The 1,153,433-nt window shown below is 44.0% G+C and overlaps 2 protein-coding genes across 2 annotated transcripts; one reads left to right on the forward strand and one right to left on the reverse strand.

The window, feature by feature from the left end:
- Positions 1 to 48,295: 48,295 nt before the first annotated feature.
- Positions 48,296 to 819,023, reverse strand: C6 (complement C6). Its single transcript, XM_085631171.1, has 18 exons — positions 818,847 to 819,023; positions 747,645 to 747,804; positions 712,591 to 712,747; positions 673,682 to 673,826; positions 615,865 to 616,006; positions 595,789 to 595,927; positions 488,612 to 488,812; positions 457,060 to 457,300; positions 384,380 to 384,502; positions 383,032 to 383,198; positions 360,914 to 361,139; positions 346,965 to 347,136; positions 281,147 to 281,258; positions 165,732 to 165,864; positions 152,477 to 152,668; positions 105,470 to 105,560; positions 103,677 to 103,912; positions 48,296 to 48,966 (listed from the first exon to the last, which is right to left on the reverse strand). The coding sequence occupies exons 2-18, from the start codon at positions 747,785 to 747,787 to the stop codon at positions 48,788 to 48,790; spliced, it is 2,799 nt and encodes a 932-aa protein (XP_085487297.1). The 5' UTR covers positions 747,788 to 747,804; positions 818,847 to 819,023; the 3' UTR covers positions 48,296 to 48,787.
- LOC146864130 (uncharacterized) lies at positions 318,830 to 324,229 on the forward strand. The gene is made up of 2 exons (XM_085640714.1): positions 318,830 to 322,009; positions 323,761 to 324,229. Exon 1 carries the CDS (start codon positions 319,050 to 319,052, stop codon positions 321,453 to 321,455), a length of 2,406 nt encoding a protein of 801 aa, XP_085496840.1. The 5' UTR covers positions 318,830 to 319,049; the 3' UTR covers positions 321,456 to 322,009; positions 323,761 to 324,229.
- Positions 819,024 to 1,153,433: the final 334,410 nt, after the last annotated feature.

Consider the following 1,153,433-nt stretch of genomic DNA (forward strand, 5'->3'; position numbering starts at 1 on the left):
CCGTACTTTCCGGTGCTTTCGCAGCGTCTGGCTCCCTCAGTCACGGACAGGAATAACAGAGGGCGCTGTTGTCTGCCTTTGCTTTACTGCTTCCTTACTTCCTTACTACACCGTCAAGCTGTTAGACCAGACACGCTCCGTGTTTATTTATTTATTTTTTCCGCTATGCTGGCTCAGCTCAAGCCCGGGTGCGGGTAAGGGTACGGGTATTGAGCTCACAATTAGTGCTTCGTCTTTCTCTGCTTCCTAGGCTGCTCCGATGTCAACGATTCACAGCCTCTGAATTTTACACGCCCTCCACTCGGGCACGCTCACACCGTTTAGGCTCAGCAGCTCACCGGCTCAGCCCAGCTCAACCTGGCACTCAGTGCAGGGCAGGGCAGGGCAGGGCAGGGAGCAAGCAGGCAAAGAGAGTCACCAGAGCCGGGAGCCGGGAGCCACGGCCGGACCGGGGCTAGGACCGCAAGTACTGCAGGATCTGCCGGGTTCGCCGAAGCAGGGAGCAATGAGCAATGCACACGGAGCGTACAGAGAGCGGGGAGCAGGAGGGCAGAAATTAGACGACTGCCACTCCGCTCCAACCCGCTCAACCTGGCTCGACTTGTCTCCACTCACCGCTCACCGCTCGCGCCTCTCGCCGGATCAAACCCAGATCAAGCCCGCCGATGATTCTGCAATTCTATGTCGACTCAGTGCAGGGCAGGGCAGGGCAGGGAGCAAGCAGGCAAAGAGAGTCACCAGAGCCGGGAGCCGGGAGCCACGGCTGGACCGGGGCTAGGACCGCAAGTACTGCAGGATCTGCTGGGTTTGCCGAAGCAGGGAGCAATGAGCAATGCGCAAGGAGCGTATGGGGAGCGGGGAGCAGGAGGGCAGAAATTAGACGACTGCCACTCCGCTCCAACCCGCTCAACCCGGCTCCACTTGTCTCCACTCACCGCTCACCGCTGGCGCCTCTCGCCGGATCAAACCCAGATCAAACTCGCCGATGATTCTGCAATTCTACGTCGACTCTGCTCCGCTCCTCTCCGACGGTGGCTCTGCGCGGGAAACAGTGAGACAGTGAAACAGGGTAGCTCCTCCTCCTGGTTTAACAGTACTCAAAACAGTTAATCAGTCTAAAACACAACACAATAAAAATCAAACTCCAATTTTAAAAGATGTATTATTATGAATAAACAAATAGACACCAAAACAAAAAAAACTATCATATCAGGGAAACCTGAAACATGAGTTTGAGAGTTTTTTACTGCTAAAAAGCACAAAGCACCAACTATGAGTATCTGATCGCAGTCAAAAGTTGCAGCCAACTGCAATAGAATACAGGTTGGATACAGAGACCAGGTTAGGCCTGGTGAAATGTTTACCTTCTGACTTAGGGCCTGATAATGAGTTTGGCGTAGGAGGGCCTGATAACGAGTTTGGCGTTCTTGGAGTGGGCCGCCACGCCAATGCCCTGCTCCAAAACTGCCAAACCCGTAGTCAGTCCACCCGCCGTATTCAGATTGGAATACAGGTCAGGAAGGTCATGCAGTTGCTGTTCCATGGCGGTGCCTTACAAAGGCTCATATCGGAGCCTTAGAAAGGCACCGCAATGGGAGCGCCACAGCACGTTCCTGCACTGCATGGACTAGTAAGTCCATGCTGTGCAGGAACTGGGGGCGCATGCATATAAGGGGGCTCACCATGTGCCCCCCTGCATGCATTCCTTGGCCCTGAGGCAACAGGGGGCAGTTTCCTGATCTCCACACTTTTCATGGTTCCATGAAAACTGTGGCATTGAGGAAACTCGTAATATGCTTGATGGTGTCGCAGAGGCACGGTCAGCATATTTCGGGATTCAGACCACTGCAAGACCACCAGAAATCATGAATTCCTGGCGGTAGCAGCGGTCCCAGGGCAGTCTGATTGCTCAACTTTAAATACGGCAGTCGGACTGGTAGTGCAGCAGGCTTGGCCTTCCATTTGACCCTCGAACTCTTAATCAGTCCTTTAGTCTTTTTTCAGAAGTAATTTTCTTATCGGCGGGGTGTACTACTGGCTGAATCCAGCAGAGGGCTCAACAACAGCAGGGTGCTGCTCTTCGTTGGGGTCCCACTGAAATCCTCCACGTTGGGAATAGATGTCAAGCTGCTTTCAGCGGGGCAAGCCCTCATGCTGCATCTTACCAGTGATTCTAGGTTGACGGCTGAGGTTTCGGCGGCGGTGCTATTATAGCCTCTGGTTCTTTTATGAAAAAGTTCAGCCCTGCCAAGTACCAGGCATCAATTGCTAGACTAACGTATTTCTGTTTGGTGATCCGCATCACTGCACAAAAATGCAAAGTCACGCATTCATAGAGCCTCCTGAAGTTGCTGCCAATTTTAATAGGAGATGGGAGCGCCGCTTTGGGCACTTATCTGGCAGCCGCAGTGTATATGACAGAGTGCACTGCTCCGCAGTGGCAGTCACGTAACATGGCATCATGTGATTACAACATTGTGTCAATTAATTACCAAGAGACAGGAGGACTGAAGTCCCTAGTAGTGGGCGAGCCGCCCACGGCGAGACTAGCGGGCGGCAGTTATTCTTATAAGTTTAGTTTGGCACGCTGCCTGTACCTTTCATCATGTACCTTTCATCATGCAGATGCTTCCCCATGACCAGATGGCTGTTGGAGACTCGTCGGCGCTTGCCTCTAGTCACTGACACTCAGGTCTGTAATATCCGACCTTAAAAATATTGGATTTTAGAGCGTCAACCTGAGCAGTTCTCCGCTCAGCTGACACATCCTGATGCAACTTTAACCACTTTCCGCAGGATGGCCCTGAGCGTCTACCACGAGGAGCAGGCTGAGAATAGAGCATTCATCTGTTTGCTCATCTTACCACGGGCCCAGGCCGCCGAGGGTCCATGACATTGCAGTCATTTAAGTTATCAGCAGTGGGAGGGGCACTGAGGGCACTGGGCTGAGGTTATTTCTCAAGCAGGGTAAGACATGAGACTGCAGCCAATTGCTGTTGCATGTTCTACCCTGAATGAAGCTCCTCTGACTGCTCTCTGAGATGCAGTTGCGTTTAGCTGGACCTTAATGACAAGCACATAATAAAAGTCCAGTTGTAACTTAAATTAGCAGCATGATTTATCACTGCTCTTCTCTGTGCAGTGCTCTGCTCAGCTGACACTTGCACTGACTACTGAAGACTCGTTGCTGCCATGGCACACATTTTATCAGGTCTTTTTCATAATATATTTAATTTAAAGCTGAGCGTGCATCAGCCTGTTAACATGAAAGTATTATTCCTTTCTCTGAGTGCATGTTAAAAATGTTTTAATAATTTTAACTAGTGAAACTTTGGCTCAGGCTGGGGTATTTGTGAAAGGAGAAAGCCACACAAACCCTGAGGTTTCCCAACACACATAAATTAAAGCGTGCTTTACTTTACAAACCAAACCTCATAGCTCATATATGGAATACTGATTACTTTTACTGCTTAATAAGATGATTTTTGGGAGCACAGCTAAAGTCCGGCTTAAGATGGCAGCTAAACTAAGTTAGCCTCCTTCTATTTTGCTGCTTTGCAGCGCTTTAAATACCTTCTTAGAGTTTCTTGTTGTTCAAATGGGTATAATTTCTGATACTTATATGGTTTCCTTGTCTTCATTTTGCTCGCAAGAAATTGTCACTCATAGTCATTGAAATGTCACCTCATAATTACACTGAAATTATCAAAATGTCACACATAGCAATCTGAATTTTTGGCAGCTATGAAAGTTCAAAACAAGTTTCTAAGTGTCCACTTTTGGAATCTTGAGGGAGAGAGAGAATGCTTTGAAACCAGCCAGGGGTCCTAGACCTTCTGGACGCCACCTCAGACTCAGTCTTCCAGAAGCCAACTTCAGGGTCCAGGTCAAATCCAGTTAGAACTGTTCAGCTGGGTTCTTCTTTGTTGCAGGCATCTTTCAGCTTTGGTGATCCCGGAGCTTCACAAGAGGCTAGTCAAATAGCTCTTGGAGTAAACTCTGCTGTCTTGGGTTCAAGTGGGAGCAGGTCCAGCTCTTGAGGTTTCTCTCCACAGGTAAACCAGCAGGTTCAGCCCTTCCTTTGAGTTACAGTCCTCTAGTTCAGCAGGTGCAGTCCTTGTTTTCCACAGATCCAGCAGTGTTCTAAGGAAGGTAGTCAGTGGTGCCACGTTAAAGAGTCACCTCTACCCACTAGCTTGTGGGTAGAGGTGAATCTTTACCCATAGGGAAAATGTTCCTATGGGCACTTTACCCACTTGACATCACTTCCTGTGGTTTGGATTTAAACAATCCCATAGTTCCTTGTTCTGCAAACAAACAACATGACAGGATCATTCTTCTCATGGTCAGGCTTTAGGCACACTCCAAAGTGTGTCCAGGGAAAGGAGGAACTCTCCCCGCAAAACCAATGCTAGAAGAGGTGTCCACCCACCCTCCTCCCAGTAATTGGTGCCACTCTGGCCACTTAGACAATGGCATGGACTGACCTAGATGTGACTTACATCTGCTTTTCCCCAGGCGCTGCCCCTTTGAAGCTTATCCAGTTGGTTGTTCCATCCCTCAGGCCATCCTGTCAGGTCAAGGTCACACCTCCTCCCTATCAAGACCCTTTTGCTCCCTTTCCTGAGAGCAATTCACACTTCCCAGCAGGGTGCCATGATATTATCTCGTAAAGGGCTACTAGAGGCTTTAGGCAGGAAAATGACAACTTTCTAAAAGTGTCATTTTCAAAATAGTAATTTAAAATTAGGCCTGGCCTAATTTATTAATTCATTCATTACAGTACCAGCAGTTTTCCGTGACCGTGCAGCATGGATGAAAAACAAGTATGAGGTCTCACTCCCATTGCATTTGCCAACCAACACCATATGTCTTTCATTGACCATTATTCCAGCCCTGGCTTGTCTAACTTTGTGAACCAATCAGATGCTCAGAGAGATATTTTTGTTAAAAGATACTGCAGTGCCAACTGAACTGCAGTGATGTATAGCAGTTGTATTTGGGTTGGCATATCTGGCATCTAAAATATGTATAGTGTAACAAGGTGTGTTTCCCTTTGTCCACTCAGTCACCTCTTAGTGCTTCACTCCATTATTTTTTTCTAAGTTTTTCTGTCCCAGCCTACCAAATTGGAAAATCCATTCTTGGCATATGCCACATTTGATTTTATAATCATGTGAAGTGGTTCCAGAATACATGTCATGGTTACCCATAACAGATTTATTTTGCACCTGTTCAGATTTTTCCCTTTCGACTTCCGTTGACTAGTACAATGACTAAATAAGCCAAAGAGGACAAATTGATGTTCAGTGTAGTGGCCCCTCTATTTTATATTGAAAAAAGCTCTGCGCTACCCACCTAATCCCTCTACCCTAGCCTGCAGAGGAGTAAGTCAAGTTTACTTTCCTTTCTTAATGCCAGCGAATGAATTTGTTGGAAATAATATGTGGTGGTGGGTGAGACCACTGAGTAAAGTAGGAGTTTGTGCATGATTTGATGTCAAGTTTGGCATATGGGATACACTGTGACAAATATGCCGAATACAATCTATATAGCCCATTTCTTTTTCTTTAATGCAGTCCATCATTTCCCCCAACGTCTACCTATGGCAGACAAGATAAACTATCCACATTTCATGCATGAGTTGTGCAATGTAGTAACTTATTTATTATTCATTTGCCTTTTTGGAGTCAGGGTAGAAAGAGAAATGCATTTGGAGAAGAGCAGGGCCACTGGAATTAAAAATAGAGAATTGTCAACTACAGCTGCCCTAGCTGCAGACAGTATCAAAATACTCAACACGCTGACTAGCAATGAGCATGGCTCCATTGTTTTAGCACAATTTGTACTCCATACTACAAAATGGTGTACTCATTATTGATAGGCCATTTTTTATTCCACTGTCTATTTATAGTTACTTGAAAAGCCTCTAGAAGAAACAAAATCGAATCACTGTTTTTTAATCCAGTGTTTATCTGCCTTAATACTTTCCGCCACACGGTTAGTGCTTTTTATGCAAGGCATGTGTGGGTAAAACAAAATTCACCTTGTGACTCTCCTAATCATAATCACATCACAATCCAATGGCCCTAGGGGACCAGCAATGTACTGCTACTGTGCAACAATTATAAATGTGACTGTATGCTTCTGAGAATTCAGCCAGAAGGGGGTATTATATTTTTCCAGTTGCGTTTTTTTAGTTGCTTAGGGTTTGACTGTCCTCTCGGATAGAGAGGTCTCATGGGTATATCATTTGGGGAAGCTACAATACCCCCTTCTGGATAAATTATCAGAATCATATCTTCACATTTTTAATTTTGTAACAACAAATCCTATTTGAATAAGGAAAAGGAACACTCTTTGTTCTCGGTTTGCACACCTCGTTCCTTTTCTGTAATAGGGCCCAACAGGCAGGCGATAGCGGTCCATTTGTGGCAGCAGTGACTGGAGTGTATCCATCAAGAATACCGGCGGCTGTTATCCTGAAGAGGAGAGGAAACACATGCCTCTCAGCCGGGCCCCAGTGCAGCAGGTGCCCCTCAGCCTTCAGTCTCCCGCTCATCCCATCACAGCCGCCAGCTAAGATCATTAACTGCTGCCACCCCCTCCCACACTGACAACAGGCCATTGCTACGCTGCATCCTGCAGCAGCTTGACACAATCGAGTGCTGACTCACCACGATGGAGTGGAGCCTAGACCAGCTCTGGATCAACATCCACAATGCTCTCTTCTAGGCCTTTTTTACATTTTCTGTTTTGATGGGAGGGGCCTGTTTGTTTTGGCAGGGTCAAGAAGGGAAATGGGACAGGGCTTGTCTTTGAACATTTTGAATTTTGGGACATTGAGGTTTGGTTCAGTTTAGTTTAGGGAGAGGGGTGGTCATGTTGTGTGGGTGGAGAGAGTAAAAAAATAAAAGGGTAAATATTTTATTTGATCAAAATGTATGCCTGAAGTAGTTTCTTTTACTTTGAACTGCTGCCTTCAGCTTTTATACAAGCTGTGCATGTGCTTGTAAGAGAGAGTGTAGCACTTAGTTATAGAGTTATACCTCTCTAACTATCTTGACCATTAGGGGGGATGATGCCATGACCTATATTGTCTACAACAACCAAGATAAACTATAGTAGCAGTTACCTTACTTACTAAGGTAACTAGTTCACTTCACTCCCTAATTGTATTATCTGAATATAAATAATGCAATAATAACAGGGAAGGCATCACAATTTCACAAGCAAGATCACACTTCCAGTTCCACGCATGTGAGCTCCAAACGTAGGATTAATCAGAATTTTTGATTATCCAGTGTAGGCTACTAAATGGAAATAAAAAGACTGAGCTAGTAGGTTATATCAAAGCTTTACAAAAGAATTGATACTAGAGTACTACATGATGACACAAGTAGACTTTCTGATAGTGATATAATACAAAAAATAGCAGCAGTATAGTATTAATTCTTGGCTAATGAGTAGCTAGTAGTAACTTACGAAATCCTCGATCCCACAAACAATGGACTTAAAGTCTGGAGTGGACAAGCCTAGGTTAGGTATTTACGATTACGCAACACAAGGCCTCAATGATGATGCTGATGATGGATGTTATTCGTTCTATAGCTAAAACATTGATCACTTTTCATGCACGGGTGGGTAAATGGGACAGTGTAGGCTATTGCTTAGAAGATCCTGCAGTACCAACACATCCACCCCACCAAGTGTGTGATCCATTGATGGTGTAAATGAAGCCAAACCTTAATAAATCACACAACCCGGAGGAAAAGGGTTAGTGGTTTGATGAATGGATGGGAAAGGGGATTTGTGGAAAGGTTTGACAAAGATAAACACTACACAAGAACAACATTCATCTGGGCAATGTTCAGCACATCATTTGTCATCAATCTGTTGTGGAAGGAAACAAAGGAATGAGTATGACAGAGTACAGTTAAAGGCATTGCAAACTGTCCAGCCGGAGACCCAAGTTATCAGATATCTAAATGTTCGGTCTTCTAGGTAAGGAGTGAAGCCACCCTCCCAGTTCTCCAAATATGATTGCTAAAATAAAAATGATACTGTATTTCAAAATTAGGGGGTGTATCTCCTCGGGAATGTCCATCACTCTCGGGTGCTTGTCTGGACTGGTCCAGTAGGTAAGCAGGAGAGTTGAGATCATCTTTGACCAGAAGGCCTGCAGATTGTAAAACAGAAATTGTATTTTAGAGTCAAGGAAAAGAACAGAAGGAAGGTAAGCTTCATTTGGAGACTCAAAGGCAGAACAAAAACAACAGGAGGGGGACTCACACACAGACAGCAGCATTTAACAAATAAACACAGCTCTCTCCTTCCACATAGCTGAGTACTACGCCTCAGATTCTTGGTTTACCTTTGAATTGAAGTCGATAACTTCTTGCTTTTGATGAGGTAGTCACGCAGCACCCGCCCTGAGTTCTTCCATCCTCCTCAGGGTAACTCCGTCCCTGGCCAGTCATCAAGACCCGTGCAAGATACATGTGTAGTGCAATGCTGTTGAGGAACAAGTAGAGAAACCGAATTGCAGTATTTTGCATAGGTTTTTATTTGTTAGCTAAAGTGACTGTTCTGTCTCTGAAGAACCCGAAAAAAGTAGAGGTCCCTGCAAGTAAATCTGGCTAAGTGTGAAAGGGCCAATCACCTCCAGCAAAAAACATTATCGCCCATCACTCAGTCTCCAAACATTACAAATCAATAATCTCAAGAAAGTTCACACATTAGTATTCAACAACACACCCTCCCTCACTGTCAGCCTCCACATGAATCATCAATCATCACTCAAAATCACTCGATAATCAGATCATCCATTGGTGCAATGGTTACCTGTTTCAATCCAAGCACAGTGCTAGGTACACTATCTCCCCTTTGAGGCAAGCAACAGATTGGAATTTGGCAGTCTTGAAAATCAAATGATTGTCTGGATCAGCAATCCTAGATGGCCAAAAAAACGGAGCGATCATAGGAGTGGGCCACACATGTTAATCTCCAGGAACAAAATGATCGCCCATCACTCAGGCCCCAAACATTGCAAATCAATCATCTCAAACTAGTTCCAGCATTACAGTTCAACAACACACCCTCTTACACTGGTATCCACCACATGATGATGATTCATCAATCATCATCACTTACGCAGTCACTCACTCACAGTTGCAATAGTTGTAGCTACCTCTTCCAATCCAAGAACGGGTATTAGGTATTCATCTTTCATGCAGACCACACATTGGAATTTGTTATTGTCACTCTTGTGAATCATTGATCTTCTGGGGCAGATCTGCTAGTTCTAAGTGATGCAAAAAGGCTTAGGCAATACGTATGCGAAGGGGGCAGCCATTGTCTCCAATGTCATGAAGGAATTGTGGAGGCTCCAACTGCAATCCAGCAATATATGTGACTAAATAATGGTGGGGCAGCATAAATCTGACACAAAAATAATAATGTCCCACTAGCTACTTTTTCGTTGAAAGGATAAAACTTCAACAGGAAATAATTTTAAAAGTTCTATGGGGGCACTGGCATACTTAGTCCGGGAAGTAGAGTTTGTCCTCAAACTCAGATGGTTATCCTAGAAGTTAGTCAGCTAAGCCAACAGACTTGTTTCTGACCAATCATCATCCTCCTCCTGCTGTGCTATTTCAGGAACAGTGTAATTATGCTGTATAAAATGTTGGTTCCTTTTGATCATAGCCAATCTCTTCATGTTTTGAGGAGAGAGACCAGCCCTTCTCACTGTAACAATTGCACTAGCTGCACTGAACCCATGCTCAGCAGACACTCTGGCTACAGTGGAGATCTGTGAGCCAATGATTCTAAAAGAGGAGGTTCTTGCTCGGAAGGAAGTTCAACCTCCTGTTCTGCTCCAAAGTAAGAAAATGTACTATTGCTGGCTGCAACTGCTGTCCACTTTGTTCGGTTTCCTGAAATGATTGTGTACTACTTTGCAAAAGGGACAACTCCAAATCAATGTCACTACTTGTCTGCATCAACATGATTATAGTGGCTGCCTCATTGACAGACTTGGTCCTCGGCTTAGGTTGGGGTGGTGCTGTTGATGCAGGAGAGCTGATGTCAGCTTGCTCCCCAGAGGCTGGTGCAGCAGGCAAAAGTTTGCCAAAAAAGGTAATGGCTGGCACGCCAGTGGTGAAAAGTTGCTTCTCACTGGCCATTTTCTTGGCAGCATCTTTCTTTGGGGCCATCTTCTTAAAGCTCTTAGGTGGCAGTTGCACCATGATGAAGGGCAAGTGATTAGAGTACTGACATGTGACTGCACAGGTCTTCTGTTTGGCAGTACTGTGGGTGAAGTCTCTACTCTTGTGCACCTAAAATCAAACAAGCAAGACAAACATTTAGTGTGAAACGTGGCATTGTTTGCAGTTTGAACTAGTACAGACAAAGGCAATATGAGTGTGTTTGTTTTGTTAACTTAGGTAACCACTTTAAGGTCAAACCACACCACCATACCATAATTCCTCATCAGAAGATAACACACACCATACAGAATAATAGAGCTCTTTCCTTTATGTTCAATATATTCTAAAGGAGACACCTGTGGCACTCAGGAAACTAAAAGGGTAAATGGAATACTAATCTTTTCAAAAATTAATGGTGCTGGAGTCTAAAGTGCATTGCAGCCAGGGTGTCTCTTAACCTTTGGATTCACCTTTCCAATGCCAGTGGCACTGCCTCTTACATGCTCTGAGTGATAGTAGAGAAGGATGGACTTATACAAGGAGCCTGGAGGAAAGGTTAAGTACAGGGTGCTCTGGCAAGGATCCGGTCGTCTTCAGGGTTCTGTGAAATCCATATGCTCTCTCCCTGCTCTTCCTGTGCAGAAGTTTTCAAGTGGCGGTGAAATGTTCCAGAAGGTAGGCAGTTCAATCCTAGGATGAAACATCATCACTCCATTCCTCTCCCAACCCTCCTCCACAGCGTCTTGGAGCATTCTAAAATGCTGACATTAGGTTGCCTATAAAAAGACCACTCAGAAATCCTGAAACCACACCTTAACAGCTACAGCTGCTTGGTCTCTTCCCTCCAAAACCTCAAAGTAACAAAGGCCACAAAGGTCGCAAAGGTCCGGCCCCATCTTATGTAGGCCCAGACTCCATCTTGTCTAATGAGGTCACCATTTTTCCTCTCTAAAACAATGGAAGCCCCCATCTTTCCCAAATTATGCAGAATCATTGTCATATCTGCCATTAGACGCAGATGCTACCTGACCTTATCTTTCTAAAAACAGTGAAAGCATCAAGCCGTGAGGTTGATGAGATTGATACAAAACTTGATGCAACATTTGTCTGGGTCAGATGTCTACTTTTCCCCATGTCACGATTAAGTAAGAATTCATACAGCCATATATCCAAAATAGTGTAGTCTGAATTGATGTCCTTTTACCTTATGTGTCCATAAGGAACTTCTGGGATGCACACACTGATGCGCATAATCTATGGCAGACATTTCTAAATTTATGTCAGAAATTCCAATTTCTGGTAAGATTTAGCATATAAGACTACCACTTGACCACCTTTCAGGAGAGGTTCTTCACCCAGATTATCAACCGAGATTGTGCCAGAGCCAGTCTCACCTACTGCCAGCACACTTTGCACTTTGCAGATGCTATATCTCACCTGAAACTTGAAGTTGAAAAATTCAAGTCCCAGAGTAAGTCTGACCGACTGCTACTGCACCGTGTGTTTACTCTTCATGAGGAACATTCTCTTCACGCCACCGCTGATAAAGTCAGCCTTAAATAAATATTTAATATGAGTCTGGAGTTGATTTCAAATGCATAAATTGTGCTTTTAAATATTTACATGTTAATGTATCTGGAACAAATAGATTTCTGTCCTGAAAGGTATCATGCAATGAAAGCACTTTACTGAGACTTTTAACATGTCAAAAAGATTTTTATGATTTTCACGAATGGTATGTTATTATGTTAATTTACAATTGTGGATGTTTTCTAATATTATTTGATTCCATGCTTTTATCACCATCAGAGAAAAGGTGACTGCAGTGTCTCTTTCATGTTTATTGTTGATGCTGAACACGTTGTGTATTCATTATATCCCAAAATGGCATTTCACTGGTTTGAGAAATGCTGGTGAACAAGCCAAAATGTGTTATATATGGTCATGCTGATTAAAGATTCTTGAAATTAAAATCCTGTGGAGTGTAGGAGCCTGTCTATGACATATATATATATATATATATATATATATATATATATATATATATATATATATATATATATATATATATATATATATTACCTACTGGCGGTCGCCAGTAGGTAGTTATAGTTAGGACCACGTTTCCATAGGAAAACCTCAACATTCTATTTTGAATAACTTTGGCGCCGGTCGACGAATCCTCGCGAATTTCTCAAAATAGGTGGGGCGCTATGCTCCGCTCCTACCCTGAAAGTCTCGGGGGGATTCATCAAGCGGGGGCTGAGATAAAAGGGGGGTCCCAAAACGCGTTTTTCCCATGCATTTTTCCATAGGACCTTTAGAACGAGCTACAGCCCGAATGGCTGAACAGAATTACTCAAAATTTGGCAGAGAGGTAGTCCCTAGGTCAAGGAAGTGCCTTTTGTAGGTTTGGTGTAAATCTGTTCAGTAGATTCTGAGAAAATAGCCTTTAAATCAATATATATATCTGAGCCCGCTTACGGTACGCTTACCGTACGCTTACGGTAAGCGTACGGTGGCGTGCGCGAGCGCGATTCTGATTGGCCCATAGATCTTAGTAAACATTCGAATCGGCCGAAACCAGGAAGCGGCAGCCGCCATTTTGTGTATTTCACTCTGAAAAAAAAGAGTGAAAACAAGGAAAGGGGGCAATGAGGAGAGTTACAGACCCCCTAACATTTGTAAGGGGGTCAAAGAAGGACAGAAAAGTACAATAAAAACATTTATTGATTTTAAAAAAAATCACGGGGTACGCGTACGGTAAGCTTACGGTAAGCGTACGGTAAAAAAAATAAAAATAAATAAATGAAAAGCAGATTTAAGAGTTTAGAAATTAGGGAGCGCTAAAAAGAGCTGTTGTGTTTATGAAGTCATTTTTTTAGTGGTACCTACAAGTAAGTACCGATGCAGAGTCTAAGGTTCAAGAGGAAGACTCTGTTCCCTTCATCATTGAAGTGCACACCATCTCCTCTATAAATGTCTTGCATGTCATAACGCAAGTTGTTGTGGTAAATGGCACCCATACCATAGTCACGGAGGAAAGCAGAAACAGATTTGTTGACGTGCTTTCTTGCTTTGTCAATCTGCGGACAGAAATGATTGGACCAGTTCCATTTTTGCCTTTGGCATATGTTGGAAAACACAAAGGCAGTTTTAGGGAAAAGTGTAAACAGTTGTGCAAAGGTGTCCTTCATAAGCATTTCCAGACCTACCCCAGTCAAAGTGCCTAGGTCATTGCCACCACAGTGCACTATTATGAGGTCAGGGTGTTGGATTTGAATGAAGGATTTTACCAATGGCATCAATTGGTGCCACTTTAACCCTCTCTGACCAATCCATTTAATGTCTACATTTGGCAAAGCAAGGTCTCTCACCATATCTGTTTTCTCTGCATACTTTTCACTCCAGAAGACATAGCTGTGCCCTACAATCCACACTGTGAACATCTTCAAAGGAGAACTGGATGCACTCAGGAGGTGTCTTTCAGTAGAATGGCAATAAGAAAAGAAAGACAGTTTGGAAATGGAGGCATACATATTTTTTATTAATTAAAAAGAACTGATTGGCTGTTTCAAACCATTCCAGAATAAAAACTAGGCTGTATGTGAAAATTAATAGAAGCATGTTTTGTATTGGTACAAAAAAATGTGTAACCAAAGAACAGTACTATGGATTTGCTGTTAGGTTTGAAAAGTCAAGCACTCTTGCTCTGTGGAATTGAAACATTGTGTGTCGAACTTCTGACCTAACTGCACACAGCAGTGTTCCATGAGCTGTTGCTATGGTAGCAGGCAGAAGTCAAGTTGGGGGAAGGGTACTAGGCAGAAGTCAAGTTGGGGGCAGGGTACTTTTGGAAAAGGGTTGGTTTTCAACCAATAGAAATGTGTGATTACATTTAAAAAAAAGGGGGAAGCACTGAGATTTGAAACTTACATGTATATGTGTGGAAAAATAGAGGGAAAGTTTGCCATTATCTGGTTCTGCTGAGAGGAGACAGGTGAACACAACAGAGATCCTGGCTCTGATAATCTGCTGTTTGAGTGTCACATTTCTTTCAGAACTAACTAATTTTAAAGGTGAGTTTACAGTTTGAGAGGGTATGTATGTGGTAACTTAAGAAATGAATAATAGAAATGGGAATTGTTTTTGTTGTAGTTACACATGGTGGTTTCATAATGTGTCAGTGTGTAAAAGTGATTTACATTTGCCCCTGAAAAAATAAAAGAGCAGTAAGTGTGCTTTGAAATTGGCAAAGAAATTTCGTTTTGGCACTAATGTGAAAACATGACTCTGTGTGCATAGAAGAATTATAGACAGAGATTTATTGCGTCTTGCTCTGGTGATTTCACAGTTGCATTAGATGGAAAGGGGGAGCGAATTTTTGGGGGAAGAAGCAGAGGCTTAGCACACACCCATGTCCTTGCCGTGTATAGTCATGCACAGTATGTACAAGCCAGTGGGGTTTTCAGGTTTAAGTCTGTAATGCAAATACATTCAGCATCACTAAGGCTGGTTGCCCTTGGTGGAGTGTAGGCAGTCACAGAGAATGCACATGGTGGTGGTCTGAAAAAAAAACAGCTTGGACATGTGCAATTAAATAAAGCAAAAATAGTGGTTTCATAATGTGTCAGTCTGTAAAAGTGATTTCAAATTGTAAAAAGAGATTTTCACTTGCCCCTGAAAAAATAAAAGAGCAGTAAGTGTGCTTTGAAATTGGCAAAGAAATTTCGTTTTGGCACTAATGTGAAAACATGACTCTGTGTGCATAGAAGAATTATAGACAGAGATTTATTGCGTCTTGCTCTGGTGATTTCACAGTTGCATTAGATGGAAAGGGGGAGCGAATTTTTGGGGGAAGAAGCAGAGGCTTAGCACACACCCATGTCCTTGCCGTGTATAGTCATGCACAGTATGTACAAGCCAGTGGGGTTTTCAGGTTTAAGTCTGTAATGCAAATACATTCAGCATCACTAAGGCTGGTTGCCCTTGGTGGAGTGTAGGCAGTCACAGAGAATGCACATGGTGGTGGTCTGAAAAAAAAACAGCTTGGACACGTGCAATTAAATAAAGCAAAAATAGTGGTTTCATAATGTGTCAGTCTGTAAAAGTGATTTCAAATTGTAAAAAGAGATTTTCACTTGCCCCTGAAAAAATAAAAGAGCAGTAAGTGTGCTTTGAAATTGGCAAAGAAATTTCGTTTTGGCACTAATGTGAAAACATGACTCTGTGTGCATAGAAGAATTATAGACAGAGATTTATTGCGTCTTGCTCTGGTGATTTCACAGTTGCATTAGATGGAAAGGGGGAGCGAATTTTTGGGGGAAGAAGCAGAGGCTTAGCACACACCCATGTCCTTGCCGTGTATAGTCATGCACAGTATGTACAAGCCAGTGGGGTTTTCAGGTTTAAGTCTGTAATGCAAATACATTCAGCATCACTAAGGCTGGTTGCCCTTGGTGGAGTGTAGGCAGTCACAGAGAATGCACATGGTGGTGGTCTGAAAAAAAAACAGCTTGGACACGTGCAATTAAATAAAGCAAAAATAGTGGTTTCATAATGTGTCAGTCTGTAAAAGTGATTTCAAATTGTAAAAAGAGATTTTCACTTGCCCCTGAAAAAATAAAAGAGCAGTAAGTGTGCTTTGAAATTGGCAAAGAAATTTCGTTTTGGCACTAATGTGAAAACATGACTCTGTGTGCATAGAAGAATTATAGACAGAGATTTATTGCGTCTTGCTCTGGTGATTTCACAGTTGCATTAGATGGAAAGGGGGAGCGAATTTTTGGGGGAAGAAGCAGAGGCTTAGCACACACCCATGTCCTTGCCGTGTATAGTCATGCACAGTATGTACAAGCCAGTGGGGTTTTCAGGTTTAAGTCTGTACTGCAAATACATTCAGCATCACTAAGGCTGGTTGCCCTTGGTGGAGTGTAGGCAGTCACAGAGAATGCACATGGTGGTGGTCTGAAAAAAAAACAGCTTGGACACGTGCAATTAAATAAAGCAAAAATAGTGGTTTCATAATGTGTCAGTCTGTAAAAGTGATTTCAAATTGTAAAAAGAGATTTTCACTTGCCCCTGAAAAAATAAAAGAGCAGTAAGTGTGCTTTGAAATTGGCAAAGAAATTTCGTTTTGGCACTAATGTGAAAACATGACTCTGTGTGCATAGAAGAATTATAGACAGAGATTTATTGCGTCTTGCTCTGGTGATTATACAGTTGCATTAGATGGAAAGGGGGAGCGAATTTTTGGGGGAAGAAGCAGAGGCTTAGCACACACCCATGTCCTTGCCGTGTATAGTCATGCACAGTATGTACAAGCCAGTGGGGTTTTCAGGTTTAAGTCTGTAATGCAAATACATTCAGCATCACTAAGGCTGGTTGCCCTTGGTGGAGTGTAGGCAGTCACAGAGAATGCACATGGTGGTGGTCTGAAAAAAAAACAGCTTGGACACGTGCAATTAAATAAAGCAAAAATAGTGGTTTCATAATGTGTCAGTCTGTAAAAGTGATTTCAAATTGTAAAAAGAGATTTTCACTTGCCCCTGAAAAAATAAAAGAGCAGTAAGTGTGCTTTGAAATTGGCAAAGAAATTTCGTTTTGGCACTAATGTGAAAACATGACTCTGTGTGCATAGAAGAATTATAGACAGAGATTTATTGCGTCTTGCTCTGGTGATTTCACAGTTGCATTAGATGGAAAGGGGGAGCGAATTTTTGGGGGAAGAAGCAGAGGCTTAGCACACACCCATGTCCTTGCCGTGTATAGTCATGCACAGTATGTACAAGCCAGTGGGGTTTTCAGGTTTAAGTCTGTAATGCAAATACATTCAGCATCACTAAGGCTGGTTGCCCTTGGTGGAGTGTAGGCAGTCACAGAGAATGCACATGGTGGTGGTCTGAAAAAAAAACAGCTTGGACACGTGCAATTAAATAAAGCAAAAATAGTGGTTTCATAATGTGTCAGTCTGTAAAAGTGATTTCAAATTGTAAAAAGAGATTTTCACTTGCCCCTGAAAAAATAAAAGAGCAGTAAGTGTGCTTTGAAATTGGCAAAGAAATTTCGTTTTGGCACTAATGTGAAAACATGACTCTGTGTGCATAGAAGAATTATAGACAGAGATTTATTGCGTCTTGCTCTGGTGATTTCACAGTTGCATTAGATGGAAAGGGGGAGCGAATTTTTGGGGGAAGAAGAAGAGGCTTAGCACACACCCATGTCCTTGCCGTGTATAGTCATGCACAGTATGTACAAGCCAGTGGGGTTTTCAGGTTTAAGTCTGTAATGCAAATACATTCAGCATCACTAAGGCTGGTTGCCCTTGGTGGAGTGTAGGCAGTCACAGAGAATGCACATGGTGGTGGTCTGAAAAAAAAACAGCTTGGACACGTGCAATTAAATAAAGCAAAAATAGTGGATTCATAATGTGTCAGTCTGTAAAAGTGATTTCAAATTGTAAAAAGAGATTTTCACTTGCCCCTGAAAAAATAAAAGAGCAGTAAGTGTGCTTTGAAATTGGCAAAGAAATTTCGTTTTGGCACTAATGTGAAAACATGACTCTGTGTGCATAGAAGAATTATAGACAGAGATTTATTGCGTCTTGCTCTGGTGATTTCACAGTTGCATTAGATGGAAAGGGGGAGCGAATTTTTGGGGGAAGAAGCAGAGGCTTAGCACACACCCATGTCCTTGCCGTGTATAGTCATGCACAGTATGTACAAGCCAGTGGGGTTTTCAGGTTTAAGTCTGTAATGCAAATACATTCAGCATCACTAAGGCTGGTTGCCCTTGGTGGAGTGTAGGCAGTCACAGAGAATGCACAAGGTGGTGGTCTGAAAAAAAAACAGCTTGGACACGTGCAATTAAATAAAGCAAAAATAGTGGATTCATAATGTGTCAGTCTGTAAAAGTGATTTCAAATTGTAAAAAGAGATTTTCACTTGCCCCTGAAAAAATAAAAGAGCAGTAAGTGTGCTTTGAAATTGGCAAAGAAATTTCGTTTTGGCACTAATGTGAAAACATGACTCTGTGTGCATAGAAGAATTATAGACAGAGATTTATTGCGTCTTGCTCTGGTGATTTCACAGTTGCATTAGATGGAAAGGGGGAGCGAATTTTTTGGGGAAGAAGCAGAGGCTTAGCACACACCCATGTCCTTGCCGTGTATAGTCATGCACAGTATGTACAAGCCAGTGGGGTTTTCAGGTTTAAGTCTGTAATGCAAATACATTCAGCATCACTAAGGCTGGTTGCCCTTGGTGGAGTGTAGCACTGTGGACATGGGCTTTTTAAAAAATCTGAAAAGTGGTTTCATAATGTGACAGTTTGTAAAAGAGATTTTCACTTGCCCAAAAAAAAGAGCAGTTTGTGTGAATTCAAATTGGCAAAGAAATTTCGTTTTGTGACTATTGTGAAAAGAAATTTAGTAATATATTTAAATACAATAACGGATTTTTTTTTTAGTTTTTTTCAGGTATTGCTGAAGAACAGTGAACAAAATTTAAGATGCCTACAAAATCTCGAGTTCAAAAAACGCTAAAAAAAAAACTATATTTGAAGACAACTGGAGGACCAAAGTTAGTAGAAGATGCTGATGTTGGGAAAAAGAAAAAATCTTCTGGTAAGCAAAAAAAACAATTTCTAAACAAAATATTCAAAACAAAGAAAAATGTACAAAATGTCTGTTCTCGGAAAAATGTAACAAAAAATAGAGAACAGCAAAAAATTGAGAATTTAGTTAATGCAAATATACCTTCTGCAATTGAAAAGTTTAACATAAACAGAAAAACAGCATTTAAAGAGATACGTAGAAAAATGTTTCAGAGAAGAGTTATGTCCAATTTGATAAAGGATATAAAGAAATATAAGCAAAAGGCAAAATATTACAAGAGAAAAAAAGAAATTGAAGCCATTGCAGCAAAGGCATTAGAATTAAAAAGGAAACTATTCATTTTAATTTTGAATAGGATGCGTACATTAGATAAAATGGTTAATGTACTGAAATCACAAAGCAAAAGCAAAAGAGTAGTGAACAGAACAAACTTTTGTAAAGTTTTTTTAGGAAAGTGGATGCATAGTTCAAGTAGTGAACCTTTTTTTAATGAAGAGAGCTATTTTCAAAGTAATAGTTTGCTGCATGCAGTTGACACCAGAGGTCGTTCATACGAAGTAAAAAATGGTTGCATAATGGAGAAGGAGATAATGGTTCCAAGAGATGAGGTACAAGTGATGGCAGATGAGGCAATGGGGAGACGTCCTAAAGCCCCAGTGTACACTTGGAATTGTAGTAGTATTTGCACTGTGCGTCAGGAATCTATTGACAGATTTCGAGAGTTTCTAAGAGAATATAGTAAAAAAAGTGTAAAACAAAAGATTAAGGTGCTTCAAAGTCTGGATCCATGCAGAGTGAGAGAGAATACTGGTTTGCAGGGTCATTCTCTTGCTTGTCTATCTAGAAAAGTGTGCAATAGTGTTTTCCATCATTTTAGGATGCTGGCTGTTCATCATACTGAAATGAGAAAGTTTGTGAGACGGTTGTATTTTGCCAAAAGTCCAGCAATAAAGTTAAATGAATTGAATAGGGCTCTGTTCCGAGGAACGGTATCAGATGTAGAGAAGGTTGTTGATGAAATTCAGTTTTGTTACTTTGGTCCTGAACAAAACAGTGCAGAGAAGGACACAGTAAATGAGGCAGAAGTGGAAGAGAATGTAGAACCTTGTGTAAGTAAGACATTTAATGATCACATAACAAAATTTGCAATAATCTCTAATGAAAGACCAAATGTTACTTGTATTTGTTGCCGCAGAACTCATTATAGAAAACAAACTAGGAATGTTGATCTCTACAGAAAGAGTGAAAATGAAGATAATTATAAGTGGATGGATTTTGCCACATATATATTTCTTGAAAATTGTTTTGAATTGGGTGAAGATCAGCGTATTTGTAAATACTGCTACAACAAGTTAGAGGAAAATAGAATGCCGACCAGAGCTGTACATAATAATTTAGAATTGGATGCTATTCCTGCTGAACTTTCTGAATTAAATACATATGAGTCTATACTCATTCAATGTGTTCATCCGTTCCAGACCATAGTACGTATGGAGCCCAAAACTGGTAAATTACCTCCTTCAGATTTACTGAGAGGTTTAAAAGGTAGAGTGGTGTATTTGCCCTTGGATTTGAAAAAAAATATGGAAACTATTGATGCGGATACTTTGGAAACTGAACCATTAATTATTCTGGTTAATGGTGTACCTACAAAGAATAAGAAGATTTGGCAGGAGCTGGTAGATGTGCGGAAAGTACAAAGAGCAAATTTGTATTTGAAAAAAAATAACAAATGGTATGAATCAATTTATATAGAAGAAGAAGAAGAAGAAGAAGAAGATTTACAAGGAGACACAGAAACACCAACTGGACAAATTGAAAAAGTGGACAAGTCAAAGGAAGAAGAAATTTATGAACATTTTAGCATACATCCTCTCCATTCGAAAGAAGTTATGGGAGACAATATTGATCTCTTTCAGATGAAGAAAGCAAAAGGAAATCCCGTGAGTGTATGGGAGGAGAGCTTGGAAGCTCGATGTTTTCCCCAGCTGTTTCCTAAAGGAAAAGGAGGACGATACGATGAACGTCCAGAACAGATTCCAGCTTCAGAGTATCGAACTACAAGACTATATGCTGAAGATCCCAGATTTCGACAAAGTATTCCTTATTTGTTCCATCTTTTATTTGAAAGCGACTTGTCTGCACTGTCTTATGCAGTAAATCACATTTTAAAAAGTGGAGTACATTTACAAAATGTGTCTGCTAAGGATTTTATGGAGAAAGTGCAGCACCGAGATGATCATTTGGAAACACAACTGATCAATCTGATGGCTTGTCAGCGTGCGACAAATGAATATTGGTACCGACGCCATGGTGAACTAAAATGCATGTTACGCAATTTAGGAACACCAACATGGTTCCTTACCCTAAGCTGTGCCGAGTACGCTTGGGATGATTTACTGGATTTTCTACGAGAGGCCAATTCAAACATTAAAAACATCGAATACAAGACAGCAGGAGAACTGTGCTCATTGGATCCGGTTAATGTTTGCAGATATTTCAATCATAGATTTGAGGCTATGATGTCCTTCATCTGCAATAAAAAAAATCCACCCCTTGGAGAAGTAGTGGATTTCTTTTGGAGAAAAGAGTACCAGGCAAGAGGTGCTCCTCATATTCATATGCTGCTGTGGATCAAGGATGCCCCAAAGTTTGGAACAGATACTGATGAAGCAGTGTTATCTTACATTGAAGAATATGCAACATGTGCTATACCTAAAAGCACAGAAGAGAACAAGTTAAAGAAGCAAGTTCTACGTTTCCAAAGTCATCGGTGTGGAAAATACTGTCGACGGAAATACAAGAGCAAAGAAAAATACTACACTAAATGTCGATTTGGATTTCCTAGACCTGTTCTTACAAATGGAAGAGTCAACAGTTTTATGTCAGCTGTGAGACATACTATCACAAGAAAATCACCTAAGAATACCTACAACCTTAAAAGAAAAGAAGAATCAAAAAATATAAATGACTACAACCCAGTCATTTTATCCATGTGGAACGCTAACATGGATATACAGTATGTTGCTGACAATTCCATTGCTGTTGCTCGATATGTAACGTCTTACATTACGAAATCAGAAAAAACAGAATTGAAGGAAATGTGGGAAGAGATTTCTCACGAGAAGACTGTCAGTAAGAAGCTGTACAGTTTCAGTTTGAAGATGTTATCGCATCGAGAAATTGGATCCTACGAATGTTCAGATAGGTTATCTTCTGCAAGTCTCTACTCGAAGTCAAGAAGAATAATTTGGGCAAGTTTAGGCCTTGCAGCAATGAGAAATCGGGTACTGAAATCTGTTGGAGAAATTGAATATTTGGCTGAGAATGACCCAGAAAGTACAGACATATTGAAAACAAACATGTTGGACACATATTATCCCAAGAGAAGTCATCATCTGGAGAACATGTGTCTCTATGAAGTGTTACAGAACTACATTTATTCACGGAAAGCTGCAGAAGACATCAACAGTGGAAAATATAAAGTTGTTGGTGAAGAAGGATGTTTGGTGAAGCAAACCAAAGGAAGTTTGATAAATCACCGGAAGCTGAGTTGCGACACTACCGACAAGAAAGAATTTTACTACTTGGCTCTTTTACAGTTGTTTAAACCATGGCGTACAGAGGATGAACTACTGGGAGAATTCCAGAGCTATGAAGATTCTTTTAATGCTTGCAAAGACAGCATACAATGCAGTACATTCTCAACTTATCTGCAAATGTTAAATGAAGAAATTGAACAGGAAACTACAATTGCAGCAGAAATAGCTAGAGACAGTTCTCAGGACAGCCAAAGTTCAGGAACACACAGTCAAGATCCCCTAGGACAACCAATCGTTGAAAATGAAGCATCAATAGCCATGAATGAAGTGGAAACGGCTATGAATCAAGCTCAAGAAGAATTTATAGACTTAGAAAATTTGGAAAGACAACTGAATCAAGAGCAGCAACAAATTTATGAAGAGATCAAAAACAAAATTGATCACGGATTTCTACATATCAAAAAAGAGTGCTCATGCACATCATTTCATCCAATCAGGATGTATGTAAGCGGACAAGCTGGCACTGGAAAAAGTTTCCTAATTAAAGTCATCAGAAGCTACCTAAAGCAAAAAACGGATTCTACTTTGTCTTGTGTGGTTACTGCTCCAACTGGGTTAGCAGCATATAACATAAAAGGAATCACCTTACATCGTTTGCTAATGTTACCAGTGGAGCATGAGAACAAAATACAATTCAACAAGCTAACTGGAGAAGCATCCTTGGAAGTTTCACGAGTATTGAAGAAGATGCAAGTTCTCATTATTGATGAGGTGAGCATGGTATCAAACTTAATGCTTGCCTTTGTGCATTTAAGAATGCAGCAAATTTTGAAGACAGACTATGACGTGTTATTTGGTGGAAAACACGTCATAGTTTTTGGGGATCTTTTGCAACTTACTCCAGTTAAAGGACAACCAGTGTTTAATACTCTGACACATGAAGACACAAAGAAGTCATTGGGAAGCATTGGAAATACAAATATTTGGTCCTTCTTTGAGTACAAGGAACTTACAACTAATATGAGGCAAGCAAACGATGAAGAATATGGAAGTATTCTGAAAGATATCAGGATTGGACTACTCACAGATGTTGGGAAAAAAGCATTACAGAGTCGGCTGCTACATAATTTATTTCCAAAGGAAGAAATAGTTGCAGAGAAAATATACAAGAATATTGCAGAAAACAAAAGTGTCATCTGCTTAATGCCAACTCTACGTGAATGCTCAATATTTAATGAGGAGCTTTTGAAATTGGAAAAGGAAGACATCAGGAAATTGGAAGCAGTGGACAAAATTGAGGATGGAAGAATTACAGTCACAGTAACAGGCAAACTGAAAAATAAATTGGACTCACTAGAGAAGAACATCTCCAAAACAGCAGGATTAGAAAAAAATCTTTATGTTTGCATGAACTGTAGAGTGTTTTTAAGGAGAAATTTGGATGTTGAGAAAGGCTTAGTGAATGGAGCGATGGGAAGAGTTGTGGGTTTTATTAATTATCAGAAAAAAGAAGGAATTGAATGTTTACAGATAAAATTTGATCAGATAGAGGAAGTTAAAGACATTTGTCGTTGTTCAGTTCGTTTCATGCTTGTGAAAGACTTATATGTACGTAGGAAGCAGTTTCCGTTTTCACTAGCATATGCTGTAACTATCCACAAGTCTCAAGGATTGACTGTAGATTGTGCATTTGTGAACATTGGTTCAACTGTGTTCAAAGAAGGTATGGCATATGTAGCTTTGTCACGAGTCAAAACATTATCAGGTTTATTCATGATAGACTTTGATGACTCAAAAGTTAGTGCTGATACAAACTGTGTAAAGGAGTATAATAGATTAAGAAGAAGCTATGCTCCTCATTTAGGTCAGTATCCTGTGTTGGAGAAACGTGTAGTTTCTCGTAAAAGGAGAAATGAGAATATCTGTAATGAAGATGTAGAGAAGAGGAAAAAAAAGAGGAGTGATGTAATTGCAAGCAAAAAGAATAAGGAAAATGAAGAACAGGTTGTAGGATGTCATTTTGAAAATAGCTCTGGTGTCAACTGCTACGCTAATGTAGTGCTGAATGTTGCATTTTATCTGGAAAGTTTGCAAGAGCAGATAATAGTAAATCAGGGAAAAAGATTCTGTTCAGAGCTCAGTCTCCTTTTTCAAAAGCTGAGTAAAGATAAAACTCAAATAGAAAGTGCTACTGAAATTAGAAAACTTTTAGATGTATGTTCAGGACGAACACAGTTTTCTCAAAATGAACAGCAAGATGCACACGAATTTTTGATGTATTTTCTTCAGGTAGTGGAAGAAGAAGGAGTTCCCATTGACATTTTTTTTGGTCTCTCTTATAAATGGGAACATAGTTGTGATAATTGTTATAATATATGTGGCTCTATTGTTGATAATGAAAGGTTTATTTATTTGACATTGCCAGAGAGTAAAACAGTCACTTTTGCAAAATTAGTTAAAGATGCTAATCATAGCATGAAATGTGGTGAGTGTAATTCTGACATGTTTTCAACATTAATTTTAAGGGAATACGGACAGTATGTAATTTTAATGATGCAACGATGTAGAGCTGATGGATCAAAATTGGATACTTTAATAAAGAAGTTTACAGGACAGCAATTATCAATTTCAGGAAAAACTTTTGTAACTGTTGCAATAATTTTCCATGATGGACCTACTGTTACTTCTGGACATTACACAGTTTATCTAAAATGTGAAAAAGGCTGGACACTGTGTAATGATTCCCAATTGATTTTCAAACAACGTTTGTCTTTTGATTTAGCAAATTCCTATCTAATCTTCCTGAAACCTAAATTTTAGAGAGATTTGGCAAGATCTGGACAAAATAATTTTACCATTTTACTGGATTACCATTGCAATTTTGTAGAAAAAAGATTTTTAAAATTATCATTTGGCCTAAAGGAAAGATAACCAATTGTAATGTGGACTTTTTTAAATTTTAATGCAATTTTCAAAAACCAATAATTTAGAGATAATCGGTAACTTCTGCACATTTTAAATTATGGAATGCTATTGGACTGCCATTGGAAATTTTTTCAAAAATGATTTAAAAAATTACTATTTGGCCATGTGGAAAAGTAAGCAATTCTATTGTGGACTAAATAAATTATTCAAAAAATTTTCGTGAACCAAAATGTTACAGAGAATTGGTGAGATCTGGACAGATTAAACTTTAGAATTTTAATGGTTTTCCCTTGGAAATTTATTCCAGGAAAAAAAAAAAAATACTATTTGGCCTAAAGGAAATAAAATCAGATGTATTTTGGAGTTATTTGAGATATAATATTGTGATTATACTTCTGAAACAAACATATCAGACGGTATTTTAAAGAAAAAAGTATTGTTTTTAGATGATATTTTTTTAGAATAATATGCATTTCTGTAATGATAAGTTTAAGTGAGAAGACATTCTGGGCTTTTTTAATACAATCTTTGTGATTGTTAATTTTTTTTGCCCGCTGTAAAATGATGAATGCAATTGCTTTCACAATTAATAGTGAAATGCAATATATTCTGAAAACAGCAAAAATAAGGCAAAAATATTTTTTTGTAAAAAATGTAAATATGTGTATTGTATTATAAAATGGATAAAAAATATTAATACTTTTTTCTTTATTTTCAGATCGATATAGAAAATTTTCGGAAACTACAACCATTTTAAAAACTATTTTTTAAAAAAACAAATGAATAAATATTTTTTTGAGTGAGTATGGTAAGTTAAAAATAAAAATTGTAGTCTCTCAAGGACTTTGTAATGAGATAAATGATTTTTAGTGTTTTTTTTTAAAAAATAAAAAAAAGGTACGCTTACCGTACGCGTACGGTAAAAAAAAAAAAAAAGTTTTTAAAAAAAAAGAAAAAAAAAGATGAAAGATAAGGTTGGCTCTTAAAAGAACCGTTGTGTTCATGCAGGGACAGAGGAAAGAAAGATTGGGAATATTAGACGGTACGACAAGTGTGCTGATCTATTTTACTGTTCACCAGGGAAACACTGGTCTCCCTATAAGTAATTAGATCGTGACAAGTGGCGCACCGTACTTCAACCCTCGCAAACCGAGGGTTAATTTCCAGAGGGCCAGCAAAAGGAGATTCTCCCCCCACAGATGAAGGGCTCACCTGACCTGCAGAAGAAGGAGTCTGCCCTGCAGATGATGGTCCAGGCTGAGCTGCTGTGGATGTACTGGCTCGTCTTTCTGAAGAGTTACCTCCAAAAAGATGACCATGTGTCCTTCTGTGTACTTCCTGGAGGTGTCTCTTCATGGTGTGATTCCCAAAGGAATACTTCCTGTTAGGATTACCTCTAGAAAGTACACGCTTACACAGCTTGCAAGTAACTAAGGGTGCATTCACCTTTTGCTGGCCTTCTGGAAAAGTAAAATACTCCCAAACGTAAGAAGGCTTTACTTTCCTCGCTCTCTGCCTCAAGACAGTGCTGCTGGTGCTAGCCTCACTCTCAGAAGAGCTCTGCTGTTCTGCCATCGTATCCCAAAGACAAACCAGCTCCTTCTCCCAAGGGATCACAAGCAGAAATGAGGGGAATGGGTGTGGTGTAGGAGAGTTCTAGAACTGAAAGTAGTTTCAACCAATCAAAAGTTGTGTTTCAAGATCACATGACCTACCGTACGCTTACGGTACGCTTACGGTACGCTTACGGCAAAAAGTACGCGTGCGCGTAAAAAAGACACGCGCTTGCGCGCATGCGCATAACAGTCACTCCCCGGCACTTCCGCGTAACGTGCGCGTGTTGCGTAAGCGCGCACGCGTCCCACGCGCAGTACGCGCGGCTACGCAAAGTACGGAACTATACGCAAGCAGCGTAGATAGATTACGGGCGTTGCGTAAACCGTACGCTTACCGTGAGCTTACGGTACGCGTACTATAAAAAAAAATAAAAAAAAAAAAAAAAAAAACTGGAAATAAATTTTACATGTTTATTTTAAAAAATATATATAAAAAAATATTTAAGGATTTTAAAAATTTAAGCATAGTCTTTATAAAAGATAAGAAAATTAAATTAAAAATATGTTTGAAAAAAATGAAGAATAAAAAAAAAAATAGCATTTAAAAAACCTTGCAAATTCACTGAAAAAACCATGGGTTTCACACACGTTATATTTAGGAATTAGCATTTAAAAAACCTTTCAAATTCACTGAAAAAACCATGGGTTTCACACACGTTATAGTTAGGAATTAGCATTTAAAAAACCTTAGAAATTCACTGAAAAAACCATAGGTTTCACACACGTTATAGTTAGGAATTAGCATTTAAAAAACCTTAGAAATTCAGTGAAAAAACCATAGGTTTCACACATGTTATAGTTAGCTGGACATTTTACTCGTAACAAACCAATGAAATTGCCCCGTTATAGTTAGTTCAGCTAACTATAACTCGCGCGCCCGCAATGCACTGCTGATGACGTCACATATTACATCACTCATGACATGGTCAGTGACATCACTCATGACATCACTGATGACATCTCAAATGACATCACTGATGACATCACTGATGACATCATCCAGTGAATGTGTGTTTTTCTGAAAATTAAATATGTTTTATATATGTGTATCTCAAGGTCGATGGAAGAATAAATGGGTATATAAGTGTCTAAATGGATGATTTGTTTTTGAAAAATTGATTGTGTTACTGACTGATTAAGTGTATCTCTCACTTTGTGTATAAGTGGCTGCATGGGTTGGTGAGTAGCTACATGGGTGTCTATATAGGTTATTAGTTGTTTTTTTGAGTATCAGTCTGAGTGTCTGTATGGTACGGTGGGGGGTATTACGTAGTGCATAGATGCATGAATGAGTGACTCACTGTTTGTATGTGTTGAAGACAGCATGTGTGCAGGACTGTATGTGTGGATGAGTGTGTGTATGGGTGTGTTATTGAGTGAATGACTGTCTCAATAGTGTCTTCAGGAGTAACTACATATGTTTTTAACTAGTATATGTGACTATTGGTGTATATATGTGAGTATATGTGAGAGGGAGAGATTGAAAGAGTTCCTGTATGAATAAGTATGTGTTTCTATAAGTGATTGTTTAAAAGACTAAGTATGTGTAAGTTTCCGTAGAAGTAAGTATGGTGGTGTGTGTATTACTGTATATGCAAGTAAATGTATGTTTTATTCTTTATTAGCATGAGTGACTATGTGTGTGAGTAACTCTATGGATGAGTGGCATTGTGTAACAGGATGTATAGATGTATGAGTACATATGATGAGTGAGTACATGTATGAGTGACTGTATAGGACTGTTGGTGAATGAGTGGATGTGTATGTGGATCTTAGAATTACTGAAGAGGTTGTTGTAACTGGTATTGGTATGTCCATTGTTTTGAAATTTTTAGTCTCTATTTTTGAATGTGTGTATCAAAGCTTATATTAAGGTGAGAGGAGGTCTGCCACTCTATCACAAGGATGATGTCATCAGTGATGTCATCAGTGATGTCATTTGAGATGTCATCAGTGATGTCATGAGTGATGTCACTGACCATGTCATGAGTGATGTAATATGTGACGTCATCAGCAGTGCATTGCGGGCGCGCGAGTTATAGTTAGCTGAACTAACTATAACGGGGCAATTTCATTGGTTTGTTACGAGTAAAATGTCCAGCTAACTATAACATGTGTGAAACCTATGGTTTTTTCACTGAATTTCTAAGGTTTTTTAAATGCTAATTCCTAACTATAACGTGTGTGAAACCTATGGTTTTTTCAGTGAATATATATATATATTCACTTAAAAAACCATAGGTTACACACAGGTTATAGTTAGGTGGACATTTCACTCGTAAAAAACCAATCAAATTCCCCCGTAATAGTTAGTTCAGATAACTATAACTCGCGCGCACGCAATCCACTGCTCATGACGTCACATATTACATCACTCATGACATGGTCAGTGGCATCACTCATGACATCACTGATGACATCATCCTTGTGATAGAGTGGCGGTCGCGCGAGTTATAGTTATCTGAACTAACTATAACGGGGGAATTTCATTGGTTTTTTACGAGTGAAATGTCCACCTAACTATAACCTGTGTGAAACCTATGGTTTTTTAAGTGAATTTGCAAGGTTTTTTAAATGCTAATTCCTAACTATAACGTGTGTGAAACCTATGGTTTTTTAAGTGAATTTGTACGGTTTTTTAAATGCTAAGTTTTTTATTTATTAATATATATATTTTTTTAAGGTTTTTCACCGTGCGCGCATATATGTGTGTTTTCCACTGGGGTGGAGTGGAGGCAATTGCGTCCGTTAAAATGCACATGTCAGAAAAAACATGTATGAGCGGACCCCCTTTGGGACTATATATTATTTTTGAAAGGCGTGTTTTCCCCTGGGGTGCAGTCGTGCCCTCCATGGAAAACACACATTTAAAAAAAACGGAAAAGTTTATTATAGATGTAGACTGGGCAGACCCCTGTTATGGCCATGTGATTCCCTGGAACATTGCCTGCATCAAGCATAAATGAATGCATGCATGCAGTTTTCCATGCAGTGCCAAACACTTATACAGTGTATTTTTTAGCTATACAGTGTGTCTTTTAAAGTTTGTTTTTCCAAATTAAAAACTGCCCTTGTGTATAAATGTGGGCTACTTTCTTGGTCTGGTATTAGGTATTAGCAATGCCCTTTTGATTTTACTGAACTATATGTAGCTATTTTACTCATAGGGGTTTGTAGACAGCTCTCTTCATCCAACGGTCTGTTGTGAAATTCACAGTATTCTTCCACCAGTACAGTATTGGTAGGCTAGCTGGGTTTAGGTTTAAACCTATAATAACTGATAAAACCCCACCAACAGGAAAATAGCCATCACCGGTGTAAACACTGAAAAAACACCTTTACATCCACAAACTAAGTGCCATTTAAAGAAAGGAGAAGATAAGGGAAAGAGTCATTTTTATTTATTCCTAAAGGGGCCAATACAATGTAGCTTTTTTATACAAGGTAGTATCAAGAAAGACAGAGCTAACATTATTTTGCTTGAGTTTTGTTGTTTAGGGATGTCACTAAATCATTGTCTCTTCTTCCTTCTGCTTTTTTTAGTTTTGTTATCTTTGGTCTAAAGATGCAGTGTTCAGCAGCATGTTTTAGGTCTTATTTAGCCATTTTATAAACTATAGAGAATCAGGAAATATCAAAATCATATTTGAAATTTTGGCTACATTTGAATTCACTGATAGGTAAAATGGCTGGTTTCTTAAGAATCTTTCCTAATATGTAGCATCACATTTACCCACAGACAGAGAATGGGAAATCCTTTGATACATCAGCCCCTTTTTCTAGTGAGTCAATGTTGATTGTAAGGGAATTGCCAAACACCCCAGTCTTTAAACAGTCAATGTAAGATGTAGGGACAGGTATATGTGAAAAGAATGTTGTCACCAAGCATCTGAGATAGTGGTGAAAACATGACACCAGGCATTTGGTAAACAAAGAACACAGTGTCACTTGGAATGCTGCTAAAAAAAGTTCCTACCAAGTTCAATAAAGATTAGTGTGATATTGTTAGTATTTGCAGTAATTCAGCTACGTATATGAAAAAGGTATATGATGGCCTGTCAAAATCGATACCTGAGCTGAAGTGCTTCCCTGTAAGAGATCCTTGTCACTTGCTAGATGGTATGCTGAAAGCATCTTTACAATCTTCAGAGTTAATGAAGAATGCTATTTACTTGGTAGTCCATTCTGGTGCAATAAAAATGTATTTGGTCCTCATATGCCATGTTCACACGCTACCTATACACATGCACTAATAGTACTGAAAACAAATATTAATTAAAATTAAATTAAAATTCCATAAACACCGGAAAAACACTGTTTTGGTTGTTTTTAATGGCGGAAAAATGTGTAACCACTGATAACCACTGTTTTTTTAAGGTATTGAAAAAACTGAAAAAAAACCACCAGAATTTACCAAAAACAGAAGCTGAAAACAGGAAAGCCTAAGTATTGGGCAATGGGTCAGGCCAACCTCATACATTGTCTAACATCCCTGTGAGTGATGGCATTCTGAATTTTAACAAAGAGCACCAGTGAAGAGGATGTGGTGTAATGGCGAGAGTTGACAACCTTGCAAACATCCTGTGATTCTGGGCAAATCACTTAGGGCCAGATTATGATGTCAGGTGGAGTTACCTTTGACCGACATTGCTGCGGTCCTGAAACCAATCGACCTTGGGTCGGCGGTAAGAAACAGCAATTACAATGTGACTGCACATGGTGCGGTTGCAGGCTCCCATTTTCCTATGGGAGCTTGTGCCGCAGTCGGAACCGGCGCAGCAGAAGCTCCCATAGAAAAATGCGAGTTACTGTAAATCCGTGCACCATGTGGCAGGCCTCATGGTGCCTGCCACACGGTGCAGGGATTTACAGGGGGGCTCCCTAGGTGCCCCCCGGACCCCAACTGAAGGCCGCAGAGGAAAGTGGGCCCCTTACAAAGTCGCTTTCTGACAGGCTTTCCATGTCAGAAAGCCCGACATGGAAAGCCTTTTGGAAACTGACATCATAATCCGGACAGCGGCAACACCGTCTGTAAGGGATTATGTGGTGGTTCTGACTGGCCGATGGGTTCCTTGAACCCATCGGAAGCCAGTTAGATTGACCAGACAGTTTCAAATCCAACCGCCATCATTGTAATATGGCAGTCAGAGGTGAAACCTTAGATGTCATTCGGAGGCTTTCTGACTGACATCCAAATGAGGTCCTTAATCCCTCCGTTCCTACAAAAAATGAAAGCTTCCTTGTGTAATGCAACTGGTGCTCATGTAAAGCGCTCCAATACCTTCGGGCTGAGTTTGTGCTATATAAAATTGCACAAAAATTAAATATGTATAACCTGAATGTTACAGGTTTGAATCTTTTGTTAAGTAGGTTTCTTTGAATTTACGGTGCTAAAAGCCTATTGAACACAAGTGAAAGGACCAGTGGAGGCTCCTCTGCTAAGGCTGAGGAAGGTGGCCCCATTGCTTGCAGTGAAGTTAAGCGTTATCATTTTATTTTGTCCTGATGTGCAGCAGCTTTGTGGGGTGGGGTTGCTCTCATGACAGGAGCAGGGGGAGTGGTGAGCCCACTGTAAGCGTGCATGAATGTTTGGCCTGCTGGTTCGGGCTGGCCAAACATTCATGCGCACTTTGCATGTTCTCCACGCAGGCCGCATTACAGCCTGCGTGGAGAACATGCCAAGGCACTCAGTCAGAGTATGAGCGCTGAACCACGATGCTCAGACCAATCACAAGGCTGCATTGCAGAGTTGTGATTGGCTGACTGGGAGCCTGGGTGTGCTTCCTGTTCTGGCCGGAGTGAGGGACTACGGAGGAGAGACGTGGCGAGGAAGAGGCAAGAAGGTATTTTCTTTTTTTTTTTGCACCCATTTCCCCAATGTCCCCCCCTCTTGCCCCATCTCCCCACCCCGATCCCTGCCAGCCGCCACTGGAAAGGACTTCCCAGCTGGCATACATCATACAGCTGCAAGGTCAGGCAGCGGCTCGGCAGAATTTTCAAATGAATCTTGAATGTGGGATTAGGCTCCACTACTAATTACCACATTTATACTCAAATTTATTTTAGGAAATTTTAAAATTTCTCAAAATCTTTTAAGGACAAGAGTTAGAAAGGTTCAACGCCCTTTTCCGATGTAACGGGGTGCTTGCTGGATGCAAGGCTTTTTTGCTTGGCGTTTTGGGCCAGATCACAAAACATTTTTGAATAGCACTACTAAGATGGTGCTTGATCTAAACACCTTTTACCAATGCATTATGAAAACAAGATTTTGAAGGTTGTAATGTTTTAAAAAACTTTAGTGCACATTTGTTGTGTGGCATTATATGGTGCTGATGATGTGTTCTTTTGTTTTTAGTACTGCTGTCTTTTTTTACTGCATTAGTGCCATGTGATTTTGTTTTGTTGTTCTGCAGTTTTTTTGTGCTTCTGTTTTGCTATTTAGTTGTGATGTGCCATGTTGTGTTTCAAATTAGACGTTATGCTACTTTATGTAAGTTATTGTGTTATGCTTAGTTGTTTACATATGATGTTTCCAGCTAATGACTTGAAAGTTCCTGTGGCTAGCAACCATTTACCACTTCCAAAGCGGTAAAATAGCACGGCACTAGTTTTCAACTACTGAAGACAACAGTCAGTGCAAAACTGTGGCTGCCACGAGTGCCCACTTTATGCGATATGGCCAATGCTTAATTTGAGCCAGTGTTTGCAGTTGTGGGGCACCTGCACTTATTTTTGGGGAACAGCACATATATGGCCAGGTATCGTTGATGTCTCCAGGGCTTTGACCCTTACATCCCCCCTAAACACTCCTGGCTGTCCCTCGACCAAAGTCACTTATAAGACACAACAATTTTTCTTTTTGGGTTAGGGGTCATAAACCCCGTCCATATTTATACGCACAAATTTCAAAAGCACATTTCAAATATTAATGCACAGTAACCCATTGCGTTTACAGTTGTATTTACAAGGATTACATGCCTAACTTTAACAGAGAAGCTAATAAACTAATTCACCTATCCTAATGGCCCCATAGAAGGCAAGAGCAAATGCCACCATAAATGGCCGGACCTCATCCGGCGACCTGCAAATGCTCCTATGGGTGGACATGATTGCTGTTAGCTTCCCCGCATCGATGGGGCACCTGTAAAAAGGCGTTGCCCCCTTCATACGCTTCCAATCCATCAATGCCCTCAGCACTGGGAAAGTTTTTGTCTCATCTATGTACCCCAGCATCATTGCAAAAAAGGGTATCGCAGCAAAGTGGCATCTGGCGCATGCCATTAATCGTCACTTAGAGACCCCAGAAATGCAGTCACTGATGCAGGGGCGAACCAATCCCCAACCCCTTCAGCCCCAGGAATTTGAAATATGCACAAAATGCCCCATCATAGGCATTCCTCGTCTTGGGTGTGAGACTGGCTGCCATGCGATCTCGTGAGCTTGGGCACTAAGCTGCCACAGTTGGTCTGGGAAAGAATTAGGGAACTCCACTGTTCCTGGGTATTGGTACCTGGAAGCGTGCATCTTAAAACAAGATAAAGCATCAGCTGCATTGTTCAGTATACCCGTGACATGCTTGGCTTTAAACAGTACAATAAGTTTCAGACATAGCAACACAATCTCCTTCAAAAGCCTAAGGGTTATTTTACACTTTGCTGCCTGCTGGTTGATGCAATCTACCACTGTCATATTGTCACACCAGAATACTACTGACTGGTTGCGGAACTGCTCTGGCCAGATAGAGAGGGAAACTTGAATGGGGAAAAGCTCAAGAAAACAAATGTTAGCGACTAGGCCAGACTGCACCAATCCCTGGACCACCACTGACCACATAATGCAGGAATAGCACCAACACCGTTGCTGTTTGCCGCATCAGTGAACAGACCTATCTCTTTGTTGATCCAGGGTGGGCTTGGTCACACAACTGTCCTCGCAAGAATGCCTCCCAGATCCACATAACCTGGAGAACCTCCCTTGACAACCTGGTATTGTGTTTTTTCTCCATCAAACCAGACATGGCCTGCACAATAGATCGTGAAAAGAGGCGACCCATGTAATTGATGCGCAGGGCAAAATTCAGCTGCCCAACCACCACTTGTAACTGGTGCAAGGTAACCTTCCTAGACCCCAGACATGCTTTCAAGGCGTGGTAAAAAGCATGAACCTTTTCCAAGGGGACCCTCAGGATCCTGAGAAATTCAAAATTAGTCACAGGCTCAAATGTCTTATACTGAGCCAGGGGTTCCTGGAAAGACAGCAAAGCCTCAGCACACTCCTATTTCCAAGGGGGGCCCAAAAACAAGAAAACATCCAAGTAGTGCAATACCCGCTGATGGCACGACTTCTGCCTAAAGACCCACTCAAGAAAAGTGTTGAATTTCTCAAAACAGGAGCATGAGACTGTGCAGCCCACAGGCTCGCACAGATAGAATGAGTCCTCAAATAAAAACCCAGAAGGTGGAAGTCCTCCATATGCACAGGGAGCAAGTGAAAAGCTGACTCTCTGTCGTACTTCGCTAAAAGAGTTCCTGGCCCCAGCTCCTGCAGTATCTGAATCACCTTGTCCAAAGAAGCATATTTGACTGATAGGTTGTGCATCCTTCTGTATTCCCCAGGCTCTTCTTTTTTATGAAATGCCACTAGGGGAGGGCAGACAAAGTTGTAGAGTGGGACTGAGTTAAATGGGCCTTCTGCTCTCCCCAGACTTGTCCCCTTGAGGATATTAGCCCTAGCCACTCCATGTTTGGACCTGAGTCAATGCTGATTTCTGCAGTAGGATACGCCAACACACCCCTCTGCTGGGATTCCAAAGCCGTCTTTGAAACCTTTATCCAATTGCTGAGCTGCAGTGGTATTAATGGACACATTGAGCCATGGGACCATTGCCAAACAATTGACCGGGGAGGGGTCTTGTTTCTTGGCACTTCTGTCCTTGGACTTTCTGAAGCACTTGGACTCCGGGCAAGCCACAGAATGAGCAACAATGCTTGAACTTGCAAGTCCCCAGAGACTGGGTATAGGATCATTGGTTAAAGTCCCAAAATGATCCTTTCCCCTTCCCCCACTCCCGGGCTACCTGTCCAACCCAAGCTCACCGAAAGGGCTGGTTGGGAGTAGCATCAACTCTTTGAGGCTTCATGAGACACAGCCAAGTGTCTATATCAATCTGACTCCAAGCTAGCATGGGCCTAATGGCCTTAATCCTCCTGAACTCATCACATTCCTCCCAAGTCGTGCCACCAAACTAATCATGCATGCACACTATTCTATTCTGATAGCATGAGAGTTGGGGACCTAAATTAGGAAAGCGTTCTACAATAATAGCCTGGAAAGTCGAAAAGCCTTTACCCAACTTACCAATGTTTTTTCCACCCTATTTTTGTAAGGCCAATGGCCACAGTCCGTAGAGTGAGAATACTCTCTGCACCGCTTTGCCTCTTCTCTTTACGTGCCTATCCACAATCAACTCAAACATGTCCACGTAACTCCCCTTCCCAATTTTTTCGTTTACTTCCATTGTGACATGCCTGCCCAGATGGTCATGCTTAGAACACACATGTCCCAAACCAATAGCCATCAATGGTGTCATACCTGTTGCAGTGGATTCCTTCCACCGCTGGGCCAGCAGGAGGCACGCTGCTAGTCAGCAGAGTGACCGGAGCTAAAGTTCGCTGCACCAACAACTTCACCACAGATGGACTTCCCACTAATCTGGCAGGAGGAACCTATTAAATATCTAGGCATTTGGATACACCGGAATTGCGAACTCGTACTGCAAAGGAACTATGGCACTGCGATTGACAAAATAGAAACACAGATTGACCGGTGGATAACATTGTCATTATCTCTAGTGGACAGAATCTCACTGGTTAAAATGGTAATCCTGCCCAAGTTGCTTTATCTCTTTACTAACATTCCCATACCCCCACCAACACCTATATTTAACCGCCTGCGCACCAACGTGACTAAACTCATATGGGCTGGAAAGCAAGCTAGAATAAGTCTCCGCACATTGACACTACCTTACGCAGCCGGGGATTCACGGTCCCTGATTTCTACCTGTATTATCTATGTGCGCAAGCACAATATGCACACTACTGGTTTCACCCTGTACGTTACATGCCACATCTCACGTTGGAGGACGGGGATGCTCACCCCATCAAGGGGCATATTCACAAGGTACTATCGCCGAATTAACGGCACTTTATCGCAGCTAAAGTTGCGATAAATCTATCGCCCCATTCACAAGCTGGTGTTAACAGCTTGTGTGCACCAGTTTACCTGCGATAACAGCCCCAACTATCGCTAATGAGATGCAGAGTAGGCGTTCCCGTGCCAAAAGCCGCGTCAATACCACTTCACAACATTCACAACGACCAGCCAGAACTGCGATAAGAGCACGAAACAGGCGATAAGGCACGTTAGCAGCAGGAAAATAACACCTGCTCTGACCTGGTGTCGGACCACAGCCTGCACCACAAAAGGGAGCACAGCCCACAGCCACGCCTGAAGAACAACAGATGCACCCATGCAATTGAACATGCAGCCCGGAGGGCCAAAAGGGAAACAACACCCGCCGCAACAACCCCCAGGACCCCCCGTCCCCGGCCCCCCGACCAAAGACATGTCACATCAGCTACACCCAATCACGTACAAAATTATCCGCATGATGTCGCAGAATCACAACAGGTGACATGCATGTGTCATCACAAAAATGAGCATCACACATTCATTTACAAAGCAACAAATCAAACTTTATTAAAATGAACACAGAAATGAAATGAAGACACATTGCGGCTCCCCTCGGGCCAATCCGTAGGTCACAGCCTGCAAGACAAAAATCATGTTGAGAAGGTGTGTCCTGTGCACATCAAAGGACAGAGAGAGAGTGAAGGAGAGAGAGAGAGAGGAAGAGAGGGAGACAGAGAGAGAAGAAGAAGAGAGTAGGAGAGAGAGAGGAAGAGGGGGAGAGAGAGAGAAGAAGAAGAGAGTGGGAGAGAGAGAGAGGAAGAGGGAGGAGAGAGAGAGAAGAAGAAGAAAGGGGGGAGAGAGAGAGGAAGAGAGTGGGAGAGAGAGAGAGAGGAAGAGAGTGAGAGAGAGAGAGAGAGGAAGAGAGTGGGTGAGAGAGAGAGAGATAAAGAGGGGAGAGAGAGAGAGAGAAGAAGAAGAAGAAGAGAGTGGGAGAGAGAGAGAGAGAGGAAGAGGGGGAGAGAGAGAGAGAGAAGAAGAAGAGAGGGAGAGAGAGAGAGAGGAAGAGAGCACTGCCCCTGCGCACCCAGACCACACTGCTCACTTGCTGCGACTAGTGTCTTTCCAACCACTTGCCGGCATGTAGTGCAGTCCATTAGGTCACACATCTGTGACAGAACCGTCATCTGAAACAGAGTCCAGATACATGTTTGGCACAGTACACACAATCGCACAAGACAACATCGCCTGCCCGCCCATGCACACCCAGACAGGGGCACCCCAGCCCCTCCCGCTGCCCATTGGAGCATGCTCTCCCATGCACACCCAGGCCACACTGCTCACCTTCCCCCACCGGCATGCAGACAGGAGGTCCAACCACATGCCGCTGCAGGCCACAAGCCCGGGCCCGTGGACAATGCACACTCCATACCATGCCGCCCCGCTCCGCAGGCCACCAGGTCTCACGTTTAGTGCTGGGTCTTGATTACTCCATGGCAGAGGACATACCAGGGCACCCTGCCTCATCGCAGGCTGCACACCCACTCAGCCCAATAGGTGCGACCAACTCTGTGATCCCGGAAGCGACGCCACGTGGTGGTAGGCCCGCGCTGCCTGCTGGCTCTGGCCTACACTGCGGTCCAGCAGGGCACACAAAACCTGAGCTGTCAGGACCGCCGAGACAGGGCATCAACGCAGGCTGCACACCCGCTCAGCAGCTTAAGGTGCCACTGACTCAGTGCACTCAAAGTCACCGTCCCGTGGTGGGCTGTCTGTGCCGGCTGCAATGCTCCAGGTGCCACTAACCCTGTGCAAGTCGAGTCAGCGCCCAGTGGTGGCAGGCCCGTGACGGACGCAAGGCCTTGGGTGCCACTAACCCTGTGCAAGCCCAGTCAGCACCACGTGGTGGCAGGCCTGTGACGGACGCAAGGACTCGGGTGCCACTAACCCTGTGCAAGCCCAGTCAGCGCCACGTGGTAGCAGGCCCGTGACGGACGCAAGGCCTCGGGTGCCACTAACCCTGTGCAAGCCCAGTCAGCACCACGTGGTGGCAGGCCCGTGACGGACGCAAGGCCTCGGGTGCCACTAGCTCTGTGCGCAACAACTCATGGGCCCTTTATGATTGAGAAGCGTGGAGCGTCTGTCATCCAGTCACCACCTGCAGAGGGGAATGTGACGTTGTCGGCCCCTTATGTTGGCGGAGTCACTTAGCCTGTGACGCCTGTGCCGGATGGGTGTGGTTTGCATGCAAACCTGCCCTCAGGGAGTGGCTGTGACATGCTGAAAACTAGACCAGTGACCGGCACACCACTAGCGAATATGCCTGCGACGGGTAGCAATGAGGGCCCCCCCTCGGAGCGTAAGAGGAGTGGTCTGGCCTGCTGTACGCTGGACCAGCGCAGGGCTTGCAACAATGACACGTGGGATCTGGGCGTAGTTAAGTCCATGTCTGGACAGGGAAGTGACTGATGCGTGTGTCCTTGTTGTAGTGTTCACGGGACCCGGTACACAATATGCTATGTAGCACCCTCTGAATGGCATCCCACAGGATGAGCATCATTGACACAAGGGACTCACTGTCCCTACATTCACCCACACATTCACACATGGATGATGAACGGCATAACACAGCAGTGCGTCACTGGATGTTTATTGCACATCCAGTGCAGTCCTGCAGCTGGGGCGGTACAGGGCAATGCCGAGCACACTACACAATATGGGCCCGTGGAGGGCCAGCCAGAGTCCATCCGGGGATGACATGTCCTGCGGAAGAGGTAGGGTACAGTCCGCAGTGTGGTTGCCGTGTCATTGGTCATCAAACAGGATATGGCAGTCCATGTCGCTGTCCAAGGTGAGTGCATCGGGGGTCAGTGGTAGGTCATGGGGCCATGTGCGGCACCAAGCAGGAACAGGCCAGGTGGCAGAAATGAATGCTAGTGCCTCCTGATCACAAACCCATCCACGTCCTCGTCCCCGGATGTGTGCTCTGCCCCACCTGTGGGTGTTACAGTACCGGCTGGGGCACTGTGTGCCACTGACACATCAGGGGCCGGAGGAGGGTTGTCGGCCGCAATTTGTGGCAGTGACACATCAGGTGTCGGAGTGGATACGCCTGCCGCACTGTGGGGCACTGACACACCAGGGGGCGGAGATGTGGATGGTGTGGTGTCAGCAGCATTCATCAGCGCCACGCCTTGTGGCAGCAATGCTATGATGATGTTGCAGGGATTCTGCTCATGCACAGAACTATGCGCAGTAAACCAGGACCTCAGTGGATTGTGGTATACCAAAAAACTCACCTCAGTACCCAGAACCCCTATCCGACTAGCAACAGTGTCTCATTCGTTCTCCATACTTCAGCAAAGCTAACCAATGATTAGACAACCCAGAACAATCGACTTAGGTTACTCTCAGGAATGGTGGGAATCAAGAACACTCTTTCATTTTTATTCTCATATCAGTCCACAACATGAGTAATCAGAGACACGGAAAAGTTTAAAATGTTTATTTTTAACTACGTGCTCTAAGATGCAGTATTTTGGCTAACTTAAGCAGGCAAATGATTAGAAATAAAACAATCAGCATTGTTACAATTCCATAAAACACAAAGGGAGAAATCATATTATATTGATAGTGGAAACAGGTCCTACAGCACCTTGTGTACCACCCTCCCCTGGCTAGAAACTAGTGTTATAATAATAGAAAGTCTCTAGGTTTGAACGGGGAACCCCATACCTCCAAGATCAGCTTAGGTGAATCACATCACAGGATCAGCAACGCTGTCTGTAGATGGAAAGGTTTTCTCCAAGTGGCAGTATCATGCATGCAATGCAATATGAGAGGCACCCGAGTTTCAGATATTTGCAGTTGTGTGCTTGTTGTGTCTAGAGCGTGGGCCGATCAACCTGAATTCAACAGCATACATTGTTATTTGACCTTGAAGGCTTCTCCACACAGTGTTCAGACTAAGGTCGCGGTGTAAGTCTAGGGATGTGAAAAACAGACCGTTCTCATGTGAAGAAAAAGCAAGCAAACAGTTTTACTTATAATAACAGTTATGTGTAGTGTCGTGTGCAAAAGCAGCAAAGTGGCAAGATGGCGTTTAACTTCTAAAATGCTTATGCTAACATAGCAATGTGTGCAGGCAACACCCTGTCTTCACTACAATAATGGTCTGCAGGGCATGGTAGATCCCAGCTACATTTCGCTGATGTACAGCGGTGGATGCCATCCTTTCCACCTCCATCTGCACCATGTCCTCCATGAGCCTCCGCATGTGTGCCAGCTCACAGCTGCTATCGCTGGAGCCCCTCTGAGCGGACAGGTGTTCTTCTCTCCACATCAGGACTCCAGCGATGTCAGTCAGGGCTCGTTGGAGGCCATGGAGCGGGCCTAGACACCCAACGAAGGCGTCCAGTTTGGTAGCCATGAGGTCGAACCCCAACCCCACCTGCTCAGCCGTCTCCCTCTGGGCCTCCAGCACACTGCGTTGGAAGGCCATGTGTTGTTCCTGGGGATCTTGGAAGACAGGAGGGGCCGTGGGTGCCTAATGCTGGGTGGTTTGGGTGGTAGGTGGTTTCTCCTCGATGCAGCTGGTCAGCCCTGATCCTGGAGGTGAGTCGCGGATGATGTCAATGATGTCTAGGAGGACTTGGGTGTCAAAGTTGGGGTTGTCCTCCTCGTCATCAGTGAAGAGTGACTGGGACTGCTCTGCAGGGGGTGTTGACGGTGGCCCTGCAATGTGAAGGGGAGATGGTGTATTGCAATGAGTCCACATGTATGTAGCCGCATGGTACATGTTGACATTCAGACAGCATGGCATTGTACATTGTGACAGTCTGTGGATCTGGGCGATGACCCAGTCATTGAGGGTGTGCACTGTGCTGTGCTTGATTGTGCATGTGTACCATCGTGGCCATCGCCACCTGTCCTCCCAGTACCTGGTGGTCACTCACCCTGTTGTGGTTGTATTATGTTGTGTCGAGCAGTGTCCGGTCCCCTGACTCTGGCCACAGTATCCACACTGATGATTGTTGACACCAGCTCCTCCATGTCATCCATCTTGAGCTGTGGCGCTGGGCCCCCACCTCCAGTCTGCATTGCTGCCTTCTGGTTAGCTGCAAGTTTCTTCTTGGTCTTCCGCTTGATGTCATTCCATCGCCTCTTGACCTCGACCATTGTCCTCTTGTGCTCTCTGATGGCATTCACCTTGTCCACGATGTCCCGCCATATTCCTGTTTTGGTGCCCAATGACACGTTGGAGGTGATGAACAGTTATTGATGGTGTTCCATCACCACCGTGACTATGATCCTCTTCGCCTGCGGACTGAACTTCGTCTTCCTCTTCTTCTTGTCCTTGCCCTTCCCTGTCCCCGAGGTCCTGGGCTGGTCGTCAGAGGTGCTTGTGGGGTTGTGCTCGTCCTCTGCGCCTGCTCCGGCTGCCTCCATGGTGCTTGGGTGTTGGTCAGCTTGTGTTTGGGTGTTTTTTTCTACTTTTATGGAGATTTTTCCCGCCGGCCAGGTATGTGTTGCAGGCCTGGCGCTGCTTATCGCTGATTTCCTCATCACGCTTTGGCCCATCGCAGGTTTTTTGATGTTGTGGTTTGTGTTTTCATCTCCATTGAGGTGGTTGTGTCACGGACATTGTCCGCGGTTTCGGCAGACTATCGCATGATACTGCCTTGTTGTGAATTCCACATTGACACAGGGTTATTTTCCCGCGATGTTGAGAGTTGCGTTAAGCTACTCTTGCAGTAGTTATCACACGTTCTTGTAAATATATACCCCTAAATTGGCAAATATCCTACCACATCAGAGACCCCACCTATCCAAATGCGAAATTAACACCGTGCGGACCACATCCCTAGCGTGGAAGCGCATTGCTAACCTCGCAGACAAAGATCCACTATATGCTCCGAGTCTACCACTGGCACAACACCCAGCCCTGTCGGTTACACAAGAGAAAGGAAGTATGGAATTACTGACCCAGGTTGGCATCACAGTGATGGGCGACATGTACCCTAATGGGAAATTCATAACACCGAATGATTTGTCATTTGTGAGTAATCAAACACTTCTGTTCAAGTTTGCTTATCATAGATTACGTGCAGCTGTGCAGGAACACTACACATCATACCCAAATGAACCCCCTACGCTAGAAACACTACAACTATTGATAACTGCTCCAGACAATACACATATCGTAACAAAACTGTATAGAGCCCTACAGAGGGAAATTGTCGCCAACGCACGGAAAGCACAGGACAGATGGAATAAAATTCTTGACAAAGTCCTAGAGTTAGACGAGTGGCAATCGTGCTGTGCACTCACTGAACTACTCACTCCAAATGGCAATTTGCACATCATCCACTATAAATATCTACACCAGACGTACCACAAGCCAGTTAAATTGCACAAACACGGATTGCGAACAGATGCGAAATGTAAAAGATGTAAATTAGAACGAGCAGATTTTGGACATTTGGCATGGTATAGCAGCAAAGTGCAGCTTTATTGGGAACAGGTGATCCAGTTATTAAATGACATCCTGCAATGTCAACTAGAGTGTACACCACAGGTATGCCTCTTGGGACATGTGACATGCTTGAAATCTGCGAGAAAGAAGCTAGCGGCCATAATGTTGCTACTAGCGAAACGGAGAGTAGCCATGCACTGGGACAGCTCGAAAACACCAACTGTAAAATGCTGGATGTTGGACTCTATATTTTGCAAGGATAATTTTTTGCTCTACGCAGAAGAGCTACCAACAGCCGCTAAGCCACCTAATTTTTGGGAACCTCTTTCCGACTATCTATGTACAAACCCTGACCTGCTCCAAAATAATGCCTGATTTTTCTCTTTGTTCTCATTTTGGGGAAATGATAAGGTGGATAATGAATAGCTTACTTATTGCATGGTGTTGTGCTGAGTACAATTGGCAACTATATATTGTGTAAAGTACAATTGAGTTGATGATGTATGTAAACATGCTTAATTATGACTACTGGGAAATTTATAAATAAAAATATATACATATTTTTTTTTAAAGTTTGCTGCACCACTGGGTTAAATTGTGGAGCACCACTGACCCCTGCCACAGGCGCAACACCCACCTGCACTCCTTGACATCCTGATGGAGCTTTAGCCCATTGCACTACCGAGTTAAGTTGAGGCACACCACTGACTCCTGTTACAGGTCTGCTACCCACTTGCATTCCATGACAAACCGTACCGTCAAGGTGGACCACCAACCTCCTGGCCCTCTCCACATTATCGCTGTCTGCCACGCTGGCCAGTGCAACCCCCAAAAAAGGAGTGGAAACATTCCCACGTTGGTAGGCCAATGCAACACACTGGCTTTGTTAGCTACCAAATCCGGCTGTCCAGGGCCTACCGCCAGAGTCACCCCAACCGCCATACAACTGTTACCGTTCTGAACAATACTACCACTCGCAGCTGGCAACACAACATCAGAGACCCTACCCAGGGATACTACCTCACCAGAGTTACCGGCCAACCAGATCTGTGGGCTGCTCACAGCAACCACTGCCAACCCCTTCTGGGTTCCCTGACCCCTGCTTCTCTTCTGAACTGGTGGAAATGCCACCCTATGTGCAACCCCTGATTTCCTAGGCTTATCTGCCGGTGCCAAAGGTTTGCTAGGCTGCCTTTCATGCGCCTGCGGCTAAAACAGGGCCAAGGTTCAGCCATTGTGTCCATCACATGAATTAAAGCCTCAATAGCCACCTCAGTCAGTGGGTGCTTGGAACCCCTCTCTGCACTACTAGGCATCCTCAGTCAAAGATTTACCACCAAACACAAAACTCTTCCTAACACCCAATGAAGGACAGTCAAACAACCTTAGGCCTTGAGGTAGCACTACCCAAATGCAACAATTAGGAGTTCCTCATAAACTGAGCAAGCCTGGGCAGTAAATCGAAGGTGTGCAAATCAAAAAACAGTGCCCCAAGGCCTAGACTAATGCCTATCGAATACATCCCACAGGTAAATATCAACAAAAACCACCACAACCCTCCTGAACACTTTGGCACTGATAGGGGTACTAGCACATTTGATATTAAGGATACCACCCCCAAAAATACAATGCACAAATCTTTGCCCCTAAAAACAGGAACAAATGTCCACAAATTAAAGATTGCATCAAATACAATTGCACCCACTTAACCCCTCTCAACCACAGACAGGACAGGAGGGAATAAATGCAGAGAGCAAAATTGTGGCAAACACAAAGAAAAAAGTGCCCAAAATCAAGGTTGCACCAATATCACTGTCCACAAAATAAAGATTGCACCAAATACAATTTTCCCAACTGAGACCCTCTCAACCACAGACTGGAGAGGAGAGAAGAAATGCCCAGAACAAAATTGTGGCAAACACAAAGAAAACTGGGCCCAAAATGTTGCTTGCACCAATATACCTGCCCCTGCTAGGCCCCACTTGAGCCCTTCACACCAACAGCAACAGCCCACCCCCACTGGAGCTACCATAAGTGCAATAACACCTGTGTAAGGCGAGAACATTCTTGAGTTCGTGTGGCTCCCAGCAGGCGATCAACTGGGGTATATTAACAAGCGGCAGCGATAATTATCGCTGGCCGCGCCTAGCACGAGTTTCGCTATTGCTGGAATTCATTGCCAAGCTAGCGCTGTATTTACAACGCTTAGCCCATTGGCAATGAAAATTCCAGCGATAGCAGGGAACTGTCCCAACATCGCTGGAAAACCAGCAATGTTCCCTGCAAAACAGCGATGACCTTGCTGATCCGAACCTGTGGTCGTAACCCCACATTCCACCTCCCATGCAAAGTATGCCTAACACTGGATTTTAGAAGACGTTAAAATCCAGCGTTAATGGCCGGTTAGCCTGATTTTGTTTATCGCTACGCCGGCCTGGACATTGTTGTAAATATCACGAAGATGCCTTTGCAATTTTTTCCCATGTAGTCTATTGAGGCAGGCCTACTTTGCATCTCATTAAGGATGCGATGCAAAGCGGGTGCTAAATCACGGAAACGCGCTAGAGTGTGCTTGCTAATAATGCGATATAATTATCGCCGCTTTTCAGTCAAAAATGAACGCTAATGCAGCCATCATTTCATCTCCCCCTCTTGTTAATATGCCCCAACTGTGTTTTTCCTGCAGAGCTGTGCGGCGAGCGGAGGGTGCCGAAGATGTGCCTGCAGAGGACAACAACAAAGAAGAGAAAAGAATCCGGTGCCGCGGTACTGTGCGGATCCCTGGAGGAGTGTCTTCCGTCCTGTCCGTAACGGTGAGCGGGAACAAGAGACCCTCTCGCTGTGGGGCCTGAGAGGGAACGACTTCGGAAGCACTGCAAGTGCTTCCAGTGCTGTGCCCCCCGGCCTGGCCAATCGCATTCCAGCCTTCTGTGGAAGGGTGCAGCTCACCACGCCGCAACCCCCAGTTCTGGCCCAGGCCATAGCGATTGCTCCACCGATCTGTGGGAGCCTTTGTTATTTTTCCCCTATCGGAGTTCACGAGAGAGAAAAACACGCAGATCCTAAAGATGGCAAACATTAATATCATGGCCCCTGTCTTTTGGGCGGAGCTTTGAGCACCAGCACTCTTTCTTTCACATATTAAGCCAATGGTGTTCCCTGAGGATTACTTGGTTAGAGAGTAAAAGGACGAGCTGCTTAGCAATACTTTTAAATGTTAGGAATGACGAGTGTTTATGCACATCGGAAAATAGAGAACCCTTTGCGCATTCCTAGCAATAGTAAATGTTTTTGTCAATGTCAAAACATTTCCCTTTTGTCCCATTGCCATAAAAATGCACATAGTTGGTAAAGCGTTTTCCTTAAATTTCCTTTTGTGCTCTTCCTCTAATTAGCCATACTCTACTAGTGCTAAAAGTGACAAATAAAACAGTTGCACAGTTTTCAAAAGATGCAGTGTTATAGTGTTTTTATGAGTGGTCTTGTTCTAGAGTTATGAAACCGACACCTTCACTTGACCCTCTGCTAGTTTGGGGCCAAAAAAATGATACAGCTCTAAGCTTGATCCTGATACCATGTAAAGTTTTGCTACAATATTCAAGGAGGAAGTGCAAATAACATACCTTTGAATGCGTCTGCTGTGAGGGTATGTTGGCTGAAAGTTGAATTTTTAGTGGGCCTTTGGCAGAAAGATATTTTGTGAGTAAATGAGGATTATTCATGTTATCTGTTTGCCTTTATACATGCCTGTGTTTTCTGTGTTAGCACATTCAAGCAATTGGCTTGGACTCCATCACCCCCAAAAATAATACAAAAAAATCCATATGTAAAATACAGGGGCTTTTAACCAGCCTTCTTCATCCATTTGTCTTTTGTAGAGTGTACTTTACTAAAAGCCATTCAAAGAAACACGTACTGGCACAGCTGACAACTAGAACGCCAAAGCCATACCTATTGGCTTTACCAGTGTTTATCAGGAATGATTCCCTTTTGTTTTCCTGATGCACTGAAGTTCACAGTGGCTGAAACCCATTAAATATGCTTTAAACTGTGGGATAGAAGCGCTGGTCACTACTTATTAGCAGACCCCATTTAGACAGCAGGGGCTCCTCCGCAATGGCGGAGGCCTAGCACCCCACTGGCTCAGAGTCAGCAGCTAAAAAAGTAAAACAATATTTTATCATTGTGTTATTTTTCAGCTTCTGGCTGAGCCAACGTGACCAGGGAGGGATGGGGCCGAAGCAAGGGAGGGGGTAGGAGGAGTGGTATGTGCACTTTTAAGTGCGCATGTCAGTTTGGCTGCTCATCTCAGGCTGGCCAAACTGACATGTGCACTTAGGTTTCTCCAACCTGGCTGTATTCCACAGCCGGGTTGGAGAAATAGCACAGACTCCCTGTGCCTGAGCGAGTGTTAATCCAGCCCTCTCAGGCCAATGCCAATGCTGCTCTCATGCTTGAGAGCAATGCAGGGATTGGATGGGGAGTCCATGATGCTGTCCCAGGGACTGCTGGTACCAGGAACAGAGGAGCCCGAGGTGGCCGGCAGTAGCAGGTAAGTATTTTAGTTTTCTTATTTATTTTTAATGCCCCAACACCACCGGGCGCTCCGCCCATCCTGTGCATGCTCCCCCTGGCCAACCTCCACCCGCCCACCACTCCTTATCTGTGTTGGCTGCCTCTGCATTTAGACAGAGAAAGGAGTCAAAATAAGTACACAATATAACTAGAAAGGACATTATTTTAATAATTTGAATAAAAGTCAATATTTTGAACATCTTGCAAAGCTTTCATTGAGGAAAAAATATAGTTATTTAAAAATAAAATTCACGAGGACACAGAGTTTATTATGGAATACGATGAAAACCGAGTAATGTTAATAAACTTTAATAGACACGTTTTAGAATGGAAAGAGGCACCCTGCGTTTCTTCAAGGTCTGCACATTGAATGAACTTAGTTGTAAGAGAACAATACTAATAATTAATTCACGAGTTGATTTAAACACTTAAGTAACAATACCAAATGATGCGTGACTCTCTAGTTCTGGTTAGTCGGTGTTCGCGTTGTATGTTTAGGGAATAAAGATGCATACGACATGCAGGACAGCCTTCCTATGGAAGCGCGTCCCATGTACAGCTGACTAGCTATGCAAACAGGCACTGCTACTTCAACAGACTATTTGTATGTGTGCACGGCATGACGTTTCTTCTCCATAACGTCAATCTACACACTGTCCGCTGTGCAGTATTTCCGCCCTTATTTTCGAACACTTAATTGCTCCTAACGTGCAGAAATTGACTGTCATTTTCCGGCCACTCGATCCCATTTTGATACAGGAAAGTTGGTTCTGATCCTTAGGACACTGATACGGAACCAGGCAGAAACATTGTGTCCCCCCTGTAAATATAAAGGCATTGCGATTATTTTCAATGTACACACTTTAATTCTACACAGACGATTCTTAGAAGCCATTCAAGAAGAACTTGCATTCAATAATCTGTGGGTGGCATAACATGTACCAGGGAATTGATGCTTTTCTTTGTGCAAAATTTCGACATTAAATTAAGATAAAATGACTCTGATACATAGGGAGATTAACCCCTGCAGATAATACTGAAATGAAGCACATATCACTGATGACAATGACATTGCAAATATAATTACTTCGAATTAAAAGTTTTACAAATCATTAAAAAATAATTGAAAGAGAGTGGGCACTGGACTTCTGCCAAAAAAGGAGGATGCCCCATTCACCTTCTTTTCTGTATCATAGTCCTTGAATAAAGAGAAATGGTAGGTGGTGTTCCCAATGGCAGAGACAACATGGTCTCCATCCTCAGAAATACCCATTTACGACACAAAACAGATAGGTAGAAGGCATCGGAGCATCTGTTCAATTTAGGACAGCCTCTTACACTCCCTTTCTGAAGATATCTCTGTTGTCTGGGCCCGCCCTTTAAACCACAGTGGACACACACAAGAACAATTTGAAAAAAATCCCACCATGGACTGTGAGAAACTCAAAGTGCATCTCAGACATTTATTATGTGGGACTTAAAAATGGTCTGACACCATTAACTCTTGCAGTTGTTAAATGATGAATTCGAATTCTCTTGCCATTCCATTGTGTGTTTTTTAAATAAAGCTCCTAAAATCAGGAAAGGGATAGAGCAGAAATAATATGTATCCGTGATTGGTTGCCATTTGGTTATGTACTGCCTTCTTATGTAGTATGTTTTGTATTTCAGGTAGCTTGTGTGTTGACCTATGTGCATTGTAAACAGATTTATTTTGTGTTACACTGGAAGTATTAGGGGGCGTCCCCCTTTATAGCTTTGGGTTTGACGTTAGCTGATTTTAACATCTGTATAAGCTTATGGTGGAGCCTTGTTTTAATTGCCGTTTTTCTATTTTTTCAGAAAATGAATTGCCACTTGAATAATGTTTGTCTTAAGTTTATATCTTTATGCTGTTTTATGTTTTTATCTTTATACTGTATTCTTTTATGGATCCTTTGGGGTCCAAAATAAATAATTATGATGATGATGATCAATCAATCAGGGAATTGTAAGCGCACTACTCACCTGTGAGTGTCTCAAGGTGCTGGGGGGGAGGGGGGGTTGGGTGTGAGCAGCTCCGTTCAGTCGAAGAGTCAGGTCTTGAGCGTCATCCTGAAGATGTTCATAGAGGGGTGATGATGATGATGGTCTGACATTAGTACCTCAAGCACTCACATATCACGCGGTTCTGTGAACAGTCGTAGCACAGTAGCCCTGCTGTCATGTTCCTCAAAAATGGCCCAAACCAGAGACAGAAGAGCTATGTCAGGGGAATAATGACCGTCGCGAAGGCCAACAACTTAATAATGCTTGGCAGCTCGGCTACACCGCTGTGGTGGAAGACACCCAATTCAAAATCGTCCTTTGAAAGGGATGAAGACTTTAATTTTTTTACTTTGGGAGCATACTTTCTGTGGTGTTAATGTTATCGAATTTAGAGTTCAGAAAACATGTGATCTAAATACAAATGGAGAACCAATTTACATTACAGAGAGGCAGGTTATACATTTATAAACCATTTTTAATAAAATTGTATTTATTTTTCAAAGTAAAAGAAAGCAGAAGGAAATAATGATACACTTGTTGCAGGACAGTGCAAAACATAACACAGAAAATCATATTGTTAATTAGATGCATTTATCTGTATTTATGATCCTTGAATACCCACAAATGACTCAGAGCTTGGAGGCCAATATTTAACAAGCATTTGCAATGCAATAGGTCTCGCATTTGCGAACGTTTACGCTATTGGCATTGTAAATGACAATGCCTTTTATTTATCTGTTTTGCTAATTAACACATAAATAAAAGGCATTGTCACTTACAATGCCAATAGCTCAAACTCTTGTAAATGCGAGACCTATTCCATTGTCCCGGCTGCTTTGAAAGTGAAAGCGCACATGGCGCGCTGAATGTTGCAGGAAAGCATGTTGTGCCTGCAGTAGGAGAAGCTCATTAAAGAAAATAGTGCTTACAGACAAAAAACAGATGTACCGTGTAACAACTGAAGTAAAAGAGCCAGTCCTCATGGGAGGTTACAAATGAAGACAAGTCGGTACTAAGGAGGGACTAACAAGCCTTTTAATAAATCATAAGCCAGCATTTACGAAGAGCAATGACACAAGCCAATTACAAATATGGGCGGAGAGTGGGCAGGGCTTCTATTCCATACTCCAATACAGCATGCCTCACGGAACAGCGCATGTGCTGCCCAGGCTCGATCTAAAAATGACACCTGCCGTGCCTGATTCTGAACATCTAAGCAGTTTCTGAGTGTCACTGGCCTTTCAGTGTATGGTATGTGAAGGCAAACAAAATAAGAACTTTGGTACCAAAGATGGAATATGGGACAGACTGCTGTATTTTTTTCCTAGTGTATTCTGCCAGCAATGAGGCCAACATAACCCATAAAGAGGTTCTGTGTATAGTTTTAGTGTGAAATCACCATTGTCACTCGGACAGTGCACAACGGGTGCATGACTATAGTGTCAATCAATCAATCAATCTGGGGTTTGTAATGCGCACTACTCACGCGTGAGGGTCTCAAGGCACTGGGGAGGGAGGGTGGTAGCAGCTCCGGGTCAGTCAAAGAGCCAGGTCTTGAGGTCCTTCCTGAATGTGTGCAGGGTCAGGGAGCATCTGATGTTCACCAGGAGCTCGTTCCAGGTTTTGGCTGCGATGTAGGAGAAGGCCCTCCTGTTCTGTTTCTGTGGATGCGGAGGACCACAGCCAGGGCGAGGTCAGCAGAGTGGAGGTTCCTCTTGGGTACGTGGAATGATATTCTCTCATTGAGGTATTTGGGTTCGATGTTGTTGAGGGATTTGTAGGCGTGGGTGAGGAGTTTGAAGGTGACCCTCTTTTCGATGGGGAGCCAGTGGAGGTCTCGTAGGTGACGGGTCATGTGTTCATGACGTGGTGTACCGATCTGTGTTATCTGTAAAACTTGCAATTGAAACATGGAGGCATAGCATCTGTTAATCCGTGCCAAGGTGCCTCACTGAGAGCTTTACAAATACACTTCTGTTATGTTAAAGCACCCACATGTAATACTAAGGAAATGGTAATGTCTAAGGTGAATATAATGACAGGGAAATCATGTCACTAATTAATGAGATTCGACAAATTTTCTGGCCAACAGCCTACCCACATGCATGCAGACAGAGGGAAACCAGGCTACGGAAAGGATGTCACAGAAACAGTCAGAAGCGAGCTGCCAGCAGCTGTATGCACCTGGTGGGCCCTCGCAAAAATAAATAAATAAAATAATAAGTAAAGTGAGGATCGTGCGTCAGACGGGAGATCTAGTGCACAGTTGGGAAGGAGATAGAAAGAGCTGAGGTAGGGAGGCAGAGAGGAGGTTTGACAGAGAAGAAAGCAATGCATTCCGATGGAGTGCTGAAAGAGAAGTTCCCTCACATCAACAGTGAAAGGAGACAACTCATCCAATCAGATACAATGTGAAGAAGAAACCCTCCATCAAGTAGCAGGGAACTGAGATACACAAGAAATCATCTAATAATGAACAACAGGCACACCCAAAGGCAACTATGTGCTGCCCGTAGGTGAATCATGAAAGGAGGCACACATACAGGGGCCATTTGGGGTCAAGATGATGAAACAAAAAAACCTTTCTTATGTGATGATAACAAGCTGCTAATGTTGGAAGGCTTTATCAATAAAAAAAAAGTATTTTTTGAAACATCAGGTGATAAGTTCTAAAATACCATAGAGAAAAAACCTTATGGCAAAAGAATGAATGAATGGTTGAATGAATGAATGAATGAAACCGGACTTATAGAGAGCTCGACTATTTCAATCACTGGGTCAGAAGTGGCAGAAAGTTTCGGTATCAAATAGAACATCTGGTGATTCATCACAGAGGAGATTGTATATAGGGCCAGTGTGTTTCTGTATAGAAGCCATGCATTTAGTGGAATGCGGAGAAAGAAGAAGGTCATTTGCTAATGACTTGTTTTAGGTACATTGCTATCCCTGGAGCTGCCCGTTATCATGAGTTTCAGTATTTGTTTCTAGATAGATGAAAATGGGCAGCATTCAACAGCAGTTTCTGGACCCATGAACAGCAACAGAGTCCACGAAGGCGCGGAGTTCAAAGATGTTGAACATGCTGGAGGAGCGATCCAGGTTAAACATCCAAGATCAGGCGGTGGGCTGGTGACCCACTGCCACTCTCAGACAGTTAATCCTCCAGATTTAACAGTTTTCAGCCACACGGGAAGATACTTTTTGCAATAGTCACTGCCAACTTGCGCAAAATAGGTACTTATCGCAGGAGGCTGCTCAGGGGGAAATTTGTGTATTCATTCCAGGAAAGTGAATCAGGAAATAAATAACAGTGGGTAACCCTAATGACAGACACACCTATAGCATCCATAAAACATTCACCATGCACACGAGGTGCATTGCTCGCAATTAGTGTTGCAAAAACGTATGCAGCAAAATGTTCAGAAATATATCAAACACAAAAACATTATTCAACATAGGTGGGACCCCAACCGCCTTTAGACTCTGAACTTCAGTTTGCATGGACAGGCCTGCCTCTCCTGGGGCAGCGACTGCACTCCAAAAACTAAGACCATTCTGCCGCCAGCCACATCTTTTGCAGTGTGTCTAAGCAGCTACCCCCCCTCCCGAAAATACAGAATGGGGAGACCAGTTGAAGGTGTCCCCATTCAGCATGGCCTACAAGGGTGTCCAGAAGAGCATCACATTTCGAGTCTAAAGGGTAGCTGTGTATCAGGGGCCCTACCTACCATTCGCAAGCATTCAAAAAGATAGACAGGAATGGCCCAGCTGCAAAGGTAGTTGGGGAATGTTGACCTCACAGTAGCAAAGAGATTGGATGATATTTTATATCTTAACAAAAGAGCCATGACAGGATCTTGTTTCTGGGATGAATTTGATCTCTCTCTCCTGGGTCTTAATGAACACCTTGGTTCTTGTTAAAATTATTACGCATTTACGTTTTATTACCAAAGCCTGGTAAGGATCCCTTACAATGTGGGTCCTATAGGCCACTTTCTCTGCTAAATTTTGATGACAAAATACAGGCGAAAACGATCTCAGTGTGCCTTGCATTATTAATGGATACAATAATTTCCCCTGCCCAATCTGGATTCATACTCCATAGATCCACCTCTCCTAAACCTGCACACACTTTTTGCGGTATTGCAGAGGATTAATCCTGATACTCCGGCTGCAGCCATCATGCTTGACGCTGAGAAGGCTTTCGATTCTCTGGAGTGGCCATTCTTGTGGACAATTATGCGCAGAATGGGCATGCCCTTGGATTCATCAGGCTTACGGCATTCCTATATTCGGTTCCTACTGCCAGGCTGCGCTTAAACGGAATGCTCTCCCGCTCCTTCTCGTTATCCAGGGGTACACGGCAGGGATGCCCCCTGTCCCCCTTACTCTTCATCCTTGCCATGGATCCGCTAGTTCGCCATTTCCGAGAACGACACCTGCACAGAGGGCTCCAATTTAATAAAGGGCGTCTGCTGGTATCACTATACGCTGACGATATCCTGTTATATGTTCGGCACCCCCGAGACAACTTAGACCCACTTATCAGGGAGATCATCCGATTTGGCGGATTTTCAGGCCTTGGCATAAATTGGCATAAATCGATGATCTTCCCCATTACTCCGAGTACGCCCAGATGGGAGTGAGAGTTTCCATTGACCTGGTGTTCAGAGTCAGTCAAATATTTAGGTATCACTATACACTTAGACACCACTGAAATCAAGCGATCTAACTACGGAACAGCAATCCACGCTTTGGAGCAGTAGGTGGATAAATGGCTTCGACTTCCTCTCTCGCTTGCTGGTCGTGTAGCTCTGATAAAAATGATTGTTTTGCCCAAATTTCTCTATTTCTTTCAAAATATCCCTCTCCCGCTGCTGAATCGCTTCTTTCGCACCTTAAACTCCCAGCTTATCCGGCTGGCATGGGGGGGCAAGCGCCCGAGGGTCCGTTGGGAAATCATGAATCTCCCTTATCATAGGGGTGGCTTTGGAGTCCCCAATTTCCAGATCTACTATTTGGTAGCTCAGTGCGGATCCGTTCATGCCTGGTTTCACCCAGTTGCTAGGATCCCCTATTTAGGACCTGAGGCTGACTTGGTTCTGCCGGACGCACTCAACACAATGTTACCATTGGGCTTCCCCCGAGACCCTTGGAACATTCAGACGGTCTCAACTACAAGTTGGGCCTGGCTAAAATTGGTCCGAAATTCGGGATCACTAATTCTATACTCCCCAAGTCTGCCGTTACCGAATTCACAATCGCTTCCCATAACTGGGGAGAAGCTTGTGCAGCGCACCCTTTCTCGGTTTGGCATGGCCACCATTGGAGAATTATACACTGAGGGCCAGGCTTTTTCGGTCTCCGATGACGGGAAATTTCCTGACACTACTTTTGTGGATCGGTTTGTGCTCACCCGGCTTCGCTCCACATTGCGTGCCAAGATCCCCGGATTCCCCCTCGAACCCAGCCCATTCACTCCACGGTCCATTGTAATAGATAGTGATGCGGGAACACATTTGCTTTCCAAAATGTACTGATCTTGCTCTGAGTTGATTCCAGTCAACAACGCGACCATACGCGTGGCCTGGGAGGCTGATATTAGCCACCCAATCACTGACGGTCAATGGGAGGTGTGCTGCCACCAGTTTAAGAGGTCTCCCTCAATAGTCGTCACGAAAGTTTCCACTTTAAATTCCTTTGGCGGACATACATAACGCCTGAAAAGGCACACAGAATAGACCCGGACAGACCACATACCTGCCTGGAATGCAACTCCCACCATGCAGACTTTGCACCCTTAACCTGGACCTGCAGCACAATCAGTCATTACTGGACTGAAATACACCACACACTGGGGGAAATGATAGGGCTAGCACTTGTCCCTACCCCGGAGATTGCACTGATTGGGTACGTGACCAACATCCCAAAGAAAGTCAGGAAATTTATGGCACTAGGCCTGTTACTTGCCAAAAGGGAAATAGCACTAAAATGGGATGCAGGGCTGCGCCGGGGCATAGAGACTGGCTTACTAGTCTGGCTCACTGCAATCGTAATCATGACCTGTATGCTTCCACTTTGCCTAGCAAGTCCCGCCCCCGTGACTTTTGGGCCCTCTTAAACACTACAACACGACGGCGCAAACACAACCTACTGATCAACCGGACAACGGGCTAGTACCGACCGGCATAGGCTGAAAGGTGGGCGTGTACGCGATGGGTATACGACTGGGCCCTGTCAATAGCAACAGGGAACTCCTCCAGTATCACGGACATTTGGCCCGCAAGATAAAGCACTGTACTCTGATCGTCATGAGAATGTTACTCATGTAACTGTTTATGCTAAGACAGCCGGTTTCTTCTACAACAGCGAAGCCAGATGTCCTGTATTGTCTACACAATGCAATGTACCTGATCGGCCCAGATTGTCATGTAATTGAGCTGGTATGTTCTCTTGTACTATATCCATAAAATGGTAAATAAAAATATAAAAATAAAAAATTATTACGCATTTTCTGTGAAAATAAAACAACAAATCAACAAAAACCACTACAACAAAATTATCACAACATAATAGAGAGGGTGTGGGGGGAGAGGGTGTGGCTTAACGGCTAGGGTGGCTGATCTCGAAGCTGGGGAGCCAGGTTCCAGTCTGCCAAAGGGAGACTCAAACATCCTGTAACTCTGGGCAAATCACTTAATTTCCCTGTGCCTAAAATAAGATGAATGTGTCCTTCTGTATTGCAACAGTCCCATTGCCATCGTAATGAGACCCTTAGTGTATTATTTGTCATGTTGTGTTACTGTATTGTGATTGTTGGCAGGTCAGCTTCACAATGCTGCATTGTTATGGTGGTGTGTTGTGCTAGTGAATTATGCTGTATTGTGTTGTTACATTGTCATTGTACTGTACTCTTATTTTATGTCTTGTATTATGTTGTCTTGCTGCGTTTTTTGTGTGATTTTATTGTTGCATTGCTGTGTTCTATTACAGGTATGTATGCGTAGTTTATTGTAATGTGGTGTTGTGTAGTTAAGTCACATCTCAACTGTAGTCTGTCAGCTCGTCACATATTAACATTGCCTGAAAGATGCTTTCATGATACACTTTAAAAGGCGTTTGCACTAAGGGATGCGCTTCTTACTACCAAAGCTATGTAATAATAGCACCCAAAAAAGTTTTTATCCCGCAGCAGTTTTTTGCTCATTAAATTGTTAACATTACTTTGTTTTGGGCATAAATGTGCTCGGAATTATTTTATTTGAGTTAATATCTATATTATTAATTCTCCCACTATTTGATGTCTGATCATAATGTTGTTGTTTCTTTTTTAAATGAAGAATAGCCTAGTGCCAAATGTTTAGTGTTTAGGTGAGTGACAGATATTTTTTTTAATCTGTTTTTGAGTTGCAGGGCTGGAAGGAGCTTTAACATAGCATCAATATATTCCCTAGCTGCAAGTGGAACAGGTACATGATTATGTATAATGCAGTGACGTAGACTTTGTCCGAACAGAATAAATTAACCTTAATAGTAAATTACTCTCCATGGGGCATATTATCAAGGACGGCGTTAAAACTTATCGCCGGTTTAGCGGCAGAAAATTGCCGCTAAAGCGGCGATAATGGGCTTGATAATATGCCGCAGAGAATTCCAATAGAAGTCCATGTTCTGGTGTGAACATGGGCTTCCATTGGAATTCTCCAGGGCATATTATCAAGCCCATTATCGCCGCTTTAGCGGCAGTTTTCTGCCGCTAAACCGGCGATAATTTTAACGCCGTCCTTGATAATATGCCACCATATACTTTTAGGAGAGAAGGAATCTCTTAATTTCTCTGATGAAGAAAAATTGCATTTTCAACTAAACCTTTTATTTCACCAACTAGACGCTAGATATCACTCTCACTTTTTGCATGAACTTATTTTTCCTAATGGTAAGGGACTTACCTCAACGTCATTGATTTAGGTCTGGCTTGACAGCACAACTGTCAGCAGATCGTATGTGATCAACAGAAAATGAGCACTCAGCACTGCTACTGAGAAAGGGGCCTTGGCTGCACACAATGCTGAGTGCGGCATTTGATTGCCAATAGTTGTCTGCTTCCACTGTAAAGAGTGCTTGTATTGCACTTTTTGCTTTGTCGGAAAGCTGATGTTCAATACAGCAGGACTCAGTTGGTTATGATGTCAGTTCAAAGATCAATGCTATACGCTTGATCAATTTAATGTTTAAAGGTGCAAAAAAGGCAGATAGTGATTGCAAAAAGCATATGTCAAAGCCAAAGTGTATTTAAGACTGAATTATTAGTTTGTGTTAAAACCTATAGATTTCCACAGCATAATAGTGTAATAGGCAAGGGTTTTTTGTCTACCCCCGCCCTGACAAACCGTGGGGTAGAAGATTTGCTCTGTGATAATCTTTATAAGGGCCTCTTAGGAGCACTCTATGTTTTGCTGACTGCAATTTTGTATATATTTATATTTCAGCACTTTGTGCTGAATTTTGACTTGTGGGAAAATATATGTTCAATACAGTAGGTCTGAAATGGTGACCAACCAATGATAAAGATTATAGGCCTGTTCCATGGTAAAAGCTATGCCCAGAGCTATGGTCTGATCTGTGTATTATGACAAGTTATGACAAAGTTAGCAAGGCAGACTTATTTATTGTGAAAAACATATGTTAAACCAGGGGGGATGACACCTGTAAGAGGAGTTATTTTCATGGAATTCCACAGATAACTTTGATAGAGCGCCATGTTATTCTGACATTTGTAGGGGTGCATCATAATCACTGTTAGTCCGCACCCATATATTTAGTGGATTTGTATTAACGTGTGACATAGAATTGTAATACTAAAGACGCATATATTAGAACGAATTAGAAATGTAATCATGTCATTTATGAAGTTCAATGTACTGGTTAATCGAAGATGTATTTTAGACAACGCATAATGATTGGTTCCCGTATAATGTGATGCATTAGGTTTAAACGTGCACCATATTAAAGTCTGCACGTGTAGTTTGCTTACTCATACATGTAGAGTAATGAAATCAATGCTTATAGTGTGATTCTAGAAATGTGTGTTTAAATTGTGTAAAGGCCTGATTGCATATACGTTTAAGAGAAGGCCTGTTCGTTTCTTATGTTAGCTAAATATTGTAGGCCGAAAATGGTTTCCCATGGTAAGGCTTTGGGTTTCAGAGATGTTAGAAAATCTCAGAGAAGTGGAAAGTTTCTTGTTACCATGTTTCTGTTGCAGGTTCAAGGACACCTAGCTCGTTAGTGAAGACTAACCCTTTGTTTCAGGAGTTAGGATGGCATGAGAAGCCAACATGGGAGTATACTGGAATGCAGGGATGATACTTTCGGCGGAGAAGGTACCTAGGTCCCAAGGACGAGTAAACCGTTGTTGGAAGGGAGACAAGTTTCAGTGGAAAAATACTGGGAGAAGACCTGGCTGAAGAAGTGTGCCGGAGGGCGTGTTCTAAGTTTTTGGGATTTTGAATTAGGTATAGTGCCCCGTGGGTTGAGCCGTTGAGGTCTAGATGGGAAGCTAGAAGGAGCATCTTAGAACGAGCTCTGACAAAGTGAGTGTACGTCTGAGGAAGTCTTCACTTCTGACACCTTTTATCGTCTTGCCTGGGAAAATGCTAAGTAGGGATGTCACCTTAGAGATGGAGTAGGGATAGACTAACTGATTTTCTTTTAGGTTAATGACTTCTAATATAGAGATTGGAGATGTTATTGCCTGCCTGATGCTTTTAGAACTGACTATTCTTCTTATTCTGAGTCGGATAAGACTCCTGCGTAGACTCTTTTTTGTATTAGTGCCCATTTATTTCCTTAACCTCGTGCTGAGGTGCTTGCATGTGCAATTATTTTTGGCTTTGTAATAAAACCCTAAAATTTGAGATTCGGAGTCAGTGGTCCTTTAGAGGTAAATTTCGATTCGATTGATTATGTGTTGAAATTTGATTTCCTCCCCTCTACACTATTTAGCAGATAAAAAGATCCTGGCGACCTGAGAGGATTCTTGGTGATGATAAGACAGATAAGAATCCGGCTTTATCAACTTTAATAGGCAAGTGTTTCGATATTGGTTAAACACTCTGACAAACCCTTAGGGTAGCAGAGTTGTACTTTGATCATATTTATTTGGCACTATATGGAGGTTTGTATTTTCTGCTGCTGTCACTAATTTTGTATATATTTGTACTTTTATGACTATGCCTTATGATTGCATTCTGGAAAATCTTATGCTCAATACAGTGGGCCTGAGTTAGTTATGGTGACAAGCCATTGGGAAAAGTTAAGTCTCATGCCCTAGATCAGTTCTGTTTATTAGGAATAGTTATGTCAAAGACCTGGAGCCTGGTTTATTTAGTGTGAGAAATATTTGTTAAAACCAATAGGCCTTTAAGGGTGGATAGCGATCAAACTGTGTTAAAGGGCTATAGACAGGTATATTCTCATACATAGAATCTTGCAGACTACTGTACATAGTATGCAAGTGTTTTGGTGTTAGTAATCCCAACTGACATACCCAGTGGTAGACAATGTTCACTGTGATAATCCTTTTTCGCCCTTTTAGAAGGGATTCTTTTTCGTTTTGCTAATTTTAATTGTGCATATATTGTTAATCGCATCTATGTAGGTCTGATGATTTCCATGTAGGTAAGCTTTTGCTCAATACAGAAGGCCTGAGTTGTTTATAATGACATGCCATTCTTAACAGCTATAGGCTTGACTCTTTTTAATTGGAACAGTTGTATTTGGCGTCATAGGTTTGATCTTTTTATTATGAAAAGTGACAAGAATGACAGTAAACCTGACCTATGTATTATGAAAAGCATAAATTTAGACAATATGCGTTTATGGGTGGATTGTTTATCACATGTATTAAAGGCTGTAGACCAGTGGTTTCCAAACAGTGTAGAACCATGACCCAAGTTTTAAAAGAACACACATGTGTGCCCCTCCTAACTCTATTGAACATGAGGTGGGAGACTTTTTAATGTAACTAAAGCTTTGTGAGGTAGTGTACTGTCATTTATAGACAGCACATTTTTCCAAGAAATGGCCACTGCATATTTACAGACATAATTTTTTTTTTTTTTGCGGAGTTTTATATTTGGCAGTTGCGTTACATGAGGACACATTCATTTTTTTTTTGTTAGACACGGTTTTACTGTTTTACTGTTAAAACTATTTTGCACACAAAAGATAATGTGTGGAAATCAGGTTTCAGTGAATATTACCATTTGTGCATCGCCCTGTAAAGTGTCTTAATTTGTCTTGATCCTATTAAAATCTTTCTTCGTATCACCTTTCAGAATTAAAAAAAATTGCTTCATTTTTGCTTTCCTGACTGCTGCATGTGGACAGTTCATTAATATGTATTTACATTTTGTTGCGTGTTACAAAAAATTGACATCTTGCAGCTTTTCCTTTCACACTCCCTGTACCACAGCAAGATTGTCACATACTTCACTTTACTATACTTTCTCTGACTGCAAAGTGAGAGGATTTTGTAAACACCAATCTCCATGACACAAAACATGAGCAACAATTTGTCAAAAGACATTTCCTGACATTTGACCGCTGTCTTTGAAGTGTAGAAAATGTGACAAGGTCAATACAGGATTTAAAGGAATCTTTATTTATTGCTTGGACTTTCATTACGCAACACAACTCAGCTCATCATCCACAAGTGCATCATGGCACACAGTTTGGGAAACACTGCGATAGTCAGATATTTTGGCAATTGGCATCTCACATATTACAATACTAATCAAGGGTTTTGGTGTCAATTATTCAGTTTGATAAAGCCTGGGGGTGTATGATTGGCACTGTGATAACAATTGCTGGATCCTATTAGGAAGTCCTGCAATATTTAGTTGTCTGCCGTGCAATTTTAATCAAAACAAATCAATAAAATATCTGCATTCATTTAAGTACATACATATACATAGCTAGAAAGGATTTGGATCAGCCCTCTTCTTCCATTGGTCTGCCTGAGTATCCTTTTCACTTTGATTTTATCATGATTGAAGTTGCATTTATATAGCTCTTATTATGGACGATGAGGCATTGAAACACTCTACACCGGGCAGAACACTGCTCAGGAGCCCAAGGTTAGGAGTAATTCAGTGGTTTTTTTATTGGTTATTGTTGTTATCACACACATAAGGGTCAAGAGGATTTTAAAGGAACAGTCAGTACAACCTCCTAATATGACGAACAAACACACCAGAACAGACTGCCTATTGTAAGGGGAAGAGGAAGACACAGTGAGTCCAAGTGTCTCTCTGTTTCAGAAAGGTCATTACCCACCTAACAGCTGGCATGCTTCATCCTCGGGCTCTCCCTGACACTGATCAAAAAGATGCAAGGTTCTACCCTTTTTGTTATTGGGGAGCTTTTTCGGGGGTGGTTATGAGTAGAGCGGTATGAACTACTGCCATTTGCTACCTGTTTGGGTGAGGGTGTAGTACAGAGGGGACAAGAATGGTATAGGTTAAAACTATCTCATGGGTGAGCTTGTTGAATGTAATTGTGTCCCTCAAGTGATAGAGTAAAAAGGAGAGATGGAGATAATTCAGCCCACTTATAGAGATTGACATGCTTCTGTCAAAAATCAATCCTACTATATGGTGTTAGTGGCATTCATCAGCATGCAGTCACCCTCTCTGCTTCGAATAAAAGTGACAAGGATAAATAATTAGTTACAACCCACAAATGCAGTAAAAGTAGATGTTGGGTGTAGTCGTCAATGGGTGTCTAGGCTTCTTCTAGGAAATTGAAAGTAATGTTGACAACCATTACTTGGTTATAAGATATTTTCAGGTCAACTGTTTGTTTTATGCTGTGAAGGAAAACTATGAAAGCATATACCCATGTCAAAACATCAGTGAATTGCTAAAACAAGAACATGTTAATTCAAGCTGAGTGCTATATGTTGGATGCAGGCATGCTGCCTCCCGGTAAATAGAATACATTTAGCTATAATATAGAGGCTGGATCAGGGCTCTGATTAAATATGAGTAAACAAGTATTAGACAATGTATATGGTATCATTTGTCTCCTATTGTAATTTTTGGTCATATATAATGTATCTTGAAAGAAACCGGTGTACAGTCATTGGATATCATGCAATTATTACACTTTTACATGGGGGAGAGAATCTAATTTGTTCAGTCAACATATCCTTATCGGTAACGTCCCTAACAAGGGGGTAAAGTGTGTGTTCACTTGAAGACGTAACTATTGAGTACCAGCTTGTGGTAATGGCCTTGCATATTCTTTAAAACATTGTAACAGTTATTACAGGTTAGTGGTGCCATTTTCTTACCAATCTTGATTGCAAGTTTTTATTTCCATAGTCAGAGTTCTTTACTGGGCCATGGAGTCACATGGTTGGATGGATCAACTCCATTAAATTCAACTTCAAGTCCCCACACTGAAAAGGTGGTGTTGAAACACTCTACATCAGGCAACAAACTGCCCATAAACCCAAGATTAGTTATTAGTCCAGTGGTCTGTATTGGTTATTGGGATTAGTAATGTTCTCCGAAGTAGACCATTTTAAGCATTTACTCCAGTGTCTTTGTGATGGATTAAATTAGTAGGACCCAAGTGTGATCATTAGTGGGGAGGTATATGAGTTCGTGAAGATGGTTGATTGGGATTAGCAGATGAACTAGAGGAGTTTAGATATTGCTAGGGTGCAGGGTTTGATCATAGGAGGACAGGCTATGATCTTTAAGATGAGGTCTGAGCAATTTGCAGATATGCAATATAAATGAATGCAAACATGCAAATGACTTAGAGTAAGGAGGCATGCAGAGGATGGAAAGCAAAGAAAAAAAGAGAAGGAACACTCAGACGTTTTAAGTCAAGTTCAAGATCTTTATGCTGGATTTTAGGAACATAGTGTAGCCTTCTGATATAGAATGCACTCCGAGGATGTAAAACTGTAGAAAGGAACACAATTATTTACATTTGAGATAGTATTAAATTATGTACTTTTTTATTGGCCCTAAAATCAGGCAGTCTGTCCAGTGCCACAGGATGTGCGTGACAATAGGTTCCCAGACAGTGGAAGTATATTACTTGCATTCTTGAGCTAGAGGGAAGAGGTGAATATAAATAGACCAGTCTACCTTGAAAAATTCCAAGAGACCTTCTAAATAACAGGAGGTGGAGAATAGTGCTCTTGAGCATTGTCATTTGGTGGATGGCAGGGGTGAAGTGTGAGATTACAGATAGTAAACAGCATTGTTGTGTGTCTCTTTAGATACCCGTACATAGGTCTATTGAATCATGTCCTCATATAGGCACAATTCGACTTGTCCTTATTTAGGCATAATATTCCAGTCCTTATTTAGACATTAGCCATGCAGATCCAAACATAGGCATGGTCACCTACATCCGTCCATCCCACATCCCAACGAGTTCTTAGAAACCAGACCCTTAAGCCGTTGGGATTTTCCCTGCTTGGATTATTGATTTCTCCAAGAACTCATCTTTTATGCATGAACTACTGTTCCTTAGGGGTTCATTCATGACGTCTTCCTCTGCCCGACTTTACGTCAATGCTAGCATTCCTAGACACCTTCCAGGTATCAATATACCTTCACTTGCCCTGGCAAATCATGGCAAGGCACAGCTCGGCTATACGGCTCGCCGGCTCACCACGGCAAGTCCTGAAGGAGTTTGAGTACCGGCCTGATGCACTGAACAGACGCTGTCTTCCCTGCACGCAGAGATTCCAGCTTCCAGTGTTCCAACTCCCCTTGCGGAGTGTTAGAGTTTGAGATCTGGAAAGAGATGCCCACCTCTTTCATTCTAAGGTGTGGAGTTGACTAGAACCTAAGGAATTTCTTGGCATCTCATATAATATACTAACTAAAGCTCACACCAACTATAGCTTAAATCAGCACCTACTTAGTACCTCGCACTACACTCAAGTTAGGTACACTGGGGTAGAATTATTTAGAAGCACCAGATGAGTATCCACTTTTAGCCTGTGTATTTATGTGTATGTATATAGATATAGGTCATAGCTAAAAGACAATGCTGTTGCAGTTATACTTCTTCTTACTGCTGATGCTGTGCATCTTATATCTTGCTTACTGTCTAATGATCGTGACAGCTCATATCTCTTACACGAGAACTAAGACTGTTCAATAAATCCTTTTTTATTGAAAACGCCCGTCTTCCTATTTTCTGTGTAACTCTGAAGAAACTAAGCATGCACGATTGACTGAGTGAAACTGTTATCTATTGTTTCCACGATTCTGAGACACGTTCCGATTCTGAAAGGAAAGAAAGTTGTCATGTTTATGCGATTGTCAGAAACGAATCCCTTCTTGTTCATTCGAGAAGTTTCTAGTGACCTCTGAGTTAGCTGGCACACAAGTAATTAAGTTTAATATACTCGATAGGAGCATACTGACCTCAGTCCTATGCACAGAACTATAGTGTATATTATTCCAATGTGCAGAGCCTATAAGGGAAATAGGAACTACACTACAGCATGATGCAATGGGTCAGCCCAAGTCAGCCATTAGCTTCATTGCTCTATGAGGGATGCCAATTGCCTTTTTACATGTTCACCTCTGCTTGAAATGGGTATGAGTCCGTGCCACAGCTCATGGACCTGTTCTCCTTTTTATAGGTCCCCGTTAATTATTTCCTATTCCTTTTAGTTATATTACTTCAGTTGTATTTTTTTAGTATATTGCAGCCAGACAATAATGAGTGCCTCGATGGCTATTCATTTTTTCAGCAATGCGAAGCATTCAGCATGGTCACTTCTTCTAAACCTGGCAACCAACTTGAAATGATATTGACCATAGTGTATCATTGTTTAACAGTCTAAGATTACAAACACATTGCTTCTAAACATATCAACATTGCGGAAATTGCAAAACAACAATACACTATTTAAGTATCATTACAAGACACCTACATGCAGCTATGTTTCATTTTATTTTTTATTGAAAACATACCTTTTAGGTGTAGGAGGCTCCATTGCTCCTCTGCCGGCTGGCCATGCTATACCCGTTGGCAGCGGACACGTGCAGCGTGCGCGCCACCGGTGTGCCAAAGGCAAGCCCATCTGCGCCCGTCCGCGCCAAGTCCACGCCAGGTGCCAGGGATGCTGGCTCTTCTCTGTCAGGCTTGAAGGCAGGTCTAAGGTATTCTAGAGAGGAATTGCTGGAACTTTGCAAGGTTAATGCTCACTGCAAACATACTATAGATCCAGATACCCTTTCCAGGAAAGGATTCTCTCCTTGTGCGTTCAGTGATTTTGGAACTAGAGGGAGAGGAGAGCTTGGTTATTACCATGGGAGACAGTCATTCCCTCCACTACTGAGAAGCTAGTTCAGGGCTTCCTTATTAATGTTAGATCCCTGATCAAAAACAATGTGACTTTTAAAGATTTTGTTTTACAAAGAAATCCGGACTGGGTGTTCATAACTGAAACGTGGGCTAATGATTGCTCAGGTCCCAACCATGTAGAGGCTATCCCTTTGGGATACAACCTTACTAGACTGGACAGAGTAGGATGACGAGGGGGGGGATTCTTTTTAGGGATATTTAGGGATCTTTTTACCTGTCACTCTGAACCACTCACCTCAACTCTCGACCAGTATCAGGCTCTATATTTCTCTATAAACACGCATCCCACAGAAAGCTTTTCTGGGGTGCTTTGTTATCGTCAACCTAGACCCAGGTCATCATTCAGTCAGGACATTTGTAATCTCCTGGAGCCCTACCTAGACAGAACAAATTTTACACTTCTTGGTGAATTGAATTTTCATCTAGAGAATAGCGTTAGTCATGATACACAAACCCTTCTGGAAAGTATGAATGGCTGTGGCTTTTCACAACTTGTTCACATCCACCTCTCATGAGGCGGGCCACACCCTAGATGGGATTTTTTCTAATGATCACCGTATTAGGGTGGGAGAACCCCTTCCACTAGCTTGGTCAGACCACTTTGCCATTCCGTTTAGTTTAAGAGTCTTGGCATCTGGTAATATGCGATCTGAAAATAAGAAAGTGGCTGACAAATGGAATTTTAATTTGATTAGTAATGAGGCCGTTGCTAACGCTGTGACAAATTTCCAACTTTCAGGTCACCTAAGCGCTAACCTAGCTGCAGACGAGCTATCTAAAAAGTTATTAGCAGTTATGGACATCTTAGCTCCCATAAAAAGGCATTACTCAGCAAGGAAAAGGCCCTCTGCACCTTGGTTTTGTGAAAGATTGCGTAAGCTTAGACAGGAGTGTAGGAGGCCGGAAAGATTATGGCGCATTGACCTAACATCCTCAGGCAGAGAACTGCATAAACAATGCCTGAAAGCATATAAAGTTGCTAATTTGGAGGAAAAGGGTAAGTTCTATGTAAAAATCTCTGAGTCGATTAAATCCTCTAAAGAGCTCTTTAACACTGTTAATTCCCTTATCTCTCCCTCGACTACTGATCCGGTGGAGTCTTCACAGGAGCTCTGTGATAGGCTTTCAGCCTCCTTTTGTACTAAGATTTCAGACATTTATGCCCAGCTGGAAACCCTAAACTTAAATTAGGATCTAGATGCCCAGTCGGTAGTCTATCCAATGAATAGATACTGCAATAAGGCGACCTCTAGTTTACTTTTGTTTCCGAGTTTGTCTCTAGAGACTACAGACCACCTTCTAGAATGAATTAAGTCTGGATCTCCCATGGATTCCTGCCCCCTGAAGGTCCTAAAAAGTGCCAAAGGGGCTATTTTGTCGCATCTCACCACCATCCTAAATTTAGCCATCTCGGAGGGACAATATCCCCTGGCCTGGAAGGCAGCAGTAGTTAGGCCCCTTCTAAAAAAAAACTCTCTGGACCCGATGGAACTGAAAAATTATCGTACCATTTCCCTTTTGCCGGTCCCAGCAAAGATTTTAGAATCTTATCTGAATTCTCATCTGAGTGCCTACCTGAGGGACCATCAAATCCTTGATGGTTCTCAACATGGTTTCAGAAGCTGTCATAGCACAGAAACTGCGCTCACTGCGGTGTTTGATAACATCCGCACACAGGTGGATGCAGGTCATACCACCTTACTAATTTTACTTGATCTCACCACAGCTTTTGATACCCTATGTCCACTGAGATTGGTGGAGCGTCTCAGGGAGATAGGTATTGGGGGCTCGGCCTTAGGGCTTATCGCCTCTTTTCTCAGTGACCGCACCCAAACAGTGAAACTGGGAAATTTCTATTCGGATCCAACTCCTCTTTTATGCGGTGTGCCTCAGGGCTCCTCCCTGAGCCCTACGTTGTTTAATATCTATGTTGCCCCGCTGGCAAAGGTGGTAAAATCTTTCGGTCTGGATGTGTTGTCATATGCGGATGACGCGTAGATCATGGTGTCCATCACTCATAACATCAGGGACGCTGCGTGCAATTTTAAAAACTGCATGCAAGCAGTCTCGTCTTGGATGGTGCAAAATTATCTGAAATTGAATGGCGAGTAGACGGAGTTTCTCATCTTCGGGGACAAGGTTGACATTTGGTCCGGGGAGTGGTGGCCTGACTCTCTGGGCACCTGCCCAAGTCCTGTCTCCCATGGAAAGAATTTGGGAGTCCTGGTGGACAATTTCTTGTCCTTGAATCTGCAGATTAGCAGGACGGTGGTCACCTGTTTCGGGCTAATAAGGCTGATAAGGAAGATCTTGCAGTTTCTTTCGCTTGAGTCATGCAAACAAGTTGTCGTTGCTCTAATATTGTCCAGATTGGATTATTGTAATGCCCTTTATCTGGGCATTAATGGGACAACTGCGGCGCTTGCAGCTGGTGCAGAATGCTGCTGCTAGGCTGGTGATGGACTTGCCCAAACACCATTCAGTCTCAGCTTCTATTCTTTCTCTGCACTGGCTCCCGATTGACCGTAGGATTATGTTCAAAACCCTCTGCCTCACTCATAATGCCTACTATGGCCAGGGCCCTGATGGCATTAAAGCCTTATTTCATCATTATGTTCCCACTAGGAATCTCAGGTCAGAAAGCAAACATGTTCTTACTGTTCCCAGGTTTAAAAAGATGAGAAGGGGTGGGAGATCATTTTCAATGGCTGCTGCCAAATTGTGGAACTCTCGCCCTGAGGAAATTTCGGGACAACGATCACACACTCTTTTTCGAAAGATGTCAAAGACCTGGTTGTTCCCTTAGATGTCTGTCCGAGTGTGTCTTTTCTTCCTTGCATATCGCTCTGCTGTCAGCGCCTTGATGCCCTTGGGCTAAGTTAGCGCTCTACAAATCTCATATTCATTCATTCATTCATTTTAGGCGACAGCATGTTTTTTTTTCTTTCTCCTAATTTAAATTGATATGCTTTTCGATATTTTGCTTGTATTTTATTGTAGATGGGTATGTGGGCAAATACAAGAATTAGTCAGTCAGCACAGGTTATAGCACAAACAGAGAAAATCTCAGAACCCATAGCGATAGTGTCACTAAACACTACTAAGCTAATAAAGTCCTTAATTCAATTAAATAGCCCTGTATAGTCCTGGTGCGGCAAAATGAGACTGAGTCTACAGGTAATATCTTGGATTGAATTATTGTATATTTTCCCAATAGCTAAAGAGAATGGTACCCAGTCTAGAACATCCCAATTGCACAGCACAACCAGAGGGGAATGCCCCCTGCCACCAATATTTTTTGGAATCACAGAAGAACCATGAATAGATTTGCATAGATACTCAACTATGAAAGGGGAAGCACAGTGGTGCATGGGAGGAACAAATAGTAAGTAAGTATACATTGCAGACCTGCAAGAGTCAATGATGAAACCTAAAACAAGAAGCCCAGACACAGGGAATATTGTGCTCCTGAACATCAAAATACCCCAAATCCCCACTGCTGGTGTAACAGGATGAACTTTCACCCTAGAAGAACAAGCGGTCACAAATAAAAGACATGTAATGGGGAGAAAGGCTATCTATATATGCTATATACTGTGGCAGAATACAGAACAACACCCCACCTGCAACAGAAGTACCTATAAGAATATCGCTGTCTCTGGAAACGTCCTACTTGAATATAAGCTAATGGAAAACCAGACTGCAAAAGAAAGAGATTTTTCAATATAACACGCAATAATTAACAACACACAGAAGGAACTAACCAAATCTAAATACTCTTGGGGGAAAGACCTCAGGGAAGTAGAGGAGCAATATTGGGCAGAGGCACTGATGTACCCAAGAGACATGTCAAAGCAGCCTGCTTGGTTCAACTAAAAATTCTAGATAGTATATATATCATGCGAGGATTGTGGTGTATTATATGGTATGGTTGTGTGACTTTTGTATGTAATACATATGTAAAACTGCCTTTGGTCCAGTCATGCTCATTTACTAAATTATTTGCTCAGCCCTGGGTAGCTGTGGCTTTGTGCAGCAAGGCTTGAACAAAGGAACTAGTGTAAAGCACCAAAAAACGTAATGAGAAAGTCATGCACCACGAAAGAAATCCGACACCAATTTATAAAAATATATATATGTGAATGAATTTTTAGACCCTAAGATGAGCAAAATCCACCGGAGGGTTTGGAGATATCGATTTTTAAGAAAAACATACATCTCAGCCTTTTAGCCCAAATCACAAAAAAGCATTGGTAACTGTAAAGTTTAGAAACTTTTTAACAGTTTGGAAGAGTTGTGTTCGGCTACTCAGGCCCGAGTGGGGTGGCCAATTCTGACAGGGAGATGTTCAGGGGGGCCAATAAGAAGTATCTGGAAAATTACCTGGTCACCAAAGCAGTTCCAAGTCCAGTTCCACACTTTACATCAAGACCGCCATAGACTTAAATTGAGTGGTCCTGATGATCCTGATTCCTGATTGGGTGTAGTATGCAGAAACAAGCTCTGGGTTCTGTGCGGTCGACGGTGGTGTCCTTGTGGTTATTCCTCAGTCCACAGGTAAGGTGGAGCGACTTTGGCCACAGGGGTCATTGTCCCTCGAAGTCCTCTTTGAGCCAGTAGAAGGCCAGCTGTTTGGTCTCCGTACACAGCAGGCCCAGTGGGATTCTTTGGTGAAGGCTGATGTTTCTCTTTGGTGACAAATCTGGACTTAGATGACATTACCAGATTCAAATGCAACTTTTGCCCATTGAAGATCAGCCTCTTGAAGTGGTCAGAGGCGTTTTGAAGAATGTGGCTACTGACTTGCTAGAGTGGGCTTCTTCTGCTTTTATGGCCTTGATGCTGGTTCCAGGGGCCCAGCTGATGGGCCCTCGGAGTAACTTCTTTGTTCCATTGCTTCAGAGTGACTTTTGCATGAGGCAGGAGCCACAGGCACAGTCGTCTCTTTGCTAGCCCAAAGTGCAACAGGCGCAGTCCAGCAGTCGTTGCAGCCTCTCTTGCCAGATCCAGGGGTTAGCAGGGCAGTTCTTCTTTGTTCCTTTCTCTAGTTCCATCTTGATCTGGGGTTCAAGGTGCCAGGGCTGCCATATTTAAGCCAAAAATGTGCCCTGGAAAAATGCTGCTGTCATTAGCCAATGGGCCACCAGGATCCCTACTACTGGCTATGTGTGGCATCTAGCAATCCCAGAGTGCACTATTCTGCCCACTTTCAAGATGTCTGAGGGGTCAGCTGGTAACTGTATTAGCATATGGGGCAGCTAACTTTTCCACAGCATAAACTACAATTTGGAAGTTTTGTTCCTAGGACATATTAAATGTATATGTTCTATTCAATCATATACGGCTCCCTGCCTTAGGGCTCCATAGGCCTTCCTTAGAGAAGACTTATATATATATTTATAAGGGCAGTGGAAACTGCAATTGGTTTCAATGGCAGAGTTGATTAGCAGTTTAAAAGTGCTGCGCCCGGCTGCAGTGGCAGGCTGGGAGCACTTTTGTACTTTGTCACACACAGGGCGCCTTACAAGCCATGGGTACCCTTGATACCATATACTACGGAAGTAAGTCGGCCTATGCCAATTGGGGGTAGCCAATTCAACATACATTTTGAAATGAGTTAGAACACTGGCAGTGAGGTCGTGTCAGTGCACCCTCAGAGTCAAAATACCAGAAGCATCTGCCAAAACTTTGCGTGTGACCATGCAAAAAAGAGGCATTCCCTTACATATCACAAGGATGCAACCATATGTATTTTAAATACTGTCAATCAGACACGCCTGTGAGGCTGTGGACCGAAAGTAACCCTCATGCTCACAGTATAGTAAAGCATACAACTGAATACGTGCTGGATGCAAGTCAAAAAAGTAATCTGTGAAGCAGCAAAACAACTTAGAATGTTTAGTACACCTACAGTAATATGTAACAAATCATAAATCAATATAAACAACTATATATAAACGTAGGCCTCATAGTAGCCAAATGTAACATCATCCAACAGTGGGGATATCCCTAATCACCAACATATAATGAAGGGGTATGCAGCTACATTGGTGAATGATGGCTGAAAGGCCAGTGTACAAAGGGAGGGCGGGTCCAAAAAAGTGGAAAAGATATGGGGAAGATGGTAAAGGCAAAAGGCCTGGTATGACCTAAAATTACAAGAGGGAAGATGAAGGCCACACTAGAATTCAATACGGATGCACCGACCAGGTAGAAGTGGCATGGAAGACCAATGCATTGACAAATAGGACTGTACCTTAAAAACCACGTGTACATCAAAGTTACAAAACAAATTCCAAGAAAATATGCTATAAAAATGAATGAATCAGTGGGTAGATAAATAAATGCACAAACACAAGTTTGAGGGTTATTGTGCATGTCTGATGATATTTTGAATCCCTAAGCCAATAGTCTACACACGTTTATATAATGAGAGCTACTTGTGATCAATGAACATAGTCCCATCCCACTGATTATCTGACCTGTCATCCTTAGGGTGGTCTTCCCCAAACTTTGTGCCCGCTTACCTCCATTTTTTCCTTTCTTTTTGTTGCCCTTAGGACTCTGAGCACTGCTAACCAGTGCTAAAGTACATGTGCTTCTCCCCTAAACATGGTGAAATTGGTGTATACATGATTGGTATATTTAGTTTACTTATACGTCCCTTGCAAAGTGGTAAGTGGTAAACCATATACAAAGGGCCTGTAATCTAATTCTACTAGTGGGCCTGCAGCACTGGTTGTGCCACCCACACAAGTAGCCTTTCAAACCTGTCTCAAACCTGCCATTGCAAGGCCATTGCAAGGCCTGTGTGTGCAGTTTACTGTCACTTGACTTGGCATTTAGAACCACTTCCCAAGCCTTGAACTCCCCTTTTATTACACATACGGTACCCCTAAGGTAGGCCCTAGGTAGCGCTATGGGCAGGGTGCTGCATATCTTAAAGGTAGGACATGTACTTTTAAGTTCTGCATGTACTGGTAATGAGAGCTACATTCATTTTGTCACTACTGTGAGGCCTTCTCTCCTTATAGGCTAGCATTTAGAATTCCTTAAAACACTTTTCAGTTGCAGTTCCTGATTAGAAAGGAGTAGCTAAATCATGTTTCATATCTATGTAATGGTAATGATAAATCCTTTTTACTGGTAAAGCTGGATTTAACATTACTGTTTTAGAAATACCACTTTTAGAAAGTGGACATTTCTCTACTCTTACTGCTCTGTGTGCCTTGGAGCCTGTATCCAATACACATCTGTGATGGGTGACAGCTCCACTTTGTGCATTCCCTCTAGACAGCCACAAGCAGAGGAATAGTGGGTTTGACAGATCATCTGCATTCATTTACATTCTGATAGCTCTTCCTGGTCTGGGAGTGGGAGGGGAGCTTATACTTAGACATGAATAGGCAATGTTCTATGTCCTGCAAAAGGGGCTGATTATCCTCCACAGATATCCTGACAGACAGGGCTGGGATGAAAAGAGACCTGTGCACTTCTAGGGTCTGCTTTGAAGTCACCCCTACTTAAATACACATTTGAATATACGTACTGGGGCTCTGACCCTACCAAGACACAACACCACGGGACCTGTGAAGAACTCTTCCAGGAGTAAGGACTGCTGTGCCACAAGAATTGTAACTTTGCCTGACTGCTGCTCTGAAGGAACTGCTATCTGCTTTGCTGAGCTATTCTGCTGCCTGCTGATCTCTGCCGTGCTGAGGACAAGGACTGGACCCATCTCATATGAACCCAGAGTGACTCCACGGGCTTGCTGGCTTGCACCCTGTCTGAAGTCTCAGGGCCATCATTGTCTTCCTTCAACTCTACAACAGCACCTGGACTCAGCCATCTGTGAGCCCTGCCCTGCCAATGAGTGCTAATCCAGTCCTGGGCCGTTGGATGGTGATTTCTGATGTTCAGAATCATCAAATTCAACACAGTGGTGACTCTGCGCCGATTGGAACTGATGCATTGCCCTTCGACACCGACACAGGAGCCTATCTATCACATTGCATCGTTAATCTGCGTGACTCGATGACTACAGACCGCGTGGCTCAACGATGACACAGTGCCTGTATTGTAAAGGGATTAGACGTCAAAGCCTTCATCCACTGCACGGATCGGCGCAGATGCTTCACCTCCATCCACGGGATCAATGAAAACACGGCGGTCTCCATGCATCGAGTTTTTGATGTGGATGCTTGCTCTATCCGAGGTACTTTCTCAGTGGGACCTGCGTGAGTCCTGTAGCCGGCCTGCCTTCTGCCACAGTCGTCCTGAACCCCTTGATTTGCCCCGGTCCAGCATGACCTCAAGAAACCCCTTAGCGCTATTGACTTGTAAGCACTACTTTTGGATTTATTTTTTTAAAACTCCAGTTCTACTCATTGGATTTTTGTGGTTTGGGCCTTTTTTATTCATAAAACTATTCTCTATTTTTCTAAACCTGTGTGGAGTATTTTTGTGGTGTTTTCGTTGTGATATTGTCTATGTGAGTTGCTCAAATACTTTACACATTGCCTCTTTAGAAAAGCCTGACTGCTCTGTGCCAAGCTATCAGAGGGTGAGCACAGGTTATCTTTTAGGGTGTATCTTGCTTATCCTGAGTAGGATTGCAGTCCTTACTTGGACAGGGTGCATACCTCTCCTAACTACAGACTCAAATTCTAACACTAATAACTTTGACAAATGTTGCAATAGTGACTACATCAACAGTCATAACAGTGACCACAACTTGAAGGAATACTGTAAGTAAGTGGCTTTCTAATCAGGTGGATGTGGGTCCACCAAAAGAAATAAGACTGAAACTTGACACAGTAAAACACAGTTTCAAAAATGTAAACCTGGGCACACAGCAGACTGAGTAAAGGAATAACCAATTACAAAGCAGTTTAAAAAAATCACAACACGGCACTATAAACATTTCACAACAAATTTCTAAATCAATAGAGAAAATGTTAATGAGTACAATGACAAAATCCAATAAGTGGATCCTGAGGTATACATTTTTAAAGATAAAAGGCAAAAAGAGCCGAAAAACAGAAACGCACCAATCAGTAGTCACTGTTTGCAGTAGACTGGGACATAGGTGGGATTTCAGGCCAACTGCAATGGAAGCGTGTCAGTTGCACCAAGATGGTCATCCCAGTCAAAGATTTTACCTTTGGGCCTGATTTAGAGTTTGGTTGATAGGAAACTCTGTGACAAATGTGACAGCTATCTCATCCGCCATTGAATTTAATGCACTTGTAATACAGTGGATGGAATATCCATCATGTTTGCAATGGAGTATCCCATATGCCAAACTGTAAATAAGTCCCTTAGTTTCTAAATTAGAGAAGGTGAAATCTTCCTGTGGAGCAGGGTTGGAGGCAGTATCTGAAGATGTACTCTCAAAGCCAGAAAGCTGAAGCTGTTGGGTTTTGCAGAAAAAGCTTTGGTCAGCGGAAATTCAAATTTCGCAGCCGCCATAGTCCTCTTGTTGGGTGGGTACTTTTTGAACCTTCTCCTGCTCAAGATTGCTACCTTCGTACTTAGTCATTTTTATGGAGCTCAAAATCCTCTACGGGGCAAGCCTGGAGTTATATCAGATGAAGACCTTTCTAAATTGGCCACTGTTGGTGCAAGGTCCTACTTAAGCTCTGGGCAGTTCCAACATTTCAGAGTTTCTTGAGCAGTACTTCTTGGTCACTTCTAAGGCTCCTGTTACCTTAAGGACAGCACTTAGTGTCCAGTACTCACTCCAGTAGATGCCACCATCAGGGTCCAGTCCAGTTGCTTCCAATCAGCTGAGCACTTCAGGAAAATGGCCTTTTGCTTGCAACGTGTTTTCTCCATTTAGCCAAAAAAGAGGTCAGCCAACAGACCCTTGCAGTCCACTTCTTAGTCTTGGATATAAGTGAGAGCAGGTCCAAACCTTCAGGTTTCCACACAGGTCTCATACAGCAAATCTAGTCTTCTTCTGTTCATCCAGAGGGCAAGGGAGCATTCTGATAAGCCGTGGGTGAGGCGCCACATTTGTATCTTTTACTAGTAGGTGGGGGTGACTCCTAGATACTCTGTAACAAATGAGAAGAATGCTCCCAGGGCAAAGCATCCCACTTTTCCAGTGTATCATGTTTACCTTACTACTACAAACTAACCCACAGTGCACTATGCTAATTAATATCCAAGGTGGCACAACCTTTGTGCTCTTAGAGATGGTTAGGGTGCCAGCCAGTAGTGTGTCAAAGGAAACGAGCAGTTCCCCTCCTCGTAGACTACATCAAACTGGTTCTGGGGCCAGCTCCTACTCCTACTGGGCTGATGCCAAGCTGGCTACAGAGAACCCAGGTAACAAAATGCTTTTCTTCGGGGTGTGTAACATTTGTGTGATTAAGTGAAATTACGTGTAATTACACCAAATGTAAATCTATCATATTCACCTATACTGTCGCGAAAAATGTGCCCCTGCGTACATTTTTGGTGCAAGAATGCATTTAAACAAAAACGCCACAAACAAAAGCAACTCACTTTATGTTTTTCCCCTTTGTTTGCAGAAATATTTACCGTGATTGATATGTAATTGTGGAAGTGGCAATATGGCCAGTGAAGGTACCTGCCAACACTAAATTCTTGCCTGCACCACATTTAAATACTAGGCATCCTAGCTTGTGGACTATAAGGTCTACGTAGGGGTAATTTATTTCATAGTTTAAAGTAAGGTTCTTTCCTGTAAAAAAAAAAGAATATTTTGAGAGGTTCACTTGCAGGTTTAGAAGCTGCAAAGTTCAGGCTACACAGGTATGTCTAAACTCAGGTTTTCTTTGTCAGCCTACTGGAGGGCTCAACGTGCTGCAGTCAACAAATGACATTTAATTTTTCGATGCCATTTGTGTATTTGCTGGCACCATAGAATATTGCCTTGCTGGAATGTTAAATATGCCAATTGGGGATTAGCCAATTGTTGTAATTAAAAGATTCCCTCTTGGTAAGCAGGAGTCTGGAAGCCAGTTCATGTAGTATAGCATGGTTACAAGGTTACAAGTTATTTAATAGGGAACCCCACCAGGAGCAGCATCCTCTCTGCTCAGCCAGCTCTCACTAACTGTCCACTCCATCAGTCACTTCCCAACAATCCATGACATCATACACTGGCTGAGCAGTGAAGGGAAACAGACAAGTTGTGCAGAGAATGCATTACAACCAACAGCAGATTATAACACGTCCTTCCCTTAGAAAATAATAAAAATATAACAGGATTAATAAAATACCAAAGAGACTCTGACTTCGATGATAAAAATACAAGCCCTATAAATTATTCACACTGTGGTCGCATATAACACTATCAGTGCAGCCTAGTGGAGGGCACAACGTACTCCAGTCAACAAATGATATTTAACTTTTTAATGCCATTTGTGTATTTTCGGGCACCATATAATGTTGTTTTCCTGGAAAGTTAAATATGCCATTTGGGGATTAGCCAATTTTACCATGTTTCAGCACATACAGTGGGGACTGGACAGCAGTGCACCAGTGGGCAGAGTTTCAGAAAACTAACAGCATCAGTACACATAAAATGTGGGTGGCTGAACAAAACACAACACTTTCTCACAATGAATAATAATGACCACCCAGGTGCATGCCACACTATTGAGCGATGATAAAATGTCATGTAAAGAATATTGACTTTCAATCAATCAATCAATCAGGCTGTACTTGTCAAGTGTGGCTTGTCACCCGAGACGGTATCCAGGCAATTGTTGCAGGTCTCAGTCAAAAAGCGAGGTCTCGGGCCCTTCCTGAAGTGGGCCAGCATGGGTGCGATGAGGAGGTGAAGGGGAGGGAGTTCCAGGCTTTGCCAGTGAGATGAGAGAAGAGAAAGAGCATCCTCTGGCGCGGCAGCGGCATTTGTGAGGTATCTGTGCGAGGGCGAGGTGTGGCGTGCGGAGGTTCATGGAAGGTTGTTGGAAGTGCAGGCGGTGGTTTATGTAGGCAGGTCCTTGGTCATGGAGGGCTGTGTACGCATGGGTTAGGGGCATGAAAAGGCATCTCATCTGGATCGGAAGAAAGTAGAGGTCCTTAAGGTGCTGGGTGATGTGGCATATTTAATTTACTTATAAGTCCCTTGTAGAGTGGTATACCATATGACCAAGGACTGTAAATTAGATGCTACTAGTGGGCCTGAAGCACCTATTGTGCCATCCACTTAGGCAGCTCCTCAAAACATGTCTCAGGTCTGCCATTGAAGCATTTGTGGGCATTTTAAACTGCCATTCTGACCTGGCAAAATAAACCCTTTGCCAGGCCCAAACCATCCTTTTTAATTCATATAAGTCACTCCTAGAGTAGGCTCTAAACAGCACAGAGGGCAGGGTGCAGTGTATTTAAAAAGTTGGGCATGTATTTTTGAATGTTCCATGTCCTGGTAGTGAAAATCTCTTAAATTCATTTACCACTACTGCATGGCTTACCTCTTCCAAAGGATAACATTAGGTTTCCTTACTGCACTTAATTAGTGTTATCTTTCAATTGGGAGCAGGTACACAGCTCACGTTTGGTGTCTAAAGAGTTGCTATTAAATCTCTCTTTAATGGTAAAGTTGAATTTTAAGTCACAGTTCTGAAAATCCCCCCTTTATAAAGTTGGCATTTTCTTTTCCTAACCATTTGGTGCCTGCAGTCCAGTGTTTAATTTGAGCCAGTGGTTTCCGTTGCTCGGCACCATCACTTAAATGTCAACACAAGCACTTATGACAGCTGCCACGTGGTGCCACTGTTTCTGTAATTTGAAAATGAGCTGAACAACCGTTGTTCACTAATTCAATATACATTGTAAACACCTAATACCTACCACCCAAGCCATTCTTATAGCTTTGGGGGCCCAAAACAGTCTGAATTGTAACACTTGTGTAGGTACTGTCATTGGCAGCACTGATATTGACAATGTGTTGTGCAAGCTGCCGTGGCCTCCTGGCGAGGGCCCTGGCACTTACTATTTTTACAAATTAAGCACTGCTGCAGCCTATTACTGAGTCAGATGACTGGGTGTAGCTGGAAGTTGGTTCTTGTGTACTGCTCCCAGACAATGAGACAAACTGAAGATACGTGTTGGCAGGTGGGCCTCTCTGACTTAATTAGGGTGCGGATTTGTCACCTACCACACTTGCACATCACAAAGGCCCTGCTTGTACACTTTCACAGAGAGACTGTCAGTAGTCTTTTGCATTACTAGATAGGCTTGGGGCCAGGGTAAGGAGGATGGGGATGCCTGACACCTCAGAACCTTCTACTTAAAAGTTGGCACCAGGTATAAATAATGGACCCTCAGCCCCAACTCTTCAATATACACTTTGATGTGTGGAAGACTCAAAAGAAGGACTGCTGTGCAGCTTTGCTGCAAGAGGGACTGCCACTCTGCTGTACTGCTGTTCTGCCCTGCTATCCTTCTGCCTGAGTGAGAAGGACTGGACCTTCATCTTAAACTCAGGACTACCTGAGTGACTCCAAGGGCTAATTGCCTACTTCCTGAGCCTCAGAAACAGAACAGGCTCAAACAACCTTGAAGCCCGCACCTAGACACTGCCAGCTTAGTCCTGCCCTCCCAATTGGACCACTCCAGTCCTGGATACTTGGCCATGGGACTGAAGGTGGACTGCCTGCCCAGCTGTGGTCCCAACAGAACCAACCCCTCGCAAAACTCTGAATCCCCAACGCAGGACTTCACATCTCAGTCGTGCAATTCATTGGAACTGCTTCTGTGCGATCCATCTTCGAAGCAGGCTCTGGCATTGCAAGTCCCTCATCAACACCATCATCATCTAGGATACCGTATATGAGGGGCATCGCAAGCCCCACAGCTTCTTCGGAACCTGCCGCAGCACGAAGCCTCTTTGTCTCAGAAGTTTTTTACCGCAAGACCCTCATAGAGGGCAACTTCGATGATGACGCAGCAACTCAAATTGCAGCCTCACAGCTCCCGGGACTGCTGCTGCACGATGCATCTCTACACCAGGACCTGACTTTATCTCTGCTTGGTGATGCATCTTTGATGTGGGACTCCGCATCGCTCCACAACTAGAATTTAAGGTACTTTGTTCAGCAGGCCTAACTGGTGGTTCCTGTAGCACGGCCATGCTCCATCGTGCTCAGCCTGAACTTGAGAATGTTCCTGTCTAGTGTGGCCAGATAACCACTGTTAGCACCAAAAAACACAAAGTGTACTTTTCACTTAAATATTTAAAATTGCATATCTCTGGTTCTATAGATTGGATTGGATTTGTGTTCTTAAAATTTTTATTACAAATTACTCTTTTTTTCAGAGTTGGTGTGGGATTTTTCTTGTGTTGTGTTTCACTGTACTACTCTTTGAATTGCTGCATAGATATTCTCAAATTGCCTCTATGTTAAGCCTGTCTGCTTTGTGCCAAGCTACCAGAGGTATGAGCACAGGTTAATACCGGGTTTGCTTTTGACTTCACCATTAAAAGGATTGTGGTTGCTGCTTGAGTAGGGTTTCAACCCCTCCACTCCAACCAGTAACCCAGTTTCTGACACCTTGCAAGGAAGAGTTTGAAAAGGGACTGGAATTATTAGTTGCGTGATAGTTATTACACCCTTGATGTTCTGCCCTGATAAATTCCTACAAGTCAAACCTGCTGAAATTTATCAAGGAGAAATACCATGAATAAAAGCAAAACTGTGAATTTGGTGTGTTTAAGGCAGGTTTTTGCATGTTATGCCCTATTTCTATGTTGAAAACGTAGAAAAGGAAATATGTACCACATGCGGTAAATACCTCACACTGTAGTAATCGTATTCAACATATTTTTAAATGCCCCACCCTACTCTCGCCAATTTGTCATAAGGATCTATGTTACTGTTTTACAGTAAAGTGCTATTGTAAGTAAAAACTATTCAATAATCAATATAGCACCATTAAAAAGTGTTCAGTCAATTTTCGGTGTCATGATACTGAATGTTTAATAGAACAATTCAAGTATTATCATTCTTACAGTCAATACCTATACAAAATAAGCTGAAAATGAAGAATGCTGCAGAATGGGTGAGGATTAAAGTGCAGAACAACTACATGGATTTATGGTAAATTGCTTAGCGTGTGTTGCCTACAATGCTACCACACAACTGTCTTGCTACTCTAACCATTACTAGGCCAATTAGGTATGAATTAACATAGAAATGGGAAATCAACTCTCCACCGTGTCCCTTGGGAGCTCTACATCTTGCATGTAATGGGAGGCAGACATGGGGCCCAACCACAGCCTTAACACTGTTGGAAGTGGATCCTTCTCAACTTCCTCCTAAAAGTCTGAAATGGCATTTTCTCACAGGACATACTGACTCTTTCCCCGCTACTAGTCCAAAGGTTCCCAAGCTGTCATCTCACCTGGAGTCATCTGTTTTAGCACATCAAATATCACAAGGGACAACTCACTGTGCCACTGGATTCGAACTATCCTGGCTGAAGAGGGGTGAAACCCCGAAACCGGTCATAGGATGCTTGTTTCCGGTCCAGGGAAGACCTGGCTTGGCAGTTCGGGCTGGACTGTTCCCATGAGGCACAGTGTCGAGACTGATTTGTATATGGCTAGGTCTAAAGTGGGGTGGCATGGTGAGCAAAAGAATGATGGATTTAACCCAGATCTCTTGACTGGGGGAGAATGTATTGATTTGTTCTGCATTCCGTCCATCAATTGTATGTCTTTTGCTTTCTCGCCCTAAGTGCGCCCGGTATGCCTAGACGTAGGTCCCAGGCTCATTGTGCCACTGGATTCAAGCTATCCTGGCTGAAGAGGGGTGAAACCCTGAAACCGGTCCTAGGATGCTTGTGTCCGGTCCAGGGAGGACCTGGCTTGGCAGTTCGGGCTGGACTGTTCCCATGAGGCACAGGGTCAAGACTGATTTACATATGGCCAGGTCTAAACTGGAGAGACATGGTGAGCAAAAGAATGATGGATTTAACCCAGATTTCTTGACTGGGGGAGAATCTTTTGATTTGTTCTGCATTCCGTCCAGCAATTGTGTGTCTTTTGCTTTCTCGCCCTAAGTGCGCCGGGTATCCCTAGACGCAGGTCCCGGGCTCACTGTGCCACTGGATTCAAGCTATCCTGGCTGAATAGGGGTGAAACTCCGAAACCGGTCCTAGGATGCTTGTGTTCGGTCCAGGGAGGACCTGGCTTGGCAGTTCGTGCTGGACTGTTCCCATGAGGCACAGGGTCAAGACTGATTTGCATATGGCCAGGTCTAAACTGAGGTGGCATGGTGAGCAAAAGAATGATGGATTTAACCCAGATCTCTTGACTGGGGGAGAATGTTTTGATTTGTTCTGCATTCCATCCATCAATTGTGTGTCTTTTGCTTTCTTGCCCTAAGTGCGCCGGGTATGCCTAGACGTAGGTCCCGGGCTCACTGTGCCACTGTATTCAAGCTATCCTGGCTGAAGAGGGGTGAAACCCCGAAACCGGTCCTAGGATGCTTGTGTCCGGTCCAGGGAGGACCTGGCTTGGCAGTTCGGGCTGGACTGTTCCCATGATGCACAGGGTCAAGACTGATTTGCATATGGCCAGGTCTAAACTGGGGTGGCATGGTGAGCAAAAGAATAATGGATTTAACCCAGATCTCTTGACTCGGGGAGAATATTTTGATTTGTTCTGCATTCCGTCCATCAATTGTGTGTCTTTTGCTTTCTCACCCACAACTCTTATGCCCAAATGATTATCACATTTCTATATCTATGACAAGAATAAGGAGATAAAGGCCTTTGACGTTCTCACCTCTGCAAGAAGGTCACTAGCACAGTAAGTATATGAGACAGAGGAAAGGCTCACTGTGCTGTTCCCAGATATTAATAGACAGAATGTCCCACCACTTCCAAATGGAACTCTTGGTTCACTATTCAACAGCACCTGCAAGCTCAGGGTTAAATTCTGAAGTACATAATGGTGATGCCCAAAAAGAATGTACACAATTTAAAGATAAACACGATTCAAACTCATTTTAGGAATGAAGAACACGTAAGAGGGAAAAACTGTAATAATTAATAACATATTCGAAACCACCTAGGCTCAAAACGTTTTCATAATACCTCAGCTGAAATAGGGTGTCTATGAAGTCAGAATTAGAGTTAAACTCTTTACTCAGGAAGTGCATTCAAACTTATTGCAGTAGGAACTTGTTCACTGATGGAATTGTTCAGTGTAGTGAGGTTTAGGAATTGTGCTGAGCTTGATGGAGTAGGAGTGGTACCAATGTAAGGGTAAGGAACTTTGGGGGGACAGATGGTGGCCTTCAGAACTAGGGCCATCTCCAACTCCGGTTTCTGTATTGAGAAACCTAGGAGTATGGTTGGACTCTACTTTGAGTTTTATTGGGCACACCAAGAAAACCGCAGCTTGCTGCTTTGGGGTCCTTCGGGGCTTAAGATCTGTCCTGAAGTTTTTTGACCCTCCCACCAGGCAGCTGGTGGTTCAGGCAACAGTAATATCCCGTCTGGACTATGCCAGCTCGCTCCTGATAGGGGCTAATCAGGCAGAAATCATCCGCCTTCAACGTGTCCAAAATGCCGCAGCCAGAGCCATAGTTGGCTTGCCTAGGTCCTGCTCGGTCTCAAGTACTTTACGATCCTTACACTGGTTACCGATCAAGTCGAGAATTCATTTCAAAGTCCTATGCTTGGCTTTTAAGATCATGAAAGGAGTAGCTCCCCAGATCCTTTCGAATCTCTTATCTAGCTATGTTCCGACTCGCCCCTTAAGATCACTGGGCCAGGCACTCACTGTGGTGCCGAGGTTTAAACTCAGCCGAATAGGTGGTCGGTCTTTTCGGGTAAAAGCAGCAGCACTTTGGAACTCGCTTCCGTTTGAGATTCGTGCGATGGACGATCTTTTTCTTTTTCGCAAAGCCATAAAAACCCTTCTGTTTTAATTTTCCCCCTATCTAGATGTTCCCCCTCTTGGAATTCCATTTCAGTGTTAGTTGTGCTTTTACCGGTCATGCGCCAGGACGCCCCTTAGCTGGGGCAGCTGTGCGCAATATAAATACCTATAACATAACATAACATAACATAACAATGTGTGGTGCTGGTCGCAGATGAAATCTCACATAAGCGTTATGCTTGCGAGCAATGAACATGTTTAAGGGGCACTGACAATCTAGGGAAGAATATAGTATTTGCATAGGGACAGCAGTTGCTATCAGTTAGCTCTTTCAGAAGTGCTAAAAATCATCTAGGTAGTAGCTAATGGAGAAGGTGTTAGAAGTGGAAAATTCATTCCCCTCTTGACTTCATCATACAGCCTCGATCAGCACTGACAGCCACGAGATGATTATAGTTCACCAAAGGACACAGGAAGAAGTGAAATAGCATAGAAGACAAGGCTGTTTATTGTCAGAGATCATCAGGAAGGTAAAGGATTGGATTAATAAAATCCATAGCTCACTAATATTCTAGGGGTTCACAGAAGTGACACCCAGGGCCAGACTGGTTGTGCCAGGCATCGGGCATTTCCCTGGGAGGTTGGAAGCGTGTTTTGCACCGTTGGGGGGCCGGTTTTGTTACCAGGGGCTGGTTTCACAGCAGTGCTGCAGTATAGGCCACCATAACAAAAACAGCAAGCAACAGTTTCCAGCCTCCTCGGCCAGGCAGTGGTCCACCAGGGGCTGGTTCGAGAACATTTCCAGGGGTATTTTGGGTTCCCAGTCCAGCCCTGGTGACATCAGGTGCCGTTATACCCCAGTGATGTCACAGGTTTGCCCCATCCCTAGCTGCTCCACAGCCTCATAATTACTTTTAAGGGGTTGTGAAAACCAGGAATGGAGAACACAGATAATTAACATGACTCGATGAGCCCTGTTTACTTCGTATTACTGCCACTGCCCTTTTACCCTTTGTCACCAGGAGTAGCTGCAGTAGTGCTGCGGGTAGCAAAGGATAGGAAAGTAGTTACAGCGCCTGCTCCCTCTGGTTTACCCTAATTGATGTCTGGAGATCAGATGCTTTCGGGAGGGCAGTAAACTCACAGCCATGAGGCTGCCGGGCATGTATCCATGGATGAAAAAATTTGATTAACCGCAATACATGACCAAAGCTTCCATGAAACTCATAAACTACAAAGGCTGGTTTAACCCCTTCCACGCTCATGATGGAATGCTTCCGTAATGAGCACGAGTTCTAATGTGCTCATGACGGAACCATTCCGTCATGAGCACATGCTCAGGAAATCCCTCTGCTGCAGACAGCGGAGGGATTTCCCATTTTTAATTTTTTTTTGCCTGGGGAGGTGGGGAAGAGCTTCCCCAACCTCCCCAGGCCTAATTTTGTATTTCATTGTTATGATGATTGCGCGCATGGCGCGCTATCGTCATTATAACAAAATCGAAACTGAAACTTAGTTTCAGTTTCTCAGTTTCAGTGCTTGTGGTGCTATCTCAGCCCCCTGAGCACCGAAAAAGATGGGAGGGGTATCGTTGGAAAGGAGAGAATCTCCCCTTTCCAATGGTAACCTTCCCTAGTGGATCTCTGCTTGGGGATCGCCCCAGGAGGGCGATCCCCAAGCAGGGATCCGCCCACAAGCACCAGGGAGGGGGTAATGGCCCCTTGGGCAAGGGCCTTTGCTTCCCCCATTTTCTTTTGGGTACAACAGTCTATCTGCCACCCCTAGGGGCCAGATGGAGGCAGTAGCCCCAATCTGCCCTCCGGGGGGCAGAAAGCCCACTAGACACCATTTTTTTTTAAATTGACATTGGGGTGGGGGCTGCCCAATAAGTGCTTGACTATGCCCCCCTCAGGAATGTCAGTCTTTCTGCCCCCCCCGGGGGGCAGAAAGCCCACTAAAAACCAGGGATTTTGTTTTTTTTATTGACGTTGGAGTGGGGGCTGACCAAAAAGGGGATGCCAATGCCCCCACCCAGAGAAATGTCAGTCTTTCAGCCCCCCAGAGGTCAGATGGGGGCAGTAGCCCCCAATCTGGCCCACCGGGGGGAAGAAAGCCCACTAAAAACCAGGGATTTTTTTGACGTTGGGGTGGGGTCTGCCCAAAAAGGGCATGGCAATGCCCCGCCAACCTCCCCCCAAGAAATGTCAGTCTTTCTTCCCCCCGGGGGGGGGGGGGCAGAAAGGCCACTAAAAACCAGGGATTTTTTTTATTGACGGAGTGGGGGCTGTTGCCCAAACAGGGCATGCCAATGCCCCCAACCCCCCCTCCCCCGAGAAATGTCAGTCTTTCTGCTTCCCCAAGGGTCAGACGGGGGCAGTAGCCCCCAATCTTTCCTCCCCAGGGGGCAGAAAGCCCACTAGACACCAGGGATTTTTTTTTACTGACGTTGCCCTCCCCCAGAAATGTCAGTCTGTCTGCCTTCCCGGGGGGCAGATGGGGCAGTAGCCTCCAATATGCTCCCGGGGGGCAGAAAGCCCACTAAAAAACAGGGATTTTTTTTTTAATTGACATTGGGGTGGGGGCTGTCCAAAAAGGGCATGACAACGCCCCCACCCCCCTCCAGAGAAATGTGAGTCTTTCTGCCCCCCAGAGGCAGAAAGCCCACTAGAAACCAGGGATTTTTTTATTTATAATGTAGGGGTGGGGGCTGCCCAGAATGGGCATGATAATGCCCCACCCCAAAAACAATTACCACAGTCTTTCTGCCTCTCCCCGGAGGCATATTGTGGCAATAACCCCTTATCTGCCCCCCCCGGGGGGAAGAATGCCCACTAGGCCACAGGATTTTTTTTTATTCAGGGTTGAGGTCAGCCCAGAATGGGCGTGCCAATGGCCATATCTCCCCCCAAAAATGCCACAGTATTTCTGCCTCCCCGGGGGCGGATGGGGGCAGTGGCCCTTGATCTGTCCTCAGGGGGGGCAGAAAACCCAATAAGCGCCAGCGATTACGCTGGCTTTTTTATGCGTGGGGGCTGCCCAGAATGGGCATCCCAATGCCCCCACCGCCAAAAAATAGCCACAGTCTTTCTGCCCCCCTTGGTGGCATATCGGGGCAACATTCTTCCCCTCCCCCCGATTTCCCCCCAGTGCGGCAGAAAGTCCACTAGGCACAGACTTGTTTTTAGCAATGTGCCTACCTGTGGATTTTTGGCCCTAGCACAGCCGGCACATAGGGAAGCCTAACAAACCTGAACATTTTTAGAAAGTAGACACTAAGGGGAATCCAGGATGGGGTGACCTGTGTTCCTCTCACCAGGTTCTGTTACCCAGAATCCCTTGCAAACCTCAAACTGAGTTAAAAAAACACTTTTTCCTCAAAATTCTGTGATGGAAAGTTCTGGGATCTGCGTGGATCCACAAAATTCCACCCACCCCGAATTGCCCAAGTCTTCTGAGGAAAATGGCACCTCACTTGTGTGGGTAGGACTAGTGCACGCGTCAGGAAACGGCCCAAAACGCAACGTGGACACACCACAGTTTACAGTGAAAACTGACACTATTTGCAAAGTGCCTAGCTGTAGATTTTGAACCCTAGCTCTGCCGGCAACTAGGGAAACCTAGCAAACTTATACATTTTTGAAAACTAGACACCCAGAGGAATCCAGGATGGGGTGATTTGTCTGGCTCTCACCAGGTTCTGTTACCCAGAATCTCTTGCAAACCTCAAAATGTGTCATAAAAACACACATTTTCCTCACATTTCTGTGGTGGAAAGTTCTCAAATCTGTGTGGATCCGCAAAATTCCACCAAGCCTGTATTCCCCAAAGTCTTCAGAGAAAAATGGTAGCTCACTTGTGTGGGTGGGTCAAGAACCTGTCACAGGCAAGGGCCCAAAACCTATTGAGGCGACTTCAAAATTAACTATCACAAAACAACCTGGTTTTACAAGGGGGGGTCCCATGAGTTTTTGGCACCGGGCTCGACGGCCATTTAGGGAAACCTACCAAACCCACACATTTTTGAAAACTAGATACCCTGGGGAGTCCAGCAAGGTATGGCTTGTGTGGGTCCCCCATCATTTCTTTACAAAGAACCCCCTGTGAACCTCGAATTTAGATTAAAAATTTCCTTCTACACTGCATTCCCCCAGGTCTCCTGATAAAAATGGTACCTCACTCGCATGGGTACGTTAAGTACCCACAACAGGCAAGGGCCCAAAACCTATTGAGGCTACATCAAAATTATCCATCACAAAACAACCTGGTTTTTCAGGGGGGGGGGATCCCATGAGTTTTTATCCCCGGGCTCGGCTGCCACCTAGGGAAACCTACCAAACCCACACATTTCTGAAAACTAGACACCCAGAGGAGCCTAGCAAGGTATGGCTTGCATGGGTCCCCCAACATTTCCCTACCCAGAATCTCCTGCAAACCTCAAATTGTGTTGAAAAAATGCAATTTTTTCTCACATTTCTGTATGGGAAAGTTGTAGGTTCACTGGGCTGACACAAATTTCCTACCACACAGAGTTTCCCCGAATCTACCGATAAAAATTGTACCTCACTTGTGTGGGTAGGCATAATGGCTGCAACAGGAAATGGCCCAAATCGCACTATGGAGACTTCAAAATTACCAATAACAAAACTACCTGTTTTTTGGGGGGGGCACCTGGGGTTTTGGCCCCGGGCTCTCCGCCATCTAGGGAAACGTACCAAACCCACACATTTCTGAAAACTAGATACCCTGGGGAGTCCAATGAGGTATGGCTTGCGTGGATCCCCCAATGTTCTCCTACACAGAATCCCCTGCAAACCTCAAATGTAGCTGAAAAAAACACATTTTCCACACATTTTTGTGTCGAATCACCGTGGCGGCACAAATGTCCTACCCCACAGCCTTCTCCTAAGTGTCCTGAGCAAAATGATACCTCACTTGTGTGGGTGTCAATGCAGAATTGGCTAAAAATGTATTTTTAAAAATTGTTGCGCTTAGAATTCAGGGTGCCATACCCTTATTCCCTATGTTTTGGGCTCTTCCCAGTCACAGGCCGTTGCCCTACCCACACAAGTGAGGTATAATTTTACTCGGGAGACTGGTGAGCACGCTGTGGGGTAGGTCATTTGTGTGGGCATGGTAATTCCACCCAAAAACATGTAGAAAATGTGTTTTTTTTCAGCAAAATTTTAGGTTTGCAGGGCATTTTGGGTAGGAAAACATTGGGGGACCCACGCAAGCCATACCTCGCTGGACTCCCCCGGGTGTCTAGTTTTCAGAAATGTGTGGGTTTGGTAGTTTTCCAACATGGCCACCGAACCCGGGGCCGAAGATACAGGTGACCCCTTTTGAAAAGCCAGGTTGTTTTGTGATAGGCCATTTTGATGTCTCCTCAATACGTTTTGGGCGCTTGCCTGTCGCGGGTACTTGACCCACCCACGCGAGTGAGGTATCATTTTTATTGGGAGATCTGGGGGAAAGGTGGGTGGTAGGAAATGTGTTGATCCACGTGGATTCCAGAACTTTCTCACACAGAAATTTGAGAAAAAATAGATTTGTTCAACAAAATTTGAGGTTTGCAGGGGATTCTGGATAGGAAAATGTTGGAGGCTCCATGCATGCCATACCTTGCTGGACTCCCCCGGGTGTCTAGTTTTCAGAAATGCGTGGGTTTGATAGGTTTCCTGTAGGAGAGTAGGATCTGCTTCACATGGGTAACCCCACTTTTTGCTGGTGTTTCACTGTTTTTCGACCTTAGTCTGGCTGTGGCCCTGCTAATCAGGACCCCAGCAAAGCTGTTTCCTCTCTAAAATGGTGTCCATGTACATTAGGTACATCTCTAATTGGATGCTGAGTACCTTATCAGTCACTAGTATATGGTATACTATGTACCCAGGGCATAGGTACCTCAGAGGTCTACCAGGGGCTGAAGCATGTATTATGCCACCCCTGGGAAGCACTCCAAAATGAAACCACAGGTCTGCTACTGCAGCCTGGGTAAGGTGGTGCATGCACCCCTTACTGCGGTATAGGCTACCTATATCACCACCATTGCACACACATATAAAACCTATAAGTCACTCCTATGGCAGGCCTTAATAATCCTGAAGGCAGAGTGCTTGGTTTTTATGTGAGAGGGTGCTCCTGCATGAGCAGAGCCCCTCTGCAGCGTTCGGAGCACCTCCTCTGATGCTGTTTGTGGTGCAGCCTGACCATATACTCTTAAGTGCATTATAACCTCGTGGTAAATGCTAACTTTGGACTGGCCACACGGAAACATGTCGTGTTTGGTGTCAAACACTTTGGAATACTACCCCCGCCTGTTCTGGCGGCGGGGGTAGCATTCCACCCTTCTAGAGGGAGAGACATGTTCACACTGGTCTACCCGGTAAGGACTGTCTAGAGCCCTGGCATCACAAAATGGATGTCACTGCCACAGACACGGGTCTGGCCTCCTGCTGCTGACCGAAACTCCGGCAGGAGAGGCCTGGACAATAGGTTTCCTGTCCCAGGGAGGTGTAACCACCTCCCCAGACAGGCAGATGTGTAATGGGGCTGGGCGGGAGCACTCTCTGGTGCTTTGAAGACCTGCACTGGGGCACACTTGGTGTCCCTGTGCCTAGTCCAGTTCAAACCAGTTGCAGGGGCTACCTGCTCCTGCTCTGGCATGAAACTGGACAAAGGAAATGGGTGTAACCACCCCTCTTTCCAAACCCTCCCATAGGTGGGTCCCTAGAGTATGTCCAACCCCTAAACTTAGTATAAGTATGGGAACCCAGTACTTGAGACTTTAGATTACCCTGGACGAAACTCTGCAACATATATCCTGGACCTTCAATTTTCTATTTCGATTAGAAGACGGAAGAAATCTCCCTTAGGGTCAAGGTGTGACTCCCCTGCTTGGCAGGCACCAAAGAAGCAACTGCAACTCTGAAGCTCCCGCCGGACGCCGAAGTCTTTGCATCACCAGAGGTGGATTTCCAGACTTCCCCGAAGCTACCCTGAGTCCACAGCAAAGCTGAGGCCCGTGCCTATCGTGGGTGACGTGGAACCGTGACCCCTGGATACCGTGATCTTTTGCCGGTCCATCATCTTCCTGGTCTTCCTCGAAGTTGTGCTTTCGGCTCCCAGTAGATCCATCCTTGGGCACCTACAGCACTAAAGGTCTCTGGCCTCCACTCCACGAGTGACCCGTGGGCCAGTTTCCAGTGCGACTGCTTGAGGCTCCTTTGCAATCGCTAGCCCGGTGGCTAGTGGATCCCCACGAAGGCAACTCCTCTTCTGATTGGGCTTTCCTGGTTGCTCTAGACGTGCCCTGACTTACCCTTGCTGGGTGAGTCCCCCGGACCTTGCTGGTCTGCACCAAAGTCCTTCTTCTATTTCCACTTAACTTGCCGTTGCCAAGACTTGTTGGGTCCATTCTGGTCGTCGACACAGCAGCACTCGACAGACTTTGTGGGACAGCCCGAATCCAGCTCCTGGTCATCGTCAATGCCTCCTGGACCTCGTGGCTGAAGAGTGAAGACACCCGTCAACTCACCTGAAGCACCCGACATCTGTGGGCATTGGACTATCGTGCCCCTGGTCACTGGTAAGTGACCCAGACTCTGTCCCCTCTGCTTTCAGGTTCCTTCCATCCTTGATCCAGGCTTGGATCTCTTTGGACACTTCTCCTCTTCACGGCAGCAGCACTTCTTCAATTGAAAACGATGCCGCGACCCGACACCATTTGACACCTATGCACCGGGCTTCCCTGGGTGAGGTAACTCGAGTACTCCGGTGCTCCGGTGGGTGTTGGCCCCAGAAACCTTTAAGTCCAAAAAGGTTTGCTTGTTGTCGTCCTCTAAGTGTCCTTAACCTCTTCATTTCCAACCGCGACATTCCCCATAGAAGTTACGGGTGTGTTCTCACACTGCATGTGTCCCCCGTGGGTCCCCTGTGTCACTGCCTTGGGTGGTTCCTTGTGGTCCAAGCACTTCTACAGGCTGTAGGCCTTGTGTCTAGTTTAGTCGTGGTTCTTATACCACTTTATTGGTAAATGGTTTGGTACGCCCCTAGGGCCCAGACGTGTATTTTTGCTTTTACTGTTGAATACTGACTTGTAACTTAAGTACTTTGAACTCCAGCCTCATAAAGAGACTAGAGGGGTGTGTTTTATCTTAAATACATATATTTTAAATACATACCTGGTGTGGTTGTCCTTTCATTTGGTCATTCAAGAGATTATAGACTGGTAAAACAAGCTGCTTTACATTCCTTCAAGATAGCCTGAAGGCTGCTCTCCATAGCTACCAGTAGGACAGCTTTCAAGAAAGGTTGTCTTTAACCTATCTCCATAAGGGGTTGTTTGGACTGATACAGGGTGCCCACTATAACTAGTGGACAGCATATATCAGGCCAACTTCTCACATTGGTGTGCAGCATGTGGGATTCCAGCTTGCTATTGTTTTACCAGATAATCTCAATTGAATTGATCAACTGAAAACCACTAAAGGTACCCTAGGTACATATAATATCAAGCTTAGTATACAGTAAGTTCTACTGAACTTAGAGTTGTGTGTCAAGGGCTTAGCACACCCTTTCTACAACTCAAGAGAGTTTAGTAGGCCACACTAGTGTAGGTAGTGCAATACACCACACCACACTAGTAATGTCTAATCAGCCCGGAACCAGTGGGTCCCTGCCAGAAGCCAGTGGGCTTCTCCACTATAATTATGAGGATCTCACCTTTGCTCAGCTTAGGGCCTTATGTTCTATTAGGAAGCTGAAGACAGGCAAAAGCCCAACCACCCAGCATCTCTTGCAGATACTCAGGCTGGATGATATCTCAGGGCCTAGTGGGCCTGAAGGGGTAGGCAGAGTGGGTGGGGCAGCAGTCGTGGGTGGACCTAGGGGTGGAACTTCCCCTGGCCCAACCTCTGCTGCTGACCAGACTGATGACAATGATCATGATCTGAAAAACCCAGCTCCATTGGATGAGGATGATGAGGAAGAGCACAATGCTCCCCTCTTTGTCCTTCCAGGAAGAGTTGAAAGTAGGGTTAGAAGGGATAGATCTCTCTCAAGGGAGTCTGTCCAGTCTACCTCATCTGAAGGGACCTCTATTTCTTCTCACAGAGGGAGGGAAACCTCCCAGGAGAGGAGAGAGAGACTGCTGAAGTATGAGCAAGCTCAGCTTCACCTCAGAAAGCAGCAGATGGCCCTAGATAAGGAAGCCCTAGAGCTCTACAGAGCTAGAAAAAAGGAGCGGCTAGAGTCCCTTGGTGGCAGCAACTCCCCTAGAGATAGGGAGAGGTCTTATGACCATAGAAACCTAAGTAAGACTGTCCCTCCCTACCAGAGTGGGAATGACATCCACAAATGGATAACTGCCTTGGAGAGGGCCTGTAAAGTACAGAGGGTCCTCCAAGGGCAGTGGGAAGCAATCTTATGACTCTCCTTTGCAGACAAAGGTAGAGATACGCTCCTCACTGTAAGAGAAGAGGATGCTGATGATTACCAGGTCTTGAAAAGTGCACTGAGAGATGGGTATGGCCTAACCACTGAACAATACAGGTTAAAGTTCAGGGATATCCAAAAGGCACAACATCAAGACTGGGTGGACTTTGTTGACTGTCCTGCTAAGGCTCTGGAAGGTTGGTTATTGGGCAGTAAGGTGTGTGACTTCACAGGATTGTACAATCTGATAATGAGGGAGCAGATTCTTAATAACTGTCAAAATCAGCTGTTGCACCAGTACCTGGTAGACTCTGATCTGACCTCTCCCCAAGAATTGGGAAAGAAGGCAGACAAATGGGTCAGAACCAGGGTGAGGTAGAAGGTACATAACCAAGGTGGTGACCCTAAGAAGCAAGATTCTAAGAACTCTGACAAGGGTGGGGACAAGGGTAATGACCGGAAGTCGTCACGAGGGCCCCAAAAATCTTCTTCAGGTGGGGATTCACAGTCTAACAAAGGGAAAGGCCAAAAGAAGCCATGGTGCAAAGTCTGTAAGCAAAAGACACACTGGACCAGTGATTGCACCAAGTCCAAAGAGAATGCTTCATCCCCCACCAATGCCCCTAAGGCACCTGCCCCCCCTAGTGCAGTTACAATTGGTGGTGGGAGTACACAAGCCAAGGGTTTAGTAGGGTTGACCCTGGGTACTGAGTTGGGCTCTGGCCTAGTCAGAGAAACCACTCAGGCTGTTCTTGTCTGTGATGGGGGTATGGATATGACTCCCTCTGTGAGTCCCAGTAACTTGGGAAAGTACAGGCAGCAGCCCTTAATCAATGGAGTACAGGCTTTGGCATTCAGGGACATAAGAGAAAGTGTCACTATGGTGACAAAAGATCTTGTGGATACTGGGCAGATTATACTTGGTGAAATGTACCAAGTGACCAATGCTAGCAATGTCAGAACAGACCATTCTCTGGCAGTTGTTAACTTCTCCTAGGGAGGGGGAACTGGCCTTAAGAAGGTTGTGGTGAGTGCAGACCTACCAGTCGAATGCTTGCTTGGCGGTGATCTAGAGACTGCAGCTTGGGCAGAAGTAGAGCTCAGGACTCATGCAGAAATGCTGGGCATCCCTGCAGATGTGTTTGCTGTGACCAGGTCACAGGCCAAAATGTCTGAAACTAAACAGGCCTTGGATTCTGGAAAAATGGACCAAGTGCCATCCAAGAGGAGGAGCAGAAGGGTTAAGGCAGAGCCTTCCCCCCTGGCTGAGAAAGAGGATCAGTCTCTTGAGGGAGATGATCACAGTCCTGAAGAAGGAACTGTCCCAGAGGAGCTTGAGCCTGATCAGGTTCAGTTCTTGGGGACAGTGGGCCCTTCCAGGGCAGATCTGAGCTAGGAGCAGCAGAGCCGCCCCTCTCTTGAACCCCACAGACAGCAGGCTGCTGCTGAGGCTGCTGGAAGTGCTAGTGGTCCCCATAAGGTATATTGGGATGATGGACATCTGTATTCAGAGTGTAGAGACCGCAAGCCTGGTGCCACCAGGAGGTTGGTTATGCCTCTGAAGTTCAGGGGCTTCCTATTGACCCTAGCCCATGATATCCCTTTAGCAGGTCACTTGGGCCAGAACAAGACTTGGGACAGACTTGTCCATCACTTTCACTGGCCCCACATGTCTGAAGACACAAAGGAGTTTTGTCGCTCCTGTGTAACCTGCCAAGCCAGTGGCAAAGCAGGTGGCACTACAAAGGCCCCCCTGATACCACTACCTGTGGTGGGGGTGCCCTTTGAAAGGGTAGGGATTGACATTGTTGGTCCCATGGATCCCCAAACAGCATCTGGGCACAGATTTATCCTGGTGGTAGTGGATCATGCTACCAGGTACCCAGAAGCTATTCCCCTTAGGACCACTACAGCACCTGTGGTGGCAAGAGCCCTCTTGGGAATTTTCTCAAGAGTGGGTTTTCCTAAGGAGGTGGTTTCAGACAGAGGTACCAGCTTCATGTCTGGTTACAGAGCAATGTGGAAGGAGTGTGGAGTGACTTACAAATTCTCCACACCCTATCACCCACAATGCAATGGTTTGGTTGAAAGGTTCAACAAAACCTTAAAGGGCATGATTAAAGGGCTCCCAGAAAAGCTTAGGCGAAGATAGGACATTCTCTTGCCCTGCCTTTTGTTTGCATAGAGGGAAGTGCCACAAAAGGGGGTTGGCTACAGCCCCTATGAACTTTTGTTTGGTCACCCTGTCAGGGGTCTATTGTGTTTGGTGAAGGAAGGATGGGAATTACCTCTCAAGCCCCCTAAGCAAGACATAGTGGACTATGTACTTTGTCTCCGCTCCAGGATGGCAGAGTACATGAAAAAGGCAACTAAAAACCTTGAGGCTAGCCAGGAACTGCAAAACGCCTGGCATGACCAAAAGGCTGTACTGCCTGTTTACCAGCCAGGACAGAAAGTGTGGGTGTTGGAGCCAGTGTCCCCAGCAGCTCTCCAAGACAAATGGAGTGGACCCCACATTATTGTTGAACAGAATGGAGAGGTTACTTACTTAGCAGACCTAGGAACTCCCAGGAGTCCCCACAGGGTTCTCCATGTCAACAGGCTAAAGCCATATGTAGACAGGGCTGACATGGGCTTGCTCATGGCTACTGATGAGGGACAGGAGGAAGAGAGTGGCCCAATCCCTGACCTCCTCTCACAGAACCCTGATGATGGGTCAGTTGATGGTGTGGACTTGGCAGGCAGCTTCACTGCCCCGCAGCAAACTGATTGCAGACAGGTGCTCAATCAGTTCAGAAACATGTTTTCTCTGACTCCAAGTCAGACTACCTGGTGCACTCATGAAGTGGATACTGGGGACAGTCTGCCTATTAAAAATAAGATTTATAAGCAACCTGACTATGTCAGGGACTGTATCAGGATAGAAGTCCAGAAAATGTTGGATTTGAGAGTTATTGAACCCTCAGATAGCCCTTGGGCTAGTCCAGTGGTCCTTGTGCCAAAACCTCACACCAGTGGTGGGAAAAGAGAGATGAGGTTTTGTGTGGACTACAGGGGTCTCAATGCAGTCACTTGGACTGATGCCCATCCAATTCCAAGGGAAGATGAGCGTATAGATACTTTGGCCTCAGCCAAGTACCTTAGCACATTTCACTTGACAGCTGGCTACTGAAAGATCAGACTAGCTGATGATGCAAAGCCAAAAATAGCATTTTTTACCCCAACTGGGCACTACCAATTTGTGGGGATGCCCTTTGGTTTGAAGAATGCACCTGCCACTTTCCAAAGGTTGGTGAATACAGTTCTCACAGGTCTGGAAGCCTACAGTGCAGCTTATCTAGATTATATTGCTGTCTTTAGCTACACCTGGGAGGATCACCTGGTCCACCTAAGGAATGTTTTGGAGGCCCTGAAAAAGGCAGGCCTCACTATCAAGGCCACCAAGTGCCAGATAGGGCAGAGTCAGGTTGTGTACCTAGGCCACCTTGTAGGTGGAGGCCAGGTTCAACCACTGCAGAAGAAAATCCAGACCATCATGGACTGGGTTGCACCAACCACCCAGACTCAGGTGAGAGCCTTCTTAGGCCTGACTGGGTACTATAGGAGATTTGTCAAGGGGTATGGATCAATAGTGACACCCCTGAATGACTTAACTTCTAAGAAAATGCCAAAAAAGGTTCAGTGGACAGCTAGCTGTCAAAAGGCATTTGATGACCTGAAGCAGGCCATGTGCACTGCTCCCATTCTACAGAGTCCTGATTACTCCAAGAAGCTCATTGTCCAAACAGATGCATCTGAAGTGGGGATAGGGGCTGTACTGTCACAACTGAATGCTGAAGGTCAGGATCAGCCAGTAGCTTTCATAAGCAGAAGGTTGACCCCTAGAGAGAACCGTTGGTCAGCCATTGAGAGGGAGGTATTTGCTGTGGTTTGTGCTCTGAAGAAGTTGAGGCCATACTTGTTTGGTACTCACTTCCTTGTTCAAACAGACCATAAGACCCTCTTATGGCTAAAACAAATGAAGGGTGAAAACCCCACACTGCTTAGGTGGTCCATTTCCCTACAGGGGATGGACTTTACAGTGGAACATAGACCTGGGAGTAACCATGCCAATGCAGATGGACTCTCTAGGTACTTCCACTTAGGACATGAAGACTCAACTGGTCAAGGTTAGTTTAATGTCCCTGCGTTTGGGGTGGGGTTGTGTAGGAGTGTAGGATCTGCTTCACATGGGTACCCCCACTTTTTGCTGGTGTTTCACTGTTTTTCGACCTTAGTCTGGCTGTGGCCCTGCTAATCAGGACCCCAGCCTAGCTGTTTCCTCTCTAAAATGGTTTCCATGTACATTAGGTACATCTCTAATTGGGTTCTGGAGAACCTTATCAGTCCCTAGTATATGGTATACTATGTACCCAGGGCATAGGTACCTCAGAGGCCTACCAGGGGCTGAAGCATGCATTATGCCACCCCTGGGAAGCAATCCAAAAGGACACCACAGGTCTGCTACTGCAGCCTGGGTAAGGTGGTGCATACACCCCTTACTGTGGTATAGGCTACCTATATCACTACCATTGCACACACATATAAAACCTATAAGTCACTCCTATGGCAGGCCTTAACAATCCTGAAGGCAGAGTGCTTGGTTTTTATGTGAGAGGGTGCTCCTGCATGAGTAGAGCCCCTCTGCAGCGTTCAGAGCACCTCCTCTGATGCTGTTTGTGGTGCAGCCTGACCATATACTCTTAAGTGCATTATAACCTCGTGGTAAATGCTAACTTTGGACTGGCTGCACGGAAACATGTCGTGTTTGGTGTCAAACACTTTGGAATACTACCCCCCACCAGTTCTGGCGGCGGGGGTAGCATTCCACCCTTCTAGAGGGAGAGACATGTTCACACTGGTCTACCCGGTAAGGACTTTCTAGAGCCCTGGCATCACAAAATGGATGCCACTGCGACAGACACGGGTCTGGCCTCCTGCTGCTGACCGAAACTCCGGCAGGGGAGGCCCGGACAATAGGTTTCCTGTCCCAGGGAGGTGTAACCACCTCCCCAGACAGGCAGATGTGTATTGGGGCTGGGCGGGAGCACTCTCTGGTGCTTTGAAGTCCTGCACTGCGGGCACACTTGGTGTACCTGTGCATAGTTCAGTTCAAACCGGTTGCAGGGGCAACCTGCCCCTGCTCTGGCGCGAAACTGGACAAAGAAAATGGGTGTAACCACCCCTCTTTCCAAACCCTCCCATAGGTGGGCCCCTAAAGAATGTCCAACCCCCAAACTTAGTATAAGTATGGAACCCAGTCCTTGAGACTTTAGATTACCCTGGATGAAACTCTGCAACATATATCCTGGACCTTCGACTTTCTATTTCGACTAGAAGACGGAAGAAATCTCACTTGGGGTCAAGAAGTGACTCCCCTGCTTGGCAGGCACCAAAAAAGCAACTGTCTGGTCTGCAACTCTGAAGCTCCCGCCGGACCCCAAAGTCTTTGCATCACCAGAGGTAGATTTCCAGACTTCCCCGAGGCTACCCTGAGTCCACGCAAAGCTGTGGCCCGTGGCTATCGTGGGTGATGTGGAACCGTGACCCCTGGACACCGTGATCTTTTGCCGGTCCATCATCTTCCTGGTCTTCCTCGAAGTTGTGCTTTGGGCTCCCAGTAGCCCCAGCCTTGCGCACCTACAGCACCGTAGATCTCTGGCCTCCACTCCACGAGTGACCCGTGGGCCAGTTTCCAGTGCGACTGCTCGAGGCTCCTTCGCGATCGCTAGCCCAGTGGCTAGTGGGTCCCCACGAAGGCAACTCCTCTTCTGATTGGGCTTTCCTGGTTGCTCCAGACGTGCCCTGACTTACCCTCACTGGGTGAGTCCCCCAGATCTTGCTGGTCTGCACCGACATCCTTCTTCTATTTCCACTTGACTTGTTGTTGCTGCAGCACTCGACAGACTTTGTGAGACAGCTCGAATCCAGCTCATGGTTGTCGTTGACACCTCCTGGACCTCGTGGCTGAAGAGTCAAGACACCCGTCAACTCACCTGAAGCACCCGACATCTGTGAGCATTGGCCTATCGTGCCCCTGGTCACTGGTAAGTGACCCAGACTCTGTCCTTTCTGCTTTCAGGTTCCTTCCATCCTCGATCCAGGCTTGGATCTCTTCGGACACTTCTCCTCTTCACAGCAGCAGCACTTCTTTGCCAGCTTACATTGAAAACGACGCCGCGACCCGACACCATTTGACACCTATGCACCCAGCTTCCCTGGGTGAGGTAACTAGAGTACTGCAGTGCTCCCGTGGGTGTTGGTCCTAGACACCTCTAACTCCAAAAGAGTTTGCTTGTAGTCATCCTCTAAGTGTCCTTAAACTCTTAATTTCCAACCGCGACTTTCCCCATAGAAGTTAACGGCGATTCGCGGCTGTGCTCTCACACTGCACGCGTCCCCTGTGGGTCCCCTGTGTCACTGCCTTGGGTGGTTCCTTGTGGTCTAAGCACTTCTACATGCTCTAGGCCTTGTGTCTAGTTCAGTCGTGGTTCTTATACCACTTTATTGGTATATGGTTTGGTACGCCCCTAGGGCCTAAACATGTATTTGTGCTTTTACTGTTGAATACTGACTTGCAACTTAAGTACTTCAAACTCCAGCCTCATAAAGAGACTAGAGGGGTGTGTTTTATCTTAAATACAAATATTTTAAATATATACCTGGTGTGGTTGTCCTTTCATTTGGTCATTCAAGAGATTATAGACTGATAAAACAAGCTGCTTTACATTACTTCAAGACTTAGCCTGAGGGCTGCTCTCCATAGCTACCATAGCTACCACTAGGATAGCTTTCAAGAAAGGTTGTCTTTAACCTATCACCATAAGAGGTTGTTTGGACTGATACAGGGTGCCCACTATAACTAGTGGACAGCATATATTAGGCCAACTTCTCACATTTCCCTAGGTGACCACCGAACCCGGGGCCAAAATCTCATGGGACCCCCCTTGCAAAACCAGGTTGTTTTGTGATAGGTAATTTTGAAGTTGCCTCAATAGGTTTTGGGCCCTTGCCTGTCGCGAGTACTTGACCCACCCATGCGAATGAGGTATAATTTTTATCGGGAGACCTGGGGGAATGCTGTGTAGAAGGAAATTTGCGTATGCACGCAGATTCCAGAACTTACACACACAGAAATTTGAGAAAAAAGTGATTTTTTTCATCTAAATTTGAGGTTTGCAGGGGATTCTGGGGAGGGAAATGTTGGGGGCCCATGCCAGCCATACCTTGCTGGACTCCCCCGGGTGTCTAGTTTTCAGAAATGTGTGGGTTTGGTAGGTTTCCCTAGATGGCCGCGGAGCCCGGGGCCAAAAATTTGTGGGTCAGTTTTCACTGTGAAAATGTGGTGTGTCCACTTTGTGTTTTGGGCTGTTTCCGTTCGCGTGCCTGAGGCCTACCCACACAAGTGAGGTACCATTTTTCTCGGAAGACTTTGGGGAACGCGTGGTGGGTGGAATTTTGTGGATCCACGCCGTTTCCAAGACTTTCCACCACAGAAATGTGAGGAAAATTGTTTTTTTTGACAATTTGTTCGGTTTGCAAGGGGTTCTGGGTAACAGAACCTGGTGAGAGCCAGTCAAGTCACCCCATCCTGGATTTCCCAGGGTGTCTAGTTTTCAAAAATGTTTAGCTTTGCTAGGTGTCCCTAGGTGCCGGCAGAGCTAGGGTTAAAAAACTACAGCTGGGCACTTTGCAAAAAAAGGGTCAATGTTCACTGTGAAAATGTGGTGTGTCCACATTGTGCTTTGGGCCGTTTCCTGTCGCGGGCAGTAGGCTTACCCACACAACTGAGGTACCATTTTCTCAGAAGACTTTGGGGGACGCGGGGTGGGTGGAATTTTGTGGATCCACGCAGATTCCAGAACTTTCAACCACAGAAATGTGAAGAATATGTGTTTTTTTAAAACAATTTTTTAGGTTTGCAAGGGATTCTAGGTACCAGAACCTGGTGAGAGACAGTCAAGTCACCCCATCCTGGATTCCCCTGGATATCTAGTTTAAAAAATGTATAGATTTACTAGGTTTCCCTAGGTGCCGGCAGAACTCAAAAACTACAGCTAGGCACTTTGCAAAAAAAGGGTCATTTTTCATTGTGAAAATGTGGTGTGTCCATCTTGCGTTTTGAGCTGTTTCCTGTCGTGGGCACTAGGCCTACCCACACAAGTGAGGTACCATTTTTATTGGGAGACTTAGGGTAACACAGAATTGTAGTGCAACTGTTATTACCTATTGACTTTTGATGCATTTATGCCTTCCAAATGAAAGACAATGTGCAAAAAAGAAGTCATTTTGAAAAATGACCTATAATTCTCATGCTAGTATGGGTACTCCCAATTTTGGAAATGTGCAAATATCTACTGTTTCTAAACTCTATATTTTGTTCCCATAGCAGAAATACATAGGTGTCTTTCATACCGATTTTTCCATGTATACATTTTCCCAAAATAATTGCTATATACCTGGTACATAATAAAAAACCATTGCAAGACGCTGCTCAGTTATTGGCTCTGGGTTCGTCGGGTTCTTGGTGAACCTACAAGTCCTATATATCCCCACAACCAGAAAGTTCCAGCGGATGTAATGGTATATTGCTTTCAAACAGCGTCATAATTAGAAGAAGTTACAGGTGAAAACGTTGACACAAATGACTGTTTTTTTCAACTAATTTTCAATTTTTCCTATATTTAACTGTTAGTTTCCATAAAGAAACCTGAAAGGATCTACACAAATGACCCATTGCTGAATTTAGAATTCTGTCTACTTTTGTAGCATGTATAGCTTTCCAGGATCTATTATTGCTTCTATACCCATTTCTACCATTAACTGGAAGGAGGTTGAAAGCACAAAAAAAAGCAAAAACAGGCTATGTCCCAGAACAATGCCAAAACTGTGTAAAGAATGTTGGGTTTCTGACAAAAGTCTTTTTGTCCCTGAAAGCTGGGAAGATGGTGATTCCAGCACCACAACCCCTTTTTTGATACCATTCGCAGGGGAAAAAACAGACGCTTTCACCTGTAGTCCTTTTTTCCCATTTTTCCCACACAATAAAAACCATTTAGCTGTATTTTGGCTAATTTCTGGGTCCCCTCCATGGGAATCCACAAACCCTGGGTACCTTTAGAATCCCCATGATGTTGGAAAAAGAGGAAGCAAATTTGGCGTGAATACCTTATGTGGTCGAAAAGTTACAGGGGCCTAAGCACGAACTACTCCAAATAGCCAAAAAAAGGCTTAGCACAGGGAGGAAAAGGCCTAGCAGCGAAGGGGTTAAATTGATCTTTGTTGAGGGAGGGTCTATGAATGAGTGGTTCAATGTTTTAACTCATTTGTGTATCTTTATGTTTGTATATTTTGATAATAGATGTTATGTTTGGACTTTTATGGCTATTTTTTAAATTGCTGAATAAAGCAATTAATCGAATCAAATCGAGTGGTTGGGTTAGGGAACGGGAGCTTCTCTATCAAAGACGTAAAACAGCGAGATATGAAAATTATATATCAGGCATGAAACATGCAGTTTTTAATTATGATGATTAGATAATTGTTATAATTCAACCTATTTGTTATAATTAATATATCAAGTAAGAATTAAATTAAAATATAAAAATGTAAAAAACAACTTAGATGAATACGGTCTTAGGAGCCTGGACATTGTCTTTAAGATGTTGTGCCTTCGGACAGGAATCCTTCCCGAGGCTGTGTACTAAATGCTTAATGTGAGTTGTCAAGTTCATTTGAAGACATACCTGAGCATTTTTCCCAGTCAAGACACTCGTCATAGCCGCACGGTTCTTTCTTTATGCTTCGAGCAGACAGGGCTGCTCTGTCAATGGCCCAAGCCACGTTAATGTCTTGGCAGGGGCCGGATTGCAGGAAGTGAATTTTCTTCTCCAAACATTTATCAGCTAAGTACGCACAGCTTGACGTAGTAAAGTAATTTTCCGAGCCGGCATCAAACACACACACTTCTTCGGAATATGAACTGCAAAAAACAAAACAAAACAGATTTGTTTCCACTGAAAATGGTTATCACTGCTACAAGACCCTGCTAAAAGCATTCCACAGCCACAAAGGCTCAAGGTAAAACTGATGCTTTTCAATGGCTGCTATCCATTAATTTTGTTTTCTTCTTTACCCTCCCTGTGATCTTAGACACAGTGTACTCTCCACACATTTCAACAGCTTAAAGTTGTACATTTTATTATGTAGATAAATATTTCGCAAGAAGACACGTTCAGACTAAAAGCTTTGTCACCCGTTGGAACGATCTGAATTTTTGATAGTTTCAGAACAATTACTTAAATGCAAAGGCAACTCAAGACAATCATAGCCTGAGATGTCATTAAGCTGAAATAGGTCTTATTCCATATGTTAAACAACCTTTTTCCAATCCTATGTGGATGAAAGCTCCATTGCTTGCCACTATAGAAATCCAAAACACATAGACATACAGCTTTACACACACACAGGGCCCGATTTACTGAACTAACTTAAGACAAAATCCTAAACTTACTACCATTTTGGTATTCACAGAAGGCACTTACTCATTTTGGTATTCACAGAAGGCACTTACTCATTTTGGTATTCACAGAAGGCACTTACTCATTTCGGTATTCACAGAAGTTAGGAGTCCTAACTTTAGGACTCCTAAATGCCTTCTGTGAATACCGAAAGTCTTAAAATTAGGATTTTTCTCAGTTTAGTAATAGTACAGTTAGGAGTCCTAACTTTAGAACTCCTAAACTGAGAAAAATCCTAATTTTAAGAGTTTCGGTATTCACAGAAGGCATTTAGGAGTCCTAAAGTTAGGACTCCTAACTTCTGTGAATACCGAAGTGAGTAAGTGTCTTCTGTGAATACCAAAATGAGTAAGTGCCTTCTGTGAATACGAAAATGGTAGTAAGTTTAGGATTTTGTCTTAAGTTAGTTCTGTGAATCGGCCCCATTCACTTTACACATATTTTCTCGTTGCTTTATTTGATGTGAGCGAGTAATCGTAAACAATGCGCCACGTTGCGACACATTTACAACATGACACATCTAGGGAGATGCGTCACATTGTAAAGCCCTGCGCCGCATTATGCCTGCGTCACGTTTAATGCATGCAGGGTGGGCGTTTCGATGCAAGAAAGCCTTGTAAAAGTGACGTAGGGAAATCTATAAGATTTCAATGTGCCACTTCTACGACATCACTGTGTCAAAACCTTACGCCTGCTTGAAGCAGGTGTAAGGAGTGACGCAGCACAATAGGTATAGGCCTTCCTGAGCAATGCTGGAGTTGCGTCGTGCTTGTGATACGGCTCCAGCAATGCGTGACCTTTGCGCCAACAGATGCGTGACGCATCTGTCAATCCTTGCGCCTTGGTGCGCTGCATTGTAAATGCGACGCATCCATGGTGGAGCAAGGTTCTTTTTGCGTGACGCAAGTAAACTGATTAATCTCTGCTATAATGCAGAGATGCATCAGTTTCTTGTAAATCTGCCCCTTAAACTCCCCTTGCCTAAAAACAAATATGAAAAACACAGGGGACTACATTACCCGCAATCCTTTTCAGCAGACATACAAACACACTGAGAGCCATCTTTCTTCTGCCCTGGGCTGCAGGTGTCCCCAGTTCCTTTTGGAGAGTCTGCAAAGGAAATAGATACATTCAAGTATACTCTTCAAAGGGAGAAAAATGAAGACGCGTTTCAGGCACATGTCAAAACATTGTTTAATAACTTGGAACGAATGCAAAAGTAACAATAAGCATGTATAGGCGTCTTCAGATCTACCCGAAACATATTAGTGATTTGCTGCAGGCAAGCACAGCATCATGAACTGCAGCAGCATGTGCGTGTTCTCGGTGGGAATAAACACTGCCAGTTCATATATACATAGGCTGGGAGATTTGCAATTCAAACAATAAACGGTCTTGTCTCTTCTAATAGACACATTTGCGCATCAAAGTATCTAAGAAACTAATTTCGTAAGAGGTTTTGTAAAGGTCAGTAAGCGCCTCCAGTTAACAAAGCCATGATTTAATTGAAGGAGAAAATAAGGTTCGTTTATTTGCTTTATGCATATTTTATACTTACAAAACGAAGATATTAGAATATCCATCCGAGTGAAAAACTCACAAAAAAAGGAGACATGCATTAGAAGAAAGCCGCTAGTCTATTAACACATGCACTTACATCAGAGATGGAAAGAAGAAAAGGACACAACGGTACGCATCAGCCGAGTATCATTGGACAACGAGAGGGGTGCTTCGTCAATGTCAAACTCACTTTCTAATCATTAATAACAAACGTTTTCTGCTATTGCCAGTTTTGCTTCGTATATACAGAGTTTAAATGCAGCTATGTTCTTAATAACCTCCTGAAGAATCCCAAATAGCCAACGATTTGAGGAGTACTCCCAGTAGCCTGTGCACATCCCTGAATCCACAATAGTTCCCACCAATGACCTTCTACCCCACTTAAAAAAAAAGTAACTACAGAACTGGATACACTTGTTCCCCTTTCATCACAAGAGATGAGCCTGTGGAATACAAACCAATGGAGTTCACCAATGGACTGCGCTTGCTAAGATGCACGGTCATGAAACTTGAAAGATGTTGACCAAAATCACCATTAACTACTGACTGACTGCCTGTAGAATGCTTTCAAGATGCTACAAATCTGCGTTCAATAGGGCTAAGAAGTACGTCCAAGGCTGCATCTCAGAGGCAGACGACTCCACAAAATAGATTTTCATTCACCAACCAAAAGTCAAGCCCTCTAGAGCCTCCGAAGGATCTTTGTGATAATCTCCCGCCCTTCATTAACCAAATCGATATGCTTTGAGGGCAGTCCCATCTTAAGTACTTTCGGGGCCCCAGGCGAGTACTAATTTTGGGGTTTCCTGTAGAAAACAACTATACATTTTATTATCCATTTCCTGCTAATTCATGCCTGCATGATGCCAAACAGTACTAAATTATATATTGCATTTTAACAGAATCACAAAAAACTGTTATCGTTATTGTCTGAATCTTCAAAAATATTTGGATGACACTGGGTAGAGAGACAAAAGTGAAATATGGAGATAGCTCCCTCTCCCTAGGGGCCCCTTGGAAGGTTGGGGCCAAAGGCAATTGGTAATTTTACCCATGCCTTTAAAACATCTCTGTTCGAGGCACATCACCCCTGCCCTGCAACCTGATGAACCCCTGCTTTCAGCACCTTCCTCCACCACTCTAATGGATCTCATCCCTACCGCCAAGGATGCTAAAAACCTTTTATATTATATACCAGTAAGTGATTATATCGTGCAAATAGTCCAAAGATTTTCCCAGAAGTGTACAGGGCTCAATGTAAACAAAAAGTGCTCTATTTGTGGTAGTGTGATCGAGTAACCTAACACAGAGACATTTGTTATGTGAACAGTGAATAAAAAATGACACACAACTCAAAAAGAAGATCCGCACCAATTAAAAAAAAACTTCTTTCAGGTTTTATCTTAAGACCAAGATTTGTGCAAAAAGGTAAGTACATTTTTCAGGAAAAATACTTTACACTTTAAAAAGTGGACACTGGAAATGTTATGCTTTACAATGTTAACCTATGGTAGGAAAACAAGAATGCAGTTTTGCAGGTAAATTCTCGACTTACAAATTTAGTCTCTGGGTTCTGGGGTCAACACCAGGCAAGGTTCAAATCAGCACCAAGATTGCACCACCAGCGGCACAGGGGCAGCAGGGTGCAGAGGCCAAATTTAGGGTCAAACTCTCAATGTTAATCAATCAAAATGGTGGTTAATCGAAGTTGCGCTTTTCACAGGTGAGTAAAGCGGTGTTAGGGGTCGATCTCCTGGAGTTATGGTAAGTACAGGGGGACCACAAGGCAACACTAAACTTACACCCTCAGCCACACAGGGGCAGCTGGGAGCAGAGTGCCAACACAGCGTCGGGCACCCAATGGGGGAGATTAGTCTTGAAGAAAGGATGCAGGCTCAGGCCAGTAGGCCGGACAAAAAAACCTAAGGCAGCCCAGGTAAGTAGAGATGCTAGAAGACGTAGGGACACGATTGGTCAATGTCCCCAAAGCCCAGGGGCTTCGGGTACAGAAGTATCCTTATGTGTCAGAAAAGTCTTACCGGGCAGGTTGCGGTAAGGGGAAGTCTTCGAGTTGAGGCTGCAGGTGCAGAGGTGGAGACTGGCAGGGGTCAGCACATGGTGGACTCTTGCTCAGAAGTGCTGGGGAACCTTCACAGGACTAGTAGGCCACTTGGACTCGGGCCGTGGGGTCGTGTGGTGAGGTGGGTTAGACTGTGGTTTCATGTTACTTTAGGGCAGGGTCTTTGTTCTTTAAATTTGGTTTCTTCTTGACAGGTCTGCTGTCCACGGGAGATCTTGCACTTTGTCGGGGACAGGCAGTCCTACAAAGGCTTTGGAATACCGAGGGCTGCAGTATGAGTCATCTTTTGACGCAGTATCAATGAGAGCTGCAGACAGGCCGGTAGGGCCGTGGCCAAGTCAGTGGGTGTCTGTACTCTTCTCTGCTGGTGCAACGCTGTAGTGTTCGGCTGTTCTTAGGTCAGGAATCTGATTTCAGGGTCTGGGGATGCCACTTAAATATAAGATCTAGGGGTGTTACAGCAGGGTGATAGGTAGAAACCAATGGGTCTGTAACCTGCGGTGACTACACTCACCATTATGCCAACCTCCTCTGGGAGGGAAGCATAGCCCTAGCCCTGATTGGATAAGTTCTACCATCTTCAAGATAGTAGGCACTGAAAAATGTGCTTCACTTTGCCTCCAGCACCTGAGGAGTGGAGTTGGCGAAGGGGGGCACACCTCCTTTCCTCACTAAGTTTTCCTGCCAGTTCTCCCGACAAAAGTGGGGGTTTGAACCGGGGACTGCCATCTGCTGCTAGCAGCTGAGGCTGGGTTGGCATTACAAAGTGGTAAGGCCTTTGAAGCTCCCTTCTCGAGCACTGTGCTGATTCTGGGGTAGGAGGATGTGTCCCCTCAATCCAGAATGGGCTTTGGTTCTGCCCTAAGAGAGCAAGAGCTCTCAACCCAGGGGTCCAGAAACATGTCTGATGGTTGCAAGCTACCTAACGCCAGTCTGAAACCACACCAGGGTTGGTAAGTTTTCAGGGGGCACCTCTGAGGTTCCCTATGGGTACATGTTTCAATAAATTTCACACTGGCATCAGTGGATTTATTAAGAGGAATTGTTGGATACTAAACACTACTGGGTTAAGTAAAGCCGTCATGGTGCTAAGGAACTCAAGTTGTCAAGTTTTCAGCCCATGTACTATCTTTGACTTCATTGGCAACTACAATATTAAGAATATAGTTAAATATTGTAGGGGCATATCTGCTCATGCAGAAATGCCACACTTGAGATATAGGCAAAAATAACAATTGATGGACAGAATGCTGCACAATGTCAAACATACACCACATGACAGAGATCTGGGCCTAAATCCATCATTTTTTTGCTCCCCATTCCATACCAGTTCAGACCCAACCATATGCAAATCAATCTTGACCGTGTTCCCCATGAGAACAGTCCAGCTCGAACTGCCAGGCCAGGTCTTCCCTGGATTGGAAACAGGCATCATGGGACCGGTTTCGGAGCATCACCCCTCATCAGCCAGGCTAGCTTGACTCCAGTGGAAGGGAGAGCATGGGACCCATGTCTGGGCATACCCGCCCCACTCGGGGTGGCAAATGCATAAAGAACAATTGATGGACAGAATGCTGCACAATGTCAAACATTCAACCCTGTTGTGTTTCGATTTATATGTCTGTATATAGTTTTTCCTAAATCATGTCCTTATATAGGCACAATTCGTATTGCCCTTATTTAGGCATAGAATCCCAGTCCTTATTTAGGCATTAGCCATGCTATCCAAATACAGGCATGGTCACCTACATCCGTCCTTCCCAACGTCACAACAAGTTCTTAGAAACCAGACCCTTAAGCCTTTGGGACTTTCCCTAGCTAGGATTATTGATTTCTCCAAGAACTCATCTATTATGCATGAACTACTATTCCTTAGGGGTTCATTAATGACGTCTTCCTCTGCCCGACTTTACGTCAATGCTAACAATTCTAAGCACCTTCCAGGTATAAATATACCTTCCCTTAACATGGCAAACCACGGCTCGGCTGCACACCTCGATACGGCTCGCCACGGCAAGTTCGGAAGGAATTTGAGTCCCCGCCTGACGCACTGACCGGACGCTATCATCCCTGCTCGCAGAGAATCCAGCTTCCAGTGTTCTGACTCCCCTCGCGGGGTGTTAGAGTTTGAGACCCGGAAAGAGATTCCCACCTCTCTCATTCTAAGGTATGGAGCTGACTAGAACCTAGAGGGACTCTTGGCATATGCAAAACTATAGCATACCATACTATAGAATACAGCACCAACTTCTTACCTTGTACTACACTTAGGTTAGGTACACTGGGGTAGAACTATTTAGAAGCATCAAACGAGTATCCACTTTTTAGTCTATGTTATTTATGTATGTGTATATGAATATATGTCATAGCTAGAAGACAATGCTGTTGCAGTATTATTTCTTCTTACTGCTTATGCTGTACGTATTATATCTCGCATACTGTCTTGCAATTGTAACAGCTCATATCTCTTACACGAGAAACAAGACTGTTCAATAAATCCTTTTTATTGAAACGCCCATCTACCTATTTCTGTGTAACTCTGAAGAAACTAAGCATGCACGATTGACTGAGTGAAACTGTTATCTGTTGTTTCCACGATTCTGAGACATGTTCAGATACTAAGGGAAACAAAGTTGCCATGTTTATGTGGTTGCCAGAAACTACTCCCTTCTTGTTTATTCAAGGAGTTTCTAGTGGCCTCTGAGTTAGCTGGCACACAAAGTAATTAAGTTTAATGTTGGGTGCCATGTAGTGTAGTTCCTATTTCCCTTAAAGGCTCTGCGCATTGGAATAATATACACTATAGTTGTGGCATAGGACTGAGGTCAGTACGCCTCTATTGAGTACATTAAACTTAATTACTTTGTGTGCCTTTCGAACTTGCCGTGGTGAGCCGTATTGAGCTGTGCAGCCGAGCAGTGGTTTGCCATGGTAAGAGAAGTTATATTTATACCTGGAAGGTGCTTAGGAATGTTAGCATTGACGTAAAGTCGGGCAGAGAAAGACGTCATGGATGAACCCCTAAGGAATAGTAGTTCATGCATAATAGATGAGTTCTTGGAGAAATCAATAATCCTAGCTAGGGAAATTCCCAAAGGCTTAAGGGTCTGGTTTCTAAAAACTCGTTGTGACGTTGGGATGGACGGATGTAGGTGAGCATGCCTGTATTTGGATAGCATGGCTACTGCCTAAATAAGGACTGGGATTCTATGCCTAAATAAGGGCAATACGAATTGTGCCTATGTAGAGACATGATTTAGGAAAACCTATATACGGACATCTAATTCGAAACACAACAGCCCAGTACAGTGATCTGGGTCTAAATCCATTGTGTTTTGCTCCCCATGCCATTCCAGTTCAGACCCAACTATATGCAAATCAGTCTTGACCCTGTTCCCTGTGGGAACAGTCCAGACTGAACTGCCAGGCCAGGTCTTCCCTGGACTGGAAACAAGCCCTCTGTGACCGGCTTCGGGGCATCACCCCTCATCTGCCAGGCTAGCATGACTCAAGTGGCATGGAGAGCATGGGACCCACGTCTGGGCATACCCGTCCCACTCAGGGTGGCTAATTCGAAATGAACAATTGTCCTCAAACAAACACTTTGGCAAAAGCTACCTTCCACCATTTGCACCTGCTCAGAAGAATCCTTCATCTCCTTCACCTCACCCATAAAATGATCACCTTACTCCCAGTGGTGATAGCCCACACTGACTATTGAAACAATCTCTTCACTGGCCTCCTTAATAAATCTACGTCTAAGATGCAACAGATTTAGAACTATGCTACTCTTTCCCTGTTTGACCTGAACTGGTACGACCACATCTGTTTTGAACAACTGTCCCTCCAGTGGATCCCTGTGATGGTACAAGTCAATGTCAAATCGGTCAGCTTCATTCACAAAGCATGAAATGGCCAATCACCAGACTATCTGGCTAAGCTGTTCCTCCCACATTTCTCCAATCCAGGAGCTTAAGAAGACTTTAACTTGACATCAGTAGATTCACAAACCTACTACAAACTTGCCTATTCAAAAAATCATATGGAAACTCTTGGTTACTACCTCCTGTTACTGAACTAACTTAGTTGGAAACTGAAAAACAACCTCACAATCTCAATGAGCTGTTTTTTGACATTCCTCTTATGGAGCTTTACCTTCCACTTACAATTGTTAAGAGATCTCAGTTTAGAATTACCATTATCTGTACCTGACTCCCACCCCTGAATCTTGTCTACTAGGGCTACGCCCTAAAGCCAAAGGAGATAAAAACTTGCATAGATTTATTAACCTTGCATATGTGCTCTTCAAGCGACAAATCTCAATACAGTGGAAGCAACCGTAGTCCCAAAGGTGATTAAATGGTTGAACACACTACTGCACTGGGAGCATGCGGAAGCTGGTTTATTGCACTCCCTTCTAGATAAGGGGTGTCAATAATGAGAGATGAAAATTGGGATATGTACCTAGCAAACTCTGAAGCCAAAAGTGACACCCGCCCGCCCTGCGTGAGATGCCAATCATTTTTGGAAAAATAACACAAGTGGTATATGAGATTTGGGTTTACAACCCTTTTGCAGTGAGAAATCAGGATGCGTCGCCATGGTTCTGGGACTGCTATTTATCATAGCTTGTGCTTTTCGGTGCCCTTATAATGCTTTGTGTTCCCTGACCCCCACCACCGCACCTAGTGATGAGTGATCTCCCTCTCCCATTTTCCATCACTACCTACGGCTTCACTGTTAATGTTATTGATGTAAAATAACATATATATATATTACCTACTTGCAGTCACCAGTAGGTACATATAGTTAGGATCTACTTTCCATAGGAAAAGCATTTTTTGACTTCTCTATAATTTTGGCATTGTTTGAGCAATCTTCATGAAATTTCCAAAAATGTGTCAAAGTAGGCTCTGTGTGTTCTGGAAAGTTTGGGGGTGATCCATGCTCTGAGGGCCGAGAATAGGGGTATGAAATAAGGGTGCGTTTGTAATGTTAATTACAATAGGAATGTGTTGTCGAGCCTACAGCACAAACTGCTTGATGGAATTGCACTAAATTTGGTGGAAAGGTAGATGTTGTTACGCAGATTCTGCATTTTGTTATTTAGTGTAAATCCGTTCAGTAGCTTTTCAGAAATGTATTGTAAAAATTATAGTAATATCTCTGCTCGCGAAGCCTTCACGAAAAAAGATGAGCTCATGCAGAGAAATTAACTGCTCTTATTGGCTGCCAATACTTCACCCAGGAAGTATTGGCAGTTATCTTGGGACTTCACTGAGTCCTAAAAAATAAAAGTGAAAATAAAGAAAAGGGGGCAGGGTAGGAATACTCCTCCACAGCGGAATTCCTGAGAGCTAGCCCTGCCCTCGTTCTCCACCACTTTGCAAACGTGGCTACTACTTTAAAAACAATAGAAAATCACTGAAAAAGCCAAAGGTTACAGGGACGTTATAGTTAGGAATCAGCATTTAAAAAACCTTAGACATTCACTAAAAAAAAATAAAAGGTTACAGGTTTCCTATAGTTAATAAATATAATTTTTTTAAACTTAGAAATTCACACAAAAAAAAGGTTTCCGGAGCGTTATAGTTAGTCTGACATTTCACTTGTACAAAAATGGAGAAATTCATCAGTTAGAGTTAGCTGAGCTAACTATAACTCATGCCTGCCACAATGCACTGTTTAGGACATCACACATTACATCGATCATGATTAGGGCTCCCGGTTTTCCGTTTAAACGGATTTTTACATATAAATACAGACGGAAAACAAGTTTTCCTTTATCTGTATTTATATATAAAAACGGGAAAATACTACTATATTTTGTAATTGACATTAATAGAATTACACCCCCAACCATCTGGTGTCTCCCCCTCCTTAGAGGGTTAAGAGGTGTCAGCCCGGGGCTGAGACAGCTTCCAGGAAGCACATAGCCACCGCACCCAAGTACTTCACAGGTCTTTGAAAGACCGTTTACTTCTTAATGAGGCTTTGTTGTTCTTTGACCCCTTAGCCCCTTCCTCTTCACTCTGCCGATTACACCAGCACCCGTCTTTTCCTCGCAGACTGGGTTTTACAAGGGCTCTGTGTTGCAGTGAATAACGCTTGCCGAAAGTCAACTACCAAGTTTAGATCCAGTGGCTGATTAGTCCAGATAACGATCGGGATGCCTACCTACCCAGTGAGGAGATAGATATCCAGTATGTCACGGCCCTGGCCCAGTAACTGCAGAGATAGGGGCTCTAAACAGTGTGCTCTGCAGCTAAAATGGGTAAATAAGGGCGAGCCAACAGACTGAGCACGAGCAAAGCTTGGAAAATGGTTGCAGTGAAAGCAGCGACGAGGGAGGAGTTTGATGGATGGACACCGGGACATTAATTAAAAATAAAACACCCTCTCACAGAATTGGAACTCGGAGCGAAAACACAAGCATTTGTGTGAAGTGAAGTGCTCTTAACCAAATAAACAAGCAGTGATGAGGGAGGGGGTAGAGGGCTAGAGGCATGGAAGAGGCACTCTCTGAAAACAGTGTCTGACATCTGAGCTCGGTCTTTGAATGCCCAGCAAACGTGACGAGATAAGAACTTGATGAATTCTTTCCTTCTGGAGATATTTACCATCCGCGCGCAGCTAAGGTTCTGGCTGGCCTGCCTATTACATGCGTTGATGACAATTTGATACGAGCCTTCTTATTTATGCGTCCAAAGTCCACGGAATTGCGTGATGTGTTCAGTGTCAGACGCAGGGCTGGCACTGATTGCCCAACAACCTTAGCGAGACAAGATGCCAATCCTGTGTATTTATTTTGCACTGGGCGCCACCAGGCCTGTGTGAACAAAACCGTGTGATCCTGGGCAGATACTCTCAGTGTAAAACCACTGCATGACCGCACTGTGCGATCCTGGGCAATTAACATACATCTGAGTACCTTCAAATACTGAGATCAGGATGCACAATGTACAAATCCTTCCGTGCATTAAATCTGCCCAACTAATATGTTGCTGCTTGCATGATAACAAATCCGGGTGCAACACAAGAATTCCCTTTCCCCTCGCATCACAAAAGCGTTCTCTCCAGAGCTGAGACAGGAATGTTTCTCCCTCCTCATTAACCAGTTTCCGATAACGACGCAGGAATCTTGCATTCAGAACTGCGCCTGTTTTCTCAAGAGACGGTAAGGGGGGGAAGATATGGGAGGGCTGTAGAGTGCTGCTGCTGCCCGTTGCCCACCATGCAACAGGAACATTTATTGGCTTACAAACCTATGTTTGGTTTGATATGATATATAGACTATACTGTTGCTCTTTTAAGCATATTTGGGATGTTCTGCAAATGGCAAAGTTTTCAGATGAATGTATAGTGTTGACCAATAACAACCGAGCGCATGTGTGCATTGTCAATTTAAATAAATGTGGAAAAATACTAGCTGAAGCGTCGTCTTTTGCTTGTGAAAAAAATAAATGTGGATAAATACAGAAAAAATGCCCAAAAAATAAATATGGATAAATACAGACGGAAATGGCAAAAAAATAAATACCATAAAACCGGGAGCCCTAATCATGATATGGTCAGTGACATCACTGATGACATCACTGATGACATCATCCAGTGACTCTCAGTGTTTTTAAAAAGTTTATGAGTGTTAAATATATATACCAAGGTGTACTGGTGAATCAGTCGCTGTATAAGTGCCACTATAGATGATTCAGAAGGTGCATGACTGACTGTATAAGTGAGCGATTACTGATTAGGTGTCTCAGTGAATGTGTGGGTGAGTGATATATGTAACTAAACCAACTGTGTTCTGAGGCTGCCTTGATGTCTTACAGCACTTTATAGAAACACCATATAACTAAATAACTAAAAAAAAAAAAAATACATTAGGGTCTTATGATCTTCACCATTTCCCTAAAATAACATAAAATGCTGCCTTTTACTGTCCTTGTCTTATCAGCAAATTATGCACAGGGTCCACAACATCTAGCTCAGGGAACAGACTGGGGGAGTACATTAATATCTAAATGATACATTTTTGGTAAATATCTGGTTGAGTAACATCAACATTACAGAAATCAATATAAACATAATCGTGTTGTCCTTCAGCAATCTATTAAATGAGTGCTCTGCATATAACAGATGCATTCAGTTTGACAACAGATAACCACTCGAAAATTATATGTAAATGCTATTGCTCGCCTTTGTTTAAAATGATCTCTAAATCTCCTTTATGCCTTAAGGAATTGTCATGTCTTTGTCATATTTGATCTAAATGTATGCAATTGATACATATTTTAGAGTTGCTACCCATTCCCCAAAGGCCCTTTGGTTTGTCACCAACATCATTGTCTTGGTAAGCCACTTGGTTTTCTTGGGTGAGTGCCACGGAAGTAGACAAGTTTACACACGGCTCGGTCTCATCATAGAATGAAAGCAACATGACATTGCCTACACCCTAATAGACTTGTATAAGTTGCCCACCCAGGCCTGCATCACATAAGAAAAAACAGGCAGTAACACAAGCTTATTCAACAAATAAGATGAGGACTTAAGCTGGTTAGTGTTGCATAAGGAGTCATGAGATTTCCACCCTTGAAATCGATATATGAATAAAGGAGAAAAATAGATGCCAGACCTCCTTCTTCTATGCATCGTAAACAACATACCTTCTCATAGCTGGCTTGCACCATCAGTCCTGCAAAAATTCACAGGAACCAAAGACTTGCCTCATCAAAAAACCAAAAGGGCATTTTCCATTTCTTCCAGCATATGGTCCATCACGGAAGTTCCCTCCATCCCAATCCATGCAGTTATACATGGTCTTGAATCATCGTCCATGCCTTTGCTGGGTCCTCATGCCTTACTACTATGTTCATCACTCCATATCTTCTGTGCTAGGATCATATTTTATACAGGGGTGCGCTAAATTCATATAATTTGCTTTTGCATATTTATGCTAAATTTCTGCATAATTATGTACAATTCAAATTAAATAAAATACAAATCTGTAAATTTGTGCCATATTTTAGGACAAAATGCAAACTTCCGTAAATTTTTTGAAGCAGGGACACATTTCACTCACAAAAAAGTGCAAAAAGCACCTCAAACAAAAAGCTGTTCATGTATTATTGATCCCAAACATTTGTGGTAAATTTTTACAGCAAAAGATGCATTCACTGCCAATATTTACCAAGATTGCTGTTACCATGCAAAGACGTATAATCACATAATTTAGGGAATGTTGTTTAACAAGCATATTGTGAAATTCCTGGAATGACATGATTTAGAATTTGAACTTCGCCCAGGCCTAAATTTATATGCATAGGATCATACATATACATACACATAGAGGCCGATTACGATGTCAGGCGGAAAGCCTCCTCCCAACAATCAGAATCTCCTCGACCGCATTGGAGCCCTTCTGACCACCCGATTACGGTGTTCGCGGTCGGAATGTAAACTACGTGGTCATTCCGAATGGGTTCCAACCAAATTGCGGAGTATTCATGTCGCTCAGTACCATCGGACACCCCTATGGACAGCGTTTCCGGCGTCGGGATTACAATTTCGATTTCCAACAGCCTTTCCACGTTGGCCTGTCCAACACGGAATGGCTGTCGGAAAGTGACTTTGGGGCCCCTGGCAGGGCCTCCTTGCTTCCACGGCCTACCGTTGATGGCCAAAGAGGTACCTAAGGGACCCCCCTGTAAAACCCTGCACTGTGTGGCTGGCACCATGGGGTGACTGTGATTGTCCCTGTGACAGGGTGCAGGGTTTTCCACAAACACCCTTTTCCCCACATGAGCCTGTGTTACAGCCAGTTGTCGGGCATAACATGAGCTCCCATAGGAAACAATGAGAATGCGACTGAACATCATAATCCGGTGTTGGAACCGCCAACTGCAAGTCGGTCGGTCCCGATTCTAAGTCGGTGTCAGGCGGAGGCTTTCTGCCCAACATTGTAATGAGCCCCATGATATCCAAAACACATATTTTGCATAAATGTAATGTACAAAGGTTAAACAAAAAATTATTTTGGACCCCTAGATTTCAAGCATTCTAGTAGTTCTACACCCTAAATGCATGGCACTGAGAATAATACTGGTGAATGTTCATGTACACAATTAAATGAGCATTGCAGCCGGCATTCATGCATCTAAAGACGTACAGGGACCTCTTCATGTTTCGCAAAAACGTTTATGGTATCACTGATATCATGTATGATGTCTTGTGTAAAGATATGTCTGATGTAATAAGTATAAACACCCGACCTGCCAACTCACACGGTGCCACAGTAACCCAGTGGGGAACCGATATCACACAGTGGCAGCGAAAACAAGCTGAAAACTAGGGGTGGGCGGAATTTGCATAGTCGCGCTATGAAAAGCTCTGCAAAATGGTAAAAAATCTCTGCGAAAATGCAGAAATTCCGCGAACACGCGGAGAAGCTTGTTTGCGATGCTTTTTTCCTGTTCGCGAAAGCTGTTTGTGTGCTCGGGGGGAAATATCTTGCGAACACGCATTTTGAGAACGCGAACAAGCAAAAAATTCTGCGAAGCCGCGGAACGCAGGATTTTGGTCAATTCCACGTTCTCCACGGAAGGCTAAATTACCCAAATTCCGCAAAACCCGCAAGCGGAACGGAATTTACCACCCAGGCCTACTGAAAACCACTGTAAATAGTGGACTTCCAGCTCATTTTTCGAGACTCTGAACTGCCGACTTCCATATAGGGGTTTGAAAATACCCCAAGACATCGTCACCAGCCTCAGCAAGCTATTTTGTTTTGATTTTGGAGGAGGGGACTTGGGGGCAGGGTGGGGGCAAAAATGCCTCATAGGTACTTCTTGGCACGAGGTCCCACTCCCTCCTGGGCCCCTTCCTTCCTCACAGTGAGATTCTTGTTCAAGTTGATAGGTATGAAACACATAAGAGAACTAATTATACAGTTATTGTCTATATGGAACTAGAGAGTTAGGTTATGAGGGACATCGCTGTGTTAGTAAAGTCAGCATATTTCATGCCTTAGAGTCCATTCACTGGGGTGAGTGCCATAGCATCCTGCATGAAGGGCTCAGGCAGCAATCAACATACTTCCATGCATGATTCCAGAGCTCCCCCCTCCCAGAAAATCTCCCACTCTATCAATCATAACAGCGCAGTGGTATTAACGGACCAAATCAATGCCATCTCAGGTGGGTCCTTAAATGTTTGTCAGTGGGCCCTAAGCACCAATCACTGTCACACATCCAGGGGTGCAGCCTGCGTATCCTATAATTCTTGTAGCATGTTTTCACACAAGTCAGCAATTGGAACCCTACGGAGGCCCCTCACTTCCTTCCTACGCAGTGCAGCTGCCTCGGACCTGTCCCATTTGAGTGTCACTGGACAGCAGTGTTGTATTGTGGGGGGTGTGGTGGCCTTCCAGTGCATCGCGATGGCCCAGCGAGCGATTAGCATCACCAAATCTATGAACCGGTTGGTCACCTTTTGCACCTTTTTCCACCTAAATATCCCCAGCAGTGCCCCCCCCAAGGTGTGGAGGTCCTCACAATCCGTTAGTGTGGTAAGTATATCTGTGACTCCAGACAACAGAGTCACAGCATCCAGGTACGATCAGAGCATGTGTATTAAACCCGAGTTAGGTGCGAGACACCTTGGAAAAAGAGAGAAGGACCTAAATATTAAATGTAGGGCGGCTGGAGGGAGGAATGCCCTGTGCAGTATATCTAAATGTACTGGAATTTGGCATTACGAGACACTCTGCGTGGGTAGTGTACAGTTCTTTCCCATTCCTTGGACATTAGAACTTGACCTATGTTTGTTTCCAAGTGTCGGCGGATAGCTAATAAAGGGTCTGTTGTCAGATAAGCTTTTATGAACCAGGTTACAAGTGTCCGACCATGACATGCTGGGAGCGGGTCTGCCGGTGTGGTTCCGGTTCGGTGTCTCTGACACGCCACAGGCGTCCCATCTCCATTAACAGTGCCCCGTGGGCCAGAAAATAACACACCGATAGTTCATATTTTTCCTACAATTCACCAAAGAGTATCAACACATTTCGTCTCTAAACTGGTCACCCACTATGGAAAACCCAGCATCTCTCCAGGCCGCTAACCCTTCCCTACCAATGCTTGTGCAGAACTGCATCAAGCTTACCCACTAAGATGAACTTATGTCTTGGAACATTTCTAGACTCACCCTTCTAACCTGGTACAAGCAGCAAGGCCTTCCTCAGAGAAAATGCATGTAATAAGTATGTAACAACTATTCGAGCAACAATATAATAGGAAAATACGGAACCTGACCGATGCACACCAGTACGTTAAAAAGATGATTATTTTATTAGAAACCATTACAAAAAAGTAAGGTAAGAGAATGTAGGGATCAAAATTTATAAAGAAATCAAAAGACGCTTAATTGGAAAGGACAAGCATAAGGCATTCAATATTATTCTATAAGACATGTAAAAACATGCCTTGGTGTCCTCCACTTAGTTTGCCAGAACCTCAACAACCTCTGTGGCTGAACTTACAGTGTGGCTCACCTGCTCATGAATGCAGTGGAATACAAGTAGCTTGCTGGTCACACTGACATTTTTTACCTTTTAAAAAATGTATGGGGTCAGAATATCCACAGTAAGGCTAACCAAACATCTGTAGGTGGGCTTCTAGAAGTCAGAAACAGTGACTGGGAAGCCCTGCAGTAGTTTCTAACTGAAAAATTGAAAAGTTGATTCCACTATAGCTGCGTTCTTTTCACTAAGAAAAGGAAGGCTGCACTGTGAAATCAAGAGCACGTTTTTGAGAAAGTGTCAAGTTTTTCACAAGTTCTGCTAGTTACCGTACGCATGCTCTTCAGACTTCAGTGTGCTACAACCACTTCTAAGGCGCTTTCCCACAACTCTACTTCTAGGTTCACAGGAAATGTCCATGCCAACTTGTCACTGGAATCCCCAGACAGGAAAATACTTCCTCTGATGCAGGAGCATCTACACCCTCCTACCCTTGGGAGTATGTCCCATAGGAACTTGACCGGGACTGGCACCATTAGTGCTGCAGCAAAATGCTAGAATTGGAAGTTCAGCCAGAGCAGTAGACCACTCTCTCTTCTGCACAGGCGAGAATTCAGTACAGCAGACAGGCATAGCCTCTCCCCTTGTGAGATCCGAGGTCAGGACACATTAGAAGACATACCATCCAGTCAAGGTCAACCTCCAGTTCCAGCTTTGCAGCAAAACTATGCGATGGCTACCATGTCTAAACTGTGCAGAGCTCCCTCTTGTCATCCTCTACACCCTGGTGCTTGTTGTAGCTTAGCCTTTTAAGCTTCAAATGGATTGTTCTGTGGGCCTATTATGGGGAAACTGTGGAGGGGTACACTGCCAAAATGAGGTTGTTTGACTAGAACTGCCATTTTAGCAAGTGTGCTCGAAAGTGTTTTTAAGTAGAAAGGAGTGGATATTGAGAGGAGGAAGAATATAAGCAAGAAAAAGAAAGAAGTTTATATTTGTAGGCATTTTTCCAAGATAAGATTAAAAAGTTGTTGTACTTTAATATTCGGGACCGCGTAGGGGACAGGGCCCTACCCCTGTCTATTTCGGTATTAGCGAACCGCAAATGGTAAATGCGGTATGTACGAGTGCTTTATATATCGTTCTAGCCATGAATGCACTGTGTACACGTTATTCTGCTTCACTACGCGGGTTCCATTTTGGAAGCAGTGGCCATCTTGTCATTGCCCTCACATAGGCTATAATGGAGTAAATACGGGCCTCACGGTACATGGGCTTTCCCTCTGACTTCTCTGTGACCTGGGCAGCTGGCTCTGCTGCCCCGGGTCAAACCGGTCTCACGAGCTCCCCTTCCTCCGTCCACCTGTGATTAACATCAGGGCTTGACCCGTCATAAAGCCCTTTCATTCTACACAATCCCCCGGCTAATCTCTTCCACACCTGCTTGTTCCTGCTTTATGACTTGCTTCCCAAAACAGGAGATGCTCATGTTTATTGGGGGGTCTCTTTACATCAAACGTGGGATCTGAACCTTACTGTATAAATCATTGTGGGCTGGCCAAACTGGAATGTGGGATGGTCATCATGACTCTGCCTTTTCTTTGTAATGTACACTTGTATATTGCCGTATCATAAAACCTAGGAATGTATGCTTGAGGCAAGGAAAAGCGTATTTAAGATGAAGTCCGTTCCTATGATTTTCGGCAGTCTCCTGAGAACATACACGCTGTTGTACTTCTAGGATACCTGTCATTGGTCTGCAGCCAATAAACGATTCTTTGACTTCACCCAGAAGACTCTGTGTTTCTGTAGGTCCAGAACAGGGTGAACCCAGAAGTCATAGGGTGTGTGCCCCTGCACCGCTGGGTCTAAAATACCCAGTACTTCAGTTTGGCGCCCAACTCGGGCCGATTTCAGCGGTACCAGTCCAAGCCAGAGGTTCGTGAGGAGCTTCGTGTGGAAATTCCGGAGGAAGGCCGCCACTTCATCGACCCCTGCATGTCGACGTGGTCCGAAAGTCTTTTCTGCGAGGTTCTCCGCGTCCCGACGGCTACGAAGGACTGCTGCCCTGATTAATCGACCTGTTTTGGACCCTTGACGAGTTTTGAGAGAGCGAAACAATCGAGAGAGTCTTCTGGTGACGCCATCGATCAGCAATATTCAGTTAAGTATAAGTGGAGCGTCTCCCATTTGTTTTGGTATCCTTCGGGATCGTTTGAATTGGTACTTTGGAGTTTGCAAACGCCAAAACCAGAGGAATCGTGTATTCACGAGAATATCGTAATCGATAATCCTTTGACGTTTGGATCTAGACTAGTGAGCGAAGATGCCTGGTTTTGGACTATTTGGTAGATTATTCTGTTTGGGTTGTGGAAAAGATTTCCAGCTAGAGGAATCATGTCCGGTTCCTCCAGTTGGAACTCCAGCTTATGAGCTCTATGTAAAACATGGCGTAGGCCCCATTGCATATAATGAAGTATGGATCCACTACACTAGAAAAGACGGTGTTTTAAAATGGCCCCAAAATGGTAGTTTTGATACTGATATTTTAGATAATTTGGAAATTAAATTGTTTAAGAAGAAAGCCCGGCCGGCGATGTTTGACTCTTTCCGCTTATGGCGAAAGGAAGCCAAACAAAAGGAAATTAAGTTAGCGAAAAAGAACAAGAGAGAGAAAGGTATGTCAGTAATGCAAGCAGCTGTACAATTTAAAGACAATGAAGAGGAGCAAATGAGTGAGCAATTGCACAGACAGCGTAAGTTAGGGATTGACAGATGTTACCTAGCTTTGCCACATTCTAAGCAGAATGAGTCAGAAGAAAAGGAGAAAGATCCCCTGATGTCACATTTGTTGAGTTCACCACCCCCGTATGCTCAAACTACCACGGCGCCTCCCCAGTTTGTAAATATGCCGCCTCCAGTGCATATACTGCAAGCCTTGCCGCAACCGCCAGTTGCTTTGCAGCCAGTTCCTATTCCTGTAGCGCAGCCCTTTCAAGCGCCGCCAGTTGTGCTTCCAACTGCCCCCGCACTTCCTGCGACTTTGCCTAGTCCAGTAACTGCCTCCCCTAACACTCTTCCTTCCACCACTCCAGTACCTGTCTCTACATCCTCTTTTCTTCCCTCTGTTTTTCCCCCTGTTCTCGCCTCAGCTTCTCCTTCGGCGCGACAGCGCTTAGCTAATGTGGTTACTACATTAATGTCTCCTCTCTTTGGGTCATCTGGTGCAACTCCTGGTTTACAGCGTAAGCAGTTGCGCAGCCAATTGCCTAACCCCGATGAGAAAAAGGTAATAGATCACATGGCGCGTAGATGGATCGTTTTCCCTTCACTGTATGATGTGGAATCAGTTGTCAACACTTTCCATCAATGGGATGCCCCTAAACAGAGATATGTGTTTGAGAAAATGTGCGAGATTCTCTGTGAAGAATTGGAGGATAGTGGTAAAAATCCGAGCCCGCAGGAATTGTGTAGAGTGAGGTTCGATTTTGGAACTGGTATAATTGTGGACCACGAAGTAGATAAAGCAGTTGCGGTTGTATTGTCCTTCAGGAATGATGATTGTCAACAGTCATTGTTTGAACAAGATGTCCTTGTGGGGAAGAAGGTAAAAGCGCGACAATACCTCATGAGAGAAGTCCCTCCGGTATGGAAGGAAGCCGTTGCAGCTAATGCCGCCCAGGGTATTGCTGCTGCACCAGCGCATTTCCAGCGTGTTTGGGTGCATGTTCCATGGAAGCGCTCTGAGGTGTTAGCGCTTAAGCAGTCCTTACCTGATCCCCGTAAGAACCCAGCAGGTTATTATAAAGAGTTGTCACAGATGGCAGGGTCATGCATTATGAATCTGGCCGACATAGACATGTTGTTTGGTAATGTTGTTCCACAGCCTCTATGGGGATCAATTCGTAATGTAGATCACAATGCAGAACTAGGGGATACATGGACTAACATTGTTGCTGCTGACGCTAGACAAACTGGTGGAGCGAAACCAGAACCTTTAGTAGCTGAATTGCCTGGTAGAATCATCACGTATATGAAGACAATAATGCCGGCGATGCGCGTAAATTGGGATAAGCTATCTGCATGCAAGCAGAAGAAAGATGAGACAGTGTCAGACTTCTTCACTAGGTTTGAAGAAACGTTTATTGACCACAGTGGGCAGGATATGAGTACTGAGGGTGGCCAACGGCTGTTTGTGGATAAGTTTGTGCAGAATTTACTTCCTGACCTGTGTAAGAAGTTAAAAGATTCAGAAAGTTCTTGGGCTGTTTCTTCTTCAGCGCAAATACTGGCTACTGCACAGTATTATGAAAATAGAGATAAAGACGAGAAAGATAGAACAGAGAAGAAAACGAAGGAATTAAAGACAAAGGTCCTTTTACAGCAGGCCTATCCGCCACGTGGAGGTCAGAATAATTATAGGCAACCCCAAGGTGTCTATCACCAACCCCAACAGTTTCAGAACAACCAGCAAATGAATGGGTATTACCAACCACGTGTCCCTGTAGGTCCCAACCAATGTTCATATTGTAAAGAGGAAGGTCATTATAAATACAGTTGCCCTAAATTAATGCAGCGGAACGGTAATGCGTATGGCGCAAGAGGTAGGGGTGGTCAGCAAGCTCCTAGAGGCAGAGGGCGTGGAAGTGCTCCCCAGAACGCGCGTCCTCTGCCGCCTCAAAGTACCATCAATAGCTTTGATCAGCAAGCTAACGCGACTAGTAATACGGCCCAGTATTATAATAATGATTATTATGCAGAGGACGGTGATGCAGAAAGTAATGATTACTAGGACAGCCATAGACAGAGAGAGGGAGTTGTTTCAGTGCCAGTGGATCAGAGTGGACCGTATGTTGAGGTGACTACAGCAAATGTAACGGAGCCTTTTCTGCTAGACACTGGTGCTGCAAAGAGTTCAATCATGCATTCAAAACTCCCTGGCGCACCTTTGTCTGGCGATATAAATGTTTCAGTAGGTTTTTCTGGCGCCCCAGTAAGGAACCCGATTTCCAGTCCCATGTCACTTTCTGTTGGACCTTGCGAGCTGAAAGCACCCCTGATCCTGACAACGGGTTGTGGTGAGAATTTGCTGGGATTAGATTTGTTGAAAAGATTACACGCTACACTGTATTGTTCTCCTTCAGGAGTACAACTTACATTAGGCAAGAAAGTGATTTCCCTAATGTACTTGTCTAAAAGCACAATGCCACCTGAATTGTCATCCCTTCCGGATGCCCTTTGGGCTACTGGTCCCAATGATGTGGGCCTCTTGGAGATACCGCCATATGTGGTGACTTTAAAGGCTAATGTCAGACTGCCACGTATTCCCCAGTACAAGATCTCTAATGAAGGGCAGAAAGCATTGTTAGACATTGTCAGCGACTTGATTAATAAGGATGTGATTGAGGAGACAAGAGGCAACGTTTGCAATAGCCCGATTTTACCTGTCTTAAAACGAACGGACCCTTCACAGCCACCTGTTTACAGATTTGTGATTGATCTTAGAGAAGTTAATAAGATTGTTGTGCCACAGTTTCCGGTTGTCCCCGATATAACTGCCTTGTTAACGATGATTCCAGCCTCTGCTGTATGGTTTTCAGTGATCGATTTAAAGAATGCTTTCTTTAGTATCCCAATTGCAGAAGAGAGCAGAGACATTTTTGGTTTTAGTCTGGGAGGCCGAAGCTTCCGCTTCAAACGCGCTCCCCAGGGCTACTGTGAGAGTCCATCAATATACAGTCAAGCTTTGAAAGTGCAGCTTGATGCACTTGTTTTACCTAGTGGCGCTATCCTGATTCAGTACGTGGACGATTTACTAATCGCTGCGGATACTGAAAAGATCTGTAAAGAAGCCACATTGTCACTGTTGCGCCATTTATCCGCTTTCCATCACAAAGTCTCTCTCTCTAAGCTGCAATATTGTCGACAAGAAGTGACCTACTTAGGTCATCTCTTATCGAAGGAGGGAAGGAAACTGACCCCAGAAAGAATTCAAGCCATTGCACAGTTGAGTGTGCCAAAGACACAGAGAGAAGTGCGTGCTTTCTTGGGCATCACTTCATACTGTAGGCATTGGATCCCTAGTTTTTCTTTATTGGCAAAACCTTTGTTAGCCTTAACATGCAAAGACACACCGAATCCTATCCCATGGTCTGAAGAGTGCCAGAAAAGTTTCGTGGAATTGCGTAATGCATTATGTTCAGCACCTGTGTTGGGTACTCCCGACTACAGTAAGCCTTTTACATTGTATGTTCACGAGAAAGATGGATGTGCGTTGTCCGTGTTAACACAGCCTTTTGGCGACAGACCGCGCCCATGCGCATATTTTTCATCAACCTTGGACCCTGTAGCGAGGGCATTGCCAAGCTGTCTGAGAGCGACAGCTGCTGCAGCGATGTCTATCCGACAATCTGCTGGTTTGGTAATGGACAACACATTGATTGTTATGGTTCCACACGCTGTAGACACATTATTAAATAGGACCAAGACACAACACTTGACTAGTGCGCGGTTATCAGGTTATGAACTTACACTGTTAGCTAATCACATACACATAAAGAGATGCAATACGCTGAATCCAGCTACATTGTTGCCAATTCCAGCAGACTCAGATGAGATTGAGCAACATGACTGTCTGTTCAGAACAGAAGAAGAGACGAAAGGGAGAGTAGATTTAAAGGATACTCCCCTGACTGAGTGTGATGGCACTTTATGGGTAGATGGTTCATGCTTCAAGCTCCCTAATGGTGACACGACTGCTGCATATGCTATCACGACTTTACACACAGTCGTAGAAACTGCACGAGTGCCACATAATTCGGCTCAAGCAGCAGAATGAATCGCCCTCACGAGAGCATGCGTGTTGTCTGAAGGAATGAGAGTGAATATATACACAGATAGCCAGTACGCCTTTGGCGTGGCTCATAATTTTGGGCGACTGTGGAAAGAGCGTGGGTTCCTAACGTCGCATGGAGCTAAAATTCAGAATGGCAAGTTGGTGAATGATCTCCTTGAGTCACTGACCCTACCGTTGCAAGTTGCGATCATGAAATGCAGTGCGCACAAGAAAGTCACAGATGATGTTGGACGTGGGAATGCGTTTGCTGATGAGACCGCGAGAGAAACAGCACAGAATGTGAAGACTAGAATGTATGTTGCAGGTCCCGCAAGATGGGTTAATGATGTTGGAATGTGTGAGAACACAATAGAGAGTGTGAAGTCGCTTCAGGCTGAGGCCACCGAGGAAGAGTTAAGCAAGTGGAGAGAAAGTATGGGTAAGTTGGATGAGAATGGTTGTTGGATTGATCTGACAGAACATAGGCGATGGTTGTTGCCTGATGCATATGTGCTCCCAGTGGTTACTATGGCACATGGAATGGCACATATCAGTACGAAAGGTATATGCAAGTTGTTGGCTCCAGTATGGCAGAATGCTGGGATTCCCAAGTGTGCAGAGAATGTGGTCAAGAATTGCATAGTATGCTTGAAGTACAACCCTGGTAGGGGAACCCCAACTCCGGCTGGTCACTTTGCACCCCCATCATGTCCATTTGAAGTTTTGCAGCTGGACTTTATTCACATGGAAAGATGCAACAACCTGAAATATGTATTGGTGGTTGTTTGTGCTTTCTCAAAATGGATTGAGGCTTATCCTCTGAAAGATAACACTGCCCTATCCACAGCCAAAGCCCTTGTGAAGGAATTTTTTCCTAGGTTTGGGATGCCAAGAATGGTGTGGTGTGATAACGGAAGTGAGTTTGTGGGTAAAGTGATGAAGAATGTATGTGAAGGGCTAGGGATAAAGCAGAAGTTCCACGCTGCAAATCACCCCCAATCAGCTGGATTAGTAGAACGCTACAATGGAGCCTTAAAGCTCAAGCTGGCCAAAATCCAGGCGAGCACCGGTCTTAAATGGCCTGACGCTCTGCCTCTAGCACTCCTGTCCACCAGAATGACCATACACTCACGAGTGGGGCTTAGCCCCCATGAGGTCGTCTTTGGCCGCCCGGCTAATGTATGGGGCGTGCCAAGACCGGCGAAATTCAGTGAAATAGAACATCCAGTACTGCTCGATTACCTGTATGATTTGACTGTTAAACTGCGTGTTTTGCACCAACAGGTACATGATACTCTTCCCCAAGCTTCTGAACCTCCTGGACACCCTATCAACCCTGGTACGTGGGTGCTAGTCCGAAACTTCCAGCGCAAGAGCAACGACGAGCCCCGCTGGATCGGCCCTCATCTTGTTCTTCTTTCGACAAGATCAGCAGTGCGAGTGAAAGGGAAGAAGCACTGGATTCATGGTACCCACTGCAAAGTAGTCCCCTTGCCTCTGCCATATGACCAGTGGGTCAAGGAGGGTATCGCCGACTCAGAGACAGACATTGTACCTCGTTTTGTACCATTCAGTGACGCACGCATAAAAGACACAGTTTCAGACCAAGAGAGTGACAATATTCTGCAGGAAGCTGTGCCACCATCAAGTCGACTGGACACTACTGAGCCTGAACTTTTGTTTCAAGACCAAACAGCACCTGGCCGTCTCCGCTATAATTTGAGACCTAGGCCCATGGACAAATAAAGATTTCCTCACTATTTTCCCTTTTGACATTTTTTGCTCTCCCATCTGAAGGACTTTCTTGATTTTTGTTTTTCGAACCACCATCCGGGTTCTGCCGCAGGGTCGCGGTGCCAAGACTTTGGGGTACAGGCCGAAGACGCTAGGTCGACGGTTCTGGTTGGTCTAGGGCGTTTCCCTGGACTGACAGGCGTACTCCTTAGCAGAAGAAACTCATCCACCGCGAGCGGCCCGAGTAGAGGATGGAGTTTTTTAAGATGGAGAGACCGACTGAGGAAATGAACTTTAACGCAAGGATGTGTAGAATTGTAAAAAGTAAATGTTTTGTCTTTTTGTGCCTTTTTACACTGTGTAGCATAATAATGTTTATTGTAGGATTTGTGTTTTTCTCCGCTCAAAAGCCCATTGCACCCACTCAACAGCCTATATCTCCTTCTACTGCCTCCTCTCACTCTTTTCAACCTTTGCCTGAGCACGAACAGACCAGACGATCAGAGTTCGTAAATAACTCGTTTATCCAGCTCTTGCACCAGCACCAACTGGTAATGAACACGACCAATTGCTGGGTGTGTGGGTTAATGCCACATACCATTAACAAGGGTATTCCCTACCTGGTGCTACCGTACAGTTACAATGGATCGTCATGGGCATTCCAGACCATGTTTCTCTATGCCCTAGATACATACTCCCCTCGCCAACCGCGTTCCATCAGACCTATCACCAATAGTAAGGCTTTGATGAAAGGAGTTGCCGATATGAGTAGGGATATCGATGCATACTCATCCATTCCCAAAGAAGAGTTGAGACCTTATGTAGGATGGAACGCGACGGGGTATAGTATTAGTCTGGGTGAAAGACAGCGAAAAATCTCATCTCCAATCTGGGTCGTACCCCACATGGGTCGGTTCTGCTTACAGGGTAATGGTCAGAATCCTAGAGCTCAACTGGGAAGAAGTGACTGTACTGAAACGTACACCTTCCCGTCACAGTTTTCCCCTGCGTTTTTGGCTGCTAGGGGCACATATTTCATCTGTCATGACCGAGCATATACATGGCTGCCCCCTGATTTCTCGGGCACATGTTATATTGCGAACTTGCTACCGCCGACATTTACTGCCGCCTTTGACTATCAAAAGCCAGAGTTGTGAGAGGTGTGATTAGTAAAGAAGATACTGCCGGTCAGGAAGCGGGAGACTTCTTCTTGGGTTTCCTGCCGTTTTGGGGACCTATGGTCAATAGTAGGAACCTGAGACAGCTGACTCGTGTGGTTGAATCCACTGTCAATGTAACGGCTGGTGCCCTTGGTAATCTGACGGCTGAGCTCCAAGCGGATCGCCTTATGACTCTGCAGAACCGCATGGTTCTAGACGTTATTCTTGCAGACCGCGGTGGGGTATGCAAGGTCATCCAATCCAGTTGCTGCATTTTCATACCAGATAATGCTCCAACAGTGTATCAAGCCATCTCCAAACTCCATAAAATATCTGAAGCCATACACGTGGATAAGGGAGATTGGTCACTGATGGGGTGGTTCTGGGAATTGATATCTGCCTGGGGTTGGAAAGTTCTGATGGTCATTGGAATGATCTTAGCCATTCTTTTCCTGTTCTGCCTGTGTATACAGTGTGCTCCCGCGATATGTGGTCTCTGTACTACCTTATGTGTAAGGAAACCTGTATAGAGGGACGAACTAAGTAATAGGATGATGCTACAGCAACATCTCCATGACTTCGTGAACATTGACCTAGACTCGGATTAAGATGAGTATAGTGATTGCCTATGTAAGGGCAAAAGGAGGGTCTGTCGTACTTTAATATTCGGGACCGCGTAGGGGACAGGGCCCTACCCCTGTCTATTTCGGTATTAGCGAACCGCAAATGGTAAATGCGGTATGTACGAGTGCTTTATATATCGTTCTAGCCATGAATGCACTGTGTACACGTTATTCTGCTTCACTACGCGGGTTCCATTTTGGAAGCAGTGGCCATCTTGTCATTGCCCTCACATAGGCTATAATGGAGTAAATACGGGCCTCACGGTACATGGGTTTTCCCTCTGACTTCTCTGTGACCTGGGCAGCTGGCTCTGCTGCCCCGGGTCAAACCGGTCTCACAAGCTCCCCTTCCTCCGTCCACCTGTGATTAACATCAGGGCTTGACCCGTCATAAAGCCCTTTCATTCTACACAATCCCCCGGCTAATCTCTTCCACACCTGCTTGTTCCTGCTTTATGACTTGCTTCCCAAAACAGGAGATGCTCATGTTTATTGGGGGGTCTCTTTACATCAAACGTGGGATCTGAACCTTACTGTATAAATCATTGTGGGCTGGCCGAACTGGAATGTGGGATGGTCATCATGACTCTGCCTTTTCTTTGTAATGTACACTTGTATATTGCCGTATCATAAAACCTAGGAATGTATGCTTGAGGCAAGGAAAAGCGTATTTAAGATGAAGTCCGTTCCTATGATTTTCGGCAGTCTCCTGAGAACATACACGCTGTTGTACTTCTAGGATACCTGTCATTGGTCTGCAGCCAATAAACGATTCTTTGACTTCACCCAGAAGACTCTGTGTTTCTGTAGGTCCGGAACAGGGTGAACCCAGAAGTCATAGGGTGTGTGCCCCTGCACCGCTGGGTCTAAAATACCCAGTACTTCAAAGTATGGCAAGTGATGTATACATTTTCTTGCATTTGTATCAATACTGTAATGGAGTCACATGCAGATGCAAGTCAGACGCAACCTGCAACAGCTCTGGTTAGTGAGGCATGTTATTTTTACAAGGGCTCTTTACAAGTTGCATTAAAATGATGGTGGGTTCTTTAGCTGTCAGGCCACTCTGTCGGATTTTGAAGGCAGCTGGAAACAGGAGAGTACACTATTAGGTGCCTTAGCACTCAATAATCCGGTCTGAAAACAGTGGAATGAACTGTGAGGGCCTCTCTGGTCTCTTTTTATATGTGTAACTTCCTCACAGGTAATCCTTTATTGCCTTGTTCAGCAAACTACTGTCTGCCATTGATTAGAGTCTTACATATACGTTCTAGAGGCGTATCCGTGTCTCACTAACCACATTTCTTTCCAGACGTAATGCGTGGCTTTCATCAGTTCCTTAAAAGAGTGGACGGATGTGTAATATTGTGTGTTTGGTATTTCCTATATAGGGAAAATTCAAAGAGGCGGTGACTTTCTCCTATATGTCTAGTTGATGCTAAAACCCTGCACTGCTTGATGCATGAACATCTCCATCCTGGTGCTCTGGAGGTCAGATCTCCAGATCTGCACTGTGGAGTGTTCCACTATTGCTCCTTGGGTGTTCAGACAAAGATTGTTTCAGTAATATCGACTGACACAATTATCGAGTTGGAAATATCGTGACCCAGAAATATCGTGAGCAAGAATATCATGGACAAGAATATCGAATTCATTGGAATTAATATCGATTTTTTAAATATAGAAGTCATTAATAATGTTTGCAAAAATATAGTTGTTTAAAATTTCGATTTTTTTAATTAGTGTTATGTATTTTAGTATATATTTTAAATGTATGTTATGTCTTTTTTTTTATAAGTATTGTGTATGTTTTTAATATATGTGTTAAATGTTTAGTAGTTTGAATTTTATGTAACGTACAAAATGGTCTTTTGTGACTAAGCAGGCTAGTGTATGGGAAGCTATGAAAAACACAAGACTTTAGACAACTCTAGGCCCTAGAGAGTGCAGGCCTACAAATGCCTCAGAAAGAATTTGTTTATCATATCAGTTTAGGTACTTGTCAAGGACACATAGACCAACTATAATGCAAAGCAACTTCACTATGTATCAAACAGACAAGCTCCTCAGTTTCATAACAAAAAAACTAATCAGAGACCGACCACTAGATGTCCCAGAACTTTTAAATACATTGAATACCCCTTTCCCTTTTTCCACTGGTCAAAGGAGTGTGCCCTCAGGAAGTATGAGTGTTGCCTGCAGGTAAGACAACCTCTTTTTCCCAAAGTCTTTTGTTTCTCAACAGTGTTTCTAGGAGGCAGGCAAGATCCGTGGATTCCATAGCTCATGGGAACTGAGTGGGGTCTGCAAAGGTTCAGAACACATGTTCTCATTTTTGATGGGGTCCACAAAGACTCGCAGCTCCTGTTTGGTGATGCATAATAGATGCACACGCTGGTAAAAATGAATGCACAAAAAATTGCTTCCCAAAAAGTCAAAATATCAGGAGACCATTTGGAAGAGAAAGTGTTTACTGAGAGAAAACATGCCTGTGCCATCTAGAATTAGTTCATTTTCCAAGACAGTGTCATCCCAACCTCCCCAACTTATCCATTGGGATGAATACCCAATGAACAAAATGTCCACAGTAATAGAAGGCTCTCATACAAGATGTCTACAGCATGGTGCACAAGCCAGTGATGATTCCTAGGTTGGAGGAAGACAGAAGCCAGAGAATTCACCACATAATTATCTTAGTCCAGAATATGCAGGCAGTTCTGTGCAAAGCTGTGAAGCCTGGCGGCTGACAACAAAACACAACATTTTTCAAATCTTCACCAGATTCACTAATTCTAAAGCGGATATTAAAAACTAAACAAAAAACTAACAAAAATAATAAAGGACCCTGGACTGCGGTCTGGGGGTTACTAATACTGTGGGAGCGGTTGGGTTGGGGGGGGCAAGTGACAACCAATGACTCTGAATTGGGGAGGCTACTCGATGATGAAAATCCCATCTATGAACTTTTTGGGATGCCGGACAGCGAGGAAATGCAATGAAACACAATTAAACTGCTCAGCTGTGTCATCTTCTTTCAAGGATTCGGCTAGTGACACCTTGTTGCTTCTAAGGGAACAGAGAAACGCCACCACCAAAACAAATCCCTAAAGCTTGATGCCCTATCCATGATGGATTTGGGATTGGGCTGCAGACACTGGGCACATTTTAATTACTCTACCTCATGCAAATTGGGGGATCATCATACTTCCAAATGACGTACACGATATTCTGAGGCTTCATTAAAACTTTACCAGGCCATTGTCATGGGTTGCTGATAACCACAGAAGCTGTACAGGTAGGTGAGACCGCTTCAGGGACTTACCTAGCCTGAGTGCAGCTCAAAGATTGCTATTTCAGCATTCCAATTCCCTAGCATCTTCAAAGGTACCTGTGATTAACAATACAGGACACGCGCTGCTGGATTGCAATCCTGTTCTTCAGTTTGAAGACAATGCTGATGTGATTTACTAGGCCTTAGTGAAATTTTCATTACACAGGACTAATTTTGTTAATTTCGTGTTATGCTTGGTATGCAACATTTCTGAAAGTACACCAATAAATCACGCCAGATAAGTTCAGTGCAAGAGCACGGGAACAATGTGAAACACCAGAAAGCCAGTCTTCACAGTACCTGGGTTTTTGTGCTTTTTGCATGAAATGCATCCTCATGTCTACGTCATACATACTAAAATATAGCAGTAAATGTTGGCTTTGCATTTTCCACAACTTCCCATAATTTTTGTTGAATTTCACATATCTAGGGAAAAACAAATTACCCGAATTTCACACACCTCTGGTGTTTACCAAGGTGCTTGCTCCACTGGCATTGCTCCTCCAAAAGGGCGTCCCTGTATCTACACACATGCACCCAATCAATATAGGGTGCCTTTCAACCCTACCAAGGAGTTACACTATTAAGGTCTTTCTCCAAGTCTCAAAAAGGTCTGTTTTCCAATGGCCTAGCACCTCTCATTTGGCGCACATTACAGCTCCATAATGTTTTTCCTGGCACAATTTAGCTAATTACTCATGCATGCACAGCTTACTGTGCCAACACATGCTGCCTCACAGTTTTGAATACATTTCATTTTTATTACAGTCTCCTTGAACATTCCTCCTCCCAGCACCTCTTTCAGTGTTAAGCCTGCCCAGCAGCAGGTTAACAAAAGGACCTGAGAGAGCGTGAGACAACCTTCCCTGTGACTCTCTGGATTTAAGGTACTGAGCAGCCGCAGCCGCTGCAGGTAAGAGCGGTGGTGCCAGGTGAAGGGGGAATTTCGAGAGACGACCACGAGGGAAAAGTAAATAAATAAATAATTTCCCCACTTGGTCGTCTCTCGAAATCCCCCCTCACCTGGCCCACTGCCCCACCGCTTCTACCTGCAGCGGCCGCGGCTGCAACGCTGCAGTGCAGGAATCATCTAGCTCTCTTGTGCTAGTTTCTTCCAGTGGCTTCGCACAGTATTTCACCGGCCCTTATAGCCACAAAGACAACGTGCCGGACTGCAGTCTAAACAGCTGCTGTCAGTGGAGACGATACAGCTAATCCTTCAAGTTAAAAAGAAAAAGATGTGAGGATATGGTAATCCCATAAATAAATGGGGATTACATGTTATCCTCACATTCTAATCTCCCATAATTGGTCTAATGTTAATCCGCTTTTGTTTCACCCGAAACAATCCCTTGGAAAAGAAACTGATAAAATATGTAAGTGCATCATTTTAGGTTCCCTATGGAACTGTGTCTAGCATGCTGTTCTTAGTAATACACATCATGTGTTAATTTCTATGACTTATTTCATATAGAATTTCAAATATCATGCCAATTTCACTCCCTACACAGATCCTTGCATCCATTTTTTTAAAGCAAGCATGCCCCTCATAGATCCTGTAGTCCAGAGTGCCAACAGTTTAGGGATCTCCATACTCAGTTTGTAGCCTGCTTGTCCTTAAGTATAAAATCCAGCTCTGGGGTTGTATTAACAAAACTGTAGACACAAAACAAAGGGCCATGGTGCTGCGTGGCACCAGAACCACAAGTATAGGGAATACAAATACAACGGCCACATTCATTTGGGCGACAAACGAATCGGGCATAAACGAGGAACATGCTGCCCTGAAACATGGCAAGCAGTAGCACATTAAATCCAACCCTATTGGCACTGCCAGTGTCACTGTATTTGAGATCTCTAGATTACGCCCTCACCCAGAAGTGGTATCATCAATCCAGTTTCGGGTTGTTGGAGATTTATATTTAGTGTTTCTTTACAAAAATCAGGGCTAGAGTGTAGGAGCCCTCATTGTGTGAAGGGAGGTGCAGTGTCATAGAATATTGTCCAATACAGAGGATTTGAGGAGGGGCATGTGGGAGCCCCAGCTTTGTCTCAGTGGAGAGTAAACCTGTAAACTGACCACAAGAAGAGGTGAGCTGATCAGTGCAGTAATCAAGGAGCGCCACAAGACTCTCACGACACTTGTGATGATGGTGACTATCTTCTATGCATGGAGTAGACGTTTCTCCATTTTCAAAGTGCTGCTTGTTGGGCAATGGAGATGTTTAGTGGCTGCAGCTAGTTCCCTTGCTGCCAAAGCCTGGAGCCTGAAAACGAACAATAACTTTTTGGCTGCTGGGGAGTATTCTGGCGCCATAGATGAAATAACAAATTTAGACTTCATTATGTTTAGAGTCATCTTTCCAAGTACGTTGAGCTCTTAACTCTGCACTTACTCTTCCACGAGAGGAGCGAGAGGAATTCTCACTTTGATAGACTTTTTTTATATTTTCCTTTGCGTCATGTGTGGTATTGAGGTGTTGATACTGATGTGATAAGTGATGGCTCTGTAGTGGTCTTGTGTACATGCTTAGTTGAGTAGAATGCTCGCACCATGATGTTCTGGCTGTGAGGGTTCCACTTCAGAACTTAGAAGTTTGTGTTTGAATGAAGTTTGACAGTTTCTGCCTGATCAGGTCCTTTGCCGGCTGCTGCGCAGCACCTGTCCACAATAAAACTACATGAAAATCACCTTCGTCTTGTGAGCCCTTACTACATATTTGTTGGCGATGAGGATGGGAGGATTATCTGTAAGTTCCAGGAAAGGTGGAGGAGGAGATACAGATTGCATTGCTAAATAGAAAAAAATATAATAATAATAATGATTTAGCATGCTAAAGATAAAAATACTTGAATACTGAGAGCAAATCTGCTTGAATTGGAAACGCAATCTAGTTGACACATGCGTGTGTGTCACCGGTGAAAATGAAGACTAGTCTCTTAGACACCTTGGTGAGCGTGTTACCGCAGTTCCTGGAACAAATGTTTACATACAAAGAGTTAAAACATTTTTTACATAACCTAGACGTATGGAGTACATGTCATGACGTTGTAAACATGTGTCTTTTCGCGCTTAAATATTACAGCTTCAATCACCGTCAAGGTAGTCTTCAATCTTGTACCTGGATAGAAATGAGTCTTGATGAATGTAAAGTATTATTATTTTTATTACACGCCAGGTGTACGTGTCACCGTTGAAAAAACAACAACGTGAATTGTTTTCTTTTCACGCCAAATGTGCGTGTCACTGCTTGAGCCATATAATCTTTTGTGCACCAGGTGTGCGCATCACCGCAGGATGTAAAACAGCCTTGTATTTTTTTTTAACGCCACTCAGTCCAGAAGTTCTCTCTATCACCCACAAACGAATGGTTTGGTGGAACGCATGAACAGGGTTCTGAACAACTGTGTGCATCGCTAGTTCCCTTTCCTTGCCGATGCTGCCATGTATAAAAAAGATTTACAGTACCTTCTTATCTGCTTACTCAGCGCAGTCGGACTGCTGTACGCTCCAACCTATGTCGTTGCTTCCCCCGGATACAACCTCTGAAAGCTCTTTTCAAAGTCGGTGCATCTCCGGATGTTTTCCACACGTACCGAAGTCAGGCAGAAGATTTCACAACTGTGGGTTCTGCAGACACCTGTCACCTGAAGATCGTCGCCAACAAATATGTAGTAAGGGCTCACAAGACGAAGGTGATTTTCATGTAGTTGTATTGTGGACAGGTGCTGCGCAGCAGCCGGCAAAGGACCTGATTAGGCAGTAACTGTCAAACCTCGTTCAAACACAAACTTCTAAGTTCTGAAGTGGAACCCTCACGGCCAGAACATGATGACGCGAGTATTCCACTCAACTAAGCATGTACACTCAGTGAGTCGGTCTGTCTTTATGTTTTCGGTCTTTGTTGTGAAGGAGGCAAATTCCTCGCAGTTGGGGAGTAAATCTGGGTTAACTTGGGGGGAATGAGAGACACCCTTAGATTGAGATTTGATTATTTTAAATAGCCTTTTGGGACGGTTCTTGGCTTGGTCTAACTGTTTACTGAAAAAGTCCACTTTAGATCGTCTAATCTTTCTGTAATAGGAGTTTCTTGTCCTTCTTAATAATTTGAGGTGGTCAGAGGATGGTGTCGTTCTCCATTGTCATTCAATTGCTCTAAGTGATCTTCTATCTTCATTTAACCTCACATCATACCAAGGTTGTGAATCTTTTGTGGAGACTCTTTTCAATTGTAGGGGAGCTAGCTTGTCTAAAACCAAGTTCATAGAGTGGAAGTACTGATTAGTCAGATCATGTACATTGTTTAATCCATCCGGTGGGGGCAAGAAGATAGGACTAGTGGTTGCGAGTGAGACAGGATCGAGGCTTTTTAGGTTCCTCTTCCAGATTTTCATTCTCATGTGCTGGACAGATAGTAGTTTTACAGCTTCATTGATATGAAACGTGATGATGTGATGGTTAGACCAGTCACAAGGGAGGATCGATTCCAGCTGGGTAACGTCGGCTTTTGAAATTACTAGATCGAGGATTGAGCATTTTTCATGGGTAGGGCTGTTACAGATTTGGGTCCAGTTAAGGTCGGATAGGAAAGCTTTAAGGCTATTGACCTCGGGGTCGTTCGGGTCATTCCAGTGGAGTTTAAAGTCTCCCAGGAATATCTGAATGCTGTGTTGTCTGACATTTGTGGCTATGATATCCATTAGGTGTTCAATAAAGGTAAGGTTGGTTCCTGGTGGATGGTAGAATGAATGTAGTGAGAAAACTGGCTTATTATTGTTAGTGATTTCTAAACATAGGTATTCACAGGAAGAAAGAACCGGGGAGCTGGAGCGGTTTACTGCAAGGTTGTTCAGATGTATACGTGCAATACCACCGCCAGGCTTATCAGTTCTGTCTAGTCTAGTGATGTGATACTTTGGGGGAACTAGTATGTTAGGATGGGCGTGGATGCTTCATTTAACCATGTTTCCGTTAGTATTAAAAGGTCAGGTTCATTAGTTAGAATGAGGTCAGCTATATCGGCAGCATGTCGTGCAGCTGATTTGCAATTTATTAGCATACATTTTAGCCGGGCCTTGGTAGACGTCGAGTTGGGGTTGTCAAGGAGGGGTACTCTCTTGAGGTTGTTTTCAACAATACCTCTGTAAATGTGTCTTGTAGCTCTAGAGGCATTGTAAGGGATGGGTTGGATTAAGGACAATTTCTGAGAGTTATCGATGTGCACAGTATTAGGGGGTGGATTCGGGAGCTGGTAAAAATGGAGTAGGGAAGTTACATCTGACGATGATAGAGTGTTCTTCCTTCTGATCGGGCGGGATGATGCATTGGGGTAGGGTATTGTTCTCTATCTAGGGGGTTTCTGATTCCGGGAGCTGGATTGTGACTTATGAGTGAGTTTTGCGTGTGGCTTGGGTTGTTGCAGGATCAGGTCACGAAGAGTTTGGATGTCATTTTTGACTTGTTGAAGAGAAAGTAGTATCTCATCGAGTCTTGTGTCATGTACCTGAGGTATCATGTTCATGGAGTGGAATGGGATTAAGCTAGGTGGGTTTATTACTTGTGAGTAGTCTTGGGGTGGGACGTGTGCTGGTTCATTGTAGAGCAATTTTTCGGAGAAGTGGTCAAATGAAAGGGGGAGTAGAGGAGGGATGTGAAGGGGTATCGCTGTTTGCTATAGGTGGGGTGGTGAGATTCGAGGAAATGGGGGTGCGGGCGGGAGGGGGCGTGGACTCATCAGGAGTCAGGGTGTAGGGGGAAATTGGCGCAGGATTTGTAATGGAATCGCTGGGAGTGGAGTGGGGGTGGGAAGGGATGTGTTATAGAGGGGGTGAGAGATTATATGGTTGTGGAGACAGGGAATGGTGGTGGTGGGTGAGGGGGCATGTAGGAGGGTTGGGGGCGACGAGATACAAGTGTGAGGTATGGTAGGAATTGTAGATATTATAGTGGAGCTGGGGGAGGGGTAGGGCTTGGGGAGAAGCAGGTCGTTCAATGGGATGTTGATAAAGTCTAGTGTGGGTGTACATGCACGATGGGAAACCGCGGGTAACTCCCTTGATTGGGGGTTAGGTAGTGATTCGGGCACAGGGCTGGGGAAAAATAATTATTTTTGGAATAAGAAGGCATTATGTTTACCAAGCCTACTGACCATAGAATGCATTAAGTAAAAACCCATGGCTGGGAGACATGTGGCATTGTGAATGGTAACCCTGATGTGATTTATTATGTCTACTTTCTTTAATACATGATGGGGCTTTTGCTACTTTTAAGAGAGGTATTTTAAGCTTAAAATATGGATAGGATGCGTTTTTAGCAGGTAACCAGAGCTTGTAGGCAAATGTCAAATTAAAGCTAATATCACAGCCTATAGTCAGGAAACTTAATAAAGTAAAATGAAGGGAGGTAGTGCATCAAATGAAGGTCAAAGTAGACCACTGTTAGAAATGGGGTCTCTAGTTGGCAGAGGTAGGTACCTTTGTCCAAATAGGGACTCTTGCTTCTAGTTAGGGTAAGGGGGATACACTCCTAAAATACCCCCTGCTCAACCCCTTGGTAGCTTGGCACGAGAAGGCAGGCTTATCTCAGAAATTAAAAATGCATTTATAGAGCACATGGCTACCCGAAGGCATCCTGGCGCTGGTAGCAGCAGATAATAAGGAAACCAGCCAGACTAAGGGAATAGCCTGGTCTTTAACAATTTGAGGAAGGCCAAGTGATTAGGTTCCTTTCGTAGGTTGAGTGGAAGGGAATTCCAAAGCCTGGCCTTACTATATGAGAATAGCCGGTCCCCACTTCTGGCTTTCTTAATCCTGGGGACAGTAGCCAAGTTCATGTCATCTAAACGAAGACGTCTGTTAGCCTGATAGGGCTGAATGGTGGTGTGGTTAATGGCAGGGCCCTTTCCGGCTAATGACTTGTGAACGATGCACAGTGCCTTAAGGTTAACTCTCTCCCTAATGGGAAGCTAGTGAAGAGAGTTCAAAGCAGGTTTTGCTGATTGATGTTTAGGTTTACCCAGAAGAAGTCTGGCTGCCCAGTTTTGTATAATCTGGAGTTTGGAGAAAGTAGCAATTGGAGCACCCAAATAAATGGCATTCCCGTAATCCAGCTGTGACAGGATAAGTGCTTGAACCATAATTTTTCTTGCCTGGAATGGGAGAAGAGGGAGGACTTTTCAAAGCATTTTCAGGATGCCATAGCACGTGGACGCTGTATTACGTGCCTGTGTCTTAAAAGTGAAGTCTTGAGCTAGCCAGATGCCCAGACTTTTTAACTGAGTTTTAGGGATAGGGACGGGCCCAAAGTATTCGGCCATATTGTATTTAGGTCAAGGGTAGACCGATTCCCCAGGATCATCTGCTCGCTTTTTTCCCCGTTCAATTTCAGGAAGGAGTCATTCATCCATTTGGCAATTTCTTCCAGGCAAGGGCAAAGGATAGGAGGGGAATTATCAGCTTGATTAAGCCCCACCACAAGTTCCATGTCATCTGCGTAGGACACTATGTGTACACCAAAAGGTAATACGGACTCTGCTAACGAGCTCATATAAGCGTTAAACAAGGTGGGGCTCAAAGATGACCCATGAGGAACTCCACAACATAGGGGCATCTGTTTAGAGGTCACCCCATCGTCAAAGACCTGAAAGGATCTATTACTCAGAAAGGATTGTAGCCATCCTAGAGCGACTCCGGTTACTACCAATTTTCTGTGTCTATGGACCAGGATATGGTGGTTAACCATGTCGAAGGCTGCGCTGATGTCCAAAAGAAGGGCCACAGCGGTGCCTCCGGAGTCCACAATTCTTTTTTACTCTTCAACGACTGATAGCAGGGCCGTTTCTGATCCTTTGTGAGGTCGAAAATCCATCCGAGACAGGTGGAGAAGTTTGTGTGTCTCTAAGAAAGTAGACAACACTGAGTTGATGAGTTTTTCGGCAATTATGTTGATCCCGGCGAGAAGTGATATGGGATGGTAATTTCCCAGGACAGATGGATCAAGGCTAGGTTTTTTAAGAAGTGCCTTCACTATTGCTTCCTTCCATAGAGGAGGGACCACTCCCGAGGAAAACGAAGCGTTTATCAACTCCGAAATGATGGGGAGACAACTCCCGCCACCTGTCTCAATATCTTTAGAGGTGCTGGGCCTTTGGGCGAGCCACTTTTTGCCTGAAACAGGATGCTATCAAGTGCTGGCCTATTCATCAGAGGAATAGTTTCCAGGAGAGGTTGGTTACTTTGAGTATTTAAGTTCTGTGTGCAGCCCTTGGTCAGGGGAAAGGAGGTAAAGATGGATTTAATTTTGTAGGGGAAGAACTCAGCTAAATCGTTACAGCATGAACCTAACGTATCGGGGGTTACTGGGGGAGGGGGAACTCTAAGGAGAGTTTTGGCAATACAGAGGATCTCACGGGAGGAATTAGCCGCTATTAAGATTTTGTCTTCGTAGTAAGCTACCTGGGCTAATTTATTTTCAGGTTTGTATAACTTGATTGCCTCTGTGTATTTCGACTTCTTGTCGCTGGAGAATTCCTTCCTCCAAGATCTCTTGAGCTTCATACAAGTCTGTGTTAAAACCTGAAGTTTTGGTGAGAACCATGCCATTCTATTACTTCCTGTTTTAGTTTGAATACATTTTTCGGGAAGAAGCAAATCTAAGGAATGTTGAATCCATTTATTAAAGTTTTCATTGGCAATGACAGTGTCAGTAGTTGGCACTGGCTTAGTTTACTCTAGCTCTATGGTCCATTGTTCTATCGAAGGTTTGGGCCAGGGAAGTGAGCTTGTACTGACTGGTTTCGTGTGTGACACTATGGGTGATGGGGACCAAAAGAGTGGAATAAGAAAGTGGTCAGACCACGGTACAGGGGTGGGTTTACCTCCCACTAAATCCTCCAAGTTGGAAAAGATGGGGTCTAATAGGTGCCCTTTTCTATGGGTAGGATCTATATCTTTTTGTTGGAACTGATAGGCCGCAAGGTCCTTTGTGATCTTGGTTGCAGCCATCTGTAAAGGATCATCAAAGTGGAGATTAGAATCTCCTACTAAAGTGAAAAACGCCAAGGTACTAGCGAAGTTGGCTGCCAGGTCAGGCAGGGAATTGCAGAATTGCGCTGAGAGACCAGGGGTCCATTATAATAAGATACCCGAAAAGGTGAGCACGGGAGAGAATCCTATTGAGAAGGCAGCGTTCTCGCAATCTGATATTGAGCTCCCTGACATACGACAGGTTAAATGTTTTTTGTAGATAATAGCAATCTCGCCCCCTTTACCTGTGGACCAGTTGAGCCTCTGGATAGAATAGCCGGGAGGAAGCGCCTGAACAAGGTCAGGGTCAGAACAAGTGTTAAGCCAAGTTTCCATCAAGAACAGAACCTCTGGCCCTTCTTCTTCCAAGAGGATGAAGATTTCTGCTGTATGCTTAGGCAGCGACCTGCAGTTTAGCAGGAATATTTTATAATTTTTAGGTTTGGCGCAATTAGTGTCTGGGGAGAAGTGATGCGCTGAACCGGTCTGTAGGGGTACGTGATGCATTGATTCCGAGACGATTCTGGTTCACGGGTCGATGCATCTGGAAAACTTGCCGCACAAGTACGATACGTTGAAGTCTGGGATGCGGCTTCATAGAGCGGCACTGCGTCGGGTTCTTCGATACCTCAATGTGGCGGTTCTTGCAATGGCGATGAATGGAGATTCTTCTCGCACAGTGGTGCTGCATCAGAAAAACAGCCGCAAGAAGAGCGATGCGCCGATTTTCTTGTAGTTGGTTGCTTTTTCCAGCTCCCAACAGCAGGACCAACCTCCAGAGGAACAACACAGTCACAGGCACTTCTTGGCAGGTCAGAACTCCCAGCAAGGAAGACACTCACAAACTTGAAACAGCAAGCCAAACAAGCACACCACTGTGTGATTGTGATGCACGTCCCCACAAAGCAATCTCCTGAAAGAGTCCAAAGTTGTGATTCTTATAGCTCAAACGGTTAATCCGAAATTTCCAGGTGGTATCTGAACACCAACACCTGTTTCAATGATGACTCGATCTTTACTTTTTATAATGGTGTCATCCATGGCATGCAAGTCTAAACCTGCCGACCCTGGGGTCGCTCTGCATGGAGCCAAAGCTCCGGGAGTAATCTCCCAGTACATCACAGTCTCTCTGATCTCATTAGGCTTAGCATCAACATTCGGAGGAAACAAACGCATAAGTGGGGATTCAGCATTTAAAAAAGGACGGTTATTCAAAATCAATAGCGCTTGAGGCAAAAAATCTCGCCAATTCTTATACTTGTCATCTGTTAATTTGCGCAGTTGGTCTTTTAGCAGGCCATTCAACCTCTCCACAAGACCCGAGGCCTGTGGATAATATGGTATATGAAACACCCATTCAATATTGTTTTCCACACAGAATTCCTGTACCAATCTTCCACGAAAATGGGATGCATTATCAGATTGAATTTGGAATGGCACACCATAATACATCATAATCAATTCCAATGTTTTAATAGTATTCAATTGGGTAGCTTGCTTACAGGGAAGGGCCACCAACAGGCCACTGTATGTATCAACAATGGTGCAAACATATTGACAATTCCTACTCATAGGAAGTGGACCAATGTAATCAATCTGCCAAATTTGAGCGGGCAATTTCCCGCGATGTAAATGACCTTTAACAATTTGGGGCACTTTGCGCTGCCTGATATGCTGACAAATGGGACAATGTAGAATAACATTTTTAATTAAATCTAGGGGAATATAAATTCCTCGATCAGCAGCCCACCTGCTAGTGGCTTTTTCTCCAAAGTGTCCTGCTTTCTGGTGGGCCCATTTCGCCAATCCCGCAATATCAGAATCTTGCGTGTCCACCACTGCCTCAGCAATTTTAGATTTCTCATCTGCAATGTTATGAAAGAATTTGTCAAGAGAGTCTATCGGGGTATGAGCATCCACATGGAAGATTGTAACAGTACTCTGTGGGAGCATTTCCCAAATCTCCTGCCATAATTCTTTTCCCTACAATTCTTTGGAATGGATTTTCCAATTATGGGAATGCCAAGTCGGTAACCAAACTGCCAGTCCATTGGCAGTAGACCAAGAATCGGTAAAAATATGACATGTGCCAGGTAACTCCTGTTTCAGAACTTGATAAACAGCATAGAGTTCAGCAAATTGACTGCTCTTACCCTCACCAGTTGTACTCAGCAATTTTTGTGTGATCGGATTATAGGACACTGCCTTCCAATGCCGTTTCGTCCCTATGAACCTTGCTGAACCATCCGTAAACCAGACATGGTTTCTGTCCTCTGCGGACAAATCATCAAAAGGTTTACCCCACTTAACAGGAGACTCCTGTACTAAAGGTACGGAACATTCACTCTCAGTTTCAGTTGATGGCGCCCGTGCCACCTGCTCATGCAAAGATGCAACTCCTTTTTGTCCCACACGTGCCCTGTCTTGTATATACCATTTCCATTTAATCACACTCGCCTCTTGAGCGTGTCCAATCCGGTGAGTTTTCGGCGAACTCATAACCCACTGCATTATAGGAATTTCAGGTCGCAAAACTATATCATGTCCCAAAGTCAATTGCTCGGTATCCACCAGAGCCCAATAACATGCAAGTAACTGTTTCTCAAAAGGTGTATAACGCTCACCAGCATCAGGTAACTTTTTGGTCCAGAAACCTAACGGTACTCTACTCTTGCCTTGTTTCTGCCACAAACTCCAATTCGCATAAAGGCCTTGTACAGACACATTCAAATCCACATCACCATCACATACAGGCCATAAATCCAGAGCATGCTGAATTGCTTCTTTTGCCAGACTGAACGCATCTTGCTGTGGTTTACCCCATTCAAATGCATTCTTTTTACGAGTGACCTGGTACAAAGGGGCCAATATTTGACTCAAATGAGGAATATGCTGGCGCCAGAATCCAAACAAACCAATGAAGCTTTGGGCTTCTTTCCTATTTCTCGGAACTGCAAAATCAAGAATTTTCTGTTTAACCTGAGGGATCACTTCTCGGTGCCCTTCATGCCAATTAATACCCAAAAATTTCACAGCCTGGGACGGACCTTGTAATTTATCCGGGTTGATTTCCCAACCTTTCTCACGCAAGCACTCAATGACTCTATCCAATTGGGTCTGAACTTCCTCTTGTGATTCACCTTGGATCAAAATATCATCAATATAGTGACATATCTGAATTTGTGGATGAACTGGTACCTCAGCCAGATGCTCTGCCACCAACCGGTGACATATCGTAGGACTATGCACATAGCCCTGAGGAAGACTTCTAAACGTCATCTGACGCCCGTTCCACGTAAAACTGAATTGTTCCTGACACTCAGGGGCAATCGGAATCGAAAAGAAAGCATTAGCAATATCAATGGACGCATACCATGTACCTTGATGTTTCTGGATTCTTTCAATTAGGGTAATAACATCCGGTACTGCAACAGTCAAAGAGGGTGTGTGTCTATTCAATTCTCGATAATCAACAGTCATGCGCCAAGAATTATCACTCTTACGTACAGGCCAAACAGGATTATTCCAAGCAGAAGTAACTGGGGTTATAACTCCTGCATCCACCAACTCCTGAATAGTGGTACTAATCTCTTCATGACCACCTGGAATACGATACTGCTTCTGACGAACCACTTTTGTCGCCTGGGGAACTTTTATGGGGGGCATTCTTAAACGACCAACCCATACAGGCCTGGACGATATATAATGTTTAGTTCCAAATTGGTAACATCCATCATCTAAGTGCAAGGTCATTCCTTTCAAAATATCAATTCCAATTATGAATTCTAAGAGTGGCACCACTAATACAGAGTATTCTTTTCTAGGAATTCTACCTATTCTCATTTCAAGTAAGGTTTGAACTGCGGGAGTTTCCTTTCCACCTAATCCGGTAATTGTAAAAGGCTGACCTTTAAACTTCTTTGATTTTCCATGAATAAGAGTGGCCTCCGCTCCTGTATCTACCAATGCTCGGGCCCTTTGGATATTACGATGTCTCCAATAAATATCAATATCTACATAGGGTCTATTATCTCTGTGAGCCCATCTGTGTACTGGAGCTTGACCTATTTCCTAGTCCTTTTTATTGTGTTCTGTGTACCAGGATAAATCAGGATAAAGACTCTCACGGTTCCTAGGTATCGATACCTCCTGTTCATATCCATCTCCATTACGAAATGGATTACTGTTCCCTGCATTGTACTGCGGGTTTCGATCGGCCAATATGTGTCGATCCTCTCTCCTTCTCAACTCAGGGGATTGATCCCTATCATCTCTACGTCTGCTGTTAACATAATCATCTCTCCCCCTCTCTCTTTCCCCCTCTCTCTCCCTGTCTCTCTCACGACGGGGGGACAAATCACGCGCATAACGTCGATCATCACGACGATCAGAGCGCCCACGGCGGTCGTCATCACCGCTACCGTCAGAAAAACCACGATCACACTCAGTTGTCCGAACACGCCGGGCACCCTCCTTTCGATCTAAGCCACGTTTGCGAAACATTTCCCACAAACGAGAAGTAGTCTCACCATCAATGTCCTCCTTTCGCACACCATCAGCCAGAAGAGCAAGAAACATATCACGTCTAGTAAATTTATTTTCACCAGGAGTACGAGTGTCAGGCCGGGACTGCCGTTCAGGTTTAAACCACTCACCCAACTCACCGAGTTGGCGTACCGATTCCAGCACCTCAGATAACATGTTACCAGTCTGATTAATCAATAAAGTCATCATGACCTGCTTATAAGCAACAGGGGAAGAACGAATAATACGATTCCGCACAGAAGATGTCAAGAAAGCATCAAGCAACCGGTCAGCAGTATTCAGAAAAATTGCCGTTTTCATCACCTCCTCTTTGAGACGTTGCGCAGCATCGCGCAAAGTATACCACGGTTTGTCATTCACAGGCCAGTCAGACTCAGTAGGATATTTTTGATTACAACCCTCAGTCGCCAATTGAAGCAAAGAAATTTGACCACCACCATTAAAGTTACGAAAATGATCCTGTACAGTAGAATCCGAACTCAAGGAACAAAACTTCAAACAATCGCCAGCATCCAACATAATGCCAGCAGCGCCCAGTTCATCCATGTGAGCAAGGGCTCACCAACTCGCTGCCGAAATCGCTGCAAAATATCACTAATTTCTTGTTGAGTAAAATCCTCCAAAGAGTCTAAAGCAATACCATTCGGAGCACCGGGAGCCTGCTGCACCTTCCGTCGAAAAACTGGATGCGCCGAGACCGCGGGATGAGCATCACAAGGAGCTCGACCAGTACACGTAGAGGAACAATCAGTGGAAGAAGCATCGACCCCGCTCGAAGGACGAGCGCAATCACGGGGTGCACCATCAGAGGCGCAAGAAGCAGATTTACAAGCACGGCCGGAGCGAGAGGACTCGCGCTTGGCAGACTCCTCACCCGAGGAAGGAGAATCACTCGAGTTCCAGATATTACCATCCCATTCATCAGGATTCCAATCCAGTCCGGCTTTCGCCACGACCAGACGCACCTTCCGCGTCGAAACCCGACCACGCCGATTCTTGTATTTATAACGAGCAATTCGCACAGCCGCCCTCTCGGCAATAGTTTGGTACGTCTCAAGTTTATCAGCAAGCAACTTATTTTGACACCGCAACAAAGTATGAGCATTCTGAATCTCAACAAAGTTCGCTTCCAAATCCTTATGCAAGTTCTGCAACTTCAACAACCTCTCATGGAGAATCCTGTACGCAGACAGAACAATCCAACCTCTGCGCCCTAAAACGGGAAGCTCATCACCCTTAGATACCGGCGCCTTCTGTAAGCAAGTAATCACATTAGCCGGCTCCGCCAGCTCCAAAAAAGAATTCCAATTCTCACTCAAACCAGTAGAATCAGCCCACTCACGGGCTAAGGCTTCATAAGGCGTTGAATCCCAGCCGGGAATATCAACGGGCAACTTAAAAGTAGATTTCGACTTTCTAGAAAACATTTTTGAAAAGAAAGAAAAAGAGAAAAAGAAAAAGAAGAAAGAGAAAAGAAAATTACACGCAGGTAGATACAAATAATATACAAACAAAACCACGCACGCGCCGAAGGCAAACACAATACAACCACAACGCACACAGGTTTCGGAAACGGTTCGTGACGCCAAATGTTCTGCTTGGGTTTTCGGATCAGATAGAACCCGCTCATCAGAGCCTCACTAACCCAGCCAGAACGTTACCCCCTCCCTAGAACCTATTTACAATCCTACAACCACATATATCTATCACCTAAGGACAGGGGATTCCTATTATGCATACCAAGATCTCACAATCGGCGGCCTCGCGATCCCATACGGATCCAGACCTCTCTGCCCATACGACAGTATCACAAGTGGCGGCCTCGCGGTCCCATACGAACCCAGACCTCTCTGCCCATACGACAGTATCACAAGTGGCGGCCTCGCGGTCCCATACGAACCCAGACCTCTCTGCCCATACGACAGTATCAGCACAATCGGCGGCCTCGCGATCCCTTACGAATCCAGACCTCTCTGCCCATACGACAGTATCACAAGTGGCGGCCTCGCGGTCCCATACGAACCCAGACCTCTCTGCCCATACGACAGTATCAGCACAATCGGCGGCCTCGCGATCCCCTACGAATCCAGACCTCTCTGCCCATACGACAGTATCACAAGTGGCGGCCTCGCGGTCCCATACGAACCCAGACCTCTCTGCCCATACGACAGTATCAGCACAATCGGCGGCCTCGCGATCCCCTACGAATCCAGACCTCTCTACCTAGACGGCAGTCTCATACGACAGTTCATCCTATGATCACCATAACATACAAAAAAGGGAATCAGTCTCACTATTCATCAGATCACACAAGGATTGCCAGTTCGGGCATAGCCTGTTCTCAGGTTTGAGGGGCTCCTCTTTCCCTTATTCAGTTACCACTTACCTGATCAGGGTTAACATCTGTTCATGTAGCCGCAGCTGACTAGAAGAATAGGCTACCCTCTTATACAAGAACACGCAGCACATGTTGGTTCACTACAAACTGGATACTTTATTACTCATTGCATACACGATCACATAACATTACAATATGACACATAACCTGCAAAGAAAAGTGAAAGATTAAGTTGTACACTCTAATAAGAAAGGGTCGACATCACCTTAGTAGTATGTAGCCTGCACTCAGTGGTCATCTAGGCTCCCTTCTCGTCTGTGCCTCGGCTCGCCTGGAATCACCCTTCTCCGAGTCACTGGGACCTCTTCCTTATCGGCTACTCTCTCCTCTCTGGTTATTCTGTTAGGAAAGCATCTGTCTCTCAGTTCTTCTCCGCCTTCAAGATGGCGTCTGTCTTCCCTGGAATAAGTAGTAGCTTTACTGCTAACGGCTAGATGCCGCCTACGGACTGAGCATGTAACTGCCTCCGACTTTCACTAATATAGAGGTGCATTTCCTCATGGAAAATTCCGGCCCGTAACCTGCCGCCCACCAAATTCTTGTACCTCCCCGTACCAAGGACACGTTCCCAGCCGGCCGGCCTGATGTAGTGTCTTCGGCATGAAGAAAAATACAATCCTTCGATAAGGGCCGGCCTGAACCGGTTCTCTCCAAGCGAATAACACCTCATAACTAAAACATTACTCTTGACCTAGAAGAATCCCAAGCTGCCGGAGCAGAAAGAAAGATGGAGTCTCTCCCGTTTGAGGCCTACCAGGCCTGAATTCAGCACGGCTCCATGAAAAACCCTCACTACAGGACAGGTTATCCCTAATACTAACGAATCTATCCCCTAGGCTATGTGTGTAAGCCCTGATCTATGGGGAAGAGCACAGAATCATGTCGAAGTGCCTAGTAAATAGGCTCCATTCACTACTCTAACCCTTAGGCTTGAATGGTAAGAGACTGAAGTCACATTCAATCACTTGTTAACACAAGAAGGCCAGGAAAATTGAGCAGAACAGTGGCACAACCAGTGATGCAGGCCCACTAGTGGCATTTGATCTACAGGCCCTGGCACACTTCAGTGAACTTGACTAGGAACTTACCAGTAATTCAAATATGCCAATCAGGCAGAACCAATTTTAACAACAATTTACACAGGGAGCACTTGCACTTTGACACTGATTGCTCGGCAGTGTCCAAGTGCCAGCAAAAGCGAAATCCAGCACAGCATCAAAAATACAGGCGGTGGAGGCAAAAAGTCATGGTAAAACACACCAAAGATGCCAAGTCTAACAGGGATAAGCATTCTTGTAAATTAATCTTCCAATTTTACCTTTCAAAAGGATTTCTGTTGGTGTGAGGACTGTGATCCCTGAATATGTAACTTGTGAAGAGGGGCACCAAGTCCACCAAGGGGCACCAAGTCCCTCTTAAATGGCGTCCTGCTTTGGGATTGCAGGACTCCTAGCCAGCTATTTTAGCTGTCACTGTCTTTGTTGTGTACAAGGTCAGTGGTCTGATGAACTAAAAACAGGCAGATGCTCAGTATACACTACATTTCAATTTTAGAAATGAACGCTAAAACCAAAATGTGCAACCCAGCTCAGTAAAAGTTTGCTACCATCAAAGTACAACGTAATACATGGGTAGAGGTAAAGGTACGCCATCCCACACATCCTCCACAAAAATCAAGGTAAACACATTGAAGTGCAATGGGCAACAGTATCAGCTGGCCAATGCTAGTCCATACAAGACAATTAAGAAATAAGTCCTGAAAAAACAAAGATTGGCACCACGAGGGGATATATCTTGATTCTAGATTGCCAATCAGATTGGATGAGGATTTATGTGGGAAGAAACATGTTACCTTAAGATATGTTTCATTTGTCTGGATCCTGTCTTGTCCAGTTAGTTTTGATCAAAACCTCCCTCTGATTGAGGTTTAGCCCGGCCTTGTAGTACCAACTTACCAGGGTGCGATGAGGTCGTCGGTGATGAAGCATGCCACAACTTCCTTATGCAACCTGACTGGCACTCTAGCATCAAGATAAATCGCCTTATGATCCAAAGTGGGGTTTTTCAGGATTTATTTCTTAATTGTCTTGGTAGGGACCGAAATTGGCCTACTGTTAGCTATAAACCTTCGATGTGCTTACCATCAAAGTACTCACATCATTAACCACATTTAATTAGCATAATTTATGATGTTTTTTGGACATGAACCATTAAAGTTTCACCTTTCTGACAGGTAATCTCTCTGATGATTGGAGGCCGCCATGATAGGTCACTCCCACAGCTGTATGTTCTTTGACCAGTTAGAATAAAACCAGATGGACATGTCAACTGGATGCTTTCACCAATCTTGTAATTAGTTTTATAAGGCGAGATTGACACAGCTTCTGATACTGATGGTTTACTGCATACGGTTACTAAAAGAAAACAAAACCACACACATCAGTCTGAAGTTATTCAATCCTTAATTTATGCACAGTTTTAATACGTTATGGCTTTATGCTAGTTTACAAGCATTTTAGTTGTCACCTAAATTAAGCAAGTGTAGCTAATGTATTAGAAATCATAAACGTTTCTGTATTGAAACATAAACAGAAGATTTACTCCTACCCAGGATTAACTTCTCTATTGTGCTACTCATATAGGAAAAGGGCTAGGAAAAAACACACATTAACATCAATTCTATATCATCTGTTCCTTTCCTACACATGGCTTCTGAAGTATTAATTCCTTTGTGCACTTCACTTTATAATGTGAACTGCAAATTAGCTGTTACCAACACTGGAGCAAAAGCATTTGACATTTTGTGAAGAATATGAAGTCTACTACTTGGTGAGTGTTTTCAAAACTTGCATGGCATGTCCTTGACCAATCCTGTGGCTCTCCCTTTTTTTGTTTACATGCCTTGTACTCCTACCTCCTCACACCTTTTACATTCATGAGTAAGTTCAATAACATTTGAATAAATCAGACTCAGACAACATAGACCTTTTTCTTTACATATGCATAATATGTATGCATCTTGATATATGTATCCCAAGACATCACTATAAATTATAGCTACAGTAAAAGCTCTGGAATTGGAAGAATTTAAATATTTTGCGAGTGAATGGTGACAAGTGTTGCTGGTACACCACCAATGATCCTTTACTGAGTAGCCTGTGGATTTTCCTGTATGGCTCCTTCACTGCTTCCGGGTTGACCCGGTAGAACTGTTATAGAGATGTTTATGGACTTCCTTGGGCTGCGCCTTCAGGACTTCTGGATGAACCTTGGTCACGGACTCTTAGGCAGTAATCTAACTCTCTCCACACCAGTCACATTATGCCACACCACTCACCATTCAAACATAGAGAGCCACAAATAAGTGCTTCAGACAGAGCATCATAATGCCACGATTGTCGCAGCTAGCATGCTATGGAAAAGGGACATAGCATAAATTCATTTTTTGTTAGTGTGAATATTACTTTTGCTTTTGGTAGCTGGTTAAGTCCTCTTAGTGACATGACGAACACAACAGTTAAGGAACATTTGAAGAAGTTCACACATAGGCTATTCTCACACCTGTGCCTAATTTACAAGTTTTGATAATGATATAAACTTTTATTTCTTGCAAGTTTAAGATACAGATGCATAAGTTGCTCACTCAAGTGCTGATCAGGGATTTTCAGACATTTTATCTAACTCATCCCACATTGCTTATAATGCACCAAAATACTCAACCGCCAGTTAAGTGCTTCAAATCGAGTAACATTTACGCGCTATAAAGAGTGGAACAAAACTTGAAGCATGACAGACATTTTTCATGCATGATTGACGTTTTTGCTTTAGGTAAATAACTCCTTCTAAACAATAAACTAAATATAATGAGTACAACGGAGGATATCAGACTGGAAATAGCTCCTGCAGGGAGAACGAGGCAAGATATCGTACAAAAACATCAAGTTTTGATAAACATGGTTTTGGAGGTTGGAAAAAGGTTGGGAAGCTGTAAAGGACCTCTCTGTTTCACAGAGCAGGCAAAGGGAGATTGCAGTGAATACTAAAGTGAGAAGTGAAATCCCTATTGCTCTATAAGAGATGCTGATATTAGGGGAAATGAAGCAGATCAAATTGGCACCACAAAATATAGCAAAACAGATGTCAGACTGCCTAATCAAAGTAGATGAGAAAATCACCCAAGTGTTAGGCAGAGTGGAGGAAATGGAGCAACAAATCTCAAATTGTAAAGATAAACTTTCTGAGACTTCTTGGGTGGTTGACAAATGTGAAAAACAGATAAGAGTTCTGCGAAACAAACAGGAGGAGTTGGATAATCACTCCAGAAGGTCCAATTTATGGATCACAGGAATCCCGCAACATAAAGAAGATAAAGTGGGTGCCATTGTTTATGAGAATGATTTAATAAATAAATAAAAGAATTCTCTTAGAGCATACGCTGGGTTTGACCATTGTCTGGGCACATAGAGTTCCTTCTCATGCCTCCACAAATGCTGAATTTCCTCATAAACTCTTGGTAAACTTTGCAGATTTATGGGTCAGAGAAAAGATACTGAGTAAAGTAATTCAGGAAAAACCTTTTGATATACACAAGGAATTTTCAATCGGAACCTTAAATTGACTCAGACCACCTATGTGTAGGGATTTAAACCTTTATTGTCTCCTTCTCTTTCATTCATAGCCCAAGCACCTATTGTTCAGCCACCAAAGATTAGAGTATTATACAGAGGTCGGTTTAATGTGTTGAGGACAATGGAGGAGGCACAAAGCTTTTTGAATGAAATATTGCTAGGCCCAGAGCGGTCTAAGAAATAAACTACCTTAGAGGTGAGAGGAAGGAGATGTGGGAGGTGAAGTAGCAAGAAAAGTGTGACACAAAAGCATGGCACCGGTTGACCAGTTTAGAGTGGAGATTCTGGGGAGACAGCGGATTGGGCCCTTAAGTGTTGGGTTAAGGGGGTAAAGGGGGCTCCGGTGGGAGAGTGCAATTGTGAAAGCTGCATTTTGGACTACTTGTAATCTAGTGAAAAGATAGTCGGCCTTGCCCATATACAATGCATTACCATAGTCCAGATTACTCACCAGAAGTGCCTGTGTCACAGTTTTCCTACAGTTTAAAGGAATCCATGGGAAAAGTCATCTAAGAAGTTTTAATATGGCAAAACTTTTTCCGCATAGTGATCGTACTTGGTTCTGCATAGACAGAGCATTATCAAAGATGAAGCTCAAATTCTTGGCGGCCTGCCTAGGTTCGGGAGCGGTTCCCAGAACCTGGGGCCACCAACTATTGTCCCAAATTGTCTGAGCTCCTCCAAAAAGTAAAATCTCTGATTTGCCGGCATTGAGTTTTAAGCAATGTCCAGACATCCAGTTTGCTATTTCAGTAAGACAATTGATGAGGTTGTCCTTAGTATCTACTTTTGTCAGCCTATCAGACAAAGGAATTATGAATTGTGTGTCGCCAGCATAGGAGCATATATCAAAGCCCCATTTCCTGCTGATATCTGCCAAAGAGGAGACATATATATTGAAAAGAGTAGGGCTCAGAGTAGCTCCCTGTGGTACTCCATAGTCAATGCTCTTAGCAGTGGAGGAATAAGGTCCCATTTGAATTATCTGGGTTCGGTTCTTAAGAAATTACGCGAACCATGCTAAAGCATTTGAGCATAGTCCTTTTTCATGCAGAATTCGCAGTAGTTTGTTATGGGATACAGTGTCAAAAGCTGCTGTAAGATCCAAAAGGATCAGTGCCACAGCTTTGCCCTGATCGACTAGAGACCTGATGTTATCTGACACAGCTAGTAAAGTAGCCTCGGTACTGTTGTTAGCCCTAAATCCGGTTTGTGAGTAATCAAGTAAGTTATTGGATTCGATAAAAGCCGTAAGTTGTTTATTAACCAATTTCTCTGGGACCTTCGATAAATACGGTAGTTGAGATATTGGTCTATAGTTGGCAGGATCATAGATTTCAAGACCTGGCTTTTTTAAAAGGGGAATAACAACTGTTTTTTTCAAGATATCTGGAAAGCTCTAGTGATTGATTAAGAGCTTTAGTAACATGGGGACAAAGTACTGAGACCAAACGTGAAAAGATGAAATGTGGACATGGGTCCAACGGGGAACCTGCCTTAACTTCTACCATGGCTTTAGCCACTTGTTCTTCATAAAAAGATGTCAGCCTATTTAGGTGGTTGTGAGGAGCTAAATTTTCCCAAACCTTGGAATCTTCAATATTTAGAGAAGTAAAAGTTGTGTAAATTTTTTTACTGGCTGGTTTCCGAGTCAGTTTGGGGGCGCACCGATCGAGTGTTTCTTCCATATCATACTGTAGCTGTGTAGCTAATGTAGTTATAGAATTTTGGTACGAAGGCTTCGAAATACAAGAAAAAAAAATGGCATTGAATGATTCCTCCGTAATTTGACTCCAAGCCCTAGACCTTGGCTGACCCCTCATCTCGGGCTTTGGTGTATGTTTGGGTAAACTAAAGGAAAAGGAGATTAGGAAATGGTCCGTAAGGGTTTAATTTCCTGAATACATAATGATTCTATGTTAGAAAATAATAGATCAAGGGTGTGGCCGGCCACATGAGTTGGTTTAGTGATCCTTTGAAATAGTTGCATTATGGCCATATCATTGTCAAGATGTTTAACTCCTGGGTTTGTAGGCCCTTCGTAGTGAAGATTAAAATCTCCTATGACTAAAACTCATTTTGCTTCAAGCAGAGAGGGAGAAGTTGTGTTAGTAAATTGGAGCTTAAATCAGGCTGATACCCTTGCGAGTTGTAGATGACCGCCCCTCCAAATAGTTTATGGTCACCCACAGACACTGAGAACGCTAGAATCTCATGTGTGCCTGTTTTAGTGACCGAAATGGGGATACAGGTGAAATGGTCTTCATATAAAATTGCCGTCCCCCCTCCTCTCTTACCGCCCTTCCTATTAAGTTGTAAAATGTTATATCCTAGGGGTAGGGCAGTGACAATATCGGGAGTATTATTATCATCGAGCCAAGTCTCAGTAACAAAAGCCAAGTCTGGACTTAAATCGTCCAGTATCTCCCAGATTTCGATACTGTGTTTAGGGAGTGACCTAGAGTTAAAATAAATACAGTTTAAGTCCTGCATATTATGTTTAGGTGTAAGTATTTTCTCTGGGTGAATAGATTGCCACTCTCAGCTACCCCATTTGCAGTATTTGCAAGAAAAAGGGCCTTCAAATTGTTTAGGAGATGCTTTAATACATGCCTTAGCAGGGCTGAAAGTGTCTCTGATGTGTAGATGCGGGCTTAGTTTTTTTGGGTCGAAAATTGAGCAGCATTTATGGCCCCTGGTCCCGCTCGGGCGCGGACGGGCGCAGACGGGCTTGCCGCGTCCGGCCTTGCATTTGCTTTAAGCTTTTCCCCCCAGGAAGTTGCGGGTGACTAGAGAGCCAACCTTCTTCCGCTAAGATGGCGTTCACCCCACGAAGTCAGATAGCAAAACATAAGTGGCAAAGTCTAAACTTTAAAACAATTCAATCAATTACAGGTCGTTCTTTTTCAAATTCATTCAGCAGCAATGGAAATGTGCAAAATTAGCGATTTCAAAATAGGTACAGAGCTAAAAATACTCCTTTTTTAGCGCGTACACTCGATTAGGTTCTGCTGCGCGTCCGGCCCTGCATTTGCTTTAAGCTTTTCCCCCCAAGAAGTTGCGGGCGACTAGAGCGCCAACCTTCTTCCGCTAAGATGGCGTTCACCCCACGAAGTCAGATAGCAAAACATAAGTGGCAAAGTCTAAACTTTAAAACAATTCAATCAATTACAGGTCGTTCTTTTTCAAATTCATTTAGCAGCAATGGAAATGTGCAAAATTAGCGATTTTAAAATAGGTACAGAGTTAAAAACACTCCTTTCAACGCGTACACTCCATTAGGTTCTGCGCCCCCATTATAAATGATCCAGTACCCCTGATAGTATTATTTCAATCACTGATTGCTGTTTCCAGTAAATTGATTCTAGGAGGGGATTTTAACTTTCTCCAGAACCCTGGTTTAGATTCCTTAATATCTGCTTGAAGGCAGAATATGCCCAGAGTATCTAAAATACTAGCAGTATATTCAAAAGTTTTGAATTTAATTGATCTATGGAGAAATAATCCTCCAACCCAGTGAAAATATACTTGCCATTCAGAGAGATATAAATCTGCTGCATGGCTGGACTAATTGTTATCATCTTTCAAACTTAGTCTCCATAAGTATAGTCACATAGTAAATGGCTTTTCAGACTATTTGTTATTTGAGATGCAAGTGGATGTAGATTGGTATTTAATAAATCAAATTAGAAGCTGAGCTTTGGGTATCGGAAATCGAAAATGAAACAACTTGCTATTTTGAGCTGAATGAATTTAATCAAAGTACTGCCAGCCCGTAAGTGGTAAGGGTTGCCTTTAAATTCTTTAAAGCAGCCATACGCGCCCACATAACTTTGAGACATAAAGTAGAGAAAATAGGCTCCAGACAGAAAAGACAGGGTCTAGAACATCAGTTTGCTAAAGATCAATGAAAGATTTCTGAATAGTTAAATGCTCATCAATAAACAGGCACATAAACATGAAAACAACAGTTGCAGAATTATATTTATGAGCTTATCTACCTCTCCAATAATGCTTATCTGCAAAACTTTTATGAGGCAAACTTTTAGCCTTGCAGGTGCACAAAAGAAGAGCGCAGGTTATAACATGGAGATAAATATGTGGATTTTTGTATCCTAAAATGATACAGTCCCTGTTCAGGTAACGCTATTAGAATATATATAGTCCTAAAAACGAGATAGACATTGATCAGTTACGAGGCTTTATGGGTAATATTCCCATTCCCAAAAAAAGACCAGCGATATGATCAAGCGCCAACATTATTTTTTACTTTATTATAAGAAGTGGTAAGCGTTTTATAAAGTGGGGCAGAGTGTGGTGAAGATGGTATTCCTGTCGCAGCTTTTAAAAAGTTTTCACATATTTTAAACCATAACATTTTTAAACTTGCCAATTATATACTGAAAGGAGGAAATATCCCACCTTTGTTTAACGCTGCTGTGGTGGTAAATTTTCTTAAAATAGACAAAATCCTGAAAATATAAATTCAATAGATCAATCAGCATCCAAACATTTAAAATAATAATGAAATTGTTTGCCAACAGAATGAGCAAACTGGTGGTAAGATATATCAAAAAATATCAGTATGGTTTTATAGCAGGCAGACAATTGTCTTCTAATACAATTTTTTTAATAGAAGCCTTGGATGTTCTCAGAGAAAACAAGTCCCTGCCAAGGTCGTTTTATTAGATTAAAAGAAGGCTTTTGAACCTATCAATTGGGAAATTCATTTTTGTATCTTAGATGAATTTGGTTTCTCCCAAAAATTCACAAAAAGCTATTCAAGATATACAAAGGAGCATGAGCATGGGTAATTGTGAATTCAATTGATATTGGGGTAAGCAAGGTTAATCGGGGGACAAGACAGGACTGCCCATTTTCCCCTATCCTGTTTACCATTTTCATTGAACCACTTGCAATTGTCATAAGGGAAAATAGTATATCAAACCATTTGGGTCACCCAAAGTGAACCAATTGATTTGATATATTGTTAGTACCCTGGTTGTTCAGGTTATTGGGTGAACCTCGTTCATTGGTACAATAACAGAAGATATGACTAGTGAGTGGGATGACCAAAATTAAACTGTGTGCAGATGATGTAGCACTTTTTTTTAAAGCTCGCCCTGGTAATTCAACAAACGGTGTTAATTTTTTTCCATCTATTTCAGTTAGTGGGGGAGGGAATAAGTTCAACAGGCTGAAAACAGAAATTTTACTATGTAATTGCACTGCAGACATTTTACTTTTAGAAGTTTCGCCCCTTCTAAACCAGAGACTTAAGAGATACCTTTGATATTCACGATGATAGATGTACATGACCTCTTTGATTAAATCATTTACTATTAATCAGTAAAATTAAATCTCTATTTATGAAGTGGAATTATCCGCCTTTATCAACAATGGGAAAAATAGCCTTGATTTGTATGTCAATTTTACTGCTATTTAACTTTTATATGCTACTTTGCCATGCGCTTACAGATGAAATTGTTTAAAGAAATTGAAGGTCTTCTTTAAGCTTTCACTGGGCAAATAAAGTCCCTAGATTAGCACCAAATATATTATATCAATCAGTTAAGGATGGGTGCCTTGCTTTGCCTAATGTGAAATAATATTATGTTGAAAGCTTTGCACACTCATTCTATTGGTTTTTTAATATACTTGAGGTTGAGAAGATAACGGCTAATTTTTTTTTAGAGCTAATACTAAAAAAACATAACATCTATGACTTTGTACACCTGGCCAAGTCACCCAAAAAAGTTCGATATAAGCTATTGCAATTTATGTTAAAGAAGAAAGAGCAGATTTTTAGATATCATTCTATTCCAGTTTTTAAAGGGTCCAATATATTATAAGATATTTCAATAGGGCATCAGTCACTTTTGGATAAAAAGACTGTGCATAGATGAGGAATTAACAGTGCATAGCATGGCCATTTGCCGCCCGTTCCAGGACTAAACCACTGAGAATTAACGGATACAAATATATTAGAGATTTGTTTAACTCCGGAACATGTAAACAGTGGGCTGATGTTCATCCAGGAATTAGGTTTTCAAAACTATCTATCCAATAGTCATTTATTCAAATCACATATTTTCTAAAAGGCTTAGTGCCACATGTATCATTACTACAAGTAGCGATTACCTAATTGCTATGTTTTTTGAATCGCAATTAGGTAATCGCTAATCCTAAAGTATAAAACTGTTTTAAGTTTCATTCGTGATGCTTAATGGGTTGCAAATAGACCTATCTCATGCATAATAATGAGGTAGGTCGCAATTTGCGAGCCATTAGGAATCTACGCCGTCACAGGGATGGTGGCTTGCTGAGGTCAGCAGACCACCATGTCTGTGATTGCTTTTAAATAAAGCAGTCTTTTTTGTTTTAAATGCAGCCCGTTTTCCTTAAAGGAAAATGGAAAGCATTTAAAAAGAAAAATGAAACTTTGCAGTTTCATTTTTTAAGAGTAAGCAGTGGTCTGTGGTGCCACTGCCTGCTCTTAACAATGCTTTTACAATCATTCACAAAGGGGAAGCGGTCCCTTGGGGACCCCTTCCCTTTTGCGAATAGGTTACCACCTACTTGAAGTGGGTGGTAAAATGCGAATGTTTTGCAACTGCATTCACGGTCACAAAACATTCGTGCATAAGGTTAGGATTCGGTATTTGGAACGCCCTAAACACACCACTCTCGAATACCGAATCACAAACCCATTTTGCGATCTGGTAACAGGTTACCGAATTGCAAATTATGGTTTGTTGCATCTATAAAGCATTTTATGTGGTTGCAAATGGGCCGATTCTACGAATCAGCCCGTTTGCGAAGGCAATAATGCTTGATGCATGTGCCCCTTATATCCCAAAGCTGTAAGGGCTAGCTCAGATCAAGTTGAGGATCTGCTAGAGGCAAGTACATGCAGATTGGAAAAATACTGGAAAATTTGACTTCCAGAATGTAACAAGATAGATGCTATTACCAGAATCAATCAGAAATGGAAATCCTGGGAGAAATTAATTATTACGGAGGAGTCCTGGAGAAAGATAAATCAATATAATTTACCCATTTTGAAAGGAGTGAATCTCTACTGAATGCAATTTTCTAACCAAATTGTTGCTGTATATGAAGCCCACATTCTTGAATAAAATTGATCCCCAAATACCTGCGAAATGTTTCAGAAGCTCAATGGAGGTAGAGGTAATTGTAAACACAAGATTTGGGAATGCCCAATTTTGATGTAATATTTGGCTTCCATATGGAACTATTGCCAGAATATAGCTAATATTGAGTTTCCGGATAGATTTAATCTGACTGGATTTCATCTGTCCTTGGTTCATTTTCTGGTGGCTTTCCCATCAGCAATGTAGTTGGTTCCATGCCCGAGGTCCATGCCTGTTGGACTTGGCCCTTTTTACAGGGTTATCCCCAAACGTTTTGCGCCTTCCTCCTATTTTTTTCCTGACCTGTTGTTGTTGGTTATAGGACTCTGGGCACTTTAAACTGCTAATCAGTGCATATTTGATTTTCTAATAAGTCTCTAGTAAAGTGTACTGAGTGTGCCAGGGCCTTAAAATCGAGTGCTTGGCAGTTCGGGCTGGACTGTTCCCATGGGGCACAGGGTCAAGACTGATTTGCATATGGCTGGGTTAAAACTGGAATGGCATGGTGAGCAAAAAAAACCAATGGATTAGGCCCAGATCTCTGTACTGGGGTGAACGTATGACATTGTTCTGAATTCTGTCCATCAATTGTTCTTTTTGCATTTGTCACCCCGAGTGGGAAGGGTATGCCCGGACGTGGGTCCCGTGTTCTCCATGCCACTGGAGTCAAGCTATCCTGGCTGATGAGGTGTAAAACCCCGAAACCGGTCCTAGGATGCTTGTTTCCAGTCCAGGGAGGACCTGGTTTGGCAGTTTGGGCTGGACTGTTCCTATGGGACACCGGGTCAAGACTGATTTGCATATGGCTGGGTTCAAACTGGAATGGCATGGTGAGCAAAAACACAATGGATTTAGGCCAAAATCTCTGTACTGGGGTGAATATATGACATTGTTCTGCATTCTGCCCATTAACTGTTCTTTTTGCACCAGTGGACCTGCAGCACTGATTGTGCCACCCACATGAGTAGCCCTGAAAAGGTATCTCAGACCTTCCACTGCAGTGTCTTTGTGTAGTTGTTAACTGCCATGTCGACTTGGCAAGTGCATCCACTTGCCAGGCCCTAACCTTCCCTTTTCTTACATGTAAGGCACCCCATGGTAGGCCCAAGTTACCCCCTGGGCAGGGCGCAGTGTATGTGAAAGGTAGGACATGTACTGGTGTGTGACATGTCCTGATAGTGAAATATTTCAATTTCATTTTTCACTATGGAAAGGCGATCTGTCCCATAGGATACAATGGGAGATTATTTATAACATCTTATAAATATAACTTCCCATCGGGACCAAATAGGAAAATAGAGTTTAGTATGTCTGGACTCAGAATATCAAATGTATCTTTTAGTAACAATGATTTTTTATATTGTGTGTTTGAAAATACTACTTTTAGAAAGTGGGTATTTTCTTGCTTAGCCATCCTGTGTGCTTCTGCTGGTTTGTGGATTGACTGTCTGGCTTTGGAGTGACAAGGGCTGGGGATGTGCATTCTCTCAGACAGCCACTGGGGGGGTTGATGTGTGTCCTGCCTTTCCTGAATGAGTCATGGCTGGGCTGAATAGACCTGGGCTGCATTCAGAGTAGTGGGAGGAGTTTTCACTAGCACCTGAATAGGCCTGGTCAGCATTTATAGTGGTGGGAGGAGATTTTCCTTGCACCTGAATAGGGCCTGTCTCCCTTGCACAATGCTGTCTCCATCCCCTGCGTTCATACTACATCAGTGAGGACAGAACTGGTTTGGGTTGGACTCATAGACCCTTGCACAAAGAGAACAAAGACATTTTGGGGTATAAGTATTATACCTAAAACCCCAGAACTTTAGACTACTTTGGGAATCAAGAGGAACCTTTGCCAAGGAGAAGAGCTGGAGAAACTGAGGAGAAGTACTGCCTCTTTGCTGTGCGCTGTCTGGGGTTGGCCTGCAGTAGCTGTTTCTGCAAAGGAAAGGACAAGGACTTTGCTGTGTGCTGTGTCCCCCTGCTTGAGAAAGATCTCAATGGGCTTGAGTAGAGCTTGCCTCCTGTTCTGAAGTCTCATGGACACAAAGACTTCACCACAGCTCCCCTGAACTTCCTTGCTGGGAGTTCAGACTTGCCAAGAGGTGCCTGTGACTGTTTTGGGCCTATGGAGGTTGTTCCTGCTGTTGGGAGCTGGAAAAGCAACACAACTACAAGCAATTCGACGCATCGCCCTTCTTGTGGCTGTTTTTCTGACGAAACCAACACAGCTCCTGTCGTCGCTGCAAGAACCAACGCATTGAGGGATCGCTTCTGAAGAAACCGACGCAGCACCGTTCTATGCCGCCAGATCGGTCACCGACGCATCCCAGATTTCCAGGCATCGTTCCCGTGTAGCAAGTTTTCCCAATGCATCACCTGCAGACCAGAATCGTATGGGAATTGACGCATCACTTCCCCCTACAGACCAGATTCGACGCATCACTTCTCCTGTGAGCAGCAGAACTGTTGCATCGCCTCTCCATGGTCTCAGGAACTGACGCATCTCTTTGGTTTTCTACGCTTCCCATCTCTGCGGCTGTTTGGACTTGTGAATTTTGTCACAACTACAGGCACTTTAAAATAAATCATGCATCCATAGTTTTCTGTGGGCCAAGTTGTTTGAAACCTTTTTAAAGTCATATTATTATTACTTGTATGTTGGATTTTTGTCGTTTTGGTCTTGCTGAGTTTAGATAAAGATACTTTATTTTTCTAAACTGGTGTGGTGTCCATTTGTGGTGTTATCACTGTATTACTGTGTGTTTTGTGTACAAATACTTTACACAGTGCCTTTGGGACAGGCTTGTCTGCTCATGCCAAGCAACCCTGGGGGTGAAGCAGGGGTTATCTAAAGTGTATATCCCCCTTACCCTGACTAGAAGCAAGGGTCCCAATTTGGACAAAGGTAATTATCTCTGCCAACCAGAGACCCCCATTTCTAACAATGCCCATGTGATAATTCCACAGCTCAGAGCACTTTGCCCTTTATTCTCTGTTTTCCTTTGTACAAGTCAGTAAGAGCTAGTCATCTACTCCCAATATTAATGACTCTCCAACCCTGCTCTTATATAGAAAGTTATTGGTTTCTATTCTCCTTGGACTCAATAGCCATCTGCTGTGCAGTTTTAAGCTTTATAAGAGGAGCAATTGTAATAAGAAATAAATATGGTTAAGGAAGGGAGGGTGTATTCTCTATGGGTTGATCCGAAGTGCACTTATCAGGGTGCAGCTTTTTAAAAATTTATTGTGGAGATTTCTGTTGTTTTTTAAATGTCTTTTATGATTAAGTTTTGTATTGTGTGTTCTTATGATAAAATAGGATTAGCGACTCGCTATTAGGAAGGGGCGTTCCAAGGGGCGTCCCTTTCTAATAGAGACTCCTGAAGCTATGAAAGAATGTTTTTTGCGACCACAATTGTGGTCTCAAAACACTCGCAGTTTACCGCCCTTCTCAGAAGGGTGGTAAAGCACTCACAAACGGGAAAGGGTCCTCAGGGGACCCCTTCCCCTTTGTGAATGCATGCACAAATATTTTTTAAGGGCAGGCAGTGGCCCCAGGGCCCTTAAAGAAATGAAACCGAAAGGTTTCATTTTTATTTTTTAAAAGCATCTCGTTTTCCTTTAAGGAACACTGGTCCCTGTTTTAGCTGACATCACCCATTTGGGAATGTTTTCTTATTTCAAAAACACAGATTATCTCACCTTTGCACTCAACATTTTGCTGATACCAACTTCCATCTGGTAGACATCTGAAAAACTGATAGCCCACCAGCTCATATCCGGTATGACAGACAACTTCAACTTCTTCCCCAGTTGAATAAACCTTTTTCTCCACCTGAAAATAACAAATGTGCATTTACGAATGATTCATAAATGGGGTGTTATACATGGGCAGATGCTGCAATACATACATATTTCATAGATATTTAAAAGCAGCGAGAGGCATTAGTAATGGAAAGACACATTGTGCTGATAAAATAGCAGCTTTGGAGGAGAGTTTACAAAAATAATGAATGTACATTAATGTTAAAGGGTTAAAATTGTTGTGATCAGAATTAAGGTTGATTGTGACATTCCTGAATTCATATTTTAAAGCATTCGGGAATCTAGTGCCCTGCTTCTATTTCCAGTCTGTCTCCCTGTTTCCATTTGTCGCTGGATAATTTCAATTTTACAATTTTCTTCCTGTTTAAATTCTCCCCATTTAGAACTTATCTGTGCTTTGATTGGCTGCTATCCCACTTTGCATATTAAAAGGAATACTTAAACGAGCAGAAAGCCTAAAAAACTGCTCATAAATTAATATACATCTAAGTTGTTAATAGGAGCAGACACAGTGTATTGATCAAGGGTATGTGTGGATGTTTATACAAACATGCTGATATTAGATACGGTGCTTTAAATGCATCACCTGACCAAAAAAAGCAACCAACACACGAGAAGAAGGTGAGACCGTTGTGCCCCTTCCTTGACAGGTTGCAGGATTAATGACTGGTAGACTCTAGAGGGAACATGCTCAAGGTATTATTTTGGACTGAGCTCAGAGTTTAGCTCACACTGTTCAACAACTGTCCCAGAAAGTGCGAAAGGTGTGAAATCAGAATTTTGCTTTTTTTGCAGGCTTGTCTCCTGAACTATGGCGATTCCTGTACAAACCACATATGCACCACACTTTGGGTGATCCTAAAAAACTTAAGGATTCGATGACTGCTCATTTTGATTTTTGAGGTGCCAGTTGAAATTAGGTTATTTTATGAACCCTCTACATTACACAGCATCAGCCTAAGCTTCAGAACTTCTAACATTCTCTGTTTTCTGACAACTTTTAAAACAATGTTTCAATGATCATATATTGCATTCTTGGATGAAGAGCTTATTTGTGATATTCAACAAGGTAATTTGGGGTGGAGACAACATGGGAAACAAGAACTAAGATGGAATTATTTCAAAGAGGCTTTAAGAGAGAAATGAATGAGAAATTAGTAAACATGCATTGCCCTAAAACTTTTGCTGAACGACTTGGCATATTTCTACGGGTAGAAAGCCCATATTTAGGTACTTAGCGCTGACAAGAGATGATTCTGGTATCTGTTATAGGTGATATACTTACATTATATGCATCTTTAACAAAATTGGAAATGGAGTAGCATTATAAGTCTCTGCCTTATTGGATTGTGGAAAGAGAACGGATGATGGACAGAGGCTGTACAAATCAAACATCCACCCCAGTCATTTCTCTGAGTTAAATTCATCGTTTTGTGCGCTCGCCACACCATTCTAGTCTGGATCCAGCCATATACAAACCAGTTTGATCCTGCTCCCCATGGAAACAGGCCAGCCCATGCTGCCAGACCAAGTCTTCCCTGGACCAGAAAAAAGCATCCTGGGACTGGTTTTAGGGCATCACCCCTTATCAGCCAGGCTAACTTGAATCCGGTGGCATAGAGAACACAGGACCCACGTCTGGACTTACTGTTCTCTTCCCACTTAGAACGACAAATGCAAAAAGGATATATGATGAACAGAATGCAGAACAAATCAAACGTTCAACCCCAGTCACAGATCTGGGTTAAATCCATCTTTTTTTTTTGGCTCACCACACCTTTCCAGTTTGGATCCAGCCATATGCAAATCAGTCTTGACCCTGCTCTCCATGGGAACAGTCCAGCCCGAACTGCCAGGTCAGGTCCTCATTGGACCAGAAACAAGCATTCTAGGACGGTTTGGGGTATCACCCTTCATCAGCCAGGCTATCTTGAATCCAGTGGCATAGCGAGCATGGGATCCACGTCTGGGCATATCCTTCCTACTTATGGCAACATATGCAAAAAGAACAGATGATGGGCAGAATTCTAAACAAATCAAACATTCACTCATAGTCACAGATATGTGTTAAATCTATCGTTTTTTGCTTGCCACGCCATTCCAGTTTAGACTCAGCCATATGCAAATCAGTCTTGACCCTGCTCCCAATGGGAACAGTCCAGCCTGAACTGCTACGGCAACAAATCCCAAAAAATTGATGATGGATGGAATGTTGAGCAAATCGAACATTCACCCTCAGTCACAGATCTGGGCTAAATCTAAACTGACGTGGCCTGGTGAACAAAAGAACAATGGATTAAACCCTGAACTGTGACTGGGGATGAATGGTTGCTTTGTTCAGCATTATGTCCAACATTTGTTCTTTTTGCTTACTGGATTGTGGAGCATGTGGAATGCACATTGACAAAAATGGGGTATATATAGAACCACATTCTCAGAATGTCAAAAAAGCCTCCAGAACATGTTCAGATGCGAACAGACAAACATTTACTGCTTCCATCCAACCCCCTTAAATAGATGGATATCATGACATCACTCGCTAATTAAGCCTCTTGCCAAGATTCAATTTAAAAAGTAATCGCCAAGCAAATAGCATGTGAACATCCAAAACCTGTAATGACTTCTCCTCGATCTCATGATAATATTCATTTTATTCATGCCCCAGTGAACAAAACAAAATTCATGTTAAGAAGAGCAAGAATAATCTCCTACTATTGATATTTCTAAGGTGTTTCCACATGCCTCGCAGATGAATAATTATTAATGAAACAAAAGAAAAAGAAAGTTGTCTCCTCCAACCACTTGTCCTACAACAGTCTTGAACTCCCTCACCATAGGGGGTCGATTGATTGCATCATTAAAACATAACCTTCATTCTATAAATCTGGCTATCTTCAATAGTAGCATAATCCTTTGAAGAACAATATAAAAGAATGCTCACAAGAGTTAGCAGTGAACTTCAACATGTTTGTGCTATGAAGTCGAAGTTGAGATGGCTCAGCAACAATCATACATTATTTGGATGTTCATTAATGTGTTGATGTTTTCATTTTGATTGGAACATGATCATTATAACCTGCACTATAAATGCACTGTGAATATAGTTTTTTTCATTAATACTAATAATAATAATAATAATAATAATAATAATAATAATAATAATAATAATAATAGTATTCTTTTAATGAAATGATATGGTATTAATACATATGTTAAATTGTCATATTCACTATTATGAGGATAATTGTTAAGCTCTCCATTGGACTGTAACTTTTTTTTAAAATTAGGAACTGGTCTGTTGGTTGGGTTTACAACATCAATGGGTCAGATCTTGTACAGGGCCTGATCCATCTTTAATCTGAAATATTTGTCAGTGTGGCTTCTTAGAACCTACATTTCTGGATCCAATAATCTCTTAGCAGAGGCCCTTTCACAATGATATTTAGAAGTTCTGATCTCTTATGGTCAGACATTGTTTCTCTCTTATCAGATTTGTTAAACCTATTGGGGAATGGTACAAAAGGCTCACAAACAAATAGGTTCAAAAGACCTATAGGACCTCAAGATAAAATTGATTTAATACAAAAATATTTACTTAGAGCAGCAAGCCTTTTATATTCTGAGTAAAGAGGTCTAATTTGAAGTATTGTGAATGCGGCATGATGCGTGATGATGGAAATAGGGGAATTAAGACAACATTCATTTGGTTCTTTGTTTTATTTTGGTGGCCATTAATGTGAAAGGACATCAAACAATATGTAATTAAATCTCGTAGCTGTGCTTAAGGAAAATCCTTATGTTCAACGCTCTTTGGATTTTTTATCCTTCGCTTATACATCTCAAACCTTGCCATGCCATAGCCACAAACATTTTTACAGGATGATCCACTTTGGAAGGGCATCAAGTGCCAATCACTTCACTGTGGATACTTTCTCTAAGAGGACACATTTTTCACAAATGAGAGCCCTGCAATCTGCCACAACCATGGCTAATCATTTATTGACTGGAATTCTCTGACTCTATAGTTTACTTTAAGGCATCATCATGGATAGGCTCAACATAAATCAGGCCTTGACCTCCAGTTACCGTCCCCAATCTAACGCACAGAAAGAATATGTCAACCACATTTTATTACAGTAATTATTCTGTTTTTGCAATGCTACTCAGAGTGACTGTTTTCCAGTTTTCCAACAATTATGCTTTCCACAATTCTACCAAGCTTTATGCAAGGATTCCAGTCAAGAGCCTTCCCATCCAAACTGCTTGTAAAACTCCATGTACTGGCCGCCAAGGAATTCTTAGAACAATTACAGCAATTACAGCAAAAAAGAGCAATATTCATGGAGTTTAGTGCACTCAAATATTAAGATATCCAAAATAGTTTTGGGTTATATTATTATATGATTGTGTTAAAACTTTATTCATAAATATATGTTAAATTATCGTATTTTAATAGAATATATTTTTGATATGTTATATTTTGGGATGTTGGGTGTTGACTTTATTGGGGCATTGGTGGGTAGTGCTTTATTTTAAAGATATTGTAAAATTATTATTTGTTTGATAACATTAAATATGTCAAATTACTATGGTATTCAGTAATTAAGTAATCTTTAAAATATTGAATACATTATAGGGTTCTACTGATCTGTGCATTTGTACTATAAAAACAGGCTGTTCTCCTTTTGGTGATTGAGTAGGTAGTTTATTATTGTTAAAGTGATTATTCCATATAAAGATTTAGGGATCATACATCAAAATAAATTTAAACAGAATACGTTTGTAAACATTTATTTGAACTAGTATATAAAAAATAATTAATTGTGAGTTATGTATTTGTTATCAAATCTGTATATGCATGTATGCACATGTTGGTATTTGTAGCAGAGTAACCTACCTTGAGAGCAACAGAGCACTAAATAGGAGGCATGGATTCACGAAGATGCAAGTATCTTCGCGTATGTACGGTCCGTACATACGTGAGGGTTGGGGTACGCCTGGGGTATGGTGCGGACATACACGGGTGGGGGGGTACGCCTGGGGTACGGTGCGTACATACGTGAGGATTGGGGTACACCTGGGGTACGGTGCGGACATACGCGGGTGGGGGGGTACACCTGGGGTACGGTGCGGACATACACGGGTGGAGGGGTACAGTCTGTACATACGGGAGGGTGGGGGGTACGGTCCATACATATGCAATTTTGGGGTACGCACCATACATGATGACACGTACGATGTGGTTTGATGGCGTGTACGTCGCGTAGCGGGCCCCCTTTTCCTCATGCATCGCAGCGTACTTAGCTTTTCCGGCACTTTTTGGCTCCCGTAAAAATTTTGCTGTGCGGAGTGCTGTAGATACGAATCGTACTTGCTGGTCCGTAAAACGCTGCCTGACCAGGATCAGAATTGTATGTATTTTTTAGCCGTACGGTGTTTTTTACGATTCGGACGGAAATGGTATTTCTGTACGAATCGTACTTGCTGGTTTGTACGGTGGAATTCCCGGGTACGAGTCGTACGGAGAAAACGCTCCGTACGACCATTCGTACCCGGGTTTTACAGGATCGAAATCGGCACCTAAGTGTCTTGTAAAGCTTTTTCCATTTCTTCCCGCAATAGACATTGAGGGCAATGGCAAAAGTATCCAAAATGGGCAGATTGCATCTCAAAACACTCTGATATGCATGTGACTAGAGGAAGCACACCACTTTGCCTTTGTAGGCACAAACATATACCTCTGAGCAGCCAATCCAACTAGCCATTGTTTTAGCACAAATTGCATTATGGGGGGAGTCAAAAACATTGCCAAATCAAACTCGGGAAAACACCTGTACCTGTAGATCAGAACCTTTACCACCACCATTTCATTTAGAAATTGCTTAATGCCCATAATCTTTTTGCTGTAAGGTCATACTTACCATTATTCCATGGAGGCATGGCTTGAAATAATGGCTTTCTTAAAGAGCAAAACAAGAAGCTTAAATAAAATAAATAATAATAAATCTCCCAATAACATCTGTGTGATTTGCATTGAAGTGCTTTTAGATTAGATTAGTTTAATAAGATATAGAGCACCAGGTTACTCCAAAGGAGTGTCCCCATGCTAAGAATTCTTCCTCCTAGTCAGATCCGCCCCGTCCGATAGCCTCAGCACCAATCTGCCTGAGATGACATGAAAAAAATGTTTATATTTCCTACGAAACATCACTTCTGATGGCTACATTCTAATATCCATTGGTAATTAGTTCCAAATTTTGCTGCCAGAAAGTCAAAAGATCTACCTCCCAGCGTGCTCTTTGCACTGTGGGAACAGTCAGCCTAGCAGTGCTGTCAGATCTAAGATTCTTAATAGGTCTGTAAGGGGTAAGTAGAGAGAAAAGATAGCTAGGGCCTTTCTCGTTTAGAATTCTGTGACAAAATCATAAAGCTTTAAAGGGCACTCTGTCCTGCACCGGCAGCCAATCTAATTCCACAAGAGCCGTTCCCACTAGGGCTCGCCTTGAGATATTCAGAAGTACCCGAGCTGTGGCATTCTGTACTCTCTGCAGCATTCTCATTCTGCCTTTGGACAAGGAGTCGGTAGGAATGCGTTCCAAACGACATCTTAATGAGGCCCTAAATTTCCTCTTCATGTGTTATTTAGCAAATAGGGTGTTTGTAACAGCAAATCGCGAATACCAAGAAATGTTCATATTAAACAAGTATTAAATGGAAATGATGATAAATATATAGCTTTATTGAATTTAGGAATCACTGGAAATGCAATCTTCAGCATATGATTAGGGGCCGATTACAATGTCGGTCGGAAATCCTCCGACCAATGTTAGGTCTGAAATTCCCCCTTCTCATAATGCACTTGTTATGCTATATTAGGTTAGCAATGTGTGGCTAAATAGACACCATTTGTATTTAAGTTATGTAACCCACTGAGTTATCCTTGCCGCATGTAAGCTTTAGTTAGCCAGTGCGACTCCATTTTGTATTTCGCAACCACTGGAAGACTGCTTAGGCTGTGTTCATATTAGGCCCTATTTTCTAACTTGCTTGTCTTAGCAGAACACTGTGCTTCATTATTATTTTTTCCCTTGTTCAAGGCTGTAACTCGACTTGCTAATGGACTGTTATTCTGTTTGCACATTCCAATCTCTTCGTGGAGCTCTGCTCCCACGTTAGGTGATCCTGAGACTCGGCACAGAGCCCTTGAGTACTGATAGTGCACCCCTCTGGCAGGTGTTGGCTCATCTTTCTCTACCTCCATTGTTCATACCCGGCTTAACCCAGTAACTGTCCATTAGAGGCGTGGCCGAAGTCCCCAGAAGGGCTTATTATTTATTAGCGTACCCTGGGGCGTCAGTCCCCCTCAGCAGACATCTTAGGGTGAAGGTCTGACTGGTCTCCTCTGCAAAGTACATATCGAATAAAGTAAGTTTATATTCTCTACTGTCTGACCGACTCTTTATTTTGGGAAGGCATAGCAGGTGGTTGTATATAACCCACGTGGTCCTAGAGGGCCCCGTCCTTTAGTTGGTGCCCGAACAGGGACCCCGCAAAGTGTGTCCCCCTCACCCGTAATCGGGTCGCAGGAGCCCCAGTGGTGTCTGGTCGGTCGGGCCGATCGGGGCCCCGCATCCATAAGACCAAGCTTGGTTCTCGCACCTGCCCAGCCCTTCCAATCAGGCAGATCCTCGGCTAGTGGTCACCAGCTGGGGTCCTGAGAAGGAGAAACCTTGGAATTGACCATTTGGTCTGAGGAGTCGGCAGTGGAGAATAATTTGACTCGACCTGTGTGAACCAGGTGAGTGATTTGATTCTTGGAAAAATGGCGCCATTCTTGGTTGGCACGAGCCTTTGGGCTGTGTCCTAATGCAGTCTTCGAACTGTCTTGTCTGCAGTTTCTGAACTGCCTTGTTTGAATGACATGAGTCGACGGGCTGTGTCTTGGTACAGTTTAATACTTGGTGGGTTTGCGGACCCTTGTAAAGGACACCGAGTGTTTGCAAGCAGTCTGACGGACCAATTGGTAATTCGGCTCGCGTTTTGAAAAAGGTCTGGGCTGTGTGCAAACAATCTGCCAGGCCAACTGGAAATTGGAATACATTTGAAAAGTTCTAGGGCTAAAGCCTGTCCTCTTGAACTTGGTATGGTGTTTGGACTGTTCTGCATGTGAGGTAGCCTCTGGGCTGATGTGTGATTCGTTTGCGTGTATGATATTGGTGAAATGCTTGGTTAAGTGAGTAGCGACTGTGTTCTCCGGACAGTTGGTTTTGAGTTGTGAGTGATTTTTTTATTTTTTCCCTTTAGTGCAGTTGTTGGTGTTGTTGTCTGTTAGGGACATTGCTTAAGTAAGTTAGGATGTTTTGGATGTTGATGTTGTTCTACTGATGCTCGGTTGGAAGAGAGCCAGCCCGCACCTCCGGAGGGTACCCCAAATTTTGACATATATGTCTAGCATGGTATTGGCCCTATTATATTATGTTTAGCACAGTGTGGAATAAATATACGAGGGACAATGCTGAGCTGCAATGGCCACTTACTGGCTCGTTTGATGAACAGAAAATAAATTTCCTGCAGGACAAATTGTTTGGTAAGAGGATTAGGCAATCCATGTTTGATTCTTTGAGAGTATGGCTTAAAGAAGCAAAGCAGCAATGCATGCGAGCAGAGAAAGAGGTTCGAAGAAAGCAGACACAAACTATTACACAGAAGGCAATAGCCTATGAAAGGAAGAACACAGACAAAGGCAAAGAGTTCGCAGATAGGAAGTTTTGGCTGCAGACTGACAAAAGTTATGTTGCTGCGGAGTAAGGAGATGAGCTTGTGGAGGAGCTCTTGTACTCTCACCCCCCACCTCCCTATGCCCCATATCCTACGGTCCCCAGCCCCATTTAATTTCTGTGGCCTCAGCCACAGCCCCACTTACCTCCCTCGTATCCCCGCAAGCCACAGGAGCAGACACTACCACTTCCCCTGTCTTGTCTCATTCCTCTACTGCGCCGTCGCTTGGCTATGCCTCGTCCACTACGCTCCCTTTTATGCCTACAACTCTGTCCCCCTACATGATGGTGCCTGTCGGGGCTGCTGCATCAGATGCTTCCGGTACTGCTGCCTTAGCCCCAGCTCCATTTGTTTCTGCGGCCACAGCCCCACATGCCTCCCTCGTATCCACAGGAGCAGACACTACCACTTCCCCTGTCTTGTCTCTTCCCTCTACTACACCATCCCTTGGCTACGCCTCATCCACTACGCTCCCTTTTACACCTACAATTCTATCCCCCTACATGATGGTGCCTGTGTCTACATCTGCCCTTTCCCCTATGAGTGTGATACCACAATCACCATTAAATACTGAGACACCTGCACGTGGAATTCCTGGAGCCAATTGGGCAGTAGCGCGAGACCGCATGGAGATAGTGTTGGTGCGCTCTGCTGTGGGTACTGAGGAGACACAGATGGTGGTGAATCAGGCAGCTCAATGGGCCCGGCACCCAATCTATAATGTGGAGGATGTGTGGAGTGTGATGAAAGATATGAGCCCTTTATACAGCAGCATGCCCTTAAACACATGTCGGCCACACTTATAGAATTTTGGGAACAGTGTTTCCATGGTACTGCACCGCAGATCATCTATGACATACAAGACAGGGTGTATGTTACCGACATGGCCCGAATGAGGTTTTCAGTATTGTGTCTACGTTGGTGGGTTACCGCGGCAGGTTGCTCCAGAAGTTTCCGATGTTAGGAACGCAGCACCCCATGAGGGAAGTCCATCCTATTTATCATCCTCAAATACCAGAATTGCGTGACTCTATGGATACAGTAATCAAACTGCGAGTCGATGCTCGGTTTCAGGAGCAATAGATCTATACTCCTTGGAAAAGGAGTGAGGTCCTTTCCCTAAAAAGCCAGTTACCAGACCCAAGGAAAAACCCCACTGCATATTTTAAAGAATTGACAGAGGCAGCCTCCTCCACAGTGATGACGTTAGCTGACATAGAGTTATTTTTCGGCTTGTTGGTACCGGTAGAGTTATTGGCTTTACCGGGGCGTATTATAACCTACATGAACTCCCTTATCCAACTAAAAAGAGTGGATTGGGATAAGTTGACTGCGTGTCATCAGAAGAAGGACGAGAATGTGTTGGATTTATTTACCAGATTTGAAGAGGTGTTCCTAGATTTTAGTGGCCAAGTTTTGTCGCAGGAGGGTGGTGTCCATTTGTTTGTGAACAGATTAGTCACTAACTGAGGGTGCCACTAGGTTGCAGGCTTCAGAAAGTACTTGGACGACCTCCTGTCCGTCAGTCATATTGAGTATGACACAGTATTATGAGAATAGAGAGAATGAGGGCAAGGAAAAGGTAGAGAAGAAGTCGAAGGATTTGAAGAACAGGTTGTTGATGCAGCAAGTTGCGAGAGGAAGAGCTAGAGGACCAGGTTTGGGTTTGAGCCCACGGCCACCCCGATCTAACAGGGGTGGTGCTTCAGGTGCCCCCGTGGGACCCAACCAATATGTGTACTGTAAAAAGGAGGGACATTGACGGAACAAGTGTCCAGAAGTGTTGCAGAGAGGTGGGGTCCCAAGAGATAAGGGTTTGGGAGGGAGGGGGCGAGGAGGAGGAGGCCGAGGGGGGACACAGTCAGAGGATGCGTCTTACAACAGGCAGAGCGGGAATTACTTTGACGACCCTCGGGGAAGACAGTACTACCACGATGACTATGATATGGATGAAGTGACGGGGTTGTCTCACATTTAGGACAGCCACGGGCAGGTAAAGGGACCAGTCCCGGTGCCTGTAGATCAGCGTGGACCGTACGTGACTGCAGATTTACAAGGTACCTCCGTGAAATTTCTAGTTGATACAGTGGCTATGAATAGCTCTGTTTCCCGTTCACTGGTCCCGAAGGCAGCTCACTCTGCCCAAAATAATGTTTCGGTGGGTTTCTCAGGCATACCGATTGTTAGCCCCATTTCCAAGCCTCTTGCTTTGACTATCGGTACCTTTACAGTTGACTCACCATTTCTACTAACATCCAATTGTGGGGAGAACTTACTAGGACTGTATCTGTTAAAAAGATTACATGCGCCAATTTATTGTTCGCCAGACGGCGTTTACATGACTGTTGGCCTGCGAGTTGCCTATGCCAAACAATGTTTCGCAAAAGATGACCCCCACGCTCCAGAGTTTCGAGATCTGCAATGCACATTATGGGCTACAGGTGATACAGATGTGGGGTTGCTTTAGATCCCGCCAGGCCTAGTTGAGAGGGAAGTATTTTTTCCCCCGGGGCTTGTGATCTCGTTTTCCTGACTGTTGGCATTTTTGTTGGTCCGTTTTCATTGCTGATTTTACATCGCTTTTTTAATTATTTTAATCCTGTTCTTTTAATCTTTTTATTTTCCTGTATTCAGTGTTGGGACAGTTGAGGGTTTTTTACTCTGTGTTAGTTAAAAATTGATTCCGCTTACCCGCACATGCACTGCAGCCCACACTAGTTCGAGGCACTTGTCCTGCTCAGCCGCCATCTTGGGTCAGGCGTGCTTGAGCATCGGCACCTGGGGACATTAGGAATCGCGCTATACAGCATGCGCGCTGCGCGAACACACAGCGGACGCGCGCAGCGGGCGCGCCGCTGGCGCACCGATGGCGCGCTAAGGCAAGCCCGTCTGCGCCCGTCCGCGGCCCGGCCGCGGTTAGGACGCGCGGTGCGGCTCTGGAGCCTGCTATGCGCAGGGTGTGGAATAGTGAAGAATTATGCTCTATTGGTGAGTCCCTGACTAAATGCCATCATGTGTGGTCGGTAATGGATAACATTGATAAGATCTGTACTTGTTGTAAGTTTGGTTTTAGCCTATCCAGGGACTACCTTAAATCTCCCTTGTGTATCCCTCCTCCCCTTGTGACTTCTCATGTGATTAATGCTGCCCTGATTAATACTCGCTCTATGGTTAAGCATGCTTTGGATATTTTTGAGCTTCTGGTGGACAATCGGTTAGATCTTTTATTTATCACTGAAACCTGGCTTAATGAGTTCTCTACACCGTCTATTTCCCTAGCTATCCCTACGGGCTTTAAAATTGCTAGGATAGACCGTAAAATAGGAAGGGGGGGAGGGGTGTCGGTTGTTTATAGGGAATGTTGGGTTTTTACACAGCTGAATTACCAGGAAGTGGTGGAAAGTGAAGCCCTTGATTTTTCTATCTCTATTTCCCCTCATTTTTTGTTGGGAGGCACACTAATTTACCAGCACCCTGGGGCGCCCAGTTCATTTCTTAAGATGTTGGATGAAACGGTGGCACAGAGATCTCTAAAATATTCTCACTATATTTTGCTTGGTGATTTTAATATTCAACTTGAAAGTAAGGTATCTCCGGAGACATTTTCCTTCTTAGATTCATTGGACTTTGCCCATCTCACTCAGTGGATCAATTCTTCTACGCACAGTGGAGGGCATACTATAGATGCGATTTGTTCCAATTTCCCTCTACTTGTGTCTGATCCTCTTCCTGTTTTGTGGACGGATCATTTTTTAATTCCTTTTTCTTGGTGCACTCTTTCGTCCCCTGTTTCTCCAAGTGTACTTGCAGGTAGACCGCCTCCTCGTATTGAACCTGAGATATTTAAGTCTATTTTAGATGACACTCAGTCGGATCTGCCAGGCAACCTCTCTGTAGCTGTAAATGGATTTACACTATGGTTGTCAGCTGCAGTTGAGAAATTTGTCATCCCTTCCGATCGTAAAAGAGCGAGAAATTCTCCCTCTCAACCTTGGTTTTCTAACGAACTTAAACTACAAAAATCTGTCTGTAAAAAGTTCGAACGGTTGTGGAGACAGGCGTACAGTTCCCTAGCTAAATCAGCCCTTAGAAAGGCACAGAAAGTTTTCTACGCCATGGTAAAGACGGCCAAGGGGTATATTACGCGGAGCGTATCGCTCAATCAAAAAACAACTCCAAAGAAATGTTTTCAATCGTGCAGAGTTTCCTGGATCCTAGAGCTGAGCATAGGCCTCTTCTAGGCTCTAATGACTGGTGTGAAAAACTCTCAGTTTATTTTGACAATAAAATTAAATCCATTCAGGATGGCCTGATGACCGCCAGCCAGTCTCTGGAGTTACAATTATCTCCCATGATGGCTACGGAAACTTCGGTTGGTCCTTCCCTGACCACCTTTTCGGCTGTATTCCTCTCTGACACACTGGCGATACTTAAGTCACTGAAGTCGGGTTCCCCCATCAACCCCTGCCGTGCTAGGTTGCTAGCAGCAGTGGCAGAGACAGTGAATCCTGAAATTAACAACATGGTGAATCTATCGCTTCAGACTGCTTCGGTTCCACCAGAGTGGAAGCAAGCTAAGCTCCTTCCATTATTAAAAAAACCCTCCCTGGATCCAGAATGTCCTGCCAGTTACCGCCCCATTTCACTCCTTCCGGCTGTGGCTAAGATCTGTGAGAAAGCTGCCCATAAACAACTCTATGAGTATGTTGAGGCTTCGGGGGCCCTCCACTATGCCCAGTCAGGTTTTAGAGCTGCTCATAGCACCGAGACAGCTCTGGTTGAGGTGACTGAGGCAATCAGAGATTGCCTGGATGCGTGCAGTAAAGCAGCGCTTGTGCTTTTAGATCTTTCGGCTGCATTTGACACCGTGCCACACCAACAACTTTTGGCACGGTTGTCTCAGATTGGTATCTCTGGCCAAGTATGGAAATGGATCGAGTCGTTTCTTGCCAATAGATCACAACAAGTGTGGTTGCCACCTTTTTCTTCGACCCCGCGTTCTCTGGACACGGGGGTCCCGCAGGGCTCCACACTTAGCCCTCTGCTTTTTAATGTTTTTATGACTCCTTTGGTGTATTTAGCTGAGGAGCTGGGTGCGAAAGCTATAGTTTACGCAGATGATACCCAGCTCCTCTTTACTTGGAGTAAAATAGATTTTTCCTCCTTGACTGCCAGGACATGCCTTACGGAGGTTTTTAGGTAGCTAGCCAGGGCCCAATTAAAATGTAATGAGGAGAAATCTGAAGTGCTTCTCTATGGGACCTTTCCTCCCAGTTTTAGGGAGGAGATTTGGCCTACTGGCTTTCCTCTTCCAAATGCCTCTGGCTGTCCAGATAAAAATCTCGGTATCTGGTTTGGCCAGGATCTGGGATTTAATACGCAGATCAGCAAGCTAGCAGGGAGTCATGTTTTGGGATGCTTAAAAAACTTAAGAAGTTTCTGCCATTGCTCCCTAAGGAGGCCAAGGAAATGGTTACACGGGCACTTATCCTGTCTAGGCTGGATTATGCCAATGCTTTATATTTGGGACTTCCGGCCTACCAATTGAAAAAATTGCAGATCGTTCAGAACGCGACAGCTAGAACCTTACTCGGCTTGTCAGTTAGATCCAGTGCTAGCCAGAACCTTCGTACTCTCCATTGGCTTCCGGTTGAACAGCGAGTTCGGTTTAAGGCCTTGGTGTTGGTTCATGGGGCTCTTTATCAGACTGGGCCTTTCTATCTTAGAAGGCGTTTTATGTTCTATGAACCGCTTCGGCAGCTTCGCTCGAAGGGTCAATGCCTCGCGGCGGTCCTTAGGTTCCGCCTGGTGAGGTTAGGCGGCCGCTCTCTTTCAGTGAAAGCAGTTAGAGATTGGAACACCCTTCCCTTTGAGTTACGAAGTTTGAATAACTCTAGGTTATTTAAAAAACAATTAAAAACCTTACTCTTTTGTTAAATACCATTTGGGTGAGATCTTTCGGAGGCTCACAAGCATTCTTTCCTCTTTTGCTAAGTAGGCATTCGTGGCGGGACACTTTTTCTAGTATCTGTGCGCGCTATAAAATGAGGCTAACATAACATAACATAACATTATACAGATAAAGGATAATGCCAGACTGCCCCGGATTCTCCTATACAAGATATCCCAGACGGGAGAAAAGGCCTTATTGCAAATGATACAGGAATTGATTAAGTCCAGGGTGGTTGAAGAGACAGCAGCGAATGTGTGGTACAGCCCTATTCTTCCTATGCTTAAGAAGGCACCCATGAACTGTTCTGACTCCCATCCCGAAGTGTACCATTGTGTTATTGATCTTAGAGAGGTCAATAAAATAGTGGTTCCCCAGTATCCTGTGGTACCTGACATCACCACAATCCTGACCATGATTCCCCCGACCGCTAAATTCTTCTCAGTGATTGATTAGAAGAATGCTTTCTTTAGTATACCAATCCATCCAGATAGCCGCTATCTGTTTGGATTTGCAATAGCCGGTCGAAGCTTCAGATTCTGTTATGCTCCACAAGGCGATACAGAAAGCTCCAGTATTTATAGTCAGGCTTTGAAAACACAATTGGATTCTTTGGAGCTTCCCTCTGGTAATGTGTTGCTGCAATATGTCGACGATCTCCTTGTGGCCTCAGACACTGAAAGAGGTTGTAAAGACGCCACGGTTAAATTACTGCTACATTTGGCACACCATGGACACAAGGTGTCCCTTTCAAAATTTCAATATTGTCGACAGGAGGTTACCTGCTTAGGTCACCTACTGTCGAAGGAGGGTCGCAGACTGACACCTGAACGCAGAGCTGCTATTACTAACATGCCTGTTCCTAAGACCCAACGCAAGGTACGCGCGTTCCTGGGGATAACTTAGTCTTGTCGGCACTGCATCCCGAATTTTTCCTTACTAACGAAACCCCTTCCTTATCTCACCACCAAAGATGCGCATGAGCCTCTGCCTTGGAAACCTGCATGCCAGCAAGCTTTTGAACAATTAAATACTGCGCTTTGCTCTGCTCCTGTGCTCTGTACTCCTGACTCCCAGAAGCCTTTTGTTCTCTATGTATATGAGGCGGACGGTTGCACACTCTCTATACTAACACAGGGTTTTGGTGGTAAGCAGAGACCCTGCGCTTACTTCTCTGCCATTTTGGATAATGTTGCCAGAGCGCTCCCAAGCTGTCTGAGAGCTGCAGCAGCAGTATCTATCAGACAATCGACCGGGCTCGTTCTTGATACTGACCTCACAGTTATGGTACCTCATGCTGTGGACACGCTTTTGCAGACAAAGACGCAGCACCTCACCAGTACGCGTCTCACTGGATATGAGCTAACATTATTTGCTTCACACATTCAATCAATCAATCAGTGACATTTATAGAGCGCACTACATACCCGTAGGGTCTCAAGGCGCTGGGGGTGGGGGGGTGCCGCTACTGCTCGAACAGCCATGTCTTCAGCTTCTTCCTGAAGGAGAGGTGGTCTTGGGTCAGGCGCAGGTCGGTCGGGATGGAGTTCCAGGTCTTGGCGGCCAGGTAGGAGAAGGACCTTCCTCCTGTAGTCGCTCTTCGGATGCGGGGGACGGCGGCGAGGGCGAGGTTGGCTGATCGGAGGTGGCGTTTGGGAGCGTAGAAGTTGACTCGGCTGTTGAGGTAGCTCGGGCCTTGGTCGTGTAGGGCTTTGTGTGCGTGGGTGAGGAGGCGGAAGGTGATTCTTTTGTTGACGGGGAGCCAGTGAAGGTCTCTCAGATGTCCGGAGATGTGGCTGGTTCGTGGGATGTCGAGGATGAGTCTGGCTGAGGCGTTCTGGATCCGCTGGAGTCTCTTCTGGAGCTTGGCGGTGGTACCGGCGTAGAGGGCGTTGCCGTAGTCCAGTCGGCTGGTGACGAGGGCCTGGGTGACGGTCCTCCTGGTCTCGGTGGGGATCCACCAGAAGATCTTCCGTAGCATGCGTAGGATGTTGAAGCACGCCGAGGAGACGGCGTTGACTTGCCTGGTCATGGAGAGGGAGGAGTCCAGGATGAAGCCCAGGTTGCGTGCATGGTCAGTCGGTTTGGGTGCGGTGCCCAGGGCGGGAGGCCACCAGGAGTCGTCCCAGGCGGAGGGTGAGGAGCCCAGGATGAGGACCTCCGTCTTGTCCGAGTTCAGCTTCAGGCGGCTGGTCGTCATCCACTCGGCTACGTCCTTCATCCCTTCGTGTAGGTTGGCTCTGGCGGCGGCGGGGTCGTTGGTCAGGGAGAGGATCAGCTGGGTGTCGTCGGCGTAGGAGATTATGTTGAGGTTGTGTTGCCGTGCGATGGCCGCGAGGGGGCTCATGTAGACGTTGAAGAGGGTGGGGCTCAGCGAGGATCCTTGAGGGACGCCGCAGATGACATCGGTGGCCTCTGACTTGTACGGTGGTAGACGGACTCTCTGTGTTCTTCCGTCGAGGAAGGAGATGATCCATTCCAGCGCCTTGTCCTGGATTCCGACGTTGCTGAGGCGCTGTACTAGGGTGCGGTGGCAGACAGTGTCGAATGCTGCGGAGAGGTCTAGGAGGATGAGGGCCGCTGTTTCTCCGTTGTTCATCAGGGCTCGAATGTCATCGGTGGCGGCGATGAGGGCGGTCTCGGTGCTGTGATTGGCTCGGAAGCCGGACTGTGAGGGGTCGAGGGATCCATTTGTTTCGAGGAAGGCGGCCATCTGCTTGTTGACGGTCTTCTCGATGACTTTGGCTGGAAATGGGAGGAGCGAGATGGGGCGGTAGTTTTTGAGTTCGGTGGGGTCCGCTGTGGGTTTCTTGAGTAGCGCGCTGAGTTCGGCGTGCTTCCAGCTCTCAGGGAAGGTGGCGGTGTCGAAGGATGTGTTGATGATGTCTCGCAGGTGGGGTGCGATGACAGCCGTGATGAGGGCAGGGGTCGGTCGGTGATCCGGAGTGGATGGAGTTCATCGTGCGGATGGTGTCTTCGGTGCTGATCGGAGTCCAGGCGTGGAGGGTGGTGGTGAGGGGTGGTTGTTCGGTCTTGGTGTGCGTTGGTTGGTTGCTGAAGCTGTTGTGTATGTCCGCGATCTTGTTGTGGAAGTATGAGGCGAGGGAGTTGCAGAGGTCTTGCGATGGGGTGATGTCGTTGTTTCCTGCGCTGGGGTTGGAGAGCTCTTTCACGATGTTGAAGAGTTCCTTGCAGTTGTGTGCGTTGTTGTCCAGCCGGTCCTTGAAAGCAGTTTTCTTGGCGGCGCGGATCAGCTGGTGGTGCTTCCGGGTGGCCAGCTTGAAGGTGGTCCTGTTGTCCGGTGTAGGATCCCTGCTCCAGACTTTCTCGAGGGCTCGGCAGTTCTTCTTGGAGCTCTTGAGTTCGTCGGTGAACCACGGGGCTTTCTTGCTGCCGGGTCTGCTGGGCGGGGTCCTCAGCGGGGCGAGTTCGTCCGCACAGTTGCTGATCCACTGTGTGAGGTTGTTGGCGGCCTGGCTGGGGTTCGCTGAGCTGGCAGGGGGGTGCTGGCTCAGGGAGGTGGCGAGCTGGTCTGCTGTGATCTTGTTCCAGCTTCTGCGGGCGGCCTGTTGCTGGTGGTGGTGGGTCGTCGTTCTCTTGAAGGTGAAGTGGACGCAGCTGTGGTCCGTCCATTGAAGCTCTGTGGCGTGGCTGAAGACGATGTCTTTGCAGGATGAGAAGACGGCGTCGAGTGTGTGTCCGGCGAGGTGGGTGGGGGTGGATACCAGCTGCTTGAGTCCAAGATTGGCGAGGTTGTCGAGCAGGGTGCTGGTGTTGCGGTCGTTGTTGTTCTCCAGGTGGAAGTTGAGGTCCCCCAGGAGGATGTAGTCGGCGGAGGGGAGGGCATGCGGGCTGACGAAGTCGGCGATGTTCTCGCTGAATTGTGTGCTACTTTGAACCCAGCCACATTACTACCCCTCCCTTCGGAAGAAAAGGACAATGATGTCCATGATTGTTTATTTCGGACTGAGGAGGAAATGAGCGGATGGGTAGACCTGACTGATGTTCCTTTAACTGACCCCCAAGGGAACTATATGTTGAGGGTCTTGTTTCAAATTGCCGGATGGCACTACCACTGCAGCCTATGCGATCACCACGTTACACACTGTCGTGGAGACATCTCGCATTCCACACCAGTCGGCCCAGGCAACAGATTTAGTTGCCCTCCTGAGGGCCTGTGAGTTGAGTGAGGGACTGGCTGTTAATGTCTATACTGGCAGATAGTATGCCTTCGGGGTGGCCCATGATTGTGGGCACCTCTGGGCAGAGATAGGGTTCCTAACAACTCATGGGCAAAGGATACAGCATGGTCCATTAATACTTAGATTGTTATCAGCATTGACACTTCATGATAAGTTGGCTCTAATAAAATGCAGTGCCCGTAGAGCTATTACAGATACTGTTGGGAGGGGTAATTCCTTTGCAGACCAAACAGCTAATGAGACAGCTAGATCAAAGATGAATAAGATGTTTGTGGCAGGTCCTGCTAGATGAGTTTCAGACAATGGGATGTTTGAGAATATAGTGGAAAGTGTGAGAGGTGACTGTAGATGAACTGGAAGTGTGGGATGAGAGGACAGGACGCTTGGATGAGGATGGGTGTTGGACTGACCTGTCAGGAAAGCAGAGATGGCTGTTGTCTAATGCTTTCGTTCTCCCTGTAGTCACCATGGCCCGGTGCACATTAGTGTCAAAGGAATATGCAAACTACTAGACCCAGTATGGCAGAATGACAATATCCCTTAGTTTGCCACACATTTGGTGAAGCACTGTATTATTTGTCTAAAACACAATCCTGGAAAGGGCACTCCTACACCTGCTGGTAATTTTGCTCCGCCTTCCTTCCCTTTCGAGGTTCTCCAGATGGATTTTATCGAATGGAACAAGTGAATAACTTGAAATATGTACTAGTCGTAGTTTGTGCATTCAGTAAATAGGTGGAGGCTTACTTCACTAAGGAGAATATGGCTGTGGCAATGGTGAAGGCATTTTTAAAGGAGTACTTCCCATGCTACGGATTGCCATGCGTAATCTGGAGTGACAATGGGAGCCATTTCAATGCCAAAGTCATTGATCTGGTTTTCAAGGGCTTACAAATTACGCAGAATTTCATGCAGCGAACCACCCCCAATCAGCAGGCCTTGTTGAGAAGTACAATGGTACTCTCAAGCTGAAGCTAGCAAAAATCCATGAAAGTACAGGATTGCAATAGCCAGATGCATTGCCTTTAGCATTGTTCTCCACAAGAGTGACAGCGCATTCTAGAACAGGGCTGTCACCCTATGAAGTTGTCTTCGGGTGCCCTGCTAATGTCTGGGGCATTTCAAGACCAAAGCGTTTCTCCGAGATAGAGTACACTCTTTTGATAGACTACTTGTACCAACTGTCTAAAGATCTTCGTTTTGTCCACCAACAGAAACACACCACTCTGCAACATGTGCCAGAGGAGCCCGGACATCGGATACAGCCTGGAGATTATGTTATAACTCGCCATTTCCAGCGCAAAACCTGTCTGGAACGAGGTGAAAGGGACCCAAGCTGGTGCTCTTGGCCACCCGTACAGCTGTCAAGCTAGCGGGCCGAAAGAACTGCTGCTCCCCTATGATGCCTGGGTGCAAGACGGGATCGCCGACCAGGAAGGTGAGCTGGTCCCCTGCTTTGTCCCTTTTTCTGACGCCCGGCTGAGAGGGGCGCAGACAGACAAGGAGAGTGACGAGGCCTTATTCGAGATGACCCCCCCTGAGATAAGGGCTGCCCCGGATGCTCCGGCTCCTGAAGTACAACAACCTGAGTCCCGATCCCCAGCTGAATCTGAGTTCTTGCCTCTGTTTGTTAATGAAGAGGAGCATGGGCGTACCAGGTACAATCTGCAGCCCCGACGGAAGGACAGTGCACCAGCAGGGCAATCCAGGAGTTAGGGAAGGACTTGAGCTTAGGGCATAGGCACTGTGTCTCTGGTGCCTGCTTTAGATTAGAGTGAAGAACACTGGTGCACTGCCCTAGATACTGGACAGGATCGCTGAGGGCATTTGCCCTGGAGGGAGGTTGCCCTATCCTGAAAGAAGAAGGATTTGTTCTCATTAAGGGCCGCAATTGTTTTCCAGCAAGGGTTGCGATCATGCAGCTCCTCCGTGGGAGTGCTAAATGAACTATAGGAGCCTGCCTGTGAGGCTCATAATGGACACAGGAAAGGAGAATACCTCTCTGATCAGTTGTATTGTGGTTCCAAGTCCCAAAAACATTTTCTAAAATGTATCCTTTGGTCATCCTATTCCGGATGAGGAGCAGCCCTTTGCGGCTCCGCACCCCGTTCCACATTGTCCTGTTTGGTCATCCTGGTCCCCCAAGACTAAAATAGTGTTTGTGATAATAATTTTGATTTCTCGGATATTTGTATTTGGGGTGCTGTTCTTCCTGGAGGAGAAATATCCCGTGCATGCTTGGATAAGTACTACACCGGCACCTCCTGAGCATTTTAGCACAACAAAATGTTGGGTGTGTGGGTTGTTACCTTCTGTCACGCATCAAAGTGAGAAATTGCTGCCTATGCCTCTGTCCTATTTTAATAGCTGTGAGGTTTGGTTCAGATCTCTGACAAAGAATGTGCATTCTCAGAATAGATCCACACCTGGTGGTTCCCCTGGAGATGGGCGATTTGATAGAGTATTCTTGAGTTCTTGTCTCAGAGCGGCTAATAGAGGTAGGAAGGCAAACAGAACAGGGGTGGATAGAGATTGGTTTTCGCAGTTCAATATATCCAAATATTACCAATCCTTCCAAGCCCGCAATTTCAAGCCCAAATCCCTGGCAGTGGCAGATGTACTGGCTCCCTTTTGTGTTCAAGGGATGGAGGACATAGAGGTGGGGGACAGTAAATGCAACACCACTTCTGTATTGAGAATGCCCAAAAGTCTGCCATTGATCCCATCACCCAACATTTATTTTGTTTGTGGTGGTCGTGGCAATGTGTGGCTCCCTGGGGGATGGTCTGGGCGATGCTGCCTTTCTTACCTACTTCCCCCAGTTTATATAGCTCCTTCCAACTACTACAAAACTCATCGGTTGCAGCATAGGTATGTCCCGGTTCTCTGTGTTAAGAGAGTTGTCGATCCAGAGGATATAGACCAGACCGATACTTCCTTGCAGCAGTTTACAGACATAATGAAGGGCTTTATACCCTTCTGGGGTCCCATGTTCAATAGCCTTAATATTCAACGTTTGACCAGAGTGGTCAAGGGAGTCATTAATACTACTGCAGGTATACTGACCAATATTACAGTCGAGCCCCAGGCCACGAGGTTCATCTCACTTCAAAACAGGATGGTTTTAGATGTTATCTTAACTGAGAGGTGTGGAGCCTGTCGCATCATCGGCAGCAGCTGCTGCATCTATATCCCAGACAGTGCTCCCACCGTCTACAATACAGAAATGACACAGACTTGCCTCAGAAATTCATGAAGACAATGGTTCATGGTCCCTCACAGGATGGCTCTGGGGTCTATTGACATCATGGGGTTGGAAGATACTACTTGTTTTAATAGGTATTGCAGGTGTCATCTTTACCTGTTGCCTCTTTATTCACTGCCTCCCGGTGTGCTGCACTTACTGTGTGAATTAGCTTACCCCTCAGAACATGATCATAAAGCCTCCCCTATGATGATGCAGGAGATTCAGTCAATTATGCAGATAGATGAAGGAATATTTGAATATATGATGCTTGCATTTGCTTTGTTTTCATCTTGAACAATGAATGACTATGCAATTCCTCTCTCCCCCCTTAGAATTGTAAAGACCCTGCTGGATAGCAATAAAGCTTTTTAGCCACACACGCTAAAAGGAGGGTCTGTTAGGACTGAAATTCCCCCTTCCCATAATGCACTCGTTATGCTATATTAGGTTAGCAATGTGTGGCTAAATAGACACCATTTGTATTTACGTTATGTAACCCACTGAGTTATCCTTGCCGCATGTAAGCTTTAGTTAGCCAGTGTGACTCCATTTTGTATTTTGCAACCACTGGAAGACTGCTTAGGCTGTGTTCATATAAGGCCTTATTTTCTAACTTGCCTGCCTCAGCAGAACACTGTGCTTCGTTATTATTTTTTCTCTTGTTCAAGGCTGTAACTCGACTTGCTAATGGACTGTTATTCTGTTTGCACATTCCAATCTCTTCATGTAGATCTGCTCCCACGTTAGGAGACGCTGAGACTCGGCACAGTGGCCTTGAGTACTGATAGTGCACCCCTCTGGCAGGTGCTGGCTCATCTTTCTGTACCTCCATTGTTCATGCCTGGCTTAAACCGGTAACTTTCCATTAGAGGCGTGGCCGAAAACCCCCAAAGGGCTTATTATGTATTAGTGTATCCCGGGGCGTCAGTCCCCCTCGGCAGACATCTTAGGGTGAAGGCCTGACTGGGCTCCTCTGCAGAGTACATATCGAATAAAGTAAGTTTATATTCTCTACCGTCTGACTGACTCTTCATTTTGGGAATGCATAGCAGGTGGTTGTATGTAAAGCGCGTGGCCCAAGAGGGTCCCGTCTTTCACCGACATCTCCAGTTTCAATTCCGACCGCCTATAACAATGTACGTAGTCGTAAATGAAACCAGCTGGTCATTCTGGCTGGATTTCAATGGGCTCAAGGAGCTCATAGGCCAGTTGGAGGCCCCAACGTAATCCTTGAGGATGGCGTTTCTGCCGTCAGGATTACAATGCCACTTTCCAACAGGCTTTCCATGTCGGGCTTTCCGACATGGAAAGCCTGTCAGAAAGTGACTTTAGGGGTCCCTAGCAGGGCCCCCATTCCTCCAAGGCCTCCGGTTGGGGCATGAAATGCACCTGCAAATGACTCAAAAGGAGATGGTGCACCAGCATGGAGCCCACTGACCGAACAACATTCAAAACAGCCCTTAACCAATACCACCAACTCCTGAAAAAGAGGAAAAGAAGCCCCCTGGCCGACTGCATCAAAGCAAGCTCCAACCACAGCAAAGAACTATCCATCATTGTCAGAGAGTTCTCCAGCCCTTCAGCCACAAAAAACGTCTTCACCCCTTCCCAGGAACTCTGCGATTATCTGGCGGACTTCTTCCATGACAAGATCTCCACCATCTACAGAAAATTTAAATCCCAACCCACTGACATCCTCAGCCATCTCAAAATTTAAAGAACAGGGTATTCAGATGTTTAGGAAGTACTGGCGCTCTGCTGGTAAACGTAAGTATCTTGAGTTATAGTATCCGTATGGTGCAAAACAGGGAGGGGAAACCCCTAAACCCCTCAAAATGTAAAGGCCAAAGAATTTTGACCTCAAACTGAGCAAAAGAACAGTCCTGTGCACACATACAATTATACAGTCATTGGTCGATACAGGTCAAAGCAATACAACAAAGAAAACATTCATAAGGATTAGAAATTTCCTTTTTTAATGAGCATAACCAGCCGACACGTGTTTCATCGTGGGGAGTGTGAACCACGAATCTTCAGGGCTGGAAAAGATACAAAACGATTTGTGCTAAGACAAGTGCCAAGAACAAGGCGACACTACACAATAATGGTTATTACAAACATGATATATGAAATCAGTGTGGAAATAACAGAAAGAAAACACCACAACTCCAAAAAGGTGCTGAAGTAGTAATAAGAAAAATATGTCAGAAAATTTGCCTAAACCACCAATCGGTGTGAAGTCAAAAAAGAAAAAGGAAGAAAGGAAAGAGCAAATTAGAAATCACCCTGCACCCGAAAATGTGGAGCGACTCAGAACATAGAGTCCCTTAATCATAAAGGAGTACCAAGCAAAAAACCACAAACAACCATACCTGAAGCTAATGCCAAACTAACAGTGGATGCTGTAAGGTAAAACAATACAAACAGCAAATAAACAAAAGGTCTCAGAATAACTAGACAATGGAAAGCGAGGCGTGAGGCACATAAAAAACGGATATCTTACCCCACTACCGGTGATAATTCCAACCCGGTAGGGTCAATACAGGGTCAGTCGGAATGCACAGAAAAGTATTGTCTCTCTGTAAATAAAAAGTGATAAAGTGCCTAATGTAGACATGAAGTAGAAGCATGGACGAGTAATTACGGGTCAAAAGAACCACTGTTGAAATAGCACATCAACCAAACATACCTTCAAAATAAAACAGCCAAGTACAAAGAGTAACCTCGTACCGCCAGTCGCGTGAAAATCCAAGATGCATGGAAATTATCTTTATGGGGGAGAATCCCGTTATAATCAGTTTTTCAACGTGTACGTCAAGGCAAATAAGTGAAATCCATTATCTACAATATAAAACACAACGGCTGTTTTATTTTGAAGGTATGTTTGGTTGATGTGCTATTTCAACAGTGGTTCTTTTGACCCGTAATTACTCGTCCATGCTTCTACTTCATGTCTACATTAGGCACTTTATCACTTTTTATTTACAGAGAGACAATACTTTTCTGTGCATTCCGACTGACCCTGTATTGACCCTACCGGGTTGGAATTATCACCGGTAGTGGGGTAAGATATCCGTTTTTTATGTGCCTCACGCCTCGCTTTCCATTGTCTAGTTATTCTGAGACCTTTTGTTTATTTGCTGTTTGTATTGTTTTACCTTACAGCATCCACTGTTAGTTTGGCATTAGCTTCAGGTATGGTTGTTTGTGGTTTTTTGCTTGGTACTCCTTTATGATTAAGGGACTCTATGTTCTGAGTCGCTCCACATTTTCGGGTGCAGGGTGATTTCTAATTTGCTCTTTCCTTTCTTCCTTTTTCTTTTTTGACTTCACACCGATTGGTGGTTTAGGCAAATTTTCTGACATATTTTTCTTATTACTACTTCAGCACCTTTTTGGAGTTGTGGTGTTTTCTTTCTGTTATTTCCACACTGATTTCATATATCATGTTTGTAATAACCATTATTGTGTAGTGTCGCCTTGTTCTTGGCACTTGTCTTAGCACAAATCGTTTTGTATCTTTTCCAGCCCTGAAGATTCGTGGTTCACACTCCCCACGATGAAACACGTGTCGGCTGGTTATGCTCATTAAAAAAGGAAATTTCTAATCCTTATGAATGTTTTCTTTGTTGTATTGCTTTGACCTGTATCGACCAATGACTGTATAATTGTATGTGTGCACAGGACTGTTCTTATCCTCAGCCATCTCGCCCCCACGAATGAGAAACTCAGCTCACCATGCAAGACAACACAGCCATCATGAACTCCATCCACTCAGGAACACCCATGGACCCCTGTCCCCACCACATAGTCAACCTCAGGAATAAGACTATCAGCAGCGAGATCACAGCCATCTTCAACGCATTTATCCCCTCCTCAAAAATAGAAACACGCAGAAGTCAAGCCCCTACTCAGGAAACCTTCTGCTGACACCAACGACTCAAGAACTAGTGCCCCATCTCTCTGCTGCCCTTTTCCACCCAAATCTCGAGAAGGCCATCAACCACCAACTCACAGAACACCTAGTAAACAACATTGTTCTGTGCTCTTCTCAATACGGATTCCGCACCAACCTCAGCACCGCAACCACCCGGATTGCTGCCACAGACATCAGATCCCTCCTGGACCAAGGAAAAGTGGTGGCCCTGACCCTCCTTGACCTCTCAGCAGCGTTTGAACAAAGTATCACACCACACCCTGATCAAAAGACTTCACAACATTGGAATCCATGGAGATGGACGCAAGTGGATCACCTCATTCCTCACTGGACTAACTCAGAGAATCTGCCTACCTCTGTTCACCTTGGAATCCAAGAACACCATCTGCGGCATCCCTCAAGGTTCGTCCCTCAGCCCTACCCTGTTCAACACCTACATGACTCCCTTGGCCAACGTCGTCAGATATCATGGACTGATCATCATATGCTATGCTGAGGATACACAAGTCATCCTCTCACTGTCAGAAGACCCCACCACTACGCTGACCAACTTCTGCAGGTGCATGATGAGCATTGTCGACTGTATGAGAGGCAACTGCCTAAAATTCAACACAGACAAGACAGAAGTGCTGATCTTCAGGAACACCTCCCCTTGGAACAACGCCTAGTGGCCTCCTGAGCTAAGACCTTCACCCACTATGACTGACCACGTCTGCAACCATGGCATTATCCTGGACAGTAAGTTGTCAATGAAAAGACAGATCAATGCAGGTTCATCTGTCTGCTTCCACTCCCTCTTAATGCTCTGCAAGATCTTCAGGTGGCTCCCCATCGATACCAGATGGACCATTACACAAACCCTTGTCACCAGCCGACTGGGCTACGGTAACACACTCTGGGCCCGATTCACAGAACTAACTTAAGACAAAATCCTAAACTTACTACCATTTTGGTATTCACAGAAGGCACTTATTCATTTTGGTATTAACAGAAGGCACTTACTCATTTCGGTATTCACAAAAGTTAGGAGTCCTAACTTAAGGACTCCTAAATGCCTTCTGTGAATACCGAAAGCCTTAAAATTAGGATTTTTCTCAGTTTAGTAGTAGTATAGTTAGGACTCCTAACTTTAGGACTCCTAAATGCCTTCTGTGAATACTGAAAGTCTTAAAATTAGGATTTTTCTCAGTTTAGTAGTAGCAAAGTTAGGACTCCTAACTTTAGGACTCCTAAATGCCTTTTGTGAATACCGAAAGTCTTAAAATTAGGATTTTTCTCAGTTTAGTAGTAGTATAGTTAGGACTCCTAACTTTAGGACTCCTAAATGCCTTCTGTGAATACCGAAAGTCTTAAAATAAGGGTTTTTCTCAATTTAGTAGTAGTAAAGTTAGGACCCCTAACTTTAAGACTCCTAAATGCCTTCTGTGAATACCGAAAGACTTAAAATTAGGATTTTTCTCAGTTTAGTAGTAGTAAAGTTAGGAGTCCTAACTTTAGGACTCCTAAACTGAGAAAAATCCTAATTTAAAGACTTTCGGTATTCACAGAAGGCATTTAGGAGTCCTAAAGTTAGGACTCCTAACTTCTGTGAATACCGAAGTGAGTAAGTGTCTTCTGTGAATACCAAAATGAGTAAGTGCCTTCTGTGAATACGAAAATGGTAGTAAGTTTAGGATTTTGTCTTAAGTTAGTTCTGTGAATCGGGCCCTCTATGTAGGAATCACCTTACATCTCCTCAAGAGAGTGCAACCTACACAGAACTTAGTGGCATACTCAATCTAGAACTCCCTAAACTGACCCATATCACCCCCCACCTCAAGAACTCCACTGGCTCCTCATTCAGAAAAGATGCCAGTTCAAGATTTTGATGCACACCTTCAAGGCCCACCACAACCAGGGACCAGCTTACATCAACGACTGACTGAATTTTCACCTTCCCTCCAGAAATCTGGGCTCCGCCTCGCCTGCACACCCCTGCATCCGCTGCAACAGTGGAGGATGCTCCTTCTTCTACCTCACTGTGAAGTCCTGGAACGACCTTCCATTTCACCTCCGGACCTCATCCTCCCTTATGGAATTCAGAAAAGGACTCACGGGTGATTAGCCGTGCTTTACAAATCTAGATTGATTGATTGATTGATTGACCTTGGCATTCAAGATAATAACTTGATGTGGGATTCAGGCAGCAAGAAGCAGGTAACCTGGCATACAAACCATGATCAGGAAACGCTGACCAGTTTTGCAGAAATGGTTAAAGTAGTGAGGTGTAGATTGGGTGCCCATGTTGATAATTTCTAACCAAGGTACTATTCCATGTGCTTCAATGAGGACAATGAGATGGTTTATCATGTACAGTATTAGACTGCCTATGGACTTATGTAGCAACATACAGATTTCTGACTTATGTAATGCCTGACTAATGGTGCTAAGGGAGGGTGCTGTAAAACTGATCCTCACTGGTTAATCCTGGTGCTCGAATTGGTACTCAGGTCAGTGGGAGTTCTAAGTCACTTAGAAACTATTATTATTTGGGCATTGCTGGCACTTCCAAAGTGGTACTTAGGCCATTGATTAAGGACACAGCCCTACAATTTCAGATATGTATAAGTGACTGATGTAAACATTCACATTTGTAAAGCAGGGTATTATGGTAAAGAGCAGTCCGATATATTCCTTTGGAAGTGCCATTTTTTCACTTGCTCTTGTCCATAGGTGCTTGACCTGGTTAACACTTTACTGTAATAATTCTAATGCTAAGATGCATAGCTTGGGCTAAATTTGCAAAGGTAAATACATGCATGCATATTTATTTACCTGTAGATCTATATATACACTTAAGTGCAAGTCTTCACTTTTTTACTAGTCACTATTGCCAATTGAATATTTGCATCTAAGTGTAGACCTACAAGTCTCCAGTGATTCACACCGAAGTGGAAACTTACATGTCTATACCCCCTCTAATGAGGGGTTTGAGCACCTAAAATAGAATTTTCGTATCTAAAGTATCTATTACTAAATTTTAACCTGTTGGTGAAGATCACCACACTTAATGGTGAGCTCCCCATGGGAAAGCATAAGGACATTTAATAAAGATTATTATTTTAAAATATTTGAATGTATGATATAAAGGTAAATAAGTTGAAACAGTTATTAACCTAAACTAATAAAATAAAATGTTACAGCACACTAACTCACTTAAGTGTAGACTTAAACGTTTCCACCCAGTCAATTGAGTGCAAAGTAACTATTAGTAAATTTTCATCTGTTGGTGAAGATTTACACACCAGGGTGGTAATCTCCCAATGGGAAATTATCGGGACATTTAATAAAAGTGTTTTTTTTATATATATATATGATATAAATGTAACTAATATAAGACAGTTGCTATTAACATGGACTGATAAAATAAAATGTTACAGCACATTAACTCACCTAGGTGTAGATTTACATGTTTCTACCCACTCAAATGAAGAGCTTAGCCTGCTACAGTAGAATCTACAAGTGTAAAGTAACTGGTAGTAAATTTTCACCTCTTGGTGAAGACTTCCACACGGGAGTGGTGATCTTCTGATCTTCAGAAAGTGTAGGGAAATTTTCTAATGATTATTATTAAAAAATGCTGTTAATATATTAGATACATGTAAACTAATGTAATATGGTTAATAATAGCCTGAGAGATTAAAATGAACATGCTGTAGTAACTCATCTAATAAAATAGATTCAATAATTACAATTCATAATAAAAAAAACCATAATACTAATAAAAAAGTATTCACTCTTACTAACATTTTTAATTGTATTTATTTCTATGCCTCTTGTTAAAAACGACATATTTGATTTATTTAAATACTTTTTAACCTTTTTTAAAAAAATGGTTAATGCATTTAAAAAAATACATTATCAACTTTTTGAAAAATAAAAATCAATGTAATTGTTTTTATGTGTGTATATAAATGTACACAAGCAAACAACACATATATACTTTTTTATTTAAATTGATGTCTGAATACTTTGATAAGTTCCTGTTGAGTGCATTTTGATTCCCTGCATCCTCCCTTCTATGGGAGTGTGTAGCCGTACCAGTGGATGGCCATGTCTAGTGCGTAATATAATCCAAGGAAGGATAGGTCTACATTTTAGCCTGTTTTAACACTTTTAGGGTGGTAGTAACTTTAGAAGTGTATCTTGTGAATTACAATGGTCTTACTCTTTTGAGGGTGGGTGTTTCACTTTAGTATTTCGCTACCTCCCAAACTTCTCCATAAATATCCATAAACCCCACCAACCTTTGAGTCATTACTACTTTAGCACTACTTTACATAATACAAAATGCAGTTTGTGAACTGGGTCCTGAGTTTCTATAGACCCTGGTAGACTCTTTTACACTGTGTTTGTAATCTTTAATCATATTTACTACACTTGCAGATTAAATTATATTACATGTGCAGTGTGTTATTTACAGGCAATTTTAAATGTTTGCTTTTTCATTGCTGCATGTATTTTTAAGTGATCAGGTGGTTCAACATTTGGCGAGTTAGACAGATGGTTTATTTCTCCATGTGCAGGTGGACTTAGGAGAGGCACCTGTGCATGCATGCTGGTGGTGGACTGAGGAGAAGCAGCTGTGCATGCATGTTTCTGGTGGACTGGGGAGAAGCAGCTGTGCATGCATGCCACTGGTGGACTGGGGAGAAGAAGCTTTGAATGCATACTCCTGGTGGACTGGGGAGAGGCAGATGTGCATGCATGCTGCTTGTGGACTGTGGAGAAGTAGCTGTGCATGGATGCTGGGGGGGACTGAGGAGAAGCAGCTGTGCATGCATGCTTCAGGTGCACCGGGGAGAAGCAGCTGTGCATGCATGCCGCTAATGGACTGGGGAGAAGTAGCTGTGCATTCATGCTCCTGGTGGACTGGGGAGAGGCAGATGTGCATGCATGCTGCATGTGGACTGGGGAGAAGCAGCTGTGCATGCATGCTGCTGGGGGACTGGGGAGAAGCAGATTTGCATGCATACTGCTGGTGGACTGGGGAGAAGCAGCTGGTCATGCACGCTGGAGGTGGAATGAGGAGAAGCAGCTGTGCATGCACGCTGCTGATGGACTGAAAAGAAGCAGCTGTGGATGCACATTGCAGGTGGACTGAGGAGAAGCAGCTGTGCATCCATGCTGCTGCTGCACTGAAGAGAAGCAGCTATTAATGCATGCTGCTGGTGGACTGGGGAGAAGCAGCTGTGCATGCACGCTGCTGGTGGACTGGGGAGAAGCAGCTGTGGACGCACATTGCAGGTGGACTGAGGAGAAGCAGCTGTGCATGCATGCTGCTGCTGCACTGAAGAGAAGCAGCTATGAATGCATGCTGCTGGTGCACCGAAGAGAAGCAGCTGTGCATGCACGCTGCTGGTGGACTGGGGAGAAGCAGCTGTGCATGCATGTTGCATGTGGACTGAGGATACACAGCTGTGCCTGCATGCTGCTGGGGGACTGATTAGAAACAGATGTGCATGCATACTGCTGGCAGAGTGGGGAGAAGCAGCTGGTCATGCATGCTGGAGGTGGAATGAGGAGAAGCAGCTGTGCATGCATGCTGCTGCTGCAAGGAAGAGAAGCAGCTGTGCATGCACGCTGCTGGTGGGCTGGGATGAAGCATCTGTGCATGCATTCTGCTGGTGCACTGAGGAGAAGCAGCTGTGCATGCCTGCTGCTGATGGACTGAGAAGAAGCAGCTGTTCATGCACAATGCAGGTGGACTGAGGAGAAGCAGCTGTGTATTCATGGTGCTGGTGGACTGGGGAGAAGCAGCTGGGATGAAGCATCTGTGCATGCATTCTGCTGGTGCACTGAAGAGAAGCAGCTGTGCATGCATGCTGCTGATGGACTGAGAAGAAGCAGCTGTGCATGCACATTGTAGGTGGACTGAGGAGAAGCAGCTCTAAATACATGCTGCTGCTGCAATGAAGAGAAGCAGCTGTGCATGCACGCTGCTTGTGGGCTGGGATGAAGGATCTGTGCATGCATTCTGCTGGTGCACTGAAGAGAAGCAGCTGTGCATGCATGCTGCTGGTGGACTGGGGAGAAACAGCTGTGCATGCACGCTGCTGGTGGACTGGGGAGAAGCAGCTGTGTATGCATGCTGCTGGTGGACTGAGGAGAAGCAGCTGTGCATGCACGCTGGAGGTGGTCTTAGCAGACACAGCTGTGCAGGCATACTGCTGGTGGACTGAGGAGAAACAGCTGCGCATGCATGCTGCTGGGGGACTGGGGAGAACCAGCTGTGCATGCATGATGCTGGGGGACTGGGGAGAAGCAGCTGTGCATGCAGGCTGGTGGTGGAATGAGGAGAAGCAGCTGTGCATGCATGCTGCTTGCGGACTGAGGAGAAGCAGCTGTGCATGCATGCTGCTGGTGGACTGGGGAGAAGCAGCGGTTTATGCATGCTGTTGGGGGACTGGGGAGAAGCAGCTGTGCATGCATGCTGCTGAGAGACTGGGGAGAAGCAGCTGTGCATGCACGCTCCTGGGGGACTGGGGAAAAGCGGCGTGCTTGCATGCTGCTTGTGGACTGGGGAGAAGCAGCTGTGCATGCACGCTGCTGGTGGACTGGGGCGAAGCAGCGGTTTATGCATGCTGTTGGGGTACTGGGGAGAAGCAGCTGTGCATACATGCTGCTGAGGGACTGGGGAGAAGCAGCTGTGCATGCATGCTCCTGGGGGACTGGGGAAAAGCAGCTGTGCATGCACACTCCTGGGGGACTGGGGAAAAGCAGCTGTGCATGCATGCTGCAGGTGGACTGAGGAGAAGCAGCTGTGCATGCAAGCTGCTGGGAGACTGGGGAGAAGCAGCTGCGCATGCATGCTGGAGGTGGAATGAGGAGAAGAGCTGTGCATGCAAGCTTCTGTTGGACTGGGAAGAAGCAGCTGTGCATGTATGCTGCTGCTGGACTGGGGAGAAGCAGAGGTGCATGCACGCTGTTGGGGGACTGGGGAGAAGCAGCTGTGCATGCAAACTGTTGAGGGACTGGGGAGAAGCAGCTGTGCATCCATGCTGCAGGTGAACTGAGGAGAAGTATCTGTGCATGCACACTGCTGGGGGACTGGGGAGAAGCAGCTGTGCATGTCTACTGGAGGTGGAATGTGGAGAAGCAGCTGTGCATTCACGCTGCTGGTGGACTGGGGAGAAGCTGCTGCGGATGCACGCTGCAGGTGGACTGGGGAGAAGCAGCTGGGCATGTCTGCTGCTGGTGGACTAGGGAGAAGCAGCTGTGCATGCATGCTGCAGGTGGACTGAGGAGAATCATCTATCCATGCATGCTGCAGGTGGACTGAGTAGAAGCAGCTGGTCATGCATGCTGCAGGTGGACTGAGGAGAAGCAGTTGTGCATGCATGCTGCAGGTGGCCTGAAGAGAAGCAGCTGTGCATGCATGCTGCTGGGGGACTGGTGGAGAAGCAGCTGTGCATGTATGCTGCAGATGGACTGAGGAGAAGCAGCTGTGCATTCACACTGCTGGTGGACTGGGGAGAAGCTGCTGCGGATGTACGCTGCAGGTGGTCTGAGGAGAAGCAGCTGTGCATGAATGCTGCTGGGGATTGGGGAGAAGCAGCTGTGCATGCATGTATGTTGCCTTTGCTGCTAACAGTTCCCCACACTTCCTTATGTGAGTACATTCAGCATGAGAGTCGTAGTGCATATATGTGGGGTAATACTCGTCTACACTGGTCTGTTGGTTGGCGGGTTTTATACGCTTCATGCTAAGGGAAGAGGTGTGGTGCCGCGGCCAGGGCGACTGACTCCAGAATCTGGGGATCACGGTTTGATCCCCGGCGCCGGCGGCAGATTATCCCAGTAACATGTGACTCTGGGCAATAGCTTGTTTAATCTTCTCGACGGCCCCCAGAGCCTAGAGACCCTTACGGGTGATTGTTCGTGCTTTACAAATGTGGATTATTAATAAAGCTTTGGTATATGGGACACACAACTCTCAAAGTAAAGGTAACTTTGAATTGCTATGTGCCGAAGAGAGCTGTGAAACACATCAAATCAATATGAAGAGAGCAAAACTCAATGACAATATTTTCTCCATATTAAGATGCTCAAGATAAGAACAACCAAAATCATCAGGCAACCCTAACATACTTCTTTAGGATAACACTGCCACCTCGGGCTGCGAAGGAACAGTGTGTAAAGTACAACAACCTATACGAGAACCAATCTAACAATGCACCTCTACCGCAGGACTTCCATGTAGCAAAGGTGCACTAAAATCAAAGCATACTTCAGCCCTTAAAGACATTCGTATTTTGGCAGAACACTTCAGTACAGTTTCCCACATAGTTCATATATGTATGAACTACCAACATCGACAGAATCATTATGAGTGGCTGGTTGGAGAAGCAACACTTATCGCAAAATACCAAGCTAGGGAATGAAAATTTAAAAGGTGAAATAATCATCACGTATTACAAGTAGTGCCCTTTAAAATGGGGCACTTCATGCAAAGTTTGGTGCTTTGAGCACCATAGTCCACAAGCACTGATGATATTTAGAAAGCATCTTCCCAAGGAGAAAATTCAGCAGATTTCACCCGCAGAAATGTATGTTTCTTTCCTGCAAAATTGTCAAGTCTAAATTAGCTGCAGGAAGTTGGGCTATAGTGGAGCAGACACGGGTGAAGATTGCTCGCAGCCCATGCATTTATGGTAGATTTTAAACAAAAGAGAAGGGCATTTGTGGTGGAAAATGCATAAAGCAATAGGTTTTGTGGCTGTACATTGTGGAAGGGAGAGAATGAGAGAGGGCAGGAGCCGGTATGTCTTGGTTATAGGACAGACTGAATCAGCGCTGCAAAGAAGGGGATACGGATCCCACAGCCATTATTGAGCAAGATCGAGGATCCAGCTGACCCTAGTGAAATATGCTGAATTTGTCCTGGTGTAATTTGCCCAGTGGCAGCCGCGCCAAACAAAGGGTGGTGGGGTGGGTGGACAGAACACAGGAGGGGAGAGCATGGGGGGGGTCGTGCAGGGGGGAGAATATATTTAAATAAATAGAACTCACTTGAAGCCCTGTCCGTCTCCCATGTCGTGTCGCACCTCCTGTCATCTTCCTGCTCCCAGCAGCACCTAGGACAGACTCTCATCCAATCGGGACATACTCTCATCCAATCCCTGTGCTGCAGAGCAGCGCGGTGATAGGCTTGAGCGAGCTGGAAAGACTTTCCACTCAGACCAGGGATTTTGTGGGGTTTCTGCAGGCAGGCTGTTTAATGCAGCCGGGCTGGAGAAACCTAAGTGCGCATGTGTGTTTGGCCAGCCTGAGACAGCCACACAGCACACATTTGCGCACTTAGGGAGTGGACAAAGCACTCCTCCTTCCCTCTCCCATGCCGTGGCCCATCCCTCCTTAAAGCACTGGCACAGAACAGGCAAATGAAAAATAAAACCATGGTAGAACATCGTTTTATTTTTCATTTGCTGGCTGTGAGACCGGCAGTGGGGCGATGCTCCTCCGCAATTGCGCCGCTGAAATGGCAAACACTGGGACAAAATTCAGCAGCACCGGACGCTGTCTGCTTTCGGTTCACCACAGTAGTGTGCAGGCTGAAAGGGAGGTTTCTTATTTTACATTCTAACTGGGCTCAAAACAGAAGCCCAATTTAGAGGGCCATTAGCCCTTCTCTGGAGCCTCGCACCCAGACACCAGTGCAATGGAGGGGAAACATAGGCCACACTATAGTTAGTTTTCATTTGACTAGTACTAGAGAAACTAAATAGGGATGCAAGCTTTTGACTTTGTTCAATCCCTGTATATAAGAGATATGCATGCACTTTAAGAATGTCAGATGTATGGGTCTCTACAAGTATTTACACAAATAACAATGAATGGCACTTACAATTTTTTTTAATGTAATTCTTTTATATCACTACCCATGCCAATAAAGGGAATCAGACGCACACATTACACATTGACAATAATTGATACAAGTGTGCAAATCAATGTACAGGATGGTACATTGGACAATGAGGGTTTCATGGTGTAGGCGTTATATATACATCGTCTTTACTAGTAGGGACGTTAAGAGTGCATGGCTTGGAGAAAAACAAAGTCAGGATTTAAAACGTAACATGTTTTTGTACTAGGTGTTATTGGATGCAATTTACATTCTGAATGTATACAGTTTGAACGTCTTTCAAGAGGTGCAAAGTATACAGCAGCCTGCTTCACTTAATAGCCGATGTGGCAGCCGGGGAGAATTTATTACAGTGAGGTTTAATTACTGTTGTTTTGCAAAAGTGCTCCCATGGTACAAAGCGCTCAAAAGCAGTCTTTCGAGCTGCTTGACAATAAAAAGGCCGTTAGTAAATCTAGGCCCTTACGCACTTATCTTCATGCTTTGAATATGTGCGTGTGCTTCAGAAAACCTCAGAGTCAAAGGTCGCGTCATGCACTTCCATTTGCAGGAGTGCATCGGCGTTTCTGGGATTTACATGCCAAATGCTCAGTGTGTGCACATCCACTCTGTGAAAACACTACTGCCTATTATAATATTCAGAACATTTGTAAAGTAAGGTAGCTTCCCTGATATGTAGTTTGCATATTAAAAATTCTCAAGAATGGACAGCCATACATTTGGTGAGCAGTCAAACTATCGATTTTTTAATATCAACCTAAAATAATATTGAGTTTTTAATATCGTAAGGACAGAATATCGATATCAAGAATATCAATGACTAGAATATCGACCTTAAGGTAAGTAACATTGTTTTCTTTTTATATTGAAGTAAGTAATATCGAAGTTAGTAATATCGAAGTAATATCGTTAGCAAAAATTTTGTTGTTAATAATATCGATATTTATGTTAGTGTTATGTATTTTAGTATGTATTTTATAGATATGTTTAACATTTTTTGTAATGTATTTTTATTATTTTAAAATACATGTATTAAATGTTTAGAAATTAGTAATTTTTTTAAAGTATATTTTGTGTTTTAGTATCAGAGCGGGTTGTGGGTTTATAGGGAAATAGGGTGGGAAGTAATTTAATTATAATTAATTACTTAATATGTTTTTAATTATTGTTATTGATTATTAATTTGTTTTTAATTAACTATTAATTGGTAATTAAGTTTTATTAATTGATTATTGTATCCTTATATTAATTATAGTTAATGTATTATTTATGTATTTATTGTTATTGTTAATTAATCTATTGTTAATTAATTATTAATTGTAATTAATTTTTATTAATTGATTAATTGATAAGTAGATTAATTATGTTCATTTTTATGTGTAGCAGGTTGCGGGTATAGGGGAATAGGGTGGGAAGTAATTTTAATTATGATAAATTAATTAATATTTTTTTATTTATCGTTATTGATAATTTATTGTTAATTAATTAATACATTTTTATTAATTGATTAATATATAATTATATTAATTATAGTTAATGTATTATTTTTTATTTGTTGTGATTGTTAATTTATTGTTAATTTATTATTAATTGGTAATTAATTTTTATTAGTCGACAACTGAATTAATTGTGTTATTTTTTATGTGTAGTGGTTTGTGTGTTTATGGGGGAGTAGGGTGGGAAGTAATTTAATATTATTCAAGTAAAGGTTAGTTACATTTTATTGGTATTTACTCTTAATTTTTTAGTTAATTAATTTTTAATATGTTATTTATTTTACAAAAATTATTTAATTAATAAGTATGTTCATTTAACCCCTACGCTATTTTACATTTTCAACACTCTTACATTCACTGGAGTTGGAATAGTTATTTTAACCCCTATGCTATCCAACACTATCCCTACTGTTGCACTCACTGGAGTGGGAATAGTAATTTTTACCCCTACGCTATCCAACACTTTCCCTACTGTTGTACTCCCCGGAGTGGGAATAGTAATTTTAACCCCTATGCTAACCAACACTTTCCCTACTGTTGCACTCAATGGAGTGGGAATAGTAATTTTTACCCCTACGCTATCCAACACTTTCCCTACTGTTGCACTCCCCGGAGTGGGAATAGTAATTTTAACCCATATGCTAGCCAACACTTTCCCTACTGTTGCACTCACTGGAGTAGGAATAGTCATTTTTACCCCTGTGCTATCCAACACTTTCTATACTGTTGCGCACCTCTGGAGTGAGAATAGTAATTTTAACCCCTACGCTATCCAACACTTTCCCTACTGTTATACTCACTGGAGTGGGAATACTAATTTTTACCCCTACGCTATCCAACACTTTCCCTACTGTTGCACTCCCTGGAGTCGAAATAGTAATTTTAACCCTTACGCTATCCAACACTTTCTCTACTGTTGCACTCACTGGAGTGGGAATAGTAATTTTTACCCCTATGCTATCCAACACTCTCCCTACTGTTGCACTCTCTGCAGTGGGAATAGTAATTTTTTTTTTTTTTTTTTTTTTTGGAAAAACCTTTATTTTAGATCAGTGACACAGCTATTCAGCCGACAACCCGGAGGTACGGCAGCTTTAGAGATTCAACCATTGCTTGCGTCCACATATCACTGACAGGAGAGCCAAAGGTTCTATTTTGCATAAACATAAATACAACCCTAAACACAAGCAAGGCGAAAGGTACTGTAAACACCAATAGAGGTTCCCATCAGGGGGGACGAGCCCCATCACGTCCAACAGGCACAGATCTATAGTAAGGGAAAGGAGGGAAAGGCAGAGACTCTAGAGACAATCACATATCATCGGGAAAGTCAAAGCCGGAAAAAGACTAAGGGGAAAGTTGCTCCTCAGGCGGATCCAGGTCGGGGGGCAGGCATATGTCCCCCCTGTACTGGTTCCATGGCCCCCACACAGCATGCCATTTCCGAGGGCGCCCCCGAGCACAATACACTGTCTTCTCCCTAAACATACTCCAGTCCATGTTTTCCATCCACGCTGTCAATGTGGACGGCCTATTGGAGCCCCACAGCCGAGCGATATCGCGCTTGGCTACCATGTTCCCCAGGGTCACCCACTGAGTCTGTGCCGCGTTGTGGTCAGTAGGACTCCAGACATTCAGGAGACAACATCGCGCCTCAGGCTGCATAACAATTCCTGTCACCTCCCCCATCACCTCGTGGACTCGCCTCCAGAACTCCATAATCGCGCCGCATTCCCAAATAATATGGAGGAAGGTACCCACCATACCACAGCCTCTCTTACATAGGCCCTCCTCAGAGAAACCCATGTGGACCAACCTGGGCCCCGTTACGTAGACCCTATGGAGTATTTTAAGCTGCACCAGCCGCAGGCGCGCGGGGATAGCGACCTCTTTGGGAGAAGAAACTGCGGACTGCCAATCCTCATCATCTAGTTCAAGGCCATCCCTAATCCATTGGGCGCGTAACCCTAGGAGAAGATCCGCCCGAACATTGATAAGCTTCTTATAAATGAGCGAAATCGTGCTCTCTGGCATGTGACCATCCAGGATCCGATCCTCCAACGGAGAGGACTCGGACACCTTCTCCCCCTCCATAAGGACTGACCGCAAGGCGTGGCGCACTTGTGCATATCGGAAGAACTCCGTGCTCCCCAGCTCGTATTCCTTCTGCAGCTCCTCGAACGACTTTATCCTACCCTTAACCAAAAGGTCTCCAACCCTGGATATGCCGATCAAATCCCATTTCTCGAACCCTTTTGTGCGCCAAAGCTTCCCCAGAATCTCGGAGTCAAACAGAGGGGTGGCAAGGGTAAGCTTACCCCTCCAGCCCAGCGAGTCCGTCGCCACCTTCCACACATGGACGGCCACTCTGGTGGGCCCCGTGAGGGTGAGGTCCGACGATTTCGAATACAACGCTCTGTGGTAATTACCCCCACGGAGCAACCAGCAGTTCATGGCGAAGCCAGGGCTAAGCGCCGGACCATAGACACCATGGTTAATCGTGCTCAACTGGGTGGCCCAGTAATAACGTCGAATGTCTGGAAGCGCAATACCACCGTCGTACCACGGAAGCGTCAACTTAGCAACTGCGATACGCGGACGCCCGTCCCATAAGAGCGCGCGCTGGTGGCTTTCGATCTCACGGAAATAGCTGGCCGGGACCAGGTCAAGAGTGTTCTGCAGGGCATAGAGGAAACGGGGAAGGGACATCATTTTAAACAGTGCCGCGCGGCCAAGGAGGGAGAGCGGCAATCGCCGCCAGCCCGCCACATCCCGCCGCAGGCGCGCCAAGGGAGGGAGCAAGTTCTTCTCATAGCGCAAGATGGGGTCGATGGAAATATAGATCCCCAAATACAAAAAGCCCTGCTGGGCTATCTGAATCGAACAGTTACGCGGAACAGGCGGGACATCCCCACACAGGACATACAAGTGTGACTTCCCCCAATTAATGACTAGGCCCGAGTTTCTACCGAAAGATGTCAAGACGTCACAAACCACTATCAGAGATTTCTTAGGCGAGGCAAGATATAACAGAATGTCGTCAGCGTAGAGTGAGATACGGTCTTCATGGTCAGGCGACCAGCGAAGCCCACGTATATCCGGGTGCCACCGTATCCACGCCGCCAACGGCTCAAGAGCAAGGGCAAACAGCAACGGCGACAGGGGGCAACTCTGCCGGGTGCCTCTCCCGAGCTCGAAAGGTGCCGACGCCCGCCCGTTCACCACGACGCTTGCAAGAGGCCCCTCATAGAGCAGCCTCACCCACCCCACGAATCCAGGCCCGAAGCCGAATTTGGCCAGCACCGCCCACAAGTATGCCCACTCTACCGTGTCAAAGGCCATCGTGGCGTCGAGGGACGCCACAATGTCCGGCTCTCGTATCGTACCCGTCCTGGCAATCACTCCGTGGAGGCGTCTAAGGTTTAGTGCAGTGTTACGCTGCGGGATAAAGCCCGACTGATCCGGGTGGATCAAGTCGCCAAGTACCCGGACCAGGCGGTTCGCGAGAATCTTGGCAAGGATTTTCGGCTCGGCGTTAAGAAGCGAGATCGGCCGATAGGAACCACACCTATCCCGGGGCTTTCCGTCTTTATGTATTACCACGATCGTCGCCAGCCGTTGATCGAGCGGAAGAAACCCGTTCCTCCGCGCCTCCACGAACATGGCGGTCAAGTGAGGAGCAAACTTATCCGGACAAAGCTTGTACAGCTCTATCGGCAGACCATTTGGGCCCGAAGCTTTGCCGGAGCGCAACGCACAGATAGCACCTGCCACTTCGTCTACAGTGATATCACCATCGAGGTCCTCCCTATCCATGGCGGAAAGGCAGGGCAGAGCGACGTCACGCAGAAGATCACTCGAGTCCTCAGTCGGTCTATCCGAGACCGAGGCGTATACCGTACGAAAATAGTCTGAGAAACACCGGACTATACCGTCGGGATCAGTGACAACCTCTCCCCCATCCGTCAACAACTCCGGCACCACACGATTAACACGCTCCTTTTTGTCCAGCCATGCCAGCAATTTCCCGGCCTTATCACCAACATCATACAACCGCCCCTGCTGCTCCCTGTGAAGGGTCTTGGCGGCATTTGTCACCAGATCCCTATACTCCAATTGCTTCAGGCTCAAATTGTGCAGCGTGGACGTCTCAACATCCCCCTCCAAGGCCAACTCTAAAGCCGCTATCTCGTCCTCCACTTGTATCACCTCGGCGTCTCTCCGCCGCTTGGCGGCCACTACCAGGGACAAGGCTTCTCCTCTCAGTACAGCCTTAGAAGCTTCCCACAAGGACACCGCGGAGTCAACTGAGCCCTGGTTTTCTCGAAAATAGTGGTCAACTGTCTTCAGCAACGCACTGCGCATCTTGGGGTCCCGAAAGTACCAGGGGTTAACGGGAGCCACCCTGCCCCCCGCCACCCGGCCTATGTCCAGACGTGCCCACACCGGTGAATGATCTGATATGCCCCGTGCCATGTGCCTAACCTCAGTTACCAAAGAGGCGTGTGCCGCCAGAGTGAGCAGATAATCAATCCGGGAGAGACTTCCGTGGGCCCCGGAGTGGAAGGTGTATTGTCGCTGAGTGGGGTGCCGCAGCCTCCAACAATCTACCAGGCCAAAAGTATCAATAAAGTCGGGAAGCCACTTCTGAGCCCCCCCGGTGTCTCTGGGCGGGTACCTATCTAGCATTCCAGAACCAACCGCATTGAAGTCCCCTCCCACCACTAGCATCCCTTCGGGGAGTTCCAACAAGGCCTTGCCCAGATCGGCAAACGTGGAGGCCTGCAAGGCAGGAGGGACATAAACAGAAACCAAAACCAACATTCTGCCCTCCCACCTCCCCGACACGGCCACAAAGCGCCCCCTATCATCAGCAATGGTGGAGTCAACCTCAAATGGTAGGGAAGCTCTGACAAGTATGCCCGCACCCCTGGATCCCGAGGAAAACCCCGAGTGAGCAATGAATTTGTAGCCCTTTCTGTTAAGTGCATAACACATATTCCCTATAAGGTGGGTCTCCTGCAAGAGGACCACATCTGGCAAGGTCCATTTCAAAAATTGCAGGACTATCCCCCATTTTATACGATCCCCTAAGCCATTAACATTCCAGCTGAGTACGTTTAAGCCCCTATCCCCCATCCCTGAACACAAAAAGACCTCCCCCCCCCCCAGAGAACCACAATCGGACAATTCTGACAGTCATTGCTACGCCTTGCAAGAAAAAACAACAACCCCAAACAACAACCCCAACAACCTGAAACCCTCCCCCCACCCTGCACCCCTGCGTCAGCTTACAAGGCCCCCCAACTTGCAGTGTGCCTGTCGCCCTACCAAAAACAAATCTACAAAAAGCACCCCAAGGGAGGAAAGAGCCCCTATCTTCCCCCCGCCGCCCTCCCATTACTGCAATAAGGTGCGAGTCACTGTCCAGGGCTGAATCGAAGCAGGCCAGCACCGAAGGTATCACTTCTGTCCATCCCGGTCGCCTTCCACCCCATCCACGCTGTCCCGGCCGGGCTGTCGCCGAGGGAGTGCATCCAACCAGTCCCCTGCCATGTCCGGCGATTCGAAGAAGAAAGTCCGATCCTCATATACCACACGCAGCTTAGCGGGGAAAAGCATGGCATACTTCAGGTCCATATCCCTAAGCCGCCGCTTCACCCCCAGGAAACTTTGCCTCTGTTTCTGGACCATCTGGGTGAAATCAGGGTAAAAGCTCACAGAGGCATTTTGAAAAGGCACCGGGCCTGTCACCCTCGATGCTTGCAGGATAGCGTCCCGATCTCGAAAGTGGAAGATCCGGGCGACAATCGGCCGCGGGGGGGCTCCCACCTTAGGCCGTCCGCCAGGCACTCGGTGAGCCCGCTCCACCGCGAAAAACTTGCCGAGGCCCTTTGGTGCAAGATGATTCACCACCAGATCCTCGACGAGGAGGTCCACGGAGAGCTCCTCCGAAGCTTCCGGGACCCCAATAATGCGCACATTATTGCGCCGGACCCGACCTTCAAAGTCCTCGAGCCGGCGAGCGGAGAGGTCATTCGCGGTTCGTAGCTTGCGGACCTCAGCCTGGAGTTCCGAGACATCGTCCGCGAGGCCAGTAGTCTTAAGGTCCAGGGACTTGACCCGCTCATTGGTTTTCCCCAGGTCCGCGCAAATCAAGTTGACATCGACCAAAATCATGTCCACCTTGTGCGCCAGGGTCTCGAACTGTCGCCCAATCAAAGATTGCATCCCATCTATCACCCCCTTGATATCCTGCAATGATAACTCCGAGGCTGGGGATGAATCGGCCTTCTGTGCTTCCAGCGACTGTCCCGATCCACCAGGCGACCCCTTCTGCTGGGCATAACGATCCATATTGTTGGATTGGATATAGCCTCCCCGCCTGGTAGTCTTAGACTTCGAGCTGTCTGCCTCCGATTTGGTCGACATCTCGGACAGCAGGACGGTCAGTCGCAAGAGGACGTCCCTCACTCAGGTAGAGGAGACAGGTACGACTAGGGTGCCGATCACAATCCTGTAAAAACCGGGTACGAACCGTCGGACGGAGCATATTCTCCGTTCGACGCGTACCCGGTCGTGTAAATATACAAACAAGGAATTACGATTCGTACGGAAACACCTTTTCCGTACGAATCGTAAAAAAGCCCGACCGAACAAAAAAACAACTACCAATGTGATCCGGGAAAGCGCAGACCTGACGTCTGGACGCACGCAGCCAGCCATTCACGAACCAGGAATCACGATTCGCACCGACGTCACCCCGCACGGTGAAGATTCTGCGGCAGCCAAAAACTGCCGGGAAACAGGACGACGCGAACAAGGACCACCAGTACGCGACGGACAGACGACGACGCGAACAAGGAGGACCAGTACGCGACGGACACAGGACCACGCGACCAAGGAGGACCCGTACCCGACAGGACGACGCCATCAAGGAGGACCCGTACGCGACAGGACGACGCGAGCAAGGAGTACCAGTACGCGACGGACAGACATGGACCCGAACCTACGAGTCATCCCTGCCCTCATAGCAGTCCACCTGCTCTACAGGCACCGACGCAGACGCCGCAGAAGGTAAGAATAACTAAGGGAGGGGGGAAAGTGGGGTGGGGTGGGGGTGGCACGACCAGGGCAGGCCACAAAACAACCACATAAGTCACACATGGCCTGGACATACCTGACTCCCATGCCCTGGTCACCACGAGGGGGTGGGGGCGTGTCCTGATAAGCCAGCTACCGCCACAACGGAAGTCCGTCACCACGCGAACCGACAACACAACCAGACAGGTACGTCCCGTACCCACGCCTGAAGAGCGTGGGTACGAGTCGTACCACGCCCACACACACGTCACCCCAACAATGGCGGGACGGATCGTACCCACGTGGCAAAGGCCTGGGTACGGCCCGCACAAGCATCACATAGCGTGGGGATGGATATGTACGGACCCTACCCCCACCCTATATGCATGGAGCGTACCCCCACCCCAACAGTGTAAGTACGACCCGTACCCCCACCCGCGTATGCAAGGAGCGTACCCCCCATGCCAACAGTGTAAGTACGACCCGTAGCCACACCCTATATGCATGGAGCGTACCCCCACCCCAACAGTGTAAGTACGACCCGTACCCTCACCCGCGTATGCATGGAGCGTACCCCCACCCCAACAGTGTAAGTACGACTCGAACCCTCACCCGCGTATGCAAGGAGCGTACCCCCACCCCAACAGTGTAAGTACGACCCGTACCCTCACCCGCGTATGCATGGAGCGTACCCCCACCCCAACAGTGTAAGTACGACTCGAACCCTCACCCGCGTATGCAAGGAGCGTACCCCCACCCCAACAGTGTAAGTACGACCCGTACCCCCACCCGCGTATGCAAGGAGCGTACCCCCCATGCCAACAGTGTAAGTACGACCCGTAGCCACACCCTATATGCATGGAGCGTACCCCCACCCCAACAGTGTAAGTACGACCCGTACCCCCACCCGCGTATGCAAGGAGCGTACCCCCCCATGCCAACAGTGTAAGTACGACCCGTAGCCACACCCTATATGCATGGAGCGTACCCCCACCCCAACAGTGTAAGTACGACCCGTACCCTCACCCGCGTATGCATGGAGCGTACCCCCACCCCAACAGTGTAAGTACGACTCGAACCCTCACCCGCGTATGCAAGGAGCGTACCCCCACCCCAACAGTGTAAGTACGACCCGTACCCTCACCCGCGTATGCATGGAGCGTACCCCCACCCCAACAGTGTAAGTACGACTCGAACCCTCACCCGCGTATGCAAGGAGCGTACCCCCCATGCCAACAGTGTAAGTACGACCCGTAGCCACACCCTATATGCATGGAGCGTACCCCCCATGCCAACAGTGTAAGTACGACTCGAACCCTCACCCGCGGACGTACGGACCGTACCCCCACCCCCACCAGTGTAAGTACGACTCCTGGACTCACGGACCGTACCACCACCACACCAGTGTAAGTACGACTCGAACCCTCACCTCGAATGCATGGAGCGCACCCACACCGTGTATGTCCCAAGCGTACATGTCCAGAAATTGGAGGTGTGTGTGCAGAGTCCTCCCAGCAGTGTCCAGACCCAGGAGGGGTGGGTGCAGAGACCTCCCAGCAGTGCCCTGAGACAGGAGGGGTGGGTGGTGAGTCCTCCCAGCAGTGCCCAGAGACAGGAGGGGTGTGTGCAGAGTCCTCCCAGCAGTGTCCAGACCCAGGAGGGGTGGGTGCAGAGTCCTCCCAGCAGTGCCCAGAGACAGGAGGGGTGGGTGCAGAGTCCTCCCAGCAGTGTCCAGACCCAGGAGGGGTGTGTGCAGAGTCCTCCCAGCAGTGTCCAGACCCAGGAGGGGTGTGTGCAGAGTCCTCCCAGCAGTGTCCAGACCCAGGAGGGGTGGGTGGTGAGTCCTCCCAGCAGTGCCCTGAGACAGGAGGGGTGGGTGCAGAGACCTCCCAGCAGTGCCCTGAGACAGGAGGGGTGTGTGCAGAGTCCTCCCAGCAGTGTCCAGACCCAGGAGGGGTGTGTGCAGAGTCCTCCCAGCAGTGTCCAGACCCAGGAGGGGTGGGTGGTGAGTCCTCCCAGCAGTGCCCTGAGACAGGAGGGGTGGGTGCAGAGACCTCCCAGCAGTGCCCTGAGACAGGAGGGGTGGGTGGTGAGTCCTCCCAGCAGTGTCCAGACCCAGGAGGGGTGTGTGCAGAGTCCTCCCAGCAGTGTCCAGACCCAGGAGGGGTGGGTGGTGAGTCCTCCCAGCAGTGCCCTGAGACAGGAGGGGTGGGTGCAGAGACCTCCCAGCAGTGCCCTGAGACAGGAGGGGTGGGTGGTGAGTCCTCCCAGCAGTGCCCAGAGACAGGAGGGGTGGGTGGTGAGTCCTCCCAGCAGTGCCCTGAGACAGGAGGGGTGGGTGCAGAGACCTCCCAGCAGTGTCCACACCCAGGAGGGGTGTAACACATGTGTGTGATGCCACAATTACCCACATCCATACTGCCTACAAGGGAACATGTCCCCATGAACTCATGTCAACTGACTCCACACACAAGTACAGTGATCACCAAGGATGCCACGATTGTTGCAGGTGGAGACATGGCCATGCATGCATGGCCAAAGTAGAAGGGCTCCGTCACACACACAGCTCATGTACACACAGCTCTGCGCTAAACATTGGGAACACCCTGCAGGGAAGAAACTGGGTACACAGAGGAAGGAATACACCCTGGGACAATTGAACCATGCAGTAACTGCTGACATGACCTAAGGAAGTTAGCCAACACCTTGTGATGGCACACAGATCCTAGGGTGGCCCCAAAGATCAGAACACTACTACAAATCCCACACACCCAAAGCCTTAAACACCACCCAAAACAATGTAGCAGCCCCACCAACACCAATACCACCATAGCAGGAGTGTGATAATGAAAAAAAAAAAAAGCTTTATTCAGCATGAGCACAATGTCCGTGGATCAAAGGCAGTTCAAAGTCAACAAAGGCCATAGGGCAGTCAATGATTCCCAGCTGCATGGGGGACACAGTGGGATGTGTGTCCCCTACCTTGCCTGCACAGTCAAATGCCATCGTCTTCCATACTGGTGAGGGCATCAGGGGGGGGGGAAGCAACAGGCACCGCAGGGACATCAGGGCAAAGGGGCGGCGTTGTGGGTGCAGGGATGGAGGACTCAACCACAGGGGGTGTGTCATGGCCAAAGGCGGAGGCCAGGATGGCACTACACACCTTAGCAAGGTCCTCCAGGGAGTCCCCTGCACCCGAAGTGACCTCAGGCCCCAAGGAGGGGGGGGGTTCAGAGGGATGGGTTGCAGCGCCACCGGGGGAGGGTGGAGACAGGGGGGGAGACTCAACCACCCTGACCGAGGACTTCCTTGACCGCTTGCGTGGTGGCGTAACTGTGGGGCTCAGGGACAGAGCGGCCATGAAGGAGTCCTTGGGGGAGATGTGGCCAGGAGAGCTGAGGGGAGGGGATTTGGAGGGAGTGGATTGTGTGGAATGCGGACTCCCACTCTGGCTGCGTGTCACACGTTTGCCCCCCGACCCAGTGGGTGTGCCTATCTCACCCTGTGTGTGCGTGTCAGGAGGAGTGCGGTGGACATTCCCTGCTGGTGTGGTGCCTGTGTCTGTTGTGGTGGGTGCATGCCGACGTCTGGGTGTACGTGGGACAGGCATGGAAGTGGGAAGTGTGGATGGGGCAGGGGTAGGTGGGGGGAGGTCGCGCTGCAGGAGACCCACTGCTGCAGTCAGTGTGGAGTCTAGGGACCTCAGCAAGTTGCGTTGGTCAGCCTGCAAAGAATGAATGCCCTCCAAGAATGCCTCGATGTTGGTGAGGGTTTTCCCGTGGGAATGGAGGACATTCAGGATCGCAGCCTGACCAACCTGCATTTGCCGCTGGATGTCCATAGACTCAGCATTGGCGGCAGCAGTGGAGACAGGGGCAGGGGGTGCGGTGCCTGGCAGGAAGGAGACATGCGGTGACCGGGCACGCTGGGAAGGGACACGAGCAAGTGGGAGGCGGTTGGTGGGAACTGAGGGGGCGGTGGCAGGTGTTGTTCCACTGTCAGCTGCTGGTGCAGCCTCCGCCAACTCTGAGACATCCTCCTCGGACCTGTCAGCTTCGTAGTCTGATGTGCCAGTCGACAGGTCCTCGGCCACACTATCCTCCGCCTCTGTCCCACTCGATGTGCCAGCCCCGATGTCACGGCTGCCACTGGTGCTCGGTCCCTCCGCCTGGTCCGTGTCCATGTCTCCCTCTGTGTCCCCCGACGATGCTGTGGGCAGGGTGGAGAGACAGAAATTAATCAGACACCTGTACACATCTGTCACATGAGTCCAATCTACATAGTCAACATTGCATAGCCTGAAGAGGCAGATCCCTAACATCTGCAAAACAAGGTACCGATGTAGGGCATGAAACACAGTTGGTTGAGCCACCATGCCACTGAAATACCATGGAGAGCATGAGACAATAGCTGATGACAGGAAACGGAGTCTGACATAGCACCCAGGCCCTGGGGACAATCCTGCACTGCCTCTGCACCACACAGCGTTTGTGAAAATACCTATGACCAGGGACAATATCCATGAACTTGAGACACATGCTGCATAGGTAATGCTGCAAACATGCCCAACATAACTCGGTCACTGCACCTTGCGTGTGTGTCCAGTAACATCACACACTGTCCAGACCCAGCAATTAGGAATCAGGAATTGACACATAGGCATTGCCCGCCCCAAGCAACCCCCACACGATGCTAATTGCTGAGACACAGGTGGCACCAACATCTCATAGTCTGGGTGATAAACACAGTGCCAGGCAAAAGGCAAGATTGGACGCAAAACAGCAAAGGTGCGCCTGTACAAATAATGAGGTACCAGTGCCCATCCTCAGATGAGTATAACAAGACACACAGGCACTGGCAACTGTGAGTATGAAGAGGGACAATCAGGTCAGGCTGCACAGTGGACACCTGTACATAATAGCACGTCTATATACATGGTGACAGGGGACAATGGCACAGAGCACAACCTACGCTGTAGACAGTGAGAGTGTCCACGTTGATGATGACACAAACAACACTGAGGATAAGGTGCCCCAGGGGACAGTATTGGGCACGCAACTACATGCTACTGAATGGGAATGACTGCTACACACGTCACCATCCCTGCACTATGCGTAGCGCACACTCATGCACATCATGTCACAGGCCACTACATAGGACATGCGCGCTGTAAGGCATGACACATGAGAGACCAACTCCCATGTCTGGAGCCAGCATCAGTGCCAACTGACATGGAACCCACATGCAGTGAACTTGACAGTTCACAGGCAAGGTCCCACAACCTGTTACCCACCACCACCACCCATGATGCTACAGTCATTGTTCTCGTGGACAAAGCGCCAGCCTACATTACCTTGTGAAGGAGTGACTACACACAGACCAGGGAACACATTGCAAGGAGGGGAAGGGTGGCAGGGGCGCAGCGCTACACTGGGGCAAACTGGATGGGCACAGCACCTTTAAACCCTGCCAGTGAATTAATGCCACTGTGCCCTTACAAATGCCGGTGACACACAACAAACGCACATGTACCTACCCCCTTCCGCCTGCTGCATCGCCTGTAAGCGCCTCTCCAGGTCTGGAAAGACCACCGGCAGCACACGCCTGTGGAGGTGGGTCAGACGGCGGCGGCCGCGGTTCTTGTGGCTCTCAGGTGAGTCCCCCAGCAGGAGCCGTGCAATCCTCCGCGTCCAGCACCGGATATCCTGCCAGCGTTTCCTCACCTGGGACAGGCTCCGCCTCCGACCATCCACACGCCTCACGGCACTGACGGCGGTCAGCCAGATCTGCTCCTTGGCAGTGGCGCCTACCTGTGAGGAAGTACAAGTGACACCACATCAATACACCGGCCACATGTCACAGAGAGACATATGTGAACATAATAGCTGGTTACTACATGGCATGTAATGCAGCCAACGCATTGCACCTCTGTCATAGGGACATCATCCTCTGGTGAGGGAAAAGGCAGTACGTGCCATAGTGGGTACTCAGGTGGAATGATGGCAATGTCACAATCAATGATCAAGGCTCACACTGTGCATCACACCCACACCTCCTGTCTCAGGGCACTGCTGGGAGGACTCTGCACACACACCTCCTGTCTCAGGGCACTTCTGGGAGGACTCTGCACACACCCCTCCTGTCTCAGGGCACTGCTGGGAGGACTCTGCACACACCCCTCCTGTCTCAGGGCACTTCTGGGAGGACTCTGCACACACCCCTCCTGTCTCAGGGCACTGCTGGGAGGACTCTGCACACACCCCTCCTGTCTCAGGGCACTGCTGGGAGACATCAGGCACCCCCCCCCTGGTACCCCCCCGACAGTACATGGCATGTGTGTCACACCGGGACACAATGCCTGAAGACACAGTCACAACATAGGGACAGTCTGTGGCAGTGGCCTATGCACTCACCTGATACCCTGGTCGCCCATACAGCATGGGGTACTGTGGGAGGATCACATCCAGCAGAGCCATGTTCTCCTCCAGGGTGAATGGCTGTGTCCTCTCCACAGCCCTTGACATGGTACCAGGGAATCAGTAGCAGCAGCTTGGTCGACAAATGCAAAGATGTGCAGGCAAGTAATCCCTCATGGGACCTGGCTGCCTTATATGTGGCCTTCTGCCCAGTCTCATGCACAGGAGTACAGAGTGATTGGTCACTCACATTTGCATCCTATGTTTCCACCAATCCCTTCAAACCTAGCAGTCTGTGGGTTCTCTATCGGTTTCATTCTCCTGCATGATGTCAGCCCCACAAACACATTGCAACAAAGTAGAAGAATTCCAACTGACTTCTGCTGTGCACCTTCCAGAACAAAATCGAAATTTGAACCTGGTCGCCATGACAACCAGCATGCATGTAGGCCTTAATACTTGTCCCCTATGTAATTAGGAGAATCACACACAGGTACGGTGCGTTTCCGGGCCCTAGGGCACCCCAAATGCATGGCAACGGCCCGTACATGCATGCCTACGTTCAAAATCACTATGGGTCTGCACGCGTATGCGTACACGTAGTGGTACGGACCGTACACACGCATGTACGCTCACTATCACCATGGGTCTGCACGCGTATGCGTACACGTAGTGGTACGGACCGTACAAATGCCTGTACGCTCACTATCACTATGGTTCTGCACGCGTATGCGTACTCGTTGTGGTACGGACCGTACAAATGCCTGTACGCTCACTATCACTATGGGTCTGTGTACCCGTAGTGATAGTGAGCGTAGATGCGAGTGTACGGTCCGTACCACTACGTGTACGCATACGCGTGCAGACCCATAGTGATAGTGAGCGTAGATGCGAGTGTACGGTCCGTACCACTACGTGTACGCATACGCGTGCAGACCCATAGTGATAGTGAGCGTACATGCGAGTGTACGGTCCGTACCACTACGTGTACGCATACGCGTGCAGACCCATAGTGATAGTGAGCGTACATGCGAGTGTACGGTCCGTACCACTACGTGTACGCATACGCGTGCAGACCCATAGTGATAGTGAGCGTAGATGCGAGTGTACGGTCCGTACCACTACGTGTACGCATACGCGTGCAGACCCATAGTGATAGTGAGCGTACATGCGAGTGTACGGCCCTCTCACTATGGTTCTGCACGCGTATGCGTACTCGTTGTGGTACGGACCGTACAAATGCCTGTACGCTCGCCATCACGATGGGTACACATACGGCAGCACTCCCACAGTGATTGGGGAACATACACAGGCCCTCTTAGCAGCAGTACGCCGGTTTGTACACATCACTGTGGTGATAGTCGACACACAGGTAGGAATAGGGCGGACATACTTGTCCATGGATGGACATACTTGTCCAGGAATGGACATCAAGGCATCGTCTGTGCATTACTACATGTGTGGGGCACAGGTGTGACAGGCTGTGATGTGGAACATGCCTCCTGAGTGGAGGAGGCACCAGATGTATGATGAGATGTGTACAGGTGTACTGTGTGAGGGTGCAATGTGTGCCAGGCATGCCCTTGACTCCTTTGACATGTGTGCATGTCGTACTGCGCACTTGGGGTGAGCGTCACTGGCATGGCACGGACACCAACACACGGAAGTGTCCCATGATGCCCGGTACAGGGGTCATGACACCTGACTTGTCACTACCCACAGTGCACAATGTGACTATGTCATTTATGTGTCCGGGATTTACATCAGGTTGATGTTGTAGCACCCTCAAAAGCTGCAGCCGTTGCAGCAACCAACATGTGTCTGTGTGTAGATTGTCATTGCACACTGTTCCGCACACCATGCCACATGTGGTATCGGATGTGAGGTGCACATGTATGCATGGGACACGGAGTAGCGTGACAAGGCCATGTCAGCATCCTCACAAGGAATGTGTGGTGAGTCATGACATGTGCACCTTCATGGCAAGGTGTGTGGGCAGGCCTAGTGTAATGTCATGTGACCTGTGGCTCCGGTGTTCCGCTACCAGTCTCTACAATCGGCATCCTACTTCTGCTGCTGTGTGGGTGTATGTCACTTCTGTCTTGCGTCGGGCTGTTCACTTGCACTGGGACACAGCTATTCCCATGGCGTGGCATGGGGAGGTTCTCAATCTCCGTGTGTAGCTCGGTCTTGGAAGGAGTGTCACCTTGCATCCATACGTGTCCTGGCCATGTAGCACATATGTGACTCCCTATGTAGCATGTGTGTATTGCCAGATTTACATGTGCTCAGTAGACATGAGTTGTTGTCGTAGTGCACTCACTCTTCCTTGTCACTTCCAAATTACTGCAGAGCGCCGCCTGTTGCCCGAATAATTCCAGACTTGGCTGCCATGCAGGAGAATGACAGGATCCGGCTCTACCGCTTCACCCAACCGTTGATTCTGGAGCTGACAGCGAGACTGGCACCACACCTGCAACCGCAGCACAGGTATCCTACGGCACTGACACCCCAGCTGAAGGTAATGGCTGCCCTACATTTTCTAGCCACGGGTACCTTCCAAAATACCATAGCTCATGTTGGTGGCATGTCCCAGAGCATGTTCAGCGGTGTGCTGCATGATTTCTTGGAGGCCATGTTGATTCACCTGGATGACTTCATAAAGTTCCCAACCCCTGAACAGATGACAGAGGTCAAGCGTGGATTCTATGCCCTGGGAGGGATGCCCCATGTCATTGGGTCCATAGATGGGACACATGTAGGTTTGGTACCACCACACGCACGGGAGGTGGCGTACCGGAATCGGAAGCACTACCACTCCATCAATGCCCTTGTGGTGTGTCTGTCCAACATGGTGATTTCACATGTCTGTGCTCGTTTTCCAGGATCAGCACACGATGCCTACATCATGAGGCGTAGCGGGATGCCTGATATGATGATGCAGCTGCGCAACGAACGGGCATGTGTTGTTGGTGGGTACAGTCTGTCTGTCCTGTATTCTGTATAGCCTACCAGCACGACCGCTTCGCCAGTTCTAACGATATCCATGTGCTTTCCATGTAGGGGACGCTGGCTATCCCAACATGCCTTGGCTGCTGACACCTCTCCGCAACCCCATCACGCCGGCCCAGCTCCGCTACAACACCGCCCATGGCCGGACAAGGCGTGTGATAGAGAGGACGTTTGGCATGCTGAAGAGCCGATTCCGGTGCCTCCACAAGACCGGCGGCGCACTCCCATATGCCCCGGCGAAGGTTTGCAAGATCTTCATGGTCTGCTGCATGCTGCACAACATGGCAGTTGAAAGAGCTGTGCCACTCATCCTGAATCAACATGACGAGGACCATCCACCCGTGGAGGACGAAGGGCTTGGCAATGGGGCTAGTGATGTGGAGGATGTGGAGCCGCAAGAGGACATCCGGACTCGGCTCATACGCGACTTCTTTGCTTAGTGGTGAGTACCAGTGTCTTGAGTGTGCACGCCTTGGTCCCCGTGTGGCATGCGTTGTGATGTGTGTCTCCACCTGCATGTATGGCACGTGAGTCAGAGGTGTGTGTGGGTGTGTCACTGGAGTGATGGTGGCAGTGATGTGTATTTCCCCACTCATAATTGTGACCTAGCATGTTGTCATCCTAACATGTGTCGAGTACATGCACATGCAAGTGGCTGTGCTTTTTGTGGCTGACTTCTTGTGTGTCTCTCTTCCCCAGGTACCTGCGCATGCCGTCTTCTGGTTGCATTGTTGTGGCACTGCTATTCCTCATGGACATGGCATCGTGGGCTGACTCAGCGTTACAGGCACGGACACGTTTGGAAGTCTCCATGGGGTAAGGGATGCATCAGGGGTGTATTGGGTGTGGCAGTTGTTCACGATGTGTGCACACTGCCCCGGTCGGGGTTTGGTTCCTCTGCAGACATGGGGCATCCCCATGGGACACGACATGCAGCTGGGTACACCAGAATAGATGTGCTGCCTGGTTGTCAGTCATCAGTGATGGGATAGTGGATTGTGATGATGCCATCAATGTGTGTGACACTGCCCTCGGACACATACGGTTAACAATTGCTTGACATGGCGTGGGACTTCCACATCAGCGGATCTGTGGTGTATGTTAGGCTCTCCGTGTGCAGCTGTGGGTATTTAGCTGTTGGCCGACGCTTGTGTGCCAGTACCATGGCTATCACGCATTTGTGCTGCAGAAGGGGGGTGCCAGTGTTGGACCCACATGTTACTCCACATGAAGTGTTCATGTGTACTTCAAGTTGCCTCTGCAATCCCGAATACATGACTAATAAAGGTGTCCCTATGCCTCCAAGGTGCCTCTTCTCAGTCAATGCTGGTGTGTTGGCACGGTGCATCCAGCATGTCTGGCATGGTATCCCCTGATTGTGGCTATGTGCCAATGTGTCGACTGGCGAGATGCAAGCTGTGTGTGTTGGCTGACACTGTGTATTGGGCATGATGTCCATGACTGCGTGGGTATTGTGACATGTGCCATCCCCATGCATCCAACGTTGGACAGGCCCCCATTCTCTGCATCCACCGGACTCAAGCTTGCAGGACATGGTTCTGCCACCTGTCTACACATACCTGGGTGCCCCCCAGGACACTGGCCAGGATCCCTGACCTCTGCGCATGACTGTTGCTGTACTGAGTGTGTGTGTCAGCACGGTTGTTCGGCCACCCCCTCAGCTGGTTGTGCCCATCACGGGTGTGTATGGTGCTCCATGTCTGTCTTGCCTAATAGACTGTGACCCATGTGTCCTGTGCCAGACTCAGGCCCCAGGGTGTGGATGGTTGAAGAGAACAGATAACTCAGGCATGTTTCGACTTTACAAGACACATGTTAGGTAATAATGCTACCAGCAGGCATCTACTCTTAGTAGTGTGATTTATTATGGGGGTGGGGGGGGACAAAGTGAGGTGCTTTCCGGGATTATGGAATCCAAAGTTCAGTAGGGGAGTTGGTGTCCTTGCCATTGGAAATCCTCAGAGTCCATGCCACAGTCTTTGTCAACATTGGTCAGCCAGTGACCAGCAGGGCCATGTGGCAGAGAATGTCTCTTGATGCTGTGATGCTGTTGCTCCAGTGGGCCAGGTGCCAGGCCAGGTGTCCTGGGAGATGGTGATGTAGCAGCCACCCTCACGGTGCTTTCCGTGGACGACCCGGCCTCCTGCGGGGAACATCACCAGCAGGCCGTGACGACGTCTGGGATGCTCCGTCGGATGTTTCCTCCTCCTCCTGATCCCTCCCTGTGGGTGGTGATGTTCTCCGCCTTCTGGCACAGGGAGGGTCGGCCATGGTGTCGGCCATCCGACGGAGTTCAGCGTGAATCCCCTGGGACGCCGTCACTTGCTCAGCCTGTCTGTCCTCCATCCTCCGTTGGTGTACCAGTAGACAGGCTATTAGGTCCGCATGTTGCTGGGCCTGCTGGGTCTTGATCCCCTCGAGGACGGACACAACCTGGGCCATGCCCGTGGTGTCCTGCCGGTATGAGTCCAGGATGTTACGGACATGGGAATATACCGGATCCCCAGCCAACTGGTCAGGCTCGCGCCTCCGCCATCCTCCACTCCCACCACCCCTGCCCACTTGCGCCTGGCCTGCACTTGTGGGCACATCGGGTCTCCGGGACCCCTGAGGGGTGGCATTTGCGTTGTCGCCTGCCTCCTCCTGGGTGCCCGGGACACCGTGTCCCTCCTGGCGAGCCTGGCTGCATTGTGGTGTTGGGGCAGGGATCCTGGGTGTCTCCTGGGATGTGGCAGGAGTGGGGGTGGTGGTTGGCACGGTTGTACCTGACGCAGGTGCTGCAGGTGGTTGGACACCAGAGGGGCCAGGTCGGTCGAGGTCGTCCGCAGAGTGGTGAGAGTGGTCGCTGCCGGTGGGATCGGTCTCCTGCAGATCCGGGTCCTGTGAGTGTTCCCCCCCAGTGTTGGGGGGTGCAGCACGACGTTGACCTGTGTGTGAGAGAGACAATGTTAATTTTGGTCCATGAAACATCCATGTTTCATCAGTTTCAAAGTTGGCACTTTTCCTCTTGGAATTAGGATCTGTCTTGCATTCCACTCACAGTGCACTTGTGCATGGGTGTGTCCCTTGGGCACCACTTTGGCCCCTTTCACTATGTGTGGCACAGTCTTACTTGCTGCGTCAAGTGTGACTGCAGTCAGCAGTGGAGTGTGCAGGTGTGGCGAGCCATGCATTTGCGCCTTCCTTGTAGCACTGTACATGTGCACATGGAGTGGATCCACACACTTATACGATGCAGGTGGCTATCCTTGTGCTCGTGTACAGGTTGTGACATGGCCCTGCGTTTGGCCCTGATGAAGAGGGGGGGTTCTTGCACTGGCCACCCATGTCTACATGCACGCGGTCCACCTGCTTACGAGCAGACATTCCCACACACCAAAGGACTAATTTGCTCTCCCTGTGTCTCCCTCCTTCTCTGTCCCCCTCTCCCTCCCTCTCTGTCCCCCTCTCCCTCCCTCTGTGTGACAGCCTCCTCCCTCTGTCCGTCTCCCTCCCTCTCTGTCCCCCTCTCCCTCCTTCTCTGTCCCCCTTTCCCTCCCTCTGTGTGTCCCCCTCTGTCACCTCGGCCCAGCTTCCTGGGCACAGACTGTTAGCAGATCTTTGAGTGGCCCTTGGCTTGTTGATGTGAGTTTGTTTCTGCTCTCCAGGCACCCATTTGGTGTGATGTGTGTCTGTGCGCTGCTGCTGTGGTGGTGTGTGCTGCCACTCTTTCACAATGTTGGCTGTTCATTAGCTGCCGTCATGTGCAAACCAGTGCCTTCACCCCCATGTGTTGATGCAAGGCGTCCGCCATTTGCTGGCAAGTCATTCCTGTGTTGGGACACAGTGTTTGTCTGGCTGTGACCTAGGCCATATGGGCAGAGGCCATTGTTGTCTGCTATGGAGTCGCACTATGTGATTGTTGGTGCCCAGCCTCCCGCCATCCGGGTTACCGTGTCATGTGTTGTTGTCTTCTGTGGCCTGTGACTTGACATTGTCCAGCTGGGTGCATGGGGCATGGTGGCAGCAGTGGCATGTGCCTGCTCATGGAGTGTGGTTGAGTCATGCGATGGCTTGTGGTAGTTGCGTGCCTGTTAGTAGTTTTGGTTGTGGTTGCAGTTCCCCCCATGTGAGGTGCGTTGTTTGTGTACTCACCCGGGTCTCGGAGTCCTTCTAATCCTTCGACTGCCTCCACCGGCAGTATGGCCATCACCCTCTCCTCCCAGGGATGGTACTGTACGGGTCTGCGGGAGGGCCCTCCTCCGGTGGCGTTGGCATGGTCGAGTTCCTCCTGCCTCTTGGCTCTGACCCTCCTCCGCAGATCGTACCACCTGTTCTGGCAATCCTGCTTGGTCCTCCTGGTGTCCGCAACGGCATTCACAGCATCGACGATGGTCTGCCACATGGCTGTTTTGGCAGCCTGGCTGGTGTTTCTGACCAATGTTCCAAAGATCTGTGGCTCGACTCTGAGGATTTGATCCACAAGGACCTCCAACTCTCGGTGACTGAACTTTGGATTCTTGGTAGTGGGCATGGTGAGGGGTGTGGGTGGGGATGGTGTGGGTGCGGGTGGTGTGTGGATGTTGGGGGGGGTGTGGATGGTTGTGTGTGTGTGTGAATGTGATGAGAGGGTGTTTGTGAGGGTGGTTGTGTAAAGGTGTGCAAGTGTAAGGTGTGGTGTAGCTTGTAGTGTGGTTCTGTGGTGTCTGGCAGCAGTGAGTCTGTTGCAAAGGCTCATGGTTTGTGTGTGTGGGCCCTTTTTATTGGTCCATGGGTGGGTGTGGCAGTGTTTGAAGTTTGGGTGGGTGTGTTATAAGGAGTGGTGGTGTATTGGGCCTCTGTTTGTTTTTGGCAGTTGCAGGTCAGTGATTGTGTTATTTTAGTGGTTGTTGGCCATGTTTCGTGGCTTTGTGCCTTTCGAATGGTGTATTCTTGTGTAGTTTTGTTTTGTCCTGGTTGTGTACGTGCGTTTTGAGCATGTGTACGGTGTGTACATGGGCCATTTGGTTGTACGGTGCTGTCCTTGTATGTGACTTGGTACGAGTCGTACATGCGGTGGTGATGTTGGGGCCTGGGGTGCGCTCCGTACTTAGGAGGTTGTGTTGGGGGTAGGACCGGAACCTACTGGGGTGTACATAGACGGTGGTACGACACGTACTGGGGTGGGGGGGTGTACATTGACGGTGGTACGACACGTACTGGGGTGGGGGGGCGTACATTGACGGTGGTACGACACGTACTGGGGTGGGGGTACGACTCGAACGTACTGGGGTATCGGTAGACGGGGGGTACGACACGTACTGGGGTGGGGGGGTGTACATTGACGGTGGTACGACACGTACTGGGGTGGGGGTACGACTCGAACGTACTGGGGTATCGGTAGACGGGGGGTACGACACGTACTGGGGTGGGGGGGTGTACATTGACGGTGGTACGACACGTACTGGGGTGGGGGTGTACATTGACGGTGGTACGACACGTACTGGGGTGGGGGGGTGTACATTGACGGTGGTACGACACGTACTGGGGTGGGGGGGTGTACATTGACGGTGGTACGACACGTACTGGGGTGGGGGTACGACTCGAACGTACTGGGGTATCGGTAGACGGGGGGTACGACACGTACTGGGGTGGGGGGGTGTACATTGACGGTGGTACGACACGTACTGGGGTGGGGGGTGTACATTGACGGTGGTACGACACGTACTGGGGTGGGGGGGTGTACATTGACGGTGGTACGACACGTACTGGGGTGGGGGGTGTACATTGACGGTGGTACGACACGTACTGGGGTGGGGGGGTGTACATTGACGGTGGTACGACACGTACTGGGGTGGGGGTACGACTCGAACGTACTGGGGTATCGGTAGACGGGGGGTACGACACGTACTGGGGTGGGGGGGTGTACATTGACGGTGGTACGACACGTACTGGGGTGGGGGTACGACTGGAATGTACTGGGGTGTCGGTAGACGGGGGATTTGACACGTACTGGGGTGGGGGTACGACTGGAACGTACTGGGGTGGGGGTACACGGGGGGTACGACACGTACTGGGGTGGGGGTTGGACTGGAACGTACTGGGGTGTACCTAGACGGGTGGGGGTATACATACACGGGGGGTACGTGTCGGACGTACGGGGGCTGGGGGGGGTGTTGGGCGCGTATGCGGGCACATGTCTCCATGGTTGCTATGGATGTTCGGTGCGGACGGTGTTTTTTTCCATACGGTTGTAGGCTCGGACGCACGGGATGGATCGTGATTCCTCGGTCGGACTTGGCTTTTCACGTTTGTAAGGTAAATCGTCCGAGGACGTGTCGGACACATTTTCCGACCGGAGGACGTGTGGGCAATGATTCCCAGTGCGGTTCGTATGGACTTTTTACCATCCGAATCGTGATTGCGAGTTCGTACGGCACTTGTTCGATTCGTACGGTAAAAAGACCCGATACGAGTCGCACGGGGACATTTTTTGCCGGATCGTGATCGGCACCTAGGTCTTCAACAGCCAGTCAGGACCGGGTGGAGGTCTTCCAGACAACAGAGGATCTGTATGACGCACTCCCAACCCGGAGCAAACAAAGGGCGAGAAAGCGAAAGTGAAAGTGCCACGGCATCTGTCCGACAGTTCACACCTCCCAAGGCCGCTGTTGTTCAATTAGTGGCCGGGCATCCTGCCAACGCAAGCCCCTGGCATCCTTCGGAGGTAGGCCGCAATCTTCCGCCGTGCACAACTTCGGTCCCCGGTGGGCGATCTTGGCCCGGACAACATCAATCGCCCCAGCTGTGACTCATCTGCAGGATTCCGTGCATGAAAATCAGGATTTAGGACAGGATGATTGCCGGAGGGCGCGAGGGTAGCGGGAGCTCAAGGCTCACGCGGCCATCTTGGTCAAGCGCTAAGCTCCTCCTGGGAATAGTAATTTTAACCCCTACGCTATTCAACACTTTCCCTACTGTTGCACACACTGGAGTGGGAATAGTAATTTTTACCCCTGCGCTATCCAACACTTTCTCTACTGTTGCACTCATTGGAGTGGGAATAGTCATTTTTACCCCTATGCTATCCAACATTTTCCCTACTGTTGCACTGTTTGGAGTTGGAATAGTCATTTTATTACCTCTACTATCTAATATTTTGTGTATTACTTTAGTTAATGTAGTATATAATTAATATTAAAAAGATTAAAAATAATTGTAATTTTTTAAATGTGTTATATATATCTATGTAATTTTTATTTATATTATTGTTTTATGTGTATAGATGTATTTTTAATTTATATGATATATTTTTTTATTTTATTAAAATAATTATTAAAAATTATTAGTAAGTATATATATTATATATTATCTGTATATGTTTGATTTATTTTTACATTATATATATATTACTTATAATTTTTAAACATTTCAAAATATTTGTAACTATGTTTATTTTAATAATATGTATTATTTACTTTATTTTACTTTTTTTAACTTAAATAAAAAACGATATTTTTAACAACAATATTTTTGACATCGATATTTTTTTCCGATATTTTTGTACTTACCGTAATGTAGATAGGATGTCGATATTCTTGACTTCGATATTCTTGCGTTGATATTTTTGTAGGTCGATATTTTGAGCTTTGATATTCTGTCAGTAATTCCATACATTTACCTGGTTAAAAAGCACTGCTTCAAATTAGCATAAAATACATTTTTGTCCTATTTTCAGTAACAACTTCATAAAATGTGCACTAACTGATGCAAAATGTTAAATGTGGACTTACACTAATAACAGCAGACAACATGAGCTCAAACTGATGATATTGGGGCGATTCACAAAGGCATATTTCTAAACATTTTTTACAGCAATTTTCTTTTATGTACTTTTACATGCCTTTCTGAATCAGATCTAAAATGCTCGTTGTTAGTAAAGGTGTAAAGCAGGCAGAATCGTTTCTATTTGTACTAATTGTTTATGAATATTTCCTGAATACATCCATTGTATAATTGTAGATGTTTTGAGGCCAATTCACAAAGATATAGGAGTATGTAAAAGACTTCTATACTTTAAGTACTTTGAAATGCCTTTGTGAATAGGCCCCTAAATTAAACAGCACAGAAGAGTGTCTGCGCATGTGCACACCGGAGTGCAAGTATTTTTTAAAAACACAGTTCCTACCGGCATACATTGTTCATAGGGTGGCACCACAAGAAAAGGTGTAACGCGGCAGCATTATTTTATTTCTTTATTTCTATCCGTACCTCTCTTTTGAGTTCTCATTCCTCTAATAATGGTATTTAACGTATAATATCGAGATTGACCTTTCAACATTGTAGAGTTGGCTTTTGGAACACAGTTAGCCAAGGAGGCCTGAAAAAGTTTTGAGAGTTAAAAACATGTTTTTGTATCAATATAAGGTTGATGTGAACTGACTGCGCGCACCTAAATGCCCACAAACCTTTCGAAAGTGTTGCTTTGCAAATCACAGCACTGTTCTAAAGGGCATAAAGCATGTCCTAGCCCGCCTTGATTCTTACAATTCACTGTTTCTTGTTAAATTGCTATAATTTAGCCACTCTAAAAGAGGAAGCATGCACTTATGGAAGAAAATGTTACAAGCCTTAAATTCAAAAACACTATGGAGCTCATATACAAGCCCTGTGCGCCGCTGGAAAGTCACTGTCTTCATGATTGTTTTTATTTGTTTCATCTGTAATAAAGGTTTTGTATTGGTGATACGATGTGGATGTGTGTTTCAATTTTTGTGGCCACCCCTGTCTGTTAGGTGTTGTGGTTGTGCGACTTCAGGCAATATGTTTGGGTCATGGTTTCGTGGGGTTGATGTGCATTCTCCTTGTCAGGAGGGAGGGGGAGTATTGGGGTCCGGGGTGGGGGTGGGGGTGGGGGTATGTGTTGTTGCCCTCTTGGTGCTCCGGGCTGCATGCTCAGTTGCTCGGGGGTATCTGTTATTCTTCATGCTTGGCTATGGGCTGTGCTCCCTTGGCTGCAGCCGGTTGTCGTCCGACTTTGCACCAGGTCAGAGCAGGTGTTAATTTCCTGCTGCTAACGCGCCTTATCGCCTGTTTTGTGTTCTTATCGCAGATCAGGCAAGTCGTTGAGAATGTTGTGGAGTTGTATTGTCACTGCTTTTTGCTCGGGAGCTCCTACTCTGCATCTCCTTAGCGATAGTTGCCGGGGTCATCCGTGGCGATATGTTTTGAGGATGCTATCACGGAAAAACTGGTGGTATCGGCAGTTTGCACTAGCTGGTTTGGGGCGATGGATTTATCGCGACTTTGGCTGCGCTAAAGTGCTGTTAATTCAGCGACAGCTGCTTGAGAATATGCCCCTTTGTCTTTAACATAGAATTCAAAATACTCCACCACAGCATGGCTGAAGGCTATTCTCTTGAAATTTATATAGCCACTGGATGAGGTCTGCTGAAGTGGTGGGAAAAGATCTGAGCTGGAAAATTTAACTTCACAGCCACCATATTCCACTCATTGGGCAGATAGTTTTCAAATCTACGTTTGTTCAAGATTTATCATTTGGAACTCAAAATCTGTTAGAAGAGCAGGCCTGAAGTGGTTCCCGATTAAGCCCTTCTGAAATCAAACACCTATGATATGAGGTCGGACTGAAGCTTTGGAGGTTTTGGAATGTGATTATTTTTATGAGACGCTACTTTTTATACTTTCTGGGGTAGTTCATCTTAGCCCCTTTTAGGGCTCGCAGGGGACATTCAGGATGGCAATTAGAGCCCGGGATACACTTCAGCAAAGGAACTGTAAGGTCCAGTCTAGGTTCAGGAGTAATTAGTCTACTGGGTATTCTAAGAAAAAAAGCCTTTTCCAGCTTGTTATGTCCCTCTACTCACAGAGGAGGTCAGCCAAACCTTGGAGTCCACTTCCTAGTCTACTCCAGGGTACAGGTGGGAGTAGGCTCAATCCTTCAGGAGGCCAGGCCTCTTCTGTTTTGGCACAAGTTTGTATGGAGCTGATTAGTGAGAGGCTACTTTTGTTCAATTTCCTAGCCATTGGGTGGGGGTCTGGAAACTCCCTTTTCCACTTCATGGCTACTTTTCACAACTGCATCTCTTAATGACGGAGCTCTTCGGTATGTTATGGAGGGGTGTCTTGAAGTATTTTCCCTATGACTGGATCTGTTCTGACTATGTGCCAGTTTTTATTTAACAAATTCCTGAGTTTGTAGGTGGTCAAAAATCTAATCTGGGGTTCACCTTTCTCCTCCCTGAGTTCTTTTTGGGGGAATAGAACCATGTCTTGTTTCTTTTTATTTGCTGTTCGACGTGCCTCCTCAATCACTTATGTTTTGTAACCACTTGGTATATTCGATATATATATGTCAATGACGAAGGTCAGGAGGCTGAAATGCGTTTGTCAGTTGATCGGGTTTTGCAAAGAATAAAAATAAATCAATCAGAATAATGGCCGGAGTGCGCAGCGTTTTTTAACTGTGGCTGATATATATATCCAACATTGGATTTCGCGAAGAGACCCAAGCCGCTTAACAATTGCGGGCCGTGGCGGGGTCGCGAGCCCCTACATATCCAAACAGCATTGTCTTCCCGATCAATGAAACAACACACCTTGGCCCAAATATTCTTTCAGCGTGATTTATTTATTCCAATGTCACTCTACACGTTTCGGAGCGACCGCACCTTGCTCATGAGTTAGGTTTAGATTTTACACACACAACAATAGAAATTCAGCACTTATAGTTATCTCAATTGACTATATCTCGTACCCTAAGCAAACAATAGCTTGCACCCCCCCATGCACTGGTTTCTCAGCAATAATTTCATTGCAAATGTTGAAGTGCTATTATCAATGATATAATAGATGATGTCACAGGTGATGTAATATGTGGGGTAATTAGCACTGCATGGCGAGGGCGTGAGTTAAAGTTACCCGAGATACATATTACTGCTGAGTATATATATACATAAATTCACTTAAAAAACCAAAGGTTACTGGGACATTATTGTTAGGGAATAGAATTAAAAAAACTTAGAGATTCATTGGAAAAAAAAGGTTACAGGGACGTTATAGTTAGGCTCTGGTTTCACTTGTACAAAACCTGTGAAATTCAGCAGTTATAGCTAGCTGCGCTAACTATAACTCACACCCCCAAAATGCACTGCTTATGACCTCACATAATACATGACATAGTTAATGACATCACTGATGACATCTCAAATGACATCACTCATACATCTCTGATGACAATATCCAGTGACTGTGACTGTTTTAAAAATGTTTAAAATTGTTAAATATATATGAAACTCACAAAAAATTAGTCTCTCGAGAACAGGAGATTGTGTATAGAAAGGAAAAAGAAAGCAGAAAGTGATCCTTTATAAGGACAAGAACCCTCACTCACCCGAAGGTGACGTGCTTCATCATTGGGCTCCCACCTCACATCGGGCCTGCAAGGTCCCAGATGTGGGCTACAATTCTCCACCAAAGAATGGGGTGGGTGGAGAGGAGCTAGGTGTTTTAGAGTGGGGGATAACCCTATGCAAAGAATGAGGGGCAGAGTACAATGACAAAATCAGTGTTAAGATTAAAACTATCTCAGGGGCCCAATAACTTTATTCGGTGGTACGCTTGGATAGGGTTAAGAAATAAGAGGACTGGGGGTGCCAATACTTCAACCAGGAAGTTCAGCTGAGTCCCACAAACAAAAACAGAAAAAACAGAAAAGAGAGTAGGGTAGGTATTTCCTTGACCCCCAAGCCTTGGTTTGCATGGAATTGCAGGCAAAATCGCTATTTTCATGAATCTGCAGGGAAAACAATAAACAAGTGCAGCCCCAAGAGCCACCATCTCTTTGGGGCATTTAAAACACCCCAGGGACTAAACATATAAAATTAATTGTGGGGAGGTCTGCACCCCCAGCAGATCTGGGGGACCACCACCTACTGCGGTTGAACATAAAATGTATGCGGGGGACTTTCATGGCTACCCCACAGCCATGGGGACTGCTACCTCCCTGGGGCAATTTATTGAAAACAAGCAGGGGCACATGGCCCCTCAGAAGCCCCAGGAACGACCACCTTGCAGGGGCTGAAATAAATTAATGTAGGGGGTCTATTGTGAACCCCTAGCCCCGGGGATCACCACCTAGCCCGGGCTAACTTCTGTGATGGGGTCACGTGACACCACTGGTGGAGTCATGGAGGGACCTGGGGACTGCCACCCCCCAGGGCTGGGTCTGGCAGCCTCCCGAGGTGCCCACAACAAACAAAGATCGTGTTCTAAACTTTTACAAACTAGGAATATGTAACCTTGCCTCCAAGCCCCGCCCCATATACATTAGGGTATGCTTCAACTCTCTTTTGTCATCTTGAACTGGGTTTGGAGCTAGTGGATAACTGAGTGGGTCTTACCCCCTTATTGTTATGGGCCAAAATCTCAAACACACCTGATTCAGATTTTACTAGATCCATTATATTGGATTGCCTCTCACATGCAAATATTCAAATTATTCCATGGTTTAACTGTCTCAAGAGTATGCATCTGAAGCTGGGTTTGAGTAAATTATTTAATAACCACACAAACAAGCCTCATCAAATCAAAGCTATTATAAAAAATGCCTTTGTAACTTGGACAAATTCACTTTAGTTGCAGGCATTGAATCAGTTGAAAGCAGTGAGTCATTTTGATTGAACTACCAGGTCTAATTATCCCCGTTTTTATCTTATTTATTTGATGAATTTTCAACATAGACTTTATTTGACTAGAGTTCATCTTTCCCTGGTACACTTCTTGGTGGCTTTTCGACAGCAATGTACTTGGTCTAGTAATCTATGTCTGGTAGACTTGGCATCTTTTGGCGTGTTTCCCCTGAGCTTTTGCTTTCTGACCTCCCAGTTTTGACTCTGTTTGTGCTGGCTTAGTGTTTCTGCGCACTTTTCTCACTGCCGATCAGTGGTAAAGTGCAAGTGCTTCTTGTAAATTGTGTTATGGATTGGTGTTTCCATGATTGGCATATTTGATTTACGTGTCAGTCCCTAGTAAAGTGCACTGAGTGTGCCAGGGCCTGTAAATCAAATGCTGTTAGTGGGCTGCAGCACTGGATTGTGCCACCCACACAAACAGCCTGTAAATGTAACTCTGCCCTGCCATTAAAGAGCCTGTGTGCGGTCTGGGAATGCCATGTTGACTTGGCAAGCGTCCCCACTTACCATGCCCTAACCTTACTTTTTCCTTCATGTCAGTCACCCCTAAGGTAGGTCCAAGGTACCCTTGTGGGCAGGGTGCAGTGTATGTGAAAGGTAGGACATGCCCTGGTGTGTGTGGCATGTCCTGATAGTGAATTAATACCAATTTCATTTTTCACTATTGCAAGGCTACATAAAATGTAGTATGCCTGAACTCAGAATCTAAAGATGCATCTTTTAGTGGAGGTGATTTTTACATTCTGTGTTTGAAAATACCACTTTTTGAAAGTAGGTATTTTCTTGCTCAGCCATCCAGTAGGCTTCTGCTGGGTTTGTGGATTTACTGTCTGGGTTGTGGATGACAGGGGCTGGGGAGCAGCAGTGGCTCCAGATAGTGTAGGTGGGTCAGGAAAGGGCTGAATAGACCTGGGCTGCATTTAGAGTAGGGGGGGGGAGATTTCCTTTCACCTGATTGGGCCTGGTCTGCCTCTGACAATGCCGTCTCCACCTCCCGCCAGGAAGCCACACCAGAGAGGGCAGAACTGGTTCCGGCTGGGCACAGACACTCTCTGCCTGACAAAGGATTTTGGGCTATAAAAAGTGGAGCCCACCCCCTGAATTTTAGAACTCTTTTGGACCAAGAAGACTTCCAAGAAGAAGAGCTGGAGATGCTGTGAGGAGGAACAACCACTTTGCTGTGTGCTTGGCTGTGTTCGCCTGCAGTGGCTGCTTCTGTCTTGGGCAGTGAAAGGATTGGACGGAACTTTTTGCAATCTACTTTCGTGAGTTTCTCCAAGGGTTTGAGGTAGAGCTTGCCCCCTGTTCAAGAAGTCTCAAGAACAGCAAAGACTTCAAGTTCTTCTGCCCTCAGCACTGGGAACTGTGTGTTTTGTGCTGATACAGAAGAAAAAGCAACCCGACACCGTCTACGACGCCGCTGCCGACTCCGTGTCCTGAAGGCACTGCAGAGGGCACAGCCACAACGCCGCACTGCAACCCTGGTCTCACTGACGACGCCTGCTGATGCCACCACCGAGCCGCTGCTCGCACCGCAACCTGTGGGTACCGTACTCCGAACTGCCTCGCTTCACGATGACGCCTTTGTATCCCCGACAATGAAGCTCCACACCGAAATCGATGATGCACCGCCCTCATCCCGCACAGCAGCCTTGGCCTACTGAAGCCAGTGCCATCGACTTCAGTTTGTCAGCTGACAACAGCGTTTAAACAACGACGATGCCACTGCTTGCACTGTGACCTGCCAGCACCGCGACAAGCACAGCATCACTTTGCACCGTGGCCCTGGTCTCACCGACGACGCCATCTGAGCCGCCTCTGAGCTGCTGCTCACACAGCAATCTGAGGGCATGGCACGCCGCACTGCTGCACTTCGTACCACAGCACCCGACGCCTGCGGACGCCAGCGCTCCTGACTTCAACCATGAGGAGTTTGATCTGCAACGTGTGTGACTTCAAGGGCCCGACGACTCATGCACAAACCTATGGAACCGGCGCCTGCAGACGCAGTTCTTTTGGAAGCTCAACGAGAGGTCGCCGACGCCCTGCATTTCTAAAGGTACTGGTTTGTGGGTCTTGCCGCGGTCAGCTGGAACTGTTTGAATTTGTTTGTTCACAATCACAACACCATGATAGCCCCAGAGGGAGCTATCGACTTCAAGGAACTATTTTTCAAGGTTCTTTTGATAACTGAAGATTTTTAGTACTGTATTGTGGACTTTTATTGTTTTTGGTCTTGTCTTGAGTATATAAAAATATTGAATATTTTTCTAAACTGGTGTGGTGTCCTTTGGTAGTGCTTACACTGTATTACTGTTGGTTATGTGCAAATGCTTTACACACTGCCTCTAAGATAAGCCTGACTGCTCGTGCCAAGCTACCAAGGGGGTGAGCAGGGGTTATTTTAGGAGTGTAACTCCCTTATCCTGACTAGGAAGAAGTGTCCCTATTTGGACAAAGGTACCTACCCCTGCCAACTAGAGACCCCCATTTCTAACAGTGTCCCTGTCCATGTGACAATTTTACATTGCACTGCACCTTGAACTTTACCCTTAAATATTTATTTCCATCATTCAAACCCTTACGAACCTATTCTTTTACTGAAGGTTAAAGGTTTCTACTTTCTTTGGATTTAACAGGCATTTGTTGTGCAGTTTTGAATTTTATAAAAGGGCTGATTGCAATTAGAAAGAAATATGACTAAGGTGAGGTTAGTGCACTATGTATAGCCTGAAATAAAATATTATTGAATGAAAGTGGGGGTTGTTAACCCAATATTTATTATGAAGACTCTTTGTTTTAAATGCTTTTATGATGAAAATTTATATATTGTGCTTTTATGATTTACTTAAATTGAATAAAGCTTGATTGACCGACTGACATTAGGAAATGCAACTTTTTCCAGCCCTTTTCCCAGGATGATGGACAGCTTACTAAAGGAACCCCCGGCAGCGCAGTTCCCGTTCATTTTGGAGACACGTTTCTCATGCCTACGAATACATTTGTATCTCCAACAAACAAAGAAGCACTTACATCTGTAAAGTACAAATCATCCAGGTGTGTTTTCTCTACAGTTCCACCTTAAGTTATCTGTTGAAGAAGCTCAAGGAACATTCACGTCGACAAAGTTATAGACACACAAGGTCACTGGAGACATTTTCTCTGCCCTTTATGTAGTTGTAGTGTAGTAGATGCACTATCCATTTGGCCAACGAGGTAGCACTTACTACAGAGCCAGTAGAAAGTACTCCATTTGGGTAGAGGTGTTGCAGAAAATGCTGGCCTCTTTTTGGATAAATGCGCATGGTAGGATTCCTTGTGGCACGATGCTCATTTAGCCAAAATTAAACCTCAACTGGAAGCACTTACAGATATAAACAAAGCAGGCGCCCAAGTTGAAGTTCCACTTCTGTAAAGTACTAATCATCGTAACTTCGTGGGCATGGCCAAGTCAAAACAAGTGTGTTTTCACTGTGAAAAGTTATCTGTAATCCGTGATGGAGGTGTTTGCATCCTTGCTTTTCACGAGTGCAAAATCTCATATAGTGTCTGTAATGAGGGAGTTCTTTCATGTCATCTGCTGCTAAGACCAGAGATCGTGTTCTAAACTCTTACAAACTAGAAGCATGTAAACTTTCCTCCAAAGCCCGCCCCATATATGTTAGTGGTATGGAACGTCTTCTAGGCCTGTGCGGGGAATTCCGTTCCGCTTGCGGAATTTGGGTAATTTCGTGTTCCGCGAAGAACACGGAATTACCCAAAATTCCACGATCTGCGGCTTCACAGAATTTGTTCCTTGTTCGCGCTTTCAAAATGCGTGTTCGCGAGATATGTTCCCCCGAGCACACTAACAGCGTTCGCGAACAGGAAAAAAGCAGTGCAAACGGGCGGAACAAGCAATTCTGCGCGTTTGCGGAATTTCTGCGTGCTCGCAGAGATTTTTTACCGTTTCGCGGAGCTTTGCGTAGCGCGACTATGCAAATTCCACCCACCCCTAACGTCCTCCCACTCTCTCCCCAGGATGATCAACAGCTTACTAAAATAACCCCCTAGTGCTTTTCATGCCCATTTTGAAGACGGGTTCCTCATGCCTAGGAATACAAGCACGCGCTCCACAAACCAAAGAAGTACTTACTTCTGAAAAGTACAAATCATCCAAGAGTGTTTCTCTGCAAATCCAAAATTGTAAAGCTATCTGGTGAAGAAGCTCAAGGAACAATCTCATCGCAAAGTTACAGACACACAAGGTCACTGGAGCCATTTTCTTGACACCCTTTACGCAGTTGTAGTGTAGGAAATACACTATAAATTTACCAAACAAGGTAGCATTTACTAAATAGCCAGTAGAAAGTTTACCAGTGAGGTGTTGCACAAAACGGTGGCCTCTTCCTGGATAAATACGCAGGGCAGGATTAATTCAGTCAAGATGCCTATTTCACAGAAATTAAACCTCAGGTTTCAGTTAGGAAATAAAATTGTGAAAAATGTTGAAATCCACTGACGAAACCAAATGTTACAGGAATGTTCTAGTTAGAAAAAAGAATTTAAAAACCTTAGAAATTCACTGAAAAAAACAAAGGCTATAGGGACGTTATAGTAAGGCTCACATTACCAGAGAAATTCAGCAGTTATAGTTGGCTGACCTAACTATAACTTACGTCCCCGCAATGCTCTGTTTATGACCTCATACATCACATCACCCATGACATGTTCAGTGACACCACTGACGACATCATTGATGATACCTCAAATGACATCACTCATGACATCTCAAATGCATCACTGATGATATCAGCCACAGAACCACTCAAACACCCACTTCCACCCGCATACATCTCTTACATTCACTCTCACCAACCACTGACATACCCATTCGCAGCCCCATACAAGCAAGCAAACTGCTACTCACTCACTAATCCATAGAGCAACTCACACACCACTCACCGATACAGCTACTAACACAGCCACAAACTCTCATATACAGCCACTCATACACCTGACCAATACAGCCACTCACACATCCAGTCATACAGACACTTACACACCCACTCATACACCCATACAGCCACTCACACAGTGAACCCACACAGTTACTCACACACCTACTTACTCACCCATACAGACACTCACTCACCCATATAGTTATTCACACACCCACTCACTCATACATATACTAACACATGTACTCACTCACCTATACAGTCACTGGGACAAGCACATGCTCTCCCATAGAACCTCTCTCACACTCAGTTACTCACCCATACAGCCACTCACCCACCTACTCACCCACCCATATACCCACTTACACACCCATTCATACATCCCCTCATGTACCCTGTCACTAACCCATACAGAAACATATGTACCTGCTCAGTCACCCATGTCACCCATTCAGCCACTCATGCACCCTTATATTCACCATTTACAACCACTGACACACCCACAGACTCATCTATACAGCTACTCATTCACCATCTCATTCACCATTACAGCTACTTACATACTAGTCACTAATCCATACAGATACTCACACAGCCATTTAACTCATGTATACAGTTTCTCACATACTCACTCACTCTTTTATACACCACTTACACGCCCACTCACTCACCCATACAGGCACTCCCACAGCCACTTTCTTTAGCATATATGTTTAACACTCAGTAACTTTTAGAAAACACTCACAATCACTGGATGATATAATAAGTGACTTCATCAGTGATGTCATTTAAGATGTCACCAGTAATGTCAATTGAGATGTAATCAGTGATGTCACTGACCATAATAATAGTGATGTAATATGTGAGGACATAAGCAGTACATTACGGGGGCCTAGGTTATAGTTAGCTTAACTAAGTATAACTGCTGAATTTCTCTGGTTTTGTACGAGTGAAATGTGAGCCACACAATAACCTTTGTTTTTATTTTCCGTGAACATAAATATATATATATATAAAATACACATATATAAAATATATATATTTATTTATATATATATATATATATATATATATATATATATATATATATATATATATATATATATATATATATATATATATATACACATATATATATATATATTATCTACTGGCGGTCACCAGTAGATAGTTATAGTTAGGACCGTGTTTCCATAGGAAATCCGCAACATTCGATTTGGAATAACTTTGGCGCCGATTGACGGATCCTCGCGAAATTCTCAAAATAGGTGGGGCGCTCCGTTCCGCTCCTTCCCTGAAAGTCTCGGGGGGATTCGTCAAGCGGGGGCTGAGAAAAAGGGGGGTACCCAAAACGCGTTTTCCCCATGCATTTTTCCATAGGACCTTTAGTCCGAGCTACAGCCCGAACGGCTGAACAGAATTACTTAAAATTTGGCAGAGAGGTAGCCCTCAGGTCAGGGATGTAAATCTGTTCAGTATTTCCTGAGAAAATAGCATTTAAATCAATATATATATCTATAGGCGCGCTCCGAGCGCGCACCATAAGCTTACCGTACGCGCACGCCGCCGTGCCCGAGCGCGATTCTGATTGGTTGTTAGATCTCAGTAAACATTCGAATCGGTCGAAACCAGGAAGTGTCGGCCGCCATTTTGTCTCTCGCAGTCTGAGGGGGCGAAAAACAAAGGTGGAGAACGTGAAAAGGGGGCAGGGTGGACAGTTCCTGACCCCCTAGCCTTTGTCAGGGGGTCCCAGAAGGACCCCCAAGGGCAAAAATTAATTTTAATCTTTTTTCGAAAAATCGCTGAATGCGCGTAGCGTTCACGCACGGCGTAAATTCCGTGAGAAAAATTCCGCGAACTTCGCGTAGCTCTTACGCGTACCATGCGCGCACGGCAAAAAAAAATTTCAAAAAGGAAAGCTTAAAAATAAATAAAAAAAATTGTGAGGTAAGGTTGGCTCTTAAAAGAGCCGTTGGGTTAATACAGGGATAGAGGAAAGAAAGAATGGGAATATTATGAGCGTCTACAAACGTGCTGGTCTGTCTTATTGTTAATAAGGGAAACACTGGTCTCCCCAAAAACAATAAGACCACAACACGTTGTACACTTCATTGAAACCCTCCGAAATCGAGGGTTAATGTCCAGAGGAGCAGAAGAAGGTGATGCTCCCACCTCAGAGGAAGGGCTCAGCTGAGCTGCCAATGATGTACTCGGCTGAGCTTCTGAGGTTGGGCTCTGGTGGCTTACTGAAGAGTTTTCTTCAGTATGTCGAGCAAAGGTCCTGGGATGTTTATCCCTAATGTGTCTCATCATAGAGTGATTTCCAAAGGAATACTTCTTCCTTGGATCTCCTCTAGATAAAACACGGTCACAAAGTGTGCAAGTGACCAATGGAGCATTGACCTTTTTCTGCCCCTCTGGAAAAGTAAAATACTCCCACACAAAAGAATCCTTTTGTTTCCTCCTTCTCTGTCTGATGATGGTGCTGCTAGGCTCACTCACAGAAGAGGTCTGCTGCTCTGCCATTGTATCTCAATGTCAATTCAGCTCCTTCTCCTAGGGGATCTCAAGCAGTAATGAGGGGAATGGGTGTGGTGTGGGAAGTTTCTGGAACTGAAAGTAGTTTCAACCAATGAAAAGTGTTCTTTGTGGATCACATGACCTACCGTGCGCGCTCCGTAAGCTTACGGTACGCGCTCGTAAACAAGTACGCATGCGCAAACGTGACGCTTACGGAGCGCGTACGTAAGACGCACTCGCGCATGCGCATTACACGCCCCTGCGTAACCGCAACGTTGCTTCCGCGCAACGCGCATGCGTGTACGCGTACGTCACGTACGTATCACGTAAGCGCACTGTACTTATGACGTACGGAGCGCGTAGCGTCAGCTTCCCGTACGCGCATTGTATCACGTAAGCGCACCGTACTTATGACATACGGAGCGCGTAGCGTCAGCTTACCGTACGCGCACGGCAAAAAATGCATTAAAAAAAAATACAAGTTTCAAGAGTTGTAGAAGATAATAACTGTGATGTACAACTGTATGTAAACATTAATTTAAAAAAAATTAACCATTCCATAATGCAGGATATAGTACATATATTATTTTATACATAGGTTGGATATTATTTTTTACCAAAAATCTCAACAAAAAAATTTGCATTTAAAAAACCATACAAATTCACTGAAAAAACCATAGGTTTCACACACGTTATAGTTAGGAATTAGCATTTAAAAAACCTTGCAAATTCACTGAAAAAACCATAGGTTTCACACATGTTATAGTTAGCAGGACATTTCACTCGTGAAAAACCAATGAAATTCCCCCGTTATAGTTAGTGCAGGCAACTATAACTCACGCGACCGCAATCCTCTGCTGATGATGTCAAATATTACATCACTGATGACATATGTGTCTTTCTGAAAAAAAAATATTTGTAATACATGTATAGCTGAAAATTAATGGAAGAAGACATGGGTAAATAAGTGTCTCAATACAGTGATGTAATATTTGACATCATCAGCAGAGGATTGCGGTCGCGTGAGTTATAGTTGCCTGCACTAACTATAACGGGGGAATTTCATTGGTTTTTCACGAGTGAAATGTCCTGCTAACTATAACATGTGTGAAACCTATGGTTTTTTCAGTGAATTATATATATATATATATATATATATATATATATATATATATATATATATATATATTATCTACTGGCGGTTGCCAGTAGATAGTTATAGTTAGGACCGTGTTTCCATAGGAAATCCGCAACATTCTATGCAGAATAACTTTGGCGCCGATTGACGAATCCTCACGAAATTCTCAAAATAGGTGGGGCGCTCCGTTCCGCTCCTTCACTGGAAGTCTCGGGAGGATTTCGTCAAGCGGGGGCTGAGAAAAAGGGGGGGTCCCAAAACGTGTTTTCCGCAGGCACGAACAACGCATCGTGGGCGCTTGGTGCGCGAAGCGCACCAAGTGCCCACAACGCGCGCACGGTGCACGAAGCACACCGTGCGCGTACGGTACGCGCACGGTGAAAAAACTTTAAAAAAGAAAAAATACATAACTTAGCATTTAAAAAAACTTACAAATTCACTGAAAAAACCATAGGTTTCACACACGTTATAGTTAGGAATTAGCATTTAAAAAACCTTGCAAATTAACTTAAAAAACCATAGGTTTCACACATGTTATAGTTAGCTGGACATTTCACTCGTGAAAAACCATTGAAATTCCCCCGTTATAGTTAGTGCAGGCAACTATAACTCACACGACCGCAATCCTCTGCTGATGATGTCAAATATTACATCACTGATGACATATGTGTCTTTCTGAAAAAAAAATATTTGTAATATATGTATAGCTGAAAATTAATGGAAGAAGACATGGGTAAATAAGTGTCTAAATACAGTGATGTAATATTTGACATCATCAGCAGAGGATTGCGGTCGCGTGAGTTATAGTTGCCTGCACTAACTATAACGGGGGAATTTCATTGGTTTTTCACGAGTGAAATGTCCTGCTAACTATAACATGTGTGAAACCTATGGTTTTTTCAGTGAATTATATATATATATATATATATATATATATATAAATTCACTGAAAAAACCATAGGTTTCACACATGTTATAGTTAGCTGTAGATTTTACTGATAAAAAACCAATGAAATTCCCCCGTTATAGTTACTGTAGGCAACTATAACTCACGCGACCGCAATCCTCTGCTGATGCTAATACTGTATTTAGACACTTATTTGCCCATGTCTTCTTCCATTAAATTTTAGCTATATATATATCACAAATATTTTTTTTTCATAAAGACACATATGTCATCAGCAGAGGATTACGGTCGCGTGAGTTATAGTTGCCTACAATAACTATAACGGGGGAATTTCATTGGTTTTTTATCAGTAAAAGCTACAGCTAACTATAACATGTGTGAAACCTATGTTTTTTTCAGTGAATTTGCAAGGTTTTTTAAATGCTAATTCCTAACTATAACGTGTGTGAAACCTATGGTGTTTTCAGTGAATTTGTACGGTTTTTTAAATGCTAACTTACTTTACGCCATTCGTGGCGTGCGCGCCCAGTTAACGCAGTTCGTTCCGTGCGCGCACGGTGCGCGAAGCAGTGAGCACGCGGTGCGCTTCGCGCACCGCGCGCCCACTTTACGCAGTTAGTGCCATGCATGCACAGTGGTCACGCGGTGCACTGCGCGCATCGCGTGCCCACATTATGCGAGATGGGCCATGTACGCACGATGCGCTTCGCGCACCGTGCGCACATGGGGGACATATTATGCGCATCGTTGTGAAATGTTTTGTTTATTGTTTTCATTTGATTGATAAGCCATGCACAAATGGTGCCCTTCGGGCACCATTTGCACATGGGGTGGGGAGAGTGTGGATACTTTTTTACCGTACGCGTACGGTAGGCGTAATCGGCGATTTTTCGAAAAAAACCAAACTTTTTTTTTTGGCCTTGTGGGTTGTTTGGGGGCCCGTATATCATTGCTGGGTGATTATTATCTCAATATACTGCCCCTTTACACATTTTTGGGCTTCATTTATGCTGCCCCACTCAGAGTGCGAGAGAGAAAATGGCGGCCGCCGCTTCCTGGTTTCGGCCGATTCGAATGTTTACTAAGATCTAAGAGCCAATCAGAATCGCGCTCGCGCACGTCACCGTACGCGTATGGTAAGCGCACCGTAAGCGCACCGTAAGCTGGCTCAGATATATATATTGATTTAAAGGCTATTTTCTCAGAATCTACTGAACAGATTTACACCAAACCTACAAAAGGCACTTCCTTGACCTGAGGACTACCTCTCTGCCAAATTTCAAGTAATTCTGTTCAGCCGTTCGGGCTGTAGCTGTGTCTAAAGTTCCTATGGAAAAATGCATGGGAAAAACACGTTTTGGGACCCCCCTTTTATCTCAGCCCCCGCTTGACGAATCCCCCCGAGACTTTCAGGGTAGGAGCGGAGCGTAGCGCCCCACCTATTTTGAAAAATTCGCAAGGATTCGTCGACCGGCGCAAAAGTTATTCAAAATAGAATGTTGCGGATTTCCTATGGAAACGTGGTCCTAACTATAACTACCTACTGGCGACCGCCAGTAGGTAATATATATATATATATATATATATATATATATATATATATATATATATATATATATATATATATATATAATCTACTGGCCGTCGCCAGTAGATAGTTATAGTTAGGACCGTGTTTCCATAGGAAATCCGCAACATTCTATTTGGAATAACTTTGGCGCTGATTGATGAATCCTCGCGAAATTCTCAAAATAGGTGGGGCGCTCCGTTCCGCTCCTTCCCTGGAAGTCTCGGGGGGGATTCGTCAAGCGGGGGCTGAGAAAAAGGGGGGGTCCCAAAACGTGTTTTCCCCAGGCACGAACAAAGCATCGTGGGCGCTTGGTGCGCGAAGCGTACCAAGTGCCCACAACGCGCGCACGGTGCACGAAGCACACCGTGCGCGTACGGTACGCGCACGGTGAAAAAACTTTAAAAAAAAGAAAATACATAACTTAGCATTTAAAAAACCGTACAAATTCACTGAAAAAACCATAGGTTTCACACACGTTATAGTTAGGAATTAGCATTTAAAAAACCTTGCAAATTCACTTAAAAAACCATAGGTTTCACACATGTTATAGTTAGCTGGACATTTCACTCGTGAAAAACCATTGAAATTCCCCCGTTATAGTTAGTACAGGCTACTATAACTCACGCGACCGCAATCCTCTGCTGATGACGTCAGATATTACATCACTGATGACATATGTGTCTTTCTGAAAAAAAAATATTTGTAATATATGTATAGCTAAAAATTAATGGAAGAAGACATGGGTAAATAAGTGTCTAAATACAGTGATGTAATATCTGACGTCATCAGCAGAGGATTGCGGTCGCGTGAGTTATAGTTGCCTGCACTAACTATAACGGGGGAATTTCAATGGTTTTTCACGAGTGAAATGTCCAGCTAACTATAACATGTGTGAAACCTATGGTTTTTTAAGTGAATATATATATATATATATATATATGGATATAGTTATATAGATATATATATATATATATTCAAGCTCAGGTCCACCAAATGAGCACTTCAGCACTCAGGAGCGGGAGCGGCAGATGCGTGGTGGTGGGTTCACGAAACTATTTCAGCTCACACTCCTTCAAAAAAGGAAGATGTCACGCTCATGGGTGATATCACACAGTTATGTATATCACCTACTGGCGGTCGTCAGTAGGTAATTATAGTTAGGACCTATTTTCCATAGGAAAAGCATTTTTTCTTTTGCCAATATCTTTGGCGCCGTTTGACGAATCTTTGCGAAGTTTTCAAAACTAATGGTTCGCTCAGGTCAGCTCCTGGATTGAAAGTTTTGGGGTGGTTCGTCAAGCGAGGCCCGAGAAAAAAGGAGGGGTCCCCAAATGCATTTCCTCCATGTTAATTTCCATAGGAAACTTTAGACAAAGCTATAGCCCGAACTGCTGAACGGAATTACACCAAATTTGGCAAAAAGGTAGCTCTTGGTTCAGAAAGTGTTCCTTTTTTAAACGGTGTAAATCTGTTCAGTAGTTCCTGAGAAATTTAAACACAAAAAATATCGATATCTGGTGGCCGAGGAGGATTTGCGAACCTTCCCGAGCACGAGCTTCATTCTGATTGGCTGCCAACACTCCAAACCAAGAAGTGTTGGCAGCCATATTGTGACTCAGTAAAACTGAGTCACAAGAAAAAATAGAAAAAACATTAAAAAACAAGAAAGGGGGGAAGGGTAGAAACACCCTGACCCACTAGGCCTGCTCAGGGAAAAGCATTTTTTAAATATTTTCTGTGGGATTCACGTTGGGTGCGCAAATCTGGCGGAACTTTTTCTAAAAATAAAGCATGGGTCCGGCACTTCATTTCTTTAAGCTCCCGGGTGGGCCAGGTCCTGGGGGCAATATTTTATTATGATTTATTAGGCCTCACCTCCGGACTGAAGAGGACTTCATCCTCCGAGCAGCAGTGCACCAGGTGGCACGTTTGCAGAGTGATGTAAAAAGGGGCTTGGCCTCAGATCACCTACAGCAATCCAGCTGTGTGAGGCTTACTGCAGGTAATAGGAGGCTAGTTGGCTCCCATGGGTCCTCAGGAGGCAAGGGGACTTTATCCACCAAGAGTGCACCAGGAGAAGCATTTTCAGAGTGGTGGAAAAAGGGGGCGTGGCCTGTGCCCACCTCTCAGCAATTCCACTGTGTGGGACATACTGGAGGTAACATGTAGGCTAGTTGGCCCCTAACCACCCCCAGCAGTGAAGGGGACTTTAATCCCATCGAAGAGCACGCCAGGGAGCGTGTTTGCCGACTGGTGGGCAAAGGGGGCATCACCTGCTATGAGAACTTACTAAGGCTGCTGTCTGGGACTTCCTGGAGGTAATAAGAGGGGTATTTAGCCCAAAAGGTTGTCCTTGGGGGCCAACTACCCCTCCTGTTACCTCCAGTAAGTCTCACACAGTGGGTTTCCTAAGAGGTCTTTGGAAGCCATGCCTCCCTTTCTCTACCACTCTACAAATGCGCCTCCTGGCACACTACTGGTTGGGGGATGAAGTCCAATTTTCTCCTGAGGGACTTAGGTGGCCAAGAAGCCCTTCTGGTATCCCCTGCAAGTCCTACACAGGGGAATTTCTGAGCGGTGGTCGGAGGCCCAGCCCCTTTCTCCACCTTTCTGCAAGCGTGACTAGTAGTTAAAGATGCATTTGCAATGTACTAGGTTTCAAATTTGCGAGAGTTAGAGCTATTGGCGTTGTAAATGTTTTATTAATGTTTTCGTGGAGTGGATGTAGGTTGTGTGCAGTGGAATTATGTGGTATGTTGTGCAGTGAAATTATGTGGATAGAAAGTATGTGGTATTTAGTGTATAGGAATTATTTAGAGTGGGATCGTGTGGTATGAAGAGTAATTGTGTGGTATGATAGTCTGTGTTATGGAGTGGTAACCTCGGGGTTAGTATTCCTTGTTTCCATTGAAGCTAAAATATAAACTCAATGAGACAAAAAAAGAAGGAACCACTGAGAAGCACTTCTGGACCTAGTCAGAGGTATGAGCAGAGCCACTGGAATTATGAAACTGTTTGGCTGCACCAACTTTTGTACAATTATACCTTTTCCGCATTTGCCACATAATCCATCATCTGCTGCATAATTTGCAGATTTGAACTAAAAAAAACCTTGTTTCTAGCTCAAACGTCTCAAACGTTACCAAAAATGCAGAGCCAAGTCTTACAGTGTGGTGGAAGGCCCTTTGCAAACCTAGAATGGTCATTTGTTACTTATTGCTAAATGTGGGTATTAAATCGGTGCTAATGGTGTGCAAATCACTCTTGCTTCTTACTGCGCCTCTCTTGACTCTTTCTGTATTTCTGTTGCTTCTTTCTGCACCTTTCTTTCTTTTTCTGCACTTCTTTTGCCTTTCTACTCATCTCTTCCACTTTCTGCACCTCTCTTGCCTCTTTCTGCACCACCTCACTTGCTTCTCTATGCACCTCATCTGCTTCTTTCAGTACCCCTCTTGCCTTTTTTCTGCACCCCTCTTCCCTCTTTCTGCACCTCTTGTGCCTCTTGCTGTACCCCTTTTTGCTCCTTTTGTACCTCTCCTACCTGTTTATGCACCCCTCTTGCCTCTTTCTGCACCCCTCTTGCCTATTTCTGCACCCCTTTCCCTCTTTGAGCAACACTCTTGACTCTTTCTACACCTCTCTTCCCTCTTTCTGCAACCCTCTTGCCTCTTTGTGCACCTGTTCCATCTTTCTGCACCCCTCTTGCCTCTTTATGTACCCCTCTTGCCTCTTTCTGCACTTCTGTTGGTTCTTTTACACTGCTCTTACTTCTTTCTGCACCTCTCTTGCAAATTTCTGCACCCCTCTAGCCACTTTCTGAACCCCTCTTCCATATTTCCCCACCTCTCTTGCTTCTTTCTGCACTTCTCTTGCTTCTTTCTGCACCTCTCTTGAAAATGTTTGTATCCCTCTTACCTCTTTCTGCACCCCTGTTACCTCTTTCTGCACCTTTCTTGCCTGTTTCTGCACCTCTCTTGCTTCTTTCTGCACCCCTGTTGCTTCTTTCTGCACTTCTCTTGCTTCTTTCTGCACCCATCTTGCCTCTTTCTCTATCCCTTTTGCCATTTTGTGCACCTCTCCTGCCTCTTTCTGCATCTCACTTGCCTCTTTCTACACCTCTTTTGCTTCTTTCTGTACTTTTCTTGCCTCTTTCTGCACCTCCGTTGCTTATTTCTGCACTGCTCTTGCTTCTTTCTGTGCCTCTGTTGCATATTTCTGCATCCCTCTCGCCTCTTTCTGTATCCCTCTTCCCTCTTTCTGCACCTCCCTTGCTTCTGCCTGCATACCTGTTCCCTCTTTCTGCACCCCTTTTGCCTGTTTCTGCAACTCTCTTGCCTCTTTCTGCAATTCTCTTGCCTCCTTCTGCACCTCTGTTGCTTCTTTCTGCACTTATTTTGCCTTTTTTGCACCTCTCTTGCTTCTTTCTGCACCCCTGTTCTCTTTCTGCACTTGTCTTCCCTCTTTTTGTACCTCTCTTGCTCCTTTCTGTACTTCTCTTGCTTCTTTTTGAACCTCTCTTGCATCTTTATGCACCCTTCTTCCATTTTCTACACCTCTGTTTCTTCTTTCAGCAATTCTCTTGCCTCTTTCTGCACCTCTCTTGCGTCTTTCTGCATCTCTGTTGCCTCTTTCTGCACCTCTCTTGCTTCTTTCTGCACCTCTCTTGCCTCTTTCTGCCCCCTGTTCCCTCTTTCGGCACCTTTCCTGCCTGTTTCTTCACCTCTCTTTCCTCTTTCGGTACCTCTGTTGCTTCTTTCTGTACTTCTCTTGCCTCTTTCTGCATTCTTTGTGCCTCTTTCAGAACTTCAGTTGATTCTTTCTGCACTTCTCTTCCTTCTTTCTGCATCCCTCCTGCCTCTTTCTATACCTCTCTTGCCTCTTTGTGCACCTCTCCTACCCCTTTCTGCACTCCTCTTGCCTTTTTGCACCTCTGTTGGTTCTTTCTGTACAGCTCTTGTATCTTTCTGCACCTCTTTGCAGATTTCTGCATCCCTCTTGCCTCTTTCTGCACCCTCTTCCCTATTTCTCCAACTCTCTTGCTTCTTTCTGCACTTCTCTTGCTTCTTTCTGCACTGCTGTTGCTTCTTTCTGCACCTCTCTTGCAAATGTATGTATCCCTCTTACCTCTTTCTGCACCCCTGTTCTCTCTTTCTGCACCTTCCTTTTTTTCCTGTACCTGTCTTGCCTTTTCTACACCTTTGTTGCCTCTTTTTGCAGTTCTCTTGTTTCTTTCTGCACTGTCTTTCCTCTTTCTGTACCTCTTTTGCTTCCTTTTACACTTCTCTTGCCTCTTTCTGTACCCCTCTTGCCTCTTTCTGCACCTCTCTTGGTTCTTTCTGCACTGCTCTTGCTTTTTTCTGCACCTCTCTTTCTAATTCTGCACCCCTCTTGCTTCTTTCTGCACCCCTGTTCCCTCTTTCTGTACCTCTTTTGTCTGTTTCTGTACCTCCCTTGCCTCTCTGAGCAGTTCTCTTGCCTCCTTCTGCACCTCTGTTGCCTCTTTCTGCACAACTCATGCCTCTTTCTGTACCCCTTTTGCCTCTTTCTGCACCCCTGTTGCTTCATTCTGCATTTCTCTTGCTTCTTTCTGCATCACTGTTGCATCTTTCTGCACTTCTCTTTCTTCTTACTGTACCCCTCTTGCATCTTTCCGTACCTCAGTTGGTTCTTTGTGCACCTCTCTTGCCTCGTTCTGCCCCCTGTTCCCTCTTTCGGCACCTTTCCTGCCTGTTTCTTCACCTCTCTTTCCTCTTTCGGTACCGCGGTTGCTTCTTTCTGTACTTCTCTTGCCTCTTTCTGCATTCTTTGTGCCTCTTTCAGCACTTCAGTTGCTTCTTTCTGCACTTCTCTTCCTTCTTTCTGCACCCCTCCTGCCTCTTTCTATACCTCTCTTGCCACTTTGTGCACCACTCCTACACCTTTCTGCACTCCTCTTGCCTTTTTGCACCTCTGTTGGTTCTTTCTGTAAAGCTCTTGTATCTTTCTGCACCTCTTTGCAGATTTCTGCATCCCTCTTGCCTCTTTCTGCACCCTCTTCCCTATTTCTTCAACTCTTTTGCTTCTTTCTGCACTTCTCTTGCTTCTTTCTGCACTGCTGTTGCTTCTTTCTGCACCTCTCTTGCAAATGTATGTATCCCTCTTACCTCTTTCTGCACCCCTGTTCTCTCTTTCTGCACCTTCCTTTTTTTCCTGTACCTGTGTTGCCTTTTCTACACCTTTGTTGCCTATTTTTGCAGTTCTCTTGTTTCTTTCTGCACTGTCTTTCCTCTTTCTGTACCTCTTTTGTTTCCTTTTACACTTCTCTTGCCTCTTTCTGTACCCCTCTTGCCTTTTTCTGCACCTCTCTTGGTTCTTTCTGCACTGCTCTTGCTTTTTTCTGCACCTCTCTTTCTAATTCTGCACCCCTCTTGCTTCTTTCTGCACCTCACTTGCCTCTTTCTGCAGATCCCCTGTTCCTTCTTTCTGTACCTCTTTTGTCTGTTTCTGTACCTCTCTTGCCTCTTTGAGCAGTTCTCTTGCCTCCTTCTGCACTTCTGTTGCCTCTTTCTGCACAACTCATGCCTCTTTCTGTACCCCTTTTGCCTCTTTCTGCACTCCTGTTGCTTCATTCTGCATTTCTCTTGCTTCTTTCTGCATCACTGTTGCATCTTTCTGCACTTCTCTTTCCTCTTACTGCACCCCTCTTGCATCTTTCCGCACCTCAGTTGGTTCTTTGTGCACTTCTCTTGCTTTTTTATGTATCTCTCTTGCTTTTTTCTGCACCCCTCTTGTCTCTTTCTGTAAATCTGTTGCTTCTTTCTGCACTTTTCTTGCTTCTACCTTTTAGTACACAATTTTGCATGCTTATTGTTATGTAATATGTCACTAGGTAAAAGCAGAGACACATGCATGCATACCTTCAGAAACTTGGTCAGACTTACAACAGTGATATGCTTAGGATTGCTGTTTTATATTTGGTAGGCCTAACATTTTGAGCAGTCGATGAATATTGAACCTTCAAGAGAAAAGTAAGGTTTAAGACATCTTGGGCGACGGATTACTGATTAGGCTACTTTGTATGAGTCTGTTGTAAGGTAGAGTCAAAGTAGGTCTCTTTCTGCACTTCTGTTGGTTCTTTCTGCACATCTCTTGCTTCTTTCTGCACCTTCCTTCCTCTTTCTGGACTTCTGTTGCCTCTATCTGCAATTCTCTTGCTTTTTTCTGCACCTTTCTTCCTCTTTCTGCACATGTCCTACCTATGTATGCATAGTAAACAATTAGCATTTAAAAAACCTTTGAAATTCACTGAAAAAAACATGGGTTTCAAGGACTTTATAGTTAGAAATTTTCATTTAAAAAACCTTTGAAAGTCACAGAAAAAAACATAGGTTTCAGGGACGTTAAAGTTAGAAATTAGCATTTAAAAAACCTTAGAAATTCATTGAAAAAACCACAGGTTTCAGGGATGTTATAGTTAGTTGGACATTTCACTCGTACAAAACCAGAGAAATTCGGCTGAGCTAATTATAACTCACACCCCGCAATGCACTGCTGATGACGTCGCACTCACATATTACATCACTCATGACATGGTCAGTGACATCACTCATGACATCTCAAAACTGGCAAAGTGGGCAACTCTGGCCACAATGCCACATCCTCTCCTCTAGTTGGTAATTAGAACTCTGTGGGGACCCTAAAATGGATTGATAGGGAGTTAACTGTCAGACTCCTTCTTGTGTTGGAAGTAGGTTTCACTCTGCATGTCAGAATGTTTTTACTGAAATTGATGAGGGAGATATTTGAGAACTCAAAGAAACTGTGTCCTCAATCTAGATTTCTGGAGCACTAACTATAATTTAAATTACAAAAAAGAAACCCTTCAGGGTTGTTTATTTACTGCAGTATCCTCTGTAGGAAATTCCTTTCAAAATTGCAGTTTTTATTCCATCAAGCTGGTGTTCAAGTGTACCACACTTTTGGCATAAATTCAGAATGTGAGCACTCTAGTGTTCATTAGAATTCTGTGGTAAAACTGCAGTTTACTAATAGGGAATTATCTAACAGGCTGCTGCTGGTATTGGCAGTACATGTTAATTTCTGCATTTCAGAATGTTTTTCCGACATGGATGAGAAAGACATCTGAGAAGTCATAGAAAATGTGGCCTCATTTTATCTTTATAGAACACTAACCATAAGTTCTACTACAAAAGGAATCCCCTTATTTTGCAAGGAAATACTTTAGGTTTTGCAGCATTGATTACATTAAGATAGAATGTAGGTATAACACACTTTTAGCATCAATACATACAGCGTGGATGCCAAGAAAAAGGCCCAATATATTTATCTGCATACTCCATATCAGAGCAAGATAACGGTTCGATCAATATTAATTCCTGTGGACCTGAGATGTATGCATTGATGATGGATCAAATTAACATATACTGATTATGACAACCTGAGGAAGTTCAAAGAGAACAAAACATGTCAGCTACAACAAGTGAAATGTTTGTTCAGGCTACGATTAATTTGGTTTGAAGATGAATTATGAATAAAGAAGTGATTTTCGTTCTACATTGGATGTTCAACTTGGAGAGACTGATGTCCATGCATATGTTACATACATTTTCTGACAAGGATTTTGAACAGATTTATCACATTTTGAGTCCTGAGGTTCTCTTTAAATTCACTTATGGGACATCTTTAGTTGTCTCTATGGGACATCTTTAGTTGTCTCTATGTAGGCAATGGTAGCGGCAGATACCTGTTTAACTCACGCACCATTGATAGAACTGTGAATTGATGTTTACTGTTGATAAACAAAAGTGAGAAGTCCAGTGTGCTCTAGTATCTCAGCCCCCATCTTGTTACTTGTTGATTTAAAAAGGAAGAGAAGCAATTCAAGGTAGTGTCTGAAACACTAATGCTTGCCATGTGATGGAGTAGGATGTTGAGGGAAAGCATGTCAAAGGCAGCCAAGAGGCCTTAGATAATAAGAGCTGCTTCTCAACCTGCATCCACTTTCAGTTGAACATCATTCATCCCTGATGTCAAACAGCTTCAGTACCAAACCTGGGCATAAGTGCAGATTTACCTGCAGCTAGATCTGTCAGACTAATGAAAATGAAGAAAATCTTACAAGTGTGGTTGTTCCAATATGTTTGTAAAAGTAAGTAGCACAAATCCTTTCTAAGGAGCTTCTCATATTTATAATAAAGTTCTTCTTAAAATGTTGATCGGACAGGGGAATTATAATGGAGCCTCAAGATTCAGTAAGTGTCTTGCTAACTCGTGAGGCAGAAGGAGTTAGGCAATAGGAATCCAATGCCTTCGAATGGATAGAAGCATCCACGGCACGTGGGATCAAACAACTGTTGTATTGAACAGTATTATCGGCACTCAAATTATGTGATGACTAATCCCGAATGTTAGGAAGATGCTGGGCATTGAGTTTAGCCCAGGGTCCACAATCCTGGCCAGTGCTGATTTCTCTGCAGCCATCCCACAGGTGAGAGAGGCTTGATCCTTCCGCTTTCTTACTCAATGCCTAGTACAGGTATCCCTGATATGACACTGGTGATACAAACAAATAATTATATCAGACTTTTGGAATTTCTGTCTTGCCCTGGAGGATTATTGGCTGTGATTAACAAAAATGTTCTTACTACTTCTACCTTCCCATTGGGGGCATATTGAGGAAGCTGAATCCCTTACCCTAAGCATTAAAATTCGGCACAAGAACAATATTAAAATGATTTTCATTTACCGACAATCAGGCTCTTGTTGCTCCTTTATGAAGTCTGTTGTGCGTTAATTGTTGCCATACCTTTTTCCTAGCTCTCTGTCCCTACTGCTCAGCCAGGGTGAGTGCTGGAGTGCTTGGTGATGAGTGAAATGCGGAATGCTTGGTGGTGTCACGGAATGCATGGGTGCCTGGTGATGTACTGAGTGTCAGTTGGAGTGTGCAGGCTGAGCGGTAAGTAGACTGCTCCTGGTGGGGTTATCTGTGATCATCTACTTACTTACCTGGAACTTACCTTGCAAGTAAGTGTAATTAATTCATCTTCTACAAACCTACTCTACGACTACATTGACTTCTTTTAGCCATTACAACAAAGTAATTCTTAATTAGCTGTTTAGAAACAGATAATTTAATTTCCCTTGGAAACTTTCTTCATATTTGCGACTCCTCTGCCCATGACACATTTTACCAACCTGGGCAGGTCTTGCACTGCCCTTAAGATACTGCAAAATGTACAAGGGCCTATGCACTGGGCTGGTTATATGATAGATTAGATTTTCACTAATCACAAGTTAGTTCACGTTCAAGTGCTTCTTTGAAGTAACCGAATCAGATGAGACCAGAAGGCTATACATTTTTCTATCCCAGCTGGATACGGAAGACCATATGAAAAAATACAGCCATCATACTGCACAATCAAACAGTAGCGGCTCGTGGAGAGAGTCCTGCGGGCGGTGGAGTGGGGCGGGGGAGGGGCAGGGTGGGGGGTAGTAAACTATGGCAGATGGCCGAACAGAGTTAAGTAACTAAATAAATAAATAAAAATAATTATATTGCGCGTGCTGCATCGCCATTTGTAATTTGTTTTATTCATTTATTTAGTTACTTAACTCTGTTCGGCCGTATGAAGTAGTTTGCTACCCACCCTGCCCCTCCCCCGCCCCCAGCCGCCGCAGCACTCCCTCCACGAGCCACTACAGGTCATGAAATATTGAAAGACAGGTCCTTTCGATTTAAGGAACACTAGTGTAAGCACGGGCAGGGCCGTGACACCCCCTGCAAGGGATGAAATTGGCAAGAACTTCTGTCACCTATGCTTAGAGACATTCCGGAACTACAGAGGTTTCAATAGAAAGAATGTATTACTGCAGCAATGTACGATTATAACAAATGAAATTCTTAGAACTGAATTCTCAATATTATGTGCAATAATCTTATTTTAATACTTTCCTTCGTGACAGTTTACAAAGTTGTTCAGAGCCCACAGCTACCGCTGAGCGAGTTTCAGGCAAGAAAGTGGGAATACTAAAAACCCTGAATGTGTGATAGCACAGTAAATCCTTATTTGTGACATAACGTAATGCCTTTCGTCCAGTTGCAGGTAGATCCAAGAAGTGTTTCCAGACAATTTCTGTAATCAATTAGCATTGAGGATTTAAGACCAAATAAGAAGACAAATTACCATTTATGCACGTTTATTTTTTTTACTGTGAAGTGCTTTTTTCAAAGCTTCCCTGCGTTCATTGCTGCTTCAGAACGGGCTTTTGACGTCTCATTCCGAAGCAGCCCTGCCTCCCGCTGTCGGCATCACTTAAAATGCATGCATGCTAACTAGAAAGGCTCGGCGCCCCCTCTGGGAGGCAGGGCTATTCCCATATATGGCATTTCTAATTACCCGCAGCAGGACATTAATCTGCGCTACTCTCCCCGTCTCACCGCGAGACATATTTCCAAAGCAGCTCATGCCGCGCGACATATTACAAAACACCCGTCAGAAAGACGTTTAATGAAGGGCAAAACATCGCTAATGCGAGGGAACACGGGGAGAGATGCAACGCAGGTTTTTCCCTCTGACAGATAAGCGACTGAACAAGCGAGTTAGAGGAAAGACTACTCCGTAATTCTGCAGACATGCGCTAAGAAAAGCAAACATCTTTTTAACGCACTGGTATAAAATTCTGCAGGCATGCTCCTACAAAAATAAAAACATACCTTTTACGCACCGGTATAATTCAAAGAGAGGAAAAATCTATCAATTCCCATAGCGTTGATTCCATTCCTCCATTGATTAGAGATCACTATGTTTTTTTAAAATGATTAGTACGCAATATATGAATACTTTTCTTTAGCATGGTCGGTTAATGGCAGAACAGTTGTAAAATGGTAAAAAAACAAATCTCTGCATTACTCTACTGTTATTTTACTTTGCCCTATTTAATTTGATGCAATGTATACAGGAGGCGGGGACCCAGACAATTGTCACACACATGACACAGAGGTTATCACAAACTGACACGTTTTAATTAATGTTGTCTGTGTTATCACGTTTCTGGACATAAAAGGAAGTTCATTTGTATGCTTCCTACTTGCAATTCTAAAAAAAAGTGTTGGATCCCCCACAACAGAACATGCAATGGTAATTGGTTAGTCTGTGAGGTACCTATTTCTCTCATAGCTTTGACATACAAGCTTATTGAAAACAGAAGGTTGATTGTATTGGCAGTAGCGGCTCCTACGGGGCAGCAGTGGTGGGCGATAGAGGAAGTGTAAAAAAAAAAAGAAAAGAAGCGGAACAAAAGATAATTAAAATTAAATTACTGACGGCCGCCTGTTCTCTGTCCTTCTTGCCACGATGCAGTAAACAGAAAATACTCAGGCTCCTAGACTCACCTAGCCAATCACTGCCAACAGCGCCATGATTGGTCTGAGTACCGTGGATCAGTGCTCAGACGGGGACTAGGGGCCTGTGCATGTTCTCCGACCAGGCTGTGCATTACAGCCCGGTGAAGAACATGCTAAGTGCACATGACTGTTTGGCCGGCCTACGACGGCCGGCCAAACAGTCATGCGCACTTAGAGAGTACCTACCACTCCTACAGAGCTGATAGGGAAAAATAAAGTGATACATTTAATTTTTCTTGTTGGGCGACGCTCCTCCGCTTTAGTGGAGGAGCTGCGGCTGTGTACGACGCCTGTTGGAAACGACCATCTTTTTGTGTGAAATTCCCCCAGATTTATTTCCCTCACTCTGCTATTTTTGCTTAAAATGTTTTTGTTGGCTTTAGGACTCTTCAAACCTTACTTCTGGTAACTAGTGATAAAGAATTTGTGCTCTCCCTACCAAACATAGGGGCTCATTACGATGGCAGGCGGACCTGAGTCCGCCGGCCATCGTTGAGGTGTTGGGGGCCGCCCGCCCCCCGCCATGCGGCGGTCCCACCACTGCAATTAGGGTGCACTTGCCATACTGGCAGGCGCATCCAGGTCATTTAACATTGCGGACGGTGCTGCTGGCAGCAGCACCGTACGCAATGTTGAAATGGCATGCACTGCATTTCCCTGCACTACGTGGCAGGCACCACGCGGTGCCTGCCACTTAGTGCATGGATATGCAGGGGGGTACCATGGGTACCCCCCAGTGCCCCACCCTCCAACACAGAGGGGGCCGGCAACGGGCCCCTGAATCCAGCCTCCGCTAGCCTTTCTATGGTGGTTCTACCGCCATGGAAAGGCTGGCTGACGCCAGCATTGTAATCTGGCGGGCGGTGCCTGCTATGCACCACCACCATTCTATGCCCCCTTGGATTTTCCATCCGCTGCGGACAGATTGGGATTCCCACCGACATCCTAATTCGGCGGTGGAAATATCGCTGTGTGATGGCGGAAGGACTGCCACCGCCGGCCCGGCAGTGGAGGTCCTTCCGCTATTCTAATCGACCCCATAGTAAAATCGGGATACACCTAAGTGGTACATTTAATTTACTTATAAGCTCCTAGTATACTGTACTACATTTTTTCAGGGCCTGTAAATTAAATGCTACTGTTGGGCTGAAGCACTCCTTGTGCCACCCTCTAAAGCAGCACTGTAAAACATCTCAGACATGCCATTGCAGCACCTACTGCATTTTTAAACTATTTCAACCTGCCAAATAAACCTTTTGCCAGACCAAAACCTTCCCTTTTAATATCAATACTTCACCCCTAAGGTAAGCTAAGCCTAAAAAGCTCATAGGGCAGGATTCATGGTATTTAAAACGAAGGTCATGTGTACTTACTTACCTTCTATATGTCCTGGGACTGAAACACCCTCTAAGTCGTTTTTCATTTTGTCAAGACTAGCCTCCCATAGAAAAGAAGTGGCTCAATTTATCACATTTAATAACTGATAAATTCAGTATGGAAGCAGCTAGGAAAATACTTGTTCGACTCATTTTAATTGTAATTTAAAATCCTCTTTAATGCTAAGGTTGGATTTAAAATGCTAATAATTAAATAATTGTAAGAGATTTGAAAATGCCATTTTCAGAAAGTTTAGTAACTAAGGGGTTGTGCCCTATTCGTCAGTAAGGCAGGGCCACTAAAAATACTGAAATCACAACAGATAGCCAGTACTGACATATGATGGGTGCATTTTGGAGCCTGCGGGCATGGCCACGGCCCGACTCCTCATTATTGGTGGGATTTTCTCCCACGAAATGAAGCACCGGTTCCTTAGACATTTCTTGATGGTCGGTTTGCATTGAGGTCAGCGGAGGCATTCCCAGGAATCAGTGCATAAGGAGGAAAGATGACTCTGGATTCTGTCCCCTGTTATTCATTGTCCCCACATGATATGCTGAGTTTTATTGATTTCTGAGTCCTGAAAAGAAACCACAAAAAAGAAGTATGGGTTTGAAACGCGCCGGCATTAGCGCAACTAACAAGTATTATTGGACTAAATGCAGCCAGGGTCAAATAGGCAAAGTTTTGATGGACTCTCCTGGTGGCACCAGTAGAAAAGCTTTAGGCTGCAGGGCCCATTGGTTACAGGATAGAAGGAATCTAGATTTAATTTCTGCAAATTATTGTTGATCCTCAGATTTGGCTTGGTTAATTCAGAACTGTTTAATATTTATGTTGATTGTTGTTTTATGTATATGTGATTAGTCTAATTTGAATGTATGTATATGTTTTGTATAAACGGTGGGTGGTACAATGTGTTTTATTGAATTTCATTTTTTATTGTTCCTTCTGTGTTTGTCAATTCAAAAAAATAAAGTTAGATACATTTCATTAGAAAGAAACAAATAGCTGACATTATTGAATTGAGTGGTCTTGCAAATATTTGTATGGCTTGTGATCATACGTCAGTTCTGGCCATTTGTTATGATTTTTGTATTTTTAGAAAGTTGGCATTGTTCTGTCTAAACCAAATGTGCCTATATGCCAATGTTAGGGGTCATATGGCTGTTAATCGCTCATCTGTGGTGTGATGTTTATTCCTTCGAGGCATTGAATTAAATGGCCTTGGGTGTGAGGAAGGGTGTTCTCTCCTGAGCTGGATGGTATGGGGTGTTCCACCGAGTCACTATGTGAGCTGGAAATGGTAGCCAGGGGCCTGTACCGAACCCTTCCTGACTTAAAAAAGATGCCTACCATGTCACTGGCAAATGCCGCTCACACCTAGGCCTGCCTTTCCTTTGTTTCAGTAGAAAGATTGGAAGCTAACCCAGGGGAAATGGAAGAATTGACCAGGACCAGTTTTAGGGTTCCACAAAGGTGTGTCTCCAACCTACAGGCCGGCACGGATGAAGATTCAGAAGTAGGATTGCCTTGCTGTCTGAAGAAGAAACACAGGATCTGCTCAGTAGCGGCTGCTACGGGACAGCAGTGATAAAGCGGGGAGGGGAGAATTTTAAAAAAAGAGGGGAAAAGAAAATTAAACTTACCTTACCAGCAGCTGCCTCTCCTCCGTCATCTTGCCATGATGCAGGAAACATGAAGCACACAGGCTCCTAGATTCCCCTTAGCCAATCAAGACGCTGCTGACTGCAGTTCCGTGATTGGTCAGAGCATCGGGGTTCGGTGCTCAGATAGGCACTGGGAGTCTGTGCATGTTCTCCATCCAGGCTGTGCATTACAGCCTTGTGGAGAACATGCTAAGTGCGCATGACTGTTTGGCCGATCCAGGACGGCTGGCCAAACCGTCATGTGCACTTAGAGAGTGCCTCCCATTCCTCCCCCTGCTCTGTGGGCAGCCCATCCCCACTCGCACCTACAGAGCCAATAGCAAAAAATAAAATGATAATAAAATGATGTTATTATCATTTTATTTTTCCTGTGGGGTGACGCTCCTCTCTCTTAGCGTAGGAGCCGCCGCTGGATCGGATTGCCCTTAATCCAGGACCCAGGAAGTGACTCCAAGTGTCAGCTGGCTGACCTCCTTTTGAGCTACAGGGACACAACAAGCTTCTAGAGGCCTCTTCTGATTTTCATCTGACCACTCCCTAATTTCCCTGACCGGGTCTCCTCTACTGCCTTTGTGGCAGTGAGTCTTGAATGCGCAAGTATCTTCCTCAAGGTCCTGGACCCTTGGTTGGAGTCAAAGTGTAGTACTCCCAGCTGATTTGAAGGTTTCACCAGATCCGACACAGAATGATGCAGGACAACGCAAGGCCTCGGATAAGAGCAATGTGCAGTCCCTGATTGGTGGCTTCACCAGATCCATTCACTGTATCCAGATATAGCAGAGCAATACATAGCATTTCCGCCACAGCATCGAGCAACTCCTGATCAATGGCTTCACCAGATCCAAAGCAGAGCAATGAAGAACTTTGCATGGCAGCAGCACAGCTCAACTGATTGGTGGTTTGATGGAGCTGATGCAGCATGAGGCACAGCCGCCCATTGCAGCCCCGCACCAAGGACAAAAGGTAAAACTCCCAGGAGGGTGCACTTGGCCCAATACTCGACCGGCGCTCCAATGCAGTGGACTTGAACTTTTGACTTTGTCTCTTCTGATTCGACCAGATACCAGCAGTTGGCACTATTTTCACTTTAATCTTTAAAATTCATAACTACGGTTCTACTGAATTAATTTTTGTCATGTTGGTGTCATTCTATTTAAATTAAAATATTCTATATTTTTCTGAAATTGGTTTAGGATTGTTATTTTGTTCTGTTTTTGCTTTATTACCGTTCTAGTTCTAAATAATTACTTTTCACATTGCCTCTAAGTTAAGACTGACCCCTCTGTACCAAGCTACCAGATGGTTAAGCACAGTTTTATTTTGTGACTTTTTGTGGTTCACCCTGAAGAGGATTGTGATTATTACTTGAGTGTGAGTACGGCTCTCAACCCTCTCAACTAATAATCCAATTTCTTATGGCTGGTGTGCATTCTAACCAATGAATAGAAGGAACAAGTGAGACTAACCGATGACACGATCGGTTTTGTATGTATTGATGTTTACTAGTTATATGTATTAACCCAATTAAATGTATTGGTTTCTTTTTTGGATCACATTAATTATCTAGTAAAATAATGCATTCCTATACATATTGTTATTGTCAAACAAATGACAGAATTGCTCCACATAATAATGTTTTTTCATTAGGGACGGGTGACTTCCAATTATAAGTTTTAACAGAGTTCTACATTCTTTGTGAGACTACTCAATAATTCTATTAGGAATTATGTATTTCATATAGAAATTGTAAATTAATGTGTGTGCATGTAACAAATGGGGTTACTGGTTGAGAAGGATGAAACCTTACTCAAGCAGCAAACAATCCTAGTCAGGGTGAAGTCATAAGCAAATCTTAAATTACCTGTGCTCTGGTAGCTTGGCACAAAGCAGTCAGGTTTTACTTAGAGGCAATCTGTAAAGTATTTATGCAGCAAAACAAACAGAAATAAAGTGAAACACAACACAAGAAAAATCCTACACCAATTTAGATAAATAGAGTATTTTTTAGTAAATAATTTAAGATCAAAACTGTCTAAGGCAAGCAGTTCAGGAATTTCTTCTTCAGACAGAAGGCAATCCTACTTCTGAATATTCTAAGTCTAGCAGTATTCTGATTTCAGGTTCTGAGGGTGCAACTATTATATACTCCATGTCAGACTGTAGGAGAGGAACAGCCCTTTGTTTAGAACCAGGGAAAGGCAATTTTGAAGATTTAAGTGAATATAGCACAAAAGGCACAAAGTGTCAACTGTGGTTATGTGGCCACACCGGCGTGGGACAAAGTCACAAGTTCAGGCCGACAATGATGGAGCACAGGCCTATTACAGGGACAAGGTTAGGCCGGCAAAACAAGAGTACCTTAAATCCTGGTTGCTGAGCATTGCTAGAACCTGCGTCGAGGATGTGTCACAAAGTCGAGGCAATGGGAGGCCCGGGTTTAGAGATCCGTCGCACAGTGCTGGTTCCTGCAAGCCGCAACCCTGCAATGTGAGGTACTGGGTCATCATTGAGGGTGCAGTCAGCAAGGGCTTTGTGATGCAAAGTCCTGCATCGAAGATGCATCACACACTGGCGGCTTCCGAAGAAGTTGGGGGACAAGCAAGCATTGACCTGCGTTGAGGATGTGTCACACAGCAGCAGTACTGAGGAGTCTATGGGCTAGGATGCTGAGGCCTGTATCGGGATGCATTATGCAGTGGTTCTGATGCAGAGTTTGGTGAGGCGATGCGTCTCACTGCGGTTCGAGTGAGGAGTTCTGGATGCATCACCCTACATTGGATCTGCTGGGGCTACAGTTGGACTACTAGAGAACCTTAAGGCCCACTTCCAAAGGTCCAGGACTAGTGTGGGACCACTTGAGAGGGCAGGACTCACAGCTGGCAAAGTCCTGGTGTTTGGTACAAGGTTTATGGAGCCTACTCTGTCCCTAAGACTCTGATCAAGCCAACTAGTCCTTGGAGTCACTCTGGTAGTCCTGGGTTCAAGATGCAGGTCCAGTCCTCACTCAGTTAGGAGGGTGTTGTGACTTGGGTCTATGGCAGAACTCAAGTCACAGCACCCTCCTGCCTGAGTGAGAAGGACTTCCAAAGGTTTCCTAAAGGAAAGGAGATGTTGTGATGTGAGTGTTTCCATACACCATTCCCTTAGTTACACCTTCCCTACTGCTCAGCCAAGATGAATGATGGAGTGCTTGGTCATGTAGCGGAATGCTGAATGCTTGGTGATGTCATGGAATGACAGGGTATCTGGTGTGGTGCTATATGTCAGTTGGAGCATGCAGACTGAGCAGCAGGGAGGCTGTTCTTGGTGGGGTTATCTTCTATATCTACTTACCTGAAACTTACCATCTTGGTAAGCTGTAACTACGTCTTAATAAACCATCTTCTACAATCTACTTTATGGCTACAAGGACTTCTTTTACTGTTGCAACAGAGGGAAGCACAGAAAGGCATAAGAGTGGCAGTCTTCCTTACAACAAAGCAGTACAGAAGGACGTCCTCAGAGTCTTCCACAGGTCCAGATGTGTACTGAAGAGTTTAGTTGGAGAGTCCAATATTTATAACTTGTGCCCACTTTGAGGTAGGAAAAGATTCTGGAGGTTCTCCTCTGAAGTGTCAGGTATCCCCTTCCTCCCTGGCCTGGACCTAGCTTGTCTGAGGAAACAAAAGACAGGTGACAAACCCTTTGTGACTGTGTCCAGGCAGAGCCTTTCTGATGTGCAATTGTACCAGGTGACAGTTTCTCCCCCTCACTAAGTCAGAGTGACTCATCCTGACAAAACATAGCCTCTCTTTGTTTCACTGTCATGGATTAATGCTCAAAGACCAAGTGCCATTTACATCGAGACATGGGACCCAAGAACAGGCACAGGTACTGGTTAGGACAAGAAAATGCCAACTTTCTAAAAGTGGCATTTTCAGAATTGTGACTTAAAATCTGACTTTACCACTAAAGATGACTTTTAATTACAATTCTTTAGACACCAATATTGATCTGTCTACCTGCTCCCAATTGAAAGTTACCACTTATTAGATGTAATGAGGGGACCCAATGTTAGCCTAAGGGAGAGTTAGGGCTTGAGGAAGTGAAAAAAAAATGAGTTTTTCAGTACCAGTACATGTAAATCTTAAAAGTATATCCCCAACTTTTCAAGTACACTACACCCTGCCCTAGGGGCTATCTAGAGTCTACCCTAAGGGGAACTTATATGTATTAAAGGGAAGGTTTAGGCTCGGCAAAAACTTTCTTTTGCCAGGTTGAAATGGCAGTTTAAAACTGCACATACAGGCTGCAATGGCAGGCCCGGAACATGTTTTACAGGGCTCCTTAAGTGCGTAGCACCATCATTGCTGCAGGCCCACCTGTGGCATTTAATATACAGGCCCTGGGTCCATGGGATACGACTTTACTAGGGACTTATAAGTAAATTAATTCTGCTAATTGGGTACAAGCCAATTTTATGAGGTTTATGGGAGAGAGCACAAACAATTTTGCAATAGTTAGCAGGGGCAAAGTGCACAGAGTCCTAAAGCCAACAAAAACAAGATCAGCAAAAAAACTAACAGGAAGGGTGAAGCCAAAATATTTGGGGGAAGACCATTCTAAGGCTGACAGGCCTAACAATGCTCATGCACTTATTTGGTTGGCAGAAACTAAAAACGCTTTGTTTAAGGGACTAAGAACAAAAATACGTTTGTAAAGGTCTCCTTTGTTTTCTTTAAATGTGACCCACGCATAGGTGAGCTTTAACTGCAAAACTGACACCTTTAAAAGATGTATGTTTTACATAAAATGATTATGAATGCAGTGACTTTGAATGATTGTAAAGTACTTTTATAAGTGTGAAGGACTATGTTCCTTTCAGACATACAGCACATGATTGTGGATTGGTGCTTGCACCACATATTTTTCATTCATAAAATAAATGGCAGAAAATTCATGCTGTGCAATGTCACCACATGATGCAGAAAAATGTTATATAAGTTGTAGTTGTTAGCACTACCACAAATGCAGTACATGACCTGCAACAACACAGAATACAGTGTTCTCCCTTTACTACAATGCATTGTAGATATATATTTATTTAAAAAATTAATTTTTATTGAAAAGAAGAAAGCGCATAAATAAAGTGACTCATTTGCAACTTACAGTGTTCACACACATCATGGATAATTACAGAGAGATCTCACCTCATATGATACAAATATATGGCATCTCCTCCAGGGCATAGCAGCATTACCAGCCCAAAGTCCACTTCTCACAGCCCACTCCCATCATAACATTAACCTTCACTTGCATTGTATTACATAGCGATTCATTAGACAGAAAATACCTAATTTTTTCTTGTAAAGCATCATCCTATTTGTCTCCCCTGTTTCTTGGCCAACTAAATACTGCTGATATAGGCCCCAGAAGCTCTTAGGGTGGCTCTGAGGTGGTAACAGGTTGTTATACAATTCAGATTGTGTGTTGCAATACACCACATCTTTAGAACAGACAGTAACTGTAGGCGCAGGTCCCCGCGCCCAGCGCATCGCAATCCTGCGTTTGGCAAGCAACAATCCCGTGCCTATTAGTTTTCACATCTCTTTCTACAGCCTCATCTAGGATCGGAGTCAGTTTGGTCTCCAGATCCCTGACATACAACAGCGTGTCATCCACGTAGGCTGACAAAATGAGGTTACATTTGGGAAATCTAATCCCCCTGTGGCCGTGATATTCTCTCAAAGCGCATGCAAGGGGCTCAGCCACTATGGCCTAAAGTAATGGAGACAGCGGGCAACCCTGCCGGGTACCTCTCAAAATTCTAATAGGGGTTGTGACTATGTCACCAACTCCTATTCGAGCAGCGGGAGAGCTGTACAGCACTTCCACCAATCTAAGAAAAATGTCCCCTACTCCCAATACACCATACATAAAATTCCATTCTACGGAATCAAAGGCCTTTTCTGCATCCAGAAAGACTGCAGCCGCTTTAAACTCCGGCTTAATGTGTTGTTTCGCACCAAACACTGTTCTCAGATTGTAAGACAAGTTGCACTGCGGAACAAAACCTACCTGCTCTGGTCCCACCATTAATGGTACCAGAGGGGCAAGGCGATTAGCCAAGATCTTCGCAAAGATTTTACTGTCAACATTCAGGAGCGATAAGGGCCATAAGGACGAACATTCGTCTGGGGGTTTACCTAGTTTTAATAAAGTGACAATAAGTGCTTCTCTCAATGAGGGGGGCTTCATCCCATACTCACCCATCTCCTAAAATAGAGTGATCAGATGTGGGATAAGTAGCTCCTTGAATTCTTTGCAAAACGCTACGGTGAGGCTGTCCAACCCAGGATCGCCCTCCACTCGCATTGCATTGAGTGCAGTAAGCATCTCGTTAGAGTCTAATGGTTTCATTAAATGCTCCCTATGCTCATTAGATAACCATGGCATCTGAATATGCTCTGTCTAGGTTTTCTAAAATTACTACTGCATCTGAGTCCGTTCTAGTGTGGTACAATTCTGACTAATATTGGCTAAATCTTCCTGCTATCTCTGTAGTCAGTCAGCAGTGTCCCATCTGTAGCTCGCAGCACTGACACATTCCCCGCCTCCCTCCTGTCCTAGCAACTGCATACTTCTCCAAGTGTTTTGTCTTGCTGTCTGCGACCTCATGGTACTCTTCAAGAGCTTCTTTCAAGTTATCAGCTGCCATAGTATTGCGATCTTCAAGGACCTCCTTCTCTAATTCTGCCAATCGCTTTTCCAATACCAACCAATCGCTGTCAGATAGATGGAAGGATCCCAGAATGCTTGGACATGGCCAACACCCTGATGAACACTTTAAGCGTTTCCCAAACAGTGGAAAACAGCTGGACAGATCCAATATATGTATCAAAAAAGCTTTCTATGGCTTCAGGTAATTCAGACCTAAAAACACTCTCCATCAGGGAGTATGGAGGAAATGTCCATGTGAAGGGAGCAGGCGTCTTTCTCAGACTCCCAATATCTAGCATTATTGGCGAATGATCAGAGAAAGAGCGGGAGAGTATCATGCAAGCTCGGACCTGCTGAAACAAAGATCTTGAAATGAACCAGTAATCTTTTCTTGTGTATAAGTTATAATGGGTGAATCCCCCACTATGGGTGAATAATGGGTGAATCCCCCCACTCCCGGGGAGAGCTCCCTCTTAACATCTAGTAGATCCAGTTGAACAGCAATGTCACAGATAACTCTGGCCTTAGCCAACGGGCATCACGCCAGGCCACTCAGAGCAGTCTAGCGAGGGCTCCAAAACACAGTTTAAATCACCCCCCCACAGTATCGGTAAATCAACCTTTGCGCGCATATGTTCTAGCAACTGCTGATAAAACTGGACAGTCATAGTTAGGTCCGTATACGTTGACTATACACCAATCAACTCCCTTCCCAGTGCACCTCGAGATCACATACCTACCGCCAGGGTCAGCTTCAAGTGCCACAAGCACAGTCCCTGATTTCGGGTTGACCCAAGCAAGTACCCTCCTGACGTGGGTTGTGCACCCCGCTACATGAAAGTGGCTGTGCAGGAGCCTGCGCGTGAGCATGTTACTGCCTACCGGCAGATGGGAGACTTGCAATTGCGCAACTTCAATCTTGTGCCTCGCTAAGTATGCAGCTACCTTACGCAACTTCCTATAATCATTTAGACCCCTAATATTCCAGGTTAGCACACAAACTCTGCTGTCGCTACATTGTATAATGGCAATGCACCCGTCATTGTTGTAACGTCTGCATAGGTCCTGTGCCTCAGAATCCCTCCCAGGCGATCGCTCAGTTCTTGAATGACAAATACACACTATGCGATTGCATAGTAAAAAAAATTCCCCTCCTCTCACGCCATGCAGACTCCAACTTGGCATGGACGATACAACCCCTCCCTTCCCAAACCCCACTGTACTCTAGTAAAGATTACAGAATCCCAATAGCAATCACAGTCTAATACCATGTGGTGGGCAACACAAAGGGGCGGAAGTTACCGGCAATAAACTTAAGTAAGTGTTGGACTTGGCCCTTTTTGCAGGGTCATCCCTAAACTTTTTGCCTTCCTCCTGTATTTTTTTTGACCTGGTGTTGGCTGTTTTATGACCTTGGGCACCTGACCACTGCTGACCAGTGCTAAGGTGCATATGCTCTCCCTATGGTAAAATGTATTATGTGAATTGACTTCCATGTTTGGCTATTTGGTTTACTATCAGTCCCTAGTAAAGTGCACCAGGAGTGCCAGGGCTTGTCAATACAAATGCTGCTGGTGGGCTTGCAGCACTGGTTGTGCCACCCACAGAAGCGGCCTAGTAAAATGTGTCTAAGGTCTGCCACTGCAGAACCTGCATGCAGTCTGGTACTGTCATGCTGACTGGGCAAGTGTCCCCACTTGCCAGTCCCTAAACCTTCCCTTACCTTCATGTTAGTCACCCCTATGGTAGGCCCTAGAGCAGGGTGCATTGTAAGGATAAGGTAGGACATGCCCTGAGGTGTGTGGCATGTCCTAATAGTGAATTACAGCCATTTTCGTTTTTCACTATTGTAAGGCTACCTGCTCTCCATAGGCCAGAATGGGCTGCTAGATTATAACACTCTATAATCCTAGCAGGCTCAGGAAGCATGGTAGAAATTCATGTTTAGTATGCCTGAACTCAGAATAATAAAATACATCTTTTAGTAAAGGTTATTTTAATATCCTGGGTTTGCAAATGCTACTTTTAGAAAGTTAGCCTTTGCGTGCCTAACCATTTCAGTGTGCCTCTGGAGGGGAGGGCTATCTTCTTTGTGTGTAACTTGAGTGACAGGGCTGGGAAGTTCCAGGAGACAAGCTGGGGCTGCCAGGTGGTGAATAGAGAGATTACACCAGGATGGGTGGGGGGAGTGCACCTTGACTCTGAATAGGGCAGTGCTCTGCCTCCACAATGCTGGCACCAACCCCTGGGGAGCGTCTGATGTCTCTGCCCTGCCTGCTGAAAGAAGAAGACAGAGTCCCAACAACAAAGTGCTCCTCACTGAAAAGAACTGGACTGGGATTATGCTAAGGCCCCCCTGGCCTGTAAAGACAAATGAAACTTGGAATAAATGTAGGAGCCCTGCTCCTAAGAAATCAGATCCTGATTGAACCACGAAGGAACTCTGCCTGACCAGAAGGACCTGGAAGAAGCTGAAGGAGGAGTAACTTTCCCTGACCTGGGGGATTGGCCTGCAGTTGGTGCCTTGCTGAGAAAGGAGAGGAAAAGACTGGAAGAGACTTTGTACTTTGTTTTTCAACTATCTCCAAGGGCTTGGAAGAAGAGCTTGCCCCCTGAACTGAGTCCTAGGACCATTGGACTCATCTGCCTTCTAAAATTGAGTTGCCTGGACGATCTGTGCTTGTTTCCCGCTGGATTTGGCCCCAGTACGCCTCGTACCACATCCGCCATGAAGCCGTGTCTTTGCCGCCCGGCACCGTGCGTCTACGCTGATCCAAAAGCGTTAGTACGCACCGTATCCCTCCCGGCTGCATTGCACCTAACCTTCCCCGCCGATTCGAGACGTACAACCCTGGCTGCCGAACCCTGTACGCCGGACCCAAGCTCCATCGTCCCGCAGGTACAGTCCGTATGCTGCTAACGTACTGCACCGTGCCGTACTCAGAGCCGAGAAGCCGCAGTACGCTGATCCTCCCCGTACGCTGTACGGCGCCGACAAGTGTCGCCGCCGATCCGCACCGAAGGTACGGCCCGAACGCCGATGCCACGGACTCTGCAAGCTGATCCGGATCATCCGCACGTATCCCTGAAGGTTCCGTACCAACGCCGTGTCCCGACGCCGCGACCGGACCAGACCGAATACACTGCCGAACTACGACCCGGACCCATCAACTTGTCCCACACTGTCCGTCGCGGACCCCACGAACTTAAGGTACTTTGTCCTGTTCGCACCGCAGTGTGCACGTCCCGGACCCCGGAGTCCGCACCGATTGTTTGACTCGTACTTTCTTTGTTTTTAATGCGGACGAGTCGTACACCCAGGTACGAACCGTACAAAACCTGAAAAGAAGCAGAATTGAGTAAAAGAAGCCTACTTTTGCATTTTAAGCCTTTTTGCAAGAACATTGAACCGTAAAAGAATTCTGTGGTCATTTTTAATCGTTATTCTGGTCTTGTGCTAAGCCTTATATAAAGAGAACTATTTTTGATGTAACCTTGACTGGTGCCCATTTGTGGTGTGTCATTGTATTACTGTATGTGTTCACAAATGCTTAACCTATGACGCCCTGAGAATAGGCTTGACTGCTTGCGCCACACTACCTAAAGGGTGAGCAGGGGTTATTTAAAAGGGTGATCCCCTTATCCTGACTTAGAATTGAGAGTCCCTGCTTGTCACAAGTGCATACCTGTGCCAACTAGAGACCCCCATTTCTAACAGTAAGTCTTAATAGAGTGAGAAGTCGTAGCCATCTACTTATATTTAGCACTTCCAAGCTGACCAGAATGCTGGGTGCCACTAGGGCAAAGTTAGATTTTCACCCACAGTCATGTAAGTCCCCCAGCAGGGTCGGGATGAGTCTACAGCAATTGACGGCAGAAGTCATGACCCAGTTAGTGTTCCAACACCAATACAAATTACAATATAGAGTCACTGCTGGCGCGTCTATGAAGTACATGGCCTTTGGGCAGCTTCCGCCATCTCTTAGGCATCCCAGTCAGAGTATTATGCGTAACATACCTGCTGTCGGATACATAAGCAGGCCAGCTCACCAGCCCAATCTGACTACTCTTTCAAGTCACCTCCTGTTGCCTCGGGCTGAACCTCTGCATTCCTTAAGGGCCTTATGTAGTGACTTAGGGTCTGTGTAGATTCTTGATTTACCATTCATCATAACCCTAAGTCTGACCGGGAACAGCATAGCATAGTCAAACCCATGTTCCTGCAGCCTCGGTTCAGGGGTGCAAACTGCAGCCTCGCCTCCAGCACTTTCATGGTAAAATCCAGGAATAGTGAGAGGGAGGATCCCTCAAACTGCAATTCACGCAACTACCTAGCGCGTTTCAGTGCAGCATCCCTGTCCCTGTAATTCAGCAGTTTAGCAATTACGGGGCGGGGAGGGGCGTCAGGTGGAGGCCTAAGGCCCAAGGAACGATGGGCACACTCAATTACGAACATATCTGAGAGTATGTCCAGACCCAGGAGGGTCACCAACAGCTGTTCGACGAAGACCTCCATATTGCCCATCATCGTTGTTTCAGGAAGTCCCGTAATTCGGATAATACAGCGCCTTGACCTTGCCTCCAAATCATCTGCCTTGTCCTGAACGGCCGTGAGCAGCTTCCCCATTTGTTGGGCGTCTTCCACTTAAGACGCTCTTCTCTCCGCCATGTACGCTCTGCGTGTTTGTCGATGCAGTTTGACATACGGTCCATCCTGTAGGCCAGAGAGTGTATTTTCTCATCCATGGTGGATAAACTATTCTCTTGATGTCAATATCTGGCGGATATCTCCCTCAGGCTCCTTGGTAGTACTCCGCTGTTCTGCAGCAGCTTTGCCTGCGTAATCTTCTTTATGGCGTGACTTACGCTGCTCAAACTGCAGCTTAGGCTAAGATTTATCTACTTTGCCCATAATTTCCTCTGGCCTGCCAAACTCAGCACTGCCCACCAGCACCTTCAGGACACAATGAGTGGCCCTCGCGTATTCGAAGGAGAGCAAGCCGCACACCACCCTCAGTGTAGCACACTCCAATAGGCAATCCAGTTCTGCTGTCAGCGCGACAGAGGCGCTAAGCTATTCCGCAGCAGGCTGACAGCACCGCCACTGGCCAAAAACTAATTTGCACACCTCACAGGCCCACAGGTAGGCAAATGCACCGTTATTCAGTTCCCCCTAGCGCAGGGCACAGTTTACAGCCACACTTCTCATTGTATTTGGCACTGCTTCCCCCTCTGCTGTCGATGTTGTGCAGCTCCCTCGAGCGGCCTTCTATCTTGTCGGGCTCCGTGCCCCAAAGTGCTGAATCCAATAGGGGCCTAGCTGCCTCATCGCGTCCCTGATATTACAACGCCAGATGCAGGCCTGCCCGCGGGCCTCCCCCGATCCGATCATCACAGTGGGGCAGCCAGCAGGGCCTAGTCCTCCCTCCACGATGGGTCTCTAACTGCAATAGGTCTATCCGGACAGTCTATGGCTCGTTCCAGGCCACAAGGTACCACACCCCGCGGCTCTGGTCGATCCAGTCAACCGCACTAACCATGGTCCTGCAGTGACTTGTAGCAGGTGTCGGGATGTGCTGGCCCCACAACGGGCACCTCAGAATCACCGCAGTAGCAGGCCTCGCTGTGCTCTTTCAGAAGGCCTCTAGTGCGCTTGCTTCGATGCCACACTTTAACTTAATGGTTTGCTGCGATATGGATACCAGCAGGAAGCTCACACTCAGCGCCTCAGGCACCGGCAAGCATCTAGTATTTTATCCACGGAAATGCCAGGATTCTTACAGGATAGTCTGAATGACTCATGGAGCTCGCTCAAGCAGCGGCCATCTTCAAGCCAGGCAAGCTCCACCCCCAGATATAATCTTTTTTATTGCACAATTATTATCTGCCAAGCAGCATTAGTCTTTGAACCAATAGGCATCTCTCAATAGCATTGTAGTAAATGGTATTTTGACTGTGCCATAGATGTCCATGACATAGTAAAAAGATGTTCTCATGCACAGAAGTTCAAAGATAGTACTATGCCATCAAAAAATCTTGCTTGCATTAATATTGATTAGGATTGTGTGTGATTTATAGAATATTGTAATGTCCAGCTATTGGGCTGTGCACATTGGGCTATAAAGATCACACATATTTTGTTTTCCTTACTCTGTGGCTGATCCTCTATTTTTTGCTCACGTGACACCTGGATAAATAGAAATGTATTGCAGGCAAGTTGGAATTAGAGCTGTTCACCTCATGTCTTTAGAAAATGTGTGGACAACACATTGAGCTCTTGTCTTGAATGCATAATGTACGTAAGGGCATAACTTACATAACATTTTCAGCCAGATGACTGCTCACATTAAGTTTATGTAAAACTGTTAATTCTATGTGAAAATTATGTCATGTTTACAAAAGTACTGAGTCTGTTTACGATCGGGTAGATTCTGGACTGGAAGAAATAGAGAGATTGAAACTAGCAGCTCAGATGCCTGTAACAAATTGGTCAGTGTTATAAAGTACACAATAACAAATTTGGAAAGCAGATCACGGTGGCCAAACATTAAAGAATTACAGCCCACTACTGAGAGCGAAAGCGTTTTTTAAATCCCCCAACTAAAGTTCTAGTCGTGAGATGCAGGTGAAGGCCTACAACCAAGCTGAGACAATAGTAGACAGGCGATAAAGCGATTAAAATGTTTCACCCACTGAGGGTAGAATGTTCTAAATGAAAACAGGGAGAAACAGAAAGGCAGGAGTTGGAATATTGGAGCACAAGGTCTGTTACTGACTGAGTTGCTTCACTGTCTTCAGTGGAGCCCCCAAAATTCCAATATTCAAATATAGCGTTATAGCCCAATGTCAATGCTGATAACTTGTGAAATGCCCTCTTACTGAGTTATAGGACCGAGCTGCAGGCAAGGGAATACAAACAGGGGAAACACCTTTAACAACTGTTATATCCTGAGACAGAAGGGCTATAATGGTATAGAACACTCCAGCCCCTTAGGATAAAATATTCTGCATTAAAAGGGGACAAACAAAAAGATAAGAGTTGAGATGTTGGAGCTGAAGGTCTGTATTTATTATTATTGACCCTGAACAACTACTCTGTCTTCACTGGAGCTCCTGACACCCTAATGTTCTAATTAAATTCATGACATCCTTGAGGGTGAAAAATTAACAGAGTGCAAGTGATTTATGGATACATTCTTGGAAGATATATCTGTAATGAAGATGCAAATATTTGCTGTAGGCTGAATATTTTTTTCCAAAGATACAAGAGCTACCATCCCTGGTTTTTGAGAAGGACTGAGTAAAATATAATATTGTTCTACAAACTACATTTTGACATTACTAGGAAAGACAGAGGGCCCTATTCACAAACTGCATTTTATAGTACTTTAGTAGTACCACAATAGTGCTACTAAAGTACTACAAAATAGGTGGAACTTAGGGAGGAGGAAGAATGGGTTAAGGAAGGGATAAGGACGAGGTTTAGGGAGGGTCAGGCACCCACCCACAAAAGACTAAGCCCAGTGCTATTCACAAACTGCACTTTTAAATCTACTACAGATAAAAAGATCCGAAAACAGTAGTAAATATACTCCAGCTAAAAGCTGGAGTAAGTCCAACACCACACAACGCCACATGCAAAAACAATTTGTTAAAGGTGGTTGCAAAGAATTTCAAAATGTGCCCAACTTTCTTGCATTGGCTTCTCTATTATGAATAAGGCTCCCAGTTTTCCATTTTTACTGATTTTTACAGATAAATACAGACAGAAAACATTCATTTTCTTGTCTGTATTTGTTTTTAAATATGGATAAAAACGGAAGTTGGGTTGCTTTTTGAGTAATTCTAAATACTGTCTGCCATGACTTCCAGGCCAATAGATGTGTGGATTGATAGATAAGGGGGTTCAAAAAGAAAGGATTTTTAGTAAAGAGACTTTAACAGCAGTAGATATGCGCAAGGTTGATACTGGAATTTGCATATCTTCATATGAGTGCACTTATTTATGTTCTGCGGGTGTTCACAGCATTGAAACATGGCAGACATTCAAGCATGACTGCATATTTATTGGTTAAATAAATGTGGAAATATAGCAATTTCAGCTTAATTTTTCCACACAATCTTAAATAAATATGGATAAATACAGATAAAAATTAGCAAAAAATAAATATGTATAAATACAGACGGAAATGACAAAAAATTAAATACCATAAAACCAGGAGCCCTAATTATGAAATATATTTTGGCATGTTTTTCACAGCAATAAGGTTTCATGTACGAAATTCTTCACGTTGGCTGAATATGCAAATTGGGACTGAATGCTGAGGTAACAAAGTCATATGACTTACCGTACAATTCCCACTCTTCTTTTGCATAGTTCAAAGAGTCTTTGGGTTGTCACCAAGATAATTGTGAAGGGAGTGAAGCCTGAAGAGGATTGGGGAGTCTGCTGACTAGCCAACATGACCCAAAATATTATATCCTTCCAAAGATTTCCTTTTTGGGTCTCAATTTTTATAGCACTGATTTCACGGCAATTTAGGTGGCCAATAAGCCTGTCAGATTTATTAAGACAGAGGCTTTCATGCTGAGGAGTAATTTGAATTTTTCATAACCTGTGAAATGAACAGTCTTTCTTAGTTTGTTATGATTTTTTTTTAGGAATCTGAGCCAGAGAAATAATGCTGGAATTCAGGATGGTTACATTCTTTCCTAACAGTATGGAATAAATAGTTTCATAGTTTATTTATATTTTATTAATTTATTAAGTGTTTTATAGAGCGCGAACGTGACTCGTTAGGGTATCAGAGTGATTTACAGGGATAACACGTGGTATACAAGTATGAAACAGTCAAACAATAAAAAATACATAAGTAAGGTTAAAAGGAAGTGAAACATTTGGGGAATAACAGGGTGTGTACAATGTTCAGATCATAATGCAGGGAAATCCAGCAATTACACTTGTGGGAGTACAAAGTCAGTACAAGATGGATAGCAGCCAGTCAGTCCACACTCTAGCGGTAACAAAAATAATCAAAGCCACTGAGCGGTGTGTGCAATGCATGATTTATGGGAGAAACTTGCCCATTAGGAAGGTTTTGGCTTCCTTTTTAAATATTGACAGAGAGGGAATTCTTCTGATGAAAGACGGCAGCGAGTTTCAGTTTTTTCCTTTCGGAAGCGGGTGGCTGGAACACAAAGTCTCTGGCAGACCGGGAGTTTCTGGCTCCTCCAGAAACCATGATTTTCTGGGTGAGATATGAAGGAGATTTAATGTGTAGCACTTTGTGGGTCATACATGGCAGTTTGAGTTGGATTCTGACTTCAAGAGGAAGCCAATTAGGCGCCTTCAGATGTGGTGAGATGTGGTCGAATTTGTTTGAGCCTGTTAAGAGTCTGGCAGTAGCGTTGAGGCAAGCTTTTAGGGGGGCCGTGGAGATCTTGGGCAGACCTGAAAGGGTCGAACATCCATATTCTATTTTAGAGATAAGTAATGCCTGGACTGCCATTTTTAGGTCCGAGGCATCAAGGAAAGGTTTTAGTTTCCTTAGGTATCTCAGGTGAAACCTGGCTATTTTATCCATTGAGTTGATGTGGTCTCACATATTCAGGTTGCTGTCTAGGATTATTCCGAGAAATTTGGCAGATTCCACTTTAGTTGGTGTGCAGTTTAGTGCTGTGATCAACTTGGTCCATTACCGGATGTCAGTGTAACCTTTAGTGGGCAAGATTAGAAGGAACTCTTTTTTGTGTGCATTTAGTTTGAGCTGGTTGCAGGCGAGCCATTTAACAGTCAGATTTAGGGCCTCATTCAAAGAGTAGATCTCCTCTAGAAATGAGATTTTGATGTAGATCTGGGTATCATCGGCATACATGTGGAAGGAGCTGTTGGCGGTACTTAGCATTCAGGTAATGGTTCAAGGTAGAGATTGAATAGGGTTGGGGAAAGAGTTGATCATTAGGGGACTCAGATCATTATCGAGGAAGGAACAGATAGATTACTGTTGATTAAGAATCTCTGGGTGCGGATCCAGAGGGAGGATCTAAACCATTCGAGAACGGTTCCCCTTACTCCCATCCTGAATTTTAGGCGTTCAAGTAGTTTCTCGTGGTTGGCTGTGTCGAATGCCGAGGATAAATCTAGTAGAATTAGGAGACATGTTTTGCCTTGGTCAAGGGCTTGAAGAGCATCATCCACAATATGGATAATAATAGTTTCCATGCGTGACCCAGGCCTGAACCCGGATTGGAATTTGTCTAGCAGATTAAAGTTGGCGATATGTTGGCTCAGTTGAAGTTGCACACATTTCTCCAGAGCTTTCGCTAGAAGTGGGATATTGGATATTGGTCTGAATTGTCTGGAGTAGCAGGATTCAAGGTGTTTTTTTCTAAGATGGGGGTGACTTGACCAGCTTTTAGAGAGTCCATTATGGACCCTTGTAGTAGGGAAGCGTTTATTATTGTAGTCCAAACGTGAATGATAAATTGGGAGGTCACGGCCACGCACCTGGAGGGGAGTGGGTCATTAAAGTGTTTATTCGAATTTAAGGAGGATAGAATTTTCAAGGTTGCATGGTCGTCATATAACTTGAAGTTGGACAAGTGCGCTTGGTTCTTGGGTGTTGTCTGGGGAAGAGGTTGGATGTTGGTGACGGAATGAAGTTATTTTCCTAGGGAGGTAATTTTGGCTGTAAAGAAGGAGGAGAACTCCTCACAGGTTATTAGGGATTTTGAGGTTTCTTTGCAAGTTTTAGCTAGTTTGTTAGATTGGTGTTTGACCATTTCAAAGAGCTTACGAGGTCTGTTCTTAGCGTTTTCCAGTTCCGATCTAAAGAACTCATTTTAAGATTTAAGGATGTACCTGTTGTGAGCATTTCTGGTCTGTCGTAGAAGTTTTAGTTGGGAGGCTGAGGGGTGCTGTCTCCAGGTTGTTTCTGCTAGCCAAAGGGTTCTCCATTCATTGTTGAGGGATCCATTGAACTAGGTGTTTTTGTCCTTGACTCTAGATCTTTTTAGCTTTAGCGGGGCAAGATCATCAATTATGTAGACATAGTTGAGTTGTAGTGTTTGTAAGGTCGTTGACCTTTGAGAGATTTGAGGGGAGGAGGTCATTTTCGTAATGTGCAGCCAGCTTCTCAAGATCTAGGTCTTTGTATCTCTGAGCCAGAGTTTCAGTTTCACAGGTTGTGCTGGCCTTGTCTTGTGGCTGCCAGTCAATAGGAAGGTAGTAGCGTGGTGGTCAGACCAGTCGCATGGATCTATTGAATTAAGCCTGACCGCCTTTGCCTTAGCAATGATCCATCCAATCCAGCGTGGCGCCTTTCGTGTCAGTTGCTAATGTGCAGGCTTGAGTAAGTGATTGGTGAACAAGGAAGTCTTTGAGGGCATTAACATGAGGGTCATTGAGGTAATTCTAGTGCAGATGAAAGTCTCCAAGGAAAATGTCAATGGAGTGGGGGGAAAACTTAGCTGCAATGATATCTTGAGGTGGTCGATGAAGGTGTCGTTCTTGCCTGGAGGGTGGTAGAAGTTGTGCGGTTTGCACAACTGGGTAGCATCGTTACATATGGAGAGTGCAAGATATTCGCAGGAGTCTGTGGGGTCAGCGTGAAGTTCCGTAACAAGGATGTCTGAGCGGTAAATGCAAGCAATGCCATCCCTTTTTTTAAAATTGCCTGTCAAGTCTTATGATGCTATAATTTGAAGAGACCAAAAAATCTAGGTGACGATGATTCATTAAGCCATGAACCGGTAAGGATTGGTACGTCAGATTTTTTGCTTAGGATGAGAGCTGGGATGTCAGAGGCATGCTTTGCTGCTGATTGGCAGTTAATTAGGAGGCCAGAGAGAGGAGGGTTGGTGCATGTCTTGTGAGTTAGGGACGATAAGGGTACTTGCGCTAAGTTGTTGCTGTTTACTCCTCTGTTACAGATAGCTCAAATAATAGGAGATATTAATGGGTTTGAAGGGTCTCACCAGACTATTGGTTGTTTTTGGCATTGAACATTCAGAGAAGGAAACGTTTGTATGGCTATATGTAGTACATTAGTTTGTGGACAAATGACTTGTAGGTGGAAATTGTGTATCAAAAAAAGTTTCAGTATTCATTCTTTTCCTCAGATCCAGAGAAGCCCTTGAAAGAGTGTAATGGACCATATCAAGATACCCAGAGCTGCTACTATTCCTGCCCTGTTCCTTTGATGTTTTTGATTTTTTCTTCTTATGGTTGTGGCTCAGGTGAAAAGCTTTTAACAGTTTAAGATGTTCTTATTCAGATTCCATAAGCCTGCTGATAAATTCTCAGTGTGTGAATTCACTAATCAATGCAGGACAAAGGAGAATTCTTTTGGGTCATTGTTTCGTCATTGCCATCTTCTGTTACAAAAGGTGTTTTACATCTTTGAGTTTCTCCTTATCAAACTGTTCTTTAGACTCCATGGCTCTTCTATGTATGAGCTGGTTTGAAAAGACAAGCACCCTTGTATTGACTGTAATGCAAAATTACCCCAAGAACTATGGTGTATGGTAACCTACAGAAAGAGCCATAAATAGAGTGAGCTTTGTCCAAAGGCTTGGCTTCATATTTTTCCATGACCTTCCATAGTTCTATCTCCATGTATACACTGTATGGTACCCTGTGAGAGATAGTACGCAATAAAATTGATCATAACACAGGGATATGTCGCTGATTTGACTTTTGAAGGCGTAATTTGTGCTCACTGTCACAGGAAATTAATAAGCTGTTTGTACCAAACATCTTGATCAGTGATCTGATGGGCTTCTACTAGGCACTGTGGACTGTTTTGATCAAGGTGAACCATTGGAAATGAGGTGGGGTGTAGGGAAAAAGTTCTCTGTTGGCAAGTGGATGTTCTCAGAATTAAGCACTTTACACGGTATTAAAGGGTGGGGGAAGGGAGTGAGTCGGTGAGGGTTTCTTACTGGTCATATAAGCAAAATCAAATAATCCCCCACCATAAAGGGAAAAGATAAAAATATGACAGTCTGTAATTGGAATTATTGCTTGACACCTGTGACCGAGGTGGTAGAAAATATTAAGGGTGTGCTGAATGGCCTCACGTATGGAATGTTCACACCCCCTTGAGTAAAACAGTTGCATAACTAAAGTGGGTACCACTCTATATTTGGAGCATGGAAATGTTGTTTCTTCAATGGTATTAAATAGATGTGCTAACGTTTGGATATTGAGACTCTGGGTGGGGGTAGTGGAGTTGCTTCAGTTAATGTTGAATTTGCTCTTTGATATACTCATTGGGTCCAATGACCTTGGGGTCATTAAGCTAATATGATAGGTGCTTGGAAACTTGCAATATAATCTGCTAAGTGAAATTTTAATCAATAAAGAGCAATTGAAAAAACTAAGGTTTCTGTTGGCAGATCTACAACAAGCTTTAATTGGTGATGGCATCTTTTCTTCATAGGTGAAAGCGATGCTTGAATTCATGGTAGGAAACCCTTCGTAATTACTTGATTACAGCCCATTCATAAGTCTTATCAACTGCTTTCAATTTTGTTTGCCTATAGTTCTGCAGACAGCGTTGATATGACAATTTCAGAAAGGGTTGCAGATAGCTACATTCCAGGATGCCATCGTTTGAGTTTATGGGTGCACCCATCAATGACACACACTAGTAATGTGGAAGAATAATAGGTGTTCTCCAAACTGAGCTTCTCCTTTGAGCAAGACCTTTTTATTTCCCCAGTATGAGTATGTGCTGAGTACAACAGAATTGATGGTTTGGTAGACATTTGGTAGCTTAATAGGTAATGATCCCATTGTTATTTAAGATATTTTGGCTGGGTAGTTGCTCTTTCAAAGGTAGTAAAGAATAGTGCACTATTTCTGGCATTCTGGATTTTAGGTTGGTGTTCTGGGTTGGTTTCATGCTTAAGTAATTGCCTCTCAATATTAACCAGTGACGTTCAATGCACAGCTTGGCTGTATTAACAGGTCTTGTGTACAAGTTTCATTTATGACACCAGTTGTGGTGGTAATGGTACCCTGGTTGACCATCGCCAACAGCAATTAGGAGAGTGAATGGTGTTCAATATAATCTAGCACAAGAAGAGGATCTTACTCAGTAGTGCCCAGGTGGACTAAAGATAGAACTTCAGCCCTCAAGAGGGACGATGTGTACAGCTTTCACAAGGAAAAATAGTGAATGTTCTACCTTTTTCTTAGTCAACCCCTCCTCCCTTGTTGGAAACTTCCTTACCTGTCTTGCTAGCTTGGGAGTCCTTTCGTAGGAGCATTTTGATTAATTAATTTCATAAAGGAGAACAGAACTGTTGTTTGTAGAATCGTGGAGTGATCCCTCAAGGACAGTGATGAGCAAAAGTGTATTTCGTGGAAATTGGTCTATACTTCTTGGACCTGAGCAAAAATAAATCAGAATCAATTGGCCTAGGAAATTGTGCCTGGTAGAAGATGCTGATGGCCATTTAAAATACATCCACATCTTTGTGCTCCAAGCTTTGCCATCAGGAGAGGACGTTTATCATTTAATATCCACAATTAGGTGGGATTGCTTGATTTCTTATAAATATATTATTAAATATATATTTGACAAAAAATATGGGAACACTGCTATCAAAGCGTTTTTCTCAAAGAGAGCATTCTTTCTGGCTCTCTGCAAAGTGCACCGGTGGGTGGTCATTATCTATGTTCTTAGTGTAGGAAGATGACTGCATTAGATGATATTTAACTTTCTGTTTGAGTGTATCCTACAAAAAAAATCAAAAGAGCTCAGAGGATCACTCCTTAAAGAGGATAGGGCAGAGTCTGCTCTAATGTGTACAGAAGGTAACAATATCAATGTAAGAGGACCCACACACTGAACTGGCAAAATTAGGGGCATATTATCAAGGAACGGCGTTAAAATGATCACCGCTTTAGCGGCAGAAACATGTTCTGGTGTGAACATGGGCTTCTATTGGAATTCTCAAGGGCATATTATCAAGCCCATTATCGCTGCTTTAGCGGCAGTTTTCTGCCGCTAAAGCGGCGATAATTTTAACGCCGTTCCTTGATAATATGACCCTCATTGGAGACTTAAAAATTCGAAGCTACTGTACCACAACAGTTATTCTTGAGTAATATATTTTTAGAGCAACAAATATTAGAGCTAGAAGCAAACAAGCATATCTAAAACAAGATTCATGTAATGTTCATACCTTTGGTCCTGGACACATCCTACTAACATTTAGGATATTAAGGGGCTTTTGGTAAAATATTTAACACATTTTGAGACAAGTGAGCCTGGATATGGTTCCTATATATTAAAAGTTAAGAATGATTAATTTTATATTGGTTTGTTTGCAACAACTCACTCTAAAGAATGCATTTTCAGGTGAAACTGGTTTGGCGCATCCATTGATAGGCTCACGATCTAGTTCATCAGTCTCTTTTCTTTCTTCGTCATCACTAATACACAATGCTCCCCTGTAACACACAAGTCAATTGAAAAACCATAAGTAAATAAATATATTTAGTGCGCGATATGATATAATTAGTATTTCATGGTGCTTGGGTAAATATTGATTCTAGAATGTTCACATCTAAATACAATGTGCTCTAGATAAGGCACAAACCTATCCGAATACACAAATCTCACATCAAACATGGTTAACTGCTGTGCCTAGAATGTGCAGCTCTCTTCAGCTGGCTGCAGAGATTCTATTTTGAGTCCTGTTTGATTTGAAATAAACCATGTGTTCATGCATCCTTGACACAGAGCCAGAAAAAAGACTGCAGCTGAAAAACATTTTTCAAATAAGCTGCCACCAACTGACAGCCACCTGATGGCATTGATGAGAAGGGGGTACTCTTGTTACTACTACACAGGCAGATGATTTGAACATCCTTCAAACCAATCAGTGTGTATAGCTCTGCTAGAGAGCACAGTAAGAATGACCTCAAATGTAATAGCACCAGCATTCTTCCATTGGTGCTCCATGCCAAGAAATTCTTCAAGTACGCTAATGCCAATATTGTTCACAGCTGCCCCACATGCCAAGAATTACCTTGAGTGTTCCAGTACCAGTATTTTACCACTGGTGCCTATCATACCAGAAATTACCACCAGTATGTAGGAGCTAGAATATTTACAAGAGTGCCACGAATTACCTCCAATATGCCAGTTTTGACATGGATGCCCCCTCTGACAAGTATTACCTCTAGAATGCCAGAGCCAGTAGTTTGTAACAGGTGACTGTGATTAAATTCTCACTCAGTCCCTCTCGTTCAGTCATGTTCGCTCGTGTACTCATTCTTTCTTACTCACGCTCCTGCACTCACTTTTACTCTAACGGAATTGTTCTTACTTATTCTTACTCTGAGTCACTCATACTTCCTCTCTTACCCAGTAGCGGTCCGTGGAGGGAGTGACGGTGGGGCAGTGAGGCGGGGCAGGGTGGGGAAATGTAAACATCGGAATATGGATGAACGGAGGTAAGTACACATTTAAATAAGTGAAACGAATTTCGATGCAGTGCGTGCAAAGGAATTAGTTTTACTTATTTAAATGTGTACTTACCTCCGTTCATCCATATTCCGGTGTTTACATTTCCCCACCCTGCCCCTCCCCCGCCCCGCCTCACTGCCCCACCGTCACTCCCTCCACGGACCACTACTGCTCTTAACTCTCTTACATTCATTCTGATTCTCACTCCCTCATTCTCACTCCCTTTCACTCACTCTGTGTCACTCTGACTCACTAATTCTCACTGAGTTACACTAACTCACTGCCATTCACTAATGCCCATTTTCTCTCAAATGCTCTGATGCTCCCTCACACTAATTCTTATTCATTCTCACTCACACACTGTCATTCACTAGCACTCACTTGTACTCTCACTCTAACTTACTCATACTCATTGACTGACATTCACTCACTACCTGTTATTAATTGCCAATCACTCATTTTAACTCACATGTATATGCTCATTCAAAGACATGCGCTTACATATACACACACTATCCCTCACACAAAAGCACTTTCACCCACAAGCACATAAACAAAATACATTTAAAACCTTTTTTACTTACCTCAGCTGCCAATGAAGGTCCTGTTCAAGCTCCGGGTGATCAGTTTTTTTATTATACCAACAGTAAATAATATAGTATTATTCACTAAAAGTATACAAAATAGGTACAAACCAGAGGGAAAAGTACCCAATGCCCACCAATAAGGGCAAGCAGACCCTGCGTTCTTCCCACTGATTTTGCCACCTATGAGGACAGGGGTCCCAAAGGTAGTACATGGGGTTGCGAGAGGTGATCCAGGGGTCACAGCTCTGACTCCTGGTGACCCATGAATGACATCCATAGGCATATCATGTCCAATCTAGCACTTATGGTGTGGCAGCCTGGGCATAAGGTTGTTCTCATTGCCTATTGTATGAACCACTCAAAGAGCCACTCACACACCCACTCACACTCCTATGCATCCACTCACACAGCCACTAACACAAACATACAGCCACTCACACACCCACTCACTTTCCAATAGAGCCACTCACACATCCACTGAATCTCCCTTACAACTACTCACATACCCATTACCACATCCATACAGCCACTCACACACCCGTACAGTCACTCAGACATCCACTCACACACTGATACAGACAGTCACACAGCTACTCCGATGATATATGTTAGAAATAGTATCACTAATTACTAGTACAGAACGAATAGTAATTTAACTTATACTGTAGCTTAGTATATATCTTGAAGTCTCAGAAATGTTTACGAAACACTTACACTCACTGGATGATGTCATCAGTGATGTCACTGACCATATTATGAGTTCTGGAATGTGTGAGGTCATAAGAGTACATTATGAGGGAGTAAGTTATTGTTAGCTCAGATAACTATTTCTTCTGAATTTTAATGGTGTTGTATGAGTGAAATGTGAGCCTAATTATGACGTCCCTATACCTTTACTTTTTTCAGTGAACGTCTAAAGTTTAAAAAAAAATTCCTGACTATAACATCCCTATAATATTTATTTTTTTCAGTGAATTTCTAAGGCATTTTACATTTTATTTCCTAATAATAACGTCCACCCACTCAGTCACCCATACAGAAACTCACACAGACAGTCACACACCATACAGGTGTATGAGACTCTGAGTGGTTCTGTGAGTAGGAATGAGTCCCTGAGTGAGTATGTGAGTGGGTGCATGAGAGACAGAGTGGGTCTGTGATTCGGTGTGTGAGTCTCTGAAAGAGCCTTTGAGTGGATGTTTAAATATATAAGTGAACCTATGAGTCGGCCTGTAAGTAGCTGTGTCAGTGTTTGAGTGGGTCTCTTAGTGTGTGTTTTGGTCTCTCATTGGGTGTGTGAGTGGACGCATGAGTCTCAGAGTGAATCTGTGACTCAGTGTGTCAGCATCTGAGTGGATCTGTAACTAGGTGTATAAGTGTATGAGTGAGTCTGTTAGTGGATGCATGAGTTTCTCAGTGCATGTGTGAGCGAGTCTGGGAATGGTTGTGTCAGTGTCTGAGTGAATCTGTGAGTAAGTGCAGGAGTGTCTGAGTGGGTTTCTGAGTGGGGGCATGAGTCTCTGACTATGTGTGTGGGTTGGTGTATGAGTCTCTCAGTGGGTCTCTGAGTGTGTGCATGAGAGGCTGCATGCATGTGTGAGATGGTGAGTGGGTGTGTGTACTAGTGTCTAAGTGGGTCTATGAGTGGGTACATGATTCTCATAGTGAGTCTGTGAGTGGATGCATGAGTCCCTGAGTGGGACTATAAGTGGGTGCATGAGTGGGTCTGTGAGTGAGTTTCAGAGTCTGTGACAAGGTTTGTGACTGCCTCTATAAGTGTGTGAATCAGTCTGTGAGTGTGTGCATGAGTGATTGAGTTGGTCTGTAAGTGGGTGCATGAGTTTCTTAGTGAGTTTGTGACTGGGTGTGTGAATCTGGGAGTGGGTCCCTGAGTAAGTGCATTAGTGTTTGTATGCGTCTGTGAGTGAGTGCAGGAGAATATGAGTGGGACTGTGAGTGAGTGTTGGAGTATTTATGTAAGTATTTATTTATTTATGTATATAGCGCCAGAATCAACTCCCAAGGGAGTATCTCTGCGCTTCGGACAGGCAACATAGGTGTGGCGCTCATGCGGCTAGATCAGAAACAAAAAAGGGTGGTCTTGAGCAGCCTCCTAAATTGTAGGTGTTCATCTTCATCAGTCTCTGAATGGGTCTGTGTGTGGGTGTGCGAGTGTCTCAGTGGCTGTGTGAGTGGGTACATGGATGTCCCAGTGGTGTGTGAGTATCTGAGTGGATGTGTGAGTGGGTATGAGTTTCTGAGTGGGTCTTTCAGTGAGTGCATGAGACTTTCAGTGGGTCTGTGAGTGGGTGCGGGATTGTTTCAGTGGTATGTGACTGGGTGCATGGGTGTCTCAGTGGAGGTGTGAGTGGGTGCATAAGTCTCTGAGTGCTTCTATGAGTGAATGCATTAGAGTGTGAAGGAGTCTGTGAATTTTTAAAATATTTTCCCCCATATTCATGAATTCATCGCAATGTTACACGAGGGGGCCATTGTGATGGCTGCAGCGACTTCACAAATATTGTGTGTCGAAAACAAAATCCATTTTTGAGACATAGCTTGTCCCATTATCACCCTTATATGTCAAACATGGGGTCAGGGTACCTCTACATTGACCCCTTATGCCACTTTTGTGAATTTTTAGCATCAGGACCGGGCCCCGTTTTCTAAAATGGCAGCCACAACTTTCTTCTCAGGTTGCGGCCAGCCCATCACGGCACTCCTGTTGGCGCACACATTTGCCATTAATTGCTAAATCAACGCAAAATAGTTGCGGCCTCAGATATCACTATCTTGAGTCTCTTAAATTTCTCAACAACTACTGAACGGATTAACACCAAATAACTGAAAGCATTATCTGTGTAACCAAATCAATCGTCCTGCCAAATATGGTGTAATTCCATCAAGTGCTTCGGGCTCGACTAAAGGTCCTATGGGAATTAACATGGGAAAACACACTTATTTGACCTCCCGTTTTTACTCAGCCCCTACTTGACAGACCGCCCCATAACTATGCATGCACAATAAGACTCAGCGGAGCGCTTCTTTTTGATTTTTTTTTAAGATTAATGAAACGGAGACAAAGATATAGGCAAGTCAAAAAATGCTGTTGAAACATGGTCCTAACTAAAACTACCTACTGGTGACCGCCAGTGGGTAATATATATGTGTGTATGTGTTTGTGTGTGTGTGTATATGTATGTAATATTTATTAAATCTATAAGTGCACGAGGAAGAGTACTTTGATAACAAATTTAATATAACAGTTGCCGTTCAGCTCTACAGGGAATTTATCCACATGAGGCACTAAAAGGGCACTGTTTTTTTAGTTTATTAACAAAGCCTACACAGTGACTAGGGCACTTGCTTCTCACACAGTGGTTTTGCGTGGGTTTCTTGATACATACATTTAGTGGTGATGTCACTATGATGGGCATCCGTTGTTGTCAAGACTTATTTGGATTATATTAAGAGGATACCCCCCGGCAGTGCTCAATATGTTGCAGAGGATTTGGCTGAGATGGTGCCACTGTTCATGGGGGGGCTCACGCCACTGTTAGAGCAGGATGCCTGCCTGCTGATTGTTTTGTAAGCAATTCTGGAAACTGCCAGCGTTTGCTGAAGTATTCTCTCTTGCATTTTGAGAATGGGGAATCATCATTATTCAGCAATGAGCAGGTACTGACTTTCAAATTTAATCTACAAGTGCACAAGGCTGAGTTCTTTGATAACAAATTTAATATAACTATTGCCATTCAGCTCTACAGGGAATTTATCCACATGAGGCACTAAAAGGGCACTATTTTCAGAGTTTGTAACAATGCATACAAAGAGGACATACTATAAAGAAGACTCAATGATACCTACTCAAAAACGCAAGGCATTGTGGACACTGTAGGCCTGTGAATTTGGGGATAACAAAATCATTGATCTACCAACTCATAAACCAGATACAATAATGCATTAGCAGAATACTGACAGAGTATGGACTATCAAGAAAATCATATGATCCCCCAACAATTTAACAACTGTAAGTTTACTGTCAGTGTATCTTTAAAAACTGTACTTGAGAACTTCTTTGATGTTTGACATTGCAGTGTATTAAAAAGTGCCAAGCATATGCCCCTCAATATTTGCATATGATTAAGGCTCGGCTGGGTCTAAACGCGTTATGCTATGCTGCTGGTTTTCCTGCTAAGAATAAAATAAGGTGTCACAAACCATTCTTGACTGGAGGGCTTGCTTTTCACGCGGTGGAATTGAATGAGTTTCAGGATGCATATGTTTAGCGGTGACGTCGCTTTCAAGGCCTGACCTGCGTGAATGGCCATCCGCTGTCATCAAGACTTATTTGGATTATATTGCCCGCCGACTGTGCTCGATAAGTTGCAGAGGATTTGGCTGAGAAGGCGCCACTGTTCATGGGGGGCTCATGTCACTGTTAGAGTAGGAGGCCTGCCTGCTGATTGTTTTGTAAGCAATTCTGAAAACAGCCAGGGTTTTCTGGAGTATTCACTCTTGCACTTCGAGAATGGAGAATCATCGTAATGCCGCAATGGGCAGGCATTGACTTTCAAATGAAATCTATGAGCGCACAAGTATGAGTGCTTTGTTAGCAAATTTGATATAACTGTTGCCGTTCAGCTCTACAGGGAATTTATCCACATGAGACACTAAAAAGGCACTATTTTCCGAGTTTGTAACAAAGCATACAAAGAGGATATACTATAAGGAAGACTCAGGCGCACAACACCCATTGGACTCAAAGGGCTTCAGCCCCCCCGTCGTGTGTGGCAGCCCGGGATGAGACAGCTTCCCGAGCCGCACCCGAGCACTTCACAGGTCTTTAAAAGACTATTTGCATGTTAATGAGGCCTCGCTGTTGTTTCACCCCTTCTAAGAGCCCCTGCAGCTCCACTCTGCCTATTGCTTAAAGATTCAGCACCCCCCCAAAATCGGCTCCACTCTGCCTATTGCTTAAATATTCAGCCCCCCCCGAAATTTTTTCTTAGCCCCCCCCCGAAATGTGGCTCTAGTTGCGCCTCTGGGAAGACTCAATGATACCTATTCACAAACCAAAAACAAAATCATTGGGTTAACAACTCGTAAATCAGAGACGATAATGCACTAGACGGATACTGACAAAGTATGGACTATCAAGAACGTCATATGATCCTCCAACAATTTAACAACTGTAATTTTACCATGAGTGTATCTTTAAAAACTGTACTTGAGTCCTTCCTTAATGTTTGACATTGCAGTGTATTTAAAACCACTAAGCACATGCCCCTCAATATTTGCATATGATTAAGAACCAACTGGGTCGAAATGTGTTATGCTCTGCTGCCGGTCTGCCTGCTAAGAATAAAATAAGGTGTCACAAACCATTCTTGACTGGAGGGCTTGCTTCTCACGTAGTGGAATTGCGTGAGTTTCTGTATGCATAGATATATATATTTATATAGATATATTATCTACTGGCGGTCGCCAGTAGATAGTTATAGGAAATCTGAAAATTCTATTTTGAATAACTTTGGCGCCGGTTGACGAATCCTCGTGAAATTTTCAAAACTAATGGGGCGCTCTGCTCAGCTCCTACCCTGAAAGTCTCGGGGTGATTCGTTAAGCAGGGGCCGAGAAAAAAGGGTGGTCCCAAAACGCGTTTTCCCCATGCATTTTCCCATAGGACCTTTAGTCGAAGGTACAGCCCGAACGGCTGAACAGAATTACTTGAAATTTGGCAGAGAGGTAGTCCTTAGGTCAGGGAAGTGCCTTTTGCATATATGGAGTCAATCTGTTCAGTAGTTCCTGAGAAAATTGCATTTAAAAGCACATACATATCTATAGCCGCGCACCGTGCGCGCACCCTAACGTGCGCGAGCGTAATTCTGATTGGTGGTTACATGTCAGTCAACGTTCGAATCGGTCGAAATCAGGAAGTGTCGGCCGCCATTTTCTTTGTTGTGGGTGCGAGAGTGAAAAAGAGAGGTGGCGAACGTGAAAAGGGGGCAGGGTAGGGAGTTCCTGACCCCCTAACCTTTGTCAGGGGGTCCCTAAAGGACCCCGAAGATTGAAAAAACATTTTTTTTTTAAATCGCAGGTGCGCGCTGTGAAAAACCATAAAATAAATAAAAAAAAAAAAAAAATTGCATTTAAAAAACCATACAAATTCACTTAAAAAACCATAGGTTTCAGGCACGTTATAGTTAGGAATTAGCATTTAAAAAACCTTGCAAATTCACTTAAAAAACCACAGGTTTCACACATGTTATAGTTAGGTGGACATTTCACTCGTAAAAAACCAATGAAATTCCGCCGTTATAGTTAGTTCAGATAACTATAACTCGCACGACCGCCACTCTATCACAAGAATGATGTCATCAGTGATGTCATGAGTGATGCCACTGACCATGTCAAGAGTGATGAAATATGTGACGTCATGAGCACTGGATTGCGGGCGCGCAAGTTATAGTTATCTGAACTAACTATAACGGTGGAATTTCATTGGTTTTTTACGAGTGAAATGTCCACCTAACTATAACATGTGTGAAACCTATGGTTTTTTAAGTGAATATATATATATATTATTATTATTATCATTTTTTTCACTACGGTGCTTGTCTGTTTACCCGCTCCCGACACAGCGGGTGCCACAGCCGCGAGGACGAAACTCACGTATTCACGCAAAACACAGTTAAAAAATGCTGCGCACTCTGGCCACTATTCCAATTGATTTATTTTGTAAATTTCTGTAAACACAATCAACTGACAAACACGTTTTAGCCTCCTGGCCTTCGTCAATGTCAGTTATTACCTGCATAAACACTCTATTTAACCCTCCGTATTCTCATTGGTTAATGTCAAGGACTAAAAACATGAACATAAAAAAGGGATTTAAGAATTCAGTAATTAATTTGGTAAGGGTGTCGGCCATTTTAACACTATACAGTTGTAAATCAGGGGGGCTCCATTCTTGACTTATTTACATTTTTCCACATTGGATCAATATAACAATTAATCAAAGTCAAGGCAGATTTATCAATACACAATTTAAATGAAACAACGGTTAGTCAGGTTGATAATTCATCAATACCATTTGTAAATAAATAAATGAATTAATGAATTAATACATTTAATACATTTTAAAAGCTTTCATTAATTCATGAACACTTTTTGAAATAACTCAATAAGTAAGTACAAACTGGTTATGTCATTCCAAAAGAATCTACATCAAATGTTAGACAATCTAACTGGCATGTCCTACTCAAGTGGGTATATACTCTAACCAATATTCTTACAACACTTACAGGCTAAAAAACATGTTAAAAGTTAATACAAGTGTTAAAAATGTGCATTAATACATGAACATTTAAAACCTCTGGTCTCATATGCAGGGCAGCTAGACGTCCATTATGATACATATATAAATATATAAGTTTATAGTGTATGGGTGAGTGAAATCTGCAGGTTTAATAGGCAACTCAGTGTTCCTGCACATATAAAAATTAAAAAAAAATATTTCATCATAAATAACTTTAAAATTCACAATACAAGTAATTAACTTTGGTGTGGCGCCGCGGCCAGGGCGACTGACTCCGGAATCTGGGGATCACGGTTCGATCCCTGGCGCTGGTGGCAGATTAGCCCAGCACCATGTGACTCTGGGCAATAGCTTGCTTAATCTTCCCAACGGCCCCCAGCGCCTAGAGACCCTTACGGGTGATTGTTCGCGCTTTACAAATGTGGATTATTATTATTTATTTAATTCTTAGTTTGTAATCTGCATACTGGCCGACTCCATACAAATGAAGAAGGCTGGATCTGTTACCTGCAGTCAATTTACCTATTTAATTGCGTTACATATTAACTTGTATTACACCTACGGCCATAGCTTCACTGTAAGTGCTTAGAAAATGTGCCCAAATGGGCTATATCTGCTGCTCTGTCTTGAACTCAAACAAAGTGCTAGTGCATGTAAACTTGCTACCTAAAAACTGTGTTAAAAAATAGAAAAAAGTGCACTTAAAAATGTGTTGTCATGGGAGGCGCAGTACATAGTGTTACAGGGGCATAGAATTGATAAGCTACTGATCGGAGGAATTTAAAGACAAGTATAAAGATCATCACTAGAGTTCAACCCACTGGGTGCCTTAGTATCCAGCTCCAGGCTGTACTTAGTTTTCGAGAAGAGCCTCACGATTGCCACCCCGTCTAAGAGGTAAAATTGTATCAATCACAAAATAGCTGAGATGTTCCAAACGGTTGTCATGAACCTCTTTGAAATGTCTAGCGACAGGGTATGCGGCGTCGTTGTTATTGATTGCCCTCATGTGCTGGAGTATTCTCTTGTGAACCAGCAACTTGGTGCTACCAACATATTGCAGGCCACAGGAACACTCCAGCACATAAATTGCAAATTCCACTTTGCACATCAACCTCTTTGATATTGTTATGGGAACCTCTTGGAAGGGGCTATTGTAAAACGTGTGGCTTTTGCCAAACTTGCAAGCTTTGCACATTGGGTATTTTATAAACCCCTTCACTGTTTGTAGCCAAATCTTATTGGAAACAACCTCAGGACTACTTTTGACTAACATGTGATTCATAGAGAGTGCTTTTCTGAATACTATGCTAGGGGAGTCAGAAAGGGAGTCTGCTATTATCGGGTCACTACAAATAACACTCCAATTTTTGTTGACTAAATTTCGCAAGGCACGATGTTGGCGATTGTAAGTCAAAATTAATTTGGGCTGGTTTGTGCCTGTGGCTGGTAACATCGCTGACTCATTCGGTTTTTTAACAGTCAAGGCCATCAATCTGGATATTGAATCAGTTTTTTTGATGGCTTTATCATTCATTTCCGCTGAGTAGCCCCTAGCCAGGAACCTATTCTTACTTTCACTCCGTGCTGCAGTACAATCAGTATCCATGCTGCAAATGCGTCTGATTCGAAGCATTTCCCCATAAGGAATGCTGAGAATCAGATGCTCAGGGTGATGACTGGCAGCATGGAGCACTGTATTACCTGCAGTATGCTTATGATGTAACCTAGTCTCCAGTTCACCCCGGTTAACATATAGTTCAACATCCAAAAACTTAACAGTTTTACTGCTGACATTGGCAGTGAAACGTAGATTAAGATCATCGTTGTTAATCTGCTCAATGAAAGAACCAGCATCATTCTCCCTGCCTTTCCACCCACAGTTAAAATAGAAGGACTTTGCATTGGCATGGTAGCTATCTTCTGTTGTGGAGAATGCTCTTTCTTCTCCAGCATGTAGAATTTGCGAAGTTTTAATTTTCTCGTGTATTTATAGAGGTCCATGCGAGTTTGCACATAGTTGAAATCACATGCTGGGCTAAAGGATGACCCAAAGATAGAATGTTGCGTTCATTGTCACTCAGGTGCATCGATATAAGATTGATCACTGCAAGGGAGTCTGTAGTGTTACCGGTAGGTGTTTGGATCATTTGCGATTACATTTTTTGTAGGGCTTTTTGTTGACCTGTTTGCACCCGCTGTTTGCGTTTATGTTTTTGTCGTCGTTACCGGCGTTTGATGTTGGCTCTTTGCTGTTTGTTTATTTATGCACCCGTGGCCGCAGAGTTTGTCTCCTCTCCTGTCGCAGGCAATCCACCTCCTGCGCCAGGGAAAGCTTGATAAACCCCAATCCAGCCGTCAGGCGCACCTGTTAATTGTCTGATTCACTTCCTGGAACTGAATTTAGGTCAGACACTGATGTTGATGATTGTGCCGCTTCACTTGTTGCTATTGCTTGCATTTGCTTTTTGTTTGTGCTTTTAAAGGAGTCAAACTTTTTAGCAAAGGTGAAGACTTGCCCATTGTGGTAGTCTAATTTATCTCTCTGAAATTTAAATGCCTTTCGCTTTTTTATTATTTCCTCCTCCTTTTTTAGGCAATTTAGTATTTCATCACGGTACTTCTTTTCACAATCTGCCTGAACCAGTTTGCAAATTTCATCATTTAATTCATACTCTTTTATTTGCAATGCCGCACGATCAGATTCGGCATACTTAACCAGGATTTTTACTAACTATAATAAGATACCACTGGAATCTAAATCTAAATCTTTTGTTTGCCATATCAACTCCAAAGATACTTTACATTAGGTGTTCCAATAGCCATTTCACTTCTGAAAATGAGATGCTTTAGTGCATGCATCCAATGGCAAGTGCCTATAAATTGCAATCCCAACTGTTATATAACAGTATTTAAAGGCATCACTATATTTAGCAAAAGGATGACAATGTTATGGAAATGCCCTTCTACAAAGTGACTCAATAAAATCAATATCGACCTCAATCTGACTCAGTTTGACAAATGGTATAGTATATATGATCCTAAAAACGATTTCATAGTATCTGATAATTCCACTTTTACATTTTCAATGGCGTAGAAGATGCAAAAAATATTCATATGGATGGTGCCCTAATCATAAAGTGCACAGTGCTGTGATATATAAAGTGCTTAAGTGCTCTCTAAAACAAAAACTGGAAATATAAAAAATATATAATTTATACATGCAATATGATCTTTCTAAGAGGTGTAGGTGCTGGCAGTTAATATAGACATGTGTAAAGCTCTTCATCGATATTAAAAACATGTGGATCCTTGCTGTCCAGTTCCAAGTTGTAAAAAGTTTCTAACTTTGTTAATTCTTTCTCTCTAGCCCCTCCTCTCTTCATTTTGGGGATGTATGCGATACACCTATACTTTCTCAAAATACCTCGCTATCGGATTACTCCAATCTTTATTATTGATACCGTGGAGCTGCTGTAGGATTCTCATATGTACAGGTAAGGTTGTGCTTCCTACACATAATTTCTTGCAAGGGCACTTCAAAATATAAACAACACAACTTGATTTACAGGTTAAATTGCCCTTAATTTGTATTGTCTTTTGAAATGGCGTAATTATAGATGTTAAGTTTTCGGCATTCAAACATGCTTTAAATTTAGAGCATGTTAGAATTCCCAGGATCCCTGGTTGGCTGAGGTAGGTACCGTAGGCCAAACAGGGACCCGTGAGCCCCAACGTTAGGGAAAAGACAGGTCGCCTCTAGAGATAGCCCCCACTCCACCCCCTTGGTAGCTTGGCACGAGCAGCTAGGCTTATCTTCAAGGCCAATGTGTAAAGTATTTGCAATTACGCTCACAGCAATCCAATGATGACACCAAAAATAGACTCCACACAAGTTTCATAGAAAAACAAATATATGTTTATAAAAAGATATGCGATGCGGCCACACAATACTAAACCAACATATGCGTCGGGGTAATACTCCCCCGGCCTATTATTATTGAGCTAAACGAAACAATCCTTTGCAATCCTAATGTCATAATATGCAGTTCATAATGCAAGAATCAGGTACTTCACCACATAAGAATAATGCAGATCGTAATACGGCTATCTGACGATTTGTATTGTCACTGTTATGTAATACGTAAAGCAACAACGTGGTAAACTGCTATGCCCCCGTAATGCAATGCGTACGGTCCCCTTTCAGGTACTCTGTTAGGAAAAAGCAATGCAACGTGTAATACAGTTATCAGGAAGTTTGTTATGCGAAACACATATATCCGGCAGTTCGGTATGCAACACTAATGCAATATGTAATGCGACAATCCGGCAGATCGTGATGCAGGACTAAGACAATTCGTAACACATCTATCAGGCAGTTTGTTATGCAAACCTAGTGCAATGCGTAACACACCTATCAGGCAGTTCGTTAGGCAAACTAATGCCATGGGCAATATGACAAAACAGGCAGTCCGTTGTGCAGGAATAAAGCAATGTGATATACAATCATCAGATACTCCGGTATGCAGAAGTAATGCAATACGTAAGTTACTTCAGCACCGTTCACGGTACCTCCAGCGGTCTGGCCGCACTCGTACTGGCTTGTGGCTTGTCTCTGGCCACAATTGCCACTCCCACACAGGTAAGATAGAACACAGTAAATGCAGCTTCGCACTCAGACCCCAGTGCTGCCACTTCCTTGACACACAGACCTCAATACGAGCCGAAGCAGAGGCTCGCGCTGCAGGACAGAGAGAGAGGCTGAGAGCGTCTCCCTCCATGCCTGCGCCCCGCCCCAGGAGTCGACACACATTACCTGGGGTGCGAGAACCCACTCTCCTCTCCTCGTCCAGCGACTTGGGCCTCCCATGCAACTTCTCTGAATTTCTGGGCAATGGGAAGATCCCAGGCTGCACACTACACCTGCACTGATGGTCAGTGAGACTCAAGGGAACTCCAGGTGCAAAATAACCAAACAACGCCTCACGGGGGTCTCAGGCTGCCCATGGCACACACATGCAGCGTCTCTGAGACACACTTGATCTTCCGATGCCTATGATCACAGGGCACAACTTGCGCAGATCTCAGCCGGTAAAAGGTACACGCACACAGCTTTGCTGAAACACACTTTATCTTCCGGTGCCCCCGATCACAGGGCACCTCCAGCGAGGGTCTCAGGCTGCAAACAGCACACGCACACAGCGTTGCTGAGACACTCTTTGTCTTCTGATGTACATGATCACGGGCCAATCCACACGATAGTCTCAGGCTGCCCCCAAGCACATGCACACTGCATCGCTGAGACTTACTTGGCTCCTCGGTACACACGTTCACAGGACGGTCCTCTCGAAGGACTAAGGCTAGACAGAGCACACGCACACCGCATCACTGAGTCTCGTTTGGAATTCCAGGTGCCCAAGATCACAGGGCACGACTTGCGAAGGTCTCCGGCTAGACAGAGCACACGCACCCACAGCGTATCTGAGAGTCTTTTCTGGAAACATTTGTGTTCCTGTGTTTCCAAACAGGGAGCCAGCTCACCTCGGGCCCTTGGGGATAGTTACTTCAGGACACAGCACACAGCACACTGCAAAGTCCTTCAAGCAGGGGAACACAGCACACAGCAAAGTCCCTACAGCCTTTCCTTAGTTGAAACAGCAAACTGCAGGCCAGCCCCAGATCACACAGCAAGAGCAGTTTTATCCAACAGTCTCTTCAGTTGCTTCTTCCTTGGCAAAGGTTCCTCTTGATCCACGAAGTAGCTCCAGTCTTGTTCACACTTGATCAAGCCATTCTCTAAAGTTCAGGGTCTTCAGCTCGCATCGTTATACCCGTCAATGGCTTTGAAGTCTTGTGTTACAGGGGGTACTGACCCCTGCTCAACCCAGTTCTGGGTGCCTCCCTACCAGTGACACCTTCTTCCTTTGATTAGTGGGGGTCTGGATTCTCAATCACTCAGCAGGAGATGGGACAATTGTTTTATAGCACCAGCCCAGTCCTCTTCACCGCTAGGCCTACTCCTCCCCCTATAGACTCCAGATGCAGGCCAGCCTGTGCTGTCTCACCTCCTCCCCTGGGTCAAGACATTCCCCAGATCTTATCACTTTCAAATCCAGTCAGTCAATCCACAACCAGGCAGAGACACACAGAAATGATTAAAGCACAAAAACCCAGCCAATTCTGAAAGAGTGGCTTACAAACACATAATGCAAAAACCATCTTTATAAAAAAAAGATGTGTTATTGCAGGGTGAGTTCAGGCATACTAAACTTCACCTTTCCATCTTAAGCCTTTGGGAAGATAGGCTGGCAAATACATTACACAGCCTTGCCGTTCTATTCTAATGGGCAAGATGGCCTTTCAGGAGTGAAAACGAAATAGCGATTATGGCAACACATGTCAGAAAAAAGGTCTAGGGGAAAAGCAAAAAGTTTAGGGAACTTCAGACAAAAAGGGCCAAGTCCCACACAACCCCCTCCCAGACAAAAGCCAGGGTAGACCAATCAACTACCTTGATGGACTTCACAGCTTAGGGCGTTAGAACACAGACGCAGGCCCGCTACCACAGGGACAGCCTACGGTTCTATGCCTTTCTGACCACAGGGGATTCTCTTGGTCACTACTCCCTGGACCAACTATGCTGCTCCATGGGTGCCTCCAATCAGGTGGCTCTAGGGGTGTTGACACCTTGCCAACCCCCACCTAGAGCGGTATCCCTGGAAGAACCATCCGCCAGGACACTGTTCCCAGTTATCCTGTCCTCCAGGTTAGATGTGGGTGTACCCTGGTCACTCCTAGGGGACCCAGCCCTACCGGCTGGACACAGTCCCACGGGTTTTCCCACTGAGGGACACCTCCCTCCCTTAACCTTCCATTTAGATTTCTGTGCCTGCCACTTAGGAATGGCACCCACAAACTTCAGGACTGGGGAGCTCTGATGAGAGACGCTCCACGCCTGTTCTTCCTCGCACTGCTGGCAAGTAGGCACTAGGCCCCTCACCGGGGGCTCCTGTAAGGGACCCTCCAGTCTCTTGGTTGGGGTGGTAAACCCCTGGGGACGCAGCTCTCTCTTCCTCCCTCTCATTTGAGGCAGGGTGCTAGCCTGCATGCCCCCCACTACTCTGGGGCCTACTGGTTCTACTTTGCCTCTCTTCCCTCTCTAGGGCCCTTTCAGGCCCTTGGACCCATGACCAGGGGTCCGACACTGGTGCCAGCTCCCGGGAATCAAAGAGCTAGCACCCTAACATGGGTTGGCTCAATCCTGAAAAAGGATTACTGAGCCTAGGCTCCATAGGGGTAAGGTTGAGCACCCCATCAAATCATTTGCCATGCTCACAAACACCAAATCATCCAGTGCACGCTTGTACTCATCCACACTTGGCACTGGCTGTACGCTGCCACCATCTGAACTGGCCTCTGCCTTTTTAACATTAAAGTCCAGTTCCCTCATGCTTAACTCACGAGCTAAGAGAATCTTTTTCTCTTCCAAGGCGAGAGCATTCCTACTCTCCTCTGCTCGCTTTTCACTTTCAATGAGCAGCTTCTTCTCCTCTGCCTGAGTTTTAAGTTTTAACACCTCCAACTCATGCTCTCTGACCCTTTGCTTTTCTTCCAACTCCTCTGTTGAAAAACTCCTCCCTGAATGGCTACTACCAGCCCCTGAAGCTGGTCCCTCCACTGACTAATCCTGTGGACCAAATCCATTCACTGGGTCATCCTCATCTACCTCAACATCACCCGCCTCCTGAGTCCCTTTGGCTTCCCTTCAGGCCCTCAAGGCCTCCTGCAGCTCCTCATTCTTGGCGCTAATTTTCATGGGACATCCCAAAGCCTTGCAGAATTGCCTCAATTGATCAACCTTGTAGGTAAGCAGTGCCTCAATGTTGGACCCTAATTCTGCAGCCTCACTAACTTCTTGACTCCTCTGAGACATGATGTGTGGCTTAAAGGTTTGCCCAAAAATAAAACCAACAAATAAAAAACACAATACGTGGTTGCGAAGTGGTCTATTAAATTTGTGATGTACACCAATCACTGTAAGTGAACTTGCAAATACACATTCGATTCCTACAGCATTAATTTACAAAAACAATGTTAGGAAATCCCACTGCTCTGCCGCCAAAATGTTAGAATTCCTAGGATCCCTAGTTGTCTGAGGTAGGTACCGTAGGCCAAACAGGGGCCCGCAAGCCCCAAGGTTAGGGTAAAGAAAGGTCACCTCTAGAGATGGCCTTTCAGCAGTGAAAACGAAATGGACATGGTACACACCTTGGTACATGTCCCAACTTTCACAAACACTGCACCCTGTCCAGGGGGTACCCTAGACCTACCATAGGTTTGCCTGATGTGTATGGAAAGGGAAGGACAGGGTCTGGTAAGTGCGTGCACTTACCAGAGCAACATGGCAGTTTAGGAAACTGCACGCATGATGGATAGCCAATCTCCATTACACTTTACACAGGGAGCACTTGCACCCTGACACTGTTTAGCAGTGGTAAAGTGTCCAAAGCATCTAAGTTGGCAACACATCTCAGAAAGTAGGTCTAGGGGAAAAGCTAAAATTTTAGGGAACTTTAGCCAAAAAGGGCCAAGTCCCACAGATCACTTCTTAAAACCTGCTCTGGCAGTGAGCCACGTTCTAGTCATGTTACCAGAAGAGTTATCACTTTTAACTAAGTGGTCCCTTAAAGATCTAGATTTTCCATAGGTAATCTGAGGTCTTTCAGTGAATATCTGGCCTAGAACTGGATCCTGTTTCACTAAGTGCCAATGTTTGTTTAGAATTCCCCTAACCTTGGTGTGTTTCTAGTTATATGTGGTAATAAACCTGTGTCGCCCTCTCTTGGGAGATAGTTTGTTTTTTGCTGTTTTGAAAAGTTCAAAGAGAGTAGCTTCCCTGTTCAGTGCTCTCGCTGTTTTAGATGCTGCTTCCAGTATTGAATTAGAATACCCTCTCTCCTTGAAACGTAGCCTTATTTCTCCCTCGATCTTATCAAATTCCTCCATTGTGCTGCACACCCTTCTAGCCTGATAAAATTCACCAAAATGGATGCGTCTAATTAAAGGTGCAGGATGTGTGAGATGTGTGGGTTTCCTAAATATGGTAGTTTCTAATTTCTCCTCCCCCATCTAGACCATGTCTAAGAATTCTATTGAAGTGGGGCTTGTTTTTCTGTAAATTTCAAATTCAGGTTATTATCGTTGAGGTCCTCCATAAACATCTTAGGCTCTGTCTCTATCCCATGCCACAGCACAAAGACATCATCTATATATCTGACCCACATTGTGACTTCGTGGCCTAATGTTCTATAATGGGGCTCCCGAGAACCTGCTACTCCCACCAGCCCATATGCAAGTTAGCATAGCTGGGGGCGAAGCAGGTGCCCATAGGTGTTCCCTGTTCCTGTTGAAAAAGTTCATTATCAAACATATAATTCTTTTTTGTCAAACATCACTCCATCATTTCTATAAGCATTTGATTACGTGGAGCAGAGCCTATAACCTCATCTTCAAAAAAGTTTGTGTGGCTCTAGGCCCATTATGATGTCTAATGCTGGTATACAGAGTAGAAACATCTAGTGTCATCAAAAGCATATTATATTTGCATTTCACATGTGTCTTAAAAAATCAGCAGAGTCTTTCACATAAGATTGCATGGTAGTCACAATAGGGTTTAAAAAATAATCTATGTACTTCGAAAGATTTTAAAAAATACTGTTCTGTGCTGCAATAATAGGTCTACCAGGTGGTTTCTGGAGGTCTTTATGCACCTTAGGTATCATATAGAACAGAAATTGTGGGGTGATCTTGTTTTAAAAACCTATATTTATCCCAACTAATCAATTCTTGCTCTCTCCAATCTTTTAATTTGTCAGTAAACTGTTCCATAAACTCTATATAGCTCTCCATAGTGATGCGTTTATAGCACTGAAAGTTATTTAATTGCTGTAGGTCTTCTGTTTTATACAGTTGTTTGTCCCATAAAACTACATTACCTCCCTTATCAGAGGGTTTCACTACTACGTCTGAGCATGTCTTGATACTTTTAATAGTAGTAAGTAAAGTTTTATCTCTCCAGGGTGTTATTTTCCTGCTGTTTGTTGATGCTGCATGATATAGTGTTCGTAAGTCCTTTATCACATTCTGTGAAAATAGGTCTAAATTGTCCTTTGGTGTTTTGGGAATATATTTAGACTTCCCTCTGAATGGTGTCATACCCTCAGTTATAATTGCAAGGCTGCTTGAGTCCAAAATTGGTGTACCCAAACTCTCTTGAGTACTCGTTATGATGTTACCTTCTTCCTCTAGGGATCACAGATCTTCCAGTATATTTAAATCTGCTACTATGAGATTGGTGGTTCTAGTACCACTGATGGTATCATTATTTGTTAGTTGCAAGTTGTTCTTATCCTTCCTCACATGTATTTTAGTCAACTTAAGTTTCCTTATAAATTTGAACAGATCTATTCTACTTTGCGGATAGGTAAACTCATTAACATGACAGTAGGACAGTCCCAAATCCAGGCAGGATCTCACTTCTTTAGAGAGATCTAACCGACTTAGGTTAACTACTGTTCTGTTTTCTTTTAGTCCTGAGTGGTTTTCTTGGAATATGAATGGGTCGACCTTGTTGTTGACTGTCCTTGAGTTTCTTTTTGCCCCTCGCCCCCTCTCCTCTGTTTTCTGTTCCTCGAGACCTTCCTCTCCCCAGCGTTGACTTGTGATCTACTCTTTGGTCTAACTGTAAAAAACATACCTCATCCATTACTGAAAGTCTCATCATGGCACCATCCTGTCTAGTTGTTTTGTCAAATTCCACCTCAGATCCTGTGTCTGAACTCATTTCATTCTAAGAGGTCTTCTGTTGCTGTTTGTCTACTACTTGCTGCTGTTGAGTTTGCTGTATTTATTGCCTTCTAGCGGTATCAAATCTTTTGGCAGAAGTGTAAATCTGACCCGTCTCATAATCTAGGCGATCACATAAAAATGCAGTGACTTTCCTATCCTTGATCATTTGCTCATATTTGATTAGACGTCCTTTTAAATCATCTTTGAATTTAGTAACTTTTCCCGGATCTGGTCCTTTCTGTAAAATCTCCGCTAGCTCCTTTATTTGTATAATGATCTCCAGTCTGTCAATTTTAGCATATTTTTGCAGAATTATTATTATCCCCATTGAGCTCTGTGCACTATGTTCACTCCTTGGAACACGTACTACTTGTAAATATCTCATAAGTGAGGCATAGTCCCACCAAAGTGAGATTGCCCTTTTTTTCAATCTCTCCCATGATTGTAGATTTGCCCACAGGCTATTACTGCCCGTCGTTGCTTTGACTGTATCGCTCATGACATCTCTGGAGCTCTCCTCTGAAAATAGCTTTAATGCCGCTTGCTCTCTCGCAAATTCCTCGTCATTCATTTCCTTGGGATTTAAATGGAGTTTGCACACCGCTCTGAAACAGCGTTAAGCTGTCCGCCCTTGTTTAAATCACAAAAGCCGTTAATGCTGTTTACCCGGCTCCCGCCTGCTGCCATATACGTGACTCTACCTCGGTTGGCAAGTATCCCGTCCATCGCGTTTTTATTTATTTATTGATTACGAAGTTTTATATAGCGCAAACTTGACCCGAAGGTATCGGGTAGCAGAGCGCTTTACATAGCACCAGTTGCGTTACATGAGGACTCATTCATTTTAGTTATGCACGGGTAGATTAAGTGATTTGCCCAGAACCACAGGATGCTCTGCATCATTGCCGAGACTCAAACCCATTTCCCTACTTCGAGGTCGACCGCCCTAGCCGTTAGGGCAACTCCTACCCCCGTCGTGTATCCTTTGACTCCCGGCTCCGTCTCCTCGTCCACCCGGGCTTCAGGTCACTGATTTCCTGGCTGCGGGAGCTGTGCCTGCCTCGTACTTTTCTCGTTTCTTTTCTGCGGTTGCTGGCGCGCTTCCTAAGCACCAGTGGTGCCGTTCAAACGAGGTGTTCGCCATACCTCCAATATTTCAAAAGCAGAACATCCCAATAGGGACATAGGAACAGCACTTCATTTGTGGTGGTTGAATTTTTTTTTTATTATTCCTAATTCGGCAGATCAATGAAAAAATGCCATCATCTGCGCGTTTTGGCTGACAACTGCAGCCTTGCTCACGATGAATCGTTACATGTGTACAATACCTTTGAAAGTTTTTTGCTTTTCATCAACATTAAAGAAAGGCAGATACAGAACAAAAGTGCAAGCCTACATGAATGAGTTTGATCAGCACCATCATGAAATGTGCAAATACAGCAAAACTCAAGGCAAATGCCTCTTACTAGAAACGTGAAATATGGTGTCATTTGTATTGCTACCACTAGAGTCAAATCTTTTGTTTGCCATACAAACTTTAACGATACTGTACATATGGGGGCCGATTCTGATCCTGGGAAAACGCTTTACAAATCGTGGTATGGAGCGTTTTCCCCATACAACTCGTACTTGTAAGGATTCCCCTACAACCTAGGAAGTACGATCCGTACAAATAGACGCTCTCCATACAAATTGTAAAAAAGACCATACAACTCGTATATACAAGCGATTCCAATTCGGATTGCACTGTACGCGACGTTCACATGTATTCCCGGCAGCAGTTTACAACCCGTCAAGTACGATTCGTACAAATGGCACTCCATCCGGCTCTTTTTTTACAGGAGCCAAAAAGTGCCGGGAAAACATTGTACGCCCCGAAAACAGTACGAGACGGACACCCCATGTACGCGTCGTACACCCCATGAATACAGGGGTACGGTGCGTATGTACGGTGCGTACTGATGACACGGAAAGTGGGGTAAAATCGCTTGTGTAGGCAACGTACACCAAAATCGCGTATCTACGGCGCGTACCCCAAAATCGCGTATGTACGGTGCGTACATGTGCGATGTTGGGGTACGCTCCATTCACACGCCTCGCATGTGGGGGGACCCCTGTACGCCTCATACTCCTATACGACCCGTACCCCGGTACGAGTCGTACCCCCAGAACGAGTCATACCAGGGTACGAGGCGTATAGGGGTTCGCTTCGTAGCCCGGTACGAGTCGTTCCCCGTATACAGGCCATTTTCCATACAAATCGCATGCTGACAACCCGGTACGAATCGTACTTGATGGGTTGGACAGGCTTTTTACAAATTGTATGGTCTTTTTTACAAGTCCATGTCATACAGCTTTTCCCGATCCGATTTGTAAGGATCGGGCCGATCTGTATGTATTTTTCCCGTACGAATCGTACTACACGGGTTGGAAAGGACTTTTACGATTTTATTGGAAAAAAATACAGATCCGATTTGTATGGAGAATAAAAATCCAGGAAAAGAAATCGGCCCCCAAGTGTTCCAATATCCATTTCGCTTCAGAAAATACAGTGCTCTGGTGCAAGCATCACATGGCAAGTGCCTCTATATTGGAATACCAGATGTTATATAACAATAATTAAAGGCATCAATATTTTCATAAAAATGATGACACAATTATCTAAATACCCATCTACAAGGTGACTCCAAAAAATCATTAATGACATTATTCTAGCTCAGGGTTTTTACCAAGGGTTTAACGTACATGATCCTCAAAACTATTTCATAGTATCTGTTAATTGACCTTTACATTTTCAATGGCATAGAAGCTGTAAAAAATATTCGCATGGCTGGAGCCCGAGTCATGATGTGCACAGTGCTATAGTATATAAAGTGCCTTTTAAATACAAAACAAAAGTGCAAGCCTACATAAATTAATTTGATCAGCGCCATCTTGAAATGTGCAATACAGCAAAAATCAAGGCAAAGGTTTCGTATTAGAAACATGGAATAAGGTCTCATTTATAATAAGATACCACTGGAATCTAATCTTGTGTTTGTCATACCAACCACAAAGATACTTTACATCAGTTGTTCCAATAGCCATTTCACTTCCGAAAATTAGATGGTTTAGTGCATTATATATATATGTATGTTGCTTCATACAGCTACCTACTACAGGATTTTAACTTGAACTGAGAGGCTCTCCTGCAATCCATTGTGGGTTTTACATTACCAAGCACACTACAAAGACCACAATTTTTTTGTGGTACACGCCCACTGGCCAGAACTTTATTTTATCGCTGTGAGTGCAGCGCAACATTACTGCAGCTGTGTCTTACTGGACACCAGTGAGCAAGGGCTAGCACGCCCGAAACATCTTTGGTCAACACCTTTTGCTGTGGAGGTGATGCTGTTTATCCCTGCAATCCTGCCAACAAAGAAGGTTTTTACACGTGTGTGTGTGGTGCCTCAACTGTTGGGCTCTTTTCGTATGGAATATATCTATATCTCAATATATCTATATATCTCTATATATATAGAGAGAGAGAAATATAGATAAATATATAGATATATATTCACAGGAAGGTTACAGGGACATTATAGTTAAGCTGACATTTCCCTTGTACAAACCAGAGAAATGCAGCTGTTATAGTTAACTGAGCTAACTATAACTTGGGCCCCTACAATGCCCTGCTTCTGACCTCACATATTACATCACTCATGACATGGTTAGTGACATCACTGATGACATCACTGGTGACATCATCCAGTGACTGTGAGTGTTTTAAAAAAAGTTTATGAGTGTTAAATATATATACCAAGGTGTATTGGTGATTCAGTGGGTGTATGAGTGACTGTATGGATGACTCAGTGGGTACATGACTGACTGTATAAGTGAGTGATCAGGTGTCTAAGTGAATGTATGGGTGAGTGACTGGTTGTGTGAATGTGTGTATCTTTCTGTCAGTTGATGTCTAAGTGGGTGTATGAGTTTGTTAGTGGGTATGTGAATGGCTATATGGGTGATTGGCTGTCTGACTATGTCTATGATTGTCTGTGTTTGAGGGTGAGGAGGTGTGTGACTGTCTGTATGGATAAGTGAGTGGGTGAGGCAGTGGCTGTTTGGGGTACTGTTGTGTGTGCAAAACGTTGTATGGGTGAGTGAGTGTCTGTATGTGAAAGGCAGTATACATGAGTGACAGGGTATATGAGTGACTGTATGCGTGAGTGAGTGAATTTGAGAGTGGCTATATAGATGAGTGCATGCTTCTAACAGTGCTCCTGCCATGCCATAACCATTCCACAGCATACTGCAATGTACCAGAGGTGAGCAACCCAGGACATTGCTGCAGCCGGCCCTGGGGAGTGACGGTCCCCAAGGCCATTTACTGCTCCACGAGGGGGCCCTGCGGCCCCTCTCCATCACTTCTAAAGCCCCAGGAAGGTGGCGGTCCCAAGGGCTGTTGGGGGGGGCTCGAGCACCCCCAAACTTTATTTTTTAATATAGCCCCAGGGAGGTGGCAGTCCCTGAGGCTCCGTGGGGGGGCTGGAGCCCCCATACATCTTTTCAAATTAACCCCAGGGAGGTGGCAATCCCAGGGGCTGCATTTAACAGAATTAGCCCCGGGGAGATGGTAGTCCCTAGGCCTGCGTGGAGAGGGGCAGGAGCCCCCACACACATTTATTTCAGAAATAAAGCCCCTGGGATGTGGCTGTTCCCGCACGGGCCCCCGCATGTATTTTGATCATTGCCCCCGGGACCTGGCCACCCGGGGCCTAATTAAACAAAGTGCTGGAGTCCACACGCTGTTTTTTTAAACATTATCAGCCGGATTTGCGGATCATATATGAATCCCACCAAAATGTTTTTTTTTTAAATGCTTTTTTTGGCCCTGGGGATCCTGTGGCCTAGGGGGTCAGAGTGTTTCTACACTGCCCCCTTTTCTTGATTTTTAACCTTTTTGTACCTTTTTACTTGTGACTCAGTTCAACCGAGTCACAAAATGGCTGCTAAAACTTCCTGGTTTGAAGTGTTGGCAGCCAATCAGATCTCAGGCACAAGATCGGGAGGATTCGCGGATTGTCCGCTGTCACAGTTGTATATCTCAGAAATGTTTACATTTCTTAGGAACTACTGAATGGATTTACACCATTTAACAAAAAGAGTGCACTCTGGACCAAGAGCAACCTTTCTGCGAAATATGGTGTAATTCCATTCAGCAGTTCAGGCTGTAACTGCGTCAACAGTTTTCTCTGGAAATTAACATGGGGAAAAATGTTTTGGGACCCACGCTTTTTCTCGTCCCCCGTTTGACGGATCACCCTGAAATTTTAGAGACAGCAGCTAGAGTGAGTGGGCCCTTACTTTTGACACAAGGTCCTACTATAACTATCTACTGGCGACCACCAGTAGGTAACAATTATATATATTTATACATAATTTATACATAATTTTTATTTATATACATATTATCTATTCACTGAAAAAAACATAGGTTTCATGCACGTTATAGTTAGGAATTGGCATTTAAAAAACCTTTGAAATTCACTGAAAAAAACAAAGGTTTCAGGGGCGTTATAGTTAGGAATTGGCATTTAAAAAACCTTAGAAATTCACTGAAAAAAACATAGGTTTCAGGGGTGTTATAGTTAGCTGGACATTTCCCTTGTACAAAACACTAGAAATTCCCCTGTTATAGTTAGTTCAGCTAACTATAACTCGCGCCCCCGCAATGCACTGCTACCTATGGTTTTTTCAGTGAATTTCTAAGGTTTTTTAAATGCCAATTCCTAACTATAACGCCCCTGAAACCTTTGGTTTTTTCAGTGAATTTCAAAGGTTTTTTAAATGCCAATTCCTAACTATAACGTGCATGAAACCTATGGTTTTTTCAGTGAATTTCAAAAGTTTTTTAAATGCTAATTCCTATCTATAACTTATCTCTGAAGATATCATGTTTAATGATTTTGATTGGATTTGTATATTTTTCAAATTCAGTGTGTCAATTTCATTAATTACGTTTTTTTTAAAATACTTTTTTATCACCATTTTTTAAACTTATTTTTTCAATTAATTCTTTTGAAAATTAAAAAATATTATTTGAACTTAATGGGTTTTTCAAACATATTTTTTTAACTATATGTTCAAAACTTTATTTTATATATATTTTTTCAATGTTTTTGGATCCGCGCACCCTACGCGCACCGTTCTCGATCCCTACGCGATAGCATCCGCGCATGGTATGCGTTGGGTATGTGTTTAGTGCGCGATTGCAATGCGACCGGTACGCGACTCCCAGCCTATACGCGACACGTCCGATGTACGTAACTCGACGTTTATGCGCTTCCGCGATGCGTCATCTGCATCTATGACACGGTAGGTGCGCGGAACCGGTGAAATATTTAACATTTAAAAAAACATATATATATGTATTTCATGTGAATATTAATTGAAGACAAACTCTAAACTAGTCTTAAAACTAATATATTTTCACATCTAATCCTATAATTTTTTTTAATTTAATTTCGCGGATGCGCGCTGGGTGCGTGCTGCGTAAGCGCAGGGTGCGCGGATCCCATGTGACCTGCAAAAAAAGAGATTTGATTGGTTCATTACACTTCCTCTTCTAACTATTGAAAGATCCCACCCATTTCAATCATTCTTCTTTGACCTTCTTTAGAGCACCATCTCTTTGGAGAGAAGAAGATTTTTTAGACTAAGCTTACACTTAGCTCTAGCTTTTTTCAACCAAAAATGGCTTCAGGGCAGCAGGCATCACCTGCATCACCTCATACTTCTGAGGATGAATTTTTGGCGGAGGCACCACCCAAAGAACGTTTTTCTTCAGTGGTGTGGAAATGTTTTACTTTTCCCGGGGAGAAGAATAAGACCAATGCCACCTTGGTCACGTGCAAGATTTGCAAAAGAGTCCTGTCGCGAGGGGATCCTAACAAGAAATACCCGTGCGGCACGGCAAGTATAACGAAGCACATGAGGACCCTTCATCCAAACAATCTTGCACGAGAAGAGTGCCGACGGATGAGAAACACACCTGCTCCTGTGCCATCCACCTCATCGCAGCCGAGCACATCAAGAGTGCATCCATTAGCCCAAACTTTGGACATCCGTCCTCAATTTCAATTTTTAAAAGTGCTCTGCACTAAGTGCAATGTGACCTTGTGCTATGGTGAGCACTCCATCGATCTGATCTGCCGCCGGCAAGAAAGTCATATTTGCTAGTTTTTTTTTTATATATTGTTCCCTGAAGTTCATTGTTTGATTTCTCCTGTTTTGTTTTTTGGTTTTTTTTTGCAGAAAACTCAAAAAAATTATGAAAGAAGAAAGAAGAAAAAAAAAAGTTCTTGTAAGAACTAACTTTCCTGGTTTAAAAAAAGAGCTAAATTTCTTTGTTAGTGTTAGTTTAGATGAATGTATGTGTAGTACGTAATTGACTGAATGAATGCATTAGTAGCGTATGGTGAATGTATAAGTGCAGAACTATGAGGAAGTGCTGCAGTGTGCTGTAGTACTTCCGAAGCACAGGGATGCAACATATGTACATAAATATGTTGCAAATCTATGCTTCTGTCTGCACGGCTGCTTAAACTGCAGCCATGTGGTGACAAAGGCACCCTTGCACCATAGTGCAAGGATATCTGTGCAAGACACACCTTCCTGCACAAAAACAATGAGAAAATGCATTTTTCTCCTTCAATGTATGCTGAACATTTCAGCATGCATTGAAGATATTCAAATGTGGAGAAATTAAAACAATTCTCCTTGTTGTGCTTTCCTACACCAATTTTAGAATGGTGCACCATTTACACACATATCGAGATTTATGATTTCTGATAAATCTAGAAATGTGTCTTGTTCTATGAGTATTAAGTGCAATCGTGCACAACAACACTTATAGAACACCCTTTCAACACAAAGTGGTCTGCATGATGAGGTTGTATTTACATGGAGTATAAAAAGTGCACAGAGTGCCTTTCCTCTCTTTGTAAATATGAAAGAGTATCTTACACAATAAGTATGTTACAAAAAGTGACATATTTTCATTTTTTAAATTCCTTGCAAATGATAAAACGTAAGCACAGAGTTTTGTCTGCAAAGATGTTCAAAGAAGAATGATTGAAATAATTGCGGTCCTTCAATAGCTAAAATAGGAAATATTATGAACCCCTCAAATCTCTTTTTTTGCAGGTCACATGCTATCTGATTATTGGTGAGATTTCAAAACTACAAAGATATAAACAGAGTGTTTTTAGAAACATGTTTCAACTTTGTAGCTTCTTGCAGACCTCCTTATTCTGCATATTGAGACTTAGTTAAACTTACCTTCACAGTAATAGGAATAAAAAATGGTATACATTTTTTTCACATTTTGATTCCAATCTAAATTCATAAAAATTGCTTATTTTAAAATTCGGATCTGTGAAAGAAAAGGAAAAAAAAATTATAACATGTAATAATAAATTTTTTACACCACAGCATTATTTCCACAAAGCAATTTTTTTGCCTTTTTTGCTGTTCTCAGAATATATTAAATTTCACTAAAAATAGTGATTTCAATCGTACTCATCACTTAACAGCAGGCAAAAAAAAAACAATCTCAAAGATTGTTAAAAAAAACCAACATGCTATTCTCAAAAAAAAACAAGATACAAATCACAGATATATAAAATACATACAGCTAACAAAATTTTATGAGTTTAACTTACAAAAACTGTAAATGTTGTCACTTTAAAATATGCACCGAATCTAAGGATGAATTTTTGGAGGATGCACCATGCCCACAACGTTTTCCTTCAGTGATGTGGAAATGTTCTACTTTTCTCGAGGGGCAAACAAAGACCAATGCCACCTTCGTCACGCGCAAGATGCAAAAGAGTTCTGTTACGCGGGGATTCTAGCAAAAAATACTCGGGCGGCACAGCAAGTATGATGAAACACCTAAGGACCCTTCATCCACACAATCTTGCACGAGAAGAGTGCAAACAGATGAGAAACACTCCTGTTGTGTATCTGTTAAAAAGAATCACAAATAAATGTATATTAATAACTTTCAAATTTATACTATTCCATTACTGTACAAACACATTTTATATAAAAACTGACTAAGAAACTATAGCCCTGAACCAGAAGTGTGACGATGGTTAAAACACTACATGCATAGTCCATGCTACTTTGAAGCAGTTCATGCCCTAAAGCCTACATCACTAAAAGACTACATGCTAACTGACCAAATGATTACAGTACTATAAGGAGAAACACTGGGTGAGTGACAGGGTGTTTGCTAGAAGTGTATACATTCTAACTAGGCAATTGAAGGTGTGAAAGACAACTGTGTAGGTGATTAGAGGACTGCATCCATAATGCATAGGCATTTAAAGCAGTCCATGTGCTAAGGCCTGGCTCACTGCATGACTACTTGGGTACTGACTGAAAGATTAGAGTACAGCAAGGAGAGTGCCTAGGTAAATTTATAAGTGGTAGGCTTTTCGCACAGGGAATGGATCAGTACTTGGTGCTGAATGGGTCACTAGAGGAGTGAAAAGGGAGTGACAGGATGTTTGCTGGACAGTATGGATACTGACTAGGGAATTGAAAGTGTGAAAGACAAGTGTCTAGGTGGTTAGAAGACTGCATACATAGTGGATAGGGGTTTGAAGCAGTCCATGTGCTAAGGCCTGGCTCAGTGCATGAATACTTAGGCACTAACTGAATGATTAGAGTACTCCAAAGATAGTATCTTGGTGAATTTATAAGTGTTTGGGTTTTGGCACAGTGAATGGATTAGTACCTGATGCTGAATGGGTCACTAGAGGTCTGCAAAGGGAGTTACAGGGTGTTTCCTGGAAGTGTATGGATACTGACTAGCGAATTGAAAATGTGAAAGACAAGTGTATAGTATGTTAGAAGACTGCATGCATACTACATAGGCATTTGAAACAATCTATGTGGTAATGTATGGTTCACAACATGAGTACTTGGAAACTGACTAAATCATCAGACTACTGCTAGCTTAGGGCCTGGGTAAAACGTTTACATTTTCAGTTCTGGCACAGTGAAGAGAATAGTACATGGTACTGCACTTTAGTGTCAAACCCTGACTCATTTAATCAACGCATAAGCAAAGACTGGCTTCTAATGCTACTAAAAATTGACAACATGACAGGTTTTAAAAGAGTTATCTGCTAAAAAATACACAATGTTACCAAATGCTTCTCTCACAATCCTTACCCAAATGTACACAGACTCACAGTGTGATTCTAGACAACAACCACTATACCTAGCACTTTACCAAAAAGCATTCACTACTGTGGAACTGATAAGGGAACTGCACACAATCTACATATTTCAGGACTGCACTTTTCTGTCAAAGCCTGACTCATTTAATAAAAGCATAATCAAAAACTGGCTTCTAATTCTACTAAAACTTGACAACATGACAGGTTTTAAAAAAGTTATCTGTCAGAAAAAAAAAATGTTACCAAATGCTTCTCTCACAGTGGTTCCCAAATACACACTAACTCACAGTGTGATTCTAGACCAGCACCACTATCCCTAGGAGTTTACCAAAACTCATTCACTACAGTGCAAGTGGTAAGGGAACTGCACATAATCTATATATTTCAGGACTGCACTTTTGTGTCAAAGCATGACTCATTTAATCAAAGCATAAGCAAAAACTGCCTTCTAATGCTACTAAAACTTGACAACAAGACAGGTTTTAAAACAGTTATCTGTCAGCAAATACACAATATTACCACATACTTCTCTCACAGTGGTTCCCAAATGCACACAGACTCACAGTGTGATTCTAGACAAGCAACACTATCCCTAGCAGCTTACCAAAACTCATTCACTACTGTGCAAGGGGTAAGGAGACTACACACAATCTACATATTGAAGTACAGCACATTAGTCTCAAAGCATGACGTATTTTATCAATGCATAAGCAAACACTGGCTTCTAATGCTACTAAAACTTGACAACATGACAGGTTTTAAAATAGTTATCTGTCAGCAAATACATGATGTTACCAATTGCTTCTCTCACAGTGGTTCCCAAATGCACACAGACTCACAGTGTGATTCTAGACAAGCAACACTATCCCTAGCAGCTTACCAAAACTCATTCACTACTGTGCAAGGGGTAAGGAGACTACACACAATCTACATATTGAAGTACAGCACATTAGTCTCAAAGCATGACGTATTTTATCAATGCATAAGCAAACACTGGCTTCTAATGCTACTAAAACTTGACAACATGACAGGTTTTAAAATAGTTATCTGTCAGCAAATACATGATGTTACCAATTGCTTCTCCCACAGTGGTTCCCAAATGCACACATACTCACTGTGTGATTCTAGACAAACAACACTATCCCTTGCACTATACCAAAACACATTTCTTCATCTAGAAGAAGTACTACATTTTAGTATAGATACATAACATAACTCATTTCACAAATTCATAAACAATGACTGGTTTCTAATTCTAACAAAATATAAAAACAGCACAGTTATCTGTCTGCAAACACATGAAAAACACAAATGATTATCACAGAATGGTTTCTACATGCACACACACTGTCAATAAGATTGTAGAGAAAAAAAGTACTCCCTACACTTTAGCAGGAGAAATACATTAGTCTGATTAAAATCAAAATAGTCTACATACATCCCCTCACAATTAAATAACTCACCTTTCAAGTTGTTTTGTAGATTAAGAAGTATATCAGTCACTCACCATATTTTCTTTTACAGAATCTCTGCACTGTGCACCTCTCAGCAAAAACAAAGAATGGAAAAGTTTCCCTTTCATTTTCCACACATATACATGTAAACATGAAATCACAATCCTTCACACATAAACTCAAAAGCAAACACACATTTCTATTGGTTAAACATTTCAACCCTTTCCAACTGAAATACATTTCAACCCTTCCCCCAATCTGCCTTCTACCTGTTACCATAGAAACAGCTCATGGAACACTGCACTGAGCACACAGGCCACACGTTCAGCACACAATGTTGCTAAAGAAGACAGGAAGTTTGCTTGACTTTTCAACATATCAGCTTATCATATATAATGTTCCTTACAATCTGTTTTTGTCAACCAATAAGAATCATACCTTTAAAAAACAGAAATACACACCCTACCTTTCAGTGTAGAAAGTAGTCATACAACCAATGATTTCTTGTCTTTTTAAAAAAAAGAAAATCCGTGGATCCGCGTACCCAACGCGAGAGAATCCGTGCACCCAACGCGATAGGATGCGCGCGCCGTGCACGCATTCCGCCGTTTCTTTAAAAAAAAAAAGGTGACCCCAGGGGGTCCTTCTAGGACCCACTAAGCACCTCTAGAGGGTCAGAGTATTTCCAATCTGCCCCCTTTATATGTTTTACACACTTATTCCCCTTGCTTCTTCAGCCTCGATGCTACCGAGGCAGAAAATGGCCGCCAACAGTTCCTGGTTTCGAATGTAGATAGACACTCTACAGCCAATTAGCATTCAGCGCGCGATCGGGAGGGTGCGCGCTTGGTTCGGGGAGGGTGCGCGCACGGTGCGGGTAGGGTCCGCGGATCCTCCCCGGCCATAGATATTCATGTACTTTTAACTCTAATTTTCTCAGGAACTACTGAACGGATTCAGACCATTTATGCAAAAGGCACGAGTCTGAACTGAGGACTACCTCTTTGCCAAATTTGGTGTCATTCCGTTCAGCGGTTCGGGCTGTAGCTGCGACAACAGATCCTATGGGAAATTGCATGGGGAAAACGCGTTTTGGGACCCCCCTTTTTTCTCAGCCCCCGCTTGACGAATCACCACGAAACTTTCAGGGTAGGAGCGGAGCTGGCCAAAAGTTTGGAAAATTTCACGAGGATTCGTCAACCAGCGCCAGACTTATTGGGAATAGAATGTTGCGGATTTCCTATGGAAAATAGGTCCTAACTATAACTACCCACTGGCGACCGCCAGTAGGTAATATATATATATATAGTGTCTGTCTACATTCGAAACCAGGAACTGTTGGCGGCCATTTTCTGCCTCGGTAGAAGTGAGGCTGAAGAAGCAAGGGGAATAAGTGTGTAAAACATATAAAGGGGGCAGAGTGGAAATACTCTGACCCTCTAGAGGTGCTTAGGAGGGTCCCAGAAGTACGGCGAAATGCGCACACGGTGCGCGCATCCTATCGCGTTGGATGCAAGGATTCTCTCGCGTTGGGTTCGCGGATCCAAGGAAAAAAAAATGAAATTGTTGGGAGATAAAGATCAAGGTTAAGTGTTTTGTTCTTGAGTGGCTCTAAAAAGAGCCGTTGTGTTCATTGAGAGTTTTTGGTACTTATAAGTAAGTACCTATACAGAGTCTAAAGTTGTTGAGGAAGACTCTGTTTCCTTCATCAGTAAAGTGTACTCCATCTCTCCTATACATCTCTTGCATATGAAAGCGCAGATTGTTATTGTAAATGTACCCCATTCTGTAGTCTCAGAGAAAAGCAGAAACAGATTTATTCACATGTTTCCTAGCTTTCTCAATCTGTGGACAAAAATGATCGGACCAGTTCCATTTTTGCCTTTGGCATATGTTAGAATACACAAAGGCAGTTTTAGGGAAAAGTGAAATCAGTTCTGCAAAGGTGTCCTTCATAAGCATTTCCAGACCTACCCCAGTCAAAGTGCCTAGGTCATTGCCACCACAGTGCACTATTATGAGGTCAGGGTGTTGGATTTGCATGAAGGATTTCACCAATGGCATCAATTGGTGCCACTTTAACCCTCTCTGTCCAATCCATTTAATGTCTACATTTGGCAAACCTAGGTCTTTTGAATGCCTTTGTTTTCTGCATACCTTTGTCTCCAGAAAATGCAGCTGTGTCCCACAATCCACACTCTAAGCATCTTGTAAGGAGGTCTGGATGCATTCAGATGGTCTCTGTAAATGAAATGGCAGTTTGGAAAGTAAGATGTTTCTAAAATGGTGGCTAAGATGCAATTTTGAAAATAGACAAGAAATCATTGGTTGTTTGACAACCTTCTACACTGAAAGATAGGGTGTATATTTCTGTTTTTTAAACGCATGCTTCTTATTGGTTAACAAAAACTGTTTGTAAGGAACATTATATATGATATGCTGATATGTTGAAAAGTCAAGCACACTTGCTGTCTTGATTAGCAACATTGTGTGTGCTGAACTTGTGACCTGTGTGCTCAGTACAGTGTTCCATGACCTGTTTCTATGGTAACGGGCAGAAGGCAGATTGGGGGAAGGGTTGACATTTATGTCATTTGGAAAGGGTTGAAATGTTTAACCAATAGAAATGTGTGTTTGCTTTTGAATTTATGTGGGAAGGAATGTGATTTGATGTTTACATGTATATGTGTGGAAAATGAGAGAGAAACTTTGCAATTCTTTGGTTCTGCTGGCAGGTGCACAGTGCAGAGATTCTGTATAAGAAAATCTGGTGTGTGACTGATATACTTCTTAATCTACAAAACAACTTGAAAGGTGAGTTATTTAATTGTGAGGGGATGTATGTAGACTATTTTGATTTTAATCAGACTAATGTATTTCTCCTGCTAAAGTGTAGGGAGTACTTTTTTTCTCTACAATCTAATTGACAGTGTGTGTGCATGTAGAAACCATTCTGTGATAAGCATTTGTGTTTTTCATGTGTTTGTAGACAGCTAACTGTGCAGTTTTTATATTTTGGTAGAATTTGAAACCAGTCATTGTTTATGAATTTGTGAAATGAGTTATGTTTCTGCACTAAAATGTAGTACTCCTTGTAGATGAAGAAATGTGTTTTGGTATAGTGCAAGGGATAGTGTTGTTTGTCTGGAATCACACAGTGAGTCTGTGTGCATTTGGGAACCACTGTGAGAGACGAATTTGGTAACATCGTGTATTTGCTGACAGATAACTCTTTTAAAACCTGTCATGTTGTCAAGTTTTAGTAGCATTAGAAGCCAGTCTTTGCTTATGCGTTGATTAAATGAGTCAGGCTTTGACACAAAAGTGCAGTCTTGAAATATGTACATTGTGTGCAGTTCCCTTACCACTTCCATAGTAGTGTATGAGTTTTGGTAAACTCCTAGGGATAGTGGTTGTTGTCTAGAATCACACTGTGAGTCTGTGTGCATTTGGGAACCACTGTGAGAGAAGCATTTGGTACCATCGTGTATTTGCTGACAGATAACTGTTTTAAAACCTATCATGTTGTCAAGTTTTAGTAGCATTAGAAGCCAGTCTTTGCTTATGCTTTGATTAAATGAGTCAGGCTTTGACACAAAAGAGCAGTCCTGAAATATGTAGATTGTGTGCAGTTCCCTTACCACTCCTACTGTAGTGAATGAGTTTTGGTAAACTCCTAGGGATAGGGGTGCTTGTCTAGAATCACACTGTGAGTCTATGTGCATTTGGGAACCACTGTGAGAGAAGCATTTGGTAACATTGTGTATTTTCTGACAGATAACTGTTTTAAAACCTCTCATGTTGTCAAGTTTTAGTAGCATTAGAAGCCAGTGTTTGCTTATGCATTGATAAAATAAGTCATGCTTTGAGACTAATATGCTGTACTTTAATATGTAGATTGTGTGTAGTCTCCTTACCCCTTGCACAGTAGTGAATGAGTTTTGGTAAGCTGCTAGGGATAGTGTTGCTTGTCTAGAATCACACTGTGAGTCTGTGTGCATTTGGGAACCACTGTGAGAGAAGTATGTGGTAATATTGTCAAGTTTTAGTAGCATTAGAAGCCAGTCTTTGCTTATGCTTTGATTAAATGAGTCAGGTTTTGACACAAAAGTGCAGTCCTGAAATATGTAGATTGTGTGCAGTTCCCATACCACTTCCACAGTAGTGAATGAGTTTTGGTAAACTTCTAGGGATAGTGGTTGTTGTCTAGAATCACAGTGAGTCTGTGTGCATTTGGGAACCACTGTGAGAGAAGCATTTGGTAACATCATGTATTTGGTGACCGATAACTGTTTTAAAACCTGTCATGTTTTCAAGTTTTAGTAGCATTAGAAGCCAGTGTTTGCTTATGCTTTGATAAAATGAGTCCTGCTTTGACACTAAAGTGCAGTACCTAAATATGTATTTTGTGTGTAGTCTCCTTATCCCTTGCACAGTAGTGAATGAGTTTTGGTAAGCTGCTAGGGATAGTGTTGTTTGTCTAGAATCACACTGTGAGTCTGTGTGCATTTGGGAACCACGGTGAGAGAAGCGTTTGGTAACATCGTGTATTTGCTGACGGATAACTCTTTTAAAACCGGTCATGTTGTCAAGTTTTAGTAGCATTAGAAGCTAGTTTTTGCTTATGCATTGATAAAATAAGTCAGGGTTTGACACTAAGGTGCAGTACCATGTACTGTTCTCTTCACTGTGCCAGAACTGAAAATTTAAAAGTTTTACCCAGGCACTGTCCTAGAAGTAGTCTGATGATTTAGTCAGTTTCTAAGTACTTATGTTGTGAACCATTCATTACCAAATAGACTGCTTCAAATGTCTATGCAGTATGCATGTAGTCTTCTAACATACTATACACTTGTCTTTTACACCTTCAATTCCCTAGTCAGTATCCATACACTTCCAGGAAACACCCTGTCACTTCCTTTGCAGTCCTCTAGTGACCCATTCAGCACCATGTACTAATCCATTCACTGTGCCAAAACCCAAACACTTATAAATTCACCAAGACACTCTCTTTCCAGTACTCTAATCATTCAGTCACTGCCTAAGTATTCATGCACTGAGCCAGGCCTTAGCACATGGACTTCTTCAAACCCCTATCAACTATGCATGCAGTCTTCTAACCACCTAGACACTTGTCTTTCACACTTTCAATTCCCTAGTCAGTATCAATACAGTCCAGCAAACATCCTGTCACTCCCTTTGCACTCTTTAAGTGACCCATTCAGTACCAAGTACTAATCCATTCCCTGCGCCAAAAGCCTACCACTTATAAATTCACCCAGGCACTCTTCTTGCTGTACTTTAATCATTCAATCAGTACCCAAGTACTCATGCAGTGAGCCAGGCCTTATCACATAGACTGCTTCAAACGCCTATTCACTATGCATGTAGTCCTCTAACCACCTACACAGTTGTTTTTCACACCTTCAATTCCCTAGTCAGTATCCATACACTTCCAGGAAACACCCTGTCACTCCCTTTGCCGTCCTCTAGAGACCCATTCAGCACCATGTACTAATCCATTCACTGTGCCAAAACCCAAACACTTATAAATTCACCAAGACACTCTCTTTGCAGTACTCTAATCATTCAGTCAGTGCCTAAGTATTCATGCACTGAGCCAGGCCTCAGCACATGGACTGATTGAAACCCCTATCCAGTATGCATGCAGTCTTCTAACCACCTAGACACTTGTCATTTCACACCTTCAATTCCTTAGTCAGTATCCATACAGTCCAGCAAACATCCTGTCACTCCCTTTGCACTCCTCTAGTGACCCATTCAGTACCAAGTTCTAATCCATTCCCTGCGCCAAAAGCCTACCACTTATAAATTCACCCAGGCACTCTCCTTGCTGTACTCTAATCATTCAGTCAGTACCCAAGTACTAATGCAGTGAGCCAGGCCTTAGCACATGGACTGCTTTAAATGCCTATCCAGTATGCATGCAGTCCTCTAATCACCTACACAGTTGTCTTTCACACCTTCAATTCCCCAGTTAGTATTCATACACTTCTAGCAAACACCCTGTTACTCACCCAGTGTGTCTCCTTATAGTACTGTAATCATTTAGTCAGTTAGCATGTAGTGTTTTAGTGAGGTAGGGTTTAGGGCATGAAGTGCTTCAAAGTAGTATGCACTATGCATGTAGTGTTTTAACCATCGTCACACTTGTGGTTCAGGGCTATAGTTTGTTAGTCAGTTTTTATATAAAATGTGTTTGTACAGTAATGGAATAGTATACATTTGAAAGTTATTAATATACTTTTATTTGTGATTCTTTTTTACAGATACTGTTTTTCAACGTTAAAATAGAGAAATCATGCCAGAAAAAAAAGGAAAAAGAAAAGAACAGAGACAGGAGGATTATTTGAAGAAACATCAACCACAAGTATTGAATTTACAAGATAATGTGGCTAAAAGGAAAAAATCTTCCGGTAAGATCACAAAGCAATTTATTAGAAATGTTTGTAGGAGCAAACAGAAAGTAGATAATGCTGGAATTACTGAGAACTTTTCAAGTAAGAAAAAAATTCAAAATAAGAGGAAAAGTAAAAAAGCAAATGGTCAGTCAAAGGAGATAAAGTATGGTAAAAGAACGCAAAATCAGTATAAGGAATTACGCAAAAAAATATTTTACAAGAGAGTAGTACATAATTTGCTGAAAGATGTGAAGAAATATATAAAGAGAGCTCTATTTTATGAAAAGAAGAAGCATATTGAAAACATTGTGGAAAAGGCTTTTGAAGTAAAAAGGAAACTGTTTATTTTAGTGTTAAACAGAATTCGATCACTAGATAAACCAATATATGTAATGAAGGCCAAAAGTAGCAGGAAAAGAGTTATTAATAAAAAAAAATGTTGTGATGTTTTTTTGGGAGAATGGAAACACAGTTGTAGTTCAGAGCCTTTTTTTAATGAAGAGAGTTATTCACTGAGCGTAAAATTATTGTATGCAGTTGACACCAGTGGTAGAGGTTATGAGGTTAGTGACGGTTGTCCAATGGAGAAAGAGAAAATGGTTGAAAGAAATGCCGAAGAAGTGATAGCTGATGAAGTTTTAGGGAGACGTGCTAAAAACCCTGTGTACACTTGGGATTGCAGTAGTGTTTGCAGTGTACGACAGGAATCTATTGAAAAATTATGTCGTTTTTTACGAGCCTATACTAAAAAAAGTGTAAAACAAAAGATTAAGCTGTTGCAAGGACTAGACCATTGCAGAGTGAGAAAACATACTGGTTTGCAAGGTCATTTTCTGGCTTGTCTTTCTAGGAAAGTTTGTCAAAGTGTTTTTCACCATTTCAGAATGCTGGCAGTACATCATACTCAAATGCAGAAGTTAGTGAGAAGGTTGTATTATGCAAAAAGTCCAGCACTAAAGTTAAGTGAGTTGAACAGTGCTCTTTTGTGTGGGTCAGTATCAGATGTGAAGCAGGTCTGTGATGATATTGAGTTTTGTTACTTTGGGCCTCAGCAAGAGAGTGAAGAAACTGACACATTAGTAGAACAAAATGTTGAAGACAATGTAGAACCCGTAATTACAGAAAAATTTGAGGATGAAATCACAAAGTTTAAGGTAATTTCAGGTGAAAGACCAAATGTTTCTTGTATTTGTTGTCAGCGAAGTCACTATAAAAATCAGACTAGGGGTGTCAATCTGTATTTAAAAAGTAAAATAGAAGATAATAATAAGTGGATGGAATTTGCAACTTATTTGTTGGTAGAGGATTGTTTTGAGTTGGGATGTGAGCAGCGTATTTGCAAATATTGTTATATCAAATTAGATGAGAATAAAATGCCTGCTAGAGCTGTTCATAATAATCTAGAGTTGGTTGCTATTCCTCCAGAGCTGATAGATTTAAATACGTATGAGTCTATTCTCATACAACGTGTTCACCCGTTTCAGGCTATTGTTCGTATGGAGCCCAAAACAAGTAAATTACCTCCATCAGAGTTGCAAAGAGGATTGAAAGGAAGAGTTGTGTATTTACCATTAGATTTAAGGAAAAATATTGAAACTATTGGTGTAGACCATGCAGAAAATGAGCCACTAGTCATTCTAGTTAATGGTGTTCCTACAAAGAATAAGAAAATCTGGCAAGAGTTAGTGGATGTTAGAAAAGTGCAAAAGGCGTCATTGTATCTGTTGAAAAATAATGAGTACTATAGAAATGTGTTTGTTGGAGAAGAAGAAATAGATTTAGCAGAAGATACTGAAACATTAAGTGGACAAATTGAAAAAGTGGACATGTCCAGATGTGAAGAGATCGATGAACATTACAGTGTACATCAACTTCATTCCAAAGAGGTGATGGGGAATACGATTGAGTTGTTTCAAATGAAAAAAGCAACAGGAAGTCCCATGAGTGTATGGGAAGAGACCTTGGAAGCTCGTTGTTTCCCGCAGTTGTTTCCAACAGGAAAAGGTGGACGATATGATGAACGACCTGTGCAAATTCCTGCATCTGAATATCGGACAACAAGATTATATGCAGAAGATCCAAGATTTCGTCAATGTATCCCTTATATGTTTCATCTTCTGTTTGAAAGTGACTTGTCTGGACTTTCATATGCAGTAAATCACATTTTAAAAACTGGAATGCATATTCAAAATGTAACTGCAAAGGATTTTATGGATAAAGTGCATCAGAGAGATGATCATTTAGAATCTCAGTTGATTAATCTGATGGCATGTCAGCGTGGGACTAATGAATATTTGTACCGTTGACATGGAGAACTGAAATGTATGCTACGGAACTTGGGAACTCCTACATGGTTTGTTACACTAAGCTGTGCTGAGTATGCTTGGGATGATTTACTTGAATTTCTTCGAGAGGTAAATTCTAATATAAAAAATATTGAATACAAGACACCTGGAGAATTGTGCTCTTTGGATCCTGTCAATGTATGCAGATATTTCAATCATAGATTTGAAGCTATGATGTCTTTCATCTGCAATAAAAAGAATCCTCCTCTTGGAGAAGTTATGGATTTCTTTTGGAGAAAGGAGTATCAAGCAAGAGGTGCTCTCACATACATATGTTGTTATGGGTCAAGGACGCCCCCAAATTTGGAACAGATTCAGATGAAACTGTTTTGTCTTTCATTGAAGATTATGCTACATGTGCTCTTCCCAATAGCAGAGAAGACTACAACTTAAAACAACAAGTCTTACGGTTTCAAAGCCACAGGTGTGGAAAATACTGTTGACGAAAGTACAAGTCAAAGGATAAGTTCTATACCAAATGTCGTTTTGGATTTCCACGTCCTGTATTATCCAAAGTCAATCAATCAATCAATCAAAGAAATTTATAGAGCGCGCTACCTACCCGTAGGGTCTCGAGGCGCTTGGGGGGGGGGGGGTGCCGCTACTGCTCGAACAGCCAGGTCTTGAGCTTCTTCCTGAAGGAGAGGTGGTCTTGGGTCAGGCGCAGGTCGGCCGGGAGGGAGTTCCAGGTCTTGGCGGCCAGGTAGGAGAAGGACCTTCCTCCAGCAGTGGTTCTGCGGATGCGTGGGACGGTGGCGAGGGCGTGGCTGGCGGATCGGAGGTGGCGTTTGGGAGCGTAGAAGTTGATTCGGCTGTTGAGGTAGCTCGGGCCTTGGTCGTGGAGAGCTTTGTGTGCGTGGGTAAGGAGGCGGAAGGTGATTCTCTTGTTGACCGGGAGCCAGTGCAGGTCTCTTAGATGTCCGGAGATGTGGCTGTGACGTGGGATGTCGAGGATGAGTCTGGCTGAGGCGTTCTGGATGCGCTGGAGTCTCTTCTGGATCTTGGCGGTGGTTCCGGCGTAGAGTGCGTTGCCGTAGTCCAGTCGGCTGGTGACGAGGGCCTGGGTGACGGTCTTCCTGGTCTCTGTGGGGATCCACCAGAAGATTTTCCGAAGCATGCGCAGGATGTTGAAGCACGATGAGGAGACGGCGTTGACTTGCCTGGTCATGGAGAGGGAGGAGTCCAGGATGAAACCCAGGTTGCGTGCGTGGTCTGTCGGTTTGGGTGCGGTGCCCAGGGCGGGGGGCCACCAGGAGTCGTCCCAGGCGGAGGGCGAGGAGCCCAGGATGAGGACCTCCGTCTTATCTGAGTTCAGCTTCAGGCGGCTCGTCGTCATCCACTCGGCTACCTCTCTCATCCCTTCGTGCAGGTTGGCTCTGGCGGCGGCGGGGTCGTCGTTGGTCAGGGAGAGGATCAGCTGGGTGTCGTCGGCGTAGGAGATTATGTTGAGGTTGTGTTTGCGTGCGATGGCCGCGAGAGGGCTCATGTAGACGTTGAAGAGAGTCGGGCTCAGTGAGGATCCCTGAGGGACGCCGCAGATGACTTCGGTGGCCTCTGACTTGTATGGTGGTAGGCGGACTCTTTGTGTTCTTCCGTCGAGAAAGGAGACGATCCATTCCAGCGCCTTCTCCTGGATTCCGACGTTGCTGAGGCGCTGTGCTAGGGTGCGGTGGCAGACCGTGTCGAAAGCCGCGGAGAGGTCTAGGAGGATGAGGGCCGCTGTTTCCCCGTTGTCCATCAGGGCTCGGATGTCGTCAGTGGCGGCGATGAGGGCGGTCTCGGTGCTGTGGTTGGCACGGAATCCGGACTGCGATGGGTCGAGGGATCCATTCGTCTCGAGGAAGGCGGCCAGCTGTTTGTTGACGGTTTTCTCGATGACTTTGGCTGGAAACGGGAGTAGAGAGATGGGGCGGTAATTCTTGAGTTCGGTGGGGTCTGCTGTAGGTTTCTTGAGTAGAGCGCTGAGTTCGGCGTGCTTCCAGCTCTCGGGGAAGGTGGCGGTGTCGAATGAGGTGTTGATGATGTCCCGCAGGTGGGGTGCGATGACAGCGTCGGCTTTGTTGAAGACGTGGTGAGGGCAGGGGTCGGTCGGAGATCCGGAGTGGACGGAGTTCATCGTGTGGACGGTGTCTTCGGTGTTGACCGGGGTCCAGGCGCGGAGGGTGGTGGTGGGTGGCGTTGCTGCGGTCGTGGCGTGGGTCGGATGGGTGCTGAAGCTGTTGTGTATGTCCGCGATCTTGTTGTGAAGTAAGAGTGAAGAGTGAAGTAAGAGTGAACAGTTTTATGTCAGCTATACGACATACCATCAAAAGAAAGTCTCCGAAAAACACCTACAACTTAAGAAGAAGCGAAGAATAAAAATACATAAATGACTACAATCCAGTTATTTTATCCATGTGGAACGCTAACATGGATATTCAGTATGTTGCGGACAATTCCATTGCTGTTGCTCGATATGTAACGTCTTACATTACTAAATCAGAAAAGACTGAATTGAAAGACATGTGGGAGGAGATTTCTCACGAGAAGACTCTAAGTAAGAAATTATACAGTTTCAGTTTGAAGATGTTATCGCATCGTGAAATTGGAGCATATGAATGTTCAGATCGGTTATCATCTGCAAGTCTATATTCCAAAAGTAGAAGAATAATTTGGGTGAGTCTAGGTCTTGCAGGAATGCGAAATCGGGTACTGAGATCGGTTCAAGAAATTGAATATTTAGCAGAAAATGACCCTGAAAGTACAGATATTTTGAAAACCAATATGTTGGACACATACTATCTAAATAGAAGTCATCATCTTGAGAACATGTGTCTCTATGAAGTGTGCAAAACTACACTTTTAAACGGAATACTACAGAGAACATCAACGATGGAAAATATGGAGTGATTGGTTCCGAAGGATGTCTGGTGAAAGAAAGGAAAGGAAATTTAATTAATCACAGAAAACTGAGTTGAGACACTGCTGACAAAAGGGAATTTTACTATTTAGCCCTTTTGCAAAGGTTCAAACCATGGCGTTCAGAACTGGAATTACTTGGAGATTTTCCCAGCTATGAAGATTCATTTAATGCTTGTAAAGATAGCATACAATGCAGTGCTTTCGCAAATTATGTCAAAATGTTGAATGATGAAATTGATCAAGAAGCTATAATTGCAGCTGAGATTGCTAGAGACAGTTCTCAAGACAGTCAAAGTTCTGCTGCACTGAGTCAAGATCCACTAGGACAACCAATTGTTGAAAATGAAGCAGCGATTGCAATGAATGAGGTGGAAACAGCAATGTATCAAGCACAAGAAGATGCAATACAGTTAGGAAACTTGGAAGAGCAACTAAATGTTGAACAGAAACAAATATATCAGCAAGTGAAAGAGCAGATTGACCATGGATTACTTCATGAAAAGAAAGGGTGCTCATGTACATCATTTCAACCTATCCGAATGTATGTGAGTGGTCAAGCTGGAACAGGAAAAAGTTTCTTAATTAAAGTAATTACAAGTTATCTGCAAAAAACAACTGAGTCGCATTTGTCTTGTGTTGTCACTGCTCCAACTGGGTTGGCAGCACATAACATTAAAGGAATTACTTTACATCGTTTACTAATGCTACCAGTAGAGCATGAGAACAAATAGGAATACCACAAGCTATCTGGAGAAGCTTGTTGTGAAGTTTCAAGAGTCCTAAAGAAAATGAAACTTCTCATTATTGATGAGGTGAGCATGGTTTCAAACTTGATGTTTGCCTTTGTGCATTTAAGAATGCAGCAAATTCTTAAAACAGAGTATGACGTGTTATTTGGAGGAAAACACGTCATAGTTTTTGGAGATCTACTGCAACTGACTCCGGTAAAAGGACAACCGGTATTTAAAACACTTGTCCATGAAGATACCAGAAAGTCTCTTGGCAGTGTTGGTAATGTGAACATTTGGAGTAATTTTGAATACAAAGAACTGACAACAAATATGCGACAGGCAAATGATACTGAATATGGAAGTATTCTTCAAGATATAAGAATTGGAATTCTTTCAAAACAAGGGAAAGAAGGTTTGGAGAGTCGATTACTTTGGAATGTCTTTCCAAATGAAAATGCAGTTCCTGCAAAAGTGTACGTGGAAATTGTTAAAAATAAGTGAGTGATTTGCTTAATGCCAACACTGCGTGAGTGTTCAATATTCAACGAAGAACTATTGAAACTGTAAAATGAAGAAATTGTAAAAATGGAAGCCATCAATAAAATACTGCATGAAGGAATCACTATTATTTTGACGGGAAAGTTGAGATCAAAACTGGATTGTTTAGAAAAAAAAATATCTAAAACTGCTGGTTTAGAAAAGACACTATATGCGTGTGTAAACTGTCGGGTAATTTTAAGGCGTAATTTGGATGTAGAGAAAGGTTTAGTTAATGGTGCAATGGGCAAAGTGGTGGATTTTGTGAATTATCAGAAAAAAGAAGGAATTGAATTTTTAAAAATTAAGGGGCAGATTTACAAGAAAGTGACACCTCTGTACAGATGCGTCACTTTCCCTGCGCCTCCCTTAGAAACCCTTGGGCCACCATAGATGCGCCGTATTTACAATACGGCGCACTATGGCGCAAGTATTGACAGATGCGTCAGAAATTCTGACGCATTTGTTGGCGGAAAAGTCACGCATTGCTGGAGTTGTGTCGCAAGCATGATGCAACTCCAGCAATGCGTGTTGAGGCCTATTCCCACTACACTGCGTCACTACTTACACCTGCTTGAAGCAGGCGTAAAGTTTTGACGCAGTGGCGTCCTAAAAGTGGCTCAGTAAAATCTTGTAGATTTCGCTGAGTCACTTTTACGAGGCCTTCCTGCGTGGGAACGCCCACCCTGCATACATTATACCTGACGCAGGTATAATGTGACACAGGCCTTTATAACGTGACGCATCTCCCTAGATGCGTCACATTGTAAATAGGCTGCAGTTTGCAGATAGAAGTAAAATACAATCTGTTTCAGATGTTTGTAGTCTTTTGGATGTGTGTTCTGGTTCTACACAATTTACACAAAATATCCAACAAGATGCTCAGGAATTTTTAATGTATATGCTTAACATTTTTGAAAATGAAGGTGTAGAAATAGAAAATATTTTTGGCCTTTCTTACAAATGGGAACATTATTGTGAAAATTGCATGTATACATGTAGCACCAATGTAGACACTGAGAGATTTCTGTATTTAACATTACCAGACTGTAAATCAGTGTCTTTCAATAAATTAGTTAAAGGTGCAATTCAAAACATGGAGTGTAGCCAATGTAAATCAGAAATGTTATCCACATTATTCTTAACAAAATATGGAAAATACATAATTTTAATGATGCAACGTTGTACAGCTGACGGAAGAAAATTGGATACTTTAATAAAGCAATTTGTAGCAGCACAACTATCAATATCAGGAAGGACTTTTGTAGCAATTGCAATAATTTTCCATGATGTTCCTTCCACCACATCTGGACATTACAATGCCTATCTAAAATGTGACAAAGGCCGGACACTTTGTAATGATGCCCAGTTGGTTTTCAAACAACGTTTGCCTAGTGAATTACCAAATTCCTACCTAATATTTTTAAAGCCAAAGTTTTAGGAAGATAATTCACTCTCTGAGTATTTTATTATTATAATTTAATAGGACTACCATTGGACAATTTACATAAAGAAGAAGAGCAAAAATACCATTTGGCCTCAAGGAAAGGTATATTTTTGAAATATGGACTTTTTGGTGGTCATTCATTCGGTGATTATTTTAATGCGGCAACATTTACAGTTTTTATAAGTTAAGGTTATAACATTTTGTAATCTGTAAGCATTTCATATAAGTGTGATTTGTATTTTCTGGTATTTTACTGAGAATAGTATGTTGTTTTTTTTTTAACAATCTTTCTGATTGTTTTTTTTTTGCCCGCTGTTAAGTGATGAGTACGATTGCAATCACTATTTCTAGTGAAATTCAATATATTCTGAGAACAGCGAAAAAGGCAAACAATTTACTTTGTGGAAATTATGCTGTGTTGTAAAAAATGTATTATTACATGTTATATATTTTTTTTCTTTTCTTTCACAGATCCAAATTTTAAAACAAGCAATTTATATGAATTTAGATTGCAATGAAAATATGAAAAAATGTATACCATTTTTTATTCCTATTATTGTGAAGGTAAGTTTAACTAAGTCTCAATATGCAGAATGACGAGGTCTGCAAGAAGCTACAAAGTTGAAACACGTTTCTAAAAACACTCTGTTTATACGCATGTAGTTTTGAAATCTGACCATAATCAGATATCATGTGACCTGCAAAAAAAGAGATTTGAGGGGTTCATAATATTTTCCATTGTACCTATTGAAGGACCGCAATCATTTCAATCATTGTTCTTTGAGCATCTTTGCAGACAAAACTCTGTGCTTACCTTCTATCATTCGCAAGGTATTTTAAAAGCGGAAATATGTCACTTTTTGTAACATAGTTATTGCGCAAGACACTCTTTCATATTTACAAAGAGAAGAAAAGGCACTGTGTGCACTTTTTATACTCCATGTAAATACAACCTCATTATGCAAACCACTTTGTGTTGAAAGGGTGTTTTATAAGTGTTGTTGTGCATGATTGCACTGAATATTCATAGAACAAGACACATGTCTAGATTTATCAGAAATCTTAAATCTCGATATGTATGTGAATGCTGCACCATTCTAAAATTGGTGTAGGAAAGTACAATAAGGAAAATTATTTTTATTTCTCCACATTTTTATATCTTCAATGCATGCTAAAATGTTCAGCATACATTGAAGTAGAAAAATGCATTTTCTCATTGTTTTTGTGCAGGAAGGTGTGTCTTCCTGCAGAAAAACAAACAGTACATGACACAGATATCCTTGCACTATGGTGTCTACATTCGAAACCAGGAACTGTTGGCGGCCATTTTCTGCCTCGGTAGAAGCGAGGCTGAAGATGGAAGGGGAATAAGTTTGTAAAAGATATAAAGGGGGCAGAGTGGAAATACTCTAACCCTCTAGATCTGGTTAGGGGGTCCCAGAAGGAACCCCTGTGGCCCCCCTTTTTAAAAAAAAAAAAAGCGGCGAAATGCGCGCACGGTGCGCACATCCTACCGCGTTGGATGCACGGATTCTCTCGCGGTGGGTGCGTGGATCCACAGCAACGCTTTTTGAAAAACGACAAGAAATCATTGGTTGTATAACAACTTTCTACACTGAAAGGTAGGGTGTATATTTTTGTTTTTTAAAGGTATGATTGTTATTGGTTAACAAAAACAGATTGTAAGGAACATTATATATGATAAGCTGATATGTTGAAAAGTCAAGCACACTTCCTGTCTTGTGTAGGAAAATTGTGTGCTGAACTTGTGACCTGTGAGCTCAGTGCAGTGTTCCATGACCTGTTTCTATGGTACCAGGCAGAAGGCAGATTGGGGGAAGGGTTGAAATGTATTTCAGTTGGAAAGGGTTGAAATTTTTAACCAATAGAAATGTGTGTTTGCTTTTGAGTTTATGTGCGAAGGATTGTGATTTGATGTTTACATGTATATGTGTGGAAAATAAAAGGGAAACTTTTTCAATATTTCCTTTTGCTGAGAGGTGCAGAGTGCAGAGATTCTGTAAAAGAAAATATGATGAGTGATTGATATACTCCTTAATCTACAAAAGAACTTGAAAGATGAGTTATTTAATTGTGAGGGGATGTATGTCGACTATTTTGATTTTAATCAGACTAATGTATTTTTCCTGCTAAAGTGTAGGGAGTACTTTTTTTCTCTACAATGTGTGTGCATGTAGAAACCATTCTGTGATTGGCATTTGTGTTTTTCATGTGTTTGTAGACAGATAACTGTGCAGTTTTTATATTTTGGAAGAATTAGAAACCAGTCATTGTTTATGAATTTGTGAAATGAGTTATGTTATGTTTCTATACTAAAATGTAGTACTACTTCTAGATGAAGAAATGTGTTTTGATATAGTGCAAGGGATAGTGTTGTTTGTCTAGAATCACATAGTGAGTCTGTGTGCATTTGGGAACCACTGTGAGAGAAGCATTTGGTAACATCATGTATTTGCTGACAGATAACTGTTTTAAAACCAGTCAGGTTGTCAAGTTTTAGTAGCATTAGAAGACAGTTATGGCTTATGCTTTCATTAAATGAGTCAGGCATTGACAGTAAATTGCAGTCGTGAAATATGTAGATTGTGTGCAGTTCCCTTACCACTTGCACTGTAGTGAATGAGTTTTAGTAAACTCATAGGGATAGTGGTGCTTGTCTAGAATCACACTGTGAGTTAGTGTGTATTTGGGATCAGTGTGAGAGAATCATTTGGTAAAATCATGTATTTGCTGACAGATTACTGTTTTAAAATCTGTCATGTTGTGAAGTTTTAGTAGCATTAGAATCCAGTCTTTGCTTATATGTTGATTAAATGAGTCATGCTTTGACTAACCCTGGCGAGACACTACGCTTTGCCCACGTAGTGTACGTAGCGCTGCCTGCTTCGCAGTTTTCGAAGTAGGCGAAGCAGGCTAGCGCTACGCACACCCATGGCAAAGCGTAGCTGCCTGCCGCTGCCACCCGCCTCCCGCCCGCCCTCCTTTTAAATCAAACCCCCGCAATTTCAATAAATATTAAATTAAAGAAACTTACCTGAAACGCGGCGTCTCCGGGGCTCCCTCTTCCATTTCAAACTTCTTCTGACTAATGCGCATGCGCGGACGCCCGCGCATGTGCATTTCTCGCAAGAAATGCGCATGCGCGGGCTTCCGCGCATGCGCATTTGTCAGAAGAAGTTTGAAATGGAAGAGGGAGCCCCGGAGACGCCGCGTTTCAGGTAAGTTTCTTTAATTTAATATTTATTGAAATTGCGGGGGTTTGATTTAAAAGGAGGGCGGGCGGGAGGCGGGTGGCGCGTAGTGGGGCTACGCGAAGCACGTAGTGTGCGTAGCCCCACTACGCCCACTACGCCCACCCTTAGCTTTGACACTGATGTGCTGTACTTAAATATGTAGATTGTGTGCAGTCCTCTTACCCCTTTCACAACAGTGAATGAGTTTTGGTAAAGTCCTAGGATAGTGTTGATTGTCTAAAATCACACTGTGAGTCTGTGTGCATTTGGGTAAGGATTGTGAGAGAAGTATTTGGTAACATTGTGCATTTACTGACAGATAACTGTTTTAAAACCTGTCATGTTGTCAAGTTTTAGTAGCATTAGAAGCCAGTCTTTGCTTATGCGTTGATCAAATTAGTCAGGCATTGACATTAAAGTGTAGGTGTGAAATATGTAGATTGTGTGCAGTTCCTTTACCACTTCCACGGTAGTGAATGAGTTTTGGTAAACTCCTAGGGATAGTGTTGTTTGTCTAGAATCACACTGTGAGTCTGTGTGCATTTGGGAACCACTGTGAGAGAAGTGTTTGGTAACATCGTGTATTTGCTGACAGATAAGTGTTGTAAAACATGTCATGTTGTCAAGTTTTAGTAGCATTAGAAGACAGTTATGGCTTATGCTTTCATTATATGAGTCAGGCATTGACAGTAAATTGCAGTTGTGAAATATGTAGATTGTGTGCAGTTCCCTTACCACTTGCACTGTAGTGAATGAGTTTTGGTAAACTCATAGGGATAGTGGTGCTTGTCTAGAATCACACTGTGAGTTAGTGTGTATTTGGGATCACTGTGAGAGAAGCATTTGGTAACATCATGTATTTGCTGACAGATAACTGTTTTGAAACCTGTCATGTTGTGAAGTTTTAGTAGGATTAGAATCCAGTCTTTGCTTATGTGTTGATTAAATGAGTCATGCTTTGACACTGATATGGTGTACTTAAATATGTAGATTGTGTGCAGTACCATTAACTCTTCCAGAGTAGTGAATGAGTTTTGATAAACTCCTAGGATAGTATTGCTTGTCTAAAATCACACTGTGAGTCTGTGTGCATTTGGGTAAGGATTGTGAGAGAAGCAGTTGGTAACATTGTGTATTTGCTGACATATACTTGTTTTAAAACCGGTCATGTTGTGAAGTTTTAGTAGCATTAGAAGCCAGTCTTTGCTTATGCTTTGATTAAATGAGTTAGGCTTTAACACAAAAGTGCAGTCCTGAAATATGAAGATTGTGTGCAGTTCGCTTACCACTTCCACAGTAGTGAATGATTTTTGGTAAACTCCTAGGTATAGTGGTTGTTGTCTAGAATTACACTGTGAGTCTGTGTGCATTTGAGAACCACTGTGAGAGAAGCATTTGGTAACATCGTGTATTTGCTGACAGATAACTAATTTAAAACCTCTCATGTTGTCAAGTTTTAGTAGCATTAGAAGCTAGTCTTTGCTTATGCATTGATAAAATGAGTCAGGGTTTGACACTAAGGTGCAGTACCATGTACTATTCTGTTCACTGTGGCAGAACTGAAAATGTAAAAGTTTTACCTAAGCACTGTCCTACAAGTAGTCTGATTATTTAGTCAGTTTCTAAGTACCAAATAGACTGCTTCAAATGTCTATGCAGTATGAATGTAGTGTTCTAACATACTATAGACTTGTCTTTTACACCTTCAATTCCCTAGTCAGTATCCATACACTTCCAGGAAACATCCTGTCACTTCCTTTGCAGTCCTCTAGAGATCCATTCAACAGTATGTACTAATCCATTCACTGTGCTAAAACCCAAACACTTATAAATTCACCAAGACACTCTCTTTCCAGTACTCTTATGATTCAGTCACTGCCTTAGTATTCATGCACTGAGCCAGGTCTTAGCACATGGACTTCTTCAAACCCCTATCCACTATGCATGCAGTCCTCTAACCACCTACACAATTGTCTTTCTCACCTTCAATTCCCTAGTCAGTATCCATACACTTCCAGGAAATACCCTGTCACTCCCTTTGTAGTCCTCTAGTGACCCATTCAGCACCATGTACTAATCCATTCACTGTGCTAAAACCCATACACTTATAAATTCACCAAGATACTATCTTTGCAGTACTCTAATCATTCAGTCAGTGCCTAAGTATTCATACACTGAGCCAAGCCTTAGCACATGGACTGCTTCAAACCCCTATGCACTATGCATGCAGTCTTCTAACCACCTAGACACTTGTCTTTCACACTTTCAATTTCCTAGTCAGTATCCATACAGTCCAGCACTTGTGACTGCCTTTGCACTGCTCTAGTGACCCATTCAGTACCAAGTACTAATCCATTCCCTGTGCGAAAAGCCTAGCACTTATAAATTCACCTAGGCACTCTCATTGCTGTACTCCCAGTGTTAGAAGTGGGGGGGAACGGAAGGGCACGGCGTGCCCCTACTTTTAAAAATTATGCTAGTCCGTTCCCCTACTTCTTGATTTAAAAAAAGCGTCCCGGGACTGCCCTAATTCAGGCCCGGTTCTAGTAAGGGCTTGAAGGTAGGCGCCATGGGGCTCAAAGTGCTTCAAAGCCCGGGCGCGCACACACAGACAGTTTCAGAGATTATCGCAGTTGTACCCGAGTACTTCACAGGTCTTTAAAAGACCATTTACATGTTAACGAGGCTTTGTTTATTTTTTCACCCCTTCATCTCCAACAGGGGCACGGCGAAAGGCGACAAATCCTTTCTTTGGCCGCGGTAACCTTTGCCTACTGTCCTGCTGCGTGGATATTTCTTTTTCTCTGCACCGCAGGAGACAATAAGTTTGTTTATTTTGATTCACCTTTCCCAACCCCTGCAGCTGCTTATCACATCCGGCTGTGACACAAAGTTTGACTAATGGAGTAGGTAGGAGAATGTGTCACTATTTGTTTTTCTTTTTAAATTCTGCACAGGCCCAGCAGGACATGTACTTGGTTTGCGCTTCATTTAAACAGTTTTGATCATTATCATGGCTGATGCAGGACAACAATAGGACAATAAAAAAAATGCCCAGATAACGCTGGGGATTAATGATCCTGCTGGAGAGCAATCATTTCTCTGTTAGTAGTTAAGTGCAGCTCAGTGGGTTACTGTCATTGTGACAGAGATCCTTGTGTTACTTGCAGTTCAGAAGTTACAATCCTAACATAGGACAGTGACCTCTGAACTGTCATCAAAGAGCTGTATGCAAACCTGAATGATATAGTTAGAACTTCGCGTTTTTTGTTTTGTGATATAGTTAGAACTTCCCCAGTCTTTCATTATTCTAATGTTGCTAAAATGAGTATCTTTGGGCAGATATACATTTTTATCAGTAAAGCCAACCCCTAACCACTGGAGTCCTCTTTAAATCCTGAGTTTGTGCTTCTCCAGACCAAACCCTCTTAAAATAACTGCCCACCAGTATGGATGACATGTGATTCATACACCTTGTAATCCTCATTGGCTTATGTGACATTCCCTGTAGGCTGATTTACATACTTGTATGATTCGTTGTCTCTGTATAATGTGTGCGTGGTGTTAAGTACTGACACACACTACACTGATATGAGTAGCGCTACACAACAAATGAAATGCATATGAGAGAGGGGCTACATAAAGATGAGGGGTACTGTTGGAGGGTGGCAGTGAGGGAATCCGAGGAGGAGGTAGTGGGAGTGGCTATGGAGCGATGAGGGGCACTGTTGGAGGGTGGCAGTGAGGGAATCCGAGGAAGAGGTCATGGGGGAAGGGGGGAGCTAGGGAGAGATGAGGGGCACTGCTGGAGGATGGTAGTGAGGGATTCTGAGGAGAAGGTCATGAGGGGGAGGGGCTACAGCGAAATGAGGGGCACTGGTGGAGGGTGGCAGTGAGGGAATCCGAGGAGGAGGTCATGAGGGGGAGGGGCTATGGGGAGATGAGGAGCACTTGTGGCGTATGGCAGTGATTATTGGTGTGGCGCCAAAAAAGACTTTCGCATCAGCGCTAAAGCCGGCCTTGTCATGGCCTTTCTGTTTTTGTTTATTTAATTAGCAGTCGGTCATAAGGGCTACTGTGGAACATACTTTAAAGTGTGTGCTAATTATATTTACTGCTATATTCAATGTTTTAAGTTTGAAGGTTATTTTACTAATGTTTTTACCGGGAAAAATGAAAGTGGAGCCCAATGGTGCCTGATATGGGGCTGGGGCCCAAGGTCAGCTGTGAGATAAGGTGCACTGGAGAGGAGTAGTGGATAATCAAGCCTGTAAGGTAGTGCGTTGCAGAGTCCGGGGTCAGGTGGAGGTAGCAATGAAGAGGGATCCTCCATGAAGGCTCGAACAGAGGGAGCCCAAGTAGTGTCACTTGCCTGATACTACCACCTCAGAAACCTCCTCTTCCCATCAAAGGAAAATTATATAGAAAAAACTGTTTTTGAGAGTGATAATATTTAGAAAGAGATTTGGAAAAGAGTGCGATTTACTGGGCCTTGTAAGACTAAGAAGAGATAAAGGAGGGCCCGGAGGATTTGCAGTCTGGGTGTTGCTACTCCCAAGATAATTTTGAAAAAAAAACTATAGGGTCAAATACTGCATTTTATTTTCAACACCCCATTTTTACACAAATTCTCTCAAAAGCCATTACTGTGCCAAGAGAACATCCCCAGGAGTTGAACACATTTTTTTTTCAAGATGCACAATATGTTCCTCCCATAAGTAAATATTTACCTCCACTTTGCCAAGGCCTGTGTTTTGTCCTGCTTGCTCACATGTCATCTCACTCAGGCTCACTACCCCCATTATTCATTCTCATTCACTTTCCCTTTTACTCAAAATTGCTCACTTGCACTCACTCTTCAACATTCGGTATCACATTCTCACTCACTCAGTCTCACCACTTTTTCCTACTCTGATTACCTCATTCAAACTTACAGTTTCACTTACTCTACGTGACTCATTCTCACTCACTTTCTCTCACTTTCATCGACATACACTCTTTCACTCATGCTCAGTTACATTCAGGCACTCAATCATTCACACCCACATTTACTTACTCGCACTCATTCTTCTTTGCAGGACACTTGAATACATATGTGCTATACTATGTTTGAGCAGCTAGCTGGCTGACATGAATAAGAATTATTTATTTATTTATCTCACTTGTAAAGCGCACTCTCACCTAACAGGCATCCTGGCGCTGACAATCAAGAGTGCACAATTTGTGGATAAGAAGGAGCCCTTGTGGGTTTCCGTGAGTCAGATCAGATTCTCTTGAAGAGTTCCTTTGTCTCTGAGCCCTGCTTAACACATGTGTACAGGAGGAGCCCTATATTCATGTCCTCAATGTTTGAGACAAAAAATACTCATTGATTTCTGAACGAGAGTAAAAGCGTTAAGGTAACATGTCGTTCCTGCTTATATTTTGCATGCTTTACATAATCCTGCATTCCCTATGAGTATTTGCTTTTCCCAGAATGTTGTTACTTTTTTTCAGGCACTGCATAATTTGAAATGAGTCACATCCAGGTGCTTATAATGGGGCAGAATTGGGTTGTAGCTGAAGACAGTGCGAGTTTCACTCAGTGGGGCAGAAGGGTGTTCGGTGGGGATAGGATGTGGCATTATGGCCAGAGCTACCCAATTTGGAACTGGGGATCCTGGTTCAGCCTTCATGCCTTGTCCATCAGACCACTCCTGAGGGAGCACCCATGATAGACTTTAGAAGGCCCCACTAGACCTTAGAAGCCCTGGTCTCTTAGCACCAGCAGGTGAACCCTACCGGTGGCCAGTTGGGTAAACTTGAAGCCCTGTCCACCACAATTCATACCCAGGTTCACCACCAGTCTTGCGGGCAGGTCTACAAAGCAGCACACCCTAGAGCAGCAGTGGCTTTGTCACGCAGTAGTTTTCCTGCAATAATAAAAGTCTCCCACACAACTCCCACGGTTTTTGACGCATTCATAGATTTACAAGGACTTGTAATCCTGGGAATGCAGCAAAATCTTGCGCTGCCCCAGAGGAGGCATAACTAGGAGAAATATCCTTATTTCTCCTTGCTTTTTCCTCTTTCAAACTGTGCTTTATTCTGCAGCCCACATAGAAAGATGAAAAAGCCTCTCAAGATTGTTTTTGTACAGGAAGGTGCCCCTTCCTGCACAAAAACAATCCTGCACGCAAAGGAGGCACCCTTGCACCATGGGGCAAGTGTGCCTGCGTTGAAGCTAGGCTGTCGAAATGGTGCCAGTGCAGGGGGAAAAGACCGGAATGCACCATATTGGATAAATACGGCACATTCCCGCCCTTTCCCTGTGACGCAGGGCAGCGCAGCAAAGTAACTTGCTGTGCTGCCCTGCGCCACCATTCCCATAAATATGTCCCTAAGCTCACAAATAGTAAATTGACCACACTAATTATCTGTGTAAGAGCATGTATTGATAAACACAATGAGCCACTGACCTTTTTCTTGGACCTTGTTGAGTTGCCAAGCACAGCAGCAGATCTAATCTTAGATACCTTACTTGCATGCTTAGAGAGACACGGTTTTACTGATGAGTATTTACAAAGTCATTTGGTTCAGCTTGTAACAGATGGTGCTTCCAATATGATAGGTAGGAAATCCGGTGTGGCAACTCTTCTGAAGTTGAAATATCCACAGTTGAGTGTATGGCACTGTGCTAACCACAAGCTGGAGCTAGCTGTGGGTGATGTTTGTAAAGAAGTCGCAGGCATTAATCAGCTCAAATTTTTTTTTGATAAACTATATACCACCTACCATGCCTCTGTGCTCTGGAGGTAGAAGTAAGACTTCTGGCAATTGGAAAGGTGCTAGATGTACGTTGGGTGTCCTCAAGTGAAAGATCTGTGAGAGCTGTTTGGAATAACTACAAAGTACTTAGTAAACATTTCATGGAATCTTCCGAAGACTCAACGAGGAGTGACATTGAGCAGAGGAAATATGCTGGTTTAAACCGTTTATTAACCTCCCTGGTGTTTGTTGAAAATATGGGCATTTTATATGATGCTCTCACAGAATTGGGTGACCTATCCAGAAGGCTGCAGCGGCGTGATATGACCATATATGAGGCCGATCGTTCAATACAGATGCAGATTTTAGTGTTTGAATCAATGGCTGATTCACCTGGGCCCTTTGCTACAACTGCGTTAGATGCTGCTGAACGGATGCAGTTTGCTGGTGTAGGACTGCAACAGAACAAAGGCTGTGTTAGCATCAATAGGGCACAGTTCTTTAGGAGCTTAGCAAATCACCTGCAAAAAAGAATGACAATGTCTAATGCATCAAATGTTTCTAGATGCACAACCACAAACAATGACGAAATAGAATACAAAGAGTTAGTACATAGAATGAAACTCCTACAACCAGTTTATTGGCCAGATCCAGTAGACATCTTATACGGTGAGGGAGAATTACAAAACCTTTGTAGCAGGTTGCATGTATTTGATACCAGGCAGTACATCCTTGGTTTCAGAGAGTACAAACAAAATAAAAATTGCATCTCTGAAAGCCTGAAACCATTACTGCACATTATAAACACCTTTTGTACCTCAACTGCTGAATGTGAACGGGGCTTTAGTGTAATGAATGATGTGCTCACACCACTGCGGAACAGAATATCAATCAATCGTCTGTCTTCTACAATGTTCATAAATATCGTGGGGCCACCTGTCATAGAATTTAAACCTGAATTTTATGTTCAGAAATGGTTAGAAAAAGGGAGGAGAAGTGCAGATGAAAGAAACTGCATGGCTCGGAGACAAATGGCTTATGATTCCACTTATAAGCGTATTTGGAATATTCTGTGATTGGAAACATGTCCCACATTGTAAATGAATTAAATATAAACAACTTATATATTAAACCTCAAATAAACATGTTTATTGATTCTTTGAATTAAATAACGTTATAAACTGTAACTGGTCAGTGAAATGCCAAACGTTCAAAAATTGGTATGTTTTGCTATTTCTAGCCACACCTCCGACTCCGCCCACTAATCCAATCCTTGGGTTATTCCCGCCTCCTGAGTCTCCGCCCACAGTTCCCCTACTTTTTTTTCCCCACTTCGACCACTGTGTACTCCAATCATTCAGTCAGTACCCAAGTAGTCATGCAGTGAGCCAGGCCTTAGCACATGGACTGCTTTAAATGCCTATGCAGTATGGATGCAGTCCTCTAATCACCTAAACAGTTGTGTTTCACACCTTCAATTCCCTAGTTAGTATTCATACTCTTCTAGCAAACACCCCGTCACTCACCCAGTGTGTCTCCTTATAGTACTGTAATCATTTAGTCAGTTAGCATGTAGTCTTTTAGTGAGGTAGGCTTTAGGGAATGAACTGCTTCAAAGTAGTATGCACTATGCATGTAGTGTTTTAACGATCGTCACACTTGTGGTTCAGGGCTATAGTTTCTTAGTCAGTTTTTATATAAAATGTTTTTGTACAGTAATGGAATAGTATAAATTTGAAAGTTATTAATATACATTTATTTGTGATTCTTTTTTACAGATACAGAACAGGAGTGTTTCTCATCTGTTTGCACTCTTCTCGTGCAAGATTGTTTGGATGAAGGGTCCTTAGGTGTTTCATCATACTTGCTGTGCCGCACGAGAATTTTTTGTTAGGATCCCCTCGTAACAGAACTCGTTGGCAAATCTTGCGAATGAAGAAGGTGGCATTGGTCTTTGTTTGCCCCTTGGAAAAAGTAAAAAATCTCTTCACCACTGAAGAAAAACGTTGTGGGCGTGGTGCTTTCTGCAAAAAAATGTCCTCAGATTCGGTAAATATTTTAAAGCGGCAACATTTACAGTTTTTGTAAGTTAAACTTAAAAGTTGCTTTTTTTTTAACAATCTTTTTGATTTTCCAGGTCTGTTGTCGACATCCGTGGTTCCCACAGGAGTGTTCCGCTTTGTTGTTTTGTATTATTGTTGTTACATTTTGTTTATTAGTTTATTGTTTATATTTATGTTAATAAAAAAAGAAAGTTTGAAAATAGTTTATCGTTTATATATTTATTATTATAAAAAATAAAGTTTGAAAAATAAATAATAATGTTTTTGGTTGTTCTCTTAACTGTTGTGTGAATCTTTCTTGTTCTTATTACTGTTATTTGATGGAGTCCACCATGGTGTTGAATTTTGGGGCACTTATTGCTGGAATACTAGTGATATCTGCAGTTTGCACCAACTTCTGAATAGTGTGTTAGATTTATCTCAACTTTACCTCCGTTAAAGTGCTGATAATGAAATGGAGAGTAGCCGTTCCCGTGCAAAAAGACATGAGGTGCACCTTTGTGATTTATTCTAAATACTAAAATCCTGTATTGTATTGCACTGAGGTATTGGCTGCACTTACAGTGTGCACACAAAATCTATTAAGAAATCTCATTGTATTTATCTTGATTGGGAATAGTGCATCAGGTGCTGGATCTTGACGAGATACACTGCTCAGTTCGTATATTGTTGTGCACAAAAAAATCACATCACAACTTTCACACCAATTGCAATGCGAAACAAATTCCGGCGATAAGACACATTAGCACCAGGGATTTTACACCTGCTTTCTGCTGGTGTTAAGCAGGACAACTACCTGCACCATGAAAGGGAACACAGCCAAGAGCCACACCAGAACACCCACAGGTGCCATAGAGTCAATGAGCATGATACAGGGATACCCATGAGGGCCAGAAGACTCATCTCAACAACTCCAGGACCGCCAATGCCCCCCAAACCCACATCTTAGTAAGTGTGTCCCTGTGGTCATTGTCTTAGCATGATAGGCACGAGCCCTGCAACATCATAGTGTGCTGTCACCTCAGCGTTGGCAGTGAACCTGGATGTGTAGCTACGTACGCATCCTCCTACATGCACACCTGGCGTGTGCTGGTCTGGGGTTCACAGGTCAGTGCAGGGGTGTGCCTATCCGGCAAGGGGAACAGGGTGTCTCGGACATGTCCGTGTACAGGAAGTGCGGTAAGTGTGTCTCTGTGTTCTGGTGTGGCTTGTTACAAGAGCCGCAGCAGTCGATGTTGTAAAGTGGCATGCACCACCTCCAAACGGCACTGTGATGTTGTTGTTGGATTGTAGCAGGACATGCGCAAATAGGCATTACAATGGCGTGCCGTACGAGTGCACGAGATTAACCCTGGGCGAAGCTACGCAAAGTGCACTTCACACTACGCGAGCTACGCGTAGCACTTCGCGAACTGAGTAGTACCTTGTTCGCACTGTGCCAGATGTCATTTTCAATTATTGCACAGTGCGGACAAGCAACCGGCACTGTGCAATCATTGAAAATGGCACTTTGCACAGTGCGAGCTGTAGTTTTCTGCTGCTCGAGTCGATTTTTACTCGAGCGGCAGCTTTCTCAACGCGAACTGGTAGTTTCTCATCGCTAGCGGTCGCGAGCATATAAGCGACCACTCGCAATGAGAAACCTGACCTCCTCGCGTTGGGAATCTCGCCGGGAGGTTTATTTTCCATGCTCGCGATCGCCAACTTGATGTTGCTGATCACGAACAAGGAAAAAGTCTCGCAGGGATGTCATTTTGCTTGCTCGCGGTCGCCAACCTGACGTTCAGGACCGCGAGCAAGCAAAAAATGACCGCAGCACTATGCAACACTACGCTATGCGTGTTCGCACTGTGCTACTTGCAATTCGCGTAGTGCGAAGTAGCGCGAACTTCGCAAACTACGCGAGCGTAGCGTAGTGCTTTGCCCAAGCTTACACGGGATACAACAGCTCACCGTACAAACGTGTGGGGGCTCGTGGGAGGGAGGAGCAGCCGTTTGGCAACATAACACACAGTGAACTCGACCATGTGCCACATGCTGGGCATCTCATCCATGATGACCACGGTCGCAGACATCCCACGACACCAACGACTGGCCTTTGTACACATCCTGTATGAATGCAGCGTGGTTTTCACTTCTATGCTCGTTCAGTGGTGTGATGTTGGCAGGTTGTGTGACTTGTGCTCCTTGTTGGTGTGTTTCATTTTGGCCATTGTTATTCTATATGTGTGTTGTACTTAATTGTGCATGTGTGCCATTCTGCCCATCTCCCCCCCTCCCCCCACTCCCTGCTTCTTCCTCTTCCTAGTGCTGTTGTGTCTATAATTTTGTTGCTGCACACATAAATACATGTAAAGAATAAATTAGAATAGTTCCTTGATTCTTTTAGGTTTCAAAACTTCTCTATTGGTTTCTTTTTAATTTTCCATATGAACCGTTTTTTTTAATATTCAACAACACATAGAAGTCAGAAGTGCAACGTATTCTATCAACACACGTTCTAGAACATTCTACAATACGTGCAGGTTAAAAGTTCATACATTTTTTAAAACTTTATGATATTTTTTTGTAACATTTTCTTGAACATTTAACGACACATGCAGGTTAAAAGTTGACGATTGTTTTCAGTTCGAACAGTGCCTTCCAAATGCAAGTAGCAGGTGTGGTTGAGCTGAGCAAATTTTATCCTATGATATGTACTCAACGTTGAAACTGCTTTTTCTTAACCAATCACAAAGATGCTTTTCCACAAAACTAATGTGCACCCTACTTTTAAAAAAGAATGCTTTTCATGATATCTTCAGAGATAAGTTATAGATAGGAATTAGCATTTAAAAAACCTTTGAAATTCACTGAAAAAACCATAGGTTTCATGCACGTTATAGTTAGGAATTGGCATTTAAAAAACCTTTGAAATTCACTGAAAAAACCAAAGGTTTCAGGGGCGTTATAGTTAAGAATTGGCATTTAAAAAGCCTTAGAAATTCACTGAAAAAACCATAGGTTTCAGGGGTGTTATAGCTAGCTGGACATTAACCTCGTACAAAACCCTAGAAATTCCCCTGTTATATTTAATTCAGCTAACTATAACTCGCGCCCCCGCAATGCACTGCTGATGACGTCACATATTACATCACTCATGACATGGTCAGTGACATCACTGATGATATCTCAAATGACTTCACTGAATTTCTAGGGTTTTGTACGAGGGAAATGTCCAGCTAACTATAACACCCCTGAAATCTATGGTTTTTTCAGTGAATATATATATGTGTATATACGTATATAAATGTTATTTTATTTCCTTATTGTGGACATGCATTTAGAAAATCAATAGCAATGATTGTTCAATAATAGTTTATTTGTGAGTGAATTTACATACAAAACGTTAGTCCTATTTTGAAAGAACAAGGCTAATATACACAAAATGAAGTAGTTCTGTAAAGCAGTTTCCTTAGAAACTGTTTTTGGATTGATGTAGTTCAGAGAAACGTTCAGTTATTTGCATTTATACACTAAGGTGACAACAGCCCTGTTTTAATAGAATGTGCTGCTATAGAAATGCTAAAAGCATACTGAGATCTAACAATGTGGCAGCACCTACTACTGTGAAGATTGGAACATAAGGAGTTCTTAACAGTAGATGCATTTCTAAGGTTTCTTTATAGAAAGGGAAAGAGAAAAGGAACACTGTAGAATCACCGAAGTAGTCAGAGTCTGAGACTGAAGGATGTTGTTACATAATGAGAATACAGAGCCAGTGAAGACATTTGTTCCAATGAACATCGGTGTGATATGAAAAGCGCTTAGTTTATTTGCCCAGCTCAAATCAATAGTTTTGGATTTTTTCTTTCGTGAGTCTCACTACATGTGTCTAACCCATGGTAATCAAACAGTAAACAGACTGCATATGTTTATCGCCAGTGTCTGCCTTTTAAGATAAGGTCTCTGTGACGCAGCAAGGGTAAGGGGCACTGGGCTGGTTACACATGAACACATATGCACAGACGTGTGCGACCTGCACTTGTAAGATTTTTGTTATGTGCATCCCAGTAAGTGCACACAGGCAGACTGTTGCATAGGAACTCTGCAGGGTTAGATATGGATCTGGGGTAGGCCTTATAACATTAGTGGACACTCACAGGTAAACATAAGTATGGTTTACTGTTCTGTCTGAAGTGACACTGTATTAGAAAAATAAGGGGGAATCTCCCTTAGAGTGCAGTTTCCCTTCCCTTCAACTCTCAAAGTTCAGTGAGGTATGAAACAAGGTTGAAACATATGTGCCCAATCTTATTACACAGGTCCCAAGATCATACATGTACACTTTAGGGGTTGTCCAAATTTATCATATTGCTCTGGCTCAGCTCAGGATCAGAGCCAAGGCCTTTTATCACCCTGCTGGGCCAAGTTATTTACATCGGCTCACCAACAGTGGAAAGGCCTCCCTACACCAGCTCCTGAGAAGGAAGAGGTGAGGAAAACAATCTGCATCTGTTAATTAGCTCACACACTTTTCCAGAACTAGGGACAGCTTAGTCCCACTGAAAAACGGAGGAAGGCCAAACAACTGGAGCCAACACAGTAGGAAGCAGCTCTGTGAAGGTTTGCTGGGAAAGGGCCTTGGCAGTGAAGTCAGCATGGGGTGGAGCTGAGGCTGCCAGAGGAGAAGTGACCAGTGCCTTCTGGACATATCCATTTTTAACTGTCCCAGTATGCTAGGCAGGAATTTTGCAACCGGGGTGGAGAGGTGATGTGGCATCCTGCAATTTTTCCTTGGTGCCTGGCTTCTAGATCCTTCGACCCACATTTAAAAATGTGCGCAAGGTAGAGAGAGAGATTTTTGCTGCGCTTTTCAGTGGAACTGGATGGTGACAACTGCCATGAACAACTGGCTGTTGCCTTAAAGAACCAGGGACTCTGCCAGTTGACCGCAGGACAAGTGGATAAGAATGAATCTAGGATGTTACACATTGGCCCAATGGGGCCAGAGTCATGAACTTTTAAAGGTTTTGATCTTTGACTGTCAGTGAGGGTCGAAGCGCATGTTGCTCTGCTGCATCTTCCTTCCAATACCCGCAGGGTGGTCCAGGTTCTGGGGGTCGGTGTAAGCATGATCTTTAATTTCACCTAGGGAGTGGACATGTGTGTGTCCCCTTCCCCATGCTCATTCCCATCCTCCGGAGCCTCCATATCCCGGGGACCCACACAAAAGGAAGGGGGAGCTCTGTTGTACCACCAGGAAGAAGAAAGGGGCCCAAGATCCCATCTCTGGGCACTGGCTGAGATTCAGCAAAGAGGGAGCACACTTGTACTTCCCCCAACGGTGGTTGTCTCAACCCACTCCCTCTGGCCATGTCTGGGGTGAGCAGTGAAGCTACCACGCACCAAACAATCTACCAGTATAAAACAGGCAGAGGAGCAGCATGCTGCAGGCTCGCATGCCAGCAGAGGAGTATGGCGACCAGGCAGGAAGCCGGCAGGAGCATCCAGGGTCTGAGCTCCCTGAGCTTCCCCTTTCACCAGAGAACATGGGGGTGCCCATGTAGGACTGGGCACCCCCAGAATAAAAAAACAAAGAAAGCAGCTTAACAGCAACACAGGCGAGTGGTAGGAGCCACCTCTGTAATGCTCTGCAGGGCTACTTCACTTATATAAAATTTACTGGGGCACCACCAATCACAGCACAAATTTGGGGTGGTGGGAGCTGCAGGAGTGGAACAGCTATCCCTCAAGACGTTTTGTAGAGTGACCCTTCGTTTGCTGTGTCAAGGAATCCATGAACCCCTCCCCCCCCAAGAGTCTCATTATTTTTCAAAACACTCCCAAGGCTGGATCTTTTGCTCTGCAGCTGGAAGTGCAGCACCCTCTTGTGGTTGGTTCTATGGTTTCATTTTCTGTGACCTGAATGTGTATGTAAAAAAGACACAGACACATGTTAGATTATTTCCAATGCATTATTAACCTGTTAACCTCACTGTGATTGTATTCGATGTTAACATGCTTTAATGACAATGTTTTATTGACATTAAGAATTGCATTTGCACATGATTAAAAATTATAGTGAAAGATTGATGATGTTTTACATGTGGTCAATGTGCCTTTTTAACGTGGTGCACATTTGATAAAGCCAATAGGCTTAACTTATATATTGCAATGACCCTTAATAAAGCTAAAAGGGTTGTTTTATTTAAAGTGGTGCCCCACTATATTGTGATGTGCTGTAAGATATAGGTGGGTGCAGTAGTGTGATTTTGGGGTCATGACCCTAGAGGGGTCAAATGTAATTTCATAATGTCATCTAGGGCACTCTTAATCTGCCTTACGTCCAAATTTGTAAATCAAGGCAGTAGTATTTATCAGTGTGTGTGTAATACATTTTCTTTTCCTTTTATAAAGAAAAGGTGCTGACTGGACAATCATTTATTGAGTGTTATTATTGAGTGCCAGCGGATGGTGATTACTAACCCACACTACCTCCCTTGAGTAGGCCTTGGACTGCTCTGCTTTTCCAGCCAGAGAGAGTAAACCACTAACAATAGAGTGCTTGGTTTCAAGTGAGTGTAAATTGTGGACTTATTACTTGTGCAGGCCTCTCATCCTAAACAACTAATAATTCGGTTTCCTAAAGCCGCCATGATGAGGTCAAGTGCATAAAAATAGATCGTCCTGTGCAAACTGAACCTGAACGAACTTCAGTCAAATTTTGAGGAGATTTGTAATTTACAGGGCTCTCAAACTTTTTTGTGTTTTCAAAGTGTGGTAGTTTTACCTCCAAAACTGCCTTCCTAAATTTGGAAAAATTACATTTTTTCAAATAGACCGCTGTGAAGGTATGATTAGAGACAGGACAATTGAAAAGGCAAATTAGGCATTTCAGGGGCAAATTTACTAATATTTGGTGCAACACAATGCAGCAAGAAAACTTGCTACTCTGTATTAAATGGAGAAGGCAGGAATGTGCCATAAGATATGATAAGATATGATAAGATAAGATATGGCATATTCTTACTCTACCTCTGTGCTGGTGCACTTGTGGCGGCCAGGCACCAATGCAGGCAGCCTTGCACCATGGTGCAAGGGTGCCTGGATTACAGTCAGGATTGTTTTATGTGCAGGACAAGACATCTTCCTGCACAAAAATAAGAGAGGAAAACATTAGAAGAAAAAAACGTATTTCCCATGCTCCACCCATGGAACAATTGCCAGGGCAGAATAATGCAATGTAGCGACTTGCACTGCCTCGCGTTACTTCAGATTCACAGAGCCACACAAGGCATAGTAAACCTCACTTAAGGGCTTTTTTTGCTCTTGATTGTGTGATGCAAGGGCAACATAAGCCCTTGATAAACATGGCCTTTATTTATGGTACTTATTGAATCTCTTTACTACCAAGTCATAGCACGTGTTGTGAATTGGGCCAATTGCCATTCCAATAGAATATGTGTTGAGACACTCACTACGCAAAAGAGCGTTCAACATTACATGTATCAACCACTGTCTGCTTAGAAAAACATCAACATCTTTGGTCATATAGAAAACTAAAGTACATAAGTGCCCTCACTTACCATGGTCAGCTAGAAGCCCTAAAGAAAATGGTTGCACATTCATGGTTTCTTCTTCCGGGTATAACTCAGATCATTCTCAAAGGTTCCAACAGTTTGCACCCAACAATCATGCTTTAAGATTTATCCGAATTGAAAGTAATTCCACCATTCATCATAATACAATATAACCTCCGACCTTTATTGATATACCATAATTACTTGCATGTTCGGGATCTTTCTTACCCATCTAAGAATATTGAAAAGTGACAGTCTTCTTCTTGTTCACTCTCCCCTTTGCAGGGCTTGCCTCCATTCAGAGGTGAGGGATTATTGCATTGTCTTGTCCTCTTTCTCTTAAACTCAGCATTGCATGGGCCCCACGCAGACCAACAACTCCAGTAGCCATCAACGGCAACTTTAAAATGTAAACAAATACAGTATTATTATTTGAACTCACTCATTGGTGACGATATTTAACTTTAATATTTACATTTATAAAACGTGCAAATAATGTAATGGTTTTTGACATCCCTGGCAAAATTATGTAAACTACACTAGTGATTGTAAATGCCCTGGAGGGCTGTGTTGTTGTGTTATTGTGTAGGTGCATATTAGATCTGTACTATGTATTTATGCATTCCATTTTATGTTGAAAATGTCCTATATTTTACTAGGGTATGATGTTTGAAGAAAGTGGTTTATTAGTTGTGAAGGATGTGAGTATACAACTTCTCCTTTACTGGGAACCAAATACCCCATTGTGTCACCTGACTCTCTCAGGGTAGCAAGGCAGAGAAATCCAAGGCCTATACAGGGAAGGTGGTGTGGCTAGTACTCCAGCTCTCTGGTAAGCAACAAACAACACTCAATAAATCATTTTTCAATCAGTGATTTTTCACATAAAAACCAAAATTACGTTCTTAGGCACACATTGCAAACTGCTACATATTAAGTATACGTATATAGAATCAGGTATATTGAAATACATTTGGTGACACCCTATGGGCAGTGCACACCCCTTGCAAGTCCTGAATCCATCATCTCAAACTCCACCCTTTATACTCTATGCAGTATAAGGGGTGTAATTATCAATAATGCAGATCTACCTGCTTTTTCAGAGTGTCTCCACATTAGTAGAACCAGAAAAGATGACATAAACCAGTGTTGAAATCCATCACTACTCTACCAACATTCAGCACTGTTCACTATAATGTAGAACCCTGCTTTGTTGATGATCATCACTGTCATTTAAACAAAGAGCCTCATTCAAGTGGCCACTTGTGTCCCCAGAACGTCACTTTTTGTGACACTCCGGTGGTGCAGGAGCCTGCTCCATATTTATGAGGCAGCACTAAGCCACTTTTTTGGGCTTAATGCTGCCGCGTAAATATGGTTCCCTTTAACACAGCTTTCTGTGGTAAAGGGGCATGCAATGGGTGTTGCTGGGTGTGTTCCCAGCAACAACCATGGCTTTTTGACACTGCCCCAGATTTATGAGAAAGCGTAAATCTGAGGCAGCGCCAAAAATGTATGCCTCCCAGGGGAGGTGTAAAGGAGGCACAACGAGGAGAAAAATATTTATTTCTCCTCGTTTTTCCTTTTCTTATGTGTGCTGCATTCTCTAGCACACACAGGAAAAAGATGCTTGTGATTGTTTTGTACAGGAAGGTTTTCATTACTGCACAAAAATAATCATTCCCGCACTGCAGGTACCCTTGCATCATCGTGAAAAGGTGCCTGTGTTGGCGCACCCTCAGCCCATTGTGCGCCGGCACTGGGGAAAAGGACAGGAATTCACCATATCTGATAGATACAGCGCATTCTTGCCCTTTTCTTTAGCACAGCAGGAAGGCCTGCCACGCTGTCCAATGGTAAAACCTCATTAATGAGGCCCAAAGTGTGGAATAACATATGTTTCAGAGTCTTACTTCTACCTTTACTATGCTTCTACTACAGCTTTAGAATCAACCAACAGGGGTCCCCACACTCCAGAGCCCATGTACCAAAGTACAGACTCCAGGAGTATTTGAAATCATGAAAAACCTCTCCCAGGTTTATGGAATCATGGATTCTAGCTCTTGGGAGAATAAGATCAACCTTTTAGGCATACCCTCTTGAGGGCTGCTGCATTTCCTGCTCCATTTCCCCTGCCCACTCCTGGGGCAGAACAAGGAAAATTAGGTACATTTTTTGATTGCCCAAAGGATTCTGGGGTGCTCTTTTGGCTGAAACTGTGCATAGCAAATGAGCAACATTTCTTTCAGATTGCGGCCTCACACCAAATGTTTGGGGAAAGACTGTGTGCCATGCCCATTTGGACTCTGGGGTATTACAGTTGTAGGTGATTGCAGTGGGAATCCATAAGACCCCAATGGTCCCTGCTGACTTACTGCACATGGGACACCCCTCCTGGGTGCTCTGTGGGGTCCAGCTCCCTCACCTGCTCCCCACCTGCCAGAATATAGCACAGGCACAAGTAGGCAATGCTGTCATTCCTGTAGCAGTAGCGACTTGGATAGTGGGCCCACCCTTTAACCCCCTCTCACGAGCGCAGGGACAGAAGGAGTGACTGTCCTCACAAGTTGGTCACGCTAGGCACATTCGAAGGCCAGACCTCCGAAATGTTGTCTTCGTTTATTCAGTACTAACTTTAGTATCTGGTTGTGAGGACAGTCTTATTAAGTACATGGTGAGTACAATACTTAAGTCAGATTTAAAAAGCAACGCAAGGCCACCATGAGTGGTCCTGCGTTGATTGGTAAATCTGGGGAAATGCAAGGCAACGCATTTCACTGTTTTGCCTTACTCTATACCCCATAATCTACATTACTGCTAAATTTCACATACAGCTGTCCACCACACCACTGTACTCCACTCCTTTCTACGCTAATCCACTTTATACCACTCCATTCTACGCCTCTCCACTATGCAATATTCCATTCTACGCCACTCCATTCTATGCTATTACACTGTACACAACTCCACTGTACACTACTACACTCTACACGCTTACACTTTACTAACCTCCACTGTATGCCACTGCAGTCTACCTCACTCCACTGGATGCCACTCCACTAGATGATACTAGACTTTAACATAACATAACATAACATGTGTATTTGTAAAGCGCACGTTCACCCAAGGGTATCTTGGCACTGAATAACAGATGTTTATTGTTACCAATTCTCAATGGTACTCATTTTATCAACCTCAGAAGGATGAAAGGCTGAGTGGACCTGCCGAGATTTGAACATGTGACCAAGACATCAAGCACAGGCCCCTATAGTGGATGCATTAGTCCACTAAGCCACCAGTCCCGACTATACACTATTCCATTCTTCGTCATTCCACTGTACGATGCTCTACTCAACAACACTCCACTGCACACTATTCCACTGTATGCCACTCCACCCTATGCTACCCCATTCTACACCATTCCAGTGTATAGCACTCCACTCTATGCCAATTCATTCTAGAATATTCCATTGAACGCCACTCCAATGTATGCCACTTCACTGAATGCTATTACACTGTACCCGACTCCACTGTACGCCACTCCAGTCTACACCACTCCAGTGTATACCACTCCACTGTACGCTACTCCTCTATACACTGTAACATTCTATGTCACTCCACTGTACAATTCTCTACTCTACTCCATTACACTGTACACCATTCCACTCTATGCCAGTCCACTCTACGCTATTACACTGTATGCAACTCTACTCTACGTCACTTCAATGTATGCCACTCCACTGTATATCACTCGCTATATGCTACTCCAGTATATGCGCTTCCACTCTACGCCATTACACTGTACGTCACTCCACTCTATGTGATGCCATTGTATGCTACTCCACTGTGTGATAATTCACTGTATGCCACTGTACTGTATGCTACTCCACTCTATGCCACTCCAGTGTAGGCCACTCCACTGTATGCCACTCTATCCTACACTAATCCATTTGACGCCACTCCACTATGTGCTACTCCACAGTATACTATTACACTCTACCACACTTCAGTCTACACCACTCCACTGTACGCCACTCCACGCTACACTATTCCACTCTATGCTATTCCACTCTACGCTACTGCACTGTACTCTACTCTGTGCTATTCCAATGTACACCACTTCACTCTATGCTATTACACTGTTCACAACTTCAATCTTTGCCACTCTACTCTATAGTATTTCACTCTTACCCATTCTACTGTATGCCACACCGCTGTATGCTATTACACTATACCCCTACCCCACAATACACCACTTCACTGTACGATACTCCTCTGTACACTACAACACTATACGCTATTACACTCTATGCCACGTTACTGTACGCCACTCTAGTCTATCCTACTCCACTGTATGCCACTCCACTGTACACTACTTTACTATCTGGTGTTCCACTCTACCCCCTGTATCCCGTACACTCAGCTCTGTATACTCTATTGAACATCATTCTTATCCACTCTATGACAGTTTCCAACAATGCATAACACAGCACTCCACTCTACTGTATGAGACGCCACTCCAATTTATAACAATTTCCATGACTCTACACCACTTCAATGTGTGCCACCCCACTCTACTCTAATCCACTGTACCCTATTCCACTCTACGCCACTCCACTGTACACCACCCCATTCTACAATATTCCACTGTATGCTACTCCACTTTAACTGCATCCATTCTACGCCACTACAGTGTATGCCACTCACCTTATGCCCACCACTGTGTGACACTCTCTTCCACTCTATAAACGTTTACTACACTTTATAGCACTCTGCAACATTCTGCACCACTCTATCCCTGTACACTCCACTGTCCAACTCTATACTCCGCTGTATGTTTGTACACTCCCTTGTACAGCACTCTATTCTACTATTCAACACTTACTCAAATTTATAGCAATCTACTACCTATGCTACAGTACTACACTCCACTCTATGCCACTACGACTCACCAATGCACTCTATTGAACTTTACTCTACACTGTTACACCACTCCACTAAAATCAACTGTACAAGAGTTCACCTCACTGTACTCTACTGTACAACAATCCTCTATATGCAGCTCTACTGTTTGAGACACTACTGTACTCTATCTTACAACACTCTACTATACTGTATGCCACTCTCTGAAACTTTGCTCCAGTCTATACCCCTACACGCCACTGCATAACACTCTACTATACTGTTTGCCACAGTACAACACTCTACTCAGCTCTGTGCCACTCTACGATACTATAATCACTATATGACACTGTATTTAACTCTTTGTATACCATTGCACCCCACATCGCTCCATTTTACTCTATGACAGTACTCCACTCTACACCACGTTATTTCATTGTACTGTTTAACACTGTATGCCAATCCCCTCTACCACTCTCTTCTACACTGTACTGTGTTGTACACCACTCCACTCTACCAAACTCAACTACACTGTATGCCACTCTACTCTAGTTTACATTGCTTTCCAATACTGTACAACACGCCACAACACGCCACTACACTCTACTGTACAACACAGTACTCCAATTTATGAGACTACTTGACTACATGCTACACTACTCTACTCTACTGCTTGCCACCCAACTATAGTCTACCACTCACCACTCCACTCTTTGACACTTTACTCTACTCTACACTCTCCAACTTCAGTGTACTCCACTCCACTATTCTCCACTACCATTTATTCCACTTTAAAACACCCTACTCTACTGTATGACAGTCTACGACACCCTACTTTACTGTTCGACAAGCCAGTTCATGGTACAACTCACTGCTCCAGTCTACAATACTTGACGCCACTATATGAGACACCATGCCACTACTCTATATACCACTTTACTACACTGTATGATACACCACCACACTCTGCTCTGCTCCACTTTTTTCCAATCTACAATACTCTACGACAATAGACTTTACAACACTCTCTTCCACTGTACTATACAATACTCTACATAACAACTCTCCACTTGCAACACTGAACTCTACAATTTAAACACATTTTTATTAAAAAAGTTTTGAGAACATTATAAGTCAATGAAAAAAACAAACGTTAAAGTTTAATTATAGTTAGGACATCTTTTTTCCCTATACAAACCAAGCTCATATTACACAAACCTTATAAACTTGACAGTTATAGTAATCGCACCTTGTTACACACTCTTTTCAGCTCGCTAACCAGACAACACTAACTAGCATAGGATTAGCACAGTGCCATACACACCAAGATAGGAAAGGACACAGTATTTTGCCATTCCTACAGCAAAGTCTTCAAGCATAGGATTAGCACAGTGCTGTCAATGCCAGGGTGTAAATTAATAAAAGCTTTTTACCACTCAGCACAGTGTTACAGCTTCTGGATTGGTGAAATCTCAGCATAGATAGCACTGTGTTAATCCTATGCTTAAAGACTTTGCTTTGGAAATGGCATGAGACACATAAAGAGGAAAACATTTGGAGAAATAAGGATATTATTCCTTGTTGCACCTCCCTAATGCCACGCCTGGGGTGGTGTCAGAATCTGAAGCATTCACAACTTTATGATTTCTTAAAAATCTGGGACTGCTTCCATGGGTGTTGTGTGGGAACACCCACAGCAATACCCATGTTCTGCATAAAAAGAGGGGACATATTTACAAGACCATGAAAAGCCACCCAAAGTGGCTTTGTGTGACCTTGAAAATATGCTGCTGCACATCGCGCCACCGGAGCATCAAGAGAGTGATGCTCTGGTAGCACAAAATTGCCTCTAGTGGTCTTGTAAACAAGGCTCTTTGTCCCTTTCTATCTTGGCGTGGATGGCACTTTGAAAAGCAGAAACTTGAGATGAGCAAATTCAGAATGTCGCTGGTCTTGTACGGTGCTCTATACAGGAGCTACTCTCCACCTAAACTTGGAAACTTCCCAGAGTTCCCTTCTGCTTTTTTGCATAATTTATGCGGCATACGAAGGGGCCGCTTTTGATGCTGTCGATGGTCGGAGCCATTCCGACCGTATCGAAATGTCCTGTTCGGATTCCTTTCCGGCCCTTTATGATGTGGTTGGTCGGAAAGGAATCCGAATAGGCTTTCCGAATGGCTTACGACTGGCTTGTAATCCCTAGGAAGGTTCATTCCGAGCGAGGGATTACAATGGCAAATTCCTACAGCCTTTCTGTGCAGAATCCGACTTTGGGGCCCCCAACAGGGCCCCCATGGGTTCAAGGCCTCCGGATGGTGGCCCTATGGTGCTCAACTGTTGATCCCTGCACCCGTTGGCAGACACCTGAGGTGCCTGCCACGGGGTGCAGGGATGAACTGCACCTCGGCTCTTTACAATGAGAACATGGATTCTGGTCAGAATGCATGCTCCCATTGTAAAGAATAGCAGTGCAACCAAACAGTGTTTGGTCACATCCTAATTACTGCTAATATTCCATGTTTAGGGGAGAGGCAGTATCTATACGAGGCCAAGAAGTATTCCTGAAAGATCTAACACAAGGAAAGTCCAACAAAGTATTGTCCTGGAATATAGCAGGTTATGAGCGACAATTTAAAAAGGCCGGGGAGAAAATGATGAGCTTTCTACAAGATCAATGTGTAATATGTCTACAGGAAACCTAGCACTCTGGGAATTTAAATATACAACATTTTATTACACAAGAAATCCAGGTAAAAAAAAATGCCTTTGGAAGAGCAAGTGGAGGATTGTCAATTTCAATAAGTACCAAATTATGTGTGATAAGTAAAAAACTCAAAACATCATCTAAATATTTATTGCCAGTTGTTTTAACACATCGAAACCTTACTAATTGCTTGATAATTAACATTTATTTCCCTCCTCAATTATTGAAAAATAGGTGTAGCTATCAAGTGACACTGAACGAATTGGAAAAAATAATGGCAATAAATGAACACATGGTAGTCATACTAACGGGAGATTTTAATCAGATTGGCGGATAATCCAGTAACTGGGGATGAACCAGATATGGCTTACAATATTCCGCAAGTAGTATTTCCTTCACAAAATAATGTAAAAAAGATTGGTACCTCTTCTAGAACCACATATGTTTTGCTGACTGATCTAGGATATAGAGCTCTCAACGGAAGACTAAAATATGATCAACCAGCTTCCGTTACATTCCGTGGGCCGATGGGGTCTTCCATTATAGATTTTACATTTATCCATTACGCCTATTTTTACTTATGTAAAGATTATGCCATAATACCTAGAGCCGAGAGTGACCATGATCCTCAAAGGTTAGTCATCAGCATTAAGCACGATCGTTGGGAGACTCATACAATGGCCAATAGGGGAAGATTGACCCCTGTAAATGGGAAAAGACTTATTTGGAACAATAAACTACAAATGAAGGCATCGAAACTGGAAACAAACATGACAGCCTGTACCGAGAAAGACATGATTGTATTAAAGTCTGGAGATAACTGGTCGGATGCCAGGCAATCTATTTAAAAAAATATATTATCTAGTCTTGTGGCAAGTATTCAAGAGCCGCGATCAAATGCTAATGTAACAAAGAAATCAAAATTAAAGGAATCAAAGAGAATCTCTCGTAAGGAGATGCGTTATATCTTAAAACTTCCAATATCGAACAAGAGGAATATGAAAATACAAGATATAAAGAAAGTATTCAAGAACAGGAACTTGCAGATAAAGTGTGATAGTGTGGATACAGCTAATGCTAAATTATATCATGCTATTTAGACAAGGAATGAGCAAGCTTTTTGGTCCCTGGTGGGACATGGCACAAATTCGCATAAACAGCCAGATGATTTTTTTGTCTCATGTCACAAGTGGGAAAATCATAATGAATCTTTATACAAATCATCTGTTACAAGCGAATATATGACAACAAATGCGGAGGGTTCACTTACAGAAATAACTGAAGATGAAATTGTCAAATTAATAGAGAGTTCTCGCTCATCCAAGGCAGCAGGACCCAATGGTAGCCCTATCGGCTTGGAAAAAATTAACATAACTTTTTGGAGTGCAATGCTAAAACAGTTGTTTCTACATGTAATTAAATGCGGAACGATACCATCTTCCTGGAAAGGAGCTATTATACACCCGATTTACAAGCGAGGGCCAAATGATGATCCGTCCAGTTATAGATTAATATCGTTGTTGGATATTGAAGGGAAACTGTTTGCGAAGCACCTGCAGAATAAATTAAGGGCATGGGTGGAGGAAAAATCATTATATCCAATAAAGCAAACTGGATTTCACATAGGGTGTTCGACCCTTGACTACATTGTTTCACTGGTCATGATGGGAAAAAAGGCAAGCTTGCGGAAAATAACATTATATGCCTGCTTTGTGGATTATTCCAGAGCTTTCGATAAGGTCAATAGACAAAGGTTTTGGAATAAATTATCAGCATGGGAGGTCGATTTAAACCTTTGAAATTGTATTATTGCCCTGCACTCAGATACATGGGTCAGGGTGAAGCTGGCTCATGATAATACACTATCTCCAAAAATGGATACCACTAACGGCCTTAGACAAGGCTGTGTCCTTGCGCCTTTATTATTCTCCCTATACATTGCATATATCGATTCAGTGTTAAGTTCAGATATGGGTGTGGCACCTAAATTGGGGGACAAACAAATACCATACCTAGCATACACTGATGATTTAGTCATTTTATCCTTAACTCCGAACGGATTACAGCATCAACTGAACCAATTAGACACATACAACAAAGTGAATGGTCTGATAGCTAATCTATCTAAAACAAAAATTGTTATGTTTGGACGGTCTACACAATTAAAAATGTGTACTCTAGGAGATAATCCAATTGAGGCAGTGGATCAATATAGCTACCTCGGCATAACATTGGACAAAAAGTTATCATGGCTAAACCATACGGTCTGTAAAAGTGTAAAATCGATAACTATTACAAAATCAATTGCGAGATTTATGAAACTGTGCGGAGGGAATGCAATTATTCCATCTCTAAAAGCTTTACAGATGAAAAATATTCCGTTTTTATTGTACGCATCTCCTGCCATGAACAAGAAAGTTATTTTTGATTTTGAAAAATGTTTTATGAAATGCGTACGCACCCATCTCCGTTTACGACAGACTACTCCACATTGTATGATACAGTTGGAATTTGGCCTAGAGTCTCTGGAAACGCTGCATACGATCAGTTGTGTTAATTACATTATCGATTGTGCTAAAGCCGATTCATGTACATTGAAACATCTAATAATGGCAGAACTCCGGAATAAAAAAGTAAGAGATCTGCAACTTTCTACTATCATGATGGAAATAGACTCTTATGAACTGCCTGATACTCAGGAGATGGGACGAATGACTAGGGATGTGCGGAAAAAACTAATAGGTAAAACATTAAAGCTAACACAGTAGAATTTAGATCGCATACAAGCTGGGAAATATAAACACAGTGACCTATTAATTGACACATATACCTTGGAGGCTCAAGAATACTTGAGATGGAATTTGACCAGCTACACTAAATGGAAATACGTAAGGTTCAGACAATTCTATATTCCGATAAGGGAGTTTGAAGGGAATTGGAATAAAGCCCTTAAAGATACTCAGGGATGTCGGTTTTGTGGAACCGGCAAGGAAACTCTTCAACATTTAATATGTATTTGCCCGAGACTATTGCCTACACAGAGGTTATATTTACGCCCCATGTTTAATACTGCCAAAATAATAACAACTACAGAGGCTATACGTTATTGTTTTAGGCTCACAGGGGAAAGAGCAATTAGTAGGATGGTACAGTTTTTAGAATATGTTTATAAAACATTAATTGACTAGATTTTTTTTTTTTATCGGATCTGTATATAGATGTAAAGATAGGAGAAATGACCTATGTATATTTTCTTTTATGATACTACTTATGGTAAATATGTGATGGTTTTATTTTTTATGCCTGCTTATTTTCTATTTATTGTAATCAAATGATTAATGCAATAAAGTATTTTTACTACTACATTCTAATTGCTGGTTTGGGACCGCCGCCAGGAGGTCGGTCGGTCTCAGTTCCAGATCGATGTTGGAAGGACTCAGGTCCATTTGACATCTAAATCGGCCCCTATATTTGAAAGGGTATTGTTTTGATATATATCAATTTGAGGGGGGTGAGAGCCCCACTTACACAATAAACACAATCCTTATCATGGTGAACCACAAAAGTTACTAAATAAACCTGTGCTTAACCCTCTGGTACCTTGGCACAAAGCAGTCAGGCTCAACTTAAAGGCAAGCTGTAAAGTTTTTATGCAGCACTCAAACTGCAATGAAGTGAAAACACAATGAAAGTAAAATTTAAAAAAACATAGTACATTTTAATTAATAAAAATGAAACCAAAACAACAAAAACTCACTAAGTAGAACCAGAGTTATGATTTGTTTTCCTTTGAAAATAGTGCCAAAAGCACTGAGCGACACAAACGGTTAGCTGGTTGCATCAGACCAGGTGAAACTAACATGTTCAGGCTGACCAGGATGAAGCATGTGTCAGAATCAGAGACAAGGTTCTTCCTGGTGAAGAGATTACCATCTCACAATCCAAGTCCACTCAAGGAGCCTCAACCGGAGCTTCACTTTGATAGGGGCCATGAGGGGATAGCTGATGGCGCAAGGAGCAGTTCGCTAGCAAAGCTTTGCTTTGGCAGGACAGTGTGGGTAGTCACTGTTGCCACGGAGAATAGGTCGTAATCAGAACTTTGCATTGGTGGGAGATGCACCAATGGTTGCTGACGAGGGGAGGCCACATATGGTCACAAAGATCCTTCTTGTTTTTCTCCTGCAGTTCAGTCTGTGCAGTTTTGAGGTGGGAGGAGAACACTCTGATGCCAGCCAAGGGGCAATGACCTGGTGGAGAACCTCTTGGGGATCTGGACCCAATGTAGCAGAAGCCAGCAGTAGACCTCGGGCCAGACCAGTTGGTGCTGTCAGATGGCAGTTGCAGGGAAGGTCTCTGGAAGCTTGGTGTGCCCTCTAGTTCAAACAGGAGGTCAGCCAACTAACCCTTGGAGCCACTTTTGGGGATCCTCGGTTGATGGCAAGCAGATCTAGTCTTCCTTCCTCACACAGCAGGCAGTCCTTCTTCTGAATTTCCAGAGGTCCAGGAGTGGTCTGATGAGAGGTTCTGAGGGTGCCATTCTTATACCCAGTGCCAGAATGTGGTTAGGAGATGCCCCCTTTGTCTAACCTTCCCCCTTTCTTGGGTGTGTCTCCAATCTGTCTAGGCAACACAGGCAGGCCTAAACATACGCTGCATTTGTCAGTGGCAGGGCAGACAGCCTCAGACATGATGATGGTAACCTTTTGAAGCTCAGGAAGGGCTGACTATGACCCCCCAGGCCATCCTGCTGAGTAGAGAAACACCTTACCCCACACCCAAGGCTCTTTTGTCCGCATGTCTGGAAGGTTTATAGATCACACAACAGGAGAGCCAGTCAGAGTCCTGTGACCCTAAACACTGTCAGAAAGGCAGATTTGGTATAAACCGAATAGTAACTTAAAATCTGACATCATCACAAAAGAGGATTTTTAATCACAATTCAAATGAGTGAAAGAAGTAACTATCTATCTGTTCCCAAACTTAGATTATCACTTATTAAGGCTAATAAGGTAACCCAGTGTTAGTCTATAGGATAAATAGCCTTGCTACAGTGAACAACAACCTCAGTAGTTTTTCTCTATCAGGATATTAAAACTTTACACATGCACTAATTTTTAAATACCGTGCACCATGCTTTCTGAGCTGATAAGACCTACTTTGTGTGTGACTTACAAGTATCAAAAAAGATTATTTTGCCAGGCCAAAATGTCAGTTAACAGTGCACTACAAGCTCCAGTGGCAGGCCTGAGACTTGTTTTACAGTGCTACTTTATCGGGTGGCACAATATGTGCTGCAGTATATTGTAGACTTTAATTTGTCAGACCGGGATAGACCTGGTACTATATACTAGGGACTTATATGTAAATTAAATGTGGCAATTTAGTGTACACCAATTTTAACATGCTTACTAGTGAGAGCACAAGCACATTACAACCTTGAAAGCTTTTGTATTGGTCCACATACAGAGAGAGATCATTATTCCCGATTCATCACCAAAAATTCCAACCTGTCCTATCACGCCTTGGCCAGTGTTATGTGTGAAGGAGTACACACTGAGAATCTTAAGCGCCTTAAATTGAGTTCCACTGTCAGCGATACCATCATGGCATAAGGGACACAGTTCCTAGATGGAGCAAGGGCAGGTCATGATTCTCCTCTTACAGAATGGATGAGCCTGCTCATTAAATTTCCTCAACCAGCTCGAAAGCTCTGTTCCTCCAAGCCAATCATCATCACACCAATGATTTAGGTTGTAAAGAAAGACCGTAACATGGCCTTGAGGGGTGTTTGGAAGTATCCTGGAGCAAGGAGTTAACTGATGAATTTAAGTTGGTGCGGAAAACCTACAGGCAGGCAATTTCTGCAGAGAAGCAAAAGCATCAAATTTCTGGGCAACTCTCTTATATGCAAGTAAGAACTCTAACTCCAGGAATTTGTGTGCCCTGGTAAGCAAATGAATGGAACTAGCAGGCCGGTTTGTACAAATATCACTGAATTGGAATGGGCATCCTTCCTCACCCGGCATTTTTTGAAAATTTAGAAAGAAGACTGTTTGTTGGCCGGGGGGCATTTAAAGTGCAAATGTAACTTCCACTCAAATCCCTTCCCAAAATCAAAATTGCTTGATTTGGCCAGCCATGGACAAGTTCTCCTTGATAAGTCGGCTTGACCACATAATATCGAATAGGGAGAGCATGTACCCTGACGGCTAGAGCAGTCGCCCTCGAGGATCGAGTCTTGGCAAGGGACGCTCAACATCCGTTATTCTGGGAAAACCATTTAATCTCCCTGCGCCTCCCAAAAAATTAATGTGTCTGTCTGTAATGCAACTGGTGCTCATGTAAAGTGCTCCAATACCTTCGGGTCAAATTTGCGCTATATAAATCTGCAACAAAAAAGATCTTTCGCCTCTTAGGCTTTTAAAGTGCCTTCGTCTTGGAATCAGGCAATGCCCTGTGTTATTCATTGGCTTTGTGGTCAATAGCACTACCGTAAACTATTGTGTTCTACTTAAAAGCATTATTTTTCCTATTTATATGTATTTCTTGGAAGAAAAAAAAAAGGACAAACCTGATTTGTAATCTGGAGCTTTTCTTTCGCAGTTTTCACCATATGTTCCAGACTGGCACACACATAAACACTCTGTGCCTGACAACACAGGTCTGCCATTGTTAGGACAGGGGGCACATCGGCATGGATCGAACACCTCAGAATATTCAATAATAGCCCTCATGAGATTCCTTCGCTTTGTCACTGCACATGGAAATCCTTTCACCAGATCCAGTATGGGGGCAAGCTGTAAAATGAAGGAGATTAAACACTTTAGATGCCCACCTGTATCATTTGGCAGATCTATTACTCACATAGAAAATTAAGCATATGAGGATCCATAAACAATTCTGCAACTCAGGATATTACTGCAAACATCTGATTTCAGTTTTTTTCTCTCCAGGCACCAGCATGCTAGATGCGTTGGGAATTTACACTCAGGGGGTAAATGTAGGTGAGCAGTCAGCTTTACTCATGGAGGGAGTTGTAGTTTTGGACATCAGAATTGGATAGCAAAATAAATGTCACTGTCAGAGCTCCATCTTGTAAAATGATGAGGCTTTTATTTAAAACAGAGATGAAAAGAGCACTAAAATGTGTAACAATGCAAAATAAATGATTTTAGTTTTTTCTCATTTTACTAATTGTTAATATGTGTTGTCAGTGTGTGTTTTTCATGTTTCATTTGGCCTTGTTTCATTGTTTATCTGAATGCATTTTGTTGTACTTAAGATTACAAGTTTCAATCTATATTTAAATTCACATGATGCTAAGGTGCTTGTAAGTGTTTTTTCACCTAATAACATAGTTCATGTATGTGTTTCATATTGTAAATGTCTGTTCATTTTCACTGCATATATTTAACGAGGTATGTTCAACTTAAAAGTTTGCAAGTGTTGTTGATATTTAATTAAAGCAATACAAAAAGATGATAGTTAATGATTGCAGGATTGTAGCTAATGTAGGTTTGGGTATCTGCTCAGGGTCCCTACGACCCACCATGTCCCCTTGAGATCTCTTGTCTAAGCTCACTGTTCCAAGCAAGCCTACCAGGGGATGTGATTGTGTGTCTGAATAGTCCCACCCGAGCTCGCCCTCTTCCTCCGTTCATTCCTGTTTACGGGTAATCCTTTTCCCTTCCGAATGCCTTTTTGATTTCCTGGGCGCCTTTCTACCCCCCTGTTGGCTACAGTTACTTGTTGAGGGGTCTACGCACCCACCATCACTACTACCACTTTGTGATTCAATGATATCCGAGTCTCCGGACTCTTCATTCAGTGAAAAAAAGTTTTCCATAGGATCGGGGGATAGATAGCCCAACTCTGTATCTTCTGAGAGGCCTACTTGTAAACCATCTGACAACATGTGTGGCACCTGCCTTGCTTCCTGGTTCAAACTGGCATCTTTCTCCTTTCCCTCATTAATGGGAGAATTAGGCTGCAATAAGTTCCTTTCCTTGCTACCCTCACATTCTTGCTGGATAATTGTGGGCGAATCAGCCATATTTAGTACCGTAATCTCACTACTTGACCCCCATGAGGTTCGGATATTGTTTATATCCAACAGGCTCTCTTGAATCTGTGTCTGAGTTGATGTAAGACAAGATGAAGCCAGATTTGGGTTTCCACGTATGTTTATTCCATACAAGAGAGAAACAGCTTAGACAACCACAACCAAGAAGTGCCAAGCCAATGTAACCGCCCTTGACCCGTGGAACCTGGAACCCCACCTGACTCATAACATTCTAATATGAGAATACTACACACCTTTCCCCTTAAAAATTAAAACAAAAAAAAAAAACATTTGTGTCATCAATGAAACTTACAAATTTGACATGTAAAATTAACATCTAACAAAATCATTCATTTTAACCGGTAATTTCCTGATGCGGGAACTCCTTCTTGGAATCAATATCTCATCATTTTGTCTAGGCACACTTCCCCCAGATGCTACATTTTGATTCACACGAGGAACAATGCTTGTTGGTACATCACCTGGAATTACAGTTGAATCTACAGTAGCTTCACAAGTTTCTTGAACATTAGAAGAAGGAACATTAAAATCTTGTCCAGAAGAGCCCTCAAAAGCATCTAGGAAATTTTGAAAATCATCTCCATTCTCATTACCAACTATATCCCTTTGAGGCATAACACTCAATTTGCTAGAATCATTATTAGACCTATACATAGACACCCTTCAAAAGTTCCAGATCTTCCCACCTTGTACTCTGACAGCTTTGCTAAAAACCTCCATTACTTCGAGAGGATCTGACCACTTTGACCACTCACTGTCTGGACACCCAAACTTAACACGTACTAAGTCACCCACTTTAATTTTATAATTGGAACACCGATTCTTACAGTTTCCGTTTTGCATTCTGTCTTGATATTTTTGTACACGTTCTCTGACAGCTTTGAGATCCACCAAAGTATCCTTGAAATCATTAGATTTTAACCACCAAGGCCTGAGCTTCGAACTAGCTTTCCTTCCCCTCAACATTTCAAATGGAGAACACCCAGTTACAGAGTGAGGAGAAGTTCGATATGTAAGCAAAGTGGCTCTCAAAGCTTTCCTCCAGTCTATGTTACTCTTAATAGCCAGCTGTATAGATTCCTAAACTACTCTGTTAAACCGTTCAACTTGACCATTGGCCATAGGATTGTAATTTGACACTCTCTTATGGACAATACCACATTTATTTAGAAACAATTCTAGCTCTTTACTAATAAATTGTGGGCCATTGTCAGAAACAAGTTCAGCAGGCAGGCCTTCTCTACCAAAAACATTGTCCAGAAATTCTATAACTTGAGAAGATGTAATTTTGTCTACGATTTTGACTTCTGGCCATTTCGAGAAGTAATCTACCAAGACTAAAGCAAAAACATTTTTCACCGGTGTAAGACACAAAGGACCAATTATATCAATACCAAGTTTTTCCCAAGGTCCTTGTGAATATTCAATTGGAGAAACACCCACCGATAAAGGTTTAACTGTCTTGTCACTTTTAGAGCAATGGGTACAGTCTCTAACCCATTTGTCCACCATGCTGTCAATGCACGGCCACCAATAAAATTCCCTTAAACGTCTTTTAGTACAGGACATGCCCATATGACCTTCATGAGATAAATTGATTAGATTGTGTCTGATACCTTGCGGGGGAACTATTTTATCACCCCTCGTTACAAACCCATGTGAGAACATAAGTTCATCCTTAATTTTAAAAAACGAACTCATATCTCCATTCAACTCCCTTTCTTCCGGCCAACCAACACGCAGATAATTTATCACACTGTTTAGTGTCACATCCTTGGACATTTCTTTTACCCACGATTCTTCAGAAATACTATCCGAACCCATACTGTGATTGATATCCTCCATGTTATATGCTACGTCACATTCTTCTTGTCCCTACCTAATTCTTGAATATCAGACAAAGGCAAAGAAAGTCGTGACATACAATCAGCATGTACATTCATTCGGCCAGGAATATACACAACATAACACTGAAATTCTTGTAGTTTAGCAGCTAGTCTTGACAACCGCGCTGTAAGCATTCTGCCACCTCCAGCTGCTAGCATGTTGATTAGGGTTTCATGGTCTGTCCTCAATTGAAACTTTGTTCCCCACAAAAATTGTCTATAGTGTTGGGCAGCCCAAGTACAAGCAAGCCACTCCCTCTCAATTGTGGAGTAGTTGAATTCCGCTCCATGCAGAGATCTAGAAGCATACGATACTACGTACTCTTCTCCAAAATTCTTTTGCATCAGCACCGCCCCTAAGCCTGTGCTACTAGCATCCACGGCTACTATGCATTCTCCACCAATCTCGAATGGTCTCAAGAACGGTGCGGAACCGATGTCATTTTTCAGAATTCCAAAGGCTAGATTCTGTTGCTCACCCCAAGCAAACTTTGCATTTTTTTTTAATATTTCACGTAAAGGGAAAACTTTTGAAGAATAGTTTTTTACAAATTTACTGTAAAATTCAGTTAATCCTAGGAAAGATAACAACTTCTCTTTTGTGGTAGGTGCCGGTGCTTTCAAAATGCTTCGCACATGGTCTAATTTAGGCTTAATTCCTTTGCTTGATATTTCATGGCCTAAATACTCCACACTATTTTCCCTGAACTTACATTTGGAGAATTTTAGTGTTAGACCTTTCTTTTGTATAGCATCTAAAACCCTTTTTAAATTAGAGTCATGTTCCTCGAAATCTCCCCCAAAGATCAAGATATCATCTTGAAACGCAATCGCACCCGAACAATTCTCCAACACCTCCTACATGATCCTCTGAAAAACCGAGGCCGCACTAGCCAACCCAAAAGGCATTCTTAGAAATTGGAACATGCCCTCAGGTGTTATAAATGCTGTTAACGATTTGGACTCCTCGTGTAACACAATTTGGTGATACGCACTAGCCAAATCCACTGTAGAAATCACACGTGCACCTGAAAGAGTTGAGATCAACTCATGTATGTTCGGCAGAGGATGTCTATCGATCCAGATTTCTTTATTAAGGCTGCGTAAGTCGACACACAAACGCAGATCGCCATTGCTCTTGAGAGAAAGAACCACCGGAGAAACCCATGGGGAGGATACTATTGGTTCAATCACATTCCTAGACACAAGATCAGCTAATATGTCTTTCAATTTGGTGCGGTAAGCTAAAGGTACATTTCGGACCTTGTGTCTTACTGGTATTGCGGAGTCTTTAAGGATAATCTTATGTTTGAAATTTTAGGTATTCCCCAAGTGTATCTTGAAATACTTTGGGATACGAACTTTTTATGGTTTGAACAAATACCTCATTGTCTGCAGAAATACTATACACAGGTGGTGAGGCATTGGGATCCAATTTGATCCCCAACTCTTGTTGATGTGGCCAACCTAATATGGATACACCTTTAGTTGCAACGTACAATGTCCCTTTGCTTTCTTTTCCTTTAAATGTGAAATTTACCCAAATGAAACCTTCCAGCTCAATTTTATGCCCTGAATAACTGCCCGGTTTGATATCTGGAGGCAACAACTGTTTCCTGTCCCACAATTTTTTAAACAGATCCTTGCCAATGATGGAGTACCATGCACAAGAATCGATCATCATTAATACCTCTTTCCCATCAATTAATATCGTACCAGATGGAAAACCTTTACAATTATTCCCCGTCACACAAGAGATACAATTGAATTCATTGAACTCAGTGGAAATATCTTCCTCATCATTTGTTACATAGTTAACTTTCTGCACAGACCTACACATTTTCCCAAAATGGCCTGCTTTCTTGCATTTGACACAAATTTTACTCCAAGCTGGACATCCTTTGTAGTTGCCTATATGGTCAAAACTACCACATCTGTAACATATAACAGGAGTTCTTCTATTGTTGAACTTGTTATCCTTAAAACTAGAATCCTTTCTGTTGACATATTGGGGTCTTTTTGTTGTAGATTGCTTTTTTACAAGTGATACCTCAACTACAGTATCTTGTACTTTAGTATTACATACTGGAGGTTGACCTCTGATTTCCTTAACAAATTTCTCAGATTGTTCAATACCCTTGGCAATATTCACTACAGCACTTAAAGACGATTCGGTACCTAACCACAATCGTTCTTGTATTTTCTTGCTTTTAGTCTTCATCATTATTTGATCCCTTAACACTTGCTCATAATTAATGGTGTCAAAAGCACATGAGCCTGCTAACGAACGCAAAGCAGATACATAACTTTCTATTGACTCATCTTCTTTTTGTGCGCGGGAATAAAACTTGAATCTTTCCATCACAACATTGGTTTTTTTTCCAAACCTTATACTCATTTTTTTAACTGCGACTTCGAACACATTTATTCCTTCTGTACTCTCTAAAGGTGGTAGGTTATCAAACTCTTTAATGCCCTGGCCCCCTAAACAATGTCTCAAAAGGTCTAATTTTCTTTTGGGGGAACAACCATCCTCTTCTAAAACTTCCACATAGGCTATGAACATGGGGTACCATAAATCCCATTCCATTTTTGGGTCACCTGCAGAGGGTAAAAAATGTGGGGGTGCTGAAATATTTGACATAATGAACTGAAAACAATTCCCTTATAGTAATTGAGTTAAAAGTTGTACAGTTGTATACATGCAGTAGAATCTTGAAATGGTATTTTAACCAATATAGTTGCAATATGCTTGGCAAACATGAAATATACCAAACCAAAATGAAAACAAACAAAGAGAAAAAAAAAACAGTCTTTGCGTAAACGGTGTGCGAATCACCGAAAATAGTGCTCGCCTTTCTTTTCTTTATGGAAATTCAGTTTAAGTCGCTGGAAATAACACAGAGATCGCGATATAGATCCAGATCCTCACTCAATATGGCCGCCGAGAGCGTGAGATGTCATCGCGCTCCCAGCATGCTCTTTGCGTTCTCAGCGCGATTCGCCGTCATTCAATGCTGAGTGCGAAAATGCGCGGAGTCCGAATGTTGCTGTAAAGTTCCAAATCGGTTCCAAGTAAGTTGTATATTTTTTAATTTCTTATGAACACGCACAATTCAAGTTCCCAAACGCTGCCAATCTCTATTCCAAAACACCTCAAAATTGTTCGTTGTGGTCAATTACACGCTTGAAATTCACATTCGCGCACAAACTCCAAAATTGTGTCCGCTTACTGAACTTCTGCGTTAAACAGCTGACGATCTCCGTGTCAGCATCGTACAACAGACTTGACGCGTTCAGTCACTCGTTAAATACGCTAGTACAGCCGCTGGTGCAATCAGGGCACAACTCATTGATACAGCCGCGGGTACGTGTGCATTCACGCATACACGCACTTGTGACAAAAAAAATAAATACCTTAAATCTTCTCTTCAAGTGAACGCCGTTCTCTCTTGATCCCGCTTGTCGCCAATATGATGTAAGACAAGATGAAGCCAGATTTGGGTTTCCACGTATGTTCCATACAAGAGAGAAACAGCTTAGACAACCACAACCAAGAAGTGCCAAGCCAATGTAACCGCCCTTGACCCGTGGAACCTGGAACCCCACCTGACTCATAACATTCTAATATGAGAATACTTCATGAGTTTCACCAGTTTTATCAATATTGGCACAATCCTTTTTTTGTTTGTTCCTTTGTCCTCCCTCCTCCATACTCATATCCCTTTTAGAGAACAGGCTCGTGATCACCGGTTATTCTTTCCAATCCTCCAGCAAGTAAATTGCCTGTCGCGAGGGACTTAACATTCTTCCCATTGTTTAATTTACTTTTCTTACCCATGTCGTGACCAGGCTTCTTTATATCAAGGTCCGCTTTTGGGTCGAGTTCACGTTGCACTGTAGAGGTATTCACCTGGATTGTTGAGCGCGTCTTGCTTCTTGCTCCTCGCGCTGCCATCGCCTTCTCACGAAGAACTTCCGTGAATCCGGCGTCTATGTTGCTAAGCAACTCCGGCCGGCACCTGATGGGATTAGCGAGACAGCTGTCAGCAACAACCGAGCTAGCGCTTCCCAGCGCGAACAACAGTTTCTCCTCTCAGTTTGTACACCACCGTGTCTTGCAATCATCCCTCGCTCTCTTTCACGCCAGCGTAACCATTCGGGGCCAGGGCGCATTCTTGGCAGCGCTCGACATCAGCGCTTGAGGGATGGAATGATGTGGAGGTGAGCTCCCGAGGTCTTTCACTCAGCTGCCATTTTAGCCCGCCGTGCTAGTATTCTTATGCCGCTATTTCAAAATGAAGTTAAAATGGAAAATCGGCACGCTCGTGTTGCTGCAAAAAAACTACAGGCGCAAAATTGGGAAGACCTGCACTGAAATCGCAGAAAGGTTGAGTATGGTGGAAAATCGGACGGAAGTGCTGGAAACCACAGTTGACGCTTTAAAAACACAGGTGACCTCACAGGAGAGTGCGGTTAAAGACATTATGTGGAAACTGGAGGAGGCAGAAAATCGCCAACGTCAGAATAACCTAAGGATCCTAGGGATCCCGGAGAACAGTGAAGGAAGCGATATCCGCGCATTTACCATCAATTTGTTCAAGAAGGCCTCTCCAGAATTAGCACAATGGGATTGGGACAAAGAGATTCAACGTGTGCACAGATTCCCGATGACAATGCCTAAACGTCCGAAAAATAATCAATCATACCCTAGAGTCATTTTGATTTATTATGGAAACTTTTTGCTCCGACAGGCGGTGTACGATCTGGCCAGACCTAATAAAAAACGGAACTGGGAAAGTTTTTCATTCTTCGCTAAACCAGATTTTGCACACGCCACAGTGGAGAGACGCTGGTGGCTTCGACAGCTGATTACACCGATTCAAAAAGCCGGCGCCGTAGCTTTTCTCCAGAACCCTGCCAAATTGAAAGTCATCTCGCAAGGACGCACCGTGTTCTTTACATCAGAGATACAAGCCGAGCAAACATTGAAGGAAATCATTGCAGGGAAATCTGGACACTCTGAGAGCAACCAATAGCTTCCTTCTCTCTATCCCCCCCTTTTTTTTTTTCTTTCTTTGGTCCATTTGGATATTGTTTTTTTTTTGTATGAAGTAACTGTGTTACTCTTCTGTTGTTGCTAGGTGGAGGGATAAGTCGGGCGAATATCTAAGAAGAGGATATATATACAGGAGGGGCAGAGATGGTGTGGAGAGTGGGTGAGGTTGGTCAGACGCTATCACACAGGCTCAGGATTGAGCCTGGTGGCTCAGATAATGGTGGGGGGTGGGGCGTGGGGGGGAGGGAGGACAAGACTAGTGGGATTTTTAGTCACACGGTGTATGTGATGGGTGCAGGGTGGGGGGGCAATGCAAAAACAGAAATACTAGAGCAGGGCAAGTATGGCTTAAAATGAGGGATACTACTACAGTTAAAGTATGGATGGGGTGAATAAACATTATTATGGCTAGGTTGAAAATTGTGACTGTTAACATCTGTGGCCTTCACGACATTAAGAAAAGACAGAAAGTAGCTGTGGGATTACAGATGACCGGGGCTAATATTATATGTTTACAAGAGACACACATTGAGGGATCTCAACAATATCTGCTGAAAACACTAGGGTATCGGCTGATTACTGCGTCAACACAGGGGGTCCGCGCTAGGGGGGTGGCAATTTTGGCAAAAGGGGGAGATCTCCAATTTACACGTACACTAGCTGACAAATTTGGACGGTGGGCGATTACAGAATGCCACTATGACAATGGGGAAAGTAAATTGACTCTTTGTACTATTTATGGCAATACTAGCGATGACCCAGATGTGCTGTCCAGCGTGGCTAATGAATTGGCTCACTGGTCTCTCCCGCTGATTGTGTGTGGGGATCTCAATTTACATTTACCTGGTGATTGGCTTTCGGATCCAGGTTTTAAATATCAAGGGCGGAAACCGAAAGTCTTCCAGACACTGAAAGATATATGTGTGCTACATGGGCTGATTGATGGATGGCAACTAGAGCACTCTGGGGATCCGGGATTTACGTATTATTTATATCCGCATTCCCGGCATGTGCGGCTAGATTACATGCTTATGTCTAGCTCATTGAGTTCTGCCAGTATAATAGAAAAAATGGCAAGAGTTTTAGCGGACCACAATCCTCTAGTACTAAATCTGGTATGTGGGACAAATAAATCCAAGATGAGGACGTGAACATTCGAAAGAGCGTTACTGGGTAATGTGAAATTTTGTCAACATATGAGCAGATGGATTCCGGGAATTTTGGAGGACAATCTCGGTAGTGTAGCAATAGATGTGGTTTGGGATGCCCTAAAGGCCGGTATTTGAGGGGAGACACTGCAATTCTCTTTTAGCTCTAACAAAGAGGCCAAACTAAAGATGGTGACGCTACAACACAATTTGAGTAGGGCCGAGGGAGAGCTGATTAAAGCCGTACAGGAGGGGCGAGTATCTGATAGCGAATTAAGTTGGGTGGCGATTTCTAAAAATCATATTATTGATGTTTTAACGGAGAAAGCGAAAATATATGAATGGAATGAACAGATGGGCCACCAACTGGCGGTTCGCACCCGAGAAGAGTATTCAACTAATTTAGTAAAAGAGATTAAGGATCCAGAGTCTGGCCTCAAGACCGAATCCTTTGAAGTTAGAGCCGTATTTCAAAGATTTTATCAGAATCTGTATGAAACAGCAGATAATCAACAGAGGAGACCTGAGGAATATTTAAATCTAAATGCTCCGGTAATATTTGAGAAAGAGGATCAAGAAAGCTTAGACAATCCTCCATTTTGGGAAGAGATCCTACACTCTATGAATAGTCTTGCTGCAGGGAAAGCTACTGGTATGGATGGAATTCCAACAGAGTTTTATGTTAAATTCTCATCCCAACTGAAGGAAATAATACAGGAACTATTTATCCATATTTTTCAGGGAGGGAGACCACCAGTCTCATGGTCATCTGCTAAAATTGTAGTCTTTCTAAAAAAAAATAACGATCCTTTAGAACCTGGGTCTTATCGGCCCATCACGTTGATAAACGGAGATTCAAAAATTTATTCCAAATTATTAGTGAGCCAATTGGCACCCATTATACATAAAATCGTATCTAGATGTCAGCACGGGTTTATCCCAGGGAGATCTACAACTGATCACGTTCAAAGAGTAATTTCTCTCTTTGATTTTACTGAGGTGACAGGAGACCCTATGGCGCTTATTTTACTCGACGCTGAAAAAGCTTTTGATAGGGTCTCCTGGAAATACCTGTGGGCTACAATGTTACATAATGGGATTAGTGAGGGATTTATAAAAGCAATACAAATGCTGTATGTGGAACCAGTAGCCAGGGTGTCGATAAATGGAGTATTATAGGACAAAATAACTATTACCAGGGGGACGAGGCAGGGGTGTCCGTGTTCTCCTCTCTTATTCGCGATTTATATCGACCTGTTCATCCGTAGGTTAGATAATAATATACTAATACCATTAATATGGGCACGAGAATTTGAGGCGAAAACACTGGCTTACGCAGATGATATCGCTCTAGTTACCAGCGATCCTATCACTGCAATAGAAGCGATAGAAGAGGAGGCTCTGACCTTTGGTGCAGTCTCCGGTTATAAATTAAATCAAAGTAAAACGCTGATCATTCTTAATAACAATATTAAGATGAGGGATGTTAGAGTCACAGATAAAGGTATATATCTAGGGGTTAGCATAACTGCAAAGGTGGATAATATAGTTAGTAATAATGTGGAACCACTGATCCAACGAACAAAAAAAGAACTGGTCCAGCTGAATAATTTACATTTAACGATAGGTGGGAGATGTAATGTGATTAAAATGCTCTTTCTACCCAGATTTTTATATTTTTTTAGGTCCATCTGTTTGGAATTTTCTCCTCAACTGTTTAAATCTATAGAGTCCTTGTTCTCCAGGTTTATTTGGGGATATAAGAGACCACGTAGGGCCTTTAGATTTATTACACTTCCAAAAGATAGAGGGGGATTGGCAATGCCCAATTTTAAACTGTACTATTGTGCCACCGTATTAAGATATTGTACATCACTCATCTCTACAGGGCCTAATAGCGATAATATACCTACTCCACAAGAACTTATATTGGGAAGGGGCTGTGAAGGTTGTCTCTGGCGACATATTAACGACAGCTACTTTAAGAAGGTTAAATTTAAGACCATCTCGGGCATATACAAAGTTTGGGGTAATGCTCGAAAACTACTGGGACTTGGACGATACTCGCATTATACTCCTGTATTTAAAAACGATGACCTTCCAGAGATTTTCAGAGACAGTTATATGGATCAGTGGATACAGGCAGGGATTGTACAGTTTGGCTGTTTCTATGCGTTGAACGGGTTGAAGAGCTTTGAGGAATTACGTAACGAGTTTGACCTTAGCCATTGGGATTTTTTCAAATTCCTACAGGTGAGAGATTTCCTGACAAAGAAAGGAGGGGGGGGGGGGGGTTGGGTAAAATTCCAAGCAATTCAAATTATAGAGAATATACGTAAAAGATCTGTTTTAACTATTGGGGAGATTTATGAATCTTTGAATTCTCTGTGTCCAGATGATATGGAGCAACAGATGGCTAACTGGCAGGCTAAACTAGCAGTATTGCCCCAAAGCCCCCTACGATCTTATGAACTGTCACAAACCTGCTTTATGTCAATAAAACTACAAGCCCAATATTATAAAACTTTTTTTTCACTGTATTACACCCCGAATAAGATAGCAAAATGTGGGACCGGAAAGGGTACAACATGTCCACGATGCACACTGTTTGAGGCCGATAGTGTGCATATATTTGCCTCTTGTAATGCATTGTCAAGTTTGATAGCAGAAATCTCCGACTTTTTATCAGAAATATTTAAAACAGGAATTGGTATCACAACCGAGGAAATATTGTTGGGCACAGCGAATGTTATCCGGCCAAAATATATGCAAGGATTGATTTTTGTGGCTATGGCTGTTTTTAGGTTGTGTATAGCTTCAGCCTGGCTAGACCCGAATCCACCGGCATTTCAGCAATGGAGAGCCCGTCTGTTAGCAACATGCAGCCTGGAGGTGGCCATATATAAAAGAAAAGGGCGTAACAAACGTAAAAGATGCTTGATGATTTGGGATCCACTGTTGCAATGGATACACAATCATACGTATGATGGATAGATGGAAATAAGGAGAAAAAAGTTAGTCAAGTAAGAACTCTTCATTTTTTTTTTATTTATCTGTATTTTATTGTATACAAGCTCAAGCTCAACTGCTCTGCACCTTTGAATCTAATGGGGTGTTTTGATGAATTATACAAGCCAAAAAGTTGTGTCTTTGTTCGGGCTTGGGTTAAATTTGTAGGGGTGGGGGGTGGGGGTTGGGGTGGGGGGTTGTGTATGTGTGTAAAAAAAAAAAGTAACTCAATAAAAAACAAAAAGATGATAGTTGAAATGCTGAACATTGACAAACATTCCCCCCCAGTCACAGATCTGGGTTAAATCCATTGTGTTTTTGATCACAATGCCACCCCAGTTTGGACCCAGCTATATGCAAAGCAGTCTTGACCTTGCTCACCATGGGAACAGTCCAGCCTACACTGCTAGGCCAGGTCCTCCCTGGACCGAGTCAGAAAGTCTAACTTTATGACTTTTGGTATTCACAGAGGTCATTTATGAGTCATATCTTTACGTCTGCAGTCCGGCCGGAATCTCCGGCTTGGGCCATACTCTCCAAACCCGGTCCGCACTCTCCAGCTCTGGCCGTACTCTCCATCTGGGCTGTACCCTCCGGCTCGAGCCGGATGAATTGTAATAAATGGGCCAGAATGCAATTTTTACAAAAAGGAACATTAGGAGCATGTGGTAAATCATTAGGAGCATGTGGTAAATGGTAGAGGAGGTCATGAAAATCAGTTTGGGCAGGGAAAAATGTGTGGCCGGGACCTACATCATATCCCAGAAAGGTTTGCTCCTGTGCATCATGGTACATGTAGTTCACAATTTGCACTCCCCTCAGTGTTGACTTTGTGGTCAAGTAGCAGCAGCAAAGGATGACTTGGAGGATTGGGTTCATGTCGGAAATGGAAGTGTAAAAAGAAAAAAAAGGTGAGTTTCTATCTTATATACCTTCAACACCCCCAACACAGGCGTGAAGTTTTACCAGTCACTGTTGCGTCAGCTGGAATGCACATGATTAGCCCGGTGAAAATCTTGGCTGGACTCCCTCTTACATCCACTTTTGGCTATGGTGTCGTTAGCGCAGGCAGAAATTTCAGACGGAGGCGGCGGCACTCTGATGGACTATCACCTATAGACCCAGCAACATTGAGAAGGGAAGTTCAGGATAATCAAGGTAGTGAGGGTTCCTAGAAATCGGATACAAAGCTCTTGAGCTTCCAATGAATGTTGCTGCCAAAAGATCCTAGACAAAGGAGATTTTTATAACTGCTGCAGTTGTTTTGTGCTAGGATATCTTTAACAGCTCAATTTAGTATCCAGCCCGTTGTTTGTGTTTGTTCTGCGTAGTTTAGGTTCTCAGAACTCTTCACTGAGGCAAGGCATGAGGCAAAAGTCAATAAGAGCTCCATAGAGAGAGATACTTCCTTTCAGCGAAAGCTTCGAACTTCAATGGAAAACACTGCGAAGCAAAGGCAAAATAGCAATCCCAAGCTTTTTAAGGATTCCTATTTCTTCGACAGCTCTGGTGCCTCTTCTTAGTTCTACAGAGTCCAAAAATGTCACGATTCCACTTTTTGACAATGCTGGACTCTCCTACAAATCCCAGGCTGTCAGGAAAGGTTCCTAAGAACCAGCTCTCTCACCAGACAGGTTGCCCACATGATCCAGTGACATCCACTCCAAACTGGGCACTGGCACTCCCACACACAGAAGGGAGCCATGTTCAGCCTTTTATGTCCTTCAGGTAGTTCAGGGGGGATGCTAACTGGTGCTTCAAGAGCAACTGTCCTACCTGGTTCATGTGGAGGCCAGAGGACTCCTTAGCCTTCTTCACATGCAGGTCAGACATCATTCTTCCTTCTGATATTTACTTAAATAGCCAGGACTGCTCTGATTGGCTGGTGGTGATCATATGTATCTAGTGCCTTAGCATATGACTGGTGACTTTAATGTAAACAGGCAATATAGTTAGATGACACCTTATGTATTTTCTTTAATCACTAGGATTGTGCACATGCAACCTAAAGCAGTAAGTAATGGCAGTCTCACAATATTGTAAAATTTGAGTGCTCATTTTTTTTTAGAAGTGTGGAAAGACGGCGTAGCCGCCTGTCATTTTGTCACCAGTAGGAAGAATGAGGGCCCAAGGATTCTAAACTAAAGGTGGTGGAAGGTCTCCCTTGTTCCCTTGTATTTCAATGCCATCAGGGACAGTGCTGTCTGAGGACCAGAGGAGACACTCGTCACAGGTCTGGTATGTCATCAGGATGGGACTATGGACGTAATCAGATTTTTATTATATTCAACAGGTAAATCATCAGTGGGAGTACAGGTCAGACAGGTATAAAATAGCATTTGGCATCGATCACACTTTAGCAACATATGAATGTTTACAGTTCAGTGTATAGTGTTAATGCTACATTACAAAGAAATAATGTGCATGCCAACCTGCAGTTCTGAGAACAAGCCATCACCCAACTACCCGCTCTCCTTCAAACCACACCTCTGCCTAGTATTTTTACCATGATTCCTACATGAACCCCAAACTGCAGAACCATCTACAGCCATCTAGCACCCCACACTTAATGATCTAAGAAGCTGGGGTTTCTTCAACCTCAGAGTCATGAAGTGATATGAGGGAATTGTCAGGGATGTCTCCGGCAGGCACTTTTAGACAATCTACCAAGTGGTCCTAGGCCTGGGCCCTATCGATGTATCCCTGCCCTCTCTTAGTCTCCTGAAACAGTACCGCACCCTCAAGACCCACCCAAGGACCAAATTCTCCCTCCATTTGCTCATGCGTGGGTGCCTGCATGCCTTCCAATGGGATGTAATTTCGCACTTCACCAATGTCAACTGATTTAGTGGGTATTTTATGCATGCTAGGGCGTGGAAATCCCCCCTTACAGACATGCCGGGGGGTGCATGGAATCGTCCTGTCGGTAACAGTGTTGATAGTCAATTACTCCCTCATAGAACTCCAACAGAGTGGTTTCGCCCCATGTTCTCAGCACAGAGGACAATAGGCTTCTGTTGCCCAAAATTTCTAATAATTTTGCCCGGGGTGAGGTATGCTCTATGCAGGATGTAAAAATTGATCAATTTAAATCTAGCATTTCATTGGGACCACATTAACATTCGAAAGAATAAAGACCCACTCTTCCTCCGGGACAGGGATGCCAACGGCATCTTCCCATCTGAGGTTCAAGTCCTCCAGAGGGATTAGCATGTCCGGGCACAGGACCTGGTACAATAATACAACAGCTTTGAATCTGCTGTTCATAGTGTTTAGCATTGGTGAGTAGTGGGTTCTGCTGTGCCCGAACCCAGTGGTTCTGAATCTTTACCACCGCCGCACTATGTAGGAGAAACTGTCCCTGTCACAGCCCGAACGTCTCAGTGATATCCTCAAATGTCATCAATTCCCCATCCCTATACAGATTTCCCACTTGGGTAATGCCATGCGCCGACTATCCTGTCAGTCCACGTAGGGCCCTCCCCCGGGCACTCATAATAAACTCTTCAATGGAAGATCAGGGGATTAAGGTGATTTGGTCTGCGTGCCCTGCAGGCTGTGCTGCCAGCAGTGCTGTATGACCTGCAGGTCCATGGGCCCATCTGGAAGGGGTCCCCTGGGAACTGGAAGGAACTGAAACAGGGTTGTCGGGTTCCCTTAGAAATCCACCCTGAGGGAGGATGCGCAAGTTGATCCACTGATTAAACCACTAAAGTTGTGTGGTCAAGTAGTAGACCTCTAAATCAGGTGCAGTGAGACCTGCGTTTAGGGTTGGGTGCTGTAGTTTGGACATCGCTACCGTCTGCCAGAACTCCAAGTAAGTTCTAATAATAAGTAGTCCATTTCCCAGAACATGGAGCAGGCGATCTAGAGTGGCAAGGTAGAATCAAGTAGGGCAGCATTACCATTTTCGCGACTGCGATTCGGCCAGCTAGTGGGAAGGACTTCCAGAAATTGATAGATATATATTTTTTTACAGAGTTTTATATAACGCGAACTTGACCCGAATCGGGTATAAGAGCGCTTTACATAGCACCAGTTGCATTACATGAGGACACATTCTTTTTTGTTAGGCACGGGGAGATTACCTGATTTGCCCAGAATCACAGGATGTTCAGCGTCATTGCCGAGACTCAAACCCAGTTCCCCAGATTCGAGGTCGACCGCCCTAGCCGTTAGGCCAACTCCTCTCCCCAGATATTAGTCAATAGCGCTCTAATTGCTGCTCTAAAGTTGTCCTACAGTAGATCGTAGGGGTGGTCATGATAAATTTTGACCACTAAATATTTCAGTTAAGTGGGTCCCAGGTGAGACCCCGTGGGTCTTGGGGTGGTGGCACACCCTGGCATGTGGGGAAAAGATGGGATTTCTTCCATTTGACACAGAGGCCCAATGTGACTCCAAAACACTCCAGGAGAGATATGGCGCCCTGTAGGTCGTCCCCCACATCGCGGAGGAGCAGGAGCATATCATCAGCATAGAGGGCTATTCTTTGGGGGATGCTCTGACACGCTAGCTCATGATAGTATGTGGCTAATCGCACTCTGCTGGCCAGGGGTTTGACTGCTACAGCGAACAGTGATGGTGGGAGAGGGCAATCTTGTTTGGTCCCCCGCCCCACCACAAAGGAGTTTGAGATTACCCTTACTTTTCTTGACTCACACTGTAGGCACTGCGTGAAGGAGCTTAGTCCATTGGATGAAGCCGGAACCAAGTCCTAGTTTAGCCATGACTTGGTAAAGATAATCCCATCTTAGGCTATTGAATGTCTTTTCAATGTCAATTCCTACTATGACTGCACCATCTCTGTTCAGGAGGAGGGGTCTTAGGAGGGAAAGAAACCGTCTAATAATAATGGCATTGTTGCGCCCCTTAATAAAAACCAGTCTGGTCAGGGTGGATCAACTTGGGCATGGAGGGCAAGAGGTGAGAATCCTACTAAGAATCTTGTAGTCCATATTGAGCATTGATAGGAGAAGGTATGCAAGGACATCATCAGGAAGGTGGCACAGCTTCAATTGAGGGACTACAAGTGCTTCATTTGTGGTAAGGGGCAAATCCCCTTCCTCCAGGGCACCAGTTTCGGAACAAGATCCTCCATATATGCTGCATGGAACTCCACTGGAAGTCTATCTACCCCGGATAATTTGCCTTCGGCTAGTGCCTTAATGGCTGCTCTCACTTCTTGTAGAGTGATGGGCCTCCCAGTTCTGCTGCTTCTCCCTCCCCTAAGTGTGGTAAATCCATTGCCTCAATGAACGCAGTTGCGATTCGGGGGGGACTTCACAGGTGTGCATACAGGGAGGTAAGATATTCCACAAACCTGTCATTAATACAATTTTGTACATAGAGGCACCCCCCAGGTCCAGGTTCCACTTCTAGAATTATTGAACTATGGGACACAGGGCTCAGCAGCCTTGCCAGTAGCGTTCCTGCCTTATCTCATTCTGCGTGCGCTCGTATAACATATGCACAATAATCAAAACATCTAAGCTTCTCTGTACAGACCGCCATCTGTTTCTTGACTTCTAGGAGTTGTTGTTTCAGCCCTGGATTGCCTGGTGCTGCAAGTTCTAGGGCTCTCAGTGCACCTTCCTGTGTCTCTACTACAGCGTGTGTCTGACCCCTACTGCCTCGGCTATGCAACTTAAAGGCATCCCATTCTCTGAAAGGCGAAGGAGTGGGAGCAGCATTATCTAAAATGTAATCCAAGAATGGCCTCTCCAATGGTCTATTGAATAAAATCTGAAGAGTCCCCACTTAGTCGCCAGATCAGGATACGGGAGCCCTCCCTATTCCAGTTTAGTGAAATTAATAGAGGGTTATGGTACAAGACCATGTTACAAAGGTATTCCGCATTGCGAATGGTTCCATGGACTCACGACGATGCAAGGAACGCATCCAGGACGACATGTATTTTGTGTATTCCAGAGTAAAAAGAGTAGCACCTATCAATTGGATCTAGCTGCTGTCAGGAGTCAATAAAGCCCCACTGCTGCTTCCAATCCCTGTAGGTTCTTGCAATGCACACTACCGGTGAGTCCCCTAGTGGAGGGTGCAATTGGGCGAGAAGTAGTTCCGACACATAGTTATAGTCTCTGCCTAGCAATATATTCTGAGTCATGTAAGGGGTCAGTACTTGGGACAACTCAGTGAGGAACCTACCCTCGTCACTGTTAGGGGCATAAATCCCAACAATACTCAGATCTCAGCCTACGAGGAGGCCGGATACGAGAACATAATGGCCATTTGAGTCTATTAATTCCCTTGTCATTTGAAAGGCAAACCCAGGGCGGATCCACACAAGGACCCCTCTGACAAAGGCCACAAAATGTGTCGTTGAGTAGATCTGGTGCGCCACCTCTTCCTTATGCCGTCCCTTTCAGTGACGTTAAGGTGAGTCTCCTGCAACAGGGCCACATGGGCTCCCCTCCTCTTCAAGTAGGAATAGATTTTATATTGTTTGGTCATGTTGTTAAGCCCCCTGACTTTCCAGCTGATAAAATTGTAGGTCAAGCCAGATGCTTTGCCAAGGTGTCTAAAGAGTGGTGCAGGGTGCTGGGCCTGTGAATCTAGTGCCCGCTGAGGGCCAATGTGATGGGCCATGCATTTGTGGGTGGCACTAAGCTAGTGGAGGTGAGCTCATAAAGATTACCCTGAACAACAATACCAACCCATCTCCACAAACCCAGGACAAAAACAGAGATATTCCACATCCAAAGTATCAAACCAGCCTTCAATATGCGCACACACATACTACGCACAGCTACAAAGTGGGAGGTGCTGCGCTGAACCAAGTGCCTCCCAGCTTCACATCACGCCCTCCTGGCTTTGAGCAGAGTAATCCATCCCATTTCCGCCCATAATTTCCTACACAAGCATGCATTATGTAGTAGGCTGGGCATCCAGTCATGCCAATCATACAAAACGAACCACCTCATGGAGGCAGTTAAGTTATTACTTTCAGGGTAACAAAGTCCAAGCACTGCCTATTAGCACCTCATGTAAACCTAAAAGACATGTAATTAGATCCTCAGGCCACATCAAGTTTACATTACCAAACACCTCACAAATGCAACAAAGTTATATGATTTAATCGGATGTGCCAGGTGTCACTAATGGAAGAGAGTCTTCAGAGTTAAGTGAAGAGACCGAGGCATGATCAGAGCCTGTGTCTCTCATTCCCTCTTCATCTGGAGCTGATGGCAGGCCAGAAACTGCTTCACTAAGAGCTGCAACTATTTCTACGGCCTTTTGGTGCTCCTCAAATGCGTGGGAATGAGAGGGGGCGGTGCCAGCTTCCCGTCACGTAGTCTCCCTTGGATGTTTCATTGATTACGTGTGGGAATCAACAGTGTCTGTGTCAGGCTGTGAAGGAAAGTGCTCAATCCAATCCCAAAGTTGAGGGGGTGTGATGAAGAAGTGTACATCTCCATTGTGCATAACTCAGAATTTGGCCGGGAAAAGCATGGCATATGTTAGCCGAAGGGTTCTGAGTCGCTTCTTGACATGAGTAAACAAAGACCGTCGTTTTTGAACTTCCTGATGGAAGTCAGGAAACATCATCACTCTGTGATTTTCCACCATGATATCCACCTTAGGGCATGCCTGGCCAAGGAAGTGGTCCCGGTCTTTAAAATGCTCACTCATGGTTAACAGTTTAGGGGAGAAATTATCCAGAGTACGTTCCATGGTGGTGACCTTCTCCACTAGTCTTCAATGGCTATTCCTCAATAGACCCAGTTCAGTCACCATGGTATCAATTTTCAGTTCTAAGGCTTCCCGGGAGGCCCCAGTTGCTTGTAGTATGGTGGCAAGCAGAGTCCCATGATAGCTGCTGCAAAAAGAATCCATCTCCGAGGCCCCATCGGCCAAGCCAACAGGATGAGGGTACTACATGGCACCGGTGTCAGTGGCTGGTTTCTTTTTTGTGTACTTGCCCATGGTGGTGAAAGGGGATGGACCAGAGCCAGGTGTGAGGGTTAAAAGCGTCAGACAGTGGCGAGGCCTCAGTGCACCATATCCCATGATAGTAGTCACCCTACAACTCCAGCTCCACTGTGTCAGTTGTCCCAGGAATGCTGCAGGAGGGACAAGAAAGATAATGGCTTCTGCAGCAGTACATGCAAACCAGGGAGGGATGTTTGAAGGCTGCCAAGGCAGTGCACCAGCGAGAGAGGTAAGGGGGCCACTGTCCTAGGAGCTGATCAGCGTACCCGCCTCCTGGTACCGTGGACCCCAAAGTCAATGAATGGAAGGCAGGGTACCCACCTTAGAAGGTGAAACTTTGCATGCCTCTAAACGTTGTCTTCAACCACACCTCTCCATGCACCCAGAGAAGCCATCATACTCTCACAAATGCAGGCCTGGTGTCCACATAGCTGTCGCACTTTCCAGCTTCTTAGTTACCCGGGCCTCTGCGGGGGTTGATGAGGTTGCTGTGTGTGCTTCGAGTGCCCCCCCAGGGAATGGTCCGAGCAGTGCCACGTGCCCAACCTTCCTCATAGCCAATATTTTTAACCCCTTCAGGCCCCACCTGAGAACATTTTTAAATGAACATTTCTCCGAAACGGCTGAACAGATTTACACCAAATCACACAATGCACACTTTCTCTGTAAAGTTATAACGTTTTGGAAAATGTTGTGCAATTCTGTTCAGTCACTTTTTCCTGAATCGAAAAGCAACGTTTCCTATGGTAATTAGCATAGAAAATCAATGTTTAGGACTCCCTTTTATCTTGCCTCCCAAACCCCCACTTGGCAGATGAATGTAAAGCTTTCCAAGAAGAAGCTGAGTGGGATGCACTTTTTTGTTGAATGGTTTCAAAATGATTCATATTCCTACAAGATGCATATTTGCAAGTTGACGTTGACTTGTGTGAAAAAACAGTTTATGGTAGAATAGTAGTGAGGAAATGGCATAATGTGTGCACCCATGTGTTGTATTCTGCCCTTTGGAATTTGTGCAAGTCAAGTTGTGCCGAAATATCAGTACATGATGTGGTGGTGATGGGCATGCTGTTTGGTAATATATTGTGAGGGGTGTGTTTTTCTGGGTGGCATGTGAATCTGAACCGTCCGGACCTTGTTATGAGTTTGGGATTTTCATGTGTCCTTGTATCAATCATAGAAGCTGGGAAAAATAGAGCTCATTGTGAATTACTTAAAAGTGAATAATGATCCAACTGGGCCAAGACAGCAACCCAAATCACACATTGCTGGCTGTAGCAACTTTGAGATCCTGCTGTGATACAACATGTGGATTGATATCTAGCTCATGCACTGTAAGATGAAATGTTGTAATTGAAGGTAGGATTGTAGGGAAAGAAAAGTGTGTTTTTAAGCAGTCTTTGGAATGAGTGGGCAAACCAGTCAGCAATAGATGAGTGGTGCCATCCAGGCTTTTTTCCATTGCACGGAAAATCCTAAAAAATGGAGTCATCCATTGAAATAGAGCTTGCTGTTAATCAACTAGTAATTTATTATATTTTGGCAATCTTTTACCTCAAAATCAACAATAACAGGATTGTCCTTGGTAGATTCCAACCAGTCATTAAATATATTGTGTTCTGGGAAAGCGCCTTGTTTCTTCCAGGCCAGAGCTGCAGCATATTCCGCTCGTCCGCCTTTTACCAATGCAATAGACTTTTCAGAAGACTGCAAAAATGAACCTGCAGAGGATGGAAAGTGATGACATGAGAAATGAAATCTGTTAGAATCTGAAAGCATTTATGCTTTATGTTATATGCACAATTCTCAGGGTGTTAAGTATGGTGTGGCTCTGGTTTCCCAATTCTGCAGCAGCCAACCCCAAAGAGACATGATTGGTTGGGGGTTGGGTGTTGACCTCGATAGCAGTGAGCCCATGCCTTGGTCCAATGTTTGAAAAATTGGCACAGAAAAAAATAACTTTTACATCATCAGATTAAAACGACGGGGCCTATTCACAAATACATTTTGGAGAACATGTAGCTCCCCTAGTCCCATTTTACATAGTCATAAATGCCTTTGTGATTTTGTTACCAAATATCTAAAATGACACGAAAATGGAAAAATTCCAGGAACATTTATTTAGTACAACTAGAAGGGCTGTTGCCTCTTTGCACTTTTACTAATGTGTTGGATGTTTCATGGCACATTCAAAAGGGCATGCAAAAGAATTTATAATACTAATTCCCACACTTATCAATGCACCCTCAATACCAGGAAAACCCTTTTTATCCCTTACTTCCTGAGAATAAAGACCAGATCATTGAAGCCAGGATGTGTAGTCTGAGTACTGGTGTGCAGATGTTGGGTCACTGGGCCCACATAACCAGGTGGAGTCACAGCAATAGTAGGGTAATATGAGCATTGCAGTAATATACACTCAAGAGGGGGACCTTGAAACACCTACTTCCATGTAAAGTAATATTTACATTTTTATGTGTAGTGCTTTAAGGTTTCTAAGAGCTGTAAACAAAGATTACTGTTACCCAATTTATGGTACCCAATTTACCAAACTCATGGCTTCCAGAACACATCATCCATCAGAAGCAGGAGTTCAACTCAATGGGTCATCCTTGGACTAGATGTGTGTTCCCCTGCATGTAACTGCACCGCACACTAGACTGTGTGTTCCCCTGCATGTAACTGCACCGCACACTAGACTGTGTGTCCCCCTGCATGTAACTGCACCGCACCCTGAAAAACTGCTCGAGGGGTGGGTGCATTTCCAAAACTGAGAAACCAGAGCTACAGCTGTAAAAGAAATGTCAAAACTTTCGTTTCGCAAATACGTTTCCAGACTTAAAAATACAATGAACATTTATATATGTATTTGAATTCCAGTTTCCAGCTGGACTCGGCTTACCGTCAGAGCGTTCAGACATTGTGTTTCTGACGCACTTCTCTCGCACAGTTTTTTTCTTCCTGAAAAACACGCGCCTGGTTGTCTCAGTCCTGACGCACTCATTTGACTCTTGTTCTGTTAAACCTATCAAATACGAGGAAATAAAAGCAAAAATAACCGAATCACAGAACAGTAAAGATAAGCGTGGGGTTGTAGCTCCGCATTCGCTACCAAGAAGCCAATTACCCACATCCCATCCCTGACAATTGCAGTCAGCCATGTTCTCTAGGGATGCCTGTCCACTGACACAGAAGAAAACGGGTTTCCTGTATGCGCATATTTGTGCATTCTTCGCGTTTCCTATCAATTTGCAAGAAATTGAACTCTGATAGTGTGCAAAAGCCCACATTTGTTCTGCCTGTTAGTTAAGATTATGCATGGGCGCCCTTGAAGCTGCTGAGCCTTGCCCTGCACAGGCAAAAAGAGGCAGGAAGATAAGTCATGATTAGATTAAATTAATACAATTATAATTCAATCTTTATTCTGGTACAAGAGGCATCCATAAAAGTACAGTCGCGCGCAATAAAAACTTACCAATAAATACTTAGTCCAAACAATTCATAAAAACAAAGCAATATCTAAGCAGCAACGAGCAATACAGCGGCACAACATTGCTTGAGACTCGAGCTCGCACAGCTGTGTTCGGAAAACCACCTACGTGGGAAATTACCTGTTCATCTATCAGTTGATGGAGAATGCTAAATGCTATCCTAAAATCGTTAATATTGCGCCTTTTTATTAGAGGAAGCAAAAAGTGCCTCAAGGACGTAGAATAAAACCCACAAAAGAAGTTAATGAATTGGCCTGATCTCCCATCACACGGCCAAGGCCATGAGCCAAGGTTCACATGGAATCCAGTGGAAAGCACAGCAGGTATTTAATGGTGTCTTCCCTATAACATAACAGTAAGCTGCGACCCCAAAGACCCATTGATCTAGCGAGGCACCCTGCGGCTGGGCTGAGTATTGTGAGGTTCAAACACGCTGCCACACTCGTCTTCGCCCCTCTATGGTCATTCTCTCAGTGTGAGTGAGTTTAAACAGGGCGCGCTGTAACTGTTTTATGCTTATATTAATATTATCCTAGGGGTCCGTAAAAGCATCCAGAAACCGATCTCTTTGAAGCAAGATTCCACTCCGGCAAACCAAGGAATCTCAGACCCTCGTCACAACTAAGACAGTCCGTGATTATGGTTCTAGTAAGGCTCCCCTCCTTATGGCTGGGCTCTGATATAATCTTCTATATATGAGACAGTAAATTCACTGTGGCAGAATACATGGGAAGATGAAATTGGAGCTGCCAGAACCTTTCAGCAGAACCTATTTTCTTCAGTCTGAATAATATTACATTTGGAGGTACCCCATACCACTGCCCCATATGTTGTTGTCAGGGTACACGGCATTTTGCAAATTTGCAGAAGGGGCATAACTACCCCCAACCCTAGGTTGAGGTAGGCTGAATAATGTACCAATAGCTTTTGTTAACTTAGTCCTGCAATAATTAAATGAATAACTAGCCTATGTCGTGGCTCATGTAACATTTTAATTCTACAATCAAAAATAAACCAATGTCCATGGTTTCCCATTTTCATCTTCTAAATGGTGAGCGAGAAAGTCCTCCTAACGCCATCCTTTCAAGATGAATTTTGGGAAGAAAGGAATTTCTTTGGTCTTGAAAGATAACACCCAAAATATCTGGCAGCTATAATCCTTAAAACATTACCTGTGGTGTTTGAGTTTGTTTTCTTTTTTGTACAGAATACAAACTGCGCCTCCAAAGACAAGATATAAAGGAAAAGAAAACTTGTATTGTTTTGATACCTAATCACTGCTCCTCAGTCATTAATATAATAACATGCTTTTTGTGGGTCTCAGGTAACTGTTTTGTTCGCCTTAAAAGCAATTTTTAACGCTCAGAATTGAAAGGCCAATATTGTTGGATTAAAAATATCGCTCTTTGTGGAGGAATTATGTCATCTCCCTTAGTGCAACAAAGATGTTGCTGGCCTGTGCATGCACTCACAGGCTTGGTGTTAATGGAATGCTGCAGTGATTTGAACAGCAGTATAATTAACTACTATTAATAACACTGTGCCAGGACATTATAAAAAGACTCACACGGACACTGAAATCCCTCACGTAAAACTTCTCACAAGCTATGTTAGTGTGAAAGAGTTTGAGCCTAGTTCCCACCGACTCCCTTCTACAGTGGAAGAGGAGCCTGGAATATCATCCCAGTCAGGCCATATCCAGGCGCGCTCTTCCACATCTTCTCAACTCCTGCCAATGTCCCCAAGACCCACTGGGGTTCACAGGCTGATATTTACCATCTGCTGCCAGCAACTAGTAAATGTCAGTGCATTTGTCCCCAGAATCGCTTCTGAACTCGTAATAAGGCCCAATGTCTTTTGATCTGGCGTGAACCATAAGCTTCTGCGTTTACAAAAAATATGTATAATATACTTACTTTAAGGGCTTTCAACCAACCTGCTTCATCAATGAGTCTGTTATTATGTCATTCACATTTTTATTCCACCCACTATATCAAACAGCATGGGAGCAGGGGCCGGCCTACATTAGCCACTGGCTATCTTCACTGTGGGTGAAGGCTTCTACTGGTTCACAAAGTGCCAGTACTATGTCAATGTGTGCTGTTTAAGACCAAAAACTAATGTTTTTGTTTTTAGGCAATGTTTTTTTTAAGATTAGCCAGGGTCTGGCAACTTTCCTAACAATACAGTTTTGCAAATCCATGATACATAAATGAAGCCTTCACTAAGCCCAAAGGCTGGCTGGCAGACCCATTGGGTTTGTCAATGCTTGTTTTTTACTTGTGGCTTCAGAATAATTGGTTTTGCATGATTGGCATCAAACCATCGACCAAGGATCATTGTGGTAGCTAAACATCCTACAGCCACCATAGGAGCCCTGTTAACATAAGAGGTAAACAATTCAATGAAGTTCCATGCAAAAACCTAGGACCATTCAGAAGACATGCTCAATCCCAAGCTCAAAATGCAAACCCACTAACTACTGCATGGTGCAGCAATTAACCAATGCGCCATTAGCACCCTGTTCCAAGTAGCAGACTTTGGAATGATGCATAGCACACTCATTGTTTTCCCTGTTTCCGAGTGCATGTGGTTTCCCTGTCAATTTGCAGCAGGAGGAACCCACAGCAAACCAGGATGGTAAACTCCGAGGTCTGACGCGATTTGCCTTCAATTTGTAAGACCGTTTCAGGCACAAATGCATGTTTACACCCAGAAAGCCCATTTGGAATCAGGGCCCAATTGTTTCATGACAATATTGTTCACTGGCGCATCACTACAAAGGCACAATATTCATCAAGGTACTAATGTCTTATTCTGAAAGGAATAACCCCCACTTTAATCATTGATCGTGTCACATTCTTCATCTCGCCTAGCTCCCTTGGAAACCTATTAGGTACAATATGATATTTGAAAAAGTATTTACTGTCATCAGAATGGGTTAAAACAGATAATCATTGAGGCAACCCTTCTAACCATGTGTGTATCTGGAACAATTAACTGACCTATGACTTTCACTCTAAGCTTTTAATACATGATTCAGGCATCCAGTGGTGCTGGAACTATTTTCAAACTGGGGGTGCTGCCATCAATGATACATCACTTAGGCCATAGCGACTGTGAAAAACCCAAGCATCACACAAAGAATAAGTATAGCAAATGAGCCACGCCAATTCAGAAGAAGAGTGGTAAAGGTGTAGCATGTAGCCGGTGGTGCATTGTGGAGCACACTGTCACAAACATATTACTTAAGCATGGTGGTAGTGCACTATCATTAGTAGACAGTACATTTTCAACTGAATTGGTAACGGAATTTGCACTGACATGTAACTTTAATGATAAAAATATATAGGGCACAAATGTGGATGCATGAAATTGGCATTTCCCAAATATTTATCATTTGTACATCACCAAGTAAAGTGTCTTGAGTTGTTTTGATTCTATTGATTGGTCTCGCATTATCCACCTTTCACGACCACCTGGTCGTGTGATGGATTTTCGAGCATGACCATCAATGGCCACACCAGCATGTCACACCAATCTAGGTATTGACACTTGCAGCATTGTGGATACCACTGCTTTGCAATATGAACAATCTCATACCGTCCCTTTTATCCACCCACCCCAGTTTTCTTTCCCCTTTTTTGTCGTCTTTTTGTCTCTACCAAGTTCTACATAAGGGACACGAATAAGACGTGCCTCATCACCATAAGAAAACAGATACTCATCACAAGGGATTATAGGGTGTCTTCCTCCCTGAGTCCCTTCTTGTCCTTCTTCCTTTTTATGAAGGTCCTGACGAAGCTCTAAGGGATCCATTAGGGACCACGGGCAGCGCAAAACATGTCAACCACCCACCATTCACCCTCTCTCTCACTTTAAACTTACACACGGGTTGAGAGCAGCGGGAGAAAACCTTTTTTCCCCCCACTCATTCTAGCGTAATTGGACTCACGAACAAAACTATTCAGGTACTAAAGGGTCTTTTTAGTTTCACTACTTCACACCTCACCCACACACCCACATGCACAACTGCGGCTACTCCTGAAAAGATCTCCGACAGAGCGCCCTCTATGAGGGCCCGTGAGGGACTGCAGCGCCAACCCCACGAGGAGCTTTGCCCTATGATGACGCTTTGCACCCGCAAGCGTGTGTGAGGGCACTCCAGCATCCGCACAGGAGTACCTGGTATTCACTTTACATACACTCTAGAACTTGGCCACCAAGACTTTCTTTCCTATACAGCAGATCCCATTGGGACTGCCATTTTCTATGCCCCTCCTTTCCCTTCAGGAACTGATACCACTTTGTGTTTATGCTGAACCTTTTGGAGCGTCGGTACAGGACCTTTTTCCACAATTGCTCCTCGTCCCCCCCTCTTTTTTTGTGATTACAATTGATTCTATTCAAGTCATTCTTTCTATCAAACTTCAGAATGACAAAAATGCTTTGATTGTGCCTTCCTAATTGGTATAATTTGGAATAGTTTAGGTTTATTTACAGGTATTTAAATGTAGTTGCGTGCAAAAAAAAAAACTGTAACTTTGCAGTCAGCGTTTTGGAAATGGCCCTTTCTGCAGGGTCATCCCAATCCTTCCTTTTTCCTTCCTCTTCCCCTTTTTCCTGAATTTGTTTTTGTTGGATTGAGGACCACTGCTAACAAGTGCTTAAGTGCTTGTGCACTCTCCTTAAGCATGGTAGAGTTTATTTACTTATAACTCCAGAGTAAAGTGCACTCCATGTCCCCAGGGCTTGTAAATCAAATGTTGCTAGCGGGCCTGCACCACTGATTGTGCCATCCATGAAGGTTGAACTGCTATATCTACCTGCCAAGTTAAATATAATACCAGGCTCAAACCTTCCCTTTTAGTAATTATAAGTCACCCCTAGGGTAGGCCCGGAACAGCCCAGAGGCAGGGTGCAATTTATTTAAGGACATGTACTTTGGAGTTTGCATGTTCTGGTAGTGAATAACACTTAAATTCACTTTTCACTACTGCAAGACCTATCTCTCCCATAGCCTAACACTAGGATTGCCTTATTACATTTAATAAGTGTAATTTTTAATGGGAAGATATAATTGGATCAAGTTTGGCGTTTCAGAATCCTAATTTAAAATGCTAACGTATGGTGAAGTCGGATTGTAAAATACAATTCTGAAATGGCAGTTTTAGAAAGTGGGCATTTTCTTGCCTTAGCCATTTGGTGCCTGCAATCTGTCTCTGATCACATGACTGGGTGTAGTTCGCAGTTGAGCTTTGCGTATTCCACCTAAGACAGCTGAATAGGCTGTGTCCTGTCCACACACTATATAACACTGTAGGAAGGTGGAATATGACTAAATGGTTGCCCCCACTTTTTTCCTGGTGTTTTGATGGTTTTTGACTAGCCTGGCTGGGATCCTGCTATTCAGGACCCCAGCCTATCTGCTTACTCCCTTAAACGACATGGTGTGCACATTAGGTGATTGGATACAGTGGTGCCTTGTGAGTCCCTAGTATATGGTACCTTAGGTACCAAGGGCATAGGTACTTCACAGGCCTGCCAGGGGCTGAAACATGTGTTATGCCACCCCTGGGAAGCAGACTAAATCTGACACCACAGGCCTGCTACTGCTAGCACTCCTCACTGAGATATAGGTTCACTATATCTCTCCTACACACACATTTACACCTATCAGTCCCCCCTAAGGCAGGCCCTATCAATCGTGAGGGCAGGGTGCTTGGTTTCCATGTGATGGGGTGCCTCTGCCTGAGCAGGGCCCCTCTGCAGCTCTCAGAGTCCATTCTCTGGGGCTGTTTGTGAATGCGGTCAAACCATATACCCTTAAGTGCATTATAACCTCACGGTTAATGCTATCTTTGGAATGGCTGCATCAAAACATGCCGTGTTTGGTGTCAAACACTTTGGAATCATACCCCCACACCAGTAACTGGTGTGGGAGTATGATCCCACCCTTTTAGAGGGATAGACATGGAGCTACTGTGGAAATGCGGTAGAATCCTGAAGAGCCCTGGCATCACAAAATGGATGCCACCAGTCACAGACACTGGGCTGCCCTCCTGCTGATGGCCGACACTCGCCATGGAGGAGGCCCAACAATAGGTATCCTGTCACAGGGAGGTGTGACCACCTCCCAGACAGGGTTTAGTGTATTAGGGCTGGGTGGGTGCACTCCTAGAGTGCTTTGAAGTCCTGCACTGGAGGAGCAGTAGGCTCCTCTGTGCATACACCAGTTCAAACTGGCTCAGGGGCTACCTGCCCCTGCTCTGGCGTGAAACTGGACAAAGGGAAGCGGGTGTTGCCACCCACTCCCCTGACCCTCCCATAGATGGAGTCATAGAGCTAGTCCCTCCTTTCCTTTCAGTATAAGTTAGGGAACCCTTGCCATTGAAAACTAGATACCCCTGGACGACGCTCTGAAGACGAATCCCGGACCGTCGACGTTCCATTACCTCTGGAAGACGGGAGAATCTCCCTTGGAGTCAAGGAGTGACTGTCCTGCTTGGCAGGCACCAAATCTTGCAATCAACGGTCACAAACTCCACCGCTTCATCCAGAGCCCGAAGTCCCTGCAGCCCAGGAAGAGGATTTCCTGACTTCTCCAAGGCCATCGTGAGTTCCCAGCGACGCTGAGGCAAGTGGACCCCACGAGTGACGAGGAACCGAATCCAGCTCCTGGTTGTCATCAACGCCTCCTGGACCTCGTGGCTGTAGAGTCAAGACACCCATGGATCACCTGAAATCACCCGACGACTGTGGGCATCCATCTTCCTTGCCCCGGGTCACTGCCAAGTGACTTTGAAAACTGTCCCCTCTGCTTTCAGGTCTTCCTACTTCTGAATCCAGCCTTGGATTCCACCGGACACTTCTCCTGTCTTCACAAGCAGCAAGTCTTCATTGGCTCCCATTGAAAACAACGCCGCGACCCGACATCAAAAGACAGCTATGCACCTGGTTTCCCTGGGTGAGGTAACTCCAGCACTATGGTGCTCCTGTGGGTGTTGGCTCTAGAACTACTTACCCTGTAAGTGACTTGCTTGTAGTCTCTCCCGAAGTATCCTTAAACTCTTAATTTCCAATCTCGACTTGCTTCATTGAAGTCAATAGGGATTCGCGGCTGTGTTAACACACTGCATGCGTCTCCCGTGGGTCCTTTACTTACCTGTCTTGGGTGGTTTTGTGAGGCCCCAGCGCTTCTGAAGGCCCTAGGCCTTGTCCCTTTGCAAGTCGTTGTTCTTAAGTCTCTTTTTTAGTATATGGTCTGGTACGCCCCTAGGGCCCCAGCCATATTTGTGCTTAACTTATTGTGAAATGTTGATTTGTGCATATGTTCCTGACTTCTAATCTCATAAAGAGGTTAGCAGAGAGTTGTTAGTAATAAATACATATATATTTGAAATATATACCTGTGTGGTGTCCTTTCATTTAGTGATTCAAGAGATTATAAGGTAAAACAAGCTGATTTACATTCCTCTAAAGACTTAGCCTGAAGGCTGCCCTCCACAGCTACCACTAGGATAGCTTTCTTTGTCTTAAACCTACTACCATAAGAGTCGAATTGTACTGGTGCAAGGTGTCCACTTTAACTAGTGAACAGCATATTCCAGGCCCACTTCTCACAAACACCTTGTAGTGAGTCTGGAGCCAAGGCAGGGAAGGGAGACATCTATGCACTTCAAGGGCATGTCTTTGTAGTCTCTCCAAGTTCAAAGGTATACCTACTGAACCCCAGACACCTCCAATTTTGTACAATTCTACTGGACCTGCGGATACTCTGCCAAGAAGAATGACTACTGTGCTGAAGAAAGGACTGCCACTCTGCTGAACTGCTACTCTACTAGACTCCTGCATTTCTGTGCTGTGCTGACCTGCTGCCAGCTGCTCTCTTGCGTGGGTGAGTAGGACTGGACCTGCATCTCTTGAACCCAAAACCCAGAGTGACTCCAAGGGCTTGTTGGCTGGCCTCCTGATCCGAAGGCTCAGGGACACAACAGGCTCCTAACTACCATGCATCTGAATTTGGACTCTGTCATCTGTGTGTCTAGTTAAGTGGTGCCACCCCAATCCTAGATCCTTAAAAGTGATCCTAAGGTGCTTGCTTACAACCAGAACCGATGCATCTTCTCTGCTGAGCGGCACATCTCCTAACTGAATCAATGCATCTATCCAGCTAAGGAGCGCATCATCAAGGCTGTTGCTCGGATTGTGCCCAGCTCAGGAGGACCGCATCACCCTTGCATATTCGGAACTGAAGTATCGCCGATGGCACAGTGCATCTCTGACCCAGGTCTTCGCATGTCTCATCGACGGCAGCTCAATGGCGATGCTGGGCTCCACATCGCAGCCTCGCATTTCCTCAGAACCGATGCAGTGTCCCAGCCGTGTGCCACATTCTCGATACCCAGACTTCACATTGCAAGCCCCACCCACAGGATCCTCAACGTCGATGTAACAGGACCTGGCACCGTAACCTCACCGCATCTCTGAGCCAACATATTGCTTAAACTGCACAAAACTTCCTGCCTTGGATCCACGCAATGCACCGCAACCAGAATTTAATTTACTTTGTTCAGCGGGCCTATCCTGCCCACGTGTCATATGGTTCCTATGAATTAAGTAGGCCTTGGCATCTGGATAACAGAAACATCAGACTATAGGGCCTGAGACCATCCATACCCCTAACCATGACAGGGTACTAGATGGTATCTGCAACCTCAAAACATGATAACTCCGATTACCCAAGGAAATCAAGGAAACAGATCAACCCTTACGTTGGTTACATAGGCATGCCCAGAGGGAGACACAAGAAATGTCAGAATCTGGCTTTTCAACCATTTATAGAAGCAATTCTATTTTTGCGAAAAAAACATGAGCAGCAATTATTAGCAGGACGAAATAAAGCATTGTTACCAGCATTATAAGAATGGTGAAGAACATGAACAATTCAACCATCATGACAATATTGCGTTATTATATAATTATGTGATAATGCATATATATGGAGAGGTGTGGTGCAGCGGCCAGGGCAGCTGACTTCGGAGCACAGGGTTCACGGTTTGATCCCCAGCACCGGAGGCAGCTCAGCACAATGTGACTCTGGGCAATAGCTCTCTTAATTTTGATGAAGGCCCCCAGCACCTTGAGACCCGTACGGATGAGTAGTTTGCACTTTACAAATACGGTTTTATTTATTTATATGAATATATAAATACTCCTACCATAATTCTACGTACACTATTGAGAGCATAGTGAGAGTACTATCTGCCAGATTGCTTGGGACAGGCGAAACCTCCATACTTGTGTTTGGTGTATCAGGAAGGCAGTCTGGGGTAGTGCAGGCCTCAGTCAGCAGGACAGAGACTGGAGCTGGGTTTCAGTAACAGCATCCAGCATAATCCATGGAAGGGCTCCTCTCACGCATAAAGCTCCAAGGTGGTTTATATAATAAAACCATTGTTGCAACCACACTATGGCAGAGGTGCAAAGCTAATGTGTTTGCTTGTCTTTGCTACTCAGAGCTGTCTCCAGTCGGATAACTAAAAACAAGAGTATTTTGCTCAATGTTCCTAACTTTGGACGGTGTGTACTAGACAACATGATAATGTGCTACGAAGGAATGTGCTGCTTGCAGAACTATTTTAAATATGCTGTTGTATACGTGCAAAGAATGTAAATTCACAGTGTAAAAAGATGTACATTTTAAATGTGTAACTAAAATGACAATCCTGTTCTCAGGCCATCACGGATGCACTCCATTGCGGTCGGCCTTGTGACTATGTCTCGATCCGGCATGACCAGATATCTCCAATAGTGCTTTTTGGCACAATTTTACCTTAAGTCTTTGAAATTCAATATGTTCGATTTCCCTGATTAGATTAATGTTGTTTTGGGCTTGTTTTATTTACTAAAATCAAATCTAGTTTTCTAAACCTAGTGTGGGATCTTTTCTATGGTGTTTTCACTGTTTTTCTTTGGACCGCCGCCACAGAGGTACTTCAGTTGGACTGCGGAACTCGTAATCAGACCCTATGTACCCAAATTCTATTTTTTGTGGCATGGTTCCGATAAATTAACCCCTGCGTGAACTGAACAACAGGTTGCCGAAACAAGACCTGAATCTAAAACGGGTCCCTATCGTTATGCATCAACATATCCAAAATACATACAAATTAATGTTGCTGGTTCACTTTTACTCTGACATTTATCCAGACCTACCAGAGCAAAATTTGATTTTTGCACTAGTAAGTCAATGGAAAAGCTTTTTTTGCATTTGTCAGGCTGGGTATATGTAGTTGTAGTTTAAACCAGCAATGGTGCAATGCATGTAATCCTGAAATCTATATAAATGTGACCGATTTTCTGGAGTGAACTACAGAGCAAAACTCATATTATTTGTAGGTCTGATCCAAAAGTTAAACTGTTGGCCAGTGCTGCAGTATGTCTGTCATAGCCTGGGCCCTGCAGAAAAATACATAACGTCTGCAATTGTGGTCTCAGTGCTTCAGCAGATTGCAAAAAATAAAGGTAAGACAAGGTTTCCTGCATAACCAGAAACCACATCTATGTAGACATACCTCATGATGTTAGATCCTTTTTAGGTTTGGCCTAGAGGCAGCCATAGTTGTGTGTCGGTGACCTCATGTTACCAATACAAATACATGCAAATCTAAGTAATCACATACATCTATACATATAGTAGACGTGTGTACTTTGGGTCTTCCGTCTTCAGTCACTGGCTGGTAGTATTTTAAAGAAGTTATATAATCAAAAATGTATACTCCTCACTCTACTTTTTCCACTGTGCAGGGTCTCTCTTTTGGCACTCTCAGGGAAGATAAATTAGGCAAACTACTAGTGTCATTGTGTTATTTTCAAACCTGCATAAGTTATCACCTAGATGGACTGTCTGGCTACTTTTTAGCATTTTCTCACCGTTGGCAGTAATACACATTATCAGCAAAATTAAATATGCACTATTTAGAATGGAGTGGTATCAGAAGTTGTTTGGAGAATTTGTTAGCTAGTGACTAAGGGCATGATTTAGAACTTGGTGGGACTACTTTCGTGTCTACGCGGCAGCATTTACAAGTACAAAAACAGTAACAAGCTCCCTCTTCATTTGAAAATAAGTTAACCTCGCTAGATGTGAGTGATAACTACTATCTTGAAGACCAATGGTACAAGGTTAGACCTATTGTATGATGTACCACCTCAGAACAAATTCGAGTAGACCCAAATTATCTACATGATACTCAAAACTTACAAAAGCTCAAAATAGATGCATAAAGAAGTGAACATAAGGTAATACTATATCAATTTAAATTCATAACAAAAAAGCCACTCATGATTTTACCCAAAAGGTTTTGGGCAGAAGTATATCTAAATATATTTTATTGTTTATCAGACCAGAATATTGGATTAACAAATTGCATATCAAAGATAAAAACTAAAATCACAATTCCAATCTGTCAAATCAAAATATATATATTTTTTTACAAATACATGTATTTAAAATCTTGGACAAAAAGGAAAAGAAAAAACAAACTCTTGCATATTAATGATGGTATGAATAATCATATCTACTGTGTTATAACAATCATAAATAAAGATTATTTTTCACATTACACATAAAAACAATGATACAAATATTTGACGTTTTTTTATTGTACAACAAAAGCAAACTCCCATGGAACAGGCTGAATCAAAAGTGCAGACGGGGCTATTCGGTGAAACAGACAATATTCATCACCTTCTTCACGACAATTTAAAAACTTTCGCTAAAATACTGAGTCTTCTATATTCAAGAACTCCAGAGTATGCCTGTCACAGGATCGTAAGGGACGAGCAACCCGGAATGAAAAAAAACATTGGGCGTTTTTTTCTGTACTCTTTATCCTTCTACTTATTCGTTAGAAGGATTTGAAATCAGTCTTTCTTTTCACTCCTTTGGAGGTTGTCAGGTCCGGGTTACGGAGGAATCGCTCCCGTCTTCACCTGGGACTGCTCGCACGTTGGTCCTGGACCATAGGTGCCCCTCGGTTTAAGCAAAAAAACATAAACTGTGGTCACAAATTAGGACAGGGATATCCTGACATAGGGTACGGTTCCCGTGCTGGTGTTAACACCACTTCTATAAAAAGAAACCACCACCGAGTGCCGCCCGGATTGAAAATAGACATAGAAGGTTTATCCTCCATGTATTTGGTTCCTTTCCCCACCCAGTGCCTGGTAAAGCCCCACAGGCTGAACCGTACCTTGTCCAGCCACACTCTTCCAGGAGAGTGGCGGGGAAAAGCGTGGGGTCGTTGGCCTCCTGGCGTATCCTCATCCTCCCGGATGTCTGTTCGGGTTCCTGTTGCCGCGGGGGTTCTGACGTTCGTCTGCAGGCTCTGGTCATTCTCCTTTCTCTCGCGTCCTCCGGTGTTCGCGCTCTCTTCGTCTGTCCCAAGGACTTCCAACACCTCCTTCCTTGCGACATCCTCTTTTGATTGGTCCGGGTTGGAAGACATCATCCAGCTCTCCGTATGGCGCTCCTACCTGCTGGGAAAGTCCAGCGAGTTAAAGGGAGATCCTGAAGACTGCACACGGAGGAATAGCACTTCAGTCTCCTCGGATACCGGGGAGTAAGGTATCATCTCCCACAATCAATCCTCGGCCCCGCGACAATGCCCAAATTATATTCCAGTTAATGAAGCTTGGAAAGGAATATTGACTTTTCCAGGTGAAAAGTAAACCTTTTTTGAAAAGACAGGATTGTAAAAAGAATTTGAGGTCGTCTGTGGTATGTATAGCAATGGTCATCTCGTGGATTAATAAAAATACCCGTTACCAGGTTACAATAAGACCAAGATGAGGCCATGGCCAGGCAAGGTCCAATGTCATAATTGCCTATCAGAAAAAGATGTCCGGAACATCCAGATTGCTTTCCATAAACTTGAAATCCAGGCTTTTAAATATTGCTGGATGACGGAAAGCTCAATAATGAGCTCAAAAGTCTGTGTCGTCTCTGCATAGAGCCTGAATCGAACCTAATTTCCTGCAGTATGAGACTATCATTCACTCTGTCGACTAATTTCTGGACACATTTACAGTTTTCATTCCAGTCGTATTTTGGACATTGGATTCCAAGCAATTTTGGTCCTTCAGTATATATATATATATATATATATATATATATATATATATATATATATATATATATATATATATATATATATATATATATATATATATATATATATATATATATATATATATATATATATATATATATATATATATATATATATATATATTCCCAACAAAACCCTTCTTACTTGTTCAAGAAGGCTCACTGACACTGGCTGGATCGCTTTCAAAACTGCTTTAATGATGAACAGCACGAAGGCAAGAGGCTACCACAGCCCAACGTTTCTGCTCTTACAAGCCTTGATCACGGGCGGTAACTCTCTGTAACTTTGAACAGCCCACGTGATATCTTCTTATCTTATCAGCGCGGGCCGTATTATCCCACAGAGTGCGCACAGGGAACAGCAAGCAATTTCAAATGAAGACGCCAGCGTTTCAATGTTCGAATGCTGTATTGCGCACATCATATTTTCACCAGTATTACTAGTCCCTTTGCGCATTGAATAAATGTAACAATCTTGCACAGTTCGTGATCTCTATGTTCCACACTGCTTTTGAAAGCACTGCCAGCCTGCAAATCCGGATATTCATCCTTCTGCTCCCAGCTCACCTCACTCCGCAACCACGTCACAGGGGGCAAGCAGGTCGAACTTCAAATGTACAATAAACCAGCAAAGTTGCCGAGCAAAGAAAGCTCGAACCTTGAAGGGCGGCCAGTGAATCTGGTGCTCGGCTACCAGTAATAATCCCAACAAAACCCTTCTTACTTGTTCAAGAAGGCTCACTGACACTGGCTGGATCGCTTTCAAAACTGCTTTAATGATGAACAGCACGAAGGCAAGAGGCTACCACAGCCCAACGTTTCTGCTCTTACAAGCCTTGATCACGGGCGGTAACTCTCTGTAACTTTGAACAGCCCACGTGATATCTTCTTATCTTATCAGCGCGGGCCGTATTATCCCACAGAGTGCGCACAGGGAACAGCAAGCAATTTCAAATGAAGACGCCAGCGTTTCAATGTTCGAATGCTGTATTGCGCACATCATATTTTCACCAGTATTACTAGTCCCTTTGCGCATTGAATAAATGTAACAATCTTGCACAGTTCGTGATCTCTATGTTCCACACTGCTTTTGAAAGCACTGCCAGCCTGCAAATCCGGATATTCATCCTTCTGCTCCCAGCTCACCTCACTCCGCAACCACGTCACAGGGGGCAAGCAGGTCGAACTTCAAATGTACAATAAACCAGCAAAGTTGCCGAGCAAAGAAAGCTCGAACCTTGAAGGGCGGCCAGTGAATCTGGTGCTCGGCTTCCAGTAATAATCCCAACAAAACCCTTCTTACTTGTTCAAGAAGGCTCACTGACACTGGCTGGATCGCTTTCAAAACTGCTTTAATGATGAACAGTTCGAAGGCAAGAGGCTACCACAGCCCAACGTTTCTGCTCTTACAAGCCTTGATCACGGGCGGTAACTCTCTGTAACTTTGAACAGCCCACGTGATATCTTCTTATCTTATCAGCGCGGGCCGTATTATCCCACAGAGTGCGCACAGGGAACAGCAAGCAATTTCAAATGAAGACGCCAGCGTTTCAATGTTCGAATGCGCAATACAGCATTCGAACATTGAAACGCTGGCGTCTTCATTTGAAATTGCTTGCTGTTCCCTGTGCGCACTCTGTGGGATAATACGGCCCGCGCTGATAAGATAAGAAGATATCACGTGGGCTGTTCAAAGTTACAGAGAGTTACCGCCCGTGATCAAGGCTTGTAAGAGCAGAAACGTTGGGCTGTGGTAGCCTCTTGCCTTCGTGCTGTTCATCATTAAAGCAGTTTTGAAAGCGATCCAGCCAGTGTCAGTGAGCCTTCTTGAACAAGTAAGAAGGGTTTTGTTGGGATTATTACTGGAAGCCGAGCACCAGATTCACTGGCCGCCCTTCAAGGTTCGAGCTTTCTTTGCTCGGCAACTTTGCTGGTTTATATATATATATATATATATATATATATATATATATATTACCTACTGGCGGTCGCCAGTAGGTAGTTATAGTTAGGACCCTCTTTCCATAGGAAAACCGTAACATTCTATTTGGAATAACTTTGGCGCCGGTCGACGAATCCTCGCGAAAGTTTCAAAACTAATGGGGCGCTCCGCTCCGCTCCTACCCTGAAAGTCTCGGGGGTATTCGTCAAGCGGGGGCTGAGATAAAAGGGGGGTCCCAAAACGCGTTTTTCCCATGCATTTTTCCATAGGACCTTTAGTCCGAGCTACAGCCCGAACGGCTGAACTGAATTACTTGAAATTTGGCAGAGAGGTAGTCCTCAGGTCAAGGAAGTGCCTTTTGTAGGTTTGGTGTAAATCTGTTCAGTAGATTCTGAGAAAATAGCCTTTAAATCAATATATATATCTGAGCCAGCTTACGGTGCGCTTACGGTGCGCTTACCGTACGCGTACGGTGACTTGCGCGAGCGCGATTCTGATTGGCTGTTAGATCCTAGTAAACATTCGAATCGGTCGAAACTAGGAAGCGGCGGCCGCCATTTTGTGTGTTTCACTCAGAAAAAAAAGGGTGATAACTTGAAAAGGGGGCAAGGAAGAGAGTTACAGACCCCCTAACATTTGAAAGGGGGTCAAAGAAGGACAGAAAAGTACAAAAAAACCATTTATTAATTTTTTAAAAAATCGCGGGGTACGCGTACGGTAAGCTTACCGTACGCGTACGGTAAAAAAAAAATTAAAAATGAAATTAAATGCAGATTTAAGTGTTTAGATATTAGGGGGCTCTAAAAAGAGCCGTTGTGTTTATTGTGATTTTTTAGTGGTACCTACAAGTAAGGACCGATGCAGAGTCTAAGGTTCAAGAGGAAGATTCTGTTCCCTTCATCACTGAAGTGTACACCATCTCCTCTATAAATGTCTTGCATGTCGTAACGCAAGTTGTTGTGGTAAATGGAACCCATACCATAGTCACGTAGGAAAGCAGAAACAGATTTGTTGACGTGCTTTCTTGCTTTGTCAATCTGCGGACAGAAATGATTGGACCAGTTCCATTTTTGCCTTTGGCTTATGTTAGAAAACACAAAGGCAGTTTTTGGGTAAAGTGAAAACAGTTGTGCAAAGGTCTCCTTCATAAGCATTTCCAGACCTACCCCAGTCAAAGTGCCTAGGTCATTGCCACCACAGTGCACTATTATGAGGTCAGGGTGTTGGATTTGCATGAAGGATTTCACCAATGGCATCAATTGGTGCCACTTTAACCCTCTCTGACCAATCCATTTAATGTCTACATTTGGCAAAGCAAGGTCTCTCACCATACCTGTTTTCTCTGCATACTTTTCACTCCAGAAGACATAGCTGTGCCCTACAATCCACACTGTGAACATCTTCAAAGGAGATCTGGATGCACTCAGGAGGTGTATTTCAGTGGAATGGGAAAAAAAATGAAAGACAGTTTGGAAATGGAGGCATACATATTTTTTTTAAATAAAAAGAATTCATTGGCTGTTTCACATCATTCTACACTAAAAACTAGGCTGTGTGTGTCAATTTATAGAAGCATGTTTTGTATTGGTACAGAGAAATGTGTTATCAAAGAACAGTACTATGGATTTGCTGTTAGGTTTGAAAAGTCAAGCACTCTTGCACCTTGAAAATGAAACATTGTGTCGCGAACTTCTGACCTGACTTTAGACAGCAGTGTTCCATGAGCTGTTGCTATGGTAGCAGGCAGAAGTCAAGTTGGGGGAAGGGTGCTAGGCAGAAGTCAAGTTGGGGGAAGGGTACTTTTGGAAAAGGGTTGGTTTTCAACCAATAGAAATGTGTGAATACATTTGAAAAAAAGGGGGAAGCACTGAGATTTGAACTTAACATGTATATGTGTGGAAAAAGAGAGGGAAACTTTGCCATTATCTGGTTCTGCTGAGAGGAGAGAGGTGTACAGAACAGAGATCCTGGCTCTCATAATCTGCTGTTTGAGTGCCACATTTCTATCACAACTAACTAATTATAAAGGTGAGTTAAGAGTTTGAGAGGGGATGTATATGGTAAATTAAGAAATTAATAATAGCATTGGAATTCCTTTTGTTGAAGTTGTGTTTATCATTTTGTGTTTTGGGATAAATTTAAATGTGAGGAACATGTAAAATAATATGGACTATGTTTTCACCATAAAATAATGTGTATTATTAAAAATGAGGAATACTTTTAGGGTTTGAGGTTCCAGTCAGTAATGCAAATACATTCAGCGTCACTAAGGCTGGTTGCCCTTGCTGGAGTATAGTCAGTCACCCAGGTTACACATGTTGCTGGTCTGAAAAAGCTGTTTGGACATGTGCTGTTTTCAGAATCTGAAAAGTGGATTAGAAATGTGTCAGATTGTAAAAGTACTTATCACTTGCCAAAAAAAGCAGTAGTAAGTGTGCTTTCAAATTGGCAAAGAAATTTCGTTTTGTGACTAATATGAAAACATGACTCTGTGTGCAAAGAGGAATTACAGGCAGAGATTTATTGTGTTTTGCTCTGGTAATTTTACAGTTGCATTAGTAGGAAAGGGGGAACTATTTTTTTTGTGCAGAAGCAGACTCTTAACACACAGCCAACTGCTTATCCTGTGGAATCATGCACAGTATTTACAACTGAGTGGGGTTTGAGGTTGCAGTCAGTAATGCAAATACATTCAGCGTCACTAAGGCTGGTTGCCCTTGCTGGAGTGAAGTCAGTCACCCAGGTTACACATGTTGCTGGTCTGAAAAAGCTGTTTGGACATGTGCTTTGTTGAGAATTTGAAAAGTGGATTAGAAATGTGTCAGATTGTAAAAGTACTTATCACTTGCCAAAAAAAAAGAGTAGTAAGTGTGCTTTCAAATTGGCAAAGAAATTTCGTTTTCTGTCTAATATGAAAACATGACTCTGTGTGCAAAGAGGAATTACAGGCAGAGATGTATTGCGTATTGCTCTGGTAATTTTACAGTTGCATAATTAGGAAAGGGGGAACTATTTTTTTTGTGCAGAAGCAGACTCTTAGCACACAGCCAGCTGCTTATCCTGTGGAATCATGTACAGTATTCACAACCGAGTGGGGTTTGAGGTTGCAGTCAGTAATGCAAATACATTCAGCATCACTAAGGCTGGTTGCCCTTGCTGGAGTGAAGTCAGTCACCCAGGTTACACATGTTGCTGGTCTGAAAAAGCTGTTTGGACATGTGCTTTGTTGAGAATTTGAAAAGTGGATTAGAAATGTGTCAGATTGTAAAAGTACTTTTTACAGTTGCATTAGTAGGAAAGGGGGAACTATTTTTTTTGTGCAGAAGCAGACTCTTAGCACACAGCCAACTGCTTATCCTGTGGAATCATGCACAGTATTTACAACTGAGTGGGGTTTGAGGTTGCAGTCAGTAATGCAAATACATTCAGCGTCACTAAGGCTGGTTGCCCTTGCTGGAGTGAAGTCAGTCACCCAGGTTACACATGTTGCTGGTCTGAAAAAGTTGTTTGGACATGTGCTTTGTTGAGAATTTGAAAAGTGGATTAGAAATGTGTCAGATTGTAAAAGTACTTATCACTTGCCAAAAAAAAAGAGTAGTAAGTGTGCTTTCAAATTGGCAAAGAAATTTCGTTTTCGGCCTAATATGAAAACATGACTCTGTGTGCAAAGAGGAATTACAGGCAGAGATTTATTGCGTATTGCTCTGGTAATTTTACAGTTGCATAAGTAGGAAAGGGGGAACTATTTTTTTGGTGCAGAAGCAGACTCCTAGCACACAGCCAGTTGCTTATCCTGTGGAATCATGCACAGTATTCACAACCAAGTGGGGTTTGAGGTTGTAGTCAGTAATGCAAATACATTCAGCATCACTAAGGCTGGTTGCCCTTGCTGGAGTGAAGTCAGTCACCCAGGTTACACATGTTTCTGGTCTGAAAAAGCTGTTTGGACATGTGCTTTTTTGAGAATCTGAAAAGTGGATTAGAAATGTGTCAGATTGTAAAAGTACTTATCACTTGCCAAAAAAAAGAGTAGTAAGTGTGCTTTCAAATTGGCAAAGAAATTTCGTTTTCGGCCTAATATGAAAACATGACTCTGTGTGCAAAGAGGAATTACAGGCAGAGATTTATTGCGTATTGCTCTGGTAATTTTACAGTTGCATAATTAGGAAAGGGGGAACTATTTTTTTTGTGCAGAAGCAGACTCTTAGCACACAGCCAGCTGCTTATCCTGTGGAATCATGCACAGTATTCACAACCAAGTGGGGTTTGAGGTTGCAGTCAGTAATGCAAATACATTCAGCATCACTGAGGCTGGTTGCCCTTGCTGGAGTGTAGTCAGTCACCCAGGTTACACATGTTGCTGGTCTGAAAAAGCTGTTTGGACATGTGCTTTGTTGAGAATCTGAAAAGTGGATTAGAAATGTGTCAGACTGTAAAAGTACTTATCACTTGCCAAAAAAAAGAGTAGTAAGTGTGCTTTCAAATTGGCAAAGAAATTTCGTTTTCTGTCTAATATGAAAACATGACTCTGTGTGCAAAGAGGAATTACAGGCAGAGATTTATTGCGTATTGCTCTGGTAATTTTACAGTTGCATTAGTAGGAAAGGGGGAACTATTTTTTTTGTGCAGAAGCAGACTCTTAGCACACAGCCAGCTGCTTATCCTGTGGAATCATGCACAGTATTCACAACCGAGTGGTGTTTGAGGTTGCAGTCAGTAATGCAAATACATTCAGCATCACTAAGGCTGGTTGCCCTTGCTGGAGTGAAGTCAGTCACCCAGGTTACACATGTTTCTGGTCTGAAAAAGCTGTTTGGACATGTGCTTTTTTGAGAATCTGAAAAGTGGATTAGAAATGTGTCAGATTGTAAAAGTACTTATCACTTGCCAAAAAAAAGAGTAGTAAGTGTGCTTTCAAATTGGCAAAGAAATTTTGTTTTCGGCCTAATATGAAAACATGACTGTGTGCAAAGAGGAATTACAGGCAGAGATTTATTGCGTATTGCTCTGGTAATTTTACAGTTGCATTAGTAGGAAAGGGGGAACTATTTTTTTTGTGCAGAAGCAGACTCTTAGCACACAGCCAGCTGCTTATCCTGTGGAATCATGTACAGTATTTACAACTGAGTGGGGTTTGAGGTTGCAGTCAGTAATGCAAATACATTCAGCGTCACTAAGGCTGGTTGCCCTTGCTGGAGTGAAGTCAGTCACCCAGGTTACACATGTTGCTGGTCTGAAAAAGCTGTTTGGACATGTGCTTTGTTGAGAATTTGAAAAGTGGATTAGAAATGTGTCAGATTGTAAAAGTACTTATCACTTGCCAAAAAAAAGAGTAGTAAGTGTGCTTTCAATTTGGTAAAGAAATTTCGTTTTCGGCCTAATATGAAAACATGACTCTGTGTGGAAAGCGGAATTACAGGCAGAGATTTATTGCGTATTGCTCTGGTAATTTTACAGTTGCATAAGTAGGAAAGGGGGAACTATTTTTTTGGTGCAGAAGCAGACTCTTAGCACACAGCCAGTTGCTTATCCTGTGGAATCATGCACAGTATTCACAACCGAGTGGGGTTTGAGGTTCCAGTCAGTAATGCAAATACATTCACCATCACTAAGGCTGGTTGCCCTTGCTGGAGTGTAGTCAGTCACCCAGGTTACACATGTTGCTGGTCTCAGAAAGCTGTTTGGTATTGCTCTGGTGATTTTACATTTGCATTAGATGGAAAGGGGGTGTTATTTTTTTCTGCAGAAGCAGACTCTTAGCACACAGACAGCTGCTTATCCTGTAGAATCATGCACAGTATTCACAACCGAGTGGGGTTTCAGGTTGCAGTCAGTAATGCAAATACATTCAGCATCACTAAGGCTGGTTGCCCTTGCTGGAGTGAAGTCAGTCACCCAGGTTACACATGTTGCTGGTCTAAAAAAGCTGTTTGGACATGTGCTTTTTTGAGAATCTGAAAAGTGGATTAGAAATGTGTCAGACTGTAAAAGTACTTATCACTTGCCAAAAAAACAGTAGGAAGTGTGCTTTCAAATTGGCAAAGAAATTTCGTTTTCGGCCTAATATCAAATCATGACTCTGTGTGTACACAGGAATTGTTTTTAGATATTTAATTTGTGATGTTGTTATTGTGATTTTCACTTGTAGGAAAGGGGTACTTAGTATTTTAAGATTTGAAAAGATCATAAAAAATGTAGTAATATATTTAAATAAAAGAAAGATTTTTTTTTTAGTTTTTTTCAGGTATTGCTGAAGAGCAGTGAACAAAATTTAAGATGCCTACAAAATCAAGAGTAAGGAAAAACCAGAAAAAAAAATATATTTGAAGACAACTGGAGGACCTAAGTTACCTGGAGATGCTCATGTTGGGAAAAAAAGAAAGTCTTCTGGTAAGCAAACAAAAGATTTTTTAAAGAACATCTTCAAAAGAAGGAAAAATGTACAACATGTCTGTACTGGAAAGAATGTTTTAAATAGGAAAGAAAAGGAAAAAATTTAGCATTTAGTTAATGCAAATATACCTTCAGAAACTATAAAGATTTTTTTAAACAGAAAAACAGCGTTTAAAGAGATACGTAGAAAAACGTTTCAGAGAAGAGTTATGTCCAATTTGATAAAGGATGTGAAGAAATATAAGCAAAAGGCAAAATGTTATAAGAGAAAAAAAGAAATTGAAGCCATTGCAGCTAAGGCATTAGAATTAAAAAGGAAACTATTCATTTTAATTTTGAATAGGATGCGTACATTAGATAAAATGGTCAATGCACTGAAATCACAAAGCAAAAGGAAAAGAGAAGTGAAAAGAATAAACTTTTGTAAAGTGTTTTTAGGAGAATGGATGCATAGTTCAAGTAGTGAACCTTTTTTTAATGAAGAGAGTTATTTTCAAAGTAATAGTTTGCTGCATGCAGTTGACACCAGAGGCCATGCTTACGAAGTGAAAAATGGTTGTATAATGGAGAAGGAGAAAATGGTTCCAAGAGATGAGGTACAAGTGATGGCAGATGAGGCTATGGGGAGACGTCCTAAAGCCCCAGTGTACACTTGGAATTGTAGTAGTATTTGCACTGTGCGTCAGGAATCTATTGATAAATTTTGTGAGTTTCTAAGAGAATATAGTAAAAAAAGTGTAAAACAGAAGATTAAGGTGCTTCAAAGTCTAGATCCATGCCGAGTGAGAGAGAATACTGGTTTGCAGGGTCATTCTCTGGCTTGTCTCTCTAGAAAAGTGTGTAAAAGTGTTTTTCATCATTTTAGGATGCTGGCTGTTCATCATACTGAAATGAGAAAGTTTGTGAGACGATTGTATTTTGCTAAAAGTCCAGCAATAAAGTTAGATGAATTGAATAGGGCTCTGTTCCGTGGGTCAGTATCAGATGTAGAGAAGGTTATTGATGAAATTCAGTTTTGTTACTTTGGTCCTGAACAAGACAGTGCAGAAAAGGACACAGTAAATGAGGAAGAAGTGGAAGAGAATGTAGAACCATTTGTAAGTAAGACATTTAATGATCACATAACAAAATTTGAAAAAATCTCTAATGAAAGACCAAATATTACTTGTATTTGTTACCGCAGAACTCATTATAGAAAACAAACCAGGTATGTTGATCTCTATAGAAAAAGTGAAAATGAAGATAATTATAAGTGGAAGGATTTTGCCACATATATATTTCTTGAAAATTGTTTTGAATTGGGTGAAGTTCAGCGTATTTGTAAATACTGTTACAACAAATTAGAAGAAAATAGAATGCCGACCAGAGCGGTACATAATAATTTAGAATTGGATGCTATTCCTGCCGAACTTTCAGAATTAAATACATATGAGTCTATACTTATTCAATGTGTTCATCCGTTCCAGACCATAGTACGTATGGAGCCAAAAACTGGTAAATTACCTCCTTCAGATTTACTGAGAGGTTTAAAAGGAAGAGTGGTGTATTTGCCCTTGGATTTGAAAAAAAATATGGAAACTATTGATGCAGATACTTTGGAAAGTGAACCATTACTTATTCTGGTTAATGGTGTACCTACAAAGAATAAGAAGATTTGGCAGGAGCTGGTGGATGTACGAAAAGTACAAAGAGCAAATTTGTATTTGAAAAAAAATAATAAATGGTATGAATCAATTTATATAGATGAAGAAGAAGAAGAAGAAGATTTACCAGAAGACACAGAAACACCAACTGGTCAAATTGAAAAAGTGGACAAGTCAAAGGAAGAAGAAATTTATGAACATTTTAGCATACATCCTCTTCATTCAAAAGAAGTTATGGGAGACACTATTGATCTGTTTCAGATGAAGAAAGCAAAAGGAACTCCCGTGAGTGTATGGGAGGAGAGCTTGGAAGCTCGATGTTTTCCCCAGCTGTTTCCTACAGGAAAAGGAGGACGATACGATGAACGTCCAGAACAGATTCCAGCTTCTGAGTATCGAACTACAAGACTATATGCAGAAGATCCCAGATTTCGACAAAGTATTCCTTATTTGTTCCATCTTTTATTTGAAAGCGGCTTGTCTTATGCAGTAAATCACATTTTAAAAAGTGGAGTACATTTACAAAATGTGTCTGCTAAGGATTTTATGGAGAAAGTGCAGCACCGAGATGATCATTTGGAAACACAACTGATCAATATGATGGCTTGTCAGCGTGGGACAAATGAATATTGGTACCGACGCCATGGTGAATTAAAATGCATGTTACGGAATTTAGGAACACCAACATGGTTCCTTACCCTAAGCTGTGCTGAGTACGCTTGGGATGATTTACTGGATTTTCTACGAGAGGCAAATTCAAACATTAAAAACATCGAATACAAGACAGCAGGAGAACTGTGCTCATTGGATCCGGTTAATGTTTGCAGATATTTCAATCATAGATTTGAGGCTATGATGTCCTTCATCTGCAATAAAAAAAATCCACCTCTTGGAGAAGTAGAGGATTTCTTTTGGAGAAAAGAGTACCAGGCAAGAGGTGCGCCTCATATTCATATGCTGTTGTGGATTACGGATGCCCCAAAGTTTGGAACAGATACTGATGAAGCAGTGTTATCTTTCATTGAAGAATATGCAACATGTGCTATACCAAAAAGCACAGAAGATAAAAAGTTAAAGGAGCAAGTTTTACGTTTCCAAAGTGATCGGTGTGGAAAATACTGTCGACGGAAATACAAGAGCAAAGATAAATACTACTCTAAATGTCGATTTGGATTTCCTAGACCTGTTCTTTCAAATGGAAGAGTAAACAGTTTTATGTCATCTGTGAGACATACTATTACAAGAAAATCACCTAAGAATACCTACAACCTTAAAAGAAAAGAAGAATCAAAAAATATAAATGACTACAACCCAGTCATTTTATCCATGTGGAATGCTAACATGGATATACAGTATGTAGCTGACAATTCCATTGCTGTTGCTCGATATGTAACGTCTTACATTACGAAATCAGAAAAAACAGAATTGAAGGAAATGTGCGAAGAGATTTCTCACGAGAAGACTGTCAGTAAGAAGCTGTACAGTTTCAGTTTAAAGATGTTATCGCATCGAGAAATTGGATCCTACGAATGTTCAGATAGGTTATCTTCTGCAAGTCTCTACTCTAAATCAAGAAGAATAATTTGGGCAAGTTTAGTCCTTGCAGCAATGAGAAATCGGGTACTGAAATCTGTTGGAGAAATTGAATATTTGGCCGAGAATGACCCAGAAAGTACAGATATTTTGAAATCAAACATGTTGGACACATATTATCCCAAGAGAAGTTATCATCTGGAGAACATGTGTCTCTATGAAGTGCTGCAGAACTACATTTATTCACGGAAAGCCGCAGAAGACATCAACAATGGAAAGTATAAAATCATTGGTGAGGAAGGATGTTTGGTGAAGCAAACAAAAGGAAGTTTGATAAATCACAGGAGGCTCAGTTGCGACACTACTGAGAAAAAGGAATTTTACTACTTGGCTCTTTTACAGCTGTTTAAACCATGGCGTACAGAGGATGAACTACTGGGAGAATTTCAAAGCTATGAAGATTCCTTTAATGCTTGCAAAGACAGCATACAATGCAGTACATTCACAACTTATGTGCAAATGTTAAATGAAGAAATTGAACAGGAAACTACAATTGCAGCTGAAGTAGCTAGAGACAGTTCTCAAGACAGCCAAAGTTCAGAAACACTCAGTCAAGATCCCCTAGGACAACCAATCGTTGAAAATGAAGCTACAATAGCCATGAATGAAGTGGAAATGGCTATGAATCAAGCTCAAGAAGAATTTATAGACTTACCAAATTTGGAAAGACACCTGAATGAAGAGCAGCAACAAATTTATGAAGAGATCACAAACAAAATTGATCACGGATTACTACATGAAAAAAAAGAGTGCTCATGCACATCATTTCATCCAATCAGGATGTATGTAAGCGGACAAGCTGGAACTGGAAAAAGTTTCTGAATAAAAGTCATCAGAAACTACCTAAAGCAAAAAACGGATTCAACTTTGTCTTGTGTGGTTACTGCTCCAACTGGGTTAGCAGCATATAACATAAAAGGAATCACCTTACATCGTTTGCTAATGTTACCAGTGGAGCATGAGAACAAAATACAATACCACAGGCTAACTGGAGAAGCATGCTTGGAAGTTTCAAGAGTATTGAAGAAGATGCAAGTTCTCATTATTGATGAGGTGAGCATGGTATCAAACTTAATGCTTGCCTTTGTGCATTTAAGAATGCAACAAATTCTTAAGAGAGACTATGACGTGTTATTTGGTGGAAAACATGTCATAGTTTTTGGGGATCTTCTACAGCTTACTCCAGTTAAAGGAAAACCAGTGTTTAATACTGTGACACATGAAGACACAAAGAAGTCATTGGGAAGCATCGGTAATGCAAATATTTGGTCCTTCTTTAAGTACAAGGAACTTACTACTAATATGAGACAAGCAAACGATGAAGAATATGGAAGTATTCTGAAAGATATGAGAATAGGAGTACTCACTGAAGCTGGTAAAAAAGCATTACAGAGTCGGTTGCTACATAATTTATTTCCAAAGGAAGAAATAGTTGCAGAGAAGATATACAAGAACATTGCAGAAAAGAAAAGTGTCATCTGCTTAATGCCAACTCTACGTGAATGCTCAATATTCAATGAGGAGCTTTTGAAATTGGAAAAGGAAGATATCAGGAAATTGGAAGCAGTGGACAAAATTCAGGATGGAAGAATTACTATCACATTAACAGGCAAACTGAAAAATAAATTGGATTCACTAGAGAAGAACATTTCCAAAACTGCTGGATTGGAAAAAAATCTATATGTTTGCATGAACTGTAGAGTATTTTTAAGGAGAAATTTGGATGTTGAAAAAGGTTTAGTTAATGGAGCTATGGGAAGAGTTGTAGGTTTTATTAATTATCAGAAAAAAGATGGAATTGAATGTTTAAAAATAAAATTTGATCAGATAGAAGAAGTTATAGACATTTGTCGTTGTACAGTTCGTTTTATGCTTGTGAAAGACTTATATGTACAAAGGAAACAGTTTCCGTTTTCTCTAGCATATGCTGTAACTATTCACAAGTCTCAAGGATTGACTGTAGATTGTGCATTTGTAAACATTGGTTCAACTGTGTTCAAAGAAGGTATGGCTTATGTAGCTTTGTCACGAGTGAAAACATTATCTGGTTTATTCATGATAGACTTTGATGATTCAAAAGTTAGTGCAGATACAAACTGTGTAAAGGAGTATAATAGATTAAGAAGAACCTATGCTCCTCATTTAGGTCAGTATCCTGTGTTGGAGAAACGTGTAGTTTCTCGAAAAATGAGAATTGAGAATATCTGTAATGAGGATGTAGAGAGGAGGAAAAAAAAGAGGAGTGATGTAATTGCAAGCAAAAAGAAAAAGGTAAATGTTGAAGAGGTTGTAGGTTGCCATTTTGAAAATAGCTCTGGTGTCAACTGCTACGCTAATGTAGTGCTGAATGTTATATTTTATCTGGAAAGTTTGCAAGAGCAGATATTAGTAAATCAGGGAAAAAGATTCTGTTCTGAGTTGAGTCTCCTTTTTCAAAAGCTGAGTAATGATAAAACTCAAATAGAAAGTGCTACTGAAATTAGAAAACTTTTAGATGTATGTTCAGGACGAACACAGTTTTCTCAAAATGTACAGCAAGATGCACAGGAATTTTTGATGTTTTTTCTTCAGGTACTGGAAGAAGAAGGGATACACATTGAAAATTTGTTTGGCCTCTCTTATAAATGGGAACATAGTTGTGAAAACTGTTTCCATACATGTGGCTCTAATGTGGATTCTGAAAGGTTTATTTATTTAACATTGCCAGAGTGTAAAACAGTCACTTTTGCTAAATTAGTTAAAGATGCTAATCATAGCATGGAATGCAGTGAGTGTAAATCTGAAATGTTTTCAACGTTAATTTTAAAGGAATACGGACAGTATGTAATTTTAATGATGCAACGATGTAAAGCTGATGGTTCAAAATTAGATACTTTAATAAAGAAGTTTACAGGACAGCAATTATCAATTTCAGGAAAAACTTTTGTAACAGTTGCAATAATTTTCCATGATGGACCTACTGTTACTTCTGGACATTACACAGTTTATCTTAAATGTGAAAAAGGCTGGACAATGTGTAATGATTCACAATTGATTTTCAAGCAATGTTTGCCTTTTGATTTAGCAAATTCCTATCTAATCTTCCTGAAACCAAAATTTTAGAGAAACTTGGCAAGATCTGTACAAAACAATTTTACCATTTTATTGGATTACTATTGGAATTTTCAAATTAAAAGATTTTAAAAATTATCATTTGGCCTAAAGGAAAGGTAACCAATTATATTGTGAACTTATATAATTCTTAATTAATGTTTCGGAAAACAACATTTTAGAGTGAATCGGTAACATCTGTACAATTTAAATTTTTGTATTTTCTTGGATTACCGTTGGAAATTTAATCAAAAAAGATTTTTAAAATTACCATTTGGCCTAAAGGAAAGGTATCCAATTGTATTGTGGACTTAATTAAATCCTAATTAATGTTTCAGAAACCAACATTTTATTGAGAATCGGTTACATCTGTACAATTTAAATTTTGGAATTTTATTGGATTATCGTTGGAAATTTAATCAAAAATTAATTTCTAAAATTAACATTTGGCCTAAAAGAAAGGAAACTAGATGTTTTGTGGATTTATTTCAGATATATTATTTTTGAGATTATGCTTCTGTAAGAAAATTGTCAGACGGTATTTTTTAGAAATTGTTTTTGTTATTAGATGATATTTTTAATGAATAATATTTTGCATTTCGATAATGTTATGTTTAACTGAGAAGAGATTCTGGGCTTTTTTTAAACAATCTTTGAGATTGTTATTTTTTTTTTGCCCGCTGTTAAGTGATGAATGCAATTGCTTTCACGATTTATAGTGAAATGCAATATATTCTGAAAACAGCAAAAAAAAGGCAAAAATTGTTTTTTGAAAATATGTAAATATGTGTACTGTATTATAAAATGTTTTATTAAATATTAATACTTTTTTCTTTTTTTTCAGATTGAGATAGAAAATTTACGAAAACTTGAACCATTTTTATAGCAATTAAAATTAAATTTTAATTAATGAATAAATCTTTGAGTGGGTATGGTAAGTCAGAAATGTCATGGTCCCTTTTTTCCAGTTCTCCACAATCACATTTTCAGTTTTTCATTGTAGTCTCTCATGGATCTTGTAATGTGATAATTGATTTTTAGTGTTTTTAAAAAAAAAAAAAAACAATTACGCGTACCGTGCGCGTACGGTAAAAAAAAAATCAAAAAAAGTTTTAAAAACATATATAAAAAATAGTTGAAAGGTAAGGTTCGCTCTTACAAGAGCCGTTGTGTTCATGCAGGGACAGAGGAAAGAAAGAATGGGAATATTAGTCGGTACGACAAATGTGCTGATCTATTTTATTGTTCACTAGGGAAACACTGGTCTCCCTATGACAAATTAGATCATGACAAGTGGCGCACCGTATTTCAACCCTCACAAACCGATGGTTTGTTTCCAGAGGAGTAGAAAAAGGAGATGCTCCCCCCACAGATGAAGGGCTCACCTGACCTGCCGAAGATGGACTCGGCCCTGCAGATGATGGACCAGGCTGAGCTGCTGTGGATGTGCTTGGTTGACTTACTGAAGGGTTACCTTCAGTATGTCGAGCATGTGTCCTACCGTGTACATCTTTAAAGTGTCTCAACATGGTGTGATTCCCGAAGGAATACTTCTTGTTGGGATTCCCTCTTGAAAGTACACGGCCACAAAGCTTACAAGTCACTAAGGGTGCATTTACCTTTTTCTTGTCCTCTGGAAAAGAAAAATACTCCCATATGAAAGAGGTCTTTTGTTTCCTCCTTCTCTGCCTCAAGGTAGTGCTGCTAGGCTCACTCTCAGAAGAGCTCTGCTGTTCTGCCATCGTATCACAAAGACAACCCAGCTCCTTCTCCTAAGGGATCACAAGCAGAAATGAGGGGAATGGGTGTGGTGTAGGAGAGTTCTAGAACTGAAAGCAGTAAAAACCAATCAAAAGTGTTGTATCTTGATCACATGACCCAACGTGCGCGTCCGTTACGCTTACGGTGCGCTTACGGTGCGCTTACGGCAAAAGTGCGCATGCGCGTAAAAAAGACACGCGCACGCGCGCATGCGCAAAACAGGCACGCCCCTTCACTTCCGCGTAACATCCGCGTGCATGTGATCAAGGCTCCACAGAGTCGAAACGCGTCATGGCTGGCATACCTTGAGTGAATAAAATCAATTATCGTATGCTACATATATATCCAAAGCAGTCCTTCGCCTACGCCTTGGAAAGCGCCTGTACGTCGACAGAAAGGAGCACGGACCACAATTCGGTGCATACGATAATTGATTTTATTCACTCAAGGTATGCCAGCTATGACGCGTTTCGACTCCGTGGAGCGTTGATCACATGACACACCATGAAGTCACCGGATCGTATAAATAAATTTTTTTCACTTTGCATTATTTTACCTTCCGGTCTGTGTTAAAGTGACAGTGCTCTCAGTGTCTATTTACATAATTCATTGGGGGGTTTGTTGACTATTCTTACATCTCGGTAAAATACCGCGGCCACAAGTTGGAAATCATGGGTAAAACATAGTGTATCTGTACATGCAGAAATTGATTACATGTTTGTTGAGCATATATATATATATATATAAAAAACCATAGGTTTCAGGCACGTTATAGTTAGGAATTAGCATTTAAAAAACCTTAGAAATTCACTGAAAAAACCATAGGTTTCAGGGGCGTTATAGTTAGCTGGACTTTTCACTCGTACAAAACCATTGAAATTCCCCCGTTATAGTTAGTTCAGCTAACTATAACTCGCGCGCCCGCAATGCACTGCTGATAACGTCACATATTACATAACTCATGACATGGTCAGTGACATCACTCATGACATCACTGATGACATCTCAAATGGCCTGGACCACCTCTCTGCAACGCAGCTCAGTGGCGCTTACTGGAAGCACCTGGTGGGCTAGTTAGCCCCAAGGGGCCCTCAGGATTGAAGGGGAATTATTTCCTCAACTTAAAACGCGCCATAGGGCGTGTTTGCACACGTCACCTCAGGCCCCGTCCCCTCCCTTCCCCACTGTGTAAACACGCCCTGTGGCCGTTTGTTAAGTTGGGAGATTAAGTCCCATTGAATCCTGAGGATCCCTAGGGGCAAAATAGCCCACTAGGTACCTCCAGTAAGTGCCACAGAGCTGCGTTGCAGAGAGGTGTAAAAAGTGGCACGGCCTGGACCACCTCTCTGCAATGCAGCTCAGTGGCGCTTACCCCAACGTCCCTCAGGATTGAAAGGGAATTATTTCCCCAACTTAAAACGTGCCACAGGGCGTGTTTGCACATGTCACCTCAGGCCCCGTCTCCTCCCTTCACCACTGTAGTAAACGCGCCCTGTGGCCGTTCTAAGTTGAGAGATTAAGTCCCCTTGAATCCTAAGGGTCCCTAGGGTCAAAATAGCCCGCTAGGCACCTCCAGTAAGCGCCACAGAGCTGCATTGCATAGAGGTGTAAAAAGGGGCGTGGCCTCAGAACACCTGTCTGCAACGCAGCTCCCTGGCGCATACTGGAGATACCTGTTGGGCTAGTTGGCCCTCAGGGACCCTCAGTATTGAAGAGGAATTAATTCCCCAACTTACAACTCGCCAGGGGGTGCGTTTGCAGAGTGGTGCTAGGAGGGGGCGTGGCCTCCGGCGCGATGCCGGTCTTTTATTTATTTTATTTTTTAAGAAGGAGGGCTGTGTGGCCCCCATTCTTTTTCTAATTTACTGGCCCTGAGGACCCCATCCCCCAGGGCCTGCACCCTAATTTTTTTGTTTAAAAAAAAAAAATTTGGCCATCCCAAGGCCTTAATCAGCCCCGGGGACCCCAACCCCCGGGTCACAGCCTTTTTTTTTTAAAAATTCTTTTGGAGGGGGCTGCGTTGCCCCCCTCCTCAGGCCACTTATGGCCCCGGGGACCCATCCCCCGGGGGCGGCCTTTGTTTTTTATTATTTTAAAAAAATATATATTTATAGAAACACTTAGGACATGCTGGACAAACCGTATGTACCTATCACCATGACGATTTGCGTGATAATCATTAAAAGGCAACTATGCATAGAATTAATCCACATGGAATGTATTTACACCGCTAGTGAAGCTCTGACGTGTCTGATGCCCTACCGTGCCTAATCCCGGCGCCCCCGCCGGTGGGTACTCTCCAAGTAGACACCCTTGAGAGGAAGGCCAAAGCAGACAAGGAGAATCGAATGCACCTTCAGTTCTAGAAGAATTTGGTTTTTTAGAACAAGAAAGGAGATTCAATCTCCGCCCGAGACCTTTTGTCAACTACGAAGGCACACAAAGAGGAAGAGGCAGGGGCAACAGAGGCGGAAGGGGACAAAGAAATACCAATCCCGCAAACTTGAAAAAGAAACAATAACTGAAACTTTACCTGAAGAAGAGGAAAGTACAATCATAAATCTCACGGATATCACACTAACTGAGAAGGAGACCAAATTACTTAAACTAGGACTGTCCTATTGTCCACCAGCAGATTTCAACTACGTAACAACTAGAGTAGATGTATTTAAATTTGTCAGGACTTTAAAATTGAAAAAACTATTTGCACAAAAGAAGGCACTGAAACCACGAGAAGAGAGCAGTGGTCCTGTTGTTTCAGATCATCCAGGCAGTCTTTCTGTTGCAGATATGGATCTCATGCTGGGTCTACGGGGCATGGATAATGATGGCGATCGTTGTACTGCAATGACTAATGAGGATGAGACCATCAGCCTTCACGATCAAGAAGAAACCTCTGGGTTCTCTATGAGTCAAGCATTAGTAACTGCCAGAGAACAAGAGGTTGAAATCACTGCAAATGAACCTACCAGCTTTAGACCACCATCCAAATTTATACCCATGACTGCCAAGGACTCTATTGACATTTTCAATGAACTAGTGATTAATGATCTTAAGAATTTGGAGAAATGTACGAGTGTGAAACATAAAGTCTATTCACAGCATGAAAAAGAGTATTCGGCGTTAGTTACTAAATTGACCTCAGATGGTAACTGTTTTGTGAGAAATGCTGATAAAGGACATATCTGAATGAGGCATACAAACAACTTAATAACTGCAGCAATTATGTAAGAGTTGCTGAGTCTTTGATGCAATTGAGTTTCTCTAAGTTCAATGAACTACTTCAAGACTGGCATAACCAAGGTTTATTAACCTCAGAGGAACGTATGTTTCTGAAAATAGACAAACCGGTTATCCCCGTTTTTTATCTGATTCCTAAGGTGCACAAAAGCCTAGATAATCCCCCAGGGCGCCCCATCATTTCCGCAATAGGAGGAGCTTTTGAGAATACATCAAAATTTGTAGATTCATTCCTATGCCCTATAGTAAAAACTTTACCATCCTATATTCAGGATACAGGAGATTTTCTGAAAAAAATTTACGATTTGCCCTGGGAAGATGACTATCTGTTGTTGACGATTGATGTAACTACATTATACACCAGTATCAAACATGAGGATGGCTTGAACGCCATAAAACACTTTTTGAGTAATCGTCCGATTAAACTTTGGGCCCACACCCAGATGCTATTGAGTATGGTGTCTACCTGCTTGAAAAGCAATTACTTTCTCTTTAATGATGAGCTTTTCCACCAAATCTGTGGGACAGCGATGGGCACCTGCTTTGCCCCCAGCTATGCTAATTTTCATATGGGCTGGTGGGAGGAGCAGGTGGTCCAGGTCGCACACCAAACTGAATGGGAGGAAAATGTACTACACTGGAGTCGATTTATCGACGACCTGTTTGTAGTCTGGAAAGGAACGGAGGAGTCAGCAATACATTTTATTAAAAAACTACAGGTGAACAATTTAAATCTTAAGTTCACCAGCACCATCAGTAATTTGTCAGTAGATTTTCTAGACCTCTCCATCTATGTTAACAATTCCAAACTCCAGACAAAACTATACAGAAAGCCCACTGCAGGGAACACTCTCTTGCATGCGGAAAGTTTCCACCCTCAGAATCTGATTAAAAGCATCCCATATGGAGAATGCCTAAGAACGATGCGTAATTGCAGTGAAGAAGCAGTTTTGGAGAAAGAGCTAACCAAACTCAACTCGAGATTTCGAGCCAGAGGATATACCAAAGTCAATCTACAAACAGCAACTAAAAAGGCAAGGGAATCTTCAAGGGAAGATATCCTTTTTAGACCCAGTAAAAGTAAAACATCTAATTCAGAAAAGAATCAACCAAGAATGATCACAACTTATAATCGCAAGCATGGTCAAATCAGAAGCATTCTCACCAAACATTGGCATTTGATCAGAAACGATCCAATCCTCGGTAAACTAACTCAGAGGAGACCAGCAATAACATTTAGAAGGGCTCGGTCCTTCAGACAAATGCTGGTGAGCAATGTTGTGAAGCGTCCCAAAAAACAGTCCACGAATTGGCTCAAACCCAGAGATGGGTTCACTAAATGCACCAAATGTAAAGCTTGTAGTTTTGGGAAGAATACACAGGTTTACACATTAGGACTATCAAAACGGATGAAAAAGATTAAAGGACATCTTACGTGTAAGACAGATTTTGCTGTCTACGTACTCCAATGCCCTTGTGGCTTGAGGTACGTTGGCAGCACGATCCATCCAGTCCACAAAAGAGTGCTACAACATCTTAGAGCAATTCGGAATGGGGACAATTCCTACCCTGTTGCGCGACATTTTGCAGCATATCACAACAAGAGTACTCAAGGTCTATTTTACTTTGTGGTAGACTGTATTCCTCCAAACCAACGAGGAGGAAACAGAGAAAAAAAGTTGCGTAAACTTGAGTCCTGCTACATTTTAGAGCTCAATACACGGTCCCCTGGAGGACTGAATATTGAGGAAGATTTAGTGACACATTTCAATTGAATTTTGTGTCAGCGCTTGAGATGAGAAACAAATATTTAATAGGCAATTTCTCTGCCCCGTTTTTTAACTGTATCTTTTCTAAAGAAAGGAATTTTTTAGCATATTTTTTGTTTATATATTTGTTACACATTAGATACACAATCACAATTTCAAATTTTTAAGATGAATCATGAATGTACTTGGGACTACACTGTAGTATCAGCCCCACTGGGGGTATAATAAGAGGATGAAATTCACTTGTAATTTGTCCTTAAAATATGCACTGAATTAACGGCCCACTAGGGCTTAACTCCGACAAGATTTCTTCTAGTCTAATGAGTTTTAGAAGATATACTGTTTTATAAATAATGAGATTATGCTTTCTTAATTATGTATTGAAATGTATTAAGGAGCATGCGTTTATTTGTTTACCAAAACTCATATCCAATTTCATGTGACGATCGTGATATTCAGTGCATGTATGCCATGATGAAAAACTACGAGTCTTTCTTCCAATACACTCTGTTAGTAGTCTTAGTCATGTGACACGATGTGAACACTTTATTTAAAATGGCTAAAGAAACGGGCAAGTCGTTGGTGAACAAGCCTGCTAGTCAGGCGAAACGCGTCCTACCAGCCGATTGCAATAAAGTTTTTTTGACCAGAACACGGCGTCGTCATCCTTGCGGTACGAGGAACTTTCGAAATTTATTACGGACCGAGCCTGGGTGGTCCGCCTCGACGACGCACCCTCTGTTCAGGAGTGCGGTGGCAGTTACCTAAGCCTGGAGGAATCATATATATATATATATATATATATATATATATATATATATATATATATATATATATATATATATATATATTACCTACTGGCAGTCGCCAGTAGGTAGTTATAGTTAGGACCCTGTTTCCATAGGAAATCCGCAACATTCTATTTGGAATAACTTTGGCGCCGGTCGACGAATCCTCGCGAACTTTTCAAAATAGGTGGGGCGCTACGCTCCGCTCCTACCCTGAAAGTCTCGGGGGGATTCGTCAAGCAGGGGCCGAGAAAAAAGGGGGGTCCCAAAATGCGTTTTCCCCATGCATTTTTCCATAGGACCTTGTGGTAAATATTCTTTTTACCTTGTCTGAATTTCATACGGAATCTAAAATAAAGTAAAATAGCTCAGAATAACAAGAGGCAGAATCCGTGGTATAAGAGATTTTCTGAATGGGCTTTATTCCAAAATGGCCGACTCGAGTGGCGGCCTTCAGGTTCCGTCACCACGAGGGTTCAGGAAGTGAAGTACAATACTTTATTGACAAGAAGTAACTTTTATAGCTCATACATTACAATGAAATGAATGCAAAAGGCGTAACAATTGATAAGAGAAATGACATAGTGGTACGTAATCGAAACTAGGCGTAATAAGGAGCAGAAAGAAACATGATTGGCTCTGATTATCATGCATAGGTGGATCTATAAGATAATACTTAACATAGATGCGCGCGCAGCAGCATGACGTGTAATTGACGTGCAACTAGGGGGTGAAGGGGACTTGACATTTAGCTCTACATGTGGAGACGAGAAGTCTGGGGGGTCAAGTCAACCTAATCCCAAATCATATCTAACATCCTATGTTTAGAGAACTATGTTATCCACAAGAAAAGACTCTCGGACAGAATCTATTCTATACTGACTGTGTGTGCGTGTACAAGCGTCTAAGTGTCTATATGAGATGCGAGGGGCAGAAAACTTTCCATGGCAACAGGGCTATGAATTACTTGCAGGAGGACGGAAAGGCCGAGTCCTTTGCTTGTGAGCTAAAGGAAATGTTTACCTAAATCACTAGACAGGAATGCATCGGCTGAAGAGCAAAGTAGATAATTCGAAGGTGAAATACAGCTTCTTGGCAGGCAGGCAAAACTGGCCGAGGCAGGCACCGTTAGCTGCACAGGGAGTAGGACAAAGTTCATGGATACAGATGCGAGCTCAAGCTGAAGCTGTCAGAGACAGAGAGCAGGGAAGGCTTTGAGGACAGAATCGGGCCTACTTGCCTGAACTGTAAAAATGGAGTAACTTAGCCATATAAAGTCGGTGGCCTTTCATACTTAGGAATCGAATATCCAGCCCATTGATGGCGGATCTGACAGAGAACATGTTGACGGTGGACGCACATATGTTTGCGTTTGGAAACTGGAACTGGAGGGAACATACATGTACTTGTGACATACACATAGAACCGTTGGGGTCCAAGATAGGGGACATAACTGATCAGAAAAATCCACATTTCCACATTCCCTCCTTGTCCCCTACTTGCCCTTCAAGAGATATCAATCTTCATCATTCCATCGATTTGCTCATGGAGCATCATTTCTTCTTCCTTCTTCTTCCGGCATTTTGAACGAGAACCTTGATATGGAATGCATGATGTGGCACACAGACCACAAATCGCTGGTCCACATTGTAGGCATAAACAACAACTGAAGAGCATAAGAAGGCCAATACCTAGGAAGGATAGAACTCTCCATCCCCAGGCTGATATCACACTCCAAAACCACCCGGACCACGTCCAAGTGCCTGGATTTTCGTGTATCTGGCTCACAATCTTATGAAGGCGTGTTATAGCTTTATATACAGATGGCGAATTTTCTGGTATGAATATGCAGCAGCTGGATCCGATGACCCTGCAAGCTCCGCCCCTATCGGCCAGGATGACGTCAAGGACAAGACGATTCTGGAGAACAACAATTCTCATCACTGATTGTTCCTCTGTCAGATTGCCTAGGGCGGCTATAGTCTCGTTTACTACAGCTTCGAGAGTCTTGGTTAGTCTACGTATCAGCTTACTATTTGATATTGTACCTATATAGGGAAAGATACCTTTATTGAAATCTACATACTTGTCCCATGCCGTCTCAGTATAATCGACAACTGGGAGATCTCTTCGCTCTCTATTGTGTACTAAATGAACATTCCGATAATAATCAGGGGGAGCTAGGAAAACAGGTGGCAGAAGGAATGCTATGTAACAGGTACCATCCCAATCTAGAGGCAGACGCATATATGCCGTCTGACCACATATAAAGTAAGAATGGCGAGAAGCTCTAAATGAAGATTTACCTTGATCACTATATTCTACTGTAGTAACGCATTGGCTATGGCCCATATGTATGGAACCAACTTTTCTTACACATAATTCACCCTTAACTGGAAATACTGACATAGTGGGCAGAATTAGTTCAACTTCGGATTTGACATTCAGAATCATAAGATTAGGTGTAAAATTACCTAATTTATACACTTCATTTTCTAGATCAGTTCCTGTTCTACTGGGGCGACCCTCCTTATTAGGATGACAGACTTTGAATAAAACTAGATTCAGATTTCCCCATATCCAATGTTGTTGATAAACTGCTGTGTCTGGGTCTATGGAATTTAGTAAACTAAACCATGCTCCACAGGAGCCATTGTGTGTGAACGGATGTGGAAAGAAAGGCAGAACTCCTTTGTTATTCTGATAGGGAGGGAGTCGGCCACACACCCAACAGTTGGTGGCATTACTAGTCTGATGGGAATGATGTAACATACTAATGAAAGTGTTATTGCGCAGCGCAAGTCTATAAGATAATTCATGTGGCGGTAGGTCACTAAAAGAATGTTCAGCAGCAACATTATAAACATGTCTAGAAATAGGATGATATATGTGCAAAATCACACTCGTAATAATTATTAAAACACTCAATAAAAACAAAATTAATAATGTCCTCATACAGTAGCTACGCAGTGATTTACAATACGCCTGTCGTTTCAACATCTCTCGGGTATTTTCTCTACTCAGGTCCAAGGGATACATGTCGGAGACAATTCAACCGCTTCACCTTGGAGAGGACTTAAACAATCAAATTGCTCGACTGTTTGGGCCTAAGCTTTAATTTATAGCACTGAGAGTCATTCTGTTCAACAAAAGGAAGTTTTGAATCAGTCTGTGAGGGAGTGCAGGGCACAGTGTCTATATCCGAGGATAGTCCATGAAATTTCTTAATGTGGCTGGAATGTATCCAGCCCTTGCGGCCCTCAACTTTCACGGCTGTTCTTGTGGTCAGCAGGACTAGCTTCGGTGCTTTCCACCTGGGCTCCAACTGGGTCTTCCGATCAAAATTTCTCACAAACACCAGATCCCCCGGAGCAACGTCATGGGGTTTCACCTCAGTGTTGTCAGGAAAAGCTGCAGCTACCTGTGAACGACAAGATTGTAGTGCAGACATCAAGGAAGCCAAGTAATCTGTCAGCATATTACAATTAACATCAGTTATTTTACGTGGTATAGGCGTCCCCCACATATTTGGTGGCCTTCCGAAGATCACCTCATACGGGGATAGCCCTGTTCGAGAGTGTGCTACCATTCTTATGTAAAATAGTGCAACTGGTAATGCTACTATCCAGTCAACACCTTTCTCCTTACATATTTTAGACAATCTGATTTTCAAAATTTGATTATGTCGTTCCACGAGACCTGCTGCCTCGGGGTGTCGGACACAGTGGAATTTCCACTGATATCCCAACAAAAGTGAGACATGTTTCATTAATTCGGACGAGAAAGGCTGGCCGTTATCTGAATATACAACACGTGGTAAACCGTACCGCGGGAAGAATTCTCGAACTAACTGTTTGGCAGTAGTCGGGGCCGTGTAATCTGAAACCGGGTACGCCTCTGTCCAACGGGACAGAGCGCAGACAACTACCAGAACATATTTGAATCCTCGACATCGTTCCATCTGGATATAATCCATTTGGAGCACTTCAAAAGGATGGTCAGGAGTCTGGAATCCACCCTGTTCTACGGGAACACTTTTTCCTGGGTTGAACTGGCAACATATCATACAGGTACGGACTTTTTGTTTAGCTGCTGCTCGTAAATGTTTGTTGAACCAAATGTGTTGAATGCTATCTAGCATAGCTTTCTCTCCTAAATGCGCTGGGCTGTGAATTGTAGCTATAATGGCTTGGACCATAGAGTCAGGAAGAAACCATACAGATTTCTCCTTTGTCATCCATCCCTGATCTGTCTGGATCCCTCCTAGTTCAGTCCATTTCTTTAATTCTTCTGCAGTAGCATGTGTCTGTATGTCAATTACGTCAAGTGCGGGATCCTTAATTGTCATACACTGTGTTGGTGTCTGAACTATTGGCTTTGTCATGTCTAATGTGCGATTCTGAGCAGTCTGTTTAGCTGTTCTGTCAGCTAAATCATTGCCTTGAGAAATGATATCAGTAACCTTCGTGTGTGCTTTACATTTCATAATCGATATGGCAGTTGGTAGATGTATTGCGTCTAACAAGGCATGAATGAGGGTTCCGTGCTGAATGTGGGCACCATGGGAGGTTAAATAACCTCTCTCTCGCCACAGCACGCCGAAGTCGTGTACAACTCCGAATGCATAACGTGAGTCAGTGTATACATTAACTTTCTTATTTGTGGCTTGAATACAGGCTTGTGTTAGAGCAATAAGTTCTGCTGCTTGGGCTGACAAAGTATCTATACAATTTGTCTCAATAACTTCAGTGTCTGTTGTGACTGCATACGCGGCCACTAAGTCTCCTGTACTTGCTCTCATGCACGATCCATCTACATACAACGTCAGGTCTGGATCTAACAATGGAACGTCTGTCAAGTCTTGTCTAGGTTTCGTCTTTATTTCAATAATTTCAACACAATCATGAGCTAGTGGGTCTGTTCCAATTACAGGTAATAGTGTAGCAGGATTCAATGTATTACACCGTCGGATCTCTATGTGTGGCTGAAACACTGTCAGTTCATAACCGGTAAGTCTTGCTATGGTCAAGTGTTGTGTTTGTGTTCGGTTCACAAGAACTTCTACTGCATGTGGTACTTGTACTGTCAATGGATGTCCTAACACTATGGCATCGCTTTGTCTGATTGCTAAAGCTGTTGCTGCCACTGATTTCAGGCACGCGGGCAAAGCCTGAGCTACGGGATCTAATGTACTGGAAAAATAAGCACATGGCTTGCGTGATCCTGCTTGATCCTGAGTGAGTACTGACAAAGCAGTACCTTCGCGTTCTGTAACAAAGAGTGTAAAATGTTTGCTATAACATGGTGTTGCTAAAACAGGTGCTTGGCATAAAGCTTCCTTTAGGCTTTCAAAAGCTTGTGTATGTTCCTGAGTCCAAGGGAGAACAGTCGATGTGGCTGCCTCCTGTGTGGTTAACTGAATGAGTGGTTTTGCTAGAAATGCGTACTGAGGGATCCACTGCCTACAATATGAAGTGAGGCCTATGAAAGCCCGCACCTCCTTTTGTGTCTGGGGTATTGACATGTTAGCAATTAACTGGATGCGATCTGGTGTAAGCTGCCTTCCCTCCTTGGACAGCGAGTGACCAAGATAAATAACTCGCTGGACACAGAATTGCAGCTTAGAAGGAGACACCTTGTGCCCCTTGTCGGCTAGAAAATGTAAAACTGTCAGAGAAGCCTTTTCACATTCAGGTTCGCTTCTCGCGGTGATCAGCAGATCATCGACATATTGAAGCAGTGCAGTATTGACTGGCATGTGGATACTGTCAAGTTCTCGTTTCAGTGCTTGGCTGTAGATGCTGGGGCTTTCTGTGAATCCTTGGGGAGCGCGTGAGAATTTAAAGCTGCGCCCATTTAAACTGAATCCGAACAAATATTGGCTTTCCGGATCTATTGGGACGCTGAAAAAGGCATTCTTGAGATCAATTACAGTAAAGAATGTTGCTTCGGAATCAATTGCTGTCAATAATGATGATATATCGGGGACCACAGGAAATTGTGGCACAATGCACTTGTTTAGTTCCCGCAAATCAATAACCAATCGGTATACTGGCGGAGCAGTAGGGTCAGTTCGTTTAAGAATCGGAATTATCGGCGAATTACATACATTGGAGTCTGTTTCTACAACTACTCCTTGGGCAATTAACTCATCAATGATTTTCAGCAAAGCCACTACAGCATCTTGCGGTAACTTGTATTGTCGCATTCGTGGTAATACCACTCCTGCCTTGAGTGTAACTCGGTATGGTGTAATGTTCATGCAACCAACATCAGTAGGGCCTTGTGCCCATAGATGTGCTGGTAAAGTCTGTAGTCGGGGATCCATGTCTCTAGACACATAGTGACCTTTAAAATCACGTAAAAACAACCTTATTCCTCCCGGAGAACAACATATTATGGCTCCTAGGGCTTTCAGAGTTTTAATTCCTAACAAATTTTCTGGGCATGATTTAGTAAGCAATAAATCTGTAGTTCGTGTCAAAGGTCCTATCGTAAGTGGAAGAGGCTGTGATACTTCATTAACAATAGGTTTTCCTGAAAAACCAAGGGAAACATTTTGAGAGCCTGAGAGGGGTGCCCCTGGAACTTCACTACGTTTTATAGTTGTTCGACTTGCCCCTGTATCGAGTAAGAATTTTCTATCTTGACCTAATAATTCACTATGTACATAAGGTCCTTCTTGATCTACAGGAATCTCGATAAGCGGTAAGTCAACTTCCCTCTCTAGGCTGGTTCATGCGTAACGCTGATACTCAGGATATTCATACTGTGCAGTCTGATACATTTGTCGTGTGGTGGTTTGTGTGGCAGTAACAGGCAACGGTGGTGCAGCTGGCACAAACTGTATTGGCTGTTGTGCGGCTGGCATGGCCTGGGAATGTGGCATAGCTCCTTGTTCATTCTGATCTTGTCTGAGTGGCCGTGATCTTTCTTGTGTTTTACCTATGGCGATATTGTGTTTTAAAACTGGACAATCGTGTACGTAATGACCTGGCTTTTTGCAATAATTGCATGTCCCTTTTACCGATCCTGCTGAATCGGACTGTGTCATACCCTTTTTATGTCCTTCAGCCGGTACTGTCTGAGACACTAGCATTTTCATTTTTGTATCTTTCATACGTCTTTGTTCGTGTTCTTGTTCATCTCTAATTCTATTGTGATGATACTGTAACATTTGTAGCATTTGTGACGGAGTGTTACTTTGCCAGGTACTCTCGAATTTCAATATTCTATTCTTTACTGGAGGTAATGCATTTTCTACTAATTTTGTCACAAATAAATGTGGATACGACTCACTACTTGTTTTTATACCACTATTTATTCCAAAACATTTTTCAAATCGGGCATAATAGTCACTTGTGTCTTCATCATGCTTTTGTTTACAGGCCGTGATTGCACCCCAATCTTCCTTTTTCGTAGTTAACAAACGTGGCAGTACTTGTACTAGTAAACCTGGTAATGCTTTGACTTTATCCCCGAGCCCTGAACCTGCAGCTCGGGCCTTTTCTTCCGTTTCTAATGCTGTCCAATCTATCTTTTGGTCTCCCACTTCCCACTCTTTTTCTTTCAGTTTTTCATAAATACCAGCAGGTAAGAGCACCTTTAATATCGTCATAATATCAGGATAGGTATACTCTCCCATCAGCAACATGTCCTTAATTTCTCGGTGGAAACCCGCTGGGTCTTTGTCATGACTTGGTACTACTTTCTTCATTTCTAACAATTCAATTTTTGATATGGGTGTGTATACAAATACACGGTGAAACTCATTGTCTTCGCCTTTTATTGGGTGCACTTCTCGTAAGGGATTTTGTCTATCCATATAATACGGCGTTCTTTCTCTGCGGGGCAGCGGGAAAGAATCCGGATTTACAAAAAGGACATACTGTTTACGTGACACTAATATTTCTTTAATTAACTTGTTACTAGAACCTCTCCATCTGTTCGTGAGTAGTTCCGTTAATATATCAGGTAAAGGACCAGGGTCAGCATGTTGGCTCTTATATAGTATAAGGAGTTGCTGAATCATATAGATTCCAGCTAAACGTTGTTCATCTGCACTAAGGTTAAAAAACGTGTGTGCTACGGTCTCATCACCGTATTTTTCAGGACTGTCAATCCAGTGAACGGCTGATCTGGCCAATTCTTGCTCATCCATGGAATCGAGGAGGTGGTAACCCCTTCGTTCTCGTAGTAGTTTATCTGCGGCTTGGAACAGATGTTCAGGAGACTTTAAATTTATTACAGGCGTCGGATACGTTCTGCTATTATTTGGACATACAGAGTGTATGGGATCAGAAAAGCATCTAGTATTATCACAGGATCTTCCTCTGCCTACGTATGCTATGGTTTCTGACTGTCTTGCGGAATTCCCTGATTCGGAGACTTCATCTTGCTCGAACTCGTCTGTTTCCAATCTTTCGTCGTGAATACGTTCTATTTCCCTACGGATTTTTCGGCACATGGCTATTATACAGTTTTTCTTATCGTGTCTCCCTTCTGATATATTCTGGCTCCATCTTGTAAGAATAAGCATTGTATTCGGGTCTACCCCCGGACGGTCTTGATTTCTGATCACGCAGTTTATGAGGAAACGTAACAGTTCCCCCTGTATCTCTACTTTCTGGAATTCCATAGCTCTGTTAATACATTCTGGGTCTCGCCCTGTTTGGACAAAATGATATATGTTATCTAGATGCGTCGTCATTCCTGGTAACCTCGCTAAATACTCTGCGGCTCGTCTGATACGTAATGATGCCAGGACCATTTCGTCCTCTTTACCGACCACCGGGTCATATCTACAATCTATAAGGAGTTCCTTAAGCGTACGTTCACTTACGAATTTGGGTGTACGTGAATGCGCTGATTCTTGAAAAACAAGTTTATTTATTCTAGGTGGCGTAAAAGTATTGCTTGTACCTCCCGTGGCCCCTTCAGGGGCGTCGGGTGTGAATGGATTCGTCGAACGTGATACAGCAACTATAGGTGTCGATACCACTGTAGAATCAATTGCGGGGACAGATGCGGAAACAGATGTGCTTGCCGGAGCTCGCGTCGGGACTTGCTGTTGCACGGGGACAGATACCTGATCCTGACGTTGAACCCCTCCGCCAGACGGTCTATGTGGTGGGGGGTTAGCATACTCGGGAGCTGCGTCATCTAGATATGAGGAGAGAAAAACATCTTCTGCGGTTCTGGGATGCCCTTTTGGATGTACCTTAATTGGAAATAATGGGGGTGGCAAGTCTTTTGGCATCTCTGGAACAGCCTTAGGTAGTCCTTCGGCTAGGAGGGGATACATACCACTCATAAGAGCGTTTCTTTGTCTATCTACTTGTTCTGATTTTACTCGGATACCTTCCTCAATTAATATATTTTCTTGAACTTCCTTTGAACTCTCTTTACTCCTCTCTTCTTGTCTACGTGCTTTTTCTGTACGTCTATGAGATTCTTTACGCCATAACTCAACAGCGTCTTTCTGTGACTGTCTGACTTTTCTTTTCCATAACTCTTCCTCCACTTTCATGATGCACTCTGCATCCCAGGTTCCCGCTGCGGGCCACCTTTGACTTTCCGGCAATCCCTTGGTATAATCTACCCATAGATCAAGAAACAATATGGCATCTAAGCCATGCTTGTGATACATAAAATGCCCTGGGGTGTCCCTAGGAGGAATAGGAACTGCTTCTTCGAGCACCCCTTTTCTGGTAGTAATCTGTCTTAACTTCGAGAAGAGCGGCATCTTGACAACTGATCTGATACTTACTCTTGAATTCACTTAATACGAAAAACACAATAATGAACGGTGAACAATGAACAATCATTCATACCACAATATGCAAGACATTTGAACACTTTAAACATTTAAACATTAAACATTTTAAAAATGACCGACGATGATGACAGTCTGCATAACTAATCACCAAGCTGAATTCTTGACAATAACTGAATACTTCGGAATACTTGATATACTGCTAAACAGTACATATACACTGCTAAACAGTGCAGACCGGATTTGTGTACCCAAATCCGTCTTGACCGGCACAACCTATGTGCTGTCAACACGCCTCCCCGGCGATGGTACTCACCGAGTAGCTCCTTGAAACGGAAGGCCTCAGAGAATGAACGGGACTCGATGACTGCGGACAGCGGACCCTCTGGACATCGGGATTTCGAAAACCTGGTGGGCCTCTGTATACCTCGGATCTTGCTCTCTCAGCTAGGCTCTGGTCGGGATACTTCGCACTTCTCACCGCCTCGTCTGGGTTGATCGCAGCCTCAGTCGCCCCCGCTTGACCGGAGGGAGCTTACAGGAAATCCTGCTGGTACGCGTTTATGGTCCGTCCAGCTGTGGCAGGAGACCGGGCCTGCAACGCACCGCCGGCGCGTGAGATGAGAAAGTGTCCCTATTCGGGCGCCATTATGTGGTAAATATTCTTTTTACCTTGTCTGAATTTCATACGGAATCTAAAATAAAGTAAAATAGCTCAGAATAACAAGAGGCAGAATCCGTGGTATAAGAGATTTTCTGAATGGGCTTTATTCCAAAATGGCCGACTCGAGTGGCGGCCTTCAGGTTCCGTCACCACGAGGGTTCAGGAAGTGAAGTACAATACTTTATTGACAAGAAGTAACTTTTATAGCTCATACATTACAATGAAATGAATGCAAAAGGCGTAACAATTGATAAGAGAAATGACATAGTGGTACGTAATCGAAACTAGGCGTAATAAGGAGCAGAAAGAAACATGATTGGCTCTGATTATCATGCATAGGTGGATCTATAAGATAATACTTAACATAGATGCGCGCGCAGCAGCATGACGTGTAATTGACGTGCAACTAGGGGGTGAAGGGGACTTGACATTTAGCTCTACATGTGGAGACGAGAAGTCTGGGGGGTCAAGTCAACCTAATCCCAAATCATATCTAACATCCTATGTTTAGAGAACTATGTTATCCACAAGAAAAGACTCTCGGACAGAATCTATTCTATACTGACTGTGTGTGCGTGTACAAGCGTCTAAGTGTCTATATGAGATGCGAGGGGCAGAAAACTTTCCATGGCAACAGGGCTATGAATTACTTGCAGGAGGACGGAAAGGCCGAGTCCTTTGCTTGTGAGCTAAAGGAAATGTTTACCTAAATCACTAGACAGGAATGCATCGGCTGAAGAGCAAAGTAGATAATTCGAAGGTGAAATACAGCTTCTTGGCAGGCAGGCAAAACTGGCCGAGGCAGGCACCGTTAGCTGCACAGGGAGTAGGACAAAGTTCATGGATACAGATGCGAGCTCAAGCTGAAGCTGTCAGAGACAGAGAGCAGGGAAGGCTTTGAGGACAGAATCGGGCCTACTTGCCTGAACTGTAAAAATGGAGTAACTTAGCCATATAAAGTCGGTGGCCTTTCATACTTAGGAATCGAATATCCAGCCCATTGATGGCGGATCTGACAGAGAACATGTTGACGGTGGACGCACATATGTTTGCGTTTGGAAACTGGAACTGGAGGGAACATACATGTACTTGTGACATACACATAGAACCGTTGGGGTCCAAGATAGGGGACATAACTGATCAGAAAAATCCACATTTCCACAACCTTTAGACACAGCTACAGCCCGAACGGCTGAACAGAATTACTTGAAATTTGGCAGAGAGGTAGCCATAAGGTCAAGGAAGTGCCTTTTGCAGGTCTGGTGTAAATCTGTTCAGTATTTCCTGAGAAAATAGCATTTAAAAGCATATATATATATGGGCGGAGCCTAACCACACATCTCATCCTGAGATCTGATTGGCTGTCAGCACTTCATCCAAGAAGTGTTGGCAGCCATCTTGGGACCAATATACATGATAGCACCTCATTAAAAAGCATTGCAGTTAATAGAAGGTTTTAAGACTTTAGTTACATTATAAATCATTTGTTGATGGTACCATACTCATTTTAGGAATTGTGGTATGTTCTAAGGTGATTTCACCATGTGAAAAAGCCTTCTGCTGGGATATCATGATTGAGAGAAAAATATTTTCTCATGCTTTTACCACAGAGGTTTGGAAGGTGATCTATAGGCTAAACTGAGAGCTTATTTTCTGTAAATTCACATTATCTTTCTCAGTCATGTGAGAATGAAGTCTGACATTCTCAGTAAAACATGTACATCCAACAAGGGTCAGAGACTGTCAGTTGATTCCTTTGTGTTCTACTGCAGCTTCCCAGAGTGTTCCAAAGAACTACTAGAGCGCTAACAGTCCTACTTATGATAAACGTATGGCACACCTGAAGCCATCTTGCTTGGATTAAAGTGGTAACTCTTAAAACATTTAATTTAAAAAGGAACAAAATGAGGGGGTTCATTTTTCCATAAAAAGTATGATTAGTGCTGCAGAAAGAAAAATTAGGGCACATTTTGAGTGACTTCTCAAATCCTCTTCTATTTCATTAAAAAATTCTGACATGCAGACTGAAACATGCACTTTCAATACCAGCAGCAGTTTTCCCTGGTGAGCAGTAGCTTTACTACAGTGATCTAATGAGCAAAAAGAGTGCTAACATTCTGAATTTATGGCAAATGTGTGACACATCTGAATGCCTTCTTGATGGAATCAAAGTAAAAAACTGAAAGTATTTCCTACTAAGGAGACTGCAGTAAATGAGGAAATTAGGAAACTTCATAACAAATAAGTCTCCCAAGATGGCCACCAGAGACAAAAGAGCCCAAATGTAGCCCAAATATCACCCAGATGTAGCCCAAGTATAGCCCAATGACAGAATGTCCCAGAATGTTCTTAAAAACAACTAGAGCGCTTACTGTCTTCATTATGACAAAAGTATGGCACACCTGAAGCCATCTTGATTGGAATAAACTGGTAACACTTAAAACATTTAATTTAAAAAGGAACACAATGAGGAGGTTCATTTTGCCATAGAAATTATGATTAATGCTGAAGAAAGAAAATGAGGGCACATTTTGAGTGACTTCTCAAATCCTCTTCTATTTCATTAAAAAATTCTGACATGCAGACTGAAACATGCACTTTTAATACCAGGAGCAGACTTCCATGGTGCAGTAGTTTTACTACAGTGATCTAATGAGCAACTAGAGTGCTAACATTCAGAATTTATGGCAAATGTGTGACATATCTGAATACCTTCATGATGGAATCAAAGTAAAAAACTGAAAGCATTTCCTACTGAGGAGACTGCAGTACATGAGGAAATTAGGAAACTTCATAACAAATAAATCTCCCAAGATGGCCACCGGAGACAAAAGAGCCCAAATGTAGCCCAAAATCACCCAGATGTAGCCCAAATATAGCCCAATGACAGAAGTGTGCAAAACACTTATTATTTTGTGTTTTTGCAGTGTTATATAGTGCAGACTTGTCAGGTATTGGAGTGCTTTACATGAGCATTGGTTACATCACACAAGAACAAATTCATTTTGGTTGTAGACATGGGGAGACTAAGTGATTTGACCAGAATCACAGAATGTCGAGCTGAAGCAGAAACTTCAACCTGGTTCCCCAGTTGCAAAGTCTGCAGTTCTGGAAGTAACACCACATCCTCTCCCCTAAGTGCAACATTTAATCAAGTGGTCAACTGGATAAAAAAACATAAAGATAACAAATAATTTAAAAGTGCTTTGTCGCTATTTGAAAACTCAGAAAATATGTCCTTATTTTAGTCTTTTAGAGCACTAACCATAGTTTTGATACCAATAAGACCCTCTCATATATGTAATTTCTAAAGGAAATGCTCTAGGTATTACAGTTTTGTTTACATCAAGATGATGTCAGGCGTTCCACACTTTTGTAATAAATATAGAATGTTAGCAATCTAGTTGTTCATTAGGATACTGTTGAGAGGCAGAGGCCAGGGGCACGGACTCTGAAAATTGAAGGCAGGTAGGAGGGTGCAAAGGCAACAATTTAACCACACTGAGCAGGCAGGAAGGGCCGTGGAAGCACAACAGACTATGGAGGGCAGTGGAAAGGGGGGCAGGGGCAACAAACCAACAATACAGGACTTGCAAGAGAGGCTGTTGGAGGGAAGATCTATTACGGGTCAAGGAAGCTAGGGGCGGTCCCCAGATCCCCGGGAGCCACCACAGAACTGAGCAGGAGAGTGAGTCAGGGACAAAAGGGGCACCTTAATTTGAGCCGGGGTGCCTAGGAACGCTTGCTCCAAAAATGAAGAAAACAGACATATGAGACATGGAATTGGAGGCAGAATACAATGGCAGTTTAATGAGAAGATGCAACTTCAAAGAAACCGCAGAATAGAGACATAAAGTACAAAATACAGAATCCAGATAATCATACAGCTGTCATAATATTCTCTGTATCTCAATTAATGTACTGACAGAGAGAGAGAGAAAACACATCTATAAATGCATCATGAGAAACAAGTTACACCAAGGAAAATGTTACCTAGGAACACTCACGTTTACTCTTAGAGCAAGCATTCCTGCAATTACAATACAAAGGGGCCTATGCATCAACAATGCCATTTGCGATTCCTTATTAGCGAAAAATAAGGAATCGCTAATAAGGAATAGCAAAAGGCTATGCATGTAGGAATCGCTATTCAAATAGCGATTCCTTAATATTCCTTATTACCGAATCGGTAATACCGAATCGGTAATAAGGAATACCTACCCATTCATTCCTATGGGCTTGGAGGCCCATAGGAATGAATGTAATTGCGATTCGGTATTACCGAATCGCTAATAGCGGGAGCACTTTCAAGGGTGCCAGGGTGTCAAAAGGACACCCTGTTGCACCCCTGAAAATGATATGTGCACATATGTTGCACACACACATGCTCTAAGGGCATGTGTGTGCGCAACATGAAACTTTGAAAAATGCACAAAAGTGCATTTTTCAAAGTTTTTGCAAATTACCATGCAGTTCATCTTCATGGTAATTTGCTCCCCCTATTAGCGAAATCGCTAATTTTTTAACTTTGATGCATTGCATTTAAGGAATCTCACTTTGGGATTCCTTAAATGCAATCGCTATTTAAGGAATCGGTATTTAAGGAATCCCTATTTAAAGAATTGCTATTTAAGGATTCCTTAAATAGCGATTTCTGCTTTTGGGTTGATGCATTGGGATTGGGTATTTTTTACTTAATACCGGGAGCTATTACCGAATCGGTATTTTACCGACTGGATTTTGGGTTGATGCATGAGGCTGAAAATCTTTTAAATGCAAAAGTAAAGAGAACAATGGTTAAACATAACATGACATTTCATATAGGTAAAATAGAATAAGATACTTCAAGCAAAGCAGAGCAAGACATTTTAAGCAAAGGAAGACAAGAGCTCCCAGCTCTTGGGGAAAACCTGCACTGCCTGTTAACCTACATACAGACGGCGAGGTAGTCCGTCGATATCTGTGGGTGCTCCCTTTTTATATCATTTTGTGGGCTCCTTTGCACGCTACATCTACCTACGTATGCTACCCAAAAGCTTCGTCTGCAGATTTTACCAGACATTTCGTCATTTACCCACTTAATGCTGACAATGGACTGGGTGAAAAGGTCAGTCTCTCAGGCCAATCGCTTATCGTAAGTTCCATAGAGCAAGCAGAAAATAATGGGTATTGTACGGGAATTCAATATATTCATGTATAAAATCTCCTCAGTTCTCCTAACTTGACGCTCTGCGGTTGCCTCTTCCTTAAAAGCGGGAAACCTGCCCAGGAAGCAAGTACCAGTCCAGGATGCAGCCTACTGTATGTCGACAGCTTCAGGGGGATGTTGAACTTTGATACCGAGCACGGAGCACTCGGGTAGGGTGGGGGCTACTAGTTTGGATAAGAAGGCCTCGCAGACCTGCCTTCAGACTGCTATACACTAAAATTGCAGAGCTATGGTCAATTTAACAAAGAGGCCTACATATTGAACAGAAGGGCCTACACAGGGGTTTTATGCTGGCTGAGTGGTAAGGATGTCTCAGGATAATTATATAGCAACACAGGACCCGCTGGTCAATTTAATACGGCCTACAAATGCAGCTGGCAGGGCAAGGACAAGGGTCTCATACTTCAGGTGTGGACAGAACGGGCCAGGGGCCCCCTGTGATACAAAATCTACCCTCCTTCAAGGCTGTGGCAATGTAATAGACCATTGTGGGCAGAAGGAAGAGGCAATGGTAGTACAACCATACATGCCAACAGACCCGATTCAGCCAGGAAACGTCCAATATTTTTAAGCTCAAATGGGCTTTATTTGATCTGTCTCCTGTCTACAATATCCTCTTTTTCAATGTAACTCAAAGGGGAAAATCAATACCCCAGTTTTTTTCAAAATCTCCCTCTTACCAAGTTCAAAATGTTCGCAAGTATGGCACATTGGATCATGGAAGGAAATGGGATAGGGACATGGACTTGGATAACAGAGGACAGGAGGGACATGGAGAGGTGCACCAAACTGACCCTGCAGGGCAGGCATCAGGGTTTGCAGCAGCACAATACACCACACAGGGCATGCAGGACGGGAGTGCAGCACAACAATCCATAGAAAGCAAGAGGGAGGGGACAGGACCATGCACATGGACAACAGAGAACAGAGGGGCAAGAGGCAATGGTAGCTAGCTGACCATAATGGACAGACAGGAGAGAAAGCTGCAGCATAACAGACCATAAAGGGCAGGAGGGACGGATCAGGGGCATTACAATGGAACAGACAAGCCAGGAGGGAGGGAGTAGGGCTGGGGGCAAGGGGGCAGGGCAGGAGCAGCAAGATAGCCATGGAGGTCAGGCAGGATGGGAACTAGAAGCAAGACACACCATGAAGAGCAACAGTGAGACTGTGATGGCATACACACAGACCATGGAGGGAAGGTGGGAGGGGGTCAGGAGCAGCTAGCTGACCACACAGGGAAGGTGGGAGGGGCCATGGCAGCACAGAAGACCATGCATGGCAAGCGGGAGTGTTAGTGGCAGCACAATGGCTATGATGGGCAAGAAGGAGGGTGGAGGGGCATGCACAAAGGACGATGGAGGATAGAAGGGAGGGTCAGGACCTGTGCACAGACAAGAAAGTTCAGGGGAAGGGACCTCACAACAGACCACACGGGGCAGGCAGGAGGAGCAGTTGCAGCACAACAGACCAGGGAGGGCAGAAGGGTGTGGCAGTACAATGGACCATGTAGGACAGGAGGAAGAGGATAGGGGCATGGCATGTGGACAGGCAGGGTGGAGGTGGCAGGGACAGGTTACAGTCATCTGACAATGCTAGGCAGGTGGGAGGGGAGTGGCAGCTCAACAGAACACTCAGAGTAGATAGGAGTGGCAGGTCCATGGGACATGGTGGGCAAAAAGGATGGAGCAGGGGCATGCACAAAGACATCGGAGGGCAGGGGGAAGGAGAATAGGGGCAGCAAGCTAAGCACAGAGTTTAAGCAGGAGGTCAATGATGGGGCATAGAATTGGGCAATGGAAGGCAGGAGGAGTGGACTGGTACATCATACTAAATTGAGGGCAGTGGCAGCACATCAGACCATGCATGGCAGGAGGGAGGAGGCTAGTCCATGGATTCACACAACAGAGGATAGGGAGGAAGGGGATGGGGCAGCAAGCTAACTGTTCAGAGAAGGCGGGTAATAGGAACTTTATTGTTTTTAAAACATTGTGTCTGTGCGAACTACTTAAAATATGAACAAGTATGCAGCATAATCTCACTTTTATTCAGGAAGAAGAGGACGTTTGTGACTGTGACTCCGGGCTCACTTGGCAGAAACACCCCCTGACCCTCCACCCCCTATCGCAAAATGTAATGCCCGTGAAAAGGGTAGGTGAACACAGTGTTATATAGAACATAGTCCTGAGAGCACGATTGAAAATGAAAACTAGATATAGTGTATGGTATAAACTATGCACCAAAAAGTGTGATATAAGATGAACCGGGCGTGAAATATAATATGCAATACATTGTGCGCAATGACAGATTCATTGGAGAGCGCGAGATAGCACAGGCACTAGCGCGTGCTATGCGATATGCGCCTTGGAGTGTAATATGCACAGGGCAGTGTTGTGTAACCTAACTAGTCTCTAAAGTTGTAATATAAAATATGTGCTGGGGAGTGTAACGTTGCATATGCACTGTGACAAAGATATGGATCCCAGATTGTAATATGTATGGCATAGCACTGTGCGTTATAACATAGGCATCGAGAAAGGCACGTTAGATGGGGCAATATAACCCGTGCGAAGACAAGTGTGGCATGACATATTCACGGGGTGGTGTTACAGTGCACATGGGCTAGAGAGTGTCATAGCATATGCACTAGCTAGTGGAATACAACACAGAGGTGTGTGGCACTCGGCAGGCAATGGTGGGTGTAACACAGCATTGGGCTCTGTCAGGAGCACGCTGTGAATCTCAAGTGATGTTCGTCCCCTTTCCAGAGAGTAAAATAAAAAGTATTACACATCCGGCAGTGGATGTGTGTTTTATTAACCGTGAGGGGGGTTTCTTGCATAGTTTTGGTCGAATTTTTGTCGAATCCCCTTTGAATGGCTTGGTGTGCATGTGTATTAAATGTGCCCGTCAATAGCTACCCATGTTTGTATAAATAAACGACAAGGGTGTCTACCAGGATTAGGCACGGTAGGGCATCAGACATGTCAGAGCTTCACTAGTGGTGTAAATACATTCCACGTGGATTCATTGCATGCATAGTCGCCTTTTAATGAATATCACGCAAATCGTCATGGTGATAGGTGCGTACGGTTTGTCCAGCATGTCCTAGGTGTGTCTATAAATATATATTTTTTAAAAATAATAAAAAACAGTGGCCGGCCCTGGGGATTGGGGTCAAAAAAATATAATTAGGAGACTGGCCCTGGGGGATGGGGTCATCAGGGCCAATAAATTAGAATAAGAAGGGGAACCAAACAGCCCCCCTTCTTAAAAAACTAAAATAAATAAAAGCCTGGCATCGTGCCGGAGGCCATGCCCCCTCCGTGCAGCACTCTGCAAACGCGCCCCCAACAGGCATCTCCAGTATGCGCCAGGGAGCTGCGCTGCAGCCAGGTGTTCTGAGGCCAAGCCCCTTTTTACACCTCTCTGCAACGCAGCTCTGTGGCCCTTACTGGAGGTACCTAGTGGTCTAGTTTGACTCTAGGGACCCTTAGGATTCAAGGGGACTTAATCTCTCAACTTAGAACAGCCACAGGGCGCGTTTACACAGTGGTGAAGGGAGGGGACGGGGCCTGAGGTGACGTGTGCAAACACGCACTATGGCACGTTTTAAATTGGGGATATAATTTCCCTTCAATACTGAGGGCCCCTGGGGGCTAACTAGCCCACCAAGTGCTTCCAGTAAGCGCCACTGAGCTGCATTGCAGAGAGGTGGTGCAGGCCGTGCCACTTTTTACACCTCTCTGCAACGCAGCTCTGTGGCACTTACTGGAGGTACCTAGTGGGCTAGTTGGACCCTAGGGACCCTCAGGATTCAAATGAACTTAATCTCCCAACTAAAAATGGACACAGGGCGTGTTTACACAGTGGTGAATGGAGGGGACGGGGCCTGAGTTAACGTGTGCAAAAACGCCCTGTGGCCTGTTTTAAGAGGTAGTTTTAATCCCCATGCCCTATTATATACTAGGGGCTTACAGAGGAGGTCATGCTAATCACAGGGGGACCCCAACGCATAATGTTCCCTAGTGTATGTAGGTGTTTTCACTGTATTCTAAGTGTCTTTTAACATAGCACTGGCTCTAGGACTGGTTAGTCAGACTCAGTTACCACCAGTATCCGTCTGAAAAAGTTGAGGGTACAGGATGATTTTGCAACAAGGCTTCTTTCTGCTCTTCTTTTTGTTCTTTCTGCACGTTATCCTTCTTCCTGCACTTATCTTCGTATTTGAGGACTTCTGTTGCTTCTTTCTGCACTTCTTTTGTTTCTTTCTGTGCATTTTTTCTTCTTTCTTCACATGTCCTATCTCTGTAGGCATAGTTAGAAATTAGCATTTAAAAAACCTTTGAAATTCACAGAAAAAACCATAGGTTTCAGGCACGTTATAGTTAAGAATTAGCATTTAAAAAACCTCAGAAATTCACTGAAAAAACCATAGGTTTCAGGGGTGTTATAGTTAGCTGGACTTTTCACTTGTACAAAACCATTGAAATTCCCCCGTTATAGTTAGTTCAGCTAACTATAACTCGCGCGCCCGCAATGCACTGCTGATGACGTCACATATTACATCACTCATGACATGGTCAGTGACATCACTCATGACATCACTGATGACATCTCAAATGACATCACTGATGACATCACTGATGACATCATCCTTGTGATAGAGTGGCAGACCTCCTCTCACCCTAATATAACCTTTGATACACACATTCAAAAATAGAGACTAACATTTTCAAAATAATGGACATACCAATACCAGTTACAACAACCTCTTCAGTAATTCTAAGATCCACATACACATCCACTCATTCACCAACAGTCCTATACAGTCACTCATACATGTACTCACTCATCATATGTACTCATGCACCTATACATCCTGTTACACAATGCCACTCATCCATAGAGTTACTCACACACATAGTCACTCATGCTAATAAAGAATCAAACATCCATTTACTTGCATATACAGTTATACACACACCACCACACTTACTTCTACAGAAACTTACACATACTTAGTCTTTTAAACAATCACTTATAGAAACACATACTTATTCATACAGGAACTCTTTCAATCTCTCACTCTCACATATACTCACTTATATACAACAATAGTCACATATACTAGTTTAAAACATATGTAGTTACTCATAAAGACACTATTGAGACAGTCATTCACTCACTAACACACCCATACACACACTCATCCACCCATACAGTCCTGCACACATGCTGTGTTCAACACATACAAACAGTGAGTCACTCATTCATGCACCTATGCACTACGTAATACCCCCCACCGAACCATGCAGACACTCAGACTGATACTCAAAAAACCAACTAATAACCTATATAGACACCCATGTAGCTACTCACCAACCCATGCAGCCACTTATACACAAAGTGAGAGACTGATACAGATATTTACATATTTAAACATTACTCACTAAGCCATGTATTCACTATGATACACTTAATCAGTCAGTTACACAATCAATTTTTCAGAAACAAATCATCCATTTAGACACTTATATACCCATTTATTCTTCCATCGACCTTGAGATATACATATATAAAACATATTTAATTTTCAGAAAAACACACATTCACTGGATGATGTCATCAGTGATGTCATCAGTGATGTCATTTGAGATGTCATGAGTGATGTCATGAGTGATGTCACTGACCATGTCATGAGTGATGTAATATGTGACGTCATCAGCAGTGCATTGCGGGCGCGCGAGTTATAGTTAGCTGAACTAACTATAACGGGGGAATTTCAATGGTTTTGTACAAGTGAAAAGTCCAGCTAACTATAACACCCCTGAAACCTATGGTTTTTTCAGTGAATATATATATATATATATATATATATATATATATATATATATATATATGTGTGTGTGTGTGTGAAGTTATAATTTTGTCAGGTGTGAAGGTCCATCACAATTGTGAATAATGTTACATTAGCCCTATTGCAGGTGACATAGCATAAAATGCGTTTCTGATACAGTCGAAGATCCAAGCGTCACATTGGTGAGTTGGTATTTTAAACAAACAATAGTGAGCATTTGAGCCATAATGACTAGAAACATAAGAAGATTAAATGGCTGTATTTATTATTAAAAACATATCACAAATATTTTTTGAATCAAAAATACCATTTAATTTATGTTAAATGTGACAGATTTGCATGATGTCTCGCTGCTTCACAAATGTGCATGGAGGCCAGTCTGTTTTTTTAAGAAAAGATTTTGATAGGCATAAATATTTGGGGGAAAAAAACACAGGAATCTGTACACATTGGTGACAGAGTAACACATACACAAAAACATATTTTACATGTTCTTTGTTATGTCCAAATGATGAACCAATGATGAACAAAAATATGATAGTTAAAGGGACTTTTGCAGATGGAGTGTTCCGTCACATATAAGTAAGAGTATCCCATCTGTAAAACTCAAAATTGGGCACAACTCATGACTCAAAACCAACAGACACATCACACACTGCAGCTCCCTCTACCTCCCAAACCTAATCCTCTCCCACCCTTCCTACCCGTACTCCTCCTCCTGAATTTCTGTCTTACCCGGCCATAACCTCTGGCAAACCCAAACCCAACCGCTCCCAAGAAAGATCTTTGAGGTACCTGCACTGTGCCCACTAGATGCCCCTTCCTGAGGAGGTTCCTCATAGGCAGTCTGTTTAGGGGCAAGTTCAAGGCAACACTCCAACTTCATGTATTGGTGCCAATCACTTTTTTACTGTTTTATGTTTCACATAAAATATATTAATTTGAGAGAAGTATCTCATTTCTTAACACATTTTTTTTTAATTTCACCAAGTTTGTTCTGACATTATTTTTCATTGACAATACTTTAATTCCTAGAACTGTTAATGAGAAAAATGTGATTTACATATTTTAACTTACAATTATGACAATTTCTTTTTAAATGTCTAATTTGTAAAGTCCATACACTAGTAAAAAAAAAGTATGTGATGATGGACACTTACACCAACAAATGGATTTAAATTTATTTTCAAAGTGTTAATACAAATGTGCTTATTTGTACTTGATAAGTGATGACAATAAACACATATGACTTGCATCTTAAAATAATAATGGTACAAATAACATTTAATAAAATACAGGAAATGCATTAGACAAGGGAAAATGTTAAATTGATAAATATATTATTTGATTTCAGTTTGGAACTAACATGAACTATACCGTTATTTTAAAACAAATGTTTCACCTTGTCAAGTGCAATTTCCACATTATATTACATTTCAATTAGCCCAATAATGTGTGGTTCATTTGTTTATGATTTTATAGTTTAACAACAATTAAGTTAACACACCTGTATGGTCAGTTTTTGTTTGATGTCCATTTTTGTGTATGTTCAATTATCATGAAGGCAGCTTGCACTAATTTAAAACATACAGTAAAATATTACAGGTGTGTTTCTTTAAATTTCTTAAATAACAACATTACACACATATGCATTACACGTTGGCATTTTATTGCTTTTAACCCCTTCAGCGCTGCGCGGATTCCCCCGCGGTGCTGAAGGGTTCTAGCGCGGGCGTGGTCATGACGGAACGGTTCCGTCATGAGCACAGCTCAACCGATGCTCATGACGGAACCGTTCCGTCATGAGCATCGAAGGGGTTAAGTGAGATTTCAACTTGCACAAGTCCTGTTCAAATGTAAATAGACAAGTCAAAAGCTAAAAACTAAAAATAGAACCTTTGATTCTGGCGATAACGGGTTTAAATTGCTTTATGGTCAAGTAGCAACAGTAACGGTAAAGGACGATCGGCTCCATGATGGAAAAGAAAGTGTGAAACAGAAATAAGGTAAGTTTCAGCCTTATATCTGTTTCAATTTACCAACTGAGGTGTGGAGGTTTCCCCACCACAGTTCTGTTGGCTGGAAGGGTCATCGTTATTTGCCCGGCTGGCAAACTGGCTGTACTCCCTGTAACAGCTTATTTTGCCTTTGGCACTGTTGACGCAGGTAAAAAAATCTGGTGGAGACGGTGGCACTCTAACAGACTTTCGTCCATCGACCCACCAGCATTTAAATAGATTGGGTGGAATGACCACTAGTCAGATAGAGAATCCAATAGAAAAGTGACAACTGAGAGGAATCCACCAAGATCTAATTCAAACCCTAAGTGTTTCAATCCACACAAACCCTCTCTTAACCACATTCATCATGGTTATAAGTCAGGCGGAATGATATTAGAACATATTCCAGTTGCATGCCTCATCCTTTTCTAATAAGGGGGATGCATAAAACGTTTACCCATGCTAAGAAAAGCTTCCCCTTCTGACCGAAAGCATCCCACCCCGTGCAATGACCAGAATAAGTGGTCTCTATTTTACTGGGTTTTACTTGTAATTGCACAGTACTGGGTAAATTTAGCAGACAGAAACTGTAAATTTGTATGCAATATTACTGTGCTGTAAAATTGTCCCAGTACTGTGCAACTCATAATTAAGGACACTGTATGATCCTGGGCAACTTTCTTAATCTCCTTGGGGCATATCTACAAGGATGGCGATAAATAGACGCAAAGCGCGCTTATCTATCTATCGCCGTCTATCGCTTGATTATATCGCCCTGTTAGCGCATTATTTACAACGCGTTTCCCCAGGGTGATATAACTACCAGCGATAGCGGGGAGATCGCCGTTTGGTAGGGAACACGCTAGTTTTCCAGCGATGTTCCCTTCAAAACGGCCATAACCTTGCTGATACGACCCACAGGGTTGTATTAGCACAATCCACCCCCATTATAGGTATGCCTAAGTCTGCATTTTAGCAGACGTTAGTTTTGGGAGAAAACAGCGGTTTTCTCCAAAAACTAACGTGTGCTAAAATGCTGGGGCAGCCTTGTAAATATTGCGATGTGGACGTCAGCGATATTTACAAGGTTGTCCTGCCCAGTGACACCCACTTTGCATGGGAGGCGTTGGGTAAAAGGGTGCTAACATGCGCTAATGCATGTGAGCACCCTCTTGTTAATAGGGCGATATTTTTATCTCCGCTTTTTTGGCTTTAAAAGCCAAAAAAGCAGAGATAAAGCCCTTTTAACCCTTTTGCTGTGGCGGGAATTCCGCCGCAGCGCTGGGGGGGTTTGGGGGCAGCGCGGTGGCGCGGTGCTCATGACGGAACCACTCCGTCATGAGCCACGGTTGAGCTGTGCTCATGACGGAGTAGTTCTGTCATGACTCCGCCCACTGCGCTAATCGCCCGCACAGGCGGGGAATTAGCGCCGCGTGGGCGGCGCGGCCGCCAACGGCCGCAGCATGACGGAACCACTCCGTCATGAGCACACGGCGACCGTGGCTCATGACGGAGTGGTTCCGTCATGAGCAGGGGAGCGGTTAAAGTACTATGTAAATAACTAATATTAAGACAAATATATTTTCAAATGCAAGGTCACATAGCACCTGAAAACTAGGAAATTTAACAATGTGTTGCAATTTTCCACATTGTTAATCAATCTCTGCTTGATGGATGTGTATTGGTATCATTCAAGTACAGAGCATAATTGTTGCTTACTAAGTGTCCTGAAATCGAAATATATCTACTGGTCGTAAGTGGGAGAGCTTTCTAATCTCTTCAGGAACCGTTTTTATTATACTGATGGTGAAAAATACATTATTGTTCGCTATTAGTATAACAACAAGCACTGGCAAGGCCAATAGACCTGGCTTGGAAATGGAAGTGACACTTTTGGGATTGATCGGTCTAGACACTTAATATGTCATCTGATTGAGTCAGAAGGTGAATGTAAGAATGAGGTAGTGGATTGATATATGGATGCATGAGTGCAAAGAGGAGTAACAAAATGCATTTATGGCTGCCTATAACACATCTGCTCTCAAATGAATCAGTTCCTTCCTCTCATGAAGAACCCCAAGGGTCAGGCGGCCACCCTTCACATCAGAGACCAAGAAATAGATGTGCAGTGTCCCACAGGGATCATCCGTTTTAATCATATGTATTTGTACTTATATAGCGCACTTCTACCCAGGGGTCTCGTAGTGCTGTATTCATACCGATGTGGAACCCTTCCTGGTTTTCCTGTGAGATGTCCACTCCTGGACACCCCCAAGGTGAAGCCAGGTATCCTAGCGCTGTGGGGGCCGTTGTGGAGATTAAGCAAGTTATTGTTCAGAGTTGCACAGTGGGACCCATGCTTAGAATAGGCACCGAGGCGAGAATTATCAGGTCCGGGGAAATTGAATCCAAGAGCCGCCGAGGCGGGAATTGAACCCTGGGCCAGACCTCTGCATCAGGGTCTGCCACTCTAACCATTGAGCCACACTTCTCCACCGACATATGCATGACACAACTCGCCAACATCTCCTGATCACAAGACATTCACGCCATCTCCTACGCTGATGACACCCAACTCATCCTCTCCCTGACAGACAAAACAAACACTACCAGAACCAACTTAACCAACTGCATGACAATGGTAGCAGACTGGATGAGAAACAACTGCCTGAATTTCAACTCTGACAAGACGGAAGTGCTGGTCTTTGGCAACAAGACCTCTCCATGGGATTCCATCTGGTGGCTGTTGGAGCTAGGACCAACAAACACATGCACTGACCACAGAAGAAATTTCGGGATCATCCTAGACGACATTCTCAACATGACGGCTCAAGTCCACCTCATGCTTCTACCTGCTAGGCATGCTGCAAAAGATCTTTAAATGGCTGCTTCAGAACACTAGACAGACCATCACACAACCACTCATCACCAGCAGGCTGGACTAAGGCAACATCCTGTATGCCATAATCTTCAAACATCTCCTACACACACTCCAGACCATTCAGAACACTGCCGCAAGGCTCATACTGCACCCACATCACACCGCACCTCAGGAAACCTTACTGGCTTCCCATTCAGAAGTGCAGTCAATGCAGACTTCTCATGCACACATAAAAAAGCCCTGGACAGCACAAGACCAAAATAAAGGAATAGCTGCAGACACTTTCACCAACCCACCAGACACCTAAACTCTGCCACACTCTCATTCGCACACACTTCTTGCATCCACAAAAGCAAAACTGGATGTCGCTCATTCTCCTACATCGGACCCAATATATGGAACTACCTCCTTCAACACATCAGAGCATCCTTCTCATTTCTAGAGTTGCACAAGAAGCTGAAGACCTAGTTCTTCATATGAGCACCTGGAGACCACACATCTACACAACTGTCCAAGCGCCTGGATACCTGCTTGGATGATTAGTGCACTATACAAATCAACGTAACATAACATAACACATGCTTTTCAAAATAAGTTATATTGTGCAAAAATGGTTCAAAGAGGTATCATATATGGAAGAATGCTTGTAATCAAATGAACAAGAAAGTCTTAAAAATATCAACACATATGAAAACCAAATGGCTCGGACAAATTAAAGTAAAACGAAAACACTGCAAACACCACTTATGTGAGAGGTTTTTTAAAATCTATATTAGTGCAAATATAAAAAAACAGTCACATGGACCAGCAGAAAAACAAAAACACAATCACAATAATTTTAAAAGTAGAATGTGTCTTTAGTGTCAAAGCAGCAACAATAATTGTTCTTCGATAAGTCTCATGGAGAAGTGAAAAAAAAAAATTATCTGTTTGTTACAATAATTGGTCAAAAATAAGTAAGGCCTAACTTTTCATTAAAAACAGATCACACCTAAGTAGTCTGACCTAAGTTTTCCTAGTGAACCAATAAGGCCTCTAGCCTTTACAAATGGCCTGACGCTATCTACAACCTAGGCCTACTGGAGTTTGCGTAAACTGGCAACCATCAGGAATGTATTTATTAACTTACAAATATCAACAAAATTATACTGCCAAAAAAATATACTACCCCTCTCAATAAGGCTTAATAAGAATCATCACAGTGAAATTATACTCCCAGGGTTTGTCAGAGGGGGAGAGCAACACCAAAACCATTCCCTGCTATCGTTTCTGTGAGGATTACTCTATTGAGCGTAAACTTTCCCACAAGGCAACCATCTGGCATGAAGTCATAAAATTGCAAGTGTATAAACAATTACGTTTCCAAAGCAAATTACTATCTCTCCTAACGGAGTTTAACATGTATTCTCACAGAGCAAATCTTGTATACTCATGGTTTGTGAGAGAGGGTAACCAACACCCAAACCCTAGCGCTCTAAGGTAATCTATGAGATTCCTTGTAACAAAACATCAGGAGGCTTTAATTCGGAGTAATGAGTCCACCCTTTAATGACTACTGGCAATTAGTATCTCAGGCCAACTGCCTTTATTGTAATCTTTAACAATAAACAATGAAGTATATAAGCTTTAACAGTGGCTTGTCACCATAACCAACTCAAACATTTTGTACTGAGTGCAAGCTTTCCACAAGGCAACCCTCTGGCATACAGTCATAAGTATACAAATGTATGCAAAACTGCAGGTGGCAAAGGCAAAATACTATCATTCCTAAAAGTGCCTAAAAGAAGACTATTGTAGCGCATATTTCAATCCCCACAGTTTGTTCAGGTGGATCACCAACATCAAAACCCTTGCCTACTATGGTAATCTGTGAAATTTCATGTAATAAAATATCTGCCTGTAGGCTTTAGCACAATGTAATTATATGCCATGCCTCAAAGCCTATTGTGTTTAGCAATTCAATTTTGCAATAAGTAGGCCAGGCCTACTGGCTTTTACGTAATGTTTCATGATAAACAGATCAAACCTATGAATTCTGGCATGATTTTTCCCGTTAAACCAATGAAGCCTATAACGTTTATTATTGGCTTTACCAACAGCACCTTATTTAAGTGCACATAACTGACAACTATCATGCATACTGTTATAAGAATACATATACGAAGAAAAACAAATATTGCAAAACAATATACATCCCCTCTCAATGGGGACTAACAAGAATCACATGAATGAATGGCCAATGATAAAACCCTTGCCTACTACAGTAAACTGTGAGCTTTTATGTAACAAAATATCTGTGAAAACAAACAACTGTTAAAGGCTTACTGACTAGAACATATGCTTTTTCTCAAATAATAAGCTAGACCAACCGGCTTTCTCTAATATATTTCATAATATGCATGCAGAGCCAGGGCCAATGCAATTATGTGGCAGTGGAACGCAAACTATGCGACTAGGTTTCCTAAATTATGTGGCAAGAAAAGAAAAATTATACAGCATAAAGAGGCAAATGTTTTGATAATAATACTTCACTATTTTATAATGTTTTACACATAGTAATACTGTCTGGGGAAACGTTCCACCTAAGTAGACTCAGTTTAACGACCAAAGTCAGAAATAAGGAACTGAGAGACAACTAGTTAACGTTTGTGAAGACCACTACGCACAAACACATTGCCACATTTTAGCAACTTTTGATCCGTTTGAGCTAGAAGCACTTCTTTTTTGTTAAATTCTGAAGATTATGCAGCAAATAATGGATTATGTGGCAAGTCCATAAGTATGCAAAAAAGCATCGGTTGCAGAATTAAATAAATAAAGTGGCCCTGAGCAGAACAGACCTATGACACAGGACATAACATTTCTAGTGCCCTAATCAGGCCTATAGCTTGTCATGATAACAAATTCAGGCCTACAAGACAACCACAAGGCAACCATCAGACACACAGACATAAACTTAGAAAGATATACAAAATTACAGTTGGCTAAACAAAATACTCTCTCTCCTAAAATGAGCTAAGAAGGAGTAAACCTTCTATATCCACAGTTTGTCACAAGATGTAACTGACACCTAAACCCTTGTCTACTATGGTAATCTGTGAGATTCCATGTAACAGAATACATATCTAAAGATTGTATTATAGAATAATAGCAATACACACTTAAACGTCTGTCAACTTTAACACATACTTTTCACAAAATGTATATCAGGCTTGGTGCGTTAATATTAACTCTTCATAACAAGCACTTTTTTGTGGAACCATACAACTTCTGCCCAAATAAAGCATCTACTCCTGGCCACCAACATGAGGGTAGAGCCAAAGCCCCTCTCCTGGTAGTACTTCCTAACGCTCTTTTTTTAACCAAATAATAACCGGTGATAGCTGTACTGCCAAGCCTGACGTAAAAAGGGGCAGGAAGCAAGAAAGGCAGCACTTCACGGTCCGTTAGAGTGTACTGTCCATGTGTTCTGGGCAATGATTTTGCTCGCTGTGAAGCCAAATAGTTGAAAATGCATTGTCAGAGGTGCAAGGGGGCAAGATAGGGGTAACGCCTGTGACCCCTACTGTCCCTTAAATGATGTATATGCTGCCATGCATAATTTATTCCCCTTCAAGGACTTACTATTATTTTGTGTTTGCCTTCTCATTTACACTATTATTTGTAGCATCATATGTTGGTTATTTGGCCCTTCAGCAAATCTGAAACCAACGTGCACTTTGCATCTACAATTATCAACTGCATCATGGTGGTCTTTCTTCAAATAGAAGAATTTTGAGCCATTCCTCATCAATTTTTGATTTTCTGAATTTGCTTTCTATGTGGTTTATACATAATTATGAGTTTGATTCCCCTTATTTTTTCACTTCATACCTAATAGTTTTTTTCTATTTTCACTGTTATCTCGGCACCACACTTGCACGCACAGTAATTGTTTTTTTAAACGTTCACCTAATTTCCTTGCTCTTTTTCTTGGTTTAATTCCATAAATGGCATACTGAGTCTGACATTTGCGTTCTGCTCCTTGACCATAATTTTGGCACAGAACACTTAGAACAAGCATTTGTAAAGCAATAGGTCTCGCATTTGAGAGAGTTTGAGCTATTGACATTGTGTAAATTATAATGCCATTTGTTTATGTGTTGGTTTTTAAAACAGATAAATAAAAGGCATTGTCATTTCCAATGCCAATAGCTAAAACTCCCAGAACTACATAGACCAATGATTTACAGCGCCATAAAGCAGGAAGGTTGTAGCAGCATGTACTATATGAAAAAGATGATTTGTCGGAGCCCTTCTCGCTCATCAGTAGCAGCCGCGGCCCGTATAGGGCGTGCTACCGGGGCGGTGATGTGGGGCGGGGAGGGGCAGGGTGGGGGGTTGCAAAATGTGGCAAACTGCCGATTTCAGGTAAGTAACGAAAAAAATAAATGAAACGAATTTCGTTGCGCGCGCTGCATCGCCAAATGCGATGCAGCACGCTCAACAAAATTATAATTTTTTTTTTCCGTTACTTACCTGAAATCGTCCGTATGCCGCATTTTACAATCCCCCCACTCTGCCCCTCCCCCGCCTCACGTCACCGCCCCGGTAGCACGCCCTATACGGGCTGTGGCTGATCAGTAGATACCATTGCGTTGGAAAGGTTCAGCAGGCAGATCAACCCCAGCATGTACCACCACATCCGATTTTGTAGTCCAGCACTTTTTTCAGCTTATTCCTCTTCTGATTGGTTTCTGCAACAATAGGTCCGCGGTCATTAAGACACTAATTGGCCACCATAAAAGCTACTATCACCCATCGTTTACCCCAGAAGTTTTTGCCATCACTACAATCACCCGGAACAACAATAATCACTATTACGAGACTCCAAGCACTGGCTGCTTGGAAAGTGAAAGTGCGCATGGCGCGCTTAACATAAAAAAAAAAAGCGCCCGTCATTGTCCCAGGCTGCTTAGGTGAGCCCCGCACACTGGCCATTATTACATATGTAAATTAGGTCAGATTTCTTTAATTAGGAAAGCGCCTGCCTTACGGGTTCCGTGCAGCGGTGGCGAAGGTGGGCAAAGGAGCTTATTTCAAAGTTAAAGTGCAACACTCCGGCAAAAAAAAAAAGCACCACACAAAGCATAAAGATGGGGGCGAGAGAGGGAACAAAGGAGGAAGAGTCCAAGCAGATTTCTGTAATGAAAGAGGCACCCGCTTCGCGAGCATCAGTGCAGCGAGGAACGGAGCATATTTGAAAGTTTAAAAGAAATGCAAAGTCTGTTAGTAAGTGGCCGCCATTACTGAAGCTGGTGTCCAGTGCGTGCTGTGTTAGTAAATTAAGTAAACAGTTCTCGGAATGGCTGATGAAAGCTCCCGAGTTAGGACACATGTAAAAGGGTCAGTCCTCATGGTAGGTAACAACAGAAGACAGAGAGGTACTAAGGAGGGACAAATAAGCCTATTAACAAATCAGAAGCCAACATTTACAAAGGACAATGACTCAAGCCAATGTAAATATGGGTGGAGAGTGGGTGGAGAGTGGGCGGAGCTTCAATTCTATACCTGAATACAGCATGCCCCGAAGAGACAGCGAAAGCGCTGCCTAGGCGAGACCTTAAAAGAACCACACAGTGAATTTCCTTCTCCCAAATACTTAACCTCTAAATCTTATTTCTGATTTTCCCATTTTTTTGGGGGTGATCTTCTGACATCTGTAAAGACGCTTCCATTACCTTCAACTGTCATCTCAACCCGGCAGTGGTGAACCCTCTTTTTTTAAATACCAGCATCCCATTTAGGGTATTTTATTATCTTTTTTCATTGTTTTTCCCTATTTTAATACTCACAGTCATTATCTCCCGACGCTGTTATCATACTCTGACATCTGTAAAGGAGCTTCCATTACCTTCAACTGTCATCTCAACCCGGCAGTGGTGAACCCTCTTTTTTTAAATACCAACATCCCATTTAAGGTATTTTATTACATTTTTCATTGTTTTTCCCAATTTTAATACTCACAGTCATTATCTCCCGACGCTGTTACCATACTCTAGCCTTGGGATGACCTCTATCCCTTGTAATTAACACCCACCTTTTACTTCAAAGTGAAGCCTTTTTAGATGCAAAAGTGAATTGCCTTTTCACATTTATTTACAAACCTTTTGATCTCTGTGGCAATTGGCTTCAGTAAATGATTTTTTGAGACATGGTTTAATAATTTTTTAATACATTTGCATTTGTTCTCTTAACAAATCCTCTGTCCCGATGATGACTGGATTTCAGAACTGTTTATTTGGATAGCATTAATGTACCCTGTACAGACATTATCGACAAATTGTATTATCCATTGCCTTTCTTTTGCATTATACATACTCTTATGTTCTCTTAAATTCTTCTCCACTGTGTGTTCACTTGGAAACTGAACATGGTCATGATGAATCTAAATATTATATTCTTTAGTTTGCTCTATGTCACTTATTCCTTTGCTTGAATGAAAGCTGGCCATTCCTATTATTGACTAACATGTTACATTCATTGACTGTTTTATTTTAATCATTTGAGAGTTTTTGATTGTGTAACTTGATGATTCCACTAGGAATCATTGTTCCCTATTCCCTTCAGTACCTCTGATTCCTCTTCGTGAACCGAGTATCCTCTATTTCTTATTTATTGGAAACCTTTACAGACAAACTCTTAGAACATTTGCGAATTATTTGGCATCTCCACCACGATCATTGCACAGGGAGCAATTCTGCTTGCTGAAATATCGTCATTTTTGTTCAATCACAAATTTGGTTTTCTCCACAGAAAAAAACGTTGTGCTCAAGAGCGAAATCTCTTTCTTCTATTCTAGTACTCTCCCCCAACTTTGGAGTATTTCAGTCCCCCGTCTATGTCAGAAAGGGATTTACTGAGTCCCTTGGACAATTTGCAGGGTGAGAAATTCTAAGGATGTTTCAAAAACATTCCATGAAACCCTGCCCTGGATTGCCCCCTCTCCATCCATTTTGTAGGATTTACTCATACATATTATACCATGTGAGGAAATATTATGCATGCATAAGAGGACTTCTTAGTGCAAAGGATCCTTTTCTAACACTTTGCACTTTGTATTCAACCATTTCTGCTTGTTAATCAGATTACATGCATAAATGGCTCTGTGAATCGGGTCCAATAAATCTCACTTTCTAAAAGGATAAGCACTTCATAATAATATTTGAGCACAAAGGTCATTGACGTGCACATAAACCGTCAACATAAGAGGGTAGATACATTAGAAATCGCTCTTCCCTATCCTCCTGAGTGCATAAAGTACTCAAACTTGCATAAGGAGCAGATTCGAAAACACATTTGTAATTTAAACAGGGTGGCTGTACTGTGCTTTGGCGCAATAAATCACTTCAAGTTAGAACAGTTTCAAAGTGCATGACTATCCTAATTATTTGATATTGCGCTTTTGCAGTATAGGGTAATAAATCACTTTGCATGTAAGTTTCACAAGAAAGGTAAACGTTAATAAACCCTAGTAAGACAGTTGAACCTCGAGGATAAATAAGAGACTAAAGTGGTGATGAATAGACATGTGAAATCCATTACAGATAGTGAGTTAAAAAAACAAACTAATTATTAATGAAAAAAATAGCAAGCAACAAAATATAATATATACATCAATTATATCGCTTTATCCCAATAGCTCCAATTGTACTTCTACCAATGTAAACAGTGAGCCTTTACCTCTCATAAAAATTAAAATATCTTGCACGGAAATGAAGTGGATGTAATATTGGACCCCAACCTCAGGAGTAGTGAGATTTCAGCTGCAATACAAGAAAAAAACGCACTCCCCAACAAGGCCTCTAAAATGTTCACTACACTCGAATCATTCAAAGGAAAGAAAGAGTAGTAGGGCAGGGAGAGTTCTAATTTGGAGGGAAAAAATAAAAAACATCAAATGAATTTCGGAAAAGACTGATCATATTGGATACACTTAAAATTCCAGGTTTGTGCAGGTATGTTTGCATTAGTTTACTGCATGTGTGAGTGACTAATATTTATAAAAGTGAAATATATCATTGGGTATGAGCATACCAAGTATTATCTTTTGAGGGCTTTGTGTCAAAACTTGTGTAATGTTCTAAATACAAATACTACAAAAACACCATACTAACGAAAGGCACTTGGGTTCAACCTACATAAACTAGTTATATTTTTAATTTTGGTAACTTGCGTGGAGGTGTCCGTTTTGTTTACTGTACGTAAAATATGAACATTAGTTTTTGCTGTCACAAAAATAGCGGTGAACTCAGCAACAAAATAGCTATCGACTTATAAATATGAAATCCCATACTAAACAGCTGTCTATAAGACAAATAATTACAGATCGAAAATTATTGAACTAATATTCACAAAAGTAAATATGGTCAAAATGCAAGTTTACACCTGCTTTATAACTGCCAGGCATTCACAGAGGGACTCCTGGAAGGCTAATCCGATTTATTTGAGCAGCGATTGCTACCAATAGTGTGGCGGTCTCTGCACCCATAAATCCCGCTAAAGTATAGTAAAATGGGCCTTCCAAAGAGAGCTTAGCCTTGAAAGTTTGTGAGCAGTCACAAACAAGTATCAATCAATAAATCAGGGTTCTTATAGAGCAGGGCGAATCACCCATTAGGGTCTCAAGTTGCTGTGGGGAGAGGGTTTCTGCAGTTCATTTGAAGAGCCAGATCTTGAGGTCCTTTCTGAATTGAGGCAGTGAAGGTGATTGCCTGAGATGTAGCGGTAGAGAGTTTCAGTTCTTTGCAGCGAGATAGGAGAAGGACCTTCCTCCTGCCTAGGTCTTGTGGATTTGTGGGATAGTGCCGGGGCCAGTTGGGTGGAGCGAAGATGTCTGGTGGGTGTGTAGAAGGAGAGGCAGTGGTTGAGGTATGCAGGTCATGTGTTGTGGAGTGCTTTGTAGGCGAGCATGAGGAGCTTGAAGGTGATTATTTTGGTGATCGGGAGCTAGTGAAGGTCTCTCAGTATGGATGTGGTCATTCACAAACTGCCCTTTTCCAGTCTAGAAACAGTACAATGATTACTACATCCAAGGTCTGGTGTAAATCGCTTTCTAGGGTGGGAAAGGAAATTAAATTACCCAGATTTTCTGGGGGTTTAGGGAATGATTTTATCCACAGGGAAAAATCCTTGTGAAAAATAAAAATTGCAGTAAAATGCATTTGCACAGGTGATCCTGTTTCCAGTGTACAGAGTTCTCCTCTATGTAGAGTTCTGCAAATTGGGAACATGACTCATCAACCAATAGTTGGTCAATTTCAACAACAGTGTAAAATCTTCCTACTCCTCACACTCCAGTCCCATGCATTATAAAGAATAACATACTACAAATGTAGGTAAAAAACCGATATTAAAGTCCATTGTCCATAAATAGACATATAGCTTAGGTCTCGTTCCTTTATCATAGCACAGACTACCACTTTATCTTGGAATATCATTACAACAAAATAGCTGGAGGTTCTTTATCTCACACAGGTGTTTTTGCTTTTTGAAATATCTTACATATCAACTATAAACATCTGTTTCTGGTATTTTACTTAGGGAATGTATACTTTGATTCTATTGTCATACAAGCAATTATATATATTTTCGGAAAAGTTATGAACTTAGCATACATCAAAGCGTTTGCCATATGTGAATACACATGCTTTCAAATTACTTTTATTAATCAATTATTATTAGATACTTCAACCCTCATCTTAGAAAACAAAGAAATCTAAGGGGCTGGTTTAGGGGTTGGTGGGCAAACCTTCGGTCAACCTGCTTCATTAAGAAAGGGACAGAATGTGAATATTTTGTTGACAGAGTCCCCCAGAGTATATAACGTCAGAAGAAGAATATTTCAACATCCGCACCATTTAGGGTGGATGGTGTAATGCCTTTTTTCCATGTCCATCACCACTAGGAAAAACCTGGTTGTGAAAGACAGGATAAAACTAAGAAGACCCCCAACAGCCTGGGAGAAAACTCTCAGGGTTTGGTGGGCCATTTAGATTTATTTAGGGGACAGTTGTCTTGACGGTTGTTACTGTCCACAAAAGTTTCCTACTTTGGCAGCAACTGCCATGAATCTAAATTGTGGCGGTGGAGTACCCTCAGGACGATGAAGATATTGTCCTCCACATCCCAAAAGAGAAAACCCTGTCCACGAACCTCTAAATCAGGCCCTAAATTGCTCATATGCATTGGCAACCCAAGTATTTTTAGAAGGCATTTAGAAGACAAAAATGTACTTAATTTCCAATGTAGTATGCTAGAAGTCGAGTACCTGAGCTTTTCAGTTCTTCAGCGCTGTACTGATACAGAAGATCATAGGTTCCGCCCATTGACCCAGAAGTAAAATAGTGAGTCCCAAAGTCTTCAAATATTCTGCTGTACAAAGCATAGTTGTACTCCAAAGGCAAATGTTGTAGGGATTTCAAAAAGACATCAGAAATCCAAAGTTCATTTTGTTTCAATGTGAAATTTGAAACTGATATCACTTTGTGGACCCTGATGAAGTTGGAATCCTAGAAAAAAGAACAAGAAGAAAAATGTCTGGCATTAAATGACATACATATAACATATCCTGAAATTGTCATATCAGGCCACAAACAATTGTGTGCTCATAGATCCTCTTCACAAATATGGAAAATGTTGATTCAGTTGGATACGGTGTTTTCTCCCGGGTCAGGAATAAGAGACTTGCACCACCACTTATACAGAATACATTTCAACAGTTAAAATCTATTGGGTAACATCCTGCAAAAAAGTTCTTGTAATCAAGTGAAAAACCCCACAGAAATCAATGCACAAACACGGATTTCTTTGGTCATCCCTCAATGCAAAAAATTGAACAATGGAAATTTTGTCATGGGACATACCACGTGTCTCCAATCAGTTGATTGCGAGCTAGCAGTAGCTCCCAGCCTTGAGTTCCTTTTTTAAATATGCACAATGTAATATTTTTCTTTCAAATTACTATCATTAGGCTACAGATAGCAGGGCCTAATCATGAGCAGTGCTTGGTCAGATATATTTATTAGGCTGTGGCTAGGTCACAGAGGTGAACAACTGAAAAACTCAGGTATATAACTCTTAAATCAAATGAAATGGAAAGTTTCCTTAACAATTAAGTTAACTCTTCATTTCAATGTTCTCACATTTCAAAGTGTGGCATTTACAAACAGCAGGCCCCTTACTCACAGTGGCCATTAGACACTGTGCCATAAGTATAACAGAAAAATACAACCATTTGTTTTAAATGAGAGAAATTTAAAGGGCAGACAAATGTTCCATAAAATGAACTTGTTTGCAGATTATTTATCTGCACTTTAAATTTCTCCCATTAATAAAATAAAATATTGTATGCTTGTGGTATACATGAAAGGGTGCCACATGTGGCGAAAGTTATGTCCTGTGCAGTAAGTAGAAACACAGGCTCTCAGGCACCCAAACAAATATACCCCTTTCATACGCACACATGTTCATACATCCCCATAGACCGCACTTTCACTGACACACATGACATCCTATAGTGGCCTTAGTCATAGTATTTTGTTCATACCATAGTATCTGGCTCTATGGACATTAGGCTTAAAGTCAATGAAGCTGAACGTGGTGGTGTCTGGTAACAATGCGCAAGTTGTTTAGCCTTCGCTAGCCCACAAAGATTTTCACTGATCAGAAGTAGCTCTCACTACAGAAAAGGTTGGAGATCCCTGGGATATATTGGATCCTGTAGAATCAGTATTTCACACAGGAAAAATTCCAAGGTAGGTTAGTAAGAAGACTTGCAGTAGGTTGTACATTGTAAAAATGTAGCAGATGAGTCCAGCAACATTATGGGTTGACTATGGAGGGTAGAGGGAGCCATTTTTAACAATCCAACCAGAGAATTCCATTTGCTAATACATATATATGTATCTCTTAAACTCAAAATATTCAAAGGGCAATATAGAAATTTCTTTCAGAAAAATATTCATTCTTCTGTTGGTCTCGAACATGAAAAATAGTCTTTTTATTGAAAGGAGAATTTGACAGCAATAGTAAATATGTGTAGGTTGACCAAGAGACTCAGCTATACAAACTTTGTCTGGTGGCTCAGTGGTCTAATGCATCTATTGAGGGGTTCTCTGTTCCCAAAAAATATGTTATGTTACAATGGCACACTTCCAGGAATGCCACAACCAGCAAAATAAACATTTTCTGATTCCTCAGATGCCAATAGAACTTGTTAGTGGGTACAGATTAGGTGGACCAAGAGGCCTCTAAAGAACATGACACCTTAATGTTTCCATTGTATTTTATGTTAACTAATATTTTGTATTCTGTCTTCTTTACACAGAGAAGTGAGTGGGCTGCTTGGCTCAGATACGTTTACCCAAGTGAGATAGTAGTATCAAACACAAACTCTTGAACTAAAACAAGCATTCTCAATTCCAATAGGCTTGGCTTCAAAGTGCTGCACTCCGCACTTACAAGGGCACACAGCTCAGCTCACCATACACTTATTTGGGCTCACCATTCACCTGGTAATCATACAGGCACACAGTTTACGCTGCAGTCACCCAGACACATAGTACCCCTTCTCTCATATAGCATATAGACACGTCTTTTATCGTTTCCTCACATGGGCATGAAGTCTGTGGTCAGAGACATAAACATTTATATTGGTCAGACCTAAAAACATGACAATGTCAGAAGGGTTACATGAGACCTCTCGCTAGAGAGCCATCCTAACATTAAGTTAAGCCAGACTTGGTTGCAGTATCTTAAGGTAAGCCCTTGGTTGCAGTATGTGTAGGTGTGTGTATATATAATATATATATACGTAATCGACAATCCCCTTCCTCTTGCGACGGCGGTCTGTGGCAAGGAGGCGAGCCTCTAGACACCAACAAACGCCGTTATACCTCGTAGTACCAACATATATATATATATATATATATATACACCATCACAGGAAACCCATTTGAAGTAGAGCCACACGAAGGGTAAATTTCGCTCACTTTTAATGGAAGACAGCCTGCCAGCAGGACCCAACAAGGACAGCAAAGTTCAATACATCTGCGCCAGACGCGTTTCAGGGGTAAACCTTTCTTCAGTGGCGTTTCTTGCTGAATGACTGAAAATGTAGCTGAGAGCACGGCTTTTGATTTCGATCACCTGTCCCAGTGGGCGTGCCTTTTCTCACGGCCTTGTGGGTGATTTCAATTACCTGCCCCAGTGGGCGTGCCTTTTCTCACGGCCTTATGGGTGATGTAGTGCTCAATAATGATCCCCAGTGGGTGCACTCTCTCAGTCTCTATTGCAACTTGTTAAACAAATGTCCAGGGCGGGACCTGCCCCGCTTTGTGGCTGACAACCGGAGCGTCAAACTGGCTCCCTCCCTGCAAGGGCTCCAGCTCACCTTCGTTCTCACTGTAGACGCGCCTTCCTGGTGCTGTCAAAAAGACCCGCGATACGCGGTGGGCTCCTCTTCGCGACCGGGTAAGGGCCGCCTTTTACATACACCATCACAGGAAACCCATTTGAAGTCCCTTACCCGGTCGCGAAGAGGAGCCCACCGCGTATCGCGGGTCTTTTTGACAGCACCAGGAAGGCGCGTCTACAGTGAGAACGAAGGTGAGCTGGAGCCCTTGCAGGGAGGGAGCCAGTTTGACGCTCCGGTTGTCAGCCACAAAGCGGGGCAGGTCCCGCCCTGGACATTTGTTTAACAAGTTGCAATAGAGACTGAGAGAGTGCACCCACTGGGGATCATTATAGAGCACTACATCACCCATAAGGCCGTGAGAAAAGGCACGCCCACTGGGGCAGGCAATTGAAATCACCCACAAGGCCGTGAGAAAAGGCACGCCCACTGGGACAGGTGATCGAAATCAAAAGCCGTGCTCTCAGCTACATTTCCAGTCATTCAGCAAGAAACGCCACTGAAGAAAGGTTTACTCCTGAAACGCGTCTGGCGCAGATGTATTGAACTTTGCTGTCCTTGTTGGGTCCTGCTGGCAGGCTGTCTTCCATTAAAAGTGAGCGAAATTTACCCTTCGTGTGGCTCTACTTCAAATGGGTTTCCTGTGATGGTGTATGTAAAAGGCGGCCCTTACCCGGTCGCGAAGAGGAGCCCACCGCGTATCGCGGGTCTTTTTGACAGCACCAGGAAGGCGCGTCTACAGTGAGAACGAAGGTGAGCTGGAGCCCTTGCAGGGAGGGAGCCAGTTTGACGCTCCGGTTGTCAGCCACAAAGCGGGGCAGGTCCCGCCCTGGACATTTGTTTAACAAGTTGCAATAGAGACTGAGAGAGTGCACCCACTGGGGATCATTATAGAGCACTACATCACCCATAAGGCCGTGAGAAAAGGCACGCCCACTGGGGCAGGCAATTGAAATCACCCACAAGGCCGTGAGAAAAGGCACGCCCACTGGGACAGGTGATCGAAATCAAAAGCCGTGCTCTCAGCTACATTTCCAGTCATTCAGCAAGAAACGCCACTGAAGAAAGGTTTACTCCTGAAACGTGTCTGGCGCAGATGTATTGAACTTTGCTGTCCTTGTTGGGTCCTGCTGGCAGGCTGTCTTCCATTAAAAGTGAGCGAAATTTACCCTTCGTGTGGCTCTACTTCAAATGGGTTTCCTGTGATGGTGTATGTAAAAGGCGGCCCTTACCCGGTCGCGAAGAGGAGCCCACCGCGTATCGCGGGTCTTTTTGACAGCACCAGGAAGGCGCGTCTACAGTGAGAACGAAGGTGAGCTGGAGCCCTTGCAGGGAGGGAGCCAGTTTGACGCTCCGGTTGTCAGCCACAAAGCGGGGCAGGTCCCGCCCTGGACATTTGTTTAACAAGTTGCAATAGAGACTGAGAGAGTGCACCCACTGGGGATCATTATAGAGCACTACATCACCCATAAGGCCGTGAGAAAAGGCACGCCCACTGGGGCAGGCAATTGAAATCACCCACAAGGCCGTGAGAAAAGGCACGCCCACTGGGACAGGTGATCGAAATCAAAAGCCGTGCTCTCAGCTACATTTCCAGTCATTCAGCAAGAAACGCCACTGAAGAAAGGTTTACTCCTGAAACGCGTCTGGCGCAGATGTATTGAACTTTGCTGTCCTTGTTGGGTCCTGCTGGCAGGCTGTCTTCCATTAAAAGTGAGCGAAATTTACCCTTCGTGTGGCTCTACTTCAAATGGGTTTCCTGTGATGGTGTATGTAAAAGGCGGCCCTTACCCGGTCGCGAAGAGGAGCCCACCGCGTATCGCGGGTCTTTTTGACAGCACCAGGAAGGCGCGTCTACAGTGAGAACGAAGGTGAGCTGGAGCCCTTGCAGGGAGGGAGCCAGTTTGACGCTCCGGTTGTCAGCCACAAAGCGGGGCAGGTCCTGCCCTGGACATTTGTTTAACAAGTTGCAATAGAGACTGAGAGAGTGCACCCACTGGGGATCATTATAGAGCACTACATCACCCATAAGGCCGTGAGAAAAGGCACGCCCACTGGGGCAGGCAATTGAAATCACCCACAAGGCCGTGAGAAAAGGCACGCCCACTGGGACAGGTGATCGAAATCAAAAGCCGTGCTCTCAGCTACATTTCCAGTCATTCAGCAAGAAACGCCACTGAAGAAAGGTTTACTCCTGAAACGCGTCTGGCGCAGATGTATTGAACTTTGCTGTCCTTGTTGGGTCCTGCTGGCAGGCTGTCTTCCATTAAAAGTGAGCGAAATTTACCCTTCGTGTGGCTCTACTTCAAATGGGTTTCCTGTGATGGTGTATATATATATATATATATATATATATATATATGTGTGTGTGTGTGTGTGTGTATGTATGTGTGTGCGTATGTATATATGTAAGAATGTATAATTTCTGTGTTGGTGAAAGTCGTGCTACCAGGATCTCCATTCCAGGCGTCAGAGCCCGCCCTGCAGGACCGGGGGCCCCCAGTAAAATGGAGGTGTTTTGCTGATGTTAATTGAGGGGGCATGGTCCGCTCGTGGAAGCGCCAGCAAAGATGATTGCCGTTGCTATGTGGCAAAATTCCGCTCGAGAAAGGGAGAAGAGAAGGTTTATTCTTTCTCTGACGGCACCGCATGGCAAGCAAATATTTTGGGTCAGGGGAGAAACCTGCACCACGCTGAGATAATTTGGAGCAAATATTAGGACATTGCTGATGCACGAGAATATCGCAAAATTGAAAATATGCTGTGTCTCAAACAGAACATTGCATTCTGGGGCTTGCAGGCATAATACAAGCCATGTGACCACTGGGAATACTAATGAACATTACACAGGACCGGGGGCCCTCAGTAAAATGGAGGTGTTCTGCTGATAAAAAAAAAAAATATATATATATATATATATATATATATATATATATGCGCAAACAGAAGTCTTTCACCACAGAACCACCAGGCAGGCAGCAACGAGGAAAAACCACGCAAGTCCCAGTCTTCTTTCGGCAAGTTTATTTAAAAAGGCAAGTTCACCAAATCTGACGCGTTTCGGGCGTCCGCCCTTGGTCACAGATCGTCAGGCAAATGAAAGAACATCCCTTTTAAAGGGTACATTGCACGAATTTAATTAGTGATTTTTTTCTTTTTGCAACACCATGTGATTAGAAACTGAAAACTGAGGACACACTACATATAGCTAACATAGATAGTCTGTTTTCTAAATCACAATTTAATATATATAAATCGAATAACGGGAGGTATAATTACAATATTTACATTTTGTTGCCCAAATTTGTGTTAACATTCCATTGTGAGTTGCCATGCTATATATTTTGTAAATTTTATATCAGACAATTATTGTCAGTGTGCATTGAAAATGGCACATGATATCCGCATAAATGCGCTTATATAGTAGATTGCAAAAAAAGACACAGTGTTACTGGTGGTCATTTGTCATGAAAAAGTGCAATGCGCGTAGATAAAGTGCAAATGCAATTGTGCAAATAATGCAAAATATTCTGTGCAAGCATAGCATATAAATAAATATAAATATTTATAAATAATTTCATATTAAAATCATCTAAGCTTCTCAATTCATGAAACCTGATGCTAGGCATATGACCATATAAAAATATCATCTACGTTTTACTCTTTTGCAATCTCTCAATTAACTGCATGAATGCAATAGACATGTAACAACAATATGGATCGTAATGATTTACAATCAATTCCTTTATATATATTTAGATAAAGCAGCAAATATCGACCACCTTCCAAAAAGATTTTACTCTATACGTGATTCCAAAGGAGGAAACAAACTAGAAAATCTATCTTGATGTCTGTGTCCCAAAACTTAAATGGGAAAAGTAATGTGAATCCATTGAACCAGTGAAAAAAATCAATTGTGCATGTGATACCAAAAAAAGGGATGATATACAGTATGTGTAATAAAATTCATAATGAAATTAATAGGGTAAAGGCAGAGAAAGCAGATAATGGCCCAAAACAAATCATTAAACAGGGATTGGTTATAAAAAAACATGTAAGTCTTCCGCTGTGTTCAATCCATTGGGGAATCTGCTGTCTAACTCAATAATAAATTGTGACTCAAGTCTTCTGAGCATTTTTTCCCTATCGCCACCCCGTCTAGATTTAGGGACTGAGGCAATGACATAATATTCCAAGCATTGTAGGTTGTTGTTATGTCTTGCCTTGAAATGTCTGGCAACAGGATAGGTGCCATCGTTATTAACGATGGCACGTAAATGCTGGAGTATTCTGGCATGCACCTGTAGCTTAGTGCTGCCCACATATCTGAGGCCACAGGTGCATGTCAGAATGTAGACAGCAAAATCAGTTTTGCAATTAAATGTGCCCTTGATGTTTTTGGCAATAGGACTGAACGGTGTCAAATATTGGGAAGTGTTTTTTCCAAATTTACAAGCTCTGCAAGTTGAGCAACGCTTGAATCCCGGCCGGGATTTCAACCAAACCTCTTGTTTTGCTAGCTCAGGGAATTCGTGACTGATCTGGGTTTTAAAGGAGGGTCCCCTCCGATAAGTAACCACAGGGTTGTCTGGAAGCCTGGGGGCCAGAACCAAATCTGTTTTTAAAACAGGCCAGCGCTGTTTTATGATGGATTTAATTTGTCTGGCCTGTTTGCTATACCCGGTGATAAGCCTGGGAGTTTGTTCCTCCCTTGAATCAGTTGATGCAATTGATTCACTGTTAGTAAACAGAGACTCACGGGTTCTAGCATTGGTTTTCTGGATGGCAGTTTTTAAGACTGATTCTTTATATCCCCTACATCTGAATCTGTCTAGGGCTTCATTTGTGCAGGCCTGTAAATCAAGATCAGTGCTACAAATTTGTTTCAACCTGAGCAACTCCCCAAATGGAATGTTGTCAATCGTGTGTCGAGGATGTGAACTACTGGCATGCAAGATGTTATTGCCAGCAGTTTTCTTTCTATGTAGTTTAGTGACAAGACGGCCATCTTTAACGTATAATTTGACATCCAAGAATTCAGCTTCATTTGCGCTTACATTAGAAGTGAATCTTAAATTTTCTTGGTTGTTATTAATACAAGCCAGGAAATTGTTGACACTTTCCAAATTGCCTCTCCACAGAATAAAAACATCGTCTATAAAGCGTATCCACTGTATGACATGTTTTCTGTACATTACACCATGGGTGTGCATGAGGACCTGTTCCTCCCACCAGCCTACGTGCAAGCACGCATAGCTGGGGGAGAAACAGGCCCCCATCGCCACACCTCGCTTTTGTATGTAGATGTTGTCACCAAATAGAAAGAAATTGTTGTTTAGACACCAACCAGTAAGTTCTAAAATCATCTTATTGTGCATATAGCATTCAACAGGTCTCTTACCAAGAAAATGTTCTAATGCACTCAAACCAGTTGTATGTACAATGCTGGTGTAGAGCGACTCAATGTCTAGGGTGATCAATAAAAGATCGTCGCTCCACGGAATATCCTTAATCTTGGCAATGAAGTCTCCCGTGTCCCTTACATATGTTGGTAATTCCTTCACTAAGTCCTGTAGGAAGTAATCTATATATTCGGTAACATGTTCTACCATTCCCCCGATGGCCGAGATAATCGGTCGGCCAGGTACTGGTGTGACTAGTTTGTGTACTTTTGGGAGGAGATAAAGTCTTGGTATTATAGGAAATTCCACATATAGGAAATCAAATTCTTGCTTTGAGATCATATTTTCCCTCTTCCATTTGTGGAGCAATTTCAAAAGTGATTCTTTGGCCAGATTGTAGTCCTTGCCTGAAGATTTAACATAACACGAGGAGTCATTTAGTTGTTTCATGGCCTCCTCAATGTAGGCATCTTGAGGCCAAATAACCACATTGCCTCCCTTGTCAGCAGTGGTAACAATATTTTTGTAGTCTTTACTCAGTTTCGAGACCAAGGATAGATATTGTTCCTCTTGTTGACTTTTATAACGCTTCTTGTGCTTGATCTTATATTGCAGTTGTTTTAGATCTTCTACAACAACGTCATGAAAAACATCTATCGAGTCTTTTGGCATTACAGGCATGAACTTTGATTTAGCTTTAAATGGACTGCTGTTTGCGCCCATCTGAGCCACAGAGGCCTCTCTTAGTTCTTCCTGGGTAGAGATTGGAACAGAATTGGATGTGTCATTGTTGGCCAGTTGATGCAAAGTGAGAAATGCTTTGGCGTCTCGAGCAGGCACATTTAAATTTGCGGTGACTCCACTGGTATTGCTATTCGCGGTGTTGCCTGAGGGACCATCTTTGATATTAAAAAACTTTTGCAACTTAAGTTTTCTAATAAAACAGTAAACATCAACCCGGGTTTTGGCATAGTTAAAGTCTGATGGCGGGCAGTAAGTGAGACCAAGGCTGAGTAGTTGTTTCTCAGCCATAGTGAAGGACAGGCTGGAGAGATTGATTATAGCATTATTCTCTACCGCTTTTTGCGCCAATATTGCTTTTTTGGTTTTTTCGGCGACTTTGTGCTTTTTTCTGCGTTCCCTCCTTCTTTTGTTACGTCTTGACTTTTTTTCTGCTGCCTCGTTAGGGGCCTGAGTGTTTGCAGGCGGTCCGAGACTAAAAAATCAACTTCTTCTCCCAAGTCCAGAATCATTGCATTTGGATTTCTTGCAATATAATCACCATCTTCAGATGATGGACCACTGGTAAGTATTTCTTCTTCACTGACAATGTTGATGGAGTCAGTGGTCATTGATGTTGTAGCTACTGCTTGGCTGGTTTGTTGGGCAGCTTTAGTTTGTAACTGTGCAAGTTTATTACTCTTGGCTTTTTCATATTTGCGCGCAAAAGTGTAGATTCTGCCCTGCGCATAATCTTCCTTGTCTCGGGCGAATTTATATATTTTGCGCGCTTTTATCTTCTCCTCCTGTTTTGAAAGCCTTTCATCAATTTCTTTGCGTGTTTTGGTAATAATGTCTCTTGGTCCAAACTTTGCCAGCAGTTCAGTGATTTCACTAATTTCCTTCATTAAATTCTCTCTATCAATGGAGGCATACTTAATGAGGATTTGAACCAGTTTAGCTGATGATTCTAGGTTAGTTTTACCCCATTCTCGTAGCATTTCAGGGTTGGGGTTTTCATAGCTTGGAGCCAGAAGAATGCGTAAACCGCGTGGAACACGTCCTTCCTCCAGGTATTTGGTGAGAGATTTATGCTCCCACCACTTTGTCATTTCTTGACGCATGCATTTCTCTAAGCGTTTCAAGGCCAGTTTAATTTGATTTTCCTCGCTACCATCTTGCTCATTAGACACATGTTTGCTGCTTGTTGCAGAATTCAAAGTCACATTGGGGAGATTAGAATATAGGGCGTCTGCTGCTGCCTCTCTTCCCCTTAAAATTTCATCTGACATGGCCGTGAACTTGTATTTGCCTTTGAGATATTTTTTGAACAAAGCGTAGGACCCAAAAAACGATCTTTAACAGAGTCCAAAAACGCTTTTTGCCGCTTTTGATTCCCACCCCACCGCACGTATACGAAGGAGCACTCACCACTGCTTTTACTGAGAAGTATTCAGCATTTTTCACCGTCTCTTTGTTCAGACGTGCCGTCGTCGTTGGCTTCTTTCAGTAATTCATGAACAGCCGCCTTGCATTTGGACAGAAATATTACTGCCGTGGATGGAGAAAGATTAATTGCTGCTTTCCGCAGAACACACCATCAGCGTTATCTCCAGACGTCAGTGCTGTTCAGATCCAAATCAGGTGCAGTGAAGGCTCCCACTTGTGCGGGGGCTGTCGCTAAAGAGTTTCCCTCCATATATATATATTCACTGAAAAAACCATAGGTTTCACACATGTTATAGTTAGAGGAAATTTTACTGATAAAAAACCAATGAAATTCCCCCGTTATAGTTAGTGCAGGCAACTATAACTCACGCGACCGCAATCCTCTGCTGATGCTAATACTGTATTTAGACACTTATTTACCCATGTCTTCTTCCATACATTTTTAGCTATACATATATTACAAATATTTTTTTAGTTATAGTTGCCTGCACTAACTATAACGGGGGAATTTCATTGGTTTTTTATCAGTAAAATTTCCGCTAACTATAACATGTGTGAAACCTATGGTTTTTTCAGTGAATTTGCAAGGTTTTTTAAATGCTAATTCCTAACTATAACGTGTGTGAAACCTATGGTTTTTTCAGTGAATTTGTACGGTTTTTTAAATGCTAAGTTACTTTACGCCATTCGTGGCGTGCCCGCCCACTTAACGCAGTTCGTTCCGTGCGCGCACGGTGCGCTTCGCGCACCGCGCGCCCACTTTACGCAGTTAGTGCCGTGCACGCACGGTGGGCACGCGGTGCGCTACGCGCACCGCGTGCCCACGTTACGCTAGATGGGCCATGTACGCACGATGCGCTTCGCGCACCGTGCGCACATGGAGGACATATGATGCACTTCGTTTTTAAAGGTGATATTTTAATTTTTCGCAATATTTATAAGCCATGCACAAATGGTGCCCTTCGGGCACCATTGGCACACGGGGTGGAGAGAGTGTGGATAATTTTTTTTTTAAATATTTTGTTTTTTAATATTTTCGTTTTTCACTAGTGGGATAAGCCATGCACAATTGGTGACCTTCGGTCACCAATTGCACACGGGGTGGGGTTAGTGTGGATAATTTTTTTTTTTTATATATATTTTTACCATACGCGTACGGTAAGCGTAATCGGCGAAATTAGCGAAAAAATAAAAATTCCGTTTTTGGCCTTGGGGGATCTTTGGGTACTCCCTCTACATGGCTATGTGTGTGGGAGCTGTCAAAACAGCCCCTTTAAATGTTTTTGTGCTTTGTTTGTTAATCATCTCTCTCAGTGCGAGAGAGAAAATGGCGGCCGCCGCTTCCTGGTTTCGGCCGATTCGAATGTTTACTAAGATCTAAGAGCCAATCATAATCGCGCTCGCGCACGCCACCGTACGCGTACGGTAAGCGTACCGTAAGCGCACCGTAAGCTGGCTCAGATATATATATTGATTTAAAGGCTATTTTCTCAGAATCTACTGAACAGATTTACACCAAACCTACAAAAGGCACTCCCTTGACCTAAGGACTACCTCTCTGCCAAATTTCTAGTAATTCTGTTCAGCCGTTCGGGCTGTAGCCCCGTCTAAAGGTCCTATGGAAAAATGCATGGGAAATACGCGTTTTGGGACCCCCCTTTTATCTCAGCCCCCGCTTGACGAATCCCCCCGAGACTTTCAGGGTAGGAGCGGAGCGTAGCGCCCCACCTATTTTGAAAAATTCGCGAGGATTCGTCGACCGGCGCCAAAGTTATTCAAAATAGAATGTTGCGGATTTCCTATGGAAACGTGGTCCTAACTATAACTACCTACTGGCGACCGCCAGTAGGTAATATATATATATATATATATATATATATATATATATATATATATATATATATATATATATATATATATATATATATATATATATATCCACCAAAAGATTTCTCTTCATGCCAGAAACCGGAGGGACACAGCGGGGATTCCCAGAAGAATGCGTTTATTTAAGCACTGTCGACATGACGCATTTCGGCGAACTGCCTTCTCATATGCTATACAACAGTATTTTGCCCAGCTGAGTTACATTTGCATGAAACGTCACTGCAGTCCTACTCGACAGACTGCGGTTCCCAGACTGCACCATCCTGGCTGAAGGGGAAAACGTTTTCAGGTAACTGCTGAAATCTCATAGTGAGTGCTGGATAGTTTTAACAACGTAAATGTGTGCAAATAAAATGTCCTGATGTCACTGCTAAAAATAACTCTTCTCCTGGGTCCCCAATGCCTTACCGCATCATATCAAGTCCTGCGGTACCGAAGACTTCACTGCAGTCAGTTGGTCTCCCCGTGCAATCACAGGCTGTATATCTCACAGCAGTACCATCCTGGCCTGGGAAGCGGGGGCCAAAGCGATCCAATCCCTTGGAAACATGAAAATTAGAGCAAGAGCCCTTGCCCATGAAGCTCTGGCCACTTTACAGGTGGGTCCCCCAAGCGCGTCAGGGGCTAACGTGCAGAAATATCCACCAAAAGATTTCTCTTCATGCCAGAAACCAGAGTGATACAGCGGGGATTCACAGAAAAATGCGTTTATTTAAGCACTGTCGGCATGATGCGTTTCGGTGAACTGCCTTATTCATATGCCATACAACAGTATTTTGCATCGGTCCATTGTTAAAATGTTAATCATGCTCCCATTGGTGGCCCAGCTGAGTTATATATATATTTACATACAGCGTATTTTCTTCTTCTAGAAAAAACAGAGCAGGACACTCCAAGATGCTTGATGCTTATTTAATGCATTACGAAAGCCTCCTACCGACACGTTTTGCCAATTACGGCTTGGTGCTGTTTTTTCAAGAAGGAGAAAATAAGCTGTTTATAATTACGTGGGTAGCCGGTACCCGCGCAGGTCAGCCACATGTCTGAAGCCCCGAACTACCGGACAACTGTGTTGGAAATATATATATATATATACATACAGATATGTTACCTGCTTTCAGTGGCTAGTAGGTATAGTTAGGACCTAGTTTTGATAGACATAGTGGTTTTTTGGAGCCGAATGACAGATCTTCACGGAATTTTCAAAACTAGTATGTCATCACTTCAGCTACTGCCTGGAAAGTTTCGGGGTGATCCATCAGGCGGGTGCAGATAAAAGGGTTGTTTTTGCCATCATCTTTGATTTATTTGCCCAATTAAGCTCATTGTAGGGTGGAGAAACTTCATTATAAACTGGTTCAATTGCTCCTTCCTGCTACACATCTGTTATACCTTAAGTGTACCTCTGAAAGATAGGACCTATGATCACCAGCTTTCTTATAGAATACTGTCAACCTCACTTAGTTGAAAATTCTTGTTCAGTATTTGCCTCCTCAGTCGTGGTCAAGGATGGGCAAGTGAAAATCTCCAGATAGCCACCCTACATCTACACCTCTAGCCAAACACACCTCCATATTTAAGATGCCCCATAGGACACTGGGGGTGCTTAGTACTGAGATGGAACTTACTGAACAACGAATTTCTCTCCAGGCAGGACTGTCACCAAGGATGAGAACTCCCTTGGTAGCCTGCTCTCCTCCTAAAGAGCAATTGACACGTCCTGATGCTCCCTCACCGCATAATACCCCAGTAACTGTGGCACCCAAACCTGGGACTTCGAGCATCAGTCCAGTTAGAAAACAATCAGGGTGTTCAAAGACAGTAAGACATGCATCGCCTCATACCAGCAGAGCTGACACTCTAAAACCCAGTGAGCCCCCACATTCCGTTGTGACTCTAATCGAGGTCCACGGTGGTGAAGATTATCTAGTCAAGCCAGCATGGATTGATCAAATTATTGTAGCTTGCACATGTAATGTCAAAGACATGCTTAGAGCTGAACGTAGTCCCTTCATTGTTTGACTTGATTCTATAAGGAAAGAACTGTCCTTTTTAAAGTTCACCCAGGTGCAGAAACCACAAACGTCACAAGTGATAGCAGGGCTGTCCAAAGAGGACGGGTACGAGAAATACAAACCACCATTACTACTAAGGCTCTTTTTAACTTATAGCAGTGCAGGGGAGTACCCATAACAACCAATCTCCAGCAACCCTATGTCTCTGCAGACTCTGATCATATTTAGTCCCTCCCTCCGCTCAAGCAGGATGCCTTGCAATGGAACAAGGAAGGGGTGTGTAGTAAGTGGACCGTTGCTGGGGGAGATCAAAACACAGACAATAATGAAAGGAGACCCCGGATCCAAAGGATAAATCTTCCACCAGCATCATGCCCATATGTTGTCATCTTAAGTAAAGTCCCGAAGTTGCATGCTGATCAGGAAGAGCATTATGATGTGTTGTTTCATAAAACATTGGGCTGGCTTGTAAAGTACCTAGACTTCCCTTTGTTGCAGGCACACAACATCTTATTCACCCTGCTTGTAGCATGGTTAAGACCTGGCAGAGTAGACCGTGAAGGGGACTGTATTATTGTCAACTTTCCCTCTCTGGCTCACTTAGTACTATCTGGTAGGACAGACAGCACCAATGAGTCAAACAGCTGCATTGATCCTCTTCCCTTGGGGTATTTGTATAGGCCTGCGACTTGTCCTTCCATTATCTGCCATTAGCAAACACAATGGTCTAATTCTCTCTCTGCCTGTTCATGTCCCCTCCACACTGGAGGTGATGACATGTATTCAATCCTTACCTATAATCGGGATGAGCACCTTGAAGTGGTAGATGGACTACCTAGATGTAAACAGCAGTATGCTCCCCCCAAACATCAGCTTCCTAAAGAGCTAAACCAACCTTTTCCCCTTAGTTCCACCAATTCTAGCACCTTACCTGGCTTACCAGTGGAGCTTGACACCACTGGTACAATAACATCTTTTAGGGCTGCGTCTGAAACAGCACCCTCAGGAATTACTGGCATTGTGTGCTTGTCCTTCCAGGTTCCCTACATTAAGCTAATTTTGTTGAATGTGAAAAGATTGATGTGTTATGTGTATGCCTTACTATGCCTGACTATCTGACCTTTTATATATATAATGTTTATTCTAGATAAGTCAGCACAAAAAACGAGTCATTGGCACTCTGAATGTCCATCTCTTGTTAATTCCTTTAGCAGTAAGGAAGGTAGTGGGTGGAGACTAACTGTCAATATGAACCCCTAAGTACCAATAATCGGTCCCTCTTTTCTGGAGCGTTTAGTTTGGAACATTCCCGAGACAGGGAGCAAGCATATTAAAAAATAGACACCAGTAGCCCTCCAAATCAATCCCCTTACTCTTAATCATGGGCTGTGAGCGTGCAATGGTTATTTCTCACCACTCTGGTGCTCACACACATAACAGGGTAAATCATTCTAGTTTGATTGATTACATAATGTTAGACGTTTGACAATGGTTACATTTAATCGACATGTCACACTCAGCAGGAGCTTTACAAATTCTTCCGCTGGGTGGAGAGGAGTCATTTGTTTCCCTGCCCATGCTCTTGATGGCAGGGGAATTCAGATCGCTCCCACCCGGCAGGAGCAAACAAAAACAGTTGCTCCCACTGGGTGGGAGCATGCAGGGAGCTATTTGGGCCATGGTGGGCCTGGGGCTCCTCCTATAGCCCCCATATACTATTTAGTGGGGGCCCTCACCCAGTACTGGCTCCGAGAGGGGGCGGCGTGCCTCCTACCCATAAAGGTGCCAGGGAATGGGGTCTCTGCGGACCCTTGTGGCTTGGCAGGGGGGTGGTGCAACTTGTCCCCGTTAGAAAAGTGCTTTGTCCCCAGAGGATGGGGGCCCTAGTGCCACTATTGGCTCGTGAGGGAGGGAATATGGCCACTCCCCTAATTAAAAAAGGCCCCAGGGATAGGGTCCTGGGGTGCCCGGAGCCCTTAGTTGCTTCGGGAGGGGAGACAGTATCCTGCCCTCAATAAAAAAAGGCTCCAGAGTATGGGATCACCTGGGCCCCTTATTGGCTCTGGTAGGGGGCTGCATACCTCCCTCCCCCTAATAAAATAACAAAGGCCTTGCGGGATGGGGATCCATTCAAGCACTCCCCTTAAAAAACAGAAAAGGTCCCTGGAATGAGGTCACCGGGGCCCGTAGGGGCTTAGGGAGGGAGGCACATTCCCCCTCCCTTTAAAAAAAGATCCCTGGAGGATGGGGTCCCCAGGGTTTGAAAGTGGCTTTGGAACTGTGACTTTGGCAATGGGTAGGGCCTGGCTGAGGGGGTTGGCTGTCTGTGGGGGGTTGGCCACAAGGCTGTGCATGGTTGATGATTGGCTTTACGTATGATAATAAAGTATTACTTTACATTAAAAACAACCCCGAAAATTCACGTGAAAAAAACAAAGGTTAAAGTAATGGTTTAAGTGAAAGATTCAGTGACAACTCATGCCCTAAGGTAACTATAACTTGCGTCTTCCCTATGCTCTGCCAATTACACAACATATTACATCATTCATGACTTTTTCTATGACATCATTGGTAATATCACTGCAACATTTGTAACAACATTATTGATGAGAAAACTGTACTTGAGGTAACTATAACTGGTGTATTTCATTGGTTTTGTATGTTTGAAATGTTACATTGTCACTGAAATATTCACCTAAGTATAACATTAATTTAACCTTTGTTTTTTTCTCTGAATATATTTACCTGCCACTGGTTAATTAATATATATCACAACTGGGTAGTTATAATTAGTTAGTGTTTCCAATAGGAAATGGCTTTTTTGGTTTGCTAATACCTTTTGCGCAGTTTGACAAATCTTCGTGAAACTTTCCAAAAACGTGCTCTTTGTTGCACAGCTCCTTCATGGAAAGTTTTGGTGAGAGTCATCAAGTGGGGGTTGAGAAAGAGTGGGTGTGCCAAAACTCAAAATCCCCATGCAATTTCTATAGGGATTTTTGGAACAAGCTGCAGCCAAAATGGGTGAACGCAATTACATAAAATTTGGCACAAAGCTAGATCTTGGTCCAGAAAGTGTGCTTTTTGTGATTTGGTTTTTGAGAAATTAAGTTTGAAAAATATTTATATAGCTGCATGGTTGGGTTAGTAGGAGTTATGCGAGAGTCCTGCAAGCACAACTTTAAAAAATCGAGCATTCTGATAGGCATAGGGGCTTTTTTCCAGAGGAAGTGAGGGTCCCGTAGGAGTAAGTGCTTCGATTGGCTGGCTGCAATATCAAAGGAAATGTTGCAGCAGTCATTACAGGACTCAGGGACTTAGTCACTTGTCCTAAAAATGTTTTAAAAAATCAATACAAGGGGGAAGGTAGGGATACCCTACCCATACCCTACCTCCCTTGCCCTGGATGGCCCAATTATTTTTTTGTACACAATCCTGCTTCACTCAGGAAGGGAAAGTATGTCTGCTCCCACATTGCAGGAGCTTTAAAAATGTTACTCCCAGATGGGAGCAGACTTTTGTTTCCTTGCCCGTGCTCTTGCAGGCTCAGAAACTCAAATTGCTCCAACCTGGTGGAAACAAACAATACAGCTGCTCCCCTGGAGCGGTAGCAATGCAGGCTCACTGCAACGCCCAATGTGGGTGCATGCGGGAAGCTGGCTGGGGCCACGGGGGCCCTTGGGTTCCTCCCAGAGCCCCAGACGTATTGATTGGTGGGTGCCCTGGGTGGGCACCGGGGCACTCACACAGAAGCACCTGAGATCCCAAGGGATTGGGTCCCTGGGTCCACTAAAGGCTTAGGGAGGCGGGCAGTGCCATTCCTCCCCTTTATAAAAAATTAAGGCCCAAGAGGGTGGAGTCCCCGGGGCCCATAATGGCTTGGGGCGTGTGCCCTCTACTTTTTAAAATATATGTTTTAGCCCAGGGGATGGAACTGGCTCCTTGTGGTTCGTGGAGGGGGCCATGCACGGCGTCGGCTACAATTGGGGGTAGGATGTGGCTGTGCACGACGGGGGTTGGCTTTACATGCGGTAATAAAATATTACTTCACATCAAAAAAAACTAAAAAATCACTGAAAAAGCACTTGGTACAGTGACGTTATAGTTTGGGGAAAATGTCAGAGACAACGTAATGTTATAAACTTAATAAAACACTGAAATTTACCAGTTATAGCCAGTTATGTATGCATACATATCTATACACGCACACACACACACACACATATATATATATTGCCTACTGGCTGTCCCTAGTAGGTAGTTATAGTTAGGATGCAGTTTCTATAGGAAATGCGTTTTTTTTATTTGCCAATAACTTTGGCATCGTTTGACGAATCTTTGCAATATTTCGTGGTGATCCGTCAAGCGGGGTTGAGAAAAAGGGGAGGCCCCAAACACTTTTTCTCCATGTTAAATTCCATAGGAAATTAAAGATGCGGCTACATCCCGAACTGCCGACGGAATTACACCAAACTTGGCAGAAAGGTAGCTCTTGGTCTAGATAGCGTACTTTTGTTAAATGGTGTAAATCTGTTCAGTAGTTGAAGAGAAATTTAAAGATTTACCATTGAGGTGACAGAGGATCTGCAACCCCTCCCGATCTTGTGCCTGGGATCTGATTGACTACCAACATTTCAAACCAGGAAGTGTTGGCAGCCATCTTGTGACTTGGTTGAACCGAGTCACAAGTAAAAAACAGTAAAAAAAGAAAAAGGGGGCGGGGTAGGAACACCCTGACCCCTAGGCCTTTTGGGAGTGGGTTCCACAGGAACTCACCCTCCAGGTCCAAAAAAGCATTTTGGTAAAAATCAAATTTGGCTGGAGTCACATTGATTTGCAACTTCCACTGAAGTTTTTCACGGTCCCCAGCACTTTCCTAGATATAGGTCCCCCGAGGAGGGGGGCAGGTCCAGGGGCAGTTTCTATAGTAATGCAGGGATGCCCATGTGGCACCCCTGCACCCTGGAGACAGCGACCTCCCTGGGGAAAACATATTGGTAGATATGCGGGGGACCGCACAACCCCCCACCCGTAGCCCGGGTACCACCAACTCCCTGGGGCTAATTATTAAATGAATGATGAGAAGGCCATATGGCCTCCCCACAGCCCGAAGGACCGCCACCTCCATGAGTATTGTGCACCTGGCAGATCATGTCAGCACCAGAATTTAAAAAAAAATAAAGATGGGTCCTAAAGTAGACACTTATCTGTGTTGTGTTGTTATGAGTCATGCAGGTATTGAGGAACTTCAGCGATTTCAACAGTTCAGTGTATTTGAGTTGGACTCTATGTACATAGTATAGACAAATATATACTTTTTCTCAGTACATTTTTGTATGATTGGAGTATTGTAGGAGAAATTCATGTGATGATTATGGTACATTTTTTCCTAAATTACTAAAAAATACATTGTCTAGATTACAAACAATCCTTTTCTGCTTGGGTAAAGTAATGTTATCAGGGTTAAGGTAATGTGACATCACTTCTTGTAATTCGAGATCATTTCTTTTGGTGTCATGAAATCATAGGGTGTGTGGGTTTACTTGAGCTACTTCTAGCCTTTTGGTGACGCCTATGCATCCAGTGCAGCTGCGCATTCCATCTACAGCCTGACGTTCATCTGTGTTTAATTAATGGCAAGAGGGTTTACCTCTTAGCATGGTGTTCAGAATATATTTTGTCTTGCACTTGGTAAAAGCAACACTCTTTCTGTAAGCTAAAAGCATGCTTCTCCCTCCCTGCCTGAAGAGAAAGAATGAGTCTGGCTCAAAGCTCCGATTGTAGTACACAGGACAATGTGTGTGTTTTTTTAATGTCAGCACTGCCTACAATTTAGGTACTGAACTGAGAACAAACCTTGTATACATAATTGATGGCTAAGAGACACAAATCGGCAAACATCTACATAATGTAACAAATGAAATTCAACATTATTTATTATCATAATGGCTTTCCCCAACAACTCCTTGTACCCAGAAGACCCCGGAGGGTATTTTGTACTAGAAATCTTAATGCTCATCCCATGAATACTTAGTGGGAAGTTGCACAGTTTCCCTATTAATTGGAGGGTATTTTGCATTTTACTTTAAACATTTGAGCTCCTGTTTCATTTCAATGTCTATTACAATTACATAAAACTCTTTAGCTGCCTCGCTGAGCGACAGAATTTCTGCTTTTCTCTTTCACTAGTGTCGACCTTTTCACGACATAGGCCCGCATTAACAGCACTCGTAATTTATCATGGGCTTCATTGATTAGAGTTATTGGGACCATCAGAAGTGTAAGAAATGTGGAAATACCAAATCACCAAGTGATAACCCGGACAGGTAAGAGGGATATCTTAGGGAACTGGATATGTTAAATTCTATTCACCATACGCATTTCTACCTTTCGGAGTCCAGTTCATAATCGGACGGTTTTACAGATCCTTGTATTAGACCTGGCATCCTTGGTGGGGTATTCCCCAAACTGTTTGTCTTCTTACCTCCTATTTTCTAGTATTCATTTGTTTGGCATTAGGACTCAAGCTGCACTTTCAAGTGCAGCCTGTGAGTGCGGTTTTAAACTGCCATTTCGAACTGGCAGATTACAGCTTTTTATAGGCTACAACGGAGGAGGTGGGGGTGGATGCCCCTGAGGGTGAGGAGGTGAACTTGGAGGATAAAGATGAAAATGGTCTGGCGACAGGGCCTGAGCTACAACACCCTGAAGAAGAGGAGAACATCTTGCCCACAGGAGTAAGTTCCCCTTCCAAGGCAGGGAGCAGTTTGTCCTCCCACAACCTGTCCCCTGAGGAACTAGAGGACAGAAGGGTTTAGAGGGAGCTCAGGCTCCAGCTGGCCAAACTCAAAATGGAGGAGGCAGCTGCCCAGAGGGCCTTGGAAGAGAAGAAATTCCTTTTGGTTCATAAAATGAGACTCAAGGAGCTGTACCTGAAAGCCTAGCAACACAAGGGGTTCAACAACAATGGTGGCAACAACAATACAGTGTCCGGTGGAGAAAAGAGTGCCCAAATTCCAAAAGACCCGGTGTCAAGCTATGTGGTGGAAGGAGACATTGGTAAGTGTTTTTTAGTCTATGAGGTAGCCCTAATGATTCCTCCCGATGGTGGGGCATGATATCCTGTTGACAACAGCAGTAGAGGACCAGATGAGGTATGCCCTTATGAAAGTCATTTATTCTTGTCACCAAATTTGGGCTCTATCCAGGGATATACCACATGAGTTTTAGATACAGCCAGAGATGCTAAACCAGTCTTGGGTGGATTTCCTACCTTACTCCAATAACGCACTTAGTGTTTGGGTGAAGGAGCAATAGGGATTTTGATGGGCTATATGACCTGATCAGGGGAGCTCACATGATCTGTACTTGTTTACAGAGCTGTGCCAACACCTGATTGATAGCAAGCTAACTTCACCTACAGAGCTTGCCAAGAAGGCAGACCTCTGTGTCAGCACCAGAGTGTCCAGGAAGGTATATTGGAGGAATCACCAAAAGGGTGGACAGGGTCACCAATAAAAGAAAGAGGGAAGACAAAAATAAAACAAGCATTTGCAAAGCAATAGGTCTTGCATTTACGAGAGTTTGAGCTATTGGCAATGCAATAGCTTAAACTCTCGCAAATACGAGACCTATTGCATTGGAAGTATTTTTTTGTTTACTAGCGCCCATGCGGCGCTTTCACATTTATGGAGGCCGCACCCCTTTCTTTAGACAAGCCGCATCTAAAGAAAGGGGCGTGGCTGGCATTAAAGTGAAACTGCGGCATTGGTGCTTTGAGGAAAAAAAGCATCTGTTTGTCAAGTTGGCAAACACATTTTTTTTGTTGTAAAAGCACCCATGCCACACTTTCACTTTAATAGCGGCCGCACGCCCTTCTTTAGACATGGCTTGTCTAAAGAAAGGGGCGAGGCCTTCATGGATGTGAAAGCGCCGAATGGGCACTAGTACACAAAAAAATAAATAAATAAAATAAGTAAGTGCGGCAGCTATACTTAAGCGGACCACGCTGCTAAAATAAATAAGGAAACACGACTGCTATAGTTAAAGCGGACCGCCATTAGTAAGTAAAATAAAGTGGGCGGCGTGGTGGGACCTAGTGGCTGTAATAGGGACAAATCATTAAACGAAATAGTGGTCACAGCCAAGATAAAGCAGACCATGTAACAAGACAAGTAAAATGTCTAGTCGTTATGGGAGGTAACAAATGCAGACAAGGAGGTACCAAGGATGGACTAAAAAGCCTAATAACGGCTCGGAAGCCAGTGTTTATGAAGGACAATGACAAAAGCCAATTAAAAATATGGGTAGAGAGTGGGCGGGGCTTCAAAGTCATACTCCAATACTGCATGCCTCGCAGCAGCGCATGCGCTGCACAGGCTTGACCTAAAAAGGAGCAACCCCACCCAGTCCCGTTCATTAGGTGGTGGAGGGAGACAGTGCCTCCAACTGCTACTGAAGGAACTCTGTGTTACTCCTCAGAGGTTTGTGGGCAGATTACTGGAGGAAAGTAGATGGGGCCCAATACTGGTGTGGGTACCTACGTCAGGCCATCACCCAGCCACACTCTGGTTAAAGCGCAGTGCTGTCGTAAGGGAGAGTTCAGACTGATATCTGTTGTCAACAGGCTGGAGGGAAGTTAGCATTAAATACATTTAAGAGATCTTGGCATGCGTGGGGCTGGGGTGGGAAATGCATTTCTATGGCATTCTGCAAAATGAGATTTCTCTCCCACTGCTGATGGCATTCAGAGGGTGTCTTCCCTCCAACCTCACACTAGTCAAGAAGGACGGTTAGACTGCTTGGCTTAACTGCTAGAAAACTGTATTCATAAACAAACTTTCAGGTTAGATCCTGTCCCAGGAGCAATAGAAAATGTAAATAAAGATATGTCAGGCTAACTTAATCTCTATGACAGTTTCATTCATTTAAATTTGTACGTAAAAAAGACATGAAGTCGTTGTGTTAAATACTTATATGAATTAACACCATTTGCCACATCTAAATAAATGAATACATTGAATTATAAACCATGGCAATATTGGAGGGCAGAGCCATTTACGTACAAGGTACGCCAGTTTCATTTAATCTCTGAGAGGCTGTTCTCTCTGATCGGCCCAGTTCACTCTTTTTACACCAGTGCTCACAATGCGCTGACAATCCCCTGTGTCATTGTGACTGTTTGGCAAATATTATGAGTGTACCACTTGTTTGAGTAACTTTCACAACATGACACAGGTGAACTGAGCATTTAACAATAATTTGTTGAAATTCCTGTGTACCTTTACAAGCATAGCAATATTGAGTTTCCTATTAAACATGCCCACGGTATACTCTTTGAAAAGATGGCAGCCTGTGCTGAGATAGGCCTACCTGCCCGAACGATATTGCAGTATTGAGATTTCCACGCGACTTTATTTTTGGGGTAAATATGTTGTATGAGGCTGGAGCTTCTTATAGAGTTGGTCTGGCTTAAAGGTTTTGATGATTGAACTCAAATGTTGGAATTAATCCATTTCAGGCAGCCATTCTCTTTCACCTTCACCGGGTCTGTTTCCACTTTTGGAATAGCCTTCGGTCTACGTTTGGTCCTCTTTTCATCTGCTGGCCTTATTTCAGTTTGCCACGCACACTGGCAAATACAAGCAGGTGCATGCAGACATTCAGAACAAATACACATGCAAACGCACACATGGCTGTACAGACACACATGCAGACAAGCGAATTCACCTGGTGGTTGTTGTGTGGAAGTAGGGCAAGTTTCACTGCATGCACATCAAATGCAGTAAGCATCCCCTGCACACAGAAAACAGTAAAGGCACATTCCGTGCAGCTTTCTTGCAATGAGGGGGCAAACTGGTGCATCCTCCTCTCTCACCCATACAGTGGGTACAGCTGAGCCCAGCCTTAGCCTCGCCCTAATTGCTTCCTCTTGCCTTCGCTCGTCCCCCATTTCCCCCAAAAGAACGAGTCTTTCGTCTTTATAGCTCTAAGCACAGTCGTCAAATCCTAGCAATTGACTGTTTCCTTTCAACACATATTAGTTTAAAATCATTGAATTTTCCGGTGAGTGTGAGGCAAATATTGCTGTCATAAGGTTGTTCAATGTGAGTAATGTCATTTTGAGTCCACTACTAAAGTTTCTCTGGGATCATAAATTTTTTGTGATTGCAAACATATGTTTCCTGTCTACCTTGTACGTTTCACTCCGAATTCAAGAAACCTGTACTTTGATATGTTGTAGATGCCTACAACACAAGATGTTATACTTTGACCAGGTAAGGTCAATCATGTCTCCCTGAGGGTTACTGTCATGCCTAGACATCTCTGGAACGAATTTCTGTTTTTGTAAAGTTTTAGGATTTAGACGAGTGTCTCAAAGGTCGCGTGCTAATGGCATATTAGGAGCAGACAGGGACGCGCTATCCAGGCTTCCTTAGATGATCATGAAACTCGAGGCGCTTGTGTTTAAACCATACACGACAGCAAAGGAAGCGGAACAAAAACGTGAAACACTTAACAAATGTAGAGCTGGCCCTTCCGATCCGATCTAGGCACCTGTTTCACGATGAATGTCTCGCAGAACAGCGTTTCCCAGGGCACATGCTTCAAGCATCGTGTGACACTGATTAGCAGACAAGCTCAAGCTAAGACCCCTTGCCATAAACATGCATTTCCCAACCTATTATCTAACCGCTGTGAATTCTGCCACTCTTTTACCAGAAGACCTCACCTTATTTCCAATAATAAGTGATTTATTTTCAAAACAGAAAAAAAAGATTTGTGGTGGATTCTGTACGCATGCTGTTAAAGTGGTGTGTTTGATTTAGTTGTCTTGGCACGACAAATGTTTAGTTTGCTGGTATATTTAAACAAGTGCCTCCTAGCATACCAACTGGGGTTTCGTGTTCTTTGAGGCGAGCAAATAGAAAATAAAAACAAAGGTAGCCCAACACCAACAAACGTGAGAAACACTTACGAAGAAGACCACTGCAGCTGGGAGCAGCGAGGTGGGTGGGAACCAAGTTCTGTTAGGCTACAATGAAAATACAGGAGGAGGGGCCATCACAATATGCTCTACTGTGATGGGCCAAGAGAATGCTCTCTGAGTGAATCGCCAGATAAAGAGCTAAGCAGACTTGGGAGGGACATTTCCACAAATGCATCAATACCAAGCCAGCATTTCTGAATGCTACAGATGACAACCAATTGCAACTGGTGGGTTTGACAAAACTCTTAGAAGAGATACAACAGGTCGAAGCTTGACCTAAAAAAGGAGTTATCCAAACGCCCCCAAAACAGATTTGGGCACATCAACATCAAAGGGGGCTGCAAATGCCCTAAGGGGCCACAGATTCCACTCGTGGACAGACACCGGAGATGGACAGTGTAGCACTTGGGGAGCAGATTGTCCCTGCTAGCATAGGGTAAGTGCAGAAGTTACCCTAATGTCCCTGGGTGACAGCAAGATGGTACCTAAGGCTCACATGCCTAGTAACACTAAGAAGTATAGGCAGTGGGTCATCCATCAATAGGAAAGTGCCTTCAGGCTCTGAGTGACACAGGAGCCAGTATGGCTATTGTTAGGTGCCATCTGGTGTCCTTATAGCTTGTAATCCCTAATCTATTCCACCAGGTTGTAATAGCTGACAACCGCAAGAGTCACTATCCCATGGCTCTGGTTCTCTTTCGATGTGGGGGGGTCTCAGGTTCCTACAGAGCAGCGATAGGTCCATTCATGTCTGTGGATTGCCTGCTTGATAACAACATAGAGCACACCAACTAGAAAGAGGCGGGGCTCCAGCCCTACTTAGAAATGTTAGGGTTGCCTTAGTGGGTGCGCCTGTCCACACGGTTCCTGGCAGCCCAAGAGGGACGTCAAGAGGTCTGAAGCCTGAGAAAATGGCCTAGGTAACTGCCAAACAGAAGAAGGGCACGCGAAACCCACTCCTAAGATGCCCACCATCCTGCAGGGAAGGACCTTACTGCCCTGGAAGACCCACCAGAGCTGGATCACTAGCAACCTGAAAGAAGGACATCCAGGGAAGAGTTTTCCAAAGCCCAGAAAGAGTGCCCTACTCTTGAGGGCTCATGGCTGCAGGCTGAGGCCTAGACACCTGGCGACACCTCTGGTGAGCACCTGATTTAATGAGAGAAGGATCTCCTCTGTAATGAGCCAAAGGTTCCTGAGCCTGGTGCAACCCATGTGTTGGCGGTCCTCCAGTGCTTCAGGGTCTTCAGACTGGATTTGGCCCATGATACTCCCCTGGCAGGACATCTCGGGCAGGACAAGACCTTCACAAGGCTTGTCGCCCACTTCTACTGGCCCCAAGGAGAGTGATCTCAGATGCATTCTGCAGGTCTTGTCCTACCTGCCAAACCAGGGGATGCCATGGGGAAGCAGAAGGTTCCTGTCGTAGGGAGCCCCTTTGTCATAGGCAGAGGGTGGACATTGTCATTATCATTCCCATGGACCCCAAGAGTGCACTAGGCAACAGTTTCAACCTGGGCTTGGTGGACCATGCCACCTCTACCCAGATACCCAGAGGCTCTTCTTTGAGGACAGTGACTGCACCCACAATGGCCGGGAGACTGATGGGGATATTTATCCCAGTGGATTTTACCAAAAAAGGGTAGTGTCTGAATGGGGCACCAACTTCATCTCTGTATACATGAAGTTCATGTGTGGAGTAACCTCCAAGTTCTCCATACCCTTTCATAACATAATAGGTGTATTTGTAAAGCGCATGATTACCCATAGGTGTCCTGGCGCTGAATAACAGATGTTTATTGTTACCCAACTCAATGGTACTCATTTTATCGACCTCAGATGGATGAAAGGCTGAGTGGACCCGCCGGGATTTGAACCTGTGACCATGAGGTTGAACATAGACCCCTGCAGTGGCTGCTTTAGTCCACTGAGCCACCGGACCCGGCTCAATGAGCTTGTTGAAATATTCAACAAGATTCCCTAAAGGCATGATTATGGGACTGTCAGAGTCTTTGAGGTAGAAGTGGGGACATCCTCTTACCATGCCTGTTGTTTACTTACAGGGAGTTTCCACAGAAGCGATTAGTGTACGTTTCTTTTGAGCTTTTGCTTAGCCACTTTGTCAGAGGGCATTGTGAAGAAGGGTGAGAGCAAGATCCCACAACACCCCCACATGATGCAGTCACCTACACATTGGCTCTCTAGACTCAGATAAAGCACTTTTGGAAAAAGGCCACTTAGAGACTGGAAGCTGGTTAGAGAGTTTTGAAACTCTGGTATGTCCAGAAGGTCACGCTGGTTGAGTTTCAGCCTGGTCAGAAAGTGAAGTGTGGGTGAATGATGGAGATGGAGCCCAAAGCCATTCAAGGCCTGCCGGAGGGATGGCATATACGCGTTACAAATCTGGCAAAAGGTGTATTTTACCAGTACGAAATGGCAGTTAAAACTGCACCACAGGCTGCAATGGCAAGCCTGAGGCATATTTTAAAGTGGTACTTCAATGGGTAGCACAACCAGTGCTGCAGGCCCACTGTTAGCATCTATTTACATGCCCTCCATAAATGTAGTACCATATACTATGAACTTACCAGTAAATTAAATAAACCAATCTGGTACAGGACAATTTTACCATATTTTAGGCAGAGAGCACAAGCACTTTAGCACTGGTTAGTAGTGGTAAAGTGCACAGAGTCCTTATGCCAACAAACGTGATTTCAGGAATCCAGGAGGAGTAAAGGCAAAAGGTTTGGGAGAATACCACGGCAGGGATGTCAGGTCTAACATGTGTCCCCCTAGCTCAAAGCAGGGAGAACTACCTACCCTCATGGGAGTTCCAATTGCTAAGGCAGACAGTACTAGAAAGACCATCAGAATTGGTGTGGTCAGTTCCAAGGTGATGTTCCACCGTAGAGAGATGGACCACCTCAACAGTTTGGAATTCTCACCCCTAATCTATTTAAGCCATCCAAGGGGGTCAGTGGGTTGTCTGAATCTGGAAATTAGTCCCAAACAAGTATTTTCTTAATGTCCTCAGTGCCTAGACCACTGCAAAGTTATTCCTTACAGTTGCACTCCTCCTCTGTTCCCTGGGAGGGAACCTCTGACAAATGAAGGCTACAGGTTTGTCTAAGCCCTCTTAATTCAGGTGTGAGAGCACAGCCCTTAGGCCATGTCTCGAGGTGTCTATTTGAACTATAAATTCCTTGGAGACGTCAGGGGCTTTGAGCATGGGTGCTATGCAAATGGCCTCCTTCAAGGTGTCAAAAGCATTCTGACATGCCTCTGTCCACATCACCTTCCTGAGCTACTTGTTAAAAGTCAACTTTGTCAAGGAAGCAATAATCGTGGATGGGGTGAGCATCAGTGTTGGTACCGGTGCTGAGCCTGTAGTCCATACAAAACGTGAGTTCTGGTGTGGCATGCAGTGGGTAGCTCAATCACCCCTAGCTTCAGCATCTTGGACACCTCCTCCTTGATGGTGGGCCTCACCTGGTTAGACAGCCTGTAAATGTTATCCCTAACAATGCTGTCACAAGGGACACAAGGGAATGCTGTCCCTTGTGTCAATATCATTAGTGTCTAAAGTGGTGAGCCCTGGGGTTAGTGACAGAAAGGAGAGACAAACTGTCCCAGCAAGTGGTGGCAGTCCCTCTGTTTCTCTGGGGCCAGGGTTGGGGAGAAAACAACACCTTCCACTGACCCACCCAGCTCCTTGGAAGATAGGAGGTCAGTGAGGGATTCTCTCTCCTCCTCCACCCCTTCACCCATCACCAGGAGCATGGCTACTTCGGACCTCTCAAAGTGAGGATTGGGGTTATTGACATACAGGACCTTTAAGGTGTTCCCGGGGGTCTTTGAGAAGGGTGACTGTTCTATTACGCTACTTCACCCCATAGGCCACTCCTATGTCACCCATGAGGTAAGCGCTAAAATCCCATCGGGCAGGGTGCATTGTGTTTAAAAAGTAGAACTTATGGGTTTGCATTTTACATGTCCTGGCATTGAAAAACTCTTAATTTAATGCCGTGTGTCACTACTATAAGGCCTAGCTCTCCCATTGGCTAACACAGGGTTAGAATGTTACATTTAATATGTGCTAACTTTGGATTGAGAGAAGGTAGAGATATGCTGTTTAGACTCAAATGAATTTAGACACTTCCCATTCATGAGGAAGTCTCTGCTTCTCCCTGCCATCCTGCCCAGGATGACCCATCAGATGTGGATGTCCACTCAGTCACACCTAACCTTCCTTTGTGTGTGGCTGACTAGAGGGAATGCACAAATTCCAGCTGTCAGCAACCTTAAACATGCATTGGAGACAGGTTGCAGAAGCACATAGCTAAGAGCAGAGAATTGCCATCTTTCTAAAGCAGGCATTTCTAAAATAGTAAAGATAAATTCAACTTTGCCAGCTCAGAGGATTTATCATTACGATTCCAATGATATTAAACATGGTAGAACCACTACTTCTCAATCAGGAATTATAGTTTATAAGTGTAATAAGGAATTGTCAATGTTAACCTATAAGAGGGGTAGGCCTCATAGTAGTGAAAAATGAATTTGGATGTTTTTCACTACCAGGATATGCAAAACATAAATGTACATGTCCTACATTTTGGTAACACAGTACCCTGCCCTATTGGCTTCCTAGGGCCTAACTTAGGGGTGATGTATATCTAATAAAAATAGAATTTAATTCTTGGCAGGGGGCCAATTCAACATGGCAGTGTAAGCTGCATACACTGCAGTGGCAGGACTAAGACATGTTTAAAGTGCTACTTGTGTTGGTGGCACAATCACTGCTGTAGGCACACTGGTAGCATCTTAATTTACAGCCCCTGGGCACATGTAGTGTACTCTATTACGGACTTATAGATCAATTAAATATACCAGTGGTGGATAAGTCAATTAAACCATGTTTAGGTGAGAAGCACAGGCACTTTAACACTAGGTGGCAGCGGTAAAGTTCCCAGTGTCCCACGGGCAACCTAAAGAATACAGGAAAAATTGAAGGTAAGCAGGCAAAAAGCTAGGGGAAGACCTAAGGCTGTCAGGTCTAACACCAACTCTAACTTTTTAGGTTACTTAAAGCTTCCTCTAAATGTGGGTATTAACAGGACATACTTCATAAAACTGTTGATGTCAAAACTGCTGAGCTCCGTAATAGACCACTTTATTTAGAATACAGGAGAATCAGGTATATCAGCTTGCTACTGGAGCAGCCATTAGGGAAGATCACGGCAGCAGATCGACAATGAAGAAAATTACATTGGATGGACTTCCTAATTAAGGGCTGCTCCTCTGGTGCAATCTCCACATCTGTCCTTTCTGACTGGTACTGACAGTAAACCATGGCAATTCCTGATCGCAAAGACTTGAAATGCCCCCCACATGCTGGGAGAAAACTACCAATATTTGGGGTACGTTTAGTTATGTTATTCTTGAATATGGACCCCCACTTTCTTAGTCTATCTCTAGGAATAACGTAAGTGGCTAACAGACCACCATGCTGCACCTGCCATCACTCAACAGTTTTACAACTGAGAGTTTCTTTAGAGGCCAAATATCTGCAGCAAAGGTAGAAATCTTTACATGAGTAGAGCTGGATGTGGAGGGGAATTTTGTTGTTTAGTTAAGTTGTTGAGCTGCCCATATCTAAATTATTCCTTAATTATTTGTAAATGAGGCTCATTATCTAGCTTTCATATGAACAGAGTAAAATTAAACATTATTCATGCTATCAAAAATAATGAAACAGGGAGGGAAATTCTGGATAGGAGAGTAGGCTTCAGTTTTCTTATTTCTGGAATGTAATCTTTTCACATAATCAATCTCATATTTAACAGTGTGAGTTATATCATTATTACAAATTATTGGAAGCTGTCTATTTTTTGCATGGCACAACATTCGTCACACAAATAGAGGAATTATATCCCTCTTTCATGTACCTTTTTGTAAGAGGCTTGAACAGCTTCCTTGAATGATGAGGATGACGTGGTTTTTGTCTTACTCTTTCTTGAAAACAGTAACGGGATTCCACCAGAACTCCTTGAAGACCCGCTGTGTGAACCTTGGTAAGAAGATGCACTATTCATAGTAACTAGATTGGAATAGAAATCTGTCTCTACCTCATCTTCATCATTTTCCACCTGGAAAAAAAGAGTGTCACAATTAGGCAGGTATATAGTTTGAAATAACCAGTTTCAGTTCTCTATAGTGTAACCAGGCCATCATTTTAGCTTCAGAAGTAAAGCACAATAGGTTTCATTTAATGGTTGGTAAGTGCTCATTCAGCCCGCTATGTCATCCCTTGTCAAGGACTGCCTGCTTATTTATATTGCCCTGAATGCCTGACAGGGTTTCTTTGGCTTCAGTGCATCCGCTAGTGCACATGTACTGAGTTCAAAGACGAATGGCCAGCAGCAGCCATCTTATTTTGGCACGCTCAGCATTCATTTTTTATTTTACTGAAACAAACTCCAAAACATGGATCTGTTTCAGCAGAACAACAGCTGGCACTGATGCCCTGGGAGTTTTCTTCATTGTTTGTTTCCTTTGTCCGAGTCTGAGGAAGGGAAGATCAGTGGTGGCAGCTCCACCTTTATTAAGATAGCAATACTATTCTAGCATGGTACACTGTGGCGGACAGGCTACCAGTTTATGGTTGAGCTCCCAGTCTGCCAATCTCTAAATGAAGCCCAAACCCTCTATTACATAAATGTTCTTTCCCATTGTATATTGCAGCTTTGACAGGAATATAATTCTGCCACAAAACCCAACTGGGAAAATTGCAATTGATGCATTAATGCTGGTGCTGTGGAATTACCTCCATAGGTAAATATACTTGTGGGCACCTCACACATATTCAGGTGCATTGAGAAGCTAAACAAGTATTGGATGTACCCAGTTACCAAAAGCAAAAAATCATTACTATTTTAGTGGCAGGAATGGCACCCATTACTGGCCATAATAATTCTTATAAGCTAATTTGTGGGGTTTCATAACTTTTTTTAAAACCCTCAAAACGAATCCTATTTTGGGTGGTAAATTACAAAATTTTGAAGCAATTTGATATATTGGGGATTTCTGTCTATAAGGCATATACCGAATGGCAATTTTACCCGTGGTGGTTTCTCAACAGAGTGGATTTTACCAGTTGCTGGTATTTCCTTCTTTAATAAGTTGTATCTGTATTGTCATGAGACTATCTGTTCTAGGACCCTTCCGGTACTGGGCGGACTAAGTACAGAAAGTACGTAACTGGTTGGCAGGTGTTGCGGTGTGGTTATTAACTGTTACTACAAAATTGGAGAGTAGAGGAAGGTTGTATGCTGAGGAATAAAGTCGTGCAACCCAGAGCTCTGTGTGTGGGGTATCGATTTGCATGCCCCAGGACTGAGAAAGAAGCTACAACTGGTAATGAGTGCAGGATCTGTGCCCCAAAGAAATGAGATTGCTCTTCCTGAAAGTTTGCAATACTACCATAAACTCCTCAGCTGTACCATGTGCGCCTATTTCAATGAGAAGCAGTTCAAAGTTGGCATGTGTGGAATCATATGGCTCTCGAAGAAGTTGAAGGCTCTGCGGAGCACACCCGAAAGCTCGCCAGAAACCCACTAAGGCCAAAAGAAGAGATACTGTGCCTTAGCCTAACACCGAGTTACCATTTGTACAAAGCAGATGCTAGAAGCAGTGATAATCAGGTAGAAGAAACAAAACTTTACTCACCAGCAATAGCTGAAAAAACAGCTTACAACCTCAGAATCGGGCGAGACGACTTGAGTGCACACACAGGGGTTGTGCTCGCAAGGCTGCAGGTTCCTGTACAAACATCCAAAGGACTTTTGGAATTGTGAAATTTTTCAGCAACTTCAAAGGAGGACATGGAGTATGATGCAGCCACATTTCTAACACTACCACCACCCTTCAACACCACCAAAGAGCAGTATATTGGCGCCAGATATACTGCATGGGTCGAGACATTTGATAATTTCATAGATGCCATAGAAGAGGTGGATGATAAGAAAATGATTAAGTACTTAAAGAACCTGATTGGTGATGTGGTAAAAGAAGTGCTGAAGAAAATATCAAAAGCTGAGGCAATATCATGTGGTCAATCTAAGGAAGCATTGAAAGTCCAGTTCAATCCCATGTCGAACTTTACTATGAAAGGTACTTTTTCAATCAAGCGTGACAGCAAGCTGGTGAAATGATGGATGAGTTTGTTGAAAGACTTGATGTGCATATTAGGCTTACAGATGTACTTAATTTAATGATGAATCTTTGAGTTGTCGATGGGTGTCTTTCCGACTCCTTCAGAAGACGTTTGTTGAGAAAGATACTCAACTTAGAGAAAGTGCTAATGGCCGGAAGAGGCCGAAGTAAGTTGGAACGACAAAAAATGAATCAGCATTGGCCATGAAGAGTAAGGACAAACACTGGGCAGACACATGCAAGTCGCCTTCTGCAAAGACAAACAAGCATTTGCAATGCAATAGGTCTTGCATTTTCAAGAGTTACATCCATTGGCGTTGTAAATGACAATGTGTTTTACCTATGTGTTTTGGTTTGGAGTGTAGTGGATGCATTTGGTGTGGAGTAGAATTATGTGGGTTGTAATAGTTGTGGTATGTTGTGTAAATGTGTTGTGTGTATTGGTGGTATCTGGTGTGTTATGGAATGGTATTGTGTATTTGAAATATGTGGTTTGGTGTGGATTATGTAGTGTGTATTGGCAATGTGTGAAATTGAATTGTATGGCGTCATGAAAGGAAGGAAGTAATGCATGTTTTTACGAGTATATATAAAAATTAAGGACACACACTGTATATTCCAGGAGACACAAGCCCAGGAGACACAAGCTCCAGTGAGACACGTTTCTGATAAAACCTTATTTTTAACCTAATATCAAAAAGGTGTGAGGGTGTGGCTTAAAGGCGAGGGCAGTCGACCTTGAAGGAGGGGAACCAGGTTCAAGTCTGGCGTTGGCTCAAATATCTTGTGATTCTGGGCAAATCACTTAATCTCCCTGCACCTAAAAATGAATGGCCGTCCCTGTCAAAAATGGACGGTGGCGCATGAAAGGTGTTCCCTAAACATAGTAATGAGTAGGTGAAATCTACTGCGTGCAGAACAAACGGTGAATTTAATGGTCGTAAACTGTGAAGGGGGCGGGTTAGAATTACTATGGGGACTGCAAAGTGTCAAAGTACTTACTGGGTGCCTCCAAATATCAATGGACAAGGAGTGGGAACTTCCAGTCCACCCCCACATGCCATCACTGCTGGACAAAGACTGTCAGAGAGCAAGTGTGGACAGATAGCTTCAGCTGTCAAGTGCTGCAACTCAACAGGCTCACCTTAACCACTGGAGGAGTGTGGCTCAATGGTTAGAGCGGCAGACCCTGAAGCAGAGTTCTGGCCAGGGACCAGGGTTTGATTCCCGCCTCGGCGGGGCTCGGGCTCAATTTCCTCGGACCTGTCTATTCTTGCCTCGGTGCCTATTCTGATCATGGGCCCCACGCTGCAACTCTGGGCAATAGCTTGCTTAGCCTCCACACCGGCCCCAACAGCGCTAAGGATGCCTGGCTTCACCCTGGGGGTGCCCAGGAGTGGACACTTCACGGGGAAAGCCAGGAGGGGTTCCACAGCGGTATGAGTATCAGCGCCAGGAAACCGCAAAGGCGACACCGCAAGGTGGCCGTCTGGTGACAGTGCGCTCTATAAGTACCTTGACATTTACATTTACATACAGGTATGCAAGTAAGCACAGGGGTACAGATTAGTCTAAAAGATTGATGTGGACTGTGGCTATACCCCAGCTCATCGCATATTTGTTGGACATTCAGAGAGAAGAGCTATTTATTGATAAGTACTGTTATGTGCTCAATATATTTTTGGAGGTTGGACATGGACTACTAGGGATTAGGGGCGTTCACGGCATGTGAACCACATCCCACTTCTGTACATGGCAATACAGTATAAGAGGGCAATGGGCAACGTTTACTTGCCAGCCTCTGATAAATCCATGTCCCTCATCTCTTGCACAGAGTTTTGCGTCTAATAAATAACCATACATTTAGACAGTCGGCATGCACACAGAATCCATATATGCATCAATGCCAATATTACAAGTGAGCGGACTGCGTTATTCACCGACACTGGTGAGCACCTTTTAATAGATCTGTATGAGTGTATTCAAAGCCACCTCGTATCTGACAGCAAGAAGTTGTGGTCTGACAGCAATACAAATAGAAATATGCTGATCACTGGATATTAATAAACTTGCCCCCCTCAAAAAATTGCTTTTTATAAAGAACGGGTGGATTTGGTTATTGGTAGGTACTTTATTATTACCAAACTCTGGATGTTGATATACTGCCCCACTGCCGCTTGAGCAGGAAAGGAGAGTATAGTTATAAATGCAGTAAAGCTTGTGCTCAGTATTATAAATACCCGGGTACCAACACATTATCTGATGCTCCCCCCTGTAGTGGAAGCTGGCTGGCTAAGAGAGCGGCAAGGTTCCTGGTTTGGGCAGTAAAGTGACAGCTACTGATCAGTATATGTGTTGCACACCTAACAATTAATTTTAGCACCCACTGATGTTGAAAGGGCAAGATTTAATGGCAAATTATTAATAATTCGATCTGTACTGATAAGCAATAGGTATCTATACTGCCTCACCTGTTCCATCACTGTTGGAACCCAACAGGGAAGGCGAGTTCAGCTTGGGTCTCTTGGCGGACGGTAGGCCCTGCTCCACCACATTCTCTGCCATCCTAAGTCAAAAGGTAGTCGTTGAAAAGGAAGGTGCACCAAAAAAATATTCAGAAGAACAAGTTCAGTCCGTAAGTCTTCTTTATTCAAAGCAATATTTAAAAATGGACGCACAGCCAATGCGTTTCATTCTTTTGTGCAAAAGGAACTTCATCAGGGCTTAAACTTAAAATGAGATGTAGGATGGTTATTGTAGCAAGCACTATTTGATAATCGTGTATTCTGGGTTTCGCAGTCACATAGAGGTGGAAAAATATTCAATCAAGGCGTTGATTCTTAATTTGTTGTGAAGTTTTCTTCTAGCGAACGAATGGGCATAACCCCTGATGAGGACCTCTTTGTAGAGAGAGAAACGGGGCCTTTGCTAAAGCTTTACTCTATGTGAAACAGTAGTTTGATTACCGTCATTGTACATTTTTTATGGGGCAGACACCAGTCACAGCCAGAGCTGCTGACTCTGGACATGGGCAATCCGGTTGGAGTCCCGGAGCAGCTGAACATCTTGTGAATAAAACTATTGTTTTAAAAAAGGAAATTACTGAAGGCCATCATCCACTCCCGAACTTAAAATGCCTTTATCTGCTAAAAGCAGCATTACGGAGAACGGACCACCATATGGCGTACTAGTTAGAGCTGCCGGCTTTGGAGCTGAGGAGTAGGGTTTGAGTCTCCACATCGACTCAACATTTGATTCTGGGCTAATCACTTGATTTGCTGTACCAAATGTAAACAAACAATTTAAGCAGCCTCCGCCTAATGTAAACAAATAAAGTGGCTCATGGAAAGTGCTCCAGTACGTTGTAAGCCACTGTAATAGAACTGGAGGAAATGCAAGTGGCCTGCACAGGAAGCAATGAAAAGCCAGGAAAGAGAGGAGGTAGGATGTAAACCCTTGCAGGCAATACCTAAAAAAACAAGACCAACCTCCCTTAAAAAGAAGCCCAAACCAAGCAAATATGCTACTAGAAAAAGCCCAAATGATGGTGGAGATCGAAAAGTGCAAAAAGCGTAATTAGAAAAATACAAACAAGAATAAGGGAGCCACAGTGGGGGATCAGCAGTAAAAAAGGTAGCAGTAATACAACTGCGGCATTAAGAGTAGGTGGGAGGGAGAATGCCATATTTTAATGAAAGCAGCTAGGGCACTGAAGTTAAACACAGACAAACAGTAACAGAGCAGGAAATGAAGAAAAAAATAGTCCCCCAGAGAACATATAAAGAGCCATAACGGAATGAGACAGTACTAAGTCCCTGCTTATGGGAGGAACAAAAGAGAGAAAGGAGGGACAAAGAGGCAGGACTGACCACTAATAAGCAAGGATTTTTAAAGACAAATTGACAAAGACAAATGAAAAGCACTGGCAAAAAAAGGGGATGGACTTGAAGTACACACACTGATCACAGCAGGTCTCAAAGAGACAGTGCATGCCCTGTCTAGCTCGACCTAAAAATGTTGTGGTTTCCGTGTGGGTTTTCATATCCACATGAAGGCAAATGACCCTCCATAGGCCAGATGTGTATAGGCTGTGGCAAGGAGAACCACTTCATAATGGTTTGCTGAGTGAAAGAGTAACTAACTGCATCACAGCAAGAAGAGAAAATGGATGTCAGAAAGTTCCAGAAGCTATCTCGCCATGCCCTCAAAACAAAAAGGCGGCATCAGTTACAACAAGTAGAAACTGGACAAAGCTGATCATTGTCAAGTTCATCCTACAGAGTTTCATCAATGTTATCATTGAGCATAGAGGAAAATGGATGTGTGCTGATGGCCATGACCGACAAATGATGGCCACATGTAAGTCTGGCTGCTTGGAAGGAAGTTCCAATGGCAAAAGCATAACCACCAAATGAAACACAACTAATTTTGTCATTGCTGCAAGATTACAATTAAGGTAAACGATTGCCCCACAACATTCATTATAGACATTAGTGCATTGATTAACATAATGCCAGTTGAGACATTCAACAGCTCATCTCTTGGGCCATGTCTCCACCTGTCAAACACAAAAGTATACTTATGGGCAGCTTCTAAACCATTGCACAGGCAAGGGTCATTCACAGCGGCTTTCACACATAAAGCAGTATCCATGCAAGCACCAATTCATGTTCTTTGAGAAGCTACGTCCAGTGCTTGCCTACTCAGCTTTGAAACCGCTGCTGACATGGGACTGATATCTATCAATTACAACCTCCACACTCTATATGAATTTTTTTGTCAGTTCCACTTAGTACTATTGGTCAGACTCAAGACAATGAAAGTGCAACTTCACATCAATGAGGATGTTCTTCCTGTTGCCCAGCAGCACCGCAGAGTCACTTTCCACTTGCAAGAAGCTGTTGAGAAAGAACTAGAGACTCGGTTGAAGCATGACATCATTGAGCGCTCCACTGGTCCTACACATGGGTGTCGCCAATAGTGGTGGTGCCAAAAAATGACAGTGAGGGTGCAGTGCATATCTGGGCTTATATGCACCAGAAAAACAAAGCAATTGAGAGAAAATGACTTTCTGGTCCACACATAGAGGACATGATAATGCAACTGAACTGTGCCAAAGTTTTCTCCTGTCTTGACCTGAACAAGAAACAGTATCAACTCAAGCTGGAAGATTATTTCAGGTACATCACTACTTTTTTGACTCATGTTGGTTTGTTCATGAGTTGTGGAGTGTCAGCAGCTGCAGAACTATTTCAGGATGTTATATGCTGAATAATTAAACTTGTCATAAATGCTTTTAATTACAGTGATGACATATTAGTATTTAGAGTGACACAAAAGGAAAACAACAAGGCTCTTACACAAATTTGCCAATTACTTGCTGGTGCAGATCTTTCTCTGAAGGCAGCAAAGTGTGAGTTTCACATAACCAAACACACATTCATTGGATGCATATTTGGTGATGGGAGATGGACTCCTGATTCTGATAAAGTAAAAGCACTGTAAGCTTCTTTTCCCCCTCAAGATGTCACCATGCTGCAATCCTTTCAAGGTATGACCAGCTATTGCGAAAGGTACAATTGTGATTTTGCTACTGTAAGTGCTGCATTAAGAGAGTTGCAAAAACAACAGTTGATGGACAGAATGCAGAACAATGTCATACATTCACCCCAGTACAGAGATCTGGGACTAAATCCATCGTTTTTTTGTTCACCATGCCATTCCAGTTTGAGCCCAGCCATATGAAAAGCAGTCTTGACCCTGTGCCTCATGGGAACAGTCCAGCCCGAACTGCCAAGCCAGGTCCTCACTGGACTGGAAACTAGCATCCTATGACCGGTTTCGAGGTTTCACCCCTCTTCAACCAATAGCTTGATTCCAGTGGCATGGAGAGCACGGGACCCACGTCTGGGCATACCTGTCCCACTCGGCATGACAAATGCAAAAACAGCAGTTGATGGACAGTATGCAGAACAATGTCATACATTCACCCCAGTACAGAGATCTGGGACTAAATCCATCGTTTTTTTTGCTCACCATGCCATTCCAGTTTGAACCCAGCCATATGCAAATCAGTCTTGACCCTGTGCCTCATGGGAACAGTCCAGCCCGAACTGCCAAGCCAGGTCCTCACTGGACTGGAAACAAGCATCCTAGGACTGGTTTCGGGGTTTCACCCCTCTTCAGCCAAGATAGCTTGATTCCAGTGGCATGGAGAGCATGGGACCCACGTCTGGGCATACCCATCCCACTCGGGGTGACAAATGCAAAAACAACAGTTGATGGACAGAATGCGGAACAATGTCATACATTCACCCCAGTACAGAGATCTTGGACTAAATCCTTTGTTTTTTTGCTCACCATGCTATTCCAGTTTGAACCCAGCCATATGCAAATCAGTCTTGACCCTCTGCCTCATGGGAACAGTCCAGCCTGAACTGCCAAGCCAGGTCCTCACTGGACTGGAAACAAGCATCCTAGGACCGGTTTCAGGTTTTCACCCCTCTTCAGTCAAGATAGCTTGATTCCAGTGGCATGGAGAGCACAGGCCCACGTCTGGGCATACCCGTCCCACTCGGGGTGACAAATGCAAAAACAACAGTTGATCGACAGAATGCAGAACAATGTCATACATTCACCCCAGTACAGAGATCTGGGACTAAATCCATAGTTTTCTTGCTCACCATGCCATTCCAGTTTGAACCCAGCCATATGCAAATCAGTCTTGACCCTGTGCCTCATGGGAACAGTCCAGCCCGAACTGCCAAGCCAGGTCCTCACTGGACTGGAAACAAGCATCCTAGGACCAGTTTTGGGGTTTCACCCCTCTTCAGCCAAGATAGCTTGATTCCAGTGGCATGGAGAGCACGGGACCCACGTCTGGGCATACCCGTCCCACTCGGCGTGACAAATGCAAAAACAACAGTTGATGGACAGAATGCAGAACAATGTCATACATTCACCCCAGTACAGAGATCTAGGACTAAATCCCCTTTTGTTTTGCTTTGTTTGCCCTAAGTTGGCAGGGTATGCCCAGACGTGGGTCCCTTGCTCACTTTGCCACTGGATTCAGGCTAGCCTGGCTGATGACGGCAGATTAGCCAGAAACCGGTCCCAGGATGCTTGTTTCCAGTCCAGGGAAGACATGGCTGTGCAGTTCAGGCTGGACTGTTCCCATGAGGCACAGGGTCAGACTGATTTGCATATGGCCATGTCTGAACTGGGGTGGCGAAGTGAGCTAAAGAATGATGATGGATTAAACCCAGATCAGTTGACTAGGGGTGAGTGCTTGCATTGTTCAACACCGCGTCCATCATCCCCTTTGCTTTGTTCACCCTAAGTTGGCAGGGTATGCCCAGACATGGGTCCCTTGCTCACTTTGCCACTGGATTCAAGCTAGCCTGGCTGATGATGGCTGATTAGCCAGAAACCGGTCCCAGGATGCTTGTTTCAGGTCCGGGGAAGACATGGCTTGGCAGTTTGGGCTGGACTGCTCCCATGAGGCACAGGGTCAGACTGATTTGCATACCATAACCATAGCAAAATTATCAAATATTCCTCCAAAGATTTTAGGCTGCTAGCTCACCCCTATTTCCCCCTTGATCCTGCTGCCTAGAATCGCGTCATGGAAAATGGCATCTCCCAAAATTTGAGCTGTCATGTCGCCCTTCCTCCCCCTAGTCCCCCCATCCCTGGATTTACCACAGTTAAACATTCCGCTTTACATATTCTTTATCTTAACACCCGCTCTCTGGTTAAACACCAGTTAGATATATTCCTGTTACTGACATCCGAAAAACCAGATATTCTTCTGGTCACTGAAACCTGGTTAACCCAGGACTCTGCTCCGGATATCTTAGCAGCACTCCCGTCAGACTATTACATCTTGTCTGTAAATCGGTCCTCAGGAAAGATTGGCGGCGGCGTAGCTGCTATTATACATAAAAACTTTAAGTTTACCACCCTTACTTCCCTTGTTCTTTCGGAAGCAGAGAATATTGTCATTAAACTCGACACTAATACCGGATCTCTTATCTTCGTGCTCATCTATCATCCCCCTCAGGCTATGCCTACTTTTCCCCTCTCTTTGAGCGAACAAATGGACAATCTTGTTACAAACTATTCCAATGTCCTACTTATAGGAGACTTGAATTATTGGTTTCATGATGCCTGGGGCGGGCCACACGCCGCTGAACTTTTTGAGTTGCTCTCCAACTTGAATTTGGTCCAGTACTTATCCTCCCCCACTCATGTAAAGGGACCTATTCTGGACCAAATCTGGTCCTCAAATTTTATATTGTCAGTGCCCACAATCACACCATGTATCTGGTCAGACCACTATTTAATAAAATTCACAGCCACCATAAACTCTAGGATCAAAAATCCTATGGCAGTGGGAGGCGTGACAAGAAAGTGGAGGACATTTGATAAATTAGAATTTGTTAAAACCTTGGCCAGCTCAGCACCTATTTTCAACCCTGATGTTAACATCATGGGAGAGAACATATCGGATTGGCTACTGCTGGCTTCCAATGTCCATGTCCCACTTACTAAATTTTCCTGTGCCCGCCACTCAGATGCACACAAATGGTTCACTGCTGAGCTCAAAAAACAAAAACTCGAGCTCCGTCAAAAAGAGAGAAAATGGAGGTCAAGATACTCCACTGAAGATAAACGGCAGTTTGTACTAGCTTGTAAAGAGTATAAAAAAGCAATACTGGAAACAAAAGCGGCCTATTTCTCAGCCAGAATATTAAATGCTCCTAATAAGCCAAAATAAATTTTCTTGATAGTCAATGACCTCTGCAACTCTGAGAGATTACTCCCTAGTAAGACTCCTACTCAATTTCCACTATCAAAGCTAGTATCACCACTAGCGTCAGCACAGAACTTTTGGAAAGTATGCCTATTAACTCTGCCATTTTGGCTCATTTTCCAGTCATATGTCCTCAGATACTATCTGAATTATTGACCCGTGTAAAATCCGGGTCCCCTAACGACTGCTGTCCCCCTCAGGTTATGAGGGCTGTCTTTTCCAATCTACCTCGTCATGTGCTTCCCTTCCTGAACGAGTCTCTTGTGCAGGGCAAGGTCCCCACAGCCTTTAAGAACGCTATTGTAGTCCCTTTATTGAAAAAGCCAGGGGCTGACCCTCTGCATCTTTCGAACTATCGTCCTATTTCTCTTCTCCCTTTCTTGGCTAAGATCCTAGAGGCCCATGTGGCCAGTTATCTTTCCAATTTTGTTGAATGAACAGATTACCTAGAGCCATGTCAAGCTGGCTTTCGGCCGGCTCATTCTACTGAGTCCGTGATCCTTGCAATATTGGACACTCTGAGAGCGAACTCAGACAAGGGCATTCCCAAGGCCTTAGTGCTCCTGGATCTGTCGGCCGCATTTGACATGGTCGATCATAAAATCTTGATGGACCGTGTCGAGCAGGCCGGCATACAGGGCCCCACATATAATTGGATTAAGTCCTTTCTTGAAGGTAGGACACAAGCGGTCCGACTCGGCCCTTTTACAGCCTCTAAGCTCGCCATCACATGCGGGGTGCCACAGGGCTCATCCCTATCCCCACTTCTTTTCAATCTTTGTCTTAGGCCCTTGATTCATTCATTAAAGGAAAGAAAGATAACGGCCTTTAATTATGCTGACGATCTTCAGCTTGTCTTCACATTGGATTCTTTTGACTCTGCTCTTGAATTTCAAGTTACCATGCTTCACATTCAGCATTGGATGGACCTCAATCATCTCAAACTCAACCCGGGCAAGACGGAATTAGTATTGCCTGGGAAGAGTGAGATCTTTTGGGGCCCTCATTACTGGCCGATAGAACTAGGTCCCCCCCCACTCCTTCTTCCTCTGTGAAAAGCTTGGGGGTCCCCATTAATGCAGATCTGTCACTTAAAGGACAATTAGGGGCAGTGGTCTCTGCCTGTTTCTTTCAATTGCGTAAAATCCGGAAGGTCGGCCATTTGCTGTCTCACTCGGCACTCATACAAGTCGTGATAGCCCTGGTCCTCTCGCGTCTTTTGACTTTTCAAACTCCATTTATCTTGGCCTGCCCCTGTTTCTGCTTAAACGCTTTCAATTAGTGCATAATCAGGCTGCGAGATTCGTAAACAACCTAAATGGCAATCTGACAGACCATGGCTATCTAAACTTCATTCGCTACCAATTGCCCAACGTGCAACTTTCAAGACAGGGTGCGTGATCTTTAAAGCACTGCACGGCAGGAGTCCTAAATTCATTAGTTGCATGATTGCAAAGCATGCCCCACTCCGTAATTTACGATCTGCTCATCTTCATCTATTGACTACCCCAGCCTTCAAGCTCAAACGTCAGGGAGGGTGTAGGTTTTCCTACCTCGCCCCTAAATTCTGGAACTCTTTACCTCTAGCAATCAGGATGTGCGACAACCTGTTGGGATTCAGAAAGGCGCTCAAGACCTGGCTGTTTGAGCAAGCTTATGCATAGTTCTTGTGCCGTAACACTACCCAAGATTAGTGCCATGAAACCTTTTGGTGACCGTGCGCTCTATAAGTTTCTGATAACATAACATAACATGGCCATGTCTGAACTGGGGTGGCGGAGTGAACTAAAGAATGATGGATTAAACCCAGATCAGTTGACTGGGGGTGAGTGCTTGCATTGTTCAACACTCCGTCCATCATCCCCTTTGGTTTTGCTTTGTTCGCCCTAAGTTGTCAGGATATGCCCAGACGTGGGTCCCTTGCTCACTTTGCCACTGGATTCAAGCTAGTCTGGCTGATGACGGCTGATTCGTCAGAAACCGGACCCAGGATGCTTGTTTCCGGTCCAGGGAAGACATGGCTTGGCAGTTCGGGCTGGACTGTTCCCATGAGGCACACGGTCAGACTGATTTGCATATGGCCATGTCTGAACTGGGGTGGCGGAGTGAGCTAAAGAATGATGATAGATTAAATCCAGATCAGTTGACTGGGGGTGAGTGCTTGCATTGTTCATCACTCCATCCATCATCCCCTTTGGTTTTGCATTAAGAGTTGACAAAATGAAATGTCGCATTCAAAATGGTCAGGTGAATGTGATCACACTTTCAAAGGAATAAAACATGCAATTGAGAATGCAACAGAGATGACCTACTATGACCCCAAACTACACACATATAATCACAGTGAATGCGAACCCGGTAGGGCTGGTGGCAACCATTGCTCAATATAATGGTCATCTGAATGCTCAGAGACACATTGCGGCCTATGGCAGGCAGAGCCTGTCTGACACCAAACTTGTCTATTCTCAGCCAGAAAAGGAGAGTCTGGCTATAGTGTGGGCCTGGGAACAAATCATGTATTTCTGTATGGAAAACGTTTCACTATCATCACAGACCACCAAGTGCTATTTACCATCTATGGAAATCTGAAAGCCAAGATGCCCTCTTGCTTTGAAAGATGGGGTTTGAGACTGCAAGAGTATGATTATGGAATTGTACACAAGCCGGGTAAAGACCAGAAGCCTGCAAATTATTTTTCACAAGTACCACTAAGTCATCGCAGTTCACCATACGAGACAACTGAGGAGTACATCAACTTCATTGTGAAGTCTAGTACACCAGAAACCATATAAATCGAACAGATTATTGAAGCTACAAATGCTGACAACAATAAGCATATTCTCAAAGATATTGTTCTGGCTCAATCCTGGAAAAGGATTGTTTGATCTCTTGTTGATGATGTTGAATTTCCCCAAAAGTCTAAAATTTACAGGATGAACTGTCTGTGACCAAAGAAGTTGTTGTATTGAGAGGTCCAAGCATTGTCATACCCAAGAGCCTGAGAAAACAGGTCACTGAACTAGCCCATGAAGGACATCATGGTATTGTACCAAAAGAGCCCTAAGAGACTGAGTGTGGTTCTCACAATTAGATGACGGGGATGAGAGGGAACTTGAAGTGTGCCATCTGTGCAACTGTCTTCCCCCAAAGTGACTCAACATCCACTGACCAATTCTAACATTCCTGCAAAGGCTTAGGAAAGGATTTCAGTTGTTTTCTTTGAGCCATTAGGGAACAAACATCATCTCATGGTAAGCACTGATGAATATTCACACTTCCCTTTGCTAGAGCATTTGTCATCAACCCGATATCCCTGCCATTCTCAAACCTGACAATGGCCTGCCATTCAACAGCAAAGTGTTCAGAGTTCTTAGAATGAATGTCAAGCATCGAAAGAGTACACCTCTGAGGCCCCAAGCAAATGGTTTCATGGAACGTTTAACAGGTACCCTCCAAAGGGTTATTAGGTGAGCATCCCATTGAGGGGATTGAATTGAAGCACTCCATCTATTAAGCCCCCTGTGCTTATTGTTCAACTCCTCACTGCAAACTGGATGAAAGCCCCAATACCTTGCTCGTTGGGAGAGCCATCTGAACTAAACTGCCACAATGTACAGCAGAGTGATCCTTGAGTACTGACAAGATTTGTGTCATCAACACTTCTCGACAGAGCAAGATGAAGACATATGCTGATCAGCGGCAGGGAGCCCAAGAGACAGTCTTCATTGAAGGTGACTTGGTTAGGCAGAAGGAAAAGTGGAAAACTGCCGCTCTATTTACTGTTGATTGTGGAGAAGTGTGGCTCAATGGTTAGAGTGGCAGACCCTGATGCAGAGGTCTGGCCCGGGACCAGGGTTCAATTCCCCGCCCCTGCGGGTCTTGGGCTCAAAATTCCATGGACCCGATAATTCTCGCCTCGGTGCCTATTCCAATCATGGAGTCCCACTCTCCAACTCTGGGCAATAACTTGCTTAATCTCCACAACGGCCCCCACAACGCTAAAGGATGCCTGGCCTCCACCTTGGGGGTGCCCAGGAGTGGACGCCTCACAGGGAAAGCCAGGATGGGTTCCACAGCGGTATTTGTAGAAGCGCCTTGAGACCCTTGCGGGTGAGTAGTGCGCTATACAAGTATCAATTTACATTTACATTTACATCCTATGAGGGTTGTGACGTGTAAAGGACACATGGTCACTGCACATCGTCCTGGACAGTCCATCACACAGGACTTGTCACATTTCAAACACCTACCTGTGTGATCGTCAGCTCCTACACCTACTGATCAGGCCATCCCGCCTGACAGTTCAGATCAAGCATCAGAATCTGAACAATCAGTGCCTGAACAGAGTGCATCTCAACCACCCACATCACCCCTGTCACTTGATCTGGTTGTCTAGTTAGTTCCAGAGCCTCAATCAAAGAAATATAACTGTTGTTTTTGCTTTTTATTTAACAAAGGGGGGATGATGTGTCGCAAGACTATGTGTTCTAGGACCCTTGTAGTTCTGAGTGGACTCAGTAGAGGAAGTACGTAGCTGGTTGGGAGGTGATAAGGTGTGGTTATTAAAGGTTATGACGTGTTCAGAGAGCAGAGTGAGATTGTATGCTGAGGAATAAAGAAGCACAATCCAGAGTTCCATGCGTGACACATTGATTTGCATGCTCCTGGGCTGGGCTGGGGCGAATGCTACAGCATCTTACAACATCAGTAATACCTAGTAACCCCAAGCACCAACATGTTTTGCCTTAACCTCTTTAACCTTGAACATACTGAAATCTTAATTGTACCAAAGTACATTCTCTTTGTCAATATTCATCTGCAACAAACAGAAATCATGTTCTTAAGAACCACAAATATGACAAATACTGACTATGTTTAAGGACTGCAAACATGACAAATACTGAATGTTAATAAGGACTATGAGCATGTTAAATACTGAATGACATGTATGTCTCAAGCAACTCAGCTTGTCTGTTTTGACAATAAGGCTGTAAATAAAAAGTTAAAGACAGCCTCAAATTGAATATTAATAAACCCAGGTAGAAATAATGAGATATAAAAAAACTTACATGCTACAAGATATGGAGGTATGCTAACATCATCACTCATTATTAGCATTTTAATGCCATAAGATACTAAAAATTCCATTTAAATAGCAGTTAGCTTTCCAGTAACACAAGTTATATTGATTAAAACCCAATATAAACAGTCCCATTTGAATAAGACTATAATTGACCAGTAGCCGCAGTAAGGGCTCTCTGTGCCCTCCTTGTGATAGACCAAGCTACAATAATATAACTGGACACAAGCTTGTAGATGGTTCATAATTCTGATCTGGCGCAAAGTCCAAGTGCTTCTTTGTAAGATGAGATTGAAAACAGTGGGATAAAACATTTAGTACATAAATGCTTAGTCTTGGTATAAAATAGCATAAGTGCATTAGACTCCTGGCCTCCATCTTTGCAATCAGAGTTTAGAGTTGATGCAGCTGTTAGAGAATTTGGCAGTATATGTATGGGTATGTATGATGGGCAAGGTGCATTGGCAGATAATTAGGTATAATGTGCAACGTGCATTGGGGCTAATGTCATTCAGATATTGGGGCATATTATCAAGCCCCAGCGATAATTATTGCTGAGCGCACTTAGCACGCTTTTAATTATCGACGGCTATCACTGGAATATATCGCCAAGCTAGCGCTGTATTATCAACGCTTAGCACTATGGCGATAAATATTCCAGCGATAGCGGGGTTTTCCAGTGATGTTCCATGGAAAACGGTGATAAGCTTGATGATAGGCCCTGTGGCCTTGTAGTGAAGATCGTTATCTATATACGTACAATGCTAAGTTAGCACAACCGCTTTTGCTGCTTTTGCACACGACACTGTAGTCACATGTTATTAAATTGAGAAATGCTTGCTCGACTTTGCTTCACATGAGAACTGTCTGTTGTTCACATCCCAAACAGTGAGCTGCGACCTTGGTCTGTACACAGTGTCAAGAAACAGTCTGGGTCGCTAGACGGTGCATGTTGTTGAGTTCAGGTTGATCGGCCCACTAGTTTAGCCATAACACGCACGCAGCTGCAAATACCTGAAAGTCGAGTGCTTTTAATATTGCAGTGTTACATGTTTTCATTACATTCGGAAGAAGAGCTTTCCCAGGAGCAGAGCATAGCTGATCCTGTGATGTGAACTCACTGAGCTGATCTTCACGGTATGGGGTTCCCCATTCAAGCCTAGAGACCTTTTACTAGTCTAATAATAATACTATTAGTTTGCTAGAGAAAGGAAGGTGGCTTAGATCCACTGTCATTTTAGTATGATTACTCCTTTCATTTTCTATGGTATTGTAACTATGCTGATGGTTTTGATTTTAATCGTTTGTCTGCTTATGTTAGCCAAACTGCTGCATCTTAGGACATGAGGTTTATAAAATAAACTCTTTAAACTTTTACCGTGTCTCTGTTTATTCTGTTGTGGACTGGTATGAGAATAATTACGAAAAGGTATTTCTGATTCCCACCATTCCTGAGAAATATACTAAGTCGCTTGTTCTGGGTTGTCTATACATTGGGACCGCCGAGCTAAACCTCGGATAACGAATGGGACACTGATGCTGGCCGGATAAGGGGTTCTGGGTTCTGAGGTGAGTTTTTGGTACACCACAATTCACTGAGGGCCTGGGTTCCTGCGCATAGTTCTGTGCATAAGCAGAATCCCTGCAACATGGCGCACCTAACGTTTGGTCTATTGATTTGAAACGCCTTAGTAGTGCTTGTATTAGTCCACAACGCCCTCACTCTGGTTTCCGGATAACGGGAGTGACGGTTTAACCTACCTGTGTTTCGACTAATAGGTTCCTTCAAGCTTGATCATTAAAAAGGTTATTTTTTTCTGAACCCCAGTGCTACTGTTGATATCGTTGATACTCTTTAGTGTGTCCTAATGGCGGTTGACATAGCCGCGCATAGCCGTGCACCTCTGCGCCGTCATTTGACAACGTATAGGGTGCCGGATGATGGGATGGCTGTAATTTTTGTGGTCAGCGCTGATGCGTCATACCCGTTTGAGTTGTTTTACTCATGGGTGACTTTTCCGGCGGTGGATGACGATGATACGTTTCACACCTACACTGCCACACAGCTGCCTGCGGTCTATACCCCATATAGGACACAGGAAATTCCAATCTCTGCCTGGCAGCATACTATTTGGTTTAATGGCGCCCTTCCCCATGCGGTTGCACCGGCGAGAATGGTCCCGTTGTCTATTGCAGGGGCCACATGGCCGGTGCTGGCCGGCTTTACGCCACATCCCCGCTATCTAACTCTGGGGGTGGCTGAGTTGGGAGTACTGCACACAGCCCTGATTACGGTCCATAGGGCTTTAGTGCAGTACGTGTCGCGCAACGTGCAGGTGGGGGCACCTGCTGTTGCGGGACAACCTACTGACCACCACGCGGTGGTCATTAGTCCTGTTATGGTCAATTCGGTGGTCGGCAAGCGCCCCCAAAGTAAGGATGAATTTCCTTATTGGCTTGCTGAGAAATTTGATCAATTGGAAGCGGTTTTTCCAAATACATCTCCTGTGGAGAAACACAGGATCCTCACCATTACTTTGCCTAAAGACCTGGTCCCGGATATGGCCGATTGTGACAACTGGGGTAAGGTCTTTGCCGCGACCTATTCGAAGTGCTATGGCACTCCGTCTATGTCTGTGCTACCATCCGTCATCAAAAAGATTCAGGAGAATCATGGTGCGGAGGATGCTATTGAATTGGGAATGAGGCTTGTTGACAGCTTCGATGTGGTATGCTCCATGGTAATGGGCAACCTCAAAGGAGATGCCATGCAGTTCCAAGTTGCAAATATGAATGACCGCGTGGATGACCTCGACAAGCCCAAAGAGTTCGCTAAAGTAATTGCGAAGGCATATAGGACCCTGGGTCGTAGTGCCTTGGGTGTAAAACCGACTGTGATCATTCCTGATATTGCACAGCAAACTAAGGTGAGCTCGTCTACGAAAGACGAACGCCCCAACTTTCCTAAACAGAGTTGGAGAGCTAAGAAACAGGGGAAACAGCAACAGAAACAGGGGTCACGTCCTGCCTCACCGGTACAGTCGTCTACCGAACGCACATATGATCTGCGCAATCGATCTCGTATTAAGTCACCTGATAGATTTCAGGTTTCTGAACAACGCTCTCCTCGTTCTTCACAGGAAACATCGGCTTCACAATCCGGTGGAGGAGACCGTGGGAAAGGAAGGGGTGCTCAGAGTCGTGAGCAGCCCCGCCAGTCGGACGGCAAAGGCAAGCAGGACGAATCTGCACGTCAAAGACCCCCGTTTCAGAAGAAGAAAGTTGCTGCACTGACAGCGAGGTATGCCTCAGATGGTACGGACGCAGCTTCAGAACCTGACATGGGTGCTAACGCTGCTAGACAGCGCGGCGGAAGTTACAGTAGTGCGACAAGCACTGCGTCCATATCTGGTGGCGACAGCAACTGATATATTCTTGAATATTGAAACTGCTGACACTCGGGTGTCTCCCCCTGATAGACTGTATAATATAGTCATTTAAATTGAAGGTGACATACAACGTACAATTCAAGGGGTTTTTTGGGATAATCTGACCACTTCCTATGATATTCTATTGGCGGAGGCAGATTGGCCCCCGGCTTTCATTTTAGACACTCCTAGAGGGGAGGAGGTAGTCCTCCCGTCCTTTGCACATACAGTGCCGAAGGTCCAAGCTAAAAAGTACGCCGAGGAATGGGCTCAGGTGCTAGCACCTGTGTTATATCGAAATCAGGTTGGCTGGGATAAATTGTCTCCCGGTCATGAGAGTCCGTTGCGGACTACGCCCCAACCTCAACCCCAATACCCCATGCGTCGCGAAGCCAGACCTCACGTTGCGTCGATCCTTGAACAATTGGAATATCAAGGAGTAATCGAAACATGTGTGTCACCTATGAATAATCCTTTGTTCACTGTGATGAAGCCTGACGGGTCGTACCGCCTAGTTTTGGATTACCGGCACCTAAACTCGCATTGCCGGACCTGTGCAGTACAAAACACCCACAGTTCAGCTCTCGTCGATAGTCTCGTGAGAAAAAGGTTTAAAACCACACTTGACATTTCCAATGGCTTTTACAGCCATAACCTGTCCTCTCTTAGTAGTGAGTGGACGGCGTTCACCTCGGGTAGCAAACAAAAACAATTCAAAAGGTTACCAATGGGCTATAAGAACAGCCCTAGTTTAGCCATAACACGCACGCAGCTGCAAATACCTGAAAGTCGAGTGCTTTTAATATTGCAGTGTTACATGTTTTCATTACATTCGGAAGAAGAGCTTTCCCAGGAGCAGAGCATAGCTGATCCTGTGATATGAACTCACTGAGCTGATCTTTACGGTATGGGGTTCCCCATTCCAGCCTAGAGACCTTTTACTAGTCTAATAATAATACTATTAGTTTGCTAGAGAAAGGAAGGTGGCTGGCTTAAATCCACTGTCATTTTAGTATGATTAATCCTTTCATTTTCTATGGTATTGTAACTATGCTGATGGTTTTGATTTTAATCGTTTGTCTGCTTATGTTAGCCAAACTGCTGCATCTTAGGACACGAGGTTTATAAAATAAACTCTTTAAACTTTTACCGTGTCTCTGTTTATTCTGTTGTGGACTGGTATGAGAATAATTACGAAAAGGTATTTCTGATTCCCACCATTCCTGAGAAATATACTAAGTCGCTTGTTCTGGGTAGTCTATACATTGGGACCGCCGAGCTAAACCTCGGATAACGAATGGGACACTGATGCTGGCCGGATAAGGGGTTCTGGGTTCTGAGGTGAGTTTTTGGTACACCACAATTCACTGAGGGCCTGGGTTCCTGCGCATAGTTCTGTGCATAAGCAGAATCCCTGCAACAGCCTTAGTCCCACAATCCACTTCCAATGTTAGGTATGCCTTAGTCAGGAATTTAACAGGCATTAAATTCCTGAGTTAAGGCAGAGTTAGCGCGATTTAAATTATCACTACACCTCGTTGTTAATCTTGCGAAGCTGCCTTCACGATATTTTCCCATGTTGTTTTCACAGCCACGCCGACTTTAATTCTCATTATCGATGCGAGGCGAGGTGTGTGAAAAACGGTAGCTAAGTCAAGGAAACACGCGCTAGCATGTCCTTGTAAATAATGCGATATAATTATCACCGCTTTGCGCCCGAAAAACGGACGCTAAAGCGGCGATAATTGTTTCTCCGGCCCTTGGTAATATGCCCCTTTGTTCCATACCCAGGGTTGGCTTTATGTGCTAATACGAGCCTTGAGTTTAGTATGCAGGAATGCTTCTTTGGCCATGGCAGCAGTGTTTCTGGCAATGTAGGCTGGCTCTAGCCAAAGATGCACAAGGCCAAGTGCTTTGGAGGCAGTGTCTCAGATAGCTTGCTCAGGGATTATGGGGGATTTTTCCTACAGGGGACACTTCAAATATTGCTCTCAGAAAGGACTCTCCGTAGCAATTGTGGTTTAAGCGTAACTACTACAGTTCTGGGGATTGAGCGATGAGTTTAGAAATGAGGACCAAGCACATTTCCAGATACAGAGGAAGACGCGGTGTGCCAGGGCTCAAATGTAACAGCGACCTCAAGAAAGCTTTTAACGTCTTTTTAAGCTGTTTGCTGATGCCATACCCCCACACTACTCCACCTTAAATTGCTGCTACCACTGCTTTTTGCTTGTGTACTTGGAGAACCACGCTGAATGATTAGTAGTCGATCTTGTTCTTGAGCCTCAGGGTTGTGTTGGGAGACCTATGTAAGGTAGTGGCTGCCTTGTCAATATGGGCACACCAGGACAACTTGTTAAAAGAGATCCCCAGATAGTCATAGCCCTTAACAATTTCACGTGCGTTGCCAGCAATTCTTGGTGGTTATATCAGCTGTGGTGATAATCCGAATGACATTAATTTTGCCTTTTGTATGTTAATAAGGAGGTCATTTTGGCTACAGTAGCTTTCAAAGCTGGCCAAAATCCTGCGCAGCTTGTTTTGTGTGCAAGATAGTATTTTTGCTTTACCTGCAAACAATGGGATGACAATGTTTTTGTTGCCCAGCTTTTGTATGTCTGTGTCCCCATTGAGTAGTAATTCTTCGGAGTCATTCAAATAGAGGCAGAAAAATAGTGGGGTGAGGACTCATGCCTGACACCCCCGAAGACATGTCAAAATAGGGAGGGCATTCTCTTCTACTTCTGTGGCAAACACAAGCACACGTGTCTGTATGAAATTTTGATTGCTACCAGGAGATGTTTTTCAACTCCTTGTCTCTGAGCATTTCTCTGGATTTTGTTCTATTTTTCCAGATCGAATATCGATTTAAGGGAGATAAAGGACTAATAGAGGGTGTGCATTAGTATCTTTGTGTATTTGACACAAACCATAAATACTTTTACGGCGTGGTTGATGGTACCAATGCTCTTGCGAAACCTCGCCTGAGCATGTCGGAGGACCGTATTCTTGTCCTCCCAGGACTGCAGTCTGTTCAGAAGGACATGCCCAAAGATTTTACTAATACTGTCCAAAAGCAATATTGGCCTGGGGTGATGCTGGCGGCGAAGTATTTAACCTTTTTCCACTCAGTCAAGAATGTACCCTGAAACCATAGAGGATCGTGGTTGCTCTCAGGTCTTTGGATTACTTGCATCTCCGACACCAAATCCTTGCATTCATTTGGAAAGAGAATGCAATCAACCAAGCTAGATATTCTACTATTCCAAAATGTTGTCACTGCAGGGCTGTTTGAAATCATTCTACCATTTAGAAAGGTTAGCTATGATTTGGGAAGAAAACCACTGAATTATGTCCCTTTCTTGCTCTTGCAGTGGGGAAGAAAACTACCTAGTTCTGGTCAGGAATACCCCAACTGTTTTTGTCCACGATTTTCACAATCTCCCTTAGATCTTCTAGTGGATAGAAGTTGAAGGCGCCGCAGACTAGAATGTAATGCTTGCTGTAGATGGGGACCTTATTGCTTTTAAGGCTCCAAGTTGATCCTCAAACTTATTGGATTTAAGTACACATTTAGGACGTCCAGTGTACAATAGCAGTTGAGGAAATTTTAGTTGCTGTGCAGTCTAGTTGCATTGATTTCCAGGTGGTTCCCTCTGCTTTTTTTGCTATCCTCGATGTAAAATGCCCATAAAGTCCTGGGGTGTTTGTAAGAATACTTGTTGCCATGCCTCCTGGAAGCAACATATTTTGTTTGTGCTCACAAATTCTATTTAATCGATGTCCACAAGTTTTGATTTCAATCCAGCAACATTCTGCGACATGATAGTATTCCATTTGCCCCACATCGGGCATTAGCATGGTCCTTGGGCTTCCAGATGTAACCAGGAGACAGGGCTTTATTTTTGTTATAGGTATGTAGGCGAAATTGTGCCAGCTCCCACTCAGGTATTCTCTGAGCTGTTAAGAGCTGTTGGCAACCACTGCTTGGTGACCTCATCTATTCGAAGAGCGACCTTTTATTTTGCCTGATGGTGACTGTCCTAACAGCAGTAGATCTCCACTCGTTCACTGTTAATGTCCATTCATTACTTAACGTGCCTGGAAGGAGTCTACACCTGCCTTCATGCCTTTTTGGAGGCCCCTGTGGCTTTCTCTTGACGCCCGCATGGTACCACGCTCAAATCTTTTTGATGATCATATACCATGCTACTTAGTTTTGCTTTTGTTCTTTGTAGGAGAATGCCCAGGCCTATTAAACAGAGGCAATCTATATTGTCAATGATCAACTTAGGGGTGAATGGTGTGTAGAACTCTACTTTATTGTACGCACCCTCTCTCATTGTCTCGAACATTGAAGGAGTCCTGCTAGCTGGATTTACTAGTTTTATGTCCTGCAATGATATCATGGAAAGTGCAGGGATAGCCCACAACACCTCCAGCAGACGTGCACGGTTTAGTGGGCCTGGACACAGGGTTTGGAAGGAGGACAGAAAGGTAAATTGCATTGCTACATCGGAGGTGTCTCTAAAGATGGGAGCAAAGGGTCCATGGGATGTTAGCTCGGGGACTCCCCCTGATTGCACGCAAGATGGAAGGAACGCTCTAGCATGAGTATTTATGGAGGTATGGAAAAGTTTTACACCAAATTCAGACACCAAGTCAGCAGAGGCGCCCAAGGAGAATACTGTACAGATGACAAAAAATAAGTACCCCTCCAATGCAGAAGGTAGTAGAAGAACCTCTAAACCAGCTGATACGGGATGTTAGAAACTGGGTTACTGAAAAACTGGGGTGAGAGCCCTAGTCAAGCAGCAACCACAACCCTAGTCTGGGTAGGGCAAAAACAAACCCTAAATGAACCTGTGCTGACCCTCTGGTAGCTTGGCACGGAGCAGTCAGGCTTAACTTAGAGTTAATGTGTAAAGTATTTGTGCAACACTTCAAACAGTAAAACTGTGAAAACATAACACACAAAAGATCCCACACCAGGTTAGAACAATAGAGCTTAATTTAATAATTGAAACAAGACCAAACCAAAAAGAAATCCAATCAGCAATTTTAAAGATTTTAGGGAAAATAGCGCATAAAAAACAAAGCACCAACCGTGGTTATACGGTAGCTTCGGACCGGGATAAAGTGACAAGTTCTGTCCGCCCGTGATGGAGTGTGGGCTTGCTGCAGGGACCCACCTAGGTCCGCTGAACAAAGTACCTTAAATCCTGGTGCGCGGTTTGCGCAGCATTGCTTTGCGAAGCCTCACTTTGTCTGGTGGCGGTTCTGAGGAAGTGGTGCGGCAAGGCTTTGTGGGGCTTGCTGTTGCTTTGCACTGGTTCCATGAAGCTGAGCAGCGAAGCTTGGAGGGGCCTCTAATAGCCTTGTGTCGGTTCTGATGAGCTGGTAGCTGTGCAGGGTGGCCTTGCGGGGCTACACGTCTTGTTGCATTGGTTCCGAGGAGGACTGCAGCTGGGCTTTGCAGAAGCACCTTCAGACTCACTTCCAAGTGTCCAGATGGTGCCACATGGAGAGTAGGACTCACAGATGGCAGAGGCCAGTTACTGGGTTCAAGGTTGTTGGAAGCCTGGTATGTCCCTAAGACCAGCCAACTAGCACTTCCAGACACTCTGGGTTCTAGGTTCAGGAGACGCAGTTCCAGTGCTTCTCACATAGGCAAGGGAGCAGCAGGTCAGCACAGAAGGGCAGCAGTCCTTCAGAGTAGAAGTCCAGTAGAATAGCAGTCCTTTTTAGCAGCATAACAGTCCCTTTTCCTGGCAGAGTATCCACAGGTCCAGCAGTGCACTGAAGTGGTGGTGCCTGAGGTCCAGTATTTATATACAGTTGTGCCTTTGAAGTTGGGGAAGCTTCTAGAGACATGTCTTTGAAGTACACAGGCCCTGGCTCCAGACTCACTACAGGTGGGGATATGCAATCAAAGATCATGGTAGTACAATAATCCACATGACAGGCATCTGTCTTGTACAAGCAAGATGCTTGTCTGCTCTTTACGCCAACATGAGGTTTTTTGTATACCTAGCATTACGTCTGACCAGTAGGAGTCCCAACATTTATTATTACCATTATTTGCATATGATGGAAGGGCTTACAATTTCTATAAGTAGCGAGAGAGGTATATAAGAGTGGAATTCAACAGTTCATATAGAGAAATGTAATGTATTGTAAGGTGGATTTGTAGAGTGCTACATGTCGCCCATGAGGGTATCCAGGCGCTGGGTTGTGGAATTTAGAAAACAATAGATGAGATCCCCAACATCTGACCACACTTTATGAATAGATACAGTGTCAACAGTTTTACTGTGTCCAAAAACTCTGTCTCATTATATTTCAGAACAAAAACTCCAAAACTAGCTAATATTTCAAGCTCCACACACGGGCATTTAAAGGTAACCCATGTGAGCACCTGGAGCATGTTAAAAATATGATTTTTAATATTAGAGTGCAGCCTCAGATTTGGGGAACTTTCACAATGCTCAACATCCTGTATAACAAATTTGCCAATATTGAATTATAAATACAAGATGCATGCCTTTAAAAAAAATCTCATAGATATGTAAGGAAACTGACCCAAACAATACTAAACCTTTTTGTAGCAAGGCCATGGTAAAAGTGTTGCATTGCATTGTAAGGTAGTTAGTCAATTAACTTCCCTCTTCCATGACTCCTTTTGCTAGTAATTTATAGTTACCTCTGTTCAATACTGCCTTTTTGAGAAGAAAATACTGATTTCCTTAAAGAGGTGAGTCACAGTAGCAATATGGGAAAATGCATTATGTCATCTGAACAAGAGTTTCATGTTTTATAAGCATTTTAGTGGAAAGCTGTGGGAGGAGATGGTTGTTTACAGTGAAACTCTGTGGGTTGTAGCTTTCTTTGCGATGAGGACATGTTAGCCTTAGATCATCGGAATGAAGATGATAACGAGGTTAGCAATTTATGTGGATGAGTCATGGGATAGAAATTCAGGGCCCAATCCACAGAACAAGATGGCAATGTATGCCCTGTATGCCAAGTCAAGTTTTTTTTATTTATTTCACAAACGATTCAAGGAAAATGCTATTAATGACAATACACAAGAGCTTATGCATGTATAAATGTACATATTGTATATTTACACAGGCGTCAATGCAATGTTGTTGCACAGTGACACTTGAGTACTATTAGTTTCTATTTTTCACACGAATGGACCTTTTCCCTTACAACTCTACCTGTATTGGCAGTGCCCCCTGCCCGATTGCCACCATATACATGGGTTTACTCCTGCTTTAATAGAAGAAATATTCTCTCTATATGCAAGGTAGAAATGGCCATTGTAAAGCTTTCTAATATCTTAGAAGTCCTATCAGAGTTCTGTTTCATAGCTTGTTTTGGGTAATGAGCCTGCTTCTAGCTAGATTTTAGTGTTGCGAGAGTGATTACCATGGTGCACCTCCATACATACCCATAGCCTTCAGAGCCCATGTTAACTGTTGCCAAAGTCTTTCCCCATCTTGAAAATGATAGCCTGTTGTCGGTGACCTAATGGAGTTCTGAGGGACTGGAAATGATCCCTCTTGTGCCCAGTAAAAAGTGGTGGACTCTAACACTCAGTTGGCTGACCTCCTGGGTGGCTCCAGGGCACAACACTTTTCAGGAGTCCTTGTTTCTAAAGTGCCCAGTTGACCAGTGACAACTGGACTCGGACTGGTATTTGCTATTGACCTCTGCCTGATACCGCTGAGTGTCTCTAAGTGCCCTCCCTGGAGATCCTGGGGCCTCGGACGTGTACTCCTGCGGATATTTGTGACTTAGAAGAAATGTCATAATTTTTCTTAAGAAAAGTGACAAAGACATAAAAACTTTTTCAAACATTTTGACTTCCAGACTTTCTCTGGAACCAATCTGCTTGTTGTATACGACCAGGGCACCAACACAATCGGACTTAAATTGCACATAGGTCCTAGTCTGCATCTCCCATAAGCTATTATTGGTGCTATGAAGTTTATGTACTATTTCTGCTTACAATTTTAAAAATGCATATGTCAAGTTCTCCTTATTGGGTTTTTTAGGGTGACTGTGATTGAGGACGTTAGATATCAGAGTAGATACTGAACCATTAGAGACTAAGAAGATATCATATGGAAAACAGGTTACCCTATTTTCTTCCCAGAGTCAATAATCTGTGGGATGTCAGGATTCACAACAAAGGGTGCCACACAAGGTGCTCTGGTAGAATACACATATAAGCGAATCAAATACGTTAACTGCCTGTCACTTAATTCTATAGTACAGCACATAAGAACTGCCATGACCCTTTTTGTAATGCCTTTTGGGCAGAAGACAGGCTGTCACCGGAGCTATATTTATATGCCACAACAGCAAGGCCAGCACCAAGGGGACTTCAAGCCCCAGGATTCCAGTCTGCCTGCCTGCCTGCTCTGGAGGAGGAGGGGCTCCACCACGCTTAAAAGCGATAATGATTTCCCGCGACTCGGGATGCGCTCGGGCATCCCCCAAGCTACACCCGGGCCAAGGGTGGGCCCATCCTTGCGCGTCATTGCCAGGAAGAGGCAGGGCAGGCCCCCCCCTCTTATGCCTGGCTGTCTGTTGCATGCTGCAGGCTGATACTTGTCACCTGAGGTGCTGTGCCTGTTTTACTTTTTCCTTTCCTTCCATCTGTTGGTCTTGGGCAAGGACTGGACCTGTTACTTCTCTGATTATTAGCAAACTGGGACTGTCTGTTAACACATCTTATGTAACTGACTTTGGACCTTTGACATTGGTCGTCTGTTTTTATTTTGTCTCTGGGCTCTGCCCTTGCCAAACCAGTTATCTCTTTGTGGCAGCTCTCCTCTCTTGTCTTATAGACGGGCCAAGTAGTGGGGAGAGGTTATTTAGGCAATCGCCGCCTTGTACAGCTTGGAGAATTAATCCCCTTGCCCAGCCTTAACCCCTTGCTACCCAGCTACTGGGTTACAGCCCACTGACTGTGTAATCCCGTAGGTTAATTGTTGAACCGAGTATTTGCTTAATTACCATTGGTTTGCATTGACCTGCTTTAATATCTTTAGAAAAAGGGTTGGGCTGGTTTCCATATTCTTTGGCCCACGCGCCCTGAGGTCTTGAGGAATGGGGAAGAGAAAAACTATGGAGGGTAATGGTGGTGGACAAGTAGGGAAGGTAAAAAGGTCAGAAAATCACTGAAACATCCAGGCAGCAATTGCGTTCTTGATCGCATTGATACCCTGATTTGCGAGGGCAAAGGCATTCTAGATGAAGAATCAGCTATGCCATCACGCACCTCTTCTGGCCAACCTAATACCTGATTTCTAGTCCAAGGCATTCATCCACCATCCCAGCAATGTTCCAAAAAACACTTTCCAAAGGGACTGTAGGAAAGCAGGATCTGCTTCTTATGGTTAACCCCACTTTTTGCTTGATGTTAATCTATTTTTGACTGGTCTGACTGGGATCCTGTTAATCAGGACCTCAGTCTATATGCTTTCTCCCTAAAATGTAATGAGATTTACTTAGGTACACTCCAGATTGCATACTGAGGTACCCTTATAAGTCCCTAGTATATGGTGCACATGTACCCAGGGCATAGGTACTCCAGAGGTCTCACATGGGCTGAAGTAGGTATTATGCCACTCATGAGAGGCCATGCAAAATTGAACTACAGGTCTGCCATTGCAGCCTGTGTAAGATGGTGCATGCACCACTTACTTTAGATATATGTTTTCTATATCTATAGGTCACTACACTTAAAATCTATAAGTCATCCCTATAGCAGGCCTTAACAATCTTGAAGGCAGGGTGCTGGGTTTTACGTGAGAGGATGCACTGCATGAGCATAGCGCCCCAGCAGCCTTCGGAGACCATTCTCCCCAGTTTTGTCAGTGATGCAGCCAGACAGATAGGTAGAGGTGCATTATATGCTAGCGTAAAATGCTATCTCGAAAACGGCGGCAACAAACCATGTCATGTTTGGTATAAAACACCTCGGAATCATACCTCCACACTGGTAACTGGTGTGGGAGGTATGATTCCACCCTTCTGAAGCAAGCTTTGTGGGTTCCTGGTCTTCCCAGTACCAGCCTTCTTGACCCGGACAGCACAAAATAGTTGCTGCTGAACAGAGACACATTTCTGCTCTCCTGCTGCTGAGCCAAGCTTGAGCAGAGGAAGGCAGCACAATAGGCATCCTGTCACAGGGAGGTGTGACCACCTCCCAGACAGGATTTAGTGTATTAGAGCTGGGTGGGTGCACTTCCAAAGTGCCTGAAAGTCTGCACGAGGGGCACATTTGGTGTACCTGTGCATAGTTCAGTTCAAACCAGCCCTGGGAGCCATTGGATCCTGCTCTGGCGTGAAACTAGACAACGGACATGGGAGTAACCTCCCCCTTGTCCTGACCCTCCCCTGGGAGGGTCCCCTGAATCTGTCCAACCCTCTGCCGTGGGAACAGAAGGGCTTACCTGGCTGTAGGACCCTAGATTCGACGTAGGCAAGATTCTGAACAAGAAACCACTGACATTCGACCGTTTGGACTCTGGACTTCGCTGAACTCGGACTAGGCCCGACTTTGTCTCCCTCTCCGTCCTAAGCATTGTCTGTGCCCGTGTACCATACAGGCTCCGTGCAGGACCTGTAGAGCATCAAGGGCAACTGAAGTATCTCCCTTGGGGTGAAGGAGTCACTCCCCTGCTTTTGCAGGCACTGTAACGCAAGTGACCGGTCTGTTGATCCTGAGCTCCTGCAGACTCCGAAGGCTCCAGGAACACAGGAGGTGTGTTCCTATGTTTGTTGAGTTTGAGCAGCCCTCTCACCAAGTTTAAGGCCTGTATGCCTCGTGGGGACCGCATAACCCAAACCCCTGTGCTCCGCCTACGTTTGCAAGAGCATTTGCTTGTTGGCGTTCCCCAACTTTGTGCATTGGGCTGTCAATAGTCCCAACCTCTGTGCACATTTTGTACAAGCACTTTGGCCTCCTTGCAATCCGTGCCCTGCAAGATGGTACTTTGTGAAACTGCTAGAGGTCCCCTCGCGACTCCTGTGCCTTTGGCCTGTGGGTCCATTTGAGGGACAACACTGCTTTTCTTGGGCTTCCCTGATTGCTCCAGGTCTGCCCTGACTCCCCTTTCTGTGGTGAGTCTCCTGGTCCTTGCTGGGCCAGACCATAACCTTTATTGACCTTCTTCGTGGGTTCCCACTGCCAAGGCTTGTTGGTGCTCCCGCCAGACACTGACCCCTCAGCACTCGACATCCTTCATGGGACAGCTCTTGTCCAGCTCCTGGTTGTCCTCGACATCTCCTTGTCCTGCAGCCCTAGTGTCAACGTCTCCTTCTCCACACCTGAAGCACCCGACATCTGTGGGCATTCGTCTACCAAGCCCCTGGTCAATCGTGAGTGACCCAGACTCTGTCCCCTCTGCTTTCAGGCTCCTTCCATCAAGAATCCACCAGCGGATTCCACCTAATCCTTTCCTTCTTTCCAGCAGTGGCACTTCTTTAAAGACTCCCATTGAGAACGACAATGGTTTCCAGCGCCTCTTCTGCCCTATGCACCCAGCTTCCCTGGAATAGGTAACTCTGGTACTTCGGTATCCACAGGTGGGGCGGCTCTCCAGCCTTCTATGTTCCAAAGGGTTTCCTCGTAATCCACTGGGAAGGGTACTTAACGTTTAAAATTGCAACCATAAATTGTATGTAGCAAGCGGTTGTGTTCTCACACTTCACCCTTCCTCCGTGGGGTCCCTACTTACTCACCTTGGGTGGTCCCTTGGGGTCCCAGCGATTCTGTACTTTCTAGACACTGTCTTTACTTGAGTCGTAGTTCTTAAAACACTATTTTCGTATATGGTTTAGTCTCCCCCTGGAGCCCACTGTGTATAGGTGTTATAATAATAAATATATATTCTTCTACCTACTGTGTGGTTCTCCTTTCATTTCACCAATGCAATAAGGTTGCATTCTGGTAAAACAAGCTGCCTAACATTCCCTCAAGACCAAGCCTCAGGGCTGCTCTCCACAGCTACCACTTGGATAGCTTTCTAAGGTTTTCTTTGACCTCTTAAATCACCATAAGGGTTGTTTGGACTGGTGCAAGGTGCCCACTTTAATTAGTGGACATCATATACCAGGCCAACTTCTCACGGGGACCCTATCACACAACCAAGAAGCTTTATCTGATTCCACAAGGTCTCACCCACCCCCTATTAACTACCCCAACATCCCTAGCAACATTACCCCGCAGCCAGAATCCACTATTCCATGTGCAAACAGGTTCACTCCCTTATTGGACCTGTCTGATGACCCTAAGGAAGACATCCCCCAGCCTTCTCTTGTGACTATTGATGCGTTTGCATCAGCACCAAACTTAGAACCCCAGAACACCCACCAACTTATTAATATGCTCAGGGCAGAAATAGGGACCATGAGATCTATAATTGGGGTCCTTACCATCTTAGTTAAATCATTATAGCAGAATGGCTCACCCCCCAACAGCATGTCATACCTGTGGTTGGAGCTCATTTGCAGCCCACCCGTAATCACACGACCCACCAGGTAGCCACCTATCGAAGGGGCGCTGCTTCACATGGGCTCACTCAGCTCTACTCTGCTGTTCCTGCTCATACCCAAGCACCATTCGAACCCACCGCCAATCAAGCTAATAATTCTACTACCACAGTGGTTGCGCACAGTCTCCCGATTCATCCTAGAATGACCTCTCTACCCAAGGGACAACTACTGCCATGTCACGGCCAGAACCAGCCAACTCACGCAACTATTCCACACTTGCCCTCCGTTCAGAAAATCCACTTGGTCAATGTCCCCAAACTTGACATAAGGAAGGGGTAAGAGGGCAAAGATTCTCTAATTAATAAAGTGATCCACTAAATCCATTATGTCAGGGGCTATTGCTCAGTAATCTGAGGCTACATTATTAAGTCTCGGAGGTGTACTTTCCCTGCCCAACCATTTGATTGCATCAAAATCACCTTAAAGGAGCAGATCTGGCCGAAAACCTCCTTGCCCTGGAATTTAAAACTTGTTCCCCTGATGCTTCCTCTATTCAGTTTAAGCACTTTACACCTTATGATCAGAGTAGACTGCCTGTACTTCAACCACTTGGCCGATAGGCTGACAGCTCGAACTTGGAAGCCAATGATTGACTCCCGGGGGAAGTTCACCAGTAACCCGGGTTATGCACTACTTCTTCCAACTATTCAAATAGCCTCCCTAGCTCTGAGGTTCGGCAGATGGTGCCCCAACCTAGGGTAGATAGTGCCCTGGTGGAAGCAGGTATGAGTAGTGCCCTTGTAAATGCTTTCGAGGTGGTGGGTGAAGATTTTTCCAAAAGTCAAAATTCCAAAACATCATTACAGGTCCAACCACTGCACTCCTATTCTTGGAGTAATATCATAGAATGTGGCTGGGCTAAGCAGCAAGATGTCACTCCCCCACTGGAACAATCTAATTGAGGGTTTTGTTTTGACATCTGCATTTTCATGGAGACCTGGAGTTTGGCTCCTCTATTTAAATCAGGCTTTTTGTGCTTTTGCTCACTGCCAATGACAAAAGGGAGAGAGCATCTGGCTGGGAGACTGATCATCTGGGTGAACAGTGCCTTAGGTTGCCAGATTACCTGCCACGCAAGCTCCAGCCCTGACATTCTGGGCCTCAACATCAGGGGACCCAGGGGAGGAGACGTCATCGACTTGTTCAATGTCTATGCGAGGGGGACTACAAGGGTTAGAACCTCACCTACCATTACTCTAATGGAAGAGAGCTTAGCTAGTTGCTCATCCCACTCCAGTGTGGTGGTAGCAGGAGACTTTAATAGTACCTTGGAACCACTCGATAAAGAAGATCTGCTAGGTACTGAGGATGACAACACCAAATGGGCTGTCCCCCCCTTAAATGTATCCCCAGTCAAAATATGGACGCCGATGGGGCTCCAACTTAATGCCCAAAATGTAGAGTTCGACTTGAGAGTGGTTAATTGTAGAACCCCCTTGGACAGGCAGGGCACAAATACGTACAATAGAGTTAGCTGCCCGTCCCGCATTGATTACATCCTCCTTGATGTTGAGGCTCCGGGGAGACTTGATCGACATGAGCATGGACACCACTACAGAGAGTGATCACAGTCCTCTCTGTTTAAGTATGGATCCTTTGTGGGAAGCTTCTTACTACCCCATGAATAGCTTACCTTTGACCTATACTAGAGAGATCATCCCCTTGAATTGCAACATATCCTTAAAATGGCAAGAAACCAAGATCATAGGCATACTGTATGACCTGGCAGTAGGTATACTTGCACTCCAGACTACGGTCACCAGCGAAAGTGGGTTGGCTAATGTAGCTATGATTCATTCATGTACCATTGACCGACTTAATGCATATTTTTTAGCTCTTAAGTCCAGTATGAGGGGCCCATTTGTGGTACACAAAAGACTGTAGGTGCTAGCGAATAACTCCTAGCTGCAGCAATTAAAGATAAGAATGGCCCCTTGATCAAATCTGCCAGGAAGCGCTATAAGGCTACTTGGTATTTTGCAAAGCTAGCATGGGATCCCTTAATTTATCCTTAACTTGGTGGTCCGGCTACTCAAAGAGAAGTATGCTCAGATTAGGTGGGGGACGCAAGTACAGCATATTCCTGTCAAAAGGGGAGTTTGACAGGCCTGTGTTTTGGCTCACACTCTATTCTCACTTTATATGAATGGAGTGGTTAGATTCCTGCTAGAAAACCCAGCAGATGCACCAACCCTGGAGGGTGAAAAGGTACCAACCTTCCTGTTCTCAGACGACACCCTGGTGGTGTCAAAGACTACAGGGGGATTGCAGCGACTACTCTATAGTTTAAACTTTTTTGCGACATCCGGGGGCTGGTTATTAACACCTCAAAAAACAAATTTATGGCCTTTAACGCCCATAAGTCCTATAAAGGTAGCCCCCTGCTAGGTGGGAGCCCCTTGGAAAGAGTTGGCACTTTTGACTATCTTGGTGTACTACTCTCTGATAAATGTCGTGGAAGCCCCACCTAGCAAAGTTCCTGACATAGCAGACCGGTAGCCCCAGCCCTCCAGGTTTATGACACCAAAGCAGTCAGTACAGCACTGTACGGAGCAGAGCAATGGGGATTTGACAAGGCCTTCGCTGCAGATCTTAGCATATGTTTCATAGGGATTTAGTGATGTTGCCTAAAAACATCCCCCTTACTCCCCTTATGCTAGATATGGGTAGGCGATCAATTGGCGACATAGCAATTTTTCGCCCGCTGCTCTTTTGGGCTCGCATTAGGCGTACCCCAGAGCTCCTACCCTATGCAGAAGCCCTCTCTGAGGTTATAAGGTTAGACACAAGCAGCAAAATAGGTTAGATCTCCAAAGTTGGGAGAATGATGTCAGCACTGGGGCTTCAAGCGCATTGGGACAAGCAGGACCCACCTAGGAAAGAAGAGCTCAAACGTTTATATTGGGAATGAGTGGAACAGGAAGAATCCAACAAACCAAATGTGGGGAGGCTAACTGCAGAATTTTATCTCCACAAACAGACCAGACAATTAAAGCCCTTTTTAGATATAATTCAGGTCCCTCGGGACAGGATTTTAAACATCCATTTTAGGGTCGGTACGCTTCCTGTCAGCGAGACAACAGCAAAATGACACCCATGCAATCCAACACCAAAGGACTTCCCATGTTGCAGGGCCCCAGTAAAAAGTGGTGCCCACGTAATGTTTGCTTGCCAGGCATATCACAGCCCGAGAGTGAAACGGTTAAAACCGATTTGTAAGCAATTGGGCACACAGGACTTTCGGGTTGCCCTGCACATTCTTTTTTTATTAGTAGTTTATTCAATCCATACAGTTCATGAACAAAACATACAGGCTTCAGGAATTAAAATTTAACAATACATTACAGTATCACATTTCGTCCTTATTATCAACCACAGTTCCAAATCTCTTACATCAGTGTAGAGCTACACAATTTTGCGAGATTGAAGATAGTCCACGAATGGCTTCCAGTAGTCTATAGGTTTGGACCCGGTAGGGAGTTCCTCCTCATACATGTGTAATGTATCTTTGCAATATGTCATATCTTTTCTCCACTGTTTGCTCTGCGGAGTTTTCCCAGTCACCCAGGCCATGGACTCTCTTCTTTTGGCCAGCAGTAACGCTATCAGGCAGAATTTACATTTGATAGATCGAAAATTAGGGACTAAGCCTAGCAGACATGTCCGAATTGTACATTCAATGGGGGTTCCCAGTATTTCACTCAATACTTTAACAATGCCTGTCCAATACTCCCTAATCGGTAAACACTGCCACACAAGGTGAATAAAGTCAGCATTGTCCACCCCGCATCATTGACACCTGGCATCTGTACGGAGACCATATTGGTGTAATTTAGTAGGGGTGTGATAGGTTTGGTGCAGGAATTTATAATGCAGTAAGCGTAGGTTGCCATTAGGGGTGAGCATGCTAGTTAAGACGTAGCAGGTAGACCACTCTTCCTCTGTGAGGTGTGTGTCAAGCATAGTGTTCCAGCGGTCCCGTGCTTTAAATGTATCATCCCCTATATCTTCTTGAAGCCGTGTATACAACTTTGTTACCATGTGTATGTTGTGGGGGGTAGTGATAATCATTTGTAATGTGTTCATTTGCGGTGGTTCATCTGGGAAGGTAGAGTACAGTTTTTTAAGGGCCCCTTTTAATCTATGGTATGTAAACCTAAAAAGTAGTGTCTGATTGCTGATAAATAGGAGATCTTCAGGTTCTATGAATTTGCTGTTGGTGTATAGGTCTCCCATTGTCGCTATGCCCACCTTATATAGTAACTCCATGCCAACCTTTTCTAGGGTAACTGATAAATCTTGGGTGGAATTGTAAGGGCATTGCAGGTGCGTACAGAGGTAGTTTATGCGCCAGCTTCCCCATGCGCTGCCAGGCCGCACTAGTGGTATGCAATGTGTTTATTTCGCGCTTGGTGGCACAGGTGTGGGGATGTGGTAATATATTGGGTAGTGGGATGGGGGAGCCATGCCATCTTCGATCGCTACATGAGGTAGGTAGGGAAGAGGGTAGTACCAGTAGTCTGCATATTGGGCTTGAGCGCACAAATAGTAAAGGAGGAAATCTGGCACCTTAAAGCCACCTTTAGCGAATGGTAGTGTCAAGGCGCGTAGTTCAATACGTGCTTGTTTTCCTCTCCATATGAGGTGGGTAGTGGTGGTCGTCAGCCTCTGAAATACAGCCTTCGGTGGAGTGATGGGGATATTATTAAAAAGGTAGAGGAATTGAGGCAGAATGACCATTTTGACAATAGCCATTCGGTCTGCTAGGGAGAGTGGTATGCGATCCACTTTCTCTTCGAGTTTGCTAATTGCTGTGCGGATAACTACTTCAGGGTCCCGGTGGTACCAGATTCCTAGGTATTTGATTGGGTATGTTTGCCATTCTAGTGGGAACTCCGCAGGGCATGGTATTGTATTCTCTGTTGAAGGGATAATAGTAGATTTGGACCAATTAATTTGGAGACCCGAGTGTCGACGGAATTTAATATATTCGCACAGTAAGAAGGAGAGGTTTTCATCTCGTTTTCTGACATATAAGACCATGTCATCTGCGTATAGAGATATAGTCAATGGCCGCGTGGAAATTGCAGAGCCGAATATTTATGACACTGCCATATTTTGCGCACTAATGGCTCTAGAGCATTTGCAAAGAGTAGAGGGGAGAGGGGGCACCCTTGTCTTGTACCTCTCCCGATGTTTATTTGATTTGATATGTATTTATTCACTCGTATTCTCGCTACTGGTGCAGTGTATAGTACCTTGATCCATTGTAAAAAAAAATTGGGGAAAGCCCATTTTGTACAATACAGTGATGAGATACGACCCTTCGATGGAGTCAAACGCTTTCACTGCGTCCAATAGTACTGTGGCTGCTTGAAAGTCTGGTGGGAGATAACGTGATAGCGCAAACAGCATCCGGATATTATGAGCAGTGGAACGATGCGGTATGAATCCCGATTGGTCCGGAAGTACGATATTGGGCATTAACGGTTGTAGTCGCCTAGCAAGCAATTTAGCCAGTATTTTAGTGTCTGTGTTTATTAACGAAAGGGGCCTGTAAGATTCACATTTCTTGGGGTCTTTATCATGCTTCAATAAGGCAATGAGCATGGCTTCTCATAAGGTGGGGGTAGACTCTGATTGCTGTGGGCATCTCCATACATTTCTACAAGGTGAGGTGCTAGTAAGTCAATATATGCCTTATAGAAGTCACTAGTGTAGCCATCTGGGCCTGGGGCTTTACCATTTGGAAGAGTTTTGACCACTTCTGTGACTTCCTCTACCGTCACTGGCTGTGAGAGGTAATCTCTTTGAGCGTCGGACAGCCAGGCTAGCGCCACATCCTCTAAGTATGACAGAATTTCCGGCTGGGTAGCTGCATCTCGCGATACATATTGATCACCATATGTGCCCATAAAGGCTTGCAGTATGCCCTCAGGGTCATAATGTATGGTATCTGTATTGTCTTTTATTTTAAGAACTGGGTGCGCCTTACGGCCGGTGCATATTTTTTGCACCAGCACTCGCCCTGGTCTGCCCCCTCACCATATGCGCATGCAATGTGTCGTTTCGAGAGGTTTTTGAGTTCGTCTTCTGGAAATTCCTGATATACCGTCATTATTTGTCAAATGTCGCTCAGTATGGCCGTGTTTTGTGTGCGCTCATATTCTTGTTCTAGATTGTGTAATTTAGCCTCATGTTGGGTAAGTTGGGCACGGATATCTTTGAGGATGCTAGCGTTTGTGCTTATATAAACTCCCTGTATGGTGGCTTTAAAAGCTTCCCATAGCAGACTCGGGTCATCCATGGAGGGCTGGTTGAATAAAAAATATTCGATAATGGCTTGTCGAATAGTGTCATTGTATGTAGAGTCAAGTAATGCTTTGGCGTTAAAGCGCCATATATATGGCGGGGATGTATAATGAGAGAGTGCAACAGTTAGTAGTATCGGTTTGTGGTCCGAAAGTGTTGCATGTGGTGTGTCCAGGATGCGGCAACCTCCGTCCCTAGCCAATAGTCGATGCGTGACCAGCTGTTGTGTATCGTGGAGTTATGTGTGGCCTCCATTTGATGAGGATGTCGCAACCTCCAGATGTCCACCATGTTTGACTCAGTCATACCATCTAGCATCACTCGTACCGCTCGCCTATGTGGTTCTGTAGTTAAACCCGACCTGTCCAAGTTCTCATTCAGTGATAGGTTCAGATCACCACCCCAGAGCCATTCCATGTCTGGCAGTTCACCCAGTTCCCGCCATATTGTTTTTAAAAAATCCAGATCATCCACATTTGGACCATAGGTATTAATTAGTCCTAAGCGGTGACCTCTGTTATGCCCAGTAATGATTATATATCTGCCTAGGTCGTCTGTTCAGATGTGAGCTATCTGAAAATGTGTACCTTTTTTCACCAGTAGTATCACCCCTCTGGAGCATGAGGAGTACGACGAGGTCACCACCGATTCGGCACATTTGCTCCCCAGAGTATGCTGAGTACTAGATGGGACTCTTGCAAAAGAGCTATGTCGACGTGAAGCCTGTCGAGATAAGCAAAAATCAGGCATATCGTTTTTGGGTTGTTGAGACCCCAAACATTCCAGGATAATAGTTTGATGTGTGGTGATTGTAGTCTATCTATGGTTAGTGGTGTGGTATAGACTCATAGCAGGGTGTTGTGTACTTGTCCTGTAAAGATCATGCGTGATAGCAGTCAGTAGTGTGGCTGTATAGAAATGCCTAGTGCAATCCTGAGCAAAAGTGGTGTACTGCTTAGGAAATTGCCTGTAGTAACAAGAACATCCCATCCCCTCCCACCCCCCACCCACTTCGGCACCCCAACAATGCCAAAGACATGCCCAGTTTAACAACATCAACAGTGTAACAACCATTATGGGGAGCTCACTCTCAGGGGGGCCGTCGGGTGCACGCATCCCATCCACACACGTGGACGTGGTCGGGTAGTATTTGAGCGACTTGGGTCCATAATCTCAAGCAAGTTGATGTGTGTAGTGGACTAGTTACAGCATGAGCCCTGTTTCTGATATTCTAATTGGCCAACATCTGTACAAATGTGTATGCATCCTCCACTCGTAATTGCCTTGTCTTAGTGTTCTATTTGTTTGTGAGGCACTGATATGTACTTTGATACATAAGCCATATCCAGGTTCTCCTTATTGAATACGTGTGGCCCCAGTCTCGGTCTTCTCATAGGTAGAGTATAGTCATAAGTCTATGCCAAGCTCTGGAGGGTATATTCTGTGTGGGCGTCAAGTGGATGCAGTCTATTGTCCACTAATACAATTTACAGAAAGATATACTCACATGTTCAGTGAAGCTGCCCCGAGTCGTCTTCACATCTTACCACCTGTATGGGATGTTCCAACCGAAGAAGTGGACTGAGTTCCATGGATCTCGAGTCGTCCCGCTGGCAGGCGCCTGTTTTCAAGAGTTGAGTTTGTGGATGTAGTATTTGGTTCTCTGGTATGTTACACGCGGCCACCAGGGTGAATGACCGTATGATGACACCCAAAGATCCTTGTGCACGTTCTGTAGATCGCTTGTCATGCAAGTTGACTGCAGTGACAATAGTGAGTCCAGTACATGTACGTCTGATGTATTGTCTTTATTCGTAGGTGTCTCAATCGGAGTCAGGGTTAGTATCTCTGCGGCTCTGTGACTTCCTTTTGGTGATTATCTTCTTTATGAAGCCTTGTGTTGCTTTCGGCGTCTGTAGTATTGTTACTCACCCTTCACAAGTGACCCGCAGTCTAGCAGGGTAGAGCATCGCATATTCGATGCCCAGTTCTCGCAGTTTCTTCTTCACAGGGTGGAAGTCTTTACGTGGAACATCTCAGATGATTCACAGTCGTCTGTTTATTGTCAATCACACTGCCCAGCCGACACGTGTTTCGTCAGGGTGTAACCCCAGACTTCTTCAGGGCTTTCCAGCGTGAACCTGAAGTCCTATGTCTCAATAAGTCAATTAGCCAGTGATGATTCTATCACAACTAGGAGATGTGTGAGGGCTGGCGTTCGGAATTCGCCTGCACCCTCACCTTTTAAGTGGTTATTTTGCAGATGAGTGGATAATGTGACATAGGGGACACGGCGCAGTAGTATGTTAGAGATCTGAGGGGTATGGTCCAGTGGTGTGCGCAGCTCCCGCCATATATTTGATTTGGTGGTAGCTCGCTGAGGGATGGTTATGCCACAAAAGTCAGTTCACGGCCAGCATTACCAATGCTGTCTAGACATGAGTTGAAGGGCAGTGTAGGTAGCACAGGGAGTCCTGCAGTCTGCCCGTGGGGTGTTCACAATATCGATGTGGCACTGCGTCTCCGCTGCCCCACGCCACCAGTAGAACCCCAGTAGTCTGGGATGTCTCGAACCCGTCACATGTATCTCTGATTGATCGCAGGTCCCAACATGGAATCCCCCCACTATAATGGACAGGATTGCTGGCACTCACCACAGCCGGGGTCAATCAGGCAGACGTCAGCAGATATCAAGTGTGGAATGCGGTCAGTGGGCCATATGGTGCCGCTCCGTTAGTAGTGTGTCCAGCTGGGGGAGTATGGGGCCGCTCCCCTGATGGATGTGCACGTAGGCGCCAAGGCAGAGTCACACAGTTGTAGGAAGACTCACCAGGATTGGTGAATAATTGTTGGTGGCATAAGACATAGATAATATGGCACCATGCGGGGTCCGCTGGTTTCTGGCATGAAGATGGCACAGTTTTGCACATTCGTGGGTTGGAATTCGCCTTGCTCAGGGAAAGGTTTGCCTCACTCGCCTGATGATTGATGTACCACAGCTTGCGTGGTGTACTGGAATACTCCCTCCAGGGTAATTACCGCCATGTTTGCAATTTTGAGGATCCAATGGATGGTGGAAGCCGCATCACGGGCCAAACGCTGCAGTATCGCAGCATCGATCACAGTCCGCCATTTTGGTAGTTTCCGAGTGTCGGTTCGTTCGATAGCGTGGCGGAGAGATGTAGAACATGTAGCTCACCCATGTATCGACAGCATTCTGCAGCGGAGTCTTGTTGCCCGTTGTCAGTCCGTCAGATGCCGCAGCTCAGGCAGTCTGGAGGCTCACAGGATGTTATTTGTCTGCTCGATATAGGACGCACCGCGCCACCATCTTAGAGCCAGCGAGTGAAGGCATGGCTTTCCACCTTCCGGATCAGTTTTCTCCACAGACGTTTAGAATTTTCTGAAGTGAGCTCCAACAACGCGTTGCATAGATATTCCGACGTCTGAAGCTGCGCTAATTTTCCATTTAGCGTGGCTCAGTGCAGCAGTTTATTGACAGAGCAGCCTCAAGGTGCAGCCATATTGCAGTGCGCCCTCTAGCGCCCCCCTCTCTCCCTGCACATTCTTAGATCAGACTCCAGACCACTTTCTGCGTGCTGTGTCGCAAAGTTCTTAAGTCATGCATGGATTATTAGACGGAAGACCCAGACAAGAATGCGACAGCAATCAGCAGCATGGTGACCGCATGCAACTGCCGTAGGGCTCATAGGCTGGCTATTTTTGTTTTACAGATATATTATGCACTTGCACTTTATTGTTCTTAGCCTCCCTATGATGTTGCCCCAAGGAGGGCTGAACATTTTAATGAGTTTTGCAGGGGATTGCAATCAGAGTCTATCAGTGGGGGTACCCCACTGAGAAGCTTAGCAATGCTTCCTCCCTCTTATTCTTAATGTGCTAAATGTATGCCTTCATTGCTCCATGTGTATTAATTGCTTTACGGCTAATTTGTGAAAGTGCACTTTGTACCTTGGTTACAGTTGCACACCAGGATGGACTGTTTATATATATTTATTTTTTTAATGATACTGTACGAAGTGTTTATCTTTTATCCTTTTGTTTTAATACAAAATGTCGTTTTTATAGCTGTTGAAATAAAGCTCATACTATACAATACAATATATTTATTGTCATGACGCAGAAAGAAGAACACTTGTCCGCTCAGAGGGGCTTCAGCGATACCAGCCGTGAGCTGACACACATGCGGAGGCTCATGGAGGACATTGTGCGGATGGAGGCGGAAAGGATGGCAACCACCGCTGCACACCAGCGAAATGTAGCTGGGATCTACCATGTCCTGCAGAACCTGATCATGGCATTGCTGCCACAAGGCATGGTGATGATGAATGCTGCTGCCCCCACACCATCCACATCTCCACCCCTGGTGTGCCATTACCTCACAGTGCGGCAGACGTATCCACTCCAGCACCTGGTGTGTCAGTGGCACACAGTGCCTCAGCCGGTACTGCAACACCCACAGGCGGGGCAGAGCACACATCCAGGGATGAGGACGTGGATTGGTTTGTGATCAGCAGGCGCTAGCATTAATTTCCGCCACCTGGCCTGTTTCTGCTTGGTGCCGCACATGGCCCCATGGCCCCATGACCTTCCCTGACCCCCGATACACTCCGATGTACTCACCTTGGACAGCGACGTGGACTGACATATCCTGTTTGATGACCAATGACATGGCGACCAGACTGCAGACTGTACCCTTCTCTCCCGCAGTACTTGTCATCCCCGGATGGACTCTGGCTGGCCCACCACGGGCCCATATTGTGAAGTGTGCTTGCCATTGCCCTGTACCGCTCCAGCTGCAAAACTGCACTGGATGTGAAATAAACATCCAGGAACGCACTGCTGTGTCTTTCATCATTCATCAGTATGAATGTGTGGATGAATGTAGGGACAGTGATTTCTCTTGCGTCAATGATGCTCATCCTGTGGGATGCCAGTCTGAGGGTGCTACATTGCATATTGTGTTCCGGGTGCCGTGGACACTACAACAGGGACACACGCATCAGTCACTTCCATGTCCGGACATGGACTGAACCACGCCCAGAGCCCACGAGTCATTGTTGCAAGCCCTGCGCTGGTCCGGCGTACGGCAGGTCAGACCAATCCGCTTACGAGGGGGGCCCTCGTTGCTACCCGTCGCAGGCATACTCGCTGGTGGTGCGCAGGTCACTGGTCTAGTTGTCAGCATGTCACAGCCACTCCCTGAGGGCAGGTTTGCGCACACACCACACCCATCCAGCACAGGCATCACAGGCCATGTGACTTTGCCAACATAAGGGGCCGACGACGTCACATTCCCCTCTGCCGGGCTGAGCGGGTGTGCAGCCTGTGATGAGGCCAGGTGCACTGGTATGTCCTCGGCCATGGAGTAATCAAGACCCAGCACCAAACGTGAGACCTGGTGGCCTGCGGAGCGGGGCTGCATGATGTGGAGGGTGCCATGTCTGCGGGCCCCATGTTTGTGGCTTGCAGCAGTACGTGGTGGGACCTCCTGTCTGCACGCCGGTGGCGGAAGGTGAGCAGTGAGACCTGGTTGTGCATGGGCAGGCATGCTCCGATGGGCGGCGGGAGGGGCTGGAGTGCTTCTGCATGGGCAGGCAGGCAATGTTGTCTTATGCAATTGTGTGTACTGTGCCAATCATGTATCTGGACTCTGTTTCAGATGACGGGTCTGTCTCCGATGTGTGACCTGGTGAACTGCAATACATACTGGCAAGTGGTTAGAGACACACCGGTGGCAGCAGGTGAGCAGTGTGGCCTGGGTGCACAGGGGCAGCACTCTCTCTCTCTCTCGCTCTCTTTTTCTCTCTCTCTCTCTCTCTCCCCCTCTCTTCTTCTCTCTCTCCCCTCTCTTCTTCTCTCTCTCTCTCGCTCCCCCTCTCTTCTTCTCTCTCTCTTCTTATCTCTCTCTCCCCCTCTCTTCTTCTCTCTCTCTTCCCCTCTCTTCTTATCTTTCTCTCCCCCTCTCTCCTTCTCTCTCCCCTTCGCTCTCTCTCTGTCCTTTGTTGTGCGCAGAACACACCTTCTCATCATGATTTTTGTCTTGCAGGCTGTGACCTACGGATTATCCCGAGGGGAGCCGTCATGTGTCTTCATTTCAGTTCAGTCAGTATATATGTTAATAAAGTTGCTTTGATGCTTCGAAAGTGAATGTGTGATGCTCATGTATGTCACCAGTTGTGATTGTGCGACATCATGCAGATTATTTTCTACATGTTTAGGTGCAGCTGAGGTTGCATGTCTTTGGTCGGGGGGGCATGGGGGGGGTCCTGGGGGTGGTGGTGGCGAGTGTTGTTGCCCTTTCGGCCCTCCGGGCTGCATGTTCAGTTGCCCGGGTGCACCTGTTGTTCTTCAGGTGGGGCTGGGTGCTGGGCTCCCTTTTGTGGTGCAGGCTGCCGTCCGACTTTGCACCAGGTCAGAGCAGGTGTTATTTTCCTGCTGCTAACGCGCCTTATCGCCTGTTTTGTGTTCTTATCGCAGATCTGGCTGGTCGTTGAGAATGTTGTGGAGTGGTGTTGTCGCGGATTTTGGCACGGAAACGCCTACTCTGCATCTCATTAGCGATAGTTGCGGTGGTCATCTGTGGTGATGTTTTTTGCGGCTGCTATCGGGGGTAAACTGGTGCTGTGGGCTGTTAACACCAGCTTGTGATTGGGGCGATGAGTTTATCGCAACTTTGGCTGCGATAAAGTGCCGTTAACTCGGCGATAGATCCTTGTGAATATGCCCCTAAATCTTGATACAATCATCTCCTCTACACTTTATAAGTTACTATGCATGGGCTGTGCTTTAATCCTAACAAATTACACATCATTTTTCTGTTGGGAACCAAATATTTTTGATCAACACGCTGGAAACTTGGATTTTGCTAATGCCCGCATATTCTTGTCTGACGTACTCCTTTATTCGAAGTCAATTGACTAACTATTGACAATTAGATGCAGCTGTAAGTAGAACATACACTCCTTCCCACAGAGGTGAAACCTGTTTGTTACATTAATATACCCCCTCTAATAGGAGTCGTACCCGCAATATTTGATTCAGTAAGTCCCAACATGTTCCTCATTGGGTGTTAGTGCTACTTTAGATCAAAATATGTACATGAAAGCACTGAAACCAATAGGATATATGTCAGAATTTAGTGGTTAATTTAGCAATAAAGTGTTCATTTAAAGTTTATTCTGAGTGACAACTTGACTGGTAATGTTGTGCTTAGAAATACAGTCTCCAATTTATGAGTTATTAAATGCGATTTGAAAAAAATCATGGACATTGATAAACAACTGCTGGTTGAACTCGAAATATGTGTCATGACATTAAAAGGCAGTTTACAGAAATGCACATTTAGAGAAAACGTTTTGGAATATAAACGCAGAGCCGTGCTAATCAGGCAGTGAGATGTCCTGGAAGATCAGAGGAATTGGAATATGAGCATATGTTTAAGAACATTGTGGAATATAGGAAGGGTTTAGTAAATCAAAGACTGGTCTTCTCTGAAGACCTCTCTAGAAAGACAGGATCTTGGGGAGGTTGCAGCAAAGAGCAAAGACAACCACATGGAAAGTTCCAAGTGTGAATCAATGATAAACTATGACTAGCACCCAGAAAAATAGTTCATTCATTATTTATTTTTTAGCTTGTAAAAGAGTGCACAGCATACCGTCACTAAATCACAGAAATAAAGTTAAAACACATGCATAAGATATTGCATAACGTGACATGTACAATAAATAGGTTATTCCACTATACAAATTGGGTCCATTAAAGTGAGTCATACATAAAAGGGAGGGAAACTTAACAAAAACTAAGCAAATATTGGGCCAGACACATATTTTATGCTCAGTGACACGTCAGAAAGGCATAAACATTAAACATTACTTCCCCACCATACTCCTCGGTCTTACTGTCGCTAATATACATTTATATACCATACTGCAGACATATTCAGTTTGCAACAGTTGTTAATAAAATAAGTTGGTCTGCACTTCCTAATGTTTTACCTGAGTAATGGAATTAAATACGGTTTCCTTGGCATGGCTTTCAATTTACATAACATGGAAAAATGTAACATGGATTGGTATGACCACTGACAAAATATCGATGTAAAAAATATAGAAGTAACAAATATTGATGAAAAAATATAGGATGCAAAAATATCAACTCCCTATACTTAAACAGGTAAGTACAAAAATATTGGGAAAATAATATCGATGTAAAAAATACTGTTGTATAAAATATCGAATTTGATATATATATAAAATAATAAAATAATAAATGTTAAATATGTTAGAAACTAAAATGAACATAAAAAATAATGTAGATTTAATATAAATGTTAAAAAATATAATAAATTTAATTTTCAAAAGTTAAACACACATACATAATTATTCATATATATTTACTTTAAAACAATTATTAAACTATTCAGTTTTAATTTATTTTATAATTTTAAAATTATATAAATATGTACAAATATATATATATATATATATATATATATATATGTAGCCATAACATAAAATCTGATAAAAAAATTCTATTTAAAATTAAAACAAACTATTTAAAAATCTTCAAACTTAAATATCCCACTCCAGTGAGTGCAACAGCAGGGAAAGTGTTGGATAGCGGAGGGGTCAAAATGTATACTCCCACTCCAGTGAGTGCAAAAGTAGGGAAAGGATTGGATAGCGGAGGGCTAAAAATTATGATTCCCACACCAGTTGTTACAACAGTAGGGAAATTGTTGGATAATGGAGGGGTAAAAATTATTATTCGCACTCAAATAATTTTAAAAAGTAGAGAAAGTGTTGGATAGCGAGGGCTAAAATGTACTGTTCCCACTCCAGTGACTGCAACAGTAGGGAAAGTGTCGGATTGCGGAGGAGTAACAATTAATATTCTCATTCCAGTCAGTTAAAAATTAAAAACAAACAAAATATTAACAACAACAAAAATATTTAAAAAACTAAATACATTTTAAAATATTTAAATATGTTAAAAATTAAAATATAAATGTATTTAATATTCAGTTTTTCAAAAACATATTATAATGTTAAATACTTATGACAAATACCTAAAAATAATATATTAAATAAAATAAAAAACATTTTCAAACAAATATTTTTAATTAGAAATTATTTAGAAACAAAAACATTATTTATTACATACATTTACTTTTTTATTTCCTACCCTATAACACAATACAATTCACAACCCACCTCTAAATTTTAAAATAAATGTACTTCCGTAATTAACGTAATTAGTTACCAATTAAAGAAATATTATTAATTAAAAAACAAACTAAAACTCATAAAAATTATTAAACTTCACACACTTTACCCCTATAATCCCTACAATCCTTGGCTAAAACTAAACTGTAAAAAAATAAATACAAAATTAAATCTTATTTTCAATCAAAAAACTAATAGTTTTAACAACTAATTATAAAGTAAGTAACATTAATCTACTTCCCACACTGTACCCCTCTAACAGTAATACCCACATACAAAAACATATAAACAAATCCCTTAATTCAATATCAATTAATTATTAATATTAATGATCAACTATTTTTTAATTAATTAAACATAAATTACTTCCCACCCTTTACACCATAAACCCCACAACCCGCATCTTAAAGAAATCACACAATTACATAATTAATTCTCAATTAATTAGTGAATGTTAATTAACAACTAATTATTAATTAAATGTAAATTACTTCCCCCCTTTACCACTATAAACCCCACAACCTGCATCTAAAATTAATTGCACAATTTCCATAATTAATTTCCAAATTATTATTGAGAACTAATTATTAATTAATTAACAATAAATTACTTCCCAACGTTTACTCCATAAACCCAACAACCCACACCTAAAAAGAAAATCACACAATTACCATAATTAATTAGTAATTAATTAGTTACTATAAATTAACAACTAATAATTACTTCCCAACGTTTACTCCATAAACCCCACAACCCGCACCTAAAAAATGACACAATTACCATAATTAACTATCAATTAATGAATTCATATTAATTAACAACCAATTAATAATTAATTACAAATGAATTACTTCCCACAATTAACACTATAAAACCTAAATTAAATAAATAAAAAATAATCATTAATTTATTCAAATTAAATTACTTCCCACCCTATTCCCCTACAACCCCACAACCCACTATTGAACTACAAAATGCAAAATGTAATTAAAATAAAATTCATAACTACTAACAATATATTAAAACACATAAACAATATTTACACAAATAAACATATATCACATATATTTAAAATATAAACTAAAATACATAACACTAATTAAAAAATCGATATTTTAAACAACTATATTTTTGCAAACAATAAAATCTTAGACCACGATATTCTTGCTGTCGATATTTCTGAATCACAATATTTTCAGCTCAATATTTGTGTAATTCGACATTTCCAAATCCATATTCTGTCTCAGTACCCCAGGAATCACAGGGACATAGGGGCTCATTATGATCGCGGGCGGACATTAGTCCGCCCACCACCATAACAGTGATGGGACCGACCGCCAGACATGCGGCGGTCTTACCGGCCCAATTAGGATGCGCCCACCATAATGGCGGGCACATCCTGCCCTTTTACCATTGCAGACAGTGCTGCTGGCTGCAATGGTAAAAGGGCATGCACAGCATTCCCCTGCACCACGTGGCAGGCATCACACGTCAAAACCTTACGCCTGCCTCACAGCAGATGTATGACTGAAGCAGGCCCTTTCACATCGGGCTTGCTCCATGTGAAAGGACACATTGTTTGAGTTGCGTCTGTTTTCAGAAACCCCCAAGCACTGCATCACTTTTGCACCTATATCTGTAACTCCTTGTGATATGGAGTGCCGTACATTTAATACAGCGCATCTGTCATGTCGCAAGGAGGACGTAGTGAAAACGGTTGCATCGCTGTTTTCACGCAGCAATGCGACATTTTTCATAAATGAGGCACTGTGGGACATATCAACAAGCGGCAGCGATAATTATCGCTGGCCGCTCTTAGCATGAGATTGCATATCGCCAGCCATCGCTGGAAATGTTCGCCATGCTAGCGCTGTATCAACAAAGCATAGCGCAATGGCGATAATTATTCCAGTGATAGCGGTTTTTTACATGGAACATTGCTGGTTTTCCAGCGATGTTCCATGGAAAACGGCGATATCCTTGGTGATAGGGCCTGTGGTCTTAGCCACACAATCCACCCCCATGTTAGGTATGCCTTAGTCAGGAATTTAACAGACGTTAAATTCTTGCGTTAAGGCATACTTAACACGATTTCAAATATCGCTAACTCTCGTTGTTAATATGACGAAGCTGGGTTAGCGATATTTTCCACAGGTGTTTTGTCGGGCACGCCTCCTTTGCATCTCATTAGCGATGCGATGGGAGGCGTGCTGACAAGGGGCTCTAATGCGAGGAAACACGCTAGCATGTCCTTGTTGATAATGCGATAATATTATCGCCGCTTTTCACCCGAAAACGGGCTCTAAAGCGCCGATAATATTATCGCCGCCCCTTGTTGACATGCTCCTTTGTTTTTAAATGGCCTTTGGCCACAGCGGCAGTGTCCCGTAGGTTATGAAGATATTCAGGCTTCCCTAACATAATGAATTGTCCGTTAACGTACCTCAGCCATGGTATTCTATTGGCGTGATCGAGCTATAGGCAGTCAGAGATTATGTCCTGATTTAGAAGGGTTTCTTACTTGCACCAAATAGAATGCCTCTTAATGAGGTCCTATAAATATAAGGACCCCTATGACAGGCATTAGTGGGAACGCTGGAATATACAGATAGAAGTCTTCTCAAAAACATATTCTGGCTAGCCTGCAAATGCACAGAATTGCAGTACCCCACATTTGTGAAGGGTCCGGGGCAGGACCACAGGTCCCAGAACTCTCTCTCTTTCTGGAGGTGGGGCCAACAGGATTCACACAGAGTGGGCGCTTATTAACAGTGGGGCTTACTCATCTGATAATTTGCACCTTGTAACCTTCAGAGAGAACTTCGGCCGTGCCTGAAGGACTGTTTATATATGTCAGTATCTTTTAAAACAACTTTATAGCAATCACTCGTTTTAATTGTTGGTGTTTCATTCTGGAGAATATTTGCATCATCTTCTTCACTGTCATGATTGGCAAGTTGTTCCACTACAACTCAAGAGGGAGTCAACAATTGTGTGAGCAATATCTTGCTTAAAGTGTATTCAGCATAGTTATATTCTATTTTGACTTGCAAACAATCTTATTGTATATTCCAAGAGTTAAATCCCTCATATCTCAATTATTAGCAGACAACTGGCTCTGTGATTTACATACATCAGTAGGGTGGACAAGTTGCCTATCACAATTGTCCACCCGAATGATGTATGTAAGTTGTCTATCAGAATTTTGAAATGCTTCCCATATAAGAACCTGTGTCTGTGACTGTAAGCTCACTTCACTTCAAGACTATTTTCATATTTATGAGTATTCCTACTCAATGCAAGAGAGCTAGCCTACAAGATGAATTTCCTTGCATAATATATTCCAGGTTTTATTGTGCAAATATGCTGCGAAGCCATATTTGAATTGTCATCACATAATGCAATGCATATCTTGCAGCAAAATAATGTCATGTAATCAGCCGAAGCAGAGTCATCCTTTATCTTCTGCTATACATCTTAGTATGCACATGAACACAAATATATTTTCCCTGTTTTGGGATCTCCCTAAGTAAAGTGCTTCCAGTGGTATGATTGCAAATGTGTCATAAGGACAGTAAATACTCCACAACAATGAGCTTCACTAAAGCTGTTAGTTGATCTGGATTAGGCTGCATATTTTTTGGACCAACATAATGGCCAAAACATTTGAGGATTTTAGCTTCAGATCATTATCATGTTCCTCGAATAACTTGCCTAACACCTGACCTCATAGGAAGAGGCGTAATCCTGAATAGGGTGAATTACCTTTGTTATGATCACCTGAATGATTTCAGTAGCAAATTATGTTTAACACCTCAACCATCGTTAGTGGTAGAAACCCATGAGCATAGACAGGTACTTTAGAAGATAAAGTTCAAATTTGTAATACATTGTTTTATATCTAGTTTTGGAATGTTCTAGCTTAATTGCATTGCTAATCATCTTAGTAATGTGGGTTGCTGGATACCTTTGCCTTCAAATTTCCAAGTTCAGTAGACTTGTGTTTATAAATATTTGTAAATATTGCCCAGTCCATTTGTTGATAATGTTGGAATGTAGGACAACTGATGGGTTGAACCTTCAGCTTGTTCAATGATATTGTGATCCAATAAAGTGCTTATATTCTCTTCATCTGTCAGATATAGATGAATGTATACTCTTCAATGTTCTAATTCACTGAGCAATCCCTTTATCAATAGGTTGTTAAGTTATGCTATTTTTAGGATCTCCAAACAATAAAATAATGAAATAACATCTAGAAGATCTGCATCATTACATTAGTACCCTCTAGGTCAAATGTCCATCAGGAATCCAGGTCAGAGGGTACCATGGCAGAGTGGTGATCCTGGGTCCCATTGTAAAAACTTGGGTCTACCACCAGTGGTGTATTGATGCCCCCACACTAAAGTACACTTTACTTGAAATTAAGTACACCTTTTTATCACTTGAATCTCCAGCTAGAGACTCAGCACTCAGAAATGCAACTAACAACACTAAACAAATTGCTGTTCAGTCAGTGATTTTCCTTAATAAAAGGAAAAGTATTTTAATATACACACTACTAAATACTACACAAAAACACTATTAAATACTACACACAAGTTTACATACATGTAAAGAATGGCAGTTGAAAATGGCTAATGTAACATCCTCTTAGGGATCTTACACCTAACATGGGCAAACACTATAGACAGTTCCCACATATCAGGTAAAATCCTAAATGTGCCCTGTACATTCTATGCTGTAGGTACCTCTAAATGTTTGCACACCGGCAAGCCCTGAACCTTAACATCACAATCGGCGCTTTACACTATATAGTGGGTACAGACAGTAAATGTCAGGCCTCGTGGCTTTGTCATGGTCTCTGCACAATAGTAAAAAGCAGAATATATAGTTAGACCACAGTACAATCAATATTAGAATATTTCAGGATTGCACCACCTTTCAATAACATTCAACAGTGCATTTATTGATTTGTGATTAATATTATTGTTACTGTCAATAAAGTTTTCCATAAGTCAGATTGTATATTATTAGTCATTTTTTCTACTTTGCTAATTGCTGCAAAGCAGTCTTAGAACCTAACAACAAAGATCCTCGCACACTACAGCCACAAAATGGAAAACCCCAGCTTTAAGTGTATTTGAGAAATGCATGAGGGCATGAATTCTTATTTCTGGGAAACACAAACTAAACTAGAGTTGCTGTGTGATGTTAGGGGGTCCATCATTACTCATCCCCAAAGGCTTTCTTTGTGTTATTTAGGTCTCACCAATAAGCTGTCTATAGCGAGACGTACTGACCCAGTGGTCTTAGAGTGAACCCATTGTGTACCATTGGTTGACTTCATTGTCACTCTCATTTGCTTGCTTTCATATTTGATATTTTTAAGTGGGCTTTTTTTTCTCTTCTTGTGTTTTTCCCTCTCTTGGAGCATGGACACATTACTTGTGTCCTTCCATTGCTCATTTTTCAGGTTCTACTTGTTTTCTTTTTTGGTTTAGGAACTTGTTGGACTTCTGGCAAGTTCACCCCTAGAACTTTTTACATTTATCCAAGCCTTTTCCCTATGGTGTGTTAGTGGATTTAGGCCTCTAGGCGCTTTCACACTGTGTCCCAGTAGCAAGTGCGTGCGCTCTGTGTATGTTTAGTGAGACTGACCTGCCCTCCCTTAGGAATGCATGGGGATCTGAGTGACCGTGTTAAGTCCTGATGTGAGAGGAGTGCAGGGTCGAGTTTGGTATGTGCGAACTCGTGAGAGTGAATGCTGCGCAATGTTGTGTGCGGCGTTACTGTGACTAGTATAGAAGTGCCACTTCTAGACGCTGGCATAAATGTGCAGTGACTGTCTGGCTTGCGATTGGCTGGTGTGTCTGGCTCCAGGAGTCAGCATGGGTCTGCCCCGGTGGTGAATGGAGAGAGCTGCATGTTGATGGCAGGGAGGAGTACACCTGGGACCTGAATAGGGCTGGGCTTTCCCCACACAGTGCTGGCTCCACCCCCTGTGTTGCGTCTAATGTCCCTGGCCTGTCCTGTGAATAGGGAGAGGGGCTGAGCAAAACAAAGTGCTCAGGAACCAGTTGCATCTGGTTCGCCCCTTCCCTGCACCTTTGAAGACAAAGGATTTTGTGTATAAAAGGGGGGCTGTGACCCCATGAAAATGTTCTCTTTTTGGATCCTGACAGAGGGGGGCTTGCTGCTGGTGGGGCCCAGGAGGGACCGCCATGGGGCCTGCCTCCCTGCTGGAGGGCCCTGTGTGCTGGCCCCTGGGCCCTGCATTGCCCCCGAATGCCTAGAGGACTTCCTGGAACCCTTTTGCTTCCTTATTGTCACCCCAGGATCTTCAAGACATTCTGCAGCCTTTCTGCGCACTGGGTGCGCTTTTTATTTGCTTCTCCCCGGAGAGGGAGAGCCTGGGGGCTGAGCAGAACTAAGCTGCAGCCCCTTTGGGAGAGAACCCCCACCTGGGGTATTCCCCCATGGTGCCGGTGTTGCGGGCTCATACGTTCATTTAAATGGAGGGAGCCTACCCCTCATGGCCGCATTGTTTATTTAAAAAAAGTGGGTGCCCACCCCGCATACTTGTGGAGCTTCAGCGGGTGCCCACCCCGCACTTGACCGAGTGTAGAGAGTCATTGCCGCAGCCACCCAGAAAAACGGAAGTCAGGCAGCCCGATGCCTGGAGCGGGGCGGGACTTCCGCTTGAGAAACGAAAGTCCCGCTCGCCGCCGGAGATCCGCCCGGATCCTAGCAGGCTCCATCTAGATGTCCTGGGTCCCAGGAGGGGGCCCGGGTAAAGAGTGAAGGCGGCTGAGGCCGCCAACAGCAGCGCGGGGCTCCCAGGAGCGAAGGGAAGCCCTGCGCCACAAAGGATTCTGCCGGTGTGCGGGGCTCTCCTAGTGGAGAGAGAGCCCCGCGGATGCCCTGCGCCAACCACTCTGGAGTCCCGGGTCCCAGGAGGGGGCCCGGGTGAAAAGGAGCAGAGCACCCGGGAGCAGAGGAGTCCCAGTGAGCCCGGTAAGTGGGGGCTCCATGTTGTTGGTGCCCTTCTAGGCACAGTGCCAGTTCTACAATTTTGAGCGGCCCTGTCTTGCAGCGGGCCGCTCCAACGTGGGCATAGAGAGTTTCAGAGCCTACGTGGCTCCAGCACGGGGCACAGTTGTTTCTCGAGCCTGCGTGGCTCCATCACTTGGGGGGCATTAATCATGTTTCAGAGCCCTGTGTGGCTCCAACGTTTGGCCCCATTATTTACAGAGCCCTGTGTGGCTCCAACGAAGGGGGCACATTTGCTTTAAGGGCCATTGAGAGCCCATGCCTCATTTTAACATTCCCAGCTGCCCAGCAAGTAGTGGGCAGCTGCACCGTTTAGGTCTTGTTTTTCTGTAGGGGACATGGTTAAGCCAGGAGTGAGACGCACTCCTTTGCCCCCATCTTTGCCTTCTCAGCTGCTCAGCACTTAGTGCCAGCTGCAACGTTTAGGTCTGCGCAAAAGTGCGCACCTTGACTTTCGCTGCCTTTGCAGCGCGCCCTGACTGTTGGGACACAGGGCATTTGAGCCCCTCCTTTGCGATGGCCAGTTGGCCAGGGGGGCTGTTGGGATTGTTAGGTTTATAGGGCGCCAGGCCCTAATGTGATTGGGGTGTTAGGAAATGTACTGTGTGTAGTAAGTTTTGCGCACCCTGTGTTTTATACCTCTAAATGTGGTCTTTTCTGATTATGAGGTTGTTTTTGCTAGTGAGATTATGTCTCCCTGTGTGATGTACGCCCCTAGTGTAGTTATACTTAGGAGGTTAGGTCTAATGCGTTAGACGAATGAGAAATTGCATAATGTGTTTATGCCCCTGTGATGGATGCAGGATAGGTTTTATACCTGATTCTAGTGTGATGACGCTGAGGTCATTATTGCGCCAGTAGTTACTGGTTGCGCTCTACAGTGATAATTTGTGTTACAGTTAGTATATGTTCTACATATACAATTGGTGATTTGTGCTGATTCTCACAGTGGTCCATGTGGCCCTGTCCCGTGTAAATAGTCCCTTGTAAAATTCTGCCCAGTGCCAGTTGGCACAGTGTAAATTATGTGATTATCATCTAATGTGTTTATTATAATACAAAGGCTATTTTTATATATAACCTTGTGTGGAGTTTCTTTTGTAGTGGGCCTAGGGTGTTGTTGCTGTGTGCGCGCGCAAACACTTTACACATTGCCTCTGGGATAAGCCTGACTGCTCGTGCCAAGCTACCAAGGGGGTGAGCAGGGGTTATCTTTGGCGTGTAACTCCCCAGCCCTGACTTAGAGTGGTGGTGTCTGCCTGGCTTTGGCGCAAGCCCTAGCCAACCAGAAATCCCATTTCTAACAGAACTCCAAAACAGGGTATGTGTTTTCCAGCTGCCTCACTAGTGTACTTCTCTTCTGCCTTCCATTACCGTGTTGCACTCTCCCTTTTGCTCATGTGCTCCTCCCCTGCATTCTCCGATTGCTCTATGTCAGTCTACCTTTCCTCCCTCGATGTCCCTCTCCCTTCCTGCTAGTTTGCTTTAGTCCCTGCATCCTCAATATTGCATCGCTCCACCCACACCCTGAGCTGCTTCCGCCCACACTCTGTGTTACTTCCCCGATCCCATTCCTCAATGATTCGTCACCTGCCTTTAGGTTTGCCCCCCACGCTCCACATTTCTGTCTCTCACCCATGTAATTCCTTTTGCACTCAAGTTCCAGAGAAACTGGAGATATTTGGATCTGCTTCACCAGGGAGCAGATGACCTGCATGACTTTTGGATCAACTTTGCTGGTCAACAATTACTTCAGATCCACTTCTAAAGGGGAACGGTGGCACCAAGTGCCCCAGGACCTTTAACCACAGTCTGGGGTGTCACAGTGGAGGAGGTTCAGACCCTTGGCTATCTTTCACGGAAATGCATGGCACCCCTCTGTGACGCTTCTAAATATCTGTACTCCTGTAATCTTAGAGATGCTCTAGAGTGAGTACCGCAGTGGTCGCTCTTTTTCCTGCTCCAGCAGGTTTTTGATTTGACTCCATAGTTTTACATCATAACTTTTAGGTCTCACCTATGAGACAGCTTTAAACTGTCTGTAAGGAAAAGCCTATTGTGGATCATAGTGCTTTAAGTGAGATGAAAAGGTAGGAGAATTTAAAAGGAGCGTGGCCAAACTAATTAAGGGTGAGGCTTAAAGACATGTGATCTACAATCCAGTGCTCTACACAGCATGCTGCCTGACTAGCATTTACTTCCCTCTCAAGAGTTTTGTTATTGCATCCGGACATTTCTCACAACAACATACTTATGTTTAAAAGGAGCCATACCTATTGGCTTTGGGAGTGCTTGTAAACAGTTTGATATTGAGCACCTAATTATATAGCGTCGGACCGCAACAGACGGCTCATCAGTTGAAGTCCGATCGTCATGTGCTGCTGCGGTCCGACCGAAGCATTATGATGTGAGTCATCGGAGACAACAGTTGGAGGAACTGACCAACACTTTCCAACGGGCTAAATTGCTAGTTAGGTTCAAAATTGTCTCTACTTTTATTTTTTTTAGGTATTGCATTCTTCAGTGGGGTGTCAGCTGCCTTCCTTTTCCCCACGGTTATGATCTAGTTATGTAAACAAGGCTCAGAACTCAATAACCTAAGCAGGTGAATACATGACCCAAGCTAAAATCTAGTGAGCAACTGTTGAATGGAACCTTCGTAGATCAGACAATTGATACTAACAAAAAGTCTCCCCTTAAAGATTGAAAGTGTATCTTACATTCCTACTCTTAGTACAGAGAGGGATGGCCCAGCTCAGTTTCTTCTGGCCAATGACAGGCAAAGACTGGCTTATTTTTGGCCCGGGCACATTTCACGCTACGTGAGATTGTTGCACCATAATTGCTTGAAGGCACTTATGGTGTCCTCCTCCCCCCTTAAACGACTTCTGGGCTTTGGAGTCCAGCCAGAAACCCACCACAGGCCTCTCAGCATCCCCTGAATGTTTATCATTTGCACAGCGGCGTAGCTAGACCTTCGGCCACACATGGCCTGCTTTTGCCGTCCCGGGGTGTCCGCATGAAGAGTGGGGGGTGGGGTGCTGGCGAGTCCTATATTTGATGCCCTGTGTCAGTCGCATGTAAGAATAGGGCGGGGGTCTGCCACCGCAGGTGGACTGCCCCTCTGCCCCCCTCTTGCTATGCCACTGTACTTGCACATAACAGAGTAATAGTGACTCGATTTGTTTTGAGCCTTATAAAACTTTGTTTTCATCACACTTCTAAATTACAAAACAATTTGCTTCATTTTTGCTTTCTTAACTGCTGATATTTTCTGAAATATGTGTAGAGTTCATTTACAGGTATTCACTTTTTGTGTTACAAAAAATGCCATCCTACAGCTTTTTCTTTCACACTCCCTGAACCCCAGCAAATGTGACAAGATAAATATAAAATATAAAGGCATTTTTATTTATTGCTATTCATGACCCACCAAATATCGGCTGGTGACCCACCAGTGGGTTGCAGACCACAGTGTCGGTAATGCTATACTGCAGTGTAGATTGAATACAGACTTTATGTGAAGCAATTCAGACATATACTATAGTCAAAAAGAAAAGGAAATATATATTTGTCAATCTCCAATATAAAGCCTGAGCACCTTAGTTTGTATAGATAGATGGGGGGTTTAGGGAAATCAAGATAAACAATGGTTGGATAGTTGACACCTAAAATGTTTGAAATAAAATGGCATTGCAATGTTCTTAAACTAAGGGAGGTCGCTATTTGAAATTAGAAATAAAGCAAAATTAATAGAATACAAGTATAGCTGCACCAAGCCCAATGGAGAGCATAAATGTGGAGAAAAAACAAAAGTAGAAATGGCGAGAATACCCAATGTGAAAACGAATTAATAGCTGAAGTAAACTCGCTCAATTTGAGATAATATGATCTACGAAAATTAAAAAAGTGTGCAGAATATAAATTATAATGAAAGAGAGGTAAATGGACTCTTTTAAGAAAGAGTTGGAATAAAAAATGACAATTGATTGAAAAAGCATTAATAGGACCAGTAAAGCTTTGTCAACTAGATATATAACCACCTTTTAGTTGTAAATAATATATATCACTGTTTTATTATGTTGGTTTTACACTTTGACACTAATGTAATGAAAAACTACACTTCCCAGGACCGCTGTGTATGGTCGGACAGAAATAGCCAAAAAGATTTAAACATAGTGAAAGGACAACATATTTTGAATGTAATCGCATGATAAAGGTGCCGGTGGGGCCAAAAATAGTTGGGCAGCATCTGTACCACATCACTCTAAGTATGTGCCGTATCCAAAGGCAAGCCTGTGTGTGCCGGGACCACTCCCAGCACCAGGGATCCTGGTTCTCACACATTCCGTCACTATGACACTAGCACCCTCCTTGCCCTCAACTCTGGACGCCATGCCACCTGCCACCTAGCGTCTCTGAAGGGCCTTTCGTTAGCCGGAACTGCAACCGTGCCTCCACCCACACCAATACCCCAGCTCCCTTTGCTGCCCAGCCGAACAATAGCACACCTGACCGGCTCAACTGCATCCTCCTCAACGTGTGATCCCTCCACATACACGCCACAGAAATCTGGGATCTCCTAGATGCCGTCTCTCCAGACATCGCCTTCTTCACAGAAACCTGGACCAACTCCAGCTCCGGACCGTACATCACAATCGCCATCCTTGATGTCTACAAAATTACCCGCAAAGACCGCACTGACTGACCAGGAAGAGGCATCGCCATCATCCACAAGAAAACCCTCAGACTGACCATGGACTCAAACAACAACCATGGAACATTTCCTTTTTTTTTAATATATATTTTTATTGAGTTTTTATGTTTCCGAACAACAATAAATCAAGTAATTTTACATATAGCACAGTCACTTGTCCGAGGTGTACAAAAGAAAAGAACAGAAGAACAGTCATTAATCACAATAAGCAAAGATAAACATAAATTCAAAGAAAATTTGTTTTCAGACATTCTCCTTCCACCTCATAATAGGTTCCCAAATGCGTTTCCCAAGAATTCTACCTTTTTTCCCCTTCCTATCCTATATCCCTTTTTCCAGATTATACACCGAAAGCAATCTAGCCAACCATTGATGGAAGGTTGGGGCTACCTTATCCAGCCAAGCTATTGCCACACAGATTCTTAAAACTGACATGGCCATAAATAAAAAAGAATGCAAACTGCATTGCTCATCGCCCCCACCTACCCCAAGAATGATCCATACTGGCGTAAGGGTGATGTTAATTCCTAAAGTTTGACCCAGAAAGGATTCAATGGCTCTGTGTAGCGAGTGCAGTTGAGGACATGATGCAAAAACGTGAATAATATCAGCCTCAGGACTATCACACCGGGGACATGTAGTTCCTGTCGTCCCCCCCACTGAGCAACCCTAGCGGGTGTATGATAGTTTTATAGTGTTGGGCCTGCAATGCTGCCGAGCAGAGTATAGTCCGCCCCAACTCGAGAGAGTCCTGAAAACAATTCTGGTCCACCTGAAGCTTATCTGCCCATTTCCTTCCATATTTTTCCAGGTCATCACTTTTTAAGACAGACAGCTCTGAGTAGAACCTTCTAATAGAGCACTCTGCCCCACTCTCGATTACATCCAATATCCTATTTTTAACAAACCCGGCAGAGCCATCCTGTTTGTTTATTGGATAACTCCGGACTTGTAAATACTTAAAAACATTATTACTGACAACACCATACCTCCCCTGGATATCAGTGAACTGAAGGATTCCGTTAGCCCCCATTAGATCACCCAATTTCCGAATCCCCCGTCGCCCCCAATCAGCCATAACAGACTCTGCGAATATTTCTCCCGGGAGAGAAGGATTCCTTTCAATCCGAGTATAGGCATTGAACCTGCCCAGCCCCAGTTTTTTACAGAATGACGCCCAGATTTTATAAGCTGCCATAAGTGTCTTAAATCTAGTTCTTTTAAAATAGCTGGGGTCAGTATATTTCAGAAAACAATTTTCTGCATTCTCGCCGATCAATATTGCGTATATATTTGTTAAGCCTATCTTGACCTATGTATCTAAGGTATCTACCCCCAACAGCCTACACATGTACTGGAGGGCTGATTCCCAATAATACAACTTAAAATCGGGGACCGCCCATCCTCCCCTGCCCCTAGGGAGAGTTATAAAACTAAAGGCTCTCCTGGTCTTCCCTTGCGCCCAGATAAATCTGGTAATTAGGTGTTCATTTGCAACAAACCATTTGCCTTCAAAAATCAGTGGGACTGTCCTAACTAAATAAAGGAATTTAGGCAGAATTATCATTTTCACAACATTAGAACGCCCAACCAAGGAGAGATGAAGGTTGTGTATTCTATCAAGATCTTTCTTACTTTTAGCCATTATAGGTTCAATATTTTGATCTACAATCCTATCCAGATCTGCTGAAATGCTAATCCACAAGTACACAGCAGATTTAACTACCCGTACATCGTCGCAGACCACCTGGCTATCCTTAATAATCGGTGTCTTAGGACCATTTAACGCATAGCCTGAGATCTGACCAAATATCGCAGCCTCCCTTTCTACTTCCAGGATAGCACTAATAGGAGAAGGAGTCACTATCGCGACGTCGTCCGCATAGACCAGGGTTTTAAAAACTTGGCCCTGAACCCTAATCGGAAGGATCTGAATATTTATTTCCAGCTTGCGGATCAACGGGTCCATATATACCGCAAATAACAATAGTGAGCATGGGCACCCTTGTCGAGTACCCCGTTTAATCTGCACTGCCGAGGTATACCCTCTGTTGATTCTAAGTCGAGCTGTAGGGGATAGATAAAGTGCCTGAATCGCCTTGATGAACCCCTCGCCAATACCACACCATGTTAAATCTGTCCAGTGAAAGTCCCAGGAGACCCGATCGAATGCTTTTTCTGCATCCAGAAACATAACCGCCATGGGGGTCTCCTGAGACTTCCATGGCATCAAATAGGGTGATAACCTTGCGGACGTGCTGTGCGGTACCCCTCCCTGGAATAAAACCATGTTGTGTAGGACTAACCAACTGCCCTATAATCTTGCACAACCTAAGAGCCCTCGCCTTAGAAAAGATCTAGGCATCCGAGTCCATAAGGGTGATAGGTCTATATGACCCTGGTTCCAAAGGCGATTTACCTTTTTTGGAATCACAACAATGTCGGCGCCTGCCCAAGAATCTGGCACAGAGTTTCCTAGCTGGGCCTGTAAAATTGTATCAACCAGGTCAAGACGTATTACAGCTTGGAATGTTTTATAAAATTCAATAGGGATCTGGTCAGGCCCCGCAGCCTTGCCTGGAGGGAGACTGTTAAGTGCCGTGGAAATTTCCTCAGAATTCAAAGGTACATCTAGTGCCTCCCTGTCTCGTTCAGAGAGCAGAGGAGCAGAAACATCCCCGAGGTACCGTTGGATATCTAAGGGGCCCCCTGGCTGATCCTCGCCATATAGTTTGGCATAAAACTGTCTAAATACCTCCCTAACACCCTCGGCGTCAACGACTGTACCTCCTTTACCATCTGATATTTCTTTAATTTCTCCCAAAGCCGATCTCTGTCTTGTGCGGACCGCGAGAATATGTCCCACGCGCTCGCTCAATTCACGGCATTGCTCCCTTTTTGTTAAGTAGGTCACAGCTGCCTTAATAGCAAAGCCCTCATTCACCTCTGCTTTAGTACACAAAATTTTTAAGAGTGCCGGATCTGGGGAGGTGCCGGACTGAATTGCCAAAATCAGTTCTTCCTCTGCCTCCAAGACTGCTTTAACCAATTTATTAACTCTAATCTCCTCTTATTTTTGTCTATGCAGACTATAACTTAATGTCTCACCATGAATGCCAGCCTTAAAAGCGTCCCAGATTACTCCTGAGGAAGTACTACCGCGATTAATCTCCCAGAAAGTTAGTATCCAGTTGTTCATATGCTTAAGATAACCATCGTCCTTGAGCAGCCTCCTTTCAAAAGTCCATGTTCGCGCCCGCCTATCCCCGCCTGTCAGTTTTAATGTTAAAACAAGCGGGCTATGATCAGAGACCATGCGAGGGAACTTCTCTATCTGACTTTTTGACAATAGAGAGTTTGATATGAAGAAATAGTCCAATCTGACACAGACCTTATGTGGAGCGGAATAATAGGTAATTTCATCGTCTAGTAGATTCAACGGTGTCCATGCATCGATTAAGGAGTTATGATGTGCCAGATTAAGTATCGCTCGACATGTTTTTTTCTTCCGGCCTTCATAGCGCTGCCCATACTCCATGCCCAGACCCCAAACTTCGTTTATATTAAAATCACCGCCCAAGATGACCGGCTCAGGCCAGGAAGCCAATTCTGAGTCTAAGAATTCAAAAACATCCGGATCATCCTCGGTAGATCCGTATACCGACCCTATAGTAACTACTTGGTCGTTTATTATGCATTCCACCAAGACCCATCTACCCCATTGATCTTCCTTCTTTCTTTGAACCTTAACATCCCTTCTTTTCGACAAAATAGCCACCCCGCTGGTCTTAGTCCCCTTCTTCGAGTGTGCAAGCAAGAAAAAACCCAACTGTTCCATTAAATAACCCCTTGTCCCTTCTACATGTGTCTCCTGGAGACAAACAAAATCCAACCGCATTAATCTCAGAGCGGCCGCAACGCGCTGTCTTTTCAGATGGTCATACAGTTGAGAGAAGCAATCCTTATACTCATTAAAATACGTTGTATACCTGTACCATCCAGATAACCAGCATGGCTCTATGTAATTTCCTCATCTCTTGTGAAAAATGTTTCATTCTTTTGCTGATACACCTCATATGACTGCTCAACCATCTCAGACTTGGTGCTGTGCTATACCGTGTGAGCCCCCATCCCACCCCCGCCCCCCAGTTAAAACTACCTCCAGACCTCCCCCACCCCCCATACAGGCAAATAGGTCACTCATGACCTAGGTGTGACAGCTTAGACTGCAGCATTCGTAACCCCCCTTCCTCCCAAAGCTTCCACCCTTTGTATTCCTTAATACCACCTATTCCTAGGGGAGACCCCCTCTATCTGGAACATATCCCCAGAGAAGGCAAAAAAACAAAAAACAAAAACACCGCCCATCCTCCCTTCTGCTCCTTTAATTCTGCCAGGTACTGTTGGGCCTTGATTTCAGAAAAAAACTTTCTAACATGCCCCTTAACAATGATCTTGAGGCTTGCCGGATACAACAGATAGGCCTCATGTCCTAGGCTCTGGAAGGGCGCAATCAACTGCCTAAGCCTCCACCTTCTTTCTACAGTGGCATGGCAGAAGTCCAGACGAGCAAAAAAGGTAACCCCGTCAAACGTACGTCTAGCCTCTGGTTTTGCCTTCTCCATAATCTCCTGCCTAAGGAGAAAATTACCGACATAGACAAAGATTGCCCGAGGTCTTGCAGCCTGAGATGCCCCATAAGATTTATTTTTTTTGTCAATGGGAAGCGGTGTGCTCTCTGGACTTCACTCTCCCACCATCAGGATGTCAACTCGGGAAAGCCCCCTTAAACAGATTAATAACAAATGACCTGACATCCTGCCCTTTGACCCCTTCCGCAACCCCCAAAAGTCTTATGTTATTTTGTCTCTGAGGATTCTCAAAATCCTCCAATTTCCATTGGACATCCTCTATCATCTTCTCCTGTGCCTCCTTGAATGAGTGCCATCTACTGACATCGTCTTCCAGCCTTCCCGTTCTTTCCTCAACATGAGCGACCCTGTCTGCCATCTCATCATACAATGTATTCATTTTTCTCATAGAGCTCTGGATTTTCTTCGCCGCCTGCTTAGCTCTCTGATCTGGCTTCGCCCTGCATTTGCTTCATGGTAGTGTACAAAAGATCAAGTGAAGTGCCTTGAGGCGGGCTACTTAGATTTTCCTGGGCCAGCTGTGAGTCAACTACCGTACCCTCCTGGTAAAGATGCGAGGTCGCAGAGTAGTCCCAGTGAAGTTTCCTGTTTGCCCCAGCGTCTAATAGACTGAGAGGGGGTTTTGATTTTGACTTTATCCTTCTTTTCTGCTGAAAGCCCCTATGAGTCGGAGGTGCCTTCTGGACTGACAAACTTACTGCTGAGTCCGAATCAGAGCTGCTAACCAAACTTCCCTCGCTTGATAACAGGGAGTCCGTTTCGTCGTTGAGAGAGAAAAATCATTCCCCATCCGGAGTACCAGGAACGCCCCTATCTTGTATTAACACGTGAGCCTGTCCCGTGGCCCCCACATCGCCAGACACAGCAGAAACCACAGGGGGGATTTTTTCAAGTCTAGTCAGCTTGTTGCTCAGTAAACTCTCTGCCCCCCCAGCAGCTCCCCCCAGCGGTGCCTGCAGCTTGATTGAGTTTAGCACCACTACCACCATTCACCCTGCTTTCAGCCAAAATCATGCCCTCACCGGGAGACTTGCCTTTTTCCATGCTCTGTATGTCCTGAACATCTGCTATTTGCCCCACAGAGAAAATGCTCAAACTGCCTTGCATCTCGCCGGGAAATGCTGCCGTCTCCGCTGCCTTCGTGGAAAAGGATTCCTGCAAGGTAGGCTGCCGTAGTACAAGTTCCTTGGGGTCCTTAGATTACCCCCATCTATGCCAACCTTCACTGCTGCCGAATTGCGGATAGCTCCATTGAGATTTTTCCCGACACTGGTCACCGCGGATCCACCGCCGCCATTGCCTCGCAGATCGTTGGGCTTTTTGACGATGCCTCTCCGCGGCTGTGTTGTGCCGCGCTGGTTAGGGGCCAAAGCTGCCGGGTTTTTCAGTGACTCCTTGCCACTACTATTCTCCAGCTGCTCCTTCTGGAAATTAGCGTCTTTCAGTTGCTTGGGCCCCCTAGGTGCCATGCTGACCTTGCCTCTAAGCCGCTGCAACCACTGAGGAAGCTGATCAGGCCGATAGTACTCCAAAGTTGCCGTAATCTGCGGCACCCACCGGAGTGAACAAAAATCACGAATCCATGCCGCTATCCGGTAATTTGTTAAGTAAGGGATCTCCAGCATTTCGGCATTCCTTATAGCATAATCAGGGCTTGGCGAGAGGGAGGGAGAACTGCGACCTCTTGCTGCAATCAGCCAGCAGCCATCTTGCCCGACCATGGAACATTTCCACTTCCAGATCCAGACAACCCTAAGACTTCCCTCCGCAGCAGACTCGTCTACATTCTCACCGTCCCCTGCCTGCTGTTCACCGACACCATCGCAGACCTCATCGCACCCATGGCTTTTGCATCCACCGAGTACATCTTACTCGGGGACCTCAACTTCCACCTAGACGACCCCAGTGACCAGAAAACCGCGCTTCCCTACTGGAGAACCTTGCCAACATTGGGCTCAAGCAGCTAATTACTGCACTGACCCACACAGCCGGACACATGCTCGACCCCGTTTTCTCCACCAGCAGGAACATCACCTACAGCCACACCACAAAGCTCCTCTGGACCACCACTGTGTGAATCTCACCTTCACCTCTCCCACCATACACCTCTGCCCTCATCCACCCATTGCAGCTGGAACAAGGTCACCAAAGAACATTTTGTCGACCTCCTAGGCATGACCAACCCACCAACACCAACAGATGCAACACCACAACTTGCAACCTTCACCGATGGATCTCCAGCTGCACCATCACTCTAGTAACCTTCAAGAAGACACCAGGCAGGCAACACTCCAAGGAAGCCAGCTGGTTCATTCCCGCCCTTCACGAGTCCAGGTGCACCTACCGACAACTTGAGGAGGGATGGAAGAACAACAAAACCCTGGAAACCCATGCAACTTTCAAATCCGCCATCAATGCACACCACCTTCTCCTCAAAACCACAAAGAAAATAGACTTCCAAGAGAGAATAAATGCCAACGAACACAACATCAAAGAACTCTTCGCCAACATCAAAGAGTTTGCCAGGCCCAACAGCGGGACCACAGACATACCACCCTCCCAAGGCCTCTGCAACAAACTCAGCCCCTTCATCCACCAGAAGATCAGGCAGATCTACAATGGCTTCGACACCCAAGACCCCACCACCATGCCTACCACCACACACACAACTTAGCCGCACCCCAACAGATCTTGTTCAATTGGTCACCGCTCACCACAGACAACACACTCAAGACCATGAAGAGCCCAACAGCGAGGCCACAGAGGTCCGACCCTCCCAAGGCCTTTGCAACAAACTTGGCCCCCTTCTTCCACCAGGAGATCTGGCAGATCTACACGGCTTCGACACCCAAGACCCCACCACCACGGCACGCAACCATGCCACACCCCAACAGATCGTATTCAACTGGACACTGCTCACCAAAGATTACACACTCAAGACCATGAAGAGCATCTACTCAGGAGCCCCAAAGATCCCTGCCCATACTTCATCTTCCACAAAACAGCCACCTCCCAGTTTTGCCACACCATCAACTGCTCCATCGAAACCACCACCTACCCAGATGGCTGGAAACATGCCGAGATCAACCTACTGCTGAAGAAACCGTCCGCCGACCCAACAGACCTCAAGAGCTTCAGACCCATCTCCCTCGTCCCCCTCCTAGCAAAGGTCATCGAGAAGGCCATCAATGCCCAACTCTCCGAGCTCATTAAGAAAAAAACCATCCTGGACACTTTCCAATCAGGCTTCTGAAGCACCGAGGCGGCATTCCTAGGGGCCACTGATGAAATCTGCTCCGTCCTCGACCGGGGAGAAACCGCAGCCCTCATCCCACTGGACCTATCGGCCGCTGTCGACACAGTCTTCCACCGCACCCTAATCACAAGACTCCACGACACCGGCATCTATGACAAGGCACGGACTGGATCTACTCCTTCCTGACCAGCTGGACACAGCGAGTCAGACTACCCCATTCATCTCAGAACTTCCAGAATTCAGCTGTGAAGTGCCGCACGGCTCCTCCCTGAGCCCCACCCTTCTCAAAATCTACATGGCCCCTTAACAGCCATTGTCAGAAGCCACGGACTCAACATCATCTCCTACACCGACTACACCCAGCTGATCGTCTCCTTCACCAACGAACCCACAACTGCCAGAACCAACTTTCACAACGGAATGAAGGCAGTCGCCACCTGGATGCAAGACAGCTGCCTCAAGCTCAACTCGAACAAAACTGAAGTACTCATCCTGGGACCCATCCCCTCAGCCTGGGTCGACCTTTGGTGGCCCACCCATACAAACCACGCACGTAACCCTGTCATTATACTGGGCTTCTCGTTCTCAATAAGCTGCCAAATCAACGCAGTATCCTCATCTTGATCTGAGTTAGATTGCATTTACTACTGATCTGGGAGATTTTGGATGTGGTAGTTTTAGGAGTACATTTCGAGAGTAAGAATGTGCTAACTCTTTTGCGAGTGGGTGCATCTATATGTAGCGGTGATGAGATATACACAGTTGATCTCTGCATGTAAAAGTTAGGCAATGCAGAGATTTCCGCTGTAAGAAATTGGGTTATTATTTGAGAGGGATAAAAGCCCTACTCAAATAATAAACACAATCCTTGTCACAGTGAACCACAAAAGTCACTAAATAAACCTATGCTCAATGCTCTTGTAGCTTGTCTTAAATAAAAATCAGGCTTAACTTAGAGGCAATGTGTAAAGTATTTATGCAGCAATCAAACAGTAATACAGTAATACAATGAAACACCCCAAAAATTTAGAAATATAGAGGTATTGCTAATAAATACAATGACACCAAAACAACAAAAGCCCAACCAGTAGGACCAGAGTTATGAATTTTTAGTTTCTATTGAAATAGCTGAAAAATGCATAAAGTGTCAATTGTGGTTATATGGTTGCTGTGGACTGGGTTAATGTCACAAGTTCAGGCCGGTTTGGCAATGCGTGCAGTTGCTGTTAGGTGCAGAGCGTCAGTCATAACTGGAGCTTCACGTTGGTGGTCATTGCAGACTGTGGCCATTGGTCCTGGACCTCGGAGAAGGCGCGAGGAGCTGGAGGTTTGTGTTGTGTGGGTTGTTGATGGTCATTGGGCAACACAAGGAGTTGCTTTGCAGTCATGAACAGCACACAACTTCTAGATCTTCATTTGGGGCTTAGGACTAGTGGTTTTGAGGCAGGTGGAGTGCACTTTAATGGTAGCCAAGGGTCCAAGATCCAGGGGACATCTCTTGGGGGATCAGGACTCACTCCAGCAGAGGCTAGTAGCAGGTTTAAGCCAGGTCCAGTTGGTGCTGGTCCAAAGGGCAGTTGCGGGGAGGCCTCTAGAAACGTGTTGTGTCCTTGTAGCTCAAACAGGTGGTCGCCATCTAACAAGTGGATCACTTCTGCGGAGCAGGTCCACTCTTCCTTCCTCAGACAGCAGGGCAGTCCTTCCAAATCTTCCACAGATCCATGATTGTTCTGATGAAAGAGTCTAAAGGGGCCAATTTTATCCTCAGTATCAGCCTCTGTGGGTAGCGGATGAAGCCTTTGTCTAACCTTCCCTCTTTCTTGGGTTTGGCTTCAAACTGTCTAGGGTAACAAAGGGAGGCAGGTCTAAGTGTGCACTACATTTGTCAGTGGCAGTGCAGTCATCCATTATAAGTCAGGAAGGGGGTGGGCAAGCCCTGAGGCTACATTTTGAAGCACAGAAAGGGTTGGAAAAAAAACAGGACATCCTGTGAAGGAGAGCAAAACCTGTTCCAAACCCAAGGCCCTTCTGTTCCTGTTCTGTAAGGAAAAAACAAAAAAAACCACACACAAGAGCCATTCTAATTCATGTGATCCTGGGCACCGAATGGCACATGTGGATTAGGCAGAAAATGCCAACTTTCTAAAAGGGGCATTTTCAAAATAGTAACTTAAAATCTGACTTGACAATTAAAGAAAATTCTAAATTACAAATAATTTGAGCGGAAGAACCATTTCCTTATATGTTTTCAAACTTACATTATCACTTATTGAGCATGTAAGGTAACCCAGTGGCTGTTACCTTACATCTCTGCGGGAGAGATAGCCATACAAGAGTGAAAAATGACTTTAGGAGTTTTTTTACTGTCAGGACATGTAGTTATGTCCGACATTCCAAATACCATGCACCCTGCCTTATGAGTGGTCAGGACCTATATTAGGGGTGACTTATAAGGTAGGTTTAGGTCTGGCAATAGGTTTATTTTGCCAGGTAGAAATGGCAGTGTAAAACTGCAGCACAGGCTGCAGTGGCAGGCCTTAGACATTTGTTACAAGGCTACTTTAGTGAGGGGCACAACGAGTGCTGCAGGCCCCTAGTACTATTTAATTTACAGGCCCTTGGTACATGTAACACCATTTCCTAGGGACATATAAGTAAATTGCATGTACCAATTACGTGTAAGCCAATATCACCATGTTTAAGCGAGTCAGCACAATCACTTTACCACTGATCTGCAAGATCAGAGTACACAGAGTCAGCAAAGGAAGGCAGAAACCTGTGGTTACCCTGCAGAGAGCCCAGCCCAACATCTGCATGTACATTTGGGAATAACATTTTTACAGTACATGAGTAGTACTATTCTAGTACTAAATGTACAGCAAAGTGCAGTTTGTAAATAGGCCCCTGAGTTTTCACCGACAGTCCATGTACTGTATCTAAAGTCAGAAACCCCTAGCTAGTGTTTCATAGCATGTCAAGCTGAAAGGTGTCATAAGGCCCTCCAGTTTAAGGGCGTATCTCCACAGGGAGAGGATGTGGTGCAGTGGCCAGAGCTGCTGACTCGGAAGATGGGTATCCAGGTTCAGGTCTTGGCGTCAGCGCTACATCCTATGATTCTGGGCAAATCACTTAATCTCCCAGTGCCCAGGGACAGCGCCTGGATTCCCACACAGGTGATCAACTGCGCTAAATAAATCTACTAACTTACAACTAACTTACTTACAGCTGATTTTCTGGCCTTCAACCAACAGACAAGGTATGGCACTCCACAGCAGAGAAAGAACTCTCAGCACACCACTGAAATGAATGTTTACACAAAAACAAAGCCCTACTTCGAGCTGGCTGGAAATTGCATTTTGCCAACAGTGATCTCCGTGTATCGGTGGAAGCACTCTTAGTAGAGGAGGCGAGGCCTTTGTCAACCTAAAGGCTTTGCAGTCTTATCCATCGGAGTCTAAAGGTCCACAATCTGTGAAATAGATGAAGAAACGTGCATTGAATGTACATAAGTGTACTGTACACCATGGTGAATTGTTGGCCTGTAGCAGCATAATGGAGGCGCTTCCGAGCAGCAACAGCTTGCCAGCAAGGTCAACCCTATAAAGCCACCAGCAGTAACTATGGAGGGCACAGGGGCGTAACACAGGCCCCCACAGTCCCCGCGGTGCGGGGGGGGGGCCTAGCTGCAGGGGGCCCCCTCAGCACAGTACTCAGGTCTGAGAGCTCCGGATAAATCCGGAGCGGGGCCCCTCCATGTACCTTGCAAGGGGGTCCCCTCAACTTTCGTTACGCCACTGGGAGGGAAGTACATAAATGCATAAACATAGCTACAAGTGAATCAACGTCTTCTAATAATAAACTCTACCGTGCCAAGTAATAGTCAAATGTATTTGAGGATGTCAGTGTCTCTTCAATGTCACGTTGACTCCCCCAGCAGCCTCAGCGCAAACATCAATAATGGCTGCACCGACGCAGCCTGGATCAATCAACTCTTTCCACTGAAATACGATGAAAGTACTGGAGCCTGGGAGTTCAAGACTGCAGACTCATGGCAGAGGCACACACATGCCACCATCGCCTCGCCTAAAATGCCCACATTTCCCTGGTGTCTGATGATGAGCAATTTTAAAGTTAATATTTAAGCGTTGCTACAATTGATTTAGCATAGGATGTTGTATACCTTAGGGATCATTTACAAATCCCTTTCGCCGCTGGTGCGTCACTTCTTCCCATGTAAAAAGTGACGCACGGGCGGAGCAAGGGTCTCGTAAAAAATCCCCGCTTGTCTGCTGACCTGTGATGTCATATGACCCCATCTTGAAGGTCAGACAGACTGATCCGAAGGAAAGCTTGTAAGCCATGGAGGAAGGTGTCACACGACTTCAAAGAGTGAATGATTTATTTCACAATATGTAACTCTACTTAACTGTCTATTATTTGCACTCAAAAAGGATTGAATCTCATTGAACAAGGCATGGCTACTGTTGATGCGATCTCTCACAGCTCAGGCTGCTTCAGTGCACTTACTGAACCTGTGCTTCACAGCACTTGAATAGCGGGAGGAAGAAAAATGTATTGTGTATGAGAAGCCACCGGAATAAAAGGCGCTTTCCGAGTCTTGTGGAAGGTAACATGTCCTTTGATGAGCTCGAGTTGTGGAGCCAATGGTTGTCACTTCTTGTTTTGGTGGCCAGGGACCTCCATATTCCACCTTTGTAAAGTACAGAGGGTATCTGGGGACATTAAAGACCTCCCTGGGCAATGTTGTACAAGGTTCCAACATGCACATTTGCTGCAGAGTCGGTGCAGTGGTATCAAGGCTTGTCTGTGTTCCCAAAGCTTCAATCATTGAACTTCCTGGTGTGATTTATTTTTTCAGCACCTCCGATCGTTTCCAGTCTGTATAGGGGGTGCTGATATTGCTCCAGCAGTCTGTACATGGGGCAGAATGACAGACAGGGGCCAGGCTTAGTGACTCGTGAACGAGTAATATTAGTGAAGAAGACACAGTGGATGATTTGCTGCTTGTTAAGATTCAAATGTCATCTGCTGACTCTAATATAGGTCCCCGACACTTGTACGGTCAACTACGGTTGTATAGGAAGCAATATTGGAAAGCCTATAATAGCAAGATTCGAGAAGTCAGTCCCAATGTCATTATCAATAATTCTGCTGAAACCAAAATAAGTATCTTCTAACTTTTTGTGGATGGCATTTGTGGTCCTGGAGGTTGTGCCCTATGCCCACTGCCTAAAGATGGAGCAGACTGGGGTCCTACATGCAGGTAGTTGATGCAGTTTTTAGGTTTAAATCTGTTTTGTTGTTTTTTAGTAGATGCACAATACAACAATCATCCCACCTACCTCCGGTGGCTGGTGGCGTACAACAGGGAAAACCGTCAAGAACAAGGGAAGATAACTGTTGAGAAAGGCAGAAGGGAAATCAGAGGGTGATGAGAGGGGGAGGATGAGGAAGAGTTGGTAGAGTTACTCGACATCCCACAGCAGGGAAAGATGTTGGATTCCCTCCTCATCACGTTAATATGTGTCATGATCAAGTCGCGTGAGGCAAAAGTCGCTCAGATAAGTTGGGCAAATCAGCTCCCTAAATTCGTTAGAAAGGAAATGTATGCATGGCCCCCAAGTTTTGTCACATAGCGGCAGCATGTTAGTAACAACACCTGTTAGTTTCTCCATTTCCAAGAGGTCCCACAATTTATGTAGCCACTTCAGTCATGTCGGTGCTGTGTCTGTACCCCATCAGGAAAGTAGGACCTGTTTGGCTGTGCTTATGGTTCACCCCAGGCATGCAACGCACATTGGGCTCAAAGGGCTTCTGCCCCCCCCTGCCGTGTGGCGGCCTGGGCTGAGACAGCTTCCCGGGCACACACACAGCTATACCTGAGAACTTCACAGGTCTTTAAAAGACCATTTGCTTGTTAATGAGGCTTTGTTGTATTTTTCACGCCTTCGTAGAGCCCCTGCATCTCCAGTCGGCATATAACAGGAAGAATTAGCCCCGCCCAAAAGTTTTTCTTAGACCCCCCCCCCCAAAAAATGTGGCTCCACTTGCCCCTCTGGTTCACCCCCTCATCAATTTCAGTGGATATGTTAGGGGAGTTGGAAGCCCCGAAAGCATATAACCGCGGAACCTGGGAAGATCAGTGGCGCAAATCTAATCGATGTATGTCCAGACCTCCGTCCAGAGTGTTGTATCTTGGGGCAATACCAAAGAAGGTGTGTCAGTGTGCCAGGTTGTCCACAGTTCCTCCAACAGGCAGCATCTCCGCCTTGCTTCCACTTAGCCTGCCTATGATACCAGTAGTGCACCATCTTGAGTGACACTCCTGGCCTGAGACGCTTCCTGCAGGGGCACTGGATCTGTGCAAAATGTTGCCCCACTCTTTGGCACTGAAAGTGCATTTGCAATCCTCCTACCAACGCCGCTGTGCACATGATTTAAAGGGCGCTATGGGGGTGTTGAGGAATGTGATGATGTCAGATAGTGTACTTTTGTCAGAGGAATGGAAGACAAGTTATTTTTCAAATGGCGTTAAGGGGAGGGTAGCATGTGCGCAAATATCAGTGTTGAATGGTGACATATTGTCAGCAGGCACTAGATGGGAGGTCATTGTTACATTGGAGTTGTGTGAAGTGTCATGAGCCCACTTATGTAAAAAAAGTCTCCCACCCACTTACAATTGGCGACCCGCCACCGCATGAAGGAAAACCCCTGTAGGACTGGGGGGAAGTCACAATTCTCTATGATCGGGGTCAGGGGTGAAATGTGGGAAGATCATTCCTATGAGACCTGTACCTTATCCCAGACTCCTATTGTCGCTCAGACTATTGGGAGATATAGGCTCTTTGTGGTCGGTGCGGTTTAGGCAGCCATGGTATTTTCCAAATATGTATGCCAGCTACAGCCTGATCTATGAAGCATCAACGCTCTCTGTGCTAGGTCTGGACCAGTCCACCATGTAATGGAGTTGTGCTGCCTGGTAGTATCGTACTAGTTGTGGTATGCCCAAGCCACCCTCAGCTGGTCATAAGTAAGCCAGCATTTTTGCCATGAGCACCTTTTTCCCAGCCCAAATAAAGTCATCTATAAGATGCTGCAGTTTGGCAAGAATATGATGGTGGGGGCAGAACAGGAGCATTTGCATAACATAGAAGATCTTGAATAGAAGGGTCATTTTGACTGCCACAAGTCACCCTAATCAAGAGAGGGTATACCCCTTCCATGAGGAGCGGTCCCTTCGAGTTGTAGCAAGAAGCACAGCGTAGTTACTGTCAGTCCTGCACCTCAGCGTTGGGAGTATCAGCAGGCCCAAATACCCCACACAGTGGTGAGCCCACGTAAACGGGCAAAAGGCATTCCAATTGGGTCTGGCCAGCTTTAGAAATTGTAAGATTAAGGATTTCTAGAAAGTGATTTTAAAACCAGAAGTTCTCCCGAAGGCTTTGTTCTCTCGCATCAGTGGAGGCAAGGATGTGAGAGACTTTACCAAGGCAACCATGATGTCATCAGCATATAGTGCTAGTTTGTGCTCCCTCCCCCCTATTTTTATGCCTGCTATGTCAGGGTTCCTGCATACCCTTTCAGCAAAGGGCTCCATTTAGAGGGCAAAAAGTAATGGAGACAGGGCACAGCCCTGGCGGGTACCCCTAACGGTGTCAAAAAGTTGCAACATCAGCCCATTGACTCTGATCGTTGCTCTAAGCCACGTATAACTACACCATATCCAATGACAAAACTGAGTGCCAAGACCCATTTTAGAAAGCACTAGTTGAAGAAACGGTTAATGGTAAGAGGGCCGGTATACAAGACAGCTGTGTTTTATTAGGGAGATGGCAAATGCGTTTGGTGTTGTCTCAGCTTGGTCAAGGTCTACAAGAACTTGCATATATTGAGCGAGTCGGGCTGCCAAAATACTAGCATAAATCTTGGTATTCATGTTCAGCAATGAAATTGGCCGGTACAATGAGCAGTGTATGGGATCTTTGCCCAGGATAGGGATGACTGTGATGGCCACCAGTTGCATTGTGTCTGTGAGAGTGCATGTGGCGCCAAAGGAATTATATAAGTGGGTTAGGATGGGCACCAAAACGGGTGAAAAGATTTTGTAGAACTCTGAAGTGTAGCTGTCCTGACCAGGCACTTTGCCTGACTGTAAACGTTGTATAGCCATAAGTACTTCATTGGGATGAATGTCTTTGTCCAATTTTGAGGCGCCGTCTTGGGGTATCTGAGCCAAGGAAACCAGCGTCAGATAGGATTCAGTGCCCCCCAGTCCCAGGGCCTCTGCTGTGTACAAGTTGGAAAAGAACTGCTTAAACTCTTGGGCAATTTGCTCATCTTCATTGGCCCATTTGCCCTGAAAACCCTTAATCTCCACTATTCTTTGTTGAAGAGTCTGGGCACAGAGTCTGTGGGCCAGTAAGTGATCCACTTTATTGCATCCTATTCATTATATGTTTCTGAGGTGCTGTTCTGTCGCTGAAGTTGGCTCTACAAAGCAGCTCGCTATTTACAACTCTACATCGCAGAAGGTTTGCAGAACTGCTTATTCGCTGAGCATGGGGCTCTGCACACCCCAGTGTGTGGGGATGTTAGACGCTTTGTTTGGGAAACCGTGGGGTCCCTCTCCTGCAGCCAATCTATATTCATAAATGAGAGGGCTTCCTCTAGTGTGTGGATTCTTCAGGTCTCATTATTCATACGAAGTTGAACCGAAATGGGTGCCACCACTTAGATCTGTTCCCTTTAACCATCAGGAGATTGGTGAGGGGCCGGCACCCCTTTGCATCCTCAAACTCAATGGAATTTCTGTCTCGCACTGATGACATGATGACCTCTTTCTGGTGGTAGTAGTGGAGACAGGTAAGTATGTCCTGAGGCTGACTAGGATATCTAGCCCTGTGAGTGTGGGCTAGGACAATGTTTTGGTCAGTACGGTCCGGTGCCATCTTGCGAAACAGGTGGAGCACATATTCCTCCAATCTCCCTGAGTCTGCTTGCAGTGGGGCCTCTTTGATGCGGATGATGGAGAATCTGGACCTGTTTTCAAGGTCTTCCAATTGGTAGTTTAGGTCTGATATTTTTTCCCGTTGCTCTAAATGTTCATGGCGATGTTCTTTGAGTTCCCCTTCACGGGTGTCGCTGGTCTGCTCCAAGGAGTCGACCATCTGATCTAATTCAGTGATACTCCTCCTGATGTCCTTGACATTCGCTGGTATGTCCCTTTTAAGAGCAGGAAATTGTCTCTTGGAGTCCCGAAAAGGCTCTCCAGAAATGCACGGGTGAAGGGCCAATCATCATCGTAGAGGCCTGCTGAGTGGAAGCATTCACCTTTTGGTTCGACGTTTTTACGGGCAGATTAGTGAGCATGTCTTTGAGGATATTGTCTGTCTTGCTGGTGTGACCTGAAGTCCTGACAATCACCGCTGGACCATTGTAGGGTGAATTTAGGGTTCCCGCTGCTCATGCACCTCGGAGCAGGTGACCCCTCCGCTGCCACCACTTTAGCAGATTGCGCACTCAGTATGGTAGGTATGAGCTAGACAGTGGCGGATCGCTGACGGAGTGCTGCGGGGCGGTGAGGCGGGGAGGGGCAGGGTGGGGGTAGTAAACTCCGGCATACGGTGGAACAGAGTCAACTAAATAAATAAAACAATTTACATTGTGCGCGCTGCATCGCCGAGTTTCTGGGTAAAAGCACTACTCCTATTCCCTCCATTGAGCCGGCCAAGTGTCTCAAGCTGTCTGCTAATGTTTAGGCCAGGTCAGCAAGTCCCACAGTGGAGCTGGCTCAACCCTTCACTCCAGTCTCACTGCTCCCATCGGGGCCCAGTACCAGGGTATGGTCGCTGTGTGGCCCCCGCTCCCCGCAGAGGCCCTCAGTCATGCTCCCCGGGGTCAAGTCACTGTTCATCCTGGGCAATGTGGAGGCCTGGCAGTGGCCAGGAAGGGAGCTGCGTGGTTCGCTGCAGCCGATCAGCTCAGAGCAGCACTGCAGCCACCATTTTGTCTGTCCCAGTACTGTCTCCCCTGGCTCTGAGGGCTATGCCAAATACATGTTGTCGCAGCTCCAAACTTGCATCGCTGCCTCCCGGTTGTATGCGGGAGCCTTCCCCCTCTGTGTCAAAGCATCAAGAAGCTTCGAAGGGTGCCAGTGCCACCAAATCTGCAACCATTGGCGGCAGACATCGGTGAAGGCACTGTTACACGGGCGTCATGTTGGACACGCCCCCTGTTGATGCAGTTTTAAAAGGACAAGATATCTGAGATGATGCACCTAGGAATTACATATTCAAGGCAAATAGAAAGACTCCTGCGGCATACCAAGTGTAAATTGCTCGAAGATGAGTTTTACTTGCCGCAATGGCCCTAGGGAGGATGAGCCACAGCACTGCTATATTGTGACTCAGATGCCAAAATACGTGCAGGGGTGCATCATTATAACGTCTAGGATTAGCATCAGCATAGTAACTTTGTATATTGTAATTCTTAAGGAGGGCTGCAAACGCTGAACAGTGGAGAGACACCAAGCTCTCTGGGGCATTCAGGGACGTACAAAAAATATCCCCCAAAGAACTACCCAGTTCATGATTAACCTCTTTTTACACATTATCCTAGAGGGGGCATGCTCCAGCCCTTCAGGGTTGGATGGTCTGAGGGGAATTCCCAGTCCAGACAGCCTGAGTATAGGGCTAGCGGAGGAGCACCAACTTTCCATATGGTCACACACAATATGTTGCTGAAGAACCAGGATATTAGATTATACTGTGAGCTGATACAAAATAAATGTGCTCGAAAAATTAGGAGTGAAAAACTCTTTGAATATATTGGGTGAAGCTGCTAAATATCCCTGTGCAGGAGTCAATTTTCAGATTTCCTACTGTGTAATATGGGTTTGGTTTTAACACATTTTAAGGAATGCATTCAGCTTCCAGTCCATCCACCTAAACCTCTGGCTATTATTACTGCTGAATGCTTTACAGAAAGAGTTTCATAAGTTTGTGGCCTTTCAGAGACAATCAATTCACAGGGGCAGATTTACAAGCCCCTTGCGTGACTTTTGCGCCGCTGATGCGTCACTTTTGTGATGCAGCCATGGCATAAATGTTGCGGCCCATTTACAACGTGACGCATCTAGGGAGATGCGTCACATTGTAAAGCCCTGCATCACATTATACCTGCATCAGGTATAATGTATGCAGGGTGGGCGTTCCCACGCAAAAAGCCATGTAGAACTGATGCAGTGAAATCTACAAGATTTCATTGCTTCACTCTACGCCTTCACTGTGTCAAAATCCCTACGCCTGCTCAGACCAGGAGTAAGGAATGACGCAGGGCTTTTTGAATGGGACTCACCCATCTATTGTGGCGCATTGCTGGAGTTGCGGCACTTTCATGAGCAACTCCAGCAATGCATCACTTTTACGCCAACAGATGCATCAGAATTTCTGACGCATCTGTTAATCCTTGCACCATGGAGCACTGTATTGTAAATACAGCACATCCATAGTGGCGCAAGGACATTTGGTGCTGACGCAAGGAAACTGACGTATCTATGCAGATGCGTCAGTTCCTTGTAAATCTGCCCCACAATAATAACATCTCAAATCATATTTGTAAAATAGCCGTGTTTAATTAACCGCTGAGAAGACAGCTTGGACGAAAAACACATATATAATACACCTCCAAGGGGCAGATTTACAAGCCCCGTGCACCACTTTTGTGCCGCCATTGCGTCACTTCTGTGACGCAGCGGCAGCGTAAAGCTAGTGCCATGCCCTGGGGGATTTACAACGTGATGCATCTAGGGAGATGCGTCAGGTTTCATGTGGGCGTACCGGCGCAGGGTGGGCATTCCGGCGCAGGAACGCCTCGGAAAGGTGCCTGAGTGAAATCTATATGATTTCACTTAGTCACTTTTCCGACACCGCTGCGTCAAAACCTTGCGCCTGCTTGAAGCAGGCATGAGGTGTGACGCACCATGTGGAAGATAGGCCGGGTTGGGACAGTGCTGGAGTTGCGTCACGCCCGCGACACAACTCCAGCACTGCGCCAACCTTACGCCGGCAGATGCGACACGCATCCGCCTATCCTTGCACCATGGTACGCCGCATTGTAAAAGCGGCGCATCTGCGGTGGCGCAACGATGGCATTGCGTGTTGCACGTTTCTTGGTGCATCCCTGCTGATTTGCAGGGATGTGCCAGGAAACGTAAATGTGCCCCCTTGTCTATAAGAAAAGTAAACATGTGTCTATATTGACTAGAGAAATCCTTATTTACCGCTAATACTGTTGAAATGCATACATTCTTGAGACAAACGATTTGGAGATGCATTCTAGTTTTTACAGTAATTCAAAATAAGTTTTGGTGATAATAACCTAGATCCTATAATTTAACATACATGGAATAATATTGGCATTCAAACAAATACCTAACCTAGGACAATATGGCACCAGAAAATTATAATCTAAATAGTGCCTGACAAAAATGATTCTGTCCTTAATAAACACCAACCCACTGAAGATCATGAAAACAAATTTATACCAAATGGAACGAACATACAACAGCACACACCAAAGGTAAAATTGTTTTGCCATAAGAAAGCAAGACAATATTGTTGACAGCTAATTTTGTTTAGAAGATTACTCCTATGTCACTTTAACAGCAGGAGAAGTGTTAATACGGTTAATCATCACAAAAATGCATAATTACCCAGAATGAGAAGTGTTGGTCGATGAAATCATTGAAAACTTTTCAAGAAGACTGGGGCAAATTACTGGCTAGAAATATTAATGAGTAAAGTAAAGGAAACTGGGATGAGGGATCGGATTATTATGAGTAAATAGAGAATCAGAAGATGCCATGAGGAAAGTAAGCTCGGAGATGTCTAACCTCCAAATAGAAATAAACGTGCACAGCATAAACTTGTGAGGGAGATGATCCATGTTCACAAGAGTAAATGTGTGGCAGTGGGGAGATACGGTGTTGGGGTAGAGGAGTAGGCAAACGTGGAATGGCTGCAAACATTGGAAAATATCTTTATACATCAGCCGTTAGCTGGCCCACTATCCCCATCTACTCTTATGTGCTACTCTGAGGTGGGGCTTGGTTATTTGGAAGATATCATCACATTAAGTCCCTCGCATTTATGGGTGAGAGTTGAGGGGAATCCAGAAGAGAGCCTTTGCGAGGTCAATTATCATTTAAAACTTTTTGGGGCAGATTTACAAGCCCCTTGCGACACATTTATGCCGCCGTTGCGTCACTTCTGTGACGCAGCGGTGGCGTAAATCATGCGCCATGTTGTGCCGTATTTAACAACGTGACGCATCTAGGGAGATGTGTGACGTTGTAAACCCCTGCGCCACATGAAACCTGCGTCAGGTTTCATGTGAGCGTTCCAGCGCAGGGTGGGCGTTCCCTCGCAGGTACGCCTCGTAAAAGTGACGCAGTGAAATCTACAAGATTTCACGGAGTCACTTTTACGGCCATGCTGCGTGAAAACCCTGCGCTTGCTTGAAGCAGGCGTAAGGATCTGCCCATCTATGTGCCACGGCACGCCGCATTGTAAATGCGGCGCATCAGTGGTGGGACACGGGTGGTTTTGCGGGTCGCAAGTGTTCTGGCGCATCTCTGCGGATTTGCAGAGATGTGCCAGACCTTGTAAATCTGCCCCTTCATTTTTTAGTGGTGTTCCCAGTGAAGGGATCATCATTTTTAAATCTTCCTACTTGCCCTTATGATAATTTCTTGAAAAAAAGCACAATCCGCTTTATGAATTTTTTGCACTTTGTTTTCCTTGCGCATGTATGTGTAGAGGATTGTGGGGCAACTTCCTGCATGCCAGCTTCTTGCATATCCTGCATGCAGAAAAATTGGCTTATTTTGAACTCTGGCCATTATTTTCTCATTTTCTTTAGAACATCAGACATATATTTGTAATAATAATCTCTTACTAGTTATGTTGTTAGCTCCTTTCTTCCCAATCCAAGATGTCCGAAACCATTTTTCGAAATCGGTCACTTCCTGCATTTTTTCCCTCCTATATAAGGAGCTCTTTTGTGTTAATCCAATTGCATCACAATTGTTCCTGTATGCCTGCTCACTCACTGGACCATTTGGAATTTGTGTCTTTCCAGTTCCTGCTATTAATCTCTGCTCAACTCTCTGTTGCTTGGACTGGTCGACAGAAAGATTTTTCTGATCTCCAGTTTTTTCCCCTTCCTGCTAGGTTATTTTCTGGAGAAGTTGTGGACCTCTTGTTCCAATCTGGTATCTGCCCCTGGCTCTAGAAGTAAGCAGACTTATCTTCTCATGAAGAAAACTTTGCAAGTGTCACCCCGAAGAGCAGCTCCTGACACCAGTTTTACTAGTTCCAATTGAAGGGTAGACCCCATGCACTGTGGTGCTGGATAGCAGTGTGATAGTGAGGGACCTGACCCTTTCTGTAGGGTCATCCCCAAACCTCTTGCCTTCACCCCTCCTGTTTTCTGAATTTTGTTTCTGTTGGCCTTAGGACTCTGTATACTTTACCACTGCTAACCAGTGCTAACATGCTTGTGCTCTTTCCTTTAAACATGGTAAAATTAGCTCACACCCAAATGGCACATTCCATTTACCTGTAAAACCCTAAAACAATATGTACCCAGGGCCTGTAAATGAAATGCTACTAGTGGGCCTGCAGCATTTACTGTGCCACCAACTTTAGTAGCCTTTTAAAACATGTCTCAGGTCTGACATTGCAACCTGTGGGCAGTTCTAAAATGCCAATTCAACCTGGCAGAATACACCTTTTGCCAAGCCGCAACCTTCCTTTTTCTTACATTTAAGTCACCCCTATGGTAGACCCTAAACAGCCCATAGAGCAGGATGCATTACATTTTGAAAGGTAGGACATGTTTTTTTTAATAGTTTTACATTACCTCCCCCAAACCCCCCCAAATTCATTTTTCACTGCTTTGAGGCCTACCTCTCCCATCGGATAACATTTGGTTACCATAGAATATTAGAACAGGTAAAAATGTTATGTTTGGTCTCAAATGAATTGCAATTCAAAATCCTCTTTAATGGTAAAGTTGAATTTTAAGTCACAATTCTAAAAATGCCACTTTTAGAAAGTTAACATTTTCTTGTCCAAAACATTTGGTGCCTGCAGTCTGTGTCCTGGGTCATAAAACTGTGAATAGTTGGCCTTTGTGTATTCCTCCCAAACAGTGAGACAAAGGGGGGTATGTGCTGGCAGGACAGGCCCTCTTCCCAGCGTGGGTGGGGGGAGCTGTTTCCTGCCCCACTTACATTTCAAAGTGCTCCTCCAGCACACTCACAAAGAAACTTGACACACTTTTTTGTCACTTTTAAGCCACTTGGAGCCTAGGAAGGAAGGAATTTTCCAGAACCAGATGGGGGATGGCCTAGAAGTTTTTCCCACTTGAACGAATGACACAGGAATAAATATTTGACTTTCAGACTATCTCTTCAGTACATTCCTGCACATGCCGACATTACAGAAAGACTGCCTTCTTCCCAGAGGACTTCCCTGCTGCTTGAGGCCTGCCTTGTTCCTCAGAAGACTGCACTGCTGCTTGAGGCTTGCATGTTTCCTAGAGGACTGTGCTGCTGCTTGAGGCCTACCTTGTTCCACAGAGTATTACCCTGCTGCTTAAAGACTGTTACAAGACATTACAATTTTACATGCTCTGGTAGTGACAACCTCCCAAATTCGATTTTCAGTACAGCGAGGTCAACCTCTCAGAAAACATTGGATTACCCTATTATATTTAATAAGTGCTAATCTTTAATTGGGAACAGGTAGAAAAGTCAAAGGAAAGTTTAAAAAAAAATGTTTTAAGTCATAATTCTGAAAATGACACTTTTATAAACTAGGCATTTTCATATCTGTACCATTTTGTGACCCCAGCCTATAGTCTAGGTCATGTAACTGTTCATAGAATGGCAGTTTGTCTTTGTGTGTCCGTCCTAGATATTGAGACAAAGAGGGACTAGCTGTTGGTAGGATGGGCCATACTGCCAGAATTGGAGGAGCAGAGCTGGTCTCTTCCCAGCTTAAATGTCAATGGGACTGCCTCGGCACACTCACAAAGAACTTGACACTAGTCCTTTGTCACCCTAGACATCTTGGAGCCTGGGCAGGAGAGGAAGGAAATTCTAGAACCAGATGTGGGGATAAGTCAAGAGGTTTATCCCACTTCAATGGATGACACCATGTATCAATACTGGACCCCCAGACCAATTCTTTAGAACACTTTTGGGCCATTACAGAAATAAACTCCCTTTTTCACCAGAGGACGCCTTGTGGTTTGAGGCCTGCCTTGTTTCCCAGAGAACTGCCCTGATGCTTGAGGCCTGCCTTCTTCAGATGACTGCCCTGCTGCTATCAAAGAACTGCCCTACTGCTTGAGGTTTGCCCTGCTCTCTAAGAAGGACGACTGGACCTGCTCGTTTTTGGATATTTCAAAAGTACTTTGAAAACATTTGGAATGGGCTTGACTGGGATGACCATATAGCCCATGTACAGAATAATTTCACAGGATGTACAAGATAATTTATGCGCATGGGTCACAATAAAAAAAAAACACACCTTCCCGCCGGGTCCCGCGTCTCTTCTCCTGTTCTCGTCTTCCAGGAAGAGGAAGCACCTGGCACACAGGCTCCCCTGACCAATCACAAAGCTGCAATACAGCATTATGATTGGTCTGAGCGCCATCTCGGCTGTAGGTGTGGTCATGTTCTCCATGCAGGCTACAATTCAGCATGGATGGAGAACACTGAAAGTGCGTATGACTGTTTTGGGTGGCCCAAATGAGCCTACCAAACAGTCAATGCGCACTTAAGAGGGTTGTATCCTCCTCCCCTGGTCTTCTGCAGCAGGAGGATAAAATAAAATTATGATAATATTACGTTATAATCATTTTATTATTTCCTTTCTTTTCCAGCTTGAAGGCAGTGGAGCAACGCTCCTCTACCTTACCGGAGGAGCCGCCACTAAAAGGGGGACAGGTAAACTGGACAGACAATAGTATGTTGCAGAGTATCCTATGATAAACTACATCCACAAGCTTCGCTGAGCTTTGTAAAAACGTATTTTTGTAATCTTTTTTCTCTGTTATTCTTCTTGCACTGTCTGTAGTGTAGTGAATAATGGCCCTATAATTACTGCAATCGCATCAGGGCCCAGAGGTATGAGCCGCCACTCGACCTCAACAATAAGTTTCTTTTACTGGATAGCTAGGGGGGACCGGGTGCTCATGTTGCTGCTTGCACTGGCACCCTTGCTAAACCAGGAGGCTCTCAAGAAGAGTGGCATGCAAAAATCCCTATCATTTCCACATCCCCGGATTTATTATATCCAGGGGTCCTGGTTATTTTTCAGGTTGGAAATAAAGAACATTATATGGTTTACGAAGTCACATGCATTAATTGAATTTACCAAGCTCATTCCTCATGTTTTCCATAGTATTACACAGATACGTTTCTCACTTGAACAAGGTGAAATGTAATATAATAACTGGAATACAAAATGAAGTGACCGCACTTCATAACCACTTTGATTATCATGTTTCTTCCTGGTCTTTCAGTCGGCTTTAATGGATGTAGAGAATCGGTTAAAGGTGCAATAGCATAGTATGGCGAGTAAAACGACTGAAAAGAGGTGCTTCCCATTACAGTAACACACCAAGCAGCAGTAATAAACCACAGCTTCAATGCCTAGTGTGGCACTGATGTGTACGCAGATACCTACCAGGGGCACCACACTCATATGCATCAATTGCTGCCTCAGAACCTAAGAGCTGTGTTCTATTCAAGGGAGGTACTGCATTAAATGTGACATTTTCCGTGAAAGAAAAAAGGCAGCTCAGAAAAAGAAAGGTACATATAAATGGTAGGAGCAGTCAGGCGGAAGATATGTATTTTTAGTATTTGAGGGGGAAGAATGTTAGTCATCTTTAAGTCTGATAGATTGCAACCTTGCTCTTTTATTTGTAGGGGTGCATTATAATCATGATTAGTCCGCATCCACATATAATCAGTTGTCGTATTAACATTAGGGTATTAGAATGTAAATTGTAATAATGTGTAAGTGAAGTGCTAGATATTTTCTTCATGTAGTCAAAGAATTAACGTAGTAAACGTATGCATTTAGATGAATCATATACGTGTGAAGTGTATTCCTGACTAATGAACTTTTCATATAAAGGCTCATATAATGTGTATATTAATGACTCATATATACTTGCATTTTAAACGTGTGCATTGTTATTTTGTTAGTCGAATTTGGTAGGTCTTATTTTTGTTTCTCCTTGTTTGCTCTTAAGTTAAAACTGTGTATTAGAGTTTATGTGCCTGTGGAATATTTCTTTTTTCCACGTTTCTATTGCAGGTGCAAGAATTTGTCCTTGTTAGTTAGAATAAAGTCTTTGATTCAGGAGTTAGACAGACATAGGGAGGAGAGGACGCCTTTGAAAAAGCGGAGCTGATAATATAGGAGGATGTCTTCCAGGTCTGGAAAAGCCTGGGAACTCAGGTCATCGAGCAAGAGTCTGTATGTATAGTCACTTCATGGAAAGTTACTGTGGCATCCCAAGCATCTGTGCTAGTTGCTTAGTGCTTTAGAATGTTATGAGTTGAATGTAGTGTTCCAGGCATTGAGAGCCTGGCTGAGAGTCCTGTGACAGCTTGAGATAACAGCTCCTTGTGGATGGGATCCTTTTCCTAAGAATAAACATCTTCAAAAACTTATAATTGTGAATCCATTCTTACATTTGGCGACAGAGGATGGCGCAGGAAGGATCTCAACACTGAATCAACAAGAACTTCAAGGAGGAAATATTTTTTTTCTTGGAAGACATCAAAACCAAGGTACTGTTTAATTGAAAAAGAAAGTTCTAATTTAGATAAGGATACAATGTTTCCTGTGGAGCTCTAAGGAGATGTCAGTCTTTTTAATTATTATCTGGAAAAAAGGCTTCATTTGAATACAAACATCGTCTGAATTCAAGCACCGTAACGTTTGCTCATCTTAAACTCTCCGGGTGGGGATTGGGAACGCTTGGATCTTGAGCGTTTAAGCGTACCAGCGGGGTCTGATTCAGTACAAAAACAGAATAACCAGTGCTAAAGTTTACATTTCATAGAAAGGTGATAGTATTTTAAAATGGTTTCACCAAAAGGACCTGGGGGTAATGCTGGATCCGAATTCATCACCGCCCATCATATTGAAAGAAAATTTCTGTCTCAAACCTATCTCTAAAGTTCACCAGGTTGGAGACAGTGATTTTTCTCTTATGCTGAAGGGAACATTTCCTAATGTCTTCTCTAGTAAGTTAGGCTGCCTTAAAGGGTACATTCATCACATACGTCTAAGTGATGATGCCAAACCTATTTGTTGTAAAGTACGCAGTGTACCAGTTGCAGTCAGAGAAAAAGTAAAGCAGAGTTGGAGCGACTCATTGATGCGGGTGTGATTGAAGAAGTTGAAGCAACACAATGGCTTGCTCCGGTTGTGGCCGCCCAAAAATCGGATGGGTCCCTCCGTCTCTGTGTGGACCTTAGAGAATTGAATAAGAATGTGGTCATCGACCGGTTCCCTCTGCCAAAAATTGCTGACATGCTTATGTTGCTTAAAGGGGCAAGGAACTTTAGCACCATAGATCTGAGGTCGGCATATCACCAAATCAGGTTAGATGAGGAGTCTAAAGACTTAACAGCTTTTGTTACCCCCTATGGTACCTACCGTTTTGTAAGACTTCCTTTTGGCTTAGTGTCAGCCGCGTCGGTTTTTCAAAGAGCTCTAGAAAATCTTCTGAGTGGACTTAATGGGGTAAGAATCTATCAAGATGACATATTGATCTTTGGTGTTGATAATAAAGAGCATGATGCGAGGCTTATGAATGTTTTGGACAGACTTAATGATTTTGGTCTGACGGTCAAAATTGAGAAATGCAAATTTAGGAGAAATTCAATTGATTATCTGGGTCACACCATTTCAGAGGGTGGTGTTTCTCCGAAAGAAAGTCTGATTACTGCTATACAAAAGTTGGCCCCACCCTCTAACAAGGAAGAATTGATGAGTTTTTTGGGTATGGCGGAATACTATAATAAATTTGTGCAAGATTTTGCTTCTTTATGTGTTAATATGAGAGCATTGTTACTCAAAGGTTGTGAGTTTGTATGGAGTCAAGTTTGTGAAAAGGAATTCCGTCATCTCAAGGAAAAATTTAATTCTGCTCCGAAATTAAGCAGCTTCGATCCGGAGAAGAAGTCTATTCTCATAACGGATGCCAGCCTAAAAGGGCTTGGTGCAGTTCTCCTTCAAAGACTCAATGGCAAATATGAAGTGATTCTATTTTTATCTAGAAGTCTTAGGGGTGCTGAGGTGAGATACTCTGTTGTGGAAAGAGAAGCCCTAGCCATTTACTGGTCAGTCAAAAAACTCAAGAATTTGTTATGGGGTAGCATCTTTGAGGTAAGAACTGATCACAAGCCACTATGTGAGATTTAAAAAAAAAAGGGTATTGATGCAGTCTCAAGCAGGATCACCAAATGGGTGGTAGGCCTACAGGATTATAATTTTGATATCAAGTATCTTCCTGGGGTTGAAAACAAGGTGGCTGATGCATTGTCTCGACTTGTGCTTGAAGATGATGTAAGTGGTGAAAGTGAAGTGGAACAGGATGAGGATTTGGTGTGTGTTGTCGAGGAAAACATTATAGATAAAACCAGATGGGAAGAGGCTCTGCATGCTGATGTTGATCTAATGAAGGCCTTAGAGTTTATTAAAGTAGGTTGGAAACTTAAGCCTAAGAATAACGAAGTACTGGAGAGGTTGTGGCATGTCAAAGATCAACTTTCTGAATTGAATGGTCTGCTGGTCAGAGGTATGAGACTCATCCCTCCAAATTCTATCAGGGAGGAGTGTTAGGTTCTAGATCGGGAGTTCCACGTGGAACCTTCGAATGGAGGTTCGACGGGAGTTCCAGAAGCGGGGAGTTAGACGGTTGAGAAGGAGAGAGAAGGAGGGAGCTGGCATTGTGTATGTCCGTGTGTCCTGCTGCCTAATAAAGAAGTATCTTACCGTACGAGGACTCCACTTCTTTTCACTGGCGACGATTGGCCAGCAGGACGTCCACGTGTGCAACGAGAGAGCTTTGGACGAGCCCTGGAGCCGACGGAGCCCTGGAGATCAAGATAAGCGGCTTCCGAGTGTCCCACGACGTTTGAAGCATCCGGACAACATTTATCCATGTAGCGGTGTGTTTTTCTACTACTTGAAATAACCTTGAGGTATGTGGCGGCTATTAAGGAATCAAGCGATTCATCGCGCGCAGCACCGCACGCCCCTCCTCGATCTCTGCGCATGACGCTTGACGCACACGCTTCTATCGGAACTTCCAGCGTGTTTACTCGTTGCTGAGCAACGCGCGCTGAAGCTTAAACTGTATTCAGACAACAGCGCATTTTTAATACAGCGATGCGCACGCTAATACTTTGAACTGTGTATGGGAAATAGCGCATTTGTAATACAGCGCGCACGCTGATATATTGAAGAATACTTCAATTTGTAACAAATAAACAGTATTGCCAACAAAACTACCAAGTTTTGTTCTCAACCACTTTAACCATTTAATTGCTGCCACTAAAAATGCAACAATCTATATCTGCCCCTCCAGCGTTTTCTCCAAGCTCATCTTCTCCGGAATTAGACTGGGAGAAATGGAAAGAAAGTTTTGAGGCATATCTTGACGCTCTTGATGGCGATTCCTTTACACAAAAGAGGAAATTTTCGATTTTAAGGCACTGTCTCGGATCTGAAGGTCGCACCATCCTTAAACATACAACAAAAGTTGTAGTTTTTTTGAGTGCAGACGAAGGAAGCGGAGATGAAGCTCATGGTGCGGAAGATCCTTATTCTACTGCTATTAAATCTTTAGATAATAGGTTCAAAGCATGCAAGAACATAACACTAGAAAGACATAAATTCAGGAAAAGAGCTCAGCTCTCTGGTGAATCTGCTACTACTTATGTTGGCGCTTTGCGTATTTTAGCTGAGTCGTGTGATTACAAAATTGTTGAAGAAGAGATGATTAGGGACCAGTTGGTAGAAAAGACCAATAGTAAAAAGGTTCAAGAAGCCCTTTTAAACAAACCTAATTTGTCTCTACAGAAGGCGCTCGAAATAGCCACAAGGATTGAAAGTACTTCTTCTCATTTAGAGCAAATGTCCATAACTAGTTCAGAAGGTCAAGCGCAAGCAGTCTCTTCGCTAAAAGCCAAACAAAATTCCTTTTCAAAAGATAGACGCAAAGAGAAAAAAGAGGGACAACGCAACACTGAGAAAAATTCCAGAGCTAATAAACGTTGGGAGTGTTACCGTTGCGGGAGCAGTTCCCACCTGGGCAATGCCAAGTTTTGTCCCGCTCTTAATAAAATCTGCAGCAAGTGTCAAAAGAAGGGACATTTTGCAAGTGCTTGCAGATCCAATAGCAAGATGTCTGTGAGCCTATCCAACACGTCATCCACTAAAAAAGTCATGAACATTGAACAATCCTCGGACACATCCTCTTCTAGTGATGAAGAACAGATTTGTACACTATTTGATGCCCAAAATGCTGATGTCATTGCTATAATTGAGTCAGAGGCTAAACGACCCACATGCATGCTATCTGTAAATGATGTCAACATCAAAGTACTAGCTGATTCTGGATCTCCATTTACCTTAATTTCAGTCATAATTTGGGAAGAACTGTTCGAAGCTAAAGGGCATGTTTTGAGACATTCGTTAGTAAAACCTATAGCGTATGGTGGTAAAAACATAAATGTTATAGGTGAATTTGATGCTAACTTATGTTTTAAGGGTAATAATGCTAGTACAATTGTGTATGTTGCTAAAGATGACACATGTCTTTTGAGTTGGAAAGACCAAGGTAATTTGGGAATTATATTAGATCCAAATGACCCTGAACAAGTAATATTAAAAAAAGACTTAGTTCGGGTACATGCACTCACGGATGAAACGTGGGTGAATACTCACCCTGAGATTTTTAATGACAAACTAGGCTTAATTAAAGGTTTCAAACACAGAATTAAACTAATTGAGGGAAGCAAACCTGTGGTGCATAAAGTTCGGAGAGTACCATTGGCTCTACGTGAAGCTCTCAAAAAAGAACTTGACAAACTCTGCGCGAGTGATGTCATCGAGTTCATAGAATCTTCGGATTGGGTTTCCCCCATAGTTTTGGCGCGTAAGGCCAATGGTTCTCTTCGGATGTGTGTGGACCTTCGAGAATTAAACCGAAACATTTGGATAGATCAGCATCCCTTACCAAACATTACCGAAATGACCAGCACCCTCAAAAATGGGAAAAAGTTCAGTTTGTTAGACATGACCTCAGCCTACCACCAAGTTGAGTTGCATCCTGATTCGCGGCATTACACTGCTTTCATCACCCCTGAAGGATTGTTCCAATTTAAACGTATGCCATTCGGTCTTGCATCCGCTTCGGCGGTTTTCCAAAGAATCGTCGAAAGTATGTTCAAGAGCATTCCTGGGGTGATGGCGTTTCAGGATGACGTTTTGGTTTATGGTTCGGATCAAAAACAACATGATGAGACCTTGTCTAAGGTACTCAATATTCTAAAGGAAAAAGGTGTTACCTTAAGTGTGAGCAAGTGTAAAATGGATGTAGCTTCTGTGGATTATTTGGGGTATAGGTTATCTGATAAAGGGATTGAACCTAAGGATAGCCTAATCAAAGCCATAGAAAACTTCAGTATTCCAATTGACAAGGATCAATTAAGATCTTTCATGGGACTCATTGAGTTTTATGCAAGGTTCGTTCCTAATTGCTCATCTAAAACTTTTCACATGAGGAATCTTCTTAAGAAAAGTGTACTTTTCAAATGGTGTGAGGAATGCAACAAGGAATTTCAGATGATTAAACATGAGGTTGCTCGTGCCATTCCTCTGAAACCTTTTGACATAAATGATAGGACCATATTAATGACGGATGCCAGTCAGAAAGGTCTTGGCGCTGTGTTGATGCAACGCAGGGATGGAAGGGAGGATGTTGTAGCCTTTGCTTCAAGAAGCCTCAAAGGTGCAGAAGGAACATACTCGGTAATAGAGCGCGAAGCTTTAGCTTGTTGGTGGGGAATTGTTCACTTTAAGCACTATTTGTGGGGCTCCAAATTTACGGTGAGGGTTGATCACAAGCCTTTGGTACAACTCTTCACCACGAAAGGAGGGGAGAGAGCAACACCCCGTATTGCAAAATGGCAATATAGATTGTTGGAACATAATTTTGATGTGGAGTATGTTCCAGGGAAAAAGAATATAGTGGCGGATTGCCTGTCTAGGTTGCCAAATAGTGAGAAAATAAAAGAAGTAGAAGAGGTGGAGGAAGGTGATGTATTTTGCTTTGCCATTTTTAATCCATGTAGTGCAATTTCACAAGAAGAGTGGAGAGAGGCTTATGCTAGTGATGTGGACATCAAGGAGGTAATGAACACGATTCACACTGGATGGAATAATGGATTATCTCTTTGTGATTCTATTAGTAAATTCAAACACGTTTTTGATGAGCTGTCAATCATTAATGGTTGGTTATTTCGTTCCACTTCTCTGGTGGTTCCTACAGCTATGAGGAATAAGGTTCTTACCCTGGCTCACGAAGGACATATAGGGATACGTGCTATGAAAAGAAGGATTAGGGAGCAATTCTGGTGGCCGGGCCTTGACAAAGATGTTGAACATTTTGTCAGGGATTGTATGCAGTGTGTTGACAGCGACAAAACTCAAATTACTGTTCCCAGTCCGGTTCAGGCTGTAGAAGTTCCTTCAAAACCATGGTCCAAATTGGCCATTGATCTCATAGGTCCCTTAAAGTTGTCGGATCATGGTGTGTCAGAGTATGGTATCGTGGTCATGGATTATTACAGCCGTTGGCCAGAATTAAAGTTTGTGAAGGTTCCCACATCTTCTTGTATTATAGAGTTCTTAGAGTTCCTTTTTGCAAGAGACGGTGTTCCTGATGAAATTGTTTCTGACAATGGCGGCCAGTTTACCTCCTCGGAGTTTGAGGAGTTTTTAAAATTCATTGACATAAAACATACCAAGACTTCTCTTTATCACCCTAGGAGTAATGGCCTGGTGGAAAGGTTTAATAGGGTGATTAAGGACAACATTCAACTTTCTAAGGCTAGTGGTCTTGATTGTAAGAAAGAACTTAAGAATCTGTTATGGGCTGTACGCACTACTCCGAACTCGGATACAGGAGTTTCTCCTTTTGTTTTACTCAGGGGTCGAGATCCTTCTTCTAAAATGTTGAGAGGATGGATGGGGGTATTTAGTGTGCCTATAACGAAATTGCAAGAGGTTGATAAGAAAAGACACGATGCTCAAGAGAAGTACGTTCAATCAAGCACTAGACAACTGAATGTCAAAGTGGGGGATTGGGTGCGTGTTAAATGTTCTAGAATTTTACCCAAAGGTTCATCTAAGTTTTCTCAACCTCAACTTGTGGTGAGAACAAATAAGAGTGCAGTACAATTGGAAGATGGAAAGTGGTGGAATAAGGGCAAGATTTCTGTTTCTAACCATTGTAACTCATCTTGTGTTAAAAGGCCTGTTACTGATTCTAGCCAAACTAGTACATCTATAGATTCCCATCTTCGGGAGCGTTCGTCCAGGTCAACAAAATTGCCTTGCAAATTTCGTGATTATGAAATGTATTAATGAACAATGTGACATGTTAAGTTTGGGTTGATGTGCTGTTTTAGGAAAACATGGACGTATGTAATTTGTTTTAAACTGTATAGGGGAAAGATGTGTTAGGTTCTAGATCGGGAGTTCCACGTGGAACCTTCGAATGGAGGTTCGACGGGAGTTCCAGAAGCGGGGAGTTAGACGGTTGAGAAGGAGAGAGAAGGAGGGAGCTGGCATTGTGTATGTCCGTGTGTCCTGCTGCCTAATAAAGAAGTATCTTACCGTACGAGGACTCCACTTCTTTTCAAGGAGCTCATCTCGTTGGCTCATATAGGACATCTAGGCATTACAAAAACAAAAGAAAGACTAAGATTATCGTACTGGTGGCCAGGGATGGACTTACAGATAGAAAGGAAAATTAGGGATTGTATGGAGTGTGCATTGAGCGAAAGAGTAGCCAAGCCCAGGGTTCAACCCATGGTTATAAGGGACCGTCCAGAGGCTCCCTGGAAAGAAGTAGGTTTGGACATTGTTGGTCCGATTTGCTCATCAGGTACAGACTGGTATATACTGGTTCTTGTTGATTTCTACTCAAGGTGGCCAGAAATTGCCATCACTCGTGGTATTGAGACAAAACATGTCATTTCATTCCTAGAAAAGCTTTTCGCGAGGGAAGGAATTCCATGCAACATTTTAACTGACAATGGTGTACAATTGGTTTCTAGGGAAATGGAACAGTTTTTGTCTAAGCTTGGTATTAAACACAAACAATCCTCACTCTATCACCCAGAGACAAATGGCTTGGTAGAGAGATTTAATCGCGTGATTAAGGAGAGCATTGAGATGGCTAAGGCGTCTGGTTTAGACTGGTGTACTGAGGTTTGGAGGAAAGTTAAGGTATATAGATTGTCTCCTCATGCAGTCACGAAGAGAACCCCTTTTGAGCTGTTTAGGGGCAGATGTGCCAACACTATTGTTGCTCCTCCTTGGGTTAATGACATGCAACCTGACCGTTTTGTAGAGAATGAAAAAAGTGATTGGAAGTCAATTGAGTCAAAAAAGATAGAAGATAGGAAAAGGCTTCATGATGTAAGGAAGTCTGTAAAAAAAAACACTGTCAAGGTTGGAGATTGGATTCTCATAAAGAATCCTTCTAATAAAAAGTCTTCTTCTGCATTTTTAAAACCCATTCAAGTGATCAAAAGTTTCAATAATGCCGTCAAGACCACTGATCATCGGGTTTGGAATTTGAATAGGGTAGTGGTGGTGAGGAAAGATTTTGTTTCTCACCCTAATAGCTCTTCTAGTGTGTCTCCTTCTACCCAAAACAATTCCAAAACCGTCCGAAGATCCAGTAGAATTTCGTACTCTTGTGGAAATGTGGATTTTCCTGATCAGTTATGTCCCCTATCTTGGACCCCAACGGTTCTATATACATGTTACAAGTACATGTATGTTCCCTCCAGTTCCAGTTTCTAAGACGCAAACATATGTGTGTCTACCGTCAACATGTTCTCTGTCAGATCCGCCATCACAGGGCTGGATATTCGATTCCTAAGTATGACAGGCCACCGACTTTATATGGCTAAGTTACTTCATTTTTACAGTTCAGGCAAGTAGGCCCGATTCTGTCCTCAAGCCTTTCCCTGCTCTCTGTCTCTGACAGCTTCAGCTTGAGCTCGCATCTGTATCCATGAACTTTGTCCTACTCCCTGTGCAGCTAACGGTGCCTGCCTCGGCCAGTTTTCGCCTGTCTGCCAAGAAGTTGTATTTCACCTTCGAATTATCTATTTTGCTCTCCAGCCGATGCATTCCTGTCCAGTGATTTAGGTAAACATTTCCTTTAGCTCACAAGCAAGGGACTCAGCCTTTCCGTCCTCCTGCAAGTGATTCATAGCCCTGTTGCCATGGAAAGTTTTCTATCCCTCGCATCTCATATAGACACTTAGACGCTTGTACACGTACACAGTCAGTATAGAATAGATTCTGTCCGAGAGTCTCTTCCTTGTGGATAACATAGTTCTTTAAACATAGGATGTTAGATATGATTTGGGATTAGGTTGACTTGACCCCAGACTTCTCGTCTCCACATGTAGAGCTAAATGTCAAGTCCCCTTCACCCCCTAGTTGCACGTCAATTACACGTCATGCTGCCGCGCGCGCATCTATGCCAAGTATTATCTTATAGATCCACCTATGTCTGATAATTCTAACCAATCATGTTTCTTTTATTCCTTATTACGCCTAGTTTCGATTATGTCACTGTTTTGTCACTTTTCTTATCAAATGTTACGCCTTCTACATTCGTTTCATTGTAATGTACTTATTATAAAAATACATGTCTGTTAATAAATTATTGTACTTCACTTCCTGAACCCTCGTGGTGACGGAACCTGAAGGCCGCGACTCGAGTCGGCCATTTTGAATGGAATAAAGCCCATTAGAAAACCTCTTATACCACGGATTCTGCCTCTTGTTATTTTGAGCTATTTACTTTATTTTAAGATTCCGTATGAAATTCAGTCCGGTATTTTTATTTACCACATAATGGCGCCCGAACAGGGACACTTTCTCATCTCACGCGCCGGCGGTGCGTTGCAGGCCCGGTCTCCTGCCACAGCTGGACGGACCATAAACGCGTACCAGCAGGATTTCCTGTAAGCTCCCTCCGGTCAAGCGGGGGCGACTGAGGCTGCGATCAACCCAGACGAGGCGGTGAGAAGTGCGAAGTATCCCGACCAGAGCCTAGCTGAGAGAGCAAGATCCGAGGTATACAGAGGCCCACCAGGTTTTCCGAAATCCCGACGTCCAGAGGGTCCGATGTCCGCAGTTATCGAGTCCTGTCCATTCTCTGAGGCCTTCCGTTTCAAGGAGCTACTCGGTGAGTACCATCGCCGGGGAGGCGTGTTGACGCGCACATAGGTTGTGCCGGTCAAGACGGATTTGGGTACACAAATCCGGTCTGCACTGTTTAGCAGTGTATATGTACTGTTTAGCAGTATATCAAGTATTCCGAAGTATTCAGTTTTTGTCAAGAATTCAGCGTGGTGATTAGTTAGGCAGACTGTCATCATTGTCGATCATTGTTATAATGTTTAATGTTTAATGTTTAAAGTATTCAGAAATGTCTTGCATATTGTGGTATGAATGATTGTTCATTGTTCACTGTTCATTATTGTGTTTTTCGTATTAAGAAAATTCAAGAGTAAGTATCAGATCAGTTGTCAATATGCCGCTCTTCTCGAAGTTAAGACAGATTACTACCAGAAAAGGGGTGCTTGAAGAAGCAGTTCCTATTCCTCCTAGAGACACTCCAGGACATTTCATGTACCATAAGCATGGCTTAGATGCCATATTGTTTCTTGATCTATGGGTAGATTATACCAAAGGATTACCGGAAAGTCAAAGGTGGCCCATAGCGGGAACCTGGGATGCAGAGTGCATCATGAAAGTGGAGGAAGAGTTATGGAAAAGAAAGGTCAGACAGTCACAGAAAGACGCTGTTGAGTTATGGCGTAAAGAATCTCATAGACGAACAGAAAAAGCACGTAGACAAGAAGAGAGGAGTAAAGAAAGTTCAAATAAAGTTCAAGAAAATCTATTAATTGAGGAAGGTATCCGAGTGAAATCAGAACAAGTGAATAGACAAAGAAATGCTCTTATGAATGGTATGTATCCCCTTCTAGCCGAAGGACTACCTAAGGCTGCTCCAGAGATACCAAAAGACTTGCCACCCCCATTATTTCCAATTAAGGTACATCCAAAGGGGCATCCCAGAACCGCAGAAGATGTTTTTCTTTCCTCATATCTAGACGATGCAGCTCCCGAGTATGCTAACGCCACACCACATAGACCGTCTGGCGGAGGGGTTCAACGTCAGGATCAGGTATCTGTCCCCGTGCAACAGCAAGTCCCGATACAAGCTTCGGCAAGCACATCTGTTTCCGCATCTGTCTCCGCAGTCGATCCTATAGGGGTATCGACACCCATAGTTGCTGTGTCACGTTCAACGAATCCATTCACACCCGACGCCCCAGATGGGGCCACGGGAGGTGCTAGCAGTACTTTTACACCACCCAGAATAAATAAACTTGTTTTTCAAGAGTCAGCGCATTCACGTACACCTAAATTCGTAAATGAACGTACGCTTAAGGAACTCCTTGTAAATTGTAGATATGACCCAGTGGTTGGTAAAGAGGACGAAATGGTCCTGGCATCATTACGTATCAGGCGAGCCGCAGAGTATTTAGCAAGGTTACCAGGGATGACTACGCATCTAGATAACATATATCATTTTGTTCAAACAGGACGAGATCCAGGATGTATTAACAGAGCTATGGAATTCCAGAAAGTAGAAATACAGGGGGAACTGTTACGTTTCCTCATAAACTGTGTGATCAGAAATCAAGATCGTCCGGGGGTAGACCCGAATGCAATGCTTATTCTTACAAGATGGAGTCAGAATATATCAGAAGGGAGACACGATAAGCAAAATTGTATAATAGCCATGTGCCGAAAAATACGTAAAGAAATAGAGCGTATTCATGAAGAGAGATTGGGAACAGACGAGTTTGAGCAAGATGAAGTGTCCGAATCAGGAAATTCCGCAAGACAGTCAGAGACCATAGCCTATGTAGGCAAAGGAAGATACTGTGAAAATACTAGATGTTTTTCTGATCCCATACACTCTGTATGTCCAAATAATAGCAGAACGTATCCGACGCCTGTAATAAATCTGAAGTCTCCTGAACATTCGTTTCAAGCCGCAGATAAAATACTACGAGAACGAAGAGGTTATCACCTCCTCGATTCCATGGATGAGCAAGAATTAGCCAGATCAGCCGTTCACTGGATTGACAGTCCTGAAAAATACGGTGAGGAGACCGTAGCACACACGTTTTTTAACCTCAGTACAGATGAACAACGTTTAGCTGGAATATATATGATTCAGCAACTCCTCATATTATATAAGAGCCAACGTGCTGACCCTGGTCCTTTACCTGATATATTAACGGAACTACTCACGTACAGATGGAGAGGTTCTAGTAACAAGCTAATTAAAGAGATATTAGTGTCACGTAAGCAGTATGTCCTTTTTGTAAGTCCGGATTCTCTCTCGCTGCCCCACAGAGAAAGAGTGCCGTACTATATGGATAGACAAAATCCCCTACGAGAAGTGCACCCGATAAAAGGCGAAGACAATGAGTTTCACCGTGTATTTGTTTACACACCCATATCAAAAATGGAATTATTAGAAATGAAAAAAGTAGTACCTAGTCATGACAAAGACCCAGCGGGTTTCCACCGAGAAATTAAAGACATGTTACTGATGGGAGAGTACACCTTTCCTGATATTATGACGATATTAAAGGTGCTTTTGCCTGCTGGCATATATGAAAAACTGAAAGAAAAAGAGTGGGAAGTGGGAGACCAAAAAGATAGACTGGACAGCATTAGCAGAGGAAGAAAGGGGCCGAGCTGCAGGTTCAGGGCTCGGGGATAAAGTTAAACTATTACCAGGTTTACTAGTACAGGTACTGCCACGTTTATTAACTACAAAAAAGGAAGATTGGGGTGCAATCACAGCCTGTAAACAAAAGCAAGATGAAGACACAAGCGATTATTATGCTCGATTTGAAAAATGTTTTGGTATAAATAGTGGTATAAAAGCAAGTAGTGACTCATATCCACATCTATTTGTGACAAAATTAGTGGAAAATGCATTGCCTCCAGTGAAGAATAGAATATTGAAATTCGAGAGTACCTGGCAAAGTAACACTCCGTCGCAAATGCTACAAATGTTACAGTATCATCACAATAGAATTAGGGATGAACAAGAACACGAGCATAGACGCATGAAGGATACAAAAATGAAAATGCTAGTTTCTCAGACAGTACCAGCAGATGGTCACAAAAAGGGTGTGACACATTCTGGTGATTCTGCAGTTCCTGTAAAAGGAACCTGCAATTACTGTAAACAACTAGGCCATTATGTACATGATTGTCAAGTCCTGAAACGTAATATAGCTACAGGTATTGCAAAAGAGAGACCACGATTAGTTAGACAAGATCAGAATGAACAAGGAGCTATGCAGCATGGACAGTCCATGCCAGTTCAGCAACAGTCTATGCCAGCCTCACAGCAACCCATACAGTTTGTGCCAGCTGCACCACCGTTGCCTGCTACTGCCACACAAACCACAACACGACAAATGTATCAGACTGCACAGTATGAATACCCTGAGTATCAGCGTTACGCATGAACCAGCCTAGAGAGGGAAGTTGACTTACCGCTTATCGAGATTCCGGTAGATCAAGAAGGACCTTATGTACATAGTGAATTATTAGGTCAAGATAGAAAATTCTTACTCGATACAGGGGCAAGTCGAACAACCATAAAACGTAGTGAAGTTCCAGGGGCACCCCTCTCAGGCTCTCAAAATGTTTCCCTTGGTTTTTCGGGAAAACCTATTGTTAATGAAGTATCACAGCCTCTACCACTTACGATAGGACCTTTGACACGAACTACAGATTTATTGCTTACTAAATCATGCCCAGAAAATCTGTTAGGAATTAAGACTCTGAAAGCACTAGGAGCCATAATATGTTGTTCTCCGGAAGGAGTAAGGTTGTTTTTACGTGATTTTAAAGGTCACTATGTGTCTAGAGACATGGATCCCCGACTACAGACTTTACCAGTACATCTATGGGCACAAGGCCCTACGGATGTTGGCTGCATGAACATTACACCATATCGAGTTACATTGAAAGCAGGAGTGGTACTACCACGAATGCGACAATACAAGTTACCGCATGATGCTGTAGTGGCTTTGTTGAAAATCATTGATGAGCTAATTGCCCAGGGAGTAGTTGTAGAAACAGACTCCAATGTATGTAATTCACCGATAATTCCGATTCTTAAACGAACTGATCCTACTGCTCCGCCAGTATACCGATTGGTTATTGATTTGCGTGAACTAAACAAGTGTATTGTACCACAATTCCCTGTGGTCCCTGATATATCATCATTGTTGACAGCAATTGATTCCGAAGCAACATTTTTTACTGTAATTGATCTCAAGAATGCCTTTTTCAGCGTCCCAATAGATCCGGAAAGCCAATACTTGTTCGGATTCAGTTTAAATGGGCGCAGCTTTAAATTCTCACGCGCTCCTCAAGGATTTACAGAAAGCCCCAGCATCTACAGCCAAGCATTGAAACGAGAACTTGACAGTATCCACATGCCAGTCAATACTGCACTGCTTCAATATGTCGATGATCTGCTGATCACCGCGAGAAGCGAGTCAGAATGTGAAAAAGCTTCTCTGACAGTTTTACATTTCCTAGCCGACAAAGGGCACAAGGTGTCCCCTTCTAAGCTGCAATTCTGTGTTCAGCGAGTTATTTATCTTGGTCACTCGCTGTCCAAGGAGGGAAGGCAGCTTACACCAGATCGCATCCAGTTAATTGCTAATATGTCAATACCCCAGACACAAAAGGAGGTGCGGGCTTTCATAGGCCTCACTTCATATTGTAGGCAGTGGATCCCTCAGTACGCATTTCTAGCAAAACCACTCATTCAGTTAACCACACAGGAGGCAGCCACATCGACTGTTCTCCCTTGGACTCAGGAACATACACAAGCTTTTGAAAGCCTAAAGGAAGCTTTATGTCAAGCACCTGTTTTAGCAACACCATGTTATAGCAAACCTTTTACACTCTTTGTTACAGAACGCGAAGGTACTGCCTTGTCAGTACTCACTCAGGATCAAGCAGGATCATGCAAGCCATGTGCTTATTTTTCCAGTACATTAGATCCCGTAGCTCAGGCTTTGCCTGCATGCCTGAAATCAGTGGCAGCGACAGCTTTAGCAATCAGACAAAGCGATGCCATAGTATTAGGACACCCATTGACAGTTCAAGTACCACATGCAGTAGAGGTTCTTGTGAACCGAACACAAACACAACACTTGACCATAGCAAGACTTACCGGTTATGAACTGACATTGTTTCAACCACACATAGAGATCCGACGGTGTAATACATTGAATCCTGCTACACTATTACCTGTAATTGGAACAGACCCACTAGCTCATGATTGTGTTGAAATCATTGAAATAAAGACGAAACCTAGACAAGACTTGACAGACGTTCCATTGTTAGATCCAGACCTGACGTTGTATGTAGACGGATCATGCATGAGAACAAGTACAGGAGATTTAGTGGCCGCGTATGCAGTCACAACAGACACTGAAGTTATTGAGACACATTGTATAGATACTCTGTCAGCCCAAGCAGCAGAACTTATTGCTCTAACGCAAGCCTGTATTCAAGCCACAAATAAGAAAGTTAATGTATACACTGACTCACGTTATGCATTCGGAGTTGTACACGACTTCGGCGTGCTATGGCGAGAGAGAGGTTATCTAACGTCCCATGGTGCCCACATTCAGCACGGGCCCCTCATTCATGCTTTGTTAGACGCAATACATCTACCCACTGCTATATCGATTATGAAATGTAAAGCACATACGAAGGTTACTGATACCATTTCTCAAGGCAATGATTTAGCTGACAGAACAGCTAAACAGACTGCTCAGAATCGCACATTAGACATGACAAAGCCAATAGTTCAGACACCAACACAGTGTATGACAATTAAGGATCCCGCACTTGACGTAATTGACATACAGACACATGCCACAGCAGAAGAAATAAAGAAGTGGACTGAACTAGGAGGGATCCAGACAGATCAAGGATGGATGACGAAGGAGAAATCTGTATGGTTTCTCCCTGATTCCATGGTTCAAGCCATTATAGCTACAGTTCACAGTCCAGCACATTTAGGAGAGAAGGCTATGCTAGACAGCATTCAGCACATTTGGTTCAACAAACATTTACGAGCAGCAGCTAAACAAAAAGTTCGTACCTGTATGATATGTTGTCAGTTTAATCCAGGAAAGAGTGTTCCCGTAGAGCAGGGTGGATTTCAGCCTCCTGACCATCCTTTTGAAGTCCTCCAGATGGATTATATTCAGATGGAACGTTGTCGAGGATTCAAATATGTCCTCGTAGTTGTCTGCGCTCTCTCCCGTTGGACAGAGGCGTATCCCGTATCAGATTACACTGCCCCGACTACTGCCAAGCAGCTAGTTCGAGAATTCTTCCCACGGTACGGTTTACCACGTGTTGTATATTCAGATAACGGTCAGCCTTTCTCATCCGAATTAATGAAACATGTCTCACTCTTGTTGGGATATCAGTGGAAATTCCACTGTGTCCGACATCCCGAGGCAGCAGGTCTCGTAGAAAGACATAACCAGACACTGAAAATCAGACTGTCCAAAATATGTAGAGAGAAAGGTGTCGACTGGATAGTAGCATTACCAGTTGCACTCTTTTACATGAGAATGGTAGCACACTCTAGAACAGGGCTATCCCCGTATGAGGTGATCTTTGGTAGACCACCGAATATGTGGGGGACGCCTATACCACGCAAAATAACTGACATTGACTGTAACATGCTGACAGATTACTTGGCTTCCTTGATGTCTGCACTACAATCTTCTCGTTCACAGGTAGCTGCAGCCTTTCCCGACAACACTGAGGCGAAACCCCATGACGTTGTTCCGGGTAATCTTGTCTTTGTGAGAAATTTCGACAGGAAAAGTCAATTGGAGCCCAGGTGGAAAGCACCCAAGTTGGTCCTGTTGACCACAAGAACAGCCGTGAAGATCGAGGGACGCAAAGGGTGGATTCATTCAAGTCACGTCAAAAAATTTCATGGACTACCTTCAGATATAGACACTGTGCCCTGCACTCCCTCACAGACTGATTCAAAACTTCCTTTTGTTGAACAGAATGACTCTCAGTGCTATAAATTAAAGCTTAGGCCCAAACAGTCGAGCAATTTGATTGTTTAAGTCCTCTCCAAGGTGAAGCGGTTGAATTGTCTCCGACATGTATCCCTTGGACCTGAGTAGAGAAAATACCCGAGAAATGTTGAAACGACAGGCGTATTGTAAATCACTGCGTAGCTACTGTATGAGGACATTATTAATTTTGTTTTTATTGAGTATTTTAGTAATTATTACGAGTATGATTTTGCACATATATCATCCTATCTCTAGACATGTTTATAATGTTGCTGCAGAACATTCTTTTAGTGACCTACCGCCACATGAATTATCTTATAGACTTGCGCTGCGCAATAACACCTTCATTAGTATGTTACATCATTCCCATCAGACTAGTAATGCGACCAATTGTTGGGTGTGTGGCCGACTCCCTCCCTATCAGAATAACAAAGGAGTTCTGCCTTTCTTTCCACATCCATTCACACACAATGGCTCCTGTGGAGCATGGTTTAGTTTATTAAATTCCATAGACCCAGACACAGCAGTTTATCAACAACATTGGATATGGGGAAATCTGAATTTAGTTTTATTCAAAGTCTGTCACCCTAATAAGGAGGGTCACCCCAGTAGAACAGGAACTGATTTAGAAAATGAAGTGTATAAATTAGGTAATTTTACGCCTAATCTTATGATTCTGAATGTCAAATCCGAAGTTGAACTAATTCTGCCCACTATGTCAGTATTTCCAGTTAAGGGTGAATTATGTGTAAGAAAAGTTGGTTCCATACATATGGGCCATAGCCAATGCGTTACTACAGTAGAATATAGTGATCAAGGGAAATCTTCATTTAGAGCTTCTCGCCATTCTTACTTCATATGTGGTCAGACGGCATATATGCGTCTGCCTCTAGATTGGGATGGTACCTGTTACATAGCATTCCTTTTGCCACCTGTTTTCCTAGCTCCCCCTGATTATTATCGAAATGTTCATTTAGTACACAATAGAGAGCAAAGAGATCTCCCAGTTGTCGATTATACTGAGACAGCATGGGACAAGTATGTAGATTTCAATAAAGGTATCTTTCCCTATATAGGTACAATATCAAATAGTAAGCTGATACGCAGACTCACCAAGACTCTTGAAGCTGTAGTAAACGAGACTATAGCCGCCCTAGGCAATCTGACAGAGGAACAATCAGTGATGAGAATTGTTGTTCTCCAGAATCGTCTTGTCCTTGACGTCATCCTGGCCGATAGGGGCGGAGCTTGCAGGGTCATCGGATCCAGCTGCTGCATATTCATACCAGAAAATTCGCCATCTGTATATAAAGCTATAACACGCCTTCATAAGATTGTAAGCCAGATACACGAGAATCCAGGCACTTGGACGTGGTCCGGGTGGTTTTGGAGTGTGATATCAGCCTGGGGATGGAGAGTTCTATCCTTCCTAGGTATTGGCCTTCTTATGCTCTTCAGTTGTTGTTTATGCCTGCAAGGTGGACCAGCGATTTGTGGTCTGTGTGCCACATCATGCATTCCATATCACAGTTCTCGTTCAGAATGCCGGAAGGAAGAAGAAATGATGCTCCATGAGCAAATCAATGGAATGATGAAGATTGATGTCTCGTGAAGGGCAAGAAGGGGACAAGGAGGGAATGTGGAAATGTGGATTTTCCTGATCAGTTATGTCCCCTATCTTGGACCCCAACGGTTCTATATACATGTTACAAGTACATGTATGTTCCCTCCAGTTCCAGTTTCTAAGACGCAAACATATGTGTGTCTACCGTCAACATGTTCTCTGTCAGATCCGCCATCACAGGGCTGGATATTCGATTCCTAAGTATGACAGGCCACCGACTTTATATGGCTAAGTTACTTCATTTTTACAGTTCAGGCAAGTAGGCCCGATTCTGTCCTCAAGCCTTTCCCTGCTCTCTGTCTCTGACAGCTTCAGCTTGAGCTCGCATCTGTATCCATGAACTTTGTCCTACTCCCTGTGCAGCTAACGGTGCCTGCCTCGGCCAGTTTTCGCCTGTCTGCCAAGAAGTTGTATTTCACCTTCGAATTATCTATTTTGCTCTCCAGCCGATGCATTCCTGTCCAGTGATTTAGGTAAACATTTCCTTTAGCTCACAAGCAAGGGACTCAGCCTTTCCGTCCTCCTGCAAGTGATTCATAGCCCTGTTGCCATGGAAAGTTTTCTATCCCTCGCATCTCATATAGACACTTAGACGCTTGTACACGTACACAGTCAGTATAGAATAGATTCTGTCCGAGAGTCTCTTCCTTGTGGATAACATAGTTCTTTAAACATAGGATGTTAGATATGATTTGGGATTAGGTTGACTTGACCCCAGACTTCTCGTCTCCACATGTAGAGCTAAATGTCAAGTCCCCTTCACCCCCTAGTTGCACGTCAATTACACGTCATGCTGCCGCGCGCGCATCTATGCCAAGTATTATCTTATAGATCCACCTATGTCTGATAATTCTAACCAATCATGTTTCTTTTATTCCTTATTACGCCTAGTTTCGATTATGTCACTGTTTTGTCACTTTTCTTATCAAATGTTACGCCTTCTACATTCGTTTCATTGTAATGTACTTATTATAAAAATACATGTCTGTTAATAAATTATTGTACTTCACTTCCTGAACCCTCGTGGTGACGGAACCTGAAGGCCGCGACTCGAGTCGGCCATTTTGAATGGAATAAAGCCCATTAGAAAACCTCTTATACCACGGATTCTGCCTCTTGTTATTTTGAGCTATTTACTTTATTTTAAGATTCCGTATGAAATTCAGTCCGGTATTTTTATTTACCACACTCTCCTAATCACTTAAAAGACTATGTTAGATAGCCATCATTAACTTATTTTGATATATTTTATGTTAAGTACTGTAAAGTTGTTTGCCTTTTAGTTCTCTTTAATCTTTTCAAATGAAATATATTTATTTGTTTTTATTAAGAAGGGAGATGTGTGGCATCCCAAGCATCTGTGCTAGTTGCTTAGTGCTTTAGAATGTTATGAGTTGAATGTAGTGTTCCAGGCATTGAGAGCCTGGCTGAGAGTCCTGTGACAGCTTGAGGTAACAGCTCCTTGTGGATGGGATCCTTTTCCTAAGAATAAACATCTTCAACAACTTATAATTGTGAATCCATTCTTACAGTTACCTACAAGGCAGTGCCCAACTGGACGAGGTGGTCAAGTGATGTAATTCAGGGTGTGATTTTTGACTTTTGTATTGGGTTAGGGACAGAGCCCGGTGAACTTTTGCCTTACCTGGAGAGGGGAGAGCATCTTAGAATGAGCTCTTTAGCTTCACACTACTCGACCCATTCAACGTGAGTGTATTTCTTAGGAGGTATTCAAGTGCTGACACCTTTCTGGGAGCTTGCTTGGGTAATGCTAAGTAGGGATGCCACGGTAGAAGTAGTGGAGGGACGGATAATGCTTTTGCTTACTACCCTCCAATGAAGAAGGCTGTGGATGTGGTTTCTATAATCATTTGTGTCTTGATTTTGGAATTGGTTATTCTGTGCATGTTGCACTATCTAAATTGTATACATAGGTTTGATTTTGTATTAGTCCCCATGTATCTTTACACTCTCGTCTTGAGGTGTTTATGTGTCAAATTGTTCTTGGCTTTATAATAAATATACACAAATTTGGATTAGGAGTCTGTGTTCCTTTGGGGTCATGGGAAATAGTAAAGTGCCATTGGCTAATGATTTTCTCTCCCCTCCTACCTTACAAAGCAGGCATCAAGCAGGCCAGAGGTTCCTGAGTAAATCTAGAACGCGTTACCCGGCTCCATCAAGTCATTGAAGTTGTAAAAGGGAACTATAACTTTAAATACATGCTGATTGTAAGATTTCTTGACAAGCATATTCCACACAATGGAAATTAGTAGTTTCCTTTGACTATTCACATAATAATTTCAAATTTGTAAAGTGCAATTTATCACCCCTAAGGGTACACAGGCGTAAAGGGCCGTCGGGAGCATTAAGTGACCTATGGCCCAAAGTCACTTGATGCTGAGCTGACGTCAGTGTCAAAGATCAAACCGCGAGCCCCACGTCAATGATAAATGTAGTCCCACTGTTCGTTGACTTGCTGACTAGTGTACTTTAGAGAGACAGCTCTCACGCACAGCTCTACTCCTACCTGAAAGTTGATATTCTCGATGTTTCCAGGAACACGAAAGGTTTTTCTGGTATCATTACTTTTCACGGTTCTGCACTGTCCACCCGTGAAAGTGTTATCTAGGACTTCACCTCGACTTTCTCCTGCTAGCAGATTGAACCTGTGAAAAAATTCAAAATCAGGGTGTTAGAAGCGTGTTTTAGAGACAGGATTTTATTTCATACAAACTTTAAAGTAGATGCAACTTTTTATGAAGGTATGAAAACCACATCACGGCTAAAGCAAAAAGTGTTGTACTCCACAACTGGTTGGACATTTAGTGACAGATTAATTGTTTAATGGGGGAAGATACCCTTGGGTCATGCTCCTGATTTATAAAACACTCTAAATAAAAATAAATACAAACAAAATTGTCTCCCAACTCCTCTCACCTGTCTTTGAGCTGTCTATTTTAGTAGAGCAGGTCCTTCTACGGGTTGAATTTACGCCAAGATGCAGTAGAGGTGAAAGCTAGGCCAGAGCACCAACCAAGTCAGGGTTGACTTTAGCCACCCCGGTCCTCCTTTCTGAGCCTCAGAAATTTACTAGGAGTTCAATATGGCAGGCCTTGAAAAAACTGCCCATCAATTGCTAATGGCCAAGAAAGCGGGTAAAAGAGCCATCCACAGAACTCAGCCTAATCCAGTGTCAATCTGGCTCCTTAGCATCAAACAGCCATGGGAAAATATCAGAAGCCCTGGGTAAATGGGTCTACTTGTATCCAGGGTCTGTAAACTAAAGTAATTGTACAACCCACTGAAGTAGCACTATAAAAATATGTCTCCTGGCTTAACATTGCAGCCTGGGTGTGCAGTTTTAAAACTGACATTTCTACCTGGTAAAACAAACCTTTTGCCAAGCCTAATCTCTCCTTTTTATGTGTTTACTTCTTCCCTATGTCATGCCCTGAATGCCCATAGGGCAGAGTGCAAGGTATTTAAAGAGTAGGACATGAATAATTCATGTTTTATGTGTCCTTGCAGGTATAAACCTACAAGTCGTTATTCACTGTGGCAGGGTTGGGTCTCCTAGAGGTTAACATTGGTTTACACTAGTATCTTTGAGAAGTGCTAAATTCAGTTTGGGAGGAGCTAGAAAAGTGGCTCAAGTACTCATTTTAAAAGTAACCTAAAATCTAACCTAATGGTCAAGTTGGATTTTATATTACTATTTTGGAAATGACACTTTTAGAAAGTTGTAATTTCCCTGCCTAAAACCAAAAGGCTCTCCTGCCAAAGTCCAGCAGTCACCTGACAGCTGATGGCTCCCATGTGTTGTCATCTGTATTACTCTCAGACAGTGTACACGGGGTCCTGGGAGTGGGGAGGGGCCTGGGGAATGTGCCCATTCCCTTCTTGAGCTTCAAAGGATGCCTGCCTCATTACTGACAGAGAAGGTTCACATGTTGGCATGCCACCACTTTGTCTCTCTATTCAAGGCTGGCATCAAACCAAGTGGAGATAGAGGAGCTGACCAGAACTGGTTTAAGGGGTGGACAAAGGCTTGCCAACCACCCACAGCTGGCATTGGACTTGCACATGGACCCCACAGACCTCTTCTCAGAACACTCCTGGACTAATGAAGATCATAAGAAAGACAGAAACCTGAAGGAAGACTGTACCTGCTTGCCTTGAACACAGGATCCCAGAAGAGACTCAGTTGGCTACAGGGACACAGCTAGCCTTTCCTTGAAACTGCCCAGCAGACCAGAACCACCTAGATCTGCTCTTGACCCTCCTGCTGTCCTCCATTGTAGTTCTGACACCCAAGTGGTACCCCTCTAGTCCTGGAACATTGGCTGGTGTTAGAATGTATGACTTCTGTCCCCAAACTGCAAGAAGTAGGACTTAAAAACGTTGTGTCAACTTTATGCTTGGAGACCTGATTGAGACAGGGATCACCGTTGAAGTTGTAGTCAGCCTCAGCTTTCTAACTTCGAGAAACGTTTCTAAGTCCAAATGTAGAGAGCTTTAACCGGACCAATGCCTGAGCAGTATCCGATAGATGTTGAGGCCTTCCCAGGCACCGATTGTGCTTGCTCAGAGTTTTCCCCCTTTTGCCAATGACCACACCAGGACCCCACTGTTCAACAGCCTGCCGTTATTTATCCCCAGTTCAGCTTGAGCTTGATTTGCTGATGACTCGATGAAGCCGACTTTTTCTCTATAAACTTTTCTAAGCCGAAAGGTAAACTTTTCACAAAGACACACCTGGTTACTGTATACAACCAGCAATCCATCTCAGTCCGCCTTAGCTTTTGGCTCTGGCCCGGTCTAGTGTGATCAGATAACTGCGGTTGGTGTTTTGCGCTTCTTGACGCTATTATTTGTTCAAACTTTAAAAATTCATATCTCCATTAATATTTATTAGATATTTGTTGTTTTTGTGACATTTTATTTATTAAAAAATATTCTATTTTTCTAAATTGGTATAGTATTTTTCTTCTGTTGGGTTTTTACTTTATTTCTGTTGTAGTACTGCATACTTACTTTATGGATTGCCTCTAAATTAAGCCTGACTGCTTTATGGTAAGCTGCCAGAGGGTTAAGAACAAGTTTATTTTGTGACTATAATGTTTCACCCTAACAGGGATTGCGATTATCATTGGAAGTTAGGGCCAGATGCATCAAAGGGTTTTGCCCATTCTGTGTCTATGGGAAAATGTGTTCATGCATATGGCCCTTAGTCCTTTCCCCTTTTAACTAATACATCAATTTCTTACTGACTTCCTCTGGAATATCATTCACTTGCAAGTTAGGATGAGAATTCTACATTTGCTATTGGACAGTGCACACACTAAATGGACTGAAATCTCTTCAGGTATATTTATGTCTCTGCAATGCCAGGACTGGGGGATAAGAAGAAATCCCTTCATCTGTGGCACGACCCAGTTGTGTTTGCGTGCCACACATCCTGAAGGATGGGTTTATGAAAATACTGCTGGGGCAGAGGTGGGGCTTTAACCACTTTTAGGTATCCTTATTTTCACCAACCTTCTCTTGTATTCTGGTTATCAGACTTTTCCCTATTCCTTGGCAGATCACTCCTACTTTATGCAAATCACCCTACCCCTTGTATTCACTTCATTTCCCTCAAAGTTGTCCTTTGCCTCCTCTCTGCTCCTTTTTTGATTTTCTTCTCCAAGCAGCAATTCGACGTTTTCTGAGAGTGCCAAAGCGCTATGAAGCACAACATTACATATGACTGCCTTCAGAGACATCCACTTCAAACACAGCCTATGTCTCTCCTGAAGCTGCATATAACTCTGAATCATCCCCAGGCCTCCTAGATCCTCGACAGTGATGTTTTCTCAGATTAAAAGTGAGTAACAGGAAAACATGGGGCTGATTTCTCAGATGGAGCACAGACATTCACATTTGAAGTGATCATTTAATTTCCACTGCGAGTCCTCACAATCAGTATAGAGGCTTGTTAGACCTGCCACTCGTTTAGCCTTTCTGTACAATACTTTCCAGAGCAGTAAACAATGGCCACCACGTCTGGGTTTAATTATTAATTTAACATAATACTGAACATCCTTTCTGCTCGACCCTTTCTGAGCTCTTATCTTAATCCACAAATCCACAAGCCCATTCCTTGTCTCCCCTGACCCTCAACTCTCCAGGGTGAGGAGGCCCGTTGATGCCCTTTGCATTTCTCCCTCTCTGGGAAGGTTTATTCTAACCTCCCTCTTTCCTATGCTCCTGAATGCTAATTATTTCCTGCTACCTTTTGCTTCTCTATCCTGAGGCACTCTGAAGAGGCACATAAGTGCATTGTTTGTGTGATTTCTAGTTATGCAGTGTGAGCATATGAATGTGCACAGTGCGTCTGTGTATGTTCTCTGCGCACACATAACTACCTGTAGTGTTATCATTATGTGTGTGAAATACAGAAAAGTCACACCCATTGATTTTATCAATGCTTGTCCCTGAAGTCAGCATGAATCAATTGAGTAACAGAATATTTCAGGCTTGCCGTATCAGTACCCAGTTGCATCAAAGCACAAGAAAACATCCCATTATGTTTATAAATTTCTGTTAAGTAGGATTTTCAAACCAAGCAACATAATTTTTACAAATTAGACAGAGAAGCAAATGCATTTCCCATAATGGAAAAATAGCAAAGTTATTATCGATGTATAAATTGGGCAAATTGACTAACCTAAGAAATGGAAATCATTATGCAGACGCTTGATTTGTCGACACTTTCTCATGCAATATTAGAATGAAGCCTGCTTCTTAATTGCTAAAATATGTTAATGACTGTTTTCAGTTCCGAATGCAATCTGAGCAGTTTGCTCGTGGAGGCAATTGCCCATTGATTGCCTTATCTCTGATCAGAATCAATGTTGAGCACACTTTGCCTTCCAGGCATGCATGTTAACGACCTATGCCTGTATTCTGCAGCTTGTGAGAATTACTAAACTGGGACAGAATTACTAAAAGCCATGGATCATGATCTACAAACCTGTCCAGAATAAGAGTTCATTTAATGCACCAATTTTCTTGTTTGAGGTTTTTGAAACATCTTGTTATTTATGCATTATTATTGAAAAAGCAGTCTATGTTCATTTCCAAGCTATCAACACAGTCAACCATCTCACCCCCCATGCACCATGGAGTCTTGAATGGCGATTCACCAGCAGTGTCCTTTAAATTCTCCGGCTCCTATTTTTCCAACCAACTCTAGTTTGTTCACATGTGTGCCACCAGGTCCCAAAAGATTCCTGTCACCTCTGGAGTTCTCTAGGGTTTCATACTGTTCCATGTTGTCTTCAACCTCAACACGGAGATGAGTGGTATTCTACTCATGGCAACTTCCCTCAAGATTCTTCAATATGCTGGTGATACACAACTCGACTTGAAAGACTCCTCTACATCAGAAATCCAATGTCTCAAATACTGCCTGCACATCATCCAGACCTGGATGTCCAGTATCTAACTGAAGCTCAACCCACTCAGGACAAAATTGCTGTCATTTGCTAAAACAAGAAACAAGAAACAGTACAAACCTATCTCAATCAGAAGAAATTAGACAGCCTCGAACCCCAACTTTTAATGAATTACATGGCACTTGGATTCACCCTGGACACCAACCTCGCCCTCAAACCATTGCCAAAAAGCGCAAAGAGTGTTTGGTACCAGCAGTTTTCTGCCGCTTAAGCAGCGATAATTTTAACGCCGTGCCTGATAATATGCCACTTAATCTTCTAGAGTGTGACTACAGGGGTGCATCAATTCCTCCCTTCCCATGGGACATTTCTACCCCTTACCCGGGGTACGTTTGTGAGCTGGCCTCACAACCGTTTTTTATTCTTGAGCACCACTTTTGCAGTGACACAAATGCTCACTAACACACGAATTTCAATGTACTATATGCCTGTATACTGTTTGATTCCTCCATTTCCGGTGTAAGTTGAAACCCCTTTTCTTATACAGTGATATACCTTTATCTTCACAGGTTTCTGGAGATTTACTGTAGAGTCTGACAAAGTTCAACCAGCCTACAGTGGATTTGTTTTAGTCTCTTAGAGACAAGATAGGAGCCCATTTTTTCATGTCCTGATGAATACCTTGGACCCTCCTTGCCACAGAGGCAGAAGCATGTTGGCGTCATTAATGGGGACGGGGCACTAATCCCCCAAGTCCCCATTACCATTTTAATACTGAGCAAATCCTGCACAATTAAAGTTTCATGTAGTATTTGTATCAATTTTTAAACATCACTCACTCACGTTATTAGCACAGGCCCCCGCTTAGTTGTAGAAGTGCCTCCCTGTCTTCAGGTGTAGGCACGCTCTTTATCAAATGCAGTTTTTAAAGAGCGAGGACTGCCGATGATGAAGCACAACACCAGGTGGTGTGTGTGGCCAGTGCATACATTTTTTTTAGATGCCCATCAGCACATAGGTTACAGGCATAGTGTGCCTTTACCTCCAGTTGGAATCAGACATCTTGCCAGGGTAGCTTCATGTTGTGTGATAACTATTTTCAGTGCTGCCAATTTCATGCTCTTTAGGAAAGAGATATACTCTATTTAAGATTCTAATTTGAATTCTATTCTGTTTGTTGCTTAGAGAGGGTTAGATATTAGTGGTGTTTCTGTATTTCAACCTATTTAATGTTTTAATAGGATGGCTTGCCAGAGCACATCTGTGACTATCCTTGTTTAATTTCTTAAAGGCACACTACATCACATCAATTATTGTGATTTTGTTGTTAAGCTAATTCCCTTAACTTTAATAAACTTTGTTTTCTGTAATGAGACTATTGAATGCATTTAAAAATACTAAGAATTGGAAAACCTTGCTGTGCAGGTTTTCTTAATGGTCTTAAATGAGTTTTAAAATTCATGGTTCTCCCTTTTCTAACTATCTATCCTCCTTAAATAATCAGGGGTGGAGCATTGACACTATCTCAGAATCGCTTTACAAAGAATCCGCTACACTGACCTATCGCATGCCGTGGTCGTGCAGGTAAGAGCGGTGGGACAGTGGGGCCGGGTCTTGGGTCTTGGGGGGGGGGGGATTTCAACAGACGATGACCAGGGAAAATACATTTTTTATTTAATTTTCCCTGGTCATCATCCGTCAATCACCCAACCCCGCCCCCACACTTCCTCACTGCTCTTACCTGTACGGGCCGCGGCTGCTATCGGGGTAATATGAATCATAAATTCTAGCCCTCCTGTATCACTGTACCTGCATCTAAGGAATTTATAATGTTTTTAGGGAAAAGCAAAGGTAGACTTATGAAAGCATTTGATAACCCATCAAAGTGAAATAATTAAGCATGCATGTAGAAAGCTTGCTTTTCTATTGCAAAATACTATAACACATGTAATGAGTTTGAATGCAGCAAAATTAAAATACGCAAAACTAACAATATTACAAACACCAACTGCTATGTTTTAAAATTACACATGTTTAGCCTAATGACTGCTGTGCAACTAAAGTCCCAGAGTGTTCCCTGGATGAAGGTAATTTAGATTTTTGCCTTGGAAAACGTATGGCATGGCCTATACCCCTAATTCATTGGTAAGCATAAACGCAGGTGCCAAACCATACTGGTGTTACATGTTTTTTTAACCTAGTAAAGAAAATAGAATGTAGCGCACCCTTTTTTTTTGCACTTTATTACTGCATTTTGTGATTATTATTGCTTCGGGGTAGATATTGGTGCTATGAACAAACATAAGACGCAAGTGAACTATATTTGTGCTCAAATCAAAATCAGAGTTGTGCCCATTTTCAGAGCTGTATCAATCTTTGAATAAAGAATAAGTCTGTCATATATTAACAATAGTAAGAAGATTCTGATATGTCCTGCTCCATACCAATAGAGGCAAGGGATAGAATCAGTATTCAGTGGTCACTGCTTCAGTACATCTAGTAGTGATCTGTGTGCAGGTATGTGCCTCTCTGTGTGCATGCAGTTTAGAACCAATATGCTTTGTGAATGATAAACAATGTCACATTTAACGGATGAGTACATTCACCATGGACTGTGCCTTTCAAAAATGAGAATTATTTGCAGGTCAGTTGCTTTTTAACAAATGAGACTAAAATCGGTTTACTTAAACCAGACCATGAATTAACCAAGTGACTTTATGTTACTTATGTATGCAATTCATTTATTGGGGTCTTTTCCCTATGTTTCATATGCTCCATTCCAATGTTGCATCACTAAGGACCTGGGACCTGGGTAATATCCCAAATACTACATACATTGGTTATCAAATAATGTCATACAGAATGAACCCTATAAGGAAACAGGCTTTTTTTCAGGCTGTGCCCCACTTTCTGCCCCCATTTGGACTACTAGCTGCTGATTCGGTGCTATACATGCAGCCGCCTGGCACGAACGTCAGGCTGAACAACTCCCCTTCACCCCTCCCATAGTGTCAAGATCAAGTCTGCCAGGGACCCAAGGCTGTGCCCAATCTGAGTTCAACTGACTCGTCAGAACCAGCGCACAGCCTCCCCACTCATTCACTGTTAACCTTCTGGCTGCCTGTGGCCCCCCAGCAACATGAGCAGTGGACGAACAATGATCATCTTAGACACTAAAATGATCAGCAAAGTGCTGGCCTGCAGACTTATGCAGGTTCAGTAACTGCTTTTAAACAAAGATCAGAGGGATTTATCCCTCATAGAAGCTCAATCATCAATCTGCGCAGACAGGGGGGTATGTGGAACATCACCTAGGTATTGACAAGAATCAATATGCTGTGTCCTCAATTGATCAGAAGAAAACTTTTGAGAATGCTGGTTGGGATTGCATGCATGTCTCCTGTCTTGTGGGAAATTTATTTTAGAACCAGGATGTTGCATGGATAAGGCTGTTATGCACTCACACTGAGGCTAGAGTAAGAACAGGAAAGGTGGTATCTTCTAAAGGGCAGATGGGGAGGGGTACATTCCAGCTGTGCCTCTGTCACCCGTATTGTTTGCCTTAGTTGCTGAGCTGCTGGCAAACATGCTGCAAAAAGAGATGATGGGTAGGGGTATTCAGATAGGACTTACGATTCATGTGATCTCAATGTAATGCAGATGACACTCTGGTTTATAGGAAAGACCTGATTAGATCGGTTCCATATTTATTACACCTACTCGAGGAATTGAAATAGATGTCCATACTGGCTATCAACTAAACAAAGTCAAGTCTGTTTCCTATAGATGCCCTATCATGCATGCGGCAGGGTAGGCTTCCAGATTAGAGAAGGAAATAGCAGCTTACGCCCCTTAAATACATGGGTATCCTTATAAGCCATACGCAGATAGAGGATATTAACATGAATATTGAAGGCATCCATGCTGGGCTGGAACTCCTTTACCCTTCTTGTGGAAGCCGCCACTGTCTCTTGTGTGCAAAGTAGCTATTTGTAAAATGATTACACTCTCTAGATGCTTATGTACATTTCAGCTGGGAACAACTATGGGTGTGGCTCGGATCAGCAAGGCTGAGCCTAATCAATATGAAAACAAGAAAATGCCAATGCTGATAAATCATTCAAAAAGAGTCAATAAATCATGGAAGACAACATGAAACAACCATAATTGAACTGATTAGTAGTGTTTATTTCAATATATCTTCATTATATAGAGTTTTATGATCTGTCTTGTATGGGAATTATTTAGATACAAGAATGGAAAACCGTGAACAATTTTATATACATAAACATATAAAAAAAGATTTGTAGGAAAATAAGACTACAAAAGACTTATCTGCCATTTGAGACAGACCTTAACCCAACATTCATACACCGCTCCTCATTCATCCAAACAAACATTCGAACAAGACTACCTTCGGTAACCTATTTAAAGGTGTCCTTGCCCAAGAGTGTTACCAGCAATTGTTCCACAAAATGCTCCATATTTGGAATGTTGTAAGATTCAGCAATACCCACTATGCGCAAATTGTTCCTCCTTGATCTCACTTCTAAGTCCTCATCCTCAGACTGGTCTGAGTGGAGGAGCCTTTCTAGCTTTGTGGAGGAGTTCAAAGAAGAGGTCAGCATGTCCTCTCCGAAGTTTGCGCCAGATTCTAAGGTGACCACTGCGATGTACCACCGGTCTGCAGGAAGCTAGTATTGACTGTCCCCCGGCTTCAGTTACAGCTTTGCCAGCGTTTATGTACCTAAGGGTTGCGAGTTATCCAAAGTCCGCCACAGTAGCAGAGAGTGGGCACCGCACAAGCCCCCCAATCCTCCCAGGCCAAGCAGTCCACGTTCCGCCTATGCATATAGTGCAGGGGTTAGGAGATTCAGAGGAGGAGGGAGACCAGAACCAGCAGCTGAAATCCCCAGAAGAATGTATCGCAAAATTCAGCAAGCCACCAAACCCAGCCACCGTGTGAGATTTGCCGGCCAGCATCGCAGGGCCTTCAGTGCAGTCTCAGCGGTGGTCACGAGGGGAGCCGCACCGTGGCAAGTGCATTGGGGGGACCAGTAAGTGCCTCCCCATGCCTCCAGGAGATGTTCACCTGGCGTAGCCCCTCACGGTCACGTAGAGAGGACCGGAGCTGGAGAGTGCGCACTACTCAGCAATGGCAATAAGGTGCTTCTGCCCCCATGATCAGACACGGGACCCAATGGCGCCTGTGGTTGCCATCGTCTTTACAGCTGCCCCACCTCCGCACGTGCTTCAGGTGTTGTGGAAAGCAGAGGGGAGGGGGCTCAGAGATTTCGGCAGCCTTCCCAGCAGGGGATGTAGATGGACATCCAACCGACTGCAGGCCCAGGTCTCCGCGTAGGTTTTGAGGCTTTGCCACTGAGCCTGAACATTGTTGTTTGGAACAGGGGCCCCAGGAAATTAGGCCATGCAAGGGCTCAATCGGAGGGCGCGTAGGTCACTGTAGTTACAGCTGCATATGTGGGTCCAGCGTTGTGTTGGGCGCACCTCCCAGGCGCGTCGCTGAAGCCGGGCCGAGGAGTCAATGGCGACAGAGCCGATCAGCACTCCAGCAGCTGCAGCACCAATGCCCCAGAGCCGTGTCGTAGGCAAGGAGCATGCTCCAGCACACCACAGGTAGGAAGGCGAGCTCCGCAGCAGCAGCGCACACCACCAAACGTGCCACGCACTCTGCTCGCGAGGGCGGATGTAGGCTGCAACTCCCGGTCGGGGTGCGTCTCCGCCGCCAACTGCCCCGCTCTGGACTTTCAGGCAATCCTAGCAGCTGATGTGTTCCTTGGGCGAAGGCAGCAGCAGGGGGGTGTTATATGTTGAATAGAGGAGCATGATCGGGTCGGATAGGATTTACGTCTCACAGAGCTACTTTAATACACGGCCATCTTGCGGCCAGGCAAGCTCCGCCCCCCTTATACATCAGGGTTGATAAGCAATGATTTCACTTAAATGGAAATGTGAACAGTCAGTCTTTGCAAAGGGCATTCCACTGCGCAGCCACACATATTGCCACATTTTAGGAACTTTTGACATGTTTGAGCTAGAAACAAGTTTTGTTTTTTTGCTGAAAGCTACAATTTATGCAGCAAACTATTGGATTATATGGCAAATACGCGAAATCCATAATCATGCAGAAACATTGGGGCCACACAATCACATAACGCCAGTGGCCCTGATTATATTTTGACTTACATGCACAACCAAACCCTAGACATATGGCTAAAACGGCCAAGGTGTAATATATTTTTTTACCTGAATTCATATAATTTAGACTTGTAACTATATACGTCTGTTTTGGGATAGCGGTCTGGAATCCATCTGTAATTCTTTAACATTCAAATAACTTCAGGTGCAGTTGACATTGAATTGGGTGGCACTAGGCATCTGGAGAGGGCAGTAAAAGCATCAAGGCAATGGTGGTTTATTGCTATATTGATTTTAGGGCTCATAATTACAGAAAGACCCCCGTTAAAAGTGAGCTGATGACAATGAGAATTCAGTCGAAAGGAATACTTTGGGGATTACACTTTTTCTATCTTTGAAGAGAAGCACCATATTTTATGGCTGCACTACAATGTCTGAAACTTACATCAATCTTGAACTTGCACCAAGTCCTTGAAATTGGCATGATGGCCTTGCCAGGTAGCTCCAAGTCTAGGCTTTAACTATTTTCCATCAAAATGTGTCCATGCTCTGAAATGTGCTCTGGTACACTGTGGTGTCAACACTACTTAATGTCTCTGTTTTGAGTAAACTATTTGGTTATCAACACTGGTGAGACGCATAACGTGCTGTACTACCTGGAGTACCTGGTCCCCGCCAGCCTGTGGTGGCCTATGACTGGATACTAAAGTTAAATCTTCACTTTCCATTAATCCGAATGATCAAATATGATATGAAAGTTAGCAATTCTAATATGGGCATTTCCAGTATTAAAATATGGGCAGCGTCTTACTATCTTTTTGACATTTGTTCATGAAAACTTCTTTGCACAAAACCATTCAATAACATCAGATTTCATTACATGTCAATTTCAAATCGATCGAATAAACACAATTTTATAAATTATAGATATATTTTACTGATGCAAGAGGATTTTCGCATTGCTGTCAGTGCGCATCCACCCTGCATACACAGCATATATATCTATATATATATATATATATATATATATATTCACTGAAAAAACCATAGGTTTCACACATGTTATAGTTAGCTGGACATTTTACTGATAAAAAACCAATTAAATTCCCCCGTTATAGTTACTGTAGGCAACTATAACTCACGCGACCGCAATCCTCTGCTGATGCTAATACTGTATTTAGACACTTATTTGCCCATGTCTTCTTCCATTAAATTTTAGCTATACATATATTACAAATATTTTTTTTTCATAAAGACACATATGTCATCAGCAGAGGATTACGGTCGCGTGAGTTATAGTTGCCTACAGTAACTATAACGGGGGAATTTCATTGGTTTTTTATCAGTAAAATGTCCAGCTAACTATAACATGTGTGAAACCTATGGTTTTTTCAGTGAATTTGCAAGGTTTTTTAAATGCTAATTCCTAACTATAACGTGTGTGAAACCTATGGTTTTTTCAGTGAATTTGTACGTTTTTTTAAATGCTAAGTTACTTTACGCCATTTGTGGCGTGCGCGCCCACTTAACGCAGTTCGTTCCGTGCGCGCACGGTGCGCTTCGCGCACCGTGCGCGCACAGTGAGCACGCGGTGCGCTTTGCGCACCGCGTGCCCACGTTACGCTAGATGGGCCATGAACGCACGATGCGCTTCGCGCACCGTGCGCACATGGAGGTCATATGATGAGCATCGTTGTGACAGGTAAAATATATGTTTTGTTTATCTCTGATGAGCCATGCACAAAAGGTGCCCATCGGGCACCTTTAGCACACGGGGTGGGGAGAATGTGGATATTTTTTTATTTTTTTATTATTTCTTACCGTACGCGTACGGTAAGCGTAATCGGCGAAATTTTCAAAAAAATTAAAATTGCCTTTTTTCACTTGGGGGATCGTTGGGGACTCCCTCGACATGGCTAGGTGCTTGGGAGCTGTGTAAACAGCCCCTTTACATGATTTGCACTTTGTTTTTCAACCCCCTGTCAGAGTGCGAGAGAGAAAATGGCGGCCGCCGCTTCCTGGTTTCGACCGATTCGAATGTTTACTAAGATCTAAGGGCCAATCAGAATCGCGCTCGCGCACGCCACCGTACGCGTACGGTACGCGCACCGTAAGCGCACCGTAAGCTGGCTTAGATATATATATTGATTTAAAGGCTATTTTCTCAGAATCTACTGAACAGATTTACACCAAACCTACAAAAGGCACTTCCTTGACCTGAGGACTACCTCTCTGCCAAATTTCAAGTAATTCTGTTCAGCCGTTCGGGCTGTAGCAGTGTCTAAAGGTCCTATGGAAAAATGCATGGGATAAACGTGTTTTGGGACCCCCCTTTTATCTCAGCCCCCGCTTGACGAATCCCCCCAAGACTTTCAGGGTAGGAGCGGAGCGGAGCGCCCCACCTATTTTGAAAAATTCGCGAGGATTCGTCAACCGGCGCCAAAGTTATTCAAAATAGAATGTTGCGGATTTCCTATGGAAATGTGGTCCTAACTATAACTACCTACTGGCGACCGCCAGTAGGTAATATATATATATATATATATATATATATATATATATATATAGATTCAATGAAAAAACCAAAGGTTTCACACATGTTATAGTTAGCTGGACATTTCACTCGTAAAAAAACAATGAAATTTCCCCGTTATAGTTAGTTCAGCTAACTATAACTCGCGCGCCCGCAATGCACTACTGATGACGTCACATATTACATCACTCATGACATGGTCACTGACATCACTCATGACATCACTGATGACATCTCAAATGACATCACTGATGACATCACTGATGACATCATCCAGTGAATGTGTGTTTTTCTGAAAATTAAATAGGTTTTATATAAGTATATCTCAAGCTCGATGGAAGATTAAATGGGTATATAAGTGTCTAAATGGGTGATTTTTTTTGAAAAATGTATTGTGTAACTGATTGTTAAAATGTATCATAGTGAATACATGGCTTAGTGAGTAATGTTTAAATATGTAAATATCTGTATCAGTCTCTCACTTTGTGTATAAGTGGCTGCATGGGTTGGTGAGTAGCTACATGGGAGTCAATATAGGTTATTAGTTGGTTTTTTGAGTATCAGTCTGAGTGTCTGCATGGTTCGGTGGGGGGTATTACGTAGTGCATAGGTGCATGAATGAGTGACTCACTGTATGTGTTGAAGACAGCATGTGTGCATGACTATATGGGTGGATGAGTATGTGTAAAGGTGTGTTAGTGAGTGAAAGACTGTCTCAATAGTGTCTCCATGAGTAACTACATATGTTTTTAACTGTTATATGTGTCTTTTGGTGTATATAACTGAGTATATGTGAGAGTAAGAGATTGAAAGAGTTCCTGTATGAATAAGTATGTGTTTCTATAAGTGATTGTTTAAAAGACTAAGTATGTGTAAGTTTCTGTAGAAGTAGGTGTGGTGGTGTGTGTATAACTGTATATGCAAGTAAATGGATGTTTGATTCTTTATTAGCATGAGTGACTTTGTGTGTGAGTAACTCTATGGATGAGTGGCGTTGTGTAACAGGATGTATAGGTGTATGAATACATATGATGAGTGAGTACATGTATGAGTGACTGTAGAGGACTGTTGGTGAATGAGTGGATGTGTATGTGGTTCTTAGAATTACTGAATAGGTTGTTGTAACTGATATTGATATGTTCATTATTTCGAACATTTTAGTTTCATTTTTTTAAATGTGTGTATTAAAGGTTATATTAGGGGAAGAAGAGGTCTGCTACTATTTCACAAGGATGATGTCATCAGTGATGTCATCAATGATGTCATTTGAGATGTCATCAGTGATGTCATGAGTGATGTCAGTGACCATGTCATGAGTGATGTAATATGTGACGTCATCAGTAGTGCATTGCGGGCGCGCGAGTTATAGTTAGCTGAACTAACTATAACGGGGAAATTTCATTGGTTTTTTACGAGTGAAATGTCCAGCTAACTATAACATGTGTGAAACCTTTGGTTTTTTCATTGAATTTCTAAGGTTTTTTAAATGCTAATTCCTAACTATAACGTGTGTGAAACCTATGTTTTTTTCAGTGAATTTGCAAGGTTTTTTAAATGCTAATCCCTAAATATAACATGTGTGAAACCCATGGTTTTTTCAGTGAATTTGCAAGGTTTTTAAAATGCTAATTTCTAACTATAACGTGTGTGATACCCATGTTTTTTTCAGTGAATTTGTACGGTTTTTTAAATGCAAATTTTTTTTGTCATTTTTTGTAAGCCTTTGTATAAAATAATATATGTACTATATCCTGCATTATGGAAAGGTTTTTTTTTTTTTTTTATGCTTTTTTTTCCGTGCGCGTACGGTAAGCTGACGGTACGCGCTTCGTACGTCATAAGTACGGTGCGCGTACGTGAGTGACGTACGCGTACACCCGGAAGCAACGTCGCGGGTACACAGGGGCGTGTAATGCGCATGCGCGATACGCAATACGTGCGTGACGTACGCGTACACCCGGAAGCAACGTCGCGGTTACGCAGGGGCGTGTAATGCGCATGCGCGAGTGTGACATACGCGCTGCTTAAGCGCACCATAAGCGTCACGTGCGCGCACGGCAGGTCATGTGACTTACAAAGAACACTTTTTATTGGTTGAAATTACTTTCACTTCCAGAAACTTCCCACACCACACCCATTCCCCTCATTACTGCTTGAAAGAACACTTTTCATTGGTTGAAACTACTTTCAGTTCCAGATTCTTCCCACACCACACCCATTCCCCTCATTTCTGCTTGTGATTCTCTAGGAGCAGGAGCTGGATTGACATTGGGATACAATGGCAGAACAGCAGACCTCTTCTGAGAGTGAGGCCAGCAGCACCACCATGATCCAGAGAAGGAGGAAACAAAAGACTTCTTTTGTATGGGAGTATTTCACTTTTCCAGAGGGGGAGAAAAAGGTGAATGCTCCATTGGTCACTTGCAAACTTTGTGGTCGTGTTTTATCAAGAGGAAATCCAAGGAGGAAATACTCCTTTGGAAATCACTCTATGAAGAGACACCTCCAGGACAGACACCCAAGGACCTTTGCTCGACATGCTGAAGAAAACCCTTCAGTAAGTCACCAGAGCCCAGCCTCAGATGCTCAGCCGAGTACATCATCGGCAGCTCAGCTGAGCCCTTCCTCTGATGTGGGAGCATCACCTTTTTCTTCTCCTGTGGACATCAACCCTCGATTTGGGAGCGTTGAAATGAGGTGTACAAAATGTGGTGGTCTTATTGTTTTTGGGGAGATCAGTCTTACCCTTATTAACAATAAGATAGACCAGCATGTTTGTAGACGCTCATAATACTCCCATTCTTTCTTTCCTCCATCCCTGTATGAACCCAACGGCTCTTATAAGAGCCAACCTTACCTCTCAACTTTTTTTTATTTTTTCTTTGAAACTTTTTTTTTTATTTTTTTTTACCGTACGCGTACGGTAAGCGTATTTTTTTTTTTTTTTTTTTTTAAAACACTAAAAATCAATTACCACATCTCAAGATCCTTGAGAAATTAATAACTAATTTTTTTAAATCTTTTAGAGATAAAGTGGACCAGACCACAAAGTATGCAAGTGACCAATTGAGCATTCACCTTTTTCTCCCCCTCTGGAAAAGAAAAATACATTATGAATCCACTTTTCAGATTCTGAAAACAGCACATGTCCAAACTGCTTTTTCAGACCACCACCATGTGTAACCTGGGTGGCTGCCTACATTCCAGCAAGGGCAACCAGCCTTAGTGATGCTGAATGTATTTGCATTACTGGCTGAAACCTCAAACCCCACTCGCTTGTAAATACTGTGCATGATTCCACATGGTAAGCAGCTGGGTGTGTGCTAAGAGTCTGCTTCTGCACCAAAAAACGGCTCCCCCTTTTTACTACTAATGCAACTATGAAATCACCAGAGCAGTACACAATAAATCTCTGCCTGTAATTCCTATATGCACACAGAGTCATATTTTCACATTACTCACAAAACGAAATTTCTTTCCCAATTTGAAAGCACACTTACTGCTCTTTTTTTGTCAAGTGACAATCACTTTTACAGACTGACACATTATGAATCCACTTTTGAGATTCTTAAAAAAGCACATGTCCAAACTGCTTTTTCAGACCACCACCATGTGTATCCTGGGTGACTGCCTACATACCAGCAAGGGCAACCAGCCTTAGTGATGCTGAATGTATTTGCATTACAGACTGAAACCTCAAACCCCACTCGCTTGTAAATACTGTGCATGATTCCACATGGAAAGCAGCTGGGTGTGTGCTAAGAGTCTGCTTCTGCACCAAGAAATGACTCCCCCTTTTTACTACTAATGCAACTATTAAATCACCAGAGCAGTACACAATAAATCTCTGCCTGTAATTCCTATATGCACACAGAGTCATATTTTCACATTAGTCACAAAACGAAATTTCTTTGCCAATTTGAAAGCACACTTACTGCTCTTTTTTTTGACAAGTGATAATCACTTTTACAGACTGACACATTATGAATCCACTTTTCAGATTTTTTTAATTGCACATGTCCAAACTGCTTTTTCAGACCACCACCATGTGTAACCTGGGTGACTGCCTACATTCCAGCAAGGGCAACCAGCCTTAGTGATGCTGAATGTATTTGCATTACTGAGTCCAACCTCAAACCCTTAAACTATTCTTTTTTTTATACCAGTACACCTTAATTTATCGTGAAAACATAGTCCATATTATTTTACATGTTCCTCACATTTAAATTTCTCCCAAAACAGAAAATGATAAACACAACTTCAACAAAAGGAATTCCATTTCTATTATTCATTTCTTAATTTACCATATACATCCCCTCTCAAACTCTAAACTCACCTTTAAAATTAGTTAGCTGTGAAAGAAATGTGGCACTCAAACAGCAGATTATCAGAGCCAGGATCTCTTTTCTTTACACCTCTCTTCTATTCTCTTTCTATTGGTTGAAAACCAACCCTTTTCCAAAAGTACCCTTCCCCCAACTTGACTTCTGCCTAGTACCCTTCCCCCAACTTGACTTCTGCCTGCTACCAGAGCAACAGCTCATGGAACACTGCTGTGTGGAGTTAGGTCAGAAGTTCGCCAAACAATGTTTCAATTCCACAGAGCAAGAGTGCTTGACTTTTCAAACCTAACAGCAAATCCAAAGTACTGTTCTTTGGTAACACATTTTTCTGTACCAATACAAAACATGCTTCTATTAATTTACACATGCAGCCTAGTTTTTATTCTAGAATGGTATGAAACAGCCAATCAGTTCTTTTTTTTATGAAAAAAATATGTATGCCTCCATTTCCAAACTGTCTTTCATTTCATTTTCCCATTCTACTGAATTACACCTCCTGAGTGCATCCAGATCTCCTTGGAAGATGTTCACAGTGTGGATTGTAGGGCACTGCTATGTCTTCTGGAGTGAAAAGTATGCAGAGAAAACAGGTATGGTGAGAGACCTTGCTTTGCCAAATGTAGACATTAAATGGATTGGTCAGAGAGGGTTAAATTGGCACCAATTGATGCCATTGGTGAAATCCTTCATGCAAATCCAACACCCTGACCTCATAATAGTGCACTTTGGTGGCAATGACCTAGGCACTTTGACTGGGGTAGGTCTGGAAATGCTTATGAAGGACACCTTTGCACAACTGTTTTCACTTTTCCCTAAAACTGCCTTTGTGTTTTCTAACATATGCCAAAGGCAAAAATGGAACTGGTCCAATCATTTCTGTCCGCAGATTGACAAAGCAAGAAAGCACGTCAACAAATCTGTTTCTGCTTTCCTCCGTGACTATGGTATGGGTTCCATTTACCACAACAACTTGCGTTACGACATGCAAGACATTTATAGAGGAGATGGTGTACACTTCAATGATGAAGGGAACAGAGTCTTCCTCTTGAACCTTAGACTCTGCATCGGTACTTACTTGTAGGTACCACTAAAAAATCACTTCATAAACACAACGGCTCTTTTTAGAGCCCCCTAATATCTAAACACTTAAATCTGAATTTTATTTCTCTTTTTATTTTTTTTTTCTACCGTATGCGTACGGTAAGCTTACCGTACGCGTACCCCGTGATTTTTAAAAAAAAAATAATAAATGTTTTCTTTGAACTTTTCTGTCCTTCTTTGACCCCCTTACAAATGTTAGGGGGTCTGTAACTCTCCACCTTGCCCCCTTTTCAAGATATCACTCTTTTTTTTCTGAGTGAAAAACACGAAATGGCGGCCGCCGCTTCCTGGTTTCGACCGATTCGAATGTTTACTAAGATCTAACAGCCAATCAGAATCGTGCTCGCGCACGCCACCGTACACGTACGGTAAGCGCACCGTAAGCGCACGGTAAGCTGCCACAGATATATATATTGATTAAAAGGCTATTTTCTCAGATTCTACTGAACAGATTTACACCAAACCTACAAAAGGCACTTCCTTGACCTAGGGACTACCTCTCTGCCAAATTTCAAGTAATTCTGTTCAGCCGTTCGGGCTGTAGCCCTGTCTAAAGGTCCTATGGAAAAATGCATGGGAAAAACGCGTTTTGGGACCCCCCTTTTATCTCAGCCCCCGCTTGACGAATCCCCCCGAGACTTTCAAGGAAGGAGCGGAGCGTAGCGCCCCACCTATTTTGAAAAAGTCGCGAGGATTCGTCCACCGGCGCCAAAGTTATTCAAAATAGAATGTTGCGGATTTCCTATGGAAACGTGGTCCTATCTATAACTACCTACTGGCGACCGCCAGTAGGTAATATATATATATATATATATATATATGCATTGGCTGTTAATCCATTGTAGAAGCAGACACCCACACCTTTTATTCTAGCCTTACTAACCCCAAGGCACTTCAACAAAGGTGCAGGCAATCTGGAAAGAGCAGACCCAAAAATGTTGCCTCCGGATACTAGCAAGCTCATTATTGACAGACATAACTAGATAATAGCAGCACAGCCAGGAAAGAGGCAGATAATAGTTGCATACCCATTGCCCAGTAGTTGCACGCTGGGGATGCTCTCGTATGTCCTGGTGCACGGTGCCTTCTTCCGCCTGCAGTCTCTTTCGTCAGAGTTGTCTCCACAGTTATTCTCTCCATTGCATTCCAGGCCACTGGCAATGCAGCGACCTGTTTCAAAGAAAGTGAATGGAAAATCAATTTATTTTAGTATTTAAATCCTGGGATTTATGTTCGAAAAGTTTGCGAACAGTCAAAAACATAAAAAACATAATCCTGGCTGAGCTCCAGCAAGTGACTGAAAGGCTCACTCATTTGGACAGGTTGGGCATATTTACTAGAAACTGGCGGAGCACGGCGTTACGACAAAATTGGTAATGCCACGCTACGTCAGTTTAGAAACCCAGGGATGCAACGTATTTACAAGCATGCGGCGCTAAAGAAGCAGCTTGCGCTGCAGGGGTGATTGTTTATGTGCAGGAATTGACACCATCCTGCACATAAACAATCTTTACAGGCGATTGGCTGTTTCTATGTGTGCTGGAGAATGCAGCACAGTTGGAAATGCCAAAATATGAGGAGAAATATAACATTTCTTCTTGTATTGCCTGCTTATTGCTGGCAATATTTTTGGCGCTACCCCATACCGTGTAAATATGGTGCAGCATCAAAAAGCAATGGGTGTAGCAGCAGAGCACCCACTGCAACACCCTTTTGCGTGAATAGGGGCAATATTTACAAGGTGGCGTTAAGCCACTTTAAGTGGCTAATCCCTGCCTTTAACTAAAGCAAAGGACTTAGGGGCATATTTACAAGGGCCATATCTCTGCTTTTTTGGCTTTTAAACCAAAAAAGCGGAGATAAAAATATCGCCCTATTTACAAGAGGGTGATAACATGCATTAGCGCATGTTAGCACCCTTCTACCCGACGCCTCCCTTTGCATCTCTAATGAGATGCAAAGCGGGCGTCACTGGGCAGTACAACCATGTAAATATCGCTGATGTACACATCGCGATATTTACAAGGCTGCCCACGCATTTTAGCAGACGTTAGTTTTGGGAAAAAACAGCTGTTTTCTCCAAAAACTAACGTCTGCTAAAATGCAGACTTAGCTATACTTACCATTGGGGGTGGATTATGCTGATACGACCACAGGGTCGTATCAGCAAGGTTATCGCCGTTTTCCATGGAACATCGCTGGAAAACCAGCGATGTTCCATGGAAAACACCACTATCGCTGGGAAATTATCGCCATTGCGCTATGCGTTGTTAATACAACGCTAGCATGGCGATAATTTCCTGCGATAGCCAGCGATAACATTTTTCTTGCTAAGAGCGGCCAGCGATAATTATCGCTTCCGCTTGTTAATATGCCCCCAAATGCCACCAGAACGTCGGAAAAAGTGAAGTTCTGATGGTGTTATCTCCTTGTAAATATACCCTCGGATCGCTTATGTTTGAAGGTATGGTGTTCCATCTTTGCCACTGACATAAAAATAACAACATTGAATGACCTTGTTTTGTTTTGTTTTGCTGTCCGAGAAGCAGAATATGGGTTCTTCCTCTGCGGTCAGAAAAAAACCCATAAGAAAAAGTTCCTTTTAGAAGCACTGTTAGGGGTTGGCAATGTATTCAACTTAATGCTAACAGATTGTCTGGACTTCTGGCAGTGTACGTCAAAGCCTGTGTGCTCTGATGCCTGTGTTCAGGATCCTCTTGGCGCTGCAGCAGACATGCGCACTAGCTTTCCTATGGGGAACGGTGTTTTGAAGAGCATTAACACGGCCCAGCCAGTGTATTAACCTTAATGTAAATACCATGAAGATAATGACATTGCCCAGCCCTGACAGTGCTGGACAGCACAACAGTTTCTTATGTTGTGTCTTTTTTAATGCGCAGAACAAGAATTCTTGTTCAGCAGGGTATGCTGGGTTCTGCAGCTATTGCCCCTTTATCCCAGTTAAGGGCAGGTGGTTGCAAAAACCGTAGAAACAGCGGGACTGCCTGCAGTTTCACATCCGCATACCGCAGATTGTAAAAATTGATTTTGCACCCTTAATTAGCAACAATGCTGTATCATGGAAAAAGGAGCCGTGATCCAGTTTTGGGAGAAATTGTGCGGTCTATGGTACTTGCACTAACTCAGTAACCTCATGAATTAGTACATAAACTGCAGACAGCATAGCTTGGAAACTGACATACATGCTTGCTGATTCTGTGATTCCCACATTTGATATCCAGAGTGTGTGTGCTAACTCACATTCGATCCAGGTAGTGTGATTTTGGCGAGATTAGGTGCCTGTATCAATTCTTAGACTGTAGTTAAGTGGCGAATGAGATCATAACAGACCCAGATTTGATCATCCAATGGGAGGTTGTGCAGTTCTGGTCTCCTAAGGGTTGCTACATGCAAATCACCCTCTAGTTCATTATTCCTCCATGTGGCAATATATATCCTGCAGAGGCTGTTATTTTAAGTGAGAATATATTCAACATATACGCAAACTAAATATGCATTTAGAAGTTTGAGGGACGGCTTCTAAGATGCATACAAGACACAGTTCTACTTGTCTTAAAATGTCCCATAGAGAAAGAAACAGGAGGACAGCCAAACCTCAAATGAGACTGAGCCACACCTTAAGCTGCAATACACAAAAGCTTGAAAACTGTAATAAAAAAAAATCTTCTATACTGTAACCAATGATATCAGATAATATCAACTCTGAAACAGCAAAGGTAAATGATACACATGATGGGGAATGGAAAGGGAATATCAGGCAAAATCCTTCAAATATGCTGGTTGCTTTTTAAGACGTGAAGGCCACGGCACAGTCACAGAAACCTAGCCAAGGAGAGAGAATTTCCCATCTCATGCGGAAAAATCACCAATCACAGGCAACTGCTCTTCTTTCTTCTGCAAGGTGGCAAAACTATGTGTAAATACACCATTTGTAAACCCCTGAAAATTCAACAAGTTATGTTCCCTGCCTGGCAAAAGTACAATATTCAGCATACCCCTCAAAAAATCCAACCAAATCTATTTTGGTTCCTGGTATCCTGATTTTTATCATCAGATTTCTGCAATTTCTCAATTTTCCCAATGGTAACATATGGGACATGTGAAATGATAGAGATTTGTGCTGCTGAATCCATAAGTAGACCTTTTGTACACCCTCTAAAACTACACTTGCAACATGTTCTTTCCAAAAATGAGTACCCACAATATTGGTAGTCAAACTGAAACTCTAATAGTTGTTTTGTAGATCACAATCCAAATGTGCCACATGTGTCAATTACATCCACACCTGTAACAATTTCGGACTACTTACTACTGTCTTTTCTTTTAAAGTTTCTTTCCACTTTCCAAGTTTTTAGTTTTCATATCATTGAGGGAGCCTTCATGTGTTTGCCAAAGAGGTTTTGCTTCTTCCTGTGAAGATTCTATGCTATCTTCTGCATCAATTGCCTCTGCTAACGTTTTTATTTTTTTTTAAAAAAGGTTTTTTTCTTGAGACATTTCCTTAAAACACTCCTTAACTAATTGGTCTCTAATAAGCTGCTCAGTAAAGTTCTCAAATTTGCAAGACGAATCCAGAACCATACTGGATGTGAGATGCGATTCCACACTTTTATCTGTATGTTGCTCTCTGGTGAAAAATTGTCCAGTGGGAAAATCAAATGTCACAGACTGTTTGAAACGTTGCCTCGGAATGTAAAAAATCAACTGGTGTGGCCTATGCACACTTAAAGACTGTAAATACAGAGGAATTGTGCCTCCATAATTTTTTGAATTGACAATCAAGAAAGTGGCCTCACAGCAGGGCAGACTTTAGGGGTGTGCAACTGGTGCAGCAGCACTGGGCACTGACCTGTTTGAGGGGCACTGCACTCAGGGGGGGTGCTGTGTTTAGCAAGAACGTACAATTTACAAGCACCTGTTGCAAATTTCCTTGTGCTTCCAGTTTTCAGCAGCAATAAAAATGTCAAAATCACTCTTGTGATTAATATTCCTGTTAGAGAGAGAGAGAAATCAGAGTTTTGTCTAGTCACAGCTTTCGGTAAATATGACTGATGCAAAGAACAGATCTGTTTTTTATGTGGAAAGCTGAGTGGAGTAGTAAAACCAGCATTTACCAGCACTTTATAACAAATGAAATGCATGTAAGAGAGGGCCTATGGAGTGACGAGGTGCACTTTTGCCAGGTGGTAGTGAGGGAATCCGAAGAGGAGGTCATGGGGGGGAGGACCCCCCAAAAAATTGCTAAGCCACAAGGGCTAAAACCGGCCTACCTCAGAGCTTCAAGCAGACAATAGATGTACAAGTATGCCTCCTTACTTAGCCACGTCATGCTCATTGGAAGCACTGCCTGCTGGTGAAATTGTTTCATCCGTACCTAGGCGGCTGCTTAGGAGTCTCAACAAAAAGTCATGGGGGCATATTTATGAGGTTTTGCCGTAGGGAAGCGCAGCAGGCCTTCCGGCTGCGCTTCCCTACGGCAAAAGAAAAGGGCAGGGATGCGCCGTATCTATAAAATGCGGCGCATTCCTGTCCTTTTCCCCTGCGCCGGCGCACAATGGGCTGCCTGCGCCAACGCAGGCACCACTGCACCATGGTGCAAGGGTGCCTGCGTTGTGGGGATGAATATTTTTGTACAGGAAGGGAAACCTTTCTGTACAAAAATAATCACAAGAGGTTTTTCCTCTTTGTATGGGTGCTGCAGAACGCAGCACACATAGAAAAAGGAAAAACGTGGAGAAATAAAGATATTTCTCCCCGTTGCGCCTCCCTTACGCCTCCCCTGGGGAGGCGGAAGCTTTTGGCGCTGCCTCAGATTTACGATTTCTCGTAAATCTGGGGCAGTGTCAAAAGGCCATGGATGTTGCTGGGAACGCCCCCAGCAACACCCATTGCACGCCCCTTTAACGCAGAACACTGCGTTAAAGGGGCTGATATTTATGAGGCAGCATTAAGCCAAAAAAAGTGGCTCAGTGCTGCCTGATAAATATCACGCAGGCTTCTGCGCCTCGGAACGTCACAAAAAGTGACGTTCCGATGGCGCAACGGGCCTCATAAATCTGCCCCATGGTGTCTGAAATGCTGTCAGCAGTAGCCGTTGACTGATTGGAGATTACATTGACTGCCTAGAGTTTACGTCACAGTCTGTTGTGCTGGGCCTATATGAAGCTTCAATGGGATGATGTCACCTCTTAACTACGATCTTGTCACCGTTATTGACATCTTGACAAAGTCACAGTCAACCGGAGTAATTGTGTATATGAGAACTGAATACTGTCGGAGGTCTAAATATGTTCAATTCTCCAAAGAAGGCCATTACATTGTGGAGAACCACATCCTGTTAACAAAAGTGTTCCTGCACGGGAACACGCAGAAGTTTCTTCCCTCTGTGGGTTAGCACTCATCATCTGTTTGGCAAGACACATTGAAACAGACGCGATGACGCTAGTGCCTTTATTGTGACAGCAGCATTCCAAAACTCATGTCACTCAGGACAATGCCATGAGACACTATTGAGAGAAGACACTGGCGCCTAACATACCAACGAGACGCAAGTGCCCTTATAAGCGAGAAAGCTAACTAACACATTCGAAATGTACTTGACATGTTTGTTTTACTAGCTGTAGGCCTTTAAATAAAGTGAACAGCAACATATCTGCACGAGTTTCTCTCTGTAAACCAGAAAAACAATGTGAATTCACTTTCAAATGATGGGCTTGCTACTCTATGCAACTTTTCCTTAGCTTACAAAATGCAACTTTTCGAGGCAGAAAACATTGGCCTGTTGGCAGAAGGTGATGTTTACAATGTGCATTGTGAAGTTTCATTTGCCTCGATATATGCAGGAAGAATGATGAGGTAATGTGCAGGGGATTGGATTCGAGCAATGTATTTGTTATTTTACTTTTACGAGAATATATTATATGAATAATGAAGGATGCACCTGTATTCACAATTAGAATATAATTAAACACATGCGTCCGGACGTGAAGTAAGAGAGATGTATTTGATTTGAGGTGACACCTCGTGTCCGAAATCCGTTGCTAACAGAATGTATTCTATTTTTAAAAGTCACAATATTTGTCTGTATAACTTGTATTAGGGCATATCTACAAGGTGGCGATAAAAAATTATCGCCGCTTTTGCAGCAGTTTGCGGCCGAAAAGCGGCGATAATTTTATTGCTATATCAGCAAGGTCACGCCATCGCGTGAATCCTTGCCTTAGCGCCTGGTTTCTGAACGCCCATCTTTGCATCTCTAATGAGATGCAAAGTGGGCGTTCCTTCCTGAAATAACTGGAGAAATGTCATTAACCGACATTTCTCCAATTATCAAGGGAATCGCTAACAGGCATAGCGATAAGAAAAGTAGCGCTAACCATGGTTATCGCTACTTTCCTTACGCCTGCTTTTCAACTGACTTAGCCATGATATCCTATGGAAGGTGGATATCATGGCTAAGTCTGCCTTGCCCTATCAGCAAGTTTTCGCCAAACGTTGTGTGATTATCGCTGGATTTCCAGCGATAATCGCACAGTTGGCAGCTTGCGCGTTGAATTTTATCGCTTTGGAGATAAGCGTTGCTGATAGCACGCTATCGCCGCAATAAAATTCAGCATTGGCCGGCGATAATTATCCTCGCGCTAAGAGCGCAGTGCACTGCACTGCACCAGCGATACCTTGCTGATAGGGCAGGGTGGTCTTAGCCATGTAATCCACCTCCCATTGGATTACTTGGCTAAATCAAATTACAAGCAGGCGTAAGGAAAGTAGCGATAACTGTGGTTAGCGCTACTTTTCTTATCGCTCTGCTTGTTTGCGTGCAGCTAGATAATTGGAGAAATGTCGGTTAGTGACATTTCTCCAGTTATTTTGGCACGGAACGCCCACTTTGCATCTCATTAGAGATGCAAAGCTGGGCGTTGTTGTAAGGGGTGCTAAATCAGCAAAATACGCGATAGCGTGTCTTTGCTGATAAGGCGATGAAATTATCGTCACTTTTCGCCCGAAAACGGACGCAAAAGTGGCGAAAATTTCATAGCGCCACCTTGCTGATATGCCCCTCCATTTTTTGTAAGTGCTCAAGCTCTCTGCTGTTCTTTTGTTTATTTGAAGCTATGGGGCATATTAGCAAGGGCTGGCGATATAATTATCGCCGCTTTAGCGTCCGTTTTTGGGCGAAAAGCGGCGATAATTATATCGCAATATCATCAAGGACACGCTAGCGCGTGTTTCCTTGATGTAGAGCCTGTTTTTTCACAGCCTCGCCTCGCATCGCTAATGAGATGCAAAAGAGGCGTGGCTGTGAAAACAACACATGTTAATATCGTGAAGGCAGCTTCGCGATATTAACAAGGAGGTGCAGCGATAAAAAAAATCGCGCTACCTCAGCCTTAACTCAGGAATTTGACACATGTTAAATTCCTGACTAAAGCATACTTTTAATGGGATATGGATTATGCTGATAGGACCACAGGGTCCTATCAGCAATGTTATCGCTGTTTTCAATGGAACATCGCTGGAAAACCAGCGATAGTCCATTGAAAACACTGCTATCGCTGAAATATTATCGCCATAGCGCTATGCGTTGTAAATATAGCGTAACCATGGCGATAATATTCAGCGATAGCTGGCGATAAAATTTCTATCGCTATGAACGGCCAGCGATAATTATCGCTGGCCGTTGATAATATGCCCCTATGTTTGTTAGAAGTACTTCATTTTTGTGTATTTACTTATGTACTTTCAAATCTTATTTTTATTGCCTAGACCTCTTTTGACGGAGAGTTCCCTCTAACTTTAAATTTCTTGGTATAAATTGACTTTGTGTTCTGTTTTTTTATTTTCTGACTATATTGCAGATATAACTTTAAAGATTATATGATTAAATCTAATGATTAAAGAAAGTAAGTCTCTTTTGATACATTACATTAGGCTCAGTTTTTAATTCACTTTGCGATCCACTGGTCCTGCAGATGGGCGTAGGTTCTCCCTATTCTACAGTTCGTATCATGAATCAGTGTAAAATATTATATTTGGTGCAAATCTGGGCTCCTTCAGCAGACTCGGTCTTATTTTCCAATTATTCATATTTTAGCTGTGCCAGCAGAATTATTTGGATCTTTTTTCTCTAGTTCTTAAAAAAATACCACAGCTGACATTTCAATTGGTAAGGGCGAAATTAGATAAACAAGTGGCTCGCCTGCATTCTGCTTGTATCTCAGCGTATCATTTTATTTTTAAACCATGCAGTCCAATATTGAACCCAGATTTCAAATGGTGATCTAGCAGGTGTTATATGCTATAGGTTTGTCACACCCATGCCCCTGTACACTCTCCTTACGGTGCACGAGACCTTGAATTTAATCTTAGCATCTATTAGGTCCTTTGGAGGGTTGTATTATTAGGTTTGATGCAGTCCCACTTTCTGAAGCTGAGTAGGAACATCCTGACTGCTTTGGTATAAAGTCTATGTAATCTGCTCAATACATTTCTCGATGAACCTAAAGTAGATGATGTTACAGTGACATGGTTAGCCAGAATGCGGGCTCTTTTTGTCTTTTTTCTCCTGTCAGTATGGAGGAGTGAGAGAATCCCCCTTGTCCCAGTGTTAACTTGGGTATCAATGCTGACGGCAGTGTTGAAGGGAATTCCTGAAGTTCTTACTTTTATTAATTTGTGGGAGATGTTCCATGGATTGTTGGACAAGGAAGAAGTAGATCATTGGCCTTGGCTTTTCTGACCAAAATAACTTCTATGCCACTCCACTCTACGATACTCCACTCTATGTCACTCCACTATATGACACTGTACTCCATTCCAGTCTATGATACTCTACTCCACGCCACTCTAAACCACTCCACTCTATGACACTCTGTTCCACTCTTTGAAACTCAACTCTTTGCCATTTAAGGCCACTCCACTATATGCCACACTATACTCTACAACACAGTGCTCCACTATACGCCACTTCCCTATACTCTACTCCATGAAACTCTTCTCCATAACACTTAACAACACTCTCTACTACTATGTCACTAACTTTTAGCCATACTTAACAGCAGCCACACCTGTGTACAACATAGTTAAAACACATTGGCAAAGCTAATAGCTTTTCCAACGTTGGTTACTTTTTCTTGTTCTTACTGCCTTTGTAGACCTCTTTACAGGTTGGCAGGTTACTGTTATTTGCCATGATCATAAATGTGCTGCTGAAGTAAATGTTTTGGTAAATTTGCAGCGGCAACCAGAGGAGATGGTGGTGTTTGGTTTGTGGCTAGTTATATCTCTAACTGGAGTAGATGCCAGCTATGGTCTGAATTCATTGTAGTGTTCGTTTAATTTTCCTTGCATTTTGAATACTAACGTTTATGTGTTTATAATTGTCTCTTTTAAAAAATATCTATGGGAGTCTCGGAGTGGGTTTATGATTGCAGGGTAAGGGTGCGACAAGTTCTGGCACCAGGAGATGCGTAGGAGGCTAGGAGGACAAGGTGATGATAGTAGGCGTGAACACTCACCTTTTGCTTGAATGAGAATTTGTGGTGTGGATGAGACAGTTGTATTGCCCACGAGTGTTGTCAGCGTGCCAGGATTGACAAATCAAGACAGTGTGGAAATCTCCTTTGTCTCCCTTTGAAGTGGCAGCAGGTACTTTGAGCAAACTCAGACTGAACATTGTTGGGATTTTCAGAACTATCTTTTGAGAGCTATATGCCAAGAGGACTACTCATCGAAGTGGTGGTGCATGAAGAATGTAGGAATAATTAGCACAAAGGTGGAACTAGATATTCTACTGGCAGAGGTTTACAGGAATGAGATTTCAGGGACAATAGTTACAGATAAAGGTTTGCAGTGTGTTGTAGGATACATTTTGCAATTTCAAGAAGGATATGAGTGTGACACACCTATGAACTGCAGTGTAACTAATTCAACCAGTTTAATTGAAAGGATGCTTCAAGTATTGAAGATGCGCTTCCAGGTGGCTATGATGAGTTATATGCTAGTCTTCAGGGAAGTGCAGGAGATGCTATAAGTGTATAGCCCCCCCTCCTCCCCCCTGAATGCAGTGTCACTTTTTGAGTCATTACAAGGAATGCTTGCAGTTGTTCCCTATTTCGGTTGATTGAAAGTAAGAATGTTAAGATGAAAGATAGGAGCAAGGTTTCCAAGAAGATTGAATAGCACCAACATAAATGTATATATCATCTCAAAAATGATGTCAGCAGGTCAGAGTGCAGGTGCAGAGATACGGTTTGTGTGGAAACTCAGAGGGAAGTTGCCCAAAGGCTTCCTCATGCTTCCAAACCTCAGAGGATTGTACAAGCAAAAGGTAATGTGGACACGTTGGAAGACTGGGGTGTATAGAAAACAGATACGATCAGTAAAGCAGGTTCAACCCTTCAACAATGAGTGAGGGTGGTATCTCATCTGATGAGAGTGTTAAGTTGTGCAAAGGAGGAGATAGACAAAGTAAAAGATGGAGACATTGCCACACTTTGAGTTCAACTACCGGGTGAAAGGGCTTCCAAAGACATTATTGAAAGTTTCCCTCACATTGAGGTTTGGGGTGTGACAGAATCTAAGTCATATTTGTTTTCTTTGTACAACATGCATGTTCCCCACTCTTGTGTTTTCCTATATCTGGTGTGCCTAATCACAGCATTTATCCCCATATATTTCTGTGTTGTTTATATGTAGTATTATTTCGTTATTTTCATTATTATGGGGAACAAGGTCGATGATGTGTTGTAGTGATCAATGGATGTAGTAATTTTCCAATTGAGTAGAACATTACAGCAAGTTATATTTCCCCTCATGTCGTGAATTAAAATCTTTCTGTTGGGCAGTCCTCACCAGAGCCAGGATGAGTTGGTGGTGTTTCCGTTATCTGGAATTAATCATTTTGTGAACAAGCCTTACATGTGGAGTTGATCATTTAGGGAAAGATTACAATAGAGGCATCTTTCATGGTGACGATGATTAGCACCTCGAATCCAGGTGAGTGGTAATGGGTTATGGATGCACTGGCGTGGATGGCTATAAGAAATGGGCTGTAATGTATGAAGATGTGACTGTATGGAAATGTTTTTTTGGAGGTGAAAGAGTAGGGCATAGAGTTAAGATAATGATTTTTGTTAATGGTTGTTGTAGTAGATTTAAACCCTTGTCAGCATTCCTAAATTTGTATGTCAAAAGGCTAAGTAATGATTATTTCCCTCAAACTTTTTCTTCAGTTTTCTTTAGGGAAATTTTCTTCAATTTACTTTGCGATAGGTTTCTTTACTCTGTACATTGTGGAGGGAGCGTGCTGTGGCCGTACCTCGTGGTTAGCTAGATCAGGAGTTAAGATCACCCACCTTAATGGTATTCCTTTTATCGGCCAAGGAAAGATGATTGGGTAAGAGAATCCTGTCAGCATTTTAAATTGTGGCTTGAAAATTAGCTGGTGTATTACCTCGATCAGCTGAGTGGAACTGGACTTCTCCATTCACCTTGCACAGTTTTCTTCAGGACATTTCTTTATCCACAGAGCTAGGATTTCAATCTGTGTTCCATAGCTAACACAGGGTTAGGTTCTGGTTTGGGGTCCATTACAGCGTGGGACTTTGAGTGTGAATTCATTTGAGATTATTCACAAACTGCATTTTGTAGTATTTACAGCAGTAGTGGTCAAAGTCCCCTCTTTAAAGAGGTAGGAGTTGTGTACAAGTGTACCAAATGGGCTAAACCTATTTAGTGGTTATCTGTGAGTGAAAAGCACCATATTGTCATTTTCCAAATACATAGCTAAACATGGTGTGGTAGAGTAGAATCAGTCAAAGAGAGAGCTCGTGCTCCTTCAAAATGACTTCTTTATGCGAAACAGGAAGAATCACGGGACTGCCAATTTCTGAGTAAGCTGAGGCTTTAATTACTGTCAAACCTTACGGTTATAGTCCATTTCTTGGGGAAAACTGGAGAACTACAGTGTTTCATCATTTATCGGCAATGTGCTATAATTCGTCCATCTGCAGGTGAATAGTTTTTCTACTCCACCCTGCACATGTAATTAGTCCAGATCAACAAGTGGAATGGATCCGGTGGTCTCATTCTGATTCCTGGTTAGAATGCTTTGCCAAATCGGAACATTCAGAAAATAATTGATAGTGCTGCTAAAGTAAAGTGTAGGGAATGCTAAAACTAGCAGAATATTCCTGTCTTTATCGTTCTCAATCTCTAACTATCTCTATCTCTCTTTGCTTTCTATTTTGCCATCTCTCTCTGTCTGTCTCTCCCCGTCTGAGTATATTTCTTTCTGTCTCAGAACGATAAATGTCATCCGCATGCTTGCTTGCCCCCATGGCCATTGCATCTTGCAACACAGCAAATGAGTATGGAAGCAAAGTTTAGAAGGCAAGTCGCAATAAATAATGGGGCCTGGATAAAAACACATCAGACCAGGGGCATAACACAGGCCCCCGCAGCCCCCGCAGTGCGGGGGTGCCCAAGCACCAGGGGGCCCCCTCAGCACAGCACTCTTGCCAGAGAGCTCTTGATTGAGCTGCACATAGGTGTCTACAAAAGAAATGATGGAAGGTACTACTCATGTTACTGGCCAGCTTCCCCACCATCACTCCACAAAATTACATCAGTTACAATCCAAAACAAATCTTAAATGCCACCAACTAAATGAAGGCTAAAACGACTGAATGTAGCGGGGATCAGCCTAGACCACAAGACAAGGAAAGAACACTTCTTTCTGCATATCAAATCTAATTAGGCATTGGCATGGGAGAATCTGCTAAAAAGAAGCCCAATATCCCGTCTGATGCCTCAGGTCTAAGTCCCATAGCAACAAGAAGAATCCATTCATCAGTCTCAAAAGCCTTTCTAAATCATCACCTGGAATGCAAGTGATGGAGCGGGTAGTACAACATTTTGTATACCCCCCTATTCTGCATGTATCAGCTAATTAGAATACTAATTATAATTTTATGAATTGTGTTTGCATGAGATTTAATCAATCTTACTAATATGCGAAATACACGTGGGATTTGCATTTTGCATGGCTAATATAATTTGTAATTAACACACATATGCATACTAATACTAGAAAAATAGAATATTGCATGATATATGTTGCTTTTGTGACGTTATCGTATGTTGCACCAGATGACATCACTGGGTGAATATGAACGCTTTAAATGTCGCCATATGCTAGATAATTGCAAGCACATAGGGGAATTAGTGAGGGCGTAACATTTTATTCGTTATTTCTATGTTTTAATTATTTTTTGTGTTTGTTTCGCTTAAGTTGTCCGTTGGGCCTAAATTCAAGATGGCCGCCTGGCTAACTCGACGCGATGGCCGCCATTTCACGAGGTTTCGGGCGAAGTGCGCCTGCGCCACATCATGTACCGGTGGCCTCGACATGACCCTAGACTTGCTGTACCCAAGCAAGGTCACGATGGGATGCCTGTCAAATTTGCAAACAAAGGACTAATGCAAGAAACTGGATGGATCATGTCTAATGACCTAACCTCCTGAACTATGTGAAACCTTACCGGACGATCCTAACCAACCAATGGGATGAGCCCAAATTTTAGAAATGTATCTTTTAGACCTTACTTTCATTATAAAAGGGACGTTAGAATAGAGAGGAAAAGCTGCTTCTACTACTACCTTCTATCTCGTGCTTACCCTTTTGCTGACGGAGACAACGGTGACGCCACGAGACTGCTGTGTTCCTGAATCTTTGACAGACTGAATGCTACCCAATTTTCTTGATGGACAAAGGACTTCCTAAATATGGGCATTGATCGATAACTGCACGTCTCTGGTCCCTGACCCAAACCTTGGGGCTGTAGCGTGCTGCATTACTGACTGATTGACAACTAAATTTGATGACCTAGAGGGCGACTAATAGCCAGATTAGGTAAATATGACGTTCTGTGATTTGTGTAAAGATTTAATAAATTACTAAATGAAGATAAATCCTTGCAAAAATTAGATAAACTAAATTTGATTTACAAGCAATGTGGTTTGTCATTTATTGAGGGAGGGAAGATCAAACTGTAAATGTGGGTTTAGCTGGCCTAAATCACTATAATCAATCTATTATATGGAAGGAGTATCTAGAAGTTGGTGAACTGGGATTCGTTAGTGTAAAGATTTGATGTATAGTTATGTAAGATAATAGTTTTCCTATTGGTTTAAGGGTATTCCTTTCATGTCAGCGCTTGAACCGCTCATCTCTCCTGTATGTGCAGACCGGTGTAAACGTGATGTATGAGTGTTGGTGTTATGGGCCCCACCAATGAATGATGTGCGAATGTGTTAATGTGGTATCTGGTCTGTGACGAAGGGAGGATATTAGGTATGGGTTTTGTCTAGATTCCCGTTACCCAGGTTTCCGCGCTCCATCAGTTTTTCTGGTAGCAGAGTAACGGGTTTCATTCTTTTGGTTTGGTGATTATTGCTTGTACATTGCTTATTGATTATTGAGTATTGATTGGTATTGGTTTATGTATTAACACTCTATGTTGAGTTACGTCGAATTCTATGTTGTTTGCACGGCTTCTGGGATGTAGGAAGTCGGAAGTTTGTAACGGTTGCGTAGTAGAGCAGAGGTAAGCGCTGCTCTCAGGAAAGACGGAATTGTTGTTACCCTGTAGGTACACGGGGAAACCGTGTGACAATTGGAGTTGCACGACGCATTGTCTGAGTTCGATTTGGTAGCATCATTGCGTGTTGCCATTAGAGACATTTCTTGTATGAGAGAAGTGTATGGTAGCGAAAGGTCATCTGTGAAGCTTTGGTCTTAAGTACCAGGAGGCCAGAAGGTACTCTGATAACACTGATAACTGGAAAGGTAACAGGTGTTCCCTTAGCTTGCTAGAAGGATAAAGTAGTGGGAAGTGCTACTTTGTTAACGAGAGTTATAATTCTGTAGTAGGACAGATTTGTTCACTGTTCTCGGGAAAGACAGAATTCTGTGTGAATGTACTACATTTTCTGTGTGAAAGTGCATGAATGAAAAGGCATTCAGGATAATTGCGAAACTGGTTTTATTTCTCAGGAGCATTGCGTCTCCAACTAGGTATCTTAATTCTGGAGAATCGGTTAGCTGATGCTTGTTAGAAGGGTGAAGTAGAGGGATGTGCTACTTTATCAATGGAAATAACGATTCCGTAGTAGGGCAGAGGTAAGTGCTGCTCTCAAGAAAGATGGAATTCTTGTAAGCAAGGTCTTTTGCTATTCTTTGGGTTAGCAAAGCGGACAATGGTGGTGTTTTTATGTAGTTACTAACAGATTTGTAAGTTAGAGAAAGTGAAAAGAGCTTACCGAGAAAATTTTGTAAAGGAGTGGTCAGTGGAAGCAGGAGTAAGAGCAGCGGCTGTTGACGTCAGAAAGACCGCGCTGGGATTGTCCAATCAGCTAGAGACGTAGACGCTCCTGATTGGTGCGTTAGTGTACACCACGCTAGGAGTGGAGAATTTCAGGGTGACGTAGACGCTCCGGATTGGTGCGTTAGTGAGAGTCACGCTAGGAGTGGAGGATTGCAAAGGTGACATAGACGCTCCGGATTGGTGCGTTAGTGTGAGTCGCGCTACGATTGGTTAGAACAACAGAATAGTCGTAGGGAAAATCTAGCAAAGACAAAATGATGTATTACGATCAACCAGAAAAAGAGAAAAAGTCCTGGTTTGGGAAAATCAAGAAATGGTTTAAACATGACAAGCCGATTGTGACTAGGGAAGGACAGTTACTTCCTCCACCAAAAATGCCCGCATCCTTTATGGTTGCGAAGTACGGATATCATACTTGTATTTGGTTAGACAATTGGGTAAAGTACACAAAAATGACGGAGTCTTGGCATTTCTAGAGCACGGTTCATTTAATTTAGCAGTTTTAAGCAATTTGAGAGAGAAAATGATGAATCTAGAACCAAGACCTAGACCAACACAGTTTGAAGCATTGACAGAATGGGAAGATGAGATGCATGATAGAGAGAGACAGAGGAGTGGCGGAAGATATAGGTACATGTTTGGCAGATCATATGGACATGAGAATCATGATGACAGAAGGAGACGCTGGCGAAGTGCAAACATGACTGAAGGTCTGTTTCCTGTGAGAAATGTTGAAGAAGTCGGAGGTAGAAAATGTACGTAATGTAGAATCAGGAGGGTATGGAGTGCATGAATCAGAGGATGATGTTCTGGATGACATGTTTTATAAAAAACAGAATCTGGGATATTGACACCAAGTGCCCCAATGAATGAAACTTTGCGAATCATTAAGACTGAACCAGTATCCCAAGAATTAGGGAAAAATAATTCCATCAGAGAGACAGAGAGAAAACCAGATAATAAAGTGAGTGGTGAAAATTCAGCAGAATTAGCAAAAACAACTTTAGAATTAACTGAAAAGAGAAAAGAATTGACAAACAATTTAGAGGCTGTAACTGTTCCAGTGACTATAGGCCCTGTGATGGCAATTTTTGATAAACATAAAGATAGTGAAAATTGTCTAACGGTCCCTTATAACAGTCATAAACAGATAGAGAAGTCAAAGCAAAATATAAATGAAAATCCTTGGAGACAGACAATGAGCATAATCGAGCCAAATGTTTCAAATAACTCGATTTTAGGTCCAAATACGGCAGAAAGACCTACAGTGACAATGGAATCAACATTAGAGACTCAAAGAGATTTAGAACGAAGTAATGTAGAAAAATCAGTAGGCCCTACTTCAGACGAATTGACTGAGTGGTTACGAAGCCTACGGAGAAAAGACAAAGACTCTCAATAGATGTGGCTAAACTACGAATGGTACTAGAAGAGTTAATAGTAGGGACTATCCCCACAGAAAAACTAAAGACTTATCAGTATGAGGAGTTATTGTTTTTGTGCAAGAGTGTAACATGGAGAACAAAAATTTTGCATGAAAGACTGGAAGAAGAAGCTAATGAGATGGGAATAAATATTGAAATGGTGAAGGCTCTGCAGAAACCATATCGAATAGATTTTACTGAAAAAGATATTGAAAATTTGAATAAAGAAATAATTATTTTATTTAGAAAATGGGGAGATGTGGATAAATGGAGAAGCAGATGGTACCGAAAAAGATATGATGGGGGGGAGGAGCCTAGCGCGCAACCAAGATGGCCGCGTAGGTGCGAGGCTCCCGAGGACCTCCGCAACCTCCTACGATTATCCTGAAATTATCCTGCCCTGGATGAGGGGACTATGTTGGTGAACCTGAGCTGAGGTGGCACCCGTTTCCCGCTTCCGAATCGGACCTCGGACACCGGAGTGAGCACCGATTGAGGTTTGCGGCCTTCCCCTCGCCGGACCCCGGATTTGCGCTGTGGGGTGATCCAGTGACAAAGTGAACAACAGCGGCAGGCAGGGCCTGGCGACTCGCGTACCCCGCACTTTCGCTTTCGCTTTCACACCACCTTGTCGTCTCTGCGAGGTTGGGTCGCGGAGCCCTTGGTGTTGGTGTGGCCTTGCTGGGAGACCCTGCCTGCCCGCAGGCTGTGATTCACCCCGCTACTCTGAGGGGGCCCCCCCGGAGCTCGTGGCCCTGCTTTCCTGCCCTACACGACGTGGCTGGTGCGACTGGGAGACTGGTGGCCATGGCCACGAAACAAGATGGAGACCGGGCAAAGACCAAATCGACCCGGCGTGGCGCCGTCCATCAGGCCAACAGTATGGACCGCTATACCCTCCAGAAGGGATCTCCCGATGGACCGCGCAAGTCCCCTGAGAGCCCTCCTGATGCCCCAGACCTGCCCGCAGATCTGACTCTGCGAGATGTCATGGGCGCCATTGCCGAGATGAAGGCCTCGGTGGGCCAGCGGTTTGATACACTGGCACAGAAGATTGACTCGGTCCTCGTGGATGTTGGCCTGGTGAGGGCCGATCTTTCCAAAACCAACGACCGAGTAGATTCTTTGGCCCACACCGCATCGGGCCTAATGACAGATGTGGCGGCCTTGCAAACAGAGGTGCGCCGGCTTAGTCAGGCGAGTGCGCTTATGGATCGACGCCTGGAGGACTCCGAGAGTCGGGCACGGAGGAACAACATCCGCATTATCGGGGTGCCCGAGGGACGCGAGGAGGCGGCGGCGGATCTCTTTGTGGAGGACCTGATTGCTACCCATCTCCAGCCACGGGGGCTGAGCAAATTCTTCGCTGTGGAGAGGGCCCACAGGGTTCCCGGGGGAAGTCCGAAGGTCGGAGCCCCTCCGAGACCTCTCATCGCCCGGATTTTCAATTTTCGGGACAGAGACGCTATCCTGCAAACCTCCAGACTGCATGGACCGGTCAAGCTTGACAATATGGAGGTTAATTTTTATCCTGATTTCACCCCAGCGGTCCAGAAGCAGAGACTGAGCTTCCTAGGCGTCAAACGCCGTCTTCGGGACCTAAACCTCAAATACGCCATGCTTTTCCCGGCCAAGCTGCGTGTGGAGGTGGATGGTCGCACGCACTTCTTTGATCGTCCCGAAGCGGCCGGGGACTGGCTGGATACTCTGCCCGGGGATCGTGATCGGGGGGGCGGGGGGAGACGGCACGCTGGATCGGGACTGAGGGTCTAATATTGGGCCTCACTCTGGACGAAAATGATGCCACTTTCGATTCTGCGTCAGTTTTTGTAAGTTCCCCTCCTATGGAGGTTATGTTGGGTCTATTGGGGGTTCTCCCTCCTCCTCTAGGGGGTCTAGTTAGTCTAACTATATATGGGGCGACAGGCACACTGCACGTTGGGGGGGCTGTTCGGGCTCATGCAGGGGTGCAGGGAGGGGGGAGTTCTGTTGGGGTGGGTGGGTAGGGATGGGGTGTTGTTCGTTTTTATCACAAGGCAAACGTATTTTTGTGTTAGTTCTAAAGTGCTCTCCGGGGGACGAATGATGGCTTCTGTATATGATGGGGGGTAGGGAACTAACTTTGTTGTCTTGGAATGTGAATGGACTGGGGGACAGGATCAAACGGGGTGTGGTCCTGCAGTTTTTGAAGCGAATCTCGCCCGATGTAGTCTTTCTGCAGGAGACACACCTCATTGGCAACTCCTTTCTGCGCCATGAATCGGCGTGGCTATCGCCTAGTGGCTCACTCGGGCTTCACGTCTGGCTCAAGGGGTGTGGGCATCATGGTGAAGAACTCGCTCCCGTTGGAGATTGATGAGGTGCTCCACGATGACAGGGGACGTTACACGGTCTTGGTGGGAAGACTGGAGGGCAAAGTGGTTGTCTTTGTGTCAGTATACATCCCACCGGGGCTGCAGTCGACCACCTTTGCGGACCTTGGGCGCCTTCTCCTTGGCCTTCCGGGGGGGCTTTTAGTTGTGGGGGGGGATTTCAACGCGGTAGTATCTGGGACTGTGGATCGTCACCCCCCTAGGGACCTCCCCCGGGCACAGGCGTGGCTACCCGGCCTCTTGGATACATTTGGATTAGTGGACTGCTGGCGTTTAAAACACCCCACGCAGCTGCAGTACACTTTCCACTCGGGAGCCCATGGTAGTCTCTCACGACTAGACTATGTCCTTGTCCCGGCGGCCTATGTTGGGAGGGTGGGAGAGGTGCGCCATTTGCCACGGGGTATTTCGGACCACTCCCCGCTCCTACTGCACTTTGATGTCTTTCCGAGGGGTGAGGGTAGGGTGGTCCCAATCAATCCTTGGTACCTGCGCGACCCCACCATTCGCGCTGAATTGATTAAATCCCTTCAGCGATATTTTGATGAGAATGTGGGGTCCGTGCCTTCGGCTGTACCGCTATGGGAGGCCTTCAAGACAGTACTCAGAGGGGAGGCCCTATCCCTTATTTCCCACGCCCGGAGGCGCGAGCGGGAGGAAGTGACCCGGATGGAGGCTGAAATAGCCGAGTTGGAGGGTAATTTAGAAGGTGGGGTGACGGATGCCGCATTACATGTCCTCCAACTCAAGCAAGCGGCCTATAGGGCCCTCGTCACGGAGGCGGCCAGGGGCCTCAGTAGAGAGCAACAGGGGCGACTGTATGATGTGGGTGATAAGGCTGGTAAACTTATAGCGTGGTTGGACAAAAAAGAGAGAGCGAATCGTGTGGTCCCGCTGATTGAGAAAACGGATGGTGTGTGTGTAACTGAGCCAGAAGAAATCGTCTCCTGCTTCGCGGATTATTTCCGTGGGGTGTATTCCCCGGTGTCTCCCTGCTCGGAAGAGGATTCCCGTGCCCTGCTCAGTGATATCGCGCTGCCGTCCCTTTCCGGGGATGACAGGGTGTCGTTGGACGCCGCTCCCACCTCCGACGAGATCGCCCTCGCCATACGCTCGGTCGCTTCCGGCAAGGCCATGGGTCCGAATGGTCTCCCTATCGAGTTGTACAAGTTGCGACCGGATACGCTGGCACCCCACCTCTGGGCTATGTTCCTGGCGGCACACTCGGTGGGCTCCCTCCCGCTGGACCAGCGTCTGGCTACAATCGTGGTCATCCACAAGGAGGGGAGACCTCGGGACCGGGTTACATCCTATCGGCCCATTTCGCTGCTGAATGCGGAGCCCAAGATTCTTGCCAAGGTACTGGCCAATCGGCTGGTCGGCGTGGTGGGTGATTTGGTTCATCAGGACCAGTCTGGCTTTATTCCCCATCGCAACACAGCCCTTAATCTGCGGCGTTTGCACGGTGTGCTCGCACGTGCCCCGTTCATACGGGAGCCGGCCATTTTGGCGTCCTTAGACGCCACCATGGCGTTTGACACGCTTGAATGGCCATATATCTGGGCGATGCTTGCGAAGTTTGGATTTGGCCCAGGGTTCATCAGTTGGGTCAAATTGCTGTATTCGGGCCCATTGGCGCAGGTGGTGGTGAACGGAAGAGTGTCGGCTCCGTTCGAGCTGGGCCGGGGCACACGGCAGGGCTGCCCCTTTTCGCCGCTCCTCTTTGCACTTGCCTTGGAGCCCCTGGCGGAGTGGCTGCGGTGGGAGCCTTCCATCCGTGGTCTCCGCTGGACCCCTGAGTATGAGGACCGCGTATCCCTATACGCTGATGACATCCTCTTGTACCTAGCTTCCCCACGTAAATCACTCATAGTACTGGTTGATGTTTTGCATTCATTCGGTCGTAACTCCGGTCTGGTCATCAACTGGGCTAAATCGTGTGTGTATGTTCTCTCCGGGGAGGCTCCTATCCTCCCGCGGGGCTGTCCGATCCAGGTCGCCCCGCAGGGATTTAGGTACCTGGGTGTCTTCATTACTCTGGACCCCGAGGCTCGGTATGATCGGAACTTGCTTCCCCCCCTCCAGCGTCTGAAAGAGGATGTCGCGCGCTGGCGGCGTTTGCCGCTTTCGCCGCTCGGCCGGGCGGCATTGTTTAAAATGATGTCGCTGCCGCGTTTCCTGTACGCGTTGCAGAACACTATGGACCTCGTCCCAGCACGCTACTTCCGCGAAGTGGAGAGTTTGCAGCGCCGCCTGTTCTGGGACGGGAGGCCACGTATTGCCCTGGCTAAGCTGACGCTCCCATGGTATGACGGGGGGATTGCCCTCCCGGATATTAAACGGTACTATTGGGCCTCCCAGCTAGCTGCGATTAATCAGGGCCTATATGGGCCCGCCTTAAACCCGGCGTTTGAAATGGATAGGATGCTTCTTCCAGGTGGTGACCATAATCGAGCGCTCTACTCTAGCGCGCCCGACGCTCGCCTAACGGGCCCCACGCGTGTCATGGTGCGAGTGTGGCACGCGGCCAATGCAGCTATGGGGTGGAAGGACCGTTTGACCCGGGCGTCACCACTATACGCGTCTGAGCGGTTGGGCTCCTTGTGGACCTCGAAGGGCTTTGAGAAGTGGGACTTAATAGGCATTAGCAAAGTGAGGGATCTCTGGACGAGGGGAGGATTTAAAACGTTCGAGATGCTGCAGACGGAATTTCAGTTGCAGGGCAGCGAGTACTTTCGGTATTTGCAGGTCCGGCATGCGCTGGGCTCCGTCTTTCCGGACGTTGCCTCCATCCCGGAGTGTTCCCCCCTGGAGGATAGAGTGCTGGATGGACACGTCCCTGACAGCACGATCTCACTGATCTACAAAAAACTGATCAACGACCGCTCAGACTTGTTGACTGCCCTTCGTGAGGCTTGGGTAGCCGATGGGCTGGAGCTGGACGACGAGGACTGGATCTCCGCGGTGGCCTCCCCGAAAGAGGTGGCCATACCGGCTCGCCTTCGTTTCGTCCAGCTCAAGATACTCCACAGGGTCTACATGACGGGGCCAAAGCCCCTGCGTATGGGCTATGCTGAGGACGGTTTGTGTAAGCGTGGGTGTGGTGCGCTGGGGACTTTTCTGCATATCTTGTGGGAGTGCCCGGAGGTGGAGGGGTTCTGGCGTGGTGTGCATGAGGTGCTGCGAGTGGTCACGCATGTGGTGCTGTTGCCCGAAGCGAGGAGATGCCTGTTGAATGTGTGGGAGCCTACCGATTACTCGGTGCCGCAGACGTGGTGGGTGACTCTGGGGTATATGGTTGCCAAGCGTGATATTGCCCAGCTGTGGGGATCCCAGAGGCCCCCGACTGTCTCGGCCTGGAAGGAACATATGGATTGGTGCATGTTTTGGGAAAAGGTGGTGTATGTGGCGAGAGGTAAGCCTGCGACATGGGTGAAAGTATGGGGCCCCTGGAACGCCTACCGCGGGGGAATCTGTGCTCCACCGTTATTGCCTGATCCGTCGCCGGCCCCGTCCCCTTAGTCAACTCATCCCCCCGGTACCTGGGCAGGTGTACCCAGCCCTAGTTCTGATCTCTCCCCCCCTCTTGAGATTCCTATGGATGGCTAGGATCCCCCCTCTAGGGGAGCACGTGTTGCTATTTCCGATTGAGGATTGCCTTGTGGGTTTGTTTGTATTTGTTGTTCTTTAAGTTTAAAATGGAACCGTATAGTGGGGTCTGGATAGTGTGGCTCGCAACGATGTTACCTCCTGTGCATGCTCGGCCGCAGCACCATGTGTTTTATAAATGTATATCGTATGCTCCTTTCATTGCTAGCGGCCGGCCGGAAGGTTGTAGGCCCATATTTGTATATTTTTGAGTCTTGTAATAAACGGTTTCAAAAAAAAAAAAAAAAAAAAGAAAAAGATATGATGCCTCAGAAAAGACATTTGCAGCGTTCCCTGTGAGAGAAAAAGAAAAAGTAGTGACAGAGTGTCCCATGAGAGAGATTCCAGGAGGAGGATATGTACATGTTCCATGGACGAGACAGGATATTTTATCATTTACCAATGATGTCCTTTGACTACGCGAAAAGCCTTTCGAGTGGTATAGATAAGTGGACAGATTTGTAAAATTATCTACAGTATTATGGATTGATCTAAATAATCTATTTGACATAATAGTACCAGCAGATTTATGGACAGAATGTAAGATAATGATAAATTGGCCTACACAAGAATACCCTAGAGATCCAAAGACTGGAGCTCCTGATCCTGAGGTAATGAAGAAATATGAACATGTTATTGCTTTCCTGAAAAATAAAGTACCTTTCAAAGAGACTGATTGGGTGAAAATTGACAGAACTCACCAGGAGATTAAGGAGTCAGTACATGCATATTATGAAAGGTTAATTTTGGCATTTAAGCAGTTCAGCGGTGATGAGAATTTAAGTGAAAAGGATTTGAGCCATTTTGTATACAGATTTGTATATGGTTTACGTCCAGAAATTAGCGAAATGATTAAACAGCATACTGTAGATTGGCAAAACAAGAAAATAGATGAAGTATTGAGACATGCAAAATATTTAAGTGATGAGATTGAAGCCAAACAGCGTAAGTTAAAAGAGAAAGCTATGTGGGCACAAGTAAAGGTGGCAGAAAGACAGGAAGCTCAGTTAGCAGAACAAGCAAATAACACAGGACCCAGATCAAAATTCACTCCTGGGAAAGGTAAGGGAAACTTTAATATAGAAGAAGCTAAAAAGAAATTCCCATGTCATAATTGCGGTAGAATAGGGCATTGGAAATCCGAGTCTAAATTTCCCCCAAGTACTAATAATGAAAATGCCTCATTGAATCCACAGGTGCAGAATGAGGTGAGTGTTCAACCGCAGCGACAGCAGCAGGTTGTTACCCAACAGAATCAGGTGCCAAAAACGCCTTTTCCGCAAAGCAAAAACTCACAGAAATACAGTAATGAGACAGGATTCTACAACGAAGAACAGGTAACTAAGCTGCCGCGCGCTAGCGCCGTTTCGCAGTATTGGCTACAACGCGATAAGAGCGAGTCAGAGGAAGGTTATTGACGGTGCCGAAGGGAGGAAGAGAAGTGCGTACTTGGTGCAACTCTAGAAGTAGACCAGACAGGCCCATTTGTAGATGGGAAAATAAATAATGAAAATATCACTTTTTTAGTCGATACTGGTGCTACTAGATCAACTGTTAGGTCAGCTGATGTTAAGAATCTTCCTCTCTCGGATGAAACAATCCAAGTAGTTGGTGTATCCAACAGACAGATTAAAACTTATCTTACAGAACCAGTGAAAGTTAGCATAAGGAAATTCTCTGAAATGCACCGCTTTGTTGTGTGCGATACAAGTCCTGTGAACTTGTTGGGTAGGGATTTGCTGTGCAAAATGAATTGCACTATTTTCTGTACCCCTGATGGTATAGCATTTGAGACCCCTGATGAAGATGTACTATATAAGATGACTATGGCAAACAGGGAATCTGAGGTTACTGAAGCCGATGCTGTATTTAACCCTGATGAATTACCAAAAGAATAAAAAAAACTGTAAAGGCAGAAGTCTGGGATTTCACAGGAGAAGATGTGGCACTAATGAGAAACGTGGATCCCGTAAAAATAACAGTGAAAGAAGGTATAAGCTACCCAAATGTCCCTCAATATAAATTGACACCTGAAATAATTGAAGGAGTTACTCCTATAATTGAGAGAATGATAAAACAAGGCATTTTGAGAGAAATAATGAGTAGTCCATGTAATTCACAAATTATGGGACTGAAAAAGCCAAATGGACAGTTCAGGATAGTGCAAGATTTGAGAAAGATAAACAAATAGTTGTGCCATGTTGTCCCATTGTGCCGAATCCATCTGTGATACTGTATCAGATTACCCATGATGCAGAGTGGTATACTGTGATTGATTTATGCCATGCTTTCTTTTCCATTCCATTGCACCATGACAGCCAGCAAATTTTTGCATTTTGTTTCGGCAAACGGATTTTGGCTTGGTACCGAATTCCACAAGGGTATACAGAGAGTCCCTCAATATTTAATCAGATATTGAAGAAATCATTGGAAAGCTTAGAAATGCCCGAGAATTCAGTGCAGTACATCGACGACCTTCTTGTGGCGTCAAAAACTTTGTGAAATGGACACTATAGACTTGTTTAATCACTTGGCTGATGGAGGATTTAAAGTGTCACCATCAAAGTTACAATTTGGCCAAAATAAAGTGCATTACTTAGGCCATAGAATTGAAAAAGGATTGAGAAAAATAACAATGGACAGAATCAGGATCATAAAAGGAATGAGGGCCCCAATGACACAAAGAGAGGTGAGAATGTTTCTTGGAATGGTTGGATATTGTCATCAGTGGATTAGCAATTTCTCCCTAATTGCAAAGCCCTTGGTACGATTGACAAGAAGTGATGTGAGAGATCCCATTGATTTGAATAAAGAGGAACTGGCAGCCTTCAAATGATTGAGAGATGGTTTGTGTGAAGCGCCAGTGTTAGGGTTGCCTGATTATGAAAAGGAGTTTGAGTTGTATTGCAGTGAGAGGAATGGATGTGCACTTTCTGTATTAATACAGAAACATGGAAAACTAAGGAGACCAATTTCATACTTTTCATCAATGCTGAACCCAGTAGCTCTAGCCCTACCTGGGTGCTTGAAAGCAGTAGCTGCTACTTGCAGGAGCTAGGAACAGAGTGAAGGAATTGTGATGGGATATCCTGTGAAAGTGTTTGTACCTCATGATGTAGCAATTCTTTTTTATCAAGAAGTCGCACTCAATCCATGACACATAGTCGGCTGACTAAGTATGAGAAAGTCATATTAGGTGCAACGAATGTAAGTCTTGTGAGATGTTTGAACGTCAATCCTTCAACGTTGTTGCCTGATTCTGAGAATGTGGAAGTCAGAGACGAAGCAGACCACGATTGTCTGGATGTATTAGATTTCTGTACCAAACCACGTCCCGACATAAAAGATGTACCTTTACCAGAAAGTGATTTTGTGCTGTTTGTAGATGGATCTTGATTGAGAACAGATGATGGAATGTTGAGTGCAGCATATGCAGTATGCACGGTTGCAGCAGTAATGGAAGCATCCTACCTGAAAGGAGTAAGATCAGCCCAGGTAGCTGAACTGAACCAGAGCATGCAAAAATGGCAAGAGTGTGAGAGTAACTGTGATAACTGACAGCCAGTACGGATTTGGTGTGGTGCATGACTTTAGCCAAATATGGCTACAGAGAGGATTATTGACATCAAGTAGAACTCCCATCAAGAATGCTGAAGTGGTTGGGAAGTTGCTTGAGGAGATACAGCTGCCTAAGCAACTGGCTGTTGTGAAGTGTGCTGCACATAGCCAGTCTGGCGATTATATCGCCATCGGCAACAAATACGCCAATGATATGCCCCAATATTGTGCATGTAACCAGAATTCTATAAATAGGGGAAAGGAGAGAGAAATTACTTCTTGCACCTTAATGTTTACTAACATTGTGGGTACCTGGGAAGAAGTAAGACAATTGCAGGAAGAAGCAGGAGATGAGGAAATGAAGCAGTGGGTAAAAGCAGGATGTGCACCAAGGGAGAAGGACCATGTGTGGGTATATCGGGATGGAAGACCAGTCATGCCTGATAGCATGATGTCTGCCATGGCACGGATGTATCATGGACAAGGACACATAGGGAGAGATGCCATGATCAGGTCATTTAAGCAGACCTGGTATAATGCAAAATTTAGACTTGTAGCAGAGAGTCTATGTCAGAGATGCCTTATATGTCAGCAGTATAACCCTGGAAGAAAGGCAGTGGTGAGTCTAGGAACAATAGGGCGAGAAGGAGGACCTTTCACCAGAATGCAAGTAGATTTCATTGAAATGCCTCCCTGTAACAGGTTGAGGTATGTTCTATTTATGGTCTGTTTGTTTTCTAGATGGGTGGAAGCATACCCAACCCGAAGAAATGATGGAATCACAGTGGCAAAATTACTTTTGAGGAAATTTATTCCCAGATTCGGGTTCCAGTAACAATTGAGTCAGATCGAGGAAGGCATTTTCATAATGAGATCATAAAATTGATTTGTGAAGCATTGAATGTACGGCAAAAATTACATTGTGCCTATCTCCCAGAGGCTTCTGGTATGGTGGAGCAAATGAATGGTACTATCAAGAACAGAATAGGGAACATGTGTTTGGCCACAGGTATGAAATGGCCTGATGTCTTGCCTCTAGTACTCATGACTATTAGATCAATTCCAGACAGAACCACAGGGTTAAGCCCCCATGAAATGATCATGGGTAGAGCAATGCGTCATGTGTTCATACCAGTCAACAAGCTGTTGCCTATAACTGATGACATGGTGTTGGATTACTGTAAAAGCCTGGCTGACGCAGTTCATTCTGTGTTTCATCAGGTTGGAGCGGATGCCACCACCCTTGAAAAGAAGCAAGCTCATGATCTAAGCCCAGGGGACTGGGTAAGACCCAAAGTACACAGAAGAAGAAACTGTTTGGTTCCCAGGTGGGGAAAACCACGACAAGTTATTTTGATTGCGACAACAGCTGTGAAGTGTGCTGGAATCAAAAACTGGATTCATGCAAGTCACACATTGAGAATTCCAAATCCAGTGGATAGCACAGAAAGAGAATAATTTGATGAATCAGAATCAGGTACTGAATCAGATGATGAAGAAACAAAAACAAAGGAAAACCCTGAAAGGGGGGAATCAGAGTCAGATCTAACTTCTGTCCAAAGAAGTATTTCCCTGAGGAGAAGGTTACAGATTTCTGATACCAGCTCAGACTCAGAGACTGAATGAGAAACTGTACGTTTGAGAAAAGGAAAAGACAGAGAAAAGACAATTAAAGAAATTGCTGAAAAGAAAGATCCAGATGAAAAATCGAGAGAAATTCCACCTGAAATAATAAATGTAGATGGACAGGTAACAGATACAGAGAGAGAGGGAAAGATTCTTGCAGAAGACCCCCGAGGAGGTGTAGGGAACTCCAACATTCAGTTAGTGGAAGGGACAAGTAGTCAGCAGGAAGATTGCATGCCGGAGATTCGAGGAGGGACAGAAGTAGGGAAAACAAAAGAAGTGGTGGAAAGAAAAACTGTTGAAAGTAAAAAGCAAGTTGAAACAGAGTCAGAGGAAAGCGAAGACGAAGTACCAGAAGGTCGAGTCTTAAGAAAGAGAGCTTGGAGAACTGAAAAGAATGATAAAGGAAGAAAACTGAAAAGATCGGTGAGAGATGAAGTTTGGCCGAACAAAATAAAGAGACTGAGATATCGACTGTTAGACCTGGCACCTTGGCGTGAGTCTCCCTTCCTCTTTTTGTCGCTGTGCCTCATGTGTTTTTATGGTGTTGGCCGCTCAGCGCGCTGTGCCACTGCCAACCAGTGTCGCGGTGCGAGTGCTCCCTATTTAAATTGTATATGTTGGTTGGATTCCATGACTGGATTGTTTGATTTACTGTCAGACCCCGGTAAAGTGCGCCAGGGGCGCCAGGGCATGTAAATGCGAACACCGCTGGTGGGCTTGCAGCACTGGTTGTGCCACCCACAGAAGCGGCCGGTAAAATATGTCTAAGGTCTGCCATCGCAGAACCTGCGTGCAGTCTGGTACTGACATGCTGACTGGCAAGTGCCCACACTTGCCGGTCCCTAAAACCTTCCCTTAGCTGCATGTTAGTCACCCCTCTGGTAGGCCCACGGGCAGGGTGCGTTGTAAGCCTAAGGTAGGACAAGCCTGGATGCGTGGCATGTCCTAGTAGTGAATGACCGCCATCTTGTTGTTCACTACTGCAAGGCTACCCTGTTCTCATAGGCCAGTATGGGCGGCCTGGATTGTTACACCCTATGATCCTAACCGACCCAGGGAACATGGTAGAAGATCGAGTTTAGTATGCCTGAACTCGGAATAATAAGGTACATCTTCTCGCAAGGTTTATTTTAATATTCCGGGTTTGCAAATGCCGCTTTTAGAAAGCTGGCCTTTGCTTGCCTAAACATTTCAGCCCGCCTCTGCGTGATGTGTATCTGATGTCTGGCTGGTGTGAGTGACAGGGCTGGGGGAACCCAGATGGGCAGGGGTAGGTAGCCTGGTGGTGAATAGGACGATCGACAGGTAGATGGGTGGGAGGAGTGCTCCTAGGCTCTGAATAGGACAGTACTCTACCACCTCAATGCCGGCTCCGCCCCCTGTGGAGCGTCTGAGGACTCTGCCCTGCACTCTGAAAGGAGAAGCCTGCATCGCGTAAGCAAAGTGCTCAGAAACCGGACTGAACTAGGCAAGGGCCCCCCTGGCCTGGGAGAACAAAAGATTTGCTGTATAAATGGAGGAGCCCTGCTCCTGAGAAACTAGATCCGCTTTTGACCAAGAAGAATCTCTGCCTGAGGAGGAGGCACCGGGAAAGCTGTAGGAGGAAGACTGTCCCTATCCTGGGGGATTGGCCTGCAGTGGTGACCTTGCTGCCAAAGGAGAGAAGAGAAACTGTTGCTGAAGACTTTTACTTTACTTTTACTTTCAAGACTTGTGCTTTTCCAAAACGATCTCCAAGGGCTTGGAACTGAGCTTGCCCCCTGAACTGAGCCCCAGGACCATTGGGCTCTACCTGATCTTCACTCGCCTGCTGCTGGACTGTGGTGTCCTTTCCCTCGCCGGAGCTGTGACCCTCGTGCCCAGTCCCTCCCTGAGACGTGACCAGGACTGCTTAGCCGCCCCCGCCTTGGGAAGAGCCTCGCTCGATCGGAGCCGCTCCCCCTACGCTGTGCTGGGCTGCCCCTGCCACCTCGCTTGTTGGAGGCTCGCTGTGCACCTTCACCCTCCCGCCGGAATCGGCGCTGTGAGCATCTCCACGCCTCGGACGGCCCGGACGCATCTGCGTGCCCGGCTGCCCCGCTTTGCTCACACGCCACCTGCAACACCCCGCTCTTGTCGTGAGCCTGAAGATCAGACACCCATTGTGAAGTGTGGGAGCCCCGGACGCCGCCTCGCTCTTCTGTCGAAGAGCCGCTGAAATCCCGCACCCGCCTTTGCGTCAAGAAACAAGGTACTGTACTTACGAACTCGACCGCGAGCTCGCATCGGATCCAGGGTCCGCAACGTTCTGATTTCCCTGTCATCTGCCGCGTGCCTCCTGGGCGCTGCCTCAGCACAAAGTGCGCTGAGGCCTACAGTTACCTTGTGCCCGCCTAAAGAACTTTCCGTAACAAAGAGAACTTTACCGTATTCCTATGAATTGTGGCCCCATCAGTTCAACGTTACTGGGCCTTGTATATGACTCTGCTGAAACTACATAAAAGCTTATTTTTATATACTTCCTGAGTGGTGTCCGTTTGTGGTGCATGCAAGGGGTTTACTGTATGTATTATTGCACTTGCTTAACCGTGTACGCCTGAGACTTAGCCTAGACTGCTCGCGCCACGCACCTAGAGGGTGAGCAGGGGTTATTCTGGGGAGTCATCCTTCGCCCTGACAAGAAGTAAAGGGTCCCTGCTTGTTGTGGGTTCACACCTGCGTCAACCAGAGCCCCCTCATTTCTAACATTGGTGGCAGCGGTGGGATTTACGGATTTGCATTTGTGGTTTGCGTATAGTGAATCACTGATCACCACGTAGTGAGAGCAGACCAGTAACACAGCCACAAGACTAGAATTTGTTTTTGTTTTGCCAAGAATCTCCGTTCTTAGAACCATGCCTGGTTCACTTCCCGCCGGAAGGGCAGCTTCTATAATCTCTGGATTTGAGGACATAGATTGGGAAGAAAGCGCACTTCGGAATTATAGCAATGAAGAATTGAATGGTTTTTGCTCCAAGTTCAGAATTGCCCAAACTGGATTGAAAAACAAGACCCAATTCGTGAAGGCGCTGAGGGCCTGGTATGAGTCAAAGGCACCAGAGAATCAGGTGGAAGTGGTTCCACCAGAAAGTGTCCATGAGTTTGGCAGAGGCCTGTCGCCAGAAGAATTGGCAGACAGGGCAGCAACCCGGGCACACGAGGTGGAGATGGCAAAACTTCATGGGCAGATGGATATGGAAAAACAAAGACTAGCCATGGAAGAAAAGAAACTACAATTAGAGCATGACATGAAGCTGAGGGAGCTGGAGCTGAAAGCAAAAAGTTTGGAGCTTAATCCCTCTGGTGGCAGCACACCGCCAGTACCGGCGGAACCAAGAGTTTATATTCCCAAGGATGTAGTGAAGGAGTTCTTCAAGAATGACGACATCGGGCAGTGGTTCAGAGCCTACGAGGTAGCCATGTCTTCCCACCGGGTCCCTGAGAAAGATTGGGGAGCGGGGTTGTGGGGACGGTTCCTGAGTGAAGGGCGGGACACACTGTTAGATTTACCTGCTGATGTTCATAATTCTTATGCCCATATGAAGGAAGCATTGATGGCTAGGTATGGGTTGACCCCTGAGTTATATAGACAGAGGTTTAGGGGTTGCACTAACATTCCCAATAGTACGTATGTGGAGTATGTGACTTTCTTTTGCAGAGCGCTGGATGGTTGGGTAAAGGGTAGTAAGGTGAATGATTATCAAGGGCTTCTTGATTTAATGGCATGGGAGCACTTGTCCAGTAATTGTTTTCCTGAGCTACGCCAGCACCTGATCGATAGTAGGCTGACTAACCCTAGGAAGCTTGCTGAGGAGGCGGACCGCTGGGTCAGTACCAGGGTCCACAAGGGTACCGTGGGAGATTCCGCCAAAGGTGGGCAGGGTCCCCAGCAGAAGAGTGGGGGGGACAGGGGTAAACAGAAGCAGTTCCAAAAAGGGCCCCAAAATAGTCCCCAAGGGAACCAAGGGAAGGGTTCTCAGCCTCCCCCACCCCAGAAACCGACCGGGGCCCCGACAGGTCCTCCTGTTCAAAAGGGGCCCGTAAGATGTTACAGGTGTAACAATTTGGGGCATTTTGCCTCTGATGTAAAGTGTCCATTGTTTGGTAAACCAGCACCCACTGGTGCTCCATCCCGGCAGGTGACTAGTGTAGCCTTGGGGGAGGAGAGGGATGTCCAAGGTGGGTGGGGTCCCGCAGAGATGTCCCTGGTCTCGCTAGGAGACCGTGAAGTGGTCCCTCCAACCCAGCTGCCTGAGAACACTAAGAAGTACAGGCAGTGGGTGACCATAAATGGCCATAGAGTGGAAGCTCTTAGAGATACAGGAGCCAGTGTGACAGCTGTCAGGTGTCACCTGGTGTCTCAGGAGCAGGTGGTCCCCAATGCATTCTATCCCGTTGTTGCCGCTGACAACACAGAGAGACACTGCAAGGTGTCTCAGGTTCCCTTTGAGTGGGGGGGGGGTCTCTGGTACTCTTCAGGTAGCTGTGAGGCCCGCCATGCCTGTAGACTGTTTGTTAGGGAACGATTTGGAGAGCTCACCTTGGGCTAAGGTGGAGCGGAGTGCTCACCTGGAGATGTTGGGTATGCCGGATTGGGCGTGTGTCACCACACGGTCCATGGCAGCCAGTAGAGGTACTCAAGAGGTCCTGGAGCCTGAGAGGGAGGCCCAGGAACCGGCCTCAGAGAGAAGGAGCAAGGGGCGCGGGAAGCCGGCCCCTGAAGTTCCCACGGTCCAGGAGGAAGCAGACCTTGAGGGGGATGCCCTGGAGCCTACAGGGGAACAGATAGCTGAACTGGGAGACCTGCCGGAGCTGATCCATTGGCAGCAGGAAGGGGGTCCCACCAGGGAGGACTTTTGCAAGGCACAGAAGGAGTGCCCTTCTCTCGTGGGTATGCGGCAGCAGGCTGCAGACCAGGCCGCAGGTGATCAGTCAGGATCACATTTCGTTTACTGGGAGAACGACCTCCTATATACAGAGCCTAAGGTTGCTGAGCCTGGGTCAGCCCGTGCGCTGGTGGTACCCCAGGACTTCAGAGCCTTCCTACTGGGGCTGGCTCACGATGTGCCATTGGCAGGGCATTTGGGGCAGGACAAGACCTTTGAAAGGCTTGTCACCCACTTTTATTGGCCTCAAATGCGCAGGAGTTCAGATACTCACTGCAGGACATGCCAGACTTGCCAGGCAAGTGGAAAGAGTGGAAGGAAGCAGAAGGCTCCACTCCAGCCATTCCCTGTGGTCGGTACCCCATTCCAGCGAGTGGGGATTGACATTGTAGGGCCACTGGACCCCAGGACAGCGATGGGCAATAGGTTCATCCTGGTCCTGGTGGACCATGCCACCCGGTACCCGGAAGCCATTCCTCTAAGGACAGTGACGGCCCCCGTGGTGGGACGGGCACTGATGGGAATTTTCTCCCGAGTGGGATTCCCTCTAGAGGTGGTGTCTGACCGAGGTACCAATTTCATGTCCAAGTACATGAAATCTCTTTGGCAAGAGTGTGGTGTAACCTACAAGTTCACCACCCCTTACCACCCCCAAGGAAACGGGTTGGTTGAGAGATTCAACCGAACCCTCAAAGGCATGATAATGGGCCTAGAAGGACCCATGAGGCGTAAGTGGGACGTCCTCTTACCATGCCTCCTCTTCGCTTACCGTGAGGTGCCACAGAAGTCTCTGGGGTTCAGTCCCTTTGAGCTTCTGTATGGTCACCCAGTCAGAGGACCTCTAAGTCTGGTCAAAGAAGGCTGGGAGCAATCTCCCAGGAAACCTCCCCAGAATGTATATAGTTACATGCTGGCCTTCAGGAATCAGACTAGGCGATTCAGGCAACTTGCTGAGGCAAATCTGGAAGCCAGCCAGGAGGAGATGAAGCGGTGGTATGACCAGAACGCCACTCTGGTAGAGCTTCAGCCTGGGCAGAAAGTATGGGTCTTGGCCCCCGTGGAGCCGTGTGCGCTCCAGGATAAGTGGACCGGTCCCTTTGAGGTGGTGGAGCGCAAGAGTCCTGTTATCTACGTGGTGGACCTAAAGTCTCCTAGGAACCCCTTAAGGGTCCTACACGTCAACCGCCTCAAGCCCCACTTGGAGAGGTCCCAAGTGGGCATGCTCTTGGCAACAGATGCTGGAATGGAAGAGGAGACAGAACCTCTTCCTGACCTCCTGTCAGCCAAGGAGCAAGATGGGTCAGTGGATGGTGTCATCCTCTCTTCCACCCTGACCCCTGAGCAACAGAATGATTGTCGCCAGTTGCTGGGACAATTTTCTGACCTGTTTTCCCTGGTCCCTGGTGTCACTGATTGGTGCGTCCATGATGTGGACACTGGGGATAGTCCACCTGTGCGGCACAAGGCCTACAGGGTGACTGACAGGGTGAGGACATGCATCAAGGAGGAGGTCTCCAAGATGTTTGCACTCGGGGTAATTGAGTCTTCTAGCAGTCCTTGGGCCAGCCCCGTGGTCTTGGTCCCAAAGGCTGCAGCGCCGGGAGCCACACCCGAACTCCGGTTCTGTGTGGACTACAGAGGACTCAATTCGGTCACTAGGACCGACGCACACCCCATCCCCAGAGCTGATGAGCTCATCGATCGGCTAGGGGCTGCCAACTACCTCAGCACGTTTGATTTAACGTCTGGGTATTGGCAGATCGCCTTGACCGAGGGGGCCAAAGAGAGGTCAGCATTTTCCACCCCAGATGGGCACTACCAGTTCCGGGTTATGCCATTTGGGATGAAGAATGCCCCTGCCACCTTCCAGAGATTGGTCAACCAGGTGTTGGCTGGGCTGGATTCGTTCAGTGCAGCCTACCTGGATGACATCGCAGTGTTCAGCTCCACTTGGGAGGAACACTTGCGTCACCTCTGGGAAGTGTTGATGGCGCTGCGCAAGGCAGGCCTCACGATCAAGGCGAGTAAGTGCCAGATCGGGCAGGGTTCCGTGGTGTACTTGGGACACCAAGTTGGGAGTGGCCAGGTGGCACCCCTTCAGCCCAAGATAGAAACCATCCTGAATTGGGAGGCGCCCAAAACCCAGACGGAGGTGAGAGCCTTCCTAGGTCTCACCGGGTACTACAGGAGGTTTGTCAAGGGGTATGGCAACATGGTTGCCCCCTTGACAGCGCTGACTTCGAAGAAGCAGCCCAGGAAAGTGATTTGGACTGACACCTGTCAGAAAGCTTTTGAGGCCTTGAAAACTGCTATGTGCACGGCGCCCGTGCTCTTGGCTCCCAACTTCTCCAAAGAGTTTATCGTTCAGACAGACGCTTCAGAGCATGGTGTGGGGGCTGTTCTTTCACAGATTAATGAGGAGGGCCTAGATCAACCCGTAGCCTTTCTTAGCAGGAGGTTACTTCCACGGGAACAAAGGTGGAGTGCTATTGAGCGTGAGGCATTTGCTGTGGTCTGGGCGCTGAAGAAGCTAAGACCCTACTTGTTTGGGTCTCACTTCCGGGTTCAGACGGACCACAGGCCCCTCAGATGGTTGATGCATATGAGGGGGTGAGAATCCAAAGCTGTTGAGGTGGTCCAATTCCCTACAGGGTATGGATTTCACGGTGGAACATCGCCCTGGTACAGATCACGCCAATGCTGACGGTCTGTCCAGATTTTTCCGCCTTAGTGATGAGGAACTCCCTGGGGTAGGGTAGTTCTCCCCACTTTTCAGCTGGAGGGGACACGTGTTAGACCTGGCACCTTGGCGTGAGTCTCCCTTCCTCTTTTTGTCGCTGTGCCTCATGTGTTTTTATGGTGTTGGCCGCTCAGCGCGCTGTGCCACTGCCAACCAGTGTCGCGGTGCGAGTGCTCCCTATGTAAATTGTATATGTTGGTTGGATTCCATGATTGGATTGTTTGATTTACTGTCAGACCCCGGTAAAGTGCGCCAGGGGCGCCAGGGCATGTAAATGCGAACACCGCTGGTGGGCTTGCAGCACTGGTTGTGCCACCCACAGAAGCGGCCGGTAAAATATGTCTAAGGTCTGCCATCGCAGAACCTGCGTGCAGTCTGGTACTGACATGCTGACTGGCAAGTGCCCACACTTGCCGGTCCCTAAAACCTTCCCTTAGCTGCATGTTAGTCACCCCTCTGGTAGGCCCAAGGGCAGGGTGCGTTGTAAGCCTAAGGTAGGACAAGCCTGGATGCGTGGCATGTCCTAGTAGTGAATGACCGCCATCTTGTTGTTCACTACTGCAAGGCTACCCTGTTCTCATAGGCCAGTATGGGCGGCCTGGATTGTTACACCCTATGATCCTAACCGACCCAGGGAACATGGTAGAAGATCGAGTTTAGTATGCCTGAACTCGGAATAATAAGGTACATCTTCTCGCAAGGTTTATTTTAATATTCCGGGTTTGCAAATGCCGCTTTTAGAAAGCTGGCCTTTGCTTGCCTAAACATTTCAGCCCGCCTCTGCGTGATGTGTATCTGATGTCTGGCTGGTGTGAGTGACAGGGCTGGGGGAACCCAGATGGGCAGGGGTAGGTAGCCTGGTGGTGAATAGGACGATCGACAGGTAGATGGGTGGGAGGAGTGCTCCTAGGCTCTGAATAGGACAGTACTCTACCACATCAATGCCGGCTCCGCCCCCTGTGGAGCGTCTGAGGACTCTGCCCTGCACTCTGAAAGGAGAAGCCTGCATCGCGTAAGCAAAGTGCTCAGAAACCGGACTGAACTAGGCAAGGGCCCCCCTGGCCTGGGAGAACAAAAGATTTGCTGTATAAATGGAGGAGCCCTGCTCCTGAGAAACTAGATCCGCTTTTGACCAAGAAGAATCTCTGCCTGAGGAGGAGGCACCGGGAAAGCTGTAGGAGGAAGACTGTCCCTATCCTGGGGGATTGGCCTGCAGTGGTGACCTTGCTGCCAAAGGAGAGAAGAGAAACTGTTGCTGAAGACTTTTACTTTACTTTTACTTTCAAGACTTGTGCTTTTCCAAAACGATCTCCAAGGGCTTGGAACTGAGCTTGCCCCCTGAACTGAGCCCTAGGACCATTGGGCTCTACCTGATCTTCACTCGCCTGCTGCTGGACTGTGGTGTCCTTTCCCTCGCCGGAGCTGTGACCCTCGTGCCCAGTCCCTCCCTGAGCCGTGACCAGGACTGCTTAGCCGCCCCCGCCTTGGGAAGAGCCTCGCTCGATCGGAGCCGCTCCCCCTACGCTGTGCTGGGCTGCCCCTGCCACCTCGCTTGTTGGAGGCTCGCTGTGCACCTTCACCCTCCCGCCGGAATCGGCGCTGTGAGCATCTCCACGCCTCGGACGGCCCGGACGCATCTGCGTGCCCGGCTGCCCCGCTTTGCTCACACGCCACCTGCAACACCCCGCTCTTGTCGTGAGCCTGAAGATCAGACACCCATCGTGAAGTGTGGGAGCCCCGGACGCCGCCTCGCTCTTCTGTCGAAGAGCCGCTGAAATCCCGCACCCGCCTTTGCGTCAAGAAACAAGGTACTGTACTTACGAACTCGACCGCGAGCTCGCATCGGATCCAGGGTCCGCAACGTTCTGATTTTCCTGTCATCTGCCGCGTGCCTCCTGGGCGCTGCCTCAGCACAAAGTGCGCTGAGGCCTACAGTTACCTTGTGCCCGCCTAAAGAACTTTCCGTAACAAAGAGAACTTTACCGTATTCCTATGAATTGTGGCCCCATCAGTTCAACGTTACTGGGCCTTGTATATGACTCTGCTGAAACTACATTAAAGCTTATTTTTATATACTTCCTGAGTGGTGTCCGTTTGTGGTGCATGCAAGGGGTTTACTGTATGTATTATTGCACTTGCTTAACCGTGTACGCCTGAGACTTAGCCTAGACTGCTCGCGCCACGCACCTAGAGGGTGAGCAGGGGTTATTCTGGGGAGTCATCCTTCGCCCTGACAAGAAGTAAAGGGTCCCTGCTTGTTGTGGGTTCACACCTGCGTCAACCAGAGCCCCCTCATTTCTAACATCGACTGACACGAGTAAATTCACCAAGAGCTGAACAGGTGAATGAAGTGACAAGTCAAGAGAAATCAAAAGACGAAAAGATAGTTGTAATAGAGGAAAGCAAAAGAATGAGGAAACCTAACCAGAAGTATAAGTCGCCGGAATGGACGTATGTGGCCCTGCCTGAAATAAAAGAGGAGGCGGATAGCCAAGGAAATCCAGAGGTGACTGTATCGGAAGTGGTTGAGGAAGACGAAGAATCGGAAATCCTGAGAGTTCTCTTGTCCGATATTGGAGAAGAAGCGGATATTCAGGAAATTTTGTATTCAGATCACGAAGGAAAGGTGAAAGACGATGAAATGCCAAACTGAATAAGACAAGAATGCTGCTAATGGAAAGACAATAAAATAAAGAAAAAGACAAAAACTGGCAGAACCAAGTAGGTGCTTAGAGCCTTGGGTTGGAAAACTATTTGTGAAGTAGAAGAGGCTATGCCAAAAGACACTGTTCATTTTTCAAAATGGCAAACACAGATAGTAGAAATGATAGATGTAGATTCTTGAAGAGATGGTGTAAAATGTGTTGTTGTTGTACAGGATTACTAATGCTTCTGTGGAGTATATTAGCTCTAATGACCTAATTTAAGGTTACAATAGACACAATAGAAGGACATAGTGAGAATAAAACTAATATAGAAAAGATCCAGAAGGTAGTTCCGACTAAAATAGAAAGAAATTATTTGCATAAAGATAGGTCTATAACTGATTTTTCTAACAATGTTTTTTCAAAATTACTGTATGAATATGTAAAGACCATGGACGTAAGGGATTGTTACGTTTGCATGCAGTTACCTGCATCTGTATCGGAGGGAGTGACTTATCACCACCTTCCAATAACTTATGGTATAACATGTAGTGTGATAGCTAGTTTATTTTATAAAACGGGAAAGTTAGAATATTATTTTTCGGATGTAGATAACATATTTTCACATGTACCAACAATTAACAAATTAAACAAGGTAAAACCTGCAAAGGTATTAGGTGAATTTTTCTTAGAAACTAAAGAACCAACATTAGAATATATTTTTAAAAATAATTTGACTTGCAGTTTAAAGAAAGAAGAAAATACTTTTTTGGATATGGTTGAAGAGAGGAGATTGAAAATGCAAAGGAAGGCGTCTGAGGGAAAATTAGAAAAGACAGTTTGGGATGTTGAAATGTAAAAACACTTGAAAGGAGAAGCTAGTCCAACTATGGCTTTAGATTGGCCCCAGAAAAGGAAATTGTGTATTAGAAGGAATCAAACTGCCTATGATAATTACTTTGTTGGTTAGAGCGAATGCCATGATACATACCGAATCATGGGTGGATGGGGATTTAAAGGTGGAAGAGATCCAGTTTTCCTGGATTATACTTTATCTGCGGGAGCAAGGCATATTATCGTTTACCAGACCATTGGTATGGCACATGTTACGTAGGCCTTGTCTTCCCAAAGATTTTTCACATGGAAAGAGGAGAAGATGGTGTACATAGTTTAGGTAATTATTTAGCACGTAGAAAGAGAGAGTCTGGTCAGAAATTGTGGGTGACATCTTTGGAGCATTGATACCAGCAGTGGGAATATCTCTGAATGCAAACAAAATTAGAAGATTATCAACAGTAGTGGATCGCTTGTCAACAAGCACCGCTGGAGGATTTTTAATGGTAAATACTGAAATGGTTGCCATGCGTGCCATGGTAATGTGAAATTGACTTGCCCTTGATATATTATTGGCAAAAGAGGGTGGAGTCTGTGGAATGCTGAAAGTTCAACATTGTTGTACTTACATTCCTGACGAAAGTAAAGATTTGAACATTTATATCAAAAACATAACTGAACTGCATGATAAATTGCACCACTGGAGGTTGAAAGTGTCTGGGAAAGAATTGGAAAGAAAATATCTTCTATTAAAAACTTTTTAGTAAACCTAGGTAGTACCTTTTTAGGTAAAATATTATTTCCATTAACTTTTGTGATTTTCTTAGTATTAATATTAAGATTAGTATGCCTCTGTCATAAAAAGAAGAACATTCAGAAAAGATTAAAAAGGGAAAATTTACAGAAAAAAGATAAGAAGCAAGTGAGGGAATTTGAAGAGATAGAATTAGAGGAGGTTACAGATAGTATGTATAAGACCGCTAGAGGAGAAGAAACTGGGCAAACCGAGATGTAAATGAAGCAAGAACCCATTTTGTGACTCCATAGAAATATGATATAAAATTTGATGGTGTGGTGATAAAATCACCAAAGGGGGGATTGATGGAGCGGGTAGTACAAAATTTTGTATACCCCCCCATTCTGCATGTATCAGCTAATTAGAATAATCTACTAATTATAATATTATTAATTGTGTGTGTATGAGATTTAATCAATATTACTAATATACGAAATACACGTGGGATTTACATTTTGCATGGCTAATATAATTTGTAATTAACACACATATGCATACTAATACTAGAAAAATAGAATATTGCATGATATATGTTGCTTTTGTGACGTTATCGTATGTTGCACCAGATGACATCACTGGGTGAATATGAACGCTTTAAATGTCGCCATATGCTAGATAATTGCAAGCACATAGGGGAATTAGTGAGGGCTTAACATTTTATTCGTTATTTCTATGTTTTAATTACCTTTTGTGTTTGTTTCGCTTAAGTTGTCCGTTGGGCCTAAGTTCAAGATGGCCGCCTGACTAACTCGACGCGATGGCCGCCATTCCACGAGGTTTCGGGCGAAGTGCGCCTGCGCCACATCATGTACTAGTGGCCTCGACATGACCCTAGACTTGCTGTACCCAAGCAAGGTCACAATGGGATTCCTGCCAAATTTGCAAACAAAGGACTAATGCAAGAAACCGGATGGATCATGTCTAATGACCTAACCTCCTGAACTATGTGAAACCTCACCGGACGATCCTAACCAACCAATGGGATGAGCCCAAATTTTAGAAATGTATCTTTTAGACCTAACTTTCATTATAAAAGGGACGTTAGAATAGAGAGGAAAAGCTGCTTCTACTACTACCTTCTATCTCGTGCTTACTAGACAACGGTGACGCCACAAGACTGCTGTGTTCCTGAATCTTTGACAGACTGAATGCTGCCCAATTTTCTTGATGGACAAAGGACTTCCTAAATATGGGTATTGATCGATTAACTGCATGACCCAAACCTTGGGGCTGTAGCGTGCTGCATGACCGACTGATTGACAACTATATTTGATGACCTAGAGGACGACTAATAGCCAGATTAGGTAAATATAAGGTTCTGTGATTTGTGTAAAGATTTAATAAATTACTAAATGAAGCTAAATCCTTGCAAAAATTAGATAAACTAAATTTGATTTACAAGCAATGTGGTTTGTCATTTATTGAGGGAGGGAAGATCAAACTGTAAATGTGGGTTTAGCTGGCCTAAATCACTATAATCAATTCAACTAAGTGATCCATCTATTAAATGGAAGGAGTATGTAGAAGTTGGTGAACTGGGATTCGTTAGTGTAAAGATTTGATGTATAGTTATGTAAGATAATAGTTTTCCTATTGGGCCCCACCAATGAATGATGTGCGAATGTGTTAATGTGGTATCTGGTCTGTGACGAAGGGAGGATATTAGGTACAGGTTTTGTCTAGATTCCCATTACCCAGGTTTCCGCGCTCCATCACAAGCATAGCGCTTTGGAGAACTTTCATCAACTCTTTTTAAATCATCACCTGGAATACAAGAATTCAGCTTGGAGAACATTCATTGAGCCGGTAAATCCATTATTTCGACATTAAGATAGAATGCTAAAGACCCGTTGACAATTTTACAACCACTAGGGCAAAGAAATTGTTTCCAATGGCAAAAAGTGGAGCACAGCCACTAAGGCCCCTGCTTTAGAAACTAAGGGCCAGATGTAGAACCTTTTTTTGCGGCTGCAAACAGTATTCGGCACGTTTGCGACTGCAAACATGGTTCCAGGCATGTACAAATGCTAGTTTGCGAGTCACTGACTCACAAAATAGCATTTGCGGCTCTCGCTATTAGGAAGGGGCGTCCCTTCCTAATAGTGAGTCACCATGCCATGTACTGTTGTTTTCCGACCTTATTTGCGGATCCAAAACACTTACAGATGACCATCTACTTCAAGTAGGTGGTAAACCACGTGCAAATGGGAAGGGTTCCCAGGGGACCCCTTCTCCGCTGTGAATGGGTGCATAAATATTCTTTAAGATCAGGCAATGGTCCCAGGGACCACTGCCTGCCCTTAAAAAATTAAACTAAAAAGATTCCTTTTTCTTTTTTAAATGCATCCCGTTTTCCTTTAAGGAAAACGGGCTGCATATAAGAAATAAAAAAAAACTGCTTTATTTAAAAGCTGTCCCAGAAATGGTGGTCTGCTGACTCCAGCAGGCCACCCTACCTGGGAGTGCTAGCCATTCCCAATGGGGTCGCAAATTGTGACAGCCTCCTTAATATTCATGAGGCATGCAATTTGCGAACCCATTGGGAATCACAAACAGTGCCTGAGACACTGTTGTACATTAAGTTTAGAGAGTCACAAATTGCGAGTCGCAATTTTGCGCAATTTGCGACTAGCTAAACTTAATGGTCGTACATCTTGCCCCAAATATAGTAGCCTCAGGAGTTTGCACCTGTGATTTATCCACACTACAAAATGATCAGCAGTATCCTACTGAAAGAACAGCTAAAGACTAATGATAAGACCAAATTCTACCTGCTCAGTGACCTCACTGAAGCCACAAAATAATTTGCTGGCCAATATTTGCTCAAAAGCTAGACATAAGAGAACATTCTCGCAATAACAGGTCATTGACCTGACATTTTAACCAGCAGCAGTTAACCTTAGAGGAAAGCGATCCAGCAGGAACGTTCATGGTGTTGTTTTTCTTTAAAACGCTATATTTTTATATAAAATGTTAGATATTTGGTGTGAAAGCCACTCCTGCTAAACGCACTTGTCAATACATCTTAAATCTCTCAGCTCCTTCCACTTCCTTGTGTTCAAATCCTAGAAGATTTGTCAACAAAATGAAGGGAGGAGTGTCTTTTGCTATTGCCTCAGTGAGTGTGGAAAACTAATTGCTTAATTATATTGATAGAGATGTAGTAGTTTTCAGTTTTCACTATCCTGGTTTGTCCAAATACAAAAAGATGGAAACATTAGAATCGGAGGTAACTTCATAGCAACTTAATGTAATCATAAAATAGGTCACAATATCAACAAAGCCCAATTTGCATTACTCCTCTGAGATTGCAAAAACTTTTATATTTCCATTAGGAAAATATAAGGCATGATTTGAAAAGATTGCTGTATGAGTAGGTATGACTTACTCTTGTAGTACCTCAGATAACTCATTAATTTCTTGAGCAAGCCAGGATTACCAGACGGCTTAATAATAACGTACCCTTACTCTGCTCTGCAAATGGACAGTGCACCTCAACACAATGCCATTGATGTATTTTTCTCGTGAAGATGAGGTCAAAGCCAAACAGAAAAGACTCTCTGTCAGAGGCAGGTTCCAACTAGGCTTTGGTGGAACTCGCAGTGTTTCACTCCCCTGAATTCAGTATAGTTACATGAAAACAGTGCAAGATTCTGCGGTGTTCCACGAACGGGCGGAAATCGGCACATCGCGGTGCCCGTGCTGATTTTTAGTGCTGATAGCTTGTTCCGAGATTCAAAATCAGCACAAATGGCACCATACAGTGTGCCAGAGTGTGTTTCTACTTGAATTGCAGCTTTCTCACTGCAAGTGGTCACAACTGCCCAGGTTGAGAAAATCTTGCCACGTGCCCTTCTAGTGCCTGTAAATCAGATGCCAGTTCTCGTCGTTGCTCGCCAACTTAATGTTGATGAACCACGAGCGAGAAAAAACTCTGCCATGCGGCGGTTGGTGGAGGTTGTTCGGAACTCCACCATACAAACCTAAACTGGAGTGGCCAAAACTCCACAAACTCTGTCCGCGGAGCATATTTTATCGCCTACCTCTAGTTCCATCCAAGTAGATTTGGTTGGTCCATGCCACCCTGAGGTCACTACGTAGTATTGCCATATCGCTTCACGTCAGCATGGCACCATGTTCCCAGTTCTTTCCTTTTACAAATCATTCTTATTATATGTGTTAGCCCTGCTGGTTACATTTGTGTATACTCCTCATAGAGTGCACTGTTTAGTAAGATGAGAGTTTAGAACTACAAGAATGGCATCTTGTTGACATATGTAAATGTGCAGATATTTATATAGCGCAAATCACCAACCGGTCTCTAAGCGCTTGCTTAGGGAACCCGTCCTGGTATTCCCCTGTGAGATATCACAAGGTGAAAGCCAGGCATCCCGCCGCGAGGGGCCATTGTGGAGATTAAGCAAGCTATTGCCCAGAGTCGCAGAGTGTGAACGCATGAATCGAGTATGCACTGGAGCGAAAATTATCGAGTCCATGGACAATTTATGGACTCAAGACCCAGCTGAGCCGGGAATTGAACCCTGGTCCCGGGCTGACCTCTGCTTCCAGGTCTGCCTACTCTAACCAGTGAGCCACACTACTCCAATGAACTGTTTTTACAACCCTACTGCTAAAGCTGCCAAAAATGGGAAAAGCTACTGCAGGGCAGAATACTCGCAGTGTATCACCAACATTGATCAGCACAATCATTGCATTGTCCCCACTTCACAGTAATGAGACATAGCACCTGCCACTGTCATTGTGAGTATACAGGACGGTGCATACTCCTGTGCCGCTCAAGTGTGCTGAGCCCCGACCTGCCACTTACCAAATTACTGAGCTATTCTATCTCTCATGCGAATTGTGATAAAAATGTATCAATCAGTTGATGTGGTGCTGGGTGTAGTAGTATATGTACTAGCAGTTGTGTTCTGTATTATGTATTTGTTCATCATGTAAAAAGGACATTTTAGTCATGAATTCTTTGTACTGCCATACCAAGCATGATAGAGTAAGAATGATTTATAGAAGTATTTCTATACATTAGCAGCATCAAGTATTCAAATAGGGATTACAATTTCATTAAAACAGTGGGAAGAGTTGTGTAAGTACTGTATTTATGGCACCCTATTTACAACAAAGAATTAGGGAAAGCTAAACATAAGACTGAAAGACCAGGAGCAGACACTTACCCAGCAACTGATGGCCAATGAATGGTGCAGTAGTGCCGGAGAGGGCGAATGGGGGTAAGGCACTTTCGGCACAGAATGCACAGTACCTCAAAAGTGGGCACAGAAAATGTGAGACACCAAGATAATATGTAACAAAAAGTAAAGTAAAAAAAAAGACAAGGAAAGGTGCTCAGGGAGCAAAGTGCTGAACTAGGTGGTAAAAACTAATAGTAGCAACAGTTCATATGTGCTTTAATTTTCAATTTTAATTGCTAAAAATGAGGCATGACACATGATAGCACCATTAATAAAAATACTATTACAAATTTCCACCTTCACATTTACTATGCCCATTTGCAGTTGGCAATGGGAAGGGCACTTTTGGTGCTGCGACTCAGTTTTAGCCTGTCACTGGTGCCATAAGAAATGCATCACATATTTTTTTTACCAATAGACTTATACTTGGTGCAAATAGTAATGTGTGCGGATACACGGCCTCTGCAATATTGTGAGGCAGTGAGAACCAATATGTGTGCTGGAAGGCGGATGGAAATGCCAGGAATATACTGCACATGCCTGGCACATCAAAAATAAAATACTTTTTAGATTTGTGGTCGATTTAAAACTTAAATATGACAAACTTAATGTTGGAAATGGGGTTTCTGGTTGGCTAGGGTATGCACCTAAACCAGGCAAAACCCACTACTCTAGTCAGGGCAAGGGAGTCACACACCGAAGATAATTTCTGCTCACCCCTTTGCCTTTTTGTAGCTTGGCAGAGCAGTTAGGCTTCTCCCAGAGGCAATGTGTAAATTTTGGAATTGTGAGTAGCTATTAGGAAGGGGTGTTCCCTTCCAAATAGCGAGCACAACTCCATGTACAAATGTTTTTTGCGGTCGCAAAACACTCGCAAATTACCACCTTCTTCAAGAGGGTGGTAATAGGGTTGCGAAAGGGGTCCCAAGGGGACCCCTTCCCCTTTGCAAAAGCAGGGGGAGTCGAAAAAGACTCGTAAGTTGCGAGGCGCTATTTTGCATGTTGTACATCTGGCCCAGTGGCACTAGGCACTTTTCATGCTGTCACATAGATCGAGTATCAAATCAAATGTAGTGCACCAAGGCAAAAACTCATAATTTGTATGTTATAATAATACTGAAACTTACCCATATTAGAGAAATATCAGGGCATGAACTGCAGTTGGCATCCTGTATAATTACACCCCCAAAAACACTGTAATCACCATAGAGCACTGAGGCAGGTCATGACATAAATCACATAGCAAGTAAGGTTAGAACAATACATTTTCCCAATATGCTAACTGCAAACATTGGGCCTCCCCTCTTTCACCATAAATACAGGACACCGAAGTACTCTGCACCTCTATTAGAAGCTATGCAGTAATTTCAGCGGGTTTTCCAGTGCCCCTCCACCCCAAAAGGTGGGTGCAGTCACCTCTCTGGGTCACCCGTGCCTGGAATCCAAAGCTCGGCCTCCGACAGTGTGGAACACTGTGCACTACCTCTGGGACCACTCGGCCCTGATACTGAGGGGCTTCAGGGAAGTATGCGCTCCACTACGCAAATGCGCTAGGTTGCCGAGAGGCGCAGAGACGTCCTGAGGAGCACCCGTGCCATTCTCAGATGGCCCTTGCAGACCCCACCTTACTTCTGCCGTAGTTAGGGAGGGGCAGTGCGAACAGCGCTGACCTCGGCGGGTCTCTGCGTGACTCCGTCCTCAGCGGCACCATAGCGAAAGGCACCTGGTAGCAAGAGCGGATCCCCGCTGCTTTCAAGGCAGCTGCTACCTTTTAGAGTCACCATCTGGACAGGGGTGATCGGCATGGATTCCTCTGTGTGCTGATCATCGCGTCTCCCATCTGTAGAGATGTGTTCAGCCTGTGGCCATTAGGTGCAGGGCTGCGGCGGCACAGAGCCAAATGCGGCAACGTTTTCAGCCACGGAGCTGGCACAATGGCAGAGAGTTAAGGACATGCAACCCTTGGCTCCAGAAAGAGGCGCTCCTTAATCTCTGCACAAGTAGAGTTAAAAAAAAACCACAGTGCTCCTTTCTTATTGGCTGCAAATGAAGGGAGGTTTTCCGGGCTAAGGTAAAGTGCTTCACCATGCGCTATTAGCAAACAGGGAGTGCAGCACTACCTCATCCCTGGAGACACTGGGTGTTAGACCTGGCACCATGGGCGTGGGTCTTCCTTGTTTTTTTGCCTATGCCTCCTGTGATTTTGCTGTGTGTTGGACTCCGTTTTGCTGGTCTAGGTGCTTTGGGCAGTTTGCCACTGCTGTTCAGTGCTAAAGTGCAAGTGCTCCCATTTTAAATTGTTGTTATGGATTAGTGATTCCATAATTGGCATATTTGATTTACTAGTACGACCCTTGTACAGTGCACTGTACATGCCCAGAACCTGTGAATCAAATGCTGCTAGTGGGCTGCAGCACTAATTGTGCCACCCACAGAAGCAGCCTGTAAAATGTAACTCTGGCCTGACATTGCAGAGCCTGTGTGCAGTCTGGTACTGCCATGTCAACTTGGCAAGTGCACACACTTGCCAGTCCATAACCTTCCCTTATTCTTACATGTTAGTCACCCCTACTTTAGGCCAAAGATACCCCTGTGGGCATTGTATGTGAAAGGTAGAACATGCCCTGATGTGTGTGGTATGTCCTGATACTGCTAATTTCTTTTTTCACTATTGAAAGGCTACCTGCTCCCTTAGGATAGAATGGGGAGTTTGTTTATAACATCTTATAAACATAACTACCCCTGGGAACAAGAACTCAGATTGTTAAAATAAAATGCATCTTTTAGTGAAGGTGATTTTTACATTCTGTGTTTAGAAATACCACTTTTAGAACATAGGTTTTCTCTTGCTTAACCATCCAGTGTACCTCTGCTAGGTTTGTGTATTGCATGTCTGGCTTTTGGATGACAGGGGCTGGAGAAGGGAAGTGGCTCCAGAGAGCCTGATGAGTCAGGGCCGGGCTGAAGAGACCTGGGCTGCATTTAGAGTAGAGGAGGAGATGTCATTTCACCTGAAGGGCCTGGTCTGCCTTCAACAATGCTGTCTCTACCTTCTGGCAGGTAGCTGCACCAGTAAGGACAGAACTGGTTTTGGCTGGGTACAGACACTCTCTGCCTTCAGAGAACACAGGGTTTTTGTATATAAAAAGAGGTGCCTAGACTTTTAGATCTTTTCTGGGAATCAAGAGGAACCTTTGCCAAGGAGAAGAGACAGAGAAGCTGAGGAGGAATACTGCCCCTGTGATGTTTGCTGTCTGGAGTTGGCCTGCAGTGGCTACTTGCTTCCAAGAAAAGGAGAAAAGGACTTTGCTGTTTGCTGTGTCCCCTGCTTGAAGAAGATCTCCAAGGGCTTGAAACTGAGCTTGCCTTCTGTTCTGAAGTCTCACGGACCTCATCACCAGCTCCCCTGAACATGTCTTGCTGGGAGTTCTGATCTGCAAGAGGTGCTTGCTGTAGTTTTGGACCTCTAGAGAACTGTTTTCTGCTGGGAGCTGGAAAATCAATGCATCCAAGGCACTTTGTGTGAAAAGTGTTGCATCTGCAATTTGCTTTGCACTGAACTATTTCTACCATCTGAAAGTCATATTTTTTATTACTGTGTCGTGTTTGTTGATTGGTCTTGTTTTGGTTTAGATAAAGATTACTTATTTTTCTGAACTGGTGTGGTGTCCATTTGTAGTGTTTTCACTGTATTATTGTAAGTGTTAAGCCTGTCTGCTCGTGCCAAGCTACCAAGATGGTGAGCGGGGGTTATTTTAGAAATGTATCCCCATTACCCAGACTAGAAGCAAGGGTTCCTATTTGGAGAAAGGTACCTTCCTCTGCCAACTAGAGACCCTCATTTCTAACACTGGGGCAGAGAACAGGGCACAGGCATGCCAGCACACAGTGTCACTTAGCAGAGTGGCAGTCCCTTCAGACACCCAGCCGGCAGCAGGTTAATCCCCCAAGCAGGTAGTCCCAAAGGGCAGTTCCTCCTTGCACACAGCAGTTTGTCTGGTTACCAGCCCCATGCAGTGTGTTCTCATTTTCATGGGGTCACAGCCCCTGTATTTATTTATAGTGCAAAAGTCTTTGTTCTGGGGGCACTTCAAACACATATTAGAAGTTCACAACACCCCCATTCACATTGTAAGCCCTGGCCCCAAACACACAACAGGGGGGTGGAGACAGCATTGTAGAAGGCAGGCACAGTCCTATTCAGGTGCAGGTGCAACTCCTTCCACCACTCCAAATGCAGGCCACGCATATGCTGCTGCAAGGGAAACTCCTCCCGCTACTCTAAATTCAGCCAAGGTCAATTCAGCCTAGCGCTGAGGGAACACAGACATAACATTGCATTTATTACATTGCATGCTTTTGCAGCGCAGTTGTTACATATGCCCTGGGTATATGGGATACCACTGTACAAGGGCCTTACAGGAAAATTAAATATGCCAAACAGGTTTAGACCAATCTTACCAAGTTTACCAGAGAGAGCATATGCACTTTAGCACTGATCAGCAGTGGTAAAGTGCCCAGCGTCATAAAACCACCAAAAACAGGTCAGAAAAAATACAGGAGGAAGGCAAAAAGTTCTGGGAGGACCCTGCAAAAAGGGCAAAGTCCAACACTTAATGTTAGATCTGGGGGTCTCTAGTTGGCAGAGGTAGGTGCCACTGTCTAAATAGGGACCCTTGCTTCTAGTCAGGGTAAGGGGGATACATTCTTTAGATAGCCCCTGCTCACCCCCTTGGTAGCTTGGCACGAGCAGACAGGCTTATCAAAGGCAATGTGTAGAGTATTTGTATCAACACTCACAGTAATACAGTGAAAACACCACACCAGTTTAGAAAAATAAAAGTATTTAATCTAAACTAAACAAGACCAAATCGACAAAAATCCAACATACACAGTTCAGGAATATGATTTTCAAAGAGTTGTAGGGTTTGCATCAAAATAATCCACAATTGCAACAATTTTAGGCCAAAGTACCTGGTGATGCGACAAAAGTTCCAAGCAGCAACTGAAGCGTCGAAAAACAAGCGATGTGTCACTCCTGAGACCCTGGGGAGGCGATGCGACAGCCCCGCTGCACGCAGCGGACGTGTTGCGACAAATCCGCTCTGTATGGAGAGGGAGGCGATACCTTGTGTGGATTCCGGCGTGCAGGTTTCTCCAGTCGGATGCGCCTCTCACAGGCATGATGCGACGATCTTCGGGGCGGCGACGATCTCTGGTGCGCCGACGATGCGCAGCGTTGATCTTCTCCTCTCGCGGCCCCTCGGTGAGTTAGCTCTGTGACGATGTTCGCAGCAATGTGATGCGGTCCGCAAGTAAGCGGTGCGACGATCTCACCTGATCTCACCTGGCGACAACAGGCTCTGCGACAGGAATCTTCCCACACCGGGAACGATGCGTCGGTTCTTGCAGCGGCAACAGCCGCTGCAACGATCTTCGCGGCGACAGAATTTTCTCGCACTGTCGGCGATGCGCTCCGCAAGCGAGCGATGCGTGAAATTTGCAGATCTTCTTCTTTTCTTCTTGTCCAGCTCCCCAAACAGCAGGCACAACTTCCAGAGGCCCCACAATTGGATCAAGCCCTCTAGGAAGGGCAGAACTCACTCAGCAGAGTTCAGGGGGGGAGCTGGGGGTGAAGTCCTTTTGTTCCTGGGACTTCTTAACAGAAGGCCAGCTCTCCTCAGGCCCTTGCAGATCTCTTCAAGCAAGGGGACACAGCAACAGCAAAGTCCTTCTCCTCTCCTTAGCAGCAAAGCAACTGCAGGTCAGCCCACAAACACACAGCAGGACAGTCCTTCCTCTTCAGTCTTCCAGCTTTCTCCTTGGCAGAGGTTCCTTCTTGATTCCAGGATGATCTAATTTTCTGAAGTCTGGGTAGCCCTTTTTATACCAATATTCCCTTTGTTCTCTGAGGGCAGAGAGGCCTTGGCCTAGTCAGAACCAGTTCTGGTCAGTCCTGGAGCACTTTGTTTCCTTGACTTCTCCTTTCCTTTGAGCGAGAGGGGCAGGGTGGTCAGCCGCCCAGCAGGAGGTGGAGCTACCATTGTGGAAGGCAAGCACAGTCCTATTCTGGCCCAGGTGCTATCCCCTCCCACCCCTCAAGATGCAGATGGAGCTATTCAGCATAGGGCTGACTCACTCAGCCTCTGGGAGCCACCCCAGCCCCTGTCACTCACAAACCAGACAGTCAATTCAAAAACAGGCCAAGGCACACAGAAAGGTCAGACAAGAAAACAGCCACTTTCTAAAAGTGCTGTTTTCAAACACAGGATTTAAAAACCACACTTTCGCAGGGATGTGGAATTCCTATAGCCCGACACCCAGGACATATTGTTTGGGGTCAAGGGCAACACGTTGTAATGTGTATTTTGTCCTTGGGACAAGGAGGCCCAACCCCCTGCAGCACAAACCCTTTGGCTGCCAGTTTGCAGTACCATATTTTATATCAGGGAAGGGCATTGTCTACAGTTTAGGTAATGTGTGTCTATGTGCTAATGCTGTTCAAACTTGTATTTATGGTTCATTAATTGAATGCCTTTATTAGGGTGAGCGCTCCAAGTAAATGTTGTAAGCTTGGACTGCACTACTGACAGTGGTTCCAGTATAAAATTGAACCCACGTTTTCAAAGTTTAGTAATAGGCTATGTATAATGCTCCCAGAATGCTCTCTGATTATATGCAAATATTTGCAGAAGCTTGAAAGCAAGAGTGATGATTCTTTGCTTTCAAAATAAAATGTTCACAAAAAAATGCAAGTAGGAAAAAAACATTTCGATAAACTACTGTAAGATTTTAGGTACCATATCTTTGCCGCATCATTTAGTAACATGTTGATGTATGCTAGTATTTCCCCAAAATATTCATAATGGAAAATCATTGAAACCAGTTTAAATACAATTGTGGAAAACAAAAATAAACAAGCATTGACAAAGCCAGTAGGTCTGAAATTGCAGGTCAGCCTTTTGGTTTTGTCAATGCGTGACTTCTATAGGCATGGTTTTTGTAAAAACTTACCGGTGTGGGAGCTGCTGGGCCCTGACCATTTTAACAAACATTGGCAAAAGCAAAAAAAGGTTTGGTCTCAAAAAGTACACATTGCCACAGCAGTTCCGGGCTCTGAACAAAACTACTTTGTGTGCCAATATGCTCCATGTGAAAGAGCATAAGACTGTCACTCACAGTGAAGCCACCTGATAGAGAGAGAGAGACCAAATTTTAATAAACACAAAAGGACATGGTTAAGGCCTGGCCTAATTAGAGGCTCAAAAGTGCATTCATGGTACAGATCTTGGCATTCTGTGCATAAATACGGTTTCTGTGAATTCACAAGAATCCCCAGAAGCCAAGAAAAAGTACTCCTAATAAATACTTGTGAACTGCATTTTAACATGAGCAAATATTCATGTGTAGATTTGCTCATGTGAAAATCTGAATGTTTCCAAGTTCACTTTTCCTCCAACCACTTTTTTCCTAACCCTGGAAGAAGTTTTACATCTGTCACTGTCAGGAGTAAATTTCCAACTTTTCTCATTATGGGAAAAGATTAGAGAAGAGTTGGTGAAAACCCTTATAATATGACATGTGAGTTAGTTGGTTTGCACAGACTCAAAAAGGCGTTCCAGCCCTGGAACTATTGCTTACCACTATCTTCAGCCCCAGTATGTAGACCTGCAGAAACATGGCAACATAAGGGAATTGCTAGTATTCAAACCCTAATATGGTACAAGCCTTATCATAATCAGAGAGGCTATTTCAGAACTCTTTTATAATGAGATTGCTGCCGTAATTTGTCACTGCATTGCATGCCACAAAAGGGACTAGTGGATTTTGTTACAGGACAAGTAGATATATGAGGCAACCTGCCCTATGGACAAGTAGATATTTCATTAAATTCCACACCCCTGCTTCCTAAAAGATGTGTTATTAAATTCTGAGTTGAGGGATACCAGACTTTAATTTTCAATCTTGCACCTATGGGAAGAAATGCAGGTAAACCTTATACACAGCATTCCCCATTATAGCCTATGGGCAAGATAGCCTTTCAATAGTGAAAAACGAAAATGGCTGTAATTCACTACCAGAACATGTCACCCATACTAGTACATGCTCTACCTTTCACATACACTGCTCCCTGCCCAGGGGTGGTACCTAGGGCCTTCCATAGGGGTGTCCAATGTGTATAGAAAGGGAAGGGTTAGGCCTGACAAGTGTGGACACTGGTCAGGGCAGCATGGCAGTTAGCAACTGCACCCAGGCACCGCAGTGGTGGGCCTGAGACACCATTTTAGGGCTACTCATGTGGGTGGCACAATCAGTGCTGCAGGCCCACTAGTAGCATTTGAATCACCAGCCCTGGCACACTTGGTGCACTTTACTAGAAACTTCCTGCTAACACAAATATGCCAATCATGGATAACCAATTACAATAACAATTTACCTAGGGATCACTTGCACTTTGACACTGATCAGCAGTGGCAAAGTGCCCAAAGCATCTAAACCAGCAAAAACGAAATCCAGCGCAGCGTCACAAATACAGGAGGCAGAGGCAAAAAGTCAGGGGAAACCACGCCAAAGAGATGCCAGGTCTAACACTGAACATAGAATATTAATAAATTACAGTGATTTTAACTTTATGGGTGTTACTTAAAGTACAAGTAATACTTCTTGGCTGGTTTTCACCATACAAAATAGTTTGTTCCCATAAAACATCAGGATTATGAATCTATGTTTAGCAGACTGCTTTAATATTTGGAAATACTTGCAAAGGTTAGTAAATCAACTAATGTTAGTGGAAAACATATTTGTTGCTGTAGACCCTTTTTCTTTCACAAAAGTGATGGCGTCACTGGGCTCTAAGTACAAAATGCCCTGGCTTTGAGATCTCCCTGTTCTTTGTGTTTAAAAAAAGATTGACTGATAGCCGGCAGTATACAGATAACACAACCAGAAGAAAAGCACGTTTTGGAGGCTGCAACAGAGAGGCACTCCTCAGGCCCTTGCAGATCTCTTCAAGCAAGGGGACACAGCAACAGCAAAGTCCTTCTCCTCTCCTTAGCAGCAAAGCAACTGCAGGTCAGCCCACAAACACACAGCAGGACAGTCCTTCCTCTTCAGTCTTCCAGCTTTCTCCTTGGCAGAGGTTCCTTCTTGATTCCAGGATGATCTAATTTTCTGAAGTCTGGGTAGCCCTTTTTATACCAATATTCCCTTTGTTCTCTGAGGGCAGAGAGGCCTTGGCCTAGTCAGAACCAGTTCTGGTCAGTCCTGGAGCACTTTGTTTCCTTGACTTCTCCTTTCCTTTGAGCGAGAGGGGCAGGGTGGTCAGCCGCCCAGCAGGAGGTGGAGCTACCATTGTGGAAGGCAAGCACAGTCCTATTCTGGCCCAGGTGCTATCCCCTCCCACCCCTCAAGATGCAGATGGAGCTATTCAGCATAGGGCTGACTCACTCAGCCTCTGGGAGCTACCCCAGCCCCTGTCACTCACAAACCAGACAGTCAATTCAAAAACAGGCCAAGGCACACAGAAAGGTCAGACAAGAAAACAGCCACTTTCTAAAAGTGCTGTTTTCAAACACAGGATTTAAAAACCACACTTTCGCAGGGATGTGGAATTCCTATAGCCCGACACCCAGGACATATTGTTTGGGGTCAAGGGCAACACGTTGTAATGTGTATTTTGTCCTTGGGACAAGGAGGCCCAACCCCCTGCAGCACAAACCCTTTGGCTGCCAGTTTGCAGTACCATATTTTATATCAGGGAAGGGCATTGTCTACAGTTTAGGTAATGTGTGTCTATGTGCTAATGCTGTTCAAACTTGTATTTATGGTTCATTAATTGAATGCCTTTATTAGGGTGAGCGCTCCAAGTAAATGTTGTAAGCTTGGACTGCACTACTGACAGTGGTTCCAGTATAAAATTGAACCCACGTTTTCAAAGTTTAGTAATAGGCTATGTATAATGCTCCCAGAATGCTCTCTGATTATATGCAAATATTTGCAGAAGCTTGAAAGCAAGAGTGATGATTCTTTGCTTTCAAAATAAAATGTTCACAAAAAAATGCAAGTAGGAAAAAAACATTTCGATAAACTACTGTAAGATTTTAGGTACCATATCTTTGCCGCATCATTTAGTAACATGTTGATGTATGCTAGTATTTCCCCAAAATATTCATAATGGAAAATCATTGAAACCAGTTTAAATACAATTGTGGAAAACAAAAATAAACAAGCATTGACAAAGCCAGTAGGTCTGAAATTGCAGGTCAGCCTTTTGGTTTTGTCAATGCGTGACTTCTATAGGCATGGTTTTTGTAAAAACTTACCGGTGTGGGAGCTGCTGGGCCCTGACCATTTTAACAAACATTGGCAAAAGCAAAAAAAGGTTTGGTCTCAAAAAGTACACATTGCCACAGCAGTTCCGGGCTCTGAACAAAACTACTTTGTGTGCCAATATGCTCCATGTGAAAGAGCATAAGACTGTCACTCACAGTGAAGCCACCTGATAGAGAGAGAGAGACCAAATTTTAATAAACACAAAAGGACATGGTTAAGGCCTGGCCTAATTAGAGGCTCAAAAGTGCATTCATGGTACAGATCTTGGCATTCTGTGCATAAATACGGTTTCTGTGAATTCACAAGAATCCCTAGAAGCCAAGAAAAAGTACTCCTAATAAATACTTGTGAACTGCATTTTAACATGAGCAAATATTCATGTGTAGATTTGCTCATGTGAAAATCTTTCCTCCAACCACTTTTTTCCTAACCCTGGAAGAAGTTTTACATCTGTCACTGTCAGGAGTAAATTTCCAACTTTTCTCATTATGGGAAAAGATTAGAGAAGAGTTGGTGAAAACCCTTATAATATGACATGTGAGTTAGTCGGTTTGCACAGACTCAAAAGGGCGTTCCAGCCCTGGAACTATTGCTTACCACTATCTTCAGCCCCAGTATGTAGACCTGCAGAAACATGGCAACATAAGGGAATTGCTAGTATTCAAACCCTAATATGGTACAAGCCTTATCATAATCAGAGAGGCTATTTCAGAACTCTTTTATAATGAGATTGCTTCCGTAATTTGTCACTGCATTGCATGCCACAAAAGGGACTAGTGGATTTTGTTACAGGACAAGTAGATATATGAGGCAACCTGCCCTATGGACAAGTAGATATTTCATTAAATTCCACACCCCTGCTTCCTAAAAGATGTGTTATTAAATTCTGAGTTGAGGGATACCAGACTTTAATTTTCTATCTTGCACCTATGGGAAGAAATGCAGGTAAACCTTATACACAGCATTCCCCATTATAGCCTATGGGCAAGATAGCCTTTCAATAGTGAAAAACGAAAATGGCTGTAATTCACTACCAGAACATGTCACCCATACTAGTACATGCTCTACCTTTCACATACACTGCTCCCTGCCCAGGGGGGGTACCTAGGGCCTTCCATAGGGGTGTCCAATGTGTATAGAAAGGGAAGGGTTAGGCCTGACAAGTGTGGACACTGGTCAGGGCAGCATGGCAGTTAGCAACTGCACCCAGGCACCGCAGTGGTGGGCCTGAGACACCATTTTAGGGCTACTCATGTGGGTGGCACAATCAGTGCTGCAGGCCCACTAATAGCATTTGAATCACCAGCCCTGGCACACTTGGTGCACTTTACTAGAAACTTCCTGCTAACACAAATATGCCAATCATGGATAACCAATTACAATAACAATTTACCTAGGGATCACTTGCACTTTGACACTGATCAGCAGTGGCAAAGTGCCCAAAGCATCTAAACCAGCAAAAACGAAATCCAGCGCAGCGTCACAAATACAGGAGGCAGAGGCAAAAAGTCAGGGGAAACCACGCCAAAGAGATGCCAGGTCTAACACTGAACATAGAATATTAATAAATTACAGTGATTTTAACTTTATGGGTGTTACTTAAAGTACAAGTAATACTTCTTGGCTGGTTTTCACCATACAAAATAGTTTGTTCCCATAAAACATCAGGATTATGAATCTATGTTTAGCAGACTGCTTTAATATTTGGAAATACTTGCAAAGGTTAGTAAATCAACTAATGTTAGTGGAAAACATATTTGTTGCCGTAGACCCTTTTTCTTTCACAAAAGTGATGGCGTCACTGGGCTCTAAGTACAAAATGTCCTGGCTTTGAGATCTCCCTGTTCTTTGTGTTTAAAAAAAGATTGACTGATAGCCGGCAGTATACAGATAACACAACCAGAAGAAAAGCACGTTTTGGAGGCTGCAACAGAGAGGCACTATGTGGCTAATTCAGCCTCATAATTTATTAAAAGATTTCTGGGGATGCTGCAGTACGCCCTGCACCCCACTTCCAGCACCATGAGGCCCTGTGCCCTATGAAAACCAGGAAACACCTTCTCTCTGATTAGTCATCCCATGGTGTGCACTGGCATATTCAGATGGATATCTGCAGCAGTTCTGGAAATACAGGAGCACAATACCCCAGAAAAAAACAAACATGCACACAATGCTTTGTGTTAATCCCTGTCCTTAGAGCATGTTGTATAAACCTGATATTTATTCGAGTCAGTTTCCTTTGTGCAAAAATGTTGCATTATGAGGGCAATAGATCCAATACATGGGCCTGTGAACATGCAATTTATGAAGCATGTGTCATGCCACAGAAAGTAAAGGGTATACTCACCAGAGTCACACTGAAATTTATTCTTACAGTCCACCGCCTCTATTTTACAAAGTTTAGATGGGAAGCAAGGCCGAGAATTCACCAGCAATTCAGTACAGCTCTGACCTCCAAACTGAGATGGAATCAGAAGTGAGCGGGTTCTGAACTGAAAGAAGAATCAAGGACACTTGTTAGTGAGTCAGTGATGCAGCTACAGTAAGTAGTACTCAAATTAGTTGGTCTTTTGAACAGTGTACACTCATTGAGTTCTCCAAACGTTGTACAAAAACATTTAGCTCTCTTACTTTCTACTAAGTGCTCACTCAGTGGGATACCTTCATGTTTAGTAGAACTAGGAAGGTGTTAGTTTAGTTTTTTACTAGAACTGCAATCACAAGCAAAGTAATTTTGTTTTAGATTACAACGGATGCTATGACGCTGGTGATAACGCATAAAACACGACGGTTCTCGTCAGGAGAGGGGGAAGTAAACTTACTGAAAGATCACAGTCACGAAATTAGAAAATTAAAATACGTAATGAAGGACAGTTATGTTATGTCTACTTTTAAAGCGCACTGTCACCCCAAAGGTATCCTGGCGCTGTATTACGTGGTTACAACTATTGACACACATTCCTGGACAAGTAGCAATTGCTGGGTATCATCATGCAATCTGATATACTCCTTTGGAAAGAGCCATGTTTTAAGTCTCTTTCTGAACTGTGGTGGATCTTCTGTCTGTCTTAGGGTTGGTGGGAGCTCATTCCAGAGTTGAGCTGCTTCGATGCTGAAAGCTCTTCCTCCAAATCTCAGTGTTTTAAACCTGGACCTGCTTGCCAGGTTGGCTGATGAAGATCACAAACATAAGGAAGGTGCACTCAATGTAAAAGTCATTCAGATTCACAAGTATTATCCGTTGTGGTTTCAAATTTATTCCAAATTTAATCGGCAAACAGCTCGTAGGCTTCTTGTCGGTGCATACCATTTAAATTTGTTCTGTAGCGGGATAGGCCCAAGACCGTGCATTGCCTCAAACATGATACAGAGCTATTTGAACTGTATCCTCTGCATCAGAGGAAGCCAGTGGAGCTCCCTTAGAGACATGGATGCCAATGACCTACGTGGTCTGTTTAAGGCAAGCTTTGCAGCCATTGTTTGGACTCTCTGGGGTTTCTTAATCAAATAAGAGTACATATTGCAAAATAACAAAGACAAAGGACGATTACAATAAACTTAGATCAACACATTAAAAAAATTAAACGTTGTGAAGCCCCATTTTGTAAGGATATCAAATGTTGAATAGTATGCTGGAGTATGTGAGGCCAAAATAGTACCTTCATCAGATACGCATTTCACTAGCTGACCCTGTCTAAGCTCTGGACAAAGTGGATGATGAAAAAAGCTGTCTAGCCTCTTTATAGAACCCGTTCCTAGGGTACTGGGCCAAACAAAGGTATTCCTTCTTCACCTCGGCGATATTTAGAATTAGTCTAACAAGTTAAATCATTGAGGAATAAAGTCATCTGCAAGACTACGGATTCCCGCTCACTATCTAGTGAAATCATTTATGTCGAAGAACCTTATTGCCTAATAAATACAACCTATGTTAGACTCTGAAAAAAAATACTTCAATTTGTAGAGCACGGCTAGTCACCTGTGAGGGTATCCAGGCGCTGTTCGTACGTTCTGGGATAATAAACGATTTGCTCAGAATCACAGGATTATGAGATGACACAGAGACTCGAACTTGGATCCCCAGTTCCATAGTTGGCAGCTCTAGCCATTAGCCACATCCTCTCGATCACAGTTGGGCAGCTCTGCTCACAGACATTATTCTGAAGCTGGCCACTATTCTAAGCAACCTTCATTACTTTGGGACCAGAGATAACTATCAGATATGAACTGTATTCCATGCTCCTATTTTTTACTAAACTCCCGGACTTTTCCTAAAGACACTTTCACCACTTTCACCAGTCTCAAGTGTCTCAATATAGCCTTTGATTCCTTCTTAATGTCACAGCCATTGTCAAAATCCATCAACATTCATGTCCTCGTGCCTGGACACTTCTCCCATTCTTGCCACCATAATAAGTAATCTACCTTATAACTATAATGTCATTATTCATCCATAATGCAGCCAGCTGCAGGTGTAGAGGTTGTCTCACTAGAGTAACCCCCAAACATGTCATACTCCTGTTAAGAACCTGAACATATACTCAGGGGATCATAGGGCCAGTTTGTCATCCATAAGCATTCTCACTATCTCAAAGCACTTTTCATTCAAGGCGACTTTAATATCTGTAATAAAATGGTGTTTATTTTAGCCAATAATGATGTTTCAAGTTTACACAACCTAGCAACTTTGGGCCACGTGTTCCAAACTTCCATTTTGCATTCCCTAAATAGCGAATTTTAGATAATTGCTATTTAGGGAATGCAAAACGGTATTTAGGAAAATAGCGATTCCCTAATAGTAATTCCTACAGAGTAGCAATCGCAATTAGGGAATCACTTTTAGGAAATGCTACTCTATTTGTTCCTATGGGCCTGAAGGCCCATGGGTGTAAATGGTTTTGCATTACCTAATTTGTGCTTACCTAAGTTAAACTTAAATTAGGATTTTGTCTTAAGACCAAAACTTAAGACAAACTTAAAACAAAATCCTAACTGTACTACTAAATGCCTTTTGTGAATACCGAAAGTCGTAAAGTGAGGATTTTGTCTCAGATTACTTTTGTGAATCGGGCCCATAGTTTGCATTTGGGAAATTCTTGGTACATGTGCTTAGGGTATCACAAATTGTGATTTCCTATTTGAAGTCACAATTTTAGGTAATCACAAAAAATTTTGATTACCTAAAATGCACTGCCTAAGCCTTTCATACATCTTAAAAGGCTATTTTGCATTAACAAATGGTCAAATTTGGCAATTCACATCATTTGTGAATGCAAAACTGGTTGATACATGTGGTCCCTTAACATTTGATTTGAGCAGCATTACATTTATGTTACATGAAATGAGATTCTCAATTTTGCTGCCAAATGAAATTACCAAATAGGGCAAACAGTTTCCAGTCAAAATAAAACATTAAACATGAAAACTCTTTTTCTCCATAGATTAAAGCTAATGATTTGAAGAGTAAGCGGACATAGATTTGTTATGGCCTTGATAGTACAATTCAAACATACTTATTATGTATTTAGAAAATAGTGTAACCCATCACTGAATGGTATTTTTTTAATACTAGCTAAGTACTATTGTTAGTCTTGGCATCTTTTGGCGTGTTTCCCCTGACTTTTTGCTTTCTGACCTCCCGTTTTTGACTCTATTTTTGCTGGTGTAATGATTCTACGCAATTTCCTCACTGCTGTCCAGTGGGAAAGTGCACGTGCTCCTGTATAAAATGTGTATGCATTGGTATTTCCTTGATTGGCCTATTTGATCTATGTGTCACTCCCTAGTAAAATGCACTGCGAGTGCCAGGGCCTATAGATCAAATGCTGTTGGTGGGCTGCAGCACTGGATTGTGCCACCCACGCAAATAGCCCGCAAAGTGTAACTCTGGCCTGCCATTACAGAGCCTGTGCGCAGCCTGGGGCTGCCATGTCGACTTGGCAAGTGCACACACTTGCAAGTCCCTAAACCTTCCCTTTCCTACATGTTAGTCACCCCTAAGGTAGGCCCAGGGTACCCCAGTGGGCAGGGTGCATTGTGTGTGAAAGGTAGGACATGCCCTCGTGTGTGTGGCATGTCCTGATAGTAAATTACAGCCTACTTCGTTTTTCACTATTTCAAGGCAACTTGTTCTCCATAGGCCAGAATGGGCAGTTGGATTATTACATCCTATAATCCTAACTGACCCAGGGAACATGGTACAAATTCGAATTTAGTGTGCCTGAACTCAGAATGATAAAATACATATTTTAGTGAAGTTGGTTTTAACATTCGGAGTTTGAAAATACCACTTTTAGAAAGTAGGTATTTTCTTGTCTGACCATCCAAGCCGCCTCCGCTAGGTTGTGTATTCCTTGTCTGGAGTGTGAGTGACAGGAGCTGGGGGATTCCAGGAGACAGGGTGGGTCAGCACAGGGCTGAATAGCAACATCTACATGTAGATGCAGGGCCAGCTTTAGGGCGGTGCAACTGGTGCCACCGCACTGGCTGCTGGCTTCCTGGGGGCGCCGTGTTTGAAAGTTAATTATGCTTATGAAGCACCTGCTGCAGCGTTTCTTTCCCCCGCACTCGTGTGATTAATTATCTTCCTGGAGAGAGATCAGCATTTTGTATAGTTGAGGTTTTGACTTCGGTGAAGTTAGTGCAGAGACTGCAAAGAAAGTGTACCAAGTAGATTACAGAGTGAGTATGATGTAAACAGATCAGCAGGTTACTGCTTTCAAAAGAGACATCCTTTTGTTACTTGCAATTTATAACTTAAAGTACTAATATAGAATAGTGAGCTATTAACTTTCAAATTTGAACTGCATACACACTGCAAAGTATACATTATTAGAACATTGATTAATGTTGCAAAAAGGGTTAATTTGGCTAGAAATCAATTCTTATTATTAAAGAAAACTCCCACCTATGCTGTTTCTTTTTCGACTCTGAGTTTGTGCTTCTCCACACCAAGCACTCTTAAACTATACTGCCTACCAGTATGGATGACATGTTACTCCTACACTTTTAGTCCTTTGGCTTATGTAACAATTCCTATACACTGATTTACACAAATATGATTGATTGTCTCTGTGTCATGTGTGTGTGATGCAAAGTGCTCGGACACCCTACACTGGTATGAGTGGCGCTATATAACTAATTCAATGTATCTGAGTGTGGTTATGGACACTTGGTCACTGTTAAAGAGTGCTAGTGAGAGAATCCGTGGTGGAGGTGGTTACTGGGGGGGCGCCAACAAACATTGTTGCACAGGGCGCCACCAGCACTAAGGCCGGCCCTGTGTAGATGGGTGGGAGGAGTGGCACCTGGGACCTAAATAGAACAGTGCCTTCCCTCCACAATGCTGGCTCCACCTCCTGTGGTGCGTCTGATGTCCCTGGCCTACTCTCTGAAAGGAAGGAAGGAGACTTGTCAACAAAGTGCTCCAGGACTGACCAGAGGACAAAGAGAAATTGAGGATAAAAAGGGGGACCCAAACCCCAGAACTTTAGATCTTGCTGGAATCAAGGAACCTGCCAAGACAAAGAGCTGGAAGAGCTGCCAGGAGGAGTATTGCCCCGTTGCTGTGTTGTTGCTTTATTGGGTTGGCCTGCAGCTGCTGCTTCTGCCTTGGACACTGAAAGGACTAAACTGAACTTTCTCTACTTGTGCTGAGTATCTCCAAGGGCCTGAACCGAGCTGACCTCCTGTTAAGAAGTCCCAGGGACTGCAAAGACTTCACCAGCCTCTGGGTACCGCTCCTGGAACCGCCGTTTCAGTTGCCACAGAGAAGAGGGAACCGCGCCCGACTCTGTCAACCGATGTCGCTGGCCTTGTGTCCTGAAGGCACCGCAAGCTGCACCGACTCGCCCTGCACCGTAAGCCTTGGTCTCACCGACTCCGTCACCAAGCCGCTGCCTGCACCGCATCGAGAGACACCGCAACCTGCATCGCCTCGCTTCACTTCGCTGGCCTGGGCTCACCGGCACGATTGCTGCTGGCTCGACACCCGTGGCCGACTCGTCATGCACAGCTGTCCGGCTCGGCCAGCGCCCATTCCCGGCAACCGGCTCTGTCGCTCGCATCGCAACTTGCCAGCACTGCATTGAGCACTGCCTCGCCCTGCACCGCCCGCCTTGGTCTCACCGACGCCATCTGGACGATCGTCACCGAGCCGCTGCTCGCACTGCATTGAGAGGCACCGCACCGTGCACCGCTGCCACTTTGCACAGTAACCGCGACGGATGCCATGACTGGCTCTGTCACCTGCAGCGCAACCTGCCAGCACCGCATCGAGCACCGTCTCGCCCTGCACCGCCCACCTTGGTCTCACTGACGCCGTCTGGATGATCGTCACCGAGCCGCTGCTTGCACCGCATCGAGAGGCACCGCGCTGTGCAACGCTTCCACTTTGCATCGCAACCCCGACGGACGCCAAGACCGACTCGCACCGCCATGTGGGTCACACTAAGAAAGGCACTGTGAATGAAACTGTCCCGCTGTTGCTGGCCCGTACTGACTCGGTCAGCTGAAACTGCGAGACTGTTATTTTCAGCATCGGGGTAGGCTCGGACCGAGCTACCAACTCGTACAAACTGTGTTTTTCAACGTATTTTGCAACTTCAAGACATTTTGAGAAGTAACTATTTCTGAAGTACTGTATTGTGGATATTTATCGTATTTGGTCTTGTTTATATAAAAATATTGGATATTTTTCTAAAACTGGTGTGATGTTCGTTTGTAGTGCTTACATTGTATTACTGTTGGTTTTGTGCAAATGCTTTACACACTGCCTCTAAGATAAGCCAGACTGCTCGTGCCAAGCTACCAAGGGGGTGAGCTGGGGTTATTTTAGGAGTGTTACTCCCTTGTCCTGACTAGAGTGGTGGTTTCTGCCTGGCATTGGTGCAAACCTTGGCCAACCAGAAATCCCATTTCTAACAACTATATAATAAACACAACAAATGAAAATATTAGAACAGAAAAAAAATGTTGGTGCTATATTGTGTCAAAGCCCAATGACCTTGCAATACTCGCAAAGCAAGTGAACTAAAAACAATAGGAAGCATGAGACATATACCTTTCTCAATAGAAAGAATTGCAAGTACACCCCACTTGAGTAGTAGAGCACCCATAAGAGATCAAGTATAAAGTTTCCAGTTTTGCCAGGTGTACAAGGGTAATTTTTGGAGCAGTCTGAACTGGGGATCTGAGGAGAGCAGAATGTAGGGGCCGATTACGATGGCGGGAGGACTTGTCATGCCTGTTATGCGGTGATCCCGCACCCCTAATCATGATGCGACCGCCACCGCGGCGGTCGCATCTGGCAATTTAACATTGCGGCGGCTGCTGCTGGCTGTAGCACCTGCCGCAATGTTAAATGGCCATATTGTGAATTTCCCTGCACAATGTGGCAGGAAATGTGGGGGGGGCCTGGGTACCTCCAGTACACAACTGCTCCCCCCAGAGGGTGCCCGTAACAGGCCCCCCGAAGCCAGCCTCCTCCAGCCTTTCCATGTCGGTTCAACCGCCATAGAAAGGCTGGCTGACGCCAGCATTGAGATCGGGTGGGCGGTGCCTACTAGGCACCACCACCATATTCCCGGTCAGTTCCGCTCCGCCAGGCAATCGCAACAATTGCCTGTGGCGGAAGCATGGCAGGCGCTCTTTGGGCCCGGCCGCTTTTGGCACGATTCCCCCTGCCATCCTAATGTGGCAGGGGGAAATGGGAGCCAGATGGCGGTCTCTCCGCCATCGTAATGAGCCCCGTAGTTCTTAAACAGTCACTAAAAAATCCCAAATCCTCTTCTAATTCAAATAATTTCTTTAAATGAGTTAGAGAGTTTTTCATTGATCTGGTAGTCTAAGTATGGTGTTTTGACCATGAGGGACCAACTTTGCAGGTCTTCACCAGGACTGTGGTCAGCAGAGCTGGAACCATACATAAGGATAGAGAATGCTGGAATTTCTCAGGGCTTCTGAGTAGTATACTGAGCATGGGAATTTACAGTTTCACCTGCATACACAAACATGATGGTTATCTGAGTGAAGTCAGCGCAAGGCCCCTGAACACTGTGGAGAGGAAGTCTGAGATCCAATCTTTTAAAGGAGTTTGAGTAGTCACAAATCTATTTTTTGGGATAGGTCTAACAGGAAGAGTTGAGGATCTTTTCTGGACCCTGCTCACAAACAAACATAACTAGTAATTTTCCTACATGGATACATGTTAAATAATCTCTGATGACAGATATCTATTTGGAATGTATTCTTTTCTCTCACAGAGTTAAATATGATAAATAGAATTTTAGTTAGAGTCTGCAGAGCTCAATAGAATTTTCATAAAGTATATAAGGAGAAAAAATAAATTTCAATATACATGAAAAACTACCAATCTGGTACTATATTCTTACCATGACTGTGAAATAATATTTTCGACTGGAGTCAACAGAGCAACCTGGGAATCCTTTAAATTATCCAAGTGTGGTGTAATGGCAAGATGCTACCCTTCACTAGAGTCCAAAAAACAGCAGCCTTGTTATGGGCAAAGCATTTCCCTCTTGGAGGCTATGACTCAGCTTAATAACACTTATCGAATGTTATGTTTAATAGTTTCTGGGAACAGAATAAGGCCTCCAGCATTTACCACTTCTTACTTCAAAAAGACACTACATACCTTGAACAAATAACTTTAGAGACTGGGAAAAAGCCTTACCAATGTCAATATGTACTTCCTCCAGATGAAACATACTAGACTGATTTAGAAAACGTAATCCCAGGCCTGCTGCTTCAGATAATTCAGAAAAAACCGTCTTGAAACTGTATTGGGCTCCTTTGAAACTTTAAAAAATAAGCCTTAAATTGTGATGTATTGACGATGCAAAGAATATAATATAGACTACTTACCTATCTTCATAAACTACAAGTTAATTATTTAGTGGTCGAAGGAGTTGATAACTGTTAGACCTGGCATCCTTGGTGTGGTTTCTTCTATCATTTTGCCTCTACCTCCTGTATTTTTTTTTACTATGTGCTGGATTTAGTTTTGCTGGTTTAGGTACTCTGGGCACTTTGCTACTGCTGATCAGTGCCAAAGTGCAAGTGTTCCCTGAGTAAATTGTGAATATTATTGGTCATCCATGATTGGCATTTTTGTTTACTGGTAAGTCCCTAGTAAAGAGCACTTTGGGTGACATGCCAGTAAATCAAATGCTACTAGTGGGCCTGCAGGAATGGTTGAGCCACCCACACAAGTGCAGTGTTCATGTGCACAGTTTTTACTGGCATGTCGACCAGGCAAGCCCCTCCCCTTGCAAGGCCCTAAGCTTCCTTTTTTTCTACATGTAAGGCACCCCTAAGGTAGGGCCAAGGTACTGTCATAGGCAGAGTGCAGTGTTTGGGAAAGGTAGGACTTTACCTGGGGAGTTTTACATGTCCTGGTAGTGAAATATTGCCAATTTAGTTTTTCGCTAATGCAAGGCCTAACTCTCCAATGAGGTATTATTGGAGCTGCCGTGTAACATTTTACAAGTGTAACTTTCCATTGGGAACAGCTAGAGATTTGGAGTTTGGGCTCCCTGAGCTCAGAATTTCATAACACATCTTTTAGTAAAGGTGGTTATTAAATTGTATGTTTGAAAATGCTACTTTTAGAAAGTGAGTGTTAATATAACGAGTGCACACCTTCCCTTGTGTGAATACAATTTTTGCTTATATTGCCAAATAAGTGCGTGCTGACAGTCAGCTGTGATCGTCCCCACACAGCAAATCTATGATACTCGATACGAAGGCTTATGTTCCGCCCCCGACTGCCGCACTGCTGAAATGAGGAACCTCTCCTCAGGAATTGTACCTAACATTTAACCAGAGTACTCCAAAGTAATCCATAGTAATCCAAACTTTGTGCTTGTCAATCAATCGATGTTATTGCTCATGTAGTCACTCCAGAGACAGCAATGTTGAGCAAGAATGTTTTATTGTGCATTTTCAAATGTCTAATGCTGCAATTCATAGCTTAAACATAGACATGTGCTTACAACATTCTTAAAGACTGGCACTTTGACCCAATGCATTTCGAACTGATTAAGTTCTTCGTCAGGGGTACTGAAACAGATAAGAAAGAACTGCATAAACAACCACGGTGTGCATTGTTAACATATGAATGAAAAGCTGAAAATTACAAAAGAGCAAAAGCATAATCCCCCAATTTTTTGTGAAACCTGTCCATCTATCTCCACTCATTACTATAAACAACCCGTGCAATGTACTTCTACAAAATGAACAATGAAAAAATATTATCCCACCGTGTAATCTGACATTTATAGCGAGTACACTGTGTTCATTTACCTCTTTGCGCCGTAACCAGCAATTTAGAGTGTGTTCATCATTCCGCGTGTTTCAGGGAGTCGACGACTTCCCGCCCATTAAGTCCCTATTTAAAGCTTACTCGCGCAAACGTTTTCCTTATATCTCACAAATTAAAACTGACCCCGTGACCTGTCGTGTCATCTAGTTACTAGTGAAAAAAAAACCCGATTCCTCACATTCCCATAGTGCACTAGTCCTGTAAACAGCAGCAGTGAACCTAACTGAATTACACAAGCTACGATCAAACAATTGAAAAACAATGCAACTAATCAAAATGAATCAAAGACAGAGAACAAAAACGTGAATGAACAAATGTAAAGAATCAATTGTGGTGAATAAATAATTAACAACAGTATTAAGTTCATTATAGGTTTAGCGAGGTTGCTTCCTTCTGAGTCAAGAGAAGGTGTGCACTCGTTATATTAACACTGGCTTTGCAATTTCGTCGTCCCAAATACGAGATGCACCCCAAGTGCGTGTAAATTATTGAGCCTCTTGGAAATACCACTCTTGAGACAGCATAATTGTTATCGTCTAGAGCAGATGGCTGACAGATTCACTTCGTTTGGACTGCATTCATTCACGACTCAGAAGGAAGCAACCTCGCTAAACCTATAATGAACTTAATACTGTTGTTAATTATTTATTCACCACAATTGATTCTTTACATTTGTTCATTCACGTTTTTGTTCTCTGTCTTTGATTAATTTTGATTAGTTGCATTGTTTTTCAATTGTTTGATCGTAGCTTGTGTAATTCAGTTAGGTTCACTGCTGCTGTTTACAGGACTAGTGCACTATGGGAATGTGAGGAATCGGGTTTTTTTTTCACTAGTAACTGGATGACACGACAGGTCACAGGGTCAGTTTTAATTTGTGAGATATAAGGAAAACGTGTGTGCGAGTAAGCTTTAAATAGGGACTTAATGGGCGGGAAGTCGTCGACTCCCTGAAACACGCAGAATGATGAACACACTCTAAATTGCTGGTTACGGCACAAAGAGGTAAATGAACACAGTGTACTCGCTATAAATGTCAGATTACACGGTGGGATAATATTTTTTCTTTGTTCATTTTGTAGAAGTACATTGCACGGGTTGTTTATAGTAATGAGGGGAGATAGATGGACAGGTTTCACAAAAAAATTGGGGATTATGCTTTTGCTCTTTTGTAATTTTCAGCTTTTCATTCATATGTTAACAATGCACACCGTGGTTGTTTATGCAGTTCTTTCTTATCTGTTTCAGTACCCCTGACGAAGAACTTCATCAGTTCGAAATGCATTGGGTCAAAGTGCCAGTCTTTAAGAATGTTGTAAGCACATGTCTATGTTTAAGCTATGAATTGTAGCATTAGACATTTGAAAATGCACAATAAAACATTCTTGCTCAACATTGCTGTCTCTGGAGTGACTACATGAGCAATAACATCGATTGATTGACAAGCACAAAGTTTGGATTACTATGGATTACTTTGGAGTACTCTGGTTAAATGTTAGGTACAATTCCTGAGGAGAGGTTCCTCATTTCAGCAGTGCGGCAGTCGGGGGCGGAACAGAAGCCTTCGTATCGAGTACTTTTAGAAAGTGGGCATTTTCTTGTTTAACCATCCTGTGCCTCTGCCTGCCACTGGATTCAACGTCTGTTTTAGACTGACTGGAGTTTGTTTGTTCATTTACTCCAGACACTCATATAAATAGAGTTGAGGTGTGCCCTGCATATGCTGATGTGTCGTCCTGGGCTAGAGTGGTGGGAGGAGTTGTCACTAACACCTGAATAGGCTGTGGCTGCCTTTCACAATGCTGTCTCTACCCCTGTAGAGTGGCTGGACCAGAGAGGATAGAACTGATTTTTATTGAGTGAGAGACTTTCTTACAAAGACTTCAAAGAGAGAAAGGAGTATTAAACCTAAAACCCCAGACTTTTAAAACACTTCTGCAGCAAGAGGACCCAGCCAAGAAAAAGAGCTGAAGAGCTGCCAGGAGAAGTACTGCCCCTTTGCTGTGTGTTGCTTTGTTGGGTTGGCCTGCAGTTGCTGCTTCAGTCTGTGGGCAGTGGAAAGAACTGAACGTTTGCCTTGCTGTGGTCTCCTGCTTAGGAAGATTGTCCAGGGGGTTGAAGTAGAGCTTGCCTCCTGTTAAGAAGTCTCAGGGACACAAAGGCATCACCTGCAGCATCCTTGAACTCCACTGCTAGGAGTTCTGACCTGCCTTGTGGTGCCAAATCCAGTTCTGGGTCCTTGGAGGTTGTTCCTGCTGCAAAGAAATGAAGAAGCCATCAAAATCGAAGCGTTGCCCTTCCAGCACCTGTTTTTCTGATGCAGCACCTCCATACGGGAGAAATTTCCTCACACCACCACCATGCGGCTGAAGAAATTGACGCAGCGCCTGTCAGCAGGCGAAGAAACGAACGCAGCCCGAGTCCAGAGTACTGTCTCCGAAGTCCGAGATCCCGGCACTGACTCCAACACAGGCTTGGGAGCGGCTGAAGAATTGACTCAATGTGGTGCCACGGCTGAAGAAATCTATGCAGCGCCTGTTTGCCGCTGCTGCATTGACCTCCAGCGCGTCCTGGATTTCCAAGCATTCACCCGTGCCCCAAGCATTTCTGATGCAGCACCCGCAGACCAGAACCGTCTTGGAATTGATGCATCTCTTCACACTACAGTTCGGATCTGACGCACCACTTCTCCTGCGTGCAGCAGAACTGTCACATCATCATCATCAAAAGCTTTATTTCGATAAAATTATATCATAAAAGCATACAAACAAACATAGAAAATACAATAAAAATCAAAACGAAATTCAGTGAAGGCGAGAGAGTAATACAAATATCAATAGACGGAATACTGGATAAAGATACATTACTACATCCTTTTTCCACTCCCCCCTCAACCTAACACATGACATCTAAAAACATTTTGAATAAATAGGTAAAAAAGGTAAAAATATTTAAAAAAAGCAGTCACAAGGTTAAAAAAGTATTAAATTACATTTGATACGAAAAAGGAATTGTATCGCCTGAGCATTTTGACATGAAGAAAAAAAAGAAAGAAAAAGGAGAGGCATTATATCATATTGTAAGGAGGCAAAAGAGGTATATTACGACAAAGGACCCAGGAGCTTTAATCTAATCAACCAGGACCAGGCAAGGAATTTGGCCACCCCACATACGAGCAAAGCACTAGTGTTCGATTGTAGAATTCGACGCGCTACACGATGGTTCGCAGTGCCCAATTGTCTGCAGACGGGACTCAACCATCTTGCCCTAGGATTTTTGTAGACTGGTGCCTTCGAACATGCGATGCGCTACTGTTTCCACCTTCGCTTTGCAACATGGACAACTTGCAATCGCTTGATAGGGGGGTTTCCATTTACTTGTACACTCCCGAATGGGCAGCGTACCAAATCTGAACTGAATATACAGTCTCCTGTCTCTAGGCTTCTGGATAAGGTCAAGGTAAAACTCCAACCTTGTCACTGGTTTATGTAAATCAAAAAGGCCTCAGTTAATCTACCAATATTCACAGCAGTGTTCTCTTGGTTATCAATCCATCACATCATCGCCCTAAGGACTCAGGAACTGACGAATTGCTGTGTTTTCTTATGCTTCCCTCTTCTGCAGCAGTTTTGCCTTGTGGATCTTGACGCACTTGAGGTACTTTGTGTAAAAATCACACATCCATAGATTTCTATGGACAAAATTATTTGAAACCTTTAAAAAGTAATATTTTGAGTTGTGTATGATAGATTTTTGTAATTTTGGTCCTGTTTAGTTTAGATAAAGATACTTTATTTTTCTAAATTTGTGTGGTGTCTATTTGTAGTGTTTTCACTGTGCTACTGTGTGTTATGTACAAATACTTTACACATTGCCTCTGAGGTAAGCCTGACTGATCATGCCAAGTTTCCAAGGGGGTGAACAGGGGTTATATTAGGTGTGCAATTCCCTCATTCTGACTAGAAGGAAGGGTCCCTACTTTGACATGGTGCAAGCCAATGTCAACCACACACTGCCATTTCTAACAATAACCAACATAAGGTTGATCATAAATGTAGATCTCCAGCTATCTTCTTTTGTGCTATTATTGAATGGCCTTGCTTTATGCTTACATACCATATGCATTTTGCACTCTCTGGATTGCTAAAGTGTAGTGATTGCTACAAGAGTCATCCTTAATTTGCGTGGAAAGTTGAAAGAAATTCATATAAATGATTGGGTTGCTGACTTGACCGCACTAACAAATATGTAGATGCTGAGAAATGAGAAACTGACCTTCATTTCTATTAGACCCAGGTATCTTGATGTCTAAGAGTAACGCTTGAATACATGGTTGTTGCACTTTTGGTGGGCTTTTCTCGTTTATAAGTTATTACTACTAAATCTTTCCCTTGAAGGCAATTCAAACTTTATATATAACCTAGCAGTCACATTTTAAACTTCTTATTTCTTATTAGTTTCCTGAAAGTGCTCTACGTTTGCACACATTGTTTGAACATTCTGTTATAGTTGTTCTATAATACATTGTTTACAATGGATATTTTTATATATGAAAGAACAATATGGTTAAAGCAATAAAAACAAATAGGATGGCAAAAAGACCCTAATACAACTTTTTCCAGGGAATAATTGGGGACATAGACAATCTGAGCTGTACTCAATTAGTGGGGCATTCAACCGATACCAGGGCCCCACAGCCTCAATCAAATTTTCACCACAATCCCCTTTACTCAGATTGCAGACTATTAACCCCTTTCTCTGTGTGGCAGTGCATCATATGATGCTATCTACTTAGGATGCGTGCAAGCCCTTTCGGTCGATGTGGATCCTTCTCTGACTGCCACAATGAACATCTAAGTGAGCTGGACAAGAAGGAAGTGTTATTTATGAATGATACCCTTTTGAAATCTCACAAAATCACAACCGATAACAGAAATGTATAGAGAGATGAAGGAGAGAACCAACCCAAAGAACATCAGACCACTCTCAATGTCATATTAATGCCCAAGTAATCGATCACCAAAGCAAATAAGGAACACTTTTTGTCCTGGGTACGAAACTCAGAGCACACCTAAAATTAGGCCACATTGAATCTGTAATGACTGCTGGTCTCAAAAACACAACACACACTTGTTCCTCAACTCATCTCATTAATAAAAACTAAGAGAAACAATATCAGAGCAAATACTGCTCCCCATCCCAGAGCTGATTTCCTAACTCAAGAATGGCAGAAATGGCAGGTATACATGATTTTTTTATGGCTGTGAAGAAGATTTAAAGAAATAACTATGCCCCTTTAACAAATCTTCGATACTGACATGTTCAATGCCAAGGACATTACAATGGCATTACAGTGATAATGTCTCCATTAAGGTGTTGGGCCTTTACCCTGGGCAGATCATTAATTAGTACACTTTGACCTTTTCCTTTCCTTGCATATTATTGATGGGGGCCAAAAGTCTTGGCACTCTTGTTAAACTATGGTAGAAATTAAATGTCGACACAGTTTGACAGAAGCTATCCTTTGTCTTAGAATGGGCCAAACTGGCTTGTAACTTTAACTCCCTAGTTAAGACACTGAACTGCAGCATAATGGAGGTGCAGGAAGTTAATGCTCCATGTAAGCCAGCTCGATTATAACCATTGTGTCCCTGGAATGCCTGGTTCTCAGAAGTTCTAAATACTGAGAAGCTGCAAAACCATCTTTCTGCTCATACCAATCAGTAATTAGTATCTCATAATCCACTGTGTCAAAGGTTGCTGAGTGGTATACACTAACCAAAACAGCAACATAATCCACATCAGTAACCATAGGAAGATGATACATGACTGTCACCAGCACAGAAACTGTTCCCCTAATTTACTTGTAAGTCACTTTAACAGCTAGCTGGTTTACTTCTTATGGAGGAACGTATAATTCTTGTCTAGAAGTTAGCATGATAGCTTTTTTCATAGCCACAAGTACTTAACTTATTTGAAAAGAAGCATTCAAAACAGTAGCTAAAGTATGTGTGCCGAATAGGCATATTTTGCCCGTGATGGCCACATCAATGGATGGGGTGCTTGCTTTAACACTTGAATGCTTGCAATTTAAAGAAAACAAAGAGGCTTACCAAGATTGGTAATAGCTTTTCTTAGAGTGGAACACTTTATTAGAAAAAGTGATTTCAGTCTGAAAAATATTGTTCCTAATGTTGGAATTTTGTTGGTCTAAAATTCTGAAAGAAGCAGCACGTATTTCCAGTACTGCTTGAAAATTTAAGGAGGGACATATTGGCTCTGTTACTTCATCTACAATAGACAAAGGGACATTAGGGGGTTTAAGTACTACAGCATGCAAGACCCAAAGAAATAATTTATAATAATTTCTTATACGGTATGTCATATCTGGTTGAGTAGGACCACCAACATATTTTTTGCATTACATCATTTAACGTTATCTCTGTTAAGACAGGGAGAGAGAAGCACCATCTTCTGCGTTCCATCCAGATTAGGTGTTACCAACCTGAGATAGACCAGGCTGTAATGTATTGTAATGATATCTCCATTTAAGAGATAATATGTTAAGACAGAGGTTAAAGTAGCTCTCTTTCATGTCCCAAATCAATATCGAATTGCCATCTGAAATATTAGAGAAACACAATGTGCAGTGAAGTAACAAAAATAGGGCTTTGATCCGACCAAAGAACTATAGAACATTTTTTAATGAAGAAAACCCGGAGTAGAGAAAATGAAGTCAAACAATGCCCAGCTTTAAAAGTGACACCTAATTAACTGTAAAGAGCCTGGAGCTATACATTAAAAGACAACTAGTGCCAGCAATAAGGATAGTATTACAATTACCTAACGTTTCTACATGCAAAACTGACTCACCAAGTCAGTACAAATTTCTGCAAAAGTCAGGTGGTCTGAAGGCCAAAGTCAAACTCATGGAGAAGTAGAGAGTGCCACTGCAAACAAAACATTCCATGGTGGTTGTGGACTTAAAAGATAACCTAATCTGCATGTAGTCATGAACATTTACAATACCACCTCTCCTTTGTATAGATTACTTACTGCAAACCAAATTAGACAGTTCAGAAATAGGCTACTGGCCATTATCCCCCATCAAACACATTTGAACAAAATTCAAAGAGCTGTGAACAGGAAAAACCACAAACATCAATTCGATAACACAAAGTGGTAGATGGTAGCAACACCAATGTTGCAGCAAAGGCATAGGAGTAGATATTACTCCCCCAGAGAGTGGGACAATGGGGTAAGAACACCCATGCACCTACGGATATTTTAAATGGTGGCTCCATATTAAACAGACATAGATAGCTCAACTTCCCAGGCCTTGGGGGAGACCCGTGGAATATATCTTGTTAGGTATTCAGGAAAAGATCACAGTAGACCAGTGGCTTTGACTGTCTCACCCTCGTCTTCTTTTCGTATGGCAATATCGTGCAGTATCTCCATGTATTTTTTATATGCTGCAAAGAACATACCATTACTTCTACCTCATCAGTTGGACCTACCATTACGTCAAAACCTGATCCCAAATATTGAAAATTCCAATCACTTCAACTCCATCAGTTCTACTTAGCATCACTTTGAGTTCCTATCCCAAACCTCCAATATTAAAATCTACTTTAATTTGAGCAAATCACTGCAATATTAACTCCATCCCTTTCTCTAGCAAATAGTAACTATGTAATGATATTAGCACATAATCACATTACAAAGTGAACCCTAACCCAACAAAGTGCTAAATATTTATTTATATTCATATTATATTACATTAATTAGACTTCATAAATGGGGTACCCTAAGTATTCAATATTATTAATATTGATTATGTTAAATACATAGACAACTCTAAGTATGACCCTAATCTTTAGCCTAAAAGTGTTTCTGTAAGCAAATTAATGCAATTGATTACTTGTGATTTAATTATTTTAAATGGTAACCTAACTCAAAACTCTGGCAAGGGATATGAATTGCATTAAGTCATTAAATTGCTCTGATTTTAATTACACAGTTTATATCATTTATTTTGTATCTTTAGCTTGTTTTGTTTTTCAGATTAACCATTAAACTACATGTTTGCTTCCATTTAAAGTGAAAGTCCAAATGACATAACTAAGTGATAGAACTTAATAGTATTGTTTGAAGTACTGGTGGTAAAATAATGGTTGACAGACTTAGTGGATTAAAAATCCAGGAGATGCAATTACCCAATTCACTGCATTCTCATTCAAATACCTAGACATTTAAACAACTGAACACTCATACCAGAAGCCTATGCCCATAAGAGGTTTATTTGCACTTGACAGTGGCCCCTCTGTAAAGATTAAAGGCCACATGCCGAAATTCAGAATCTCCCTCGGCTAAGTTAAAAAAACAACCTCAGTATACTACTAAAACCACATAGCCCTGTAATGCTCTTTAATTATTACTGCCATATATATTTGTGGCCTCCTCATAAGAAGACAGGATATTATTTTATTTCCCAAGGAGCAGTAGAAATGGACTAGAAGGAGATGGTTCAGTTGCTTAAGGAGAATCTCACACAGCCTATAATAGAAACATAGGAAAAAATATTGAGTGCCAATCACCACCATCAGAATGTGACTTGAAGATTCATGACAACAGAGATGAGAAAACAGAGAAACATGTAACTGAATGTCCTCAGGATACATGTCACAAAAAGAGAACTAAGGGCACAATAATAATTCTCAAGGAATAAGGCGCCATGAACTCAGATTAAAACAGGCTTCTCCATTGCAACCTAAGCCTCGGGATCAAATGGAAAAATACAAATTACATGGTAAATCTTGAAAGTCAATTATTTCTGATTTTATGTGCAAGAGGCAAACAAAGTATGATCATACATGATGTCTCCAAGATCACACCTTGAAACAGCTATGTCTCATTCAACACAAGAATTTTCAGTCACAGAAATTTAGAAAGCCTTCAGGCTGGGCAGATACATTTATTGAAAGATATCAATCAGGGGCAAGGGATTACTTACTGGATCTCTTAAGTAATACAATTTACAACCATCATTACTGCTCAATTTACTGCTTTTGGATCAACTCAAAACACAGTGATTGATGTTAAATAGAATGCAGTAGATGCACTGAATCTATAAATGCACAATATGCAAATAATCATTAAATTAAATTGGACCTGGATGGTCTTAAGAACAAGGCTTTGCTAGCAGCCTTGCATAGGATTCAACAGTGGGAGTTGAATAGTGAAAAGCCTTGCCAAATCTTTGAACTAAGGCCTTGACAAACCTCAAAAAGTGGGAGTGGGCTAAATCTAAAAATGGGAAATGTTAGGCTAATCCCGGTCTACTTCAGTATCGCCTTGACCAACGAAAAAGTAATTTCTAATATCTGCACCATCAAACCAGGTAGCAATGAAGGATTGTACATATATTTATGTCCCACCATCAGCAAAGAAGCCACTGAGAAGTATCCACAACTGGTAACAAGTAATCAGATTCATCATAATAATATATCAAATTTATGGTTCATGAAAGAATAATAACACTCCTTTTTACAAAAAGACAAGTGTCTGCAGGACACAAAGCGATACATTTGGCATTCAAAGTGACCATATAATTCAAAGAATTTGAACCCAATATTATGAGGCAACCTAACTGGGCAGCAGCACTAGGATAACCAAACCCTAAAGAATATTTGAAATCATAGGTCTCTCCTTTTCCTAATCAAATTAAGTTGTAAAATCTCTTGACACAATGTTGAGATAAGAATACCCAGAACATTTGTGATTTAAACATAGATGGCATCCACATAAACCTAAATTTAAACAGTTAGGTACATTGTGTTTTGTTTGAAAATAAAGCAAACACAGTGACTCATTTTAAGGTTTGTGTCTTGGCATTTATACTTAAATACGAAGTTCTTCATAAGACTAGCTAAAGACTTATTGGTCTTACAAAATATCTAATATGTTTCCCAATATTCCTGCCTAGAAACATCTTTTGAATATAAAATGTTTCAGAGCAACGTAAATAGATAAGTTGACAGTAAGAGCACTTTGCAGACCATATTCATGCAACTACTTAAAAATATAAACATAAAAGACCAGTGAACATAGTTGAGAAAAATAAAGAAATAACAAACTTAATTTGTAGCAAAAGAGTCGAAGAACTAGACCATTTCTGAACCCAATATCAAGCAGATTAGAAGTGACAAAAATCATGATTGAAAGAGATTAGGAAATGTATCTAAATAATGCAGATATATAATAACATAAAAGCGTAAGAGTACAGTACTGAAAAGATAAAAGCAATGTGGAATTAAAAAATGTACAGTGCTAATGATAAGGTTGATAACACATTTTCACTAGATATGAAAGATTGAGTAAATCAGTAAAAATTGACTAATTGACAAAGAATGACAAGAAACTCTTAGTGCGGCAACCTATTAAGTGCTGAGCACATGGGCTTATTCTTTACCTCCTTCTCTCAGAGGCAGTTTTCCAGTCAGGGTGGCTCCTTTTGGAAGCTACACTATCTCTTCTGGCAATAACAAGGATTGTTCAAGAAAATCCTCAGAAAGTAGCATACTACCGAGTAGATGGCAAAATGCCCAAAGACCCATTTAAGAGATCAGATATAAATTAAAATAAATAAAGTAGAAGAGGAAGTCTTTGACTACAGGAAAAACATGACCAGAAGAGGCAAGCCTAGCAGCAGCTATGTCAGTGTGGTCAGCATTCAATCTAGAACATGCTCGACTTGAAATTAATCACCTCTCTGTGTCATTTTTGTGGAGGTGTTTAAAAGCAATTAAGGCACTTGTACCTGGAGGCTAGATATGTCTGGGTAGGGGTGTGTGATTTTTTTTATAAACATTTTAAAAGTTTGTGAAGGTTGAAAACATAAAGTCTTTAGTGGGTAAAATGGCTGCCACAAATTCTATTACAAAAATACTTTTTCAGAAAATGTTGTCTGCGAGTTAAGTTTTGTGGAGGAGGCCACCTGCACAATTTACAGAATTTGTTAGGTTTTGCATTGTTGCAAAATTTGCCAATGAAAATCTTATTTCACACACCCATAGTTCAGAGTTGATGAAAGGGGACTGAATTTTGGGGTTAAAAGTACATCTATACTATTAGTGCTAAACAATACATCATGAAACATTATCTATTTTCTTTAGTAATGAAGAGGCTAGCATGGATTTATACTCAAGATCAGATTAGAATGTGAAACCTCACAATATGTGCGGGACTTTGGTACTATATTTTGAAAACAGCTGCATAAGTGACAATAGGTTCGTGGAAGTCTGACCAGTACTCTTGCCATTTCTCCCCATCGTAGAAGGCTCCATTGCCTAGTCTCAAAAAAGACATTATTAATGTACACAATTATTACTAACAAGAAATTCTACCTAGTGTCCACCTAAGTAATAAATTGTGTTAATATATTCCTAGCCACGCATTAAATTCTCCAGATGCATCCTTTTTTAGCAGTTACTAGCTTTACTCAACAATGATAAGGCGTTATGCTTTCTCAGTGCTGCTCCCCAAGTGTCAAAGCAGACGTTAGATTGGCATGCAGATAGTGCACACCCTAGACACCAGATTAAAGCAATTCCATTCGGCGAGATGGTTTGAGCTTGTCGTAATTGTAGCGACACTGCAGAATTTGTTAAGTGTATTGAGGATTTGGAGAGAAGATTCTCACAGAGGGGTTATTCAAAAAAGGATATTGCACTAGCCAAACAGAGGGCTTTAAAGATTAAACGGCCATCCACATTGAAGCCTAGGTTAACTACTGCTTCAAAGACAACACCGATTAGAATGATCAAAGATTATACCTCAATCAGTGTAACTTTACGCAAAAGGTTGAATAAACACTGGCATATATTACAAGCAGACAGGACTCTGCGAGAATTAACGGATAAACCGCAGATCACATATCGTAAGGGTAGGACCTTAGGATCCATGTTGAGTCCTAGTTATCCCCATGATAATAAGCAAGGAACTTGGCTGATGCAATTTTCCAGAGGTTTTTTTAAATGTGGACATTGTGGCATGTGTAAACATGCTAAAGATAAAATTAAACAGTTTCAAGACAAATATGGTCGAATATATCATATTCAGTCCAATATTAGTTGTAGCACCAAATATGTCATTTATGTGATACTTTGCAAATGTGAAAAAATGTATATAGGCAGTACAATCAGAGCCTTAAAGGATCGGGTTAGCGAACACATGAGAGCAATCAAGAATCATGATGTGAGATATCCCATTGCTGAGCATGTGTATAATTGCATAGCTGAAGGTCAGAATAAATCTTTTCAATTTTATGGTATAGAACATGTAGCACTTGATCCACCTGCTGGGAATAGAGAGCTGAAACTGCATGGACTTGAGGCACGATGGATCATGCGCTTGCAGGCGGTGGAGGATGGTCTTAATTTTGATCGGGAGCTGCAATACTTTTTAGGTAACTAATATCGGAGATTATTGGAGAATAAGTATTTTTTGAACAGATGTTTGTGTCTGAGTATTATACTATTTGATTGAATTGATTATTGAAATGCTTATATCGATTCTATTTCTGATGGCACTATCTGCGTTGAATTTCTTCAGCACGACAGATTTGGAAATTCTCTATTTATATCCCTTCAACTGTGTTTTATGGCCTTTTTGTTAATACCTAAATATGTCACACTTGGGTGCATGTCTTTTGAAACTGATAGAGTGACCACCATTAGTGAGTGGATCTGGTTTATTCTAGTAGTCTTATTTATTGTTTATGAGTACCCATTGAAAGAAATTCGTCTAACTCAGGAGGCAGTACAAATGATCCGACTTATTAGGGACAGTCAAGGCTGGTTGAGCATGCCTTGTTTGCATTTCCTGATTAAATGTGTATTGGTTATCGTTTTAAGATATCTGCTTTAAACGAGTTGTAGCTGATTCTTTTAGAAAGATATTTTGTGACAAATACTTCGTTTCATAGGGTGCTTTCTACATACACTGTAGCAGTAGGCACTTTTTTCAGCTTATGTGAACTCATATTATAGCAATGTTGAGTAAAAGTGTATTTAATATTATTACATGTTTGCCCAGGAACAATTAGGTAGGTATGACCATAATTTGGAATTAGACATTGCTGTTTTGGTTTACAACATTCAACTTTATCACATGAGATGTGTCCGGTTGATACGCAAGAATAAGTATTAGGACCTCAAGTTTACTTTAATTAATATATAGCGCAAGCAACTATAAACATTAGGCATATACGATCATTGCGGGATAATAAATGTTGAGAACTTGTTTGTATCAGTAAAGAATTTTGTCTAGAAGTACCGATTTATGTTCGATTGACACGCGATAATTAATTATTAATACCTTGAGTTTACTCCAATAAATACACTACGAGTGAACTTAAATTAGTGATTTAAATGATCGGTACGGGACAATAAACCTTAAGAATTCGTTTTATCAGTGCAGATATATTGTTTTATGGAACTCAAACATGGCGCTGAAAGTATCGGCAGAGCGCCAGCGACTTCTTTTATTTGTATTTTTAGTTAATTTCCTTTCCTTTTGTATATAGAAACAACTGCATGTCGGGAGTACTGGCTACCCGTACTCGGGCTTACAACGTTCGTAAGGTAGGTGAGTCGGGTCAGGGCTGCTGTTTGTGCGGGTGAATTTACTTGGAGTTTAAAGTGGTTAAGAATTGCAGTAACCACATAATCATTTTACATTTGTTGTAGATTGTACGTACTTTGGATACGATCTGATGATAATATATTCGTGGATTAGTGCACTGATATTCGGCGTGGCATTACCGAAAATAGGGTAAGTGCCTGCAATGAGCAGTTTGTTATGCACTGTGTATACCGTTGTGGTTTGATTAGTTAAGTGATAAAGTCGCAGTATTTTATTATTTTTTTCTAGGATATCATGGGCCATAAATAATTTGGTTGTTGCTTAAAGACCACACGTGAGGTTAACATTGGAGGACACTATTAGCAACTATACGAAAGTTTGGAAGGTACCGTTCTTACGTTTAATTTCTGATCAGTGCTTTGGTATATCTTGCCTCAAGTGTGACGCAGTTAGCGGTTCATTAACTGAGTATAATTTATATAATTACAGGTTTTCTACACTATAGATATTGAGGTACATTTTTATACACATTATTGACTATTAGCTGCACGAAGCATGTAAGTCACTAGGGTTGGTGAGTAAATCAATTACCAACTATAAATCACTTAGTCAGAAAAAACAAAACTGTAAATTTTGTTTTCCAAAAAAATTTGTTTATTGTGTCTTGGTTTTATTATATTTCTGAGATTACTTTGTATTTGGTGTATCTATAACCTTTACACCTGTGGATATATATGAGGCACCTGTATGCACTTGTGATTCCTTTGCACTAGGTACACAATTTGGGGGCATGTACTTGTCTGTTGCCCATTATTGTTATAGTTTATTACAATTGAATATTCATGTTGCTTCCAGCCTTGAAGAAGTCGTATGGGATACACCCCTTAACGACGAAACGCGTTGGGATTGGAAGAATCCTCTATGAATAAAAGAGAAGAGCAGAAGTTCATATTGGAAAACTGTTTCACTTTGTATACTTATTTCCAAGCGTGTGCATCAATAATATTGAATGTTATATCAATCCTCGATTGACCTTATAGGGAGTTTGGGTGGTATTCCCTTTATTGATAGCACCGCTGTAGATGTTTCAGTTTCATATCAGTTTCTATAACTAATTTTGTGCAAATTTTGTTTGTAGCGCCATATAGCCTTTTCACACCCATCAATCACTGTTAGATTGGCATATACCTGTTCAGGGTTTTGGATTGTGGAGATTGAATAATAGAAAGTAAAGCGACCGGAACATTAGAATGCTAAATAGACTCAAACATTTGCAAACCCACTCCCGGTTTTTTAGTGTGCTTCCAGGGTATAATTGTCAGAGGCAGTATTTGATGCTTCTCTAATATGGAATCTGGCTACATGTTGTTAGTTTATTTATTTATTTATTTATTTAAAGTTTTGTATAGCGCGAACATGACCCAGATCGCTTTACATAAGTTTAGGCAGTGAGAGAGACAAGTAGGACAATAGACATCAAGAGCAATGCATTGTTCGTTAGAGGAGTTTGTTCAGTAGTAGAGATTTGACTTCCTTTTTGAAGGCAAGGGTAGAAGGAATCAGTCTTGTTCAATCAGTTGTTGTGGCTTTCAGTTATGTATTGTTTTGCATCCATTTATGCACCCCTCATGTTTGTTGCTTTGTTTCTTCTTGGTTCCCGGTGCATAAAGGAGTCCCTCTATTTCCCTCCATTATTGTGCTTGTTGTGTGCAAATCTAATCTCATGCTTACCTCTTCAACTATAATCCGGTCTAGTTTCCAAGTTGCCCTGGGGACTACATGTAGTGTCCTGTCTCCCGGGGGCTCAACAGAGCAACCTGATACTGCTAAGCCTTAGCATCCCTTACTATATGCTGTCACAAACCAGCATCCAATGGTGTGTCTACCTGTGGTCTCCTAACTACCTGACAGCCAGTGCAAGTACTTACCATTCCTTCTATATCAAGGCTACCAACTGACATTCCTTGCCCTTGATGGATCAATTGTGAACGTGAGATTCAATCCACTGCTTTTCCCTCATGCTCTTTGCCTGTGGAAGGTGTTCAGGGGCTTTCTTTGGTCCACTCACTTGGAGTTTGACATTAACATATAAAATCCCTTGCCACTACACATATGAAAGGAACAAACTATATTTAAATTCCCATAAGGATATACATTCTTCATCTTATTAAATATAGTTGCAGCTAGTGCAACACATCCTGTAGCACCAGGAACATCTCAGTGTTACTGAACTCTTATTAAAGGATTATATGCAATCAAATACATGAGTCTATCCCACTGGCACTGTTGACTCTTGTGTACACATCTTCCGAAAAAAATCATTCTAAATCTTGAGCATTCACTAAGCTAGCCGACCTGACTTTGAACATTTTAAGATCCAATTCATAAAGCAAAAGGGCATTCTGATTCATAGTTAGCATTCCGAATTGCAATGATACATTGCAAAGCCTTGTCAGTTACAAGGAAAATGGACAACAGAAGGGCATTGCTCTTTCTAGCCACTTGCAATGAAATTCACAAATGGTTTGCCATCACAGTGGAATGCACAAATATTTTGTGGATGCTTAAGTGGTTGCAAAGCATGGAATGGTTACCAATGGCCAATGGTAGTTGGTAACCATTTGCAGATTGTAGACTATCACTTACTGATATCTCAGCCTTTGCAGGCTGTCTGTTGCATGCTCTCACCTGAGTTCAATTCACTTGTCACTTTTTATAGCATTATTATAGAACTGTAGTACTGGCGCGATACAAATATGAATACTAGGATGGAAGTTGGACCTCCCATGCAGGTATCCATTCCAGCATTTACTACTACTCACAATAAAGCAGGCGATGTATGCCTCAATGTCAACCATCTCCTTGTGCTGGGAAGAATTTGATAATCCTTTGCAGTGTGGAGAGACTGATTACATCACAATAATATTAAACGTGATATTTAGTTTCAAACAGACAATTATATTGTGGCGATAATAAATTCAACTCCAGCAATGAGGGTCCAAATATGAGGATAGCTTAAAGAGGCCAAGGATTAACTAGCAAACAAGTGCTAAGTGAAAAAGAGACTGATCAAAGGATTCATGGGACAAAAGAGGCTGATAAACATCTAGCACTCAATCAGAAGGATGAAAATGACATCATAGAGGAGCAACAGAATTGCACATAAAACCATAAATTGGAAGCTGAACCCATGGAGGTAGAGGAAAAAATATACCAAAAGTAATCTTAAGAAGAAAAAAGAGGAAGATATTTTCAATTTTTCAAAGGGAGATTTTAGGTCAGAATAACTAAAATGTTAGAAGAATATCAAATAAAGGCCAAGGATATTGAAATTTGAAGATGAAATGGTGATTGAGACTGACCAAGATATTCAAGATATCATGGGAAGAAGAACTTAAATATTCTCTATGAGGAGTAATAAAAGGTATGACAACAGGTTTAAAAGAAATCACAATCTGTGTATGCCAATGACACAGGAGATGGATGAACGACTATCTCCTGATCTACCCTAAAAATGAATCCAACTATGCAGATGAAACATAATGGAATATTACCCAATATCTCAATAACGCAATAATGGAATCAAATCAACCAAAAAACAGGATGCAACTAGATCAAACAATACAGGTCAAAGTATGACATCAAGAGGATTTGAAATTAGTTGATTATGAAACTATTTGGCGAATTAATGAAACACAAAATCCAAGCTTACTTAAGAAAATCAGATCCAGTTAGTGTGTGAGATTAATAATAGTAGAAATGCAGTGTTTGAATTCTATTTATGCACAGTTTAAAGATATATTTTCTAGAGAATATTAAACCAATTATATAAACTGATCAAGGATTCTACCCATTACATTAGTGACCTTCCCAAGAGAAGCTGGAAGAAACAGAAGGTAAAGTAAAACTACTGCAATTTGCACTTCTAAAAATACAGTACAAGAAATTCTAAGCTCAGCATGTGAAATCTGAAGGTTCAGTCTGATGTCTCACAGATGGAAGAAATGCTGCTATGGTTAAAGCCAAATAGTTTATCGAATGGTGATATTAGCTGAATAACTGTCCCATATGGAAGTTAAGAATAATACAGATTCTTTAAGTTAGGCGGGGCCTTAATAAATCAACCGCATAAAATCACTGTGACAACATCAAGCAATGGAAGATGTATTCAACAAAATGCTTCGAGCAAAAAAAACTAAACTAACATTAATTTGGATTGGACCTGGACAGCAGCAGCAATGACTCTTGAGTTGCCAGTATGGCATCTATATCACCCCTAGCAAAAGGCTACTGAACTTAATGTTGCTGAACCTTGCTGGACTGAATGACATGAAAAAACTTGAAGAGAAATAGATTGACAGTAGAAGCCTTGCAGGAAACTTGGCAAACTGAAATTAAGTTTTTATGCAGCTATATATGTTATCAGATTGCTTCAGTAAAAGTAAAATATCTCCTTGCTTCAGGGGACTCATGACCTTAATCTCTGTAGCTAGGGTTGTTGAATCCAAAAGGATAGGTATGCCACATAACAGATTTCTCACAGCAGTGACATATGCCTAGGGAGCCACAACGAATGGGAAAAATATTCAATGGTATAGTGGTGGAAAATGTTTATATTCCTACAAGGGGGCAATTTGATGATTAAATTAAATTGCGAGAAATCTGAATAGAGGGTACTAAAACTAGTCACCCTTCCTTTCCAATTGTGTTGCTAAGAACCATGAGTACAAAGATACCTCCTCTGAATGCCAATGATCAATTGTATAGTGCTTACAAAGAAATAATGTGAATACCAGAATAGATACTGAAGAAGATCACTCCAAATAAAAGCTGAAAAGAACTTGATTCCATCTAGTTTACTTGTAATTAACGGAAGAAGCCCAAGTTATCAACCAGTTCATCCTACGTTTAGCAGAAGCCATTCAGATTGTCTGAATGATTATGATGTGGTTTTGTCTCCCTTCTTACCTCAAGATAGATTTAATAGTAAAAGACTTTGGAGGAAGTGATCATAGACCTTTAAAGATTATAGTGAGGTCACAATATAATTTCCACAATAGACCACAAAGAAGAACTGAGATCAGAATAAAGATGGCCAGGGTAACATGGAAGGTTTGGAACCTCTATAGGAAGGATCTGACAGGATTTACAGATGAAATAAAAGGGGTAACTCTTGACAAAATTTTACAACTTCATAATTTTTAATTAATAGCAAAATGTCTTTCATGAGAAAAAGCAAGCATAATGAAATAAAGAAATTATAAAGGTTGAAAACTCTATAATAATCTTAGGCATTGACTGTGACTGCAAGTACAAAATGCTTAACTTCTGTTCAACGCCAGGACCTCATGGAATTAAAACAAATGAAATGAAGTTTCAATCTAATCTCTGGGTTGCTTAACTAGAGTCACTGACTAGAGCTGTAATAAAATAGAACACCATCCGAAGTCTTGGAGAGGAAATCTTCGAATCCCAATTTTATGCCCTGAAAATTATAGAATAGTTGCACTGCTAAATATTTCTGGTAATAGTTTCACATGATGACTTTTAAAGAGCCTTGAGGATTGAATGGATAGATGGTATACTCCCTAGACTCCAACTAGGCTTCACTGGGATGCAATATATGATAAATGGATGCCTAATTTTTAAAATTACTTTTGAATCTACACATAGGAAAGAAATACAGAAAAAAATACAACATGCCTTGGATGCATTTTCTTAATACTGTAACATCAACTATTTAAAAACCAACACTGGGAAAACAAACGTAATGGGATTGGTAAATAGAAGCAGAAAGTTAATTTTACTTGGTGGATCAGTAACTGCCTGCTAGCTTTAATATCGAAATATTGCTGCTTGGGAATTACTTTTTTCGTATCTCCTTTATCTACCATGTTGAAAATATTATTGGGCAGACAAGAATGGATGCTGGTGCATTAGCAAAAATAGGTACGAATCTGGCACATACATTGACAAAAGTACTGAGAGAAACCAACAAATTACAGGTAGTCATCTTGTTATTGTATGGGTGTGACGTATTAAATTAAAAATATTTATCTAAAATTAAAATAACTGGGAGATGACAGAAAGGTGAAAGGAGACTGGTGAGCACACTTCAGGGTGTGCCATAAGAGTAGAACCTGGGCTAACAATATATGCCCTGATTTACTAAGGCTATGTATAGGTACAATGTGACCCAAAACAACACAAAGTGAAACAGGATTAGATTCATACAAGTAGACGTTGTAGATAGATGTAGAAGTCGTTTATTTATAATCCATCCACCCGTTATACGGAGCGTCCAGCCATACAGCCGTCTGGATCATCATAACCGTATTCCCTGGACCCTGCGGCGGCGGCGCTCCATACTAGAGCTCAGAGGGCATTCAAAGATATACATATAGCCGACAGCATGGCAGAACCAATATCACGTGCTGGTCGCGAGAGGGACGCCACCAGCACGTGAGATAATCCGACCATCACAACACCTTTCCCCTTAAAAGAATACAAAAAGAAAAACTAATCGAAAGCAAATACAAGGGTTACAAATAACAAGGTAATGCAACATACAAAAGTAATGATGAACAGAATTAATATCTGATGTAATCCTCAAACCTTTTTGAGGATTACATCAGATATTAGCGCTCCCTTTAGCATTCACAGGTAAAGAGGAAGAGCCAGACGCTAACTGGCTGCCACTCGCCACCTGAGAAGAGTGAACCATATTGTAGGGACCGGCAGTACCTCCAGAAACCAACCAGTGACCCCAATCGAGGTCATCATCATAATTCCTTTGTCTCCCTTGTTATATCCTAACTTGATCAGGAGAAACTTTAACAAGTTGTCTTTTGTTCCACCATCCCCTGTTTTGAACAAAAGCAGCTCCTTTGCTGACCTTGAATACCTGTTCTGGAAACGAGAACTTTGACTGCCCTTTTTTAACCATGGTAGGTTTTTTAATAAGGACCCAGTCTCCAACCATCATGTCCTCACCATTCAAATGGAATTTCCTGTCAAAACTCTTTCTTACATAAGTAACTGCTTGGCATGCACTCTATGACAAACGTCCTCGAAATTGACTCTAGATTTGGTCGAGCTATCCTTTAACCAAGTTGGACACAACATTGTTTTGGCCTCCCTACCCCTCGACAAAGTAAAAGGTGGTATTCCAGTCGTGCAGTGAGGCGATGTGTTATAACTCCAAACCTTTTGAACCATGAATTCCCTAACATCCAACCCTGAAGCTAGAGCAGTTTGGATACCTTCTTTCACTACTTTATTACCTCGTTCAACTAATCAGTTTGAAGTGGGAGAATATAGGGCCACTTTAAGGTGTTTTATGTCTAGCTTGTTGAGAAATTTACAAATTCTATCAGAATCAAAATGTGTGCCGTTATCAGTTACGATGGTCTTGAGAGAACCTTCTAACGAAAATATTTTCCTTAAAAATGAACTTGTAGAATCAGTATCAGGGGACCGAACAAAACATCCATTTAGAAAAATAATCGACTGCTAGTATAACATATTTCTTTTCATGGTCTAAGATAGAATAAGGGCCAGAAAAGTCCAATTCTATTTTTTCCCATGGGCCTTTCGGAAACTCTGTAGGATGCAAAGGTGTTTTAAGTGTCCGCCAATGCTTGTCCGACAGAAGACATTCCGGGCAACTATCAATGACACTCTTGACTTGTGAGTCCAAAGAAGGCCACCAATAGTGAAGCTTAATCTTCATTATAGTCTTAGTGGACCCTAGGTGTCCAATGTGTGCCTTGTTGATGATTAAAGGCCGCATCCCTGCCGTTGGAACAAACTTATCCCCCCGACGAACAATACCATTCTCCACGTATAGTTCATTTGATACTTGTGCAAAAACGCGCAAATCACCATTCAGACACCTAGATTCAGGCCAAACCTGAGTAGAGTACTCGATCACCTTTTTCAAAATTCTATCCTTCTCACAAGCTGCTTTCCAATCATTCTCGGTTAATACAGAATCATATTCATGAACTGCGTCAATTACCGCCACACGTTCAATATCCTCCAATGCAAAATCCTCCTCATCGTCCTTGTCCATAAGCAACCTGGACAAACAATCCGCCCTGAAATTCCTCCCACCTTGTATGTGTTTAACCACAAAGTTATACTCTTGTAGCTTAGATACCAGTCTCATCAACCTTGCAGACATATTAGTAGAGTTAACTTAGTTGAAAATATATACCAAGGGTTTATGGTCAGTTATTAATTCAAATTTGCGTCCCCAGATGTACATTTTAAATTTCTGAACAGCCCATGCGCACGCTAAAGCTTCACGCTCAATCGTGCTGTATTGCTGTTCGAAATGTTTAAGAGCTCTAGAAGCGAATGCCACAGTGAGCTCCCGTCCATCCACACTTTGGCTGAGAACCGCACCAAGACCAAGCACGCTTGCATCTACAGTAATCATGGCCATACAGTCATCCCTAAATGCATGAAGTGCTTGAGCTGAAACAATCAATTTTTTTACATTCTTAAAAGCAGTTTCCAAATCCTCGGACCATACAAAATTTTGACCTTTTCTAAGTAACACCCTCAGAGGTTCCACGGCTTGAGCGTAACACGGCACAAATCTTGCATAATATTCCGCTAAGCCGAGGAAGGAGTGTAAGGTGTCTTTATCCTTAGGTGCTTTAGCATCTTGGATAGCTCTTATCACAGAATATTTAGGCTTAATCCCTTGACTAGAAACATTATGACCTAGATATTCCAGTTCTTGCACTGCGAATTTACATTTGTCAGGTCTCACAGACATTTCCTTAGATTTTCAGATTGTTAGAACTCGTTTGAGTATATCATTGTGTTCCTTAAATGACTTAGCAAAAGTTAGGATATCATCCAAATACGCTTGGACCCCCTTAACGTCATGAAACAGCGTATCCATCAATTTTTGAAACACACTACCGGCTGACGCCAACCCAAAAGGAAGACGGAGGAACTTGTATGCTCCAAAAGGGGTGACAAATGTAGTCAACTCCTGAGACTCTTTGGAAAGGGACACTTGGTGATATGCTGATCTCAGATCAATTAAAGAGAACCACTTAGCCCCTCCTATATTTGCTAGAAGTTCATGGATTCTTGGCAGTGGGTGGCAATCCACCAAAATATTTTTATTAAGAGACCGCAAGTCCGCGCAAAGTCTGACCTCGCCAGACTTTTTCCGCGCGACTACGATGGGAGCCACCCACTGTGACGAATCTGTGGCTTCGATTATACCTTGTTCGCTTAAGTTTTTTAAAGTAAGCTTGAGTTCTTCCCTTACACTCATAGGGATCGAGCGTACTTTATGCGAAACGGGCTGTGCATCCGGAACTAATTTGATACGGTGTTCCACACCTTTAACTCTACCTACTTTGTCACTAAACACAGGTTTAAATTCAGCAATTATTTCATCGACCTTTTTTACATTGGTAACAGAATCAGCACAATCGACATTGCAAACAGGTAGATCCCCCACTTTTATCGGGCTCTCGTCCCCTGGAACTAAATATAGACCCATACGTGCTAAGTCCTTCCAACCAATAATGTTTTTCCCTTTTTCTGCTACGTAAATTTTAGTTGAAGTCTCTCTACCAAGACATTGTACAACCCCAAGAAAATATCCAATCATATTAATGTCTTTCTTGCCAAAGGCTTTTGGATATACATCTGAATTCAGTAATTGTTTATCCTTCCACAAATCGTAGAATGTGGAATCCCGAAGAATAGTAATCGGCGAGCCGGAATCTGCCATGACCTGTAAATTGATGTTGTCAACGATTGCTTGACACAGAGGACCTTTTATTGATATTGCGTCCCCTTCACAGTCTAAAGTGACTACAATATTATTTAAAGAGTCAGAACAAGATTCCACCTCGGTCTCAATGTATCGAACGTTGACTGCCTTTCTAGTTTTTCTGCATACTCCTTGAAAATGACCAATTTTCTTACAAATAACACAGCATTTGTTTAGAGCTGGGTAACCAGGGTGATTGCCAATATGATTCTTTGAGCCACATCTGTAGCAGAAAAGAGGTTGTTTCTTTTGAGGAAACCTGGGTGGCCTACTTTTAACGTTTACCGCTGCCAGAGAGTTCTCGTGGTCGTTGTCGATTGAAGTCACTGAATTGACTGCGGTTTTATCCTCTTGCATGACTTTACTTGAAATTGTAGAGCGTTCGATACTCAATGCTAAGTCAATCACCTCAGACAAAGGCGGATTTTTGCAGCTTAGGATTCTCTGTCTGATCTTCTTGGATGCACAGTTAAATACAAACTGGTCTCTAATATAATTATCCGTAAGTGGACCGAATCCGCACGTAGTCGCCAATACTCTAAGAGCAGAAATATATTCTTCTACTTTTTCATCTTCTTTTTCCTTTCTTTTGTAGAAGTTGTAGCGCTCAAGCATGATGTTTGGTTCGTCTGAAAATTGCTTTTTAAGGCGAGCAACGGCTTCTAGATACACATTCCATTGGCTGTCACCAGACTGGGAAGTTGAAGGAGGAATTGGGACCACACTGTCAAAAATTCTCTGAGCAGCTTGCCCCAGGCAACCAAATAATAAAGCGAACTTGCGGGCTGCTGAATAGTCTACAGCGTCTATTGCTACTAAATGGTTCTCGAAAAGTCTGAACCATTCGTTCCAGATGATAGGTGGACTGCCTGGTTTGCTCAAGAAGGGTGGGGGTTGAGTGATAGGGTTGATATTAAAGGCCATAGCTAATTAATTAATCCAAGAAAAATTGCTGACTGTAAACTCCGTAGTAGAAATCTTGCTTAAATATGCAAACCGATGAATAAATAATGAAAGGTGATCAGAAGCGTGCGCGTCGCTGAAACTCTGTCTGGACGCGCTCCAATTTCACTTATATTTGAAGGGAAATAACATTTTTTACATTTTGTTCAAAAATAACCTGTAACCACATATCTATAGAAGTAACACTGGAAAAGAATAATATTGTGTAGTTATACACTTGCAACAATAACCATAATAAATGTAAAGTTACAATAAATAGCCAGGTATACACTAAAATGCTAATGTCATTTTAAATTTGAATAAAACAAGATGACGTGCGTATCGTCGTGACCTATGGCTGACAACACGCGTATGAAATTGACCACGGCGTGCGTGTCATCGAGTAATGTGGTTTTGCGCATGTACTAGAAATTGACGAGCATCGTCGGGTAGATGTACGGAGTTAAATCCAAAGCGAGGCTAAAATGCTGCATAGTCAATTGTGTTACCCGTACGCGAGCCCAACCCAAGATGGCGTCGCGTACTGTAACGTGATGACGTCCGCTGTAGGGGTGTGACACGCTTTGGCTCCGATGAAAATTTAACGCTAGCAAATGCGAAGTATGCGCTGGCTACCACAGGCAAATCCGGAAGCTCCGATGGCCAACTGGCACACGTACCTTAGAGGGGAGGACCTACTTGCAGGTAAAATTCTTTCAATTTGAATCTCTGCTTTTCCGCGATCCACTCCAAAGTTGTTGCGAGGTGTGGGCATGGGCATGCGGGTGGAGGACTCCCAGTCGTCGCCAGATGAAACAGGATTAGGTTCATACAAGTAGACGTGGTAGATAGATGTAGAAGTCATTTATTTATGATCCATCCACCCGTTACACGGAGCGTCCAGACATACAGCCGTCCGGATCATCATATCCGTATTCCCAGAACCGGCGGCGCTCCATACTAGAGCTCAGAGGGCATTCAAAGATATACATATAGCCGACAGCATGGCAGAACCAATATCACGCGCTGGTCGCGAGAGGGACGCCACCAGCGCGTGAGATAGTCCGACCATCACACAAAGCAATGCAATATAGTGCAAAAGACATTTTGCCATAGAAAGGTGCCCTTTCTCAGTGCAAAAAATACACTTTTTGCTACCTTGGCTCACTGTGCACGTTCTTTCATTAGCATGTTGTTATAAACTGTATTCCTGGAATTTTGAGCTATAGTTTCCATCCTAAAAACACCAGGCAAAATGAATAGAGGGAGTTGTTTTACAGATTCACAAAAAGACAAAAAGAATACTTTGCGCCATGCCACTGCCAGTAGAATGGCTAAAATGTGTTTTTTAAACCTACTGTAGTATGAGGAGATGTTAGGAGCTGGCAAACAGGAACAGAAAGCGATGAAAAAAGATGTTGGACGGGTGCCTTCTCCAGAGAAAACACTCTAAACGCATTCGCGTGAGCCATATAATGTTTAATGATGGCTCACAGTGGTCATATTAAGTGAGGTTAAGAATGTAGATAGAGGTTGAGCACACATCAGTAGATTGCACTAGAGTGGTTAAATGTACCTTGCCATCCAGGCAATATATAAGTTTCAATCACTCAATGTATTCTGCAGCACGGCAGGAATTAAAAATTGAATGGATCACTAAATCAACTGCAGCTAGTAGGTGAGAAAATGCAATCCATTTCAGATTGGGTAGCTGGACTTTTTCCAACATTTAAAACCTTCTCTGAAATAGGAGCGTCCTACAAGAAACTGTACATTTATACCATATGATTCAGGGCTTAAAAAAATTAAAGGATTTGTACGTTATGATATTCGTAAGTTGCACCTATGTCTGTTCATAAGTTATATTTGTGTGTATTTTCAAAAACTTTCTTAGACAATCTTTCTACCTTACTACTGCAAGTAAAGTGTAAGGAATTTAAGAACACACAAACACCTCTATTTGCATCCCATGTTTTATGTATTTCATGCGTTATGCAAAAATGACATTTTGGGCATGATTCGCAAAGATATGTTTACTATTTGGCATTCACAAACTACACTTCTGAAGTAATTTACACTTTGGTAGTAAGTCCAGCACCTAACGTGGTCAACTGAAGGTTCCCATAGAAAACAATAGAGGTAGGGATTTAAAATACAACTCAATAGGAAATAATATTAAATGGATTCAAATGAGCTAAAATAGTTTAAAAAACTAAATACATATATATCAATGCTAAAAATATATACATAATAATAGGGTATGTCTATTATTTAATTATAAAATAAAGGTTATTAAATAATGTATACTTAAATAATACACGTACATTTTTATATGTATTTTAAAAGTGTAAACTTACTTAAAAGCACTGTTTGTGAATTAGGCACTATATATTTAGGAAATGCAAATTGTTTTTTTAATTAATTCCACAACTCCTTTCTTCTCAATATTACAATTATGTTCTTTGTGCCTAACATTAATACCCTGTTACTATTCTGGTTCTCCTTTATGCACTTTCTGCTGCAGGCTCATTTGGACCCTTCGGTTGTAACTTAAGTTTGAAGATAAATATGGAAAATGTATGTTAAAATACTTATTAGCACCTACCATTTTACGCATGAATAGGAGTTCAGCGACATATTTATTGGAATCCCCTCAACAATGTTTAGAAATGCCTGTAATAGAAACTGAAGTGATAACTGACAAGTAGTAGGTTGCACAATTTAGTTTCACTGATTTTGTCCATTTCTTGAACTTTCCCAACTATAGAGTGACTTGTGTCACCATAAGTTACAACCGCTTTCTGGGGCAGATTTTCATAAATCCGCACTTTTCTTTATTAGAGCAATGGCTTTGCTGGTGCAGGGCAGAGCGGGCTGGCTATTGCAAGCTGTTGGAAGGTGGGTCATAGGGAATGGTAGGTAGGCACCCACCACCCATCATGCTTTATGACCACTCCCCATGCTCTGCCACTCCTGTGTAGCCGCAGAAAACCTCTCCCCTGGGTAGCCACTTACCACATAATCAAGGAAGCCTGATTAATCCTGTCATATATGACCAATCAGGGAAGAATGTTGTACTTTATTTTCTGTACAGAATAATTTCAATAATGGCAAATTGCTGGACTCATCTATGCCATTCTATTCAGTCCTTGAAAGGTATTTTCCATCAATTCCTAGCAATAGTTATGCATCCATAAAATATTGCAATGTTAGCCTATGAGACCAACTATCTACAATGGGGAAAATGAAATGTGCAATTTATCCCTCACAGGGGAGCCCTGGGGGAGGAGGGTGTCTAATAGGTAAAAACAATTTAGATTAATACTCCAAAGTGCTATGCAACCAAAGTCGAGATTGTGGTGAATTTACTTTTAAAAACAGTACTGCAACACAGGGATGTTTTTATAATGACCTCAGGCTCTCAGCAGTGCACAAATGCAAGTGCAACAAACGCTGCTGGCCTCTAAACTGCCATCCCAAATATATACTGGAGACTTATAGGTGGTTTTCATCCCCATATCCAATTATCTACTAGGGACTGATAGGGTAAGTCAGGCCAATTGTAAGTGTGCTCTGATACATAGTGTACCCTATACATGTTGGTTTTTTAACAGAACACTGGTCCTGGTCAGTCAGAAAAGCAGCATCCAGGGGTCTCAAATGGGCCAAAAGGTGGGGGGACACTGCAAGCAGGTCCTGATTCCCCACACATGTGCCTAGTGCTTTAGTTTCAGACAGTGCATCTCGGAAACAGCGAACTAGGTTTGCCTCTTTCTGTTTCCGAGTTGTGCTATCTGGAAAGAAAGCACTAAGTGAGAGAAATATTGGCTTAAATTAATTCACTTTACGTACCACAGGTGCATAAAGCAGGTGTTCAGCTCTGCCCCGCACCAAAATAGCCCAGACTGAAATGACCCCAATCCTTAGTTCTAAATCCCCTCCTAAGACACTCATTATGAGTGTCCTGGTTTGCGATGCAATAATTACTGCACCTTTTACAATTCATTATCACAGAGCTCAGAATTCAAAAGGTGCGATAATATTACCTATTAGTCATGCCCTTTAAAATGGGGACATATTATGCTAATTTGTCTGGTTTTTGTCCCAAAATGTACATGTAGCAGTATTTACTAGGCATTTTCCCTAGGTAAATGTTGGCAAGCTGGACCTGTCGAAATTCACTAGGAGAAAATTGTGGAGTCCCTGTAAAAACAGTGGCGTAACAATAGCCCCAAGGGGGTCCCCGCCGGCACTGTGCACGGGCAGCAGGTGCTTCTCAAATTGTATTACTCCTCTGTGTAAAAATAATTATTTGTGCAGGGATTAGGAAAAAACAGGCACTCCTAATGAAGCCCAAGAAGATAATACACAAAATATATCTGCAACTTCAAAAACACTTCAGTATCTTTAAATGAGGAAATAACGAATTGAGTTCTTTTTTAGATACCGCTTTCTTGTAACCGGGTAATAATTTGCTCATAAACGTTTTACAATCACGTATTCCTAAAAACCTTACTTGTTTTTTAACACAGGGGTCGCACTCTGACCACGCCCCAAAGTCTCCTAGCAGACAGTGGATGGGGCAGGCTTGCTCGTTGCAGGCCCGCCACTCTTGCTTGACACATAACTGATCACAGAAGTTCTTCCGGTAATAATCGTCCAATCGGATTTGCCTGAAACGGAAAGATAACAACGATGAACAATAAGAGAAATGTTTGCAATTTCAGATTGATAAAAATCAATGGGAAATAATCATTTGGCAAAATGGATCTGCAATATTCAACAGCAAGCTATTGAAATAACTCTCAGATAAGGAAAAAAGGCAATTGGAATAGTTTTCCTATAACTTCTCCTTGATATATAAATAAAGATTGGGCTTAATAATTCTTCTTTTTGTAGCTTAGAGTACCCACACGTTTACACCTGCACAAGAAAGATGTAGGTTACAAAGGACATGGCAATCTTGCCTCCTTTCAGAAGAACTGTGCATAAGGATGTCAGAAAATGTGCAGCTGAAATCTAAATGTGATTATGTGTGTGTAATTATCGGAACAAAACGTACCTGGAGCGTAGGCAACAGAGAGTTTATATCTTTCCAAGAAACTTCTACTCCACGGATTTTCAATACATAATGAATATGCATTAAAGAGCGATGTATTTAATTCTGGCACTCGATGGCAGCTTGGAAGCGGATCTACATGTCTTCCTGCCTCGCCTCTTCCCTTCAATTTCCCTCTGCTACACAGTGCTGCCTTTATGTTAAGTGGTCCTTTCAAATGCAGACGCTGCGTTTTGATTGGCTAACAGTAAGCATGGGCATTATCATAAAACTAGTTTGACATATGGAGCTGAAAGGACATTAAGTCAAACTCCCTCTCCCCCGCTGAGTGGAGGGACACACACTTGGTTGCAGTAGTTACTGTAGGATATGTCCAGGCTGATGATAAAGTAATCTGAACTCTAACTGACTTGGGGTATGTTTGTTATCGTTGGACTAAGCTCTTTAAAAGTTAAGAAAAGGCCATACCATTGTACGGCATTTGGGTATTTATTCGGACCCCTTCACTCTTCCCTGTGTACTACAGTAAATTACATGTTTCTTGGCAGATGGGAGTCTTGGGGGTTTCCAAATAGATGTTATTTCCTTTTTGGCTAGTAAAAGTGCATGGTGATACATTTGAGTGATGCAGTGTCTTTCTTAATCATTTTAAACACTACAAACTCGCAGCGGTCGACATGTGCTAATTCCACCATACCATTAGTCAATGATAAGATCTTTGTGGCATATTATCAAGCACAGTGTTACAATTATCGCCGCTTTAGCGGCAGACAAACTGCTGCTAAAGCGGCGATAATGGGCTTGATGATATGCCCTGGAGAATTCCAATAGAAGGCCATGTTGACACCAGAACATGGGCTTCTATTGGAATTCTCCAGGGCATATTATCAAGCCCATTATCGCCGCTTTAGCGGCAGTTTTCTGCCGCTAAAGCGGCAATAATTGTAACGCCGTTTCTTGATAATATGCCCCTTTGTGATTTCAACCCAGAGGGAGGTTAAGTTGTGGCAGCTTCATGAAGTGTTTAAAAGGAGGCTTCATCACTGTTGCATCTAGGACATACTGGAGGGGAGGAAGGATGGATCACAGTATTTTATTTTATTTTATTTTTGTGTTTTATAGAGCGTGAACTTGACCCATTAGGGTATCAGAGCGCTTTACAGAATCATAGAGTTGTACAAAAGGCATGAAATCATAAGAGTATACAATTGATTGGGAGGGGGCGGGGTGCTGGATACATAAGGGATACAAATGTACAGTTTACATTACAGTTACTCAAGACAGGGCCCCAGGTTTCTTGGTGGGGTGACTTGGTCATCAGAGGGAGGCAATACCCGGAAATTGATCAGGGTCTCTGTGGTGGTTGAAGGTAAAAGTTTAAACGAGGAATTTACCCATAAGGCCTCCTTTTTGAAGCGTGCAAGAGAGGGGATTCTTCTGATGGCACGGCCCCTGCAAAAGCCCGATTGTAAGGTTTTTTTTCTGAAAACGTGCTGGCTGGAGTATGAGGTCTCTGGCGGACCGTGAGTTTCTGATTCCTCCGGATACCACAAGTTTCTGTGCAAGATATGCAGGGGAGTTTGAGTATAAAGCCTTGTGTGTGATGCATGCCTTTTTAAGCTGTATTCTGGCCTCGAGAGGAAACCAGTACAGCGCTTTCAAGTGTGGAGAAATGTGATCGAATTTCCTTGTGCCGGTAAGTAGTCTGGCGGCCGCGTTGAGGCAGGCTTTTAAAGGTGCCAGGGAGATCCTGGGTAAACCCGAGAGGGAAGAACAGCCATATTCCAGTCTAGAGATGACTAGTGCTTGGACTGCCATTTTTAGATCGGGAGCGTCAAGGAAGGGTTTCAGTTTCCATAGGTAGCTCAGGTGGAATCTGGCTGATTTGGCCATCGAGTTGATTTGGTCCCGCATGTTCAAGTTGCAGTCCAGGGTTATTCCCAGTGATTTGGCCGAGTCCACGATGGTCGGTGGGCAATTTAAGGCTGTGATGGCCTTAATCCATATCTGATTTTCAGGGTAGGTTTTAGGAGGGGAAATTTGAAGAAATTCCGTTTTCTTTGCATTGAGTTTGAGTTGATTGGAGGTGAGCCATTGAACGGTCAGCTTCAGGGCCTCGTTCAAGGAGAGAATCTCCTCGAGGGATGAGATTTTGATGTAGATCTGAGTGTCGTCAGCGTACATATGGTTGGAGATATTTGCAGTACGTAGGACTTCGGCAAGCGGTTCTAGGTAAAGGTTGAAGAGGGTGGGGGACAGCGTTGATCCTTGAGGGACTCCAATCGTGACCTGAGAGGGAGCAGACAGGTTGCCGTTAATTAGGAATCTCTGAGATTTGATTTGGAGTTAGGTTTCACTATGTAAAATATTGTACTTTCTGACTTTGAAGCAGGCATTTCTGGTAGCTTTCTAGTGGTATTGAAGCATCTTTCCCCACTCCTTGTCACTGAATACTGTCATAACAGACTTGCCTTTCTTCCTCAGTGGCTGTGGGGATATCATAAACATTTTTTGAAACGCTTTATAAAGCCAGCTAATTAATCTGTGTCCCACGCCTTTAATTTCCAAGGAATTTATTACAGCATGTGAGGATAGTTATTCTTGTTTGATTCCCCACTGGGACTGGAGGGCCTTCACAAATCTAGCGTGGGGTAAGAACTAGCTTTATAGCATGCCTGTTACCTCAAGTAGGTAAAAAGTAGCCAACCTTCCCTCTTGGAATAGATCATCAAACTATGATATTCCCACTTCCTCTCATTGAGTAAGGTTCTGTGTTAACTATATTTCTGTTAACGTTGGGAGTCCTTCAGTGCAATTCTTGGAGCATATTGTACAGTTGTTTGGGAAAAACCATATGGCACTGTGTAAGCAGGGTCGTGCAGTCCAGACCAGTCGAGAGGAGCCAAATGGTGGGATCTGCCCTGGGCTAAAATCAGGAAGCAGTAGCTGTCTCTTCCACTGGGAGATGGAGAGATCAGTCTTGGATAGGTTTATTCCTGTCAGCCATCTGGCTAGCCACTGCAGCTGAGATGCAAGGTAGTAGTCCTCAAACTCTGGGGCTTTTAGGCCTTCTATATCTCATGAGCGGTGGGGGGTGTTGTTGCAAAACTCCAGTATTATTTTAACCACAATACGATCCTTGAAGTGGCGAGATCAAAGGGCTCCTTCCCATTTGAAGTCACTAATGTAATTAACTTCCCACTTTCAGTGCAACAACAGTGAGCATCTTTCATGTCAGTTAAAAATAAGCCACAAGAGTTGGGACTTTTATACCTTTATTTTCCCAGTAAAGCTTAAGATCATTGCTAATTAGCGTGCTCATTTTTTCACAGACCCTCAAGACGCCTGGAATTGGGTGGGACATTGATCCAACAATATTGTGGAATGACCTAACCAGTGACCCCTTGACTCAGCACCCATGGTCACCGGTTAGACCAGCAGCAGTTCACCAATTCAGGCAACAGGCCCTCACCACTGCAAGCACAGGAAGAAAGGCACATCATTCTGGAGGTAGCTGCCATGTTAAAAACTGCTGCAGAGAAGAGATCAATCAAGGAATCCAAAATGCCCAGAGGCATCCAATTCAGGAGGATCAATCCTCTTTCCAAAGATAACCCCTCAAACTCCTGATGATGTACTGTAACAGTGATTATTGTTGTAATTCCTTCTTTACAGCATTGCGTGACCCCTTTATAATGTGTCCCTATGCTGTCCCATGGCCCTGAGTGGTACCAGGGTTAGATGGAATAACAGGTGATAACTTTTGAGCGTGAAATGACTTTTCGCCCGATTTAGAGTTTGGTGCAGATGGTACTCCATCACAATTGCAATAAAGCATCCTCCCTGCCAAACCTTTGGTCGTCCCCCTCCTTTATGGAGCAAAAGTCGTTAGAGGTTTTCATTTAACACCATACGCCCAACTTTGAATGTGATTCTTTTTTTTGCTCGCAGTGACGAAAGAAAAATATGATCCATCCCACCCCCACACCACAGGAAATGACGTTTATGGTGTGCGTTCATAAGTTTTTACTTTTTTTAAACAAAATACTGCATTGAGATTTTGTTTATAAAAAGGCAAACATTTGTAAAAAGTTTAACCCGAGGCTGTCATGTTTGACGGAGTTGTACATCAAACTGTTAACACATTGACAGGAACCGCCATGATTGCAGTTCCTGCCAATGACTAGAGATGTCCGCAGAGCAGGCAGACATCTCTAGATGCTAAGCACAGGTACTCCATCAGGCGGACGGAGTAATTTACTCCATTGCCTGAACTGAGTAAGCACCGTACTCTGCACTCTAGATCAGGCCCTGTGTGTCAATGAGCTGCCGAAGCTTTGACTGTCTTGCTTTTCGCCCTAGCTCTAGATATCTTGATAATACTGCTTCAGTATGATGTTCAACCTTGCTTATATAAACTGAATTCACTTGTCCTATCTCTGGCTGCAAGACAGTGTTCACGGTGTATGCAGGAGCTCTCCCTGGATGTTCTCTGATATATCACACTATGACAATCATTCATTTCCAAGATATTTCAATCTGTTTTGTTAACTTTAGTTACAATGTTTGGCCAGTTATTTGTCTCTGATCTCTCCTGGGTTTGGAAGTTTGGGCTCTACTTTTTAAGGAAGCAGTGAAGCACCCGACTTTAGGTGCATTCATCAACAACATTAGAGTGCACACTTACACATGGGTATTTTAGCTGAAGGGCTTGACACAATTAATATGTTTTTTATGTCTAAACCCCAATAGCTGCCCCTAACACATGGACGATCCTGACCAGGAACAACTGTGGAATTTGCTTCCTTAGGAGGGAAAGAGGGGGTTCGCTGGTCACTTATTACCTCCTAAGCATCCCAACCGTAGCCAATTGAAGAGCCTGCAACAAAAAGAGGGGGGGGGGGGACAAATCTCTTCTCCTTCAACTGTAGTTGCAGAGGGCGCTGTATGAGGTTGCAGGCAATTAAAGCCCTTTGCCAAATCTAGTGTTGCTATGCCTAAACCTCTGCTGAGCTGTGCCTTAAAGCAGCCTTTGTCCTTGCCTCGGGCATCAAATAAAAGTGAGCCGCAGCGAGGCATCACCAGTATCCTGCTCCAGTTTCCAGAACTTACCCAGACTCTCAAGGCACCACTCAAGTGGTCCTGAACCTCTTGAGTCTATGGTTGTGCTTCCCTCTCCTGCTCCCTGCAGCGCCACCCTATTCACTCTATGCCACTCAGGGTCGGCTTTGCCCTGCGCAGCACAGGCCTCCTGCGAACGAAGCAGTACCAATGTACTTCAGCCCATGCTGGAGAAAGGCAGCAGAGATCCTTGTAGCCACCATGTAGGGGGAAACTGTCTTATGTTAATTGGGGCATATCAAAATCGCCAGCAATGTAAAAAGAGAGATGCCCGCTTTGTTAAAAATGCACAGTGAGCGTCATATTGCCCGTAGTTTATTCTAAATACAACTAAAACCCCCAAAAGTATGATTGTATGTTTTGCTTCCCTATCAAGGTGAAATTGAATTCTAAATTGTTCACTCTTACCAACACTTGAATCCAGTGGTCTCCAAACCTTTTAGTGCCAGTATCCTAAATAAAAATAATTTAGATTAAGATCCCAATGCAAAGCAAACCATTAGGATGTTGAGGAAGGTTTGAAGACAATCAACAAGAAATGGCGTTTCCTTAACTCCTACTTTATCAGGGTGGAAGGCACGGGACTTCTCCTACAGCCTACTTCTCCTACTGGCCACAGTGTCGGGGGTGTGGATCTACTCAGATTTGCTCTTCTTTATCTCAAGGAATCATGCACTGCTGTTATAAGTGAGTTTTCTCTTCTACTTCCAAAATTCCATTGAGTGCACCCTAATATTGACAATTCTTTGATCTCACTTTCAGCCTCCATTGTTTCCTGAGTCGCATTTTGTTTCCTTTATCCTCTATCCACATGTCATAAATGGTCTGTAAGAGACCAGCTGCTTTGCTGTAAAGCCCTGAACATTTTGGCTTTTCTGCGTGTTAACTTTTTAACTCTCCCAAGGCCTAGGACATTATACCTGCTTCAACCCTCATGTGCGTTGAGGCTTTTTCATTATGAACAAACCACCTTGGTCACAAAAGTGAAAGCTAAACAATTAAAAAGCAAACACACGGTACATAAGGACTTCTTTTTTTAGATCTGGTCTAGAGACAGCTTCTTCTTGTGATAAAATCAAGTAATAATGCATACATGATTATACATATCCATAGAGTGATCTATATCTGCCCCACCCAGCCATTGCTCAGCTTAGGTGCTATTTACAATATGAGCATACACAGAACATGGCAATGGGTCAGCCCATTTAGCTAAGTTGCCAAATTCATTCACATTTGGTTGACACTGAACTGAACAGCCATTGGGTGTTTGGGGTGAAAGAGGTCATCTTGCATCATTACATGTACATTCACATCATGTATATGCCATGAGTATAGAGATGCAAAGGAGTCAGTCTTCAGCTCATATTCAGACTTCACTGGAACAGTGTTTCCTGTGAGCTGTGGTGCCTCCAGAACCGGTTGTTTGTACTGCAGTGTTGAGACTTGGAACAAAGGAGCCGCTGCACCCTGAGAGTCACTGTGATATGGATTTCTGAGCCTGACTCAATTTTTAATACACAACTGAGTTATTTTCCATTATCAGCATCAAACAAGCTGTCTACAAATTTCACAACATGCAGGCACATTCAGTTTGCACAACAACATCTTCTCATTTGTTTACGAGCAGAGTGAGCAATATGAGTAGGGACAAAATGCCCCAAATATCTACATTTCAGGGTTGCCTGGTACAGACACCAAGATATTGTGCACAGAGGTGACGCATAATATGAACACTTGTTCCGGATGGATTTTTCCAATGCTTTTCTGCCTTGTTTTTCACTCATACTTAGCATATCGGTAAGAGTGGTGGGGCGGTGGGGCCCGGTTGGGGGGGGATTTCGACGCACGATGGCGAGGGAAAATTAAATAAATAATTAATTTTCTATCACTATCTGTCAAAATCCCCCCCACCGGGCCCCACCGCTCTTACCTGCCTGGCTGCGGCTGCTAGATTAATCTGTAGTCATTTTGTTATATAAACACCACCACCTAACCATTTGTGTTAGAGATGCCTTTGCTCCAGAAGTATCCGGAAAGAGGTCAGATTCAAGAATGCTGGTTGCTGTCCCTCTTGGACTGAGGATGAACACATGGAACAGAAGCTGAGTTGAAGTGAGCTCTGCTGCCAGACAGAATGTTTTCATTGAGAGAACACTCCAGTTCCTGATCCATCCTCATTCCTCTGCACCATAAACTGACGTTAAGTCCTAAGGCCAGACTCCATCTTAAGCAGTCCAGGACTCCATTTTCTCTATTTTCCCCTAATGATCGGCATGTCTGCATTTGAAACGGATGCCATCTGCCCTTATCTTTCCAAGAACCTGTGAAAGTGTCAAGTCATTCAGATGCAACATCAGTCTTGGACAAGTGTACCAGATAATAATAATAATAATAATAATAATAATAATAATAATAATAATAACATAAACAATGTAGTCTTTATTGCTGTATTTTTACCTTATTTGTTTTTAATAATGTATTCTACATTAACATATTGATTCCCCATTTCAGATAAGCCACAATATAAAAAAAGCCTGTCAAGTGACCACTCGACAGCAGAGGTCTTTTGCCCAGATTATCATGAAAGATACTGCAGAAAATCCTGACAGAGACTGCAAGACTGCTGTAACGCTTCAGTATCCTGCCCTGTCACCAAGCTGAGAGGAGAGTGGCTGATGCTGGTGCGCGTTTTCCTTTTAAGGGAACACTCTCTCCCGGCTACTGATAATTATCCTATAATTATTCCTATAAACAGGTATGCAGTGTATTAATTCTCACAAAGAAACACCAGATGCAAGTTATACTACTCCATGGTCTCATAGTTTAGTGCATAGAAGTAGGTTTTAGGTTGTTAGGTTGCTAGATGCCATTTTCACTATGGTAGAAATGTCTGAATTGTTTTCATTGTTTTCAACATGCCTTAGTGCTATTTTAATAAAATTCTGGGTAGTTGTTTTACACGTGCTAAGCAACAGGATACGCCTGTTGAAATAAACACTTTGAAGCATAAAGAGTCTTCTTGTTAGTGCAGGATTTGTGTGTGATAATGTAAATAAATAAATTGGGCTTTGAAAACACCACTACATCTCTGAAACCATGTTTAGGGAATTTTAGTAACCTAGAAAACACGGACACCACATCAACCATTTATTGAGTGGAGTTGTGTGGGGTTACAACAACCAGTTCCATTATTCCATTATTGATGCATTGAACTAAGTTCACTCGTGACACTCATGGGAGTGAAAGCAAACCTTGTAGAGCTTAGTCTTAGTTTATACAACAAAACACAGAGGCACGCTGTATGCACGTATGCAGGGCGGTAATTCAAATATTCTCCTTTGGGCACTGTTAGTTGACTTCATGCTCCCAGAGCAGTTACAAGAGTGGGGTGTAAGATTTAAGAGACATGGTAGAAATGTTTGCTGTTTACACATTTATTGTAACCCTGATAAAAACAATATGTTTTATACGTCTTGTGGTCAACAATGCATCAATGCATGTACTAAGTAGCGTGTTAAATCAATAAATGGTTTTTAACATACATTGTGGCAGTATTAGTTAGTACAGATGTTTGAGAGTGACATTTGACTCACAAAATATGTCTTACCCAATAAGTACACCATTCTTGACACCAAAGAGACAGTTTTTTTTACTAGAAAGCAACATTCCCCCGAGACGGGGCAGAGTGTTGGTCTCTCAGTTCACCAAATCCACCTTCATCACAGATAGTACATTATACTAGGTCCTTGTGTCACAGGGTTAGGTGATATAAATGTATAGACGTATGGTGTACCCCTAAGATATATAACAGCTAAAACTGCTGAAATTATGATAGGCGCTGCAGTGTCAAGCTAGGAGCATTCTAGTGCTGTATACCACCATGCATATATTTACATCACTGAACGTAAATCAGAAATTAAAGTATTTTTTATTGCGGCTGCACGCAAGTGAGGATGGAGAGTGTCTGCTACCAAGGATCAGGCTGATGCTAGAATACGAACAGCATGCGCAAGAAGATGGCTCCTTATTGCCCATGGAGTTTGGCACACACACTCAGCAGAGACACAAGTGATGTAGCCAACGCGTCTTCAACGGTTGTAGTTTAAAAGATGTAAGGTCTCCATGATATGCATCCACTCTTACACTCATTATTATGTGCAGAAAGATTAAAGGAGAGTAAACCTTACAAGCCCATTTTCTAGACCTACGTTGACCCTGCATCCCTGTTTTGTTAGTGGATGCATACCTCTATCAGCTGTTGAACACATCCTGAAGTTCCTCTTTCAGCTTTAGAAATAGTGGGTGGTGCAAGAGCCCTGCATGTGTTTCAGATGGGAGACATCTGTTACAATGTGGTCTTCACACCGCAATACCTTTACAACGCAGGCATTATAACGCAAGTCATTACAACGACTTGCGCTGGATGGCTCTCTAAACTAAGGAATAGTATGATTTACTGTTCTAACACCTTCCCTACTGTAACGTAGGCTGGATTTGAAATAGTAAATTATACTATTCCTAAGTCTAGCGCCCTCTAGCACAAGTCATTGTTACAACTTGCGTTGTAATGCCTGCGTTGTGAAGGTAATGGGATGTGAAGACCGCGATGTATCGTCACATATTCGTTTCAGATATTCCCAGACTTGGGTGATGGATTGCATAACTTTTGCTACATTTTCCTCTGCCTGACTTCTGGCAGGTGCTTAGAACATTAAAGCTTACTGGAATTCACTGTCTGCAAGAAGGGCACTGTTAGACCTGGCATCCTTAGCATTGTTTCCTCTGACATTTTTGCCTTCTAACCATCTGTTTTGCTGACTTCATTTTTGCTAGTGTTAGTATTCAGGGCACTTTACCACTGCTAACTAGTGCTAAAGTGCATGTGCTCTTTCCCTAAAACATAGTAACATTGACATATCCACAACTGGCATACTTGAGGACCCCTGTTCATAACTCACTGAAAAATAACGGGTACCCTGGGTGTCCCTATATGAGATTTGTAAGACATAAGTTGCACGTAGCACCTTTAACACTGCTTCCAGAACTTACTAGCATTTAATACACCAGAAAGCCAGGCACCTTCGTTTAGTCCTCTCCCTAAAGTGTACTAGGGAAATCAGAGAAGCTGTCACCCAAAATATGTTTATAAATAACGCAATATCACGGATGCAAACATCCAACAAATTCTGTCTGCTAAAGTATGCTGTAGAAAAATGAGTGCTGCATTTCTGTTATGTTTTTAGCTTAGAAAATTTTGAAAGTAATTTTTGGCATGCTTGGATAAATAACAGCCAGTGGTAATTACTCAGGGCCTTATGCCCGCTGTGTTGATCCGGAGACCAAACATAAGCAAGTTAGATTTTTGCTGCTCCAGTAGTAGCAGTCCAGGCACAGCTACCAAGCCTGAATCCAGCTCTAGATAAAAACCAATAAATGGCCATTTTCCGCATTGTGGGACCTCATCAGTGAAGCGCAGCTTGAACCCTTTAGCACAGTTAACATGGTACCCATATGTCGGCTCACACATTGCACTTAGCATACCCCACCTAGCAAAACATAAAGTGAATAGGTGGAATGATTGAATTATCTCAAGACTACATTCCAGGCCAACATTTTTCCATTAGTTCCCTCCTTACTGAGAACAGCTAATATCCCAGTATGGTACTCTCGTGGTTTTGTTTTGTTAATTTATAGAGCACTTGAATACTAGCCTAGAGTGTTGTTACTTCACTCTGGGGTGTATTGTGGCTATGGTAAATTTGGAAGCAGTAAAACAATTAACCTCTCATCAGACAAATAATACCTGTCAATGTATTTAGGGCTAAAAATCTATAGGGGATTTCAGATGCTAGAATATCAGATGTTACTAAAAGTTAATTCAACAGATTACATTTTTCTCAACGTCCTCAGAATGAAAGAATGTCGTCCCACTTCAATTCAAAGTTTTGAGCTGTCACTTTTAATCAGCTTCCATAAGGTATTCCCTTGGTGGCTTAACAGTGCCTCCAGTGGGTTGGACCTCTGTTGCCCCTGGTAAGACTTCTTATACTGCATACATTGACACTGGTAGAACATACTGATGCAATTAAGGCACTTTATAGTTATATTACAGTCCTCTTCTTAAAAATTATAAGTACCTGCATGTACCCCAACATCTACTCTGACACTCTCTGCAACATATCATGCTTATGAGTAGCAATGCTTGAGGTACCATGTTTATAGCACATATTCAGGCACCTCACCAAATAGTTCCCATACAACCTAACTAGAGACAATACCCTTTCAGCCATGTGCCCAGGAACCAGATACAAATTGGAGCACTTCACAACCATATCATAAGCATGAAGTGCTGGCATCATTGGCATGGGTTTCCCCTGTATTTTTGCCTTTGCCTCCTGTTATTTTGCTGTGTGTTGAACTTTGTTTTTTGCTGTACTAGATGCTTTGGACACTTTGCCACTGCTGTTCAGTGCCAAAGTGCAAGTGCTCCCTGTAAATTGTTGTTATGGATTATTGATTCCATGATTGGCATATATTATTTACTAGTCAGTCCCTAGTACAGTGCACTGTGTGGGCCCAGGGCCTGTAAATCAAATGCTGCTAGCAGGCCTTCAGCACTGACTGTGCCACCCACATAAGCAGCCTGTAAATGTAAATGACACCTGACACTCCAGTCTGTGTGGAGTTTGGTATGGCCATGTAGACTTGGCAAGTGCACCCACTTGCCAGGCCCTAACCTTCCCTTCTCTTACGTGTGAGTCACCCCTAGGTTAGGCCCAATGTACCCATGTGGGCAGGGTGCAGTGTATGTGGCAGGTAGGACATGCCCTGATGTGTGTGGCATGTCCTGATAGTGAAATACTGCCAATTTAGTTTTTCACTATTGCAAGGCTATCTGTCCCATAGGATAGAATGAGGAGTTTTACGTATAACAACTGCCCAGGGGAACAAGATAGGAAAATTAAGTTTAATATGCCTGAACTCAGAATGTCAAGAAGGGTGATTTTTACATTCTGGGTTTGAAAATACCACTTTCAGAAAGTAGGTATTTTTTTGCTTAGCCATCCAGTGTGCCTCTGCTAGGTTGTGTATTGACTCTTTGGCTTTGGAGTGACAGGGGCTGGGGATGTGTTTCTGTTCAGACAGACACTTGTGGGGGTTAGGTGTTTCCTGCCTTTCCAGGGTGAGTCAGGGCTGGGCTGAATAGACCTGGGCTGCATTTTGAGTAGGGGGATGAGAGTTCCTTTCACCTGATGGGCCTGGTCTGCCTTACACAATCCTGTCTCCACCTCCTGCCAGTAAGCGGCACCAGAGAGGACAGAACCGGTTTTGACTGTGAACAGGGCTTCTTTGCCACCAGAGAACAAATTAATTTGTTGTATACATATTGTGGCCCAGACCTCAGAACTCTAGACTACTTTTGGACTTCAAGAGAAACCTTTGCCCAGGAGAAGTGCTGGAGACACTGGAGGAGGGTTACTGCCCCTTTGCTGTGTGCAGTCTGGGGTTGGCCTGAATTGGCTGTTTCTGCCAAAGAGAGGAACTGTGTGTGCATCCTGTTTGAGAAAGTATCTCCAAGGGATTGAAGTGGAACTTGCCCCCTGTTCAAGAGGTCTCAGGAACAGCAAAGACCTCACCATTCTTCTAGGCACCGTCTCTGGTTCCAGTCACCGCAGAAGAAGAGAGCAGCCGACTCTGTCACAGAGTCCATCGCAGACTCCGTGTCCTGAAGGCACTGCAGAGAGCACCGCCTCGCAACACAAACTTGGTCTCACTGACTCCATTAATGAGCCGCTGCTTGCACCGCGTCCTGTGGGCATCGCACTCCAACTCAAACATCGACCGGCTCTGTTACTGCACTGTGACCTGCCAGCATCGCATTGAGCACCGTCTCACCTTGCAATGCAAGCCTTGGTCTCACTGACTCCGTCAATTAGCCGCTGCCTGCACTGAGCCTTGAGGACACCGCATACTGCAATGCTTCCTTCTCACATCGCAACCACGACGGTTGCCCCGAACGACTCGCATCTGCATGTTGGCTGCAACAAGAAAGGTACTGTCTCCGAGTATGTTGACGCTTTGGCTGACCTGTACCGACACGGTTGCTTGGAATTGTTAAAGTCATGTTCAGTATCGCGGTAGCCCCGAACGGAGATACTGAGTCGGAGGAATTATGTTTTTACATCATTCCTGCAATTCAAAGGTTATTGTGCACTGTAATGCGGCATGAGGAGTAGCTTGTTACTAAACCACCCAGAGAGTGCTATGGGCCTCTCTGGGTGGTGTCAGTCGACTCTGCATTCGTCGCTGGCATCGTGATCACCACCGTGCCAGCCAGTGCAGATCCGGAGAGAGCAGTACCCCCAGACACTTTTAGACTGACTTTTTTCTCAACTTTTATCGGATTCAGTTTTAGAGTCCATCGACTCCTGGTGCACGTGGGATGCCCAGATTCAAGGCCTGTGGTTCCTATAACTGACTGATGTTGGTGACGGACCCGCACCATGTGTGCCTCCATTTCAAAGACTTTGGGGCCATGGTCTGGCAGTCGGAGCGCGACTTGGGGTCGTGGTCGCGCTCCAGGAAATAGAGGCACACCCGGTGCGGGTCCGTCACTGACATCAGTCGGCTACAGGAACCGCAGGCCTTGAATCCAGGCATCCCTCGGGCACCAGGAGTCGATGGACACAAAATACGAATTTGACAAAAATCGAGAGAAAAGTCAGTCAAAACGTGATAGGAGGTACCGCTCTCTCTGGATCTGCGCTTGCTGGCGCGGAAAATGAAAGAACTGACATCAGAGCGTGAGGACGATGTCTATGTAGCTGCCGCAATATCATCCCGGCGACCACGACGCCCGCAACAAATGTGAAGTCAAAAGAGCTTTACAAATGGAAATATTATATTGTACAATACGCTGGAGTGTTTCCTCACCACCCCACCGTGGACATGCCCCAGTACCTCAAGCTTGAAGAGGTTCCCATTGTGATTTCAGATTCATCAGACTCGGCCTGCTTTGACTGCCTCACTCTCAACACTGTCTCAAACCATACCTGGCTACCTATAGCTGCAGCATAGGCACTGGAAGTAGGGATGCTGGGGGTGCTGCAGCACCCCCAAAACAAACCATGTTGAGGTTCAGAAGATGAATGTGCAATAAAGATGCCTTTAGAATCTGTGTTTTTCTCATCCCATTTGCTGTGAATTCAAAGACAAAGTTCAAATGTCATGCTATCCCTTCTGATAAATTGCCACTTATTTGGAAACCAATATTTATTTTTATTTCTCTGACTACAAACTGAGAGGATTTTGTAAAAGGGACCTAGGTGGCAATTCTGCTGGGGTACATGAAGTGAAAAGAAAGGCTGTAAGATGTCAGTTTTTTTCTAACACACAACAACACTTAAATACCTGTAAATTAACTATATACTAAGACTAAGCAAGTTTGGTGGCCATTTCAATGTAAAATGTGCTGTCTTTATATGACTGTGTGAAACCACAGTAGTGCTTAAAAATGCACCACCGGCTAAATACCAGACCCGTACAACTGTCCTGTGAATTGACATGGTACATTTGCTACACTTGTTTTTGGTGTGATGCTTGGATTTTTCACAATTGCTACGACTTTAGTAATGTAACATTAATGACCGCACCCCCAACTGAATATAAAGTAGCTACATCAAAGTAACAGGTTATCTAAATATGGCACATTAACTTTTATATAGCTCTCAATCAAACATTGAAAGGGGAGTGAAAGAACTTCCTGGCCAGAAAGCTCCTGTAACCCAAGTTCTACAGTGCTATATATAAAGCACAGACAACAAATCAGAAACATTGAAGGAAAGGAACCACTGTAATGAGCCCCAATGTACCCCAATATTGGCCTAGATAGTTGCACAACCTTTTACCTACATTTGTCCTACCTTGATTTACATAACGGCTCTGGTGCTGACCTTTTACCTAGTTAGGTGCCAAATAAATGTTGTGTGGTTTTCTTCGAAAACTAGCCTAATTTATTATGCATGACGATTCTTAGTATCACAACAGGATTACCATCTTCTGCATAATAACTCTGTACAAAACGACTGTTGTCATCCTTGTCCAACAGGCCAGCAGTACCATGACACATCTAGGTAGAACCCCTGAGGGTACCTTTCGGGTATGTAAGTCCCACATCTTCGACTGGGCAAACCAGAGGAGAAAAACATCCATGCTGACACGAGACGCTGAAGTCCCTGCCCACCAACACTCCAGCACGCAGGGGTCTGACATCCCTTGCGGGGTGTCCAACTCGAGATCAAAACAGGGTCCTTCATTTTCTCCCATCAGGTAATGAGGTTGGCTCTTTCCTAGGGGGATTCTTGGCTTTTACACCTACATACATGCTAGGTACACCTAGGTACATCTAGTTAGGATTTGCATCTTAGGAGTACTTATGATTACTGCCATGTATCGATATGCCTTCATATATTCATTGTTTTAGCATCATGTTAGAATTTGACCTTTTCCTTACTCTGTTGGTGCTTATAACCGTATACATCTGTTTATGTCTAATGGTTGTTGCAGGCGCAGCACGTGTATTTTATACTAGAATGACGCTGGTTCAATAAATGCTTATTGAAAATGTCCCCATGGTTTATTCCGCATATCTCTTTGAGAACAAGTGAGCATGAGTGACTGAGTGAAAAATACTGTACTGTTTCTAACGATCCCTGAGGTGTCAGGGTGGTCATGTTCGATAGTTCCCAGAAACTATTCGCTCCTTGGTATGGTTGTGGGGCTTATAGTAGCACTGTGAGCTAGCTGGTCAACAGACTAACATATCCGTTGAGGGTGTCTGTAATCAGTCTGGACACCAATCCCTTAGTTTATATTGTCTAAATGCGGAGATTCTATATAGATTTGTAGGACCTACACAACACCACCCGCCTAGAATAAAAAACATTTTGAGATTTAAAATATTTTGAATCTGTTGTAGTTTATACATTTCGAGTTCTACAAAAAAGGCTGCTGTGTAATCATGTTTTGATAGGATGAGGGCTGTTTGTTGTGCAGAGTCTAAGGCTAGACCTTTTTGATCATAGATAAATGGAGTTCCAAAGCAAACCCATAAGTCTCAACTCCATGCGGGGGTTTTCGCTGGTCCGAATCTATATTCTAGACTACTTTGTTGCCATTGCTTAAGAACGTTTGTTTCATTGGGTAAGCTATGATGGATTTTGAGTTGATCAGTTACAGTGAAAATGCTGATGTATATCATTGTTATCTGTCCACCTCAGAACCTGGTCAGGGTATGAAGTAGGGGATGTTTTGCACTCACGTGGTGTGGGTTAAGGGGAACTTCCTGGCTGTTCACTGGAGAGAAGAGAACAAACTGGATTTAAAATAGGCTGACTCTCTAATATTTTTTTAGGAATATGGACGTAGACTGCGGGGTGTAAGCGTGGCTTGTGTACTTTTGTGCCAACCCTGACATTTCATATAATTCAATATACCATTCTTGGGTCTGATTCGCAAAGGTACACTTACACTTTTGTATAAGTTTACTATTTGTTTGGTATTCACAAACTACGAGTTAATAGTAAGTTTAAGACTTGGGAGGCTCTTGAGTCAGGGCATAAAACTCCAGACTAAAAAGATAGGTTTGTCATATTTTAATATATTCTGAGTTCTCCGCACTCTCCGCAGTCTTAAACTTATCATACTGTCTTAAGAGTTTTCGCCATCCCATGCAAACGATAACTAGCAAAGGTTCAGAGGTGAGAGTGTTGATGTTCCATAGTACCTAGGACTCTAGGCACCTTGTCTGCGATAGAAGTGGACAAGCAGTAAAGACTAGCTCAAGGAAGGGCTGGGTGAGTTTAGACAAAGCATAGCACCATTATCAGAGTTCTGATGAAGATTACGAATCCTGAATTCATATTCTGGAAGCACCAACAACAGCAAGGTCTGTTCAGGTCTGTGTCTAAAGGGTGTTTAACAAGCTGGATGGAAGCTGCAGTGGCGGCTGGTGAGGTTTGTGAGTGGTGAGGCTGGGCTTGATCCCAAGTGGAGGAGGGTGGATGGAGGGTGAATGGGTATGGTATTTTTTCAGGAGGCTAGTCACCAGCCTAATTTTTTTAATAAAAAAGGAACATAGGCCAATAATTAGCCCCCTCCCGCAGTAGGCACCACCAAATGTTCAATCATGATGTAACCAGCACATTTATAAGGCAAATGTCCAAAGAATGTAATGCCACCCTACGAGCATGGCCCACCTGCAGTCTCTGGGTAAGCAGAGGGGTCTATCTCAAGCAAGCATGAGGTATTAAACAGACATGATGCAACAAACACAGGTGATCGATTTGATGAATATCTGTAATGTGTTCGATACAAGCAGCAATAAGAACATTAAGTTCATGCAATATAAAAGTCAGTAGCTGAGAGGCTGAGACAGCTAATACTAATACTACCAATAGATTTCAGGTCTTGGCAGGACTTCCGAGTTCTCTAGAAAATCAGTACTCCAGTCAGGGAAGGATGGAGGCTGAACTTAATTCTTCTGCCCAGCTGCAGACAGCGACTCCCAAGATATTACCTGAACCCCCTAGTGGGGTACTTAATGAAGATGGAAGTAAGCCTATAACTGAAATGAGTCAAACTGCCCTGCCGCAAGTCCAACCCCCGTCACAGGTTCAGGAGCGATCAGTTGCAGATCTGATCTGCCTATTTACAACCGAGGTTAGAAACAGATTTGAAATATCGGAATCAAATCAGAGAGAAATTCGGACTGTCTGTGAGAATTTGGGGAAAAAACTAGATGAGGTGACTGAAAGAACTGCCCAATTGGAGATAGGGATGAAAGTACTGGCATCCCAAGTGGAGGTTAACACTAAAGAGATCAGAGACCTTAGGACTAATGAGCAGCAGTTAAAGGATAAAATGGAGGTAATGGAAAACCACCAAAGGAGATGTAACCTCCGGCTGCTTAAAGTTCCGGAAGGAGCGGAAGGCGAAGACATAAGACAATTCGTGATCCATCTGATTAAGGAAGGGCTACAGGTTAAATGGACAAAGGAAGAAGTTCTTTCTGATATACAGAGGGTGCATAGAGACCCATATAGAAAGGCTGCTAATAGAGCTAAACCAAGGAAGATTTTGATAAATTTCCACACTTATAGTTTTAAGGAAGAAATTCTTCTTAAAGCCTTGAAAAAGGGATTATTGAATGTGGATGGCATCAATTTTGAGATCAGTTCAGATATCTCACAATTAACGGCTACCAAGCAATGGGAACTGGGAAAACTGATTGAGCCACTTAAAAACTTGGGAGCTACAGCCCAACTAAAATTCCCGGCCAGCCTTCGTGTAATGTATAACAATAAGATGCAGACTTTTCGCAGGGTTGAGGAAGCAGAAGAGTTTATAATATCAGGAGCTGGTGTATGACCGAAGCATCTTCCCTGTTTAATATACATTCCAAACATTTTCTTTTATTAAGCTGAGTATAAAGTTAGTATTATTTTCTTTTGGAGGAGCATGTAAAAAACCCTTATAACCCTACCGCAATCAGGGCCTCCCTAGGCCTTGGCCTTTAGGATAGAAGAGGGGGGTTTCCCAAGGGTCAGGGGGGGGCACTTTTCTTTTTTGGTGCACGGGTGTGGGAGCATAGGGAGAAAATGGAAAAAAATATGAAGTCCTCATTATCCAGCAAAACCTAGTTAGAAACATGCCAGAAAAACAAACAAAAAAAAGGAATATAAATATGGCAGCTAAACAGAAACCATCAATAGAGTTCCTATCATGGAATGTAAATGGATTAAGGGGGGGCCATAGACGTGAGAGGATCCTGCAATACCTGAAAGATTCCTCTGCCCAAGTTATTCTGCTGCAGGAAACACATTTAATGGGAGATGAGATGAGAGAGTTGTTTAAGAATAGGAGATGGGTCCAAACCATGGTATGCACAGAACAGCAGGTCACCATAAGGGGTGTGGCAATTTTGTTTAAAAACAACCCCCAAATGAAAGTAGTTGATAGTAAGGTGGACAGGGCTGGAAGGTGGGTAATTGTAAAAGTTAAATACCACGATCAGCCATATACAATAGTGGGTTATTATGGGCCTAATACTGATGACCCTACTCCTTTTGGCGGCCTGCTTGCTGAACTACTGGACTTCCCTGATCCTGTTATAGTGGCAGGGGATTTTAATGTGGTCCTTAATGATAGTCTGGATCGCTCAACTAAAAGTAGAAGTGTAACACATAATAAGTCTAGGGCACTAATTAAAAATGCAATGAAGTCCCTGGGACTATGTGACATATGGAGGGAAAAGAAGGGTCCCATAAAGAGTTTTACTTTTAATAATAAAAAATATGGGCATCAGTCTAGAATAGACCTGTTTCTGGTGGACCAGAAGATAAAAGATCAGGTGTGTAATGTGAGGCATGTGGGTGCACACATGTCTGATCATTCAGCAATAACATTGATGTTAGCCCCGCCAATTGCAGTGACTCAACGCAGATGGACTATGGATCGTTCAATACTGGCTGACGATGAGACGATGAATAAATTGGGCTTGGAATCTCAGGAGTTCTTTTTTAATAATTTAGGCAGTGCCCCAGTAGGGATAGTCTGGGATACCTATAAGGCTTTTTTAAGGGGCAGGTTTACAGCAATTCAGTTATATAAAAATAAACAGCGAAGGTTGGAAATTACCAGTATAGAAAACAAAATCCAGTGTCTGGAACATAAAATACAATGCCAGGAAGTAGATTATGAAGCAGGACAACTAGAGATCGAAACCCTTAAAGTGGACTTATTTTTGGTAATAGAAAGAAGGCTGCAAGAGAGATGGCAAGCCAGCAAGTGGGCCCATTTTAATTATGGGGAGGGTTGTGGCAAGCTACTTGCCTGGAAAATAAAAAGCGACCAGGCCAGAAGTTTTATAAAAGAAATGAATTATGACAATGCTGGAGGACCATCTATAGTGGGGGCTAATGTAGAGGATACGCTGCTAAATTACTATGAGAAACTATATAAGGAGGATCTTTGTATAACAGGGAAAGGGGTATCAACTTGGCTTGAGCAAGAACTCCCCCACCGGATATCGGAACTCGAACAGAGCCTTATTAATGAGACAATTACAGAAGAAGAAATAGAAAATGCCATAAAATCAGGAAAATCAAGTAAGGCACCGGGGCCTGATGGGCTGCCCTTGGAAGTCTTTAAGAAATTAGGCAAATATTTGTTGTCTGCGATCAGCGAATTATTTACGGCCATTTTTGAAAAGGGTGAAGAGATTCCTCCCTCGTGGAATGAGGCCATAGTGACTTTGATTCTCAAACCCGATAAAAAACCGGACTGCTGCGACTCATATAGACCTATCTCACTGCTAAATTCGGATTATAAGATCTATTCAAAAATATTAGCAGATAGGCTTAACGGAGTAGCCGAAGTACTCCTCCATGAAGATCAAAAGGGGTTTGTACGAGGAAGGAATATCAAGGACTTAACATACAGCCTAATAGGCGCTATTGATTTAGCTACAGTAGAAAACGCGCCATTAGCGGTCATTACAGTGGATGCAACCAAGGCATTCGATCGGGTGAACTGGTCGTACCTAAATGAAATATTAACTCTGTCCAATTTAGGAGGACATTTTTGCAGGGCCATAAGACAAATTTACAAAAACCCTACAGCAAAAATCCTAATAAATGGGAGGCTAACGGAAAAATTCAATATTTTTAGAGGGACGAGACAGGGGTGTCCGTTATCCCCCCTGCTCTTCAACTTATACATTGAACCTTTGGCAGAAAAAATCAGGAAGCATGAGGAGATACTCCCCTTTTGTTCCAGGAGTTGGGGAAAAAAGTGGGGTTATATGCAGACGATCTGGTGGTTTATACCTCCAACCTCAGTTCCGCACTCCCGAAAGTGTATGAGTTAGCAGAGGGATTTGGAAAGATCTCAGGATATGAAATTAATCAGAGGAAAACTGTCATTATGGCCTGGAATATTACTACGCAAGACAACTGTGTTAAAAAAGAAATGCGGTACTTGGGTATAAAGATCACGGAGAAAATAGAGCAAATCACAGAATTTAATTTCCAAAGGGTCAACAAGGAGATAGGGAAATTACTTATGGGATGGTCCCACCTGCCTCTATCTATCTATGGAAGAATTAACATTGTTAAAATGACTATCCTCCCCAAGATTACTTTTCTCTTCCAGAATATCCCACTGGCCTTTAAAGATGAGTGGCTAAAAAAACATACAATCTAAAATATCTAGTTTTATTTGGGCCTCTAAAGGTGTGCGTATTTTGTGGAAAAAACTAAGACGTAAACATGAGAAGGGGGGGCCTAAAGTTGCCAGATTTAATATACTATGCCAGGGTCTTTCTACTAAAAGGTGGAAAAGCGCTATTTAAGGGACCAGAGGATTCAGAAATAGGAAGGATGTATACAGCAATGCTAAAAAATATAAAAGGGGGAGAATATGGTTTCATATACAAATATGGTGATCCGCGTTTCTTTAAAAAAATTTGTTTAAAGAGTTTACGGAGTCTAGCGGAAACATGGTATAAAATTAGAAGAGAATTAAAAATTAGCTATTATAGTTGGTCTGCGCCAATTTTCAACTCCCCTGGATCCCCAGAATGGACAAGAGACTGTATGGCACGTCCATTAAAGAACGCAGGAATTACCGAGTGGAGCCAATTGATAAGGGGAGGGTCCTTAATCCCCTGGGAAGAGATCCAAACACTGTCTAATGGTCAGATTTCAAGATTCAAGTACTTGCAAATGCTGAGTTGGAGTCTCACTGACGGCTGTGGAGCAGGACTATCTAATAAATTGGAAGAGCTTTTATTAGTTAGGGGACCTGTGAAAAGAGAGGTTGCAAAACTCTACTGGTTACTAATGGAGATTGCGGATGGTGATTTTAATATGCCAGCGGAGCTGTGGGAGAAAAGCTTGCCAGGAGAACAGATTCAAGATCTATGGCAAGTATCATGTGATTTACTATATACCACAGTTCGGCCCGCAAATTTAAGGAGGAACCACCTCTTCTGTCTTCACAGGGTTTATTGGACTCCGTTCAGATTGTCTAAACTGGGGAGTGGAACACCAGCTAGATGTCCGAAATGCAAAAAGGAAAGAGGTGATGATATTCATATGTTTCTCCTTTGTCCAGAGATTCAAGGATTCTGGCTGGAAGTAAGTGATACGATCTCTTCTATACTTGGGGAAGTATTCGAGGTGAGCGAATTAATGTTTTTTTTTGGGCTTACAAAGAATTATAGATCTCTTCCAAACAATTCGAGAAAATTGATATTTCTTTTAATACTGCTGGCGCGGAGGGAGATTTGTAAAAAGTGGGTCAAAGAAATTTCCCCTAGGGCAACAGAATGGCTGGCTTCAATTAAATACATTAATAAGCTGGACAGAACACATAAATGTAAGCGGAATGCATTCTGGCTTTCTTACGAGGAGTGGGCACAGTTATTAACCAACTAAGTCCAATGATTAACCCCCTCTCCACTGTACTGCCAATAAACCCTGGAGGTTGCCATCCAGCCGGTTTAGGATACCAAAGGTCGAGTACAGAAGGCAATGGTGTAGAGGGTATCATGCCTGGTTGTCAAAAGATCACTTGAGGCGGTTTCGGGAAGTGATCATTGGCTTCTGATTGGTATACATCTGGGTAATGAGGACAAAAAAAAAAAAAAAAAAAAAAGTCAGTAGAACCAAATGTTGGTTAAGTTTGTGTTGCTCGCAGGAAGGTAAGTTTACAAACAAACTTTTATTTAGATTCCACAATACAGGAGCCAAAAGCAGGCGCAACCAGTGCCTCAGCGTGTCAGCAGGAAACTTACACAACCGATGCACCGCCTACACCAAGAGAACGATAAATTCAAATAGGGTGCTCCGGCATGAAGCATGCAAGCTGTGTATTTCAACGCCTTGTCAGGGGGTGTAAGCACTGCATAAACACAAGTGCTGTATTTAGCTTTACAATTTAATCTGAACGTTTTTAACCATATTGTTCCCATGCATTAATGGTATGCAACTTGTCTGATCGTATTGACATTAAACAAAGTGATGCCCTGCACAAGAACGTGTAGGTTAAATCTGCTGCCTGAGGTTTTATATGGCATCCAGAAAAAACAGATGGAGTGTGGGAAAATTGCATTGTTTTCAATTTTCTTGCGTGGAGATTTCCAAGATTAATTAAATTAAGCCAGTATTAGAAAAGCGCAAACTATTCACCCCTAAGAGTCTCAAGGCGCTGGGGGCCATCGGGGAGATTAAGTGAGTTATTGCCCAGAGTCACATGATGCGGAGCGTATCTGCCCCCGGCTCTGGGGATTGAACCGTGAGCCCCTCACGCTGGAGTCCAGGGCCGGTCCTCGTACTTGTGGGGCCCTGGACGAAAGGGAAGATGTGAGGCCCCTCTAATTTGAATGTGACATCACAAGAATTTACATCATAGAAAACCAACATCACAGAACTATTGATCATCTTTGTCATTGCTGAGGAGACCTATGGGCATATGTACAACACAATGGAGAAGTATAGCGTCAAGCAAACATTGCTATCGCCATGCTTCTGCATTCTGAAAACGCAGGGATGCACCATATTTTCAAGAATATGATGCAGCCCTGCGTTTCCCCTGCGCTGGCACTAAATTTAGCTGCCTAACGCCAATGCGGGCACCCTTGCACCATAATGCAAGGGTGCCTGTGTTGAAGGGAATCTTGAAATGCTGCTTTGTAACTTCTATGTGTGCTGCTTAATGCAGCACACATTAAAGTTGCAAAACAGCATTTTTTAAATGATTATTTATGTGCAGGAAGGGGGACCTTCCTGCACATAAACTATCATAGGCAATTTGCTGTTTCTATGTGTGCTGCACAAGGGGCAAAGGATTGGATAGCAAATCTTTAAATAAACAAAGCCGAGGGAGGAGGCAAGCGGTTGATAGCAGAATAGGTTTGTGAGTTGCACCCTGGCTGTATAACTGCACATCAGGAATTTGAATCTATGAAAGGCACAATCGTCCTTCCTGGGTCCATTATATGAGCATCATTAAATGGTATAATAGTAACTACTTAGAAAAAGTGAAATGAAACACTATTATATGTAAGTGATAATTCAAATGACAGCTAAAAATACCTTTGACACACCACCACATAGGTATTGTGCGTTTCACCATTGCGTTAATACCCACTGTGTTGTGTGCATCTTAACATGCTAAATATTCTAGGCAAAGGATCAGAATAACATCACTGTTACCAAGCATTGGCAAAGTCAATAGGTCTCACCTATAAGAACTATTGGCTTTGGCAATGTGTATGTGCTGTGTTGTACACCAGTGTGGCTGCTCTTCAGCATGGTTAAAGGTTAGTGGCATGGGGTAGCCTTGAGGGGAGTGGTAGGGGTAGAGTGTCATAGACTGGATTTGTTGAAATAGAGTGTTGTTGAGTGGAGTAGGGGGAGTACAGTGTCATACAATTAAATAGAGGGGAGTAGATTTCAGTGGCAGAGAGTGTTGTAGAGTGCAGAGTCGTGGAGTGGAGTGCCGTAGAGTGGAATGGGGTGGAATCAGGTGAAGTGGGTTGGAGTGGATTGAAATAGTGAGTGAATTGGATTGGAGTAGATTGCGGTGGAGTGAGGTGGATTAATTTGATTGGAGTGGGGTGGATTGAAATGGGGTGAGGTGGATTGGATTGAGGTGGATTGGAGTAGGGTGAATTAAAGAAGGGTGTATTAGATTAGTTTGTGGTGGATTGGATTGGGGTGGATTGGATTGGTGTGTTTTGGAGTGGGGCAAATTGTTTTGGATTGGAGTTGGGCAGACTAGATTGGTGCAGATTGGAGTGGGGCAGATTGTTTTGAATTGGAGCTGATTGGAGTGGGGCAGATTGGAGTGGAGCTGATTGGAGTGGGGCGCATTGTTTTGGACTGGAGTATGGCAGATAGCTTTGAGATAAAGTGGGGCAGATTGTTTTGGGGTGGAGTGGGGCAAATTGTTTTGGATTGAGTCAGGCAGATTGTTGTGGGGAAGATTTTTTGGGAGTGGAGAAGGGTGGATTGGATTGCAGTGGGATGGATTGGGGAGGAGGTGGATTGGGTTGAGGTGAGGTGGATTGGATTGGAGTGGGTTAGATTGGATTGGGGTGGTTTGGATTGGTGTGGGGTGGACTGGATTGGAGTAGGGTGGATTGTGGTGCATTGAAGTGAAGTTAATTAGGATTGAATAGGTGGACCAGGGTGAGGCAGATTGGAGTGGGACGGATTGGAGTGGGGTGGATTGCAGTGTGGCAGATTGGAGTGGGGCGGATTGGAGTGGGGTGCATTGGAGTGGGGCAGATTGTTTTGGATGGAGTGGGGCAGATTGGAGTGGCACAAATAGTTTTGGATTGGATGGGGCAGACTAGAGTTGTGCAGATTGGAGTTGGGCAGATTGTTACGAGGTGGGGCAGATTGGAGTGGGGCAGATTGTTTTGGAGTGGGGCAGATTGGGGTGGGTCAGATTGGAGTGGAGCTGATTGGAGTGGGGCACATTGTTTTGCACTGGAGTAGGGCAGATTGTTTTGGATTGAGTGGGGCAGATTGTTGTGGAGAAGATTTTTTTGGGATTGCAGTGGGGTGGATTGGATTGCAGTCGGATGTATTGGGGATGGGGTGGATTGGATTGGGTTGAGGTGAGGTGAGGTGGATTTGATTGGAGTAGGGTAGGTTGGATTAAGGTCGGTTGGATTGCTGTGGGGTGGATTGGATTGGAGTGGGGTGGATTGTGATACATTGCAGTGAAGTGTATTAGGATGGAATGGGTGAACTGGAGTGTGGCGGATTGGAGTGTGGCAAATCGGAGTGTGGCGCATCGGAGTGTGGCGAATTAAAGAAGGGTGTATTAGATTAGTTTAGGTGGATTGGATTGGGGAGGATTGGATTGGATTGGGGCGTTTTGGAGTGGGGCGAATTGTTTTGGATTGGAGTGGGGCAGACTAGATTGGTGCAGATTGGAGTGGGTCAGAATGTTTTGAATTGGAGCTAATTGGAGTGGGGCGGATTGGTGTGAGGTGGATTGGAGTGGGGCAGATTGTTTTGGATGGAGTGGGGCAGGTTGGAGTGGCACAGATTGTTTTGGATTGGATGGGGCAGACTAGAGTTGGGCAGATTGGAGTGGGGCAGATTGTTTTGGATTGGGGCAGATTGGAGTGGGGCAGATTGTTTTGGAGTGGGGCAGATTGGAGTTGTGCAGATTGGAGTGGGGCAGATTGTTTTGGAGTGGGGCAGATTGAGTGGGGCAGATTGGAGTAGGGCAGATTGGAGTGGGGCAGATTGGCACATGGTTTTGGACTGGAGTAGGGCAGATCTTTTTGGATTGGAGTGGGGCAAATTGTTTTGGATTGAGTGGGGCAGATTGTTGTGGGGAAGATGTTTTGGGATTGGAGTGGGGTGCATTGGATTGCAATGGGATGGATTGGGGAGGGGGGATTGGATTGGGTTGAGGTGAGGTGGATTTGATTGAGGTGGGGTAGATTGGATTAGTGTGGGTTGGATTGCTGTGGGGTGGATTGGATTGGAGTGGGGTGGATTGTGATACATTGCAGTGAAGTGAATTAGGATGCAATGGGTGAACTGGGGTGTGGCGGATTGTAGTGTGGCGGATTGGATTGTCGCGGATTGTTTTGGATTGGATAGGGCAGATTGTTTTGGATTGGATGGGGCAGATTGTTTCAGATTGAAGTGTGGCAAATTGTTGTGGGGCAGATTTTTTGGGATTGGAGTGGGGTGAATTGGATTGCAATTGGACGGATTTGGAAGGGGTGGATTGGATTGGGTTGAGGTGAGGTGGATTAGATTGGGGTGGATTGGGGTGGGTTGGATTGTAGTCAGGTGGATTTGGGTGGATTTGAGGGGGTGAATTAGGATGGAGTGTGGAGACTGGGGTGAGGCACATTGGAGTGGGGCTGAATGGAGCGGAGCTGAATGGAGCGAAGCAGATTTGTTTGGATGGAGTGGACAGATAGGAGTGGCGCAGATTGTTTTGGATTGGAGTGGGGCAGATTGGAGTGGCGCAGATTGTTTTGGATTGGAGTGGGCCAGATTGAAGTGGGGCAGGTTATTTTGGACTAGAGTGGGAGGGTTGGAGGGTGGTGGAGTGGAGGTGTATGGATTGGTCTGGGGTGGATTGGATCAAGTGGGGCAAATTTGTTTGTTGTGAGGCGAGGTGGATGGGCGTGGATTAGCGTGGATTGGAGTAGTGTGGATTAGAGATGTGTGCATTGGGGTGTACTGCATGATTATGTGTGAAAACATAATTTCTGAAAATACACATTAGAAAGAAACAATGTAGCTTTGCAATAAAACAATCCTCATCTTTTGAGAACGGCGCCTGCAAGCAAAAACAAAAGAAAACTTGAGTGCATAGTAATTAAAGACTTGGCAAAATAAAAGAAACTTAACTAACAGGTTTTCCGCACCTGGCTGCATTTACTAGACAACCCTTCAAGTTTAGCACTGGTGACCTGGGCTGGGAAGCAATGCTAGTCCCCCTGTGTAAGAAAATCTAGTTATCCAACAGTATGGAGCTGCGAGGCCAAGGACAGGGCCCCCCTGCCCTGGGCCTCCTAGCACTATATAACGGCTACAAAGCCCTGCGAAAGGGGCCCACTATAGGCCTTGCAGCCTGATAGAGGGCTGCGAGGCCCAGCTGCCATGGACTTCGCAGCACTGGATAATGGCCCATGGCACAGTGATAGGGGCCCCACACCTAACCTTGCAGCCTGATCCGGTGCTTCCAGGCCCAGGGGATGAGGAAGCACCCCTGTGCCTGGAAGGAGTAGCGAGACACGCTGCTTCACACTGCTCTACTGTGCCAGTCTGAGCTGGATGCTCCCTCACCCCTCCTGTCCTTACCTGTTAACGTCCGGCTCCTTTTGGAAACAAAAGAGTCTTCTGTTGCCTGCAAATGGAATACACAAAGGGCAGAAAAGACTCTTCTCCACAGGTTTTTAACAGTGGTGCTGCCCCGCCCTCATCACTGAGAGCCCACTTTGCTGCCGTCACGTCCCCTACCTAGTCTTTCCCCTTCCCCACCATTGCAGCCCCAGGAATGCTACCACGCCCTGACCAGCGAGGTCAAGACACCTCGCTTAACACTGCAATCTAATCGCGTTGTGGGGGGGCCCTGAAGGAGCAGGTGGGCTGGCCATGAAAGTGCAGCCTATCAGACAGAGGCGGGCCCCATGTTTTGAACTGAGGGCAGGGCCCTGGGAAGCTGCCCACACTGCCCATGTCTAGGGCAGGCCCGGATCTAGCGGGTGGGCCGGGTGAGCCAGGCCCACCCAAACATGAGCCTGGCCCACCCAACCAGGAGCCTTGGCCCTCGCAGTGAGGGCTTGAAGGCAGGCGCGCAACGGCATAGGGCTCAAAGGGCTGTCTGTGTGTGTGTGTGCGCCCGGGCTGAGACAGCTTCCTGGGCACACACACACATAGACAGTTTTTGAGATTATCGTAGCCGCACCCGAGTACTTCACAGGTCTTTAAAAGACCATTTACATGTTAACGAGGCTTTGTTTATTTTTTCACCCCTTCATCTCCACATGGTGAATAGGCGACAAATCCTTTGTTTGGCACCGGTAACCTTTGCCTACTGTCCTGCTACTTGAATATTTCGTTTTATATGCAGCGTAGGAGAAAAGAAGCTTGTTTGTTCCTATTCACGTTTCCTGACCCCTGTAGCAGCTTATCACTTCAGGCTGTGACACAAAGTTTGACTAATGGAGTAGGTAAGAGAATGTGTTACTAGTTGTTTTTCTTTTTAAAATATGCGCAGGCCCAACAGGGCACATACTTCGTGTGTGCTTCATTTAAGCAGTTTTTATCATTATCATTAGGCCTGGGCGAAGCACTACGCTACGCTCGCGTAGTTTGCGAAGTTCGCGCTACTTCGCACTACGCGAACTGCACGTAGCACAGTGCGAACACGCGTAGCGTAGTGTTGCGTAGTGCTGCGGTCATTTTTTGCTTGCTCGCGGTCCTCAACGTCAAGTTGGCGACCGCGAGCAAGCAAAATGACATCCTGGCGAGACTTTTTCCTTGTTCGCGATCGCGAGCATGGAAAATAAACCTCCCGGCGAGATTCCCAACGCGAGAAGGTCAGGTTTCTCATTGCGAGGGGTCGCGTATGCTCGCGACCGCTCGCGATGAGAAACTACCAGTTCGCGTTGAGAAAGCTGCAGCTCGAGGAAAAATCTACTCGAGCAGCAGAAAACTACAGTTCGCACTGTGCAAGATGCCATTTTCAATGATTGCACAGTGCCGGTTGCTTGTCCGCACTGTGCAATCATTGAAAACAACATCTTGCACAGTGCGAACATGTTACTTCGCAGTTCGCGAAGTGCTACGCGTTGCTTGCGTAGTGCGAACTTCACTTTGCGTAGCTTCGCGAAGTGCTACTTCGCGAACTACGCCCACCCTTAATTATCATGGCCGATGCAGGACAACAGTAAGACAATACAAAATGCCCAGATAACGCTGGTAATTAATGATCCTGCTGGAGAGCAATCATTTGTCTGTTAGAAGTTTTTAAATGCAGATGAACTGTATTTTATGTGGATAGCTCAGTGGGTTACTGCCTTTGTCACAGAGATCCTTGTGTTACTTGCAGTTCAGAAGTTACAATCCTAACATAGGACAGTGACCAATCAACTGGCACCAAAGCGCCGCAAACAAATATGAATGGTATAGTTATAACTTGGCTTTTTTTGTTTTGTGATATAGTTAGAACTTCCTCAGTCTTTCATTATTTTAATGTTGCTAAAATGAGTATGTAATCCTCATTGGTTTATGTGACATTCCCTGCAGACTGATTTACATACTTGTATGATTCATTGTCTCTGTATAATGTGTGGGTGGTGTACAGTACTGACACACGCTACACTGATATGAGTAGCACTATACAACAAATGAAATGCATATTAGAGAGGGGCTACGTAAAGATGAGGGGCACTGTTGGAGGGTGGCAGTGAGGGAATCCAAGGAGGAGGTAATGAGGGGGAGGGGCTATGGGGAGATGAGGGGCACTTGTGGTGTGAGTCAGTGAGGGAATCCGAGGAGGAGGTTAATAGGGTGGGGCATGGAAGGATGAGGGGCACTGTAGGAAGGTGATAGTAAAGGTATTTACGGAGAAAGAGGTTATAGGTGTGGCGCCCCCAAAAACTTTTGCATCAGCGCTAAAGCCAGCCCTGTCATGGCCTTTCTGTTTTTGTTTATTTAATTAGCAAGCGGGTCATAAGGGCTACTGTGGAACATACTTTAAAGTGTGTGCTAATTATATTTACTGCTATATTCAATGTTTTAAGTTTGAAGGTGATTTGACTAATGTTTTTATCGGGAAAAATGAAAGTGGAGCCCGATGGTGCCTGATATGGGGCTGGGGCCCAAGGTCAGCTGTGAGATAAGGTGCACTGGAGAGGAGCAGTGGATAATCAAGCCTGTAAGGGAGTGTGCTGCAGAGTCCAGGGTCAGGTGGAGGTAGTAATGAAGAGGGATTCTCCCTGAAGGCTCGCACAGAGGGAGCCCGTGAAGTGTTACTTGCCCAATACTCCCACCTTGGAACCCTCCTCTTCCCATCAAAGGAACATTACATGGAAAAAACACTTTTTTGAGAGTGATAACATTTAGAAAGAGATTTGGAAAAGAGTGAGTTTTACTGGGCCTGTAAGACTAAGAAGAGATCAAGGAGGGCCCTGAAGCAGGCCTGCCCAGATATATATGCGACAAATCAAGCACGCAGTGGCCCACCCAAATGCCCCCTTGGCCCACCCAAAATAAAAATTCCTGGAGCCGGGTCTGGTCTAGGGACGGCCCTGCTGGAGTCAGCTGCCCTGGACACTGTGCCACACTGAGTAATCTCGCTTTTATAAACACTGGGTCACAGTGTTCCCTTTTCCGTTCTTATGTTTTCTGCTAAAGCAAACTATATAAACAGAGAAATTGCACAAAGATGTTTCTTCCATCAAATCACTGCGCCACTTACAAACCATAAATATATTATGTGTTCCTTTGCTGCTAGAATGCAATGGTGTTCATTTAGATAAGCGTTTTTCAAGTATTTAATTGAGTGAAAGTAGGACATGATAAATGTTGAAATAGTCAAATAAGTCACAACGTCCTCGGTGATGCCGCAACTTTAAAAGTAGAAAAGTAATACTAATCGTGAAATGCAATCACTGTCAGAAAGTGATCTACATCACGCTGGCCACCTCTAAATTTATCAAGCATTGCAAATTGCAACCCAGATTGAAGGCACAAGCGAAAGCTTTGAGTGTATACATGTTCCATGGGCGAGTCTCAAACTGGCCGTTTCACCAAACAAAATGGGCCTGGGCCTGGGAGCTGTATTTTTTTAACTTTACTGCCAACTGACTACATCACACATGACGCCGAGTCATGGCTCCATGAGCACACAAACCTCAGCTGTCCTGCACTGCTGTGTGGTGTGTGCAAAGGGAACACCGAACACCTTGGGTCTAGCTCACTAGCTAGCTGCGGGCATGGCCAACATCATGCGCCCGAACAGAGTCTGGACTGGAGCTGAAATGGCATCCTGCCCCAAATCATGCATGGGAAGCAGTCTGTCACGAGCACTGCAGGTCAAGTCTGCGCAGACTCAATTTCTTGCCTTCCCGCCTAGAGCAAGCCTATCAAACTCTTTCCCAACCCATGTGACGAGTTGGGAAAGGGTGGGGTGACAAAGCCCTCCACTCCTTGATTGACGTGGAGGCTTAGCGCTAAAGGGCTTGCTTCTAAAATGCTCAGGACTAACATTACCTCCCCGTCATCAGGGGGTGGAGACTGTGCCTTGGTGCTCAGTCTTTGCCAAGCTGGAGACATCACCGCTGTGAGATCGTTAGCATGGCAATGCAAGGAAACCAAAGTGAATGCACCGTGTCACATGTCAGGGAGTGTGTGTGTTATTGATCGGATCAGCAAACAATAACACCGTGGTGACGCTGAGTGGTGCAGACATGGCCCTTGCAAGTGTATATATTTAATGAAAAAGATTTAGCATTGCTGTAAATGTAAAGGGGGTGGAGCCCCACTGCCCTTTTACAGAAACCACCGCTGGCAGTTTATATGGCTAAGTTCGAGCAGTTGGGTCATGGACTACTGACAATCGAAGTCAGTGCATTCTCAGGGTTGCTCTGATAGGAATCTTTGTGCGTTTCTTCATAGCAGCCTAGAATTCAAAGAACCAGGATAGGATAAATTTGGAGATGTAATTGTTCTTTGTGGTCTATAGTCTAACCCTGGGCAATGAACTCTGCTACACGGAATTCAGGCACAAACATAGAAGTCAGCTACTAAACTACACCCACAAATGCTTTAATAAAGCAACTTTACATGCTAAAAAGCATATAACCAATTAACAAAAGTGATCTTTGAAAGTTAAAGATATCAGGCAATGAGAGAGGTGATGATTTTGGGGTTCACCCTAACCTAGGGGGAGGACCAAGCAGATGCTTTGAACACAAAGAGCATATCATGCTGAACGATTCAGTGGTGGTCTCATCCTCTTAGGACCACCCCAAGCACAGTTATGGGCAAAAATACAATCCCAACCAAAGGCCCTGCAAAGCATTATGGGACAAGATTAGCAGTGGGCAGTGAATATTATAGTATCTAATATCAAAATAATTCTACAAAGAGCTGCAGTTCAACTAGTTGTTACTAGGTGTCCCTCACGAGTCAAATGCAAAAGCATTGAAATTATTACATCAAGTTGCAGTACAACTAGTCGTTGCTAGGTGTCCCTCACGTCAAATGCTTTTGCATTTGACTCATGAGGGACACCTAGTAACGACTATTGGAACTACAGCTTCATGAAAGGGTTTCAATGCTTTTGCATTTGACACATGAGGGACACAAAGTGACGACTAAAGGATCTGCAGCTTGATGTAATAATTTCAATGCTATTGCATTTGACTCGTGAGGTCCTAGGAGGATGGGACCACCACAAATCGTTCAGCAAGATGTGCTCTTTGTTTTCAAGGCATCTGCTTGGTTCTCTCCCTAGGTTAGGGAGGATCCCAAAATCATCACCTCTCTCACTGCTTGCTAAATTTTCATTTTCACTTTTGAGAAATGACTATTTGCATTTTAGCATGTAAAGACAGAGATGCTTGTTATTTTACCAAATGTATATGAGGTTTCTGTTTTATTAATTGGGAGTCCAGCGGTCATGGACTTCGTGGAATTCCACGTAGTAGTATTCCACCAATTACGCCCACTCTAATCCCATATCTTGCAACTGTCATTAGGTGAGCTAGTACAGGGACGGCTCATCGGGATGGGAGTGGGGCTGCCGCTGAATAACAGCAGCAGAGAGAGCATGGCACGTTTTGAATATCTAGGATTAAATCTAGGAACAGGTGAGCTAGTACAGAGACGGCTCATCAGGATGGGAGTGGGGCTGCCGCTGAATAACAGCAGCAGAGAGAGCAGGGCACGTTTTGGCCGGCCGTCTTGCAACGGCCAGCCACACATGCGTAAACCTCTCTAAACCAGCTGTCTTAAAACAGCTAGTTTAGACAAAGCCAAAGCCTCCAGAGCGCTGAGGAGCACAGATTGAGGACCCTTCAACCAATCCTAGCGCTGCTTTCATACTGGTGAGAGCAGTACTAGGATTGGTGAAGGGAGGTTGGAGCCTTCTTGCCTGCCTTTAGGAGAGAAGACCATCGAGCAGGAGGAGGACGTCACGTCGCACTCGCACCTGGCTATTTCCCTTAGACCATTAATCTGCTTCTTACCGATCCTTGCACTCATCATCAGCGCTGGGAAGCCTTAGGGCAGCCATGCACTATGCAAATCCATAAATCAAATCAAATCAAACCTCAGGACATGCCAGCCGCCACTGAGCTATTAGTACAAGGTTCCGATGATAGAAATATTGTAAAACATTGTGCTCATAAAATTGACAAACATCCTGAATGCATAAACTTCCCAGTGAAGTAGGCAAATCCCCTAGAGGCAGCTACTGCACCCTTAACAATAATGCAGTACCACAAGCCAGGGCTTGTACAGAGACAGCGGTGCTACCTTTCTGGGACTACTTTCTGAGGATACCGATGGAGGTTCTCCCCTCTCAGGGTACAACAAAGCAGCATCCAGAGGTGCTTCATTGTACAGTTTGGGGATTCTCTTATTATCAGGAGTCAGATAAAATGTTGTCAAAAATGTAAAAGATGGAAGTATGTTGAAGGACATCTGAAAATGTGTCTGGGTCGCTCAGCTGCACAGGTTTCAGGGGTTCTCTGGGACTGCTCAAAGTAGTTTCTTTTTGACTTATCAATAGCAATTATCTAATGATAAGAATATGAAGAATAGACATACCTTTGTCTTGTCTGTGTCCCATAATTGCAGGTTTTAGAACAACTTGACCAGGAAGCCCATGGATAATGTTCACAGAAGCAGGAAAGTGACTTTCCAACCAGGGCACAGAGCAGAAAAAGCCATGTAAAGGTGAACCGATCCATGGACGAAAGGTTTTGCACTAAATAAAAAGATGTGAGTTAATGCGAATACATTATGGAAAATACAGGCTAAATTAGCAGCACACATTATGAAATTATTTTTGAACATCACTTTTTTAGAACGGATAGGAATTATGGGATGATTTAGGAGATAACCAAATGCTGGACTCTCTTCTGGAGGTTTTAAGTTTGGGAGCAGCACCAATGCACTTGGTGAAGTCAAAAAGCGTGTTTACACTTTGCACCTTTTTATATTCATGTGTTGAGATTACAACCACACCTCATGAGGTCGAAACAGCTTGTTGTGGTTTGGCCAGGAGAGCTATGCTTGCACTGCACTTGTCCTGGTTCTGCCTACGGATCCCCAAGAAGTCCACGCATACAGGTGCCGCAGCGATCTACGTTAAACCCGCGGCTGGACAGCTTACGAGTAAAGAATAACAAAATAAAGAGACTACAAAAGAAATACGTATAGAGAATAAGGGTGGACTTCTGAGAACTAGCACAGATCTATCAGTATCAAGTTAAGGGCGTGCATGACATGACCCCAGTAATGCTGCTACTAACACTTATTGGGGAAATACCTTTTGGACTTAAATACAGACATGAATATTTGTGCCCTGAATAGAGTGAACTATCCTCGTGCCCAGGTCTTATTACATATAATCACAATGCTGTATTGCACGGCATGGCTAACATTGGCTAGAACAAGGCCAGATCTGTTGGCTGTGTCTCTGCAAGGTGAGATGCATGGGAGGTTGACACAGAGGTACCAGTCTGCCATCCACCACTTACTGGATTAGTAGGCTAGAGTTCCCAAGCGTAGAGCCTGTAGAGTTCTTCCAGTACCTCTGCCACCCCAACCTCTCTCAAACTCCCTCATGCCCACAATGCAGATTTAACCCAGATATATTTTTTTTATGTATTCCAGGTAAGAACCTAGAAGCAGCCGAAAATCCCAATTTTTTGTACTTGTCTCTAACAAAGTGAGCTACACAAATTCTTTTTTTCCGGCTGAAAATGTAGCCACCAAGAACTGCTCATCAGGGTTTCCATGAAGTTGTATTCCAGCAGGTAACAAAATGAGGCCGAGTGGTCTTCCCTTTTCAGTGAAATTATCAATCAGTGGACAGATCTATCCTGGAAGCATCTATTTTCTCTTAAATCGGTCAGATCTGTCTTGGAAGCATCTAACGCTCTTCAGTTCTCATTATATAATCTGTACACCAAAGAAGTTTCTCAGAGCTGCTTGCCACTAATGAGCAAACTACTTGATCTGATTGTTAGAATTCCTTGACTGTAATTAATGAGAATCTTCCTGAAATGAACATCCATCACACCTCTATGACAAGTGAAGAATATAGCACACGCGTTTACTATCTCTATGTAATAATGTTCACACAGTTATTTGGGGGCATATCAACAAGGGCTTTATCTCTGCTTTTTTGGCTTTAAAAGCCAAAAAAGCAGAGATAAAACTAGCACCCTATCAACAACAGGGTGCTAACATGCAAATTCGCATGTTAGCACCCTTTTACTCTACGCTTCCCCTTGCATCTCTAATGAGATGCAAAGGGGGCGTTCCAGAGTAAAATAATAGGAGAAATGTCGCTAAGCGACATTTCTCCTATTATCAAGAATATCGCTAAACCTGTTAGGGACAAAAAAAGCAGCGCTAACCACGGTTAACGCTGCTTTTTTACGTCTGGTATTTTTCTGACTTGGCCATGATATCCTATGGAAGGAGGATATCATGGCTAAGTTTGTCTATCCCTATCAACAAGCTAACGTGAGATTATCGCTGGGTTTCCAGCGATAATCTCACGTTAGCCACTTAGTGTGAGGATTTTTATCGCTATTGAGATAAGCGTTGCTAATAGCACGCTATCTCAGCGATAAAAATCAACGCTAGCCGGCGATAATTATCCTAGCGCTAAGTGCGCTTAGCGATAATTATCGCCGGTTGTTGTTGATATGCCCCTTAGTTTTCACCATTTAACGTTAATCTGACAAGCTTTGTTGTTAGTGGCCATGACTGCAACAGTGAATTAAGTTCTAAAGTGAATTGTGGCACTGTGTACTTCTTCTCAAAATAATAAGGCATCAGTGATATATCTGCATTTGCTGGCTCTTGGTAAGTCTGCGTTTGAGGTATCTAATCATTAGAGATTATCATTTGTAGAAAAAACATCAGGGTTTGGTAAAAATAAAATAAAACAGGCTAGAAAACTAAATGGATCAAAAATAGCACTGAAGAAAACAAAAAAGTGATGGATGGCTTCCTTGAACTAATTAATCTCAGCCACTTGTAACTACTCTGGGCTACCACCCAAGCCCATCGTTTTTAGCCCATTGTACCACCTCCAAAATAAACCAGCCATGCACACGTCTTGGTCCTGCACCAATAGGAACACTCCAGCCTGAACTGCCGAGTCCATTCTGAACGAGTACACAAGCTGTCTCAGCCTGGTCTAAACCAATCTGGGCCTCAGAATTGGGGTGCAGCTTGAGCCCTATGCCACAGTGAGCAACTGACCTGTGTGTGGGCATAACCACACTTATCACATCGCCTTCAGGAAAACGAAAATGTTAGGGGAGGTTTTGTTAGAATTAAGCCAGCTCTGGGCTGCAATTCAACATGTAACTTTTCTTCCCCACAAGCAACATGAAAAAAGAACCAGTCATGCACAAATTAGGCTTGGTCCTGCTTCAACAGGAACAGTCTAGTCTGGACTGCTAGGCCAGGTCCCATCTAGACAGAAAAATAAGCAATCCCAGTCCAGTTTTGGTCTATAAAGACCATGTCAGTTGCGTGCAGGTTAAACCTTGTGGCACATTGAGTACAGGGCGAAGCCTGGGAACATTTTTTATTATGCCAGTATAATTTGTGTAGTTTCAGGATTATCAATTTATGCTTTGTTAGTGCAATTACAAAAATGAAGCAGTTCTGCCACATCACACAATGATATGCTGTTTGTTGCAAAAGGTTACCACAGGCATGCGAAAATCACACAAAAGACACACAATGAGCGGTTGTTGTGTGCACAATTTGCTTTTTTCATGTTTTTTTCTTTTACAGCAAAATGTGTCCTTGTATTAAAAATTTACATACGGAAATATAGCACAAAATAGTGGATGCATTTTGTGTAATTATGCATAAATTTTCGTAGTTTTCTAAATTTTGATTAATCATGCAAAAGCAAATTCTGTGAATGCCACCCAGCCCCATACAGGTCCATGTCAGGGCATACCGGGCAAACGTGAGGTGTTACACTGAAGACAACAACAAACAAGCGTTTGCAATGCGATAGGTCTCACATTCACGCAAATTTGAGCTATTAAAATTGTAAATGACTCTCTGGCACATGCAGCAAGCCAAAATCCACTCGTAAAAATAGCGAATCAGTAAAATAGACCCATAGCGCCTCAAATCACCAGTTTCCAATGCAGCATCCAAAATACCGGAAATGACAAATAATTCACTAAAATCCAGTTGCTAAATCTGCTAGAAACAAGATTGCGAATTCGCTAAAAGCGGAACATACAATAGCAACCGCTAATTACGATTAGCAATTAAAGAATCGCTATCCAATGCATGTAAACTCGCAAACAGCGAATTACCTGAAAATCGCTATTCAGCAAGTGCAGAATAAGGGGAATCACAATCAGGTGGTAAAGTTAAAAAAAGAAGAAAAAAAACAACACACAGGTGCGAATCATCTGAAACCCCTTAAAAATGACTCAGGAGACCCCTGAAGACCTTCACAATGGCAGCCCTCTACGTGCTGGCAAGGAGGATGAGGATCAATGCAGCAGCACAGCGCAGGAGGAGGATACAGGAGAGGATTTTTCATGTGCGCATCACATTACTGGGCCAAAATGAGGATGAAATATACGATAAGTACAGGCTGAACCGTGCAATGATCATGCACCTAATTGCAGAGTTGGAACACCTATTGCAGCACCAGACCCGTAGGACCCATGCCATACCCGCACATGTACGGGTCCTATGTTGCCTGCACCTACTAGCGCCAGGCAGTTTCCAGGGGGTAGTAGCCGTAGCCGGAGGGGTGTCACAGAGCTCACTGTCACGCTTCTTCAAAAACTTCCTTGACGCCATGATGACAAGGATCCACACCCACATCACCTTCCCCACAACCCCACATGAGTTGAATAAGACTAAACTTGAATTCCACCAGGTAGCCCAATTCCCTCATGTGATTGGATACATAAACTGCACGCATGTCCCTATCTGTCCCCCAGCAGACAACAAATACATCTTCAGGAACAGGAAATCCTACCATTCAATTAATGTTCAAGTTGTGTGCAATGCTAAGCACATCATTACAGACATCGTGGCACAATTTCCAGGAAGCATCCATGACTCCTATATATTTTGGCACAGTGGCATCCACAGGTGTCTGCTCAGAGGTGAATTTGGAGAAGGACATCTACTTGGTACATACATATGCCTATATGCAATATCAGTAATACAGATGAAATTGCATAACTGTGGCTAACCCTTTGCTTTCACCCGTGTAGGTGACAGCGCATACACCGTGTGTGACTACATCCTGGCACCATACCTCAACACAGCCATACCACATGAGCAGAGGTACAATGCTACACACATCAGCACACGTAAAGTGATTGAACGTACATTTGGAATCCTTAAAAGTTGCTTCCATATACTATACAAAACCGGTGGAGCGTTGCAATACCGGCTAGAGACCTGCAACAGGATAGTGGCTGCATGTGCCATGTTGCACAACATTGCCACCAGAAGAGGCATACACATCGAGATGTCCGACAGTGAGTCTGATGGGGACGACCAACCACCCGCACATCACCAACAAGCACATGTGCCAAACTCAGCAGATGGCCAAAGGAGACGTGCACACATCACGCAACATTATTTCTGAAGCAGGTGATAATGAGTCTTAACAACTAAATGGTGAACGTAAATGTTTTAATAACATGAGCCCATGTTAAGTATAAATTAGAATAGAGCAAATTGAGAGGGTGATTGAATTGAGGCATAAAGTTAACAGAAAAAAGTAAAAAGCACAGTATGTCAATCAGCACGTCGTAAATGGCCATGGTTACACCACCATGGACCAGAAATGAGGATATGCATGGCTAGCGCCTCCTGCCATGTACACCCAGCCTCCTTTTGCGTGCCTCTGCAACATCAATAGGATGTGTGTGTGTGGATTTAGTGCTACGCGAACTGCGCCTCCTGGCAGGGGTCACTGGCACTGACATGCTACTGAGGCTCGATACATCCTCACTCCCCTCCTGCCCTTCCAAGTTGATGGCACTCACTGTCCTGGACTGTATGTGTTCCACCGCTGTGGTCACTTGTCCCAAGGCCCTTGCAACAACACCACAGAAATGACTGAGGTCAACTTGCATTGCAACGGAGCGCTGTGCCAAGAGCGCTGTGGTGTTGCAGAGCTTGTTGATGGCCCTTGTATTTGCTGACGTGTGGATCAGGTTCTGGCGATGCCTCCTCTGCTTAGTGCTCTGTCCTGCAAGCACCGCACGTGTGAACTCCTGTAGGCTTGCGTTTATTTGGCGATTGCCCTCTGCAACCACTGTTGTTAGGTCACGAACACTGTCTGCCATTGTGCTGATATTCTTAGCCAGCTTGGAGATCTAAAGACTGATTGTGCCCATGTGTCCCTCCTGCAGGTGCTGCACGCATAGCATCTGTGACTCTACGCCACCATAGACATTTGTTACCTGCTCATCAAGTGCAGCAATACATGCCCTGGACCTGCGCCGTTGCCCTGGTTGAACCTATGCTGGTGTTGGAGTTGTTGTGACAACACGTGGCTGGATGGAGACTGTAGTAGGTCCTGGAGTTGGTCCGGCCTCCATTGGCTGCAATGAGGGGACATGTGCCCTGTGCTTTAGTGGTGGTGGTGGTGGTGTGCATGCTTGGGCCACTGGAGTCTCTACATCGCTCTCCGCAGGTGTCTCTGAGATGTGGATTCGGTCACTATCCTCTGAGTCTGCCTCAGCTGCATCTGTGATGTGAAACAGTGCACTGTTAATTTTTGTTGATCCTACATTTGTTAAACATATGGCATACTTCGCTCAGATAAAATAACTGACTAAATACACTGGCTGCAATACTGTGTTGGTGTATTCTGATTGCCCTTGCTGCTTTTGAATGCACAATTTGCAGACATGACTACAACTCTCACGATGCATTTTGTGTATGAGGGGAAACGTGGCCTGGAGTTTGATCTGTATACTGTGTTTGCCTGGGGGGATGTGCCTGATCATACATTACGCAAGGGATTAACGCTTGCATGCATCTTACCTTGTGTTGTACTTGCTGCTCCGGATGTGTCCAGCTGAGTGACTTTCACGACCGCCTTAGGCTGGATTGTTGCTTTAACAAGGTCCTGAAAGGCTGTGTTTGTGGGTGCAGTCGATGGTCCTCCTCCTGTGGCACCTGCTTGCCTCAGCCTTTCGGCTATGTGCTCTTTGGCACGTATCCTGAGGTCGTACCACCTTTTCTTCAGATCATCAATGCTGTGGTGTGTGACTCCCACAGCATTCACTTTAGCCTTGATGCGCAGCCATATTTTTTGTTTTTTGGCCTCAGGAACCTTCAGGGACAATTTCCCAAATAATTTATCGTGGCTTCTGCTGACCTCCTCAATCAGGTATTCCATCTCCCTCTCTGAGAACTTCATTTTCCTCTTCCTGGGCGTGGCACTCTCCCCTGAAGCAGTTTTGTCCAACCTGGGTGTGACAAGGTAGCTGGATACAGAGATGTAAGTGATTCTGGTCAGCCTCAGTACTCTGCCTCCTCCTCTGAGCTCCTCAGGGCACTGAATGAAGCATGGGCTGTGTGGCTTCCTGGTTGTGATGTCATCAGCCTGCGAGATCGCAATTTGGGATTATCTGGTTTTGTGAGTCGCATTTGTGTACTCGCTGTAGTTTTTGCGATTATTAGCGAATCGCTAAATATTCGCGTGGGGCTTCATGCAATCCGGATAGCAATTTTTTAATAGCGATTCCTTGTTTTTTGCTATTAAGAAATCGATATTTCTGATTTTGATGCATGTGCCCAAATGCCTTTTATTTATGTTTTGGGGTTTAAAACATACATAAAAGGCACTGTCATTCACAATACTAATAGCTTGAACTCTCGCAAATGCAAGATTAAATGCACTGCAATAAAGCGCCTTCTCGACTGCTTGTTCGATTGTAAATGCCAGAGGAAGAGACCGGCCTGCGACGTCTTCAAAGTAATGATAAATAGTGCAGTGACGAAGATGTTTAAATTACACAGACACAAAGTGTGAAGTGAGAGTTACATATGATCCAAACTATAAACAGTAACAAAGAGCTCCAAAACCTTTCGCTCTGTGATTGCACTGTCGCGGCTCAGGAGGAAGAGCGGGAGGGGTGGGCTATTTCCTGCCCTCCTTGTGATTTGAGTGTGCAGTGTGGCATTGCGTAATGTCACTGCCATCTTTGGCCTTATAAAAACACGCCAGCTGTAGTAGGGCCCTGGCTTCACCTTCTGGTACAGGGCGGGCTGTGCTTTATGGCATGCATGGAGAGAGGGAGGGATGGTCTCGGCTGTGGCTCAGGGCCTCATACAATGCCTCTGCTATTACTAGTGAGTGAGAGGCGCTGAGGTGGTGGAATTGGTAGTATTAGTGGTGGCGGTGGTGGTGGTATTGGTATTGGTGGTATTGGTGGTGGTGGTGGTGGTATTTGCGCTGGTGGTAGTGGTGGTGCTGGTATTGGTGGTGGTGGTGGCATTGGTGCTGGTGGTATTTGTGGTGGTGGTGGTATTGGTGGCAGTATTGGTATTGGTGGTGGTGGTATTAGTATTGGTGATGGTATTGGTATTGTTGGTGGTGGTGGTATTGGTGGTGGTATATGTATTAGTGGTATTGCTGGTGGTATTGGTGGTGGTGGTATTGGTGTTGGTGGTATTGGTGGTGGTGGTAGTATTGGCAATGGTGGCAATGGTGGTATTGGTGCTGGTGGTATTTGTGGTGGTGGTACTGGTGGCAGTATTGGTGGTGGTGATATTGATATTGGTGATGGTATTGGTATTGGTGGTGATGGTACTTGTAGTGGTGCTGGTGATATTGGTATTAGTGGTATTGGTGGTGGTATTGGTGGCATTGGTGGTGGTGGTGGTATTGGTAGTGGTGGTGGTATTGGTGGTGGTGGTGGCATTGGTAGTGTTATTAGTATTGGTGGTGGTGAGGGTATTGATTGGTGCAAGGTGGTAGTGGTATTGGTGGTGGTATTGGTTGTGGTGGTATTGGTGGTGGCGGTATTGTTGTGGTGCTGGTATTGGTGGTTGTGATATTAGTGGGGGTAGTTGTATTGGTGGTGGTGGTGGTATTAGTGGTGGTATATGTGGTGGTATTGGTGGTGGTGGTATTGATGGTGACGGTGGTATTGGTCGTGGTAGTATTGGTATTGGTGGTGGTGGCATTGGTATTGGTGGTGGGGGTATTTGTGGTGGTATTGGTGGTGGTATTGGTGGTGGTGGTATTGGTAGTGGCACTAGTATTGCTGGTGGTATCAATGGTGGTGGTTGATATTGGTTGTGGTGGTATTGGTGCTAGTATTGGTGGCGGTGGTATTGGTGGTGCTGGTATTGGTGGTGGTGGTGGCATTGGTGCTGGTGGTATTTGTGGTGGTGGTGGTGGTATTGGTGGCAGTATTGGTATTGGTGGTGGTGGTATTAGTATTGGTGATGGTATTGGTATTGTTGGTGGTGGTACTTGTATTGATGGTGGTGGTATTGGTGGTGGTATATGTATTAGTGGTATTGCTGGTGGTATTGGTGGTGGTGGTATTGGTGTTGGTGGTATTGGTGGTGGTGGTAGTATTGGCAATGGTGGCAATGGTGGTATTGGTGCTGGTGGTATTTGTGGTGGTGGTACTGGTGGCAGTATTGGTGGTGTTGATATTGGTATTGGTGATGGTATTGGTATTGGTGGTGATGGTACTTGTAGTGGTGCTGGTGATATTGGTATTAATGGTATTGGTGGTGGTATTGGTGGCATTGATGGTGGTGGTGGCATTGGTAGTGTTATTAGTATTGGTGGTGGTGAGGGTATTGATTGGTGCAAGGTGGTGGTGGTATTGGTGGTGGTATTGGTTGTGGTGGTATTGGTGGTGGCGGTATTGTTGGAGATGCTGGTATTGGTGGTGGTGATATTGGTGGGGGTGGTTGTATTGGTGGTGGTGGTGGTATTAGTGGTGGTATATGTGGTGGTGTTGGTGGTATTGATGGTGACGGTGGTATTGGTGGTGGTAGTATTGGTATTGGTGGTGGTGGCATTGGTATTGGTGGTGGGGGTATTTGTGGTGGTATTGGTGATGGTATTGGTGGTGGTGGTATTGGTAGTGGCACTAGTATTGCTGGTGGTATCAATGGTGGTGGTTGATATTGGTTGTGGTGGTATTGGTGCTAGTATTGGTGGCGGTGGTATTGGTGGTGGTGATATTGGTGGTGGTGGTGGTATTAGCGGTGGTATTGGTGGTGATTGTGGTATTGGTAGTGGTGATGCTATTGGTGGTGGTATTGGTGGCGGTATTGGTATTGGTGGTGGTGGTGGTGGTGGTATTGGTGGTGATATTGGTGGTGGTGACATTGGTGGTGGTATTGGTGGTTGAGGTGGTATTGGTATTGGTGGTGGTTTTGGTATTGGCGGTGGTGGTATTGGTGGTGGTGGTATTGGTTTTAGTGGTGGTGGTGGTATTGGTGGTGGAGGTGGTATTGGTATTGGTGGTGGTGGTATTGGTGTTGGTGGTATTGGTGGTGGTGGTAGTATTGGCAATGGTGGCAATGGTGGTATTGGTGCTGGTGGTATTTGTGGTGGTGGTACTGGTGGCAGTATTGGTGGTGTTGATATTGGTATTGGTGATGGTATTGGTATTGGTGGTGATGGTACTTGTAGTGGTGATGGTGATATTGGTATTAATGGTATTGGTGGTGGTATTGGTGGCATTGATGGTGGTGGTGGCATTGGTAGTGTTATTAGTATTGGTGGTGGTGAGGGTTTTGATTGGTGCAAGGTGGTGGTGGTATTGGTGGTGGTATTGGTTGTGGTGGTATTGGTGGTGGCGGTATTGTTGGAGGTGCTGGTATTGGTGGTGGTGATATTGGTGGGGGTGGTTGTATTGGTGGTGGTGGTGGTATTAGTGGTGGTATATGTGGTGGTGTTGGTGGTATTGATGGTGACGGTGGTATTGGTGGTGGTAGTATTGGTATTGGTGGTGGTGGCATTGGTATTGGTGGTGGGGGTATTTGTGGTGGTATTGGTGATGGTATTGGTGGTGGTGGTATTGGTAGTGGCACTAGTATTGCTGGTGGTATCAATGGTGGTGGTTGATATTGGTTGTGGTGGTATTGGTGCTAGTATTGGTGGCGGTGGTATTGGTGGTGGTGATACTGGTGGTGGTGGTGGTATTAGCGGTGGTATTGGTGGTGATTGTGGTATTGGTGGTGGTGATGCTATTGGTGGTGGTATTGGTGGCGGTATTGGTATTGGTGGTGGTGGTGGTGGTGGTGGTATTGGTGGTGATATTGGTGGTGGTGACATTGGTGGTGGTATTGGTGGTGGAGGTGGTATTGGTATTGGTGGTGGTTTTGGTATTGGCGGTGGTGGTATTGGTGGTGGTGGTATTGGTTTTAGTGGTGGTGGTGGTATTGGTGATGGTGGTATTGTTGGTAGCAGTATTTGTGGTGGTGGTGGTATTGGTGGTGGTGGTATTGGGGTGGTATTGGTGATGGTAGTATTGGTGGTGGTGGTATTGGTGGTGATGGTGGTGATGGTGGTGATATTGGTGGTCCATAAATCCGAGCACTCAAAAATCATTCAATTATACAGTAATGTCGTGTTGATAGTCCTTTTTATTCTAAAATCTTCAGCTCAGGCACCAATAGTGGTCAAATTCTTCATATTACTTTTGTGCTAATTGACATCATCTCAAATGTTCAATGAGCAGAACATCCAATACAATTGTTCACAACAGGCAGTTGGGTACACAGCATAGAGACAACAAGCATGATCTCAAATGCTCAATGATCAGAAAATTCAATACAATTGTTCTCAACAACATGCTGTTTGGTACACAGCATAGAGCCAACAAGCCAACATGTGTTGGCCGATAGGTTGCTAAGACCGTGACTTCTTCAGGATTGCTCAGAACGAAGGATGTGGAAACAACCACACAATCATTATTCAATCCGTCATGGCACTGTAATAGCCTAAATTCAGTAGGAACCAAAGACGTAAATCGTTTATCTTAGAAAATCATTATCTCTCTGGAGAGTACTCCACGTGTTCATGTACCATGGTGGTGGTATTGGTGGTGATGGTGGTAGTGGTGGTGATATTTGTGGTGGTGGTGGTATTGATGGTGGTATTGGTGGTGGTGGTGGTCTTGGTGTTGGTGATATTGGTGGTGGTATTGGTGGTGATGGTGGTATTGGTTGTGGTATTAGTGGTGGTATTGGTTGGTGGTGGTACTGGTGGTATTGGTGGAGGTGGTAGTGGTGTTGTTGTTCTTAATAAAACAGACTTTTGAAAACAACCCGTCAGGTGGCATAGTGCAGATGACATGTAACACGAGATAATGCAGGGTTCAAGTGATTGAAAGCGGGCGCCCGTGTTACGGGGTGGTTGTGCTGCTTAAAAACACAAGCGGTTTCAGTGGAAGCTGCGCATGTCCGGCCTGCAGTAAGAGAAACTCTATAGTGCTTCTAGACTAAAGGACAGGTTCTGTGTAACAACCGAAGTAAAGGGTCCAGTAACCAAGAGAGGATACAAATGAAGACAAGACTGTACTAAGAAGGGACTAACAAGCCTAATAATGAATCTGAAGGCAGCATTTACGAAAGACAATGACACAAGCCAGTGAAATATATTGGAGGAGAGTGGGCACAGCTTCTCTCCCATCCTCTACTACAGCAGTCGCACAGAGTGAGCAGCGCATGCACACTGCCGCTAGGCTCGACCTAAAAATGATGGATGTATTGCTTGAGTTAATCTCAGCCACTAGTAATTACTCCGGACCACAAAGCAGTCTATCGTTGTTTTTGCCATTCATGCCACCTCAGACAGAAACTAGCCATATGCAGATAAATTTTGGTTCTGCTCCAAAAGGAACAGTCCAGCCCAAACTGCCAGGTAGGCCCCCACTGATTGGGAAACCAAGCGGTTCCAGAAACACATTGGCGTGTTTGGGCCTTGTCAAACAAGCCAACATATTTTTGGAACGGTTTGGGTACTCTGTTAGTCCAATGGCATAGTGCACACATGATTTACTTCTGGGCATACCTCTTGCTTTTAGGGAAGTGTACCAAGGAAAACAAAAAAACCATAGGGGGATTTTTTGACTTAATCGTTGCCACTGGTAATTACTCTGGGCAGCAATCCAGTACATCATTTTGCTGTCTACCATGCCACCTCAGCCATATACAAATGTGCATTGGTCCTGCTACAAGAGAAACAGGCCTAAGTAAGATAACTGGTCCAGGGTTGTTGGGTGACCTGGCCTGCTAGTTTTTTCTGGACTGTTCTAAATCCAGCAGGACCTCGACTGATTTGCATATGGATAGTCTCTGTCTGGTATGGCACAATGGGTGAAAAACGATGGACTAGAATGAGACCCAAGCAACTGCTAATGGCAAACATTAATTCAAGCACTCCTTCTATCACCATGTTATTTGTTGTAGTTTGTGTCATTGGTGTGCCAGATATGATCAGATGAGTCCTGTGCTCAGTGTGCCATGGGAATCAATCTATACCTCACATATGAGACCTAAGTAGGCGGAAAGCAGCCTGGGGTTGTGGACGGCGACTAGGTCGAGCATTCTTTCCATCACTTTTGTGTTGTTTGTATTCAAAAATGCAAGTACAAGAAGAAATCTTGTGGATCTGCAGATTACAGCTAGGCCTTCCATGTGTGACTTCACCCTCTCGACTCTCGATGATTATAAAATGGGACAGAGGAACAAGGAGCAATGGAGAGTGCAGAGGTCTGCTTTACATGTTTTATTGACATTTTGCAGGGATTGTAAAGGTTTACTCAATTCCAAATGAATAGCCATTTGTCATTTAACTTCTTTCAATATTCCTAAAGTTGTAATTATTAATAACCCTTTCACCTCAAATGATATATGTATTATTTAATTTTAGTAAACATCTTTCATTGACCCTTATTCCAACGGTTTTAGTTACTTTATTACTTTTGTATTAAGGAAAAATGTTAATTGTGAGAATATTTCTCGAAATCTACTATTTTTTTTTAATTAAGTAAATTTATTTTTTTATTTAGATTCAATAGTTCATTTTTAATTTACTCTGTAAGTCTGCAGAGGGAGGAAGGCTGCATATCCAGCACCTTTCAGATTTTATAATATAATGTTACTTTATTCATGCAAGTTAGTGTTAGAAATTTGGTTTTTGGTTGGCACAGGTATGCACCCTGTCCAAGCAGGAACCACAAACCTAGTCAGGGTAAGCAAGATACACACCTTAAATTAATCTGTGCTCACCCTCTGGTAGCACAGAGCAGGCAGGTTTAACTTAAGAGGCAACGTGTAAAGTATTTGTGCAACACTTCAAACAGTAACAGAGTGAAAAACACCATACACTGGTTTAGAAAAATAGATTATGATGTTATAAATATAACAAAATCAAAATGACATAAACCCAATAAGTATAAGTTGACATATGAATTTTGAAAGATAAAATGTAAATATAACGCTTAGAAGCATTAAGCACCTATGGGGGTATCTGGTCACAGTGTTAACTGTGCAGCACACATAGAAACAGCAAATTGCCATTGATTGTTAATGTGCAGGAAGGTGACCCTTTCTGCACATAAGCAATCCAAAAAATTACATTTTGCAACTTCTATGTGTGCTGCATCATGCTGCACACATAAAAGTTACAAAATGTCATTTAAAGATTGTTTATGTGCAGGAAGGTAAATGTTCCTGCACATAAGCAATCTTCCCCTTAACACAGACACCTCTGCACTAAGGTGCAAGTATGCCTGCATTGGTGCTAGGCTGCTAAATTTAGCATCAGGGCAGGAGGAAAGGCAGGGCTGCATCCTATTGTTGTAAATATGGTGCAGTCCTGCGTTTCTGAAGTGGCGGAGTTCAGCGTGCAGCGTTAAGATTGGATGTTCTTATCCATAAAAACGGCAGAGAGACTCAGCAAAAAAGAACTGGAATTAATAAAGGAACTTGAAGAAGCATTATTGAACAACGCAGCAATAGAAGACGCATGCACATTGCTGAATAAGATTGAGAAGGAAACAGCAGTCTTTAAAAAGAACCCCGAAGATTTTAAAAAATCAAAGTCACAGAGGGACATTGCTACTTTTTCCCTGGTATAAGTGTACCCTTACCTAGATGAGGAATTCTATAAGCAACCGGACAGCACAAGAGCATTGATCCAATTCTAAAGATGTAGTAGGAAGAAATTCATCTCCGCTCTGACACCTAGTCATATTCAGATAGTTCAAGTGGGTCTGAAACCTCGACAAGCACATCTTCCAATCAAGCAGGATGCCCTTATTTTCAAGCCAGGGAGGAGGCAGAGGAAGAAACAGAAGGAAGAGATGGTTCAATCAGAACCATTACAACTGAAAAATTACAATCAGAGGTCTGACGTACAGAAGGGGACGCCTGAATCAATTCCAATCTACAACCTCTATTGGAGAGAATTGTACTGCGCTGAAACAAGGCTACTGAGTAAAGGGTTGTCCTTAGTTCCCACCATAAATCCAGACTATATGCAAACAAGATTGTAAGTCTTACAGTTCTTTCAGAAAATGCGTTTGAGACTCCAACGACTCTAAATATGCCCATAGAACTACAAACATTTGGGAAAACAGTTCTAAAGGACATTGTTTTTTTTTTGTAAACAGATTTTATTATTATTATATCACAATAAGACAGATAGATCGGCCTACAGGGCATTACGGCAAGACTTAATGCCCCTCTCAATATTCAACGCAATTGTACACAGTAAATACAGGTTGAGCTCTCAGTGTCTGTTGGCAGTCCACCTGTTGAGAAAATAAGGGTCCAAGTACCCAAAGCCATGGCACATCCCCAACTCTGTGTACTGCAGTGTGTGCCAGTGAACTCCGTCCACCCGGAGTCCCAGCCACTATCCCTACATTAAGAACACCCAACTAGTCCCGTACCACCCCCCCAACTCCCTCCCTCTCCCTCCCCCTCCACTCCCCCAGGCATGTCGCTGATTCATTTAAACATCCGGATTCGGGTACTGGCCGGCCCAACAGTGCATCAAGGGCACCATGCCCCTTAATCACCGGCTCAGAGAAACAATGTGACCCTGAGTTCATTCCTCTGCCAAGGGGACCACTTCTCCTTGTACGTCAGCTACATTGTCAGTCGGGTGTTTCAACAGTTCCACCAGTGCCACCCATGCCCTTGCCATCTCCAGTGATTTCACGGTCCCTATGCGGAGGGCCATTTGCAAACGAAAGGCCCCCTCGCAATCTGCCCACTTCACTAGCTCTCTCGTCCATTTATAGCCTTCCACTGACTAATGAGTTCCCTTTTGGCCAGTGCCAGCCCCAGATCTAAGAATTTACTAGTGACCTTGTTCTTGGCATTGTGGGGAAACCAGTGCAACAGACAACACTTTGGTGTAAGCGCTATGTCCCTCTCCGTCGTAGTAGTCAATCCAGGGATCACCCCTGGGTGATGCGCCGGTAGAGGCAAGTGACGGCTTTGAAATTACCCACTGCCGTAACCACATATTGACATGCCAGGGAAATCTGGGGTTCTACCACCCCCTCCCACCAATGCTTTTGAAGGGCTGTCGTCAGAGCGGCGTGAAGCAGGAAATCGCCCCTTGGCAGATCATCGCATTCTAGCAAGTCATTGAAGGGGAGCAAGGTACTATCTGCAAATAAATCCCCCATCGTAGAAATCCCAGCCTCCTCCCAGAGTTGCAAACTGCTCCAAATCCCCACCATGCGTCAGCGCCTCATAGACGATCAACGGTACCTCAGGCACATAGGGGGTCCGCAACCGCGCCCGTCTGACCAATCGGTTCCAGCACTTGCGAACCATTTGAAGATCCAAGGGGATCATCCGCTCCCTCATGGGTAGTCGCAGTTGCACCCTAGACAGTAGGTCCAGGCCAGGGTCCGGACCGTCGGGGTCCTCTGCATTTCTGAGTCTACATGCCATCCATTTCATGTACCACTGCAGTTGCGCAGCATGAAAGTATGCCTCAAAATCGGGTACAGCGAAACCCCCCTCCGCCCTGGCTCTCATCATAGTGGTAAGAGCAACCCTCTGTCTCCCTGACCCCACAAGAACCCCATAAGCATTGTATTGGGTCGGGCAAATATCTTAGGTGGGATCCAGATGGGGAGCCTCCCAAAGAAATAAAGGAGTCTGGGCAACGTAATCATTTTCATCAGAGCCACCCGTCCCGCCACAGACAATGGAAGGGTCCCCAAAATTCGAAATTGCTTTTGGTACCTCCCACTGAGTGTCCTATATTGCCCTCTAAAAGGTCTACTGGGTCATGATATATCCGAGTACCGAAGTAGGGTAAGCAGCTGGTTTCCCAAGGGATGCCCTCCGCTTCCAGGAGCCCTTCCCTATCCGGACATGCAGGAAATAGGCATGATTTGGCCCAGTTCACTCTAAGCCCCGCAGCTCTCCCTAGGAGATCCAGCAATGCTTTGGCTCCCCGTAAGGCCCCCTCTGAATTGGCCAGAAACAAAAGTAGGTCATCCGTATATAGGCTATATGCTGTAATTGTCCCGCCACCAACAGCCCCTGGTAGTATCTGCCTGACCTGGCGTGGACAGCCATGGGTTCCATTGCCAGCGCGAACAACAATAGCGACAATGGGCAACCCTGTCTCGTACCTCTGCCCACCACACAGGCCTCTGAAATCAACCTCCCCATTCGAACCCTGGCGGTGGAATTTTTATACAATATCGCCGTCCACTCCACAAAGCTGTCCCCCAGGCCAAACGCTCTCATAGCCTTAAATAGATATGACCATTCTAGGCTGTGATAAGCCTTCTCAATATCAACCGTGAATATACATGCCTCTTCCTTGCAGTAAGTGTCCGCCCCTAATATACGCAAGAGCCGGCGGACATTCATTGCTGTGTTCCTGGCTGGGATAAACCCCGCCAGATCTACGTGTATAAGCGGTGGCATATGGGTCAACAGCCGACTGCCCAATATGCGGCTAAGAATTTTGTAATCTAACTTGAGCATGGCGAGGGGCCAATATGCAGTTCGATCCTCTGCCGGTTTATCGAGTGTTAGGAGTGGGACTATTACCGCCTCTCTCGTTGATGCTGGGAGACAACCCTCCTGCTTCACTCTATTATACAGTGCTACTAACCATGGGGACAAGGTATCAACATATGTTGAGTAAAACTCCACAGGGAGCCCATCCGTCCCCGGGGTCTTGTTCTTAGCCCTGTTCTTGATTGCGCTGCGAACATCCCCAATCTCGACCTCTCTACCCAAGTCCTCCGCTGTCTCGGCATCTACTGTGGGAAGCTGCACGTTAGCCAGGAACCCACCCTCCGCTTTAGCCCCAGGTTCAATCCTGCTCCTGTAAAGTGAGGTGTAGTACTCTAAAAACTGGGTGTTGATGTCTTGCTGGCCATAATATATTTCACCCTCCTGTTCCCTCAACTCCAGAATCTTCCACCCTTTGCGCGCCGGGTTGGCCAGCCAGGCCAACAATGCCCCAGATTTATCTCGCTCCGCATGGGCCCTATGCCTTGTAGTCGAAGCAGTGCAGTCTATCTATCTGCGTCTCCAGGAGCTCCTGAGCTGCGAGGAGATCATTCTGCCAATCTGCTCGCTCCGGTCTCTCCTTCTCCAACTCCCGGAGCCCATCTTCCATGGTTTGCACGTCCCGCAGCAATACCCTCCACACACCGACCATTACCCCGATGCAGCGACCCCTGACAACAACGTTGAAGGCATCCTACTCTATAAGTGGGCTCGACGTAGACCCGGCGTTAACCAAGAAATAATCATCAATAGCAGACCCGATTGTGGCCCGAAACACTGGATCCTCCAGTGTCTCCGGTCGGAAGCACCAGCTAGGAATAGTAGGTCTAATCCGTAGCCAATCTAAGGACACTAGGAGTGAGCTATGGTCAGATACCGTTCTGGCCAAATATTTGCTGAGCGTGACCCCACCCTGTACATCTGGAGAACATAGAATCAAGTCCAACCTAAAGTGTAGCTCCTGTAAGGCGGAGAAATAATAATAATCCCTCTCGCCTGGGTGGTGTGCCCTCCAGGCATCCGCCAGTCCCCAATGTCGTTGCCAGTCACGCCTAACCGCTGCTAGTCTGTGTGTGGGAGCATCTGGGAGTGGAGGGTGATAACGGTCTAGGTCAATGTTCGTAATTCAGTTAAAGTCGCCCACTAGTAGCAGTGACCCCAGTAGCATAGTCACCAGCGTCCCCGTGAGGTGTGCGAAGAACGCAGGCTGCTCCACGTTGGGGCCACACAGACTTCCTAGTACTATGTCCCTGCCGTCTAATCTCCCTGCAACTACCACATATCAGCCCTCTGGGTCTATCAGGTGCCTGGTACTCTGAAAAGGGACTCCCGTCCACACCCAGAACAATGTACCCCTGGCATAGGCCGAGTACGTAGTGTAAAACACCTGACCCCTCCATCTTTTCTGCAATGCAGACCCCTCCTTTTGTGTTAAATGGGTCTCCTGCAGCACGGCAATGTGTATCCCACTCCTCACTAAATATGCATGGATTTTATGGCAACGTAGCATAGTGTGCTTCCCCCTAACATTCCAGGAGATACATTTAATTCCTATGGGGGATCCCATTACTCAAACCATATAAGTACCCCTTTCCGTCTCCCCGCAGCGACATGCCTGGCCCCAAAATAAACCCCTCAGGAAACAACCCCCTCAACTCCCCCGCCCCAGGACAGGTACATCCTTAACAACCAAACTTCCCCAACTCCCCCTCACCAGGACAGGCACTAACCCACAAGTTCCCATCCAAACTAGTGCTGTGAACTACAAATTACGAAAAAGTGGTGAGGCGTATGCTGGCCCTGTCAGACCCAGAAGCCCCCTGGTCAACCCCCCCACCCCATAGTAAAAAGGTAGCCCCAGCAGGTATTCAGGTGCCATCAGTTTGTTGTCCTCCCACGATAGCTTCGCCCTCGGTCAGTTTCCAGTGGAACAAGAGGGTTCATCATGAGTCTCAGCATGTGACCTTCAGACTATGCCATCTGCTGTTTGGGGTGTAACGTCCGGGAGTTCAATCTCAGAGTCTCCATTCGTGCTACTGGGACGGGAGCTTTCTGATCTGTCTATGCCACAGTCACTGTTAGTCGAGTTTGGACTGGCCTCCCCATGACTTATCTCTGCAACGGCCTGCACTGCCCTGTGTCTCTCCAGTTGGTGCCCCGTTGATGTAGGAGCCCTCTGAGATCGTGGGGGAGTGACCAATGCCCACTGTGCACTGCTCGGTGGCGAATTATTTGTGTCCTGTGTCCGCCGCGTCTCCAGCCAGTGCCAGGCTTCTTGGGGGGTGGCAAAGAAATGAGTGTCTGCATTATCAATCAGCCAGAGACGTGCCGGGAACAGCTTGGCAGAGGGAATTTGCAACTGGCGCAACTTTTGCTTGAGGGTCAGGAAGGAAGCACGCTGTCTCTGGACCTCCCTGGTGAAGTCTGGAAAGATCATCACCCTAGCATTCCCAATTTGTAAGTTCCGTTTCTCTCGGGCCTGCTGTAAAATGTGATCTCTGTCCTGGTAATGTAGCAGCCGTACCACCATCGGCTGAGGCGGGGCCCCAGGGTTGGGAGGTCTAGTTGGGCCCTGTGGGCCCGTTCGAGGGCATAGAAGGAGGAGAGCCCCTCCGGAGTCACCTCCGTTTTAAGTCAGTGCTCCATGAAATGAACTGCGTCATCCCCTTCCTCCCCCACGATGCGTACGTTATTCCGGCGGGATCGCCCTTCGCTGTCCTCCACTCTCATTTCCAGTACCTTGACCTTGGCTTCCACAAGTGACAGGGAGCCCCGCAGAGCTGAGACTGCCTCCGGGATCTCCTCCATGGTCTTCCAGTTGAGTGTCACTCTTTCTTTAACCTTGCTATGGTCATCCTTCAGCAAGTTGAGATCTGCCCCTATGGAATCCATCTTCGCCTCCAGTGCTTTCCTCGGAGAGGTAATGGCCTGCGTTATATCCATCAGTGTGTGACCTCCCGGGGCACCATCTCTCTGCTTCTCTGCTACCTCCTCTTCATCGTCAGCGTGCTGCCAAGTGTCCTCCACGTGTAGTACAGTGTACCCCTTCTTCCTGGACACTCTCCCCATTATTGGTGGCTCACACGGTCCCACAGGGGTCTTCGGGGCGGCGGCAACAAGGAAGTCCGACCATCTGTGTCAATCCCAGCAACAGGACCGATCCCCCGAACCCTCCTCTGTGGGCACAGATCACCGGGCCCACCTCTCACTTCCAGGAGGGTGAAGTCAAGGCTCCAGGATGAACAGTGTGGGCACTTCCTCACCGCCACTTGCCCATAGTAAGATCACCAGCATGGGTGAGGCCCCCTCACGATTGGTCCCGCTTGCACAGGCAGCTTCACAGGAACTCACTAAGTGTTCAATATGTGCCAAACAGGCTGCCGCCTCCCACAGATCCAGGGGGCTCCAACCACCTCGGCTACTGCCGCTCCCACATTGTGGAAGGTCCTGGATTAGGGCTCCCCACGTCCCGAGCCTAGCTCAGTGTCGTCCCCCACCGTAGCACAGGGCCTGAGGTGTCCGCTATAACTCCAAGCGGGCCGTCTCACAGCTGTGCCCCTGCTCCTCACCTCCACTTTGTGTCCCACTTTTCAGTGGCCATCAGGGTCGCGCTCCGCTTACACCCAACAGAGCGCTCCCGGTCACTCAGCAGCACCGGGGGTCTGCCTTCGTCAGTGGTGATCTCGCCCGGTGCGCACTTCACCCGCCAAGGGGGGGAACCCCTACAGTGATCCCCACTTCAATGCGTGGCACCGGCCGCCTCCTCTTCTCCCGGCCGCCATCTTAGGTGCTTGGTACCCGGAGCCGTTGGGAGACAAAAACAGCGTTTTCAGTGCTATTAGGGCAGTGCCGCCACTCGTCAGGCACCCAGCACAGGCACCCGCAGTTCCGCCACCAGGTTTGCGAGTAGGGTCCCTGTCAGTGTGTCAGGATCATTGCGGGCAGGGGGGAGCTGCGGATGGAGCTCCGGAGTCCGCTTCCCCTCACATCGGCGCCAAGCCACGCCCCCTTTCTAAAGGACATCAATGGTATTAAAAAGAAATATATAAAGCACAATCTGTCCACAGAAGAACACAAAGCCCTCCTGAGATTTAAATCGAGCCAGGACATAATAATTAAACCGACAGATAAATGAGATGCCATAGTCATCATGGACCAGAACCAATATGAACATGAAATAATGAAGCTACTGCAGAATGAAGAACAGTATAAAAAAATTCAAGAGGATCCAAGTCTCATGATTATGAGGACAATAGAGGAGCTTCTGAAGAAAGGAACATTTGAGGGATGGATCTCTTAAAAAGAAGAAAAGTACTTATAAAATAAGAACTGCCCATGTTTGCGCTTAAATGGAATTGAAGTAAATGATACAATCTTGTCAGAGCAAATATCACCTAATGACTAAGACTCCCACATTGAGCACTATGCTGAATTTAACACCAGTGAGAGGACACCATAAATGCAGGAACTGCTCGATTTGTGAAAGTGCGATTAAAGTAGAAGAGTTCATTTACAGAACAAATCAAGAGCTCGCATATGGAACTTACAAACAGCAACTACAAGAACGTAGTAAACTTTATTACTTGATCATGTGAAAAAGCTTACAATGGGAAAACAAACCAAGAGATACGTAAACGCATTGTCCAACACAAGTTGTGTATCCGGTGTAAGACTCTGAATGCACCAATGGTACAACATTATATGCAGATGAACCACTCCTTGTCAGATCAAAAATGGACAGCATTAAGACAAGTGAGAGCCATCAATTCAGAACCTATTTTGCTAAGGTTAGAAGCACAAATGATACTTTGGCTGCTCATGACCGAGAATGGCCTAAGAGAACTGTCAGAAATAGGGAATGTTTTTGCATAATCAACACACAATGAGCTCCATTAATCAGTGCAGGGGACAATCCACAAGTGGCGCAATCCAAATAAGCCAACCAATGGATGTAAATAATCCTAGAAATGGTCTATTAACTGAATGTGATGTACAATGAGATGTTTTACATGTATGAAGTATATGGTTGATATGATGACAAAACCTTTATATACACTCTCCAACCAACCAAAAGGGTTCACAAGAGATAAATACATTTCCCATGATTCCTGGCACAATCAACACTGAAAATCAGGCAAGAAACGAAGACCCGGATGTCTGGCATGTACCAAGATAACTTCAGTACAAATGTTACACATGCACAACTATATACAATCCTGGCCATTCGCCGGGATGGGGGACGTATGTAAGGGCGATGGAGACGGATCGGAGTTGTCTGGTCGGCTGGCGGAAAGTCAGGTGGTGGTTGATGTAGGAGAGTCAGGCGTTGTGGAGGGCCTTTTAGGCGTGGGTCAGAAGTTTGAACTGGCATCTTTTCTGGACAGGGAGCCCGTGGAGGCTTCTTAGTTGGGTGGAGATGCTGGTCTGTTTGGGAAGGTCAAAGATGAGTCTGGCTGTTATGTTCATTGTGTTATAAGGAAACAATGGCTCATGTGGATTAATATTTATCAATATAGTATGTAATCTATGATAATAATCCAAAGAAAGAAAAAAGGGTTAAGAGGGATGTCAGAAGAAAAGGCACAGCCATACACATTAGATCTTTTTTATAAGGAATGTTTATATTTTATATAGCAAAAAAAGGAAGTTAAATGTACAATGTAGATTAACAATATTCATACAGTTTACAAATAGTGTCCCAGTGGAAGAAAATAATAAACCTAAACAAACAAATAACACAAAGTGCAACATACAAAAAAGGTTTCCATTTTTCTTTACAAAGGCAATCATAAACAATTGGTAATTCAAATTAACAACACTCAAGAATTTTAAGTGTCGATTAAGTGATTTGCCTTTCACGTCAACGGCGTTTCGACCCTATTCCAATTAAAGGGTCTCGTCAGGACAGTCTAATATAGGGACACCTTAGCGTCCAGAAAGGATCTAACGTTTCAGTGTACGGTGACACCGTGCTCAAGGTGAAAATAAAATACTCACAGGTACCCAGCCGGGTGCCCTGTGAGATAAGACTCACGAAGAGGCAGTGGCCCACTATTGGTATGTTTATTCTTGACTCTGCTCAGTGTGAGGGTCTATTAGTATGTACCACCCACGAAGGCTGCAACCGCGAACTGCTTAAATAGCTGTCGCTTTGTGTTCAGGAATTCAATCAACTCTATTCCTAGCTTCCGGGTATTCGAATGTCCTGTGAAGTGCTGCCGCAGGCGAACAGTGTTCTGTCTGCTAGGTACAATTGTAGTCTGTAGGCATTTGAGGAGGTGGGAGGTAGTACAGTTGGCTGGTGAAGAGGGCTTGAGTCACTGTTTTCCTCGTGTTGACAGGGATCCATCTGACAATGTTATGAAGCATGCAAAGGGTATGGAAGCAGGAGGAGGCTACTACACTGGCCTGGCGCTTCATTGAGATTTGGGGGCAGTACTAGGCAAAGCACTGGAAATAGTTCTATGAACATCACCCTGCAGACGAGTGTTCTAAGCCTAATAAACATGCTTTCTAGTAAATCTTAGCATCTGTTTGCGGTACATTATGAGATGAATACATTATGAGATAAGGGATTCAAAATGAACACTGCAGGCAGCATGAAAACAGCCACCAGGATGCATAAAAAGGACCTTTTAGCATGCACGAAGCAGAATCATGTAGCAGCCTATTTAAATTGAAAAATTGGCTCTTTTGCAATGCGCCTACTCTAGAACAGCTTTTACCATTCACCATCTATTGAATAACAATGATACATATATAATAAGTGTCAATTAAAATCTTTTATAATTATAATAGCAACCAGTGTTAAAATTAACAGTCCTTCACAGGGCAATAATCAATTGTGACTGGGGTATTATTATCAAATTCCAAGTCACTCCACTGCCTTAATATAGGTTTAAAAAAGGCAACGTAATTAGCGCCATATTTTATATGGATTCATCTCACGAAGAGCAAAAAATAGACTTCCGGGAATAGGAAAAAATAAACGTGTAAATCATCAAGCGAACCGAGGAATCGTATGTTAGAAATTCTTCTCTTTCCTACTATTATTCAACCTCCAATTGGTAAAAAAACAAAAATGCTCTTTATTGAAGTTTTTATCATAAACACACAGAGTAAAATCACAATGATTCCTGTCCATTACACAAAGGGTCCATTGCACCAAGGGGACACAGCATAATATACAACAACGCTACACAGTTTGAGCATTAAATAACATTCCAGTCCATGTAGTGAATGTGATTTGGTTTATAGGCGGGATTTACTTCATGGGTTGTGCAAGCACACACACGCTGCCCCCGATCGGGGGGTAGGCGCGCAGCAAGAGCGTCCAGGTGCACAGGTCTAATGAAGGAAGCGTACACTGCACAACTGATGCGTGGAGCAGTGCGCAGCATGCGGGGTAATCAGTGAATTGCGTCAGATCCTTGATTTTGGGCTAGCAATATAGGGGCTTATTTACAAGCCCCTTGCGCCCCCGGTAGCGCGTAGCCTCAGGTGATGCTCCTCCCCCTCCAGTGATGGCGACTTCGTTTGTTTGGCGTGGTGAGAGCAGGAGATCGGAAGCTCATTTGACATTCGTATGAGCTGGTCGTGGAGCAGCTTCTGTTTTAGCTGTTCTGTGGCTTTTTTTTGGAGCGTTCCCCACCGGCAACTAGAGCTTGGAGCTGGACCCAGCGCAAAGAAACTGAGGTAGTGAGAGCTTCCTACTGCCTCTCCGGAGGCTCTACTCGCGGGTGGCAGCTCTCTCTAAGCCCCGCAAAATGTCACCATATTGACCAACGGAGTGCAGAGGCTCCCGGCCGTCCTGGTCGGATTTCTTCTGTTCTATAGCTGCTGTGCTGAGGTTCTCTTGTGGGGGAAGAAGAGCACCTGTGGTTTCCAAGAGAAGCGGTTGTAAAAAAAACGCTGAAAGTTGGAAGCGCTGAAATTCAGTTTTGAAGCAGGAGAGCGGAGGAGAGCGGCAAAAGGAGAGTGGCAGGAGGGCGGTGCTAAAATGGTGAGTGTTGACTCAATCTGGTGGTAAGAGACTTGGCAAGAAACTTGCACTGGTTTGCATTTAGTGGATTAAAAGCCGGTCTGGATAGCTAAAGATATATAATGAAGAAACAATTGAAGCTTGCCGCAGCATCTGCTAAAGTGGATGCTGCAATTTCAGCAAAGACTAAAACAAGCCTAGCCAAAGCCAAGCTGAATCAGACTTTAACAAAAGCAGGAAGCAAAGTGCATCATGGCGAGTCCTCCTTCAGTTCCCAAAGTTCAGAAACTGATGATCCATCATTAAAGGGGATACATTTGATGGAGGCTCCAGAAGCAACGTTAAGGGATACAAATTTGGCTACTTCGCTAGGTGTTGTTGTAGCTCGGAAAAATCAAGAGCTGAAGACTGCTAGAGATTTCCCTCTCTTCGTTAAAAAGATGCTACTTCCTATTACCTCGCCAGGGGCAGATAAGCCCAGCCAAGACTCTTCAGCGCAGAACACTTCAGTGGCAACAGGAGACACGACAACGCAAGCAGTATCGTCAGAGCCAATACCATCCCCAGGGCCATTCTCCTCCTCTTCTCCAGGTGCTTCTTCCCCAGGTGCCCAGGGAGTACAAGTAGAAGAACTGCCGATGGTTCTGCCTGTTTCGGACCAACTTCAAACTACTGCCTTCACTGTTGCATTGGAGGTCGCGACTCTGCTTCCTCAGTCTCTGCCCTCTCTCCTCCTTATCAGCGAAAAGGACTCTCTAATACGGTCTAATGGTATCATGCCAGCCCAGCAAGGTCAGCTAGATCAGCAAGGCCAGCCAGATCAGCAAGGACAACAAATGGCTTCAGTCTTATCGAATACTAAAACTCTAGTGGAAAGCTCTACTATTTTATTAGATTCCTCGACGATCAAAGATAATAGTGAGTCACAAAAAGAAAGTGATTTTGAGAAGGCTATTTCATACCAGATGGATATAAAAACAATGCTAAATATGATTCTTGAAGAAATTCGGGACATGAAGAAATCACAACAAATCAAAATAGTAGCCATACATCAATGATTGGGGAAGATAGAGGAAGCAGTCGCTAGTCTCCCAATTCGAATGCAGGAGGCTGAATCCAGGATCTCCGCTCTTGAGGATCAAATGAATGGTATTCTTCAGCAAGTGGATTCCGTGTCCCAAGAGAAAATAATTATGGAAAACAAGATTGAAGAACTTGAAAACTTCTCACGTCGCTCCAATCTGGGGATAGTTGGTGTCCCGGAGTGGCTTGAAGGAGCAGATACGTTTAATTGGGTTGAATCTTTCATGAAGTAGGTCGTGATTCCTGAGTTTTCCAGTGACTTAACATTAACTAGGGGCTCATCGGGCTCCTGCTCACCTTCCTCCCAACGTGAAGTTCCCCCGCACAATACTAGTCAACTTTGCAGATTATTGCATAAAGGAAAACATTTTGACTAAGGCAATTCATACAAGACAGTTTGAAACTGAAAATGGTGCTAAATGTAGAATTTTTTCTGATATGTCTGTTGCGGCGGCAGGAAGGCACAAAGAGCTTGTGAAGCTATTGTAGCTCTTCAAAACTCAAGGGGCACAAGCTTCTATTGCACAACAATCTAAACTTAGAGTTCTTGTGCAGGGGAAGTTTTATTTGTTTACACATATTGAACAGGCTCAGGAGTTGCTTAAGGCGATTTCAGTTGGAAAATAACTTGATCTTGTTGTCTTGTTTTCAATAATGCTTTTTCAAGTCTAAATAAGGAGAGAAGCATTTAGATCTTGCTGTCTCTTCTAAATTCTTTTTGAATCTCGGTTTTAGTTTTTTTTAGATTTTGATCTTAAGGTTTTGGTTTTGTTTTTGTGGGGGGGGAGGTCACCCATGGTGCAATATCAGGGCACCAGTACGAGTACTTGGGGGGGGGGGGAGAATGTGGTCAGCGGGGTAAGCCACATTTCCTAAGGGTGGGGAGGTTTTTGGGGTAGGTGTGGGGGGGAGGGCTATTCTGGTTAGCAGAAAAACAGAGCAGGTGCTATCAGGAAAGCGTTAATATATGTAGAAATTCACTGAGTACAAGATTGAAACTAAAATTGTTTGCTATTTTTTGTTTTTTTTACTTTTCTCTTTTCTTTTTTTTAGCAGAATGAGTATATCCAGTAAATGTCAGATTCTTTCTGAAAACGCTAATAGTATATTGAATAGACATAATATGGAGGATTAATAAGGTGGCTAGTTACCTTAAAACCTCAAATTTTTTTTATTCAAGAAACGCATCTGAAAACAAATATCCCAAAATACTATATACCAGGAATGTTTTCTAGAGATTTTTTTTGCTTCAGCAGGTGTTGCAATGAGGTGGGTTGCAATATATTTTTCACGAGAAATAGACTGGGAATTTCTTCAAGAGCAACGGGATTTCCTGGGGAGGTGGATTTGGGTGCTGGTTAAACTAAATGAACAGGTTTTGAATTTCATTAATTATTATGGCCCAATAACTGATGATACATCTGCATTACTTACATTGTATAAACTCTTGATTGGGGTTTCTGGGCAAATTGTCTTTGGGGGCAATTTTAATTATATTCAGGACTTGAAAATCGACACCTCAAATAGGAGAAAAAAACAACTGAAACCAAAGACAAAGAAGGTCTTCGATGCTTTGATAGATAATCTTCAGTTAATTGATGCATGGCAATTGCTTAAGCAGACTGCTCGGGAATATACTTGTACTTCTCGTCAACATCAAACTGCATCCCGAATCGATTTTTTATTGATTTCACGTTCGTTATCGTTATCCCTTAGAACTGCTGGCATTGGTGTTAACCTCTTCCGTGCTCATGACATCTCCCGGCCGTCATGAGTCATGATGGGCGTGTGCGGACGACGGCCGGGAGACGTCATGACCACGCCCGCGATCGGAATGTCAGCACTGCGGGAGCGCTGCGGCGGAATTTGCGCCGCAGCGAAGAGGTTAATGCTTTTTCTTATCATTCATACGTTCAGGCCGACATAGAAATAGGTGTTTCTAAAAAGAGCAGGTCCAAGCGGCAGATGGACCGCCTTCTCCTTCAAGATTCATTGTGGCTTGAACAGTTTAGACTCTGGCTACTCGATGTTTTAAAAATTAATCAAGGGACAGCTGATATCTTTTCAGTTTGGGGTGCATTTAAGGCTTCGGCCCGCGGTCAGATGATAGCTGCTTCAGCTGTGAAAACCAGGGCACGGTTAGGACAAATCGCACAGCTTCAGCATTCACTGGACAATGCTTATAATTTTGTGGGCTCCTCATCTCGGGGCCAGTTGGAACAGGCTAGGAAGGTATTTATAGATTTTTTGTTTTAAAAGAAATAAATAGCTCTCAGACATATATGCAGAAGGTGTATGAAGAAAGCCAAATGGTTGGGAAGATGTTAGCTTGGTCAATAAGGGCCCGACAAGAATCCACCTGTATCGTAGAAATAATTGATCCAAAAACTAATGCAACAGCAACCGATAGAGCTGACATTGCTCGATTTTTCACGAACATTTTCAACAATTATATACCACAAAATATTCCGTTAATTTGGATATGATCCATGAGTATTTTGCTTCAGTTCAATTACCAACAATATCAGAGTGTAGCCACTCAGCTTCAGAATGAAATCACAGAGGCTGAGATATTGGCTGTTGTTAAATATTTGGCAGTGGCAAAAGCCTGTGGCGAAGATGGAATTCCAATCGAATTTTTTAAAACCTTTGTTAAGGAATTGACCTCAGTTCTGAAAAAATTATTTGAAAAAAAAAGAAAAATATACAAGCCCCTTTCGCCACTTTTGCAAAAGTGGTGCAAGGGGCTTGTAAATAAGCCCCATAATGTTCTGGACTGCAATGACCGCATGGTTTCCAGTTCTGTGCCACAGACATCTCACTGGGTAGTACTATACTTGAGCCCATTTCCTAAGCTTAGATTTCCCATTTATCAAGCGTTGGGGAAGCTAAAATTCCCGTTCATTGTGCCTGGACGTTTTGTGAGTGGAAAGGCAGGATCAATAAAGGAATTGCTTGGTCTGCTTTTGAACGGGGCATCATTTTGGCAGTAGCGGCTCCTCCGCTAAAGCGGAGGAGCGTCGCGCCACAGGAAAAATTAAATGATAATAGCAATGTTCTTATCATTTTATGTTTCACTATTGGCTGGTGCTGTAAAAGTGCGGGTGTGGCTGTGCTGGCCACAGAGCAGAGGGAGGAGTGGTGGCACTCTGTAAAGTGCGCATGACGGTTTGGCCAGCCTTCTTGGGCAGGCCAAACAGTCATGCACACTTTGCATGTTCTCCACCCAAGATGAATTACGGCCCGGGTGGAGAACATGCACAGGCTCCCAGTCACAGGTTGAGTGCCAAACATGTTGATCAGACCAATCACAATGCTGCTGTAGGGCAGCATTGTGTTTGGCTAGGGGGTGCTTCCTGTTCCTGCATCGTGGACGAAGAGGACAGAGGAGAGCCGGCTGCCAGGAAGGTAAGTGCATTTTTCTTTCTTTTGTTACCCCTTTTTTATTTTTTTATTTTTTTAACACCCCCCCCGCTCACCAATACTCCCCGGTAGAAGATGGAACTGGTTTTCGGATTATGAATGTGATATCGCCTGCATGACCGGTTTGCACATCTTGCAGCAGGGTCAGAGAGCGATGCACTGCCACGTCATATGGAAGAAGTCTTCTAGATCTTCACCGCATCTAGTGCATCTTTAGAGCATTAAACTATCGGTGCTGTCTGGCAGGAGACAGGTACATGTGGTGCAAATAGTTAAACTGTAGTAAATTAAGGCACACCTTATCTTGAGACTCTAGGAATGTTGTGAAGACTTATAGACCAATTTTTGTTTACAGTTTGATCCGTAAGTCCTGGCCCCATTCAAGAAAAAAGCAAGTGAGAGGCCTTGCCTGACCCTGAAGAAGGGCGTGTTATATATTTGTAACCCTGTAATGTTTAGCGATCCATGTCAGCAGTGTGCAATGCTGTGGACACCTCCAATTCAGTGTAAGGAAGTGTTGCTCAGAAGTCTGTGGAGTACCACATACACCAACAATTGCCACACAGGGAGGCCATAGACGTCATTCAACTCTGCAAATGTAAGAAATCTTGATTTGAATATATGTCCTATAGTTGTGATGGAGGCGTTCATCCGCCTAATAGCTGTCAACCCTGGCTTCACAAACCTGGGTAGACACCAAAACAGAAGATCTGGTGAGTATGCAGTCAACCCCAGCAATGGCAGCCAACCCAAGCAAGGAGAGCTATGTGCACTGTTCTGGAACTGCTATCTAGGATGTGCTAAAAGATGAACAACTTAGTCAGGTATCGCCAAAGGCATTGCACGTCTGAGGATGCAGTCGGTATGATCCAGGTCATGATCCATGGGAGCTGCACTGCCAAGTATTATGACTTGTAATACAGCGTGCCCAGACCACCAGCGTTAAGGAACAATTTGTTTGGAAACACCCTACATCTGCCCGAATCCCATATGAAGTCAGTGAGACAGCTGTTAACTTCACAAAACACCGGATAACACAATATCAAGGGCATATTGGCAAATATGTAAAATAGGTGGGGTAAAGCCACGTTTTTGAGCAATGCCACTTGTCCCAGAGGGGACAGCTAAGCTTCTTCCAGAAGTTAGTGGAGGCCCAGAGAGATGCGGTCATCTTGTCCAGGCTTCCCTCCTTGACGTCTTCTGAGCTCCAGGAGATGTGCACATCCAAGTACCCTAAATTTGTGTGATGTGGCTGGCATTGTGAGGAAACCCACCTCTGTGAGGTTATTTGTACATGTGACTGTCAGTGGGGATGTGCAGGATTTTGTGCGGTCGGCCTGTATGTCCAAAAGGGTCCCGAACTCCTCCAGAGTGCTCAAGATTGGTTCCAAGTCCAATGAAATGTTGTTAAAATAGATGAAAATGTCATCAGCATATAATGAGATTGAATAATTGTGGCCTGCAATGACCAAACCATGTTGAATGCACAGTTCATGAGTTCAATTTGCCAGTGGCTCCACGGTTAATGAAAATAGAAGAGGCAACAAGGGCCAGCTCTGAATGTGCCACACATCAGCAAACTCTAGATCTGTCCTAAACCGCATTATGGAGTGCATACTTAGGACCTTAATCCAAGACAGTAGGTTCATCCCGAAGCCTATATGCCACAACACCGAAGGAAATTAGATCCAGAAGAGGCCATCAAATGCCTTCTCCATGTCAAGTGTTGCCGGTACCACATCTATGACGTGAAAAAGTTGCCTGATGTTTGAAAAGGTAGTCCTCCTTGGAGCAAGCCCGCACTGGTCAGGATGCACCAGGAAGGGCAGGTGATGTTGGATGCGGTTTGCGAGAAATCTTACCAAAAATCTTGCAGTCGCGATTAAGAACAGACAGTGGGCAATAAGAGCCTCAAACCAATGGGTCTCCAATAATTTTTGAAAGTATAACAATATGGGTTTTGTGGGAGGACAGATGTAGCTTACCCAACTCCCGCACCATCTGATATAACACCACCATATTTCTGGGGAGTTTAGCATGGTAGCATTTGAAAAATTCAAATGGAAGGCCATCAAATCCTGGAGTTTTGGGGACGTGCTCTAAACGCCGGAAATCTGCCCTTCAACCCTACCTTGATCCGCTGTGTGGCGAAAGCACCTGACAGTGGGGGAATCCTGGTTACTCCTTCCTTCGCACCGACGCCGTGAGGGGAACGGCTTACAAGGAACCACACTACCCAGCATTCCACGCACCCGGCGCTGCGGGTGACATCACCTCGGACGGCCGGAAGAGCTCATAAGCCGCCGGGTGCCACCGCAGCGCGGGACGCGCTCTAAACGCCGGAAATCTGCCCTTCAACCCTACCTTGATCCGCTGTGTGGCGAAAGCACCTGACAGTGGGGGAATCCTGGTTACTCCTTCCTTCGCACCAACGCTGTGAGGGGAACGGCTTACAAGGAACCACACTACCCAGCATGCCACGCACCCGGCGCTGCGGGTGACGTCACCTCGGACGGCCGGAACAGCTCATAAGCCGCCGGGTGCCACCGCAGCGCGGGACGCACGCGGGCAGCGCCCGGGCAAAGCCCAGGCCAAGGGCGGGCCCGTCCTTGCCCGTCACTGACCGGAGCTGACGGGGCGGGGCAACCCCCCTTAAAACCGCTATACCATCATCGTTCATCCCAAGGTACTGTGGTCTTTGCATTCTTATGGGCTGATTGCACAGTTTTTTGTTAACCTAGTCTTCCCTATCGGCTATTTGTTGACTATTGCGGTGTCTGGCCTTCCTCTGCTAACTGCCCTCCTGACTCTCGTTATGCCATCTAAAGACCGTAAAAGCAGAGTGGGCAATGAATATCTTACGGGAACGATGGACCAATTTGTCACTAAGGTTAATTGTGTCATTGATAAAGAAATTATGCTCCTGGAACGCCGTGTTTCGCAGGACCTCGCAGCAGCTAGAAGGTCCTCCATGGGCCATCTTGCCAATGTCCGCTCTCCTGTCCAGCACAATCCAGATCTTGCTACCACTACTCGATCTGATGTGGATTTCATCACCCAGGACTTGCCATCTAGTGGATCAGTTGTTACTGTCTCTATGGAGGAGCAGTCCTTGCCCCTTGACTCTTTGTTAGCCTCTCCTCGACTGTTACCGTCTTCTACTACTTTGTCCCAGAGCCCGGTATTAGGCAGCTGCGTGCACAAAACCCTGGGGCAATTCCTAAAATCAAACCTGGGTGTACATCTTCTAAGGGCGGGAAGGGCAAGATCACTAAAAAAATCAAAAAACAATAAACCATCATGGCCCATTGAAAAACACCTCATTTGTTCCCGAACAGCCTTTACAGTTGGCTTCGTTAGATAAGGCCATTCTCCAACCACATTCTTCACTTATTATACCATCGTGTCAGGATGCTATAGGGGGGCCAAGTGAAGTAGACACGAGAGGGACCCCAGGTTTATTAAATACACATGAAATTGTCGATGCCATCAGGCTTTTGCTTCATCCTGTGGAGGATAGAATACTTAAAATCGAACAGCAGCTCTCCAGGATTGAATGCAGCCTTGGGGCCCTGACCAATATCCAAAATAATATTCTGAGATCAGGGGTACTGAACGTCCCGGTTAATACTAGAGCAGATAAGGACCTGGTGGCCCCCCAAATTCATCCACTAGTCTCCTCAGAATGTCAATTAGCAATTGCAACCAAAGAGTCTACCTCGGTCCCTGCCCACAGAAATTCTAGACACCCTAGCACTACCCAGCTAAAAGAGGTTGCTAGGACTCCAAAACTTATGTCCCCAAGTAGGGCAAATATCCCCAACTTACCACCTGAAACTGCCCCATATGTCGTTATTCTGGCAGGGGTTCCAGAACAGGGCAAAAATGAATCTGAGTCTCCCATAACTCTCAGGAACAGGGTGATACACTGGCTCAACAAAAATAGACCATTGCCAATGTACAAAAGTAGTAAAATACTTACGGTAAGAAGGGTCCCATGGGTGGGCCACTTGGCAAAGAATATAAAGGGGGACTGCATCCTAATTAATTTCAACGATCCTCAAATCGTTGAGCATATTTGTAACTGGAGATACCCTAGTACAGGATCACTTATTAAAGCTCTACCTTTGGCTTATTTCTACCCCCCTGGTCACTTTACGGAAGTTTGGACACATGTCCACCGGAACAGGAGAGGCATCTCACAGATGAGTAGGCCTTCACCTCCACTGATGTTAGATCCTGATCCCACGGAAAATCGTTATAGCTGCTTAGAGGCTGTTGACTGACTACAGGGTAATGGAGTCATACCAATCATTCCCCTGACTCCCCTAGGTTGCTCTACACTAGGCCCCATCACACCATCAGCACATCTAGGTATGGACTCATCTACTCCAATGGATTCATCTTGGAGGCCTACCATCAGCCATGTTTACCATGAAGATTACGTGCCAAGTGCTCCTACTCTTCAGGAAAAACTCCTTGGTCACATCAAGTTTCTTTCCTGGAACGTGGCAGGCTTACGTAATAAGCTCACTCTTCCAGATTGGAGTGAACTAATTGAGGAACACGACATATGCATGTTTCAGGAAACCTGGAGTGTAGAGCCACTGTACAAGACAGGGTACTGTTGCTTTTTTGAGCCAGCAATCTCAATCGGGCGTGGCCGTCCCTCTGGCGGACTTACGGTTTGGGTCAGGGCAGACCTCAATCTCAGGATCACACACAATAGTTGTTCCACGCCAGATATAATGAGACTCTCCATTAAGGGCCCAAAGAATGGCCATTCTTGGGAAGTTCTCAATGTCTATGCTCGTGGAACACCTGGGGGTGCCAAGTCTCCCACCATCACATCTCTTTCAGGCATGCTTTCTACTTGCCCTCCTGATTCTCTCCTACTAGTGGCTGGCGATCTCAACTGCTCTTTTGAACCACTTGCTATAGATGATATCCTGGGAACACACGACGAGGACACTAGATGGGGTATTCCTTTATTATCTCTTAACCCCGTAAAAAGATGGTCCCCGGTCGTGATCCAACTAAAGGCCCAGCTTTAGAATTTGGTCTAAGAGCTGCGAATGGGCGTACAGCCTCTGACCTGGGGGGTGCCAACACCTTCAACAGGGTCGCCTGTCAAAGCAGAATCGATTACATTCTGATTGACAGGAGAGGCTGGAAATTTGTTGCTGATATGATAATAACCCCCTCAACCAGCAGCGACCATAACTCTTTATCACTTAGCATGAGAGAGTTGTGCTATAGCCATGATCAAACTCCTTCACATGGATTGCAGATGCTCACCAAGATACTCCACCCCTCTAATTGCAACAGATTCCTCAGGTGGTCTAAATTTGTCCTGTCTAACACAAAACTTGCTGCTCTGGAAAAAATCCTTGTTGATTATACTGCCAGGCTTTCCATGGCATCCAGTGATATGCCTGGTTATACCAAAACCTTAGAGGAAACTATGGACTCGATTGGTATCTTGTTTCTTGACCATAGGAAAAAAACAATACCAAAAACTAAGTCAGAAAACAAATGGTTTAACAAGGACTGCAGATTAAAAAAAAATACCCTGATCCTCGCAATCAAATCTAATAATCCAGGTGTGGTCAGGGAAGCGAGGCAGCTCTATAGACAGGCACTTGTCACTGCAAGGAAGGATTGGAATGAGCAGCGTTGGGATGCTTTAAAATCTGCAAGCCACTCAAAAAACGGCGAGCTTTTCTGGTCCATTTTGAGAAAATCCTCTATGTATGACCAGGACAAAATTCCCAACCATATTACGGACAGGGAATGGTTCGACCATTTTAGGAACCTATATGTAGGGGTGGGGCCTGAGGAGGATCATTGCACCCATTTGAGGCCCACAGTTACTCCCACTGAACAATTCTCATTCGACAAGATCGAGAAGAAAGAGGTAGAGATTGCCATCAATAAAATCGTTTCTGGAAAGGCCCCGGGACCAGATGGCATCCCGGGTGACCTATATAAAGGGAATGTTGACGGATGGGCAACGTACTTTGCAATTTTTATTAATAATCTCCTGGATGGCTCCCCGGTGCCCGAGTCTTGGAGGGGAGCAGAAGTAATTCCCATCTTCAAAAAGGGTTCAAGGGGTGACCCAGCGAACTATCGCCCAATCAGTCTTATAGAAGCTGGTCAGAAATTGGTCGGCAGGGTCCTCCTGGAGAGGATCCACTCCTGGGTGGACGAAAATGGCATCATGACAAAGTTCCAGGCAGGCTTTAGGGCCTGCACTAGCACAATTGACCAAGCATTTAGGCTAGTGCTACTCTACTGGAAGGTGGTCATTATTGGCAAGGGCGCCTTATATCTGGCGTTCATTGATCTTAAGACCGCCTTTGACCTGGTTCCTCGTGATCGCCTGTGGCTGATTTTGGAGGAGCTGGGGATCCCCCCTTACATCCTGAACCTTCTCATCCGGATGCATACTAACAACTTTGCCCGCATCAGAATGGGAACTCAGGAACAAAAAACCGATAAAATCCCGGTCAATAGAGGGGTTCGCCAAGGCTGTGTGTTTGCACCTACGCTCTTCACACTTTTTGTGAATGGTGTAGTCTCTTACTTGCTCGAAATTGAAGCTGACGTCCCCACACTGGCGGGTGACAAAGTCCCCGCCCTTCTTTTTGCGGACGACACTCTTCTAATTTCAAAAACACCAGCAGGACTACAGAAGCTTCTAGATCGCTTCTTTTTGTTCTGTGAGCTGAGAGGCCTTGTCATCAACACCTCCAAAACTAAACTCCTTTACTTCAACCCTACTAGATCCTTCCGGTCCACCCTGACCCTAGATGGAAAACCACTTGAGCGTGTTAAGGAGTTTGACTACTTGGGGATCAGAGTCACTGATAGGCTCAAGTGGCAGCCCCATATTGACAAAATGGCACTCAACCATAGATGGGTAATAGGAAGCCTGGGAAAGGAATTCCATGCCTCTATTACTAAACCTATCGCCCCAGCTTTCGATATCTACGCTGCAAAGGCGGTAGGCAGCGCCCTTTATGGCGCAGAATTATGGGGCTTCTGCTGCGTAGATACCCTAGTGACCAACGAAAACAAGTTTTTTAGAGACCTTCTATCACTCCCGAGGTGCACCCCGACTAGTCCTCTATTGAGCGACCTTGGCAGGCGCTCTATTAGAGACCTAGTCACCCTTCGTCATTTGTTACACTGGGCGCGGCTGTGGCGTACCCCTGAGCTCTCCAATTATGCTGATGGCCTCAGGGAGGTCATGAACTTACAAGGAGCTCACAAGATCGAGTGGTTGACAAACATTAAAAAGCTCTTGGTCGCAAAAGGTCTCGCATTTGACCGGGTTCTGGGGACACCAATACCGAAGGATGCAATCAAAAGAGCATATTGGGCATGGGTTGATGCCCGGAACCATAGTGACCCCAACCATGGTAGGCTTACAGAGGCATTTCGTCAACACAAGCTCGTCCCTTTTTTAGAACCATATCTGGACTTCATTTCAAAGCCCAAAGACAGAACGCTTTTTATCCAGTTTAGGTTTGGGACTCTTCCCCTCCTCGAAAGCACTAGTAAGTGGAATCCCCCGCATAAGACCATCCTGGATTGCCCAACCTGCCCAGGCGTTGCTGAAAACATTTCCCATTTTCTTTTTGTTTGCCCAGCTTATGCGTCCCCAAGAATGAAATGGCTTAGGCCCGTCTGCCTGCAGCTTGGGACAAGGGACTGTTCTACCGCCCTGAGAATCCTTAAATCGACAACAAACACTACTATAATTTGCGGGGCGGCCAAATTTTTAGGATGGGCATGGCTGATCAGGCAGAGGCTGATTAGCTCCAGTTAATCTTTCTTTTACATCAAAGCTGCTAAGTTTAATTCATTTTTTATTTATTTATTGCGCATTAGGCATTCAGATCCTTTTTACGACATGTTTTTAAATGTATCTTTTTTATGTAATTGTGTTTTTATAGTATTGTGCTTTTATGACATTACATGTCGAAATAAAGCTTGATTGATTGATTGATTGATTGAATTGTTATATAATTCTGGCCTCGACTTCACGTGGAGGGCTATCCAGCCATTTAAAGCATGCCTTAAATGCTGCATTAATATGTACACACAGTGGCAATCCGGATAATAGATAGATGTAATCACATTCTTGAGCTAATCTGACAGCAACCAGCTTCATCTCCCTAGTTGTGTCAGTGTGCGATAAAGTCCTTGTAATTGTGTTTAGCCAGGTGAAGCTTAGTGCCTCTGGTCGAAAAGAAAATCCTAAAACCACCCTGTATCAGGACCCCACTGGAGTAAGCAGAGAACTTGGTCTAGAAGAGTTGCCAGCTCCAGCGGGCCCCACAATTTTTGCACATTTGTCTTCGTGAGGTGTAGTTCCTGGAATATCATGATTTACACAAAGCATCTCTTCAAGTAGGTATAAATCAATCAGGGAGTTGTGAAGCGCCCTAATCACCCATGAGGGTCTCACGGCACGGGGGAGGATTGCAGCCATTCCCAATACCTTAATATTCCATATGAGAAAGCTATAGGTGTTAGAGCAAGTCAAATTGAGGGAAATGCAATCCTGGGTGCTCTCTTATATTGCGCGTCCACTCTCTGCCCACTGTTTCTTGGTTAATGGGTGTGTGTGCAGTGTGTGGGAGCTTGAGTTGCCAAATTGAGTGAGGCAGTGGAGTGTCCCCCTCTGCCAAGATATGTGGATGATATCTCAAAAGAATAACTTGCAAAAACTATAACTCCCCAGCTGGAGTCAGGTTAATAATAAGGCATCCCTTAGAACAGAGGGTGAATGAGAGGAAAGGCCCCCTGTATGTACGCGCCGTACCCCCAGCCCCCCGTATGTACGCGCCGTACCCCCAGCCCCCGTATGTATGCGCCGTACCCCCAGACCCCTGTATGTACACGCCATACCCCCACCCCCGTATGTACGCGCCGTACCCCCAGCCCCCGTATGTACACGCCGTACCCCCAGCCCCCTGTATGTACGCGCCATACCCCCACCCCCGTATGTACGTGCCATACCCCCAGCCCCCTGTATGTACGTGCCGTACCCCCAGCCCTCCGTATGTACGCGCCGTACCCCCAGCGCCCTGTATGTACGCGCCGTACCCCCAGCCCCAGTATGTACGCGCCATACCCCCACCCCCGTATGTACGCGCCGTACCCCCAGCGCACAGTTGGTACGATTTTTAAAGAATATTTGTAGTTTGCAAAAATCGACATTCACAGAAAAAACAGTCAATGATTTTCTATGGAAGAAAATTGGGTTAGTGGTAAGTACGGTTGTGAGTACTTTTCAGTGTCCATGCTGGGCACCAAGATCCAGCACTGGGATCTCTCCTAATAGCAGGTGAGTATTTCCATTTTCGTTACTCGCTTGATTTTAGGTGAATATTTTAAGTTTTGGAAACTCCACACCTAGAAGAAATTTCTGAAGAAACCAATCAATGTTACAATATGGAAGAAAATTGGGTTATCGGCTTTTGGGTAAGTACTCTACTGGCAGACCTAAGGTTCTGGGCACAGACTCAGGGGTCTCCCAGGGTCAGGTTGGTACAGTTGTTACACCCTCAGCGGCACTGGGGCGGCCGTGTGCAGAGTGAGTTAGGCCCAATGTTTTCCTATGGGAGGCAGGTGGGCCTTGGTTGGTGGCTGCTGACTAGCAGGCCACACGGCTGTGGGAGCTAGGCTCCTGGTCACTTGCTCAGGGCAAATGGGGAAGTAGGTAGGAGTAGAAGTTACACTGCCAGGGCCACTCGGGCGGCTGGGTGCATGGTGCTTTTGAGCCTTCCGGCGCTCAATGGACTTCAATGGGAAAGCTCCAGGACGAACAAAGGCTGCAAACTCGGGGACGAAGATTCTTCAGGTGCCACCACCACTTCGAGAGGTAAGTTGGGTAGTTGGAGGATAGGTAGGTACCCAGGAGTCGGGCACAGGGGGCCGCAGGGCGCCATGTGTAGGGGTGCCTTTTGATGTCGGGAAATCTTACCCTCTGTTGATCGCGGTTGGGGGGGTCCCTGAGGCTGCAGGCGTCATCAGGAGCGTCGAGCTGAGTCCTTGGGTGCCGGATTCTGGGTTACAGTCGCCGGGGGGACATCCTTGGGGTCTTTGTCCACTCCGGCACAGGCCAGGCTTGGCGGGTGCAGAGTGTGCAGGGTTCGCGGTTCCGGGCTGATGCCAGGGGCTAGAAACTTGCTTTGAGAAGAGCCACTGCTCATGGGAGTCCCAGATGCTCAGAGTCACAAGGTAGCCAGGTCCTCTGGGGTTTGTGAGATTGCTGGCCACAAGAGGTGCCGGGATTTAGCAGGAGCAGGTTTGAGGGTCGACAGGCCGGTAGGGCTGGGGCCAAAGCAGTTGGTGTCTTCCTCTTCTTAGCAGCTGCACCGCAGGTCTTCTTTCTTCTTGCTCTCCTTTGCTTTTTCGGAATCTGAAATCTGAGGAAGGAAGGTTCAGGGTGCCCATAAATACTAGATTTAGGGGCGATACAGGTAGGTAAAGGGCAGGGACCAATGGGTCCCTGCCCTAAGGTGGGTACACCCCCTATCCTGCCACTCTCCTGTGGGAGGGGGCAGTAGCCTAGTCCTGATTGGGCAGGGCTTCCCCTCTTCAAGATGGCGAGAGCCCAGAGATGTGCTTCACCTCGCCTCCCCCACCTGAGGAGTGGGGTTGGCAGAGGCTGGCACATCCCCTGTCCTTACTTGGGGTTTCTGGCTAGTCGTCCCACCAGAGTGGGGGTCAGAACCGGTGGGAGCCAGTTTGCTGGGTACAGCAAGTGGCCTGGAGAAGCTCACAAAGGTGGCATGCCTTTGAAGCTTCCCCCTGCCCATCCTGGGGGAGGAGACCTAGCACCTCGCCCAGGATGTGCATTGTTGCAGGCCCAGGAGTGCGGGGGCTCTCCACCCAGGGGTCCAGCAACATGTCTGCTGTGTGGCAGCCTAGGGAGCCTCTCAGACAAGACGTGAATTGGAGGTTAGGTTTCAGGGGGCATCTCTAAGATACCCTCTGTAGTGCTTTGTACATTAAATCCCACACTGGCATCAGTGCGGGTTTAATGTGCTGAGAAGTTTGATACCAAACTTCTCAGTCTTCAGTGTTGCCATTATGGTGCTGTGGAGTTCATGTTTGACGAGCTCTAAGCACCATATACTCTTAAATGGCAGCACTGCACTTACAGTGCCCAGGAATGGACCTGGGTACTGTAGGGGCACAGGGCTCATGCTCCTGTGCCCACACCACTGGCATAGGGCACCCAGCTAGAGGAGTGGCTAATGTATGCCAGGGCAGTGCAGGTTGTGGGCATGGCACATAGGGATGTGTGCCATGTCCACTCTTTGTTTTGTCTTGTACCCAGACACTCTGGGTACACAATAAGTGCTGCAGCCCTCAGAGGCCTTCCCTGGTCACAAGGCCCTGGGTCCTAGGGTACCATTTACCAGGGGCTGACATGTGGCCAGGGTTTGTCAATTTGGGGTTTTAGGTTTTAGGGAAGGAACATAGGCCCTGGGCACCTGATTGGCAGGAGTCCAGGACACACTCAGTCAAAGTACATTCTGCAATTCAGCAAAATGTAGGGGCATACCATGCAAGAAAGATGGCACTTTCTCACACAACCCCCCCCAAACAAAAGGTGATGAGACTAAGCTTTCCCTATGGAGTCTTCATTGTCTAAGTGGAAGAACCTGGAAAGTCCACCTGCGTTGGCATGGGCAGTCCCTGGTCTGTGTTCCACTTCAAAGTCCATTCCCTGTAGGGAGATGGACCACCTTAGTAGTTTTGGGTTTTCCCCTTTCATCTGCATTAGCCATCTGAGAGGTCTGTGGTCAGTTTGAACCAGGAAGTCAGTACCAAACAAGTATGGCCTCAACTTCTTCAGGGACCTAACCACAGCAAAGGCCTCCCTCTCAATGGCACTCCAACGCTGCTCTCTGGGGAGTAGCCTGCTGCTTATAAAAGCAACAGGTTGGTCTTGGCCTTTATCATTGGTGTGGGATAGGACCACTCCTATCCCTAGCTCAGAGGCATCAGTCTGCACTATGAACTGCTTGGCATAATCTGGAGCTTTTAGAACTGGTGCTGAGCACATTGCTTCTTTCATGGTGTCAAAAGCCTTTTGGCAACTAACTGTCCAGTTAACCTTCTTGGGCATCTTCTTGGAGGTGAGTTCAGTGAGGGGAGTCACAATGGATCCATATCCCTTCATAAACCTCCTGTAATACCCAGTCAAGCCAAGGAATGCCCTGACTTGGGTCTGGGTTATTGGAGCTACCCAGTCCAGGATGGCCTGGATCTTGGGTTGTAAGGGTTGTACCTGGCCACCACCTACAAGGTGGCCCAAGTATACCGCAGTACCCTGCCCTATCTGGCATTTGGATGTCTTGCTAGTGAGGCCTGCATTTTGCAGAGCCTCTAAAGCCTTCCCAAGGTGGATCAGGTGATCCTGCCAGTTGGAGCTAAAGACAGCAATATCATCAAGATAAGCTGCACTAAAGGACTCCAGCCCAGCCAGGACATGGTTCACCAACCTCTGGAAAGTGGCAGGGGCATTCTTTAACCCAAAGGGCATTACAGTAAACTGATAATGCCCATCAGGGGTGGAGAATGCTGTCTTTTCTTTTGCTCCTGGGGTCATGCCAATCTGCCAGTGCCCTGCAGTTAAGTCAAAGGTACTGAGGAGTTGGGCAGCCCCTAATTTATCTATCAGTTCATCTGCTCTTGGAATAGGGTGATCATCTGTCTTGGTGACAGAGTTGAGCCCTCTATAATCCACACATAATCTCATCTCTCTCTTTCCACCCTGTTGATGAGGTTTGGGGACCAGAATCACTGTGCTAGCCCACGGACTCTCAGAGGGTTCAATGACCCCTAACACCAGCATCTTGCTGACTTCAGCTTTGATGCTTTCCTTGACTTGGTCTGACTGGCGATAGATCTTGTTTTTGACAGATGCACTGTCACCACTGTCCACATCATGGGCACACCAATTTGTCAGACCAGGGGTCAAGGAAAAGAGCCTAGCATACTGTTGCAAGACTTGCTTGCAGTCAGGCCTCTGTTGGGTAGAGAGGGTGTCTGAAAAGACTACACCATCCACTGACCCATCTTGTGGGCTGTAGGAGAGGAGATCAGGGAGAGGTTCACTCTCTGCTTCCTGTTCCTTATCAGTCACCATCAGCATGGTGATGTCAGCCCTGTCATTGTAGAGCTTAAGGCGGTTCACATGGATAACCCTTTTGGGTGTCCTGCTAGTGCCCAGGTCAACTAAATAGGTGACCTCACTCTTTCTTTCTAGGATAGGGTAGGGGCCACTCCATCTATCTTGGAGTGTCCTTGGTGCCACTGGCTCCAAAACCCACACCTGTTGCCCAGGTTGAAATTCAAACAGAGCAGCTTTCTGGTCATACCAGTGCTTATGAAGCTCCTGGCTGGCCTCAAGGTTTTTGGATGCTTTTTCCATGTACTCAGCCATTCTGGACCTTAGACCAAGCACATAGTCCACTATGTCTTGTTTGGGCTCTTGAAGAGGCCCCTCCAAGCCCTCTTTTACAAGACAAAGTGGTCCCCTCACAGGATGACCAAACAGAAGTTCAAAGGGTGAGGAACCCTTCTGTGGCACTTCTCTGTAAGCAAAAAGCAGGCATGGCAACAGGACATCCCATCTCCTTTTGAGTTTCTCTGGGAGTCCCATGATCATGCATTTCAATGTCTTGTTTAATCTCTCAACAAGGTCTTTGGTTTGTGGGTGGTAGGGTGTAGTAAATGTGTACTGCACTCCACACTCCTTCCACATGTGTGTCAGGTAAGCAGACATGAAGTTGGCACCTCTGTTTGAAACCACCTCCTTCGGAAACCCTACCCTGGTGAAGACACCCAGGAGGGCCTTGGCTACTGCAGGAGCTGTAGTAGTCCTAAGTGGAATTGCTTCAGGGTACCTAGTAGCATGATCCACTACTACTGGAAAGAATGTGTTCCCTGAGGCTGTGGGAGGTTCAAGTGGACCCACAATGTCCACACCTACCGTTTCAAAGGGCACCCCCACCACTGGTAGTGGGATTATGGGGGCCTTTGGGTGGCCACCTGTCTTGCCACTGGCTTGACAGTTAACACTGGAGCTGACAAACTCCTTCACCTTTTGGTGCATCTGGGGCCAGTAAAAGTGACTAACTAGCCTTTCCCAAGTTTTGGATTGCCCCAGATGTCCAGCTAGGGGGATGTCATGAGCCAAAGTTAGGAGGAACTCCCTGTACTTCTGTGGCACTACCACCCTCCTGGTGGTTCTAGGTGTGCTGTCTCTTGCCTCAGCATACAGTAATCCCTCTTCCCAATAAGCTCTGTGGTTACCACTGACATCTCCCTTTGCTTCTGAAGCAGCTTGCTGCCTCAGGCTTTCAAAAGTGGAACAGTCTCGCTGACCCTGGCACAGCTCTTCCATAGAGGGTCCCCCTGGGCACAAGAGTTCAACCTGGTGAGGGCCAAGCTCCATGGGCTCAGTTCCCTCAGGGGTTTCCAAGTCCTTTCCCTGTGGACAGGGGTCCTGAGTGTTCTTCTGTGCAGAAGCTGGTTCCCCAGTCTTCTTACTTTTTCCCTTGGTTGGTTGGGCCATTATTTCAGGCTCCAGACCTACTTTTTTACCCTTCCTCTTGCTCTGTGCTCTGGTTTGCACACACACCAATTCAGGGATGCCCAGCATGGCTGCATGGGTCTTCAGCTCAACCTCAGCCCAGGCTGAGGTTTCCAGATCATTTCCTAGCAGAAATGCAGCTGGAAACTTTGGAGAGACCACTACCTGTTTCAGGCCAGTAAACCCCCCCAGCCTAATGTCACCATGGCCATGGGATGACTAGTGGTGACACTGTCAGCATTGGTGACTGGGTAAGTTTTCCCAATCAAATATTGCTCAGGGGAAACCAGTATGTCTTTCACCATAGTGACACTGGCACCTGTATCCCTCAGAGCTTCTACCCTAGTTCCATTCACCCAGGGGTACTGCAAATATGTCTTTAAGTTGGGTGGCCACACAGCTACAGTGGCAAACTCCACTTCCCCCAGTGAGACTAGACTTGCCTCAGTGTGTTCCCAGATTTTCTCAGGGTACACTTCTGATCCCATCCGTAAACTTGCTGTCCCAGGAGTAGCTGTGCTGGGTGCCTTAGGGGCTTTGTTGTGGGGGCAAGTTTTATCTACAGTTAGGTGTCCTGACCTCTTAAAGTTATTACACCAGGCCTTTAAGGGATCAAAGTTCTTCCCCCTATAGGGTTGAGGCACATAGGGAGTAGTTTGGGTCCCACCCCCCTGATCAGGTTTTTGGGGCCCTTTTCACCCTAGTCTTGACCCAGTGGTCTGCCTTCTTTCCCAATTCTTGGGGAGAAATTAGACCTAGGTCTACCAAATGCTGATGCAACTTTTCATTTGTGCAATTACTTAATACTATGTTCCTTCATTAACAAATTGTACAATCCAGTAAAATCATGCACACCATGTCCAGCTAACCAACCATCCAGTGTCTTTACTGAGAAGTTTACGAAGTCAATCCAGGACTGGGTCTGGGTTTTGTGAGCCCCCCTGAATGTAATTCTATGCTGCTCAGTGGTGAATCCAAATCCCTCAATCAGAGTCTTCCTCATGAGGTCATAGGATCCTGCCTCTGGCCCAGAGAGGGTCAGAAGCCTGTCTCTGCAGTTACCAGACAACAGTTCACTCAGGAGTGCCCCCCAGAGAGGTTTCTTTACCCTTCTTATTTCACAAGCCCTCTCAAAGGCTGTGAACCATTTGGTGAAGTCATCACCTTCCTCAAATTTAGGGACAATCCCTTTGGGGATTTTAGGATCAGAAGATTCCTCCCTATCCTTGTTTTTATTATTGTTGCCACCATTGATGGGTGCTAAACCCATCTCTCTCCTTTCTTTTTCTAGAGCTAGGAGCCTGGACTCTAGATCCAACCTTTTGGCCAGCTTTTCTAAAAGGCTGTCCTCTTCACTGATGGGTCCCCCAGTGATCTCTCTGGTACCTGGTTCACCTATGTGAACTCTAGGGGGCTCATTTATGAGCCCCTGCGTCACTTTTGCGCCACTGGTGCGTCACTTTTTGTGACGCACCAGTGGCAGAAAACATGCGCCATGATGCGCCATATTTACAAAGTGAAGCATCTACCTAGATGCGTCACTTTGTAAACCCCTCCGCTACATTATACCTGTGTCAGGTATAATGTATGCAGGGTAGGCGTTCCCACGTAAGTAAGCATCGTAGAAGTGACGCAGTGAAATCTACGAGATTTCACTGCGCCACTTCTAGGGTGCAAATGCGTCAATATCTTGCGCCTGCCTCACAGCAGGCGTAAGACTGATGCAGGCACATTTCACATGGGGCTTGCCCCATGTGAAAGGACACATTGCTGGAGTTGCGTCACTTTTGTGACACCCTCCAGCAATGCGTCACTTTTGCGCCTACAGATACGTCAGAAATACTGACGTATCTGTGACTCCTTGCGACATGATGCGTCATACTGTAAATATGACGCATCATTGGAGTCGCAGGGAGGGCGCAGTGAAAAGTGACGCATCACTGTTTTCACGCAGTGATGCGTCACTTTTCATAAATGAGGCCCTAGGTTCCCAGATGCTAATTCTTGGATTCGAGGGTATGGGGGCCCTTTCCTCCCTAGGGAAGAGTGTGGGGGGTTATTATCCTCCTCCTCTTCTTCCCTTTCCTCATCTGACTGGTCATCACCATGTTCAGATGGGTGGTCCTTAGCATACTCAGCCAAGAGCTCCTGGAGCCCTAGTTTGGTTGGATGCAGGCCCATTGGTAAATTTTTAATTTTGCATAGGGACCTCAATTCCTTGAAAGACAAGTGTAAGTAAGGTGTGAGGTCGAGCTCCTCCACCAGGTCCATGTTATTATTTTCACTAATAGCTGGGTTTGTTTGAGTCATTCTAACCTGACAGTTCTAATACTCTACCCTGACTATAGTGACTTTTTTTCTAAAATTCTAATGGGACGTGAGCAATGCCCTGACAAGACTTTTAGTATTTTGGAAAAGACCTATCAGTATTCTAAAGGCAATTTTAAGAGTTCTGTCATGTGATCAGATGGTAGCCAAGTTGTCCAACAAATGCAAGTTTGTATCCCACCGCTGATCCACCAATGTGAGAAAGTGGCTCTGTATATACTGTTCCCCAATAGGTACAGTTTGTACAGAGTCCACCGTCCCCAGAGGTTTGGCAGAGGTTAAAGTTAGATATAACCTTACTCTCTAAAGTGGTAGCTTGGTCGAGCAGTAAGGCAGTATCAGAGGACAGTGTAAAGCATTTGTTGTACATACTCAGTCAGAAAAATGGTCTCACACACTCAAGAACTGAACTCTAGGCCAATGGTTTATATAAAAAATATATGGTTGTTTTATTTTAGAACCAACAATAGGAATTAAAATATACTTTCTCAAAATGAGATGCTTTAGTTAAATAATTTTACAAAATGCAATTGACTTTTGTAGGTAATAGTTACAGGTTGTTGCAATAGGCAACACAATTTCAAACACAATAATACATTGAGCTCAATGGGAGTTTTAAGTTATTTGCAATAGATTACTTTCAGGATTACTTTTCTAACTCCAGGACTGGAGCCTAGATTCAGTCCTGGGACAGTTCTTGGAAACAAGTGAGTAAATTCGTCTTAGTTACTGTCGTGATTTTTAGGCAATATTTTGCTATTTTAAAAGTTGACACAGAAGAAATTTCATAGAAAAACAGTCAATGGTTTCCTATGGGAGAAAATTCAAGTTACGGGTAAAGTATGCTCTTGTTACTTTTGTAATCCAGGGCTGGGCTCCTAGGCTCAGTACTGGGACCTCTATCTAAAACAGGTAAGTAATTGCGTTCTCACAGTTGGTACTATTTTTAAAGAATATTTGTAGTTTGCAAAAATCGACACAGACGAAATTTCACAGAAAAAACAGTCAATGATTTTCTATGGAAGAAAATTGGGTTAGTGGTAAGTACAGTTGTGAGTACTTTTCAGGGTCCGTGCTGGGCACCAAGATTCAGCACTGGGATCTCTCCTAATAGCAGGTGAGTATTTCCGTTTTCGTTTCTCGGTTGATTTTAGGTGAATATTTTAAGTTTTGGAAACTCCACACTTAGAAGAAATTTCTGAAGAAACCAGTCAATGTTACCCTATGGAAGAAAATTGGGTAATCGGCTTTTGGGTAAGTACTCGACTGGCAGACTTAAGGTTCTGGGCACAGACTCAGTGATCTCCCAGGGTCAGGTTGGTACAGTTGTTACACCCTCAGCGGTGCTGGGGCGGCCGTGTGCAGAGTGAGTTAGGCCCAATGTTATCCAATGGGAGGCAGGGGGGCCTTGGTTGGTGGCTGCTGACTAGCAGGCCACACAGCTGTGGGAGCTGGTCTCCTGGTCACTTGCTCAGGGCAAATGGGGAAGTAGGTAGGAGTAGAAGTTACACTGCTAGGGCTACTCGGGCGGCTGGGTGCAGGGTGCTTTTGAGCCTTCGGGCGCTCAATGGATTTCAACGGGAAAGCTCCAGGACGAACAAAGGCTGCAAGCTCGGGGACGAAGATTCTTCAGGTGCCACCACCACTTTGAGAGGTAAGTTGGGTAGTTGGAGGATAGGTAGGTACCCAGGAGTCGGGCACAGGGGGCCGCCTTTTGATGTCGGGAAATCTTACCCTCTGTTGATCGCGGTTGGGGGGGTCCCTGGTTCTGAGACTTCAGGCGTCGTCAGGAGCGTCGAGGTGAGTCCTTGGGTGCCGGATTCGGGGTCACAGTCACCAGGGGGACGTCCTCGGGTCTTTGTCCACTCCGGCACAGGCCAGGCTTGGCAGGTGCAGAGTGTGCAGGGTTCGCGGGTCCGGGCTGATGCCAGGGGTTAGAAACTTGCTTTGAGCAGAGCCACTGCTCATGGGAGCACCAGATGCTTAGAGTCACAAGGTAGCCAGGTCCTCCGGGGTTTGTGAGGTTGCTAGCTACGAGAGGTGCCGGGATTTAGCAGGAGCAAGTTTGAGGGTCGACAGGCCGGTAGGGCTGGGGCCAAAGCAGTTGGTGTCTTCCTCTTCTTAGCAACTGCACGGCAGGTCTTCTTTCTTCTTGCTCTCCTTTGCTTATTTGGAACCTGGAATCTGAGGAAGGAAGGTTCAGGGGGCCCATAAATACTAGATTTAGGGGCAATACAGTTAGGTAAAGGGTAGGGACCAATGAGTCCCTGCCCTGGGGTGGGTACACCCCCTATCCTGCCACTCTCCTGTGGGAGGGGGCAGTAGCCTAGTCCTGATTGGGCAGGGCATCCCATCTTCAAGATGGTGAGAGCCCAGAGATGTGCTTCATCTTGCCTCCCCCACCTGAGGGGTGGGGTTGGCAGAGGCTGGCACATCCCCTGTCCTTACTTGGGGTTTCCGACCAGTCTTCCCACCGGAGTGGGGGTCAGAACCGGTGGGAGCCAGTTTGCTGGGTACAGCAAGTGGCTTGGAGAAGCTCACAAAGGTGGCATGCCTTTGAAGCTTCCCCGTGCCCATCCTGGGGGAGGAGACCTAGCGCGAACAGCAAAACACACAAGCCATGTCTTCCCTGGACCGGAATCAAGCATCCTAGGACCGGTTTTGGGGTTTCAAACCTCTTCAGCAAGGATAGCTTGACTCCAGTGGCGTAGTGAGCACGGGACCCACGTCTGGGCATACCCTTCCCACATAGGGCGAACAGCAGAACACACAAGATGATGGACGGAATGTTGCACATTGGCAAAACATTCACCCCCAGTCACAGATCTGGGTTTAATCCATCGTTATTTTGCTCACCATGCCACCGCAGTTCAGACATGGCCATATGCAAATCAGTTTTGACCCTGTGCCTCATGGGAACAGTCCAGCCCAAACTGCCAAGCCATGTCTTCCCTGGACCGGAAACAAGCATCCTAGGACTGGTTTCGGGGTTTTCACCCCTCTTCAGCCAGGATAGCTTGACTCCAGTGGCGTAGTGAGCATGGGACCCACGTCTGGGCATACCCTTACCACATAGGGCTAACAGCAAAACACACAAGATGATGGACGGAATGTTGCACATTGGCAAAACATTCACCCCCAGTCACAGATCTGGGTTTAATCCATCGTTATTTTGCTCACCACTACACCCCATTTCAGACAATGGCCAAATGCAAATCAGTCTTGACCCTGTTCCTCATGGGAACAGTCCAGCCCGAACTGCCAAGCCATGTCTTCCCTGGACCGGAAACAAGCATCCTAGGACCGGATTCTGGGTTTCACCCCTCTTCAGCCAGGATAACTTGACTCCAGTGGCGTAGTGAGCACGGGACCCACGTCTGGGCATACCCTTCCCACATAGGGCTAACAGCAAAACACACAAGATGATGGACGGAATATTGCACATTGGCAAAACATTCACCCCCAGTCACAGATCTAGGTTTAACCCATTGTTATTTTGCTCACCACGCCACCCCATTTCAGACATGCTCATATGCAAATCAGTCTTGACCCTGTGCCTCATGGGAACAGTCCAGCCCGAACTGCCAAGCCATGTCTTCCCTGGACCGGAATCAAGCATCCTAGGACCGGTTTCGGGGTGTCAACCCTCTTCAGCAAGGATAGCTTGACTCCAGTGGCGTAGTGAGCACGGGACCCACGTCGGGGCATACCCTTCCCACATAAGGCAAACAGCAGAACACACAAGATGATGGACGGAATGTTGCACATTGGCAAAACATTCACCCCCAGTCACAGATCTGAGTTTAATCCATCGTTATTTTGCTCACCACGCCAACCCAGTTCAGACATGGCCATATGCAAATCAGTCTTGACCCCGTGCCTCATGAAAACAGTCCAGCCCGAACTGCCAAGCCATGTCTTCCCTGGACCGGAATCAAGCATCCTAGAACTGGTTTCTGGGTTTCACCACTCTTCAGCCAGGATAGCATGACTCCAGTGGCATAGTGAGCACGTGACCCACGTCTGGGCATACCCTTCCCACATAGGGCGAACAGCAATACACACAAGATGATGGACGGAATGTTGCACATTGGCAAAACATTCACCCCCAGTCACAGATCTGAGTTTAATCCATAGTTATTTTGCTCACCACGTCACCCCAGTTCAGACATGGCCATATGCAAATCAGTCTTGACACTGTGCCTCATGGGAACAGTCCAGCCCAAACTGCCAAACCATGTCTTCCCTGGACCGTAATCAAGCATCCTAGGACTGGTTTTGGGGTTTCACCCCTCTTCAGCCAGGATAGGTCGACTCCAGTGGCGTAGTGAGCACGAGACCCACGTCTGGGCATACCCTTCCCACATAGGGTGAACAGCAAAACACACAAGATGATGGACGGAATGTTGCACATTGGCAAAACATTCACCCCAGTCACAGATCTGGGTTTAATCCATCGTTATTTTGCTCACCACGCCACCCCAGTTCAGACATGGCCATATGCAAATCAGTCTTGACCCTGTGCCTCATGGGAACAGTCCAGCCCGAACTTCCAAGCCATGTCTTCTCTGCAGCGGAATCAAGCATCCTATGACCGGTTTCGGGGTTTCACCCCTCTTCAGCCAGGATAGCTTGACTCCAGTGGCGTAGTGAGCACGGAACCCACATCTGGGCATACGCTTCCCATACGTGGGTCCCGTGCTCACTACGCCACTGGAATGGCATGGTGAGCAAAAAAACGATGGATTTAGGCCAAGATCTCTGTAGTGGGATGAATGTATGACATTGTTCTGCATTCTGTCCATCAACTGTTGTTTTTGCATTTGTCACCCCGAGTGGGACGGGTATGCTCAGACGTGAGTCCTATGCATTCCATGCCACTGGAATCAAGGTATCCTGGCTGAAGAGGGGTGAAACCCCGAAACCGGTCCTAGGATGCTTGGTTCCAGTCCAGGGAGGACCTGGCTTGGCAGTTCAGGCTGGACTGTTCCCATGAGGCACAGGGTCAAGACTGATTTGCATATGGCTGGGTTCAAACTGGAATTGCATGGTGAGCACAAAAACGATGGATTTAGGCCCAGATCTCTGTACTGGGGTGAATGTATGACATTGTTCTGCATTCTGGCCATAAACTGTTGCCTTTGCATTTGTCACCCCGAGTGGGACGGGTATGCTCAGACTTGAGTCCCAGCTCTCCATGCCACTGGAATCAAGCTATCCTGACTGAAGAGGGGTGAAACCCCGAAACCGGTCCTAGGATGCTAGGTTCCAGTCCAGGGAGGACCTTGCTTGGCAGTTCGGGCTGGACTGTTCCCATGAGGCTCAGGATCAAGACTGATTTGTATATGGCTGGGTTCAAACTGGAATGGCATGGTGAGCAAAAAAACGATGGATTTAGGCCCAGATCTCTGTACTGGGGTGAATGTATGACATTGTTCTGCATTCTGTCCATCAACTTGTTTTTGCGGAGGAGACCTAGCACCTCGCCCAGGATGTCCATTATTGCAGGCCCAGGAGAGCGGGGGCATCCACCCAGGGGTCCAGCAACATGTTAGCTGTGTGGCAGCCTAGGCAGCCTCTCAGACAAGACGTGAATTGGAGTTTAGGTTTCAGGGGGCATCTCTAAGATGCCCTCTGTAGTGCTTTGTACATTAAATCCCACACTGGCATCAGTGCGGGTTTAATGTGCTGAGAAGTTTGATACCAAACTTCTCAGTCTTCAGTGCTGCCATTATGGTGCTGTGGAGTTCGTGTTTGACGAGCTCTCAGCACCATATACTCTTAAATGGCAGCACTGCACTTACAGTGCCCAGGAATGGACTTGGGTACTGTAGGGGCACAGGGCTCATGCTCCTGTGCACACACCACTGGCATAGGGCACCCAGCTAGAGGGGTGGCTGATGTATGCCAGGGCAGTGCAGTTTATGGGCATGGCACATAGGAATGTGTGCCATGTCGACTCTTTGTTTGGTCTTGTACCCAGACAATGAGCCTGCAAGGGCAGTGTGTTTGTGTTAGGGTGCAGGGCCTCTAAGGGTGGCACAATAAGTGCTGCAGCCCTTAGAGGCCTTCCCTGGTCACAAGGCTGTGGGTACCTAGGGTAACATTTACCAGGGGCTGACATGTGGCCAGGGTTTGCCAATTTGGGGTTTTAGGTTTTAGGAAAGGAAGATAGGCCCTGGGTACCTGATTGGCAGGAGTCCAGGGCACACTCAGTCATAGTACATTCAGCAATTCAGCAAAAAGTGGGCGAATACCATGCAAGAAAGATGACACTTTCTCACATGTGGCATAATCTTCTCCCAGAGAGCACTATTACTCCAAAATACAGTGTGACTGAAATCTCAGCTGAGGAGCAAGAACTAGTTAAACCAACCTCCAAGATGGCTCATTTCCATAGCTCTCCCCCCTACCATCTGCAAATTCCTTCCTTAAGCCTGCCATTTGGCTGAGTCAGAGGGGCTAGGGGTAGATGGACCTGGAATTCTCTACTGGGCCGGCTTTAACACTGGTGGCGCCAGTGCGACAATGTTTTTTGGTGCCCACCATTGACCACCTCTTCCACGGATTCCCTCCCTACAACCCTTTAACAGTCTCCATAACCACTCTCTCTCAGATGCATTTAATTAATTTTATAGCGTCACTACTAAAAGTGAAGGGTGTCAGAGCACTTCACATAACACACACATTACACAGAGACTATCAATCATAGGTGTGTTAATCAGTGTATAGGAAATGTTACATAAGACAAAGGACAACAAGGGGTGGGTTCACATATTATCCATACAGGTAGGCAGTATAGTTGAAGAGTAGTTGGTGTGGAGAATTGTAATCTCTGAATTTAAATTGTAACACAATGGATTGGGGCTCTCTTTATTAAAAAGATCTGATGTGTACCCAAATGAACCCTTTTTGCAGCATTAGAATAATGAAAGTCTGGGGATAAAATCCACACACTCTAATCTATACCTTAAAGTCTACACGCAGTTCTTTGGTGACAGTTAATAGCTCAAATAGGATAAATTCAACAATAGCATATTGTTGGATTTATCAATACCATTCTTCTGAGTCCTTCTATTTTTTGTTTGATTTCTAGCAATAGTTATGCGTTCATAAACTATTGCACTGTTATCCTATGTGGCTAGGGATCTACAATGGGGAAAATGAAAGGTGCATTTTCTCCAACACCACGGCATATAAAACAGTGTTATAAGGACCCTGCTTATAGCTACATGCCACCCACCACTGGGACACCTAGAGGAGACTTTAGGGGTCCTGAAGATCAAGATAAGGCCAGGGCCTACATAATGACTATCCAGAGAGCATCATGCCAAAGAGGAACACTTTACGCCCTGGCCACTACAGTGCCTAAATGTCGGCAGTTTGTTAAGGAGGCCTCTGAATCCCCAGGTTACATCCAAAGTGGCTACTGTCTACCAAATAACTCTGGGAGTAGTGGGCGTAGCGGGGCTATGAGGAGGGCCACGGAGTTGAGAACAAACTCCGTAGAACTCCGCGGAGCTCCGCTACTTCACCCGCCACCCACCCCCCATTAACAATTGATTAAAACTTAAATAAAAAAACTTTAAAGTAAAGAAAAACCACTTACCTTAGCTGCAGCATCCTGGTGCTGCTCTCCTCTTCTTCATCGCCATCTCTGGGAAAACTGTGCATGCGCGCCCACCCGCACATGCGCATTTCTCGAAAATCATATCCTTGTCTGTCTTCGCACCTGGTCTGATTTTTTTTTTCGGTTCCACCTCAATTTATTTCATTTCCCTTGCTCTTTTTCTCTTTTCCTTGCTGTTGTTCTTTCTTTTTTTTTCCTTATTGCTTTCTTTTTTTAACACTTTTTTTTACTGTTTTACCTTAATCTCATTCTTAAACTCTATACTTCCTCAGTCTATCTTTTTGCCATATCCATGCCTTTGCATCCTCCTCTTTCTCTACTACTCTTTCTGTTTTCTATCTTTCTAACAATCTTTTTTCCATTCAATCTTGTTTTACTGTCTTTCACTGTTAACTAATTTCCTTTATTTTTCCTAATTGATTCCTCCTTTTTTAACTTTTTATTTTCTTATTTATGTTATTTTATATTGCTTTCTTTCTCCCAAATTTGTTTTAGTTTTCCTTTATTACCCACATCTCGCATGTTAACATCTCTTTGCATGTTCTTTCACTCATCTCTCTCTCTCTCAATGTGTCTTTCTCTTTTCCCTCGTTTTCAACATTTCTTTGTCTCAGTTATGGTGTGTTGTTTCCTTTTGTAACCCTCAGCTGTATTCTAGTACTCTCGCAGTATTCTGCATGACCTTCTGTCCTTAGACCTATGTCATTATAAATAAGGACAAAGCATTAGAATCTGATGTGAAAGGCTAGCAGGTACAAAACAATGAAACCCAAAAAAATAGCCAATGAGAATGGAGGCATTTAGAAGAGAGGGGGCAGAGGTGTACAAGGGCATTGAATAAGAGCTGCAAAAATATTACAAAGGATGTGGAGCCATGTCACCAACACACAGAGAGGAAGAGGGCAGCAAAAGGAGGAAGATGGTGGAAGGAGAACAGTCAAAACCTTATGGAAAAAAATCAAAATAAAAGAAGAGGAAAGAAGAGGAAAGAAGAATAAGGGGTTAGGATATATGCATACACAATTGTAGAAATCACAGAAAAAGAAACCAGCAGCAATTGTATTTTGCCAAATAATGTTTTCACCAGCCTGGGTTCATCAGCTTACTAAATTCATTGTGAAAACTTTGAGGAAAACATTTCTATGCAAAAGGGTCCTTAAAAGCAGATGTCGAGTTTGTTTTTCGGATCAGGGACACTAGAGTGGAACAGCAAGTGTTGGCCCGAATCCTTAGGATGCTGTCCAGTCGCGAACAAGAAGGCTAAGAACCTTGGAGTCCTGATGGATACGGAACTTCATTTTAAAATTCAAATGAACCGTACCGTCTCTACATGTACCTGGATCATAAGGATGCTCAAAATATCTTCCCTCTCATTCAACGACCAGCGCGAATACAGGTAGCACTGGCCTAGGTAATGTCCAGACTCGATAACTGCAATTCACTATACTTGGACGCCAATCATAACATGCAAAACAAACTTCAGATGCTGAAGAATGCACTGGAGAGACTTGTTCTGGACATTCCCAGAAAATAATCTGCAAGGAAGGGACTAGAATCCATGCACTGGCTTCCTATCAAAAAACGTATCAGCTTTAAGTCACTCTGCATGTTACATAAGTCACTCTATCTTCCTTACCCGTCAAGATTTAAAAGAATGTTCAGCTGGCACTCCCCCAGCAGATCTCTTCAATCTTTGCTTCAAATGCGACTGGTGGTACCAAGAACCAAAAAGAGGAAATGGCGGGGGGGGGATAGAGCATTCTCGGTGGCAGCTAGCAAACTTTGGAACTCCCTTCCTCTCGCCCTTAGGGTCATTCCACTTCTTCTACCATTCGGAAAAGCTCTTAAGACTTATCTTTTCTCAGCCTAGCATCTTTCTAGGGCAATTTCCTTTTAATTCATTTCTGGATGGCCGGTTTCAGCTCCTTGATGCCTTAGGGTGCTTGTTGTGCTTTACAAATTGCAAATCAAATCATATCTGAAAGAAATATGACAAAAACATTTGGCAGATTTTCTGGATCAATTAGTTCCATCAAGTCTCTGAAAAAATCTGTTTGGCTAGTACAACTGGCTAATGAGCTGGACCCCAAATTCCAAAACTTCAATAAAGTCTTATATACTGAGAAGAATTGGGTCATCCTGCAGACACAGTCTTGGATTAGCAAATGGAACTTTGCAAGAGTGTGGTACCATCAATGTGACTTGAAAACCCACAGTATATCTCGACCACTGCTTTGGGCATAACATATTAGCGAAGAGTAACAAAGTGACTTCCAGTGGAAACACTAATAACTAACCCCGGGCGTAGCACTACGCTTCGCCCACGTAGTGTACGTAGCGCTGCCTGCTTCGCACTTTCCGAAGTAGGCGAAGCAGGGCAGCGCTACGCACACGCCGAGGGCGAAGCGTAGCTGCTTGCCACCCGCCACCCACCTCCCGCCTGCCCTCCTTTTAATAATATAAGCAATGAAAAATAAATTAAAGTAAGTCGACTTACCATAAGCGCGGCGTCTCCGGGGCTCCCTCTTTCTGTTTCTAATTTCTTCTGGCAAATGCGCATGCGCGGACACCCGCGCATGCGCATTTCTCGCGAGAAATGCGCATGCACGGGCGTCCGCGCATGCGCATTTGTCAGAAGAAATTAGAAATGAAGAAGAGGGAGCCCCGGAGACGCCGCGCTTACGGTAAGTCGCTTTACTTTAATTTATTTTATATTGCTGATATTATTTAAAAGAAGGGCGGGCGGGAGGTGGGTGGCACGTAGTGGGGCTACGCGAAGCGCGTAGTGTGCGTAGATTTGGGCACACTACATGCTGCTTCACGTAGCCCCACTACGCCCACTACGCCCACCCTTACTAATAACACCATTTCACAACAGAAAGAGTTTTGTACTGTCAGGGGTACTGACGGATAGAGTGGTGCCCCCTTCCCTGAGCTATCGCCAGGTTGAGGTGAGGCTACTTATCCGTACACTACGGGTACGACCAGTAAATCTGGGATTGAGAATAGGAGGATTACTGGTTTGATATTTTAGTATTATAATTATTTGGTTATTGCTTTTCACTGTTTTTTGGCAGCAGCACCTTTCTAGGTCCTGATGAAAGCCTAGACACCATTTTGGGACGACTTGGCTGAAACATGTAGACCTGTTTTTTGTCCGACACATGCAGTTTTAAATCCATACTGCAGGTGCACTGTTTTTAATCTTGGCAGCGAGAGCAAGCTAATAAAGGCAACGTCTTTGTTCCCGCTAGTTAGTTTTAACATTACTACCTTCACATCTAGATATAATGTTTTGTTGCGCTGCGCCCTCACCATTACTTGTTTTTGCCTGTCTCATCTGTTAAATTTAGTATATCCTAATTAGAGTAGAAATACAAAACATCCCTGAGCTTTTTCTTCTCAGAAAGTTGTAGTCCTTGGCGGGACTAGGTATTCCAGCCAGGAGGAGAATCCCAGATGATGAAGCATGCCACCTTTGGTGGGTGAAGGATTTTGTCCTGAAAGGGATTATTCCACAAGTTTCTCTGTGTGATTTGTTAAGTTTCTGTTTGCTTTGTTATTTTAGAGCTAAGGATTTCTATGGTGTATTTGAGTAATTGATTGTGGATACAATCCTTGCTGGTCTTTAAAATTTCCATTGGACCCCCCCCTCTAACTGTTCTTGTTAAGTTACTCTAAGAACCTCCAAAAAGTGAGCACTTTTCATGTCCAAAACGAAACACAAATCTGATTTTAAAAAATGCAGGGACCGCAATCCAACACTTCCTCCACTGTGGGTTTAGAACTTCCATGTAATTGTAATTGTAATTGCATTAATATAGTGCTTACTATATACGACCTTGTGAGGCGTCAAAACACTTTTCGGCGAGTAGCACACTATTCCGGAACCAAAAAAGGATTAGTGGTAAATTTATATAGGAAAATATTACTTTTATTTGAGCAGTGCACATGTGAGTCTGTTTGTTGGATTGAAGAGGATTGTAGAGTTTTAGAAGAATGAAGGGACAAGAAAGAGTTTATTTGGGGATCATAGCAGCAGGAGCAGGTTTGGGATGAGTAGGTTCCAAGAGGGCTGAAGGGAGGGTCTATTTGAAGACTAGATACAAAGAAGCAGATGCTGTTGGAAGAGATGGGTGCCTCACCTGGGGCTTGGGGTCCTCCCTGTCCATGCAGGACAGACGCTTATGGTTCAAGAGTGCTTGAGGTACCCTCACTGGTGGGTTCAGCACTCTTGGTATCACTGAAGGGGGGTTGTGTGAAGACTAGATGCAGAAGCATCTTATGCAAAGATTACGAATGAAGCACAAGGAATTTTCCGTGGTCTAGGGAACTCATTCTTGATCTAGATACACCACCAGGGGATGCACAGTTGCACTTGTTTTGGGCATATGACCAAAGACAGGATAATACCATATCTGAAAATTAACAAGACACCACACACGGTCCAACTCATAGTGAACTATGGTCACTGAGTACAAGGCTCACCTTGTAATTCATATACAGAACGGAGACTAACAAGTTTCCCATATGGTAGATAAATCGGCAGAATTTAATATAAATTGTCACCACAAAGAAGCTATACAAAGTGATATGAAAGGGGCAATGATCAGTTAAGAAACGTATTGGGTTGTCTGTGACAGGTGACCCACAAAGTGGTGGATTAGCCATATTTACAATGACACCAGTGGCAAAATCATGTAAAATGTAGCTATGGTGATAGTATATCAATGTGCAGCCAATATTAAATGTCATTTTATAAGGATAACATACATTAGCACAGAAAGACTTCCAATCTGATTGAGGCACAGGTCTTCAGCCATAACCCAGTAGGTATTATGTTAAACCATTGAGATCATGGCGCGTTCAACCTAGTCAAATGATGACTGCTAACACTTCCTGGTTTGAAGTGTTGGCAGCCAATCAGATTGCAGGCACAAAATCAGGAGGGTTTGCGGATCCTCTGCGTCCCCAGTCTTATATTTGAGAAATTCAGGAACTTTATATAATTTAACAAAAAGAGTGCGGAAATTAGGTCCTAACTATAACTACCATCTGGCGACCGCCAGTAGGTAATATAATTATATCAATATGTGTATGTGGGGGGGGGGGTTGCGCGCGCTTTCAGCCTTTCACTACATGAAATATAAATGTGCCTGCAGCCTTTCACTCCATGAAATATAAATGTGCCTGCAGTCTTTCATTGCATGAAATATAAATGTGCCTGCAGCCTTGCATTACATGCAAATACATATGTGCCTGTTGCCTTTCTTCCCATGCTCCTCCTAATTCTTACTTTATGCAGCAATACTACATGGCAAAAAGAACAATTGCTGGACAGAATGGAGATCAATGTCATACATTCACCCCAGTACAAAGATCTAGGCCTAAATCCATAATTCTTTTGCTCACCATGCCATTACAGTTTGGAACCAGCCATATGCAAATCAGTCTTGACCCTGCACCCAATGGGAACAGTCCAGCCCGAACTGCCAGGCCAGGTCCTCCCTGGACTGGAAACAAGCATCCTAGGACTGGTTTCGGGCTTTCAGCCCTCATCAGTCAGGATAGCTTGACTCCGGTGGCATGGAGAGCACGGGACCCAAATCTGGGCATACCTGTCACACTCGGGTGACAAATGCAAAAATAACAATTGGACAGAATACAGAACAATGTCATTCATTCACCCCAGTACAGAGATCTGGGCCTAATCCTAATTCTTTTGCTCACCATGCCATTACAGTTTGGAACCAGCCATATGCAAATCAGTCTTGACCCTGCACCCAATGGGAACAGTCCAGCCCGAACTGCCAGGCCAGGTCCTCGCTGGACTGGAAACAAGCATCCTAGGACCGGTTTCGGGCTTTCAGCCCTTATCAGCCAGGATAGCTTGACTCCAGTGGCATGGAGAGCACAGGACCCACGTCTGGGCATACCCGTCCCACTCGGGGTGACAAATGCATAAAGAACAATTAATGGACAGAATGCAGAACAATGTCATACATTCACCCCAGTACAGAGATCTGGGCCTAAATCCATCGTTTGGAATCAAGCTAGTTTAGCTGATGAAGGGTAATACCCAGAAACCAGTCCCAGGATGCTTGCTTCCAGTCCAGGAAGGACCTGGCTTGGCAGTTCGGTCTGGACTGTTCCCATGATGCACAGGGTCAAGACGGGTTTGCATATGGCTGGGTCTAAACTGGGGTGGCATGGTGAGAAAAAGAACAATTGATTTAACCCAGATCTCTTGACTGGCGGTGAATGTATGATTTATCCAGCATTCCGTCCATCATTTGTTTGCATAGCACTTTTCACCCTAATTGGGAAGGGTATGCCCAGACTTGGGTCCCTTGCTCACTGTGCCACTGGAATCAAGCTACCCTAGCTGATGAAGGGCAATACCCAGAAACTTGTCCCAGTATGCTTGTTTCCGGTCCAGATAGGCCTGTACTGTTCTCCTGGGGCACCGGATCAAGACTGATTAGCATATAGCTGGGTCTAAACTGGGGTGGCATGGTGAGCAAAAGAATGAGGGATTTAAGCCAGATCTCTTGACTGGGGGTGAATGTATGATTTATTCAGCATTCCGTCCATCATTTGTTTGCGTGGCGCAATACTACATGGCGGCACATTGAATTACTGATGAGCAGCACTTACTGTTCATAAACTTTTCACTCTTCCTCAAAGCATTGCCGATGAGCAGTCCAAAGGCAACAGGATGTCTACACAACACCATCCTAGCTTACTCTGAGATACTCTGTGTCCCTTCGTCATCAGGGCTCCCAGTGATTGGACAAAATAACAGCCTCCCTCCTCCCCACCAATAGCTTCTGCCTAGTTGATCTTTCAGAGCTCAGATCTGTCCCATCATACCTCTGCCTGCTTGAATCATGACTACCTGGGGCCACGGATGTTCATCACAGTTGATAGTCACTGACATTCATTAATACCTAATGTTATTTATGTTCTTTACTGTCCGGGGCCATTAATGGTTATTACTTCCTGCACCATTGGTGTCACTACTATCTGAGGTCCTTTATATTGCTTACTCACTGGTGCTGCAAGTGAGTAAAATTGCTCTATAAGACTTCACCTCTATGCAGGGCGTGACATAAAAATGCAGAACGACACAATTATAAAAATACTTAGCAAGACACTAGTTTCTCAAATCGTACGACAAAAAAAGAGAACAATTTGGTAGACAGGAAGAAGAAGACGTTTCTGAAGCGTGAAAAGAAAGAAAAAACTGCGCACAGACCAGAGAAAGCTGCTAGGGACACTCAGGGTTACTGCAAGATTGATGCTGACCCAACAGCGACCTCTACTGACAGCCAGTGCGGGTCACTAATCAGACCGCCCGCCAGGGTCTAAACCAGTACCTTAATGTAGACGTGTGCCGCTTGCGTTTCTAGAAAAATTATCATGGGGGCGTGGCCAGCGCCCGAAGAAGATGGCGGACGATCCTTAGCTCTCCCGATTCACGGGAGAAAACGACCGACCTGGCGTGTCACTAATTACCTGCACGGACTCCTAATTACCTTCTTCAATCGGCGGAAGGGAGGCTTCACACGACATGGTGTTTATTATCAGCAACAGCATTCAGTAAGAGTCACTTTTCTGTTTCGCGCGCTGAGCACTCCTGTCATAGTGGCGGCCGCCATTACAAATCGCGCTCTGAGAGGAAATTTTACCGCGAATTTCGCGCGCGAAGCCCTCTGCTTGCCACACACATGTTTCTCACCTAATTGAAAGGTTTCACTGCTGCCACAATGGAACGCTTTATCTTTTCGGATTCTGGCTCACTTTAGAAATGTAATTTTTGCCTAATACACCGAGGCTGACTTCCTCGTGAGGCTCGTTTCTCAGGGACTTTTCATCAGCTCAACAGCCTTCAGGAACCCTGTTCATAAGGGAACGCTGCCATCTAGTGTCCAATCGCCTCAAGCATGCAATGGTATTATTTCACACACGAGGGATACCATGGTCATTGTGGAACATTTCACTTTATTCTTTTGACGGGGGGATGTGCCCCATTGCCAGTGAGAGGTTATTATAACAGACTGTTCCTATTTCATATTCTGTGTCTATATATAACAAACCTCAACTGCATCTACTCCTCTAAATAAGTTCTGATACTTTAACATTCACCCTCACAGACATATTCCGATCTTCAGTCTGTTTATCAATCCTAAATGATCTGAATTTTTATTCAATAGGAATACTGCACAAATGAGTGAGGGGTAACAACAACATTTTCTGTCAACTTCAATAGAAGATGTGAATAGACTGAAAGGTTTTTTCCTAACGTATGGTGAGCACTTCTTGACTTTCAAAGATACTTGAGGGACTGTTATTATGAGTGCGGCTGAACACTGAAGGAGACGTCATACATGCTTGTGACTCGTGAGACTTCATCATTGTGATTTCGGGGAGACGTGATCGACGCTCGACGAGAAGGGCAACGTTGGAGTGACACTTCCGGAACCAGCTGAATGAATATGTGCTTACAGGCTTCTTGATATATAACTATTCAGAGGAAGGACTCGCTGATTTATCGCTCATCTTCAAGCAATTTCGTCTGCTGCTTCCCGGGATAGGTGACGTTGATCCCACAAGAACTCTCATGGGAAAACTCCGGAATTTGAAACTGGCTACCTCTTCTCAACCCCTTGCGGACTCGGATTCAGACTCTCCTCTTCGGGACATGGTGGATGCCATAGTACCAAAAGCAGATCCAAAACGGGGAGCCATTCCAAAAGCGCGCAACAAGGAAAAATTACCGTCCTCTCTAGCTTCCTCTAAACGTCTGAAGAAGGATCCACCATCCCCTGGCAGTAACTCCTCATCCGCTTCCATGGATCTCATTTTGGAAGAACTTCGTGCGTTCAAACCCTTTATGGAGGCTACCACAAAGAACATGCAGGCCATGCAGGAAAAATGGTCATCTCTGGAGTCGCGTGTTCAAACCTTAGAATCCTTCACAGACTCTGTGCAATCCTCTTGTTCCCATATTTCGTCAATGGAGACGGAGATACGTTTACTTAAGCGCCAGACGGAGGATTTGGAAAACAGAAATCGTAGGAACAACCTACGTCTATATGGTCTTCCAGAACTTACAGAAGGGTCAAACCCCACCGTCTTCTTCCAATCCTTTCTGGCCAAGATCTTAGACGCCCCGGCTTTAACCTCCGTTAATATTCAGAGGGCTCATCGCCTTGGCCCGAAGATTACCAGTAAACCTAGAGGTGTCATTATGTTATTCCTACAATACACTGACCTTCTGCAGGTCCTTTCAGCTGCCAAGCTCAAGAAACAAATTGTATGGGAAGGTCACCGCCTCTATCTTTCACAAGATGTCTCCAAGGCCACTGCAGATCGAAGGAAGAAGTTTCTGGACATGCGACCTCAACTACGTGCCCTGAATGCTAGATATGGACTATTACATCCTTGCCTCTTCAAGGTCACATATAAAGACAACACTACCACGTATGAAGATCCTGCGGCCCTACAGGCGTTTCTCCAACGGCATGGCCAAGATGTTATGGATGTATCCAGACCTGGTTGACGGGTCCTGCTTCTTCCTTTCTGGAATTCGTTGTGTTATGATTCCGTTGTCTCTCCACTTGCACTGATGTTGTGAATCCCTTATTGTTTCTTCTCCCAATGGCCGTTTTCACTTTTATGTGTTCCCTCTGTAATTCACTTGTAGTTGTTTATTCTCGCTTCCCTGTGGCACGTCTTCCCTTCAGACATATATTTCTTTTGTTTTTACAGACATCTCCTTCCTCCCTCCTACCCTGATGTGCCTTGTTACTCTCTACTCGCTGCGTTTTTCTGAACCATGGTCTCTGGAGTCTGTCTATCTGCTCTGGTTGTTGTCGTCGCTGTCTCCCGGTGCCATCGCCCCATCCTCGTTTTTGAGTTTTTCTTTCCGTAAGTATGTTTTTCAGTCGTTCTCTTCGAACGTGTACTGTCTTCTTGATGGTCTTTATTTCTGTCTTTTTTCCTATATTCGATCTCCTACCTTTTGCTTTTCATAATGGTTCTTTCCTTCTTTTCCTTACACTTCTTTTCCTTCATGCTTTTTCCCCCTTGGTTTTTTCTTCTTCATCATTTGTTACATTTCTCTCAGTTTCCTCAAGTAATTATTCTGTTATAATAAGCATGTTGCTATTAGCTGTCTCTCTTGCCTGTTCCATTCCGTGTTACATCGTGGAACGTTAAAGGTTTAAACAACCCTATTAAAAGGCAAAGGGTTTTATCACACTTGGCGAGACTTAAATCTGATGTTGCCCTCCTTCAGGAGTCTCATCTCTCTGAAGCGGAGGCTTTGAAACTTAAACGTTCTTGGGTGGGTCATGTTTTCTGCTCCCCCACAGTTTCCAAGAAAAATGGTGTTGTGATTTTATTACACAAAAAGTTAAATGTTTCGTTAACTTCCCATGAATGTGATGTAGATGGACGATGGGTTATTGTTACACTGCTCATAGATAATATTCCTATCACCCTTTTTAATGTGTATGCCCCGACAGGAATTGATAGATTATTTTGGCCCTCTATCTCAACTAAGCTGTCCTCCCTTTCAGGTGACTACATACTTCTCGGGGGAGATTGTAACCAAGTTGTTGATCCCTTCCTTGACCGCCATTCCAATGTTAAATTTATCCCCTCTCGGATGCATTCCCAATTTGTTCACACCTTCCAAAATAATGCCATGGTGGATATTTGGAGATTGTGTAATCCTGATCTTAAAGAATACAGTTTCTACTCCCCTCCGCATCAATCACAATCTCGTATTGATCATATTTTCCTTAGTAAATCCCTATCCCAACACGCTATTCGCTCTGAGATTGGCTCCATTCTAATTTCAGACCATGCTCCAATTCACGTAGATCTTGACCTAATCCCTTTCTCCCCTCACCCTGGCAGATGGCGTTTCAACAATGCTTTGCTTTTGGAACCTACTTTTTGTTCCGAATTTAAGGCCTTTGCCACTGAATTTTTCCTCCTCAATCATACCCCTGATTCCTCTTTTGTTACTGTTTGGGATTCCTTTAAAGCGGCCTCTAGGGGTTTTATTATTAATTTTGTAGCCCGACAAAAGAAACTTCGAGAAACCAAATCCAACCGTATTTTGGAGAATATCAAGATCTTAGAGCTTGATTATTATGTGTCTAAATCTGAGTCCTCTCTTAAAAAACTTATTGATGCGAAAATCTCCTTCAACAGGTTTACAACTGAAGCTGCCTCTAATCTTTTGCTAAAATGCAATTCCAGGTACTATGGAGGTAAGAATAAAATGGGGAAACTTTTGGCCAACTACTTAAAGATAAGGAAGGAGCGTACAAGGATTGAATCCATTAAGACTTCCACTGGGAGCTCCTGTTTCAAAGACGTAGATATTCTCTCTGAATTCGTTAAATTCTATGATAATCTTTATTCTCCCGAACTCATTCCAGAGACGGCGGATCTTCTCTCATATTTTCATTCAATTCCCCCCCCCCCGACCACCCATGTTGATTTCACCGCTCTAGAACGGGACATTTCGCTTTCCGAGATCTCCTATGCTGCCTCAAAGTTGCGGCTTGGTAAATCTCCAGGCCCTGATGGTTTCACTATTGAATTTTATAACCACTTTGCCTCTCTACTTCTCCCTAAACTGTTACTATTATTCCAATCTTTTCTTACGACTGGTTCTTCCAGCGGCTCCTTCCAACAGGCCTTAATTTGTTTAATTCCCAAGGAAGACAAGGATCACTCATTGTGCAAAAATTACAGACCAATTTCTTTGGTCAATACGGATTATAAAATTCTGGCTAAGATTTTGGCATTGCGTATCGACCCTCTTTTACCTGATCTCATTGGCCCTGAACAATCAGGTTTTGTCAAGGGCCGCCTCTCATCCGATAACTCCCGTGTTTTTCTTAATATTCTTAGCAGGGCTTCCTCTTTGTCACTCCCCTTTGCGGCTATTTCTTTAGACGCGGAAAAAGCTTTTGATAGGATTGGATGGGACTTTATGTTCCAGGCCTTGCACTGGATCGGTTTTTCTTCTAAATTCATCTCTACCATTTCTTTACTCTATTATAATCCTCAGGCCTCCATTTTTGTCAATGGAATGGCCTCGGATTATTTCTCGTTACATAGGGGAGTGCGTCAGGGCTGTCCTCTTTCCCCCCTACTTTTTGTTTTGGCCTTGGAACCCTTTCTCACCAAAATTCGCCTGGACAACACTATTTCTGGTTTTAAATTTGATACTCATCAGGTTAAACTCTCGGTCTATGCTGACGATATTCTTTTTTACTGCTCTGATCCTACTTCCTCTATTCCCTCCTTCCTCCAGCAGGTATCTTCCTTCTCTGCGGTTTCTGGCTATCGCCTAAATGCTGATAAGTGCGAGATTCTACCTTTAAACCCTATTTGTCAAAGGCATCTTTTTTCCCAAACCGGCTTCTCATGGCAACCATCTAAGATCAAATATCTGGGTGTCTGGTTCGCCCCCTCTTTGTCTGATACGCTTAAACTGAACTTTGATTATGTCTTCAAGAAAATGGATTCGGCTATTCAACGTTGGAACCCGCTCTTTCTATCCTGGTGGGGTCGTCTCAATTCTATAAAAATGATGTTATCCCCTCTTCTTCTTTATACCATTTCCATGCTTCCAGTGCATATTCCAGTTTCCTTCTTTCGACGGATCGACTCCTTATTGCTGAAATTTCTATGGAATGGCAAGCGCTCCCGAATAGCTTTAGCGTCTTTGCGTAAAGATAAGGCCCAGTCTGGTGTGCGTTTTCCAGATTTCAAAGAATACCATCGAGCTTTTTCTTTGAAACAATCGACTCTTTGGTTCTCTTCTGACCTTCCACATTATCCGCCCGTCTGGCTAAATATGGAATCTTCGTTTCTGTCCCCTTTTACCTTTCGCGAGTTCTTATCCTTCACGTCTCCTTTAGCTCGTTTCCGTACGCCTGTTATTTCTCATTCCCGTACTCTTCTTTTCCCTTATATAATATCATCTTACCCCTCCCTCCTTTCCATTCACGAACAACCGATATGGCACAATTCTCTTCTCAAAATTCGTAACCGCACCATATTTTGGAGGACATGGCATTCTAGAGGATTGTGTTGGATCTCTCAATTAATTTCTCAAGACACTCCCCTTTCATTCCAAGAACTTCAGTCCTCTTTTTCACTGCCCTCTTCTGCCCGACCACAATATAATGCTCTTCTCCCAGTCCTAATTTTATATCTTCGCTCCTTGACTCCTTCTACTGATTTTCCTTTGAACCGCAAAGCTACTTCTTTATTATTGGAGACGTCCCCCTCTGCCTCTGCTATTTATAACTCTTTTCAATATTCCGCTGATAGACTAAAATCTAAAACCGAGAATGCATGGGAATTGGATCTCTCTCAGGATTGGCCAATACCCTTCTGGGACAAAATTTGGGCTAAACTTCATAAAACCTCTAGAGCTGCTAATACTACCCAAACCCTATATTTTATTTATAACAGAGCTTTATGTACTCCACTTGCTTTATCCCGTTTCTCACCCGCAACACCCCCTATTTGTTGGTCCTGTTCCTGTCTCGTTGCAGATCTTAAACATATGTTGTTTGAATGCCCTCCTATCTCCAAGTTCTGGCACCTAGTTTGGACGCAAATACAAAAATTATTCCAACTCCAAATTCCCTTTTCCCCTTTGCAAGTTTTTCTAGGTTCCCTGTCACCGAACCTTCCACAATCTTCTTCTCATTACCTATTACTTGACCTTCTGGTAGCCGTGGCTTTCCATACCATTACCTCTAATTGGAAGCGGGCTGCAAAGGTCTCCTACCTTTCTTGGTGGAATGCAGTTTGCTTCCATCATCGCCTAGATACTAATTACGTATCTCCCGCTTCCCTAGCAGTTAAACGTGATCAGATTTGGCTTCCTCTGGTATCCTATCTCTCCTCCTCTGCTCCAACTCACGCCTCTCCAAATATCGACACAGTTGAGGTGCGTAAACCCCCATGATTTTCTTGTTTCACTGATGCCTTTTTGTTATGATATCTCGTTCTTATGATATTATACAGTATTTTTCGCTTCTATACGAAGGTTATGTTCATGTAAACTCCATGCTTGTTATATTTATTTTTAATTGAGAGCTTATATGTATTGCTTATTATCTGTATATGCCTATCACGATGATTATACTCCTTTCCCTCTCTTTTCCCCTTCCCCTCTTTCTTTCTTTAATAAACTCAAACTTAAAAAAAAAAGAAAAATTATCATCACTGAGGTAGGTAATTCGAACGGAGATATCATGTAAAAATCTTTGAAACTCACTGCAAAAATCCTACCAAAGAACAAGCTGAGGTTGAGTTGAAGCTCAGAGTATGTTCTTTTAAAAAATGTAGTTATTTGAGTTCTGAGGGTCTGATTCACCAAAATAAGTCATAGATCTGAGCTGAGAGTTACGCGTTGCGCGTGAGCTTGGATTCAGATTCAGTGCTTGCTCATCACAGTCCTCAAAGTATGCTTGCAAAGTTGCATTAGATTTGCAAGTTTGCAGCCATTCCAGGAAATGTTTTGTGAATTCTTGTGCAATGCCATGTTCTGTGGTTTTACAAAGTGTACAATTGTTCTGCAAGTCCTTGAACATGGGTTGCAATGACACGTGTTGAAAGGACACTGACAGTGCAGTGGCAGGCTTCATTTTTCTGTGGTTTTCTTCAGAGGGGGAATATTTCCCCCACACCACCAAGGACTTGGGAATGTTCCAATTCCCTTTCCGTCCTAGAAAGTGACTTACTCCAGCTCTTGCCAGGGACAAATATATCACCGGTCATTTCCAGGGTGGCAAAGGGTCCGATAGAAGCTAGTAAATGCCGAAAAATGACACTTTTTTAAGCCTGAGCACGCTTTGAAATGCCCACATCTGCTGTCGGATATAATCCTTCATCACATTTTTGTGCCATGGGGTAATATTACACGGGTGTACATTGTTTTGCAGCTGCTCGGCCATCTCCAACGAAATTATATCAGTTGTAAACCTTGCTGTTTCGATTGTTCTTGTTCAGCTACGTTAGGAGCTCGAATTACTTTGTGAATCAGTCAACACAACACAAAACCTAAACACATTTGAAATGTTCCAGTTAGAGAAGATGATCAGCTTTAACCCAGCAGTTCCCACTGCTACCCAACACTTAAAAGAAATTGGCATCACAAATGGTGTAATTAATGACATCACTGATGACATCTCACAATTACATCATTAGTATTATTATGTATGTTTTTTTTAAAATATATACATGTATAACTTTACGCGAGAACGTTAAGAAACATTTGAAAGTTGTTTCCAGTACATTTGATAGGTCTTGTAATAGTATGTTTCCTATGGTACCTGCAAGTCTGGCCTGCAGTGAGTGCCCTAACCCTTAGTGCTCGTGGCCTCTAGGCGCTATGGCATGGGTTGTTCTTCAGCCCTGAACTGTCCTCAGTTTCCCTGAACCCATGGGCCTTTGGCCAAGGCGTTCCCAGTAACACCGCCCTCGTACATGGCTGGGCATGGCCTGATAATATGCCCCTCAGTTACCAATGCTCCTTCTTTACATCGCCCGCTGGGCACTATAAATAAATGACATAGGGGCATATTATCAAGCCAGGCGATAAAATTATCGCCGCTTTAGCGGCAGAAAACTGCCGCTAAAACGGCGATAATGGGCTTGATAATATGCTCTATGGAATTCCAATTGAAGCCCATGTTAGATGTGAAGGACATCTAACATGGGCTTAAATTGGAATTCCATAGAGCATATTATCAAGCTCATTATCGCCGTTTTAGCGGCAGTTTTCTGCCGCTAAAGCGGCGATAATTTTATCGCCTGGCTTGATAATATGCCCCTATGTATCGTGCCCAGGCCCGCATGGTCTGGGCCATTAGCAATGCCAGTCCCTCTGCTCAGTGGCGTTTCTAACCCTTCTTTGTGCCATGCCCTCTTATAAAGTCTTTTTACCACACAGAAATACACCCCTATTGTAATGGAGAATGCTATTATTTGCGCTAAAAAAATGAGGGGGCTGCAGATGTACAAACAGAGGCGCTTATGAAAAATGACAGATACAGTCACCAAAAGTAAATGTCGACTGCCACTCTCAGCTGTGGGAGAAATGCTTTTACCGACGTCATTCATGCTCACGTACTTAGTATTACACGTTAAAAACTGCAGGTAGCTTCAGTGGATACATGCATTGCTCACAACATGCGAATTAAAAAAAAACACAAGGCTTTGATCAGACCCAGGAACCTGAAGGGCTTTCGTTTTCAGTCTAACTTTACCTCTTCTGATTTCCAGCCATGAACAACAGCTGCAATGTGATTTCAAACGCATATTACTCCTCCAGCGCATTCTTTTGTACATATCGTGTCAATGATAACAATAGGAACAACAATATACAAATCTTCCCCCTAGAAATGACCGAAATTCTATTACACAGTTGTCTAAAGATTAACAAATAAGAACACTTGCATATTCCCAAATTGTCTTCATTGTAGGGTTATCGTTATATACTAGTCCCTGGTAACATCACCCTGATGTATTGCCTCGCTTTAAATAAAGGGTTATTTATACAAAAGACGTTTGCGAAAAGAGATGTGAAGATCAGAAGAAACTTACGTCCTTGTTTCAAGCAGAAATGGCAGCTGCAGAGTGGGGCTCCGACCTCTTGTTGAACTCTGTACCCCGTAAATTAGTGCTCTGCGGGTTTGTCTGTATTATTTGCAGAGCGCGACCCAGGCAGGAAGGTTTGCACCCGCGTCCACAGACCGGCCTCTGCTCTGGACCTCTGCGCAACGGTGACATTTCAACAGGTCAGTAAACATCTTTCACAACGTCCACAGTTTGTTCTGGTTAAAGATTTGCATAGACTGATCCTCACTCAACAAACCTGATTGAAGGCTCACTGTTCTTCTCCTAATCTTTTTCCTGCCAGTCACTGGAGTGTAGAACCGGGGGGGGGGGGGCAGATGGAGCCGGCAGGTCGCCATTGCTATTAGTCCTGGCCCCACCTTGTACCCCACCACCAGAGCTGCTGAACGTGCCAGGAGGTTGCACAGAAAAACAAACAGGCACCTTGGCAGTCATTTTAATTGGTGCAACTCCCTTTCCTTTGCTTAAAAAGTTTAGATCGCATTTTGTTACTGTGTTTACAAATATACTTATAGTTATATACATACAGTGAAATTTAAACATGTTAAGTACACATACATGCAAAACCTCTGTAGACAGCCCACCAGTTTTATCCGGGGTGGTACACCAAGTGGTTTTCGTGGGCAGTTGACAGAAGGGAGGCCTGCCCACCCCTCCTCCCGGGGGTGATTGGGGAATGGTTTAGCTCAAACCTCAGGTGGGCTATTTTGGGCTTCATCTTGGGCTCTCCCCTTGCTCATTGGTAGCCCAGGAATATATTCAGCCATTTTGGGTCTCTCGTCCTCTTCCCCTTTTAGAGAGGCGGTCGGAGCCCTTTAAAAACGGTCATTTTCCTCCTCCCACCCCTTGGTTTTCTTGGAGCTTTGGTTGGTAAATCCTTTTTCCTAATTTGGCAGCTAGCTGTCAGTGGTTTCCAGGTGTGCAGAGGCTAGATTGTTTGCGTTGTCGCTTGAAGCAGTTGCGAGATGGTGGGCCGTGGTGGGCCGTCAAATTGGAATGATTATAGAACAAGATTAGGAGAATTGGGGGTTGTCAACCAAAAGTTAAACCTGGATGAAACTAAGAATTGAAAGTTACACTGTAGGAATGGAGATAGTTCGATCTTAATAGATGTAGGTTCAGATGTAGGAGAATGAAGAGTTTAAATGTCAATAGCAGGGTTGGACTGAGGAAGTTGTAGGAAAAATGTGTAAAGGGGTGGATACTTTGTGGATGAGGGCTAGTGACGGTAGGAGGTTTTGTGTATAGTGAGGTTTAGCTCTGAAAAGGCAAAAGACTAAGGTTTACTTTGCGATGTGTTCCCTTCTTCAATACAGCGTCCTTTTATACACCTAAATGCGAGTCTGTGGTCCGTGCTGCTCCCTTTCACCCAATGTGCGCCCTCCCCCTGAAATTCTCTTCAAGTGACGCCACTGCTGCCAGTAAACACCCCATTGCAACTTCGCAATCACACTCTTTTGAATTGCAAGTAGAAATGATTTCTCAAGTTACAGCACTGTCGCACACACGTTCAGGGTATGTAGTTGTTGTCTAAGGCTGGTGAAAATTACCATCAAACGTCAACAACTATAATATGGAGGGCAATTGTAGTGTCAGACCAGAAACTAGGAGTCGATGCTTAGAGAGGCAGCTACAGTGCTGATGAGGAGGAAGAAGCGCAGCCTCAGTAGGACCAGAATGAAAAGATGGCGGCTGTTTCACAGCTTAATCCTAAACTCTACAGAAACCGTATCTAGAGCAGTAGAAAGATCAAGAAAAATCACAATGGCAGAGCCGCCTTGATCCAACAGGAGACATGTTGGGTTGGGTATCTGGAGGGCAGATTCTGTGATGTCACCAGGGAGGATGCAAGATCCATTGGCAATAAGGAAGGTATTAGTTTCCAAGTAGATAGAAAGATGCACATTGACAAATTTCTCAATAATGTTGAAGGGGGGTGGAAGAAGCAAGATGGGGCGATAGTTAGATGAAGTAGTAGGATCCGCAGAGAGTTTTTAAGTAGTGGAGTAATTAAAGATTTTTTCTACTCACAGAATAGTTCAGCAGCCTCCAATGACTTAATGCAGAGGGTTGTGAGAATGGGACCGATGGGGCCAGTGGTGATGCAAAGAATAGGAGGTGAGTAGGTGTCAGTGGGGGAGCCAAATCTGAGCATTTTAAGAATTTATACGGTGTTGGAAACGTTTGGTGGTGAATGGCACTACAGTGTGAATGTCGGAAGCTAGTGATTAGTTGGATTAAAAACAGGGATGGAGATTTATCTCCCCTTAAAGAAAAGAGAAAGATTTTTTGGTAATTCCTGGGATGGGGTGAGAGTATTTTTAATGCAGGGGGAGAGATCACTCTATTTACGATTTTGAAAATCAAGCAGGTTTTGCCTGGCTCCTACCTGCACTTGCACTCTTAGCTGTTCCCGGACCTCTGACGAGGAACCCTTTTGGGGCCATCTCCATTGCTTACATGAGGCTTTCCGCCTCAACCTCCTATCCATCCTCCCACTCTCTCTCTCTTCCGCTCTACATCTTGTTTCACCACTTTCTTTGCCTTTTGACCTGATTCTTGCTCAATGGGCTTTTGCATTTTGACCTTTTACGCAGGGCTCTTTTCCACTTTGTTCCTTGCTCACTCTGTCTTGCTCTTGCCTCTTTCATGACTCCTCACTCTTTTTTTGCCTCTTTTTTTACTCATTATTTATCTTTCTGCTTTGGTTTCAAATAGATTTTTCAGTGCTTTCTTTGCATTTCACCCCCATTCTTTGCCAGTTTTCTTTGCGTTCCACACTTGCTGTTTGGTACTTTTTATTGCATTTCACACTCATTCTTTGCCTCCTTGGTCTATTTTGTATGGCACTCCCTCTTTTCCTTGCATCTTTGGCCTTTAGATCATACTTTGTCTCTTTTGCTCTTTTACTCTAACCTTGCAGTTCTGTCTCCCTTACCTCCCACTTCTTTGTCCTTTTGCTGCTCTTTTGCTTGCCTACTAAGCTCTACCCACTGCCACCTAAGCTCATCCCACTCCTATTTAATGGCAGCTGATGTGTGGACCAACCATAGAGATGAAGGCTTTACCTGGCCCCTGCCTGTTCACTTACCAGTGCCTGGTCTTCTGACCAGGCATAGTCCTTTTAGACCCAGCTCAAACATTGACATGAGGCTCTCCACCTCAACCTCCTCTCACTTTCAAACCGTTGGCTTTCTCTCGTGCATTCTTGGTCCCTCACTTATTTCACCATTTTCTCTGCATCTTTGTCTTTTATCTCTCTTCTCGTTCCTTGTGCTTTTGCCTTTTACTCTGGCTCTTTGCCAATTTGCACCTTGATCACTCTGTCTTGCTTTAGCCTCTTTCTTGATTCCTCACTATCTCTGTGCCTCTTTTCTCATTCACTCTTTACTGCTCATTTGTTGACTTCCACACTCGCTTTTCTTTGCCTGCCAAGCTCTTGCGATTTTTCTTTGCCTTTCACATCAGTTCTTCAGGGTTTTTGTCTTCCTTTCACACCCATTCTTTGCAGCTTTTCTTGGCCTTCCACACTTGCTCTTTGCTGATTTCTATTGAATTTGCCATTCACTCTTTTCCTCCTTGGCCTCTTTTGCTAAGCCCTGCCCACTGGTCCCTAAGCTATTCCCTCTCTCGTTTCTACTTAATGGCCACTGGTGCACTAAAAGCAAGCCCATTTGTGGTTTGCGCCCTTCCGTGCCCCTCCTGCAACTAGTGCTAGGACCCCTGGTCATCCTAACTGCCCACCATGCCCCTGACACTAATCTAGCAATATGCTCCTCACCCTGAACTTTGAACACACCTCCCAATGCAGCTGCTGAGACTCGCCAGCCGAGACCAAAGGTTTGTTCTCATGTGCCATCTGCCACTTTTCCTGTACCCCACTGCACATGCCCCACACCCCCTCACATCTATCCAATGCAATATACTACATACACGACCATGCACACCCAACCCCCCAACTACCCACTCATGCCCTTTCCTGCCCTGCCTTCTCATCAACACAAGCACCCACCCTAAACACCCTCCCAAAATCCTGGACCTGCTGCTTGATCACTCACCAGACATGCTCTTTCTGTCTGAAAACTCACTTATTTTCACATCAGCTCCCAACATCGCCATGGATATAGACAACACATATAAAAATGTTAGAGAGGACATGACTAGTAGACCCAGAGGAGGACTCGTCATCATCTTCAAAGAGCACATTCAATGCTCCACCTCCCAGTGGCGTAACCAAACCTGAGGAGACCTGCCTGCAAAGTGCATGGAGGACCCCCTTCAGGACTTACCCAGGAGCTCTCAGGCCAGGCTACTGCCCTGAGGGGGGGACCTGAAGCTCAGGGGGACCCACGCAATGCAGGGGCCGCGGGGGCCTTTGTTACACCACTGCCAGCCCCAGGATAAGCCCAAATGTAACATGAAACACCTGACTTTCAAACTCCACATCACGGTCAACTACACCTTGAGCAACTCCCTCATCTACCACCCCCTTAACCACTTCAAAAGCACTATTACACATTTTGATACACTGATACTCTACATCAGTGCTTTCATCCTCCTTTGAAACCTCAGTTACCACTAGGAGGACCCCGTCAACCCCAACACAGCCAACTTCCTAGAGGACCTGACAAACCTCGGACTCAGCTGTTCCATAAACTCTCCTATTCAGAACAACTGGCATTAACTTCACTTGAAAATAACCATGACTTGGTCACAAAATTCGCTGACAAAAGCAGGGCTATTGTTGTGATGTCTTGGGAAATGTATGACAGAGAACCCAGTTGCCTCCTTTCAGACACTAACAGCTTTGAGATATTGGAAACAGGTTCTACCACCAGATTGACGGCCACCATCCAGAACATTACGGAAGAAACATTGGCACTAGGCTGGATCGTTGGACATGAGGCTAAATTTATCGTAGCGACGGAACCATGAATAGCGAAGTTCTACTTCCTAAAATACAGAAAGTGAGATCTCCCCCACCAGGAAGAAACATAATGTCAAGCATTAACTCCATGCAGGAACCCCTTGCACAGTTTTGTGATTGGTTCCTTAGTGTCATGTTGATAAAAATACCATCTTGTTGGAAGGACATGAAGGATGTTCTCTGCCATCTAAAAGATTTTAAGATTGATGAGACCTTTGATTCCTTTCGAGATGATTCAGCTGTGCCTAACGATATTATTAGGGCTTTCTTGTCAATCACACGGGTCTAGGAGAGTCTTTCTATTGCCATTAAAAAAGCAAGACAGGAGAGAAAGGGATGGTTCAACACGACATGCACTAAAGCCCACAATGGCTAAAGGAAGCTCTACATAAATCCCCCAGATGCGGCACAGAGGTTCAGACTTGTAGCATTGACTACAAGAAGGCGGTGAAGCCAAGGAAGTCACAGTTATGGGAGATGGCCTGGGAATCTTTCTGTTAAGTGAGTGCCAGCAATGACAATAGAGCCTTTTGGAGGGTAATTAACTCTGCAACATTGAGAGCAGACGAGGCCCCCAGGATTGAGATAGCTACAATGGAGGAAGACTGGATAAAGCACTTTACAGTATATATTCCCTACCCACTGTGAGTCCCGCGTTAGAACAGGGACACAGCCATGTTATAACCGCAGTCTCTTTCCAGACTCCCTCCGCCGTTTCCTTCAGTCTGGAGGAAGTCAATGATGCATTACTGGCAAGTAAAGGTGGTAAAGTACCAGGTCCAGACGCAATTCCCATAGATTTGTACAAAGCCAACATCGCTTTATGGGAGCCCCTATTAACCTTAGTACTTAGGACATGCTGCGCCGCTGGTTTCTTATCAACATGGGCCAAATCAATTATCGTCCCTATTTACAAAAAGGGAGATATTTCCAATTCAGCTTGTTATAGGCCAATTTCTCTGCTCGATTCCATGGTGAAGATTGCAGGTCGTATCATTCTGAACAGATTGCAAGATTATGTGGACACAGATAACATCTTTTAGGACGTACAATATGGTTTTTGGCCTGGGGTACGTACAACAGAGCAGAGCCTTAACCTAAGCATGGCAATTGGGAAATATGTTAAAATCAAAGAAGAGAATATCTATCTAGCCTTAGTTGACCTCTCTTCAGCTTTCGACTGCCTTATACATGCCAAATTGTGGTCAACTACGATAGATATGGGGGTTGAGATACAGATCATTAGTAGGGGTGGGCGGAATTTGCGAAATTGACTTTTGCAAATTATCGCGAAAATGTAAAAAAAATCTCTGCAAACATGCGGAAATATCGCGAAGATGCAGAAGTTTTTTTCCCGCCCGTTCTCGGTATTTTCTGCATGGTCGCGGCTCGCCAACTTATCCATGCGGTTGCTCGCGGGCGCGGCCATCTTGTTTTCACTTGTCTCGCGGTGCATGATCGCGCGAAGAAAGACGGGATCGCGCGACGAATGACGTTACTGCGGGCGCGAACTGTCGCGAGACAGCGCAAATGGCTACCAACAATCCAACATCTCGTGGAGAACGCGACCGGACCGGGAAAACTTGTCGGCGAACGCGGGGATTCAGGTAAGGTGATCGCGCGCACGCGAGAATGTATTATTTTACAGCGCGAGCAAGCAAAACATTTCCGGTAAAATGCGGATTGCGGAAATTTTGACATTTTCGCGCTCTCAGCGAAACGCTAAAAATGTCAAATTATCACAATTTCAGCGAGCGGAACGGAATTTTAGCCCAGGCCTAATCATTAGCTTCCTGAGGGACTCAGGATGCAAAGCCAGGGTCAGATACGGTACTAGTGGAGAATGAACTGAATGAAGCCTGCAGGGTAGAGAGGGTGTGAGACAGGGCTGTGTCCTAGCCCATCTTCCTATATATAAAAAGCATGGGTGCAGTACTTGCTGCATCCTCTAAAGACCTTTTGCAAGTAGGAACTCACCCTGTTCCAGCCCTCCTCTACGCTGACAATGTCGTCCTCCTGGCACGCACTCCACTAACCCTTCAGACCCTGCTCACAATCTCTGCTGAACACATGCAGGAACTTGGTCTTTTTGTGAACCAATCAAAAACGTTTGTTATGAAATGTGGGAGGAACTCTGCCAATTGCTGAGATCTAAAAAATAAACGTACAACTGTTGGTTTTACTAATACTTTCTCCTACTTGGGGATTGTATTAGATTAGGAGGGCTTATGAATCAAGGCTATTTCCAACAGGAAATTACAATTTAGCAAAAGCTTGTACAGCTCTTAGATGGGTTGCCAATCATCTGGGTTCTAACTCACCAGAGTTGATGATGTTGATTTATAAAGCTAAATGACTGAGTGTAGCACTTGATGGGGCTGGCGTGTAAGGACACAAGAAATTTAGTGATTGAGAATTCGTTTTTTTAGGTATCTTCTTGCTATCCCCAAAATTGCCCCAGTATATGTATGCTGTTGGACTTGACCCTTTTTGCAGGATCATCCTTGAACTTTTTGCCTTCCTCCTATATTTTCTCTGACCTGATTTTGTTGGTTTTATGACCCTGGGCACTTTACCACGGCTGATCAGTGCTTATGTGTATATGCTCTCCCTATGTAAATTGATGTATTGATTAGTGGCACCATGATTGAGTTATTTGATTTACTTGTCAGACCCTAGTACAGTGCACTGAGTGTGCCCAGGGTTTGTAAACCAAATGCTGCTGGTGGGCTTGCAGCACTGGTTGTGCCACCCACAGAAGCAGATTGTAAAGTGTGTCTAATGTCTGCCGTTGCAGAGCCTGCGTGCAGTCAGGTACTGTCATGCTGACTGGGCAAGTGCACCCACTTGCCAGTCACTAAACCTTCCCTTATCTTCATATCAGACACCCCTATGGTAGGTCCAAGGGCAGGGTGCATTGTAAGTATAAGGTAGGACATGCCCTGGTGTGTGTGGCATGTCCTAATAGTGAATCACAGCCATTTTCGTTTTTCACTATTGCAAGTCTACCTGTTCCCCATAGGCCGGAATGGGCAGTTTGATTATTACAACTTATAATCCTAACTGACTCAGGGAACTAGGTAGAAATTCGAGTTTAGTATGCCTAAACTCAGAATGATAAAATACATCTTTTAGTGAAGTTGGTTTTAACATTCTGTGTTTCAAAATACCACTTTTAGAAAGTAGGTATTTTCTTGCTTAACTGTCCATGCCTGCCTCTGCTAGGTTTTGTATTGTGTGTCTGGTTCTGTGAGTGACAGGGGCTGGGGGATTCCATGAGAGAGGGAGATTCAGCACAGGGCTGAATAGAAAGATCTGCATGTAGATGGGTGGGAGGAGTTGCACCTGGGACCTGAATAGGGCTGTGCCTTCCCGCCACAATGCTGGCTCCACCTCCTGTGGTGTGTCTGATGTCTCTGCCCTGCACAGTGAAAGGAAAGAAGGAGTCTTGTCAACAAAGTGCTCGAGGACTGACCAGAACTGATTTGGACTAGGCCTTCAGAGAACAAAGAGAAAAGTAGTATAAATATGGGGACCCAGACCCCAAGACTTTAGATCACTTCTGGAACAACAAGAGGAAACTCTGCCAAGGAGAAGAACCAAAGGAAGCTATAGGAGTTAGACTGCCTCCCTGGCAGTGTGCTGTGTTGCTGGGTTGGCCTACAGTGGTGTCTTCAGTACCAAGGAGAGGAGAAGGAACTTTGTGTGTACTTCACCATCTTGCAGAATATTTCTCCAAGGGCTTGAACTTGTGCCTGCCTCTTGCTGAAATCTCAGGGACAAAAGACTTCACCATCAGCTCCCCACTGAATTTCCTTGCTGGGAATTCTATCTGCAGAAGCCTGCATGTCACTGGGAGTTGGAAGCGCGACGCAACAAGAAAAAGTGTGTTGCCGCCGCAGCTGTAGTCGTCACATCGCCGGAGAAGCGTGCCGCCACCGCATCTCCCAGAACCGTGTCTTCGTCGCAGCTGTATGCTGTCATATCACCAGAGAAGCGTGTCGCCACCGTGGCGGTTGCCGTCGCATCACCGGAGAAGTGTGTCGCAGGGCCTGTCGCGGCTCCAAAGTACAGAGTTGCCGCAAGGCTGCCATGGCGTGTACGCAACGTCTTCACATCGTCGCATCAAGGGTGCCATCTCATCACATCGCACCGGATTGTCGCATCGCATCGAGGCGCCACCTTGCTGCATCGCAACCGGGCTGCAGCACGAGAATCTACGCATCACCTCCTCTCCGGTAAGGATCAAGATGCATCCCCTACTCTGCGCTAGCATTGAGGCGCGACGCATCGTCTCCCCTGAAGCAAGGAACCGACGCATCTCCAACGCTGCGAGCCTTTTGTTTATTTTGCGTTATGCATCCAGGTACTTTTGTGAGAACTGTGTCGCATTTATCATCAACTTGAACCAAGCTAATCCTACCATCTTTAAGTCAATTTTGAGTAAAGTATTGTGTTAAGTCTATATAAATAATACTTATTTTTATAAAACCTGTGTGGTATCCATCTGTAGTGTTTTCACTGTATTACTGTATGTGTTCACAAATGCTTAACACACTGCCTCTGAGATAAGCCTGTCTGCTCGTGCCAAGCTACCAAGGGGGTGAGCAGGTTAGCCAGTAGTGTAATCCCCTTTCCCTGACTTAGAAGCAAGGGTCCCTATTTGGTCAAAGGTACCTACCTCTGCCAACTAGAGACCCCCAGTTCCAACATATGCCATGCCAAACGTGGAGACCCATTCCTCATAGATTTAATACTGCTGCAGCCCACCCTACTCTGGTATAAAGTAGGGACCTCTGAACACATCCATTTATATTGTATTATAATCAGGGACTGCCTCAACTCAAGTTTATTCCAGCGTATGTTATAGCTTGTTAAGATCCAATGCTTCTGCAATGACCTCGGTCACCCTAAGTATTTTGAGAAGCCTGAAACATTCGATTTCATTAGTAGGAAATCCTTAAAAAACAAAGCCATAACACACCGGGGAAATCTTAGACTGACAACCGAAATTGCCAAGCCCAGTTTCCTGAAAAACCAAATGATCTTCTTAACCACTTTTGATATGCAACCCTATCTTAAAGCAGTTTTAATTGCAAGCCATAGGTTTGTTTTGACTTGTTTAAAACTAGGCACTTTCCATCAATTGATTAGTTTTTCAAATATAAACAACTGGTCTACAACTCTAATTAATTGTCCAAGTGATGACTTGAATACAATGCATGTGGTCTTCATTTGCAAGTTTTATAATTACCAGAGGAAGCGCTACATTACTCATATTATAAAACCTTCACACTTTACACAATGTCATCCCGCATATTTATATCTACAATCTCTGCCGTCCGTGGTGATTTTTCACGATATGGCATCATTTCAATGGGCTGTCTTTTACGCCAGAAATAATATTTCCCAAGATCTTCTGCTGTAATAGGACATAGTGTGCTTATCTTTATGGCCCTAGGCTATGCAACCTATATTTTTATATGAATTGAGCACTTTATATACCATTTACTGTATCTCTACACCTCTATAATTGAACAATATTTACTTACATTTGACAGGGTAGGTAGGGAGTGCATGGCGGACCCAACATGATGTTTTTGTCCTCCCTCTTTTCTCTGCTTTTGTTTTATTGTGGCCAACTATGTCATAGGAATCTCAGTGTTAATGCTTTTTTTCCCTACTAGACGTATGGTGAACTTGGTGAGATAATCGTTCCAGATGTGGACGTACTCTGTTCCTACGTGGACGTACTCTGTTCCTACTTTTAACTTCCAATTGTTGCACATCTGTCCTTTTATCATTGAGAGATCATAGTATTGTTTCCGATTTTAAACTCCTTTTATTCTTTGTTTTATTGTATATTTTATGTACATACTTTGATCTGATGTTATGAATACTAATTGTTATGCCTTTGTATGCCTGCTTTTATGGATGGCTAATAGCCTCCAAATAAAGTTTATTGATTGATTGATTTTCAAGTGTCCTGGTCATCAACACAGACAAAGAAGCACTACACACTAGTATACCTCAGGAACAGATATTAGAAGTAGTAAAAGGGATTTTACCAAATTCCACACACAGCACTATGACCACCCCTCTGCTTTTTGTCAAATACTGGGCCAGAATATCTCTAACAGAGAACTTATGAGAACATACTCTATCATCAAGACCATTGAACATCAATGGGCAGTGTCTTTGTCCCAAGCTTGGCCTGCCTATATGTCCACAAATTTTAATGTGTCAACAAATGAACCCTTTTAAAGACCACATTAAATTATGGCACAGGTAAATCGATAACGTGCCGATAATTTGGCGCGGTAACGCAACTGAGGCTCTGAGGTTCACAGAATTGGTCAACAACTGGGACCCATCTCTATAATTTACTCATAACATTAATTGTAAAAGAATTACCTTCCTGGGTCTGGAAATTGAGATCAAAGAGTGTTGCTTCAAAACAAGGGTTTTTGAAAAAACAACTGACCAAAACAGGCTTCTACAATTTATAGTATCTATCCTAGATCCTTACATGAAAACCTGCCTTTCGGCCTGTACTTACATGTGCTACGTAATTATTACAGCAAAGAGAATTCAACGAACAAGCTGATGCATTAACCACCAAACTTACAACCTGTCTAAACCCAAAGAAAATAACCAAGAAAGCAAGAAAACAGGCCTGCAACAACAGAGAATCCCTTTTGGAAACCCAGCAAGGTGAACAACAGAATAGGCTAGCATTTGTGACCACTTTTTCAACAAAGTCCAACCACGTCACGTGGACCATCAAGAAACATTGGAACATTCACTGTTGTACTGAACATAACTGGGGTCACTATTCTCTTTTAAACATAGCAGTATTAGGAAAGTCTATTAGACACCAGAAATAACTGACAATACATTATGAGGGTTACCACCAGTGATGGGCCCGATGTGTGTAGTAAATGTTCGGTGTGTCCATTAACAGAAACTACCAAACAGTTCAATATAGGCACAAATAGACCACGGGCTCTCAAAAACCACACAAATTGCAATATTGCGAAAGTGGTACACATGATCACTTGCCCATTTGGACTTAGGTATGTGGGGATTACATCACACAAAATATGCTTCAGAATCAGCGAACATCTCAGTAATATAATGTGTAAGAGAAGCTCCTCTAAGATGTCAAACCATTTTGTAATCAAAAAAATGATATGGAAAATGATAACAAATGGGTAGTTCTTCAGAAGGTCACCATAAACCAACATATTAATACTTTACAAAACCTATTGAATGAAGAACAGTGGTGGGTATTCCCCTGAAGACACACATTGAAAGTCTATAAGAGTTTTCCCCCAAACCCATCTGGCTGTTATCAGTATAAATTAACGTAAAATATACTAGGATATGAATGAATGAATATAGCGTAAATCTTTCACATTCATGGATTTGCAGTGATTTTCAGTGTGTACCCATTATGTGTGTGATAAAGAATTACCCAATAGTTTACAATAGCATGGAATGGATAAAGTTACGTTCTATGGTTTGTATCAGAATGTAATAGTATTTCTTCTTTTGGGTCTTCAGTGTTATGCATTGTTACATTTTACTTATGATTTATTACTTATGTTTTACACATACCACAGGGCCACCAAAATATCGCTGACTCAGAAAATTTTGTTCATCTGGACTCAACGTATAGGTATAGTGTGCATGCTTGCTGATGAATGCATGAATATCACTATAGTAGTGAGACAGCCAGGGACTCTTTGTAAGGAAGTTAAAATGGCTGAAGCATGTCTACTCATTCAGATACAGGGATGATAGGAAGCCCAATGCATCAAAGTAGTTTTTATTTCTAATTTCTAATTCTACTAATACCTACCCTCAAAAGCACTCCCTGCAATCACGGGGAGCCCATTCACCCCTAGAATTTTCTCTGGTATATGAGGTGTGGCCAATAATGAAGCATGACTCCGCGGGGGGGTGTTCTTCCATTTTTTTGTGAATCTCTTTGGTCCTGTTCATACTGCGAGATGCAACATGGATCAGATCGGTTCTCAGATGATGAACAATTCCATGTGAGAGACCCTTTACTTCATCGGTTTAGGACCGGTGATGTTTGCTTTTGTTATTTTTGAACCTCAGACTCACCTAGCGAGTGGAATGCCCCACTCATGCCACAAGACACCTATGGGACCCCATCTTCGCTACTCTTCAAAGACATTACGGTGGACAAGACCATAGTCATCACCTTCAACACACCCATCCCATGCCATCATTGAAATGCCATAGCCAAATCTTAGCAATGAGAATCGAATAAGATCACAGACAAATCCTGCTCAGTGGAACTCCTATACCACCAACCACAACACCTTAATGACCTCTCTAACTTCAACCTCTGGATCACCTCCTGCGCAGACATCTTAGCCCTACTCAAAACCACCAAGGCCACCAGTGTCTCCCTCACTAGACATCTGCACCAAGGTTTTCCTTTTCATCAGCAGCAAGATCACCGGCATCTAGGACAGCTTTGAGCCCCAACTGGACCTCTCCAAACTTGCAGCCCACTGGGCCATCATGATCAACCTCCAGAGGACTACCTTGACCATCTGGCCTACCATCACTCTCAAGAACCAGTAGCGATCATGTGTTCCACACACTCTAGGGTACCCTCAGACCCTGGCCCTTGTGGGATTCGAGTCAAATATGTGTAGTTAGCATAATGTATCTTAGACTGTATCTCTACTCCATATGCGTCGAGGACTGCTTTATAAAGTACCTTCTGTGGTTTACATGTCCTGCATGAGAGAAAGGGCCGAGAAGCCATACTGTGGCCATCTTGATTCATGAACAGTCGTGCTTCAGATCACGTGTCTTTCTCTCTGCCCTCCCTTCTGCATGATTTAGCTCATACCAGCCTAAAGACAGGATGAATTGTATTTACGACCGAGGCCCAAGGTCACATCTGCAGTAGGGAGTGCTAAGCTAAATTCCTCCGTGCCTGAGACGAAAGGGAGTCACCCGGCCGACCTTCCCTGAACAAGATAGTAACCTTATACGGGCAGATGGTATGAGCTCATTTAGGAGCTCTAGGACTAACTGGTACTTTTCCACTTGCAATGCTTTGTATGCTGAATCTGTAATGTATATAAGTGTGGTTCTGTCAAGGAGCCAGCAGTCTTCTTCGGCACACCTGCTGGGTGAGGTTCGATGAGGCTCCTCTATGTAGAGTTCTGTTGTGGCCAATAAACGCTTGAACCTTCTACGTTGCCAACTGCTTAGTATTGACTTGATATTGCGGGCCACTGGTAAGTGTGGCCCTTGGGATTACTATTAGATTACTTCAGTTGGCGACCATGAAGGGACCCCGTGACAGGGTCTTCTCCCTCCCCGTAAACGGGTGAGAGGATCGGGGGCGTCTTGGCCGGGTGGGCGGAGGGGAGTCTGCATCCGCTCCGCGCTCCCGCTCGGGGCACCCTCTGCTGCTAGTGACCCTTCACCGGGGTCCTACGGGCTTGACCCAGGAGCTGACCGTATTGGTGGTAAGAAGTTGGCAGCGGAGAACGAACATTCGTACCTGGGTGCACCCGGTGAGTAATTTGTTTGTTTGAAACAAGCGCTGTTGAGCGGTGCATTGGTTTGAAGCACGCGCTGTTGAGCGGTGCATCTGGAACAGTTAACTGTATTTGATTTGAGGGGTCGTGAGTACCTTAGGAGAATTACAGAGGTCTTGCAGGGTGGTCCAGTAGGGACTGACTGTAGAGACTCCGCGGATCCTTTGTGATGTTTGAGAGACAGATCAGATGCCTAGTTGTTACTTATGAGTAATGCACGGCCAGATTGCACTCGGAAAACCTTGCGGCTATAACTGGGTAGCCATGAGACATATCTGAGGTACGGCTTGGTCTACATCAGAACAGTCTCAGTGGTGAACCAGGGAGGTCATGGGATGGTCCGTAGTCCAGTCCGTGGTTACCCCTGTCTGACCGTCTCCTGCCAGTACGGCCTGTTGTGATCTTGTTGATCCTTTTTGAATAATTCTCCACGAACGGGAGTCGACGGGCTCCGTTCGTTTGTTTGGATGCATCAAATTTGGATAGGTTGAACTGCAGAGAAGTAATGTCGACATACATGTTATCTGTGGCGTAAAATCTGTTATATGGTATTTGTGTTTGTCTACTAACCAACATGTCGTGTTTCAGCAAATTTAATTGTTTTGGTTGTTGTTGTCGGACCAGCGACTCTCGGTTAGCCGAGAGTCAGCCTGCCCCACCGGAGGGCAGCCCCAGCCATTTCATGTATGTGAAGCACGGAATTGCCCCCATATTGTTCAACACCCTGTGGCACAAGTGTTCAAATGTAATGAAGAATTGCAGTGGCCGAAGACTGGTTCCTTTGACGAAAAGAAAGTTGCCTTTCTACAGGAGCAACTATTCTCCAGACGCAGTAGGCAATCTATGTTCAATGCCTTAAACGCCTGGCAGAAAGAGGCCAAGCAAAGACGGATGAGGGGGGAGAAGTTGGCGAGAGCCAAGGCAGGACAGACCGTAACTCAGAAAGCTGTAGCCTATGACAGAGCAAGGGTAGAGAAAGGAATCGATTGTATGAATCGGGAGTTTAGATTAAAAGTTGACAAAAGTTATGTTGCCCGACCAAATGCAGAGGATGAGATAGAAGACCTGCTGGACATGCGACCACCACCCCCGTATGTTCCGCAACGGTTGTATCCGGAGATAACAGCTGCTATTGTATCGGCCGGAGCAAAGACTGTTGACCCAGTGCCGGCGCCAGTTGCCTTACAGCAACTTCAGTCGCGTCAGCGCCTCAGACCCCCTCCCTTGTGGCTGTCCTTGATCATTCTCGGCTGTCCTCCTCTGTCTCGGAAAGTATGGCCTTATGGCCCAATTTGCTGTCGGCCTCGACAGCTGAAGCTCCACAGCTGTCACCAGGGTCCATGTATTCCCCTTCCGCCCTGACCTCCTCTTCCGCGAGTGCAACCCCTTTCGCAGCTGTTTCAACTCCAGTACATCCGACCGGTTCATTAGATGGCAGGAAGTTGTTCACTCAGTCAGCTTTAGGAACTGGGGAGAAGGAGGTCATTGCGGTCCAGGCATCCCAGTGGATGCGGCAACCTATCTATACCCTGACTGACATATGGAACACCATGCGAGATTATGAACCAGTAATGCAGCAACACGCGCTGGCCCATATGGCCCAACGCCTCATCTCATTGTGGGAACAAGCCTATAAAGAGGACAGAGCTCCGGCCATCCTATATGATATTTACACTCAGGCCCATAGATCTCAGCTGAGTCCAGAAGCGGTGTATGGGAACGTGAACACTTTGGTTAGTTACAGAATGCGCCTGCCCGCAGCTAGCTCTGTAGGGGTACAGCAGTTCCCAATGCGTGAGGTGCACCCTATTTATCACCCCAAAGTAACCGAGATAGTAGACGCACAAGGAGCGGTCACCCGCCCAAGAGTAGCCGCCCGTTATCAGGAACAATGGGTATATACCCCCTGGAAGCGTAGTGAGGTACTTTCTTTGAAAACTCAGTTGCCTGACCCCAGGAAGAATCCTACCGCATATTATAAGGAACTGACAGAAGCCGCCACCTCGGCGGTGATGACACTGGCTGACATTGAGCTATTTTTTGCTCTACTGGTACCGGTGGACATATGGCGGCAGGTACATGACCAGGATCATGTGGCTGAGTTCGGAGGAACATGGGAACAATTGAGAGACTGGGATAGGGATCGTAAGCCAGGAGATAAACCTAGAAGTGAGATATTGGCTTTACCGGAGAAAATAATAACCTATATGCATTCCCTAATTCCCCCCAGGAAAGTGGATTGGGACAAATTGACTGCATGCAAGCAGAAGAAAGACGAAAACGTGTCCGACTTCTTCACAAGGTTTGAGGGAGTTTTTATTGATTTTAGTGGGCAAGATCTGTCTAAGGAGGGTGGCATCCGTCTGTTTGTCAACAGGTTTGTAACTAACCTGTTGCCTGAGATATCGGCCCGACTTCAGGCTGCGGAGAGTACCTGGACTACATCAACCCCCTCGACTATTCTAAGCATGGCCCAATACAATGAGCATCGGGAGAACGAGAGTAAGGAGAAGACGGAAAAGAGATCGAAGGACTTGAAAACTAGGGTTTTGTTACAGCAAGTTGAGAGGGGACGCGGTAGGGGTAGAGGAACACAGAATTTCACCCCATGAGGGGCGGGGCTCGGACAGGGTGTAGGACAAACTGATTTAGGAATCAATCAGTGTGCCTTCTGTAAGCAGGAAGGGCACTGGCGAGCTCAGTGTCCGTTGCTGCAGGCACAGAACGGGGTTTCGAGGGGTCAAGGAAGAGGCCGGGGCAGTGGTCGTCGAGGTGGATATACGAGACAGGACGGAGTTGGGCAAGGTGAGGATAGCCAGAATTGTTTTGACCATGGTCGAGGAAAACAGTACTATAACGAAGGATGTGTAAGTAATGACTCGGCAGGCTACAGTGAAGCATAGGGAGGCCGAGGACAGAGTGGGGGACGCGTGTCAATTCCGATCGATCAAAACGGACCTTATGTTCATGCTCGTTTAATGGATGCATCAGGTACGTTTCTAGTTGACACAGGGGCTATGAATAGTTCTGTTTCACACGCCCTTGTCCTTGGGGCTGCTCTGTCTGGCCAGAATATGGTGTCTGTCGGTTTCTCCGGAACTCCAGTGGTAAGCCCCATCTCCCAACCTCTTTCTCTTACCTTGGGGCCGATTTCAATTGACTCACCTTTCCTTCTGACTTCACAATGTGGGGAGAATCTTTTGGGTATGGATATACTGAAGAGGCTGTATGCCCGCATCTATTGCTCTCCTGATGGTGTCTACTTAACGATTAGGAAACCCTTACCTCCCTCTGCACAATGTTTCTCTAAAACGGACCCTTTGGCCCCTGAGCTTGTCAAGATTCCACAGAGTCTCTGGGCCACTGGAGATACTGATGTAGGGTTGTTGAGCATGCCACCCATTTCGATCACTCTGAAACCAAATGCTCGATTACCCAGAGTTCCGCAGTATAAAATTGCCCCCGCAAGGGAGCGGGCATTACCATCCATTGTCCATGATTTGATCCGCATGGGGGTGGTGGAAGAGACGGCTTCTAACACGTGCAACAGCCCTATTCTTCCTATTCTTAAATGTGCTCCGATAGATCAGAGTCCTGATTATGCTGATACTTATCGTTTTGTGATCGACCTGCGAGAAATCAACAAGATTGTCGTACCCCAATATCCTGTAGTGCCTGACATCACTACTATCCTGACCATGATTCCCCCGACGGCTAGATTTTTTTCTGTCATTGATTTGAAGAACGCTTTTTTCAGTATTCCCATACATCAAGATAGCCGTTATCTTTTCGGATTCTCCTTAGGGGGTCGCAGCTTCAGATTTTGTCGCGCCCCACAGGGCTATACAGAGAGTCCTAGTATTTATAGCCAAGCACTTAAAGCGTTGGTGGACACATTAACTTTGCCACCCGGTAACGTTTTAGTGCAGTATGTGGATGATCTTCTCGTGGCCTCTGATACTGAGCATGGTTGCCGACTAGCGACGACTGCATTGTTACAGCACCTGGCAGACCACGGTAATAAAGTTTTGTTGTCTAAATTTCAATATTGTCGACCGGAGGTGACCTATCTCGGTCATCTCCTGTCGAAGGAGGGACGACGGCTAACCCCTGATCGTATTCTAACCATATCTAACATGCCTGTTCCTTGCACGCAACGTGATGTCCGCGCTTTGCTTGGTATAACTTCTTACTGTCGCCAATGGATCCCTAACTATTCCCTATTGACTAAACCTTTCTTTCATCTAACGACTAAAGATGTGCATGAACCTTTACCTTGGACAGCTGAATGTCAGAATGCTTTTGTTGCTCTGAAATCTGCTCTTTGCTCTGCCCCTGTACTTGGCACCCCTGATTACCGGAAGCCTTTTGTACTCTACGTGCATGAGGTGGACGGTTGCTCGCTTTCAGTGTTAACACAAGGATTTGGTGGTAAGCAAAGACCATGTGCATACTTTTCGGCGGAATTGGATAATGTCGCCAGGGCACTTCCCAGTTGTCTGAGAGCCACGGCTGCGGTTGCAGTGGCGATCCGACAATCAGAAGGGCTTGTCCTGAATACGGACCTGACAGTGATGGTGCCCCACGCTGTGGACGTATTATTGAACAGGACACAGACTCAGCACTTAACTAGTGCGCGTCTTACGGGGTACGAATTGACCCTGTTTGCACCACACATTACTATAAAACGTTGTGTCACCTTGAACCCTGCTACGTTACTACCCCTCCCCCCGGAGGATCATAGTCAAGATATACATGATTGCATATTTCGGACAGAAGAGGAAACGAACAGCCGGATAGATTTGACAGACATTCCCTTATCTGACCCTCAAGGGGAATTGTATGTTGATGGCTCATGTTTTTGGTTACCCAATGGCACTACGACTGCTGCTTATGCGATAACCACGTTGCAAACAATAGTTGAGACGGCCAAGGTACCTTATCGATCGGCCCAGGCTGCCGAGTTAGTCGCACTACTAAGGGCTTGTGAATTGGGTGAAGAGTTGAGGATAAATGTCTACACCGAGAGCCAGTATGCCTTCGGCGTAGCACATAGCTTTGGAAGATTGTGGGCGGAGAGAGGTTTCCTTACATCCCATGGGCAAAAGATACAGAATGGTCAATTGGTGTTGAGATTATTAGCCGCCCTGACCCTGCCTCAAGCCATAGCAGTTGTTAAATGCAGTGCGCACAAAGCAATAGTTGATGATGTGGGTAAGGGTAATTCCTTTGCGGATAGAATCGCTAAAGAGACTGCCCAATCTAATACCACTTCCATTTTTGTAACAAGTTCGCATAACGGGATGATAGAGGCGGAAGCATTCAGTAACACTATAGACAGCGTAAGAGACTTGCAATCAGAAGCAACCCCTGAAGAACTGCAATACTGGCAAGAGCAGATAGGGAAGCTGGATGACAATGGATGCTGGATTGATCTGTCAGAAAGATGTAGGTGGCTGCTGCCGAACGCATTTGTGAATGCAGTTGTGTCCATGGCACACGGTCCGGCACATGTGGGAATTCAAGGTATTTGCGCAATCTTGGATCCTGTGTGGTATAATACCAACATCCACAGGACTGCGAAGCATCTAGTTCAGAATTGCATGATTTGTCTACAGCATAACCCCGGGGGTAGCATCCCTGTTTTGACTGGCAGCTTCGCGCCACCCACCCTACCTTTTGAGGTACTACAAATGGACTTCATTCAGTTGGAACGGGTTAATAATCTTAAGTACGTTTTGGTGGTGGTCTGTACGTTTAGCAAGTGGGTGGAGGTGTACCCTACCAAGGAAAATACTGCCTTAGCCACCGCGAAGGCCTTGGTAAAAGAGTTCTTTCCCCGCTATGGGGTTCCCCGGGTGATTTGGAGTGACAATGGGAAACATTTCAATGCCGATCTGGTTAAACATGTTTGCAAGGGCCTGGCAATACAGCAGAAGTTTCATGCGGCTCGCCATCCCCAATCAGCAGGATTGGTGGAAAAATATAATGGAATCCTTAAATTAAAGTTGGCCAAGCTGCAGGACACCACAGGTCTAAAGTGGCCCGATCTCTTACCCCTGGCTTTACTATCTGTAAGGACCACTCCTCACTCCCGTAGTGGAATATCGCCATATGAGGTGATATTTGGTAGGCCCGCTAATGTATGGGGCATGCCGTGACCAAAATCCCTTAGAGACATCGAGTACCCTATGTTGGCAGACTACCTTTATGCACTAACTAAAGATCTTCGTTCCATTCATCAACAGATAACTGCAGTGCTGCAGCCTCTGCCGGAGGGTCCCGGACACGGCGTGGAGCCTGGACATTGGGTTCTGGTCCGGAACGACCAACGGAAATCGAGTCTAGACCCACTCTGGACCAAGCCTTTCCAGGTGCTTCTGGCCACAAGGACGGCTGTGAAGGTCGAAGGGAAGCGGCACTGGATCCATGTGTCTCACCTGAAGAAGGTTCCCCTTCCCTTGCCGGATGACCAACGGGACCAAAGCGAGGTGTTGAGACACGAAAGCGACAAGTCAGCCGAAGAGTAACCTTCCCCGGACGCCCGAGGAGAAACGGATGGGCGAGAGGAGGGGGTCGTAAGTTCGGCGACATCAGTAAAAGGTAATCAGGCATCTGGGGCTACAACGGGTGACAAGAGAAGTCATGCACCCAATCCTTTACCTGACCCCACTGTGCCTGTTCTTTTCATTAATCCTGAAACACCGGGTCATGTTCGCTATAACATGCGGCCCCGACCAAAGCAAAGATCCCAGGCTCAGCCTAGAGAATGAGAGCGAGAGATCTGGGTAGCCTCTGGGAATAAGTAAAAACACTCGACTGAACCCGTTGAGAGCTTGGAACTTTTTGATATTGCTCTGTTCAGAAAGAAGAGAGAGACATTGGTTGACTGGTGGGGGCCCAGGTGGAGTTTTCCTTTCTTCGAGATTACATGGAACAATAGGAGTCTGCCTGTGAGGCTCTATAACGGACACAGGAAAGAAGCACCCTCCGGCAGGTTGGACTGCTTGTAGTTTTTCTGTTTCCCCGAGCTTATAACTGGACTTTTAGGGAGAATGTACCCTTTTGGCTGTTTTGTCCCTGAAGAGGAGCGTCCCATAGTACAACGCCCTTTGCATCCACATTTGCCAATGTTTTCTACTTGGAGCTTGCGTGCCAAGATTGTTTTTATTGTCATAATAATTGTTTCATTAATGTTATGTTTAGGAATGTTCATTTATCTAGAATTCCGTTATCCTGTACATACCCTGATAGCTACCACTCCCGTCCCCGAAGGAGCACCATTTTCAGACTTTTGCCCCGCATAAAGAAAGACACCGCCAGACTTATGTAAACAATGCTTTCATTGAAATGTTGCACCAAACCCACAGTTCAACGAATACCACAAACTGCTGGGTATGTGGGCTCCTCCCCTCAGTAATGCACAAACATGATCTGTTCATTTTAATGCCGTTGTCATATTTAGGGAGCTATGAAGCATGGTTCAGATTATTGTCAATGATGTATGAACATTATGCAGTTGATGGACACCGATTTTCAGAGAAAGATTATGATTTGATTCTGGCCTATATAGAAAGACATCAGGGATTCACCCCAAATGCTGAGGGTACGGACGGTACCCTGGATCCTACCGCTTGTATGAATGTATATATGGAACATGAGAATGACACCTGGTTAAGGAATGAAGTATCGGATTTTGTGTCCTTCAATTTTACTGAGTATTTTAGATATTTCCAAGAGAGAAATGTGTCAAATGAAAGAGTCATCCCGGTCCCTGTGTTGAATAGTACATCCTCCTTTTGCATACATGGTACTGGCCATTTATTTGTTGGTTATAGTAGATGTAACTATAGCTATAAGTTACAAACCTTTAGCAGCCCGCCTATACTCACTCCCCCGAATGTATATTTTGTATGTGGAGAAAATGCTTACACTTGGCTTCCTAGAGGATGGTCAGGTAAATGCTATCTGTCCTTCTTATATCCTCCTGTTTATATAGCACCTTCTGATTATCACCGATCCCATTCGCTGAGTCGACGAAGTTTAGACTCAGTAAAAACTGTTGGAGATGCCACTGACCAGACTGATACCCCTGCCCAACATTTTGTTGATATAATAAAGGGAGTTCTGCCTATGTGGGGACCCATTGTGACCAGTAAAGAAATTAGAAGACTGTCCAGAGTAGTAGAGGGAGTAGTAAACACCACTGCTGGTATACTGACCAATATCACAGTCGAGCTTCAAGCGACCCGACTTGTGACGCTCCAGAACCGCCTTGTTTTAGATGTTATCCTAGCCGATCGCGGGGGAGCATGTAGAGTGATTGGCAGCTCCTGCTGTGTATATATATCTGACTCCGCTCCCTCAGTCCATCTGGCCATACAGAAGTTGCATCGATTGGCATCCGAGATACACACGGAGACCGGAACCTGGTCTATTTCAGGCTGGTTCTGGGATCTCCTTACCACCTGGGGTTGGAAAATCTTCATGTGCCTCCTAGGAATAGGAGGTTTCCTTTTCACTTGTTGTATCTGCATCCAATGTGGGCCCGCTTGTTGTTCCTATTGTGCCACCCAAGTCCGCCTCGCCTTACCTACTCCTAAAGCCAACCAGGGTAAGGTAAACGCTCAATTAGTTCAGAAAGAGATACATCATATAATGCAGATAGACGAGGGAATTTTTGAAGAGTAGCCCCCTTAGATAGCTACATTATGCTAAAAAGGGCCGTTCTGTGGGATTCGAGTCAAATATGTGTAGTTAGCATAATGTATCTTAGACTGTATCTCTACTCCATATGCGTCGAGGACTGCTTTATAAAGTACCTTCTGTGGTTTACGTGTCCTGCATGAGAGAAAGGGCCGAGAAGCCATACTGTGGCCATCTTGATTCATGAACAGTCGTGCTTCAGATCACATGTCTTTCTCTCTGCCCTCCCTTCTGCATGATTTAGCTCATACCAGCCTAAAGACAGGATGAATTGTATTTACGGCCGAGGCCCAAGGTCACATCTGCAGTAGGGAGTACTAAGCTAAATTCCTCCGTGCCTGAGACGAAAGGGAGTCACCCGGCCGACCTTCCCTGAACAAGATAGTAACCTTATACGGGCAGATGGTATGAGCTCATTTAGGAGCTCTAGGACTAACTGGTACTTTTCCACTTGCAATGCTTTGTATGCTGAATCTGTAATGTATATAAGTGTGGTTCTGTCAAGGAGCCAGCAGTCTTCTTCGGCACACCTGCTGGGTGAGGTTCGCTGAGGCTCCTCTATGTAGAGTTCTGTTGTGGCCAATAAATGCTTGAACCTTCTACGTTGCCAACTGCTTAGTATTGACTTGATATTACGGGCCACTGGTAAGTGTGGCCCTTGGGATTACTATTAGATTACTTCACCCTCCTCACCCCTTCACTAAAGGACTGGGCCTCCATCAGCGCAGCCCTCACCCTCATCCTGAACAACTATATTAACACAGCCATCTTCCTGAATACCTGGAAACACACCACAGTGCTTCCCTTCCTAAAGAAACCCCGGCAGACACTAGAGCACTGGACAGCAAGATGGTTGCCACTTACTGACACTCTGCTGGCTGAAAAGACAATCAAGCATTTATCCTTTTTCAACTGGAGGATCGAAGGCGCGTTGGCCATCACTAGAATTTGATTTCTGCTAATGTAGCTGGCTTTTTCAACAAGACCAGCAATTGTGCCTGTGAGCTCACGTGAGCTGCACTCCTAAATTGAGGCCCGCTCCTTGGCCGAAGGGAAGTGCGGGCCTCTCCTCCTTATTGCTTGAATTCCCGGGAGTGTGGGTGCATAGAGTCCTGCTGCCTGCATGACACAGGTGAGGAACAGGAGAGCAAGAGTGAGAGGTCCAGGCAGGTCTGGGCTGCCTCCCTGTCAGATGGTGAGGCACCACCCTGCTGGGTAGAAAAGGTACTGGGAACCACGCTGCAGTGACACACTATTTGATTCTGCTTCATTCGGCAAATTGCCTGAGGGGGGCTTGGAGTCCTGAGGCTGGAAACTGTGCTGACTCTGGTCATGTGCTCTCTGGATGGTCTGTGGGCCGAGTGATACTGCCTGCATGGCCTGCTGAAAACCAGTTTGTACACTGCAGGGGGAGACTGAGTGCAGGCTGATGGTTGTAATTCCTCGCTCGTCCAGGCTGCATTAGACGTTCCCTTCCCCTTCCCCTGCCCCTTGTATATATCCTACATGACAGGAGGCATCTGTGGGTCTGGTAGTGTCCCCTGGCTCGGCCTGGGAGAGGTGAGACCCCATTGACGGTTGTGTGGGCCAGTGAAGTTGCTCACTGTTGACATCTGTAATGGGTAAAACTGAACACCACTAGACCAAGCTCTCATTCGCCATCAGGAGGCCACGATGGTCAGCCGACACCATCAAGGGTGGTGACCGGCCCCTGAATCAGGCCGCAGAGGAGAGCTGCATAATGCCGATATAAAACAGCTCCTCACTGACATGCGCTAGATCTTAGGCACCATAGTCTTGAAGATTGACACTCTGTCAAACAGACTGGACTGGATGGGTGACAGCCTAAGCAAGCACAAGGATGACCTCAGCCAGCTAAACCAATAGGTTTCTGATGTGGAGGATGGGGTGACCACATCAAATAAACAGGTACTATGTGTTGAAAAAGTGCTTGAGGTTATTAAAGCCACAAATAAAGCATTAGAGGCAGGAACCAGGAGGAAACACATCTGCATCATTGGCTTTCCAGAGTCCACAGCTATGGACAGGAAGGAGACCTACGTAGAAGCCTTTCTGAGATCACTCTTAAGTGAGCAACTTGCTAACATTTTCTTGATCGAGCAGGTTCATCAGTTCCTGGGGCACCAGCCTTCCATGGGTGCCCCAGCCCTGCTGATTATCACCCGCCTTCTACACTATAGACACCAAGACACTATCCTCAAGCTTGCCAGGGAAAGTAGAGACCTGCAATACCAATGAAATATAGGGTAGATCTACCTGGACATTACCTTCACAGTACAAGCAGCCCAAAGTCTGCCAAGCACCTACTGCTAAAATCTGGCCTAACATACACCCTCCTCTACCCTGCCAAGCTAGGAGTCATGTTTCAATTTAAAATACACACTTGTAAGGGGCTGTGTCTGCATCACTCAACATCACCGTGATGTTGTTTGCTGATCCAATCGATAACACACACACACATTCAATGACTAGTGCACAACCCGCACATCAAGTGACTCACGGCACTTTCACTAAAAGTGATTCAGGTTAGTGAACCAAACCGGAGGTAAGTGTGTCCTGACGACACTTCGAATGGAGGCAAGATTGGGTCCCGTCTTCAAACGTATCATGGTTTGGAACCTGTGACTGCTTCTGCTTTTTGGTCTATTTTATACTTTAAGATTAATTGATATTTTGTCACCGGGACATACTTGGCTCCAGTTTGGTTCACAAACACGAAGCATTTTTACTTTCATACAACATACAATAGAGTTGACACGGATTTTCAGATTCTCTTTTCCATCACGGGCACCCTGACATCACATATTAAGAGTGCCTCATACATGCCCTGAAGAAGTCAATTTGTTTGGACGAAACGCGTCAGCTGTTCATCACAACTTGAGATGTTTCATATTTTGAATAGATAAATGAAGATTTGAAGAAAAATAACCTTGGACACAGATCTGATAATTTGTTGTGTGATTGTTTACAAAGTGGTGCACCTATTGCTCTTATTAAACATTGTTAAGTCCAGTACTGGACTAGGGGTGGGCGGGGTGGGCGGGGTGGGCGAGAATTTCCGTTCCGCTCGCAGAAATTGTGACATTTCGACATTTTTGCGTTCCGTGCGGAACGCGAAAATGTCGAAACTTCCGCGATCCGCGACCGGAACGGACATATGCAGGTGCAGGACAGGATTCATTCTGGCACGATGCTCCTGTCACAAAAATTCAACAGGAAGCACTTACAGATATAAATAAAGCAGGTGCCCGAGTTGGAGCTCAAATTCAGTAACGCATTAATCAGCACAAAACATTCGGGAGTAGCTAGGTCGAGGCTGGGCAGGTGTGCTTTTCTCCCTACATCTACCGTCAAAAATTAGCTGTGATCCTCGATGGAGCTCTGTGCATCCACGACTTTCTCGAGCTCAACCCCCGTGTAGCTCCTGACGCCAGGAGGTTCTGTCTCCTCGTCTGCTGCTCTGATCGGTCTCTGGCCCTTTATAAACAAGCGGCATGTGAACTGCATGGAAGCCCCGCCACACACACCTATGTATGTATGCAGACAACGTGACTGTGTATTTCCGTAGCCCTACCTGCAACCTCATTCCAATATTGCTCAAGCTCCAATTTAATAGACTCAACGGTATCACTATTAACTGAGCCAAGTTAGTAGTCTTTCTATTGACCTCAAACAGGCATAGGTTTGAAAATAAATACCTGCTGAGATGGGCTGATATTGCTATAGGATAGGAATTCGATTTATAGAGCGCTCGATTGCCGAGGCATCTATAAAATATATGGGGATTGGATTAGAATGGACAAGTGAGCTTTGTTGGGAAAATAATGGCGGGTGGTTGGTGGAGCACATCCCCACGTGACGCCATTGCCACTTTCTCTAGCTGTCAGGATTGCTGTTGCAAAAATGGTTGCCTTACACATTGACAAGGGCATTCTTCCTCCAGCTGATGTCCCTCCTTATTTGCCTGGTCTGGGTTGGCAAGCAGCCAAGGTTGGCTATGGAAGTTCTAACACTGCAGTTTGAACAAGGGTGGGCTTTCTGCACCTGACATCGAGCTTTATTGTTACTGTGTATAGGCCCAGTTTGCACACAGATGGCTGTTCTCTATGGGGTTTTTGTCACATGCTAATAATGAAGTGGACACTGTCAGCCCTTACCCACTGGTAATGATGCTTTGTTCACTCCAGAAACATCCCGAGAGTGAGAAAGACACTGTTAATTATGTGATGTGGGTGTGGAACTGTCTCCAGCATGAAGCCCAATTTCTCTGAATGTAATGAAGAAGCCTGCAGCTGTCGCACAACCTGTCCCTGTCTCTTACATTGGATAGTTGCATGTAAAATCAACTGTGTCAAATGGCCCTTACTAAGCTGGGATATCTATAATTTTATTATGTTGCAGCATATTATAAACAGGACAGATTACACTGCTCTAGACATACTGCTGTATTTCACCAGTGAAACCCTAGCAGTGACTCCCCACTGGAGACCTCCAGCCTGCCTGCGCTGGACAATGTGGTCACCTCTAAAAGACTGATTACCCAACTGTACATGGACGTGCAGGCCAAGGCCCCTGCAGTAACTCCAAAGGCACTTGCCCTGTGGCAAGTCACACTCAGTGAGGAGCGTACAGCTGTTATCGAGAATAGAGAACATTAATCTGCCTAAGACTTCACAGGTCACAGTACCACTCCACAGGCACACAGGTGCATCACAGGTGAGCTCGCCAGCTCCTTGGCTCAAGGAAGCCTTTTAAACACAAAGGGGAAGAGGGAGCACACTGCCTTTCATCCCAGCACGGTTCATTCCATTGCATTCTGGTAAATTTAGTACGCTTGCTTCAAAGTTGCTGTAGTTTTTCACCAAAGTTGGTGCAGGATAGTCAGTTTGTGGATGGAGACACAGCAAAGGACTGACAAGTGGGGCAGCGGAAAATCTGATACAAGCAGGTGTAGTGAGTGTGGTACTGCAGCAAATGATTGTGTTGCTGGTGAAAAATCTAAATGAGAAGCTGGCACAACCACTCTAAAGACATTTTTCCTTAGTACTCCACCACAGTGGAGAGATTCACAGTCTGGCTTTCACTCAAGAGAGTCTCAGACAGACCCTTGGATTGAGGGTACGGGACTCTGAAAGCACACCTTGGCTAGAATAACATCCCTCCTCGGGTAGCGAGGAAGAGTGTGACAACACCAATTATATCACCTCAATCCAACTAGATAACCTTCTACCCCAGGGAGTATACCCTGGCTCTGGAGTAGTGTTAGTCACTGTGAATGTTTCCTGCTGCCCAACTGATCTAGTAAACATCAAGTAACAATTACCAAGCATGCCCGAAAGTCCTCAATAAGTTAATGATGAATTACAAACTGTTTTGGATGCTAAAACTCATACTGCACTGATGACTCGTAGCATCCTGGTAGGTGGGAAAAGTAGGTATTCAGGAGGTGTTCACCTGCAGAAGGCTGGCCACACCACTTGGGTGGGTTACCTGGTCTGTACAGCTAATGAAAACTTTGTCCACCTTTTAAAGTGGTAGAATAGTGGGTTCTGGGTAGAAAAAGTGACTTACACCCCCAAGTGTGGTCATCTCAGGGGTAGATTAGACCCTGGGGCTACTAGCCCATTTGCCAAACACAGCCACACACCTAATGCCACTAAATCTAGGATTGAAGGGTTACCCTTGACACCAGAACCTCAGTTCTGAACCAACCTTCATAAGAGGGACCACTTTCAGAGCCAAAGGAATCACCATACTTCCTAGGACTAGTGGCACTAGTTTCCTGCAACTGCTTGTAAAAACTACATACCAGAACCAAAGACTTGCTGGCCATTGGGCCCAACGAGGGATTGCCCAAAAGTAGAAGTTCCAGTGCAATGTGAAAAACGTAGTCCTGACCTCCACCTAAGTTTCAGGCGGCAACCATGTTCTCCAAGATCTCTGGATGTCAAAACAACTTTCTCCTGTGCTTACCTCTGACAAGGCTTGTTGATCGCCAGTCTGGCAACCACCTCCTTTACTCGTCGCTGCCCCTTAAGGGTACTCCGCAAAACCTCATCTAACATCAGCAGTGGCTTTATTGTTGAATTTGTGGACCCTGTTTCGCACCAGCACTGTGTAAGCAGTAAAACCAGCTCTCTCACAGCTCCCACTATAGCACCAAGGGCAGCCAGGACAAGTCTGCACCTGGGTTTGTCGGACCAGGCAAAATGTATCTTACTGTTGTGGCTTGGTCCTGGGAACCGCATCAACTTCTACTCCATTCAGGTGAATGTGATCCCTACCACTGGCCTGAGAGAGACAGGTGCCAGTCATACCATAGTGGTGATGGAGCAAGGACTCATATAAAAGAGACTTGCTGAGAAGCAATCCTCTCACATAACTTGTAATACCATAATAATGGTGTTTGTAAGTACTAATTATGCATCAGAAGAATCCGTACACAGAATCTAGGGGAAGCTTGCCTATGTGTATTACTAAAAAGTAACCCATGTGTCTCTAAAATGGCCGCTAAACGCGGGATTCTACATTGCGCTTGCGTCTACTGCATCTACGCAGTATGACGTATTATCACTTGGAGGGAAATCTTTGCAGCTTCGCAGTTGCCTTTAAAATGGCCGCTTGAAACTCACATGATAATGTGCATGCTGAAACTGAAATATGTAAGTTTGCTAAAATGCTGATGCGTAAGATTTATATAAGTAAATGGGAATAGAGTAGAGATAAGTGGTATACAGTGAAATCATTTATTTTTGATTTTAATACTCTCTTTCTTTGACTTCTCTATTAGTTCGTATTTGGGCCTACGTAGGACTGAAACTTGCGCATCATGTGACCAATTCACATGCTCAGTTGAAACAACCCAAGAGCCGTGATGCAAAGCTTTGAATGTCATCCAAAAGAAAAATAGTAACATGTCCTGAGAACAAGCATGATGCCCTGAGAACGGAAGACATTTTAATGAAACTGTATACATTGTATTGATTAACTTGTGAATGCAGGTGGGAAATAAAGCATGGGAAAGTAAATTAAGGGGAGGGAACATAGAGCAATGAGCTTAAAGAAAAGTATTACACTTAGCATGGTATGATGATCATCTCCCCTTTCCTTGTCCAATCAGAGTTAGGAGTTTCGTAAATTTGAAACATTCAGGGGTGGTACATGCTATTACAAAAGTAGAATAAAGGTAGTTTAGTTAGATTAGTTACCATAGAGAGACGGAGACTGCTGAGAGACAGATGCTGTCTGAAATTTGAGAAAATACTGAAGAAGATCCAAATCCAGACTTTTAACTTTTGAGCCAATTAATTAGAGAACATTGCAGAAGAATCGAGGAGGCTCCTAAGTAGAGAACATCGCGGAAGAATCGAGGAGGCTCCTAAGTAGAGAACATCGCGGAAGAATCGAGAAGGCACATAATTAGAGAACATCACGGAAGAATCAAGGCGGATGATAGCGTCAGAGAGGGGTGCGGCGCAGGCGCCGTATCTAGAAGAGGTCATCTATCCTGAGCTTTGGTCGCCTGATCTGTCCCAGGGGACTCTTCCAATTCCTTGGCCAAGGGGTTGGTTTCCACACCATACTAGGTAAATACAATTCTGTGTAGTATGTCAATGTACTGTTTCTCTTTCCCTCCCTACACAGTTTCTGTCATCGTAATAATTTTGTTTAATGATTATTCTGATTGAATTATTTTCTCTTCCTCTCCTTGTCGAAGACGGTGTTCTAACTGTATTATGGTTCTTGGCACACATGAATTTACTAGATAAACATTTTAAACTCTCCCGAGTCTGTGGTTATTCAATAAAGGTTCAATATATGTAATCTTTCACCTATTTAGTTAACTAAATGGTCCCTTGACCAGAGGAAAATACATTGGATCAAAAGGTTTGGTAAGATATAATCAGATAAAATTAATCTTACAGGTATTAGCACAATAAATTGACCCCAGCGGTATTTACTAGCCTACATGAATGAGTGTGTTTATGGGCCCAAGTGAATGTATAGTAAGTGAGTACCTGAGGTTGGTAACTCCCTGGATCAGTTTTTCTGGTAGCAGAATATCGTTTCATTTATTAGCCAGTTAGGTGAAAAAGTTGAATCCGAATTATTGGTTATGTCTTAACTTACCCGATTGTACTTGTTTTATGTTGTGTGGAAATTCCGGGGAATATTGAATAGCGGGTGGTGAATGAAACCACCTTGCAGTGAGGTTGCTCGTTTGCAAAAGATAGCACTGAAGGGCTATGCAAGGCTGACAGTGTTGAATTAGGGATTATTTTATATTAAAGTGAGAGTGATTGATAGCAAAGGAGTTGGCTGGTAAAACTTTGGTCCTATATCACCTAGAAAAGGTAGTGCTGAATGAGTAGCAGGTTTATCGGTGCTTGAGTGAAGAGTAAGCGGAAGGGCTTTACTCGTAGTATGTGAAGAGTCCACGGAATAGTTTACTCGCAGTAAATGTGAATCGACTTTCGGGTTTCAGTAAAGCAAACAGAGTAGCGAATGTTTCTATGTTGTCAATTAATGAATTTGTATGAAAAAATGAAAGTAAAATAAGTTTTGTGTTACCTTGCAAAGGAGGGGTCAGTTGAGGGTGCTGCACTAACGTCACAAAGGGCCGCGCTGGGATTGGTTGGAACAGCTGGCGTGTGACTAACGCAAAATTGTAAAGGAGGGGTCAGCAGTAAGGAGTGATACTGACGATTACAGGAAAGCTGCGCTAGTATTGGCTAAGCGCATATTGTAAAATAGAGTCTGATTGGTCGAAAGAATAAAAGCTGCACTGGTATTGGCTCGATACTAGAGCAAAAACGAAGATTTGATTTGGCTAGGAAGATAGACGCCTCAATAATATTTGACAGTGGTATTTGTATGTGGAGACACAATCCAACATTAATAGGGAATAGACCTGGCAGAAAGTATTTAGGTTTTGCCAGAGAACAATAAATGAAAAGATTGATACCAAAAATGTACGGAGAAAAGAGAAAGATGACGTTTATGCAGAAAATTAAAAATTATTTTAAAAGGGATAAGCCTGTTAAGACTAGAGAGGCAATTCTTATTCCTCCCCCGAAAACACCAGCATTATACATGATGATGGAAAGAGGCTATCATACTTGTGTATGGTTGGAGAATTGGATAGAATATACAAAAGAAGATGGAGTGCTAGCTTTCCCAGAACAATGTACATTTAATGGGAGAATTCTGCATAACCTGAGATTAAAAATGAAGGAATTAGAGCTCCGACCAACATTAACCCAATATGAAGCTTTAGAGGAATGGGAAACTTAAGCATTTGAGCGTGATAGATCCAGAAGTAGCAGGAACCTTAGTGGATATTATCCCAGGCTGAAGCGTGAAACTTGAGATAGTCAGATGAAACAATGGAGACAAGCAATGGTAGCTGAAGGATTCTATCCTGTATTTATGTCTGAGGAACATTCAGGAGGCAAATGCACAGAGAAGACCAAACATTTAACGATGACAGGTAGTGGAGATTCGGAAGATGATTTTTTTGAAGGACATTTTAATGAAAAACCCTCCGCCTCACCAAGAGGAGCAGAGCAGAACTACTCCTAGTGCTCCGGTATTGGGAACACCATTAGTTCCCCAAATTATGCATGACACAACAAATGGAAGGGTACTGCAGGAAAAGGAAAGAGAGGCAATAAACAAGAATAGGGAGACATTGATACAGAAAGTAACCCAATTGAGTGCTCACCCTGAAGCCCTAACCATACCAGTGACTATAGGCCCAGTGGTTCCATTGTATGGATATAAGACAATTGCTCACAAACCCCCAGTCATCTCCACACCTACAATTGAACCCAGAAAAGAGAACTTAATCATTGATGATCAAGGTAGTGAATGTGAGTTGGTAATATAATTAATGGATAAGTGAAACCACACTCCACACAGGGCTATTTAGGCGGCGAGGAGGCCTGGTCATTTGCGGTAAGGGAGGACAGTGGCAGTGTCTCCCGACTCCGCTTGGCGTCAGGTAAACCTTTGTTAGAGCGGAGCATTTGAGCAGTCAGCATATGAAGCGTGTTACTGTCATTTGTTTAATACGATTTTAAAGTCACTTGCGGCGTAAATTTTAATTTGCACGCCTCATTACACCCACTCTCATCTTGGGTTGTATTTTATCTAAATTGACAGCCTATTGATCGTGTCTGCACTGTAAGGGGCTCTGGGGGCCGGATTCTGTCTCAGCTCGGTGTTTCAGCCTGCCCGCCCTGGTCCGACTCGGTAGCCAATACCGTTGAGCGGAGGGCGGGTAGACAAGAGCAAGACACGCCCAGTAACCCCGGAACAGTCGAGCGGTTAGCGCTCTAACAACACTCCACACAGGGCTATTTAGCCCCTCGGAGGCCATAGCGCGCAGCGGTTGCGCGCAGAGGGGCGCCATTGACGGCGCCGAAGACAAGCCAAAGACCTGCCCGTCTGCGCCCGTCCGCGACTGGACGGGGCCAGGGGCCATGGGGCCCAACACTATTGACTACCCACCTTCGCCTAGTTCAAGGATGACCTATTCTGCACAGGTACTTCGTGATATAGGCGGAAAGCAACGTCAGTTACAAGAGTGTATGATGGGAAGATGTCTCCAGTTAGACAGCCCATTTTCTTGCCGCTTCTGTCGAGCTCAGTTTGGCCTACTTATTCACGGGACTTGTCCTAAAAAGAGTACTATTACTCCCACCTACTCTGCTAGCGCCAGCACGGATGGAAGTAAAACCTCGATTAGAGGTAAAAACCTACTCTGTAATATTAGGTCTCTTCCCAAACACACGTCGGAAATATGGGATTTAATTTCTACGAGTGAACCGGATTTCTGTTTCTTTACAGAAACCTGGCTCAAACCCCATTCTACTCCAGCGATTACGTTAGCAATTCCCTCAGGCTACAAAATAGTTAGGCTGGATCGCCCTAGTAAAGCAGGAGGAGGGATAGCAATTGTCCATAAACAAGACATTCATTGTACCATCTTGGCTGAATTGAGCTCGCCAGTTATCGAATTATTGGTTTTTAAATTTTATTATTCCCCTAAAAATATACAGATGGGTGCTTTAGTATATCGCCCCCAGGACCATGTGCTAATTTCTCTAATACGTTAATTGAGGTTCTTGCCCCACATATTAGCATCGACAGGGACTTTCTAATGGTAGGGGATTTTAACATACACAGTGATCTGAAAGACTGCAAAGAGGCACAGTCTGTACTAAATGATCTATCTCTACTTGGTCTAACTCAAAGGAATTCTGGGCCAACGCACCGGGCAGGGCACACATTAGATCTGATTCTAACAAATTTTCCCACAGTCACATGTTCTCCTCCCACTCAAGTAAGTTGGGCTGACCATTCTATTATTGAATTTTATACTTCACACCCTAATAACACTTTGCACAGACCAATTTCTCTTCCTTGTCTCCGACGACAGTGGCATAAAGTTAATAAAGAAGTCTTTACCAGTAACTTTATAGAGCCCTCTGTTACTATGTCAGAAAATGTTGAAAGCGCCCTAAAGAAGCTGGAAACAGCAACTAGAGTAGCCATAGATAATATAGCCCCTATAAAGAGTTTTAAATCTCGGCCTGCCAATAAACAGGAAATCTGGTTCTCCAAAGACCTTAAAACACTAAAACAAGCAGCCAGGAAGTTGGAGAAAATATGGAGAACCTCCCATTTGGAGAGTGATAGAAAGCACTATTGGGACTCACTATCCATCTATCATAAAGCTATCCGGAGTGCGAGAAAAATTCATATAACATCTCAAATTACGGCTGCAGGGAATTCTCCCAGGGTCCTTTATCAGGTGCTTAATTCGTTTGTTAAACCGGTAGCATGCGAAAGCACCGAACTTGCGTCTCAACAGCTCTGTAATGGTATATCATCTTTTTTCTCCAATAAAATCGATACTATTTATGAGAAAATTGTGGAGTCTAATAATGCCATTGCTACTGATACAGCTCTTGCCTTCCAAAACACAGAATTCAATCATGGCATAAATACTTTGGACACCTTTCCCCCCATTACTTATGAGGATCTATCTGTATTGGCCAAGCAGATTAAAAGTGGCAGTCCAGACGATATTATTCCAGCCAGATTGATGCCCACTCTATTCGACACACTTTGTCCTACAATCGGAAAACTCGTCAATCTGTCCTTGAGTACAGGATCTGTCCCCAGAGAATGGAAACGTGCATTAGTTAGGCCGATCAGGAAAAATACCACCACTGCCTGGACCGAATTATCCAACCTAAGGCCAATTTCACTGTTACCTTTTCTGGGAAAACTTACAGAAAAGTATGTAAATAGACTCCTCTCCGGTTTTATTGAAATTGTGGGCGGCCTTGACCATTCTCAATCTGGTTTCAGGCCAAAACACAGCACAGAGTCTACACTACTGTCTGTTATGGACGACCTGCACATGCTTCAAGATAAAGGCTACTCCGTGATCTTGGTCTTATTAGATCTATCAGCAGCGTTCGACACCGTGTCTCATAACATTCTTATTAACCGGTTGTCGAACGTGGGGATTAAGAACAAAGCCCTTGCATGGTTGAGAAGCTTCCTTTCCGATCGCACCCAGACTGTCACCATGGGTACGTATCGCTCAGCCGAGGTAAAAGTTTTGAAAGGGGTGCCACAGGGCTCTTGTCTAAGCCCAACGCTTTTTAACATCTATGTGGCTCCCCTGGCAAGAGTGATGCGTAAATTTGGCTTCATTCCCGTGTCATATGCTGATGACACGCAGCTCCTCTTCCCTTTTAAAACTCTTACCTCGGAATTGAGGAGCTCTTTCTCTGCAGGCATGGAAGCTGTAGCATGTTGGATGTCCACTAATTACTTACAGTGTAACGTCAACAAAACGGAGGTCATGTTGTTCGGAGAAGCCAAAATACTCTGGACTCCAGACTGGTGGCCACCTGGTCTAGGCGTAGTACCTGAGCCTAAACAGATCGTTAAAAACTTGGGGATTCGCCTTGACCAGGATTTGTCACTAAAACAACATACTAATTATGTCGCAGGCATATGCTTCCATACTATTAGCCTGCTACGTAAAGTCTTTCCATTACTGCCGGACCACTTCAGGAAGACGCTGGTGCAGGCCCTTGTCATGAGTCGGATCGACTACTGCAACGGTCTGTTGCTCTCTGCAAATGAGGGAGTATTGAATAGACTACAGGTGATACAAAACACTGCGGCTCGCCTTGTTCTTAATGCCCCTCTAAGAACAGCATCAAAGCCACTTTTAGAAGAACTACACTGGCTCTCAATCCGCCAAAGGATAAAATTTAAAACTTGCTGCCTAATACATAAGAGCCTAAATAGACAAGGTCCACTATACCTGGAAAAGAAATGTATTCCATACATTCCCTCCAGAATGCTCAGATCCAGCAACGGGCATTTACTGGTAGTACCGCGTGCCAAGAAGGCCAGGCACGGAAATAAGGCCCTATCAGTGTTGGGACCTAAATTGTGGAATTGTCTCCCTGTAGCTATTCGTTCGTGTTCCGAACACTTGATGTTTAGGAAACAACTTAAAACCTTGTTGTTCACAAATGCGATCTAGTGACTTCCGCTTGTTTCACTCTTGATAAAGGATTAACCCGCCAGAAGCGCAGAGATACTCCAGTTGGAGTCGATTCTAGCGCTATAAAAACCTGCAAATAAATAAATAAATAATTAAAACCCCAAGAAGAGTTACACCTAGTTGTTCGAAGGAAGTACAGATAGAATCAGCCACAGGAGTTAAGAAAGCCACATACGAAATAGAGAGATAGGCACAGGGAATAGACAAGCCAAAATAACCAATGAAAATCTTAGATATCTACAAATTGAAAGTGGAACTGGAAGAAATGATAGCAGGGAATGTAGGGTTAGACAGGTTGAACACTTACAATGAAGAAGAGTTATTGTTTATCTGCAGAAGTATCACCCGAAATACAAAAATATTGCATGAGAAATTGACAGACTTAGCTTCTGAAATGGGAGTTGAAATCCAAACTATTACAGAAACCATACAGAGCAGAATTCAGTGATAAAGACCTAGAAAAAATGAATGTGTCTGGAAGAAAGTTACAGGTTAAAGAGCTGATGACCATTTTACAAAAATGAGGTGACTTAGACAAATGGAAAGCTAGATGGATGCGGAAAAGGGAAGAAGCACGTGCCAATCGAACCACTTCTGAATTTGTGATGAAAAAAACAGGAAAGGTAGAAAGATTATGTCCCATGAGGGAGGTGCCAGGAGAAGTATATGTACATGTACCATGGACTAGACAGGATAGTTTATCCTTTACAAATGATTTCCAGAAGTTAAGAGAAAAGCCAGTTGAGTGGTATCGGCAAGTTGAAAGATTTGTGAAAGTTTCTAAAGTGCTGTTAAAAGATTTGGTTTGTTTGACATTGTGGTGCCTACTGATGTATGGACAAAATGTAAAATTACTGTTGATTGGCCTAGTGATGAATATCCGAGAGATGAGAAGACCGGAGCTCCTTCAGAAGAAGTATTGAAGAAATATCACTAGGTGATCACTTTCTGGAAAGGGAAAATTCCTCAGAAAGAAACAGATTGGGTAAAAATAGACAGAACAATCCAGGACAGAAATGAGTCCATACATACCTATTATGAACGCTTACTGCAGGTATTTAAACAGTATAGAGGGCTTTAGAACATTGGAGATAAAGAAATGGGACATTTTGTGTACCGATTTGTGACAGGATTAAAACCAGAAATTGGAGACATGATTCGACAACACATGTTGTGTTGGCAAGCGGAGCCCATAGACGACATTCTCAAATACGCAAAGTATTGCGGAGAAGAGATTGACAAGAAACGAAAGAAATTGGAAGAAAAAGTAATGTGGGCACAAGTAAAATTAGCAGAACAGCAGAAGCTCCAACTAAATAACCAGACAGGAAATCAAGGAAAAGGGTAAGGCCAAAATGAAAATAACGGGGGAAAACAGAAAGGACGAATGAGTAGAGAGGAGAGGAGAGGAAAAAGTTTCCTTGTCATGGGTGCAGAAAATTGGGCCATTGGAAAAACGAGAGTAAAATTATACAGAACAATAATCCAAAACTGAAATCCAAAAAGGAGGGAAAAGAACAAACAGTAATGGAAAACATCAGCAACTCACAGGAAAAGGAACAGGCATTGAAATCAGAGGCGGACTTGGAAGTTGAGCAAGTTCAAGAAAAAGTAACATAGATAACACCCAAGGAAACATTCACACCCCTGCTACTGCCACTTGCTCCCCCATTAAACATAGCAACAAAACCAGGAAGCGGGTCCTTATAACAGACTTCTTAAAAGTATGTCGGAGTTTATCCCCGGGGAAGCAAAAGGCTCATAAAGTACTCAAGGAAGTAACAGAAGCTATAAAGATCAAGGGGGGCAGTCCAGGCACCCCAGGTAATGAGACACATAAAGGTAGCATCAGTAAAACAGCAAACAAGGAAGTCAAAGAGCAAACAGACCTTAATTTTACCTCACCAGAAGATTTAAGCTGTGCCAGTCCTATACAGGACCTACCCATAGTTCATCAACCATCAAGGACCTCATCAACAGACCGTTCAGGCAGAAGTCCACAACGATCGGGATTAATACGGGAGACCACCTCGAAACAATGGACCAGCCAGGTTCAACGATATCGGCAACCACAAATTGCCCAGCAGTGCCCCGAAGTGATGAGCCCGGAGGATTATTTGGCACTCTGGCAGGACAGCATCGAAAGCCCCCACGCTTCATCATACTCATCGGAAGACCCTGAACTTCCTGACCAGTTCGGGGGACAAACAGCCCACGGGCAAGATCAACCCTCCATCAACCTGAAAACACCAATTAACCAAATTCAAATTGTGCGTCACTCGGAGCAGGGACTATCTCAACAAAAGGAAAAGGGACCAGTGCCCTACGACTCTTACGAGGCTGAACAATTTAACCTAGTCAGTCATTTAGAACCACAAAACTCATTCACGCAACAACGAAGTACCAATAACCAAGGTGGACAATACTCAACGGAACAACAAGAAGGGACTCCAATAAGACCATTTTGGAATCAGTTATTAGGCATCATGAAAACAATCGGATCAGCTATGATTTACCGCGCCGATAAGCTGGATACTCAAGTCAAGCTACTAAATGTCTTAGCATTATACGTTCAGGGGATAGAACAGAAACTGCAAGATTTAAATGCCATGATAACAAAGGTTCAACAGGCAGACAACATCACATACCACACGTGCCATTGTCCCCAAATAATTGATATGCTTGCAACTGTTCCAAATATAATGTCAGAGCTATTGGGAGTAGTCAGAGGAACACAATCCAATTCCATAACACCCATGGAAAGAGATCCCCAGGAAGCAGACTGATTTAGTGGGGACACACCCAATACTAACAACAAATTACCAAAAAAAGAAGAAACGAATAAACCATAAAGGCGAATGCAGTAATCAGCTCAACGCTTTACGGCCCGAACAACCAGAAGAACAGCCACCTTTACCAAGTCGTCCATCACTAACTCTTAATCTAAGCAATTTATCAAAGGAAGTAGCAGAATTTAAGGAACAAATAAGCTTGAAAACATCCCTCACAAAGCGGGAACGGAAACGCATGAGGAAAGCAAGGAAAAGCAAATCCAACAAAGTCACACCATATGCATCGTTGATACCCATTCAGATAACACAAGACAAAGACGATGAAAGCAACAGCAACATAGTTAGCACACTGGACCACAATAACCTGGCAATAAAAGAGGCTGACATCTCAACAAACCATGAAATGCAAAATAAGGAAAATTTGTCAATAAGCAAACTATATGATATATTTAAACCCTCGATCAAGAAGGAACACAATATTGTAATAAGCAAAGAAATGGTAAAAACAGACACAATCCAAACACCACAGAATTCAAAGATGAAGACAAGTAAAGACAAGTACGCAGGATGCAGCACCAAGTGGGAAAGGATCTACGCAGGTGCGTACTGTCAATAACGAATTCACAATTAACCCACAGTTTCGGAGGTCGAGAGAGCATATCGAAAGTACACAACAAGACCAACCTAAATACACCCATCACATCAAAATATATCATCAGGACCCAATAGAAGCGTCAAAAGGTATCTCGAAAGACTGCACAAGCATACAACCGTTCACCGCTCAAGGCCAGCTTGTACTGGTCCCACATTATAAATCACGATATACTGAACCAAACCGCCATAATAAGGCTACTCAAATCCCTTCCTGGCCTGGGACACATTACATCTAGGGACTTGGAAAGAATTGAATTTAAACCCAACCCCTACCAAACTGGGCCCGAAATAACAACAGCCACCTGGACAAATCACTCTGTTATCGATCAGATCCTGAGGCACAAGGAGGTATTCGCATCGTGGGCAATAGAATTAAAAAAGGTGGAACCTCCCCATTATCCCAGCCCCCTACAACATCTCTACAGTACAGAGGGTGTACTAAAAGGAGCAAAAGGCCCTGAGAATCTGGACCAAACGCAGGACGACACCCAATCTATAAGACAACTTACGATTACAATTTTACACTCAGAAACAGCTAATGAAAAGGATATTCAGCTTTGGAGAACCCCAAATACACATCAAGGAGCAGCATGAAGAAAAAAAATCCATAAGAATCTAAACATATTGCAGAACTGTAAAATCTGCTCCTGGAATGTGAATGGCCTAGCTTCAAAAATAGAGGATATCGATTTCACTGACTTCATCCTACAGTTCGACATACTGTTACTGCAAGAAACTTGGCAGATAACACACACTCCAATTGTAGGTTACAAAGAACACCTCATCTCAGCTAAAAAGGAGTCAGTACATGGAAGAGCCAAAGGAGGCCTCTCAATTTACATCTCAACCGAAATCTTATGGGAAGAAGAAAACATCGATTTAGACTTCTGTTGGATGCAATGTCTTAAACTCACAGCCTCAATTACCTGCACCTTGCTAATCCTGAACATTTACATGCACCCAGCTTATAAGCAAAAGGGGAGAGATATCCAACAACTAGAAGCAGCCATTAAATCCTTAAAACTAATTTACCCACACGCCAACATAATATTGTCTGGGGAATTTAACATGAATTTGATGCAAGTCCAAGAAAATTACCTTCCCCCCAACATAAAGGTCAGGCATGCCAACACATCCAGGCGCGATACCTTTGGTAAGAAATGCGCCACACTATTAAATAATCAATCATTGTATACTCTAAACAGTCGAGGTCCATTAGACAGTCCGGCAGCTTTTACTAGAGTGACGCCAAAATCAGGAGCAACCATCGACTTCACTCTAGTTGATTCAGATCTATTTCCACTCATAATGAATTTTCAAATAATAGAAAGAGCAGACAGCGACCATTATCCTCAATCTTTTATACTAACCAATATTCGTGAAAAGCCCCGTTCAACTACTGGTCTCACACAATTCATCAATTTGTATAATTTAAACCGATTAATATGGAATAATAATACTGTAGAGGCAATTATGGAGCACTGCTTGGTTTCACTGGCCGCCACCGATGTAACTTCACCAGGGATTGAGGCGTGGGAGTCACTTATCATTAGCCTGAAAAGTAAGTTCTCACAAAGTTCTAGAGATAAAAATTTGGCCGGAACAAATGGGTCAGCATGGTACACTCACACCCTAAGGATAAAAAAAAGACAACTAAATAAAGCCCTCAGACAAACGCGAACTCACGGTCAACAACCTTCTCGGAAGGCTCTGATTACAATTAAACAAATGAGAAGCGAACTAAAAAACAAAAGAGATTTGTGCAGCGAAACGCACACATAATGAACAACTTTGGACAAAAATGCTTCACGTCAGCCGACAACAAAACTCAAAAGAGTTTTGGGCCCAAATTAACGTCCTTTTAAATGGAATAAATCGGCATTACAATTCCGATATAACCGAGCATGCAAGGACTGTGGTGTCCATCAGGGGTCCATCACATCCCCTCTATTATTATACATCTACCAAACCCTCTTGCCAATCCTGGTTAAATCATTCACGCTCATCTGTAACAACTATGCAGATGACCCCAAATCATTTTAAAAATGGATGGTCTGGAAGAACTCTACGATTTAAGTCTTGATGACTATCTTCGGGCCATAAACACATGGGTGGCAAATAACCATTTAAAGCTAAATACAACAAAGACAGAGATTATAACCTGCGGAAAATAGCAAAAATGGCAGCCTACTGCCATATGGCCTAAGGAACATGAGATCCCTCCAACAAGGTCAAGAGGAGTCAGAAACAGAACGGTAATCATGCATTTGACCTATATTTGATACCACATGTTAATAACACCAAACAGAGCACCTTCTACACAATAAAAATACTATGTGCATCCTCCAGTACCTTGGATACAAACAGAAACAACTGCAAACCATCCTCACACTGGTAATCTCCAAGCTTGACCATGTCAACACCAACAGCCTATACCTTAGTGCACCCACAAAATACAACTCATTCAAAATGCTACTGCAAGACTTCTTCTCCATCTTCACCCAAGAGAAGAACTTACTTAAGTCTTTCAATCACTGCACTGCCTACCTACAGCAAGTAGGGCAATGTTGAAGGCACTCTGTATTATCCACAGAACCTCCAAGGAAAAGGACCGATTTACCTACAAGTCAAGCAATACAAACAAAACAGGACACTGTACTTCAGGCTTGCCCCCTTATTATCATGTCACCTTAATATAAGAAATCCCTAGGAGGCATTGATTTCTCAGTACGAGCCGCCAAGCCCTGGAACTCACTAACAGCCAGAATTCAAAGCATCTTGGAGCATATACACATTTGAAAACAGTTGAAAACATGGCTATTTCGAAGACAGCTACGCCACCACACATTCTGGCAACAGAACCCAGGAAGACAGGCACACCCTCTGTTGCAGGGATTCTGCTTATGCGCAGAACTATGCGCAGGAACCCAGGCCCTCAGTGAATTGTGGTGTACCAAAAACTCACCTCAGAACCCAGAACCCCTTTTCCGGCCAGCATCAGTGTCCCATTCGTTATCTGAGGTTTAGCTCGCCGGTCCCAATGTATAGACAACCCAGAACAAGCGACTTAGTATATTTCTCAGGAATGGTGGGAATCAGAAATACCTTTTCGTAATTATTCTCATACCAGTCCACAACAGAATAAACAGAGATACGGTAAAAGTTTAAAGAGTTTATTTTATAAACCTCGTGTCCTAAGATGCAGCAGTTTGGCCAACATAAGCAGACAAACGATTAAAATCAAAACCATCAGCATAGTTACAATACCATAGAAAATGAAAGGAGTAATCATACTAAAATGACAGTGGATCTAAGCCACCTTCCTTTCTCTAACACACTAATAGTATTATTAGACTAATAAAAGGTCTCTAGGCTTGAATGGGGAACCCCATACCGTAAAGATCAGCTCAGTGAGTTCACATCACAAGATCAGCTATGCTCTGCTCCTGGGAACGCTCTTCTTCCGAATGTAATGAAAACATGTAACACTGCAATATTAAAAGCACCCGACTTTCAGGTATTTGCAGCTGCGTGCGTGTTATGGCTAAACTAGGGGGCCGATCAACCTAAACTCAACAACATGCACCGTCTAGCGACCCAGACTGTTTCTTTACACTGTGTACAGACCAAGGTCGCTGCTCACTGTTTGAGATGTTAACAACAGACAGTTCTCATGTGAAGCAAAGTCGAGTAAGCATTTCTCAATTTAATAACATGTGACTACAGTATCGTGTGCAAAAGCAGCAAAAGCGGCAAGATGGCTTTCTAACATCTAACGTGGTTGTGCTAACTTAGCATTGTACATATGTAGATAACGATCTTCACTACACCCCCCCTTGATCGAACCACTAACCAGTAGGGGCGCACTTGCAAGAACGCAGAGTTCAAGTTCGATAGGACGGAACCAAGGGCATGAACTATAAGTCCATATAAGGTAAGTGAAAAAGTTCGAAGCAAAAAAATAAAAAAAGAATTTGAAAAGGAGTGAAAAAACCCATATAAAGGATAAAAACTCATTAATAGATGTAGGACAAACTCGAAGTTCAAAGTCAATCCATCAATGTATAAGCACAATAAGTTGCAACAGCTTCCAAGAGGAAATCATTGGAACGTTCCGCAAAAGTATCTGCCATCCAGTTCAGGACGGGGAAGGAACATACATGCTCCTCAACCACCGGAGCCTCCAGCACCAGACGAGGACAACTGAAGTGTTCTTCAAGATAACTTCTTGCTAAGAAGTCAATTGCAGCCGTTCCGATGTCCCAATTCCCAAGGACTCCATGTGCTGCTCCACAGGCCATAATCCCGACGCCAGAACAGTCCAACTCATGAGCCACTAAGGAGCTCATCAGTCGATCATAATCCGGGGCAGGAGACACCGAGTTCGACAGACACAAATCCAGAGCCCATTGGAACGGACAATCTAGGCAATGAAAGACGGGCTGCACACAAGTAAAGTAGGGAAACCGGAAGGACAATCCATAGTCTATGCTTAGAGTTCCAAGTGGTAAAGTGCCATAATATTCAAGCATCCGGTTACGAAGATGGAGCAGCCGGGATATGTTGTCGTGTGACGCAAGTCGTGCATCCATAGCGCAGGGCGCAGATCAACAACAGTATTCCAGCTATGAGGGCGAGAAGTAAAGGGAGACCTCCGAAGATGCTGGAAAAAATAGAATGAAAAAAGGCCGGGATCACACCAAAAATGGTTTGAAAGGAGGTCACGAGGCCGGAGCACACAATTTAAATAAAATGAGCCATGCCACTTGTTGATGAGGCATTAAAGATAGTCTGAATCAGGGTCCCAAAATGAAGGGGGAGATCAGTATTCAAAATGCTTGCACCTCAGTGCGGGTGTTCGCTACGTGAAGGACAAATGTTTCCCGGGATGAAGTCAACGCGACTTCTTTTTGAGACAATAGAGCCCTTATTCTGCTCATCTTGTTGAACTCTGCTTTCAAGGTTGGAATGGAAGGCCAGATGGATACATCGAGCCGGCCATGCGGGGGTGGGAAAAGGACGTTATTACAGCAAACTACTCGCTGTGATACGGTCACTATGTAGTGAATTCCCACTAACATCCCACAGCAAGCTTCATTATCTAATAGCAAATAACTACCGTTAGCAAGCAGCGTAAAAGATGGAGTTATAACTGGCACAGGAATCCCTTTCAGGACGCCAGCTAAATTAGGGGCATGCACATTACATGCACCATGCAATTGAATGTGCCTACACACAACAGAGTGATCCAGAGTGGAAGTGCACTCTTCACCTTTCAAGTAAACCTCCTTGCCGTCTCTCACACATTTATATGTGAATGGGAGTGACCAAACTTCATGCAGGAAGGCAGTACCGAGTTGTTCATATCTGCCTAGAGCATAATGTTTCATGCACGAACTAAACTTAAACAGGGGGAACGGTAACGTGATCAACCCATGTACAAGCCACACAGCAGAATTCAATTCAGCAACAGAGAAAGGCAAAGGTTCTAACTTTTCAATGTGTAGTAATGAATATGTAGCATATTTCATGGACATGAATTGCTGTTTTGCAGTTCAATTAAAAGGAAGGAACAAAGATGAAGTATTCATGTAATCCCAAGGGACTTTCCCTGCCTTTAAAGTCTGCAACGTCCATGCAAACTGCATAATAGGACGCAACTGATTTTGACCGTGATACAATACAGACAAATCATCCTGCACAATGTCTACCACAGACGATACAATATTATCTAAGGTATAAATTCTAGAAGAGAGGGTGTTAATACTATTATCTATTACAGCCAACACCTTCTCCATATTGGCTTGATCAATAGCACGTAATCTGGATGCTGCCTCAATTTGTGATAACTTCCAAACTTCATTATAAACAGCATACACCCATCGTTTGGGCCTGCCAACAGCAGGACCCTTAACAAAATCATTCAAATCTATTTTGTCATTTAATCGTGCTAAATGAAGTTTAACAGATGCTAAAGTGGAATGTTGCAGCCAAGACTGGCTTAACTTCCCTACTGAGTAGTTAGTTACAGTGTGAGAAGATTCAAAACGGGGGTCTACACGAACCTGTGTATACCCCTGCTTTAGATCCAGAAACCAATGTTGACAGGAGTCCGAACTCGTCTGCCACACCAACCACCCTTCCGGATTCAATTCAGAAATATTGAAGGACGTGTTGGAAACCTGTGTCTGCAACATAGCAAGTGATAGATCCGTATGATTACCCCAATTGGGATAAGCACCCAGACCCGGAACGGAGGGAGAATTTAATCTTTTAGAAGTAGCCAATCCAAAACAGGTTGCCTGAAAAATGGACGAATTTAAAAATAACATGTGATTCGGGATAAGACAGGCACGATGCAAAGCTTCTGTTCCCTGTACTTGCCATCGTTTGGAGCCCCAAACCGATTTAAGATCGACTGTAGCTTTCCACAGATCATACCCGCCAATTGCCAACTCGTCCATAAAGGACTTGGAATACAACAATTTGGTGTGTGTCAGTCTAACTTTAGAAGCAGACTCAGGCGCAACTTTAAAATAAAAGGAGGCCGGATTTGACACACTAAAATCTGAAAAATAGGTGAACTTTTCCACTAACGTGGCAGAGCTGCCCATCCTAGGGGCGGGGCAGTGTTCCCATTGCGTTTAATTTACTAAATTTCTAAACGTATTTGCTTTGTGCAGGAAATGCGTGCTATAATGTTGATAACAAAATTGCTCATCATAATTAGCAGTATCTAAATACAAATCCTCAGCATCAAATGCAGCATAATATTTCAAATCAGAAAACAGTGCTTCTATGGCCTGAACATCCCAGTCATCTGAGTGAATGTTCTGCTTAACAACGTCACCCATAGAAACACGAAATACATTTGGCACATTAATTACTTCAGTGGGCCATTAATTTGAAATTTTACGGCATCCCAAGCGATCCCATCATGTACAGGCCAGGCAGTAATGTTCACAAAAGTCTGGTCCCTCTTCATAATGTGTGATGAGGAGTGGGGGGCCAAAGTTCCATTAATTAGTCGGATCGTTGATCTTTCTTTCAGGTAGTGTCCATTGATAAGTCTAAAAAACACTACCACAAAGCCAATGGACATAAACAAAAAAACACATATGAGCACCAGCCAAATGTAAGTCCAAGGGGGAATTAAAAAATGTCTTTTGAACCAGGCCACAAAAATCAAAACTTTGGACAGGGCAATGGAAGTCGTTGAACAAGAATCAAAAGAGTCTTGTGAGTGGGCAACTGTGGTGGATTGTAAAACAGGCAAGGTAACATCCGCAGGATAAGCATACTCAACCTCTTCAAGCATACCACTAGGTGTTGGTGGCAACAAGGGACCAGTAACGGCATGCATCTCGATGGCAACATCAGGCACTGTGTTAGAAGCTCGGGCCACAACAGAATTTCTCAGCATCGAAGGGCAGGAAACTGCCGGAGTCATACTAAGAAGAATCGGCCACTCGCTGTAGTTTGACATTGTCAATCGAGATGTACCTGTTATCCTTTCGACCTGTTCTACCCTGTACTCCAAGCACTGGAACCGGTGCACGATAAGAGGGGCCGAACTCCTTCTTGTTCTCCACCTTCTCACGGACCAGATCACCAACTCGAGGTAGCCAGCCGACTACCGGAATCTGAAGTTCAGCATCAGATGAGGAGGGTACGTGTTCTTTCGCTAGACTGTCTCTGGCTTCTTGAAGATTCTGCAATACAGCACAGTGTTCATCTACGTCAAAGGGTGCGGCTGACGCCGCCATGTCTAGACCATCAAGGTCTGGAACAAACATTCGTACACCAAAGAGCATCATGTATGGGGTCCGCCCACCCAGAGACCTTCTAGGGAGATTATTAAGTGCACGTTGCACGTCATACCAGTGGGCTAGCCAGTTCCGGCCAGTACCCAAAACTCTGGCTGTCAAAGACTGCTTTAAGTCACGGTTCATTCGCTCCACTACACTATTACCCTCAGGCCGGTATGGAGACGAAAATTTGACTTGGACCCCCAAATTTCTCATGGCCTCTTTGTACGCCTTAGAGGCGAATGCCGGGCCCTGATCAGAATGAAAGGTACCACATGCAAAACTCCCAACAAAGACACGCAAATCTTTTATGACAGTGCGAGAATCAGCACTCCTTTGTGGCCACACCCACAGAAAACGTGTGCACGAATCAACTGCAACCAAGATGTATTTGTACGCAGTATCAGAGGTAAAAGGACTGCAATGATCTAAATAAACACAACCCATTGGTTTATTAGATATGTACAACTGAGTTTGTGGTGGGCGCGCCGCAGTTGAAGGTTTAATCTGCTGGCAAATGTCACAATTAAGAACATATGCTCTGGCTTGTATATACAAACCGCACCACCAGTAACGTTGTTGTAACAGAGATACAGTGGCTGCAACGCCGGCATGCGTGGACGCCATGCCCGCGTGAGCCGCTAATATCAAAGTAGGTCTGCAGGCCGCGTTGGGAATCAACCTGTCACCAACGTCATTAATCCTCACTAATGGGACTTTATCAGGACTTAAGCGATAATGGTAACGAGCAGGGAAACCTCTCGGTGGCTTCGTTCCCTGCTCTGTAGCAGCAATAGCTGCCAAGATGTCATCATCGATCTTACTTTTGGATCTTGTAACTGCTGCTACTAAATATGTCGCCACTGCTGTTTTTGCTGCCTCGTCGGCTAGGCTGTTGCCGACAGCATGGACACCAACTCGTTGGTGACCAAGAGTGTGAATTACATTCACGAGAGGCAGACGTTCTTTAAGATCTGCCACTCGAACCCAAAGCAGTTTATGCTTAATCGTGCTACCGTTGGAATCATGGTAGTCATTCTGAGACCAAAAATGCAGATTGTCGTTGTAAGATTGAACACAATAAAAGGAGTCACTCACTATAAGGGTAGTGACTCGGGGATCAGCAAACTCCAGTGCAAGCACCAGAGCACGAAGATCCGCCAACTGTGCGGTACAATCACCCAATGAATGCGTATGCACGACATCGGACTGGAATTCACCATTTACGAAAGTACCGACTACAATTGCGCAAGCCGCTGAATAGGCGTGCTTTGATCCAGTTGCGGGTTGCGCAGAACCGTCAGTGTATATGACACAATGGTAATCCTTGAGCGGGCGCAAGGACAGAGGAGCCGGATGAACAAATTCATACTGCAAAAACTCCTGAGTCTGAAGTGCCGCGTCAAAGATAAAAGTGACGTCCGGCGAGGTCAAGGAAGTGGCCCATTGTATCCACCTTGGATGCAAAGCTTTAGAATTCGGTACACTTGCTTTTGTCACCGCCTCAAGGGCAGGATAGGGTGTTACCACCAACATGCGTTTTCTTTGCGACAGAGCTCGTTCTTTCAGAATCGCCATCTGCACCGCCGCCAGAACTTTCTCGACAGCGGAAAAACGCAGTTCAGCCGAAGTGTACCAGTGAGATTTGTAAGCAATGGGGACGATGTCGCCCTCATTGAACGTTAAGTATGTGAAACCAACTGCGCCGGGCACTATTCTTATGACCAGGTTAGTGTGGTTATCACGCGTCAGAAAGTATTTAGAAGCAAGAAGATCATCTTGCAATAACTGCAATATAGCTGAATGCTCTGGCAGCCAACAAGATTTGGAAAAAGTAGGTTGTACCAAGGCATAAAGCGGCTTGATACGCTGGGCATAATCCGGGATGTAAGTTCGACCGAAATTCAGAAAACCCAGCAGAGATTGTAATTTCTTCAGTGAAGTAGGAGCACGGAGGCATGCGCACTTCTCTAGAAAGTGCGGAGCCAATCCTCGACCTTCATTGTTGAGTTCGTACCCCAAGAACAACACTGTATATTCCGCAATGTGTGACTTCGCAAAGTTGAATTTGTAACCAAAGTCTGCAAACAAAACAACAATGCGATCAACACGACGGAGATGCGGGTCCCACTCGTCATCTGTGAGATAAATGTCATCCACATACGAGTACGCATCAGGGTCTACACCCTCCAAGAGGGAGACCACGCGAGCGGCAAAGACTCCCGGGCTGTTCTTATAGCCCATTGGTAATCTTTTGAATTGTTTTTGTTTGCCACCCGAGGTGAACGCCGTCCACTCACTACTAAGAGAGGACAGATTATGGCTGTAAAAGCCATTGGAAATGTCAAGTGTGATTTCAAACCTTTTTCTCACGAGACTATAGACGAGAGCCAAACTGTGGGTGTTCTGTACTGCACAGGTCCGGCAATGAGAGTTTAGGTGCCGGTAATCCAAAACTAGGCGGTACGACCCATCAGGCTTCGTCACAGTGAACAAGGGATTATTCATAGGTGGCACACATGTTTCGATAACTCCTTGATATTCCAATTGTTCAAGGATTGACGCGACGTGAGGTCTAGCTTCGCGACGCATGGGGTATTGGGGTTGAGGTTGGGGCGTAGTCCGCAACGGAATCTCATGGCCGGGAGACAATCTATCCCAGCCAACCTGATTCCGATATAATGCAGGCGCTTGCACCTGAGCCCATTCCTCGGCGTACTTTATAGCTAGGACCTTAGGCACTGTGTGCGCAAAGGACGCGAGGATTACCTCCTCCCCTCTAGGAGCATCTAAAACGAAAGCCGGGGGCCAATCTGCCTCCGCCAATAGAATATCATAGGAAGTGGTCAGATTATCCCAAAAAAAACCTTGAATTGTACGTTGTATGTCACCTTCAATTTGAATGACTATATTATACAGTCTATCAGGGGGAGACACCCGAGTGTCAGCAGTTTCAATATTCACGAATATATCAGTTGCTGTCGCCACCAGATATGGACGCAGTGCTTGTTGCACTACTGGAACTTCCGCCGTGCTGTCTAGCAGCGTTAGCGCCCATGTCAGGTTCTGAAGCTGCGTCCGTACCATCTGAGGCATACCTCGCTGTCAGTGCCGCAACTTTCTTCTTCTGAAACGGGGGTCTTTGACGTGCAGATTCCTCCTGCTTGCCTTTGCTGTCAGTCTGTCGGGATTGCTCACGTGCTTGCGGGGCAGCCCGACTTTTGCCACCGCCTCCGCCACCGGACTGTGAAGCCAATGTTTCCTGTGAAGAACGAGGAGAACGTTGTTCAGAAACCTGAAAACGATCAGGTGACTTAATAGTAGCAAGATCGGGCAGATCATAAGTGCGTTCACTACCTGACTGTACTGGAGAGGCAGGACGAGACCCCTGTTTCTGTTGCTGCTTCTCCTGTTTCTTCGCCCGCCAACTTTGTTTTGGAAAATTAGGGCGTTCGTCCTTACCAGACGAGTTTGCCTTTGTTTGCTGTATTAAATCAGGATTCTTCACAGTTGGTTTAATACCTAAAGCGCTACGACCAACTTGTTTATAGGCATTCGCGATAATTTTCGCGAATTCCCTCGGCTTGTCGTCTTCGTTCACTGCGTCTAATTTATTAAGCACTTGGAATTGCATAGCATCTCCTTTGAGGTTGCCTGGTAGCAACCACATCGAACACTCCGACAAGCCGCATTCCCAATTCTACGGCAGCCTCTGCACCGTGATTCTCCTGAACACATTTAATAACGGAGGGCAGTACCGACAGAGACGGAGTGCCAAAGCACTTTGAGTATGTCGCAGCAAAGACCTTGCCCCAGTTCTCACAATCGGCCATATCTGGGACCAAATCTTTCGGCAAAGTAATGGTAAGGATCCTGTGTTTCTCCACAGGAGTCGTATGCGGATAAACCGCTTCCAACTGGTCAAATTTCTCAGCAAGCCAATAAGGGAAATCATCCCTATTCTGGGGGCGCTTGCCCACAACCGAATTAACCATAACAGGACTAATAACCACCGCGTGGTGGTCCGTCGGTTGTCCCGCAACAGCAGGTGCCCCCACCTGCACGTTGCGTGACACGTACTGCACTAAAGCCCTATGTACTGTAATAAGGGCTGTGTGAAGTACACGCAACTCAGCCACCGTCACATGAAGATAGCGGGGATGAGGCGTATATCCGGCCATGTGGCCCCTGCAATCGACAAAGGGCCCATTCTCGCCGGTATAACCGCATGGGGAAGGGCACCATTAAACCAAATACTATGCTGCCAGGCAGAAATAGGAATTTCCTGAGTCCTATATGGCGTATAGTTGGCTGGTAGCTGCGTGGCAGTATAGGAGTGGAACGTATCATCATCTTCACTCACCGCCGGCAAACTAACCCAAGAGTAGAACAACTCAAACGGAAACAACGCATCGGCACTTACCACAAAAGTCACAGCCATACCATCGTCCGACACCCCATACTGCGCCAGATGACGTTTCAGAGGCGCCCGTCTAAGAGCCGGAATATCGACCGCCATTAGGACACAAACAGAAAATCTACACCGTAGTCTATCAGTAGCACTAGGGTTCAGATTGAATAACCTTTTTAATGATCAAGCTTGAAGGAACCTATTAGTCGAAACACAGGTAGGTTAAACCGTCACTCCCGTTATCCGGAAACCAGAGTGAGGGTTTTGTGGACTAACACAAGCACTACTAAGGCGTCTCAAATCAATAGACCAAACGTTAGGTGCGCCATGTTGCAGGGATTCTGCTTATGTGCAGAACTATGCGCAGGAACCCAGGCCCTCAGTGAATTGTGGTGTACCAAAAACTCACCTCAGAACCCAGAACCCCTTATCCGGCCAGCATCAGTGTCCCATTCGTTATCCGAGGTTTAGCTCGGCGGTCCCAATGTATAGACAACCCAGAACAAGCAACTTAGTATATTTCTCAGGAATGATGGGAATCAGAAATACCTTTTCGTAATTATTCTCATACCAGTCCACAACAGAATAAACAGAGACACGGTAAAAGTTTAAAGAGTTTATTTTATAAACCTCGTGTCCTAAGATGCAGCAGTTTGGCTAACATAAGCAGACAAACGATTAAAATCAAAACCATCAGCATAGTTACAATACCATAGAAAATGAAAGGAGTAATCATACTAAAATGACAGTGGATCTAAGCCACCTTCCTTTCTCTAACACACTAATAGTATTATTAGACTAATAAAAGGTCTCTAGGCTTGAATGGGGAACCCCATACCGTAAAGATCAGCTCAGTGAGTTCACATCACAGGATCAGCTATGCTCTGCTCCTGGGAACGCTCTTCTTCCGAATGTAATGAAAACATGTAACACTGCAATATTAAAAGCACCCGACTTTCAGGTATTTGCAGCTGCGTGCGTGTTATGGCTAAACTAGGGGGCCGATCAACCTGAACTCAACAACATGCACCGTCTAGCGACCCAGACTGTTTCTTTACATTGTGTACAGACCAAGGTCGCTGCTCACTGTTTGAGATGTTAACAACAGACAGTTCTCATGTGAAGCAAAGTCGTGTAAGCATTTCTCAATTTAATAACATGTGACTACAGTATCGTGTGCAAAAGCAGCAAAAGCGGCAAGATGGCTTTCTAACATCTAACGCGGTTGTGCTAACTTAGCATTGTACATATGTAGATAACGATCTTCACTACACCTCAAGCTCAATCTTCAACTTACAATGCCAGCTCAGGCCCATAGTATACACAAAAGTTCTGATTGGACAATGTAGTGGAATAACCAGCTAAGCAATTATAATCATATGAAATACCATAAAGATACCTGCAGAGCTGTTCAAAGCTGCCAATACACTGAAAAACCATAAATTGGTATTTTGTGTATCATACATTGCACACTTCACCACCCTGCTTTGTGCAGCATTCCATTACATGCATGATAACTGCACCTTAGTGGTCATCAAGCACAATATGGGAACATTTCCTACATAGGATCAAAAAACAAAGACAAACCCCACCCTATAGAGCGTAGATGGCTTTTCATGCACATAAGCGCTTTAGTGCTACACAAAAGGAGTAGTAAGTGATATATAAACGATGCAATACAATATTTATTATTTGTGCTTAACCAAGTTTGTTTTGTCTCTATTAAATTTATTTCCATCACACATTACAAAATTACAAAACAAAATTTGCTTCATTTGTACTTTCATAACTGCAGATACATGTGGAAATATCTGTACAGTTCATTTACAGGTATTTTCATGTTTTTGTGCATGAAATGAGCATCCTAAATTCTTTCTTTTCACACTCACTGTACATAGGGCTACTGGATTTATGCGATTCTGCTGCATTTTCTGCATAATTAATTTTCTGCTTTTGTCACATAATCCATCATCTGCTGCATAATCTGCAGGTTTTAACAAAAAAAGTGTTTCTTGCTCAAGCGGATCAAAAGTTACTAAAAACGCTGCAATAATTGCTGTCGCCCAGTGGAAGGTCCTTCGCAAAGGATGGCTGGTCATCCTGCAGTTACTCATAGCTCTATTTGAGTGTGGAACCACCAGTTATGAAGTTAAACCATTACCCAGACAGTGGTAACGTGTAAAAAGAATTAAGTAATAGTATCACAAATTGTGCTGCATTAAGCTTCAGAATTTGTGTTTTCTTGCCGCACAAATTAGTCAATCTTGTTGCACAATTTGGCCCTCCCTACCGCATAATTCAAGGGGGCCCTGCTTGTACCCTAGTAACATAGTTAACTTTGCAAAATGCTCTCACTTTGCAGTTAGAGAAAGAAAAGTAAACAGTCTCTCCACTTAAAAGAATAAGCAGCAATTTTCCAGAACACACAGCCAGACATTAAAAGTCTGTCTTTGAATGCACAGCAAAAGTAACAAGATAAAAAAGACATTTTTATTGCTCATTCACATTCTGAACTTCAGCATGTTTCATTCCGATTAGACAGTATTTGTTCAAATGTGAATGGAGTTTGTTTGAATAAACTGAATTTAAACTGTGTTTTTCATATATATTGTGCCAGCTGCCACTGTCATTTGGGAGGGCCAATGAATAACATGGGCTGGCCCGGCCCCCGAATGCCACTCCCCCTCCCCCCCAGCTTCCACGCAAAGACCCTGCCCACATGTGTCAACACAGTTATTCTCAAAGCTGTATGCATATGTCGCTTGCAAGGCTGTTGTTTGCCCGATTAAGGACAGGTTTTTTTGCTTTGCTAATGCAGGACAAATTAGCAAAAAAGATTTATTTCTGCATAGAATTAACGTGGCAGATAGATACTTGAATGTGACAACAGCATTCGTATGATTATTTGTAGTAATTAGATATAAAATAGTCCCAAATGCGTTCCAGCGGAAGCCCTTCCTTGAAGGTGTAATGATACAGCAAACATCCAGTACCATGAAGTGACAGAAACATACTCTTTTGGGTAAGGTACAGCCCACTCTGTGCACATTTTAAAGTATTGATAACAATCAGTGAAGCCATACTACAAAAATAAAATGCACTGAAAACGAGGGACATTACGATAAAAAAAAATGAAGAGGTTTATTTATGGGCCCTTGTGCCACTTTTGTGCCGCTAGTGCGTCACTTTTTGTGACGCACCAGTGGTGTAAAAAAATACGCCATGTTGAGCCATATTTACAAAGTGATGCATCTAGGTAGATGCGTCACTTTGTAAACCCCTGCACCACGTTATTCCTGCGCCAAGTATAATGTATGCAGGGGGGGCATTCCAACACAAGAAAGGGTCGTAGTAGTGATGCAGTGAAATCCATCAGATTTCACTACACCACTTTTAGGACACAAATGCATCAATATCTTACACCTGCCTCATGGCAGGCGTAAGACTCATGCAGGCACATTTAACATGGGACTTGCCCATGTGTAATGACACATTGCTGGAGTTGTGTCACTTTTGTTACACACTCCAGCAATGCATCATTTTTGCCCCTACAGATACGTCAGAAATTCTGACGTATCTGTAATTCCTTGCAACATGATGCGTCATACTGTAAATATGACGCATCATTGGTGTCGCAAAGAGGGCGCAATGAAAAGTGATGCATTGCTGTTTTCTCGCAGCAATGCGCTACTTTTTTATAAATGAGGGCCGAAGTAGTGAAGTTCTCCAGTTATGCTTTTATCTTTATGAGGGCAAACACAATACCCTCAGTGAACCGCAAAAGTACTTAAACATGACATAGTTAGATTATTTCACAAATCCAATGGTTCGGGATGAAATTCAGCAATATCTTCATTGACATTGAAAGTGGTTTTAGGACTTCAGTACCAATGTCAAAGGATGATTGTACTGTCATCAATATGGGCATGTAGATATGTATAAAAACAATGTATTTAATCTTATACATTAAAAGCACTTGTATGACTAGAGCATTGTTGTCAATTGTACTAAAATGGCATTAGATGTAATGTGCAAAATCGAAGTACGTGAGGTGTATCCTCATATCACATTGTTTTGTGCTGCATTAAACCGTATAGGATGGCTCACCTGAGGTTGGGAATCACCAACTCTATTGACCTGGCCTTGCTTTTAAGCCTCAGCAGATTCTTCGCCGAGGCTGGCACATAAAATATTGTTACTGTGATTTGTATAGGCGTCAGCTTTATGCATATGCAGGAGAGTGTATGCGATAGACATTTGAAACGTACCATCACAGCAGGTCGCAAAAAATGATGATTGAAGCTCCAGATATAAAAACAAACAATAATTGATGAAGAAGTCTGTCTTACTTTGCCAATACTATTTAGGTCGTAATCTGCTTCACCAATTAAGGATGCACTGGGACTGGCAAAGTCAATAGGCTTGACGAGACATCCTGAAAGCTTGTTTGTTCTACTTTCAAGATAGCTGTGCCATTGGTTTATTCAATTCAATGTGGCGTGATTATTCAATGTGACGTGACGCAACATAGCGGCCTTAGCAAAAGTAAGTATGGACTATAAGGTTTTCATAATTTCAAGATGGCCACCACATTGTGGCAGCCATTTCAAAGTATGAAAATGCATTATTAAGTCCTGTGTCTGCGGATGAAATATTGGTTAGTTAATCATTATAACATTGCCCATCACTTTGCATGATCCAAACGGGGGTGGAAATCTTGGTAAATAACCACCAAAGTCTTCTAAATGCATCCTCATATGATATATAACAAAAACTTGGTTAAGAAGCACTAAAAAAGCACATTTCTTACCAAGTTTAATTGAAAACATAATTACAAGAATTTCTTTAGATCCCCTTTCAGTGCTGAGAATGACACTTTCAGTACTTGCTCTTGAATACGGTGCATCAGGTTTCTTTCCCTAATTATTATGACTTTGATTCTCCAGAAGTAATCGAATGTGATCTGCATTTCAAGGCTCGAGCCACACCTCGGTAACTAAGCCTCATCTCATTAACGATAAGAGTGCCTTGAAGCACTGTTAGCACCACAGAGAGCTACAGACAGGCCACTGGTCCTCCATTGTAGTGATTAAATACAGATTTATTTGTATTACAAAGCGACGAGACACAAACTGCAGCTCGACACCTTGGGCTAAAATAAATTAGCATAATTAATAACGCGTCAGCCTATTTTTATAAAACCACTGACACATCTGACATGATTATTCTCAGTCCTTGGACAAAACAAAAGGGAGGGCTTTTACGTCCGGAGCCTTTCATCTTTTTAAACAGCTTGTGAAATAATTAACGCTCGCATGTGGAGTTAAATGCTGTTATTACCGTGAAATTATGAGGCTTTGCACGTAACCGTTACTTTGAGACTTATGACATTTGCACTGCAAGATAAACGCGCTGCTCCGAAACTTGATATACTCTTTTCTTTATAGCATTTTCGCCTAGTTGTGGTTCCTGATCTTATTTACTAATACTAGGAAATATGGATTTGTACACCTTGCAATGTTATTTCACTTCCCCAGAATGTCTCTGGAACGTGGTCTATAAAGGAAACACATACCTTGCATTTCAGTTTGAAGGGGTGATTTACCAGTTCAGATGAAAAAGTCTTCTTTACCCAGTCCTTTGTGGCTGCCTCCTCGCCCCATCTTACTTGTCCTTTGTGTCTTGAGGTCAGCCTCGTCGATGGTACAGCTTTTATCTATACGGCTAAAAACAAATAAAACAAGTGATGGCAAAGTCAATAGGTCCGGTGTTGTTCACCAGCTTTCTGGCAATTCCTGTTTTGTTCTGCCTTAGTGTCATGAAATCTAGAAAAAAATAATGGCTAGAGGCAAAAGTGTTTTTCTGGTTTCAAGAAAGTACTCTTTATCATGGTACAACTGAAGGCAACTATCGTGTGTGGATGTGTTTCTTGTGAAGGGGCAGCATGCCATAACTCATAGTGAGGTCAGTCAATGTCTGAAGTGGGCTAACATTGCCCCTTGATGCATGCTGCAGTGGGTGGAAGAAAAATGCGAATGACACGACCATAGATTAATGGATGAAGCTATGAGTAACTATGCTATACATACTTTCGGTAAAATCAAAACGTCTTGGCTTCCACAGGTATGGCATTAGCTGGCAGTAGCTGCCAGCCTACCTTGAGCAAAAAAGTAAGGTAGAAAGTCAGGAAGGAAGGCAGACAAAAGAAGGGAGGGAAGCAGACAAAAAAAGAAGGAAGGTAGACAAAAAAGAAGGAAGGAGGGCAAAAAAAGGAAGGAAGTGAGGGAGGCAAAAAGTGAAGAAGGGAAGGCAAAAAGGAAGGGAGAAAGAAAGCAAAAAAAGGAATAAAAAAGAAAAAGGGAAGAAGGAAATTAATGAAGATATAAAGAGGCAATAAATTAAGGAGGATAGAGGGCAAAAAAGAAAGGAGGATAGAGAACAATATAGAAAGATGAACAGAAAGAAGGTTAAAAAAGGAAGAAAGAAGGCAAAAAAGAAAGAAGGCAGAAAGACAGAAAGAAATAAGCCGAAAAATGAAACAAGGCTAGAAAAAGCAAAAAAGGCAAAAACAAAGAAAGAAGGACGAAATAAAGAAGGTAAAAATTGAAAGAAAAAGGCAAAACAGAAAGAAAAGAAAAACAAGCATTTGTGATGCAATAGGTCTCGCATTTACGCAAGTTTAACTATTGGCATTGTAAATGACACTGCTTTTAATTTATGTTTTGGTTTTTGAAACATAAATAAAAGACATAGGGCCTTATGTAGGTGGGCGGGCATTTACCACTTCATAAATACCGAATCATACCGATTCGGTATTTATGAAGTGGTAAATGCAATGTAGATAATGAGTCGGTAAATATTACCGAATCGGAAAAATTTGGTAATTACCAAATCTGTATTTACCGATTCGGTAATGAGGCATACCTTCCCATTGATGGGAAGGTATGCCTCATTACCGAATCGGTAAATATCGATTCGGTAATGGGGGAGCACATGCAAGGGTGGCAGGGTGTCACATTGACACCCTGTTGCACCCCTGATTCGGCCATGTGTGCACATGTGGCGCACATACATGCCCTAAGGGCATGTATGTCTGCCACATTGCACACTTAAACGTGCACAAAAATGCTTTTTTTCACCTATTCGTCATTTACCACCAACCTTTAGTTGGTGGTAAATAACGAATCCCCACACCCACCACACACTCCCCCTACATCTCAATTCATGATTCGGTATTTACCGAATCGGTAATATTACCGATTCGGTAATTTTACCGATTCGGTAAATACCGATTCATGGAATTCTCCCCCTACATCTCAAAAGCCAAAATACCGGTCGGTAACGGTATAATTACCGAAAATCGGCCGTTACCGACTGGTATTTGGCTTCCTACATGAGGCCCATTATCATTTACAATGCCAGTAGCTCGCGTAAATGAGAGACCAATTGCATTGCAAATACATGTTTCATCCCAGCTACTTGGCGCTGCCCTGCATAGAAATTCCTACCTGGAGAATGACAATGCTGTCCAGAACTGCACATTCCTTCCTGACTTCAGTGACCTTGCATGGCCTCCACTATTACCCTTACTTTATCAGTGCCACAGAATCAGTACTTCGAGATTATTTTTTGCCCAAATATTCTTCTGGGGGAGAGTTCCATGGATTTACAACACAGTCAGTAAATCAAGGCCATTACACCACATGTCTTTGCTCAGAGGCAGGACCACTGGAATAGCGTAATATTGTTGCCCCGCGTTCTTGGAGTATTTACATATTTTCCAAACTTGCTACATTATTCAAATCTTCTGTATCAGTTGAAAACATTGATTCTAGATGGATCAAAAGGGCTTTAAAATGCACCAGCCGTGCTCCCCCGGGGGACAGACGCTTTGCAAAGATTAACTGTCACCATTTCATTCCTGACGGCTGTATTCGGGTGTTAGAGTGCTGCTAATGAGGAGAAACGTTTGCCCAGACAGTACTACTGTGTTTTAAAATGACAAAATAGCAAAATATTGTGACAGAATGTGCCATATTACGCTGGATCATTGCAACTCTTCTGTGTCTGATTACGTTTGTATATCTCCAGTCCCTGCAGCACCTGTTCTGACCTTGGTCTCAGGCTCTACAACAGCTCTGCTGAACTGGTTCTCTAGCTCTACAGCAGCTCTGCTGACCTGGTTCTCTGGCTCTACAGCAGCTCTGGTGACCTGGTTCTCTGGCTCTACAACGGCTCTGCTGACCTGGTTCTCAGGTTCTACAGCAGCTTGCTGACCTGGTTCTCTGGCTCTAGAGCGGCTCTGCTGACCTGGCTCTCTGCCTCTAGAGTGACTCTGCTGACCTGGTTCTCTGGCTCTAGAGCGACTCTGCTGACCTGGTACTTTGGATCTGGAGCGGCTCTGCTAACCTGGTTATATGGCTTTACAGCGGCTCTGCTGACCTGGTTCTCTGGCTCTAGAGCGCTCAGCTGACCTGATTCTCAGGCTCTAGAGTGGCTCTGCTTACCTGGTTTTCTGGCTCTACTGCAGCTCTGCTAACCTGGTTCTCTGGCTCTACAGCAGCTCTGCTGACCTGGTTCTCTGGCTCTACAATGGCTCTGCTAACCTGGTTGTCAGGTTCTACAGCAGCTTGCTGACCTGGTTCTCTGGCTCTAGAGTGGCTATGCTGGCCGGGTTCTCTGGCTCTAGAGCAGCTCTGCTGACCTGGCTCTCTGCCTCTAGAGTGGCTCTGCTGACCTGGTACTTTGGATCTAGAGCGGCTCTGCTAACCTGGTTATATGGCTTTACAGCAGCTCTGCTGACCTGGTTCTCTGGCTCTAGAGCGCTCTGCTGATCTGGTCCTCTGGGTCTAGTGCGGCTCTGCCTACCTGGGTTTCAGGCTCTACAACGGCTCTGCTGTCCCGGTTCTCTGGCTCTTGAGCGGCTCTACTGACCTGGTTCTCGGGCTCTACAACAGCTCTGCTTACCTGGTTCTCTGGCTCTACAACAGCTCTGCTGACCTGGTTCTCAGGCTCTACGGCAGCTTGCTGACCTGGTTCTCTGGTTCTAGAGCGACTCTGCTGAACTGGTTCTCTGGCTCTAGAGCGTGTCTGCTGACCTGGTTCTATGGCTCTACAGCAGCTCTGCTGTCCTGGTTCTATGGCTCTACAACGGCTCTGCTGACCTGGTTCTATGGCTCTACAGCAGCTCTGCTGACCTGGTTCTCTGGCTCTAGAGCAGCTCTGCTGACCTGGTACTCTGGTTCTAGAGCGGCTCTGCTGCCCCGCTTCTCTAGCTCTAGAGCGGCTCTGCTGACCTGGTTCTCTGGCTCTATAACGGCTCCGCTGACCTGGTTCTCAGGTTCCACAGGGGCTCCGCTGACCTTGTTCTCAGGCTCTACAACTGCTCTGCTGACCTGGCTCTCTGGCTCTACAGCGGCTCTGCTGACCTGGTTCTCTGGCTCTACAGCAGCTCTGCTGACCTGGTTCTCAGGCTCTAGTGCGGCTCTGCTGACCTGGTTTTCTGGCTCTACAGCAGCTCTCCTGACCTGGTTCTCTGGCTCTAGAGCGGCTCTGCTGACTTGGTTCTCTGGCTCTACAGCAGCTCTCCTGACCTGGTTCTCTGGCTCTACAACAGATCTGCTGACCTGGTTCTCAGGCTCTAGAGCGGCTCTGCTGACATGGTTCTCTGGCTCTATAACGGCTCTGCTGACCCGGTTCTCAGGTTCCACAGGGGCTCTGCTGTCCTTGTTCTCAAGCTCTACAGCTGCTCTACTGACTTGGTTCTCTGGCTCTACAGCAGCTGGCTGACCTAGTTCTCTGGCTCTAGAGTGGCTCTGCTGGCCTGGTTCTCTGGCTCTAGGGCGGCTCTACTGACCTGGTTATCTGGCTCCACAGTAGCTCTGCTGACCTGCCTCTCTGGCTCTACAGCAGCTCTGCTGACCTGGTTCCCTGGCTCTACAGCAGCTCTGCTGACCTAGTTCTCTGGCTCTACAGTCGCTCTGCTGACCTGGTTGTCTGGCTCTAGAGCAACTCTGCTGACCTGGTTCTCTCGCTCTAGAACAGCTCTGCTGACCTGGTTCTCAGGCTCTACAGCTGCGCGCTAAAACCCTGAATACAAATACCAGACAAGCTGTCGCCATTGTGAAAAAAATATAGTGCGTACCGACTAATGAACGAGACAGTGTAACAGCGCAAGTAAAAGATCCTGTCCTGATGGGCGGTTCCAAAAGGAGACAGTGCGGTAACAAGGATGGACTAAGAAGCTTCATCATCAATCAAAAGCCAGCATTTACCATGGACGATGACACCATCCAATGAAAAATATGGGTGGGACTTCCACACCACTTCTAAAACATACCCTAATGCAGCATGCCTCGCAAAGCGTGCAGCACATGCGCTGCATCGCTCGGATCGACCTTAAAAGGAAAGGCAACAAAGAAGGATGGAAAGAGAAAAATATAAAGAAAGAAGGCAAATAGAAAGTAAGAAGGAAGGAAGTCGAAAAGAAAAGAATGAAGGAAAGAAACAGGAAAAAAGTAATGAAGGCATGAAATACAGATGTACAAAAGGAAAGGAGAGCATGCAAAAATGAAAGCAAGAGAGAAAGAAAGAAGGAAAGAACAATGACAGTAGGCAAAAAAGTAACAGGAAAGAAAGAAGGAAAGAAAAGAAAAGAAAAGTAGGCAAAAAGGAAGGAAAGAAAAATGAAAGAAGGCAACAGAAAGAAAGTAAGAAAAAAGAAAGAAAGATGATAAAGAAAAAAGACATAAAGAAAGAAGGAATAATGGAAAGAAAAAGGAAAGAAGGCATAAAAAAGAAATATAAAGAAAGGAAGAATGAAAGAAGAACAGAAGGTAAAAAGAAAAGAGAAGAAAGGAAAGAAAGCAAAAAAGAAACAAACATTTGCAATGCAATAGGTCTCGCATTTACGAGAGTTTGAGCTATTGGCATTGTAAATGACAATGCCTTTTATTCATGTGTTGTTTTTAAAACAGATGATTAAAAGGCATTGCCATTTACAATGCCAATAGCTCAAACTCTCGCAAATGCATTTGGCACCCGTACTGTAAATATTTTTTAAAAACCATTAGGAGAGAGTGTATCCTGCCTGAAACAGCAGGCAGGACAAAGCTATTTGAGAAACTAGTGCTCGGAGAATGTAATTAAAGCCTACTGGTAACAACACACATGGAGTGTCGCCATGGGAGGTTATAAATTGAGACAAGGCGGTACTAAGGAGGGACTCCTAAGCCTATTGACCAATGAACAGCCATTAGGAGAGAGTGTATCCTGCCTGAAACAGCAGGCAGGACAAAGCTATTTGAGAAACTAGTGCTCGGAGAATGTAATTAAAGCCTACTGGTAACAACACACATGGAGTGTCGCCATGGGAGGTTATAAATTGAGACAAGGCGGTACTAAGGAGGGACTCCTAAGCCTATTGACCAATGAACAGCCACAGTTCACAGTAGACAATGACTCAAGCCAATGAAAAATATGGGTGAAGCACAAGTCCCTACCTGAATACAGAATGCCTCGCAGAGCAGCGCATGCCCAGGCTCGACCTAAACAGAGTTTTGTTATTATTTTCCTTAATGAGATTTGTCTGTTAAATATACCATCTAGAACAGAATTTCAAGTAAATGACTCAAATTCTATATATTAATCACTTTTAAGGCATGCACTTCCGAACCCTATGGACAACCCTCCATAGTTTGTAAAAATACCTTACTCATATTCATAAAATGATACAATTTTAAAAATGTAGATTTGAATTTTATCACCTGTGAGTCACCCATACATTATACATTCTACAACAATATATATCTCACAATTTACAATTAACTTTTGTAAAAATGTCTTCACTTTATAGACCTAAAATACATACATTGATTGTCTACAGCACTGCACAGACATCAACTATAGAATAAGGTATTGTAAGGAGAAGCTTTAGTTTTTCTCACATACTGTTAGTGGCAGGGCTTTGAATCATATGATAACCTAATTACAAAACTGATGACTGCAACTCGCACTAGTTGCGTTCAGTTTCTAACTTGTTTAATGGAGTGCTTTTTGCATTCAAAACGTAACTGGTAGGTAAATCATGCATAATGTAAATGTTACCGTTCTGAATAAGGCTTGTCCCCGGTAATATGAAGGTTTTATTTGCACAGCAGTAGCTTGGATGATCTCATCAGTGATGTCATCAGTGTTGTCACTTGAGAGGTCATCATTGATGTCATTAAACATGTCATGAATGATATTATATGCACAACCACTGGAATTATGCTATTCTACAACTGCTGCGTTTTTTTGTGCATAATTATGGATTTGCCACATTTGCCACATAACCCTCCATCTGCTGCATAATCTGCAGATTTTAATAAAAAAGTTTCTAGCTCAAACAGATCGAAAGTTTCTGAAAACATGGTGACTTGTTCCTGCACACTAGAAGGCTTATTGCTGTTAAATGCTAAATTGATTGTAATATACTTATTCATTTAATTTCAAGTGGGTTTAGCCTCTGAGGAACCGCTTTGTTGAACCGATTATATCTCTCGAATTTCAGTTAAACCTTTGGCAATCTCACAAATTCAGAATTTGTGCCCTGTAGTGCCCAAAATCAAAACTTGCATGAGACATATGTGAATAAGGTCACTAGCTGGAGTGGCTCGTGTACACGTCATTTGAGATGCATCACTGCAGAGGCGCAACTAGAGGCAAATTTTGGGGGGGCTAAGAAAAAATTTCAGGGGGGGTGCTAACTCTTCCAGCAATAGACTGAGTGAAGATGCAGGGGCTCCAAGAGGGGGTGGAAAAAATAGCAAAGCCTCATTAACAAGCAAATGGTCTTTTAAAGACCTGTGAAGAACTCGGGTGCTGCTGTGTGTGTGCCCGGGAAGCAGTCTCAGTACAGGCTGCCACACACGACGGGGGGGGGGCTGAAGCCCTTTGAGCCCAATGGGCGTTGCATGCCTCCATCACTGTCTACAATACTTCTTGCCCCTTCTCCCAGGGACTGTGCTTCCGGCTCCTGCTGCATTTTCAAATCAAGCACGTGCTTGTAAAATTCAATGGTGTTGCCTTCATCAAAGTGATCTGTACTTCTAAAAAACATATATGCATAACTCTTTTCTGAACAGGCTTGGATTGGCCTGGTGGTGATGGGAGAATGAGGCACTGACTGTACCCATTTTATAACATCATAAGTCATTGATGACAACATGACTATATACTTGCACTTAATGATGTCAGAAACATACATTATTTAAAAAAGAAAGAAAGAAATAGTGACACGTTATTTGTTCTCATGGGGTTTTCTTATAAGCGTGAGCCCAAATTTGGGTGGGAAGGTTGGTGGCTGGGGTTCCTCTTTTTGAAGCTCTGATTCAGTTTGGGGCTGGGTTCATAATGAGGGGCTCTATAGTTTGTGAGGATTCTGTTTTAAAATATGTGCTTTCTGCTACATTACTAAGAATCTCCTTAAGTTGAAGCCTGTACTTCAACACTCGTCAACCACCAGCCGGGGCGGCAAAGCCTCAAATATATCGCAATAAGCTGACGATGGTCCTAGAAGAGAACCCCGCCTGTAGAGAGCCGTCCGGGCTCTACTATACTTTGTATCTCTGCATGCACTCCTTGGGGAGGGCTCATCCTGAGCAGATAAATAAAGGACGGGAGACCGCTCGGGGTCTTCCCGCCACCACAGTACAACTGAGTGACGTGCAGTTATTACAGTGCTGCGCAAGCCCTTGATCCTGCAAGCTGCTGCTCCTCTACCCGCCGGTACGAACTCTGGTGCTTCCCTGACATACCTGCAATGTGGACTGCAACATCCCTTCACACTCCGATGCCTGGGGAGGCAGCGACGCCCCTCACAAGTCAGTTGTTAAAGCCCTGAGGTTCCTTGCCCTCAGCGCTGCTTTCCCCACAGCACCCTCACTCCGGAGCCGATAAGGTAGGAGCTACCGCTGCCGTCTGGAAGCTATTTACATTGCAGATTAAGGAGCCACTGTGGGACCACGCTCTGCTCGGATACGATGGCTGAAGGTCTTCCTGCTGTCTTCGGCACACGTGCACATGTTCTCAGGGACTGCCAGGTGAGCACACAAAAGCTATCTGCACGCCGGTGCAGGAAGTCAGCTGGTGTGGTAGCGTGCAACATGAGGGAGTTGCTGAGGCTCGCAGTAAAGAGTTCACTGCCACGTTTCCACAGACACTGAGGCCCATAGCTACAGTCAGACATAGCTACCGCCATCCAACACCACCAGTCACAGTGTACCTGTAAATCCGGGGAAAAGGCCACAAAAGCAGGACGTGCCCCAGGCTCCAGCCAGGCATATGCCCACACTGGGCCACATCAGACACTAAGCCCGAGGCTCTCAAACCTTGGACCCATAGTGCGCAGAGAGTGACCGGCCAGCCCCAGGTCTCAGGGTAGACAGTGACATCAGAGCCACGTCCATTCGCAATCGAGCCACAGTGCCCGTGCAGTCATGAGTGCACCACCTCAAGCAGGTGCGGCAGGCCCGCAGGCTGATGCGGGGGACCAACGGAGAGGTGCCCACGCCCCACCTCAAGTGCAAAACCACGCGGCCGTCTCCCCACTACCTCCCTTTAAGTGAAACCGCCGACCCAGCCATGGCGGCCCCACGCTTGAAAGCATGGATAGGATGCCTGAACCATTACTTTAAAGGTACATGGGAAACCAATGGGACTGTAAAAAGGTCGCTGCTCATATACTATGGCAGCGCTGAGATCTATGACCTTTCTGAAATGCTGCCTGACACGGGGGATGATGATGACTCTGAAGCAGCTGTCGCCGCGCTCAACAGACATTTCAACCCTAAGCTCAACCCCGACTTTGAGCACTTCAAACTATGACAGGCAAAGCAGTTGGACACTGAATCAGTGGATATGTTTTATGCGAGGCTGCGGAGGCTAGCGAGTATGTGCACCTTCGCCGATCAGAGAGAAGAGATGGTGCTCAGGTGATCCAAGGCTGCCGCTCAATACTCCTGCGAACATTCAGCCTCTGACAACCTGGAATATCCCTAGACTAAATTCTTGTCTTCGCCAGATCTCATGAGCTCTCCGATGCTCGTGAGGATGAAATGGAGGCTGCCCTACACAGAAGCGCCACCGCATCCCAAACTCCCCGGTTCGCGCCAGTTAAGGAAGAGAGGGTCAAAGTCATCCAATGGCGCCCGAACACCTTCTGGGACACTTCGAGGCCCCCACCAGGCGGAACGTGTGGCAACTGCGGCACAGAGCATCCACTGGCAGGGGTATGTGGTGCAAAAGAACTGCTCCCGATGTGGAAAACCTAAACACTTTGCCAAGGTGTGTAGGAGCGGTACAAAAGGGGGTGGTGATGGACGGAGCATCAGAACCAATCAAACACTCACACCCAGTCAACAGATCTGGGTTTGATCCATCACCGTTCTTTAGCCCACTCTGCCACCGAAATGCCAGAAACCGGTCCTAGGAAGCTTGTTTCCGGTCCAGGGAAGGCATGGCTTGGCAGTTCGGGCTGGACTGTTCCCATGAGGCACAGGGTCAGACTGATTTGCATATGGCCATGTCTGAACCGGGGTGACAGAGTGGGCTAAAGAACGGTGATGGATCAAACCCAGATCTGTTGACTGGGTGTGAGTGTTTGATTGGTTCTGATGCTCCGTCCATCACCACCCCCTTTTGTACCGCTTTGTTCGCCATAAGTTGGCAGGGTATGCTCAGACGTGAGTCCCTTGCTCACTTTGCCACTGGATTCAAGCAAGCCTGGCTGAAGATGGCTGAAATGCCAGAAACCGGTCCTAGGAAGCTTGTTTCCGGTCCAGGGAAGGCATGGCTTGGCAGTTCGGGCTGGACTGTTCCCATGAGGCACAGGGTCAGACTGATTTGCATATGGCCATGTCTGAACCGGGGTGACAGAGTGGGCTAAAGAACGGTGATGGATCAAACCCAGATCTGTTGACTGGGTGTGAGTGTTTGATTGGGTCTGATGCTCCGTCCATCACCACCCCCTTTTGTACCAAAGGTGTGTAGGAGCAGCAGGTCTCAGCAGGCCTATACCAAACCTCAGGGAGTGATGCAAAAATTGTGGCAGCTCTCATTCAGCGACCCACAAGCACAAGAGGATGGCCCGCGGCAGGGGTGCAGTTCTGCCCTGGAGGACGACGAATGAGGATGTGTTCGTCATATCGTTTGTCAGCCTGTCGGACAAGCACAGAAGGCCTCCACTCATGTGCTCCGTCAGAGTAGAGGGGTCCACAGTTCAGGTGTTGACTGACACAGCGGTGTCCGTAAATGTTATGGATTCAGATCAATATGAACTCTTGTCTCCACGTCCAGCGCTGACCCCTAGGAAAGCCAGAATATTCATATATGGAGGGACTCACCCTCTCCCCTCAGAGGGGTGATAGAGGCGACAGTCACCAGTGACAAACACACCACAAAGACCTGATTCCACATCACGGAAGGGAAGAAAGGGACCCACCTCATCTGCCACATGGCGGAAGACCTAGGCCTAGTTTTCTTTGCCAATCAAGTACATGAATCTCACGCCGAAGCCATCCTGCATGAATTCCCGAAACGTTTCGAGGGGCTAGGTAAGCTGAAAGGCAAACAGTTCAAAATTCATATCTTCACCACGGTCAGACCGACAGCCCAGAGACACTCAGGTGGAAGCAGAGCTAAAGAAACTTGAAGACCTCGACGTCATTGAGAAGGTGTCTGGCCCGACTCCGTGGGTATCACCGCTAGTCATCACACCAAAACAGCTGGGAGCCATCCGACTCTGCTTGGACATGAGGCTACCGAATCAATCAGTCAAGAGCGAACGTCATCTGACACCCACCATGGATGATATACTGGTGGATCTAAATGGTGCCATGTGGTTTTAAAAACTGCCCTTGAACGCAGGGTACCAACAGCTCAAACTGTTGGTACCCTGCTGTAGATACATCACCACATTCTCTACCCACGTGGGCCTCCAGAGATATAAGAGACTGAGTTTCGTCAGTCAACCGTGGAGGTTTCCCAAAATGCCAATAAATAAGCTTTCTCTGGCCTGCAGGTCGTTATTAATCTGAGTGATGACATCCTAGTGTTCTCAAATACTCTAGAGGACCACCAAACTCACCTCCGAGCCACCCTTCAACGTCTGGAGGACTGCGGCCTATCTCTCCGTGAGGCAAAATGCTCCTTTTACCAGGAGTCCATAGATTTTTTCGGCTACATCTTCACATGGGAAGGGCTGAGAGTGGATCCCAAGAAAGCGAAGGCCATAGTGTCAGCCACAACCAGTCTGCAGATTCCTCGGAATGGCCACCTACTGTGGCAGATTCATCCCGAATCTGGCCACCTGTCTGAGCCCCTATGTGCCCTCATGCGTAGCAATCGCTCGTATTAATGGACCACTGCAGCCAACACGGTGTTCAACACCATCAAGTCGGCGCTAATGGACAAAACAGTGATGGCATACTTTCACCTGGGGCGGCGCCCTGAATTGGTCATGGATGCTAGCCCTGTTGGCCTCGGGACAGTCCTCCTCCAGGAACACAGCCGAGAGACATAGGCGCCAGTCATATATGCCAGTTGGGCTTTATCGGACACTGAAACTAGGTATGCCCAGATAGAAATAGAGGCACTTGCAATCAAGTGGGCATGCCAGCATTTTCATATGTACCTCTATGGCCAGGAGTTCCACGTGGTGACTGACCATAAATCATTGATTCCGTTATTTGCGGGCACATCAAGACTGGAACCCCCCAGGTTTGAGAGGTGGGCAGTACAGCTGTAAGCATACAATTTCAAGGTCATATTCCGTCCAGGAGCACACAACCCAGTTGACTATCTCTCCAGACATCCAGAAACAACAGACTCACAACACCCGCCCCCGGATGTGGCCTACTCGGAAGACTTCATCAAAATGGTCACTCATGAAGCATGTCCTAAAGCAATGACACTAGAAGATATCGGGCTGGCCAACACCAACGATGAAACGCTAGCAAGAGTCAAAAGCAACAATGGGTGGGCACACTTCCTAGATGGTGCACAGGCATTCCTCGCCTAAGACAGCCATGCATGACAGCAATTATGGGGGATCCTCAGCGAACTGAACGAAGGAGAGCATGGTGTCATGCTGAGAGGCCATGTCATTGTCGTTCCAAAAGCGCTGCACGAGAGAATCATAAGGCTAGCACATGTTGGGCATCAGTGTATGGCGAAAGCCAAGGCACGCCTGCAAAACAAGGTATGGTTCCCAGGCATGGATACCATGGCAGAGGAGAAGATAAGACATTGTCACTCTTGTACAATCACAGGTGGCGACCCTGCACCTGTCATCACCGAAGAACCGACTGAAATACCCTGGTCCAAAATCAGCATTGATTTTGGCAGTTTACCTGATGGCCGCAGCACACTGGTGTTAGTAGACTCCTTCTCGAAGTTCCCAGTGGTAGAAGTGATAGCAAGTATGACGTTCAAGCCAGTGCAAAAGTTCCTGAACAAAATCTTTGCACTCATGGGCCTACCTGAAGAAATCTGGTCTGACAACAGACTCTCTTTTCAAGGCAGAGAGTTCCAGGAATACCTTAAGAAGAGGGCGATCCAACACCAGAGGATCACCCCACTGTGGCCACAGGCAAATGGAGAAGTAGAACATTTCATGTGGACCCTCAACAGGACCCTGTGCATAGCAGTGGAACACGGAGAAGAGGCCGACACCGCGCTGAATCAGTTTTTGAATGCTTACAGGCAGACCCCTCACAGCACCACCCGATGTGCACCGTTTCATCTGCTCTTCAAGTGAGCCCCGTGAGACAGCATCCTGACTGACCCAGCGTGGAAACCTCCAGAGAGGAATAGTGCAGCCATACATGCGAGGAGGACAGAGATGAACCAAAAGGCAAGTTTGGCCAGAGGAGCTAAAGCGCGATTGGTAGAAGAAGAAACAGATGGTTACCCGGAACGTCATCTTTTTCAAGAAAGTGCCTGAGCAACATGAACTTGACGAATCAGGTTGGGTGGCGAGTCGCACCGATTTCAAACTACCAAGTCCAACAGGTTCCCCCGCAAGAATCCACTGGATCTAGAGATTGAGCGAATGCCCCTGTCTCTGGAAGGTCCTGCCAGGGCCTCGTGAACGTGCCATCACCAAGTGTTCAGGCTGAAGCAGGGACCAGTTCCAATTCCCGGAGCCAAAAGTTTGGTCTCTGGCTGAACCCTGTGCCTGGTCAAACGTTCAAGGACTATGTGTGTGCATCCCTGTGAGCGTGCAGAACATGATGGACATGTGCTAAAGGAGAGATGTAGAGAGCCATCCGGGCTCTACTATACTTTGCATCTCTGCATGCATTCCTCAGGGCAGGCTCGTCCCGAGAAGAAAAAGAAATGACGGGAGACCGCTCGGTGTCTTCCCACCGCCACAGTTCAGCCGAGTGGTGTGCAGTTATTACAGCGCTGCGCAAGGCCTTGATCTTGCAAGCTGGCGCAGCACTACACCGCCCAACGCAGAGGCTTAGTATGGAATACAGTGTGCTGACCTTTCACCCACACTCATGCACAAAGGGGTATTCGTCAGCTATTGACAATAAATACTGATTTTCGTTTGTTCATCGATTCTCTTAGCCTTGTGACTTATAGCGCTTGCTGTCCAAGAGAGAAGCGGAGTTTTAAAAATCAGGGGCATTCAGTTTTATCGACCTCAGAAGGATGATGGCTTGAGGCTTAACACTGCAGCAAGCACATTATACATGTTATACATGGGAGCAACTTACACAGTTCTGAATGCATGGTTCTGTTAGGGCCAACTAGCAAAGTTTCCAAGTAAATGAGCATCGATTTCAAAATTTATCCGAGAAAGAAACTGCGTAACAGGAAACCTAGGGTTTAGGTTGTAAAAAACTGCTTATCTATTGTAGCATGGAGACACATGCTAAATGAATAGTGCTCAGTGGGTTAGGGGTGCTTTAAGGCGCAATGTAATTTGATTTAGCTTGAACAAGAGTTTCAAAATGCTGTCAAATAGTAAACATAATATAAATACAATATAAATATATCAGAGCAAACCAGCTCCAATATTGTGCACATGTGTTAGCGTTTAGTGTGTTTTCGTTTCTTAAATTACAGACCAGAGACACATTGGTTCTCGAACTCTGACACCCCTCTAGCCACGCCATGTGATCCTCAGCAAATTACTTCTGTTTCTTGATTCATATGTGCCAATCATTGTGGGCGCCTAGATGCGGGTTAGCTAGCCCTAAGTGTTGCAAAGGGGCAAGCTTTTTTATGAAGCATTTCAAACAGAGTATTTGTAAATCTTGGCAGTTCGAAATAAAGCTCTGTTAGAACTTCTGTTTGGTTTGCTGTGCTTGAAGTGACTGCAACTCCGATGGAAGGGGTCGATGGAAGGGGTTAAAAGTGTTAATGTCGGGTTTACTGACATGTTAGTTAGCCGTGAGATTCTTTTTTTGTGTGCTTGACTGTCTTGGACGTTGTGTGATCAAATTTGTTCACCCTACACTGGGCTAGAGACCCATATCTCACGATTTTTGTAACAAAAAAGAAAAAAAAAGGAACATGATTATGGGCGCAGACAAAAATCTTTAGTACATCCGTGTGTGATTCTGCTGAGGAATGAAAACCAAAATAAGGAGGCGAGTCCATCACATGCTGTACAGTGTGATGGCCAAGCAATACTTTCTCTGAGTGAAATTGCCAGGGACGGAACTAAGCAGGCAAAGGAGGGGCATTTACACAAATGCACTAATAACAAGCCCGCATTTCAGAAAGCCACAGATAGTAACCAAAGGTAATCAGTGGGTTTGCCAGACCCCACAGAAGAGATATAACAGGTTGATCGAAGCTCGACCTAAAAAGGAAAGAAAGAAGGAAATAAGGAAAGGCAAAATAGAAAGAAAGAAGGCAAAAATGGTAAGAAAAGAAGAAAGAAAAAAGAAGGAAAGAAAAAGGGAAGAAGGCAGAAAACAAAACAGAAAACAAAACAGAGGAAAGAAAAAAGGAAAGGCACAAAACAAAAAGAAGGAAAGAAGGAAAAAAGAAGCTAATAATGCAAAAGAAAAAGAAGGAAAAAGGAATGTAAGAAGTAAAGAAAGACAGAAAGAAAATGGAAATAAAAAAGGACTGAAAGAAAGATGATGGAAAAAAGGAAGAAAAGATGGTTCACAGTACAAAATTTTGGATATAATTACCCAGATTACACTGAACTATCTTTAAGTAAAACTGTTACAGGTGTACTTCAAATTAAACACAATAAAGTTTGTTTTCTTTCAGGACAAAATTTATCAATAAACCATTGGTAAAACCGAGTCCAGGAACACAATATGCTGTGAAATAGCAGCAGTCACTTCAAAAATAATTTACAACAGCATTGGAAGGTGACAAGACCTGATAAAGCTGGAATGCAACCAATCTGTCCTACTATCAAACCAGGCTACACTGACACTCCAGAGAACTCCTTTTGTGCAGATCTGTGCCTTGTGAAAGAGCAAAACGCAGTTATTCAAAGTGACGGTAACCAGAGGCTTAAGTAGTCTGAACCATTGCCACGTGCTATATGCTCAAGTGAACTGAAGCAAAATGGGAATGACACAACAACAGACCAATGGGAGAAGAAAGATGGCTGAAATCCCCTTTAGCCCCTTAACTGCTGAGGCTTACCCCCGTTCCCCCCACTGCTGAGCCTTTATTTGGCTATTTAGGGTAGCTCATGATTAGAACTCCATAACTTTTTGCCACATAAGGCATCAATGCCAGATGTCCACCCATCCTGGGTATAGCTAAATTTTGAGTTTTTTGGGCAAAATAGGAAAGAAGTGCTCTGCAACAAAAGTGTCAGTTTTTTCCAAAGAATGGAGAAAAGAAATTACATCACCGAAGGGTTTGTTGTGCTAAAGTCACCATGTTCCCAGATTTCAGGAACATGCAGAGATGAATAAGAAAAACTATTATTTAACCAAAATTGTGCCATTTTTCAAAAAAGTAGCCTATTTTTCCTATTGTTTATGCTTTCAACCTACCTCACGTTTGTCGTGGAAGCCAGTGTGAAGCCCATGGGTGAGCTAGAAAAGTTACAGATTTATGAAAAGTAGGCACAATTCTGAATTCATCACAGGTCATATGAGTGGTTCCCTCAAGGTTTTCCCAAAGAAATATTTAAAATGAGTCAGAAAAAATGGCCATTTGTGACAACACTTTCATCTGGAACTTTTAGTCTCAATGGCTGATTTACCCAGAGGCGTAGCTAGAGCTTGTGGCGCCCGGGGCTATCCCTCAGGTTGCCGCCCCTAGGGGGAGGAGGGGTGCTGGGGAAAAATGCAGGCGAGCACTTGAAAGAGGTCCGAGAGACACGTAGTATCGCCGCTAATACTTATCTTCATCATGCAAGTTACATGCACATACATGACACGGTCCAAGGCTACACAGTTGAATATACCAGTGACCAGCAGTACAAAGGAGAACACACAGACTGAATGATCTATCTGGGGACTCAGAAAAACCGCATGTGACATCCATCAGAGAGCTGTGTGAACGATTACCTGGTAATTCCCTCAGCACAATGCAAACATGCACATACATGACACTTTTCGGGGATCCATCATCTACAGCTGACATTAAATGACCAAACATCTTGGTTCCCCTATTAAAGCAGTGGGGACATGCACAAACGCGATGTGCTCTGACTTGAGGTACAATAATGCAATGACAAACTCAGAACAGCATGAACTACTGAGGGGAGGTGGGGGCGAGGTGGCACACATAAAGCCTGGCCTTAGAACAGAGTCACACCAGTCTCAATAGTCAGACCCACACCATTGCAGCCAGAGAGTTTCTGCCGAACTCCTAGTGCCTACTGTTTGGTGCCAATCTAAGTTGGAGTGTGTGCAACAGCTAAGTTCAATTCAAGTCAAGGGAGATTTCTAAGATCTCACTATCTTGTCACCAACCTAACACCAGCCTGCATTAATTGAGAGTCGCACTGGTGGCCCACCACAGCAGCAAGCCACTATAGCAACAACAAGGTATGACCCTGCAGGGTTACAGCATCACCATCCACCAAAGCATCCATGCCTATCAACAGTGCCAGCTTCTTAACTGATGTGTTCTCATTCCTTGGGAATCCCAGGCCCGCCAACTTGCCTTACCAGCACTGCCTCATTGCTACAGGACCTCAGCAGTATGGCCTTACCACAGAAGAGCCTTATCAGTGTTGAGGTACGCATGATCTTCCTCCACTAATGCCTTATCTGTGCTTTCAGATTCCAGGTATCATTAGCTTTCTCCAACAATGCATTATCAATGCCACAATAAATGCTTTGCTACTAAAATTTCCACACTGTTGCTTCCCTAAAATTTTCAGATTTTACACTCATGACAGTGACATGTCTTATAAATAAAAGGATGTTTGTGGGATTACCGATCCATATCATGGTAAATCTCGAAAATGCTTTAATGGTAAAGAAAACTAGAAAATAGCATACAGGGACCCATGTTAATGGATGCTTGTATCCTTTCAGGCGCCAACCATCACGTGTGGTATTGAGGGGCAAAACTGCCATTTGCATAATTTTCAACACGCTTGCCGGGTGGACGTACCTGTCTGCTCCTCTCCTTTCTTTCCTGTCTTCACACGTTCCAAACAAACAACTGTGGAGATACCTGTGATGCACTGTAGAAGTTCCTCTCGGGTTGGCTCTGGTCCTCCACTGGCCCCTGGGACGTACCCACAAGCAACCACAACAAACACGGTACGTCGGGGCGGCAATAATCATAGAAAAATTCAAAGCCTGCTGTACCAATACAGACCCTTGCGCGCCTACATCAGTGTTGCCAGATTTTTTCGCAACTTTCAAGCCCAAAAGCAACAAAAAAGTAGCCTAAAATAGCCCAATGTTGCCACTCCATTAACTTACGTGTAGCCTGTCTACAACATTACAAAAATATACTTCTATTTCAAGGATATGTTTAGTACCCACATTAATCAGATTACCTATATTTTGTATACTAAAATCAAAGTTGGTCTGTCAGGAAAACTGTCACTCACTTGATATCGCATGGTGTGGAGAAAGCTGCCCAAAAATGTTCTTGGTCCAATTTTGAGGACTGCAACTGCGGAAACGTTCTTCTTGGGAAAGGTGCTCTTCAGCATGAAGTTCCTTTTGCATACTCATGTCAGGCCCCTCAGAGTAATGGCAATATAGGCCAATGCTCCATGTTTTTTCACACTTGTTTGAATGCTCCAAGAGCAATGCTGAACATCTCTTTATATACGCAAATTACATATGTTACGTACTTTTTGGTACTCATCTGAAGAGAGCGGTCCATGGCATGGGGTGCAGAGCTTGCTGCTTGATGTTCCCATGAGCTAATACCCGATAAAGTGCAAGTGTATTCTGAAGACTCAGAAGAATCTCCATCTCCTGTTCTTTGCCAGGCAACAGTATGGTGGATCCTCGTTCAGCCAGATGAAAGTAAATGTTTACTGCCTTAAAGACGTATACTATCATAAATGCAGTAGGTGCAGTGCCAGCGGGGTCCGTGGGTGTGAGAGGCCTACTTCCCTCCAATTAGGGGTGAGAAGCCTTTCCTCCATTAGTGCGCCCATCTCAACGGCCACAGTGGTTGCAAGAACCTACCTATCTTATGACCCTTCTGCTTACAGGAAAGGGTGTTTTAACCCACAAACTCACCACAATGTGAAAGGAACACGATTTTTGAAGTGTGCCAAGCTTAATACAAAACATAAACCTCAAATGAAGGTCTGCGTGCATTACAAACCTGCCAAATAAGCTAGGAACTACAAAGACACCAACAATGAAGTATGGACGAATTACACTTGGACATTCACATTGCCAATAGCACCACCTCCAACAAATATGAGAACAATTGAATTCCAATGCTTGTTTCACACAGCTAGCTTGGTTCTGTGTGTGAGGCAACATGAAGTATTGTGGCCTGATCAAAGAAAAATGGTACGAAGGCAAAGAAAAATGGTACGAAGGTGCCTGCAGGCGATTCATAGCTGCCAAGGTTTCAGATTGCTTAGGTGTGACATTTTCAAATTTTTTGTGTAATTATGAGTGACATTCAACGACTACGAGTGACACTTTCTCAGGAACAAAAATCAAGTAAAGAAGATGAGGAAACATATAAACATCAGAAATTACAGCCATTCCAGCAACAAGAAACTCTATGAAGATCTTAAAACTATTTCAAAGCACCAGAAATGGAAGGACACTATCCGATATGGAAAATAAACTGCATAGTTGCCACGTTTTAAGAGTGCGTAGGTGAGCCATTTTCAAAGTTTCAGATTACTTATGAATGACATTCAACTACTAATGGTATGACACTAAGAGTGACAAGGCAAAATCAAGAAATTAAGTACATGGAAACAGATAAAACAAAAGAAATTACACTGATTTGAGCAAGGCCAAACTAGAAAAAGAACTGCTGCAGAGCACCTGATCCTACTGTAAAATGATCGTATGCCCACAATCCACTCACATTGTACATGATTTTACTCTTGTGATCACTACTACTGCTTGCGAAACCACAGACAAATTGCACGAACACCGTGACAGGAAGCTAGTCGAGTATTTCATATGATTTTGCCTTGACCCTGCCAGCGTAGCAGCAATGTGTTTATGGGGGCCCAGCAGGATTTGTTTTAAAAAAACCTGATCTGTCTGGTGCTAGTCACGCGCTGACCAGTGACAGAACCAGGCAGGCTGCTGAGGCATGAGTGCATCAAAAGGAGCCTGCCCTGCCAATAAACGAGTATTTCATACCGTGTGGGGTGCCTAAGTCTGCTTTTCATAATCATCAATGTTACTGTTGAGTGTGACTGATGTGCACACATCTGTCACCCCAGCATCCTTCTGTACTTATACCCTCCTTGCCCTGTATTTTAATCACAACGTCCTGTGTTCCACTCTGTGTGCTCATCTGCCCCCTCACCCCTCTAGTCATCCCTCTTTTTGCACTGTGTTTTCATCACCCTTTTCTGTCCCCAGTGTTGCACTGTGTGCTCATCTGCCACTCCTCGCCCCCCCTATTACCCTCTGTTCTCATCCTTTTCCTTGCCTGGTGATTTCTCGCCCTTTTTTGCCCCCTGTGCTCCACTTCCCAGTGCACACATCTGACACCCTCTGTTCTCACCCCCTCCTTGCCCTGTGTTTTCATCACCCCTTCCTGTCCGCGGTTTTCCACTCTGCGCATATCTGCCACTCCTCGCTGCCCCCTGCGCCCCTCTGCTCTCATCTCTCTCCTTGTCCAGTGTTTTCATCACCACTTCCTGACTCCTGTTTTCCACTCTACGCTCATCTGCCACTCCGCACTGCCCTCTGCACCCCTCTGTTCTCACCACTCTCCTTGCCCTGTGTTTTCATCACCCCCTTCCTGTCCCCGGTTTCCCACTCTGCGCTCATCTGCCACTCCTCGCTGCCCTCTGCACCCCTCTGTTCTCACCGCTCTCCTTGCCATGTATTTTCATCACCCCTTCCTGCCCCGTGTTCCACTCCCTTTGCTCCTCTGACACCCCAGTCATCCCTCTTATTGCCCAGTGTGCTCATCACCCCTCTTTCCCAACTACACTAAGCCCTACAGCTGGAATCTCCGACGTCACCATACCTGCTGCTGCTGCATGCGAATGGAGGCGGGCCGTAATGTGCCTGACACGCCCATCATTGAACTGACCTGACCCTGGATTGGGTCAAACAACTCCAAGGCCGGTCGGAACATTACTGGGGGCGGGTGAAAGGTCACTGCAGATATTGCAGGAGCCTAAATGGAAAGAAACTTCCCGCCCACATAGATTTATTGCCCTGGCGGTGTTACTTGTGGGCAGGGGCCGCAGGGCATAGAGCCACAGACGCACCTAATTTAGGAAAGAGGTCTGGGATGCATGCAAGGCATCCATATGCTGCAGCGCGGCGGCGCCACAGGCGCCGCACAAAGTTTTGAATCCGCCGCACACTCAATCTGCCAGCCCTGGCCTCCGTTCGATTGCCTGCATACTACGAAGGGGAGGGCTCGTCGGCTGGATCTCTGAGCTGAGACAGCTCATTGGCTGAATGGAGTCTTTCCCCTCTGACCTCGGTCCGGTCGCGCACCACACCACCACGCTAGGTGGTGATGCGTGCGCTGCAGGAAGCAATTGCACTTGCAGTTGCAATCAGGGGCACTTGTGCTTCAAACGGAGCCGCGTGCGCTGCACTGGTGGCCCTTTGCGGCAACCTTTATAATTTATTTGGGGACTCTGACACTACTGAAAAATGACTGACAGTAGTGTCAGTAAGTGTCACCAAATAAATTATAAAGGCCTCCGCAATGGGCCACCAGTGCCGCGCGGCCGCCGCCCCGAAAATAGTGCCGCCTGGGGCGGACCGCCCCCACCGCCCCCCCCTAGCTACGCCAGTGGATTTACCAAAGTAATATATGATCATGTCTGCTAGACCTTCTGGCTGCAGGGATATATCAGGTTTGTAGGTTATCCAAGAACCCAAGGTACCCAGAGCCGACAACTGAACTGCATCGTACCATGGCTTTTTACTGTGTACCAGGTAAAAGCGAAAAAGGGTATCAAGGAAACCTATTTATTTCTGAAAGCCGGCACCAGATAAACAGTTTAGCAGCAATGGTTATTGTACATCTCTGAATTTGTTGGAACCCATACTAGAATGTGATTCAGTAGGTATTTTTTTAAATGCCTTCTTTATTACACACTGGCTCACAATCTGCGATGAGCCACAAACTTCATTCAACCCAGCGTTCTCACTAAAAATGGTACCTCACTTGTGTGGGTAGTCCTAGTGCCCACAACAGGAAAGGATCCAAAACACAATATGGATACATCATATTTTTGGAATTTGAGTAGCTGTTGGTTTTGGGCCCTAGCTCAGCTGGCACCTAGGGAAACTTAGAAAACCTGCACATTTATGAAAATTATACAACTGGGGGAGTCCAGGGATTCATGTATTGCATTTCTCTCTCTAGGTAATTTTACCCAAAGGCTCTTGAAAACGTTAAAACTTTGGTAACTAAACACACACTTTCCTCATATTTCTGTGACAGAAAGTTCTAGAATCTGCTGGGCACCCCAAACTTCCTACCACCCTAAGTTCCCACATGTCCCCCTATAAGGTGGTGGGTCAACAGAACTTGACACAAAAGGCCCTAAAGCTCTACATGGAGGGATCAGCGATAAGGGTAGTTGTGTGAAATTTGGGGCCGTGCTCTGCCACCACCCACAGAAACCTACCAACCACAGACATTTTACAAAAACTAGAGGATTGGGTTAAAGTTCTCATTAGGCTGGCATTTGCCAAAACTGTTTGATTTTACTACAATAATATGTATGAAATACTGATAACGCGGAAATCTCAGGGTAATCTCTTTTTGGAAAATTTAAAAAAATGTATCACCATTACCTATAATTGCCATTACGCTTGTTTCCACTCAAAGTGATGGATCTTGGCCACCGTATTTTGACCAAAAGACCTCCTTCATTAACACTGGCTAATAATATAATGCAAATAAACATTTTAGCCAATAATGAGAGTTGTGAGAAGTTTTGAAGGGATTTATTGGCTAATTAATCTTTAAGATTCTCTGACTCTTCATTCCTTAGTCAAGTATCAATAAGGTTACAGAATTGATAATAGAAAAATAAAGTTAGTACAGAGCATATTATAAATGTATACAGTGCGTTCCATAAAGAAAAGAATCCCTATTTTAAGAAAATGAGGCACAAATGATGTCAGTCAGAACTCATGAAGAATTCAAGAATAGAAACAAAAGTGTGATTAGCATGAATCTAAATCAATAATTAATAATTGCAGAATCTTCCATAAAGAGAAATTAAGCATAGAGCAAATAAGCCTTGGCAAAGCCAGCTAGTCAAAGCATAAAGCTTGGGGATTCTAATAAAAGTCAGAATGGAACAAAACCTGCATCTAATCTGCCTTCGCCTGCCTCAATTCTGCTGTCCATCAAAGTCTGCCCTCTTTTTCCATGCAACTGCAAATCACATCTGCTCTGCTCCCTTCAGTTCTGCAGTCTGAAACTCCTCTGCTGCCTTGCATCTCTAAATGTCTCTGAGTTTTCCTCTGGCAAAGGTTTCTGCAAGGGTTCTGAAACTCCTAAACTAGGAACATGTTTATATAAAAAATAATGTTATAAAGCAGGTGGCATGAGCTCCGTCCTAATCCAATTGCATTCTCCAAAGGACACCTCCATCCCTCTGTTGTCTGCGCACGTCATTAATAAGGCAGCAGAAAATTATTCCCACGACACATTCTACATCTTATTTACTATAACTTCATCTCCAAACCTTCCCTTAAATAAACATTTTATTTTTAACTAAACACATAACATTAGCCGCAAAAGAACTTAGGGGAATATGATCAAGGCCAGGTGATAATTATCGATCAGCGCTCTTAGCGCGAGGATAATTATCACCGGCCAACGCTGAATTTTATCGCGGAGATAGCATGCTATCAGCAACGCTTATCTCCAAAGCGATGAAATTCAACGCGCAAGCTGCCAACTGTGCGATTGTCGCTGGAAATCCAGCGATAATCGCACAACGTTTGGCGATAGCTTGCTGATAGGGCAAGGCAGACTTAGCCATGATATCCACCTTCCATAGGATATTATGGCTAAGTCAGTTGAAAAGCAGGCATAAGGAAAGTAGCGATAACCATGGTTAGTGCTACTTTTCTTATCGCTATGCTTGTTAGCGATTTCCTTGATAATTGGAGAAATGTCGATTAGCGACATCTCTCCAGTTATTTCAGGAAGGAACGTCCACTTTGCATCTCATTAGAGATGCAAAGCTGGGCGTTCAGAAAACAGGCGCTAAGGCAAGGATTCACGCGATAATTTCTTATCGCCGCCTTGTAGATATGCCCTTATTAATTAAGCAAGAAACATTAAACATAACATGGCAATGCACTTTTAAAAAATGTCTGTTTTCTTTTCTCTCTAAAGCAAAGAATGAAATAAGGCTAGATGTTGTAAATTATATTAATTAATAAGGTTTCTCCCTTGCACAGAAAAGAAAAAATCCTTTGCTTATCTTGAAGGTCAACTCAGTGGTGTAACAAAACTTGAAGGAGCCCCCTCCAGACTGACTCAGGAGCGCTCAGGTCATAGTACAGTGCTGAGGGGCCTCAGGAGTTTGGCCTAACCGCACGCATTGTGGGGACTGTAGGGGCCTTTGTTACCCCACTGATTGACACGCTTCACTTCCGAGGTCCTCCTCCAACTGCCACCCACATCTCCGACATTTCCTTCAAACATTCCAAATGACATGGGGAATGCTCCAACCACAATCATAGAACATAATACACTTGTTAGAATCTGTGTTCATTCATTGGCAAGAAGTTCTTCTTTGGCTAATAGCCCTAATAGAACAAGCACTACAAAGCCTTCCACATCCATGCCAAGAAAGGTTAGGCATCTAATGCAAGATCAGTTATTGATTAATTGCAGAAATTGAAGGTCATTCTACGATGTGTGATGCAACAGCTTCTCCAGTCCTACTGATGAAGATGTGCAGAACTGGAAAGATTTACGTTTCACCTTTGCTCAAACCCCTAAGCGAGTGCTTGGAGCCAAAGTAATGGCAAAACAGCATGATATGAATTTTTTTTAACATGACATAAATCACTGGAAGGAGCTGTCATTTTCGTGTGGATGTCAAGCTGGCTAGGCTCTCACCAGCCAAAATGAATACTTTATGACCAACTATGAAGGAACTAGGAAAAAGATAATCCAGTGATTAAATGATTTTGAATCAATAGGCTTATGTGGTGAAACCGTTTGGCCGCGAAATTAAATTTTTGTTTTTCATTTCATCACAGCACTTTTTTTTGTTTCAAAGGAACTGTGTAGTTGGGAGGACTACTGGTGTGCACCGGAGAGTTCTGTGGTAAGGTTATATTGGCACAAAATACAATTTGAAAGCAATTTTGCACGCAGGAGGAGGTGCAAGAAGTCACAGACAGTTTGTAAATATTTCTTTCTGGGCCTCTTTTATTTTTTTGTCAATTGTATGCTGCATATGGCATTATCTAGCCTGATAAATAATTTCGATTTGTCGCGCTTTGAGTACAAAGTAACAAACCTCTCTAAATAAGATGTTCATTTCATTAAAGTGAAAATTGTTTGTACTTATTGCCGGTGTACTTTCCATTTTTGATGATTAGGCTGAGCCAAACACAAACCACGAGCAAATTACAGAACACAGAGCAGTCCTGCATTGAAGAAAACAGAACAGGCGAGCCGAATTGGTTGTCCAAGCATGCACACACCAGAGCAATTGGGCAAATACACACCCACCCACTAAAACCCTAGAATGGATAATTGTCGTGCCATTCATTTGAGGTTTACCAACAGTCAACCCTGGCGAGGCTGAGGGATGCAAACTCTAACTGTGAAGGACCCACCAAAAGACAACCCATAACTTAAATCACTTGCACAGGGTTTTTGTCATAAGGAAGAATCTCCTGCCAATCCCAAATTAGCGCACACACACCCACCCATTAACTTTGCAGTGACAGCTTTAAAACCGTTGAGTTTAATCAGAGTTTTATTCAAGAAAGTCAATCAAAACCTACACTTACTTACTGGACTCATTGCTAGCTCCACCTAGCTGGCAATAGATTCAAACATATCTTTCTTTAAAGAGATAATTTGCTTTTTTACAAAATATAAAGCATGTCTTGCCTAAAACCTTGTATTCGTAATTGTGTAATGAAATAAGGCTCTCTTCTTTTTACAATAAATAATCAAACTGTACAGCCTATTATTTCACTTGCTGTTTCCAATTATTATTTCCAAGTTTGAAAGAAGCACAGATTGCATGCTCACTGCACCAAATTAGGCAAATATTAAAAATTCATTATGGGTAAAATTTGTGGTATGCTCATATATTGCCATCTCGGGGTTCGGACAAAGATTATTATTCTGCTCTGTCTTTGGCCTCATGGGTGAAGGGGCGAGGGGAAGAGACGCAGGTAGCATTGCCACAAAGGCCATTTTTTAAATGTATGCTGATACAATTTTTTACAATCTCGCGCATACACACATTCAAATGTACATACACTGGTGCAGGCTTGCAGACACACGGAAACAATATGGACATGCTCTCAGACATACACATATGGTGAAACTTAGCCGAGGCAGTCGTTGACATGCACTTCACGGATCACGACTCCCAACTGCTCAAATTCAGTAAAAAGTGCGCCAGAGCGAGGCTCACACCCTTATGCCCAATCAGAAGCTCAGATTGGATGGAAGACTGTCCTTTTCCATTATCGTGGCTTCTGATGGGCCATAAGGGCACGTGAGGGACAGGCCCGAATTCACCATTTTCTGGCATGCTGCACTGCCTGAGGCTAGTACAGCATGTCACGGGCATGTATTGCATCTGTGAAAGGACGGGCTGAAACAGCCCACACCTGACACATGCGTAATACAGCCCCGGGGGTCCTATTATGGTGAAGGGTGATATTACAGATTTTATATGCAAACAAACGATCGGTAAAATAATTTCTTTCATGTAAAAGCTGTAATATCATAACAATTAGGTGCAGAGTATGCATAGCTGCCAAGGTTTCAGATTGCTTCTGTGTGACATTTTCATAATTTCAGTGCAATTATGAGTGACACTCAGCAACTATGAGTGACGCTTCCATGCGCGCAAAATCAAGCAATAAAGACGAGGGAAACATATACATATAAGAAATTGCACCGATTTGAGCTACGAGAAACTAATAAGATCTTAGAACTGCTGCAAAGCACCAGAAATTGAAGGGCACTAACCTAAAAAGCAGTAATGATGCAGTTCGGGTTCCTCAATTTTCCTCTACTTCCACGGACAGAATGATTTCTCAGTCACACACACACACACACATCATACGCTGGTGGGGCCCATAACACCAACATTCATTCTATCAAACTATCCGCGCCTACAAAGGGACATCAGTTCCAAACCGAACTGCTTTCCTTGATGGAAGAACCACTGTCCCTGAATCACCCTAACGATTCCTTCATCAATAGGTCGAACAAATCATTTAGTTGTTATTTGGTTTAATGATACCTTAATACTCTAAATTAATCAATAAACATTTCAATGAAATAATCACCCGACACATTATTTCAAATAATGATTTTCTTTATCTAATTTAAATGCAGGTTAAATCTTAATAATGCAATATCATCTTTTGTCATATTTACCTATTCCGGCTAATTGTCGTTTTCTAAGTCAGAACTGGTCCTCAGTAAATTCGTCAGAGTTCTGTTCTATCATGTAGAGTTTACCGTCCTCTCCATCAGCATAAGGATCTCTGATCATCGGTTCTCCGTCAGCAGCTTTTAAACACCTCTATAGTCTACCAATATTTATACTAAAATTTACATATAAAATGTTAAATTTTTCATTTCACAGGAATATGATTGGCTAATTTAAAATACATCTCGGCACATCAGGAAACATTTGTCGATTTTCCCATGCGGGAAAAGTCTGAAAGCGAATGTATGGGAAAGAGTAATCCGTGGTCCTAAATGTATCAATTTGTTGAGAACAGGTCGGGTTCACCAGTTCATGATCTCAATTGTAACATTTTCTTCACGTTCAGGGGCATTGGCACCTCGCCCTGGGTAGTCTTCATGGGCATGGTCTGACAGGTCACACAGGGGACACGGTCGAAGTCAGTGCAGGCGCCTTTCTCCATTGTTCAAATGGTGAAGTAATGTACTTTAGTTAGGCTTCAGTCGGCGGCCATCTTTTGGTAGGCCAAAATAGTCAACTTAAGCAAAGAAACACAAAATCGTAATTAATACATGGGAAATGATTAAAACAGTGTTATTCCCTTGCTAATACCCTTATGTGTGTGCATTTATCTAGCCATATGCAACATCCAAAGCCGTTAATGCTGGTTTATTTAAGCGCAAATCACAATAACATTACTCAAGCAACGTTTATCATTTTAATATGCATACAAACTTAGTTCACTTATTATTTTAGCCATGCAAATGCATTCCCACGTGTATTCTTTCTGTTAATAAGGTTGATTTAGTTCTTTCACATCAAACTATTAATTATTATAATTATTCATTTATCGTTTAATATAAACATATATAAATGGATTGGGTATATAAAAAGAAAACATTTTACCCGCTCCATCAGTAACTCAGATTCTATCATCATAAAATACAGTTTTGCGCATATGGGTGGTTCATGCTCTTTTGTGAAAACATACTAGACTAAACGCTGATCTTGTTCCAGCACTCTACAAAATATGTGACACTTAGAGTAGCACTTTCTCACAAGTAAAAACAAGCAATGAAGTGCAGAGAAATACATAAATAATAGAAATCAGACCCCTTTGAGCAATAAAGTTCAAAAATAATCTTGACCCCTCCCCCAAACCCACATACATTGCTCTCATTGCAGTCATCTTCAGTGAGTAACCTCTTGTGAACTCACCTGTGCCACCACAAGTAAGTTCTCACTGCAGTGCCAGACTGAGGCAGAGAGCATCTTTGGCCAGTGTTCTTGGGCAGATGGGCCAGTGAGCTCACTGGCAGAAATGCTGTAAACTGTGGCTGAAGGTTGCGGTCTTACAGCACCACTCTGGTGGCTAGCATTTATTTTAAATACAAACCAACTTGCCTTATAGATTGTCGCCCAGCCCTCTATTAATGAAACAGGTGGAAGCAGAGCCCCACAACGGAGTTTGCTGCCCCTATCAGCATTACAATATAATACACTCAGGCTTCATTTAAATTTCTTCTATGCACACTAATGACGCATACTGAATGTTTGCCATTTAGAGTGCAACGTTGCAGTAACCTTACAATTAAAAGTGTAATGCTGTTAAACACTGCCACGAATGTTATGGATTTAACTTGTTCCATCGGGTGTCCCACTGACTTTTGGGCTGCGCTCCTGCTTGCTGCACATTCAGCTAGCACTGCACTGAGACCTCATGTCGGCCTCTAGCAGCTGCTCATTGATTGATACCCCTCCAGTCCAGTCAGCAAGTTCACTGGCACCCACAGAAAATCTGACAAGCCTTTCACTGATAACCTTCAACCCTGCAATGACTTCCAACTTGGCACATTCACCACGCATTTCAGTTATATTAGTCATAACGCCCTGCACTTGAAAACAATTGCAATATTAAAATGTGGACAAATGATGAGTTATTAACACTACCTACAATAAAAAAAATCTTCTGTACTGGAAAACACCTCCTGAACACGCGCCCACGTTTGAATTAGGAATAAGGCAGCGCAGATGCCAAATGCTGACTAAACACAGGTAGAAGGCATGCGGTTCTTTGCACTGACAGTCTCTGAATTACCAGCATATACCACAAAAGCTAAATTGGCATTTTTGGGGTGACAATTTCATGGAAAAGAACATTCGCAAAGAAAAGATTGACACGTCCCTCAGCATTTAGAACAGGCACCATTCATGCGGTACGGGTTCATATCATTTTGCACCGCATGACTGACTCTGCATTAACGGAAAGATTCACTCACACAAGCCACTCTCTAAGGGGCAGAGTGGAACCAGACAGATGGTGCTTTAGGGCCAAGCTGGCACACGGTCGAGTCTGAGCCGCAGAAAAAGACGGCATGCGTGCTAGGTTCTAGAGAAAGATGGAACAAATAAATGTCAGCAAGTGTCAAGAGTGCACAGAGCAGCACTCCCTGCACATGTGCCTGGAGGAGGTTAGGGCAGCAAAATTAAATCAAACACAGTACCTGCATTAATCTGGGGCAGCCAACCTGCCCAGCAATGTGAACATAACGCGGCACGTCAAGAACCACTGGTCCATTGCCAGAACATTATTCATTCACTGGCTGCTCCTCGCGCCGCGTGGGCAGCAGTAGGACTTGACGTCGCATACGCCTCATCCTATTGTGTGCGTCACAAACTCCCCACCCCAGGCTGATTGTCTCCTTAGTAGTGATTGGGCACACAGACTCGGCGGTGAATGCGTTGAAATGTAATTGGTGCAACACTGCACCATGACGGGGCGGTGGATGATCCTTAAATAATATTGTTACTGTTGAAACCAGAGTATCAGCTGCTAGAGCCAGCACCTCGGGCATGTTGCTTTGGGGGTCGCCCCCCTTTTGCACCCTATAAAGGAGCAGTCAATGCAATCAGGAGCTCTCCGGCCGAAGGGCTGTACTGAGGGGGCCCCCTGGAGCTTGGGGGCCCCCCCGCACCGCAGGGGCTGCGGGGGCCTGTGTTACACACCTGGGTCAACTGGAACTAACAGAGCAAGAGCTAACTCATGAGCTGTTTCTGTGTTTCTACATTTTAAAATGTTGTGTTGATTCTAATACAATTTATATCCTACTAATGCACACATTTAACAATTTTAGAAATCAAAATCACATTCTATAGTGAGAACAAAATCTAAATTAGCCATATTAAAATAAAGTTATGAATTAATTTTGCAATGTTTTGCATGGGTTGCTAAGTGGTAAGGTGTTCAGACAGAATATCGAGAAGGAAATGTCAACTTGCACAAATATCGAGTTGGAAATATCATGATTCATAAATATCGACAGCAAGAATATTGTTATCAAGCATATCGAATTTAAGGTGAGAAATATTGTTTTTAAAAATATAGAAGTTATTAATATTGTTTGCAAAAATAAAGCAGTTTAAAATATCGATTTTTTAATTAGTGTTATGCATTTTAGTTTCTATTTTACATGTATGTGATGTATGTTTGTTTGTATAAATATTGTTCATGTTTATTAATATATGTGTTAAATTTGTAGTAGTTATCAATTTTATTTTAATTAAATTTTGCGTTTTTTTGTTCCATAGCAGGTTGTGGGTTTATAAGGGAATAGGGTGGGAAGATGATTTCCTGTTAATTATGATTGATGTCTCTACTTTATATATGAGTACCAAGCATGATGATGGTTTGAGGGCGGTGAAATACTTTTTAAGTGCCAGACCCCTCAGGCTATGGCAACATACTCAAATGCTGCTAACAATGATTGAGAGGTGCCTCAAAAATAATTACTTTTTATTCAATAATGAGCTCTTTCACCAAGTATGCGGTACAGCGATGGGCACCTGCTTCGCCCCCAACTATTTGAATTTGCATATGAGCTGGTGGGAGGAGCAGGTGGTCCGAATAAAACATCATGAAATCTGGGACAATCATGTAATACACTGGTGCTGTTTTATTGATGACCTATTTTTGGTCCGGAAGGGAATAGAAGGTGATGCCAGCCATTTTCTAGACCAGATAGAGGTAACAACTTAAATCTATATTTCACTAGTAACATCAGTGCCCACAGTGTGAATTTTCAGGATCTGTCAGTCTATATGAAAGATAACAAACTTGAGATGAAGTTGTACAGAAAACCCACAGCAGGGAATACATAGCTGCATGGGACTAGTTTCCATCCCAGAAATCTGAATAGTAGTATCCCGTATGGAGAGAGCCTAAGAGTGAAACGAAAATGCAGTAATTCTATAGAAACCAAAAACAAGTTTATGATCTTAAAAAATCGATTAAAAACAAGAGGCTATCCTAAAGATTGTGTGGAACGGGCAGTAAGGATGCCAATACACAGTCCAGGGAACAGTTGCTGTTCAAAAAGAGTACTCAAGCTAAGAGAAACAGCAAACAGCAAACATTAGCATAATCCATATACTAATGTAGCATGCGAACATCTTGATATATTCTTTCAGATGAATGTGCAATATGGCGAACTGCAAATTACGGCACTTTTTTCAACATATAAATGAATTTCGATAAACAATTATGTTTTATTAGAAGTATATAAATACAATTTATGTGGATGGATGTAAAAATTGCCAGTCTTTCTTCACTTTTCGTCAACACGGAGTACAACACGTCGTGGGTAGAATGGACAAAAGACTGCTTGTAATGCCACCTCGTTATTGGTGAGCAAGGCTGTGTTTAGCCGAAACACATTTAATGGTGGTCAGCAAATAAAACATCAAAATATCCACACGTGGCATCGTCATCTCTGTTCTCAGGGGAGAGGCATGATATATATATATATATATATATAGATGTATTTATATATATATATGTGTGTATATATATATATATATCTTGATTATTATTTATGTTCGTTTAATTTTATTTATTATGTTTATTTGTTATGTCTTTTAAAATGTATATGAAATCAACTTTTTTTAAATTAAGTTAAATATTTGATATTTATTATTTTATTATATATACATATATATGTATATATATAAATCGATAATTTGCACAACTATATTTTTAACATCAATATTTTTTCCCCGTTATTTTTGTACTTACCTGTTAAAGTATTGGGAGTCGATATTTTTGCATTCTATATTTTTCATTGATATGTTTTTTAATTCTATATTTTTTACATTGATATTTTGTCAGTCAACCAAGTGGAAAGCATCTGACAAAAGCCCGTGACTATCAAAGCCACATATTTTCACTTTGCAGCACCAAATGTCTGCTTGTCACTTTTTAAATGCAGTTTCATTTTTGAAGCTGAAGGCAGGTTTGTCATTGACCTCTTAAATGTGGATGTTGGTTGACCAGTCAAAAATCCTTGAAAAGTTTTTAAGTCTAGGTTTTAGAGTTAGGATGGAAGAGTACACAGTGACACCAGCCAAGGGTTCCAGGACCCTTTATCAGTCGGGACTCAGTCCAACAGAAGCAAAGATACCACCTGCAGGGCCCAGGGTAGTTCCAGTGAAAACTGGTATTCCTGTAGCTTAACGGGAGGTTGCAGAAATAGCCTATAAGTCAACTTATTTGTTTTGGGTGAAAGTGGGAGCACGTCCAGCCCTTAGGGTAATCCTCATAGGTCTCAATAGCTGGTTCAGTCCTTCTTCTGTCTTCCTTCTGCTACATAACAGTAGATGCAGAACTTTTTCTGTCTTCCAGAGGCCCAGTAGTGTTCGAAAGAAGGTGCCCAGGGATGCCAAATCTATACCTGGTAGTAGCTTGTGGTTGGGGCTGGTGACCCCTGGCCTCTCCCCGATCAATAGAGAAACAGTTTCCATGGGTGAACCTACCCACTTTTGCAGTGGTTCCTGTTTTCCCAACCGCAAACAATACCACCGTGACCTACCTCTATCTGACACCAAGATGGCAGAACATCCTTCCCTTGTGCAGAGCTCCTATCTTTACCCTAGAAGTGTGGCCAGGCAAATTATATCACTCAAAACCGGTTCTGGGGCAGCTTCTCTCCCACTGGGATTGGTACCAGGTTGGCTAAAATGACAAAGGAGGGGGAAGGCCTAGATTTTAGCTACATCTGTATGTGGTAAGGTAGGCTTAGCTGAAGATAATTAAGTTCCTGGGCATTGCCCAGACGTTCATCCTGTCAGTAGAACAAAACACATTCCCACACCCAAGACCATTCTTCCACTCTGGGAGCAAGTACACAACTCATTAAGGAGCGAGTCAGCTCCCAGGTGGCAAGAGCTCATGCAAATGGGCTTCTAGAGGCTTCAAGCAGGCAAAAGGTGACTTTAAAAAGTCTAAGGATGATTTTTTGAGATCACTCATTGATGGAAATGAGAATCATTTAATTATAATATTAGCTCCCAATGCTTTCCTATGGAGCAGCTAACTCCAGATTAGTGAAAATAGCTTTGGGGGGCTTGTGACTGTAAGGACATGTTTTACCTTAAATCTCTACATGACCTACTTTTAAACACCATGCATCATGCTTAATTGGACATTGAGGCATATTTATGGGTGACTTATTAACACTTAAAAGCAGAATTTAGACCTGTCAAAAAGGGTTATTTTGACATGTTAAATTTGCAGTTTTAAACATACACAAACAGTCAACATCATTTGGAATTTGTACGTAGTGCCTGCGTCTGCGCTCCTCGAGCGTTTTGCATGCGGAACTATTGGCCTTAGGCTTTTTTAAAACTTCCTTGTTCTTTATTTTATTTCAATATTATTGGTTGTATTTGCCCCTGATTTTAGATTTTAGGCCCCTTACTTGCACTGTAAAACTTATTCACTCACCGCTGTTGGGCGGGTCCACCTCCCAGTCTCATTTAGACGTCAGGCCGCCATCTTGGGAGTACTACGGGTCGAGCGTGGAGCTTGGACGCTCTAGCTGTCCTAAGGGGGATAGACGTTCAAAAGGGAGGTAAACTGTCCACTTCCCTTTGCTGACCGATAGCTTTTGGAATTTGTACGTAGTGCCTGCGTCTGCGCTCCTCGAGCGTTTTGCATGCGGAACTATTGGCCTTAGGCTTTTTTAAAACTTCCTTGTTCTTTATTTTATTTCAATATTATTGGTTGTATTTGCCCCTGATTTTAGATTTTAGGCCCCTTACTTGCACTGTAAAACTTATTCACTCACCGCTGTTGGGCGGGTCCACCTCCCGGTCTCATTTAGACGTCAGGCCGCCATCATGGGAGTACTACGGGTCGAGCGTGGAGCTTGGACGCTCTAGCTGTCCTAAGGGAGATAGACGCTCAAAAGGGAGTCATGCCGTTGCGCAGCGGAATCGCGCAGCGGGGTCGCCGGACTTTCGCCGGAGTTACGCCTGAGTTCAGCCCGTCTGCGCCCGTCCGCGCTGAGGACGTGCTGATGGGCGGGCTTGTTGCAGATATCCCTTATGATCCGCAGAGTACAATGATACAATACTCATTAGGTGAGCTGCTTACTTTAAGACCGCCGCCTCTTGCGTGCCACCTCGGTCTCTCTCCTGAGGACCTGAGATGTGTCTCTACATGCCGCTCGTGTGGGGAGGTACTGCTCCCACCTAAAATAGTTGGGGAGTCTCCTCCTAACTCCTGAGCTGTACCGATCACTACTCAATCTAGAAGGGGCTTTCTGATTAACGCCAGGTCGCTCATTAAGAACAATATAGCGTTCCATGAGTTTGTGACCGACAGGCAACCTGACTGGGTATTTGTCACGGAAACATGGGCATCTGACTCCTCCGGACATGACCTAATCTTGGCAATCCCCGAAGGCTTTACGATCCATAGACAGGATAGAGTAGGACGAAGAGGGGGAGGGCTGGCAATTTTGTGCAAAGCCCCACTCTCTTGTGTGATAAAATTGCTCTCAGAGCCCTCAGATTCCTTCGAGGCTATGTATTTCTGTATTTCATCCTCTCCCACAGCCTCTTTTACTGGCATTCCTGTCTATAGACCGCTGGTCCCAGAACTAGTTTTTGTTCCGATCTATTTCGAATTTTAGAACCATATTTTGGTAAATCGCAGATTACTATTCTCGGGGACTTAAACTTCCATTTGGACGACCTGGGAGTAAGAGATACATCTCAGCTGATTGACTCACTAGGAGCGTGTGAGTTTAGCCAATTGGTGAAAAGCTCTACCCATCTGGCTGGCCATATAATAGATGGAGTTTTTACCAACGACTCTAGACTCTCAGCTGGCACTCCTATTCCCTTGATTTGGTCGGACCATCTGGAAGGGCCCCTGGAATTTACAATTTTGGCTGAAGAGCCTCGTAGTTCTGCCACTAGTAATAGAGGTTGGAAAAGAAGCTATAAAAACATCACCATTGAAGCCCTCGCTCCTTTTATGAGAAGCTCTGGGGATCCGCCTACGTGAGATGTCGATGAGGCAGCTCAGGAACTTATTGATTCCATTACTGGAGCGGTTGACGCGCTTGCGCCCGCCTCTTTACGATATGTAGCTCGGCGGAAACCCTCTGCACCTTGGTACACGGAATCTTTAAGACTCCTTAGACAAACATGTAGAGCCAAGGAAAGGAAATGGCGTAAGTCATGGGATCCCTCTGATAGAGATGATCATAAACGGACGTTACGTACCTACAAAATTACTGTGATTAAAGAGAAACAGGACTATTTCTCCAATTTGACGGTTTCCCTTACCTCGTCTAAAGAATTGTTCAAAATAGTTGACTCCTTATGCTCCCTTCAGACACCTGACCCAGTGGTGCACTCACAGGAGCTATGCAACAACATTTCTGATTTCTTCTACAAGAAAATCTCGGACATTCATGGGGACCTGGAAGACCAAAGGAACCTGCTAGATGATGGTTCCCTCTTGGACATTAAGGCCTCAGAATCTTGGCGTAAGGACTCTAATAAGTCATTTGTCCTTTTTCCGTCCCTTTCTCTTGAAGGTCTTAATGTCCTACTTGACAGAACTAAGTCTGCTTCTCCTGTGGACCCCTGTCCCTTAAAAGTCTTAAAGGAGTGCAGGGAGATCCTTTTGCCCCCATTGCTGGAAGTAATGAATGAGGCTTTAATCCAGGGTATTTTTCCCCTGGCTTGGAAAAAGGCTATAGTGAAGCCTCTTCTTAAAAAGCCTTCCCTCGATCCTGGAGTATTGAAGAATTTTAGACCGATTTCTTTGCTACCTGCTCCTGCTAAGATGCTTGAAGCCCATCTTAACCGTCATCTATCCACCTTCCTTGACTCCTCTGAGTTTCTAGATAGTTCTCAGCATGGATTCCGAAAATTTCATAGCACTGAATCTGCTTTGACTATGGTGGTCAATAATATTCGCTGTAGGGTGGACTCTGGCCAGACGACCATTTTGGTCCTACTTGATCTCACTGCAGCGTTTGACACCCTGTCTCCCTCTATCCTAACTTCTAGGTTAAGGGAGGCAGGGGTGGCTGGCTCGGCCTTGGGTCTCCTTGACTCTTTCTTACATTCTAGAGAGCAAAGAGTCATGCTGGGAGAGTTCCTCTCCCCTGCCAAATCTTCGCAATGCGGGGTGCCCCAAGGGTCTGCCTTAAGCCCTACTTTATTCAACATCTATGTGGCCCCCCTTGCTAGATTAGTAAGATCTCAGGGGATGGAGGTAGTGTCGTATGCCGACGACACTCAAATCATGGTGTCCCTAGCACACTCTGTTAGTGCTTCCGCTGCCAGTTTTAGATCATGTATGCAGATGGTGGCGGAGTGGATGGTCTTAAACTCATTAAAGCTGAATGCCGACAAAACAGAGGTCCTGGTTTTTGGTAAGGATCAGGACATCTGGTCTAATGATTGGTGGCCTACATCTCTAGGAACCTGCCCTTCCCCTTCCAAGTCGGCTCGAAATCTCGGTGTCATCTTTGATACTTCGTTGACCATGGATTTGCAGGTCAGCAGGACGGTATCTACCTGTTGGGGAGTCATTATGACCCTAAAAAAAATTCTCCATTACCTTTCGCCATCGGCACGTAAGCAGACTGTGATCGCCCTTGTTGGTTCGAGGCTGGATTACTGTAATTCATTATTCATTATACTCGGAGATTAATAAACATCTTATCCAGCGCCTCCAGGTTGTGCAAAATGCTGCCGCCAAATTTATTTTGGCTCTTCCAAAAGATTCCTCTGCAACAGCCGCCAGGAAGTATCTTCACTAGCTCCATATTCATCATAGGATTTCTTTTAAACTCCTATGCCTCACATATAGAGCCCTTCTCATCGGCCCCTCGGATGCTCTGGGGTCTTTGTTGACCCGTTACATTCCTAGTAGATATCTTCGCTCCTCGGATGCTAATCAACTGGTAGTCCCCCGAACCAAGAAGGTTAGATGGGGTAGCAGAGCTTTTTCTGCCGTTGCCCCGCTACTTTGGAATTCACTTCCTATGGAGATTAAATCTCAACCCTCTCTGGTTCTTTTTAGGAAATTTCTTAAGACCTGGTACTTTGAGAAGGCCTACCAGTAAGTTCCTTTTATCCTATAGTCAGTATTTTTTGGTAGGCGCCTTGACGCCCATTGGGCTTAGTAGCGCTATATAAGATTTGTTTCATTCATTCATTCATCATAATACCTGCAGTAATATTTTGCACTGTCACTCTAGAGGTGGCACAATAGTATGCTGCAGACTATTAGTGACATTTACCTTAAAGGCCCTGGGTACACTTTTGACCATGTGCTAGGGACTTATAGGTAAGTTAAATATGCCAATTAGAAGTATAGCCAAATTCAGTGTATGTTTTAGGAGTCAGAGCACATGCATGGGTAATAAACAGCTGTGTCCCAGTGTGAACTGTCCTAAAACCAGCAATACAATCTAGCAAAAAGTGAGGGTAACCAAGCAAAAATTATCAATTTATTGTGAATAGATTGATGTATGCTGCTATAAAAAAATTAAACGAACTGAAAACAATAATGCGGAGTGCCTTCAAAATGATCATTAATAGTTTTCAAACACTTGCAAAACACACACACATATATATATATATATATATGTACATACAATCTCAACCATTATTTCTGCAGATCTCAATCTTTTAAAAGAAGATTTGAATCTCGTGCAACATGGACAGACTCAGATGTGAGCAATCATACAATTGAACGTAGCACTACAAACTCTGAAAATGAATTAAGTGCAGTGACCACTCATAAACAAATCAGCCATGTTTTGCTCTATAATTCGACATCAAAACAGATAACGATGTCTAAAAAGGAGACATTGTATAATCTTTCATTGATAGAACAGACAGAAAGCACTCAATTTTCTGTCACATAAGATGGACATATTATATGGCTCCTGCATGGAATAATCTCCTTCGCCATTTTTATGATTGTCAAAAACACACATTTTTGTGTTGGTGAGAAAAATACACAATGCTTTTCTTTAGCATGTCTGAAAATCTCTCAAGTTCAGCTGTTGGACAAAAGGCAATTCCATATTTATTAGTTGATCTGCATGCACCAACCTAATAGTAAATTCACTTCTTTGAAATTCCATCACTGTGCACAGGGCTCGTTACCCTTCGAATCTCAGCCTTACTTGTAAATGTCTTGTACGACCTGTCTCATTTTTTTCTTATTAGCACACACTCATAGGACAAGATTTATATTCAGTTAGACCCAACGTTTCGACTGTGTATTAACTGTTCAAAAACAGTGAAAGATTGTGATGTTACAATTTCTCCTCTCACAGAGAAACTGTTTGAAAGCGTTTTCCCTGGTGCAAAGTAGATATGAGAAATAAGCACTTTGACAAATTATTCAAGCTTGTTGCAATTCTGACAAATAAAGAAGTGTTTTTAGCCTCTACTCCAGAAACATTTGCCCAGTCTGCATCCAAAAGTCAACAACGCATTTATCTGATTGATTGCACACCATTCATAATGCATCAAATGCAACAGGCATAATCCACACTTTTGAATCTTTTTTTTTTGTAAAGGCTTTAGGCTGTTTTGGGTGTTATTCCATCCTTCTTCCGTTCGTTGTTTTCCAATGTTTGATTCTGGAATCTCAAGTACACTTCTGATAGTCTGTTATGAAATTAAAATGTCCTAGGCAAGAGATAAAGCCATTATGAATGATTACATGGATTGGATGAAAAAGTGTTCTATTTGACTGAACAATAATATTGTGAATCAATGGCATTCTACTTTGGAGGAGACCTGTTGTACAGGCTAACGAAAAACTTGACATTTTTATTTCATTTAATTTTTACCTGACATAGAATGGCCTGTTCATGGCACAGTGGACAGCCACTTTGGTGCACGGGCCCACAAAAAACCTGAACAAACTCAGAAGACTGCCTCTGTAAAAAATATCTCTTGCATGAGGTGGAGCTTAAATTAGGAATACTTGTCAGGGACCAGTTCTCAATATTATAGCTAATGAGAAAGAAGCAATGAATCCTCAAAAGCAGGTGGGCTCAAAGGATTATAAACAGCCTAAAAACTGTTTATCATGTTCAATGGCATATCCACTCATAAATTCCAAGTGTGAGTGACGTTGCTGTCCTGAGTAAGATGCAAGGCTAAGAGGCAGCTTTATTAAACAGTTTGGTAATGCAATGGAGCAAGCAAAGCAGGTGCGCTGCGCGCACAAGGGAGAAAACACAGAGATATTGTGAGACTATCATCCACAGTGCTGGCGATCAAACAAGTTGCTTAGCGCACTCACACCTTAGCATTATGGTGGAACCATATTTGCATTATGACTAGCATAATTTTTGAACTGGCAGCCTTCCCTTCAGGTACTAAATACACAGATGGTAGAACATTTCAAATATTGTACTGTACAGTGCAGAACACATGCAAAGTTTGAAAATATTTGAGAAACAAAAATATTTCTCCATGGTAATATCTACCTCAAAGAGACTTTTTTAAGTGCAATGCCCTGTCTACAAATGTTAGCAAACATGGCTTTGCTTCAAAAACCATGGGTGGTGGCAGGGTAACACTCATATACCCCCTTTGGGGCGTCCCCTTGAAACAAAGTAATGTAAGGCACTATTTTGTGTTACATTTAAGCTACTGTCCTGAGCAAAAAAGTTTGACATTTAGAAGAACCTAACAAATCAACACTTTGCTCCAGTTTGCATCACTTTCTGTGACTTGGCACTGACAGAAGGTATTGATGATAGTGCCCTATAATGTTGAAAGAACCCATCACTGCAGGTCTTCCTCATTCTGTTAGACATTTAATTAGCTAAAGACACATCAACGCAACACACAGCAGCTCCTTGACAAATAGCAATCAGGTTTCTGGCCGAACCACAGCCCTGAGACTGCCCTCATTGCAGGAACCACCAACATCAGGATGATCCTAGAACATGGAGAAAAAGCCTCCCTCATAATAGTTGACCTCCCTGCTGTCTTCAGCACAGTCTCCCATCTCATCCTAAAAAGAAGACAATATGAGAAAGACATACAAAGACTCACTCTCAACTGGATCTGTTCCTTCCTCATAGAAAGGACATAGAGAATCAACCTACCACCCTACACGTCAAAGGCCAAGAAACTCACCTGTGGAGTCCCCCAAGGATCATCCCCCAGCCCAACGCTATTCAACAACTATATGACCTCACTGGCAGACCTCATCAAATCTTACATCATCAATTTGCTCTCCTATGCAGGTGACAACCAGTTGATACTCTCCCTGCCACACAAGATCCCCACCACAAAAAGCAACTTTGTTACAAGCTACACATCAAGCAGTGTTCAGCAAAGGTGCGCCGCCATTGGGGATTGGTTTTAGAAGAGCCTCATTCATCAAATATTGTGTTCTATAACAGACTGTATAAAGGCGGTGTTGTGTCTTTATCAGGCGTTGAGAAGCAACATGAAAGCGCCTCTTGTAGGTCTTCAAGAAAAATGGGAGGAGGATATGGCACAACCAATTCCAGAGTCGGAATGAGCTTACATTCTGGCAAAGTATAGTGTCTAGAAATTGAAGATTTAAATTGATTAATTGTTTTATTTACATAGGGCATATCTAATTCTGGGGAATAATAGCTTGGATTTATCAGACATCTGTGGCACACCATAAGTGTGGCTGACATGGGATGGAAATGTTGCATATAGTGTGGTCATATACATTATTAGAGGAATACTGAAAGGAGGTAATATCCTGTATAAATTACATAATGAAGAGATCTATAAAATGTGCTCCTATGGTCTGTCTGCTGGGGGATTTCCCAGATCTTTCAGGTGTAAAAACACAACAGGATTCATTTACTTGGCTCTGGTACGTGCTAGACGGGCGGTAGCAATGAATTGGAAGGTGTCAAGGCCTCCCAGGGTGGCAAAATTAAAATTGGAGCTGACTCAGTTATAAGAGCTCATTCTTATATAGTGAAGTAAGGAAAGGTAGAGGATCAATTGAAAGGGAATGAGCATGAGATCATTTTTTAGATTCCTTTAAAAATGTGGATATGAGGGATGGATCAGGGGAAGAAAACAAGTAGTAATATTCTTTGCAAATTAATATGGGTTAATCTGAGAAGGAGTTTGCAAAATAAGATGTGTCTATAAATTCTGTTATAGGGGCTGGACTTAAGGAGTAGTGGGGGGGAATGTATTATGTTGTTGTGCATCTTTTATTTGAAATAGCAATACAATTATGGTTTATTCTCCAGAGTTTTAGATCGCACTAACTTGACCTGAAGGTATCAGGTATCAGTGCGCTTAACATAAGCACCAGTTGTGCACATGGACACATTCATTTTTGTTAGACAAGGGGTGATTAAGTGATTTGCCCAGAATCACAGGATGTGAAGCGTCATCGCTGAGAGTCGAACCTGGTTCCCCAGATTTTGAGAACAAATGCCCTAGCCATTAAGCCACATCCTCTCTGTTAGATAAATATTGTGTTCCTTAAACTTTGTAACCAAACATCACCTACAAATATATAATAAAGGTAAGTATATATAGGTATATACAGGTAAGCATATATTTAAATTAGGTGCATGTATCTACCTTGAATACATATAAAAAAGTATCATGGTACATATATTGGAACTAAATATAGTAAATATATACTCTTATATACTAACTTTGATGATATTTTGGTAGTTGATATTTTTTGCCCCAACTTTGTTGTATCATGATATCATATGTTCCACAATATTCTGGTACAACACTTTACAGTCTGCAAAGTGATTTAAAGAGGTAGTGCACAACATAGCATAATGTAAAGAAATCTCTTTCCCTGATTGGCAGGTTTCTCAGGGGTATATTTACAAGGTGCTACCGCAACGTCACTTTTACTGACGTTCAGGTGGCGATATGCCCTTTTCCATATTTACAAAGTGGTGCTAAGTCACTTTAGGTGTCTTAACACCGCCTTGTAATAAGTCCCCTTTACATGCATTACTTTGCGTGAAAGGGGCGTAGAATGGGTTTTGCTCCGGGTGATCCACCACAACATCCAATGCTTTTTTACTTTGCCCCAGATTTACAAAATATGCGCATCTGAGGCAGTACCAAAAACTAATGCCATGCAATAGCAGGCGTTAGAATGGCACAGAGAGGAGAAATACTTTTATTTCTCCTCGTTTTTGCATTTTCTATTTGGGCTGCATTCTGCTGCACACAAAGAGTTAAATGTCATTAAATAATGATGATTTGCTACTTCTATGTGTGCTGCTGAATGCAGCAGACATAGAAGTAACAAATCCTCATTATTGTTTATGCGCAGCAAGAGACACATTCCTACACATAAACATTAATTCTCTGCAATGCAGGCACCCTTGCACTATGGTGCAAGGGTCCCTTCGTTGGTCAAAGGCAGCTATTTTTAGCACCAGCACTAGGCTAAACACAGGGGATCACCATATGGCGCATCCCTGCATTTTGGAAATGGCAGAGCGCCGTGTTGCCACATGTGGCGCAGCCCGGTGCGCCGCCATTGCCTTGTAAATATGCCCCTCAATCTCTTCAACAAAATAGTAACAGAGGTTGGCTTGAGGAACCTTTACAAACATTTCTATACTGCCCACCAACACTGAGGTCTAATGCTTTGGTACACCAGCATGTCTATAGCAAATCTTTTAGGAAAATGTATTCTCGCCTCCCTTTCTTATACCTCTTGGAGACTCACAAAGACTTCACGTTGGTAGTGTCAGGGAATGTGCCGTTTCTAATCTCTGTTGTTTGGCTCCGAGCCTTAATATGAATGAATGTTGGAAGCAAACAAACAACTGCAAATCATGCCTTTGCGGGAAATAAGTATCCCCTATGTGATACACACAAAGCCTGAGTTCCGGGGACTATAAAGAAGAAAGAATCTGAACTCACCATGCTTTCTGTGTGCTATGATTAAACAACACAGGAGTTGTGGTTACGTTTGAAAATTGTTTATGCAACTCTTTAATCATTTCTCCTTTTGTTCTACTTGAATTTAAGGGTCAACCCTTAAATGAAAAAGTGGGGTACAAGCAAGCATTAAAGGGCTTCATGATTGCCAAGGTATTTTTTTGCAACCTTCGTGAAGGCTTGTTAACATTTTGAATATGTGCAAACGTGTTTGCATTGCTACTTGTGAAAATCATGATTTGGCAACAATTTGTGTTACACGTTGCCTTATTTTACTCTAACAAAATTGTTCTGCATAAGATATACCATACAGAACACTGTGCTTACTCCTCAATTCCATTTTTAATACAAATGCTTCTGGACATAGGAACACTTTGCAAAAAGAAAACTTGCAGAACAAAGATCTATATATATTTTGCGTTTCCAAGAACATCTCTGTTTGGTTTATGCTAAACTGTGAAACTGGGCACAATTGTCTAGGGGTAAAGATCAGGACAGTTTCAAAACCTCACAAGCATTAAAGAGTAAACTTTGAAACCACTAGTTTATTGTAGAGTAGATGAGACTCATATAAACATGCTGAGTATTCACCAGTGGTGGCTGGTGAGCATTGAAAGTGGTACGGCACAATTCCTAAGTAAAATAGAATCAATCAAGCAAATGAAGCAGACTTCCTACTAAGGGGTTTTAATGGGTCAGGATTACAATTTTTTTTAAGAAACATAGTAATATCAATCAGAGATGAAACAATAATTGGCAAATAATATATGAGTGTGGACAATGTAGTCATCTCATTATTGACAACTGCTAATGCTTTTTCATGATTTTCCTTATCAATTTGTCTTACCCTTTCAGCAGCTTCTTGTTGAGATATTTACCAGGTTTCATTGCATGTGGCATAAATAAAATGTTTAGAATTAGATGTTCTGGGGCCTAACAGAAAATCTTGTAAATCAATGTTATCAGAAAGGAGAGATAAATTATCTTTAGCTGCGGATACGGTAGAATGGTCTAGCCATTGCTGGCATACCTTTCCTACACTATAGGTATTTATCACTCCAAAGTGCAGCGACTGAATATACCGGGGGTCTAGACCATTTTCTGTAAATCCCTTATAAGAGTTTGAAAAATGAGCATTGCAGCCATTTCTGTCAACGGGTCATAATACCCACCCACCTGAACCTGAAATGGACGAATTGTATGTACCATTCTGCACATCTCATTGAGATGTGTTTCTGTGAAATTTATGAACCATCAAATTGTGTAACAGAGCAAATGCTTGGTGTATTTAAATATTTAACATTAGTCAAATTAAGACATGTAGTCAGTTGTATTGATTGCTTTAAAAAAATTATTTGGCACGGTATCTGACAAGACCAAAATAAATCATCGGTGCTCTGGACCTGCCAGTGTTCTGCTCTCTAAACAAATTTAAGCTCAACATTGTCATTCCAATATTCATAACCATATATGGTTAGTTGTGAGATGAATACATTGGAATACATTTAATTCCAAACCAATCTGATAAAGCAGAAACCAATCTGGCAGGTTGTCTTGAGAGGGTGTCCTCCTGGATGGAAAGCTCGTATCTGAGACTCAACGGGGCAAAAACTGAGCTGATGATCTTGGGTAAACCCTCCCCCTGGATACCAGCTCACTTTGGCCTGGGTGTTTGGGCATAATGCCTCCCCCCAAAGATCAGATCAAAAACCTTGTTGTTTGGCTGGATCAGAATCTGACCTTCAAGGAGCAAGCACGAAAGGTGGCAGGTACCTGCTATGGGATTCTGAAGATTTATTTTATTTATTTATTTAAGAAGTTTTATATAGCGCTGGTCTGACCCGAGGGTATCGGAGCACTTTACATCAGATACAGTGCAGAGAATCACATAATACAATAATAGTGTAGGTCGTTGGCGGAGAGTTCTGGTTTGAAGCCTTGCGGACAAAGAGTCGAAGCAGTGAAAGGTGTCTGCTTCTGCGCTCCGACTGCTCCTAACGGTTCCCTAGGGAGCGGACGAGGAACAGGACTTTGAGCTGACTTTTGAATTTTACAAAAGAGGGAATAGTTCTGATGTGAGGGGGAATAGAGTTCCAGATTTTGGGCGCGCTCCCGGCGAATGATCGGGCCACCGTTTTTTGTTTTCGAGTTTTCAGCGGAATGAGTAGAAGAGAGTTTGAGCTTTTGAGGCTCCTGGTCTGACCGGCTTTTTTGAGTTTGGCCGCCAAATATTCGGGTTTGCCGGTTTACTAGGCTTTGTGTGTGAGACAGGTTGTTCCGAAGCTAACCCGCATTTCGACTGTGAGCCACTTAAGTTCTCTGAGTGCGGGAGAAATGTGATCAAATTTCCTGATTCCGGTGACCATTCTGGCTGCCGCGTTCAGCGTTGTTTTGAGGGGAGCAAGATGTGATCACTGAACCTTAAGGGACTCCCTTGCTAACTGGATGAAGGTCGGACGCAAAGTGTTTGATTTTGATATTTGGGTGCAGTTGCGTAGGAAGGATGAGAACCATTGGAGGAATACCTTGCCAAGTCCGGCTCTTTCTTGGAGAGCCATAATGAGAAGTTTGTGGTCTCCCATGTCGAATGCTGCCGATAGGTCTAGGAGAATGAGGCGGCAGCATTAGTCTGAGTCGAGTGACTTGTGGATATCGTCGATAATGTTGAAGATCGCGTTTTCAGTGCTGCAGCCTTTTCTGAAGCCAGACTGATGGGAGTCAAGGAGGTTGATGTTGTCCAAGTGTTGGGTTAGTTGTTGGAGTATGCATCTTTCTGGGATTTTGGATAGAAGAGGAAGGTTAGAGACGGGTCTGAAGTTATTCAAATCCTTTATGTCAAGGCCGGGTTTTTTTGCAGCAGTGGCGTGACTTGTCCCACTTTAAGGCAATCTGGAATGACTCCGTTTTTCATGGAGCTGTTTAGGATTGTGCACCAGAGCGGTGCTAGGGAGAGTTTCAGCTTTTTGGTCTGTTGGGGGGGAATAGGGTCTAGGACATGAGATGAGGGTTTAGAGGTGGAGATAAGGTTGACTATCTCAGCTTCCTGAATGGGGTGGAAGATTAGCCAGGATTTGGCAGGGGGTATGGGAGCGTTCTCATACGCCCCCGACATACTGCTATTTGGGGGGGGGGGTGCTGTTGGTGTCCAGTAACAGTTCAATCTTGGTGATCTTGTCATTAAGGAAGTTGGCGAAGTTGTCGCATAGTTCTTTGGACGCCTGAATTGAGGATGTAGTGGGTTTGGAGGTTTGTTCTTGTCCTTGGGTCTATTTTTTGCACTATCCAGCACGGAGCGAAAAACGTGGATTTTTTGTTCTTGATGTGATTGTTGTACTTCCTGCGGAGGATAATAGAAGGAGTAATCCTCCAGTGTCTTTCTGTGGCTCTTAGTTGTCTCCTTTTGGAGTTGATGTCCCTGTTGAACAATGATCTGGACAGAATGGCTCTGCTTTTTTTTAAATTTCAAGGGGGCTAGTTGGTCAAGCATGGCCACCATATTTGAATTGAAGAGCGAGGTAAGTTCGGTTGTGGTGAGGTGGTCGTTGGCGCTGGGGAGGAGCGAGCTTATCCTCTCTTCCAGGGCGACAAGGGGAATCTGGGTGAGGTTTCAAGCCCATTTGGGGGGGGCCTTGCATGGGTGGCTGGGAAAGCATTTTTTGGTTGATATGGAATAAGATCATGTGATGGTCCGACCAGTCCATGGGGAGTATGTGGTCGATCGCAATTGCATCTTGTTGAGCGATAATGGCATCCAAGGTTGCTCTTTTATTGTGCGTTTCCTCTGAGCAGTGTTGGGATAAGTTATTGTCAAGGAGAAGATTGGATAGCATTTGAATTAACAGGTTATTTGCTTAATTTCAACGAAGGTTTAGGTCGCCAAGAATTAGGTTGTTAGCGTCCCCGAGAGTGCAGTGAGCAATCAGGTCGGACAACTGGTCCCCAAATGCAGGGGTGTTGGTTGGTGGGTGATAGAGAAGGTGGCAGAGTGTTGCTCCATTATCCTTAGTCTTGATATTGGCGGTAAGACATTCAAAGGTGTTGTACTTGCAAGAGTCCATTTCCATGATGGCAACGTTGTCCTTGTGTATGATAGCTACACCTCCCCCTCGTTGATCTTTTCTGTCTTTGTTAATAATTGTAAAACCTGGGGGCACAAGCATATCTAAGCATGGTGAGGAGGGCTCATTGAGCCAAGTCTCCGTGATGAACGCAATGTCTATATCCTGCAAGAGGATGGCTTCTGCTAGTTCAGTTGCATGCATAGAGGCTGATCTGCAGTTATTGAGCATGCAGTTGGTGGAAAGCTCTTTTTTGCTGTGATTCTTTCCAGGGGGGGCCCTAGGTAAAGTGGTGAGGAAGGGCGGGGGTCTAAGGGGTTTTGTGAGGGGGTAGTCTCTTCTGAAACCCGTGATCACTTGGATCTTGGAGAGTCTGTAGGAGGGAAGTCATATGTTGAGGCTAGATCGGCCACTTCTTCAGGGGACATTGCGGCTTTGGTTCTTGTGGGTCTTAGTGTCAGGATCTCGGTGTCAGTATTTATGAGTCTCTGTGACATGGGCCCGGGGGCTTTGGTTCCTATGGGCTTCTGTGATGGGATCTCAGTGTCCGTTCTTGCGGGTCTCTGTGTCAATGTCACGGGAGTCGCTAAAAGCCCGGTAGGCCGCTTTGGATGATTGGAGCTGGTCAGAGTGGGCGCCCTGGGAGGGGCTTTCGGGCCTTGATGAGGTTAGTTAGGATTTTGTTCAGACCCCGGAATATCGTTTCTAGCTGGCTTTCTAGTGAAGTGAGACCCTGCACCATGTTATCATGGGCAGGGGTGAGGGAATCTTGGGTGGGGACGCCTCGTGAGGTGGAGGTTGTGACTAAGTTATGATGCCAATTGCTACTTGTGTAGGCCATGCTGCCTCTGTTTGGGACCCTGGTCAGGGGGTGTTTTGGGTCATGTCGTGGTTTTGTCCTCCTGAAGTCTGCAGGAGTGCTAGTGTGGTTAGTGGCCAGTGTCGGCAAGGCAGGGTCATGGTGTTGATGTGGGTGTATCAGGGTGGGAAGTTGAGTTTGTCTTCCTCTAGGAGTTGGAGAACGCTATTCATGGGGGCGAAGGAGTGGGAGGTGACTCGGAAGGGGAGGGAGGTGGTGGCATTGGGCGTGGTAATGATTGTTTGCTTCCCCTGGTGGGACAGATTGTCCGGTGGTGAGTACTGGGTTAGGGCAGGTCAAAGCAAGTGCAGGATGATTGATTTGGAGCACAGGGAAGAGGGACTCGAAGGCCTCTAGGTTCTCATTGTTTGCCTGTATCAGGACTGTGTAACAGCTAATACTCTAGCTGTTAAGGACTGCTTTCAGTCATGGTTCTTCCATTCCACTATCAAATTTCCCTGAGGATGAGGAAGGGGGCAGAATAATGCACAGCAACACCCACGGTGCCCATACTGTCATGGTAAGCCTTGGAGGTGAAAGCCAGTCCATGGTCCCAGTTGAATGCTATTACTGCATATGTGCCGACAAAGACTTGCAAATCTTTAGTAACAGTTCGAGCATCAGCTTATCGCTGTGGCCAAACCCATATAACTCTAGAAGGAGAATCAGCAGCCACTATGATAAATTTAAAGGCACCGTCCTAATGGAGTGGTCCAAAATGATCTAAAAAAACACATTGTAGAGCTTGTTGGAAACTAAAAGAGGTGTCTGCGGTGGGCATGCTGCAGTGGACGTTTTAATTTGCTAACAAATGTGACAACTAAGGACATCATTTTGTTATGTTATGTTATGTTAGTGCTATTTGTATTGCGCACGGCTGCTCCAGCGAAGGAGCGTCCCGGCGCACCGACAAGGTGGCGAACACAACACAACTGGGGAACAGAAATAATTATTAAGAAATTGGGGAGTGAAGGATTTAACAAAGCTCAGAAAATAAATGAGTTTTAGCGGCCTTGCGGAAGGAGAGCAGGTCACCAAAGGTCCGGAGTTTCAAAGGGAGAGCGTTCCAGAGTGCGGCTGCCCGCACTTTAAAAGAGCGACCCCCCACCCGACTGAGTTTGAACCGAGGGGCTACCGCTAATTCTTGGTCTAGCGAGCGCAGAGTGCGGCCCGGGATGTAAGGGCGCAAGAGTTGGTGCAGTAAGGGAGGTGATAGGCCCTTCAGAATTTTGAAGGAGAGGCACAAAACTTTAAAGTGGATCCGCTGCCTAACGGGTAACCAATGCAAGGCTCGCAAAGATTGACCGGCCGAGCAAAACCTAGGAAGACCTATGATCGCTCTGGCCGCAGCGTTCTGCACTCTTTGAAGTCGGGTTAACTCAGCCTGGTTTAATCCTATAAAAAGGGAGCTGGCATAGTCCAACCGTGCCAAAACCGTTGCTTGCACCACCAATTGACGAGTTGCGGCATCGAAGTATTTAAGGGCAGGGCGCAGATTGCGCAGGATGCCGAAGCAGCAAGCCGCCGTCCTTTTGGTGTGGCCAACAAAGTTGAGGGAAGGGTCCAGCCAAACACCAAGGTTTTTGATCTCCGCAACCGGAGTGGGGGTCGGCCCCAGCTCAGAGGGCCACCAAGTATCTCCCCATAGGTCCGTCCGCTTCCCAAAGATCATCACCTCCGTTTTTTTGGCGTTTAGTTGGAGACAGTTGGACGTCATCCAACCAGCCACCGCCCTGAGTCCTTCCCTGAATCTTGGGGCATCCACCCCAGAGTCCCCGCTGATCGTGACCGCTAGCTGGGTGTCATCTGCGTACGACACCATGGTCATACCACAGAGCTTCACAACCTCAGCCAGCGGCCTCACGTAGATGTTAAACAACGTGGGGCTCAGTGAGGAACCCTGTGGGACCCCAAGAGACAGAGGATGGCATTTGGACTGGTAGGGCGGGGACGCCACACAGAAGGAACGATCCCTGAGAAACGAACGGAACCACTGGTGTGCAGTGCCGATAACCCCTATCTCCTCAAGACGTTGCAGGAGAATGTCATGGGAGACCGTGTCAAAGGCGGCGCTTAGGTCTAACAAAACAAGCGCCGCCGTTTGACCTGCATCCAGAACTACCCGAAGGTGCTCGACCATAGATAACAGTGCTGTCTCCGTACTGTGGCCAGCCCGAAAACCATTCTGGGTGTCGTCCAGAATGTTGGCACGCAACAGATGACCAGAGAGGGCGGTGTTGACATGCGCCTCCGCGAGTTTGGCTGGCCACGGGAGAAGTGAAATCGGGCGGTAGTTCTCCGATTTTGTAGGGTCGAGAGATGGTTTTTTCAAAATGGGCATTACTACCGCATGCTTCCATTTCAAAGGCACTTGGCCTGATGATAGCGACGTGTTGATTAAGTCGCAAACCGGGCGAGCAAAAACCTGGTCTCTGAACATAGGTGGCTTGAGCGGGTCGTCCGGCGACCCCGACTTAACTCGGAGAGCCAAGGCCGTGTAAGACTCCAAAGAGAGAGAGGGGAGAGAGTCTAGCACCACCTGATCCAACCGGATGGGAGGCCCCATACTGGTTTGTGCAGTGGAGGAGGGGAAGGCCCTATATATGGTCTGGACCTTCTCCAGGAAGAAAGCCGCCAGCGCTTCACAATGAGTATTGGAGCTGATGGAGTTACCGGCCGGCTTCCTTGCCACAAGGTCTTTAAGGGCCTTAAAGATGGTTTTAACAGGATTCCCACTATTGCGAAACTCCAGAGCGTAGTATTCAGCCCGGGTTCTACAAACCGCGCGGTGATAAGACTTGACCGCAGCCATATACAGGGTTTTTTTGCTGCTGTCATACCTCTTCCTCCAGTCTCTCTCTGCACGTCTGCAGACACTTTTCAGAGCCCTCAGATTGCCATCATACCAGGGACTGGGGGCGCGGGAGCCACACTTACTGAAAACCATCGGGATAAGGGAGTCGAGGGCCCTGGTTACCCATCCACAGAAATGGTCATAACCAGACTCCACGTTCTCCACTGCACCCAGTGGGTCGTCAGTGAGAAGGCGGTGGAGATCTTCCGCCTTTAATTTGCTCCAGCGCCGTCTGGGCATGGCTCGCAGTGGCACCTTAAGTGGGGCTTCATCAAGACTACAGTGAATGGTCACGAGTGAGTGGTCTGACCAGGTCAGGGGGAGGGGGGGGGCCACTGTAACCCCTTCTAAGTTAGAAAAAAAGGGGTCCAGAGTGTGGCCACCACTATGAGTGGGGTCCGAGACCAGCTGGAACAATTGAAGGGCCTCAAGGTCCGCCACCATCCCTCCCACAGAAGAAAGACACAAAGTGTCAAAATGGAGATTCAAATCACCAATGATAGAAAAATTGGCAGACCCTACTGCTAGTGAACTAACCGCCTCAGGGAGAGCCTCACGAAATGCCACTGAGCTACCAGGTGGACGGTAAATCAGCAATCCTGACAAGGTAAAATGCGGAGTAACCGCAACCTTGAACAGGGCGCTTTCGCAGCCCGTGATGTTCTGCACACTCCAGGCGCAAGAGTAGCACGATTTAACAGCAAGAGCGACGCCACCCCCTCTCGAAGAGCGGTTGAGCGTGTAGATGGAATACTCAACGGGGAACGCCAGATTCAATACCGTAGAATCGGTGTCTTGCAGCCATGTCTCTGTCAGACAAAAGATGTCAGGGGGGTCATTGTCCACAAGATCAGCAATATCCTGATAATGCTTGACCGCCGATCTGACGTTTAAATTCCAGATGGCGAGATGTCGCGAAGAGACCTTACTGCTTATGGCAGGCTGCACTATACAAGACCCCAAACAGGAAGGGGCTTCGAGTAGCCAGCCGCCACAAGCACAGCGATGGGGGCCACACAAAGGGTCAACGCGGACTTCGGCGCAGGGAGGCAGACAGGTATTAAATGCCAGGAGACTATCCCTGGTATACATAAGCATGGTTAGAGATGCACCTGATGTAAATATCGCCGCGAAGCCAGCGCAACCGAGCGCGGACGGGCGCAGACGGGCAGGACTCTGGCACGACTCCGGCCACGCGAGGACGCGCCCGCTGCGCGATCCCGCTGCGCTAGGGGAGGAGCCTTAAATAGGTGTTCCCAGGCGTCACATGTGCATTCAAGCGCTGTCAGGTGGAAAAGCCTCACTCCACTCACCCCACTCCAAGATGTCCGCCAAAAACGAACCAGGCACCCACCCCAGGACCAGACCCGCCAAAAACGGCGGTGAAGGGGCACAATTTATGGTGCAGGTAAGGGGCAATTTAAAAAAGGGTCAAAATGACCAAAACAAACAAAAAGAATATATAACGTTTTTAAAACAGCAGTTTTACTGCAAAAACGCGCAAGCGCTCTCGCAGCAGCAGCTACCTTGTCAGGGGCTGAAAGCAGGAGGGACTCGCCCTAAATAGGTGTTCCCAGGCGTCACATGTGCATTCAAGCGCTGTCAGGTGGAAAAGCCTCACTCCACTCACCCCACTCCAAGATGTCCGCCAAAAACGAACCAGGCACCCACCCCAGGACCAGACCCGCCAAAAACGGCGGTGAAGGGGCACAATTTATGGTGCAGGTAAGGGGCAATTTAAAAAAGGGTCAAAATGACCAAAACAAACAAAAAGAATATATAACGTTTTTAAAACAGCAGTTTTACTGCAAAAACGCGCAAGCGCTCTCGCAGCAGCAGCTACCTTGTCAGGGGCTGAAAGCAGGAGGGACTCGCCCTAAATAGGTGTTCCCAGGCGTCACATGTGCATTCAAGCGCTGTCAGGTGGAAAAGCCTCACTCCACTCACCCCACTCCAAGATGTCCGCCAAAAACGAACCAGGCACCCACCCCAGGACCAGACCCGCCAAAAACGGCGGTGAAGGGGCACAATTTATGGTGCAGGTAAGGGGCAATTTAAAAAAGGGTCAAAATGACCAAAACAAACAAAAAGAATATATAACGTTTTTAAAACAGCAGTTTTACTGCAAAAACGCGCAAGCGCTCTCGCAGCAGCAGCTACCTTGTCAGGGGCTGAAAGCAGGAGGGACTCGCCCTAAATAGGTGTTCCCAGGCGTCACATGTGCATTCAAGCGCTGTCAGGTGGAAAAGCCTCACTCCACTCACCCCACTCCAAGATGTCCGCCAAAAACGAACCAGGCACCCACCCCAGGACCAGACCCGCCAAAAACGGCGGTGAAGGGGCACAATTTATGGTGCAGGTAAGGGGCAATTTAAAAAAGGGTCAAAATGACCAAAACAAACAAAAAGAATATATAACGTTTTTAAAACAGCAGTTTTACTGCAAAAACGCGCAAGCGCTCTCGCAGCAGCAGCTACCTTGTCAGGGGCTGAAAGCAGGAGGGACTCGCCCTAAATAGGTGTTCCCAGGCGTCACATGTGCATTCAAGCGCTGTCAGGTGGAAAAGCCTCACTCCACTCACCCCACTCCAAGATGTCCGCCAAAAACGAACCAGGCACCCACCCCAGGACCAGACCCGCCAAAAACGGCGGTGAAGGGGCACAATTTATGGTGCAGGTAAGGGGCAATTTAAAAAAGGGTCAAAATGACCAAAACAAACAAAAAGAATATATAACGTTTTTAAAACAGCAGTTTTACTGCAAAAACGCGCAAGCGCTCTCGCAGCAGCAGCTACCTTTTTAGTCTGTTTGTAAAGACCCTACCACCAGTAGCTTTTAAGTAGTAAAGAAACTGTAGCTGCCCAACGAGCATGGGCTAACGCCAACCTCCATGAGCTGCTATTATTTACTCTAACCTGTGGTCCCTGTTGGGTATCACTTGTGCGGGCTAAGGGGATATTTTGAGGACTCAATAGATAGGAATAGTTTTCTAAATAGCCTTTAAGCAAGGGCTCACCACAAGCCGAAGCAGTAACCGCAGCCATGACATCAACATCAATGGGTGTTCATGATCGAGTAATCACAGCTACTAAAAATGGAAACATCCACCTTCGCAGCTTCATCAGCCAATGAATTCCCTACAACGTGTATCCAAACCTGTTGATGACTCAATGTATGACTATTATGAGCCCGTGGCAAACCATCCTTAGGTGCTGCTACCTCGCTCCAAAGCAATTTATTCTTGATAGCCTTTCCTTTAGAATTAGTGAATTCATTCAAGCGCCAGTAAGATAAATTATTATTACAGGCCTGGACACATCAAAAGAAATCACACACTATCAGTGTGGGGAACTCAGAATCTGTATTCTGTAATGCCCAAACCAAAGCTTCCAAATCAGCTAGCTGAGCGGTGCAGTCACCTAAAGCTTCTGCTTTAGTCTGCCTGAAATACCATCTTTCATGACACCCTTCACCACAGCACATGCTGCTGAAAATGTATACTTAGTACCAACCATGGGCTTGGCTTAACCATCAGTATAGATTATAATATCATATTGATCTAGAGGCAAAATGTGACTAGACATAGGGTATTCTTGTTCATACTGGAGATATTTCTGTGTTTTTAGAATCAAAAATGTAATCTACATCAGTAGCTGTCAAGGATGTGGCCCACTGAATTAATCTTGGCTGTAAGGCTTTCACATTAGGAACACTGGCCTTGGTGACAAGCTCTAAGGTTGGAACAGGATATGCCACACATATCTGTTTCCCCTGATCCAATGGACATTCTTTCAGGAGAACTGCAGTCAAACTTTTTTTCTGTCATTGCAAAACGCATTTCCACATTGAAATATAAAATCCATTTATAAGCATTCAGCGCTGTTTCACCTTCATTGAATAAAACGTGTATCCAGTGGAAACAGCAATTGTGCCGATTACCAAGTTGGTAGTGTTCTCACGAGTGTGTAAATGTTTAGACTCAAGCATGTCAGTCTGTAACTTTCTGAGAATATCAATGTGTTTAGTAGTCCAATGTTTCTCAGTAAAATCTAGACAAATTAAATCGTACAACAAATGAACCTGTTGGTATGTATGTCTTACCAAAGTTTCGAAAGCCCAAAAGACATTGAAGCTTTTCATCTGGTGTTTGTAAGAGAGCATATTTCTTTAAGAAATATGGTGCTAGGCTTTTGCCTTCATTTGGCAACTTGTATCCCAAAAATAGGACAATTTTGGATTTTGAATGTTTTTATTTATACCCATGTTCAGTGAATCCCTATATTATGCGATCCGCCCTGGCCAAATGTGTGTTTAAACCATCATTTGTGTGGTAAATGAAATCTTTATATGACAGCCCTTCAATATCAATTTCTTGTCAAATTTAGGTAACTCAGACAGCAAACAGACCTGGACTGCTCTTATACTCTTGTGAGAGCCTACAGAACCTTCCGTTGGTCCTGAGGACTGTGAATGCTGTTAATTCATGACTTTCAGGTGCTATTACTCGCTCCTGTCCCTTGGGCTGAGTGGTCGCTCCCCTGTGTCTCCTGCATCACTCGGTATCGTTGCTTGGCTGCCTATCTGCTATTTGCCTCATTATTGCTGCCTGCTGTGTGCCTGGTTGCCGCGCTGAACTTTTTGCATTTATTTAATTTAAAAGCGCCGCTTTTACAGCATTTGCGCATTTCCGCTGGGCTCCCCCCTCCGCCTCCATTTTGCCTGTGTTGTTGTTGTTGTTGTGCTCATCTCTAGCCCGCCCCGCCTCCCAGCTGAGACGCCCTCCCACTGACCAGAACAGCGCTCCAATACCGGAAAGCGCCGTGACTCGCTCCTGTCCCTTGGGCTGAGTGGTCGCTCCCCTGTGTCTCCTGCATCACTCGGTATCGTTGCTTGGCTGCCTATCTGCTATTTGCCTCATTATTGCTGCCTGCTGTGTGCCTGGTTGCCGCGCTGAACTTTTTGCATTTATTTAATTTAAAAGCGCCGCTTTTACAGCATTTGCGCATTTCCGCTGGGCTCCCCCCTCCGCCTCCATTTTGCCTGTGTTGTTGTTGTTGTTGTGCTCATCTCTAGCCCGCCCCGCCTCCCAGCTGAGACGCCCTCCCACTGACCAGAACAGCGCTCCAATACCGGAAAGCGCCGTGACTCGCTCCTGTCCCTTGGGCTGAGTGGTCACTCCCCTGTGTCTCCTGCATCACTCGGTATCGTTGCTTGGCTGCCTATCTGCTATTTGCCTCATTATTGCTGCCTGCTGTGTGCCTGGTTGCCGCGCTGAACTTTTTGCATTTATTTAATTTAAAAGCGCCGCTTTTACAGCATTTGCGCATTTCCGCTGGGCTCCCCCCTCCGCCTCCATTTTGCCTGTGTTGTTGTTGTTGTTGTGCTCATCTCTAGCCCGCCCCGCCTCCCAGCTGAGACGCCCTCCCACTGACCAGAACAGCGCTCCAATACCGGAAAGCGCCGTGACTCGCTCCTGTCCCTTGGGCTGAGTGGTCGCTCCCCTGTGTCTCCTGCATCACTCGGTATCGTTGCTTGGCTGCCTATCTGCTATTTGCCTCATTATTGCTGCCTGCTGTGTGCCTGGTTGCCGCGCTGAACTTTTTGCATTTATTTAATTTAAAAGCGCCGCTTTTACAGCATTTGCGCATTTCCGCTGGGCTCCCCCCTCCGCCTCCATTTTGCCTGTGTTGTTGTTGTTGTTGTGCTCATCTCTAGCCCGCCCCGCCTCCCAGCTGAGACGCCCTCGCCCCTCCCCCTCCACTACCCATATATGACAACAGTTCCCGCGCGCAGCGTCCACGCGCAGCGTCCGCGCCCAACCCGCGCCGAAGGTGCGCCAAAGGTAAGCCCGTCTACGCCCGTCCGCGCCTGGACCGCGCCCAGCGCCAGACCCCCTGCCCCGCGCGCTGCCCAGCCCTCCCGCATTACCTACGATGCCACCACCCTCCTAGCCCTTAACCCCGGTCGCGCCCCCAACTGCGTCCAAGCCGCTCCTGGACAGACCCATGGACCTTTCTCTTGCTACTCCTGCAAATTCATCGGCACCGACAACATCTCCGCTACTACCACACCACAGATTCCCGACCCCAACCACCTACAATGCATCCTGCTCAACACCCGATCTGTACACAGACACGCCATTGACCTATGGAATCTACTAGACACCACCTCCCCGGACGTCGCCTTCCTAACGGAAACATGGATGAACGCTTCCTCCGCCCCAGACATCACCATTGCCATCCCTGAAGACTATAAGATCACTCGCAAAGACCGTACCAGCCACACAGGAGGAGGAATCGCGATAGTCCATAAGAAATCAATCCGCATCTCAACCAGCTCTGACGCCAACCTCGCCAACTCCGAACACCTTCACTTCCAGATCCACATCGACCCCAAGACCACACTCAGAGGCACCCTCCTCTACAGACCACCAGGACCCCGCGCAAAATTCAGTGTAGACATCACGGACTTCATCACTCCACTCGCGCTCCCCTCCAAAGAATACATCCTTCTGGGTGACCTCAACTTTCACCTTGAAAAGATCAACGACCATAACACCACCACCCTCCTGGACAACCTCGCCAACCTCGGACTTAAACAACTGGTCACTTCCCCTACCCACATCGCAGGTCACACACTCGACCCCATCTTCACTTCCAGCAATCATGTCTCCTTCAGCCACACTACGGATCTCCTCTGGACTGACCACAGCTGCGTTCACTTCACCTACAACAAGCCCAAACCCACCAACCACCTCCAACCGACTCTGCAAAGAAACTGGAACAAAATCACCTCCGACCAGATCTCCTCATCACTCCTTCTAAACACCCCAGCCCACCCCTCGGACCCAAACCTAGCCGCCGCCAACTTCACCCTATGGCTATCCAACACCGCAGACACCTTAGCACCTCTGAAAAAACGTCAAAGCAAACCTGGCAACAAGAAGGCCTCATGGTTCAACGATGATCTTAAGAAGTCCAAGAAACTCTGCCGCACCCTTGAAAAAGCGTGGAAAAAAGACCCAACCACCAACACCAAGGACGCCTTCAAAAACGCCACCCGCACTCACCACCAACTAATCCGAAAGGCCAAGAAAACAGCATTCAAGGACCGACTCGACAACAACGCCCACAACAGCAAGGAACTTTTCAACATCGTCAAGGAGTTTTCCAATCCCTCGGCCAACTCCAACGACATCACCCCCTCTCAAGCCCTCTGCGACTCCCTAGCCTCATTCTTCCACAACAAGATTGCAGACATCCACAACAGCTTCGACAACCAACCCGAGGCCCAACCCACCCAACCACATGCTGAACACTCTCCCCCCGTGAACACCCTTAACGACTGGAACCCAATCTCCACTGAGGACACCATCCGCCTAATGAACTCCATCCACTCAGGATCCCCCACAGACCCATGCCCTCACCACATCTTCAACAAAGCAGACTCCGTCATAGCACCGCACCTCCGAGACGTCATCAACTGCTCCTTCAACTCCGCCACCTTTCCGGAAACCTGGAAACACGCTGAACTCACCGCCCTCCTGAAAAAACCCACAGCGGACCCCACCGAACTCAAAAATTACCGCCCCATCTCGCTCCTTCCATTCCCGGCCAAAGAAATCGAGAAAGCTGTCAACAACCAGCTCACCGCTTTCCTCGAAGCCAACAAATCCCTCGACTCCTCCCAATCTGGCTTCCGAGCAAAACACAGCACTGAGACCGCCCTTATCGCAGCAACAGACGATATTCGAACCCTACTGGACAATGGAGATACAGTCGCCCTCATCCTCCTCGACCTCTCTGCTGCCTTCGACACAGTCTGCCACAGCACCCTTTTACAACGCCTCACCAACATCGGAATACATGGAAAAGCACTTGGATGGATCACCTCGTTCCTCACCGGACGAACCCAGAGAGTCCGTCTTCCACCATTCAAGTCCGAGGCCACCGAAGTCATCTGTGGCGTACCACAAGGATCCTCTCTCAGCCCCACCCTCTTCAACGTATACATGAGCCCCCTCGCGACCATCGCCCGCCAACACAACCTCAACATCATCTCTTACGCGGATGACACTCAACTGATCCTTTCTCTCACCAAGGATCCCAGCACCGCCAAAACTAACCTACACGAAGGAATGAAAGAAGTTGCTGAATGGATGAAACATAGCCGTCTGAAACTGAACTCGGATAAAACAGAAGTCCTCATCCTAGGTACATCCCCCTCTGCATGGGACGACTCTTGGTGGCCGGTAGCCCTTGGAAAAGCACCCATCCCGACAGACCACGCACGGAACCTAGGCGTTATCCTGGATTCTTCACTTTCAATGAACAGACAAGTCAGCGCCGTATCTTCATCTTGCTTCAACATTCTTCGCATGCTCAAAAAAACATTTCGATGGATCCCCACCGAAACCAGGAAAACAGTCACCCATGCTCTAGTCACGAGCCGACTGGACTACGGAAACACCCTCTACGCAGGCACTACCGCTAAACTCCAAAAGAAACTCCAACGAATCCAAAACGCCTCAGCCAGAATCATATTAGACATCCCACGCAACGAACACATCTCTGGCCACCTGAAAGACCTCCACTGGCTACCCGTCAATAAGAGAATCACTTTCCGACTGCTAACCCTCGCACACAAATCACTCTACGACATCGGACCAGAATGCCTCAACTCAAGACTGTCCTTCTACACCCCCTCCCGCCAACTACGTTCCTCCAGCCAAGCCCTCGCCACCGTGCCTCGCATCAACAAGACCACCATGGGAGGCAGATCCTTCTCTTACCTGGCTGCTAAAACATGGAACTCACTCCCCACTCACCTTCGCCTTACCCAGAACCACCTAGCTTTCAGAAAGCAACTTAAAACGTGGATTTTTGACAAGTAATCTTCCCCCCCCCCCTCCTTAGCGCCTTGAGACCCTCTGGGTATGTAGTGCGCTTTATAAATTCTCTGACTTGACTTGACTTGACATATGTTGACAGAAAAAAACATTGGAAATGCCCAATGTAGTTTTGTATTTTTTATGAACAATGTTGTTTCTCAATCTTGTGCTATCTGCATTTTGAAGTGCAAAAGTACTTGTGTGACTATTGTCTGTAGTCTAGGACTATACAATAGGAATGATCTGGTATAAGCACAGGAAACAGTGGATTACTCATGGGGGAGAAATAAGGCTGATTCACACCTTGATAGTCTAACTTTGATGGAATCTCCCTAACAGAGCTTTTAGCCTCATGATTAGTAGGGTATTTTGCTTGCGGGCTGGATTGTATAGGTACAACATGATAAAGGGACTCCCAATTGGAGCCTGCCTGATTGCAATATAATGCTGGGTCTTGAGCAACAGCCTATTCTGTAGCATATGCTGTTTTCACACATTCGGGAACTATAATAGAAAAGTAAGGCATGACTGCATTCTCTCTTTGTGGCCAATCAGTCTCAGGCAGGAGAATGTCGTAGAGAAATTCTGCCAGAATATTACTTTAATAGTATGCAGTATATCACTCTTAATTTGTAACTCCATTTCATAGAGCATATCAGGATGGCTGAGCCACTTATCTGGGGTTTCTACTTGAACATAGTAGTTAGTCCGTCTCACCACCAGAAAGTCTTGAAGAGTCTTGTGAACTTTGGTGACCTCTACTGCGCTGTCAATCAGTGCCCTTACTCACGTCTTGATCCAAAAATGTTTTCTGAGTATTTGAGGCATATTTAGATGGAATTCTGGCAACTTTCTTATTTTTAATTGTGCTTTTTGTTGTGGACGTTTCTCTTCCTTTTTTATGATGACATCAGAAGAGGGGTGTGTCTCCATTTTCGCACACACACTTCTGTCTGCGGTCGCCTTGTCCCCCTTCTCTCTGACCGTGTGTCTGGTGAGGCCTGTAAAGAATAAGAAGGATGTGTATCAGAGCACTGATACAGATCAAGCTGTTTAATTCGATCTCTGTTATGTAAATTGTAACATTCTTACGAAGACTCCAGCTGCAGAGATGCACTCTGGTGTCTGCTTAATTTCAGCATCAAATTTTCCTTTAAGTTGTTGCTTATTTGGCCTAATTCACAGACTATCATGACCTATAGAGGTATAGGTTTCAGAAAAAATTTCAGGAAGCTCGAGTTCCTAGTCTGCCACTGGAACTGTAGAGAGCCGTTGGCATATCACCAAGGCAGCTGCCCCCCTTATATTACTTAAAATGGTTGAGGACACTGTGGCAAAGATGCCAGTGAGTTTCATTGCCATCTTGAGGGTAGGGGCTGCTCCATGTTGAGCCTGAATCTGTTTAAGAACTTCAGGTAAAACAGCAATGGACGAAGAATGGTACGGTATACATAGCTGCAAAAACACTCCTTCACTGAGTCTGGGACGACTCCTGGTGGCCGACAGCACTAGGGACAGCCCCGACACCCACAGACCACGCACGTAACCTGGGAATCATCCTCGACTCAACGCTCACAATGACCAAGCAAGTCAACGCCGCCTCCTCCTCCTGCTTCAACACCCTCCGCATGCTCCGCAAAATCTACAAATGGATCCCAACGGACACAAGAAAGACAGTCACCCAAGCCCTCGTCAGCAGCAGACTCAACTACGGAAACGCCCTCTACGCAGGAGCCCCGACGAAACTCATCAAACAACTACAACGCATCCAAAACGCCTCGGCACGACTGATCCTCAACATACCACGCCACAGCCACATCACCCCCCACCTGAGAAACCTGCACTGGCTCCCCGTCAACCAGAGGATATACTTCAAGCTCCTCATCCACGTACACAAGGCACTCCAAAAGACCGGCCCTGCCTACCTCAACAGTCGACTCTCCTTCTACATCCCCAACCGCCAGCTACGATCCGCTGACCTCGCACTTGCCACCATTCTGCGCATCCGAAAAACTACCACCGGCGGGAGATCCCGCTGAGCCTATGACAGACCCAAGACCTGCTGATCTTCAGGAGAACACTCAAGACCTGGCTCTTCGATCAGTAGCAGCCCCCCCCCAACCCCTTGGGGGGGGCTTTACAGATGTTTGATTGATTGATTGATTGATTGAGAAAACCATACCAAGTGGAAGACACATAGTGAGAATTCAGAATTTATCATGAGGTCCCATATGGAATACACTGTCTCAAGCTGATTTGTTTTTTTGTGCAATCCAAAACTGAATTACCTCCTGTTTCCTAAGTATGTTAGCCGTAAAGGCATTGATAGTAATAAGAGTGATTGCAGGCATAGTCAATTGAGCCTGTTCTATTGGAGGCGCCCTTGCTGGGGCAGTAGTGATGATACGCAGAACATACTGCCTTAGACATTGATATAGTCTAACAAAATGGTTTAAAAGATAAGTGTGTCACGCTGTTGTAATAGTTGTGCATTAAGATAAGGTGTATTGCCTGCTACAGCTGGCAAGGTCGCACAATCATTACTGAAAGGACCCAGTTTGACATTTAGTACTGTTTGTGGGAGGGCACCTTGGGACCAATTATGATGTTCCTGGTATGTTAAAGGAACTTCTAATTTTTCATAAGGTCTATATGCAGCTTGAACAGTAGCCTCATCATATGTGTGAAATGCTTGTGTATTGACATCGACTGCAGAAAAATCAACCCAGGAATAAAAAAACTCATATTTGTAACTTCTCCATCAGTATTGGGGAGCCCATGTGTAGTTAAGTGTGCAGTTACTGCTTGCCTGCAATTTACAGGAGTAACTACTGGTTTGCGCCATAATTAATTAATGGAATTCAAAAGAAGGGAAACACTATAGAGGGCAATCTTTTCAAATCATCAAGGTTGATTAACCTACAGAAATAGATAGGTGCTTCCAATTAAGTTGAAGGAGGATAAAACTATAACACCATGGACGTCTCAATATAGAGGTAAGAAAGGAGCTTTGGGCACAGGCAAGTGAACTACTCAGGAGACCCATTAAATAGGTCCCATACCTAGAATGCTGGTGGCACCATGTTATACAGTTCTTACTCATCTAGTAGAACTCTGTATTTAGAACACAAAAACTTCATAATACAGAGATTGAGTCATAATAATGGAGTTATAGATGTTGCCAATAACCTGGAACATGACTCTTAGATTCCCAAGGAAATCATGAAAACAGATCTGACACTTTTGTTTGTCACTTCTACATGTCCAATGTGTTAGAAAGAAAATATACAATATTGCATTTTCAAACATTTATTGAAAAGCTTTGACCTTTACAAATAAAACATGAACTGTGATTGTAAGACATATGAGACATTATTGTAATGAGCATTATTAGAACAGTAGAAAATGGAAACAATTCAATCATTCTAGTTGTTCATAATGTTGCTAATGTTACTCCTATCAATTGCTAGCCCGTATGCTAGAGAGAACATATTGAGACTACCCATCTGCACAGTCTGTTCAAATGAACTAACCCCATACATTGATAGTGTATGTGAGGAATCCAGGCTCAGTGCATCCACGGATGCACCTCTGAGTGTACAGCTATTTTTCTTCTCAGGATGAAGGTCGGAGACACTGGACGGCATCCTCTAGCAGCGTCCCATGATGACTCCAGCAGGAGGTGCGCCTCTCACCGACTTCAGCACAGATGCGTTTTAAATATTAAAATGGCAAATCTAATCAAACTGTGTCAAAGGTGCAGGACAGCATTTTAATTACATTGAAGCAGAAGATCTGTCTCCTTGCGAGCACAGAAAATAAATCAATAAACAAACCCAGCTCACACACACATTCCTGAAAACTAGCTAAAGCCTTACCACTCTCGCCCATAACCCCAATCTCTACAAAAACAGAAAATCTTTCATAAAGGGTGTTACTGATGTAAACACTATGACAAAAGAAAGCTGTCACTGCAAAAACAATTGAGCTTCTCAACCTCAGAATAAGAAGTTAGCATAACATTGGCAATGCATGTTTACAAAAATCTGATTGGCAGACTTGGCATCCTTGGCGTGTTTTCCCCTGACTTTTTGCCTCTACCTCCTGCATTTTTTATACTGCCCAGGATTTTGTTTTTTGCTGGCTTGGTGCTTTGGGCCCTTTGCCACTGCTGATCTGTATCAAAGTGAAAATGCCCCCAGTATAAATTGTAATTATGTTGGTTCTCCATCATTGGCATACCTGATTTACTGATAAGTCCCTACTAAAGTGCACTGAGTGTGCCAGGGCCTGTGAATCAAATGCTACTGGTGGGCCTGCACCACTGATTCTGCCACCCACGTACATAGCCCTTCAAATGTAAGTCATGCCTGCCACTGCTGTGTCTGTGCTCAGTTTTGAGCTACCATGTTGACCTGGCAAGTGAACCCACTTGCCTGGCCCTAACCTATCCTTTCTCTACATGTAAGGCACACCTCAGGTAGGCCCATGGTACCCCCCTGGGCAGGGTGGAGTGGATGTGAAAGTTAGGACATGGACTGGTGCGTCTGACATGTCCTGATTTTCAAAAATACAGTGTATTTCGTTTATCACTATTGAAAGGCTATCTGCCTCATAGGATAGCATGTGAGATATTTTGCAACATATTACAAGTATAACTTCCCATTGGGACAAGATAGAGAAATAAAGTTTAGGATCTCTGAACTCAGAATTTAATAACACATCTTTTAGCAAAGATGGTTTTTAAATTGTGTGTTTTATATCAACATTCTGCACAAAGATGAATCAGTTAAAAAAAAGAATCAAACAAAATTGGCACCTGATCTCACATTTGCATCCATCATTCAAGAAACCTTTGTTTGCTTTTAAAACAGAGAAAAGTGTAGGAGACCAGTTGGTCAGACCATCAACTCCAAAAGCATCTGCAAAAAATACAATGCAACAATTTTTAAACCTTCCACCAATAGAGGAACATCACAAATGTGGTACATGTATCAATTGTCACTTAACCATTGAAATGACAGTCTTTGCTCATAAAAATATCCTTTGGAAACACAGTGCTTTTTTGAACTGTAAATCAAAAAATGTGGTGTGTGGAGTTATTTGCCATTGCAATAAATTATACATTGGGAAAACCAATCAAGAAGTACGTCAAAATATACCTCGGTATAAATCCAAGATCAGACAAAAAGTTCTTACTGCTCATTTAGTTAACCACTGGTAGGATAAAAAACACTTGAAATCAGATTTAAGACGGACAGTTATGTCAGTGATTCAGACAGAACATCAAGGGAGAGACCCAGAAATGTGCTTAACTCAATGGGAAGCTTTGTTAATTGTCAAATGTAAAACTGCTTTTGATGGGTTGACCGCAATAACGGAATTGCAACACTTGGAATAGATTTGTGACTAAATTTCAGTTAAAATATGAGGACTTAAGTCTTGAACTCACACATTTTTATAAATGAAGGTATATACCTCTATACGTTTCACTTGGATAGGTCTCAACCTTCTATCTTTTCTTTCATACCTTTGTTTTATCATTTAAAAGACTACATTCCCCAGAAACCAATGGGCCGGTCTTGGCACCATTCAAAAAATTAACATACCAAGAACATCGTGCCAGTATGGTTCTCATGAAAGCCTTTTTCATTCTCACTCACTTGCTACCCAAGCTTCCATTCTTGGAAAAGTGGATTCAATCCAGCACTGTGTTCTCCACCCCACTCCACTTTGTAAAAAAATCTTTATTGTTCCTCTCTTCCACTGAGGGGTGTGAAGAACAGGATTTCCAGTACATGGATCGCTTGCCCAATCAATAAAGAGAGGACGCATATATGGAAATGACTCAGATACTCGTGATTAGTCCTCAGCGCGTAGCACCGACTTGTCAGCGTGTCAAGGTCAGTACAATCCATCTTTCCGTATTAGTGAAATGTTGAATTCCTGATAGCGAACATGCAATTAATGTATGATGTTCTTAGAGGCTGCGGGTGAGATCATTAAAGTCTATGAAGCCAGGAGTTTTACAGGATCATGTCTTGTGATTTTTATCATAAGGTCAGCTTCAAATTGTGACGGAACTTAGAGACTAGTGTTTATTTATGTTTTTAGTTTCATGTTATTGAAAACGCGAACAGGAATCATAAGGCTCTAATATGGGAAGCCCCCTTTCAGGACAGATGTGAGTGCCTTTAACAGCACTTTGTTACAGACCAATGGGGGCTATTTAACAAACCATGACTATTTTTCTGCCTATTTTAGTTTTTCAGATTGAGGATACATTGATTTGGTGTCCAGCTAAGACAGCATGGAAAATTAAGGTAAATCAGAGTGGAAGAGTGTATGATTCTGTGGTGATGGTCGATTGATGAATGTTTGGTTAATACAATGTTTTTTTCACATTTCTTTCAGTGTTCTAGTGCTCTGAGTCCTTAGGGGAACCACAAAAATCAATATATAGGGGTCTAAAATGCACCAACAGTTTTTTTATCCAAACAAGTGTTTCACACACGACATTACTGTTGCTCCAAACAAATTATTTTTGAATGACTGGTGAATTCTCTCAGAGCCCAGTATGGACACTCTTGGGTGTTGGCCCACTAAGTAATGAATATGATCTATACGATCAAAGAAGTTTTGTGAGCAATGTAAAAAATGACTTGAAACAACAGAACCTAGGCTGTTTCAATAGTGTTTTTGTATGATTCTGACTGTTTGTGATTTTTGTGAAAATAATGATTTATTCGTCTTTTTTCAAATTTTTGTATATGTGGTTGATGTGCTCCTTGTTTGTCCAAATCACGTTTGAAAATTTAGTTTTGAAACGTAGATCAAAAAAAACACAAAAAAGTAATAAATTGCTGTTGATCATAACGTGTGTGTTATCTCAGGAGTGAATGATTATATAAAAAGGTATCAGTATCGGCATTTGTGATGTTTCACTGATTATTAGGGCCTGGCCCTACTGATTATGGGCTGAACCCGCCGTGGTTTTATTGGCTTTTAGAAAGTGGGCATGCTCTTGTCTAACCATTCTGTGTTCTTCTGCCTGTTTGCGTATTGACTGTCTGGTTTTGGAGTAACAGGGGTTGGGGATGTGCATTTACTGTAGACAGCCACTGGGGGGATTGAGGTGTGCCTGACCTATCCTGGTTGACTCAGAACTGAGCTGCATAAACCTTGGCTGCATTTAGAGTAGTGGGAGGAGTTTTCCTTGCACCGGCATAGGGCCTGTCTCCATTGCACAATACTGTCTCCAGCCCCTGTGGTCATACTGCACCAGTGAGGACAGAACTGGTTTGGACTGGGCTCAGAGTCCCTTGCACAAAAAGTATGAAGACAAAATGGATTAAAGTAGTAGACCTTAAACCCCAAAACTTTAGATCACTTCTGGGCTCAAGAGGAACCTCTGCCAAGGAGAAAAGCTGTAAAGATTTGAGGACGAGTTCTACCCCTTTGCTGTGTGCTGTGTGGGGTTGGCCTGCAGTTGATGTTTCTGCCAAGGAAAGGACAAAGACTGGAACTTTGCTGAGAACCTGTTTGAAGAAGAATCTCCAAGGGCTTGTGTGTGCTGGCGTCCTGTTCTGAAGTCTCAGGGACACAAAGACTTCACCGCCAGCTCCCCTGAACTCTAATTACTGAGAGTTCTGACCTGCCAGGAGGTGGCTGTTCCAGTTTATGGCCTCTGGATGTTGTTACTGCTATTGTGAACTGAAAGAAACTGAAGAAACTAAGAAAATTGACACATTGCCCTTCTTATAGCAGTTTTTCCGACGTAGCCCCGCTGTACGGAAAGTATCTCTATACACCGCTGCAGCGCCATTTCAGAGATGATGCAGCACCTGCCAGTGGCTGTAAGAAGCGACACATCGTGGATCACGGCTGAAGAAACCAATGCAGCACCGCTTTTCACCACCGCATCGATCGCCAAACATCCTGGATTTTCACGCATCACACCTGTGCAGCAAGTTTTCCTGGTTGCATCACCAGAAGATCAGAACCATCTTGGAATTGATGCATCACTTCCCCCTAGAGTCCATATTTGCAGCATCACTTTTCCTGCAGACTCAGGAACTGATGCATCCCTTTGTTTCTGGACGCTTCCCTTCTCTGTGGCTGTTTGGCCTTGTGAATTTTAACGCATCTACAGGTACTTTGCAAAAAATCACGCATTCATAGTTTCCTTTGGACCAAGTTTTTGAAACCTTTTAAAAGTCATATTCCTATTGCATGTACAATGGATTTTTGTTGTTTAGTTCTTGTTGAGTGTAGATAAAGATACGTTATTTTTCTAAACTGATGTGGTGTCCATTTGTGGTGTTCTCCCTGTATTCCTGTGCGTTTTGAGTACAAATGCTTTATAGCCTGTCTGCTAGTGCCAAGCTACCCAGGGGGTGAGCAGGGGTTATCTAAAGTGTGTATCCCCTTTATCCTGATTAGAAGCTTGGGTCCCTACTTGGACAAAGGTACCTACCTCTGCCAACAATCGACCCTCATTTCTAACACTAATCCTTAAACTGCATCTGAAAATCCTTTCAATCATTTTGGTGGACTGTCAATAAACAAAAATACGACTTTGTGTCACCCTGTATCCTCTCTGCTAATTCCCGTTTTTCCTGATGAACCGTAGTGCCTCATCTTCTCTTGCACATTCAATGAGCTCAGCTTCTCGGGTAGAAAGACATTCACCAATGTACGTTCTGGAGAAGATATATGGAGTATTAGCCTGAATTTGTCTTCGGCCTTTTTAGTAGGCATATGCAAAATCATCTACATTTTTCATTAAATTAGGTTTCATTCCATGAAGATTTGGCGAAGTAGATGAGAAATGTAGTTTGAGATAAATTTCCGTACCTTTATTCACAGGGGCAAGCACTTCACATTAGAAAACCTTCCAGTAGGAGGCAGGAACGGTATCTTTAATTTTGTTAGCTCTTTCAAACTCCCACATCTCCATTCTGTGATCTAACTTTTTCCACTCAGTGCTCCCTCGTGGTGCCATCACCCTTTCTTATACACCATTTGGTTCTTCATCATAAGCAATTCATCCATCCCTAATTCATCAATCCCTTCACCAACCACTTTTGCCATCCTCCCCATTCCATTGGTAGACAATATTTCATGATCAGCCACAAGGCTGCACAGTAATATAGTTGAAGTTGAACATACAGCGACAGGCTTCTCCTAAGAGGCACTACACAGGCATCAGCATACCTTTGTCCTTTTAGGGCCATACCCGCACTGCTAGCTGTGTCTGACCATGCTCTTTCTACAGGCTGTGGCCCCTGAGCTGGATCCAGAACGCTTTTGCCAAACTGATATTGGGCACGCCATCCCCCAAACCATTAGAAGCTTGCAAGACAGCAATCACTCCCCAAAGATGTGCAAGACTTGCTGACAAAAGAGTACACCGACCCACCTACTTCCCTATCTTCTCTCATACCACAGTCTTTACACCTTAAATACTCCTGCCAAACCAGCCCACTGTTGCTCATCAGCCGGGTATAGTTTGGTTTCAATGGACAGTGAGTACGTGACCCACGTCTGGGCATACCCTTGCCACTTAGACCAGTACATGAAACACACAAAGGGGATGGGAGGAATTCTTGCACATTTTCTGACCACTAGCAATCACTTAGGTAGCATCCCAACTCATTGTTCGGGGATAGGATGCTGGCGTGGCAGTTCAGTCTGGACTGTTCCCATATGGGGCAGGGTTAAGGCTCCTTTGCATATGAACTGAGGTGGCACATGCCAAAGAAGCATGGGTTTGGATGCTACCCTGAGCAATTGCCAGTCATTAGACAGAATTTAAGCATTGCACCTTGTTTGTGTTTCACTTGTAAGACGCCGGCACCCATGCTATGAACAGAGGTGAAGCCTTTGTTTAAATAGATTATTTGTATGCATTCACAGTAATGAAACATGACACGTTGGTAAAAAATGTTTTTTTTTTGTTTCATAGACAAATGGATTTAGGGATATCCAGACAGACAAGTAGGCATTGAGATGCATAAATTGAAATGCAGGCCGCACGACCAAGCCACAGTTATTTGATCAAATTATTGCCGTATTTAATGTTAATTATAGTTTATGCCAAAACCAGAAATCTACCATTAAAATGTATCGCAACAGGTTTTTCTAAATGCAGGAAAAGCGTACTTGACCTTGTGGTACAGCCCTGTTTTCTTATAAAAATAGAAAGTAAATAGCTACAAAATGCTGTTCCTGTTGCCGTCATACATTGCTCACATTATTTAGTAATTACCGACATCTCTCATATGGAGTCGAGCATCATGGCTAGAGATGCATTATTTTTGTGAATAAACATACATTTCTCAAGCTCTCTTAGGAGACGAAGGAACACAAATGATTACTATTATTATGCATTTCACTGGCAGGGCAACAGCCTACATCACTTGTACCTTTGGCGGGGAACAGGGCAATGTCATTAAGAGTCTTCGCATGCATCTGTCCTAGCAACCAGACACTGCTGGCTAGACTGCCTGGACTGACCCTAGCAACACATGGGTGGCGATGCTCAGCTAATGCACAACCTGCTCTAAAGTCAATTCAAAAGAAGAAGTCCTTTCTGAAGGGGTTTTAAAGATGCAATCCTAAATCTACGGGCGAAAATCAGGATGTAGCACAGGCACACTTCTTGTATGAAATGCGTGTATCTAGGCATCGGCAGACCACTGTGTATAAGCGTATCAAGTTTGAGATTTCATTTTCCTATCATGCAGATTTTGCTGTCACCTACACAGCTCTGTGGAGCATTCTGTTTACAGCATATCATTAAATTGTCTGTGACGTCAAGGCAGCAGCTGCAATCTGCTTGAGCTGCAGATGTGATCCCTTCCACTTCAAACGGAGATGACATCGCCAAGGACGGCGGGTTTGATACATAGAGTCTGGGATGCAGTCTGGGCCGTAAAACAGCTGTGCCGCAGCCTGGCCACGCCCACAGCAGAAGGGAAGCTAATAGACAGCGACGCATTCAATGTATCTTCTGCAGCACATCCCATAAAGCTGTCATTGCAATGTGACTACGAAGAAAAGTGAGTGACTTGGGTTTGAAAACGGTACATCAGCCCAATTCGTTGGAGTTCAATCTACACAGTGCAGCACAATTGGGATGTTCACGGTTACATCCCTTAATTCATGGAGGCAGCTCTCTTTAAGTATACTAGGATTGGATGATGTTGAGAATGCAACAAAGTCATCTCTTCACAGCACAACCTCCGACCTCGTCAAATTCCATAATCAGTCTGCGTAATCCCAGATATTACATTTTAGAATGTACACCTTCGAATTTCACCTTTAACAATCTTAATTTACTAAGACAGTACACAGGTCAGAATCCAACCCGTGATCCCTTCGCAAAACACCCAGAAATTATGACATTATTTGGTGGGGGAGAGGGAATGGAGCCTGTCCGCTTCCTGCAGGCTTTTTAGGTGAGCGGTGTGGCTCACTTTGACGTGGCCGGCGTGGTAGGGCACGACAGGACCATTTATATGGGAGGCACTCAGGTTTCATGCTGGTCGGCTAGCACTGCAACATCTTCATCTGCGCATTAGGTGGCCGTGTGTTGTATTTATCTCATGTGGAGGTAGGCCAATTGATAGCTTCCTGCGTCTTGCCAGCAGTTACGGGCCAGGTCACACAAGTTTTCTGCGGGATGGGTGGGAAATGTTGGTTTGTTCACCCCCATATCAGCTATCCAGGTTGGGGAGAGTTAGTTCCAGTCAATAGCTAGAAGGCTTTGCTTCGTTAGCTGTGTGAGCTAATGTGCCCTTGTGAGGTCTGCATGCACACTCACAGGAGGTATGATGATTGATGGGGGCGGGGGGGGGGGGTGCATAGAACCCACTCACTGCTGGTATGGTGATTGATGGGGGTGGGGAGTGCATAGGACCTCTATGAAAGTGGTGCCCAAGCACAATTTTTGTCTTGCAGAGAGCAATAAGGTGGGAGAGACTGAGCAGAGAATTGAGGAGATAAGTTCTGAGGAACTTCAGACTAGGGTGTCAGCAGATGACATTCTTTCGGGGGTAAGATGAAAGGAAGGCTAATCCCCAATTGACATATATTTTACTTTGCAGTAACACCATAGTTTATGGGCCGGGAAAATAGACCCATCAGATGACAAGTTAAATGTCACCTACAGACTATAGCACATAATCTTCCATCCACTAGGCTGGCAAGGAAAAAGATGGCTTTAGGCCTTCCTGTGGATCCCGGTTACTACAGCTGAACCTGCCAAAATAACATTATTTGACAGGAGAAAACCTTACTTTAAAATAATTACTAGGCCGCCCCTAAGTAAGCAATCTAGCTCACAAAGTATAGTGCCTAATATTTAAAATTGGTACATGTAAGAATTTAGTGTTGGCATGCACATACATTGACTAGACCCTAAAAGCTTATTTCAATTTTAAGGGGTGAAGTAGCAGATAAAAATATGCGTGGATTTTGACACATCCCCAGATATCGAAGACCATATAACACTGGGGATGCTCCAAAATCTTACACCTTCCCAGGTGTGGTGTAACAAGGAGAAATTACTTTATTTCTCCTAGTTTTTGCATCTTTCTATGTGTGCACTGCATTCTGCAGAACACATAGAAAGAGGAAAAAGCCTCCCAGGATTACATGTATATAAGTACTACATATCTCATAATAAAGTAAAGGCAAATTTACTTCAACATTTTCCTATATAAAATTTCAGCACCGTAGACGCAGTAGCCTCATTAGGCAGTCAAACCCTTAGCAGCCTATTTATGAGCCCCTTGTGCAGCTGTTGCTTTACTTTTTGTGACACAATGGCAGTGCAAACCATGGAATAATATTTGACACATCCCCAGATTTACAAGACCATGTAAACCTGGGGATGTGCCAAAACCTTACGCCTCCCAGGGGAGGCACAACGAGGAGGAATAACCTTATTTCTCCTAGCTTTTCCCTCTTTCTATGTGTGCGCTGCATTCTGCACCACACATAGAAAGAGGAAAAGTCATCCCAGGGTTGTTTCTGTGCAAGAAGGTGCCCCTTCCTGCACAAAAACAATCCTGCATGCAATGTAGGCACCCTAGCACCATGTGCAAGGGTGCCTGCATTTGTGCTATGCTGCAAAAATGGTGCCAGTGCAGGAGAAAACGACCAGAATGTGCCATATGGCATAGATACAGCACATTACTGCCATTTCATTTTGACACAGGGCATGGCAGAAGGGTGACTTGCTGTGCTGCCCTGTGCCAAATCCTAATATTATTATGCTTATCCTTCACTATGTGCACACATTTATCACATACAGTCCACCACCTCCAGACTCATTAGGTGAAAATTTCCAACTAGATACAGCCTTTGCCCTGTGCTGCAAAACTCTTCATGAAGACCCCATTCCTTTAAGATACCCAAGCCCAATTTGGTGATCAAACATTTACTATTCAAGGCCTTCAAAGCTGTGCACATCCTTTCATGGAGACACAGAGATCTGCCTGTGATTGTTTGGGTTGACACATGCAATAGTGGCCCTACCTTGTGCCTACCTAGGAAGAATCTCTTAGACCACACATTTGTATTGGGATCGGTGGAGATATCCAAGGATCATACTTATTGTGAGAGTTTTCGGATGCAGTGAATTTGTTTTGGCCACTTGGGCTGAATTTTGGTAAGCAGAAACAGGTTTGTTCATGAGAATGATGATTTTGATTGCTGAACAATATGGATATTCATTTAAATATAACATCATATGAGGCAGGAGAACATACAAAAATCCCTCTTTTTTGGAGACATGCTACCAGCACATATTGCATACTTTTGCTCATTGACTTGAACTCTACATTATTGTATGTAGCAAGTTTTGGTGTCATAGAAAGTTAAATATTATTAAATTTGGACCACATGCCCACTTGGGAGTGACTCAATTGATGCGTGGAGTCACTGAATTGTGACAGATGAGAATAGCATTTCCATGCTTGACCCTGAATGTGATTTGGTGAAATGTATTATTTGTGCATACTTGGATGAAATTGTATTTGAATATTTACAGTGCCATTTCTTTGATTGATAATTCTAGCCAGCACACTTGAACTGTGCACCATCTGATCTAACTATTTTCCTGTTGTTTTAATAAGCAGATTGGTGACAGCACTCCCTATGGCAGTTAATTATGTTAATTTACTATAGGAGACACAGAGATTTGAACTACATTGGTAAATATGATGAATGCTTTTCATACATGTATTGATTTCTGGTGTATTTATTTTCATGGTGCAGTTCTGTTTGAATATTCCCTAGGATGGGTTTTGTTGGAAAATGGCCCTCACTGAAGAGTCTCCCCAAACTTCATGCCTTCCTTATCCTCTTTTTTGACCTTCTTTCTGTTGGCTTTAGGACTCTGGACACTTTAAAACTGCCGAACAGTACTATAGTGCATGTTCTCTAAAATGCAGTGCTGATTGATTTATCTATGGTTGGCATATTTGATATACTAGTAAGTCCCTACTAAAGAGGACCAGAGGTGCCCAGGGCCTGTAAATCAACTACTACAATTGGGCCCAAACCTTCCCTGTTACTACATGTAAGTCAACCCTAAGGTAGGCCCAAGGCAGCCACGTGGGCAGGGTGCAGTGTATTTAAAAAGATGGACATGTACTGTTGTGTTTTACATGTTCTAATAGGTAAATACTGCTAATTTCGTTTTTCACTATTGCAACGGCTTTCTCTCCCATTGGCTAACATAGGGATTGCCTTGAAATATCTTTGAAGTGTAATTTCCCATTGGGAGCAGATTGAGACTTGGAGGTTAGGGTCTCTGAGCTCACAATTTTAAAATACATCTTTCATTGAAGTTGAGTTTTAAATTGCATGCTTGAAAATGAAACTTTTAGGAAGTGGGCATTTTCTCACTTTACTATTCTGTGCTTCTGCCTGTCTGTAGAATACACGTATGGGTTGCTGACAGTTGAGTTCTTTTGAATTTACTCTAGACAGTCACACAAAGGGAGCTGAGATGTGCCTTTCATATCCTGAAGGGCCATCACCAGGCTGATGGACCTTGATGAGCTAGAGTGGTGGGAGGAGTTGTCACTGACACCTCAAAAGGGCTGTGCATGTCCTCACACAAAGCTGTCTACACCCCCCTGTAGTGTGTCTGGAGCCAGGTTAGGAAAAGGCAAGGTCTTGTGCACTACAACACTTTCTTTTGAAGCTTGCTCACTTAAAAGGCAGGAGGGCATATAAGTATCGGACCTCTGACACTCCAAAATCAGAACACTTCTGAACTGAGGACATTCTGACAAAAGGAAGAGCTGGATGCTGGAAGAAGGACTGCCACTCTGCCTGTTGCTTCATTGTGTAGGCTTCTGCTGGCTTCTTCTGACCTGGAAGTGAAAGGTCTGGGCATTGCTTTCAATATCCTACTTCCAAGGTTCTCCAAGGGCTTGAGTTGAGCTTGCCTTCTGTAAGAAGTCTGAAGGCTATCAAAGACTTCACCTTCCAGTGACTAGGCTCTTCTGCTGAGAGCCCTGACTTGCCAAGTGGTGCAAAATCCAGTTTCTGGGCCCTTGGAAGTGTACAAATACCACACAACGGACCCACGGGTCCTGCAAAAATGACCAAAAGGAATGTAAGTTTCAGGATGCCAAGATTGAACAGAGGGGGTATCCCTTATTAGGACGGTTCCCCTCACACATCAATGGTGTCATGCTTCATCATAGGGGCCCTTCTCACATCAGGACCTAGTCCTTACGTGGATACAACCCCCCCTCTCTACGAGGGAGGAGCTCAGGGATGTTTTGAACATGGGCAAATGGGTTGTACTAAAACCCTATGTGAGCCTAGTGTATGTAGGAGAACATACAAAAAAGAACAGTGCAATGCTGCAAAAGTGTAGGTGAATTAAAACTGCCTGCAGGGCTAGCCAGTAGCGAATTTTATTAAGCTACCCTACAACAGGATTAAAAGGCAATAAGCTGGTCTATGCCACTAACCACCATTAGAGGTAGGGCATGTAGGTGATCAACATGTTTCAGCCCTCAGGCTTTCATCAGGATCAGTTGAAACTTTAGCTACTGCAACAAAAGGGAAGTGTGACAAAAATATAGTAGAAAACAGTGGTGCCTTTGTAATTTATATTGAACCAGGAGTTGTGTCCAGTTGACTTCACCGATGGGACCACATTCAGGTGAACATGTTACCTCTTCTGTCCGCGGCTGTATTAGGCCATAGGTACACGTGCCAGCCACCTTGTTATAGAGAACGTTAGCTCCGTGGTGTGGCGTGTGGCCACTCAGGTCCTTAAAACTCCTCCAGGCCCTACTTTTGTGTGTGTACCCTTGGAAGTGTAACCTGGTGAGAAAATCCATACATCAGTTCTCAGCACCCATTTTCTCAACACAGCACCTGTTGTGCAACTGAAATATCGATGCAGAGCCTGCTTTGTGGCCGAAGAATTACCGCAACCCGAGTCCCAAGCAAAGTGTCACCGACGTCCGTGGCACCCGCTCTGACTCCAATGCAGCACCTGCTTTGCCGCTGAACAATCAACACAGCGTCTGCTTTACAGCTGTGAAATTGATGCAGCAAATGCATTGCCACCATCGCATCAACCCAGCAAGTCTGGACTTTTGATACATTGTCCCTCAACGTGCCACTTCCTCGACATTGCACCTCACTAAGAAACCGAGGCCATGTGTCCAGAGATTGGTGCATCAACTCCCCTTCCAGTAAGGAACCGACGCATCACCTCCCCTGACAGTAAGGCACCAACGCATCACCTTTCCTGCCTAGCAGTAAGGATCTGAAGCATCACCTCCCCTGGCAGTAAGGAACCGAAGCATCACCTCCCTTGTGGAGTAAGGAACCAAAGCATCTTTTTGCTTTACTGGTGCTTCACCTCCCCTGCGCCTCCTTCATCTTTGATTTTTGACCCATTCAAGGTACTTTGTGCTAGAAGAAATGCATCCATTGATTTCTGTAGATTAAACTTACTTAATCTTTGAAAAGTCCTATCATGACTTGTGTATGTTGGGTTTTTGTTGTTTTGAACTTGTTTTATTAAGATAAATATAGGCTATTTTACTGAACTGGTATGTACTCTGTTAGTAATGTTTTCATTGTGTTGCTGCGTGCATATGTACAAATGCTTTTCACATTGCCTCTGAGATAAGCCTGACTGCTTCTGCCGAGCTACCATGTGGGTGAGCAGGGGTTATCTTAGCTGTGTGATTCCCTTACCCAGACCAGAGTGAGGGCTCCTTCTTGGACAGGGTGCCAGCCACTGCCAACTAGTACCCATTTATATAGATCTGCATTCTGATGGCCTTGCTTGGGCAGGATGGAAGGTGGGGGCTAACACTTCCCTTGAATATGCTGTTTTCTGTTCCCACACAAAGGACTGATTACCCCCCACAACTAGCCTGGCAGAAAGGACTGTGTTAAAAGGGATCCTTGTGCACATCAGAAAGTCTACTTTGAAGTCACCCCAAACATCGAAGCATCGAAATCACTTTTGAGTATAAGTATTGAGTCTCTGAACCCCTGAAAACAACACTACTGGACTTGTGACTGAAGCTCTGCCAGAAGACCTGCTGTGCTGCATAAAGGACTCAACTGGACTGCTGATCTGGAAGGCATGTTTTTATGTTTGTCTCCCTGTTGTCTGTTGCCTGCTGGTCTCTGACTCTGCTAAAAGAGAGACTGACTCTGCCTTCAGTCCAAGTGATCTCCTAGGGCTTGATGGCTTGCCTCCTGTCTTCTGAAGTCTAAGGGACACAAATGACTTCATGCAATTCTGTTGGTGCTGCTGGATTCTGCCATCTGTGAGTCTTACCCTTGCCTAAGGTGCCCTCTCTAGTTCTCAACCTCAGAAGTGGGTTCTGCAACTGGTTTGCCACAAAATTGATGTCTCGTTAACACTGCGCTGATCGGAAACGACTCAGTGCCCATTGACGCTGATGCAGTGCCTATCCAAAGACAGCCCTGTGCGGTTCGATGATAACGCAGGGCCTGAATGGGCAGTTCACAGACATCTCAGCACCGATCCAACATCTCGATAGACAGGCTCGACTTCGACACATCGACCCGGCTGCAAGGTTTGACAATGATGCAGTGCAGACCGGCTGTCGCGACCCCGAGGTTCAATGTCAACACATCGACCTGACTGCGTGAATCGGAACTGACGCATTGCTGTCACTGCATGGAGAAGATCACTGCATTTTGTTGCTTGCGACCAGGGGAATTTAACTGTAATATGGCAGGCAGGATATCCATCACATTTGTGATGGAGTACACTTCTCTGGCAAACTCTAAAATAGGCCCTTACAAGCCCATTATATCCGCTTTAGCGGCCGTTTTCGGCCGAAAAGCAGCGATAATGGCATCGCAGTATCAGCAAGGACACGCTAGCGCGTGTTTCCTTGTCGTAGCACCAGTTTTGCTTACGCCTTGCATCGCATCTCTAATGAGATGCAAAGTAGGCGTTCCAGAGCAAAACCACAGGGAATAAGTTGCTAACCGCACATCGCGGTATTTACAAGGCCTGCCCTGACACCCATAGCGATGTCAAAACCCGCACTAACCGCGGTTATCGCTGATAGCTAATGTCTGCAGAAATTCAGACTTAGCTATATGTGTAATGGGGGGTGGAATCTCAGGCTACAACCACCATGAGCTATTTACAAGTAATTCCCTATCGCTGCAGGAATATCGCTGGATTTCCAGTGATATTCCCGCATTTCGCCTGCTATCGTTTGATTTCTTATCGCTTGGGTGATAAGCGTTGTTGATAACGCGCTACCCGGGCGATAAAATCCAGCGATAGCCGGTGATAAGTAAAATTGTGCTACTCGCGCATAGCAATATTTAGCGCCCGTTGTTGGTAATATGCCCCTACGTTCTTTGACCAGGGAGTCAATAACAGATCCCTGTAATAAATGCAGTTGATCACTGAGCTACCAGATCAAGAGATAATGCTAGATTTCTTCTGATACTGAGGAGGGATAACTGGATGAGGGAATGTGAGGCAGTGCCTGTGATCCACTGAATGGAAACATGTAGAGTCACTGCTAAACCCTATGCTCTTTATAGGTCGAGCCTACAGCGCTTGTGCTGCAGGATGATCTGTTGTACGTACTTTGTGGGCTCTGGAGTAATGCTGCAGGACTTGTCTGCGTCCTCTTTTTTTGCTTTCTGGTTCAGGACTTTTTTCTTTTTAACAACTGCTCTTCACATGTGCGAATGCTTGTTTCTATTTTGCTTTCTGCTCAGTAACTTTGAACAACTCTTCACACAGCATGGGCTAGATTTCCAGTGGCAGGGCTTCTTCTGCTGTTTGCTGGCCTCACCGCTCTCCTCACCCACTCTCAGGCTCCCCTAGTTTCCTCTTGCTTTGCAGTTGTAGTGCAAAGTGACAGGAAGGTGTGTAAGCACCAGTTCTCCAGTTCCAAAGTGGCAGCTCCACCGCCAAGAATTTTCCAAAAGGACATTTGTATTGTAATCAGGGTGACTGCTCTGTGCACTAATATTAAGCGGTGTTTAATTTCACTTTGCAATAAGGCGGACCTGGCCGAAAGCTATTGGAGCTCTTTGCGTAAGCGCTAGTTCCAAAATGGCAGCTCGCCACGCTAACATTTTCCAACTAGGACATCTGAAAGCATTAGTTTTATCCTTGGCATACTTGCTGAAAGCCATGACTTCAACAAATGGCTCTTACCCTCTCATTACTCTACTTTCCTTGATTTGTTCCACTGTGAAATGGATTCAAAAAAAGAAAGAAACATTTTGGCTGCAAATGTCGCCATTTTCTGACATTTTTCTATTCCAAAGTGCAGCCTCAGAATGGAGAGAAAAAAAAGGTTTGAAATACGAAAAGTGGCCAGATTGGTTTTATTCACAACCAAACACATTAGCGCCACTTTATAAAGTTTGTCTTTGAAGCATTACTTTAGTTTTCTCTTCTTTCTTTGAACACCAGTGTCCACTTCTCTTGCTCTGCTGCTGCACTCCCTCTCCCTCTCTCTTTCTTCCTTTTCATCTTATTCCCTCGTTCTGTCTCTCCTTCACTCCTCCTCACTTGCTACAAAACCATGACTTCAACAAACAGCTTTTACCCTCTCCTTCCTCTGTTCCCCTGCGAAACCGATTCAAAATAGAAAGAAACACTTTAGCTGCAAATGTCATCTTTTTCAGACAATTTTCTATTCCAAAAAGTAGCCTTCGGACAGAGAGGAAAAAAAGGTTCAAAATACGAAAAAAAAGAAACTAAATAAAGAAATGCAGAGTGGTCCCAAAATGGCCAGATTTGTTTTAATCACAACCACAGACATTAGCGCCACTTTACAGAGTTAGCCAGTCAAGCGCTACCTTGGCTTTCTCCTCTTTCTTTAACCTCTTCGATGCCGATGACGGAACGGTTCCGTCATGCACGCCGGTTGGGCTGTGCTTATGACGGAACCGTTCCGTCATGGCCCCGCCCGCGCTCAGATCTTTCAGCACTGCGCGGGAATCCGCGCAGCGCTGAAGAGGTTAAACAAAATTGTTTTCCCTGGGTGGGGCAGTGCACCATTCCTGGAGGTGCTGCAATACCTAGTTGACGCATAAAGTGGAAAACGTTTAATGCGATCCTTATAAGCGGTTTTCCCTATTTTGGGGCAGATTTATGTTCCCTGGCGCATCCCTGCAAATCAGCATGGATGTGCCAGGGAAGATGCGTCACGCAAGTTTGCCCTTGCGCCACCGCAGATGCACCGCATTTACAATGTGGTTCATCGTGGCACAAGGACAAGCAGATACGTGACGCATCTGTCGGCGTAAGGTTGGCGCAGTGCTGAAGTTGCGTCGCAATTGTGACGCAACTCCAGCACTGTTCCAACCTACCCTATCCCTAACATGGTGCGTCAAGCCTTAGGCTTGCTTCAAGCAGGCGCAGGGTTTTGACGCATCAGCGTTGGGAAAGTGACTCAGTGAAATCTTATAGATTTCACTGAGTCACTTTTCAGGGGAGTTCCTGCGACGGAACGCCCACCCTGAGTAGAAACGCCCACATGAAACCTGACGCAGGTTTCATGTGGCGCAGGGCTTTACACCGTGACGCATCTTCATAGATGCGTCACAATGTAAATGGGGCGCAACATGGCGCAGGGTTTATGCCGCCGCTGCGTCACAAAAGTGACGCAACGGCGGCATAAAAGTGGCGCAAGTCTGATATAAATCTGCCCCTTAGTTTATAAAGTGTGTTCTGCGGCTCTGTGTTCAGGGATGTGGTCAATTAAAACCATACTGCTTATGTTTTGTAAGGATATAAGCAATGGACATTGAAACAGGTCGCTACCAGCCCTGTAGTCATGTTCTTAAGTTTTCTATGTTGTTCCTGCTTACATTTCACATGCTTTACTTAATCTGGCAATCCCTACGAGTGTTTGCTATTTCCAGGATGTTGTTACTTTTTTTTCAGCCAGCATGTTACTCTTGTCGCACCTCCCTCATAACCTATGTACTATTTTCAGGTTCTCCAGTGCTGCAAGGTCACACGACTGGCAATAGCGCTATGCAAATATCATCACTCAACTGCATACAGGAAAAACAAAAGTAAAATACATTGTCAATTTCAATGCCAAAAGCTCTAACTTTCACAAATGTGAAACCGATCACATTGCAAATGCTTTTGTATATGTCCACTCCACTTTAAACCAAAACACATGGGTAAAAGACATTGTCATTTACAGCGCCAATAACTCTAGCTCTGACCTATGGCATTGCAAATGCTTGTTCTAATGGGCTGTGTGCATGAAGAATAACAGGGCACTCAGTGTAAACATAGCAGTGGTAGAATTTAAATGGAAATAGTGGTTGTTGAATGTGAGGTCATGCACAGGGCATTAGATAATACAGGGGGACTGGGTCATTAAATGCAGATTGTGTTGTAAGTTATAGCTTGAAATGTAAATACATCTCTATAGAGACATTACACCGAGCTACAAGAACACTATTCACACACTCTGCAGAAATGCGTGCATGTTTTTCCAAATCTTAATCTCTTGAGATCGCTTCCTAGGTAGGGTTTCAAACCCTGGGATGATTCATAATTAATGTCCTTGCAAGTTGGGGACTTGTTGTACTGGCAGCGTGAACACAGCTGTATTACTTATTCTCCATTATTATTAATGGACAACAATTTGCCTTAGTGATATCCTAATCCTTCGACACGTGAATTCCCGCATTTGTTCGTAATCTGTTACCGCACACCTGCACTAGGCCCACAGAGAATACGGTAAGTACGTTCCTTTGTTCAGAACGAAACATAAGCGAATGCGAAGCTAAGTCGCATAGTTAAGCAACTAGCGTCTTTCGGAGTTTACATTTTAATGGAATGGCTTGGTTTTAAAAGTAGTGTTTATCCTAAAATGTATTTTCCCGCATAAAATATTCAAATCTAAATGTATTTGTGAAAAGCCAGCGGGTAAAACGTTCTATTATTTGTTCATAAGATGCTAAGAGTTTATCTAAAATATTTCTGTAATGATTGTCGGTGTGCCCCGTGGGCTGCTGCGATTGGCTCATGCCATCAGAACGCTCATGATATGGGCATTCAGTCCTGCCCTTTGCTTGAGCAAGAAGGAGAGTCAGCGTGGAGTAAGCCTGCGAGGCAGACAGGGGCTGTTGGCAGGTGTATTTTACCGGGTTGGCTGCTCAGTGGGCTGGTGCATCCACTCCAGGGATCTGTGTTTGTCCTCATTCTTATTGGTAGGAACCCCTGTGGGCACATTAGCCTTTCATCCTTCTGAGGTAGATACATTGAGTACCACTGAGTAGGGTAACAATAGATATCTGTTGTTTCAGGGCCAAGAGACCAAAGATTAGGGTAATCATGCGCTTCAAATATACATGTCATGTTATCTGTGTGAGTGGGTGACAGTGAGGGAAGGCTTCTAGGAGCCTTATTGCCCATAAAGTGCCTTAGGATTATAGATGTTAACTGACCTTTTCGTTCATTAAGCCCCTTCACCTTTTGATTTGTGTCAATTTTTGTGGGGCGGGCCCTTGGCAGATATTACCGCCTATGTTTGTACTCAAAGGGTGACAACATAAAGCACGTAATGACAGACAGGAAAGGGGTGAAGGTTTTTTGACAGTGTTGGAGTTATCAAAATCATGAGTGGATTCACTGATAATGATTTAATGAAACGCAGAACGTGCAGTATTCTGTGCTGTCAATTTAACAAAGAGGATCAGGTGACGGGCATAATTTGTGTAATCCTCAATCGAGTACAATAGCGCTCCATCGTGGACAAGAAGGCTTTGGAGATGTCATATGCCGACGACACTCAAATCATAGTTTCTATATCTTCAGGGAATGAGGTACCATCGGTAATGTTTCATAGATGTCTTGATTGTATCATACAATGGATTAACACCAACCATTTGAAACTAAACTCACAGAAGACTGAATTCATGGAGTTTAGTAATGGCCCTCCAATTTGGAATGCAGCCTGGTGGTCAACCGGGGGCAGGAGACTGTCCGTCACCAGTGGATAAAATGAGAAATCTGGGTGTGGTCTGGGACACACAACTTAATTTCTCTGCTCAGATCAATTAGGTTAACTCGCCTGTTATTTTACACTAAGGATCCTACGGAAGATCTTACCATTTCTTCCAATGGAACTAAGGGAAACAGTGGTGGTAGCGCTTGTGTTATCCCGGATCGATCATTGTAATGCCCTTTATCTAGGGGCTGACAAACAGCAGCTAAAGAAGCTGCAATCTCTTAAGAACACTGCTGTCCAGACATTACTCAATATTCCTAAATTCAATCACATCTCTGGAGCCATTAGCAGTCTCCATTGACTCCCTGTTAAGCAGCGTATGGAATTCAAGGCTTTATGTCTGGTCCACAAAACCTTGTATGGAGGTGGTCCTATGGCGTACCGCAATTTATTTCAATGGTACTGTCCAGGACGTCCATTAAGGTCTGCCAATCAGGCTTTGGTCAAAATCCCAAAATGGAGTAAGGCCAGATGGGTTGGTAGATGCCTCTCCTATCTGACTCCTAAACTCTGGAACAGGCTGCCCATGGATATCAGATCTCAATCGGTTCCGAAGTTTATTAAAAACGTGGCTTTTTCCAGCTTAGCAGCGGATCTTATCTTATGGACTCTTCCTCTCTTCCAGTGTTTTCTCCAGCGCCAAGACGCCTTGGCATTCGAGTGCTATATAAAACCCTTACTTACTTACTTGTACGTTTATTTTGTGTAGTGAGTGAATATGGGACCAATGTCTTTGAATTTAGCATGCATGTTATGCAGTAGCAGCTGCTACTGAACGGGGGTGGTGAGGCGGGCAGGTAGCAGAGGGGGGAATAAAAAAAAAGGACTTACCTGGGTGCTGCTGGCCGCCGCCTCCCCACCGTCATCTTCTCTGTGCCGCAATTGGAAGCACACAGCCTCCCAGAATCCCCTGGCCAATCACAACGCTGCCTTACAGCGGCGCTGTGATTGGTCTGAGCGCTGTGGTTCGGCACTCAGATGTGTACTGGGAGGCTGTACATGTTCCCCACCAGGCTGTGTAATATAGCCTGGTGGGGAACATGCAAAGTGCAGAGGGCGGTTTGGCCGCCCAAGAGGGCCGGCCAAACCGCCCTGCGCACTTTATAGTGTGCTTACCACTCCTCTCCTTGAACCCTTCTCTGGCCAGCTCAGCCCCACCCGCCCACCTGCCTAACTTGCCCTGCCCCACACCTAAGCAGGAAGGAAAACTAAAATGATAATAAAATTATCATTTTTGTTTTCCTTTTTAATCTGCTCACAGAGTAGTGGGGCGTCACTCTTCCTCCTTAGCAGAGGAGCCCCCGCTGATGTTACCTGCTACTACCTAATTGTGCTACTCTCTAAACAGCACATCTGAGCGAATAATATTTACATTCATGGTAATAAATGTCACCTGTTTGCTTTAAATGGAGCAATCAAAACATACAATGCTGAAAAGTCAAGCCATTTTGGCACCGCATGAACCCTTCTAACAGATGTTATAGCAACTGTGTTATCATAATGTTTGAGGCATGAAAGATAGAACAGAGCTCACACAGCACATACTGCGTGCGGCAGACATGGCAGCACTTCAGACTCAGCGTCATCAGAAGTGTAGTGACAGGCTGGTCATGGTCTAGTGTTTTTACACTATGTTTCCACCAGCTACTCCTTGATAGCTGGGTTCCACACTCACCTCACACCCATCCATCACAGGTGTCCCTGCTCAGGTGCCCCGGGCCATTTCCAGAATGTACCACTATGTGTCTGGGTAATCATTCATGTCGCATGAGGGCCTAGGCCCTGCCTGATACACTGGCGAAGAGTGGGTCTGCTCCGCGTGTTGGCCATCTACAGCTCTGAATTTCAGCTTGGGGGGAGAGTGTAGCCCATGTCTGGGGCACCCCCTGCTAGCAGCCGTGAGCAGTGACTGGTTGCCCGCTGGGCATAAAGTGTACCCCGGGTAGAGAGAGGTGCAGCTGGCATGAATGTCATAAAAAAGGTAGGTGAAACATCACTGCAAGCATTGACCTAAAAGCGCCTTGGGCTGCCGACCTGACCCTCCATCTTTAACGGACATTAGGGACGAGCAGACTGTGCAAAATCTCTGACTGCACAAGTGATTGCAGTGGATCAACAGGAGATAGATGCCCCACAGTGCAAGGCAACAAGGAGAGGGCAGCGCCAGCCAAGGGTGTCCCCTGGCCCAGCGAGGTATATCGGGGCCACACATGCTCCCTACATAGTGCCGCACAAGTGAGCTGATTCAGGGTGAAAAGAAGGGAGAAAAGCCCTTCCAATGTAAGTGACTGTAGAGAAAGTACAGAAGTGGCTCTTCCTTGTAGGAGTGCTAGGGAGGGCTTGCGGAGGGCGGCAGCTGCAGCCGCAGACTGCCCCAGCTTTGTAGTGTAGTTCCTATTTCCCTGATAGGCTCTGCGCATTGGAATGATATACACTATAGTTTTTGCATAGGACTAAGGTCAGTATGCTCCTATCGAGTACATTAAACTTAATTACTTTGTGTGCCAGCTAACTCAGAGGTCACAAGAAACTTCTCGAATGAACAAGAAGGAAGTAGTTTCTGACAACCGCATAAACATGACAACTTTGTTTCCCTTAGAATCGGAACACGTCTCATAATCGTGGAAACAAGAGATAACCGTTTCACTCATTCAATCGTGCATGCTTAGTTTCTCCAGAGTTATACAGAAATAGATAGACGGGCATTTCAATAAAATGATTTATTGAACAGTCTTGATTCTCGTGTAAGAGATAAGGGCTGTTACAATCATTAGACAGTAAGCAAGTTATAATATGCACAGCGTAAGCAGTAAGAAGAAATAATACTGCAATAGCATTGTTGTTGGACCTCGCCCTTTTGGCCGGATGGTCCCTAGACTTTTCACCTTCCACCTGTACTTTTTCTGACCTGTTGTTGGCTATTTTATGACTCTGGGCACTTTACCACTGCTGTCCAGTGCTAAAGTGCATATGCTCTCCCTATTTAAAAGGCATTGGGGAGTGATCCCAAGATGAGTGGTTCAGGTATCTTCAAGCCCAGTGTGGTGGAAGTGGCTCAGAGTAGCCCAACTAGGTCCTGTACTAGTGAGAGGGGTGTGGGGCCTCACGTCCTGTCTTTAAGGGGAAGGAGTGAGAATGGGTTATGTCCCGGTAGTGCCCAACCTCAGTCTCAGAGCCTGGATGGTTCTTTAGGGGAACACCAGGTGGGGAGCCTAGTCTGTCCTAAAGGGCGGCCCATTGTGCGGGACCCCCTAGTGTCTAGTGAACGGGGAGCGTCTGTAAGCAGGCCTCCATCAGTTCTGTTGTCTGGCAGCACCGCTCCAGTTGGGAGGGTGCAGAAGTCCAGAGTGAGGGGTGAGAGGGGGAAGGAGCCCCCAGTGGAGGAACCAGTGAGTCAGGGGCCAGCCAGAAGGGCTGCGGCACCAGTGAATGACCATGGTGACACCACTTCTGTCCTGGGGGATCTTCGCGCACTGTCAGATGGACAGGGGCCGGGAGATCTGCGCCAGGCAGACTGTCACACGAGACATGAGTTATGTGTCACCTTCAGGGGGGGCATGCGTGCTCCCCAGGAAGTCCTGGTGCGCCAGGCGAGCGTTCAACCGCATGGGTTGGCCTCAGGGTTGGGAAGCCAGGTTCAGGTGTTGCCTGACCTGGAGGGTGGGACAACTGTAATCAGTGTCCTGACCCATGTTGCTTCTAGGGGCACCACTCCAGTTGGGAGGGTGCAGTACTCTGGAAGGGGGTGCAGAGGGAGGGAGTCCTCGCCTCTGACCCCGGGGCAGCCTGAGGGTTTAGACCCTAGGTTGGAGGGCCAGGTTCGGGGTGTCCCCCCTGACCTGGACGCCCAGTTGCAGGATAGAACCCCTGAACTGGTGGGTGAATTGCGCAGGACACCTGCCACAGGTGCCCTGGCAATTCTGAAAGGGGGTACCACTCCAAGTGGGAGGGTACAGAGCCCAAAGGAGGAGGACCGGGTGTGGGAGAGGCCACCCCAGTCTTTGGTCCAGCCGCCGGGTACAGGCCTGGGGCTGGTGGGTCAGTGCCAGGATGTCATACCTGACCTGACAGGAGGGAGAATGGACAAAGGTTGCCAAGCACCTGGGGCTACTGCCCCCGCTCCCTGGCGCCACAGAGGTTTGAGAGCCCGGAGAGGCATACGGCCTGGGTCTCATCCCTGACTACTGTCAGTGGCCACTGTAGCATTTTGCTGTCCATCTGTTGGGACACACCTGGGAGCCAGTTAAGGTTAGGGGCTGCACAGGTGGTGTCCACAGGTGAGGAGAAGGGTTCCCCAGGGATTGGTTTGGTGGGCCCTGAGAGTATGGACAGAGGGATTCCAATAGGTTCAGATTGGCGTAGGACTGGAGTCTGCCCCTGCAGTTGCGGACGAGGTCCTTGTTCTAGCGCCTGCAGCAGGGAAGCCCATCAAGGTAGTGATTGGTCTACCCTGCGTTTTGGCTGGAAGGGGGTTGTGTTGGACCTCGCCCTTTTGGCCGGATGGTCCCTAGACTTTTTGCCTTCCACCTGTACTTTTTCTGACCTGTTGTTGGCTATTTTATGACTCTGGGCACTTTACCACTGCTGTTCAGTGCTAAAGTGCATATGCTCTCCCTATTTAAAATATATATGTTGGTTGGATTCCATGATTGGCTTATTTGGTTTACTGTCAGACCCCAGTAAAGTGCACCAGGAGTGCCAGGGCTTGTAAATACAAATGCTGCTGGTGGGCTTGCAGCACTGGTTGTGCCACCCACAGAAGCGGCCTGGTAAAATGTATCTAAGTTCTGCCATTGCAGAGCCTGTGTGCAGTCTAGGACTGTCATGCTGACTGGGTAAGTGCACACACTTGCCAGTCCCTAAACCTTCCCTTAACTTCATATCAGTCACCCCTATGGTAGGCCCAAGGAAGGGTGCATTGTAAGCATAAGGTAGGACAAGCCCTGATGTGTGTGGCATGTCCTAATAGTGAATTACAGCCATTTTCGTTTTTCACTATTGTAAGGCTACCTGTTCTCCATAGGCCAGAATGGGCTGTTAGAATTGTTACACTCTATGATCCTAACAGACCCAGGGAACATGGTAGAAATTCGAGTTTAGTATGCCTGAACTCAGAATAATAAAATACATCTTTTAGTAAAGTTTATTTTAATATTCTGTGTTTGCAAATACCACTTTTAGAAAGTTGGTATTTGCTTGCTTGACCATTTTAGCCCGCCTCTGCTATGATGTGTATCTGCCTGTCTGGTTGTGTGAATGACAGGGCTGGGGAAACCCAGAGGGGCAGGGCTAGGTAGCCTGGTGGTGAGTAGGAAGATTGGCAGTCAGATGGGTCGGAGGAGTACACCTGGGCTCTGAAAAGGGTTGTGCTCTGCTACCACAATGCTGGCTCCACCTCCTGCGGAGCGGCTGATGGCTCTGCCCTGCACCTGAATAGAAAGGCAGAGTCATGTCAACAGAGTGCTCAAGAACTGGTTTGGACTGGGCAAAGGCCCCTCAACCCCAGAGGAACAAAGGAATTAGGGGTATAAGTATTGGGACCCTGCTCCCAAGAAATTAGATGCTGCTGAAACAAGAAGAACCTCTGCCAGAAGAGAAGGAACTTGGAAAGCTGTAGGAGGAGTAACTGTCCCTGACCTGGGGGATTGGCCTGCAGTGGTTGCCTTGCTGCTGAAGGAGAGGAGAAAGACTACTAAAGACTTTGCTTCAACTTGTGCTTTGAAAAGATCTCCAAGGGCTTGAACTGAGCTTGCCCCTTGAACGAAGTCCCAGGACCAGTGGACTTCACCCCCAGCTCCCCAGAGTCTTTTGGAAGTGCCTGCTGCTGTTGTTGGGCCTTCTGAGGGACTGCGTGTTGCAAAGAGCTGGAAGCGCGACGCAAGGAAGAGAAGCGTGCCGCCGTCGGAGCCGCTGTCATCGCATCTCGCAAAGAGTGTCGCCGCTGCAGCATCGCATCGAGCGGAAGCATCTTGCATCATTCCGGAAGTGTCTCGCAACGCCAAAGAAGCGTGTCGCCATCGCAGCCATCGCAGCTGTCGCATTGCACCGCATCGAGAGAAGAGTCTTGCATCGAGGAGGAAGCGTGTCGCCATCGCAGCCATCGTAGTTGTCGCATTGCACCGCATCCAGAAAAGCGCCTCACATCCACGGAGAAGCGTGCCGCCGTCGGAGCCGCTGTCGTTGCATGTCGCAGAAGGGGTGTCGCCGCTGCAGCATCGCATCGAGCGGAAGCGTCTCGCAACGTCGGAGAAGAGTGCCGGTGCCAAGGCCGCTGTCGCCACATCTCGTCAAGGGTGACGCCGCTGTAGCTGACGCATCGAGTCGAGTCTTCTCACAACATCGGAGAAGCGTAACGCATCTGGAAGATTCCGTCTTTATTTCTTTTGTAACAAGAACTTCAACGCATCTGCATCGCTGCAACACTTTCGTTGCCCTGCGTGTCGCATCTAAGGTACATTGACTTAAAGTGTCGCATTTAAGAACTTAAGAGAAACTAAGCAATCTTCTACCAACTAAGCAACCGTATTGTGTATTTTTAATCGTTTAATGGTCTTGTGATAATCCTATATAAAGAATCCTTAGTTTAATATAAATACCTGTGTGGTGTCCATTTGTAGTGTTGTCACTTGGTTACTGTATGTGTTCACAAATGCTTAACCTATAATGCTCTGAGATAAGCCTTGTCTGCTCGCGCCAAGCTACCTAGAGGGTGGGCAAGGGGTTGTTTTAGTAGTGTAACCCCTTACCCTGACTAGAGGAAAGGTTCCCTGCTTGTCACAAGTACCTACCTGTGCCAACCAGAGAACCCGGATTCTAACATTGGTGGTCAGCGGTGAGGATTCTGGACTTGCATTTGTGACTCATGTACAGTGATTGGTGAACACTACTTAGTGAGTGCAGACCTTAAACGCAACCAATACTTGTTGGTAGATTTCTTTTTGGGACTTTCTATTTTTGAGTACTGCCAAACTAAACCATGGTGGAGAAAGCAGCATTCATAGTCTCTGTGAATACTAAATTAGAATGGGAAGAAGAGAAATTGGAAAACTACACTGCCAAGCTGCTGAAATCCTTTTGCAAAAAGTTTAAAGTTTCTACAACTGCATGTAAAAACAAGGCAGAGTTCTACAAGGCGCTGAGGGCCTGGGTAGAAGCAAGGAATGCCACTGATAATGATAATGCAGAGGAGCAGCTGGATGGGCCAGTGGGTCCAGGAGGAAGGAGAATCCCTTCGCCTACCGGTAGCAGTGTTTCTGGTAAAAGTCTATCTCCAGAGGAGCTGGCAGATAGAAGAGAGTGTAGGATGCACGAAATGGAGCTGACCAAGCTCAAGTTAAAAGGGCAGTTGGAATTGGAATGGCAAATTAGAAAGTTATCCCTAGAGGAAAAGAAAATAGAAATGGAGCATGAGTTGATTATGAGGAAGCTTGACTTAGAGCTCGCGAGGCTTGAGACAATGAGTGTCTCAGCCCAGCAACAAGAAATGTGTGTAGCTCAGAGATTGAGCTTTGCTGAGTGGGAGGAGGAATCCAGCTCAGATGATGGCAGCAATATTGAATTTTCTAGTGCTGAGAGAGTAGTACACACACCCAGAGATGTGGAGCCTGACTTGAAGGAGGGGGTTAACATACACCAGGAGGTTCAAGGACATGAGGTAGCTCCAGTAGTGCACAGTGTCCCTGAGAGGAATAGGGTAACTGGCGCAGGGGTTCATGGTCCTAGTGGTGGGAGAGACACTCTACTGACTCTAGATGAGAGGTGCAGGGAGAGGGGTTCCCCCAGAATTGAAGTCCTGGTATGTGAGTGTGAAGACCGCCCAGAAGAGTGTGGGTTGTGTGACAGAGACAGTCAGATACTGTCTTGCCAGTGTCAGGAGAGTGGTGTGGAGTACGTGTGCGAGGCACTGGATGGTGAGGTGAAGGATAGTTTGGTCAACCCTGCTAGGGGGCTGTGCGATCCAATTGTGGGAGAGCATATTGTTAGTCCCTGTTTTCCAGAGCTATGCCTACACCTGTTGGAGAGTGAGTTCTCTGACCGCAGGGAGCTCACATTGGAGGCAAACCTTTTGGTGGAGTCCAGAGGGTCTGGAAAGGCATTGGGGAGTGATCCCAAGATGAGTGGTTCAGGTATCTTCAAGCCCAGTGTGGTGGAAGTGGCTCAGAGTAGCCCAACTGTAGTAGTGAGAGGGGTGTGGGGCCTCACGTCCTGTCTTTAAGGGGAAGGAGTGAGAATGGGTTATGTCCCGGTAGTGCCCAACCTCAGTCTCAGAGCCTGGATGGTTCTTTAGGGGAACACCAGGTGGGGAGCCTAGTCTGTCCTGAGGGGCGGTCCATTGTGCAGGACCCCCTAGTGTCGAGTGTCTGTAAGCAGGCCTCTGTTAGACCTGGCACCTTGGCGTGAGTTTCCCTTCCACTTTTTGATGGTGTGCCTCGATTGTTTTGCTGGTGTTGTCCGCTCAGGGCACTGCGCCACGGCTAATCCGTGCCGCAGTGCAAGTGCTCCCTAGGTAAGGTGTACCTGTAATTGATGTCCATGATTGGGTTATTGGATTCACTGTCAGTCCCCAGTAAAGTGCACCAGGGGTGCCAGGGCTTGTGAATGCCAATGCTGCTGGTGGGCTTGCAGCGCTGGTTGCGCCACCCACAGAAGCGGCCTTGTAAAATGTGCCTAGGGTCTGCCACCGCAGACCCTGTGCGCGGTCCGGGACCGTCGCGCTGACTGCGCAAGTGCCCCCACTTGCCAGTCCCTAAACCTTCCCTTACCTACATATTAGCCACCCCTCTGGTAGGCCCAAGGGCAGGGTGCATTGTAGGCATAAGGTAGGACATGCCCTGATGTGTGTGGCATGTCTTAGTAGTGAATTACAGCCCTTGTCGTTCTTCACTATTGAAGGCTACCTGCTCTCCATAGGCCAGAATGGGCTGCCGGGATCACGCCGACGCTGTGACCCCAGTGGACTCAGAGAGCATGGTAGAAGTGTCAAGTTTAGTATGCCTGAACTCAGGATGATAAAATACTTCTTGTAGTCAAGTTTATTTTAATATCCTGGGTTTGTAAATACTACTTTTAGAAAGTTAGTATTTACTGACCTGACCATCTCAGTCCGCCTCTGCTGTATGTGTGTGTGTTCTGCCACCACAAAGCCGGCGCCACCCCCTGTGGGGCGGCTGATGTCTCTGCCCTGCTGCTGAAAGGAAAGAGCAGAGTCACCATAACAAAGTGCTCCAGAACTGGACTGAGCCAGGCCTAGGCCCCCTGGCGCTAAAGAACAAAAGAATCATGGTATAAAAGTAGGAGCCTGGCTCCTAAGAAATCAGAATCCTGTTTACCACAAAGAACCTCTACCCGACTAGAAGGAGAAGAAGACGCCGGAGGAGCTGGCCTGCTGCTTGCCTTGCTGAGAGAGGAGAGGAAGAGACTTACTGAAAAGACTTTGCTACTTTGTGCTTGAACATTCTCCAAGGGCTTGATCTGAGCTTGCCCCCTGAACTGAACCCCAGGAACAGTGGGTTCTCTGTGCTTCTTGCTCGTCCTCCAATTCGAGCCGTGTGTGCATCCCGCTGGAAAAGAGACTGCGCCCCTCATCGCCCCTCCTAGGGCCGTGACACTCAGAAGCTCGCCTGCCTCAAACCCGTGAGAGCCCCGCTCCGTCCCGAGCCGCTCTCTGTCCCCGGGCCAGGCCGCCTGCATCCCTGTCACCGCCTGCTACTGGAGCGCGCTGAACGCGCTATCACCCCTCCTGCCGGAAGCCGTCCGACGACTGTGATCTACGCCGGGTCATCCAGCTGCACTGACCGTGCCCTGCGACCCCGCTTCGCTATCCCCGGACCTCTCAGGCCGCGCCGCCCCCGCTGTGGAGACCCTCCTGCACCGCCGTGCTAAAGGGTCGCTGGCCGCGCCTGCCTACGTGCCCACACCTGGTGATTGAGGACCCAAGAACACTTCCCAAGCTGAGAGTCGCACCGACCTGTGCCGACTCTCCACATCACGAAAGAAGCTCCAGTATCGGGCTCGGGGCCCGCAACGCCTTATTTCCCCGTTCGCAGGAACCGATCTCTGTGAGTACTGGAACTACAAGTAAAGAACCTACGAACTATCCATTTGAAACTACGAACCAAGAACATTTGCCTGCTGTATAACCTGGTGGCCTAGCGAAAACGTTATTGGTCTTGTGATAAGTCTGTTGAGATATATATACCTTATTTTTACATAAAGAATCGTATTTTTATATATATCCAAGTCTGGTGTCCGTTTCTGGGGGGATTGATGTATTTACTGTGTGTACGATTGTAAGTGCTTAACCAACAACGCCTGAGGAATCGCCTTGGCTGCTCACGCCACGCACCTAGAGGGTGAGCAAGGGTCATTCGCGAGGGGTTATCCTGCGCCCTGACGTGGAGGAGAGGGTTCCTGCTTGACACAAGGGCAACCTTGCGCCAACCAGAGATACCCGACTCTAACATTGTTGGCAGCGGGTGGGATTTCGGATTTGCACTTGTAATTTGCATACAGTGAATTATTAATCACCAGATAGTGAGAGCAGACCAAATAACGCAGCCACAGGTTTGTAATTGTTGAACTTTGTTGAGACATCTGCCATTACTGCAACCATGCCTGGCTCACACTCCGCTGGGAGAGCACTCTCTGTGATTTCTGGAATCGATGAGGTGGATTGGGAGAGACTGGAAGGCTACACGATGGAGCAATTGAAAGGCTACAGTGTACAATTCAGAGTCCCCCATGCTGGATGCAAGAGGAAGCCCCAGTACACCAAGGCGTTGAGAGCCTGGAAGGAGTCACGAGACCTACGGAATGCGGGGGACATCGTTCCACCCGACAACCTTGAGGAGCCCAGCAGAGTCCGGTCGCCAGAGGAGCTGGCAGACCGGGCAGCAGACAGGGCGCATGCAATGGAGATGGCAAAGTTGGCAGGACAAATGGAAATGGAAAAGCAGAAGTTGGCCCTGGAGGCACAACAACGCCAAATGGATCATGATATCAGATTGAAGGAGTTGGAGCTGAAGGCGAAAAGTTTGGACACCGCTCCTTCTGGTGGCAGCGCTCACCAGCGCAGGTAGAGTCCAAGGTGTACATCCCCAAAGATGTAGTAAAGGAGTATTTCAGAAAGGATGACATAGGGCAGTGGTTTAGGGCCTACGAGGTGGCCATGTCCTCACACCGGGTCCCTGAGAAAGACTGGGGAGCGGGGTTGTGGGGAAGGTTCCTTGCTGAAGGGCGTGACACGCTGTTAGATTTACCCTTAGATCTCCAAACCTCATACCCCCATATGAAGGAAGCTTTAATGACCAGGTATGGGTTAACTCCGGAGCTATATAGACAGCGGTTCAGGGAGACGAAGAAGATCCCTGAGAGTACGTATGTGGAATATGTGACCTTTTTCTGCAGAGCGCTGGATGGTTGGGTGAAGGGTAGCAAAGTGAATGATTATCAAGGGCTGCTTGATTTAATTGCATGGGAGCACTTGTCCAGTCAATGTTTTCCTGAGCTACGCCAGCACCTGATAGATAGCAAGCTGTCCAACCCGAGGAAGCTTGCTGAGGAGGCGGACCGCTGGCTCAGCACCAGGGTCCACAAGGGTCAAGTGGGAGACTCCGCCAAAGGTGGGCAGGGTCCCCAGCAGAAGAGTGGGGGGGACAAGGGTAAACAGAAGGGGTTCCAAAAAGGCCCCCAAAGTAATTCCCAAGGGAACCAGCAGAAGGGTTCTCAGCCTCCCCCACCCCCGCAGCAGAACGGGGCCCGACAGGTAGACCTGTTCCAAAGGGGCCCTTCAATTGTTATAAGTGTGGTGATCCGGGTCACATTGCCTCTGATCCTAAGTGTCGCCTGTTTGGTAAGACCGCACCCACTGGTGCTCCACCCCGGCAAGTAGCTAGTGTTAACTTTGGGGAGGAGGTAGCAGTCCAGGAGGGTGGGGGTCCCGGGCAGATGACCCTAGTCTCGCTAGGAGACAGTGAGATGGTCCCTGTAACCTACCTGCCCTCTAACACTAAGAAATATGGGCAGGTGGTGACCATCAATGGAAGGAAGGTGGAGGCTCTTAGAGATACAGGAGCCAGCGTGACCTCGGTGAGGCAACACCTGGTGTCTCAAGAGCAGATTGTACCCAATGCCTACTGTAGGGTTGTCAATGCTGACAACGTAGAGAGTCGTTGTCCAATGGCTCAAGTTCCCTTTGAGTGGGGGGAGGTCTCTGGTACTCTACAAGTCGCTGTGAGAACTGACATGCCTGTAGATTGTCTGCTAGGGAACGACCTGGAGAGCTCCCCTTGGGAAAAGGTGGAGAAGACCACGCATCTGAGGATGGTGGGTCTACCCGACTGGGCGTGCGTGACCACCCGGTCCATGGCAGCCAGTAGGGGTGTTGAGAGGGTCCTGGAGCCTGAGGGAGAGGTCCAGGAACCGGCCTTAGGGAGAAGGCGCAGGAGGCGCAGGAAACCGGCCCCCGAAGTTCTCACGGCCCAGGAGGAAGTAGACCCTGAGGGGAATACTCTGGAGCCTACCGGGGAACAGATTGCCGAACTGGGAGATCTGCCTGAGCTGACCCATTGGCAGCAAGAAGGAGGTCCCTCCAGGGAGGAATTCTGCAGGGAGCAGAAAGAATGCCCTTCTCTCGTAGGTATGCGGCAACAGGCTGCAGACCAGGCCAATGGTGTTCAGGCCAAAACACACTACGTGTACTGGGAGAGTGACCTCCTGTATTCCGAGCCTAAGGCTGCTGAACCTGGGTCAGCCCGTGTGCTGGTGGTACCCCAGAAGTTCAGAACCTTCCTACTGGGGCTGGCTCATGATGTGCCGTTAGCAGGACATTTGGGGATGGACAAGACCTATGACAGGCTTGTCACCCACTTTTACTGGCCCCAAATGCATAAGAATTCCGATTCCTACTGCAGAACCTGTCAGACTTGCAAGGCAAGTGGTAAGAGCGGAGGGAAGCACAAGGCTCCTCTGCAACCTTTCCCTGTGGTCGGTACGCCATTCCAACGAGTGGGTATTGATATTGTGGGGCCTCTGGATCCCAAGACAGCCCTGGGCAACAGGTTCATCCTGGTCTTGGTGGACCATGCCACCCGGTACCCTGAAGCCATCCCTCTGAGGACAGTGACGGCCCCCGTGGTGGGACGGGCACTGATGGGAATTTTCTCCCGAGTGGGATTCCCTCTAGAGGTGGTGAGCGACAGGGGGACCAATTTCATATCCACATATATGAAATCCCTGTGGAAGGAGTGTGGGGTAACTTACAAGTTCACCACTCCTTACCACCCCCAAGGAAATGGGTTGGTTGAGAGATTCAACCGAACCCTCAAAGGCATGATCATGGGCCTGGACGGTCCAATGAGGCGTAAGTGGGACGTCCTCTTGCCATGCCTGCTCTTCGCTTACCGAGAGGTGCCACAGAAGTCTCTAGGGTTCAGCCCCTTTGAGCTTCTGTACGGTCACCCGGTAAGAGGACCTCTGAGTTTGGTAAAGGAAGGCTGGGAGCAATCTCCCAGGAAACCTCCCCAGAATGTATATAGTTACATGCTGGCCTTCCGAAACCAGACTCGGCGTTTCAGGCAACTTGCTGAGGCAAATCTGGAAGCCAGCCAGGAGGAGATGAAGCGGTGGTACGACCGGAATGCCACTCTGGTAGAGCTTCAACCTGGACAAAAGGTGTGGGTCTTGGCCCCAGTGGAGCCTTGTGCACTTCAGGATAGGTGGACAGGTCCATTTGAGGTTGTGGAGCGCAAAAGTCCTATCACCTACTTGGTGGACATGCAGACTCCCAGGAACCCTTTGAGGGTCCTACATGTTAACCGCCTTAAGCCCCACTTAGAGAGGACCGAAGTGGGCATGCTGCTGGCCACTGATGATGGAATGGAAGAGGAGACCGAGCCTCTCCCTGACCTCTTAGTGGCCTCTGAGAAAGATGGGTCAGTGGATGGAGTTAACCTCTCACCCACCCTGACGCCCGAACAACAGGAAGATTGCCGCCACTTGCTGGGACAATTTTCCGACCGATTCTCCCTGATTCCTGGTGTCACAGATTGGTGCGTCCATGATGTGGACACCGGAGACAGCTTACCTGTGAAGCACAAGGCTTACAGGGTAACTGACAGGGTCAGAGCTTGCATTAAGGAGGAGGTCTCCAAAATGCTTGCGCTAGGGGTGGTTGAGTCCTCCAGCAGTCCTTGGTCCAGCCCCGTGGTCTTGGTCCCAAAGGCTGCTGCGCCGGGAGCCACACATGAACTCCGGTTCTGTGTGGACTACAGAGGACTCAATTCAGTCACGAAGACTGACGCGCACCCCATCCCCAGAGCTGATGAGCTCATTGATCGGCTGGGGGCTGCCCGGTTCCTCAGTACGTTTGATTTAACGTCTGGGTACTGGCAGATCGCCTTGACCAATGGGGCCAAAGAGAGGTCCGCATTCTCTACACCAGATGGGCACTTCCAGTTCCGAGTCATGCCATTTGGGATGAAGAATGCCCCTGCCACCTTTCAGAGGTTGGTCAACCAGGTACTGGTTGGGCTGGATGCGTTCAGTGCCGCCTACCTGGATGACATCGCAGTGTTCAGTGCCACCTGGCCCGAACACCTGCGCCACCTCTGGGAAGTGTTGATGGCTCTGCGCCGAGCAGGCCTCACGATCAAGGCAAGCAAGTGCCAGATCGGGCAGGGTTCCGTGGTGTACTTGGGACACCAAGTGGGGAGTGGCAAGGTGGCACCCTTGCAACCCAAAATTGAAACCATCCTGGCTTGGGAACCCCCCCAAGACGCAGACCGCAGTGAGGGCCTTCCTGGGGCTCACTGGGTACTACAGGAGGTTTGTCAAGGGCTATGGAACGATCGTTGCCCCCTTGACAGAGCTGACTTCGAAGAAGCAGCCCAGGAACGTGATTTGGACTGACACCTGTCCAAAAGCTTTCGACACCCTGAAGACTGCCATGTGCACGGCGCCCGTGCTCTTGGCCCCTGACTTCTCCAAGGAATTCCTAGTCCAGACAGACGCTTCAGAGCATGGTGTAGGGGCTGTTCTCTCACAGATGACTGAGGAGGGCTGGGACCAACCCGTAGCCTTCATCAGTAGGAGGTTACTTCCACGGGAAAGTAGGTGGAGTGCAATTGAGCGAGAAGCATTTGCTGTGGTCTGGGCGCTGAAGAAGCTAAGACCCTACTTGTTTGGGTCTCACTTCCGGGTTCAGACGGACCACAGGCCCCTCAGATGGTTGATGCAAATGAGGGGTGAAAACCCGAAGCTGTTGAGGTGGTCCATCTCCCTACAGGGTAGGGACTTTACGGTGGAACACCGTCCTGGTACAGATCACGCCAACGCTGACGGTCTGTCCAGGTATTTCCGCCTTAGTGACGAGGAACCCCCTGGGCAAGGGTAGTTCTCCCCACATTTCAGCTGGAGGGGACACGTGTTAGACCTGGCACCTTGGCGTGAGTTTCCCTTCCACTTTTTGATGGTGTGCCTCGATTGTTTTGCTGGTGTTGTCCGCTCAGGGCACTGCGCCACGGCTAATCCGTGCCGCAGTGCAAGTGCTCCCTAGGTAAGGTGTACCTGTAATTGATGTCCATGATTGGGTTATTGGATTCACTGTCAGTCCCCAGTAAAGTGCACCAGGGGTGCCAGGGCTTGTGAATGCCAATGCTGCTGGTGGGCTTGCAGCGCTGGTTGCGCCACCCACAGAAGCGGCCTTGTAAAATGTGCCTAGGGTCTGCCACTGCAGACCCTGTGCGCGGTCCGGGACCGTCGCGCTGACTGCGCAAGTGCCCCCACTTGCCAGTCCCTAAACCTTCCCTTACCTACATATTAGCCACCCCTCTGGTAGGCCCAAGGGCAGGGTGCATTGTAGGCATAAGGTAGGACATGCCCTGATGTGTGTGGCATGTCTTAGTAGTGAATTACAGCCCTTGTCGTTCTTCACTATTGAAGGCTACCTGCTCTCCATAGGCCAGAATGGGCTGCCGGGATCACGCCGACGCTGTGACCCCAGTGGACTCAGAGAGCATGGTAGAAGTGTCAAGTTTAGTATGCCTGAACTCAGGATGATAAAATACTTCTTGTAGTCAAGTTTATTTTAATATCCTGGGTTTGTAAATACTACTTTTAGAAAGTTAGTATTTACTGACCTGACCATCTCAGTCCGCCTCTGCTGTATGTGTGTGTGTTCTGCCACCACAAAGCCGGCGCCACCCCCTGTGGGGCGGCTGATGTCTCTGCCCTGCTGCTGAAAGGAAAGAGCAGAGTCACCATAACAAAGTGCTCCAGAACTGGACTGAGCCAGGCCTAGGCCCCCTGGCGCTAAAGAACAAAAGAATCATGGTATAAAAGTAGGAGCCTGGCTCCTAAGAAATCAGAATCCTGTTTACCACAAAGAACCTCTACCCGACTAGAAGGAGAAGAAGACGCCGGAGGAGCTGGCCTGCTGCTTGCCTTGCTGAGAGAGGAGAGGAAGAGACTTACTGAAAAGACTTTGCTACTTTGTGCTTGAACATTCTCCAAGGGCTTGATCTGAGCTTGCCCCCTGAACTGAACCCCAGGAACAGTGGGTTCTCTGTGCTTCTTGCTCGTCCTCCAATTCGAGCCGTGTGTGCATCCCGCTGGAAAAGAGACTGCGCCCCTCATCGCCCCTCCTAGGGCCGTGACACCCAGAAGCTCGCCTGCCTCAAACCCGTGAGAGCCCCGCTCCGTCCCGAGCCGCTCTCTGTCCCCGGGCCAGGCCGCCTGCATCCCTGTCACCGCCTGCTACTGGAGCGCGCTGAACGCGCTATCACCCCTCCTGCCGGAAGCCGTCCGACGACTGTGATCTACGCCGGGTCATCCAGCTGCACTGACCGTGCCCTGCGACCCCGCTTCGCTATCCCCGGACCTCTCAGGCCGCGCCGCCCCCGCTGTGGAGACCCTCCTGCACCGCCGTGCTAAAGGGTCGCTGGCCGCGCCTGCCTACGTGCCCACACCTGCTGATTGAGGACCCAAGAACACTTCCCAAGCTGAGAGTCGCACCGACCTGTGCCGACTCTCCACATCACGAAAGAAGCTCCAGTATCGGGCTCGGGGCCCGCAACGCCTTATTTCCCCGTTCGCAGGAACCGATCTCTGTGAGTACTGGAACTACAAGTAAAGAACCTACGAACTATCCATTTGAAACTACGAACCAAGAACATTTGCCTGCTGTATAACCTGGTGGCCTAGCGAAAACGTTATTGGTCTTGTGATAAGTCTGTTGAGATATATATACCTTATTTTTACATAAAGAATCGTATTTTTATATATATCCAAGTCTGGTGTCCGTTTCTGGGGGGATTGATGTATTTACTGTGTGTACGATTGTAAGTGCTTAACCAACAACGCCTGAGGAATCGCCTTGGCTGCTCACGCCACGCACCTAGAGGGTGAGCAAGGGTCATTCGCGAGGGGTTATCCTGCGCCCTGACGTGGAGGAGAGGGTTCCTGCTTGACACAAGGGCAACCTTGCGCCAACCAGAGATCCCCGACTCTAACAGCCTCCATCAGTTCTGGTGTCTGGCAGTACCGCTCCAGTTGGGAGGGTGCAGAAGTCCAGAGTGAGGGGTGACAGGGGGAAGGAGCCCCCAGTGGAAGAACCAGTGGGTCAGGGGCCAGCCAGAAGGGCTGCGTCACCAGTGAATGACCATGGTGACACCACTTCTGTCCTGGGGGATCTTCGCGCACTGTCAGATGGACAGGGGCTGGGAGATCTGCGCCAGGCAGACTGTCACACGACACATGAGTTATGTGTCACCTTCAGGGGGGGCATGCATGCTCCCCAGGAACTCCTGGGGCGCCAGGCGAGTGTTCAACCGCATGGGTTGGCCCCAGGGTTGGGAAGCCAGGTTCAGGTGTTGTCTGACCTGGAGGGTGGGACAACTGTCATCAGTGACCTGACCCATGTTGCTTCTAGGGGCACCACTCCAGTTGGGAGGGTGCAGTACTCTGGAAGGGGGTGCAGAGGGAGGGAGTCCTCGCCTCTGACCCCGGGGCAGCCTGAGGGTTTAGACCCTAGGTTGGAGGGCCAGGGTCAGGGTGTCCCCCCTGACCTGGACGCCCAGTTGCAGGATAGAACCCCTGAACTGGTGGGCGAATTGCGCAGGACACCTGCCACAGGTGCCCTGGCAATTCTGAAAGGGGGTACCACTCCAAGTGGGATAGTACAGAACCCCAAGGAGGAGGACCGGGTGTGGGAGAGGCTACCCCAGTCTTTGGTCCAGCTGCCGGGTACAGGATTTGGGCTGGTGGGTCAGTGCCAGGATGTCATACCTGACCTGACAGGAGGGAGAATGGACAAAGGTTGCCAAGCACCTGGGGCTACTGCCCCCCGCTCCCTGGCACCACAGAGGTTTTAGAGCCCTGAGAGGCATACGGCCTGGGTCTCATCCCTGACTACTGTCAGTGGCCACTGTAGCATTTTGCTGTCCATCTGTTGGGACACACCTGTGAGCCAGTTAAGGTTAGGGGCTGCACAGGTGGTGTCCACAGGTGAGGAGAAGGGATCCCCAGGGATTGGCTTGGTGGGCCCTGAGAGTATGGACAGAGGGATTCCAATATGTTCAGATTGGCGTAGGACTGGAGTCTGCCCCTGCAGTTGCGGACCAGGTCCTTGTTGTAGCGCCTGCAGCAGGGAAGCCCATCAAGGTAGTGATTGGTCTACCCTGCGTTTTGGCTGGAAGGCGGTCGTGTTGGACCTGGCCCTTTTGGCCGGATGGTCCCTAGACTTTTCGCCTTCCACCTGTACTTTTTCTGACCTGTTGTTGGCTATTTTATAACTCTGGGCACTTTACCACTGCTGTTCAGTGCTAAAGTGCATATGCTCTCCCTATTTAAAATATGTATGTTGGTTGGATTCCATGATTGGCATATTTGGTTTACTGTCAGACCCCAGTAAAGTGCACCAGGAGTGCCAGGGCTTGTAAATTCAAATGCTGCTGGTGGGCTTGCAGCACTGGTTGTGCCACCCACAGAAACGGCCTGGTAAAATGTATCTAAGGTCTGCCATTGCAGAGCCTGCGTGCACCCTGGTACTGTCATGCTGACTGGGTAAGTGCACACACTTGCCAGTCCATAAACCTTCCCTTAACTTCATATCAGTTACCCCTATGGTAGGCCCAAGGGCAGGGTGCATTGTAAGCATAAGGTAGGACAAGCCCTGATGTGTGTGGCATGTCCTAATAGTGAATTACAGCCATTTTCGTTTTTCACTATTGTAAGGCTACCTGTTCTCCATAGGCCAGAATGGGCTGTTAGAATTGTTACATTCTATGATCCTAACAGACCCAGGGAACATGGTAGAAATTCGAGTTTAGTATGCCTGAACTCAGAATAATAAAATACATCTTTTAGTAAAGTTTATTTTAATATTCTGTGTTTGCAAATACCACTTTTAGAGAGTTGGTATTTGCTTGCTTGACCATTTCAGCCCGCCTCTGCTATGATGTGTATCTGCCTGTCTGGTTGTGTGAGTGACAGGGCTGGGGAAACCCAGAGGGGCAGGGCTAGGTAGCCTGGTGGTGAGTAGGAAGATTGGCAGTCAGATGGGTGGGAGGAGTACACCTGGGCTCTGATTAGGGTTGTGCTCTGCTACCACAATGCTGGCTCCACCTCCTGCGGAGCGGCTGATGGCTCTGCCCTGCAACCTGAATAGAAAGGCAGAGTCATGTCAACAGAGTGCTCAAGAACTGGTTTGGACTGGGCAAACGCCCCTCGACCCCAGAGGAACAAAGGAATTAGGGGTATAAGTATTGGGACCCTGCTCCCAAGAAATTAGATCCTGCTGAAACAAGAAGAACCTCTGCTAGAAGAGAAGGAACTGGGAAAGCTGTAGGAGGAGTAACTGTCCCTGACCTGGGGGATTGGCCTGCAGTGGTTGCCTTGCTGCTGAAGGAGAGGAGAAAGACTACTAAAGACTTTGCTTCAACTTGTGCTTTGAAAAGATCTCCAAGGGCTTGAACTGAGCTTGCCCCTTTAACGAAGTCTCAGGACCAGTGGACTTCACCCCCAGCTCCCCAGAGTCTTTTGGAAGTGCCTGCTGCTGTTGTTGGGCCTTCTGAGGGACTGCGTGTTGCAAAGAGCTGGAAGCGCGACGCAAGGAAGAGAAGCGTGCCGCCGTCGGAGCCGCTGTCATCGCATCTCGCAGAGAGTGTCGCCGCTGCAGCATCGCATCGAGCGGAAGCATCTCGCATCATTCCGGAAGTGTCTCGCAACGCCAAAGAAGCGTGTCGCCATCGCAGCCATCGCAGCTGTCGCATTGCACCGCATCGAGAGAAGAGTCTTGCATCGAGGAGGAAGCGTGTCGCCATCGCAGCCATCGTAGTTGTCGCATTGCACCGCATCCAGAAAAGCGCCTCACATCCATGGAGAAGCGTGCCGCCGTCGGAGCCGCTGTCGTTGCATCTCGCGGAAGGGGTGTCGCCGCTGCAGCATCGCATCGAGCGGAAGCGTCTCGCAACGTCGGAGAAGAGTGCCGGTGCCAAGGCCGCTGTCGTCGCATCTCGTCAAGGGTGACGCGGCTGTAGCTGACGCATCGAGTCGAGTCTTCTCACAACATCGGAGAAGCGTAACGCATCTGGAAGATCCCGTCTTTATTTCTTTTGCACCAAGAACTTCAACGCATCTGCATCGCTGCAACACTTTCGTTGCCCTGCGTGTCGCATCTAAGGTACATTGACTTAAAGTATCGCATTTAAGAACTTAAGAGAAACTAAGCAATCTTCTACCAACTAAGCAACCGTATTGTGTATTTTTAATCGATTAATGGTCTTGTGATAATCCTATATAAAGAATCCTTATTTTAATATAAATACCTGTGTGGAGTCCATTTGTAGTGTTGTCACTTGGTTACTGTATGTGTTCACAAATGTTTAACCTATAACGCTCTGAGATAAGCCTTGTCTGCTCGCGCCAATCTACCTAGAGGGTGAGCAAGGGGTTGCTTTAGTAGTGTAACCCCTTACCCTGAGTAGAGGAAAGGTTCCCTGCTTGTCACAAGTACCTACCTGTGCCAAGCAGAGAACCCGGATTCTAACAATTGTCTTTTAGCTATGACATATATTCATATACACATACATAAATAACACAGGCTAAAAAGTGAATACTCGTCTGATGCTTCTAAATAGTTCTACCCCAGTGTACCTAACCTAAGTGTAGTACAAGGTAAGAAGTAGGTGCTGTTTTCTATAGTATAGTATATACTAAGTTTGTATGCCAAGAGTCCCTCTAGGTTCTAGTCAGCTCCATACCTTTAGAATGAGAGAGGTGGAATTTCTTTCCGGGTCTCAAACTCTAACACCCCATGAAGGGAGTAAGAACACTGGAAGCTGTATTCTCTGCGAGCAGGGATGACAGCGTCTGGTTAGTTCGTCAGGCATGGTCTCTTCCAAACTTGCCGTGGCGAACCGTGCAGTCAAGTTGTGCCGTGCCGTGGTTTGCCATAGTAAGGGAAGGTATATTTATACCTGGAAGGTGTTTAGGAATGCTAGCATTGACGCAAAGTCGGGCAGAGGAAGACGTCATGGATGAACCCCTAAGGAATAGTAATTCATGCATAATAGATAAGTTCTTGGAGAAATCAATAATCCTAGCTAGGGAAAGTCCCGCTGGCTTAAGGGTCTGGTTTCTAAGAACTCGTTGTGATGTGGGATGGATGGATGTAGGTGACCATGCCTGTATTTGGATGACACGGCTAATGCCCAAATAAGGACTGGGATTCTATGCCTAAATAGGGGCAATGCGAATTGTGCCTATATAAGGACATGATTCAGGGAAACCTATGTACAGGCATCTAAACCGAAACACAATACCCACTCCATTGACGAATGATCAATATTGCTAAACGCTAAACATGCTAAACACATAAAATTGAGTATCACATGTTCACTAAAAACATTTGTAAAAGCACACTAAAAGAAGGTTTTGTTGAAAACTTTGCTATACCTAAAATGCAAAGGTGCTGTACATATTAAACCAATGTTTAATTCTAAGCATATATTTACAGGGAATGCTAAGTGAATGAACAGAAATATATACACATATGTAATGAAATGGTCCAGTTTTACAGAAAGGAAAAAAAATAGTTCGGAGCCATTTCATGTCATGATTACATAAATGCGAAGAAAGGTGACAATGTGTCCCTGGAAGTGTTTCAAAGAAGTCTGTTCTTTATGAATAGTTCTACTGTAAGCAGAGGTTTTTTAGCCATAAAAGAAAAAAGTCAACATTCACACTAGTGATCTTAGGAAAGTTCCCAAAAAAAAATGAAGGCCACATTCATAGATTACATGGTACACTGTGAGCCAAATCAAAAGTTATTTGAAGATGCTGGAGAACACATGAAATCCTCTTATCCTGTAGACAAAAAGTCGTCTACCGTTGTTGGTGATAGGTCGATTACCTCGTTTAGAAGACAAACTGCACATAGATGTGATGCATCGTCAGTAGCAGTGTTCGTTGCCGATGTTACCTGTGTGCCTGTTGATCCATCTCGTACCTCAGCAGTCGCATGTTGCATCTGAGAGATCTCAATGAATGCTGTCATCAGGATCGGTAGCCTCTGGGGAAAACACAGAGCATAGGCCGTTATCGGGTCCAGCAGAGCATCGCTATCCATTGGCATGACTGATGGGAGTGTAAGACAGATGTCTAGCACTCATTTTTCACCGCAAAGCAGGCAGCGTAGAAAAGGTAAGATGCAATCTTGCCAGATTGGTCTGAAGGACAGAAACCATGTGGTATTTAGTTCTCGTAGACAAGGTAAACCCAATAGTTGCACTATGTACTCATGACAATTCCTTTCCAGGAGAGCTTTCTCCAAGGTGCTGGGAGTGATGCCGGTGGATTGGCTTGCCATAGCGTAGCAGTAGGAATAAATATAGGATTCCTGCGATGATTGCTAGAATTAGCGGCAGACCACCAAACACTGAGTGCATGGAGTTTGAAATGATTCCGAGAACTTCCTGAAAAGGTGTTAACAGTCCCGAATATACGGTCTTAAATACATACACAATACCGCTCATATCAGACATGTTTAAGATATGTCCCAACATTTCTGTGAAATGTGTAGGGCAATTTGTCCTTAACAAAGCCTGTATCTCAGCCGAAGTCCTTGCGACTTGTAGATCATAGGTATCTTTGGCCGAGGTCAAAGGCACGGTTTGTTGTAAAAGAATGGCTTTTATTCTGCTTAAAGTATCAATTCATATAGAAGAGATGTTCAGTGAAGGCCATAAAGGCAACTTCCTGACTGTGTCTATTTGGGGGAACAAGACTAGCATACAGCAAGTGACCGTAAACTATATCCCGACATATGAGTGAACCGCTCAGTGCATTTTCACAGTGTGTACCGCTAAGAAACACTTCACGCCCCCCACTCCAACATCTGTGCGTGTAAGGTAAATCCCAGGATGTCTTGATGTATTCTTTACCCAACCTTTCATATTTGCTTACTGGCATGTGTTTAAGGCAATACTGAAAATGGAAAGTTGTAACAGGCAGAGTTATTTTGCCATGTGTGATCCATTCTGTAGCTGTTTTTTCTGCTACCGTAAATAGCAATTTTTCCAGTTTTTCAGTGCTCAGCACTGTATACTTTGCTCCCCTTTGTGCCAGTTCGATCTGTTTTTCAGTAAGATTGTAATCAGAAAACAGAGAAGACGTGTTGAGGAAACGCCGAGGCACATAGCATTCACGCAAGTTTTGTAGCGTCCAGCCTAATAACAAAAAAGAACGTAATTGAGACTGGCCTTGACGCAGTAGGACCAAATCTTGTTCCACAATGTCTATAGCAGAGGATACAATGTTGCCCAATGAATATATCCTGGATGACAGAGTCGTTAACCCATTGTCTACCACAGCGAGAGATTTCTCTAAATGAATACGATCAATTTCCCGTATTGTTTCTGCAGTGTCTGCTTGGGTAACCTTCCATATTTCATTATAAGCAGCATAGATGCCGGCATATATGAAACATTTTTGATGCGGTTGTTTTGCACCTAGCAAGAATTCCCTAAGGTTTGCGTCTTCTTTAAGTAAAGATAAGTGTTGTTTCACATCCTCTAGTGTAGATGTCTGTAGCCATTCAAGGCATAATTTTACTACACTGTATGTTGTTACTACACCTGGATGCTGTTTTTGAACATAGCATGGGTCTGGCCTATTGGTTGTTAGACCTTGTATCTTGTTTAGGAATATTTCTTGATAGATGTTTGTGTCTGTGGGTCAGAGCAACAATTTTTTCCATTTGGAATCTGATCTGTTGTTTTGTAAAATAGAATGTACGTCGACAACCCCCTGTGTAGTGCTATTACTCGCAGGTGTAGATATGGATGGTGTGTTCATGTCTTTGATCTTGGCTAACCCAAGGCAGGACGTTTGTTGGATAGTGTCATTCAAAAACATTATCTGCTGTGGGAGGATGCAGGCTCTAAACAAAGCTTCTATCCCCTGTACTTGGCAATCTTTTGTACCCCAGACAGATTTTGTGGCAATTGTGTCTTCCCAAAAGTCGAAAATCTGTCTAGACAGTTGGGCAATAAAGGCTACAGAATAAATCTGTTTCGTGTTGGTTAACATATTCCTCGTTCCTGTTATGTTTACATTTTTAAAGTAAAACATTTATGGATTGTATGTATTGTACCCTGAAAAATATGGAAACTTCATTGCAAACGTTTTTGAGCTACCCCTTGGTGGTGTAGGACAATGTTTCCATTGGTTATACATAAATACATTTCTAGGTGTTGCAGATTTATGCAAGAAATGATGCCCATAGTGGTTGTAACAAAAAAGCTGTTCAAAGTCTGTTGAACCCTCTAAGTATTCATGGTTAGAGAATGAACCAGACCTTTCTAGATCAGACATCATGTTATTAACAGTCTCAAAGTCCCAATCATCATAATAGGTACTGGAGGTAATAAAGTCACTTAATGAAATCTTAAATATGTGTGGAATCTTCAAAAGTTCCATCGGACCGAATATATCATAGTCCGCTTTGTCCCAAACTATACCATCTTGTATAGGAACGGCTGTGATGTTCACTGCTGACAAGTCTCTTGCTTCACGATGGGATGATTTGTGTGGTTTCAAAAGTTAGTTCACATTTTTACTTCCTGTGTCCAAATGAATATATCTTCCATTTATCAGCATGCTCAGAGTCATTACTAAAGCTAGCCAAAGCAGAAAGAAAAATATTCCAGAAATAATCCATAGTTCAATCCATGGTGAAACCAGATAAGTCTTTTTCATGTGTTGAAAGAAGTCTTGTGCTTGTTCTTTGAAAGTTCTTTTGGCTGGCGTCGTTTCAGGTTTTCTGGAATCCTCAGAAAACGTATCAAAATTAATGAAATAGCCAGAAGCATTTCTGTCAATGGTTGAAATTGCATCAGGATTCGTTGAAATCGCTGGAACCAGTGGATCACTTGCTACGTTAGTGTAGTTCGGTGTTTCAGGATGAACTGTTATTCGGGTTTCAAGAAGAATGAGTTCCATAGCATTGTTGCTTACCCCTTCGTTTCTTACTGTTGGATTCTCAATGGTGATGAGTTTTACAGTTTGAACCTCTTGGATACTAGCTACTGGGTCGAAGCCCACATGGCCTACTGCTTATTATCGGCCACATAGTGTGGTTTGATGAGGTCGATGGACACAAATCTTTTCTCCTTTTTTCCAGCAAGGGGCGGCAAAAGTACTGTTCTTGATCCATGGATTGCTAGGACAGGTACCGGTTGTCTGTAAGAAGGCCCAAATTCCTTCTTGTCCGCGATCTTCTCTCTAACTAGATCCCCAAGCTTTGGGATCCAGACAGGCCTTGCTGGGATGGCTGTATTTTCCCCAGTGGCGATTGGCTTCAGGAACACGTTGCTTTGTTTCGATCTTAGTTCATTTAAGTTCTGTAAAACAGCCAAATGATCATTGATATCAAATGGTTTATTTTCCACCACTGTGCCTTCATATTCGAGATCAGGAACCCACATTATTGTCCCAAATAGGACCTCATATGGAGTGACTCTCCCTAGAGAACTTCTTGGCAAATTGTTTAATGAGCATTGGACCCCATAAAGATGTTTGACCCACCCATCACCCGAACTTAATACCCTAGCTGTTATAGACCGCTTTATGTCCCGGTTTTTCCTTTCCACAACAGAATTTCCCTCAGGATGGAATGGAGAGGAGTACCGCAATGCAACGCCCGAACTGGCCATGGCTTCTTTGTAAGCCCGAGAGCTAAACGCAGGGCTCTGGTCAGAATGTAGCGTGCCTAATGCGTATGTGCCTATAAAGACTCGCAAATCTTTTATAAAAGATCGAGCGTCAGCCGAGCGCTGAGGCCACATCCATAGGAACCTTGAGCACGAATCTACTGTGACCACAATATATTTATAGTTACCATCCCTTTGCAAGGGACCGCAGTGATCCAAGTAAACACAAGGCAATGGTTTATCTGATATTAACAGGGGCGTCTGCGCAGGACGTTTCACTATAGAGACTTTCATTTTTGGCATATTTCACATTCCAAAACATAGTTCTTGGTCTGTTTCCTAATGCCAAGCCACCAATATCTCTGTTTTAATAACGATACTGTGGCGGAAACACCCGCATGGGCAGAGGATATCCCTTCATGTGCTGCTAGGATTAGTCCTAATCTACGTTCCATGTTTGGAATTACCCTATCCTCCACTCCAGGGATTCGAGCAAACGGAATGTTGTTTGCATCAATTATTTACGGGTATTTGAGTGGAAATTTTTTAGGTAATGCTGCCCAACTGTCTTTGCTTGAAGCATTGACAGCCAACAATATCTCACTGCCTATTTTCGTTTTTGAATGAGTGATCGCAGCTATGGAAGCCGTTTGCACAGCCCTCTTCGCGGCTTCGTCAAGCCAATGACTTCCCTGCAACGTGAACGCCATCACGTTGATGACTCAGCATGTGTATCACGTCAGTGTTTTGTAGTCTGTCACGCAACTGAACTACTTGTTCCCAAAGCGTTTTATGCTTGATTGTGCCACCTTTTGCATCTTTGAAACCATTTTGAATCTAATTCTGTAAATATTCATTGTATGATTGAACACAGTAAAAAGAATCCCACACTATAAGTGTGAGGAATTCGCGATCCGTATTTTCAAGTGCCAATTTGAATGCTTGTAGTTCAGCTCGCTGAGCTGTACAACCTCCTAGAGATTGTGTTTTAGTGACCATCGGTCGGAATTTACCATTGCGCATATGCCCATTAACGATTGCGCACGCTGCACTGTAAGCTTGCTTACTTTCCGTAGCAGATTGCGCTGATTAAATTAGGATCAAAAACATATTCAGCATCTGTTGCAGCAAGAGAATTAACCCATTGTATCCATCTTGGATGTAAAGCTTTTGCATTTGGAATGTTCGCCTTTATAACCGCCTCTAAGGCTGGTACTGGAGTCACAACAATAATGTGTTTCCCCTGATCTAGAGCTCTTTCTTTTGCTACAGCGGTTTGAACTGCTGTCAGAATTTTTTCTGTCGAAGTGAATCGCATTTCCGCTTGTGTATGCAAATGTGATTTGTATGCAATTGGTATTTTTTTACCTTCATTAAAAGTTAAGTAGGGGAATTCGCATTGACCCAAAATTATTCGGATCACTAAATTGCGTGTAACACGTGTTTGTAAGGGATTTGTTGCTAACATGTCAGATTGAAGTGAATGCAGGATTTCTGTGTGTTCCTGTGTCTAGTCTTTGTTTTTAAAATCAGGTTTGATTAATTTGTAGAGAGGTTTAACCCTTTCTGCGTAATTTAGAATGTAAGTTCTTCCAAAATTCAGGAAACCTAGAATCGACTGTAAGCTTTTCAGCATTTTTGGAGGTTGGAGCAGTGCACACTTTTCTAAAAAGTTAGTTGCCAGGTTTTTTCCTTCACTTGAAAGCTCATATCCTAGGTAAAGGACATTGAGATGGGCAATTCTAGATTTTTTAAAGTTGAATTTATAGCCCTCAGAGGCGAAACCCAGTATAATGGTTTTCACCCTGTTTAAGTGCCTATCCAGGTCATTGTCTGTCAGATAGATATCATCGACATATGACAATGCCTCATCATCATAAATTTGTAGTAACTCTGTTAATCTTGCTGAGAATAACCCCGGGCTGTTCATGAACCCTTGTGGGAGTCTACAGAAGTGACGCTGGGTCCTCATTATTGATGAAAGTACCTACTTTCAGGTGCTATGTTTTGACAAAAGAAACCATCTGAAATATCCACTGTGGTTTTATATTTTTTACGCACAATGTTATTCATTAATGCTGTACTGTGTGCATTTTGCACAGCAAATATTTTAGAACAAGTGTTCAGGTGTCTGTAATCCAAAACTAGACAATATGTGTTGTCTGGTTTGGAAACAGGAAACAAAGGATTGTTCATTGATGAGGTGCATGTTTCAATCACCTCTTGGTATTGAAGTTGATCTAAGATCTCCCTAACCTGTTTTTTCGCTTCTTGCTTAATTGGGTACTGCCTTTGTGCAGCAGGTTAATTTTTCAACTGTATCTTGTGGTGAGGTGAGTCCTCTTCCCATCCTACATGATTTTTGTATAACGCTGGGGCCTGGGCTATGGGCCATTTCCTGGCATAAGTATATTTTAAATTTATAGGAACATGGTTTGAGAAGGCTGGCATAATGATGTCTTTGCCATGTGGGCACTCCCTGACACATTTTGGTGGCCAGTCCTGTTCTTCTAGAAGTATATCATAACCCCTTGAAAGTTTTTCCCAAAAGAGTGCTTTCCCTTTTCTTGGTATGTCTCCCTCTATCCGGAGTGTTATTTCATATAACTTTTGTGGAGAACTAACCCTGGTGTCTACAGTCTCAACTGTGATGTACTCATTCAAGTCCACTATCTCCAGAAGTTCTTTTAGGTTCTGACGAGCTATTGTTACTTCTGCTGCACTGTTCAGCATTGTCTGAGTCCATTCTCTGTCCTTGAGTTGTGTCCTCAGAATTTTTCGGCATGTCTGATCTTCAGACCTGCCACCTTTTTCGTAGTGAATTGAGGTTTTGGTTTGTTTTTCTGAATGTGTTGATCGTCTCAGGACTTCACGCGTTCTTCCTTGTGATCTGACCGTCCTCTTCTTTTGGATGTCTGAAAGGTATGAGAGGAATGTGTATCAGTATCTTGATCACTGTTCCCTCCAACCTGCGCGCGTGAGCGGGCGCGCACTATATCTCCTGGAGCGCGCACTGTAAATTACAAAGCGCGCACAGGCAACTGAGGACCTTCGGCGCCGCCGCTTTTAAAATGTGTGCGACGCAAAAACGGTCAGATTGTGTCCCTTTTTGTAAGTAATCATGTTAATCGCAGCGCCCATCAAGCGCTACTATTAACATGATTACTTTAACAAAGGCACACAATCTGCTCGGCTGTTCAGTGTTGTGCCCTATTAACAAATGAAAGGCAGCAAGTCTACAAGCACGTCATGCTTGTAGACTTGCTGCCTTTCATTGGTGAAAGGCAGACCGAGCAAGCAGGGGACAGAGAGCCGGAATGGGTGTCTCGAAGCAAAATTTGGGTCTAATTACGAGTGACATTTCAACAACTATGAGTAGCATATTCTCGCAAGCTAAACACGCAATGAAGCTGAGAGAAATATAGAAATATTAGAAATTACACGCATTTGAGCAATGATAACCCCAAAGAAGATTTTAACTGTAAAGCACCAGTAATAGAAGGGCACGAACACGCACTTGTGTGTCGAGGTCAAGAGGTCGAAGACAGGCATCGGTCTTCCTGTAATTTAACTCAGCCAGCGCTGAGCTGCAGCAGCAATTACAGGGGGCCTGGTTTGCGAGAGCAGAATTGTTGCAGCAATGTGATGTAAACCTGATGAATTTTAACCGATAAGCTTAAAAACTTGACTGTGTGTACCTTTACAAGCGATTTCATCCTATGTGAACTTTGACTTTTTGATGTATGCCCAGCGTACGTCATCTTCGTGTGAATTGTTTTCAGTCCAGTTAAGGCTGACGGCACTAAAATAAAATGATGCCCAGTGAGGGTGTACATTGGCATTCCCACGGTGTCCGCCGTAAGCAGATGTCTGGGCTGTATTCCTTTCTGACATTTGACTTCTATTGGGTAGGTGGGGAAGCAAATTACAGCTTTCTGATGTGACAGTCACTCCGTTTTCTCCCCCCCTTTTGTGTTGTGTACAGCTGGACAGGGCCCTGCAACCGGCTCTTTATAAAGTGATTGACAAGTGCATATGGATTTACGCTGGGTGAGGGGCAACTAAAGCAGCGCTGGAGCGAAGCAAAGTGGCGTTAAGTATCCACACCCTGTGGGTAAACATCCCCATCAACTAAAAAAATGTCATCTGTAGTCTAGATCGAATTACACAGACAGCTGCTCACTGTCGTAATGAAAGATAATTATTTCAATTATTACCCGTTTGCAGCGAGCAGCAATCATTTCAGTTTGCCGGTGCCCTTCTCCTTATTCCAGGCTGGTCAGCTGTCCTGGCGGCCCGGGGTCGCTGCACAACCGAGTGAAAGTCAGTCACTGACTCCGTGACTGCACAAGACTTGGACCCCAGGCTCGGCAATATAATTGAATTTGCCGTGGGTGTCGGCCACCTCAGCGTGGGCAGCCCGAGCATTAAGAGCAGCAACTCTACCATGAGTTGAGCACCATGATTGCGCCAGCGCCGCCCGCAAATAGTACCTTTTTTACTGACATTGTGCCGGTGTAGCCAGAAAAGTGCAGAATCCTACTATGATTTCTGCCCCTAATGATTGACAAGCCCAGACTTTGCATTTCAGTGCAGTGATACGGACCACCACACTGAAATGTGTTAGTCTAAGGCCTGATGCGTGGCACTTGACAGGGCTGAGACTTCAGAGGCGATTTAAGGCATGGCCAAAGTGGGCTCTGGCCTAGGGCCCCAGCCTTTAAGGGGAGCCTCCCGATAGTCTTGCCGTGATGACCTTGAATAATTACTAAACCGATTGTTTTGAATACCATTTTCCCTTAATTTATTTATAAGGTGGGTGATGTTCGAGAGTCTATTATTGCCATTCTGCAGAGAAATGTTTATTTTACATTCAACACCCATAAAAAGGTTTCTTTTTGATCGCAATAGGACCAAACATGAGACATGGGAGTGTGTCACAGATATTATTTGCAGTAATATTAGTGAACTGCTGAAGTGTTACAATATTGATAACACACATCACTATCCCTGAACATTAGATGTAAACACATTTAGAATCCAGACAATTGCGCCTGTATACTGTCAGTGACCTGGCCTAAGAGGGCAAGAAAGAGATGAAATTAAATCATAAATTCAAACCTGTTCTGAACAGGGGCCCCCCAAAATAGGTTTGGCCCAGGGACCCCAAAATCCTTAAGATGTGCCTGGTAGACTTGCTGCATTTCTTTGGTTAATAGGGCGCAGCCGCGAGGCCAGTGCCTGCCCTAGGAAGGTGTGACCGGTGTCACTGTACCGGGTGCAGACTTCAGGTGGGTGGGGGGGACACCGTGTTTGCAGGTATATTATTGTATTATTAGCACCTGCTGCTATGTTCCTTGACTCCAGCAATTTTCATGCAATAATAAATATGTCAAGATAACTCTCTGAGTTTTCTATAGTGCAAGTTCTAAGGTACAGCAGAGGGTTAATATGCCTGCTGCAAAGAATGTGCAACATGCAGATCTCAAAGTGCCCGGCTGTCCCACTGCGGTACCTATAAAAAAGGCACTGAAATGGGAACGCCAAAGCAAATTCCTGCAGGGCATGGACTGCCAAGTCCATGCCCTGCAGGAACTTGGGGTGCATGCACACAGGGGGGCATAACATGTGTCCCCCTGCATGTTTCCCCAGCTATGCAAGCTTGTATAGGCTCCAGACATTTCCACACCCTGTGAACAGAGCTCTAGTTGAGAATAATTACTGAAATCTTATATTGGTACCACTGTTGGAGTCCTGTGCTTTTCTAAAGTCGAAGTGTGCTTGCCTGTGTAACCAATTCATGTCATGGTGTGTGTATGTAAATTGAAAACCTGCCTTAAGAGTCATCATGTGGCACTGTATGTGTGGAATGCACCGTATTTTCATTTTTTAAGCAAAAGTTTGGAGTGATGTTTGCACTGATATTTGTCACTGCTCCATATATGCGGTCCGGTTCTTGGCGCACATAGCATTGGCTGCAGCGCACCGACCCTGCCACACACAGAGGAAAAAATTTAGAGGGAACATTGATCTTGATACCTGTCAGGTTTTTTTCAAATTATCTCTATTCCTGAGGTTATACCTCCTTCAGATTGCTCCTTTTGAGAAGACCTACCTCGGGATTGAGAACGTTTCTCTTTTGAATGTTGTTTGTTGCTTTCCCACTTCTTTTTAGAAGCTGTAGGATTGTGTTTAATTTCTTTTCAGGACCTTCAGACAGTTGTGGTTTAGCTGTGTAATTCTATCAATTCTTGTATTTGATTAAGTAATTCCTTATCTGACATTGCATCAATGGGGTATGTAGCCGGCTAAAATCGGCCATGTTGCTCCTGGTCTACCTAGTGGCCCGAACTTGGTTATGTGATTGTAATGTTTTAGGACGCCTTTAAACCAGAGCTGATGCTCCTGGTATGTGAGTGGAATTTCAACATCCTCGAAGGGAATTTATTCCTCAGGTGGTTCATCTTCTTTGAAGAGTGAAACACATGTGTTACTGGATTTGATTCTGGGGATGTAATCCACAAATTGAATAACTCTGTCTGAAAAGATTCATGTGCCTCTATCACAAAAACTGATCTACCACCTCTTGGTGTTAGGCCATGTTTTATACGTTTTAGAGTGATGGATCTCCTTAAATTTGGTGGGATGTGTATAACACCCACATCGATTTCATTTAAACCGGTAGTATTAAAATCTGTTGCGACTTGGTCAGCTGCAGCCTCTGCATCAGACATTTGTTGAATGAAAAATGTGGAACAAGTTTCAAGGAAACAAAGATAAGGTGCACAATATTTTGGAACACTGTATCCTTCAACGTTGAACAAACCAAACGGCTAATACATAGGATTCTCGTCCTACTGTGCTATGGCGATATTATCCCTACCCACTACCGACGTCTTATGGAGTATTATGAGTAGGGGTCTCTGAGAGAAGCACGACTGAGTAACTTCAGTATCTAGCGCCTTACCAAACGTTGGGCGCCATGTAGTGTAGTTCCTATTTCTCTTATAGGCTCTGCGCATTTGAATAATATACACTATAGTTTTTGCATAGGACTAAGGTCAGTATGCTCCTATCGAGTACATTAAACTTAATTACTTTGTGTTCCAGCTAACTCAAAGGTCACTAGAAACTTCTCGAATGAACAAGAAGGGAGTAGTTTCTGACAACCGCATAAACATGACAACTTTGTTTCACTTAGAATCGGAACACGTCTCAGAATCGTGGAAACTATAGATAACCATTTCACTCAGTCAATCGTGCATGCTTAGTTTCTCCAGAGATACACAGAAATAGATAGACGGGCGTTTCAATAAAAGGATTTATTCAACAGTCTTGTTTCTTGTGTAAGAGATATGAGCTGTTACAATCATTAGACAGTAAGCAAGGGTAAGCAGTAAGAAGAAATAATACTGCGATAGCATTGTCTTTTAGCTATGACATATATTCATATACACATACATAAATAACACAGGCTAAAAAGTGAATACTCGTCTGATGCTTCTAAATAGTTCTACCCCAGTGTACCTAACCTAAGTGTAGTACAAGGTAAAAAGTAGGTGCTGTTTTCTATAGTATAGTATATACTAAGTTTGTATGCCAAGAGTCCCTCTAGGTTCTAGTCAGCTCCATAACTTTAGAATGAGAGTGGTGGGAATCTCTTTCGGGTCTCAAACTCTAACACCCTACGAAGGGAGTCAGAACACTGGAAGCTGGATTCTCTGTGAGCAGGGATGGGTTGGCAGTTCGGGCTGGACTGTTCCCATGAGGCACAGGGTCAAGACTGATTTGCATATGACCATGTCTAAACTGGGGTGGTGTAGTGGGCAAAAGAACGATGGATTTAACCCAGATCTCTTGACTGGGGGAGAATGTCTGCATTGTCAGCATTCCGTCCATCATTTGTTTGTTGTAACGCTTTTCGCCCTAAGTGGGATGGGTATTCCCAGACGTGGGACCCGTGCTCACTACGCCACTGGAGTCAAGCTATCCTGGCTGATGACGGCTGATAGCCAGAAACCGGTCCTAGGATGCTTGATTCCGGTCCAGGAAAGACATGGCTTGGCAGTTCGGGCTGGACTGTTCCCATGAGGCACAGGGTCAAGACTGATTTGCATATGACCATGTCTAAACTGGGGTGGTGTAGTGGGCAAAAGAACGATGGATTTAACCCAGATCTCTTGACTGGGGGAGAATGTCTGCATTGTCAGCATTCCGTCCATCATTTGTTTGTTGTAACGCTTTTCGCCCTAAGTGGGATGGGTATTCCCAGACGTGGGACCCGTGCTCACTACGCCACTGGAGTCAAGCTATCCTGGCTGATGACGGCTGATAGCCAGAAACCGGTCCTAGGATGCTTGATTCCGGTCCAGGAAAGACATGGCTTGGCAGTTCGGGCTGGACTGTTCCCATGAGGCACAGGGTCAAGACTGATTTGCATATGACCATGTCTAAACTGGGGTGGTGTAGTGGGCAAAAGAACGATGGATTTAACCCAGATCTCTTGACTGGGGGAGAATGTCTGCATTGTCAGCATTCCGTCCATCATTTGTTTGTTGTAACGCTTTTCGCCCTCAGTGGGATGGGTATTCCCAGACGTGGGACCCGTGCTCACTACGCCACTGGAGTCAAGCTATCCTGGCTGATGACGGCTGATAGCCAGAAACCGGTCCTAGGATGCTTGATTCCGGTCCAGGAAAGACATGGCTTGGCAGTTCGGGCTGGACTGTTCCCATGAGGCACAGGGTCAAGACTGATTTGCATATGACCATGTCTAAACTGGGGTGGTGTAGTGGGCAAAAGAACGATGGATTTAACCCAGATCTCTTGACTGGGGGAGAATGTCTGCATTGTCAGCATTCCGTCCATCATTTGTTTGTTGTAACGCTTTTCGCCCTAAGTGGGATGGGTATTCCCAGACGTGGGACCCGTGCTCACTACGCCACTGGAGTCAAGCTATCCTGGCTGATGACGGCTGATAGCCAGAAACCGGTCCTAGGATGCTTGATTCCGGTCCAGGAAAGACATGGCTTGGCAGTTCGGGCTGGACTGTTCCCATGAGGCACAGGGTCAAGACTGATTTGCATATGACCATGTCTAAACTGGGGTGGTGTAGTGGGCAAAAGAACGATGGATTTAACCCAGATCTCTTGACTGGGGGAGAATGTCTGCATTGTCAGCATTCCGTCCATCATTTGTTTGTTGTAACGCTTTTCGCCCTAAGTGGGATGGGTATTCCCAGACGTGGGACCCGTGCTCACTACGCCACTGGAGTCAAGCTATCCTGGCTGATGACGGCTGATAGCCAGAAACCGGTCCTAGGATGCTTGATTCCGGTCCAGGAAAGACATGGCTTGGCAGTTCGGGCTGGACTGTTCCCATGAGGCACAGGGTCAAGACTGATTTGCATATGACCATGTCTAAACTGGGGTGGTGTAGTGGGCAAAAGAACGATGGATTTAACCCAGATCTCTTGACTGGGGGAGAATGTCTGCATTGTCAGCATTCCGTCCATCATTTGTTTGTTGTAACGCTTTTCGCCCTAAGTGGGATGGGTATTCCCAGACGTGGGACCCGTGCTCACTACGCCACTGGAGTCAAGCTATCCTGGCTGATGACGGCTGATAGCCAGAAACCGGTCCTAGGATGCTTGATTCCGGTCCAGGAAAGACATGGCTTGGCAGTTCGGGCTGGACTGTTCCCATGAGGCACAGGGTCAAGACTGATTTGCATATGACCATGTCTAAACTGGGGTGGTGTAGTGGGCAAAAGAACGATGGATTTAACCCAGATCTCTTGACTGGGGGAGAATGTCTGCGCTGTCAGCATTCCGTCCATCATTTGTTTGTTGTAACGCTTTTCGCCCTAAGTGGGATGGGTATTCCCAGACGTGGGACCCGTGCTCACTACGCCACTGGAGTCAAGCTATCCTGGCTGATGACGGCTGATAGCCAGAAACCGGTCCTAGGATGCTTGATTCCGGTCCAGGAAAGACATGGCTTGGCAGTTCGGGCTGGACTGTTCCCATGAGGCACAGGGTCAAGACTGATTTGCATATGACCATGTCTAAACTGGGGTGGTGTAGTGGGCAAAAGAACGATGGATTTAACCCAGATCTCTTGACTGGGGCAGAATGTCTGCATTGTCAGCATTCCGTCCATCATTTGTTTGTTGTAACGCTTTTCGCCCTAAGTGGGATGGGTATTCCCAGACGTGGGACCCGTGCTCACTACGCCACTGGAGTCAAGCTATCCTGGCTGATGACGGCTGATAGCCAGAAACCGGTCCTAGGATGCTTGATTCCGGTCCAGGAAAGACATGGCTTGGCAGTTCGGGCTGGACTGTTCCCATGAGGCACAGGGTCAAGACTGATTTGCATATGACCATGTCTAAACTGGGGTGGTGTAGTGGGCAAAAGAACGATGGATTTAACCCAGATCTCTTGACTGGGGGAGAATGTCTGCATTGTCAGCATTCCGTCCATCATTTGTTTGTTGTAACGCTTTTCGCCCTAAGCAGGGATGACAGCGCCTGGTCAGTGCGTCAGGCTGGGATATGGTCTCATCCAAATTTGCCGTGGCGAACCGTGCAGTCAAGTTGTGCCGAGCCGTGCCGTGGTTTTCCATGGTAAGGGAACGTATATCTATACCTGGAAGGTGTTTAGGATTGCTAGCATTGATGTAAAGTCGGGCAGAGGAAGACGTCATGGATGAACCCCTAAGGAATAGTAGTTCATGCATAATAGATGAGTTCTTGGAGAAATCTAGGGAAAGTCCCGCTGGCTTAAGGGACTGGTTTCTAAGAACTCGTTGTGACGTGGGATGGACGGATGTAGGTGACCATGCCTGTGATTGGATTGAATGGCTAATGCCTAAATAAGGACTGGGATTCTATGCATAAATAAGGACATGATTCAGGGAAACCTATGTAAGGGCATCTAAATCGAAACACAACAGCTTGTCATCCTTATCCTGGTGGGAAAGTGCAGTGTGTATTAGCACCGGACAGCGGAGGTCCCTGTCTGGAGTGTGCAAGTGCGCTAGAGCCAGCAGAGCTGCACCTGTGGCCACTGGCTGCCTGATAAGCACCTAGTACATTTTGCTTGAAGATGTGCTGCTGCCTGGTGGGTGGCGTCCAACTGCAGAGTCTGCTGCCTCCCGACAGCATGGGGAAGACAGGGGCAGCCCCCTGAAAGGGAAAGCTGTCCCTTGCCTCTGCTGCACCCAGTGGGCTACAACATTGCATCCCCCTGGGAAGCAGCCAAAGTGCAAGTACAGGAGGCAGCAAACTCGGTTCCTGTCTCCTGGTGCTCATAGAAACTGAAAAGACTAGGCATTGGGAAACCAGTGAGAAGCTGTGACCGCTGACACAGAGGAAGCAAAAAAAATAACATAGTATTTGCCAGAGAGAGTAGTCGTTCTTTTCTGCCCGTTCCAGCTGATGCCCAGTCTGTCAGCAACCTAGTACTCAACAGATGCATCCGGAGATTGCCAGGAGGTGAAGCGGTTTCAATGCGGGACAGAGCAAATGGCAGCGCAACCTAGTGGTAGCAAGTGGTACGAATATGGAGGCAATGGCAAAGCTACCTGGTGTGAGTGACAGCCCAGCAGAAACCCTTTCACCATGCTCTGTTTATCCAGAGTGCAGCTTCCCCTCGAAGCGAGTGACCACTGAAGAATCCATCGAGAAGAAAAGCTGTTAGGCCTCTAAATGGTATTGCAATGCCACCTAATGGCCATAGGTAGTTAGTGCAACTATCAAAGTGAACAGTTAATGGGGACAGTCCACAGCGCTCAGAAGGTGTCTGTTGTCCATAGCTGAAGTGGTGGCAGCACCCGGGGACAGGAACTGTAGAGGAGAGAGAGACTATGTACCCCCACTGGAGAGAACGCCAAGAAGTTTAAGGCTGCCCCAGAAAAGGATAGGCAGCACCCAAGAAGTACAATTCTGTGCAAGCCAAGGACGTCCAGTGTTAAGTGACCAGGAAGGGTTCAGCCAAGTGCGGTGTAGTGGAGAGACTATGAACCCGTGTCCAGACAGGCTGTGGACCCCCACAAGAAGCCCAAAGTACACCATTGCAAGAGAAGGTGGAGCGCGCAGGGCACCAGCAGAGGACTCCCCTGAAGAAGACCAAGAGCATGAGATGAGATATGCGTTGAGGCCCGCATTTGGATATCGGACAGCACGGGCAGGAGTCCAGAAGAGAGAGAGCCTTGCACAAGAGACTTGATCATGGTCCTGTTTGGACTTCCTCAGTGACATCGGTCGAGGGGCCTTCCACACTGGCCCGTGGCAGTCCAGGGGTAAGGGCCTCCTGGAATTCTGATGAGAGGGGAATCCTGACATGAGTGATGTGTATGCAGCAGCTCCACAGCAGGTACCAGGAAGCACAGAGGTTGTGGTTGGAGTCTGGCTATCCCTAGATCAGCAAATGCCTGTGCCCTTAGTCCTTATGACAAAAGCACACAGACCCTGAAACACCTATCCTCGTGGCGGAACAAGTGACTTGTGTGTGGTCCTGTAGGCGGTTCTCCAATGGCCACTTCGTGTGACCTAGGAGACTTACTGCACATTTCAAACTGTCCTGTGCAACTTCGGTGAAAGGAGCCTCATTGACGTACTTTTCTGAAGGTCTTCCGGCAAGAGAGGGAAGTCTGAAAATGCTCCACCACTGGATACCCGGAAGCACCACCGACATCAAGGACGACTCTGACCCACCGCACTGTCATCCTCCTTTGTTGCAGGTTGGCCATCCCTGGAGACATGGCGTCTTCCAAAAGAGATCTCTGCAGCAAACTCCACCACTGCTCTGGATGCACCATCACTGTGACATTTGTGATTAGACTCCAACAACATGAGACCAGGTGGGACAGGACAACAGTACCCAGGTGTACTGTAACATCATGGGTAGGCGACTGAGAGTTCGGGACTTCATCCACACTGCCATTCGTGTCCAGAGGAGTCTGGTTGAACTCCAGTGACGTGCGGTGATGCCTGGGTTTTCCAAGCTGCACCTGTCAACTCTTCTTGTCCAGCAATCAACCTGAAGAGACTCAGTTACGTTTACGTTTCGTTCTTTTACTCTTCCCCCACAGGTTCGATTTGTCCATTTTCAAGAAAGTTTAGGAGGGGTGTAGCGATCGGCTGGTCACAGTCTAGTGTTTATACACTATGGGTATATTTACAAGTGACGTGGTGGAATGCAGCGTTAGTCTTGTTGGCTTCGCCACTTCTGAAATGCAGCCTGCACCGTATTTACAAGAATATTGTGCAGCCCTGCATTTCCCCCTGTACTGGCGCTAATTACAGCTGCCTAACGCCAACGCAGGCACCCTTGCACCATAGTGCAAGGGTGACTGCATTGAGCGGAAAAAGTCTTTATGTGCTGGAAGGGGTCCTTTCCTTCACTTGAACAATCTGAAATGGTGATTTGTAACTCCTATGTGTGCTGCTTTGTGCAGCACACATAGAAGTTGAAACTCGTCCTTCTTTTTAAACGATTGTTCATGTCCAGGATGGACACCTTCCTGCACATTAACAATCAATGGTGTTTTGCTGTTTCTGTGTGTGCTGCACAACCCAGCACACAGACAAACAGAAAAAACGAAGAGAAATAAAGCATTTCTCCTCATTTTGCCAGAGTAAGACCAGGTTTTCCCTGGTCTAAATTTTGACACTGACCATATTTACACCACCCTTGTAAATATGCTGCAGCATCAAAATCAATGGGTTTTGCAGTGCAACGCCCACCACAACACCCATTGCCTGCCCCTTTGATGTTAAGTATAGCGTGAAAGGGTGCCTAATTCACAAGGCAGCTTAACGCCACCTTGTGAATAAGGCGAAGCCTCTATTGCCACAATGAGGTTCCTATGATGATAGGGGCTTGTAAATATGCCCCTTTGTGTTTCCGTTAGCCACTCCTTGAGGGCTGGCTTCCACACTCACTTCACACACATCCATCATAGGTGTCACCGGTGTGGTGACCCTGGTAATAAAAGAGCCAGGTGTACATGCCCTGGGCCAGTTCCAGACTGCACCTCGATGGGTCTGTGAAACCTTAGTGCCACATGAGGGCCTAGGGCCCTACCAATTACCCATAACAAGAAGGACAAGAATTAAATACAGTGCAGCACAGTGAGAAGTTGTAGACAAGAAACATTCTCTACATTTGCTAACCATTCATCTCTTTATTAGTTCATGAGAGTTGTCTATGCCCAGAATGGGTCTGTGAAAAATGAGAGTAAACAGCACCTAATTTGCAAAAGAGTGAGTGGCAGTACTCGAAGCACTGCTCAGAAGCTTGCTGCTAGTGCAATTAAACATTGGTTTTATGTTAGGTTAATTTGTGTTTGTAAAGTGTGCAAATTCCCTGAGGCATCTTGGCACTGAGGAGTTATGGAGCATACAGTGTAGTGTGTGTAAAAGGAAAAAGGTTTAACAGGATTAGGAAGGATTAGGTAGTAAAAGGTAAGTTTTCAGGTCTTTCCTGAACGTGAGTAGGTTGGTCTCTGATTTTAAATGGAGAGGGAGGCTATTCCAAATTAAATTCCAGCCTCCAATGTTTGTAAATTTAAACGGGGGACACTTACAGTTTTGCTGAGCCAGAACACAGATCTCAGGTGGGGGTATATCAATGAAGGTTCTGTCTGAAATATTCAGGGCCTGAGCCATGTTGTGCCCTGTGGGTGGTACAGGGGGCTTTAAAGGTGATGCATTTTTGGCTGGGCAGTCAGTGAAGTTTGCGTAGTGCGTGGGAAGTTGACTGAAACTGGTGTACCACATATCAAGCCTGCATTGTCCTAAATTGACCTCATGCCTCTTTAATCCATTAAGACACACTCCTTGACCCTTTATTTTTTGTTTAATTTCTTTGTATTTTTATTTATTTAGGGCCTCATTTATGAGAAGTGGCGCATCGATGTGTGAAAGCAGCGATGCGCCACTTCTCAGTGCGCCCTCCTTGCGACTCCAATGATGCGTCATATTTACAATATGACGCATCTTTCGCAAGCAATGACAGATACGTCAGTATTACTGACTTATCTGTCGGCGCAAAAAGTGGCGCATTGCTGGAGTTGTGTCAGAAGCCTGGAGCAACTCCAGCAATGTTCCTTTCACATTGTCAAGCCCCATGTGAAAGGGCCGGCGTCACTCTTATGCCGGCCATTAGGCAGGCGGAAGGTGCTGACGCATTGGCAGCATAGAAGTGTCGTAATGAAATCTCATATATTTCACTGCAACACTTCTACGGGGCTTTGTTGCGACAAAACACCCACCCTGCATACATTATACCTGACACAGGTATAATGTAGCGCAGGGCTTTACAAGGTGACGCATCTGCCTAGATGCGTCACCTTGTAAATATGTTGCAACATGGCGCATGTTTTATGCCGCCGCAGGGTCGCGAAAAGTGACGCAATGGCGGTGCAAAACAGGCGCACGGGCTCATAGATAAGGCCCTCAATGTTTAAAGTGCATCCACGGAGGGCACTCAAAACCAAAACACACACTAATAGATGAATACAATACAATAAACACAGTTTCAAAAGAGGTACACAAAATTAAAACTATACATGCATAGCAAAGCATTCAATATACATTGTAAATATAAGAGGATAAAAAGATAAGAAGATCAATAAGCTTACTAAGAGAAACAATTCAAAAAACGTCATTAGACGATAACAGACGTTCATAGTAGATGATTTAACTATAAATAAAGGGCTTCTTCTTTGCATAAATATAAGGAGATTGAAAGTCACAAAATATATACATTTTCGCCTGCAAATACAAGAGAACCAGACAAAAAATATAATATGATTCAAATCCTGTTTCACAGCTCTACAAAATTGACAACACGGATGACGAGTTAACCAATCCTTCTTAATCCAACCATGTTCACCAAACGGAATCCTAAATTTCAATAAAAGAAATCTTTGTACAAAAGGTCATAAATTGGGGTTTAAATAAAATTGCTTCTCACCACATTAAACTGAAGTATTTTTTTAACTGTAAACAAAATTGCAATCATGGTAGAAGCTTCTAGTTTTAACATTCTCCTTTAAGCGGCACTTTAGAGCACTGCTAATTCGGCAGGATAGCACCTCATCACTATATAAGGCCAGCTGATTTAAATTACGATTGCAAACTATCCCAAATATATAAATCCATTTGTTCCTACCAAATAACCCTTTTCAGTTTAATTTCAGGACTACTAAACAATTGAAAAAAATAACAAATTATCTGGCAATAAGAGTGAGTGACATTAGAATTTAATCGTTCACATACATCAAGGTGGAAACCTTTATTAAACCAACTTCAGGAGGAAAGTAAGAAATAGAGATAAAAAAAAAACAACAAAGGAGCCAAAATGCATCTTTCTTTAAGACAGCTATCTACTGGGCGTTTATCTGAGTGCCCAGTCTCACAAGTTTATGCCAAAGTGTTGAATGATTAAATGTATAGAAAGCACTGCTAAAATTAACAAATGCCATATATACCTTCATTTGATGCAACCTCACATACTTTCCAATGATCATACTAGTGCACATGATATTGTCAATTGTAAAGCAAGCCTTGCGGAAGCTTGACTTTTCAATAGGCACTAACCGAGTAGTTTCCCCCAAATAAACTTAACGATTTAATAAAAATTTGGCAAAAATATTCCCGGTAACGTCTAAGACGATACTTTTTTAGAAGACTGTGATCCCCTCTTTTATAAAGGGGTATAATATTACTACCTTGCCAAGGCTTGGGGACTATGTCTGCCTTTAAACAATAATCAAACAGCAGCTTCAGAATACCTGCCATGAATGAGGATGAGTTTTAAGGAGACAGGCGGGATACAATCCAGAACCTGAGCTCGACTATTATTTCGTTCTAAAATGACTCAGGCAATTTCATCAACAGTAAATTCATAGAGCCTCTATTAGAAATTAGAACATTGGAACGTTGGAAGCTCCATTGAAAACAATGGAGTGCTCCGGGCTTATAATGGCTGGTATAAGCCCGGAGCACCAACATTCCAATGTGTCTTTGTTCACAGCTCTGGCTGTGAACAAAGACTTCAGGGAGCCTGAGGGGATTTGAATCCCCTCGCGCTCCCTGAAGGCTTTATTTGTTAGAACATTCTGCCCTCTAGTGGCAGAATGTTCTAATAGCCTTATAGCCCTTCGTAGCAGGGCTATACCGGCTTTTAAAGTCCCTCTGCTTTGTTAAAGTCCCTGCCTTCGGCTCGGGCCTTTAACGCTGCAGCGGGCCTTTAACAGCCGGTATAGCCCGCTACGGCGGGCTATAAGGCTATAATAATTCTCTTGGACCAGGAAGGTCAGGAACAGATGACACATACAACACACAGAAACAAGAGCCTCAGTGTCTTCATCTACTGGAATAGGGGTTTTGTTGGTATCCCTTTCTAAATTACAAACCAAAATGTATACATATTGCGAGAGGTGACTGCAGACTGAAGATCAAACCTCTTTAATATTTTTGATAATTTTCCGTTCTAACTTAAAGTGTTCAGAAACTTGAGGTACATGGGAAAAATCTAACTGCTTCAAACCACACTAGGGACTTTTATACTTGTTGCACAGGTGTCCAGAAATGAGTGTAAGATGTCATCAAAGCAGTAACATTAGTGTCGTAGGCAAAGCTTCTAATACATACTTCAACCAGTTCGAAACTGCATCTTTCAGCACATGCTTCCAAACATAAACAAGATCTGAGCGAGATCTTATATCCTAACTGGAAACCTCACTGGAAGCCTCAGCCCGCATCACATTGATGGCTAAATATTGTGTGATCATATAATCTATCATCGAATGCTGTTGACATCTCTGCCATTTCTGCCAGGTGAAATTACCAATAAGTAAAAATTCAAACCTAACATTTATTACAGCAGGTTCCACTCTTGGGCCAAAGATAATAGAGGAGGGCCGGCTTTAGTGCTGGTGGCGCCCGGTGCACCAATCTTTTTTGGCATCCCCAGCAATGGTCATCTGCATGGATTTCCTCCCAACCGCCCCCCGATGGTGCCCTTCATCTCTCCATAACCCCCCTCTCACATGCATTTCTTTTGTTGTATAGCACTACTCATACTAGTGTAGGGTGTCAGAGCACTTGACATAACACGCACATTTACACAGAGACAATGAATCATACATGTGTAAATCAGTCAATACTAAACGTTACAAAAAACACTGAGAATTACAAGATGTAGGAATCACGTCATCCACACTAGTAGACAGTATATTTTAAGAGTGTTTGGTCTGGAGAAGCACAAACTCTGGGCTTAAAACATACCACAGCGGTTTGGGGTTGGTTTTACTAATAAGAATACATTTCTATCCAAAACAATCTATTTTAGGAACATTAGGATAATGAAAGACTGGGAAAATAAAACTTCTCACCTATACCTTGCAGTTTGCCTACAATTCTGTTACATATTAACCCTCTGTGCTATTTTATGATGAGTCAAAACTGCCACTAGACACAGTTCTGATATCTCTCCAACAGGAACATTAATCAGCAGTTATCTTTATATTTTTATTGTTGCCTAAAAACTGCTGGACACACAAGGAACTCTGCAGCAGGTGTTTTTATACCCAAATGGTATTTCTAAACACTCAACACAGTGCCCCCATAGCTCAGATCCAGGTGTAGGTACATCAGTCGTGCCACCCTAAAGCCGGCTGGGCCCTTTATCTCAATCTTTCAGGTTCCTGCTTTCTCCCACTCTGATAGTTTTTCCATCTTTCTTTTCCTCAGACCTTCCCAATTGTGTGTTTTTCCCACTCTTGCTGTCGGTGCTGAACTATAAATGCCTGTCTCCAAAAATAGGTGCTGGTGGCCCCCATCAGCAACCACCAGCTCAAATTATGTGCTGAGAGTAAGGCACAATACTAAACAAGCCAGAAAATGGCAGTGGTAATACCTGCAAAACAGAGGCATGTAAGGACTGAAGTCGGTGTATGTGGAGAAGTCTTTGACAGTTGCATAATGGAGAGTTGGCAGAACAATTGGGAAGCTCTCAGAACTGGTGAAGAAAGTAGACTACAGATTTTGAGAACAGAGGTGATCAAGACTTGCTGTAAAGTGATTGGACCAGGAGCAGCCTTAAGAAGGGCAGTATCTGGATGAGAGGAAAGTGCACACTGGTACTGAGTAAAGAAGGAAGGCTTTCAGGGAAGAAAGGGGGTTCAAGGGCGTCTTTCAATTCTTTAGGTCAGCTGTAAAGCATCTAGGGCCCATTTATTAATTTATGTTTGGGTTTTGTAGAGCACTAAATGTTTCCTTGCTGTCATTTCAGGATAGTTGGTGAATGATATGGCAAGTTGAATTGAACATTGGGTGCCCTCAGAATTGTAGGGCATAGTCACTCACAGATCTGTCTGGTTCATAAGGATTAGAGGATCAGTCCCAGTCCTTGTAGGAGTGCTTACTAATAGACTGTACTTCTAGTATCAAGCATGAACAAGGCAGTATTTGCTATGCAGGATCTTTCTTTAAAAAGCCCTGCATCATGACTGTTTTGTCAAGTAAAATGCGCACTGGTCTGTGCGGGACTGAGTAGGGCAGGGCTAACCACAATTCTGACCTTGGCCAGTGAGCAGTTCTAAAAAAACTGTCCAGATCCTATTCCTACATGCTGACAAACAAAATGGCCACTGCATCTTTTCTGTGAAGGTGCAGACAGCCAATAAGGACTTTGCTGTTTTGTGTACATTTGCGGATCTCCCATGGGAGGATCCCCAGAGGATCCACATCCCTATATATACAAATGTGTTTTCCAGTTAATATCTCGAAAACTACTAAATGGACTCCCACCAAATTACAAAAAGTGAGGTTTGTGGAACAAAATGGACCTTTCTGCCAAATTTAGTGTAATTCCATCCAGCGGTTCTTGCTGTTCTGGCGGTTCTGGCTGTAGTCGTGTTCAAAACTCCTATGGGAATTAACATGGGGAAACTCATTTTTGGATCCCTCCCTTTTACTCGCCCCAGCTTGATGGCTCACCGCAAAACTTTTCAGACACAAGCTGAAGTGAGTGTTGAATTGTTTGGGAAAGATATGTGAAGATTCGTCAACCGAAGCCAAAGATATAGGCAACTGAAAAACAGCTTTTTAATCTAAAGAAAGTCCTAACTGTAACTACATATTGGTGACTGTCCTGTCTTTATGATGTATATATATATAGGTAGGTAGGTATTCGTATATATATATATATATATATATATATATATATATATATATATATATACCTACTGGCGGTCGCCAGTAGACAGTTATAGTTGGGACCTATTATCCATTGGAAATCCGCAACATTCTATTTAGAATAACTTTGGCGCCGGTTGACGAATCTTTGCGAAATTTTCAAAACTCGTGGCCCGCTCCGGTCCGCTCCTATCCTGAAAGTCTCAGGGTGATTCGTCGAACGGGGTCCGAGAAAAAAGGCGGGTCCCAAAACGTGTTTTCCCCATGCAATTTTCCATAGGGACCTTTAGTTGCAGCTACAGCCCGAACTGCTGAACGGAATTACACCAAATTTGGCAGAAAGGTAGACCTTGGTTCAGAGTCGTGCCTTTTGCTTAAATGGTGTAAATCCGTTTAGTATTTGTTGAGAAAATCAAAAGTAAAATCACATTTATATCTGGGCGGAGCCTAACCACACATCTCATCGTGAGATCTGATTGGCTGTCAGCACTTCATCCAAGAAGTGTTGGCAGCCATCTTGGGACCAATATACATGATAGCACCTCATTAAAAAGCATTGCAATTAATAGAAGGTTTTAAGACTTTAGTTACATTATAAATCATTTGTTGATGGTACCATACTCATTTTAGGAACTGTGGTATGTTCTAAGGTGATTTTACCATGTGAAAAAGCCTTCTGCTGGGATATCATGAATCATGTTTGAGAGAAAACTATTTTCTCATGCTTTTCCCACAGAGGTTTGGAAGGTGATCTATAAGCTAAACTGAGAGCATATTTTCTGTAAATTCACATTATCTTTCTTAGTCATGTGAGAATGAAGTCTGACATTCTCAGTAAAACATGTACATCCAACAAGGGCAGAGACTGTCAAGTTGATTCCTTTGTGTTCTACTGCAGCTTCCCAGAGTGTTCCAAAGAACAACTAGAGCGCTAACAGTCATACTTATGATAAACGTATGGCACACCTGAAGCCATCTTGATTGGAAGAAAGTGGTAACTCTTAAAACATTTAATTTAAAAAGGAACAAAATGAGGGGGTTAATTTTGCCATAGAAAGTATGATTAGTGCTGCAGAAAGAAAAATAAGGGCACATTTTGAGTGACGTCTCAAATCCTCTTCTATTTCATTAAAACATTCTGACATACAGACTGAAACATGTACTTTCAATACCAGCAGGAGACTTCCCTGGTGAGCAGTAGCTTTACTACAGTGATCTAATGAGCAACTAGAGTGCTACCATTCAGAATCTATGGCAAATATGTGACACATCTGAATGCCTTCTTGATGGAACCAAAGTAAACAAGCATTGAAAACGCAATAGGTCTCGCCCTCGTTTAAGTTAAAGCAATTCTGTTTGTAATTAGGTGGCTTTTTAGCTTTGCTTTTATTAGTGTTTTTCAAACTTTCATGTACATATTATGCATATGTATGCATATATGTATATGTATATGTATGCATGCATTTATATTTGTATTTATATAGATATGGAGATTATATATATGCTTATATATGTATGTATATATATATACACATACATATATATAAATGCATATGCATATATATGTGCATATGTGTGCATGTGGAGAGAGGTAGAGAGAGGTAGACAGGTAGAGGTGTAGAGGTAGAGAGGTAGAGAGGTAGAGGTAGAGAGGTAGAGAGCAGTAGAGAAAGAGGAACAGAGTAGTAGAGAGAGAGGTAGAGAGAGGTAGAGAGGTAGAGAGTAGAGAATGAGTAATAGAGAGTAGAGAGTGAGTAGTAGAGAGTAGTGGAGAGTAGTAGAGAGTTGTAGAGAGAGTAGCAGAGAGTGAGTAGTAGAGAGTAGTAGAGTGAGTAGTAGAGAGTAGTAGGGAGTGAGTATTAGAGAGTGAGTATTAGAGAGTGAGTAGTAGAGAGAGAGTAGTAGAGAGTAGTAGAGAGTAGTAGAGTGAGTAGTAGAGAGTAGTAGAGAGTAGTAGAGAGAGAGTAGAAGAGAGTAGTAGAGAGTAGTAGAGTGAGTAGTAGAGAGTAGTAGAGAGTGAGTAGTAGAGAGTGAGTAGTAAAGATCAGTAGAGAGGGATTAGCAGAGAGAGAGTATTAGAGAGTAGTAAAGAGCGAGTAGTAGAGTGAGTAGTAGAAAGTAGAACTAGAGAGAGTAGTAGAGAGTGAGTAATAGAGAGTAGAGAGAGAGTAGTGGAGAGTAGTAGAGAGTAGTAGAGAGAGTAGCAGAGAGTGAGTAGTAGAGAGTAGTAGAGTGAGTAGTAGAGAGTAGTAGGGAGTGAGTATTAGAGAGTGAGTAGTAGAGAGTGAGTAGTAGAGAGTGAGTAGTAGAGAGAGAGTAGTAGAGAGTAGTAGAGAGTAGTAGAGTGAGTAGTAGAGAGCAGTAGAGAGTGAGTAGTAGAGAGTAGTAGAGAGTGAGTAGTAGAGATTAGTAGACAGTGAGTAGCAGAGAGAGAGTATTAGAAAGTAGTAAAGATTGAGTAGTAGAGTGAGCAGTAGAAAGTAGTAGGGAGTGAGTAGTAGAGTGAGTAGTAGATTGAGTAGTAGAGAGTAGTAGAGAGTAGTAGAGAGAAAGTAGTGGAGAGTGAGTAGTAGAGAGTAGTAGAGAGTGAGTAGTAGAGAGTGAGAAGTAGAGAGAGAGTAGTAGAGAGTGAGTAGTAGAGAGTAGTAGAGAGTAGTAGAGTAGTAGAGAGTGAGTAGTAGAGAGTAGTAGAGAGTGAATAGTAGAGTGAGTAGTAGAGAGTAGCAGAGAGTGAGTAGTAGAGTGAGTACTAGAGAGTAGTAGAGAGCGAGTAGAAGAGAGCAAGCAGTAGAGAGTGAGGAGTAGAGAGTGAGGAGTAGAGAGTAGTAGAGAGTAAGAAGTAGAGAGAGTAAGAGAGAGTAGTAGAGTAGTAGAGAGTGAGTTATAGAGTGAGTAGTAGAGAGTAGTTGAGAGCCAGTAGTAGAGAGTGAGTAGTGGAGAGTGAGCAGTAGAGAGTAGTAGAGCGTGAGTAGTAGAGAGTAGTAGAGAGTGAGTAGTAGAGAGAGAGTAGTAGAAAGAGAGTAGTAGAGAGTAGTAGAGTGAGTAGTAGAGAGTGAGTAGCGGAGAGTGAATACTAGAGAGTGAATAGTAGAGAGTGAGTAGTAGAGAGAGAGTAGTAGAGAGTGAGTAGTAGAAAGTAGTAAAGATTGAGTAGTAGAGTGAGCAGTAGAAAGTAGTAGGGAGTGAGTAGTAGAGTGAGTAGTAGATTGAGTAGTAGAGAGTAGTAGAGAGTAGTAGAGAGAAAGTAGTGGAGAGTGAGTAGTAGAGAGTAGTAGAGAGTGAGTAGTAGAGAGTGAGAAGTAGAGAGAGAGTAGTAGAGAGTGAGTAGTAGAGAGTAGTAGAGAGTAGTAGAGTAGTAGAGAGTGAGTAGTAGAGAGTAGTAGAGAGTGAATAGTAGAGTGAGTAGTAGAGAGTAGCAGAGAGTGAGTAGTAGAGTGAGTACTAGAGAGTAGTAGAGAGCGAGTAGAAGAGAGCAAGCAGTAGAGAGTGAGGAGTAGAGAGTGAGGAGTAGAGAGTAGTAGAGAGTAAGAAGTAGAGAGAGTAAGAGAGAGTAGTAGAGTAGTAGAGAGTGAGTTATAGAGTGAGTAGTAGAGAGTAGTTGAGAGCCAGTAGTAGAGAGTGAGTAGTGGAGAGTGAGCAGTAGAGAGTAGTAGAGCGTGAGTAGTAGAGAGTAGTAGAGAGTGAGTAGTAGAGAGAGAGTAGTAGAAAGAGAGTAGTAGAGAGTAGTAGAGTGAGTAGTAGAGAGTGAGTAGCGGAGAGTGAATACTAGAGAGTGAATAGTAGAGAGTGAGTAGTAGAGAGAGAGTAGTAGAGAGTGAGTAGTAGAGAGTGAGTACTATAGAGAGAGTAGTAGAGAGTAGTAGAGAGTGAGTAGTAGAGTAGTAGAGAGTGAGTGGTAGAGAGTAGTAGAGAGCAGTAGAGTGAGTAGTAGAGAGTAGTAGAGAGTGAGTAGTTGAGAGTGAATATTAGAGAGTAGTAGTAGAGAGAGAGCAGTAGAGAGTAGTAGAGAGTGAGTAGTAGAGAGTGAGTAGTAGAGATTAGTAGTGAGTAGTAGAGAGGTAGTATTAGAGAGTGAGTAGTGGAGAGTAGTAGAGAGTGAGTAGTAGAATGAGTACTAGAGAGTAGTAGAGAGCGAGTAGTAGAGAGCAAGTAGTAGAGTAGTAGAGAGTGAGTTGTAGAGTGAGTAGTAGAGAGTAGTTGAGAGCCAGTAGTAGAGAGTGAGTAGTGGAGAGTGAGCAGTAAAGAGTAGTAGAGAGTGAGTAGTAGAGAGTGAGTAGCAGAGAGTAGTAGAGAGTGAATAGTAGAGTGAGTAGTAGAGAGTAGCAGAGAGTGAGTAGTAGAGTGAGTACTAGAGAGTAGTAGAGAGCGAGTAGAAGAGAGCAAGCAGTAGAGAGTGAGGAGTAGAGAGTGAGGAGTAGAGAGTAGTAGAGAGTAAGAAGTAGAGAGAGTAAGAGAGAGTAGTAGAGTAGTAGAGAGTGAGTTATAGAGTGAGTAGTAGAGAGTAGTTGAGAGCCAGTAGTAGAGAGTGAGTAGTGGAGAGTGAGCAGTAGAGAGTAGTAGAGCGTGAGTAGTAGAGAGTAGTAGAGAGTGAGTAGTAGAGAGAGAGTAGTAGAAAGAGAGTAGTAGAGAGTAGTAGAGTGAGTAGTAGAGAGTGAGTAGCGGAGAGTGAATACTAGAGAGTGAATAGTAGAGAGTGAGTAGTAGAGAGAGAGTAGTAGAGAGTGAGTAGTAGAGAGTGAGTACTAGAGAGAGAGTAGTAGAGAGTAGTAGAGAGTGAGTAGTAGAGTAGTAGAGAGTGAGTGGTAGAGAGTAGTAGAGAGCAGTAGACTGAGTAGTAGAGAGTAGAAGAGCGTGAGTAGTAGAGAGTGAGTAGTAGAGAGAGAGTAGTAGAAAGAGAGTAGTAGAGAGTAGTAGAGTGAGTAGTAGAGAGTGAGTAGTGGAGAGTGAATAGTAGAGAGTGAATAGTAGAGATTGAGTAGTAGAGAGAGAGTAGTAGAGAGTGAGTAGTAGAGAGTGAGTACTAGAGAGAGAGTAGTAGAGAGTAGTAGAGAGTGAGTAGTAGAGTAATAGAGAGTGAGTGGTAGAGAGTAGTAGAGAGCAGTAGAGTGAGTAGTAGAGAGTAGTAGAGAGTGAGTAGTTGAGAGTGAATATTAGAGAGTAGTAGTAGAGAGTAGTAGAGAGAGAGTAGTAGAGAGTAGTAGAGAGTGAGTAGTAGAGAGTGAGTAGTAGAGATTAGTAGTGAGTAGTAGAGAGTGAGTAGTAGAGAGTGAGTAGTAGAGAGTAGTAGAGAATGAGTAGTAGAGTGAGTACTAGAGAGTAGTAGAGAGCGAGTAGTAGAGAGCAAATAGTAGAGAGTGAGAAGTAGAGAGTGAGAAGTAGAGAGTAGTAGAAAGTGAGTAATAGAGAGAGTAGTAAAAAGTAAGAAGTAGAGAGAGTAAGAGAGAGTAGAAGAGTAGTAGAGAGTGAGTTGTAGAGTGAGTAGTAGAGAGTAGTTGAGAGCCAGTAGTAGAGAGTGAGTAGTGGAGAGTAGTAGAGAGTGAGTAGTAGAGAGTGAGAAGTAGAGAGAGAGTAGTAGAGAGTGAGTAGTAGAGAGTAGTAGAGAGAGTAGTAGAGAGTGGTAGAGTAGTAGAGAGTAGTAGAGAGTGAATAGTAGAGTGAGTAGTAGAGAGTAGCAGAGAGTGAGTAGTAGAGTGAGTACTAGAGAGTAGTAGAGAGTGAGTAGTAGAGAGCAAGTAGTAGAGAGTGTTTAGTAGAGAGTGAGTAGTAGAGAGTAGTAGAGAGTGAGTAGTAGAGAGAGTAGTAGAAAGTAAGAAGTAAAGAGAGTAAGAGAGAGTAGTAGAGAGTGAGTTGTAGAGTGAGTAGTAGAGAGTAGTTGAGAGCCAGTAGTAGAGAGTGAGTAGTGGAGAGTGAGCAGTAGAGAGCAGTAGAGAGTGACTAGGAGAGAGTGAGTAGTAGAGAGTAGTAGAGAGTGAGTAGGAGAGAGAGAGTAATAGAAAGAGGGTAGTAGAGAGTAGTAGAGTGAGTAGTAGAGAGTGAGTAGTGAAGAGTGAATAGTAGAGAGTGAATAGCAGAGAGTGAGTAATAGAGAGCGAGTAGTAGAGAGTAGTAGAGAGTGAGTAGTAGAGTAGTAGAGAGTGAGTGGTAGAGAGTAGTAGAGAGCAGTAGAGTGAGTAGTAGAGAGTAGAAGAGAGCGAGTAATAGAGAGTGAATATTAGGGAGTAGTAGTAGAGAGTAGTAGAGAGAGAGTAGTAGAGAGTAGTAGAGAGTGAGTAGTAGAGAGTGAGTAGTAGAGAGTAGTAGAGAGTGAATAGTTGAGAGAGAGTAGTTGAGAGCAGTTGAGAGTGAGTAGTAGAGTAGTAGAGAGTGAGTGGTAGAGAGTAGTAGAGAGCAGTAGAGTGAGTAGTAGAGAATAGTAGAGAGTGAGTAGTTGAGAGTGAATATTAGAGAGTAGTAGTAGAGAGAGAGCAGTAGAGAGTAGTAGAGAGTGAGTAGTAGAGAGTGAGTAGTAGAGATTAGTAGTGAGTAGTAGAGAGGTAGTATTAGAGAGTGAGTAGTGGAGAGTAGTAGAGAGTGAGTAGTAGAATGAGTACTAGAGAGTAGTAGAGAGCGAGTAGTAGAGAGCAAGTAGTAGAGTAGTAGAGAGTGAGTTGTAGAGTGAGTAGTAGAGAGTAGTTGAGAGCCAGTAGTAGAGAGTGAGTAGTGGAGAGTGAGCAGTAAAGAGTAGTAGAGAGTGAGTAGTAGAGAGTGAGTAGCAGAGAGTAGTAGAGAGTGAGTAGTAGAGAGAGAGTAGTAGAAAGAGAGTAGTAGAGAGTAGTAGAGTGAGTAGTAGAGAGTGAGTAGTGGAGAGTGAATAGTAGAGAGTGAATAGTAGAGAGTGAGTAGTAGAGAGAGTAGTAGAGAGTGAGTAGTTGAGAGTGAATATTAGAGAGTAGTAGTAGAGAGAGAGTAGTAGAGAATAGTAGAGAGTGAGTAGTAGAGTAGTAGAGAGTGAGTGGTAGAGAGTAGTAGAGAGCAGTAGAGTGAGTAGTAGAGAGTAGTAGAGAGTGAGTAGTTGAGAGTGAATATTAGAGAGTAGTAGTAGAGAGAGAGTAGTAGAGAATAGTAGAGTGAGTAGTAGAGAGTGAGTAGTAGAAATTAGTAGAGAGTGAGTAGTAGAGAGAGAGTAGTAGAAAGAGAGTAGTAGAGAGTAGTAGAGTGAGTAGTAGAGAGTGAGTAGTGGAGAGTGAATAGTAGAGAGTGAGTAGTAGAGAGAGTAGTAGAGAGTGAGTAGTAGAGAGTGAGTACTAGAGAGAGAGTAGTAGAGGGTGAGTAGTAGAGTAGTAGAGAGTGAGTGGTAGAGAGTAGAAGAGAGCAGTAGAGTGAGTAGTAGAGAGTAGTAGAGCGTGAGTAGTAGAGAGTAGTAGAGAGTGAGTAGTAGAGAGAGAGTAGTAGAAAGAGAGTAGTAGAGAGTAGTAGAGTGAGTAGTAGAGAGTGAGTAGCGGAGAGTGAATACTAGAGAGTGAATAGTAGAGAGTGAGTAGTAGAGAGAGAGTAGTAGAGAGTGAGTAGTAGAAAGTAGTAAAGATTGAGTAGTAGAGTGAGCAGTAGAAAGTAGTAGGGAGTGAGTAGTAGAGTGAGTAGTAGATTGAGTAGTAGAGAGTAGTAGAGAGTAGTAGAGAGAAAGTAGTGGAGAGTGAGTAGTAGAGAGTAGTAGAGAGTGAGTAGTAGAGAGTGAGAAGTAGAGAGAGAGTAGTAGAGAGTGAGTAGTAGAGAGTAGTAGAGAGTAGTAGAGTAGTAGAGAGTGAGTAGTAGAGAGTAGTAGAGAGTGAATAGTAGAGTGAGTAGTAGAGAGTAGCAGAGAGTGAGTAGTAGAGTGAGTACTAGAGAGTAGTAGAGAGCGAGTAGAAGAGAGCAAGCAGTAGAGAGTGAGGAGTAGAGAGTGAGGAGTAGAGAGTAGTAGAGAGTAAGAAGTAGAGAGAGTAAGAGAGAGTAGTAGAGTAGTAGAGAGTGAGTTATAGAGTGAGTAGTAGAGAGTAGTTGAGAGCCAGTAGTAGAGAGTGAGTAGTGGAGAGTGAGCAGTAGAGAGTAGTAGAGCGTGAGTAGTAGAGAGTAGTAGAGAGTGAGTAGTAGAGAGAGAGTAGTAGAAAGAGAGTAGTAGAGAGTAGTAGAGTGAGTAGTAGAGAGTGAGTAGCGGAGAGTGAATACTAGAGAGTGAATAGTAGAGAGTGAGTAGTAGAGAGAGAGTAGTAGAGAGTGAGTAGTAGAGAGTGAGTACTATAGAGAGAGTAGTAGAGAGTAGTAGAGAGTGAGTAGTAGAGTAGTAGAGAGTGAGTGGTAGAGAGTAGTAGAGAGCAGTAGAGTGAGTAGTAGAGAGTAGTAGAGAGTGAGTAGTTGAGAGTGAATATTAGAGAGTAGTAGTAGAGAGAGAGCAGTAGAGAGTAGTAGAGAGTGAGTAGTAGAGAGTGAGTAGTAGAGATTAGTAGTGAGTAGTAGAGAGGTAGTATTAGAGAGTGAGTAGTGGAGAGTAGTAGAGAGTGAGTAGTAGAATGAGTACTAGAGAGTAGTAGAGAGCGAGTAGTAGAGAGCAAGTAGTAGAGTAGTAGAGAGTGAGTTGTAGAGTGAGTAGTAGAGAGTAGTTGAGAGCCAGTAGTAGAGAGTGAGTAGTGGAGAGTGAGCAGTAAAGAGTAGTAGAGAGTGAGTAGTAGAGAGTGAGTAGCAGAGAGTAGTAGAGAGTGAATAGTAGAGTGAGTAGTAGAGAGTAGCAGAGAGTGAGTAGTAGAGTGAGTACTAGAGAGTAGTAGAGAGCGAGTAGAAGAGAGCAAGCAGTAGAGAGTGAGGAGTAGAGAGTGAGGAGTAGAGAGTAGTAGAGAGTAAGAAGTAGAGAGAGTAAGAGAGAGTAGTAGAGTAGTAGAGAGTGAGTTATAGAGTGAGTAGTAGAGAGTAGTTGAGAGCCAGTAGTAGAGAGTGAGTAGTGGAGAGTGAGCAGTAGAGAGTAGTAGAGCGTGAGTAGTAGAGAGTAGTAGAGAGTGAGTAGTAGAGAGAGAGTAGTAGAAAGAGAGTAGTAGAGAGTAGTAGAGTGAGTAGTAGAGAGTGAGTAGCGGAGAGTGAATACTAGAGAGTGAATAGTAGAGAGTGAGTAGTAGAGAGAGAGTAGTAGAGAGTGAGTAGTAGAGAGTGAGTACTAGAGAGAGAGTAGTAGAGAGTAGTAGAGAGTGAGTAGTAGAGTAGTAGAGAGTGAGTGGTAGAGAGTAGTAGAGAGCAGTAGACTGAGTAGTAGAGAGTAGAAGAGCGTGAGTAGTAGAGAGTGAGTAGTAGAGAGAGAGTAGTAGAAAGAGAGTAGTAGAGAGTAGTAGAGTGAGTAGTAGAGAGTGAGTAGTGGAGAGTGAATAGTAGAGAGTGAATAGTAGAGATTGAGTAGTAGAGAGAGAGTAGTAGAGAGTGAGTAGTAGAGAGTGAGTACTAGAGAGAGAGTAGTAGAGAGTAGTAGAGAGTGAGTAGTAGAGTAATAGAGAGTGAGTGGTAGAGAGTAGTAGAGAGCAGTAGAGTGAGTAGTAGAGAGTAGTAGAGAGTGAGTAGTTGAGAGTGAATATTAGAGAGTAGTAGTAGAGAGTAGTAGAGAGAGAGTAGTAGAGAGTAGTAGAGAGTGAGTAGTAGAGAGTGAGTAGTAGAGATTAGTAGTGAGTAGTAGAGAGTGAGTAGTAGAGAGTGAGTAGTAGAGAGTAGTAGAGAATGAGTAGTAGAGTGAGTACTAGAGAGTAGTAGAGAGCGAGTAGTAGAGAGCAAATAGTAGAGAGTGAGAAGTAGAGAGTGAGAAGTAGAGAGTAGTAGAAAGTGAGTAATAGAGAGAGTAGTAAAAAGTAAGAAGTAGAGAGAGTAAGAGAGAGTAGAAGAGTAGTAGAGAGTGAGTTGTAGAGTGAGTAGTAGAGAGTAGTTGAGAGCCAGTAGTAGAGAGTGAGTAGTGGAGAGTAGTAGAGAGTGAGTAGTAGAGAGTGAGAAGTAGAGAGAGAGTAGTAGAGAGTGAGTAGTAGAGAGTAGTAGAGAGAGTAGTAGAGAGTGGTAGAGTAGTAGAGAGTAGTAGAGAGTGAATAGTAGAGTGAGTAGTAGAGAGTAGCAGAGAGTGAGTAGTAGAGTGAGTACTAGAGAGTAGTAGAGAGTGAGTAGTAGAGAGCAAGTAGTAGAGAGTGTTTAGTAGAGAGTGAGTAGTAGAGAGTAGTAGAGAGTGAGTAGTAGAGAGAGTAGTAGAAAGTAAGAAGTAAAGAGAGTAAGAGAGAGTAGTAGAGAGTGAGTTGTAGAGTGAGTAGTAGAGAGTAGTTGAGAGCCAGTAGTAGAGAGTGAGTAGTGGAGAGTGAGCAGTAGAGAGCAGTAGAGAGTGACTAGGAGAGAGTGAGTAGTAGAGAGTAGTAGAGAGTGAGTAGGAGAGAGAGAGTAATAGAAAGAGGGTAGTAGAGAGTAGTAGAGTGAGTAGTAGAGAGTGAGTAGTGAAGAGTGAATAGTAGAGAGTGAATAGCAGAGAGTGAGTAATAGAGAGCGAGTAGTAGAGAGTAGTAGAGAGTGAGTAGTAGAGTAGTAGAGAGTGAGTGGTAGAGAGTAGTAGAGAGCAGTAGAGTGAGTAGTAGAGAGTAGAAGAGAGCGAGTAATAGAGAGTGAATATTAGGGAGTAGTAGTAGAGAGTAGTAGAGAGAGAGTAGTAGAGAGTAGTAGAGAGTGAGTAGTAGAGAGTGAGTAGTAGAGAGTAGTAGAGAGTGAATAGTTGAGAGAGAGTAGTTGAGAGCAGTTGAGAGTGAGTAGTAGAGTAGTAGAGAGTGAGTGGTAGAGAGTAGTAGAGAGCAGTAGAGTGAGTAGTAGAGAATAGTAGAGAGTGAGTAGTTGAGAGTGAATATTAGAGAGTAGTAGTAGAGAGAGAGCAGTAGAGAGTAGTAGAGAGTGAGTAGTAGAGAGTGAGTAGTAGAGATTAGTAGTGAGTAGTAGAGAGGTAGTATTAGAGAGTGAGTAGTGGAGAGTAGTAGAGAGTGAGTAGTAGAATGAGTACTAGAGAGTAGTAGAGAGCGAGTAGTAGAGAGCAAGTAGTAGAGTAGTAGAGAGTGAGTTGTAGAGTGAGTAGTAGAGAGTAGTTGAGAGCCAGTAGTAGAGAGTGAGTAGTGGAGAGTGAGCAGTAAAGAGTAGTAGAGAGTGAGTAGTAGAGAGTGAGTAGCAGAGAGTAGTAGAGAGTGAGTAGTAGAGAGAGAGTAGTAGAAAGAGAGTAGTAGAGAGTAGTAGAGTGAGTAGTAGAGAGTGAGTAGTGGAGAGTGAATAGTAGAGAGTGAATAGTAGAGAGTGAGTAGTAGAGAGAGTAGTAGAGAGTGAGTAGTTGAGAGTGAATATTAGAGAGTAGTAGTAGAGAGAGAGTAGTAGAGAATAGTAGAGAGTGAGTAGTAGAGTAGTAGAGAGTGAGTGGTAGAGAGTAGTAGAGAGCAGTAGAGTGAGTAGTAGAGAGTAGTAGAGAGTGAGTAGTTGAGAGTGAATATTAGAGAGTAGTAGTAGAGAGAGAGTAGTAGAGAATAGTAGAGTGAGTAGTAGAGAGTGAGTAGTAGAAATTAGTAGAGAGTGAGTAGTAGAGAGAGAGTAGTAGAAAGAGAGTAGTAGAGAGTAGTAGAGTGAGTAGTAGAGAGTGAGTAGTGGAGAGTGAATAGTAGAGAGTGAGTAGTAGAGAGAGTAGTAGAGAGTGAGTAGTAGAGAGTGAGTACTAGAGAGAGAGTAGTAGAGGGTGAGTAGTAGAGTAGTAGAGAGTGAGTGGTAGAGAGTAGAAGAGAGCAGTAGAGTGAGTAGTAGAGAGTAGTAGAGAGTGAGTAGTTGAGAGTGAATATTAGAGAGTAGTAGTGGAGAGTAGTAGAGAGAGAGTAGTAGAGAGTAGTAGAGAGTGAGTAGTAGAGAGTGAGTAGTAGAGATTAGTAGTGAGTAGTAGAGAGTGAGTAGTAGAGAGTGAGTAGTAGAGAGAGGTAGAGAGTGAGTAGTAGAGTGAGTACTAGAGAGTAGTAGAGAGTGAGTAGTAGAGAGCAAGCAGTAGAGAGTGTTTAGTAGAGAGTGAGTAGTAGAGAGCAAGTAGTAGAGAGTGTTTAGTAGAGAGTGAGTAGTAGAGAGTAGTAGAGAGTGAGTAGTAGATAGAGTAGTAGAAAGTAAGAAGTAGAGAGAGTAAGAGAGAGTAGTAGAGTAGTAGAGAGTGAGTTGTAGAGTGAGTAGTAGAGAGTAGTTGAGAGCCAGTAGTGGAGTAGTGAGTAGTGAAAAGTGAGCAGTAGAGAGTAATAGAGAGTGACTAGTAGAGAGTGAGTAGTAGAGAGTAGTAGAGAGTGAGTAGTAGAGAGAGAGTAGTAGAAAGAGAGTAGTAGAGAGTAGTAGAGTAAGTAGTAGAGAGTGAGTAGTGGAGAGTGAATAGTAGAGAGTGAATATTAGAGAGTGAGTAGTAGAGAGAGAGTAGTAGAGAGTGAGTAGTAGAGAGTGAGTACTAGAGAAAGAGTAGTAGAGAGTAGTAGAGAGTGAGTAGTAGAGTAGTAGAGAGTGAGTGGTAGAGAGTAGTAGAGAGCAGTAGAGTGAGTAGTAGAGAGTAGAAGAGCGTGAGTAGTAGAGAGTGAGTAGTAGAGAGAGAGTAGTAGAAAGAGAGTAGTAGAGAGTAGTAGAGTGAGTAGTAGAGAGTGAGTAGTGGAGAGTGAATAGTAGAGAGTGAATAGTAGAGATTGAGTAGTAGAGAGAGAGTAGTAGAGAGTGAGTAGTAGAGAGTGAGTACTAGAGAGAGAGTAGTAGAGAGTAGTAGAGAGTGAGTAGTAGAGTAGTAGAGAGTGAGTGGTAGAGAGTAGTAGAGAGCAGTAGAGTGAGTAGTAGAGAGTGAGTAGTAGAGAGTAGTAGAGAATGAGTAGTAGAGTGAGTACTAGAGAGTAGTAGAGAGCGAGTAGTAGAGAGCAAGTAGTAGAGAGTGTTTAGTAGAGAGTGAGAAGTAGAGAGTAGTAGAAAGTGAGTAATAGAGAGAGTAGTAAAAAGTAAGAAGTAGAGAGAGTAAGAGAGAGTAGTAGAGTAGTAGAGAGTGAGTTGTAGAGTGAGTAGTAGAGAGTAGTTGAGAGCCAGTAGTAGAGAGTGAGTAGTGGAGAGTAGTAGAGAGTGAGTAGTAGAGAGTGAGAAGTAGAGAGAGAGTAGTAGAGAGTGAGTAGTAGAGAGTAGTAGAGAGAGTAGTAGAGAGTGGTAGAGTAGTAGAGAGTAATAGAGAGTGAGTAGTAGAGTGAGTACTAGAGAGTAGTAGAGAGCGAGTAGTAGAGAGCAAGTAGTAGAGAGTGTTTAGTAGAGAGTGAGTAGTAGAGAGTAGTAGAGAGTGAGTAGTAGAGAGAGTAGTAGAAAGTAAGAAGTAAAGAGAGTAAGAGAGAGTAGTAGAGTAGTAGAGAGTGAGTTGTAGAGTGAGTAGTAGAGAGTAGTTGAGAGCCAGTAGTAGAGAGTGAGTAGTGGAGAGTGAGCAGTAGAGAGTAGTAGAGAGTGACTAGGAGAGAGTGAGTAGTAGAGAGTAGTAGAGAGTGAGTAGGAGAGAGAGAGTAATAGAAAGAGGGTAGTAGAGAGTAGTAGAGTGAGTAGTAGAGAGTGAGTAGTGAAGAGTGAATAGTAGAGAGTGAATAGCAGAGAGTGAGTAGTAGAGAGAGAGTAGTAGAGAGTGAGTAGTAGAGAGTGAGTACTAGAGAGCGAGTAGTAGAGAGTAGTAGAGAGTGAGTAGTAGAGTAGTAGAGAGTGAGTGGTAGAGAGTAGTAGAGAGCAGTAGAGTGAGTAGTAGAGAGTAGAAGAGAGCGAGTAGTAGAGAGTGAATATTAGAGAGTAGTAGTAGAGAGTAGTAGAGAGAGAGTAGTAGAGAGTAGTAGAGAGTGAGTAGTAGAGAGTGAGTAGTAGAGAGTAGTAGAGAGTGAATAGTTGAGAGAGAGTAGTTGAGAGCAGTTGAGAGTGAGTAGTAGAGTAGTAGAGAGTGAGTGATAGAGAGTAGTAGAGAGAGTAGTAGAGAGTAGTAGAGAGTGAGTAGTAGAGAGTGAGTAGTAGAGAGTGAATAGTAGAGAGTAGTAAAGAGGGAGTAGTAGAGAGAGAGTAGAAGAGAGTGAGTAGTAGAGAGTAGTAGAGAGTGAGTAGTAGAGAGTGAGTAGCAGAGAGTGAGCAGTAGAGAGTAGTAGAGTAGTAGAGAGTGAGTAGTAGAGAGTAGTAGAGTGAGTAGTAGAGAGAGAGTAGAAGAGAGTAGTAGTGCGTAGTAGAGAAGTAGAGAGTAGTCAGTCAGTCAGTGTCAGTCAATCAGTCAGTGTCAGTGTCAGTCAGTCAGTGTCAGTCAATCAGTGCCAGTCAGTGTCAGTCAGTCAGTTTCAGTCAATCAGTGTCAGTCAGTGTCAGTCAGTCAGTGTCATTCAGTGTCAGTCAGTGTCAGTCAATCAGTGTCAGTTAGTGTCAATCAGTCAGTGTCAATCAGTCAGTCAGTGTCAGACAGTGTCAGCTAGAGCAGCTCTGCTGACCTGGTTCTCTGGCTCTAAAGCAGCTCTGCTGACCTGGTTCTCTCCCTCTAAAGCAGCTCTGCTGACCTAGTTTCTCTGGCTCTCTAGCAGCTCTGCTAACCTGGTTCTCTGACTCTAGAGCAGCTCTGCTGACTTTGTTCTTAGTCTCTAGAGCAGCTCTGCTGACCTGGCTCTCTGGTCTAAAGCAGCTCTGATGACCTGGTTCTCTCCCTCTAAAGAGCTCTGCTAACCTGGTTCTCTGGCTCTAAAGCAGTTCTGCTGACCTGGTTCTCTTCCTCTAGAGCAGCTCTGCTGACCTGGTGCTATGGCTCTAAAGCAGCTCTGCTGACCTGGTTCTCTGGCTCTAGAGAAGCTCTACTGACCTGGTTCTCTGGCTGTAACGCAGTTATGCTGACCTGGTTCTCTCCCTCTAAAGCAGCTCTGCTGACCTGGTTTCTCTGGCTCTACAGCAGCTCTGCTGACCTGGTTCTCGGCCTCTAGAGCAGCTCTGCTGACATGGGTCTCTGGCTCTAGAGCAGCTCTGCTGACCTGGGTCTCTGGTTCTAGAGCAGCTCTGCTGACCTGCTTCTTAGGCTCTAGAGCAGCTCTGCTGACTTGGTTCTCTGGCTCTACAACGGCTCTGCTGACCTGGTTTCTCTGGCTCTACAGCAGCTCTGCTGACCTGGTTCTCTGCACTCACGATGCACGCACCGGACTTCGGGAAGATATATTTTAAAATAATATAAGTTTATTATAAGTACAAATATATTGTTTTTATGAATATCTTAGATAATCTCTTGCCCTAATATGTATATTAAAGACACATACATATCATTTTGTGCAATAATTTTTTTTTTGCCGGAGTCGTGCACCCAGCGCGCCCCATCACTTATATGACGTCACACGGGACCCGCAACCATGCAAGCATCTCATACCGTAATGCGCATGTGTCACGAATGCGCGGGAGCAGGAGTCGTGGACTGGTCGCATAGCAATCGCGCACATCACGTAATATTAAAGGTATATGATGTAACTGAAAAACACGCAGCCGTTGTACACCCTTTGTGGATCCTTCACGACTTTTCTAAAATGGCGGCTAGAATGCGTGCACCCACCGTGATGTGCACGCTTTGAGTGCGCGACTCAGAAAAAAAAATTTCAAAATAATTTTGTGAAAAATATATAATGTTATTCAATTAATAAAATATTTATAAATAAACAGTTAAAAACTGTAGAAAATCAGTAAAAAAAATAGGTATAACTACTATCACACTTAAAAATTAGCATTTAAAAAAACCTTTGAAATTCACTAAAAAACCATAGGTTTCAGAGACGTTATAGTTAGAAATTAGCATTTAAAAAACCTTAAAAATTCACAGAAAGACCCATAGGTTTTAGGGGTGTTATAGTTAGCTGGCCATTTCACTCATACAAAACCATAGAGATTCCTCCATTATAGTTAGTTCAGCTAACTATAACTCGCGTGCCCGCAATGCACTGCTGATGATGTCACATATTACATCATTCATGACATGGTCAGTGACATCACTGATGACATCACTGATGACATCATCCACGTGACAATCTGATACACCTCATCATACACTAGTATAACCTTTCATCACTCACTGTAAAATACAGAGTACCATATTTGAAACCATTGACACACCACTACATACCCACTCACTGATTCCTAAGTCTACACACACAACTACCCAATCAACAACAGAATCATTTATACATGCAGTCAGTAATTAATAGAACACTATCAAGTGCACTTATGCACACATATAGACATTGACACATCAGCAGTCTTCTTAGTCGGTTATGCAGTCATCCTACTCACTCGTGAATTTTTTTTTATCACACTTACATTTACTCACTTACACAATTATCCACCAACACCTCATTTATTCAAACACATAGTAACTCATAGTTAATATGTTAAAAAATCACCATTACAATTATACACTCATTCATATAGTTACTCTCATAATCATTGAATCTTACACATACTTATTTATATACACCAACTCTCACATACAATGCCTTTTATTTTTTTACTTTGTTGAAGATGTACAACTAAAACATATATTCGCTCAACAACACCCAAATAAATACACTCAGTCACCCAAACAACTTTTTCCACATGCACTTTTAAACCTATACACCTAGTCAATCAACCATTCACACATCTATGCATAGAGTTACACACACGACATCCAACCACACACAAACTCAGTGTCCCATACAAATACTCACTCAACTAATCAATAACTATTATACACACTCATGTAGTTAGTGACCAACTGATGCAGCATGTTATACAACAACAGAGATAGTGCTGCACACATTCACATAGTTTAGTTACTAATCCATGTATTAAGTGAGACACTTTTAATTACTCACTTAAACAGACAGTCAGATAGTTACTAAATCCTCCATCCAGACAGTTATATATCCACTCAATCTTCAATACAGATTGGTATATATATAATACATATTTAAATGTCAAACTAAACCACATTCACTGGATGATGTCAGTGATGTCATCAGTGATGTCATTTGAGATGTCATCAGTGATGTCATCAGTGATGTCACTGACCATGTCATGAATGATGCAATATGTGACATCATCAGCAGTGCATTGTGGGCGCGGGAGTTATAGTTAGCAGAACTAACTATAACGGAGGAATTTCTATGGTTTTGTACGAGTGAAATGGCCAGCTAACTATAACACCCCTGAAACCTATGGTTTTTTCTGTGAATATATTTATATATATATATATATATATATATATATATATATATATATATATATATATATATATATATTACCTACTGGCGGTCGCCAGTAGGTAGTTATAGTTAGGACCCCTTTTCCATAGGAAAACCTCAACATTCTATTTTGAATAACTTTGGCGCCGGTCGATGAATCCTCGCTAATTTCTCAAAATAGGTGGGGCGCTACGCTCCGCTCCTACCCTGAAAGTCTCGGGGGGATTCGTCAAGCGGGGGCTGAGATAAAAGGGGGGTCCCAAAACGCGTTTTTCCCATGCATTTTTCCATAGGACCTTTAGAACGAGCTACAGCCCGAACGGCTGAACAGAATTACTAGAAATTTGGCAGAGAGGTAGTCCCTAGGTCAAGGAAGTGCCTTTTGTAGGTTTGGTGTAAATCTGTTCAGTAGATTCTGAGAAAATAGCCTTTAAATCAATATATATATCTGAGCCCGCTTACGGTACGCTTACCGTACGCTTACCGTAAGCGTACGGTGGCGTGCACGAGCGCGATTCTGATTGGCTCTTAGATCTTAGTAAACATTCGAATCGGCCGAAACCAGGAAGCGGCGGCCGCCATTTTGTCTCTCGCACTGAGTGTTGTTTATCAAACAAGATGGCCAAAAACATGTTACGGGGCTGTTTTGACAACTCCCTCCCACATAGTCATGTTGAGGGAGTCCCCAAACATCCCCCAAGAGCAAAAACGGTTTTATTTTTTTTTTCGGCAATTTCGCCGAGTACGCTTACCGTACGCTTACCGTAAGCGTACGGTAAAAAAAATAAAATAAAAAAAACACTATCCACACTTACCCCACCCCCTGTGCTTTTGGTGGCCGTAAGCCACCAAATGTACAGGGCTTATTATTAGGTAAAAAAAACTAAATTTTGGCAACATGAAATTATAAAATCGAAATAAAAAAAACACTATCCACATTGACCCCACCCCCTGTGCTTTTGGTGGCCGAAGGCCACCAAATGTACAGGGCTTATTAAAGTTGATAAAAAACGTGCACGGAACGAACTGCGTTAAGTGGGCGCGCACGCCTCGAATGGCGTAAAGTAACTTAGCATTTAAAAAACCGTACAAATTCACTGAAAAAACCATAGGTTTCACACACGTTATAGTTAGGAATTAGCATTTAAAAAACCTTGCAAATTCACTGAAAAAACCATAGGTTTCACACATGTTATAGTTAGCGGAAATTTTACTGATAAAAAACCAGTGAAATTGCCCCGTTATAGTTAGTGCTGGCAACTATAACTCACGCGACCGCAATCTTCTGCTGATGACATATGTGTCTTTATGAAAAAAAAATATTTGTAATATATGTATAGCTAAAAATGTATGGAAGAAGACATGGGCAAATAAGTGTCTAAATACAGTATTAGCATCAGCAGAGGATTGCGGTCGCGTGAGTTATAGTTGCCAGCACTAACTATAACGGGGCAATTTCACTGGTTTTTTATCAGTAAAATTTCCGCTAACTATAACATGTGTGAAACCTATGGTTTTTTCAGTGAATATATATATATATAGATATATATATCATAATCAAAATGAGATTTTTGTTTAAAGTACTTCATAGAGAAACTGAACAGACATTTGACATTTTAGGTGTGTTAAGAATGAAATACCTTATATATATATATATATATATGTATATATATATATTATATATATATATTATCTACTGGTGGTCTCCAGTAGATAGATATAGTTAGGACCCTGTTTCCATAGGAAATCCGCAACATTCTATTTGGAATAACTTTGGCGCCGGTCGACGAATCCTCGCGAAATTTTCAAAATAGGTGGGGCGCTACGCTCCGCTCCTACCCTGAAAGTCTCGGGGGGATTCGTCAAGCGGGGGCTGAGAAAAAAGGGGGTCCCAAAACGCGTTTTTCCCATGCATTTTTCCATAGGACCTTTAGACACAGCTACATCCCGAACGGCTGAACAGAGTTACTTGAAATTTGGCAGAGAGGTAGTCCTCAGGTCAAGGAAGTGCCTTTTGTAGGTTTGGTGTAAATCTGTTCAGTAGATCCTGAGAAAATAGCATTTAAATCAATATATATATCTGTGGCAGCTTACGGTGCGCTTACCGTGCGCTTACAATAAGCTTACCGTACGCGTACGGTGCCGTGCGCGAGCGCGAATCTGATTGGCTGTTAGATCTAAGTAAACATTCGAATCGGTCGAAACCAGGAAGCGGCGGCCGCCATTTTCTCTCTCGCACTCTGAGTGAGGCAGCAAAAACAAAGGCAAAAAACATCGAAAGGGGCAATGTATTCAGTTCCTAACCACCTAGCATTGATGATGGTGTGCCCAAAGAACCCCCAAGGCCAAAAATTCAATTTTATTTTTTTTCCAAAAATCGCCGATTACGCTTACGGTAAAAATTAATTAAAAAAAAAAAACTATCCACACTATCCCCACCCCGTGTGCCAAAGGTGCCCGAAGAGCACCTTTTGTGCATGGCATATATCCCACAAATGAAAATATAAATGATTACCTTTCACAACGAAGCGCATAATATGTCCTCCATGTGCGCACGGTGCGCGAAGCGCATCGTGCGTACATGGCCCATCCCGCATAACGTGGGCACGCGGTGCGCGCAGCGCACCGCGAGACCACCGTGCGTGCACGGCACTAACTGCGCAAAGTGGGCGCGCGGTGCGCGAAGCGCACCGCGTGCTCAATGTGCGCGCACGGTACGAACTGCGTTAACTGGGCGCGCACGCCACGAATGGCGTAAAGTAACTTAGCATTTAAAAAACCGTACAAATTCACTGAAAAACCCATAGGTTTCACACACGTTATAGTTAGGAATTAGCATTTAAAAAACCTTGCAAATTCACTGAAAAAACCATAGGTTTCACACATGTTATAGTTAGCGGAAATTTTAATCATAAAAAACCATTGAAATTCCCCCGTTATAGTTAGTGCAGGCAACTATAACTCACGCAACCGCAATCCTCTGCTGATGCTAATACTGTATTTAGACACTTATTTGCCCATGTCTTCTTCCATTAAATTTTAGCTATACATATATTGCAAATATTTTTTTTTCATAAAGACACATATGTCATCAGCAGAGGATTGCGGTTGCGTGAGTTATAGTTGCCTGCAGTAACTATAACGGGGGAATTTCAATGGTTTTTTGTGATTAAAATTTCCGCTAACTATAACATGTGTGAAACCTATGGTTTTTTCAGTGAATATATATATATATATATATATATATATATATATATATATATATATATATATATATATATATATATATATATCAGAAAGCATTTCTCGCGCTGTTCAGGGCGCAGGAAAAAGAAGTCTCACACACAGGTTTTCTTGGGTTTAGGAGATTGTAATAATTGACTCGGACGCGTTTCGACAGCACGGTCTTTGTCAATGAGTCATAAAAAGACCAGGAAGTTACAGTGTTATTTCAAGCAGCTCCTCTTACAAAATAGTAAACATAAAGAAAACATTGCCTATGTTGCTAGCCTGCGTCATGGTTTGAAAAACAGACTCTGCAAAACTTTATAGCTATAAATTGAAACAAAGTGTAAAAATGAACTGAACAGTTAAAATAAACACTGTGATTCATAGCATAGGCAACGGGACAGTTTTTCAAGAATTAATTCACTGAATTCATTTTGGCAATAAATAACAATGCACGAACCAACATGTCATGGAAGTTAATGAATGAAAAGTGCCAAGTGGCAGTGAACACTGTTAACATTCTGTGTTCAACTACAATGCAAGCCCCATATAAATACTAACGAATAAAGTTTATATTAAGGGCACGGGAATTAAATTAATAAATGAAAATGTATGCAATAATTGGCTAGTGCCTGTGGTTGCATGTCCTATTGATGCCACCGAGGGTGTAAGTAGAAGAAACACTGGGATAAGTCCACTCCTGGTAGAACACAAATCAAAGGTTAACATCGGTTGCTGCGGAGGTGAATTGGCGTAGCCGGGTGGCCAGGGGAGCAATACAGGGAAAAGGGGAAACAAAAAATGGGTAATGCCGGTAAATACATTGCGAACAATTACTGGTACGTGGAAGGGGGAAGGCCCCCTTAAAAAGACAGGAGAAAGGGAGGGATGAAGGGGAGCTCTACCATATTACTGTTGAGTAATAGGAGGCATAAGTTATTCTCAGTTCAGCCTAAGTGGACGTGGAGGTCCTCCTCATGGTTGAGGCCTCCTGGGGTCTTACTTTGCAGCTTCACTATATATTCAGATTCCAGGCGTCGCAGATGACGTTCCCGATCTCCCCCTCTTGCTGATGCAGGAACCCTGTCAATGCCAAAGTTAGAGATTTTAGAGCTGATATCTTTGACATCTGGGTGTACCAAATCACAATGTTTAGCAATGGCGTAGGACATGTCGCTGTTTCTGATTGCGCACAAATGCTCAAGTACTCGTTTCTTCACCAGGAAGACGGTGCTCCCCACATAGCAAAGATCACAAATGCAAACCAAATCATATATAGCAAAATCAGTGTTGCAATTTATAAAAACATTGATTCTTCCCGATTTGCCATTGGGAAGGTTGAAAGTTTTCACATTTGCGCTGCTGTTGCACGCTTTGCAGCGCCCACACTTGTGGAAACCTGGGAGTTCCCTCAGTCAAGTCCCTTTTGTCTTGGTTTTTACAGAAAGGTGACTGTGTACCAGCATATCTTTTAAAAACCGACATTTTCTGTACATTACATGTGGTGATGGACTGACCAGTTTTCCAATAATTACATCATTTTTGACTATGTGCCAGTGTTTGCGTATGATGCAATGTACTTCTTGTGACCCATGGTTGAAAGTGGTAATTAGTTTCACTTCATGTTTGTTGCCTTCTCTTTCCTTTGGAATGAGTAAACTGTTTCTGTTTTTGCAATCTGCCTTTTCAGAGGCTTTTCTGATGGTTTTGGCCATATAGCCTCTGCTTTTAAAACGACCCCTCATGTTCTTGGCTTCCTTCTCATAGGAAGCAACTGAGCTACAATTTTGTTTTGCTCTTAATAGTTCCCCTTACGGAATACTATTCTTCAGACTGGTTGGATGATGGCTATGTGCATGTAAAATACTGTTGCTCGATGTTGGTTTCCTATACAGACTGGAATGGAGTGTTCCTAGTTTAACCTCCACTAGGATATCTAGGAACTCAATGTTAGGACGGTCAGTATATATATATATTAGCTACTGGCGGTCGCCAGTAGGTAGTTATAGTTAGGACCTATTATCCATAGAAAATCCGCAACATTCTATTTAGAATAACATTGGCGCCGGTTGACAAATCTTCGCAAAATTTTGAAAACTCGAGGCCCGCTCCGGTCCGCTCCTATCCTGAAAGTCTCAGAGTGATTCGTCAAGCGTGGGCCAAGAAAAAAGGCGGTCCCAAAACATGTTTTCCCCATGCAATTTTCCATAGGGACCTTTAGTCGCAGTTACAGCCCGAACTGCTGAACGGAATTACACCAAATTTGGCAGAAAGGTAGACCTTGGTTCAGAGTCGTGCCTTTTGCTTAAAGGCGTAAATCCGTTTAATAGTTCCTGAGAAAATCAAAAGTAAAATCATATTTATATCTGGGCGGAGCCTAACCACACATCTCATCGTGAGATCTGATTGGCTGTCAGTACTTCATCCAAGAAGTGTTGGCAGCCATCTTGGGGCCAATATACATGATAGCACTTCATTAAAAAGCATTGCAGTTAATAGAAGGTTTTAAGACTTTAGTTACATTATAAATCATTTTTTGATGGTACCATACTCATTTTAGGAATTGTGGTATGTTCTAAGGTGATTTTACCATGTGAAAAAGCCTTCTGCTGGGATATCATGAATCATGTTTGAGAGAAAACTATTTTCTCATGCTTTTCCCACAGAGGTTTGGAAGGTGATCTATAAGCTAAACTGAGAGCATATTTTCTGTAAATTCACATTATCTTTCTCAGTCATGCGTGAATGAAGTCTGACATTCTCAGCAAAACATGTACATCCAACAAGGGCAGAGACTGTCAGTTGATTCCTTTGTGTTCTACTGCAGCTTCCCAGAGAGTGCCAAAGAACAACTAGAGCGCTAACTGTCCTACTTATGACAAACGTATGGCAAACCTGAAGCCATCTTGATTGGAATAAAGTGGTAACTCTTAAAACATTTAATTTAAAAAGGAACCCAATGAGGGGGTTCATTTTGCCATAGAAAGTATGATTAGTGCTGCTGAAAGAAATATTAGGGCACATTTTGAGTGACTTCTCAAATCCTCTTCTATTTCATTAAAAAATTCTAACATGCAGACTGAACCATGCACTTTCAATACCAGCAGCAGACTTCTCTGGTGAGCAGTAGCTTTACTACAGTGATCTAATGAGCAACTAGAGTGCTAACATTCTGAATGTATGGCAAATGTGTGACACATCTGAATGCCTTCTTGATGGAATCAAATTAAAAAAACTGAAAGTATTCCTACTGAGGAGACTGTAGTAAATGAGGAAATTAGGAAACTTTATAACAAATAAGTCTCCCAAGATGGCCACCAGAGACAAAAGAGCCCAAATGTAGCACAAATATCACCCAGATGTAGCCCATGTATAGCCCAATGACAGAATGTCCCAGAGTATTCCAAAGAACAACTCGAGCGCTAACAGTCTTACTTATGACAAAAGTATGGCACACCTGAAGCCATCTTGATTGGAATAAAGTGGTAACACTTAAAACATTTAATTTGCAAAGGAACAAAATGAGGGGGTTCACTTTGCCATAGAAATTATGATTAGTGCTGCAGCAAGAAAAATTAGGGCACATTTTGACTTCTCAAATCCTCTTCTATTTCATTAAAAAATTCTGACATGCAGACTGAAACATTCACTTTGAATACCAGCAGCAGACTTCCCTGGTGAGCAGTAGCTTTACTACAGTGATCTAATGAGCAACTAGAGTGCTACCATTCATAATTTATGGCAAATGTGTGGCACGTCTGAATGCCTTCTTGATGGAACCAAAGTAAACAAGCATTGAAAATGTAATAGGCCTCGCCCTCGCTTACGTTAAAACAATTCTGTTTGTAATTAGGTGGCTTTTTAGCTTTGCTTGTATTAGTGTTTTTCAAACTTTCATGTACATAACATGCATATGTATGCATATATGTATATGTATGCAAGCATTTATATTTGTATTTATATAGATATGCAGATTATATATATATATATGTATGTATATATATATACAGACACACATACATATAAATGCATATGCATATATATGTATATATATGTGCATATGTGTGCATGTAGAGAGAGGTAGAGGAGTAGAGGTAGAGGTGTAGAGGTAGAGAGGTAGAGGTAGAGAGGTAGAGGTAGAGAGTAGTAGATAGAGAGGTAGAGAGAGGTAGAGAGGTAGAGAGTAAGTAATAGAGAGTAGAGAGTGAGTAGTAGAGGGTAGTGGAGAGAGTAGCAGAGAGTGAGTAGTAGAGAGTGAGTAGTAGAGAGTAGTAGAGAGTGAGTATTAGAGAGTGAGTAATAGAGAGTGAGTAGCAGAGAGTATTAGAGAGTAGTAGAGAGTGAGTAGAGAATAAGTAGTAGAGTGAGTAGTAGAGAGTATAAGAGAGTAGTAGAGAGTAGTAGAGAGTGAGTAGTAGAGAGTGAGTTGTAGAGATTAGTAGAAAGTGAGTAGTAGAGAGTGAGTAGTAGAGTGAGTAGTAAAGAGAGAGTACTAGAGAGTGCGTAGTAGAGAGTAGTAGAGAGTGAGCAGTAGAGAGTGAGTAGTAGAGAGAGTAGTAGAGAGTGAGTAGTAGAGAGTAGTAGAGAGTGAATAGTAGATAGTAGTAGAGAGTGAGTAGTAGAGAGTGAGTAGTAGAGAGAGAGTAGTAGAGAGTGAGTAGTAGAGAATGAGTAGTAGAGAGTAGTGGAGTAGTAGAGAGTGAGTAGTAGAGAGTGAGTTGTAGAGAGTAGTAGAGAGTGAGTAGTAGAGTGAGTAGTAGAGGGTAGTAGAGAGAGAGTAGTAGAGAGAGTAGTAGAGAGTAGTAGAGAGTGAGTAGTAGAGAGTGAGTTGTAGAGATTAGTAGAAAGTGAGTAGTAGAGAGTGAGTAGTAGAGTGAGTAGTAAAGAGAGAGTACTAGAGAGTGCGTAGTAGAGAGTAGTAGAGAGTGAGCAGTAGAGAGTGAGTAGTAGAGAGAGTAGTAGAGAGTGAGTAGTAGAGAGTAGTAGAGAGTGAATAGTAGATAGTAGTAGAGAGTGAGTAGTAGAGAGTGAGTAGTAGAGAGAGAGTAGTAGAGAGTGAGTAGTAGAGAGTGAGTAGTAGAGAGTAGTGGAGTAGTAGAGAGTGAGTAGTAGAGAGTGAGTTGTAGAGAGTAGTAGAGAGTGAGTAGTAGAGTGAGTAGTAGAGGGTAGTAGAGAGAGAGTAGTAGAGAGAGTAGTAGAGTGAGAAGTAGAGAGAGTAAGAAAGAGTAGTAGAGTAGTAGAGAGTGAGTAGTAGAGTGAGTAGTAGAGAGTAGTAGAGAGCGAGTAGTAGAGAGTGAGTAGTGGAGAGTGAGCAGTAGAGAGTAGTAGAGAGAGAGTAGTAGAGAGAGTAGTAGAGAGTGAGAAGTAGAGAGAGTAAGAGAGAGTAGTAGAGTAGTAGAGAGCGAGTAGTAGAGAGTGAGTAGTAGAGAGTGGTTGAGAGCGAGTAGTAGAGAGTGAGCAGAAGAGAGTAGTTGAGAGCGAGCAGTAGAGAGTAAGTAGTTGAGAGTGAGTAGTAGAGAGTGAGTAGTAGAGAGTGAGTAGTACAGAGTGAATAGTAGAGAGTGAGTAGTAAAGAGAGTGGTAGAGAGTGAGTAGTAGTGAGTAGTAGAGCGTGAGTAGTAGAGAGAGAGTAGTAGAGAGAGAGTAGTAGAGAGTAGTAGAGAGTGAGTAGTAGAGTAGTAGAGAGTGAGTGGTAGAGAGTGAATAGTAGAGAGTAGTAATAGAGAGTGAGAAGTAGAGAGTAGTAGCGATTGAGTAGTAGAGTGTAGTAGTAGAGAGTGAGTAGTAGAGAGTGAGTAGTAGAGAGTTGTAGAGAGTGAGTAGTAGAGAGAGTAGTAGAGAGTGAAAAGTAAAGAGAGTAAGAGAGAGTGGTAGGTAGTAGAGAGCGAGTAGTAGAGAGTGAGTAGTAGAGAGTAGTTGAGAGCGAGTAGTAGAGAGTGAGTAGTAGAGAGTAATAGAGAGCGAGTAGTAGAGAGTGAGTAGCTGAGAGTGAGTAGTAGAGAGTAGTAGAGAGTGAGTAGTAGAGAGTAGTAGAGTGAGTAGCAGAGAGTAGTAGAGAGTGAGTAGTAGAGAGTGAATAGTAGAGAGTAGTGGAGAGTGAGTAGTAGTGAGTAGTAGAGCGTGAGCAGTAGAGAGAGAGTAGTAGAGAGAGAGTAGTAGAGAGTAGTAGCGAATGAGTAGTAGAGTAGTAGAGAGTGAGTGGTAGAGAGTGAATAGTAGAGAGTTGTAGAGAGTGAGTAGTAGAGAGAGTAGTAGAGAGTGAAAAGTAGAGAGAGTAAGAGAGAGTGGTAGAGTAGTAGAGAGCGAGTATTAGAGAGTGAGTAATAGAGAGTAGTTGAGAGCGAGTAGTAGAGAGTGAGTAGTTGAGAGTGAGTAGTAGAGAGCAGTAGAGAGTGAGTAGTAGAGAGTGAGTAGTACAGAGTGAATATTAGAGAGTGAGTAATAAAGAGAGTAGTAGAGAGTGAGTAGTAGTGAGTAGCAGAGTGTAAGTAGTAGAGAGAGAGTAGTAGAGAGAGAGTAGTAGAGAGTGAGGAGTAGAGTATTAGAGAGTGAGTGGTAGAGTGTAGTAGTAGAGAGTGAGTAGTAGAGAGTGAGTAGTAGAGAGTTGTAGAGAGTGAGTAGTAGAGAGAGTAGTAGAGAGTGAAAAGTAGAGAGAGTAAGAGAGAGTGGTAGAGTGGTTGAGAGCGAGTAGTAGAGAGTGAGTAGTAGAGAGTAGTAGAGAGCGAGTAGTAGAGAGTGAGTAGTTGAGAGTGAGCAGTAGAGAGTAATAGAGAGTGAGTAGTAGAGAGTGAGTAGTACAGAGTGAATATTAGAGAGTGAGTAATAAAGAGAGTAGTAGAGAGTGAGTAGTAGTGAGTAGTAGAGCATAAGTAGTAGAGAGAGAGTAGTAGAGAGAGAGTAGTAGAGAGTGGGTAGTAGAGTATTAGAGAGTGAGTGGTAGAGAGTGAATAGTAGAGAGTAGTAGTAGAGAGTGAGAAGTAGAGAGTAGTAGCGAGTGAGTAGTAGAGTGTAGTAGTAGAGAGTGAGTAGTAGAGAGTGAGTAGTAGAGAGTAGTAAAGTAGTGGACAGTGAGTAGTAGAGAGAGAGTAGTAATCAGTAGTAGACAGTGAGTAGTAGAGTAGTAGCGAGTGAGTGGTAGAGAGTAGTAGAGAGTAGTAGAGTGAGTAGCAGAGAGTAGTAGAGAGTGAGTAGTAGAGAGTGAATAGTAGAGAGTAGTGGAGAGTGAGTAGTAGAGAGAGAGTAGTACAGAGTGAGTAGTAGAGAGTGAGTAGTAAAGAGTGAGTAGTAAAGAGTGAGTAGTAGAGAGTAGTACAGAGTTAGTAGTAGAGAGTGAGTAGTAGAGAGTAGTAGAGAGTGAGTAGTAGAGAGTAGTAGAGTGAGTAGTAGAGTAGTAGAGAGTTGTCAGTCAGTGTCAGTCAGTCAGTGTCGGTGTCAGACAGTCAGTCAGTCAGTGTCAGTCAGTGTCAGTTAATCAGTGTCAGTCAGTGTCAGTTAGTCAGTCAGTCAGTCAGAGTCAGTCAATCAGTGTCAGTCAGTCAGTCAGTTTCAGTCAATTAGTGTCAGTCAGTGTCAATCAGTCAGTGTCAGTCAGTCAGTGTCAGCTAGAGCAGCTCTGCTGACCTGGTTTTCTGGCTCTTAAGCAGCTCTGCTGACCTGGTTCTCTCCCTCTAAAGCAGCTCTGCTGATCTGGTTTCTCTGTCTCTACAGCAGGTCTGCTGACCTGGTTCTCTGGCTCTAGAGCAGCTCTGCTTACCTAGGGGCATATTATCAAGACAGGCGATAAAATTATCGCCGCTAAAACGGCGATAATGGGCTTGATAATATGCTCTATGGAATTCCAATTGAAGCCCATGTTAGATGTGAAGGGCATCCAACCTGAGCTTCAATTGGAATTCCATAGTGCATATTATCAAGCCCATTATCGCCTGTCTTGATAATATGCCCCGTAGTTCTTAGGCTACAGAGCAGCTCTGCTGATCTAGTTCTCTGGCTATACAACAGCTCTGCTGACCTGGTTCTCTGGCTCTAAAGCAGCTCTGCTGACCTGGTTCTGTGGCTCTAAAGCAGTTCTGATGACATGGTTCTCCGGCTCTAGAGCAGCTCTACTGACCTGGTTGTCTCCCTCTAGAGCAGCTCTGCTGACCTGGTTCTCTCCCTCTAAAACAGCTCTACTGACCTGGTTTCTCTAACTCTACAGCAGCTCTGCTGACCTGGTTCTCTGGATCTAGCGCAGCTCTGCTGACCTGGTTCTCTGGCTCTAAAGCAGCTCTGCTGACCTGGTTCTATGGCTCTAAAGCAGCTCTGCTGACTTGGTTCTCTGGCTCTAGAGCAGCGCTGCTGACCTGGTTCTCTGGCTCTAAAGCAGCTCTGCTGACCTGGTTCTCTGGCTCTAAAGCAGCTCTGCTGGCCTGGTTCTCTGGCTCTAAAGCAGCTCTGCTGACCTGGTTCTCTCCCTCTAAAGCAGCTCTGCTGACCGGGTTTCTCTGGCTCTACAGCAGCTCTACTGACCTGGTTCTCTGGCTCTAGAGCAGCTCTGCTGACCTAGTTCTTAGGATCTAGAGCAGCTCTGCTGACCTGGTTCTCTGGCTCTACAACAGCTCTGCTGACCTGGTTCTCTGGCTCTAAAGCAGCTCTGCTGATCTGGTTCTACGGCTCTAAATCAGCTCTGCTGACTTTGGTTCTCTGGCTCTAGAGCAGCTCTGCTGACCTGGTTGTCTGGCTCTAAAGCAGCTCTACTGGCCTCGTTCTCTGGCTCTAGAGCAGCTCTGCTGACCAAGGGGCATATTTGCAAGGGCCATATCTCTGCAGTTTTGGCTTTTAAAGCCAAAAAAGCGGAGATAAAAATATCGCCCTATTTACAAGAGGGTGATAACATGCATTAGCGCATGTTAGCACCCTTTTACCCGATACCTCCCTTTGCATCTCTAATGAGATGCAAAGTGGGAGTCTCTGGGCAGTACAACGTTGTAAATATCGCTGATGTACACATCGCGATATTTACAAGGCTGCCCACGCATTTTAGCAGACGTCAGTTTTTGGAGAAAACAGCTGTTTTCTCCAAAAACTAACGTCTGCTAAAATGCAGACTTAGCTATACCTACCATTGGGGGTGGATTATGCTGATACGACCACAGGGTCGTATCAGCAAGGTTATCGCCATTTTCCAAGGAACATCGCTGGAAAACCAGCGATGTTCCATGGAAAACATCGCTATCGCTAGGAAATTATCGCCATTGCGCTATGCGTTGTTAATACAACACTAGCATTGCGATAATTTCCTGCGATATCCAGCGATAAAAAATTTCTCGGTAAGAGCAGCCAGCGATAATTATCGCTGCCGCTTGTTAATATGCCCACTAGTTCTTAGGCTCTAGAGCAGCTCTGCTGACCTGGTTCTCTGGCTCTAAAGCAGCTCTGCTGATCTGGTTCTCTGGCTCTAAAGCAGCTCTGCTGACCTGGTTTCTCTGGCTCTACAGCAGCTCTGCTGACCTAGTTCTTAGGCTCTAGAGCAGCTCTGCAGACCTGGTTCTCTGGCTCTACAACAGCTCTGCTGACCTGGTTCTCTGGCTCTACAGCAGCTCTGCTGACCTGGTTCTCTGGCTCTAGAGCAGCTCTGCTGACCTGGTTCTCTGGCTCTAAAGCAGCTCTGCTGACCCGGTTCTATGGCTCTAGAGCAGATCTGCTGACCTGAGTCTCTGGTTCTAGAGCAGCTCTGCTGACCTGCTTCTTAGGCTCTAGAGCAGCTCTGCTGACCTGGTTCTCTGGCTCTACAACAGCTCTGCTGAACTGGTTTCTCTGGCTCTACAGCAGCTCTGCTGACCTGGTTCTCTGCACTCACGATGCACACACCGGACTTCGCGAAAATATAGTTAAAAATAATATAAGTTTATTATAAGTACAAATATATTATTTTTATGAATATCTTAGATAATCTCTTGCCCTAATATGTATATTAAAGACAAATACATATCGTTTTGGAACATAAAATATTTTTGCGGGCCCCAGCACGTATATGACTTCACGCGGGACCCTCAACTGCGTAAGCATCTTGTACCGTAATGCGCATGTGTCACGAATGCGCGGGAGCAGGAGTCGCGGACTGGTCGCAGAGCAATCGCGCACATCACGTAATATTAAATGAATATGATGTAACTGAAAAATACGCAGCCGTCGCACACAGCACGTGGATCTTTCACGACTTTTCTAAAATGGCGGCTAGAATGCGCGCACCCACCATGATGTGTACACTTTGAGTGCGCGACTCCGGAAAAATTTTTTAATTTTTTTTAAAGAAAATAATATAAATATATCACAAAGAAAAAATGAAAACAAGAAAATTAATCAATATTTCAGTTTGAATTTGTTTAAACATTTTTTTTGCAATTTTCAGAAAAATACATAATATTATTTATTGAATAAAATATTTATAAATAAACAGTTAAAATAAACAGTTAAAAAACTGTAGAAAATCAGTACAAAATGAATAGGTATAACTACTATCACACTTAAAAATTAGCATTTAAAAAACCTTTGAAATTCACTGCAAAGAACAGAGGTTTCAGAGACGTTATATTTAGAAATTAGCACTTAAAAAAGCTTTGAAATTCACTGAAAAAAAACCATAGGTTTCAGAATCATTATAGTTAGAAATTAGCATTTAAAAAACCTTAGAAATTCACAGAAAAAAACATAGGTTTTAGGGGTGTTATAGTTAGCTGGCCATTTCACCCGTACAAAACCATAGAAATTCCTCCGTTATAGTTAGTTCTGCTAACTATAACTCGCACGCCCGCAATGCACTGCTGATGATTTCACATATTGCATCATTCATGACATGGTCAGTGACATCACTGATGACATCCCACCTGAGGCACGAGATGGTACTGCTTGGGAGTGGGCACCAGACTGTGGCCAAGGATATGGCCAAAATCTCCACCGAACTGGGTGCCCTCAAAGCCCTTTTCTATTGATTTTTTTATTTGGTGGGAGGGCTTGTTGTGGGAGGAGGGGACGAGAAGGGAGAAAAGTTGGGGAAGGAGTTTTGGACTTTTGGTACATTTATTGCATAAGAAGGGAGGATGGGCCTGTTTTGAGTGGAGAAGGTGGGTTCGAAAAATGTAAAAATAAAAGGCCTTTACTTTTTTTTTTGTCATTATTATCGGTCTTTCCATTGCTTGCTGGTGTAGGATAGCATTGTTGATTCAAAGTGAGACACAAAGCTGTCCTCTGAAAATGTCACACATTGACTTTTTCCTCAAGACTTTCCCGGCCTGAAGTCACTTGCCATTTGTGTATTCTTCTTTAGGTTACTTTCCTCTTACTGCAGTCCAGAAATTAATTATACCTCACCACCAGAGTGGCACTGTCAATAAAGTGTTTAATTTAACTTTATTTCACTTGATGAGGTTTTGCAGCACCCTGCCACCAATTAATTATACAGTATAGTAGTTATTTTGGTTACTGCCCTTGTCCTACCCTTCGTAACTATTTTTGACAACTAAGGGGTCTGCCAAGATACTCAAAAATATAATCTCTCCTTCCAAAGGCCAAGTTCACTACTAAGTTATTAACTAGTTCTTCAAGTTCTTACCTGAATTGGTTAAGTGATTGGTACCTTTTGCAATCTTCCTGTTAGACCTGGCACCTTGGTGTGGGTCTCCCTTCCATTTTTTGCTGCTATCTCATGTGTTTTTTCTGGTGTTAGATGCTTTGGGCACTGTGCCACTGCTATCCAGTGCCACAGTGCAAGTGCTCCCTGTTGTAAATTGATGTATGGATTAGTGATTCCATGATTGGCTGGTTTGGTTTACCTGTCAGACCCTAGTACAGTGCACCAGGAGTGCCCAGGGCTGGTAATCCAAATGCTGCTAGTGGGCTTGCAGCACTAGTTGTGCCACCCACAGAAGCAGCCTATTAAAGTGTGTCTAAGGCTTGCCATTGCAGAGCCTGTGTGCTGTCTGGTATTGCCACGCTGACTGGGCAAGTGCACCCACTTGACAGTCCCTATACCTTCCCTTTTCTTCATATTAGACACCCCCATGGTAGGCCCAACGGCAGGGTGCATTGTAAGTATAAGGTAGGACATTGCCTGGTATGTGTGGCATGTCCTAATAGTGAATTACAGCCATTTTCGCTTTTCACTATTGCAAGGCTACCTGTTCCCCATAGGCCAGAATGGGCAATTTGATTATTACATCTTATAATCCTAACTGACTCAGCGAACATGGTAGAAATTCGAGTTTAGTAAGCCAGAACTCAGAATGATAAAATACATCTTTTAGTGAAGATGGTTTTTAACATTCTGTGTTTGAAAATACCACTTTTAGAAAGTAGGTATTTTCTTGTCTAACCATCCAAACCTGCCTATGCTAGGTTGTGTATTCCTTGTCTGGAGTTTGAGTGACAGGGGCTGGGCGATTCCAGGAGACAGGGTTAGTCAGCACAGGGCTGAATAGAGAGATCTGCATCTAGATGTGCCTTCCCTCCACAATGCTAGCTCCACCTCCTGTGGTGCGTCTGATGTCTCTGCCCTGCACTCTGAAAGGAAAGAAGGAGTCTTGTCAACAAAGTGCTCCAGGACTGACCAGAACTGGTTTGGACTAGGCAAAGGCCTCTCTGCCTTCAGAGAACAATGAGAAACTGGGTATAAATATATGGCCCAAACCCAAGAACTTTAGATCACTTTGTGAAACAAGAAGAAACCTTTGCTGAGGAGTGAAACCAGAGAGACTGAGGAGAGACCATCCCTAAGCTTGAGGGATTGGCCTGCAGTGGTTGCCTGACTGCCAAAGAGAGGAGAAAAGGAACGTTGTGTACTTTATTCAACTTGTGAAGAATCTCTAAGAGCTTGAGAAAAGAGCTTGCCTCCTGCTGAATTCTCAGGGACAACAGACTTCATCCACCAGCTCCCCAAGAGTTCTTTGGCAGTGCCTGCTGTTTTGCTTTCTGAGGGACTGTGAGTCGCAAGAAGCTGGAAGCGCGACTCACGAGCAAGAAGCGTGTCGCCGTACTACCGCTTCACAACACGAAGCTCCTTGCATCGCCAGGGGAGATGATCGACATCGCAGCAGATGCTGCCGCATCACTGGGAAGAGTGTCGCAGGGCCTGTCGCGGCTCGTATCATTAAGAAAGCGCCATCTTTGTTTCTTTGCACCAGATCTTCAACGCATCACCGTCCTTGCAACACTTTCGTTGTCTTGTGTTACGCATCTGAAGGTACATTGAACTCTGAGTGTCGCATTTACCATCTTAAGAGGACTAAGCTAATTCCACCATTTTAAGTACAGTATTGTGGATTTTTGTCATTTGTGGTCTTGTGATAAGTCTATATAAAGAATACTTATTTTGTATATAAAACTTGTGTGGTGTCCATCTGTAGTGTTTTCACTTGATTACTGTATGTGTTCACAAATACTTTACACACTGCCTCTGAGATAAGCCTATCTGCTCGTGCCAAGCTACCAAGGGTGTGAGCAGGGTTTATTTTAGGAGTGTACCCCCTTACCCTGACTAGACGCAAGGGCCCCTACTTGGACAAAGGTACCTACCTCTGCCAACTAGAGACCCCAAATCTAACACTTCCCAAATCTTATTTCAGGATTTCTAAAAAAGACCTTCTTATTAAAGGAGGTGATGTTCATTTTCTTCTGCTAACAGGGAAGACATCACAAAGCAAGGTCCCACTCCCACCTATTCCCAATGAGGTAAACTCCAACTGTCAGATTATTCAGAATGATTATCTATCACAGGCACTAGACTGAAAGAAAACAAAGAGTTAGTGGGTTATCAAAGACTGGGACCAGACCGCCATGACAAAAAACGAATTGTACAAAAACTAGCAGTAGTAACTTCTAAGCACTCTAGGGGTCTAATTTATAAAATAGAATAGAACAAAACTTACAAGATCCAGGAGTCAGGACTCGGAGGAGTAGGTTTGGTTACTCCATGTTGCATAGATTTCGTAGCTAGCACAGGAAAGGCCTGATTCGCAAAGGTAATGTTTCACTTTTGTGCACTATGATGATGTTTTCCCTTTCATGCCTTGGTGGGTAAGTGGGGCTGGTGTGGTCTTGTGTTCAGGTAAGAAGATCCCACAGTGAGTTGGTGTCACTTTTACCACACTCACCACACAAAGTGTGTGATCCATTTATGGTGTAAATTCATGAGTCGCACCTCAATATGTCATGTTATGATATGTTAAGAATTGCTTAATATAGTGCACAACTCATACCAGAAGGATATCTCTGCGCTTGGAAGACAGATAGCTAGCATAAGGATGGTCTTTTAGAATAGCCAGGATTTAAGGTGTTTCTTGAATTCCCTAAAGCTAGGACATGTTCGTAGAGTCAATGGTAATTTGTTCCAATGAAGTGGGTTACGGTGAGAGAATGTATCACATAGCTTGGGGGAAGAGGGTTAAGTGTTTGATGAATGAATGAGAACAGGAGGTTTGAGAAAGGTGTGACAAAGACAAACACTGCACAACAATAATATTCATCAGGTCGATGAGCAACACATTATCATCATCAAGTATGTTGTGGAAGGAAATGAAGGAAAGACAAAGTTTAGTTAATAAATGCATTGCAAACAGTCTTTTAACCCCAGAAACGATCTAATTGTTCTGTCATCTTGGTTTAAAAAATACATTTTAGGGAGGGTGGAACCCAAACAGTACTGAAAATTAAGAGAAAAATGATACTGCATATAAATGCCAAATTGGGCAAGGCATTTGCATTCTTCTTCTTGGAATGTCTGTCTTGGGTGCATGGCTAAACCAATCCAACAAGGTAAACAGGAGTGTTATGGAGCTTTCATGCAAAAGAAGAGAAGGTTTGTGGGTTGTAAAACAGTAAATGTTGTTATTGTAGAGTCAATGAGAAGGTAAGCTTCATGAGAACCAAGATGCAGAGCAAGAGCATAGGCTGCTGCAATCATGTGCCACTAACTGAGAAGTGAGAACAATTTTGCAAACAATCCCAGACAAGTAGCTGCATGTACCTGGCTGGTCAATCTCACAACTGTCATAAAATTGAGCAGAGTCCATCCATCATGTGACAGGTCTGTCTCCAGTTACAGCACCCCCAACCACAACCAATTAGAGGAGTTTGACATTTGAGCCAACACACTACTTAGCATTTCCCAAATCAACACACCTCTCTCCAGTCCACAGGGATGAGTAGACCTCTTTGACTCATACTGGTTTCACTTTGAAGTCGATGTGCATTGCTCATAACTTTCTTCTTCTGGCTATTGAGGTAATCATGCCCTGCAGCCTGACTCCGACTCCCAACCCAAATGAGATTGAGAGAGATAGACCTATAGTGCAGTGCTGTTGATAAACAAGAGGAGCACAATAATGTAATCATTTTGTGTAGATTTATTATCTTAACTGACTGATCTGGTCTCTGAAAAGCAAGAGAAAAAAAACACCGCAAGGAGTGGACCATGCAAGTAAATCTAGCTAAGTGTGAAAAGGGCAATCACATTCAGGCAGAATCACCCATTAGTTCCTCAGCATCATCAAAATCAAGTTTACCAATTAGCTGGATGATACTCTCACTGTCTGCCAACACATAATCATCATCACTCACACTCACTCAATATATATCACTTATTGGTACAATAGTTACCTGTTCTAAGCACGGTGGTATACATTTGTCTATTGCATCTCCTCTTTTCCCTCGGAAGCAACAAACACTGGCAGTCTTGTAAATTAATGATCTTTACTTTGGCAACCCAGCGAGGGAATGAAAGAAAAGAAGACTAGGGGTGGGATGCATTGTCTTCATTCCCATTAAGGGAGTGGGGAGGCTTCCAACTCCAATCCAGTCCATCCATACATGTGAATAAATGGTGAGGTTGCATAAGTCAGACACCAAATATATAAATGTTCCTCTTGCTATAACCCTTTTTTTCTTTTTTGCAAAGCAGTTTGATGATAATGTGAAAGTTCTATTGTGGCCTACTCAGTCAAGGAAACTAGTGGGATTCACCCCGACGTTGGCCCGCTAATGCACTTGAGTCTGATTAATAGCTCATTGTAACAACCGCGTTGTAAAAACACGCAATGTAATACATCGTGTTGCACTGTACTGTATTCGGTCGGTGGCCTCCCCTGCACTGGGGTAGGCAGGGTCAGATGTTGGGGCACCAAACCCCACTCTGATGGTGAGCTGGGCTACAACTGAGGAGATGTTGGCTCGCCAGGCCCTCAGCTCATGGAAGGCTGAGGATAAGGAGGGGCTGGCCATGTCAAAACCAGCAGTGGGAGGTGCAGTGCTGAAATTGGCCAGTTGGTGGCACTTAACAAAATTGATTGCCAGACATGAGAGGCGCTTTGCAGAGCATGTGCAGCGACCACACAATGCATAATTGGCATACCCTGCAGTAAAGTAGAGGCTTGAAAAGCTAAAAAATACATAAGGGGCATAGATTAGTATCCATGATTGTGGGGGACCAATAATAACAAATGCTGTGGGCAAAGACTAAACTGCCTCATAAGTGGCCAGCACATTACCCAAGCCCATTAGATGGGAGGAAATGGAGGAGTGAATGCAAGGAGCAAGTGAGTCTCTACTTAGACAACAAGAAAGACCAGGACGAGTAATGGAAGAGGTATAGGCAGTTTTAAAGGGCAAAGGTGAGTGGGCTTAGGTTCCAGCAGTGAGTATTACCATGAAAAGGGTGCAGGATATTGTGACTGAGCGAGTTGACAAGGCCATGGCCTCCTCAACCTCCATCAGAATGGAGCAACTTGGGGGAAAGCATGAGAACAAGCCTGGCATTTGAGCCCAAGGAGAGTAAGCACTACCCAGTCAGGTTACGGGCAGCCTGAGAGCACAGGACTAAAGATAGGGAGCTGCTTGGCCAGCACCGCTAATGATGAGGAAGCAGACATCATCACAAATTGCACCATTTTCTGGATCAGTTGAATGGGCTGTTATTGTGAAGAGTGTATGACGGAGACTGTCCGGGCATGAGTAGGAATAACAAAGGGATTGTTGCATTTGATGAGGATGACAAGGATTTGGATTAAGATGATGACAAATAGGAGTTGGAAGAAGGGGAAATACTGGGTTGGTATGATGAGACACATCAAGCGGGCAGGGAGTCGATGATGATTATGAAAGAGGGTTGTTTAAATAAATGATACAGGTCACCAGAGGTGGGTAGGTCCAGGGTCGGTAACCATGTGGTCTACTTTTTCCTGCAGCTAGGCACGGTCCTCTGCCCTACCTAGGGGGAATCACTATCTGAACTATTGGGTTCAATCTTGTTTCTCCTGCACCGCTGAAGGTGCAGTAGATCTGCTTTTCATTGGAGACTCTCACTCCACTACACTGGGTTCCAATCCATTGCAGGGTAGGTATACTTACCTGGTCCCGATGAAATTACACTGACTCTCCAGGCATCGAGGAATGAAACATGATGACCTTTATTCTCCCTAGTCTTGCTCAGGCTATCTTGGTACATTACCACCAAAGACAGCTCCCCTTCTTATCTTGTCGAGGGGACAACTTCATTATTAAATCTTCCCCCGGTTCCCTTTAGGCTATTTTAATCTCCTATGCTCCACCCTACACTTATACAGCCCCACCCATATTCTTCAAATGGCTAAGATCAAATTATCTCTGCTGTTATTTGGACAGGATAGTTAGGGCATGGTTACGAATTTGTGTGATTTGATGGAACTATTCCAGAGGAGAATTTGGCCAGAAGAAAGGTGAATAGGGAGATTACACGCTTTTGTGTTGGCAAAGGTATAGATTTGTTGCAGTATAACAGCACAATGCAGGCCAATCTTTCATTCTTTCGGGAGCACAGGGTACATCTTTCAGTTTTAGATAATAAATAATGTTTAATATAGATACAGGACATACTGTCCGTTTATGGGGTTGAAAGGAAAAGCTAGTAAAGTGGCAGCCTGTGAGTAGGAGATGGCACACCATTTCAATTAGGCAGTTGCAGTGACAGCCCTCAGATTTCTTCCGTGGAGGAGGATAGCAGAAACATTTTCTTGATTGGCAGGGAAGCACGAGGCTGAGGCACTAAGATGGAAGGGTTGGTAGGTCACCGGGGGAAGGTTGAAGATATGGCACACGGAAGGCAATGTTTGGGACAGGTTGAAAGGACGGCGGGTGGAGGGAATAGTAGATAGTATTGGAAGCTGGGGTTGTTTGATTGGGTGAGCTTATATTTGGAGTGAAGAGTGGGAGAATGTTTTTTAACATATTAGTATGGTAAGGGGTTGCTTTGAATGTAATGTTTGAAATCTAACTGCAAACATGCTAATAAAGCAGCAATTTCTTCTCCAAAATGTGGTCCTGGCTCTTCTGTGCCATCCCATCTGATGAGAGACCTGGGGTGGAGAAGAGCCCATGACATCTCCCCCTGGGTTTATTCAGGTTGGTGCCCATTCCAGGATAGGATGCTTAGTGATAAGTGGTTCTGGGAAGGCTGGGCTTAGGTAACACTTAAGGTTTAGGATCAAGTGCCATTTGGCCTCTTTCATGTAGAGCTGGGGTCCTATGTATAGTGTTTCCTGGTGGCTGTCCCTCCCTCTCTCTCCCTGGTACTAGTTCTTATTGGAGGATATTCAGCATTTTGATTTTTTGAGGGATCTGGGGGTCACTTTATTGGGAAAGCAGGTATTCGACTGGGTTTTATTTCTGCAATTCGGACAGGTAGCAGGGAAGCACAGGTCTGAGGCACTAAGAATGAAGGGTTGGATGGGGTCACCAGGGGGAGGGTTGAAGATGTGGCAAATGGAAAGCAATGTTTGGGTAGGGTTGAAAAGAAAGTGGTTGAAGAGAATTTTGGATGTTGGGTTATTTGATTGAGTGATTTCATATCTGTGGAGAACTACGTGTGTGGGGGATAGCTTTTTTAATGCATTAGTGAGTTGGAGGTTTGAATTGATTGCAAGGTTTCAAATATAGCCCCAAACTTGTCCTAATAAAGCAGCCATTTGCTCTCTAATTGTGGTCTTGGCTCCTTTGCACAATCCCACTGGGTACTGTTTCCCTGCCTTCATAATTCATAGGGGAACGCTTCAAGCGTAGGAGCTTACTTTCTTCTTATCTGCTTGTTGATTTGCAGATATGGTAAAACAATGGTGTGAGTTATGCAAAACAGAAATCTGACCCTGTCTAAGGGGTACCCAGAATTTCATAAGTTTTGGGGTGATCTGTCAAGCGGGCCAAGAAAAAAAACGTGGTTCCAAAACACATTTTCCCCATGTAATGTCTATGGTCATTTTTCAATTTTTGAACATGACTACAACTCGAACTGCTTAACGGAATCGCTCCAAATTTGCCAGAAAGCTAGACATTGGTCCAGAAAGCATGCTTTTTGTGGGGAAACAGCCATTACAATGCGGCTGTTTCCCTGCAATGCCATTACATCGCAAGCGTAACAACGCATGTGATGTAACAACGCATAGCCATTACTACGCGTGTTTTTACATCGCATGCGCTGTTACAACGCATGCAATGTAATGCCGATCCACCTCGTTGTGAGGAAACAGAGGCTCTTCCATTTCCTCACAATGACGTGTTGCGATGTAATGGCATGTCATTGTCATTGACATCTCGTAGTAATACCCGTGTTGTAATGGCATGTGTGGTATTGGTATGCGATGCAATGACATACATTCCTTTTTGTGATTTGGTGTAAATCCATTCAGTAGTTTCAGAGATATTTGAGTTGAAAAAATATAGATATCTAGGAGCCCACTGAAACCCTACTGATATTTGATTGGCTGCCAACACTTCGACCAGGCAGTGTTGGCAGCCATCTTGGGACTCGGTTGAACCGGTTGAACACACCTCCTGGTGCACTACTAAGGGATGAAGTCCACTTTACTCCTGAGGGACTTTGGGGGACAAGAAGCCCTCCTGGTACCTCCTTTAAGTCCTCCACAGCGGAATACCTGAGAGCTGGTCGGAGGCCCAGCCCTCTTTCTCCACCACTCTGCAAATATGACTGCTACTTAAAAAAACATAGAAATTCACTGAAAAAAACAAAGGTTACAGGGACATTATAGTTAAGAATTAGCATTTAAAAAACCATGGAAATTCGCCAAAAAAACACAATGGTTGCAGGGCATTATAGTTAGGAAATGGAATTTAAAAAATGTAGAAATTTACTGAAAAAACAAAGGTTACAGGGACGTTATAGTTAGACTCAGGTTTCACTCATGTTTGAAAAATTTCAGCGCTCCGTCCATCATCTCCTTGTGTTTGCTTTCTTCACCCTAAGTTAGCAGGTTATGCCCAGACGTGGGTCCCTTGCTCACTTTGCCACTGGATTCAAGCTAGCCTGGCTTATGAGGGCTGTTAGCCTGAAACCGGTCCCAGGATGCTTGTTTCCAGTCCAGGCAAGATATGGCTTGGCAGTTCGGGCTGGACTGTTCCCATGAGGCACAAAGTCAAGGTTGATTTGCATTTAGCTGTGTCTAAACTGGGGTGGTGAAGTGAGCTAAAGAATGATGATGGATTCAACCCAGATCTGTCACTGGAGGTGAGTGTTTGAAAAGTTTCAGCACTCCATCTATCATCTCCTTGTGTTTGCTTCACTCATACAAAAATTCAGAAGTGATAGCTGAGCTAACTATAACTCATGCCCGCAGCAAAGCACTGCTTATGACCTCACATATTACATCACTCATGACATGGTCAGTGACATTACTGATGACATCTCCAATGACATGGCTGATGACATCATTCAGTGAATGTGAGTGTATTTAAAAAGTTTATGAGTGTTAAATATATATATCACAGTGCATTGGTGAATCGGTGGGTGTATAAGGGTCTGTATGGATGATTCAGTGGATGCGTGACTGACTGCAGAAGTGAGTGATTAGGTGTCTCAGTGAATGTATGGGTGATTTCAGCCCGGGGCCCCATCCCTCAAGGCCAGGCATTGTTAGAATGGAGAGGGGGCGCACAGCCCCGTCCCCAGGCTGATTTTGGCCCCGGGTACTCCATCCCCCTGGGTCCGGACTTACTTTTTTCAATTTCTTTTAAATTAAAGGGCAGGTGGACTCCATCCCTGGGTCATGCCCATTTATTATTTTTTAAGAAAGGGAGAAGGGCCACAGGGGCCCCCACCTGGACTGATTTTGGCCCTGGGGGCAGAGTCCGCTATACTGGGTGGCCTTGTCCCACCCAAGGCACCCAGTCATTTTTGTTGGGGACCACTGTGGGAGCCTGAGGGCCCCCGCAGTCCCTGCCGGTTCCCCACATACAGCATTACTTTTGGCCAGAGGGTGCTGCTGAACGTGCAGCGCCTTATGTCCTATTGCAATTCTGCTCCACTTTCAGCAAGCAAGAGCATTTTTAATGTGGGCACCCAAGAACATTGCTAGAGCCAGAAGTGGGAGGTAGCGGTCCCCAGGGCCATCTACGGCTCCACGAACAGGGCCGCGTGGCCTCCCTCTTTCAAGTATTTAGCCCTGGGGAGGAGGTGGTCACTGGGGCCGGGGGTCTGCAACAAACCACCCTAATTATTCTTTTTGTGTCCGGGGAGGTGGAGATCCCTGGGGCAGCGTGGAAACTGCATGGCTGCCCTGCTAATATATTATTTCTGCCATGATGAGGTGGTGGTCCCCGTGACTATGGGGGGGCCATTGGGCCTCCTACACATTTTATTTTAAATAGTATATGTGCCCCAGGGAGGTGGTGGTCCCCGGGGCAGCTGGGGAGCCCTTGCTTCTTTTTCAAAAAACCTTTCAGCTGGAGTTGTGGATCCTGTGCAAATCCCACCAAAAGAAAATGCTTTTAATGCCCGGTGGGGTCCAACATGGACAGCACCAGGATTCCTAAAGGTTCAGGGTTTAACTACCATGCTTCCTTTCTTTATTCTTTACGTTTTTCAACACTTCCTGGTTTGAAGTGTTGGCAGCCACTCATATTGTAACATGGGGGTTTTGGATCCAAGGAGGATCCACATCACTATATATATATATATATTTGTAGTTTTGTTTTATTTTTCAAAAACCACTGAACGTATTTACATCAAATCACAAAAAGACACTTCCTTGCCAAATTTAGTGTAATTTAAACAGTTCGGGTTTTAGCCATATCTAAAGGTGAAATTGGAATTAACATGAGGAAAGTACGCCTTTAGGCACCCCCTGGTCCTCGCCCCCCCGCCAGACGGATCACCCCAAAACTTTCAAGATAGCATCGTCAAACAGCACCAAATGTTTTGGCAAATTTAAAAAACTGCTCTCCCTATGGAAACTAAGTCCAAACTATAACTACCTACCTCTTTAGAAAAGGAGAAGTGATTGCATATTATAGCTAATGGTAAAGTTATATATGAGATGTGACCACTGTTTCCTGTGAACATCCATAAATGTTTTCATTTTAAGGAAACATCACAAGTAATTTGTTGTGCTGTTTGCAAAGCATGGAATTCCCTGTGAAGGCATCCTGGCTCTACAGGTTATGAAAACTGGAAGCAGAAGAAGAGAGACATTGGGAAAATAAGCAGCTGTTCAGAGGTTTGCAGAATCTAAGGTAGCTTACAGTACCCCAATTGGAAGGGAATCCCATTGTTTCTTTGTTAAGTAACACAATGCACAACTCCAATGCCATATTGGGCAGATTTTGAGAGCTAGCAGATGTTCTGCGATACTCGTCTGCAACGTACACTTAGGTGAAGAAGGTTTCTGATGAAAAGTGAAGCCTTCTTAATTAAAGGCTCTATGGCAGACGCTGTTGGATATTATGCCTTATCTGTCTCTTAGGATGCAAAGTATCGGGCATTTGCTTAGTTGCCTCTTGAGACCTCAGGTCCTGTAATTCAACATTCATTCAGTTGATGCATTTATTTTCATTACAATGCAGTGATGTGTATTACATTTATTGTATATTCTGATGGTAGGCTTCTAGCTTACCTACTCATGTATTTATTTAAATGACTGAGGCTTAAGAAAAGGCATGATGGCTTTAGGCTTTATTAAGAGTATGCTAGTTATTTATCCCATTTACATAATGGGTCATGAGGTGCATTTTTCTCATAATTAATGATTGGATTAGTATAAATGAGCTTTTCATAGACCACTTGGGGAGAGACAACTGACTTTTGGATACTTCAGGCCAGAAGAGAGCAGCGCAGCACTTTTTAGAGCAGCATCAAGGCAATTGTTTGATATCATGGTCTTCACATAGGCATAATTTGGTCTCATTTCAGAGACAGCGACTGCTCACTTAAAAATGGACAAAGTTTAGATACCTATGTATGATGACTATATTTGTCTACTAAACCCTCATAACACTAAATCATTGATGCTAAACTTTAGGCATGTATGGACCCTTAAAAATGTATCATGTAACATGGTGTCTATTTTTAGAGTTATTACATTCTGTACTGTCGTGTTCACCTAATTTTTATTGATTTCTGTAATCCATTCTGCACAGAAACTACCTCAAAGCAAATACTTAAAAATAACAGCATAGAATTTTTGTGTGCACACTTGTGATGAAAGGTTTCTGGAACTTTCGAGAATAACTCAAAATGCCTGACAGTCTCAGACAGGTTTGTTGTCTCTCAAATACACATAGGGCCCGATTCACAGAACTAATTTAAGACAAAATCCTAAACTTACTACCATTTTCGTATTCACAGAAGGCACTTACTCATTTTGGTATTCACAGAAGACACTTACTCATTTCGGTATTCACAGAAGTTAGGAGTCCTAACTTTAGGACTACTAAATGCCTTCTGTGAATACCAAACGTCTTAAAATTAGGATTTTTCTCAGTTTAGGAGTCCTAAAGTTAGGACTCCTAACTTTACTACTACTAAATTGAGAAAAATCCTAATTTTAAGGCTTTCGGTATTCACAGAAGGCATTTAGGAGTCCTAAAGTTAGGAGTCCTAACTTTACTACTGCTAAATTGAGAAAAATCCTAATTTTAAGGCTTTCGGTATTCACAGAAGGCATTTAGGAGTCCTAAAGTTAGGAGTCCTAACTATACTACTACTAAATTGAGAAAAATCCTAATTTTAAGACTTTCGGCATTCACAGAAGGCATTTAGGAGTCCTAAAGTTAGGACTCCTAACTTCTGTGAATACCGAAATGAGTAAGTACCTTCTGTGAATACCAAAATGAGTAAGTGCCTTCTGTGAATACCAAAATGGTAGTAAGTTTAGGATTTTGTCTTAAGTTAGTTGTGTGAATCGGGCCCACTGTCTTTAGGTAAATTTGAGGGAGATGCGTGTCACAATTTGTCTATTTCTTAAATTCAAGTTGGAAAGTTGGCATACACCTATGCTTGCCCGAGAAACACCGAGATCACTGGCTAAATGGCGCACTATGATGTCGAAATTGTTAAACATCAAAGAAACACGCAACATTCCTTGCGGAACAAAGCTGCTTATAAAACCAGCGAAAAATCTAAAGGCCACATTAAATATAACCTAATACTAAAATGGCATAGTACTCATCCAAGCAGCCAACACAGATCTCTTGAGCTATTTGATCAATACTTTACCACCCTAAAAGATTAGGTATATAACATCTCTCACTCAGCTCACCAACAAGGCGACATCTCAGACACCATCACCCACATTCTATTGAAGGTAAAGGCAATTAGATATATCTGAACAGATCAGGAGAGTCAACACTCTAGACCCTTCAATACTAGATAAAGTGTAAAGACACGAATTATAGCAAACAATCCATGATTAGACATACACAAAGCAAGCATCAATGAATCCCTAGCGAAAAAAACATATAAAGCCTAACAAGCCTTCCATTTGGCACACATCAGAGACTATTAACTCCAATTTGAACACATCAGAGACTACTAACTCCACAACTCTACAAATAGTTGACCTCTCTGACTCAGCTCCCATCAATCAGTACCCCGGGGCAATAAAACACAAGACCAATAATACAGGACCTGCCCATCAGGTCAAAGAAAAAACTACTGAAGGAACTAAAGAGACCTACAAACAGTCGGAAGTTGAACCATCCAATTCACCACTCCACATGCCTTCAATCACGTCTCAAAAGCATTAGCTCCCTCCACCCTCAAGAATGGAATTAGAAATTCTCATTGCCCAGACAGATAGAATAGCTATGGATATGCGAAAAACTATTTGGAACATGAAGAATACTCTACTTCTCTCAGAATTTTCTCTCTCCAAAATTATCCAGAGTAAAAAATCGGTACACAATACTCTCCACAATAAGCTCAACACTACCCCACTGCCTCTGTCTAATAGGATTTACCGCCCATGTTTTTCCCTTAGAGATCTGTCGGACATGGAAACCCAAAAACTACTACTTTCTTATGATACGACTCCCAACCTCCCTGATAAAATAAATCATCAGAAGATTCAAGTAGTCCCAATTAATGTAAACAGAATAACGCATACTAATCACAGAAGGCCAATCTCCAATAACCGGACAGAAATAGTGCTAATCCCAGAAGGAAAACACTCAAACTCTAAACTAGACAACCCTACAAATAAGATATCATACCTACTCATTAATTGCCTCTCAGCAATGAAACATGCTGCGGACATTACCGACCTGATCATGAACCAAGACATTGACGTGGTCATTTTAACGGAAACATGGCTATCTGAATCATCCTCTGCATGCCTGGATCTACTGGTGCCACCAAACCATAATATTATAAGGCTAGACAGACTAAAAAAAATGGGAGGAGGTGTGGCCTGTGTACACAAATCGAACATCACCATCTCTAAAGCTATCTCAAACCCTATCGATTCATGTGAATACCTGGGGCTCTCAGTACGATTCACAGACAACCAAGTGTACAAATTACACACATTCTATTACCCCCCAGGCAAAAACCTTATTTTCATGGACCATCTAATGGAAATTATTACAGCTAACTCAGAACCTCACTCTAATGATATTTTCCTAGGGGACTTCAATTTCCACTGGAATGACATCCAGGATAATCAGGTCAACATTCATAAAGAATTCCTAGCCGACAACTCACTATTGCAAGCTTGTACCCTGCCAACCCACTCCAAAGGAGCTACGTTATACTGGATCATCTCCAAAGAAAACGTGATCCAATCTTTGTCAATCGTTCCTTGTGACTGGCTGATCATCACATCATCACCTTCCAAATACCAGCCAAAAAAAACGAAAACAACCTCAGAACCAATCAAACCCAAACACTGGGTGATGGACACTAAAGATCTGAACTCGGAGAGTTTAACATTACAAAACGAGAACGAACTTCAACTCCCTTCTGAACTGACAGACATCAACGAGCTTACGGATCATTAAAATTGTACAATATCTAACATAATCGACAATATAGCCTCGATAAAACTTAAAAGAACACAAGTTAAAGATAAAAACCCATGTTCAACGGGTCACTTAATGAAGAAGGACGTAAACTCAGAATAACTGAACGAAAATGGAGACAAAATCCTTCATCTCCCCACATACAGCAATTAAGAATGTACAGATAAACCTACAATAAAAGCATACTTAAATCAAAAAAAATATTTTTTAGAAATGAACTTGAAAACACAAAGAACAGACCGAGGAAACTCTTCGATCTGCTAAAAGATCGATCAAACAAATTAGCCAAATCCACCCTATTAACTTCTAAATCAGAACTGTCTTGTGAAGATTTTTTAACATTCTTTACCAATAAAGCCAGCTCATTGCAGAGAGAACTCAAAATACAGCTGAAAATGCCTTAAATCTAAGAAGTACCGGCTCAAGTAATGCCCCAAAAAAATGCTAACTGGTCAACCTTCAAGCTATACGATCAACATGGCATTACCAAAATCTTACTATCTTTGAAACCAAATAACCAGTACAATGACCCTCTGCCTGCAAAATGCTGGCCCACTCTCATCCATATGGTCATTCCATATTGGACTAAGATAATTGTCTAAAACCGGCCAGGTCATCCCTCTCTTAAAGAAACCTACTGAAAACACATCGGACCCAAACAACTTTCGACCGGTAACAACCATCCCCCTACTAGCCAAAGTACTGGAAAAATGTGCTCAACAACAACTAAGTCAACACATTACAGAATTTGAGCTACTAAATATTTGCCAATCTAGGTTCAGATCTGATCATAGTATGGAAACAGCAATTTTACACATAGTAGATAACGCTCTGTTAGCTCTCGACCGTATCGAAACCTGTCTCTTGATCCTTCTAGAACTATCGTCTGCATTTGACATGGTAAACCATCCCAAACTATTGGAATGCCTAGAAAATAGGATGGGCTTCTCGGGAACATTCCAAAAATTGTTTCATTCCTTCCTAGAGAACAGATCGCAAAGATTCATAGTGAACAACAAGCTTTCCCCGCCATCTCCGATTCAAATTGGGGTCCCACAAGGATCAACTCTATCCCCTTCACTATTCAATCTGTACATCGAGCCACTAACAGAAGTATTACAACAGGCTAACATTTCCATTCACATGTATGCAGACAACACCCAGCTATATATGAAGATTTAATCACCAGAAGAGATCATTATAATGAACCATGCATTACAGAGAACCGTTGAATGGCTAGCTGACAATCATCTTAAGCTTCACTCACTAAAAACCAAGTTCATTCTGATCTCCCCCCCTAACAGTTCAACCAGGATTAAGTAAGAGACCAAGATAATCACTGCGCTAAACGCTACCCCAAATATAGTGGACTCAGCCAAGTCTGATGGAATCACGCTGGATAAAGAATTAAACATGCCTACCCACATCAACTCAATGGCAAAAAGCGCTTGTTTTCATCTGAGTTACCTCAGAAAATTGAAGCCATTCATCAATTCTGATGATCTTAAAATGGCAGTCCAGGCACTGGTAATATCAAGAATTAAATATAGATGCACAACTCTATCAGGGCTTCCTAAGATCTCAACAGCTCTACTAAAAGCTTGTCTCAATGCAGCTACTAGACTTACAATAGGATCCAAAAAATTCGACCACTACACTCCACATCTGAAAGCGCTCATTTTCTACCATACAAAGCAAGAATAGAGCTAAAGATTGTGTGTATTACACATAAGGCAATACACCACAAAACTCAAAATTACCCAGCCCATACAATTACGCTGTCTGGAAGCAGTAGACCATTGAGGGGATCTGCTGATTTTTTACTGAAACTAGCTTTCTTCTGTAAGAAAAGAACATACAATGGAGCATTTAATGGAGCTGCACCAAGGATCTGGAATGCACTCCCACTGAATATTAGAAGAATCACAGCTGCTCAACGGTTCAAAAAGGAGACTAAGTCCTTTCTGATGGGTAAATCTATCCCATAACACTCAACTGAGATTACTAAAATCTTTGAGAAATCTTCAGTCATCCCGGAGATCTTCACTCAGCTGTTCAAGTAAGCTATTATGAGCAGGACTACCGTACTACCAATAGCAGAACAAAGACTCTGTTCACTTCTCAATCAATCCACTGGCATGGATTGAGCTCCAACGGCTATCTTCCGCTAAGGGGTTACATTTAGTCCCTCGGCTACCGACAGCGATGTTGTCTATGGTCAGGTACCTCGACCAATCCACAATGATATTTGACTAGGCTAGCAACTCTATAACCAATGTGGATATCTAAGTCTCTTAGTTTAAATTTTACTATGTTATGACATGCTTCTGTATAATTTAACAATTCTATTATTCTTAATTTCATATCATTTGTATATAGGTAAACTCATCAATGTTACTGGAATACATATACATGTTCTTGACGTTATAGAATTATATTTCTGTGGATTTTAAAAGTGATTGAAATGTAAAGCACTCTGGCACCCAAATTCTCGGGTCATGTTTACGCTATAGAAAACACCAAATAAATAAACAAGAAGGAACTATCTGATTTGTCTTCAGAGAGCACTGTGAAAAAAATGCAACACTTCATGGGCACTTGAATATCAAAATGTTGCCACTGAAACCAAAAGACCATCATCATTGACATACAACAAATTCAACAGGCAGTCTTTTGTTAGTTCAGCAGTGCCTAGTATCCTTCTACCGCCTACTGTTACTACACAGAGTGTGAAAAAACTATACCTGAAAGAGTTCTATGCCAGGAAGAATCGCGCGTATGTCAACATTGAAAAGGACTTTTTGGCAATTTCTTTATACTTGGACTATCTTATGTTCAGATGAGATTTTGATTGTGGAACACGAAGGACCTGGTTTTTACTTTGCTACTAGAACTGACGAAATTGGAATTCAGTGGGACGTTGAAATTACCATATGACTTTTGCCCTGACGAAGTTCCCTTTGGAACGAAACACGTTGGCTGATGTCCAAATCCTAATTTTAAGAGTCTTAAATGAATAAATATATATTTTGGAATACACCCAGACCTATTTTTGACTTCATTCTGGTGCACCGTCCATCAGTTCCTGAATCTTCTTATCTGGGTTTCCAGTGGAGTATAAATGCGTCATACTCTGGATGAGATTGCACAGACAACATATTTAATTACTTACCTAAGAAGCTGAGGTGCAGAACCTTGGTCAACCGCGATTTGTTTTTTTACAGTTGGAGAGGGGAGTTGTTTTGTTTTTTCATGCAATAGCACCCACCTAATGGATTTTTAATTATTGGCAGTGATGCATATGGTATTGCAGAGTTTTGATGAGGAACCTAACTGTTTTGGAACATATGCTTTTAGGACAACAGCAGCCATAGAGACACAGAACTTGGGGCTATCAGTAGATCGCATTAAGATGTTTGGCTGGAGGTCATCTGATTGTTTATTGAGATACATTAGTCTCAAAACGATGAACTGATTGTGTGATGTCAGAGTTGTTGTGTTTCTTTTTCAGGATGCGTGTCAGGAATGTGGTTAGCAGTTTTCACTATTTTGATAATTGGGCTCTCTCTTTTGTGCATTGGGCAGCAAAACATGCATGAAAAAGACCATTCAGGAAATTGTTGGGACCGAGAAAGGATGGGGTCTTTGTTTGAGTGATGAGGTAACAGTGGCACGCAGTGAAAACAATTACTAATGTGATTGGCATCAGTTAGGGCATGTCCATGTCCTGATATACTATTAAAATAATTGGGGAAAGGCATTGCTCAAGAAGATGAAGAGTGACTTACAAAGAATAGGTAGAGTGTGGTCAGAGACTGTTATGGTGTGAACTGGGTTTGTGCCAAGGACAGTGTGGGGGGGAGCGTGGAGACTCAATGCAGTGGAGAGGGCTAGCAGGAAGGTGAACAAAGGATGAAAAGATATTGTGGTAGCGAAGGCTTTAAAGTGGTGGAGAATGGAAATATTGTGTGAGATGACTTTTGGTCAGGCCAGGGTACATCTTTCATCATGGGCAAGGAGCTTTATTTTTATGGAGCAGACAGGAGTTTCAGCCAAAGAAGTTGTCTGTTAGGTTATGGAGTTATATGAAAGAAGTGGTTATTGGAGTGACAGTATTCTTGTTGTTTTGGTAGACATTAGGTACATCATTCAAGATATGTACCCAGTCTGAGCAACAACTGTGTTTGTTTTGTTACATAGATGGTTAAGTGAATACGTTAAGGGGGGCAGGAAAACACCTAGGTAGGGTTTTTCTGCGTGGCAAGGAAAAGCAATGAGGCATTAAGATAGAGAGGCTGGGGCATCGCAGGGTAGATATGGAGCATGGAATGCAACGCTAGGTCAGGCTGAAAGGATAGTGGTTGGAGAGAAAAAAAATTGTGATTTAAAGGTGTGTTTGTTTAGTTGGAGGAGTTACAAGTTGAGGGAGATTTAAGGATGAGGTGGTTAGGGCATTGATGTATTAGTGAATTAGTGAGGAGGGGTTGTCGATTATAAAGTAATGATTGAAAGCAAAACTTCCCTAATAAAGCAGCTTTTATTCTTTCAAAATGTTTTCCTTTTATTGATTGATCTTACCCAATGGGGACCCCAGGAAAAGTAAAGCCCATGCAAGATCGCTCCCCTGGGGGATTTTGGGAATGCTGTGCTGGGCGGGTAGAATGAAGTTCAGGATAGTTTGGCAGGGTGAGAGACAGGAATTAAGGGCCACATTTAAGACAGGTTTTAGCTGTCGCAAATGGAGAATTGGGCAGTTTTTCAACTGCTAATGAGCCTTTTGGAATATACTAACACTATTTTGCATGTCAAGGATGTCCTTTCCTAACAGCAAGACACAGGGGGATGTGTGAATGTTTTGCAACCGGAATGCATTTGCAAAACATTTGCAGTTTACCGCCTACTTCAAGTAGGTAGTAAGCCAGTCGCAAACATGAAGGTGTCCCGGGGACCCCTTCCCCTTTGTGAATGCTAGCAAAAACATTTTTTTAAGAGCAGGCAGTGGTTCCACAGACCACAGCCTACTATTAAAAAATGAAACTGATATGTTTCATTTTTCTTTTTGAAATGCATTCGATTTTATTTTAAGGAAAACGGGCTGCATTTTAAAAAAGAGTTGCTTTGTTTAAGAGCAAACACAGACATGGTAGTCTGCTGTCCCCAGAAGGCCGCCATCCCTGTATTTTTAGCGATTCCCACTGGGTCGCAAATTCTGACCTACCGCATGAATATCGATGAGGTTGGCCAATTGCAAACCCATTAGGAATCACTAAATGTGTCTGAGACACATTGGTACATCGCAATTTGTGACTTCCTAATTGCGAGGTGCAAAAAGTCTAATTAGGAACTCGCAAATCTGTTGGTTGTACATTTGGCCCTTAATAACAGTTATCCAGGGTCAAGGGCATTGTGCCCTGAGTCTGCGACTGTGGTCCTGGCAGGTTATTGTAGTTCTTTTCTTTTCCTTGTATCTGGCAGATTCGTTTCTGGCATGTTTGTTTACTGCTTAAGTTTGCTTTGTTGGGTTGCAGGTTTAGGGCTGGGTTTCTATGTTGCATTTAGGACAGGTTGTGGCAAGACAAAGCAGGAATGAGGCATTTAGACAGCAGGGTTGGGGCATTGCACAGCAGACACTTGCAGATCTGGAGTTTGGAATAAAATGCTTACTCAAGGTGAAAGAAGGATGGTGGTTGGAGAGAAGGCAGGTTGGATGTGAATGCTGTGGTTGTGTGCTTGGAGGACTTGTAAGTGGGAGGTTAAAGGTAGTGGGTTAGGTTGTTAAATTCATTAGTGAAGGGGATTGTTAATTGCATTGTATTGACTGACAATGATCTGCGAACTTGTCCGAGTAAAGCAACCTTTTTCTCTCAAATGGTGTCCTGGTTGTAGCACAATGTTTATAGGATCAGTGGTCATTCTCCAACCATAAGTAGTTTCAGCAGTAAAGATTGTCACTAATGACCCTGTACATGCTTTAAGAGTTTGACATCTGCCTCCTTCACTACTCAATGCCTGCCTGCTGCTGCCTTTAGCTCAGCTTCTGCCCTCACAAGTCTAGACTAGACACAGGGGCGACTCCTCCATGTGGGGGGAGGAGCGTCGCCCCACTGCTTTCTCGCAGTGCGAGAAGCCAAAACATATAATGGTAATGAAATACTATTTTATGTTTCTGCTTGTCGCACTGCAAGAAAGCAGAAGGGTTTGGTTGGGGGCAGGTGGGTGGGCTGGTATGCTCAAGAGCAGGGAGGATTGGCTTGTCCACTGTTGAGGGTGATGCGTTTTTTGTTGGCCCCCTGGGGTCGACCAAATCAGTCATGCGCAATCTGCCTTTTCTCCATGTAGACTGCATGCATGGAGCCTACATGGCTCCAGCAGATGTGTTACCCAGGCTCCACACCCGTGCCTCGTTGCCCTGCATCTGCTGTTTTCAGGACTCTCATCCCCATACCTTGGATGCTTGCACCTCAAGTGAACATGAGGCTGCAGCACTTGGGTGTTTACTGTCACTGCAACAGTCCATAAAATCTTTTGAGAACAAATCAACATTTATGGCCTCAATGTTGTGAACTAAAGGGAATTTGTAGATAAGCATTTTTGCTATCAAAAACAGCCACATTAGCAGCCTCAGGCAAATACCGATCGCAAAAATGCTTTCTCATGTGTACAAAACACAAATTGCGATTCATGTAACATGTTACCAAATCTTAATTTGTGTTTAGCGATTCGGTATTTGGAAGGGGTAAGTTTAGGGCGTCCTCCTTAATACCGAATCACAGTGGTATGTATGAATGTTTTGCAACCCAATTACGGTTGCAAAACAGTACTTTTTTTACCAACACCTCAAGGGTGATGGTAACCATTCGCAAATAGGAAGGAGTCCACATGGGACCCCTTCCCTTTTGTGAATGTTCAAACAATTATTTTTCAAGTGCAGGCAGTGGTCTCACGCACAACTGCCTCATCTTAACTAAAAATAAAACTTTACAGTTTAATTTTCAGTTATTTAAACGCATGCATTTAAAAAAGATTGCTTTATTAAAAAAGCTATTACAGACATGGTGGTCTGCTGACCTAAGCAGGCCACCATTCCTGTGGTGTCAGCAATTCCTAATAGGTTGCAAATTGTGACCTACCTTCCAAATATGGATGAGTTAGGTCAATTGTGACCCCATTAGCAATCGTCAAATGAAACCATTGGGTTTCATACATTAGGAATTACGATTTTCTATTTGGGTTTCTCAAAGAATCATAATTAAGAAATCGCATTCCCTAAAATGTATACATATGGCCCTAAGAGTTTTCATTTGAAAAAAATATCCCTTGCTTTATCTCATGCAGCTCTCAATCATGGAAGTGCATTTCAAGTGTAACGTTTTCCTGTTTGAATATTTTTAGAATGTTAGTACACAGGACATAAAAAAGAATAATAATGTACACTAAAATGAAACAATATCCAAGGGGAAAACACAGGACAAAAATGTGCTAAAAATGGAATAAGAAAAGTAAATTATTGAGTGAGGCAAGTGTGCTGCCTCTGGTGCCACCACATGCAGAAATTGCACTGAACCCTGATTTCTTGTTTCTATGCAGTTCTCCTCCTATATATATATATATATATATATATATATATATATATATATATATATATATATATATATATATATATATATATTACCTACTGGCGGTCGCCAGTAGGTAGTTATAGTTAGGACCACGTTTCCATAGGAAATCCGCAACATTCTATTTTGAATAACTTTGGCGCCGGTCGACGAATCCTCGCGAATTTTTCAAAATAGGTGGGGCGCTACGCTGCGCTCCTTCCCTGAAAGTCTCGGGGGGATTCGTCAAGCGGGGGCTGAGATAAAAGGGGGTCCCAAAACGCGTTTTTCCCATGCATTTTTCCATAGGACCTTTAGACAGGGCTACAGCCCGAACGGCTGAACAGAATTACTAGAAATTTGGCAGAGAGGTAGTCCTCAGGTCAAGGAAGTGCCTTTTGTAGGTTTGGTGTAAATCTGTTCAGTAGATTCTGAGAAAATAGCCTTTAAATCAATATATATATCTGAGCCAGCTTACGGTGCGCTTACGGTACGCTTACCGTACGCGTACGGTGGCGTGCACGAGCGCGATTCTGATTGGCTCTTAGATCTTAGTAAACATTCGAATCGGCCGAAACCAGGAAGCGGCGGCCGCCATTTCGTGTGTTTCACTCAGAAAAAAAAGAGTGATAACAAGAAAAGGGGGCAAGGAGGAGAGTTACAGACCCCCTAACATTTGTAAGGGGGTCAAAGAAGGACAGAAAAGTACAAAGAAAACATTTATCGATTTTAAAAAAAATCGCGGGGTACGCGTACGGTAAAAAAAAAATAAAAAAAGAAATGAAATGCAGATTTAAGTGTTTAGATATTAGGGGGCTCTAAAAAGAGCCGTTGTGTTTATGAAGTGATTTTTAAGTGGTACCTACAAGTAAGTACCGACGCAGAGTCTAAGGTTCAAGAGGAAGACTCTGTTCCCTTCATCATTGAAGTGCACACCATCTCCTCTATAAATGTCTTGCATGTCGTAACGCAAGTTGTTGTGGTAAATGGAACCCATACCATAGTCATGGAGGAAAGCAGAAACAGATTTGTTGACGTGCTTTCTTGCTTTGTCAATCTGCGGACAGAAATGATTGGACCAGTTCCATTTTTGCCTTTGGCATATGTTAGAAAACACAAAGGCAGTTTTAGGGAAAAGTGAAAACAGTTGTGCAAAGGTGTCCTTCATAAGCATTTCCAGACCTACCCCAGTCAAAGTGCCTAGGTCATTGCCACCACAGTGCACTATTATGAGGTCAGGGTGTTGGTTTTGCATGAAGGATTTCACCAATGGCATCAATTGGTGCCACTTTAACCCTCTCTGACCAATCCATTTAATGTCTACATTTGGCAAAGCAAGGTCTCTCACCATACCTGTTTTCTCTGCAAACTTTTCACTCCAGAAGACATAGCTGTGTCCTACAATCCACACTGTGAACATCTTCAAAGGAGATCTGGATGCACTCAGGAGGTGTATTTCAGTAGAATGGTAAAAAGAAATGAAAGACAGTTTGGAAATGGAGGCATACATATTTTTTTATAAAAAAAAGAACTGATTGGCTGTTTCATACCATTCTACACTAACAACTAGGCTGTATGTGTACATTTATAGAAGCATGTTTTGTATTGGTACAGAAAAATGTGTTACCAAAGAACAGTACTATGGATTTGCTGTTAGGTTAGAAAAGTCAAGCACTCTTGCTCTGTGGAATTGAAACATTGTTTGGCGAACTTCTGACCTAACTCCACACAGCAGTGTTCCATGAGCTGTTGCTATGGTAGCAGGCAGAAGTCAAGTTGGGGGAGGGTACTAGGCAGAAGTCAAGTTGGGGGAAGGGTACTTTTGGAAAAGGGTTGGTTTTCAACCAATAGAAATGTGTGATTACATTTGAAAAAAAAGGGGGAAGCACTGAGATTTGAAATTAACATGTATATATGTGGAAAAAGAGAGGGAAAGTTTGCCATTATCTGGTTCTGCTGAGAGGAGAGAGGTGTAAAGAACAGAGATCCTGGCTCTGATAATCTGCTGTTTGAGTGCCACATTTCTTTCAGAACTAACTAATTTCAAAGGTGAGTTTAGAGTTTGAGAGGGGATGTATATGGTAAATTAAGAAATGAATAATAGAAATGCAATTCTTTTTGTTGAAGTTGTGTTTATTATTTTCTGTTTTGGGAGAAATTTAAATGTGAGGAACAAGTAAAATAATATGGACTATGTTTTCACAATGAATTAAGGTGTACTGGTATAAAAAAAGAATAGTTTAAGGGTTTGAGGTTGGACTCAGTAATGCAAATACATTCAGCATCACTAAGGCTGGTTGCCCTTGCTGGAGTGTAGGCAGTCACCCAGGTTACAAATGGTGCTGGTCTGAAAAAGCAGTTTGGACATGTGCTTTTTAAAAAATCTGAAAAGTGGATTCATAATGTGTCAGTCTGTAAAAGTGTTTATCACTTGCCAAAAAAAAGAGCAGTAAGTGTGCTTTCAAATTGGCAAAGAAATTTCGTTTAAGGGCCTAATGTGAAAACATGACTCTGTGTGCAAATAGGAATTACAGGCAGAGATTTATTGCGTATTGCTCTGGTGATTTCACAGTTGCATTAGATGGAAAGGGGGAGCCATTTTTTGGTGCAGAAGCAGACTCTTAGCACACAGCCAGCTGCTTACCATGTGGAATCATGCACAGTATTCACAAGCGAGTGGGGTTTGAGGTTTCAGTCAGTAATGCAAATACATTCAGCATCACTAAGGCTGGTTGCCCTTGCTGGAGTGTAGGCAGTCACCCAGGTTACAAATGGTGCTGGTCTGAAAAAGCAGTTTGGACATGTGCTTTTTAAAAAATCTGAAAAGTGGATTCATAATGTGTCAGTCTGTAAAAGTGATTATCACTTGCCAAAAAAAAGAGCAGTAAGTGTGCTTTCAAATTGGCAAAGAAATTTCGTTTTGTGACTAATGTGAAAACATGACTCTGTGTGCAAATAGGAATTACAGGCAGAGATTTATTGCGTATTGCTCTGGTGATTTCACAGTTGCATTAGATGGAAAGGGGGAGCCATTTTTTGGTGCAGAAGCAGACTCTTAGCACACACCCAGCTGCTTACCATGTGGAATCATGCACAGTATTCACAAGCGAGTGGGGTTTGAGGTTTCAGTCAGTAATGCAAATACATTCAGCATCACTAAGGCTGGTTGCCCTTGCTGGAGTGTAGGCAGTCACCCAGGTTACAAATGGTGCTGGTCTGAAAAAGCAGTTTGGACATGTGCTTTTTAAAAAATCTGAAAAGTGGATTCATAATGTGTCAGTCTGTAAAAGTGTTTATCACTTGCCAAAAAAAAGAGCAGTAAGTGTGCTTTCAAATTGGCAAAGAAATTTCGTTTAAGGGCCTAATGTGAAAACATGACTCTGTGTGCAAATAGGAATTACAGGCAGAGATTTATTGCGTATTGCTCTGGTGATTTCACAGTTGCATTAGATGGAAAGGGGGAGCCATTTTTTGGTGCAGAAGCAGACTCTTAGCACACACCCAGCTACTTACCATGTGGAATCATGGACAGTATTCACAAGCGAGTGGGGTTTGAGGTTTCAGTCAGTAATGCAAATACATTCAGCATCACTAAGGCTGTTTGCCCTTGCTGGAGTGTAGGCAGTCACCCAGGTTACAAATGGTGCTGTTCTGAAAAAGCAGTTTGGACATGTGCTTTTTGAAAAATCTGAAAAGTGGATTCATGATGTGTCAGTCTGTAAAAGTGTTTATCACTTGCCAAAAAAAAGAGCAGTAAGTGTGCTTTTAAATTGGCAAAGAAATTTCGTTTAAGGGCCTAATGTGAAAACATGACTCTGTGTGCAAATAGGAATTACAGGCAGAGATTTATTGCGTATTGCTCTGGTGATTTCACAGTTGCATTAGATGGAAAGGGGGAGCCATTTTTTGGTGCAGAAGCAGACTCTTAGCACACACCCAGCTGCTTACCATGTGGAATCATGGACAGTATTCACAAGCGAGTGGGGTTTGAGGTTTCAGTCAGTAATGCAAATACATTCAGCATCACTAAGGCTGTTTGCCCTTGCTGGAGTGTAGGCAGTCACCCAGGTTACAAATGGTGCTGGTCTGAAAAAGCAGTTTGGACATGTGCTTTTTAAAAAATCTGAAAAGTGGATTCATAATGTGTCAGTCTGTAAAAGTGTTTATCACTTGCCAAAAAAAAGAGCAGTAAGTGTGCTTTCAAATTGGCAAAGAAATTTCGTTTTGTGACTAATGTGAAAACATGACTCTGTGTGCAAATAGGAATTACAGGCAGAGATTTATTGCGTATTGCTCTGGTGATTTCACAGTTGCATTAGATGGAAAGGGGGAGCCATTTTTTGGTGCAGAAGCAGACTCTTAGCACACACCCAGCTGCTTACCATGTGGAATCATGCACAGTATTCACAAGCGAGTGGGGTTTGAGGTTTCAGTCAGTAATGCAAATACATTCAGCATCACTAAGGCTGGTTGCCCTTGCTGGAGTGTAGGCAGTCACCCAGGTTACAAATGGTGCTGGTCTGAAAAAGCAGTTTGGACATGTGCTTTTTAAAAAATCTGAAAAGTGGATTCATAATGTGTCAGTCTGTAAAAGTGTTTATCACTTGCCAAAAAAAAGAGCAGTAAGTGTGCTTTCAAATTGGCAAAGAAATTTCGTTTAAGGGCCTAATGTGAAAACATGACTCTGTGTGCAAATAGGAATTACAGGCAGAGATTTATTGCGTATTGCTCTGGTGATTTCACAGTTGCATTAGATGGAAAGGGGGAGCCATTTTTTGGTGCAGAAGCAGACTCTTAGCACACACCCAGCTACTTACCATGTGGAATCATGGACAGTATTCACAAGCGAGTGGGGTTTGAGGTTTCAGTCAGTAATGCAAATACATTCAGCATCACTAAGGCTGTTTGCCCTTGCTGGAGTGTAGGCAGTCACCCAGGTTACAAATGGTGCTGTTCTGAAAAAGCAGTTTGGACATGTGCTTTTTGAAAAATCTGAAAAGTGGATTCATGATGTGTCAGTCTGTAAAAGTGTTTATCACTTGCCAAAAAAAAGAGCAGTAAGTGTGCTTTTAAATTGGCAAAGAAATTTCGTTTAAGGGCCTAATGTGAAAACATGACTCTGTGTGCAAATAGGAATTACAGGCAGAGATTTATTGCGTATTGCTCTGGTGATTTCACAGTTGCATTAGATGGAAAGGGGGAGCCATTTTTTGGTGCAGAAGCAGACTCTTAGCACACACCCAGCTGCTTACCATGTGGAATCATGGACAGTATTCACAAGCGAGTGGGGTTTGAGGTTTCAGTCAGTAATGCAAATACATTCAGCATCACTAAGGCTGTTTGCCCTTGCTGGAGTGTAGGCAGTCACCCAGGTTACAAATGGTGCTGGTCTGAAAAAGCAGTTTGGACATGTGCTTTTTAAAAAATCTGAAAAGTGGATTCATAATGTGTCAGTCTGTAAAAGTGTTTATCACTTGCCAAAAAAAAGAGCAGTAAGTGTGCTTTCAAATTGGCAAAGAAATTTCGTTTTGTGACTAATGTGAAAACATGACTCTGTGTGCAAATAGGAATTACAGGCAGAGATTTATTGCGTATTGCTCTGGTGATTTCACAGTTGCATTAAAAGGAAAGGGGGAGCCATTTTTTGGTGCAGAAGCAGACTCTTAGCACACACCCAGCTGCTTACCATGTGGAATCATGCACAGTATTCACAAGCGAGTGGGGTTTGAGGTTTCAGTCAGTAATGCAAATACATTCAGCATCACTAAGGCTGGTTGCCCTTGCTGGAGTGTAGGCAGTCACCCAGGTTACAAATGGTGCTGGTCTGAAAAAGCAGTTTGGACATGTGCTTTTTAAAAAATCTGAAAAGTGGATTCATAATGTGTCAGTCTGTAAAAGTGTTTATCACTTGCCAAAAAAAAGAGCAGTAAGTGTGCTTTCAAATTGGCAAAGACATTTCGTTTAAGGGCCTAATGTGAGAACATGACTCTGTGTGCAAATAGGAATTACAGGCAGAGATTTATTGCGTATTGCTCTGGTGATTTCACAGTTGCATTAGATGGAAAGGGGGAGCCATTTTTTGGTGCAGAAGCAGACTCTTAGCACACACCCAGCTGCTTACCATGTGGAATCATGCACAGTATTCACAAGCGAGTGGGGTTTGAGGTTTCAGTCAGTAATGTAAATACATTCAGCATCACTAAGGCTGGTTGCCCTTGCTGGAGTGTAGGCAGTCACCCAGGTTACAAATGGTGCTGGTCTGAAAAAGCAGTTTGGACATGTGCTTTTTAAAAAATCTGAAAAGTGGATTCATAATGTGTCAGTCTGTAAAAGTGATTATCACTTGCCAAAAAAAAGAGTAGTAAGTGTGCTTTCAAATTGGCAAAGAAATTTCGTTTTGTGACTAATGTGAAAACAAATGTAGTAATATATTTAAATAAAATAAAGGAATTTTTTTTTAGTTTTTTTCAGGTATTGCTGAAGAGCAGTGAACAAAATTTAAGATGCCTACAAAATCCAGAGTAAAAAAAGACCACAAAAAAAACCTATATTTGAAGACAACTGGAGGACCTAAGTTAGTTGAAGATGCTCATGTTGGGAAAAAGAAAAAATCTTCTGGTAAGCAGACAAAAATTTTTCTAAAGAACATATTCAAAAAAAGGAAAAATGTACAAAATGTCTGTACTGGAAAGAATGATTTCAATCGAAAAGGACAGGAAAAAATTGAGAATTTAGTTAATGCAAATATACCTTCTGCAACTAAAAAGATTAACTTAAACAGAAAAACAGCGTTTAAAGAGATACGTAGAAAAATGTTTCAGAGAAGAGTTATGTCCAATTTGATAAAGGATGTGAAGAAATATAAGCAAAAGGCTAAGTTTTATAAGAGAAAAAAAGAAATTGAAGCCATTGCAGCAAAGGCATTAGAATTAAAAAGGAAACTATTCATTTTAATTTTGAATAGGATGCGTACATTAGACAAAATGGTTAATGTACTGAAATCACATAGCAAAAGGAAAAGAGTAGTGAACAGAACAAACTTTTCTAAAGTGTTTTTAGGAAAATGGATGCATAGTTCAAGTAGTGAACCTTTTTTTAATGAAGAGAGTTATTTTCAAAGTAATAGTTTGCTGCATGCAGTTGACACCAGAGGTCGTGCTTATGAAGTGAAAAATGGTTGCATAATGGAGAAGGAGATAATGGTTCCAAGAGATGAGGTACAAGTGATGGCGGATGAGGCTATGGGGAGACGTCCTAAAGCCCCAGTGTACACTTGGAATTGTAGTAGTATTTGCACTGTGCGTCAGGAATCTATTGATAAATTTCGTGAGTTTCTAAGAGAATATAGTAAAAAAAGTGTAAAACAGAAGATTAAGGTGCTTCAAAGTTTGGATCCATGCAGAGTGAGAGAGAATACTGGTTTGCAGGGTCATTCTCTGGCTTGTCTATCTAGAAAAGTGTGTAATAGTGTTTTCCATCATTTTAGGATGCTGGCTGTTCATCATACTGAAATGAGAAAGTTTGTGAGACGGTTGTATTTTGCTAAAAGTCCAGCAATAAAGTTAGATGAATTGAATAGGGCTCTGTTCCGTGGAACGGTATCAGATGTAGAGAAGGTTGTTGATGAAATTCAGTTTTGTTACTTTGGTCCTGAACAAAACAGTGCAGAGAAGGACACAGTAAATGAGGAAGAAGTGGAAGAGAATGTAGAACCCTCTGTAAGTAAGACATTTAATGATCACATAACAAAATTTGCAATAATCTCTAATGAAAGACCAAATATTACTTGTATTTGTTGCCGCAGAACTCATTATAGAAAACAAACCAGGTATGTTGATCTCTACAGAAAGAGTGAAAATGAAGATAATTATAAGTGGAAGGATTTTGCCACATATATATTTCTTGAAAATTGTTTTGAATTGGGTGAAGTTCAGCGTATTTGTAAATACTGTTACAACAAGTTAGAGGAAAATAGAATGCCGACCAGAGCTGTACATAATAATTTAGAATTGGATGCTATTCCTGCTGAACTTTCTGAATTAAATACATATGAGTCTATACTCATTCAATGTGTTCATCCGTTCCAGACCATAGTACGTATGGAGCCCAAAACTGGTAAATTACCTCCTTCAGATTTACTGAGAGGTTTAAAAGGTAGAGTGGTGTATTTGCCCTTGGATTTGAAAAAAAATATGGAAACTATTGATGCGGATACTTTGGAAACTGAACCATTAATTATTCTGGTTAATGGTGTACCTACAAAGAATAAGAAGATTTGGCAGGAGCTGGTAGATGTACGGAAAGTACAAAGAGCAAATTTGTATTTGAAAAGGAATAACAAATGGTATGAATCAATTTATATAGAAGAAGAAGAAGAAGAAGATTTACAAGAAGACACAGAAACACCAAGTGGACAAATTGAAAAAGTGGACAAGTCACAGGAAGAAGAAATTTATGAACATTTTAGCATACATCCTCTTCATTCAAAAGAAGTTATGGGAGACAATATTGATCTATTTCAGATGAAGAAAGCAAAAGGAACTCCCGTGAGTGTATGGGAGGAGAGCTTGGAAGCTCGATGTTTTCCCCAGCTGTTTCCTAAAGGAAAAGGAGGACGATACGATGAACGTCCGGAACAGATTCCAGCTTCTGAGTATCGGACTACAAGACTATATGCTGAAGATCCCAGATTTCGACAAAGTATTCCTTATTTGTTCCATCTTTTATTTGAAAGCGACTTGTCTGCATTGTCTTATGCAGTAAATCACATTTTAAAAAGTGGAGTACATTTGCAAAATGTGTCTGCTAAGGATTTTATGGAGAAAGTGCAGCACCGAGATGATCATTTGGAAACACAACTGATCAATCTGATGGCTTGTCAGCGTGGGACAAATGAATATTGGTACCGACGCCATGGTGAATTAAAATGCATGTTACGGAATTTAGGAACACCAACATGGTTCGTTACCCTAAGCTGTGCGGAGTACGCTTGGGATGATTTACTGGATTTTCTACGAGAGGCAAATTCAAACATTAAAAACATCGAATACAAGACAGCAGGAGAACTGTGCTCATTGGATCCGGTTAATGTTTGCAGATATTTCAATCATAGATTTGAGGCTATGATGTCCTTCATCTGCAATAAAAAAAATCCACCTCTAGGAGAAGTAGTGGATTTCTTTTGGAGAAAAGAGTACCAGGCAAGAGGTGCTCCTCATATTCATATGCTGTTGTGGATCAAGGATGCCCCAAAGTTTGTAACAGATACTGATGAAGCAGTGTTATCTTACATTGAAGAATATGCAACATGTGCTATACCAAAAAGCACAGAAGAGAAAAAGTTAAAGGAGCAAGTTTTACGTTTCCAAAGTCATCGGTTTGGAAAATACTGTCGACGGAAATACAAGAGCAAAGATAAATACTACACTAAATGTCGATTTGGATTTCCTAGACCTGTTCTTTCAAATGGAAGAGTTAACAGTTTTATGTCATCTGTGAGACATACTATCACAAGAAAATCACCTAAGAATACCTACAACCTTAAAAGAAAAGAAGAATCAAAAAATATAAATGACTACAACCCAGTGATTTTATCCATGTGGAACGCTAACATGGATATACAGTATGTAGCTGACAATTCCATTGCTGTTGCTCGATATGTAACGTCTTACATTACGAAATCAGAAAAAACAGAATTGAAGGAAATGTGGGAAGAGATTTCTCACGAGAAAACTGTCAGTAAGAAGCTGTACAGTTTCAGTTTGAAGATGTTATCGCATCGAGAAATTGGATCCTACGAATGTTCAGATAGGTCATCTTCTGCAAGTCTCTACTCGAAATCAAGAAGAATAATTTGGGCAAGTTTAGGCCTTGCAGCAATGAGAAATCGGGTACTGAAATCTGTTGGAGAAATTGAATATTTGGCCGAGAATGACCCAGAAAGTACAGATATTTTGAAATCAAACATGTTGGACACATATTATCCCAAGAGAAGTCATCATCTGGAGAACATGTGTCTCTATGAAGTGCTGCAGAACTACATTTATTCACGGAAAGCCGCAGAAGACATCAACAATGGAAAATATAAAGTCATTGGTGAGGAAGGATGTTTGGTGAAGCAAACAAAAGGAAGTTTGATAAATCACCGGAAGCTGAGTTGCGACACTACTGACAAAAAGGAATTTTACTACTTGGCTCTTTTACAGCTGTTTAAACCATGGCGTACAGAGGATGAACTACTGGGAGAATTTCAAAGCTATGAAGATTCTTTTAATTCTTGCAAAGACAGCATACAATGCAATACATTCACAACTTATCTGCAAATGTTAAATGAAGAAATTGAACAGGAAACTACAATTGCAGCAGAAATAGCTAGAGACAGTTCTCAGGACAGCCAAAGTTCAGGAACACTCAGTCAAGATCCCCTAGGACAACCAATCGTTGAAAATGAAGCATCAATAGCCATGAATGAAGTGGAAACGGCTATGAATCAAGCTCAAGGAGAATTTATAGACTTACAAAATTTGGAAAGACAACTGAACGAAGAGCAGCAACAAATTTATGAAGAGATCAGAAAAAAAATTGATCACGGATTTCTACATGAAAAAAAAGAGTGCTCATGCACATCATTTCATCCAATCAGGATGTATGTAAGCGGACAAGCTGGAACTGGAAAAAGTTTCCTAATAAAAGTCATCAGAAGCTACCTACAGCAAAAAACGGATTCTACTTTGTCTTGTGTGGTTACTGCTCCAACTGGGTTAGCAGCATATAACATAAAAGGAATCACTTTACATCGTTTGCTAATGTTACCAGTGGAGCATGAGAACAAAATACAATACAACAAGCTAACTGGAGAAGCATGCTTGGAAGTTTCAAGAGTATTGAAGAAGATGCAAGTTCTCATTATTGATGAGGTGAGCATGGTATCAAACTTAATGCTTGCCTTTGTGCATTTAAGAATGCAGCAAATTCTGAAGACAGACTATGACGTGTTATTTGGAGGAAAACACGTCATAGTTTTTGGAGATCTTTTGCAACTTACTCCAGTTAAAGGACAACCAGTGTTTAATACTGTGACACATGAAGACACGAAGAAGTCATTGGGAAGCATCGGTAATACAAATATTTGGTCCTTCTTTGAGTACAAGGAACTTACTACTAATATGAGGCAAGCAAACGATGAAGAATATGGAAGTATTCTGAAAGATATCAGAATTGGACTACTCACTGAAGCTGGCAAAAAAGCATTACAGAGTCGGCTGCTACATAATTTATTTCCAAAGGAAGAAATAGTTGCAGAGAAGATATACAAGAACATTGCAGAAAACAAAAGTGTCATCTGCTTAATGCCAACTCTACGTGAATGCTCAATATTCAATGAGGAGCTTTTGAAATTGGAAAAGGAAGATATCAGGAAATTGGAAGCAGTGGACAAAATTGAGGATGGAAGAATTACTGTCACATTAACAGGCACACTGAAAAATAAATTGGATTCACTAGAGAAGAACATTTCCAAAACAGCTGGATTAGAAAAAAAATCTATATGTTTGCATGAATTGTAGAGTATTTTTAAGGAGAAATTTGGATGTTGAAAAAGGTTTAGTTAATGGAGCTATGGGAAGAGTTGTGGGTTTTATTAATTATCAGAAAAAAGATGGAATTGAATGTTTAAAAATAAAATTTGATCAGATAGAAGAAGTTAAAGACATTTATCGTTGTTCAGTTCGTTTCATGCTTGTGAAAGACTGATATGTACGTAGGAAGCAGTTTCCGTTTTCGCTAGCATATGCTGTAACTATTCACAAGTCTCAAGGATTGACTGTAGATTGTGCATTTGTGAACATTGGTTCAACTGTGTTCAAAGAAGGTATGGCATATGTTGCTTTGTCACGAGTGAAAACATTATCAGGTTTATTCATGATAGACTTTGATGATTCAAAAGTTAGTGCTGATACAAATTGTGTAAAGGAGTATATTAGATTAAGAAGAAGCTATGCTCCTCATTTAGGTCAGTATCCTGTGTTGGAGAAACGTGTAGTTTCTCGTAAAAGGAGAAATGAGAATATCTGTAATGAAGATGTAGAGAGGAGGAAAAAAAAGAGGAGTGATGTAATTGCAAGCAAAAAGAATAAGGAAAATGAAGAACAGGTTGTAGGATGTTATTTTGAAAATACCTCTGGTGTCAACTGCTACGCTAATGTAGTGCTGAATGTTGCATTTTATCTGGAAAGTTTGCAAGAGCAGATAATAGTAAATCAGGGAAAAAGATTCTGTTCTGTGCTGAGTCTCCTTTTTGAAAAGCTGAGTAATGATAAAACTCAAATAGAAAGTGCTACTGAAATTAGAAAAGTTTTAGATGTATGTTCAGGACGAACACAGTTTTCTCAAAATGTACAGCAAGACGCACAGGAATTCTTGATTTATTTTCTTCAGGTACTGGAAGAAGAAGGGGTTCCCATTGAAAATGTATTTGGTCTCTCTTATAAATGGGAACATAGTTGTGAAAACTGTTATAATATATGTGGCTCTAATGTTGATTCTGAAAGGTTTATTTATTTAACATTGCCAGAGAGTAAAACAGTCACTTTTGCTAAATTAGTTAAAGATGCTAATCATAGCATGCAATGCGGTGAGTGTAAATCTGACATGTTTTCAACATTAATTTTAAAGGAATACAGACAGTATGTAATTTTAATGATGCAACGATGTAGAGCTGATGGTTCAAAATTGGATACTTTAATAAAGAAGTTTACAGGACAGCAATTATCAATTTCAGGAAAAACTTTTGTAACAGTTGCAATAATTTTCCATGATGGACCTACTGTAACTTCTGGTCATTACACAGTTTATCTTAAATGTGAAAAAGGCTGGACACTGTGTAATGATTCCCAATTGATTTTTAAGCAACGTTTGCCTTTTGATTTAGCAAATTCCTATCTAATCTTCCTGAAACCTAAATTTTAGAGAGATTTGGCAACATCTGGACAAAACAATTTTACCATTTTATTGGATTACCATTTGGAATTTACAAATAAAAAGATTTAACAAATTATCATTTGGCCTAATGGAAAGGTAACCAATTGTAATGTGGAATTTTTCCATTTTTTAAGGAAGCTTTGGAAAACCAAAAATTTAGAAAAAATCGGTAACATCTGCACAATTTAAATTTTGGAATGTTATTGGATTGCCATTGGAAATTTTTTCAAAAAAGATTTTTAAAATTACTATTTGGCCATGCGGAAAGGTAAACAATTCTATTGTGGACTTATTTAATTATTAATTAATCTTTCGGAAACCAAAATGTTACAGAGAATCGGTGACATCTGTACAATTTAAACTTTAGATTTTTATTGGATTACCATTGGAAATTTAACCAAAAAAGAATTTTAAAATTACTATTTGGCCTAAAGGAAATGGAACCCGATGTATTGTGGAGTTATTTGAGATATATTATTGTGATTATACTTCTGAAACAAAAATATCAGACGGTATTTTAAAGAAATAAGTATTGATATTAGATGATATTTTTTAAGAATATTATGCATTTCTATAAAGTTATGTTTATGCAAAAAGAGATTGTGGGCTTTTTTAAAATTGTTAATTTTTTTTTTGCCTGCTGTTAAATGATGAATGCAATTGCTTTCACAATTTATAGTGAAATGCAATATTTTCTGAAAACAGCAAAAAAAAGGCAAAAATATTTTTTGAAAAATATGTAAATATGTGTACTGTATTATAAAATGTTTTATTAAATATTAATACTTTTTTTTTCAGATTGAGATAGAAAATTTTCGAAAACTAGAACCATTTTTAAAGCAATTAAAAAAAAATTTAAATGAATAAATCTTTTTTTGAGTGGGTATGGTAAGTCAATAATATCATGGTCCCTTTTTTCCACTTCTCTACAATCACATTTTCAGTTTTTAATTGTAGTCTCTCAAGGACCTTGTAATGTGATAATTGATTTTTAGTGTTTTTAAAAAAAAAAAAAAAAATTACGCGTACCGTACGCGTACGGTAAAAAAAAATAAAAAAAGTTTTTAAAAACATATATAAAAAATAGATGAAAGGTAAGGTTGGCTCTTAAAAGAGCCGTTGTGTTCATGCAGGGACAGAGGAAAGAAAGATTGGGAATATTAGATGGTACGACAAGTGTGCTGATCTATTTTACAGTTCACTAGGGAAATACTGGTCTCCCTATAACTAATTAGATCATGACAAGTGGCGCACCGTACTTCAACCCTCGCAAACCGAGGGTTAATTTCCAGAGGACCAGAAAAAGGAGATGCTCCCCCCACAGATGAAGGGCTCACCTGACCTGCAGAAGAAGGACTCGGCACTACAGATGATGGTCCAGGCTGAACTGCTGTGGATGTGCTGATTTACTGAAGGGTTACCTTCAGTAAGTCGAGCATGTGTCCTTCTGTGTACATCCTTAAGGTGTCTCATCATGGTGTGATTCCCAAAGGAATACTTCCTGTCAGGATTCCCTCTTGAAAGTACACGCTTACACAGCTTACAAGTCACTAAGGGTGCATTTACCTTTTGCTGGCCTTCTGGAAAAGAAAAATACTCCCATACGTAAGGGGTCTTTTGTTTCCTCGCTCTCTGCCTCAAGGTAGTGCTGCTAGCCTCACTCTCAGAAGAGCTCTGCTGTTCTGCCATCGTATCACAAAGACAACCCAGCTCCTTCTCCTAAGGGATCACAAGCAGAAATGAGGGGAATGGGTGTGGTGTAGGAGAGTTCTAGAACTGAAAGTAGTTTCAACCAATCAAAAGTTGTGTTTCATGATCACATGACCCACCGTACGCTTACGGCAAAAGTACGCATGCGCGTAAAAAAGACACGTGCTCGCGCGCATGCGCATAACAGTCACTCCCCAACACTTCCGCGTAACGTGCGCGTGTAGCGTACACGCGTACGCGCCCCACGCGGAGTACGCGCGGCTACACAAATTGCATAACTATACGCAAACAGCGTAGATAAACTACGGACATTGCGTAAACCGTACGCTTACCGTAAGCTTACCGTACGCGCACTAAAATAAAATAAAAAAAAAAGGAAAAAATGTATTGCTAATAAATTTTACCTGTTTATTTTATAAAAAATGTAAAATAAAAACATATTGTAAATTTTAAAAATTTAACCATAGTCTTTAAAAAAGGATAGAAAATTAAAATAAAAATATGTAAAAAAAAAAAAGAAGAAAAAAAAAAAAATTAGCATTTAAAAAACCTTGCAAATTCACTGAAAAAACCATGGGTTTCACACACGTTATAGTTAGGAATTAGCATTTAAAAAACCTTTGAAATTCACTGAAAAAACCATGGGTTTCACACACGTTATATATATATATATATATATATATATATATTATCTACTGGCGGTCGCCCGTAGATAGTTATAGTTAGGATCGTGTTTCCATAGGAAATCCGCAACATTCTATTTGGAATAACTTTGGCGCCGATTGATGAATCCTCGCGAAATTTTCAAAATAGGTGGGGCGCTCCGCTCCGCTCCTTCTCTGAAAGTCTCGGGGGATTCGTCAAGCGGGGGCTGAGAAAAAGGGGGGTCTCAAAACGCGTTTTCCCCATGCATTTTTCCATAGGACCTTTAGTCCAATCTACAGCCCGAACGGCTGAACAGAATTACTTGAAATTTGGCAGAGAGGTAGTCCTCAGGTCAGGGATGTGCCTTTTGCAGATGTAAATCTATATGTAAAGATTTGGTGTAAATCTGTTCAGTATTTCCTGAGAAAATAGCATTTAAAAGCATATATATATCTATAGGCGCGCAGCGTGCGCGTACGGTAAAACTTACCGTACGCGCACGCTGCCGTGCGCAAGCGCGATTCTGATTGGTTGTTAGATCTTAGTAAACATTCGAATCGGTCGAAATGAGGAAGTGTCGGCCGCCATTTTGTCTCTCGCAGTCGGAGGGGGTGAAAAACAAAGGTGGAGAACGTGAAAAGTGGGCAGGGTGGACAGTTCCTGACCCCCTAGCCTTTGTCAGGGGGTCCCAGAAGGACCCCCAAGGGCCAAAATTTCCTTTAATTTTTTTGCGAAAAATCGCGGCGTACGCGTAGCATGCGCGTACGGTAGAAACAGAATTTTTTTTAAGGTTTTTCACCGTGCACGGTGAAAAACCTTAAAAAAAAACAAACAAAAAAACATAACTTAGCATTTAAAAAACCGTACAAATTCACTGAAAAAACCATAGGTTTCACACACGTTATAGTTAGGAATTAGCATTTAAAAAACCTTGCAAATTCACTTAAAAAACCATAGGTTTCACACATGTTATAGTTAGTTGGACATTTCACTCGTGAAAAACCATTGAAATTCCCCCGTTATAGTTAGTGCAGGCAACTATAACTCACGCGACCGCAATCCTCTGCTGATGACGTCAGATATTACATCACTGATGACATATGTGTCTTTCTGAAAAAAAAATATTTGTAATATATGTATAGCTAAAAATTAATGGAAGAAGACATGGGTAAATAAGTGTCTAAATACAGTGATGTAATATCTGACGTCATCAGCAGAGGATTGCGGTCGCGTGAGTTATAGTTGCCTGCACTAACTATAACGGGGAATTTCAATGGTTTTTCACGAGTGAAATGTCCAGCTAGCTATAACATGTGTGAAACCTATGGTTTTTTTTTTTTGTAAATATTTTTATTGAAGTTTGAACATAAAACAGTACACATTGGCATCAGGTTCAATAGAATAAATGCCCAGTGAGAGTGCAGTGAAACATTCATGACATTGTGAAAAGCAGTGAGCTCCTTTTGGCTTCGCAAGACAGTATTTATCACATTGCGCCAACCAATTATATCTCGTCTAATCGTGGTCACTGAAGTCTGAGTCTGATGTGTCGCTTGGGGGTTCACATATATTTCCTCTATAGGCATTCCACCCACCCCATACCCGGGTCCATTTTTTGGGGCAGCCTCTGTGAAGATAGACAGTTTTTTCGACCACCATTGTGGAGTCCATGTCCCGGGACCACTGGGCGAGGGTTGGAGTTTGGCTAGAGCCCCATTTTTGGGCTATATTGCGTTTCACCAGCATAAGTCCCAGTGTTACCCAGAGTTGCGTGACCTTGTTGTGATCAGTCGGTTCCCAGACATTGAGGAGACATCTCCGTGGCTCCGGGAGTGTTGGGACCCTGGTCACTTGGGAGAGTGTGCGCAGAATTCCCTTCCAGTACAGAGTTATGGCCGGGCATTCCCACAGAGTATGCAGAAGGGTTCCCTCCATCCCACACCGCCTAAGACATAGCGGGGAGTCAGTTCGGTTAAGTTTAAACAGGAGTGTACGAGTGTAGTATGTGCGGTGCAGAATTTTAAGTTGGACCAGACGCAGTCTGGATGAGACGCCCACCTCCCTAGGGGAGGAAAGCGCCACCCGCCAGTCCGCTTCGTCGAATTCCCCCAGCTCGGCCTCCCATCGGTTTTTAAGGGCTGCGAATGGATCTGGCCGGTTGTTTATCAGTTTTCGGTATGTTAGGGAGGTCGCCCTCTGTGTTAGGTGTTCTGTGAGGAGCCGGTCCTCCAGAGGCGACGAATCCGGAAGTCGGGTCCCGGGCGGGACTGCCGCCTGGAGTGCGTGTACCTGAACCCTTCGGTGGAAGCCAGGTCGAAATCTGCTTGCAGTTGGGTAAACATGACCATTTCTCCCTTCTTCCAAAGGTCACCCACCCTGGAGATGCCAATTAGATCCCATTGATGGAACCCCTTGGTAGTGCGCAGTACCCCCAACTGTTTCGCCTCCCACAACAGAGTAGCTTGGGTTATTTTCCCAGCCCAGCCCAGGGCTCGCTGCGCTGCGAACCATAGCCGGAGGGTGTGTGCCGTGGGGCCTGGGGGGCAGCGACCCCTCTTGTGATTGTAGAGTGCTCCCATGACCCCTGCAGCCCCCGGCAGGTGCCGATCCATACGATATGCCGGGTCCTCCCCTGGCACATGCAACCACTGGTTGATCACCGTAAGCTGCGATGCCCAATAGTACAGTCGCAAGTCTGGGAGGGCTATCCCACCGTCATACCACCCCCTGGTGAGATTGTGGAGTGCTATCCGCGGCGTCTTGTCCTCCCATAGTAGGCTCGTGACTTCCGCATTGACGGCGGCGAAATATGATGGTGGCACTGGGATGGGGGTATTTTGGAGTATATACAAAAATCTAGGGAGAGCCATCATCTTGAAGAGGGCGGCCCTCCCCAGCAGTGTCAAGGGCAGGGTGCGCCAATGTTTGACATCGCTACGAAACCGATGCAGTGGCTTCGTTAGATTTTCAGCCACAAAACGGTCCCTGTCAGCTGTAACATATATGCCCAGATATTTGAAACCGTCCGTCACCACCCGAATCTCACAACCCCGCGGGAGCCGAGGTGGGGAGCCGCGGAGCATGTAAACAATGGACTTTTCCCAGTTGATCTCGTAGCCAGATACCCTCCCGTACGACGCACATATATCCAGGAGACAAGCAATCGAGCGCGCAGGGGAGGCCAAGTATAACAGGATGTCGTCAGCATAGAGGGAAATGCGATCTTCCCACCCCATTGTCCACCTTAGTCCCCGGAGCACCGGGTCCTGCCGCAACCAGGCCGCAAGTGGCTCTAGAGCCAAAGCAAAAAGGAGCGGGGAAAGGGGGCAGCCCTGCCGCGTCCCTCGCCCCAACGGAAAGGGGTCTGAGATATGGCCATTGACCACAACCTGTGCCAGTGGCGCGGTATACAAAAGCTGAATCCATGCGCATATCTTGGGGCCGAGTCCCACATGGCGAAGGACAGCGAAGAGGAACGGCCATTCCACCCGGTCGAACGCCATCCGCGCATCCAACGAGAGGATGGCCGCGTCCTCCTCTATCGAGGTGCGGCGCGCGAGAATCCCGTGGAGCCGCCGTATATTTAAGGCGGTATTTCGGCGTGGCATAAATCCCGATTGGTCCGGGTGTATTAGGGTCGTGAGATAGGGCTGCAGCCTTGTCGCCAGCACCTTTGCCAGAATCTTTGCCTCAGCATTCAGCAATGAGATTGGGCGATAGGAAGCGCACTCATGCGCTGGTTTGGTAGGCTTCGGAATCGCCACTATGGTAGCCACTCTCTGGTCCGGGGGGAGTATCCCTGTCGACAGGCTGTCGTTGTACATGGCCAGTAGATGCGGGACTACGTGGGCAGCGTTCGACTTATAGAATTCCACCGGAATTCCATTTGGGCCCATCGCCTTCCCGGCACGGAGAGCGAGTATTGCTAATGTGAGCTCTTCCGCCTTCAGGGCCGCCTCTAGGGCTTCTGCTTCCGACGGGGCCAGCCGTGGCATCGCAATGTCCCGGAGAAAGGCCTCATTTTCCGCCACCGTGGACGAGGCCTCCGGTGTATAGACCTTCTTGTAGTGAGCTGCCAGGGCCTCTACGATTTGTCGCGGCTCCGACGTGTAGTCACCCGAATCTAGCCTGATCCGCGCCACCCAATGCGCCGCCCGTTCCCACCTTTCAAGCCAGGCCAGCAGTTTGCCCGCCTTGTCTCCCAGCTCGTAAACAGTATGCCGTGCAGCCGTCTGTTTGGCTCGTGCGGCTTCCCAAAGATAGGAGCGATATTCCTGCCGTGCCATATGGGCATTATGTGCGGTGGCATCATCGATGTGCGTGGCGTGCTTGGCCTCCACCTCTCTCACCCCCTGCTCGAGCCTAAGCACCTCAAGCTGCTGGGTCCTCTTATAGTCTGTAATCATTGAGATTGCTTGTCCACGAAGGACTGTTTTGTACGCCTCCCACAAAGTCGCAAACCTATGTTTTTTTAAGTGAATATATATATATATATATTTATATATCAATCAACTTTCACCTCTTCGGGTAAACCGGGACACTTTCAGCGTCGGTGCAATTATGGGTCCGAAGTAGACCAAATGTTTACATCCTTGTCACTCAGTACCGAAGTACTAACGCACTCTTGTCAGGAAATAATAGCCGCTATGAGTCCATCCGTCGATGAAAGATCGTGTTTATTTTATAATAAAGAGCATCAGCCAGAAAATACCCTACACGTTTCGGCGAAACTCGCCTTGGTCACGGGTAAATGACAGTCTCCAAAACCATACATTTAAGACTTCCTGTTACACATAGCGTCATATACATGAACATAAACAATAGACTAACACGTCCATCTGAAAATAAGTGCGGCGGCCATTTTGGAACAGTCATCATTCCATTATAAACCCAATATTTAGTGCGTAAAGTTTTTTCAATGAAAAAATAATAACATTACACTTCATATCTCCTTCTACACATCCTCAACTGTGTATCAAACGTGATCTTCATCAATTATTATCTCCATTTATTGATAGAATCATTATCTTCAATCCCCAGGGGTTTTAAGCGCCATGTTCCGTTCGTAACTATTTACATATTGTCAAATACACATTTTATAACTGAACAGCAAAAAAGATGATAACCTCCCTTCCTCAAATGGCTGTAAAAATATCAGCTTTTACGTTTCTGCTCACCTTGCAGATGCTATAGCCCACATTATTGTAACTTCTAGGCATCACTCCAAGGAATATACCCCTAGTGGGGATACATTTATACCATTTAAATAATCAGGCATTGAAAATCCTTGTTTAACACAAAGCATATATATGTATTGTTGATATATCATATTGCAATGTTGCATAACAAACCCATATATATATAAACCCTACTTTCAGTCACCAGTAGGTAGTTATAGTTAGAACCTTGTTTCTATTCAAAAAGCGTTTTTTCTTTTGCAGATATCTCTGGCGCCCATTGACAAATCTTCTCAAACTTTTCAAAACTAATGTCCCGCTCACCTTAGCTGCAGTCTTTAAAGTTTCATGATTCTACAATTTGGGGCTGAGTAAAAAGGGGGGTCCCAAAACACGTTTTCTATATAGGAAACTGTTGACGCAGCTACAGCCCGAACTGCTGAAATGGAATTACACCAAAATTGGAAGAAAGGTAGCTCTTGGTCTAGAGTGCATACTTTTTGTTAAACGGTGTAAATCTGTTCAGTAGTTTTTGAGAAAATTAAATATTTACAGACATACAAATAGGGACGTAGAGGATCCACGAATCCTCCCGATCTTGAGCCTTGCAATCTGATTGGCTGCCAACAGTTCCAACCAGGAAGTGTTGGCAGCCATCTTGTGACTTGGTTGAACTGAGTCACAAGAAAAAAGGTTAAAAAAAGGATTAAAAACAAGAAAAGGGAGCAGGGTAAAAACACCCTGACCTCCTAGGCCTGCTCAGGGGGTCATCCAGGGACCCCGAATACCCCCAAAAAATTATTTTATAACAAAATTGCACGTGTAGAGTCCGTGAATCATGTCAAAAAAGTTTTTTGAAAATGAAGCACGGACTCTCGTGCTGCATTTTCTTTAAGCTCCTGGGTGGACCAGGTACTGGGGGCAATGCTTAATTATGATGTGGGGGCCCAAAGAGCCCCGGGGACCGATAAAACCCCAGGGCTATATTCATAAAATGTGGGGGGCCACGTGGCCCCACACCAGCCCTGGGGACCACCACCTCCATGGGGCTTTTCCACGGTGACCATTACCTCCCCGGGGCATTATTTATTAAGAGCAGGGGGCCACACTGCCCCCCACAGCCCCGGGGAACACCATGCCTGGTCTATTTTTTTCAATGTAGTGTCGGGGGCTTGAGCTACCTCGCACTGCCCCGGGGACCACCACTTTCCCAGGACACACTTTAGTTAAATGCGGGGGTCCATTACGTAACCGCTAACCTGGGGACCACCACCTTCCTGGGGCAACTCACAAGATGGGAGGGGGGCCATGTGGCCCCCCTCGTGGAGCTCTCCATGGCCTTGGGGACCACCATCCCCCAGGGCCAGCACCAGCAATGTCCCGGGTTGCCCACCCCCAGGACATTGCAGTTTGCTATGGCATGGCTAGAGCACTGCTCTCGCAATGCCATAGCAAAGTTCTGCTTTGCTTCATGGGAGGGAGAGCAGGAAACTGCTCTTGCATCCTTGAAGCGAAGCAGAATTGCTTTTGGGCAAAGGGAGCTGCATGTTAGCAGCTCTTCTGCCCAAAAGCAATGCCGGCTCCCAGAGGAAGTGGGCAGCCGGCAGGGACCGTGGGGGCATTAGGGCTCCCCCCATGGTCCCCAACGTGAGGGCAAGCCCTGGGAGATGGGGTCCCAGGGTCCAAAAATTGCCCCGGTAGTAGAGCTGCATAGGCTCTGCCTACCCATTTAAGAAATAAATAATGAGTAAAGGATTGGCCAAGCCCCGGGGGATGGGGTCCCCGAGGCCAAAAATGGCCCGGGAGGGAGGCCAAGTGGGCCCCTCTCCTCTTTTTTTTTAAATGGCTGGGCCCTGGGTATTTGGTCCCAGGGGCTGATATGGGGCAATGGAACTGGGGGCAATAATATATATTTTTCTCTCCTGACAGTAGTCGCGACCCTATCGCGGCTCTCAGCATGGCCCCCTGGTGTAAAGTCATGGTGGATTCGCAGATCCACCGTCAATAAATAATTAAATAGTATATAATTCAGAAATTTGAGTCGCATTTGTAAACTTTTTTTATAGAGCAAGTGATATTGAAGTTAATAATAACATTTAAATTGATAGAGTTAGAAATAATATTAAACAAATTAAAAGTTAAACTTTAAAATTGCAATGTGTTGTAGTATATTGAATTTGTGCTTTTGTTTTGAGCATTCGCAACGGGTTCCCAAATCCGAAAAATATTTAAAAACAGTATATATGTTACAAAACATATAACTTTCACTGTTGGGTTATAGGGTGGCTCTAACAAGAGCCGTTGTGTTCATTATTACTTGTTGCAGCCACATATAAGTCCGGATGCACAGCTTAAGGTTGTTGAGAAACACTCTGTTCCTTTAATCTGTAAAGTGAACTCCATCAGTTCTGTAAATGTCATGCATATCAAAACGTAGATTTTTATAGGTGGAGCCCATCCTATGGTCTCAGAGGTAAGCAGAAACAGCTTTATTAACATTCTTCCTAGCCTTCGCAATCTGTGGACAGAATTGATTTGACCACTTCCATTCTGTATTTGGCATTTATTAGAGTACACAAAGACAGTGTGAGGGAAAAACAACATCGGTTGTGTAAAGGTATCCTTCATTATCATTTCTAATCCTACCCCAGTCAATGTGCCTAGGTGATTTCCACCACAGTGCACAATCATGAGGTCAGGGGATTGGAGATGGAAAAAGGTTTTAATCAAAGGCAGCAATTGGTGCCACTTTAATCCTCTCTGTGCACACCATTTAATACCCACATTTTGCAAACCTAGGACTTTGTCAGCACCTTTGTATGCAGCACATCTTTTGCCCCAGAAAACATAGCTATGACCTACAATCTATACAGTTAGCATTTTGAAGGGATGAGTGCAAGGTATCAATAAAATGTCTGTAGCTGAGTAAGATAGTTGGTACAATGAGAGGTATCTAAAATGGTGGTTAAGGTGCTGTTTTTTAAAAAGAAGGTAACTAATTGGCTATTCATTAACACTCAAAATTAGGATGCATCTTACTTTTTGTTTTAAAAAAAAGCATCTTTCTAATTGGTTATAGAAATATATTGAAAGCTACAGTATACAGGATAAGTTAGTATTTGCAATACTCAATCACACCTGCTATTTGCTTTTGTAAGCTAGTGTACTGAACTTGAAAATTTGGTGAACTTGTGACCTGCCAGCACAGTTGAATGTTGCAGAAACTGTTACTATGGAAACTAGGATTAAGCAGAATGGAGGAAGGGGTTAAACGTAACTGTGGTTTTAAAATATGAAATGCTAACTTATATATAAGTGATATGCTACTAAAGTAAGTTTTCCCAAATCAGTAGTATGTTTAGAAGTAGTGTGATGTTAAGAAATAATACTAGTATTATTGGAAATAGGCTTTTGAACTCCCATAATGGCTTATGGCTCCATAGTGGCGCTACACTGCGGCACCACGGAGTCGCGACTCCAGTAAATTACAGAAACAGTTTGGGGACATTTAGAAGAGGCTAGTAAAGGGTTAATATGTCTAAGCAATAAAAATGGGTTTCAGAAGCATTTTGATTTGTTAGTTACATTTATTTGTGTGCAGAAAAAGAAGAAGATCATGCCATTACTGGTTTTACCTTGTTGAGAGTGGTGCATCACATTTATTGTGTAAAAAAGAAAATCTTTTATCAGTTTTTAATATTTCATATTCTACAATACTATTTGAGAGGTGAGTTACACATTTTTAAGGTGTGTAACGTAGTGCTTTAGTCTTTGTAGTGATATTCTTAACTTTGAAAAGCATTATTTATAAAGTTTGCAGGGTATTAGAGAACTGTGAAGGTTCGAAATATGTTCCCAAATGTACGAAAGTATATTGCAGTTTGTTTTCTTGTACTAAAATGAAGATTGAAATAAGTTGTGTATAGTGATGTGTAATGGGAAAGACACAAACATATGCATGCATGCGTTTAGGAATATGCCTAGACTTATAACACTGGCATGGGAAGGATTGCTGATTTAAATTTGGGAAGGCCCAACATTCTGAGCAAAAGATACATCTCTGCTTGTACATGTATTCTCACATGTGTTATTCATCTGAAGATGCTAGACATGTGAAAGGGAGGTATACATCTATTTGTGTGTTTATTTTATGTATGATGCCACTAGCAAAAGGCACAGACACATGCATGTGCGATTTCAGGAACATGGTGAGACTTACAACAGTAATATGGGAAGGATTGCTATTTTAAATTTGGTAGGTCTAACAATCTGAGCAGTGGGTGAAAAATGAAGGTGCTTCAGAAAAGTGAGCTTTCAGGCATGTGGGCAGAGGTTTTAGTGATTAGTGTACTTTGTATGAGTCTCTGGATAGGTACACTTGAAGTATAAATGTAGGTGTCAGCTTGAAATGGGAAGTGCAGTGTGTCAAGTTTTGAGGTGTGCATGGTCTTGTGAGTGAGGTATGTCTCTACTCGTACATGTATTATCACACGTGTTCTTCATCTGAAGATGCTCGATGCCTGAAACACAGGTATACAACTATTTGCATATTTCTTTTATGTATGATGGTAGTAGCAAAAGGCACACACACATGCATACATGCTTACAGGAGAATGGTAAGACTTACAACAGTAAGACGGGAAGCATTGCTGGTTCACATTTGATAGCTCTAACATTCTGAGCAGTCACTGAAAAATGAAGGTGCAGCAGAAAAGTGAGGTTTGAGACATGTTGGCAGAGGGATTAGTGATTAGGGTAGTTTGTATGAATCTGTGGAAAGGTATATTTGAAGTAGGGTATTTAAATGTAGATCTCTGTTTAATATGGGAAGTGCACTCAGTCAAGTTTAAAGGTCTGTGTGTTCTTGTGACTGAAGTATGTGTCTATTTGTACATGTATTCTCAAATGTGTTATGTAGCTGATTAGGGTAGATTTTTGGAACAAAGGTATACAACTATTTGTATATTTCTTTTTATGTATGACTTCACAAGGAAAAGGCACAAACTCCTGCATTCCTGCTTTCAGGAATATGGTGAGACTTATGATATTGACATTGGAAATACACAGACATACATATGCATATGTTCAGAAATATGGTTAGACTTATAACAGTGACATAGGAAAGACACACACATACGTATGTGTTGAGAAGAGACACACTCCGGTAAGTTTCAGTGTCTTTATTAACTTGAAGTCAAGAGCCATCAACTCCAACTGCTGGTTTGTCCATTCTCCTGGTCAACTGTCTCACACGAGACGCTACCATGGAGATGGAACAGCCAGGCTCAAGCAGCTTTTAGAATCATCTCAACAGTATGCATATGTTCAGAAATATTGTTAAACTTATAACAGTGATATAAAAAGGATTGTTGATTGAAATTTAGTAGGTCTAATGTGAGCAGTCAGTGAAAAATTAGGTTGCAGAAGAAAACTGAGGTTTAAGATATGGTGGCAAAGGGATGTGTAATAAATGAATGAATGAAAGGTAGGTTTATATAGCACAACTGTCACTCCAGACGGAGCCTCCTGGCGCTGAAAATAACCGGACTGACTGTTAATGTGCGAACTAAATAAGGGCAAGAGAGTAGGCGTCAGAGAGACCAAAGATCCAGGTCTTAAGGGCACGTTTAAACTGATCTTGCTGTTGTATTGCCCTCAGTTCCTTAGGTAAATGATTTCATGCTTTTGCTCCCAGTATCGTAGCTGATTTTCCTCCATTTGTTGACAGTTTAAACCTGCCCACTGCCAAAAGATTAGCCGAGCTTGATCGTAGTGTTCTGGCAGTAGTATATGGTTTAAATCTGGCGGAGAGATAGGCTGGGCCGACTCCTCGAACGGCTCTAAAGGTCGTCAAAAGAAGTTTAAAGAGGATTCTTTTGGGAATTGATAGCCGATGTAGAGTCTTCAGAGCAGCTGAGGCCGATGATTTACGGGGAAGTCCCAGAGCCAGCCTAGCAGCTGCATGTTGGACCACCTGAAGCCGTCTTAGGGAAGATTTGTTAATCCCAACAAGAAGGCTGTTGCAGTAGTCCAACCGCGACAGTATAAGAGCTACTGTTACAGTTTTCCTTGCTGCTGATGGAATGACATTGAAAAACTTTTTCAGTGTACGAATGTGGCTAAAGCAGGTCCCCGTTAGTTTTGAAACATGAGGCTTGAATGAAAGTGAGGTGTCAAACAGAACTCCCAGATTTCTGGCAACCTCAACAGTGGATGGAGGGGCTGCCGTAGCCTCTGGCCACCAGTCTTTGGGTTGGAACGTGTTGTTTTTACCAATGGGAAGAATCTCTGTTTTGTCGGTGTTACAACAGAGATGGTTGTTAGTCATCCATTTAATGATCGCTGCGAAACAGGCTTTAAAATTCTCCTCAGCTAATGTCGATCTATCCTCCAGAGACAGAATGAGCTGTGTGTCATCAGCGTGGGATGTGGTCTCAATTCCGAAGGAAGAGATCAGTGAGATCAGTGGAGCCATGTATATGTTAAACAGCAGGGGACTGATGGAGGCCCCCTGAGGGACACCCGTAGAGACAGTGCGTTCAGATGACACACAAGATCCCAAAGAGATGACTTGTTTCCTGTTGGACAAGAATGATGATATCCATGCCAAGGCCAGGTTTGTGATGCCGCATGATCTTAATCTGGCTAACAGGATGTCATGGGAAATGGTATCAAACGCGGCAGACAGGTCCAAAAGAATCAAGACTGCCTTCCTGCCACTGTCCAAGAAGAATTTTAGGGTGTCAGTAATCTCAAGCAAAGCCGATTCTGTCGAGTGTTTAGGACGAAAGCCCGACTGTCGAGGATGAAGGATAGATGCAGATTCAGTGAAGCTGGCAAGTTGTTGGCATACTATTTTCTCAGTGATCTTACCCAAGATGGGGAGAAGCGAGATAGGCCTATAATTGGATAAAATTGAGGACTCTACATTCTGTTTCTTCTTTAAAGCTTTGACAATCGCGAATTTCCAATCTGTGGGAACATTACCCAAGGCGAGTGAGGAGTTCACTATGCCATTGATAACTGGATTAACCACATCAATAATATGATGTAAAAACGTCGGAGGGCAGACGTCCAGAGGTGAACCAGATTTGCAAGCTAATATAGCCTCTTTTGTTTGGGCTAAGGTAGCAGCTTGAAATGATACCAAAACAGGAGGATTGGTACTGTGGTCTGATTCACTTGCGTCATTAAAATCTTCCAGTTTCCAAGTCCCAAAGTTCCTTTGAATGTTTTTAACTTTGTCCTCAAAGAAGCATGCAATTTCATTGCAGAGTGCCACAGACGACGGTATGGTGGTGAGCAGGGCCTTAGGATCAGTAAAAGATTTTACAATTTTAAAAATTTCTTTTGTATTGTTCTTAGCTATAGAGATTTTATTGCAAAAGTATTCCCTTTTAGCAGTATTAATGGCCAACTTATATTTCTTCCTAAAGGCTTTGAAGATATGCAGACTGGATACTTCGTATCCTCTCCTCCATTTACGCTCCAGCTGCTTGCTATGTAGGTGGAGATCCACTAGGTCCTTGGAAAACCAAGGGTCATTGTGGATCTTCCTTTTGGATATTCTAGTGGCTCTCCTAGGGGGTTCCAGTTTGTTTCCAATGGATGTGATCCAGTTATTCAGTCTGACTGAGTCCTCTTCAGGTTCCCCTATGAGTTCCGGTACAGTGTTTAAGGCCGTAGCTGTCAAGAGGGGATTAGAGGCCAACAAGAGCCACTTCCGCTTACTAGTATGAGTGTGGTCACTGTCGTTTGTACCTATACTAACTTTTAGGGGAATAGAAAAGCCAAAAGGGATACGACTGTGGTCAGACCAGACCTGTGGCAGTGATTTAATAGTCTGTAAGGATTCTAGGTTGGTGCAGACGGTATCCAGTGTATGTCCACCACCGTGAGATGGGCCTTGGACCAACTGTTTAAGTCCCAACATAGAGATAGTTTCTAGGAAGGATGACACTCCCGAGCTACTCTCGCATTCTAAATGAAGATTAATATCCCCAAGAAGAGTAACATTCGAGTATCTAAGCACTGCCTCACTGAGGGCTTCTCCCAGGGAGTCTAAAAAAGTATTGCTATTGCCTGGCGGCCGATATAACAAAACTCCAGAGAAGGAAAAGGAATAGTCCATGGTACAACAAAAGCCCATGTGCTCTACTCCTTTAAGGCCTTGGAGGGAAAAAGTCTTCACCTGCACAGTTTCCCTATGTATAATGGCTACTCCCCCTCCCCTGCCCTCCTCTCTGTCCACCCTGCACATGGTGAATTCTGGCGGCAGAGCGGTTACTATATCTGGATTACAATCTTCCCTTAACCACGTTTCGGTGATAAATAGGAGGTCCAGTTTATTTTCAACAATCAGCTCCTTTATGTCCAGGGCATGCTTCCTTAAAGAGCGAGCATTTATTAAGCCTCCAAGGATGGATACTGAATGGGAATGTGTGATGTCTGAGTCAGTCGTTATATGATGGTCAATTACATTAATTTGGGTCTGGCATTGTAGGCAGCTTATCGGACCTACAATACCGTTAACATCTAACGAGTGACCACATTGTTTACCTGCATTTAGTTCCTCCAACTGCCGAGTGGTCATGGTCAGGTTTTGGGGGCAACGGGCAGCATGGCTGGCGCTAGGCGCGTAATGGTCGCAGACGGGCGCAGACGGGCTTGCCTTGGGCACGCCTTCGGTGCGCCGCCGGCGCGCCCGCTGCACGCGTCCGCTGCGCGTCAGCGCCATAGCCTGTTTAAATACTGTGTGAGAGGGAGTGGGTCCGAGGACTAGACCGCGACACTCACAAGATGGCGGATGTCAAGTGTCCCACAGGAAGTGAGGAAAACGATTGTAGCGCAGGAACTCCCTCCACACAACCAGCACCAGCCGTGGTGGACCGGGGAGTGCACGCAAAAGTCGAGATACAAGCAAGAAATCACGAGGTAAATTTAGAATAATCACAATGCGTTCCCTGCAGCGTGAACTAAGAGGATTTTTTATGTCAGGTTAAATTTTAAAAACTCCAAACGCTTCAAAATAACATAAACAATGATTTAAAAGGTAACTTTTAAGCACAGGAAGCGAGCCTTATTTACAGCAATTCACAGCACAACCAGTTATCAAGTGCGCGTCAGCGCCATAGCCTGTTTAAATACTGTGTGAGAGGGAGTGGGTCCGAGGACTAGACCGTGACACTCACAAGATGGCGGATGTCAAGTGTCCCACAGGAAGTGAGGAAAACGATTGTAGCGTAGGAACTCCCTCCACACAACCAGCACCAGCCGTGGTGGACCGGGGAGTGCACGCAAAAGTCGAGATACAAGCAAGAAATCACGAGGTAAATTTAGAATAATCACAATGCGTTCCCTGCAGCGTGAACTAAGAGGATTTTTTATGTCAGGTTAAATTTTAAAAACTCCAAACGCTTCAAAATAACATAAACAATGATTTAAAAGGTAACTTTTAAGCACAGGAAGCGAGCCTTATTTACAGCAATTCACAGCACAACCAGTTATCAAGTGCGCGTCAGCGCCATAGCCTGTTTAAATACTGTGTGAGAGGGAGTGGGTCCGAGGACTAGACCGTGACACTCACAAGATGGCGGATGTCAAGTGTCCCACAGGAAGTGAGGAAAACGATTGTAGCGTAGGAACTCCCTCCACACAACCAGCACCAGCTGTGGTGGACCGGGGAGTGCACGCAAAAGTCGAGATACAAGCAAGAAATCACGAGGTAAATTTAAAATAATCACAATGCGTTCCCTGCAGCGTGAACTAAGAGGATTTTTTATGTCAAGTTAAATTTTAAAAACTCCAAACGCTTCAAAATAACATAAACAATGATTTAAAAGGTAACTTTTAAGCACAGGAAGCGAGCCTTATTTACAGCAATTCACAGCACAACCAGTTATCAAGTGCGCGTCATCGCCATAGCCTGTTTAAATACTGTGTGAGAGGGAGTGGGTCCGAGGACTAGACCGTGACACTCACAAGATGGCGGATGTCAAGTGTCCCACAGGAAGTGAGTTAAACGATTGTAGCGTAGGAACTCCCTCCACACAACCAGCACCAGCTGTGGTGGACCGGGGAGTGCACGCAAAAGTCGAGATACAAGCAAGAAATCACGAGGTAAATTTAAAATAATCACAATGCGTTCCCTGCAGCGTGAACTAAGAGGATTTTTTATGTCAGGTTAAATTTTAAAAACTCCAAACGCTTTAAAATAACATAAACAATGATTTAAAAGGTAACTTTTAAGCACAGGAAGAGAGCCTTATTTGCAGCAATTCACAGCACAACCAGTTATCAAGTGCGCGTCATCGCCATAGCCTGTTTAAATACTGTGTGAGAGGGAGTGGGTCCGAGGACTAGACCGTGACACTCACAAGATGGCGGATGTCAAGTGTCCCACAGGAAGTGAGGAAAACAATTGTAGCGTAGGAACTCCCTCCACACAACCAGCACCAGCTGTGGTGGACCGGGGAGTGCACGCAAAAGTCGAGATACAAGCAAGAAATCACGAGGTAAATTTAAAATAATCACAATGCGTTCCCTGCAGCGTGAACTAAGAGGATTTTTTATGTCAGGTTAAATTTTAAAAACTCCAAACGCTTCAAAATAACATAAACAATGATTTAAAAGGTAACTTTTAAGCACAGGAAGCGAGCCTTATTTACAGCAATTCACAGCACAACCAGTTATCAATAATTAGTGTACTTTGCATGAGTCTCAGGAAAGGTATACTTAAAGTATGCCATGTACATTTTGGGGTCTGCTTGAGTTGGAAAAAGCAGTCAAGTTTTAAGGACTGTGTGGTCTTGTGAATGAGGTATGTCTCTACTTGTACATGTATTCTTAAACGTGTTATGCATCCCAAGATGCTAGATGTCTGAAACACAGGTAAACAATTATTTGTATGTTTATTTCATGGATGTTGCCACTAGCAAAAGGTGCCTACATGCTTTCAGGAACATGGTGAGACTAACAACAGAATAATGGGAAGCATTGTTGCTTTAACTTTGGTAGGTCTAACATTCTGAGCAGTCGGTGAAAAATGAAGATGCAGCAGAAAATTGAGGTTTAAGACGTGTTGGCAGAGGGATTAGTGATTAGGGTACTTTGTATGAATCTCTTGAAAGGTACACTTGAAGTAGGCCGTAAAGATTTAGGTGTCTGCTTGAAATCGGAAGTGCAGACTGCCAAGTTCAAAGTTCTGTGTGGTTTTATGACTGAGATATGTGTCTACTTGTACATGTATTCTCTCACATGTTATGAATCTTAAAATGCAGTTGTTTGAAACACAGGTATACAACTATTTGTATGTTTCTTTTATGTATGATGCCACTAGCAAAAGGCATAGACACATGCATGCATGCTTTCAGGAATATGGTGAGACTTACAAGAGTGATATGGGAAGGATTGGAGCTTTACATTTTTGGAGTTCTCTTGGTTCTTGCTGTACTTGTCTTGCCTCTTTGTGCACCTCTGTTGTTTTTTTAAGCAGTTCAGTTGGCTCTTTTTGCAGTTCTGTTGCTTCTTTCTGCACTCCTCTGGCCTCTTTCTGCACAGAACTTTCCTCTTTCTCCACCTCTGTTGCCTGTTTGTGTACCTCTCTTGCCTCTTTCTGCACTCCTCTTGCCTCTTTCCTTACCTCGCTATTCTCTTTCTGCATCATCCCTTACCTCTTTTGGCACCTCTCTTGCCAATTTCTGCCTCTCTTTGCTTCTTTATGCACGTCTCTGGTTCCTTTTTGTACATCTCTTACCTTTTTCGTATCTCTTTGCCTCTCTCTGCACTTCTCTTGTCTTTTTCTATACCTCTTTTACTTCTTTTTGCTATCCTCTTGCCACTTTCTGCATTCTTCTTCCCTCTTTCTGCATATCTATTGCCTGTTTGTGTACCTTTCTTGCATCTTTGTACATCCCCTTTTCCTCTTTCTGCACCTCTTTTGCCACTTTCTGCACTTCTCTTGCCTCCTTATTCCCCTTTTGTTGCCTCTTTCTGCACTTCTCTTGCTTCTTGGTATACCTCTTTTGCCTCTTTTTGTACCTTTCTTAGTTCTGTCTGCACCAGATTTGCTTGTTTCTGCAGTTTACTTGATTCTTTCTGTAGTTCTCTTGCTTCTTTGTACATGTCTTTTGCCTGTTTGTGCCTTACCTCTTTCTGTATCTCTCTTGCCAATTTCTGTATGTCGCTTGCTTATTTCTGCACGTCTGGTCTGTTTTTATACCTCTCTTACCTTTTTTAGACCTCTGTTGTATCTTTCTGCATTCTTCTTGCCTCTTTTTCTACCCAACTTCCCTCTTTCTGTACTTCCCTCACCTCTTTCTGCAGCGGTTCGCCATTTTCTACACCTCTCTTGCTTATTTTTGTATGTGTCTTGTCTTTTTCTGACCCTCTCTTGCCTTTTTGCAGCTTCTTTCATCTTTGTGCACCTCTCTTTCCTCTGTCTGCACCTCTGTTGCTTCTTTATGCACTCCTCTTGCCTCTTTCTGCACTCTTCTTGCCTCTTTCTGCTCCACTGTTGCCTGTTTGTGCAACACTATTGGCTCTTTCTGCACCACTCTTGCCTCTTTCTGCACCTCTCTTGCAACTTTCTGCAGTTCTTTTGCCTCTTTCTGCACTGTTCTTGTCTCTTTCTACAGTTCTCTTGCTTCTTTCTGTACCTCTTTTGCCTCTTTTTGCTCCTCTGTTAGTTCTTTTTAAACCTCACTTTCTTCTTTCTGCAGCTCATTTGTCTCTTTCTGCACTCTTCTTCCCTCTTTCTGTACCTCTTTTGCTTCTTTGTGCACGTTTCTTGCCTGTTTCTGTACTTTTCTTGTTGTTTTTGCACCTCTGTGTGTTCTTGCTGCACCTCTTTTGCTTCTTTCTGTACTTGCCTTGATTCTTTGTATGCCCCTCTTGCCTCTTTCTGCATCCCTCTGCCCTGTTTCTCTACCTCTCTTGCCTCTTTTTGCTGTGGTCTTGCCTCTTTCTGTACCTCTCTTGTCTCTTTCTGCACTTGTCTTGCCTCTTTCTGCACTTCTCATGCCTCTTTATGTACTTTTCTTGCTTCTTTCTGTACTTCTCTAGCTTCTTTATCTACCTCTTTTGACTCTTTCTGTACCTCGTTTACTTCTTTCTACATCTCATTTGCTTGTTTCTGGAGCTCACTTGCTTCTTTCTGCACTTCCCTTGCTTTTTTATACACCTCCGTTACCTCTATCTGTATCTCTCTTGCCCTTTTCTGTACCTATCTTGCTTCTTTCTGTACGTCTCTTCTCCCTTTTTTCACATCTGTTTCTTCTTTGTTCACTACTCTTGCCTCTTTTTGTACCCTTCTTACTGGTTTCTGTACTTCTGTTGCCTGTTTCTGCACCTCCCTTCCTCTTTCTGTCCCCTTCCAAGTTCCAGATTTATGTAAACCCAGGACAGGTGATAACTCTTCCAAAACAGGAGATAAAGGATATTTCTTTGACCCATAAAAACGAAATCTGTATAAGAGAGGAATGGAAGCAATCTACATTTGTATTTTATCAAACAATTGAACATAGAAGGAGTTTTAAAGATTACTTGTCTTTAGTTACAAAGACCTCACATCGCTTTGTTATGTTTAGGCTGAGAATAGGAATAGCACATCATTTAGTTGCTTTCCCTACAATGAAAACGCGCCCCACTATCCCGTGCCCATGCGATGAAACATCTAAACAATGCACCATGCACTTTATGCTATTTTGCAATTTTTATCAGTATTTTAGACACTTTTATCGTAAATCACTTTTTAAAAACACAATGCGAGAACAACCCATGCTGCTATGAAATTACTTGCTACCCTTAACAACCCGGGATATGTTTTTATATTGCGTCATTTATTCAAAAAGCAATAGATGTAAGAAAAAGCATTGTGCCTGTTAATTGAGTTATATGTAACTAATTGGATTGTCTGATGTATGATTGACACTGTTTTTACAACTTATTTTAAATTTGTAATTCCGTTTATGGTTGCTGTACAGAGCGAATAAAGCTTGTTGAACTGAACTGTCCCCTTCTTACCTCTTTCTGTACATCCCTAACCTGTTTCTGCACTTCTCATGCCAATTTCTGCACCTCTCCTTCTTCTTTTTGCACATCTCTTGTCTCTTTCCTATGCCTTTTTCTGTACCTCTTTCTGCACTTCTATTGCCTTTGTGCGCATCTCTGTTGCTTTCTTTCTGCACTCTTCTTGCCTCTTTCTTCTCTCTTGTTCCTTCTTTTTGCACTTCTGTTGCTTCTTTCTACACCTCTCTTGCCTCATTCTGTATCGCTCTTGCCTCGTTCCGCACATTTATTGCTCTTTCTGCAGTTCTCTTGCCTCTTTCTGCACTTCTTTTGCTCGTTTTTGAATGCCAGTTTCTTCTTAATACATTTGTCTTCCTTTTTGCTTTTTTCTGTACCTCGCAAGCTTCTTTCTGCACCTCTCTTGGCTTTTTCTGCTTCTGTCGTGTCTCTTTTGCATCTCTCTTGCCTCTTTCTGCCTCTCTCTTGCCTCTTTGTGTACTTCTGTGGCATGTTTGTGCACTTCTGTTACTCCTTTGTGCACCTCTATTGTCTCTTTCTGCAACTATTTTGGCCTCTTCCTGTACTTCTCACATTTTTCTGTAGCTGTGTTGCTTCTCTGTACATTTCTCTTGGCTCTTTCTGAACCTTGCTTTTTCTTTCTGTCCCTTTCTTTCGCTTTCAGCACCTTTTTTCTTTTTCTGCAGTTCTCTTGCTTGTTTCTGGACTTTTGTTTTTATATTTGTTATAAAGAGTATTCTTATCCAATCTGTACGCCTATTTCAGTCCATAGTTTGTATGGAGCCTAAAACAGGTAAGCTGCCACCAACAGATTTACAAAGAGGTCTGAAAGGAATAGTTGTGTACTTACCTTTAGATTTTAAGAAAAACATTGAAACTCTTGATGTAGACAGGGAGGAAAATGAGTCAGTAGTTATTCTAGGAAATGATATGTCAACAAAGAGTTGAAAAATCTGGCAAGAGTTTGTAAATGTTTCTAAATTTCACAAGGCTACATTGTACTTGGTACAGAATAATATTTGTTATAAGAATGTAAATGTTGATGAAGAAGTAATATGCTTAGAAGATGAATCACTAATGTTGAGTGGCCAAATAGAAAAAGTGGAGAAGTCCAGGATTGAAGAGGTTTATGAACATTATACTATACATCCTCTACATTCAAAAGAAATTATAAGAAATAGTATTGAAAAATTTTAAATGAAAGAAGCAAAACGGACACCCATGAGTGTATGGGAAAAAAGTTAAAGAGCTTGTTGTTTTCCACAGCTGTTCCCCAGTGGAGAAGGTGGATGATTTGTTGAGCGAGCTGGACGGATTCCAGCTTCAGAATATCTCTCAACAAGATTTACTCTGAAGATCTAAGATTTTGACAGGGCATTCCATATATATTTCATCTTCTGTTTGAAAGCGACTTGTCTGCACTTTCAAATGCAGTGAATCACATATTAAAAACAGGAGTTCACCTTCAACATATTTTTTCAAAAAATTCATGGACAAAGTTCAACAAAGAGATACAAATGTAGAATCTCAGTTGATTAATTTGATGGCGTGTCAAAGTGGTACCAATCAATATTGGTTTCATCATCATGGTGAACTTAAATGTATGTTTAGAAACTTAGGTACACCTACGAGAAGCAAAATCAAATGTTAAAAACATTGGGCCAAATTTATGAGCCCCTTGCGCCACTGTTGCGTCACTTTTCCCATGTTAAAAGTGACGCAAAAGTGGCACAAGGGGCTCATAAATCTGCCCCATTGAATTGAAGACACCTGGAGAACTCTGTTCCTTGGATCCTGTAAATGTCTGCAGATATTTTAACCATAGGTTTCAAAGTATAATGTCATTTATCTGCAATAAAAATATACCACCTCTTGGAGAAGTCATGGATTTCTTTTAGCAAAAAGAGTACCAAGCCAGAGGTGCTCCACATATTCACATGCTATTATGGATAAAGAATGCACCAACATTTGGAACTGAAACTGATGCAACTGTTTTGTCTTTTATCAAGCACTGTGTTACATGTGCCATTCCCAAAGATGAAGGAGGAAAAAAGCTTGAGACAACAAGTTTTACGGTTTCAAAGTCATCGATGTAGGTAATTCGGCCGAATAAAATACAAGTGTAAAGGGAAATTTTCTATACAAAATGTAGTTTTGGATTCCCACGTCCTACAATTTCTAAAGGAAGAGTAAAACGTTTTTTTTGTCAGCAGTAAGGCATACTATAACTCGGAAATCTCCAAAGAATACATACAACTTAAAAAGAAAAGAAGCTTCAACGTACATTAATGATTACAATCCACTTATTTTGAAAATGTGGAATGCAAATATGGATATTCACTATGTTGCATATAATGCATTTGCTGTTGCTTGCTATGTTACATCATATTTAACCAAAAATGAAAAGACAGAGATGAAAGAAACGTGGGAAGAAATTTCAGCAGAGAAGAGTCTTAGGAAGAAATTGTAGAGCTTTAGCTTGAAAATGCTTTCCCATCAAGAGATTGGATCCTATGAATGTTCAGATCACTTGAGCTCTGCCAGTTTATTTTCAAAGTCAAGAGGAATCATTTGGGTAAGACTAGGTCTTGCCTCCAAATGAAAAAGAGTATTGAAATCTTTACAAGAAACCTAGCACAGAATGAACCAAAAAGTAAAGATATTGTTAAAACTAATATGTTGGATACACACTATCCCAAAAGGAGTCCACATCTCGAAAACCTATGTCTGTATGAAATGCTTCAACATTACAGCTTTTAAAGAAAAGTTACAGAAAATATAAATAAAGAGAAATATGCGTTAATTGAACATGATGGATGTTTAGTAAAACATACCAAACAAAATCTTATTAACCACAGAAAGCGCAGTTGTGAAAGTCCAGATTAAAGTGCATTATTCTATTTAGAACTTCTGCAAATGTTCATGCCTTGGCATAGTGAAACAGAATTATTTGGAGATTTTGACTGCTATGAAGATTCTTTTAATAAAACTAAAGATAGCATTCAGTGCACAATTTTCCCAACTTATCCACAAATGTTAACATATGAGATTGAACAATAAAGTACTATTGAAGCTGAAATAGATAGAGAAAGTTCACAAGGCAGTCAAAGTTCTGGTCCACGGAGTCAAGATCCTCTGGAACAACCAATTATCAAAAATGAAGCAGCAATAGCCATGAATGAGGTAAGACCTGCAATACAACAAGCACAGCAGGATAGTCTTCAGTTGGGAAAGTTAAAGAACTTGCTTACAACTGGAAACACAGCAGCTGAAGTAATGTAAAATATGCTTGGAGAAAACAAGTCTATATTTTGCATAATGCCTACACTGCAAGAGTGCTCTACATTTAATCAACAACTTCTGAATCTGAAAAAACAACGAATTGTGGAAATTGAAGCTATTGATAAAATCAGACACCAGGGAGTGACTATTCTTCTTATAGAGAAACTACAGTCTAAATTGCATTCTTTGGAAAAGTCTATATCTAAAACTGCAGGCTTAGAGAATACTCTACATGTATGTACAAACTGTCAGGCAATTGTGCGGCATAACTTGAATGTAGAAGAAGGTTTAGTGAATGGAGCAATGGGAAAAGTTGTTGATTTTTTTAATTTTCATAAAAGATAAGAGGAAAAGATTTTTGATTATAAAATTTGATCGGATTAAAGAGGTATGACAGATGGGGCGTTGTGTTGTATGTTTTTTTTCTTGTAAAAGATTTGTATGTTCACAAACAACAGTTTCTTCTGTATTTAGCATATGCAGTAACTATTCATACATTTCAAGGTTTAGGTAAAGACAGACCTTTTATAAAGTTTGGAAGTACCGTGTTCAAAGAGGGAGTGGCATGTGTTCCATTGCCTTGAGTAAGAACATTGTCTGATTTATATTTGATAGACTTTGATAAGAAAAAAGTTAGTGCTGATGCAAATTGTATAAGAGAGTACAATCGTTTAAGAAGACTTTATCCTCCTGATTTAGGTGAATATCCCATATATGAGAAACATATAGTGTGTCCAAAATGGATTTATGTCAAAGAGCAACCAAGGTTCAAAAAGGAAAACAACTGAAGAAAAAGTTGAAATTATAAAGAAAAAAACCAGAAAGTGTTGATGATATTGAAGGATACCAGTTAGAAAACAGTTCAGGTATCAACTGTTATGCTACTGTTTTTCTGAATATTGTGTTTCATTTACACATCTTCATCATGAAAACTTGGAAATTGGCAAACAAAAGATTCTGGTCTTTTCTACATCATGTATTTCAACAGTTGATAAATGACACAACTAAAATGCATACTGCTTCTGGCATTTGGCATCTTTTCGAGATATGTACTGGTTCACTGTATTTACTCTCAACATACAACACGATGCACAAGAATTTCTAATGCTTATGCTTGGAGTATTAGAACATGAAGGAATACACATTAAAAACGTATTTGAAATAAGTTACAAGTGGAACCATAATTGTGAAGAGTGTTCATTTGCTTCTACCACTGCAATACAAAGAGAACAATTCCTAATCTTGACAATACCAGACTGTGAATCAGTACCTTTTAACAAATTGATAAAAACAGCAAATCAGGATATGAGATGTTCACATTGTAGTTCAGAGATGTTGTCTACAGTATATAGAGAACAAATTGGAAAATATCTAATTTTAATGTTACAACGATGTAGAGCAAATGGATAAAAATTGGAAACAAAAATTACAAATTTTAAAGCAAGTCAAATATCTATTTCAGGAAGAAGTTAAACAACAGCAGCTATTATTTTTCATGAAGGACTTACTGCAACATCTGGACACTATGGGGCATATTTACAAGATGGCGATGAAAAATTATCTCCGCTTTTGCGGCCGTTTTCAGCCAAAAAGCGGCGATAATTTTATCGTCTAATTAGCAAGGCCACGCTAACGTGTGAAACCTTGCTTTAGCGTCGGGATTCGTAACGCCCAGCTTTGCATCTCTAATGAGATGCAAAGTGGGCATTCCTGACCCAACATGACAGGAGAAATGTCGCTAAGCGACATTTCTCCTATCATCAAGCCCCACGCTATGAAGCATTGCATCAGGAAAAGTAGCGATAACCCCTGTTATCGCTACTTTCCTTACGCCTGCTTCAGGACTGACTTAGCCATGATATCCTATGGAAGGTGGATATCATGGCTAAGTTTGTGAGTCCCTATCAGCAAGTTAATGCCACACTACGTGAGATTATCGCTGGGTTTCCAGCGATAATCTCACGTTAGGCAGTTAGCGTGAGGATTTTTATCGCTGAGAAGATAAGCGTTGCTAATAGCACTCTATCTCAGCGTTAAAAATCCACGTTACCCGGCGATAATTATCCTCACGCTAAGAGCGCTGAGCGATAATTATCGCCGGTTGTTGCTGATATGCCCCTATACTGTTTATTTAAAGTGTAACAATGGATGGACACATTGCAATGATGCCCACCTAGAATTCAAAGCTAGATTGCCTTCTCAATTAACACATTCATATTTGCTATTTCTGCAGCCATAGATTTGAGTACATCATTAGGCCTTTTTGGGAATATGTAAACAGAAAGTAGACAGCACAGCAACTTATAAGAATTTATAATTAGTGTTTGGATTCTTATTTGTGCTAATTGATATTACATTTGGAAAATTGTGTTTAAAAGAAAATAGTTTATTTATTTGTTGTCTATATTGAACCAGATGTAAATGAGAGTCTACAATTTGGCAAATGTATTTGAGATTATTATTAGAGTTAATGTAGATGAAGGAAGTAATTAACTGACTGTAGATAGAAAAACACATAGTTACACATATTGATAAGGATGTCCTATGCAGGTTTTTGTTTTTCTACAATCAATCCGATTGTTTTTTTCCCCGCTGTTCAATGATGATACTATAGTGAAGTTAGGTAGAATCAGAGAATAGCAAAAAAGGGAAACTGAAAATGCTACGCAATTCTAAATTTATGTTGTGTTCTTAAAAATATAACATTACAATTTCTGTAATGTATTATCATTAAATAATAGTTTTTCTTTTTCTTCTTTTTAGTAGCTATTGTTGAAGTTTGAAAACAGTTTTAATGCTGTTTAGGATAATACTACTCTAAAATAGTTCTACTGAATAATGTACCTAAATTACTTGAGAGGTAGGAAAACATAATATAATATGCATGATATTCTGGAAAAATGTTTAAAATTGAATTATATGTTATTTGTTTCTAACATAAATAATGTTCATCATTTACACTATTTTAAATCTATCATCATATTTCTGAGGAGTAGTATCATACTTACTTTTTAATAAAATGTGTAGACCAATAAAAGTACTTTTATTTCAAGTTATTCACTCCTCATTATACAGGACAGTTGTGTATTGAACTCCCTATCCAATGACTTCTCAGATGCATACATAGAAAAGATATGCACTACCCATCCACTCATTGAATGAAACAGATAGTATGAATGCACTTATGCAATCACACAGGGACTACCTGTACACTCATTCATTACTATCTATGCACTTAGAGAATCAGCCAGTCAGTGCTATTGCTCTCAGCTATTCATCTAGCCACTAACCATGCACGCATACATTTACTCATGCACTGCCCATGCACTCATCCAATCAGCCAGGCACTCATCCTTTCACATAGGCACTACCCATGCACTCATCCATTCTCACAGGCACAACTCATGCACTAATGGGATAACCCAGGCATTACCCTTGCACTCTTCCTTTCACACAGGCACTACCCGTGCTCTCATCTAATCACCCAGGCAGTAGCTCTGCACTCATGCAATCACTCAGGCACAATGCATGGACTCATGCAATCACTGAGGCACTACTCTTGCACTCAACCATTCACTCAGGCGCTACCCATGCACTCATGGTTTCTCTTAGGCACTACCCATGCACTCATCCAATGACCCAGCCATTACCCTTGCACTCACCCTTTCACGCAGGCACTACTCATGCACACACCCAATTAGCCAGGCTCTGTACTTACACTCATAAAATCACCCAGCCACTACCCATTCAGTCATGCAATCACTCAGTCACTATTCTTGTACTCAACCATTTGCACAGGCACTACCCATGTGCTCATTTATTCTGTCAGGCACAACTCGTGCACTAATGGGATAACCCAGGCATACCCTTGCACTGTTCCTTTCATGCAGGCACTACCCGTGCACTCATCTAATCACCCGGGCACTACCCATGCACTAATGCAGTCACTCAGGCACTATTCTTGTACTCAATAATTCACACATGCATTACCCATGCACTCATTCATTCTCTCAGGCACTACCCATGCACTGATCCTTTCACTCATGCACTACCCATGCACTAATCTAACCACCCAGGTATTAGCATTGCATTCATAAAGTCACTCAGGTACTACACAAGCAGTCATACAATCACCAAGGCAGTTCCCTATACACTTATGCAATCACCCACACAATACACATGTACTTATGCAATCACTCAGGCACTACTCTTGCACTCAACCATTCAGTCAGGCACTATTGATGCACTCATCTTTTCTCTTAGGCAGTACACATGCACTCATCCTATGACCCAGGCATTACCTTTGCACTGATACTTTCATGCAGGCACTACCCAGGCACTCATTCATTCTCTCAGGTACAACTCATGCCCTAATGCAATAACCCAGGCATTATCCTTGCACTTATCCTTTCAGTCAAGCACAAACCATGCACTCATCCAATCACCCAGGAAGTTCTTCTGTACTCATGCAATCACTCAAGCATTATTGTTCTGCTCAATCATTCACTCAAGCAATACACATGCACTGATTAATTCTCTCAGGCACTACCAAGGTGCTCATCCAATGACCCAGGCACTACCCTTGCACTTATCTAAGCAACCACACATTACCCTTGCACTCATGAAGTCACTCAGGTACTACACATGCAGTCATCCCATCACCTAGGCAGTACGCTTGCACTTAACCATTTACTCAGCCACTACCCATGTGCTTATCTTTTTTCTTAGGCACTACCCATGCACTCATCCAATGACCCAGGCATTACCTTTGCAATCATCCTTTCATGCGGCCACTACCCATGCACTCATCCAATCACCCAGGCAGTACACCTGTACTCATACAAACACTCAGGCACTACTCTTGCACTCATCCTTTCACTCAGGTAGTACCCATGCACTCATTCAATCACCCAGGCACTACACCTGCACTCATACAATAACCAAGGCACTACCAATGCACTCATGCAATCATTCACTACTCCTACACTCAACCATTCACTCAGGCATTATGCATACACTCATCAATTCACTCAGTTACTACTCCTGCACATATCAAATCACCCAAGCACTACTCATTCACTCATTCATTCACTCACGTATTATGCATGCGGTCATCCATTCACTGAGACACTACTTATGCACTATTCTAACAGTCATCACATACACATTTATGCAAACAATCACTTTCACTAAATAAATTTTTTCTAATTTTAACCAGTATAGGTGGTTCCTTGAGAACCGTTTTTTTAAACAATTTTGAGGGTTTTTCTTGGATTATTTTTTTTGTTGGTGTTTTTGAATTTTGTGAAGTAAAAAATAGAAGTTAAACAGTGCAACTGTGGTGTTTCATGAGAATGAAGAAATGCAAGGTTGAACCCCCCCCAAAAATAATTTGCACTTATGTGCCTTCAGAAGATTAACGATTGCTTGAATGGACAGCTCTCCAACACAAAGAGTGGTTAAACACTTGCAACAGTGAATTCCTGCATCCGCAAGTTCAGCGACATTCTGGGGTTGTAGAGTGGTCAGCACAACACCTGCTGAAGTAGATGGTTGACAACCATCATCAGTTGCAGCTTGGTCCCTCTACTGTTGCTCCATCATCTCTCATGGAAGACGAGTGGGGTGCATTGTTTCAAGGTGCTTCATCATTGAAGAAGTGCCATATGAATATTTCTTTTCAGATCCTCTAAGATGACTTTTTGGCAGATGTTGCAGGTCACCTTCCTAGCATTCACTTTCTTCTCTCCCTCCAGCACAGTAAAAAATGCCCACACAATTGTTTCCTTGCACTTTTTTACTAGCTCTTCTAACTCTTCCATCTCCTCCAGATGCTCCTCTTTAGAAAAAACTGGTGCCATTTTTCAATGTTAAAAATGTTGAAACATCAAAGAAAATAAAGAATTTCCAGGGCCTACAAAAAAGTAGTCGAACAAGGAGACACACCCACAATGAAAGGGCTGGAACAGTTGGTGGTTCCACCCTCCAAAAGAATGAAAAGCTTTTCAACCAATGATAAACTTTCTTTTCATGTTGCATGGAGTCATGTAGGGGTCACACACCCATCACAGATATGTTGCGCACCCGTAAAATGTAGTAAATTTAATATAAAAGTATAAATTGCTATTAGGATATTGTGTTTCAAACTATTTCAATGGAAAGTCTTTCTACACAACTGATATCTCAACTTGAAACATTGATATTTCAAAATTGTGAAAATTACGCCAGAGTCGCGACCCCTACCGAATCCTGCAGATAGGTGCCAGCAGGGTTCACGATTCCTACCCAAAAGGTGAGCGATGGTACCGCATAAATAATAAACCTCTTTGTTTAAAATATCTATTGTTTCAGTGTAAGTACATATTTTAGACTTACATTTGTGTAACAGATATCGCTAGCCCAACGCATAAATCTGTTAAATACATTTTAAAACAAATTTATGACTTCTATATTACTATTTTTGAAAAAAATATATTAATTCATTTGAAATATGTATTTTAGACTGATATCCGTGTAATGGATCCGCGCACCCACCGCATAGGTTTGTGTATAGTGCGTGACCCTTTTTTGTAAACCCAAAAAATATGAAGATGATATTTATCATAATGAGAGAACAAAACGTCTTTTATACTATTAAAAGCAATCATACAAAATGTAATTTAGCAAAAATCAGTTTAAAAAAATGACCCTAAAATATTATATACCATTTTTTTTCCTATTCATAATTCCGTCATATAATGTGCATAATTAGGAAAAATAGAACAATGTTACAAATTTGTAAAAATGTTAATCATTCAAATAAATAACACTATAAAAACTTAAATCAGCTGTGTTATGTATATTTTAAAAAAGTGAATAACATTATTTTAAAAGTTTTTAAAAATACATAAAACATTATTTAAAAAAGAAAAAATTGTTACAAACCTTTTTTATTGAATAAAATTGTTTAAAAAGCCATAGAAATTCACTGAAAAAAACACAGGTTTTAGCGACGTTATAGTTAGGAATTAGCATTTAAAAAACTTTTGAAATTCACTGAAAAAAACACAGGTTTCAGGAACGTTATAGTTAGTTGACATTTTACTCATACAAAACCTGAGTTTCCTAACTATAACGTCCCTGAAACCTGTGTTTTTTCAGTGAATATATATATATAAATAGATATATATATCTATCTATATGTACATCTATATATTACCTACTGGAGGCCACCGTAGGTAGTTATAGTTAGGACATAGTTTCCATAGGAAACTCATTTTTTGTTTTCGAATACCTTTGGCGAATCTTCGTGAAATTTTGAAAACGTACGGCCCGTTACGGTCAACTCCTATCTTGAAAGTTTCAGGGTGATTCGGCAAGTGGAGACAGAGAAAAAAGGGGGTCCCAAAACGTGTTTTCTCCATGTTATTTCCCATAGGAAACTTTAGACACGACTACAGCCCGAACTGCTGAACGGAATTACACCAAATTTGGCAAGAAGGTAGCCCTTGGTTCAGAAAGAGACCTTTTTTGTCAAATGGTGTAAATCCGTTCAGTAGTTCCTGAGAAATAAAAAAATAATTTAAAAAAAAAATGAGAGAGAAAGGGTTTTATGTATGGGGAACTCCTAGTCCCCTTAATCACACTAAACAAACAATAGAAGGAGTACACCCTCAAAGGTAACTCAATACCTCAGAGATAGGGAGAGGTGCACTAAAATGATAGATTTGTCCTTTTTTTATAGATGACCCCTCACTCACCAACCTAGTTGGTGACATGCTTCATCATCGGGGTCCCACCCGGATAGCCGAGTGCCATCCGGGTGTGCTGCAACACCTGATTACAGTGGAGCTGGTATTGTTTTCTTTTTTAGCGGTGCAGGTGAAGGAATTGGATTAAAAATTGGTCAGATTTAACTCTCTATGAAAAATTATTTAATACTGGAGCAACTGAACAATATTAAAAAGATCAGGAGATACCGTGTAAGGTTAGATTGACCTGAGGTATCAAAAAAATTGAGGTGAAGGAAAAAAGTGAAATAGGTCTACATGTTTCAACCTTATGGGAAAACTATCCAGGTTTTCATCAGGACCGATGTTGATAACCAGGGCGGTCTGCACACGCTAAGGTGTACCCTACCCTTGGTTAGAATAAAAAACCCTTCATGTGCTTACAATGGGGTAATCCTTACTCGAATTCCTTAAGGAAAGTTACCTGTAAAGAAAAAGAAGGAAACAATATGCACAAAACATATTCCGTTCTGTAAACAACAGTCGTTTCAGGCTCCTCTCAGTCGTCATCAAATTATTAATTAGAATGTGGTTGCTAGTGACTAAATATACAGTCATACCATTTAGCCATCTAAAGTGAATTGGTGCAACAGTCGAATTTAGCAACGAATCTTGCCATAAGACCGTTGACAAGCATTGAAGAAAGAGTACTCAACAAAGGTTTAGGCTTTGTCCCTACCTCAAGGCTTGATAAATTCCAACTCCACTGTGAACTCGCTGTTTTTTTCCGTAAACTGAAATTAAAAGCTTTTTTTGAGAAACAAGGAGAGAGATCACATGATCAAGATTCTAATGAAACAGGACTACGACCGAAGTCCACATTCATACCTCCACCCCACGCCATTCCAGTTGAAGTTTCAGCCTTTGAACAGGCGGTTTTCAATGACATCGAAAATCTAGAACTCAAACAACCTTTTCAAAACATCAGCAAGGAAGAAAACGCGGCTATAGAAAGTCTGAAAAATTGTGACGTAATTGTCATCAAACAAGCCGACAAAGGGGGTGGGGTTGTGATCCAAGACAAAGAAGCCTGTCGTGAGGAATGCTTAAGATTGCTGACAGATAACAGGAACTACCGCAAACTAAGTACTAATCCGTCTGTAGACCTGCAACAAGAGATAAGATCTCTGACCGACCATGCTGAAGCCCAGGGGCATATTTCTAAACAAGAGGCTGATTTTCTGTGTGACAGTGAAGGGAAAATTCCGTATTTTTACACGTTACCGAAAATGCATACAACAAACTTCCTCCCCCTGGCAGACCCATAGTATCGGGTACAGCTCCATTGTAATCAGGTGTCGCAGCACACCCGGATGGCACTCGGCTATCCGGGTGGGACCCCGATGATGAAGCATGTCACCAACTAGGTTGGTGAGTGAGGGGTCTTCTATAAAAAAGGACAAATCTATCCTTTTAGTGCCCCTCTCCCTATCTCTGAGGTATTGAGTTACCTTTGAGGGTGTACTCCTTCTATTGTTTGTTTAAAAAAATCAATTTCCCATAGGAAACTTTAGACACGGTTACAGCCGAAACTGCTGAACAGAATTACACCAAATTTGGTAAAAAGGTAGCCCTTGGTTCATAAAGAGACCTTTTTTCAAATGGTGTAAATCCGTTCAGTAGTTGCTGAGAAAATCCCAAAAGAAAAGTTTCGATATCTATGGCCACGGTGGATCCGCACACCCTCCCGACCACGAGCTTTAAGCTAATTGGCTGGCAACACTCCAAACCAGGAATTGTTGGCAGCCATCCTGTGCCTCAGTAACGGAGGCACAAGAAAACAGAAAAACTAATGCGTAAAATAAGAAAAGGGGGCAGGGTAGAAACACCCTGACCCCCTAGGCCTGCTTAGGGGTCCCACAAGGACCCCTGGACCAAAACAAGCATTTAAAAAAAAAAAGAAATCGGTGAGATGCGCGGAGGATTCGCAGATCTGGCTGCGAAAATAAAAAACCAGAAGTGCAGGCTCCCGTGCTTCGTTTTTATTCAGACCCTGGGTGTGCCGAGTCCCGGGGGCATGCTAAAAAAGAATTTCGGGGGCCCAGGGGGACCCCCGTAGCCTGTGTGACCGCCACCCCCGGGGCTTCTTTGATGAAATATTTGCGGGGCACCCCATCCCCCCACAGCCCCAGGGACTGCCAACCCCCAGGGCTTCTTTTTTTAATGTATGGGGGGCCTCAAAGGCTCTCCAAGCTCCGGGGACCACCACCCTCGGGAGCTTTCATTAATTATTTGCGGGAGGGATACACTGCCCCACCAGCAGCCCCGGGGACCGCCACACCTGGGGCTTCTTTTAAAAAAAGAAAAATACCTGTGTGGGGGGGCTCGAACACCCCCACATGCCCCGGAGACCGCCACCTCCCTGAGGCACTAATATGCAAATTTGGGGGTCTGTTAAGGACCCCCGAACCCTGGGGACCACCACCTCCCTGGGGCTGTGCATTCTTTAGGAGGGGGGCCACGCGGCCCCCCTCCTGAAGCCTGTGATGGCTCTGGGGATCGCCAACCCCCAGGGCTAGCTCCTTCAGTGTCTCGGGGTGCCCATTTTTTTTCAGTGAATTTCCTAACTGTAACCTGTAACCTTTGAGACTAGGTGTGTGTCTGAGTACATGAGTGTCTCAGTGGGCGTGCTCATTTTTCTGCCCCTTGTTTTAACTTTTCTGCTTGTCTTCTCCCCTCTGTATTGCCCTCTTCTGCTACGTTTTGCCTTTTCTGCTAATTTTTCTACCCTCTGTTTTGCCTATTCTACTTGTTTTTCTGCCCTCAGTTTTGCCTTTTCTGCTCATTTTTTTGCCCTCTGTTTTGCCTTCCTGCTCATTTTTCTGCAATTTGTTTTGCCTTCTTCTGCTCTGTTTTGCCTTTTCTGCTCATTCTCTACCATTTATTGTTTCTCCCTCTTCTGCAATGAGGGAAGGAAGTTGCGCGGCTCCTCTCCCCGGGACAATTTTGACCCCAGGGACCTAGTTACTCCGCACAAGGCCATGTCAACCTTGGTGCCCTAGAGCCCACCCAGTGCACCCAGTGTGTATCATTGGTACAACAGGGGAGCCTCAATGCCCCCGCACTCTCAGCCAGCTCTTCACCTCCTGCAGGAGCCAGCATTGCTCCAGCATGCAGGAAGCTGCATGCCGGAGCAACCATATCATCTGTTTCCCTGCCCGCATGACAGTGGGCAGGGAAACAGATGAAAACTCCTCACCCAGCAAGTGGGAGTAGTTTGACAGATCCCACTTGCTAGGATCACAGTTAGTGTTTGCTCTCATTCTCCCTATCTCACTAGGCTGACCACATCGGGAGATAGCAAAAGCTGGCCCAGGTAGGGTTGGCGGGCCCCAGGGCAGTCATGGCTAATGGAGGGGGGCCCCTGTCCTTTTTATTTTCACAGGCCGACCCTCCCACATTTATTTGAATTGCTTGGCCTGGGGGATTGGCAGTCCACGGACCTCATGGGGATCAGTGTGGTCCCCACTAATTATAGTTTTTAAGCCCCAGGGAGGTGGTGGTCCCCGGGTCTCTACAGAGCCACAGGAGGGGGGAGTGTGCAGCCCTGCTCCAATATATTAAATAAAGCCTGGGAGAATTGGTGGTCTGCAGGGCTCTATGGAACAACAGGAGGGTGGTTCATGTGGCACCCTCCAATATAGTATACAAAGCCCCAGGGACGTGGCAGCTCCCGGGTCTAAAAAGATCCTTAGTCGAGGGCCCCCATGTGCTACCTCCTCATCCTTTATATACTCCCACATGCCACCAGGACCTGTCCTACCAAGGGGCTATACTGTAAACAAGCACAAAAGACCCCTACAGATTCCCAAATTCCGTTGTGAATTCATGGTAATTTTTTATAAATGATTTGTGGCCCTGGCAGGTTCCCTGTGTTGCCCCAAGACCACGGCTAGGGGTTCAGGATATTCCTACCCTGCCCCATTTTCTTTTTTTCAATGTTGTCTTGGGGACTCAGCTGAAGCTGAGTTCCAAGATAGCTACCATCACTTCCTGGTTGAAGTGTTGGCAACCAATCAGATATCAGCAAGGCGACTGTCGGATCTCCAGAGGATCCATATCCCTAGATATAAAAATTTGTATTTCAGCACATATCTCAAAAACGAATGGACTGATTTACACCAATTGACAAAAAAGACCCTTTCTGGACCAAGAGCTACCTTTCCGCATATAAGGTGTAATTTCTTCCAGCGGTTTGGCTGTAGTTGTGTCTAAAATTCATATGAGAATTAACATTGGAAACACACTTTTTTGACCCCCCTACCTCTTTCTTGGCACTCACTTGAAGGATCAACTGAAAACTTTCCATGCACAACTTGAATCATCGGCACACTTTTTGGGGAAATTTTATACAAGATTTGTCAAATGGTGCCAAAGATATAGGCGAGTCAAAAAACTATTTTCTCATAGAATCAAGGTCCTAACTATAACTATCTACTGGCGACTGCCAGTATGATATATATATATATATATATATATATATATATATATATATATATATATATATATATATATCAACGCTCTGTTGCCAGTCCCACCAATTGAGAAGCACTCGAATGCACACACAAGGTGGCAAGCCTTTTAATTTCGGGATACAGGTAAGCTCAGTTCTTGGTATCAATCACACAGCCAGCATGCGATTCGCCTTACGCGTTTCGAAAGTCTCCGCTTTCTTCCTCAGAGGCCATCGCTATGATAGATACATTCTCCGGTCTCCATTAATCACTGCCCGATCACGCCCCCAGATGGGCCGGTCCATTCACCGTAGGCATTGTGGATATTGGAGTCCCGAAAAATCCTTCCTCAAATGGTGCATTAATTTCTGTGAAACATTTCAAGCCCATAGATGGGCCACCGCAAACTGCGCTTGCCTTCAATTCCTTGTGTGCATACCATTTAGCGGCGTTACAGATGCTCTGCCGCCTAGCCCCCATCTTCGTGGGGTGGTGCTCCTCGACGGCCGGGTCGCCGCCAGAAATCAACGCTCTGTTGCCAGTCCCACCAATTGAGAAGCACTTGAATGCACACAAAAGGTGGCAAGCCTTTTAATTTTGGGATACAGGTAAGCTCAGTTCTTGGTATCAATCACACAGCCAGCATGCGATTCGCCTTACGCGTTTCGAAAGTCTCTGCTTTCTTCCTCAGAGGCCATCGCTATGATGGATACATGCTCCGGTCTCCATTAATCACTGCCCGATCACGCCCCCAGATGGGCCGGTCCATTCACCGTAGGCATTGTGGATATTGAGGTCCCGAAAAATCCTTCCTCAAATGGTGCATTAATTTCTGTGAAACATTTCAAGCCCATAGATGGGTCACCGCAAACTGCGCTTGCCTTCAATTCCTTGTGTGCATACCATTTAGGGGCGTTACAGATGCTCTGCCGCCTAGCCCCCATCTTCGTGCGGTGGTGCTCCTCGACGGCCGGGTCGCCGCCATAAATCAACGCTCTGTTGCCAGTCCCACCAATTGAGAAGCACTCGAATGCACACACAAGGTGGCAAGCCTTTTAATTTAGGGATACAGGTAAGCTCAGTTCTTGGTATCAATCACACAGCCAGCATGCGATTCGCCTTACGCGTTTCGAAAGTCTCTGCTTTCTTCCTCAGAGGCCATCCCTATGATGGATACATGCTCCGGTCTCCATTAATCACTGCCCGATCACGCCCCCAGATGGGCCGGTCCATTCACCGTAGGCATTGTGGATATTGGAGTCCCGAAAAATCCTTCCTCAAATGGTGCATTAATTTCTGTGAAACATTTCAAGCCCATAGATGGGCCACCGCAACCTGCGCTTGCCTTCAATTCCTAGTGTGCATACCATTTAGCGGCGTTACAGATGCTCTGCCGCCTAGCCCCCATCTTCGTGGGGTGGTGCTCCTCGACGGCCGGGTCGCCGCCATAAATCAACGCTCTGTTGCCAGTCCCACCAATTGAGAAGCACTCAAATGCACACACAAGGTGGCAAGCCTTTTAATTTCGGGATACAGGTAAGCTCAGTTCTTGGTATCAATCACACAGCCAGCATGCGATTCGCCTTACGCGTTTCGAAAGTCTCTGCTTTCTTCCTCAGAGGCCATCGCTATGATGGATACATGCTCCGGTCTCCATTAATCACTGCCCGATCACGCCCCCAGATGGGCCGGTCCATTCACCGTAGGCATTGTGGATATTGGAGTCCTGAAAAATCCTTCCTCAAATGGTGCATTAATTTCTGTGAAACATTTCAAGCCCATAGATGGGCCACCGCAAACTGCGCTTGCCTTCAATTCCTTGTGTGCATACCATTTAGCGGCGTTACAGATGCTCTGCCGCCTAGCCCCCATCTTCGTGGGGTGGTGCTCCTCGACGGCCGGGTCGCCGCCATAAATCAACGCTCTGTTGCCAGTCCCACCAATTGAGAAGCACTCGAATGCACACACAAGGTGGCAAGCCTTTTAATTTCGGGATACAGGTAAGCTCAGTTCTTGGTATCAATCACACAGCCAGCATGCGATTCGCCTTACGCGTTTCGAAAGTCTCTGCTTTCTTCCTCAGAGGCCATCGCTATGATGGATACATGCTCCGGTCTCCATTAATCACTGCCCGATCACGCCCCCAGATGGGCCGGTCCATTCACTGTAGGCATTGTAGATATTGGAGTCCTGAAAAATCCTTCCTCAAATGGTGCATTAATTTCTGTGAAACATTTCAAGCCCATAGATGGGCCACCGCAAACTGCGCTTGCCTTCAATTCCTTGTGTACATACCATTTAGCGGCGTTATAGATGCTCTGCCACCTAGCCCCCATCTTCGTGGGGTGGTGCTCCTCGACGGCCGGGTCGCCGCCATAAATCAACGCTCTGTTGACAGTCCCACCAATTGAGAAGCACTCGAATGCACACACAAGGTGGCAAGCCTTTTAATTTCGGAATACAGGTAAGCTCAGTTCTTGGTATCAATCACACAGCTGAGGTTCTGTAGCGATCCGAACCCGTGTATTCGGTATCGTAGTACTGACACGATTTTGGTACCAATGAACCGTAAATGATCCATTATATGCATGACAGTGTTTTCGCTGCGCAACTAGCATGAATTCACTGAGAAATAGGGCATTCTGTTGTTAAGTCATGGCATCCATTTTAGTTACGGCATCCATTTTGTTTCTTGCCCTCACATAGTCAATGAACGGGCGATGACCCCGGCAGAATCACCTTGTTAAGGATACGTAAGCTCGAGCTCCGAGAAAGGCTGACGCTGCATGACTAGGCAGAATCAAGCTGCCTCCCTTGCCTGAGGCCAGTCCTGCTATACTGGTTCTCGTCTCCATTGTCCTGACTGAAAGGCCGAAGACGGTAGCCATGCCCGTTTATGATCCATAAACACCTCTTATCCTACTTTTCAATCCTTTGCACCTGGCTCTGCTCCTCTCCTTCTGGGCTTTTACAATGGGGAGGTTACGATTTTTATGATGGGGAGGATCGGGCAAAGAATGGAAAACTGACAAGGGGACCTGATCGTATACCGAAAACCTACGATTAGTTATTGTTTGATATCTATTTACTGTTTGTTTGGGATACCGGGTTGGGCATGAGAAATATTCGTGTAATGTTGCCTAAAGACATTTTTCGTGTATTTAAGGAACAACCCACTTAATGCAATTTGAACAGTCTCGTAGATTCTGCCTCTGTGTGGTTCCTATGACTTCTGTGTCCCTGCAGTGAATAAATCTTGGTCTCTGACGCCACCATCGAGAAACCCGCGTCTCTGTTTATTTGTGCACCGAGACAGGAAGGAACTCAGGGGTCTTCGGGTGTTGTTTCCCTGACACCTCTGGACTCTTAAAAGTCCAGAACCTCAAATTGGCGCCCAATGTGGGGCGACGTCATCCGGTACCGGTCCAAAGCCTGAAAAGTTCGAGGAGTTTCGTGTGAAGATTCCGGAGGGAGGTACCCCGCTTCATCGATCCCTGCATGTCGTAAAAGTGTCCCGACGATCTCTTCCACGAGGGTTCCCGTTCCCAGACGGCTACAGAGGACCGCTGCCTTGACTGTCGCCCTGTCTTGGACCCGAGGTGCAGACCTTAGTACGGCGAGACGTAGACGGGTTCTCCTTGGTGACGTCTTCCACATTTCAGTTAAGTATTAAGTGGGCTACGCTCAGTTTGGTTGTTCTTTGTTGCTCTGGTTTAATTCGTAGATTATCATTGGTTGCTCTTGTTTAGATAATCTTTGTTTTGGTATTGGTTCATTTTGGTAGGCCTAAGTTCCCTGCGCATTTTGGTTGGAATTTGTCTTTGTTTGTCATGACTAACAGTAGTAATTGTTTCCTGTCCTGGTTACGTTGCAACGGGGATTCCCGGTTGGAGGATTCGTGTTTGGTTCCTCCGATTGGAACTCCTACATATGAGCTCTATTGTAAACACGGTGTAGGTCCTATTGCGTATAATGAAGTATGGGTCCGTTATACCAGAAAAGATGGTGTCCTTAGTTGGCCACCGCATGGTAGCCTCAAGCGAAATTCTAGACAATCTAGAAATGAAGTTGTTTAAAAGAAAAGCCCGGCCGGCAATGTTTGATTCTTTTCGCGTATGGCGTAAAGAAGCCAAACAGAGAGAAATTAGGAAGACGAAGAAAGAACAGAAAGAGAAAGGGTTGACTTTAATGGAGTCTGCTAGGCAGCTGCATGTCAACGAGACTGAGACAGCAATGGAGATGGCGAATAGAAAATATAATTTGGCAATTGATAAATGTTACCCTGTATTGCCATCTTGCCCTACTAAGCCGATAGAGGACCATGAAAAGGATCCTCTGTTGTCTTACCTGTTGAATTCACCTCCACCGTATGCACAGGGTATTACAGTACCACAGTTACTACCTGTTGTACAGCCAGCTGCTGGTCAGCCTGGAATAGTTGCTCCACTTCCTTTGATTCCAGCTCCTGTCTTTCCCGTAGTTAATGTTCCTTCGGCACCCCCTCTCCCTGGGTCGCCTGTTCTGCCTTTGCCTGTCGTTTCGCAAACTGCTTTACCTACTACTCCCACCCTTACTATTTCATCTGCTCCAGCTGCCCTGTCCCCGAACCCTGTGGACATTCTGACTCCGCTTTCAGTTCGTCGGAAAATAACCGACTCTGTAACTAATATCTTAACTCCTCTCTACAGGTCTTTAATTGGGACCCCCGTTTCTGACTCTATACAGAGACGTAGCCAGCTTCCTGGTCCCCAGGAACGAGAAATGTTAGATTCGACAGCTCTTAGGTGGATGTCGAAAGCTGCGAAGTATGATGCACGAAGAGTGTTAGATACCTTTATGCAATGGAATGAACCAACTCAACGTTATGTTTTTGACGTGATGTGTTCTCTTGTGCGTGAGGAATGGGAAGATGATGACTTAGATTCCGTCCCCTTTGATCTGATAAATGTTCAGCAGAAATTTGCCGCAGGAATGGTGATAGGTTCAGAAGTAAGGGAAGCAATAGAACTGATTTTAGCTTATAGGGATGATTTCCCTCTTCGAGCGCCAAGGGACCCTGATGGTTCACCGATTACTAGGAAAAGACGAGGTCAATATCCGATGAGGGAAGTTCCACCGATATGGCGCGATGCAGTCCGAGCTGATGCGGCTAATGGTATTGCAGCTGCTCCGGCGCAATTCCAGAGAGTGTGGATACACATCCCTTGGAAGCGGGCCGAAGTATTAGCAGTAAAACAAGCGCTGCCGGACCCACGTAAAAACCCTGCTGGTTATTATAAAGAGTTAACACAGACAGTTCAAGCGTGTGTCATGAATTTGGCAGACATTGAAATGCTATTTGGCAATGTAGTGCCACAGCCTATATGGGCCAAGATTCGGCAAGAGAACCACCCAGTCGCCCTAGGAGGTGATTGGCCAGCTATTGTAGCAGCAGATGCGCAACAAGTTGGCGGTGCTAAACCTGAACCTCTGATTGCTGCCTCACCTGGCAGAATAATTAATCTGATGAAAACGCTGATGCCAGCATTACGAGTTAATTGGGATAAACTATCGGCATGCAAGCAAAAGAAGGACGAAAGCGTCTCTGACTTTTTCACTAGATTTGAAGAGACCTTCGTAGACCACAGTGGGCAAGATATGAGTACTGAGGGAGGCCAGAGGTTGTTTGTCGACAAGTTCGTGTTTAATTTACTACCTGAGCTTAGTAACAAGTTAAAGGATTCTGAAAGTGCATGGGCAGTGTCGACGACAGCACAGATACTTGCAACTGCTCAGTATTACGAGAATAGAGAGAAAGAAGAGAAGGAAAAGTCAGAAAAGAAGACAAAAGATTTGAAGACTAAAGTACTATTGCAACAGGCGTATCCGCCTCGCTCGAATCAGTCAGATTCACAGCAGCGACCCCAGTTTCAGCAACAGCCACAATTCCAGCAAGGGACGTCCCAAAGATTTAATTATGGTTTTTCCCGACAACAGTTAGCATGGAATCAGTGTGCCTATTGTAAAAAGGAGGGTCATTATAAGAATGAGTGTCCGGCACTGCACGCACAGACTAGTGGTGTCCCAGCTCAGAGAGGTAATGTTGGGTTTATGCAAGCTCCTAGAGGTAGAGGACGTGGTACAATGACACCACAGGCCGATCGCCCATCAAATTATTTCGATCAGCGAAATGTACAACCTGCGCAACTAGGTAGATCTCCACAGTATCATGTTGAAGATTACTATGATCATAATGAAGAGATTCAGAGAAGCGAGTACTAGGACAGCCACAGACAAAGAGAGGGAGTAGTATCAGTTCCAGTTGATCAAAGTGGATCTTATGTCGCAGTAGTTACATCAGGCGTGGTCGAACCGTTTCTGTTGGATACTGGTGCGGCAAAAAGTTCAATTATGCATGCGAAACTCCCTGGCGCACCTTTGTCTGGCTTAACGAACACTTCAGTAGGTTTCTCAGGCGCCCCTGTTCACAATCCTGTTTCTAGTCCGTTATCAATTTCTGTTGGGCCATGCGAACTAGAAGCACCCCTTATCCTAACAACCGGTTGTAATGAGAATCTGCTTGGTTTAGATCTGTTGAAACGCCTGCATGCGACACTGTACTGTTCTCCTTCAGGAGTACAGCTCACATTAGGCAAAAGAGTCATCTCTCCAATGTACATGTCGATGGATAAGCTCCCACCGGAGCTGCGTTCTCTCCCTGATACTCTTTGGGCGACTGGTCCTAACGATGTAGGCCTCTTGGAAATTCCTCCTTATGTGGTAAGTCTGAAAGCGAATGTTAGATTCCTACGAATCCCACAGTATCGGATTTCGAATGAAGGTGAACGTGCACTCTTGCTGATTGTGAAAGACTTAATACAGAAAGATGTGATAGAGGAAACTAGAGGAAATGTCTGCAATAGTCCTGTTCTCCCGATTTTAAAACGCACTGACCCGTCTAAACCTCCAATCTACAGATTTGTGATTGACCTCAGAGAAATTAACAAAATAGTGATTCCGCAGTTTCCTGTGGTACCAGATATCACTGCATTATTGACGTTGATTCCTGCCTCAGCCTCATGGTTTACAGTGATCGACTTGAAGAATGCCTTCTTCAGCATTCCGATAGCCGAGGAAAGTAGAGACATTTTTGTTTTCTCCTTAGGAGGTCGCAGTTTCAGATTCAAACGCGCTCCACAAGGTTATTGTGAGAGCCCTTCAATTTACAGCCAAGCATTGAAGAGTCAACTAGATGCTCTTGTACTTCCTCCTGGTGTTGCTCTGATCCAATATGTAGATGATCTTTTACTGGCTACTGATGACAAGGAAACTTGCAAAATAGCTACAATTTCTTTATTACGTCATTTGTCAGACTTACATCACAAGGTTTCACCTTCTAAACTGCAATATTGTTGCCAAGAAGTGACCTACTTAGGTCATCTTTTGTCAAAGGAGGGAAGAAGGTTGACCCCAGAGAGAATCAAAGCAATTTCGCAGATGACTGTACCAAGCACACAGAGAGAAGTGCGTGCGTTTTTGGGTATTACGTCATACTGCAGGCAATGGATCCCAAATTTTTCTCTCATGGCAAAACCATTGGTGGCCCTGACTGGAAAAGGTGTTCCGAGCCCTTTGCCATGGTTTGATGAATGTCAACAGAGCTTCTCCGACTTACGTGATGCGCTGTGTTCAGCTCCTGTGTTGGGTACTCCTGACTACAGTAAGCAGTTTACTTTATATGTCCATGAAAGAGAAGGTTGTGCGTTGAGTGTATTAACGCAACAATTTGGTGACAAACAGCGGCCTTGTGCATATTTCTCATCCACACTAGACCCGGTAGCCAGAGCATTGCCAAGTTGTTTGAGAGCTACAGCAGCAGCTGCAGTGTCTATTCGACAGTCTGCTGGACTAGTCATGAACAACATGTTAGTAGTCATGGTTCCACATGCTGTGGATACACTCATGAATCGAATGAAAACTCAGCACCTCACCAGTGCTAGACTATCAGGCTATGAGCTGACGCTTTTGGCAAGTCACATTCAGATCAAGCGATGCAACATATTGAATCCAGCAACGCTGTTGCCGACTACCCAAGAGTGATTCAGAGCCTCATGATTGTTGTTTCAGAACTGAGGAAGAGACAAAAGGTAGGATTGACTTAAAAGACACTCCGTTACTAGATCCAGATGGCACTTTGTACGTCGATGGGTCGTGTTTCAAACTACAGAATGGTGATGTGACGGCCGCGTATGCAGTTACGACTTTGAGTACGATTGTTGAGACCGCAAGAGTAAGTCAGAATTCTGCCCAAGCTGCAGAATTAATTGCATTAACAAGAGCGTGTGTTTTAGCTGAGGGAAATAGAGAGTGAATGTGTTTACTGATAGCCAATACGCCTTCGGCGTAGCACATAGTTTTGGACGTCTGTGGAAAGAAAGAGGTTTTCTCACGTCCCATGGGACTAAGATCCAACATGGACAGTTAGTCAGCGATCTATTGGAATCTCTGACCCTGCCGAATGAAGTTGCGATTGTGAAGTGCAGTGCACATCGAAAGATTACGGATGATGTTGGCCGTGGGAATGCGTTCGCTGATGAGGTCGCCAAAGAGACGGCCAGGAACATGACGAGCCGAATGTACGTTGCAACGTCTGCAAGATGGATTGCTGAATCAGGAATGCGTGAGAATACGATTGAAAGTGTGAAGGCAATCCAGAATGAAGCAACTGAAAATGAGAAGAATGAATGGAAGGAGAAAACGGGTAAAATGGATTCAAGTGGATATTGGGTTGATTTGTCTGAACAGCAGCGTTGGATGTTACCTGATGCATATGTGCTCGCAGTAGTCACGATGGCGCATGGAGCGGCGCACATCAGTTCGAAAGGGATCTGTAAAATATTAGCTCCAGTATGGAAGAATGATGGAATTACTAAGTGTGCGGAAAGAGTGGTGAAAAACTGCATGATATGCCTGATGCATAATCCTGGCAAGGGAACCCCAACCCCAACTGGTCATTTTGCTCCCCCTTCTTGTCCCTTTGAAGTGATTCAGTTGGATTTTATCCACATGGATAGGTGTAACAATCTTAAATATGTCCTAGTGGTAGTCTGTGCCTTTTCAAGATGGATTGAGGCATATCCATTAAAGGATAACACTGCTATGTCCACTGCCAAAATCCTCCTCAAAGAGTACTTCCCCAGATATGGTATGCCACGGATTGTTTGGTCGGACAATGGAAGTGAGTTCGTAGGGAAAGTCATGAAGAGTGTGTGTGCAGGTCTGGGAATCGTCCAGAAATTCCACAGTGCGAATCACCCACAATCAGCAGGTTTGGTTGAAGGGTACAATGGTACCCTGAAGCTGAAACTTGCTAAAATTCAAGCTTCCACTGGTCTATCTTGGCCAGATGCACTCCCTTTAGCTCTACTGTCCACCAGAGCGACTGTACACTCTCGAGTAGGGCTTAGCCCATATGAGATTGTGTTCGGTCGTCCTGCTAACGTTTGGGGAGTCCCTAGGCCAAAGGAATTCAAACAGATCGAATATCCAATGTTGATTGATTATCTTTATGACTTGACTGCTAAACTAAGCCTTATTCATCAACAGGTATTCGAATCCTTGCCTAAACTGCCAGAGAGTCCAGGCCACACGTTGAAACCAGGTGACCAAGTGGTGGTACGGAATTTTGAGCGAACCCGGAACCTCCAGCCAAGATTCGTGGGCCCGTTCCAAGTGCTCCTAACAACGAGAACTGCTGTACACCTAGCTGGAAGGAAGAATTGGGTGCACGCTAGCCATACGAAGCGTGTCCCTCTCCCACTCCCCTATGACAACTGGGTTAGACAGGGATTTGGTGTATCCGAGACAGAACCTGTTCCTAGGCTCATCCCTTTCAGTGATGCAGAGTACATAACGGACCCACGAACTGAAACGCAGAACTCTGACACCTCAGCAGGATCCGCTCCTTTGAACTTTGGACAGAGTGTTGTACAAAGTGAACATTTGTCACCTGTGGAGTCGAACATTTCTGCACCTGTAGACCAGCTATTCCAAGATCAGACAAGACCCGGGAAGTACAGATATAATCTACGTTCTCATGCTATGAACTAATGACATTGCATAATTACCTTTCTGTTTGAAAACTGTTTTGATCTTATCGCATCCCATTCAGTCAGGAAGTTTGCTCTAAATTTTTTTATCTTTTTGTTTTTGTTGTTTTCTCACCTTGCCGTCTGGGTTACCGTAGGGTCGTAACGTGTGCCTTGTTTTAATTTGCAGGGAACCAGACACAAGATCGGTTCCTTCTGTTTACTTTGGGAACTCCCAGGGTAGACAGAGGCAATTTTTAACAGGTACAAACCATCCGTTGCGAACGGTTGTAGAAGATGGAGCTTCCTGAACTGCGACGGGTTAACGTCATAAATGTGCACAAGACAAAACTATATGACATATTGTATAGCAAATGTTTTCTAATGCAATGTGCTCGAACACTTCTGATTGTTTTAATAACTTTGGTAGGTGGAATTATTTTTGGTATTCAGTTGATCTTTACACCTGTTACATCTACAGTATCTCCCCATGTTCCCGTGTCTCCGACTGTTGTTTCTCTTCATTCTTTCCATCCTTTTCCTGCCCACGAGCAAGCTCAACGCTCTGAGTTTATAAATAACACTTTCATTCAGCTCTTGCACCAACATCAACTAGTGGTTAACACAACAAACTGCTGGGTGTGTGGCTTGATACCACATACCATGGACAAGGGCATCCCTTATCTGGTTCTGCCCATTAGTTATAATGGATCATTCTGGGCATTTCAGACCATGTTCGCTTATGCCCTAGAGACCTATCCTCCACGACCTCCGCGTTCCACTAGGTATAACTCCGCTAATAGAGCCTTGGTAAAAGGAATCACTGACATGGTTAGAGACGTCAATAACACTCTGTTCATTCCCAAGGATGAATTGCGAGTTTACATGGGTTGGAATGTTATGGAATATGGCATTACTTTGGGTGAGAACAAACGTAAAAGCTCGACTCCGATCTGGGTCGTACCCCACCAAGGTCAGGTCTGTTTGCAAGGAAATGGGAGGAATCCGAAAGCTCGACTAGGGAAGAGTGACTGTATCGAAACATACGTTTTCCCGTCACCGTCTTCCCCTGCATTTTTAGCTGCTAAGGGCACCTATTTTGTTTGCAAACACAGAGCATACACATGGCTGCCTGCTGACTTCTCAGGCTCATGTTATATCGCTCAACTGTTACCTCCGACATACACTGCTGCACCAGACTATCACAAAACTAGAGTTGTGAGAGGTGTTTTCAGTAAAGAAGATACTGCAGGCCAAGAAGCAGGAGACTTCTTCAAAGGTTTCCTTCCATTCTGGGGGCCTATGGCCAACAGTAGAAACTTACGTCAACTAACACGGGTAGTTGAATCCACTATCACCGAAACTGCGGGTGCCCTTAGTAACCTGACAGCTGAGCTTCAAGCGGATCGCCTCATGACGTTACAGAACCGTATGGTCCTTGATGTGTTACTTGCAGATCGAGGTGGGGTATGTAAGATGATCCAGTCGAGTTGCTGTGTTTTTATCCCAGATAATGCACCAACGGTATATAAGGCCATTTCTAAGTTACACAAAATCTCTGACTCTATTCATGTAGAGGAAGGTGACTGGTCATTAATGGGATGGTTCTGGAGTCTGTTATCTGCGTGGGAATGGAAGGTTCTGATAGTCACTGGCGTTGCGTTGGTATTTTTATTTTCGTGCTGTCTCATTGTTCAGTGTGGTCCTGCCTTATGTAGCCTTTGTGTTTCGACATGCGTAAGAAGACCACCTGTTTTTAGAGATACGCCACGGGATAGAGTAATGCTTCAGCAACATATCAGTGACCTGATGAACATAGAAATGGACTCTGACATAGAGTAAGTTATTGCCTATGTAAGGGCAAAAGGACGGTCTGAGGTTCTGTAGCGATCCGAACCCGTGTATTCGGTATCGTAGTACTGACACGATTTTGGTACCAATGAACCGTAAATGATCCATTATATGCATGACAGTGTTTTCGCTGCGCAACTAGCATGAATTCACTGAGAAATAGGACATTCTGTTGTTAAGTCATGGCATACATTTTAGGTACGGCATCCATTTTGTTTCTTGCCCTCACATAGTCAATGAACGGGCGATGACCCCGGCAGAATCACCTTGTTAAGGATACGTAAGCTCGAGCTCCGAGAAAGGCTGACGCTGCATGACTAGGCAGAATCAAGCTGCCTCCCTTGCCTGAGGCCAGTCCTGCTATACTGGTTCTCGTGTCCATTGTCCTGACTGAAAGGCCGAAGACGGTAGCCATGCCCGTTTATGATCCATAAACACCTCTTATCCTACTTTTCAATCCTTTGCACCTGGCTCTGCTCCTCTCCTTCTGGGCTTTTACAATGGGGAGGTTACGATTTTGAACAGTCTCGTAGATTCTGCCTCTGTGTGGTTCCTATGACTTCTGTGTCCCTGCAGTGAATAAATCTTGGTCTCTGACGCCACCATCGAGAAACCCGCGTCTCTGTTTATTTGTGCACCGAGACAGGAAGGAACTCAGGGGTCTTCGGGTGTTGTTTCCCTGACACCTCTGGACTCTTAAAAGTCCAGGACCTCACAGCCAGCATGCGATTCGCCTTACGCGTTTCGAAAGTCTCTGCTTTCTTCCTCAGAGGCCATCGCTATGATGGATACATGCTCCGGTCTCCATTAATCACTGCCCGATCACGCCCCCAGATGGGCTGGTCCATTCACCGTAGGCATTGTGGATATTGGAGTCCCGAAAAATCCTTCCTCAAATGGTGCATTAATTTCTGTGAAACATTTCAAGCCCATAGATGGGCCACCGCAAACTGCGCTTGCCTTCAATTCCTTGTGTGCATACCATTTAGCGGCGTTACAGATGCTCTGCCGCCTAGCCCCCATCTTCGTGGGGTGGTGCTCCTCGACGGCCGGGTCTCCGCCATAAATCAACGCTCTGTTGCCAGTCACACCAATTGAGAAGCACTCGAATGCACACACAAGGTGGCAAGCCTTTTAATTTCGGGATACAGGTAAGCTCAGTTCTTGGTATCAATCACACAGCCAGCATGCGATTCGCCTTACGCGTTTCGAAAGTCTCTGCTTTCTTCCTCAGAGGCCATCGCTATGATGGATACATGCTCCGGTCTCCATTAATCACTGCCCGATCACGCCCCCAGATGGGCCGGTCCATTCACCGTAGGCATTGTGGATATTGGAGTCCCGAAAAATCCTTCCTCAAATGGTGCATTAATTTCTGTGAAACATTTCAAGCCCATAGATGGGCCACCGCAAACTGCGTTTGCCTTCAATTCCTTGTGTGCATACCATTTAGTGGCGTTACAGATGCTCTGCCGCCTAGCCCCCATCTTCGTGGGGTGGTGCTCCTCGACGGCCGGGTCGCCGCCGTCGAGGAGCACCACCATGCGATACGCCTTATTTGCGATTCGCATGCGATTCGCCTTACGCTGAAACGCGTAAGGCGATTCGCATGCTGGCTGTGTGATTGATACCAAGAACTGAGCTTACCTGTATCCCAAAATTAAAAGGCTTGCCGCCTTGTGTGTGCATTCGAGTGCTTCTCAATTGGTGGGACTGGCAACAGAGCGTTGATATATATATATTACCTACTGGCGGTCGCCAGTAGGTAGTTATAGTTAGGACCCCTTTTCCATAGGAAAACCTCAACATTCTATTTTGAATAACTTTGGCGCCGGTCGATGAATCCTCGCGAATTTCTCAAAATAGGTGGGGCGCTACGCTCCGCTCCTACCCTGAAAGTCTCGGGGGGATTCGTCAAGCGGGGGCTGAGATAAAAGGGGGGTCCCAAAACGCGTTTTTCCCATGCATTTTTCCATAGGACCTTTAGAACGAGCTACAGCCCGAACGGCTGAACAGAATTACTAGAAATTTGGCAGAGAGGTAGTCCCTAGGTCAAGGAAGTGCCTTTTGTAGGTTTGGTGTAAATCTGTTCAGTAGATTCTGAGAAAATAGCCTTCAAATCAATATATATATCTGAGCCCGCTTACGGTACGCTTACCGTACGCTTACCGTAAGCGTACGGTGGCGTGCGCGAGCGCGATTCTGATTGGCTCTTAGATCTTAGTAAACATTCGAATCGGCCGAAACCAGGAAGCGGCGGCCGCCATTTTGTCTCTCGCACTGAGTGTTGTTTATCAAACAAGATGGCCAAAAACATGTTACGGGGCTGTTTTGACAACTCCCTCCCACATAGTCATGTTGAGGGAGTCCCCAAACATCCCCCAAGAGCAAAAACGGTTTTATTTTTTTTTCGGCAATTTCGCCGAGTACGCTTACCGTACGCTTACCGTAAGCGTACGGTAAAAAAACAAAAAAAAACACTATCCACACTTACCCCACCCCCTGTGCTTTTGGTGGCCGTAGGCCACCCAATGTACAGGGCTTATTAATAGGTAAAAAAACCTAAATTTTGGCAACATGAAATTATAAAATCGAAATAAAAAAAACACTATCCACATTGACCCCACCCCCTGTGCTTTTGGTGGCCGAAGGCCACCAAATGTACAGGGCTCATTAAAGTTGATAAAAACCGTGCACGGAACGAACTGCGTTAAGTGGGCGCGCACGCCTCGAATGGCGTAAAGTAACTTAGCATTTAAAAAACCGTACAAATTCACTGAAAAAACCATAGGTTTCACACACGTTATAGTTAGGAATTAGCATTTAAAAAACCTTGCAAATTCACTGAAAAAACCATAGGTTTCACACATGTTATAGTTAGCGGAAATTTTACTGATAAAAAACCAGTGAAATTGCCCCGTTATAGTTAGTGCTGGCAACTATAACTCACGCGACCGCAATCTTCTGCTGATGACATATGTGTCTTTATGAAAAAAAAATATTTGTAATATATGTATAGCGAAAAATGTATGGAAGAAGACATGGGCAAATAAGTGTCTAAATACAGTATTAGCATCAGCAGAGGATTGCGGTCGCGTGAGTTATAGTTGCCAGCACTAACTATAACGGGGCAATTTCACTGGTTTTTTATCAGTAAAATTTCCGCTAACTATAACATGTGTGAAACCTATGGTTTTTTCAGTGAATATATATATATATATATATATATATATATATATATTCACTGAAAAAAACCAAATTTTCAGGGATGTTATAGTTAGGAATTAGCATTGAAAAAACCTTAGATATTCACTGAAAAAAAACACAGGTTTCAGCGATGTTATAATTAGTTGGACATTTTCCTCATACAAAACCAGAGAAATTTGGCCATTACAGTTATTTGAGCTACTTATATCTCACACCCCCGCAATGCACTGTTGATGACGTCACATACTACATCACTTATGAAATGGTCAGTGACATCACTGATGACATCCTCTTCAATCATGAATTATTGAGACAAGACTGTGGGACTGCCATGGGTATTTCTTTTTTACCCAACTATGCCAATATCACTATGGTGTGGTGGGAGAAAACAATAGCCTGGGATTTGCAAAATCTGATGGAACTTGAGAAGATAATTTTCAACCTTTTTATAATCTGGAATGGAACTGAGAATGAATTTACAGAATATTTTCAAACATTAAATCAGAACAATGGAGGTCTAACATTTACTAGCACAATAAGCCAAAAAGGAATTGCCTTCTTGGATACTTGGATATACATTGAGGGAGACAAAATACATTCAACACTATTCCGGAAAGACCCAGCAACAAACAGCATCCTCCATGGGACAAGTTACCATTCTAAATCACTTTTGGAGAGTATTCCATATGGGGAATTTGTGAGGATGAAAAGGAACTTCTCTAAAGAAGAAGATACAGAAGAGAAAAGTGTGGAAACAACAGCAAGATTGAAATCCAGAGGCTATAAAGAAATGACACTGCAGAGAGCTTGACAAAGAATTCGAAAAACATCTCAAACAGATACTCTGATCACCAAAAAAGAAAAACAAGCAGGAATTAATCAAGATCAAGATGCACCAAGATATATCATCACATATAGCAAAGAAAGTGGAATCATCATCAATAAGATAGAAAAATACTGGCATCTGATTGCAAACGACCCTGACATTGGTTCACTATTAGAGTCACGACCACTGGTAATGTACAGAAAAACAAAATCAATAAAAGATCTAGTTGTGAAGAGTCACTTCCAGGAAGAGATACAAACAAATTGGTTCCAGGAACAGCAATAAGGCTTTGTAAAATGTAACTCTTGCAAAGAGTATAAAATTGGAGAGAATCATAAAAATGTACAAAAATATGAAAGAAAAACAATAGAGATCAACCATAAAATTACTTGCACCACCAAGTTCATTATATATGTCATCAAATGAAAATGTGGCCGAAAATATGTAGGAAGTACGATCTGCATGTTGAAAAATATAATACTTGAATGTGTAATAGCTGTAAAAAATAAGGATATGACACACGCTACTACAAAGCACATGGCAGGGTGCCAAAATGGCAATTGGAAATCAATGGGTTTTTGTTGCCATTCATGCAATATTGAATGGCGAACAGGGTGGTGACAGAGTTTGGAAACTTCATCAAATGAAATCAAGGTATATAATAAGATTAAGAATCAAGACCCCACTTGGGATCAGCATTGACGAGGCACTATATGTACATTTGAAATAAAAAAGAAGAGAGACAGTGGCATAATGGAACAACTGGTACTAATAAAAACAATGACTGTAACTAACCTACATGAAATGGAGTCATGAAGACTGGAACCATAGCAAGCTACTTGGTTGAAATTGAAAATTTTGGTCACTAACCCCAACAAGTAATTAAAACTCTAAACCATGTAATTACTAAATGTCATGAGGCAGACCTAAGTTTGAAGCCAGAAGGACATGAGGGGAAATCTTTAATGGACATAAAAGAAATGTCACCTAAAAGAGAGACTCACTATGAGTAAAATACAAATGAAGATTAATAGTATTACATCTGTAATCATTCTTATAAATTCTATACAACTGTTAAGCAATGGACACCATTAACAGTTCAAAAGCCAAATTGATAATATCTGACGGGTTGCCCATCTCATGGAAAAAGTACGCTTTAGAAATATCCCTGCCTGTCTGGTATCTCTTGACGTGGAGAAAGCCTTCGATCAGGTGGATTTGGTATTCCTTAGAGAGGTGTTGTGGAGAGTGGGGCTGGGACTGGAGATGATCTCCAGATTGATGGTGCCTTATGCAAAGCCCTTTGCCCGCATACGCTTTAACGGTCATCTCACCACCCCTATCCCCATCTATCAGGGCACTCGGCAGGGTTGCCTGCTATCCCCGTTGTTGTTCGCCCTGGTGGTGGAAACCCTGGATATTGCTATTCGTCAAGACCTGATTATACGAGGCATTACCATGGGTGGGTATGAACATAAGGCCTCCCTCTTTTCAGATGACCTCGTTCTTTCCTTATCCTCTTCCTCTACATCCCTCCCAGTGGTGGCTTCCCTTCTGAAGACCTTTGAGGATGCGTCGGGATATAAGATCAATCTGGGAAAGTCTCACGCTCTAAATCCTACCCTCTCAGCCTTGGACGTCCAGGTACTGCGAGACCTGATTCCGGCGCAGTGGACAGACGTCTCAATTTGATATCTGGGTCTAGATTTGACCCCTACACTCTCGACCTGGACTCAATCCAATTGGCCTAGATATAGGAAGGCTATCCTGGAGGAATTGCATAGATGGAAGGGCCTCCCCCCTGCCTTGTTAGGATGTATCAACATCATTAAAATGTCCCTCCTCCCTACAATTCTTCATCTCTTCCAAGCCTTACCCACCCCAATACCTCAAGCTGATATTTTTGCCCTACAACATGCCTTTACAAAATTTTAATGCGGGAAATCCCGCCCACGCTTCTTCAACAGGATTCTAATGTTGCTTCGGGACAGGGGTAGATTGGCATGCCCAAATCTCTTGGAATACTATTGGGCCAGTCACCTTAGGTATATCTCGGAGTGGGTAGCTTGTGAAAGCAAAAAGCATTGGTTTCATCTGGAACGGGGGGTGGCTTGTGGACTGTTGTGGGACTTGGCCTGGCTCCCATGTGGTCGCTCTCCCGCAGCGCTTATATAACCACCCCTACGAAGACGGTATTGGAGATTTGGGACAAGCTGGCAGCCCCCCGAGGCCTGACGTCCTTCCCATCCCCAAACATGCCGATAGCCCATAACCCCATGTTCCCCCCGGCAATGCGCACCCAGGCATTTGGTGCATGGACAGAGAGCGAATGCTGGGTCATTCAGGCCCTTTTTCACGATAAGGACTTTCTCACATTCGAGCAATGTAGGCAAAAGTTTCATCTCACAGAGGGGGCACATATGCAATATTACCAGCTACACCATTGGCTTAGCTCCCAGACCGATGTCCATAGAGCTACTAGACAACTCAACGCTTTTGAATCCCTGGTTCGCAAATTTAAGGGGTCGAAGGGTTTGATTTCTTTTTTTTGATAAACAAATGTTTATTTTCAAATAAGCCGCAAAATCAAAAAGGACATACATCAATTGGAGTAGCTTGGCATCAATGAGACCTGCCGCATAATCATTGATAATCAGTCGCTTGATCTCTCCCTCCCACCACCCCCTCCGTTCCCACCCAAAGTAACCCCTCTCCTAAACTAAGCCCCCAAAGCATTTTCCCCATATTTTGCAAACCTTTTTAGGGCAACCCCGAGCAGCATACAGTGTTCGTTCCTGTGCAGCGCACCAGTCCACCCCTCTCCTCCATTTGGCCCCACTGGGTGGGTCAGTCTGTTTCCAGGCGGCCGCAATATCCCTTTTGGCCACCACCAGAGCCGTAGTTAGGAAGTATTTCTCATTACGGGAACCATCCAGCCCATCCGTTAGTCCCAACAGCGCTAACCGAGGGTCATGGGGAACCTCCCATCCCAGGACTTCAGTTAATTCAGTTTCAATCTCTGCCCAGAAGCTCTCCAGTCGAGGGCAAGACCAGACCATATGAAAGAAATCTGCCGGCTACCCCCGCATCGAGCGCATGAAGCCACTTGGGACAGGCCCGCTCGAAACAGACGCTCCGGGGTCAGGTATGCCGTGTGGAGATAATAAAGCTGAATAAGCCGCAATCGGGCCGATGTGGTGATCGTTCTGGGTGCCATAAGGGCGTCCCTCCAGTCAGTTTCGTCCAAAGAACCCACCCAGGCCTCCCACAGCTGTCTCAGTCCGTTCCAGTCCACCGGGGAGTTATTGACTAGGGATCGATAAATACGGGATATCCCCCCCCCTCCCAAGACACCCCAGCATCACCTGCGCCTCAGGCGGGCTATGGTCGGGGAGTCTGGAGTCCAGAGGAACGTGAGATTGGAGCGCATGGCACAGCTGGAGATATCTATAGAATTGCGATGGATGTAAAGAAAACCGCCTCCGGAGCTCCTGGAAGGAACACATATGGCTCCCCCGCCAGACATCACCCAGGCAGGAGATCCCTAGAAGATCCCAGGTGCAGAATCCATCGAGCCCCGCTACCTCTCGCAGCCAAGTGCCATGCCAGAGGGGTGTAACCAGGGTCAGTACCTTCGACCAACGGGTGTGCCGTAGGGCGGCACGCCACGCCAGAAAGGGAGCCTGCACGACCTCTGGCAGCGACCGAGGGATCGTCGCCCCATAGAGCATGCTTTGAATAGAGGGGAACCCGGTGAGCTGCACCTCTGGCCTATAAGCCGGATCATCCCAGCCACCCGAAAACCAGTCATGGACCACCAGCAGTCGCGTAGCGAGATAGTACAGGTAAAGATTTGTCATGCTCAGGCTGCCGTCATAAGAGGGAACCCGGCAGCGGTCTAAAGCTAACCGGGGCCTACCGCCACCCCAGAGAAATCTAGTCGCGGTCTTGTCGAGGTCCCGAAACCAAGAGCAGGGAAAGGAGCAAGGCGTGTTTTGGAGCATGTAGAGAAACCTAGGGAGGACCATCATCTTATAAAGAGCAATCCTCCCCAGCGGGTTCAGCGGGAGTGACTGCCAGTTTGCCATGTCTGATCTGGCCTTATTAACCACGGGGGCTACGTTAAGAGCCCAGCAGAGTTCCGGGAGAAGGGTAACCCAGATCCCCAGATATTTAAAGGACAATCTCCGGATGGGAATGTCAGATTGCCAATCAAAACACTCCCTGGAGGGGTGTAGCGGAACCAGTACAGATTTCCCGGAATTTAGACGGAGACCAGATGCCTGTCCGAACCGGCGAAGGGTCCGGCGCACCCGAGGACCCGAGACAGCCGGATCTGAGAGATAAAGGAGGACATCGTCCGCATATAAAGCAATTTTATCTGGGACCATACCCGGCCAGTTCCAGCCATGGAGAACAGGATCCGACCGGATTAGCACAGCCAGGGGCTCCATCGCCAAGGCGAAGAGGAGGGGCGAGAGCGGGCAGCCCTGCCGAGACCCCCGTCCTATGGAAAATGCGTGGGATAAGGTCCCATTGACCAGCACTCGAGCCCGTGGGTACGCGTACAGTACCCGAACCATGGCGCAGAACCGGGGGCCCCATTTGCTCTAATGTTGCTCCAAGGTATTCCCACCCCACTGAGTCGAAGGCCTTCTCAAAGTCAACCAGTAGAAGGGACAGATAAGGAGAAAGGCGCTCACGGTGGGCCAGGGCAAGGTGTAAGCGCCGCAGGCAGTGTCTGGTTCCTCGGTTCGGCATAAATCCGCATTGGTCCGGGTGGACCAGCGAAACAAGGACCGGGCGCAGTCGTTGTGCAAGAATGGTAGCGTACACTTTAAGCTCGGTGTTGATGAGGGATATCGGGCTATAATCGGAGCAGGACTGTGATGGGGGTTGAGTCTTCGGAAAGACGACTATAGTGGCAGTATCTGTTTCCCGCGGGAATGAGCCCTTCTTCACCACCTCTGCAAAGAGATCCAGAAGCCGCGGCGCCAGGGTCTCACGGAAATGGGCGTAGTATTCCTGTGGGAAACCGTCCGGTCCCTGGGTTTTCCCAGGCGCCAAGTGGCCGATTGCCGTTATAACCTCCTGCAGGGTAATGGGCAGGTCCAAGGTTTCGCAAGCCTCCTGCCCCAGTCGCTCGAGGGCCGCCCCATTCTCCTCCATCAACTCCGCAAGGGAGATCCCCGGTGCCCGCGCCCGGTATAGCTGGGAGTAGTAATCTGCAAAGGTTTGGGCTATTTCCACCGAAACCGTGTGGGTTCCACCGTCGAAGTCCGTGACGGCAGGAATAACCCGGCCTGCACGAGGGTAGGTAGCCAGCCGGTGAAGAAGCACACCGTCCTTATCCCCCCATCCGTAAATCCGTGCCACCGAGGAATGCCAGAGAGTCCTCGCCGCCTCCAGAGAATACATGTGTATCTCGTCTCGGAGAAAGGCCAGCCGTAGCGCCCGTGTAGCATCTCCCAACGTGTCCTGGTCTCGCTCAAGCTCCAGGGCCTGCTCTTCACAAGCTGTGAGCTGCTAGAGTTGACGTCGACGCTGTTGTTGCAGATGTCCCTTAGCCGCCCCTCGGATAGTCGCCTTGCCGGCCTCCCAGAGGACTGCTGAGGAGGAGACGGAGCCTACGTTGTGAGAGTAGTACTCCCCAATTTCACGTTCCATCACCTTCCTAAAGGCTTTGTCTTGAAGGAACCAGGCGTTCAAACGCCACGTCGGACGAGCAGAAAAGGGAGGTGGACCAAGAGCGAGAAGCACTGGCGAGCGATCAGAGAGGCCCCTCGGCAGAATGCGGACGTCGCGAACCCCTGCACACTCGGTAGAGGGGACAAAGAGTAGGTCAATCCGGGCGTGAGAATGGTGTGCCGCCGAAGTGTGGGTATATTGGCGATCGCATGGGTGCCAGGCCCTCCAGATGTCACACAGGCCCTGGGTCTCCGCCCAACATGATAATTGCTTCGCGCGATCGCGCGAGCGGCTCTGGCAAGGGAAACCGGGCCCGTCGAGTCCAGATGGGGCGTATAAACAGCATTAAAGTCACCCCCGAGGACAAGCGGTCCCACCGGAAGTCTCGGGAGTAGATCTGCGGTGAAGGAGAGAGCGGTTTGTAGCAGGGACGGCGCTGCATAGACGGACAACAGAGTGAGCGGTCAGCCCTCAAGAGTGCCACAGACCGCGACAGCCATTCTCCGGGGGTCTAGATGCACCTGAGCCAGTACAAAAGGAAAGGATCGTTTGAGCAGGATAGCCACCCCCTGGGAGCCCCTCGCAAAGCCAGAGTGCCAGACCCTATAATAGCTGTACTGGGCGAGAAAGGGACATTTATTACCCAAAAGGTGAGTCTCCTGAAGGAGGAGCACATCAATCTCTGCACGTTGTGCGTATTTAAGGACTGCCATACGTTTGAAACGATCCAGTAGGCCATTCACGTTCCAGGACAACACGCGCATGGCGGCCTTAGGTACGGGTGTGTCTGCCATAGGGGCAATCATGGGCATGTATGACAGGAGAAGGAAGAGGTGACCACGAGAGCAAACAATGGGTAAGTCGGGAAGCATGTCTGGAGCCTCCACCCCGTGGGCCCCGCTCCCACACCAGGACCGACGGATGCGTGGGCGTGTGAGCTCCCCGAAAGGAGGGACATGAAGAGATCGGGCAGGAGACCAGGTCAAACGTTACATGATGCCTTAGAATTACAACAGCGAGGAATGAACCTCCCATCAACAAAAGCCCCCCTAGGAGGAAAAAACAACCCCAACCCAACACCCCCCACCCTATACTTCAAAAACAGAAGCATCTGTCGCCCTAACAGTTTGTAACAACAAACAAGCTAAAACGCTCGGGCCTGAGTGCCAGTGGACCCCTGGAAAATCATAGCCAACCCAATTCGTCCGCCCTGGCTGAGAGCAGTAAATATGTTGGAGAACTGAAGCCCGATATCTAATTCCTACAGCCAGGAATCACGTCCCAGCCTCCCCTTCCTGACACACCATTGTGAACAGTTGATGGAAGTCATATGGTGGGGCTGCGGGAAAGGTCCGAGGTGTCCACTGGAAGGGCAGGTCGGGCTGCTGAATCCGCCCGCTGGGGGGACACGACCTGCCGCCCAGCGGCAGCAGGACCGGTAGGCGCCACCGAGGAGGCAGAGGACGCCCCAGATGCTCGGCGCTGCCGCCCCCGGAGTGCGTGACAATCCCCTCCTCGCCGGCGTGCCTCCGGGGCAGCGTGCACCGTCTTCATCGAGATCTGGAGGATCGAGGCGCCCCCCCGCCCTCCCCGCCCGCCGGTGATCTCTGTCCAGGACGGTGCAGGGGACACTCCTCTGTTAGCCAGGTCCAGGCCGCTCGTGGCGTGTCAAAAAAGAAAGTCTTGTGCTGGAAAATGACTCGGAGGCGGGCCGGGAACTGCAGCTGATATTGGAGGCTCATAGATCGCATCTTCTGCTTTACCTCCGAGTAGGAGCGCCGTAACTCTTGGACCTCTCGGGTGTAATCCGTGAATATCACGATAGTGTGATTTTGGTACTTGAGAGTCTCAGAGCGCCTGGCCTCCCGTAGGATCGCATCTCTGTCTCTGAAATTAAGGATCTTCAGGATAAAGGGACGGGGAGGCGCCCCCGGGGGTCTGGGAGCCAGGGAACGGTGGGCCCTTTCCACCACAAAACATGCCGAGAGGCTGTCTGCCGGCATCCAGGATTTAAACCAGCGCTCCAAGAAGTCATCCGCCCGACCCGCCTCCGTCCCCTCTGGGAAGCCCACCAGGCGGAGGTTACAGCGACGGGCACGGTTTTCAGCATCCTCAACCCGGCGGTGCAGTTCCTTAGAATGAGTGGTCAGCTCACGTACCTGGTCCTGCAGCTGGCGGATATCGTCTTCAGCTGTCGATATTCTAGATTCAGCTTCAGAGATGCGGGCGGTGGCATTACGCAGGTCCTGCCGATTAAGGGCCACGTCAACCCTCACCTCTCCCACCATACCCTCCAGGGAAGAGCAGGACACCGTGATGGCCTGCAGGATGGCAGCAAGGTCGGTGCCAGGGGTTTGAGCCACCTCCCCGGCAGGGCTCGGCCCCCTCTCAGAGGTCGTGAATTTGTCCATCTTGGTCTGGGTGGCCGCGGGCGTCGGTCTGGATGCTCTGTCTTTACCCATGGCGGCAGCCCCCGGGCAATGGGGGCACCCCGCCTAGTCGAAGGGCCACAGGGCCAGTCTCCGCACCTCCGCAAGGACCCGGGAAGTGAACGGCGAGAGGGAAAACGCAAGTGGGACACCTCGCTCAGTCAGAAGGTCATTCTCCCCCAACCCCGCAGGGTATCGTCCCGCTGTCTGCCTGATCTGGCAGCCGATGAACTCTCAGGAGCTACCGCTAGTTTGCAGACAAGCACACAGAAAAGGTTTTACTACCTCCAAATGGCTAAAAGGACTATGAACCAAAGGTTAGTCCTGGTACGAATCTAACCTTTGGTTCATAGTCCTTTTAGCCATTTGGACTTTAGCAAGGCTCTGCGGTGGGTCATGCTTACATGCTTAAAACAATGTTGAATTTGCGTGTACACCTGGTATTCACCCTTACATAGCAGCACTGAAAATATACCCGCACGCGGCACTAGTCCGCTTGTTTTGTGTATAGCCAAGTAGGAGGTAGTAAAACCTTTTCTGTGGGCTTGTCTGCAATCTATAAAGTTTCGCCAATTCAAAGGCAATTGCATGCAAGATACCGGGTGTCATATCGAGTGAGAGAAACTCGCATTGTTTGTTTTCTACATTACCATAATAAGTACTTGCAATTATTATCTTGTTTTACACTTTGTTGTACATTGATTATCAAGGTATCATGTATCTACTGATTCACGAGCATGAGTCTGTAACCCGTTCCAAAATGGCTGCTACATTGACAATGTGGACTAGGAAATACGAAAGTACTTCTTTTATGTTTATTTGTATAAATGCACGTTTGGACATAATGCATACATCGTGTGAGCAAGACACTTTTTTGTGTCGAAACGAGTAGCGAGTGTTTATTAAATAACAATTGACTTCCGAGAGTGTGTTTTTCTTGACAAATTGACATATATATATATATATATATATATATATATATATATATATATATATGTATATATACATAAGTGCTTGGAGATCCTTGTTGACGCCGCCGTGCTGCAAGAAAGGCCCGCACTCCAGGTAAGTCCAAATTCAGTTTATTATTGTAGCTGACGCGTTTTGACCGAGAGGTCTTTGTCAACGCTGGGGAGGAAACATTGTGACAGTGTATTTGTAACATACAGCAAGACACAGTTGCAAAATAAATCAACATAGGAAAAAGACTTTAGGCATTTGAAAAATGCCAACTCATCAGACCAAAGGAAAAAAGACTACTATAGTCAAAATTGAAAGAAAGTAAAAACGTGTTTTCATGCCATAAATGAAATAAAGAGGGTCTCACCCGCAAAGAAAAAAATATACAAAAGGTAAAATATAAAAATAAATCAAAAAAATTTGATATAAGAAAAGAATTGCAAGTAGAGACATCTACTTCATACTCTCTGCTATTGTCCCACATTACACCGAATGACACACATCAATGGTCCAGTGACCTTAACATGACGGAAGGGGCAATAACCAAGGAAAAGAGGATGAAGGAAAGCAAGGAGGAGTAGACAAAACACATGTGTGTGAATATACATATAAATATAAATATAAATATGTGTGTATATATGTATGTTTGCTGGCTGTTTGCCAATGGTACTGTGAGTCAAAATAGCCCAAGTGTCCATGATAAGTACAAGCATCCCAATCCACGCGTACAGTACACCAGACAAGGGTGATAACATGGAAAATGGGATTTCAAAATTCAGGTGGGATCTACCAGATCTCAAAAAAGAAAAACCAACCAGGACACTTAGCCATATATAAGACAGAGGAGAGAAATGAGAGAGAAAATTAGCAGCGTGGCTTTCATTACCCACTACAGGTCTTGAATCCCTACTGACAATATGCAGACAGATGGAAGGCAGGCTTCCCGGGGTACCAATGGTGATATCCTAAGTGAACATGGAGCTCCTCGTCCTGGTTCAGACCTCCCGGGTGTTTGCTGTTAAGACTGATTATGTATCTTGATTCAAGTTTTCTTAGTGCTCGTTCCCCATCTCCACCCCGACTCTTCACCGGAACCCTGTCAATACCAAAGAATGAAATTTTTTTATTCTCAGTTTTGGTTGAGCCATGTATAGTGTTGCACTGCCTAGAAAAGGATATGCCGCATCATGATTCCTTATGGGAACATGCTTTTTCACCAGAAACACTGTGCTACCAACATACCTTAGACCACATACACATAATAACACATAAGAACCAAAGTCTGTTACAATTGATAAAAGTCCTGATCTTGTGTTGCCTGCCATTGGATAAGGGAACTGTCCTGACATTGGTACTGTGGGAGCACGCCTTGCATTTTCCACACTTGTGAAATCCTGGGAGTTCCCTCAACCATGTGCTGCTATGTATCTCGGTGGGTTCCATCAGGCTAGGACCAACATATCTCTCAGTGAGTTGCTCCTGCGGTATGAAATATTGGCGCTAGGGGTGACTAGTTTGCCAATAACGGGTCCAGCTTGACCAAATGCCAATGTTTCCTGATAATTGCCTGTACACTAGCACAATCAGAATTGTATGTTGTAATGAGTCTGATCTCAGATTTAGTTTCCTTCCTAGGCCTAGGTTCAAGCAAGGTTTCCTTCCTCACCCCCTCACTTTCTGTCTGACCTCCTCCACTACCTTATGTGTGTACCCTCTTTGTAGGAATCTTCCTACCATTTTGCTTTCCTCTCGTGTGTAAGCTTTAGGTGTGCTACAATTTCTCCTAGCGCTGAGAAGTTACCTGTAGGGGATACAATTCTTCAGCTTGGGAGGATGGTGGATTTTGGCATGGAGAATACTATTTCCCACTGTCTCCTTCCTGTGCAAGCATGTCTATACTGTGTCATCCAGTGCTTCCACTGTGACATCAAGGAAGTCAACCCTGTTCTTACTGGTGGCACTGGTAAACTTCAGGTTTAAATCATTAGCAGAAATAGACAATACAAAATCATCCAGGACAGACTGAGGACCATCCCATATTAAGAAGATGTCATCAATATATCTGGTCCAAAGGACCAGATATTTGGTGTATTCTGCAAGGCTCTCAGCCCAGACACATTCAAAATTCCACCACCCCATAAAAATACAGGCGAAGCTTGGTGTGAAGCAACTGCCCATGGCCCAGTTGCCTGTACCACTGCTTGCCATGTAAGAAGTAGTTGTTTTCCAGACAAAACTGGAGCATCTTGAGCAACCTATTGGTATGGTCATAGGTGGCTATTGGTCTATCCCTAAAAAGTGTCTGCATACAGTGATGCCAAGGTCATGATGGATACAGGTGTACAACTATACTACTTCCACTGTACCCATGATGTAGCTCGATTGCCATTGGATGTCCGTGACCTTGGGTATAAAAACCATGCTGTCACTGCAGTACGAGGGCAGGCTACATACATCAGGAAATAAAATGTGATCTAGAAAAATGGAGGTGTTCTCAAGGAGGCTGTCATTGGCCGAGATGATAGTTCTGCCAGGTGCTGTGTTTGTGGACTTTCGGTAACATATAAAAGCATGGAGAGACAGGTTTTTTAACTGTTAAAAACAATAGCTTATCATTGCTCAAAAGCCCATGGGTGTGCCATTTAGAAAGCATATTGTGGAAACAATCAATAGTAGAAACATATTGGCCAGCAATAACTTTAGTGTAGCTGCCAGAGAAATCTAGCTGTCTCTTGCCTCCGACAATGTACTTTTTAACATCCCATAGCACCACATTCCCACCTTTGTCAGAAGGCTTGATGACAAAGGGGGTGGCTTGCTTCAGGGACGCCACTGCCACTTGTTGGCCTTTGCTAAGTTAGTCATGCCCGCATTGTTGTTCCCAGTTTTAAGTTTAAGCATGTCCCGTACCACTGCCTCATGGAATAAATCAATATTGTCATAGGGTGTTGGGATTAAATCTGGATTTAGGTTTGAACTTGCTACGACTTCTCCTGCCATTTTCCAAGTCAAGGATATCCAAGAGTTCTCGCTCAGATGCCCAATCCCTATCACCCAGTTCCAGTTCCCTCAAAGAAGCCAGGCCTCCAATATCCCCAATGGAAAGGAGATTGGAGGGTGTATTCAGAGCGGCAGGGTCACTACTTGTCATCATCCCATCTTGCACCACCCTTTAGCATTTGAGGGTATGGATTTTGAGAAGTTTTAGAGAGGCTGCTCTTCAGGAGAAAGGGTATGGGAGGAAAGGTTGATAAATGTGAAAGTTGCCTCACCCATTACTTGTTCCTCTTGCTGAACCGGACTCGGTTTTTCGATTTCCTTTTCCTCTTCCACCCCTCTGGAGTTTCCCTTTGGCGTTGCTTTCTCTTTTTTCTTTTGGTGGTTTCCACCTTGGTCCCTGGCTCCGCCGTAAAAAAACTGTATCCATATATATATATATATATATATATATATATATATATATATATATCATATACTGGCGGTCGCCAGTAGATAGTTATAGTTAGGACCATAGGAAATCCGCAACATTCTATTTGGAATAACTTTGGCGCCGGTTGACGAATCCTCGCGAAATTTTCAAAATAGGTGGGGCGCTCCGCTCCTACCCTAAAAGTCTCGGGGTGATTCGTCAAGCGGGGGCCGAGAAAAAAGGGGGGTCCCAAAACACGTTTTCCCCATGCATTTTTCCATAGGGACCTTTAGTCCAAGGTACAGCCCGAACGGCTGAACAGAATTACTTGAAATTTGGCAGAGAGGTAGTCCTCAGGTCAGGGAAGGGCCTTTTGCAGGTCTGGTGTCAATCTGTTCAGTAGTTCCTGAGAAAATCAAAAGTAAAATCATATATATATGTGGGCGGAGCCTAACCACACATCTCATCCTGAGATCTGATTGGCTGTCAGCACTTCATCCAAGAAGTGTTGGCAGCCATCTTGGGACCAATATACATGATAGCACCTCATTAAAAAGCATTGCAGTTAATAGAAGGTTTTAAGACTTTAGTTATATTATAAATCATTTGTTGATGGTACCATGCTCATTCTAGGAATTGGTATGTTTTAAGGTGATTTGACCATGTGAAAAAGCCTTCTGCTGGGATATCATGCTTGAGAGAAAAATATTTTCTCATGCTTTTCCCACAGAGGTTTGAAGGTGATCTATAAGCTAAACTGAGAGCATATTTTCTGTAAATTCACATTATCTTTCTCAGTCATGTGAGAATGAAGTCTGAATAGAAGAGTGACTTCTCAAATCCTCTTCTATTTCATTAAAACATTCTGATATGCAGACTGAAACATGCCCTTTTAATACCAGCAGCAGACTTATGTGGTGAGCAGTAGCATTACTACAGTGATCTAATGAGCAACTAGAGTGCTAACATTCAGAATTTATGGCAAATGTGTGACATATCTGAATACCTTCTTGATGGAATCAAAGTAAAAAACTGAAAGCATTTCCTACTGAGGAGACTACAGTAAATGAGGAAATTAGGACACTGCATAACAAATAAGTTTACCAAGATGGCCACCAGAGACAAAAGAGCTCAAATGTAGCCCAAATATCACCTAGATGTAGCCCAAGTATAGCCCAATGACAGAATGTCCCAGAGTGTTCTTAAAAACAACTAGAGCGCTTACTGTCTTCATTATGACAAAAGTATGGCACACCTGAAGCCATCTTGATTGGAATAAACTGGTAACACTTAAAAAATTTAATTTAAAAAGGAACACAATGAGGGGGTTCATTTTGCCATAGAAATTATGATTAATGCTGAAGAAAGAAAATGAGGGCACATTTTGAGTGACTTCTCAAATCCTCTTCTATTTCATTAAAAAATTCTGACATGCAGACTGAAACATGCACTTTTAATACCAGGAGCAGACTTCCATGGTGAACAGTAGTTTTACTACAGTGATCTAATGAGCAACTAGAGTGCTAACATTCAGAATTTATGGCAAATGTGTGACATATCTGAATACCTTCATGATGGAATCAAAGTAAAAAACTGAAAGCATTTCCTACTGAGGAGACTGCAGTACATGAGGAAATTAGGAAACTTCATAACAAATAAATCTCCCAAAATGGCCACCGGAGATAAAAGAGCCCAAATGTAGCCCAAAATCACCCAGATGTAGCCCAAATATAGCCCAATGACAGAAGTGTGCAAAACACTTATTATTTTGTGTTTTTACAGTGTTATATAGTGCAGACTTGTCAGGTATTGGAGCGCTTTACATGAGCATTGGTTACATCACACAAGAACAAATTAATTTTGGTTGTAGACATGGGGAGACTAAGTGATTTGACCAGAATCACAGAATGTCGAGCTGAAGAAGAAACTCCAACCTGGTCCCCAGTTGCAAAGTCTGCAGTTCTGGAAGTAACACCACATCCTCTCCCCTAAGTGCAACATTTAATCAAGTGGTCAACTGGATAAAAAAACATAAAGATAACAAATAATTTAAAAGTGCTTTGTCGCTATGTGAAAACTCAGAACATATGTCCTAATGTTAGTCTTTTAGAGCACTAACCATAATTTTGATGCCAATAAGACCCTCTCATATATGTAATTTCTAAAGGAAATGCTCTAGGTATTACAGTTTTGATTACATCAAGATGACGTCAGGCGTTCCACACTTTTGTAATAAATATAGAATGTTAGCAATCTAGTAGGTCATTAGGATACTGTTGAGAGGCAGAGGCCAGGGGCACGGACTCTGAAAATTGAAGGCAGGTAGGAGGGTGCAAAGGCAACAATTTAACCACACTGAGCAGGCAGGAAGGGCCGTGGCAGCACAACAGACTATGGAGGGCAGTGGAAAGGGGGGCAGGGGCAACAAACCAACAATACAGGACTTGCAAGAGAGGCTGTGGCAATGTAATAGACCATTGTGGGCAGAAGGAAGAGGCAATGGTAGTACAACCATACATGCCAACAGACCCGATTCAGCCAGGAAACATCCAATGTTTTTAAGCTCAAATGGGCTTTATTTGATCTGTCTTCTGTCTACAATCTCCTCTTTTTCAATGTAACTCAAAGGGGAAAATCAATACCCCAGTTTTTTTTCAAAATCTCCCTCTTACCAAGTTCACAATGTTCGCCAGTATGATACATTGGATCATGGAAGGAAATGGGGTAGGGACATGGACTTGGATAACAGAGGACAGGAGGGACATGGAGAGGTGCACCAAACTGACCGTGCAGGGCAGGCATCAGGGTTTGCAGCAGCACAATACACCACACAGGGCATGCGGGTCGGGAGTGCAGCACAACAATCCATAGAAAGCAAGAGGGAGGGGACAGGACCATGCACATGGACAACAGAGAACAGAGGGGCAAGAGGCAATGGTAGCTAGCTGACCATAATGGACAGACAGGAGAGAAAGCTGCAGCATAACAGACCATAAAGGGCAGGAGGGACGGATCAGGGGCATTACAATGGAACAGACAAGCCAGCAGGGAGGGAGTAGGGGTCTGCACATGTAAACAGAGGGCTGGGGGCAAGGGGGCAGGGCAGGAGCAGCAAGATAGCCATGGAGGTCAGGCAGGATGGGCACTAGAAGCAAGACACACCATGAAGAGCAACAGTGAGACTGTGATGGCATACACAGACCATGGAGGGAAGGTGGGAGGGGGTCAGGGGCAGCTAACTGACCACACAGGTAAGGTGAAGGGGGCCATGGCAGCACAGAAGACCATGCATGGCAAGTGGGAGGGTTAGTGGCAGCACAATGGCTATGATGGGCAAGAAGGAGGGTGCAGGGGCATGTACAAAGGACGATGGAGGATAGAAGGGAGGGTCAGGACCTGTGCACAGACAAGAAAGTTCAGGAGAAGGGGCCTCACAACAGACAGCACGGGGCAGGCAGGAGGAGCAGTTGCAGCACAACAGACCAGGGAGGGCAGAAGGGTGAGGCAGTACAATGGACCTTGTGGACAGGAGGAAGAGGATAGGGGCATGGCATGTGGACAGGCAGGGTGGAGGTGGCAGGGACAGGTTACAGTCATCTGACAATGCTAGGCAGGTGGGAGGGGAGTGGCAGCTCAACAGAACACTCAGAGTAGATAGGATTGGCAGGTCCATGGAACATGGTGGGCAAAAAGGATGGAGCAGGGGCATGCACAAAGACATCAGAGGGCAGGGGGAAGGAGAATAGGGGCAGCAAGCTAAGCACAGAGTTTAAGCAGGAGGTCAATGATGGGTCATAGAATTGGGCAATGGAGGGCAGGAGGAGTGGACTGGTACATCATACTAAATTGAGGGCAGTGGCAGCACATCAGACCATGCATGGCAGGAGGGAGGAGGCTAGTCCATGGATTCACACAACAGAGGATAGGGAGGAGGGGGATGGGGCAGCAAGCTAACTGTTCAGAGAAGGCGGGTATTAGGAACTTTATTGTTTTTAAAACGTGTGTCTGTGCGAACTACTTAAAATATGAACAAGTATGCAGCATAATCTCACTTTTATTCAGGAAGAAGAGGACGTTTGGGACTGTGACTCCGGGCTCACTTGGCAGAAACACCCCCTGGCCCTCCACCCCCTATCGCAAAATGTAATGCCCGTGAAAAGGGTAGGTGAACACAGTGTTATATAGAACATAGTCCTGAGAGCACGATTGAAAATGAAAACTAGATATAGTGTATGGTATAAACTATGCACCAAAAAGTGTGATATAAGATGAACCGGGCGTGAAATATAATATGCAATACATTGTGCGCAATGACAGATTCATTGGAGAGCGCGAGATAGCACAGGCACTAGCGCGTGCTATGCGATATGCGCCTTGGAGTGTAATATGCACAGGGCAGTGTTGTGTAACCTAACTAGTCTCTAAAGTTGTAATATAAAATATGTGCTGGGGAGTGTAATGTTGCATATGCACTGTGACAAAGATATGGATCCCAGATTGTAATATGTATGGCATAGCACTGTGCGTTATAACATAGGCATCGAGGAAGGCACGTTAGATGGGGCAATATAACCCGTGCGAAGACAAGTGTGGCATGACATATTCACGGGGTGGTGTTACAGTGCACATGGGATAGAGAGTGTCATAGCATATGCACTAGCTAGTGGAATACAACACAGAGGTGTGTGGCACTCAGCAGGCAATGGTGGGTGTAACACAGCATTGGGCTCTGCCAGGAGCACGCTGTGACTCTCAAGTGATGTTCGTCCCCTTTCCAGAGAGTAAAATAAAAAGTATTACACATCCGGCAGTGGATGTGTGTTTTATTAATCATGAGGGGGGTTTCTTGCATAGTTTTGGTCGAATTTTTGTCGAATCCCCTTTGAATGGCTTGGTGTGCATATGTATTAAATGTGCCCGTCAATAGCTACCCATGTTTGTATAAATAAACGATAAGGGTGTCTACCGGGATTAGGCACGGTAGGGCATCAGACATGTCAGAGCTTCACTAGTGGTGTAAATACATTCCACGTGGATTCATTGTATGCATAGTCGCCTTTTAATGAATATCACGCAAATCGTCATGGTGATAGGTACGTACGGTTTGTCCAGCATGTCCTAGGTGTGTCTATAAATATATATTTTTTTAAAATAATAAAACAGGCCCTGTGGGATGGGGTCATCAGGGCCAATAAATTAGAATAAGAAGGGGAACCACACAGCCCCCCTTCTTAAAAAATTAAAATAAATAAAAGACTGGCATCGTGCCAGAGGCAATGCCCCCTCCTTGCAGCACTCTGCAAACGCGCCCCCTGGCGAGTTGTAAGTTGGGGAATTAATTCCTCTTCAATACTGAGGGTCTCTGAGGGCCAACTAGCCCAACAGGCATCTCCAGTATGCGCCAGGGAGCTGCGCTGCAGACAGGTGTTCTGAGGCCAAGCCCCTTTTTACACCTCTCTGCAACGCAGCTCTGTGGCGCTTACTGGAGGTACCTAGTGGTCTAGTTTGACCCTAGGGACCCTTAGGATTCAAGGGGACTTAATCTCTCAACTTAGAACAGCCACTGGGCGCGTTTACACATTGGTGAAGGGAGGGGACGGGACCTGAGGTGACGTGTGCAAACACGCACTATGGCACGTTTTAAATTGGGGATATAATTTCCCTTCAATACTGAGGGCCCCTGGGGGCTAACTAGCCCACCAAGTGCTTCCAGTAAGCACCACTGAGCTGCATTGCAGAGAGGTGGTCCAGGCCGTGCCACTTTTTACACCTCTCTGCAACGCAGCTCTGTGGCACTTACTGGAGATACCTAGTGGGCTAGTTGGACCCTAGGGACCCTCAGGATTCAAATGAACTTAATTTCCCAACTAAAAACTGACACAGGGCATGTTTACACAGTGGTGAAGGGAGGGGACGGGGCCTGAGTTAACGTGTGCAAAAACGCCCTGTGGCCTGTTTTAAGAGGTAGTTTTAATCCCCCTACCCTATTATATACTAGGGGCTTACAGAGGAGGTCATGCTAATCGCAGGGGGACCCCAACGCATAATGTTCCCTAGTGTATGTAGGTGTTTTCACTGTATTCTAAGTGTCTTTTAACATAGAACTGGCTCTAGGACTGGTTAGTCAGACTCAGTTACCACCAGTATCCGTCTGAAAAAGTTGAGGGAACAGGATGATTGTGCAACAAGGCTTCTTTCTGCTCTTCTTTTTGTTCTTTCTGCACGTTATCCTTCTTCCTGCACTTTTCTTCGTCTTTGAGGACTTCTGTTGCTTCTTTCTGCACTTCTTTTTTTTCTTTCTGTGCATTTTTTCTTCTTTCTTCACATGTCCTATCTCTGTAGGCATAGTTAGAAATTAGAATTTAAAAAACCTTTGAAATTCACAGAAAAAACCATAGGTTTCAGGCACGTTATAGTTAGGAATTAGCATTTAAAAAACCTCAGAAATTCACTGAAAAAACCATAGGTTTCAGGGGTGTTATAGTTAGCTGGACTTTTCACTTGTACAAAACCATTGAAATTCCCCCGTTATAGTTAGTTCAGCTAACTATAACTCGCGCGCCCGCAATGCACTGCTGATGACGTCACATATTACATCACTCATGACATGGTCAGTGACATCACTCATGACATCTCTGATGACATCTCAAATGACATCATTGATGACATCACTGATGACATCATCCTTGTGATAGAGTGGCAGACCTCCTCTCACCCTAATATAACCTTTGATACACACATTCAAAAATAGACTACAATTTTCAAAACAATGGACATACCAATACCAGTTACAACAACCTCTTCAGTAATTCTAAGATCCACATACACATCCACTCATTCACCAACAGTCCTATACAGTCACTCATACATGTACTCACTCATCATATGTACTCATACACCTATACATCCTGTTACACAATGCCACTCATCCATAGAGTTACTCACACACATAGTCACTCATGCTAATAAAGAATCAAACATACATTTACTTGCATATACAGTTATACACACACCACCACACTTACTTCTACAGAAACTTACACATACTTAGTCTTTTAAAAAATCACTTATAGAAACACATACTTATTCATACAGGAACTCTTTCAATCTCTCACTCTCACATATACTCACTTATATACACCAACAGTCACATATACTAGTTTAAAACATATGTAATTACTCATAAAGACACTATTGAGACAGTCATTCACTCACTAACACACCCATACACACACTCATCCACCCATACAGTCCTGCACACATGCTGTCTTCAACACATACAAACAGTGAGTCACTCATTCATGCAACTATGCACTACGTAATACTCCCCACCGAACCATGCAGACACTCAGACTGATACTCAAAAAACCAACTAATAACCTATATAGACACCCATGTAGCTACTCACCAACCCATGCAGCCACTTATACACAAAGTGAGAGACTGATACAGATATTTACATATTTAAACATTACTCACTAAGCCATATATTTACTATGATACACTTAATCAGTCAGTTACACAATCAATTTTTCAAAAACAAATCATCCATTTAGACACTTATATACCCATTTATTCTTCCATCGACCTTGAGATATACATATATATATAGTGATGTCATTTGAGATGTCATCAGTGATGTCATGAGTGATGTCACTGACCATGTCATGAGTGATGTAATATGTGACGTCATCAGCAGTGCATTGCGGGCGCGCGAGTTATAGTTAGCTGAACTAACTATGACGGGGGAATTTCAATGGTTTTGTACAAGTGAAAAGTCCAGCTAACTATAACACCCCTGAAACCTATGGTTTTTTCAGTGAATTGCTGAGGTTTTTTAAATGCTAATTCCTAACTATAACGTGCCTGAAACCTATGGTTTTTTCTGTGAATATATATATATATATATATATATATACATAAATAGATAGATTTATATATTTATATATATTCACTGAAAAACCTTAGGTTACAGGGGCTTTATAGTTAGGAATTAGCATTTAAAAAACCTTTGAAATTCACTGAAAAAACCATAGGTTTCAGGTATGTTATAGTAAGCTGGACATTTCACTCGTACAAAACCATAGAAATTCCTCTGTTACAGTTAGTTCTACGAACTATAACTTGCGTGCCCGCAATCCACTGCTGATGATGTCACATATTACATCATTCATGACATGATCAGTGACATTACTAATGACATCACTGTTTTTTTCTGTGAATTTCTAAAGTTTTTTAAATGCTAATTCCTAACTATAACATATCTGAAACCTATGGTTTTTTCAGTGAATTTCAAAGGTTTTTTAAATGCTAATTCCTAACTATACCGCCCCTGAAACCTACGGTTTTTTTCAGTGAATTTCAAAGGTTTTGTAAATGACAATTTTTAAATGTATTAATTGTTATATTTATTTTTTTGATACTGATTTACTACATTTTTTTTAACTATTTATTTTGAGATATTTTATTTTTTAAATTACATTATAATTACATTATACATTACATTACAAAATATACTTTCTCAGAATGAATTACTTTAGTTTAAATACTTTGCAAATAGGCAATAGACTTTTAAGTGCTGTAGTTACAGTTGTTGCAATGGGCAACACAATTTCAAACACAATGCAACATTGAGCTTAATGTGAATTTCTAGTTAAATGCAATTAGTTACTTTATGGATTACTTTTCCAACCACATGTCTGGATCCTAGATTCAGTCCTGGGACATATCCTGTAAACAGTTGAGTAAAATCGTTTTGGTTACAGTAGTGATTTTTAAGGAATATTATTGTATTTTAAAAGTTGACACTTAGAAACTTTTTCACATGGAATCACCAATGTTATCCTATGGGAGGGAATTCACTTAGTAGGTAAGTAGTATTATCGGTAATTTTTCTTACTCAGTGGTGGATCCTGGATCAAGCACTGGTGTATCTCCTGTAAACAGTTGAAAGAATGCGTTTAAGTCATACAGGCGATTATTAAGGAATATTTGTAGTTTTTGAAAATAGACACTTAGAAACTTTTCTGGTGTAAACCAGACAATGGATTCCTCTGGAAGGAAATACAAGTTACTGGTAAGTAAGGTTAGAATTACTTTTCAGGGTCAGTGCTGGGCTAAAGGATGCAGCAGTGGGTTCTCTCCTGATAACAGGTGAGTAAATTGGAATTCGTTGTTCGGATGATTTTAGGTGAATATTTTAAAGTTCCAAAACTCCACACTTAGAAGAATTTCTAAGTGAAACCAGTCAATGTTAGCCTATGGAAGGAAATTCAAGTTACTGGTAAGTATGGTTAGAATTACTTTTCAGGATCAGTACTGGGCTCAAAGATGCAGCACTAAAGTCTCTCCTGATAACAGGTGAGTAAATCGGAATTCGTGGTTCGGCTGATTTTAGAGGAATATTTGTAAGTTTGAAAAATCAACACTTAGAAATTTTTTCTGCAAAAAGCAGGCAATGATAAATCAACACTTAGAATTTTTTTCTGCAAAAAGCAGGCAATGATATCCTATGGAAGGAAATTCAAGTTACTGGTAAGTACGGTTAGAATTTCTTTTCAGGATCAGTACTGGGCTCAAATATGCACCACTGAGGTCTCTCCTGATAACAGGTGAGTAAATCGGAATTCATAGTTCGGCTGATTTTACTTCGTTCCAGTATAGATAGAGTCACTTTCCTACACCGTCCCCTCCCTTCACCACTATGCAAACACGCACTGTGGTGCGTTTTAAGTTGAGGAAATAATTCCCCTTCAATCCTGAGGGTCCCTATAGTCCAACTAGCCCACTACGTACATCCAGTAAGCGCCACAGAGCTGTGTAGCAACGCAGCGCATTGGCTCTTCCTGGAAGCACCTGGTGGGCTACTTGGCCCCCAAGGTCCCTCAGGATTGAAGAGGGATTTTTCCCCAACTTAAAACGCGCCACAGGGCGTGTTTGCACACATCACCTCAGGCCCCGTCCCCTCCCTTCACCACTGTGTAAACGCGCCCTGTGGCTGTTCTAAATTGAGAGATTAACTCCCCTTCAATCCTAAGGGTCCCTAGGGTAAAACTAGCCCACCAGGTACCTCCAATAAGCACCACAGAGCTGCGTTGCAGAGAGGTGCAAAAAGGGGCGTGGCCTCAGAACACCTCTCTGCAACGCAGCCCCCTGGCGCATCCTGGAGGTTTCTGGTGGGCTAGTTGGCCCCCAGGGACCCCCAGTATTCAAGGGGAATTCTTTCCCCCTCTGCAAACGCGCCAGGGGGCGCATTTGCAGAGTGATGCAAGGACGGGGCGTGGCCTCCGGTGCGATGCCGGTCTTTTTAAAATTTTATTTTTTTAAGAAGGGGGAGCTGTGTAGCCCCTCTTCTTTTTCTATTTTTTTTGCCCTGGGGACCCCATCCCCCAGGGCCTGCCACCTAATTTTTTTAGCTGAACTAACTATAACAAGGGAATTTCTACGGTTTTGTACGAGTGAAATGTCCAACGAACTATAGCGTCCCTGAAACCTATGTTTTTTTCCATGAATTTCAAAGGTTTTTAAAATGATAATTTGTAAGTATAACGTGCCTGAAACCTATGGTTTTTTTCTGTGAATTTCAAAGGTTTTCTAAATGCTAATTTCTAACTATGCATACAAAGTTAGGACATGTGAAGAAAGAGGAATAAAAGCACAGAAAGAAGCAAGACAAATGCTGAAAGAGTCAACAGAAGCCCAGAAAGACGAACAAAAGTGCAGGAAGAAGCAAAAGATGTGCAGAAAGAACCAACAGAGGAGCAGAAAGTCCTCCTGTGCCCCCAACTTTTTACTGACGGGTACTGGTGGTAACTTACTCTGACTAACCAGGACCAAAGCCAGTGCTATGCTAAAAGAAACTTAGAATACAGTGAAAATACCTACATACACTAGGGAACACTATGCGTTGGGGTAACCCTTTGATTAGTATGATCTGCTCTGTATTTGCCATGAGTTAGTGCCTGGGTCATTGCATGAGTACATGGGTACTGAGTGGATGATTAGAGTACTGCAAGGAGAGAGCATGGTGAATTTATAAGTGCTTGGGTTTTGGCGGAGTGATTGGATAAGTACATGGTGCTGGCTGGGTGGTTGGAGGAGTGCATGGGTATTGACAAGGAGATGGCTGGACTACATCAGTAGTGCTCAGGGGATTGTAGCAGTGCCTGTGTTAGTGTCTGGGTCATTGCATGAGTACATGGGGTAGTGACTGGTGGGTCAGGGTGTTTCTACCCTGCCCCCTTCCCTTGTTTTATACCTTTGTTTCTCTGTTTTCTAGCGATTCACTTCTACCGAGCCACAAGATGGCTGCCAACACTGCCTGTTTTGGAGTGTTGGCAGCCAATCACAGTGAAGCTTGTGCACGGGACTTAGGCTCTGCCCAGATATTAAAAATTTTATTTTTCAAATTTCTCAGCAGTGATGTCATCAGTGAATTCACTGACCATGTCATGAATGATGTAAAATGTGACGTCATCAGCAGTGCATTGCGGGGGCGCGAGTTATAGTTAGCTGAACTAACTATAACAGGGGAATTTCTAGGGTCTTGTATGAGGGAAATGTCCAGCTAACTATAACACCCCTGAAACCTATGGTTTTTTCAGTGAATTTCTAAGGTTTTTTAAATGCCAATTCCTAACTATAACGCCCCTGAAACCTTTGGTTTTTTCTGTGAATTTCAAAGGTTTTTTAAATGCCAATTCCTAACTATAACGTGCATGAAACCTATGGTTTTTTTCAGTGAATTTCAAAGGTTTTTTAAATGCTAATTCCTATCTATAACTTATCTCTGAATATATCATGAAAAGCATTCTTTTTTTAAAATAGGGTGCACATTAGTTTTGTGGAAATGCATCTTTGTGATTGGTTAAGAAAAAGCAGTTTCAACGTGGAGTACATATCATAGGATAAAATTTGCTCAGCTCAACTCACCTGCTACTTGCATTTGGAAGGCACTGTTCGAACTTAAAACAATCATCAACTTTTAACCTGCACGTGTCGTTAAATGTTCAAGAAAATATTACAAAAAAATATCGTAAAGTTTTAAAAATTTGATGAACTTTTAACCTGCACGTATTGTAGAATGTTCTAGAAAGTGTGTTGATAGAATACGTTGCACTTCTGACTTCTATGTGTTGTTGAATATTAAAAAAAACGGTTCATATGGAAAATTAAAAAGAAACCAATAGAGAAGTTTTGAAACCTAAAAGAATCAAGGAACTATTCTAATTTATTCTTTACATGTATTTATGTGTGCAGCAACAAAATTATAGACACAACAGCACTACGAAGAGGAAGAAGCAGGGAGTGGGGGGAGAGGGGGAGATGGGCAGAATGGCACACATGCACAATTAAGTACAACACACATATAGACTAACAATGGCCAAAATGAAACACACCAACAAGGAGCACAAGTCACACAACCTGCCAACATCACACCACTGAACGGGCATAGAAGTGAAAACCACGCTGCATTCATACAGGATTTGTACAAAGGGCAGTCGTTGGTGTTGTGGGATGTCTGCGACCATGGTCATCATGGATGAGATGCCCAGCATGTGGCACATGGTCGAGTTCACTGTGTGTTATGTTGCCAAACGGCTGCTCCTCCCTCCCACGAGCCCCCACACTTTTGTACGGTGAGCTGTTGTATCTCGTGCACTCATACGGCACGCCATTGTAATGCCTATTTGTGCATTTCCTGCTACATTCCAACTACAACATCACAGTGCCGTTTGGAGGTGGTGCATGCCACTTTACAACATCGACTGCTGCGGCTCTTGTAACAGGCCACACCAGAACACAGAGACACACTTACCGCACTTCCTGTACACGGACATGTCCGAGACACCCCGTTCCCCTTGCCGGATAGGCACACCCCTGCACTGACCTGTGAACGACAGACCAGCACACGCCAGTTGTGCATGCAGGAGGATGCGTACGTAGCTACACATCCAGGCTCACTGCCAATGCTGAGGTTACAGCACACTGTGATGTTGCAGGGCTCATGCCTATCATGCTAA

The sequence above is a fragment of the Triturus cristatus genome, chromosome 2_1 (genome assembly GCF_964204655.1).
Source record: "Triturus cristatus chromosome 2_1, aTriCri1.1, whole genome shotgun sequence".
NCBI classification, from domain to species: Eukaryota; Metazoa; Chordata; class Amphibia; order Caudata; family Salamandridae; genus Triturus; species Triturus cristatus.

What these genes read in the sequence shown, in the direction of transcription:
- LOC146864130 (XM_085640714.1), top strand. Translation starts at nt 319,050, where the DNA reads ATGCCAGAAAAAAAAGGAAAAAGAAAAGAACAGAGACAGGAGGATTAT.
- C6 (XM_085631171.1), bottom strand. Translation starts at nt 747,787, where the DNA reads ATGGATCGGTTCACCTTTACATGGCTTTTTCTGCTCTGTGCCCTGGTT. An exon ending in GTGCAACTACTGGGCAATGG is followed by an intron (nt 595,928 to 615,864) that starts GTATGCAACTAT and finishes ATTTTTTCACAG; the next exon opens with GTTCAATCTGCTAGCAGGAG. An exon ending in TTCAAGCCTCTTACAAAAAG is followed by an intron (nt 457,301 to 488,611) that starts GTACATGAAAGA and finishes TCTTTTTTCTAG; the next exon opens with GATTCCAACTTCATCAGGGT.